This window comes from Canis aureus, chromosome 30 (assembly GCF_053574225.1).
Source record: "Canis aureus isolate CA01 chromosome 30, VMU_Caureus_v.1.0, whole genome shotgun sequence".
NCBI lineage: Eukaryota > Metazoa > Chordata > Mammalia > Carnivora > Canidae > Canis > Canis aureus.
Genome location: NC_135640.1, coordinates 26,133,202 through 27,286,634, shown reverse-complemented (window position 1 = coordinate 27,286,634; position 1,153,433 = coordinate 26,133,202). Strand labels below are relative to the sequence as shown.

General features: G+C 38.1%; 4 protein-coding genes, 4 long non-coding RNA genes, 2 other non-coding genes and 3 pseudogenes across 28 annotated transcripts; 9 read left to right on the top strand and 4 right to left on the bottom strand.

The window, feature by feature from the left end:
- Window positions 1-78,908: 78,908 nt before the first annotated feature.
- On the bottom strand, window positions 78,909-132,959 carry LOC144301805 (uncharacterized). Of its 2 annotated transcripts, XR_013368696.1 has the most exons (5): window positions 132,808-132,959; window positions 96,409-96,541; window positions 94,158-94,391; window positions 93,432-93,529; window positions 78,909-79,182 (listed from the first exon to the last, which is right to left on the bottom strand). It is a non-coding gene; the product is annotated as an uncharacterized LOC144301805 (long non-coding RNA). The 2 variants fall into 2 exon arrangements; XR_013368695.1 differs by lacking the exon at window positions 93,432-93,529.
- A 13,909-nt stretch (window positions 132,960-146,868) lies between these two features.
- Window positions 146,869-147,731, top strand: LOC144301620 (keratin, type I cytoskeletal 18 pseudogene; annotated as a pseudogene).
- A 52,636-nt stretch (window positions 147,732-200,367) lies between these two features.
- On the top strand, window positions 200,368-248,336 carry ADAMTS5 (ADAM metallopeptidase with thrombospondin type 1 motif 5). Its single transcript, XM_077878899.1, has 8 exons — window positions 200,368-202,317; window positions 213,056-213,188; window positions 224,359-224,526; window positions 232,706-232,989; window positions 234,217-234,400; window positions 234,746-234,921; window positions 237,353-237,528; window positions 241,575-248,336. The coding sequence occupies exons 1-8, from the start codon at window positions 201,202-201,204 to the stop codon at window positions 242,140-242,142; spliced, it is 2,805 nt and encodes a 934-aa protein (XP_077735025.1). The 5' UTR covers window positions 200,368-201,201; the 3' UTR covers window positions 242,143-248,336.
- Window positions 248,337-294,093: 45,757 nt separating this feature from the next.
- Window positions 294,094-294,338, bottom strand: LOC144301561 (NADH dehydrogenase [ubiquinone] 1 alpha subcomplex subunit 1 pseudogene; annotated as a pseudogene).
- An 18,495-nt stretch (window positions 294,339-312,833) lies between these two features.
- ADAMTS1 (ADAM metallopeptidase with thrombospondin type 1 motif 1) lies at window positions 312,834-321,388 on the top strand. Its single transcript, XM_077878680.1, has 9 exons — window positions 312,834-313,503; window positions 315,065-315,411; window positions 315,787-315,919; window positions 316,324-316,491; window positions 316,927-317,213; window positions 317,445-317,631; window positions 317,722-317,897; window positions 318,805-318,980; window positions 319,348-321,388. Exons 1-9 carry the CDS (start codon window positions 312,834-312,836, stop codon window positions 320,045-320,047), a joined length of 2,844 nt encoding a protein of 947 aa, XP_077734806.1. The 3' UTR covers window positions 320,048-321,388.
- A 43,572-nt stretch (window positions 321,389-364,960) lies between these two features.
- LOC144301536 (geranylgeranyl pyrophosphate synthase pseudogene) lies at window positions 364,961-365,870 on the bottom strand (annotated as a pseudogene).
- Window positions 365,871-367,646: 1,776 nt separating this feature from the next.
- On the top strand, window positions 367,647-413,313 carry LOC144301803 (uncharacterized). Of its 4 annotated transcripts, XR_013368691.1 has the most exons (7): window positions 367,647-372,345; window positions 373,988-374,186; window positions 392,267-392,321; window positions 396,681-396,888; window positions 404,126-404,191; window positions 412,404-412,504; window positions 412,628-413,313. It is a non-coding gene; the product is annotated as an uncharacterized LOC144301803 (long non-coding RNA). The 4 variants fall into 4 exon arrangements; XR_013368692.1 differs by lacking the exon at window positions 392,267-392,321; XR_013368693.1 differs by lacking the exon at window positions 404,126-404,191.
- A 29,153-nt stretch (window positions 413,314-442,466) lies between these two features.
- On the bottom strand, window positions 442,467-909,884 carry LOC144301802 (uncharacterized). Of its 9 annotated transcripts, XR_013368689.1 has the most exons (11): window positions 909,702-909,884; window positions 905,005-905,191; window positions 877,754-878,050; window positions 774,872-774,909; window positions 627,565-627,691; window positions 597,207-597,328; window positions 592,063-592,252; window positions 580,630-580,708; window positions 522,407-522,446; window positions 446,050-446,094; window positions 442,467-443,446 (listed from the first exon to the last, which is right to left on the bottom strand). It is a non-coding gene; the product is annotated as an uncharacterized LOC144301802 (long non-coding RNA). The 9 variants fall into 9 exon arrangements; XR_013368684.1 differs by lacking the exon at window positions 597,207-597,328 and having other exon boundaries at window positions 442,475-443,446; XR_013368682.1 differs by lacking the exons at window positions 597,207-597,328; window positions 627,565-627,691 and having other exon boundaries at window positions 442,478-443,446.
- On the top strand, window positions 530,659-636,893 carry CYYR1 (cysteine and tyrosine rich 1). Its single transcript, XM_077878897.1, has 4 exons — window positions 530,659-530,833; window positions 536,226-536,328; window positions 618,558-618,715; window positions 630,409-636,893. Exons 1-4 carry the CDS (start codon window positions 530,761-530,763, stop codon window positions 630,591-630,593), a joined length of 519 nt encoding a protein of 172 aa, XP_077735023.1. The 5' UTR covers window positions 530,659-530,760; the 3' UTR covers window positions 630,594-636,893.
- LOC144302114 (U6 spliceosomal RNA) lies at window positions 550,147-550,253 on the top strand. The gene has a single exon (XR_013368990.1). It is a non-coding gene; the product is annotated as a U6 spliceosomal RNA (small nuclear RNA).
- On the top strand, window positions 696,675-707,915 carry LOC144301798 (uncharacterized). Its single transcript, XR_013368681.1, has 3 exons — window positions 696,675-696,784; window positions 697,794-698,046; window positions 707,102-707,915. It is a non-coding gene; the product is annotated as an uncharacterized LOC144301798 (long non-coding RNA).
- APP (amyloid beta precursor protein) lies at window positions 882,505-1,145,011 on the top strand. Of its 7 annotated transcripts, XM_077878889.1 has the most exons (18): window positions 882,505-882,655; window positions 942,500-942,667; window positions 962,006-962,135; window positions 991,848-991,960; window positions 993,806-993,999; window positions 1,025,949-1,026,151; window positions 1,042,221-1,042,388; window positions 1,044,640-1,044,696; window positions 1,057,618-1,057,751; window positions 1,063,359-1,063,433; window positions 1,064,131-1,064,289; window positions 1,081,851-1,081,979; window positions 1,082,886-1,082,985; window positions 1,116,921-1,117,142; window positions 1,125,503-1,125,556; window positions 1,131,768-1,131,871; window positions 1,134,596-1,134,742; window positions 1,144,050-1,145,011. In XM_077878889.1, exons 1-18 carry the CDS (start codon window positions 882,599-882,601, stop codon window positions 1,144,149-1,144,151), a joined length of 2,316 nt encoding a protein of 771 aa, XP_077735015.1. In that variant the 5' UTR covers window positions 882,505-882,598; the 3' UTR covers window positions 1,144,152-1,145,011. The 7 variants fall into 7 exon arrangements, with proteins under 7 accessions (XP_077735015.1, XP_077735020.1, XP_077735018.1 ...); XM_077878894.1 differs by lacking the exon at window positions 1,042,221-1,042,388; XM_077878892.1 differs by lacking the exon at window positions 1,044,640-1,044,696.
- LOC144302117 (U6 spliceosomal RNA) lies at window positions 1,091,591-1,091,694 on the top strand. Its single transcript, XR_013368994.1, has one exon. It is a non-coding gene; the product is annotated as a U6 spliceosomal RNA (small nuclear RNA).
- Window positions 1,145,012-1,153,433: the final 8,422 nt, after the last annotated feature.

Sequence of the window (1,153,433 nt, the reverse complement as noted above, 5' to 3'; positions counted from 1 at the left end):
TCTGTGAGGCTGGTTTGGAGCCAGGTGCATGAGCCAGTCATGCAGTCCTCTACCTATCTCTCCCTACCCAGCCTCACCATTCCCTTACTCAGTTTCTCCTGAGGCAGGCCTTGTTAAGAATAGAGTGCTTTGGGATATTTCAAGTGGCTCCTTTCCCCTTCCCCTCTAGAAGCAGGAAGGATTTTTTTCCTCCAATATTTACTGTGGTAACTTGTCCGAGCTCCCAGATACTGTGAGGCACCCTAGGATTTGTTCCCCTTGTAATTTTTAACTCTCTGCGTAGTCCATACTAAGCCCCCAGCAATTTGTCGATTATAGTTCAGGGTTTTCCTTCCCCAATACTGCTCCTGAGGCATTTCTGATCCTGAGCCTCTGCTCTCCAAAGCCTGTGGCTCTTTGTATCCACCTATCTCTCCAACCTTGGGGGCAATGGTTTGCCCTGTGTCCTCCCATCTCTTATGGATCTAAGAATTGTTGATTTTTTAGTCTGTCCAGCTGTTTACTTGTTGTTAAGATGGGATGATGACTTCAAAGCTCCATATCTGTAGAATCAGAAACTAGAAGTCTCTCTCTATTTTTTTTCAGATTTTATCTTTTTACTAATGCCAGATATTTATAAACATTACTGAAACTTAGAAAATACCATATACATCTGTTCAATTTTTCATAATCCCAGTGGAATTATATTAATTAGAGCCTTCATTCTTACCAAAACTGACGTATAGTTGACAGGATGTTTTTGAACAGCTCTCTACACTTATGTTTAGAAACATCTTCCTTCTTTTTTATTATTAAATATTTTATTTATTTATTCATGAGAGAGACAGAGAGAGAGAAGCAGAAACACAGGAAGAGGGAGAAACAGGCTCCATGCAGTGAACCCGACATGGGACTCATCCTGGATCTCCAGGATCATGCCCTGGGCCAAAGGTGGTGCTAAACCACTGAGCCACCTGGGCTGCCCACATCTTCCGTCCTTTAATGATTGCTATGATTCCCTTTGTGGAGCAGTAGCTTTCATTTTGTTCTTCACAGGTATGTAAGTACATTTCACTAGAAATGTCACCAAAATACAAGTTCACCTTCTGTCTTTCTAAACCACCATATCAATGTTTTTGTTGTTGTTTTTGCTTTAGAGTATTTTATTTTATTTTTTCCCCACTGATTCAATGATATAAAGATTTTCAGATTCTTTACTGAAAATGCCCCTTCTCATATCATGGAGAGATTACCTTTTCACTACTTTAGGAAGAAAGTTTCCCTTCCACATCAAGAGGATATGCCTTTGTTCTCCATTCCCCTTCCATTCTGCCTATGAGTCCACCTTCCTCCAGAGGAGTCGGGCTGAGAGGATTGTGCTTTCTGCTCATGGAACCCATATTAAGCCTGAGGTGCTGCTCCTTCAGATGGTCTTTCAATGTGTTAGTCATGCTTTAAACTAAGCTAAATAGGGCATCTGTGAGGCTTAGTTGGTTAAGCATCTGACTTCGCTCAGGTCATGATTCCAAGATTCCATTAAGGCCCACATTGGGCTCTCTGCTCAGTGGAGCCTACTTCCCCTTCTCCTTGACCCCCGCCCCTGCCCTCAGCTTGTGCTCTCTCTTGCTATCTCTCTTTCTCTCTCTCATCAATAAAATCTTTTTTAAAAAATAAACTAAGCTATATAAAAACCAACCCATTCACTACCTCATGTGCAGGCTTCTAAGTTAAGATCATCGTCAAGAAAATTAGGACCGCTCATGGTAGAAATACTGCATTTCAATAGTTTGTAAAGTGAAGCCCTAAATGTTTTCATTTTTTCCTATCTGCATTAGAGAGAATTCCTTAGAAATGTCTGTAACATTTGATACATTCTTTAACATGATGCTCCCTTAGTCAGGAGAAAAATTTTTCTTTTATAGGGGGAAAAAGACTGAGGCTCTGTGTTAGTACCAAAGAGAAAAAAAATTCAAAACTTATAAATGCCTTTTCACTGTTTCAATAAATTTATATTTTATACATTCAAGTGAAATATGCCCTTTATTTTATTCAAGAGGAAGTAAGAAACTACTCTTAATGACTTAAAAACTGCCCATTCAGTATATAAAATGTCCCAAGTTCATCTCGGAAAATAATAAGCTACTATCTGTTTTTCATTACAACTATTCATAAAAATTATCGATCACAATGCAATTCATATTTTCTGGGTGAAAATTAAGCATAATTGCTGTGATAAATAAGGAAATGGGATATGCTGAATTTTATCTTCATTTGTTTATATTTGTTTATAATATTTATTTTGTCTAATAAATACATTTTAACTGTAAGATAAGTGGTATTCTTGGATTTTAATTTTTAAATAAAAGCTCACTTCCTTTTTTCTTAAGTTTTTTTCTTTTTTTTTTTATTTATGAGAGACACAGAAAGAGAGAGGCAGAGACATAGGCAGAGGCAGAAGCAGGCTCCCTGTTGGGATCCCGATGCAGGACTCGATGCCACGACCGCAGATCATGCTCTGAGCCAGAGGCAGACACTCAACCACTGACCCACCCAGGCATTCCTAAAAGCTCATTTCCAATGTACAATATTCTAATAAGAATTCAGAAGGAAACCAACTTTTTGTGCTATATTAACATTTTTTTTCCTGAATACAAAATTGCAAGTCCTGAAGTGATTAAGAGAATTGACAGGTTTATAATTAACGTATGCAGTTTACATTTCCTTTAAGAAGGAAGAGAAGAAATAGAAACAGAGGGACAAAATAATAACAATAATTGCTATAATTAAGTACTTGCCTACTCTAGGTAAGGCGCAGGGTCCAGTGACTGACATATCTTATTTCTAAACAACTTTTGACAGTTTTCACTGTTCTTATTTATAGAAAATATAATCAAAGACAGACGTTATCCCAGGTCACATCACCAGTGAATCTTAGAGCCAGGAAAAACATTTTTTTTTTTAATATACATTCCCCTCTCAGTGTTAGTAGCAAAGACCTATTATTTTAACAAAGAGATTCCAAATTCAGCAACTTAAATAAGAGAATTTACTTCTCTTTCTTATGCAGAAGTTCAGGAAAAGCATCCTGGGTTGTCAGGTGATTCATCAACTACATATGTAGGTCCCTTTCTATTTGTAGTTCTGCAATCTCTAAGACTTTGAGGTATTCTCTAAGCTGGGCTGTCAGCAGGATAAAAGAATGTGGAAACCCCACATGAGTAAGTTTATACCAACATAATAGAATGATAAACTGAAGGAAGGCTGAAGAATGAAGTCTAGCTAGTTAACTAAGTGTCTGCTCCCGTTCTATTACCATTGAAGAAAGGAGACAAAGACTTCTGTGGAGAGTGAGAAGTTGCCACCACAACACAAAGTCAACTAAACCTCTATCCTTTTGGCCATCAATCTTGAGTTTTTTATATTTATTTATTTATTTATTTATTTATTTATTTATTTATAAGATTTTATTTATTCATGAGAGACACAGGTTGGGGGTGGGGGCAGGCAGAGACACAGGCAGAGGGAGAAGCAGGCTCCATGCAGGTAGCCTGATGTGGGACTTGATCCCGGGTCTCCAGGATCATGCTCTGGGTCGAAGGCAGGTGCTAAACTGCTGAGCCACCCAGGGATCCCTCTTGAGCTTTTTTAAATCACTTCATCTCACAGTTTCAAAAGTTATTCACACATTTCAACTTGGATTTCACATAGTCTTTTCAAAAATCAAGAAACTCTCAATTTCATCTCATCTCTTCCCCCCTAAATAAAAGTTACTTTCTAGATGGATCATGTAACCAAAACCAGTGATTAGTTTCCTAGCCAACAAATCTTTCAACACTACTCCATTCTTCATGCATTTCATTTACAGTCTTTCTAAATTTTCTTTCAAGTAATCAGTTTATTCATCCTTTCCAAGGATAATGCTATCCATCCTTTTTATCTTTCATTGTTATAATCATAAACCAGTCCTCTTTTATTAATATCATAAATTCAAATTCACTAACCACCTGCTATATCCCAAGTACTATGCTCAGTGATAGGGAAACAATGGTAAACAAAAAATAAACAAGAATAGCTAACACTTGTATGGCGCTTACTCTGTGCATGTACTATTCTACTCATTTAACATAAACTCACTTGTATTTCACATAAATTCTAAGAAGATATTTCAGATGAAAATACAATATTCTATAAGCATTAAGTTATTTGTCACAGTTATATATACTAGAGCTTGCATTTGAATTTGGTATCTTGCTCCAGAATCCATGATCTTAAACTAGTAGATACTGTGTCCTTGCCTCATAGAAGTCATTATCCAGTGGAATACATTAAAAAGTACATAATTGTACAGATAAAAATATAATTATGCACTGTGATAATTGATACAAAGGAGAAATACAGTGAGTATTTCAACTGTTCAGAATGTTTTTTGAGGAAATGAGGAAGAACGAATGGGAATTAAGCCTTCCAAGCAGAAAGCACAATGTGGACCAGACCTTGAAGCATGAATAGGAGAAGATGTTGGGAACTGAGAGACCTGTGGCTAGCGCTCAGAAACGGAGAGTGTGCAAATAAGGCTGGAGAGTTACCAAGGGGTGAGACCTTGCATCTCTTTTGAAGCTGTTTTAAACTTTTGGGGGTTTTCTTGCTAAAGGCAATGAAAAAAATATTCAAATGAGTTGACATCATTTGATTCTAGTTTTAAAACCTACTTCATGTTGGTAGGCACAGCATAGATTAAAGGCCTTTTAGAAAAACAATGAAACAGTATCAGATGACAGGAGTTTGGGCTAAATGGATGCTGATGGCACATGGAGAGAAGAACATAAAAATAAATTTAGAAGGCAAAAGAAGTAGGACTGGTGATTGATGACATATGAGGGTGAATTAGAGAAGTTGGGGTCTGAGATAATGCCTGATTTTTACCCTGCATCATACCATTCACGGAGATACGGAACTCTGTCCTGGAAAGAGCCAAGTTTAGGAATGACAAATGAGTTCAATTTTGGCCTTGCAGGATTTGTGGTGTCTTTTAGATATTTAACTGGACGAGTCTAGTAGGAAGCTGGGTTGTGTGAGATGGACATAAAAATTTGGGAGTCACCTGAATGTTGGAGTAGTAAATTCATGAAGATCGATAAAATTATGGGAAAGAAGTATGAAATGAGAGATTCTAAAAGTCTCCATTAAGGTAAGACTGGGTAGGGGAAGTACTACAGGGGGGAAGTACTACAGAGGACTTCCTTGGAGTCTACAGAGGGACAGAGATTTATTTTACACAGTATACATCCTGTTATAGTTCTAGATATTTAACCAGGAATATATATTATTTCCATTAAAATAAAAAATTTTAAAATTGGCTAGAGGAGGATGATCTGGCAAGGGAAACTAGAAAAGAAGAGCTGGACAGCCTATAACTGGCATAGTTCCCAAACCTTTCGTACTTACTTATCTCACTTTATTCCACTCGTTTACTATTCTAGAAGGCTACACAATTTTGTCAGTGTAATGTGTCTTTTAAATATGCCTGTTAATGGGGTATCTGGGTGGCTCAGTGGGTTAAGCATCCAACTCTTGGTTTTGGCTAAGGTCAGGATCTCAGGGTTTGGGGATGGAGTTCTGCATTAGGCTCTATGCTCAGCGCAGAGTCTGCTGGAGATTCTTTCGCTTCCTCTCCCTCTGCCTCTCCCCACCCTGCTTGCACTCTCTCTACAAATAATTAATTAAAATTCTTTAAAATAAGGGCAGCCCGGATGGCTCAGCGGTTTAGCGCCGCCATCAGGCCAGGGCCTGATCCTGGAGACCCAGGATCGAGTCCCGTAGCCGGCTCCCTGCATGGAGGGAGCCTGTGTCTCTGCCTCTCTCTGTCTGTGTCTCTCATTAATAAATAAATAAAATCTTCAAAAATAAATAAATAAAATTCTGTAAAATAAATAAATATGTCCCTCAAAATATTACCAATACAGTGACATAGCACCAGTATGCTTATATTTAATTTCTCTTATTATATGTATATATGCTTTAATAAACTATCCTATCAAATTTCACTTTAATAATCATATTTAGATTAAAAGAACAATCCAATATGACCATAGTTAAATAAGTCCTTCATTATTCTTGTGTCAACTAGTTTAGCTGCTATTCTAGAAATTGTAGAAATACCTTCCTCAATGAAAAAATAGTTCACAGACACAAAAACACAGTATCTTGTCTCTATTGTTAATGTTTATTGTTAAAGCTTATGCCCAGAAATTCAATAACCATTTTGGTACAAAAGAAAACCTCATTCAAACAACTTCTTATTTCTTTCGAGGCATAATATTAAAACAGACAGAGCAAATGTCTGTAGAAATGAAGAACAAGGCATTATGAAAAACAAGAAGAATCACTGTGGTAAAAGAAAATCAATGATGCAGAAATTGAACACTAAATCAGTGTGGAATGTTTGAAAGCACCTATTTGACTCAACTATGCAAGATGTTTTTGTCTTTAAAACATTATCTGTTGTAAACCTATCTCATTTCAAGCCCACATTAACTTGTTGGCTAATTTACCTTTGTCTAGACTTAACCTAGGTTATCTCCTACATACACTAGACAAACCCATGAAACAGAATAGGAACTTATTTTTGAGGAGGCTTCTGGGTGGTTCAGTCAGTTAAACATTTGCCTTTGGCTCAGGTCATTAGCCTGGGGTCCTGGGAAGGAGCCCCCCATCAGGCTCCCTGCTCTGTGGGGAGTCTGCTACTCCCTCTCCTCCCTACTTGTGTTCTCTCTTGCTATCTCTGTCTCCCTCCCTCAAATTAATGAATAAAATCCTTTTTATTTTTTTATTTTTTAAAGATTTTATTTATTTATTCATGAGAGACACAAAGAGAGAGAGACAGAGGCAGAGATACAGGCAGAGGGAGAAGCAGGCTTATGCAGGGAGCCTGATGTGGGACTCGATCCCGGGTCTCCAGGATCACGCCCTGGACTGAAGGTGGCACTAAACTGCTGTGCCACCAGGGCTGCCCTAAAAATCTTTTTTTTAAAAAAAAGAATTCTGGTTTTCATAACAAGATAAGTAAAAGGTCAGAAGGGAACAAAGGCAATTATTTCCTTTATCTTAAGGATCTCACAGTAAAGAACAACAAAATAAACATTTTTTTTTCTTAAGATACATTGTGGAGAATGTTAAGAGACACAGTGAGCCAACAAATATTTACTGAGCAGATGTCCTCCTCACTGCACTTTTCCGCTTCACTGTGCTCCCTCTGGCTATAAATGGCATATTAATATCTTCATTCTTTTTTTTTTTTTTTGAGATTTTATTTCTTTATTTGACAGACAGAGAGGGAGAGAGAGCACATGCAGGGGGAGCTGCAGGCAGGGCCAGAGGGAGAAGCAGACTCCCTGTTGAGCAGAAAGCCCAGGGACTTAGGGCTCTATCCCAGGACCCTGGGAACATAACCTGAGCTGGAGGCAGATGCTTAACTGACTGAGCCACCCAGGAGCCCCAATATGTTCATCGTTTTAAGAGAGTTTTAATGCACACCTTGTAATGATAAAGGTCAAAACTGATAGCAATTAAAATTACCTGTATTAATCGTATTGATAATTTAAGATGAGCATAATTTGGAAATGTTAACATATGTGTTCACAGCCATTTTGCTGCCCCTTCCTACTTTTAAGTGAATGTTCTTGAGTACAAAAGTCACACAGAAAAGACCAAAGAGACAAACTCAGGGAAAGTTTTGTTGTTGTTGTTGTTTGTTTTAAATTATTTTTTTTAAAAAATATTTATTTATTCATGAGATACACACACAGAGAGAGAGAGAGAGAGAGAGAGAGAGAGAGAGAGACATAGGCAGAGAGAGAAGTAGGCTCGATGCAGGGAGCCCAATGCAGGACTTGATCCCAGGACTCCAGGATCACGCCTTCGGCTGGAGGCAGGCACAAACCGCTGAGCCACCTGGGTGTCCCAAATTTTAATTATTGTTGTTGATGTCATGACTGCTATTGTCATTATTATTTTAGTTCTATTATGCTAAATGTGAGGACAGTAAAGACACATTTCTCCAAACAATATAGGGTGAAAAATAATATCGTCTGCTAGCATAAGATCTGTTAGAAAAACTCTAAAATAAAATCTAAGAGGTCTGTATTTTTCCCAGTTATATACAATTTAAAGCAACTTTGGATGTCAAAAGGAATATAAAGAGATAATTGCCTTTTTAAACTTCAAAGCAATAAGAACTACAGAAACGACTGGTAAAGAAAAAGGGTGGGGGGAGCCAAGAAGAAATATCTCACCAGGGAGATTATTTTGCAGAAAAGTTGAATGAGCTATTTGCTAAAACTTGAGACAAGTGTCATGTCTAATGGACTCAAACTAATGTTCAATTATACTTAAAAAGGCATTTGACAGTGCTTCTCTAAGTATGATGATCACATTGATAAGGAAAGATCTAATTACATTCTCAAAAACAGCTTATATTATGAACTACAATTTATTTTAAAAATTGATAGAAAAATATGAGGTAACCTGAAATAAAGAATCATCTTTGTGGATTTCTGATGCTTGTAACTGGAAGAAGATGTGTCTACCACACTGAGATGAACCTTGAACATAGAATGGGGAGACACGTGTTTGGCCTTTGTTCTAATACCTTTTACTCTTACTATTTTAATGCCATATATTGAGTGCTTTCTGTACCAAGACTTTGAAATATTAATTTGATCCTTGCAATAACTCTGTCATGCAGGCCATATTATCTTTTATGTCTAATATCTAATTATGTCTAATATCTTTTATATTTTATATCTAATACATCATGCAGGCCATATTATCTTTTATTATTGTTCCATATATTTATATATTATATGTTTATTTAATTATCTCTGACAAAACTGAGATTTGGAAAATGTTTTAAAGATTTTAGTTATTTATTTTAGAGAGAGTGCAGTAGCAGAGGGAGAAGTTGGGGAGGGGGAAAGGGTGAGGGAAAGAATCTAAAGTGGATCCCATGTTGAGCATTGAGCCCTATGTGGGACTCAGTCCAACGACCCTGAGACTGTGACCTGAGCCAAAACCAAGAGTCAGAAGTTCAACCAACTGAGCCACTCAAGCACCCCCAGGAATTTTAAAAAACAAATTCACACAGCTAAAAAGATGAAGAGCTTGAATTGATCTTACAGACTAGAATAATTCTGCCCTAATGGATCAACAATATATAATGGAACATAGATGTAAAAATGAAATATAAAACAGCATATATACATAAAATATTTTACTCACCTAAAACTGTGAAAAAGTATGGCATTATTAAATTTTATTAAATCATGCACACATCTTTTTAATATTCTGTGTGATGAAATGGGAAGTTTATATTATTATCTTCTTCCTGGAACCTTATATTTATTTGAAATAATGACTAATGGATTAAACTATGGTTAGTTCAATTCAGATGTTTGGCAGCTATGTTCTCAGAATTGAGTGAGTCTGTCACCTAAATGAAAACACCAGACATTATTTGTTAAAATTCAAACATTCCAGTAAAAATTAGAGGCTTGGGAAATGTTTATCTGTCACTGTGAGCTTGGCACTTTCCCAGTACTTAAAGACTTTTCATGCAAGATCAGTGGTGATATCAGTGATTGTTCTTGATATCGTGTAATCAAATATGTCAACATTTGGAAAGGCTATCTAACTCAGTTGACTAATATTGTCCAAATAACCAACACATGATGTTACAAAATCATTCCTGGGTGAATGATCCATTGACCATTCATTGATCATTCATTGATCACACTCTCTTGCTCTCTCTCTCAAATAAATAAACACAATCTTTAAAAAAAAAATTATTGCTTCCCTTTCCGACTAGGTGAGGCTGAATTTTCTTCATATATTTTGACATTGACAAACTGGATACAAAAACAGATAAGAAATTTCGATTCTTTTCTATTAAAACACATTAAAGAAATTTGCAAATATGTAAGATGATGAAAGTTTCTTATTGTTTTTCTAAAGAATGAGTTATTTTGAGCACCTGGATGGCTCAGTCAGCTACACTTCTGCCTTCTGCTCAGGTCAGGATCCCAGGTCAGGCTCCCTGCTCAGCAGGGAGTCTACTTCTCCCTTTTCCTCTGCTCCTCCCCACCTCACTCATTCTCTCTCTTTCTCAAATAAATAAATAAATAAATCTTAAATTAAAAAAAGAATAAGTAAATTTTCATGAACATATGTAACTTAATTTAACATATAATAGGTTCATTTTAATTACTGTTTTTAAATAGTTTTTTTTAACTTTTCATTTTTCATTTCTAATGTAGAGAATATTGATAGATATAACCCATATAAACAAAAGTTCTCTGAGATCTCCAGCAATTTTAAAGAGTATAAAAGCTTTGGGAACAGTATTTGTATGACAATAACTTTTTATGGTGAAAAGCCTACTCTCAAATCTAAACAATGAAGTGGTTAAAAAAATGGAAATCATTATTAGGAAGTAACTATGTTCTGCTTTTTGTGAATGAGGAAACTCGAAATAAGTTAGAGTAAACCCTTCAAGGATACACACCTATTGATTGATGAATCTTGTTTAGTGTGTTATGTCTGAACCTAATGCTAACACTTTTCCTCCTTGACCAAGTTGTAAGTGGATATACATGTCTGGGATAGGAAGAATAATTGAAAAGAAAGAATGGACAAATGAGGTATTGATAATAATCAAGAATCATGTCCATTTTAGTTGTTCCACAGGATCTTGACAAATGAATTTTTCAGGGCTTGTTTTTTACCAGACTGAACAGTGATTTATCAGACTGGCTGGCAGGCCACCTAATCATGTACAACTCCCATAAATTCAACCGAGCAGTTGAGAGGTTATCATTCGCAGCTGCAAAGCGAGACTTGAAACCCTGAAATCCAACAAAAAGCATTTGAACTTAATACAGTATTATGAAATATGTCTGTGGCAAAATCACCCAGAAGAATATTCAAAATTGTTTTCATTTTTGAAAGAAATCTGTCAAATTTTAAGCAATCTGTAAACATGACCTTGACTTGAAGAGTTCTAGAATTTCTTAGAGTGTTGTATTTAATATTATTATTATTCGGAGACCACACAGATATAATCATAGGATTACTTTTGTCTTTTATTATTAAAATTGTAACAAAAACTAAACAACAGAAAAAATAGAAAGAAAACTGGGTAAATCACAATTTGAACAAAGTTAATTTCTAAGAATATAAAATTATTCATTAATTTCAAAGACTCTCTTTCTGATTGCTTGTCAGGATATTTTAACTTAATTATGTTTGAGATCATAAACTTGAAAAAGTATATCTTCTAAAATTGATGGCTTTTTACTTGAGGCTTTTGCAACATCTATAAATGTTAAACACATCGTTATTCAGATTTAAAATATGTAAGCTCTTTGACCCAGTAATTTCATCTTAAGTATTTATCTTAATAGATAATTGAACTGGTGCACTAAAGATAGCTTAAATATATTCATTGTAACATTGTTTACATTATCAAAATTATGAAAATCTGATGAATGTCTATCAACACAGATTATTGAAATAACATAAAAAATATACAAATAAAATGTATTTCATATGGAAATACTTTAATTGATATTTACAACAATACTGAATGAACAAACAGTTAAAAGATACATAGCGTGATCTCATTTATACAAATGATGTATATATGTTTACTTCTCATTATGTATACAGGAAAATGATATCAGGAATTGTTTGCCAAAATACCAAAAGTGCTTCAATAGAAGGACGGAAATTTTAGGTAATTTTTCCTGTCATTTTGAACTTTATTATATTATCAAATGTTGTTTGTGTTTGCAGATTTTTTAAATAATATTATAAAGCCATTCTCATTTTAAAATATTTAATAATTTGAATAAGTATGTGGAAGAGTTGAAAATTAACTTGATATTGACATGTGGACATAAGAATTATCGCATCTGTTTTCTCATTTATTATTATTATTATTAAAGTATAGTTGGCACATAATGTTGCTGGTTTTCATTCGTATGTTCATATAAATACTTGTATGCATATGACTCCAACAAGTATATTAACACTAGAGATTTTAGGTATTTTTACATCATTTCCTTTACTTTCTAGTTGTTACTTGATCAAAGTATATTTTATAAGTCCTTTTACATTAAATTTGGGAGGTAAATCTAGATTTAAGTTTTTTGGAGAAAATTATTTTCTAATATTAACTATAATTGGTTTTACATGGAAAAGTTGAAATATATAGCCATCCAAAGTAACAAAGGGCTACAAAATTATTGTTTGAAGAGATCCATAAATATAAGGGGAGGGAAGCTTATATTCCTTATTTTTCTTTCTATATACCTCCCTCTTTTCTTTATTTTCATATTTTTAATTTTTAACTTATAGCACTTTGTCTTCAAAATAAGTTTTAGAATGTCTTTCAAATACCGTGCTTCTTAATTACTGTCTGGAATGAAGTCATTATTGATGCTTTAAGTGTTTTTGTGTAGCATCCTATATGACAGGTTTTCCACCAAGATAAAGGTTAAATGAATGTTTATGTGTTATTTTGAAACAAAAATGTCAGTTGATAATTTTTCTTAATTAGACATGCCATCTTTGATCTTAACAAATTTAAATAAAAACCAATACATGTATACAGGCTTCAAAAATATATGATTTTATGGAGTAAAGCTGACCATTTTTAGAACAAATGGTTTGTGTATTTTCATTGGTACCCTCTGCAATTGGGACACATAGTGTTATGCATCATGGTCCCTTAGTGACTAGGAAAGCACTCATATTTTTGGAATTCTAGGAGAAAGTGTGGTTCTATTACTTTACAATGAGCCTCCCTGGGAAAATATTTAGTAGACTCTGAACAAAATCTCTCTCACATAGAAACCCTTTCATATTTTCCACCATCGAACTATAAATCTACTAGTGTCTGCCTTCATCTTTCCATAAGTGCTTCCATTATATACCAAGGATTCCTCCTCCATTGAATACAATCACTTTCTGTCCAGATCACCTCTTCTTTCTCCTCCTTGCATTCACTTGGTATTCCCTCTTTCTTTGCATCATTGGTCTCAACTAAATAATTTCAAAAAGTGTGTTTGTGTGTGTGTACATGTGTGTGTCCCATTCTAAAATAATCCATCTCCCACATAATTTCACTCTATATCTCTGGTTCCCTTAAGAATTAAAATCTTGGAGCTGTTTCCAATTCACTCTGATTCAACTTCCTTTAGCATCAACTATTCAAAGATGGTGATTTTCATTTATTTTTGTCAACTAAGCTTTGTGTTGAAAAACTTGTCTTCTTTCTTTTGCTTTTTTTTTGGGGGGGGTGGGGGGTCCTTGTTCAAAATGTCCAAGTTTCTGCAAAGGAATTTTGTACACATTATCTTGAATTTTCATCTGCGTGAATTATTTACATTTGGCACTTAACCATCTTAAAACTTGTTCTTCTCTTGGCTTTACGAACACCTTGCTTTCCTTATTTTTCCATTTCTATAACAGGTAATTGGCTTTTCTCCTCTTCCTGATCTCTAGATTTTGGAGCCCTTGGGGCTCTGTCCTATTTTCCCATGTTAAATGTTTATTACCACCTATAAAAACATATCACATTCCCAACCCCAACTCAAACTTTATTTTCAAGTAGCTAACTCCCTAGTCTACTTCTCCACTCAGATGTTAACAGTCTTATCAAATTTAACATGTTCAAAATGTCAAATAGAATTTTTTATTTACCTAAAAATATCTACTCCTATCCTCCTAAATTCCAGTCCAAATTGCTATTATCTCCTGCCTGCTGCTCTACAACATCTTCTTAGGTGGACTTCCTACGTAAATTCCTTCCCCCTTCCACCCTCCCATCCATTTTCCACATAACATCTTTGCATAAATCCTTGCAAAGTATTCCATTCTGCTTAAATTAAATTTCAAACTCTTTATTCTGAACCACAAAGCCCTACATGATCTAGATCCTTTCTACTTAGTTGAATTCACATCCTGCCACTCTTACCCTTACCAACTATTACTCACACTCAGCTTCTAATTTTCTCTGGAACACATCCAGCTTGTTTAAAACAAGACCATATGTTTGTACATTCCCTTTCCTGGAAAACTACTGCAACTTTTCATGTGGATGGATTGGTCTACACATTCAGGTCTCAGTGGCATGGTCACCTTCTTGAAAAGATCTCTTTGACCACCAATATGCAAAATATCCTTCCTCTCCTTTTCTCTCTATCCTCTCTTCCTGTTTTGCTTTTTGCAAGCACTTCACCACTTGAAGTTACGTCATTTATTTATTGGTTTCACTGTTTATTTTTGCTTTCCTCTACTATTAGTAAATTCTATGTGCTCAGAGCCTTTATTGCTCTAGTCCACCATTACATGTTCAGCACTTAGAACTATGGCTGGAACAGATTAGGTGCTCAATGACCATCTGTTGAATAAACACATGATTGCATATTTCTGGTAAAGTCTCTATTGACCAATTTTAATTTGCTCTCAGCTGCTAGAGACCTAGTCCCAAATCTGGAATGAAGTCACTCTGTCTGCTCAGGGATAGTCTATGCTTTCTTTTTCCTTGTGTACAAAATTAGATTCAAAATACTTGCCTTAGGCATTGGACTCCCTCTATTCCAACCTACATTTATTTGTCCCTATATCAAACAGTCTTTTCCCCACACATATAACATCAACCGCCCCTCTTTCCTGCCCTTTTATTGTTGTCATGAGCCCAGGCACAAGAAGGCAGTGTAGACATGGTGGAAAGTATTGACTCCAAAGGCAGGTTACTCAGTTCATTCCCCACTTCACCCTCACCAACTGTCTGATCTTGGACAAGTTGCTCAACTTTTCTAAGCTTTAGTTTCTGCAACTGTAAAATACAAATGATAAACTGGCCTATCTCCTAGGGTTGTCATGAGAACCAAATGACATAATGCATGTCAAGCACTGAGGAGAACTATTTCACTGTCTCAATTTTCTTCCAAAATATGGCATTTTGAACACATAAAGAATCAAAGACTCTTTATTTTTTTACCTCAAATTCTTTAAATGCCAAATATTTACTAAAAATATTTAAGTGAGGATTTGTGAGTTCTTGGATATTGCTTTTCAAAACTAGACCATTTAAAAGAAAAAAGTTGGTTAATAAGGTTGGGGTAGCACATGATGTCTATCTACTTACCTCATTATGATCCTGATGAAATGCTTGCCAACGTAAAAATCATGACAAAGCTATTTCATGGGTGTGAACCATGAGAAAACTACTTCAACATCCATTTGTTTTGGCTTGGTTACTTTCACAGGTCATTTTTTGTTGGTTTCAAAATTCACTGATATTTCCACTGAATAATCTGGCCTCCTGGGTAATTATGTCTTTTTGTAAGACCATCAAACTATCAATATTTTTACCAAAAAAGAGATCTCCATTATTAATTTGGATTTACATTGGTTTCAAGGTCTTCTAGTGCACTATATTTCTTTTATTTTCTTTTACTAGCTCCATATTACATTACCTACTAGACATCAATAAAAGATTCTTTAAAAAGTTCTTATTATAGATAAATAGTAGAATTGATTTTCCATATACTTTTAACTTGAAAATGGTCTTTTTGCTTTAAGAGGGAGGAAAAAAAAAAGTCTTAACCTACAATAAAAACTCATTTTTATCCCATTTGATGTGAATTTCATTTACTATTAGCACAGTACTGATTAAAATTTGTATAGAGTTAGCAAAATAAATAACTTTCCACTCTTTAGATGGAGGGAGAAAGGATGAATTTTATATTTATGTTATAGGAAACTTCATTTTTGCAATACCAATCTCATTTCATGCCAATACTCTTAAATTTTTAGTGAAACTCCTATGAAAAGTTTTAACTATATATCAGTAATTCCTTTGCATTTTTTAAAAAAGAGTGCCTCATACAGTTAAATATTTTCAAGGAAAATGATAACACATCACTATTTCCAAAGACTAATTAAAGACAGAATATTTGAACAGAAAAATTCAACATTGCACTGACCTCTGTCTCTCTAATGAAGTTACAAATCTTATTTAGTTAGTTTATTTCTTTTTTACTTCTAAGAGTAAAGTAAAATAAAATAAAACTGCATTTACATAAGAAGATTTCATTTCAGAATTGATATTTATTTAAAACTAGATCAACTGGAGACTTCTGGCACATTTTTTAGTGCTGACTAGAATATGTACAGGAAACCTTGCTACTTTCTAACACAGTGCTTCTAAAACAAAGAATCCAATACAACACGAAATGCACTGCCCTGCCTTGCCCTAGTCAGCTCAAGTCAAATGTTTAACATTGCTCGAACATGGTGTTTTTTGAGGTTTAATTTCCATTCAGTTCCACTTTTTAGAACAGCAATGGTGCAACTTCATATTACAACACAAAAAATCCCAGCCACATGGTAAAAGCTGGTCCAAAAACAAATGAGTAACATCGAAATCAAGCCAAAAATCATATCCAAAGAACTAAAAGAAATAAATAAATAATAAAATAAAAAACCTAGCAATTTCAATGGAAACTTCTGCACGGGTTGGGTTCATAAACACAAAATTAAGTGTGGGAAGAGTCATTATTTTGCTAATTCTGCTTAAGTACTGAAATTTAGGAACCGAGGTGAGCTTTCTATTTCCCCATAGAAAAGGCAGAAAAATTATAAATTATAGCGGTACATTTTGCTACTTAGCGATCTCTAAAACAAATTTCCACTGAAAGTACAATCATGCAAATAGTCAAGTTACTTCCCATTTCCTTAAATCTTTTCCATCAGATTTTGCCTTTATTTAACCTAAGGAAAATCCTCGTCCAAACTTGTCATCATCTATTCCCCCCAGTCATATGAAGATGGGATCGAAGTTAACCTTTGTAGATGGAAAAATCACTATGTTTTTTTTTTTTTTCTATAAGAAATGTGCTTAAACCAGTTCTTGAAATGTCCAATACCTTTTGGCTGTAAGTTAATTTTGGATAAGAGTTTGTTTGTATGTTCCCCCTAATAGAACAATATCCTAGACAGAGTAGGCTTCCAATAAACATTGACTGGCTTTAGGTTCTTTGGAAAGTGGAGAATAGTCCCATATGCATCCATGTTGCTATACCAAAGTTTTTCAAAGACAGGGTCGACCTATTTTCTCAATCATTAAATAGTCAGAAATTTTTTTTAAATTTCTGCATCAGATGTCTGTGTAGTTCTGGCTAAGCTTTTAAATATCTTAATATTGTATTTTCTTTTTTTAATATTGTATTTTGTTTATCCATTCCCAAATAAATATAAATGCTTAACACTATATGAGTTCTTAGCAGTATGTTATAAATATCAATGAAATATGACAATTCAATGATATAATAGCTATGATATCTACTAATATACCATGACTAGCCAATAAAAGTATTTTTGCAAACTATATAACATCCTGCAAATGCAGAGGACTTACCTTGGTACAAAGAGATATGAGGCTGAGTGAATCTTTTGAGATTATTTCTGGGCATCTACTAAAAAACACATATATACAAGAGATTACTGGGACATTTCTAGATTCTTTAAAGAAATACTATCATCAGGGATCCCTGGGTGGCGCAGCGGTTTGGCGCCTGCCTTTGGCCCAGGGCGCAATCCTGGAGACCCAGGATTGAATCCCATGTCAGGCTCCCAGTGCATGGAGCCTGCTTCTCCCTCTGCCTGTGTCTCTGCCTCTCTCTCTCTCTCTCTCTCTCTCTGTGTGTGACTATCAGAAATAAATAAAAATTAAAAAAAATACTATAATCAATTTTACCTTTAATTGAAACTTTTATTCTAAAGTAACTTTTGCTTTTATGTCATTTTATGAGCACATTCTATAATCTCTTTTCTTTGGTGAGACCATAGAAATACTGGAAAATATTTTTAAAAGTACAGTGAATGCATGGATTCTCTTAGAAACACACAGGAGAAGTTACTTCAAGAACATTAGAAGAACTTAAAGCACATGAGATTCAAAGTGGCAAATGACATCTTAGAACACTTGTGAGAACCTGTGGAAGACAATGCCAAATAAAGTGGGAACAATCATAAGGATCTCTATACCTGGAGGGATAGAAGCTGAAAATCTGAGGAAGCAAGTGACTAGGACTACCCAATGAAACGTCCAAGCCAGACAAAACTCAAAGAAAATTACAAAAGAGACAGAGCCACTGTCTCACTTTCCCATTTTATTGATGAAAAGTAAGAAACACAAACTCTGGAAGTTCCTCCCTCTCACCTGGGTAGGAATTGCCAGAAGAGGAAGCAGGCAATTCTTAAGGAATTGTGAATGCTAAGAGAAACAAAGACTCCAGCTTGTTTGAAAAGCACAGAGACCACAAAATCAAATAACAAGCCAAAATACTAACACAATAAAATAATAGTACTAGAGCAATCAGAAAAAGACTTTATACAAGAATTATACAAGTATAATTAATAAAGGGTAAAGTTGCATCTGTGAAATGAAAACAAATTTCATAAAAATCCATTATAGATATTGGAGATAAATATGGCTGTTGGGAAAAACTTATGGATGACCTGACTAAAAGAATGGTTATAGAAGAAGCAAGAATTGGTAGTTTGGATATCTTACGAATAGTAGATATCAAAATGTTCTCAAAAAATAGTGAAGGGAAGTACTATAGAGAATATTTTTAGGCACAAATGGAAGAAAACAAAACTTTTTTATGGTCTTATGCTAAGTATATAACATTCATTACTCTGGTGCCAATATTCTTGTGGACATTGACAAGTGTTAGGCATAGGAAGTAATGGGACAGAAGGTAATCAGGCAGGAGTCATGGAGGTTTCTAGAACAAGTGAATGGAAACTTAAATAATGAGGACAAGGCAGCATATATGGAAAGGTGCTCTCAGTGAAAGGATTCTATGACATGAGGTGGATGCATCCAAGGATCATTAAGGAAAACATTGTGTCTTCCGTGGAATGAGCACAGAAAAGGGCAGAGGGAAGAAGTGTTCAGAGAGACAAGAACCAGGTTCCATATCATCTTTGTAGGCCATGAAAAGATGGACTTTATTTTACGTGCAATGTGACACCATCAGAGAGCTTTAAATGAGAAGCTATGTCAACTAATAGACTTTGAAAGATCAATCTCTAGATTCTTTGGGGAGAATAGGAAACAGCATGGAGCAGCAAAGAAAGCATATTAAGCATTTATTTTTGTTACCAGTTGTTGGAAAGTCAGTTTGTCTTGTAGGTATCTGTTTTGAACAACAACAACAACAAAAAAATGTGATATACATTTTATTTTAATTGCAACATGTTAAAACTAATCATTTCTAGTTAGCATCTTAGCTGCTATTTATCCATTGTTGCTTATAATACGATTTGATTTGTCCTCCTGCCTATCTGGGGTAGCTTTATACTAATCTCTTAACACACATTCAACTACTTCCTTTGATGATAAGTAGTAAGACCTCAAAAAATGGTTTCCAGGGCTTGGAGACAGAGGGATTAGATAAATAATCAGAAAGCAGATGACTCTTAGACAAAAATAGCTTAAGTGAATACTGGTCAACGATTACAACAACAAAATAAGCATTTACTGCTTGTCATATATTAAATCTAATATAAACACATTGACAGTTCATTCTGAATTCTGAAGAACCAAGCTAGCGATCTTTTAAACTTAGAATTCTCATATGACAGCAGCCTAAGAGGCTGCTAAGAGGCATAGAATAGGTCTGGTTACTGAGTCATTACAAAGTGCCAAGCACTACGTAAAGTTTTACATATTTTATCTCTTCAGTCCTCATGACTATTTGACTGGGCATTACTATTTTTATTTTACATAGAAGAAAGTTCTGTCTCAGAAAGTCTAAATCATTTCTTACAGCCAAATGGCTAATGTCAGATGCAAACCCAGAGACTCGAACTTGATAGCACTCTTAGCCACTGCTCTATATTACATCACATAAAGTAAAAATAGCACACCTGATTCCAATTCCAGCCCCATCACTAACTAGTGATATGATCTGGAGTGAGGTACTGAGGCAGTTTAGGTAAGCTTTTTTAGCCTGTAAACGTATGAACAAGAATGCATACTCTATTACCGTGTATGTATCAAGGTGAATGAAATAACCATTGTGAAAATCCATCACGGTGCTTGAGAGCACAATTGAATCCGAATATACATTTTCTCAAGCAAAACTTATTTTGAGAAAAACAATTCTAAAAGTACAAAACAAATGTATCTGTCTTTCAACCTGAGATACTTAATATAAAATTTACCTTTTCTCCAAGGGTAAGGACACTATTTTGAGCAGCCATTATTATGCCAGATGGAAGGGGGACACAAGACCATTTGCCATAATGCTAAATGCATCCTCTCATTTTGCTGTGGGTTTTTTTGTGTGTGTGTGTTTTAAATTTCTTACATTCATGTCACCTTTCATGTTGTCAGGTATAACTCTACTATCAGTTGTTTTCCTTTAATTTTATTACCACCATTTTTACAAATTTTACATCTAATTTCTGCTTCTAATCTGTAGTGCGCTAGACAGGAAAGTCTAGTTTAGTTATAAACTAAATAACTTTAAAGTTATTTTAAAAGGTTATTTTAAAAAATAAACTTTAGAACATTTGCTGAAGTAAAAACATATACAAAGCAAGAATCCAAGGAAGTCTTGTTATGCCTAAAGTCCATGAATTTCAGTGTATGAGTTTGTGATATTTATTTTAGCTCCAAAGAGTTCTTTCGATATTCTCTATTGTTCTTGAGTTTGCTCTGGGTAGACAAGATAGCCTGCTGGAGGGCTGGGGCAGAAGGATAGCTCTGAATGAAGGATCTGTTGCTAAAACTTAAGACATAAAAGCTTTTATATGGGCACCTGGCTGGGTTAGTCAGTAGAGCATGTGACTCTTGATCTTGGGGTTGTGAGGTTGTGAGTTCAACCCTCCCATTGGACAAGTAGCCTACTTATAAAAATAAAACAAGACAAAATGTCTTTCCTGCATAATCAGTTCCAGTACAATTTATAGGTATCAGTTTTATTTCCGTCTTTAGAATATGACAGCTTTGATTACATAGCAGATAGCATAGTCCAAATTCTAAAAGACATATGGAGTCAATAGCTAATATGGTCCTTCCATTTAGCAACTCTGGGGGATCCCACACAAGCTTGCTTCTGTTTGTGCTTCTTCAGCTGACCTTGTCTAATATTATTACTTCTTTTGTTTTCTCTAAATTCTAAGATCTGTCATAGAAGTTGATGGGCCAATGAAGATAAATAAAGCAACACAATTAACAGACTTCATACTTAATTTGCTTCCATATTCCTAGAGCCTCAACTAGTGCCTGGCATATCATAAGTGCTCAATAAATGTTTCCTCAAGTGAAGACTTAGTACATGAATCTAACTGATGCCTTTTTATGAGAGTCTCCTGTTAAGACATTGTGGTTTTGAATTTAATTTTAATATTTTAGGTATTGCTACTTTATAAAATTTCAGAGATGGAATACTAACCACATTCAGTGTCTTTACAGTCCCCCCAAACTCCCTCCCCCAACTAGTTTTTTAAAAGGAAAAAGGGAAAAAGAAAGAAAAGCCACAATGAAATCATGAGAAGGGTCATCAGATAATGAGATTTCAACTAATTTATGATTGTATGGAAAGCATATAGGGAAGTAGCATCACAGAACATTGGGGAAAGAGGCAGCCTGGTTGGCTCAGCGGCTTAGTGCTGCCTTTGGCCCGAGAGTGATCCTGGGGACCCAGAATCGAGTCCCACGTCAGGCTCCCTGCATAGAGCCTGCTTCTCCCTCTGCCTGTGTCTCTGCCTCTCTGTGTCTCTCATGAATAAATAAATAAAATCTTTTAAAAAAAAAGAACATCAGGGAAAAAACTGCATTATTTTTAATGACATTTGCAGTGTCAGAGCATTATAAGAAAAATACATTTATTTCCTCATACCACATGCAAAAATAAACTTCAGATAGAATAAATATCTACATGTAGAAGAGAACATTACATAGCTAATAGGAGAAAATATAAGAGAATATCTTTTTGGTCTCAAGATATGGGAAGAATTTCTTTGGTTTAATCTAGTCCGAAAAGGATTCTCATTTTACAATTTAAATAATGTTTCTTTTTCTTTAATCGGGAGAAAAGCCAGAACCAAGGTTAATTCGAACTCCTGTTCTTTTTTCAGGGGATCATTCTTCATTTGTTAATCAGTCCCAAGTGACACATGTTATCATGATTCCTTCTGATCCTTGGAGATATGGTTAAAACTGGTCTGAAATAGTTTCAGTATGTGATTGTCCAGAAACCTCCTCACAGTTTCTGGAAGCTTCTGAGACTTAGGTCCTCAGGCTTTTCTCTATGTATTTGCCTGTTTGTGTGGGCTTTTGTCTTGCATCAGTACAGAAAGGTTCCCAGCCCTATCACTGGCTTATATACACACCCACAAACACACAGCAATTATACTCACCCTTACTCCAAACAAACATTTCTGAGTTTGGTTATTTCACTCAACATCTTAGGGTTAATGGGTGGAGTTACTTTAAATTCCACATAGCTTCTGCCATCTGAGTAGTTCCACTTCATCTTCTCTCTTTCTCCTAGATTGGCAGGTATATTTTAATATATCACTTAAAACATTTCCATCAATTTCCAGGTCCCTGAAGATCTTACCTACCCTCAATCACTTGTCATGAGTTTGTGTATGTGTGTGCTTTCCTCTGAATAAATAATTTCCATTTTTAAAAGGAATTCTGATGGCAACTACTAATAAGATTTTCCCACCTCATCAGAAATATATGTTCAGCATAACTAACAGACCATACACACACACACACACACACACACACACACACACACACAATCAGTAGCTTTTTGGATTAAATAATCCAGGAAAGAGAGTCAACAAATAGGGAACTAGACTGGAATTCATCTAGAAACTGGCACCTGGTTAGAAGTACCAGACCTGAACCCACTAAGAACTGTCTGCTGGGTTGTAATAATTAAGTGATTGGAACTGTGTGGTGAATCTGTAAGTACTGATATCAGTGCAGTTTGAAAGTTTATTTTTCCCACCACCTATAGGAGGTCACTTTAAGAAAAACTAACCAAATGAAAAACAAAAGAAAAGAAAAGATGCTGGCCTGAATGACCTAATAAAAAAAGACAGATCTCTTCCATATGTTCAGGGTAAAAGTCTGTCACAATGCTGACTTCTTGTCCTAAGAAAATTTACCTCAGTCCATGGGGAGACATGAACATGAAAAATTTGAGTGACATGGAAGATGTCAGGGAAGTACTGGGAATGTGAATGCCATCATGCATGTGCTTTATAGTCACCCAAGCTATCTACTACAAAAGCAAAGAAAATGAAAGATCATGGAGAGAAGAACAAATAAGTGCTTGTGAAAAGCTAATGCCCAAGAAGAGCTAATATCTCATTCTAGAGAATACTAAGTGTATATATTTATGGAGAAAAGTTAAATTTAATCAGCCAGTGAGTAAATAACAGCTCTTTCAAATTGATTTAATCTTGGAAATTAACTTTTGTCTTTTGAATTGTTTTCAATCAATTAGAATTTGAGTGAAGAAATCCTACCTCATTCACAGGGAATTCATTTCAAAATGCATGCCTGAAACCACAGATAGTACTGAACTCTATATATACTATATATACTATGTATGTATACATACATACCGCTGATAATGCTTAATTTTTAAATTAAGTGCAGTAAGGGATTAACATTCAAAACTAATCATAAAATAGAACAATTATAAAATTTGCTGTAATAAAAGTTATTTAATTGTGGTCTCTTTCTCTATCTCAAAGTATTTTATTGCACTGTACTTATCCTTCATCTTACAATGATGTGAAATGATAAAATGCTTACTGGATGATATGAAATCAAGTGAATGACCTAAGGCACTGTGATGAAGCAGTAGGCTACTATTGACTTGACGATATGTTAGCAAGAGGATCATTTGTCTCAGAACCAGGGTTGATGGCAGGTGACCTAAAGTATGTACAACAAAACTGCAGATAAGGGGGTACTACTGTAAAAATAAACTAATTAAATAATTCCAAAGGAAAGAGAGAAAGACACTTTCAGTGCAAGTTATAGAAGTGATTCATTTGAGCAGCCCTGGTGGCCTAGCGGTTTAATACTGCCTTCAGCCCAGGGTGTGATCCTGGAGTTCCAGGATCAAGTCCCATGTTGAGCTCCCTGCATGGAGCCTGCTTCTCCCTCTGCCTGTGTCTCTGCCTCTCTCTCTCTCTCTGTGTCTCTCATGAATAAATAAATAAAATCTTAAAAAAAAAAGAAGTGATTCGTTTGAATTGTGAGATTTCAGTGAGTTGATATTTAATATGAAATCCTGCCTTTCTACTGTCTCCAAAATTTCCTTTGAAAGAGAATAAAGCTAGTTCCTAAAACCCAATGATTTAGCTATTTTAGCCTCAATTTGAATTTCTATAGATCAGAAGAATGGCTGGAAAACATCACTAAAAAAAATACTTTCAGATCACCAACACCTAAAGGATTGCCATTATTATCATCTTTATAAAATGTCATGATGTCCTGTACTTCTACTGACTTAATGTTAATGTATGTGATGGGGGTGGGGGGGAAGGGGCCCAATTAAGTGTGTTGTTCAGGTGCTTGGGCATTCTACTGGGACTTCGGACAGTAGTGCACTGGTTCTTAGAGTAGTAGTTGGTAACGAAGAAGAATCTTCTCCTCTTTACCAGTTCCATTATTTATACTCCCAAAGTTCTCATATTATTTCTGTATATCTTAGACTATGCTACTGAATGTATGTTTTCCACATGAAACTTTTGGCTTTGCAGGAAAAGAATGAACCAGTCTCTTTGTCAAAATGACCAGTCCTACGTTTACTTCAACTGGTAAACTTCCAGCAGTCAGATTCTTTATTCCCCCATTTTCCACTTAGGGAGGAAATAAAACCTTCTACTTGTGTTTTTGACAGGCATGTTAAGCTTTAGAAAATGCCTCAAGTATTATTTTGATATGAAATGGTGCAGTTTCACCAGAAAAATTGTTTTCGTGTCAGTTCTATTAATAAAAACAATCAAATTGGGTCATTGAACATGAAGTTAATTACATAAAGCCCTCAACCACTTTATGTCATTGCTTGATGAGGACACACATTTTCCTATTATAATATTATAGGTTTAGTAAAAAACAAATAAAGTAAAAATTACCAAATTTCACTTTTTATCATGATAAGTTGTTTCTAAATTTGTACTATGAAAGTTGACGTCAGCAAGATAGCAGACTAGGAGGTCCCAACACTCATCTCTTCTGTGAGAAAAAGAAGCAAAAAAAAAGAAAAAATAACCAATGAACAGCTATAGATCAATGAAAATAGCTCCATCAGAGCTTACAAAGCAGCGAAACCCCCCATGGTTCACAAAAGTAAAGCTGGCTGAAACAGAAAAGCTAGAAAAGAGCATTTGATAGTATAATAAGCCTCACAGCAGAAGTGAAGGCTTTTAATTAAATACTGTGGTTTTATTTTTATTTTTTTTTAAGAACAGAAGCAAAGGTATGTTAGATGATATAACCTGGCCATAAAACATTCAAGGAAGGGAGCTAGAAGCCCACAGTGAGGAATTTGTTTTGTTTTTTATTTTTTTAAAGATTCTATTTATTTATTCATGAAAGACCCGCAGAGAGAGGCAGAGACACAGGCAAAGAGAGAAGCAAGGAATTTGTTTTAATGAAAACTTCAAACCTTGCTTCTTCACAAATACATTATTCTTCTGTAGACTTTCTTTAAGAAGCTGCTTTAAAGAGTGGGAGTGAGGACTTTCAAGACCTGAAAGTTGAGGGTAAGATGAGCAGGGACCAGGATGGAAGCCACCGAGAAAGAACTCAAACCACAAGAAATTGCTAATATGTTTTGAAATAAAAATGACATATATGTTTATCTGCAGATGGACCCCAGAATTGAATTAATAGGGTTTCCAAAGATACTGTTTAGCAGAAGAAAAATTAGAAATTTTGAAACCAAAGAAAATAAATAAGCTGTCTTGATAAACAGCAGTTGCTACTCCCAACCACCACTAAATATGCTATATTGCATGGGTTGCCACTCTATTTCTTTTTATTGTGAGGCTCTTAGGGAGTGACAGTTCCTATTTTCATGGGCAGGGAGTCTCTGAAGGCAAGGAAGTAGGTTGAATAGTGAAACCAAATGATTTCTAGAGCCCCTAGTTCAGTTCCCCTCTGAGATGTTGAAGGAGATTTGCTCTGATCTAATACTTTTTGGCATTGCTCTGTCTACACAGACACTCAAACCTGAATCTCAGCCAATCATAGCAGTCCCTGCCCACATGAGTGATCACAGGCATTTCAGAGCTTAGTCTTGCACTTTGGCTGTAAGTTTATAATGAAAATACACTATTCAATGTTTGCAGAATGAGGAAAGCTAACTGGCCGGGTGGATTTTTCCAAATTGTCAATTATCTCTAGAATCTAGGAATATTTTCCTTTTTTTTTTTTTCTTTTTAACAAGGACTCATTGCTTGCACATAGCTCAGTTTATACCACTCTTTTTGATCATCTAACATTCCTATGAGAAGAGTTAAAACTTACAACTTTTATGAAAATTTTCTTGTCACCAATCAAATTAAATTCTAAAATTAAGTACAAATTTCCTTTCAAGACTCTCATTGCTGTTACTTTCTCTCTCAGAATGGCTCATAGTGCAAAATATTTATTTTTAGGCCTGGTTGGGGCAAATGAAAATGAATGACAAGCTTATCATAATACCTTCCAGGGGCTTACTGCCTTCCTATGTATCATTCCTACATCATATGTTCAATACATATTTACTGAAATCATAGAAAGTTAGGGGCAGTTATCCATGATGGTGTCCTGGGGCCTCAAAGGACTTAGACTCTTGCAAGAAGTCAGACTTGCAAATTTGAGAAGAAAATAGATACACAAATTGCTAAATTTCTGTAGATATAATGGGTTAGTTCTTCCCCCCACCCCCCAATTGTGGCCATATGAACAATCATCCTTTTCCAGGCTTGTGTTCTTTTGTTTCTCATCTAACATCTCCAAGCTCTATTCCCAGGCAGGTCTGCCTAGTTCCAGTTGGTAGATATTAACCAGGTCTGTAGTTATATGTGGAATGATTCTTCCCCTGGAAAAAAACATTATTTTTGTTGTGTGGGCTATGCTGAGACTGGTCTTTCATGATTGGTGTAAAAATAATTAATTATGGGAAATAGGAATAGATAGTGAGGAGGACACTAGCTTGAAAAACATCAATCTTGGGATAGTTTCAGTCAATGAGGGCTATCCAGATGGAAGGAGAGGATTTGTCCTGCTGGATCACAAGGTTTAAGATTCTCAAATGTAGCCTCCCAAATGCCTGCTTCCAGCCTCCATATTCCAGTTCTCCCCTAGCAAGGCCTAGGATTCAATATAAAAGAATTTTGGGGTAATATGAATTTAGCCTCCTTTCAACTCTAGCTGTCATGTTATCAAATCTCTGCCTGGTTTCCAACACATTCTACTCTTCATTTGAAGGAGATATGAGTCTCTTTGAATGCTACAAAGAATCATCTCTGGCATTTACTCTGTGGCCTTATCGATAGTCTTCTATTTTCTTCCTTCAGAATCTGTATAATCACTAACAGCAGCTAAACAATTTAATAATCCATAAAACTATCATTTACCCCAAGTATTTCTTAGGAAGAGGTATTACAAAACTAATTATTATCTCTTCCCTTGTACTCCAATCCACACAAGTGATGAAAAGCCAGGTGCTGATAACTTCAACTGACCTCTGGGTTTTGGAAAATGTGCATTCCACACTTGAGAATACTGATTTACCCAAGCATTAAGAAACTCAGAAGGCTGTCAGTTTTGAATGTGATCCATGGTGGGTTGGTGCTGTAGCAGTTTCAGGCTGTGGTACAAGTATTTCTGCCACTTGGCTTAAATGGTATAGCAGAGTACATAGTGCAGGAAGTGGTGTTGGTAGATACATACATCATATCCAATCTCTGGAAAGCCACAGAGAAAACTTCAGCATAGACCAATGTAATAGAACAAGGCCATACCATTTTAGCAAAGAACTAATCACCATTTGAAAAACAACTCCTTATGTGCTTCTGGGTCCTACTTGAGACTAAACAGTAGAACACATGATGTCTAGTGATTGTGTGATAAAAAGATGCCCATCAAGAGCTGGATATTTTCATATCCACCAAATCGTAAGTTAGGTCAAGCATAGGAACATCTATCATATGATGGAAATAGTACATTTGCTATTGAGCCAAACCAATTCTAAAAAGCATGAATAAATTATACAAATAGGTGATAAGATCTCATGTCACCCAGGCCTCTTTCCCAATACTTATGTTTTAGCTCCTATCAAAAACCTTGTGGAGCATTCCCTATAACCAGGTGACAGGATAGGAAGAAAATCTGGACCCCGTTCATGGATGGGTCACTTCAATATGTTACTATAAACCCAAATAGACTGCTGTCACATCACAACGTCATTTATAGATGACCCTAAAGGATATTGATGAGAGGGAAAGCTGTCAGTTCGCCGAGCTTTGAGATGTTTTTGTGCTAGTGAATTTTGTGTGGAAAGAGAAGTGACCTAAGTTGATGGGATTCTGAGCAGTGCCCAATGCCTTGGCTGCCTAGTCAAGTGCCTGCAAGCAGCAAAATCTGGAAGGCACTAAACAAACTAGTAGACAAGATAACCCATCAGCAGAGCTAAGAAAAACTTTGTCATCAAACACCCCAATAGCTATATGATGAGCTCATCCATAAGTATGTCTGATAGAAGGCAACACATAGGTCCAAGAACATAAAATCATTTAGTTCTTTTTACCGAGTCTGATCAAACTTTTACTGCTGTTAAATGTTTAACCTATCAAGAACAGACTTATGAAAAACATTGAGTAATAATACTAACCCTTGAGGAAACAACCAGTCTTCTCTTTGGGGCATTGACATGAGACACAAAAGATTTACACACTTCAACAGTAAAGTGAGGGAAGCAGCCATTTTCCTTTATAGAGATTAATGTGTTTTCTGAATTTGAAATTTCCTGTCATGTTTGTAGTGCTGTGGCCAGCACCAAAATGCAAAGACTCATTAAAAATCATGATTCTGCTTACCAGTAAATATCACTAAGGAAGTTCAGGTTATAGGAAGGACCTATGACCCTGGACCCATGAACACAGGACTGATTATTTGTAGTATGTACTTTAAAGTTTTGTTTTTTTTTTAATTTTATTTATTTATGATAGGCACACAGTGAGAGAGAGAAAGAGAGGCAGAGACACAGGCAGAGGGAGAAGCAGGCTCCATGCACCAGGAGCCCGACGTGGGATTCGATCCCGGGTCTCCAGGATCAAACCCTGGGCCAAAGGCAGACGCTAAACCACTGCGCCACCCAGGGATCCCTAGTATGTACTTTAGTATCATGGAGATGTTTGCCTGATAGTATACCGAAATACCTTTTAGAAGCATAGCTATGTTGTTGATTAAAGATGACAGTTTATAGGTTGGAGGCATTGTCATTCAGGACAAAGTATAGACTTAGAATAATAGCCACAGCATGGTACTATGAGATAGACAGTAAGAGGACACAGACTCGGGAACCAAAAGGTGGAAAAAAATATGGTCTCTCATACAATTACTGCCAGTGATCCATTGAAGGAAATTATACTTCCCTTCCCAATAGCTTTGGGCCTTGTTGAACTAGAAGTCTTGATTTCTAGTGGAAGATGAAAGGGGTAAAGAGGACTCTTCTACCAAGAAAAAATGGTAAAGATTCAACGATTCAACTTAAAATAAAATCACTAATTGCACCTAGTCATTTGGGGTTCCTCGTCCCAGTAGATTTAGGGAAGGAGGTGTTACTGTACTGGTAGTGATCAACCCTGATTATCATGAGGAAATTAGATTCCTGTTAGGAAATAGAGGCATAAGCATCAAGAGATTCATTGGGGGCATATCTAGGTGCTTCCTAGACCATTGATAACCACAAATGGGCAAGGTAGTAACCATAGTTTCATAAGAAAACAATAAGTGGAATTTCACTCAAGGATGAAGATCTGCCCCATGGTAGGATTTCCTTACACCACTGTCTTTGAGGCTTACCCTGAATGGACCAAAATCTGGCCAGGTCTTAGTCAACTCAAGCTCCTATAATCTGAAATATTACTAAAATAAGCCTGAAATATACATAGTCTTGGTGACTTAAATGACAGACATTAATTACTCAGTTATAGAGGCTGAAAACTCTAAGATCAAGGTGCCAGAAGATTTGATTTTTGGTGCAGATCCTCTTCCTGGCTCAGATTTCTCCCAGACTCCACCCACTTGATTCCAAAGCCATCCTCACATTTTTATGTATTTGTTGTAGCAGCACCCACTTCCATGTACCACAATTGTCTTTACCAGTCAGAATTCAGCCAGAGACATATAACTTGTAGGGGGGTGTGTGTCTGTGTGTTATTTGTGATATGTAGGTGTGATAGATAAATAGGTAAGCATAGTTGTGGAGTTGTGGAGACTGGTTATCAAAGTCCACAATCCAAACAGCAGATAAAGAAGGGGCACCATCTGAAACTCATCCCCAAGAAGGGAAGATCACAACAGAATGGAACACCATGGGAATAGATCTAAGGCATTGTCTACAAGAGGAGTTTCTTCTCTTTCTCTTGGAGAAATGTCAACCCTCCTTTTAAGGTTTTACAACTGACTAATTCAGTCCCATTCAGATTATCTAGGATAATCCTGTTTACTTAAAAACCATTTAAGACTTTAAACTTTAATTACATCTATAAAATACTTTAATGGCAACATCTCAGTGTTTGGTAGAATAATTGAGAACCGTAGCCTAGCCCAGTTGACACATCACAAAAGCAATCGCGATGTAAGTGTTCCCTATATAAGCCCATACTATTCACTCCTCTTACATGGGTAGAAAGTGTAAGCATGTGGTTCCCAGGCCGAGTTTTTTCTTAGTCTATGAACTGGATAGTATGGAAATGTTGGAGAATTACCTTCCCCAGGGAGTGCCCTCAGCCAATGACAAATGGAACTATAAGGATAAATATGTCAGCTTTCTCACCCTCAGGAGTGACAACTTTTCTCCCAGCAGGAATGAGGCCCAGTTATACTCAGCTGTGGTTACTCCTTCCCACCTCCTTACCAGTGCTCCCTGAAGATACCTTCCAAATAAGATCCATGCCTCAAGGTTTGCTTCTGGGGCAACTCTTACTGAGACACCTCTTCTCAATGTTCTTCTTTCACCAACTCCTGACTAAATGAGTCAGTATTCTTGGTTGCAAGCAACACAAACCAATTCTAGCAAACTTGATAGGTAGAAACTATTTGTAGTAAGGCTCCCAGATGGCTCCAAAAATTAGTGAAAGCCTAGAGAACTAGGGTGAGAAACTTATAGAAGTGAAGAGAGGTAGGCGGTTGAGAAAATAGCCATAATTCTCCCTTAAAAACTGTCTTCTTAGAAAGCTCAATCACTAGAAACTCATGATAGCACCTTGGGTTTTCAACTATCACCTCCTCAACGGATTTGTCTGCCTTTATATCCTTATGCCATTTTCTCAATGGAGGCATCTGATTAGCAGACACAAGGTCAAATGGCCACATTTTGGCAGCTAGGGATCAAGAACAGTGCATATACATCCTTTCCAGGATGGGTGGTTCGCTATAGTATGTAGATGAAGAAATATCAATACTCTATATTTGATAGTATCCATTTGCAGTAGAGAACTTGCCATCTGATGCATCTGATTTTGGTATGCATGACATTACTGTAAATACTGGATTCTGAGGAAAAGAATTTCAATTCCCATTCATCCTACCCATTTCTTCAGAACAGCGTCACATGACCTCTGGGTAAAACAAGATTGTACACATAGGCACACACACATACAGCAAGGACTGCTTGAGGGAAAGATTATTTTAGGGAATTTCTTTGGGTGACCAATCTCTTGTTCTTTCCACCTACATGAAATAACCTTGAAGGAAACTAAACATCAGGAATCATTGTGTTAGAAGTTGTATGGGGTATCTACAGAAATGTAACTGGTTAAAGTTGTTAGGATAGTTTAGATCTCCTAAAATGAGCTAGCTGCATTTGAGTTTCATATGCTAAAGTAATACTTTAAAAAAAATACACATATGTGAAGGATGGAAGCAGAGATGTGGTAAGAGCTGCTCGGGTCATGGTTAGGTTAAATCAGGGGTGAGGCTGAAGGAAGGATGAGAAAGAGTATTAGAGGATCTTTTCAAAACAGATTCCTATGCCTGAAACCACCCCCATAACAAGTCCTTGATGAGAACAGTGACTTAGGATGCCCAGGTAGCTTAGTCAATTAAACCTCTGACTCTTGATTTCAACTCAGATCATGATCTCAGAGTCTTGAGATTGATCCCCACATGGGCTCTGGGCTCAGAGGGAGTCTACTTGAGATGTTGTCCCTTTCCCTCTGCCCCTCATCCTGCTTGCTGTCTAAATACATACATACATACATACTTAAAAAAAAGAACAATGACTTATGGTACCTTTCAAGCATATTGTTTAAAAAGAAATAGAGAAAAGGAGAGAAGAAAGAGAGAAAGAAAAAAGGAAAGAGAAAGAAAGAAAGAAAGAAAGAAAGAAAGAACGAAAGAAAGAAAGAAAGAAAGAAAGAACGAAAGAAAGAAAGAAAAAGAAAGAAAGAAAGAGAAAGAAAGAAAGAAAGAAAGAAAGAAAGAAAGAAAGCAAGCAAGCAAGCAAGCAAGCAAGCGGGCCTATATTTCAAACACAGGGAAATTCTAAACAAGTGTATTTTACTTGAAGTATGTTTATGTATTTCTTTTGCCAAAAGCTCACCTGCTTTTCAGGTAGTCAATATGATTTCCTGCTTTGTCACAAAGCAAATACTTTTTCCAAATCCCTCAAATAGAATGCACTAGAGCAGGAAAGGCTTCATGTGGGATGTGAAAGGATGTGTAGGAGAATAGGCAGCCAGGAGACCTTAAAAGTTCTTCATGGTAAGAACCATACTGTCAAATTTTCATTTGAGATGGAATTGTGGGGAATATATCTGAGGGGGCAGGTTGGGAGTGGAGGTTCCTGGGTACTGCAGCAGTTCAAATGAGAATAAAAATGACTTGAACCGGGGGAGAGGTAAGAGACATGAAGCAGAGAATATGCATTTAGAAATTTTAGTAGTTAAAAAAAATAGGTCTTTCTTGGCTTTGGTGCAAGTGGGGATGAAAATGCTGGAGTTAGAACCATCCCTAGTTCTCTAGCTTGGCAACTCTGTTTAGGCAATGTTCCAGTGGCTCCCATGGAACAGAGGTGATTTTATGGGAGAATAAATATTCGCCTTTCAGCCTGCTGTGTTTGATGTGCATGCGTGCATGTAGGCAGTTGGAAAATGAAGGGAGAGTTAGGGATCCAGAGAAAGAGGTTAGGAGTCATCCTTGTGGTGGGCAGGAGAGTGCCCTCTCCCCCTATATCTCCAGAACCTATGAATATGTGAATTCTTATGGCAAGAGAGACTTTGCAGATATGATTAATTTATGGATCTCAAGATGGGGAGATTATTTTAGATTATCCAAGTGATAAAATATAATCACAAGTGTCCTTTCAGGGAAAGATAAAAACAGGGGAGTCAGAGAAGGAGCTGGAAAGAAGGAAACAGAAGTTATAGAAAGGGAGAGATTTGGAGATGTTATACACATGGCCTTCCACATGGAGGAAACCACCCAAGCAGGCAGGCTCTGGAACCTGGAGAGAGCAAGGGAACAGAAGTTCCCCTAGAGCATCCAGCAGGAACACAGACACACCATCACACCTTTGAGTTTAGGACTCTTGACTTCCAGAACTGTAAGATAATAAATGTGTATAGTGTGAAGCCACTATGTTTATAGAAATTTCTAACATCTGCAATAGGAAGCAGACATGAACACTATATAAGAGTTAGCCAAACCCACAAATGTGGTTTGAGAGAGAGAGTAAATACTCAGAGAGAAATGGTTGTAAAATAAAGCATTGGAGAAAATCAGTCTTTACAGAGAAAGGTAGAGGAAGAAAAGTGAGTATGTAGCTAACAGCTTCACAAATCAAAATATATTTTACACACACACACACACACACACACTTGCGTGTATTTTAAATTTAGATCTCATATGAAAGAAAAGATAGAAAGAAATGAGATGAGCACCAAAGATATTTAGCTACTTTTCATATGACATTCCCTCACATTCACTTGATGGAGAGATGTTTTTTTACATAGAAGTTTCTTGATCTCACTCCATTTTTTCTTTTCAAAATTAAATGAAGTCTGAACCAAACTAAATATCCTCAAAATCAATGTAGCAAATATTCCTGGACACAGTTCCTAGGGATCAGAGACTATTGCTGTCTCTGATCAATTCCTGTAGCTTGCTGGACACAAGTTTCTAGGGATCAGAGACTATTGCTGTGTACTTCTTCAGTTGGAAGAGTACAGTATAGGTTACCCTGAGGAAAAATGAATGACTTCTCGCTAGGCCACTCTGTCCCTGCCCAAGAGTCTATATTTACAAAAATATTCTCTGTGAAGTAAAGGTCAGAAGTCTGTGGTTGTGGCTGCAATATTAGGAATTGCTTGCCCTAACAAATGAATCTATGAAAGAATGTCGTGTAAAAGGAAACGAAAGGCACCAAACATTTCCCAACACTTTTTTTCTCACATTCCTCTGGTTGAATCCAAATATTTTACTGTCTTCTGCCAGCATAGGATTCAAACATGTAGCGTGGGCATCTGAAGAGCAAAATTGCAAGAGGCCAAGGAAAACATGAGCTAATCCTGTAGGTTTCCCAGTCATTTTTGCAAATTTGCCTTTCAAAGTAAGAAAGAACAGGAAGGTGAAAGACTGAGCTGGTGGTTTCAACAGCCTTAAAGTGTAGACATATAGTCTTTTTTTTCTTAAGATGGACATTTACTCATTGATACATTTTTTTTTCCTCTGGCACAGAGAAGAAATGTAATATGTATATAATGTGTGTATATATATATATATATATATATTTTTTTTTTTTTCTCCTGAGAGGTTCAGGCCATTGAGATTTAATACCACGGTCTTGTTATAAGTCAAAGGAGTCATTAGATAAGAACTCTTTAGATGTGGAGTGGTAGGTAAAGTCCTTCCAAGTCTGGTCCCTGCTGCCCCCCCACCTCCCATCTGCTACTCCTTCATTCTAGACAAGCCACTCACATTGAAGTTCCTTACTCTGCTCCACTTCTCAAAGCTTTGTACATTCTCTGTGCCAGTTCAAAAGCCCCTACCTCAGTGAGGCATTCCTGATTTTCTTAAGTAGAAATAATCACTGCTTTTGTTAATCTAGATCTGTACTGTCCAATATGGTAGCCACTAGCCATGTGAAGCTATGAAGTGCCTGAGCTATGGCTGGTCCAAATTGAGGTGAACTGTTTCAAGGTAAAACATATGCCAGATTTCAAAGACTTAATAGAGAAAAAGAATGTAAAATATCTCATTAATCATTTTTATATTGATTGCATAAAGAAATGAAAATAGTTTCACATATTAGATTAAATGAAATATGTCATTAAAATAAATTTCACCATTTTAATGTGGCTAATAGAAACTTTTAAATTGCATATGTGGCTCACATTTGTGGCTCATCTTGTATTTTTATTGAATAATACTGCTCTAGAAATTGTTCATCTCAGCCACTGAACTTAGCAAATTCTAAGATAATGCTTAGATCTATCTCCTCTAATAGATTGATTTTCATTAATGGGAATGGTCATGTCCTATTTATCTTTCATCCTCCCTGTTGTCTATGACAACATCTAGAATTTACTAAATACACAATAAATATCCATAGAACAGAAATGAACTCATACATTTTTTTCAAGAAATTATATATAGTTCAAGTTATATTGTTAAGACATTATTTTTTTTAAGACATTATTATTGAGTGAAATGGTTCAGGATTACTTTTCCTCATTTTTCTTTTTGGTTCTTTTAGGTATTTGTTAATCTGTTATTCAAAGTAATGAAATTACACCACTAAAATTATGCTACATTACCTTAACTTTAAAAAGCTGATGATTTGCTTATTCCATCAAGAAGCCTAGGACTTACATTGACAATCAATACAGTGGTAACTTAGCTAACCAGTGCTCACTTAACCAGAAAACATTGTATGTTTCCCATTTTTTTCTTAACCTCAGAAGACAATATTAAATAAAAATAAAACAATCTTATTATTGCCAGTATATATAGTTTAAAGAAAGTCTTTCACAATATAGCATATAGCATAGCATTGCAAATTATTAAACAAAAATAAGTTCCATTGTCAACATTGTAAGTTGGAAGCCTAATGGATTTCATCTCTCCAATTGTGATACTTGAAAGTGCTTTAGAAAGAAAATAATAAAAAAAAAAATTAGGCTTAGAATAATACAATCTTCAGTTCATCAAAGAAAGCTTCAATTGTACTTTCTAGTCTGTGCTTACTAAACTAGAATAACTAGTTAGAATATTTTATACAAATTTTCATTGAACAAAAAATGCTTAGTTGGCAAAATGACTTGGCTTTTAGAATATCTGATTTGATTAAGATTTTATTATGTCTTTGTGCACTTTCTGAGTGAACATTAGTGAAGGTGCAATAGAAAAGGGCAAAAGAAAGGCCAAACAAGGAACTCTAAGCTTGAACTGGACATGCCATGGATCGTTAGTTTAAAGAACACCAATATTTTTTGAAAATTGTTTTTATTGACAATAAAATTATTCACTAAGAGCCACCTGTGAATTATATAAAAGATTAATTCATTAAAACGTGATTATTTTATGACAATACTATTTTCCTTCAAACTATAACATATACCCTTAGTAGAGCCATTCATCAATTACGTGACTTAGGAAAGCTAGTAGATTTGTAAAAGCCTCAAATTTGTCTGCAAAGTACAGACTGTAATCACAGGGCCTGTTTCACAAGGTTGTTATATGCCTGCATGGTGTGATGGCAACAACAGTAAACTTGGATAAAGAAAAGCTAGGCGAATTTATCAATTTAGGTGAATTTTTTGCTTTGCTAGACTTCGATAGCTCATCTAATAATGAGAACTTTGGATTAGATGAACTTCAACATTAATTTTACTTTAAAGTATATTTAAAGAGAATACTGGGGGCCCCTGTGGGGTCAGCCAGTTGAGAGTCTGACTACTCTATTCAGGTAGTGATCTCAGGGTTCTGAGATGGAGCCCTGAGTTAGGCTCTGCAACAAGCAGGGAGTCTGCTTGAGGATTTTTTTTTTTAATTTTTTATTTTATTTTATTTTATTTTATTTTATTTTATTTTATTTTATTTTATTTATGATAGTCACAGAGAGAGAGAGAGAGGCAGAGACATAGGCAGAGGGAGAAGCAGGCTCCTTGCACCAGGAGCCTGATGTGGGACTCGATCCCGGGTCTCCAGGACCGTGCCCTGGGCCAAAGGCAGGCGCCAAACCACTGTGCCACCCAGGGATCCCCTGCTTGAGGATTTATCTCCCTCTCCCTTTGCCCCCAGGGGTCTCTCTCTCACTCTCTCAAATAAAAGAATCTTAACTATATATAGAGAGAGAGATTAAAAAAAAAAAAGAAAGGAAGAGAGAAAGAAAGAAAATACAGTTTGAACAATTATATTGCTAATGTGACATTTTTGATATTGTTAAAATATGTTGTCGTAGGCAAAGCATATGCACAAAATATTATTTAACTTATTTAAATATATAATTTATTTAAATTTGATTTATTCAAACTCTCAAGGATTATAAAAAGTAAGAATTTGTTTATATTAGAAGAAGAAGGTTGGTCAGTTTATTATGTCTCTTCTATCATGATGAACATCAAGATTATACACTCCCTAGTGAGAGCACTTGCAGAGAGACACCAGACAAGTTAATCTCAGGTACGGATCTATTTTTAGAGTTTCATTTTGGTGTCAGTTTCAGAACTATGTTTAGTCATTGTTTTATTCTGCACCACATTAAAAAAAAAATAATTTTCACATTTCTTGAAAAGTGAGCCACTATTGAAAATGTACATCTAGGGGCACTTGGGTGGCTCACTTGGTTAAGTGTCTGACTCTTGATTTTGGCTAAGGTCCTTCTCTCAGAGTCATGGGATCAAGCCCAGAGTTGGGCTCTGCACTCAACGGGGAATCTACTTGAGGATTCTCGCTCTCTCTCCCTGCTTGTCCTCTCTCTCTCTCTCTCTCTTTTTCTCTCTCTCAAATAAATAAAGAAATCTTAAAAAGATTTCTCTTTCTTTCTCCCTCTGTCCCTATCCCATCTGTGTTTGCATTGCACTCTGTCTCTAAAAATAAATAAGTAAATAAATAAATAAATAAATATCTTATTCTGAAGTGTACATCTACATGATAATTACTGGTTACAGTTGGAGAAGTCAGGACTTCAAGTGAAGTTCAAGTCCAAGTGAAGTTCAACTTCACTTAATCTACCTCTATATAGACTGTTCATACATAGGTAGCTACTGACCAAATATCTCTGTGTCCTCATACTTTTGTACTTAGAATTGTGTAGCTGTTGAAATTTGTAAATCATTGAGAAGCTGAGTTCAAATGTAATGAGCTCTCCAAATGCCAGAGTAAATTAGTAACCACAAAAACACCCATAATCCATATGCACTGAGTTCCATTACACAGACTGATAGCCTGGAAAGTGTGATACAGATTACGACATATTTCTTTTTTAAATTTCAGAGTAAGAGAAAGCCTCAAAAAACACTCACAAAAACTAATAATTTACCTTTTAAAAAGACGTGCCTTATTTTATAAATTGTTTCACAAATCTTCATAAATTTTCATAACATAGCTAGAGACATCTTTCAAATCTATCGATGTTTGAATCTCCCCTCTGCTTTGAAATGTTCAAAGATGACCCTGTTGTTGCTTGCAGGACAAATCCAAATTACTGATCACATTCTTATAGCCAGACTATTCCATTGCATTTTATTTTCTTCCATACACTCTCACCTCTATCTTCTTCCTTCCCTTCTTATCAGATATTTTCCTAATAGGCTGTCCCCTCTCCGTATCCTTCTCTACCGGGAATTAAACTCACATTTTTAGGTCTACTATAATGTCATTTTCATTGTTAAATACTCTCAGACCTGCTGACTCAGCAATATCTCCTTTTTTTAGTCTCTGATAATACCAGGTAGAGTCCAGAGCAAATAACATGGTGCCTCAAATGTAGCAGGGCTCAATTCATATTTGCTGAATTTTGAATAAAATTGATCCGGCAATTCAACCCGCATATGAACTGCCTAGTGGCCAATAGTGCACACTCTACAGCAGATTGCCTGAAGTAGAATCCCAGTAGAGCAACCACTAACTAGTTGTTTGCCTCATGAGCTTAACTAAATTAATGATGAGCAAATTTTCCATCTCTCTGTGCTTTTACTACATCATCCTTAAAATGAAGCTATTTTGTGATAATTAAAGGAGTTAACAAATGTAGAGCATTTAGAAGAGTCCATGACTTCAAATATTATTGTTGTTATTAGAATTTCTTTTTCTCTAACTTTATTCTTATCAAAAATTGTTATCAGGTTGGGGAAGTGGAAATGACAAGAACTTTGAGAGGAGGAAAGCCTAAGCTTACCAATAGCCAGGAAGAAGTTGCATTTCCAGGCAGGTTTTGTGGAATTAACAATTTGGGAGCGATCCTATGGCCAAGTTAAGAGTAAAGAGACATAAAAAATGATGTAAAAGAATAACATCTCAGAAATGGACCTTTGCTTATGTAGTGACACATTGTCATGAAGAAGAAAAGAGAGTAACCGTTAGGTCACTAAATAGGCGATTTGGGATAAACTGAGCATTTAAGGTTATTTTTTAAATGTGATTTTAAAATGTTATTTCAATAAAGATGTTTAAACTTTTGTTTTCAAAAAAGTAAAGGAAAACATGAGTAGATGATTTGAATCTACATATTAGTTCGTTTCACAGGCAGTGACGAATGTTAGAGTATTTTCTACAATTTGACAAATATAAATAAGTGGCTGTCTATAAATAGATCACAAAATTGAAGCATTTATAAAGTAATAATTTTATAAGCACTGTTGCAAAATAAAAACATTCATAAAATAACGGTAATTCTAAAAGCCAGAATATGCACTCACTGTCTTCTATAATGAGAAGTCCTGTTTTAAGTCACTTCGGTTGTAAGCTGCAAACTAGAAAACACCCAAAAGAGAGTGCGCAGTATCATGTACAGGCTTAATTAACCATATTACACAACAGAGTGAATGATATTAAAATGTTTTGCTTAGCAGAGGTGAGACTTAAAGAAAGGACAGCTTCCTACAAATATTTGAACCACTGGCAAATGGTGACTTTCCTAAGGCCAGGACTGGAACCAAAGGCTGGGAATTACAGGGAGAGAGACATTAGATAAAGACTAGCAAGATTCTTACGACTAGAAGTAGCCAATAAAGTCATGGGCTACTTGATGTAGACGTGAGCCCATTTCATCGTTGGAAACATGAAAAGAGAAACCAGATAAACATTTGTAGGTGTTTATCAGAATAAAGCCATGTTCAAAAGGTTTAGCAGCCAATAAGCATAATTCCACTAATCAGAAAGGACAACAGCGATTTCGGCAGGATACATAGGTAGATTCCACACCCACACAGATATTTTCTGAATTAGAGAAGCAAATAGACAAGAAAACCACCGAGGTTTTGTAGCTGTATTGACTGATATTGAGCAAGTGTGAGGCAAACAAATATTCTACAGGAAACTTCTCATGGATTGTGTAGTACCCTTTGATTTTCTGCCTGTAGTCTTCCTTACTTTCACAATGTACACCTGTTCCTTGATAATTTTCTCTTGTTCGTGATTTTTAATGCCATAAAACACAGGTACTATGTATTTCTGGACATATGTTGTCTCCCTCGATGATTCCATAATCCATACAATTTTTTTAAAGATTTATTTATTTATTTATTTATCTATTTATTTATTTATTTATTCATGGAGACACACATAGAAAGAGAGAGAGAGAGAGAGAGAGAGGGGCAGAGACAGGCAGAGGGAGAAGCAGGCTCCATGCTGGGAGCCCGACGTGGGACTCGATCCCGAGTCTCCAGGATCATGCCCTGGACCGAAGTCTGCGCTAAACCACTGAGCCACCCGGGCTGCCCTGATTCCATAATTCAATCAGAATGAAAGCCACAATCCTAATAATTAGCTGTGAAAGACCCACATAATGCCTTGCCCCATTGCTTCTCTGACTTCAGCCACTGTTTTTCTCCCCTTTGTCCATCTCCTTCCAGACACATTGGTTTCTTATTCTTTTTCTAGCATGCAAGTCCTCAGTTTAGGACTTCAGCAAAGGCTAGTCCCTCAGTCTGCAGTGATTTCCTTCTAAATATCCTCATGGCCCAATGCAGCACTACTTAAAGTCTTTGCTCATAGCTCACCTTTTCAAGGAGTGCTGCACTACTTTATTTAAAATACTATCTTCTGACATGCATTAATGTATTTGTATTACATTATTTTCTTATTACTTATCCCCCACAAAAATGTAAGCTCTACAACTATAGGTATCTTTTTCGCTTTTGTTCTTTGCTATACTTTTGACAGATTCCTTTATTTTTTTTTTCTTATTCATCAAATATGTACTTTTGAAGGCTATACTTTACTACCCCACTAATGTTGAACTTGGCTCTGTATCTTGTTCTGGTCAATGGAATGTGGGCAGAAATGACAGTGTGCCACTTTTAAACAAAGGCTTTCCTCCATGAAAAGGGCATGTCCGTGGTAAATGCTACTTTTTTGGACATGTTCCTGGAATGATAGGAGATCAGACCTGAATCCTACACGTGCCTAAATCCAAATTCAACCGAGCCCTACAGAGCCCAGAAGAGCTACAGATAACCCATGGATCCATGACAAAGCGGTAAGGGGTTATATATTATATAATATAGCTCCAGGAAAGAGCTGACTCATGCATATCCCAAGTACTATGCTTGGTGCATAGAGGGTGCTTGATAAATGTGTTTGAGTTAATAAATTAGGATTAAATAACTTTCTAATTAACCTTTTTTGTACTATCCTAATTCTGAGCATCTGGTACACAAACTATCCACTAGGATTAATTTAGGTATTCATATAATTGACCTCTTTCAAGTCCCTCAAATATCATTGATTTAATTATTAGTCAGGATGCTAACTACTATTCTAATAAATGAAAAGAGTACATGTGTTTTTTAATAACTGTTTATTCAAATGATATCCATATAAAACAAACCAAGTGTTTGGTTGTTTTTAATTTTTTAGTCACTAACATCAAGTGCCTCAAACATCAAAACTATTTATTTTATAAGGAAATAAAACTGATGAAGATGTTGGTGGTCCCGTCATTTCAATGATCCTAACAGCCGGGATGAATCTACTATTCAGTAATTGAATCTGGTTTAGTATGATGTTTATTATGGTGTGACTTCACTTTCAGTAACTTGCACACTGAAGAAATTTAGTTTAAAGGAAGTGATGGATTTTTGGAAGATGCTATTCCCATGGTTTGGTAACAAACCAGATTGTCATAGCATCTATATTAAAATACAGTCACTTAAACAATTTTGGAATTGTTCCTTTCTCTTTTGCTTTCCACTCTATTCCTGCTTTTGGTTTGACTTCTCTTCTTCACTCTTTTATTATTTTTCTCCTTACTACTTGCTTCTTTTAAAAGGCCTTGTTAACACTCACTAACGAGTGAGGTCCCAAGCTCCAAAGCAAATAAGTAGCAGAAGAAAAGGGATGAAAGAACTGAAGTCTCATTTTCCTGCCAGGTCTCAGTGGATCACAACAGCAGTGGGGGCTCCAGCCAGTTTTTGTAGGAACTGCTATAAGGCTGCCACCCTTTTTGCCTCAATACTAGCATAACCGGAATTGCAAGAACTATCCAAACATTTAAAAGCCAACTTTTCTTAGAACTGGTTTTCCACAGCATCAAAAAATGCATTTGTATTCTCTGTAAAGGCCATTTATCTCCCTCTGCACTGAGTATTTTGCCTCCCTCCCACAGGGGCCCACCCTCAAACCACTGCTCAGCTTTAGCAAAAGCTATAATATGAAAGTCATTAGCAAAGACATCCGTGCTTCTAGATAGTATCAAATTGACTAAGGGGAGGCCTCTGTGTGTGGTATTTATTTGATCTTGCTAATCTCACTAAAAGGTTTTTTGATTTTTAATCCCTTATTCATGAGGACAATACCTTAATTCCTTTACTGTTTGCCTTGCTTAGCATAACAAATAAGCTTCATATTACGCAAATATCACAAATATGAACTTAACAAAGTAATTTATTTTCAGCAAATATTTCTTGAGCCCATACACTGTATCAGGGGCCATTGTGGGTGTTAGGGACACATCAGTGAACAAAACAGGAAATAATCCTGGCTCTCAGACAAACAAAAAATAAATATAATGTATAATATGTTACTGTTAAGTGCTAAAAAGAAAAATAAAACAAAAAAAGAAGAATTGAAAGTCTCTAGTAGATTATAATTTGACATGATATACCAGGAAAACCCACGTGAGGAAATACCATTAAAACAAAGATCAAAGGAATAAATGTTTAAAAAATATTTTTGTAATTACAAAAAGAATAGATATCCACTGAAGGGGGAGAAGGGGTAATTCTATCATTTGTAGTTAGTCTTTGTGTAAAATTTGATATAGACTCATCCTAGTCTTTGGGTATGGCTGAGCTCTGTGTGTGTGTGTGTGTGTGTGTGTGTGTGATAGAGAAACAGACAAGGATGGAGAGAGAGAGGAAGAATATACAGGTTATTTAGAGAATTGAGAACGTACTCAATTTCACACTGTGAGTCCAATTCTTATGCCAACAGTCTTTTAAAACAATTTTTAAAACTTTTCAGGTTTTGTTGTTAAAATGACACTGTGAAGGAAATAACCACACATACATTCTTGCACATACCTCGATAATTCTTTACGTGTTTTTTTTTTTTAAGATTTATTTATTTATTCATGAGAGACACAGAGAGAAAGAGAGAGGCAGAGACACAGGCAGAGGGAGAAGCACGCTCCATGCAGGAGCCTGATGTGGGACTCGATCCCAGATCACTCCCTGAGCCAAAGGCAGCTGCCCTACCTCTGAGCCACCCAGGCATCCCTCGATAATTCTTTTTGAATGGCGTAACTATTTATGTCAAAATGTACACACTTTTTTTTAAAAAATCGTTTAACTTTATAATTGTCTTCATTTGTTTTATCAATTTTTACTGGTACAATCGATATTTCAGAGTGACCTTTTACTGAACTTTTGCCAATATGGACACTTTAAACAGCAAGAAAGAGAAGATCTAACTCAATGGGCTTAGACAAAAGGAAGTCATGATGTACACACAAAGAGGGATACTATGTTTTTCAGAGTTGGCTAATTTAGGAGCTCAGTGATGTCGTTTTCCATTTTTCTATCCTCATCATGATGGTTTTGTCCTGATACTTGTACCCTGTGCCAGCCCCTGAGCAACTGTCCATCAGTGTCAAAGTCATGCTCTAGTACTGTGAGGCTGAGGCTGGGAAGCCAGGTGGTTCCTTGCGAGATAGCCCAGTAGGAGGCATGAGAGAGAGAGAGAGAGAGAGAGAGAGACTGCACTGGATGTGTGAAGGGACTGGCTCTCCTCTGTTGCCTGTCCCTGTCCCTGTGAGGTGAACTGCACGGGGGCAGCTCCTTCCACTGCCATGAGGCGACTGTAGTTTGCAGGTGCTCCTGGCCTCTGAAGCAGTCCCATTTCACCCTCCCAGACACCAGAGCTAGTGGTCAGAATAGAAGTTGTCAGAGCCCTTCCTCTAACTGTACAGTTCAGTAATTCCAAACTCTTTCCTGTTTCCTCAACCATAAAGGTGGAAGATGCTTCCTACAGTTACCATGCCATGATACCTTAATGTTCTCTTATCCCTTTTGAGTTCTCCAATGTATGGTTTGTTTGTTTTTTCTTTTTAAAGACTTTTTATTTGAGAGAGCGCCTGCACAGGCACACAGGTCTGTGAGCAGGAGGAAGAGGAGCAGAGGGGGAAAGAATCTTAAGCAGATTCTGGTCTGAGTGCAAGTCTGCGTGCATTCTCATGATCCTGAGATCACGGCCTGAGCCAAAATGAAGAGTCTCATTCTTAACTGACTGAGCTACCCAGGCATCCCTCCAGTATGTGATCAATCATTCTTTAAACTAAATCCTCTATGGTATTAAAATAACCTCTGTGGCTTCTAATTCCTTACTGGACCCTAACCAAAACAATCCTCATGGTGACAAGATAGCTGCCTCAGACTCATGTGCCAAATCTTTACACAACAATACACTAGGACCGGGAGAGAACTCCTTTTCTCAGTTCCTTTGAAAAAAGAAGTAATCTTTCCCAAAGCCACCAAGCATATGTCTTCTAATGTGTCATTGGCATGATTTATGTCACAATAACCCTTCTAAATCAATCCCAAAGAGTATAGAGTTACCATTATTTAAATTAACTAATTAAGATTGTTGGTAAAGGTTGAAGGAGCCCAGACTTTCCTGAAATATATGTAACAGATAAGATTCCTGAAAAATCTAAAGGTTTATTTTAGGAAAGAAGGAAGGAGGAAAGAGGGTGGGAAGGTGCTGTAAAGCCAATAAGTACCTGCATCTGCTACCATAACTTACTGAAAACCTATACATTTTCTCTCTCGATTGAAAGTCTAATAGTTTTTAATGTCATGTTTTGCTCTGTGAATAACTTCAGATGCTCTAATTATGAAAACTCTAATTGGGTATCGGATTGCCTTATTACTGAAAAAAACTCTACAGAAGAGATTTTTATTTGAACCTGAGAAAAGATCACGTATGTATAATTGGACATCAGCTCAGTTGTGGATTCTTGGCCCAATTTCACAGATGAAGAGTCTGAGATCCAGAGTGAGAAGTGAGCTTTTCAAATCAGGTAGGAGCAGAGTCAGCCAGCAGCACTCTCCTCCAGTAACTTTCCTCTTAGCTGCACAAAGGAGCCATTTTATCAACTCCCTACTGTTGTTTCTCAAAATAAAAGTGGCTTTTGAAATTGTCATATGCAATATAGGGCTGCAGTGTTTCTAATACATCTTAGTGAACTAAATATCATACTTAAATATCATAAGTAATTTTTAAAAGCAATTTTACCTGCAGTGATTTAAAAACTTCAAGTCACAATTGACATGTAACTGATATTTGATACTTATATTAAATCTATCTATAAATATCCATATACTTATTTATAAATATGCCTATCTGTGATTCTGATATTGGGAGCAACCAATATCATATTGATATCCCTCCCTCCATATTTTGTAATTTTCTGTATAGTAGAAACTTAGCTCACTATGCTTCATCATATCATATTATATTGAATCCTTATCACGGTCCTAGTAAATATTATTTTCATTCTATACCTGGAAAAGTGAAGCTCAGTGAGACCATGTGCTTTACCTAAAATAGCAGAGCTGTAATTAAAGAGCCAGATCTGAAATTCAAGCCTTGTTTTGCTCCTACAGGACACTTGGTCAGGCTACTCATTTACATTTGGAAGGAAACAGCTGACTGATAAAGAAACCTTCATCAAATAGTTAACTGGATTTAATGACCTCAAGAATTTAGTCCAAGGCTGAAAAGCTTTGGCTCCAGACCTTGAGCATAATTGAAGTCATCAAGAAAGCCTGAGAGTTTTTTGCAGCTCATTTGCAATACATCAGAGCAAAATTGGCATTCAACATGCATAAAGACAAATGAAAATTTTGATATAGAGAAGACTTACTTACTCAGGACATTCAACCTTCTATAATATGGATAACAATTTTACCGTACCCATACTCACATAATAATCATAATATGCTTTCTTGATGACACTATCTGGAAAGTATCTATAATTGTTTATGAACTCTGTATTTGGGAAATAGAACATGGAAAAGAAATATCTATCAAAATCCTTTTATGTTTATATTTTCTCAAGATTTCTGAAATGGATAAAGTCTTATATGCAAGAGTTTCTTAAAATCAAAAGCTTGGATCCTCTGAATAAGGTCTTAAAATTTTGGTCTATCCACTAGAAGACTTCAAAAAACTTGATAAGCAACTTACCATCCCAACTTTACTATAAAACTAATGTAAAAGAGTATGGTGTTTTTAAATAAACTTCTAGGGAGACCTGGGTGGCTCAGCAGTTGAGTGTCTGCCTTCAGCTCAGGGTGTGACCCCAGGGTCTGGGATTGAGTTTCACATTGGGCTCCTTGTGGGGAGCCTGCTTCTCCCTCTGCCTATGTCTCTGTCTCTCTCTCTGTCTCTCATGAGTAAATAAATCTTTAAAAAATATAAATAAACAAAGACACAAACTTCTAATGTTATTCACTCGTGAATAGCCATGGAGAATTTGACAATAAAAATGCAATATGCACCTACTTAAAATATGAGATAACCTAAAAGGAAATGACTTTGATTTAAGAAGACATTCTGGATTCAGTAACAGGCAAGATCTCCAAAACAACTGGGAAAGGATGGATGTTATATGTGCAAATGGCACAGAGTATCAATATTTGTGATTCTATCTAGCATTTTTTTCTCAGTATGTTGGTTAATAGCTAAATCCATATTTCTATTAAGTGAAAATGTTAATGTGCAATTACTACACATCACCTTGGCTATCAGCCACTGAGCCATTCATTGTCAAAATTCATTTGTAAGTATTTACCATAAGTCATCAGATGAGAATGAGGAGTCTTATATTTTGAGAATAGGAGGTAGAATTCATTAATGGGCAATGAATATGGCTTGGCTTATCTTATACTGGTTGTAATAACATAAGCAGGTTTTTGGGTTTGTGTTTTGTTGTTGTTAAATTTACCAACAGCCTCACCAGAAAATACATCACTTTAATGAGGAAATGCAATGCAATGAAACTAGGAAAACTAACTACTCAAAGCATAACTTAATAATAATAGTAACCTATTTCTAAGAATATAATTGAACATGGACTATTCGTCCGCTAATGGCATAGGAGAGGATATCGCATCCACATGATGCTGTGAGCCATGTTACTTGTTAACGTATTTTTAAAGAAGTTTTAGAAAGTGTCTTTTTTAAATGTGTTTTCATGGATTAAATATTTTATTTCAAAAGTAGTCCTGGGCGTTAAAGATTCTTCACGGCACCATCATGAGCTGAAGAAAATTTAAGACACTTGACTATTTCAAAATAGTCTTTTCATGATCCTAAATTTTTTTAAAGATTTTATTTATTTATTCATGAGAATACACAGAGAAGAGAGAGAGGCAGAGACACAGGCAGAGGGAGAAGCAGGCTCCATGCAGGGAGCCCGATGTGGGACTCGATTCCGGGTCTCCAGGATCACACCCTGGGTCAAAGGCGGCGCTAAACCACTGAGCCCCTGGGGTAGCCCCATGATCTTAAATTTTAAAAGTCACTGTTAATAAATTATTGGCTAACGTAAAGTATCAGACATAAACAGCTTACTTTTGCATATTGCAAGGACGCCTCTACAAATTTATTTTTCTTAATGTAATAATCTATTCATTTTTTAAATAATACTTCAAAGTTTTATTTAGACACTTTCAGCATTTGCAATATTTCAATGTATTAAATAGCAGTGAGCATGTGTCACTACTGAAGAAAAAACAATAATCTCATTTTCCTGGAAGACTGCAAAATTAGAGAATGAATCTTTGAAATCCTGGTCAGCAATTTGTCTACTTACCCAATTCCTTCCTACTCATGTTCTGGGGATATACATTTTAATGATTCTTCATGCCGCTCACATATCCTTCCTGCTTTTATGTTGCAAGTCTACACTAAGTAAGCCATGAGAAATGAAAACAGGGCAAAGCAGAGAAGTTACAGTGGCAAAGCCCTAGCATTTTAGAAGAGAAGGAAGGGAATGCAGAGGAAAATCAGAAGCTTATGCTTCAGAAAAATACATTCACAGACTACATAGTTTTATTAAAATATAACTCATGCCCATATGCAGATTATTTTCATTTTGCAGAATAATTGTCTTAATTGCCAAGTTCTTCCTGAGATCTCACTGCCAATTCTCCATAATATAAATTTTTAGAATTCCTTTTGTACTTGCTGAAGTCTAGTGTCAGCACCGATGGCAAACATTCAGTTACTTGTATGTTTAAAGTCTCTGGATCTGGCTTAACTGCAGTTGATAGAGTAATAATTGGTGTATCTATTCTTTCTTTGTTTTCTAAGGTGACTGGAGAAAGGATAGCTTTGGCTAAGTCACAGAGTAAGGACAGCTGCTGGACCTAAAAATGGCCTATGACACAACCTGCTCTGAAGGCTCTCGCTAGTTGGTGTTTAAAGAGTACTTAATACAACTTAAGGAAAGAAGTAGCTCGGTAGCCAAAACAAATATAAAACAGTATTCCACAGCAGATCAACCCTAATACTGTATAAAAAGAAGAAAATAATAAGCATCTTGTATATAAAGCAGAAACCAATCATTGGGTATCTCAGGTAACATCTAGAGATAATTTTCATTTTTGAAATTGGATGCAGTCGGGGGTAAGGGGTAGAGGGTGGGTAAAATTTAATTATTTTAAAATTTTAAAAAAGATTTTCTCTTTTTACTGAAAACTATACCACAAAAAAGTATACATAGCCTGGGTATGAGACTCAATACATATTTATAAACTAACCTCATCCCTATAACCGGCACCAGATCAAGAAACAGAACCTGTCCAGATCTTGGGCAGGCCCACTGGGTTCTGTTCCAGTCACTGCCTCTTTGAGGTGATCACTAGTCTAACTTCTAACATAGATAGGTTTTGTCTATTTTACACAAATAAAACCGCACAGCACACACTCTTGCATGTCTGCATTCTGTCGTTCAAATTTGTTTTTGAGAAGCACTTGCATTATTGCTTAAGTTCTAGGTGGTTTGTTCCCTTCTTCCATAGCATTCCATTGAGGAAATTGACCACTGCTCACTTATCCATTCTACTGTTGATGGTAGCTTCCACTTGAGGATTATTTCAAATAGTGCTAATCTTCAGATTCTAATGCATGCCTTTTGACAAACATGTGTTTCTGAAATTGTAGGTCCTTGAGGTATGCCTACGTCCAGCTTTAGTAGACACCTTTGAATCATTTTCCAAAATGGTCGTACGCTTCACATTCCCACCAGTGTGTGATATTTCTGGTTACTCCACTTGATTTTCAATACAGACACCATTAGTATTGCTTTTTGAAACACAGTAGCTTCTCCACTGCTATTTTTCATAGGCTTCCTAAACACATAAGAACCAAACTATTTTTGTAATTGCATCCATTTTAACTGATGAGTTCAGCATCATAAAGTTTTCAATCTTTCCCGCTTCCTATTCAGATATCATTCTCATGATTCTCCTCCCCCCCCTTTTTTTTTTTCATTTTACCTGTTGGTAAACATAATAACAAAATATTATATAAATTTAAAAAGCACCAAAGAGAAAGTATTCTCATGCAACAAATGATGTTTTATCAACATTAATAATATATCAACTTCTCTATTCAGTTCTAGGTTTGAAATTGCAGATAAAATTCTTCCTAATAAACAGAAGATTTTTCCATCTCCATTTCTCTCTAAAATTTCTCTCAACCACATGAAAAGAATGCCTGATTTCAGGCCCATTTCATTGTGAACTCAAAAGATGAGTTCATCAACATACATCAAGGGTATTTTCTTGGGTCATTTCATTAGTATTATCTAATTTATTACACACACACACACACACAAAAAAAAAACTTGTGAGATAGCATTTTGAGTTTCTTACAAATAGGGTTCAGAAAACCTGTGACTTCTTTCATTTCCTCCAAATGGCAGAGCTAGATTCAGAACTTAGACCTGTTAATTCAGCATTTTTCCACTTATTTGGTCAAAGAATTTTCTCTTCATCAACTACTTGTAAACATCTTGCAGGACCTGTTTCCTGAAGACAACAGCTTGGAAAGCATTAGTCTAATTTCAAATCCAATCAACTTTCCACTACACCGCAGATGTCTTTGACAAGCTATGATGAAACTCTATTTAAAACAGTACAGAAATTCAGGCTATCAAAATTAAATTAGTCTCAACATTCCACTCTGTTACTTTATGTGAAGGACACAGTTAAAAGGATTACCTCAGAAATGTCCATATTTAAACATCTTTCGTTATTTTTATTTCAAACACATTAACTTGCATAATTTGATTCAGAAGTCACTAGTTCTTATATGTCGAATTTGTGAAGATTTAAAAAAAAAAAAAAACCTCCTTAAAATTACATCTCTGTTTCCTCAACCATTAGAGTCAGATGCTGTGGCTGCCAGCCAAGACTCATAGGCATCTTTACAAATGTACACAAAATGAGAAGGAAAGCGTAGTCCATACTGTAATCTTAGAATTCAAGGATCAGAAAACAAGTTCATGAAGGAACATACAAGGGAAATACGTCTGACTTACATGCATACTTTTCTGTAATAATGATAACTAATACTTATGTAGATAAAGTAAGCTGAAAGCCACATAGGTGCCTCTAGTGTTTTTCATTTAATATTTTATTTAATATCTCCAAGTATTATGAGGTAGGTTTTATTATTACTGATTTTTGAGAGGTGGAGATACTAAGATATAGAATGCTAGGTAACTTGATCCAGGCTACACTCTTAAAAAAAAAAAAAAAAAAATTATTCATGAGAGACACACAGAGAGAGGCAGAGACACAGGCAGAGAGAGAAGCAGGGATCTCAATTCCAGGACCCCAAGATCATGCCCTGAGCCAAAGGCAGACGCTCATCCGCTGAGCCAACCAGGCATCCCCATCTAGGCTACACTCTTAGCAAGTAGTGGAGTCTGTTTTGAATGAGGATCATCTGAAGCCAGGCTCTGCTCTCATCCACAACATTGAACCACCTTTCAGGACCTTCAGAAAAGACCTTCATACCTTTCCAGTATCTGGCATTAATCTCCCCCTCTTCAGAACTCAAACAGTGTACCCCCCTTTCTCTCTCTAACTTGTAAACATTGTTTTGGGGAGAAGACGCACAAACTTATTTTGGGATATTTAGCTTTGACATTCCCACTCATATAATCTGTCACAAATGAATGAGAAAACAGAACTAGAAGGCACCCCCTCTAACTTCGGTCTTTAAAGGGGTATTTTTGCACAGATTCAGAGAGGCAACAGAGCTGACGAATGCACACAAAAGGGATTCTAGTAAGGTTCTTCAATTTTCGTAAGCACTTCCTGTGTTGCACGGACAAAAGCAATGATAATCGAAGTCCATTACACTGATACATTTAGATAAAAACCCTCCTTTGGTTCACTTAATACTCTTTGTTCTGGGTGCCATCACACTCTTGAAGGCAAATTTCTCATTCATATCCTGAGGATGAATTTTTGCACTGGGGATGCCTGTAACTAAATACTCAAGATCTAGAAACAGAAACAGGAAAGAATAAAATTCTTGAACACGAGCCTGATGTGTCAACATTCCAATGCTATTTCTGTGTTGTATGAGGACCCTAGCATAGGAAGACCCTCCCATACTGTGAACAGGGAGGTACCTTCCAGTGATCCTTGACATCAGATCCAGAAGCAGCCGTCTGTGTATCCTGCCCCAAGTACAGGCCTTGGCCTGCTCAGCATTCCTAGCGGCATCTCCCCAGTGGCACGTTGCTCTCCACTAGGACTTTTTAGGGCAACTGATATCCTCTCTCCTTACTTTGATGCTTTCCCATTTCTATAGAGTGTTTTTTTTTTTTCTATAGAGTGTTTTATCAAATTTGCTAGGACAGATATTTTCAAAGATACTAGCTTGTCACTAATTTCTTAGAAATAGAGGACCCTTTATTTTACATGCTGAGAAGAAAAGCTGCTCATCTTTATTCCAAAAGGATGTCTAGAGATGGATCTGACTGGCATTCTGACAAAGGACACTCTAAAAATGAATATTTAATCATCATAAATGTGGACAAGAAACCCCTGATGCTTTGGCTTTCCTAGTGAGTGCCAAAATCAAAAGGTTCAATATGAAAACACACACGCACACACATTTTATATGTAATCATAGATTCAGTACGGGCATGTGTCAAGGCTCTATTCTTTTCTCAACACTATAACAAGGCAGATAACAGTGCTTTGTTTCTGTTTATTTCTTTTTTTTAAGATTTTATTTATTTATTCATGAAAGACACAGAGAGAGAGAGAGAGAGAGAGAGAGAGAGAGGCAGAGACATGGGCAGAGGGAGAAGCAGGCTCCATGCAGGGAGCCCAATGTGGGACTTGATTCTGGGACTCCAGGATCACACCCGGGGCCCAAGGCAGGTGCTAAACCACTGAGCCACCCAGGGATTCCCTGTTTCTGTTTATTTCTTTTGTTTTTCCTTCAGAGCCAGGATTTACTGAGTGTTTTTAATGGGGCAGGGCACGTTATCTGGGTTTCTCATTGAATGCCCCCCAAATCCTCTGAGGTTGGCATCAATACCTATTACAGATGAGTCCACAGACTTTTAAAATAACTTGTCCAAAGTTGTATAAATGGCAGTGAACCTATTCAAGTTTAGAATCCCTTATTTTAGGGACACCTGGGTGGCTCAGTGGTTGAGAGTCTGCCTTTGGCTCAGGGCCTGATTCCAGGTCCTGGGATCGAGTCCTGCATCAAGCTTCCTGAGAGGAGCCTTCTTCTCCCTCTGCCTATGTCTCTGCCTCTCTCTGTGTGTCTCACATGAATAAATAAATAAAATCTTAAAAAAAAATCCCTTATTTTAACCACCATTGTAACCATCGGGTTACACTGCTCTCAAAGACCCTCTTTGTGTTGGGACTTAAAATGGATCATCCTTTCTCTCCCCAGATACTTCCTGGAATCTTGAGGTCTCTCTTCACTCATGCTGCTATCAACTCCCCACTGACACTGCCAGGTCAGCCTTGCTACTTCCATGCCACGTGCTAACTATAGTTGCTGCTGCCACCCCAGCAGCCTTTACTGCCAGAGCTCCACTGCGGAAAGAATGTTCTCCCTCAGAACGATTTCGAGTCTATACTTAAGCCTGCCCACACTTCCCACATGTCTGTCCAAACAATATGGTTTCTTCAATTTCACAATTTACATTCTCTCTCTCTCTCTCTCTCTTTCTCTCTCTCTCTCTCTCTCTCTCTCTCTCACACACACACACACACACACACACACACACAATGACCAGCTTCTCAGGGAAAAGATCATAGTTTTATTATTGAGTGCCTACCATGTGAATATGTGAATTGTATTTAATCTTCTCAGCAACCCTGTAAGTTATTTTACAGACTAGAGAGTTAGTAAATAAGGGCAAAGTGGAATATTATGTTTATTTTATACTCAACAAGAGCACGCCTCCGTTGACTAAAGTCTGGTACTTCCTACTGTGAGTATATATGTTTCAGTTACTGCCTCTCTCAAGGGGAGGCCCTACATTCTTAGGAACTTTGTCCCCTTTCGAAGCTGACACACTTTGTTTTCTCAGGAGTGTAACTCTCAATGTTTTTTTTTTTTTTTAATTTTATTTATTCATGAGAGACACACACAGAGAGAGAGAGAGAGAGAGGCAGAGACACAAGCAGAGGGAGAAGCAGGCTCCATGCAAGGAGCCTGATGTGGGACTCGATCCCGGGTCTCCACTATCACACCCTGGGGTGCAGGTAGCACTAAACCACTGCGCCACCGGGGCCGCCTACTCTCAATGTTTTAAGAGCTTCTCTGGATGTTCCTACAAAGTGATCCTATAAAGACTATCCCTTGATAATAGAGGGAAGTCTTATGTATTGTAAAAAATTCATATCTAACTCTATCTACATCTATATATACAGCCATAGTGAGCTGTAACAGGCCAACATTGTTCCAAAGTGGGTTCCTGATTTGTCCAGGACCCCACTGATATGGTTATCAAAACTAGCCAAATCCCTTCACTGTTGGGTCTATGATTACCAGTCAACTTTCCAATTTCCAATTTGGCTTCACAAATCCCTTATCCAGGAAAGAAGTATGCCAAGGATAAATGGGAGCATTTCAATTCCTGAAAAGATCTGGTCTCATTGGAATTCTATTTCAGGATTTCCAAAACCTCAGTTGACTTCATGTTACTTTTACACATTTTGTCAAATCTGTATATGACATGATTCATTATATATTTAACATTTCATTTAGAGTCTCTCTTATGCTTTGAACTTACATAATTTAGGGGAAAAAAACCCAAAACTTTGGGCAACTACCTAAATCATGTTGTTAATGTGCCAGTTACATTTTCAAGTTCATATTTAATGCCTAAATAAAAATGTTTTAAATGTCTATTAACATACACCTGAAATCATCTCAGGACCTACCAGTTGGCTATAAAGTACCTACCGCAAAACACAGTTTAGGCTTATAAATTTGTCATTAGTCCCTGGTGTATTGAATTAGTATCAATATACAATGATCATTTGGTAAATTAGAAATACCAAAAAATCTAACAAAATCTATATTTCTTAGTTAAATTTATGTTCCTGCTACGTTGCAGACTTTAACATGGACAAGCCTAGAATAAACACTCATCCTTCCATCATATTTTTCTTTTTTTTGTCTCAATTTCATTGACTTGTTTGCTTACTTGGGCTCCTAAAATATCCTTTGATGCAGGGAAGAAACATGCAATCTGCTGTCTTTCTTATATCTCTTTCCAAGCTATCAACATTTTATAATCTTCTCTTGTAATTGATTATTGGCCAATTGATTTGCTATTAAATTAAATTCCACATTTTCTCTAATTTCCCTGTAGTTCTTGCATCAAATTTATTTTCAAAACCAATATTTTTTAAGATTTTATGCATAATTGAATGGAATACAAGTACGTAGTTTACACTTTGACAAACCAGACCTAAACCTAAAATAGAGCAACCTTATATTTCCCTAGAATTTGTGAGAAGTATGTTCTTTCGATTAAGGCTATGAGAAGTGATGTAAGTCTATTACACTCAATAGCTTTTCTTTCAATTTGAACCATGGGTTTGTAAGTTAATACTAATATCATCCCTAGGAATTTCCTATTTTAAAGCATTTGCAATTAAATTTTCATCCTCTAGCTACCTTTTGATTTTTTAAATAATTGTAATAACCTGTGATGAGTAAACATGTAAATTCTCAGAAGCTTACATATATATATCTAAGCTGCCGAATTGAAAGCTAGAGTTCATGCCATTCTCTTTTGATTTCCCACTATGGTTTGAGGTGATTTAATAATTACTACAAGCTTTTGATTGTCATTAGAATTCAATAAACAAGTATTCTTGGAGCACTTACTGTAAGTGTGGCCTCTGTGCAAGTGAGCATTGATTGGCATGCTATCAGGCAACAACCCAGCTAGATAGATTTTGGAAAGGCAGAACAAAGCAGTGTTAAAAAAAAATAACAAGATCATCATTTTGCATGTGGAAGGGATTTGAGCCTTTCCTGCTGAGTCACTAAGGCAGGTTAATTGCAGCCAGAGTACACCTGAGGTCAAGAACACATATCAAACTATCAATTCCTGGGAAAAACAAGGATTACCTTGCTGGCCTGGTGTTAGAAACTCTGAAATCATGATGTAATATGAAGTAGGTGCAGTAAGCAGGAATGAAAAGCTGAAACACAGGAGATATAAATCAGATCACCAAATTAAAGTCAATATGGGAGTTCCACAATATCTGATAGGTCCTTTGGCCACTACTTCTTACTTAGTAAGTATATTTTGAAATTTGTCAGAGAACTCTCCACTACCCTCTGCCATTCCTAAGTAGAATGGGTTGAGTTGTGTAATTCAGATGTGTTTGATGGCTCCAAAGGAAACTCCAATGAATACAATATGTCCTGGCTTGTTGGCTGTCTTCTGACCAACTCCACAGCTTAGATCAGTCACAACTGAAAGGCCTATTTTGAAAATGTCTCCTCTCACCCACCGGAGAATAGGGAGTTTCAAATAGTTCTACTTTCAGAGCCTAGAAACAGGTACAATTTCCTTCAAGTATTTCTGGCCTCCAGGCAAAGGTAACTTTGCCAAGGAACAGTCCTTAATTTACCATCATTCCTTGACTGCCAAGGTCAAATATATTGATATTCCCTTGGAAGTCCAAAAGTTTGTTATTCCATCCAGTATCTATTCCCTCTGTAGACTGAATTCCCACACTTAGGCCCCATCCAAGTGATGGAAAACCAATGCCTAAGTACATAATTTTGTTCTTCCTTTCCCTGTGCCACACAGGGACCTAACACGTGCCTGTTCGAGCCTTCTTGTTGGCTTTCTTTTTCTGCTTGAACAGACATCCCAGAATCCTGACCTCATGCATGCTAAACAAACTATCCATACTACCACATACTGAAATGGTTGACCTGGGATCCCTGGGTGGCGCAGCGGTTTAGCGCCTGCCTTTGGCCCAGGGCGCGATCCTGGAGACCCAGGATCAAATCCCACGTCGGGCTTCCGGTGCATGGAGCCTGCTTCTCCCTCTGCCTGTGTCTCTGCCTCTCTCTCTCTCACTGTGTGCCTATCATAAATAAATAAAAATTAAAAAAAAATATATTTTTGAAATGGTTGACCTACCCAGTTCTGACTTTTTTTATTTTCGTAGAATTAAATCCAAAACCTTTGTACCCCCTCTTAAAATGGCTCCACACGTCAGTCCTCTTCCATCCCAAACAACACAACATTCACTGGCCAGATCAAGTTTTCCAACCCCCACAACCCATATCAGCATTTTGAAAATTGTTTTTTCTTCCCAAGCAAAGGATCTAGTTTATGCTTGGTGCCAAAAAGAAACACACACACACACACATACACGACACACTAATAGACACATTTTTTTCATATTGTATTTCTAACAAGTTGTCATAGCCTTAAAGTCTCAACCATTTTCTATAAGAAATTCCTCATTTGTTCATTAAAATAAAAATAGCTATTTATATAAATTATAATTATAGAATTTATTTTTATATTCTATAATTTATCTTGTATATTCATATTTATAGTTAACAAATATATTTCAAATCATTCAAGTAAATTATTTTAATGGCTCAAATTATCACTTTATTTTAAGAGTGGAAACAAATTCTGTTAATCTTATTTGAAGGTTACTCTCAGAGTAGATGCAAGGTCACAGCTTGTGGAGGATTCTGCATCACCAGATACAGCCTCCTTTGAAATCCTTCTGGATTCTTCCCAAGAACTGGCAGAGCAAATCTCAACTCAGCACCAGAGATCAGGTGATCTTGGCTATTATTAGAATCTTCTCCAGAGCTTCTCAACAGGCACTGACCCGAGAAATAAATATATAAATAAATACTCATTAATTCCTACTTTCTACAGATGCTTTAAGTGAAAACAGAGCATATTTCTACAATATTAGGAGAATAAAGCGAGATTTCTTTTAAAAAATATATTTTATTTATTTATTCATGAGAGACACAGAGAGAGAGAGAGAGAGAGAGAGAGAGAGAAATATAGGCAGAGGGAGAACCAGGCTCCCTGAGGGGAGCCTGATACAGGACTCAATCCCAGGACCCTGGGATCATGACCTAAGCTGAAGGCAGACACTCAACCACTGAGCGTCCCAGGCATCCCTGAAATGAGATTTCTAAAGCAGCTACTACATGGTAGTTTAAAATATGAGGCCATCATGTATTTATTATAGGTAATATTATATGTTGTATATTACTTTATTTTATGTAACGTAATAGGGGTCAGCAAACTTTTTCTGTAAAGGGACAAAGAGCAAATATTTTAGATTTTGTAGGTCATAAGGTATTATTTGCAACAAATCACCTATGCTGTTGTAGAATGAAAGCAGCCATGGACATATGTAACCAAATGTGCATGACAGTGTTCTGATAAAACTTTATTCACAAAAGAGATGTGGCCAGCTAATGGGACATAGACTATAAAATATTTGATTATATGAAGACATACATAGTATGTAATGTAATATACATTTTTACTAGAAAACATCATTTATGTTGTTTTCAATATATTGAATCATATATAATTACCTATGAAGGAATAGGAATTATTCCATTCCAGAAAACACTGTGACCAACCATAATGTTATACACTTTTCTAAGTTGCTGTTATTTTCTACCTCATTGGTAGAGTCAATTAAATTCAAAGTAGTTTCTTTAAAAATAAATAGGCTATTTTATGCAAGATCAGTAAACAATTTGTTACTTTTTTAAACATTTAAATTAACCATATGATCTAATTAGCAAATTAAATAGATAACAATTAAAGGCATTTTTCTAGTTTTAGTTTTTAATGGTCTATTTAACACCTTCATTTTCTTTTCTTCTTTTTAAACAGAGGATAAATTAATTAAACAGCTCAATGGACTGAATATTAACAAGAAACACATCTGTGATCTTCACACAATGCAATTTAATTACCAGTACAACTTGCAATTTCACATTCCTCGCTCAGTGGTTCTCAGTTTTCATGGTACATTTATTCCAGTGTTTGTCTTTTCTTAGGCGATGTCTTAGACAACCGAAGATCAGATTTTATATGCATTCTAGTATTAACTCCCAAAGTATTAAGTGAAAGGAATTGGCCCCTTCTCGACAATATACAGGCATATAGCTCATGGATCGTGGAAACATTAATTTTGCAGAATATCAGACAGATATGTTATGTATATCATTTGTTCATGCAAGTCCAGGATCTTTCCAGAATACCCCCTCTCTGATACCTTCAAATATCATATTAAGGGGGCAAATATAGTTCTCTATGTTAAGGTATAAGAAAAACTATCATAATGACTTTCTTTATAAAAAATATAAACTAGTATTCTTATTAGATTTTCTCTAGCAGGAAGGGAAATCACCTTTGAGTATCCCTTCCTGGTCTAAAACTATTATATCATTTTCATCTTCCTTGGATCAAAAGATATTCATATCACCTAGTCTAGATTTCCTTGGGTGAAAAAATTGAAAATCAGTTGAAGACCATTACAAAATTATCTGTTCTGGTTTGGAAAGAAGTTTTTCAGAAACAGGATGGAATTTAATATCATGGATAATAGATTTAGAGTTTATAACTACTTTCTCTCTCCATAAATGGTTTCCAATGATTTATATTTATTTTAAAGCATCATATTTTCAAAAAATGTTATCTCATATCTCTCCACTAGAGCTTCAAATATCATGTACATATAGGAATTCTTTTTTTTTCTTTCTGAGATAAGAAAAAGGAGAGATTCAAATATTCCCACCTTTAATTTTCTGCATCACTTTCTATTTGAAACTTACCAGTGATGATCACCAGCCCTCTATGATACCCAAACTCATGACTTGAGGGCTCTGAGAGTATCCAGCTCCTGTTGGGAAGTTCTGGGCAACAGGTCACTTGGTGTCCCATGGTTGGATATTCTGTCTCTATCAGGGCTCAGTAGCATTTCAAAAGCTGCTTTATTAATGATGGGTACCTCCCTTCTTCTGCACACGGCATGAACTTGCCCCACAACACTAGGAATTTTCATGGCAAGGCTCTTTTTAGAGTTTGCCAGAGACTCCACATGAGCTCTTTTTGTTTTGTTTTAAATCACAGATATATCTAGAACAAAGGAGTCTATCGGATCCAACTTTGCATTATGGGCATAACTGCCTAGAGTGGCCACAAAGTCAAATCTCTTTATGCCACTTACAACTAGAGACCTACCATACCACTTAATAAATGGGCTGTGGAGTATAAGTGGATTTGAATAATCCTAGTAGGTTTGTGCTTCTGTTTTAGTAGAAATAAATGTGAAGTTCAGTAACTTGTCCTTGACCTTGAAAAGGAAATCTCAGGTTGCCACAGACAACTGGAGCCTCTAAAATAATACCAATGCAGTAGGATTTTGAATGTTTTAGTTTATTTTCCATCCTCTGCAGTAAATATTTCTTGCCAAAGCATGTGAAATTACTTGTCTATCAGTTCCAGGCAACATAATGTCATCGAATTGTGGACCAATGAAGGGTCTGCAAGATATCCGGATGGACCAAGGCACTTTGGACCGTATATTGTGGTCAAGAGCAGACATAACGTACCTCTGGGACAAGACAATAGATAAACATAATTAAGTGTTATGGGTGAACTATTATTTTCTAATCCTACTTTCTAATGACTTTGAAAAATAATGCATTCACTGGGTCAGTAGCCACACCAGAGGCTATTCATCTGCTTTAATGAAGATACCATAGCTGACACAGAAATTTTTATTTGGGCTACTATTAACTAAGTTTATGGTAGTAGTTATTGTTCTGGTTGTGAGTAGCATGGGCTAAGGGATGCTAAGGGGGTAAGGAGTTGATGCTGCACATAAGGATGGCAACATTGTCCAACACATTTGAGGGCTCCCAAATGGAAAGGAAATAGAGTGAAGTTATGTTTCTCTACAAGAGAAGAGCAGGACATTTGTGTAGGCTCAGTGAGTGCAAGGAAATCTGTAAGTGCCAGGTTCTTAAGAGCATCTCCATGCTAAGATTCAGAGCCCCACTCTTTCCTTATCAGAGTCTTTATTTTGGCATCAATTTGATGAGCTGATTATTTATTCACTTCTGAAGCTCTACTACTCTTATCATTGTAAGTCTAGTCTTTAAATTGGCCATTTCTCAGGCTAGTGGAGATGAGACCTTTAAAAACACTGCCGTTGATAGCCTCTGACTTCCACATGTCTTTCTGGATTTGTGTTTGACCTCCCGGAACCTGTAATTTTCACCTTTGAAATCAAGAGCTATAGTCATCCAGTATCACAATTGTCCTAATAACTACCTCCCTATACTTCTCAAACATTAGACACATTGCACAGGCCAGTTCTTCACGTCCAACTGCCTCTTATTCCAGTTCACTCTTATTGCTACAGCATTCCAGGGAATGGTGACACTCAGTGGTGTCACTATCTTCAGTGATGTGGTCCTCATTGTCATACAGCCAGTGGGAGATTTAACTCCAGAATCTCATCTTAGAGACTGCTTCCTAGGGTAGATTCTTGACCAAATCTCTTAGATGAGATTTTCTAGAAGCAGAGAGTAAAATAGAAATGTGAATGCATGTGCTATATTGATGGTTTAGTCTTTAGGAAAAAAAAAACTCATAAGAAAACAAGAAAAGAAAATGTAAGGAAAAGAAATTGCTGAACAAGGATGTGACTTAAGTAAAGTTCAACCTTGACCTGATCTATGGGGTTCCCTTGAGTAAAAAATCACACCACTGGGTTATCTGACCTTGTGGCAAGAGGATCAGGCTTTGTACATTTGTATTAGTAAGACTTCGCTATCTATGAGCTATCCCTGGTCGTAATAGTGGAATACAACCTTTTCTGATGTGAAATTTTCTAATATTCTACATATATTTATTTCTTGACAGAAGATGTGAAATATAACAACCTTTATCCCTTTATTTAATAAATATTTATTAAGCACCTGCTTATGCCAGCATTACATGCTGATTCTGTCCTATTATAGAGAGCTCTTTTATATGTAGTCGTAGCAGGAACAGTAGATTCTTTGGGCCCAAAATGATTATGCATCACCAAAATATTTTCCAAAGCAAAGTAAGTTTACAGCTACAATGACCTATGCTGAAAAGATTCTATGAGGTGATAGATATATGATATATATACATGAGGTCATATCTCCATACCACAGAAAATGGAAACATTCAGTCAAATCATCAACACAACATACTTTGCAGATTATATACATGACTGAATACAAACAAACTTAAGTAAAATCAGTGTCCTAAAATGTCACAGACTGTCTCCAGGATGAAGTGATTCAAATCCAGACTTGCTGAAAATGATCAACAGGTATGTTTGCAAGACAACTAACACTTAGGGTTATTATACTATACTTTAGAAAACCATACGTCAAAAAAAAAAAAAAAAAAAAAAAAAAAAAAAAAGAAAACCATACGTCAAAAAAAATACAAATGTGCTGAATGCTGAAAGAGAGAACCCATTGCCATTAGTGAAGAACAGAAATTTAACTATATTAGCCAACTTTAGACTGGGGATTTAAACTAAGAAACAAAGGTGATGTAGCATAGTTTCTCTGTGTGTTTAAAAAAGTGTTTTGTCAGTCCAGATTACACTGTAGAACATATTATTCTAAAAACCTTAGAGGCTTAAACAACAGAGAATTAACTCTCAGGTGTGCAAAATGATAAATATGGATCAATGGGAGTGGCTGTGTTCTCTGGTCACTCAGCTTGTTGAAGGATTCATCACCACATTATGACATTGACTAAACACAAGATTTCTGTTTCTGGTGATGGAGCAGAACGAGGAAAATCACATATTAGCTCTTAAGTGCTCACTTTGGAAAGTGACGTGTCACCTTCAGTAATAACCCTTTTATCCCATCTACCAACTCTGTGTCCCCAAGTCAATAGTAAAGTACTCAGAAATGCATATTCTAGGAACAGGAGGAAAACCAGAAATATTAGCATTCATTAGTATGTTCACAGTAAATATTTCTAAGTTTAAAAATTGTACACGTACTAGCATCTCTACTGTGGTCTCTAATAAATGCCCCTATTAAACAAAATCAGAGGGTTTTTTTTGGAAAATAACTGATTAAGGTCCTCGATTGGAAATGCATAAGAAGGGCCTACAACAGCTTGTCTTACCTGAGAGCAAGGAGACTATCAGAGTGTTCCAGGTTTTAAAAGAGCAAAATTATATTGAGCTTCAATATAGTAAAATCTGCAATTGATTCAAATTCATCAAGTATGCTAAAATCCATGAATTCCTAATGATATTTAGAGGAAAAATAGTCTATCACATTTAGAAGATGCTCACCGACCAGCTCTATCTTCTGCTATTTAATAAAGGGAAAAATAAGTATTTACTATGCCTTTCCTATATAAGTTGTACCTCAGCATAAACAGTCTTGGGAAAACCTCTCCATAAAAATAGTCCAAATTAATAGAAATGGAAAGAATGATTGTATTAGAGAATCACCATTTTGCTAAATTCTAATAAAATAATGTAAGTAGACAATGATTACCATTGGCTTCTAATGTCACAAAATAAGAGACAAACACTATGTCACCTGATAGAAGTCACATGATTACCTATGGAGGGGAGTATTCTTGCCCCAAAATTGGAGCTGGAACTTGATCAGACATCTGCATCCAACTACTTACAAAAAGAAAGAGAAACATATTAAGGACTTCACAAGCTGCAATCAGCAAAATCCAAGACATGGGAAAACTGTACACGTCAAACAATCTTGTTTATCCAACAAGTAATTTGCAAGGATAACAGAATGGAAGAGGAAGCTGATAGAAAAAAAGACTCAAGAGACTCCACCAGATGCAAAGCATGGACTGTTTTTTGGAACTTGTCTCAAACAAGCCATCTAGAGAGAAAAAATATATATGAGTAATTTCTAGAACTAAAACCTAAATTAAAAATCAAGGAATTCTCACTTGACCCAATTCATTGGGTAAATTGATTGACAAAATTATCAGAATGTCTCTATTTTCTAAATGAGCTCAGACTAGATTTTAAAACATACTCCATATTCTATAGTTTATTCTTGTTAACTTTGACTTTGAAAGATCCTTTCCTCTACATAAATATCATACTTTCAAAATCTCATTGCTAATTATTTCAGAAAGCAGTAAAATTGGGGGGGGGGGGCGGGCACCTGGATGGTTCAGTGGTTGAGCCTCTGCATTTGGCTCAGGTCGTGATCCCCTGATCCAGGGATCAAGTCCCACAAGCAGCTCCCCACAGCAAGCCTGCTTTCTCCTTCTCCCTATGTCTCTGCCTTTTTCTTTGTGTCTTTCATGAATAAATAAATCACATCTAAAAAACAAAAAAAAAAAAAAAAGAAGTAAAATTTTTGATTAATTTCCTGAATGGTATCATTTAATTTTATCCACATCTGTGTAGGGGATACTCCTTTGACTGTATACCTCTTTAGCTTAATGACCCTGGCTTATATACCTTCTAATCACAAAAAAGTGCTGACAGTGGCAGCCAGTATAACTCATGTCATGTAGTATCATTTGATAAATAAATGATCAAAAAAATAAATGAACAAATGGTGTTCACAGAACATCCTCAGGTAACTGCTTGCCATGAAACCTGACTCCTTAATAATCGACTTAAGTTGATTTTAAGTCTTCTCTCCCCACACTTTCACTCCACTCCATCAATATTCTCTATTTAAGGAAGCCAAAAGCTTAATTTAAAAACCACTGCAGGAAATATAACTGATTTATAGTAAATTGAGTCAGAAATGTTGAAGAACAACAAAACCTCTTGGTATTGCCATGTGCATTTAAAATTAATAAAGAATTGTTCTGTCAAATTTAAGAATGATTTTTTTAGAATAAACATTGTACTATTATATATAAAAATTGTGGAAGAAATTGTGAGATGTCAGAAAATTGTCAAATTTTAAGTGGCCTTCTTCAAACACATTTCAGTGCCAAACACATGTGAGGCAAAGGAATTTCTTTTTCTGTTTTAAGGGATAAGTTTCAGGCATGTATTACAATATTATAAAACTGCCTTTTGGGCAAAAGTTGCAGAACGCTTATACTTTCATGACTGTGACAAAGCTGTCATGGTTAAGTTATCTAACCATGAGCAACTAAATCATCAAACTAAGGTAAACAAAAGCCAATGATTCGTTTTTACTCAACCTACCTTCATCAGTTAACTATTCAGGACTATCCCTAACCAAATAACATGAGCATCAAGGGTGAAAAATAGAACCATGAGGATTTCTATTGTTTAATGTTGAAGGATTGTTTCAGATATGAAGAAATATAAGTACAAATACCTAATTGATGCCTTAAGATCAATGCCATATTTTCTCTCTTTTTCCTAATTAATGAAGTAAACACTGGATATTTTCTTTAGAAATTATGCAATATCGGGCAGTCCGGGTGGCTCAGCGGTTTAGCGCTGCCTTCGGTCCAGGGCGTGATTCTGGAGACCCGGGATCGAGTCCTGTGTCAGGTTCCCTGCATGGAGCCTGTTTTTCCCTCTGCCTGGGTCTCTGCCTCTCCCTCTTTGTGTGTGTCTCTATGAATAAATAAATAAAATCTTTTAAAAATTTTATGTAATACCCACCGAGCCTCATAATGTTCAACCATATGAAGTGTTTATTTCATAATTCAATTGTCATGCTTTTCCTTGTTCAATCAGGAAATTCTAATCCTAATAACTCAAAAGATACTGTTTTGATTACATAGATTACAATGACAGGCAGTCTTACACACAAAAAAACTAAGTTATTGTCTTGGCACTATATTTGTTCTGTCTTTCTGCAGTAGAAAGAAGTTGCAGAGATTTTCTCTCAGACTAATTACTTAAATGAACTGTTGACTGCAGTTTCATCTGAAAAGATATATTTAAGAGAAGACAGTGACTCTACTTGACACCCTTCACTTAGGGACTTAAACAGGATTAACACACTGAAGGCTTCACGTCTTCTGAAGAAGGAAATGATGTTGGAAAGGTAAAATGAAATGAGAAAGTTCAAGGGAGTGCTTCACTTCACCCTTATGGCATGAAGTAAATATGTATGGAAATCTTTTCCAATGTTAGTATTTTTCACAACAAAAGCAAAGATTGAAACATTGAAGCTATTTTAAACACATAGCTATTTATATCATCATTGGAGTGTTATGTCTGAAGTCATAATAATACTTAACAATAAACTTAGGTAAGCAATTTCTGTGAAAAAAGGAAGAAATATTAGGTAAGAAAGTATAAGTGTTGAAACAAAATTAACCCCAGTATCACATAAAGAAACATACATAAAGGCAGGATATGAGCTTACTAAAGTAATTAAAACAAATATAGAAATGATATACATAAAGGCAGGATATGAGCTTACTAAAGTAATTAAAACAAATACAGAAATGATATATAATAAATATGGAAATGTAATTAAAAAGAAAAGAGAATCATTGATTTTGCCACTAATGCACGTGTATTTCTTTGAATAAGGGAGTTTAAAATTATAGCCATTTATATAATTTTGCTTGGTTATTAATGTTATTTGGTTAATGTTATTTTTCAAATTTACATTATTACCATCTATAAGAACAGATATCTTTAACAAAGGGATGAGATAGAAAGAAGCTAAAAAAAAATGGAGGTCGATTCCTTTTCATTTAAAACTGCAATAAATTTTGTTACACTGTTCACCAACCTGCAGAAAACCTCATACACTTAGTTTTCTAGAGAAAGGTATGAATTAATTTATACCTATATGTATAATTTATAACAAATACTTTTAGGTTAAAGTATTTGTCAACTGTGTTTGATAAATTTTATATGCTCTTCTACTCCCTGGTACACACCTAGGTATAGCATTACAGTGAGCCAGTTTTAGATATACTTGAAATTAGGTCCAAATTTTTAACAAGAACATGGATTTAAATGTGTTCCTTAACTAGATAGGAAAAATTAGTCTCTAGGAAGATCATTTGTGCTATTCTCCAATAGGTAAAAACTCTATGGACCAGGGCATTATGGTTAATGTTAAGACTAAAGCATGAGAACTTGGTGCAAGGATGAAGTTTGCAATGAGCATTTGCACATGGATAACACCGAGAAAACCAAGCTCATTTGAAAGTGTTTCCTAGTATAAAGTTCTACATAAGAATGGATTGTAAGCGTCTGGCTTTTGATGGGAAGAGTGTTCAAAGAGGTCATAAAGAGCTAGTGAAAGCTTGAAGATAAGTGAGTTATACAAATAAAAAGAGTGACTGAGATGGTCAGTTCAGAATTACTGCCCTTGGAAATATTAAAGGCAGAGATATGAGGGCAGACCTGTTTCTATAAACCAGCCAAAAACTAATAAAACCTAAACAAGTGAGCTAACAGAAAGAGAACGAAAGAGACTTCTCAGGAGATATTACACAGGAAGTAGAACTACCTACCTGAATCCTAAGCCCATCATAAATCCACTTCACAGGACTCTTCCTACAGAATAACTTTGTTCTTCAGACTATCTCACAGAGTGCTTGTATTAGTTGAGCTTCCTTTGTTCACAAGCAATGGAATTCTAAACATGACCAAAAACTGAATTCATTGATAAGCCTTGGAATAACTCATAGGATCATGGAAGTGGTAAACCATGCTTTCTGATATTACTTTACTGTTATTGCCTATAACAGATCATTTTCCCCCAGAAGTAGATTTTAATATGGAAGAAAAACAAGGAATGAGTCCATGATTCATGAATGGAGAATGCCATAAAGCCCTGGCAAAAGCTCCTAAGGGAAGGAAGATGATAAATAAGGAGAATGATGGCCTGTTGGTCAAAGTAACATACTTCAAGAGATTGAGAAATTCAAGATTGTCAAATGTGCCAAAGTAATCTTGCAAATTGGCATGACTTTATTTGTCCACTTCAAAGAGCTGTACTTAATTTGACAGCATCACATTCATTATACTCTTGATAATTTTAATTATAGTATTGTCTATAATTAACATGTAGTTACATGTTTCCTACATGTTACTTTGATTAGGGTTATTTTACAGAAAAAGGACTGGTCTAGACATACAGACATACCTTGAAGATATTGCAAGTTTGGTTCCAGAACACTGCAATAAAGCAGATATTGCAATAAAATCAGTCAAATGAACTTTTGGTTTTCCAGTATATATTTATAAAAATTATGTTTATACTATATTGTAATCTATTAAGTACGAAATAACATGTCTAAAAAATGTACATAATTTAAAATTACTTTATTGTTAAAGAATGCTACCATTATCTGAGCTCTCGGTGAGTTATAATCACTGATCATAGATCAGCATAACAGATACAATAATAATAAAATGTTTGAAATATTGTAAGAATTACCAAAATGTGATAGAGACCCAAAGTGAGCAAATGCTGTTGGAAAAATGGTGCCAATACACTTGCTAAACTCAGGGTTGCCCCAAACCTTCAATTTGTAAAAAATGCAGTATCTGCAAAATGCAATAAAGTGACACGCAATCAAATGAGGTATTCCTGGATCTACTCTATGAATATATTATGACTTAAAGATTCAAATGCTGAACTACTCATCCTGAATTCAATAGCTTTCCTGTCATAATCAGTGGCCTTTTACTTATAATGTTTCATAAATTTGCCTTTAATTATCTTAAACATGGAGATCATGCAGTAACTGTTCATTAATGCATACCCCCGAGACATTTAGCAACATACTAGGTCTTATAAATTTTCTGGAAGGCATAATGGAAGCAGTATGTACTCTTAGAATATTTCATTTGGGAGGGAATTTATCCTTCTTATAAAAGAATGAGTCCAAGATACAAAAATGCTCAAGTATAGATAGAAAGATGTTAGAGAAAAAGAGCCACAAAATCCATGAGAAGTACAACAGTATAAAATAATTTGTCATTGATATTTTTAAAAGTTTGCAATGGAGAATTTCTCAGAAGTCTCACAGTGATTGTAAATATTCACGGGAGATAGAAGAATTCTATAAATATACCAAAGCTCCCTAACCTGCATGGAGTGTCTTTGCTGATTCCAACTCAAGGGAATTAAAAAAAAATCAAAATGAGCTTCTTGCACTCAGGGAACTTACTAGTTTAGATGGAGATAAGTCATATTTCAACTGAAATTATGAGACTGAAATAGTCAAATAGCAGCAAAATAAGAAAGTATGTGTTTTATTCATCAGAGAGTGATCAGCAGGAGTTGGAAGGGGTGGGAAAGCGATACAGAGAAGGGTTGTTTAAATTGGATGTTGATAACAGGGTAGCTGTTTCATAGATATTTCATAAGGAGAGCAAAGGAAATGAACTTTTTAAAAATGTACTTTACAATCTTTGACGATGGAAAAGTAATGTAATTGCCCTGCATCTCCATTTCCTGTCCTTTAGACAAGAGTTTAAAACATGGCTTGGCCCAGGTTCCAAAGCACAGAACCTAATGTAAAGCTTACACACTAAGGCTCTGGGGTGTGGGGGTGAGGAATGGGAAGTGCAATGTTAGGGCAAGGGTGAGGGACAAAGGAAAACAAGGCAGAGAAGGAAGGACACAAATAAAAGGTGGGAAGTAGTTGAACTGGCCACAGCTTTGAAAGGAAAACACATGGTTAGACATGAAGAAGGGTCTCCAGGGAGATCATACCTCCAGATTTCAGAACAGTCTATCAGGTGAAGGGAAGAAGGCGAACAAATATGCTAGCTACTTCCAGTTTCTTGTCTCTCCAGCACAGAAACAGGTAGACAAAGCCCAGCCAATGTGGGCATAGTGGAGTCAGACTGGGATCCCAGCAGCAGGACAGCTCCCTTAAGAACAGCTACAGCCTAGACTGTGGCGAAGGCCAGCCTTGCTCCCAGGGAGGCAGAGATAGGCCCAGAACTAAAAGACTGGTGGTGATAACCTAATGTCTTGCCCATGACAGGGGGGAAGGAACAGGGCCAAAAGGAGCTGGGGGTGGGCTAAAACTGAGTCCAATACAGATGAGATTGTTGTCAAAGGCTTTTACCAATTTTCAGATTTTGAAACCACATGGGTCTCTTCATATGAAATCCCAGAGTGCCCAATACTTCATCAATTGAGATGATTCAGTAATTACAGAAAAGCCCATTAATTTCCCATTGGCACCATTCCAGTGAATAACAAGAGTTCATTATACTTTTTTCCTTTCCGTAGTAATTTCTGAGTTCTATGAAATCAAGTCAAGAAGTGAAATACGGAATCGTGTGCTAAAAACAAGATGTGCTACAGAGGCAAATCTGACCTTAGTCCTGAATTACATAGACAGCCCCTTATTGCTAACAGCTGTGCTGTTTTGGGCTCACCATACAGCCCCACTTTCTCCTAGATGTGGAGTACCAGAAGCAGCTAACGCATAGAGATGACTTCCTTGTATCTGCTAGATATATTTGCAGGTAAACAAGCAACTGTGCTCCTTCAAAAAAACAAAAACAAAAACAAAAACAAAAAATACACACACACACACACACACACACAACACACACAACACACATACACACACACACACACACACACACACAAAACCCAATCTGTATTTAGATGAAAAAGATTTTTGACAGTGTTTTTAGTTTTATAATCCTGTCCTACACAGTCATATGGCTCCATGTAAATCCTCAATTCTAGGGAATCCACCAAAGCCAGTCCATTTAAAGATTAAGCAGTAAAAACAGAAAGTAAATCCATGAGGTATGGTTAATGACCTCCTTGTTCTCTTGGTTGCTTTTGGAAATGCACACAAATAATTTATGTAATAGGCCACACTTCTTCATGTCAGGGAAGGGATGGCCTGATGACCAAAGCCTTTCACACCTGTTTGCTTAATTCTCTTGTTTTCTCGTGGGTGAAAAGAAGTGGAAGGGATAGTCAGTATTTTTGTGAATCAATGTGAATTTCACCCCTGAGTTGTGCAGGGTCCAATCTGGACCAGCTTTAGGGTAACCTTGGGAAGAGAGTTCACAAGTCCCAGGCAGCAACATTATATCTATGTTAGAGATTACTCTGTTTGCAAGTGAAGTGATTGGTATTCAGAAATGAATGATATGTTCAAGAAAAAGTGAGAAAGTAGAAAATAGCCCAGATCTTCTGACTTATCTTGCAGCATTATTGTGAATAAACCTTCAGAGAAAAGAAGGTTTAATGAAATATCACATATTATAATGATATGCAATCGGTATCAGCATAAATGACTGATTAAAATATAACTTTGAAAAAAAATATAACTTTGAATAAAAAATGATTCTGTCTCACAGTACACTGAATGCTCAGTCCAGACACCCCCAGGAATCATGCCTCCTTCCTCACCTTGGAGAGGGAATTGTCTTTTGAGAAGAGGGAATGTTCTGTGTTTATTCTTCAACTATGCTTTTGCTCTATCACAGCTTTATATCCCTGACCCTTGAGGCTATAGTGCATGCATTAGAGTGTTTTGTTCACATCAGGATTTAACATCAATCCAAATTACAGGAATATGAAGGAATTAACAAAACATTGGACAGAAAATAAGGAAGAGAGAAGGTAACTCAGTCCAATTTGCTCAGTAAAATGGCCCTCTCATTAAAGCATTTACCATAGGAGAGCTTGAAACCATTAATACAGGTAATAATCAGAAAAGCAGTAAGCGTAGCTATTAATAATTTAAAGCCAACATAGATTGAATGCTCATTTATTACCTGGCATGGAGCTAAGTGCTTTACATGGACATTATTAGTCCATTTGAGAAACTGGTGAGGTAGAAACCATTACTCCTCTTTAATAAGTGAGAAGCTAAAACAAAAAGTTGTGTGTGTGTTAGGTGGAGGTGAGGGGGTCATTTCGATTCAATCTACCTTTATTGAATATCAGCTATAATACACAGCAACTTTATGTTCACTGCCGTGTGGGACAAAGATAAATGACACACGGTTCCCAGCTCAAGTGATTTGCAGTCTGGAGGATTAGAGAGGCCTGTGCGTAATTGCGGGACTGCGGATTTAATTTATTCACATTCTCACAATCTCCCATTATTACAGAAAATGGATGATCTGAATATGAAAACTAAATGAACTGTAGTTATGCCTGGTGATGGTTAAAGAAATATGTAAAAGTAATGAACCTATTACAGGCAAATTTTAAAGGAAATTCCACCGGTGCGCCAAATAAAAGCGTATTAATAATTACTCTTTACTCCCCACACAAAAAAATGAAAAAAAGGTAAAATTAAGATGCTAATTTCATTTAAAGTCACCTTCCATTCCATTATCCAACCAAAGATATTAAACAAATGGAAAGCAGACATAAAGAGGGATTTTAGGACACATTAGCTTTAAAAAAACCAGTTCACAGCTGTATCACATATCCTCAAAAAGGTGTGGGTTTGAGAAGCCAATGGCCGATTATGATCACAGAGCAACATTGTTTGAATGACTTGACACTAAATCTCAAAGAGGTAACTGGGCAGAGCAATGACTCCAGAGTGAATTGCATATTCTATTGGAACACTTAGCCACACGGCTGCCAGCCTAGAGTCCCATTTAAGTGAAGGAGATTGCAGAGTTCTTAAATATCTAGGAAAATCTTGGCATGTGGGCTCAGGGCACTTACAACCCCTTGACAGTCAGATAAGGGTCCGTCCAATGTGAATCGATCAACAGTCCCAGCAATCTTGTTCCATTACCTCATTGCTCTTGATATTTACGAGAGTGACAAAACTTTACTTCATTTTAAATCAGATTATCTTAAAGGTATTTTACTATTTTGGGAAAAAGCAAAGCATATTGGTAGACAAAATGGAGAACTCTGAAATGAGATTGTGAGATGATCGGTGAAGAGTGGCATAGTTTTCCCTCTAGGAGAGAAAACATTTGCGGATTGACTAATTGCTTCAGTTAATATATGCTATCACAGCTACACTTTCTATTCAATTAGCTTAACTAAAATATATATGCTTTCTTTACATAATTTTATTCATAACTGATAGGTGATGTGTATTATAGTCAATGGCCAGTGGCACTGGCATCACCTGGGAATTTGTTAAAAATTACCAGGTCCTACCCCAGGCCTACCATAATCAGAAACTCTGGGGATGGGGTTAACAATCTTTCTAAGATGTCCTATAGGTGATTTAGACATATGCTAAAGTTTGGGAACCACTGTGAATGTTCTCCAAGACCAGAAAAGGTAAACCAATTCATATAACTGTCTTATAAAAACTGGCTTATGAAAGACAATCCAATGTTTAGGCCATTGGCTTCTTAGAACTTCAGGCCCCAGTTAAAAGCAATCACATTCACATTTGTAAATCTCTATGCTGGTCAAACATAATTATAGACTTCATTTGACCCACTAGCCAGCCCTTAGTTTGCAACCTCTGTTTTAAAGGCATAGGTATTTAGCAACACAAATTTTGAAAACATTTACAATTTTAAGACAGATTTACCGCAATTTACAGGAAAGAAAATATTTTACTTGTAGCTCATCATCCTGGCACACACCTTGGAAGCTTATCTCATACCTCAAAGCTCAAAATTGTCAATGCCCAACCAACAATTAACCTGGTTACGTGGTCTGATGATCATACAGAGATAGAGGAAACTGGTCCCCACAGATTAATGACAATAGGCATGTGTGTGATGGGTCATTCAGGACAGGCTATATAGTTTTTAGAGGTCAAGTGGAAAATGAAAAAAAAAAAAAAAGAAAGAAAGAAAGAAAAGAAAAAAATGCATGCTCCACTGCCCCGTCAAATTTCACTCATAAAACAGAAGGTCAAGGAAAAACTTATTAAGAACTTCAAGATTTTAGCTGAATGGTAGCATTCTGAGCACGGAGCTTTGTGTGACAGTTCAGGTCACACACATATGAAGCCAGCCTTGAGTCCAGTGATCTCTTTTGCCTCCTGTCAATACTATTTGCCCATATTGCCTGAAAATGGATAGGCAAAATCTAGGAGATTTGTAGGAAGAGCAGCTAAGGTGCAACAATCTTATATTATAGGATATATGATATAATTGGTTAAAACTTGAAAAAGATTCCAAAAATAATAATGAACATCAAACATATATAATCCATCTTACCATTTACTTCCAATAAGACTTTGCTCTTAATATATCTATATGTGGACTATCTTAGGTTGAAAATTTCACAAGGATAGAAATTTGCTGTTCTTAACATGTCACTTCTGTGACATGATTGGTATTAACCTTTAAATCGTTATACTGAGAATGGCATTTAATAGCCAAATTTTCCAAATGAGTAAATGAAAATTCTTGGAAGCTTATACAAATTTTATCAGGTCACATGGATGCTGAAAACATTATTGATAAAGTCAATGCACTGTCCAGATTTCCCGAATTACTCCCAAAATAAGAAAAAAAGCTTATACCTTTTATTTTTCTAGGGAAAAATAAAAATGTCAATAAACACTTGCCTACTTAATGAGATTTAGGACACTTTCAAGTCTTCCTTTTACCTCAAAATGACACATAGCTCATATTGCCTAAAATTTCTTTCAGTGTAGAACCATTCACTTGATCAAGGCATTATATTGTCAACAAACACATGCTCCTGACTTCATACTGTGTCAGGGCAAAACACTATTTCAGAATTGAGCAAACTACTGATTTCACAATAGTATCTCATTGCTTGTAGAACAAAAACCAAACATCTCATGATGGATTAAGGACATTTTTTCAAAGCAGGCCCCTCCCTACTTTTCCACCCCATTTCACATCATCCTGCCACTTGTAGACCATTCTCTGGACACACTGTCCTGGAACAGGTAGAGTTATGTTCTTCCCATGATTACCCAACTGACTTTTATTTGACCTTCAAGTCTTAGCAGAAAAATATCTCAGAAAGGCTTCCTTCAACATTCCTATATATCATACTATCTCCATCACCTATCCCCTGCCACAAGCAACAACTAGAATCCCTCTTCATTATCACCATGGTTACCTCTGTCTTGGCAATCACTGCAATCAGCAATCCTGTCTCATTTTTATTTGGCTCCTTATTATTTAGGTGTTTGCCCTGTAGAATATAAATTCCTTTAAGGCAGTAACCCACTGTCTTGTATATCTCCATATTCTTAATGATTCTAATAGTGTCTGGCTCAGAGAAGACATTGTATATAGAGTGACAAGTGCTGAGTAAAATACAGAAAAATATATTTGATTCTTCAGAAGGACAGTTAGTAAAAGTACATACATGTAACAGAAGTCGTGAAGAAAAAAAAAAAAAACTGTAGAGAAGAAGACTATATACAACCCAAGATTGTGTTGCTAAAGGAGGGATAATGTAGACAAGGACCTTACAAAGAAGGTCATGGTATGGCAAACAGGCGGATAGATGCTGAGACCTTAGAAGAGAAGGAGCAACAGAAAGGAAAATTGAGAGGGAACTAAAATGCCTTGCCATGGTTGTAGTCCTATTGAAACTTGACACTATTTATGAGAAAGCATCTGTAAAATACTTCCTCCTTCTAAGAATGCTGGTAATTGGCTTTCTCGTGAATGTATGCAAATTAAGCAACACCTAGTTTGAAGGCTGGAAACCTAAAAATCTCACTTGTTGACAGAAATCAGCAAATCAGTAACAAAATCAGGTTTTAATCAAAGCTCACAGATCTAGAAAGCATTAGCTTTGGGCTTGCAGTTATTTTCAGAAGATACTTCCTCAAGCTTAAATTTCAAAGCCAAATGCTACCTTCATCTACCTCCTTCACACTCAATTGTGACTTTTTAAAGTGCTTTTGAGAAGTTTTCCTTGTTTAGTCACATCGTGGAGGAACTTTATTTTTAGTTTCGACCTAAATCAAATAATGTTGAACCGTAGCCTCTTTGTAAGTGGGAGGGGGTAGGGAGCAATAATTTTCCCTATTTTAAGCAACTTGAACTCTATCTGCACTCAGAAAAACAGCACTCTCAATAACCTGAACATGCAAACTTCAAAACTTGGCAGTGTGAGACCATCTGATGGAGGAAAAAAGCAACCAAAGCCAAATCCCATGAAAAACTGTCTCGTACTTTAGAAGTCACCCAAATTTAAATAGCATGTCTTGACATGAGATGAAGCCCAATTTCCTCTATTAAAAAAAAAATGTTATCTCCATTTACAATGGTTCAATGAGAGGTAGTGCAGCTAGAAGGTTAGCTTTAGGGTAACATAACTATGACCATACAAATCAGAATGCTAAAGCTAGGCTGCCCAGTGGTACCCTATGAGAAATAGCCTCTAATTACCTCTCCCACAAGTAATAGACAACAATCCAGGTAACATCTTGATGTTGATTTTGAATTCTGACTTCAACTATCAGCATCCTTAAAGTTATCACTACGTTGATTAGTATTTGGGAAAAAGCTACCCAAAATATTATGAACTTTATTATCCTCAGGAATGGGACTTGTTCCAGGAGTCAGTGACTGAGTTTTTTACTCCTCTTGGTTTTTATCATAGTTTATAAATTAATACTCTGCATATACCAGTGGGAGCAGCAGAAGAGTGAAAATAATTTATAGTTACACATCATGAGAGTTCCATCCTCAGTAGCTGAGAACAATAGGGTGTTGCAATTTGTTAAACTGAACTGGAGACTGTTTAAGAAATAGCATACAATCAACATGGAGAATATTCTCTCACTAATCAATTGTAGACTTAGTCATGAGTCTCTATAAACTCATCCCAGGGCATTATGATTGTAAGATGATTAAGAGTTCAGATTAGTATCAAGCAACAGAGGGGTTTGAGTTCCAACGCTATCACTTATTTGCTATGTGAGTTTAGGTAGATTAGAAACCTAGGTTTTTTTTTTTTTTTTTAAAGTAAGCTCTATGCCCAACGTGGAGCTTTAACTCATATGACCTTGAGATCAAGAGTCACATGCTGTACTGGCTGAACCAGCCAGATGCCCCTAGAAGTCTGGATTTCTTGATCTTAAAGTTGAAATGAAAAACATCCCAATATCCTAGAATTCTGAGAAATAATGAAAGCCTCAATGTTACAAAGTGCTTGACATAGGTTCTAGCTTTCCACAGAATACTTAAACACTAGTAGAAGTAAAAATGATTGAAGTAGTACAAGTGATAGCAGAAGCAATGTTAGTAACTGTAAGACATTTCATATCCTTCATGTAATTGTAGAATATGTCATGTAATTGTAGAATAACCTGGATTTTCTTCAGAGATCAACTACATAAAAAAATTCTCGTTATTGAATATTTCAGGGATGTCATTTGACTCAAGTAAATTAATGCATCCAAAAGATGTTTTAGGTGTTTTGTTGTATTCTGGTCTGTTGACCATATCTCACTATAGGGTTGCTGCTTATGTGATTCACTGGGGAGAATTTCATGAGATATTATGTCAGGAAAACATTTTCTAGGAAAAAAGGACAAGAAATAGGTAAGAGATGCATCATCTCCTATAAGAAATATAAAGATGAATAAAACCTCCCTTGCCATCAAGATACATTGAATTTGTAGGGTATAGGATAAAAAGGAAATAGAAAAAAGTGCAGACCAACATGCATCTAAAAAAAGAAACACAATATACAGTAGGGTTAAGAGGAGGAAAATGTACTTAATTGGTGGAGTTAAGAAAGAAGTCATGAAGGAGTAGAATGTGAGATGGATTCTGAGAGACTGAGCAAGGAAACAAATAGCATGATGGATAGGGGACAATCCTCCACAGTTTGTTGCATTTCTGTAGGTCTTGTGGGCACTGGCCATCCTTGTTCCAGATCATTTTTTCTAGAAGGTGAGTATAAAAACAGCTTTGGGAGCCACAGTCTCTCCCTGTGAAACAGAAGGCAGGTTTATTTGCTCTCCAGTAAAATAAAGGTAATGTCTCCCTCTGGGGCAAAGGTCAGGCAGGTATACTTACAGCCAGCTATAAATGATCTGGGTGTCCAAAACTTAGAGCCCTTCAGGTATGATGCAAACCTACTGTGTGTGCAGCATCCACTTGCGTCTCTCCAGGACACCTCAATAGATACAAAGGAGAACCAATCTGAACATGTTGCACCATGAGTAATAAAGTCCTTTGTCATACTTTTAGTCTCTGGAATCATATTCCTAGAAGCTAAACACTGCCTAACAATTAAGTCAGTACCTTATATTTTCAGGGTTTTCTATTTTTTAATAGTGCCATACTAATTATAGTATCAGTATCTGAATTAATTAATTTAGTTTATACTAAAGTACCCAACAATAGCAAACACGACACAATCTAACTCAACACTTGAACAGTTTATATCCCGTTCATGGAAAGCTGTCAAAAAACAAACTCTGTGTACCAAATAGAGCAAAACAGAAAGATGAATTTATTTCAGGGGTTTGCACTTGCAAGCCAGAAAATTCAAGGCCATGGGAACAGTGAGTTCTGAGTTGCTCCCAAACTAAGGGATTTTTATGGGATAAATGCAGGAGCTATTTGGCTTCTTCAGCTGATTAGTTGCCTACTGGTGTTCTTTCTCATTTGGATAAGAATAGCTGAATCAGGGGAGCAAGGAAGTCCAGACATGGTGTGAAAAGATTTGGCATTTGAGGATTGGCTGCCATCTTCTGCTGATCTCTGAAAAGAGTGCAAATTCCTGTTAGATGAGGTTAAGTTTCTTTCTACTTCATACCCCTCATTGAGTATCTTCCATTTTTGTCCCTGTCTTAGCAATTCAATTTTGCTTTGGTTCTCTAAGGCTAACTGTGGGTCACAGTGACTATCCAAGACAACTCATCTCTATTTGGTGAGCCAGATATCAAGGCTGCTTCGGTCTTGTGGCACCTACATTGCAACCTGACCCTTCACAACTCCCCAGAGAATGCTGGAGTCTCATGTGAGCAATCAAATGTCTCATCCTAGAACTCATACAAACAAATATAAACATTCAAGATTATATCTGATGTAAGAACTGATAAATCATAGTATAAGCTTCAAGTTGCATTATTTCTTTCTACATTCTACATGTATAGTCCTAAACAGTATTTAATAGCAGTGACAGATAATTCAGATGTACTTTGAAGATGTCGCTGAATACTAAATGTTGTTTAAAATCCTTTTTCAAGTCATATCTACTAAGAGAATAAATTTATAGAGTATTGTGTGTAGCAAAACGTGTTTATTAGGCAAAACAAAAATAAGCCCAGAAATTATCTTTCAAACACTATCTTCCGATGGTTATTTTAATGCTATTCTGAATGCAAAAATCAAAGTTCTGTAGAACTAATAGAAATGGATGACAGACATTTCAATGTAACAAGTGGAAGGGGGCCTTGTAGACAAAAGAGGAGGGGGGTAGGGAATGCACGGAATGAAAGGGGAGGCAGTCTTTGACAGCCTCTCCTCCAGACTGAGCAGTTGCCTGAGCAGTTAGTAGAGGAACCTGTCAGATACATTACATCTCTTTCTTTGCAGGAGATTAGGAAACTGTAACAAAGACATAACTGCCAGCAGCTGCCAAATATCTCTTTATTTCCCAAGATATCTAAATCGAACTCTCTTTCATGATTGGTATTCTTTATTGCCAGTCTTTTTTAAGCCATACTGATTATTCAGCATGACTCCGAGACTGTGCCCCATGGTATGTTGGGGGAGAACTTGAAGGAAATGAAAATACTCTTTTGCATTGAATGGGAAGCCCTTCAGCCAACAGTCACAAAACAAATATAATGACTACAACTGTTCACATCTGCAGACGCCAATACCTTCAATAAATGATCTTGCATTTTTTCACTCTTTAAAACAAATATTATAGTGATAGTGCCCATCACTATATATGGAATATTGCCCATCGCTATAAATAAAGGTGATCAAGCTAGAGTGTAAAGATGTCTGTGAAAGTCACTAGCCATATTGATGTTGGTAATTGCCTTGGTAAGCCATGGCAAAAATGGTTGCATCATCAACCATGAAATTCACTTTTAAGGTAAATGAGTTACTCATACAGGAGTGATTGGGGAAAACTGACACAAATCAAGAGGAATTGGGGAGTTATATACGTTTTATTTTTCTTGTTGCTTCTTTTGGTGACTGTTAGAGATGGGGAATATAATCCCTATCTTACAGATAGTATTTTATCATTTATCATTATTTTATAGGTTTTAGTTTCAAATGTTAACGGACATTGAAATATTTATGTTTCTTTGAATATCATGCCATTACAGGAAGGAGAAATGGGAATATGTTTTAATGTGAGGGTCACATAGTCCTGAGTAAGCAAATCTAATGTTAACAAAATATTTATTCAGTTTTACGTACAATTATTTACATAATTATTATTTACATAAATAATATTTACAATTATTATTTAAAGAAAATTAAGTTTTAAAACATGCTAATCTACATATCTACCATGATTAGAGCAAAATATAATTTTTGTTTATTTTAAGTGATTTTAATATGCCCTTCCTGCTATCAGAAATCTTCTCCCTTCATAGCCTCGTGGGTCACTCCTTCACTTCCTTCTGGCCTTTCTTCAAACATCACCTTATCAGAGAATCTTGCTAATCACCAATATAAAACATCGTCCAGTCACTTCAGCTCTCTCTCTTTCTTTTTCTTTGTTTAACTTCTTTTCTATGATTCTCACACCATGGAACAAGGTATTTATCCATACCTTTGTTTACTGCCCATCTTTTGACCTCACACCAGAAAGTAAGCATCATGGTATCATGCACTCTGTTTTATTCACTGCCTTATTTCAAACCCTAGAGCAGTGTCAGGCACAGAGATACTCAGAAAGGTTTTACTGAGTAAATAAAGAATGAATCACTATATTGTACACCTGAAATTAATGTAACACTGTGTATCAACTATACTAAAAAAGTAACAATTCTGTAAAAAAAAGATTATATTATTCATAATGGTAACCAATTAAAAACCATTGGAAAAAACAAAAACAAAAATGACACACCAAAAATGAATATATAATTTGAGCAAGATTTAGAGACACAAAATTGTAGGATACCCATTTTGGGGGACATCTACTCAACATCTTTTTCTTTCCAGAAATTGCTTCTCTTTTTCATGTCCCACCTACCTCTTTGCACCCATACATATGGTTTTATGTTAGCTCTGATATATTCTGTTAGTTCCTAATCCTATAAATGGATTTGTCTAGTGATCATTACCTCACAGAAGATAGACAGTCTCCTCCAAGATTCCACACCTGTACACAGCTGATAAGTCAGGAGTGGATGTCAGTCCTAAGTGAAATATTTAGGAGCTATAGAAGATAGAGTCCATCTCTTCTTGTTTGGTTAAAGTTTAGATAGTTAAGGTTCTAGAATTGTTGACTGGCTTGTTTTATGGAGAAAGATGGTCAGCTGTGAGAAAACACAATGAAGCCAGCAACCTCGAAAAAATGGTGGAATCTTGAGTCAAAGTCCATATTCCTGATTTCCTCAAGAGTACCTCAAGCAATAAAAATAGTTTTCAAAAAAAAAAATAATAAAAAATAAAAAATAAAAATAGTTTTCAACAAATTCAGGAAAGGAATAAATTTGTACTTAATTATTGATCCAAAAAAATTAAACCATTATTTCATTTTTAATAGTGTATCCAGTATTTGTTTCTGTAGAGGCAAGAGCAATGTATCTATTTTAACATGGGTGTGATTTTTCTACTACTTTGCTGTTCTAGGTCAAAAGAATTAGGTCTATTCTCAATTGAGATATCAAGACTGAGTATTTTATTGTTATTGAATAAGAACTTTTTTAAAAAGATTTTATTTACTTATTCACGAGAGATGCAGAGAGAGAGAGGCAGAGACAGAAGCAGGCTCCATGCAGGGAGCCTGACATGGGACTCGATCCCAGGTCTCCAGGACCACACCCTGGGCTGAAGGTGGTGTTAAACCACTGAGCATCTGATATAACCAACACAATGCTAAATACAGTGAGGTAGATTTCATTTCATAGCGATAAAGTTATTTGTGGAACTTTATTTAATCATACCCTGACTTAACACTAAAAGAAATAGATAAAAATGATCATTATTCTCATTTTGTATAAATAATAATAATAATAATAATAATATAATAGTGATTATTCTAAAACCTAGTAACCAAGCCCCAGAGAGAATTAATTAATGGGAGAATTTTTAATCAGAGAATTTACAAGCCAAAATGGGCAGTAGAATTCTAAAAAAAAAAGAGAGAAAAATATAATTTTCTAATGCAGCAGGGAAAGATGTCTCAGTGCAAAATTTTTCTGCTCCATAGCTTTGTCAAGCTAATCCATTGTGTACAGACACTGTAAGTCTTATCTTATGGCCATTTCCATCATTTTGTCTTCCTTCGTAACAACCAATTCTACTCAAACATGAGTTAATCACCTCCAACCAATACATGCATTTGCACGGCTTACTCTCTCCTTATCCAATCTTGTATGGATAATCCATGGGTTGAATTGTGTCCCTTGAGTATCCCTATGTTGAAGCCCTTGCTTCTAAGACCCCAGAGTGTAGCCTTTCTAGATGTTAACGATGTTATTCATACACTTTAGTAGTATCTCTTTCAAAGTGTGCAATTATTTTCATTTTTATTCTTTTGAAGGTAATGTGTCTTAATCTGAAGATACCTTTAAAATTTACTCTATCATTGTTTTCAGTAATTTGATAAAAAAGGTTGGATGGTTTGCCCTTCCCTCCTTCCTCCTTTCCTTTTCTTTCTTTCTTTCTTTCTTTCTTTCTTTCTTTCTTTCTTTCTTTCTCTTTCTTTCTTTTCTTTCTTTCTTCTTTCTTCTTTTCTGTGTACAGGGTACATATATGCAGGCATGCATGCAGAAAAAGTCTTCAGGTTTGTATACTACCTTTTTTTCTAAGTGCATGTATGTTCTCCTGCCTGTTTGTTGAGATTCTTGGAAATGTGACTTGATAGAGTTTTCATCAAATTTAGAAAGGTTTTGGTTATTATTTCTTCAAGTATTTTTTTGGCTGTCTCCCATTTTAGAGACTTCCATTACACAGATGTTAAACCATTTAATACTCTCCCAGAAGTGGCTGAGGCTTTATTTTTATTAGACTTTTTCTCCCTGTATTTTATTGGATAGATTTTTTTTTTTTTTTTTACTATTTCCATTTTTAAATATCTGCTTCTCCCTTCTCCTTCCCTCTTGTCTTCTTATTATGTTTATGTGCTCCTTTTAAACAGGGTCCATCAGAAGGCAGAGAGAGTAAGGGGAAATGTGGGCTAGAGTCCTTATTATGGCTACCCTAGACAGAAATTGGACGAGTAAGCAGGTTTCAGATTGACTAATTTGAGTAATTTCACAGGCTCTGAGGCATAGGAGTTGTCACTAGTTGTCTGGTACCTGGACCTCAGGTAATCAGGATAGGGGAAAAGTGGCCCTGAGTAAGAAAACCTAGAAAATGAGGTGGTTGAGGTGTGGGCTCTGGATTGTTTGACTCTCATGTGAAAGACAAGCTTATAGCGAAGTCCTTTACAATCTCTAGAAATTGGCTGACCCTGACAGGGGTTCCAAGATGTCAAAGCATCAAATACAAAAACTAGAAAGCATGGTTGTTATTACAGATATCTCTGCATCTGTTTATATTTATTGATTGATCTTCTTGTTATGGGTAATGTTTCCTTGCTCTTTAGAATGTTTCATATGTTTTGACTGGATGTTAAGTATTATGAATTTAGATTGCTCAGTGTCCAGATTCTGTTGACTTTCTTTAAAGACTGTAGACTTTGTTTTGGTAGACAGTTAAGTTACTAGCATATTAGCATTATAGTTTTTGATATGTGTTTTTAAGCTTTGCTAGAATGAGTCTAAATAGACTTCACTCCAAGAAGATTTCAGCCCTACTACCAAGGCAGAAATTTGCTTTACTTTATGAGATCATTTATTTCTCTTTATTAATGAAGATCATGAATGCTGTACTATAAAGAACTATGCCAGAATTGTGCAATAGTACATGAAAAAGGGGAGACCCACACTACTTTCTCACAAAACTATTCAGTGGAGTTAAGCATGTAAACCAAATGCTTGACAAACAATAGTACATGAAAAGTAAAATACTGTACAAAGTTTTGACCAACAATAAAATATGGAAGTAAGAGATTTGAGTTACAATGGATTCAGAATGGTAGAACTCAGAACAGTTTGGTAAGACTTTACAAAGGTGTTCATGCTTTAGAATTTTAAAATCTATTATATTTTGCTAGCCTCGTGTTACATCAAATTGTAGAAATACAAAGACAAAGCCGGGGTACCTGGTGGCTCAGTAGGTTAAGTTACCAACTATTGGTTTCAGCTCAGGTCATGATCTCAGGGTTGTGGGATTGAGCCCCACATCAGGCTTTGCATTCAGTATGGAGTCTGCTTGAGATTCTCTTTCTCTCCCTCTCCTTCTGCCCATCCCCCCACTCTGCTTGCCCCCCTCCTCCATTAAATAGATAAATCTTTAAAAAAAAGATAAAGGAAACATCCCTGGCTACAAGGAAACTATCATCTTTTGAGGTACAAAGGCAAGTAAATAATGCTGTTAGAAAAATAAATCTTTTGTGCTATGATAGCAGATTTATAAGTCAGTCACTAGGCATCAGGGAAACCTCCCAAGAGGAAGTTGTATTAAATTCAGTCAGATAAAGGTTCAAGAATATTGGAAGATGGGTTATAAGTAACTCATAGCAGAGAAATCAGCAGGTGTAAAAACTTAGAGGCACCAGTGGAACAAATAATATAGTAGCATACGTAGGATAAGAGTTTGGTATTGCTGGAACATGGCAATAAGAATGAATGTTATTTGGCACATAACAACACTAACTAGGCAGGGGCCAGATGATGGATTACTTGCAATATATTATGAATGAGTTTGTATCTTGACCTAAGAATAATGGAATCTCTCAGATAGTTGTCAGAAGTGCCATGCTACGAAGATGGGAAGAAGCATGGTGAGCTCTACAGACATGAAGCTCAAGACGGTCATCTGAGATTGTGGCCCATGCTGATACTTGAAGGAAAAACAGAAGATTCATTGAATGTATTAGTTTTTTAGGGGGCTGCTCACAATTTTGACACCAGTCTCTTTATGGCATATTTCAAACTATGACTAAATGAGTCACCTATGGTTATATGTTTACTTTATATGTTTACTTAGGTCAACCTGCAGTAGGCTGGTGTCACATAGAGAAATAAGACAATCCTGCCCTAGAGTTGCTTGCCAAGCATTTCAGTGGGGAATAAACTATGTATGAGAACAATGCAGGGAGAAAAATGTGTGCAGTCTCCATGAGAGACTGAAATTGAGGACAGAAGTGTAGATGGTCCAAGAAGAATAACTAGAATTTCTTAGATAATAAGATGTCTGCTCCAGACCTTGTGTAGAAATTGGCAAGCATGGAAAGGCAAGGCCAACCTAGCTCTAACCTACAGGCAATCTCTACTGGAATAGACATCTGTAACCCAGGATGACAGGATTCAGAAAGTAGAAGACTGTCAACTTAGAATCTAATATCCAGTCTTCCATACTCAGAAGTCAGGCCTCCTAACATTACATGGAAGTCAAAGGCAGGGGATCCTGGTCAATAGAATCCTAGTAAATACAGAGTGAGAAAGAGAACAAATCTGAGAGTAAGCCACTAACTTTCAAACAAGGATTTTATATTATATTTCCCAAATATTTTGTAACATCATGATAACTTACAGAAGAAAAGGGTGTATCCCCTTTAGAATATTTGCTAGTCTTTACACAATCAACAAATAGGCCAAAGCATCAATTTTGCACTGTGCTTGAAGATTCCAATTTATCACTGTTTTGCATGTCATCAGTTTTTGTCAGAAAGGTGCCAAGACGTCCTAAATCAAGTAACTGGAAAATTAAACAACCCAAAATTCATTAAAGACACTAGGCAAATACTTTGTATGAAAGCCAAATCACATGGATCAAATATTAAATAACAATTTTTTTCTTAGCAAAAAAAAAGAACAGATTGAAAAGTTACTATGCGGGGATCCCTGGGTGGCTCAGCGGCTCAGCGCCTGCCTTCGGCCCAGGGCGCGATCCTGGAATCCCAGGATCGAGTCCCATGTTGGGCTCCCTGCATGGAGCCTGCTTCTCCCTCCTCCTGTGTCTCTGCCTCTCTCTCTCTCTATGTCTATCATAAATAAATAAATCTTTAAAAAAAAAAAAAAAAAAAAAAGTTACTATGCATTTTATTTCTCTCAAAATCATTACTAAAATAAAGCCTACATATTATTTATATTAGATCCTGTTGCAGCATTCCTCTGCAAATGTAAGTTAAATACATGAAAAATGTATTTCATTCATTACCGAACAGGGTTAAAACAAGGACACCTGTTTTAGGTGAATCAGGCTGCTTGGGTTCTATTTCTGTTCCATCATGTATAGTTCCATGACTTCCATTTCTTTTTCTTAATTTCCTTATATGTAAAATATGAATAATAACAATATATACTTTATACATTTTTTTCATAAAGTTTAAACTAATTGAAGCATTTTGTATACTGTAGTGAGTCTATTCTAAGTACACTATTGTCATTTCCTCCGACAATTATTTCGCTGCTGCAACTCCTCTGTAACTACTACTATTGTTACCATTGTTACTATTGTTAAGTGTGGAATTCACTCTCTTCCTTTTTGGAATGCTAGTAAACATTTGCTTTTCTTCAGTTTTCCGGAACCTTCTCAATCTCTACATTTTCATTCAAATCCTGATCAAATTACATACAATTATTCTAAACACAAGACTATTTATAATTTAAAACATCCGAGATGTTTGCTTATTCAGTGTTCTTATATCTTGAGTTTAAATTATGTCCATTCCTATCACTTTCCTTCTGTAGATCATTCAGGCCAGATAATTTACGAGAAAGACAGGGGTTTATTTGTTTTTCTTTTTATCCATCAGTGTTGCATTACCGAACACAGAGAGTTTATCTTTCTCGTTCAGTATATTGTGGTAATGGGGGAAAATATTGTTTGTATGATTCAGCTCAATTGAGAATATTTTTCTGCCTGTCTTTTAACTATCTTAGTGTATATAATTTTATAATACTCTTTGTCATCCATTTTCTATAACTTTTCCTTTTAAATAATACCTAGGATTTGTATTTTTGCTACATGCCAAGTGCTAGTAAGTTTGGTAATTTTTTTACATGTATTATTAATTTAACTTTCACAAAAACCTAAAATGTAGGTAAAATTGTATCCTCTACTTCTTAAATGGGAAACTGAAGCATTGAGAGGTTGAGTAATTTGACAGTATCCCTCAGTGGATCAGTACAGTCGTTGGGATTCAAAGCCAGGTAGTCTGGCTCCAAAGCCTAAACTCTTCAGTACTGTATTGTTTTATTTCCACATTTAATGGCAGAGATATCATTTTAAAATCTCATCTCCCATTATTCAGTCTTGATAACATCTGTGATTACAGTTAGAATTATATTAAGTTTATCTCTTCTCCTAAAACATATCATCTTTCATAATTTCAAACAATGGAATTACTTTATCTGAACATTTTAAAACCTGTCTTCCAAAACATGGCAGCTCACACTGCACTCCTTTCTTGCAGATCTTTACTATTACAAACAAACAAAAACGGCATAGTCTCTTGTCCTCAAGTTTCTACCATCCTCTTCTGTCCAGCAACCAATCAATTACTCCCTACTGATAAGAATTATGTAGACTGATGTCTCTATTCCTTTCTTCTGCCTCCTTTCAAATAGGATTGGAAAAAGTCAAGATCTTTTCAATCCCTCTGTATTCAGTTGAAAGAGATTTTGTGCGAACAAGCCTGTTTGTTAGTTGAAAATCCTCCTCAGAAGACTAATTCATTTTTTCACTAGTTCATTACCTGTGTCAGGAATGCATCACTCATTTATTTTAGCTGCAGGAAACCCAACAGGAAGTTTTATATCACTTCTCTTTCTCTCTCCTTTTCAACTGCACATAGTATATCCTCTTTCTTTAACTCACGTGTTCTGTGCAGTTCTATACTTGAGGGATTGGTAAAGCCCATGCCTCTTCAATAAGCAGGCTTTAAACGAAATCCCTTTACACCCTAGATCATTTCTAGCTTGCAGCCTTCAATAAAGTGCAATCTCTCTGGGTATCAGAGTCAATAGATATTTATCTCCTACAATGATTCAAAACCTTGATCAAAAGGACCAGATGCCCAGAATGGAATCGTTTAGTGAACCTGGGGACTTAGAACCTATCTGTGGGAGCGTACACCAGCCAAAGAATGCAGGCAGTGTAGAAAAATATGTGGCCTGAGTTAATGGGAAAGTAACTAATCTTACCAGCAAGGAAAAACAGTGGCAAAAAGAAAGTGAGAACAGGAAAAGAAAACAGAAAATGTTCGGGTAGAGTGAATAAGTGCTAAGTAAAGAAACTGCAAGAGAGAAAAAGAATTTGAATGGATTTTCAAAGCCTGTGGGAAAGGTCAGTAAAACTCATAATAACTAAGCAATCATTAAACAAGGGGCATTTGATCAAGACAGCAGAAGTGACACATAAAATAATTGTGAGGCTGGGTTTTCTCTCCTAATTGGATTTTCTCCCATGAGAAAACAATTGGCGGTGTAATCTAAATCCCCCTTGTTGTAGAATCCCATTATCAAATGTTTATATATAACAAAAGACTAGATTGCCTTATGTTTTCTGCCAAACCATTATATTTTTCCTTCCTTTCCTTCCTTTCATATTTTCATTTATTGACAATTGTGTTATCTGCAGACCAAATAACTTTGGGGAAGTCAGAATAAGAGATTAAAAATATGCTTTTGAATACGGAGAGCAAATTGATGTTTACCAGAGGGGAGGGGGGAGAATAGATGAAATAGGTGATGGCAAATGGGTGTATTGTTTGTTTGTTTGTTAATTAATTTATTTATTTGAGAAAGAGAGAGCATGTGAGTGGGGGTGGGTAAAGGGAGAAAGAGAGAGAATTCTCAAGCAGGCTCTCCAGTGAGTGTGGAGGCCAACACGAGGCTCAGTCCTAGGAACCTGAGGTCACGACCCGAGTTGAAATCAAGAGTGGGATGCTTGATCGACTGGAGTCACCCCATCATCCTAAGAAGGGCACTTGTGATCAGCACTGGGTAATGGATGGAATTGTTGAATCACTGTATTGTACAGCTAATATAATACTAATATAACATAACACTGTATAACTAACATAATTAACTGGAATTAAAATAAAAACTTAAATAAATCAATTAAAATAAATTAAAAAAAATATGTTTTTGAAAAGTAGATTTATCCAAAAGTTGTTAATATGCAAAGTTCAACTTACTATAGTGCTAAAGGACTCTCCCAAACATCTATCTATGCAATTCCATGATTCCAATAAGGAAAGCAACAAAGTGAGCAAGATTGGGGTTCCCTGTTTCCCCTCAGGTGATGTTTAAAGAACACTATATTGTGATCATTGAAAGTAAGAAACAATTCGCATGCAGTATCATCTTATTGTCCTGTCCTATTATCAATCAAACTATATGTTAAAGCATCAGAATTATCAAAAAGGATCAAAACCTCCTGGAAGGAAAGTCCAGAAGGTTTTCATTCTTTTTTTTTACGGCTCTGCTCACAAGTAGAAAGCCAATGCAAAGTCTTATACAAGAGAGTGATGGTGCCTGCAAACAGAGACCTCCTACAAAGGAAGTCCAGGAGTTTTCCACTCAAACTTGAATCCTGGTAGATGTAAGAAGGAAGCAAACAAACAAAAAAAGGCAAAGAGGAAAGACATAAACTTTTGAGGAACGAACTCTGAACTTCAAAGAAAACATTTAAAAATCTGGCTTATTCAAGAGAATGATTAAGAAAAGAAATGGAATGCACTCATAAAACCCAATGTTATTTTAAAACTTTAATATACAAAGAGACATTCAAATAATTTATAGCTTTTGAATTCCCCTAAATCACATGTTCATAATAAAAGAATAAGAATTATGGTTGTTTTCTAAGAAAAATTATGCAATTGCGCTGTCCAGTCTTAGGAAATTTTCTTTCTGTTTTACCACTTCTCATAAATACACAGGTATTACAGTGCACATGCTTTTTATTTGTGACTCTGTTTTGAAATAACAGGTGGTCTTGCCAGTTAAGATAGCAACAAAGGAAAAGATAGGTAGTAACTCTAAAAATCTAATACCTGCATCAGTATTCTAACATCTAATATGGCACATATTATAAAGTGAAGTCAATTTTTCAGTTGACAAAATTACTTATCCAGGCTGACAGAGTGCTAGTAAATAGAAATGTAGAAACACATCAGTCTATGTACTTGTTAAATCATCATCATCATCATCATCATTATCATTATCATCCTTATCCTTTCTGTCATTATCATCAGTCTGGAAGGAATGTGGAAAACAGACTTCATCAACTTTCCATATTCATGAAAGACCAGAGTGGAAAGGTGGTTTAGTTTCCTGAGGCTACAAGCAGTTATCCAATATTTGTGAATGTCTCAAATGGAGATGTTGTCTTTTCTGAAGTCCATTTCTAATAACTAAAATTGGTTTTCTAATAGCCAGATATCAGCAAGATTTCAAAAATAGAGTTATTCTACAAAAGCATTGAGGGGAAAATATTAGATGTGTGTGTGTGTGTGTGTGTGTATATATATATATATATATATATATATATACACACACATATATATATATATGACATTGATTTCAAATCCAGTTGAATACTGAAATCTCAGGATGGAAATTTTAAGAATTTATATGCCCAGACCCCAATCCTAGAGAATTTACTTAAGTAGGTGTTGAGTGAAGATTTCCCTGGGTGGTTATATTGAAATAGTAGCACTTGGAAAGTTGGAAATTCAAAATTCCAGGCACCATGCCAGATCTACCAAACCAGAACCTCCTGTAGTGGGATTCAGTAATTCATAGTTTAAAAAGCCCTCCAGGTGATCCTTATACACGCTAAAGTTTGAGGTTCAGCACCCTACCCTATCTTATAGAGCTACTTGAACTTGAAAAGATGAAATAAAAAGGCACTTGGATAGCTCAGTGGTTGAGCGTCCGCCTTTGGCTCAGTGTGTGATCCCAGAGTCCTGGGATTGAGTCCCACATCAGGCTCCCTGCAGGGAACCTGCTTCTCCCTCTGCCTATGTCTCTCCTGTCTCTCTGTGTCTTTCGTGAATAAATAAATTTAAAAATCTTTTTAAAAAAAGAAAAGATGAAATAAAACAAAAAACAAAGGAAATATCAATACAAACTATTTTCTATCTTTTTTAGTTTAGCTGACCATGTCTCTGAGCCTCATTTTATTACAGATGGTTTATGTAAATACCTATGTTTTAGCAGCTGTGGGTAATATCCTGGGTAAAAGAAATTCCCAATTGGCTAAAAATTATTTTTCAGGAACTGATATTTGTTTGATAGTTTACAGTGGTGTGCTCTATAATAACAATTTGTCTTCTTACATTGTTATCTGGGCTACTGAAATGCTTCATTTAAAATGCCTCCATGGGGGATCACCTGGGTGGCTCAGTTGGTTAAATGCCTTTGCTTCGATCATCCTGGAGTCCCAGAATGGAGTCCCACCTTCCATCCCTGCTTGGTAGGGAATCTTCTTCTCACTATCTCTCTGCTCCTCCCCCCAGTCATGCTTTCTGTCTCTCTCTCTCCTTTACTCACTCTCTCTCTCTCAAATAAAGAAAGAAAATATTTTTTTAAAGATTTTATTTATTTATTCATGAGATACACAGAGAGAGGGAGAGAGAGGCAGAGAAACAGGCAGAGGTAGAAGCAGGTTCCATGCAGGAAGCCTGATGTGGGACTTGATCCCAGGACTCCAGGATCATGCCCTGGGCGGAAGGCAGGCGCTAAACTGCTGAGCCACCCAGGGATCCCCAAGAAAGAAAATATTTAAAACAAACAAACTATCCACCATGAAAAAAAAATAAATGCTTCCATCAGGTACCTGGGTGGCTTAGTCAGTTAAGCATCTGACTCTTAATTTTGGCTCAGGTCATGATCTCAGGGTCCTAGGATAAAGCTCTGAGTCTGCTTGAGATTCTCTCCCTCCCCCCTGCCCCTCCTCCTCCTGCTCACAGGTGCTTATTCTCTCTCTCTTTCTCAAATACATAAATAAATTTTTTAAAAAATGATTCCATGGTCATACCTAGCCATCAGGTACCTCCCAATGTACCCTAGGAATACTCTGCTTGCCTGTTGTCTATGGCTGCTTTTGAGTGACAAAGTTGAGTAGTATGACAGAGACCATATGGCCCACAAAGCCAAAATATTTACTATTGTACCCTTTTGAGAAAAAGTTTGCTGGCCCCATCAAATCTAACATATCCAAGAACAAACTGTATAATTATATTTTCATATTTTTCTTCTTAGGAGGAAAACAAAAGTACATTCCTAGCCTAGAGTAAATTGGTACAAGGTTTGGATTCCAGGAGAATGAGATTAAATTCCCCATGTAAGATCCTGGCTATTTATAACAAACCTGGGTGGATTCTATTGACCATGCCCTGTTCTATTTTAATGACATGAGTAATTTAGGCACCAATGGTTGGTGGTCAGATCCTATTCATTCCTAAGAAGACTGTTGTTTTGATAAAAAGCAGACATTTCCCTCTGAAGAAACTACTCTGCCTATCCAAAACCCAGTTTCCAGCATCACCAAACTGTGTTGATCTGACTATTAAAAAATACTTAATCTTACAAATAGGCAGGGTGGATTTGATGTATATCTGGTTCCATATCCTTCTAAGACCTCACACATATGTCAAAAGAGGATTTTTCCCCCAAACAAAAATCATACACCCACAAAAATAAAAAGAATGAAGGAGAATTAAACAGCAACACAATGCGATAAGTTGAAAAACTTACAGACAAATGCTAACTGAATTAGCAGACCATGGAAAGAAGACCCCTCAGCTGGCAGTGTGACATCCCTCCATAGGCCAGGATCTGGAAAGCCTCAGAAACTGAAGATAGGGGACAGGTGGAAGAGGTCAGGAGGTACTTACCAGCTGGGATTTTATTTTGATTTACGTACCATTTTAGGAACACAGTATCTATTGTTTGTTTTGAAATATATGATTTATAGAAGTCTTAGCTTCATTTATTACCTCAACAAATTTTTGTGTGGACTATAGATGTATCTACCCATATTTCTGATAGTTATTTCTAGATCTATCTCTTTGTAACTTTTTAGATAACAAAATAAGTATTTCTAACACCAAACCAGGGATCCCTGGGTGGCGCAGCGGTTTGGCGCCTGCCTTTGGCCCAGGGCGTGATCCTGGAGACCCGGGATCAAATCCCACGTCGGGCTCCCGGTGCATGGAGCCTGCTTCTCCCTCTGCCTGTGTCTCTGCCTCTCTCTCTCTCTCTGTGACTATCATAAATAAATAAATTAATTAAAAAATTAAAAAAAAGTGCATAACACCAAACCAGAAAAATCACACCACTTGAAATTCTGGGACCACACAATGTGATCATTTGACTATGTTATACATCTTTTAAATAAACCTGTAACTTTAAAAAACAAAACACAACCAACTTTTCAATGGCTTAATGTAATTGAAATGTATTATGTTTCACATAATTTACCCAAGCATGTGTTCCTGGGATTGTAGATATCTGCCCCATCTTCTTATTAGGCAGCCAGCTGATTTTGGTTCTGCATTTCTACCTCCTGGTTGCCCAGGTTACCCTCTGCATGAAAACCAGGTGATGGAGTAGAGAAGAAAATGAGAACCTTCAGGCCAGAAGTGACCATACTTATCTCTGCTCACATTCCATTGGTGAGAATTAGTCACATGACCTACCAAACCACAAGAGAGCCTGCAAAGAAATCAAATCCCAGGTGAGAAGCTGTCTCCTACTAGCAGAATGATCTCAGGGGTCAGAAACTATAGTCTGGGGCTAAATCTAGGCTGCTGCCTATTTTTGCATGGCCTATAAGCTAAGAATGCCTCTTACATTTTAAAATAGTTATTAAATACATAGCTCCATTATGTCCTTTGTTTTACCTATTGGCCCTCAAAGCATCAAACGTTTGCCATTCGGAACTTGACCAACATTTTGTTGACTCTTCCCTACACTATGGGGGAAACCTATGACTTGGGTTTTTCAGCCCTTGTAGCCTACAGACTTCTTCCCACATAGAGAAGACTTACATCTCTCTGAGAGAACCACCGTCCAAGGAGAGCATTCAATTCCAAGTCTAGGATCTCTACCCTCCAGTCCAGATACAGCTTCTTATGATCCAGGAAATATTGAAGTGCAAGTTATCATCCCACCTTCACTCACATTCCCACAGTCAATATAAAATGAGGAAGGAGGGATGGCACAACATTCATCAACTTCCACAACAAGGAAACACAAGAGGCTCAAGAGCAACATACACAGTAATAATTGGAAACCACCAATAGGTATGAATGCCCTAGCACTGGAAGCTTTTCCTTGAGTAGAGTCTGAGGAATGCCTTTATCCATCGTTCTCTTCAGCCCTTGGCTCTGATTTCTGGAAGCTTCTTTCTTAACATTACTCTCCATGGCCACATCTGAAGTAGGCATTTGGAAGTATGCCTTCCTAGTGGGCTTCTCAGATTTCCTAGCTCACTTCCTTCATGCAATTTTGGGGACCCAAGTGATGTGTAAAGACTCCAAAACTCAAGGATGTCTTTTGTTTGAGTTCATGGGTTCTTTGTAATATAGTCCCCTTCAAAATACTGAAGGCATCTGAATTATGGTTAGCGGATAAAATGCGGGATGCCCAGGTAAATTCTAATTTCAGATAAATGAGAAATAATATTTCAGTATAAGAATGTCCCCTGTAATATTTTCTGTAAGTATAATATATAATACCTGAGACATACTTATGCTAAAATGCTGTTTGTTGTTTACCTGAAATTCAAATTTAATTGGGTATTATGTATTTTTATTTGTTAAGTCTGGCAATCTTATCCTGAATCCTTTATGTACATTTTCAATAATAATACCCAAAGTGTTTTCTATATTTTATCATCAAACCTGATTCATGTCTTGAATTCGTAGGTGTAAGTACTCTGTTTCAGGTCTGTGGTGGCTACATTGTTGTGTCAATAAGCTGGAGAATAAGATTTATCATTAATATGATCTTTGACACAATGTTGGGTCTTAATGGTTCCTTGAAACTGAAAGCTTTTTAGGCCTTAACTCTTTCCATTTGGGTAATGGAGGCTTTTCCAATCCTGAGAGGCCCCAAATTCCTGCACAGTTATTATTATTTCCATGTATGCTCTCAATCAGGCCAATTATTACCTGACTTCATCTATTTCTTTGTAATAACTTCCTAAATTCATCAAATGATAATCAGTATAAACTTCTCATATCTGACTTTTTCCCACCTTTTTCCTCTATAGGCTTAGTAAACAAGTAGTTGGCGTTCCAAAGCATTACAGGCAATATCTTATCCAATGTTTTTCGCTACAGAATGTGATTCTTTCTATAGCATACATTTTTTCTTTAACTGCTGGCTCACTCAGAAGAAAGAAAGAAAAGAAAGAAAGAAAGAGAAAGAAAGAAAGAAGAAAGAAAGAAAGAAAGAAAGAAGAAAGAAAGAGAAAGAAAGAAAGAAAGAAAGAAAGAAAGAAAGAAAGAAAGAAAGAAAGAAAAAGACCATAATATAAGTTACTGTCTCTTATTTTCAGAATCAAAAATAATATTAAACAGTATAAACATGTAAAATTTCCCCAGGAAACAAAGTTTGATTTGTCCACATAGAAAAAAAAAATACAATTAAATAATACATTAAAATCATTCCATTTAACAAGACTGATTTCATACTTTTTAGTTTATACTATATGTAAAGACTTTACCTAAGATTTTATCAGAAATGTGTGGATATCTGATGTGTAGAACATCTCTTCATGTTAAACATTTCCGATACCAAAGAGCCTAAGAGATTCCAGATTTTGCAAACTTTCTCTGTGGTCTTGAGTTCCAGGATGTCTATAAGATATGGCGAATACAAAATATCATGAAAATCACTTTTTAAAATTAAAATGGGCTTATAAAGTCTCCACAACCAATATGTGAACAATTTGAAAGCAGAGAAGTCAGAATCAATGATACATTTAAATTTCCCTCAGATCCAATGTAATTTAATTGAAATTAATCATAAAGTCTTTCCAGAAGAGTGATAAAGAATTCTCATGCCAAATAGGAAGAAACATCTGAGAGAGACATGTAAAGGAAAACCCCATGATCTAAAATTAAAATTTAAAAACAACCCTGCTGGCTCTCTTGCATAAATCAACCGTGATTGTCCCACAATAATTAGGGCATTCACCTTGTGCTTCTTTCCAGTCTTGCTAATGAGTCTATCCACTTCCTATCATCTGTTTCCCGTTTACGTCCCTAGCCATCACATCTATATATCTGACCTGACCCTTAGATGTGCATGTCAGATCTGTGGTCATAAAATACCTTCCCCATGGCTGAAGTAATCCTGCCTATGTAGGGAAGAAACTCACAATTTGGGTTCATGTAAAATAATCCCTAGTGTGCAAAGCTATTTGGCTCAATATCTCTGTAATCCACAAGAACAAATTAACAAAAACGACAGAGCAAGCAGTTGACAAGGCCCTCCTTACATGTTACAGCTCTTATTCCAAAATTTTTTAAGAAAACACTACTTTGTACAAGGCATTGTTTCAGCCAATGAAAGTAAGAGAGTGAGATGTTTTCTCTGAGCTAATAGGAAACTGACCCAGAAGTGAACTATAGCAAGAAGCTTGATTTGGCACTTAGGAAAGAAACCTCTGACCACTAAGCCAGAATCCATCTTTTCACTGCTGGACTTAAAAAATAAGGATCGTAAGAATTACACAGGTGCTGCTGGTGGGCTAATTATAGGTGCCAAGTCAAATGAGTCTTTTCTGGCATCAAGTCAGTTCAACTTTATGACACTTTGACTCTGTTATAAAAATACATCCATCCATTAGCCAGAATGTTATGCAAAATGTGCAACTTGGTACTGTACGCAGCTTAATTTGTCTGACGTTTACCAGTTAACTTAGCACCTTTCCAGATTAGGTAGCAATAATATTGTCCAGAGATCCACAGATAAATCTGCCTTTAATAAAACTGCCACCAAACCAAATGAGAGTTTCTCAACCTCAGCACCACTGACATTTATAGACCAGATAATTCTTTGCTGTGAGGGGCTCTAGTGTGGATTAGGGGTGTTTAGCAACATTCCTGGGCTCTACTCAATAGATGCCAGTAGCATGCCCCCAGTTATGGCAATCAAAATTGATCCCAGATATTACCAAGTGTCTGGGGGGGGGGGTGTGCTATCACTCATGTAGCACAACTACTAGATGGTTGACAATTACTCATCTAGCACAAGCATGTTACACGAGATGTCTGCAAAATTTCTGGGGCCCACTCCAAAATAACTATGTGGGCCACTTGTTCAAAAATTTTAAGAATCTCAAACCAAGCATGAGTCTTTCTAAGCATGCAGCTCCTCGTGACTACACAAGTCATAAGTTCACAATGTTGGCCCTGATGTTCTGAGTCCACCCCATTCTTCAACATCACAATGCTAGCAGCACACATTTGTATAGTTTATAGCTTATAGTAGCCAAGCTCACAGCTGTTGACACCCCACATCCTTCCCCCACATACTATATTGTAGTGACTTTCACCACCACCTCAATTCCAAACCATTTATCCACAATTTATCTGGTTTACCTTCTTCCCAGGTTTTCATCTCTACCCTGCTTTCTGATTTCTTCACTTACATGGTCACTGGAACATAACAAGAGCCTCTTACTTAATAGCTAGTTCTTCAATTAAGACTCTGCCACAGACACTCCACTCATTACCAAACAGTTGGGCTGTCTTGGGCAACTTCCCCTCCCCACTTCCTGTCACCTCTCACCTCCCACAAAAGGCTTACATGCATCTCTACATTTCTACCACAGCCTTGCTTCAGAAGACTCCAAAACAATTCATCCCCATCAGCCTAATGAACACAATTCCATTAAGGTAACTTGTTCATTTTGACCAAAAACCACCATTTACTGAGCTTTTTCTACTGTGGTAAACTTTACTGCTTGAAGTGATATTACATCAGCATTTTGCAGACAGAGAAATCAAGGTTCTGAAAGATTTAAAATAAAATCTAAAGCTTGCCCGAAATTACACAGTAAAACTTAGGATTTTGAAGATAATGAACTCTAAAATCTTTAACCATTGCCTCTCCTCCTCCTAACTTTTCTGCCCACAGTGGTGTGAATTTTTTTATTATGATTCCTTCCTATTTCATCCATTAGCTGTGAAGATGCATTTCAAACACAAAGGAACACAATTAGAACATTCTTAGCATGGTATTTGTGAATGAGTATTCAACAGGAAGGAAATATTGTGACAGGCGAGTCTGACATTGATGGTCTAATAGATTATCCTTTCTCAAAATAGAAAACAAAACAAAAAAGAAATCCCAAGATGGGCTTTCGTGAAGATAGAAGCCTTCTTTCACACACACATAAACACACAAATGTATTTGCTTTTATTCCACAATTGATTAGCATTAATAGTCTGTTTCCAAGTATGTTATAATGAACTCACCTAGGAATATAAAAGTAATTTTAGCAGTAAAAGATATTTGATTACATGAGTAATCAAAATTCCTAAGATACTATTTCCCATTTATTTGATTTTAAAATTTTTCTTCCTATATTTTCACTCTCAAATCTTGAACTCTTCTTAGCAACTTTTACCTCAAAATTCTTTTACACTGTCCAATGAGACATTTTCCCTTTTGGGATATATGCATATTAGCTTTCAGCTAAAATTTATGATTCCCCTGTTTCTATGTCAATGGTGTTTTAGAAGTCCATTCAGCTGAAATAAATTTCTATATGCTGGGCTCCTATGCCACCAGTCACTTATGGTAAATGCCAACCACTAAATTTAGCCATTGTAAAACAATCCCACAAGAAGAGAAGGGAAAATGTAGAATAATGTAATAATGAACATCTTTGTATTTTTTCCATGTATTGAATCTGCCACAACCATCTGTAGGTCACAGGCCCTGCACGGGAAAAACACTACATGGTCCAAGAATGTGTGAGAAAGTAAAACCATTCAGCAGCCAACGTCAGAAGAGTCATTTGTTTCCTGCATATGGCCATTCCAAAGTATTGAGCACTTGGAGAAAGTCTAAGAGGGATAGAAATTCTTTTGTCAACTGAAACTCCTAAAATGTGAGGAGTCTAGGGGCATTTGATGGAAAGAAGTCAGCTCATCGATCTCTTCACTAGGACAAAATGCATAGTTATATGTACAAAAATTAAATATGGGAGACAGCTGACCACAATATAAGATGATTTTTGGATAAATGATTATAAATTATGAAAATGCAGTCATATGTGTATCATCTTTCATATGGTTAAGAATCATGAAAAAGAAAACAAAAGCTAAAATAAAGTGATGAAAAGCTACTGATTATCTTTTTAAGGACTCAAACAGAGTTTGAATACAGAGGAAAAAGTCAATACCACTTTCGTAGTAGATATGTTAAGCCAGTCAGTCACTTTTCCTGTGAATTTCATCTACTTCTATTTTCCAGAAATTGTTAACGTCTCCTTCTGAACCAACTTTCCACTTCTTCAGCATATTCACTTCATCTTAGGTTGCATAGCTCTACTACTCTAAAAAGGTCATAAAAATAAAAGATCTCTCTCTCCTTCCCTCTTCGTACAGTGAAATTTCTACAAAGGGTATTTGAATTATTATTTTTTTAACTCTCATTTTCTCCTTAACCAACTGAAATCTGGCTTTTGGTTCGATTTCTTATGTATCAAATTCCTTCTCAGGTCATAACTTTTTTGTTTGACCTTTAAATTTCTAATCAATGGTCAATCACAAAAGCGTTAGCAGCAGTTTCCTCAAGTTAAAACCCTGGCTCTGATACTTATTTTCTATGCAATCTTAGATGATTATTTAACTCCTTGGAGCCTCAATTAAGAGGTGGTAATAGTAAACTACTAGGGTGTTATGAAGGTTCAGTGAGAAAATGTGAGCAAGATAAAATTGCAATAATTATTGATGGTGTTGTTAATATTATTATAATAAATATATTACTAATAACCATTACTGTTGAGACTTCCTTGCTTCTCAGTTTCTAGGATAATAAATCATCCTGTTTTGTTTCCTGCTTCTCTGGTTGTTTCTTCATTGTCTCCTTTGTCGCCTCTCCCCTCTGCTCACTCTTGAAATATTGGGTTGTGCCAGGACTCTCACCTGGAGCATCTTCTATGTCCATACTTTCCCTGGCCTCATGTACTTCCTAAATGCTGTTGACTTTCACAATATGCCAGCCCCAGTCTTTCTTCTGAGATTCTGGATCTACATATTTCACAGAATAAGGGAATCTCCACCTCAGTGTCCATAGACTCCTTAAACTCAACACAGACAAGACTGAGCATATCCTCCTATCCCCTCACCCCAGAGAAGGGTATGCATCATCTTTAGTTGCTATTATAGAGAATGGAAGTCTTATTTCTCTGATCCAGTTACCCCAAATAGAAATATGGTATGGAAGAGGAAGAGTCATCCAGGACTCCTTTCTCTCCTGAAAGCCCTAAATTAATATACCTATCTCAGCCACTCGTTTCTCCTTTTGACATACTCAGCCCTCCTCTTAGTCCTGCTGCCTTAGGTCAGCTTTCCATCAACTTTACCCAGATGACTAGAAGTACCCTCACCTGTCTCCTTGTCTCTGGTCCAATTCCCATCCAATATCCCTCCCTTTTACTGCCAGGATTACTTTTCTAAAACCCAAATGAGATCACATAATTTACATTTTAAAAAGGTTTAGATGTCTTCACATCCACACAAGATGTTGTAAAAATGAAAGCCATTTCTGGCCTGGGCCCTATTAATCTGTCCTCCCTTATTTCTTCTCACCTTCCCAGGTCAAAGATGATCTCATCTGTGAAACTGATTATTAATCTTCATAGCTCCAAACTGCTCCTACGCCCCATATCTTCCAGGTAAAATTAAAATGGCTAAGAGGCTTCAGAATCTTGGCTGTCAGACTTTTCAGATATTTGTCCTTAAATGTTACTTAATCTCTCTATATCTTCTCATTTGTAAAATTGTTATAATAACAACATCTATCTATGTAAAGGTTCTGGTACCAATTCCAAAATGTGATTCTTGGCTTATCAGCTGGCTGTTCTATAATTCAACTCTGCTCTGACACTATACTTGGGGATAGCATCAGATCCCACAAAGTAAGCGTTCATTCCTATAAGAACTGCCAGTAATAAAGCCAGTGCTTCTGACCAACCAGCTACAAATCAGAGGTTCGCAGAACCCCCTCTCCAGGTTTGATTAGTTTGCTAGAATGGCTTACAAAACTTAAAAGAAACACTTTATTTACTACATTACCAATTTATTATAAAAGGATGTAACTCAGGAATAACCAGATGGAAGAGATGCATAATACCAGGTATGGGGGAGGTATATGAATCTTCCATGCTCTCTTCAGGCACAACATTCTCTCTGAATCTCCATGTTTTCCCCAATCCATAAGCTATCTGAACCCTGTCCTTATGGGTATCTAGGAAGGCTTCATTATATAGGCATCATTGATTAAATCATTGGTCATTGGCTATTGATTAAACCTCTAACTCCTCTCTCCTTTGCAGAGATCAAGGGGGTAGGACTGAACAGTCCAACTTCTAATCACATGGTCGTTCCTCTGTCAACCAGCTCCCATCCTTAGATACTTCCCAAAAGTCACTCCATTAGCATAATGAAAGACAGCTTTATTGCTGTCCTCATTTGAGACATTCCAAGGGTTTTGGGAACTCTGTGCCAAAACCTGCATTGAAGACCAAATATCGGGATCCCTGGGTGGCTCAGCAGTTTAGCACCTGCCTTCAGCCCAGGACGTGATCCTAGAGTCCCGGGATCAAGTCCCACATCGGGCCCCCTGCGTGGAGCCTGCTTCTCCCTCTGCCTGTGTCTCTCCCTCTCTCTCTCTCTCTCTCTGTGTCTCTCATGAATGAATAAATAAGTAAAATCCTTAAAAATAAATAAATAAATAAATAAATAAATAAATAAATAAAATCATTAAAAAAATAAGTGAAGACCAAATATCTATTTATTATTTTAAGTTACAATATCACAATCTCATAGTGTCCTTCCTAGATAAAAGCAGTATAATTTATGTAAAAATAATTAGCACAGTGTGCAGCACTCAATGAGAATTCATCAAATAAATGTTAATTGTGATAATTATCATAATGCTTTTTTTTTTTTTAGTCTCTCCAACTTTATTATAGGACATGTGGGGAGGAGAGGAGAGTGCAGACAGATGGCAAGAGGGGGCTGGCGGCCCTCCCCCACCATGAGCTTCAAGGCACAGTGGGGGTCAGGAAAAGGTATGAGATGAAGATCAGAAAGCCAAAGCAATCAGTGCCTTTCGTGAGACAAAGACTGCTCACTGTGGGGTGGGCCCTCCTGGACCTGTACGAGGGGAAGAGCCTGCTGGGTGGCAAAGCAGAGTCTCTGCTGACTCTGTGTGGCTCATGGGACTGGCTGTGGCCACCCATGCCTGGAAGCACAGAGACAGACCTAGGTGCCCTCCCTCTGGTAAGGGGAGTGGAAGCACAGCCTCCCAGAAGGACACGAACTTGGTTGAGCTTGCTGGCTCGTGCCTCATTTAGTCTGGTCATGCATCTTCCCACTAGAAGATTATTTATGTATCCTCTGCAAGTAGCACACTGTCTGGCACATAATAGTGACTTCAATATTTGTTGAATATATGAGTGAATGGATATATAAATCAATACATGAATTAACAAATTCTGGATTGACAAGTAGAAATCAAATGTTTGTTAGGTGTCCAATAAGTCTTCCACAGACTTCATCATTGACTATTAAGACTTATTTGAGCTCTAGTGTTTACCCAGTTCTCCTTCCTCTCTGACATAAACCAAGAACATAAAAATGAATAATAAAAAAAAAGGTGACCACGATCCTTCTCTCACGTAGGAATATGGTGATAGAATGAGGATGTAATGAAGACCCACCAAATGTCAAGGATCTTACTCTGAAAATCTGTATTAGTCACGGTTCTCCTAAGAAAGAGCTCTCTGTATATGTTTTTATATATTTTTATTGCATTATTGATTTATTTTAAGAAGTTTATTTCTTAATGATTTAAGTAATTGGCTCATGCCATTTTGAAGGTTGTTAAGTCCAAAATCTGCATGGTAGGCTGGCAAGCTTGAGACCCAGGAAAAAACTTACGTCGTGCTTGAAGTCTGAAGGCGGTCTCCTGTCAGACACTCAAGGACTATGTTAGGAGGACTTTATTGCCCTCTTGTTACAGATTAGAACATTTAAATGGAGAGCAATCACAAAGCCACTTAGCAGTTGAGCTGGAATTCAGTCCCTCATCTCCCTGATTACCAAACCCAGTCACTGTCCATTAAACCACACAGCAATTCTCTAGTGATTTCCAAAGTCCCCTGAAGAAAAATATAAGCAAATAACTTTACAAAAGTAAAGAGACTGTGAGCTTTCTTCTTTTCTTGTTATTGTTTTTGTTGTTCCGAAAGGAATGACCATAAAGTGCAAACTATTTCTGGCATGCTAACTCCTCCATGGGACTTCAGAAAACAAGGAAAAGCAAAGGGAATTTTATTTTCTCTGAAAGCAGATGGAAGATGTGAAATGAATATCTCTGTGGTTTTGACTTACAAGATATAAAAAAAGTAAATAAAATAGAATTCTGACCAAGAAAGTCCTCAGTTTTGCTCATCTGTCCCCTGAGGTATCTTTTAGCTTAAGATCCCGAAGAAATCTGTTCTTGATCTCCAAAAAAGGTCCAAGAGAATAATATATTAATCCTTTGGGACCTGCAAATTTTAGTATCTCAGTTACAAATCATGGTCCCTTAGTGATAGATATTAGAGATAAGGCAAATCCATTGGCAGAAAAAGTTGAGGAGCACAGGTCACAAAGATCTCTGCTTGAATATTTTGCCCAAGGCTAGCCTTGGTTCTATTTTCCAATCTTTAACAAATTATGCACTTTATTTGCACCAACCTTCTATAATGACTTTAAACCACATTGGGCAAAATGCAGTTTAATCATATTCCCTCAATCTCCCTTTTAGCTAAGTCTAATATTTCTGTCTCCACCAGAGCTTCTATATGATTCAGAAGTGGTGATATAGCAGAATGTTGTGACTTATCTCTTACATAGAATTATTCACCTATCCCTAAGACATTATTGTCTCTTTTTTTAAATTCAAGTACAATTAATATACAGAGTTATATTAATTTACTGTATATTCACTGTCCACAAGTGAACAATATAATGATTCAACAATTTTGTGCATTACTCAGTACTCATCGTGGTAAGTGCATTCTTAATCCTTTTTACCTATTTCACCCTTCCTCCCATCCACCTCCCATCTGGCAACCAATCTGTTTGTTCTCTATATTTAAGAGTCTGTTTTTTGTTGTTGTTGTTGTTGTTGTTCTCTTTTTTTCTTTGTTTTGTTCCACATGTGAGTAAAATCGTATGATTTTATGATCGTATGATCGTAAAATTGTCTTTCTCTTACTGAATTATTTCACTTAACATTATATCCTCTAGGTCCATCCCTGTTGTTGCAAATGGATGTTCTTTTCTATTTCTTTTTTTTTCCTTTCTATTTTCTTTATATATTTTGTATCCCTGATAGCTGAGGGTTTAATTCTTCCAACCAGGTGATGTTCTTTCAAAAGTCACTCACATCTTTGTTGATTTGGAGGAAGGACTGTGTAAGATTTAATCAGTAAGGTATACACTAGAATTCAGGCTACTGAAGCTAATAGAAAACCAGAAATAACTGCCTATATTAATTCTTAGTCTTTCTATTAAAGAAGAGCCAATATGTAACCCCCAATTATGCCACTTTGGCATATTGATTATTTTGAGTTGAAGGCAATCAAAACCTAGCTGACTTAAAAACTTTTACCACTCCCTTAACTACCTAAAAGAATTTAGATAGGGAGCCTGGCTCAAAGAGAGAACTATTACCAGAGATAACTTTTATCTGAATGGCCTATCTATATGGCAGACAAATGTCTAATTACCAAACATCTGCTCTTCTTTTTTTTTTTTTTTTTTTTGTGGATTACCCTCCTCCCCTTTGAAGCCCCAGGATCCTATTCCATTTCTAAGTTCAGGATGGCTTATAAACCTCAATTAGGATTGGTCCTTGGGTCTCATATTCTTATGGGGCTCCCATACATGCATAAGCAAATTTGTTTTTCTGTTGCTTATCTGTCTTATATCAATTTACCAGCCAAAGAATCTAGAAGAGTAAAGAAAATAATTTTCCTCCCCTACACTAGCAAAATCTTCTTTCCTGGTATTAATGAGTTTTGCAGTTAGAGTTGCTTCTCAGCCACTCAGCATCTGATGAAGACTACAGATTCCAAAATAACTGAAACAAGCATTAAGGTGCAGAAGAGAATAATAAAAACACACAGCAAGCACTGAGCTGCACTTACGAACTTGCAGCCACAATCTGGAAGTTTGTGCTAAAAGTTGGAAACTGGGAGGATATTGACCTAAGCTCCTTTCCTATTTACAGGAAACTAAAGTAACCATATTTACATTGTAGCTGAGAGTAGGAAAACAGAGAGAAAGGGCTACTTGGTAGATGAGTAGACAGGTGCTATATCACTATTGAAATAAAGAGTTAAACATTTCATCAGAGTGAGGTTATTTGTTTGGTTAACCAGTTTTGAATACCTGTCACAGTGAACAGAATGCTTATGCCACTTCATCGTCATGGTGTCAGTGGTCTGTCACCAAATTGCATAATGAAATAGCAAGACCAGAAGGGAGGCAATTACACTGATCTTGATCAGTGTGATGGTAATATTTACTCCTAAATGCATGCTCCTCAGTTTCCCTTTCTGAGTATTGGATAAATATGAATGGATGGATAGATAGAGAGAGAAAGAGAGAGAGAGAGAGAGAGATATTTGAATGTATATTGTCATTCAAAACATTACCACATGAAGCTGCATATATTTTTATGACAATGTCTGCTCACTACACACTAGGTATTCTTTTTGGGGAATTGCCCCCCAAGCAAATTTGTTAGCCATAAATCATGCTTTCTATTGACAAGATAGAAAGATTTATTTGGTAGTTTTTGATCAAATAAATAAATAAATGTCCAAATTAATTATCAATTTAGCTTATCAAGTATCAGTTCAGCTAAATATTAAAGGAAATGCAAATCCTTTCTTGAAATACAAAATATCTGCTGACTGAGATTGTTTAATAGTGATGTGAAAGGTGATGCTAAAATGGAAATTCATATACTTATTAGTATTTTAGCAATGGCAGAAGTATCAATTAAATACACATAACACCCCTCAAAATAATTATTCTGAAAAAAATCATCACTTGTTTAGAGTAATCATTACAGTCCTGGGATTAAAAGTGCACGTAGAACCTTGAGCAAATTATTTTATATCTTATGCTTTAATTTATTCATCAGTGTAGTGAAAATAATTATTCTTACATCTTGTTATATCTCATGAGACTATTGAATGAGGAAATATCGTGGAGTATGACAATGCTTCACATCTACAAAGCATTCAGGAATGCTCCTCATTCCTTGGAAATAGGTGCCTTGCAGCAATCATACTTCACATAGACCATGCACCAAAATTTGTACAAATTACAAAATCTGTGCTAGTTCATGTAAGATACATTCAGTTATTGAAAATGTATTTAAAAAATTGAACACGATGTTTTGGATCCCATCAGCCAAAGGTTTAGGAATTGAATCATGGCTCTCTCTAAAATCTGAGGATGGAGCTTTCTATCACTAACCAAAAGTTGGGACCTTTGATCTGGCCTGCACTAGCACATGCTATGACTTGAACTTAGTCTATAGATTTTGACTGATCTAATTGTGTCTCAATGATTTAACTATGCAGTGTCCCTGCTCATATGCACACATACGTGATGAAGTAATCAAGTTTATTTATGCACATTGTCATTTTTTAATCCTAAGAATTATAGAAGACTGATTATGAGAAATAAATTAACTGATATTTTCTAGAGGCATGCATATTAAGCTCCTTCAATGGATATTTTTTTTTATATTTACATCCATGATGGTTAATTTTATGTGTCAACGTGACTAGGTCACAGGGTGCTAGGATGTTTGGTTAAATATTATTTCTGGGTTTGTCTGTGATGCTGTTTCTGGATGAGATTAGCATTTAAATTAATAGACTAAGTTAAATGAATTGCGCTCCCTAATGTGGGTAGAGTAACCATCCAATGCTTTGAGAGTCTAAATAGAACAAGCAGGTGGAGGAATGGAAAATTCGCTTTCTACCTGACTGGCTAAGCTGGAATAGCAGGTCTTCTCCTGCCCTCAAACTGGGATATATACCATCAGGGCTTCTGGTTCTCAAGTCTACAGATTTGGACTAGAACTACACTACCAGCTTTCTTGAATTTCCAACGTGCAGATGGCAGATTATGGAACTTCTCAGCCTCCATAATCATGTGAGCCAACTCCTTATAAAATGCATATATCTTTTATAAATCTCATATTATGTTTATTTTATATTAAATCTAATAAATATATGCTTTATAAGATTTCTCTGGGGAACTGTGATTATTACAAGATTCTATATCCCTGAAGAGCATGTTAAAAAGCTAAGCTTTAGACATTTTCACTTGACTTTCTTCCTGTGAAAAGGGAAGATTTACCTTGTCCACATTCATCCACCCCATAAGCCCAACACACACATACACATAAACCAGTCTGTCCATCAATCCATGATAGTTATACTGTTAATTTGTTTAGAACAATAATCGGTGTTATTGATCCTAAGCTCAGCAATGTAGACAAGTTATTTTTTTCCTTCTTGCAAAACATTTATCTTTCTCTGAAGTTTATATTTGCTTTGCTTTGTTTTTTATTTAGTTTACTATCCTCTTATCTTTTATTTATTTCCAGATGCTGTGCCAAGCACATAAATCTCTTCTTGGTGTGGTACATTTAAACACACTAAGTATCCTAAAAATGTAATCTTAAAAAAAAAAATCTTTCTCGGTTCATTCTGATGTGCTCAAAAATAGAAAGCAGTTGATCAGGCCTACTGCAAAGCCACAGTTTTTAGACTTCTTTCCCACCTTCCTGGGAATTCCTGTTGCCTCCTTCTTGTGCTGAATCTTATGGCTTCTTGTTTCTTGGTTTCCTCCCTGAGTTCAGCAGAAACACCTCTTGAAAACGTTGCATGGTTATGAAAGATAATTTAAGTTCTTGCATATGTTAAATTATCTTATTCCTAACCTCACACTGGATATTTGTCTAAGGTATTACAGATGTTTGGTTTTAGATAATTTTTTGTAAAACATTTTGGAAGTATTTCTCTGGTGTCTTCTGTTTTCCTACATTCTCCTTAAAAATTTGATGACATTCTGGTTGTCATCCCTTGCATAAAACTTTCTTTCTGGAAGCCTCTAGATTTTCTTTACCTCAACTGTTCTAAAATTTCACAATTATGCTTCTTGGTCTGGGTCTATTTTCACTCACTTAGCAAGATCTTTTAAATTAGAAAACGGCTGTTCCTTAAAGTTAAATATATTTTAAATATATCTGTCTTTGATAATTTCCTTCTCTCTCTTTTTTCAATTTTCTTATTATGAAACTCCTCTTTTTGGGATGTTGGAAGTCTTAAATTAATCATCTAATTTTTATCTTTTTTATCCTATTTTGTATCTCTGTCTTTTTGCTCTGATTTCTAGGTTTCTTCAATGTCATCTTCCAACTCTTCAACTGAATTTTTCATTTCCATCAATATATTTTTAACTTCCAAGGGTTCTTTTATATTTTCTGAAATGCTTCAAGTTCTTGCTCTGTGCTTTGATCATCCCTGTTAGAAGACCAACCATATTCAATTCTTACATATTACTCATTTTTATTTTTCTCTATCATTTCCTTTTTTTAATTGTATTGCTGTTATCTTCTACATCTTTCTATTTGTCTTTGTGGGTTTATTGTTTTTCAAATAATGTATTTGCCCGCCATTTCTTTAAGGGTTTGAAGAGATCTCTAGGTCAATTTTTGCATTCATCCCTCCAAATTTAACCAACACAAATAACACTTGCCTCAGAAGTTTTTCTCCAGCTCTCATATTTTAGAATTCAAATTCAGATTTATCTCCAACACAAATAAACCGAAAGCAACACATAGACCTCTGGTTCCTCCATGGGCAACTCGGTCCCCACTACCTAGCTGAGTGCATAATCCAGTTTCCTTTATCTTTTCTCCTTCAGTTTGTATCCCAGTCAAAAATCTAGACCTGCTCTCGAGTCTTCTTTCAAAAACATGTCTCCGTTTGCAAATGCTCTAATTTTTTTTTTTTTTTTTTTTTTTTTTTTTTTTTTACTTATTTGAGAGAGATCGAACAAGGGGAGGGGCAGAAGGAGAGGGAGAAAAACATACTCCACTGAGCAGGGAGCCAGACATGACCCTAAGTCATGACCTGAGCCAAAATCAAGTCAGACACTTAACCAACTGAGACACCCAGGCACCCCTGCAAATATTTCTTGATTACCTGTATGCCAGTTCTGTCTAATAGATGCTTTAAAGTGAGCCACAAACACAAACCACATACCTAATCAAGTCTTCTAGAAGCTACATTAAAAGAAAGTAAAAATAACACATGAAATTAATTTTAGCAATAAATTTTATTTAACTTAATGTACCCAAAATGTTATTTTAACATTTAATCAATATAAAATGATTAATGAGACATTTTACACTTTTTTTCATACTAAATATTTAGAATTTCATGTGTATTTTACATTTATAGTGCCTTTCAACATAGACTAACAACATTTCATGTTTTATATGACTAGTGGGTACCACCCATATTGGACACCACAGTTCTAGGCACTTGCCATACAAAATCTAATAAGTATGGTACCAGCCCCCAAATAGCTTATGGCCAAGTAAGTCAGACACACAAGTTTAAAAAAAAAGGGGAGGGTGGGGAAGGAGAGCACTGTATGATAACTGCAGTGATAGAAATTTATCCATTGAACAAACAAACAAAAAATGATCCTTAAAAAAGGGTGCAGTTCCAGGAAAGCATTCTTGAGAAAAGGCTGCTTAGTTGATATACTTAAAAGTAAGTTCATATTATCAAAGAGTACTTGCAGGACATAATGCTGGAGAGTTAATCAATGACAGATTTTGCCAGCATTGCAAGCTAGCTTAACAGTTTGAATTTTAACTTGAAATTATAGGGAACAAACAAATACTTTTAAACTTGGAAATATTGTGACCAAATTTATGTTTGTAAAAATATTCAAGTTGTAATGGTAGCTAATAGATGGGAAAAGAGCCAGATTGGAAGCAATAGATGAGATAAGAGTCTTGGGCTGTTAGCCAGGCACAAGATGGCATGAGACTGAGCCAACAACAGTAGTTGTTGGAGGAGAGGAAGGTAGAAAAGGTTGGAAACTCTTGAACAGGCTAGACTCACAACTTTGTGGCTGTTTAGGTGGTATGAAGGGAGAGAAGCAAAAGGAAGTGAGTGGGAGACATTATTATGACTTCATTTCTAACGTTGGGAGTGGGGAAGATGGCTTCATACATTGAAATATGAATGACAGGAGCAAGAGCAATGGTTTGAGGTTAACAATAATATACCGCTTTCAGGATATGATTTTCTGTTGGAAAACCCATTAAAAACACCCATTCAGTGGCTACATGTGGGTTCGGAGCTCAGCAGAAATATGGAAAGATAGGTAAGACAGTATAGACACATACAAGAATTTTCAGTGACTTAAAATAAGCTAGGATCTCAGACACAATGTGGATGTTTTTAAAAGAATGAAAAGTGGAATGAAGAGAGAGGACACTATATAAGCCTTTTTAATGCAAACACTAAACATATATGTGCAACAAGATAAAAATGAAACACTTTACCAAAGACTTGCGTGTATATTTTACTTGGCAAGACATTCAATTTTCCATGCTGACAATATAGTAGATAAGTTTCTTAAATAAACTCAAGAGACAGCCAAAGCACTATTATTAAATTTTCTCAAAAGATGATTTAAAAGCTATTTGTACAGTTCACCAACATGTGTTCAAAGCGAGATCATATAGCTGAAGGAGGGAAAGGTTTGTGTGCACCAGTCACCTTGGGTGAAGTTTGTGTCCCTCTGTGCTGTGTTTACTTTTAACAACTTGACGCTAAATGAGAGGGTTTCTTCCTCCTGACAATAAATCCATGGTGTCTTTTCCAGCACCGTCCTCCAACTCTCTGAAGCTAACTACCTCGAGTTAGCCTTAGACTCCACAGATTGAAGGGTTCAGTCCACAGGACTGCCCCCCCACTTCAGCAGCCAAGTGCAAGGCCCACAACTCCCATACTTCAGGCTTACATTTTCTAAATTGAGGGTCCCAAGATGCTTTCCTCAGGCCCAACAGTGCAAAAACAGCTCACAGAACTCAAGGAAGCACTTTCTTTACCATTGTAGTAGTCTGCCCCTTAACCACAGTTTTGATTTTCACAGTTTCAGTTACCTGAGGTCAACAGCATTCCAGAAGCAGGTGATCCTTCTTCTGATGTCTAGTCTAGAAGGTCAATAGCAGCCTAACAAGCTATGTCACAAGGCCTGTGTCATTCACCTCACTTTATCTCATCAGGAAGCCATGTTATCATCTCACATCAAGAAGGGTGAGTGTAGTACAATAAGATATTTTGAGAGAGAGAGTGACCACATTCACATAGCTTTTGTTTCAGTACATTGTTATAATTGTTCTATTTTATTGTATTGTCAGTTACTGTTACTAATCTCTTACAGTGCCTAATTTATAAATTAAATTTTATGCATAGTCATGAATGTATAGGAAAAAACATAGTATATATAGGGCTCAAGACTCTATGGTTTAAGGAATCCACTGGGGATCCTGGAATGTACACCCAATGAATAAGGGGAGCACTATTATACTGGCTTTTTTTTTTTTTTTTTTTTTATACTGGCTTATTTTAAAGGATACAGCTCAAGGGTAGCCAAATGGAAGAGATGCATAGGGCAGGGTATAGGTGAAAGGGCTTAGAGCTCCAATGTCCTCTCCAGGCACACCATCCCTCAGCGTCCGGATATGTTCACCAACTTAGAAGCTCTCCAAACTGTCTGAGGTGTTAGGAGAGTTTCATTACATAGGTATGATTAATAAAATTATTGGCCATTGGTGATTGAACTCAATATCCAACCCCTCTCCCCTCCCTGGAAGTTGTGTGATAGGGCTAAAATATTCAACGTTCTAATCACATGGTTGGTTCCTTGGGCAATGATCCTGAAGCTATGCAATGAGATGACCAAGAGTCATCAGGTATGGATGAAAGGTACTTATTAAGAATAACAGTTAGATGCGCCCCTCCCCACTATCAATCAGGAAAGGCGTAGTGTTTTAGAAGCTCTGTATGAGAAACCAAAGGGCAAACAAATATTTCTTATCACCATTCCCCTAATCAAGCTCTCTCTAGAGCATTCTTCAGCATTTTGTTACCTTATAAAGCTCAACACCTTGATATGCTCCCTCCAGAGGAAACAATAATAGATTTGAAAGCATTTAGAATAGTTTGCAATCCTGGATTATGTGAGACATTTAAGCATCACTTTCATTGCTTTAATTATGTAATTAAAGATAAAGCAATAGCCATAGTAATAAACATAAAATGAACACATACCATGTGTGTAGGGCCTGCAGGTGCCATGTAAGTACCTCTCACAGTTAAGATTGCTTAAACCTCACCGGCAAGCCAATAACATAGGGGCTATTTTTATGCCTGTGTGCAGTTCTTTTGCTGCTTGCTCTCGGATCCTGTCTTCCCCCTCCTGCTCTGCTCTGTTGGGCAAGGAGAGAGGCATTTCCCAGGCACTGCTTCATTGGTTTCTGGCTGGGTTCAACCAGTGGGAGGCACTGTGAGATCAGAGGATGGAAGGAAAGTGAAGCCAAGATATTTCTCCCTGGAGTCTTAGGCTGCTGCAACCGCCTTTCAAAAAGCAGCTCTTGTGGGATACAACCAGCAGCACCTTCCCTGGACTGGTTCCCCATCTGCCCAGGATCTGAGACAATCCAGAGACTAGCACAGCAGAAAGTCACCAACACCCCAGGGATGGAAGGGCAACAGGAGAAGGTGGCATTCCCAAACATCAGGGTGTGAAAGAGGACCCAATTATTGCCTGAACTACCTCCATTTTGACTTAAGTGTGTTTCTTCTAACTGATTAAATTCTTCTTTCCAGCTTATCTCTTAACTCAGGCAAAAATCCCTGTGGGAAAAGGGTTTCTTGAAGGCAACCCAAACTAACCCCTCCAGCAACAACTGCCCTGATCTGTGAGGCCCCGTGTGATTGACCCCAAGACAATCACTGACCTGACCTTTACTGCCCAGATGCACGTACACCCCCTGCCTTTGTTTTACACTTTACTTAGATGAACCTAGAAATATTTTCAATACTTGAGAGATAGATTTGGGGACAGTAGTCTGCTATCTTCCTCATGTTGATCTTACTGAAATAAATTGCTTCCCTCCTTTCACCACCAGTGATCTCTCTGCCTTTGGGTTTTGTCGGTGGTAAGTAGCTGAACCTGGTCTGTTAGGGATGCCCAAAGCCAGGTGCTCTTGGACCCTTTGGGTTCCAGTTACAAATATTTCTGCTTTCCTAACCGAACAGTGATATATATGTAACATATGACTTCTATGCTGTCTTACTATTCAAGAGAAGGGAGACTAGTGCTTAGGGAATTTGAGAGCCTAAAACTAGTAAGTTCTCATCGTTAGAAAGTAATTGAACCAGGGTTTGATCTTAAGTTAACGGGCGCAGGGTTCTATACTCTTAGCAATATACTGAAGTGAACTGAGCCACTCGAAACTATACTGCAGGTAAGGACAAATTATTTTCCTCTATTCTTCTACTCCTATAATAAAAAGACAGATTAACAGGAGAAAAACAAACAAAAAAAATTGAATATCAGTATCCCTCTTGTACATAAGGGAGATTTGCAAAAAAGCTGAGTAACTTCTTGAAATGGCCCAAGCCACCACCTTAAATAGCATCTTCAGCTTTAAGACAAAAGAAGAGGTTGGGGAGAAGGTCCCATTATGGGAGATTCCCAGTAAAACATAGTAAACAAGGGTAAAGTTGTTATAAAGATGTAAATCATGGCCTTCTCCATTGATAAGAGTTTCTAGAGATTTAGAGCCCATCCTTCTCTTCCTGGTACAAAGAATGAGGCAACCTTCTACATGGAGATTTTTCTTATAAATGTAAATGTCCTTTACAAAAGGGTAACTTCTACTCTGTTCTCAGAGCTTCTTTTATGTCTGCAGTTTCTTAAAAATAACCAGCTCAGGATAATCTTTATGCCAAAGAGGTGTATTTTGGGGTGGCATATTTTGCTCCTATGCAATGCTAATTGAACTTAAGTGGTTTAACAGAATACACTAAAGTGATGGTCACACTCCACATTCATATGTCACTTCTTATATGTCAGACGTTGTTCCAAGCCCTTTATATGTATAGATTTACTTAATCCTCATTACCGCCTTGTGAGGTAAGTACTATTATTAACCTCTTTTTTGCTATTTTTATTTTTTTTAAGCAGTTAAGAACGGACATTGCATTTCAATAGTGCTTTCAAGTTCAAAAAAGTACTTTCATGCATATTTTCTCTCTCTCTTCTGACTGGTTATAATATAACCCTTCAATGGGCATTAATCATGTGCCCTATATTAGTTTTCCATTGCTGCTGTAACAAATGGCCACAAATTTAGCAGCTTGACATAACACACATTTATTATCCTCTGGTTGTGTAAGTCAGATATCTGACTTGGGCCTCCCTGGACTAAAATCAAGCTGTTGGCAGGACTGCATTCCTCCTGGAGGCCCTTGTACAGAACCTATATCTCCTTGTCTTTTCTAGCATCTAAAGTAGAAAGTTCATGTCCCCTTTCCTCCATCTTCAAAGCCAGCAGCAGCAGGTCAAAATCCTCTCACACTGCTTCACTTTGACTCCTCTTCAGCCTCCCTTTTTCTTTCTTTTTTTTTTTTTTAAGATTTTATTTATTTATTTATTTGAGAGAGAAACAAAGAGATCACAAATAGGAGGAAGGGCAGAGGCAGTGGCAAACTTCCCACCAAGCAGGGAGCCAGACATGGGACTTGATCCAGATTCCAGGACTCAGGGATCATGACCTGAGTGGAAGGCAGATGCTTAGCCGACTGAGCCACACAGGCATCCCTCCTTTTTTCACTTCTAAGGGCCTTTGTGATTATATTGGTCCCTTCTGGAAAATCCAGGATAATCTCTCTATTTTAAGATCAGGTGATTACATCCTTAATTCCATCTGCAATCTTAATTTTCCTTTGTCAATAATATATTCACAGATTTCAGAGATCTTGACTTGGACATTTGGGAGGAAAGGAGGCATTATTTTGCCTACCATGTGTCTTATATCTTTTTATGATAAGCTGATTATTTCCCTGCTAGATTCTGAGCTCTTCATGAGCGCATCTTATACTCCCCTGCTTTCTTTATAATCCCTTGCATAAAATAGGCAATCAATAAAAGTGAAGTATCTGATTCCTTTATTGATGCTGGTCAATTTATAGGTTCTAATAAAGAACTTGTTCTGTCCTGTGTGATAAGAAACTGCAACATGATACATAGAAAACTCGGTGTAAGCTGTGCTTCTTTTATTTGTTCTATACAGATCAATAAATGTAGGCGGGGGGTGTGGGTGACTAGGTGGTGGGCACTGAGGTGGGCACTTGATGGGATGAGCACTGGGTTGACAAATTGAACACCAATAAAAAATAAATTTATTAAAAAAATGTATGTAGACTATAAACTGGTGAGCACCTTGAGCTATTGCTGAAGTATATCAGGAAGAATGTTAGCATCGGCCCATAAAATGAGAGAAATGAAGAAAAGAGCCCCAAAGTGATGCCAAGCTATAGATGACAATGCAAAATGGCAGCAGCTTCCACATGACCTGAGTTGCATCCCAGTCTGAAAGAATTTTAGTAACACATTTTCTGAGATTTCTTTCCTTGCATGCACTCAAAAATTGGGCCTTCTCATCTCTCAGCCCCACAGCTGAGATGTCAAACAATCTGGTTTAGCTCTTTCAGATACAAACACGTTGTGAAAGATTTTAGGACAAGAGTTCATTTGAGGTATAACTCAATAGTTTGTAGTTGAGGAATCTATATTTCCATATCTCTCGTATGCAGTATAATGCATACAATAGGCTTGTCACTCTGAGGAAGAATTAGAAAATCGAATATGACAGCAGAGGATTATCTAAACCTTGTGGGGAAGAAAGAGAAAGGAAGTGAAAGAAACAAAGGAAGCTGGATTTTAGATTCACAAAGTTAACAGGCAAACCAAAGGCCTGCTGGGAAACTCTTAGAACTTTCATGCCTAAGTTATAAGAGCATGGAATTAGCCTAGAAATGGCAACGTGTAAGGTAAGAGGGAGTAAATGGGGTGAAAACTAGCTACCTCCATTCTGCCCCCAGAACTGTGGTTTATGCCAGGCTGAAGAAGAGAGTTCACCATACTTGGCTTCCTTGTTGCCTCATGGGATGTGATCCCAGGGGAAGCCTAAGAGCATTCATCATCTTGGAATCACACGCTAGTGAAATTGGAAAGATTTTAGCCACCTGGTGGCTCCATATTACAGATGAGAAGCTCTAGAAAGCTTATGTTGCCAACATTTACATAGCCTGTTCATGACACTTGCAGGCAAAATACCCAGCGTCCTTAACTTTAGTGCTTCTTTGGGTACTTTCTATTCTGAAATAGATTTCAAGTATGTAAAAAACTGCCAACATCTCAAATGACTTTATTTGTAAAATAGTCTCTGGAAACACCACTCCAAGTTTTAAGAATGTACCTGGTAAAAGGGAAATGGCCAAAATACAACATCCTCTGGGATAAGAGGAACATGAATACAATACCAGGACAAAGTGTTGCCTTAAATGCAAAGAACACACTTAAACTAGTGACTATCCCTCCTTGCTGTAGTGTCTATAGATTTGGTTTTGTCTTATGGGCTGATCTATCCTCTGTTAGTTCTAAAATTAAGAGCAAAAGAATCACTGCCTTTTAAACAAATAGGAACAAAGAGGATCAATCATTACAAAAGACAGCCTATTTTCTTATTGGCAAATGTGTTCTGTAACTTTTGCCACCGTATCTCAGGCACTTTATCCGATCCCAGGCTCCATGGACCTTGATTGCTGCTAAGTTGCCCCAAGAATAGAATTTCCTTCATGTCAATCCAACTGTACTTGGCTCCTGTTCCTGGCATTGGTTCTTGGCCATGAAATTGGACCTTCCTCAAGGTATCAGATGTTGAGAATAGAATCTGACACCTTTGCATTAGCATTTATCCAAACTCTTGGGTCCCAAGAGAGTAAATGACATCATTTTTCTTCTCCTGAAGAAGATTTGACATCTGATCACTGGTATAGGAGGGTGGAGGTGGAGATTTCTGTTTCCCACATACATTTCAGAACTGGCACCTATAAAACATTGTATTTAATTGAGTTTTGGTTGGTCTTGGACAGTACATGGCACAGCAAAATGAGACCATTTGTCTGGTTAAGGTGAAAATCCCAGGCATAAGTTTATAATTTTGACTTCTGGGAAATATATTAGCCATTTTCCCTTAAGTCACCTAATTGCTGCCACCTATATAAGTAATAGTATTATAATAAGTGACCCACATCCACTAGAAAAATAAACCTTCTGAGGTTGGCAAAATGGAAGGCTATAAGGAGCTGTGCTCCTTGGTGATATGGTTTAACTTTCAAAACAATAGTAGGTCTACACCTCTGGACCTATTTTTAGGTGGATAATAATTATCCTTTTACTTTTATCCACTGCCATTATTACTTGGCTTTACCTACAGCTGAAAATATTCTTCATCTACAGAGTATAATTAATAAATGTAATGTAAGTTTTGGATTTTATATTTATAAATAATTATTTTGTATTTAAAATTTGACATATATTATTCTTATTTTCTGGTATATATATATAAGCAATAATTTCTATTATACTAAGTAATAATTTCTCTTTTCTATTTTTTAAATAACTTAAATCAGTCTTCATATCCTTGATAAAATATTAAAATATGAATATATAATATATAATAAAATATTAAAATATTTTGGTGAAAAAGACATTAATATGATGGATTTATAGCTAAAAGTGTAGTGATTAGTGACTTATTTACTTCTTTATGGTGTTTTCAGACCTACAAGACAGATCTTTCCTTTTCACCATTCAACTAAGTTCATAGAACTGTCTACTATATTTCATTTTTCTGATCTCTCATGTAAGATTTTCAAAGCTCTATTTTACCTCTAAGTAAACTAGTAGGCATTCCAGAAAGATAGAACAAAGACATGGAGAAAATTATTGAAGAAATAATTCAAGAATTCATTCAGAATTGGAGGATGCAAGTCTTCAGTCTTAAAAGTCCTACTCAATGCCCAGTAAAAGAAATTTTAAAAATCCACACTGAATCGCACCAGGATAAAATTGTATAATATTAGAAGTTAAAATGAAATTTCTAATATTTTACCTCGTCGGGGTATGGGTCACCAGCAGTGGAAGAGCAGTTAGAAGACAATGAGATAATGCCTTGGAAATGGAAGGGAAACTCATTGATAAGCAATGTATGGAATTATGACTACTCACAAATCATCTGATTTCCTTCTTTTTCCAGGCATGTTGTAGGATTGCACTTTTCCCTTTAATATTTGATGGGGTGTTGGCACTTGCTTTGATCAATGAAATATGAATGAAATATTACTTCTGGGTGGAAAGTGTATACCCAGTAATAAAATTATTGGATCGTATGGTAGTTCTATTTTTAACATTTTGAGGAACCCCCATACTGTTTTCCACAGTTGCTGCACCAGTTTACATTCCTACCAACAGTGCAAGAGGGTTCTTTTTCTCTACATCCTCACCAATACGTGTTGTTTCTTGTGTTTTTTTATTTTAACCATTCTGACAAGTACAAGGTGATATCTCACTGTGGCTTTGATTTGCATGTCTATGATGAGGAGTGATGTTGAGTGTCTTTTCATGCATCTGTTGGCCATCTGTATATCTTCTGTGGAGAAGTGTCTGTTCACATCTTGTGCCCATTTTTACTTGGATTATTTGTGGGGGCAGGGAGTTGTATAAATTCTTTATATATTTTGGATACCAAACCTTTATCAGATAAATTATTTGTAAATATCTTCTCTCATTCAATCAGTTGTCTTAGTTTTATTGGTTGTTTTCTTTGCTGTGCAGAAGCTTTTTATTTTGACATAGCTCCAATAGTTTGTTTTTGTTTCCTTTGCCTCAGGAGACATATCTAGAAAAATGTTACTATGGCCTATGTCAGAAAAGTTCCTGTCTGTGCTTTTTTTCTGGAATTCTTATGGTTTCAGGTCTCACATTTAAGTCCTTAATCCATTTTGAGTTTATTTTTGTGTATGGTGTAAGAAAGTGGTTAAGTTTTATTATTTTGCATGTAGCTATCCAATTTTCCCAATGCTGTTTGTTGAAGAGACTATTTTTTCCCATTGAATATGCTTTTGAAGATACTTTCCTCCTTTGCTGAAGATTAATTGGCTATAATATTATGGGTTTATTTCTGGGCTCTCTATTCTGTTCTGTTGATCTATGTGTTTATTTTTCTGCCAATACTCTGGTATACTAGGACTCCCAGTTCTCCATAGCTTTTTCAACCAAACCTACTTATAAAATCTATTCACCAACTCAAAACATTTGGACCTTCCACACCAGGGGTATGGGAAGTTGATTGGTTTTGGTTGCTAGATAGATTGTAAATGTTAATGATCTTGAGAGTATAAAAGAAAAGATTTGGTCAATGGAATATGGTAGCAGGAAGAAGAGAGACAAGATACAGTAAAGAATAGGATAAATAGTACTCTTAGCTTAAATTGAGATGTAGAAAGCTAGTGGAAAAAAATAAATTAAAGCTAATAGTAGGAATGCCTGGGTGGCTCAGTGGTTGAGTGTCTGCCTTTGGCTCAGGCCATGATCTTGGGGTCCTGAGATCAAGTCCTGAATCAGGCTCCCCAAAGGGAGCCTGCTTCTCCCTCTGTCTATGTCTCTGCCTCTCTCTTTAGGTCTCTCATGAATAAATAAATAAAATCTTTTTTAAAAATTGAAAAAAAATTTAAAAAGAAAGCTTATAGTAGCTACAAAGCTGACTACTTGAGGAACAAAAATAATAATAAAGGTATCAACATCCAAGTGCAAGACAAGTAAAGATTTTGAACTAAATCATAGTCTTTCATACTGAGAAGCCAATAGGTTTTATCTGGAAAATGGAGAGATCAAATAAGAGATACATAATGACAAAAATTACACTGGAAAATAAAAATACAAACCATTGAAAAGATTTTCTTTATCTTGTGAGGCTGCTGATTGGTTGGAAGGAGGCCATTGCTTTTATTCATAATCTTCTGTGTTATTGGATGACTAAACATGCATATGTATGAATTTGATAAAGCATAACTATTTTTTTGATAAAGCATAACTTTTAAAAAACAGGCATCAATACTTGCTGAATGAATGAATAGAAATTATTATGTGTTATAACTGTATAAAGTAATCTAAATAAGTTAGAGAAATCTCACCTTTTTAGAGGCAAAGCATTATGAGTCAAAAAATTATCTAAAAACAAGCCAGTGAGAGTAAGAATGGTTATTTAATTTACATATAAAAATCTAGGGGGACACCTGAGTGGCTCAGAGGTTGAGCATCTGCCTTTGGCTCAGGGCGTGATCCCAGGGGTCTGATATCGAGTCCCATATCAGGCTCCCAGCAGGGGAGACTGCTTCTCCCTTTGCCTATGTCTCTGCCTCTCTCTGTGTGTCTCTCATGAATAGATAAAGTCTTTTAAAAAAATCTATTCAAACACATTAGACAAAGACTAATATGAATAATAATAAATAATAATAAAGTTACACAAGATCTTGTGTGAGAATTCCACAGGCTCATTAAATGCATTAACAGTATCATATCTTTGAATTTAAAATTGAGTCTATAGCCTTTTGGAGTCATCTAATCAAATTCTGGAGATAATTGAGAACACATGGTGGTATGGAATGTGCTGATGATCTAAAGTTCTTGTTGGTGGCACAACTCTGTATTCCTCATCTTCTAGAAATTCTGATGAACTGCTGGATGATGGGCCTAATGGAGATGAGGGAGTTGAGACTGGCAAGAGAAACATGGTAAAGAAGGAAAATGGAGTAGCATCTAACTAAGGAATATAGTTCCAAGATTTACTGGTAGATCCTGATCCACTAACTGGATTTTTTTTTTTTTTTTAAGTATCAAGCTGCTTTCTGAAAAAAAAGAAAATTCCATTGTTTCTGTATTCTCTGCCTTTTTTATTTTAAGACTTATTTATTTATTTCAGAGAAAGCACGGTGGGGGAAAGGGGAGAAAGAATCTCAAATAGAGTCTGTGCAGAGCACGGAGACAGATGTGGGGCTTGATCTCACAAATATGACAACATGACCTGATCCAAAACCAAGATTTGGATACTTAACCAACTGATTCACTCAGGTGCCCCTTCCCTGCCCTTCTAACCAACACTGCACCCTAACACATTTTCTTATTGAACCATTTTCTTGATAAAGATTGGAAATGATAATTGTCAGGGACACAGAGGGAATATACTCATTTGATAAAGTCATGTTGTCTTACCTTAGGTATGGAAAAAAAAATTAGAGTGTGCAAACAACCTCACAGTATTGGGAGTAATATCTGTGAGGCCACTACCTTCCCAGTAGGAGGTGGTGTTGGAAGTCCATCAGTCACAAACTTGCTCCTCACATGATAATTTTGGATTCTTACACAACCAAACAAAAGTAGACTCTGGCACAATTGAGCATCAGTCCTCAGAACATCATCCCAGAACAGTTTTTCTTTATCTTCAAACTGATACAAAATACTGATGATATTCTATTCCATAAAAGTTTATTTTTATTAAGATTAGGCTTTCCCTTTGCTCAAACCTAAAACAGGTCATAAATCTTGTAACAGTGTCTATATCCATGGGGAATGTTGGCTATTGTCACTGAAACAAGGAAAACCTATTTTCCACAAAAGACTGGAAATACAGTCCAAAAAGACTTAATAGAAGAAGGTAACTTTCCTCACTGGATCCCAAGAGTTAAGATTCATGTTAGGAAGGATGGAAATAAAGAACTTCCTTGAAAGCCCTCTGAACCACTTAGAGGGCTATCGTATTCTTTTGTATCTTCAGCAATACCAACAAGAGTGCTGAATTCATAAAATTATTCAAAAAGCACTTCATTGAATGGGATCCATATCTAAAAAATGGTTAATAGCAGTTAAAAATGGCTCAGCAGTTGAGCATATGCCTTTGGCTCAGGGTGTGATCCCAGGATCCGGGATCAAGTCCCACATTGGGATCCTTGCAGGGAGCCTGATTCTCCCTCTGCCTGTGTCTCTGCCTCTCTTTGTGTCTCTCATGAATAAATAAATAAATCTTAAAAAAAGAAAGGCTGATATAATTATATGGTAAATCTTATATAGAATTAATGTGTTATTAATGTTATCATATTTTATGAACACAATTATGTGTTACATGTTAATATATAATGCATATTTTAATATGTCTATCATATATATATAATTTCCTGTCAGCAAAAGGGTGCTAATCAGTCCTATGTCTTTGTACATAATAATGTTCCGAGCAGCATTCTTACCTATGTGAAGTACTCAGTGATGTAACCGTCTGGATATATAACTTCGTCATAAACTCATGAATCTTCTGTGAGTTACTTCTAATTTAATGTATCAAAACATATGTCCTCTTCCCATACAGCTGAGATTCCTCCCCAGCATGAGCTGAGAATTTGATAGTGTTAACTGAATGCAGTAGCCAAAGGACTAATCATGATGTGATTTCACCTGAAAGGCAGCACTGAGACATGAACTCTCAGGACAGCATTAGAGAAAAAGCTCCAGCATTTGAGTTACTCTTTTATTCTAACATAAATCAAAAATGACTGAACACTGTATTGCAATTTCCCCCAAACGGAATTTATCTTGGAATGGAGACAAAACAAGAATGACTTACAAACTGAAAGACGTTTTCCATTATATTCTCAAGCGATGCAAGCATTCTCTTCAGAATGAGACTGAAAACTCTCTCGGTGCCTTCTTCCCTAGCTTTAGGGAGTTACCTCATAGAGAAATTGTTTGCTACTACATGGAAAATAACCAACATGGATTATCCCCATAGAACAAAGAAGCAACACTATAAACTCAAGGGACAAGCAACAAGATCTCATGAGAGAGCAAATTCCTTAAGAGGAACTTTCAAAATCCCTTTGTTCTAGGTTTATCAGCGTGGGGGAACTTAATTTCATGAAGCTTTAGCAAGCAGGAGAATTGTGGCATACACTTGGCTACATTCAGATCTTAATCCTTCTAAATTGCTCTGTCGTGTTTAGAAAGATCTGCTTACAACCGTCATCGTGCAAGTGTAAACACAAGGGCTCTCAGATCTTTCTTTGTGCTTCAGATCTGCCAGACATCATTCAGGTCTCATTTTACAGGCAAACCCTTAGTACCACCACAAGCTTCTTAAAAAAAAAAAAAAAAAAAAAAAAAAAAAAAAAAAAACCTAACATGAGGCGCATGTACGAATCTGCATGTCTGGGTTTCCCTATAAGGGCATTGGATTTTATTCCCATCACAATTCTTGTTTATAGCTCACTGAATTTATAGCCAACCTCTTAAACATCTGCAGTCGTCATTTTCCCCCTTTCTTAAGGAAAAGCACCACTCTCTATGGAACGTTAAGCAGTTATTTTCTCTTAATAAGCCTTAAAGGGAGATGTTCTTCTGTGTTTCTAACCACTGAAGTAAGCAAACATAAGACTTCTATGCCGTCAAGAGAATTAGGATGAGGGACTTGACAGTAGACCTTTAGTATTTCTGGAAATTTCCATTAGCTGTAAGTCAGGAAAACAGGGTTTTAAACCCACAACTTTTATTAATTCTCAGTGTGGCTGTCAGAAGATCTCTTCCTTTTCTTTGTGTTTTATAGAAATACAGACCATTTTACAGCCAGGAGGAACCTTGGAGTTTCATCCAAAACGACACTTTCACTCTAGAGAGAGGGTCCCATATCCCAAGACACTAACTGAACCCCCTACAGCAGAAGAGCTTCTCTTCTGATCTCATTTCACAGGGCACTTACCACTCTCTCCGCTATGTTATGACCCAGTTTCCTCAGCCAAGGCTTAATGATAGGTTTCTCGTCACAAGTGCCTTGGAAGAATCACACAAAATATTTGAGCAGGAAGTACATCGAAAAAAAATATTAAGTGTAACCAGAATGTAAGCTGTTGCATATTTTAAAGTTAAACAATAACCGTTAAGTTCAAATGGTCTCTTTACAGGTAATTTCAGGTGTTTATAACAACACAGTATTATCAAGAAACAGATTGTCTTTCATGTTTTTGTCATGATTTGTCATTGATAAATATGTACTTCATATATGGATTGCTATGAACTCAGTTGTAGCCCCCTTGCCCAATTCATGTTGAAGCCCCAACCCCTGTATTTGGAGACTGGGCCTTTAAGAGGTAATTAAGGTTAAATAAAGTTATAAGGGTAGAGCCCTAATCCAATAGGACAAGTGGCCTTATAAGAAGAGATTTTTTTTTTCTCTCTCCCCCCCCCCCCTTTCTCTCTCCATGCACAGACACAGTGAAGAGGCCATGTGACCACATAGCAAGATAGCAGCCATCAGCAAGCCAGCAAGAGAGCTTCCACCAGAAACTAAATAGGCTGAACCTTGATCTTTGACTTCTACCTTTCAGAACTATGAGAAAATATGTCTCCATTGCTTAAGCCACCCAGCCTGTGGTGTTATAGCAGAGACAAATACACTACTTCAGAGAACTACAGAAAAACATAATTTAAGAAACATTAGAGCAGAAAATACAAACTTTAAGCTGAAAAGAATTTGGAAGGATCTACAAAGTTAGGAGGGCACATTTGTTTTTAAGAGTTCCTTCCCATATCACTTCCTGACACTCTGGTTTTTAAGGCTTGCCAATATGACCCAGTGACAATAGCAAAAACAACAATCCAATCATTCTTATCATCATGATTATTTTCAAGAGAAAAATGTGGCATGCCTTATTCCAGATCAGTAAAAAATGTTGTTGTGCTGTTGTTCTTGTTGCTAAAAATACAGCAGTCTGGGGGAAATGGGGAGGGAGAGATTTTCTTTCCTTCTTTTTATTTTTTCATCAATAAAGTCAAGAATATCCTTAAAGAGAAAAATTATCTTTTGTGAGTTGCTTCCTCCCTCTGGTGAACTCTGGATGGGTTTCTAACTGAAGCTGGACACCACAATACCAAGCTCTCTCACCCAGTACTAAGTCTTTTAACAGATGAAACAGCCTGAGTACTAATTATGTTCAAGGCATTTTTCCCTCTTCCTCTTAAGCTTTTAGTTTCATAGATAGATAGATAGATAGATAGATAGATAGATAGATAGATTCCAATACTGCATTTCTCTTCTTTGTTGCAGGAAAATCCAAACTCTTTTTCAAAGATTAGGTTATCAGCCAGTGACTTTTCTTTGTTGAAATGACAACTCTTTCTAATGAGGAGGTGCCTTTCAAGGTGAAACAAGATGCCTTAAAGCATTGGGTCCCAAGGTCTAGATATCAGCAAACTTTATAAAGATAAGCAAACTTGCAACTCTTTCACTACAGATTTTAGTACTTATTTCAATCTTTCTTCCTGAAAAAAAAGAGAGACAGAGAGAGAGAGAGAGAGAAGAGAATAAAATATCCTCTTATCCTACCCCCTCCCCCAAATAAACAATGGTCTCAATAGCAGATTTCCCTATTTTAAAATGCCAGAGTTCTTTACCATGTTATTTTATTGAGGGAAAAAAAATAGAAAATATTTTCATTGTTCATTAAATAAATTAAATAATCTTCATGTTCCTACTCCACTGACTGAGCTCTTGATTATTTTCATCAGTTTGAACTATGAAGCAAAATCTAAAAAACAAATGTGAGCAATTTAGAATTTCCTCAGTACTTTTCTCCAGGTATTTATTGTAACCACAAAAACATTAAAGGATAAGGAAGCACATGTTATTAAAATAATACATATCATAAAAACATTCTTTCTGTACTGTTATTGCTTTGTGTGGACTTGATTTGGAAGAAAACCTTTGAGCACTAAGCAAAAATAAAAGAAGGGGTATGGTATTCATGCCAGTTTCCTTTCCCATTTCTAGTAGGAAGGGATTCATTCAAAGTCCTCAGAGAAGCAGAGATGCCTACTACAGTGGGGTCTCACCACCTGTAATGGCTTTGATATGATGCATGACTCTTTCTTTCCAGCCCAGGTCAGGACACTTGGTTCCCAGGGCTCCTGCTGCCTCACCTCAGTCCCAAAGCCCTAACCAGTCCTTTGCCCTAACCTCAGAATCCCCTTCTTGCAGCCTTCCCCTAAAAACAATCTAAGACCCTACAGTCTTCCTGAATCACTGTTCCCTAAGTTATCACCTAGGGTCATGCCTGGGCAGCTCCACACCTCCCTAGGCAATTTATTCCTTGATTTCTCCTCCTCAAGATCTCTCTCCTCAACTCCAATGCTCTTCTCTAGACGCACCCTCTATTTCATTGTGTCAGTGAGGCCCATAACTGCCTCAGATCCTCAGTTCCAAACTTTAATCCATTTCCATCTTCATCCCTGGGAGAACTTTCTCTAATTCAAGTTTTCTCCTTTCTTGCAGAACTATGAGAACCCCACTCTCTAGCCCTACCTTCTGTTCATCTCAGTCCTTTGGGGCCAGGTACATGCATCTCTGTTCTTCTCTGGCATTCCTAGACTCCCTCTACCTTTGAATTCCAGGAATAGTTTTTTTGTGTGTAGCATCATGGTCCCTCCTGAATTTTCACTTTTATTTTCTTATGCACTAATTTTCTTTTAAAATAGATGCATCTAAATCAAAGATAGGTTCTTTCCAGAATGATATAAATATCATAATAGGCTTTTTAAAGGTAGAGTACAAATTATAATTGTGTGAAGTCTGAGATACACCAGCATGAAAATTATATTGAAATTAGAGGCAAGAACATGGATCCCATAAAGGATTAGTCTGTATTTGCTGTTTGGGCCTAGACAGTTATTTAACTTTCTTGAGTATGCTTAGATTGTCTCTGGACAAGATGATTTCATTACCCTTGGTTGCTTCTGTGTCCTATCCCAGAGAAGAAACCTGAGACTATATTTCTCAGGACCCTTTTATCTTATTTATTTATTTATTTATTTATTTGGACCCTTTTCTCGAAGGGATGCCTAGTTCCTGCCTGACAATAGCAGGCATTCATAGTGCATTGCTTGGGGATAGCATTTGGGGAATGTTGGGTTAGATTTTGAGGCCAATGTACACGGGAGGTGCTTATCTCATATATGGCAGTATGTTCTAAGCTCTGATTAGGAGGCATCCACTAGCCTGTGAGGCATGACAACTAGTCACTAATGTCAGGTTTATATTGATTTCTAGGTGGGAGTAAATGGATCATTTTCCTGCTGCCTTGAAGTATGGGGTCAAATAACTACTTGTGGCCAATGTGTATGGGTGATGGGTGAAAATAACTTCTACAATCAGCAATGTTCCAGATAGTAAAGGACCCTGAGTGAAAATGCCAATCTCATTGATGATTTAGTGTAAGTGAAGAATAAACCTTTGTTTCATTTTTAATTTTTTTCAGATTTATTGAGGTATAATTGACAGAATTATGTATGCTTAGGATGTACAATGTGATGATTTAGTAGAAGAAGACATTGTAAAATTAATACCATAATCAAGTAATTAACATATGTATCATCTCATATAGTCACCTTTTTCTGTGTGTGTGGTGGTGAGAACTCTTATGATCTACTCTCTCAGCAAATCTCAAGTATACTACACAGTATTATTAACTATAGTCACCATGCTTTAAATTGGATTCCCAGAGCTTATCTTATAACTTGATGTTTGCCCAATATCTCACCATTTCCACCACCCACCAGCCCCTGGAAGCCACCATTTTACCCTCTGGTTCTATTAGTTCAGTGTTTCCCAACCCTGGCAAAATTTAGATATTTATATTAGAGAAAACCAGATAAATTTTGGACTCTTGGCCACCAGTCATAGTTGAAGATGGAATAAAATATGGAGAACCAATAGATGAAGTGAAAGTCTGCACCTTGAAAGATAAGACCACACTAGGTCTCCTTACAAACAGCTCCCCAGATGAGCAACCAGGATTATAACTTGTAGACACGAAATAAGATTCCTTTCTGGAGAAAGATGTTACCTAGCAAAACAGTCAATCCAGATTATGCTATAGGAAAATCCAGAGTTTCCTGTTTTTTTTGTTTGTTTTTTTTTTAAGATTTTATTTATTTATTCATGAGAGACACAGAGAGAGAGAGAGAGGCAGAGACACAGGCAGAAGGAGAAGCAGGCTCCACGCAGGGAGCTGGACATGGGACTCCATCCCAGGTCCCCAGGATCACACCCTGGGCTGAAGGCGGTGCTAAACCGGTTCTAATCGCATTGTAGATTTATTTATTGTTTAAGAAATAGAAACAATACATGGAGCACAAAGAACTTTCAAGAAACAAAAATTGTGGTGGTGGGGCAGCCCCGGTGGCGCAGCGATTTAGCGCCGCCTGCAGCCCAGGGCCTGATCCTGGAGACCCTGGATCTAGTCCCAGGTCAGGCTCTCTGCATGGAGCCTGTGTCTCTGCCTCTCTCTCTCTCTCTCTCTCTCTCTCTCTCTCTCTCTGTGTGTGTGTGTGTGTGTGTGTGTGTGTCTATGGATAAATAAATAAAATCTTAAAAAAAATCTTTAAAAAAAATTGTGGTGGAGTTCCACAGACAGACACTTGGAATAAGAAGACAAATCTATAAAAATATTGGAAACATGTAGCAACTTCAAATAACTCTAGAAATAGAAATGAAAAAAATACAATAGCAGAAATAAATATTTGAATAGAAGTTGAAGATCAAATTTTAAGAGAAAATGACTTATAATCTGGAATTATCCAGCCAGTTTAATTCTCAATCAAGTATGAAGGCACAACAAAGAAATTTTGGGAAAACAAGATCTCAAAGGCTAAATCCCTTCCCTATCCTCACTTTTTATGAATCTAAGAATATGCATTCCATTAGTCAAGGAAAGAAACCTAGAAGAGAAAAACATAAAATCCAAGAAGCAGAGGGCCCAACAACAACAAAAAAAGAGTAAGGAAGCACTAGGACCACAGTGAAGGCAAACCTCAGGATGACAACTGTCCAATAGGTCCAAGTGCAGACCATTCTGATTACAGGAGGTAGACAGTAGGTTCAAGGAGACCAATTTTTAAATAAAAAGTATTTTAAAAAGACTCTGGGGTATTATAGAACACAATATTTGGAGATCTGACCCTCTAGTACAAGAATTTGGAGATAATCATTGGCTGTCACATGCAAGCAAAACTAGACAAACAAAAAAGTCAAGAAAAATAAAGAAAAAAATACTAAAGAAAGAAAATAAAACCATGATTCACTTGAAAATAACACTTAGATAAACACACATTATGATCATCAATTCTGAACTTTTCCAATTCTGACACAATTATGGTGGGATGAGAAGTGGGGGTAGATGTGCACATGTTTGAAGGACAGAGGGGTTGATGGGAACTATTTTTCAAATCAGGAAATCAGTAGTACTACTTTAATTAAAATTCAAGCAATAGCAGTACAGCACATTATATAGAAATATGGAGGACAGTATCAGAAAAATATCTAAAAGATGTGAACATGAATTCCTCTAGGGAATGAGAGTAGTTTGTAGCGAGAAATTATTTTCTTTTTGTAGCTTTCAGAGTTTTGCTTAGTTATAAACAGTAGAAAATAATTTGACTTTTGACACCATGTGCATTTTTAAAATTAGATTAAAAGTATATATATATTTTAAAAGGCTCTGAGAGGGAAGGGACATGAAGTGTTCCCAGCACTGAGAGAAGCCTCTAGGGAAGACAGCTGGAAGATTGAAGGGGGAGAGCCAGAGACACAGAGCTGGACCAGGGTGGGCAGTGCCTTGAAGGACACGCTGAAAACTTAGGAATTTGCCTTAACACCGATGAGATGCCTTCCTAAGTTCTCTCTATCTATATATATATATATATTTTTAATTATTTTAATCAATAGAGATATGTATCAATCATTTTAGAAAAATCTCAGAAATAACTGAAAGCTAGATGTTCTTTAGGAGAGTTTCTGAGATTTTTACCTGGGTCTTAAAACTCATAAACCAAAGAAGAAGAAGAAGGAGAAGGAGAAAAAGAGGAAGGAGAAGCAGAGGAAGAGGAAGAAAAAGAAGAAAAGATGGGTGGTTGAACCTGTAAGATCCTAGTTTCTGTTCAGATAACAATATTCTATCTAGTGTAAGTTGACCAAGTAAGCATGTTCATGTAAAAATGAGACTAGAATATAGTATATTTCTTTCTAGTTCAACCCCCATGAAGATGCACCTGGGTGGTTCAGTCATTTGAGTGTCTGCTTTTGGCTCAGGTCATGATCTCACGGTCCTGAGGGAGCCCTGGGATCCCTGCTCAGTGAGGAGTCTGCTTCTCCCTCTGCCTCTGCCTCTCTTCTCCACTCATGCTCTCTCTCTCAAATAAATAAATACATTCTTTAAAAAAGAAAAGAAAAAAGTAAGCTATTTTTCTTCAGGGAGTGATTATTACCTGTAAATTTTGATGAACACTTTAACTTCATTCCAAGCCAAACAACATTTATTGCTTGACTGATGTTTCACCTCCCTTCCTGGATTTAAATTTTGATTCCTTGTTTTCAAAATAGTCTCTGAGTATCCTAGAGCTGAAACTGTCATAAGATGACTGGTTTAATCCCATCAATTCTCAACTCAAGTCCAGATAGGAAAAGTGACTTGCCAAACACTATATATTAACTTAGTGGCAAAACATGAACCTAATTCTTTTGCTTAGTTCAGATCTCCTTCCAATATATCAACTCAGGGCTATTCTATTTACCTAGGCAAGGTAGTCATAGTATCAGTGGCCCAGTAGTTTTCCAAGGGCATATCATAAAAGTTTGAGACCTGGGATGGGTAATATATTTACTGACAGGGGCCCGTGGGTGGCTCAGTTGGTTAAGCGTCTGACTTTTGATTTTGACTCAGGTCATGATCTCAAGGTCCTGGAATTGAGCCCTGCATCAGGCTTTGTGCTGAATGAAGAGTCTGCTGGAGATTCTCTCTTTGCCCACCCCCAACTCTGTACTTGCTCTCTCTTTCTCTCTTTAAAATAAATAAATAAATCTTTAAAAAGTTACTTACATGATTTGAAAATATTTTTTAAAGTACATATGAAATGTACTTTATTTATTTATGAAATCCATAAATATATCATTAAATAGCTAGAAAACATTAATTTTTGTCAACTACCAGTTACAACATGGCTTTTACAGTTTTATATAGTTATATGTTAATTTTATTAAGTGCCTTTCATAAGAATATGTTCATTATTATATAAAATTTGATCCTCTTATTATATAAGTAGATTAAAAAATGATTTTTCAAAATCATTTCAAAATCAAAAATATTCATCTATCTACACATACACAATTTTTTCCCAGGTTAAGAGTGTAGTGATTAGTAAAACTTAATCTAATTCGAGTTTTGATTTGCATCTATATAAAAATCCCAGATATGGGCAGTCCTGGTGGTTTAGCGGTTTGGTGCCGCCTTCGGCCCAGGGTGTAATCCTAGAGACTCAGGATCGAGTCTCATGTCAGGCTCCCTGCATGGAGCCTGCTTCTCCCTCTGCCTGTGTCTCTGCCTCTCTCTCTCTCTCTCTGTGTGTCTCTGTCTCTCATGAATAAATAAATAAAAAATAAAATAAAATCTTAAAAAAAATCCCATATAATTAAAAGTCACCAAGTTTGGAGTTTTTTGCCCTCATTATCTGGATTCTCATCTCTAAACTAGGATACGGAGCATACAAACCACATGATCTCTAAATTCTCTTATGGCTCTGAATTCCCATAATCCTTTTATGATCCTTCCCTTCTGAAGATCTGTCCTGAAGAGAAAAAAAAAATGTTTTTTCTGCTTAATTCCTTTAGAGGACAGAGCAGTGGATTGGGTCAAACACTCCCCGTGTGTATTGTTTGTGATGCCCTGAGTTCCTTCCTCTTTATTGCCTCACATGTTTGCTGATGTCAGGGCTTGGCCTGTGGATCATAAGCTGCCACTGCCACAGCTTTTCCAGATGTTGACATATTAGGCAAATGTATTCTTTGTGGGAGCAGTTACTGCTGTGGGAAGAGAAATCTTGGAAGTACATTCCAGTTGCAGCCTGATTTAATTGAGGTAGTAAACATCATGGGAACAATGGTTGACATTGGCCAGGCTCCACCATAAGGAGATGCAGAGTCACAGGAGAACCAGAGGGGAAGTGAAGAGAATAAGGCAAAACATATGAAGCAGTGAGAGGAGGAGAAGAGAGAGCGAATGCCAAGAAAGCCAGACACATAAACAAATGAGTAATGCTTTTCATTGGTTGTTCAAATGTGAGTGAGTGAGTGAGTGAGTGAGTGAGTGAGTGTTAAAAGTTCAGAGAATAAATTATGGAATAAAAGATTCTACAAGTTACTCTCTTTGCGTTTGTAAGACCCCAGCGTCACATTATTCTAAGATGCTTGTCTTTCAATTCACTTTTAAGAGGATTAATTTAGGGGCATCTGGGTGGCTCAGTTGATTAAAAGTCTGCTTTTGGCTCAGATCATGATCTCAGGATCCTGGGATCAAGCCCCAACAACCCTTGCGTTGAGCTCCCCATTCAGGGAGCCTGCTTCTCCCTCTCTCTGCCCCTCCCTCTTCTCGTGCTCTCTCCCTCTCTCTCTCTTTCTCCTCAAATAAATAATTAAAATCTTTTAAAAAGAGAATTAATTTGTACAATGTAAAAATTACAAAAGCTCTTACACAATTAAATCCTAACATTTTCACCAAGTTAATCTAATTGCCTTCTCTGCGACAAGGTGAGGGGTTTTTTCGCCCCATTAAAGAGCTTCCTTTGCTCTCAAAGCAACAATAAATTATCAGTGGCTGAAAAGGGTTACGATGGTTTCAGTCAAGTTTAAGGCCTACATTTTCCCTCCATGAATAATAAGGCCTTTCACAAGTTAATAATTTTTTAAGAACATGAGTAAAGTTTTTTCTACTTCTCTGTTTTCAAAAATCTCAGTATCTATTAACATTCTTTACACATTCTTATAAACCTATGTTATCAAAGCCCTACTTTTTCCTTTGTTTCGGTGCTTTTATAACAAGCTATTCAGGAATCTTAGAACCTCCTATCTTTTTGAAATTATCCACACATTATGAAGCAGTACTGTTCATACAAAGACTTTGACAGTTGCTCTGTCCTATCTATTCAAATTTCCCCAATTTTTCATGTTCCATCTTTCCCGTGTTGCTAAATATATAAATACTTCAACTAACAGATGGCAAATGGAAGCACCAATGGGCACAGAAATCAATCCAAAGGCTTTTAAGCATAAAATGTCCCTGAGGCAAGCAGCAGAAGGAAAAAGAAAAGGAAGCTTGAATGTTTTCAAACGGAAGAAAGGACTAACTGTCCTTTCTTGTAGTTCGGCGAACCATTTGATAAATTGAGCAAATAAAATTGACCGACTGAGAATGATTTCATTTTATAGTTGGAATCACATTAAAAGTGGAACTGGGATTTTGGGTACCCCGTGTGGTAAAAACTAAGTAATGGACTCTTGTCTTGAATGCTATTATGTTTCATTGAAATGGGGTGTAATGCATGGCTCTACTTTTCAGGATTTCTGAATTCCTATATTACAGTCTTCTAGGCTCTGGGTTTTAATGCTTTTGGTATGCCTTTACTCGGTTTGTGGAGTCTTCAAAACTATCAAGGAAAACATGGTAATATAATCCTAAAATATAACCTTTCCCTGGTCATTTTTCTTAATATTCATTCATCTCAGATGGCTCTCTGCTTAATATATAACTATGAAGATATTAAGGTAAAACAGTTCATACCAATATATTTTAAATAGTTTCAAGTGTTCTTCAGGCTGGATGTAATGGCTGGTGAAGGAGAAACATACTCGGTTTCTTTATCAGCTAAGAATCTAATTCAATCTTCTGAGGGATTTTAAAAGTTTAATTGTAATCTACATATCACATTACAAAAAAAATTAATTTCTAAATTATTTCTTTGCTGTATAATCTTAGAGGATAAAAATAAAAACTTCTACCAAGAAAGCATGAGCAGTAGGTTCTATATAATAAGAAATGGCTAACACCTGACTTAGATTTGGACCTATTCTTTGTTGTAACTCTTTACTGCCCTTTATTCTAAATGCTCTTTGAACTTTTTTTTTTCCTATTCAGATTGCATCCTCTAAAACTACAAAGAAATTTTGATGACAAGTGCATTAACTTCTAGAAGGTTACAGAGGAGCATAGGCTAGTGTTTTGGCAGCAGTGCACAGTGGGGATCCTTGGGTTCCAGGTCAGAATCCTGGCTTAACCAGATCTCAGTAGGAGGGAAGATTAAAAAAGAGAAGCAGCCCCAAAACTGAAATCATGTCAAGTTAGAAAAGTGCTCCGAACCTAACATAGGATTAAGGTATCTAAAAAGAGTGGTTAGAAGAAGTTCAGGGAAGATAAAAGGATGATAATAGACCAGCCGGAGAAGACAGGGCATGAAAACATGCCAGCAGAGAGATCAGCAAGGACAAGTTTCAAGTAAACAAGAGTTTCACTAGCTCCAAGAGCTGAAAGAAACTCAGTCTGGAGCTCTGTAAACAGCCAAGAAGCAGAAGGGGAGGACAGAGCCATAGGCAATGGGCTGTTGATCGTTGACAAAAAGATTTTTTTATTGAAAGTGATTGAAGGGTTTGAAGTAAAGGAGTATGTATTAGTTATCTATTTCTAACAAATGTCCCAAAACTTAGAGTTTCAAGACAACAACTTTTATCACTGCCTATTTCCTACAGGAATCGAAGTGCAGTTGACCTGGGACCTCTGGCTCATGGTTTCTTACAAAGCTGCAAAGTCCTGGCTGAGGATGTAGGCATCTCAAAGCTTCACTGGGGAAAAATCACTTCCGAGCTCACTCATGTAGTTGTTGGCAGGGTTCAGTTTCATGTGAACTGTTGAACTGAGAGCCTTAGTTTCTTGTTGGCTGTTGGCTGGAGGCCACCCTTACTTTCTTGCCCCATGGGTCTCCCCATACGGTAATTCACAGCATGGCAGCTTGATTCTTTGGAGGGTGTGATTGAGAAGAGCCAGAGAGAAAGAGCAAACAAGATAGAAGTCACAGTCTTCTGTAACTTAAGCTCAGAAGTAATGCACCATTACTTTTGCCATATTCTATTCATTAAATGCCAATATGTCCATTCAACTCTTAGGGGGAGGAATTGAACAATGGCATGAATATCAGGAGATGGAAATTATTGTGGGCTATCTTAGAAGTCTGCCTACTACAAAATATCATCATTTTATGATTTTAGAAAGATTACTAGCTCTATGTGGAGAATGGACTGTAGTGATCAAAAGTGGTGCAGATGATGTAGGTACAGCCTATAGAACTTGCTGATGGATTAGATATGGAGGGTTTGAGGAAGAGAGAGAGGATCTAAGGATATCTGGCTTCAGTGAGTGAGTTGATGATGAGGTACTTTTGGATGAAGAAGACATGCATAAAGAAGGTCTAGAGTAGAAACCAATTAGCAATTTATTCATGAAAAATCAAAATACATTTTTAAGAAATGTTTACTGACTGTAATATGTTGCCTAGTTCAAATATACTAGATTATTTTTCGATTTTATTTAGAAGTCTAAAAATATTGCAAAAATTTATTTTTGATTTTTTTTTCAAGATTTATTTACTTATTGGAGAGATAGTGCAAGAGCAGAGGGGAGGAGCAGAGGGAGAGGGGGAAGCAGACATTCTGCTGATCAGGGAGTCTGACATGGGGCTCTATCCAAGGACCCTGAGATCATGACCTGAACCTAAGGCAGACGCTTAACCAACTGAGCCGCCCAGGTGCCCCAATACTGTGAAAAATTTAAAAGTGTATGTGACTTTGCCTGAAATTAAACTGTTATTCTACATGGCACCACAGGGAAGAATAAAAACCCATATAAATTACAGGAAAACAGATTTTGGATTAGCATAAGAGTCCTCTAAAAGCACATAGAAGTCTATAAAAAATTAATAAATTGCATCATAAAATAATGAACTTCCTCACCTGGAGGTGTTAAGAGAGCATTTAGAAAAGCACGTATCAGGTAAAGTCTGTGTCAGGTAGAAGCTGAATTATCTCTAAAGATTCACAAATCTTTTGTTCAATGATTCCATGAAGTGCTGTGCAGAATTATAATAAAATTATTAAATTATTATATGCATAGGTTATATTTTATTCCATTTAAGTAAGTTCACATTCATAAATTCTTCTCACCTGAAGCTGCTGTATGCTATGCTCCGACATGGATTTGAGTTGCAAAAGAAAGAGCAAGATAACAGGGTATGTTTAATCCAACTTCCTTTGATGCTGCATCTCATGCGATAGTAAAGTACATTAGGATGATCTCAAGATATTTACACACATGCACATCACTGTGTTCTATAGTCACTGAGAAGACTGCTAACAGTTCCACTATCAAAGAGATATATTTCAGGCCAGTGATCCTTTCCACACCAAGTTCACTTGTAAAATATCGTTGAGGAATGGTAAGGTCATTTCCCAGAATGTCATGGGTATAAAGGTCCAAAACGTTTGCACTCATGCAATTTGAGAAGGTGAGAAATTTGACACAAGGAATGGAATGCATTAGCACCATATCCAGATAGTCATTCATCCTCACCTTCTAAATGTGGTAGAACAAGACTACGGGGCAGCTAGAGCATATTTCTTTTTTTTCTTTTCTTTTTTGGTAGGCAATTACAATTCATTTTGTGTTTTCTTTTTTGTGCTAATTTGTTGTTGAAGTATAACATATACACATTTTGTATAGAAATATAGCAAATCATCTCTTGGTTATGATTGGTTTGCATTTATTATATGAGAATACGGTTGCCATCTTTATAATAATGAGCTTTCCAGCTCACAAAAATGTCACATCATTTATTTTTTCATTCATTCTTGTTCCATTTCTCTCAATAATTTTTATGTTTTAATTATCTGTGTAGAGACTTTTCCATTTTCTATTTAACTTATTCTTAAGCATGTGACACTTTTTGATAGTATTGTAAGTGGCTTTGTAAACATAACTATCACTCTAAGAGATTGCATAAATCCAAGAGATTGAATTTGAATTGTGTACAAATTCACAGAAATTAACCCACCAAGTTCACCACTGTTGTGATTTCCAGCATCGCTGATTAGTTTTACTTACTTTGGGAAGGGAGACTCTATATAAATGGGATTCTAGAGTATAGAAGATACTGTCACAACTGACTTCTCACAAATGTATAAAGCCACTCATGCATGTCATGGCCATGGAAATAATCTCCAGTTTTGGAGAGAAGCTTTAATAATTTACCTTTCAAATTTAGATCTTCAGTTCATCTGGCATCTTAATCCATCTGGAATTAATTTTTATATAGGTGTGAGACGTGAAAAAAAGTTTAATTCAATTTTTCTTCCACCTGAATATCTAGTTGATTCAGCATCATCTACTGAGAACTTTTTTTTTTCCCATAGAAAGACCCAATTTATCCAGCCTCGTCTACTGAAAATATCCATCTTTCTTCCCTAACATTCCAGTGGCACCTTCCTTATAAATGCTGTGATTGCTGTAGATAGTATGATGCATCATTGTTATAAATGGTAGGGTATCATTATATGATTATAATGTAGGGTATCATTCTGGATCCTTTCTGGGGTTACTGGATTATTTGTCTGTGTCAATATCACACATTTTTACTGTAACTTTATAATAAAACATTGTATCTGGTAGTGTACCTCCCCCAATTTATTTGTCTTTGGTCTTCTTAGCTCTTTGAATTTCCACACACATTTTTGAATCAGTTTTCAATCCACACAGATAGAACCTTGCTGGCATTTTGATTGTTAGTATATGGCCTGTACTATTTGTGGGAGGATATAGTTGATATCTTTAAATTATGAGTCTTTCAGTCCATAAACAAGGTACATTTATTTCATTTAATTGCTCTTTTTCTTTTCTTTCTCAGTAATGTCTATTTTCTGTGTAATATAATTTTCTGTGTAAAGGTTTTGCACATATTTCACTAGATTTATTCCAAAAACAGATACTTGCTATGTTTGATGCTATTGTGAAGCATATTATTTGAATATTTCATTACTATAATAATTTTCTGTGTAAAGGTTTTGCACATCTTTTCTGTGTAAAGGTTTTGCACATCTTTCACTAGATTTATTCCAAGAACAGATACTTGCTATGTTTGATGCTATTTTGAAAGATATTATTTGAATATTTCATTACTATTTGTCAATTTCAAACCTATCCTGAATCAGCCAACCAAAAGAGTCAAGAGCAAAATATATATATATATATTTTAATCAATGAGTTTTGACATGATATGTTAAGCAGGAATAAGCAGCTGTATACAGTGTTTCTCAACAGTTCAATGAAATTTCCCTTTAATACTAGTTTGTCCACAAAGTGAAAAATAAAAAAGAAATGGATATTGACTTTATCAATATATTGATAAATATTGTTTAATTATTAATTTAACAACATTAACAAATGTTTAATTAATTTTTTTCAATATATTGTTCCACATCTAATCAGATGATCCTATATTTTCTCCTTTAGTTTATCAATGCAGTAAGTTACAGTGATTTATTACAAATGTTACACTGCTCTTCCATGACTCAAAAAAAAAAAAAAAATACTGCTCTATGCACTAAGGCAAGAAGTTTGCTAATGTTTGGGTTTCAAATTTTTTGTCTATGTTCTCAGAATAAATTTGTTTGCAAATTTCCTTCCTTAAAGTGCCCATGCCTTGTTTTGGCATCAACATGCTTGCCATTAAAAAGTTCTGGGAAGGGCAGGCTGGGTGGCTCAGCGGTTGAGCACCTGCCTTTGGCCCAAGGCCTGATCCTGGAGGTCCCAGGATCGAGTCCCACTTTGGGCTCCCTGCATGGAGCCTGCTTCTCCCTCTGCCTGTGTCTCTGCCTCTGTGTGTGTGTGTGTTTCTCATGAATAAATAAATAAAATCTTTTTTAAAAAGTTCTGGGAAGGATTCCCTCTGCCTCTGATCCCAAAGGTCTTTTTTTTTTTTTTAAAGATTTTATTTATGATTTTATTTATTTATTCATGAGAGACACACACACACACAGAGAGAGAGAGAGAGAGAGAAGCAGGCTCCATGCAGGGAGCCCGATGCGGGACTCGATCCCGGGACTCCAGGTTCATGCCCTGAGCCGAAGGCAGGCGCTCAACTGCTGAGCCACCCAGGGATACCCCCCAAAGGTCTTTTTATAATAATAACGATATTATCTCCCTAAATTTTTGGAAGGATTCAAATTGAAATCTTTTTGTCTGAGAGTCTTCCTGGTGGAAAGCTTAAATTGTGAATTCAATTTTTGAAAGACACAAAATAATTTACATTCTGTCCTGTGTCAGTTTCAGGAAGTTGTGGTTTTTAAGACATTGGTTCATTTATATTTAATCATTTTATTTATAATCTTAATTGTTAGATCTTGTCCATATCTATTTGATAGAGATATATTCTTTTTATTTTTTTTAAGTTGCACCATCTCTCTTTTCTTGTATTTTTTTTTTATTTTAAAGATTTATTTATTTATTTATTTATGATAGACAGAGAGAGAGAGAGAAGCAGAGACACAGGCAGAGGGAGAAGCAGGCTCCATGCAGGGAGCCTGACGTGGGATTCGATCCCGGGTCTCCAGGATTGCGCCCTGGGCCAAAGGCAGGCGCTAAACCGCTGCGCCACCCAGGGATCCCCTCTTTTAATCAAGAATAGTTTGTTAGGTTACAATTTTAACACTTTTCAACTTTCAAACAACCAAAATTTATCTTTATTTTCTCTGCTATGTATTTGTTTTCTATTTCATTGATTTCTGTCTTTATTTTTTATGAAGTCATTTCTTCTACTTCATTTAGTACTTTTTCTCAGTTTCTTCACACAGAAGTTTACATTGCTGTTAATTTTTCAGACTTTTTCTTTTCTTGTTAATATATATCTACTGTTTTTATGTAACATCCTAAAAAGTTTTCATGTGATATTGTCATTACATCTTAGTTCAAACTATTTTCTCATTTCCATGTGATTTCTTCTTTGGCACATGCATAATTTTAAAATGCATTGCTTAATCTTCAAAGTTGGGGGGGGGTTGTTATTTTTGTTTTAGTTTTGTTAATTTCCCTCCCAGCTTAATTATATTTTTGTCAGAACATATTCTCTATGATTTCATTTTCAAACCCTTTGAAATTTATTGGGACTTGCTTTGTGGCCCAGCATGTGGTGACCTATTTTGGAAAATGTTCCAAGGACACTTGAAAAGAACTGAATTTTGCAGTTGTTGAGTGTAGTGTGGTGTGTGTGTGTGCAGAGAGAGAGAGAATTACATATATTATATAGTATTTATATTATGTATTTATAAACTATAACAAATTGTTTAATTATGTCAAGTTGTTTAATTATTTACGTTTCCAACACTGAATTTTTGTCTGCCTCATCTATTAGTTACTAAATATGGTGTATATAAATCTCAAATTATGACTGAATTCATCTTGCTGTCCCATAAGTCTCAGAGGATTTTTTTTAAAGATTTTATTTGTTTGACAGAGAGAGAGCATAAGTATGGGGAGCAACAGGAGAGAGAGAAGCAAGTTCTCCGCAGAGCAGGGAGCGATATGGGAGCTCAATCTCAGAATCCTGGGATCAGATTCTTAACCAACTGAGCCACCCAGGAGCCCCACAAAATTTTTATAACATAATACATATACAACTATGTATACAAATTTAGACCTTATAAATTTTTCTGTTGAGTATCTCTATGAATAATCATTTCTATAAATACTTGACTCATATTACTAGTTTTACAGCTTTATGTTGGTTACTATTTACAGTATTCATCTTTTCCTTCATTTTTCTTTCAATTATTCTATGCTCCTATAAGATGCATCCCATGTAAGCAATCTACAGATGTTTTATTTTTTAATTCAGTCTTTATAATTAACATTGTCTATGAATTTAGATTAATTTCTACCATGGGTACTACTTGCATTCTAATTAGTCTCATCAGTGTTTTGTTTTCTTCTCTTCTCATTTCTTCCCTTTTCTGGATAAATCAAGTATCTTTATTTCTACACTCCTCATCCTCTATTAGCTTCGTAGTAATAAATTCTATTATTATTATTCTTGTTTTGTGGTTGTTGTTAAGGTGCTTTTGCTATTGTGGTAAAATATATACAACACAAAATTGATCCTTTTTTCCAGCATAGAGTTCAGTGGCGTTACTACGTTCACATCGCTGTCCAAACATCACCACCATCCATTTCCAGAACTTTTTCTCATTTTCTCAAACTGAAACTCTACACTCACTGAACAGTAACTCCTCATTTCCCTCCCACCCCATGTAGTTTTTGGCACCCACCATTCTACTTCTGTCTGTATGAATCGGATTACTCTTGGTACCCAGGAAAAGAGGCATCATACAGTATCTGACATTTTGTGACTGACTTATCAAGTCATTTAGCATAATGTCTTCAAGATTGATTTATGTTGTAGCACATGTTAGAATTCTCTTGCTGTTTAAGGGTGAATCATATTTTATAATATGTATATATCACGTTGTGTTTAGTCATTCATCCATCAATGAACACTTGGATTGTTTCCACCTTTCGATAACTGTGAATACTGTTGTTATAAACTCAAGTGTACAAATGTCTCAGAGGCCCTACTTTCAAGTTTTTGGGTTATATACTGAGAAACGGAGTTGCTGGATCATATCAAATTTTAGTGTTTAATTTTTTGAGGAATCATGATATTACTTTCTCTGGCAACTGCACCATTTCATTCCCACTCAGCAGTACACAAGGGTTCCAGTTCTTTCACATCTCCATATGTTTAATAAATTTGATTCTCTATGATATCCTCTTTTTTCATTGATTTTTTTATGTATTGGTGATTTTTTAAAAATTACATGTCTGATAACTTTCATAGCTGAAGTTATATGATCGGTTTTTATTGTCTGCTTTGATTTCCATTTTTTCTCACCTTCTTCCCCTTCAAATTTAGTAATATATCTGGAAAAGAATTAATCAGATATAAAATATTTTAGAAAGGGCATGTGGTTGTAAAAAATTTTTGCAAATGAACCTGAATTTCCAAAAGACTGTCTCCATTAAACAACGAACAAGGGCAGCCTGGGTGGCTCAGGGGTTTAGCCCCACCTTTAGCCCAGGGCCTGATCCTAGAGACACGGAATCGAGTCCCACTTTGGGCTCCCTGCATGGAGCCTGCTTCACCCTCTGCCTGTGTCTCTGCCTCTCTCTCTCTGTGTCTCTCATGAATAAATAAATAAAATCTAAAAAACAAACAAACAAAAATCCACAATGGATATTTAAAGGGACCGGGTGTCAGGAGAACTACGATAGAAAATTAATAAAATCACTAAGTCTACAATGAGTCTTTTCATGGTGAGAAAGAAACAATGTTCTCACAGGATTATCTTACACACAAGAGATCTATCATCAGACCTCACCATTGCAAAAGACAGAGAAAGTTGTTTCTGTTAGGAAGCCAGAAATTATAGCTGAAATCCCAAGTATAACATTCTGGGTTTTTTCTAGAAAACCAATAGGAGATTTTATATAGAGATAGACATAAAGATAGGTAAATGGATTGATAGATCAATAGGTAGGTAGGGAGATAGATGATAGATAGATAGATGATATATAGATAGATAGATAATAGATGATAGATAGATAGATAGATAGATAGATAGAGATGATAGATAGACCTACCTAAAGAAATTTACCATAGGAAATTGGCTTATGTAATTATGGAGGCTGAGAAGTCCCAGGATAGTAGATAGTACAGTTCTAGTCCCCAGTCTGAAGGCCTGAGAGCCAGAAGAGCCAATACTGTAAGTTCTAGACTGAGGCCAAGTCCAAAGGCAGGAGAACAATGTCTCATCTCAAAGACAGGCATAGAGAGAGAATCCTTTCTTATTCAATCCTTTCTTCTACTCAGGCCTTCAGTGGACAAACACCTTCACAGACAAACCCAGAAATAATGTTTAACCAAATATCTGGGCACTCACTGGTGGCCCAATCAAATTGACACGTAAAATTAACCAGTATATTAGAATTTTTTTTACAATCTTTTTCTTTTTTTACTTTTTTTTTTTTTTAATTGAGGTATAATAGCTAAGATTTTACTTATTTTGGGAGGAACCAGATCTGGAAAGCAAACCCTTTCATACTCATTTGCTTTATCGCGCTTTGTTTTGTTTTTATCTCAGGATATAAAGTTATTTGTTTTCTCTGACTAGAACATGATGAGCACACTGATCGGTAATTCAACATGAAAGGAAAGCTAAGTGTCAGTTTTGCATCCATATACCATTTGTAAGTTCATATCTAGCCCTGGAACAGGGTGCTGCTGTTCACTGCTAATTGGCCCACTTATAGTAGATGGGAAACTTAGACTGTGACATCACTAACATTCTAGCTTATTAGGTTAGAGGTCATGGAGTGCCCAGATTAACCACTATATTGATAGCTACTATATCTATTTTGCCACCAAATCTTCATAACACCTCAAGGTGACACCTGGGTCTCAGCAACACAAACTCTAAAGATCTGTTTTCAAAGATCTAGTTAATCAAAAGATTTACTAAAACAAAAGCAATGTTACAATAATGAAACATCAGGCTATGATTACCTTCCCTTAATTAAACAGTTAAATAAATTAGGTGAATTTAATTTAAATTAGGTGAAATATAATTGACTCTGGAACAACGCAGTTTTGAACTGCATGGGTCCACTTATATAGGTTTATTCAGTAAATATAGTATAGTATTGTAAATGTGTTTTCCTTAGGATTTTCTTAATAACATTTTCTTTATCTCTATCTTACCTTATTGTAATAATATAATACCTAATACATCTAACATACAAAATATGTCAATCAACTGTTTATGTTATCTAGAAGGCTTCCAGTTAAGTAGGCTAATAGTAGTAGTTAAGCTTTTTAGGACTTACAAGTTATATGCAGATTTTCAACTAGAGGTAGTGGGACTGAGTTGGTGCCCCTAAACCCTGTGCTATTTAAAGAGCCAACTGTAGTTGAACAAATTACTTTTTATAAATTATCCATCTCAAAATTAAAAGTATTTCATATATATAGTATATATATGAAAGTTTCATATATATATTTTATATATATACCATATATTTGTACATATACTATATTATAGTATAGTATATATATACTATGTATACACTTCATATATAGTATATATATAGTATATATACAAATATATGAAATATATATAGTTTCATATATATAGTATATATATTTAATTTCATATATATATATAGTATTTCATATATATTTAAACTTTAGAAGATTATTCTAAAGAGAGATGCCTGATGCCTGGGTGGCTCAGTCAATTAAGCATCCAACTCCTGATTTCGGCTCAGGTCATGATCTCAGGGTTGTGAGATCAAGGCCTGCATTGGGTTTTGTGCTGGGCCTGGAGCCTCCATAAGATTCTCTTTTCCATCTGCTCACCACTTTCCAAGAAAGAAAGAAAAAGAAAGAGAGAAAGAAAGAAAGAAAGAAAGAAAGAAAGAAAGAAAGAAAGAAAGAAGAAAGAAAGAGAGAAAGAAAGAAAGAAGAAAGAAAGAAGAAAAAGAAAGAAAGAAAGAAAGAAAGAAAGAAAGAAAGAAAGAAAGAAAGAAAGAAAGAAAGAAAGAAAGAAAGAAAGAAAGAAAGAAAGAAAGAAGAAAGAAAAAGAAAGAAAGAAGAAAGAAAAAGAAAAAGAAAATTAAGGAAATTCCTATGCTAGATAATGAGGGTTCTTCATCATATGAAAGAATTTATCTCTCAAGGTTATTTCTTAAAAATATATTTGAAAGAACAAAATGTTCCATGATGAAATCATAATAAAATCTGCACATTAGATATGACAACTCCTATGTAAAACATTTCTGCAAGAATTCCAAAGGCTCTACTAAAATGTCTGGCATTTCTGTAAAACCTTAGTAGATATTTTTGGTATAACATAACATTACCTCAAAGAATTCCACAAGCTGTCCCTCCCCACATCTGTTAGCAAAGTTCTTGTCAAATATGGGTCATGAAATGTGGCTGAGGGCTGCAACTCTTTCAGTCAAAACTGGTGATGTAAAGTTGTCATATATTACAATTGTGTCCCACAAGGGAACTAGGAGAGTATTACTTCAATCCCTTTAAAATTCCGGACGAAGAAGTAGATTTAGAGAAAGTGGAAAGATGTTAGGTTTATACAACTAGTTAGTGGCAGAACTAATCCCAAAATAATGCTATTCATTAGCTTTAAAAACTTCCACACAGACATACATTTAAAACAAGTTTATACCCTGAAAGTCTAGACAGGTAAATAGTAGTGATTCACAAGAAGCAGAACATGTCTGAAGCCATCCGAATTTTTCAGTCTATGTAGAATACAACTATGTTTCTTTTAATGTAAAAATAATGTTTTGTATATCTTACCAATAAAAAAAAAATAACAAAATTCAGGCAGAATAAAGAAAACTAATACAGTATGGTAGACACAGAGTCCAGTTATTTTGGCTTTCTGGTTGTTGGTTTTGTTTTTGGTTTTGTTTTCACCCTTGGCAGATTAACACTCCCTGTAGAGGAGACATTTATTTGAGTTTCAGAAGCAAAGAATGACAATATGTGTCCTATGTCATTAATTTGATCAAGTAGAAGTATATTTGTGGGGTGGGGGTAATTTTTAAGAAGTCTAGGAAACAACAGAAATAACATAAGATTTCAAAATAGACATTGACACAATGCCCGCGTCGTTCTGCAGATTGACAACGCCCGGCTTGCTGCTGATGACTTCCGAATCAAGTATGAGACGCAGCTGGCCATGCGCCAGTCTGTAGAGAGTGACATTCATGGGCTCTACAAGGTCATTGATGACACCAATGTCACTCAGCTGAAGTTAGAGACAGAGATCGAGGCTCTCAAGGAGGAGCTGCTCTTCATGAAGAAGAACCATGAGGAGGAAGTAAAGGGTCTACAAAACCAAACCGCCAACTCTGGTTGACAGTGGAGTTGGATGCCCCCAAATCTCAGGACCTCAGCAAGATCATGGCAAATATCCAGGCCCAGTATGACAAGCTGGCTTAGAAGAACTGGAAGGAGCTGGACAAGTACTGGTCCCAGCAGATCAAGGAGAGCACCACAGTGGTCACCACACAGACCGCTGAGATAGGAGAAGCTGAGATGACCCTCATGGAGCTGAGATGGACAGACGGCCCAGTCCTTGGAGATCAACCTGGACTCAATGAGAAACCTGAAGGCCAGCTTGGAGAACAGCCTGAGGGAGGTCGACACCTGCTACGTGATGGAAATGGAGCAGCTCAACGGGATCCTGCTGCACCTGGAGTCTGAGTTGTCCCAGACCCGGGCAGAGGGGCAGGTGCCAGGCCCAGGAGTATGAGACCCTGCTGAATGTCAAGGTCAAGCTGGAGGCTGAGATTGCCACCTACTGTCGCCTGTTGGAAGACAGGGAGGACTTCAGTCTTACTGATGCCCTGGACAACAGCAACTCCTTGCAGACCATCCAGAAGACCATCACCCGCAAGATCGTAGACAGCAAGGTGGTGTCTGACACCAACGACACCAAAATTCTGAGGCATTGAGGCAGCAAAACAGGATACCCTTTGAGGAGCAGGAGGTCAATAAATGGTTCAGAGGTAAAAAAAAAAAATAGACATTGGCAAATCTAAAATGCCATATATTTTTTATTAAATTCTACTATTTCATGAATAAACTGACTGACTTGGCATATTTTTCTCATAACATAAGCACCAAGATATAAGTTAGGGAAGAATGGAAATGTCAGCCCAAGGCTAGCCCACTAGCCCCATGCAAGACCCTTAATGCCTATCCCTACTATTTTGTATTTCTGTACCCAATTCTTCAGGGTTCAAAACCCATCATTCTATTCTTCTTCTCCCCAGTCAGCTGAGGCCCAAAGCTGCTAAGAGGCATCAGAATTGTCCATATCTAAGTTTGCATGGATAGAAATGAATTGTCTCTCTTTATTCCTTCATTAAAATTCCTTTCTTAAGTCTGAAAATTTCAAGTAGATGTTAGGAAGAAAGCAACCTGATCAAATAAATTCAAATAAAGCATGCATAGCTAAATATTAAATATAAACATATTTTATATTTACCTATATAAATATAGGTAAATAAGTTTATACAGTTATATACAGTCTGGTTAAACTTCCCCAGGATTAGGTGTAATTTGAAAGGAGAACCGAACCTTAGCTCAAATGAATTTGCAATTAGCCGAGAATCTGGAATTTCAAACATAAAAGTAACGGGAAGGGGCTGGGAAGGTTATATGGTGGTCTTCATGCTGTCAACTACTCAGCTGTTCTGAGTTGTCATCACCTGTGGCTTTTGAGGCTGGCTTCTTCTGAGCCAGTTTTCATACCAGGGGAGGGGGAAAGCCAAATAGCAGGGCTGCCTCAATTTCAGAACTCTTCCTTTCTTTCATTAAGACCACATTTATTTATGAGAGACACAGAGAGAGGCAGAGACATAGGCAGAGGGAGAAGCAGGCTCCCTGCAGGACTTGATCCTAGGACACTAGGATCTCAACCTGAGCCAAAGGTAGAGGCTCAACCACTGAGCCACCCAGGTGACACCAGAATTTTTTCTGTCTGAGGTCTTTGTGGCTCCCTATATGATAATGCTCCTGTATGGCCTCAGCGCTCGTGATTCAGAGTTGCCTGCTTCATTGCCCTGTAGAGGTTTCTTATGACACGATTGCTTCTCGTGCCTTCTGGGGAAGAAAGTTCTGAGCCAGCTCTCTTCACGCAGTAGTCTGGCTTTGCCTGCAACTTGTCTGTAGAAAGTTATCAGGGTGCTGTGCCTGGTTTCACTTCTGCAGCCTTTCAACTGCTTACAAGGAATGATAACAATTAATTCCGTTTGTAAGATGGGGGCAGGTGAGAGGGTTCACTTGATATGATAGAAGTTTCCTCTAAGGAGAGGTTATTAATGAAAAGATTGCTGATTTGAGTCCACATGTAGTCCTTGAGGAGTTAAGCAATTTCACCTGCTAACTGGCCAATGTGGATGTGGATAATTAAAAGCAGGCAATTCAAAAAATATTAGCAGCTAGCAATTTGAAACCTATAAGAAGGGTGTTGACCTATCTTCACAGTGTTTCCACCCTTTGGGTTCCCTGGAGAAATTAAGAAATATTGGCTGATACTGATCCTTGCTGTAAAGAGCAACTTTTGTGGGTTATTCTGCCAAGAATCTGTTGTTTTAAGCAATTCATGAAGAAGGCCGGATTGGTATGCATTCTCCCTACTTGACTATTTCTGGTTTGAATTATTCCTTGCAACAATCAGTTCTGGCGGAAGGGTGGATTTACAGTGCACTGGTATTTAGATGGTGGGAGTAGGGGGCTGTTTCCAATTCCAAACTATATTGGGGAGTAATTAGTTGCAGTGGAATAGATCGTTTTAGAGATAAGGCCGATGGCTTCCTCTTTAAAATGCTTTTCATCAGCAAGATTGTTTTCTTTTAAATGTAGTCCATCACCCATCTCTTTTGTGTGCGTGTGTGTTTTTCATTTTCCAAACTCTAACAAACAACACTTTGAAGGTTACACTTAAAATAGATGTTTATTTACATGTGTAAAAGTACATAGATAACATTTGTAATCTGACACACCAATGTACAAAAAAATTTATTCTGCAATTTAGGGGAAAATCTTATTTTTGTCTCTGTATTTGTACAATGAAGAATTTAGAACTTTATTATTCTCTTTATTGTTTTAAAACTCTTTGTTATTCATCTTTCTCTGCAAGATAAATTAGTGGCCTACTAACATTCTTGCACCATTACAGAAGTCTTATTTCAAAAAAGTTCAGATCTTATCCAATTACCAATTACTAGAAATAAAACTGTTAACTAGACATTTTTTTAAGGCTTGGTGTTGTGATAGTATCATTTTCTGGAAATTAAGCCACTTACGTAGAACTGTCAAAGAGAACCAGGTTTATACTATTCTTTTGGAATCTGGGTTTACGAAATCCCTAAGATGGTCTAATAAATACCCTCTGTGAGTTGAAGATTTTGTCATTTTAATCTTGGCCTCCCTTTCACAGACATTTCAGATAAACTGAACTATCAGGATTGGAGATCTAAATTGTCCACTTGAAATTCTTGTTACTGAATTATTTATACTTGAAACATAGGTGTTTTAATTAGTCATGTAAGGAATGTATATATTTTCTCAGTACTTTCTCCAGACACCAAACCAACTGAAATTTTGCTTTTCAACATAGCCTACCATAAGAGCAAAATTTTAAATTTTGTAAGCTTGGGTGCCAAGCTGCCAATTTTATAGTTATCCATTATAGTTACAATCTTTTTTTTAAAGATTTTATTTATTTATCCATGAGAGACACAGAGAGAGAGGCAGAGACATAGGCAGAGAGAGAAGCAGTCTCCTCTCAGGGAGCCCAATGTGGGACTCCATCTCTGGCCCCGGGATCAATCACACCCTGAGCTGAAGGCAGAAGCTCAACTGCTGACCCACTCAGGTGTCCCTATAGTTATAATCGAATAATTTCACAGAAATTACACAGGGATGTGATGAAGTTTAAAATGCAGGCTGAATTTTTCATCCATCTTAGCAATAGTCAAAATGATTCCAATAATAGTAATTTAAAAATAAGGAAAAATATTTATTAAACAAATTTCTACTAGGTCTTATGATAAACATTATATATACATTTAATAATGTGTAATTTATCTCCAAATAACAAAGGAAAAATAAAGGACAATTTTAGTCTTCCTCTAGACTGATAGAGATGTGGAGTATCAGAGAAGTCAGACAATATGTCTGAGGTTTTACAGTGAATAAGAAGAAAGGTAATATTCTGTCTGTATTCCTCACCACCACACCATTGGATTTTGTGAATATCATCAGTGAATCCCAGAAGAAATAATACAGTTGATCCTTGAACACCACAAGGGTTAAGGACACTGCCTACAGTCAAAAATCATGTATGAATTTCAACTCCCTCAAAACCTCTGCTACTAATAGCCTACTGTTGGCTGAAAGCCTTAGCAATAATATAGAAAGTCCATTAACTTGTACTTTGTATGTTGTATGTGTTACATACTGTATTGTACAATAAAGTAAGCTAGATGAAAAATGTTATTAAGAAAACCATAAGGAAAAGACACATAGGGGTGCCTGGATGGTGCATTCAGCTAAATGACCAACTCTTGGTTTTAGCTCAGGTTATGATCTCAGGGTCCTTGGATCAAGCCTTTCTCTCTCTCTCTCTCACTCTCTCTCTCAAATAAATAAATGTTTTTTTTTAAAGGAAAATGTATTTACAGTACTATAGGTTTATTTACTGAAAAAACAAAACAAAACAAAATAAAACATTTAAGTGGACCTGCACAATCTAAGCCTGCATTGTTCAAGGAAATATCTGTATATTAATCCCCTGAATAAAAGAAGTACTTATACAAGTAGATAGAAGGTAGGCTTTTTAATTTTTTTTTTTTTTTGGATTTTATTTATTTATTCGTGAGGGACACAGAGGGAGAGGGAGAGACATAAGCAGAGGGAGAAGTAGGCTCCCTGCAGGGAGCCGGATGTGGGACTTGATCCCCAGACCTGGGATCATGTCCTGAGCTGAAGGCAGATGCTCGACCCCTGAGACACCCAGGTGTCCCAAGAAGGTAGGTTCTAAGGAGAAAAACAAGGTAGAGGATAAGGATAAGGAGGGTCTGGCTTGGGATGGGACTTCCATTTTAAGGAGAAAGGACTATAGCAGCATTATGGAAAAGGTGTCCTTGTGACTTAAGTCCTGTGGCTTTGGGGGTGGGAGAGAGAAGATATCTGAGGGACAGGAAACTTTCAATGAAAAATCCCTAAGGAAGCAAGATTCCTGGAGTGTTTGAGGAGAAGCAAAAAAAGCCAATGTGGCTGAGTGGTAATAAATAAAAATTGGGTAGTGGAAGATAAAACTAGAAAGGTAAGGGGTGGCGGTAGGCAGACATTCATAGGCCTTCATAAGTCATTGTTGAATTTTGGCTTTTGTTTGGAATGAAATGTGAAGCCATTGGGAGGATTTGAAAGGAGAAATTATATGATGTAACTTGTATCTTGATAATATCACTTAACACCTGTGCTGCAAATAGGCTAGGAGATGTGGGTTGGTACAAAAAAAAAAAAAAAAGACAGTGATTCAGCTACAGTTGTTCAGTTGAGAGATGTCAATGTCTCAGATCAGAATAGCATCAGTGAAAGTGGAAGAAAGTTATTTTGAAGATGTGCTAGTGGTATTTGTAAGTAGATTGTGCCTGGGATATGACAAAAAGAGGAGGTGAGATGGGGTGGGGTCTGGAGCACAAGTGGAGAGTTTGGTGTTAGGCAAGTCCTTTCTTGGGGGTGAAAGTTTGTTAAATTTCAAATAGAAGTTCATCAGTTCAGTGTGAAAATGTGTTAAGAAGTTCTAGAAGCTGAAGGAGATACAAGATATGAAATGATCATCTGGGAAAGTGGAAAAAGTAAATGGACCAGCAGATAGTAGGATTCCCCAACAGCTTAAAGTTGAGGATTGTAAATTTAATATGAGATCATATAGCAGAGTTTTGTGTTTGATTCCAGCCCCATTGAGACACAGGTGCAGGTATAAAGTATTTGGAGAGTCAGATTTAACCGGGTTGGGGTTTTGCCAAAGAATTGATTATGGGAAAGAGTGACAAAGCGGTCAAAAAGTATATTCAAAGAAAAGCTTTTAGTTGATTATAGAACTTAGGCTCAGTAAGAAAAAAAGTGAGAACATTAGGTAAAGCAATCATATAATTTATTTTCTAAACTAGGGCACTATTCATTCTTATACTGAGATAACTAACAGGTTTAACCCAACACTCTCTTATGCAAACCAGAGCATATGGTCATTATAACATGAAGGGAAATTGGACAAGGAAAAGACCTTAGGATTGTTGGACTCAGAGCGCTGGAAGGGGCGGGCAAAGTGGGAAGTGAAGCCAGACAGTGATACTTGAAATTGATAGTATAGAAGGTTTGCAGTTGTTAACAACAAAATCATGCCTACGTGGATGAGTGGCTGAGCAGATGGAGGGCAAAATAATTGTAAAGGAAGTCAAAAACAGAGAGACTTATCTATGGAAAGGTCCACACAGTTGTTTTCAAGCACAAAAATTAGGAAAGGAGTACTTTGGAGCGAGTGGTATTTACTAGAGGCTAATATTTTCAGAGAATTAAGGGCTTAGTTTTAGGATCAGTAGATACTTGCCCAATATACAGTAGATAATGTTATAATATGAAGACTTGATATTTAAAACTGGGGGAATTTAGAGAGGAGGAAGTAAGATATGTCCCAAAGCTTTAAAGAAGCAAAGAAAGCAAAGAGCATGCCTACTCATCTCTAGGCCCATAAGACCAAGTTTGTTGGAACGACTGAGCTGCCACTTGACCCCACAAGAGAAGCTGTGTGCCAATGAGCCAAGCTTCAGAGCAAAACGGTAGAGAAAACTGTCATAAATCTATTAAGGTTAAAAGGAATTTGGCTGTGTCATCAGAATGATGGGAAGGACGAAAATAATGCTGAGTGGGAGGGATGGAAGTAGGGAGTGGGAAGTGGGCTCAGAATAACAATGTATGCTCTGGAGGGAGATTAGACATAGAGGAAAATGAGACGACCGACATCTCAGAGATAAAAGGGGTGATGATATTGGGCCTTTCAGTCCCAAGGCAGATAATTATGCTCAATCTATTTTCAGCAAAAAGAAGCACAGGGGTAGAGATGTGAAGGATGGGCTGCTGGCAGCCAGTCCTCTTCAGAACAGAGGTATGGTCCTACCACCACCCTAATATATTAATTGATTTCAAAAAACACTTTCAACCTTGTACATTTTCCATATTTTTTATCAATTAATATATTAGGGTAAAGTTTATTACTGTTAATAGATTGATAAATGATGCCCTTGCAGGTAATATTTTTATTTAAAATTCAATTTTATTTCATTTAAAGCCTTCTATTTTGTTTAAACCCAAACATTTTCTGGAAGGACATATCTCTGAATTTAAAATCGTGACGTTGTGTAAAAATCATACAGAAAAGCATCGTACGTTGCTGCATACGCAGACACATAATGCTTTGTAGTAACTAAATCTATTTTGTTTTGTATTGTATTTTAAGGAGTCTTTAAGACTCTCGGTTTTTTAATCTAAGAAAATAGTAATACAATTTTAATTTGGGGCAACATTATTACCTATTTAAATATTTTAGTAAATGTAATGCCATTGGAAAAAAGTCATTTAATTAGCGTATATTTGAATAAATTATTAATTAACAGACACTGCATAATACATTCAATTTTCTAATTAAAAAACTCTGCCAATACTTAATAGTGTGTTACTTATTTTAACATATTGAAAGCTATTTAGACTAAAACCCTAAGTCAAGGGGAACGCAAATATTTGGATGACTAATAACAGCAAAGGAAAAATTCAGTTTGGATACCTCTGCTTTTTCATTCAGACAAACAGAATGACAAAAATAAAGTTGTCTGTGTAAATGTATGGTTATTAACTCATTTTCAGTTACTCCTCAGGACAACTGATATTTTATCTCTGTGTTATTTAGCCTTTGAGGGAGAAAAACAAGAATGAATTCCAGGTTATATAACTTAACAAAGCAAAACAAAGTTCACATAATTTTGTAAAAAAAGAATAACTGGATCCGTACATTTAGTCGATGGCTAAGACCAGTGATTCTGCATTCCTATGGTTTCCACTTTGACATTGTTATTTACTCTTGATTCTACAAAACATTGTGTACATGTTTTTTCTACGTTTGTTATCTTCATAGACCTTGCTAATAACTTAAGAATTGTTCTGCCAATACATTGTCACAAAATTAGTGGGTGATAGTCTAATATCTGTTTCAAAAAAAATGAATATGAAAATAGATTGGTTGTAAATATATGCTTTAACTAGTTAAGTAGAGGGTTATCCCAAAGTACTCACAAATGACTATGCTGTTTGCTGTTTTTAAAATATGTGTTTTATTATACTTTGAAGAGTAGAGGATCTCTTTAGATGCTGTCTTAGTACGAATGCCAACAGGAATTGCTTGTGGCTAAGACATTCCTTCCCACACAAGCCCCAAATGCAAGGGCAGATGTCTTCATAACAGGTTAACATCTCCCTTAAAATGTCCCCTTGCTCTGAATGGCCAGTGTGAAATTTAAAAAGAGTCAGAGTAGGATGTGGGAAAGCAACAGTACAAAAAAATATGTAAATAGCTTCCATTCTTCACCTAATTTCAAATGCCTAACTTTGGTTCACTACTTCTTTCCAATCTTTGATGAAGAGAAGAAAAACTATCAATCGGGTTCTTTCAAGGAATTATGGAAAAATTCCCTCATCAACCACTTCAGATTTGTCATGTGCTTTATTTTTTTATATATATCCTATAGATATGATGTCAAAGACCCATCTATATCACAGGTAATAAATATGGTTCCAGAAATTCACTGTGGAAGCCAATGTAAAAATATTTTACCCTTTATTCTTAGCTTGGGTGTTGGGATGGCGTTTCTGCTGGACGATGAGTCTCCTGAACACTTCCTCAGTTGTGAGTTTCCTAAACAATCTTAGGATTGCCTGCTTATAGCAAAGCATAAAGATAAGACAAAATGTATTCTCAGCAGTTGATATAGCCTGTGCCTTTTAGACAAGATTCAACAGCTAAACTGTTCCCCATTTTTTTTTTAACAGTTTTTGGACCTCTAGTCTTAAGAGGGTATGAATGTCTCTGGGTCTCCATTAAATTTACTAAGATTCTTATTTTAAAGTTAGGGAAGTAGATAAGGGACTAGGAAAAGGTGTCTTGTTACCCATAAGTTAATCATGTGAAAACTTTGAGCAGGAGCTATTAGGCTCAGGCAATTGGTGCCTTCAAAATGGAAACATTTTGTAAACTCACCCAGCTTTCTTAGGAACATATTCTCTTCCAGAATCTTCCCCTACAAACACACACACACACACACATGCGCGCGCGCATGCACACACACACACACACACACTTGGTATTTCAGTAATAAATGATGCAGCCATCACTCAGATTTTTCTAATTGCATATCTCAAAAGAGAGTCTCTTCCCACAGTAAGTGGAATCTGAGTATAAAGAGGAGATATTGTGTGAGCTACTGACTTTTGCTTAAGCACTTCTAACAAGTTTTTAAAAGATTAGTATTACTAACTCTATCGGTTTCCAAGGGCTGCCATAGCAAGCATCATAAGCTAAGTGACTTATGCAACAGAAAGTCATGCCTCACAGTTCTAGAAACTAGAAACAAAATCAAGATGTCAGCAGCATTAGTTTCTTCTGAGGGCTATGAGGAAGAATACAATCCATGCCGTTCTCTTAGTTCCTAGGGGTTTACCAGAAATCTTTGGCCTTCCTTGGCTGGTGGCAGATTATCTCCAATCTTCATATGGTGTCTCCCTGTGTGCCTGACTGAGACAAAAATCTCCCCTTGTTACAAAGTCACCACCAGTCCTATTGTACTAGGAGCACCCCCTATTCTAATATATCCTCATCTACAATAATTACATCTGCAATGCCTCTATTTTCAAGTAAGGTCACACCATAAAATGCCAAAATTTAAGACTTAACTGTATAAATTTAGGGGAGACAAAATTCAAACTCTAAAACTAACCAATAGATCCTTGGAGGTGGCAACTCTGATTCATCATCTGATGCTGTTTCTAGTCTCCCAAGTTCAAGTTTCTCCATTCCTATTACTTATTTATATTTGGAATACTGCGCTCCAATGCATTCTTATCTTCTCTTTGAACCAGAGCATTTACTTATTTATTCAACAAAAATTACATTTATTAAGCATATATTATCTTCTAGGCACAAGAGACAATGTGTAAAACAAACACTGAATGCTTCCAGCTCTGATAGACATTCAAATTTGAAAGTCAAGAGAGCTTAGAGAATTTTGTAATTGAGAAGTTTTAGATATTAAAGAAAATCACATTTGTCTTCTACATACAGAACACTAAGGAAGAAGTCAAGAACTTGTTTACTTGAAATTCCGTGCCTTCCCTAAAGTTTAATTTTTCATTCTTAATCATCAGTTTAGGGGACAATCTGACATTCCAAAGGGAATAGTTCCTAGCAAGAGGAAACAGACTGCAAGAGTGTATTTTTGAGGGCTCACTGAGCATCTGTGGTCCAGCAGCCACAGACAGATTTTTTTTTTTTTTGCTTGGATTATATCCTTAAGACCTTGAGCAAATGTTGCTCAAAAATGTGAATGGAGAAGTTTCACTCTAGAAATGATTTTCCCTTTTATGCTTTGTTCTTTGCCACAAGCAGTTTAAGCAAACCATTCTTCAAGAGGCACACTGGGATAAGATTCAAATGGACCACAGAGTGAATGGAAATCATGCAAATAAGGAGGAAGAAGAAAAATGCATTAAGTACCAAAATGGCAACAAGGATACAGAGAAGCTGGACAAGACTGGAATCTCTGTCTTTATGGTGACGATGGTCCCAAGGTGAGCAGAAAGATCCAATTCTTAAAACAAGAGTAGATAGCTTAAAATCACTATTTGTCATGGGTTATTAGGAAATATCTGTATGAAAGATATCCTTCATTTTGAATTTTTTATTGTTTACAATAAAAAAATTTGACATTAAAAAAAAATAATGTCAAAAGAAACTAGTTTCATTCAAGAAAGACCTAAAAGTTTTAAGTATCTATTTCATTGGTATTGGAAATTCCAATGCAAGAATATTTTTTTTCATTTTCTAGGAGGGTCTAATGCAATAATGAATCATCTAGGACACAAAACTGAGACCCTACAGCATCCCAAGCTGAAAGCAGTTAAGAGATGTTTGTCCCTTGGTCTGAAAGGGAGAAACATTAAAAAGTCATTGATCTTGGGAAGGGAATGGAGCCATAGCTTACCTTGACTAGGTATTGTCATGTTTTTCTGCAAAATGAATACAGCTGTCTTCACGTCCACCAGAAATGCATGAAGGCTCCTTTGATTTCCTGTGGTTGGAGACATACAGCTACTTCTGGCTAATAAATTAGAGGTAGAAGTGCCATATTTAATTTATTTGCCAATCCAAAGGCCCACCCCACCCCATCCCACCTCCAATCCTACCCACATTCTTTGCCCAGAGGGATCTCCTTTTCCCACTAGCATAACCAACAATGTTTAATTTTGGTTGTGCTCTATCAGCCTGGGTCTCTGAGCACAGTGAGCAGAAGACTGCTGTTGACACTACAATATACATGTAGCATGAGCAATAAATAAACCTTCAGTGATTTTAGCCACGAAGATTTTGGTGTTATTCATCTTCATAGCTTTTATTAGTCCATCCAGACAGACTCCATAACCATATCAATATTTGACATTAGTTGGATTTGTAATTCTTTCCGGTCTTAGTTGTATAAGTTTACATTCTCATTATTGTTTTAATGTGCATTTCTCAGATGCAAAATATTCTGTGTATCTTACGATATGATTGTGAGATTTTTGTGTTTCCTCTTCAATTTTGTTATTCATTGATACTTCCCATTTTATATTGCTATCATTATATGCATTGATTTTCATGAGTTTTACTCATGTTTTTTGTTTTTTATTAATCTTTCTTAACTTTTAGGCATTGCAAATATTTTCTTTCAGCCTAGTAACTTATCCTTAACTTTGTGCTGTCCTTTTTGGAAAAGAAATCCTTAATGTCTATAGCATCAAATTGTTAATAATTTTGCCATTGGTGTTTTGTTTAAGAAATCCTTTCTGATCTCTAGGCCAAAAAAATAGATTCCTAAAAAAAAAAAAAAGAAAGAAAGAAAGAAAGAAAGAAAGACAAATAATGAATTGCTACTTTTTCTTTTAATAACTTTATAGTTTTCTGCTTTCCGTATATACTTCTTTAATCAATCTAAAGTTTTATTTTCTTCCATAGAAAGAGTACTTTTCTCAACACCATGTATTTAAACAATCTGACCTTTTACCATTGATTTATAAAGCCAGGTTTCTTGTGTTCTAAGTTCTCATATATTTGCAATGTGATCATTGACTCAAATTTGTTAAATAGTTCCCCTTGGGGATCTTATTTGGCAAAAGCAAGAACATCTTGCTTTTGTATTTCATGGCTGGCAGTGCCCACCCATAGCAATTGGAGCAATGCAGATGAACACAAACACTTCCATCATTGTATAAAAAACATTAGTTGATAATCTCTTATACTGGATTAAATACATTAGCTGAACATGAAAATTGCATGAATATTCTACACCATGTTAGGAAGAAGTGACATATAGAGTGTTTGGTTTGAGCTCCTAGAAGCAAAGCCAGAGATAAGAATTTATATAGAAGGAACTTATTTTTGGAGGTAAAAAAGCCCTGGTAGCAAAATTGGGAAGACAGAGAAGACAGATAATAAATGGTAGCTACCACTGTTGGGACTGGAGCTTAACTTCACTGGGAAAAACTCTGAGATTCATTGCGGAATACAAGCTTTGCAGTTATACATGAGGGATGAGGGAGCTGGTTATTTTCAAACAACAAAAAACATTGTTTCAGAGCTGTATTCCTGGTCTTCAGTGGGCAGCAAAGGAGTTCCAGCACCAGGAGAAATCTCTTTGGCACAGAAACTCACAGCTGATAGTATATAGGTACATGGTGTGTGTGCACTGAGGAAGCAAGGGTGAACATAGATCATGACCATTTAGCTCTATTTAATAGGAAGGGAAATACAGGACCTTACAGCAGGACTTCTCAAGTTTAATTAATAAATGTACCCTTTGGAAATACTGACAAAAACCCTACAAAGTGAATACTGTTAATATTCCTATTTTATGCATGAAAACACTAAAGTATAGATAGAGGTGTTGGGGATATATCCTAAGATTTCAGAGCCAGGTTTGTTTTTTACCATTTTTTTCAGGAATTCAGATCACTGGGATATTGAGACTCTTGGTATAAGTATTTAATTGCTTGTATTGATCTCTCACTACATTTGCAAAATACTCTGTGTGGAAAAATTTTATATGTGTATATATATATATATATTTATTTATATGTATAAAATCACATCAATAGTGAAAATGTTTTATTTCTACAAAACGAAAGAAACAAATAGGTAAGATGTGAAATCCAAATGCCAAATTACTTTATGGTTGAAATGTAATAACACAAACAGGAAATATTATCCAAGCAGAGAGCGGACCTCATATTTAATGTTCTCTCTTCTTATTTCCTCACATTACCCACAATGAAAATAGTATTGCAAAGCTCTGACCTAAGAAGCTATTTACCATACTTTGTCCTTAAAATCTCTCAAATCAAATCTTGGGTTTTGACTTTTTAAAATGTAAACACAATGACAGCTTTTGAAAACTATTTTCCCCATGCTAGTGTTTAGTTACAGTCATTAGCTGCTCTTTCTTAAAAAGAATAATACAGTGTGGCAGATTATCCTCCTGTTTATAGGACTTTAGATCCATGGCCAGCCTGTTTGCAAAATAGTCTATGTTAGACAGTTATGGATGTTCTCCACCTGTACCTTTTCCCTTGGGTTGATAGTAGGCTCTGAAATTCTTCTCTTGGATCTACTATCTGAAAGCTAATAAAAGAAGACAGGGGCTCCAGGGTGGCCTAGTCAGTTAAGCATCTGACTCTTGATTTCGGCTCAGGTCATGATCCTAAGGTTGTGGGATTGAGCCCCACATTGGCTTCTGTGCTCAGTGGGGACTTAACTTGTCCCTCTCCCTCCTCTTGCTGGCTCTCTTCTTACTCTCATGATCTCTAAAATAAATAAATAAAATCATTAAAAAAAATATATATATACAGAATGTTCTTTGTCATAAGAAGCTTTTAAAATGTAACACACTAAAATTTTATAGTTTTTTTTTTAATTTTTATTTATTTATGATAGTCACAGAGAGAGAGAGAGAGGCAGAGACACAGGCAGAGGGAGAAGCAGGCTCCATGCACCGGGAACCTGATGTGGGATTCGATCCCAGGTCTCCGGGATCGCGCCCTGGGCCAAAGGCAGGCGCCAAACCGCTGCGCCACCCAGGGATCCCAAATTTTATAGTTTAAAAAAAAATTTCCCCTAGGGAAAGTGATGTTTAATTACCAATATTTCACATATTTCTATCCACATTCACGTGACATGAACTCCAACCTGGAATACTATATAATGACATAATTGGTGATGCAATATATCTTTATTTGTGTGTCTTTGTGTATGTGTAAGAAAGATATTTTTACAAAAAGAACCTTATTTCATCACTGAAAAATGTATTCCATGCTGTTGTAGATTGCTAAAAAAAGAGAATTGAGGTAATGCTCCCAGAATAAAACAAACAAACAAACAAACAAAAAAACACCTAGCAATTGCCAGATGTAGAAGTTGAATTCAGGATTACTGATGCTAATGTTAATGTTACATCAGGTTCTTCCCAATAAGCCATGTTTTAGGACCATATTTCCAAGTGAAGTATGGGACACTCTCAATTTAAAATCCAGCCTGCATATATAATCTTATGCGAGTTCTTTCCGATGCCTGTAAGTGATCATTCATTTTTGGGTATTTGCTTCTCAAATATGTCTACCAAGTGGGGCATAAGACAGCATTTAACAAAGATGAGATGTTTGTGTGATAATTGCTACAAAGAATCTCTCTCAGGAATTCTTACCAATGAAGTAGAAAAGGAAAAATATGCCATAAATGTGCCAGCTAGAGAATACATTGGAAAATAGTTTGTTCTCAGAAAGTAAGTGGTAATGCGGGTGATTGCAGGGACTAGTATTTTTTGTACACTGCTGTTACTTACATATTGCTTTAAGCCATATTCTGCTAGGGAATGGCACACATACAAAAAGCTAAAAGACATCATCTCTGGTTTCAAGAAACATGCACACATACACACACATGTGCAGACATATAATCACTGATGATTAGTGAATAATTAGTGCAGACATGTTTTAGAAATTCAGAAGAGATAATTCTGTGGCCTGATAAACAGTAGTGGTAATTTAACAGATTCCTAAAATGAGATTTCTTAAGAAAGCAGCAGAAATAAAATAGAGGTTCTTGATAAATTTCTCTCCAAAAAAAATCTATTCATGGTTCAGAGAGCCACAGGATTCTCAGTAAGATAAGATGCCAATAAACACTGTTTAATAAACACAACTTGCCAGTAAATATTGTTTAATAACAAGTCTTTAATTCATGCTGGATACTCCCTGAAATCCAAGGACAGAATGCTGGCAGGGCCATTAATGAAGAGGTTTAGCATCATCTAATTATATTGCAGAGACTGTTGTTATGCCACAGACTTATGTTAAAGGGACAAGATGATCATTTTATGGGGATGGGGTAGGCAACGAAAGTATTCTAACCCATATAAAGTTTATCTGTAATTGTCAGATGGCATTCCTTTATTAGCAATTAGAACTCCTCTAAATTTCATTTGGCTTTTTCTCTTCAAGTATCGTTTGGCCATCTGTTATGTCTTCTTTGAAAAATGAAATATCACCTCATATCTGTCAGAATGTCTATTATAAAAAAAGATAAGAAATAACAAGTGCTGGCAAGGATGTGGAGAAAAGAGAACCCTTGTGCACTATTGATAGAAATGTAAATTGACGCAACCACTATAGAAAACAGTATGGGGTTTTCTCAAATAATTAAAGTTACAAATACCAGGACACTTGGGTGGCTCAGTGGTTAGGTGCCTGCCTTTCTGCTCGGGTCGTGATTCCGGGATCCAGGATGGAGTCCCACATTGGGCTTGCTTCTCCTTCTGCCTGGGTCTCTGCCTCTGTCTCTCTGTGTCTCTAATGAATAAATAAATAATTTTTAAATCAATCAATCAATCAGTAAATAAAATTAGAAATACCACGTGCCCCAGTAATTTTGCTACCAGATACTTACCCAAGGAAAACAAAAACACTAATTCAAAAAAATGTATGCACCCCTATGTTTGTTGCAGCATTATTTACAATAGCCAAACTATGAAAGCACCCCAAATGTCCATTGATAAATGAATGAATACAGAAGATGTGGTATATATACACAATGGAATATTACTCAGCCATAAAAAGAATGAGTTCTTGCCATTTGTGACAACATGGGATGGACCTAGAAGATATTATGTTAAATAAAGTAAGTCAGACAGGAAAACACAAACACAATATCATTTCACTTATATGTGGAATCTGAAAACCAAAACAAATGAACAAACAATCAAAGAAACAAATGAAAAAAACAGACCCTTAAATACAAAGAACAAACTGGTGGTTATCAGAGGGGGAGTGGGAAGGAATATAGACAAAATAGGTGAAGTGGATTTAGAGATACAAACTTCCAATTATAAAATAAATAAGTCACAGAGCTGAAAAGTACAGCATAGAGAATATAGTCAATAGGATTGTAATAATGTTGTTTGGTGACAGATGGTGACCATGCTGATTGTAATAAGCATCGAGTGATGTGCAGAACTGTCAAATGTATAGAATTTTTGAATATGTTGTGCACCTAAAACTAATAATAACATTGTATGCCAATTATACTGTAATAAAAAATAGGTAAAAATAAAAATGATTGGTGTGATTTTTTAACCAAATCAAGGTATTTTCCAAATAGTCATAGTAAGGCCTGTCAAGTGGGAATTCTCTCAATCTAAAACCAAGGAGCACTATTACAATAATAATAATTATTATTAAAGAAGTTTAGTTTTAAAGTCTGATTCTCTTTCAAAATCTTTTGCTACTAAAAAAAAAATATTTTGCTACTGGTGAGAGTTTATATCACCATCCTCACGGGGGCTAATCATTCACTTGAAAAACAACTGAAAATATGTATTTTGAATATCTACATATGAAAGAATTTGGGATTAAAGCAACTGCCTCTTTACCTTGAAAGAGCTGTGTGTTTGAAGTAAAAGTATCACTTTAACTAGAATCATTCAAATAATTTGTTTCCACTCCTCTTCTATTTTGTCAGTGTATGCAGAAAATTTGTAAATAAAACCATTTTATTAAAAAAAAAACATTTTATTCAAATTCCAAACACACACTAACATGCACTCACAAATACACACATTCACATACATCCATAACCCCTACAATTAAAACAAGACTATTCCTTTCCAAATACCAGCCTTTACAGTGAACCAACAGAACATTAATGTTCTTGTGCATGAGTTAGAGATAAAGCAGCTTCTCAAACCCATGTGTGGTGTTTATAAGCCCATGCCATCTGTTTACCACTGAACGTTTCCTAAGGCCACTTCCCACCACTTTTAAGACACACCATCAAAGGCAATAGCCAACTGCCATTCTAAAATGTGAATGTTACAAATCATTCCACATTAGCAAAATATTTTGCTCTTCAAACTCATGTTTGAAAAGCCACATAGCAAGGGCAGAAACAACAACCAAAAAGGCATAATTTCTAAATAGCAAAAGTAACAAGTTCTCATTATTGCTCTCATCTGGCCATTCAGTGTAATTCTTTCTTCAACTTCACAAAAGCTCTGGCCGGCCATTCACCAATAATTGTCAAGATGTCAGCTAATAAACTTTATTTTAACCTTAAGTGCAGTTGGATTTCAGTGTAAGATTCTAAATGAATTAAAATCCCTTAAGACTCACAGAAATAAATATCCTTTGGAGAAATTTCAAGCATCATAATCGTTGGTGAAAGAATATTTGGAGCAGGAACCTTCCCAGAAACCACATTCTGAAAACATTTGCCTGCTTGACTCCATTTCACTGAGCTGGGGGCAGCAGGGTGATGGAGAAAGAGCCTTGTTTTAGCTTCAGAAAGAACGAGATTCCAGTAGCGATTCAGGTATTGATTACAAACATGACTATGGACAAATGATAAAACCTTTCTGATAATCAGCTTAGTTAAATGCATAAGGAGAATAAGAATATTTATGACTTAAGGTTATTGTTACAATTGAATGTTTAAATGCATATGAAGTGTCTAGTGGACAGTAGGTGCTTAATAAATGACAATTAATAGCCATAGCATTCATCCATTTGCATCTTCAAATAAATACCAAAATGTGATCTTTATTGTCATAATTTTGGCTTTTTTTTATCACTACAGTTTAGCATTTCAGTCTTTAATATTTATAAATTTGAAGTGAACTTAAAGAAACTGGCTGCCATTGTCTCTTTGTTTTTGTTTTTTGTTTTTTTTTAAGATTTCACCTATTTATTTGGGGGGGATGGCAGAGGAAGAGAGACAGGCAGGCTCCCTGCTGAGTAGTTGCTGAACACTTGTCTCCATCCAGACCCTGAGATCATGAACTGAGCTGAAGGCAGACACTTAGCCACTGAGCCACCCAGATGCCCCCCGTTGTTGCTTTGTTAATGTGGAACTTTTTCTCAGTGATTAAAAACATGTTCATTGCCCTCACACCTGTCAGAATGGCTAAAATCAAAAACACAAGAAACAACAAGTGTTGGCATGGATATGGAGAAAAAGGAACCCTCCTGCCCTGTTGGTGGGATTGCAAACTGGCACAGCCACTGTGGAAAACGGTATGAAGGCTTCCCAGAATTACCCTATGATCCAGTAATCCCACTACTATTTACCAAAAAAATACAAAAACGCTAATTCAAAGGGATGCGTGCTTTCCGATGTTTATTGCAGCATTATTTACAATGGCTAAACTATGGAGCAGCCCAAGTGTCCACTGATAGTTGAAAGGATAAAGAAGATGTGGTGTATATATGAAATGGAATCATGCCATTTGCAACAACACGGATAGAGCTAGAAAGCATAATGCTAAGCAAAATAAGTCAGTCAGAGAAAGGAAAATACCATATGATCCCCCTCATATGTGGAATTTAAGAAACCAAACAAATGAGCAAAGGAAAAAAGAGAGACAAACCAAGGAACAGACTTTTAACTGTAGAAAACAAACTGATGGTTACCACTGGAGAGGCGGGTGGGGGCGGGTTAAATAGGTATTAGGAATTAGAGAGTACACTTATCATGATGAAAAAAATAAAAAAATTTTCAAAAAACATGTTCATTGCTAAGCACTTTTAATTTCTACTCTGTAGTGGCATTTTGGATAGAAATGGAACAATATTATTTGCTTCTTGTATTTGAGTATAATGGTATAGGAATTCTACATGCTTTTGAAATCAGATTTTTTTTTGTATAATCTGAGAAGAAAGTGACAGAGGAAATACACACATAGAGGATTTTATGTTGTCAATAAATTCAATATCATAAAAGTATGCCTCTATTTAAAGCACCTTAATGCTTTATTTGTATAACTAGAAAGTCAAAAGCAGGGAAAGATCGAAAAGAAATGATTTTTGTTTGCTATTTAAAATTCTGCTTGGAAGAAGCATTGTTGCCAAAAAAAAATAATAAATAAACAATTTTCTATTTCATGAAGGGATAACCTGACAGGAATTGTTTCAGAAACCATTTATCCATGAATTACGGATATCTGACTATGATATCAGGATATGAACCAAATTTAGGTATATATTGTTATACTTCAAAACAATGAAGAAACTAAAATTTTGATATCAAAACTTTGTTTTGTTTTGTTTTGTTTTCCTAGTCTGTTATAAAGTTTCTGAATTTGTGGAAGTCTGGTTGATATAATTTCTGTGAATAAATTTTTTATGGGATTCGGCAAGAATAAAAATTCCTACCATTTCAAGCTTTTTCTATGCTCCAGATACTGTTCTATGCACTTCATTGAATCCTTAGAACAATCTGTAGGATAAGCATTTCTATCTTCATTTTTTAAAAGAGAAAACTTTATTTTTAGAGATGAAAGAGCCATGTTTTTCCATTATCACAAATATAGGGCCAGCACCCAAAGCTAGTGAATCTGATTCCAAAGCTTTTATTCTCCTTAGATGCCCATGAGATGACCTCATTCATCTTCCATATAGGATAGCTTTTAGAGGGTTTTCACCTTCTCTGGGAAGCTGATGGTAGAGCTGCCAGCTGCGGTCATGGTCAAAGTGCCAAAGATTTCTTGACCTACAAAACAGCTCTCATAAAAGTCTGTCACAGCTTAGTGTGTGCAAATCACCAGAAAATTAAGAAACAAAGTAAGAGCTTTACCTAAAAAGGAAAAAGAAAAAGAAAAAAGTCATACGTAACATCTGGAATGAGCTGAGAGTCTGTGTGAACAATTATGTGTGTTTGGTTTACAACAGCGAGACTGGTGTGTATGTGCTGAGGGGAAACTAGATGAACATAATAGATAGATGATGATTTTTTCAATCATTATAGCTTCCATTGGAATCCCATTATGCTTTCCAGGTGTTTCTCACAGTCATCCTATAATGCAGATAGGGCCAGAATGATCCCTTGTGACAAAATAAATATCAAACTTAGATTGACCAATTGACTTACCTAAGATTACATCACCATTTGATAATGTTGATAAGATAGTGTAGAAGTTCTCAAACTTTTGGCGTGAATAAAATTTAATAGGAGATCTGTTAAAATTCAGATTCCTAGGTGCAACCCTAGAGATTCAGATTCCTGGGTGAGACTAGTATCTACACTTTGAACACTACCTCAACTGTTTTTGTGGCAAATGACCCCATCTGTGTTTGAGAAACAGAGCTTGTCGATGAGCTTCTTGGTCTACAAATGTTAAGCTGATTAAGGACAGTCTTTAAGGAAGAATTATGGCCTGGAGTTTCCTAGAAATGTCAGACTTCCCAGTGGAAATATTACTTACAGGATTTAACAAAGTGTTTATAATGGTTTAAATCAAGCCATCTGCCAAGGAAATAGCTACCCAGGACAGTGGGCAAAGAAAGGCGTCTCAGATACCGGGTCCTGGGGACATCACAGGGAAGCTCTGTTCACAGAGAAAAACGGACTTACTGATCACATAGCTAAGTATCCCAGACAGACCAGCCTACCTTCTCAGTCACTATCAGGTAGTGGATATACCTAGGGCCAAATCCATTGTCTGGTTTTCTCTCCCTTTCTTCTCTCTTGGGGATGGCTGACTCAATGAAAATTGTCCTAAGGGAATAATTGTTGGTGGTCATAAAAAACACATAGAGGAGAATTAAATCAAAAACCTTTTTGAAAACGTTTGACATCTTTTCTTATAAAGACTTTCCTGATCCTACCACCTGAAAGCAATCATTTCTTACCCTCATTTCCCATTGCACTGGATTCTCACCTCCAATTGACTCCATGATTGCTCTGTGAGGCATGTTAATTTGCATGTCTTTCCCATCCCTGCTTATGACTGTGGGCATGCTATGGGCAAGATCCGTTGTGGATTCACTGTTTATACCCCAAGTGTGTGCAGCACATAACTGGAACTTCCCTGCTATTGTGTTCTGAAGATTTAAGCTAGTGAAGGTTTCATTTGCTAGAGAGTAAGTAACTTTTGCAGAACTGCTATTAACAGCCATGAAAAGATAAATTGAGGATCTTGCCAAGCAGGTGATATTCCAGAACTTATCCCTGCCAAAGAAAGAAATGAGTGAAAATCTCATCTACCAGATATGTTTTTCCTCTGATCTGAGACTTAAGATATCACAACTTGTGAAAACAGTGAATCTAACTTTAAGTACTTAGAAAGAAAATATTATCATTAGGGAAACTAGGATTCTAGGATTTTAACTCTCTTCAGGGGAAGGGAAGCAAAGTTTCCTTGGACATGGACTTGGCAAGAAGAAATTGGTTAAAGGTCTTGGCTTACCTGCCAAACCTTAACCTGAGCTTGGTTTGAGGGGAGGGCAGTGTACAGATCTTTGCAAGGCTAAGTGCATCCACTTAGTCTAAAGGTCAATTGTCCAGTAAAGATGAAGATAAATCTCTTTCAGCTATTGCAATAATAAAGACTGGAGGGTTGCATGTGGTGGTCAGAATGTTCTTAATCCTTTGTGCACTTACTGACGGTTCATGGAGTCTAGTGCTATTTAACAAGCAGTGAGGCCTCTGAGTTCTGTCTGTGGCCTGTTTGGCATAGGAATGGCATGGTCAATGCTAAAAGCTGTGGTTTGGTCTCAGTGACATCTTGGTCCAATAGTGTATCTTGGCCCAATATGATGCATCTTAGACAATTTGGTTAATTCCCTTAGTACGTCTGTTCCAGAGGTAAGAGTTTGTGGTGTCTTAGCAGTGCTTGGAACCTGGTAACATTTTTTCCTTGTACTTTAGTCTGGATAAAGTTTTAGCTAGACAGGTCATGGTAAAAGCTTGTAAAGATCTAACTGAAATGTGTTCTACTATTCCAATTATGATAGCTTTTGGACTGTTGATTTGGGGCAATAAGTAGGATTTAGAAATAACTCAATTATGTGATTTATTTGAGGGTGGGAGCAACATTACCCTTCTGGTCAGTTTTACTATAATTTGTAACCAATGCTCAATTTAGGAGCTCCTCTTGCCCTGCAGGTCATGCCTACCTAGGGAGATCGTGGATCCAATAGCCAAAGTCTAATGCAGCCTCAGTTCTATAGCCCTTACCTTATGAGGTCTCTGCTTGGTAATAGGATAATAGTGCAATGGTGAACTTAGAAGGCCTTCAAGTATATTGATAAAGCCTGTGGAGTCATCAAAAAGAAAAGCCATCAATTCCTAAAGAATTCTCAGCATCTACTACTGTATGCACCTAGATACTTGCATTTGGAATGCAAGAAGAGATACTAAAAACCTTTGCCACTTTTAGAACTTGTGTTCTTTCAGAGGGTGTGACAATGTGTAGTTTGCCACAGTGACGCCATTACTCTCTAATCATTAGTGGTGGCCATTAATAAGGTCATGTGGGTGCCACATTTAGGACCTGGTCATGATACCCAGTGATTATACACCCATATTACTGTGTGGAATGGAGTAATAATGGTATAGCTAAAAAAAAAAGCTAAAAACAAAATAATAATGATATTGCTTGTAGGTTAAGTAGTCAAATATAGCCATACCTGAATCATCTGGGTGGTATAGTTGTACAATTTTAGGGTGAAGATGTAGTATTGGCTACATTTTATATAGATTATAACTTTTTTTTTAGAAGGTGACTAAACATGAGAAACTGATGTTTTTCCTATGTTAAGACTTATCTGGGAGTCCAAATTTCAATTGCTCTATTAAATGACATGCATATTTTGGCTTCTACTCTTTACCTACTCTTCTAAAATATCATATTCCGGGCAGCCCTGGTGACTCAGCAGTTTAGCGCTGCCTTCAGCCCTGGGTGTGATCCTGGAGACCCAGAATCGAGTCCCACATCGGGCTCCCTGCATTGAGCCTGCTTCTCCCTCTGTCTGTGTCTCTCTCTCTCTCTCTCTCTCTCTCTCTCCCCCTGTGTCTTAAATAAATAAATAAATAAATAAATAAATAAATAAATATCTTATTCCTATTACAGAGTGAAATTTATCTACTTCCCAGAATATACATAACATAAGTTTTTGGTGTCCTGTCCGATTCCTTTTACTGAGTCAGTGTATTTACTCCTCAAAGCTGGAGAAGTTTGCTGTTAACAATTCACACCAGCAACCTTCTCCAGAAAAGCACTATTGGAGAATGGGAGCAGACTCATCTGAAGATGCAAAGGATTGCTCCATAGTTCATAGCCAATGACTAATAGAACAGGGATCTAATATAATCCAGTCCCCCTTGCCTCTGGGCAGGGCAACCTTGGCAATGTGATTCATGCTCCAGAATGTTCCGTGGGTCAGTTCAGACTTTTGCTGAATAATGTGCTTACCTAGCTTCTCCCCTGGTCCATCCTGTTTTCCTCACTCTATCAGTAAATCACTTGCACAGGAATTTCAGTCTTAGTTCTCTTTCTAAACACATGAAATAGGGGTATCTTGATGGCTGAGTGGATTAAGCACCAGACTCTTGCTTTTGGCTCAGGTCATGATCTCAGGGCTTTGAGATCAGCCTATGAGGCGCTCTCTTCACTCTTAGCAGGGTGTCTGCTTGGGATTTTTTCCCTCTTCCTTACCCTTCCCCTCTGCTCTGCCCCTCCCCTCAACATGAGTGCATGCATGCGGGCTCTCTCTCTGTCTCTCTCTAAAATAAATACAATATTTTAATTTTTTTAAAAAAATAAAATAAACACATAAAATAAAACAGGTTAGAAGCAGACAACCTGAGATAGAAATGAAAAAAGAGAGAATTTATTTTATTTATTTTATTTTTATTTATTTATTTTTTTGAGAGAATTTATTTTAAAAAGAGAAAGATGTAATTGTAACCACCAAGGCTCAACCGCCAACTCATCATACATACATTTATCCTTTTTTGGCCTATTAAACAATAACTTCTCCATGGACACAAATCTGTAAGATCTCTAGTTAGCAAAAAATTCTGTTTTTTAGCAAGGGGAATTGCTTATTAAATAAAATCTCACTCATACACTTACTGGAATTCACAATCAGTAAAAAGGAATATTTATTGGTATGAATTGATTGGGTAAGTTAAAATTTATGGCAGAATTGATCAATAAGAAAATGGAACTGTGTTAACTAAAAAAAAAATTAAGTGTGGATAATGCACATCTGTTTCTATTTCATATGAACCAAAGTAAGTATTTTATTTATTTCTTTGTAGCATTTTTTTAAAAGATTTTATTTATTTACTCATGAGAGACACACATAGAGAGGCAGCGGGAGAAGCAGGCTTTGTGCAAGAAGCCGGATGTGGGACTCGATTCCGGATCCTGAGATCACACCCTGAACCGAAGTCTGACGCTTAGCCGCTTAGCCACCCAGGCGTCCCTCGTTGTAGTATTTTTGAGAAAATATGGACACACAACAAGTAAGCAGTTGTAATGACGCTAGTTTTTAGTGCTTCACTTTGTAATCCCAGGACATTCTTAACCAATTCGAAATCTTGAAAAAATTCCTAGTGAAAAATTCCTGTTTCAAAGTTGAATGACTTGAAGCCTAAAATGGCATGCTTTACCTATAACAAATGTTGATGATCATTATCAAATTGTCATGATGAGAGGTTATGAGAATACCCCTTATTTCACAGGTGAAATTAAGCTGTGATTCAATTGTCCATGGAATAAGTGCCCTGATATTTTTTTCTCTGGTTATAAATATGGAAGGAGTGTTTCTTCTAATATGTTACCTTACCACTTATGCATTAGACTGTTTTATTCAAAACAGTGCAATACTAAAACTTCTTAATAAATATTACATTTATTAGACATTTAAATTTTCATAAAGATACTACAGAAAAAAATGCCAACACTCCTTCCACAAGAAGAGGTTCTTTTAAGGGATATGCAGGATCAGGTGGTGAATTATGCCTGTAAGAATCAGATCTGAGGATCATGATCCAAAAAAAATTTGATGCAACCCAGTGTAAAATGTGAGTGTATTCTTCGATGGCCATGACCTCCAACAGGATAGTCCTTCTCAGACTTATACTGAGCATTATGTTTCCCATTCTTGATTAGAAACCTGACATTACCCTGGTATTACACATGCCCATTGAACACATACAGTACATGTCAACCAACAATATCTGAGAAACAGCAAAAATAAACGTTGCATGGGTGTTGAACCACCTAGAACCATCCAGCCTCGTAATTATGGTCAATACTGTGTCCTCTTTGTATCTTCGCTAAACAGGAGTCTTTGATGGCCCTTTCAATATGTCAAATTATTTTCTGCTTATCCTTCCAAATCCATTTCTCAAGCTTTTCCCCTCAGGCTTCTTTCTTTGGAGGCCAGCCTGCATGGATGATATTGGTGGACATCATCGCCCTCTGGTTTCTGTTGGATTTGGCCAATGAGAGGAGGAAAGTAAATTTAAGACATGTAACCTCCACAGCTATTTTCTTGTGCGGTGCCTCAGACTAGCTGCCTTCCTCAACCAAAAGGCAGATTCCTGCAGGTAACCCTCTTTATAGGCTTTTTCCTCTGCAGGTTCTAGAAATTAATCCCACTTCTTTTCCTGACATACATGCTCAACTGTTACCACTGTTATTACCCCATTACTATGTTCTTTCTTTTGATTGGCAACATCTTGCCCGTTCATTTGCAAACAGTCCCTTATTAAAGCTTCCTGAAGTGATTATCATTAAAATGTTACTTCTTTCAGGCTGGCTAGCTTGACTGTTTATCAACAATACCATGCTCACTTTCTATGGGATTTTAAAGATAGCTGAAGTTTATCCCTGAGCTCAGTGTCTAGGATTATATTTGTATATTGTCATAGTTAAGTGGATTTGATTTTGTTTATAAGAAACTTGAACATGTATGCATGCTAAAATTGAATAATGATTACTGGATACCAAATATTTTCCTAATCTTATGGGGATTTACATCTACATAACTATCTTTGGAATTAAGGTAATTTAAATGAGGTTCATACAAAGCACCCAACACAATTCTTCACCCTTGCAGGTGGCAGTGTGGAGGCTAGCTGGGGGAGAAGATAGAGGCAGATGGTCACAGGAGTCATGTTAAAAGAGACCTGTTGAGTGATGATGAATATGGCCACAGTGTGGCGATGGTGGTAGAGGTGCACTCAGAGAAGACATACTGGACAAAAATTAATTTGAATGTCGATAGGACAAACTAAGATGAAAGAGGAAAAAAAGTCAATACTTAGTACAAGAACTAGTGTCTGTAGACCTCAAGATTGAACTTCAAATGAAAATTTTTAGTTTATGTGGAAAAAAATGAAAAGAATCTGAATGAATTCTACTTGAGGACTAGTATTGTGTTCTTTTCTGGAAAAAAGTTTCTCTTAGGGAGTGGAAAGGGCAGTGAATTCCAAAACAAAGGAGTCTAGCAATTAAGGACATAATATAAAGAATTTGTTCCCCCTTGATTTCTAGCATACTCTACTCATGTGTTACTTGTTAGTTATTTGAACGGATCTAGCTTTTTGTTGAATTAGGCAAAAGAAGCAATATTCATTTCTATTAAGGTTAATAAGACAAATGAAAACTACATTTTGCTAACGTTTCAATTTCTTGGCCCATCTAAGTTTCAAATTTGGTTCAAAATTTTTCACCTAAGTCAAAGTACAAAAGGGGAAATATTTCTGGATTGGCTAAGGCATAGATGTAGAATAGCACACAGATATTGTGAATATAAAATAATTATTCAAATCTATTTTATGAGTTATGTATAAATTAATAAATAAGTAAGTAAGTAAATAAATAAATAAGTAAATAAGAAACATATGAACTGCATTTCCCTGGAAATACACTTGGAATTGAAAATTAAAAAGAAAAAATAACCACTTTGGCAAAAAGCTGACAAGAGTTTGCCAAACCCCAACAGTTGGAAAAATAGCTTGAAACATTTGAGGAACCCAAACATGGATGAGTTTGCCCTAGTTAGAAGGCCTTTTACGGTCAGATGAATGTGGGTAACAGTGGAGGAGGTAGGATGGAAAAATAAATCATGAACAACACATAGTTTGGCATTTTTCCAGCCAATTTAATGGAAATCCAGATTAAAAGATTCCACAGAATGTACCTGACTCAAACTTTCACACCAAACAGCATCAAGAATTTCCTGGGTAGTTGACCCAATTCAAAATTGTAAGTGTTAACAACTTAGTATATTCACATTGCCTGGCATCCTACCCTTTCAAGTATACACTCTGAGACTTAGTGACCAGGATTTCAAAAAGCTCAGCAAAAAGTATATGAATGACCACATGAATAGGCGCTCTGCAGAGAAGGAAGCACTAAGAGGGCAGGTAATATATCAGAAGTGAATTCTAATTTAGTAATTAAAAATTCTGCCCATGGAGAGGAAAGTACTGATGTCCTAAAGGCAATTCACAAATCTGGACAGAGAACCCATAGTTACCTGAATACTTGCCAAGGAGAAACATAGAAGAGAGAAGTGCTGGTTACTAGGAAAAAAAATTACAATGGAAAAAAAAAAGCGAATGAAGAAACAGAGCACAAAACTGAGGCTTTTGAGAAATGCTAAGAATCATAAAAACTTATCATCCCCTCAACAACTATTTATACTCTGAGTAAGAACCAAACAGATGAGATATGTAATCGATTTGTGGAAGTTGAAGAAGTGAGATTCCCAGTCTAGAATAAACTACCATCGTATATTTTGTTTTCATGTTCCCTATCAAAGGAGATAATTATCAAACTCAATCCCTTGAGTGATTTCATTTCATTAAAATTTCAGCCTCAAATTAGCAAAAAGAAAAAAAAAAAGCAATGGATATTGACTTTTCGACATGTTACAGTGTCTAGGCCTGGTAAATTGTGTTGTAAGGGCTTGAACAAAACTGCATGACAAGCCAAGCCCCTATATATAACCTTTGGTAATTTGTGGAAAATAGGAAAACTTACAGAGAATAATATATTTATTTTCATTTTCCAAGTGCTTGAGAGTGCAGAGTGAGGATTTCAATGTTGATTGAGTGGTAAACTTATGGGAAGTACTTGCAATATTTTAGAAAATTAGTTCAAAAATAGTTCCTATCATGAGAAATTTAAAAATTTAATTCAGTTTGACTTATTGGAAGTTTTCTAAGAGAACCTGGGAAAACATGTGTAGGAAGTGACAATCACTAGATAATATCTCATATTCATGGTTCTGGGAGGGAGTTTGGAAGAAAAGGAACAGACATGGAAAGAGATGTGGAATAATAATTGATAAAACTAATTTCAAATAAAATGAGATGGTATAATTCAAATAAATTTTTAATGAGCAAAAAGTAAAAACAATGTGATGATATTATTTATTAAATTAATCATAAAATTCAAGCTCTACAGAAAGTCAAGTATACCAGAAATATAGCTCATTGAGTGAGACATCATGCATTGTTTATTCAGCATTAGGAAAATGAAAGCCTACTGTTTGTTAGAACCTGTCTAAACTCTAGAGTACTCTGATGCTTTAATTTTATAAAATTAAGGCTATGGTCAACTAAGCTATAGTCCCCAGTTATTCAAACAGTGATCTAGGTATTTCTGTGAAGATATTTTATAGATGTGATTAACATCTATAACCACTGGCTCTAAGGAAAGGAGATCATCTTTGGTAATCTAGGTGGGCCTGATTCAATCAATTGAAGGGCCTGAAGAGTAGAACTGAGCCATTTCTGAAGAGGAGGAACCTGTGGATTTCAGCTTCACACAGTGCTTGGATTTCCAGCCTGCCTTCCTAAAAGCTCACTTTAGGGATTTTTGGAGTGACATAGCCAACCCCTACAATTGCATTAGCTGGTTCCCTGGCAAAAAAAATCTTAATATATATGTCCTATTCATTATGTTTCTCTGGTGGAAGCTTAACTGATACAGATTTTAGTTCCAGCAAGTAAGATGCTGCTGTAACAAATAAGTAAAGCCATTTAAGTGGCTTTGAAATTAGATAATCGAATAGAAGGTGGAAGAATTTTGAGACACATAATAGAAAAAAACCTAGACTGCCTTAACCAAACTGCTGGTAGAAATAAAAATGTTAAAGCACTTCTGGTAAAATTCAGAAGGAAATAGGGAGCACGTTATTGGAAACTAGAGGAAATGTCATTCTTGTTATGTAATGTCAGTAAATTTAGCTAAACTGTGCCCTACAGTTGTGTGGAAAGCAGAACTTATAAGTGATGAACTTGGATATTTACCTGAGGAGATTTCAAGCAAAGTGTTGAAGATGCAACCTGGTTTCTTCTTTCTACTTCTAGTAAAATATGAGTGAAAAGAGGTAAATTGAGGAAAGAACCATTAAACAAAAGGAAGCAAGTACTTAATAACTAGGGATATTCTCAGCCTATCCAGATTGCAAAAGATGCTAAAAGTAGCAGGTTCATTGGTAGGAAAGTATGCTATGAGGAGAAGGCAGAAGCGTGGCCAGACAACTTTCTGCTCATGCAAAAAGATGAGGCATATGACTCATGGGTCTCCTTAGCCTTCTCAGGAGAACATAGGGAAAAGATGGGATTGCCAGGTAAGATCTTTGGAGGACACTTGTCTAAAGGAGTGAATCCCCATGACATATACCAGAGAGTCACAACATTTTTTAAGAATGTTATATCAGCAAAAAAAAACTGTCAGGACAAAATGAAAGAGGGTTGACAGACTTCAAAAATTCTAAAAGCAGGAGATAGGCTGGTAACATGACTCAGTTGCAGACATGTGTTACCATTCTAGAAAAATAAACTATAACTCCAAAAGCAGATCTGTCTCAGAGGCTATAGCCATGGTTGTAAAGCCTGGAACAGTAGACACAGATGCAAGAACCATAGGCCTAGAATAGAGCCATAGACGTGGAGGCCAGAGACTCCAAATCCACAGGAGGTTATTCCCAGGCCTTGAAACCCAAGGGAATATGTCCTCCTTCAAAATTGCATAAGACCAGTGACCTTTGTCTTCCTTTCATTTTATCTATTTAGGGATGAGAATTTTTATATCTGTTAGACTATGTCTGGCCCACCATTATATTTTGGGAAGAGATCACTTCTTTTCTGCCTTCACAGGTTAGCAAGTAGAGAGGGATTTTGCCTCAGGGTGGATCATATCCAGGGTCTCATCTATTCCTGATTTAGATGATTGAGGTGATGACATTTGGGACTTCTAATCTGATGGTATTTAAATGAGATTTTGGACTTGAGTTGATGCTGTAATGAGTTGAGACTTTTGGAAATGAGGGGATAATGTGACTGCATTTTGTGTTGAGATGGATATGACACTGGGGGACCAGAACAGAATAGTGAATTGAATAGTGGTCCCTTAATTCTTAGAACCCCTGTTACCTTATCTAAAAAAAAAAAAAGGTACTTGCAGATGTGACCACATTAAGAATCTTGAGGTGAGGAAATTATCCTGGTTTATCCAAACGGGTCCCTAAATCCCATCATATATATCCTTATAAGAGGGAGTCAAAGAGATTTGACACAAAGAAGAGAAGGAAAAGTGCCCAAAAAGGCAAGAGATTGGTGTGGTGAAGTCACAAGGCAAAAAAAGCTGAAAACCACCAGAATCAGAGACATGAAAGAGATTCTCCCCTAAAGCCCCCAGAGAAAGCACATTCCTACCGACACTTTGATTTTGGTCTTGTGATACTGATTTTGGACTTCTGGCCTTCAGAACTGTGAGAAAACAAACTTCTGTTGCCTTAAGACAACTGGTGACCATTTGTTGAAGAAGCCACAGGAAATGACTACAGGTACCAACAAAAGGAGAGGATTCCTTCACAGATATTATCACAGTCTCAGGGAGGCCAGACACACATGTTGACCCCTTGCAAGAAGAGCAGGTGTACAAAAGCAAGTGTACAAAAGGTGTACATCCCATCAGGGGTGTAAAGATGGCTTTCTCCTTGAGTCAAGGAGCATATCATAGCAATGTTTTTAGCTGTAATCCCAGGTTAAATGCGTCCTCTTCAATTAAATAAGAGAAAGGAGATCATTAACCTAGCAGGGACAAGAAGGAAAAGGGTGTGGGGGCAATGAAAGAGTAAGAGATGTTTGAAAAGTGGAAAAGAATCCTTTTCAACTAAAATATGGACTGGATGAAAGGAATGTTAGCAATGAAGTATAAGAGGCAGTCTGGGTCCTTATTGTTGATGGGCTTTGATTTGGTACTGAAGATTTTAGACTTATTCATGTAAGAAATTCTGACACAGTCAATAGGAGCTTATGAAATATATATATGTGTGTGTATATATATATATATATATATATATATATATATATATTTGTATATTTTTAAATGTGTTTGCCCTAGAAGCTAGGCAGAGAAGATACTAGAGTGAAGGCTGATAGAACTGATGAGTTAAAAAACAATTGCAATACCCCAGCTGAGATAATATGACAAAAGTGACAGAGAGGAAGAGATGAATTTCATTATTTTTTGAGGTCAGATTGCCTGGACTTGCTAACCAAATTAAATGTCAGGAATGAGGAGGAATCCAAGGTTTTGCTTTGTTTTGTTTTGTTTTCTGCCACAGATTGAACGGATGCCAATGTTATGACCTGAAAAAGGAACGATGGGGGAGCTTGCGGGCTGTTTACTCAATTCATTCATTCATTTAATAAATATTTACTGTCCACCTACTTTGTCCAGGCTCTGGGCTGCTGATGTTCAACTTGGGGTGATTCCAGGACCTTAAGAAGGTCAAACAGTACAAAAAGGGTAAGGAGAGAAACAAGTCACTCAGGCAGTGTTTAATTTTTTGTGTTTGTTTTATTTCACTTTGGTTTTTGAGTGGGTGGGCAGTGTGGAAAGTAGCAGATAGTAAGTAAAGAGGTTATAGATGGGAAGGTGGTGAATGTGCCAGTAAGGATGTGAAAGAGGTGAATCAGCTGTCAATAAGAATGTTCTCTTATCTTATCTCCTTGAGCACAAATGCAACTTGGTAACTTTTTAATGACTGATTGACTTTGAAATGTTTTGGCTAAAGCCAAATATAAATGACATCCCAGGGGATCCCTTGGTGGCTCGGCGGTTCAGCGCCTGCCTTTGGCCTGGGGCGTGATCCTGGAGTCCAGGGATCAAGTCCCACATTGGGCTCCCTGCATGGAGCCTGCTTCTCTCTCTGCCTGTGTCTCTGCCTCTCTGTGTCTCTCATGAATAAATAAATAAAATCTTTAAAATAAATAAATAAATGACATCCCATATAAATCTCCTCCTCCTCTTATATGAATTTTTTAGACTGTATCATTAATAAAAATATGTAATTATCTATGGATATGAACATTCTAGTATGTTTGCAGCAGCTAGATAATGAGGCACTCTCAGTGTTGCACTTCATTAAAATTCTAGGAGCAAAGATAAAGAAGTTCAAATGAAACTGCATTTGTAATTTAGTAATCCTTATACAGTAAAATGGTCTATATAAAATGATATGCATTTATATACAATGAGATACTTATTACTTTTATATACTGTGCAAACACATTTAAAAAAATAGCAGTCTAGGAAATAAACCAGAATATTCTACTTTTGATGCCCACTCATGATGATGCAACTGTATAGGATTATAAAGGCAGTATCAGTATGCAATAAACAATGATTATTTTCTTTTTTTGCTTGAAAGCCAGGACCATTCTTAGTCTATGGGCATGGTGATTCTTTTATATTGATAATGAATGAGTATCTAATGCTGCACAGGCCAATGACCACATACAAATGTCTCACAAGTTTGATGTCTTGGTTCAAAAGAAGATAAACCGAAATAATAGAGAAATTGTCCATAGCAATAATTATGTACATGGTACTTGGCATCCTTTTTGCTTTGTAAATGGCTCACTTTCAGGGATGTAAAAAGGGCCATCCATTTCCTGAGTGGAGTTTAAACTTCATCATATTCTCTTGGGAGGTACTCCATTGCATTGCTATTCGTAATTCTGCAGCAGAGAAATTTCTTTAATTTTTTCTTTCTTTTTCTTTTCTTTCTCCTTTTCTCTATTTTATTTTTTCAGAGGGAGAGAGAGTACACAAGCTGGGAGGGGGCAGAAAGAGGGAAAGGGAGAGAATTCCAAGCAGTCTCCATGTCCAGCACCAGCCTAACATGGGACATGATCCCAGGACCCTGAAATCATGACCTAAACTGAAATCAGGAGTCTGACACTTAACCAACTGAGCCACCCAACTGCCTGGAGTAATTTCTAATTATTAAAGGCCTCCAAAGTACCTGGCACTCTATAAAAATAACTTCTATTCCACCCAATAACATTGCTAAAGAGAAATGTTATTGTAATAGATAAGGAAACTGGTAATTTTCTCATTTTAATGGATGAAAAAAATATTATTTGGACATTTTAATAGATGAGGAAATTTACCTGGCAGAACGGAGATTCAAACAAACACATGATTCGTCAACCCCACACCAAGTTATTCCTAGCACAGCAAGCTACTTCATAGACACACTATTTAAAATAGCCAAATAATTAAAATACATATATTTGGTGTGCCTGACTCAGATTTAGTCCTTTGAGAAAAAAATATAATTTTTCTGTTACAAACTTCAGCATATTTATGGATGTTGCCTTTAGTTGGTTTAAAGGACATAAATAGAGTACACTCAATTCAACTATAGGTGTCATATCTTTGGACTTCAAAATGTATTGATTTATTCTTAACCAAAAGTATAAAAATTACCATAATGTTTCACCTAAATAAAAACTTAAACAATTCTTTTCATTTAAAAATTATTTTTGTTGTTCTTTAACCATGCAGGACTGACCACATGTATTTATAGCCTCTCTCTTACTTTCTCAAGAACACACTGAAATGAAAAGATTAACCAATTTATTGTCCTACCTTCCTAGACCATCCTGTCCCCTATATTTCTCTCTTCTCAAACCTCTGACACCTCCTCCCCTTTCTTCACTCAGCTAAAAACCTTGCTTCCTACAAATTAAGAAAATAGGACTTTGACAACTAATGATTGTATCCAAACTTTTATTAACTCTTGGGTATGAGTAGGAAGGCTATTTAAGAGATCAATCTTTAGCTACTGTAAGGAGTCCTTGTGTGATTATCAAAATTGGTAAATCATTATTAGCATACCGCCAATCAATATGGAAGTCAATATCAAAATAAATAGCTAAACTTTTTAAATAGTTCCTTCTGAAAAGCAGACCTAGTAGGTGTGAAGGTCAGGGAATACTGTTTTTGACTCTAAGCTCTTTAGTATTTACTTAAAAATCTATATGATAAAAAATAAAATTGATAAAATTACAAAATTAAAGGCTGGAATAAGATACACAAAAATTATAATTGCCTTACTATTAAGATGTTAGTCTGGGTAATAATTTTACCAGGTTTCTCTCAACATTTTTAACTGTTATATAATTCATATAAGTTGCCAACAAATCCATATACATAACAAATTCTTTTGTATTTTATTCTACTTTAGAAAACATTTTAAGGGTTTGTAAAAGAACTAACACAGTAGTGGAAGGGGAGAGAATACATAAATTTCTGTTTGTATATATTAAATCGTACTCCTGTAGCCAGGACAAGAGCTTATCCTCTGTTGGGCCCACTACTGGACAGGACACATGATGAGAGGGGATAGAAACACTTTCCAGGATTAATGGAGCTGCTGGCTTTATCAGTAAATGCAATATGCCAAAGAAATTACATATCAAGTAGGGTTTTCAGCACTGCAAAGGGAGTGCACTAGGAGAACGAAAGGCCCAGTTTCTTACCTGCAAAGCTAATGATCTAAACCTGGCCCAGAAAAAAAATAAAAATAAAAAATAAACTTAGACCAGGAAAATTCTCCAAGGTGGTAAGGATCTCCCAAGTTTTCTTGGTAGACAGTAAGCTGATTTCAGAAGACTGTCATTCACACTTCACAATGACAGATAAGCCATCAGAATCATCGAGAATTGTCCTTGACAAGGAGAACCTCAAGGCACAAGGAATTGGCTAGATTTCTGAATCTCTGATTTTAGGTCAATATCACATCATCTATAGCCAAGAATCAAAAATGAAGATAATTTTTTTTAATGAAGACGAAATTTGTCTTTCAAAGACTTTGCCTTCTACTCTATTTTTTTTCTAGACACTATAAAAACAGTCCTTAAATGAAATGATCCCAGTTGACTGTGGTTTTCCCATGGATGTAACGTTGTAATAAGGGAATATTTCCTAATCAACATCCTGGCGCTCAATTTCTTTTTTCATAAAATGGTAACAGATTCTCTCTTAAAACTGTTTCACATTAAATTATAAATTTCTGTACTGCACAGTGTAAAAGTTGAACAGTATAGAGAAGTTGATATATTTGAATAATGCAGTAACTAGACACACAAGACTACTTAGTTTACTGAAGATATAACTGATAGAAATACTTTGTGGATAAAAATAAGCAAGTAAGGACCTCCTGAGGAGGAACAATATTGTATATTAAGGAACAAGATTTGGAGTCAGGAAACGGATTAGTCTCTGCTCTGCCGCATACCACTCTTTGGCTTTTTCCAAGTAACACATGATTTTCACGTTTTAACATACCTGTAAGCAAAATAAAATTTATAGTGTCCTTGTCATAAGGACGTACCCAAAATGACTGCTATAGTGACTGTCACAAGTAAATGTGACAGTAAATATTTGGATGTTGGGACCACTTGGTAAAAAATTAAAGTATATGTGCACAAAAGTAAGTAGCAGATCTTTACATCATGTGTCCTACATGATTATTATTGATTATTGGTAAGGAATATTTGAGACCAGGAGTCAAAGAACCCAGCAGAGGGAGTTGTATAGGCTCTCAGGAGACCATCTGAAGTCTTAAGTATTGGTTCATGTCAGAAAACAGACATCAATGACGTAACTGTGAGTGGCCTCCTGCCAGAGTTCCCAGTAGTTGGCAGAACATGGAGCATGTGACTTATCATAAGTCAAATCAACATAAGAGAGGAACCACCTGTTGTTTAAAACAAGTGCCTCATTGAACTTGTTAAAGCGTGAGAAAACTCAGGGAAAAAGTGATATCTCTAATGCAAAATGCATAATCCTCTCTCTACTTTCTAAGAATTCCCTTTGCTACTCCTGTATCTGTTCAAAGTATCTCTTCTAAGCTTCCTCTTTAGAGAAGACCAGGAGCTGGGAGCTGGGACTTCCTATGGCAACACTTTACCTAGGCTCTGCCTTCTTTACAACTTTGTGGATATCAAAATAAAATGGGGTGGTATTTCTCTTTAGCTTGGTATATAAACTATACTAGAAGCCCAATCCTACCTACTTAGCCTGAGTGCTGTCCCACGTATTTTAACTTTAATTCAGTTTCCTAAACCAAACACCGTCACCATTCACAAAACCTTTTATATTCTCTTTCCCTTCAGCTTAGCTAAGGGGAAACTCTCTCTCTCTCTCTCTCTCTCTCTCTCTCTCTTAAATTTATACTTACATTTCTGTTTCACTAAAAAGCCTTCTGGACTTCCTACGAACTCCCCTTTCCTTCAGTGACTGGGTGAAGGACTCTTAGACCATGCAAACACCCTGATCTTAGACATCCAGTTTGTTGTTTACAAGACATCTGGTCCGTAATATTTTTGTCATAGCAGTCCAAATGGACTCAGACAGAGGCACATTGGATGAATTAAATCTTCGGTACCTTCTTCCAAGTCATTATCTGCAGCTGTATGGAGAGTGTATGATGTATTGCATATAGTTTTATTTTCTGTATATTGTGAGCTCTGGAATCTTGAAGAAGAAGAAGGAAGAAGAAGAAGAAGAAGAAGGAGAAGGAGAAGGAGAAGGAGAAGGAGAAGGAGAAGGAGAAGGAGAAAAGGAGAAGGAGAAGAAAAGATAAAGATAAAACCTTCTGACTATGGAGGCACTGCCCATCCGAGGACCAGCCTTTGATATGCACGCTAACTAAGCCAGAGCCATGCCTCCTCTATGTAGCTCATGGTCTACAGGAAACAGTATTCCTCTGCCTTAATCCCCCCATGGCCATATGTCAGGCAACCAGGGACTTCACCTATGGCCCAAAGCCTGATGAAATACAAATTAGATAATCTTACACTCTTTATCCTGCCCTGCCTTGCCTTCCTGTGGAAACTCCAATAAAGGCCTCAGTGCTTGCCATCTCCTGCTTCTGCATCCTAACCAACACCTGCTATTCCCTCTGCCACCCCTGCGAGGCAAGCTGTGCCTGTCATTTCTGGGGGAACTCTATCATTAAACTGTTTTTTAATGACCTAGACCCTTCAGTATCCTCAGTCAGAACCAGGCACAGAATATGAGCTTTATATTTTAACAAAGTATTTTTTTTCAACATTTCTAAATTGTTCCTTTTTATACTCACCTCCTTTTTTTTTTTTTAAATTGTACCTTAATGCTGTCTCATAATATCCTGTTCTTTCAAGTAGAAATTATTCATTTATCTCTCCACGTATCCTCAGAAACTCTACAGTTTTAATCAACTGGTTCTGTGAAATGCATTTCACCTCTGAAATTATATTCCTATTTTTTTTAAAGATTTATTTATTTATTCATGATAGACATAGAGAGAGAGAAAGAGGCAGAGACACAGGAGGAGGGAGAAGCAGGCTCCATGCACCGGGAGCCTGACGTGGGATTCGATCCCGGGTCTCCAGGATCGCGCCCTGGGCCAAAGGCAGGCGCCAAACCGCTGTGCCACCCAGGGATCCCTATATTCCTATTTTGAATGTTGATTGTGTTGGCTGTACATTTTAACATTTAATTTTTTAAAAAAAATTTATTTATTTATTCATGAAATACACATAGAGAGATAGGCAGAGAGATAGGCAGAGGGAGAAGCAGACTTCCCATGGGGAGCCCCATGTGGGACTTGATCCCAGGACCCCAGGATCACAATCTGAGCCATCCAAGTGCCCAACATTTGATTTTTGTGTCTGTGTCTCCCACGTATTTAGATAAGGAGGTGTTGTTTGTTTGCTCTTCCCTTTACTTCTTCCGTGCTTATGCATCCCTGCTTCATGATCATTAGTCGTGACGCCCTGTTATTGCAGATTTCAGCATTCTTGCTAGTGGAGGCACTGGGGGCATTACAAATATATTCACTAGGTTCCATTTCTGATGTCTGAGCTTAGATCTATAACTAACCTTACAATACAGCTTACTACAAACCATTGCTGCAAATAGCAGGTACTTGCCATTTTCTTAAACCCAATGTAATGATCTAGGCATGCTAGAAAGAGGATTTAAGTTGAGGCTACAAATAGCGAGGCTGACTCCAGACTTTCTTGCATTGTAGACACTTTGGTTTTACTCCTATTACCCTGCAGAAGCCAATGCCCTAGATGCTACTGCCCACCTGTCCCAGAGTCCAGAAAGCCTATGGCTTTATGACTCTGAAATTATTTCTGATCCAAGGAGACATTCTTTACAAAATACCTATTTCTCTTTTCCTATTTTACCTTATCCATTTTTGTTACATTTTTTAGCAGGATATAAACATGTCTAAGTATAAACCTAGTATAAGTTTATGTACCCATACCAGTAACTCACATAAGCTTTGTGTGCCTTCTTGATCATAAGTCTGAATCCCTTGTTAAAGGTAACACTCTCTAAATCAATAAGAATACAGCTTATTTTTTCAAAGAAAAAGCATAATTCGGTAAATATTAAGTTCTGGACTATCACTTCATCTCCAATAGCAGCAGTGTAAATACTGGACACACATACTGGACTAAGCTTTGTACAGAAGACTCAGCATCTGCTGGGTTTAGAGACATGAGAAGGTTATGAATTATCACAACCATCTCTTTCTGAGCAACCTGAGAAATAGGCCATAGAGCCTGTTAAGGATTAAAATATAATTGGCACACAGGGCCCTTGGGTGGCTCAGTTGGTTAAGCATCCGACTCTTGACTTTGGCTCAGGTCATGATCTCAATGTCATGAGATCAAGTCCTGCATCGGGCTTCATGCTCAGCACGAGATGTGCTTTCGATTCTCTCTCCCTCTACCCCTCCTGCTCATGATCTTTCATTCTCTCTCTCTCTCTCTGTCTCAAATCAATCAATCAATCATATAATTGGCACAGCATAATTGGAACATGGCTTGAACTAGATTCTCCTTCCTTCTGACTTCCTTGTTTAGTCTTTTGGACCTATTTTAGGAAAAATTACAAACAAGATATTTACCAATCTTACTCTACTCAACTTTGAGCACAGAGAACTCTGCCCCTCAAAAAATAAAAATTAAAAAAATTAAAAAGTTCATCTGTGTTTAACGGTCTTCACCATGTTAATTATTCCCAACTGGGAAATCTGACCAATCCAGATTGGTCAAACCAGTTTACTTTTTCATTTACCTATTAGCTGATTCTCTCTTTTTCTCTGGGGAGAAGTTAGCAAGAGATGTACATGAAACAAGAGGGTCCTTCCATTTATATCTTAGAGCAGCACATTTCTTAATTTAATGAATGGGTGACATATGTGCAGAGCTTCTGAAAATGCAGATCCAATGGGTCTGAGGCAAGGCCTGAGATTCTGCATTTCTAAAAGCTCCCAAGTCAGGAAGACCCTGGTTTCAAGTATCAAGTGCCTAGAGCAGTCTTTTTCAAGCCCTTTTGGAAGATCCCCAAGATGAAAATTATTTTTATAATTACATGAAGAAATTACACTGGAGTTTTCCCGAAGGTACATAACATGTGATGCTGTAGTGATTGAATATAGAAGCAGATATGAGAATCCAAATATCTTCTACAGAGAGATTTGCAAAAATACAAAACAATACCACTCACACTCACTTTACTAAACATTTTTCATTTTGGAGAATACAGTTATTTTTCAAAAACAATATATTACCTAAACTAGCACTGAATAGGCTTGCTGCTGTTATTAGTAAGTGAATCAACAGATATTTATTTTTAAGGTCTCATTTCTATCATCATAACTATTAGCAGATATAACCAAATATTGAGGACTGCTCATAAACCAAATTTTTGGAGGTTCTCAGTAATTTTTAAAGGGATAGCAGGCTTGAAAATATCTGAGATTCACTGCTATATAGAGGGTGGAAGTTTATTTTCCCTGTTTCAGCAGAAAAATCAAGAAAGAGAAAGCCTCCGACTCTATCCTATCAAAAAGACATTGAGAACCCACACATTTTAAAATACTACCTTAGCACAAAGTCCTTGTGGACATTTTTGAAGGAAAAAAATAAAAGAATTTGGCCATGCCTTACACTCTTTTTAATGGAATGTCAATAAACATTCAAGGAGTTCTTATTCAAGTCCCTTAAGGTTGGGAAATGACAGAACAGGAAAACAAGTGAGTCTTAATCCCAAAATACGCTACATTGCCACAAAAGTAGATGAGTCAGTTTATCCTTGGCCTCTTTAAATTCCCATGTTTTCTTACCCATCTCGTGGATGAGTATTTGGGGAGGTATTTTCCTTATTGAACATATTATTTCTTCTTACAAGCTTCTCTTCAAAACATTTGCGGGGCAATGAGTCAAATAATGCATTGGTTGACTTCACATATGGCAAAAAATACAAGGATTTTGGAAACTTCAAACCAACATATTTACTCCAGGCATGCTTAATCTAATTGCCTGTGTCTTGCCTTCCCCACACCTGTAGCTTTGTAGAAAAGTTTGCACTCTCTCCTTTCCCTTCAACATCACTTTATCAGCGATTCACTGTGCTGCACTTTTTGTGTGTAACAACACACTTCACCGTCTTGCGACTTTTTTCAAATATCTTTGTCGTTGGTGAGTAAACTCTGCATTGTGCTAACCACCTGGAGGTTCTGTTCCATCTGCCTCCTTTTCTTATACCTCCAGGCAGCATAAGTGGAACTGTTCACATGGTAGATCTGAGCCACCACTGGATTCTCCTTTCAAGTGTTTCCATTTTCTTCTGTCTGAAAGCACATGCTTATTTATGTCCTTGTCACTCCTACCACCACCAATAACAGCCTCCTTTGAACAAAACCTTGTAGGTTTGTTTGGTTGGTTTTCATTTAAAGCAACAGAAACTTATTTTCTCACACCCTGGAAGCTAGAAGTCCAAAATAAAAGTGTCAGCAAGGCCACACTCTCTCTGGAGGCACTAGAGGAGAATCCTTCCTTGCCTCTTCCTGGCTTCTAGGGGTTGCCAGCAATCATTGGCCTTCCTTGGCTTGAAGCTGCTGTGTCCCTCTAGCCTCTGTATCATGTCCACATGGCCATCTTCCCTGTGTGTGTGTGTGTGTGTGTGTGTCTGTCCATCTGTATCTGAGTTTTTAGGACACCAATCATTGGATTGAAGGCCTCGCCTAACTCCAGTATGACCACATCTTAATTAATTATATCTGCAACAACCCTATTTCCAGATAAGGTCACTTTGTGGGGTTTTGGATGGTTTCTTTGGAAGAAACAAAGAGTTGTGGTTTTAGTTTTTGCTCAATCTCTTTACGTTAGCTGCTTGTTACTCATACGTGAGAATGAGTATTCTACACAAAATAAACAAAACCCAGAACCAGAAATGCCAGACAACTGCATAGGCTGACCACATTTCAAATTATGAATTGCTGTGTACCATATACATCAATTTTTCAGAGAGCCACCCAGTGATTGGAAGCGTGAATAGCATATCCACTAATCCTAAGGATCTGATAAGTTACATTATGTGGTGGGAAAGACAAGCGTCAATGAGTCTTCCCTCAAGTCCTGCCATATTGTTCCTACCTGAATTCTCTTCTGGATATAGGGATCTAGAATGCAGAAGTTTCTATTAAATTGAGTTAGAGTCATGCTTATTTTCATAAACTATAATTCTTTTTCTTTTCCTTCAACTGGGGCCAAGATCCTATATATATATATATATATATATAATTTTATTTTATTTGCTTTGTCTCTCCTCATTTAAATCCTGTGGGATTGATTTAGTTGAAATTAGTTAAGCACAGATCTGATGTTGCTGAGGTGTTAGAGGCACATATGGATAAGGGTAGCTGTCCTTATACCCTTATACCCTGTGATGGCAGTATGGCATGTGTCAGGAGGGTAAAAAGACAATCACATAAACAACTTTAATGTTGTAAGGAGTATAAACACCAAAGGACATGAATAAGAAAGATGCATTGGTTGTTTTAGACTCCTCTTTACCGTTCACACAAACAGGGGAGTTAATAAGCAAGAGAAGATGCATCTCTCTAAACCCTTTTGGAGTTTCCACTTTTCCGCATCAGGCTTTTCTTCAAATTTGGCAGCTGGAATGTCTTAAATATCTTTATTCTTCGTGGCTTTCATGATTCTCTTCCAAAACCTCCCATCAGGGCAAAATCAGAGATACACTCTTTGAGCCAAAATTTAAATGGATACAAAAGAGTTAAGACCCACAACTACTAATAGTAACAATACTAATTGTAATAATATTGTTTATTTGCTATGCACCAGGCACTTCACACCTATTTAAACTCTCACTCTTCATAAAAACTTGTTAAGGTATGTGTTACAATAGTCATATTTTTGCAATGAGGAAATAGGTGTACAGAAGTCTAAATAACTTCCCCAGGATCACAGAACAGTGCCTGGGCTGGGATATGAGAGTGGGCATTTGGCTTGTTGCTGTGTTTCTCTTCTTTTCTTATCTTATTTTGAGAAGTGTACAGAAAGTTAGCAAAAGTAAATTTTCCTCACCTTTTGACAGAAGAACTTTGTCATAATGTAGAAAGCTGGTGGTTTGCTCTGACTTCTAAGAGCCACACAATTAGCGTCTATCTACACTGCAGGGTCAGGCATGGAGAAAAGGCAGGTGAGCCAAACATCTCTTCAGAGCACACATTCAGAGAGGTGTTAGGTTAACATTATGCTGCAAGATTTTACAAACATTTGCGGTAACGAACAGGATTAAAAAGACCTAAAATAACAGAAACATAATTAAAGTCTCCATTTTAATCATAAATGTGAAAATTCTATGTTAGTGTATCCACGAGAGAAAAGGTGTTGGCAATTTTGATGCAGACCAGCATGAGACATGCACAGGTGAGTAACACAGAACCGAATAACAGAAAAAGCACTGATAGAACAAATGTCACACACTTCTTAGTTACCCGAGACTATGATTTTCAGGAATAATGGGATAAGCCTGAGAGCTAACATCAGAGTCATAATACTGAATATACATTCTTATCATTTTCAATGCAAAAGTATTTAGACTGTGTACTGTATACAAAGCATCGAGTTAATGACTGGATAGAAGAGGACAAAAGAGCAGTGTGTAAAGTCAGATTCCGCTTTAGGTGACAGAAATCCTAAATAAAGTAGCTTACACAAAAACAAAGATTTTAATGACATTGCTGGATTCAAGGCCTCTAAAGGTATTATCTTCTCTCTCTTTTCTCTCTCTTTTCCCTCTTTCCACTGCTTGGCTTCCTTCTTAGTCTTTTCCCATGTGGTGGCATCTCTGCCTAGATGGGTTTTCCCCCTTTCTTCTTCTTGGGGTCATGCCTGTTTCTATTTCCCAGCTCCAACCATCACCTGACATCTGGGTTGGATTATATGGCTAGTTCTGCCAATGGACTGTAAGCAGAATTGAAGCATCAACTTATAGGCAGAAGCAGATAAAAGGGGCTGCCTTCTTACTCTCTCTTCCTGCCATTTCTAAGTCGGCTTCAGAGGCAATGGGTGGAGGCCTGGATAGGGTCTCAGGATGAGAGAAGCTTGAATTCCTGAATGATTGCATGGAGCAGCACTCCATCAACCCACAATGAAATATAATGATTAAAAATTAAAATTCAATTGGGTAAAACCACTGAGGACCTGAGAGTGTTTATTGCAGCAATTAGAATAAACTGAATAAACTTCAATTGTGAGAAACCATTGAGAATTTATGGGTGTTTATTATACCAATTAGATTTCTCTTTTTAATACAGGGCCCCTATATCTTCTAATCATGGAAAAAAAGTACATTTAGTTAATCACCAGGGCAGATGTCACCAGTGCGACTCCAAAGGGCAGAGCTCTTTCTGGAACCAACCATGATGGCCATGTGTGTGAGGTACTCTGAATTGCCAGGTTTGTTATCAAGTGCCCAGAGCTGTGGGAAGGGGACAAGAAGATCATCATTATTCAAACATGTGGATTGGGTTTCTCTGAAAAGGTGTGCCTTTATTATCACAGGAAGGATGATTAAGAAGGGTGGCAGACAAATTTCAATAAACACATGCACACATATTTCAAAAATAATTAACATACATGTTTTGTATAGTTAACACATATCTATTCAAGCCTCCAACTGCCAGTTACTGAGCTAGAAACTGGAGTTATAACATTGATAGAGACAAGCAAGGTTCCTGTGTTCACAGAGCATGCATTCCAGTGGAGAAGACAGACACAAAGAAATAGACGGAGGGGGGCACCTGGGTGGTTCAGCTGGTTAAGCACTGGACTCTTGGTTTCAGCTCAGGTCATGATCTTAGGGTCATGGGATTATACTCCACATTGGGCTTCTGGCTCAGCACAGGGACTGCTTGAGATTCTCTCCCCCTCTCTGCCCTTCCCTCCCTCAATACCCACTACACACACACTGTCTCTCTCTTAAATAAATAAATAATAATAATAATAAGAAGAAGAAGAAGAAGAAGGAAAAGAATTATTAGAGGAAGAAGAAGAATCAGAAGAAGAAGAAAAGAGGAAGGGTGAGGGATAGGGAAAGAGTATGAAAAGACGGAAGGGAGGATCCCTGGGTGGCTCAGCAGTTTGGCACCTGCCTTTGGCCCAGGGTGTGATCCTGGAGTCCCCGGATCGAGTCCCGCATCAGGCTTCCTGCATGGAGCTTGCTTCTCTCTCTGCCTGTGTCTCTACCTTTCTCTCTCTCTGTGTGTCTCAAATAAATAAATAAATAAATAAATAAATAAATAAATAAATAAATAATTAAAAAAAAAAAAAAGAAAGAAAGAAGGAAGGGAGGAAGCCAAGAATAATTCTGAGATACTGAGCTACCTTCAGCATGCCAAAAGTTTACTTGTGCAGGAGGGACCCAACCATGAGACTTGTCAGTGATCAAAGGCAAAACAAACTTTACAATCGAATGGGGAGAGGGAAAGACAGAACCAAAAACACCCTGTAGTCTCAAGACATTGTTGTGCATTTCTTGGAGGGTAAACTGGCTAGAAGCTAACAGAGCGGCTAGAGAGATCCTCTGCTATTTAATCCGCTAGCAATTTTTTAAAGTTCTTTGTAAATTTTCTGAAAGTTCTATAGGATTTACCTGTGGAATATATGTGAGAGGCTTCCTCTGTGCCATATCTGACAGTTTCCTTCTGTGAATACCTCCACCTTATTTAGTTTTAATCTGCACTATTTTCCTCCAACTTTTCTCAAAGAAAGCCACTTTACATGCTAAAATGAAATAATGACAATGCGATTAATACTTTGGCAGAAATAAGTGACAATCTAAAATGCAGAAAACCATGCTAGAAATTATTTAGTTACTTGTAAATATGTGTTTAGTGCTCCACATCCAACTACTGGTAATTAATTCTAAAGTAGTGAGGCAAAAGAACACTTTCAGGTACCCTTCAACAGAGTCACCTAAAACACCTGGCCTTAACTGTCATGGACCATGGAAGAGCTGATAACTTTTGTGGGCAAATCTGTTGAGTGATGTGGGAAACAAAGGAGAAAGAAAAATTAAATTTCCTTACCATTCACAGCCCATTGACAAATCCTTGAAACAGGCAGAGTGACCTTCCTCTAGGGACTCAACTGCCTCCATGTTAATACTTTGCTAAGGGCAAAAGGCAATCTTAGCCCAACCCCTAGGATCCTGTAAGTCTATTTTAATATATAAAAATTCCTTTGGAAACCTCCTTTATCTTTACCCACCCCTAGATATATATTGGCAATCATCTCCCAAGCATATGACCCACCAATATACATCTGGAGGGCTTCATAACTTAGGTTTTATTAGACAGTAATAATGACCTTTCAACAATAGCTAGCCCCCTTCAAGTCCTAGAAACATTGCTTCCAAAATTTCTCAGAGACTTACCCTATCCTTAACCCCCTCCTAACTTGAAAGTATATAATGGGCCATGAGCCCAGTGAAACTCTTGCTGCCCACGGGTCCTGTCCCCGTGCTTTAATAAAACCACCTTTTGGCACCAAAAACATCTCAAGAATTCTTTCTTGGCTGTCGGCTTTGAACCCAAGTATCTTTCCTACATCAGTGATGACTCCTTCTATGGGATGACTTTGAACACAGATAGAAGTCTTTTTTTTCTTTTAAGATTTTATTTATGAGAGAGAGAGAGAGAGGCAGAGACACAGGCAGAGAGAGAAGCAGGCTTCATACAGGGAGCCCATCGCGGAACCTGATCCCAGGTCTCCAGGATCAGGCCCCGGACCAAAGACGGCGCTAAACCACTGAGCCACCCGGGCTGCCCATAGATATGAGTCTTATGAGTGACAACTTTATCCTTTCCTACCCAGATCTGTTCTCCAAAAATTTGATGTCCCACTTGCCTGAAGGAAAAGGGGAATTTTGGTTTTACCATATACCTGGACTGGAAAGGGTGTTGATGGATCGAGAGAGGATCCTGAAATGAAAAAAAAAAAAAAGAAGCAAAAGCAAGAGTCTGGCTTTTGGGAAGAATGCAGGAAAATGTGGTCAAAGATTAGTTCCCTGAACTATAAATCAATCAAACTCTACTTCTCTGTCTCTTCCTGCTGGCTTCCTGATTCTTTCAAAGATCAGATGTAGCAATCATGTTGGGACTCTGGGGTGTTCCAGCTACTAGTAAAAGGAAGTTTCCCACAGTCTCAAGTCTGGCTGGCTGCAAAGAGAAAAGGAGGAGGATTTTTTTTTTTTTTTTTTTTTTTTTTTGAAAAGGAGGAGGATTGATGGTGATGGACATGGAAGAAGAGTCCTCCCTGGAACTTAGGATCACATCTCCATTCAGGCAGTAAGTAATGGTGGCACTCTTGCTTAGTGCTTCCAAAATGATTCTGGGGACAAGAGAGGGGTATAGGAGGAGAAGCACCTCCAAAGTAAAAGAAGGTAAGTAAAAACTCCAATGCCTTTATCTGAACCCCTATCTTGATAGAGGATCATCTGCTCTTCCATCTGTTAGTGCCTTACTAGGAAAGGTATGTGTTAGAGATATAAATATTAGTCCAGAGACAGTCATTACAAAATGATACTGGGTATCTTTCTTAAACCACCAAGGCAACTTGCAGTGACCCCAGCATCATGGGTGGGAGGTGAGCTTATGATTACTCAGTTCCTGTTTCTATTTCCTGCCTGCCCCAAGGAAGGGGGTGGGGGAAGTTAGGCAGTAACCAATTGGTATTTATTTATCAACTTTGTTTAGCCTAAGGTCAGTGTCTTACTTTACTGACCAGAATAAGGCAAATGCATTTAACATGGAGAGACTGAATAGTGTCCAGGAAGACTGATATTCCAGAGCTTGAGGAAGGTGTTGTTACCATGAAACCTTAACTTAAAAAAGCAAACAATTAACTGTTGCTATGAAACAACAGGTCCTACCTACTGCAATTACTACTCATTAAGGAATTTGAAATCTTTGCTTAACTTTGCCATCATGAAGAAAAAATAAAAACCTCAAGTGTTTCAAATTACTTTAGGCTGGAAATTCCTGATTTTCCATGTGTTTCCAGTAAGGTTTGATTTTGAGATGATTTCCGGAAAATAAAGAGCAAAAAAAAAAGAACTTGGGTAACTCATAAAAGCCAAGTAATATGCGCATAATTGTGTGAGAAAAGCTAAAACAACATTTCACAGCTGGTCAGCATAAAAACTGACTTGTCGGTTTTACTTTACAGATAGCACCTGTATGTCTTAAATAATACACATATACATTATTCATTTGAAGACTTTTATACAGTATAAAATTTCTGTGTATAAGAAAAATAAAAATCTATCTTTCCAAAAATTTCTTTTTCATAAAACTGCCTCTGCAGTGTATGCTATCCATCACAAGAGAGAGTGTTCTATAATACAATATCCTTGGCAGATAGCAGACACAATAGTTTTATCAGGAATTGCAGTAAATTTCGCAAAAGAAACAGAAAACAAAACAAAACAAAAAACTCTATTATGCCTGTCTCCAGAAAGTTTTCTTTGCAAAGGGCAAAGAGAAGTTGGTATAATCTCCTCTCTTATTCCTGCTCTGCTCGGGGCTTCCTATGCACAGGTTAGTGCAGCCTAGAGGGGAAACTGAGTTAGGGGTGAGTGTGCGTGCATGCACACACATGCTGATGTGTGTTGTATGACCAATGTGTGTGAGATTGCACATGTGTATTAGCGTGTCCAGATGCCTGATAAACCACTGTGGGATAGAAGGGGATTTGGAGAAGGAAGTAAAGGGCTGGAAAAGGAGAGGAGGTCTAATCAGGTAGTTTCTCCTCTAAAAATTGAGGATTCATATCAAAGCTAGCATGGTAAATACACTCCTTTCCATATTCCCAAAGCGCACTCTTTGGTTTGGTTTTGTGGTAAGAACATTTAACATGGAGAGTACCCTCAATACATTTTTAAGTGTACAATCGAGTATTGTTAACTGCATATAGAAGCTCTCTAGAACTTATTTGTCTGGGAGAACTAAAACTCTGTACTCTTTGAATAGCAACTCCCCATTTCCCCCTCTCCCCGGGCCCTGGCAACCATCACTCTACTCTCCACTTCTAGGAGTTTGACTGTTTTATAGACGACAACATGGATGAACCTGGAGAACATTCAACTAGGAGAAATAAACCCATCACCAAAGGACAAGAGCTGCATAATTGTACTGTATGAGGTGACTAAAATAACCTCTAGTTGTTTGTTTGAGATTTTACTTCTTTATTGGAGAGAGGGCTCTAGTGAGCACAGGTGGGGAAAGGTAAAAGGTAGAGTGAGGGGAAGAAGCAGACCCCCTACTGATCAGGGAGTTCCAGAGAGGGGCTCAATCCCAGGACCCTGGGGTCATGACTCGAGCCAAAGGCAGACACTTAACCGCCAGAACGACCCAGGTGCCCCTATCCTCATTTTGAAGCAAATCTTTGAGAACTAGAACTTGCAAAGCTGAGTGGCACCTGAGGAAAGGGCTGGCCCAGAGTCTTTAAAGCATTCAGAAAGGGCCTTATGCAGCCTGGGGGGCAGGAGGGGGGGGGGAGGAGGTTTCTGTTCCCTGCATCTGCCATCAGGTCACAGGGGAAATGATACTAAGGAAGCTCAAAATCCAGCAATGCCAGGGGTAGGGATCTTGATGCAGGAAAGGAAAATTAGTGCACAGAGTAGAGAGGCTGTGATTCCCCTCCATGGGAGGTAAGGAGCAGGTGTTTGGCTAGAGGGGAATATTTTATTATCAGTTATTTCCTCACCCTTACCAGTAAAATCATGGATGGGGGAGGGGGAGGAAATGACACTTTAGCGAATGGAAATTTGAGAAAATACTACTTAAGGGGATACACAAATCCTATAGAGTGAAGCCGTCCTGGAAATACATAGCTCAGAGCACCTGCAGGAGTTCCTCCCTTGCTTTTTTCTCCTTCCTATTTGAATTTTCCAGCTTGGACTCCAAGTATCTTCTGGTATGATTGATTCCATCTCTGAACTGTGAGCTTCTCTGAACATTAATCATGAGTTATCCAGGTTTATACACCTCCAGAGAACTTCACGCAGCACTTGGCAGCCAGCCCTCAACGGATATTTGTTAAACTGGATAGATTTTAAGAGGTATTATAGATTGAACACCAATCATTGAGGGAGTAAAGTCTTTAGGATTTAGGAGAGCTGGCCACTAGTGGACTTTTTATCCACGGGTAATCACTGTGGTCTCTATTCCCATCTTCTCATTAGTAGATGGAGGAAGTTGCCTTACGTGATCTCCAAGGTAACTTCCCACTGTAACGGTCTGGCATAGGAAGTCTCACTTCCTTTTGGAAAATGTAAAATTATATATCAGGTGTGATCACATCCTCCATAAATGCAGTAAAAAGTTCTCATGAAAAATGCACAAATAAAGGTGTTTTTTTTTTTTTAGAATAATGGAAGACTGAAGTAGCAATGAGTCCACCTAACAGGATTGCTAATATATTTTAGCTTTCTACTGTAAAAAGAAAATAAAACTTTGGACTACTCTCATCCAGTGCAAATTACTTCCTTGGACTGACAAGACATTCATTGTTCTGGAACATAGCACTTTATCTTAATCCACTAGGGTAATATTTGAAAAGTATTACCAAATGAACTTCCTAAAGTAGCCAAGTTACTTTCACAGAAAAACAAAAATTATACCCAAGAAGAAATTTTCTCAATATGTAAGAATTTACTCGTTATATTTATATGCTGTATTAGCACTTTTCTTTGCGAATATGTGTTCTAATAAATATTTAGTACTTGATACTCATGTTTGGAGCTTTATCTGCTTCTGTCCTGGTCTCCAACATATTTCTAAACATTTGAATAATCTGAGTACAAATGTCACTATGTAATTACATTTAAAGGCATAAAACTCAGGGGTGTGATTTACTGAGAAATACAGTTTTTTTTGAAAGAGAAAAACTTTCACAAAGAAGAAAATTCAGCTGGAATTCCCATAAATGCTAAATAAGACCGCTCCTGTCTGTGAATGCAAGTAAGGATAGTTAATGAGTGTAAGCGACTGTCATCCAAAATGCTTATCTCTCAAAATGATCCATTGAGATTAACGATGATGACATGGTTAAAATTACTAAATCAAAGTTGTTTTAGAGATGATGTTTAGTGCCAAAAATTGGACTACTTTTCAGTGAAGTTGGTGTGAAGAAGAAGAAGAAGAGGAGGAGGAGGAGGAGGAGGAGGAAGAAGAAGAAGAAGAAGAAGAAGAAGAAGAAGAAGAAGAAGAAGAAGAAGAAGAAGAAGAACGTTGTTTGCTCTCCATAGACATCAGGACCTCGAGGCTTGAAGGCTGTTGGAGGGACAGAGAAGACTGCTGGAGTCTGGGTTCCCCTTTACATCCTGATCCTGAATATCTCTGGTTCCTCACAACATCCAGCTGGTAGGATTGGCTTTGGGCTATTGACCACAGAGAGACTGAAGGGTTGTGGGGAAAAAAGGCGGGGGGTGGGGGTGGGGGGTGGGGGGGGCGGCGAATGATGGCCTTAAGCAATAGCAATTTCCTACCAAGTCTGGAGGTAGGTCGGAATCCACTAGGGGCTGTTGGTTGGCCAGCGGTCCCCAACAATCATTTATACACACACACGGGGGGGGGGGGGGGGAGGGGGGAACTAATCCTCAGGATATGCTTCACTCTGCCTCCCAGATGCCTGACTCCAGAGGGTGCTCTAGGCACTGGCCAAGGCGCATCACTGCGGCAGGTCTGAGATTCCCACCTGCCCTTCGCCACCACTCCCACTCCCAGAACCTCCAGTCACCCCAGGACCCTCTGGTCTTCTCCCTGAAAAAGTGATCAGATCTGGGGGAACCACCTGCAGCCTGGGTTCCACAGAAGCACCCCTGCTCTCCTCCTCATCTCTGTAAATTAAAGGTAAGGAAGACAAGACTGTGCTAATCATACTGAATATTCACTAATTAGCGGGAAGAATGAAGGAGGGTGGCAGGTGCTGCTGCTCTTCAGTCGTAGACCTTCTAACCATTCCCAGATCGCTGGCTAGGACGTCCTGGGATTGTCCTTCCTTCCTTCCTGTTAGAGTTGATAATTAGAGGAAACAAAGGAAAAATCTAGTCTCAGTGACCATGCCACTCACCTACTAATAAGCACCCACCTGCACCCCGCTCTGCCCCAGTCTTTTCTTTCCTTTTTTTTTTTTTCTCCTAATAAGGATTTCTGAGAATATTGATGGTAGGTCAGGGCCTGGAGCGATGAGCGGTTTTAGGACAGATCAATACACATCTGGGTATCTAATTCCCATTTAAACAGGAGGAAGAAGAGAAAGTGTGGGCACAATTTTTTTTTTAATTTTATGACAAAGAAAAAAAGAAAAAGCTCAGTTTTCTGCCACAGTTATTAACTCTTTCTCGCCCTGCCTTCTTAAAGCAAAGCGGAGGAAGTTCCAATGACCCAGGAGCAAAGGGCGCCTTGCGGGCACCGGTGAACGGCGCGCGGGGCCGGGGCAGCCGGGGGCTCGCGCACAGAGGCGCGGAGGGCCCGGGGCGGGGGCGCCCTGCGGGGGCACCGCGCGCTCTCCCGGCCCGGCCCGGCCCCCCTGCTGGTGGCTGCGGGAAGTCAGTCCCCGGAGCCCGAACCCAAAGAGCGTCCCGACGCGAAGGCCAGGGCGTGAGCACCGCGGACACCCGGCCCCCGGGCGGCGGGAGGAGGCGGGAGGAGGCGAGAAGAGCGCGGGCCGAGGGGGGCGCACGGGAAGCCCGAAGCCCCGGGCCGGTGCGCGGAGTCGCCAGGTCCGCGCGCCCCGGGAGCGCACGGGCGCGCGGGGACCGGAGAACTTGGGGCAGGAACTTCCTACCGAGGGAAAGGAAAGCGGGCGAGAAGGAGGCAAGGAGAGGCTAGAAATGTCTCAGTAACTTAAAAAAAAAAAAAAAAAAAAAAACACCAAAACACCCCCTTTCGGGAGATGAGGTAAGCCGGGGTTAGCCAACCCCGATTGGTTGTGAAATAATCAGACAACCCCTGAGCCACTGTGGCTTTAAATGAGGCCAAGGAAATCTGTTTTTCTTACCCCAATACTCCCCCCCCCCCTCCAGTCGCCCTTGCTCCCTCCCCTCGTCCCTCCTTCCACCTCGCCGGGTCCTTCCCGGTCTCCCTTTCCTCGATCACCCCCCTCGCCCGCCCTCCCCCGTCTGATTAGGCGCGGACCGGGAAGGGTGGGAGGGGTGGGGGAAGCTCTCCCTTTAAGAGGCAGCTTGCAGTGACGAATTGTTGAAATTGCCATTGCAGGATGGCATGCCGCTATAAATTCATTGTTCCACCTCCTCGCATCTTCACAGCGCTCGCGCTGCTCTCGGCGCTCGCAGCGGCCGACTGGGGATGACGGCGGCAGGAAGACGCTGCATCCGAAGGGACCCGGACGCGCCGCTCCACTGGCTCCCCGCAGGCCGCCTCTTGCGCTTTTTCCTTTAATTTTTATGGCTTTCCCCCCTCTCTTTCCTTTCCTCCTCCTGGTGCTCGTAGAGTCAAGGAAACCCACAAAATAAGAAAGGGAGCGGGCTCCGGAGCTTGGACCCCCGCTGCCGGCGGGTGCAGAGCAGCAGGGGGCGGGAGGCAGCGCGCACCAGTTGCCCGCCGGGTGCGCGGCACCAGCCTTACTTTTTTCTTCGTGCGGCGCTAGCGGCTGCATTTGGGGTTGGATTGGTTGTTGTTCTTGTCCCCCACCCCCTGACCCCCACCACCACCACCACCACCACCACCACCACCACCTTCCTCATACTTGCGGAAGCCCCCAGAGCCCGGCTTTTCTTGTCTTAAATTTTTCCCCCCCTCTTCTCGGAGCACCAATCCCAACATTTTGCAAAGCAACAAAGAAAAGTTCGCACGCTGGCACTGAGGCCCGGGACAGGCTGGCGCTGCCGCCGGGTCCCCGTCCTTCCGACACTTGACTCGACCCTGCAAGCCAGTGCGTGTGTGTGTGTGCGTGTGTGTGTGTGTGTGTGTGCGCGCCCCCACCTCCCGCCCCGGTGACTTCCAGAGCGAGTAACAGATACCCATCAAGTCCCCGTGGCGCGGCCCCTCCCCGCGGGCAGCGCACTATGCTGCTCGGGTGGGCGTCCCTGCTGCTGGGCGCGCTCCGCCTGCCCCCGGTCGCGGCCGGCCCCGCCGCGGCACCTGCCCAGGATAAAGCCGGGCAGCCTTGGGCTGCAGCAGCGGCCGCCCAGCCCCGCCGGCGGCAGGGGGAGGAGGCGCGGGAGCCGGCCGAGCCTCCGGGCCACCCGCACCCCCTGGCGCCGCAGCGCAGGAGCAGCGGGCTGGTGCAGAACGTCGACCAGATCTACGCGGGCGGCGGCAAGGTGGGCTACCTCGTCTACGCGGGCGGCCGGAGGTTCCTCCTGGACCTGGAGCGAGATGGCTCGGTGGGCGCCGCTGGCTCTGCGCCTGCAGGACGCGGCCCGGGTGCGCCCCGGCGCCACCGGGACCACTGCTTCTACCGCGGCACGGTGGACGGCAGCCCCCGCTCGCTGGCCGTCTTGGACCTCTGCGGTGGGCTCGACGGCTTCTTCGCCGTGAGGCACGCGCGCTACACCCTAAAGCCGCTGCTGCGCGGGCCGTGGGCCGGGGCCGGGGCCGGGGCCGAGGCCGAGCGAGTGTACGGGGACGGGTCCCCGCGCATCCTGCACGTCTACACCCGCGAGGGCTTCAGCTTCGAGGCCCTGCCGCCGCGCACCAGCTGCGAGACTCCCGCGTCCCCGCCGGGGCCTCGCGAGCGCCCCCCCGCGCACAGCAGCCCGGACCCACGCTGGTCGCCGGCCCCGCGGTTCCCGGCCCCGCCGGCGGCCTCCCCGGACGGGGGCCGGGGACCCCAGACGTGGTGGCGGCGGCGGCGCCGCTCCATCTCCCGGGCCCGCCAGGTGGAGCTTCTCCTGGTGGCAGACGCGTCCATGGCGCGGATGTATGGCCGGGGCCTGCAGCACTACCTGCTGACCCTGGCCTCCATCGCCAACAGGCTGTACAGCCACGCCAGCATCGAGAACCACATCCGCCTGGCCGTGGTGAAGGTGGTGGTGCTGGGTGACAAGGACAAGAGCCTGGAGGTGAGCAAGAACGCGGCCACCACTCTCAAGAACTTTTGCAAGTGGCAGCATCAGCACAACCAGCTGGGGGATGACCACGAGGAGCACTACGACGCGGCCATCCTGTTTACGAGAGAGGTAAGTGCAGCCTGCGGGGCGGCCCGGGCGAGCGAGCGAGCGAGCGCTGGTGGAGGGAGGCAGGTAGGTCGAGGTTCGGGCCCCCTGAAGGCCTTGCTGCTCCCACACACCTGCTGTCACCAGGGATTACTGCTCCTTGCGGGGAAACCCAGCCAGCCCTCAGCGCAGCTCCTGTAGTCAGTTCCTGGCCCCAAATGACTAGACCTTCCTTGAGTTTCTATCCATCAGGCAGGATACTGAGACCTGGAGTCCTGGATGCATAAATAGGATTAGAAGGGGGCTAGAATGCTTGGGGGAAATGTGCGTAGCTAAATGGGAAGAGGGGGAAAGCAAGTGTGTCTTCTGAATGGGGAATCTTTCTTCTTGACATTTGAGACGAATGTCACTTTTTATCCACGCCCTTCCTTTGTCAAGGATCCATACCTTCTTACTTGAGCCAATTCTGTGACAGAAGTTGAGGAAGGACTTTCCAAAGGAAAAAAAATCCAAAGATTTTTTCCGATCTGGCTCCTTAATGGAGTTCTTACATGTTCACCTTGTGGAATCAATCTCGGTTTCCAGAGAAGGACGGAGTTCAGGAGGGCAGGGAGGATACAGAAACCTAACCTCGTCAGGTGCCTTTGCAACTCCTTTGCCTAGTCTTCCAGTCACCCAAGCAGCGCCTGTCCCTCCGGAACTGCCAGCGAAGGGTCACAACCAGATTGCGTGTTTGGGTTTCAGAGGAATATGTTTCTGAAGCCCCAGTGTGGAAAGATCTGGGCAAAGAGTCAAGACATGAGGAAGGAATGTTTGCCCAGGATTTCCCTCTTTTAAGAAAGATGGTTACAGGAAGGGAAAGAAACTGATCTTCACAGGCCCAGAGGTTCTGGGAAGAACACGGTATCTGTCTGCCCAGTCATTCCCTCACCACGTTGAGCGTACTCAGACCCAGAGTCTGGGCTGGTTTGTCAGTCTGGCTTGTTCAGAGCTCTGAAACCCACCTCGTGACTCGCCTCTGATTGGCAGCTTGAAGTCATGCCTCTCAGATGCCTGGTAAGAACTCCCTTCTAAACCTCATTCTTTAAATGTTTGGGATCCATCCAGGGTAGCTGAAGGATTTGAAATTTTGAAATATCATGCAAAAGCATGGTACGAATCGGAGCAACCAGAGCTAGGATAGCAAATGCACTGATGGCTTGCAGAAAGCTTCAGAATCCTGCAGCTCTACTACCTAATTCCCTGTTTTTACTAAGACACCCCTGGTATAAAGGAAGAGTGTTGATAAATTTGGAATGGAGAAACACTTGTGGTCCGTGGGGTAGACATAAATGAAAACCACATGTAAACAAAGGTGCCAGAGGGCAACCGTTTAGGAAGAACCTGGCAGCACATGATGCTATGCACAATGGAAAATCTTTCTTCTCATTAAGTGATCTAAAAACCATCCTTTAATTTCTCCGCGCTACATTAATCTTTGAAACGGAAGGGCATTCATTTTGTAGCCTTCCATATGAAGTGAAGTTCTCCTGTAAAACTAGCCCTGTCTTATTTGGTTTCCAAGTTTTTTTTTTTTTTTTTGGTAAGCAGTTTTCCACGTCTGGATTTCTTGCTTTGCTTCATCACAAGAAGCTGCCAAGAAGAAGGCTTCAGAGAGTTTGTGGAAGGAAGTTCTCTAAAGACAGAGGAAAAAAATACTTTTGTAGGCACACTACTCCAAAGAGTAGGTCATTTTAATAGTTCACTTTCATTTTTGAATACAGATGCACATTTTTTAATACAAATGCACATTCTATAACTTTTAAGACCAACACAAATTAATAGAAGACCCCATTCCTCCCCACCTCCTGCCCCATCATTTTCCTAACTGCTTCCCAGAAAAAAAGGAAAAGCTAGTCAGTGGTTCTGAATGATCTACCGCTTTTTCTGGGTGTTTGTTTTATCTGGGTAGCTAACAATTCCTATTTTCCAAGCTCTGAAACATATCAGTACATTTTAAGTAGATAAAAGCAAGGAAGAAAGAAATTAGCCTATCTTAATGTTAATAAGTATTATAATAACATACATTTTCCAAACTAGTCTGCACATGGAAAATATTTTACACGGGCCCTCCCTGGCCTCCCTGCCAAGCAGAAGCATACTTTTGGTAAAGCAAATCTCATTTAGCTTGCGGTTGGTCCTCTGGTATATACATCTAACTTGAGGGGAACCAAATATTTGAAAAAGCATGTGTATTGTGAATATATATACTCAATGTAAAAGAATGTTGTTGATTAGGGGGCTGAGAAAATTATTACAAAACCCTTAGTGGCATCCATTAAGAGTGCTTCAAAATGTCAAGTTAAGCTCCATCTAATACTTCAGAATGTGGAAAATAAGAGGACTAGAGCAGAAATCATCTGAGCTCTTCTACCAGAGAAATCAGATATCTTAAGACCTAAGAAAAACGTTCATGGCTACATTTTTTTTTTTTTTTTTTTCAATGAGAAATACCCTGAGTTGGCACCAGGGTCCTACTTTTACAACTCTGTTTTGAATGTAAGAAGTAACGTTGCTTAGCAGCCAGACGCCAAGCCATCAAATCCATGTTTTGATGGGCTCTGAGCACTGTTCAAATTTTGTGTCCAGATGTCTTCTCTTAAATTGCTTGTTTTTCGGGCATGAAGCAAATGTGTGAGGATATGTTTTCCACCCCTGTTTACTAGCCTAGGCCACCTTGAACGTTGCGTCTGGGAGTGCTAGTAATTCTTTTATCAAACTGACACACTTTACAGTACCCCGGTACTCTAATTAGAGAAACTTAGCACCAGTCAATTTTCTGGCATAGGAGCCGTTTTCATTCTGGAATAGCACTCATGCTGGAATTCACACCACTTCTGCCATCAAACAGTAGAAATCTGATCTCCCCAGGATTTAATTTTGCTTTCCAGAATCCTTTCCTTGTCCCTGGCTTCCTCTTTTATTTTAAAATAGGTTCTTTAAAGACAAACTCTTAAACCCACTTTGGAGACCACGGAGCCTTTTTTTAGAAACCATATCCTTACCTGCCGGATGACAAAATCGGAGGTTGTTTAACCCCCCCTCATCCCAAACTTCACATGGATCAAAAGTACTGGATTAAAAATGAACCAGCTACAGACTCTGTAACATACAAGGCCCATTCACCTACATTAATATGATTGTGCCAGTTAATTGGCAATCGTCTCTCAGCTAACACCTCTCTTTTATGTTTTGCCTTGCAGTGCTGGGGAAGGACCCCACAGAGAGCATTCCTCCTCTACCAGCCAGTCCCTTGTTAGGTTGTGACAATAGGGAGCCCTGTGGGGAAACCAGAAGCTAGGAGGAAGCAGCAGCAAGTACTGTCTCTTATTTGCTTGCTGACTGGATTGACTAATCCCATTGCATATTTGAGTTCAAATCCCTTTTAAAGTCTGAAGTGAACTCTTAGCCAGGATTCCTAGCCTATAGATTAATCCCAATCAATAAAAATCTAAATAACTCAGAAATGGGAAGACTGGGAACAGATTAAACAGCTCTAGTTGACATTTTAAAAACAATGTAAATTGCAAATTGCTAAGAGAATAGATCTTAAAGGTTCTCATCACAAGAAAAGAAATTCTAACTATGCATATATTAACTAGACTTATTGTGGTGATCATTTCACAACATAGACATATATCAAATCGTGTTGTACACCTAAAACTAATATAACAAGTCGATTATATCTCAATGGATAAATAAATAAATAAAGTGAAGGATATTCTGAAAAAAATCTAATGTCGATTAGAGACAACACAGCACAACACTCAGGACTATGTCATTCTCTCTCTCATTCTGAACACCTTCTATGTGGGAGGCACTCATTTGTGCAGCTGAAGGCAGCAAGATGGAATATACCTTCTCCCTGCCCACCTGGGCTTATCACCAGGAGAAAGAAAGCAGATGCAGACATAAATACCTCTACCGTTAGGAAAACTTGAGTAAATGTTGTGGCCGAGTTAGAAACAAAGTCTCTGAAAAGAGACTGGAAGAGTAATCAATTCTGCCTATGGAACTTTATATAGGTTTCACTACAGATGTACAATTGAATCAGCACTCAAAGCATGGATAGATTTATTTGGATTCAGGCAGGTCTTACTGAGCATTTCTTTTGTACAACCCATAATCATAAACCATTTTACAATTAATCCTTTCGATAATATGCAACCATACTATCATTGTAATTGGACAAAGACATTCATGAAAAGAGGTAGTTTCCTAAGAGTAATAACTGACAAATGGCAGAGACAGATAGTCCTGTCTAGTACTCTCTTAACAAAATACTGTAACTAATTTATTCAATCAATATGTTTCTAATAAGCAGAGAGGGATTCAGAAATTTGAGATGTGACCCCTTTCCTAAGAATCTGTTCCAGGAAACAGGTAAGGAAATGGATAATTCTTGTATAGCATGATTTTTATGATACGTGTGATCATTAGATATCATGCAAGTACATTAGAAGGTTGCCTAAACCATCTGAGCTCAATTTGGAAGAAGGTCTAGAAGTTAGCCACATCCATGAGGAGGAGATAGGCATTGCAGACTTGCCCAGCTATCCTGTGCAGTGGCCCAGGGGCACCATGTGAAATGTAGGTGGTTAGAAGTGATATTATCGACAATATGAGGGCAGAAGGGTAACAGAATATAGTCTAGAGAAGATGTTAACAACTAGCTCATAGAAGAAACTGTATGTCATGTGAGAGAGAGAGAGAGAGAGAGAGATCTCAAGTTCTTTTCTTCTAAGGAGGCTAATCCTATTGGATCAGGACCCCACCCTTATGATCTCATTTAACCTTAATTACCTTCTTAAGGGCCCTGCCTCTAAATATAGTCACATTGGGAATTAAGGCTTCAGCATATGAATTTGAGTTTTGGTAGGAAGACACAGGTTAGGCCAAAGCACCTCACTTAAGAGTTTAAAATATAAATCCAGCGGGAATCTGTGGAAAGAAAACAGTAGTGACCAGAAGCGTATTCTGGAATGAGCCTTCCAACATGAGTAATTGAACTCAACCCCGGGGGATAGCCTTTGCAGGCTATTTCAGTAACCTGGAGGAGACTTGAGATGTTCAAAATTTAAACACTGAACTAGAAATTGAGAAGTAGAGTTCAAATCAAGAAATTTTAAAATGAAGTGGAGGTGAATTAATTAAGCCTTTCCAGCAGAAGGAATGGGCTAAGGTTTGGTAACAAAGTATTGATAAGATACACAAATAGTGGACAAGAGGGGACATAACAGTGCAGAGGAGGCTGACAGGAAGCCTGGTTTGCATTGGGCAAGATTGAATGCATTGTGCAGGCTAATCAGATCTGGGCTCTAGAAGGTAATTGACTACAGCATACAGGCAGGAGAGTTATGGGAGACAAAGGGACTGGTTAGAGCCTTGGATGATGATGCAGGCAGGAAGGAATAATGGAAGGAAATGAGGAGTAGCCCGTTACCTGAGACATCTGGCTGATGGAATCCATGACTTACAGTGGCCAGTCAGATGCAGTCTCTCTCAGGAGAGAGAGAGAGAGAGAGAGGTGCAAGAAAAAGATGTCCAGGTTTCTTATCCAGTACTTCCATTTCCTTCTTTTCTGGAATATATTTCTCAGGGCATTTTGTAAATTCAGTATGCTTCTAAATTACTGAGTTTTACCAAACACACTGTAAAGATAAAGATCATGCCATAGTGTTTGTCTCAGGAAAGGAATTTACTTGACCAGGCACAGATTATAAATATAAAAGACAACAGTGGTGTCCAGAAAAACACATGTGATGATTTACCAGTACCATGGTGAAGGTGATTCAAGAATTGGGGTGTTCAGATATAGGTTTGAATTTTGACTTCACCAGTCTCAAGTTTGCAACTTTGGATACTTACCGCCCCGAGCTTTAGTTTTTTCCACCTATAAATTGGAGTGTTTTCATTTAATACCATCACAGGTATAGTTGGAAAGATGTAGAGATCACCTGGTCCAAATTCCTTATGTTAATGATGAGGCAAATTTGTCTCAAAGCATATAAACAACTTATGTAATGACTCTCACTAATAGCATTAGAATTAAAAAGTGATCTGCTTTGTATTTACTGTGTCTGATTAGCTTCCATTCCTGATCACCAAAATGACTGTTTCAAGCATCTCCTCCCCACTCAATCCTTAACTTGCTGCCTCCCTCTTCCCCTTTTTTATGTTTACAGACAAAATGTCCCATCTTGGAACTCGGGGCCCAGATGGTCTTTCCAGCTTCCCCTGATTGCCTTCCACACAACAAATCCTATATTCTCCAGTCATGGCAAATTTCCTGTCTTTCCCCAAAATAGAACTTGCCTTTTACCATTCCGTGATGTATTGGCCAGGCTTTCCTAGTTAGGACACCATTCCTGTAAGACCATCAGACTTCTAATCATCCCTCAATATCTAGTTACCTCCTTGGAGACCCTTTTATTGATTCACTCAAGGAGACTTTGTCCGTTCCTCTTCTGCATTCCCTCAAAAATCTGTGCAAAATAGCATGTCGTAATCTGCTTCCCTCTTGGCATATCTGTTTTGCTCACTAGATCATGATGTTTCTTAAGGTCAAGGTCAGATCTTATTTATTTTTCACAGTGTCAGCACTTAGTATAGCATCAGCAGATTGTGGGCGCACAGTCATTGTTTTAGGAATAAACGAACCTGGATCCCTTGGTCCCTAAATCAGCTGGACTCTGTATGTTTGATATTACCTAGTTTTATCCAGAAGCACAGATAGGGATTGTATAACATGGGCAATTATAATGGTCAGACTAACAGGCATGATTAATACAGTTTCTCTTAGGATCTAAATCAAGAGCTCTATTATTGGGGATTGCTATAAAGGTAGCCAGAAAGGCAGATGACACCTCAAGAATTGAATGCATAGGATAAATATGAAGTATGGTATGTAAGTGCATGTTTGTATAATACATATGATTAAAATATGTACCACAACAAAATAATTCTTCTATCGCTAATCCCTCTTCATAAAAATTGGGAAGAGAGACAGACATCGAAGGCTAGTTTAACCTTCTTCTGTGCCCTTCTCTTGAGCTCCATGCTTGCCCTTATGAGGTGGTGATGCCAATAGAAACAGAAGTTGCTGTTATTTAATTTCACATTCCACCATACAAGGTATTCTTGGTTAATTTGAACTGCCATTGCTGCAACTGTGATGATTTTTGCTCTTCTCACCTTGTGTTTCTTTTGGCTCCTTCCCTCAGCATATTTATGCTGCTTGAAAGACCAACCTCCCAGTCAAAGCGAGAAATCCTACAGCTCCCATTACTCATTTCACTTTGCATATTCTTATGTCTGCTTGGTTCATTTTCCCCACCCAGTGCTCACCACCGGGATTTGCTAAATTGTACTATCTTCTGGGCATCTACTTCTCAAGTAGATGTTGTTGTTCCCTGCCTCCTACTCCATCCACACGAATAGATGTGGGTGCTACTACTCCTTCTAAATTCCATGACAAATCAGATATTGACATATTCGTAATCCTCTAAATGGCCACACTTGATGAATGGTCTCATGTCAATGACCTCCTTGTCAAGTCTTGTTGACTGTCTCAGCTCTATTTTTGAGTTAGATACAATGTCCCAGCCATATCTCCTGGCCAACACCACAAGCCCACCTGTTAAGTCTCTGCATACTTTTGCAATCCTCCCATTACTAAATCTTCCTTTGCATTGCTATCTACACCATAGTGATAAGATTTTGATCTTGCATGAAAAGAACCATCTTTGACATAAGAAGATATAACTTACTTTCAGATTTTAAATTGACCAAGCAGAAGAAGTTTTGTCAGCACTTGTAATTTATTTTATTTTATTTAGCACTTGTAATTTAATTACCTTTTACGTAGGTAGCATATGTAATGCACACTTTTTTAGTCTCTCTACCTCCAAACCCATAAGATGGTTGGATGGTTGGATGGATGGATGGATGGATGGATAATAGATAGATTAGATAGACAGATGCCATTGCCCCTATAGTATCCTTACTCCTGTTCTGAATTTAAAAAAAAAACAAAAAAAAAACAAAAAACAAAAAACAAAAAAACCTACAAACTTCAAATAAGGCTTGCACCTGTAAATGTTGTTATAAATCTCCACCAGCAAATAGATATGAGTGTGATAGCCTGTATTCTTAATAATTTGATGCACAAGACTTAATACATTGAAATGAACATTGGATCACAAAGAAATACAGACATGCACTGTAAATCTTGAGGATTCAAAGAAATACAGACATGCACTGTAAATCTTGAGGATTCAACAATAACGGTGTTGCTAAGGTTTGAAATTGTGTGAATGGAATTGAGAGGTTGCCAGTTTACATAATTACAGTTACAAAAATATATAGAGTATGGCCATGTCGTCAAGGGGTTTAATCAGTGTGGTTAAAAAAATAACAACTGCTTCTGTTCATAATTTTGTCACATGCACACATTTCTATGGCAAAGGGCCAAATGCATTTAATGCAATTCAAGGATAACAAGGAGAATTGATAGCCTCTAATGAGCAATTGCTACCAGCAAACAGAGAGATATTAAGTAAGAATCCAGTTTAAACGCTATTCAGAACAGGAGGGTCATTTCCATTCACTGTGGCTCTTCATCTGAGCTTATTAATGACATATGGAGTAAGAAGGGAAACAATTCTTGCATTTTATTATTTGAGGATAACAAACCCCAAATTGTGAAAATAAACATAAATCTTCTTTTTAAAAAATGTGTGCAGAAATAACCTATGGTGTCTAGCAATGACAACTGAGTCTTTCGTCTTAACGTTACTGAAATGATTGGAGAAAAGCTGGATTAAAAATGTATTGTACTATATTATTATCTCAAAGACTGATTATTATGCAAAAGTGTGTTCCAATTTCAATTTTAAAAACTACTAATTTGTTCTCAACAGCTGTAATTTGAGATCCCACGGGATGACATATGAGGATACACAGGAAACTTGGGGAGGCTATTGCTGGTTTGGTGACTTGATTCACCAAGGCTACTTGGCCGAGATTTCCACTGTCTGAAGCTGTAATAACATGGTGGCAGCAATGTAATTCATCACAGCTGGGATCTCATAATATATGGAATACAATAAGGACCTGAAAATGTACTAGAGAGAAGATCATAGGGTTATCTCTTTTAATATTTTTTGCGTTGGGTGGATTTTTTTGCAGCAACACAGGGAAGAATTAGAAGAGTTGACATTGACTAGGTGACATTGGTTATGTAGTCATAACATCTTGTGCTGACTTCCAGGAATCTGTTGAGATCTTGCTAGCATTTGGCATATTGAAGATGCGCGAGGTCTGTATTGCATCTAACTGTGTTACAATTTACCTCGATTAAGTAAATCAATTAAGTACAATTTACCTCAATTCTTTGAGTTTGTAGCCTAAGCCAGACATTGTGGTCATTGGGGACACAAAGATGGTAGCTATCATCACAACCGGTAAATCGTCATCTTTCATAATAATTGATTTTTTTAAAGAATTTATTTATTTATTTGAGAGAGTGAGAACAAGTGAGGAGAGAGACAGAGAGAGGGAGGGAGGGGCCAACACCCCTCTGAGCAGGGAGCCTGACATGGGGTTCAATCTCAGGACCTTGGGATCACGACCTGAGCTGAGGGCAGATGCTTAACTGAATGAGCCACCCAGGTATCCAATAATTGATGTTTTTTTAAAAAATCCTTTCCTTCTATAATTATTTACTTATGGCTTACTAAGATACTGTCTTGCTTTTTTGGATGCAAACGAACACAATGATAATTAATTGTCATTGAAAACAGTAGTCAAGTGCAAGAAGTTTTAGTGCCTTTCAATACTCAAGTAGCGTATAGGGGAAAGCTTATCATCACAAATCTATCATGTCAGAAAATCTGGGTTATATCTTCTCTTTATAATTCATAACTTAAAATCGTCTTGTGATCTCTCCTTCATCCAAATCAATCATTTTTTAATGATCGTTTTAAGAATGTGTGATCATGTTTTTCGTTGAGAATCTCTTAAGAGCCATACAACTTCTCACCAGAAAAAAAATGCATACACTCACTTACATAAGCACAACATATTACATATATTTTCTGCGCGTTGATCAGATGAAGAAATCTATCTGCATGAGGTCTACATCTTCAATCTGCATAAAATGCTAGGAGTTAAAGTGCATACATTTTTGAAGACACAACCTATGAAATTACAGCTCTATTTGGAAATTAAGAGATGATCTTTCAAGGAATTACGCTTTTGGATTACAACGGAGTTTCCCATTCCAATTACTGATACACTAATATTTTGTCACTAATAAGTGGTTGCAGTTTGCTCCTGTGATGGAAAATAAATTATTAGGCCAGGCTTCTGATAAATTTAGCATGAATTTAGGCCAGGATATTAGGGCTTCAGTAAGCCTGACTAGATGTGAAAGTGATCCCTGACATATGTGCCTGCACATATGCGGTACCGCTTTCGGAAAGCTGTGGCTGCTGTTTTAAGGGACAAGCCAAAATCATAGGACATCTTCTGTGCCTCCGGGGCCCAGAGAAGTGTAGAAGAACCGATGCCATTAGTTTGTCTTTGGTGCATTTCAAGAGCTGAACAGGTGCTACCATAGACATATCCCACCCTTGCTGTTTGGAGTGAGCAAGTGGCTCTACAAGGTGGCTCCTTCTGGATGTGAATTGATTTTAACGATTTCTTTCTTTCTCCTGGGCAGGATTTATGTGGGCATCATTCATGTGACACCCTGGGAATGGCAGACGTCGGGACCATATGTTCTCCGGAGCGCAGCTGTGCTGTGATTGAAGATGATGGCCTCCATGCAGCTTTCACCGTGGCTCATGAAATTGGTATGCAGCGCCTTTTCCCTTCCCTCGCCAAATCAAACACTCGTAACAGCTGCAACGGGAACCCAAATACTTGGCAATTAATTCCAGATTTCTCCAGGTTCAGATGGACTGTTGGGGATTAAATTTGTTTATATTTGCACTTTTAGGGTTAACTAGTTGGGGGGGAGGAAGGCAAAGTCAGGCACACGGTAGATGTTTCCTTTCTGACAGTGTCATTTAGAAGTTTAAAAGAAAATTGCTACTGCTCCTGTCTTTTTAAGCATCCAGCAATGACTCTTAGATGGAATTTGTCACAGTTGATTATGGAATGCAGGGATGTCCCTCTTAAAAGTTACTCAGGGCTCTACTGACTCATCCAAGGCGAATCAGTTTGCACAGAAATTTGTCATGTTTATTCCATTGTGAGTGATACGAGCTCCTGTCACAGGTAAACAATAGCTTATGGCAAATAATCCTTTCTCCTTTTTTAATAGCAAAGATAGCGAAACCAAGACCTGCAGGCAACAGGGTTCAAATGTCAAATGTCACCCGATTTGCGAGCCGAAGGAAACACACCTAAATCTTAAAATTAGAGATTTAGCACTGAATTCCTTGTTGAAATATATCCCACCAGTTAATAAATGTACTTCTCAAGCGATGAGCCAGGCTCCTAGGCATATGCACACTTTAGTACTTAGAATTAGACATTAGAATCAGACACATCTGGGCTCACTGCTTGCTAGAGTACTTTCTACTGTGTCACGTGGGTCTTATTATTTAAACTCTCAAAGCTTGTTTTCATATCTGAAATTTAGGAGTAATGGTGCTGATTTCATGGAGTTATTTCAGGGACAAATTAGGTAGGTCATAGATACCAGCTGTTATTTACACTCACACTTCTGTTTTTGCTTTTTAGTTAACTAGCTTATTTCATTTTAAATGTATGTATCACCTTTTAGCATCATCCTTTTTGGAGCAAAATATGGTCTGATGCTTTTTTGCTGCATTTTTATTAAGTGGATTCAGTTTTTAACCTAAAATCATAACTTTTAAATAGAAACGAAAGCTGCTTTTTTCACATTCCTAGTAGTAGGCGGAGACCGTTTCACAAGGGGTAGATTTCTAGCTGCTATATTTTCTTTGGAAAGTTAAAATAACTTCAAAGATGTAATTGTGTAAGGCTGTATATTGCAGCAGTGAAATAGCAATCGGTAGTTAAATTTCAATTCTTAAGTATTAATCACAACCTTAATTTTCTTAACTGACACTCTTCTTACCATCTAAGGAAAAAAAAAAAAACACACAAACATAAAGCCTTAGCATGAATAACCATCCAACTGATATAATTTAACTTAACACGTTATTAGTTGGACTTCTTTAGCTTGAAGATGGAGTCCCATTCCTGCTTCCACGGTCTCCTCTTTGTCTCATGCAAGAGATTCAGACATCGAATCTCTGTCTCTTGACTAGAAGGGGACTGATAATGACACATGACTCTCTCTTCTGCTGCTCTAAAAGACAGCATACCTGAAAAGCTTTTTAAAACACATATGCTAGGGCAGCCCCCTGGCACAGCAGTTTAGCGCCGCCTGCAGCCCAGGCTGTGATCCTGGAGACCCGGGATGGAGTCCCATGTCGGGCTCCCCGCATGGAGCCTGCTTCTCCCTCTGCCTGTGTCTCTGCCTCTCTCTCTCTCTTTCTGTGTGTGTGTCTCTATGAATAAGTAAATAAAAAAAAAATCTTAAAACACATATGCCATCTGAACTCCTGGCCTGCGAATATGTTTTCAGCTATCTCTCATTCGTACCTATTAGCTGATAAAATAATACAGCTCAGTATAGGTCCTTAGTCACTATTTATTACATATCTATGTAGGTACATGAGTGAGTAAGTGGGAGAAACACAAGAGCTGCCCAAGGCAACATTCAGAATGTGCAGTGGAGGCTAAGAAGAATTAGCCCAAATATCAGGAGGATTGTAATTAAGCAGAGATGGTTTCAAAAGTACACCAGCAATTGTTCAGAGTCATGAAAGTTCCAAAAGAAAGGTTCTAAATCCCTGGGTAGGCAGAGGCGAGTCTGTTTCAGACTGGGTAAACAACATAGTTGAATTGTGGCATCAAGCATCCGTAAGATTACAAACCCTAAATCCTGATCTTCTGCAGAAGGGATTATAGATTTCTTGAGGGAAGGGCTACTTCTTCCTTTAACCTGCAGTGATCTGTGCTCACACATTGATAGCATTTGGGAAGTTTCTCTGTAAGAATACCATCGTGGCAGTAAATGCACCTTCTTTGCACTCACTCTCAAGGCAACTGGGCTGCCATGAAGTACCTTCCACTATCACCTTTCCCAGCCCTCCGGAATTCCTAAACCAAGGATTGACATAGGCAGACCTTACAGTCTGAAAGGTAGGAAGACAGGTGCTGGTGAGAACTAATGTCTTATTAAAGCCATATATGTACAGTAAGAACTTTTCTTAACAGTATTGGACAATTTTACAAGGGAACAGTGCAGGAGAAAATGTAGGCTTCTCTGTGAAAAATCCAGCCTGAATCTTTGATCCATGACTATGCCCTGGGTTCCCTTTAATTTCTTGGTTGGGCCAGCTCTTATTTCCTTCTTTAGAATTCTCTAGGATCCATTCTTCAGTCAAACACTGCCTACTTAATTTGTCTTTCTGCATTACCTATAGCCAAATCAGAGATATTTAAGATTTGGGGTTAATTTCCCTTTCATAAGCGGATCTGGCTTTCATTCGCTTTATTTTCTAATTGCTTTATAATTCTCTAATTTCACTTTTTGCCTAAATATTGTGAGCATGTGTTACAAACTACGAGCCTTAAAGAAATTAGAGACAATAACCTCCCAAAATATTTCCTAATCATCTGTCTGTGATTACAGACACTGTGCCTCTGTAGCCAGTGTGATTTTTGGTAATAATACTGCTCACTGATCTGCTTCCAGTGTTTTATTTTTAGATTGTTGCATGAAACCATGGGTCTAACCTAACCATGCTCTGGATTCTAATTCCACTCCTTTCTTCTCACATAATTTCCTCCTGTCCCTTTTATTAGGCACTTACCACTTCCCAGGTTGGGAAGTGACCTCAGTTTTGCTAGAGTGCTTTGAATCTGCTTGAGCCCATTCCCAAACAGGCAGTCTGCTTCATGTACATGGTGTAAATATGTGACTATGCTCAAAATGGAAAGCATGGAGAAAATTCCCAGGCTGTTCCATTATTTTTCTACTTTATTTCTTCTATCCAGAATAAGAGGATATATTTGATGAAGAGTAATGCTTTCACTAATGACTTAAAGTCTCTCATGCAGGGCCCTGCCACTGCTTCTCTCAGCACATAGTGGTTTAAAATTCAAAGTTGTATTTGTTGTTTTTTTTTTTTTTTTTTTTTTAGATTTTATTTATTTATTCATGAGAGACACAGAAAGAGAGGCAGAGACCCAGGCAAAGGGAGGAGAAGCAGGCTTCATGCAAGGAGCCCGATGTGGGACTCGATCCCAGGAATCTGGGATCAGGCCCTGAGCCAAAGGCAGATGCTCAACTGCTGAGCCACCCAGGCATCCCTCAAAGTTGTATTTGAATCAAAATTTCCTTTGATCTTTATTCCCCCATCTAAAAAAATTTTCCTAACTTGAAAATTAACATGTAAGATAGAGGCAAGTCTGAAGTACCTATGTCACACCTTCTCTGTCCATCATGAAAAAAAACCAGAATGTCAGTGAACATTTCTGAATGGTGACTCTTTTCCTGGACCACATGTCTATGAACACTTCTCTTTTCCTGCTAATTGTTTCTTTAAAAATTATAAAAATAAAAAGAGCTAGACTTGGGAGGTCTCTAGTCAACTGATGCCAATATTGGCTTTTGGACAATGGATTTGGTAAGTATTGACTGTACACAGGCAGTAATAATTTGTCTTCCCCCTTGCTGTTCTGTATGTGTAAACATTAACCAAATCATTAGGACATTCTAAAAAGTTGCTTTACACTATCGAGAACACAGTCCCCATCCCTATGCCTTGAGTGGAGGCAAAAATCTGGTTATGGCCATTTTACAATCCAAGTGTGAACTGTAGAAAGCTTTCAAATGAATGTAAGTTTGCATTTTGAGTTTATATTTTTTAACTTGTCAAACTTTTATGATTGGCTTGTAATAATAAAAGATTTCACCTGCTGCACACATGGCTCTTCAAAATAATAATTTTATTGATGTTGGGCCAGCTTCTAATATGCTAGGGGGAACAATCTGATTTTATTTAGACTAATGAAAGCCATAATTTGCAAACTTGCTGAAGCTCGGCTTTATAGTAGTTAATCGTAAAATGTGCTAAGTGAATCTCTCCACCATGAAAGACTCCAAACGGCTTCCTAAGCTAAAGTCAGGCGATTTAAAAAGCCAAAGCCAGGAGTGCCTGGGTGGCTCAGTCGGTTAAGCGTCTGCCTTCGGCTGGGGTCAGAATCTCAGGGTCCTGGGATCGAGCCCTGCGTGGGGCTCCCCTCTCAGTGGGGAGTCTGCGTGTCCCTCTCCCTCTGCCCCCAACCCCACCCTCTCGCTTGTGCATGAGAGTGCTCTCTCTCAAATAAATAAATAACATCTTCAAAAAAAAAAAAAAAAATCAAAGCCAAGTATTCAGCTAGAGGCTAAGGAAGTGGCTGAGAGGCAACAGCATGGCAGCCTGTGTTTTGCTGTGGTTAGAGGAGGTCTCTGGTTGTGCTGATCTGTGTGGGACTGGGCTCCCATGGATGATTAGATTAAACACGGCTGTGTTTTGAAAAGCTGCGGAGGCCCGAGAAACACCATGGACCGAAGCCGATGCCCAGAGTCAGATGTCAGGACTGACTTTGAGATGTGAAGTGAAAGGAAACGAGGATTAAACTTGGTATTTACCCCCAAACCTATAGCTTTAATCAACATGAACTGGGCTTTTTTTTTTTTTTTTCCTCTATCTAGCCTGGAGCAATGCCACACTATGTCTTTCTTGGCCCCCAGATGAAAGGTGGGAATGGGCCTTTACTATACGTCCAGCAGCGCTGAGAGATTTAGTGTTTAGTATCACTTCTGTATTTTTTTTCATCCTATCCGAATTTCCATTTCTCTCCAGAAGGCCTAGAGATTGCCTGCCACATGTGTGGAAATTCAAGTTGAAGGTCGTATAAAAAAGAAATCTATCATGAATGTCATGCATGGTTTCTTTCCTTCTAACGATTAGCAAATTTCCCCCCTTTTCTCCCAAATCGAGGGGGTCTAGTAGTATCAAAATTTAATAAAGCTACTTGAGATTAGAGTACCTGTAAGTAAAAGCATAATAAAGCCAGGATAATGGTGAGAAGAGTGAAGTTAGCTTACAGTCCCTGGGCCTTTGATATTTGTCAAACAGATTTTCTAAGCACTTCGCATCTCTTATATCATTTAATCCTCACAAAATCCCAGGGGTCAGTACTCTGAGTGAGTCACCCAAGAGAGGAAGAAACTGTCACGCAGAGGTATAAATCTTTTAAGAAATTTCTAAACCTGTCTGAGGTCAACAACTAGTAAACTGCTAGAGTAAGATTTGAACCCAGTTCCCCTGGCTCTAAAGCCCAAGATTGTATTGCTATCCTTTTTTTTTTTTTTTTTTTAAGATTTTATGGATTTATTCATGAGAGACTTACAGAGAGAGGCAGAGACATAGCAGAGGGAGAAACAGGCTTCCTGCAGGAAGCCTGAGACAGGACTCGATTCCAGGACCCTGGGATCACAACCTGAGCCTAACTAAGGCAGACACTCAACCACTGAGCATGCATCAACCCTGGCGTCCCTGTTGCTATCCTGTAATGGTTTGTTCGTGTTCATTTTCCAGGAGATAATCCTGAAAATTTGATTCAAAAGGATATGGATGTGTAGCTAGTTATAGGTAAAAACATTCAGTTTTCTTCCTCCCAAATTATAGAATGGATACAACATTTACCATTTATGTTTAATGTTTCGAAGTGGGAGTTTAAGAACTTTATGCCTTCTGCATAAGGATGTGCATTTGAATAGACATTATGATCCAATTGTTGGAGCTCCTGGTTCTCTCCAAGGATTCTGGATTCTGATCCCATGTGAGCTATTGGCTCACTCTTCAACCCCTGGCAAGACCTTCTTACACCTCAATAATCCCAGCTGGAAAATTAGGTAAAATAAAAACATGACCTCATTAAGAAACAGATGCTTCATCTGAGCAGGGTTTTCTTAAATAAACACATTACGGAGCTTCTTGTGACATTTCTTTTAGGATGTGGTGCTGTGTCCCCTTGTCCATTGGTCAATCTGGGGTCAAGAGACAAGAGTTTGAAATTCTGTTTAATTTTCAGACCAAAGTTTAGAAAAACAAGCAAATTTTCTTCCTGAGGTTAATGTGATAAGTCAGCCTTAGTTGTACAGTGATACGTGAGCTGAATAAGAAGTTGGACCAACATTTTCCTTTATAGTAACCTGTCTTCACCCGATGTACAGGATCTCAGATTTTCTAACATCAGATTCATCTGTGAATTTCAGGAGGCAAGATACTTTTTAAGTCTATATTGTGAATATCAGAGATAAAATTTACCTAATTAAATGTCACCCATTTGCCTTTAAAAAGACAAACTTCTCGATCATACTTGAGAAATTACTGAGTGACTGATTATTTGCTAATTCTGAGATAACAGTGTAATTCAGACTCTTACCCTATAGACTTTGCTTTGACATAATTTACTGTGAAATTCACTTCCTTAAGGTAATCCAAATAAACCCCTTCCTGATGTCACACTGTGTCGTGGGCACCCATTAGCAAGACTGTTGTATTTGTGATAGGGTTTAGTGTCTATTAAGAATAGATTAGTATTTTCTCCAAAAGCATTTGCAGTTTACATGTTGAATTTTAATAATGATTCCAAAACGCAAAGATACAGTTCTGAGGTCTGCATCACATGCGAAAACATTGGATTACACAGTTGCATTATTCTTTGGGCTTCCCTCTCACTCCTATAATACCTTTTATTTTCCTATTTCATATATAAATACCAATGCCATTAACAAGTGCACCCACTACTCAAGTGTGTTTGTTCCTTAATTGCCTCAGGATTTGAGGGGAGAGGTTTCCAATTCCATCAATCAAGAATTAAAGATTGACTAAGAAAGATAGCATCGTCAGCAAGATTACTTGGCGAAAGCAAACAAACTGTTCTTCAATTGTTTGCTTGTCTACAAAATACAAATACTAATACCTCCAAATACAAATACTAATTCTTCCTTAAAGTGAGACTTTGTGGCCTCTACTTAAAACTCTTGACAGTGAATTGTCGCCTTAAATCTAGTATCTGCATTGTCTCTTCTCAGTAGGGGTTTCCCTGCCAGAACTTGGTTTAGCTTCTTCAAAACTCTTACCTTCGGGGATCCCTGGGTGGCTTGGCGGTTTGGCACCTGCCTTCGGCCCAGGGCGTGATCCTGGAGTCCTGGGATCGAGTCCCGCATCAGGCTCCCTGCATGGAGCCTCCTTCTCCCTCTGCCTGTGTCTCTGCCTCTAGCTCTTTCTGTGTCTCTCATAAATAAATAAATAAATAAAATCTTTAAAAAATTCTCACCTTCAAAACTGCCATGACTCCTCTTCACTCTGCTTTTCTACATTGACTTGAGAAAGAAATATCTGAATTGCCTTTCTCTGTGGGTTTCTTGATTCTTTCACCCTGCCCCCCTCCAAGGACTTCACCCCTCAATCAATTCTGCTCTGTACTGCACTAAAAACTCATCGTGAGATATATCTCAATAAAACAACAAATTAGTTTAGGGCTTGCAAGCATTTCTTCCAATGATTCTTTATTGTTCATGTGCTGTCTTCTTCTCTGGGACACATTTGTGTAAATCCCAGCTGTGCTAATCCTGCCAGAGGCTGCTTATTGGAGAAATGCTTAGCCTCCAATCCACATCTGTAATTTTAAACTTCTCTGTGGGTGATTGATGAACAAACTCTCCCTGGAAAAGGCAGATGTTCTAGGAGATCAGTGACATCACGATAAATTCTGATTAAACCTTCCAAAACACCAACTCGAAATGAATTATATTGTCAGCTACAGCATATTTTAAATTTCCTAGATTCTGGATTCTTCTGGTAATGAGCTTTTAGTATCATGGTGTGTTTTCTCTGATGTGAGCATCCTTTTAAAAGAGCATGTGTTAAAAAAAAAAAAAGAGCATGTGTTTTTATATGTATCTTGCCATTTCAGGGCTCAAAGATATGGGCTAATGTCAGACTGACATTAGGTGTCTTAGCATAGTGGTTGGGGGATCACATTTGAAAATAACCACATCTTTTGCTGTTCACAGGCCTTAGTATGACTGTCACGTCTCTCCTGAAGAGCATCCAAACATCTCTCACATTGATCTTCCATTTTAATTCCTGTCCAGCTCCTGAAGGGAAGTCACATGGGTCTCTCTCACTGTGCCCTGGTTCCAGCTACTGGAACCAGCTGCTGTTTCTGTGGGTGCTTAAATGTTCTTCACATTGACCATGACTCCTGTTGTCCTTGAGAGAGCATGCCTCTCCCAGCCAGCTGACAGACTTTCTTCATGGAGGACAAAACATTCCTCCAAAGAATCTGTCTCTCAGTTGACCCTCAAGCAGTCCATTCCTGACTCACTTTTGCAGATCTCACAAAACTCACATCTTCATTTAGCTCCTACTGAAGTAGAACTAAGATTTGTTCATGCCCAGAATGGCAATCTTTTCTGGTTGCCATACGAAAATTCCTTATACGTATCTTTGGCAGCAATTAAGTCACGTTGATAAATTAGTAAATTTAGGAAGCATGAAATTCACAATATTATGCCAAGCCACATGCCAAAAGATTCATAAAACGATACCAAAATATTTTTAAATAAACGGCTTTGCTTATATAATTGAAATCTTTTTTAAAAAATTAGATGCCTCACCATTCTGTATGAAAGAAAAAAAATGAGGTACTCTGACGGGTTTCTCAAAGCCAATTTGGTGTTTGCTACACAGCCTGTATTTTAAATCAGAAATCTGAAATTTACTCTCCAAATGAAGTGAGAATCACTTGGATGCTTTAAAAAAAATTCATCTGGAAAGTGCCATTTGTTTAGATACATTTGGAGGAAAAGACTGTTGCTTCATTAAATAAGTGTGGATATCTTATGAAATAGAATGCAAAATCACATGCTTTTCTAAAACATAAAAACCTGGATTCAAATAAATGTTATGTGGCATAGAATGCAAAATCACATGTTTTTCTAAGACATAAAAACCTGGATTCAAATAAATGTTATGTGGCAGAGGTCACCTCAGGCCACTTCCCCTCTCTCTCTTCCATGCCAAGGGAAAAAAACTTAAGTGTGAAATTTCCACACAAATCCCACAACGTTAGCTGATAAAGATTCTATGATGGAAAAGTTCAAGAAGCGCAGAGTGCCCTCTCAACGAGTGTTAGAGGTGCTTGGTAACTTTAAGCCATTTTGACCGGGGCATGATGAAAGGCTCTGTTTTCTCTGAGTTGCAGGTGGCATGAAAAAAATCAACATACCACCCCAAAATTGGATGAACTCCTGCCGGTTTTTTGTATGTTATTTGGGACATACTTCACAGACTCTGATGCACATTCACGCTACTGAGCAAATAAAACGTGAGGGCAGGAGGGTTTCCCACAGAAAACTTGCTAGGCTGGCAAATGCTATGGAAGTAAATAACTGCATAAATACCATAAAAATGTGGAGCTTTGGAAGGTCACTGAGCCCTAGCCACTTAATTTCAGCCACAACAGCAAGCAGCTGCTCGGTGGACAATTTTGTTATGAGGTGTTGGTGATTTAACAAGTTGGCCAAAAGTAGTTGGAATGTGGCATGAAAGATTTCATCTCTGTTGGGTTTTACTGTTGCATACTGGACTTTTTTATTTTTTATTTTTTGGCAGAATGGCCAAAGTCCCTGCCTCTGGCATACAGGAACCCAAAGAAAATGCATTAATCACTTTTCTGTAGTATTTTATACACCCTTTTTAATACTTTGTGTATGACTCTATAAAGCTTTACAGAAAAAAGAAAGAAGAAAGAAAGAAAGAAAGAAAAGAAAGAAAGAAAGAAAGAAAGAAAGAAAGAAAGAAAGACCCCAAGCAAGCGACAAGGGTCTACTTGTCTGCTGCTTCGAATCTCTACCAACTAACGTCCTATTTTTTTTTTAAGCAGCATTAAATAAATTATTTAATTATTTAATTATTTCCATTATTTACTGGAAAATGTCATTTTATCCTTAGACTATGTGAAAATTAATCTTATATAATAAAAAACTTTTGATTATAAGAATATGGTTGGGATACCTAGCTTGGTAGACTAGCCATGCAATGCAATGTGGGATTGCAGATACCCATCTCACTGAGCAGCTTGAACAATACTTATCTTTCTAGCATTTGTTTTCTCTTCAAGCTCTAACATTCCATGATGGGCATCTTGGTATTTTAGACATGTCTTCAATATGCCATTTACTTATGGGAAGAGTAAACATGCAGAACTTTCTAAATAAATAATTGAAAGGGTGAAAGCAAGTGTACCTTTGCCTGAGGTCTGCAAGTTCATAATTTCACTTCTCTTTCTTTTCTCCCCTGGTCATGTTTTGGATAGCTACCTATTAATTCGGCCAAGGAAATAGAAGTCACTGATATTCAAAAACCATCTATTAAGTGTTTGCAACTTGCAGAACATTGAGTTAAATGCAGACATTTCCACAGTGGATGGAGGAGATGCACTCTGATCTCATGGGGCTCATGGTTGATCAGAAAAGGCGGAAAATTAGACAAGTAATCAAAATAATATGCAGTGAGGGCTATGACATAATTCCACAGTTGCCTTGCAAATTCTGGATTCTAAATAAGGCCTGTTTCTCCATGTCATTGAGCATGTGTGATCCAGATGGATTATGGGAACGTCCACTCCTCAGTGTAATTTTTTCAGTTTTCCCCTAAATGTTCACCGAAAGTGACTGTTCTGACTACATACAGCTTTAATTTCCCTGGGGGGCCCAGTCTGTGCATGAGAAGGCAGTTAAAATGAACTCATGTACATTTGGGAGGGAGCTGGGAAACCCAGTGCTAGTCTAATTGTCACAGAAATGTAGAAATGCAGAATCATTCATTATTGCACACCTTCTCTTCTCTGCCTTAGGACATCTACTTGGCCTCTCCCATGATGATTCCAAATTCTGTGAAGAGAACTTTGGTTCCACAGAAGATAAACGCTTAATGTCTTCTATCCTGACCAGCATCGATGCGTCCAAGCCCTGGTCCAAGTGTACTTCAGCCACCATCACAGAATTCCTGGATGATGGCCATGGTATGTGTCATTTAAGACAACATGGGCTCAAGAACAAAACTTAGAGGGGATTCTTACCAATGTTACTTTATGACATCTTCATGAAACCCACCATGCCCTCTGAGACGATGGTTGTTTAGATAGGGTCAGAAAAGGAGCAGAGAGGGAGTGTCTGTTGGTGTATGATGCCAACGTCCTTGGTGGCATTATAGCTATGGTATTTTTTGCTTTGGAATTGAAAAGTTCAAAAGAGAAGCAGTGTGGGAGACCACACAGAATGCCTAGCCAGTGCCCTGAAAGCCTGGCTTTTATTCCGTCTTTCACCACTAGCTTCCTGTGAGAATGTTGGCAGACATCTTGTTTCCCTGCTATTAATATATGACTCTCAGAATTATTTGTTACATGCCTATTATAGGGGTGTGGTTAAAACGTAGGTGACAATTCTGTTGGATCCTCTTTACGGCAACGGAAAACAAGGAAAGGAAGCTCTTTAGATTTGCGTTCACTGGAAGGATCTGGCTTCATCCTGACAGCAGATTCTCCAGGAAGTAGAGTGAAAACAGCAGAACAGAAAGAGAAAATCAATCTGAATAGTGGGGAAACACTTTAAGCACTTCAAGAAAAAATCTTTGGCTTTATCCACTAGATAGAGTCCAAGAGCATAACCTACTTTATTAAATTCTATAAATCTAGGATTAGTTTTGTAAATTATGTAAAGATACCAAAGAAGTCACAGTTTCTAGAAATAATAAATTCTGGCCCTTAAGTAATCTTCAAAACAAGATGTTGCTAATTTCCTATCATCCCTATGACTTGAAACGACTAGAAGCATAGGAGGATAGATGCGTTAGAGTTGAAGTAGTTCAAATACAGAAACCATGTAGTTCAAGTTTCTCATACTATAGAAATGGACATATTCTCGTTCCTTTTTTTTTTCCTCTTAAAATGTGTCTCTCTTCCAAAACTGGTGGTTGAACTGAATATGACAGAAATTTTTTATCATAATAATCGTCCATAAAGTTATCTCATGACGTATAGTTTAGAGTTAGCCAAAAAGAGCCTGTGGTAGTAGTTTTTCCTAGTTCCACAAAGTTTATGGCCTGATATTTCATAATATCTTAGTGCGCTAGCCATCGTGAACTTTGGCTATGTAATGTCAAAATAATTGATGTATTCAACTCTTTTCAGACAAAAAAAAACAAATTCTGCCTCACAGATTTTGGTCTCTCACAAGCAAAATCTGTTCACTAACAGTTTTGCCACGTTAGTGGTGGTGTTTTAGCTACTTTAAACTTTTTAAAATAAAACATCTTATTCCTGAGAACAATCCAAGCTTAGCCTGGTTTAAAATTTCCCTCAATACAAACTGTTCTCTGCTCATTGAAAGGACATCCCAGTAGCTCAAAGATTTAGAAAAAAAATACTAAGAATCAGTGTATTAGGCTTTCCCTTTAGACTAATAATAAGTGGTGATTTTCTGCATAGCTAAGTTTACAGTGCTGATTTAATGCTGATAAAGTCCTGCAATGAATGTTTACCTAATTATCTGCCTATCCGCATTGATCAAGTCAATATCTAACAAAGTCCCTCTTGGGTGGAACCCTAGTATCCACTCTTAATATTGCTTTTGTTGCGTTTTTGTCAGGCTTTCTGAAAATGAAATAACATTAATATTTTGTTTCAGAATCACACATTACACATTCCAAAAGTTTGAGCTAAACGTTGAATCCCTAAATGAATGGATTTAGTTGCTAAGGCAGCAAATACTTATGGCTAAAATGGGACCAATTTTTTTTTTCCTGTGCAAGTATTAGGTCAGCTAATTACAATGCTGTGCAGAAGTTTGTTCCTATTGCCATAATTTTGGAGTGATTCATTTATTTCATGTTTGTGGAATTCATGATCTTACTTTTTGTGCAGTAAATATGCTTTCAGTATTGTCTTCATTTCTTAACATGACTTCAGTATTTAAAAGAGTCCACATTTAGATTTTTAACGCTTTTGCAACAAATCTACATATTTTATACGTCTCGCTGTGTCCATCCCAGTGATCCCGATGGCAGATAACAACCAAGAACATACAGTTAGTAGATGTAGATTTTATTCACTTTTATTCACTGGCGCTGGTAAAATCTTATCTGAATTTCCCATGGATATGTTAAATAAATTGAGGAAATTAGCGAAATTCTTGGAACAGCACATTCTCATAGTCTACTCATTAATTAACTCATTTCATCAAGCTTCGACTCTCTCACTTTTGAATATGTTGGTTAGACAGTCTTGTATTATAACCAAAACACACACACCCACACATACACACACCAATTTTATCAGTAGCCTATAATGAATAAAGTCATTTTAGAATATAGAGAGCCAAAGAAGGCAATAGTACAGTGGCAAAGCTCAGTTATGCTCATTTCAAAACAGCACACACAGATACTGAAGCAGGGGGATGCTCTAAGCACTGTCATTTAAATGTGAATTCAAACAATTTAGTAACTTTTACACTGCCACCAAAAAACTGACATAACTCAGTTTAAGTAAAAGTGTGATGGGAATTAGTAAGATGATTTTGAGATGGTCGAGGCTCTGACGTTTCAATTTCAGAGTTTAGGAGAGAACCAGAGAGAACATCAAAGTCCTAGAGGAAAGGAAAACAAACAAACAAACACATCTTTCTTAGAAGACTTGACTGATACCAAGAAACCATATGGTAAAGCCCTTTTACTTCGCTCATAGGATATCACTTGGATTTCCATCCAGAGCCCATTCATTCAGAGTTAATAGAAATGGTTCTACAGTTTTTCAGTATTAATTTTCGAGGCCATAGCAATTTTAAGCAATGAAATAGTCGTGGCAGAGGGCTGGGGCGGGGGTACTTTAGACAGGTAGACTGAGAACAAGAAGGGATATCATTTTACAGTAATAGAGAAACCAGAAATGCTGTAAAATGTAGCCCTAAATCATTAAAAGCTCAGAGGCCTGGCACCCTTTTCCCAAAGGTCAAAAACCAGTATCACACCACCATAATCCCTTAAGGTACCTCTGTATTTCCGTATCAATACTCAGAAAGAAGTGATTTGCAATTATCAAGAAATTGTGATACTAATATAAGGGAGAAAAGCCATTGATATTTTTAGGGATATGCTCTCACAAAATGTATGCAATTCTTAGATGGGACCTAAAGAGTTCCTTATCTGGAAAATCCATTTATGGATAATAGCTCATCTGTCTCCCTCTCGCCTCCAGCAGTGCTAGAAAAAATGAGGTCTTAAAGCACAACTAAATTCAAATCATTTGATTTGTTTTTAAAACTATTAACCATAAGTAGCTGGACATTCGTAGTGCTCTCCCACTGCCAAATTTAAATTCGTTAATACTGAGTGCTTCCTGATGATTTGGTTCCAAGCACTATGTAGCAATTCAGTTATGGTTGAAAAGTCAACGTGCACACTCTAAAATAACTATGCCTGCAGATTTGTGATTCAGAAAAGGAGAAGCCATGTCTCAGGGGAACACCCCACCACCAGCCTTGCCAAGATACTTGTAGACATTCTGCAGTGTTTGTACAAGTTAGCTTTAGGCAAGCTGGCAAGGTCTGTGAGCCCCAGAATTGAAGATAAGCCCTGGCAGGGGAAATTGTGCAGTGAAAGCAGGTTATTGAATTTCCTTTCTCAAATGCTAATAACCTTGAAGCCAAGAAAGATAGCCGTGTCCACTGTATCCCTAAGTCCCCGGTGCCAGGTGATGAGAAAGGCCACCTCCCAAACAGGCACAGCTCAAGAACCCCTTTGGCACCGACTGCTAAGGCAAATCTAGAGACAATTTTGAAATATTAACATGCGGTATGTTTAAAGAGCTAAGTTTATAGCCGTCTACTAAACATAGGACTTTGGAGATGAAATGGTGTTAGAAAACCAGTTCTCTGAATCCTTTGTCGGTGTAGACTATAGGCTGGTAATAAATAAGACCTTAACATTCAGTATGTAAAGTAGTACTCCTAAAATTCAAAGTCCATCATGATCATATCTTGATTTACACAATAAACATGTTCTTTGAAAGAATCTGCCAATAAGACATATTTTAAGAACATGGTGACCTGTGTTTTTAAAAAGGAGACTTTTTCATCTAATTTCCTTGGCATTACCTTTGCTCAGCAGGGCACTTAGAGCTTGTGACAGTTTCACAAAGAGACCCTTGGGATTGCTTTTGGTCAGCAACCATGATCTGTACATTTCCATGTCCTTAAGTTTTCTCTGTCAGCTGGTCCATAATGCATCGGTTTCTCTTTTATGTTAGGCATTCAAATGAAGACGTTAAAGAACTTTGAGTTGCCAGGCCAGGGAGATATGCCTGGAAGTAAGAGGGGAGAGTTTGCAATGGACGAGTTTCATTAAAAATATCAATTGATAAAAAAAAAAAAAAAGAATATCAATTGATCTCTGATACACCATGGATATTTAGGCCAATGCCTAGTTTCATGCCTATGTATTGGAAAGGACTGAAGTAATCATAGTGTTAGAAACAGATAAGACAATATGAAAAAGAATAGAGAAGGACTAACTTGGGTCTGATAATTTTCATTAATCATTAAAATAAAGGACAAACAGTGCTGGCATCAGATACAAAAAAAGCCAACAATTTTTCTGCTCCGTTTCCTGGGGGGGCATGGCATAACTTCCATCATCATTAGCATACTCTGTGGCCAGCAGAGATTACCACTTTCTTTCTTTTGTTTGTCACAAGTCACTGCCTTTTGCTTTTTAATTTTTTTACCTTCAAGCATTTAACTGAACATGGATGGTAAAAACAAATATGCAATACGGACACATTTCTGTTGTCTTTCTTTTGGAAACTACCCATTATTATACTAGGAAATGTTAAAACAAAAGAAAAGAAGGAAGCAGTGGGGGAAAGAAAAAACAGGTTGGCAGTGTGCGGAAAAGGACAAACAGGCAAAATATTGGCAGCAAAGCCCAGATAGGATCTCAGACTAGGATAAAGTGAAAAATATTTGGAGTAGATAGAAAGAAGTGGTTGAGAATAAAAGCCAAGCAGGTTAGGAAAAGTCAGCGGTAGATTGGCTGCCTTTAGGGCTCAATACAAACGATACTGAAAGATTGACAGATTTCCTCTTTCAATCTTCCCCCAAATTGTAACATTAAAAAAAAAGGACAGTGTAAATCCAGTTCTCTATTACTTAGATTTTGAATGTTTTATGTCGTGAGATTCAGAATCAAGATTCTAGATTGATTTTTTTTTTTTTATTGTTCCGCAGCACAATGTTGGAAAGCATTCCATTTGGTAGAGGTGTCTGTACCTATTTTATTGCAAAAGGACATAACATAACATATAGATACAATTGATAGAGGGTATATCTCAGGGTAAACAGGAACTAATGCAGCAACAAATCTGGTAAGAACATTGGAAAAATAAATTAATGGCAATTCTGAAATAAATCATTTGATTATAAGTATGAAGTCATCCCCAGGTGATCTCCGAGGGAAAAACATAGAGCTGAGATCTGGCATTTTTAATAGCAAAGCAAATGTGTTACTCATTTTTAAAACTTACATTTTGGACCTGAAACTAATGTAACATCATGTGTCAGCTATACTCAAATCAACGAAAAACAGAACAAAACCTACACTTTGGTATTAAGCTTTTTAAAAGAGATGTCACATCTTGGAGTCTCCTTGTTCTAGGTTGATTTCAAATTGAATTATACGCTTCTTTCTGCTCATCATGTCCCAGTGAGGTAGAAAGATGTCAGTGACTCCAAGTCCACGAAGAGGTGGTGAGTTATTTTGGCTCAGGAGGAACGAGGTGGACTCATGCCACATGTGCCCACACGTGTTAAAGACTTCCCAGCTAATCCTGCGTTACGCAGTCTGATGGTTCTGTGCTTTTTAGTAAAATAAAAGTTTCTTAAAACAGCACTTTTGAAGAATTGGAAAGCATTCTTGCTGTCTCAGAGATTTGTTGACAGTCTTGTAACATCAGCAATGTGTCAGGCATTCCCTGGCTTATACAATCTTCTTTTTTTATGTAGCAGTGAAGATAACGCTTCTCTTGGAGTTATCATTGCCTAACCTTACCATTTTCTAAACAAAGCTTAGTGAGGGTTTACTGTCATTCTTTCCTATTGACTTGACGCTGATGTTTTTCTTTTAACTCGATGTTTTTCTCCCAAAGTTCTCTTTGGCTGGATACTTATTTTTAATGCTTTCTCTGGCTTGCCTTCAGAAGCTTTACCTCTTCAAACGTTCTGGCTCAGAAATTAAATAGGAACTCTGCTCTGTATTCATTTTCATATAATGCGCCCATCACAGATTGACAAATTCTAAGGTATTCACTTTGAAGAAACTTGAATGTAGTTGTAAAAACATTTGTAGTATACTTAGAACATGCTGACTCTTCCATATCTGGGCGGAAAGGCAGATTGAAATGTGATTTTCTTTTGTTAAGTAAAAAAGAACAACTCGAAAATATCTAAAATCCTTAAATATGTTGAGCATAATATCAACTGTCATTGTTTTGTATTTTTCTAGTCACCCTTTATCTCTCAGTGATTTTTACCCTTAGAGTATGACAATGAGAAGAGAAACATTTCACAGAGCTTGAAAATCAGTTAGGGAGAGGTTAACTAATTTGGTCAAAAACACTCAGCCACTTAGTGTTTTGCCAGAATTAGACTTTGGACCAGGTGTTTCTACCATAAGGCATGATATCCACTATTTAAAATATCTCCCCACATGCTTGCCCAGTCAGCAATAAAACAAGGAATCTATCCACGTGCTGAGCAGAGGCGAGATGGTGTATGATGTCTATGACGAGGAAGGCAAGCTCTGAGCATAAACCTCTATTAGCTATGTGACTTTGGCTCAGTGACTTATTTTTTCATTTCTCAGTTTCCTTATGTGTAAAATAAGGAAAATATTAGAAGCTGTTTCGTAGGGTTCTTATGATGATTAAATAAGTGAATATATTTAATGAAGTAGAACGGTGTAAATATGTAACAAATATTTGTTATTTTTAGTACTATTAATAATTGTCTAGCAAATCCCAAAATCCCAAGTAAACCAAAATATGCAGAAGCTGGTAGGTGATGTGCATGCTCCCATGGGCCCAGAGAAAATTCATGGTGTTAAACTGGGTGGGGATTAGGGAAGCTTTTGAGGGGAGGGAAGGCATGTATCAGCTTTTGAATTTGCATTGTCCACGAGTGTACCCACTTCTATTGACCCCCAACCTTTACATCCCCCATATTACTAGATAAGGAGAACACCAACGTATTTGTGCAAAACACTTTGAGCACCCAACAACTACTAGTTGCATTAAAGAATAGACCTAAACAAATAACAAAGAAGAATTTAAAGATGGGCTTCATCCTAAATTATCAAAGATTATGTCTTTTCTTTGCCCTCTGCGCTTTTATTCTGTTTGAAGAATAAAAGAAAGTCTTTTAAGGACTTTATTAAAGTCTTTATTAAAGAAGTCTTGAAGTCTTTATTAAAATCCATGTAAGTCTAGAAGAAATACTTCTTCTATTTTCTCCACTGTATTGGGAGACCCCGGGGGAGGATGAATCTGAGTCATTTTTGTGTTTTCCCAATATCTAGTATGTTTGCTAGAACATTATAAGTGCTGACCACATGCTTGTTGAGTGCAAGAATGAATGAGGTCTCGCCTTGTTATTATTTATGAAATTAATGGAGCAGGGACTTGGGTGGGCACATAAGGAAGAGAAAAGGTGAAAGGAGAAAAGAGTATAAATAGAGTACATATATAAACTCTGTTTCCTAGAGTTGTAAATGCTTAGGTACTACTACAACTCGTTGTTGTTGTTGTTATGTCTATTCTATTATTTCCTCTAGGTCCACCCCGATTTCTCCTAGACCCTCAGCATAATGGCTATTTTCACAAGTAGTTATTACAAAATAATTGTATTTGATCATGCACTGCCATCCTGACAGGTGCCCCAGAGCACACAGCCCATTGACGAGCCTGGAGAGGGGGTTGGTGAATGCAGAGGCACCCGTGTCTGTCCCCTTGGGCTCCCCTCTCCAGGGCATCGGCCTGCAGATCTGTGGGTGCACGATGCTCCCACGCCAGCTGGCGGGCTGCATCTTCAGACCCATGATTTTAGTTTTTTGACACCTCTACACAGAGCCGTGGCCCATCTCGGTTATTCTTTCAGGTAACTGTCTGCTGGACCTGCCACGCAAGCAGATTCTGGGACCCGAAGAGCTCCCGGGACAGACGTACGACGCCACCCAGCAGTGCAACCTGACATTTGGGCCCGAGTACTCCGTGTGCCCCGGGATGGACGTCTGCGCTCGCCTGTGGTGTGCCGTGGTGCGCCAGGGCCAGATGGTGTGTCTGACCAAGAAGCTGCCAGCCGTGGAAGGGACACCATGTGGGAAGGGGAGGATCTGCCTGCAGGGCAAGTGTGTGGACAAAACCAAGAAAAAATATTATTCAGTAAGTGATTTTCTTGTCACGCAATGCCTGGAGAGGCAGGATCTGAAGTACATTCCTGTGACATGTGTGGCTACTATCACCAGAAGCCTTGATTTCCTAGTTAAAATAGTTTTCCTTGAGAGGCCCAAGCAAAGCATTTGCTTGCTCTCCTCTGATTTTCCAAGGTCCGAGGAGAGCACTGACATATGCACGATGCCTCCGTCTTCCAAGACGCTCACACGACCATGCGTTCTCAGATTACCCTGACAGCAGCCAGGAGAAGTTCTTCACCCGGTCCTTCAGCCAAGGAGTTTATGATATTCTTCCTTTTGGGGCTGCTCAGCTTCCTGCTATAAGGTTTCCAGAGTGATAGGCCTAGAGTGTCATAACAGGGCTCCTTAGTCCCTGCCATGTGAATGCCCGTGGTGTGGGCACATGTGGTATGGATGTCCATGGTGTGGGTGCACGTGGTGTGGGTGTACATGGTGTGAATACCCGTGGTGTGGGCACACATGGTGTGCATGCCCATGGTGTGGGCACACGTAGTGTGAATACCTGCAATGTGGGTGCACGTGGTGTGAATGCCCGTGGTGTGAATGCCCGTGGTGTGGGCACACGTGGTGTGAATGCCCATGATGTGGTGCATAGGGTGTGGGTGCACTTCAGTATCTGTCACATTCCCTCTCTACAGAGGACTCCAGTCTAATGAGACATTAAGCCAAATTCAGGTCAGATACATTTATGCATGTGACGGAGGGTCTGGCTCAGGTGGGATGTGTGATGTCAACAAAGGGATGCAGAACTTCAGTGCTAAAGAGGGAGACAAGTGTAAATACAACCAACTATGCCAGGCATCATGCAAAATCTTTATCATCATATATTTTGTTAAAGATGCAGGATCAGAGCTGCCAAGAACTTAGCTATGGTTCAGGTGGTTATTAACAGAAACGTACGGGATCAGAAGGCCCAGAGAAACCAGGAGTGATTCTTGCTGTGCTCAGTACTGCCAGTGAGACATTCAGATCCTAGTGCCAGGGAGTGGCAGGGAGCAGAACAGGTGACTCGCTTAGGATTGGAATTGCACTGTAATTCCAGAATGTCCAAGATCAGTGGCCATGTTCAATGCAGCAAAAGTTTATACCTATGATGGGGTTTCCACCATGGCATTGAATGCAAGTCATTTCCAAATGTACATTTTGAATATTTTTCTCCTTTCTGAGTTAAAATATCTTCCATTTTCCATTTTAGACATCAAGTCATGGCAACTGGGGATCCTGGGGGTCCTGGGGCCAGTGTTCCCGCTCATGTGGGGGAGGAGTACAGTTTGCCTATCGCCACTGCAATAACCCCGCACCCAGAAACAATGGTCGCTACTGCACAGGGAAGAGGGCCATCTACCGCTCCTGCAACGTCACGCCCTGCCCACCTAACGGTACGCTGCTCCCAAGTGTCAGCAACCACCGTGTGCCACATGTAATTTGTATTCTAGCGGTAATAAATGAAGGAGGCTGGAGGAAATAACCTATTCATCTTGCACTTCACGGTTCCACCAGTGTGCAAATCAATAACAAATACATGAGTGATTTTTTTTAAAGCTATTATTACAAACAACTAAGTGTTTAGAGAGTTAGGAAGAAAATAATCGTTGCTTTCAACTCCCGTGTATGGATAAAATCCAACGAGTTTGCATCTTTTCATTAAAATTACTTAAATGCACAAAGACTATATCTAAGTTTCAGAATAGACAAAGGGATAACGTGACATGTTTGCTTTTTAGGTAAATCTTTTCGTCACGAGCAGTGTGAGGCCAAAAATGGGTATCAGTCTGACGCAAAAGGAGTCAAGACATTTGTGGAATGGGTTCCCAAATATGCAGGCGTCCTGCTGGGAGATGTGTGCAAACTGACCTGCAGAGCTAAGGGCACTGGTTACTACGTGGTGTTTTCTCCAAAGGTAACTGCACACTAACTATCCAAAAACAGTAGACGTCCCTGCTGGAAATTATTTGGTAGAATAAAGCCTAGAGATACCAAATACAAACAAACAGTTGTTATTTGGGAGGTAACTAGATTTTGGAGGGATTTATTTTATTTTATTGTATTTTTAAGATTTTATTTATTCATTTGAGAGAGAGAAAGAAAGAGCACCAGCTAGGGGAGAAGCAGAGGGAGAGAGAGAAGCAGACTCCCCGCTGAGCAGGGAGCCCGATGGGGGCTTGATCTCAGGACCCTGAGATCATAACCCGAGCCGAAGGCAGATGCTTAACTCACTGAGGCACCCAGACGCCCCTTTATTTTCATCTCTATATTTCCAAACCCTATATAAAGAACAAAAATTATTCTGTAAACAGAATAAGTAAGACGTGTGAAAAGGTATTTTTGAAAACTCTAACTCGGGATCCCTGGGTGGCGCAGCGGTTTGGCGCCTGCCTTTGGCCCAGGGCACGATCCTGGAGACCTGGGATCGAATCCCACATCGGGCTCCCGGTGCATGGAGCCTGCTTCTCCCTCTGCCTGTGTCTCTGCCTCTCTCTCTCTCTCTCTGTGACTATCATAAATAAATAAAATTTAAAATAAAAAAAAAAAGAAAGAAAACTCTAACTCCATCAAGGAAAGTGAGATGTGTTGGGCAACCCGGTGGCTAGCAGTTTAGCTAGCCAGGGTGTGATCCTGGAGTCCCGGGATCAAGTCCCACGTCGGGCTCCCTGCATGGAGCCTGCTTCTCCCTCTGCCTGTGTCTCTGCCTCTCTCTCTCTCTCTGTGTCTCTCATGAATGAATAAATAAAATCTTAAAAAAAAAAAAAAAAGGAAAGTGAGATGTGATCTTAACTTCCAAATAGTCTTGAAAACAACTAGAATTTCCTAGGTAAGTTTGTACAGGGAACTGAAAGCAAGAAAGCTTTCTACTTTTCTATCATTTAATTAAGAATTCCTTTGGTGGGATCCCTGGGTGGCGCAGTGGTTTGGCGCCTGCCTTTGGCCCAGGGCGCAATCCTGGAGACCCAGGATCGAATCCCACATCGGGCTCCCGGTGCATGGAGCCTGCTTCTCCCTCTGCCTATGTCTCTGCCTCTCTCTCTCTCTCTGTGACTATCATAAATAAATAAAAAAATTTAAAAAAAAAAAAAAAAAGAATTCCTTTGGTGATTTGAGAGGTTTCAAGATCATCATCTCTGACCCAGACCTTTCAACGTCTTGCACTCTTAATATGAATCAATGTCCCTGTAGTTATACACGTTATAATATACGCAAGTAAAATTATCCCTTATTTGTCACAGGTGAACATTTTCTAAGTTACTAACAGTTATTTCTCACAATCAGTGTTCTGCAGCAACTTAAAATACTGTTTATCTAATTTGTAAACAGGTGCTGCATTTAAAAAATCACCTCTGAAATTGGCCTTCAGGTTTGTATGAAAAATTACTGAAAATAAATTAATGCCCAACTCAAGTAATTTAAAAAGTGTTTTATCTTTTTATTGCAAGATAATACATTTTCCTTTAAAAAACATGACAAAGAATAAGAGGAAAAATATCACCTGGAAATGCCACCATCTGGGGAGCTGTGAGCCTTTTGCAGTATTCCCTACTTCAATTTACACAGTTGCATACTCACACACATGTGGAAAGAGTTATATACACACAAATATGAAGTACTTCTGTTTATTTACATGAGACTACATATGTTCTTTATATATGCTCACATGCATATATAAAACCGCAAAGTCCATATTATGTACTATTTTATAACTAGCTTTTTAGATATATACTGATTCCTTTGCTCAAAATATATTCAGTGTCTCCCAGTACTTTCCCGACTTTCCCAGACTCTTCCTACACTACTGTGTCTCTATTTCAGCATTTGAGAATTCAGCACGAGATAGGGAATGTTTTTCAACCATAACAAGGCTTTGCACACCAGTTTAGATTTTCCAGCATATTACTATAATATCAAGTATGCCACAAGGAAGGATCTCAGCGATCTTGAGCTTGCTCATTTTCTGCTGTCCACACAAGTGACAAGTTGCACAGGCTAAGCCAAATGATTATCGTTGTCGACGTAGAAAGGCAAGACCATGTACCGTGGGATCGTGCTCTGCATGCAGAAAGGGAGATGAGTACCTTGGGTCTCCAAGCATATTTTAGAATTAAGCTCCAGAGAGAAAGGGCATAACCCAGATTTATTCCAGATCTTCTTTCTGCCGATACATCAAGGATTTGTCAGTGAGGTACTCTGGGGCCCTGTGGCGTTTGGTTGGTTGGTTATTTTTTGATGCGCTATCCCAGTGAAACGCAAAACTCAAATCAGAACTTGCTATTTTGCCATGGGAACCAGGGACCTGTGCACAAGTATTTCCTGACGCTGACATGATCCTTGTTATTCAGGTGACGGATGGGACAGAGTGCAGACCGTACAGTAACTCTGTCTGTGTCCGGGGGAAGTGTGTACGAACTGGCTGTGATGGCATCATTGGTTCGAAGCTGCAGTATGACAAGTGTGCAGTGTGTGGGGGAGACAACTCCAGCTGCACGAAGGTGGTTGGCACTTTCAATAAAAAAAGGTAAGGGGATTGAATAGTTGCCCTTATGTGCTTTAGACTCAAAAACCTGAAAAAGGGGGACCTGTGTTACCTCACAAGCTATTTGTGGGGGGAGGTCTAGCATGGCTCTTGTAACACATTATACATGTGAGAACCAAGGAGATGGAGGAGGAGATGAAAAAGTTCTGGTTGCAGAGTGCCAACTCCTGGGGCCTCTGGAAGCAGATAAATGACAGTGGCTCTGAGGTCAAGATCTTGCAGAGTGCGAACCTGCAAAGAAAAACTCTGGGACATCCCCGCTAGCAGTCTCTTGCAGACCTCTTATTTCTGAACATAGTTTTAGGGAAGGATGGCCAGTTTCCATCATAATTATTTTGTTTTACAAACAAATTTTCATTAGGCTGTGTGTTTTCTTGAGAAGACCTCTCTCATTGCAAAATGGAAGTTAATTGCAGTGTTGGAGACAACAATATCATTTTGTAGTGAACTCTCCTGGTTTAGATCTACTCTGTAAAGAAACATATACGGTAATGTCTGCTTCCTCTATGATCCTTGATTATGCTTTCATTTTAAATATGTAAGTTTAGAAAGTACCAATTTCTGGAATTAAAAATTTTTAAGATTTATTTATTTATTTTAGGTAAAGCAAAAGCAGGCACACGTGTAAGAGCAGGAAGGGCAGAAGGAAAGAAGCTTCAAGCAGACTCCCCCCACTGGTCCAGGACTCTACATGGGGGTCAACCCCATGACCCATGAGATCATGACCTGAGCCAAAACCAAGACTGGGTCGCTTAACTGACTGAGCCGCCCAGGCGCTCCAGGCATTAAATATTATGTTATCAGCTAGGATGAGGGAGCTGGCTAAAAAGTCTGCTGGAATGCAGGATTGTTTTTCTTCTTCACCAAACCACTCTTGATGCTAAGTGGTATTGGTCCAGTGCACTTGTATTCCTGGTGTGTGTGGTGTATCATCTGTATCTGGAGGGTAATATGCAAACCAAATTAACAATAAGGATTCATTAAAACAATCTCATGCCATGTTATTGTGGAAAACTGGAAATTATCTTTGATAAAATTTTAAAAATGGCATGGCTGAAGAGTTTATTCTGAGTTTATTTTTTTTATTCTTTTTTTTATTCTGAGTTTAAATACGCATTACTAATCCTATTCGCTAGTGACTTAGTAATTATTCATCCAATTGTATTGAGCCATCTTTGTAAAATACCCTGCGTGTCAATCATATACTGCATTTTTATATTGCAAAGGCACAATACACCTTACACATGATGAAGTTTACCTTTTTGTTTTACAAATGAGGAACTGGGACTCTGAAAGTTTAAAGCTTATCTAATTTTGCATGGTTGATGAATTCCAAAGTGAAGGCTATACCTTAGGTCATAAGATAAAAAAAAAAAAAAAAGAAAGAAAGAAGGAAGGAAGAGGAAGAAATTCAGGAATCAAAAGGAAATACCTTATGTACCACATGCTATGTATTCTTTTTACATGAAATTAGCCACTTTTTTAAATACTAAACTTGGCATTTTGTTTTTTGGATTGGCAACCAACATCCACACATTTGTTGTCACATGGAAAGATGAAGAAATTCATGATAGCGACAAGTAGTGGGCAACCTGACAGCTTGCAAATCGATTTGGCCAAGATTACATTATGTGGTACAAATGATCTGTTTATCCAAATAAATTACCTTGGCCTAGTGTGATGTATAAAAAAGGACATTGAACTTGGGACCGAAATCTTTGTAGTCAAGCTCTGGCTCAGTAATTTACAAAGACTGTGTGCTGTCCCAAGAGTCACTTCATTTTTCTCTTTTTCTTTATTTTTTTTTTCTATTAATTCTTGAGAGCAGAATGGAATTAATAGCAATTATCTTGTTAGTTAATATTGCTGTGAGGATCCATTGAGATCATGCATACATGCATATTAAAATATTTCATCAAGCTCAAACCTCTTCACAAATATGACTCTAACCTTAATTCACCCTTCTCAATGTCTTTCGTCTCAGTAAATAGCAACTCAGTCTTTCTATTGCTCAGTACCAGGAGAATAAGAGAATCATCTTTTACTGAGGCAATAAGAAATCAAGACACCAGTCCTCCTACTAACCATTGCCTTGTGAAGCTGAAAATACCAACCAATCCTCATAAATCTGAGACAGACTCTAAGGAATAAGGATTTAAAAAAAAGAAGAAGAAAAAACTCTCCTGCCTGATTCCCTTACCCTTCATTCTTTATTTTCTTTACACCCTGACAGGTATCATTTAAACTCTGAATATAACCAGAATGTATTTTCATATAACTGGTAGAAAGTATGGCTGGCAGACGTAAGGACTTTCATGCATGATGATATTGTGAAAAGAGGAAACTAGGAGTAAGAAGCCATGGCTTTTGAGCCTAGCACTGCCACCAGCTCTGGAGTGCACTTGTTCAAATACTTTAAAACACCTCCACTTTATATGCTTTCTATATAAGATGAGATATTCTCTCCAACATCCCTACTGGTTTTGTTTGCATATGATCTCTTGGCATTAGATACTTAAAAAAAAGTTCTGTAACAAATTCTAATCTAAAATGTATTACAAAACGAAAATAATGAGTCACGTTGGATGGATAAGCCATTATCAGTAGTGTGTCTTCTGTCTCCCAACACAGTAGGAAGCTATGAAACCTGTGTGGCAGTCCCTGTCCGTCAGATGCCCAATGGACAGCGGGCTTCCCTGGGAAGGAGGGAATGGCTGGGCAGGGAAAATATACTTGGATTTTCAGAGTATGAATCAGTTGCCCCATCACCTCTAAACCTGGATAAGAGTTTAGCAGCAGATGACTAAATTTCACACACATCAAACTTCACAGACAATATATTTAAAACAAAACATATAGAGGCCTTATTATAAAATTACTTATGGAGACAAAGATTTTCTCAAATGACTCCTTCTTGGTAAGTCCCCTGGTGCTTAATTAATATTTCTGTCCTAGCATTTTCAAAAGCTCTGCATATTGGAAATATTGATGCCTTTGCCCATTTTTCTGAGCAGATGATGAGTTATTAGAGACTGACTTTATTTGTCATATGATGATTTGGCCCATCATATAGCCTCACTCAATCTATCATGTTTATGGACATGAAGTACCCAAGGAAATTTACTATGGCATTAAAGATTCCTATTTTTTTCTTTTGATGATACTGGTAGACTATGGTTACCCACTTACAGAATTTTATATTTCATTTGTGTTCTGCTCAAGAAATCCAGAGTTCTAGTGGAAATAGAAGCAGAGCTTCTAATCCGTCTCTAGTTCAACAGTTAAATCCGTGGTTTCCCAACTACTCTGCACATTTGGAACAATTCCCAAAGTCCTGCTGCCACTGCCCCATCCTGACAGATGGGATTTAATTGATCTTGGGTCTGGGGATTTAGATTTTTGAAAGACCTCCATGTGATTTTAATATGCAAACAGTTTGGAGACACATGAATTTAAAGCTTTCTAATGAGATTGAGGGCAGATTTTAGTTTGTCTTTACATATATCTTATTTTGTGCCAGAATGATAGGATTTGATAAGGATGTGTAATGTTTTTATAAATCTTTGAACAAAGTTGGCGGAAACAAAGGCGGATTTTAAAACAAAGGCGGATTGCTAACATCATCCTAATTTTGAACATCATAATAAAAATGCGTACATCATAGTCTGATTACAATTTTATTTTGTTACAAGAAAACTAATTCTTGAAGCCAATTTTAGGATGATTTGAAAGTTATCTAGTTATCTATTTGAAAGTTATCTTTAGGATGATTTGAAAGTTGGTGGGGACAGGTGACTTGGGGACCCTACTCCTCCACCATCTTGCCCCAAAATCTGAAGCCAATTTTAAACTAATCTCTTAATTACATTAAAACTGTATGAAGATAAGGGGGGACTTTTAGAGAACTTTTATTTGGTTCTTCATGTATTAAGAGTTTATTTATTCTTTCTCTGTGTGTGTGTGTGTGTGTGTGTGTTTTTTCTTTCTTTCTCTCCCCCTCTCTCCTCTGTGGACCTTCTTGCTTCCAGTAAGGGTTACACTGACGTGGTGAGGATCCCCGAAGGGGCAACCCACATCAAAGTCCGGCAGTTCAAAGCCAAAGACCAGACTCGATTCACTGCCTACTTAGCCCTGAAGAAGAAAAACGGTGAGTACCTCATCAATGGGAAGTACATGATCTCCACCTCAGAAACCATCATCGACATCAACGGAACAGTCATGAACTACAGCGGCTGGAGCCACAGGGATGACTTCTTGCATGGCATGGGCTACTCAGCCACAAAGGAAATTCTAATAGTGCAGATTCTTGCAACAGATCCAACAAAAGCATTAGATGTCCGTTACAGTTTTTTTGTTCCCAAGAAGTCCACCCAAAAAGTCAACTCAGTCACCAGCCATGCCAGCAATAAAGTGGGGTCGCACACTCCACAGCTGCAGTGGGTGACAGGCCCATGGCTTGCATGTTCTAGGACCTGTGACACGGGCTGGCACACCAGGACGGTGCAGTGCCAGGACGCAAACCGCAAGTTAGCAAAGGGATGTCTTCTCTCTCAGAGGCCTTCCGCATTTAAGCAATGTTTGCTGAAGAAATGTTAGCCTGTGGTTGTGATCTTATGCAGAGATAACTAGATGTTTCATCACGGAGCAGTCATGGCCAATGGTGGTGATCAATCGTGGTGAACAAGAGGTCTCCCTAAAGCACAGAAAGTCACACTTCAATGGCATTGTCAACAGGAGTCTAATTATGGGCAGAATCTGCTCTCGGTGACCAAACGAAGATGTGCACCATTTCATGTGACAGTGGTGACCTTGGAATATAGAAAAATTTGGGAGTTCTGAACATACCCTGGGCTACAAGAATGAAAAAACACTGATAAATGTAGAATCAGGGGACTTTTGAAGATGGAAGAACAACGGTCTCCCCCTTGTCACCTACCTCTTATAGAATGTCTTCGAAGGCATCATAATCATTATCATCCACAATACACAGTAGCTTATTTTTACTGTTTGTAAATACGTTCTCCCTTGGTATGTCACTTTATATCACTTGGTTCTATTAAAAATATGTATATATATATATGCACATATATATACATATATATATTTCTATAAAAAAATGTTTGACCAAAGTAGGTCTGCAGCTATTTCAACTCCTTCTAGTTTCCAGAAAGAGCTGTGGATGTTTTACTGGAAATTAAGAACTTGCTGCTGTTTTAATAAGATTTTGCATACTTTCAGACTACAGGAGATCAAATTTTAGTCAAAAACCATTTTGACAGCAAGCATCTTCTGAGAAATTCTAAAAAGAAAAAGGATCTCAGTGTATCTAGTCATTTAAATACATGCACGGGTCCATTTCCTTAAACTTTTGACTGCCTGGAAGTTTCAGGCACCCAGCCAAATTGACGCATAATTAGGATGCAGAAGTAGTGTTCGCGTGTGTGTATGTTATGAGTATTCAAGAGTCTAAAAACTAGTTTCTACCCTAAAAACTAGTTTCCTTGTGTTAGAATTTAAAAGGAAAAAAAAAAAAGGCATACTTCACCATAGTCTTGATTTATACTTTCACACCACTTTCCCGTTCAGAAGCTTTCATCCGATATCTTACATAGTGTAATATTCATTCAAAACACACAGCAGAGAGTTTTCTGTTCACATCCAACACCTTCAACACTGGTATACCTCTTACCAGCAAGCCTTTAAAATGTGTTTGTTTTCGCTTGTATGTTTGTTCAAGGGTTCTGTAAGACCTGCAATGTTTTGTACTTCTTGTTGACTTAGTATAATAGGAGTATTAAAGATCACTCTGTAGTTAGCCACATCTAGAAGTGGTTATGATTAATGTGGCTCATGCAAAAAAAAGAAAATAGTGGTTAATACTAATAAGACTGTTTCCACACCGTACAGGCAATAATTTCTTGCATTTTCTTTTTAAATCCAAGTATACTGATACTGTACTTAAGATTTTTCCCAATTGGAAAGCATTTGGTTGTACCAGTAAGTGTTTGGGTGATGAAATGTGATGATTTTTGAGAAGTTTGTTGCTTCTATTTCTGTAGTCTGTCTTGGTAGGTTATAAGTTTGGATGTTAGAGATGGAAAAGTTTTACAATCATATGCATAAAAGTCTTTTTTTTTTTTTAAACAGTAAACTGCACCTCTCCACCCCATAGCTCAGAAAATCCAAGATGTTCAGTTTCATTGGGATTTCTTTTTCTTTATGAAATATTACAAAGACAATTGTTTGTTATAAAATTTTATAATAACCATACCAAATGTGCCTACTGTTAAAGATTTGCATATAAAGATGTTAAGGGACCATTGTTTGAGTTCCCTTAAGCTCACAAGAGTTTATTTTTATTAGAAGATATTTTTAATATAAAAGAATTATGTAATTGATCTAGCTATATCACATTCATTTCAGGGGGTGAAGATGTCTCACTGTTTTAAATATTTCCTTAAGAAATTATTTGGTAAAGCAAAATAATTGTTTTACAAAACTAATGATCATCCTTTGGCTTTTCATAGACTATCATTGCTTTAGACATGGTCATTTACTCTTAATAAATTATTGATTAGAGAAGTGAAGCCCAACATTTGGCCATATAGAACATTTGGCCTCCATACATTCGATGGAGGTCACCAGATACCAGGGAGAGGGAACAACGCTTTTCAAATCAGTCAGAAAAAAATCAAATCACACTATTTGACTATTCCAAGAGAACTAATAGCGAGGCTGACATTACATTTTCCCAATTTTTGAAATAATTTTAATCAATTAACATAATTCTGACAAAGTTTATTTTTATCTTTTATAGTTACAGTCACAGCAATATTAAGAAATAACTGAAGGGCACAAATGCTTGTCTCCTATTCTGCTTCTCTATACTGTATTCATAGATTTTTTTTAGTATGATTTATCATTTATTTTTCCCCAAAATAATGAAGTTTTATACTTCTCATTGAAACAATCCTAGAGAGCTTAAAAGGAATAAACCACTATTCCATGCTTTTAAGGAGTTTTCTTTAGTGTTTTCATACAAATATCAGTAGATTGACTGAGGAATGTATATCTATCTCAACTCTTGAGAAAAATAATAGAGACTGGAAACTGAAATTCAGAGAAATGGAGTGTTCAGTAGATGTAGGGAATAAAGGGAAAATCCTCCATAACAAAATCTAATTTAGTCCAGTTGGATGTTGGACAATGCACGTCACCTTTTCAGACTTGCATCGTGAATAGAGTCTGGAATTCACGATGCTGAGGCTCCTTCCTTGGGGGGGGAAAAAAAAGGTTTGTCTGTAAATGCTCAGGTTAGTAAGAATCTAATCCCACAGAACTAAACACTCCAGATTAAGTTTCACTGAATAAAGGGAGCCCAGAAGAAAATAGCATTTCTTTCTTCTGGAATAGGAAAGTCCAAATTAAGCCCTGCCTTGTTGTTTGAAGGTTTAAGGGCGTTGTTTTAATCTATTCAGTAAATTCAACTTCCTTTGCCTTCCTGTGGAAACAGTTTTATCCCATTAAACTAAAAATTAAGGGATTAATCACAAACAAAAATAAAGTTGCAGCACTGAAAAAAAAGTAATTTATTGTTTTTGCGACTGGTATGTGAATTTGTGTGATAAAAGTATTTATTCTTATTTAACAAAAATATGTGCAAATTCTATATTTAAAATGTTTTGCTGTTGTCCTACTTTTAATTTATGCTTCATGTTTGTGTATAAAGTACACTTTGTGAGTTTACATAATTACAGCACTGGTTGCTTTTGTATTTTTTTACAGAAGGCTTTCTGCGTGATACAGGCATATATGTATATATTCCTCACATATCCTTATTCTGATATTATAGTTTTCCTTTCTAAGAAAGTTTTCAATTTAATCTGTCTTGACCAGTAGTGTTCACTACTTGTAGTTACATTAATAGGTCTTTGGGTTTCATTAATACTAATTTTTTCAAGTCACAGATAAGAAAAACAATAAAGCAACTAAGGTCTAAGTTCTAAACTTGATATATAAATAGTCTGGAATCTTCCCATAGAAGCTAAGAAATAGTTGAGAATCAGGTCTATTCACTTCACTGATAAACTCGGACAAGGAGCTGTTGATGTTTTATATGAAGTTTGTGTACACACAATATATGATAGACATTGATGTTAATAAAACCAAATATTGTCATTTGCTGCTTTAAGAACACTCCTTAAAAATTAATATCAGTTAGTCTCTAGTATTGGTAGGATTCTATAGTGAGAATAAACAAATTGCATTTAAGTGATTCAAATATTAGTAGTCATGGGTGTTTCCACAAATATGGGGTCTCCATTGATTGAGTGTGACTTTGTACTACTACTAATGAATCTTATGGAGTGAAAATAGGACTTGGGACAAGCAGGGACACCTTTGATCACATCAGCTTGCCTCTGACTAGGATTTCAGTCTGGTCACAGCAATAAGGCAAAGCATCCTTGGATATACAATTGACCAGACCAATCTCTGGTTCTGATGTTTCCCCCATTGACCCCTTCCTTAGTAAAGGTCATTTCAATGGTTTAGGTGAACACAGCAAGCAGATTCAATGAAGTCTAGGACTTGTGTATGGCTTAGAGTTCACTTTTTTGTGAAATAAGATTGAATTTTAATAATGGCTAAATTTTGCTAATAGTTTATGACTGAGGATTGGTGAATATTATTAATCTATTTATAATTAAGCTTAAGGCAATAAAATACCTTATATTTTTTAAGATTTCAAGCTTGATAAATGAATAACTATGAGTACAGAAATGGTCATCCAAAGCTATCATAGAATCAAGGTCAAGGTGATCTATCAGACACACAAAAAAATGAACTCGTATATTTTCTCTATCATTTTTCTCACTTGCCAACAACCTGTAGTTTTAAACTGCCAAAAAATTAGAACAATTTAGCTAATTAATCCACTGGAAAAAAAAAAAAAAAACAATCTTCCCAATAGTCTCCCCGCTAACAACTAGAGAAATACTTCTCAAGTTATATGATCACGAAACACATCAATCTATACTGCATAATTATCTTCTAGTCCATCAACATATGGGAACATGTTGAAATAAGAACCCATTCCATTAGTGAGACAAAAATGGAAATATACATGATGTTCAGATCACAAAAGTATTCAATCTGCCAAATGCCAGTGTGATGATACCATAATTCTCAATCCAGATTTTGTGGGAAAAAAATAAAAGAGTATGTTGTTAGAAGTTGTTGGTTTTAAAAGAGACTAAGATTGAAATGTACATATTAGTTAACCCAGTTAATTGCACCTTCCTAATATAGTAGCACTTTAGCAGTAAGTTGGCTACCTGTGGTTCTTATCCTGGAGCTCCACCAGCTGGCCCATGTGGACTGCCAGAGATCAATGAAAAACCAAACAGCCCATCCCATCTTAAGGCATGGCCACATCAGAGTGATCCAAAGTCTAACACTGTGAGGAAAACTGTGATTTGTAAATAAAGCAGCATTCTTTTTGTTTGTTTGTTTTCTTTTAGCACATCCAATGAACAATTGTCATTTTTAATCAAGGTGCTAACATCTTCAGTGAGAACTGTCAAATGTGGTATTTCTGAGTTGCTATCTTATTCTACATGAGTTTTCAATTTGCAAAAGAGAACTCTTAAGTTTTGGTGAAGGCAGGACACAACTTGATACTCAGTGTTTGGGAAATTGCTCCTAGTGGTCAGTCTGATCAGGGCTCAGTGACATAAGCCATAGGTACATCAAGGATGTTTAAGGTGGCATCAGAACTCGAAGGGTATCAGGCTAGAACGGACTTTCAGAGGACTCATGTTTCATCACTTACTAAATCATCAATGTTCCTTTCAAACATGCCTTTCAAATGAACTTGTTTGTTTCCTTACACAAACTTGTATGTGTATTTAGCCTGTTTTTAGCATTACAATATTTTATGTCCATGGCGAATACTTGGCTACTACTTCTTGGTCTTTTCTTTGACAGTCACAGCATATTAGAAGCACTTCAGCCCAGACTGCGAACATAATTAGAATAGGAGATCATGTTGTGTATGACTTTGTGAGACTAGACTTTTCATTAAGAAACATACATTGTCTCTGGATGGTGTTTGCATTACACGCTCAGGCATGACGTAAACGTAGGAGTTGACAAATACTGCTTACATTTTAGTTATGTTGTAGGAAAAGAAATCATGCACATGCTTTATAGATAGACTGCAGGTAACTGAACAGATTGCAGAAATGTATTGAATTTTATGAAACCAGTGGCACAAATATTTGAGTCCTGTATTAGAGTCTGTGAGCAAAGACATGATAAGTGTTAAGTGGGTATAACTGAGATTTTTAAATCTTGAGAGATGCTTTCAGAGTAGAGTGAAATATTGAGGGTGTTGTATATAAGCAGTCAAACGTAAGCTGCTTACTATCTTCAGTTTTCCAGAAGTGATAGCATTTTTCAGTAAATGTGATGCAGTTAAAAAACCAAAAATCTTGGAGAACTAAGACGGGTCTTGTTTAAAATGTCTCTTCAGCTTTGGCAAATTTTGAACCTGAATCAACTATTGAAAGCATTACTGTGTCTTGTAGCCTGCATTCCACGACAGCTCTGTTATTCAGGTAAACCACGTGAACTGACTCGTTTGGGACCTATACTGTAATATTTTTCATTGAGGAACAATATCCTATTTTGTAAAGCATTTCCCTGTGTGTGACTTTAAACTGTAAAATTAAACATTGGCTTTGTGGTTTCAGTGGGCTTAATAAATGTTAATTGTAAACTAGGGTAAAGTATGTACTGCATATAATATGTTTTAGAGTTGGAAACTATTGTCCATTTATTTTTAGTTTTCTCATAACAACAGTAGGACCAAGCCAGGTCTTAAGAAAGCCCAGGCTCTCTAATTTCTGCCATTCTTCTTCCTCACCATAGATCATTCATACATCTTCTATGTTAGTTATGGGACTTTGGAATATTGCTTTAAGTTCATCTTAACAGACTGTCATCCTCTAAAGTCTATGTAGTGTTGAAATTCTGGTGTTAAACTGGTAACAGCAAGCAGCATAATCTACCTGCTTCATTTGTACTTTTTTAAAGATAAACTTCTGCTATATAGAAAAATCAAAGAGTTAATACTAATGCACACATGGAAATTCAAAAAAAATGACATTCATTCACTAGCAAAATCTTATTCATTTGCTAACAAATGAATTAAGGCTTCTAAGGACATTGATTCCTTCTTTTTTTATTTTTATTTTTTTTAGTTTTTATTTATTTATTTTTTTCACATTGATTCCTTCTAAACCTGAAATCAGGGATCCCTGGGTGGCTCAGTGGTTTGGCGCCTGCCTTTGGCCCAGGGTACGATCCTGGAGTCCCAGGATCGAGTCCTGCGTCGGGCTCCCAGCATGGAGCCTGCTTCTCCCTCTGCCTGTGTCTCTGACTCTCTCTCTCTCTCTCTCTTGTCTATCATGAATAAATAAATAAATAAATAAATAAATAAATAAATCTTTAAAAAAATAAACCTGAAATCATTACTATTTAGTGTACATTGCAAACATTGAATTTCTTCCTCATATCAAATAATATTTCAGAATTCTTGTGCTTGAAATTCCCTTCTTCGTAAGATAATGGAGATTTTAAACAAGTAATTATAAACACCTAAACTTTTAAAAGATGGTGTAGAAACTCAATCATAATATTGCTAAGATCGGTTGAACATGTCTTTGGGTCAGGCCCTATGCTAAACATCTCACAAACTTTCCCCTACATGCTTTCCCCATGACCCATGTGAGATTGGTCTTAAGATTCCAATATTACAGATGATGATCATGTTGTTGTAACTGTTAATGGTCACCTGTAACCTGTAATGTAACTGTTAATGGGTAATGGTGTTACCCAGTGTCAGGGACTGTGATAAGCACTTTAGGTATTTATTATCAATTTTCAGCTTCTTTAAGCACTGAGAATCTTTTTTTTTTTAATTTTTTAAATTTTATTTAAATTCAGTTTGCCAACATATAGTATATATAACACCCAGTGCTCATCTCATCTTGAAGCACTGAAAGTCTTAAACCTGCATCAACTGTGAGTCTGAGAGAGAGACTGTGCGGGGATTTAGAGGATTTTGTGAGATTGGAGAAACGCAGGAAGTGTTTAGATGTACCAATGTGTGTTGTGCCCCCTGGGTAAGTGCAAGAGCAGTCCTGAAATTCCAATGAAAACAGCAAGGAAACTATGAGAATCAGACAAGCAGTGAGAACAGAAGCAAGTGATCAGAGTATACAAAGAACTGTTGTTTAAGGAGAGAGGAGAGAGAATTTGATTTAGAAAACTAGTAAATTGCTGTGAAGAATTAAAAAAAAAAAAAAACAGTGTTTAACTTTGCAAACTCCTTCACGGCTAATAATGAGCTGGTTCAGACAAGGTCAAGGCATAAAAATGGTCCTGAGGGGAGCTTGGAGATTAGAAGTGGAGTGACCAAAGTGGTTAGAAATGACACTACAGACACTGGAAAAGTTCAAATCATCTGTAATTCCTAGATTCTGTGGGTGTCTTTCTTGGTGTATCATTGGTTTAGCTGTTCAATTAAACTCGTGTTTTCCCACAGAATGAATGATTACATGTCCAAATGCAGACACAAGCAAAGAGGTGTAGCTTCTCTTTCTCTGCCCCCCACCATGTCCCTCATATAGGTGAAGAGAATCAAATCTCTGAATGATCAACCATCGGGGCTCTTCCTAGACATGAAGAGAGATACGAAGCAGCCCCAGGACCTCATCTAACATGAATTCATAAATTTTGCTGTAATACTGATTTCTCTTTTCACTTCTAGATGCCCACAGCATTTTGTCTCCCTCTTTCAACATTCATCAGGGTTTGCCTTGAACGGGAGTTACAAACTTTTTGCTGTGGTTACTTATTAGTGAAAGCTTCTCAGTCTTGGGGAGCAGAAAATAGATTTCTTAATCACTTGTAAGTAGGCTCATTCCAAAAACAGTGGCTGAGCTAGTTTTAGGTTAAACAAATTCTTCATCTACAAAAGCGTTGGGAGCTGCTAACCTACTCATCTTCCAGATAAGTCTGATACCCACCAGGCATTGCAAAGAATGTTGCTAGATGGTTTCTTTACTTTTAAGCCCCTTTACTATCTCTTTGCCTCTTCAGAGGTGTTTGTTTTCTTTTGCTCCTTGGATCTTAGTTGTATTGTTTTAGGCAGTTTCAAGATGGGAGCTCCGACTTCAGAGCTGGGTAAAACTGGGCAGATGATTCAACACAAGCGTCTGTGCAGGTGGGATTCTGAGGAGGTTCCTGGAGCAGTGACCACTGTGGGCATGCCAGACAGGATATTAGTGTGCGCGAGCAAGAAATGAAGGTACCTTCCCTCCAGGTTATGCTAACAACAGCTCCTTCTCAGCTGATCCACTGCTATCACCCTAGTCCAAGCCACCAAACTTTTCTACCCTGAACAACAGCAAATGCCTCCTACCGGTGCTTCCTGCTTCCTGGGTAGCAGCCAAACTGATCACAGAAAACATTAAGTCAGATCAGTTAGCTTCTTTGCTAAAAATTCTCCAACACCTTCTTATCTTATCCAAAGTAAAAAGCAGTATCCTGGGGATCCCCGGGTGGCTCAGCGGTTCAGCGCCTGCCTTTGACCCAGGGCGTGATCCTGGAGTCCGGGGATCGAGTACCGCGTCAGGCTCCCTGGATGGAGCCTGCTTCTCTCTCTGCCTGTGTCTCTGCCTCTCTCTCTCTCTCTCTCTCTCTCTCTCCCTCTCTCTCTATTATGAATAAATAAACTCTTTAGAAAAAAAAAAAAAGCAGTATCCTTTGCATGGCCTTCAAAGTCTCCAGGGATCCAGTTCCTACCTTCCACCTGACTTTCTCTCCCAGTTCCCTCAACCCTGGTGCACTACTCCAGCTGCCATTCCTCACTGTAGCAAGCATGACCCCCAACCAGAACCCTTTGCCTAGAACATTCTACCCCAGATAGATACTTGTTTCTTCTCTCCCTTCAAGTCTCTGCTTAAATGTTATCACTTAGAGAGGCCATCTCTGACCACCGTAAATCAAATAGGACCATTCCTCCTTCATTTCTTCTCATGGCATTTATCAACACTTGAAATTGCAATATGTAATCATTGCATATGCCCAGTATTATTATACACACAAACATATGAGTATATGTGTACGTGCTTTGAGAGAAGTCTGTGATCTTTTCACTGCCAGATCACCAGATGCCTGGCATATAATAAGTATTCAATAAGTATTTGTTGAATGGATGAATGAAGAATGGATGAATGAATAGATGGCAATCCAGGCAAATTATCATCATTAGGGGATGCAGGAAACTTTCAGTGGAATCTAAGTCAGTGGGCAAAATATGGTAATGGAAATATTTTATTCAAGTTACACTGACCTGATAGACAAAAGGCAAGTCAAGGTTAGGCCGGGGATGAAGGGAAGCCAGGGTAGATGGGTGGTAGCAAAAACTAAGCTCCTTGATTCCAAGACAGATCTTTAATTCCTAATATGATAGGTTGTAGAAGGAAGAATACTAAAGATATTCCTCCATAATTCCCATCCCTTGTTTATTCAATCAAACACTAACCCAGGTACTAATGTGAAAGTATTTTATAGATGGAATAACGTTACCAACCCACAAACCTTAAAATAGGACTATTAATCTGGATTCACTGGGGGGCCTGATATAATCACTTGAATTCTTAAAAGCAGAAGAGAAAGGGAAAAGGGGAAGTCAGAGAAGTTTCAAGGATGCGAAAGATTCCATGTGTCAATGCTAGCTTTGAATATAGGGAAAGGTATCAACCAGTCAAGGAATTGCAGAGTCTAGAAGCTGAGAACGAACCCTACCTGACAGCCATCAAGGACACAGGGACCTCAGTTCTACAATGGCAGGACACAGGATTTGAGCAACAACATGAAGAAGCTTGCAATCAGATTCATCTTCAGAGCCCCCAGAAAGGGGTACATCCTTGTGATGCCTTGATTACAACCTGGTAATCACCAGAGCCATGCTGAGGCTTGACATCTATAAAACTGGGAGATGAGAAACTGGTGTTATTTTAAGCTGCTAAATGTGTGGCAATTTTTATGATACCTACAGGAAATGAAAATGTAGGTCAAAACAAGGAAGGATCCCAATCTAGAATGGAATATCATAAAGGCTATTAGGTTAGACCCGTAAGCAGAATGAGCAAGGGTAAGACCCAGTTATTGGGGCTACAGCACAAGAAGGCAACACAAGACAAACACCGAACCTGAGTTACTAGAACTGGCACAAGGCATGGGATGAGACTCCACATTTAAGCTAATTTTGATATGGAGTCACTTGGCTGCTAGACAACAGATCCATATATATACACCTTGACTTGAGGACAGGATTAGTTAAAAGCTTGGTGTGAAATGAGAATCACAGTGATAAGAACAAGCAAAAACAGTCTGAAAAGGAGTAGGAGTCAATGGATGGGGAAATCTATTGCCTGCAACAATGTTTTCCAAAATGCGGCTACCAAATCCTTTGTTGCAATAAATAAATGAAGAGAGGTCTTCATCAAGTAAGTTAAAAATTTAACAAGGATGTTTTGATTATATATTGCTATTCACAAGCCATCCAAAACTTAGTGGCTTAGACAACGGTTTATTGAACTTCATAGTTCTGAGTCAGGGCCCAGTTGAACAAGGTGTCTGCCCCACAGATCAACTAGGGTCATTTGGTGAGATGCATGTGGTGGCTGGATTGGAGTGACCAAGGTAGGCTCACTCACATGCCTTGGGGCTTGGCAGGGATAGTCAGGTCCGTGTCAGCCCACCCTTCCTTTTTTATGTGATCTCAGGCCTTTTCCAAGAGTAGGTATTTCCGGAGAACCAAATGGAATCTACAGGGCCTTTCATGGCTGAGGCTTGGAAGTCGCAGAACATTCCGTTTTAACACAACTAATTGAAAATTTCACCATGTGTGAACTGGTGACCTTCAAAGATCTTTTCTTGATTCTTCCAAAAGTTGGTATTATGCAATATGCCGTTTTTTGTAGTTTGGTTAATCAACCTTTTGAAGTTAATTTTTCTTGCTAACATGTCATTTCTGTACACATAAAAATGGACGTTTTCATTTCAGAAACAACACTGCTTAGAATTGTAAAGGCCTAATAGTTAACAATTAAGTGGAAATCATTACGCTTTATATTTATTTTTGCATAAAACAAGCAAACTACAGGCAATAAGTTACGTAGTCTTTTTTTTAAAGATTTTATTTATTTGTTTGTTTGTTTATTTATTTATGAGAGACACAGAGAGAGGCAAAAATATAGGCAGAGGGAGAAGCAGGCTCCCTGCAGGGAGCCCCATGTGGAATTCAATCCCAGGACCCTAGGATCATGACCTGAGCCAAAGGCAGGCACTCAACCATTGAGCCACCCAGGCGTCCCAGTTACACAGTCTTGTAATTAACTTGGTGTACCAGCCCTGACTCTGGGGAATTTCCCTGGTTGGATGGGAAAGATGAGTTGATATTTATTGTTTTTTGTTTTGTTTGATTTTGTTTTCCCACTCTGCATGCCTCTCCCTAAAATAACATTTCAACATGTCTAAAAAGTTGTTGCCATTTTGTGGACCACAAGTGCTTGACTTAAGAAGGCCCCAAACTTAATGTTGTAAAGACAGATTTGGGTATCTATCATCCACGTGGAGTTGAATACATAATAAATCCTTATTTTCCAAAACATATTAAGCCAGATGTATACAATAGCATAATAAGTAATTCAATCACCTGCAAGTCATTTCATGAACAAGTAAAACCGCTCTACCTTAAAAGGATGAGGGCTCAGATAATGTATCATTTAAGAGATACAAAACCTAATAAAACTCTATTTAATGTAATGATCAAGTTCCAATTCCTTTAAAGTGATGGGCCTTGCTACTAATCCTACCATTTCTGCCATTGGTCCTACTGGCAGCCAGTCTGATTATGCATGAATCAATATATAAATCCATCAACACAGATTTGAAAAGGTGTGTACTGCTGAAAATGGGTCAGGAGCTTTTAGAAAGGACTCTTGTATATTGCATCTTTCTCCCACCGAAAGAACAAAACCATTTTAATATTAGAGTAGAGTGTTTCTGGAACCCATTACTTTGCTCCTATAATCCAATAAAGATAGATATCCAAAACATTTTTTTTTAAATTTTAGCATTGATTAGTCTCCAATATGGGAACCCAGTGACATAATCTGACATGAAATCCAGGCCTGTTATTTATATAAATAATAGTGAAAGGGAATATAAGGGAAGGGAGAAGAAATGTGTGGGAAATATCAGAAAGGGAGACAGAACGTAAAGACTGCTAACTCTGGGAAACGAACTAGGGGTGGTAGAAGGGGAGGAGGGCGGGGGGTGGGGGTGAATGGGTGACGGGCACTGGGGGTTATTCTGTATGTTGGTAAATTGAACACCAATAAAAAATAAATTTAAAAAAAAAAAACAGAAAAAAAAAAAAAGAAATCCAGGCCTGTTACTGAAAGTGTCTTTGTTTATTTGTTTGTTTTTTAACTTTAGAATTATAGAAAGAAACGAAATCTCCAATAAAGGCTCCATTCTGGTTGTCCTATTTTCCTGAAAATAATCCTCCTCTCAAAGTACTTTTCCTTTGATCTTCCATTTATCCTCTTTTTGGACAAATCTACATTGTATAAGAAGTTTAAATTTCTTGAACCAAATAGCACTTTAAGAACCTGATTAAATCTGTGGTTCACTTAATAAATGCACATGCACACAAAATATTATGTATAATTTCTAGAAAATTCGTGGACTTTCAAGAGCTAAACAAGCAATTCCAATGTAACAGAAAGAAAAGTAAATATGTTCTAAATGACGATTTTCTTTTTAAAAAATTGTATTTATTTATTTATTTATTTATTTATTTATTTATTTATTTGACAGAGAGAGAGCAGAAGCAGGGGGAACAGCAGAGGGAGACAGAGAAGCAGGCTCCCCACTAAGCAGGGAGGGTTCGATCCTTGGACCCTGGGATCATTACCTGAGTTGAAGGCAGACACTTAACCAACTGAGCCACCCAAGTGCCCCTAAATGACAATTTTCTAATAAACAATTTGCAAGAGAAAAGTTTGCTCTTAGGTTTAGAGCATATTTTGTACACATTGATAATTTTTAAAAACATATGTACTGATCACTTATGTAGTATGGTCTGTAATAATATTGGAATATGATAGCAACACACAGTTCCAGGATTCAAGGTCCTAAAGCCAGGGAGATGCATATGTAGGTGACAAAGGAATCATATTGCCGTAGAATCATTTCTATATTATAGTTAAAAACGGTGTCGTTCATGTAATATAGTCACCAAGGAAGGAGCCAAACTCTTGAAGCACATTGCCAGAATTCTATCAGTGATCCGCTTCTTCTTCTGCATGTTGCAGACATCGCTAATGCTAACACTCATTCCACCCTTCTTGCTGGGGCCATATTAAAGGGGTGAGGCAGATGGTCAGCTAGAGCCTGGGTCCTTGAGCAGCTCAACAAATGCCAACAGTCAACCACCTCTGAAATTCTTGTTCAGTGGGAACTTTCTTTTAAGTCATTACTTTATTTTCTCTTTCTTGAAGACAAAAACATTTCTACTTGATTCAGGTTCTCATTTTGATCCTGGGAATCCTAATTTAGGAGTTATAACAGCAGCCTGAAACTCCATGAGGGAAAAAAAAAATGGGAAAGATGGAGGAACTTAAAACTATGTTCTATTTTGTATGATGAAAAAAGTTGGAAAGGGACTTTAGTACAACATAGCACATATTTTCAAATAGTTGACAGGCTAGCCATGGGGAGGAAAAATTACGATAACTTTATATAACCAGGAGGTTAGATTTAAAACCAATGACGTGGGCAAAATAAGCACCGGTGTAGAAAAAAATCTCTACACTCTAACTTTTCTTCCAAACACAGTTGCTTCAGAAGTACCATAACTGTGAAGGTTTATTTTTGCCTCTCCCCACCCCCAATGAAAAGTTTTCTAAAAGGGTCAATGTATGCTGTGTGTGTGCATTATTTTTAAGTATGTTTAATAAGTATTTGTCTTAATCTCTTTCATCCTATAGATTACGCCATGAATCCAGATTAATAGTCCTATTTTAAGGTTTGTGGGTTGGTAACGTTAATTCCATCTTAATCTCTTTCATCCTATAGATTGCAAGAATACACTTCTTGCACTCAGTATGCAATGCTGCCAATTGTGAAAGCTTAATTTTACTTTTTCCTGAGTATAGTGATTCTCATCTGGGGGAAATTTTGCTCCCTATAGGATATTTGGCAATGGTGGGAGATATCTTTGATTGTCAATCTAGGGAGGGGAGATGTTACTGGCTTCTAGTGGATAGAATCAAGGGATGCTGCAATGCACAGGATAGCTGCCCCCCTAATGACAGAGTTACCCCATCCAAAATGGCAGTAGTGTTGAGGTTGAAAAACACTGCTTTAGCGGATCCCTCCTGTCTCATGCTGTCTGCGTGATACACATTCTCAGGGGAGTACTTCTCACCTTCCAATGAGATATGAGTCAACATGTCTGTGACTTTCTACCTCGGTGCTATAGAAGTTGGAGCATCAGGGGCTGGGGCCAGTGCTTCATTCTTGGAACATTAGCATTTGGTATGCATTTCCTCACATGAGAATCAAATAATCTCAGGTAGGTTAGGAGCCTGGGCATTGTCAGGACAAGCGATGGATTATGCAGGTGAAAATGGCATAGACTGATGACAGACAATTGCTATAAATCCCTGTTAGTTTTACTTCCAGCCACATGCAACTGATTGCAAGAAATCTATGGAAAGCAGCTCTGGCCCGTTCATTTTAGAAAATCAGTCTTGTGCCCAAAGCCAAGTTTGCACATTTTCTGAATGAGCTAAGTGGAATATTTTCCATATAGCTAAATGAAAAGAATTGAGAAGAATGAAAGTTTTGTTCCTTCAAGGGTATTTATACACAATCTTTTATTTTAGGTGTAAATGGTATTTATTTTTAAATAGTAAGAGCTGTAAATGAGCATGGTTTAGTTTCTAGAGAATGTTAGAAGAATGAAAACTTTAGGAAATACAAAAACATGATAATAAAACAGACAATCCCAATACAGTTTTCCATGTGAGCCACTAACTATGGATATTGAGATCCTTTAAGAGCCTTTTTTAAGAATAAAAGTTGCATAAAGGCTTATATGTGCAGATTTATGCCGAAATATATACTCTCAAACTTGACTGTTTAGAATAGCCCTTCTAATGCTATTATAATTGACTAAAGAGAGAGAGAAATGAGGTTTTGTTTTCTTTTTCTTTCTTTAAAAAAAAAAAAAAAAACCCACAATTTCCTAATTTAGAAAGGAAATCACCAGCAATACAAAAGCTGGAAATCTGGTCAAAACCAAAGAGAAACCACAGTACACAGTATCTTAAGGATTAAGGACAATATAAGACAGAGTGAAGGTGGGGTAGAGAGAAGGTCGCAGGCATTGTGGTTAAGAGCAGGTAAAATCAGGGGATCAGGAGAGGACACACTATGAAATTCTGCTTACATTTTCATGAGGCTATTATTCATTTTCAGATATATACAGTGTACTTGCCACTGGATTCCATCAGCCAAACCAGAAGGATTCCTGAGGTTCTCGTTTATTTCTGCTGTCTACAGCCATTACCTTCCACCTCCTAAAAGACTCAACACCACAGCTTTCAAGTCAAGGCCAAAGACGCTACATCTCTAGAAGTGAGTGTACAATTTGAAAAATGATTGCGCTTTGATGTGCTTTGTTTTTCTCTAACAGAAATGATTTTCAATCATAAAGGTCAATCTTGGCTGCATTCAAAACCTGATACACAGTGACTGGCATGTTCGCCTAAGTCATCAAAACCGAGAACCATCTCTAAAAACATGTTACCTTGGTTCTGAGTCACTCTGCATGCGATATAGACGGGGAGGAACTAATTCCTTTTGTCAGTTCAAAGCTAAATTCTGGAAGCAGCATGTTTTCCTGGATGTTTAACTAAATCTTCTTGGCGAAGTTTACTAGGCCAGAGCTATAAACTTCCAAAGCGCTGTTGCATTTAGAAACACAGTGGGTTCTCATTTGTGGGGATTCCACACTTTGGAGAGTATTTACAGGTCCACTCCTCACCCTAGAGGGCCTGGCTCCGGAATCTAATGGATGGTGGGTATTCATAGCATTTAAATTCCAACCAACTTTTCCACCCACACGTCCTACTATCATATCCGATCATGCTACTGTCTGTGTATCATTATGTGTATTTGAAGGGAAGCTAAAAAGAGGTATAATATTAAGCATGTCTACTGTGCTGATCCAGAAATCTTACTAACTTCAATAATTAGAAAAAAAATAATAAAGCTAGAATTCTGGTGTTTGGCCTACACACGGTAACATTGGATACGTGTTCAGAAGCTCAACCTGGGTCCCTTCTAGGACCTCTGACCCTGGTGTCTATGCTTTATGCCAGATCTCTGACATTCTTCCACCTTGTCCCTACTGAAGCTTAGGTTTTGTTCACTCAACAAACCTGATTCTGAATGCTCAATCTATAGCTCTTGGCACATTTTCAACCTCTCGGTCCTACTTGCCCTATCTATGTAGTGGGGAGGTTGGCATACTTCCGTAATGTGAAGCACAGAAGAATAACTCCATTAGCATTGGTCATTCTTCATTTCTCCTTCCTAGTATACTCACTTTCCCTTTCTCCTTAAAATTGTCCATGTCTACCAAGTGCCAATTATTCAAACAAAACTCCTAGTGTTAAAAAAAAAAAAAAAAAACCTCCTAGTGTTGGCATTCCAGGGCATAAAAGCCTAATTTTCCCATTTTTTTCTCCCCCTTTGCCTTTGTCCTGCATCATAATGTCACTCTCACTCATCTAATATGAGTTAGCCCTCCACCTGTGTCCTTGCATTCAAGGATCCCATCCCTTTGATATGGGAGGACTCTACTCCATAATTTTGTTGCTGAAATGGCGTTCTTTTTCTAAGGGCCAGTTTAACTGCCACCTCCTCCAGGAAGCTAGGAGAACCTAACTCCAAATGCATTCTTCCAAATTTAGAGACTGAAATCCATCCTTTGCCTTTGAAAATCGAAAGTCAAATAAACCAAGAACACACCAAGACCTTACTTAAATTCTCGATAGAGTCAAGTGGAATAGAAAACAAATTTGCCTGAAAAAAAGAGACACCATTTGTTTCATTTCAGCTTAACCTTTTGTCACTCCAAAAGAAGAGACTGTTTACATTAATTCACTGTGTAGATGAAACTCTTAGATCATTGAGGAGTCTGGTATACATCCTGTTTGCAAACTAAGATGTCTTCATGAATGAAGAATAAAATGTGCATATGCAGGCCTGAAACAGAAACCTTGCTTTGGAGCACTGCTATTAGTTCCAATCTTTATAATCGGCATCTCTGAAACGTTCCACTTTTCCAAAGTACAAAGCCGGTTTTCATAGTTCTCTCCTAACTTGTTTTCCTAACACACTCCAATCAGTTTGATGCCAGTGAATTTCTGTTGTGTTTATTATATTTTGTCTTCTCTCCACCCAGGCCCCCCACCCTCAAATCCCACATTGTGAGCAAGCCTTTGAGTAACCAAAAGCTTATTAGCAAATTTTCCAGCAAATAGAATTTTTTTGAATTTTTTCCACCTTTGGTTGATGGGCTTACACCGAAATAAACCAGTCATGTTTGTGCTAGACTTCTATTGGAACTTCGCTTCCAGTCACATTTAATGAATGAATGACAGACTGAATATACCAACAAAATCAAGCCACGAGTAAAAATAGAGAAAGTCAGAGAGACACTGAGTAAAACAGAAAGAATGTGAGAAGGAAACATTGGGAGAGAGAATGAATGTTCACTCTGGACTCCTGGAACAAAAACTTTAAAAATATAGTGTTCCCTACATTTAATGTGAATATGTGAATGCCCAAGAGAACTAATTTAAGTAGTGAAATTTAAACAGATCATGTAGATCTATTCCATAACTATGACATCAAAATATTGATAAATCTACTGATAAAGTAAATATTAAAAATCACACAAAATGAACATGAAATCACAATTAACTGAATTTAAATACTAACTAGACATATCCAGGTAAGTGGAGAGCCATGTGATAACAAAGCCGTATCCAGAACATCAAACAAAATGGGGTGGTATCTAAACTTCCTTACTTATGAAAAGTTTCTACCTCTCAATTACATTCACTTCCTTAGTTTGGGGTCACAAGTTAAACCACTTCATTTAATTTTTTTTCGTTTAATTCCTCTGCATTTTTCTTATTACCCTTCAAAATGCACTGAAATGTTAGCTTCAAACTAAGATGAATAAGGTAGTACCTATAGGAAAAATGAGAAGAAGAGAAAAAGCCACCAAAGAAATAACATCTTGTAAGTAGAAACACCTTGAAAATGGTCACATTTCCATCCTCTAAATCAAAGTTTTACATCTTGGTTCAACCCACAACCATGTATTGTTTATTTCACTGAATCTTGTCTCAAAGATCTAAGAAGACTTGAGGAGATGATCAGCACGTACATCCTGATCCTAAATCATGCTAACACCTAACACTTTCTAAATACCTCAAAATCCTTCTAAAACCTCAAGTTACTAGATAAATGATAATAATTCCTTATACATAAAACAGTACTGTGTATTGTTTTATAATTGCTTTCAAACACTGCATTCAAATATTTTTACTGATTCCAGATGGGGACTGACTCAATACCTGCTTCACTGGATTAAAATATATAGAAATCATGTGAGAAACTCTTATGAGTATTATGGACCTGGGAAATGAGAAGTCAAAGTAAATGTTAGTCTGGAGACAGAACTAAGCTTGTAGGTAGCCAAATCAGAGCTAGGGGCCAAGCTTGTTGGAAGAGTTAACACACCAGTGCAGCTGGAGTTAGTTTATTTACCTGTGAAAGAAAACACGTACACAGAGAAATGACCAGAAGCTGATGATGCCAAAACTAATTAGGAAATGTGTGATCACCTACCCTTTTGCATTTGTATGGAAGAAATCAATAATTCATGACTAGAAATCAAATTACTGGCCAGCACTGTTAACAACATCCTTTCATCTATTGACCCAAAAGGATTAAGTCTGCATCCATGTCCTCAAACACTTCACATTTCCATGTCACTTCAGGATGCTCTTCTGTGGCAACCATGGTACCATGTCCAACTTCTCTCATTGTTCCCCCACAAACACTGACCCAAACTAACACTTCTTTGAGCTTCAGGGATTCAAGAAGTACACAGGATTTCTGGTCCTCACTAGGAAACCTGGAATTGTCCCACTTAAAAAGCCCTGATGTGTCAGTCTGGTGTAGAGCAAGAGCAGACAGGACTTAATAAAGGAGAATAGATAAAGAGATCAAAGTGAGATCATAACCAGACTTGGAAACATTGGGTAGACATGACTGTGAACGGAAAAAAATCTCTTTAAAGTCCTGTTTGGGAACAGTAAACTATGTAAAACTTCCAAAGAGAAACACTGAAGCTCATCTTTATATATTATATGCCAGGGGGCGCTAAAGTTTACTTGTCCCTTTTGTGAGTGTTCATTTGCACGGCAAAATAATCCAAGAAGAGAGCAAAGTAGTTTGCATTCAATACCTGATTTTATGTGTGCATATGCTGATATTCTCATTTTTTCCTTGTCTTTTTGCTTCTTGGCTTTGGAACTTAATGCAAAAATATGACTCTACTATGCAAAATAAGATAAAGGAATGAAAATCTTACAGTAGTACTAATTCATTCTAAAGAACATGGCTTTTTCCTCTGAAAATTATAAATGAAAGCCTGAAAGAAACAAGCACATTTGGCTGCTTTGACACTGCTTTTGGGGACTGGTTTGCTAAAAGGTTTTAGTCTTGGGTGCCGTCATCAAAATTGAAGTCAGATGATTCAGACAGAGATACCTAAGAAATTCCATAATGAAATCTTTGAATACTACTTCCACTGAAGACCAGTATGTATGACAAATGCGGCTTTTGAAAATATACAATCACAAATTATTGTTTTGACACAGATGTATATTTCCAAGAAGAGATTACAATTTCAGTGAAGGGTTGTCACTTCCGCCTGCAGCCCAGTCATAAGAACTGGACTTGCCTTCCCTTTATGAACAAGAAAACTGAAAAAAAAAAAAAAAGATATTCAAACAACTATTTTCAGGTATTGGACAGCTGGCAGTTTAGGACTGTGCTAATGGAGAGAAGGGAAACAGGAGATGAGCTATGTCATCACTGACACTTTCCTCCTGGAAGCACTTGCTAAATTTCCAAACAGATAAGGGGAGCCCAAGCAAAGAATGGCAGTCCCACTGAGTTCATGAGGCAAATGAAGGCACATGGATCCGCGAGGCAGGGTACTGACTACTGACGATGAGGAAGCTCAGAGAAAGAGCTTTAGAAATCTGCATGGGACCCTTGAGACCTTAACTGAACAGTAAGTAATACGCTCACAAGGTAAAACTAAACATGGCATAGAGTAAAACCCAATAAGACGGGGCAAAGATAGAAAGCCACAAGGAAGCTATAAACGGAATAAATTCCAAACTCACAGTGATGGGATATTTTTTGTCTGACTACTCAGTCTGGAGACATCTTGTTGCATGCCTGAGGCATTCAACAAACAGAAAAGGTCTTTATGGTAGGGCTATGCCATGCCACCCCAAACTGAGAGATAGGCTCAAAATAATCCATAAGTATCTACATTTCCTGCCAAAGTATTCTTCATTATTCTTGAAATGAAGGCAGGAAAATCCATACACTTATCATGATAACATGATATCTATAATCATATTAAAAATCCTGAATAGGAACAGAAGCAGGAAAATGTAGCTCATAATCAAAAGAAAACCTGGTTAATAGAAATAAACTGAGAAATGACGGATGATAGAATTAGCAGAAAAGTGTATGAAAACAGTTATCATAAATATTCTCAAAGATTTAAATGAAAAATACATGACAAAAGAAATGGAAGATTTTTTAAAATGTAATTTATAGAGTTGGCAAGCATAGTATGTGAGAGGAAAAATTAACTGGATGGACTTAGTAGCAGATTAGAGACTGGATAGTAAAAGATTAATGAACTTGAAGTGAGAATGCAAACTAAGTTCTAAGGAAAAAAAAATTGCAAATGAATAAACAGAACCTCAGTTATCGGTGGAACAGTTTAACTGCCAGGAAAAAAAAAGGATGTTAAAAGGCAAATTAAAAGAATAAGAAAAAATGGTCAACTTTTCTCCATAAAGCTGCAGTAATCAAGGCAGGGTTTTATTTCCAAATGGACAAATGTATCCCTCAAGGGAATACAATAAAAATCTTAGAAATAGTTCCACACATACATGATCATTTGATTTTAAACGTATGTGCTAAATATAATGGGTAAAGGAGTTTGTTCAACAAATGGTGTTGGAACAACTGGATATCTATGTAGTGAAAAGGAATGTCAACACTTAATACCATAGAGACTGTTTCCTCAAAATGGATCATCAACGTAAAGGTAAAATCTAAAGCTACAAACCTTTCAAAAGGAAACATAAGGAAAAGCCTTTAAGAAGTTGAAGATGTTTTATTTTTTGTTTGTTTGTTTGTTTTTGTTTTGTTTTGTTTTGTTTTTTTGAAGATGTTTTAAGATAGAAACAAATTGTTGTGTGTCTATGCAATGGACTCAGCGACAGAAAGCAGTGAACTTACGTGAAGCACACAACATAGTTGAACGTCAAAAAATATTCCCCTAAGTTTCAGAAGGTACATACTATATATTGGGGGCTGGTGCATGACACATGGATGCACAACCTACATTTGTCCATTCAGGAAAATCCACTAGTCTTCAAATTAGGAGCTTATCATAAAGGGAAACAGAGATGGTAGGGAATCTTTTCTTTAAAAAAAAAAAAAAAAAAAGATTTTATTTATTTATTCATGAGAGACACAGAGACATAGGCAGAGAGAGAGGCAGGTCTCCATGCAGGGAGCCCGAGCAGGACCCGATCCCGGGACTCCAGGACCACGCCCTGGGCCGAAGCCAGGCACTAAAACGCTGAGCCATCCAGAGATCCCCCTTCTTCTTTTTTTTAATAAATGTTTATTTATTTATGATAGTCACACACACACACACAGAGAGAGAGAGAGAGAGAGAGGCAGAGACACAGGCAGAGGGAGAAGCAGGCTCCATGCACCGGGAGCCCGACGTGGGATTCGATCCCGGGTCTCCAGGATCACGCCCTGGGCCAAAGGCAGGCGCCAAACCGCTGCACCACCCAGGGATCCCTAAGGAGCCCTTTCTAATGCCGGTTGCAATCACATCTATTTTCCAAAGAACCAGTAGCCGTGGTGCCTATGGTGGTATCCAGAGATCAGACCTGGAAGGGGAGGTTGTATAAGCTGAGACACCACTAAGCTTGTCTGTGCAGTTATGGCTGTCTCCCAGCTTCCTTTGCTCATGACAATTTCCTGAGTCTCATTCTTAGCCTTTCTGGCAATTCTGTGAGTTACTCAACAACCATTCAATATTCTTTTTCTTGAAGTGATCCCTGTTAGTTTTTGTTGTTTGCTACCATGAACTCTGATTTATACAAATGTGTAAAATACCATGAGTAAAGTGATGATTTGAAATTTATTTCCTTAGCTTTGATTCCACCTGTAGACACATAAACACCCCCTTGAAATCTCCCTTGGATACAAAATGAACATCTATAAAACAGAAACAGAATTCTCGATTTCCTCCTCCCCATGAAGCAGTGACTGGCCAAAGTATAGTATTTTCTTTCTATGGTGCATCAATTAGCAGCAACCAAACAGCTCCATCTTTCTTTTGATTATTCATAGCTATCGAATTATAGAGATGTCATACAATCTAGTCCATCCTTTTCCACTTGTTTCCCACTCCAGTTCGCCATGGGTAAAAATATCAACAGAATCTAACCAGCAGGCCACAGATTATCATCACTCGAAAGAGTGATGATATCACAAACAGAAACATCTGCCATTGCGTGATCCAATTCTTGACTCTCATTCTGAGTCAGCTTCCCAGAACCACTTCCAGTACCTAGGATTACCAGCATAAGGTTGGATTCCCTAAAGCCAAATACCTTAGTATAAGGGTATTTGAGGAAGTGATGCATTTCAAATATGTCTAGCTTATAAGTAAAAGAGTTAGAACGTGGGGCCGAAAGAGGAAGCAGGACAAAAAACAATGGGGTAGCAGCAAATCCCCACAGAGTGTAACTTAAATTCAATAATTCAAAAACATCCTTCACTCCATGGAGGTCTTACCTCAGATTGTCCTCTTTGAGAGACAGAGTATGTATATTCCCTTATACATCAGCCTTTGGCTAAGACCTGTTTCTAAGGAAAACAAAAGCCTCAGGCACTTCCCCTCTCTGTGCTTGCAGGCAAGGTGGGTTCCAGCAGCCCAGCACAAAACCTGAAAGTGATTGTGCCTCTCCCATGAGTCTGTGGGTCACAGAAGGTCACAAACCAAGTCATCCTGTACAGTGCGGTATCAGTACCTAGCATGGTGTAAAACAGCAACCATATCTTTGCCTCCAGCCTGGCACTGACTGGAGTTGGGGTGTGAAATTGGGAAAATACTACTTAAGAAGCAGTATTCTGAGGAAAGCCATGGAAAGCCATTTAGATCAGGATTAACAAGTGCATCTGGAATGTGACAAGGAGAGAGAGCACAGGTTTAAGGCCAAGTTCAGAAATCTGCAGGAACCAACATATCAGCAGGACTGAAGCAGACAGAATTAAGAGATCCTGTAGGTATTACCAGACCCGACATATAAGCAAAAAAATATATATATATAAACAAAAAAAAAAAAAAAGCGTTTTTAATGCCATGCTCATGGCTGTTGGCATGCTAGCCTGGAGAATTAAGGGGGCCAAGGAAGAAAGACACTGTGGAATACCAAGTGACTTTGTTTATCTGATAACAGTGCTCAGAAAAGACAAGATACTCTCCACAGACCTGGGAAATCGCATAGAAGAATCAGAGTCATTCCTCTTTAAAATAGCTATTAGATCAACTAATAAAAAACAGATACAGAGCTATCATTTTATGGGAGAAAAACAGGGAGAGATTATGCATTTAAGTAATTTAGACATCTTTGAGCCACTACTGAATACGAGGCAAAACTGGGCTTCCCATAGAAATAATCCAAACCACAAAGTAATTTTAATTTTTTGGTAGTTGCATTAACAGAAAAGTATAAAATAATGAGTAACATTGTTGATAGTAATATACTGTATTTAATTCAATATATCATAAAGTGATCATCCTCACATACAGGCGATATAAAAATATTAGTGAGATATTTTATATTCAATTTTTAAATTTAAAGATATTAAAATCCAATTAAATTGAGAATTCAGTTCTTCTCACTAGTTATGTTTCAAGTGTTCAATGATCACATGCAGCTAAAGGCTACTATATTAGAGAAAGTGGTCCTAGAACCAAATATAATGACAATGTGAGACTGTCTGAAAAACACTACATTTCATAATTATCTTTATCTATTGCTTACATCAATGAAACTCTTGCTCCTCTCTCAGGAGGGCAGATTTTTAGAAAATGCACCTATTGAAAGCTTCTTAGGGGCAGATTATCAGTGAGGCTACTGCAAAAACCAAAACAATCATCACTTACTGAAGAGCATTGTGAGTTAAGCTGCTTTTATTTAGAATGTGGGGCTCTCTGAAATGATCCATGACTTTAACTTGACCTTGCCACTCAGTTTCCAGATGTGTTGTATATTGATCATGTGCTCACCGTGATCAACCCATGAGAAGAATGTAGAGAGTTCTAAGTAGTTCTGATGTATCATTGAAAATTTTAGTGTAAACTTAAACTCCAAATAAATATTATTGGTATTATCCTACCCAAATCAAGACACAGCAACATGGGAAACGTAAATTCAAAAATACGGACAAATTTTAAAATTTATCTTATTTTTTTCAAATATTTATTTATTTATATGAGGTGAGGAAAGGGCAGAGGGAAAGAATCAGACTCCCCATTGAGTGGCGAGCCCAATGAAAGGCTCTCTTAGGACTCAAGAGAGCATGACCTGAGCTGAAACCAAGATTTGGACTCTCAACTGACTGAGCCACCCAAGTGCCCCTAAAAAATCTATTATAATTACTTATTATGATTCCTTCCCCCACTTCCCCTCTCACTCCTCCTTTCACCCCAGGGATATGGGGGAAAGAATCATGCAAAGCCAACTTACTGCATACTGGAACACAGCTGGATCGGAAAACTTTGTAGATGGGAATTTATTTTATATTGTAAAATCAAGGACACCTCCTATCCATGAAAAAATGATCAGGAAATATAATCATGAATGCAATGCAGTTTTGTAGACATTTCTCAGAGAATACAATTTTTTATCTCAATAGACAGCTCAAAATGGCTTCAGGTTGAGTAACTTCCATTTCAAACCTCTCTTGAGATAATCTCCCAAATGAATGGACAGTCTCACAATTTTGTTGCCAATAGTAGTCTAAATTAATTTAGTATGAGGAATTTCTCCAAATAATCACACATGTTTCATCGCTCTCAATAAATGATGACCTGAAAGGAGGGTGGAGATCACTAAGGAAACTCTGGGAAGAATTTGACCAAGATTTACTGGGTTTTCATCACTAACCTGCGCTTCCATATTCCATATCAGAAGCCATCTTTATTGCCACTTATGGGACAATATCTCAACATTCTCATCAATCATACTCTCCCTCCCAGATTGAAAAGGAGCTCACAAGACAAATAAGGATCTATCTTGGATTCCATTTGACCTCTACCTACCTTCATAACTCACCTGTATTATAAAAAAGTAGACTGTGCTAGACAAAGGAGCTGGTGCAAAGTAGTTTAACCCTCCTCTAACCATATTCCACATGAATTGGGTTGGAAAAGCAGTATTACAATAATCAATCAAGTGTTCCTCTTAGCATAGTTTGGTGGTATCAAGATCATTAACTGATCTTCATCAGAGCTGTCAGTTTTTTATTAGTGAAACATATATAAAATTCATTGAATACATATTTACATGAACATATAACATGCATATATGTATACATCATATATCATCATACATACATGTATGCACACAGAAACACTGTGGCACACACACTCATTTAACTCTCTCCAGAGTAATCAAATGTAAAAGCAACTGATAAGGTGAAATTTCCAGGATTTTCTGCATCAACTATCATGTATAGGTGTAGTTCTACAAAAGGCCACTTGTTTGTAACTTATGGATGGTAGCTGATTCCATAGTCGAGAGCTGACATTCAGATCCAAGCAATCTGGATCACATCCTTGACCATAAGAACAACAAAAATACTCATTTTTGGAATTTAAGGGGATACCTTGTCCAACTCACAAATCAATGTTTAATGTGTTCACTATCATCCCTAGTAGTGTATTAATAATTCACTAATTTTAGCAGTAAAGATAGGAAAACATTTCTGAGGCAGAAGGGGTATGTCAGTTTGTTTGTTTTTTTGTTTTTCCCTGTGTGACAAATTAAAATAATTTAATTATTCCTTAGGCAGTTCTGCTCTCTGATTTCCAAATTTTGAAGAATTACACCTTCCCCTCTGCTGCTTAATAATCATATTTTTTATTATGATTTAAAGAAAAGAAAAAAAATCACATCCATGAGAAGTAAAATAAAAAATGTAGGGCAGCCCAGGTGGCTCAGCAGTTTAGTGCCGCCTTCAGTCCAGAGTGTGAACCTGGGGTCCTAGGGTCAAGTCCCACATCGGGGTCTCTGCATGGAGCCTACTTCTCTCTCTGCCCATGTCTCTGCCTCTCTCTCTCTCTCTGTCTCTTATGAATAAATAAATAAAATATTTTTTAAAAATGTAAATAAATAAACTACCATTCATTATATATTTTCTAAGACATCTCTGTAGCTTGAGGGAAAACAAAACAAAACAAAACAAAAAGTACTAGAATGAGTTATAACATTAACTATGCAGACTTATTAAGCCCGTCTATATAACATGTCTAATATGGCCACATTGCTCTCAGAATATGCTAATTAGGTTTTCAAAAGTACTTTTCACACATTATGACTCATGTGTCATCTCCATTTTACCCTATAAAGGAATCTGCAGAAAAAGAACAATGGTTGTTATCTAAAAGAATATATTAGAAATGAAAGAAAATACAAACATCATCAAAATTGTGGTTTCAAATACAGACCAACTTGAAATCCTTCCATAGTTTTCAGGACCAACCATAAAAGCAGATCTAGCAACAAAAGAGACGGGGTTAGGCATTTCATAGTGACCTTCAAGCAAAACTTCCAGTGGGACTATGGCCATGCTTCCCACTTTTACATAAACAACCTTCATGGTGGTTCGACGGCAGCACCAGGACTGTCTGGTATACCCAACAAAGCCATAGTTGGCACAGGTAGCTCCCTAGCTCTGGAGTGAGATTAGAGATGGAAGAAATATCAACATCCCCCAAGGCCAGTGGAAGCAAATTTAAACTCTCTCTTACCACCAAACAACCACAGCCGCCGTCTTAAAAGCCACCATCAGGATGATGGTTCGGGCCCCACACCCCTGAAGTGGCTTCTTCCATATCTGAGTCCTGTAATTAGTGGCGGGTGTTTCCTCCAGACACTCAAGAGTTAGAGATTTGGTTTGAATGTTGTTCTTAAGTTTATCCAAATCAGGCTGGATTTTTCTTCTGCGGGAGTCCCTCCCTTCCCTCCCGTGTTTTCTTTCCCACCCCACCCCCTACCTATTCAATTTTTTCCTGAATGATCCATGTATTTCCTTCAAAGTCTAGAATTTTCTATTGTGTCTCATGATTTTAGTGCTTCTATTTTATTTTTCTAAATGTTCTTTTTAATTTTCACAGGCTAAAGAGCAGTTTAGATTTGTTGTCAAAGAGCGTGGCCACATTGAAAAAGCTCCAAGCTCCTTTTAGCCAGAAGAAGAATTACTCATGCCCATATGTCACCAGCTTCATTTTTGTTTTTAAAATTTGTTTCAAAACTGAAAACAATAAAGGTGAGGATCAGCGTTGTCATTATTTGCCTGGCTAACCATCCTCTCTTCTGAAGAACACCATAGTTTCCAAATGTTAGAGGAATTACCCTCTTCTCCTTGTGGGACTATAATTAGGAACCCAAACCTCTTGTAGGTAAGCAATGGAGATGTTCCTCGAGGTGGGCAAAAATTCAGAGCCCTCTGGAATTGGAATCTTGAGCACAGGGACAAAGGGCCTGAATGTCATTGTGGTTCAATTGTTTTTACGGGGGTTTCCTGACTAGATCCTTCATGTTAGAAAACACTTCCTGGGGTTCTTGCTGGGTTCTCTGCATCTCCTTTTCTTCCTGCCTATTGCACATTAGAGCCTTTCTATTGCCTGTGACCAATGAATCCCAAGTGGTATTCAGTTAAGTCCTGTCACTCATTCTTACATGGATAACACATATACTGGATTCGTTGAATTATGGCCACACTTGGTGTACTCAGGACTGTTCTTAGTGCTGGAAAAATCACAAGAGAAAAGGAAGACACTGACTTACTCTCAGATGGTTTGCTGTATAGTTAAGATTATTCTCCAGGCACAAGTTACCATTCGCAGGCACACACCACACAGACCTCCGGAGGAGTGTGTTCATTATCCCAGCAATGACTTTTCTTGTCACCCACTTAGTTTCACAAGCCTAAACCTGTAATTCATCCTTGACTTCTCCCTCCTCCTCACTCTACACATCTAATTAGTCACCATTCATTCAGTGAGAAAATATTTATTAGCAAACTATGTTGATTGTGCTGATTTTTTATGTCTCCTACTTCTTTCCGTGGGCAAAGCCTCTGCTTTAATTCAACACCTCATTTCCCACGTGACTAACTTCAACTTAGTGGCTCCTCTGCCTCTGTCTTTGTTCCTTACAGTCCCTTCTTTTCTAAAAAGACAGTGTTTTCTTCCTAAAGTGCAAATCTTATGTTGCTCTCCTGAGGCTTGCCATCTTAGGAAAAGCTCCTGGTATTCACAGCCCTTCCAGGCACTTGAAAACTCTCCTGGAACAAAGGGAATTGTAACTAAACACACAATTGAAAAGGAAGGTTATCATGACGTGGCTCTACTTCTCTTTCCAGTTTCATCCTTCATCACTCCCTGCTGCAAGCATATTGAGCTACTTACAAGTCCTTCCAGAACAATCAACTCATCTCCTGGCTTGGGCACCAGCTACTCCTCTCTCTACCTGGAATGCCCTTCCTGCCCTTCCTGCCCTCATGTCACCTAACTGACTCCCACTCTCCCCCCTCCGGGCCTAGGAGAGCTATGCCTCCTTCATTACCACATTTGTCATTCTGTACACACCTCCCACATACTGTATGTCTCTATAAGATAGTATACACACTAGCGCTCTATATTATAATGTTCTATTCCAGCATGTGTCTTTCTTTCTAGAAGGCAGATTCTATTCTTTGAGTTTGGAAACACTGTCTGATTCATCTTTGTATTCTATGTGCTTAAACACCTAACACATGAAAGCATTTAATAAATGTTTCTTGACTGACTAGATACACATCAACTATTTTCAGAAATGCCTGCAGAACCTTTTTTTATGAACCCAAATAAAAGACCTAGATAGTATACATTTTCAGCATTATATTTATAAACACTAGGAAATATCCTAATACCTAGATCTTGTAGTTTCAAGATTCTCTGAAAATGCCAACCCTGAATTATAACAAATGTATTATCTCAACAAACAACCTTTCAAGATTTATGTGAAGTTCGCATTGACTTCAGCGCTCCATAAACTCTCACAAACACATCTTAAAAACTATGGATTTTCATAAAGCTCTGGTTTTTGTGGGAGAACACTTTATATAGTGATGCATCGAGAATACTTGGAAGCATAGGCCAGTCCAGCAGAATTGGTTTTATAGAAGAAAACGGATGAATTAAGCCAACCTTTTACAGTCAAAGAGGAAATGTGCAACTTTTTTTTGGCAATACTCTCTGATTAAATGAGTTAAGACAAAAAGAATGGAAAGTGAACAAGAGACAAGAAACAAGAAGGCTGCTATCATGATAGGTACTCTGGTAGGATGAAGTCAAAGAAGTTGCAAAACCTAAACATGGTTTCAGAAGCATTTGTAGCAACAACAAAAAAGGCAACATGCATATGGTAGCACATGGCTATGCTGGTCACAAAAGATACTGGATGTGGTCCTTTAAGAGCTGTCCTCCTCCTTCTACCACGAACAGGTCCAGTCATCAGCCTTTCGCCCATCCTTCAGGAAGATGATCCTCTCTTCCTATAATTACTAGCTCAGGCCATTAATCATCACCACTAAGCATTAATCCCAAATTTGTACTCCTGTTCTGGCTTCTAATTCAGTTCTTACGTACAACTGTCCTTTATTCACCACTGTCCCATGGGCTTGCCCTTATCACAAATAAAATGTATTTAATCATTTTGTACCTGATGTCAGAGCCTCTTTCCATCATCTACTTCTGCAGATACTGCCAATCTTCCAATATCATATCATTTGCAACTCCTTTTTCATCCTTTGTATCAGAACTCTCTCTCCGTGTGTGCATGCATGTGTGTGTATGTGTGTGTGTCTGTCTGTCTCTGTCTGCCATCGAGTGCTCTAGGAAATCAGTTAATGTAGTTGTAAAATATCCTTCACATGCCAAATTTTTCTGACACTAGCTAATTCAGTGGAACATCATCTTATCTACATACTGTGAGCCTCATTGCCTATATCATGTCCCTGAACCCCTGCCTACTGCTTTATCTTGCCACTTCTGCTCCTCGTCTTCCTCAAAGACATTCTATGGATTCCCAGACTGTCTTTTCACTCTAGATTCATCATACCTGTGGAAATTCATTTTGTGTCATGTTAGAATGTAAGCTCTTTTTTCTATCTAAGCCAATTATCCTGTATCATAAACATTTCTTTTCCCACCTTTGGTCAGATCCCCTACTCAATATGCCCTCATGTCTCTCTCAACTTATCCCAAATTCTTTTCTTTTCCTTTTAAAGATTTTATTTATTTATTTGAGATAGAGAGCAAGCGAGAGAGAGAGAGAGAGAGAGAGAGTGAGATAATGAGCAGGGGGGAGGGGGGAAGGAGAGGTAGAAGCAGGCTCCCCACTGAGAGAGAGCCCAATGTGGGGCTTGATCCCAGGACTATGGTATCATGGCCCAAGCTGAAGTCAGATGCTTAACTGACTGAGCCACCCGGGTGCCCCTTATCTCAAATTCTATCTGTCTTCTAAAAGCTTGCTCTAATATCATGAAAATTTGCACAATTCCACCACTAAATCCCTTCTGATAATATAATAGTACCTCTAGTGACGCATGCAAAAGAAACTTGGATTCTTTTTATACACAAAAGCTCTGGATAACTGTATTAGTCAAGATAGACTCGTTTATACTGTACTAACAAACAACCCCTGAATTCAGTGACTTAACAGAAGTTTCTCGCTTATACTGTATGTCCCATGAGAGTCATTGGAGAGCTCTACTGAGTGATCATTCAGGTATCCCAGCAAATAGAGAGTCTAATATTTGGGATTGTGTTATCCTCAGTTGCCATGGCAGGGAAAGAAAGAAACTAGAGAATGATGCAGAGGATTTTCTTTGCCTCTGATCAGAAGTGACATAATTCATTTCAGCTCACATGGTCTCACCAAACCGCAAGTGGGCCATGAATGTAGAGGAAGAACAGAATACTCAGTGAGCTTTGCTATTTCCATCACAATAAATTTGTATTCATAATCTCAGCTGAGCTCATGTAGAAAGAGAAGGTCTCAACTCAAGCATTGCCACATTTCACATTGGAACATTACTATCTGCAGGAAAATAATTGAAGACTATGACTATCTTTTCTGGCAGACCCCTTCTGTCTCCTGCTGTCGGAGACTAAACAGAAAGCAGCACAGATAAGAGTATAATCTTAAAATCTTAAGACCAACAGCCCAGGCACATTAGCAGCTTCCTACTCAAAGCAGCTCCCGCAGAGGACTGCTGTTTACTGATGTTGAGCTAAGCTGACCAACAAAGACGATCTTGAACATATCTCATGTGATACAGCCAAATTACCTTGAGCTTACAGAAAAATATGAAAGATGGGAGCTAGCAATTGTTTTGTTTCACTGTTTCACTGCTTCAAGTGTCTATGTGGTCTCCATAACTAGAGACAATTCTGAAACAGCAATTGCTTCAGATAAATTTTCCCTTGTGCTTCAGCACTCTATTATCAAGAAATACTCAGGACCGTTTCATAGTGGACAGGAACTGCTTCATTAGAAAGACCATCTGAGGAGGGGCAGGAAAGTTTCTTCAGTCCTAGTCTCTCCTTCTGTGTGGAGAGTGTTCCATGGCTGACATACCTTCAGTTCCCCTTACCCTCCCACTCCTCCCCATATAGCTTATCTAACTGGGCAGTTTGGAAAGAGAACCCAGGCTAGTAAAACCAGCATCTTCTCTTTTTCTTTTGAGAAACAGCTGCCCATATGTTCTACGTTACTTCTCTATGGGCCAGCTGTATTTTTGTAGGTAGTGCCCAGTCAAGCACTCCCGTGACAAGGTAGAATATATATAACTCTATATAGTTCCATATATGGAAGCCTACATCCTCCCAGATGCAAAACACATTCTCCAATTTCAGTTTCAACTCTAATAATGGTGGTATTTTGGTTCTCCATATGTTGGCTCATTTATTGTATTTCTTAATCGATAAAATATTTGAGTGGGAAGTAAGGTACAATTTATTATATCCCCCAAATAACCTCTAAAGGTAGCATATTGTTTTATGTTATTTATTTATTTAAATACATTTATCATCTATATTTATCATAGGCTTTTTTCCACTGTTAACATTCTACAATTACTACTTTGGTATTCAGTGATAATAATGCATTTTTGTCAGTTATTAGAATGTGCAGCTATCACTAATTTTTCATAGAAATGTTTAATTGTATTGTGAGTTAGTTAATTAGAAGCAAAAAAAAAGAAGTAAATAATAAAAATCAGCTTTAACAAAACATTTTTACTGGCATTTTCCGTAACCCATAGATGTAAAAATATATTCATTTACACTCAGATAAGAGCATCTATTCATTCAAAGTTTACGGTAGAGGCATAACTTCAGAGAAAAATCAAATATGCTTACAAATGCCAATGTTTTCTGGTGACAAAAAAAAAAAAAAGGCCACTGGTCTTAAAAGCTAAAAGATATTAAACACAGCTACAATTCAAGTCAATTTCAAATGCCTCATGTTGGACTGAGGTTAGAAATCATTTATTTGATATGTATAGTCTACAAGCTGCTAAGAAGACAATGTATACACTGAAACATAAAATAAAATTGAAGTTTGTCAGCCATGTCTCTCTTTTCTCTTTTCCCCTCATTAAATTACATTTACTGAAAGGTCACATAATGACTATCTGCTTTTTAGTGCCACCTTTTGGGGGGTCTTGTTATTACATAACATCAAAACTGAAAACCTAAACATTTGTGTGTGTTAAACTCTAGCGTATAATGTTTATACTTTTAATTTTTCTCGTTAACTGTAAAGTTTATCAATATAAGCAGCTATACAGCCTAATGAATGTCTACACACTTACATTCTGTAACAAGATAGGAACTGAAAAGTTCCCTTAAAATTTTCTGACTCATGATATTCAACCCCTATCTATTCCTGAAAACAAACCCCAGCATTCTCATCCTTATACACTCCTTTCTGAACTATGTCTACTCTTCCCTCTGTAGGAAACTTAAAATTCAGTGGACAAGCATGGCCACTGAGAAGGACTGTGTCATTGACACAGCCTGAGAAAACTCTATGGCTTTTCTAACACCTCACAATTTGCAGTCGGTGGAGCTAAAATCAAACCCAAGTCCATCACTATAGTTCTGTGAATTACATTTACTCACTTCAAAGAAAATTTTGGCTCTACCAAACATCTTCTGTTATTTCTGTCCTGGTGGAGTGGGTTGTATTCCAAGGAAGATGAGAAACCTGCTCTCAAAATTTCACAACAAAAGGACAGAATTTTTCTCTCATATCTGGTATTTTTAAAACCATGGTTCTGAATTTGACCAATAACAAAGATTGCTATGCTCCAAGTTGAAGACGGGAAACATCACTGACTGACCCAGCAGCACCTGCCACTGACTCAGAGAATCCTTTCACTAAAGAGTCTATTTGGCATATTGCTCACCCATTCATCTAGACTCTCAGAGTACTATTCCTATAATGAATTAGATCACTGAAAAATAAGAAACCTAAAAGATATTAACTTAGTTGACATAGAAAATATTTCATAGATTTATAGTATGATTTTCAGCTTTCAGGTCAGTAAAAACATCATCTTTTTAGACATGATTTTAAGTGTGTTATAAAATCATAGTCATTTGCCACTGAAATTTAATGTTCCTTACATAAGTACTTCTTTTACATTTGACTCCTGAAAAAAACAAAAACTGTTGCAAGTGAATTTGTATCATTTAAATTATTATGACTAGAAAAACAAAATTAGCCTAAATCTCTTTGCTTCCAGGCAAATCAAACTTTCTGCTCAATTATGGTAATTAGATCATCTCAAGTACTTGATCACATTTACTTTTCCACTCTTTGCTGTTGACCTCTGTTCTCCTTTGTTTTCATTCCAAATTGTTCTACCTTATGCTGTGTTGACTTTTACAAATTTTCTTAAAGTTTGTTGGATGTAGCTCAAGTGCCAAAATGTAAGGTGTTAATTCAGGAATTCCAACAAGGATGTGTGGTTACCAGACTTAGTATCGTATAGGAGCAATATGGAAGAACCAGCTGCTCATGAGCTTTCCAAGATTTCATGGGTCTTAGCTGAGGTCATCGATAATCAATGCCAGGGGAGGGGTAAAGCAAAAGAAAATGACAGCAAATGCAAGCAAGTACAGGAGAGGTAGGGATGAAACATGCTGTATACCATGTTTGGGTATAGGCAAGAATAGGCAAGAAGTCTTGCAATCAGTTTAAACAGAGCTAAAGATTTTTAAGAGAAAGCTTATGAAGCCCCCCTGGGTCTGAAGGAAAAGCTGGGTTGGCAAGAGTTAATTTACCAATAAGAAGTCAGGGTGTTTTACTGGAAGCAACACCGCTGTGGTCAGGTACTTCAGAGTTCAGGACAGTGATCTACAGAAGCAGAAGTAGCATTTGAGAAAGAGTTCAGTGCTCCCTCCTGGACCTATCCATTCAGAAAAACACTGCCTTCATGTGAGAAATGAGGAATACGAGGAAAGGTACAGTACAAATCAATCAATTGTATAAATGAATGCATTCCATACAGGAAAGAGTACAGAAGTGCATCCTGTTCATTGGTTTTACTAATCTTCGGGACTATTTTCCGTATGTCACATGGTGTGATGAAACACAAATTTGTGTCTAAGTCTTTGTCCTGTGGAGGTGGAGGTTGTCCACTTCGGGTTTGTACATTGACCAAAATCAAAGCCAATCAATGCTGTACTATACATTTCACTAATGGAGAAAAGCTTCATTTAGGAATCAACATAAATGTCCACAAACATAGGAAAAACTCACCTTTTTAAATTCTTATTTGCTTTAAATTCGAGGTAGTATTTAAAAAATTAACACATTAAACCATGCAAATCTCATTGTCATCTCTTTATTTTGTTAGTATAGCAAGAAACTATTATTTTTATTTTTTTATTATTTTTAATAGTAGAGAATAAATACAGCATCTGTGACAAAGTATTTTTTCTGTTTACAAATTCTACAAATCAGTTAATTATTGTTTACTTACATAGAATTCTCACATAGTACTTAAGCACTCAATTGACTTCTCTTTGTGATATTTGAGAATTTCAATATATTGATTGTTCCTCTTTCACAAATTTCAAGCCTCAGAAATTACTTGATTTTTACCAAGCTCATTCAGACTTGACTTGCTCATTGAACTCTAGGAAATTGCTAATTTAATGCTGCTTTTGTATTTTACATATTTATATGTTAAAGAAGGTCCACAGTTATCTGTTCTGCCTATTTGGCTCCCAGTAGAAGATCTAGTCGATACTTAGAGATCTTTATCTGAAATTTATACCTGTATTCATCTAAAAGAAATGTTTTCTAAGGTGAGTTTATATGTTTTATATTGCTCAAATAAGAAATATTTATGTTATATGACTTCTAATTACAAAATTGTATTAAATGTAACCCAATTATCAGGAAACACAGTTTTATTTTTTATTTTTTTAAAGATTTTATTTATTTATTCATGAAAGACACAGAAAGAGAGAGAGAGGCAGAGACACAGGTAGAGGGAGAAGCAGGCTCCACGGAGGGAGCCCGACGTGGGACTCGATCCCTGATCTCCAGGATCACACCCTGGGCTGAAGGTGGAGCTAAACCGCTGAGCCACCCGGGCTGCCCAGAAACACAGTTTTAAAGCATTAGTTCAAATCTAAAAATAATATTCATTATTGTATACTATATAGGATAAGTTTACATGCTAGAAAACAACTCTAGATAAAGACTACCATTAATATATAAAATCCATAATATTAACTAATACACGTAGAAACTAAATTTATAAGTTCTTTTTCTTAGAGGGAGAGAGGGAGAGGGTGGAGGAAGGGTGGAAAGAGAGAGAGAGAGAAAAAATCTTAAGCAGGCTCCCCTCCCAGTGTGAAGCCTAACCTGGGGCTCCATCTCACATGTCCTGAGCCAACAACAAGAGATAGACACTTAACGGACTGAGCTACCCAGGTTCCCCTAAATTTCTAGGTTCTTATGTAATTTCTCCTTTAAAAAAAAACACTTCTGAAAATTTGGTATATTAATTAAAAGGAATAAATATTTTTCTTAAAAATTACATACATTATTTTCAGAAAACTTTATTTTTAATAATTCCAGATTTAAAGAAAAGTTGCAAAGAAAAAATACAGGGAAGTCCTATATGCTCTACATTCAGATTTTCCTAATGTCACCTCTTACATAACCATGGTTTACTTGTTAAAATTAATTAATTAACATTGAGACATTGATTAATTAAGTTACAAACTTCATTCAGATTTTACCAGTTTTTGCAATAATCCTTTTCCATTTCAGGATCCAACCCGGGATACTACACTGTGTTTCACTACATTATTTCTAATAAAAACATGTTTATATTTATTTTGGATAAAGACAATAAATCTTATTTGAATTTTTAAAATACTGTAGTATGGGTGGCTGGGTGGCTCAGTTGATTAAGTGTCTGCCTTTGGCTCAGGTCGTGATTCCAGGGTCCTGGGATCAAGCCCATGTTGGGCTCCCTGCTCAGCGAGGAGCCTCCTTCTCCCTCTCCCTCTGCAGCTCCTCCTGTTTGACCGTTCTCTCTCTCACATATATATATATATGAATAAAATCTTTAAAATAAAATAAAATAAAATAAAATATTGTAGTATTTAGTATAAATAGAAACACTGTAGTATTGTAGTATAAATAAAAATCTAATACAGTTATTGGCCAGGTTTTTTTTAAACTTAGGAAAAAAATTTAAACTGTATCTCTGATTTTAATTCCTTTAATATCTCTAGTGTGATTATTCTAATTTGTTCTCGATTATTATTAATTTACATGAACCTATTGTAGAAGCATAAAATTATATGAAAATATTGAAATGATAAATTCACATATGCTCTGAAAAAGTGGAATTTATATGTTCACGTGTTTATTATAGTATTATTTGCACAGCACATACAAAGCGGTAGGGGGATGGGGTAACTGGGTGACGGGCATTAAGAAGGGCACTTGATGGAACGAGCTGTGGGTGTTATATGCAACTAATGAATCACTGAACTCTACCTCTGAAACTAATAATACATTAAATGTCCATTAATTAAAATAAAATAAAATAAATAAAATAAAATAAAATAAAATAAAATAAAATAAAATAAAATAAAATAAAATAAAATAAAAAGAGATAGGTTTCCGTGACCACAAACTATCTGGATAAAAAAAAAGGATAATTTACGTAGAGATGATAGATGACATATCTGAGAAAGTAGAGAGAGAGACTTCAGTCATATCAGTCTTGGGTGTAGCTGAAGAATTGTGAATAGAGACATACCTTATTAAAGACTTTTTGGAAATTGAATCTGGAACCACTACATATGGATTTGTGACTGATGTCATAAGGGGCATGGGGGGAATCAAGAGGTCATCAATCCATTGTACTCAGGAGTTGTCAGTTATACTGAAAGAGGTTTTCAAGCCAGAAAAATAAGGAAAACTCAGAGAAGACCAGAAGAATCATGCAAATATGGTTAAATGATTAGAGAACACTATTGTTAAGACATGGAATTATTTACTCTAGAGAAAGAAAGCTAAAATCAATCTTCAATTTGAAGCTTGGCTACTACCCAGAGGACTCAAGTACATCCACTGAACCCAGAACAGATGGAATTAATTGTAACAATGGAAAGATGTATGTGAGATAAAGAAAGAAAAACTCTGCCTGATTGCGGAAGTTATTAAACTGTTGAAAGTTCAACAGTGTTTTTGTTCTTAGCAAATAAAATGAAATAGCAATTTGAACAGAACTGCATGTTTATCATGTCCCTGATTTTCTTTAGATTCTCACCACATACGTTTCTATCCGTCAACAATATCCCCATGTCTGGGTGGTTCTAAACTTCATATAAATAGAGTGATACTGTATATATTCTGCAATATACCTTTGCTTGTTCAAAATTATATTTATATAATTAACCCACGTTAGGGTTGTGGGTTTGGGGGTTTGGGTTTGTTTTTTTTATAAATTTATTTTTTATTGTTGTTCCATTTGCCAACATATATAATAACACCCAGTGCTCATCCCATCAAGTGCCCACCTCAGTGCCCGTCACCCAGTCACCCCCACCCCCCGCCCACCTTCCCTTCCACCACCCCTAGTTCGTTTCCCAGAGTTAGGAGTTTTTCATGTTCTGTCTCCCTTTCTGATATTTCCCACTAATTTTTTCTCCTTTTCCCTTTATTCCCTTTCACTATTTTTTATATTCCCCAAATGAATGAGACCATATAATATTTGTCCTTCTCCGATTGACTTATTTCACTCAGCATAATACCCCCCAGTTCCATCCACGTCGAAGCAAATGGTGGTTATTTGTCGTTTCTAATGGCTGAGTAATATTCCATTGTATACATAAACCACATCTTCTTCATCCATCTTTTGATGGACACCGAGAGTCTCTTCAATAAATGGTGCTGGGAAAATTGGACATCCACATGCAGGAGAATGAAACTAGACCACTCTCTTGCATCATACACAAAGATAAACTCAAAATGGATGAAAGATCTAAATGTGAGACAAGATTCCATCAAAATCCTGGAGGAGAACACAGGCAACACCCTTTTTGAACTTGGCCATAGTAACTTCTTGCAAGATACATCCATGAAGGCAAGAGAAACAAAAGCAAAAATGAACTATTGGGACTTCATCAAGATAAGAAGCTTTTGCACAGCAAAGGATACAGTCAACAAAACTCAAAGACAACCTACAGAATGGGAGAAAATATTTGCAAATGACGTATCAGATAAAGGGCTAGTTTCCAAGATCTATAAAGAACTTCTTAAACTCAACACCAAAGAAACAAACAATCCAATCATGAAATGGGCAAAAGACATGAACAGAAATCTCACAGAGGAAGACATACACATGGCCAACAAGCACATGAGGAAATGCTCCACATCATTGCCATCAGGGATATACAAATCAAAACCACAATGAGATCCCACCTCACACCAGTGAAAATGGGGGAAATTAACAAGGCAGGAAACCACAAATGTTGGAGAGGAAGCGGAGAAAGGGGAACCCTCCTGCACTGTTGGTGGGAATGTGAACTGGTGCAGCCACTCTGGAAAACTGTGTGGAGGTTCCTCAAAGAGTTAAAAATAGACCTGCCCTATGACCCAGCAATTGCACTGCTGGGGATTTACCCCAAAGATACAGATGCAATGAAACGCAGGGACACCTGCACCCCGATGTTTCTAGCAGCAATGGCCACAATAGCCAAAGTGTGGAATGGGTTTGGGTTTTGATTTTTTGAGAACTATCTTATTATCTGACCCCATAAGGTATTCCAAGCGAATCATCTATTTCCTTTTCCCCGCCAACCACTTCATAAGGAGCCCTGGTTCTTTCCAATGAAGAAGGATATTTAGGAATCCACATCTGGACTCCAGGCACACCTGGGTGGCTCAGCCGTTGAGCTTCTGCCTCTAGCTCAGGGCGTGATCCCGTGTTCCAGGATTGAGTCCCCCATCTTTCTCCACTCAAGGAACCTGCTTCTCCCTCTGCCTGTGTCTCTGCCTCTCTCTGTATGTCTCATGAATAAATAAATAAAATATTTCTTAAAAAAGATCTGGGCTCCAAGTGTGCCTATTTCCACTGGGTTGCCATTGCTTTTAGATCTCCTCAGCACGTAGAATGCAAAGATATGTATATATATACTAACCAATGCATATGTACTCATTATATTTATTCCTGTATCTATTTATTTGTGTGTTGAAAACATAAGTAAATATTTTGTAGAAAGTGAGATGCAAGTATATATATATAGAAAATATTAAGCACTAAATATTCAATTATATATCACAAGTTTACACAGATATTCCTTTTTTTTTTAATTTTTATTTATTTATGATAGTCACAGAGAGAGAGAGAGAGAGGCAGAGACACAGGCAGAGGGAGAAGCAGGCTCCATGCACCGGGAGCCCGACGTGGGATTCGATCCTGGGTCTCCAGGATCGCGCCCTGGGCCAAAGGCAGGCGCTAAACCACTGCACCACCCAGGGATCCCTACACAGATATTCCTAACTCCCATCCAATATCATGGGATTCCCTCTTGCCTTTCCCCCTTTGCCTGTTTGTAAGGTTTTCCTCAGACAATAAGAAAAAAAATGGCTCCCATTTTCTACAATTTATTTATTTATTTTTTATTTATTCAATCATAATGTAAATCATACTACATAAAGTGGTTTCGTGATTACTAACCCATACCTCTACGAGAAACAAATTTACTCACTATAATGCATTATTTGTGCAATACGTTTTTTGTATTTGGCTTTAGATTATCCACTTATTCTTTGTGGTGTACAGTTTTCCTGGTTTAAAAAAAATGCAAAAAGTCATGTATTCACTGTTATTGTTGTGATACCAAACAGTTTCATCTCACCCCAAATCTTCTCATGCTGAACCTTTGTTGGCAACATCTCCCCTCACTTCTTACCCTAGCAACTATGGATCTGTTTTCCATCCCTATAATTTTGCTTTTTCCATAATAGCATGTAAGCGGAATCAAGCAATATATAGTCTTTGTGCAGTTGGCTTCTTCTACTTAACAAAATATGTATTTAAGATTTATCTATATGGTATAAACCGGTAGCTCTTTCCCTTACATTGCTAAATAAATATGCTATTTTATGATTGTACAACAGTGTCTTTATTCATTCACTGGTTAAAGGATACCTGAGTTGCTTCTAGGTTTGAGCAATTAGGAATAAAATTGCTGTAAACATTTGTGGAAAAGTTTTTGTGTTAATATAGGTTTTATTTATTGTATGAAAATACTGAGGAAAAAAGATTGTTGAGTCATGGTAAGTATATGTTTAATTTTAGAAGAATAGAATAAAGAGTTCAGCGATATTCATTTAAATTATTAACATGATGCTAATGTAATTCAATGGGGGAAAGAATGATCTTATCAGTATGATGTTGTGGTAGAGTAAGGATGGCCACAAATTTGTAGATACCCCTTCCACTGAGACATGGTCAGTCTCCCTTCCTTTGAATCAGAGCTTTTTTGTGACTTCTCTTCCCAAAAGTGTATAAAGAAATAAACACAATACCAATTTTAGACATAAGTGGGCTAGCAGCTTCCATCTTGTTCTCTTGACACCATGACTTGCTACGTAAGTAGTCCAAAACTCTGAGATCACCAGACAATGAGAATCCCGAGGCACATTGAGAAGCCCTCATTGAGGATGAGCCATCATGTGAGATAGAGAGCAAGAGAGAATGGTCAAGGAGACTGATCACCACACATTTGAGCAAAGAAGCCATTATGGAAGTAGATTCATCAGCTCCAGGTGCCCCAGCTGATAGCATAGATCAGAAATAAACCATCTTACCAAGTCCTTCCAGAATTCCTGATCCAAAAAAGTTATTATAGGAGAAAAATATAAAAGTTCATTTCACATACTCAAACATTGATTTGAAATGAATCATGACTAAGTGTAAAAGGCAAAATTATAAAATATCTAGGTAAGACATTGGAGAAAATCTTTCTGACCTAGGATTAGGCAAAATTTCTTAAACAAGATTTTAAGATTTAAATTAAGCATAAAAGCAAAAATTGATAAATGATACATCATTAAAATTAGGGGTGCCTGGGTGGCTCAATCAGATAAGCATCCACCTTCAGCTCAGGTCATGATCTCGCAGTCCCAGGATCAAGCCCCACATCTGGCTTTCTGTTCAGCAGGGAGCCTGCTTCTCCCATTCTCTTTGCTCCTCCCCCATCACTTGTGTGCACCAAGTTCTCACTCGCTCTCTCTCTCTCAAATAAATAAATAAAATCTTTTTTTTAAAAATTAAAGCTTCTGTTTTTATTTTGGTGTGGTATTTCTGTACCATTTAGAATTTCAAAAAGTTTGTCCACAGGTTGGCACAAGATACTTAGAACACATACATTTCTTCAAAGTTTTCATTGAATATCTTTTTCCAATCTTCATTTTCAATCTCTATATATTTTATGCTTCTTAGTTAAGACATAAAAATTATGGTGGTTCTCTTTATTATTGTTTTAACCTGACAGTCTTTGTCTTTAACTGAAATATTTAGTATACTTGAATTTAACGTATCTACTCATATAGTTCCTTTGTTTTCTATTTCTCCCATGTTGCTATTTGCTTTTTAATATATGAGCTATATATTCATAGCTCTCTAATGTATTTCAAAAAACGTATTATTTTAATTTTTATCCAGATTCTATAGTTAGTATAATGGAAACAATGGTCGGCTTTTACCTTCCGTATCCTATCAGAAGTCCTCCATATTAATTTTTATCAGATAAGATTTCCCTTTGCAGGAATGTGATGTGTCCCTCTCTTCTTTCATTGAAATTTTAGAACCAGTTTGTCAAATCCCCTAAGAAACTTTTGAGGTTTTTCTTTAACTGTACTTTATTTGTTGGTCAATTCAAGTGCTAATTGTTTTCTTTTTTTTTTTAATTGTTTTCTTTAGATATGTTTTTCAATCCATAAATTTATTATATCTCTCCATTTATTTGTCTTCTTTAATGGCTTTCACTAAGGTTTTTATATTCATAGAAGTCTTGTGTATCTCTATTTATTTGGTGGGGGCAGGGGCAGAAACAGAGAGAGAGAGTGACAGGCAGACTGCACTGAGCGTGGAGCACAGAGTTTGATGTGAGGCTCGATCCTAGGACCCTGAGATTATGAACCAAGTGGAACCAAGAGTCCGTAACTTTAACTGATTGATCCACTCAGGCTCCCAGAGACTTGTGTATCTCTTATGAAATTTATTCCTACATAATCCTACATTTATTCCTACATTTTGTTTCTAATATAATTTAAAAATGGCTTATTTTTATTTTGTTTTCTGTTTATTAGTAAATAAATGCAAATTGGTGCATATTAATTTTATGTACAAAAACTTGATATACTTTCTTATTAATTCCAATTATCTATAAATTATTTTATTAGATTTTCTATAATGACAATCACATAATTTTCATATAATCCTATCTTTTGTTACTCTCCAAAAAGAATGTTTATTAAAAATGGCTATAGCAGGTATCCCTGATTAGTTCACATATGTAATATTTCCAACACTTCTCCATTAAGTCTCATTTTTGCTGTAGAATTTTTGTAGAAACCTTTGGTCAAGTCATAAAAGTTCCTTCTATCCTTGATTTCCTAAGAATTTATTTATAGTGAATGGATGCTAAGTTTTACTTACTCTTTTTCTGTACCTTTTTATACATTTGTCAAATTTTCACCTTCAAATTGTTAGTTGTAGTAAATTGCATTCACTGGTTTTCTTGTATTAAACTTCTATTGTACTTGGTCACCTGGCTGAACAGTATTTACCTTATCTCTTATACATTGCTCAGGTTCACTAACATTTGCTAAAGATTTAGGCATCAATGTCACAAAAATCTTCCTTGTTCACTCTTTTTGGAGGCATTTGTCTAAAACTAATGCTATTCTTATATAACTAGCCAGAATGTATTCTCTTGTTATATACTCTGGAATCACTAATGTCAACATTTAAGTTGCTGATTGATCCCCTAGATAGAACTTCCATCTGAGATATGTGCCTTTTTTCAAGTACATATTTTAAGTTTTCTTTAGTAAGAGTGTATCACAGGCAAACTCTTCTAGGTTTTCTTTATCTTAAAATGTCACTATTTTGCTCTCATTCTTGTCACTTTTCTAGAATATTATTCTGCACTGATAGTTATTTTTTCTCAATATATTAAGTATGTGATTGCATTTCCTTCAAGCTTTACTGTTGCTGTTAAGAAATCACGTCAGAATAGGGGTGCCTCGGAGGCCCAGTTGGTTAAGCATCTGCCCTCTGCCTCCATTTGGGGTCATGATCCCAGCTCAGGCTCCCTGCTCAGCAGAGAGTCTGCTTCTGGCTCTCCTTCCCTCCACTTGTGCTCTTTCTCTCTCTCTCTCTCTCACTTTCTCAAATAAATAAATTAATTAATTAATTAAATATTTTTTTTTATAAAAAGAAATCTTCTCAGATTATTTGTCATTACTCTCAATGTTACTGTCTATCCTGCTGGCTGGGGTTTTAAAACTATATCTTCTATTTTTCTTAAGCTATATTCTTCTGTTTTCCATCCTATGGACCCTCTTACATTGATGGAAATTTCTCCATTATTTCTCTGCAGTTCACAGTTTTGTTCTTCATCTTCATCTAATATACTAATAAACCCATTTTATTCAAATTTTATGTGCAGTCATTCTTATGAATCCTTACTTATATTTTGTACCTGATAATTCCAATATCTAATGTTTTTGCAAGTTTGGTTCTGTGATTTGTTCATCTGTTTGTTTGTTTTTTTTTTTTTTCCCCTGCTGGTTCTCACTCAATATGGCTTGCTTAGTTTGTTTTATTTTGTTTTGCTTTGCATTGTTTTCTGTTTTCACTGTGAGCTCATAATACTGTAGAAATTACCGGAGCCCTGTGTTGAGGTGGGTTTTTCTCGTTTTTTTTTGTTTGTTTGTTTGTTGTTTTTTGTTTTTATGAAAGGGCTTTTGTCCTGCCAGGTCACAAGGGCACAGCAAACCAGGGACCACTTTACATTGAATACCTGTGTGTTGAGTATTGAGACCACCCAGGAAGTATGAATCCAGTCAGTAATACTAAAGTCAGTTGGCTGTGGCTACTAAGTATAGAAGAAAGCTTTTTATTCACCTCCATTCAGTATCAAACTTCAAGACAGATTAATTTTCTTGTCCTCTTTCAACAGGTGGATGTAGGTTGTACGGAGAGGCAATTCCCTGTGAGCATCCCATCTTGTGTGTACCTAGGGTTTATCTTGTTCCCCACTTCCAAACAGTCCCTGAAAACAAAACTTCATCCATACAGAAAATTCCTTCAAGAGAAACTGACTTCTGAGTTTTGTTTTCCTCTCTTGATTTGGCTTCTAAGAATCACTTACTTTCTTAACTATTTACAGACGCATTTATAAAGATTTTATTTTTAATATTTCCTCTCTTTCTCTTTAGTTGTTTTCAGGAGAAGGGCTCTTAAAGGCAACCTAATTCATAGCAATACCTGAAACAAAAATAAAATCCTGCTCACTTTCAAATACTATATTACACATTGAAATGCCAATTTTCAGTTAATACTCTTGTATTAAAAAGTTCTTGTCTAAACTGAGGGTCACCAGAGGGGAGGTGAGTGGGAGGATGGTTTTAAATAGGTGATGGGGGTTAAGGAATACACTTGTGATGAGCACTGGGTGTTGTATGGAAGTGTTGAATGACTATATTGTACACCTGAAACTAGTATTACCCTGTTTGTTAACTAACTGGAATTTAAATAAAAACTTTTAAAAAAAGAGCAGATCAACCATTCAAAAAATAAAGATTTCTTGTCTATAACAAACAGTAACTAAACAACTGTTGTTTAAAATTATGAAACATAAAAAAAATTATGAAACATAAAGGAAAACATTTAAAAATCTGTCTCCCAGTAATTCCCTCATCATAAAAGAATTCATTTAAAATATGCCCTTCTTTGCATCCTATCATGGGCAAGCATCATTTATATATTAGTCTTAATAATTTTCGGTTCAGTTGATCTGAAAGAAACATTTGTTGGCTGAGTGTCTATAATTAAAAAAAAAAAAAAAAAGTTGCAGGTGGAGATAAGCCAATCCCTGCCCTAAAGGACTTGCCCCTCCAGTGGGAGAATTACATAAGCAAGCAGTTACCAAAATTTGGTAGATATAAAAAGTAATAAAAGAACTATGGATACAGCAACAAAAATAGAAGAAAGGTGCTTGTTATTACCTCAGCCTGTCTCTTTGTGTGTGGGGGAGGAACTGGCACCCTCCAGCATTTTTTCACCATGGAGTCGTCAGAGGAGCATACTGAAAGTAAACAAAATTGCTCCAGCACAGAAGAGGCTAAAGGGTGTTCTGGAATTCAGGAGGGGAAAATAGAATAGAGAAGGGTACAGAGATAGAAGGCAGCATTGTGCATGCAGAAAACAACAAATAGTGTTTACGCTGAGGATTCAGATGGCAAGAAGGCCTGTGAGAGGTGAGGTTGTACACATCACCATGGGTCATGGGAAGGAATGTGAATTTTATCTGCCACATGACTAGGAAGCATTGTTTTAAGCAGCAAGGGAGCAAAACAAATTTGTAAAATAGATATGTTATTTAGGAAATTTGTGGAGGTTGGAATATGGGATTTTTTTCTTCATTCTTTATCGTATTTCTTTATTTTTGGTCTAGCATTTTCTACAAATGATTCTTCTTTGTAGATCTGTAACATTTATTTGTTGTTATAATGGAAATATCTCATTTTATCACCAAGAAAAAATTGATTTGATATACAAACACATCCCATCGGAAGCTATACATATCCTGTCTACCCATACATATCTACAGATAGATAAATATGTATTTTGATGTGAAAAAGTCTTTTATGCATATTTACATAATTTTTAAAGCATACAATATGTTACAGATACAATACACAATATCTTGTAAACTCTGAATTAACTTGAGAAAGATACCATGAAAGGGGTACCTGGGTGGTTCAGTGAGTTAAGTGTCAAATCTTGATTTCTGCTCAGGTCATGATCTTGGAGTCATGAGGTTGAGCCCCACATTGGGCTCTGCACTCAGTGTGGAGTCTGCTTGAGATTAGCTCTCTCCCTTTCTCACTGCCTTTCCCCTTACTCTCTTTCCTTCTAAATTAAATAATAAATAAGTAAATAAATAAATAAATGAATAAGTAAAGTTTTTAAAAAACAAAAGGTACCATAAAAGTTTGCCAGACTCTACAGAGCCTTGTAGGGGTCCTTGGATGGGAAATTACCAGGGGTAAGAGGAGATTTGGTCTAACTGGCCTAACAGGATTCTTTGTTGAAGGCAGGCCAGGGTGATCAGACTCCACCTGGGGGATGGTGAGGAATGAAGGATCTGATCAGATATGGAGGGCAATCAGATACAGAGGATGGGGGATTCTAGCTAAACTGACTTAGCAGGATTCCTGCTAAAATTGGATTTTGCAGAGACAGACATGGAAGCCCCAAAGTCAAGGATTAAAGAGAATTAGAATCAAGGATTTAAAGAGTAGAGTTTGGTCAAAGAGAGAACCTTTGTCACATGTTTTATATATTATCTCAACTATGATCAATATAATTTTTTTCTCACACTTTTTGACACATGACAATTTTTTAAAAGATTTTATTTATTTATTTGAGAAAGAGAGCATGCACGCCCATGAGAGCATAAGCAGGAGGAGAGACCTACGGAGGGGAAGAGGCAGATTTCCCATGGGCAGAGAGCCTGACATGAGGCTCGATTCCAGGACCCTGAGATCATGGCTTCAGTGAAGGCAGATGCTTAACCGACTGACCCCCCACCAGGTACCCCAAGACATGATGACTCTTAAGGTTAATCTATCAATGGTTTCCTTTTAATAGTTTATATGCTCTTATGCTTTTTCCTTTCCCAACAATAAATCAGATATATACTTTATTCTATGTTCTTGTTCTCTTATTACTTCAATTTTTAACATTAGTTGTTAAAATTCAACTAGGATGTATTTGGTATTTGGTGTGAGAAAACCAACTTATTTCTCAAAAATTTAGCAAACTTACTGAAGTGCAATAGTAATATAGTCTCTACTAGATCAAAACATCATTTTTGTAATAAACTGATTTTGCAAATCATAAGTTGTTCATAGACTTCCATTTTGTGGTATTCATGAACTAGTTGTTTGAACAAGAGTAGCTTTATGACCTTGTACAAACTTTCAAGTGAAAAGTCTTTGAAAGTCTGTACATTCTCCTTTATTGTTTTTATCAAAGATTACTTGCTCTTCTTATCTATTGATTCTTGTATAAGAAATTCAAAATGGGGGCCCGGGTGGCTCAGCTGTTTAGCACCGCCTTTGGCCCAGGGCCTGATCCTAGAGACACAGGATCAAGTCCCACATCAGGCTCCCTGCATGAAGCCTACTTCTCCCTCTGCCTGTGTCTCTGTCTCTGTCTCTGTGTGACTCACATAAATAAATAGATAATAAAAATCTAAAAAAAAAAAAAAAAAGAAAAAGAAAAATGATTTTGTCATATTACAAAAGAAAGATCATTTAACTTCTTCCAAGTGTCAAAATTTTATTACATTTTTTGTCCACATGGTTAAACAGTAAAAGAGAGGGGCATCTGGGTGGCTTAGTCTGTGAAGCATCTGCTTCAGCTCAGGTCAGGATCTCAGCTCAGCAATGACTCTGCTTCTCCCTCTTCCTCTATCTCTTCCAGCCCCCAACTCATGCTTTCTCTTGTGCCCTCTCTCTCTCTCAAATAAATAAATAAAATATTTAAAATAAATAAATAAAATGAAAAATGAAAGGGAACAAAAGGCTATAGAGTGAAATGTGTCTCCCATACACTCTCAAATGCTGAATTCTCATCTGCAGAGACAATCAGTATTAATTACTGTATATCTTTAAGATATATTTCATGCATATACATGAAAATTCTAATTTATTTACTTTTCTAGTGATGTGGGAAACAAAGACAAAAGAAAAATTAGATTTCTGGGGCACCTGGGTGGCTCAGGCAGTTAAGCATCTGCCTTCAGCTCAGGTCATGATCTTGGGGTACTGGGATGGAGTCCCTCATAGGCTCTCTGCTCAATAGGGTGTCTAATCTGCTTCTCCCTCTCCCTCTGCTCTCCCCCCAGCTCCCTGGCCATGCTCTCTCTCTCTTTCTCTCTCAAATAAATAAAATCTTAAAGAAAAATTAAATTTCCTTACCACTTACAGCCCACTGACAAGTCCTTGAAACAGGAAGAGTGACATTCCTCTAGTTGCTCAGGTGCCTCAATGTTAATACTTTACTAAGGGTAAAAGGCAGGATCCTAATTATAGGATCCTGGGGGTTAGGCTAAGTTTCCTTTGGAAACTTTATTTATCTATACCCCCCAAGATACTTGTTGGCAGTCATCCTTGAAGTATCTGAAGGGTCTCATGACTAAAGTTTATTAAACAGTATAAATGACCTTTCCCCAACCATATCTAGCCCCTTCAAGGCCCTGGAAACCTTGCTTCCAAAATTCCTTAGAGACTTATGCTCTCCCTAACCCCCTCCCAACTTGTAAATGTATAATGGGCCCCTCCTTATGACTCTTCTTTCTGCCCACAGGTTCTGTCCCCAGTGCTTTAATAAAACCACATTTTTGCACCAAAGACGTCTCAAGAATTCTTTCTTGGCTGTTGGCTTTTAATCCCAACATTTTTCCTACATCATTAGCATCCAGGTTATTTTCCTGTTTCTTAAAAAAAGTATGGATTTTTGGATTTTTAGGTTGAAAATTTTATTTCCTTTTTTAGTACAATAAACATTGTCTTCTGGGTTGCATAGTTGCTGATAAGAATTCTGCTGTAACTTTTATACTCATTGCTCTGTATGTAACATTTCTTTTTCACTGTGTGCCTGCAAGATTTTCTCTGTTTTTTTGGCAGTTTAATAACCACGTATCTAGGAATTATTCGTATTCTTATTATTTATCACTCTGGGGGTTTTCTGTGTTTCCTACATCCATTATTTTTTGTCTTTCATTAATTTTGGGAAATTCTTCACTGTTTTTTCTTCAAAGATGTCTTCTGCTTTATTCTCCCTCTTTTCTCTAGCTGCAAGTCCCCGTACTTGTATGTTAACAATTCGAATATTGTCCCACAGATCTTAGATGTAGTGGGGTTTTTTGTTGTTTTAAAATATTTTCTTCCTACTTAAGTATGAATAATTTTTATTGGCCTATTTTCAATTTTATAGACTCTTTCCTCAGCTATGTCCAGTTTCTGATAAGTCCATTAAAGGGATTCTTTATATCTGATGGTGTGTTTTTATTCTCACATTTTACTATTACTTTTTTTAAAAAGTTTCCATCTCTCTTTTGATATGACACATACACTCATGCATTCTGCCTACATTTAGTTATAGCTATTTTAAAGTCCTAGATACTTTAAATGATTGTGTCATTCTGGGTCTGGGTCTGTTGACTACTTTACCTCTTGATCTTTTTCCCCTTGCTTTTTTGGGGTGTATTTTCATTTTTTGTTGAATGATGGTCATTGTGCATAGAAGAGTAGAAACCAAGATAATTAGAATTTATTCCCAGAAATAGGTACACCCTCTCTTGGTTCAGTCATTATATTGGGGATGGTGAGAGTCAAGCTACCTAGTAGTTGAACTGAATTAGCTTCTGTTACCTTCAGGATACCATAGACTTCTACCTTGTGCTCAGGGTAGTGTGTAGGGTACCAAAGAGTTTTTATGAGGCTGTGTCTTCCATAGACACAGATATGACATTATTTGACCAAATCATTTTGCGTCTCTCAAAGGTTATTTTAAATTTGTTATGTTCCTGGTTTTGTTTGTTTTTTTTGTTTTTTTTGTTTTTTTTGTCATGTTCCTGTCTAGGCTGTTGGTTTATGGTTGTAAAGGAGGATTTTCTTACTTTATATCTTTAATACTTGCTTCTATATGTATGAATATAATGACCATGCTAAATTATGTTATATAATAGTTTTTAGTTGATTTTCCTTTATATTTACTTTTCTGCTTTTATTACATTAATACACTGCAATAACCTGCTATAAGGGGTAGATGAGCAAAACCAACTTATTTTTCATCAACCAGGAAAATGCTTCCTTCATCGATATTCTCCAAACCCTTTGACACATAATAATGATAAACTCCAGAGACATGCCTATCTCTTGGCATCAAATTCCACTGATACGTATAATAGGCAACCGTTTGTTCCCTGCCTCAGTTACTGAACCTGTAAATGTGCTTGGTGGTGATGGCTGGATGACCAAGCACACCGCCATGATGCCTGCCAATTGGGGCAGAATGTCTAACCACATTGCACGGTGGTTGCCAGAGCCGAAACTTTCCTTCTTGGTGCCCCATTTTCTCAGTTTTAAGTAAAACATCAAATTGTTGAATGTGAAATATGCTACTCTGCATTCCCAAATTTTCTTGTGATTTATTCCTCATGCCTACTATCATTGGCTGGTTCTTACAGAGAAGTGTTAGATGATATTGGTAATAGTGGAATTCTTACGTTGCTACTTCTATTGTTTGCTCACTTGAAAAGATGTTAACATTTGGATAGGAATGACAGAATAAATATTTTTAAAGTATCCAAATTTTTTATTTTATTAAGAGCCTTTATGATTGATGGATATTATATTTATTAAATGCTTTTGCCCTGTATCTAAGGAGTTCAGAACATAAAATTTTCCCTTAGATGTATTAATAATAAACTGTCAATAATTCACAATAATGAATTACCTTTGCTTTTCTGGACTCAAACACACTTGTTTATGATTTTGTTCATAATCTAAGTAAAAGTGATCTAAATATTATTTGTGTGTGAAAACTTTGTGATGCTTAAATATTAATTATATGGGTTTTCTTTTTCCCGGTTATACATTTTAGGTGAATAAAAATGAATTCGGTTTTATTTTTATTTTTTCTTCTTTTTTTAATTTACAATTCAATTAACCAACATATATTAGACTCTTGCCTCAGCTATGTTCAGTTTGCTGATAAGCTCAACAAAGGGATTTTTTTCAAAGATTTTATGTATTTATTCATTAGAGAGAGAGAGGCAGAGACACACGCAGAGGGAGAAGCAGGCTCCATGCAGGGACCCTGACATGGGACTCGATTCCAGGTCTCCAGGATCATGCCCTGGGCCGAAGGCAGGCGCTAAACCACTGAGTCACCCAGGGATCCCAAAGGGATTTTTTATATCTGATGATGTGTTTATAATTTTATAGAGAATAAAAACACACCAACTACACATCATTACTTTCGGATATAGAGTTCAATAATTCATCAGTTGCATATAACGCCCAGCGCTCATCATATCAAGTGCTCTCCTTAATCCCCATCACCCAGTTACCCCATCCCTCCACCCACTTCCCCTCCAGTAACCCTCAGTTTGTTTCCTAGAGTTAAGAGCATCTCATGGTTTGTCTCCCTCTCTGATTTGGTTTTATCCTTTTTTCATAGGAGTTTTGTTTTGTTTAGATTCCACATATAAGTGAGATCACACAGTCTTTGTCTTTCACTGTCTGACTTATTCACTTAGCATAACGCCCTCAAGTACCATTTATATTGAAAATGACAGAATTTCTTTTTTATAGGTTAATAGTATCCCACTGTGTGTGTGTGTGTGTGTGTGTGTGTGTGTGTTTGTGTGTTCATTTTCTTTGTGGATTCATGCATTGATGGACTCTTAGGCTGTTTCCATGTCTTGGCTTTTGTAAATAGTGTTACAATGCAGCTATTTCTTCAACACAGTGATTTTGTGTGTGTGTGTGTGTGTGTGTGTGTGTGTGTGTGTTTCAGATATATAGCCGAGAGTGGAATCGCTGGATCATAATGAAGTTCTATTTTTAATTTTTTGAGGAAGTTCCATGCTGTTTTCCATAGTGGATGTACCAATTTACATTCTTCCCCACAGTGCATAAGCATTCCCTTTTCTCCACATTCTTCCTGGCATTTGTTATCTCTTGTCTTTCTAATGCTAGCCATTCCAATAGTCATGAGGTGATGCCTCACTATGAATATGAATTACATTTCCCAAATAAGTGGTGTTGGGCACCTAACTGTGTACTTGTTGGCCATTTAGAAAAATGTCTCTTCAGGTTCTCAGCCCATTTTTTAATTAGGCTATTTAAGGTTTTGTTATTGAGTGGGATAAGGATTTTTAAGATATTTTGGATATTAACTCCTATCAGATATAGCTTGCAAATATCTTTTCCCATTCCTTAGATTGCATAGATTTTTAGTTTGATCTATTCCCAATTGCTTTTTTTTTTAAATTTTTTTTGTTTGTGCTTTAAATGTCATATTCAAACAGTCATTGCCAATATCCATGTCAAGGAGCTTACCCTGTGTTTTCTTCTAGGAATTTTATGACTTCAGGTTTTGCATTTAAGTCTTTAATACACTTAAGTTAATTTTTGTGAGTAGTGTCTGACAGGCATCCAGTTTCATTCTTTTACACATGACTATCCAATTTTCCCAGCACCTATTGAGGAGGTCATCTCTTCTTTGAGCATCTTAACTCTGTTGTCAGATGTCAGATGTTGGTTGGCTAATTTTATGAGTTTTTTATAAAAAGAATTTAGTGTATTTGCTTCTGTTTCAATGGCTATGGGATAGCTTAAGCAACATTAGGATGATCTGGTTTTAAGGGTTTGTTGTTTTGTGGGTCCTTTTTAATCACAGTTGTTCATTTCTTTTGTGGTAACCAACATTCGATTTTTCTATTTCTTCTCTAGTCACCTTTGGTAACTTATATTTTCTATGATTTTGTCAGATTTCCATGTATTTTCCATAAATTTTAGAAAACTTGATTAGCTTTTAATTTTTGTACTTATGATTATTCCCACTCTTATTATTTGTTATTTTATGTGCACTCCTTTCTCCTTAGGTTAGTTAATGATACATCTATTTTATCATTTTCTTTTCAGTGAACCAGCTTTTGTGTTTATTAGTTTTATTTTATTTTATTATTTTTTAAATTTATTTATCTTTATTTTTATTTATTAGTTTTAAATGTTTTCCTTTTTTCCTATTAATCTCTTCTAAAATGTACTCTTGCATCTGCTGTCTTTTGGGTTATTTTGTTCTTTTCAAAAAAAAATTATCAAGCAGCCCAGGTGGCTCAGTTGTTCAGTGCTGCCTTCAGCCCAGGGCCTGATCCTGGAGACCCGGGATCTAGTCCCACGTTGGGCTCCCTGCATGGAGCCTGCCTCTCCCTCTGCCTCTCTCTCCTCTCTGTGTATTCTCATGAATAAATGAATAAAATCTTTAAAAAAATTACTCACAGATTTTCAATCACTCATAGAAATTCTGCTAACATAGTCTTTTCATCATCAATATGTTCTAGATATCCTATAATTGCACTTTGTGTATCCTCTCTGACCCCAACATTGTTTATATTTCTTTCCATTTTCATAGGTATATGTTTGAGGATTTACATTATGTGCCACTTCAGAAATTTGACTGGAATTATAACTAACGTATTTGGAAAGTATTTTTGTGATTATAATATTGAATTATTCTATCCTAGACTGCTGCTTTTTAACTTGGTATTAATGTTTTAGTTTATATCCCTAAATAAAAGCTTATAGGTATTTATTTATTTGTGATTTTATATTTGTATAAAATGATTTATATTTTTATTATGATTATTATATTTTAAGCTGCTTATTTTTTGTTACTATTGAGAATAATTTTTCCATTATATTTTATGCTTGGGAGTTACATAAAAATTCTTGATGATTTTGTAATCATTGTATTATTCTAAATCTTTTCATGGAACTATCTTGATAATCATAGTATTTTTCACTTTGTTCTCTTGAGTTTTCTAAGTACTATATCATATTGTGACTGTCACAGTGGAGCAGAGATATAATTTACAGAAAATTATTCACACTCCCAGCATAGGATACAATTTATTTTAATATAAGAAAATGTCATGACTTATTATACACAGGCAAGTTTCTGTAATGTGGCCAGCAGCAGATGATACAATATAATTTGGTAAGATTATCCTACAAGTCCTTTGAGAAGTTCCTTTGGCTATTCTCATTAACAATCAGTGGGTGCCAGGGTACCAAATGAACTCTCCTGCCTCCTCTCAACTGTTAGAGACTGTGTTATTTGTATGCCTGCTTATCAGATGCAACTTCTGTTAAAAGCCCCAGAACATTCCTACCAAGATATTAGAGGAATTTAAGATTAATTTTTCAGAGTAAATTATCCAGGCATACTACAGAAGTGGAAAACCTAGACTTAAGATTATATGAAGTCTTTTCCAGAACATTTAAATAAAATATACATCATATGGTATTTCTATTTAATTTTTTTGAGGAACCTCCATACTGGTCTTCACAGTGGCTGCAGCAATTTACATTCCCACCAACACTGCATGAGGGTTCCTTTTTCCCCACATCTTTATCAAATTTGTTATTTCTTGTCTTTTTTATTTTAGCACTCTGACAGATAAAAGATGAACCCCACTGTGGTTTTGATTGGCATTTCCCTGATGACGAGTGATGTTGAGCACCTTTTCACATGTCTATTGGCCATTTATGGCTTTTTTGGAAAAATGTCCATTCCATCTGCCCATTTTTAAATCTGATTATTTGCTTTTTTGGTGTTGATTTTATACTCTTTTAAAATGCATTTTGGATATCCTCCTCTTATCAGATATATCATTTACAAATATCTTCTCCCATTCAGTACTGTTGTACATCTAAAACTAATGTTATATTGTGTGTCTGCTGTACTCAAATTAAAAAAAAGTTTATATAAATAGATAAAACATATTTTCTCCTCTCTTCCACATTCTTCTTCTAATATTTTCTTTTTTAAGGCATTTGCTAAAATTTCCATAACAATGTTGAACAATAATGCTAAGAAGTATCTTTGTTTGTCTTTATTTTGATGGGAATAACTCTTGAACTTTTCAAATAAATTTGATATACACTGTGCAGTTATTCTTTATCACACTAGGAGAGCTTTATTTTGCTTCTAGAGAGTAAGAGGATTTAATTTTATTTCAATTCAAGAATGGTTGATTGAAATTTCAAATTAATTTTAAGTACTTATGAAGATTATTTTATGATTTTGATTTATTAATACAGTTAGTTATATTAGTAGATACCTATAATAAACCATTCTTTTACTTCCCAGAATAAAAATAGTTATTATTTTAAATATTTTTCTCAACTTCTAAGATATAAACTAATGAATCAACTTAGCTTAGTACCTTGTATTAAAAAAGATCATGAAGGGCAGTGGTTAATAATTCTAATAGGGCTTCCCAGAGTAATAATTTGCTGCTTTATTTTTGGTCATTCATTTCAAGGTCACCTTGGTTCTACCATTTTATCTGTCTAGATGGTTTAGATTATAAGGCTATATATCTCCAAATCTTAGAAACTGAAATCAAGGAGTTATTTCTTATTTATACCAAATGTCGATTACAGTTGACTGCCTCACCGTCATATCACTTTTCCAGGACCCAGGTTGACAGAGCAGCCATTTATTCAATATAACCACTATCATTACGGAAGAGAAAGAAAGAGAACATGGCAAATCATTCAGTGGCTCTGAGAGTTTTCAACTGCAAGTAACACTCTGCTCTCGTATCATTGGCCAAAGCAAGTCACTCTGCTCACAATATATTAAAGGAAGTCACACAGACACACCTAACTTTGAGTGGGTAGGGAAATACAATATTAACATGTGCTTAGAAAGGACCAGAAATATTTGATGGACAATACCAATGACTACATAAGCTCTGTCATAGCTACAGGACATTGAGCAGGTCAGTTAATCTCTCTCTAAGCTTCTGATAATAATAGAATATACCTCATAGGGGTATTTTGAAGGCAAAAAAGCTAATATATAGAAAGTATTTAATGTAGTGCCTGGCAATCAAAAAGTTGTCAATACCATTTGAGTTATCTTCTATCACCACCACCATCATCACTATCATCATCATCACATATCCAAGTCAATTTTATTCAAGCATTTAAAAATATTTTACATGGGTTTATCTTGGATTATCCCATATTTTGAAAATTTATGTCTGACTCCATCAGTCAGAAAAACCTATCTTTGACTATGATTATTTTCTTAATTCTTTTTGAGTACTTGGTGACCATTTGGGGCCTATACATGAATGTCTACTTCAGCACCTACCAGAGAATGAATGAGAAAAAAGGAGTCATGTTGAGTAAGTGTTTCACTTAAATGGCACTTTCAATTCGAGTTAAGGGTTTGTTTTGTTTTGTTTTGTTTTATAATGTCCAGTCTTTCTTTACACCAAATAATAAATAACATTTTACTATTTTAGTTTTATAGGCATCCATAATCTTTAAAAACAAAAAACAAAAAACAAAGAAAAATTGATAATATTCCTAAATGATACTAAAGAAAAGTTTGTAGAAATGCAGAAAGAGTTTAACAGTACAGGCCATTTATTAGACTTTCAAAATTAGATTTTAGCATAATTTTCTGTCTCATTTCCCAATGCTGTTAAATGGATTTAAACTTAATTTCTCAGTAACTAATCCCTTTCATCTGTGAATATCTGCAAGCTATCATACCAGCTCTACACTGTTTCCATAAAGAATAATTAATTAATAAGGATAATTTAGAAGAAAAAATTTAAAAAATAAAAAATAAGGATAATTTAGTAGAACATAAAAACTAAGCCATACAGAACAAAATATGCTAAGACAAATGACAAAAAATTAAATTGAAAAATTATTTCTAAAGTATATGATCCTCTTCATAAGAAGAGGATTTTTCCATATTCTTACCTTTTTAGAAAAGGAACAGAAATGGTGGTACTATTCACATACGATGTATTTTTACAAAGTTTCAAAAAGATAAAAAGAAGAAAATCAGATTGAAGAACTCCTCTTTTGTGAAACCTTCACTGCTGCCCCCTGCCTGCCCTTGGATGAGCTTGATGTCTCCAACTTTATGCCATCTCTTCCACCTTATTTGTATCCCCTGTGTAGCCCTCAGTATACTGGAGAGCAACTATCTAAATATATTTGTATAAGATTCTCAAGTGCAATTATTTAAATAATTCTGTATAAGACTGTGAAATTTCAGGGTGCAGGGTAAATATCATTAAGGCCCAGTACTGCAACTGACACACAAGTAGATATGTAATAAACATCAGAAATGAAAAAGGAAAGATGGGAAAGAGGGAGAGAGAGAGGTTTGACAAACCCACAGAGGAAAACTTGATACAATTGTTAAAAAGTCATCTGAATTGAAAATAAGCCTTCTTCTCCTCCTTTTTTTTTTTTTAAAGAATGGATTTTATGCCTACAGTGAATGACTTGAAGCTTTCAACAGCCAACTGAAGCAACTAATATTCCTGGAAATAGTAAGATGGCTATATATGTTGTAACAGAATCAAATATCAAATGTAAAGAGGGAAAGAAAAAAACAGCAATATAAAAATCCTAAATCTTAGGAAAGAAATGACTAAAGTGTCACATGATCTACTTAAGGGAGGTTTTCACATTGTGCACTCATTTTTTTTTTTTTTTTTGTGCACTCATTTTTGATGAGCAAAGTAAACAGACATCTCTAATTTGACATACTGCTGATGGGGAAAAAAACTAACTTTTTTTCTAGTTTTCTGATTTCATGATATGACTTTTTTACTGCCCCTAAAATCATCAAGTCTATCCTTAAACTTTAAGTAAGAATTGTTTTACCTCACAGCACCTGGGCTCAAGACAAGAAATGGGTGACAGACAGTCTCAGAGTTCTGTCAAAAGCCATATCCAAAGATCCCACTACTCGGAAATGACATCTGGATTAGAAGTCTAATTCACTAACTTCTTTAAGACTGTATGGTTTTGTTTTATACTTTCGGCTTATTCCATGTAATGTCACTAATCTCCTTTTGTTTTAATTTCTAACTTTGCCAAAATAGGAACAAATGCTCAACTCTCGCCTTCTCCCTAGCTGTAGCATTTCTCAGCATCACCCAGCATGTATTCTTGACCTACAGTTGCTGCACAGGTGCTCTAACCAGGGCGCTGTGCCTAACAGGTGTGTTTCTGCAGCTCTCTTGCAACGTTCTTTTGGGTTTCATCTGCTTCCTTTCATTTGATCTCTAATTTCGAATCAGAAGTATATATAGCTTGTGCAGTTGCCTTGAGTTTGGATGAACGTCAGTTGCTGAGCAAGTCTGAGCAAGTGTCACATTCTTCTTTTAGGTAGAAAAGTTGATTTATCCTAATGTAAAATGTGTAGATAGATAGATATAGATAGATGATATAGATAGATATAGATATAGATATAGATATAGATATAGATATATAGATTGAGATAGAGATAGAGATAGAGATAGAGATAGAGATAGAGATAGATAGATATAGATATAGATGTAGATATATCTCCTTTCTTAGTTGAAACCTTCTCATGTAAATTTAGGAAGGGCTTTTTGGCAAAGTTGTAATACATGTGAGATACATAGATGAGTCTCTGTGCCTAAGTATTCAGTATATATTAGAGATGAGGATGGCACTGATGAAGTCTAGAAAACATTGCATTTACCTACTCAGAGTCCAGTGTACTTACTTAAGAGCTATAAAGTCATAAAACTAAACTCTTTATTTTATATTTCTTGCCTCAAGAATACAATATGGTAATCTGGAATCTATTTCTTCTTCCTGATATATTAATATATATACATACATACTTATATTTCTACTTATGTAACGCACATATACATATATATGACTTTTCAATTAAGTCATAGAATATACAAAATGTAACATTGAATCCTTTGGAAACTAAATACCTTTATGCCACCATATTCTCCATTTCTTTATATAGGTTTAATTATGTACAACAAAATAGTCTTATTCAATGTTTTAATTCATTGTTTCCTGACACTGGTGACAATAATGCCATTAGTCACAGTGGCTTCATAGAAAAAGAAAAACGTGTGTCTGATTTTCTGATATAAACAACATTCTAATTACGCAAAGATTTTATTGAGGAATAAGTACTTCATCAAGGACATAGCCTATAATAAATTGCTTACACAGCAGACCTATACCATTAAAACAAATATATATCAATTTGCATATCCATTGTCATACAAAGTGCTAAAATTGTCTTAAAGGTTATAGGATATTTGAGCTGACGCTGTCCAACCTGAACATTTCATAGATTTAGAAACTAAGTTCCAGAGAGTCTGTGATTAAGGTAATTGGAACAGGTGGTTGCACATCTGAAATGAGTTGCCCTGACTCCTTACCCTTTCCTGTATACTCCCACCACCCTTAAAAGTTTTAACTAGAGTTGTATACATATTGTGCTTGATTGCATTAAAGGTTAAAAGCACAGACTACCGGACTCTATCAAGTATTAGCTGTGTGAGCTTGGCCAAATTTCTTAACTTCTCTGTACCTCAATTACCTCATCTGTGAAACAGGTAATACTAACAATGAAACTGCATGTAAGGATTAATTAGCTTAAATATGTAAAGTATTCATGACACACAGTGAACATTAAAGAAATACCACACGCTATTGTCACGAGAACATGAATTCAGATATACTTTCGCTCACAACTGGCTCTTTTCCCCTGCCTAGTTTTCTTGAGTGTACCAGAATTCTTCATTGAGGAGCGGCATGAAAAAGAAGGCACAGTTTAGCAGGCAGCCACTGCTCAGAAAACAGGAAATTGGAAATGGAACAGGAGTTAGCCAGGGGTGCCTGGGTGGCTCAGTGGGCTATGGGTCTGACTCTTGACTTCAGCTCAGGTTATGATCTCGGGGTGGTGTGATGAAGCCCCGATGTGGGGCTGTATGCTGGATGTAGAGCCTGCTTAAGATTCTCTCTCCCTCGCCCTGGCCCCTTCTCCCCTCTAAAAAAGAAAAAAGAGTAGGAATTCCCTGTCTACACACACACACCCTCAGTGTTCTCCTAGCCCACTCTCCCTAGATCAGAGGGGCAAACAGAAGGATCCTTAGAATCATTGCTACTAGCCTAGCCTAGAAATCTCAGACAGTCACCAGACAAGAACCATCCCCACTGATATTAATCCATAGTGAACAACCACCACTAATTCCCATAGAGCAGGTGGGGCTACTCTGTCTTTGGCCATCTCTTTTAGACGCCCAGAATTTCTTGCTAACTGCGTATACTCCAACAGGCATATCATTAACCTTAAAATAATACAATTCTGCATTTCCACGGTGGAATTTTTGTGCACGGTGGAAAAATTTTCACAACAGTACAATAGACTCTTCTATAATGTCATATGTGTACCCAGATTGTCTTATAATTGTCTTAACCAAATATAATTTGATAGTATTGCTATTACTAATGCAGTGCTTTTGACTAACGTTTTCTTCCACCCTTAGACTTCAGAAAAGATTTGGAGACCATAATTTGTTTGGCCAATATTTCTTCAAAAAATTTCTCCAGGAAATAAGAGGCTGGAAGTACAGGAGTTGGGGCAGACATTCTCTTTCAGAGAAGCACTGTCCTTGCCCCTGCTGAGAACTTTAGGGTCTCTTGGCAATGGGAGGCTGCTGCCATCCCAAAGAGGTGATATCCGCCTCTGACAATCTAGAGGGCCCAGGAGAATGTGGAGGTTCAAGATTCTCAGGCTAATCCACCCAAATGCCTCCAACTTGTGTCTTAGGGTCTGATGTTTTCCTATTAGGACACTGACTTTGGCATAAGGCAGTTGCCTTAAGATGATGCATTTTTAAATTTTCAGCACCATCTGCTCTCTGGCTACAGGAGATAAAGATGACTTTCACAACATGCCTTGAAATTAAGAATCAAAAAAAAAAAAAAACCCTATCTTCTTAAAAATGTTTTTCAAGGCTTATAAAGCAGGGATGAACAGACTTTCTCATAAGGGGCCAGATAATGACTATTTTGGACCTGTGGGCCACGTGGCCCCTTTTGCACTTATTCAATGCCATCTTCTTGGACAAAAGCAATCCACGATTGTGACTTTGTTCCAGTAAAACTTTATTTACAAAAATAGTTGGCCAGCCCACAGGCTGTACTTTGCCAACCCGGGCTCTGAAGCAACTATCAAAAGCCATCTGACCACACACTCTTTTTAGTTACTCTTTTCCTCATCCCGTTTCAGTAGTACACTGCTGCCCCCTCATCCCACGGTGAGAATCTCTGCCATTACAATGTCACTGCCTGCTGCAGGCCGTGCCACGCCACTTACCAGCAGCAAAGGAGGTTTATCACTGTCTGAACAGTGGGCAGTCCCATCTAAAGCATCTGCTGATACTCATCGTTTGACACTCAGTTGAGTGCAGAAAGCAGCCTCAGAGAAGGGCTTGGGCATCTGTAGTTCTTGAGGAGGTCAGAGGGCAAGGAGCGGAGAAGCTGTCTTAGGAAGCAGGAGAGGGAGACAAGCATAAATAAGATGGAGAAGGGATGAAGCCGATTCGAGGGTGCTTTAGGGACAACTGGAACTTGGTTCTATCAGGATTCTTTGAAGAGACATGTATACAGTGGTTCTCTATACCATCCGCAAGGAGAAGAGGACTACAGAGAGCAAGATGGAGTCACTCCTGTCAAGCAGTGGTCTAGGTCAAGCAGTGACTCACGCAGCAAAGGCCCGTATAACCAAGATCAGATATTGCTGAGGCCAGCACTGGGGGGATAACACAGTTCAGAACTGATAACCAGCAGAAACAGAGGAGGGAGGTCTGCAAAGGCCCCAGACTGATTAAATCCCTTTAAAAAGGGAGGATTTTTTTTTTTCAGCAAACATCAGACTCTCCAGACACTGACTCCTCTATGTCTGACCACTTCAAAAAGGCATCTGCTGCCAAAGGCTCCCCCAGACTGACCTCCAAACAGAACAGAGATCCTCCACTGCTTGAACATAACAAGCCGTAAGTGCCACGAGCTGCCCCAGGACAGACGGAGGCTTCACCTCAGCTGTGCACCCACAGACTGACTTTGCATTTGGTTCATTAACTTCCTATCCCGTTCTTTCTTGTTGCATGACTTGTTTTGTGCTTTGATTTGTGCGATGTGTCAGGATTTAAACACATGGTAAAATGTTCTTGAGTTTGGGATCCTGAAACTGCTTTATAATTATGTTAACCTTGCTTTATGGCTGCACAAAGCTGACATTGTGGAAAGACACAACTCATGTGTGTGCCTTCATAGTGTGCTCACAAGGACCCATTTGCCATTGGCTCCTATTCTGGTCAAGGGCTACTGCCTGGCTATTAATTCGGATGAGTTCCCCAGTTGCATTGCAGGACCATGAGTCTGTAGCTTTGATGGGCTTCAGGTGAGAAACATTCAAGACATAGGGTGCAGCTGAGAAATACTGCCAGGTTACACCCGCCCAAAATTGTTTAGTACAGCAATGGCTAGAGTTGAGGGCTCAGAATGAGAGCCAGGAGAATGTGAGGTAGACAGCAATCCTTGGACTTTGCAGATACTCAAATATCAGTAATTCAAATGAATTACTCATTCTATTTGCCCTAGTGAACTGCCAATAAATCACAGGACTTCATAATTCAGTCATTGGTTATCAATAAAACACAAAGGAGCGTTGTAAAGTCACAAATCGGGGATCCCTGGGTGACGCAGCGGTTTGGCGTCACCCAGGGATCCCCTTTGGCCCAGGGCGCGATCCCGGAGACCCGGGATCGAATCCCACGTTGGGCTCTCTGTGCATGGAGCCTGCTTCTCCCTCTGTCTCTGCCCCTCTCTCTCTCTCTCTCTGTATGACTATCATAAATAAATAAAAAAATAAAAAATAAATAAAATAAAGTCACAAATCTTTTTATAGGAAGGAAGCTTAGAAATCATCAAATTTGCTCTTTGGAATCTCAAAAATCACTTCCAAAATATTTGGGCAATTGATTTCCAGCCTCTGCTTAAATAACTGGGGGGCGGAGGGAGAGGAGGGAAAATGAAGGGGGAGGACCAATAAAAGCTTCTATCTCAATCAGCTAATCAATAAATGATAAGCTGGGTAGGAATAAACTTCTTAAACTGGCCTAAAATAGATGTTTTCTATCTATCACTATTTTCACAGTGTCATGTGCCTCCCGCTGACTTAAATTGTCTACTTCTAATTCCAGGATTTGTTAAACTGGAGATTATGTTAATACTACTTTTAAGCAAAAAAACGTCCTCACAATACAATTTTAAATTCATGTGACATTTGGAAGTCACTTGTATTTGGGGTAGTCCAACAGTTGCATGAAGTACTGAGGCTTAAGAGTGATCTTAAATTTTATCATTTGTCGCCACCTGGTGGTAGAATGTTTTCTCATTTTCTTAGACTTTTGCACTTGAAGTTCTTTTTTGTTGCCAAGGAAAATCTCTACACCAAGAAAATGAGTTAAGTTTAGCAAGTATGAAACTTTAGCCTTGATAGTCAAGTATTAATGTATATTAATCATACTTAGGCACTTAATAGTATCATTTGTTTAATGAATGAATGAATTTTTTGTCTTAGCAAATTGCAATGTCTGTGATCTTTCCATTTGAATTGCAAAAAGCCCTCAACTGTGATGAATGAACATGATCCACAGTATTACCTTATCAGAGGTAGTTTCCTTTTTTTTAAGCTTAATTGATTTTTGATTTAAGCTAATGGAGCTAAATGATTAAGAAATAGTGGCTAAAGCATTTTATTATTGTTTTAAAGATGTAAATACATTTAGAGTTACAATACTTAAATATATATTTTCCACAGCACTGAAAGGTAAGAGAAAATGGTGTGAAAATGTATCAAATAAGATTGCAAAGATAATAAAAACTCCCAAGTTCCAGCCTTGAACTATTGGAGAAAAAAAACAAAAAAACAAAACAAAACAAAACAAAAACCAGCTGAACATCATTTGTTGTAGGACGTCGCCACCCCGTGGACCAAAAAAGAAGTGAAGGTTTTAAGGTGGAAATTTTTTTATTCCCAGAAAATGCCTACTTAGAATTTAAATAAAATTTAATCATTGGAAACAAGAGCAGTAACGGATCTGACAACACAATTATCTACCAAAGCAAATTAGTTGGTTAAAATTCCAAAAGGCATTTGATGAAAAATTATGAGCCAGAGTTATTTCTAAGTCCCCAATTTGGCTACATCGTATGGCAAGTCATTTAACCTTTCTGAGGCTCAATTCCACATCTGCCAAACAAGGGGAGTGGATTACACAGATCCTACTCTTCTCAGTTCTTGCAAATGCACGACTTTGAGACCATGGCTATTTTAAATCCAAATGCAATTTACAGCACTTTTTCTGTTTTCATTATTTGTATTTCTGGGTATGTAACTGGCCTAAAATAGATGTTTTCTATCTATTTTCTCATTTATGATCAAATAAAATATCCATTTGTCCAGTATTACATTAGACCATATGTTTCTCCCAAAAGCACTAATGCTAAACAGCTTTCCTCTTCTAGTTGGTAAATCCTCTGGTTTGAAAATATGAATAACATTGCATGTTTATGAAATCTGTACAGTAATTGTTTCTGTAGACACTGTTTACACTAAAACAATGCTCACAGATCATGTATTTTACCAGATTCCTTCATTCCATGGCTACTTGCATACTTAATTTGGTATAGACTTCTTGAGAATCATGAAATAGAGTCTTCCGTCTGTAGTCTATGAATAAATGAAACACATACAAACCTGTAAAGCATAAATACAAATGAATACTTGTTTATTTCTTGTACTTTAGAATACATGAAACTATTTTTTTTCTCCGTTAATAGAGGACACGAATGCTTTTAAAAGGTCAAACTGTTAATTGTAAAAATATTTTTATGTCAAGTATTTTAACTTTTATTAGGTCATCTCTACAAGTAATAAAAACTGGTCAACGTCTCTAAATTAGAACACAACAAGGTTTATGTTTCTAAAAGCACGTATGTATTCCATAAAAAGAAAACCAGAAATATGGTAGGGGCGAATTCAGCATGCGAGCTTCAGGTGCATGTCCAAATCAAGAAGCAAATATTTTATGAGTGAGAGTACAAAACTTACAAGGATCGCATGTCACATGTCGCTTTTACTAGGGCCATGTACAAACTTGATTCCTTTGCTCTTGTTTCTATGCTAAAGTATTTCTGTCAATTCACAATTTTGTTTATAAATACACTTATACATACATATTTACACACCCACAAACGCCTGAACAGAGTGCCGGTCTTTAAAAACAAAACAAAAATAAGTAGATTAAATGTTCTTCTGAGCATGGATGGAGTTTTTCAAGCTTAGTAATTGGCAACTTCTACATCCATGCCTCTGTTGAAGCGATTAAAAAAGAATCATTTCCCAGAACTACAGGTGCACAACAGATTGGAGTCATTATGCAAAAGAACAGAAATCTGGAGAGAAACCCAGTGAATAAAAAAGCCATGTTCCTGGCCATTCTTTTGCCGTTAGCTCTCTGTTTTTTCAGCTCTATTTGTATATACAACATGAAATCTGCAAAAATTATAATGGATTTGAAGTAAACCATTCAAGATTAGAAATGTATGCCTTGAATTAAACAAACTTCCAATAAGAATCCCACCGAAGGCAGAAAGAGACCAAAGGCCCAACTTGTTCCAATATATTTTAAAAGCTAAATATTATGTCGGGGAGTTCAAAGTTGGGAATGCATTACATGATTTTTTTTTTCTTTAAAACTACACATTTTCTGCTGGTTTTCTGCATTTTCCATCCTGTCTCAGTTCAAGGGAATCACATTGAACCTTATTGATCTGGTAAGGCTTTCTGCCCCTGGGCCACCTCAAGTATCTGAAATCTTCATCTCCAAACCAGCCTGATCACCGCCTTCTGGTCACCATCTATTGTTTCTGGAACCCTCCTCTAAGCAAGGGGTTTGAAAACTTACTGATGGTTTTGCTGATGGAATCATGTTTTCGTGATCCCACAGTCAATATCTTATAAGTGTAAAATGACTTTTCCCTCAAATGCTCTCCCAAGTATCTCACCTTTCTTCTCGGTAGAATGAAAGAACAAATAAATTGAAATCACTAAAAGGTAGCACATTTAAAAACTACTGTAACAGAGGACAGAAATGTAGAAATGAAGAAGAGGAGGAGGAGGAGGGGTGGAAGGAGGAGGAGGAAAAAGAAGGAGAAGAGGAGGAAGAAGAAAGCCTAGAAACCAAAAGGGGGGAGGAACAGGGATGTTTGAATGGGAAATGACACTTTGCAGCAGAGTGAAGTGAATCTGAATCACTCAGTTTCAAGATGAACAGAAACTTAGGCTAGACACCACCGTAGAAAGGAATGAGGCCGCTCCTGAGCGTAGGTCAAAACGAAATTTGAAGGAGAAATGAAATGGAGTTAGTGGGCTGGGAAGGGAGGCTGGGGCAAGGAGGCAGGCAGAAGCAGTGTCCAAATGTTAGATGGTGTGAAGGTGGAGTGATGAGACAAACTGGTCATTGACATACTTTAAGCTGCTATTAAGACGGACTTAATTCTCGGGGTGACCATTCAGCGCTTAACTCTGACGCTGACCTTAGCAAGGAAACTCGCATTCAAGTATGCACGCATTCCTCCGCCGGTGGGGCCAGGAGTCGCTGCCCTAGCAAGGGTAAAGCGCCTGTGCTGCTCTGTGCAATTCTTTCTCCTTGGATCTTCCCTAAAGGGTGGCAAGCCAGGCTTTTGCGTTTGCTTTTTGTTTTGTTGTGTTGTGTTTTTTTGTTTGTTTGTTTGTTTATTTGTTTGTTTCCAGCAGGCAATCTAGAACTCCGAGAGGAGAGGAAGCTGCAAAGTATTCTGAAAGCAAAAGCTGGAAGGGGGGCGGGCGGGAGGACTGGAGGGGCTGCTTCTGGCTGGGGCAGAATGAAGTTGGGAAGGTCTGGGTGGAGAGTGACCAAAAGGCGGACACAAAACTTGGTGAAAACTGCGGTGCTGGGGCGGCGAGACAGGACCCCAGGCAAGGATGTGGGAGCCCGTGCGAGGGGGGCACAGGTCTGCCCCGAGATCGAGGCGGCGTGTTCTCACCATTGTCCCCTGCTTTTCCGCCTGTGGAAGCATTATGCAACATTTCCTTCCTCTGTGTCATTGAGCCCCTCCCTCCCTCTTCTTCGATGGAAGAGCTGTTCAGCTTTAACTTAGGGACCTACGGAGGTGGAGAGGCTCAGCTCTGCAGGATTTCATAACACAGATGCAGATTTTTCCCTTCCTGGTGGGAAGAGGAGGGAGGGGTCAAGGAAGGAAGCCAACTTCCCAATTTCCCCCACTGCACACTTTCTAGCCTCTGCGATCCCGCTAGTTCCTGGGTGGAAAAGTGGGGTTCCTTGACGTTTCTGCCAGCCTGGCCTACGTTCTGCGGCAGCTATTAGGGAGAAGTAGGCGGACCGGGCGGGCGTTGATTATTTCTGGAATGAAGAAGAGAAAGTGCAAGTGCCCCCCCCACCCCCCACCCCCCCGCGTAGGCTCTAAGGAATTGAACGCGTTCCAGATCACCTATTCCGGAAGTATGAGCCTGGTCCCCAAAGACAAGTCTCTGAGTCAGGGGGATGGGAGGGGTCGAGGGAAAGGTCAATGTGAACGCATTTTAAAACCTAGAGCCTGGGCAGTGTCCCCCACCCCCACCCCCACCCCCACCCCCACCCCAGACCCAGACATGCTTTCTAGGGAGGCACTGACCCAGACTCTCCCTGAGAGATATAGGGACGACGAGAGGGCAAGAGGCACTAACCGGCCGTGGCAGGCTGGGGAGATGGAGAGGTGGGGTGGGGTATTTTTCTAGAAAGGGCAGTCCTGGCTTATCTCACAAACTGGGGAGTCAGGGGCTGCAGGACAGGGGTGACAAGGGGAGGAGGCACGGTGACCGCCCCCGGGCAGGGGAATCTTGGAGAGGGGACTCGGCTCTCCATCACCCTCCCCCGCCCCCCACCCCCCTCCACGTCCCCCTGGGAACTGCAGCCCAGCGCGCGAACTGCGCTCCGCACGGGGGCGGCGAGAAGGGAGGGTGGTCCGGGAAGCCCGCGGAGGGGAGGGCGCAGCGCAAGGGAGTCGCTTGTCCCCGCACCAGCCCCAGACACTCAACGTGCGGCCGCAGCGCCCCTCCCGCGCCCGCCGCCCCCAGATGGACAAGCCCGGGGCGCCCCGCCAGCGCGTAGGCCGTCCCCTCCCCTCCCCCGCCCGGGCCCGCGGCGCTGAGCGCGGTTTAGCACCGAGGAGTTTAGGGGGCGGTGTCTGGGTGGAAAGGCGGCCCGGAGGGAGGAAGAAGGGGGGCGGGGGGGAGGGCGGGGGGGGTGGGGACTCGCTGGAGACTATAAAAGGGCGGCCCGGGCTGCCCGCTTCTTGCACTCGCTGGAGAGCGGCTCCACGCCAGGGGCCACTGCAAAGCCAGGGCGCACAAACAACCAAAATAAAAAAACCCACAAACCAAACAAAAACCAACCCCCACCAACCGGAGACCGACGAGGGGCTCCAGGCGCCGATCCTCGCGTTGCCCGTTGCCCCCTGCCCCGGGGGCGTCCCAGGGCCCTCCTGCCCCCGCCGCAGCCTCCCCGCCGGCCCCGCGCCGCGCGCTGCCTCCAGCTCTGCGCTCGAAGAAAAACTTCCCCGCGCGCCCGCAGGAGCGCGGCGCCTCCGTCCAGTGACTCCGGGAGGCCCGGCCGCGGCCGGCTCTGCGCGCGCTTTCAAAGAATCATAGTAACCGTAGCGACCCCGGGCGAGGCCGGCGAGGCTCCTCCACGCTCCCGGCCCGAACAATAGCCCCCTCGCTCCGTGCACGGCGGCGCGCGGTGCCTCCCGGGACCGGTCCCCGCGGGGCTTGGAAGGCGCACGGGAGGCGGCGACATGGGGCGCGCGGCGGCGGCGGCGGCGGCGGGGGCGGGGGCGCGGCGGCCTCGGGGCTCCCCGGCTGCGCCCGCGCCGCTCCTGCTCGCGGCGGCTGCGGCGCTGCTGCTCCTGCCGGGGGCGCGCGGGCGCCCCGCCGAGGAGGACGAGGAGCTGGTGCTGCCCGCCTTGGAGCGCGCGCCGGGGCAGCCGACCGCGCACCTCCGCCTGGACGCCTTCGGCCGCCAGCTGCACCTGGAGCTGCAGCCCGACCGCGGCTTCCTGGCGCCGGGCTTCACGCTGCAGACGGTGGGGCGCAGGCCCGGGCCCGACGCGCTGCGCCCCGAGCCAGCCGGCGACCTGGGGCACTGCTTCTTCTCCGGCACCGTGAACGGCGACTCGGCCTCCGCCGCCGCTCTCAGCCTGTGCGAGGGCGTGCGCGGCGCCTTCTACCTGCAGGGCGAGGAGTACTTCATCCAGCCCGCGCCCGCGCCCGCGCCCGCCGCCGCCGGGGAGGAGCCGCCCCACTTCCATCTCCTGCGGCGCAGGCGGCGCGGCGGCGGCGGCGCCAAGTGCGGGGTCACGGACGAGGACGCCCAGCTCGCCGGGGCCGCGGGGGCGGCGGCCGAGGACGCCGGGGAGCCGTGGCCGCCGCGGGACCCCGCGCCGCAGCGGGCGCGCCAGCCCACAGGTACGGACCCCGCAGGCGTCGCTCCCCTGGCCTCGCCACTCACCCCCCACCCCCGCTCCCCGCTTTCTCCGTGCGGCGCGTGTGGACGGGGGACCCCGGGTTCGCGGGCTCGAACGCGCGTCTGCGGACTGCACGGAGGCCCGGGGTCGCCGAACGAACCCCATCCCGCTGGAAGCCGAATGACGAGTGATGGAGAGGGGACGGGCAGGCCAACGAGCCTCCGTGCTGACCAGGCGCAGCGTCGGGACAGGGAAGGGGCACGGTGGGGACCCGGCCCCGGGCCTGAGCGCGCGCGACGTCTTTCCGTCCCCTTGCTTTCTTTCCAACGACCGTGCAAGTGTTCTTAGGTCGGGGTTGCAACTTTGCCGCGCTTCGTTTTGCAACTGCTGCCCGTGCGCGCACCCTGCGCCCCGGGGAGGGCGGGGGAGCGACGGGGACCCCTGAAGGGGACCCCCCTCCCCGCCCCCCCGGCCGCCGAGGATGCCGACCCCGGGGCCGCAGCGCCGAACCTGCTTGGGAGGTCCCTGCCCGGCTGGCCCCGCCTCCGCGCCTCCCAGCTTGCGCTCCCTCTCGCGGCCAAGTTGGGCTCCTCGGCCCTGCCTGGCGCGTTAGTCCTGCCGGGGTCCTGCTGCGCCTGCCCGGCTCTTGCAGGGGTGCGCGGGGCCCGCTGTCCTCATCCCCTCACTCCTATCACTTTGGTGCTTTTTTTTTTCCTCCCTTGACTCTCTCGCGTGTCTCGTTTTCAAGTTTTCCTCTACCCCCCCCCCCCTTACATCTGCTCCTTGAAGCAGTTACATGATCAGCGTCCCAGTGTAGGACTTCCCCAGGGGGGTGGTTTTTCAGTCCAGAGTCAAAGGGCCCTTTTCTGAATAAGCTAACGTGGTCCCCGCGGCTGGAGGCGGGAACTTACTTCCCTGGGGCGGTGGGAGCAGGGCAATAGCCTGCCGGGCAGAGTGTGTGGTCCTTGTGCCCGGATTTGGCAAGAGCAGAGCACCCCGAGGGACCCCTGGAATGAGAGCAGAGCAGGCTGAGATTCCTTCAAGCCCGGCCCCTTGGCAGAGGTCCCAGCCCTGCCCTGGGCCTTCCACGTGGAGTCGGATGATCTCATTCAAGGATTTTAGTCCTGGCCTGTGAAAGAGTGACTCAGGGGCTCTGCTCTGCCTGCTGCCCTGGCTCCAGATTTTTACTACGGCCGGGTAGGCTGATGTGCGTGCTGCCTTGTTCAGGCTCTAGGATTTCTAAGAGGACAAAAGAAATCCTGTTCAAAAAAAAAAAAAAAAAAAAACCCACATATACAACAACCACCACAAACATCCCTGAACCCTCAGTGGCCCACGTGTCCTTTTTTATTTACAATAAAGGAGAGAGAAATAATAAAGGAGAAGTCTTTAAGAATGACATTTTCAGTGAGAAGAGATGCAAATATTTTTGTGACTATTGTTCCACGTGTATTTTTGTCTTATTTGCTTTGACTGGTTAGGCTTTCCTTATATACTCTGGGAAGGTAACTATTCCTGGCCAGAAGGCCCCTGAGCAAATGATCTCTTCTGTCTCTTTACAGGAACTGCAAGTGTAAGAAAGAAGCGATTTGTGTCCAGCCACCGCTATGTGGAAACTATGCTTGTGGCCGACCAGTCCATGGCAGAGTTTCACGGTAGTGGTCTGAAGCATTACCTTCTCACCTTGTTCTCGGTGGCCGCCAGGCTCTACAAACACCCCAGCATTCGGAATTCGGTGAGCCTGGTGGTAGTGAAGATCCTGGTCATCTATGAGGAACAGAAGGGGCCAGAAGTCACTTCCAACGCTGCCCTCACTCTGCGGAACTTCTGCAACTGGCAGAAACAACACAACCCGCCCAGTGACCGGGACGGAGAGCACTATGACACCGCGATTCTCTTCACCAGACAGGTGAGAGGGAGCCCTTGCCAATAGGACTGTCTCTCCTCTTGGGGGAGTCACCTTTGGCACAAGCAAAGGGGTATAAGGCATTTCACCAGTGCTCTTGCGCTTACATTTTTTTTTCTTTTTTAATTGGACAAGCGTGGTCCCTTTGGCTTATGTCTTCCTTGATTTTAATATGTCCAGTCTCACAGCCCTATTTGAATAGCACTAGAGACATCTTCAAGTCACCCAAAGTAGTCCCAAAGGGACAGCCAAACAACAGTGAATGCAAATGCCCCAGAACAAATGTGGCGATACATTGTGGCCGAAAAGTTAGGTCCCAAGGTTCCGTGCTGTGCTCCCGGCCCCTATGAGTAAAGGACCCACCTTTGTTCCTTTTAGGACCTGTGTGGGTCCCAGACATGTGACACTCTTGGGATGGCTGATGTTGGAACTATATGTGACCCCAGCCGAAGCTGCTCAGTCATAGAGGACGATGGCTTGCAAGCTGCCTTCACTACAGCTCACGAACTAGGTGAGTCCATTTCAGAGGAGACCTTAAGTCCGCTTCATGATTTCAAACCGATAAACTGTATGTTAATTTCAGGGGGGAGAGTTGAGGGTTACATTGCTATTTTAGGTTCCAGAACTTTCTAGAAACTGCAGGAAAGATTTTTTCCACTATTCTAAATGTGCCAGCCTTCTAAGAATTCAAAGTAACATCATCATAGGAGCTCTGGACATTTGGAAATTTACATATTGGTTTGCATCTTATAAAAAAAAAAAAATAGGCACATTGTGTCCAAACTAGATCTGTTCCTCAAATACATTTCTTCTTCTAGAACTATCACTTTGAAACAAATAAATCCCAGTTGGGAAACAGAGGGAAAGTGCTGCAAATGACCTATGTTTTGATGTGGGTTTTGGATTGCTTCTCAGGCCACGTGTTTAACATGCCACACGATGATGCAAAGCAGTGTACCAGCATTAATGGTGTCGACCAGAATTCCCACATGATGGCATCAATGCTTTCCAACTTGAACCACAGCCAGCCTTGGTCTCCCTGCAGCGCCTACATGATTACTTCATTTCTGGATAATGGTCACGGTGAGATGCTTGAGCTACTCTTCCTAGATGTTATCCGGCCTTCCACACGTAAAGTTCTAGTTAAACCAACTTTCTCTTTTTTGTTCCTTTTATTTCTCCTCCTTCCAAATTACTTTCATTGTCAAGAGCATACATTTTTAGATCTTAATTCCCAAGAACAGATCATTTTTCTGGCTGAGTAGCTCCTATAATGTACGTTAATTGGGGTTTTTTAGCGAAACAATAATTTCCCATCATTGTTAATGCAGAAATACCCCCTTGAGGACAGTATCTTACAAGTCCTGTAAATCTCTCTGGCATTTGCCCCAGAAACTCTAGTTTTCAAATCCCTCTGCTATTCTATTATGTCTTATGATAAATATCTTCTGAAGCTGATCTACGTTTTGAGTGTTTTCATTCACTGTTTTTTAATACTAGTTGCCATTTCCTTCGCAGGGGAATGTTTGATGGACAAGCCCCAGAGCCCTATCCAGCTCCCCACAGATCTCCCCGGGACCCTGTATGATGCCAACCGGCAGTGCCAATTTACATTTGGGGAGGAGTCCAAACACTGTCTGGATGCAGCCAGCACCTGCATGACCCTCTGGTGCACAGGCACCTCTGGCGGATTGCTGGTGTGCCAAACCAAACACTTCCCTTGGGCAGACGGCACCAGCTGTGGAGAAGGAAGATGGTGTATCAACGGCAAGTGTGTGAACAAGACAGACAAGATGCACTTTCATGTGAGTCTTGCTATCGCCACATGTGCATACTCCTTTAAAATTCAGAATTGGGAGGAACAAAGTGATGCTAAGGCATCTGATGCCACAGTAAACACCCCGTCTGGGGCTGTGATGGGGGACACAAGAGAGATTATTTTTACAAATGATTCTCGATCTCTTATTTTTCTCATTTGTTCCCCAAAAAGACCTCTGCAGGGAGTTCTAATGCTGATCTCTTGTCTCCCCCTTTAGACTCCTGTGCATGGAAGCTGGGGGCCATGGGGACCCTGGGGAGACTGCTCAAGAACCTGTGGTGGTGGAGTTCAGTACACAATGAGAGAATGTGACAACCCAGTCCCCAAAAACGGAGGGAAATACTGTGAAGGCAAGCGCGTGCGCTACAGGTCATGTAACATTGAGGACTGTCCAGATAACAATGGTGAGTAGAAATAGGGCGGAAACCTTGTGGCCACAAGCCAGCAGGTAAGGGTTGAAAACTGATGATGTCATTATATCTTTTTCTTTCCAGGGAAAACCTTTAGAGAGGAGCAGTGTGAGGCGCACAATGAGTTTTCTAAAGTTTCCTTTGGGAGCGGGCCCGCGGTGGAGTGGACTCCCAAGTATGCTGGAGTGTCCCCCAAGGACAGGTGCAAGCTTATCTGTCAAGCCAAAGGCATTGGCTTTTTCTTCGTTTTGCAGCCCAAGGTACTTTCATTCATACTTTTGCCTAAGAAACAGAGGGCTTGAATTGTGACTTTCGCACTCAACCTGTGATACAGCTTCGCTAATTAATATATTAACATGTTCCATTTCAAGTCAGATCTCCTTGTCTTCTAGATACATTGGCAACTGCCCCCTTTGAGTGTGGTGGTGTTTTCAGTGGGAATAAAGCTTGAATCCAGCACTCAGGATTCTTATCATTGCCTGTTCTTAAAAAGAATCGCTTTGTATCTGATATACAAAGAAAAGCTCTTTACGGCTAGATAAATTTGTGTGGCAGCCAGCCAGTGGTTTTGGAAAATAGCTTAGGCATGATCCGCAGTACTTACTGGTGATGACCAGTGGCATGTGCAAATAGACTTATTAAAATGAAGTCTGAGCGTTGATCACTCTTGTGTTTGAGAACATGTGTTGAACTAGTAGAAGCATCATTTTGGTGTTTTGCTGAGGGGATAGATCTGGTTCTGAGTTTAAAAAAAAGAGAAAGAGAGACTGAATTTTGGTTGAGATTATCCTGTACCCTTATTATCACTGTTGGCTATGAAGATACTTCCCAGGTGCAGATTCAACATATAGCTTATTTCCTTACTTACTCGGTGTCTATGATTGCTGGGTATTATTCTCGGCACTGAGCATACCACAGTAAACAAGTTGACAAGCTTTGCTCCCATTGACTTCACCTAGAAGTGAGATAGGTCAATAAATAATCAAAAAAATTTATAATTTTTTCAGATGTCCCTACCGTAGGGCACACGCCACTCAGAAGGGTAGTACGTGGCATGCGCAGAAAGCAGAGATGTTACGTTAACGAGGAAAACTTTCCTAACTGTCAGAGCATCACTTCTTTCCCATGTTGGCGTGTGACACCAGACACATGTTCTTCCTTCCTCAGGTGGTTGATGGTACCCCGTGTAGCCCGGATTCCACCTCTGTCTGTGTGCAAGGACAGTGTGTAAAAGCTGGTTGCGATCGAATCATAGACTCCAAAAAGAAGTTTGATAAGTGTGGTATCTGTGGAGGAAACGGATCGACGTGCAAGAAAACATCAGGATCGGTTACTAGTGCAAAGTGAGTCTTAAAAAAATGTCAGACTGCCAAAGATCTTACTAACCACATGTGTAACTGTATGGGGTCTGGTAAAAATGACCTGCTGAATGAGGAGCACGGTTTCAAGCTATGTAAGAGAATGAGCCAGGGACTGAGAGATTCTTTTTTTTTTTTTTTTTTTTTAAGATTTTATTTATTTATTCATGAGACACAGTGAGAGAGAGAGAGAGAGGCAGAGGGAGAAGCAGGCTCTATGCAGGGACCCCGATGTGGGACTTGATCCCGGGTCTCCAGGATCACGTCCTGGGCCAAAGGCAGGCGCTAAACCACTGAGCCACCCAGGGATCCCCAACTGAGAGATTCTTACATCTGTTTTCCTCGCCTGCAGACCTGGATATCACGATATCGTCACAATTCCAGCTGGAGCCACAAACATCGAGGTGAAACAACGGAATCACAGGGGATCCAGAAATAACGGAAGCTACCTTGCCATCAAAGCTGCTGATGGCACATACATCCTGAACGGAGACTTCACTCTGTCCACTTTGGAGCAAGACATTACCTACAAAGGTACTGTCCTGAGGTACAGCGGCTCCTCCGCGGCGTTGGAGAGAATCCGCAGCTTCAGCCCTCTCAAGGAGCCCATAACCATCCAGGTCCTCACGGTGGGCAACGCCCTGCGCCCTAAAATTAAATACACCTATTTCGTGAAGAAGAAGAAGGAATCTTTCAACGCCATCCCCACGTTCTCCGAGTGGGTCATCGAAGAGTGGGGCGAGTGCTCCAAGTCCTGCGGCCTGGGCTTGCAGAGGAGGCTGGTGGAGTGCCGAGACCTCAACGGGCAGCCGGCCTCCGAGTGCGCGAAGGAGGTGAAGCCGGCCAGCACCAGGCCCTGCGCCGACCTGCCTTGCCCCCGCTGGCAGCTGGGGGACTGGTCACCATGTTCCAAGACCTGCGGGAAGGGTTACAAAAAGAGAACCTTGCAGTGTCTGTCCCACGACGGGGGGGTGTTGTCTCACGAGAGCTGTGATCCTTTGAAGAAACCTAAGCATTACATAGATTTTTGTACGATGGCAGGATGCAGTTAAGCAGCGTCAGTGTGGAGGGAAGGACGAGTGTGGAAGGGCTGATGCATTGCAATCATGAAGGCTGGAGGGGTCCAGTGCACCTTGCCGGTGATCAACAGGGAGTGTGTCAGGAAGCTGGGAGCGTATAGGTAGGTAGAAAAGAAGTTAGGTCGTCAGAATATCCTGCCAGTTACGAATCGGATAGGGTAGTTAATGAGGGTTATTAATCTCTGAGCAATGATATAGCATGATAAAGCCCCAGGGCATTATTATTATTATTATTCTTTGCGTTACATCTATGATGAGTTTAAAAAGAAAATAGAAACCATTGTCACAATGAGTTTAAGGAGCACGCAATCCCTGTTTTGTGGTACCAATTCATTACTTTGTATCAGGCGTGTTGGGGAATGAAAAGCAGAAGAAAGAGGTTTTTTTTTTTTGGTTTTTTTTTTTTTTTTTTTTTTTTTAGTTTCAGACAGGGCTTACTTTACCTCAGTAACAAAGGAGGGAGAAAGGGGTACAAATAGCATCTTGACCCAGCACAGATTACGGCTGCTACAATTTCAGAGAAGTTTCCATCATCTTGTCCACACAGAGGTAAGAATTCAGGACTTTCCACCTCGAGAGAAATGCGTAATGACATCACATGACTCCAGTGAACTCCTCTTTGCTTTCTTGCGCCATTGTTGTGTCTTTATTCATGATTTCATTTTGACAAAGAGACGATTGCACATGTTTGTAAAAAATGCAGTAAGTCTACAAAGGGTAAAAAAGCAGCAATAAATCATATGCTCGTGAAAGCCAGAGGAGGCAGGATGGGGCTCAGTACCCCCTACTTTCTCTCCTCCTGATGTAAGCCTCCTTTAGGAATATGGATGTGAAACAGCAGTTCATGTCTCAAGAAAGACCGGGTGATCACACAAAAAGGATGTAATGCCAATCTAAGAATGGGGTGTATAGGATGGGATCCCCAGTGTTTGGGGACACGAAGATCACTCGTCTCACAGTGGGGAGGCTACTGAGGGGTAGCAGGTCCATCCCCAGCAGCTGGTCCAACAGTCATATCCTGGTGAATGTCTGTTCAGCTCTTCTACTATGAAAGAGAATATGACTTTTTTTTTCCGTATGTATATAGTAAAATATGTTACTATAAATTCTACGTACTTTATAAGTATTTGTTTGTGTATTCCTTCCAAGAAGGACTATAGTTTGTAATAAATCCCTATAATAACATATTTATTTTTATACATTTCTTTCTAATGATAAAACTTTTAAGTTATATCGCTTTTGTAAAAGGGCATATAAAGATAGAGTATTTATACAATATATGTTACTAGAAATAATAAAAGAACACTTTTTGAATATGTGTGTCTCTTTTTTTTAATGGGAGTTAATTCCTGGGAAGGATATAGACACAAATATTGAATATGAAGGCTGAGTAATTTTCTTAAATTTTGTAAGAATAAGATTTCATTCTAATGAAATGTATTTTATGTATCCTTAGTGTATGTGATTGCTACCCTAAAAAAAGAAGTCTATTATATCTTCGGTGATAGGTAGATTTTGTTATTAATGCAATAACGTATGCCAGTGGTTGGCAAATGTGTTCTGTGAAGAGCCAGATACTAAATATTTTCAGTTTTATGGGCCAGATCATCTCTGTCACAATGACTTACCTGTGCTGTGGTAGCATGAAAATAGCCACAGACAATACATAAATGAATGGGCATGGTGGTGTTCTAATAAAACTTTATTTACTAAAACTGGGCCAAATCTGTTCTGTGGGCAGTTTGCCAACCTCGGATATATAACATAAGTGAGAAAAGGTGCGATTCTGGACATATTTTGAATTTGTGTCTCTTCAATTATGTCATGTGAGTGAGATTTGTGAAAGCGGTTAAGCTACTGAGTAGAAAATGATTCCTTATAAATTACATTTGGGATAGACCTTGGCATGGTGAGCCAAGCCGTCCAGACATTCCACTTGCTCTTCAGGAACACATGAGGTGTTTTGGAGAAACCCTGGTTCCAGGCCGCTCTGGGTGGCCTTGCGTAAATCACTGTAATTTAAATACTAAATGGTACATCAATGATTTTAAAAGTTGAGACCGCTTCCAAAGTAACTACATTTGTCTCAGGAAATAGCTTATTTACTAGAAGACTTGGATTATGTGGTTAACCACAGACAACCCCAATGTTACATTTTCATCCTTTTTTTTCACCCTCCTTAGTTTTCTCAAGTAGTTCTATATAACATGTTAATTTGAGATTCAGATGATCATTTCCAATTTGCCTTCAGAATTGCCCAAAGCGTTCTTCCCCTGAACAGTGGAATATCAACATTCTCAGGAGCCAGGTGCATGGGTCAGAAAGTGGAGTGGGTGTGGGGAAAAGCCATGTTTCTTCTTTTTTTTTTTTTTTTCCCCACCTACTGGCCACTGAACTGAAAGGTTAAAGTCAAGTAAGCCTCCTTACCCTGGGAGCTAGTCCTGGTCCTATAGAACTCAGTTACACATAGAATTTGGCCATGCAATTCAGCGGACTAGACTAACATGCTTTTTGTACCAACTACCATCAGTATTTACTTTTCTAGATTACTGTGTACAAATCCCCATAGCAAATGACATTGAGAATGCACACAAGAAATGCCCTTACTCTCAGTTACTATATAAGCTATTTGATAAAATAAGATAAATATGCCTAAAATAATAATCCATTTGCACATCTTGTCTAATTCACCAATGAGGGTTTTTTTTTTTTTTCCTTTTTAAGAGGCTTACACTAAAAAGATAAAATAAGGTTTACACTGATTGGATGTGTTAAGCAGGAGGCTGAAATTCAGAGCACAAAGATAAAAGCAGCCAAAAGACTTTCCACCATCCTCTTTATTCTCAATCCAAGGTAATACCATACAATTTTCTAAGTTGTCGTATTATTTTTTTCAGCCCTCTGTTGGTAAGATTTTCTTTTTATCAATAAACTGAGCGGTTAAAATACTCCATTTGGGCAGCAAAGAGAGTTTAGGTCAAAACACATCTAGTTCTGTGAGCTTTGCCTGGGCATCTGCTTCAAAGGAGGAAAAGCTGTGTTCACTCATGTTGCAGATATCAGTGATGAGTGGGCATAATGTTGAGTACTAAACCAGACACTTAATTTTCAAAGCATTTCATGGGCATTCTTTCTCCAGCATTTCAATAACCACCATGTAAGCACAACTTCTGGACCAGAGCTTTCCCTTAAAAACTGGCAAAAATTGTTTCCAACTTTTGCTCTTATTTGTCTTCTGGAAGAGGCCACTAAAGCTCACGATGTGACTAAGAAGCAATAGACAACAGCACCATTTGCTAATCTCATTGGTTTTCCAAAAGGAAGGAAAACAAAAATTGTTAATGTAAGGGTGGGTGGTACTAGACTTACCAAGGAAACTGACCAAAGCTACCTCATTATAGACGTGTGGCCATATATATACTTCTGTGACATGAATGAGCTTGTATGACATTGGCAGAAATGGAAACAGGAAAACATGGATGATACTTTGGTTCCTCAACAAGTCTTCCCAGCTAATAAATGTTTTGTACCTTCTCGTAAGAGGAACAGAACAGAAAATATACTAAGTCATAAACATGGCAAGTCACAGAGGAATCCAGAACTACATACAATGCACAGTCACCCTACTTGTCTCCATTTGATCTGTCTTGGAATTTCCTAATGCAGTCTTTGTTTAGTTTGCTCTTGGCTCCATAACTGAGAAGGCTGAACCCTTCCTTACAGCTGCCTCCTATTAATCATATTGCCCTTATTTAAGGGTAAGTTTCTAGAGTTTGTACACAATTGTTTCTAATTTGGCATATTTTGTTAGCTAAGGTTATTTCTTAGTCTCTAGGATTACTATCATTTTATATTCTGCTCTTAAGAGAAGGCATAAAATATTTACTTGCTGAGGTGGGAAGGAGATAGAGTGCAATTTTATGTCAACTAATCTAGGAAACCTTTCTCAGTAAGAAGATATGTGGGAGGAAACCAGAGGGATGTGAAAGGACAATTCTCTAAGAGATAAGATTACACCATGGAGAGGTGGTCACCACAGGTGAGAATGAGCTCAGCTTCTTGGAGGGAATAGCAAGAGGCCATTGTCACTAGAACAATGAACAAAGGGGAGGGTGAAGGGGTCAGTGGAAGGCAGATATGTGATAAAAAGAGGTCAAATTCTGTACAAGACTTTGATATTTACAGATGGATATAGATAGCAAAAAATCTCACTGCGGATGAGTCCAAGGCTTTTTTTTCTGTTTTTTTTTTTTGGTGGGGGGGAGGTAATGGGTGTTCTGTGCAACACAGATCTGTATTATATTCTAAAGATAAACAAAAAAACTTTTAGTTAAGTGTTGAAGCTAGTTTTAAATATATAGCTAAGTCTAAATAATTGTTGAAATATGGTTTCAAAATTAACTGAAAATATAAAAACAATAGTTAAAACAGATGGTATATAATGTAGAATATGTTAATAATAATAACTCACAGAGATCCCTGGGTGGCTCAGTGGTTTAGCGCCTGCCTTCAGCCCAGGGCATGATCCTGGAGTCCGGGGATCAAGTCCCACATCGGGGTCCCTGCATAGAGCCTGCTTCTCCCTCTGCCTCTCTCTCTCTGTGTCTCTCATGAATAAATAGGTAAAACCTTTAAAATAATAATAATAATAATAATAATAATAATAACTCACATCTAAAACCATATGTTATATTGACCAAATCATAACAGCTGGATAGAATTTCATATATGAGAGTTATAAAAGGAAGTCATTTTATGTTTGAATTTTATAATTAGACAAATACAGATGAATAATATTTCCTGAAAAGAAATTTCCAAAAATGTCTCTGTGGAAAGAGGATGTATATAAAACATAACACATAAAGAAAAGAATGGAAAACAAAAAATAAAGTATCAGAATACCAACAACATTACTATGACAATACATTGTTTAGATTGTCCTATTAAAAGACAGACATCTTAAGAATGTGTCTAAAAATAATATCCAATGACATGATAACGATAAGGGAATTAAGTCAAAATGGCATTTCTTCAAAGAAGTCCAAAGATTATCAGGCAAACAGAAGGGGAAAAAAACAGAATAAAATATAATGTCTGCCAAAATTACATTTAAGATGGAGAAAAACAGTAAGCAAAATAAAGAAGAATATTTCTTATGGATTAAAAGTAGACCTACAATAAAATATGTGTCCCAAATAATTATATGTCCTAATTATATAGAACATCTATATGTCAATTAAAAACTGCTGAAAGTGCAAAAGATAATGAACGTGTAAGAACTATTCTGTCTTTAAAACCTCTGTAGGAAAAAGCAAACATTTTTTCTAGGTAAGAAAAAACTATAAAACTTTAGAAAGACATAGAAGAATACTTGAATACAGCAAGACATAAACATTTCTTTTATTCTAAATCATAAACCTTTTATTTTTTCCCAAAATAATGAGTAGATTTAATAATATTCCAATCACTAGCCATTCATCAATTTTTGGAAATTGACTAACATGATTCTAAAGTTCATCTGAAGAAATAAACTTGATGAAAACAAAGAGAAACACAACTGAGAAAACAAAGTGTAATATAAGATACTTATTAGACTTGACTTGAACACGCTCCATATATTTTAATAGAATTGTATAGGGATAGGTGATAGATAACCTTGTGAGCATGGCATAACTTACAGATTTGTAGAATCACTATTTTATACACCTGAAACTAATTTAACATTGTATGTCAACCGTCCTTCAAAAAATTATTACAGCATAAAACTATAGTTAGAAAAACGTGGTACTTGTGGAATTATTGACAAGCATATCCATGGGCAAGAAAGATAGCTCAGAAATAAACCTCAGTAACCATAACCACAAGACAGCATTAGTATCTGATGAAGTCAGCAACATAAATCTGAGAGCAAAAAAGAATCATTCCAAATGTAGCCTTAAAAAAAAAATAGAAAACAAAGAAAGAAAGAAAAAAGGAAAACAAAAAACCCAACCACACTCATAGAGAGAATACACTGGTGATTACCAGAGGGGAGAGGGATGGGAGGATGGGTGAAATAGGTGAGGGGGAAAATAAGTAGAAATTCACTTGAGAAAAAAAAAGTTTACACTCTTCTTTCAGAGCATTCATCAACTGAAATTCCATATATATAAAAAAGTTAAAACATTTAGATGCAACCAATATAGAGAAATATTTATCTGTTATCTCAACATAGAAATAATGAGAGACATTACACAGCCAAGACACACACACACACACACACACACACACACACACACTGGTTGATGTGATTGGCTTAAAAACTTTAAATTGTGTTTCAGAAGAATCCTTGAAAAAAATGTAAGTGTATTTTCATTAAACCCAAAAGACAACCAAGCTTGCATAGAAGCTTTCCCACAGGCCATTAGTTTCTCCCCATGATTCCAAATGGCCACCCAATTAAGAGCTAATCATGCTTTAGATATCAAAGTAAATGTGACTTTTCCAGGGAAACCCTCCTAGAACCCTTAGGCTGGATGACACTATATAAAATCACCCTGCACTTTCCTTTCTTGTCACTTTTCACAAAAATCCTCTACTTTTCTAGCTCTGGGTCTGCTTTGCTCACTCTTTTTTCCCCGTTCTTAGAATTTTGCCTGTGTGATATTTTTATTCAGTGAGTAAAGCTTAAAAATAGTCAAACTACTGGACACCAAATTTCTACTCCTAGGAAACTATGCTAAATATTTAAAAAATCACAAAGATTTATATAGGAATGTTATATAAATCTGAGATCAAAGAAGTCTGCTGAAGACTATTTATGACATACAAAACATAAATAACAGATAGTAATAATGATAGTCAACATCCCAGAAAGTTAACTATGTGTTTTACATAAGTTAATTGTGTTAATAACCCCCTAAAAACTCTGATGTAGATATTATTACTACTTCTATCTTATAGATAGGGAAACAAGCAAAGAGAGATTGAACTACTTGATTAAGATAGAGCAGTTAGCAGGATTCCAATGGAGGCAGCCAACCTTAAGATCCTGTAACCTCTCCTCTTTTAAGCATTAAACCATATTAGGGGTGCCCGGGTGGCTCAGTCAGTTAGGTGGCCAACTTTTGATTTTGGCTCAGGTCATGATCTCAGGGTCCTAGAATAAAGTCCCACATCAGGCTTGTGCTCAGTGTGGAGTCGGTTTGAGGATTCTCTCTCTCACTTTTCCTCTGCCCCTCCCCCCAATTCATGCCTTCTCTCTCTCTCCCTCTCTCTCTCTCTAAAATGAATAAATAAATCTTTAAAAAAATATTATTGCTACCAAGCTGTATATACAAACACACACACACACTCACTCACACTTAAGAATGCATATACACAAAAATAACATATCTGGCTCTCTTTATTTTCTTCTTTGTACTTTTAGGTATTTTCCAAATTTTCTAACATAACACAACTGTATCTTTTTATAATCAGAAAAAAAAGCTATTTTTGAAGGGTGGGAAAACCCTAAGTAAAGTGGTTTTCATTGTGTGAGTTCATTCTAGCCAGTAATTTAGAGACACTGTAAATGTTATATGTTTTTGGTTTTTTGGCCCCCAATAAGAATCCTTTAAAAGTTGAAGCATTTTTGCAATACCATAACATAAAGAAAAGTCAGTTTTGTAATATGTATGGTGATGGCCTCAGTATGGAGGCAAAAATCAAGGTAGATAAATTGGTCAACTTATTCCTGATTTCATATTATAATTTCAGTATATACATTACTTTCCAAAGAGATGTATACTATATATCACTGAAAATTATTTAAAATTAGATTTCAGATTCAAACGTGATTGGGTTTTCCACCATTTATATATTTTTCTACCTCTTTGTCCCTATTTGTCAGTGAAGAGGATGAATGAGCAGTAAATCTCCAAGAATTTAGAATTACTGGCACTTGAATTTAAAGAAAAATGTGTACCTCACATCCAGAAGAGATCAAGGAGAATCAAACTCATAAATTCCTATCAGGCATAAAATCCACATGGCTCGTGTATTTATGTGTGTGCGCTTCATTGTGTTAGGAAGAAGTGCTTTACTTCCAAAGCTATGCAGGGTGCAAAAGTAGCCAAATGTTAGCATTAAGGGAAAAGCTGGGCTCAAGATCCACACTGACATTCTCAATTATCCTAGATTATCTATGAAACAGAATTCACCAAAAGCTAAGAGCAAAGGAATAAACTACAATTTTCCATATAGACATATGCATAAAAAATAAAGCCAAGACGTGACAACGATATCCCTCTGTATTTACAAAAATTTATGAAAATAACTTTCACATTGCTTAAATTGTCCTTTTCAGTTGTCCTCATTTTCCTTATGGAAACTGTCAGAGGGGCAGAGAATTTTTTTTCCTTTTAGCCATAAACAAAAAGGATCTCCAAGAAGTGCTGACAGTAACATATTAAGAAGGGAATAATGGCCTTTTAATTCAGTGGTGTTTATTGCCTTGACCAACACATCAGTGGAAAGGTCCTATCATCTCATAACTGGTGAGATATTTTCAAATTGTCTCTCGTTTCAAAAACTAAAGTTAGATCCTGAAGTAAAATGAAATGTCTGGAATTTTCTTTAAAATTCTCAAGCAGAAACAGAAAGGACAGGGATAGATGAAACAACATCAGCGAAGTGATAATTGTTAATACCGAGTGATGGATAGAGACTCATTATACTTTGTTCTCTACTTTTTGTAATTAATTTTTCTTCTAGGAGAAAAAGTAAAAAAAAAATAAGAAGAAGAAGAAAGGAAAAATCTAAAAACTAAGGAGAAGTCATACTTTTTAGTTCAATATACAAATCAAATCAGGCTTGAAGTAATTTAGGATAAAACATATATTGGTTCATTTTCTACTCTTCCACATGCTTTGGGGGGAGAATAAATGTATTTAAAGTACACACCCTTACAAACACAGAAACTCTCCCAAACAGCTTGGTGTAGACGGCAAGAGGAAATCCCGTGGTAGCTGAGAGAAAGAAGGGAAAGAAACATAGACTTCTGACTTACAGCACTGCAAAATGTAGAGTTATTCAGTGAGTTCTCTGTTCTAATAAGCTGAGAACTTTTTTTTTTAAGATTTTATTTATTTATTCATGATAGTCAGAGAGAGAGAGAGAGAGAGGCAGAGACACAGGCAGAGGGAGAAGCAGGCTCCATGCAGAGAGCCCGGCGTGGGATTCGATCCCGGGTCTCCAGGATCGCGCCCCGGGCCAAAGGCAGGCGCTAAACCGCTGCACCACCCAGGGATCCACCCCCCCTTTTTATTTTTAAAGATTGAATAAGCTGAGAACTTATCACTTTCCTCCTGAGACCTGATTTACATATTATCAGAGTCTGTAAAAAACAGTTCCCTTTTATATATTATAGGTTTGCATCAAGAGAAAGAACAGCAAGTAAAGAGGATGAAAATGGAAAGTCCCTTTTGTTTCTAAACATATAGGAAAGGCAAGCTGAGTCCAGGGAAGGGAGTTAATGTGAAGAGACTCAGAGGGATTCTCCTTTGGGAAGCTGAGGGAGGCCAGGCCTGAGCATCATGCTGGGCACAGAGGACACATTTGGCAACCTTGCAGTTGCAGATGAGGGATCTCAGCTGAAAGAGTTAAGAAATGGGCAAGGATCAAAGATCTCTGATTTCTAGCTGAAGCTCTTCACCAGATGTATTAAATTAGTTGTCTGCTGAATTTCTTTCTTGTTTTCTTCTTTAAAGTGGCTGTACCAGGTCCGTGCTGCATCTTGCATAAAGCAGGGAAGGGCACCAAATAAAGAACACAAGAGCCGAGCAGCCGCCTGCAATGAGGGGCATTATTATACTGTCCTGGCTTTTCACTTATTTCAAGTTGGTTTACTCAGTTCTGAATGTTCCAGAACCTTTCACCTTCAAAATTTTCACCAAAGTTGTTAACTAGAGTAGAAGCAACAGGCTTGGCTTCCGTCCTCTCTCTTCTCAGAGCATGCCAGAGGTAATGAATAAAATGGGACTCACTCCAAAGGATACTGGAGAGGAAAGGGAAGAAGAGCAGGAGCATATACCATCCATCGGCAGATCAATTCTGAATAAATGGAAGTTGGCTGAAGGCCTTCATCTCAAGCAGTAAGGTCACAGAATCTCAAATGCTAGATCTTCAAGTCTATGGGCAGGGTCCTCTCCTCTTAAAGATCCAAAGAGATGACACCTAGTTATTAAACTACAAGATATTCTGGAATGTTCCCCAAAATACTGGGATAATTTCTTTTGGAAGTTGAACAACAGTTAACCCTGTATTTTTCTATTTAAAATACTCTTTTTTAAAGATTGATTTATTTATTCATGAGAGACACACACAGAGAGAGGCAGAGATATAGGCAGAGGGACAAGCAGGCTCTTTGCAGGGAGCCCAATGCGGGACTCGATCCTGGGATCATGCCCTGAGCTGAAGGCAGATGCTCAACCACTGAGCCACCCAGGCATCCCTCTATTTAAAATGCTCTTACACTAATACTGACATTCTAATACCATACCTTGTTAGTATCCCCTATGTAGGTAGTAGTAATACTAGAATGTTCTTATATAGACCTTGAGCATGACCTAAGATTGGAGCTCCACAATTAAGAAACAATTGTGCAAGATTGCTAAAGAAATTTGGTTTCAGTCTAGGCTCTCTCTTTTCTTTTCTTAAAGCAAAGGCCGTTGGTTTTTCTACCAAAAGTCATAATAGCATTGCATTTTATTTTCTTTCACAGCTATGTGCCTGTATGAGACATTTAAAAAATCAAAATGTAAACAAAGTTGAACACCTGGAAAAGCTTTGATCCCATACATTAGTAAGCATGTTTAAAAACCTCACTTCGGATTATGCTAAAAATTGCAGGCACAGTTGAAACACATGAATAGTCAGTTATTAGCATGACTGGAACAAGGCAGAAGGTATAATTTTACAAAAAAAAAAAAAAAGGCACTACTGAGAGTCCAAAATCAGAGAACTGAGCATTTATTTTTCTAAGGGATTTTGCCATCCACAATTGTGGAACTTTAGAGGTGAAAAGTACCATACCATTAAGTCTTTCTAACATATCTGACCTAAGTTATCAATAACCACCAAAAAAGATACAATCTAAAATGTGAAGTTTTGTTAATTACAATACAGAGCATCAGTAACAATAAAGTTGCTTGTCTGCAGATTGCTAGATGTCGTACTTATTTTATTTAGAACCCAAAGGAGATAGGAAACTAACACTGCCAAAATAAATGCTTACTTTTAAGTAATATTTTGGCAGAGAGTGCTGAAAAATCAAATTGTCGACCCCAAAGGTTTAATGGAGCAAGAAGAGTCATTCCATTTAATGATCTGTGTTAAAGAAAAACATCACTTGTTAAGAAGGGCTGTCTTTTCCTAAAATATAATTACACATGTTTCAAGAAGTATATGCTCAAGACACACAAGAAGAAGAAGAAGAAGAAGAAGAAGAAGAAGAAGAAGAAGAAGAAGAAGAAAAGGAAGAAGAAAAAAACAAAAAAGGAAGAAAGAAAGCAAGAAAGCAAGAAAGCAAGAAAGCAAGAAAGCAAGAAAGAAAGAAAGAAAGAAAGAAAGAAATTTAACATTTTCTTAAGAAAATTATAAAAAAGAGGATAAATCTGTAGGGTGGGCCATTAGATCGTCATCTCACTGACATAACAAATATGGGTAAGAATCAGTAAGTATCACAGAGCCTTTATTGTGTACAAAGCACTTTCCTAGGAACTGAGGAGCCCACAAGAAAAAAAAAAGTGAGTGAGAAAGATAAGATGATAGAAGAGAGAGAGGAAAGGGGAAAGACAATCTTGCTTTCAGTCTTACAATATAGCTGGATAAATAAAAGTATACAAATGAAAAGCTAATCAACAATACAAGGAAGTAGTCTGATGAGTTGTATGCGTAATGTGAGCTCAGAGGTACAGAAGGGAGAAATCACTGCAGGTCAAAGGGTCAAGAAGAATTTCAGGGAAGCAGTGGAGATGTAAACGTGACACTTCACACTGAATGGAATTGAAAAATCAGCAGGCGGCGATGTCTTAGTTCAGGCTGATTATAAAGCACACAGACTAGGCGGCTTATAACCAACAGGAATTCATTTTCCACAGTTCTGGAGGCTAGAAATCTGAGATCGGGGTGCCAGAATGGTTCAATGCTGGTGAAAGCTCTCTTCCAGGTTGCAGACTGCTAACCTCTTGTGTATCCTCAAATGGCACAAAGAAGACAAGAGTCCTGTCTAGGATCTCTTTCATACAGGCACTAACCCCATTCCTGAGGATACCAGCTTTATGACCTAATGAGGCCTCTACCTCTTAATATCACCTTGAGGTCTGGATTTCAACTTAGGAATTCTGTGAAGATACAAACAAACATTCAGTCCATTGCAGACTTGATCTAGATATTTGGAGAGGACTGTGAATCTCTCCAGCATGGACCCAAGAATAAAAGCTATGCATAAGAGAGCCAGAAAGATGTTTTCCCCCTTGTTGGCATCATTCCAATTCGCTCCCCTAGGTAGGCCAACTTAATTTGCTGAAAAGTTACCTAGAGGAAATATTAAATACTTGGATATTGTAATTAAAAAAAAATAAACAGAAGTTACAGAAGCAAGTAATGTGCCCTTTGAAGATAAATATGCCAAAATTCACATATCTGAATTAACGACTCCCTCCCCCCAGATTCATCCATTTGGGCTGTAAGTCATGAAGCCAAGAGCAGCCAGTCAGGGAAGCAACCTGTTTCATTGCCTCCCAGTCCTGTTTCATTTTTGACCAAAAATGGCATCACCCAGCTTAGATACCCACCTTAGTCATCATACTTGGCTGCAAAGACCCTAGTTGCATCCAAAATAAAATCCTCCTCCAAAGTGCAATTTGCCACCACAGGGGATATTCAAAGAATGAGCTGTAGGCTCCAAAGGCAATTCCAATGGATCCATTCCAAAAATATTGAAGCCATGGCAGCATTACCAGGAAAGGTGTATGTACTTCCCAAATAACATCCTTAAAAGGGCCAGAGTGTTTTTGAATGTGGGTTTTGGTGTGCCCATTGTAATTAATTCTATCTTGATATTAGAATTCAACTCACAAAGTTGCACACAGAGGCAGACATCACGCAGGAAATTTCCTTCAAACCCTCCACTCCCTGTTATACTGTCATTTTAATTGTTGGTTAAAAAAGAAATACCAGATTTGGTTTAAATGACCTTATTATTATTTTTTTTTTTAGCCCAGAATCCTTGAAGGTTTTCACTTTTAACTGTATCGTTTTTCATGTGCTAAGTCCTCCAGCAGGCATGCATTTCCCATAAAAGTGTTCATCTAAATTTTATACTCTTTTGCTATCTCTCTGTGAGTGGATTTTATGTTTCTTGATAATAAAATCACATTTTGTTTAACTGGAGCTCCCCCTCCGGTTGAGTTTCTAGAATTGTACTTCACACCTAGTAGAAACTCGGTAAAAGTTTTACTTATCAACAAACATGGACTTCCCACAAAGAGCAACCATGACTTCAAACATTCACCAGTTACTACGGATGAAGTGTCTTTGCAGGGGAATCTGCACTCTTGCAACTCTTGAAGCAGACAAATTTCTGCTTGCAAATTTCTTTGGAAGCTCGCAAAAAGACTTAATCTTTTTTGAGTTTCAGGATCCTCTTTCGTAAATAAAGATCTACCTAAAAGATTGTTCTAAACTAAATGGCATCTCAGGTAAAGCTTATGACACACCAGAGTAATGTTACTACTGTTACAGAGATTAATACCCGGCACACATGGCCCTCAATCCCAGCGTGATATATGGACTCCCCAACTCAGTTACTTTAGAAGGTTTCTCAGTAACAAGAACCGATCTGAATTAAATTAGCCTTCAGAAACTTCTAGAAGCTGACAGGTTTAACAGCTCCAACAAAAATATGGACAAACTAGAGTTATCATGCCCTGGTTGGTGCTGCAATAGAACAAGCCATCTGAGTGGTAAATTCTACTCCACAAGATAAATCTATTTTTCCAAATATTGTGTTAAGAGTAAAAATATTTTTTTAACAATGAAACCAAGTCAATTCCCAACTTTATGGATGTCCTTTTGAGAAATTTTATTTTCATTGTAATTGAGACCAGTTGATGTTGGAAATGGCTACCCTAGATGACCAAAGTCCTGGACTACTTTTACTGTTTAAGAGATTGAAATCAAAATTCCATTTTTCCTCTTTCCTTGGTTCACATTTCAGAATAAATTAAAAAATGAATGGCATACACTTCTGATCAGTTTACTGATGGAAAGTCAAAGCTCCTAAAAATATCAAATCATAATTATTAGAAAGGTCAAGCCTGTGAGTGTTTTTTTTAAGTTCATGAGAAATGACCCAAACTATATTTATCATTTATTGTGATCTTTTTGTCACATAAAGAAACACTTGTCATCTCTATTCAGATATAAAGGGTATCGTGACTTCTTAAAAAAAAGATTTTCTTAAATGACAAACGTTACTGTGAGAGGAATTGTACAACAAAAGTTTAAACATTGAGAAAAGGTACTAATACTTGTTTTTATTTACAGCGGGTTCTAATAAGTAATGTTATTCTCATGGTGATTGCTCTTTTTTAGCAATGTTTGTTATCAGAGAATCCACAATAGCAATATCTTAACTTTCCTGGAAAAAAAAGTAATAGAAACTGAGACCTCTAGTGGGACAAAGTGGGAATGTTCCATTGTCCCTTGTTTTAACCTCACACAGCAACAGATGCTCCCCTGAAATATGAAGGGGTTTCAATAGCTTTTATAACCTATCTTTTTACCTCTTGAATGGCTAGTAACATTTTACTATATCTTTAAATAGTTAAGAGTGAAAATTAATATATATATATATAACTTTATATATATATAAAGTTCAAAAAACCAGTTGTGGGGCACCTGGGTGGCTCAGTCAATTAAGTGTCTGACTCTTGGTTTCCACTCAGGTAATGATCTCAAGGTCATGAAATTGAGCTTTGCATCAGGCTCTGTGCTCAGCACGGACTCTGCTGGAGATGCTGTCTCTCCCTCTCCCCCCATGCACACTCAATAACTAACAAATAAATAAAATACTTTTTAAAAAATCAAACCAGTTACGATTGTAAATGCTTCTGGGAATTTAACATACAGGCTGAAAACTGAAACATCATTTGGATGGAAAGCTCTTTTATTCCCTAGTGAAATGACTCACTGCGATTTTGTGCTTTGGGAATGAAATGCACACTGGGAGTCTGGAATCCTGTCGCAATGATGATGCAGAGACTAAAAATACTTGACATTTCTACACTGTTTGACATAGTGTTACATGAAAGCAGTGTTGCAGTGCTGTGCCACTACCCTAAGCCCAAACCAAATGATAAAAACTGCAGTGTACCTCCTGAAATATAAGACCAACTTGAGAAGGAGAAATGGCAAAAGGGAGGTTATACAAAATATTAATAATGGGACTGTGAACAGAACCTAAATGTCTGCACAGATTTAAACAGCTGTACACGAGTTTGCTGAAAAAGCAGTTTAAATCATATGTTTTCCATGTACTTTAATTTATGGTTTTATTTATTTGTAATTATAAAACAAAAACCAGATTGAGTCTGAAAAGAATATCCCTGAGGTATCATTTATAGATAACTCTGGTTGGAGATTGTCCAAGAGGAATGAGACTATTCAGCTTAGTAAACACTGCTCAAATGAAACAGCTCTGAATTTGGTAGGGGAAAAATGCTCAAAAGATAAGGTTTTGACATGACCATTAAAATGTCAGTAATTCAAAGTGAAAAATATTATTCCCAAACTCATACATAAACATAATGTCAAAAACGCTTGCCCAACGCACATACACTTAATACAAAACCAAGGTAAAGTTTAAAAATGCACAGGATTGATCTTATACAGAGTAGGATCATGGCATGTTTTATTTAATTATTTTTTTAAAATACTTACTAATTATCTCTCTGTAGAGACAAGGGTAAGGCAGATAAAAGAATGGATTTCTCCATGCTTGCACTCTCCTTTGGGAAGTCAACATCAGATAAAGCTACTAAACAACAACCATGTGTAGGATATATGCTTTGCTATCAATGGTTAAGTTACAGATAAAATGGGCAATAGAGTGAGCAGAGAGTACTATAGATTTGGGTGCTTGGAAAAGATTTTGTGGAAGAAAAGCAATATGAACTATTCCTTAAACAATGGATGGGATTGGGATGGGTGAAGAAAGGCATTATGATTGGAACTGAAGCAAAATCTTAGAGGTAGAAATGAGCTTAGGACAGGAGTTTCTTTTAGGGAAATCATGAAGAGAAAAGATCTATAAAAAAAAGGCCCATGAGCCATTCTGGACTTGGTATAGAATGGAGATAATAACTATAAGCCACAAGGATTCCACGAAAACCTGATGGGTGCTATGGGAGGGATGCTGGTGCTGCCAGGAAGGAAGTTAACAATATCCTGAAGGCTTCAGAGGCTCCATAACAGTGTTTACTAACAGAGACTTTCCTCTGAGTGCTTTAATAGGCAGTATTGGCAGGATATTAAAAAATATAAATCTTGACCCAAGCTTTAAGGAGAATGTAAGTCAATTGTCAAGATAAAATTTGTGCTCAAAAATATTTGGAAACACTTACAAATAACTTATGATTAATATGGAACCTGATGACTGGCTGAGATAAGTCAGAAGCTAAGCAATGATGAACCAATGAAGTTTCAGACTTTAAACTTCTTTATAAACTCATTCTGTTTTTAAAGGGATTACATTATTATGATTTTATGTGTCAACTTGGGTTAGGCCACCATACTCAGATAGTGGATCAAACATGCTCAGATGTTGCTGTGAAGCTACTTTTTATAAGAGAATAGCATTTGAATCAATGAACTCTGAGTAAAGCAGATTACTCTCTAATATATGGTGAGCCTCATCCAATCAGTTGAAGGCCTTAAGAAAAAGACTGACCTCCCCCAAGGAGGAAGGTAGTTTGCCTACAGACTGCCTTTAGACTTGAACTACAAAATCAGCTCTTCCTTGGGTCTCTAGCCTGCTGGCCTACCCTGCAGATTTTGGACTTTCCAGCCTTCACAATCACATGAACCAATTCCTTAAAATAAATTTTTGTCTTCCTCTGTGAGATTTCTGTTCATGTCTTTTGCCCATTTCATGATTGGATTGTTTGTTTCTATGGTGTTGAGTTTAATAAGTTCTTTATAGATCTTGGAAACTAGCCCTTTATCTGATAGGTCATTTGCAACTATCTTCTCCCATTCTGTAGGTTGTCTTTTAGTTTTATTGACTGTATCCTTTGCTGTGCATAAGCTTCTTATCTTGATGAACAGAAATCTCACAGAGGAAGACATAGACATGCCCAACACGCACATGAGAAAATGCTCCACATCACTGGCCATCAGGGAAATACAAATCAAAACCACAATGAGATCCCACCTCACACCAGTGAGAATGGGGAAAATTAACAAGGCAGGAAACCACAAATGTTGGAGAGGATGCGGAGAAAAGGGAACCCTCTTACACTGTTGGTGGGAATGTGAACTGGTGCAGCCACTCTGGAAAACTGTGTGGAGGTTCCTCAAACAGTTAAAAATAAACCTGCCCTATGACCCAGCAATTGCACTGTTGGGGATTTACCCAAAAGATACAGATGAAATGAAACGCCGGGACACCTGCACCCCAATGTTTCTAGCAGCAATGGCCACAATAGCCAAACTGTGGAAGGAGCCTCGGTGTCCAACGAAAGATGAATGGATAAAGAAGATGTGGTTTATGTATACAATGGAATATTCCTCAGCCATTAGAAATGACAAATACCACCATTTGCTTCAACGTGGATGGAACTGGAAGGTATTATGCTGAGTGAAATAAGTCAATCGGAGAAGGACAAACATTATATGTTCTCATTCATTTGGGGAATATAAATAATAGTGAAAGGGAATAGAAGGGAAGGGAGAAGAAATGGGTAGGAAATATCAGAAAGGGAGACAGAACATAAAGACTCCTAACTCTGGGAAAGGAGGAGGGCGGGGGGTGGGGGTGACTGGGTGACAGGCACTGAGGGGGGCACTTGATGGGATGAGCACCGGGTGTTATTCTGCATGTTGGCAAATTGAACACCAATAAAAAATAAATTTATTATTAAAAAAATAATAATAATAAATTTTTGTCTTTGTCTCTCTTTACACACACACACAAAGATGAGAGCATCAGACAAATTCCCATGTGTAGAGAACTTCATCAGACATTCAAATGTGTTTTGTTGGACTGTTTTCTGTTTTGTCTTCCCTGGAATGAAAGATACATTTCAAAATAAGCATGATAAAAAATAAGGTTAATTAGAGGTGGAAACCAGTGAGAAAAATGGTCTACCCTAACACAGGTAGTAGTGAATTAGTCTAGACTCATATAATTAATGTTAAGCTTAACATAACATGAATGAAATGCAACCATTAGGAAAAATGAAAAACTGGATAATTTTTTAAATAACCAAATAATATTTTTACTAGGAGGATGCTTCTCTCTCAAAGTACCACTTTTCCAGTATAGCAGCTCCTCAAAACACTAAACATAGAATTGTCATATGGTCCAATAATTCTGAGTATAGACACAAAAGAATTGAAAGCGGGACTCAAAAAGATATATGTATACTAATATTCACAGCAGCATTACTCACAATAGCCAAAAAGAGGAAATGACCCAAATGTCCATCAGTGAATGAACGAATGAACAAAAGGGGTACATATGTATGATAGAATATTACTCAATCACAAGAAGAAATGAAATTCTGATGTATGCTGCAACACGGGGGAACTTTAGAAACATTATACTAAGAGGGGCACCCAGGTAGCTCAGTTGGTTAAGTGTCTGACTCTTGATTTTGGCTCAAGTCATGATCTCAAGGTTGTGAGAAGGAGCCCCGAATCAGTCTCTGTGCTGGGCATGGAGCCTGCTTAAGATTCTCTATCTCTCTCTCCCTCTCCACCTGCCTGGGCCCCTCCCTTGCCCTTCTTCTGCTCCTACCCCCCACAAACCAAACAAACATTATACTAAGAGAAATAAACCAGAGACAAAAGATCAAGTGTTGAAGGATTCCACTTACATGAGTTACTTAGAATGGTCAAGTTCGTAGAGAGAGAAAGTAGAATGGTCATTACTAAGGGTTGAAGGAAGGAGAGAATGGGGAGTTCCTGTTTCATGAGTAAAGAGTTTCAGTTTGAGATGATGAAAAAGTTCTGGAGATGGATGATGGCGATGGTTGCTGAACAATGTTAATGCCTGTGAACTGTATACTTAAAAATGGCTAAAGTCATAAATTTCATGTCATATATTTCACCACAATAAAAAAGGTACCTCTTTTCTGGGCAGGCAAGTGAGCCTGCAAAAGGGACTGAAAAAAATTAGTAGCTATTGGAGTTTGGCAGATGCATCCTGAGCTTAGGAAGAGAAAGATAATTAGACTGAGACTAACACTGGAAAGAGATAAAGAAATCTGCTGTATGTGAACTTGGGGGTCTCAAGACAATGATAGTGTCTGTATCCTGAGCCAGTAAGAATTGAATGAGCCAAAGTACACATAGTAGTGAGTAGCATAAGCCCCTCAGAGGATACACCCCCACACAAAAACACACACAAGAACTTTCCATCTAAATATTTATTCATGAATAATAGTGGTGATTGCAAACAATCCTGAACTTGTTCTTGAAACAGCCATGTAATTAAAGTAAAAAAAAAATACTAAGCTCCAACTGGACACAGAAAGAACACGGGCTAAATGGGTTTCTCATTTGTGTACACTTCTCATTTCATATGGACACATTTAATTTAATAATCTCTTACTTCTCTACTAGCGGAGTTTGAATTCATTAGAAATATTCAAAATGCAAATTTTCCAGACAGCTGATATAGCAAGTCATGTTGGTGGTCTATTGCTACAAATAAAACACCTAAAAAATGTAGTGACTTAAAATAACAATCATTGACTCAGCTCACAAAATCTATAGTTCGAACATGACTTTGAAGAATAGAGTCATCTCTGCTCTGTGAAGCATCAGCTAGAACAGCTCAGCACAGAACTTGAGGAGCCACTTGCAAAAGGTTCATCCATGACAGGAAGGTTGATGCTTGCTGATAGCTAGGAGTTTATCCAATTCCTCTCCACATGTGTGCCTCCCGTGTGCCCCTAATCCCAAACTGCTTGCGCTTCTTCACAATGTGATAATTGGATTCCAAAAGCAATAGTCCCAAGAGAATGACTTTTTAGACAATGACCTTGAAAGTCATGTTGGCTATAGTGTAAACTGGCTCTAGTCTTAGGTTTACCTAAATCAGATTCAAAGAAGGAGGAGGGGACATGACTCCCTCCTCACCTCTCAATAGGGTGAGAGTCAACATCACAGTGTAAGCACAGCATGTGGAATAGATATTATTGCAGTCCCTTTGGGAAAATACCAACTACCACCCTGGAAATGACAAAGGAGAAAAACAGCCAAATACTAATTTTAAAATTTTAGTTTAGTTAAATTTAAGATGAGTATCATACTTAAATATATGAGATCTCTTAAAAGTGATATGATGAAGTCGAGTTTACTTCTGGTACCTTGTCAATTTACCAGTCTCTCCTTCTACTCCACCTATTCCCCTTGGAGCATTGAATCTTCTACAGGTCAATTCTAGAAGCTTCATTACCTCTGCCCCTGAAGGTGGTCATCTGATAATCATGACTGAAGTATTATGTTATTCTTCCCTTATCTTTAGCTCCTTGCTTATTTTGAACCTATCAAATAATTGTTATAGTAAATTAATATCCCATACAAAAAACTGATAGGTTATGATTTATATATGTATATGCTGTATGATATATATGATATACATATATATCCTATATATATATATATCTTTCGATAGGCAAGTTTTTAGATAAGATCATGATTCCCATGTATGTTTTATACAAATATAAAATGGATATGTGTCAAAGGTTTTCTTTAACTCATTAATTAGTGAGTGAACTATTGAGATGTTATGACAGGTTCAAAGAACTCAAAGGACTGCACATTTATGTTAGAAATGTCAAGATGAATTTACAAATGCATAAGAAACTGGCAAAACTGATCAATACCCACAGGGTGATGATCATCAGTTATGATTTCCAAGAGACACAATTTATACTTGCACAGACAGGAACTATTTCCATTTCTATTGGTTTTTACCAATTAGCTTGTGTCTCTATGCAGATGTAAAAGAACCTAACAGAAGATAAAGAGACACCCTCTTGTAGGATAACTCAATCTCCAAAGCTTCCTGCCTGCCTTTCCCTAAAAGGATATTCAATAATCTCTTCTACTCAGTTCAAAATGTAACATGAGCTTACCTAAATCTTAAAGTATCATCATTAATGACTTCACTGATTAGGCCCCATTAGTTTTCTAATATTCTAGTGGTAAAAGTAATAAGACCATAAAATCAGACAGAAGGAATAGAAGAAGCAGGCTACAAGGTGTAAATTGGTAGATTGTTCATTTCCAGATCCTTTCATCTCAACTTCCTGATTCATATGCACATTTACTTTCCTGACATACACATTCTTTTCCACCAAGGCAGTATTCTAGAAAGTGCATGCCCAGCACAGTACAGTCCAATGGATGCAGTGGGAAGAAGAGAATTCCCAACAGATGAACTTCCAGATGCTTATTAGGCCTTATAGATGACCATATTTCCACCCGTGCCCAGAGACAAACAGGAGACCATTGTGGAATTCCCAACTCGGCTGTTCAGGACTTAGGCTGAACTTCTCTGCAGAAGCCAAGTCCTACATAAACAGGATTTCTGGGTGGTCATCCTGGCAGCATGAAGTATGATTCATTGAAGTAGGGAGTTTTAGAGATGATAGAGGCACAGATGACCCATACAAGGTTCAAATTCGAGAGAATCCAGGAGCAATAATGAATCCAAAGAGAAATTGAAGCTGAATATTATTTTGTCCAAATTCAAACTACTCTCTCAGCAGGGAACATAGCCCATCAACAAACATCTCTTCATTTTATTGGGCTTAACACCAAACCAGATTTCCTCATTCAATTCTCTGTAATGCTCAGGCTCCATGCCGGAATTCACATGCAGTGTTTGTCTTATTTACTCCTGACTCTTTCACTGGGAACTAAAATATTTGGATTACATTACCCATGACAATGAGAGTGGTAAAAACATCGCCACAATTAGGGGCCAACCTCATCGGATGTAATGCTGCATGCCATGCATACACATTTGCTTAATGCTTTGCTCTTCGTGTTTCAAGTTTTCTCCACACGTTTCCTTTTTTAAAAAAATTTCCAATTACTCTCATAATAAGTACTAAGATAATTAAAGCAAGTGCTGTCATCATATATAATAGAAAAAGAGGCTGAGATACAGCAACTTTGAATTTATTTTTCATATCCTACAAGATTATGGTGATGAATTCTTGGGCAAATATCACATGCACAAGACACCAAACTCTGCTCTCCATTTATCTGAATAACAAATGACAAGTTTAGAGCACAGCCAGGGAGAAGAGATCGTGTCAGCCAGATGTATTTTGACACAAATTTCAGGCTCTTGAAATGGTTTATTTAGGTCGGTTTGGCATTTTGGGTCATTAGTTTTGGAGTTTCAAAGGGGCTCTGACCTTGGACATAAAGGTAAGTGGAGATGAAAGGCAATTTCTAGAGCATAAAATAACTCTGATGAGTTTGCTGACTTCTCACCATATTTTGCCTTTTAAAGAATTTAGAAATGGAAGAGTAGTCTGTGAGTATTTGAGGAATGCATTTGAGGAGTGAAGGAAATACTTGTATGCTGAATGTTTGTCATAGAAAGTTCCTTATGACTTCCAAAGCAAAGCACAATTATTAGAGCTTATCAACCTAGACGTTTGTAGAGAGCAAAATGGAGTCTCTCATGTCAAGCAGGGGCCTGTGTCAAGCAAAGATGCAAGCAGTTAAGGTATTGCAGCTAGGAGATGTCCCCTGGACCAAGGTCAGCTGATACCCCAGAACTGATAAGGAGCAGAACCGGAGAAGGTCTGGGGGGACCCGAAACCAGATAAATCCCTTTAAAAAGGTGAGGATTTTGGCAACAAACTATCAGACTCTTCAGACATGACCCCTCTATGTCTGATGACTTAAAAAAAAAGCAGCTGCCACCAAAAGCTCTGCCCGATTGATCTCTGAACAGAACCAAGATCCTTCACTACTTGAACAATAAGCAGTAAGTGCCAATTGCTGTCCCCGGACCAGACCCAGGCCTGATCTCAACTTTGCGTTTGGTTCCTTAACTTCCTACACCCCTCTGCTGTCTTGTTTGTTGTGTAGTTTGTCTTATGTCCACTCTGTGTGCTGTGCAGGAAGCCAAGTTTAATCACATGGGGACACATCACTGAGTTTGGAATCCTGAACCTGTTTTATTATTGTGATTTAACTTTGCTTTATGATTGAATAAAGCTGACATTGTGGAAACACACAACTCATGTGTGTGTCTTCATAGCATGCTCATGATAGATGTAAAAGCAACTGCTCCATCTAATAAATATTTCTTGTGGACCTATCTCAAATTATGTCACCATAGCATGCCTGAGTCAATATAAAATCAGGTGTCTTTGTCACTCACTCATCTTACATCATGGAGTGAGCAAGTGATTCTCAGTACTTTGAATGATTGAACAGCTCAAAGAAATACTGCTCCCTCTATGTGTACTTTTAACTTTGGTTTAGAAAGTCAAAGTGTCTAAAAGTAAATTTGTTTTCCAAATTAAAATCCAATTTAACATCGAATACATACAGGCACAAAATATCAACACAAAGTTGGTGGTTTTTTGCTAGTTTGTTTGACTTTTGAATGAAGTGGGACTTTCCAATAGGCTCATAGGTACCTAGGCTCAGATCCTGAATGGTTATGGCCAGAACAACACCGTCCTTGTAACCAAGCTAATGACAAATGAATTTCGGGCACTGTTTTCATCACTTAAAAAAAAAATACTATTGTAATTTTCCTCTTAGTTTTAAAATCTAGAGATTAATGAGTCTTTCATAAATAGATTTGGACAGGAAAAGCCTGTCGGGACAGCATCATCTATGTAATCTCAAGAAAGTTTTATTTCTGAGGTAGATGATGTATTTTTCCACCCTATTTTGATTGTTTCAAAATTGAATATTGAAAAAAAAAAGTGAAAGAAGTTTCTAGTCAAAAGCAGGGATTGTAACCCAGCTGTTTAGAATTCTGCAGTAGTTTTGCAAAGTAAGAATATTCTCTACTACCAAATCAGGAATTGACAATCCCTCCAAATGCATAAAAGCCCTTTGATGATGAAAGCAAACTCCCAGGACAATTTGAGTCCTTTTTTCCAAAGTGAGCCTCCACCCTAAATTTCCAACCATAATACTTAATTTGGCGAGGGGACAGTCGCATAAAAATGCATTTTGTTCATGAATTATATTTTTTCCTGTTCTCCATGACATTTATGCACGCCAAATATAAATGACCACACATGTATTAAGTAACAAAGGTGTCTTTCCTTTCCAGTAGCACACATTTTATTAATAAGGATTTGACCCAATAGTCAGAGTAAAGAAAAACTTTAAACTGGTTTCTGGAAATAAATAGCATAGCCCATCTGAGGTAAATTATCTATTTCAAAGTTCCAGTTCCTTTTAGCATCTCAGAAGGTTACTTGCCAGAAAAATAAAAGTCATTTCTTGGAAGAAATAATTTATCTCAGGTGGAAAGGAGCAAAGGTATAGCTCTCGACTTAGCAAGATCTCCAATCAACACTTGGGATCTCAATTATTGAATGGATCTCAACAGTCCAATACTGAAATCACATTATAAGGCCTAAAGCCATTGTTTTCTATTATAATGTTTTCTTTGAAGGTTTTTCCAATTTTAAAAAGTCTACTTAAAAAAGTGTTACCACAAAACCCACGCCCTCACAAAACTCAATACTGGCACATTTTACCAGATTACATACATTTTCCAATCTTTCTGGAGGCAATTGCTCACAGAGATAAGACACTCAGCTTGGTCAGGGGTATTTATTGGTATGGTGAGTGTAAAAATATTATCCCATTCATTCCCATTCTAGGTATACATTCTTCCCAAGCAGCTCCCTTTATGCCAGGAAACCTGAAAATCTGATTTATGCATGGATGTGGGTACCTTCTGAATACTGTGTTCATAACTGCCCTTATCTCTTGTATTCAGTTTGTTCCATATGTGTATTTTAACTTCATGTTACATTTTCATACCTGGATTTAATGAGCTCTAAGGCATTCGTTGTTCAGCATTAATCTTCACCACCTGTTTTATAGTTAAGCTCTAGGTGGCCTTCGATATGGTGGTGCTCTAGTTTCTCCTTGACTTTCTTTCTCATCTCTGAAGGCCACACTTCGGTTCTACAAGCACTGGCAGCTTTATCCCCACCCCACACAGAATCTCATCTGGAACTTCAGATTCCAGATTGAGGGATAGGAGGAGAAACAAAGATGTAGTTTCTCTTTGTCACAAATATTCCCTAGTGAGAGTTCCTTAGGCTGGCTTGAGGTAGATTTTCAAAAATGAAGATGATCTATCTATGGAGCTCATCAAATTTCTTCTTCACACAGAGAGGCATACACAGATCGAAAACAATAAACTGTGATTTCCTGTGTAGGTCAACATTCTGTGACTTGTCAGGCTCATAATTTCAGGAATGTAAGTAAAGTGATTTGAGTGCATATGAAACCTGAAAAGAGTAAAATCATCCCGACAACCCGAAATAGGCACAGATGTGGATGGCTACAGACAATGAAGTCAAGATAAGGAAAGATGTGCACTTAGCACTTACTAAATGGCAATGATTTTTTTTCATAATTAAAAATTATTTATTAAAGGTAATAAATCCCAGCTTGACAACCTAAGCTGAATTCACCCCCTCGATTTGGGTAAATCCGAGGGTACTCACTATCTGCAGGCAGTTTGCATGAAGCGTGTGAAATCTCCCTAAGATGAAAACTCACGTGTGGAGAAAAAGTTAAGGTGTATGATGTTGGACCAAGGAAATCATCCTGAGACTGGAAAGGAGAATAAATATGAATTTGGCAGGGTCTCTGCTACTTGTTTGGTTCCAGGGCCAATCTTATGCAATTTTACTTAAGCTCTATGGAAGGAACCAAATTAGAAACAGAAAGGACTTTTCCAACTAAAACTCCATGGGGAATTAGGAGCCTAAAGGAGGGGATCCCTGGGTGGCGCAGCGGTTTGGCGCCTGCCTTTGGCCCAGGGCGCGATCCTGGAGACCCAGGATCGAATCCCACATCGGGCTCTCGGTGCATGGAGTCTGCTTCTCCCTCTGCCTATGTCTCTGCCTCTCTCTCTCTCTCTGACTATCATAAATAAATAAAAATTAAAAAACAAAAATAAAATGCTTATCTTTAAAAAAAAAAAAAGGAGCCTAAAGGAGGATGACATGATGCAGGAAACCCACAGGTGATGAGAGATATACTCGTCACTTCTGAGGTAGGTCTGTCCTCCCCACCATGGCTTCTCAAGAAAAACAGCCACGGTTAACTGGATTATGGGTTTGAATGCTAGGGGATAGTCTCTGTGGAGAAGCTGCACAGGGCAATCTTGCCAATGACATCAGCGATAAGAAACAATAGGATCCAGTGGCATTGACACTGGCTTGTGGCACTTTTAGAAACATCACACCCCTCAACAACTGATTACTCTGTGAAGCCAGTGCAAGACAAGATGTTCCCCGGAGATGTCCAGAAATATTTAGGAGGAACAACAATGCAGACTCCTGTAGGTCTGGAATAGCATGTGGGAGAAAAGTCACAGAACACTCAGCGAGACTTAGAATGACACATACTTTTGCCCAAAAACCTGTGCAGTCTGAAGAAACATGTTATACCCATAAAGAGCTGCCCATCTTGGTCAGAAGAATATGCAGCAGATATTATGAGCTGGTTTATTCACCTTCCGTTCATTCCTGCCTACCAAAATTTAAAATAAAATTCTCTTTCTTGCTTGCTGTTATGGAGTGACAGTGCAAAATGGTTTGGGCCAATGAGACTCAAAGAATTCCTCTCAAATGATATGCCAAGACCTTGTGAGAAGAAAGCTTTGGCTATTTACAATTGCCCTCTTCTTTCTGTCTGGAACGAGGATTGTGATGACTGGAGCTGTGAGAATCACTTTGCCACCATGAGGTCAAATGCAGTACAAGACAAATGAGGGAGCCTGATTCCTCAGTGGCATTGTTGACATCTGCAAACTGGACTGTCTGTTTCCGGACTTTCTGGCATATGAGAAAATAAACCATTTATTTAAGCCACTATTTGGTTGCCTGTTCACATGTAGCCTCATGACTTCTAAATCGTTTTGTTTGCTACATATTCTATTATTCTAAGTAAGTTGTTCCTTAGCTGATAACAAACTTAAATTTACTGTTTTCCAGTTAGAATGGCATATAAAAGAGCCCCCCACATTTGTCTGATCATCATTGTTTGATCATTGTTCTGTACCCCCAACATTTGTTGGTACAGAACAAAGATCAAATACTCATTACTTACTTGGGATCCTTTGAAAGTGTTCATTTGAGGGACAGATCACCATGTCTGCATTTATTGTCTTTTGTGTCTTTTCATTTCTATAGCAGGGCAATAGAAATGGAGATAAAAATATCCTAATATATTACCGATTGACAATTGAAAATGTTAGCTTTCATCTTTTATCTAAGTTATAAATAAGAGAGTCAAAATTCCAGGGCTTTAGTGATATTAAATTAAAAACACCAAAAAGGAAGTATTTTAATACCCTAGTTCCTAGTTCCTGTTTGCCAGTAACTTTGTGCTTTCACATTTATTATACTATATTGTTAATCAAAGTTGTTCATCCCATACAAACACAAAAATCTGTAGGTATCTGGGTAACAATTATTGGAAATCAAGCCTAGAGAAAGGTTGTAGGGTAAATTTGGGAGCCTGCTCTGCATTTTGGCAAATAGGCTTGAGCTGAAGCTTTTCCAAATTATAGAATTATCTCTGAAAGGGAAGGTTTGAGTAGTAAGCTTTAGTCTCACCTCCTCCTCAGGCCTAATGTGCGTCAATAGGGGCAGCGGTTTTCAGCAGGATGTGTTGTGCAGAGAAAATAAAATTTATTGCATTTTTCTTTTTTTAATTTCAGTAAAACCATCAAATGCCCATTCAGAAGAGATAAAAGAAAGAGAGAGGTAAGAGAAAAGGAAAAGGCACATCCAAGAATCAGTGAGTCTGACTCTCCAGTGGAAATAGTGTCTGCACCTTGTATGCTCCACACACTCTGATTAGGATAATAGGATCCAGATGGCCACTCCAAGAAGATTCCTTTCATGAGGAAAGTTCTGGGTGGGGTGGATTATTGTGATCAATGGAATAAACTGCAGCTGGATGAACTCTGAGTTACCTTTGAGAATTGCTAAATTAATGATGATTACATAGATTCTGACAAATTCCCCCAGAATTTTTCTAAGATGTTTGGATAAAAAAGAAGGAGAAGAGGAAGGAGAAAGAGAAGGAGAAGGAGAAGGAGAAGAAGGAGAAGAAGAAGGAGAAAGAGAAGAAGAAAAGAACATGTGTTTAGAGGCTAGGTCTTCTTGTGGCAAGCAAAGGCAGGCTCCTAGACTGGAGACTGCTGAGCCTCCAGGATTTGAGATGGCGGGACTTGTGGGCATGGCTGAGTTTAGTGGGCAAGCCCCCTATGGTTCTGCATGTTGTTCATAGCCAGCACCAATGCTGACTGGTTGGGGCACTCCTTGTACCAACCGATAAATATTTTGAATATTGCCCCTCCTTTCTGGCAGGAGTTACTAGATTCAATTTCCGGAGCAAACCAAAGGTGGGTCAAGTCAAAAGACCAAAAACATTTAAGATGCGGTGGGAATGGAAATGAGATTCATCCATCAAATGCTCATGGAGCATTCACCGTACACACAGCTTTGTAGAAGATGCTAGATATTCAGTTAATATTTCATTTTGTGTCACCCAACAGCTTAGGCTCCCTAGGGCCAGAACCACTTAGATGTACCCCAAAATTATTTCTCTGAGTGATTCTGAATCAGTTCATTCATCTGTTATTTATGTGTTAAGTCCTCCCTACTGGTTTGATATTAAACCAGGGACTAAAGTTGGATGAATTAGGTGGGTCATGACTGGATATGTTAATTGTTTTAAACCATTATATTTCAGATTACTTAGCAGTAATTTGCTTAACTAAATAGGCATCCTAACTGTGTGACCTAGGAGCTCAGCTTCCTACCACAAGGAAGGAAGCCAAAGAGTTGGAGGCACAATTTCCCACCTTAGGGTCTGTGAAGAGACTCTTGAGCAGCATCAGATGTCCACAGGGTTACTCCTGATTTGGTCATTTTGGAAAAAAAAAAGCGCAAAGATGCCATATTTGAAATAAAAGAATGGATTCTAAAATTTGGAAGATCTCAGAACTAATGTTTACAGATAAAAAGAGTATTTGACAGAGTATACCCCTCCAAAACTCATTATTCTCCTCTGCCTTTATGTTTTTTTCCTCATGAAATATTCTTTGCTAAGTTAGGGAAAGACTTTTTGTGGGAAAACATGAAATAGTAAGATAAGGCAAGGTGGGAAAAGAAATGAAAAAGAGGTCATGCACTATTACAAAAGCAACTTTTCAAATACATTCACAGATAAGTAAGGGCAGGTGCACAATACTTTCTACTGCTACTAGGCCCTGTTAAATTAAGAAGTGTTAATTGGCTCCAGAAGAAAACTAAAATTTTTCCCAATTCACAAAGCCATGAAGGAGCAGGTTTGCTAAAACTGGATGGAAGAAAAGAGGGATAAGGAGAGAAGAGAAGAATAAAGGAAGAAGGAGTAGTAGAGGTGGGGCAGAGCTAGGGACAGTTTTTTTATATATTTTTTTGTTTTATTTGTATTTTTGTATTATTGCTAATGTAATTGTTGAATCTTAGAAATATTCTAAGAAATTACTTGAATTCCAGAATTAAAGCTGTGCTATGCCAAATAGAGAACTGTATATTTTACAATTGAGCACATATTAGTTTGATTTAACATGAATAACACTATTAATACTAAATATAAAAATCACCTGACTCCACTTATCATGGTGAGCATTGAGTAATACGGAGAACTGTTGAATCAGTATGTTGTACATGTGAAACTAATACAACAATGTATGTTAATTCAATAATTAAAATATTAAACTAAATAAAATAGGAAAAATAATAGCAACACACACAATCATAAAACTAAAACTCAAATCCCATTGCCAATTATATGTTAAATGATACTTTGTTTCTACAAGGAAATGATAACCTCTCAAGAAAAATCTTCAAACTTAATGGCTTCAGAGCCACAAATCTCTAGTCTGTTTCCCACAAAAACATGCCTTCAATCTATAGGAATGTGGGATTGGATCTTCATGATACCCGAAATCTGACAGATTGGTAATTGATTCAATTTTTCAGTGTTCATTCTAATAGTTAGCATGTTAAGTATAGTCTAATTTGGGGAAAAAAAGTCAAACATACATGAAAGATTAAAATCTTTGGCATATTCACCAAAGATAACTCTGTGTGTCCACCACATGGTTCTGACTCTCAATCTGGCATGCATCCAGTGGTAGCAGATGAATTCTTATTGGAGATATTGGCATTTTAAGAAATTCAGTTGTTGGATAAATATCAATGAACAAATGAAATGTTTGTAATGATGATTATCTGCAAGAAGTGATTATTAAAGATCCTGATGAAATCATCATAAAACCAAAGTTTCTATGATTCCGTAATACTAACTGCCTGGATATGGAAAGGACTGAAGAACAGAAACAAAAATATAAGCAAACCAAAACAAAAACAGTCTTTAAGGTATTCATCCAGCTACTTAGAAACATAAATGTGGTGAAGATACTTAACAATGTCATTTGAAATAGAATCCTTTTTCTCACCCACTTAAGTAAGCCCAGATCCCCCACTTAATACCTATAAATTTGCATATATTGATCTTTTTCCTCATTTACTACTGGGACAATGGACACAAATAAGAAAAACCATAGAGTTGAGTGTAACTCTCTTCTCGTGTAACTTTTTTTTTTTTTTTTTTTTTTTTTTTTTTAGTATTTCTAGCCTAGGAATTTATTATTCATTTGTTTGATTTAAGCTAGTCTTCGACTTCTTAGATTTAGCTAACCAGCATGAAATCTACAGCATATACCCAGCAAATGAAGACAGATGTGAGTGAAGGGAAAGCCCCTTCATGGTTCTCATAAAACCTCTCAAGTTGCAGGCTGATGGTATTTTCTCCTTAAAAGGTATCAAAAGTTACAATTATAAAAGTTTGCATGGTGGGAAGTTGCATAATTCTCCCCAACAGCGCCTGTAAAAATTCTCATCGTTTTCTCTCTCTCTTTTGATAATCGCTGGTTTGCCAAGGCATTTAGTTTCACTTGAGATTTTTTTCTTTTTACTTTTAGTATTTCAAATCAAGAATTGAACATGTAGGAAAAAGGATTTTAAAATTTAAGACCATAGCATTTTTTTTGAGAAGTTTTGTCTCTCCAATGGAACATGTGAATGGTAATGAATCACTGGAGCTTTCCATGATGTCCTGAGGCTGTGATGCGCAGGACACTAAATTAATCATTGTAACTGCTTTTAATTTGAGATAATTGCAACCTTGCTTCCCAGTAGTTTTCTCCTGAAGTCTCTCTCTGGCTCATAGCAGATGTTGTGATGTTTGAAACTTGCTCAAATGCATTTCTTCTCCAGGGCTCTGTCATGAGAAGGCCACTAATGAGAAAACAGAATTTGAACAGAGCGTGGGACCCTGACCTGCTTGTGTATTTATCTGACCATTTGCGCAGATCCATTTTCTATGAATTATAAAACTAGATGATGTTGAGCAAACTCCCAAATTAGCATTTTTTTCTTTCTCAGTCTTCTGAAAACTCTCCAGATCGGCTAAAATGAAAGTAACATCATATGTGGCCATGTGATCTTGGTGGCAGAGGAAGATAGGAAGGAGAGATCACAGAGTGGGTCCCAAGTCCTTTATAAAAGTGAATTCATCCAATAAGGACTCTCAATTCCTAATTTAAAAATGCAGGTTATGGACGCCTGGGGGACTTAGACTGTTAACGGTCTGACTCTTAATTTCAGCTCAGGTCTTGATCTCAGGATCATGAGATAGAGTCCTGCATCAGGCTCTGTGCCTGGCATGGAGCCTGTTTAAGATTATTTCTCTTCCTCTCCCTCTGCCCCTCCCCATCCTCCCCCCCTCCAAAATGCAGGATATAACCCATCCTTTTCCTTTTGTCACACTGTAAAGTCATGGTTATTCTACAAATTGATCGTGTTCATCCTCTTCAACTAGCTCACTTAGAGACTAAGCTCTAGCCTGACAATATAGTCATCTAACTTTCCTATCTCTCACATTCTGTCTGTGTCTGATACCAGCCCAGTGAAGCTTAAGCCATAAAATAAACAAAGAACATGGCATCTGCTCAGGACATGTTCAGGAAATGCAAGTAGACGGGGTTGGGTTTAAGGGGAGAGGTGTGATGAACAATAGAGTAAAGCCTGAGACGGGGAAGCGGAGACAAGGGAACTCAAGTGAAGCAGCAAAAAATACATACCAAAGCTATAAATGGGCTCAGCTCATAACTTCTGTATAACCTGTATGAGCACACGCACCTGCACGTCTCCATACAATACATCAAATGCCGCACCTCCTTCTGGACTTCCGTGGGGTAAGCGCCCCAAGAGCCAGACAGGCTCTTACAAAGCAGTAAGCTCTGGAGTCTTGGTTTCAGCTCATGATCCCATGATCTCATGAGTTGGTCATGGGATCAAGCCCCTCATCAGGCCCTGTTCAGCTGGGAGTCTGAATGAGAATCTCTTCCTCTGCTCCTTCCTCCACTTGCATTCTCTCTCTCTCTCTCTCTCTCCTCTCTCTATCTCTCTGTCTCTTTCTGTCTCTCTCTCTCTCCCCCTTTCTCTCAAATAAATAAATCTTAAAAAAAAGAAAAGAAAAGAAAAGAAAAAAGAAAAGAAAAAAGAAAAGAAAAGAAAAGAAAAGAAAAGAAAAAAAAGAAAAGAAAAGAAAAAAGGCAGTCAGGTCTGCTGCCACTCCTGCTCTCTGATGGGGGAAGGAAGGGCTGCCCAGAATGGGCAACAGCACTTTCCATATAGGACAACTGAAATATCCAGAAAGGGGACTGCATGTTCTATTCTCACGCTTTTCTCAGAAACAGAGGGAAGGAGCGGGGCATACGTAACTCGGGCAGTATGTCTGGAGAGTCTGGATTAGAGGCATTCCTAAATGTGAGCCCAGAACAAACCACCCACATCTGGCCTCGACCTACAGGAATCAAGTGTATTCTCTGAAAGAAGCAATGCTTGTCTCTATCTGCAGCTTTGAAAGGGGGCAGTTGAAAGGAGTGATTTTTACCCAATCTATGCAGAAGAATAGAATTTCACTTACGTCTCTTTTCAGTTGCTGTTGTTGTTGTTGTTGTTGTTTTTAACGTGGGACACATAGGTGCTTACTTTGGATGTAGTCTCTTTTCTGATCACTTCTTTTCATGCATGCTTTATAATACATAATGGGATTTCGATAATGACAGTGTAGGACTTTCACGCAGGCCCTTTTCCGGGGTCAGAAAAGCAAAGGAGCCTCCAGAGCTCCTCTTCAAGTTCTCCCTGTCTACCTCTGACTCTTCCTTCGTCACGTGGTAGGTGGTTAGGCTGAGGTGGTGGTGCTTGTTCACACTGTAATAGTGAAGGAGACAGAAGGGAATTCATCAGACAAGGAGGGAGTGTGATGCTGTCACAGTAACACCAAGAGGTGTTAACAAGCACCATTCACCCGGTCCCGTGGAGAAGCTATCTGTGCCAGATGCGGAAACAAAGCAGGAAGATCTCTGACACCCTGAACTCATACACTGGAGGCGTCATGCTTAACCTTCGATGGAATGTGGACTCCTCCTTGAACTGGATCCAAACAGTGACCCCTCTCCCCTGCCCTGCTTCCAAACACACAGACACACAGACATGTCCGAGTTGGCATGCACTTGCCAGGAAGTCCCAGACTCCTGGAGCCACTGCATATGCCCTAGGTTAAGAACTCTTGTCTAGAAAAGCCTTTATAAAGCCTCTTCTGGGATGTTTATAATGGCTGGTTTGTTTGAGAGAGGATGATGTCATAGCTCATAGCTTTGAAAGCTTGTCAGAAATCAAGATTTCCTTTTGTGGAGTGGCCTTTTCATGCTAAGCACTTGATAAATATTTGCTGAGTGATTGAAAAAACAAGTAAGTGAATGTGCAGTATCTGGATCTTATAATTGTATATATCTATCTACTCTATAGCAAAGGCTAGTTTACAATAATTTGCTGCACCTTTTTGGCTGTGACGGTGGCACAGCTCTATGGGGCTGCCAACCCCATGAGGACCCAGACACAGTCACCATAGGGCCTGGCCTATTTTAGCACAATGTTTAATGGAGCAATGAATGGATAGAAAGATATGAGACAGTGTGCTAAAGATACATTTTCCATTTAGATTTATAATCAGTTCTACCTCCCACGGTGGTAAGCAGAATAATGCCCTGCCTTCCAAAGCTGCCCGTGTCCTAAACTGTGAATCTGTCACCTTACAAGGAAAAGGCGACTTTGTAGATGTGATTAGGGTTATGGGCCTTGAGGTTATTCTGGATTATTCAAGCAGATTCAATGAAATCACGTGAGTCCTCATAAAACCAAGAACCTCCCCTGGCTCTGGTCAGATAAGGATGGAGAAGAGGCCAGAGAGATGCAGCGTTGCTGGCTTAGAGGATGGAGGAAGGGAGCTGTGAGCCACAGAATGTGGGTGGTCTCTTGAGCTGAAAAAGGCAAGGAACTGGATTTTCCCTAGAGCTTTCCGGAGGGAAAGCAGCGCTGCTAACACCTTTACATTAGTCCATTGAGATCCACGTCAGAGTCCTGACCTGCGAAAATGGAAGATAACAATCTTTGTGTTGTCTTAAGCACATAAGTTTATAGTGACCTGTTACAGCGACAATATGAAGCCACTACACTCCCCAGTGACGGTGAGTGATATTTCTCGAGCACTGGCACTGTTCTGGACATTCTACATGGACTGAACCAATTCTTGTAGATTCTTTTGGGTACATACTAGTATTAATAAATAGCAGAAAAGCAAAAGGAAGCAGCCTTGAGTGACCCAGTCTGACCCTGGAGATGACATACTTCCCCAGGGATACTTTAGGGGAAAAACAATGATCACTTAGGCCAGAGAGCTAGATGGGAGTTTTTGAAACCTTACTGTGGAGGATGTGTGTGTGTGTGTGAGCACATGTGATGAGTGCATGAATCTGTGTTGGGGTGAACTGTGTGTTTACTTGTGTAGCTGTCTTAGCATCTGTGGGCAAGTCTATGTCAGTTAATTAGGTTGATGCTAACTAAGCACACACGCACACAAATAAGTGACAACTTATAAAACTTAAGAAAATGACTGTTGATTCCCAGGTCCCTCTTTATTGGAAGCGTGTATATCTCTTTTAGGCAATGGAGATAGCACATCTTGGTAGCAGCTGACCTACAAGAATAAAAAAGGAGTAAAAAAGAAAGAAAGAAAGAAAGAAAGAAAGAAAGAAAGAAAGAAAGAAAGAAAGAAAGAAAGAAAGTTTTCAAGCTTTTCGAAGTTTAAAATTACCCCCTGCTCTTTACATTTTTAACACGATCTGTAAGGTGGAATTTCAAACTTCAGTTTATAGTTGGAGTAGGAAGAGGCCATAGCAGGCACTCCGTGTTTATAGACTCATCTTGCAACTCTGGACGAAGTCAGAGCGGAATGCATCGCCAGTATTTGCTGTGCTTCTTTCCTGGAAGAGGAGCTCTGCCTCCAGCCACTGGAGCCCTTTCTTGAACTGCTGTGTAAGGTCCGATTTCCAGACTCGGCCAAAGGAAGGCAAGTACTGCCCCAGCAGCCCTAAATCAGTACATCAATGAGTGCTCAGCCACACACATTTGTGACTTTTTTCTTCTCAAAATCTGGTATTGTTCTAAGGAGGGATTTAGAGAAAAGAAAGGACATCTTTTGATTAGCTTGCTAGAAGGAAAGCTGTCATTTTTAAATGTTATGCCATGAAAGCACTGGATAAATGTCAATAGAAGAAAGCATTTCCAATTCTTGATTTGATTCCTTATTTGTGCAAATTCCAAGATCTACTTCTGGCATAGTTTCATAGAGATACTCTCCAACAAATGGAAATATATGCTGTATTTATTTTTACAGAAAATTTTCAAAATATTCTCTAATCTTTGACATATATGCTCGGAGAGAGAGAGAGTGAGAGAGTGAAAGAGATAGAATATGCCAAAGATGATTTTATTAAAAACACAATGTCCATTAGGATATAGTTTGCATATGATTTATTTGGGCGAATAAGAGACATATGTCCTCATTCAGAGATCTTCAATTAGGAACACCATGTGTTTTGCAGATTTAGGAATTGGTTTGATAAACATTTCCTTGAAAAGTTAAATGCCAGTTTCTGGATATTGCCCATCATTTCATATTAGTTTCTGTCTGTCCTAAGAGTATGTTGTTTTCTTTTTAAAGTTTCCCAAAGAAAATAAAACTGACAACCTTTAGGGACTGATAATCTGAGCCAAATTAAGGGTTCGATCCAATAGCTTTTCTACATTTTCAAAACAACCAGAGTATCATAGGCCCCTCTCCTACGTAAATAAGGCCTGCTGGACAAGGTTTACAGCATCACAAAGAATGAATCACTGTTGTATTTATTTATGTTCTCTTTCTAGCTATCTCTAGAGAAAGAATTCTTTTGGCAGCTTTCCCACTACTTCTTCATAACCCCTCTCCATCAGCCTCCTCCAACTACGCACACTCACACGCAAGGACATTATGCTAAGTGCGATGTCAGACAAAGACAAATACTGTATAATATCACTTACATGTTGAATCTAAGGAAACTGAACTTGTAAAAACAGAGAGCAGAATGACGATTACCAGGGGATGGGGGAACAGGAAAGATGTTGTTCAAGGATCCAAACTTGCAGCTAGTAATAAATTAGTCATGGAGCTCTAATGCACAACAGAGTGATTATGGACAATAATACTGTGTTATAAACATCAAATGTGCTAAGACACTAGCTCTTAATTATTCCTCCCACAAAAAAAGAAATAATAAATATGGGACATGATAGAGGCATTAACTAAGGCTACAATGGCAATCATATTGCAATATATAAATATATCAAATCAACGTGCCCTACCCCTTAAACTTACACAATGTCATATGTCAAATAAATTTTAAAAGACAAACAAACAGCAATAAAAAAAAAAAACCCAGCTGCTTCTTTATATCCCTGCCTAGCCTTGTTCCCTTCAAATACTGTGACAGCAGCTTGGTCATTACCCAGTCAGTCTCCATTGTTGTTGTGGCTATCCCTTCATAAAGAGGTGGTTTTCAGTCTGGAACTACTTTTTAGCCACTTTTTAAATGCTTTAAAAATGTTAACAACAGCTATAAAAATACCCTTTGTCTGATGAAAAAGTTTTTATCTCCCCAAAGTCCTGAGGTCCGCTGTGGTGGTTGAGAAGTTGTATAGAAGCCCTGGAAGAGATCCTATCCCTCACAGTCATGAAACACTAATGGAGAATCATATATCCCCAGAGGACAGTTCTTTCTAGGAGAAAGCCATCCACCTGAACTGACATTTGGAAGGCCCCTCATGGAATTGTGATGGAGAGAGGAGATCCCCATGCAACTTCACATAGTCTTATGAGGCGAATTTACACCCCAGAAGAAGAGACAGATGCATAGCCAAATTATCCTCATCTCTCAAGTCTCTGGCCCTTAATTAAGCATTCCTAGAGATGTGACTCAAAAGACAAGCCAAAAATCACCTCACAGTCCCTATTTTCTTACCCATCAGGAACATTTGAGACATTTAATCCAGTCCTCTGTCCTTGAAAGAATGTCTTCACTTGGCTTCCAGGAAACCACACTCCTGATGTTTCTCCGACCTAATGGCTGCCATTTCTCAATCTCCTATCTCTAACCTATAAAAGTTGCACCTTTCCTCTTTTGTGTCTTGACTAACTCTCTTTCTGGTTTTATTCTGTCTTTAAATGCCATCATTATGCTGAGGACTCTCAAATTTATATCTGCAAGTTAGAGCTGTCCTCTGAACTCCAGATTCCTATATCCAATTACCATTTGGATACTTCCATTTGAATGTCTAAAAATATTCCAAATTTAATATGTCCAAAACTGAGCTCCTTATCTCCTTTCCCTTGTCACCACTATCCTTACATTAAAAAAAAAAAAAAGACAAATATGGGGCACATGGGTGGCTCCATCAGTTGAGCATCTGACTCCTGATTTCAGCTCAGGTCATGATCTCAGGGTCCTGGGATGGAGCCCTGTCAGGCTCTGTGCTCAGTCAGTACCAAGTCTGTCTATCCCTCTCCCTACCCCTGCTTGTGCTCTTTCACTCACTCTCACTCTCTTAAATAAATAAATAAATAAATAAATAAATAAATAAATAAATAAAATCTTTTAAAAAACAAAAAGACAAAGACTGCTAGCTCTATAGTCTCCCCCACCTCAGAAAAATAGCAGTCCCACCTTCCACGTCTTTAGTCTAAAATCAATGGAGCCAACTTTCACTTCTCACTTCTTTCACACACTCCACACATGATTGATCATCAGCAAATTTTATGTTCTCTGCCTTCAGAGTTTTCCATTCCCAACCACGGTTACAACTTATACAGACACCATTCTGGTCCAAGCCAGCATGGATTATGGCAATAGCCTCCAAATGGATTTCTCAGCCTCTATCTCTGTTCTCCCCACTGTTGACTCCACTCAATTTTCAGTCTTGAAATCAGAATGATCCTGTTAAAGTGTAAGTAGAATCCTGTCACTCCTTTGCTCAAAATCCTCCTTTCTAATTCATTCCAAGTAAAAGCCAAAGTTCTTACCATATCTAATGAGGATTCATGTGATTTGACCACACTTCTCATTACTCTTCTGACCTCACCTTCTATATTTTCTCTCCTTAATCACTCAGCTACAGCTACAGTTGCTATAGGAAGCATTTAAAAAGCCAAGCATGTTCCTCCCTCAGGTCTTTTGCCCCTGCTTCTTCCTCTGTCTCCTCCAGATGTCTGCATCACTAACTTCTCATCTTCTTTAGTTCTGTTTTCATACATCATCTTCTCAGTTATTTTAATTTCCATTATGAAAGCCCCCCTTGATGCTCCCCTTCATGTTTTGTATTTTTTTAGCAATTATTGCCATTAATATATTATATGCTCAAGCTCCTTTAAAATGTGAGCCTCATTAAAGAATACATTTCTTACTCTTGATTCATTGCCATACTCCCAATTTTGTCCTAGTTCCATTGCCTGGTCCATGGTAGGAACTCAAAAATATTTATTGAACATTGAGAAAAACAAATGTATGTGGAAACAAGATTAGCACACACATACTACTTTTAGATAGAATGTATGATCTTCCTCCTGACATTTTTCCTCCTCAACCTGGTGAACAAGCTAGAAAAGACAATGCCTAAGTATAAAAATATCCTTGTTAAAGGCTAAATGATATTCAAACATGGACAACCAGTTATTGTACCCCTTACCCCAGATCCCACCATGCCCTAAAGACTTCTGTTAAGACAAGAATCCTCTTGTGCCCAAAGCAAACATAGCTCTACCTTACCATATCTGCAATAGAACAGAGAGGAAGAACACATCTTTATCTTGCCTGTCCTTCTAATACAACACTCGAAGCTTTGAACCTAACTATGTACATTATTTCCTTTATATCTCTTTTTAATTTCTGATTCTTATGAGAGATCTTCTTCCTCATTATATACTGGAACATGTGTAAGGTTATGTCAATAGGAAACTCAACACTAGTGATCTTGGGTAGAGCAAAGGAAGCAGTGGATGGATGAGAGACCTGAAAGTTAAGAGAAAGAAAAAGAAATGGGCCTGCCAGTATAAATGGCTTGAAAATGTAGTGCTTTTGCTTCAAAACTCAAGCAATCAATTTCAAAGTCAAGAGATAATTTGAGAGTGTCGCTTCAAAACCCAAAGCAATCAATTTCAAAGTCACGAGATAATTTGAGAGTGTTGTAACTTTCATTTTTCTGCAATCCTAAAAATTAACTTTAGACAAAATCATCCCAAATGATCAAGTAATTCTTTTTATTCTCCGGCAAAATTTCTAACAAAAAGAAATGTAACTCTGATGTCCTTGTTCTTACCAGCCCATGGCTGGAAAGTGAAATTACATTTTGATTTTGTGCAATGAGCAGAATAGTGGCAGTGAGGCATATCCTAGATTTGAGAAAGGATGAGATCAAGAACTAAATAAAATGGCTGTGATCTAAGTCTCCTAAGTTTGGGATGGTTTGTTACAAAGGAGAGCTTGCTGATGCAAGGATCGTGCCTAAGTGGGGTCTATTATTAAATGTAACATCAGGACAGTTGGAAGAAACCATTATTAAAATTGGGAGTTTGAAGCCAAGGAGTGATAAAATGAGCAATACTTGCATCACATTGAGGGGGCTGCGCAAAGTGGACCCACAAAGCAAGAGAAGTTCAAATAGATCAAAAGATTGGTTTGGGATGGAAGAGAAGTAGGAAGGAGTAGAATTGTAACAAGATTAGTAATGAGTCCATAATTGTTAAAGCTGAGTAATGGGCACATTGAATTCTTTAAATTATTTTGTATACATTACATGGTTTGAAATTCTTCAAATTAAACAGTTTAAAAACTAGCAAAAGAGTGAGGTTTGCAAGGCAAATCCTTACAAATGACCATTAGTTTCTTCAAGGTAATAAGTTTGTAATTCATATTCCTGTACCAGATAATGGGTCTGTTAGAAAGTGAAGGTTCCTATCATGGTCTTTTTATTCATAACATTTTCAGGACCTTTAGCAAACAATACATTTAACATACTCTTTCCCTTTAAGAAATGTCCAAATGAAACTTTATAATTAGCTTCTCTGAAGAAAAGAAAATACTGATATCTTTCAACAAAACAAAGAAGAGTGGTTTGGAAACTAACCACACAGTCATTTTTTATATCCTAAATACTAGGCCTAGGTGTGTGGTTATATGGCTACATATGAAGGGTGGAAGTGGATTAAAGATGAAGGGACAAATGTAAGAGCTTTAGAGAAATCCAGGATTGGAGATGTATTTTCTTGAGGGACCTCCCCCTTCCAGAGTGTTTTCTGGTGGAATAAAAATGGAATTGTGAGGGTCAATGAAACTGTCATGATAATGGAAAAGACAAACAGTATTTCTGAGGACTGAGAGTTGCATTTCATCTTACTTGAGGAAGCAAGAAGAAAAAGAAGCAGTGGAAAGAAGAGAAAAAGCACTGTGGCCGAGAGGTAGGAGACAACCTTGTGAACTTGGTGTCCTAGAAGTGATTTCAACAAGAAGGGGCCAGTCAACATCATGGATGTTGCTCGAGGGTGATCAGTGGGGGAAAAGGACAAAACAGGAGAAAAATGTTTTTTTCTTAGCTGCACTGAACTTAATTCTGATGACCTAAAACTTTTTTATATGATTATTCTGAAACCGTTATGCTTTTCCTGTGAAGTGAATCATCCCGCCTTTTTATCTGTACTCCCAGTTTTAGCAAGAACCATCAGTGTATCTATTGTGATAGATACAATCTATCTTGGCTGTATATAATCGCCCAATTTGCTCTAAATTAGGAAGTCACTGGTAACCACACAGAATTAAATTTCCAAATATTGCTATTCCAAAACAGATTCAAGAAAAATAAACTTACTTCAAGGAAATAGACTTAACTTGTAAGAAAGACAAGAGAAATAAAACTGGAACGAAAGAGGGCAAAATGTTATTTTTTATTTATTTATTTATTTATTTATTTATTTATTTATTTATTTATTTAAATGTTATTTTCTTTTAGCTGGAATAGTTGTGACCAGTGTCTTGACAGGCCATATTGGAGCCTGAAACAAAAGGTAAAACCAATAAAACATTCTGATATTTTGTTCACCACAGATTTTTAGCATTAATTTTGATTTAATATTATTGCATTAAAACATGATTTCTCTTGGATACTGAATTTTTTGATGCCCCCTTAAATTTTGATCTGAAGCTGAATGTGGCACTGGTTAGAAATGTGTACATTTGGGGCACCTGAGTGGCTCAGCAGTTGAGCGTCTGCCTTCGGCTCAGGGCGTGATCCTAGAGACCCGGGATCGAGTCCCACATCAGGCTCCCTGCATGGAGCCTGCTTCTCCCTCTGCCTATATCTCTGCCTCTCTCTCTATGTCTCTCATGAATAAACAAATAAAATCTTTTTTAAATTTTTATTTATTAATGATAGTCACAGAGAGAGAGAGAGAGAGAGAGGCAGAGACACAGGCAGAGGGAGAAACAGGCTCCATGCAACTAGAGCCTGATGTGGGATTTGATCCTGGGTCTCCAGGATTGCACCCTGGGCCAAAGGCAGGCGCTAACCTGCTGCGCCACCCAGGGATCCCAACAAATAAAATCTCAAAAAAAAAAAAAAAAAAAAAAAAAAGAAGCACAGAAAGAGTAAGTGAAGGAAGATGATGGTGGAACACTAGACAAAGAGGCAGATTCATGGCCTCTTGCCTCTCAAGTCAATGGTGCGGACTCACAGCAGTTCTGCTCTCACATAAACATAAACACATAAAGCCTCTGCTTCCTCTACTTTCATATTATTATGGGCTACGTTACTTTTTCTTGAGCTATCCTCATTAATCTTTGTTTCTAGCAGTCAAAATCTTAATTAAAATCCAAAGACAAAGCAAAAGGGAAGAAGATTTTAAAAAGAAAAGGACAAGGATAAAGAGGACAGCTACAGCCTAGAAGATTGGGGACAGAACACAAGCAGAGAGCCAACAAGTGGTGAGCCCTGCTGAAGAAGAGAGACACTTTCACATTCTGCAGTAGAAAGGAAAATAAAAGCTCAGGACAGTTTGTGAGCAAGAGAGAAGCGAATGAGAGAATTTCCATTGGATGAAATCCATCATTTGCTGATGGTGGAGTTGGAAGGGAATCTAGGAAGACCTCGAATAGGTTTAAGGCAATGCTGGAAACACATAAGAAATGTATAAAATTGTTGATTTGCTGGCCTTCGTCTCTGGTAGTGTTTCGTCTTAAGCAACTTCATTTGTCATGTAGACTTTCTGTGTTTTAATAGAATATCACAGTATCTCCTTTAATACATTCATTTGTTTTATACACAAGGATCCAAGCTTTTTGTTCTGTCAGGCAACCCAAAACTAGGCAGACGTTTCCTTTCTTTATTTTCTCCCTCCTCCTTCCTTTCCTTTAAATGAGGCACTCCATTTAAACAAATCCTGAGCCCAGTTCTGTTTTTGGTGATTGCCAGGCCAAACCCTCCCCTGGGCACTCAGGCTCAGTTGCAGTTGCATCAATGCTGATTTCCACGGCAATTGTGCGTAAGAAAACAAGGCAGGAGCTGACACTAGAGTTGTGTGCAGCAGAAACTGATGGCCAGAATTTGGCCCAAACTGAGCACGTCTACTTCTAGCAGAGTAATTTGTTGATAATATCCTTTGCCAACTTGACTGCTAAGGCCAAGGCGACTCAGGTTGGGAACTATTATGTAAATCATGGGCTAATTACAAACGTGAAACAAAATATAAACAAGCGTAACTGTTCAGGCTATGACCCTATGACCGTTATCAATCGACGTTAGGGAACTCGTAAAAAACAAGTGAAGGAAATATAAAGATAAGTTTGTGTAAGATAGAAAAGGATTTTCAAGGAAAATCAAAATAAAAGAAGAAAAAGACGTGGGTTCAACGCTCTAGATCAATTCAAACAGCCCATCTGCTATCAAGTTTGCTAACAATGTAAATAATACATTACTCAAATTAGTGTTAATCACTTAAATTAGTGTTAATGACTTAAATCAGTGTTAATATGAGACCAGTACATTTCAAAGCCAGGGAAAAACATTAATTTTTCTCATAATATTACCTCATTGGAAGGAAATGATCTAAGGGGCCCACCCTTTAAAAATAAAAGATACAAAAATTACATTTCTAGATTACTGCCTGTCAGGGGATACTTTTATGTATAATTACCTGTCAAGTAGGATAATTCATAAGAAAGTAGTGACAAAATCAAAACAAAGCTATGAGAACCTGCCACACAGAAGACTAAACTCTGAATTCATTAATGTCATGAGAGCCATCCTTATCTGTTAAGGACACATCTCATTAACTTTATGTTTTGTTCAGTAATAACAATGTACATCCTTAGTAATTTATTGTTCCATTTGTTTTAGCAAAGCCAATAGAATAATCTATTATATCCTTTAAGATTAGCTTTGTTATTTTTAAACTCAAACAAATCCTCGCATCTCAAAAAGAAATCATTTTCACAGAACAATGGATGAGCCATTCGTGTCTCATGTAACATCAATAAAGATAAAAATAATATGGAAGATGTTTTACTTTGAATAAAGCCTATCGCTGGATGTTTTTAAAAGGGGAAGTATTAAAAACCATGTAGATTATATTAATATTATAGTGAAGCTCTTAAGTTATAAAATATTGGACTTAGGTGTGTGAGGTACTTCGAATATCAATTAGGAAATTCACCCTTAAAAACAAACATGCATTTTATTTTCTCCTAATGTTTTCCTATCCCTGACCTTTAGTTTAATTTTTCTTCTCAATATGTGAAATATAATTTAGAGATACAATGTGTCTGAAGAAAGCATAAGTCTTTAGTTTTCATAGTTTGCATTTTTTTTTAATATCTATATTTTCGGTTCTCTGGCGCAAGATATTCTGCACCTGGGTGCTTTCAGGCCTCGACCAAATAGCCTGAATAGTAGGGAATGAGAACTTTCCCTCTGTTAGATCTTCACAAAAGCTTTTGTTTTCACTGTATTCTTTGGAGTGTAGATTAGCATAATCATCCCTAATTTGGAAAAAGAGCCCAAGTGTATTAAGTAGTGGCTTCAGATCTTCTTTGTAATCAGAGAACAACTGCATGAGACCTACTGCTAATCCAAATAGCCCACCTGTCTTTTGCAGCACCATAGCTTTATATTCTTCTTCAGAGGGACAAGTGTAATTATCCCTCCAATAAATGTCTAGACCTTGTCCCTGATGGAGTTCCAAAAGCTGGAGGGTAAAAAGCTTCACTGCATCTGGGTGGTCAAGGGTTAAGACTTTCTGTAGGCCAAGAAGATATACATAATTGGCAGAATTGTGACAGATGGAATTCCATAGATGCTGTGTGCCACTGGAAAGCCACGTCGAAGTTTTGAGTTGTCTTCACTATCATCGATGAGCAAACTGGCATTATGCAACATTTCTGTCCCTTCAATGATAATCTGTGGCTTATCTTCTGGAACTTTTAGCCAATGATTAAATGCCTGTGAAAGTTTGGTCCTCACTTGTTTACCTGATAACTGAAGTAAATATTTATAGGGTTCTAGAAGAACTCTTTGGACTGTTTCTTGAGTCATCTCCATTGGTTTTAAATTTCAAAGCTGATGGTTCAACGGTGATATCACAACTTTTCACGTTGCCGGTCCGGGAGTAGTAGTACCCAGCATCAGCTTCCCACTTTATAGTTCTGACCAAGGCTCCGCCTGACGCCCACATGGGTCCCTCCCCTTGCTTCACCACAGAACTCTCCACCCTCCTCAGCCACCAGGGACACTGCATTACTCTATCCATAGTTTGCATTTATTAGGACTTCAGTAAAGGGGAATTTTATAGAGAATAGAATATATATGAGGAATTATCTTGTAAAAAATTACTAGGATTATTCTGGGTTGGCTAAGAGAGCAGAATATAGACTAAATAGAGAAATTTAGCGGTCAGTCCTGTGAAAAGCCTTGCCGACTAGAACTGTTTTGTGAAGTAGTGAGGTTCTGGAAATATTCCAGAAGAAGCGATGTGATCTTTGGTCAAAATGTGCAAGAGGCAATTTCTACAGTAATTTAACTTTTATTTTATTTTATTTTATTTTTATTTTATTTTTTATTTTATTTTATTTTGTAATTTAACTTTTAAATGTTTCTTCAAACACTAGAATTCTTTCTTTTATAGCCTCTGCATTCACAATATTAAAATATTCTATTATATTGAGAATATTGATATACATTTAGAAACTGGTGTGTTCAGAGAGGTATGTTACTACTCAAGCCTTGATTATAATTATTTGATTCTGAATTTGATGTCTATAAAACCAAAATTCTATGAATCATGCTTCTAAAGGGGAAATTAGGTGAAATTATATTTGAAAATAAAAATCTGCAGCAATTTCAAATAGAACTATTGAAAATTTCAAATTTTAAGTCAAGATCACATAGTATGTAAATAAATAAAAGAAATTGAGGTGTGGCTCAATCAGTTTAGCATCTGCCTTCAGCTCAGGTCATGATCCCAGGGTCCTGGGATTGAGCTGCCACATAGGGCAGCATTGGGCTTCCTGCTCAGCAGGAAGCCTGCTTCTCCCTCTCCCTCTGCCTGCTGCTCTCCCTGCTTGTGCTCTCTTTCTCTCTTCCTCTCTCTATCAAACAAATAAAATCTTTAAAAAAAGAAGAAGAAGAAGAAGAAGAAGAAGAAGAAGAAGAAGAAAAAGAAAGAAAGAAAGAAAGAAAGAAAGAAAGAAAGAAAGAAAGAAAGAAAGAAAAGAAATTGAGGTGTTAAGTGGGTGAAGTCTAATTCCTTTAGAAATTTTGTGTTCCTACAAAACACAGAAGTTGAACTCCATCCAATTTTAAGCTTCCTATGGATTGAGAAAGAAATTCTAAATGTCAGTACTTATTGTTTTGTACATAAAATGGAATTTTGTAGCTATGTTTTCCTAAGAAAATGTTCATTGAGCCATAAAAAATTGAGTTACTCAGGTGTCTGAGTTGCCTGAGTGCCTATAGTTGCACACATAAATCACAAATCATCCAAGCGAATAAATTTTTCTCTTTTCATATGTATATTTTCTTCAAATGTAAGCTCATCGTTATCACTCTGACATCTAATAAGTCCTGGTAAACTAGAATGATCTGATTCCAGTTGGAATGGCTGCTAATTTTGCAATTAGGTGGTGGAAATCTCAAAGGCTGAAGAAATTCTCCAAATACAGTTATAAAACATGTGGTTCTTTAGAATTACGTATCAAATGTTGTAGAAGCTGAAGAAAAAAAATCTCTGTGTAGACAAAAGACAAAATTCCTACGAAAGAAATCTGAATAGATACCTTAAGGCTTAGAGCAGCATGCTAACAAAGAGAGCAATGCATAGTTCTCCCAGGGAGCTTTCCAAACACCTCTCCCACTAACAGTTGTTTTCTGACAGAATTATTCTTTGAAATTATACCCTAAGTGTGTATCCAAATGGCTGTGATTGATGAGAAATTACCAAGCTTGCCACGTGGCTGAGATGTATGTGCTTTGCATTGAACTTTCCTAATATAAAGTTATGTCTAGAAAGCTTAATTTATTTATGTTTGCTTTTTGATTACTGAATTTGTTACCTGAATGTTGGTGGATAAACTGTTTTTCAGAATCCCTCTCTCAAGCAAAACTCCAAGTTCTAAGTTCTGAAGGTGGGATATAGACAGAAGTGGGGGACCAGCAGAGGAAGCAGTCACGGAAAGAATAGGGTTAAAAATCATCATCATAATTGCAAAGGGAAATGCTATGAGGAAAAGAGACAAGCTCGGGACACTTTCTTCTGACTTGTCTCCCTCCCACAGTTCCAATGTGGAAAAGCACATCTAATAATATTTTTTAGCAATAGGTCCAAGGAGAGAAGGACTTTGGAAAGAAAGAGAATTGGAAAGACACAAACCATCTTGAAGAGAAGAGAAAGGAGAAAAATAGAAGAGAATGATAAAAAGTATAACAAAATGATGGATGGGTTCAGAAAGCTCTAATTTTAATCTGGAGTTTCCTTTCTGGATTCTTGTTGGTGACGTAGGGAAGCTTGGGCAAGATTCGGAAGAGGTTTTGTATGCGGTAGGTCACGTCTCAAAGGGCTATTCATTCTGAGCTAATGAAGTTCATATGACATGGATTGTCTGGATTTCCACTGCAGTGACACCAGTTTTGGCTTGGTGGGAACGTCCAGTTCTTCCTGGTTTCTTCCTGTCTTCATCACTGCAGGATCTGTCCAGAATTGTAAGTGGCTCTGTGGCGTGATGCGGAGTCCATCAGTCCTCTGCTGGGAACAGGTGTTTCCAAAGATGTGTTCTCAATTCCATCACTTGCGATATTATCTCAGAGGCAGGATAGTGCAGTGGATGGGAGGAAAATATTTGGAGAAATAATGCTCATGTTCAAGTGAAATGGCTGCATTACATTGACTCTGTCTTAACATGGGCAGTATTACCCGACCTCCGTTCTCAGTTTCCTAATCTGTGCAAGGGAGACGATAAGAGTACTCCAAGGATGTATTATTTTTTTTCAAGGATGTATTAAATTTGTACATGCATGGGCATAATATGGTGTTTGGATTATAACATGTTTCACGGAAGTGTTAGTTAATGATCTTACTATCCTAAGGTAGAACAAAGACTTATCTCTCTCTGAAATCACATACATTCCTGGCTCCACGAGCCCTGCTGGTGTTCCATTATGTGCCCTGTAGAGTCTTTTCTAAACCCAGAGTCTGAAGCTCTGGGTCTCATATGTTTGATAGGGTAAGAAATTGATGGACTCCAAAATCAAAGTGCTTTCTTGAGGGTTACTGCTTCTGTTCTAGGAATCTGAGATAGGAGGAAGATTTGTCAAACAACAAACAAAACAAATACAGGTTCCAGATGCACTTTATTTTGCTCTCTTTCCAAAGGGACAGTTTAGTTTTTGAAAACACCTTTGTAAAATTTGATGGGCAGTGTTTCAGATTATGGCCAATTCACTCATAATTTTTTCTGGCTAAATCAAAATGTATTTCCCCCTGCTCAAGTTCCCACTAACCAACTTCTAGGATAAGACATGACAGACATAGTTAAGAAACAAAGAAATAAACCATAGCAGCATATCTCTATAATACTTTAGATAAAATTCCATCGAATAAAGTTAAATTCATCTCCAAGTTAGTGTGTATGTTCTTAATATTTATTAGAATATTTTTGAGAAAGTCTCCATGATTCATTTTGGAATCTTTTCTTAGGCATTTTCTGACAGGTCCAGTCTTCTTACAAACTGCCTTGAAAAGGAAGTTTTCTGAGTGGTGTTTTCTATAAATTCTCCTCAAAATTTTCCTACTGAGAAAATTCCCTAAGACAATGTTCCTGTGAATAAAATCATACTCTGACTGCCAAGAATCATCATTTTGGAAAAATAAAATAAAATCTTAGCAACAATCTTCTTCTAAGTCTTAGAATCTAAAGGAACATTCCAGAATATAGTCAGTATAACATATTTAAGTGGCTTCATTGTAGTTATGGCACATGATTAAAGTATTAAATAATACTGTTTGGAAGGTTATAAAGTCATTAAGGGGGTAATGTTTTTTCTAAGTTTAAAAATTTCCAAATATAATCTCTGTGTGTATATGTGTTCATGTGTTATTATCTGGTATATATATGAGTATAGTGACTATTTTAAATCATGTTTGGTTTCTTGAGTCAGACAGAACTGAATTCCAATCTGATCTTGCTACTTTTCAGTATGTTCTTGATTAAGCCACTAAAACTCTGTAACTCTTTGCTTTTTCATCTGCAAAGTGGTACCTCTGAGCAAAGTTGTTTGATTTATGGTTACGGTTATAGTAAAATATACGAAGTCCTCTATGTCATGCCTTTCCCATAAGAAGTACAAATGTGAGCTAGCCATTTATTTCTTACTAAATAATTTACTTCAAACAGAACCAGAATGCTCTTTTGAAAGATTTTAGCAAAGAATGTTGTGTAAAACAAATGTCATTTAGATGAGAAAAGTTTTATTTCATCCTTTAAATTTATTGAGGTCTTAACTGACAGACCAGTTTTGATTAAATACAAATAGCTTTTCAATGGTGTGTCTTTACTTTGGATGTTAAATTATACATTATATTATCTGTGGTGTTTGTGGATAGCATGAAAGCCTTTCTATCAAAAATTCATTGCAAAATGTTGATCTTTAAAAATATTATAAGCTTTTTTTTCACTTAAAGGAATGGGGCTATATTCAAAATAATTCTATCAGGCATGAAATTGTTGAATTAGCTGTAAAAGGCAGGCCAGATGAATGCGGGAAGAAGGTGATCAGATTGAGCAGTTCATTAGCTCATGAGAAAGAGCAGTTAGTGTTGTCATGTCTGGGCCGAGACAGAGTTGGTCAGATTGTCCTGCCAAGGAAATGTCGTGGGGAGGAATTATATTGTCCGGGAAAGAGTCCTAAGAGGAATGTTCCTTTAAAGTCCATGCTAAAATCTGCTATTTTGGGTATTAAGACTGTACTCCACTAAAAAGAAACTGTTACAGCTGTGACATTTTACCAATAAAAGCCATAACATTCTCCTATGAGTGACATGCTCTGGTTTGATCATAGCTAGCCTGAAAATGTCAAGGGGAATGAGTGTTAGGCATCAATTATTTCTAATTTCCATGTAATTAGTCTCCCTAAACTTAGAATTTGGGATCTGAATTGGTCTGTCCTAGAATTTTCCCTGAAGTATTCTTCACCAGCTGCCCAAGAAGCCCTGGATAAGCGCTTGGAAAGTAATGGAGTTGGACTCCCAGAGATGGGATTGGTCTGGGATTTGGCTGCTCTTTAGTGGACTGAGTCCAGAGAGTTTCAACCTCTTGGGTGTGACAGTGACTGCAGTTTGTCAGTGGATATAGACACTTTGAGTCTCTGGAGCTGAAGTTGATGGAGGTCCATTCTTGGATTGCCTAAGGAGTCATCTCTCAAATCCCTGAGAAGTTACAGCTGTTTCATTGCAAACTCACACACCAAGGGTGAAGGAGGAAATCAGAAAACCCCAACGGTTGGTCCAGTACGTACAGCTCTGTGAGAGACACCAGATCTGAAGTTGAGAATTCGCTTTTGGAAAATGGCAAGAATCTTATCCGGTGGTGACTGGAAAGGAACTGGGATAGAAGCTCATTATGGAATGCATCATGCATCTGCTTGGATGGGAGGAGGGCAAGTCATAAGCTTTGCACAACTTTCTAAGACAAAAGATAGACGTTTGGGAAGTGTAGCAGATTGATTCCTTTCATGGTCATAATTAATGACTATCTAAGCCCATGTCAGTGAGATCTTGCAGTCACTCCATAAAGAGATGGAGTCTATATTCTCTTGTCTTGATGCTTTGAACTAATTTTGGTGAGTACACTGTCAAAAGTTGAATGTATGCCAATTCCTAGCCTAGTGTTCAAGAGGCCTTTCAAATTTCCACTTGCCTTCTTGGAACTTTAGCATTAACTGGGGAACAAGCCTGGGACAGTTTCCAGAAAAAAGTTAGCATAGCGGGTCTGAAGTTACTATCCTTGGAAAGACTTGCTTGCAAGATGGGCCCTAAACTGGCATCTGAAAACTTGGATTTCTCAAATATTCCTCCCACTGAAACTATTAAGAGTGGCTCACTGTGCTTAAAATATTTGTTTAAGCAATATGGTTTATGTTGAACTCCTGCTTTTGTTCTGAGAGTGTGGAATTTTGGTATGTGCCAGGTAGAGGGTACGTAATTACATGACCAGCCCCTACCACAAATCCTGGGCATTGAGTCTCCAGTGAAATTCCCTGGTAGACAACATTTCAGATGTGTTGTCACAGTTCATTGCTGGAGGAATTAAGCACAGTCCTATGTGATTCGACTAAGAGAGGACTCTGAAACTTGTACCTTGTCTCCTGAGGACTTTGCCCCACAGGCCTTTGCTTTTGCTGATTTTACTTTGTATCCTTTTGCATAATAAACCACAGCCACGAGTTTGACTATTTGCTGAGGCTTTTGTGAGTTCTCCTAGTGAATCACTGAATCTCTGGAGTCGTCTTGGGAATCCCTGGCATGGATAGACTGCTGAGGAATGAAAGACAACATGAATCAGAGAAAATTTTCCCACTTGAGGTTATCTTAAATCAGCTAACAGTCAGCTAACTGCCAGATATGTGAGTGAGCCCCAGATGAGCATCCAGAGATGGGAGCAAGTTTGGATTATTTTCAGGTTTAAGGTAAGAGTTTAGTGTTGAGACAAAATCAGAGAGGGAGACAAACCATAAGAGACTCTTAATCATAGGAAACAAACTGAGGGTCGCTGGAGGGGAGGGAGTGGGGGGACTGGATAACTGGATGATGAATGTTAAGGAGAGCATGTGATGTAATGAGCATTGGGTGTTATATAAGACTAATGAATCACTGAACTCTACTTCTGAAACCAGTAATACATTATATATCAATTAATTGAATTTAAGTAAATTTTTTTTAAAAAAAGAGTTTAGTGTTGACCAGAAAACCCTAGGCAAGGTCAATAGACCTTACCAGCCAACCTGCAAATCTGTGAGAAATAATAAATTGTTTTTAGGACACTAGATTTTGTAGTAATTTGCTTTTCAGCAAAAACTGTTATATGAAGCCTATGAATTAAGTAAAAGATAACTGAAAGTTACCTTTAGAACAGAGATTAAAATTTGACTGGCAAGGGAGAGAGTAGAAGGGGTTCTCAGACTGAAAAATTCAAATCTTTTGCACATTAGTCAGTATGTTGAGTGACTGAGATATTTCAAGCCAAAGAAATAGAATTGCTTTTCAATATCAGAAAAATGTGCTCTGCAACTTGACATGGCATATGTGGAATTACTTCCAGTCAGGGCATAGGTGTAAATAAGACCTTCCTTTGGCCAATTTTTAAATTTTAATGGTCATCAGTTTTGACTGAAACCTAACTCTAAGGATAGGCTGGGTGTTTCTTGGGTGGCTCTAATAGGCACTATCTTTGGCTCTGTTTTGTTGAGACATTATCAGATTAAAACATATCTAAACTATAGTCTCTTCATTTTGTACCAATGGATTTGTGTAGTGGGAAATACTGGATCCTAACACTTCAGTGATTTCTAACATTACCCTGAAGATAGAATGTGTGCATTCTTATGAAATTATTCTGCCAAAATTTAGAATAAATAAAAAGAATAGTAACATTCTCTCATTTGTTATTTTGAACCTGACCAAAAATGTGTATGATATAAATACATCATTTTTAAATTACTCTAAAATGGAAACAAAGTGGCTAATCACTGTCAATAAAGAGCACTTATGAAATATACTATGAACTGCAAAACAGTATCGCTACTGCAAATCAAAATGAGGAAAACAATATCAATTTTCCACAGAAGATACATTTGCTGTATACTGAAATCTGGGAAAAGCTATTAAATTCACAGTGTATCATAAATTTTATAAAAAGCACTCTTGACATTAAATTAATTAAGAAAAATAAATAGTAAACTTCCTGGATTCACCCAAATGTGCTTTCTCATAATTTAATTATTGCTTGTGGATTAATTATACTTAACTTCATTAATTTCAACAGTTCAATTTGACCTAGGCCATTAAACACATTTTTTCCCAACAAATATATAAGAAATGAATCAGCAACATTGAAAAACACATTGGTGAGTCTGTTCTGTTAGGGAGTACTTTTCAAATTAATGGAGCAGAAATAAATTACGATGGCCGTCAAATAGATAGGATATTCTATATTTTAATAGATGATTTTTTCCCAGATCTGTATCACATAAACTGGATAAAACTCAACCAAGTTTTTTTTTGTTTTGTTTTTGTTGTTCATTTTAGTTTTTTTTTTTTTTTTTTTTTTAGGTTGATTATCTTATTCTCCTTTCCCCTGGCACACAACGGGTGCTTAGTTGGGCATTAAATATGTGGCTGATTGGCTTAGCTATTTAGTAATGTGTGCTAACATCAGTGCTGATTACCAGAATTTCTTTCTTCAAAATAAAATAGCCAGGAAGAATTGCTTCACAGAGCATCTTGAGGAATCATCACAGCAAAACTAGGGGTAAGAAAATAGTCCTCATTCGGCTGAATCAGTCCAGTGCCATAACGTAGGTGAGAACAGGCAATATTAGGTAGATAGGCAGCACTTAATTAAGATAAAGTTCAGAATGAGCCTTAAGCTACTATTCCCCCAGGACCCCTGTTCCATCACCTCATGCAACTTAGGCACCCATACATGTGGGAAGGGAATGGAAATTGCAGAAAATGAATCAAAATGATGAAGATGAGGATGGTTACAATTAAATAAATGTGCACATTGGTAAACTGCTCCTGTCATTTGAATCAATACTTCCTTCTTGATCTCAGAGTGCTGCTATTCTTCATTATAGGACAATAATGTATAAGAATTAGGTAAGAAGAACTGATATATAATTATATGTCTTTTTGGAGGATCTTAAAAAGAAGACATTTGAATTTTTCACATAAATCAATACATATACAAAAAATGTCTTAAAATGATTCAAATTTAGTGAAAGAAGTACATGATTACATAGCTTTTTTATAAAATATGAAAAATCTGGAGGGTGTTTAAGATATGATAACATTATTACATATTAATTTGAGCTTATTCTTCAAGAAAAAAATCGTAATTACTATCATATGAATTTGTAACCATAAAATGTTATATCACAAGTTTTTATTCATTAGCCCAGGTTAAATACATAATTTGAACAAATTGAAGAGGAATTATAGGGTCCCTGGGTGGCCCAATGGGTAAAGCTTCCAACTCTTGATTTTGGCTCTTGTCATGATCTCAGGATCCTGGCATCAAGCCCCAGTGCAGGCTCTGCACTTGGGAGTGGAGTCTGCTTGTCCCTCTCACTCTGCTTTCCTCTCCCTGGAATAAAAAATAAAATCTTAAAAAAAAAAAAAAAAAAACAACAGGAATTACAAGGAGGGTAGAGGGGTTTGAGGAGCACTCTTGGCTCACTGTCTTTTGATTTTCTATCTCTCTATGTAAGTGACTCAATTGTAAATGAAAGACAAATTACTCTTGAACATAGAATCGTGATTTTTTTTTTTGTTTTGTTTTGTTTTGGTTGTTAATTCCCTAGTTAGGTACTGGGGAGAAGGCCCAGTCTAAAAATTTAATCTTGCTCAAGGTAAATGTGATGGTTAATTTTATGTGTCAATCTAGATGGTGTTTTGGATGAGCTTAACATTTTAATTGATAAATTTTGAAAAAGCAGATTGCTTTCCACAAGGTGAGTGGGCTTATCTAATTAATTGAAGGCCTGAATAGAACAAAAAGACCAGCCTCTATGAGCCAGAGGCATATTCTCTAGCAGACTGCTTTTGGGCTTTATCTTCACCATTGGCTTTCTGGGGTCTTTAGCCTGCTGACCCACACTACAGATTGGGGTTTGCTAGCCTTCATAATTGTGGAAGACAGTTTCTTGTAATAAATTTCCTTTTACTTACATACATCTGATTGGCTCTGTTTCTATGGAGAACCCTAACTAATATAAACTTTGGTACTGAGGGGTTCTAGAAAGACTTAAACATCAAGAATGGAGAAACCTGACCAATACAGTAGTAAATATAAATGGAATTTTGAAAGCTTGAGCCAATTAACTAAAAGATGCAATTAACTAAAAGATGGCCTTGAAAATTTGGAAGGTCTGCAACAGACTCCATGGATGTCACAAAGTAGGTCCCAGGCTTACGCTGAAGACATAAATAGGAACAATTAAGCTGACACTGCTCCACATAATGGGACGTTTAATGTCAGAAGGCCTGGCGTGTTGAGTCTATTATTATGAGTCCTTGTTAACAAGGGCCACTGGCTGTCCCCATAGGGAAGCATAAGGCCAATCTACCCTTTATCTCCAATATATCTTTCTAAAACTAAAGAAATGAGTCAAGTGCAGCATGGATCTTCAGCCATTTTCACCAAAACCTTTTTAAATGAGCTTGGAAGTCTACATATTATCCCTACTTAATCTCTCATCTTAAATTACCCCAGTCCTGCCACCTGGGTGGCTCAGTCAGTTAAGCATCCAACTCTTGATTTCAGCTCAGGTTATGATCTCAGGGTAGTGAGATGGAACACGCCAAAGGGCTCCACAGTGGGCTCCATGCTGAGTGTGGAACCTAGCTGGGATTCTTCCTCTCTCCTTCTGCCCCTTCACTCTTGCTTAAGTGTACAGACTCTACATAAATAATGAAAATTGAATTACTCCTGTTGTTCTGTCCATTTTTGCTCACCAGGAAAACCCATATAATCCAAATAATTAAGTTTAGCAAAATTAAAATGCTCACAATGTAAATTTGAACCACTTTCTATGATTACATTCCTGCAAAAAATTAAAATCCCATTAACAAATTCTCCCTTTCCCTTGAAAAAGTTAAAGACCCATGACACTAGGCAGCTGGTAGCATTGGTAGGGGCATAGTTTGTGACTCTCCAGGAATCTCCATGTAAAACTAAACAGAGAGACTAGATTGCATCTAAAATCCCATGTACAACCCTTTCAAAAAATATTAAGATAACCCTAAAATTTAAGCAAGTGAAAACAAATCTTTCACGTGAACATGACTTCAGGGTTTCAGCATTTGTGTAGAAAGAAGAAGAGGTAAGAGATAGTGTCTACTTTACCTGAGAAGAGAAAAATGTGAAAATAGCCAGTAAGCATTTACAGAAAGGCAGGGAGGGTCCATTTGCAAACAAAAGCTGAAATCAGAAAGGATTTTTGTTAGTTGGAATAGCTTTGAGTACTAGGAGTCCACCATACAAAGATGAAGGATCTGCCCCCATGTGGCCCCTGAGAACTGTTTTGGTTTCATTTTTTAAGATTTTATTTATTTATTTTTGAGAGAGAGCAAGAGAGCAGGAGCACAGGAGTAGGAAGGAGGGGGAGGGGCAGAGGGAGAAGGAGACTTCCCACTGAACTGGGAGCCCAACAGGGCGCTAGATCCCAGGACCCCAGGATCGCGACCTGAGTCCAAGGTAGCCACTTAACCGAATGAGCCACCATCGGTTGTTTTTTTTTTTTATGAAAATTAATTGAGATATTTAATAGTGAAAACCATAATTTCATCTGAATATAAATGTATGCACATGTTTCCAATGAGTTATCTATCAGTTATCACAAACAGCAACAAGGACCTTAGAGCTATGTTAGAAAAATGTATAGCTGGGTTTTAACTCTACAATCTCACTTGCTCTGAAGAGAACACCATCCATTTCAAATTAGTGTCACAAACTCCAAGGCACCTTTTGAAACACACCAACCGAGGGCCCCCTTCCAGGCCAGGGTCCTGCATTGAAGACAAACTGATGGAAGCGGAATCAAAATTGAGTGGCACATTGAGAATGCGGGAGTTACAAGGCCCAGATCAAAGCAGGAAGGAGACAAAAACAAGAATCTGCATAAAGCAAGTGGCTGTATAATTAAATGAAGAAGCTTGGGAGGTTAGAAAGCTCCCTGAAACCCTGCCTCCTGTAAAAAGTTCAGAAAAATTAATTTCACATAAAAATGAGTAACAGAAAGTGATTTTGAAGTCAAATCCCATACAAAGATATTTTGAGAAAATGAGGGGGCGGGCACTAAGGACGCTGACATCCTTGAGCAAACACTATGAAATATATGTGAGACATACATCCCCCAAGCTGATCAAAACCATAACTTATTCATTCAAAATAAGCCAGAAAACTTAAAGAAAATGATACAAGTTTGAAGGATGATGTAAATCAGAACTCAGGAAAATATTAGAAATAAAAGAAAAAATATTTCAGCATTCAAGGCAAAGTTTGAAGAACTTTGAAGGAATATAAGAACAAACTTAACAGTTAATGACTTAAGAGAGTGCAAAAAATTTAAAATCAAAAATAAAGAAATAGGTAAAAAGAATTTGAAAGAAAGTGACAAACATTGAACCTAGACAAAGATTGTAATATGGTTAACCTTAGTTTCGGAAGAAGAACCAAACCATATGTTTGTACACATAGTTATAAACATAGATATGATGAAAATAGTTTTTACTTTGATGTTTTCATTCCTTAACTATTAACATCATTAATTTAATTTTATCACCAATGTATTTGCTAAATTTTATCATCAATTTGATAATTTTTTGACAGTCCACTTGGGCATTCTAAATCAACAGCCTTGAGAAGTGCTAATACGGACAACTTTATGTTTTCATTGCTAATACTTATGACTTTTATTACACATACATTTTTCTGGGTTTATTACTGGTATTAATACATTACAGTTTTAAATGGATGAGGCTGTAGTGGGTTTTTTTCAAATTAAAAAAAAAATGCTTTTAATATTTCATGGTTAGTGTTTGTAATATTTTAGATGCTCTTTAAAAAGTTAAATAAATTCTCTTCTACCCATGTTTATTATTATTGTACTTTTATCATAAATGAATGTTAAATTATTAAAAACTTTTTTCTGTATCTATGGAAGCATCACATACTTTTCCTTCGTTAATCTGCTAATAAGGTAAAATACACAATTTAATTTTCTGATGGTAAACCAATCCTGAATTTCTAGGTTACACCCAACACTGTTATGTTTTCCTTGTTTATTTTACTAGTTTGGTTGACTAACTTTCTGTTTAGGATTTTTGCTTTGATCATCATGAGTAAACTGGCCTATAATTTAATTTTCTTACATGATTCTTTTCTGATTTTACTACTGAGGTGATGCCAGGTCCAAAAAATAAATTGAAGAGATTTCCTGATTGTTCCTTTGAGATATTAACCTTTGAGATATTACCCCCAGTTGAGAACCATTGAGTTAGATAAAGAACAGAAGATTAAACCAAAAGAAAGTAGAAATATGATATAACAACAAAAATAGGAGCAAGATTAGAGTAAAATGTAATGCATAAAAATGATAAAATTCAGAAGATTTTCAAAAACTTTTGAAAAACAAAAGTTTTTGAAAATACTAATAAAACTAGTATGGCCAGTTTGGTCAAGAAAATAGTAGAAAATATGCCAAAAAAAAAAAACCCCAGTATGTGAAATCAAAGAAATATACATAAGTATATACTCGGCAGAGACTAAAATAATCAAAAAAATATTTTGTGAATAATTTTATGTTAATAAATTTGACCAATATGACACATTAATACCACTGATCACTTTGTCTTCCTAGAACCTCTTATCACTTGAAATCTAGAATTTTTCTTTCTTTTTTTCTTCTCCACCTAATTCAGTGATCATTCATTCTTAGCTTCCTTTGTAAGAGTCTCTGAATTTTCCAAGACTAGGGCCCCTAATTTATCTTGAAATCCCAGAAGGATTTATCTAATCCAAACACTTTTCAGTTTAATTTTTCTACAATTGATTCATGCTCAAAGTCCTAACTAATATATTCATTTGCCTACTTAATACATCCACTTGTGTACCTAATAAGCAGTTCAGAAAACCCAAATGCCTTATCTTCTGATTGAAAGCTGTTTCTTCCAGTCTTCCATATGTCTGTCTAGGGCAGTCCGATTTGTCCAATTTCCTGGGCCAAGTGCATTACAGTCACTTTTGACTCCTTCATTTCTTTCACTTTCTACATCTAATCCCTCAACAGATCCTTGGACAGTATCCAGAATCTAACCATTTCTCATTATCTCCTCTGCTACTAACCTGGTCTAATCCACCATCAATTCTCACCTGCAACACTATGACGGTCCCCTAAGAGATATTTTTCATCTTCCTGTCATCAATCTGCTGCACATGATCTAAAGTAATCTTTAAAAAGAAAATGTCAGATCAGCTCACTCATCTCCTCAAAATCTTCCATTGGTTCCTCCCTTAAAAAAAAAAATACAGAATAAAAGCCAACTCCTCGTAAGGAACAACAAGGCTCTGCCTAATTTGTTCCCTGATACTTCTCTAATTTCATATCCTACCAGGGTTCTGCTCGTTCATTTTGCTTTAGCTACATTGGCATCTTTATGTATCTTCAGGGATATCAAATATGCTGTAACTTCTGTACCTTATATTTCTGCTCTCTTAAATACTATCACAGAGTTCTTTGCCATACATTTTATCAGAAAGGTCTTCTTCAACAATCTGCCCAAAATAGCAACTCCTTATCACACTGTCTCATATCTTAGCACTTGCCACCACTGACATTACACATGGCAAACACATACACACACACACACAACACGCACAGTCTATATTTCCCTATTAAAATACGCAGGCATAATTTGAAGATATTGTGAGTTTTGTTCCAACTCACTTCAATAAAGCAAGTCAAAAATTGTTTTGGTTTCCCAGTGCATATAAAAGTTATGTTTACATTACACTGTAGTCTATTAGGTATGCAACAGTAATATGCCAAAAATGTACATTCCTTAATTTAAGAATACTTTATTACTAAAAAATGCTAACCATCATGTGAGCATCCAGTGAGCCATAATCTTTTTACTAGTGGATGATCTTGCTGCCATATTGATGGCTGCTGATTGATGAGAGTGGTGGTTGCAAAGGTTGGAGAGGCTGTGGCAACTTCTTAAGATAAGACAACAATAGGGGCACCTGGGTAGTGCAGTCACTTAAGCATCCAACTCGTGGTTTCAGCTCAGGTCATGATCAAGGTCCTGGGATCAAGCCCTGTGAGTCTCTGAGCTTACCATGGAGTCTGCTTGGGGTTCTCTCTCCCTTTCCCTCTGCCCCTCCCACTCATTCTCTTTCTCTCTCTTTCCAATAAATAAATAAATCTAAAAAAAGTACAACAATAGAGTTTGCCACATGGATTGACTCTTTTTTCATGAACAATTTCTCTGTAGCATGCGATGGCATTTGATAGCATTTTATCCACAAAACTTCTTTAAAAATTGGAGCAAATTCTCTCAAAACTTGCTGCTGTTTTATCACCTCTGTTCATGTAGTATTCTAAATCCTTAGTTGTCATTTCAACAATCCTCAGAGTAGCTTCAGGATATAGGAGTAGATTCCATCTCAAGAGAACACTTTCTTTGCTCATCCTTAAGAAGCAACTGCTCATCTATTCAAGTTTTATCATGATATGGGAGCAATTCAGTCCCATCTTTAGGATCCATTTCTAAATCTAGTTCTCTTGCTATTTCCACTATGTCTGGAGTTACTTCCTCCACTAATCTTGAACCCCTCAAAGTCACCCATGAGGGTTGGAATCAACTTCTTTCAAAATCTTGTTAATGTTGGTACTTTGATCTCTTCTCATGAATCACAAATGTTCTTTCCTGGTGGATTCTTTCAAGAAGGTTTTCAATTTACTTTGCCCAGCTCCATCAAAGGAATCACCATCTATGGCAGCAATAGCCTTATGAAAAGTATTTCTTAAATAATGAGACTTGAAGATCATAATTACTCCCTGATTCACGGGCTGCAGAATGTATGTCATATTAACAGGTATAAAAATAGCATTGATCTCATTGTACATCTTCATCTGAGCTCTTGGATAAACAGGTGCATTGTCAATGAGCAGTATTAAAAGTAATCTTTTTTGCTTTTTAAAATATTTTATCTATCTATCTATCTATCTATCTATCTATCTATCTATCTATCATCTATCTATCTATCTATTTATAGAGCATGAGCAGGGGGAGGGGCAAAAGGAGAGGGAGAGAGAGAATCTCCAGCAAACTCTGTGCTGAGTACAGAGACTGACACAGGGCTTGATCCAAAGACCTGAGATCAAGACCTGAGCTGAAATCAGGAGTCAGACACTTAACCAACTGAGCCGCTCAGGTACCCCAAAAGTAATCTTTTTTTCAAAGTAATAGATCTCAATAGTGGGCTTAAAATACTCAGTAAACTCAGTTGTAAACAAATATGCTATCAACCAGGTTTTGTTGTTCCATTTAGAGGCCATAGGCAGAGTAGATTTTGCATAATTCTTAAGGATCCTAGCATTTTTGGAATGGTCAATGAGCACTGGATTCAACTTAGAGTCACCAGCTGCATGAGCTCCTAGTTAAGAGTCATCCTGTCCTTTGAATCTTTGGAACCAGGTGTTCATTTCTCCTTTCTAGCTATGAAAGTCCTAGATGGCATCTTCTTCTAATAGAAGATGGTTTCATCTACATTGAAAGTCTGTTATTGTTGGTATAACCACATTAATTAATTATCTTAGCAAGATCTTCTGGATAATTTGCTATAGCTTCTACAACAGCAGTTACTGCTTAACCTTATACTTTTATGTTGTTGAGATGCTTTCTTTCCTTAAATCTCATGAAACAACCTCTGCTAGCTTCAAACTTTTCTTCTGCAACTCCTCTCCTCTTTTTTTTTCTTTTTTTAGATTTCATTTATTTATTCATGACAGACAGAGAGAGAGAGACAGAGACAGAGACACAAGCAGAGGGAGAAGCAGGCTCCATGCAGGGAGCCCAATGTGGGACTCGATCCCAGGTCTCCAGGATCACGCCCTGGGCCAAAGGCAGTGCTAAACCACTGAGCCACCGGGCTGCCCAGCTCCTCTCCTCTTTCAGCCTTCTTAGATTTGAAGAGAGTCAGGCCCTTGCTCTTGTCTGGATTAGGCTTTGATTTCAGGGAATGTTGTGGCTAGTTTGATCTTCTTTCCAAACCACTAAAACTTTCCCCATACCAGCAATAAGGCTGTTTCACTTTTCTATCATTGGTATGTCCACTGGAGTAACACTTTTAATCTCCAGAACTTTTCCTTCACATACACAACTAGGCTGTCTATTTAATGCAAAAGGCCTACATTTTGTGCTATCCTGACTTTTGATATGCTTTCCTCACTAAATTTGATCGTTTCTAGCTTATGATTTAAAGTGAGAAATGTGCGACTCTTCACTTGAATATTTAGAGACCACGGTAGGGTTATTAATTGGCTATATTTCAATATCACTTTGTCTTAAGGAGTAGGGAGGCCCTAGGAAAGGGAAAGAGATGGAGATTGGAAGAATATACACACATTTATTGATTAAGTTTGCGGTCTTATGTGGGTGTGGGTGTGGCTCTCCAAAGCAGTTATAATAGTACCGCCAGAGATCACTGATCACAGATCACCATACCAAATATAGTAATAATGAAAACATTTGAAATAATATGAGAATTACCAAACTGACACGGAGACATGAAGTGAGCAAATGCTGTTGGAAAAATGATGCTGACAGACTTGCTCAACACAGGCTGCCTCAAACCTTAGATTCATAAAAAACACAGTATGTGTGAAGTGCAATAAAGCAAACACAATAAAATAAGGTATGCCTGAATACTCCTGTACATTCCAAAGTTCTGTTCCAGATAGAGGGTGGAGAGTAAGCTTTCTGTGTTTTTTTATTCTAACTCGACTTATGTATAATTTCTATTAACTTGCTCCTCACATACCTCAGACCTGGGAAGATTTTGACTACAGATCCCCTCCTTAGGGACCTTAGATCAAACTGCATTGCCTCTAGACCTGTTGACAGAATTGGGGTTTGCGTAATAGCTGAGCAGAATGGGAAGAAGGGATCAGCACAAAAGAGAGATTTGAGAGCTTTGGGTTGGTTTATCTTTTAAAGCTTTAAAATTCAGAGTCTTTATGTCCTGTGCAATACACATTAGTCTCCATTAGATTTTTCTAACTTTAAGTCACTAAGTATGTTGAAATTATTTTTAAGCCAAAAAAGGAGTTACAGCCTCATGAGGGAGAGTATTTTATGGATAGTATGTGAAGATCATTATGTGAAAAGACTATGATATTTGGGACTAATAAATTTTAGGAAGCATGCTCTGTTTCAGGCATATAAGGAGCTATTAGATCAAATGAAAAACACATATGAGGTATATGAAATCCATTTGGGGGAATCTTTTTAGACAAATGTAGGGATGCCCTCTTGTGTTTGATTTTCCATGGTAAAAAACATTTAAGAAAACTGTCTTCATTTCTTAATCTAATTTTAGCTATGGTCTTATTTTGTGAAAGTTGAAAAATACCTAACATTTATTAGGTGCCTCTAAATATTATTATGTTTAAAATACAATTTCTGTCTTCTAAGAAATCATTTTCCTATAATTAGAATGACTCTTTTACTTTTTGCCTTCTTTGATTTCACATTAACAGTTTATGTTAGAATTCAACCACTTTCTTTTTCTCAAAATAATAGATATTGCCATGGGTTAAAAAATTGTGAAATATTTTATAGATTCAAAAGTGCTTTCACATAAAACTTTTCCCTTGTTTCTCAAAAATAATCCTGTGAAGTGTGTAAATAAAGAAGTGTACACTTCTGTCTTTGAGATGAGAAAACCAAAGCCGTGATCTTCAGCAACTACTAGGAGCCTTCCAGCAAGTCAGATAGAGAAGTTGGACCTGCACCTTGCCCCAGACCTTTACACACTAAAGACTGAGTTTGACCAGTCTTGATGATGAATATTTTCTTAATCTATTTTTGTGACCTATGACCTGACACATGATCTTCATCTATAGAACAGAATACTTGAACTAGTAACCAACCTAGAAAACTCTAAACGTTATATGGAACATACATATCGCATATATATATACATCATGTATGTATTGCAATATACGTGTGCATATATATATGTGAACACAAGCCTGAATGTATATTACCTTATCACCGTAAGTTGCCATTTATTTAAACTATCGTTTTCCTAAGACAAGTTCTGATAAGGAGAAAAATCTCAAAATATTTACTTAAATACAACTAAATACTAACAATACTTAGCAGGACACCTGGGTGGCTCAGTAAATTTTTTGAGAAAAATCTCAAAATATTTACTTAAATACAACTAAATGCTAACAATACTTAGCAGGACACCTGGTTGAGCATCGGTCTTTGGCCCAGGTCATGATCCCAGGGTCCTGGGATTGAGTCCTGCATCAGACTCACCACAGGGAGTCTGCTTCTCCCTCTGCCTATGTCTCTGCCTCTCTCTGTGTATCTCTCATGAATAAATAAATAAAATCTTCACAAAATAAATAAGTAATAAAGATAAAAATACTTAGCTATTTCAGCTTTCCTGAATTAAGAAACATCTAAAATCCAAATATCAACAACTTTTGGCATCTTCATATCCTAGCGAATACTAGCAAGACTTACAGAAAAAGGAATATTGCTATGAAGACATTGCTCATTGCTATATTATGAAAATCTTCATTTGATTTGATTCTACATCAAAGGATGTTTGTAATTCAACAGAATGTTTCCAAGTGCTATCTTATGTCTGAAAGGAATGAATGCCCTTTTTTTCTTTTGTGAAATGGCATTTTTTTATCCTATGAAATGGATGTCCTTTCCATGTTTTTAAATATGATGACTTTTGTGATTTTGGAATAATAGGGCTGGCCAACTCGTCAGTCTCTGAGTCTAAGACCAAACTGGTTACAGGTAAGAGAAGAAAATATAAAATAACCTGCAAACAGAGAAGGGAGAACAAAAATGTTGACAGCTATGGTGAGATGACATTTGAAAAGCTACTTTGCGGCCATTTGGAGAGTATTCAAGATCTTTTAGTTGATGACTGAGCACAGATTTCACTTCATAGGAAACAGTTTTAATAGACTCTTTACGTCAAGAAACAGATTAAAAATCTCATTTTTCACCAACTATAGCTTTGTGGGTTGTCTGCCTGCTTCTATGATGACTCAGAAACACCTGCACTGTGAGGGCTGCTGCTCCTTCTGGCTGCGGAGGGCTCATCCCCCAGAGGGGGCGGAGGATGGTGGACAGCATCCACATACTCTCCAGAAAAGTCAGGGCGCTACCTTTGTAGCTTTCTGGCTGTAATAGCTACTGTGTTTTCTGTTGTGTATCTGGTTGGAACACGTTGCCTGTGGCCTTCGTTTTGTGTTGGTGGTTGGGATAGACTTTTAATCTCCTCTCAATGAACCCTTTGTCTCTTTTCTGCTAGACAGCGTAATAGGTAAAATATTTACTTGTTGATTTTTTTAAAAAATAATTAGGTGAGGTCATGAGATTCATTAAGTTTGTGCTTATCAAGGCATGAAATATGCCCACATAGATAATCCACCCTTGTTCTGTCCCACAAGGCTAATTCAGGTCACCTCACTGGGTGGGATCATTAGAGGTAAGAAAGTACGCATCGTGACATGCTGCATTCCAAGCAACCCACCTCCACCCACTGGAATGATAGGAGAGCATCGCCTAGGGGATGTGCTATAATATAGCAAGTCTCATGCTACTTCTCAACCCCAAATGAAAAACGTAAATTTATCTTTATGGACTCTTGCTACAGGGCCACTTTTTTCTATTATTTTTTCCATTGATGGCTCAGGCTATTAAACAGGGGTGATGAGAGAAGAAAGATGAACTATAAATATGTGTGTGTGAAGCTATGAGAGTGTGTGTATGCCTGTGTGTTGTGTGTGTAGGACAGAAAAAGAGAACAACCTAGAAAAAAACTCCTGTCAGAAGACTAATGCTGACATTACTTACGACTTTTCAGAATAGATTGTATATAGCTGTGAAGAAACCATCTAATAATAAAAGAATAAATAAATAAGCCTGTTTATTTCATTTGTATTTATTCTTGCTGCCTAGATACTGTTTTACACTGTTTTTAATCGGCCATGTCAATGCCTTTGGAAACCATGTCTAAAAATATACCTAAATAGCAAGTTTGGGTTTCACAAAACATTGCACAAATATATACAGAGTGATGGTTTACATATTATTAAGCCTTCATTTGTATATTATATGGAAAGTAACAGAATTCTATTTTTGGATATTAACACAGGGTGTGTGTGTGTGTGTGTGTGTGTGTGTGTATTTGTATAACACTGATTTCCCCGTAAAATGCTCATAGCTCTTCCCATTAATTTAATCACTCTGGCAGGCTGATAAGGAGACTAATAAATAGAGTCACAAATAACTTCTGGAAGGTCAGAGAAGGGGAACCATTAAGAATCTTTTGAAGAACTATCTAAGTAGTAGCAATACTTTAAAAAAATGAATAAAGTACAGATACAAATCTTTGAGAATTTTCCAATTGATAAACTCTGGACCTTGAACATTGAATAGTAGTTTGCTCAAGATGAATTGTAGCGTTTACCTATTTTCAATGTCCACATGGCCATCCTGCCAGGAGACTTGATCTTTTATCCATCATCTTTATCAAAGGTCTGGACCCTGGATATAGGATTGGCTACTAAATTTGAAGAGTCCAGTGCAAAGTGAAAATGAGAGGCCCCTTATTGAAAAATTATGAAGTTCAAGATGACAGTGGCAGATCATTACACCAAGCACAGAATCTTTATTAGTGTGAGGCCATGTATGACTATGTGGATCACATGCCCATGAAGCTGGCCTTGCCTGGAAGGTTTTACTCTTTTTCCAATGGATTGTGTTCTAGTTAACTTCTTGATTCCTTTCTCGGTCGTTGGTGACAATCCATACCTCGTACTTGTTAGTATCCCTTGAACAGTGCTCTGATTCACCTTTTGTGGGTGGCTTTAGGTCACTGTCACAGTAAGTCTATTTGGTCTCCCAAAATCTTATCCTAATTCAGGCCAGCCCACCAGCACTCTCTCCCTTATCCACTTCAACAGGAAAAGGCAAAACATACACCTTTGTTTATGTATGTTTTGACATATCTGTCAATCAAATTCTAGCTACATGCAAATTATGAAGGAAGTAGAAGAGCTTAGAGTCCAAAAAAACCCATAAAACTGAATAGATTTCTTTAGCTGTCTGTATTTATGGAAATCTTACCTTAAGTAAAAATATTTTAGTCAATTCAATGATCTCAGCCTCATAAAGGGTTATCACGTAGATGCCAGTTTGGATGTTTCTTTTTATTGATTGGAAATGAAAATGGTATATACTGAGTATTTAATATATGCTGGAAACTTTTATATTCTATCTTGTTGAATCCTCATAACAATCCTGTGAGGGAAATTTTCATATTTTCCATCGGTTCGGAGCAGTATAATACAGAATTTATGGATCATTCCACTGTTGGCAACAAAACCGAATTTCTGGGGAAGGCCCTATTGGAAAGTGCTAGGTGAATGGTTACACTCTTCTAAACCCCATTCTCTCCTTAGTGATGGAAATTTTGCTACCACTCTCAGTGACACTAGGTTTGCTGCCCCTTTTGTCATGTTAGCACCTTCTGTTCTTGCTATCTTGACCTCCGTGCCCAGGTGAGGCACCTTGAGATGGGCCACTTCATAGTATAGTCTGAGTCTGCCCTGGAATCACACTGCCAGGGGTAGACTCTCTTACTTCTGAGGCTGTGTAGGATCAAATTCCATAATCCTTAAAAGCTGGCAACATCTGTAGGATTCACTCTCCTCCCTATCCTATGACTGAATCTCCTTTGGCCTCTTAAAATCTCTGTATTCTGAAACATGAAGGTACTAATGGCACCATCCCTTCTAGCTGGAAAGGTAGGTCACTCTTCCTACATCTTTCCTCCTCGCTTTTCCAGGGGAGAGATTCACTCCATCCCCACACTATGTTGTCCACAACTCCAACTATAAATTCCTGCATTTCCATAGCTAATAGCCAGATCACCCTCGTTGGGGCAGCATATTTGGTTCCTCTCTTTTGGAGATTCCTTTGCCATGCTGACAAATGCTCAAGGTGATGTAGATCTTAAGCTGAGAACCTAGAATATGTCTGTGGCTGTGTCCAATGTTCAGTTACTCCACACTGTTTTTCAGTTAAGGGTATACAGGATGTGGCAGACAGACTTGAAACTAGTGTTTATTGCTATTAGTCCACAAAATATGGTAAAGGTGATGGGAAATCACCCTCTTGATTACCAAACATTGTACATTTTATAAGAATTCATCTTGGTAGCTGACTGGCTCTGAGGTTTCTATTAATCAGGACTCTTATGGGGATAAATAGGATATATAAAAATATATACAAATATATTTATATTTTATTAAATTAAAAATTTTAAAAATTACAAAATTATATACAATTATATATAAAATTATTAAAATATCCTTATTATAAGGAATTGGCTTATAATTGGCTTAAGAAATTGGCTCATTAAAAAAAAAAGAAATTGGCTCATATAATTATGAAAGCTAATGAGTCTGAATCTGCAGTGTGGGCCAGCAGGCTGGAGGCCCAGGAGACCCTTTGATACATGTAAAGTTAGAAGGCAATCTGTTGGAAAATTTCATCTTTCTCCAGGAGGCCAGTCTTCTTGTTCTTTTCAGGCCTTTCTCTGATTGGGTGAGGCCCACTCACATTATGGAGGACCATCTGCCTTACCCAAAGATCACAGATTTAAATGTTAAAGTCATCCAAAAACACTATCCAAATTGAAACATGAAGTTAACCATCACCCTCTTCTATGCTCACTTTGAAGAAGATGCTATGAGTCCCACAGCCACAAGAAAATTAGTTCTGCCAACAATCTCAGTGACTTTCAAGTGGATCCTTTCCTAGTTGAGCCTCCAGATAAGAACCTAAACCTGGTGAACACCTTCACTCTGGCCTTGGAGGGGACCTGGTTAAGCCATGCCTGCCCTTCTGGCCTACAGAAATAGATAATAGATATGTGTTGTTCTAAGAAACTAAATTTGTGGTAAATTGCTCCACAGCACAGAAAATATATACAGAATACAATTTAGTAGTCAAAGGATCCACTGTCTCCTCCAGAAATGATCTTAATATTCTGTTTGTCAAAATTGTATGTCCATTGGTCTCATATGTCCTATAGTACAATATTGCTATTAGTACAACCAGGACATTTCTTTTGTCAGTTTTGTAGATCTGAAAATATGACCTTTATGTATGGTTCTCAACGGTACATTAATAAAACCCACACATCAGTGTTTGATTGTGCATTTTCTACTTTTCCCAATGGCAATATGGAGCAAAAAATGAGGAAAACTCGTATACGGTAGTATAGTAATCAATCCAGTGATTGGGAAAGCTTTCTCATCTCTGTACCAGGAAACAGAGGGCTGAACCAGATAATAACCCCTGCATACCTATCTCTAGAATACTCCTTGAACAAACATTCTATTTAATATCATCCTGCACCAAAGAAAGTCAACTCATTCTGAAAGTTATGCCAAGCAAGTGCAATATGCGATATTATATATCCTCTCCGTGTTAAAAGGGTGGGGGTAGACCAAGTGATGCTATAGAAACTTGTGACGCTACCATGCAGAAGTACACCACCACCCTTGGGAAATACTATTCTCTGATCCTTGGCTCAACAGAGTTGTTTGAGGTATTTTGAAGCCTTATGTCTTTGTGCTCTGTGCCAAATTTGCCAACTAAGAGCATCAGATTACCCTGCTGATAAGACATGTAGATCTTATTTGGTTGCTATGATCCTAAAACTCTGGGCACCTACCTGCATGGTAACTTATAGGCTTTCATTATCTTAGATAAGTCCAATCTAGCAGCTTGTTTATGCATTCAACCCATGGACCGGTTCTATTGCTTTTGAAATAGAACTTGTCTGTGAGTCTGCCTTTCCTCCTTAAGTTTTGCCAAAATTCAGGTTATAGAAGAGGCCTGATGTCCTCCAGTCTGTGCCTTTAACTATGCTGACTCATTCACTCACCAAGAAGCAAACAAAAATGAGCTACGAGCACTCCAATACTTTCAAAATCATCAGTGAGGGACTGTTCACTTTATCTTAACCGTGTATATCTCTGTCTCTCAAAATCATAGGTTAGCAAGTATATGGCTGGAACTGTAAACGTCTACCTCAAAGAGGGCTCTTGTCATTGAATTGGGGTCAAGGTTTCCAGTGGAAATCAGTCTAGAAGTGAGAGAGGTCATGCAACAATATGCAACTACCATAGACAGGGTGGCTGCTGTTTGTTACTGTGGTTAGCAGCAAGCCACAGTGGTAGCCACAATGCTTTAACCATAGGGATCTGTGGCAGTGGATATATAACTATAGATTTTTAAGACCAAATTGGACAGGAGATATCCTAAGGTCCCATTTCATCTAAGTAATTGAAAATATAAAACCTCTAGATCTGAATGGAGATAAGATGTGAATTGTAATGATAGAGAAGCCCAGCTCATTACCCCTTTCCAAACCTAGAAACAAACCTAGAAGCCCTTGAATTAAAAGGAATCTGGATACCTTCAAAGATCCTGTGACACTGCCATGAGTATGTACTATTGATCTTCCTTTTGGCCTTTCCAAAGAGTCCAGCAATTATGTATCAGCGTGAACATACAGCAGTGAAGGGAAATACCCATACCTTTTGGTCATTGTTAGACCTGAGTTAATGCCAATCTCTATAGACCCAGACACCATCATAAGTCCACACATTAGAGTTGGAGTTTATACATATACTCATCTATATTGTAGTTTATATACATATATATGTATATATAGTTTATATATATGTATATATAGTTATATAGTATATATAGTTTATATACATATATATAATAAACTATAAATATATATATAAACTATAAATAAACTTGCAGTTTATAGGTATACCCAAGTCTATATTACAGTGGGGTGAGGAACTCCATTAATTTGTTCATTGCATCCCCCAGGATGAAGAACCCAGATTCTATATATATATAATATATATAATAATATATATAATATAGAACCCAGATTTGTTACAGTTCTATATATATATAGAATCTGGGTTCTATATTATATATATAGTTTATAATATATATATTATATATATATTATAAACCAAGATTCTAAATGCATAGCTGAAAATAAAATCCCTAGATCTCATTGTCTCCCAGAAACATGAATCAAGAGCCATCACAGTGGGAGAGCTCACAGAATGCTGTTCCTCCCCACAAGGTGAATAAAGCAAAACACTACTACGTTCTTTACAGACTTGAGAGATGAAATTGTGGTAATTCCTATATATACTTATTTAACTTTCCTTGATGGCATGCAAAGCTGGAAGATGTGACTTGGAGATTGAAAGTAGATTTACCCCAAATGAAATTAGATAGTGACATTAGTGGCAATGGAAGCCCAGATTTGATCCATTTACTGCAGTAAGTCAACACAGTTACAAATTGCTGCCAATGTAATCATTGTTTCTTGTATCCTAAGTGAAGACCAAAAGAATTTCTTGTCATTTGTCGGTGACAGCAATGCATCTTCACTATTCTGGTTAGAACCACATTCATTCTCTGACTCTCTGTTGCTGTTTCCTTCTCAAGGACCTATTGTTTCATCATCCCATGGGATACAGGCTGGCTCAAGCTACCAGTGAAGGTGAGCCAATAGTACCTGGTGAGCAAGAATAGTAGGCATCACAAATGTGAGTCAGCATAGAATTTAACAACAACAACAACAAAGTCAGATATCTGTCATGTCAGGGAAGTTTTAGAAGGTCCTGAGGGCTAGAGACGACAAACAATACAATGTGAAATAAAATTTATTCCATCTTGTGCCTCTTTCCTCTAAGAAAGAAACATAAAGCTTTTTATGCTTCTTTAGATTTTGGAGAGAAAGTAATTTTGTATGAGCTGTTTTGACCCATTTACCAAACATCCTGTGAGAATGACAGCTTTGAATGGGAGTTCAGATCAAGAAAAAAAACTTTCCAGCTGGTCCAGGCTACAGTGCAAGCTGTTCTGCCATTTGGGCTTCATAACCAAGCAAATAAATTCTATTCAAAGTATCTGTAGCATCTGAGAAGTCTTTATGGATCCTGGATAGGAGACTCACTGTGCAGAACCCCAGGGATTTGGGGGAATTGATGCTGTTTTCTGCAAACAAATTCTTCCCCCACCCTTGATTTCTCTCTCTCTCTCTCTCTCTCTCTCACTCTCTCTCTCTCTCTCTCTCTCTCACACACACACACACACACACACACACAGATCAGAAACAATTCCTGACTACTGAACCCTGGAACAATCTGAATTCCTGACCATGGGATAGTACATGATCATGTGACTATCATGAACTAGCTCTCATCCCATCCTCCGAGACATAAATTTGAGTGTGAATATAGCAGTACTACATCATCAAGAACAGTTATAAACAAGATCAGGATAAAGCAGTTCTAAAGGCATGAGTAATTATTTTTTTCTTTTAGAAAGAGAAAGCATGCATGTGGCTAAGTGGTGGCAGAGGTTGAGTTAGAGGAAGAGAGAGCATCTTAAGCAGGTTCCATGCCTGGGCCTCGATATCAGGTCCCTGAGATCATGACCTGAGCCTAAATCAAGAGTTGGACCCTTAACTGACTGAGCCACCCAGGCGCCCCAAGGCACTAGTAATTTTTATGAGCATCAGGCTTGTACTTCCGGGGCTCCTACATCTACTGCTATACCATGTCTCCCTTACTCCACATATATGGCTTAATGATGAGTTCTCCATGACCAACTGAGAGGAAGAAAAAAACTGAATCTGGTTTATATAGAGTTCAAAACTAAGGACGACGTGGAGTCCTATAGGGTCATAGATATTCTTGAGGAGGGAGGGTGAATAGAACAAAACTTTTATCTGTCTGAATATTTTAAATGAAGGAAAGATGGCCACAATTATGTACCTGATATGGACGTGCATAACAGTTTAACATGTATACTGATCCATGGATGTGAGTAACAGTTTGACTGGATTGTTAGGGATTTGGAAGGAAAGAATGACTATTTGTGACAAGACTTCTGACACATAGATGGATATAGACTTTTAAGAACACACCTCAGGAAGAATATTGTATCTCACGTAGACACTCCCCATAGTGCTGACTGCATAGGATCTTCTCAGTGAAGTGTGGTACAAGATGATCTGTTCTGAGGATGTACATTAGTCCCTTTGAAGCCCACCAGTACCTGCTCAATGGGCTTATGAACAAAATGGCAATGATGCCAGAGCTAGAGGCTATGCATACAATAACGTGAATTTCTCCTTCACAAAGCAGATCTAACTACCACCAGTTCTGACTGCCCAAATGGCTGATAACAAAGACCAATGTTGATTTTTTAAATTGGCACCGTAACAGATTGAGGGCAGCCAGATAAGTAATGGAAGCTTGATTACACTGGATCTTTTCCATTATGGAGAGAGCTTCAGTTTGTTCTCTGGAGAGACAGAGACTCCCTCTGGACAGGGATTTACCTCTCCCTTCTTTCATTGCCACCATCCGTTGACTTAGTCAATGCTTCATTTATCAACATATTGGCTCAGCTCAACTAACAATGCACCTGATTGACATTGTTTTTACAGCAAAGGACCAAGTCAATGGACTTATACATGTGGGATTTATGTACCCACCACTGAGAAGCAACTGACTGGAATGAAATTGAATGACATTGCAAAGCTCAATATAAAACACATATAAAGTAACTCTATTAATAGAAATCCCATCCCTATACAGGTGCCAAGAGAATCTCCTCCCCATCATCAAACTCCAAAACAAACATTTAAGTTTAAATATCATTCTTCCCTATTAAAACATGAGAATAGTAAAATCCGAAGTCAAATGTCTTTAATTTCACAAGTGAAATTTCAGAGTTCAAAAATTTCAATTTAAAGACCAATCATTATTCCCTCAAATTTATTATTTTCTTCAGTGTCAGGGAGGACAGTTCTATTAGCCTGAGTGGTGGTGAAGTACTCTCAGTAGCCTGAACTCTTTCTCACTGGAATGTGTGCAATCATTTCCAGAGCCTCACAGCTTGGCTTAATTTGATGCCATGTACCACATAGGCCTTATTTATAAAGCATTTAATGATCTAATAAGAAATGCAATATTATCTCATCACTAATCCCACATCAACAATGTTTAGAGAACAAGCCACCCCTCACCTCTCAGTTATCATTCTAGCCAAATTATCTTCATAGGATTCAACGCTTAGCGTTGTCAAAACCATAGCAGCACACAACATGTCAAATGGAAGGAGAAAATTATATTGACTTCAGCCACAATGGGATGCCAGCTGGTCAAGAATATAAAACCTGAACTTACATTCAAGAGGGAAAAAATTCTCCTAGCTTGAAATTAATTCATGGAACATTTACCAGTTTTGTGTAATTTTGTGCACATTTGCCATGTCTGGGGGGAAAGCTCTTGCTGCATCTTGCACCTCTCAGAGTCACATTTGATCCATTGCTCTCTTGGGCCAAGAATAGATATATGCCACGGTGGCCACTTTTGTCATCAGCTCCACATATTCTCTCCAGCATGCATGTTCAGCCCTGGACCCTATGTCTGATTCCACTGCCTCTTTACAAGAAATTGTTTAGGCCTGAGAAATCCAACTCCTAAGGAAGTTTTCTTCTGCAGGTGCATTGGTTAATTCCAAGTCCATCCTAGACCACGTAACTAGAGCTGTGGACGAACCACATGAATCAAAGGAGAATCCCCTCGATCACTGATACAAATCCAGACTTTGAGGCAGCAAATGTACTACTGCCTACCCAGGCCTGGCTTAACAATATAAAACTAGCATATTGCCTGAACACTATAACCCAGTGAAATTATGTACCTTGCAATTTTAAAGATCCAACTATTATTCCATTCAATAACATCTAAAAAGCTTATAGAGTCTTTTCTACTTACAATTAAATTTGTGCTGTAGCTGTCCTGTGAAATGAATCCAGCAACCAGCAGCTGTACTTTGAAGCAAATCATACTTGCTAAAGGCTCACCTTACTTTTTCCAGACCCTGAGTAGGGGAGAGCACTGAAGCCTTTCTCAGGCCTACATTTGCTCATCAGAGCATTTGTTTCCTTGCTGAGGCCTAAACTATGTAGAAGTTTCAGCCTTTATAGAAATAGTCACTTCATTATTTTCTTTACATGCATGCATACATACACATGCCCCACAACCAGCACCATCTCCACCATCACCCCCACCACTGCTATCACCCCAGCACCTCCACTATCACTACCACCACCACCACCTCTATTACCACCACCATCTCCATCCTCTCTCCACCTCCACCATCTCCATCACGTCCACCACCATTTACCTCTACCTCCCCCACATCCCCTCTATTGCCACTAACAGCTTTGAAAAACTATAATGAACAACTCATAGAATTCAAGGCAGGATCTTTATCTTCTAAATTGCTAAATAAAACAACAATAAACAAAAGAGTTTACATAGTAAAAGCAAATGGACCAAAGCAACAAGAATAAATAAAACAAAGTATAAAACAAGGAATTATAAGACAAAATGGCAGAAGTAAAGTCAGCCATACTGTTTTGATAGTAAATTTTGACTATGAACTATATTGCCCATTAAAAGGAGTAAAATTTGATAATTAAATTAAATGCTTTAAAAGTAATGTTTATTATAAATTACGCACATAATTTAGAAATAAAATAAGAAACAAAACCTCTATCAAGAAAACACTAACAAAGGAAAGCACAAGTGGAAATTATAATATCAGACAAAATATTTTAAGTTAAGAATCATTAAAGAAATAAAGTAAATCATTTCATATTGTCAAAAAGGATAAATCTGTAATAAAAGTATTATTGTAAAAAATCTTTTATGTACCAACTAATAAAACATAATATGATATGCAAATAATACTTGATAATATTTTCTTTGCCTAGGACATCTAGTCCTAGCAAAACTTCTGCTTCTTGTTCTCATGACTCTATGTTCTGCTGACCTAGTGGTTAGGCCTACTGGTTAGCTCCAGAGTAAGGAATGCTTCCACCAGAGGACAGCAGTGACTCCATTGAACTGGAAGTTAAGTGACATCTGGCCACTTTGGACTCCTCATTTCTCTGAATCAACGGGCAAAGAAGAGAGTTATGGTGCTGGCTAGGGTGATTGACCCAGACTGCTCAGAGAAAATTGAACTGCTACTTCATAATTCAGGTAAGGTCAGGAATACAAGAGACCCTTTCTTTTCTTTCTTTCTTTCTTTCTTTCTTTCTTTCTTTCTTTCTTTCTTTCTTTCTTTCTTTCTTTCTTTTTTCTTTCTTTCTTCTTTCATTTTTTTTTCAGGAGACCCTTTAGGACTTATTTTACTGTTATCATGACTTGTGATTAAAGTCAATGGAAAACCACAACAACCAATACAGGCAGAACCACTAATGACCTGGACCCTTCAGGGATGAAGGTTTAAAACACCCCACCAGGTAAAGAACCAGGACCAGCTGAGTTGCTTGCTGAAAGTAAAGGGAATACAAAATGGATGGTGGAAGAAGATAGTTATAAATACCCGCTACTACCACATAGAAATGAGGACTGCAATTATCATGAGTATTTCCTCATTCTTTTCTATGTTTATGTATGTTTTGTTTGCCTGTGTGTGTGTGTGTGTGTGTGTGCAGCACAATGGACTAAATGTTTGTTTCTCCTCCACCCCCCCAAAATTCATATGTTGAAACTTGAATTTCTAATATAAGGGCGCCTGGGTGGCTCAGTTGGTTAAGTGTCTGCCTTTCTCTCAGGTCATGATCTCAGAGTCCTGGAATTGAGCCCTGTGTCTGGCTCTCTGCTCAGTGGGGAGTTTGCTTATCCCTCTCCGCCACTCATTCTCTCTCTCTCTCTCTCTCTCTCTCTCTCTCCCTCCCTCCTTCCCTCTCTCAAATAAATAAATAAAATCTTAAAAAAAAAAAAAAAGAATCCCCAGTGTATTTGGAGATGTGGCCTGTGAGAGGTAATTAGGTCATGAGGATAAAGCCCTCACAAAAGGAATTTGTGTCTTTAGAAGAAGCCAGAGACCCAGCTACCTGTTTCTTTATTTTTTTTAATTTTATTTATTTATTCATAGAGACACAGAGAGAGAATGAGAGGCAGAGACACAGGCAAAGGGAGAAACAGGCTCCACCTAGAGAGCCTGACGTGGGACTCGATCCAGGGCCTCTAGGATCAAGCCCTGGCTGCAGGCAGTGCTAAACCGCTGCGCCACCAGGGCTGCCCCTACCTGTTTCTATCACTTGAAAAATATAAGAAATCAGCAATCTGCAGCCCAGAAGTGATCTCTCACCAAACCTCATCATGCAGGTCCCCTGATCTCAGATTTCCAGCCTCCAGAACTATGAGAAATAAATGTCTTTTGTTTCACTCAGTCTGTGGTACTTTGTTATAGCAGCCTGAGCTGACTAACATGTAGACTCACCAATATTTTAATTTTTCTCTCTCTCTTATTCTTTTATCATGTAACATAAAATGTTTTATTTTAATCATGGTATCTAAGTATTGTTGGTTTTACATCATAGCATTTAAGTTGTAGGATATCAAGGAGCAGAGTAACATTAGTCAAGGACATTACCTTCTCTTCTGGGAAAGACCCTGTGTTTTTGGTTGTACAGGAGATTTGTATCACCATAGACAGAATTATGACTTTGTGATTACCTTCATTTGGAGACTGAGTATTGTTTAAGGAGACATGTTTGAGTGCCTATGGGTAAGGAGTGGGCTTGTGGTGATGAATTTTAGGTGTCAACTTGTCTTGGCCATAGGATGCCCAAATATTTGGTCACACATCATTCTGGGTGTATCTGTGAGGGCATTTCTGGATAAGATTAACATTTAAGTCAGTAGACTAAGTAAAACTAATCGCCTTCCCCAAGGTGAATGGGTCTCATCCAATCCTTTGAAGGCCTGACTAGAACAAAACAGACTTGAGTGAGGAAGAATTCATTGTCTCTGTCTGGCTGTCTTCAAGCAGGGACATGGGTCCTGTTCTGCTTTCTGACCCAGACACAGACTGGAACTTACGCCATCCGCTCTTCCAGGTCTCTGGCTTGCTCACTGCAGATCTTGGATTTCTCAGACCCCATAATCCTGTAAACCATTCCTTATAATAAATGTATATCATATATGTATGTCTCCTACTGGTCTGTTTCTCTAGAGAACTCTAATACAAAAGTATATATGAAATAGTATATGTACCTTCTAAGGAAAAATAGTCATTCAAAATCTTCATACTTTCTACCCAGAACAAGAAACTGAATGTTACCATTACCTTAGTGGCTTCTCATTTGTCTCTTTCAAGAACTTCCTGGGCTTGAAAGCGACACATATCACTTTTACTTATAGCCTATTTATCAGAACTAGTCACATAGCTTCAGTCTAAGCAACAGAGTGAGAAAAATGTGGGGAAGCACATAGAAACATAGTGAATCTGAACATTTCCTACCCTACTACCACCATCAAATATTTATCTGTACATAGCTGGGTTTCTGAATTCCTTACTTGTTCTATTAGTCTATGTGTCTATCTCCATTCTATGACTATACTGTATTTATTACCATAGCTTTAAAATAAATCTTCATGTTTGGCAAAATATTTCTTTCCAATTTGTTAATTGTTCAAATTTAAGAAGTCTTTCACCCATCTTGTTCATTTCCACCTTCTATAGATAACTACTTTTATTTTTTTCTTCGGTGTTCTTTCAGTGTTTCTTTACGCAATTATAAAGAAGAACAACATACATGGTTCTTAATTTTTCCTTTCCTTGCACAAAATTGGTTTGTTTTATATATATACATATTTTATATGATTTATATATTTTATAATATACATATATGCTGTTCCGCATCTTGGCTTATTAACTTAGCAGTATATATCCAGTATATATACCCTGGATATAATGTTATCAGAGAGTATTCTCATTCTTTTCAATAATAATAATTATATTTCAATGCACATTTTCAAGATGTGACTATTACAAACAATATCATAATGTCATTTGTTGAGTATAGGCATATCCACAAGATAGATTCCCAGAGGCAAAAATGCTAGGTCAATTTTTAATGAACTTGTGTGTGTATGTGTGCATGTACCATTCAGAAGATTTTCATTGTGGTGCAGTTGAAGTTATTAATTTATTTGTTGCCATTGACATAGTTTTAAGAAAACCTCCTTCACCCTGGTATCAAAAAGAAATTATCTCAAAAAAAAAAATAAAGAAATTATCTCATGATTTTCCAGATTTTTATATTTTTGATTAGATATTTAAGTATTTGATTCATTTAGTTTATTTAAATATAGGGAATAAACTATGAATAACTTTATATATTTTTAACTTGTTATGATTGGCATTTGTTGCTATTGTTGTACCAGCTTGTCTAGAATAGTATGAATAGGAATGCTAGTTGTCAGTCTAGTTTTCTTGCTGATCTGAAAAGAATACTTTTTTAAAAAAGATTTTATTTATTTATTTATTTATTTATTTATTTATTTATTTATTTATTTATGAGAGAGACAGAGAGAATGCACACACCAGGGAGAGGAGCAGAGGGAGAGGGAGAGAGAGAATCCCAGACTCCAAGCTAAGTGCAGAGCCAGAAAAGAGACCTGATCCCACAACCCTGAGATCATGACCTGAGCCAAAAGCAAATGTAAACTGAATGAGCCATCCAAGTGCTCTGAAGAAAATACTTTGAACATTTCACCATTAACTATAATATCTGCAGAATGATATCTTATAGATATGATTTTTGAAGTTAAGAATGTTTATAATTTCATTTTGTCTTGTTTTATTTTATATCCATGAATTGATATTAAATTTTATTAAACACTTCCTTTGCATTTATTTATTAAAGTGACAATATACTTGAAGTCAATTTGAGGTTTCTTTATTTTTTGCATACCACCAGAAGCATAACTTTTAATTGAATGTCTGAAAATTAATAAGCTAAACATCTCTACTAAATGTTAGAAAAAAGAACAGAAAAAACAAACTAAAGAAAGATAAAGAAGTTAGCAAAAATTAATTGTCCCCCAAACATAATAATAGCAAAGATCAACAATAGCAACCAAGGCAAAAGTTGGTTCTTTCATTTCTTTTTATTGTAGTGTAATTAACATACAATATTATATTAGTTCCAAGTGTTGTTCTTTTCTATTATCCCATGTATACTAAGAAATTTGCACAAAATACAGCTATAAAAGACAAATGAAAATAGAAAGACACTTAGAGATAGAATAGAAGTACCTTACTACTGAATATATGGAACAGTATAAAAGCACAAGTTAAAGAAAGAAAGGGTTCCTGAAAATTCAAAGAATGTGATGGCAAAAATAAAAATAATAATTGAACAATAAAATTGAGGGAATTTCTCAGAAAATTAGATGATCAGTCCAGGAAGTCAAATGTCCCATTCAAGACAAGGAGAAGGGGGGGGAGAGGAAATATTAGAAAATAATATGACAAAATTCTTCAGAACCAAAGGACTTAGAACTCTAGATTTTAAAGAGGTCATCAAAAAACTAAGTGTATTAAGTTAAAGAGTAATCCCATGAAGGCATTGACTAAAATTTCAGAACCCTAACATAAGGTTATATACAAAGGATGAGAAACTATAATGGCAAAGGACTTTCCAAAGGTAACATTGGGCACTGGAAGTCAACAGCATGATGCATTCAAAACTTGAACTGAAAATGTCTATCAAACTGATTCAATATCCAATCAGATCACTAAGTGAAAGTATAGATTGAAGCTATTTTTCAGTAGCACAAAATACTTTTTGAAATAACTTTGTTTGCTTCCTTTCTCTGCATCGTTTTTCAAGAAGCTATTTGCTTCAGCAAAACAAGAGTAAAACCAAAAAACAGAACATAGGATTCAGGAACTAAGTAATCTCATTGAAAAAGTAGGGAAGGGAGTTCCCCCAGATGATGCATGTACTTGTTTTTTTATCATTGCATTTTGGCGTTGTTTGCAAATTTCATGAATTATTAAGAATTCTACAATGGTATCTTTTGTATCTAGTTTTTATATAAATTCCAGAAACAGAACCATTCTGTGTAAAAACTCTCGCTACATGTTGTCTGATTGTTTCATGTCTTCTCATTACAGTTTACAAATCTGAGTGGGAATGGCTAGAGGGTGTCCACTTTTCCTCTTTTAATATTCTACAAGCTCCTGAAATTGACTGCTCAGTGGAAGAAGGTGAACTTTCTGGATAAGACAGGATAATTTTATCAGGGAGGTCACAAGATGTTACACTTCTAAGCAAGAACTTTCTGCAAGCTGTCAGGCTTGTTCAGTGACAAGCTCAAGAGCAAGGGGAACCCTCAGTTCCAACCATTTATTTTGGTCCACTTGTTCTTTTCATGTCTATGGTATTTTGGGAATATGCCCTACTTGGCGCCCCCAAAAATTTAAACAAATTAAACTCAGGTGTGGTTCAAAATCAGGTGTGCCATGTATCTCAAATTCACATACAACAGTTGGGAACTAGAAATGGCATGTTCATTTTTCTAACTGAAATTAAATATAGCTTTACACTCGAATAACAACATTTTAAAAGAAATCCAAACACCTAGTATCAAGGCCTGTGGCAATCACAAAGAAAATTTTATAAAGAAAATCTCTGCCTTTCTATTTAAAAAAAATCTCACCACCTGGCAACTAGCTCCTCTGTTGAGAGGGCTCAACATTCATCCATAGGATTCATCACAGAGAGTAAGTGTTCAAAGATAACATAAGCAAAAGGCCGAATAGAGATGTCCAGTTGAGAAAAAGTGCATAGTGTGGCTCTTGGTCATATGAGCCTGTGGTCTTCTGAGTAATCTCACACCCTTTGCTTTATATCGAATATTCTACAAATCTCAACGCTAATGAAAATGTCAATATGGGGATGCCCCATGTTGTGTTGCCCCGAGTTCAAGAAAAACAATTCTGACCTATCATTCATATACTTTCTCCTTCAGCATTTTGGACATATGGGGAAAATGTCAAATGAGTAGATAAAGATGACAAGCTGTAAAAATACATCTTTATTAGACCAACTCTACTGAATGAGGCAAATCATTGTAAATCGGTAAAAAAGAAAAAGGGGAGGGGGAAGTCTATATTTACAAATTTACAAAATAGTCCTAGCTCAATTCCTTTTTTTTTGCATGAAGCTGACATTTTATTTCTTTTTTATCCAAAATTAAATATATCAAATATATTAAAATTTCATAATATTGTAAAGAGTATGTGTGAGCCTGGCAATCTTTAATCTATCTTAGTATGTAAAGTTTAGATGAAATAGCAAGCCAGAATTTTCCATGCCCTACTCATAAGTCCACAGAAATAGGATCAAGGTGTATGATAAAGCTTCGAGCACACTTGAGTACAACCTAGTAATCCCTTGTGTTGGCAGTTTTTGGACAGTTATAACTCCCTTTAGATTTCATGAAGTGTTACATACTTTTGAGAGAAAGAAGGAGGCCATAATCATTTTTTGTCTCTTATCAGCAGATTCTCAGGTAATGCCTGCTCTATTGTCAGTGTGAGGAGGATTGGGGTGGCCCACCTTATACCGTCAGCATGGATGGGTACTGAATTCTCTTTTTCTTGAGAGGAATCTGTGGGATTAAACCTTTAGGATATAATGAATCAATTTAACTTTATACAGTTCTTATTTTGAACATTAATTTTTAAAACCAAATTATCACATATTTCTACTTTTCCATTATAGAGAAAAATAAAAATTTGAAGAGAGTTATTGAGGGAAAGGAACACAATAAAAATAGCAACACAGAAAAGGAACAAAACAGAATTAAAATGAGAAAAACAGGGGGATCCCTGGGTGGCTCAGGGGTTTAGCGCCTGCCTTTGGCCCAGGGCGTGGTCCTGGAGTCCCAGGATTGAGTCCCACATTGGGCTCCCGGCATGGAGCCTGCTTCTCTCTGCCTGTGTCTCTGCCTCTCTCTCTCTCTCTCTCTCTCTCTCTCTCTCATTCTCTCTCTCTCTGTGTCTCTCATGAATAAATAAAATCTTTTTAAAAAATGAGAAAAACAAATATACCACACCTTAGGTTAGTATCAAGACAAGTTCTAACTACACAGCCTAGAATCCAAAGTGAACAGGAAAATGTGACATATCATAACTCTCTCAGCTTTTTTTTTTTTTTCTTTTTTTTTTTAATCTCTCAGCTCTTATGGTGAATTCAGTTCCTGGATCTCTGTGGCTTTACCAGGAAGTCCAAAGCTGCCATTAGAATATAGTCCAGTGAAGGTAGATATGTTATACACTCAGGCACTGTAATGAAATATGCAGCCATAACATGATATTTTGATCCAAAGGATTCACTTAAATTACTTAGAAAAATGGCCATACAGCTTGTCTCCTAAATTACCTTCTGGAAATGTCTTTTCTTTCCACCAGGACTTTGATAGAAGCTTTATGCCAGACCAAGCAGCAGGATAATTTCATCCAGGACTTGGATAATAGGTATGCTCTACTGTTAATTAGAGACAACAGTTTATATTTCTTGGGCTTGGAAAATGAGCCCTGTGTGAAATGCCAGGACAGGTGGACTGCCAGCATTCTGATAGGTACAGCCAGCTTCTCAGGAAGTAAATTATATCTCCTCCAGCTCCTGCATGCATGCTTGGGTAAGGACTTAAAGTTCCTCACCATGGAGCATGACAAACATGGTTTCACTCTGAAAAGGTTCACAGAATCCGTTGCCAGAAGCACATCAGCACAGCTGAAAAACGTCAGTAATACAACAGAGCAAGAATCAAGTTCTAAGAACGTGATCTACCCGTGTGCCTGCCAGACTAATTTACTACAAAAGGCAGTTTTATGAAGCCTGATCAAATAAATCATATAGAAAGAGTGATTTATACTGACTGCTTAAATGAATGCAGTGTGATAACACACACAAAAATATTTTTCCAAGACAGATTTTCAAAAGTAATGCTAATTAATGTTTTGGATACGAAAAAATAGCAAAGTCATTGTTTCTTCAGGTCGTTCCTATTTTATCGTAATGAAAACAAGCGGACAGCATACAGGAAAATACTATTCCTCATCCCTATTTTTAAGAGAATCAAATGATTGATTAAAACTGGTTTCAAGCGATTAGGATAGAAAATTTATATAAAATATCTTAATAAGGAGAGACCAAGGCACACACTTGCTTTTGGTTGTGGAATTTTACAAAATCTACAGACACACTAATTACATTGGTTATTTCATAGGAGTAACAGTTTTTACTGTTTTATTTTCCTACCAAAGTTCCACTACTTAAAACGTCTTTTTAAAAGATTTTATTTATTTATTCATAAAAGATACAGAGAGAGAGAGAGAGAGAGGCAGAGGGAGAATCCAGCTCCCCACAAGGAGCCAGATGTGGGACTCGATGTGAGACTCAATCCTGGACCTCAGGATCACGCCTTGAGCCAAAGGCAGATGCTCAACTGCTGAGCCACCCAGATGTCCCTAAAATGTCTTAAAACATAAGTTCTTTAAGGGGCAATGGAGACAGTCAATTGTATAAGTCAGTTTGGGCTGCCATAACAAAATACCATATACTAGGTGTCTTACACAAAAGAAATTGATTTCTCACAGTTCTGAAAGCAGAAAGTCAGAGACCAAGGTACCAGCATGATTGGGTTTGGGGAAGACTCTTATCCTGCCTTGCCACGTTGCCACCTTCTGGCTGTGTCCTCACATGGCAGAGAGAAAGAGAAAGACAGAGAGAGAGAGAGAGATAAAGCAAGCTCTCCAGACTCTTCTTATGAGGGCACTAATCCCATCATGAAGCCCCCACCCTCCTGACCTATTCTTGCTCTGATTACCTCCTGAAAGCCCCATGTCCAAGGGCTTTAACATAGGAATTTTAGGGGGACACAATCATTCAGTCCATAACACCTACCGAACTGAGATTCTAGGCAGAATTAGAATCAAAACCAAGTGATGGGAAGCAGGGAACCAGAAACAGAGGTGACTAGACAGGGAGAAGTACTTAAGAAGACTTCTGAAAAGAGAACTGATGAATTAAGACAGCTTGGTCAGTTAAGATTCTCTTCTGAGAGTAAAATCTATTTCTGGGTTTGGAGGAGACTTTAAGTCCTTTATGTCCAGGATACACTCCTAATCTAACTACCTGATTTGCAGGAGCTGAATGCCAGGGCTACTTCCCACTCTTTCGCTATGTATTCTTAATGTCTATGCATAGTCATGTGAATTTACTATTGACATGTATTATTCCAGAAACATCCTTATGTATTTTTTAATCTTTGTTTGGTATCCCCAACTAATATGAAGCTTCTTTAGGGCAGACTGTGCTGCTCATTTCCTATGTATATTTCTGATGAGGACATTAGTAGCCAGTTGCATCCTGTAACATAATATTACTTTTTAAATTATTTACCAAAATTCTTGCTCCCCTTTCATATTCTTTCTCATACTAGACCTCATCTTTCCCCAGCTTCACCTTCTTTAATAAATTCATCTTCCCTTTCTTCTACACGTCATTATAGCTTTCAAAATTCTCTCTACAAAACTCATATGTAGTTTACATTTAGCATCTGTATATACCACTTGAGATTTTCTTATACAGTGTTTTAAAGAAGAGTGGATTTTTTAAGATCAGGACTTTTTCATTTCTGGGAAGTCATAAATGGAATGACAAGCATTTTAATGCTGCCTTCTTTAGGACATACTATTCTTATGATGTGTTATGAAAAATTAAAATTTTGCCTTTGACTTTGTGGGTAATTTTGCCTTAATTATCATCACTAAATGTCATGAGAAAGTGTTAATTCCTGGCAGGCCATTCTCTTGAGAAAGTGATTGTTATGTGTCAAAAACAACAACAACAACAACAAAAAACAAAAACACCGTTTTCATGTGTATATATTTCCTGTGTCCTCTCTGAGGCCTGGTTACCTTGAAAGAAACCAAAGCTTTTTTTTTTTCTCTATTTTGCAATAGAGCTATGTCAAGACAAAAATCATAGTATTTTAGCCAAATATTTCTGTAATATTGTTCTGATTAAAAGTAATATCTTCTCATTATGGAATATTTGGAAAATATGAAAACTATGCAATGAAAAATAAAAATCACTTGAAGCATAGATATAAATAGCATTAACCTTTTAGGGCATTTCCTTTTATTTTGTGTGTATAAATATATTTTACAAAACAATGTGTATTTATTTCCGTGTCTTGCCATTTTGCATAGCATTGTATTAATAGTGTGTTTCCATGTCATTAAAAATCTCAAGAGTATCATCTCTAATAAGTAGAAAATGCTCTATTGATGGTCTTTTTTTTTTTTTTTTTGGTAAGAGCTTTATGGAGATATAATTTATATAATTATATTCATATAATTTGCCCATTTAGATAATTGAGTGTATCATACAAATATAAGTAAGTATATAAATTATATCTCAAGCTTCATTCATGCTATAGTGTATTTCAGTACTTCCTCCCTTTTTATGACTAAATAATATCCCATTGTTGTGACTCTGTTTTTAAGGTAGGTCTTTATAAGATAAGGACGTTCATTCTATGCTTGTCATGCTTGGTGAAATTTGCTTATGGAGTTTTACAAAGTAAAAAGAATCTTTTTTTTTTCAACTTTTTCAAGTCAAATATATTGATTTTTTTATATTCTCAGATTTACTTTCTTCTCCATTCATTCAACAAGTATTTATTAACAGAATACAAAATATCAGGCTTTGTACAGCCCTTGTGAATACGATGTAAATAAAATCGATACAATTCTTGCCTTTACATTTCTGTGTTTATCCTACAAGTAAAGATATCATCAAAATTTAAAAACTGATCAGAACTATCAGCGCCCTCTAGCTGTAGTCCACCAGGAACAACCTGTAGTCAAAGCTGGGTTTACTGGTGCATTGGTTATGAGGGAGAAATACACGCCTGGTGAGTCATGGAACCTCTCAATGAAAGCGTGTCACGCGGGTTGTAGAATTGGGGGCTTATGTTTCATGATTTTGGAGAAGTTTCAAGAAAACATAGTTTTGCTCTGAATTAAGTGCTGTCAGAAAGTAAGTTACCTCAACATTTTTTTATGTAAAGGTAGGAGAATGAAGGTAAAGTTACAATTGGTAAAGAAATGCCAGTCTCTCAAGTAGCTAAAGGAGGAGGGTGTCTGGTCATTTTGTGATTTGGACAATGGTCTTGAGTTTTGGCTGTGCTCAGTCAGACATGATTCCATAAAATTCCATAAAAACAAGTAGCCTTGTTTTCCCTTTGCCCCATCACAGTCACAGAGTGGCCTTGTCTGATATGTTCTGTGACATTCTTTATATTCATCAGAACATCATGGCCCAACTGTTAGAGCCAGGCCAGCTCTGCTGAAGCCATCAAGGCTACTTTTGTCTTCTTAGTACCCTCTTTTGGCCAAGGGGAGACAAAATTAGCCTGCAGGACATGGATATACAATATTATTGTTATGATTGCCTGAATTTTCCCTATTAGGGGATTTTCTGGAGCAGATTGTCTATAGCTGGACTTGGGTTAGTCCTTTTTGCTCCCTTTGCTAGAGGAGGTGGAGGCGAACCATCTGATGTGACAATGACTGTCCAATAACTCTTAAGATTCTGGAAAGGATCCACTGGCTAACTGTAACTCCCTTAATCACCAGTGGGAAAAGTGCTGATTAGTCTTTGTAAGACAACCTGAAACAAGAGTCTAAATTACCAAACCCAGGAAATGAAAATATGTCCCCACATTCATCTGGGTCTTTTCTACAGATCTGGTTGGCTTTTTTCCCCTAGTTATAGATTTTTTTACATGATATATAATATTTATGTAGGCATAACCAGATGTGTTTATCCTAAGCATAAACTGCCCTTTGGCTTAATAAAAGGAAATAAAATGCTATATAATTGAGCATGATAATGCAGGTTACTGAATTCAAGCTGTTTTGTTGGACTTACAGAGCAGAAGTTGCGTTCTCATAAACAACAGTCATTTACAGGGGTATAGAATCCAGTGGAAATTTAAGTATTAAATATCTCAACAGAAGTGAGCTGATGATTGGTCTCTTAAAATGGGAAACTTTTCAGAGTGGAGTGAAACAGCTGCTAAAAAGCTTTCTGGAATATCTCTGAAGAGAACAAACAATATTTCAGCCAAAAAGCCCCAGTGTTTTTCACTCCTGATGGACTACGTTTCTCTCGTAGGGTTGACAGGTCTGGCTATATAATTTGCCGGATCTAATGAAAATTGAAATAGCAACCCATTTGTTCAAAAAGTATTAAGAATTTCAAGATGGCAACAGCAAAACATTAAACCATCCTGAAATTCTCAAGGCAGTGTTACGTGAGACTACAAAAGTCACATGCCCATGAACTTTTGTAATAACTTCAGTAGAAATGTTTTATTGATGTTGGGTTAAGGTTCAATTTTTACAAGACTGAAATATAGGTTAATTTCATAAGATATTCACCAGGAGGAACCTATATAAGTGTATTTTGTGGGGTGCCTGGGTGGCTCAGTTGGTCAAGTGTCTGACTCTTGATCACAGGTCTTGATGTCAGGGTCATGAGTTCAAGTCCTGTGTCAGGCTCCACACCTTAAAAAAGCGGGAGGGTATTTTGGTGGCCATGAGAGTGCATGTTGCAGAACTCCAACTAGAGGGGGTAGAAGTGACCCAGGCTCCAGCTTCTGCTTTCCAAAATCTACCACCATGTTTGAATGGACACCATGCTTCCCATAGGTTGTTGCCAGCAAGTGAGTAAGCTCTTCAATGATACTAAGACAGTGCCAAACCTGGGGTGCAGAAAACTTCTATAGTGAGCAACTGTGCATTGTGGACACCCCAGTGGCTTTGCTGACTTCCTAGATTGCACAGTGGTCCAGGATGCTTTCATCCAACATTCTTATCTTCTCCTTCACTCAGGTTCAGAATTACCTGAGTGCTGATGGCTCTCCCAGGCTGTCCCTGCTTTCTCACCATTTTTTCTCACAGGTGTTTTTTTTTTTTTTTTTTTAATCATTTGAACCTGCTTCTTCTTGGACTAACACAAATGGTACCAGATATAATCTGATAAAATAGTCAGTAAGAACAGGACTTGAGAATGGCTCACTCATTGCTCAGCAGAGCCACTTAGGAGGTCCCATGATCAGGGACATGCAAGACTAAAATTAAACAACAAATTGCTGCCTCTTACATCCTCTATCAAAAGAAGGAAGCATAAAGTGTGGCAGGCCTCTTTGGGTTCTGTAGGTTATGTCCTGCATAACAAAGAAGGCTGCCAGCATTGAGTTAGGCCCAGAGCAGAAAAGGACACTAAAGCAGTCCTATGGTGTTGGAGGTATGGATGGGTGGTAGGAGAAGATGCAATATGGAACGTGTGATAAGCTCCAGGGGGAGAGTCACAACATAGGTTCCTGGGATCCTGAAACAAGGCCATTCCACCTATAGTAGGAATTATAGTGTTTGAGAAACGGCCTTTGGCATATCTCTGAGTCCTAGTAGAGATGGGACACTCAACTGTAGGATACCAGTATCTGTGTATTCAAAAATGCTCATGATGAGCTGAATCTGCTGGACTCACATCATAAATTCAGAGGATTCCAGCAGCAATCCATCATGAGATGAAAATAGTACATGTGGATTGAGTCCCAACAGGGTAGAATAGGCTGCAGGTAGCTCAGAACCGCCATGTTACCCAATGTCCTTCCCTTGACCTGCATGCATGGCCATATGAAGGGACCCATACAACCAGCTGAAAGACGAGGAAAAAGTCTAAGTTGGTTTATAGATGGACTTTCTCAGTTCATGGGTACAAGCCAAAAATGGATGGTAGCTGCCTTACAGATACATGTAGTGGTAGCCTTGAAAAATAGTAGAAAAAGAAATTCTTCCCAATAGAGCTATGAGCAGCATATTTAGTGATTCACTTTGTGTGCAAGGAAAAGTAGCCCAAAGTGAGACCAGGCATAGAGTTCCCTGCAGTGGCCAATAGTGCAGATGTCAGGTCAAGGACCTGGGAAGCAAAGGATTGGGAAAGTAGAGACAAGCAAGTCTATGGTAGAGGCCTGTGGATGACCTATGAGGGTGAGTACTAAATGGGAATTAAATGCTAATGCCCACCACTGGAAAAGCACTAGAACAACCTAAAAGACAAAATGACTTGGCCACGTTGTCAGTCCTTGTCGTTGACCACCACAGTACTGCATGATGGCCAGAGCGGTCACAGTGGCAAAGATAGAGCCCAACAGCATGGAGTCTCACTAAAGTAGGTCAAGCTACTCCTGCCTCTGAATGCCCTACTCGTCAGCAAAGGAAACCAACACTAAGACCCTGATATATTAGCTTGCTAAAGGTACTATAGCAAAGTACCTCAAACTGAGTAGTTCAACCAACAGAAATTTATTGTCTCACAGTTCTGGAGGCTAAAAGACTGGGATCCAGATGTCAGCAGGGTTGGTTCCTTCTGAGGGCTGTGAGGAAAAACCTATTCCAAGACTCTCTCCCAACTCCTGGTGCTTTTATGGGCAATCTTTGGTGTTTCTTAGCTTATAGAAGCATTCACTGCTTTCCGCCTTCATCTTCACATAATTTTCTCTGCATTTTGTGTATCTATGTCCAATTTCTCCTTTTTATAAGGACACTGGGCTGGGCATATTGGATTAAGGGCTCACCCTATTCAAGTATGACCCTATTCAACTAATTACATCTATAATGATCCTATTTCCAAAGATCACACACATCCTGATATACTAGGTAATAGGAATTAAACACATTAAACTTTCGGGGATACAATTTAACCCATAACACCCCAATATAGATTGGATCCCTTCCACCTTGGAGGCCAGTGGTTTGTCCTTATTAGGACAGGCACTACACTATTCAAATATGGATTTTCCTTTCCTGAGCAGAACCTTAGCTAGCATTCTTATCAGGGGGTGCTTATAGGATGCCTTTTTTCACAGCCAGGGAATTGCACATGGCATAGCCAATAAATCAGAGTATGGGAGTGCCTCATGACAACCCCCTGTGCCATCCAGAGACAGCTGGCCTCATAGAATACTGGAATAGCTCCTAAAGGTACAACTAAAGCTCTCCAGTTCTCAGAAATCACACTGAATAATGGAATGCCATTCTTTAGGACAGAGTATATCTATTATATCAGAGACTCCAAGAAGACTCAATCCATTCTGAGAATAAACAATTACCAGAATATCTCACAGTCCATTTGGTTCCTATCCATTTCTTATTTTAATAGTCTTATCAGAATTATGATGTGGCTGGGTAGGACCTGCCTTGCAAACATCCTCAGAAATGCTCTTAAAATTACCTCACCAATATTGAGTCAATATCACTGCTAGTTGAGCTGTGCTATTATGGATAATACCCCAAAGCATTTTTGCTACACTCCACTATTATTACGTCTAATTCCTTAGGTAATAGAAAAGCATATTGTTTTTTTAAACCTGTTTTCATAAGATTTTCTGCAGAAGTTAAGAAAAACTATAGCATTTGAAGTCATGGACTAGCCCCAAATCATACTTACTTTTAGTGTAAATAATTGCTCTTTTATCTTTTGCTAGCTGGCAGATCTGGGCATGGAAAATTAATTTCACCATTTGAACTGAGTTATTTTGGGGGAGTGACTTATATTTCAAGAGTAAATTCAGATCTGTTATAACATAACTTGCATGGCAATTTTCAGGTTTTCTTTTGAAGTTAAGCCATCACAAAACAAAACTAAATGAAGGATATTCAGGGGAGTCTCTACCGGGTCTCTGCAGGGCTTGGAGACTTTCCTAACAGGTGAGCAATCATGGCATTCTCCTTCTTCTGGTAAGAGAAAGGGAGTGGCTGGGCTTAGAGTTTTGTAGCAACGGGAAAGAAGGTGGCCAGCAGAGAAATTCTGAGTGTGCTTTGTCTGTGTAGGAAGTCCTTCATTTTAACGGAAAACCTAGAACTAAATCAGCTGAAGCTTTCACAAGATTTGTAACTGTTCTAGGATGAAGTGCACATGACTTGGCTATTGCATCTAATGAAGACTGAAATGGGCAAGTGGCTTTTGATGACTTCTGCGTGTTGACTCAATACCCTGTTACGGACTGAATGTCTATGCCCCTCCCAAAGTTTGTATGTTAAAGTCCTAACTGCCAGTGTGGCTGTATTCAGAATAGGGAAGTAGTCATGATTAAATGAGCTCATGGTGGGGGGACCCTAATCCAATAGGATTAATGTCCTTATAAAAAGAGACACTAGAGAGTTCCACTCTCTTTCTGTGCACAGGAACCAACAGAAGTCCATGAAAATACAGACTAGGATGGGGGCTCTCACCACAAACAGACCATGATAATTTCTTGATCTCAAACTTCCATCCTCCAGAACTGTGAGGAAATAAATTTCTATATTTCAACCATCCAGTCTGTAGTATTTGTTATAGCAGCCGAAGCTGACTAACACAGTAGCCACCAACCTGCCTAGGTTTCTCATGACTAAAAATGAAAAGGATTTGTAAGTAAATAATCCTAACAACAAAGCATTTCCATAATCATTTATTGTACCACTCTTGCACTTAAACATGTTAAGAGTATTTGAGGAACATAAGTTACCTTTGCCAATCTGGGCATAAAGTAACTTAGTCATTTCACAGAAAAAAAAAGACCCCAATTTTAATTTTAATTTAATTTGTTGCTTTTCTACATTATTTATTTAACAACTTGTGGTTAAAGATCTGTTTATATACTCTGTATGTATAAAGTATGCACAAATATAAATATGCATGTAAGTGATCAATTTAAAACATTCAACTTTATCTTTATTTTTTTTTAATTTAATTTTATTTTATTTATGATAGGCACACAGTGAGAGAGAGAAAGAGGCAGAGACACAGGCAGAGTGAGAAGCAGGCTCCATGCACCGGGAGCCCGACGTGGGATTCGGTCCCAGGTCTCCGGGATCGCGCCCTGGGCCAAAGGCAGGCGCCAAACCGCTGCACCACCCAGGGATCCCTCAACTTTATCTTTAAAATATAATTAGCCAGGGTGCCTGGGTGGCTCAGGGGTTGAGCATCTGCCTTCAGCTCAGGGCGTGATCCTGGGTTCGAGTCCCACATTGGGCTCCCTGCAGGTAGCCTGCTTCTCCCTCTGCCTGTGTCTCTGCCTCTCTCCTTCTCTGTGTCTCTCACGAATAAATAAATAAAATCTTTAAAAATATATATAATTAACCCATCGTTATGTTGAGCAATACAAAATATATATCATATTCAATTTACCTTCCTGATAAATTATAACTTTTTTAATAAAAAAGAGAAAATCACATTCACTATTATGTACACATAATTCTACTTTTCCAGAGTGCCATTTATATTATATTTTTTGACTAAAGTATCAATGTTTTTTTTTTTTTCTCCAGAAACAGAAAACTGGAGGATTGGAGAAAAAAGAACAAGAATTATTTTGTCCTTTTTCTCCGTAAACAGACAAATCATGTCATTTGAATAATTTGAAGTACAACATATAAATATACACATGAGTAAAATATGTTTCAGGGGCACCAGGGAGGCTCAGTGGTTGGGCATCTGCCTTTAGCTCAAGGCATGATCCCGGGGTCTTGGGATTGGGTTCCCCCAGGGAGCCTACTTCTCCCTCTGCCTATGTCTCTGCCTCTCTCTGTGTCTCTCTTGAATAAATAAATAAAATATTTTAAAAATATATGTTTCAGAGGAATTTTCATACATTGTTAATTTATAGACCTTGGAAAAATAAGGACGAATTACAATTCCAACCAGTGTTTTGTATCTGTTTCTTACTTAGAAATTCTGCAGTCATCCAAAGATTATTTATTAATTAACTTAAGCATTCTTTGAAGACATCTCCAATAGAAACATATTTCAACCAAATATGTCCAAAATATTATCATTTGAACATGTAATCAATATAAAAATTATTAATGAAATAGTTTACATTCTCTTCATTCTTCTGTGCTAAGTCTTCAAAATCTGATGTATGTCTTACACTTACAGATTATATATGATCTAGCCACACTGCAAGTGTTCACTTAGGTAGCTTGAGGCTACCATACTGCACAGTGTAAGCCTTAAAGTTAGTAAGGATCTAGAAACTATATGTAGCTAATACATTAAGTGGTTAGGATTGGGAGCATTTCAATAATTTCATAAAATTAAATATTTTCAAAGGACATCTGCTATGATCATTTCATTTAGTTGAATACATTTTGATATATTTTTAAAATTTTAAAATCGAGAAGTGATGCATGGGTTAGGATCTTGAAGATCTATAAGAGGAAGTGGGTGTCACCAACCAGTGAAGGGAGAGAAGCAGACCCCAGGTGTGGAGAAAAAGCAAATGCAAAAAGCCTGCTGCAGCACTGACAAAGAGGTACGGAGATTGGAAAAGAAATTTGAGTGGAAGCAGCAGTATGGCCTGAAGCGAAAGTAAGGCAGGCGTGAAGCCATGCAGCACGAGGAGGTAAAATGGGCACAGAGGAACAGGCGGGTTTATGGACGGGCCATGCCTGTGAACTACATTTTTTATGTAAGTGTAATTTAAAACAAATCATACTGGAGAAGAGGAGAGAGTCAGGAAAAGCAATAGTGACTTGACCACATTTATACTTTGAAAACCTCATGCTGGGTGCATTAAGAAGGGCAGAGAGGGGATTGTAGCAATTTAGTGTAGGAGGCAGGGCAATAGCTTTAAGCAAGACTTGGTGATCACATAAGGGTTGGCTAAAATTAACAGTCAGGAAACAACAAATGTTGGTGAGGATTCAGCAACCCTCATACACTGTTGGTGGGAATGCAAGCTTGTACAGCCATTCTGAAAAACGGTGTAGAGTTTCCTCAAAAAGTTGAAAATAGAGCTACCTTATGATCCAGCAATTGCATTACTAGGGATTTACCCGAAAGATACAAATGAAGTGATCTGAAGGGGCATCTGCACCCCAATGTTTATAGCAGCCATGTCCACAATATCTAAACTATGCCAAGAGTGGAGATATCCATTGACAGATGAATGGATAAAGGAGATGTGGTGTATACACACACACACACAATGGAACACTACTCAGCCATCCAAAAAAATGAAATCTTGCCATTTACAACAACGTGGATAGAACTAGAGGGTAGGGATCCCTGGGTGGCGCAGCGGTTTGGCGCCTGCCTTTGGCTCAGGGCGCGATCCTGGAGACCCAGGATCGAATCCCACGTCGGGCTCCCGGTGCATGGAGCCTGCTTCTCCCTCTGCCTATGTCTCTGCGCCTCTCTCTCTCTCTGTGTAACTATCATAAATGAATAAAAATTAAAAAAAAAAAAAAAGAACTAGAGGGTATTAGGCTAAGCAAAATAAGTCAGTCAGAGAAAGACAATTATTATATGATTTCACTCATATGTGGAATTCAAGAAACAAAACGGGACCACATGGGAAGAGAAGAAAAAACAAAACAAAACAAAATCAGAGAGGGAGACATTAAGGAGGGCCGTGATGGAATGAGCACTGGGTGTTATATAAGAGTGATAAATCACTGACCTCTACCTCTGAAACCAATAATACATTGTATGTCAATTAATTGAATTTAAATAAAAAATAAAATAATATAAAATTGTCTTCTTTAATCTTTTTAACAGTTGTTTCTGGGCTTGTCATAATTTGTGAAGGACCAGAAAAAAGCTTCATTTTTGAGTAAGCCAAAAAGAATTTAAGGCAGCTCCCCTGAGCCTGCCTCAGCATCATGTAAGACCTATATACATCCCAAATCTCTACTGTAAGCCTACCAGTGGGAATCCTAGAAAGTAGGGCCCAGATGATTCCATTTTAATAAGTTTCTCTGGTGATTCTTTGCCCATTAACTATGAGATACAATCTCTGTATGGGATGAAGGGATGGGGAAATGCAGGAGTAACAGGTCAAGAGAAACTGAAGGAAGGATTTGAATGCAGATAAAAAGACTGTGACCAGAAAGACTAATTTTTAATGGGACTATTTCAAGTGCTTTATTAGTAGGCCTGTAGGCTAGATATTAAGAGGGAATTCCTCAACATCCCTCAAAGCCCACCACAGAGTTGCCATCTCTAGTTGACATCCCTAATAAATGACCCCTAAAATAAACTCCAGCAGCCAAGACTTAAGTAGATAGGATTCCACTGAAAAAACAACAAAAAACAAACAAGCAAACAAACAAAAAAAAAAAACAAAGGAAAACAAAACAAAAAAACCCTAAATCTTGTGGAAACTTCTATATGAATAAACCAGAAAATATCAAAGGAAGTGGGAGATTTCATTGAAATTCTTACTATTGGCTTGAATGATTACAAGTTTAGCAAAAAAAACTGAGCATGAATTGAAATATAAGACAGAGGCAGCAGATGTTTTATTCATTGGAACCCAAATATTGGTTTGGTATTCTTTACCATCTTTTTGAAAGAATCACAATCCAAGATGGTGAGATTATATTTGTATTTGTCAAAAACAGATATACTCAGGGAAAGACAACATGAAATGTGGGGTTAAGTCAGGCTTCTAGAGGTAACATTGTAGCCCATGCCAAAGACACCTGAAGTGGCTCTGCCAATATGCATTATGCCATATTGATGATCATTAATAAGAGATGGTGGCTGAAAGAACACACTTCTTTCCACATCAGCGCTGGGCTGAAGATGGCCTGTGGACAGGACTGCATTATGACTTCTGTGAACCCTGAAAACTTCTGCCCTCATGGTCTTCTTTCTCCATAAAAATATTTAAAAATTAAATTTTATGAATGTTGGTAGGTAGATGAATATAATCCAGGCTTCTTTTATGTAATTTTATATATATATATATATATATATATATATATATATATATATATATATTCCATGTATTATTACTATGTTCATATTGCTTACCTGACTGAAAAGAAACTAAACTTTTCCTGGGCCTCTAAGAGTGTCACGGGCCCTAGGCACCATGTTGTCTTCTGCCTTTTGGATGAGTCGGCCTTGAGTGGAGGAAATAGCAGTGTCAGGACAAGAAACCACAGAGAGTAGATCCAAAGTCCCTGACTGAATAGTGTCACTGCTCAGGGAAAACATAAGATTTTTGTTTTTTATTTTTGAGAGACTCTGTGATGAGGGCTTGGGGAGGGAGAGAGAAAATCCTAAGCAGGTTCCACATCCAGCACAGAACCCAGAGCCAGACACAGGGCTCAATCCCATGACCCTGAGATCATGACCTGAGCCGAAATCAAGATCCAGACACTCAACCAACTGAACCACTCAGGTGTCCCAGAAGAAAACTGATTTTTAAGAAATGAGGGAAATAAACAGTGATGAATAGGTAAACCAGTTCTCTAAGGACAGGGCTAACACAAGCCCTGATTTGTAGCTTTTGCTAATTTTTGTGGTGTAAGTACTCTCCTATGGCTAATGTTAAGCTCCTGGTGATTTAACGATCAGTTTTAAGAATTCCTCGATATTTATCTATCAGCTCTTGCTAGCCTATATGAGCTATATGGGGTCTTACCGGGGTTTAGAACATTTTAGCTTTCTAAGTGAACCCACCAAGGCACCTGAAGATGAGGTAAGCAGGCTTCAAAACCAGACTCATGCATGCCTTGATCACAAGAAAGCCTCCAGCTTTCCCCCCACCCATTGCTAATCATCACCTAAAAATTACTCCAAAACCAAGGACATCTACAAATGCAAATGAAAGCTTAACTGATTCTGTAGTTAGTATCAGTTCTTTCCTGCCAAAAAAATTAATTTGAACATCATATCCTTTTCCTCTTAATAAGAGTTGGGTATTAGAACCCAGAAATACGATGGCCTTGTTCTCTGAAAACACACAGTAGAAAAATATCTGGGAAGGCCTGGAAGTTGAACTTTCTCAACCTGTAATTTGCCACAAGAGCTGCCTATCCTTCTTTTCTGCACTGGCCAAGAGAAACCAAGGCCCAAGTCACTTTACATTGAATAGTATTAGTCTTCTTGGAGTAACATTGGTGTCTGTGCTCTTTCACATTAATACACTATTTCAAATAAACAAGCTTCCTTTCTCCCAGTGAACAGCATTTCTGGATGGTCTGTAAAGAATATTAATGATAGAAGTTTCAATAAATAATAATGCTCCTGAGGAGGAAAGCTGCCCCTGTTTTATTTTTTTTTATAGAGAACACACCATAGTGGGTAAAGTGTCTTAAAAACAAGAAGTGTGTATGTGTGTGTGTGTGTGTGTATATATATATATATATATATATATGTCTACACACACTTATATATACATATACATATACACACATATACAGAATTTTGTATATATAATCGATATGTAATTATATACAATTATATTAATATATTATATTATATTATTAATTACATAAAATTATAAAATCATATTATATATTAATATGTTGCCATCATATAATATATATGCCATACACACAAGAATTATATATAGTTAATATAGATAATTATTATATGTAGTTATATTACATACACGCACATACACACATACATATATATACACACAATATTGGTTTTCTGTGGCTTCTGTAACAAAATACCAGTCTTTACTGGCTTCACATAACACAAATCTGATACCTCACGTCTGGAGGTCAGAAATCCAAAATTGATCCCCCAAGGTGCCTGTTGGTCTAGTTCCTCCCAGACGCTCTCAGGAGGAATCAGTTTCCCTTTTTCAGCTTCTAGTGCTGGCTCATGCGTCCTTCCTTCCAATACTCAGTCTCTTGCTTCCACAGTCATGTCTATTATTGACTAACCCTCCTGCCTCCCTTTTGTCAGGACTGTGATAGCTACTTTCATGTGTCAGCTTAACCCAGTCACAGGGTAGCCAGATGTTTGGTTAAACATGATTTCTGAGTGTGTCTATGAGGGTGTTTGGGGATAAGATTAGTATTTGAATCAATAGACTAACTAAAACAGACTGCTCTCCCCAAACTGAGTGGGCCTCATCCAATCAGTTGAAGGTCTGAATAGAATAACATCTGAAAAAGGATTCTCTTTGCCTCTCTTCAAATTAGGATGGCAGTTTTCTCCTGATTTTTGACTTATACTTGAACTGGACCTTACACCACCAGCTCTCCCGGTTCTTGGGCTTTTGAATTCAGCCTAGAATTATACCATTGGCCCTCCTGGGTCTACATGGGTCAGTTGCCATTATCAAATAAGCCAATTCTTTATTTTATATATATATATTTTTTAAATAATATATAAATATATACTATATAGTAAATATCTGATATATTAAAATATATAATATATAAACAATATATTTATAATATTTTAAAATATTTATAATTATTTATTGTATGTTATACATTATTTATATTATACTTCATACATTATATTATAAATAATAAACTATGTAACTACATATTATGTTATAATATATGATATATTATAATTATATTGTAATAATATATAAAATATATAATTATATAATATATATACTAATACAAGGACCCTTGTGATTACCCAAATAATCCAGCCCAATTTCCTCATCTCAAGATCTCTGACTTAATCACGTTTGCGAAATCCCTTTTGTCAAATAAGGTAACATCGTTTGTCTTAACGCACACCCAAACATTAGCAAATAAGTTTAATTTGTCTCTGACTTTTGTGTGTTTAATCTAAGTATCTCAACTATAATAGAAACAAAATAGCTTTCAGATTTCCACAATTAAAAAATAAATTTTGTGGGGTTTTAGTAGATTGCTGTAGCTTCTTCTAATTACAGTGAAACGTTTCTCTAAACTCTTTGTAACAAGGCTCTTAAGAGACTTAATATTATTTTAATTTTATTCTTGCAATAACCAAATGAGACAGAATAGTTATCAGGTATTTTGTGATAACAAATACATTGCAAAGGACAAGCTATTGAAATAAAGAAAAGTGATTTATAAAAATGTTCTCAATATCTCTGATTTACTGATAACTTTTGATATGGAAGAAAATGAATAGCTACTGGTGCTCAACTTACATTTTAATTGCAAATAAATATATTAAATCAGCAATTGTTATTGGCTCCTAACTACAAAAAATGCAGAGCATAAAATATACATATTATTTTTGTATTTACATCTCATTAGTTTCACATTTGTATGTGTATTATTTTTTTTGTGTGTATTATTTTTTAAAGTCCTACTCAAATCATCACAGATCACACCAGAAATGCATGTTTCATGCAATTATAGGATTAAAATTCGATATCAGTTGTTATACATTTCAGAGAAAATTAACATCAGTTCATGTGAAAATGGATATTTTTCCACTAAAACTTTGAACATTTCCCAACTTTTCAATTATTTCCCTGTTCCAATATACTGTAAAGTTTTAGAATCAGGTGACTTCCTCTCATTCCTCTTGGTGTTCTAGAATATTCCTGCCTACATACAATGTTGGATGAACTCTGCTGATGCTCTATTTTCCCTTTAATATTTTCTTAGTCTCAGCTAACCAACCCTTAAATGGTAAATGAGATGAAGTTTCTTATATTTTTATTCCTAATTCGTGTCTATCCAAGTGAAATGCCACTATCAGAAGTCTCGCCCAAAAGCATCTCTTAATCCCTAGAGAAAGCCACAGCTTCTACCGTGATTATTGAGTATGTATGCGTGCATGTGTGTGCGTGAATTACCTTTTTCTTTAGCAGGTTCATGGGTGTATATTTGCATATATTTTCAGACTCTCATTTTGGAGGCTCTCCCGTTTGCTTTAGAGATTAGGGAACTCCCTTTCTAAAAGTGGCCAACTTCTTGGTACATCCCAGGATGGTCTCTTGCCTACCTGTGTTTGTTTGCCAGCCATCCCCGCCTATGCTGTGCTGCAGGCTTCATCATACTTTCTTCTGCTCACTGTGCCAGAGCTCCATGGGTGGCCTGCTGTCATCACCCTCTGCACCTGTCCCAATTAGCAAGCCCGAGACGCCGCCGACTCAGCCCCTGTGCTGGTGACTGGCTGCGCTGTGTGACCTCACTGCTGGCAAGGCAGCAGCTCGGTGGTATGTGGTGTCTAGACACCATTTGTTGGGATTGCTCGGTGGGTGAAAGCTATGTTGCTAGAAGTTTCTCACAGCTGCGTTCAAAGGTCGAAAAAAAATCTCATTAGAGGCTTGACGGCTAGGACTAGGTCACCAATCTCTACACCATCAGTGCTCATCACAAAGCCAGACACTTAGTCAGAATTCACAAATATTTGCTGATTTAAAGCAGTTGGAAGCAATACTGATTTTCTGCTATTACTAAATTGAGGATAGCGTTGGGATGAAGAGCCTGTATGCTAGAGGCAGAAGGACACTGGGTTCAAATACTGACTCCACCATTTTCCAACTGTATAACATTAGACAAGTTTTACCACAATCCTATACCTCATTTTCCTCATCTGTTAAATGGGCACAACAGCAGTCCCAACTTAGGTCGTAATTATCAGAAGAGCTCACACTCAGAAAGCTCTTAACAAATCACCTGGCACATAGTGAAGCTCCAACAAAGCTGTATTTTTATCACCATTTTTCATCTGCAATCTCCCAGCCCGACTACCAGCTGTCCTAAATTTCTTCACCTGATATACATACTAGTATGTTAAACATCACTTATAAAATATTACAGGTAAAGAAATTGAGTAAAAATATCTCTTCCTTTCCTGGTGTTGAGGAAATTAAGCTGAGTTGCTGGAATGTCCTTCCCCATGCAAGAACATCGGGCATCCACAGTCCCCAGTCCTTCTTGCAAGGAAGGGTGTGGGAGAGCCTGGGAGGTCTGTGTCTTTCTTCTCAGTCTTACATTATAAAGGAAAAGACAACAAGATATACAAATCGAAACAACTCCCTCCTTAAGGGAGCCTATTGTGACTCACTTTGTTGTCAGAAGCCATCTTATTAAAGGTAGAAAAATAACAAAGGAGGCAATGAAAACAGATACCTTTCAAGGCAATAAATATCAGTTGACATTTAGCATGCCCAAGAAAATAGACGTCTGAAATTTTGGGGGCCAAGCTGAGACCAAAGCTCCTGGAAGTTGGACAAGGCATGGGGAAATGGCCTTTCTCCAGAAAGGTGGCATCTGCAGGGATGACTATGGTGAAAGACCTTTGCCACATTGAGATGCCCTGCGTGCCTGAGGAAGCTGGTGAGGTTTGATGGCAAATACTAGTGAGCTTTCCCTGGGTATTGATGGGACCCACCCCCTCCTTCCTGACTTCTCCAAGAAAAGGGCATCCATTGGCATGTGTTGAGCCATTCTGGGAGTAAGGCCCTGGGCCATTTCTTCAGCTAAACAAGTTTTACCTTCAAGGCTGTAATTTCTTATCCCCCCCACCCCGTCCCCTACCTCACCTGTGCACACACATACACAAACACACTTCCATTTTATTATTTTTTAAAGCTTTATTTATTTTAGAGCACATGCGAACAGGGGGAGGGGAAGAGGGAGAGAGACAATCTTGAACAGGCTCCATGTTCAGCGCTAAGCCTGATGTTGGGCTCAATCTCACCACTCTGAGATCATGACCTGAGTCAAAATTAAGAGTCAAATGCTCAACTGAGCCACCTACGTGCCCCATACCTCCATTTTATTTATATCTGAACAGTATGCACTGGCATTAGTTGTATAGCATAATTTGCTATGCAGAATTACTTAGGAAAGTTCTCTGAACAGATTAAGCTCTTATTCATTTTGGTCACATTTGACCAGCTGGCAGCCACTTGTCATCTGCTGAGTCTCCTGCATGCCCCAAAATATGGCTTCTGTAACATCGTATCATGGCATCCTTGTGAATATATATACACATTAAGAATGATTTTGCCACCAGCAACCATCTCTTCTGATATAGAAGGACACAAGGAAAAGATAAATTTCCTGTTATTGTTAAATTATGTTTTAAAAATGAACTTCCTGATGTAACCACGAGGTGGCACCTTTGACTTAGAATCAACTACCACTAAATCTTAGTAATATTTTACTTTTATGCAGGCATTTTTACTGTTTGGGGAAGGAGTCTATAGCTGAAATAAAAGAGAAGACTGTGCCTTAAAAATCTTAATTTTAAATAAAATCCCATAAACTATAGTAGAGTATAATTTCTTAAAACACGAGCTGCATTAAAAAAAAAGTTTTAATGGCCAAATTATAATCGTAAGCTACTTAATGCACCGAATGACAGATTTATGTAAACCTACATTTTGAAATGAATAGATTTGTAAAATGTAGCAGTTGTAAATAAAATAGCAAACCTGGATTTTCTTTGCACTCGACTCATAAGGAATTTAATTCATGTGTCTTAAACTTATGCTTTCACAGTTATATTAATCCCAACTGATTTTCATTATTTAATTTGCTTGAAGACTGCCACTAAAAGGCAAGATATTGCCTTTAGCACAAAGGACAAAACCACTTCTAAACCAAAGGTCTTTAAAGAGGACTGATTTCACTTGAGTTATTATGTTGATGACATGAAAACAAATGATAAGGCATTTTGAGTGTGCCTCAAGCACAGGTAGTAGCTGACCTATTCCCTCACCTATAAAAGGAAATGATTGATTTAAGTAAGAGCTGCTGGCTTCTTCCATGAATTCTAGTATGAAGCTTTGATAATAGGGAGCAACATTAAGTCACAAGACCGGTCATATCAAAGCCAACGTATAATCCACATGTTCTCAGCAACCAGGGCAGGATGAGTGTTGTAAACCCTGAATTTTGTGCATGAGCTGGGGCAAATCACCCTAGGTGCCTCTTGATGAATTCTAACTAACTCAAATGTCAAAACCATCCTCAGAAGGACAACCAGCACCCTAAATAGACTTTGTGGAGAAGCATTCTATTGAATAAATGGAAAGGAGAGGATGAAGGAGTAACACCACTGTCTTATCTGGGAGAGAGTGTTGGGACATCATGAAGTGACTCAAAACACAAGTGTTGGGGGCTTTCTTTTCTACTGTATCAACATACCATCCAGGTGTTGCCTTCTGCTTCAGCCGGATTATGATTTCTCAGAGTTAGGAGCCCTATCTAAGGCTGAACACTGCCAACTTTTGGTAGTTGAGAGAGGTGCAGACCACTGATAGCAAGTTACACCCAGTGAAGGAGTGCTCATCTAACTCTTCAGCACAGGGACAGTTGGCACTCTTGAGAGGAGACTCTTGAGAGGTGTTGCAGGCTCTGCCATGGTGCCATCTAGTGCTGGCAAACGTTATTGCAGTTTCTTGGTGGTACTGTTTCCAATGATGAGCGCAGGGGGGTGCTAGACCTGAGGCTTCCAACTGCTCTCCCATGTTCCCCAGTCTTGAGTCTGAGACAGAGCAAAGACCCAAACTCGTGGGCAGTAGAGAGGATCACAAGTATCTAGCAGGAAAGTGAGACAGGGTTTGTGGTGGAAGGGAGCAGATGCATTGTTTAGTTTTTCAAGCTTAGTTCCCTACAAAGGCTTTGTACAACAGCCAGCCTTATGACCAATTCTACACCCCTCCACCACCACCATCAAATAACGTGGGGGGAGGAGACACTTAGGTTTTTAATCCACTGTATTTGAGACGTTTAAATCAGTTATTGGTTGCACCACATCCCCAGAAACATTCCAAGGGCCTAAACCCACACTGGGCAGGCCTCAGGTTATGCTTCTGGCTTTGGTCATTGGCTCCATGGGAGGGAGTCTCCTCTCAACCCTATGAGAAACAAACAAGAAACAACTAAGGGACATCTCCCCCTTTTCTATATTTGACATACAGCCATCTGTATTACTTTCCTAGGGTTACTGTAACAAAGTACCACAAATAGAAGGATTAAAACAATAGACATTGGCTCTTTCACAGTTCTAGAGACCAGAAGTCCTAAACTCAAGGTGTTCAGACCATTTTTCCTGAGGCACAGGGCAGACTCCTTCCTAGCCTCTTCCTAATTTCCTGTGCGGCCATCATGCCTTGTAGCTACATCATCTAATCTCTGCCTCCATTGTCTCCAGGCGGTCTGTTTCTATTTCTGTCTCTGATTCAATCTTCCCTCTTCTTAAAAGGTATCAGTCATGCCGGGGTGGGCTCACTCTGTCTTAATTTGTTTATATCTGCAAAGACCCTATGTCCGTGTAAGGTCACAGTCACAGATACAGGTTAAAGACTTCAACATATAATCTTAGAGATTACAATTCAACCTATAAAACCATTCAAGTATTTCGGCTGAGTGATGTCCAGGGCAAAATCAGATTTATTTTTTCACAATGCTCTGTAGCACTTATATTGTTTTTCAAAGTATTTTCACTCCAGTTAACTAATTTTGTTCTCTCTAGAGTCCTCTGAGAGACATAAGTCAATACAGTTATCCCACACCTGCCAGCCAAGGAGCCTATAAGACATTTAGGAATTTTTCAGACTGTATCAAATTAAGAACAAAATTAGCTCTCTTACCACACTCCCCTCCAAAAAACAAACAAGCCAAACAAAAAACTTCGGGACAGCTCTATGACTCAAATTATGACTAAGTAATGTTTCTAAACAATTATTTCAAAAGTCACATTATGAATTTGGATTTATCAAAGTGATACCTTGAGCAGTTTTGGTAAAAGAAGGAACAGATATGTACCACTCACTTGAACTCTACCTTAACATTTGATTCGGTTTCAGACTATCCTTCCTTAATGCTAAAGTATGATGTTTATATACTTATGACATTTTATATAGGTCTAGGTGAAGAAGGATTATCTCACATAACACTTATAGATAACAGATTATTTTTAAAATATAATCAGCTTAGTGCTAGAAATCAAGATTTGCACAAAAATTGAAATGAAATGCATGGTGCTATCATCAAAAAGGGAATACATTTTTTTGATCTACTCTTTTAGTTAGTACTAAGTTGTTGCAAAGCATCAACATAGTTCACTAAAACACATTAAATTAATTAATTCAAAATTGGAAGCACCTCATGTAGATGGTCCAATTATCCATGGAGACAAGACAGCCGTAATTCCTTTTTAATTTAATAATCAGTAAGGGAGGTTATATTTAACTCTGACTCTAAATTCCACAAAACAAAATCAGAAAAAGCTCAAATTGCCCAATAATTAATTATAACCCATGTAGTTGAAACAAATAATTAGTTTCCATCTGATTTATGAACAGTCAAAATCATTTGCTTGGAAGTCAATGACAGAGAAAATTAAAAAGGCAAGAGATAGGTATGTTGCTTTATTTTTAGAAAAATACACAAGTGATCACTCAATTTCTGAAAGAAATCCATCCATGTTTTCCCTATTGGCTAGACTGTGATACAAGCAAAGTGCACAAGTAACATGGACTTGTCCGAAGTCTAGGTAGGGGGCAGTATTGTTGCAGCGAGTAAGGGCGTGGCCTGAGTTAGCCGCTCAGCTCAACAATTTACTACTCTGAGCAAGTCATTTTATCCCTCTAATCCTTGCCTTTCTCAACTATAAAGTGGGAATGATAAGAATAATGGCACCTAATTGTGGCAGAGAAAATTCTATGGGTTTTCCAAACAATTTCACTTTCTGTGGCCACACAGGTAGACTTCTCACAGCCCCTTCAAACAAAATGATGCGGTTAACTAATTCCAGCTAGTGGCATGTGAGCAGAACAGGTATATACCATCATTTCCAGTCCTGGCACCTGAAAATGTGCCAGGAGCCTTTCCACATGATTTATTTATCGGCTGGCTAGCTGTATGTAGATGACTCAGTAGAGAAAGTGGAGGTTCAGGGTAGGGATGGTGGAGATACTAGTTTGAAGACACCCAGAATCACTAGATTCTAGAATCACCATTTGAAGAACAGGGATTGTAAAATTAGCAATAAGTAAAACTCTTTTTGTTCAATCACTGAGATTTTGAAGTGCTTGGTTAAGGCAATTCACATACTCCAATAATACACCACCTCAGAAGGTTGTCATAAGATTGAAAGATTGAATGACAACATGGTGATCATAATGCCTAGCATCTAGTATATTTTTAATAATTGAGGGATTACTATTACTATTTACTATTTACTATTTAAAGGCCAAAGAAATGTATATGCCTGGTTGAACATTATGGCCTTGATAATAGTTAAAATATCTTGAGAAAAATATAGATATTGGTTATATATATAGTCTATAAGGCACAAAATTATATTATTTAATGTAATGTAATATCATTCCTTATCTTTTGGCATAGTACGTGGTAGAGCATTAGTATTCAGTAAGGGCTGAATGAATGATGGCTTCAGTGAATAAATTAATTTATGAATTCAGTATAATCAAGGAAATTTCTCCTGCTTAGTTGTCCTGGGCAGATACTATGTACCCAATAGAGATTTTTGAAGACTCAAGAATGACAAAGGTGTTTAACACTAAGAAGAAGAAGGAACACAAAAGTGTTCAATCCATTTAATTAAATGGATCATGTGCTAGTTCTTACATGACATGGTGAATGCATGAGTATTTGAACAATTCTTACCTATATAACTTACATATATGCTTCCTTATATTCTGTTTTCGGATAAATATAATAAATGGCTTAATAAAACAAAAATAATATTCAATATAGATGATTCTGATTTTACAGAAGGTTTGAAAGGGATGTGTCAGAGTTTATTAAATGAACCATCATGGCGACTAAGCACCTAGATGAAAGATCTAGATATGAAAGTGTGTCTGACATTCAAAAACCACAGAGATAGCTTTTGGCTGTAACTGAGGAAATGACAACTGAGAATAACTGAGAATAGAAAAACATTTTTGGAGGAAAGGAATTGCAGGCAAGGCATGCAATATTGAATACGCTGGCAAGAGTACCAGAACTCCAGTCCCAGACCCGCCACTCGCCATGGACTTGGGGGCAGATAATCTCTCAGAGGCTCCATTCTCTGGTGCATAAAAACATGGGAATAGATTAATTGGCTAATTTTGCAATGACTCATGGTCATTATTTGTTCAATATCATCATTATAAACATTAGTTTTCATGTGCTATGCGTGTGGGAGAAACAATCAGTTAGAAGAGCTCCAGCTGATTGCATGCTAGATAAATCTCCTTTTAACTGCGTAATTTTTTTCTTAATACATAAATAGTTGCTTACCACAGAAGCCAAGTGATGTCAAATAATAAATTGAAAGACAAATGGAAACTAGAATATTTTATTCATACTTAATCGGCCATACGTAGTTTGTACCTATTGCAAACAAACAAATGCAAAATAGAGCACATATTCTAATGAACCTTCATAACAATAGAAGCAGTGTGGGGAAAAAAAAATTGATCCAGCAAGAAAAAGATGATTTGAAGATGTATTTATGGCATACCTATCACTCCAGTTCCTAGGCAACGAGGTCTTGTTCAAACAGAAAGAAAGGTAGATAATTATAGACCACAGTATATTTGGTCTTCCATGCTTAAGGAAGGGTATCTGCAAGAAATAAAAGGATACATGAATCCTAAAGGGTCGTTTCATGTGTCTAATTTTAAATGGAATTTCTTGATTGAATCACAAGACCTTTCACGTAAGGTACGATCTACTGATGGTTTCTTCCCCTGAGCCAGACCTGCATCCCAGCCCTCCCTCATGCATCCCCCTCTGCTTTGCATCAGTGGCCTCTGCTCTGCAGTGCTCTGCTTTAGCCGCAGTCGGCAACTATTTTTAGGAGACACTGCTGAGAAGAGGATTCGTGGAAATGGGTAAGGAAAATAGGATTTCCTGGCAATTTATTGAAATGAGCCTTTTTTTTTCCAATCCAAAAAATCCCTTTATATTCAAAGACAGCTCCAGATTTTGTCTGGTTTTGGTTTGCTTTCTATCGGTATCGAATCCAACTGTTCAGGAGAAACACCCAAGCAAAAGTGGAGCACACAGTTTAGGCAAACGTGGAGACAAATAAGAGCCTGTCTCAGGTCTGTGAGAGAAATGCCAACGAATATGGGCAAAATCATGAACTATTCCTAAACATGTTCAATGTCAAATCCAAACTAATTATTTATCAACTTGAAAAATAAAATTGAAGGATTTTGAAAAAATACTGAAAAAAAACCTTTAAGAATCCCTCTCTTTACACATTTAAACACATTCACAAGCACTTATTAAGCATCTTGCCTGTGTCAGATGTTACTTAGGGCTCTGAGGAACTGGTGGTGGACAGACCAGATACATCATAAGTCCACGTTCATGGAAAATCTAGCCTGTGGAAGAAAGTGGAGAAAGATACTGAACCAATGAATTTATAAGTGACTAACTAAATACAAATTGTGATCACACCCGAACAAGAAAAAAAATGCTATTTCTCTAAAAACCAGTAACAAGAGAGTGTGCTTTGGTCTGTGTGGTCAGAGAAGTTCTGTGAGAAGAGGGCTTAAACTGAATCCTGAAAGATGAAACACCTTCAGCCAAGGGTCACAGAGGGGAACAGCATTTCATGTAGAGGGAACAGCACATATCAAGGCTCTGAAGCCAAAAAAAAAAAAAAAAAAGTCTTGTCATTTTCCATTAGAAGAAAAAGGACCACCAGGGCTACATTAATTGAGGGGCCAGGTGAGGTGGGGAGTGTGTGTGGTACAGGCTGAGATTGAAATGCTCGTTGGCTGGGAATGCAACTCTTGCTAAGCAGTTCATATTTCATCCCAAGTGTGGTGAAAAGCCAACGTACGGTTTATATAAGCCAGTGATCTAGTCTACTTCACTGTGAAAAGAATGGACTGGGGAGTTAAGAATGAAAGCAAAGATACAAGTTGGAAGATTCCATGGCAAATAATCCAGGGAAAAATATTCTGTGACATTCAAAGTCTAATCAGAAAAGCAGAATCCACTCAAAATATCTTAAAGGAATTTAATGCAAGGAATTGGTTGTCCCTATAATAGAATTGATGAGAAGCAAAACAAGTGATGACAGTGAGACAGACACTCCATGGATGAGCAGTGTCAAGAAGCTACTACCACCCCAAGGCTGGAGGATCAGTGGGAGGAGGTGGTATTAATAGAATCCAAGGTTGTGTCATTGGGTAGAAACAGGAACCATAGTGGACCAGCTCAGAAGAAGCTGACGCCAGGAAGGGGATGAGGTAATTCAGGGGATGGCCCCCAAGACAAGAGGCACTGCCTCCCACTGTCATTCACCCCGCAGTGCTTCCCATTGACAAAGTCCAGCTGGAAGCCAGCTTACGTTGGTGGCTGGGAAATTCAGACCACAGGAAACAGCCACTTTCGATGAAGAACAGAGCAACGGAAGAACAAACAGACCAGGAACCAGCATGTGCACTTTGAAGATAGAATCTAGAACAACTGTAAGATTAAGTGTAGAGAAAAGCAGAAACAGAATTAGAAAGACCTTCATGTCTCTGGCTTAAACAACAAGGTAGATGGTGATGAAAGTGACTTCCAAATGACAGAGAAAGAGAAGCAAGTTATAATGGCTAAGGGACCCAATTTTTGATGTGTCAAATGTGACAAGCTGGTGGAACATCTAAATGGAGACGTCAAATAGGATTGAAAAGAGAAAACTAGCTGGGAAGAAGGTAGTGATAGACATGAATTCAGAACAGCATCAATACCTTTGTAAGGGGAGTGGATTGGGATTTGGAAAGTATAAGGAAGGTTCATCTCTACTGAATTATTTCACGTTAAAAAGTTGTGAAGCAAGCTGGTAGCTACACTTGTGGAGAACATAGCTTATGGTATATGGCTGTCAGATACCCATGTTGTACACCTAAAACTAATGTAACATTGTGTGTCAACCCTATGTCAATAAAAAAGTAATCAAAATGAAGTTAGGGAGTAAATTTTTCAAAATGTTGAGACTTTACATTAGATGGGAAGTACATGAATGTCCATTGTATTATTCCCTATATTTTTCTTATTGCCTAACATATGTACGACTAGCAAAAAAGAAAGACTGAATGGGACAAAGGGGTAGAGACAGTGCGTGCAGACAACCCATAGATAGTATTCGGCTATAAAGGAGTGAAGAGAATTTGCGTCATGAAGATAGGCATCAAAGAGAGGTTTGTTTGCTTTTATTTTATTTTATTTATTTACTTATTTATTTTAATATCAGTGACACCACAGGGTATTCTCTGCTGAAGGAAATTATTTTGCAGAGCAGGAGAGTTAAGGATGCCAGGTCAAGATATGATAAAACAAGGGGTGTGGTCTTGAGGATGTAAGGAGGGGCTGGAGCCCAGAGTACAGGTGAAAGAGTGGCCTTTATAGAAGGAAAGAAACTAAGTTAATTAACCCAAGTCGGCTCCAATAATAATTACTTAAATCTATAAAGATATCTTTGCAACTCAGGTCAAGAATAAAAGATTTCAAATCAGCTGTTTTAATACAAAATGGAAACATGAGAACTATTTTCTTATTCTAAAACTAGATCTTATTTTAAATGGTTTTCACTAGAACACGGAATTGGGGGACTATGTATAGGTTTATGTACTGATTTCTCTCTTTCATAAAACCAGTCTTAAGTAGATAACTTCATTATATTGTTGGTTTGGTTACCCTGAAGGCACAGACATGAGTACTTAGAATTTCATTACTGTGAAATGTCAGCATAGAGATAATAATAGAAAATGAGACTCAGGAAAAGATCCTAAGTAATTTTCTGCTTTGTTCTTTCCCTCAAAAGAGGAGTAAACCCACCATGTCTCTCTCAAAATTAAAGCACAGTATCCTGTAAGGTGGTTGGCAAGATGGGAAAGACACCATCCCGCCATGATTCTTTATAAAACCCACTGGATGACCTTTCCCCCTGAAGATAGTTCCATAATGGTCATCCCATTGTTTATTAAATAAGGGTATATTCTCCCTCAGTAATCATAGTTTTATTGTCTTGCATGTGAACCAATTCTCCAACTACCTTTCCTCTCTCGCTGCCTAAAATCTCCTCATTTCACAGCTCATTTGCACCTTTGCAAGAAACAACCATGTTGAAATTGAGCAGAAAAGGTAATTAAAATCGAATCCTTTTATATTGGAATCAATTTTGCTATAGGTTAAATATGTTGAGAAAAGGTTTGTGTGGATGGAGTTTGAAGATCTTGGTAAAATGACTTCATTTCTGTTTCTTGCATATCCAGTAATGGAGAGGGCTCACTCCCCTCTCTCCCAATATTGAAAGGGGGCATTTCAAAGCAACAGATGATAAAGATCCACTAGAGATAGAGAGTAGGGCCAGCAACTATACATTTCTACAATATCTACAATTTGCCTACCATGTGTCATAGGCAAAACAATGGTCCCCAAAGAGATCCACATCACATTGCCCAGCCCAGGGGGTATGTTGCCTTGCATAGAAAAAGGAACTTTGCAGATGTGCAGATGTGATTAAGAATTTTGAGATGTGAAAGTAGCCGGGATTGTCTGGGTCGGCCCAGTGTAATTGTAAGGGTCAATCAGGACAATAGTGAGACAAGGGGGTCAAATTCAGAGGCATTATAACACCAAGAGCAGAGGTCAGAATGATATGGAGGGCCATGCGCTAAGGAATCGGGTCAGCCTCTTGAAGTTAGACAAGGCAAGGAAAGAGATTCCCCCCTTGAGCCTCCAAAAGGAACACAGCCCTGTGACCCATTTCAGACTTCTGACTTCAAGAACTGTAAGATAATACCCTTGTATTGTTCGAACCACCACATTTGAGTGATTTATTATGGCAGCAATGGGAAATTAATAGAACATATACAAAGTTCTTAACACAATGCCTGCCACATAGCATCATTTGCATTATTATTACCATTCAATATTTTTCTTATTCTACCTTGGGCTTGCTTTATATATTTTGTTAGCTTGCTATTGTTAAGTTATAGATATTGTGAGGAAATAAACTTTCTATTCTATTGGTATCACTTTCAGTTAGGGAATCTGAAACAAAACAAAACAAAAACAATAACAAATCTCAGGAAACTCAACCCTATTTTAGAAATTATTAGAAACAGAAAGCAACTGCACTGTTTTGATAATTGCCCTCGTGTTGGAAGAGAAGGTTTTTTACTAACCTACTAAAAAATGCTGTTATTATATCCATTCATATAGAAAGTTGGATTGCTAATTTTGTGCTGTATTTGGAAGCATAGAGGATATCGTACTTCTCAGGGGCTGAGCTGGTAATATATATTTGAAATCCTCCTTCCTTTCCTTTTGACCCCTAAAAATACCTGGATACTATAATGAATTTTGGCTTAAATGAATTTTTGTTTAAACCTATCCCAGGCTTTCTTTCATCATGTTTTTCTGAAGAATGCTAACTGAAACTGGCATTGTAAAGACTGTAATATTGCCTTTTTAATTGCAACAGCCTATTCAGAACACAGACCTATCTTTTCCGTGGAGACTCCCTAACGTTTTCAACCAGAAGTAAATCCATGGAAAAAAAAAAAAAACTGAAACTAGTCCCTTCAAAGAGAATTTAGCTTTGAAAATGGCCAAGCCAACTCTCAGATATGGTTTTTATAACCCACACTGACCGTTTCCGGGTCAATTTAAGCCACAGGGGCTCCTGCTCTCATGTAATGCAGATTCTCCACCCACGTCAGAATGTCCTGACTGTCCTACATGAAAGTCTGGATATAAAACTCTGGGGCTTGTAAAATCCCAAAGAGCCTTCTCTATGGATGATCATGTTTGTAGAGCAACATGTTGAACAATCAAACCAAATTTAACTCCAGTGGTGAAGAGATAAAAACTTTGTACAGCTAAACATTTTATATTATGAACTTTTTAGACAATTTCCCAGGAAGAGCGTGCAACTCATCTGAAAGCTACATTCTCAAAAAAAAAAAAAAAAAAAAAAAAAAAACCTACATTCTCAGCTGTATTTATCTAACAGGCTGCTTTTTGCTCTCTACCTATACATGCATGCTGCTTATATTGAGAAAAGAAAACCTGCTTTCTGTGAATATAAAACAAGGCATGTAATAAAAGATTCATAACGCCAAACTTGCAGGCTTCAATATGCGCACTTTCTAGAATAGCAAATATAATGAAGACTCCAATTAGAATTGAGTTTGGTTCTTTTTTATCCATCCATATTTTACATTACCTGTGTGTGTGCATGCTATATATAGCTGCCCTTTCTTCATGTAACCTTCAGCTGTCTTGGATGAATTTTAAAACTCCCTTTGCAAATTCTTATAGCCTGTTAGTGTTAAATAAGTCCTCACTGACATTTACAAGTCATACCATTTACAAGTTTGTACTGTGGTCTTCGTGTTTATTCCCCATTCATTGCAATAAACTGTGACGTTTAATGCTCTATTGATTATGGCTGCAGTAACAAGTGACACTTTTAATGAGTGATTTTCTTCTGGAGGCTTCATCCTAGAGGCATGTTACACAGATGTATTCTATGTTTAAAAAACTGTTTACTTGCATGCAGTAATAAGCTTAAGCAAGCCACTCTCTGCCATTTATGAAAAAGGTAGAACAGTGCAAATAATGTTATTAATATGGAGATATAAAATAGATTGTTTTTCCAATGACATCAGTTTTATGGTGGCTAAGACATTTCCTCTCTAGTGTTGAAATCATTAAAAGTTTATCATTTTTTACTTGGTGAATCTGTAAGTTGAAAGTTGATATACATTCTTATTTATATGCAGGGTATAGGAGCTGTGGAGGTGGTATTTTGTGTTGAGTTTTAAATAACTCCTTACAGCAGGGAATGAAGGGGAAAAGAAACAGAAATATTTTAATGTTAATTTAGAAGTTTGGAAATTGGATATGTGTCCTTTATAAGTTTTTATGCTTATTTTTTGCTAGAAGATTATCCTTATTTTAATGATAGAAGAGGGAAAGAGAAAAAAAAAAAAAGAAGAGGGAAAGAGACCCTTATAAGATAAAGGTCTTTTTGGCTTTTTGCATTCATGTTTAATTAAATTCAGAATTCCCAAGAAGTAATTAAAACTGTATCTACATGTACAACTCATGTGCCTATGGTTGTTCAGTCACTCAAAAAGAAATTGAGTCAAATAATATTTTTTAATGTTTCCTCATTTTTAGTTTTTTTTTTCTTTTTGACTGGAGCATCATAAAAATTCATGGATGGTCCTAAACAGTAAAGCAATTTAGATGTGGCTTTGTTGACATCAGGAAGCTCCATTTGTTCCCCAAATCATTACTATCCTCTACCTTAGACCATAAATATTATCATTCTTCTTAAAATTTTTATTTGTCAAATAATCGTTCCCAGAGGAAAAGGCAAGCACTGCTGTGAAAATTGGCAGATAAGGCCTTATCAGATATTTACTCTTCAGCTAATGATTCATGATTTGCTTTTCTAACTTGACAGCTACCCGAGAGCAGCTTCCTGCAGATGAGGGCCTCTGGAGAGCAGCAAGCAGCACGCAGTACAAGAGCTCCAGCCATGGATGCCAACTATTAGAGGAATGTCAACGTTGAGGGCTCTGCATAGCCAAAGGATGTGGGTATCCGTAGCCATAAGTCAACAGCATATGGATAAATACTTGACATAGTAAGAAGATGAGGAAGATGATGAAAGAAAGTGTTGGGGGCAGAGGTCAGCATGAAGGCACCCCATCAGCACACATCACATACTTCACAGTTGGTCCTCGTGCTGGTGTCAGACACAGGAAAGCTTAGTGCCACAGGCTAAGAAATGAGTAAAGAGGAAAAAGTCATTATGTCACAGATATGAGGCGATGACTATGTTGGAAAAAAAGATTTAATGACATGGTTAATCTGAATGGCTCTTGTTCTACCTTTTTCACTCACTTCCTCTAAATCATCCAAACAAATTCAAGCAAAGTTTATACAGCCCATTACTAATGTGCTGGCATCCTTGATCTGGAGGCTGCAAGTAACATACAGGAATATGGAAGTGTCCTTAAAACTCTTTTTTGAGTGAGTTATGATCCAAAATATGCTAGGTTCTGACTTGAGAATTCACTCAATTTTCCTATTTAAATGCAAAGTTCCTGTGTTGCGTATAAAATGAACAATGTGAAAAACAGTTGCTTATCATCGTGCCTTTTTTTAAGGAAAATTATCAATCAGTATGTGTTCTTTGCCATCCTATGGCTCTCCGAGATGGTATGAATATATTCATATAATAGGTGGGCATGTGAATCTGACTCCAGAAGGGTATTGAATACATTTTCAGAAACAAAAACACATAATGGAAAATTAGATCTGCTCTATACCATATGAATGCCTGTCTTAACTATGTATTTCATCGTTTCTTCAATCTGCTGTAAGTAGGGTGGTGCCTATAGACAATGGTATTGTGCATTTGTTTGATCAAACATGTACTGAATGCACAGTATGCACCAGGAATTGTGCCGGGTACTATATACAACAGTCAGCTGGACACACAATTCCTGATCTCAAAGAGACTATGGTCCAGTGGGACATAAACACAGTCAAGGGCATAATATCAACTAGGCATGGAGCCCCCACTGGAAGAAAGCAAGAGAACTACAGGCTTAAGAAATGAACAGAAACTAGCTAAGCAAGTCAATTGTAGCTAATGACAAAGACCTTTGGCAAATCCATATCCCTTTAGAAGAAGTGCTACCAAGAAAGATTTCAGCCAGTGGGAGTTTGGGCTAATAATATTCCCATAAAATTATCAGTTCAATTTCTAGCCTGAAATCTTTTTTTTAATAAGCATTTTTCTTAAATTTATTTATTCAGAGAGAGAGAGACGGAGAGGCAGAGACACAGGCAGAGGGAGAAGCAGGCTCCATGCAGGGAGCCTGACGCGGGACTCGATCCTGGGTCTCCAGGATCAGACCCCGGGCTGCAGGCGGTGCTAAACCGCTGCGCCACCCGGAGTGCCCTCTAGCCAGAAATCTTATATCATAAAAGAGAGACATATAAAACATTCTGTTATTTGAATTATGATTTGCTATTGCTAAGAAGGATGTACTTTCTCTAGAAACATGAGTAGTTCAAGAAATATTTATTGAAGCTACACTTTTAGTCATGGATAAAATCCTGAGGGGGATAGAGATGACACCCAACTCTAGTAGACTTTTGTCAGGTATTTTGACTACCCAACAATTGAATATATTTGTTTCTTTGAAGAATTCTCCTTTTTTTTTTTTTTTTTTTTTCAAGTTTGAAATCCTGGAAACTTTATTCTGGCCACAAAGGCTTCCAGAGGACCTGATGGGGTAAGACCTGCAGGTGCTGAATTCTCCAATTTTGAGTCTTGATAGTGCACAGGCTCTCACCTTAGACGTGCTGAGAATTTTCAGTATGTCCCAGCCTCCCTTGCATCTTGTTAAAGGCCTCTGAGTTAGGCTCTGCCAATTAGCACTAATAATATTAAAAAAAAAAAAAAAAAAAGAAGAAGAGAAGAGAAAGAGAGAAAGGTCCCCTTTCTCCCTGGAAATAAAAGTAGTAGCAGTGGCTATAGAATTGGACTCCATGAAGAAGAAAACACTCCATGCTCAGTGGCTGCAGTGGTAACAGTAACATCCAGTGCCCCATGGCAAATGGAGTAGTTTCTCAGCAGAGTAGCAAAGTTTAAGGGACCTTGAGCCTGACTTTCCAACTCATTGATTGAGTTTGGTGAGTGATTCCAAATCTTTGTAATAAATGTGTTTTGTTTTGCTTTTGCTTTGCTTTTTCTGACACACCTAGCTTCTGTTGGTTCCACCAAAGAACCACAAATGACAGACCAACTTCAGAGCCAACCAGCCATCAGGAAGAGTAACAATTAGAACAGAGAACATAGCAAGACCTAAGGAACTTGGCAGCTTTCAGCATGTGATTTCTCAAAAGCATTTCACTATAAAACTAAAAAACTAAGAAAGTTCATTCATTTTGGCTTCGAGCTCTCTCTATTAAATATTTGTATCAGTCTGCTCAGGCTGCAATAACAAAATGCCATAGACTGGGTGGCTTACACAGCAGGCATTTATTTCTCACAATTCTGGAGGCTTTGATCTCCAAGATCAAAGTGCTAGCAGATTAGATTCCTGGTGAAAGACTGCTTCATGGCTTGTAGACAGGCTGCCTTCTCATTGTATCATCACATGGCAAGGAAATATATCTCTCTTTCTGCTCTTATAAAGCCACTAATCCTTTCATGGGAGTCCCACACTCATAACCTCATCTAATCCTGATCACTTCCCAAAGTCTCCATCCCCAAGTAGCATCACATTAGAGATGAAGCTTCAACACATGAGTTGTGAGGGTGGACACAATTCAGTCCCTAGCAATGTTACACTTATATATGTTTTTACTCTTGAATGATGAATATGATGTGTCTTCATCAAGCTGTCTAATTCACTGTAAGCCCTTTCTCCAGAATCTTCAGATAGTCCATTTAATGAAGAACCACACAACAACTCCCAGGATCTGCATTCAACTTTCAAGCTTCCTCTGGGGCCTACTACTTTTACTCAAATAAACCCTCTCCTCATATTGGCTACATATGCAGCAGCCCTGATGCTGCCTTTCATCCACAGACACTGATACCCACGGCATTTCTTGAGACTATGTTGTGATGTCCACACAGCACCTCTTTTATGATAATGCACTTGTATTGTTTATGTAGCTATCCCAAGATTGTTCTCCCAGCTTTATGCTGCCGGAAGTCTAGCTGACCAAGGTCTCCAGCTATTGTGAATCCATCACATGTTTGCACTTAACACTTACCACCAGCTGCTCCCAGCCAATGACTGAGCACAACAGCTCTGCTGAGGTAGGACCATTTCCAGTAAACAGAGGACTCTTCTGATGGTGACTTTGGCTCAAGGACTCTGTAGAATTCTGTGTGGTCTAAGAGGCTTTCATACAACTTTTCGTTTTCTTCCCTCTCTCTTTCGCTGGAGGTCAGACCTGCATTTTGATTGAACAGCTCTCTCAGCCTCTCCCTGTTGCCTCCCCATCTTCCCCCGCTGGCATTTACTTTAGCACATTCCTTGCACCTTTAATCCCTTCTTGGTATCTGCTTCTAAGAAGACCCCAACAAATATACCTTGTATCATAATGCCATTGCTCAAGGTACTGGCCATGATCACCCACATATTTCATTTAGTTAGGCAGAAAACCAACTAAGATTGGGTTGTTTCTCATTTCAGGTTAAATAGTCCCTGTCCCTGCTTGCCATATCTTCCCAAATATTTGCTGAAAATCCTGTCTGTAATCTCACCACTACACTGGTCCACCCCACTCTTATAAATCAAAACAGAATAAAGGTCTGAAATATTTTAAGTCACCATCTTAGGTCATCATATTTAACGTGAAATATGTTTAAGTCATATATCATTATTTTTGTTAGGCTGTGCTCTAAAAGAACTGGGCCCTGAGCACAAGCTCCCTCCCCAATATCATTCTGATGGCAAGACACCATGCAGAAATGCACCATATCCCCCAATCACAGGATACATATACTTGGCCTCACTGGGCTCCACATGTGTTCGATTTTAGAGAACTAAGCTTCTGGTTTAATCTTCATTCCGAATCCCTTTTCAAATAATATTCAGTCCCAGCATTTCCTCAAGAAGATGGAGCCCATTGTTTTTCTTTCCAATCTTTCCCTAAATCCATGGCCCTGCTTCTGGAAAGATGAGGTCCTTCAACCCTCAGAAAAACCTTCTAGATATAACTTACCATCTATGTAGACATTTGAATACTGCCTCTCCAACCCTATCTGTTGGGAGATCTTCTCCTTAACTTTGTATTAAACACTGGTCTAATAAAACATTGATCAGAGCTATAACAATGGAGATTAGTTTTGTCATGTGGACCTACCTCCATCTGGTGGACTAGTCTATGCCTCACACTTGCCCAATTCTAGAAAATAATGAAAATGTTAGGCCTTTTTCTTCCTTCTACCTGCTTTAGCAATACCTCACAAACAAATTCCAATATGTAAAACAGGAAAATGGAGTAAAGAAGCCAATTTTCTTTCTGTAAAATCTTTCTTCATAAAATAAGTGGTAAACTCAATATCAGGCAGAGCAAAATGTTTGAGACATAAACTCTGAAAGTCCATAGAAGCAGATGATAGAACATAAAGGAATACTACCCACAGTATTTTTATACAAAAAGCCTGAGAATAGACAAATTCACAGTAACAATTTTGGAATAAGCAGTTTCAGATTTCAAATAAATGAATCCCTAAGTATCTCTTTAGTACCAGCCTGGTTGTATATCTAAATGGCATGAGGCACCAGAAATATAAAGCATGATGCTACCTCCAAGGCACTTATAATATCCTTAGGGAAAAAATCCAACACTAAGGAAAAATTGAAGAACATCACCAAATAATTCAATAATGGCACACATTTGGTATATAACAGGTAACTTTCTGAATGCAATAGTGTTCCAAAAAGGCCCCACAGAGAAAAAACTTGAGACTGAATCTTAATGAGGCCAAATTTGATGAAGATTTTCCAAAAAAAAAAAAAAATAGGTGTTCATAAAGATAAGAGAATTTTCCCAAGTTCTAAAAAGCCTATATATGGCAGAGCTGGTTCACACCTCTGACAAGACGATGCCGCTCTGTTGATTCTGATTTTTAGCTGCCTAACAATGCACCATTACACAAAGTGCCTACGCATGTTCAAAGCTTCTCCGCAGAGATCATAAGTGTTTCCAGGCAGCAGCCTTGAATGAAAGGCTTCCCAGAATGTGAACATTTTTCATAAATGCATTAAATAGAAGCTTCAAGGCATTATCCTCATATATATTTATGAGTGAGGATCGTATAAGCCCAAATAGATCATGGGTCATTTTCTATAAAATGTAGATGAAGATGCATTGCAATATGACCACCTGGTTTTCCATCTTAGATACATTCCTGCAAAGCTGAACATAATGTGAAAATTTTTTATAGCAAAGCATATCGAATTTTATATCAAAGCATCTTTCATATATGGGTTCAAAAAACCCTGACTAAAAGGAAAAAACCAATCTTGTTTCTAAGACAAATCCATCAAGTCACAGGCTAGTTTACAAACAAGTCAATTTCTAAATACCTTTATCAAACTTCTGCACTTATGATATTATGTCAGAACACAGTAACCTCAATTTTAGAGTATATCCATCACTAAATCACAAGGTACTCCCTCTTTCAAGGAGATACATATGAGCTTTTACTCCTAAAGATTCTACTCATGGATCACTTTCAAAGTTTTTGTTTGTTTTATAGTTTTGTGTCCCTTTGGCATTGCCAGCTCCATTATCTCTCATCTGGAGACCTGCAACCAGCTTCTCTGACCAATCTCTTTATCAGAAGTATATCATAAATGTCTCCAATTTCCTTCCTTCTAGTTCATCCTTTCACCACTACCAAGTCAATCCCTGCTTAAAATCCCCCATTGGTTACCACCAATCTTCAGAAGTACACATTTCTTATTAATAGCTTAAGGGATATTAAAGTCCCTTCCTGATATGGTTCCAGTTTGGCTGTCCTAAGCATCCCTCCATTTCCAAGTGTGGCTTTTCCTTCCCTCTGGTCATGTATTCACAATTTAAGGATTCCTTTCTTTGTTTATCTGCTTCTGTAAATCAAACTCTTGAATCAAAATCCAGTTTTCGGGAGTCCTGAATAGTGAATAATTGTTTTCCAGACATATGTTCCCACTCCACTGTTTTTCAGCTTGGGCTGGTGCAGAAGGGCCAGCACCCACCCAACAACAACCACAACAAAAAGTAAATAAATAAATGAAAAAGAGCTTCTCATCGCCGAACTGTTAAAGAGGAGTTACCTCTAAGGAGTGGATTCAGAGGGGAAGGAGAGAGGGCAGTTATACTTCGCATTGTATTTTTCCTCCTTGTAATTAAAATTTTTGACAACAATAACAAAAATGTGTAAAATAAAATTTTGAAAATAAAATAAAACCTAGCATTTGGTTTACTCCTCCAATACAGCACATTATGTCAATTAATTGTAATTTATCTTATATATCTTTTCACATCATGAGATCTCCAGTTTCTTGAAGTCAGAAATTGAATGTGATTGAGTCTTGTGTTCTCAGCTCTTCAGGCTGGTCTGAGATGTGGTAGGTATGAAATAAAGGACTGTTTTGTGGATAAACAAATAAATGGAGGTGATGAATTGCCATAATCCAGATTCTCTTGTAAAAAAAATGACATATTCTTATAAAACAGCCAACTGACTTAGAGAGGTTGAGTCGATTTTTTGGTACAGCCCAATCTGGCACATAACATTAGGGGAAAAAAGCATTCCTTTCCTGAATTTCATTTTTAATTCACCATCTCATCATCTAGTTTTTGAAGGTACAGCATACATCTTTATTGAATAAATAATGAATGAATACTTTTTCGTCTTATAATTCAAAATTTCAGAGTTGAAGGTAAAATTCTTATGAGGATAGTCAGAGCTAATAATATTCACGGAGAATTCATATGTGCCTGGCACTGTGCTAGGCATTTTCTATGGATTTATCTCATTTAAATCTCACCACAGAATTCAACTTAGATACTAGTCTTATTCCCATCATACAGATGAAAAGAATAGCGAGCAAGAGAAATAACAGACCCAGGAACTAAACACAGGCTGTGTCATGCCAACTGCCCGATTCCCAATTATTGTGCCACCTTGTTCTCTGAGGAGCAACACACTGACTGGAAACATTTCAGATTCCTTCTCCTAGTTGCAGGGTTTGCCTCTGTAAATCCCTGAAGTTTGTGGTAGCAAATGTCAACCATAAAGTTTATGCAATATGTAGCCTTCTGCAACTGAAGTCTTACTGGCAAGTTTCAGGCTCCCAGTCCATTAAGCCAAGTTTAGTTATTCCTACATCAAATCCATCTGTTGCTTTTCTTCCTGCAGCCCCATATCTGAAAAAGAAAAAGAATTGCAAGACCAAGATAAAATATTTCTTTTCTCTCTACTGAACAAATCAATTGGGACATAGCTTACTTCGTGGACGTGTGTGTGTGCGTGTAGAAAAAAAATTATTTTCTAGAGCAATGTCAGATCTCGTTTTAAAGCAATTTGTTCGTAACAACAAATGAATGCTTTCTTATAGCAATCTGGGTAAAATACCTCATTGGAAGAAGAGAGATTGGCAAGGCCAGGAACACTAAGACAGCCTTTTGCCAAGTGAAGCATGTTGGTTCTTTTAATCTATAATTCAATTGCTCTCCTGGCTCAGCAAAACACTTGAGAAGTCTCTGAGACCCTTCCGTTAAGTGTATTTTATGAGTGTGGTCTAAAATGTGGTGAGCCGCACTGAAAAAAAAATCATTGAGTGACGCCATTCAATGACTTGTCTCAACAACACACACAAGTAGATTTAAAGGAAATTTGGAATCAACAATAAGATGATTCATTCGTATGCAACTGTATTTTCATTCCTGATTTGCTTAGCAAAGGAAAAGATTTTAGATGAATACATTTGCCTTAAAAAGAATAATTCATAAGTCCCTATTTCACAGGTTAGGAGCATGAGATAATGGGGAGAACACATGCAATTTCTGCTTAGAATGGCAATTTAGAGTTAATCTATTATAACTCTAAATATCATAGGTAGTGGGTGCATGAGAAAGAACAAACTTGCCTGTATCAGATCTTCTAAGGCTTTCAATTTGCCCTTAATTTTATAAGCATGTCTACAATAAGCATATATGCCAAACCATGTAAGTGAATATGGTGAAATATTATGAATCATTAAATTATAGTCGATGAAACTATAGAAATGAACATGAAAGCTTTTAGCAAGAACTCAGATGACTTCCAAGGATCATAAATAAAAGGGAGGAAATATAAAAGAATTTTAATCACAAAGTTAAGGTTATATAAAAGTACTTTAAAAAATTATTGTACCTCTCTAGTTTCTAAAATATAATTTGGATTAACCCATAATTTGGATTCTGAACTGGGCTTCAAAATTTGGATATGCTATACAAGATAAGATGGTATTAGATAGAATTTATAAAACTCTGATCAGCTTTGAGGAAAGGAAGATTAGTTTGCATAGAAGTGTAACTAAGATTATAAGTTGTTTCCCCCCAAACATATTAATTTACTGTGTACGTTATGGGAGCTTATCATGTTTAAGAAATAAGATTATAATATTAAATATGCCAGAAATGCAATGTCTTTGGTAAGCTTTCTCATTTTTATATCAACAAATTCATGCAATATTAAAAAATTAGCTCATTAGCAAAACCATTTTAGCAAAGCATGCCAAGGAGCATAACACTCTATAGCTTCGTTTGCAAATTATCCCAACTGTATAATGGAACAAGTCATGGTGCTCTTAAATAAATGAGATTTTTAGTCCCAATAGTAGAGTGAAGGCTTCTGAATCTGAAAAATATCTCACCATGCTTTATCACAAAATTATTCTGCTTTGACACTGTTTCTGTTGAGAAATGTTATTAATTCTTCTCAAAAATAAGACTACAACTATTGAGAAGACATGTGACATGAACAGTTATACTACTACCTTAAATTTTTCTAAAAACTTTGTTACTTTAATATTTAGAATGAAATTCTTATTGGTAAAATATGCGACTGGTTCATTAAGTCGTTTATATCAAATGCAGTTTATGAAAGTGGCTTATTATTAGGAAGGTAGTAAGAAAGAAATTGGTTGTTATTTAACACAGGATTGATTTGGGAACAAATTGAGAATTGGTTCTTTCTAAAAGAAAAAATGTGGGGTGCCTGGGTGGCTCAGTCAGTTAAGTGTCTGACTCTTGGTTTCAGCTCAGGTCGTGAGCTCAGGGTCCTGGATCCTGAGCAGATCCAGCAGAGGGCTCTGCTCTCAGTACAGAGTCTGCTTGTCCCTCCTTGTCCGCTCCTCCCCCCACTCATGCGCTCTCTCTCTCTCTCTCTCTCTCTCTTTCTCGCTCTCTCGCTCTTGCTCTCCCTCTAAAATAAATAAATAAGGGGTGCCTGGGTGGCTTAGTCAGTTTCCTGGCTGCCTTTGATCCTGTCATGATTTCAGGGTCCTGGGATCCAGTCCCCACATTGGATGCTCTGCTCAACAGGGAGGCTGCTTCTCCCACTCCCTCTGCCTACAGCTCCCCCTGTTTGTGTGCTCTCTCTCTCTCTCTCTCTCTCTCTCTGTCAAATAAATAAAATCTTTAAAAAATAAATAAATAAAAATCTTTAAAAATCTACTTGATTAAAAAAGAAAAAAAGTAGTAAAGACAGTAACAGTTGAGAAAAATCTTTTAAGGTTGGGAAGAAGTTTTTACAGAGAACTATGCTGAAATGAAAATGTCCTAAGCAACTACATTTTATTGGGGTTTTTTTTATTTGTTTCTTTTAGAACGGGCTACATTACGCCTTGAAGGTACTGAAACCTTCATAAATATCTTCAGCTTTGGACAAACAAAAAAACTAAACAAAAGCAGCCATATCCCAGAGCTACCTTAGAATCATCCAGAATGTTTTAAAAGCCCTCAGTGTTCCTGAACAGCCTTCTTACCTCATTGCTGCTCGTTGTAGTCCTAGCTCCTGTAATTATCAGAGCCTATATGGAGAAAAGAAAGTTCAATATGAATCAAAGGACCTTAGTAGGTATTCTTGAATTCAGGATGTCTAGAAGATCGTCTAGTACCATGATTTATTCTGTTCAAATCAGACTTGAAACAAACAAACATTGGCGACCGTGTTATACATCAGTCCTGGTCAAAATTTCTTCATTCTCCTCTCAAATTTCTTCATTCTCCTCTCCTTTTTCCACATCCTCCTCACTGATTAGCAAAACTACTTATATGCTATCATAAACTAGAAAAACACACTTTTTTTCTGATACTCTACCCTGTACAACACCATTAACTAATTAATTTTAGATGCAGCCATTTCCCACCCTGATTTTAAATGCAAATAATGCTTCAAAGATTTTGTATTGGCTCAATTTTGTTCATGAGCTAGGAAAATTAGATTTCTATCATTGAACAATGAAACAATGTAGATAAGAAAATTGCAGATATAATAGTCTAAGGCAATTTACTGGGAATAAAAGGAACTCTATGAATTTGATAAGATAGCCAAAGTGGTGAATTCATACTGGTCATAGTTCATCTCAATGTATTCCAATTTCTAGTGTTATTTTACTTATATATTCAAGCAGGATAAAGCCTTTGAGAACACACAAATATACACATGGACACACATGCGTGCATGCACACACACATACAAACACACAGATTATCCCTTATGAATAAAAAGGAAATAAGGGGGCGGGGAAGAAGAGACTTTGCTTTATTAAGATTAGCTAAGAACACATCCCACTTCTCATTAAGTAGCTTGAAGTTTACTTCAAAAGGAGGCCGGGATACAGCCACAGCATGAGGTTCCATCAGTTTGCAAACCACTTTGTTCTATCAAGGTGACACCCTGAGACCCAGTTCTATTCTTTTAGATGTGGTATTTGGCAGAAACCCAGTTCAACCCTGACACAATTTTAGATGAGCTATTATCATCATTTTTTTGCCAGTCATGTTTTCTTTGATGGAGAACCTATAAACCTTGAGAATGTCCTAGAACCAAGAATTGGGTAATATGATTTTGGGGAGAATGAGCATTTGGCACCATTGACTTTTATTTTATTCACTGCACATGGTAAGTCAGGCCTATTTCTTTTTTTAAGAGTTTGTGTCTGAGGACTCAGTTTTGTTTGCCCCCATGTATAAATTTGTAAAGATGGAGATAAACCCTCCCCACCTCCACCCCTACCCCCACCCCCAGCCTTGTCCTTATTACTCCACTTTTACATAAAAGCCACCTCACAGCAGGTTCAGATCTGGCCTAGAAGACTGAAGCCACATGATCCCTTGTCACTACAGGAAATAATTTTGTGACATTTTACACTCTTAAGGGGGCCATTTTATCTGTATGTGTACTTGCCCAACATCCCAGTCACGCTGCATTCACTCCCAAGGTGCCATCTGAGCCCTGAGCTATGCCACAGGTTCTTCACATCTAACTACTACAAAGAAGCAATTTGTATCAGTTTGAGAAATTCTGCATGTCAAGTCCCACTTCATAACCACCTCAATCCCATCCATCATGCCAGGATATTCGCCATATACATTAGTGTATTAAAGGCTTTTAGGCATTTGGGCCAAGATGGCTAATTGTCTTCCAGTACCCATGTTCCCCTCGCTTGCTGTAAATATAGAATCCCCTATTCCACAAAACCTGGGTTTTGTGAGGCCTCTTACCCCCACAGCTCTGTCCATCAACTACCCTTCCTAGCCTCCCTTCCACCTGGTTGTGTTCATGTGACTCAAGCAACATGAGTGGAAGTAATGTGTGCAATTTCTGGATCACAACTTTACATTGTATACCTAATTTATTTTTTTAATAATAAATTTATTTTTTATTGGTGTTCAATTTGCCAACATACAGAATAACACCCAGTGCTCATCCCATCAAGTGCCCACCTCAGTGCCCGCCACCCAGTAACCCCCTCCCCCCGCCTTCCTCCCCTTCCACCACCCCTAGTTCGTTTCCCAGAGTTAGGAGTCTTCCACGTTCTGTCTCCCTTTCTGATATTTCCCACTTATTTTTTCTCCTTTCCCCTTTATTCCCTTTCACTATTATTTATATTCCCCAAATGAATGAGACCTTGTCCTTCTCTGATTGACTTATTTCACTCAGCATAATACCCTCCAGTTCCATCCACGTTGAAGCAAATGGTGGGTATTTGTCATTTCTAATGGCTGAGGAATATTCCATTGTATACATAGACCACATCTTCTTTATCCATTCATCTTTTGATGGACACCAAGGCTCCTTCCACAGTTTGGCTATTGTGGACATAGCTGCTAGAAACATCGGGGTGCAGGTGTCCCGGCGTTTCATTGCATCTGTATCTTTGGGGTAAATCCCCAGCAGTGCAATTGCTGGGTCATAGGGCAGGTCTATTTTTAACTCTTTGAGGAACCTCCACACAGTTTTCCAGAGTGGCTGCACCAGTTCACATTCCCACCAACAGCGCAAGAGGGTTCCCTTTTCTCCGCATCCTCTCCAACATTTGTGGTTTCCTGCCTTGTTAATTTTCCCCATTCTCACTGGTGTGAGGTGGTATCTCATTGTGGTTTTGATTTGTATTTCCCTGATGGCAAGTGATGGGGAGCATTTTCTCATGTGCTTGTTGGCCATGTCTATGTCTTCCTCTCTGAGATTTCTGTTCATGTCTTTTGCCCATTTCATGATTGGGTTGTTTGTGTCTTTGCTGTTGAGTTTAATAAGTTCTTTATAGATCTTGGAAACTAGTCCTTTATCTGAGGTAAAGGATCTATACCCTAAAAACTATAGAACACTTCTGAAAGAAATTGAGGAAGACACAAAGAGATGGAAAAATATTCCATGCTCATGGATTGGCAGAATTAATATTGTGAAAATGTCAATGTTACCCAGGGCAATTTACACATTTAATGCAATCCCTATCAAAATACCATGGACTTTCTTCAGAGAGTTAGAACAAATTATTTTAAGATTTGTGTGGAATCAGAAAAGACCCCGAATAGCCAGTGGAATTTTAAAAAAGAAAACCATAGATGGGGGCATCACAATGCCAGATTTCAGGTTGTACTACAAAACTGTGGTCATCAAGACAGTGTGGTACTGGCACAAAAACAGACACACAGATCAATGGAACAGAATAGAGAACCCAGAAGTGGACCCTCAACTTTATGGTCAACTAATATTCGACAAAGGAGGAAAGACTATCCACTGGAAGAAAGACAGTCTCTTCAACAAATGGATCACTTCTTTAGAAAGAGGCTACTTCCTTTCCCCTCACTTAGTTCTTTCCTGAAGTCAGGGTGAAGGTAACAAGCAGCTAAATCTAGATTCAGTGATAAAATTCATAACCTCTATCTGCTCTGGCTCCTCTGGCCAACTCCGAACCAAATATGAGAGAGAAATACATTCATATCTTATTTAAACCACTGTAGTTCTGCAGGTTAGCCTGCACTTTAAATAATATATCAAGCTGTAAAGAAAACTGTTTAACTATTAATAACTTAGTGCAACCAAAATTTATGATGATTGAGCTAAAAGTTCCAGTGAAAAACTAGCATTCCAACAACATGGTGATTTAAGGAACGGGAGAAAGGAACTCAATTGTATTTCAGAATTTGTATAATTTTCAAATACATTCTAAGTTATCAACCACATTTACTGTTTACCCAGGCCTTTAAACAGGAATTTTATATTGTTTTGTTTTATCTATTTTCATTGATATATATATACACAAATATATAAAGTAATTTATATATATAATGAGTAATATAAGTGTTGATTATAAAGGACAACAAGAACATGAACACACATGAGAATTTAATCAAAGCTAATAACTAGAACCTAATTAATAACTTCCACATACTTAAGTGTTCCTGATCTTCTAATACCTTCTATCACCAGCCCAGAGGTACTCAGAATCCTACTATTTAAGAAAATAAATCAGAAGTATGTTAGCATCACTTGTAAATCACACATAGAAATTAACCACGATTCAGATTTTGGGGCTAGTTCTAAACCTTCAAACATTCTAAGCCTTGTTCTGTAAAACACTGTATGAATTCCTCCCTCATAGATCTACTTCAAATTTTATATGTGATAAAGAAGGTGAAAGTCCACCACTCAAAGCTTCACACATAGTGGGTGTGTTGTCCATTGACTGGAAAAGAAGAGAACTGGAAGAAAAAGGAAGTAAGGGGTCAGGTCTTCCCAGTCCAGCCAAAGCAGAACAAATGTTGAGCAGATAACCAGGGCTTTGGCTGGCATCCTTGTCTGTGAGAAAGTAAGAAACTGAGCTGTGCATGATGGGGCTGGTGAAGACAGATTATCCCCTTTTGTGATCTTGGATTCTGCTCTAATGTGATGTAATTACTGATGCATATAAAATGCTTAGAATAGGGCTGGGCATAGAGTCAGCATAATTCAAATGTTTGTTGAAACTGCTATACTCGGGTAAGGATGTAGAAACGCTACCCTGCCATACATACAAGTTGTTCCTTTCAATAAAGGTCACTAAAATGTAGAGTTAGCCCTTTATTTATTTACACCAAATTGTTAGGATTTATTTTTTTATTTTTTTTTTCTTTTTTTTTTTTTTTTTTTATTGGTGTTCAATTTACTAACATACAGAAAATTGTTAGGATTTAAACTACTATAATCTGCTTATGTTATAGTAATTTATACCCTAGTGACTCACTCTAAGTAAAGGGATCAGTGTTACTTATATTTATCTAGTTTGGTGATGCATCCCCAGTGCTCACCAACATGTCTGGCATACAGTGGATGCTCAACAATATTTACTGAATAAATCTCTAAGAAATCAAAAATTTCCAGAAAGTTTCCCTAGTAAAAGCATCCAAGGTGCTCTCTGCCTTTGGAATAACAAATATACAAGTAGGTAAGACGACAGCATATTCCTAAATAAATTATTGTGAGTCAGAAACTGTTATGTTTGACTAATGGTACTAAAACCTGGCCGCTGAACAGAATTGTCTGGAAGTTTATAAATACAGACTCCTGGGTACGACACAGGAGAAACTCAGTCAGTAGATCTATATTTTTGTTTATATTCCTTAGTTGAAGTCAAATTTTATCTGCAACTTAATAATCTTCTGTATAAATTAAGTCAAAAGCAATTGTTAAAATATCAATTGCACAATCATACTTTTTCATAAAAGAATAATACTTCATTGAATGAATATACCATAATTTACATTACTTTTTAGTTACACTGAACACTTAGGTGGCTCACATTCTTTCTATCACAATAATATATTTAGAAGTTAATTGGAAAAAAATTAGTTGGTACATCTAAAGAAGGTGTATGTGTTGACAAAGTATTTTAAAGTATATTTTTGTAAGGCACCTAGGTGGCTCAGTCAGTTAAGTGTTTGCCTTCAGCTCAGGTTATGATCTTAGGTCCTGGGACTGAGCCCTGCATCCTGCCCCCTGCTCAGTGGGGAGTCTGCTTCTCCTTCTGCCTCTCCCCTTGCTCACGCTTGCTATCCCTGTCTCTCTCAAATAAATAAATAAAATGTTTTTTTTAATTAAAAAAAATAAAGTATCTTTTTGCTCGAGTTTTTCCCCTGCTTTGCTTTGCCTGAGGTTTTTTCTAGGTTTATTAAAATCTATCACCTTATTTGTAAACTATCCAAGCAACTGTCAAGACCTGGGCCATATTTCTCCCCCACAATGCGATGGGAGGAATGTTACCAGAGTAAAGAGATGAGCAAAATGAGTTACTTCTATTTCCATTTTATAGGGTATCATTTAGCTCTTCCATAAACATACCATCAAATCCTGTTCTACTTTTCAAAATATCTCAAATTATTCTGCTCTTTTGCAAAATACTGTGGTTACCCAAATCTAGAACCTCAACCTCAGACCTGGAGTACTGAGGAGAATAATTCTTTATATCAATCTTGACTAATCTCTAGACTTTGAACTTCTACCCCAAACTAATTCATCCTGCTACTAATGTAAAATTTTCAAAAAGGCAAAATTGGAGCACCTGGGTAGATCAGTCCATTAAGCTTCTGCCTTCAGCTAAGGTCATGACCTCAGAGTCCTGGGATAGAGCCACACATTGAGCTCTCTGCTCTATGGGGAGCCTCCTTCTCCCTCTCCCTCTGCCTGTCACTCCCCCTGCTTGTGCTTGCTCTCTCTCCCCCACAACCATCAAATACATAAAAAAAAATCTTTAAAAGAATCAAAAAGGCAAAATTATGACCCATTCAAATATAAGATGAACAAGCATCAAAGTGAGGGAATTAATGACTGAGGGAATCAATGGTAAAAGTAGTTCAAAGAACAGAATAGAAATACACATATATATGTATAAGTAGGCACATGTATACATGCATATGTGTGTATAAAAAGTCAGGAATGCTAAACTGGAGTTGCTAGTAGATGCAAAACTGATTAACATCCTACAAGGTGACAAAATGTTGTGTTTGGGTTCATTTTTTGCTAGAGAGCTGAAATCAATTTTATCAAAATTTATTTGCATCACCATCAGATTTCTACAACCTAAGTTCTTTCCTTACAGAGTTACAATATAGCTTAGCCGAAAGTTAACATGCACAATCAAAGGTGCATATTCCTATGCAAACAGAGAAGCCCACCATTTCACTGAAAAAACACGCAGTGATCACTTCTATAGTAAGTTGTTTATAATTACTATTTATTTCTGTTTCAGCTTTTAAAATACAGTCTATGTCATTCCTCTCCCCCTGCATCCAAACTAATTATCCCAGAATACATCCCCCCTCAATCCAGGTCAATTTTTGCCATGTCCTAGACACTCCATAAATTTCTGCCTCCACTAACTCAAACTTTCTTTAAAGTAATTCAGTCTACCTGTGTGGTAGGTCCTCAGCACACAATACTGAGTGGATGTATTTTCTACCGTCATGGGGATTTACAGTCTAAAATTCTTTTCTCTTTTCTCTATGAACTTAACTACTCTTAATCCTCAGTATGCAGAATTCCTCTACTCCCTTCTCCAACTGCACTGGCCAACACTAAGCCACACAATAACTAACTCCGGCACAGATGGAATGTGTCATGGGGGTTTTGAATTCCTGATCGGTCTACAAAAACATTTAGGAAAGGGACCCTGCTTTAGCCTTTTATTTTGAAGGACGTCTATAACATCTACTGCTTTTTTAGTTTAAAACTGATAGCTGTTCCTTAAGATGTAAGGATGATATGTAAGGACTCAATGATTTTTCCAGTCTCTCTGTCTAAGAGTCTTTGGAGCACTTTTGCTATCAAACCTTTTTGATGTAGCTAATTGAGTTTAATCCCAATTTGTGATTCAAGAAACTTTGATTTCAGAGTGATAGCTGTCATGTAAATATAGATTAAAATGAGCATAAATATGCAGGTGCTGATCTATAAAAAACATCTGTACTGGGAAGCCAACCACTTATAAAACATCAATGAAGGAAATTTTCTGAAGTGAGAGGTAGAGCTGGTGACAATCCAAGTGTTTGATAGAGAGACAGCTATTCCCCTAATCCCTTAATTTATTAAGAGCTTCCCCTCACAGTGGCAATCTTATTCTCTTTTGTTAAGAATAAGTAGGTAAAAGTTACACATCTCTATGAGGCTGTGCATTTCAAAATGAAAGTAAGAGAAAATATAGTTCCACAGGGTTAAAATATTAGCATAAAGCAATTTCAAGTCCTTGGCATATTATTATGGGTCTCTATTTCTAACAGTCACAGTCTCATAAACCAGATCCTAAATGGTTCAAATATTTTCAATGGAAATAAAAGCTATGACCTGAATGCAAAATCAAATGAGCATCTACCATTGCCCGTATATGTTGATAGTTGTATCATCTTGTTAATAACTCTTGAAAATGAACATGGTGCAAGCTTCGGCAAGAAAACTATTTTTTAATTTAAAATCTGGTGCTCTAACGTGAAAGTTTCATAGAAGGCATATGCATCCCATTACTTTCCAGTAGAAGCGTAATACCAAGTTTAGGTAGAGTCAAATTGCTTTCCTCATCAGTTAAAGGTAGATTATTGGGAGTAAAATGACAATGAATTTGCACTTAGGACTTGAAGGTATGAGATAATCACCTAATGACTACATTAGAGTAAGGAAGAGCTTCATTTCCATCTGTCCTTAGTCACCTAATCTAGTTGACTGAACACCATAAAGGCTGAATCATGAAGGCCAAATAGGCTAAAATAGAACATATATGCAAAATGAATTTTTAAAAATTATCTTGCTTTCTTCCTGAGCTCTCTTCTTATGTCTCTCCTTGTCCTCACTGTGAGAATTGGAAACAAATTCAGTCATCAAACAATACAATTTGAAGTGATGGGAATTGAAGTTGTTTCATTTTCTGCAGTTTTTAAAATCCAGGCTAGTAGTGCTTTAACACCTCCTATGCAAATGAAAGACCAATACATTGGAGTAAATTCCTGAAAGTAAAGTAAAATTACAGCTGCTGAAAACAATTCCCGAAACTAAAGATTTTATGACTGGCTGACCCAGGTAACCAAAGCATTAGAAGATTTATCACCAAGAAGAAGAATTAAAAGGCTACCTATTTTCTGTAAAGATTGGAACAGCAGAAATCTGACTGAAAATAACAGCAAGAGCTTGGAAGAACATGTCAAACTAGAAAAATAATAAATATGCTTTTATTTATTTATTAAATAAATATGCTTTTAATAGAATCTATGAACAAAGTATATTCAGGAGACAATAAGGGAGCTATTTTTATGGAATTTACTCCACATAAGGAGGAGCGATCACTTTAGAGTTGATATTAAACCATTTGTTTCCCAGCACCATTTCAATGGGAAAAAATAGCTGTTGTAACTACTAATATTTAATATTCACTATATATGTTGCAATCCCTAAGGCAAAAGTGTAGCTCTATATGCGATCACAGTCAATGTACCTTCTTTTTTTTAAGATTTTATTTATTTACTCATGAGAGGCACAAAGAGGAAAGCAGAGAGACAGGCAGAGGGAGAAACAGCCTACATGTGGGGAGCCCGATGCAGGACTCGATCCTAGGACCCTGGGATCATGACCTGACCTCAACTACTGAGCCACACAGATGCCCAGTCAATGTCCCTTCTAATGCATAAATAAAATACAAATTAACAAGTTTGGTGCCCATTGAGGTTCATATGTTCCACGAATGTTTAGTTCTTTATATGGCTACTTAGCAGTTACATGCTTGACTAAAATTAATCTAAAGTCTTTAAATACCTCTCGTGTCTACTTAATAGAATTGCAGGATTGGTGACCAGGAGGTATCTTAAAAGCACCCAAGATCATTCTGATGTTGGTGGTCCAAGATCTTCCTTTAAGAAAAAGTGCTTTAAAGAATCACCACCTCATGTTGATTCTTTTTCTAAATGTATCTTTTGGTGTAATCATGATGGCATTCATCTCTCAACAATCCATGGTACTTGAAGGAAGAGACATGACATAGCTTATCTAAAAGAGTAGAAGACATAAGCATTGATCATTGACTTTCCAATGGATTATTAGTCAGGATTATTATTCCTGACTCTGCCTATATAATTTTAAAGTGAAGCCATGTCCCTAGCCACATTCCAGGAAGGTTGTGAAAAGATGGCCCAGTGATAAGCTGAATCATTGAGAAGAGATCAGATTGATGATCCTCCATTACAAGCTTTTGAAATATGGTAGAGTACTGTAATATCATAAAATCTTGGGATAGGACTCTGGGCCCCATTATGCCAGTGTTGGATGGTGCCATATTGACCAGAATTTTCCAAACAGTAGAGAGATTCAAAATGACAGTGTAGGGAAATACAAGTGATTTTATAATTGACTAAAACCTCAGCCAGCTATGATGCTCAATCCACTGTCCAAACACAAGAATGCAACAAAAAGCACAAAAACATGGACTGGACTTGGACAAGAAATGCTCAGTGCATGTGAAAGTATTTCAGAACCACTGCTGGTTGCATGCCTATGTTGCTCTATCAGCAGAGTTGTGACTTTTTCAAAAAAAAAAAAAAAAAAATGGCTCCAAGACCAGAAGCTTTTTTTTTTTGCAGTGGAAACTACTCACCCTTTAATTATCAAACAAGTGATTTCTTCCACTTGAACTTCTTCTAGGCCCTAAATAGACACTGCTAATGTACATTTAAAAAAAAAAGAAGTCGGAATTTTAAAGAAGTAGTGCATAAAGCTGTAAGACCAGTTCATTAAATGTGCATCACTGATGTTGGTTTTCAATCTTAGCTCTCTTCTCCCCTCATTGGGCATACACCACTTCCATTAACATTCAGAGAGTTGCATACGTGCATTAAGGAAAAGAAAGTTCCTCCAGAGTAATGAGGCCAGAAGTGTATGACAACATCATCGCTTGTCCCTCTTGCTTTGTACTTACATTTAATACCACTCTGCTATCCCTAGATAAGCCTTCTCAGCCTTACTTTCTAAACACAGATAGAGAAAGCCACTCTTTGTTATTTCATAACCGCTGTGACTGTAATTTTACAGAAAGCTAAGCATACTGGAATGTGTATTTTCATAATGAGAGGAATGATTTAAATGATTTCCTTTAACATCTGCTAGCTTCCATGACTGGAAATTGGTTGAATTCTATGAATTTGCTAGGGGCTATTAAGGAACTAACACAAAAAAGTCCCTGCTGTGTCTGTGCTTACAATTTAAAGAAATAAAGCAAATAATAAAATAAGCATACTAACTTGCATTTGTATAGCTTTTATGATTAACAAATGGCTTTCTACGTCTTATTTCAATGCTCCAAACTACCTTACAGGATGAGAATTTTGACATTATTACTCCAACACTATGTATAGACTAGCTGAAATTTATAGAAGCTTTAAGTCACTTAGGGTCACGGGTCAGGAGTATAACAGTTGGAGCTATGTTTATGCCTGCCAACTCCTACACCAATGTTCTTTTTGATAGTTATTCTATAGGTGGAAAGATTGGATTGCAGTCCCATTGAGAAGAACAGTAAAAGCCTTTCTTATATTATTTGCATGGTTTTCTGACTGCTGTTAATGGAGTTGAGTTGAGCCTTCTGTGGGGAAAGGGACGGAGAGAAACAGAAAGACCTATAATGAACAGAAACTAAGGAAAATAGAGGATTGGAAAGAATGAACAAGCAGAGACTATATTCCCTTGGAAGAACACAAAATACTGTAGGGAAGACAGAATCTGAAGGTGATTCTCCATGAAATAAAGTCACACCAAATGGTTTAGAGAGGATGATGTTTGCCATTTCTAAATTGTAAGGCCAGGTACTTTGGAGTTCTCCTCCCAGCTATGGCTGAGAAGTTAAAGGAAAAAGAAAATCCATGGCTCAAAGTTAAAATTGACCAAATCCTCTTTGTATCTAAACCAAATCTAAAATGATCTGGGAGTAGAGGGTGCCTAGGTCACTCAATTGGTTAAGCATCTGCCTTTGGCTCAGGTGCTAATCCTGGGGTCCTGAGTTGGAGTCCTGCATGGGCTCAGCAGGGAGCCTGCTTCTCCCCTTCCCTCCCTCTCCCTCTACACCTCCCCATCCACTCCCATACCCTTCATGCTCTCTCTCTCTTGCTCTATTTCAAATAAATAAATAAAATCTTATAAAATAAAATGATCTGGGAAGGCAATTGAGAAATACAAGTTAATTACTAGGAAGGAGGGATGCCTGGGTGGCTCAGCGGTTAAGCATCTGCCTTCAGCTCAGGGTGTGATACTAGAGTCCTGGGACTGAGTCCCACATTGGGCTTCCTGCATGGAGCCTGCTTCTCCCTCTGCCTGTGTCTCCGCCTCTCTCTCTCCATGTCTCTTATGAATAAATAAATAAAATATTTTTAAAAAATTACTAGGAAGTAATTTTTTACTAGGAAAGAAAAAAGTGCTAAAACCAGAACCACAGTGAGAACATGGAGAGGTGAGCTAAGGAGCTAAGACATCAAACAACAAAGGATCAAATATTTTACCTCTTAAAGTCTGAGCACTGGGGTACACAGCACAATTTATCCCCCTTTACCTGTGTCTCTGCCTCTCTCTCTCTCTCTCTCTCGCTCTCATGAATAAACAAATAAAATATTTTTTTAAAAAAAGAACTTATTAAAGTCAACGCTGAAGAAGCAAACAATCCAATCATGAAATGGGCAAAAGACATGAACAGAAATTTCACCAGAGAAGACATAGACATGGCCAACAGGCACATGAGAAAATGCTCCGCATCACTGGCCATCAGGGAAATAACAAATCAAAACCACAATGAGACACCACCTCACACCAGTGAGAATGGGGAAAATTAACAAGGCAGGAAACCACAAATGTTGGAGAAGATGCAGAGAAAAGGGTGGGAATGTGAACTGGTGCAGCCACTCTGGAAAACTGTGTGGAGGTTCCTCAAAGAGTTAAAAATAGACCTGCCCTACGACCCAGCAATTGCACTGCTGGGGATTTACCCCAAAGATACAGATGCAATGAAATGCCGGGACACCTGCACCCCGATGTTTCTAGCAGCAATGTCCACAATAGCCAAACTGTGGAGGGAGTCTTGGTATCCATCAACAGGTGAATGGATAAAGAAGCTGTGGTTTATGTATACAATGGAATATTCCTCAGCCATTAGAAACGAAGAATACCCACAATTTGCTTCAACGTGGACGGAACTGGAGGGTATTATGCTGAGTGAAATAAGTCAATCAGAGAAGGACAATCGTCATATGGTTTCACTCATATGGGGAATATAAGAAATACTGGAAGGGATTATAGGGGAAAGAAGAGAAAATGAGTGGGAAAAATCAGAGAGGGTGACGAAACATGAGAGACTCCTAACTCTGGGAAACGAACAAGGGGTAGTGGAAGGGGTAGTGGGCGGGGAGATGGGTGACTGGTGACTGGCACTGAAGGGGGCATTTGACGGGATGAGCACTGGGTGTTATACTATATGTTGGCAAATCGAACTCCAATAAAAATATATGTATATATATATTTACATATATAAATATATAATTATATTTATATATAATTATATAATTATATTATAATTATATTATTATATTATATATAATTACATATATATATAAATTTATCCCATGAGTTAGGAAAGTGGGGGAAAAGAAAGCAAGAAGTTTAGTGTTCCCTGAAATTCTACAATTCTGAAGATTAGGGTTGGAAATTGCTGAAGATAAAAACACAGAGGGTAGTTAATCCTCATTAGTTAAATTAAGACATGGTCAAGGGTAATTCGTTCAGCCTATACGTTGATGAACTTCTGCCTCTCTTGACTAGTCAATACCAAACAGGACACCATTAGCTGCCTTACATTAATGGATAAATTTCATTGATGTTTGGATAATGATTTACTGAAATATCTTCAGGTGCTTAAAACACAAAGAATGTCTACATTCTGATGGGCAGATGGCTGATTTTTCAAAATTATATAGAATGCTTGTTTCGCCTTTTCTCAGATTTTGCTTTTTCATTCAAGCTTATGATACAGGGGAAAAATATTGAAATTCATATTCTCTTAATTATGTTGGTCTTCAGGCCAGAAGTGACTAATCAAGCTCCTGTGCTGATTGAACTTCTAAGCCTGGTTATGCTCAAGTGGCTGACTTTTAAGATTAGTGAAGCAGCACCCTGGCTCATTTTTATTTCTTTTTATTTAATTTAATTGGATGTGTAATTTTATATTACACAAGGAAAAGGGTTTTAAAACAGGTTACTTTTGGGTTTAATTTGAGAAAACCTTTCTATTTCACCTTTCAGGTTATCAAGGCAATCTTTAAACAATGTTTCCAATTATTTCAGATTCTTCTTAAACACAAAATAGATTAATTATTGTAGTTACATAGATTGTAGTTTTATTTTGTGTCAAACCAACCTTCTAGGTTCTGAACACTTCTCTCAGCATCTGCAGCAGAGAAATTTTGAAAATACTTCACAAAAATGGTTAATACAAATGAAACAAAACAAATTTGAGAGTTTTCTTTGAGAGATTTACATTCTTTTAGTAAAATATATGCTGACAATTTTAAAGAAAAATTTCCACAGACCTAAAGTTCTCCTTCTACATAAATTAGGTATTTGTGTAAATAATATCTACCTTAATCCTTTTGAGTTCCAGGGTCAGAAAGAGGATGGTTTTTAAAAACATAGTATTTCAATGGAATATTACTCAGCAATTAGAAACGACAAATACCCACCATTTGCTTCGACGTGGATGGAGCTGGAGGGTATTATGCTGAGTGAAGTAAGTCAATCGGAGAAGGACAATCATCATATGGTCTCATTCATTTGGGGAATATAAAAATTAGTGAAAGGGAATAAAGGGAAAGGAGAGAAAATGAGTGAAAATACCAGTGAGGGTGACAAAACATGAGAGACACCTAACTCTGGGAAATGAACAAGGAGCAGTGGAAAGGGAGGTAGGCGAGGGGTTGGGGTGACTGGGTGATGGGCACTGAGGGGCGCACTTGGCGGGATGAGCACTGGGTGTTATGCTAAATGTTGGCAAATTGAACTCCAATAAAAAAAAATTTCTTTAATTAAAAAAAAATAAAAACATACTATTTATGGCCAAGGTTTCTTCCCTTTTATGGCATGATCTAGGAATATCAAAAGGATACCTTTACTGATATTTTGGTTCTATTTACTATGGGAAGAGAAAACATATTCTGACCTTTATAGTGATATGGTTTATGTTCACAGCTATTAAATCTCATTTCCTACTGAATCATGTGTTTCTCTGCTCCATTTGCAATGCAAAGTGAAGTTTTCTCACTGCCTCATTAATTTAAATTATCAGTCAAATATGTTTATGAGAACTAAGTAAAGAAATATAATTTTCATCCTGACATGAGCTTCACTGGGCTTTTCTCCCCTAAGGGAGGATGTACTCAGCTTTATCATCAATGTTGTAAAACATGAAGGTCTTGCAGTTTAGGGTTGAATGAGTCCTCTATACTTTCATGCTCTCATTTTGGTGGGTTTTGAACTGCTTGAAACTGCTTTTATTTGTGCCATTTTTAATATGTAGAGATAACAGAGTTGTCAGTGCCTTCATTAAGCAGGAGGAGAAAAACTATACTCCTTACACAGATTGCAGCAAAAATAGACTTGAGTATCTGGATAGCTGTACACTCGCCCAGGTAATTCTTCAACAAAATGCTGTTGAGTGCTTGTGTGCTTGGAATGGTTCTTACCTTGGCCACCCTGTGACTGGGGAGAATAATGCTCCATCACCTTCTGAACACCCAGCTGTGACAGTGTGAATCTTTTTGTGACATTTACTGGCATAACAGGAGCACCGAAACAGTAAACAATAAAACCAGCAGTAGTGTATAGTAGTCACGCTTCCTGGGCATTGGGGTCTAACAAGTTGAAGTCCAGAACAAATGTGCAGTGGTTGTAAGGTCAGTAATTACTTAAAGTGTATTGTAGATGGAGTCTGCTGGAGGCATGTTAGGTTGAAAATGGTCTTAAATAGAAGTTTGTGGGATCTAGTGAGGATTATGATGAAGGAAGGAAGGAAGGAAGGAAGGAAGGAAGGAAGGAAGGAAGGAAGGAAGGAAGGGAGGGAGGGAGGGAGGGGAAGGAAGGAAGAAAGAAGAAAGAAAGAAAGAAAGAAAGAAAGAAAGAAAGAAAGAAAGAAAGAAAGAAAGAAAGAAAGAAAGAAAGAAAGAAAGAAAGAAAGAAAGAAAGAAAAGAAAGAAAAGAAAAGAAGGAAAGAAGGAAGGGGAAGGAATAATAACTAACACATATATCGCCTTCTTCTGCCAGGCAAGGGTTTTATATATTCTATCTTAATTAATCATTGCATCAACCCTATGAGATGCCCTATTATCTTCATTTTTCAGGTGGGAAAATGAGGAACAGAAAGTTTAAATACGTTTTCTAGTTAGTAAGTAGAGCTAGTAATAGAACCTCTGTACTTGGTCAAAAAAAATGTGTAATGCTAACCTTGTTTGTCACTGACACAGGTGAATATGGTTTACTAAATAATTACTAAATGGGATATTAGGGATCCCTGGGTGGCGCAGCGGTTTGGCGCCTGCCTTTGGCCCAGGGCGCGATCCTGGAGACCCAGGATCGAATCCCACGTCGGGCTCCCGGTGCATGGAGCCTGCTTCTCCCTCTGCCTATGTCTCTGCCTCTCTCTCTCTCTCTCTGTGACTATCATAAATAATAAATAAAAAAAATTTAAATGGGATATTAGAAATTTGATAAACTTAACCCCTTCTCTCCTCATTCTGTTTAAAAGAGTATAAAGTCCTTGGTGACCTAAAAATTTATTGCACGTCAGAAAGAAAAATATGGCTGAGGAGAAATGGATCCAAAAATTGACTAATAAACTTGACAGACAAATTACACAAACTATCAGCATTGCACAAACTACCAGCATTGCTATAATTTAACATTTATTCCTTCGTTTGTACAGAACATCAGTTTCTAAAGAAACTGACACCAAATGAAATAATTTTACATATATCTCCTTAAGATTTTCAATATTATTTCACTTTATCACATCAGTAGTGAAGAATGCATTCTATCAAATTAAGACAATTCTCAGACAGGTACAGCTGTGGGCTGATAGTAGCCAACAGATCTGGGTGCACCAGTTCCTTAAAATAAAACCCATCTTTAGGGAGTGTCCTGTGCTAAAGTGGCCTTGGAAGCCTTGGCCTAAGAATTTACAGAGGAGAACATGTATGAGGTAAGGGTACCTGCTGGCATCTATGAATCCCTCAGTCTTGAAGTTTCAACATCTCTAATAAAAGAGTGTGTGGGTGGAGAACCCCACCAAATTTCAGGAAAACTTTAAATATGGAAATACTTACATTAAAATAAACAGTTGCATATTAAAAATGGGTGGCTTGTGGAAAACCAGTCAAAACTTTCATTAAAAAAAAAAGTCTATACAGATAATTAGTTGTTTCTAAGCTTCTTCCTATCATTTCTGTTAGATTTTACCATTGATTGGCCACAATCCTTTCATACCCAGAGAAGCTTAAAGTCAGTCTCAACTTCACCATTAGTCTCATGTCTTTGATAAGACCATTCAAGACTAGTGTTCTCAACTTCTACAAGGCACTCCTGAAGCTCTTCTGATAACTCTCCCCTCTCCCTAAGAAAATTTCATTGTATAAGAAAATACACTACATTTTACATGATAGTGATTATCAATGGCATGCTTTTGCATTCGAACTTTCTACAAGCTTTTGCTGGTGCTATTATTTCAATCCCATATACTGTATTATGAAAGTTGGAATGGATTTTACACATGCACTTTCCTTAGTGACATATAAGAACATTAGTGATTATTGAGATGTAATGACTTCTCCAAATATCAGGGCTAGTTCAGGGCTACACAGGAACCATACATCAGTAGTCCAGTGATAGAGTGTAGTACTCTTTCCCTGCACCACACGTATTTGCAGTTGTGGTTTTTAATGCAGACTGAATTCTTTTTTTTTTAAAGATTTTATTTATTTATTCATGATAGTCACACACAGAGAGATAGAGAGAGGGCAGAGACATGGGCAAAGGTAGAAGCAGGCTCCATGCAGGGAGCCCAACGTGGGATTCGATCCCGGGTTTCCAGGATCGTGCCCTGGGCCAAAGGCAGGCGCTAAACCGCTGCGCCACCCAGGGATCCCTGCAGACTGAATTCTAAGTTATCTATTACCTATCTGGTTACCATCGATCATCTATCTATTTTTATATCAGCTTGATTCAGAAACAATATTGAGCTGGCCTACAAAAATAAACACAGATACAACACAATGAGATTTTAAATATTTAATGTCTGATGTGAAAGGAACATAAATTTGGGAAATATAGCTGAAACCCTGAGTGAGGATAATAGACAAATGGCTATTGTGGGGATTTTCCCCTGGCTAAAGATGAGACATTAATTAGGATCTGAGATTTCTACTCCTCAAACAAACCAATAGGGATCCCATGACCATGTCAATGTAGATCAGATAAGTGGATCATTGGTTACAATGGATCACGGGCCACAGAATACAAATCAGCCAGTTTAAGAGAGCAGTCAATGCTTTCTGACAAAATTGACAAACTGTATTCTTGAAGAAAATGGCACCTCTCCAAAGAAATAAATTGCAAATAAAATCAGCTTGATGCCATTGCTCCTTTACTACCATGTGTTCTGTTAACACATAAAAAGAACAAAATGCAACATTTTTCATGATGGCTTTGCAAAAATCGTAATTAGATCTCTTATAATATTATAACTTAAAACATAGATGTAATTAAACTCCTGCCTTACTGTAATTATACCAATCTATTTAAGAATAATTTTTTAAAAAAAGAATACTTTTATGTAAAGTCACAGTAGGTAGACAAATTGCTGGCCCACAATATAATTTTACTACTGATGCTTGAAAGCCTGTCATTTTAAGGAAGAAGTCTGCAGTATGTGGGATGTCCTCAAAGGACATCAAAGTCCTCAAGATGAGTGATTAGGTCGGTGGTCACAGATAGCAGCCATCTAAAGATTATACACTTTAGGAATAAGTTCAATTCACTCATTTAAACTCTATTTAGTTTCTTTAAGCATTCTTTGAATATAGTTTATTACGCCTTCTAGAATGATTAAGAAATTTGTACAAAGGGAACTCCTGCTCCTTACATCCATACCATTTCTAGGCCAAGCTCACTAATGTTATGTAGGTGGAAAGAAGGTTGCCTAATTATTTTTGTGAAAACATCCCTGGTTGATGAAAGCAAAAAACCTTTATCTTTGATCTCTCAGAAGCCCAACACTATCGTTCTACCAAGAGATTGATCCAAATCAGCCATATTATTATTTTGTGTGTGTGTATTACCTGTGGTGTTCCATACGATCCAGATTCATGTTTGGGTTTTTCTAATGTTGTTTATTTTGTCCCATACTTCATTTCAATAGCCCCTTTGGTCAGGTAAGCAAATTTTCTGTCAAACACATTCTTTCCAGAACTCATGAGATGGACTACTCCATTCAAAAGACATGTTGGAATCATAAATCATATGCCAGAAAGCCAAAATACATTTTCATATCAACTTTGAGGAAAATTTTTCATTTTGCACAACAGATAAAGGTAAAAGATTTCCATGAGGCCTCAGTCATCAATTGTCTTCCAAGATTTCAATTGCCTTAATATTTCTAGTTTATTCTTGTAATAGAATTTGTTTCTGCATAAATCCGTAGACATGGGAGTTTCAATGGGTTTATTTGTTCTCAGAAGTTTCTTTGGTGCTTATCCAATACTTTAAGTGAGAGTATGGGTCATCTGTTAAATATGCTTTGCTATTTCTTCACCATTTCTCAGAAAATCATCAGTAAGCATCGTCTTCTCTTTCTTGAGAGACCAAAATCATCCTTCCTTAAACTATCGAATTACCCCTTTGGTCCCTGTGGCATTGGGTACTACTGCTTAAGCTGCTCTGGAATCATCCTTCTTGAAAAGTTTTACCTTTTGCCTTACTTGCAGTGGTATAGAACATGTAGTAATTGCCCTAAGCATCATATTTTTCTTATTGACTTCTTGATAACACTTTTGATATAGCTTTACTTTTAAAAAATGCCTTTTTGACATTTTCTTGGATTATTTTTTTCTATCTATAGCAACTTGTCATCTTTACTAATGAGTTACAAAGAAGGGAGGTGATACTTATACCCTTCACCTTATGCTCAAATGGTCCAATCTGTTCTTGGAGTACCAGTAATTGGGAAATATTTTGGGTCGAGATGTCAAATAACACAACATATATCTACATGTTACTAAAATAGTTCTTTATGTTTCCATACCAACACTGGGACTCAGGTAAATGATAGCCCTCTCTGCTTACCCTGTGCAAGTACACACACACACACACACACACACACACACAAACACACACTTATCTATTTTTAAAGCCCAGAAAATTATTATAAGTTTATATAGCAAACCATCTGTTTTTAACACTTATTTTACTGTGATTGCATAAATCAGAAAGTATTTCCAGAAATCTAGCCATGAAGTTAGCCTGTCATTCCCAATCTCTTTTCCAGTGGATCTCTACTAATTATGAAAACTGTGAGCAATGTCAACCTACTTCCTTTCTGCATCTTCTTTATTGTGAAATCTTTGGCTTTATAATAATACAAGTCTACTAACTTGAAAGTATGGGCTTTGTAGACATTTACCCAAACTGTAAATTTAGTTGTTTTATCAGCAAGTGTCTTGGTAAGAAAAGAATCCACACTCAAACTGAAAATTTTAGAGAGTTTAAATTATATTTAATTTAATTAATACAAAGGAGGGGTCCTCAAGAGGGGTCCTGAAGAATATACAGCCTAATCTCACTCTCCTAATTATGCTTCCCATTGGTTGTACCCAACCTGAATCCAGAGAACAGGAGACCTATGGTCCAGATCAGCATCCTGGGGCATGAGTAGGGTGGAAAGTGGAACTAGGGGGTGCAAATGGAAAACAGCAGATAGGAGACTGAAAATGATAACCCTGTGAGGTCACACAGCAGGCACAAGAAGACACATCTCCCAATCCAAAGCAGAAAATCTGAGCTCGAGAAGGGCATTCCAGAAGTGGGATTCTACAAGTATTCTCTTTAGGATTCACCTGGCACAATCTATCATCATACCCTTCCATCAATTTCTGAAATAATTTGTCTTAGTATCTCCCTCTATGTCCATATAAAGTTTCATGAATAGTAAATTCTCAGTAAACTCTTGTAGGGTCATTGACTAACCCTCCTCTCATGTCCCCTACCACTGCTGTTAGCCTTTTATCTTGCATCAGTTTCCATAAGCAATGTTTCAAAGTTCCAAGAATAGTCACTGTCTCCACATGCAATGACATGCCAGATTTGGACAAATAATACAGAATACTGTATTTTAAAAGTTGTGATAAAAAAAAAAAGTTGTGATCAAGGCAGAGTGATTGCTGCACTACCTGAAGGAAGTGAGGTCAGCAGCAAAGTGCCTCTGTCAAATGAATTCATTTAGAAAAGCCTCATGAAACAGTTTTCAGTCTTACTGTGATGATGTCTCACAGAGTTAAAATGATATGGATGGATATGTTCAGAAGAAATTCTGAAACTCCTCCTCTTCTCAATCTCACTATGAAAAAAAAAGGAGCACCAGCCAGTTTCAGGGTGAAATAGATGCAAGAGTATCTTTTTCTGCCCACAAAGATGGATTGCCTATAATGACAGCCATTTGAAGACTGTTGTGTCAAATTTTAAGCATCAATGTGGTATATTTTAAAAAGCAGGTAAGTCCTATTCTGATGGAAATGTGCATGGTTCACTCTACTGCAGAATACATTGCACCCAAGAAAAGAATTTTTTTCTCCCCTGAAATTTCAGTATCATGTGTGACCAACCAGGGAGATAACTGTATTAGGTAGCACAATAAAGGCTACACATGAGTATGCAGATGTATTACGTTTTAGGCACAGAAGCAAACGTTTTATGTTCTCGCAGCTAATTAAGATAAAGATTTGCTTGGCATGCAATTTTGCTTCCTTAACATTCTTTTATATCGAAGTCACTCTGACTTGCAGAGCATCCTACATTTTAGTCGCTGACCCATAAAATACAAATGAAAGTTAGTAAAAGGATAACAACATGCATTCTGAACAACTCGCTAGGAAATGCCCCAGACTTGAAAGACATTTTAATAATAATTCGCCAGCCAATTCCATTAGTCTTAAAGACTAGAGAAGCACAAAGAGAAAATTTGAATTACATAGCTCCACTTGCTATAATTTAAAGATATTTCAAGCTAAATTTAAACCTTTTGGATGTGGTATCTTGCTGGTTTTGAGCTAGCAAAATGCAAGATCCTAATAGTAAAACCCAATTAATGATAAACCATATTTCTGTACTTCACACTCTGCTCCCAGTGAGTGTCATTTTTATCTCAGCATTGTATTTTACAGACCTTCTTCATTTAAAGAAACATACCAAGCGAAGGTGATCTGAATGGGCCTTATGATATAATTATGACAGCAATTTTTAAAAATAGAGCATTCTTCCCATGCATCAACTTCAGTCTTTTTTGTCAGTACCCCCTGTAGCATACATGTTCATTCTATCTGTGCTACATACATGATGTTAGCATGCTCTGTGAATGAATCTACTTGTTTCTGACCACTTTTTCAAATCAAAAATTTTTTTGGTTTTTCATTTTCATTGTTTTTTTGCAAGTATATTAACCTCCTGGGGCTGACATAACAAAGTACCCTAAACTGGGCAGCTTAAACAATAGAAATTTATTGCCTCACAATAAATTCTGGAAGCTGGCAGTCCTAGATCAAAGTTGGTTCCTTCTGAAAACTATGAGGAAGAATCTTTTTCATTCCTCTCTCTGGACTTTTGGTGGTCTGCTCCCAATCTGGCGTTCCTTGGATTGTAGATCCATCATCATGATCTTGGCCTTTGTCCACATGTGGTGTCCTCTTTGAGTGCCTGTATCCAAACTTCTCATTTTTTATAAGGACATTGGTAGAGGGGCCTCCCTAACTCCAGTATGACCTAATCTTAACTGATTACACCTGCAAAGACCCTATTTCCAAAGAACGTCACATTCTTAGATACTGGAGGTTAGTACTTCAACATATGAATGGGAGAGGGGTGGGCAGTGCACAGTTCATTTTATGACAGCATATCAAGTCATTAATTTCCGTCTTTTTGTGTATGTGCCTAAGTTCCTAGAGTTTCAATTACTTCCTTTTTAAGTCTACTAACAAACTTCTAGACTTCAATGTCTATTCTGCTTTTAAGTCCAATGAGTTATTTCCTGTTCTTTGTTCTATATGTTCTTTGTGTTATCTTGTTTCTTTTCTTTTTTTAATTTTTTTTTATTTATTTATGATAGTCACACAGAGAGAGAGAGAGAAAGGCAGAGACACAGGCTGTTATCTTGTTTCTATTCTCATTCTGTTCCTTTCCCTTTAAATACTTGAACACATTGAGCATAATTATATAAGTTCTTTTAATGTCCTTGTCTACTGATTCCATAATTTTTGCCCTTTATAACTTTTTCTATTGCCTAACTTTTTCTATTGCCTAAAAATGTAAGAAAAACTTACATTTTTCTTCTTCTTCTTCACCTATCTTTGCATGTCTAATAACTTAGAACATGGTGAGTTTATGTTCATGAGAACTAAATTTTGTAAATTTCCTTCCAAGAGTATTAAAGTTTGTTCGGCCAAGTATTTAAGTTAATTGCAAAGCAGCTTGATTGGTTCAGAGTTTGGTTTTCAACTTTGTTATGGTGGGTCAAGACTAGCCATTATCTAGGGCTTAGCCATACTACAAAGGCATGGCCATTCTGTTGGTCTCACTGGGTGCCGCAGGTATTGAATGATGACGTGCACTCTGTCTAATTGAAACACAGTGTCTTCTAGCCTTAGGTGAGGCCTTAGATGTTCAGAGTACATCTTCCTGGCTGTTCTTTTCCCAATCTCATGACATTTCACCCTATACATCGGAGGCTTGGTAATTATCAATTCAATCAAGGGCATCCCTATACAGATTTCTAGAGCTTTCTTCACACCGTTCTCTCCTGCCTGGTACCCTTCCTTGCAAATTGCAGCTACCTCATTCTTCCAAAGCTGGATTCCATCCTTTCAAATCCAAGGGACCACCATGCTCTTCTTACAATTTTACCCCCTGCATCACGATCCAGAAAGTACTTCCACAAGAATTATGAAAGTGTTCTTTCACTCCTTTCCTGTTCCCCTTGTCTCATGGACCACAGTTCTGTGTTCTGTTTTCTAATACCTAAAAATCACTACAAATTTCATCCAGTATTCTAATTGTTTATGGCAGAATCCAGTTAGTCTTCCATGACCATAGCAAAAGACTTAATAGGCATTTTGATAAATAATTCCTTTAACGGAATTTCTTCTTTAATCATAGTGGGGTGTTTTTGTCCTACTTAATCAATATTGTAAAGACAACCACTTAAGTTTTTCTCTAATATCTTATTGTTTTACTTTTAGCAATTAGATCCACGATTCATCTGGAAAAATGTTTTTCCTGTACGGTGAGTTAGGGTCAAAATTATTTTTTCCACATTAAATGTCCAAATAGCCTAGTCTATTTTCTCTTTCTTTCTTTCTTTCTTTCTTTCTTTCTTTCTTTCTTTCTTTTTCTTTTTTCTTTCTTTCTTTCTTTCTTTTTTCTTTCTTCTTTCTTCTTTCTTTCTTCCTTCCTTTCTTTCTTTCTTTCTTTCCTTCTTTCTTTCTTTATATTTTTAAATTGGAGTTCGATTTGCCAACATATAGTATAACACCCAGTGCTCATCCTGCCAAGTGCCTCCCCTCAGTGCCCGTCACCCAGTCACCCCAACCCCCCACCCACCTCCCCTTCCACTACCCCTTGTTCATTTCCCAGTTAGGAGTCTCTCATGTTTTGTCTCCCTCTCTGATTTTTCCCACTCATTTTCTCTCCTTTCCCCTATAATCCCTTTCATTATTTTTTATATTCCCCATATGAGTGAACCCATATAATAATTGTCCTCTGATTGACTTACTTCACTCAGCATAATAACCTCTAGTTCCATCCACATCGAAACAAATGGTGGGTATTCATTGTTTCTAATGGCTGAGTATATATATATACAATGGAATATTTCCTAGCCTAGTCTATTTATTAAAAACATTCACCTTTTGTTAATGAACTGTTATGTTTATGTTTACAAATAATGTAACTGTATATATGTTGGCTTATTCTGGTACTTGATTCTGGTCCACAGATCTATTTGTCTATATTTGCATCACTACCACACTCTTGATTACTATAGCTCTGTAATAATCTAGACAGATAGTGTAAGTTGTTAAGCTTTGTTTTTACAAGATTGCCTTGGACATCCTTGGCTGTTTACATTTCCTAATGCATTTTAAATTCAGCTTAGTGAGGGGTGCCTGGGTAACTCGGTTAAATGTATCTGACTTGATTTCTGCTCAGGTCATGATCTCAGGGGCATGAGATCAGAGTCCAAGCTGAGCATGGAGGCTGTTTTTGATTCTCTTTCCCTCTCCCTCTACCCCTCACACTGTGCATGCATGCATGCATGCTCTCTTTCTAAATGCATAGATAGATAGATAGATAGATAGATAGATGATAGATAGATAGATATTCAGCTTGGTAATTCCAGAAGGAAATTAACAAATACATAGATACGCAAATCCTGATTTTTTTATTTGCTCTTATTGAATCCAAGGTTAGTATGAGAATAATTTAAAACTTTATCATGGTGAGTCTTCCGAAGCCTCATGAAATACCTTTCCATTTATATAAGCTTCATTTAATTTCTGTCAGTTAGTCCTTAGATTTTAGTAAAGAAGTTCTTCCCATCACTATTTAGATTTATTCCCGTATATCTGATGGTTTTGATGCTATTATAAGTAATATCCTTCTTGCAACTGTTTTTATTAATTTGTTGCTGGTACCATAAACATACAATCATTTTTTGTTTTAATCATCAATATGATGACATTGCTCAGTTCATTTTCAATTTAATAGCTTTTTAATTATTTTAGAATGTCCGTGTACACGATCACCCTATTTTACAACTAATGACATCTTTATTTCCCTCTTAATTATCCTTACACTTTTCTTTTTTCCTTATTTTACTTTATTGGCTAGGGATCTAATTAAAATGTTGACTAAAAGAGGTGTCATCATCTTGCTTTTAATCGTCAGAGGATATTTTCACTTTAGTATATGACTTTTCCTCTAGGCTATTTACTGATATCCTTTGTCCATTAAGAAAATTCATATTTCTAATTTGTAAAAAAGTTTTTGTTTGTTCCTTTAATCCTGAGTACTGAATTTAGCCAAATGTTTTCTTCTGTATCTATTAATATAATCATATAACCTTTATTTTTTATTCAATAATGTAGCAAATTATGTTAATTTTTTAGATCTGTATTTATCTACCTGGAATAAGCCCACTCAATCTGGTCAATAGAATTGTCTAAAATGTCTCTTAAAGCATCTTCTCAGGCAAACTGGCTGTGAATACATGTTGGAGTTTTTCTTGAAATTTGTTACAAAGGAGGGAGCTATGAACATGACAGTTCAGACAATTCCTCTAGGAGGAATATTTTATGGAGGAAAATGACTGTATAATAGTCTTAGATAGTGTAAAATAGTCTTAGATAGGGGTTAACAGCTTAACAGCTGGTTAAACATTGTAGACTCTGTGAGGTTGGTTTAATGACACTAGGTTTTCCTAAGGTTGAACACTGTTAGAAATTTAGGAGCGGTTCTTAAGTTTATCAATGTCTATCACAGAACTGCTAGAGAATTTTATCAGAAAGATAAAAGCACTTCCAGAAGGAACGTCAACTCACATTAGACAATAAAAATCATCCAGGTTTTGGACAGTTCTTTTTAATGCCAACAAAGGATCTGTTCATTAACTAAGAGGGTTGTGAAAAGCTGTGACACCCGCTTACTATTCCATCCAGTTGTAGAACAAAAGAATCAGTTCACAACGGAAGTTTAAAGGATAGTGGTGGGAAGAATAAAGATGCTGTTTGCTGCTGTCCTATTGAGTCCAGCTGATCTCTATATCATGGCACGTACCTCTGATTCATTATTTATATTTTATTTGACATAAGGGATAATCATGTATGAATCATATACATAGCTAAGATTTTCATTGTAAGATGGCTTGCACAAAAAATAACTAAGAAAACAAGGGAAGATGCATTAAGGAAAAAAAAAAACCTTCAATGCTTGTCACCAAAGAAATGATCACAGAATTAGGATCCATCAGTAGAACTAAATAATTCTCAGAAACCACTCAGATGACTATGATAAAATATTTTCTTTAACACTGATATTAACCATGCATTGCTAAATGAAAAACAAAAGAGCAGATCCCAATACAGTATATTCTCATTAAAAATAATGTACATACAAATAATATACACAGAAATCACATAGTGATGTGGAAGAGCTATGTTAAATTATTTCTGGGATGATATATTCCTTTTTCTTTTTGATGTTTAATATCTTTCTTATGTAGGTTTTTCTTTTATAATAAGAAAAAATAAATTTTAGAATAATGTATTTTGTTGTAGTTAGAAACAATTCAACCTCCCCACATATTATCTTATAAAAGCCTCAAAAAAAGTCTCTAAAACCACTTTGAAAAGAACCTTTCCTTACCTGTGAAACAATTCTTTAACATGCTTTACTGAATGTATAATAAAAGGCCAAGAGAGGTACTCCATTTACTCTTCTCTTTTTTTCCTACATTGTCTTCTTGAGAATACAGCATTCGTGTGTTTTTATTCTGTCTTCCACAAGTAGAACACATTACTTTACCGTAGCCTATGGCATCATTTGTGCTTATCAGTTGTCAAGTAACCCAACAAATACAATTTATCCACTTCCCCTTCCATGGATCCTGGAATTATGGCCATTTTCCGCACAATATTTTGTTACCCCATTAAGCATTAGAATTTGCCTGTACAAAAAGGACAGGCATAAGATGCAGTGAACCCAAGTGTCATCTAGTCAATGATGGCAACAGTACTGAAAGCAGGTTAATAATGAGTAGGCAAGTGCTTGAGTGCATCAATCAGATCCCATTATATGTTTGAAGAATGTGGCGCCAAATCACAGTAGCCAGCTGCCCATCTGCAGGCCACAGCTTCTACAGAAGCCAGCAATGAGTACAGGGTGCTGGATATCATCAGCTTCTTTCATTTGGGAAGGATTCTGATTGGAAAATTACTGCCGAATTTTTTCAAGTCCAGTATGTATCTTATGGGTTCTTATTATCACTGTATATAATGTCCCAGAGATAACAGACCAGAAAAAGAGTAAATAATGTTACCATATGCATAGTGGAGATCAGTTTCCAATTGCCAGTATGTCTTTTTTTCATAAGTGACTTATTAAATTTGGTGGTAATACATCTCCTGATTGTTAGCCATTATTTGCAATGAAATTAATTCACATAAATTTTTTTCCAGATATTCCATACTTCAATACCATACACAAATATTTCTCACAAAATATTTATTGAATGCATTGATAAAACCACAAATACCCAGTTCTCTAAAAGAATTCAATATTCTAGACAAGTTAATTATCCAAATGATTGGGATATCACCCTTTTTTTAAGACTTTATTTATTTATTCATGAGACACACACACACAGAGAGAGAGAGAGAGAGAGAGAGAGCGACAGAGACACAGGCAGAAGGAGAAGCAGGTTCCATGCAGGGAGCCCGACGTGGGACTTGATCCCCGGGTCTCCAAGATCATGCCCTGGGCCAAAGGAGGTGCTAAACCGCTAAGCCACCCGGGCTCCCCAAGATACCACCCTTTTTGTACTGGATTTTTCTTTGGTAGATTCAAAAAAGTGATTATGCAGTTCTGAAACTCAGCACCCCCAAAATAAATTATCCAGCTAAGAAATGGGCAGAAAACATCAACCGACATTTTTTCCAAAGAAGACGTACAGATGACCAACAGACACATGAAAAGATATGCAACATCACTCATCTTCAGGGAAATACAAATCAAAACCGTGATGAGATACCACTTCATACCTTCAGAATGGCTACAATTAATATAGAAAACCACAGATGTTGGTGAGGATGTAGAGAAAGGAGAACCCTCCTACACTATTGATGGGAATGCAAACTGGTGCAGCCACTCTGGAAAACAGTATGGAAGTTCCTCAAAAAGTTTAAAACAGAACTACCCTATGACCCAGCAATCGCACTACCAGGTATTCACCCAATGGATACAAACATACTGATTCAAAAGGGCACATGCACTCTGATGTTTATAACAGCATTATCAGCAATAGCCAAATTATGGAAAGAGTCCAAATATCCATCAACTGATGAATGGATAAAGAAAACGCGGTGTATACACACACACACACACACACACACACACACACACACGGATATAAGTCAGCCATCAAAGAGAATGAAATCTTGCCATTTGCAACCACATGGATGGAGCTAGAGTGTATAATGCTAAATGAAATAAAGCAGTCAGAGAAATATAAACACCATATGATTTCATTTCAGAAACAAAATGGGGGAACATAGGGAGAGAGGGGAAAAAAGGGGGAAGCAAACCAGAAGAGACTCTAACTATAGAGAACAAACTGAGGGTTGCTGGAGGGAGGTGTGTGGGGAATGGGCTAAATAGGTGATGGTGATTAAGGAGGGCACTTGTTGTGATGAGCACTAGGTGCTGTATGTAAGTGATGAATCACTGAATTTTACACCTGAAACCAATTTTCCTACATATGTTAAACTAGTTAAATAAAGATTTGAAATAAAAAAATAAAAAATAAAAATGATTATGTCTTTGTCTAGTTTTTAAAGCCATTATATGAAATGTAATGTAACATTATACAGTATATGTATAATGTAAACATTATTAGTATATAGCCCCAACTTTTGTGAAAACCTATAGATGTAGAGATTTAGGCCATTGGATAGAATATATATTCACCTAGATATCTGCTTTATTGGGAAAAAAGTTATGATTTCATTGATCCTATTTCTTATTTGTAACTTTTCTTTTAAATGTGCAAAAATAAATCTAAAAAATATCCATAGCACAGATAGTTATCTTCATATACATAAATTTAGAAAATTATCTTCTTGGCTATTGCCAATAATAATCTTTGCAGTACTCCAGTCTTCATATATGATTTACAAAATATTTATCATTGAAACAATGTACTATAGCCTCTTCTTTATTTTGATCTCATCTGTTTTCTTATTGTACTGCAGTTTTGGATAGGATGCATGAAGGGCACTTAATTATTAGTACTTTTGAATTATTTAGTGAATGGCTCATAATTTTTTCAACTAAAACATAGCATATTGTTACATATTTTTCCCAATTTCTTTTATGTTTAGCTTTTAACAGATCTTTAGCTGGTAGCAAGGGCCTTTAAGTAACAATATGAAAACTTCATGTTCTCTTCAAACAATAGAAGACTAGCTTATTTCTGGTCAATATTTCCATTGAGAACAAGTAGAAAAATTAAGGACACTTAGATAGAAGCATATATACCTGAAGACATTAGAAGTCTACTAAATCACTAAGGATTTGTGAGGCTGAGAGGATGTCAAAAGGGGTGAGCCTAATATTTAGTGTACCTTTGCCCCTTGAGCATTTACTTTTTGAAAATAGTAGAAAGGAATGGGTTGAGCAGCCTCATCAAAATAGATTTGCCAATGAAAAGAGACCCTGGTAGACCTCTAAGCTAGAACACCAAAGGACCAGCAGTAGGTATACCAGAAATAGAGTAACACTTACAAAGACTGACATCCAGATTCTAACCTGTTCAACCCCTCATTAAATTGATATAGTAACCAGCCAATAGCTCAAGAGCTTGCCAATAGCAAAACTAAATTCACTGTAGAGGAAAACAATAATTCAGAGACACAAATTATGTTTACATTGTTTATATACTATATCTGGAATCAATCAAAAATAACTAGGCCTACAGAGAGACAAAATATTTCAGAAAAGAAAATAAGGAAAAATAGAATTAAAATTCTAAGAGAAATATACTTCAAAAATGAAGGCAAGAGACTTTCACTGCTGGCCATGACTGAATAATATTGTATATGCCAAAAAATCCAATATGACATACAGATAAACAGAATTAATATGGGAATAGTAAGACCACTGTATATAATGTTAATATACAAAAAGTATTTATGTTCTTATCTATCAACAACAAATAATTAGAAAAAGGAACTCTTAAAATGTATTATTAATGATAGCATCAAAACTGCTAATATGTAGGAATAAATCTTTTTAAAGTAAGAACTCTGGGGCATCTGGGTGGCTCAATGGTTGAGCATCTATCTTTGGCTCAGGTCCTGATCCCAGGGTTCTGGGATTGAGTCCCGCATTGGGCTCCTTGAGAGGAGCCTGCTTCTTCCTCTGCCTATGTCTCTGCCTCTCTCTGTGTGTCTCTCATGAGTAAATAAAATCTTAAAAAAAATAATAAACTAAGAACGCTACAAAAATCTATGAAGTACTATTAACAAAATTAAAGGGTGATCTAAGCAAATAGAGGGACATGCTGTGTTCATGGAAAGAAAGACTAAATGCACTTATAACCAAATAAATGCAGTTTATATTAAGTGCATTTTATAATAAAAATGCATTCTATAATAAAAAATGCAGTTATAACCAAATGTCTTATTATTCAGTACAATTCCAATCAAAATTACAACAGATAAATTTTGGAAAATGACAAGCTAATTTTAAAATGTGTATGGAATTGAAAACAACTAAAAATTATCCAAGAAAATCTTGAAAGAACAAAGCTAAAGAGATTTGTACTCCCAGTTACAAAAATTTTTAAATCTCTAATAATCACACATGAGATATTGGCACAATGAGATATAAATAAACAAGTAAATCAGAATAAAAGATCTAGAAACAAACCCGCATGTACATGGACATTTGGATATGACAAAGACAGCATTGAAGAGCCCTGGGGGAACATACTGCCTTTTCAGTAAATTGTGTTAGATCAATAGCATATCAGCAGGGAAAGAAATAATCTTTCTTACCACATTGCATGCAAAAACCAATACCAGGTGGATTATAGATCCACCTAAGTATAAATGGTAAAACAATGAAGTGTCTGATTAAAATATAGGAGGGTTTGTTTTTTTTTTTTTTTTACCTTGGGCTAGCAAAGATTTCTTATTGAGTTAGCATAAACCATTAAAGTTTAATAAAAATGGACTAAATGAGGGACATATGCTAACCAAAAAGCATCATTAACAGTGAAAATACAAATGGCAGAAAGGCAAAAAGGCATTTCTAATATCTACAACCAACAGAGGGCTTGTATCTGGATTAATTTCTTAAAAACCTTAAAAATCAGTAAGAGAAAGATTGTGACAATAGAAAATAAATGAGCAAAAGATTCGAGCAGAGACTTCTCAAATGACCATAGACCTATAAAAAGTTTCTTAGCCTCACAAATAATAAGGGAATGGATATTAAGTACATGCTGTGACCACCACAATTAAAAAGACTAGCAATAGGGTGTTGGCTAGGATATGAAGCAACAACAATCATCATATCCTGCTGATGAAAATGAAAATTTATGTAACCACTTTGGAAAGTTGGTAGTGGCTACTAAAAGCTTAACAAATGAGCCTCGTGACCTAGCAATTGCACAGCTCAGTATATAACCAACAGAATTCTGCATTTATGCATACCACAAGACCTGTGTAGGCATGTTCATCATAGCACCATCAAAATGCCTATTCTCATTCCTACAGAATTTTGCAGCACCATTTGCAACAGCCCAAACTCAAAACAAGGCAAATGTTCATCAATCCAAATGTCTATGAATTTTGGTATATTCATGGAACAGAATGAGATTCAGTAATGAAATATAGACAAATGACTGCAATATTCATCAACAAGGATGAATCTCACAATGTGGTATAAAAAAAAAAGCCAAGCAAAAAACGACATAGAGTAGGATTCCACTTTTACACAATTATAAAACAAGCAATAGTAGCAATAGTAAATTGTGGTGTAAGAAGTAAGGATGGTAGGCATCCTCTGGTTGGGAGAAGAATTTCTGGAAGGAGGCATGAGGTGGCATCTAGGGTGTTTTCCCATGGAGTTAGTCACTTTATGAAAGTTTTTGATTTGTGAACTTTTCTGAACACATGTATTCAGCCAATGGAAGTTTATTTAAAACATTTTTAAATATGCAAAATTAATCCATGGTATTAAAAATCAAAATAGCAATTACCTTCGGGCAGGGATCTGGGCAGTGCTCGGGGGCAGGTCTGAAAGTGGCATCGAGGATGTTGGAAAGGTTAACACTGTTTCAGAACTTGAATCATGCTTACATTAGTGTTTTTACCATGATTTGTGAAATTTTTCCATATCTATTTCAGTAAAAACACTATTAATAATTGTTCAAGATATACATTTCTGGAATTTTTCATTATTTTTAAAGTGTTTCAAAACAGGGCACCTGAGTGGCTCAGTTGGTTAAGCATCTGCCTTTGGTTTGGGTCATGATTCCAGGGTTCTGGGTTGAGTCCCGCATCAGACTCCTTGCTGGGTAGGGAGCTTGCTTCTCCCTCTCCCTCTGCCTGCTGTTGCTCCTGCTTGTGCTCTCTCTCTGTCACTTTCTCTCTGTCAAATAAATAAATAAAATATTTAAAAAAATAAAATCAAGTGTGTGAAAACAATATCTCCTTCATCCATTTTTTTTACTGATAGGCATGTCAGCTATATAATCAATATTAAAAACCATTTCTGTTAGGCTAGCTCTAAATACATATAGCAGTACAATGAGGTTCTCCGTGATAAAATCTATGTGCCTTTATGCAAATAGCATTGCAGATGTGATCTGATCTAGCAATCTCTGGCATCTGAAATAAAAGTTGAAATTGGCACAAGCAACTGAACTATTTAAATTTCAATGGCTTGAAAATAAGTTTTGCACTCTGCATCTCTGGAGGAAGGGACAGAATTTTAATTTTTAAAACAATATGTATGTAATAGGCTAGGGGTAATTCACAGCCTAAGTTGAAATCATGGTTGCTTCTGAAATTTAATTATCTCTTGGTTGGCCTAGCATCCTGGATGTGAGGCCATCAGAGGGCCCTCCCCTCCACTCAGGGAAAAACCATCTAACTGAAGAGATCATTAACAAAAATACCACAGATAATTCAAATTCAAACTTTCTTCCAGTCTAGTGTCTCCCATCTTTCAGATGACTAGTTGAGTCCTAGGAGAAAGGGGACAGAAGCAAAAACAAAAAAGCTTTCATGCAGGTGCATGAAAATGCAACAGAGGCTCAAGACTGCCCTTTTCCTGGACATTCCCTAATGTCTGTGGGAAGAAATTTCTCTGGCTTTGGGACAAAGGCACAGGCACACTCCTACACTGTCAAATGAAGACAGAAAAGACAGCCCATGACGGCATTCCTGGTGGCCCTTCACTGGTGCTGCAGGTGATAGCACCAGCCCAGGCTGGACACTGCTCTGCTTTCACATCTCTGGTGACCCTGGAGGGAGGTCACAGCTTCAGCCACCACTGCAGACAGTAGAAGCCACCAAAAGTAACTGAACCATTGACCTTTGGGTCCTGGGTGAAGCTCTTGTGTTGTATGGCAGACTGAGAGGCTCATGCAATTTTATAGGGACGGAGAAGACTTGAGTATACAAAGCCCGCATGGGTCAATTGGGAAAAGAAAAATTGAAAGAAAGTATCTTATGAAGGTAACTCTAGAGTCTCTCAGAAGTAGGTGGGGGAGGCTGGAGTTCAGAGAGGGTTTCGGGGATTTCTTCATTGTGGAGAATTGGAAAGAAGTCCAGATTATTAACACAAATGTAACCTTATTGAATCCTAAGGCCGATACTAAAAAGCATAGATCATATTACTATTGAAAATGCTCAACTTGGGGCACCTGAGTGGCTCTGTCAGTTAGGCATCTGTCTTTGGCTCAGGTCATGATCCTGGAGTTCTGGGATTGAGCCCCACATTGGGCTTTCTGCTCAGCAGAAAGTTGCTTCACCCTCTCCATCTGCTGCTCCCCCTGCTTGTGGCCTCTGGCTCTCTCTCTCCCTTTCTCTGTCAAATAAATAAAATCTTAAAAAAACAAAGAAAAATAAAATTCTCAACTTGATTTTAAAGATTTCTTCCCAATATCTAAATTTTGCCTATTTTTTAATTACCTAAATAAAGGTAATGACCGTATTACCTATTACTCACAGGTAATAGTGAATGACTATTACAAAGTGACTCATCATTCTCTTACATATTACACACACTAAAGTAGAATTCCTAAGCTGAAGTTTTTTAGATCTTTCCTCATTAAAATTCTAGTCAACTTTTTAAAGCCTAATACCACAAAATAATATCAAATGCCATATGCAAAGCATGACATAGCAAAGGAAGGGACTGTGTAATCCCTTCTCAAGCGTATTGCTCAAATTCAACCAGAGTCAGAAACCACATTGGCGGAAATCTAACGTAGTGGCATTTTGGAACACGGCTATTATTCCAGAATTTGAAACACATAAACTCTAATTACTGTCTTGACTCTTTTGCCTTCGTTCTTTGTTCACTTGGAAATACTGATGCCTAAATTCTAAACTTCTAAGGAAATACTAAGGGAAAAATAAAATTCTGAATAAAGAGTTCATCTGGGTAAAGTCCACATCTACAATATTGGCATCCAATGCTTTGCTCCCTGAACCTGGATGAAAAAAATGTAAAAGAATGTAAAAATAAGAGAAAAGCTACCATAGCATCTGAGATATCAGAAGTGTCTCAATAACATGCTGTGAAAATAATGTTATTTCTAACTTAACTAAGCAAGTTGGGGCTAGAATAGAAGATGTGCTTAGGAGCCTACTCCTAACTCTCTTTCTCAAGAAAGCAAGGGAGGGAGAAAATTCTGGCAGAACTGCAGCAGTGTCCTAAAACATGGAGAAAGGGCTGGAGACGAGGGTGGCCAACAACTTCTCTTGTTCATGCAAGAGAAGGCCGCCAGGAGCTCTGCCGTGATGTGAGTGGGTCAATGCAATTGAACGTGGATGCCATGGGAGGAGTGGAGTCACCGGCACTGGAGCTGCCTCCCCGGGCAGCAGGGCCTCACCTGCCAGAGCAGGGGTCCCCTCTGGTTGTCCCAGGAGGGAAGAAGGTGGAGCATGAGTGGAAGGTTACAATGGTCCCTGGCGTCCTACCAGATGTCCAGCTGCCTGCACTTCCAGCTTCCTCCCTACTTCCTTTGGGTTATAGACTCACACAACTGGTCAGATAAATTTACATTAATGCATGTCCACCAAAGACTCCCACCAAATAGAGCAGTGTATTCAAAGTAGTCCCAAACAGGGAGCCACCTAAAATGCTCATGAAAAGAAAATGGATAAACAAATGATGTTCAAATTGTGTTTGCAGCCTCTGCCCTTTGCTCACAACGCCAGCACCTCCTCTAGCTCCCCAGAGGTCCAGCTGAAGGAGAAGGGGGCGAGTAAGGAGGTCTCTGCACTGCTGCTGGGATGGAGCTGACTGCCCACCAACCCACCAAGGAAGGAACCGGCTGCAGGAGCCGCTGGCAAGAGTGCGCCTTCTGCTGGAAGGTGAAGAAACTTCCTCCTTACAGGCCTGGAGCCCTGGACACTCGGTGACATTTAGACCGCAGATTAACCTTAAATGGCCAATTAACAGAATTCTGAGACCGTTCCTCCACCACTGATTAAGACTGGGGTGGCAGGTGTTGGGGACAATATTCATTTAGCCTTCTGAGACTTCTGGGCAGACTTGGAGACGTGGCCAGCTCCAGCTGCCTTCTTGTCCACTGCTTGGATGACACCCACAGCAACCATCTGTCTCATGTCACAAACAGCAAAATGGCCCAGAGGAGGACAGTCAGAGAAGCTCTCAACACACATAGGTTTGCCAGGAACTATATCAACAAAGGCAGCATCCCCAGATTTCAAGAACTTGGACCATCTTCCAGCTTTTTTCCAGAATGACAATCTATCTTCTCCATCAGCTCAGCAAACTTGCAAGCAACGTGAGCTGTGTGACCATCCAGCACAGGTGCACGTCCAGCACTGATTTGACCTGGATGGTTCAGGATAATCAGATGGTTCAGCATAATCACCTAAGCCGTGAAGCCAGTTGCTTCCATTGGTGGGTCATTTTGCTGGTTAATGATAACAAAGCATCGTAAAACCTTCAGAAGGAAAGGAGAATGTTTTGTGGACCATTTTGTGTGTGTGTGTGTGTGTGGCAGTTTTATTGGTTTTTAAAATCAGTACTTTTTAATGGAAACAACCAAAAATCTGTCACAGAATTTTGAGACCTATTAAAACAAAAGTTTAATAAGAAAAAAGCCCGCTAAACTTCTGATTTGCAAACTTCCTTTCCAGCGCTTGGTGGAGAAATTGCTCAGGACTTCAAAACAGATCTGCGCTTCTGGAGTGCAGCTATTGATGCTTTGCAAGAGGCAAGCGAGGCCTATCTGGGGAGCCTTTTTGAAGGCGCCAACCTGTGTCCTCTCCACGTCAAACGTGTAACAATTATCCAAAAGGACATCCAGCTAGAATCTCGCATACATGGAGAACATGTTTAAGAGTCCACTATGAGGGTAAACATTTCATTCCTTAAATTTTTTTTTTCTTCTTCTTATTGGTCATTCTGAACGTTGGATGTTTTCCCCCATAGAGTCAAAAGGTCCCTAAGTATATGATTGCAAGTGGAAAAATAGGGGACAGAAATCAGATATTGACCGTTTTTCCATTTTCATTTGTGTATGAGTCTTTAACATAGGTGCAGGGACATAAAGCATTAATGCAAGTCAAAATGTCTCCTATTTTATTCTGGGGTGTGTGTGTGTATAAGTATGTAGAAGAAAAGGGATGATTCTGGATCCACTGCATGATGAGAGACTTTCTTGTTCCTTTTGTTTTTCCAAAAGTAACTCTTTTATCCCTTGATCTCAGCTAAAACACACTACAGGGAAATTACCAAACATGAACAAAACTAGCTTTTCTGTTGACTGCACCCATCGAAAATGAAGCTTCTTCCTTTGGGCTAGACTAAAATTACAAGATAAGAATTGTTAATTTAACTGCTCCAGTGACTTTCTTTGAACTGAATTCTTAATAAACTTAGGAGGAAAAAGAACTTCTATTTTATCTTGTTATTATCTTTTCCTTGGTATTCTAAGAGATCCATTTATATGGTGACTGTATGTAAAAAAAAAAAGAAAAATAGTAAGGTAATCATTTCAGCTCTATCAACCTCAAGATAAATGAGGGGGAAATATTCCTTATTCCTTGTTCTTGTTTTATATTAAAAGTTTTACCCACCCTGATATTGCTCTGTTAACAAGTTCTGCAATATATACAGCTTCCAAAAGTTGATATCAAAAGAAAAAATTATGAAAAGAAGAAACATGAGTCATGCTTATTGAGTTTTTTATGTTTAAAGAAAATATGTCAATGCAAAGTGATAAGAGACCTAACAACTTATGACAGTAAAATAAATTGCATGGGAGCTATTTTGACCCTCGTTCAGCCTTGGTAGGTCCATTTCTAAAGTATGTATATGGTGCCCCTCTCTGTCACCCCCAACTTCAGTATGCTTTGTATCCTATAACCATACTTTTGACACCTTCCAGGATTCATTCTCTTCTGTCCATTCCCAAGTTGGTCCCCTACTTCAGGTACATTTTTTATTTCCTTTGGATTACTTTTAAAACCTTCTATCTGGTCTCCACAGTTCTAGTGCTCCTGAGCTACAGCATTAATCTTGCTGAATGCTATGTCTTAGTCAAGTGGGACAGAGATAACAAAATAACAGATGCGGTGGCTTCAAAACAACAGAAATCTATTTCTTACAGTTCTGGAGGCTGCAAGTCCAAATTCAAGGCTCTAGCAAGTTCCTTTTTGGGTGAGGGCCCACTTCTTGGTTCACAGAACGCCATCTTTTTGCTGTGATCTTAGGTAGCAAAGGGGTGAGAGGTCTCTCTAGGATCTTTTTTAGAAGGGCGCCAGCCCCATTCATTAGGGTTCTGCTCCTTACCAAAGGCCCCATCTCCACAATACCATCACAGCGGGACTAGATTTCAACCTATGAATTTTGAGGGGATGCGAACATTCAATCTATAGCACACCAACACAATATTCCCACTCTTCCTGCATTTCCACACTAATTTTCTGCTCAAAAGCCTTCAGCTGTTCTACTGCTCAACAATCTCCACCTGGTCTCCTAGATAGAGCAGCTGCATATTTGGCCAAAACCCACCCAACAGGTTTGCTTTGCCTTAATCCTCCTTACATCCACACTTTTAAAACTTGTCATTAGGAAAGTAATCTAATCTGGCCACAAAAAAAAAAAAAAAAAAAAAAAATCAAACTGTAGAGCTGTATAAAATAAAAGATGCTAGGGGAGCCTGGCTCGCTTAGTTGGTAGAGTGTGCAACTCCTGATCTCAGGGTTGTGATTTTGAACCCCACATGGAGATTACTGAAATATAAAGTCTTAATAAATAAATAAACCTTAAAAAAAAAAGAAGGTAAAGGACTGTTTTCCCCTCTCTCAACCCATTTCTAAACTAGTAACTGCTTTTAATATTTCACTGTATTCTTTCTCTCATTAACAAAATATACTTGCATATTGTATAGGGACAGAAAAGTGAAAGTAGAATCGTGTTTGAAGACTTACCCTTTTTCCATGTAATTTTTAGATATGAGTATTTTCCAAAGTCATGAATGATTTATTATTTTTATTAGGTCTTTATTCATAAGATATCCCATAATTTATTTAATTGATCCCTATTAATGGATACTAAGGCTACTTCCATTTTTAACACTTTTATACAAAACTTAATTGAGTATTTTTGTATCTATATCTTAGATGCACCTGTGCAAATGCTGTGATTTTTCTCAAAATGAAATGAAACAAGTGCCATGTTCATATTTATTTTGAAAAATATTACCTAATTTTTTTCGAAAAAGCCTGCACTAATGTATGCTCATTTCCCACTTTCCTTCTTGACAAGAGTAGGTAATATAAACCACTTTAAGCTCTCTGCTTTAATAGGTAAGGAATGGTATGTCCTTTTTAACTTTTTATTTAAAAAATCATTTGAACATCTTTGCTAATGTCTATAGGTTCACATAGGTCTTTGTTTTGAACAGTTTATTCTGTGCCAGAATTTATGGAGTTGCTGGTCTTTTTCATATTGATTTCTATGAGCTCCTTGTGAGATAATCAATTTCATCATTTCTCTATCATGTTAGATGCAAATAACTTCCTTATTTCATTGCTCGCATTTACACCCTTAAATGATTTTTGCCTGTTTTTGCCATAAATAATGATTTTTTATGTAATCCAACATATCAATCTACAGTTCATAGACGTGGTTCTCAATCTAATGTGCACAAGAAGCACATAAAGTGACAATAATAAATGTAGATTCCAGGAAAAGAGGAAACTGATTAAATGAAAGAATTGAGAAGATTCTCTTCTTTTTGTATGCTCTGGATAGTTTAACTAGATTTAGAAAGATCTTTTCCTTAATGCTAAGAAACAATATAGTCCTGTGAAACTATCTGGTCTTATTCTTTTCTTGTGATGTGTATTAGCTCCTTGACAAGTACCTCATTTTTTTTTTTTCATTTCCTTAGTTATTTTTCCCCTTCTGTTCTCAATATTGGTAACTTGCATTTCTCTTTAAAAGCATATATTTCATATGAGTTTTACATTTATTTTTAAAGATTTGTTTTAATTAATTTGTTTTATGTTAGCTTTTATATTTGCATCTATGTATGTATGTATTTTATTTGTTTTCATGTCTAATCTGAACATAACAAGAACATGACAGTATTTATATATTCAAGATTCATATCTCCACACTTAGAGGATAAAGTCCCGAAGTTAGATATGAAATTAGACCCATATTATAGAGATGAAAATGGCCTCACAAAGGGAGTTTTCAGAATTAAAACAGCAGAAGGTATTTGCATTATTCATTAAAAAAGGTACAGATAACAAAACTTATTATTTTAAGCCAGATATACAATTTAAAAATTTAAAACTTACTCCAAAAATTTAGAAATGTATATAAGTTCCAACCCATAAAAATAAGAAAAGGAATAAAGAAATTTGACCAATCCAATGGAAGGGTAGAAAAAATTTAAAAAATATGAAGAACCAAGGTAAATATAAAGAACAAAGTAAAATGGTAGAAATAAATCCAAATATATGAATCATTACAATAATATAAATGGGCTAAATAGGTTTTTAAAGATAGATGTTTATAAATATAAACACTCAACTGTATACTATTTATGAAGTCCACATTTAAAATTTAATAACACAGAAAAGTTAGAACGAATCATGATTCACCTATAACATCAGACGCTAGAGTATGCAACAAAAATAAATCAATAGAGTAGAAAAAGTTACTTCACAACAATAAAAATAACATATCCAAGAACAAATAGGAGCTATAAAGTTATATACACATACTAAAGAAGCCTTTAAAATGTAGCAAACAAATTTTTACAGAATGGGCAAGAAAATGACAATTCACATAATGACAGTTTTACACAATCTCCCAGAAATCAATAAATCAAGCAAACAAGGTACTAGTAAAGACACAGAAGATTTGAACAACACAACTAACAATCTTTATCTATTGGTCATATATAGATGGTTGCATCTTATAATTACAGAATATATGTGAAATTCTGAAACTGGCCCCATTTTAGAACTCAAAACTTATTTTAAAAAAGGAAAAATATTGCCATCGCATAGAAGATGAAATTAAATTAAAATTAATAACATCCAAAGATAATGTGAGAAAATGCAAATTTGAAATTACTAAATACCTACATATGTAACTTTATTTTTTTAAAGATTTATTTATATATTTGAAAGAGAGAAAGAGCTAGAGGGAGGGGGCAGCAGACAAAGGACAGGGAGAGAATCTCAAGCAGATTCCCCACTGAGCAGGAAGCCTGACGTGGGCCTTGATACCATGATCCTGAGTTCATGGCCTGAGCCAAAATCAAAAGTCAGAGGCTTAACACACTGAGCCACCCAGGTGCCCCCATATGTATGTAACTTTAGAGGTGAATAATTATTGCAGCAATTATAAAACACAACACTGAAAATGATGAAAAAAGTCACATATTAGTTAATAATCAATAAAAAATGTAAAGGTATCTTTTACAATTGCAACAAATAAAGTCTTCTATAACTACATACCAAAATCTGTAGTAAAACTATATGGGAAATAATATAAAACTTTATTAAAAACATTTTTAAAGCCTATAAAATTCAATGGAAATATAAAATCATAGATAAGAAGATATAATAGCATAAAGATATTAAATTATGGATAAGCTGAATGTAATTGCAATAAAAATTTGAACAGAATTTTAGATGAATTTTACTGATTTAAAAACATATTCAAAAGAATAAAGGATCAAAAAATCCAAGACAATTTTGAAGAAATACTTTAATTTAGATTGGTGGAGAGCATGTTTCTCTAGGAATACCAAGGATCATTCTGAAACTATACTAATAAAGACAATACAGTCTTGATGTAGGATAAACAAATGGACCAACTTCACCAAGTAGAGATCCCAGGGGAAAAAAGAGACTGGCATAAATATTATAATTTGATGCAAACCAGAGATGGTATTAAAATTACAAATGAGAAAGAAGTAATAGGACCACCCAATAAATGACAATAGGACAACTGATTATTCAAATTGAACAAAATAAATCCCTGTAACACTTTACACAAATGTATGCCTGTGCACATGTGCATGTACACTTACCATGAAAAAGCAGAAATGTATCAAAAGCTTAAAAGAAAATATGAAAGAATATATATACTTGAAATCGAGGTATGGTAAATTTTTCTACCAAAAAAAACAAAAAAAAAAAAAAAAGGAAAGTATAAACCAGAAAAGAATTAATCAGAGTACATTAAAATATGTCAGAAGATACCATTTAAAAAGCAAAACTGCAGGAGAGCCTCGGTGACCCAGTTAAGCATCCTACTCTTGATTTGGGCTCAGGTTATGATCTCAGGATTGTGGGATTGAGCCCTGCGTCCAGCTCCATGCTCAGCAGGGAGCCTACTTGGAATTCTCTCTGTGTCCCTCTCTCTCTGCCCCTTCCCCCATTTCTTTCTTTCTCTTAAAAAAAAAAGAAAAAAGAAAAACTGCAGGCCCCTGGCCTAAAGATGATCTTTGCAGTGCATATGATTCATAAAAACATTTGAAGACAAAAAAATTCAAAAATAGGATGTGTCAAAAAGTTAGATAAATCAATAAGAAAAGTACAAAGGACCCAACAGAAGCATAGCTAATGAGTATGAAAAAAAATTCTAAAGTGTGTATGTGAGAATATACCCAGTTTTATAAAATTGAGAAAAACAAAACTGAGCAACACTGAAGTAACATTAAACCTAGTCTGGTAACAAAAATTAAAAAGATATAAAGCTAACCATCACGACTAGATGAGACTGAGGAGCAACCGGAACCCTCAAACACCACTGATGGTAGTATAAATAGCCTCAAGCAACTTGGAAAAACAATTTGGCAATATCTTGTAATATTTGAACATACATATACCCTACCCTTTGACCTACCAATTCTTTAATGTATGTGACCTAGAGGAGCTGTGACATTTATGTGCAAAGATTATGATGAGATTGTTCATTGCAATATTGTTTCTAGCAAAGAAAACAAAACAAAACAACAACCCTAAACATTTCACCAGCAGGTAAAGGAATTAAGAAGTAACGCTATGTTCACACATCGAAGTAATGTAAAACAACAGCTAAAAACGTGAACTAGACGTATACATATCAATATGGACAATTGTCATACTTAATCAGATTCTCCTAAAGTTCATAATTATCATTGCAAAGTTAGTATTTTGTGAGATAAAACCTTTTGATTTTATCTTACCACTCGAGGACAGCATGACCCCATGGGCAGCCATTAACCAAGTTTATTGGACTGGCGACTCATCTCTAGGACTGAGGTAGAAAGGAAATTTTCACATGCATACATTTTACTTTTCAATTTTATTTTGAAGTCTTAAAAAATCAAAGTCCCCAAACATAGAGCATTACCAAAATTTGATATTCAGTTGAATGCTTACTGATAAAATTTTAATAGGATATGATCTGAATTACTTCCATGTCATTAGCTTTTCGTTTGCTTCTATAATTATTTCTGCATCATTTTCTATGTAGTCGTACAGTTGCATAGAATATAAATACAAAATTGATAAGACAAATGCACTATAGGAAATGTCTGTTATTTCCAATAGACAGGACTATGATTATTTTTCAGAATGAAAATACACATTTTGCAAGAGTAGCATATAAAATAATGATTATTCTTTTCTATTATGCATTATGCTATAGAGAGACAATGAAAAATTAAAATATTTACTCTAAGATAGAAAGAGCAGGATAATTGGCACATTATCTTCTTCTTTCTAGAGGTTTCTAAACCTGCCAGGTTTTTGAGAGGGCTTTAACAAGCATGAAAGGTCATTAATCCAAGGTCATTATAGTAAACTTCCATGGGAGAATAATCAGTCATGTAGAAATTATTTAAATGACCACAGAAGCACATGCCAATTTAGCTTGGTGTTTTGCATAATCCCTGATGACCACTTTTCTACACATTATGGCAATTCTTCAGAAAGTACACCTTTGGAGGAGGAGAGAAACATTTTAACTTTCAAACTCTGTTAGGTAAAGAAATAGGAGAGTCAGAATGATGAGCACAAGCCACACACACACACACACACAACTTCTGGAAAATGCATCCCTACCTTAGCTTAAAGCTTGAACACAGGAGTCTCTTTCCCTACCTAAGAGCATATTCATGAGAATTTATCTCTGTATAAATTTCAAAGTTGCCCCTTATTAGGTGTGTGATATTACACTTTTTCCTCCTCAGCTTCAAAATGGTAGCAATGACTATCTCTCCCAGGTTTGTGGTGGAAATAAAAGCTTAATTAACATTTTATATGGGGCACCTAGGGGAGTGGCAAGCAGTAATACGCATCCCAAGATGGTAGCCTTTTTTTGTTAGAATATTGCACAAAACTCTAACAGATAATGATAAATATTAACAAAACATTTTTTCCTTCTTTAAATCCAGTCCAGTTTAACAACATTTGTTTAACTCCTACCATGTGTTAGGCACTGTGGTAATTAAATAAGAAATAGTGTGGGGCAAGAAATCCAATGTCTAGTAGGAAAACACAAGTAAAATAGAATTGTAATATTATATAATAAATAAGATATAAGAATGAATAAGTCAAATATAAGATACAAGAATTCCGGAGAGAATGGAAACTTAATCCAACAGAGTGGTAAGTGGGAAATCTCATAAAGAAAGCCACACCTTAGTTAAGTGTTGAAGGATAAATAATAAACCAGATTTTTTTTAAAATAGAAAAAGACATTTCAGGCAGAGGGAACAGGCTGAGCATGTACGTTCGAGAAATATAAACTCTTTATTTGGGTAACAGGTGCAGGGAGCAAAATGTCAGGCACAAATTAAGGCAATGAAGCTCCTGAGATGGGTGAGAGCCAGGTCATGGAGACTTCATATGACTGGGGCAGAGAAAGAGCATCTTTAGATGGAGTTTTTAAAAGGGCAGATTTATTTGGTATACCGTTTTCTGGTTGGTGGATGGATTTCGAAAAGGTCAAGCCTGAAAAATGGGAGACCAATTAAGGAATTATTATAAAAGTTCAGGTGAGAGAGACAATGAGAGTCTCAATGAAATGGAGAGTCAGGGCAAGATTGTAGGACTATTTAGGATGTTATGTTGGGAGGACTTGGATGAGGGAAAAGGCTAAGGCTAAGATGATTCTTGGATTTCATGCTTGGGTGGGTTGAGAGCTGCACATCTGCAGTGCAGATAAAAGAGAGAGAGAGGAAGACATTTGGGGCAAAGAAGATGATGAGTTAAGTTTGAGGAGCCTTGGGAGAATAAGGATGACAGATTCTGAGGATATTAGTGTGTGTGCAGTAAAAACAAAAACAAGGCAAAAAGAAAAAAAAAGAACAGAAACATGGAGGCAGAGAATTCAGGGTTACAGGGAAATGTATTTGAGCAGAACTTTGGGGAAAATCTGTGCTGGGAAGAAACAGAACGTGGAAATGCATGAAGAAAAAGCTGAAAGAGAAGAAAAGCCCTCTTACAAATTCTGAGGAAGAGGAACAAAGACATCCGCAGCCCTATATTGAATGAAGCTTCACTGGAAAAAAAATGTACAGCCTCCCCAACTTTTTTATAAAAATTTTTCTGGTAATTTTAATATATCTGAAGGTAAACAGTACTTATACTTTAATGCATCTTTCCCAGAGCATGTGCAGTCATATAAAAGTCATTTAAATTTTCTGTACCTCCAACATAGGTCTTTGCTTGTTTGTTTTGATTTTTTCCTACTTTTACATCCCTTGTTGAAGTAATACTTAAGTGAAATGTTCTCCTAATATCTACTCAATCCCTGAAATCTTGTAGGAAATGATGTGCAGTCTCCCCCAGAATGTAAATCCATTCTCTGAATAAGGAAAGAATCTGAAGAGTTTAGAATTTATATTCCACTGAACACCAGAAACAAACATTTTAAAGAGACCTTTCAAAAAAAAAAAAAAAAACTCGAGAAGAATCCCCCAAGTATTTGGCAGGGATTTGATTTGTGTTTGTTCAATAAAGAGTGCCTCCCAGTATCCAGGGACAGTGCAGCGAGCTGGAGACAGGACAACTGAGCTCACAGATTCAGCATCGGTCATCTTACAGGCTGCAGAAGACAGAGGTAAAAGAGCAAACATTTACCCTCATGTGCCAGCATTACAAGAAGGATACAGAATTTCCACATAAAATGCTTCCAGAACTTAGAGGAGAAAATGCTCAAAGTGCTATTTTTATATTAATCAAATTGCCACCTGTAAAACGGACCATGTATTTAAAAATTAACACTTCATAAATTAAAGTAGAACCCTAGATTAAAGTCCTAATTGTGGAAAAATATTTTGTTCTTTCTCAGCCTGGTCATTAGTGTCTTCCAGGTTTTCATTCTGGTTTGGTTTTGGGTAGGTTCCGTTTTGAGTTTTGCTCTCATCTTCCTAAATAATACAACCCGGGTTATAATCACATTTAGAAAGAGAAGTTGGTGTTTGTTTATGGAAGCAAATGACAGGACATCTGTTATTATTGTAAAATTTAAAGAAAAAATGTTATTAAGAAAGCTTACTTCAGTGTATTTTATGTCTTTTGTAAATCAACAGATAAAATTAGCATGTTTAGATATTATTTATACCGAATTTCCACATAAAATGCTGTAAAAAAAAAACACAGAAAAATAGTTTTTTAACTTCTTAGTATTTTTTTTTCCTTTTATCCTGTGTACCAAGCAAGTACAAAAAGCTATTTTTACGTACGTTTTCAATACCAGGTATAAGTGCACCCTTTTCCTTGAAAATGCCAATATCTTATCTCTGCATTTCCTACTTTGTTATGGAAAAAGATGACTGTCCTACAGATTTACATGCCTTGCTCTCCTGCCCTAGAGATGCATATTTAACAAAGAATAAAATGGTTTAGAGAAGCAGCCTTAACTCATGGGCAGTCAAAATCAGATGAATGTTGCTCACATCAATTTCATTAGGATTCGTAAAGTGAGTCTCCATAGCAACATCATTTTCACAAAGCACTGAAACGCTGCATTTTATTTTATTTTTTAATGGAAAAGCCGAGGGTCAGATTATTTTTTTTTCCAATATTGCATTCACACAGGTCGAATAGCATTCAAAAGGAGCTTTATGGACATCAAAGATGGCTCCATATTTAAGTGGAATAATACTCTTAGCCAAGTTTCTTTTCTTTTCTTTTTCTTTTTTCTTTTTTTTTTTTTTTTTTTTTGGTGCCAAGTTTCTTATAGAAATATATAGTGTTAGTAGATTTGGGATAAATCTGAGGGGAACTAATCCTGAAATTAGAAATGTATTGCTTGACCCTCATTCTGAGAACTTGGGAGCTAGATATTTAAACATGACTGTGTAAATCCAACAAAAGGGCTCCTTTAAGCGTCAAATAAAATCCAATTTGTGTGACCAAAGAGCTTAGGGTAACATTTGGCCTCTTTCCGTTTTTCCACTTGCTTTGAGGATTAAGTTTAGAAAGAGGATAGTTATAGTTTTAATAATTCCTCATTAATAAAAATGTGTATTATCCCTTGAAGTAGTGTTGCTTTTTTAGAGAGAGAGAGAGAGAGTGTGTGTGTGAGTGGGGAGAGAGAGAAAGAGAATCTTAAGCTGGCTCCGTGCACCAGCTCAGAGCCTCACATAGGGCTCCCCTAGATCTCACAACTCTGAGATCATGACCTGAGCCAAAATCAAGAGTCTGATTCCCAACCAACTGAACTACCCAAGGGTCCTGAAGTATTGTTGCTTTTAAAATGTGTTCTCATTCCTTCATGAAAGATAATGGTGGAAGAAGAAATGTAAGGAACAATTAGTAATAATTCTTTACTCACTAATTTATTTAAGGGATTATCTCTAGAAAAAGTAAAATTCCTTATTAATTTAAAATTATCTCTTTTCAATATTCAAATACTGAATCTCTAACATCTTTTTGGTTTTAATGCTAAACTGCCTCTTAAGATCATAACTTTATTACAATTATGTAAGTGTATTTAATTGTTTTTTTTGGAAAAATTCAAAAATAGACTTTCACGCAGGAGACTGAAATAATTCCATCATGAATTAATGCCTATTTACTCAATAAACTAGAATGAGTTGGAGCTCTCATGGTCCATTGACTAAATACATAATTAGGTGAGAAGTTTGCTAATGTTTTTATATCCATCAGTCCATGCATCAGGCAAACCAGAGTGATGCTGATGAGAATATTTTATGTGATTAGTTAAACAAGTAATTGTTTTGTATATAAAAGATTTCTAAAATTAATTTGTATCAATCACAATTACAAAAATGCAGAGGAAAGTATGAAATCCAAGTATATAGATAATATGCATCTTAACAGGCCCTCCAGTACAATACCTTTCACTTTTGTTATTTGCTTGAAAATAATGGAACTATGCAATAGTATGCATAGTATGCAAGAGCAAAAGATTCACCTTTGTCCATTTTACTAAAATGTACAATGTCAATTATAGAAGCTGCATTTCTAGACCTTCTAGAAGTAAAAGGTAGCATTTTAGGTTAGGATTTGCATTTTCTGAGAAAAGTAAAATTTACTTGTCCATAAAGAATATTGGGATGATGAAAAAATGAAATAATAGGAAAAGCTTATTATGAAGAAACTACTTTTTTTCTTTTTAAGAGAGAAAGAGAGTCGGGGGAGGGACAGAGGGAGAGAGAATCCTAAGTGGGCTCCACACCCAGGGCAGAATCCAAGGCGGGGTTCAATCTCACGACCTTGAGATCGTGACCTGAGCTAAAATCAAGAGTCAGACATTTAACCGGCTGTGCCACCCAGGTGCCCCAAAATTGTCAACTCTAATGAAATACAGAAAAATTGACAAACAACTAAAAATTCTAAACAGATACAAAGCCAGTAAAGTAAATTGGGTTTCTGAAGACAAACCAGTTTTAAAGATTGTAAAACTATGTTAAACATCAAGATCTAACTTTGATGTTATCCTTATTTGAATATGGAATATTTACACGTGGCAACACTTTTTATTATATGAAGGGATCAAAAGAATCAAATGTTATTTATCTTAATTTACACATTGAATAAATATAGTCTGTCTATTGCTTATATCATTGCAGTATAAATTTACCAATATATGGTTCTAGAATATTCTGTTAGCATAGTAATTCTAATTTTTCTTTTACTTTAATATGTTTGCTGTTTAAAACCCTCAAGGCACTTTCTTATTATTTATATCATTGAGTCAAATAGAAACTTCTTTTGTATCAAACAGAAAGTTATTATCACATGTACTCATCTCTGCCAATATTTCTCACTTTACCCATCTGTTCTGATATCTACCATATTTCTAACCCCAAAACACCTTCCTTGCCAGCCCAACCTGTTGTGGGTCCTCTGCACATATTTCTCACTCTTCCACCTATCCACCAGAGCCTTCCTCTAATCCTGGACTACTTGAAACAGCTTTTTCCATCCTATTTGCATCCCTCGATTCCTTTTAAAAGTGGTGCGAATATTCTGTCTTCTGAAAAACTTTTCCCAACTCACCTCACTTTCTTAAACCTTCCAGCACAATATCCATCTATGGAGTTTCTGTAATTATTGCAGTTCTATATTTCTTTAGGTTTCATGCATACTTCCTCTTTCCCTCCGTGTTGTCAGTTCCAAAGGATAGGGAGAGTATATAACATATAATCTTATCTAATGTTTAACATACAATAAATATGTAAATTAATAAAAAATAAATATATATCTTGAACAAGACATGACTTCTGATGTATCTGATGTATTTGAGTCATGGTGGAACTTCTAATTTCTAAAGTGTTTTCAATTTTCACCCAAATGGTTAAATACTGTGATTTATATATGATGTAATGGTATAAATCAATTTTAGCTTGAGGGTATATCCACTAAAGAATGTGATTATGCAGAAATTACCTCTGGTAAAAGTTTATATTTATGTTTAACTACCACCTGTTCCTTCACCACATCTTGTCCAGTGAAGACCCCAGGTAGGCTCAAGAGGCCATGATCACTGAGCATTCTTCAGCCTAATAACCATTCTGATGCTTTGCAGCAAATTTGTTCCTAATTTATTGGCCAAAACTGTAACTTCCATGAAAATCTATGGGTCAGAGCTATCATTTTTCCTAAGGCTAAACATCTGATGGATACATGGGACACTGCAATCTTTGTGGAGTTTAAGGACAGTTTTCTTTTGATATTCTTTGATATATGGCCTAAATTAAATTTCAACACAAATGTTGGGGAGGTATAAATAAAATAATATATATCTTACATAATAAGTAAATAAATATAAATGCCTATCTCATTTCCCATTGATAGGATAAATCACCCCCCCAAAAATACCACAATTTCTTTCCTTTTTCTTTCTTTCTTTCTTTCTTTCTTTCTTTCTTTCTTTCTTTCTTTCTTTCTTTCTTTCTTTTTTCTTTCTTTCTTTCTTTCTTTCTTTCTTTCTTTCTTTCTTTCTTTCTTTCTTTCTTTTCTTTCCAAGATACAAGCTTGGAAGGGAATTTGACTTTTTCTTGCCCTTGGTGGCAAGAAAAGCAGAAAGAAAGGGCAGGTATTTCTTTCTTTCTATGTTCATCCAGTGGCTGAAAAGCCTGACATGACCAGTCTCAACTTGAAGAAATTACTGGGTCTCATGATGAGGGCATTTATTCCTTAGGCTCTAAAATCTCCAAACCAATATATCCCAGAGTTAGGGAACAGAAACAACATTTTGCATGCATGTGCAAATATGAGAATTGCTACCTTTAACTCTATACCCTACTCTCAGAATTAATATATTCTGGCAAGGGTAAAATCAGCAATACATATTAGTTTCTGGTTCATACTAAATCTTGCAAAAATAATCTCTCAGCTGGATTATAACTAGGTCACGATAATCCTTTTCTTCATTATGTAAGACTTGAAGCTTGTAACTTACAGAGGACATAAGAAGACTAGTGAATCCAATAGTCTCAGACTTCATCTCTTCTTTTTCTCCTCCTCCTCCTCCTCCTCCTCCTCCTCCTCCTCCTCCTCCTCCTCCTTCTTCTTCTCATTATAAAATGAGTTCTTTTGTCAGAAACAATGTTGTATTTGGTGCTATAATGCTTTCAAGCATTCAGTAATTTCAAGGATAGAAAGATAGAAAATCCAAATCTAAGATGAGAGTGTAAGTCCATGATAGAAGGAGCCCAAAGTAATCAACTTGGAACCTAGAAAATTCCTATTATCCCCCATGTATGGTTCTATATGAAAGAGGATATCCATTAGAAAACTTTCAGATACAAGTGAGAATGAATATCCAATAGGGTAGGCTGAATAATGGCTCCCAGTGACATTCAGGTCCTAATCCCTAGAACCTATAAATGTTACTTTACATGGCAAAAAGGGACCTTGCAGATGTGATTAAGTTTAGGATCTTGATGTGGAAGAGTATTCTGGATTGTCCAACTGAACTCTATCAAGTATCCTTATAAGAGGGAGGAAGAGGGAAATGTGGCCTCAAAGACAGAATGCAATATGAGGAAAAAGAGAGAAATTTGAAAATGCTACACTGTTGGCTTTGAAGATGGAGGGAGGGGCACAAGCCAAGGAATGAAGGGGGAAAAAAAGGTAGCACTAAAATCTAGAAAAAGAAACTAATTCTCCCCATCAGCATCTGGAGGAAGTACGACCTTGCCTAGACCTTGATTTCAGCCAAGTAACATTGCTTTTAGACTTCTGACCTCTAGAACTGTAAGTGAATAAGTGTTTTGTTTTGTTTTGTTTTGTTTTTTGTTTTAAGACACCAAGTTTGTGGTTATTTGTTACAGCAGCCCCAGGACACTAATACACCCAATAAAAATAATAAAGCTTAAATAAGAAAGATTTATCTTCTCATGACACAGTCATCCAGAGTTAATTCAGCAGCTCAAGGACCTCCGGGTGTCTGGGTCAAATTTTTCTATGAATCTCTTGGCCTACCTCTCCATGTGGTAAAATTGCTACAACAGTTCTGAGCTTCATGCTTTGCTGTGATGGTATCCAAAAGCAGAAAGAAAGGGCATATATATATTTATTTCATATATTTTTTTTTCCTCAGGATATAACTATGGAGTAAGCCATCAATAACATCTGCCACATGGGCTCAGGTTTTATTTTTGGCGATGGCAAATTGAGCCTCCAATGGTCAGATAAGACTTGGTAAGGAGAGTTCATGTTATTAAGCCCATGCATTTTTGTCTTGGCCCCTTTAACCTCACTGAGCAAGGATTGGGATTGTTGGAGAATGAGACTGGCTGACATCTACAGAGCATGCACCATCGTTTACCTGATTATTAAGAGCTGTCTCTTTACAAAGGGCCCTTGTGAGTGTCATCTATAGTTTGGGCTGCCACCACAAATTACCACAGAGTAGGGGGTGTAAACAACAGCAATTTCTCATGGTTCTGGAGGATACGAAGTCCAAGATCGAGGTGTCAGCAGATTGTATGTCTAGTGAGGTAACTCTTCCTGACTTACAGATGGCTGTCTTCTTGCTGTGTTCTTACATAGCGAAGAGCAGACAGTACTCTCCTTCTTCGAAGGACACTAATTCCATCATGAGGGCTCCATCTTCATGACATAATTATTTTCCAAAGTCCTCGCCGCCAAATACCATCACACGAGGGTTTCAACAATGAACTGGGCTGGAGGGGAGGGGTGGACATAAACATTCAGTCCATAAACAGTGAACTTTCACATGGAACACAAATAACCTCATCCTTGAGTCTCATCCATATAGCTGTTCCCCAACCTTCTTTCTCCCCCAATTTCCATAATCCAGACCAAACAAAAAGCTAAGGAAATAATGTTGACTTTTACTTTAGACTCTTCTTCCAGGCAACATGAACAATCCAGTGGAAAGCTCTGCCTACTTTCCTTTCCCTGGAAAGAATTTCATTCTACACTGTCCATCAGAGTCATACCTCATAGGGTTGTAATGCTGCACATCTACTTAGAGCCAGTTCTAGAATTTGGGAAGGAGCCATCTGTAAAGTGGGATTTATTCTCTTTTTGTCCTCAGCCAACAGCTCATATGGAACTCCCCATGAGACTCTAGCTGTGGATTGTGGAACAGGTGGTAGCTGTGCAGCAAGTTGTATGCTAGGAGTGGGAACAATCTATTCTGATGGTTTAGTGGTGTGCTCTGGATCAGGCAGTCCCTGATCCCATATATGCCATTCTCATTTGATAACACAGTGGAGTGGGCAGGCCTTCCTCTATGAGCTGGTGCATCAGAAAATATCCAGTTTAGCAAGAGCACTGTGGTCCTCAAGGGTTACCATCAGGGACTTAGTCTCTCCAGTTCCCAGTACCACGCCAAGAGCTATTTCTTGAAAGAAAACAAGTTATTTGACCAAGCAGGCATGACTTTTCAAATATCCTAAAGAAGTGGCTTTCAAAAATTGTGGCCTCAGGACTCTGTAAGAAATGCATTTTAATTTGTAATCCAGTACAACACGCTCAGAAGATCTTGAGCAAAATAAACACGTTTTAATAAATATTGCCCTTACTACAGGCAATGTGCTATGGTATTTTCCTTCCTATTCTATCATATTTCATATTTTTAAAAAATGCTGCTCAAGACCTGTTAAATGAATTTCACAACTCGCTAATGGGTCACAACACACAGTTTGAAACATGCTGCCCTAGAGGTCTCATAGTAATTCTACTGGGATTTGCTAGAAGAACCACAGAACAATCCAATCAGCTACAGAAAGTTCAAGCAAAATTGATTCTGCTGGTTCAAAAGGTCCCAGTGGCAGAGCTACTTGCCCTGCATGACCTGCAGAAGAAGCTTCTCTGGGCCACACTTAAACTTAGCAGCCCTCAGGGTCTCCCAGTAAATGGTTTAGGGCAGCACCCCCCCCCCCCCCAGTGTGATAAACGTAGCCATCAAAATTAAAGGGACCAATGAAGCATTTTTTTTTCTTCTCCTAACACAAGATGCAGCAACTTATCTTTCACTTGGAAGGGATTTAACTACATTCTTTAGTAGTGGAAATGATATGTTTCAAATACTACCCCAAATATCTTTCTTACCGATAGGGAAGGTGGAAGAGGAATCCCACTGTGTTGAGGCTTATGAAATGGGTGACTTTGCTAAAATCAGCCAGATAAGTTGAGGGAAGCTCAGAACAGTGAGGTTTTTTTTCCCCTTAACGTATCCTGGGGTATTTTTATGACATTTTAGATGAGGGACACATATGACAATGTGCCAATAAGGCTGGAAATGCCAACCAGCTGGTAGTCAAAATGTGTTGGAAAAAGATAAAGATTATCAAGCTGATTGCTCTTCGATCTGAAACCAATATGGTGGAAATTCCTAGTTTCACATGTGCCAAGAGAAGGAAGCAGATTGCTCAAACATGGGCCAACTCTCCAAAAAATCACCCAGGAATACCAAAGGTGCAATGTTGAGGATCCTTTGCAAATGGTTGGGAGGAAGAGGTAGCAATCAGAACTCCACGGGGTCCTCAGCTCCAGGAAGCGGTGGACAAGATGCCCAGCTAGCGATTACCAGAGGATTGTCAGTTATGCCTCACAAGAAACCAGCAGCCAGAAGTCAGAGCTCCAGAGACCAGAAGAACAGAGCCCACAGAGAAGTTTTACAATCCCCAGACATCAGCAGGGGAAAATACAGAGAGTGCAAGATAACCAGAGCAGCCAGGTATACCACACAAGATACCAGAGCCAGTGCCCAGCTAGACAAAAGACCCATTACAGTCTTGGGGATACACAGTCCACATATAAACCTATGACTGTTTCCATTGTCCTCCTGGAAACATGTAAACTCTCTTTTCATTTGGGACATAGGATGGGGAACAGAGATATGAGCTTAGAAGGGAGTTTGACTTTTTCTTGCCCTTGGTGGCAATGGAAAGTTTTTATGAGTTCTTGATTAATTATGGAAAATAACAAAACTATTACACTTCATCATATAGTGACTATAAAGTCATATAGTGTGCATAACTGATCCTACTACAGCTCTGAACTAGATTTAAGTTTACGAAACCAAGTGAAGGTTTAATGTTTGAAAGGTATTGTACACCAAGTCTGTGTGTGTTGAGCTATAGTGAATAAGGAGAGATTCATTTTCTTTGAAAAAATGAATATTGTAAATTGATAGAAAGCTTCTCTGTTCATTCAACAGTCAGTGGGATGGTGGCTGGGCAGTGTCATTATAAAGCATGCAATCCAAAACTGCACTTTTCAAATAATGAATGAGACCAAGAGACATCAAGCTGCTTGGTCAATGTCCCACACAAATTTAATAACAAAGCCAGGACCAAAATCCAACCTAGTACACTGTTTATTCAAAAAATTAATGCTTTTAAACTCTCTTTTACATATGCCTAACCTAGATTTTGCAATTGGGACATAAAAGCGTGAGAAACATCTGTATATTAAATTTCTACTCACTACACATCAGCTGAAAAGGTGATGCAGGAGATAAGTAAAATACTTCAATAACCTACTTCTGCAGTATTCATGTATTATGTATGAGCAAGAAGGATATATAATTGCCATTATAACCTCCAGGAAGAGATTAGAGGGTAAAGAGAAATTTTCATTAAGAACCTGGTGGTATACAAGTAAAACATGCATCAGGGAGATAGATAATTATCAAGACAATAACAAATATTAGCTGCAAAAAAAAATATTAGCTGCCGGTCTGAAGGCAGAAAGTTACAGAAAAGTAATAGATTTTATATAAAATGGTATTTGCTTCAAAAATGATGACAAGTTGTGTTCATAACACATACTGAGCCACAGTTAGGAAAACCAAAGCTCTAGATTGACAACTTTAAATACAGATACATGTGTAAACTCTCATTTGAGCAAAGTTCTTTTTTGGACTCAGTAGTCTTTTTTTTTAATAAATTTATTTTTTATTGGTGCTCAATTTGCCAACATACAGAATAACACCCAGTGCTCATCCCATCAAGTGCCCCCCTCAGTGCCCGTCACCCACTCACCCCCACTCCCCGCCCTCCTCCCCTTCCACCACCCCTAGTTCGTTTCCCAGTTAGGAGTCTTTATGTTCTGTCTCCCTTTCTGATATTTCCCATACATTTCTTCTCCCTTCCCTTCTATTCCCTTTCACTATTATTTATATTCCCCAAATGAATGAGAATATACACTGTTTGTCCTTCTCCGATTGACTTACTTCACTCGCATAATACCCTCCAGTACCATCCACGTTGAAGCAAATGGTGGGTATTTGTCGTTTCTAATGGCTGAGGAATATTCCATTGTATACATAAACCACAGCTTCTTTATCCATTCATCTTTCGATGGACACCGAGGCTCCTTCCACAGTTTGGCTACTGTGGACATTGCTGCTAGAAACATCGGGGTGCAGGTGTCCCGGCATTTCACTGCATCTGTATCTTTGGGGTAAATCTCCAGCAGTGCAATTGCTGGGTCGTAGGGCAGGTCTATTTTTAACTCTTTGAGGAACCTCCACAGTTTTCCAGAGTGGCTGCACCAGTTCACATTCCCACCAACAGTGTAAGAGGGTTCCCTTTTCTCCGCATCCTCTCCAACATTTGTGGTTTCCTGCCTTGTTAATTTGCCCCATTCTCACTGGTGTGAGGTGGTATCTCATCGTGGTTTTGATTTGTATTTCCCTGATGGCCAGTGATGCGGAGCATTTTCTCATGTGGACTCAGAAATAGTCTTAGATTCCAACCCACATCTTTGTTATTCAAAGGGACAATGTTACTACCAGTCTCCCACCTATCCATTGGGCCATTCTTATCTCATTCTCTACATCCCGCTAAAATCTGAATAGCCTGACCTCACTCCTCTCAACTTCAGCAGGTAGACATTCTGGCTTGGCTCACGGATCCCCCTTCCTGACTGATAGGCTCTTACTCCAGTACTGAGTGCTCTCCTTCCTCCATGTGGTTACTCTCCACAGAAGAAAGCCACCTTAGTCAAAGTCATGTCCCCTTCTCAGGGGCTGTGGGCATTTGGTGACTGGTGGATGTGAGGGTACTGACGCCTGAACCCCTGATATTATTTAGGACAACTTTGAAGGATCATCCAGCCCCAGCTGCCTGCCAACCTAGGCCTGACTGTGGTTGCAGTAGAGGTTTCTCTCCTTCTCCAGTTCTCCTTTCTTCACTCTCATGTACAACTGATGCCAAAAGCACTCCCCAGGGGGAGCTTCCTGAACTCCAATGTCTGCCGCAGAGTTAGCCTCATGGGGAACCTGCCCATAACATAGCCTGCTTTCCCTGAAATCCCAAACTCTCCATGAAGGCACCCATGTTAAATGGAGCTGTTTTGCTTCCTCACAGCTACTGAAACTCATGTAAACAACTACTTAAAAATAATGAACATGAAATCATATTTATTGTATATATTTAAGCATTTCTTTGAAGATTTTATTTATTTATTCATGAAAGACACATAGAGAAAGGCAGAGACACAGGCAGAGGGAGAAGCAGGCTCCATGCCAGGAGCCCGACACGGAACTCGATCCCAGGACCCCAGGATCACACCCAGGCCAAAGGCAGGCACCAAACCACTGAGCCACCCAGGGATCCCCCCATGAAACAAAATTTTTAAAAGTTTTCTTTATGAGGGAATATGAAGTGAGCTGGTGGAGATCAGGTGAGTGGTGTTCTTATGCCCTTGAGCATCACTCATGGATGTATGTATGACTCAAATGAACCTGAGGGAGCACCAAGGTAGTTTTGAGAGGCAAGAAGGTTTAATATTGTTTTTACTACTTTTAATTTTATCCATGCCCTGTATAATGTGTTCCCCTATTAGACCAATTAGACCACTCATTAAAAGCAGAAAGCATAAAAGAACAATGATTTTGAATGAAATATAATGAAAGCCATACAAAGGACAAGAATCTAAAATTGCATTTAATGATAATCCTTACTAGATCTAGCTGATCAAAATTCTTAGCTGGTGGGGGCACCTGGGGTGGTGCAGTCAATTCGGTGTCCAGCTCTTGGTTTCAGTTCAGGTGTGATCTTGGGTTCATGAGATGGAGCCCCCCATTGGGCTCCACACTCAGTGCAGACTCTGCTTGAGTTTCTGTCTCCCTCTTCTCTGCCTCACCCCTGAGTTCTGTCTCACTGAAATAAATAAATATATCTTTAAAAAAATCTTTAACTATCATTTTTTTAAAAAGATTTCACTTATTTTTTTTTTAGAGAGAGAGCACTAGTGGGGGCTGGGAGCGGGCAGAGAGAGAAGCAGACTCCTCACTGAGCAGAGAGCTCAATGCAGGGCTCAATCCCAGGACCCTGAGATCCTGACCTTAGCTGAAGGCAGACACTTAACTGACTGAGCCACTCAAGTGCCCCCTTAGTTAGAATTTTAAAAGTATTCTTTGGGCTTAAAAGTCAAAGTTAAAAAGACAAAACAGCCGGAAGGAATACTTCTAACTTGACCTTCACCTTTTTGGAAATAATTATTACTTATACTCCCAAAGCATTTTATAAAGTATGACTGAAGTAATTTTAAATGGCCTCTCCTATTTGTTCATCTAGAATATCTAATATTCTTTTTTAAATTGATTTATGACTTATAGTCTATAAAATGTACAAATCTTAAATGTACAGTTTGGTGAGTTTTGACAAATACCTACACCTGTGTTCACAGTATTCAAACACAAAAACTAAACACAAAACTAAACTAAACTAAACTAAACACACTAAAAACAAACACAAAATTAAGGGAAAAAATTACAAATTTCAAGATTTCCCAACCAATAGTAGATAATGAAAGTTGCTTCCATATGCATTTAACACCATAATACGGGGGATCCCTGGTGGCGCAGCGGTTTGGCGCCTGCCTTTGGCCCAGGGCGCGATCCTGGAGACCCGGGATAGAGTCCCACGTCCGGCTCCCGGGTGCATGGAGCCTGCTTCTCCCTCTGCCTGTGTCTCTGCCTCTCTCTCTCTCTCTGTGTGACTATCATAAACAAACAAAAAAACAAAACAAAACATAATACTTAATATTCCATATACACTTGATTTCCAAAATAAAATGCAGCATTTAATTTTCTGCTTATTTCTAAATCACACTTTTCTTATATAATTAATTTAAAATAAATTAACCGGTAGACGTCATCCATCATTTGCAAAAAAAGCCTGAAACTGATATGTCTTAAGAATAGTCAAAAATATGTACTAAAATGTAACATATAATACCAGTGTGTCTCAGGAGACACTGTTCCTGGGTCTATCTCAGCAGAGAGGATACATTTAGATGAAGCACCAGTGCAACATCCAAGAGAAATTGGAAGGCAATTTAAATTTTTACTGCTGCTTTTGGAAAGCATTAAAGAGGGACTATATTTTTAACTCTGTGCAAGATGTGTTTAAAATCTCTTTATCTGAGACTCTCTTTCGATATCTCACACAACGTGGCAAGGCAGTTGCTTCTCATCTCCCTTCTCTTTTCCACCTCGCTCCTCCAAATTCCTTTTCCCTAAATCCTTGTAATTGCTTCCGTGCTTCTGATTAACTTATATATGTAAAATAATAAAAAGTGAAAAGACACCCCTGGACGCTGCTCAAAGCAATAAAGGACTCTTTCTTTTAATGGGGAAGTGGGGGAAAAGGCCACAAATATTCATTTCAATATTTGATTATTTTCTTCTAATATTCTTTTTTAAATTGATTTATGACTTATAGTCTATAAAATGTACAAATCTTAAATGTACAGTTTGGTGAGTTTTGACAAATACCTACACTTGTGTTCACAGTATTCAAACTATGTAGAATATTTTCATTAGCCCAGAAAACCCCTTTTCACCCATCAGTCAGTTCTCCACAATCAACAGAGCCAAGCAGTGTGATAATTTCTATAATAATTTTTTTTATTTATCCATATTTTTCATGTAGCGGTACTTTGTTCCTTTTTAGCACTAAGTGGTATTCTGCTGTACAAGCATACCATTATTTGTTTATCCATTCTCTTGTTGAGGTGCATTTGGGCTTTTTTAGTTTTGGGGTCTTTTGCTACTTTGTGTTTAGTAATATGTTGATCTATGATGTTTTAGTTAAAACTACTGTTAATTTTTTAAAAAAATGATTTATTTATTATTTGAGAAAGACAGAGTGAGCATGAGTTAGGGTGAAGGGTAAAGGAAGAAGGAGAGGGAGAGGGAGAGAGAGAAGCAGACTGTGCTGAATGCAAAACCTGACATGGGGCTCAAATTCATGATCCTGAGATCATGGCCTGAGTCAAAATCAAGAGTTGGATGCCCAACTGTCTGAGCTACCCAGGTACCCCTTAAACCACTTTGTTAATTTCTTATCCATCATAACAGCCAAAATTTGAGTCTAACAGTAGCATATTTAGGGCAGATTATGTAGCAACCAGAACCCCTATATTCTGTTGGATGGGATGTAAATTATTGTAATCACCGTGGAGAGCAATTTGGTGATAGTTAAGAAAGTTGTAGGGGCACAATCACCACTATCCAGTAATTCCACTCCTATTTATATATGCATCTCAGATACATGCATAAGGAGACATCTATGAAAATGCTCATAGCAGTCTTTTTTTTATAAAAACAAAAAAAAAGTCAAAAGAGGATAAATGTGTTGTCAACAGAATGGATAGATTGTTATATATGTATCCTTAAATGGGTTATAACAAAAATGTCTAAATATGAGCTATTCATATCTACTTGAAGAATTCTCATAAATATAATATTAAAAGCAAGTTTAAAAAATGTTATGATACTTTTTATTTAGACATTTAAAGGGATAAGAGAATAGCACATATTCTGTAGAGAATGTATCAAGAAATTTATAGAAATGGTAACCATCACGTATAGGATAACGCTAACTCCACAGAAATGAAAAGAGGATAAAAGGAAGCTTTACTTATTTTTTTTAAACTGGGCTGTGGATACATGAGCGATCATCATAGTATCTCTTGTGTTTTATATTATATAAGTCTAAAATATTTAATAATAACAAATTTTCTTTGATGGTACTAATCCACTCAGAAGTGAACCCATAATTCAGCAAGTTCCTAAGAGGATCTTTCAGAAAGTATGCTAAAGTAAAAAGAATTTAAACCAGAGTGTTTGGGAGACACCAAAGCAGCTTAACTTTCAGATTCCTGATTCTATGATTCAGCATTGCAAAGTTAAGTATGATGAGTGAGAAAGTGGGTAACTTTAAAAAATATCTGATCTTTTCTCAAAACTGGAGAGTACCTTTGAAAAGACATTTTCTATTTGATCCTTTTTCTATTTGTGCTCAAATATTTAATTAGATCAGAATATGAACATATAGATAATTTGGGGACAGTGATATGCTGGTAAATGTTTAGCAACTTGCTTAGAAACAGGAGGGCAATAAAAGCCGGATTTATAGCCATGGCCAATTCCAATGGTGTAAACACTCCCATCGTTATTGATTTATGCTACCAGCTTGCCTTTGATGAGTGCAAAGTTGGGAAGAGATGTGCACAGTTGGCTAGTACGAGCAGGCTCTGGCATATTAATGTAAGAGAGAATTTTTCACAGAAAACTTATGGAGATTAGAGAGGTCTGACACGGTAGAAGTCACCCATTGCCTGAGATGATACCAGATTTTCCCAATGATCAAATGAATACAGAGTGCCTCAATAAATGCACGGGATAAAAGGGGACAAGAACAGGACCTTAATAGAGAAAGTTAATAGTATTTCCCATTTTTGACCTAAAAGTACATGTTTATAACATATCTTGCATTTTACAGTATAAATCTTATCCTTCTCAAAAGCAGATCTGTTTCCAATAAAATGCTCTAATATTTCAAATACTCTAAATTGGAGGGAGTATGGTGTTATACAATGAAATGATGATGTCTTTGATAGAATGAGGTCAACAAATACTGTTAAAAGGGAGAAGCTAAAAAAAAAAGGGAGAAGCTGATAACAAAAGATATAGAAATGTATGGACTTGGTTACATATGGGAGAGATTACACACAGGTACAGTTTCTCAATTTCCAGGACTCTCATAAAAGATTAAGGCTGCACAACCATGCATGATTCCTTCTGTGAAGAGAAAGAATGCAACCGTGTGAGAGAAGTTCCTCACCCATCTACATGGAGATTTTATTTAGGCCCTCTTGCACCTCCTTCTCATCACTGAATTATTGGAAAGGTTCAAAATGTGTCTCTCGCTGCTCAGCAGGTGCATGAACCCAATGTAAAGCAACCCCAAACACTTAGCTAAATGTTTTTTTTTTTGTAAGATTTCTATTTATTTATGCATGAGAGACATAGAGAGAGAGACAGACAGACAGACACAGGCAGAGGGAGAAGAGGCTCCACGCAGGAAGCCCGATGTGGGACTCAATCCCAGGACTCCGGGACAATGCCCTGAGCCAAAGGCCACTCAGGCCTCCGACTAAATGTTTCTTAAAAGACAAAAGGCAAAAAAAAAAAAAAAAAAAAGACAAAAGGCAATTTGTCAGGCTCTTTTCTAAACCCAGCCAGGCTTCCTGAAGGCGAATTAAGAAATATTTATAAGTAAAAAAAAAAAAAAATATATATATATATATATATATGGTAAGATGAAAAATCTCAAATGTGGGAAATACTATAATTAGAAAAAGAATTTTTGTCTTGTGTCTCATTAACTTCAGCTCCGCACCCCAGACATCAATGGCATTCAATATGCAAACTTTTTCTTTAGCCTTAGATCAAAACTAGAAAGATGATCTAACCTAGGAAGCTTCCTTTTTAAGGTAAAATAAGATGAAAGCCTGAACAAGATGATTTTCCTAGGAGGACTTAATGTTACTATGTCAGCTTCTTTGTTAAAAGATTTAACACCAGATAAAATTTCTAAAATTTTCATTTGGGAATGATCTGTACATGTAGCTGGTTTATAGTAAATATTGCTATACATATAGCTTTAAAAAAACACTTCTATTATTTCCAGGGAGCCATAAAAATAAATTTTGCTGTTCTCACTGTTTAATAATAGATTTTTAATTACTGCTTATTTTTTCCTTGGGATTTGGGAGGATTGTTTCATTTTATGTCTACTTTCTGAAGAAATAACACACGCAATTTATTTTTCAAGAATTTATGAACACTTTCGAGAACCTGTTTCTTATGTTGGTTTCAGGGTCTCTCCAGCTACCAAGGCCTTAAGGAATAGGGAATGCAAATAGTCATTCAAAAGAGAGCTTCTGGGCAGCCTGGGTGGCTCAAGGGTTTAGCGCTGCCTTAAGCTCAGGGCATGATCCTGGAGACCCGGGATCAAGTCCCAGATTGGGCTCCCTGCATGGAGGGAGGGAGCCTCTCTCTCTCTCTCTCTCTCTCTCTCTCTCTCTCTCTGTCTCCCATGAATAAATAAATAAATAATCTTAAAAGAGAGAGAGAGCTGCTTTTCAAAAATCTCACACAGTTGGCTACCAGATTATTTTCCTAACCCCTTTATGCCCTCAACTGCAATGCTTTTAAAAATGTATTTTTTTCATAAATTAAACTGATACTTAGAAATTCGGGGGGAAAGATTTTTTGCCCTAATCTTTGGGAATATGAACAAATGTCTTAGAAATGCCACCTAAGTTAATCAATTAAAAGGTAGCACCAACGTAAAATACACTGACTTTGTTGGAAAAAGATGTATTCCTTCATATGATTTTTTTTATTCACTCAGTTGTTTATCTTCAGTAGGTATTTTTTGGTTAGTATCATAATAGCTGCTAGACTCAGAGAGGAGCAGGTTATCTGAATTGACCCAGATTAATCAGATTAGATTGGAGACGCTCTTCTATCCCTAAGACTCAGCCTGAAATTTCAATCAAGATTTATTTCTTCGTAGTCCAAAAGTTGTTTGGGGCTTTTAGGCTCCACTTAAAAGAACCCACTCTTTCTTTGTACCTGTCTGGATCGTTTTTTTCTTGCAGCAAAGAGAATGCATTCCTTTCAGAGTATGAAAAAAATATATGCACTGTTGCTAGGTAGGCTAATTCTTTAAGCTGTTATCAACTAATGTCTTGATAGAGATGAACTGACAGCTGGTTGAGAACTTTATAGGTACCTTTCAAGGCATAAGTGAGATGGAAATAGGAGAAAGATGTAGAGAGGAAGGCGAAGAGCAAAGACATATTTCCCCCTCATTCCAAATACTGTCTCAGAGACATCTGTTTAAGAATGGCAGATTGCACAGATGCATTTTCTTATGCTGCCTTCAGGAATCTAACCAAAATGACAGTACAGAAATTTAAAATAAAAAAAGGTAAAAGCCATAATCCCACAAGGATAAAGAGAGTAGTAGATGTGACAAGAGCAGACAGGTCAAAAAAAAAAAATCTAGAAGTAGAAAAAGAGAGAGATGAATGATGAGCATTTAGGTGGCTGGAGAAAGCTGAAGGTTACCTGCCTTCCCAGAAAGCAAATCTGTTGGCCCCACAGAACTATAAAGAGGCTGAGGAACTGGATGTGGTTTTGAGATGGGTATCAAAACAGAAGGGATGGTTAAGATTCCCTATAAGAAGCAGTTTGGACAATGATCCTTCCCTACTCAATGCCCCAGAATTGAGCACACTCTTGCGAAGAGGGGTGCACACTGGGTTGAGAATAGTGGGGGTCATGCTCTCACCATACTCTATCCCCACACCTGGACAAGAAAAAAGGACCAGGAGGGGCAGTGTGAGTTTCTTTTACACCATCCCATGGTATACTAATGAAATACTGAGGGCAGTACTTGGATTTAAACAGACATCTCTCTTGGGAAGCTGTGGCATGTAACTCAAGTGAGCATATAATTAAAAAATCATTTCTATTTAGCTTTGAATTGCATTATAAAAATTGCAGCTTTTTAATTTTTTACACATTTTCTTAATTATGTTTTGCTTTGTGTAATATTAAAATTAGTTTTAATTCCCCATTCACTGGCAGAGTGAGAGGAGGAGAGGTAGGCCAAAAGCAGAGTGGGTGTTTAAAAATGTAGTAACCACAAAAATGGATACCTGGTAAACCCATTCTTGCATAATAGGTCAATTAAGTTAAATTTGTACCGGATCTCTAAGACTAATAAAATTCCAGCCATTTTAAGAATCAGTAGCAATCAGTAATGATTCCAGGAATCAAGATGATCATTCAGGGTATATTTATTCCAAATGAATAAAAGGCAGATGACTTGAATCTACAGCAAAATAGTCACAAAATTAAATGTAAGGAATGACATCATCTAAACAGATTTCGTCTCCCAGAATAGTGGCAAAACTCAAGTATAGTCAGCAATGTACACAAGATGCTTTATCCCCAGTCTTGTTACTTGATAGATGAAAGATGCCCAACCCTACACGTTAAAGTTGCATGTTAAAAAACAAAACAAAACAAAACCAAAAAGGCAGGCCACAAAACTTTTACATAATTAGCAGTAATGGTTATTAATCCCAAGTGAATTTTTCGTCTGATCTTGTGCACTACTGAATATAGTTGGTCATCTACATGTTTCCATAAGGTATATTCACACAAAGATTTTTTCAGTGTATGATACCACAAAATATTTTTTATCCCAAACCAGCCTGTGTCCAAAGAGAAATCACATCTCCCTCTCTTATGTTCTCTTTCATTTTCTTTTCTTTTTCCCTTTTTCATTTCTTGTTAGTTAGCGAGATATTCATACTACCATGGAAATAGATAAGCCTTCCATAACACAGTGTTGCACCATACATCCTCTCTCAGAGATCTTCCTTTCAAAGATGATTCTTTAAGTTATATGTAACTATAGGAAGAATAAAATATTTTATGAAACAAATGGAATGAAATTTTTCAAATAAAACAAAGTTAATACACTTTTCTTGACATCATCTTAATGTTCAATATGTCAATGATTTAGAGTGCAATCATTATTTCTTCATTGCATATTCTCAGGGTTAAAGGAAAGACATTTTTTCTTATGAGACAGGAAAGTAAATGAAGAACTATTGAAGATAATAATGTATTCACTAGGCTTGAAGGTCATGTGTTTCTAAATGCCCCAATGTGCCACACCTCTGAGCCCATATTTATCCTACTGGAGACTTAATAATATTCTAATTATATCTATGAGTTTTCCATGATACTTTTCTTAAGGATTTTTAAAAGATTTACTTATTTATTTTAAAGAGAGAGAGAGCATGCACAAGGTGGGGGAGGGGCTGAGGAAGAGAGAGAGAGAGAGAGAGAGAGAATCCTCAAGCAGACTCTCCAGTGAGTGAGGAGCCTGAGGTTGGCCTCACTCCCAGGACTCTGAGATCATGACCTGAGCTGAAATCAAGAGTCAAACACTCAACCAACTGAGCTACCTAGGCGCCCCTTCCATGATTCTTTCTAAATACGCTGTCTTTCCTGTGGGATTGGCCTCTGCTACATGGCATAAGATTGCCACTTTGCCAGGCTCAGCCATCCTGGACTGATAATGAAGAAATTACAACATAGAAAATAAGCATCAGTGTCTGCTGTGTATTCATGCCCATTCCCAGAGTCCAATAGCATTCTTTTTTTTTAAGATTTTATTTATTTATTCATGAGAGACAGAGAGAGAGAGAGAGAGAGAGAGAGAGAGGCAGAGACACAGGCAGAGGGAGAAGCAGGCTCCATGCAGGAAGCCCAATGTGGGACTCGATCCCAGGACTCCAGGATCACGCCCTGGGCCGAAGGCAGGTGCTAAACCGCTGAGCACCATAGGGATCCCTCCAATAGCATTCCTAACTGCTGGCCACACTCAACAAGGAAGTGCCAACTCACATATCTAACAAAGTGTCTGGACTATCATCATACCTCTGGGTATAGTCCCTCAGGTCCCAAAACTCCAACTGAAAGAACACTCTCCTTCTAACCCTACTGTGGACTTGGCCTTTTTGTCACAGTTCTCCGTTTTTCCTAATTGATTATCTAGAAACTAGTTTTCTTGGTTGATTAACTCAAGGAGAGACATTCCACACACACACACACACACACACACACACACAAACACACACACTCCTCACAAAGATCTAGAGCCTTTTCCTCCGGCCCCAATAGGAAAATCATATCCGAAAACAGTAGCCCTGCAGGAAGTCATTTCTCAGCATCTAGGTCAATAAGTCTTAGACCACCCCATTGCTAAGAAATCAGAGGTCCACAAAAATGTTCACAACAAAAACAAATGCCCTTCCTTTTCTGGTTTCTTTTCAGTTCTTTCAAGTTTAAAATTATGTCTGTATCTCTTTCCTGAAGTCCTCTTCATCTGAGATTCTCATTCCAGAAAACAGCTGCTCAAGCAAGAATACATGCAATCTCAAAGAATAAATTATAGTATACAAGCAGCCTACATTATAAATATATTCATAAAGCAGAAACACATCTCTCAAAGAAGCAACAAAATCTGTAGAGACATAGCTTTGCCAAAACTTATGCACAACAGTTAAAATTACCAAAGAGACTACATAGTTTCTCAGTTTATAACATCTGCAGTCATGTTTACATACTGAGGAAAAAAGCCAAAGAGGAAAGAGATGCTAAAATGCAGAATAAGAGATACGCACAGGAAAAAAAAAAAATTCTCTTAGGAGGACTGTAATTAGGGAATTGAACGAGATGGAAGTCAGAACACAAGTGGATGAAATACAATTGGAAAGAAGGTAAAGCTGGTTGAGGTTTGGGAATAGAAGTCTGGGAAAAGAATCCAACCCGAAATGGAAACTTCTAACATATTCCAGGGAATAGATAGGATACAACAGCAGATTCATTTCCATTTCACAATTAACTCTTAGTAAATAAGCCTCTTTACCCTCTTGAGTTTGAACTTACTTCATAAAAGAGAATTATCACTGCATTCCTGTTTATTTGTCACATTAAGACATAGAAATAGCAAATGCTTGGCCATGGTGAAAATGAAGATGGCAAACTTGCGTTTGGGTATATAATATCTTGTCCACGATCAAGAAGAAATATATAAGAGAAACTTTGTACGCTTGCTGGATAATTAGAGCAGAGACACTAATTGCAGGAGACAGAAGGTAAGATTCTTTCCTTGTTACTTTGGATGTTTCATACTGAGGGGGGTTAATCATTAGGTCTATGATATTGAACATGGATTGCATCAGATATGATCAAGGAGATTCCAGAATATCACCATGTTCATCATGTAGGAAAGACTACCTGCTCTCAGAAGTAGCACAAATTATGATGGAAAAAGAATAAGTTTTGAAGTTCTGTTATCTTAATAGTTTGGCTCCATTGTTTGTTACCTGTGAATAGATACGTCTATAAACTCCTTGAACAACACAGTAATAAAAGTGGCACCTCACAAGTTTGTCAGCTTTTCTCTCTCCCTCATCTTAGTGAGGCCGTACTGGCTGGAGTCACTGAGTCACTGAGAAGTGCAAGGACAACACCAGGGAACAGGATGATAAAAATGTCTGGAGAGTTTAGGTAGGATAACATAGCTTGTCAATGTGAGAATAAGTGCTTAGATACAAAGACACCTGGGTGGCTCAGTGGTTGAGCGTCTGCCTTCAGTTCAGGTCATGATCCCAGGGTCCCGGGATCAAGTCCTACATCAGGCTCCCCATGGGGAGTCTGTTCTCCCTCTGCCTGTGTCTCTGCCTTTCTTTCTGTGTCTCTCATGAATAAAAAAATAAAATCTAAAAAAAAAGGGGGGGCTTAGATACAGCCTGGGATCAGAAACCAGTCAGAAACTGAGGCAACACCATAGACTCTCCCAGATGGAGTCCCTCATGGCTCAGTTCTTATATATTATATCTGTATATATTCCATATACATTCTTCCACTGAATGTTTTCATCTGGGTCCTTGCCTTTAAATACCAACTTACTAGTTTCCTGGCATTGCCATAGCCTGATGGCTACCATAAACTAGGTGGCTTAAACCCACAGAAAGTTACAGTCTCACAATTCTGGAGGATAGAGATCCAAAACTAAGGCATCAATCAACAGGTGAAGTTCCCTTCTCCCCTGTACAGGAGAGCCCATTCCTGCCTCTTCTAGCTTCTGGTGGTTTGTTGGCAATCCTCGGCTTTCTTTGGTTTGTCGCTGCATCATTCCCATCTCAGCTTCCATCAACATCATGTGGCATTCCCCCAACGTATCTGTTATCTCTGTGTCTGTTCTCCACTCCCTATAAGGACACCCATCAGTCATATTATACTTAAGGCCCATCCTATTCCAGTATGACCTCATCTTACCTTGAATAATTACCTCTGCAGTGGCTACATTTCCAAAGAAGTTTACATTCTAAGGTACTAAGGGTTAGGACTTCAACATATCTCTTTGGAAGGCACAATTCAATCCATAATAACATCCATATACTCATGATTCCCAAATTTATATCTTTAATATTGATCTTCAGTGATTTCCCAATTGCTTACTTAGCATCTCCACTTGGATATCTAAATAGGCATTTTGATATGTGTGAAACTTATCAGCTGTTCAACTCCTCCAAGCCTTTCCTTTCTCAGCCTTCTTCATCTCAGTGTATGGGGATAACATCTGCCTCACCATTCAATTTAAAAATCCATGAGTCATCTGTTGTTCCTCCTTTACCCTCATCTCCTACATATATCCCATTAACATCTTTTTCTTATTCTTTAACCTCCATGATGGGAACAGATTCATCCATTTCTCTCATCTGTTCTGCCACCATAGAGCTCCAAATCAGCATAGAACATAAAAAATGGCCTCCAAATTTATCTCCTTGCTTATATCATCATTACTCTATAGTCCATTCCCCGTGTGGCACATTTTTTTAAAGATAAATCAAATCACAACATTCCTTTTCTTGAAACTCTCAAGGTCTCCCTGCCATATTTAGAATGAATTTTGAACTTCTCACCATGGTCTACCAAAACTAATGAGGCTTGAGACCAACACCACCATCTCATACCACTAACCATCCCCTTCCTTCTGTTAGCTCAGCCGTGCTTGAAGTCCAGAAACTCTCTCATTCAAATTGTCCAGAATTCAAAATGAGATGCTCATGAGAGTAGGGAGCAAGGAGTGGGGGAGGAGAGAGAGAAGGAAAACATAGCAACTGCCATTTCATGGTTGCAAGGAGATGTAGAGTGCACCTACTTTTTAATATCCTCTTTCATCCAATCCTTCTTGTTTCACTCCTCCTTCCCACTGCTGCTTTCCAGTCTACCTGATAACCTCCAAGCTCTGGCATTTGGGTTACTATTTGCAGATACTCCAGTTGAGGTGTCTTTTCTCTTTGCTAGGTCAGGTGCTTTTATAATTAATGTTCTAGCTTCCAAAATTCAAAGCAATATCTTCCATAGATGTCTTCTCTCTCATTCTGTTTGACTTTATGAGTTGATACACTTTTAATGCTTAATTTTTCCTTAAAGAAGTTTGGGAGTGAGTGTAGATACATGCATGTGATCAATCTACCTGATTAATGGGAAACATCCCCACCATTTACTGGATTTCTCTAGTCCAACTCTTCCATTAGAGGTAGCAGAGAACCCCTGGATTTGGAGCAAAGCAAGCATGATGTCACCCATATAAGAACAATGAATGGAGTGATAGATTAGAGTCATATTTCTCAACTACAGCAGTATTGACATTTGGGGCTGGATAACTGTGTAGTGGGGAGCCATCTTGGACACTCACTGTAGGAAGCTTAGCAGCATCTCTGGTCACTGCTCACCCTCCTAGTCATGAGAAACAAAATATCTCCAGGTATTATTAGATTTCTCCTGGAGGAGTGGAGGGGGGGAGCTTTCTCCTGATTGAGAACCACTGATTTAGAGAAAAATTAGAGCACTGTTAGCAGGGTAAGAAAGAGAGAGTGACAAACAAGAAAAATCTTCTACTCCTTGATTTAATCAACAAAAAGCTGACTTGGAAGACCTAGCAGCAAGATATTTCCTCATATTTTTCAACCTATCAAAAGGAGATAAACTTCTAATTATAAAATAAATGAGTCACAGGGGTATATTATTGTACAGTCTGTGCAACATACAGGGTGACTATAATTAATAATAATGTGTTGTATATTGAAAATTGTTAAGAGAGTAGATCTTAAAAGTTCTCATCACAAGAAAAACCTTTTTTTGTAATTATGTATGATGATGGATGTCACTAAGCACAGTGGTGATCGTTTTGCAATGTCTGCGAATATCGAATCATTGTGTCATACACCAGAAGCTAATACAATGTTATATGTCAATTATACCTCAATAAAAATGTTATTTTGACTCTTAATTATCATATTGTCTTAGGAAAAAGATCTCAAACCCCAGGAAAAATAGGAATGGAAAGTGCCTAGGTGGCTCTGAGGAACTCAGCAGTAGAATCCTTCAATATTCACACAAATGTTTCACTATTTAGAGCATTCAGCATCTCTGTAGCACAAACTGTTTCTTTTCTACCAACCTTCCAATATATGTCATATATAAATTTATATTTATCACATATTCTTTTAATTATATTTATTTCCCACCCTCAGTATGTCAGAGACCACTGGAGGCATTGCACATATGGCAGTGTATGTGATACTCAGAGCCCCTACCTTCATGGTGCTTATATTCATGCCAGGCAACTGATAGTAAATAGTAAACTGATCAATAAAAAATTTAATTCAGTGGTGATAAATGCTACATGGAAGATAAGAGAGCATAATGTGTTAGAAATGAATGGCAGTGGGAGAAAAAGCAGAGATGGCAAGATTAGAATGGTAAGTTGGGGAAGACTCTCAAAAGAGATGACATCTCATTCCAAATTCAAAAGACAATTACAGGAGATAATTAAAGATTTCCTGTATGAAGACCTAGAAAGATAATCTAGAAGCAAACAGTCAGTGCCATATGAATGTGTGTGTAGGGACACCTGGGTGGCTCAGCAGTTGAGCGCCTCCCTTTGGCCCAGGGTGTGATCCTGGAGTCCCGGGATCAAGTCCCACATCAGGTTCCCTGCATGGAGCTTGCTCCTCTCTCTGCCTCTGTCTCTGCCTCTCTCTCTCTGTGGCTCCTTGAATAAATAAATAAAACCTTTAAAAAAAGAATGTGTGTATATATGTGTATGTGTGTGCATTGCATGTGCTGTGACCTGAATGTCTGTGTCCCCCCAATATTCATATGTTAAAATCCTAACCCCCAAAAGGCAATGGTATTAGGAGGAGGGGCTTTGGGGAGGTGATAGAGTCATGAGGATGGAACCTTCATGAATGGGATTAATTTTCTAACAAAAGAGATCCCACAGAGCTCCCCAGCCCCTTCCATGATGTGAGGACACAGTAAAAAGACAGCCAGCTGGGAAGCACGTTCTCACCAGACACTGAATCTGTCAGCATCTCTCTTGGACTTCCTAGCCTCCAGAACATGAGAAATAAATTTCTATTGTTAATAAACCACCCAGTCTATGGTAGTTTTTTGCAGCAGCCAAAGCAGATGAAGACCATATGCATACATATATACAGTTAAATTAGCTACTTCCTCCCTTCTGTTCATTTATAGTAACCCCTCCCTCATTGACATAGACCAGCAAATGGTCATCAGAGTTGCCTGCTCTCTCCTCTTATCACCTCCTCCATCTTCAGCTCCCACTATTACCTGCCTCCTTATTATGGTATTTCCTAATTTGAAATCATCTGATGGGCTGAATTTATCTTTTTGTTCCAAGTAATGCCATAAACTGCTTGCCAGTCCAGGGATTTACTTGTAGATCAGATACCCTTTCCTTAATTTCATCAAGTTTATGACCAAAAAAGATCAGTTAGCATCCAAATACCTACCTGCAGTTCCCCAAGAGCAGGAATGCAGTCAAGTCAGTTTCTCTTTAAAGAGCCTGTGGGTAAGCAAGCTTCCTGACTGACATATCTCCTGAAATCACCAGCTGAACCACCCTTTGCTGTGTACCCAAGGTCATTCTACCCTTCAGCTATGCTATCATTCATGCTCCATTTTTAATTTATCATCTGGAGAAATCCTTGGAAGATATCAGGAAAATCGTCCTGGCAGGAGCAGAGGTTAAAAGCAAATAGATAAGTATATGTCTTCCTCACAACAGTGCAAGATTGAAACTGATTTTCCTTGGACACTGAAATGAACATATATTTTCTATTTCTCAGTTCACATTCTCTGGTGTGAATCATAAACTCATGTATTAAATCAAAAATTGTTGCACAGCTATTTGAGCCAAACTATGGTTCACAAACAGAATAGATACAATTTCTACCTTTAAGAGTTGACATTGTAGTGGGGACATGCAGTGGCTATTTACCACACCTCTGTGATTGCCCAGAACTCTTTGAGTATCCTTCTAGTGTTTTTCAAATTTTCCACATAAGCTGGTCTGGCTCCCCAAAGAAGATGGCAAAAACTCAACATCCCAGCCTCTCTCGCAATTAAGCACAAAGATATGAGAGTGTGCCCATCTGGTCAAGTACGTTGTTTAGACACAAAATACAAAAGAAGGTACCATGATGATGAAGGCACCTATTTTTTTGTGAGGGTGGCATGGCTTTGCAAAGTCATTCAGGACAGAGAGGGATGATTCATAGAGATTCTTATAATAGCATTTATTGTCCAAGATGTGGAGTCCTCAGTTAAGCCACCTTATGGTCTAGTTTGCCATTTCCTAGATTTGTACCATTCAATATGGCAGCTAATACCCAGATGCCTCTATTGGGTTCTCAGAATGTGGCTCATATAACTGATGAACTAAATTTTAAAATTAATTTAGGGGATCCCTGGGTGTCTCAGTGGTTTAGCGCCACCTTCAGCCCGGGGTGTGATCCTGGAGTCCCGGGATCGAGTCCCACGTTGGAGTCCCTGCATGGAGCCTGCTTCTCCCTCTGCCTGTGTCTCTGCCTCTCTCTCTCTCTCTCTGTATCTCTCATGAATAAATAAGTAAAATCTTTAAAATAATAATAGTAATTTAATTAAATTAATTTAAATTAGTCTTTTAAAATAGCTGCTTCACTTAGTTATCAGAAGACTTTTAAGTATATTTGGAACAACTTTGGTATGTGTACCTATTTTTCAACTATAAATTTTATGAAACCAAAATCTAGCAGATTTTCTGATGGAAATTTAGCAACCAAATTGAAATGAAGCTGTTAATAAAATACAGGATTTTAAGGGCTTCAAAAAAAATGTAAAATATCCCATTCATACTATAATTAATGATTCGTTATACATTAATACTGTGCATTGATGACATATTATAATAATATTTTGGGTTGATCAAGGTTAATAATGTATATCTTTAAATTAATTTCACCTCTTTCATTTTACTTTCTTAAATTTTCAATTACATATGTGGCTCATGTTATGTTTTTATTGGACAGCAATTTCCTAGATCAATGGTTCTCAAATTTTAATATGCATGAGAATTACCTGGAAGGCGTGGTGTTTTAATTGATTATGACAAGAGGAGGTAAAGGAGAGAATCTGAAGAAGTGACCTTTCAGGAGAGGTCTGAAGGTGAAGATTTGGGAAGAGGACTGCTACAAAGAGACAGAAAAGCATCAAGTGGGATCTGAGGCAAGAAAATGATTGATATTTCTAACAAGCTCCTAGAGGCCCTTGTGTCCAGATCATAGTACAGAAAGACACTGCAACATGGCAAGAAATCAGAAAGGCACATGGGAACCAAATTGTGCATGGCTCTGTAGGTCTTGGTGAGGAGTCTGAATTTTATTCAATGTGCAAAGGAAACACTTGAAAGAATTTCAATCAGGTTCTGATAACATTTCTAAAAGACTCCTCAAGCCAATACTTGGAACACGGGTTGAATATGGGCAAATTGGGAATGGACAGAACACGAAGAAGGCTATTGCAGCGATAAAGGGAGGGCTAACTTAAATATGCTAAAACAATCTAATGGAATTCTAAGCAGCTACTGACAATAATGATTATGAAGATTGTCCAAATACCAAAAATGTTCAGAATTCAAGGTTAACTGGCACAGGCGCAGAACATAAAGTTGAGTAGACACTATGCTTTGACTATGTGATGTTATGTATGTATACAAAGACTAAATGAGAATACAGCCCACCTACTTCAAAAAGAAAAAACTAGTAGGAACATGGATGATACTTTTCCTTTTCCAAAAAATAATTTAATGGAATATTACTTTAGAACAACATAAATTGGGAAACTATCTTTAGTTACTTGAAAGATTTCTCTTGCCTATCCTCTTAGTAAAGTGAGATCTTATCAGCCCAGAAGATAAAATGTGTTGTTGATACGAGCCACACCTGCATTTGTGTTTAACCCTCCAGAGTGAGTTTCCTTTTACATTTTACCACAGAGACATTGCATTAGCTTTTCTATATCAGTCTCTGCACTACACCACAAAGAAGATATTATCCATTTGAAGAATTCCTAATTCTGCTAAAAATAAATGCATCAGGTCTCCAACTGCGAGACATTGGTGGCCATCTGATTTCAAATCCCCACATATAACCTCACACCAACAAAGACAAGCATAATATTTTCTAACTAGTTATGATTTGTGTGCTTAAATGCTTAATGATTGTCACATGCTGGTTTTATATCCTGCTACCCTACTGAATTATGCATCTAACAACAAAGAGACCTAAATGTGTGAAATGAAAGCACACAAGGATGGTTACTGAAATTGTTTTCCTCAGTAACCTGGCAGGAGGAAAAGGCTCTCTAATGACGTCAAAAGCCAGATACCAAAAAAATAAAAATTAAAAAAATATGACCTCTTAAAAATGAAAATGATTTGCATGGCATAAGGACCGACCACAAGCAAAATCAAAAGACAAAAGAAAACCTGGCAGAAAAAAAATGCCAAATATGTCACTTTAAAAGATCTAACATATAAATAATTTTTCAATCGAGGAAAAATCCCACCAAACTCCTATAGAAAAATGGGCAAAGATGTGAATATATCATTCGCAGAATGATTAAAAACAGGCTCATGGAAAGATGTTCATTTTCACTCATGACAGCACAAATGCAAGAGAGACCACCTATCCCCATCAAATTGACAAAACAGAAAAACTTGAAAGCTTAACAATGGATTATATTGACAGAGCTGGGGAGAAACGGACACTCACATGCTCTTCTGGTAGAAATGGAAGAAACGGGACCTCCTCTCTGTAAAAGAATTTAACAATATTTAACAAAAGCAACGTATGCATTTACCCTTCAACCCAACAATTCCGCTTGTGTGAGTTTACCCTGCAAACACAGCAATAAGAAAGCACATATTTTCAAGTGTTATTTATTGCAGCATTATTTGTAATTGTAAAATATTGGACACTAACATGCCCCAGCATATTAGAAAACTATGGTACACATCTACAGTAGACTACTATAGAGCAATAAAAAATGATGGAGGGTATTCATGCTGGTTGCTGTGGGCATCCACATATCTAGGCTGAGGGGTAGGGAGGAATGGTACCAGCTCTTTTGTTCTTGGAGAAGTTTCCTAAGGATCCCCACTCCTACAGCACTTGTTCTTAATGTAGTAAATATATCCTTCTCTGTATCCCAGGCACCTTTCAAACTGCTGTCTCAATGCTGTTCCTGGCAGGTTGTCTGTTACACAGGATCTTTAAAGGCAGGGACTGTTTTCTACCGCCCTCCCTCTCTCCCAGCTTTTTCCCACCCACTGATTTCTAAAGTTCATGATGACAAGACTCACTGGTTATAAAAACTTGTAAAGTTAAGCCCCACTGGTTTTCAAAGCCAAATGTTACTTGGACTTATCTTCCGGTGTGGGTCCCCAGTAGCTGGGGTATCCTCTCCCTTCCCTGTGATTGTGGGGTTCCTCCCAGTGGTGGCTAATTTCCCTAGGAATTTAGTTCCTGACCATGTCTCCACCCCTCCCATCCCTTTGATGTAGCCTCCTCTCTGTGAGGAGAGGAGCAATCAATATTTTTCCTATGTGCTGAATGCCATTAACTGGGGAGGATCTGTTCTGCCAGCCTTTGGGTCATTTTTGGAATTGGGTGCACTGATGTGCCTGTTGTCGAGGTGCACCTATGGGATGAAATGAGCTTACAATCCCTCTACTTTGCCATCTTCCCAGAAATCCTGGAGCAATAAAAAATGAATGAAGACAATCACTATGAACCGATATGGAGTGATTTCCAAGATGTATTATTCAGTGAACTTACTTCCCTGTAGACAGACTTTTTAAACTAAATTAATATTTCAAAGCATATGGTTATTACATGAACTCTCTCTCAAATTTCCTTTGACAAACTAATATGGCCATATTGAGTGGGTACCCCCACAAACTCAAAGCCCACTTTTAATTTTGAGATGCTCATCAAATAACCTTGGGAGATATACAAATGAGAACTTTAAAAGGGTGATTTGCCTAAACCTTGTGAATCAGGAACAGGTCTAGAGATCTGTGTTTTGTTTTTTTTGTTTTTTTTTTTTAAGATTTTATTTATTTATTCTTGGGAGATGGGGCGGGGGGCAAAGACACAGGCAGAGGGAGGAGCAGGCTCCATGCAGGAAGCCCGATGTGGGACTCCATCCCGGGACCCCAGGATCATACCGTGGGCCAAAGGCAGGGGCTAAACCGCTAAGCCACCCAGGCTGCCCTAGAGAACTGTGTTTTAACAGACTTCGCAGGTGTTCCTGAAGCCCAAGAAACTTTCAGAATGTACACTTCTAAACTGTAACACAATGATAGTAATACAAAGCAAAAAAAAAAAAATTCCTAATAGTAATACAATCCATTTTAGGATTGTTAGTTTGATTAAATGAGATACTACACATGAGGGGATGATTTTCCAAAATGTAAGGAACATTTCATCATAACATAGATTATCATCATGTGACATAGAATCGAGGGAGAAAGAAAGTCCTATAACCAAGAACTTTTATCAAAACTGCTCTTCTAAAAGGTTTAAAGAAGGCTCTTTCTTTAAGCCTTCTCACAGTTGGTACCAGGTCTGGCACAGGAGAGATGCTGATTAAACTAAATAATTGCTGTTGCAAAAGCTCATCCTCAAGTTCTTTGTCTCATGTTTCTGATACGGCCAAACCAAGAATCTTAAACTTCACCAAAACCAAATAGGCTATTAGTTTTGAAAGACAACTTAACCTCTATGGTTAACAGTAAAAGCTCTGCTCTGAAGTTACATTATCAGGACACCACTCATTGCTGTGTGACCTTGGGCAAAGTTATTTATTCATGCTGGGTCTCAATGACTGTTCACACAACAAGGGTGACAATGATAGTATCCACTTCATTAGGATGTTGAAAGTATTAATTAAAAATTTAAAGAACCTAGAAATGGTTCTGGCACTAAATAAGCAATCAATATTTTTTCTATGTGCTGAATGCCATATTTTAGGTCATTTCCCTTTTTCTTCCTCGTTTTGTTGTTGTTGTTGTTGTTGTTCCGCTTGCATTCTTCCAGATTTTTTTTCTTTTGTATGAGCCTTGCTTTTCTTGGCATCCACACATCTTCTAATGAACATAAAGACCAGACACAAGTAGAAGACTTCCATGTATACAAAAGGGTTTGGTTTTCTTTCTTTTTTTTTTTTTTTTGCTTATTAATGAGTAACTAATTGCAATGAGTTATATTAATCAGACTATGTGATGAAATAAGTCATTTGAAGAAAAATAAACTTAAAGGGAATCATCACCACTCAGGCACACTCTATTATATCACAGCAAAATCTGATATGCGATCTTTCCACACCAGAACTTGCAGAGCCTCTAGCTGACTTGATAATTTACCCTTAGTTTTTTCATCTATGAAACAGGGAACTTCACCTGGACAATCCATGAAATCCTGTTCTGTTCTAACTCTCTGGCTCTAAATAAGACTGTATGTTAAAATTAATCATATCTCATATATCCCCTAGAGCTTTTTAATCATCTACATACACTTAAAATGATGGTTTAGACATCATCCAAAGGCAGAACTATAATGTAAATGCAACACCAAATTACACATGAAATACTAATATATGCTCATTGATGAATATATCTTAAAGTTTCAGAACTATGGCAGGACTTTTTTTTAAAGATTATATTTATTTATTTATTCATGAGAGACACACAGAGAGAGGCAGAGACACAGACAGAGGGAGAAGCAGGCTCCATGCAAGGAGCCTGATTCAGGACTTGATTCCAGAACCCCGGGATCATGACCTGCGCCGAAGGCAGACGCTCAACCACTGAGCCACCCAGGCATCCCTATGACAGGAATTAAAGTATCTTCAAGAGATAAAGCGGTTCAATTTTCAAAATGCAATAGTAGTTACTTTCATATTAATTGTTAGGAAACACCTAATTGACATGATCAGACTAAAAGATTTTATTTAAAAACCCATTTTGTCATTATCAGAGAATACATGTTTTTTGCTAAATATTTGCAAAACATATAAATGAGAATAAAGAAGTACATATCCATGTATTCACTAGGTTAGGATCTCAAAGGAAATGTAGTTTTGCTTCTTCCTTAGAGAGACCATGAGATTTTTCTGTATTATTCAATATTCTCCACAGACATGAGTTTAATGACAAAACAATATTGCAAAAGATGCATGCATCTTTTTAAAGCTAGCATTTATTATATGTTAAGAGCTATGTATAGCTATAGTGAAAATTTGGGGAAACTGTTAAATAACAATTAGAATTCCAGCAGTCAAAAAATAGCTAATTTTTTTTTTACAAATTTGTGTGTATTCTTATCTCCCATGTATATATTAGACACAGCTTTTGAAAAAACTTCTTTGGACTGCTTGGGTGGCTCAGTCAGTTGAGCAGCTGACTCTTGATTTCAGCTTAGGTCATGGTCTCAGGGCTCTGGGATCAAGCCCCATGTTGGGCTCTATGCTCAGCAGGGAATCTGCTTTGGGATTCATTCTCCCTCTGCCCCTCCCCCAGCTCTCTATTTCTCTAAAATAAATCTTTAAGACAAAATATAAATTTCCTTGAGGTATAATTTACATACACTAAAACATACATATTTTAAGTGTTCTGTTATTGTATATTTCCATGACTTCAGCACATGCATACACCTGGGTGATGGCCACTATTATCAGGATACAGAACCTTATAATCATCCCCAAAAAGTTTGCTCATGACCCTCTGTAATCAAATTTATATTCCTACCCCCATTTCCAGGCAACCACTGATCTGCTTTCTGTCATTATAAATTAATTTTGCCTTTTCTAGAGTTTCATGTAAACAATATTATACAGTGATTTGTTTGCATCTGGCTTCTTTGCTCAACATATTCTTCCAGAGATTCATTCACGTTGTTGCATATTCTTCAAACTTGTTTTTACTGCCAAGCAGTGTCTCACAGTATAAATATATAGCACAATCATCCATGGATTATTTCCCTTGGATATTTTCCTTTCCATTTATCCTCATAACTATACATCATAAGGACTTACCGCAGTATTTTAAAGTATTGGATATTAATCCATAATATGCACATATCCTAATTCACAGAACTGTTCTGCTGGATATGTAAGCTTTTTATCATGTCTTAACATTTTAATTAATACTGTTATAAGCATATTAATGGACTCAAATATTGGTGGAATCTGGTTTGGAAATATGATAAAGGTACTGAAATATTTTCACTAAGGTTGCAAATGAGAAGTCCAAAGTCTGATTCCCTTTCAAAGCAGACCTTTTTTTATTACATAGAAAATTGTGTATGACTTTAAATTTATATTAGTTTAAATGGGTCTCTAGGATATGTATATACGCATGTCTCTTTTTAAATTTTTTATTTATTTTTTACTTAAATTTTACTCAGTTAACATACAGTACAATATAGGTTTCTGGAGTAGAATTCAATGACTCATCACTTACATACAATACTCAGCACTCATCACAAAAAGTTTAATATCCTTAATATCCTTAATATCCTTCACCCATCTAGTTCATTCCTCTTGCATGCTTCTTCTTGACAAATGTTTTCTTGGAACTCATTTGCCATCTTAAATTTGAAAATCCAAACTTTATTATAGCTTGGAATTTTAAAAAATAATCTTTTAATGTTTGCTTCTTCATATTTTGTTTCTTTTATAACCACTCCTAGCCTGCACACTATTTCCATATTTGGTCTCTTTTATGTGCCTTAGCATTTCTCATATTTTTATTCATGGTCTATTTCATTGCATTTTTCTGTGTTATGAAATATGCCCTTTATTTGATCTAACAGCCTAACTTGGTTTTTTTTAAATCTGTGACAATTTTATAATTTTTTCTATGATATTTTTAAAATCTCAAATCAAGTTTTATTCTAACTTCCAGAAATTCTTTTCTGCCCTCAAGTGCTGTTTTAAGGCTTTTCATTTCATATATATTTGTGTATTCATGTCCATCCATATATACGTACATATTTTTTTCTTTTCTTAAATCCTTTTTTTAAGCTACCACATTTCCTTAAGTGGCTTGATATCTTTCTTTGTCTTTGGATATCAATTGAGCTAGATCTCCTAAGCACATGAGTACTTGAAGGTAAATTTCTTTTGCAATGGTGAACTAGCAGGAAAGCTTGCTTTGGCCATTCCATTGAAGTGTATGAGGAGAAGGCTCATCAAACTTCTCAAAAGTAAGCCTGGAGAGGCTACTCTGATCAATACTTCAACTTCCTACTGGATTCAATGGCAACAAGCAGAGCTTGAGTGCAAGAACTGGGCCAGTGTAGTCTTGTCCTTCATCACTAGATGCCTGCTGCTCCATCCCATGTCTAGAGTTCTGCACCCAGTTTCATATGCAGAGGCAAGCATCTTTCCATTCTGAAAACCTTCAGTTTTATTCTCCAGCTCTGCAAACACTGACTTACACCTGTATGTTCTTCTTTTAGGACTCAAAATCTTGTATATCTGAGACTTCCTCCAGTTATTCTCCCAGTTATTTAGAAATTCTCCCAGTTATTTAGAAATTGTGCTCCCCAGCAGAATGTTGAGATCAGGTTAAAAGCAACGGGACCTAGTGATAAAGTTTCTCAAAAACCATGGATTAAATGTCTGGATTTAAACCAAGAACAAGAGGAATGCCCTGGGTTTTAAATAGGTGAGTGAATGTGATAAAATCTATAGTTTAAGAAGAAATACTTGAGCTTCAGTCTGGAGAATATCCTTGGAGGCAGGGAGACTGGTTGTAATGGAGTCTCTAAGAGCCTGGATTAGAGCAGAGATAGAAGTTAATATACAAATACATTTGAGTGTTGTTTAGGTGCACAATCAGTAAAATCTGGTGATAGATCAGCTGTTGGGACTGCAAAAGAGGAGTGACCAGGTTTCTTATTGGACTGCTAGATAGTTAGGCCTTCCTTGAGGCATAGAACACACTAGAAATCTCAGGTTGTATTTATTTTGAAGGCAATTTTTCCTTCTATCCTCTTAAACTCTCTCAGCAGCATATTTATAGGACTAAATTCCTAGAGGAGGACTGATTACATTAAATTGCATGCACATTTGAATCTTGATACATGTTGCTACATTGCTCTCTTTAAAAGTTAGGTGGGCTTTTTTTTTTTTTTTTTGGTTCATCTGATATATGAAAAAATGATGTCTCACTGTCAATTTGAATTTTACCTTTTTTTTCTTTTGGGGGAGTAAAGATGTTTAGAAAACTAGAGACAGATAGGTGATAGATAGATAGATAATCTATTAATGTCTTTGCTAAGTTTTCTATTGGTTTTCTTTTCCTTATTGATTTTTTAAGTTTCTTTTTTTTAACATAATAAGGATATCAGGACGTTGTCTATCCCACGCATTGTAAATATTTTGCCAGTTAAATATGGGGCTTCTCATATACAGAAATTTTTCATTCTTGAGTCAGATTGGTCAATTTGTTTCTTTTATGACTTCTGAGTTTTTTATAATACTTAGAGAAGACTTCCAGAATTATACCATAATTATTTACATGTCATTCTCCCATTCTTTTATCTAATATTTTTAAAATTGCATCTTTAAGCTTAAATATTTAATTCATATGAAATTGGATTGAGAAAAGGAGATAAGAACCCACATATGCCTACTTAGGTTCCCAACACAATTCTCTGCATAACCCATTATTTCCTCTCTTGCTTTAAAACTACCTTTTAAAAAAAATCTATAAATTTCTATACAAATGTATCTCTTTTTTTTATATTCTCCATTCTGTTCTAATGAATCTATCTATTCTTGTGTTAATCAAAACAGTTTCATTTATTGTGATGGTATAATATGTTTATTTTCCATTGATGCTTTTCCCATTCATCACTCATTTCTTAATAGATATTCTTACAGATTTATTTTCTATATAAACTTTAGGCTCAGATTGGTTTGAAAAAAAGCTCATATTGGTATTTTTATTAAGATTGATTTAATTCTCAGATTTTTTTTATTAATTTAGAGAAATCTGTTATCCTAATGATGTTGGTTGGATTCCCTTTAATAAAGAGAATTATCCTATTCACTTTTTCATTTCTCTCTTTTTTTCATGCATAAAACTGAGAACTTTCTGATTTTTTTTCCATGAAAGAAAATGATTGATTCTTTAGTCACTTAGCTCTAGCTAAGATTTTCCACATATACAAGCATATCATTTGCAAATGATAATTTTCCTTCCAATTTTTATAGCTTTTTTTTTCTTTCTCTTGTCTAATTGCATAGGCCTGTAACTCCAAAACAGTGTCCAAAAATAGGGATGACAGTGTGCATTCTTGTTTTGTTTCCCAAGACTTCACTGGCAATGCTTCAGATGGTTAACAAACATTTTATCAGCTTTCAGCGAAGATACCTTATACTTTTCTGTACTTTCCAATTCTCCCCGGGCTTTTTACTTGGCTTTCTTGGTCCAGTACCTTCAACCCTGAAAATTCTCTACACTGTTTAGAGACCTAAACTAAAAAAACAAAACAAAACAAACTAAACTCGTCTTCACCCATTGCTTCTAAAGCAACAACTGGAGTGGAGGCGGGCGGGATGAAAAAGCGTCTTGCTAAACTGCTTGGCGACGGCCAAAACGCAGGGTTAGAAAAAGTCCCACTTAGTTGAGGGAGTCGCGGTCCAGAAGCAAGAACCCGAGGGTGGGGAGGAGTCGGGGGGGCCCCCACCCCCCCACCCCTCCGCCCCCCGCCCCTGCCCCCGCCCCACGTCGGTGCCACCCGCGGAGATGAAATGTGAGCCCGGGTGGCCCGGGACGGAGCTGCCGCCCCTCCTGCCGCCGGAGCGCCGCGGGCGGAGACAAAGAGGCCTCGCTCCCCGCGCTCCCCGCGCTCCCCGCGCTCCCCCTCCAAGGCTCCCCCGAGGCTCCCAGGGCGATGGCCCGGGCTCCCCGCGACCCCCCTCCCGGGAGCTCGGCCGGCTCCCTCTGAGCCCCCCCCCCCGCCCCGGCTCTCCCCTCGCTCCCGCCCTGTCTGCGGTCCGTCCGTCCGTCCGTCCGTGCGTCCTGGCGCGCGCCCTCCGGCCACCGGCGTGGATGGACGCGCGGAGGCTGCCCGGGTGCCCAGGGATCTTGCTGCCGAAGCTGGTCCTGCTCTTTGTCTGCGCAGGTCGGTGGCGGGGGCGGCGGGAGAGGGGAGGGGACGGGGACCGAGCCCGGGGCGCCGGGGCCTCGGGGGAGCCGGGCTGTGGGGTCCCCGCCGGGGCCCGCGCTCCACCTCCGCGCGCTTCCCTTCTGTCCCTTCTCCTTAGCTTTCCCTTTTCTCCTTTTCGCTTCGTTTCTCTCCCTCCGCAAGCAACTTGAACACCCCAGTCCCGCATTTAGGGGATTTTACTCTCTGGATAGGGTAAAACGTATCCACTCCCATCCAGGACTCAGGAACCTGGGGGTTGAGGGCAGAGGCAGGGGGGTGGGAGGAAAAAAAGTGCCTCTGAACACCTGAGATTGGAGGTATTTGCTGAATTTGCTCAAGTTTTCCAATAAACGAATGTGGTGACTTTTCCATTTCAGGGTGGGCTACCCACTGCCCCTGCCATCCATCCCCACACTCTGAGTATTTAGAACTTAAAAATCTGTAGACCTTTGGGATTTTTTTTTTTTTTTTTTTTTTTTTTTTTTTTTGCCCTTTAGGTCATTCTCAAGTGTGGCAGCCTGGGTAACTGGATGTTTTGGTATCAATTATAAGGTTTTGGAGGGGCGAAAATTCACCCAGAGACTAATCCGTTTTCATTGATTTCGTTAAGCACTGTTTATAGGTGAAAGGGATTTCACGTCCCTCCTCCTAATTATTCTTCCTGAGAATTTGCTAATAATTGATGGAGCAAAGCGGTTTTCCTGTTTTGTGAGGGAGGGAGCTCAGAATGGCCTTTCATTGGTTATTCATATATAAGCTTAATTACACGTGTGGCTTTGCATCTGCTTCCTATTGAACAAGCTACCAGCAAAGTTGCTTGTAAAATGTTTTCATGTCTCTCACTCCCCAGGACAAAAATCACAGGCTTACCTGTGACCTTGCAATAGTAAATCTGTGCAGCGCTGTGATGTGGCTTTTTGATGTTTACAAAGATAATTGCAACTGAGATGAAGATGTTCTTGAGCATTGTTAAACATCAAGAGAACTGAACTTCTCATTCAACCTTGCCACAAGTGACTCCCCGAACTTCTATAGATATTTTCAGTTTGTGCACTAAAATGCAAATTAGTGGCTGTCCACAAGCTACTTTAAAAATACCATATGGCAAGGGAAAGGCTGGCTTTCAAATACAAAAGTTTACAAAAGTAGGAAGAGTACTTCCTATTTAATGAGGAGAAAAGACTTTCTAGCCCGTTCACGATGCTTATTTCTTTTACTCACGGTGTGTAAGGTGTTCACAATTTGAGAGACTGGAAGAAACGATCGCATTCATGTTTGTTTTGTATTAAAATTGTATCAGTTCATTTGGAGCAATAATTCTTTTCCGTCTCTTGTGTTTATCCAAAGAAAACAAAAAGAAGAAAATAGAACACGACCTCACGCCTCTTACCCAGTTACCCCTTGAACAAAAACTCACTCTTTTGTCTCTTGTATTCCCTGTGGTAAACTGAAAGCTTCTAATGTGCACACTTTTCCTTCCTTGACTCCTCTGCCCCCAGTAATAGGTGCACAGTCCCCAGTGGGGCCTCAGGAAATCTGCAGAGCTGGCCGCTGGCAACAAGTTTGGTTAGTTTAGAAAGTTTCCTTCCATTCATTTCTGCTCTCCTTCTGCATCCCTCCTTAGTAAGCCGCAAAGTGATCACAAGCCAATAATACCAAATTGACTCACTGACTTTGATAAGAAACGTTGAGCTAATGCGCTCTTTAGTGTTAATTCCTGAATTCTTTGCTTCAGAAGTCTTTTATGCTTACCTTACCAATTTACCCCGTATTTATTGAGGGAAGTATGTTGAGTGATATATAGGACAGAGGCCATGCTCTAAGTCTTGTCTGGGAGGTAAGGCATGCCTACTTTGATGTATAAAAGGCTGTGCATAGGAGAAGTACAGTCGTGTGCCACAGGTGTTCACAGGAGGGGACCTCATTGCTGGCCTGGAAGTGTAAGCTCTATGAAGGTGATGTGTGCTTTGTTCCGCGTAATATCCAGAGACTAGCAAAATACCTGACCCGTAAGAAGAACTCAATGTTTGCTCAGAGAAATTGAATTAAGAGGGAAATTTTAGGAACTAGACCTTTGATGGGGAAGCCTTGGACATAAGGGAATGAAGTAGGATATAATGTGAACAAAGGCAAAAACCATGAGATACGTATTTGCGAGAAAGACATAAATTCATTTTAATTGGAACTAGGAGAGGTGGCTGGAGGTGAGAACTGGAGTGAGATGGGGAGACAACGCAGCTCTGCAAGTTGAGACACCCTGTTAAATGAATTGCCAGCTTTCATGCGACAAAAGCCTGGCAGATGCATTGCCCATAACCCGAATTATTTTCCCCCAAAGCAAATGCTAAATTAAAATCTTGCTCCACTTGTTAAGGAGGTAAGAGCAAAGTTTCTCTACCTAAAGCATCATGTTTTGCTGTGGAACCGCCTTTGGAAAGAGAGCCGGTGAAGTTTATATTATCACCCAACTCCCGCCGCAGGCAGGCGACAAAGACAGGATTTGGCCCAGGTTTTACCTTCCCAGCCTTAGCCAGGGATTGGTGTCTCCTCCCTTTCCTTCCTCTCTTATCCTCAGCTGTAGCTTACAAGAATCATTTCTGAACCAGTGCTTGCAGCCAGATGTAGCTTTTCCTGTGCTACACATTCCTTATGGTGGGGTGAGGGCTGGAGAACCTCCTTCCAGATCATGCCTTTAATTAAAGTCACTGAAGAAAGTTTCAGCTGGCTATTTTTCAAGGATATTAACTTGGATATTAGAAGGAACATCATTTATCTGCTGAAACAATTGGAATGTTCTATTCTTTATGGGTGAGAAAATGCTTCGGTGTTTTCCAGATCTGATCTTCACAGAATTATTCTTTTTTTTTTTTTTTTTTTGACCATTGGATGCTTTATTCCAGTGACCCAAGAATGAGCAAATCATAGTATAAAAGATAATTGAAACCAGTCAAACATAGGAAGAAGCCAAATATTTATAGTAAAATGAGTTTTTAAATTAAATACAAATTTCAAATTTTTTTCTTGAAAGAGAAAATGTGTAGTCTTACAATTTTATTAACAATAATTTGGACCAAAGATGCAAAGATGATCTTCATAGAATTATTCTTAAATAAACTGGAGAAAGCGACTAACATATTAAAATAAGATGTGAGGTGTGGTCACAACCTCAGTTTGGAAATGTGATTGTGAATGTGTTTGCCGTACTATTAAATCTGCCCTTTTTGGTGGTTTAATTCTGGGAAGTTGACAGGAGTGCTGGAAAAGGCCATAAAAAAATAATGAACAATGTGTGACATGATCTTGATGTTTGGTGCAGGTAGAGTCCAGCTTCTTGGCTACAAGATAATGGGCTTGGTTTCCTGTAACACTGGTTCAAAATATTTTGATAACACCATGTCCTTCTAATAGTAGTAATTGGAATACAACTATAGTAATTGGATCTTTGATATTCATAGAGAGCTGAATAAGATGTCATCGTGGGCACCATTCAAAAGGCACCCCATGCTGCTACTTACCTATGGGTTGTCCCTCTCAGACAGAAGTGGGGGCCTCAGCTCTCCCACTGTCTGAATAGCTTTAAAGAACATGAAGCAAAACATCTCTGAGAAGCTTCTTGAGACAGCTATCTAGTCTAAATATTTGAATTAACTAAACAGCACTAAAAATGAGAGCTGTAGAAATTCACTGAGAAAATGATAAATAATCTTAAAAAGTGTGATATACTCTGCAAAAAAACTGTACACTGCCAATAAATCATTAGATTGTGTTTCTGTCTTCAAAATTTAACAGTGGTTTTAAGTAGTGTTACTGAATCTTACAAGGGTAATTATTTTTTTTCCTCTCATTTCTTCTTACCACATCTCAGAAATAAAAAAAGACACATTAAGGTGGAAATAAAATTGAGGGGGAGAAATACACATGTTTTCACTTGCTCTACAAAGGCCATGCAGTTTTGACAAAGGTGAATGAACCTTGCTACCTTTTGATCACATCCATTTTTCAGAAATCATCCTGCCAGAGAGGTGATTTAAAAACAAAATCTGAATTTTCCTCTCTAGATAAATCAGTTACATGGACATACAGACATAAGGTAACATCTTGCACTTTTCGTTATGATTTGACAGGAAAGCAAAAGTGTTATATAATTTAGATCATAATTGATGTTACATTTAGAGATTGAGTTGGAAAGGACTTATTTTGTGATTCGTAAACACATAAATTATCAGCCTGTAACTTAATGTTTTCCTAATCATGTATCTGAAACTCACATGTCCATAATAATTTATACCACGGATTATAACTAAATGATAATAACATAAATCATTTAGGTGGCACAAAGAATTTTTAAAATCCAGGGTAGCTTTTATCCAGCATTTTGGGTATAATTTTCTTTATCAAAACATACGGGGAAAAAACAGTGATTTGGTTTTATCAGCTCCAACATGTCTTTTTAAGTCAGATAATACCTTCCCCCTTCCCACAGTGCTGTTTCAAAACTTACTGATTCTTAAATCTGACATTAAATAAATTCTTAATCATTTACACGTTAGTTATCTACAGGAACCTGTTTCTACAACTAACTCATTATCTTCCAATCCAGATGGATTGACAGGATATGCAGACTCATTTGTGTTACCATATGTGTGCAAACTATAATTATTAAGACTTTAAAAATGTAGAAAAAAAGAATGACATATAATGCACTCTCATGAAAATATACATTATTTTTAAATTATCTCCAGTTGACTTTATACATGTCAATAATACTTTCCATAAAATGAATTTAATTGGGAGTAGTACCTTCAAGTCAAGACTTTATCATTTAAAACTTTATAAGAATTCTATTGGGGCAGCCTGGGTGGCTCAGCGGTTTAGCACCTGCCTTCAGCCCAGGGCATGATCCTGGAGACCCGGGATCGAGTCCCACATCGGGCTCCCTGTATGGAGCCTGCTTCTCCCTCTGTGTATATTCCCCCTGCCCCACCTCTCTCTCTCTCTCTCTCTGTCTCTCTCTCGTAAATAAATAAAATCTTTTAAAAAAAGAATTCTATTGAAAAATTGAATGACTGATTCATTGGATCATTCATTTCTCCTTTCATTGTCTCATTCAACAAGTCTGACTCCAATTATGGTGCTTGATCAAGAAATTAAGAAAAGAATGATCTTTGCCTCTTTTAGATTTATGTCCAGGAGGGAAGGGAGACTAGTTTAGATGCTTACACATGTCTTGGAATTCTGAGTATGTAAAATAAATATCTAAATGCACAGAAGAGTGGTCGTTGACAGGGTGAGATAATTAAATAGAATACTTTTTCACGAACCTGTGATTTCAGGACTGTAAAGGACATATGTGGTGTTTATTTTGCAGAGGATTGCCTTGCTCAGTGTGGCAAAGACTGCAGATCTTACTGCTGTGATGGGACCACTCCCTACTGCTGCTCCTACTACGCTTATATTGGGAATATCCTCTCGTGAGTACTGGTCAGATTTGGCAATATTGATGCTTTTTCCATTGCTCAGCTGTGTTTTCACAAAGTGCTTTTTTATAGATGGGGCAAGAAATTTTGAGAATCGTTATTGACATAAAATCTTCACTGGAGATACTAAACACTCATCACTATCTAGTGTTATATTATTTGACAAAATGTGCAAATTGATTTGCAAAATAAGCTACTTTTATTAGAAGGAACTTAAGTATTCTTTTACTGCCTAATTTGTGTTCTATAATAATGTTTTTAGTTAACCGCATTCATATTATTAATCACTTTTTAACGTTTTAAACTGTATGTTTTTGTCTGCTTTGTTGAAGGATTTGTAAGCTAATGTGTCATTTAATTATGGCTAGTTTATTTTGCCATGTATTTGTCTAACCCATTCAGTTGATATCAGGGAAAAGAGGCATTATGAATTAAAAACAGTTGAGATATGAAATGTCAATGTTCTACCTCATGTGTATCAAGCAACTTCAGGAAATAAGTTTATGGCCCAAGAAAGGCCATCAATAATGTAAAATGGTAACCAACTACAAACATCAACGAAAGATGCACATGTGTATGTGTTGAGCATTTCCCTATAACAAATTAAGAATTTATTTTGGAGGGGTGTCTGGGTGGCTCACTTGGTTAAGTGTCTGATTCTTGATCTCAGCTCAGGTCTTGATCTCGGGGTCATGAGTTCAAGCCACCTCAAAAAAAAAAAGAATTTGTTTTGGAGAGGCTTCTCGGCAAAGGGAAATGGAAAAACAAGAACTGCTTTCAGGGTCGTATGTCTGAAAGGTGTACAAATCTCAGTTCTACATAGATTTTGAAGTTGAGAAGTTAGAAAATTAGGAATGTAAGAATTTTCAGAGTCGAAAATCACCCATGGCTTTCAAATAATAGCAAGAGTCTAGCCTCTTAGGTTAGATTCTTAGTTTTTATTTTTCAAGTGACTATCAGGATGATTTGGGAGCTGTTCTGTTGTGGCTTAACTCCTGCCCTGGGAAGGCTTTAGTAGAAACAGGAAAGATTAGGCATGAAGGGAAATGTGCCTGGCTATTTTGGGAATATGTCCACTGATATGGCTTATAACATCTTCCACTCCGAAGATAGAAAAGCTGGCACCACATGAACTTGACAGAATCAAAGTTGGAGCTGATGTCAGAGATCATGTCTCTCTGAATAAGGCCAAAAAGAATCATTTTGGGGGATACTCTTTAAGTCTATCATGGCTATATAAGAAATGTCAGGCTGTAATAAAGATTGACGAATGGAATTTAAGCATTCTTTGAAATGCAAAATAAACTCTAAATAAAATGTTTGAGTCTTGTTGAAAAAGTGATTAAGTTTCCCTCTTACATTAAAAATTAGTCAGAATGATATTTACAGGAATCAATCAGCTCAGAATACCCTAACTATGAATATATAATGATATTTTACATTTGTATATCACTTTAAACAAAAAACTTAAAATACGTTATTACTAAATTCCAATTTTATTTTCTAGTGGATTCCACATATGAGCTATTGCTGTTTCAGGCAGATGTGTAAGTGGGCCCAGTGGTGGTATAGATTTGAGGAAACTGGCTTCAGATTAATTCTGTGATTCTTTGGTCCCCTGCTCCTGGTCCTATATATTAATGTCCACCATCGTTTGTGTTGTGTGCCCTTATTTCTCACCTCATAGCTACCTCTTCCTTGGTAAATATATAGAGAAGACAAAATTACTTAATTAGAACTTAAAACATTTAAATGTATAGATGTCCTTTGTATATTTTATATTTGCATTCACACTTACATTTTTAATGGCACATATTCTAACTTTTAAATTTTATCCTTGGTTAAAGAATTAGTTGAATTGATATATTTATCTGGGTTATTTAGGCCATGTACTTGTTATGTTTGAAAAAGAGGAATTGTGTTGTGAGTGGGGGGAGAAGGAGAAACACAGATGGCATTATATTTCAGGCCGTTAAAACTGAATTTTCTATTCAAAATAGAAGCCACTAAGTAAATCCTTTGCTAAATAATTCTCAGGAGAAAAAGAGAGAGAGAGAGAGAGAGAGAGAGAAACCTTAAAGTGTTTTCCCCACTGAATAAAGGAGAATACATTTTCAGGATTTCCACTTATTGTTTAAGATTTGAAAAGAGTTCTTAACTCCACCCAAGCCTTTTTTTTTTAAGTTGGGGGTGGGTGGCAAGGGGGGGAGTATTTAGGAAAAAGAGTCATTCCAAGAATGCTTACAAAAGTTCTTTCATGCACATGTTTTCAAATATTGCTATTTTGGAACTCATAAACTACACTTCCTCTCTTCCAAGTATCCAGGCACATTCTTACTAAAATCATTTTAATCATCTTAACAGAAAATTAAATCTTTGTAGTTATTAGAAAAGTAATAAGGAAAAAAGCAATAAACATAATGGAATGTTATATATCCTAAATGACTAATTTTATAAATCGGTGAAATATCCTAAATGACTAATTTTATAAATTGGTTATAATTTGGTTTCTATTTTCGTTTGTTTTCAAAATAGAAAGTATCTTGGCTCAGTTTAAAATGGACTAAAAAGAGTGCAAAATATAATTTGGGTCATTCTAGACTGTTCACAAATTGGTAAGGTAAGGTACACTTCATCGTCATTGTTGAGACCCCTCTAAAATAATGAGAATAGAGATGTTTAGCTCTTAACTCTGTTTACTTCAACTCTCCTTTCTGTTTTGCAAATTAACCACGAAGGCTCATTTTTAAAGAGATTACAAGAACTAACTTTCAATTTACCTTTTAGTTGAAAAATCTTATTTTACTCATCTCTCTCCTTTTTAGACATTTTATACTCTAAATAAGAATTTATTTTGACAAATAAATTCAGATTCTACATCCCCACTTTTTTTTTTCCTTTTTTTCAGTTAGGAATTCTTAATTTTACTTACATCTCATGAAAAGCTTTTAAACTTCAACTTTAACAATCGCATATCTACTTTTTAATTGAAATATAGTTGGCAGATAACATTAGTTTCAGGTGTACAACATAATGATTCAGTATTTGTACATATTGCAAACTGATCACCACAACAAATCTTCTTAAGTTGGTTTAAAATGGCATGTTTACTTTTGGTCATTATGGTTACAGGTAATAAGCTCAAGACAGAGAAATAGTATCATTTTCCAGAATTTAAGAATGCTTTTACAAAGTCAGCATATAATATGCCATCAGTTATTTACAAATACATATTGAGTGCCTATTAATTACCATAGCAGTACTGAGCTAGATTCTGAGATCCAAAGATGAATAAATGATATACCTTGACCTCTAGGATTTCACCATCTAATAAGAAAAAAAGTGTAGACAAATAATTTTAATTCAATGAATTAATCCATAAAGTGTAATTGGAGAGCCAGGAAGAGAGAAAACAGCTATGTCTTTGTGTGTGTATGTTTAGAAAGAAATGTTTAGGGAAAGTCTCATAAACATGAAATTGGATCAGAGTATTGAAGAAGAGTAGGTATTTACATAAATGGACAGTGAAGAAAGAAGGTACATTCCAAAGAGAGAGACTTTCAATTGCAAAGGAAAAATATAAGAAATGATCAGTTTGAGAAAAACCAAGTCATTCGATGCTGCTAGAGAGCAAAGGTTAAACTTTGAATATAGCATATGAATGAGTAGAGAAGACAAACATTGGTCCTGGCTTTCACATGCTTTTATTGGTAGATTACATACCTTTATTGGCCATGCCTAACAAAACTGAAACAAAATAATTCATTATTTTTCTGGAAATAGGATGTAGAAATGGTTTTATATAGAAATGACACGTTCCTAGACACCACTGTGACAAGGGACACAGGTGAGAAGGTGCCAAATGGACATTATTTTCTTTATGCAATAGAGAAGGATTTGGAATAAACACTACATGTTGTACTATTTAGAACAACTTATGACAGGATATATGATCTTGGAATTATTTCTCCATTTTTGACATTTTCATCTCAAGGGTAACTACCTGCAGATTAAAAAGCTTCACTATGCTTGAAAGTGAGGATTGGGCCAATTGAAGAAGTAAACAATTTCTCATCAAATGGATTCTCAAACATTTCTTTCAGTCACCCTTCCTCATGAAAAATAAACATCTGTGAGGAATATGGAAAGGGATATTTCAATTTTTGCTGCAGATGAAGCTTAATTGGCAATTCCCGAGAGAGAGAGAGAGAGAGAGAGAGAGAGAGAACCCAGCATAAAGATGTAGTTGTAGAGTACTCTTTAGAATTGGAAGAATTCAAGGGGATAGAGGGAGTAATTGAGTAGTTAATTACTGTTGGTAACGGAACAAAGTAAAAACAGGACTTTACTGGAAATGAAGGGAAACTGCTATGTGAGGAAAAAAAGAATTGCCCAATATTGAATATGAACCCAGTAATGCCCAGGTTGGATTTACTGAGCCAGATAACAAGATATAAGATTTAATCTTTTTACTCAAAAATAGATTTCTGCTCTTCCAGTTTGCCTCTGCAAAATGCAGCTCCATCTAAGGATTTCAGAGCACCATCCGGCCAATGCAAAATCCCCAGGGGGAAAAAAATTCAAGAGGAAGAACTAATAATGGAGATCCTGGTGGGATTAAGTTTCTTTTCTTCTCAATGAAATGTGAAAGATGTATTGCTCACGGTTTTGTAAGGACAGCTAATAAATATCACCACTGTGATTTTAGAGCGATGTTATGCATGGAAGCAAAACCAAGTTAAAAGATAAAGGTTTCATATTTTCAAATGGCATTTGAAGTTGTATGCTCATTAAGTAGCTGCTCATTCTGAATAAAACACGGGAGACTGCAGCATAATGCATTTTGAAAGGTCTTTGGTATTGGTAAAAAACATCATTTAAATTAATTAAATTAAAATATTCTTAGTACTGAGATATTAAAAAAAAACAACTCTGAAAGGTGCTTACTGAGCAAATAGAAGTTTTTAGGGGGTCTTATCCTTAATCATGACACAAAGAAATAATATTTTAAAACAAATATGAATTTGATTTCAAATGTAGTTATAAATTACTTTCAAGAATTAAGTCAGTTTTTCTCAGAAGCCATTTATATTTTATGGGTTATTTTATTAAGAACAAATATAAATATCTAGAAATCTAAAACTCCTCTCAAATTTATATTCTATTTCATCATAATTTGCCTTTGTAAATTAAGCTTAAATGTCAGAAACATAATTTGGTTTTAGGAAGAAGCAGATGAAGCTTCTAGAACATGTTCTCAGGCATTTATATCTATAAATATGTAGAGATATTCTGTGTTCTACACCAGGTTCAGGGGGATATAGCCTTGAGTCAAACATGGTTTTTGCCCTTGGATGGTGTATATGCTACTGGGGAGCATAGACATATAAGAGATAGTTTATTCTACTGCGAAAAGCACAGAATGCAGTGGAATTAGGGAGGAGGAGGTTTTAGTCCAACTTTAGGGTTCTAGGAAGCTTCTTGAAGGAGAATAATTTAAGATTAACCTTCAGAAGAAAATCAATTGATAAAAAAGTCATTGTTTACTTAGAGTTAAAAGAAAACATTTAGCAATCTAGGAATATAGAGGAAAACCTCTTAACCTTATAAATATCTCAAAAAACCTCACAAAAAAACAAAAAACAAACCACTCGTACTTCAAACACCAGACTTAGTGGCACAATATTATAACCTTTCCCTTTAAAGGCAACTATGATGGGGTGCCTGAGTGGCTCAGTCAGTTAAGCATCTGCCTTCAGCTTGGGTCATGATCCCGGGGTCCTGAGATTGAGCTCCACATCAGGTTTCCTGCTCAACGGGGAGTCTCCTTCTCCCTCTGTCCTTCACCTCCCTCATGCTCTCTCTGTCTCTGTCTCTCTCTCAGATAAATAAATCTTTAAAAAACAAAATAAAGGCAACTATGAGGCAATTTAGCCTCTAGCACTCCTATTCAGTATCCTACTGTTCTGGTCAGTGTAACAAACATGGTAAGTTAAAAAGAAGTGATAAGAATTAGAAAAGAAGTTATTATTTATTAATTAAGTTATTATTATTATTATTAAATATATGATTGCCTGTACTTCTCAGACTATAAAAATGAATGAGAATTCACCAGGATTGCAGTATATAAGATAAGCTCAGTCTACGAAAATCAGTGCATTCCTCTATATCAGCAAGGTTCAGACAATGTAATATGTATGTGTGCACACAAATCTCATTTACAACATCCAAAACTATAAGATACCTAGTAAGAAATCCTGTAATAATATATGTATGGCATTTATGGAGTAATATAAATATATAAAAAATTTCAAGGGATGAAAGAGACACCTGCAGAAATTAAGAGATCAATCAAACTCTAGATGGGAATACGGTAAGGATGTCAATTCTGGGATATGTCAGTTCTTCCTGAACTTTATGTAAATTCCGCGGAATTCTAATCAAGCCCACAGGACTGTTTTTTTGTTGACTTTGACAGACTGAGCCTAATGTTTATGTGGGAAGTAAAGAGTGTACGGAAAAAAAACACAGATATGAAAATGAAGAAAGTGAGGAGACATGCCTTGGAGACATCAAGATTTATTATAGTTATAGAAAATAAATTGTGTGATATTGGTTTACAGATAAACCAATAGAATACAGAACTTAGAAATTGACTCATGTATATATGGGAATTTGATAGATAACAGATGGCATTACAAACCAGTGGAGGTGGATGGATTATTTAATAGATGGTGCATTAGCTATCCATATGGGTAAACATTAAACGAGATCACTCCATCACACCACACCCAAAAGTCTATTCCTATTGGATTAATTACATAAACAAGAAGCAAACACTCCCAGCTTTTTATAAAGGGAGAGAATGACATTATGGTATCAGGATAGGAAAGATTTCTAAAATAAAAGATAAAAGCACAAATAAAACTACTAAAACTAAAAATCAATGAACTATATACTTTTTAAAGAAGGATTTTCATCTCCATGACTTCACTTATTTTATCAGTGGAAATTTTTACCTCTTAATCCCCTGTATCAATTTCATCCACCCTCACCCCCATGAACTATATGCTTTTAAATGGCGAGTTTTATGGCATATGACTTACACGTCCATTAAAAAATTGCTTTAAACTATAAGGCAACGATTCCATAGACAAAGCATAAGGTAAATCGCTCACTTAGAGAAGATACTTGCAATTCATATGACTCACAAAAGATTAATATCCAGAATGCTCAATAGGGAAATGGGTAATGTGTGTATACAAAAAAGGTAATAGAGCAGAAAAGTGGAAGGGCAATAAACATATGGAAGATGCTCCACCTGGCTAGCTAAAGCAGGGAACTAAAATACCATCTCCCACCTGTCAGGCTGGCAGTGCTCGTATGTCAGATAGTACTGAGCCATGTGATCCAAGGTGAAGGGAACTCATACTGCTGGTGGAAGAACATAAACTATTATCAACACTTGGGGAGCAGTTTGACCATGTGCAGTCAAGATGAAGATGGACATACTTCGGGATTGAGCAATTCCTCTGACACATATTTTCCCTACAAAATCCCCAAATCTGCAAAGGGTGATATTTGTATTATTGGCAAATATGTTAAATTAGCAAAACATTGGAAGCAACCTAAATTTCCATCAGAAGAAAATGGATACATAGAATATATTCATACAATGGAATGGGATACAGCTATTACAATAAATTGGTGCATGTTAATGTCTTATTATAGTAAATCTCAAAACTAGTAATGCTGTGTGAGAAAGAGCTAACAGAAACAGAACGTGCAAAACGTGCAATTCATGTAAAGTTAAACATATAAGATAATTCTGTGCATTACTCTAAACCACATGGGTATGTGGTAAATGTGTAATTATCTGAGGCAGAGAAGGGTATACATGAATTTTATGGTTCCCCAGGACTGAGGGGTTTTGTAGAATGCAGGATTTTCACTACCACAATGGGAACGGTCCTTGGCAAGCTGGGACAAGTTGGTCACCTAGGGAGAAGAACAGGGAGGAGGGCTTCAAGTCTAGCATGTTATTACTAAAAAAAATAAAAACTGAAGCAAATATACATTATTAATATGAAGTGAGTCTGGGTGGGGAGTATGTGGGTGTTTTATATTATTATCTGTCATTCTTATATATTTGAAAATATTTCATTAAAAAAGAAGGAAGCAATGGAAATCTGATGATGGTTGTAATGGAATTATCTGGATACCTATGATTCTGAGATCAACTCCATTGTGTGGGTTTTCCAACACTACTAAGCGATTATCTGAATTCTGACCCTATGTGGAAACACCATCAGATCCCATAGGTTAAAGCCTTAGTCCTCTAAGACCCCTTTCCACTTCAGCCATCAATGGCAAGTTCAGGTTGTTACCTGTGCTTCTGACCAAGGTATAGACTGGAGGTTCCAAGACCTCTTCCTTGGTTTGATTAATTTGCTGGAGTGGCTCACAGAACAGAGATACATTTTACTTATTTTATTATAAAAAGATATAACTCAGGAACAGCCAGATAGAAGAGATGCATAGGGCAAGGCAGGGGGAAAGGACTCAGAGCTTCCTTTTCCCCCCTAGCACTCCACTCTCCCCAAATCTCTGCATGTTCTCCAACCTGGGAGCTCTCCAAACTGTCCTTTTGGGTTTTTATGGGAGCTTCATTGCATAGGGATGATTGAACTCAATCTCCAGCTCCACCCCTCTCCCCAGAGGTTGTTGGGTGGTACCGAAAGTTCTAAACTTCTAATCACATGATTGATTCCCCTGGCAACCAGCCCCTATCCTCAAGTGTTTTTTGAAAGTCACCTCATCAATGTAACAAAAGACACCTTTAGGAAAGTTTAAGGATTTTAGGAACTCTGTGCCAGAAATAAAATGAAGACCAAATGCATATTCCTTATTATAAGTATCACAGCATCTTGTTAACATTCACATTCTGGTTCAGTAAGTGTGGGGTGGGACCTGAAATTCTGCAATTTTAACAAACTCCCAGTGGATGGCTATGTGGCCCATCCTCAGAGCACACCTGGGTAGAGGAGGCTGGTTGCTATGTGACAGTGTCCTATTCTACAGGATGAAATGGTAGGAGAGATGGAATGTGGGGCTAAGATTGGGGCTAAAAGAAAGGAACAAGCCCAAATTTAATTCTGGAGCTTCCACTTTGGATGATTGGGGTGGATGATGTGCTGGGAACTAATAGGAAATATTCAAGAAGGTACAGAAAGGGGAATTAATTCCATTTTTAATTTTGTTGAGTGGCGGAGGAGCGGTGGAGCAGTGGTAATAGGCTTTATAGCCTATAGGCTAGATTCAGTGGGCCTTCAACTGGTGAAATGTACTAATCTGAACTCGGTGGGAAGCCTGGAGCACTCACATATAGATTTGAGAGTACAAAGCCTAGAGGTGTCTGTTGAAAAAGGTGTAGAAGAGAGGTGTATGAAAGAGAACAGCAAGCCAACCGTGGAGCCTCAGGGAAATTTGGAAAGACACTGTGATTCCTTCCCTTTCTATATTTAATCAGCCTTTTGAAAAGCGTTCTACATGTATTTCAGCCTCTCTTAAAGTATTTTCTATCCCTTCAAAATTTCTGCGCCTCTGTGAAAATTGATCTGTTCTTCACTAATCAGCCTGAATATACCTCCTGTGGTGGTGACAGTAAATGCCTTTATTTTCTTCTATGTGCTTTTTGTGTTTTATATCATCTAAAAAGACAGGATTCGTGATATTTCAGTTCATTCTGAATGGAATGTGTTGTCATCAGAAAGCAATTTATATGCCGATCCGTCTTTATTTACTCGAATTGTGCCAAGCCAAACCGACTCAATCTCATCATATATCCCAGGTTTCACGGGTTATCTTAATTAGATAGAAACCCAAGTTTGGTATTGTAAGAGAGACTGTGCTTGGTGGTGACAAGTATTATCAGAATGAAAGGAATTACCGTTTATTTAATGTTCTCTGTTCCACATGCTTAAAAATATATTAGTTTATCAATCTTCAGAATAGCCGTCATGACCAAGGTATTATTATTCCTGTCTGTACAGATGAGGAAGTTAGGGCTCAGAGCTAAGTAATTTGTCTAATTTTATACAGCTACCATGTAATGAGCTGGCACTTAAAACTGTGTGCTTGACCTCTTTCTGCCTCTCCCCACTGGCTCCTGATCTGAAGATTTTAAAAGGGATGAATAGAAACTATTCATTGCTGTCAGGCCTTATGAAGACCTAATCATCATATTTGGGGGGAAGCCCTTTTTTTACATTTATTATTGTTTTTATTTACTTTTTAAATTTTGTTTATTCACGAGACACAGACAGAGAGGCAGAGATGTAGGCAGAGGGAGGAGAAGCAGGCTCCATGCAGGGAGCCCGATGCGGGACTTGATCCCAGCACTCTGAGATCACACCCTAAGCCAAAGGCAGACACCCAACCACTGAGCCACCCAGGCGTCCTCTTATTTTACTTTCAATATCTGGATTAAATTCCCTCCCTTATGCTGCCATAACATTATTCTTTCTCGACTCTGTTATTATTTATCACTTTATTCAAGCTTCTAAATTATTTGCCCAGCCACCCTCCCATACCCTGAGAGGACAAGAAGCCAGTGTAACAATTTGGCATTGAAGGCATAGGGCAGAACCAACCGTCTGATCCATAATGGATTAATTCAGGGCAGGTCAATCCTCCATTTACTCATGAAAAACCTGAGCTTTTGTGGGTTCTACCTAAATTTGTATCACCTGGATAAATATTTGCTTACACAAATCAAATCATAATTGGAAAATGTTGATTTCAGAGAAATCTCTTTTCATGGAGTATGAATCAGGTATTACTTATGTCGTGGTCTCGATGTAGCCAGTCATCACTTTCCAGTCACCCTGTTTAGGATAAATTATAATCAGATCAGAGGAATTCGACTTCAAAGACCGATTTGATTATAATGATTTAACCTCTTGTCACATTTCTGCAGTGAACATGCTCCTTCAGTGATGCTGTGTGATCTGCCAGCCTATGATTATTAAGGGAACGGCCTCCTGTGCAGCTGTATTCACTTGCATAATTTTTGGAAATAAAACATTTTGTTGATAAAATTGAGGAAAGAAGAATTATGCACACACAGTGATTTTTATTGCACTATATTGGGAGAATTCTGGGGGATTGGGGGACAGCTACCGGCCAGAACAGTGTCTTTCAGCTATCTCCCAACTACAAAATGTTAGGATGAACACACCCATAACTAATGAAAATTTCAGAGGACAATAATAACCTCATAAAGTGTAATAGGATTCCATCTGAAAGTGCCACGGTTGAAAGCCTTAACTATTTAACCCATAGTAACTCAGAGACAAAAGGAATTTGGAGTTTCAATATTCACTTTTAAGGAAAGAGGAAGAAGAAATCTCTTACAGGTAACAGGAAGAGTGCTTTTTCATACTGCTGCACAAATCTGCCAAAAATAGAGAAAATCAGGACAAATTACCTTAAACATACTCTGTATGAATTCATGCTGTTAAAAAGGTGAGCAGAACCCTATCTCCTTTACTGCATTTTGCAAAAAGTAAGTGCTGTCTCGGGTTGCAAATAACCACCTGCACAGCACTGATACATTTTTTTTCTGTCAGACACCAGGAATAATATAAGATCAACCTCTAAAGTGTTACACTCACCGAAGTACTTGAATTTAAATTTATCCAGTAAATGGTGAAAACTCCACTTGGTGATTGCAATCTCAAGCAGTACCCACCCTTACATTAAGTAAATAGACTTCTTTGCCCTTTGCCAGGTAGAATTAAACAAAAAAAAACCCAATTCTTTGTGATTCTATTATTAACTAATAGTAGTCTTAGTGATAGGAAATCATAGAGGAAAGACCGAGAGTGTTTGGATTCACAAAAAGTACATTTGAGTTTTTCTTTTATGCTGTGTCAACTTTATCTTCTAATACCACTGAGCCCTCAATTCATCAGTTGTAAAAAGGGAATAGTAGTAACAACCTGCCCACTTCTCAAAATTTGGCTAAAGAATATATTTGTTCATAAAAGCATTTACAAGAGCGCTGCACATTTTCCTTGGCACTAATGAAAACACTGGGTTTTGGAAATGTCTGGAGTTCTAGAAAAGAGGAAACAGATGGGGAGCAAAGTGACTTCTCCAAGGTTATTCAGAAATCCATGATGGACCTAAAGAGCAAGTGACACTTTGGGTGCAAGATCCTCCCTGGTCCTCTGGCCAAAACATGGGCTTCTCTCTTCAGGAGAGTACCTTCAGCCTTGAGTAAAAGAAATGATCTTTTTAATCAAATGTGACTGCAGTCTAATAACTGCAGAAGCAGCTAATTAAGTACTGTGTTCTGCTGCCCAACAATTGCTAAAAGCATAATACAGCCCAGAAAGTCATGGACATTAAATAGACAAATCTGCCATGTTGCCCTAGGCTGACCTATGGATTAGAGAAGCCAATTCAAAAATGAGATAAACAAGTCTAAGTAAAACTATATAAACTGGATTTATTTTTAAAAAATTACACGTGTAAGAACAAATATCAAAGAGGCAATGATTCCATTTACTAAACAATTCGTTATAGAACTCCAATGAGTTCCCCTTTCAAAATGTATTTGATTCTCAATTTTGTGGAAATACATATTGTACATAAGGCTGGTTCATCTCCATTGATGATATGTCAGTAATTAATGCACAAAACCACTTTCTAACCACTGGCCATTTCAACAGAGTGATCACAGTATTCTATAGACTCGAGTGTGCCATTGCACGTAAAAATTTAGAAATGCCCTGATTAGGTCTTTTAAAAACTGTCTTAATCAGCAGTTTTCTCAGTGTAAGTCAGTGCTTATAAGAATAAAAAAGGCAATGATTTGCCTCTGATGATATTATACATAACCTACATTTTGCAACAATCGCCAGATTGAAAATATTTTCAGTGGTAGCAAAAAAATGGCAGATGGCATGCTGAATAAAAAGTCATTGATCATAGCAAGGATCAGCTGAGGTCTATCAATTCTAAAATAAATTTCTTTTCACTCAGTTTGTTGGCTTTAAACAGCCAGTTTATTGTACATGCTGTATATTTTGTTCAGTGTTTGTGGTAAAATCGTTTTTGTCTCATTACCTTTCATTGCGAGGATTGGCTCCAGTTCTGGATAAGACAGAGAAAGCATGCTCCACTCTCTACCTCCTACTGAATGCAGCTATAGAATCGAGTGGATTGCTCGAGGCAGCTATTTCAGGTATACAGAAAATAAACAGTAGCAAGCATATTGGGGAAAAGACCAAAATTCAAAGTACTGCCTAACTAGCCAAGAGCTTATCCATTTTTTCGCCCTCTGTTTACTCTACTCTGGACTTCACATAGCCCAGAACACATAAGTAGGCTTCGGGATATGGACACAGAGAGATATAGGAGAATCTCTCTAGCTCTAGCTAAGTAAACAAGGTCTCTTCATCCTGGAAGACAGTGGGGAAAATACTCCAGATATTTTTTCTTTTCTCTGTTCTCTTGGATAGCTCTCAAGTGATCTTTTGGTTGCTATAGCAGTGGCAGTGACAATGTCAGAAGCCTAAAATTCTGAGTGAGGAATCTTCTTTTCTGATCAGAATGATATAATGCCAGGATGGGGTGAATCCTCACTGTTGCTTTTTTCTGTCTTTATCCTCCTTGTTATTGTTTAACTCCGGATATGAGCCCATTTTTGAAGTATGCAAAAAACAAAGTAAATAAAGTCCATTTTTCTGAACAAAGAATGAAAAGTGTTATTCCAAGGAACCAGAAAGTATTAGTGAGATCTTGGTGCTCACTTTGGCAGCACAAATGCAGAAATTGGAATGATACAGAGAAGATTAGCATGGCCTCTGAACAAGGATGACATGCAAATTCATGAAGCATTACATATAAAGAATGGAAAAGAGAAAGAGAGAGGGAGAGAAAGAGAAAGAAAGAATAACTAGTGTGATCTTCATGATAGAAGAGCTCAAGATGGTGACCTATAAGGTTCTTTGTGACTTCCTGGGCTCATCTCAAGTTGCATATGCATGGCCCGACACTAAAGAGTATACAAAGAACTCGAGAAGTGAATACAGGATAGGCAGCTATCTAGTTCCCAGATTGGCAGTTGGGTGGTACACACATGGCTCAGCTCCAAACCTGATTGCAAAGGCTCTGAAAATGGAACTGACATTAAAACCACAACCACCGGTCTGACTGGAGCTTGTGGTCTAAATTGAACCTGGTTGATTGCCTGCTAAAACAAAAATTTCAAAATTCCCCATCCACTTAAACAAAACTCAAAAACCTCATAACATAATACTCAAAGCCCAGGATACAATTCAAAATCACCCAGCATACAAAAAAAAACAAGGTATCTCAACTCAAAGGCAAACACAATCATCAAGCAACAGAGATGTTAGAATTAACTGACAGTGCTTCTAAAGCAGCTATTAGGAAAAATGACCTCAAAAGTAAAGGCAGACACCACTTGAAATTAGTGAAAAGACCAAAACAAAATATGAAGAACTGAAATTTCAGAAGGAGAAATATAGTAACTAAGGTTTAAAAAACATTCACTGGATGGGCTCAATAGCAGAATAGACATAAAGAATGAATGAACTTGGGGACACAGCAATAGAGATTATTCAGTCTGAACAACAGAGAAAAAATATTGAAGAGAAGAAAAGAAAGAAAGAAAGAAAGAAAGAAAGAAAGAAAGGAAGGAAGGAAGGAAGGAAGGAAGGAAGGAAGGAAGAAAGAAAGAAAGAAAGAAAGAAAGAAAGAAAGAAAGAAAGAAAGAAAGAAAAAGAAAGAAAGAAAGAAAAAAGAAAGAGAAAAAAGAGGAAGGAAGGAAGGAAGGAAGGAAGGAAGGAAAGAAAGAAAGAAGGAGTAAGCCTCAGGGAAAAGTCTAGCTTTGATGTCACCAAGACCCATAAGAGAGGAGAAACCACTTAAAACTTCACAAGTTTGGCAGAGAGAAACTAAATGCAAGAAGTTCAATAAACTCCCCAAAGGATCGACTTAAAGATTTCCATACCCAGACACATCATAATCAACTACTGGGAACGAAAGAAAAACATCTTGGAAGCAGCTAAAAATAAGCAACAGATCACCCACTGAAAAGCTATGACTTGAATGAGCCCACATTTGTCATCAGAAACTGGACAGAGGCGTGGCACATTGTTTTTGTGGTGAAAGAAAAGAATGGGTAGTCCAGACTTCTATAACCAGCAAGAATATCCTTCAGGAATAACAGTGGAAAAAAAGACATTCTCAAACCAAAAAAAAAAAAAAAAAAACTAAGAAAATATTTAGCAAGCAGGCTTGATCTATTGATCTAAAGGATTGCTAAAGAAATTTTTCAGAAAGAAGGCAAATGATGCCAAAAAGAGATCTGTAATATCAGGAAGGAAAGAAGAGTACAAAATTGGCATATATTTGTGTAAATATAATAGCCCCCTTTCCCCCTTTGAGTTCTTTAAAATATGTTAGACTGTTGGGTGTAGAAACATATAAATTATGTTAGTGTTTTCAGTTGAGGTTGATGTGATACATACCTCCATAAAGAAGAAAAAGTAAAGAGATCTCTAAGATGGTATAAAAGTGATTCTCTGTAATGATGAGATGTATGTGTTCTGTGATCCTTAGAGCATTCACTAAAAAGAAAAATAAAAAACAAATACACAACCACAAAAAAAAAAAAATCCTGAAAAACCTACAGTACAATGTAGCTAAAGGCAGGCAGGGAAGGGGAATGATGAGGGGAATGAAACACAAAGAAATCAAACAGAAAGTAAATAATAAATGACAGACCAAACATATTAATGATTATATTAGCGGTCAAGACTCATCAACTAAAGGACAGAGAATGGATTGTTCTTAACCGACAGAAATTTTTCCTATCCACATGATACTCACTTCAACTACAAGGATATAAATAGGTTAAAAGGGTGGGAGGAGGGAAAAATGGGGAGATGTTGGTTAAGAGGTACAAAGTTTTAGTTACGTAAGATGAATAAGTTCTGGAGATTTAAAGTAAAACAATGCGACTATAGTTAGCTGTACTACATTGTGTAATTGAAATTTGCTAAGAGCAGAGATATTAAATTTTTCTTAACACACAATGGGGGAAAATAGGTAACTGTGAGGTGATGAGTATGCTAACTACCTTGATTGTCATGATTATTTTACAATGTATGCGTGCAATGAATAATCAAGTCGTATACTCTATATATACAAAATTTTAAATTAATTATACCTTAATAAAGCTGGGGAGGAAGGAAAAAAATGAGCTATCAAGCCATGAAAAGAAAAAAAATAGTAAAGGGATAGGAAAAAAATACACCATGCAAACATTAACCAAAAAGAAAGCTAGAGTAGCTATGTTAATATAAGACAAAGTCCAGAGCAGAAAATGTTACCAGAGATAAAAAGTGATATTGAATAAGAAGAAAACTGTCAATCAAGAAGATGAAGCAATTAAAAGGAGAAATTCAAAATTTTGACATTTGGTGTCTATAAAGAGCAAATAAAAAACTAATTTTATTTGTTGAAATATATCTTACAACAGGAGAATGTGTGCATGTTGATTTACATAGAGGGTTAAATGAAATTACTTGCATTTTCCCATTCTTTTTCTTCTTTATTTTTAATTATGAGTCATGTCAGTGAATTGCAGATAATACCATGGAAGCTTAGATTTATTTTCCTTCTAAACCAATCTAAAACTTGACAATCGTGGCATTTTTATATGTAAATACCTCAACTGGGAAATGAGATATTTAAGGAGATAGCCTACACATGCTTTTTTGTAGTGCACCAAAAACCCGTTGCAGTGATGGTAGAAATATTAACGTACTGGATGGAGAGTGTGTCCTGAAAGTGACACAGAATGAAGACAAAGACACAAGCAACAGAAAATTAAGAGTGTTGATATTTAACTTTTGTCATAAAAATGACTAAAATAGTTAATTTCAACTTAGGTTTATTTTTTGAAAGATTTTCATTTATTTTTTCATGAGAGACACAGAGAGAGGCAGAGAAACCGGCAGAGGGAGAAGCAGGCTCCATGCAGAGAGCTCCACGTGGGACTCGATCCTGGGACTCCCAGATCACAACCTGAGTTAAAGGCAGACACTTGACCGCTGAGCCAACTAGGCGTCCCTCAACTTAAGTTTATTAAGAGAAATATATTATTTCATGAAATGTGGGAGAGAATTTTGGAAGAGAAAAGAATATAATATTAAAACCAAGAATCTAATCACTGGCAGACTTTCCTAACTAGGTGCATACATTTAAAAAAATCCATTAAACTATTTAGAAGAATGATCTTTTTTTCTTCTAATCTAAATATTTGTGAGAAAGGCGATTTCACAAAGAACTGCAATATCCCAAAATTCATTCCTTTCTTGGTGCAGAAAGTAGTTCATGAGGGAAAAGAGCTTATCCTGAAATGATTTATCCAAAGCCAGCAAAATCTGTTCTGCTTTTCAAATTATGCTATTAGGAAGACTAACCTCCAGGTGTTTCAATTAATCGATGGTATGATTTAAAGATCTGCAAAACTTTGTGGGGCTTTTTTTTTTTTTTTTTTTTTTTTTGCTGTACTGCATCATTTCAAATAATACTTTTAAGCCTATATACTAGCATACAGGAATCTAAAATATATTTATTTTGTTTCTTATATCACATCCAAGCTTTTAAATGTCTTACAGTTGTAAATACCAGACATTAATTATGTCTGTTCATAGGAAAGTAGAAGTTTCACAGTGTTTACATTAGTTTAAATCAAAGGTTCCTAGACTTCAGTATGCATGAGAATCACCTAAGAGTGCTTGCTAAAAATACATTTCCCCAGGACCTAATCAAGAAATTCGGGTTCAGTAGGTCCAAAATGAAGCCAGAAATCTATATTTTTATTGAGCAACGAATAGCCTTTGGGCTACCCTGGTCTAAATTAACTATACCAAAACACATTTCATTTTGGACTCCCTATTATCCTGTTTAATTATCAAATTTAGAAATAGAATCAAACTATCATATAATGAACTATAGCTTCTTTACCTTTCTATAAACTTACATAAAGACTGATTTCAAATTACTATGGTAAATGTATTCAGGAGGAGTGAAAATAAAGGGCTATAAAAATTTATTTATGTTTGATCAAAGTAACTGAATAGAAGGGGGCGACCCATGACTTATTGGTAAGTCCACAACCGTCATATTTGCAAAGCATTTACCTACACCAAAAGTAGGGTTGTAAAATGGTGATCACATTAGAATCTGTCTCATGGGTGACTACGAAGAATAAATTAGTATTAATTTATGAATCACTGAGAACAACAGCTAGTGCTCAGTAATTTTTAGCTACCATCTATTCTTCTCCATTATTCTAAGTTATCTCACAGATAATGGGCCAAGCAGGGAATGGTATTAGTATAATAGGGAAGCTGTGTTGGTTGAAACATTTTTCCTTGGCAAAGAGAATCAAAAAGGTAGGAATATAAATACAATCTTCACCAGGAAAGGATAAAAGCCCTTAGTTTAATTGTTGCACAGGCCGGACCCTTTCTTGCTCAGTTTTAAGGAACATAAAAATGAGTGCTTGTACATGGGGCTCCCTACCAGAAAAATGTACCCTCAGCCTTGCTCAGCTCTTGACTTCTGGCAGATAGCACTTCCATCTGCATTGTTTCAGTGCTGGGAAGCTGGCATTTCCTCCTGATTATTTTTGTGCCTTTTTAATATCCTCTGAGGCAGCCTTAGGCCACAGTGAACTTCGTCCCTGAGCTGGGCAACTTATTTCCTGAGCATCCATTATTGTTGCCACTCTAAACTCAGTAGAATCCATTTGGCATTAATGAAGCTATCCTTTTATTCTATGGGCCCCTTCATTTCATCTAAGAGAGTACATTTTTGTAACAATGGCAAAGTAAGATATTCTGACTGTTTCTTTGAAGACTACAATCTCTTTCCATTTCAATTACTTCTCCCCCAGGGGATTTGGAATGGCTGCACCATTTTAGGGACCCAGCTGGGGATAAGTGGAATTGGGGCTATATTTTGTCTAAGGTTAGTATATATATTTATGTGGTTCATAGTCACTTCCATATATAATTAAGCTATTGATAGTTATTCCTACATAAGAATGGCTCCCCCAAATGATCAAACAGCCCCTTTCATTATGCTAGAGGAAAGACTGAATTATCTTTCTCTTTGTGTAGGAAAATATATTGCAAAATTATTGTCATGTGAAGAGGAACTCAAAGAATTATCAGACAGAAAATGTAGTAAAACATATAGGATAGGAATTTATTCTGCTGAGTTGTGTCAGGCAGTTAATCAAATGTCTTTTCTTTAAACGGATCTTCAAAATTTTGCAAGCTTCAGACTCTAGAAAACACTGACCTACTACTGGTTTTGATTAACTAGTCTGTCTGTACTCCGTTTTTCCCATAAGTCCTATTATTTTTAATTTTTAATTCATGATATTGTAGAAATTGGTTTTTCCCTCAGGAATACATGTCATGTTATAGCAGAAATATCAGTTGCTATTTTATTATTATTATTATTATTATTATTATTATTATCAATACAATTATTGGACTTTGGGATAGAGGGGGGAATATATTTAACCAGACCTGTTCAATAATATGAAGTGGTATTTTTTAGGTATTTATTTATTTATTTTAGGGGGGTGCTGAGGGTGCAGAAGGAGAGAGAGAACTTCAAGCAGACTCCCCACTGAGCACAGAGCCTGACTCAGGCTGATCCCAGAACTCTGAGATCATGACCTGAGCCAAAAGACCTAGAGTCTGATGCTCAACTGAGCCACCCAGGCACCCCAGGAAGTGATTTCTTAAAGTGATTTTTTTATTTTTTATTTTATTTCAAAAATGTTGTATTATATTTTTAAAACTACATTTTAAGAAAAATCAAGAGAACTAAAGCCCATAGAAAAAATATCCTTTTCCTGAAGTTAAGAACTAAGTAGATCACAATTTTCTTAATATATTTACTGAACTTGCATGTTTTTTTAATAGTTACAATTTCTTGCTGGTTTGTTTTGTTTTCTGTTTTAGAAATCTCTAATATCTGAGAGTAGCAAGGGCCATGTCACACCTAAGAAAACACCTAATGCCTGCACTTATGTAAATTACTTGATATTATCTGTTTAAACTTCCATTATTGAAAAGTGAATAAGGTAAACCATCTTTAACTTCATTAGGAATATCGAGTTAACCAGAAGGTAGAAACTTCACCATGTAACTGTTCACTTGTGCTATATCATTCATTAACTTTGCTATCTTGGAATTAGACTTCCATTTGCTTCTTGATATCTTTCTATGAATCAATCAATCAGCATGACAGAGAGTGATGTGGGTGATACTTTACACTAGATAGTTGGGGATAAACAGATAAGGGGCCCAAAGGATGTGATATTCAAGCAGAGAAATAAAACCAAGTGAAGAAGGCAGCTATGTGAATTTTTTATTGTAATTTTAAAAAATAGTTTCTTTATTTATTGGAGAGAGAGAGCAAGAGAGAGCACAAGTACAGGGAAACATAGAGGAAGAGGTACAAGCAGACTCTGAGCTGAGTGTACTGCCGTGGGGCTCAGTCTCAAGACCCCAAAGATCAGAAGATCATGACCTGAGAGATATTAAGACTTAGAGCCTTAACCACTTCTCTAAGGTGCTCCACCTATGTGACTACCTTGAATATCATTTTACCAGGTAGAAGGCAAATTTGGAAACCCCAAACAGGATATGATAAATGAGGAAACAGAACTTTAAAAGTAAAATATTTGGAAATAGTACAAATATCTTATATCTGTAATAAAATATATAATTTTAACATAGAATTATTTGCCGAATTAGGAATTAAACACAGACTAGGATTTATAGTACAGAACTTTTGTTTTATTTTTTTTTTTAAGATTTTATTTATTTGCTCATGAGAGACACACACACACAGAGAGAGAGAGAGAGAGAGAGAGAGAGACACAGGCAGAGGGAGAAGCAGGCTCCATGCAAGGAACCCGATGTGGGACTCGATCCCAGGGCTCCAGGATCACGCCTTGGGCCAAAGGCAGGCACTCAACCGCTGAGCCACCCAGGCGTCCCAGAACTTTTGTTTTAAATGTTTTTCTGGGGATCCCTGGGTGGCACAGCGGTTTGGCGCCTGCCTTTGGCCCAGAGCGTGATCCTGGAGATCCGGGATCGAATCCCACGTCGGGCTCCCGGTGCATGGAGCCTGCTTCTCTCTCTGCCTGTGTCTCTGCCTCTCTCTCTCTCTCTGTGTGTGTGACTATCATAAATAAATAAATAAAAAAGAAATTTAAAAAAATAAAAAATAAAAAAAAATAAATGTTTTTCTGAAACATCTAACTTGTTCTGAAATGGCTTTGCCATTTAGCTAAATTATTCTTTTCATGTCATTTTGTATTCAAATTATAATTTATTTTATTCTTTGAATATTTAAACTCCTATCTATAATATTAAAAATGTATAAATAGATGCTGCGTTTTAATTATAAAGCTAACCGTCAAAATTTATTTAAATGTTAAGCAATTTTAATAAAATTATCTTTCCTTCTGATACTGTCATTAATCAATGTCTCCTAAGTATTGCCAGCATACATCACAATATATACCCATCAGAAGTGTCATTAGAGAAGGACCCTGACTACAAAGAGCTTATAAATTTAGTTTTGTAAGTCAAGAGAGATTTATAAACATTGCATTCTTATGATAGACATTCAGCTAATAAATCCTAAATAAGTTTTGATTTATAAATCCTTTTATTGCCCTTGGGATTCAAGGGACTGATTTATGAGTCAGTATGCTAAAATCTATAATTTGATCAGACATAAATCTTATTCAGTGATTTCTGTTTTAACCTGTAATTCATAAATCCTGGTCAGTGTTGGCTTTTAGTTTTCAAAGTGTTCTCCATTTACCAGTTGGTCTCATAAGTCCATACTTTAGGATGTTGATGATTAAAAGTGATAATTTGCACGTAACTCAGTTAAATAAATATAGCAGCTGAATAGAATTTTCTCTTTGTTCTAGGGAGTGAGTTACTAGAAATGAATTCTAAATGCATTGATGATTTCAAAATGTTTTAGCTGAAAGAACAATAAAATATTGTCATTAAAATCATTGTTGACTGTATCTCCCAAGTTAGGACTGGTGTGCCAGAAACCACTAATTGTCTTCTGATAGTCTTCTGATAGCCAATCTCTCCATATCTGTCCAGGATAAAGACTACATCTCCTAGCCTTCCTGGCAGCTATGTGTGACCATGGGCCTAGCTTACAGCCAATGGTATATGAGCAGGGGTCATAAGTACAACTTTAGTACACACACTTAGGCTGGAAGGCAAAAGCAGTTCAGTTCAGCAGTTTTTTGGAAGGCAAAAAAAAGTTCAGTTCAGTTCCTTCCAAGTGGGGAAGGAAGAGAGTGTAGACCCTGACATGAGGATGCTGTTCTTTGAGATCTGGTACTCTTATTCCATAGCAGTTAGATGAGGGGGAAGACAATCTCTAATATTTTAAGACATTAACTTAAATGTCTGCTACAGCAAATATTTAGTAAATATTAAATTTTATTTTATTGAATATATTATTTCTATATTATAATTTTTTAAAATATTATTTGCCAAGAACCCTGCTAATCACTGTGGAAATACAGGTAAGCATGATTCAGTCCTTGCCTTTGTAAATATATTCCTAAGTAGTAACTTTTTTCTTAACACTCAAATACATAGAATTGTTTTTAAATTTGTTTTCTGTTTGCCGGTAGAAAATAAAACTATAATTAGTGTATGTATATAAATCCTGTCTATGTCATTAAATTCACTTAATACCTCTAGTAATTACTTTGTACAGTAAGATTTTATCTTTTTCTCTTTTTTTAAGATTTTATTATTTTATTTATTTATTAGAGAGAGCATGAGTGGGGGGGAGCACAGGACAGAAGGAGAGAGAGAAGTAGGCTCCCCGTTGAGCAGAAAGCCCCACATGGGGCTTGATTCCAGGAACCTGGGATCATGACCTGGGCCAAAGGCAGATGCTTAACTGACTGAGCCACCCAGGCACCCCAGTAGTTAGAATTTTTTATCTAAAAGATTATCATATGCAAACAGAGAAGTTCTGCTTCTTCCTTTATGATCTGTATATACCTATTTTTTCTTACCTTATTGCCCAGGAAATATCAAATAGAAATTATTACATCTTTGCCTTCTTCCAGTACTTAGAGTGAAGCATCCATTAAATATGACATCTGAAATTCTTTTCATTCATCTCTTTGTCAGATTGAAGAAACTCTTCTGTTCCTAAAGATTGTGGGTTGAATTTCATCAAATACTTCTTGCATCTATTGAAATGATTGTATGTTCAGTTTTCTTGTAATGATACTGATTTTCAAATTTTAAACCACCCTTATTTTCCTGGGAGAATCTCTACTTAGTTACAATTTTTTTTAATCCTTTGTATGCATTTCCGACTTTAATCTGGTAAAGATTTCGTTACACGTTTTTGCATCTATACTCGTGAGGGAAATTGGACTGTAATTTCATTCCCTTGAATGTCTAGTTTTGTGCTCAGGGTTATCCTAGTCACTTAAACAGCTGAGGACATGTTCTTTCCATCTTTATTTTCTGAAAGAATTTGTGTGAGATTGCTTTATTTCTTCTTTAAAGGCTCATGGAATTCATCAGTGACGACCTCTGAATCTGGAGTTCTATTTTGGGGAATGTTTTTAATGATGACTTTAATTTTAATTTTTAATAATTATGGGATTATTTAAATTTTCTATTTTCACTTATATATTTTAAAAAATTCATTTCACCCAAGTCTTCAAATTTAATTTTATTAAATTCATAATATTCCCTTCTTATCCTTTAATATCTGTAGGATTTTTAGTGAAAAACCTTCTTTTATTCTAAGTATTGCTAATTTGTATTGCTAATTTGTATTCTTGTTCTCTTTCTTTTTTGAAAACAGTCTAGGGCAGCCCCAATGGCTCAGTGGTTTAGCGCCGCCTTCAGCTCAGGGCATGATCCAGGAGACCCAGGATCGAGTCCCACGTTGGGCTCCCTCCATGGGTCCTGCTTCTCCTGCGGCCTGTGCCTCTCTCTCTCTCTCTCTCTCTCTCTCTGTGTGTGTGTGTGTCTCATGAATAAATAAATAAAATATTTAAAAAATAAAAATAAAAAAATGAAATCAGTCTAGCTCATCTAGGAGTTTTTCAATGTTACTGACATTTTCAAAGAAAAAAAAATTCTTGAAGACAGATTTGCAGGGGTGATCTTTCCACATATTTATTGAGCAGCCACATCTGCCAGGTCCTGAGAGCCACACAGTCCCAGCCCTCGTGGGCTTAGATCCTGGTAGAGACCCCGCAGAAAGGCTTTGGTTGGGGAACTGAGCCAGCAGGAAGTGCAGAAGGCAGCTCCTTCTTCTGGGGCAGCATGGTCCAGGGACATGAGGAACAGTGGCCTGAATCTCAGTCATGTCCTCTAGGTTGGAGAGGACTTAAAGTCTCCTTGCCCAGAGTTCGTGTAGCCCTTCATGCCTTGGGCTTTTAACTTTGGGCTTTGTTGACATTCAATGTTGTTTTCTAACTCATTGATTTCTAGTCTTAGTTATCTTTTCCTATTTATTTTATGTTGCACTGTTGTTTTTTCCCTAGCTTCTTAAGTCGTCGGAAGCATAGATCATTGATGTTAAAGTTTGCTTCTTCTCATAAAACCATTTTAAAGATGTCAGTTTTCCTCTAAGCATTGTATAGTTACATCCCATAAATGATATGAGCTTTCATAATCACTGGCATGAAAATCTATTCTACTTTCCTTTATCTCTTCTTCTTCTTCCTTGTCTCCTCCCCCTCCTCCTCCTCCTCCTCCTCCTTCTTGGCTCATCAGTTACATAGAAGTGTGTTTCTTGAATTCCAGATACTTGGAGGTTTTCTTAATATGCTTTTATTATTGATTTATAACTTAGTTCTGTTTGGGTTGGAGAGCATTCTCTGGAATATTTCAAATTGTGAAGTTTATTAAGATTTGAGTTTGGCCCAGAATATGGCCTATTTTGGTGAACGGTCCATTTGTGCTTGAGAAGAAGGTGTATTCCATGCTTGTTAGGTATCACGTTCCATAAATGCCAATTATTCAAGGTAGTTGATAGTGCTGTTCAGGTGCTCTGTATCCTTTATGACTTTTTGCTGTTGTGGTTCTATTAATTGCTGATAATGGTTATTAAAATCCTAACCATAATTGTGAATTTGTCTATTCCTCCCTTTAACTGCTGGTTTTTGCCTCATTTGAAGCTTTTTGTTTGTAAGTGCAAATGCATTTCTGATTATTAAGTCTTCCTGATGAATTGACCTTTTAGCATTTCAAAATATATATTTTCTTCCCTGCTTTTAAGTGAATCTTAGAATTTAGGGTACATCTAACTGAATTTTTGTATTTAAAGTATCTTCCAGGTAGACAGCATATACTTCATGCTTTTTAAGCTATTCTGACAATTCCTGTCTTTTCATTGGAGTACTTAATTTCTAATTAATGGAACTGTTGACGTGATTGCATTTGGGTCTCTCTACTTACTATTTGTTATCTGTTTGTCCCATTTGTTTTGTGTTCCTCTATTCCTTCTTTCCTATTATTTTTGAGTTCATTGAAATTGCTTTTAGAATTCTATTTTAAGGGCAGCTCCAGTGGCTCAGCGGTTTAGCGCCACCTTCAGACCAGGGCCTGATCTTGGAGACCTGGGATCGAGTCCCACGTCAGGCTCCCTGCATGGAGCCTGCTTCTCCCTCTGCCTGTGTCTCTCTGCCTCTCTCTCTGTCTCTCATGAATAAATAAATAAATAATCTTTAAAAAAAAGAATTCTATTTTAATTATCTCTTTGGCTTTTTTGCTTACCTCTTTGTATTGTTACTTAGTGATGCTCTGCAGATTACAAAAAACATTTAATTTTTCAATCTACTGAAAGTTAATGTTGTTATAAAATTTAATCCCTTTGCAATTTTTTTATTTTGTTTTGTTTTAGTGCAATCTTCTAGGTCTTTTTAGTCTCTGTAATTTATGCTGTAGTTTTCACGTTTAATAAGCTATACTTGCTATGATTTTCACTTTAAATAGTCATGAATTTTCCTTTTTCTTTTTTGAGAAAGATTGAGAGAGAGAGGGCAGGGCATGAAGGGGCAGAGGGAGAGAGAGACAGAGAGAGAGAGAGAGAGAATGAATCTGAAGCAGGCACTATGCCCAGCACAGTACCTGATACAAGGCTTGATCTCATGACCCTGAGATCATGACCTGAGCTGAAATCAAGAGTTAGATGCTTAACCAGCTGAACCACCCAGGCACCCCCATACATATATTTTTAAAATTAGGATCTGAGTTTTTATCTGGAATCATTTCCCGTGGATTTGAAGAGCTTTCTTTATCTTTTCTTAAAGGGAAAGTCTGCTGGAGAATTATCTTTGGTTTTATGCATCTGAAAATGCCTCCATTTCACCTTTATTTCTGAAAGTTATTTTTGCTCCATGTAGAATGCTGGGTTAGCAATTTGTTGTGTTCATTTGATACTTTAAAGAAGCCATTCTACTATACTTTGGCCTTCAGTGTTTCTGCTGAGAAGTCATTGGAAACTTGTATTTCTGTCCTGTATACGTAATGTCTCTTTTTTCTCTGGAAATGTTTAAGATTCTTTTTATCTTTTGTTTTAATTAGTTTAACTGTCACTTTTCCATGTTTTTTTTTTTTTCTACGTATATCACATAGGGTTCTCTGCACTTTTTAAAATCTGTGAAATCTTGGACACTTTTCTCCATTCTTTCTTCAAATGTTGGGTTTGCCCAGTTCTGTCCTCATCTTCTACAGCTCCGTATGTATTTGCTTTTTTGATAAGTCCCACTAATAACTGAGACTGTATTTTTTTCTATCATTTTTCCCTCCTTTTCTCCATATTGTATAATTTTGATTGCATGATCAAGTCACTGACTCTTCTTTTATTTCCAACATGGTGTTAAGCTTATCCAATGACATTTTGTTTTAGATACTGTATTTTTCATTTCTAGAATTTCCATTCGACTATTTTATAGTTACTATTTTATAGTTACTATTTCTCTGTTGAGATTTTTTGTTTACCCACTCATCACAAATATATTTTCCTTTATATCCTTGAGCATGCTTATAATGGCTAAATTAAAATTCTTGTTCTCTGTTTTTATAGTTACTATTTCTCTGTTGAGATTTTTTGTTTTATAGTTACTATAGTAACTATAGTTACTAGTTATAGTTACTATTTTATAGTTACTATTTCTCTGTTGAGATTTTTTGTTTACCCACTCATCACAAATATATTTTCCTTTATATCCTTGAGCATGCTTATAATAGCTAAATTAAAATTCTTGTTCTCTAATTCTGGCATCTAGATCACCTCAGGATCAGTTTCTTCAATTGCCTTTCCTCTTGATTATGTAACTTGCGATGTGTCCTGAACATTGTGAAAAATACATAGTAGAAATTGAATTCTGTTACTTCCTCAAGTGTTTATTTGTTCTCTCAAGTCCCAGTCTTTATCCCTTCTGCAGTAGGTAGCTGCTAAAATCTCTCTTCAATTCTTTTAGCCTCAGGGCTGCTCACAGTTACATGCACACATAGTTCACATGCCATCCTGAGATTTTCTTAGAATTTATGTGCACAATTTGACGTTCCCCCTCCCCCTTGCCCCAGAGTTTCTCTTTTCCTTGATTTTCTCCCTCATTTTCCATCTACTTTGACAGTCCTAAACTCTGTCCTCTTATTCTTAAAACTAGCACACTGAAAGGATTTCTATCCAAGATTTAGTAAATCTAATTAATCAGACTGGGACAAAAGTCTGATCAACAGGAAACTCACCCAGTCCCATCTTCTTCCTCCGAGTCATGGCTCTCTTCCAGTTTATCCCTGCTTTTGGTTTCTCTCCAGTGACTTTGGGGAGTTGTTTTTTACATTGACCACGAATTCAGTTGTTACCTGCGGTAGGGTTGTACCCATAGGAACTACTCCACTTTTACCATTGCAACAGAAGAAAAAAGTGTCCACATCACTGGTTGTTGACTTTGAGAAACTTAGTCTAGTATTCTAAGCAGAGATGCTAAAAACAATTAGGGAGAGTCTAAGAAACTTTCTTTTAAGAAATGATTTCCTTAAAACACAAAGTAGATGTCTCTCTTAAAGTGGCATTGCATATCAACCTTGTTGTCTCACTTTTATATTAAATCAGAGAGAAGGAGATTTGCTATTATGAACAGAAAGAAAAAATGTGAATCCCAGACATAATAAAATGCTACTTATGAATTTATGAATGCATCAAAGCTCTGTTTAAACAGCATAGGCTGAATGCAAATGTCTATCTGAACTTCCTCCTGAAGCCTCACAAAGCAATGACAGTAAAGGAATTAAGAGAAAAAAATCGCAAGGACAAAAAGAAGACAGCACACAACAAAGTAACTTTTTGAAATCTGGGAAATAGTTTAACCACTATTAACTCCTTTAGACTGGAGAATGCAGTGATCTGAGTCTGTTGAAGCAGCAAGCCAGAAAGCCAGTCATTTTCCCATAAAACTATGAGAATCCTCAGATACTGTAGGATCTGTTGTTTGCCAGGTAAGTGTGCAAAAAGATGAGGCTGAAAACTGGAGTGTGGACTGAACATTTTTAAAAGAGAAGTTAGACTTCCCATCTTCCCTCTCCACCCTGGCTCCATCAAGAGAAAACCTAGGGTCTGTTTTTAGAGAGGTTTTATCAGATAGCCTCTGGTTATGGAGACAGCAAGAATAGTTGAGGTTGGAGGGTGAGTTACTATGCTGAAATCAGAGGGATTATTGGAAAATCTTCCCACTGAAGAGAGATTTATTCCCTGCATGGCTCTGGAAAGGCCTGCAGCCAGGCATACATACTTGAGGTTGGAGATTGGTGAACTGTCTTCTGAAAGAAAATTGATCCATGCAAAAGTATAGACCTATGATAGGATTTTTAACCAGAGGGTCTGTGAACTTGAATGAGAATAATAATTCATTTTTTGTTTCCCCTAACCTCTGAAAATTAGCATCTCTATCATTTTTGAATGTAGGTAACAAACCATTATAATATTAGCAGTACCTATGACTTTGTCACCAATAAGAATCATGGTAATTTCTTTTATCACATTACTCATTGCTTATATCTTGAAATAGTATTTGCACTCATTATTATTTCAATAGTTATTAGATACAACACTAAAGCTTATGATATGATGCATTACTATTACTGTGTCCCATATTACAATAAGCACATTTTATTGTTTCACAAATTTAATTTTTAATACTTTGCTATAATTTTTTTCATGCATTTAAAAATCTAAAATAGGGTCTACAAGACTTCACCAGACTGCCGTGGCACAAAATAAGTCAAGAACCTCCAAACTGTGGATACAGGCCTGTGGAGATTCCCCCAACTGGATGACTGATCTCATAGTAGCAACACGACAGTGAGACTCACAGATTGAGAAGTTATACTCATGCTCCTCAGTCTGGTTCATTTGGGGCCTCACTTTTAAATATGATTTAATAGCTAAGGAAGACCAGACATTAGAGGACAGCCTCTACTATGAAAGATAGAGCCAGAACAAAACAAAATAGAGTCAAATAAGAAACAGAGAAGGGAGAGGAACTCAGTGATGAGAAAGTAAACACATGAAAACAACATCATAATTAACATTTAAAAGAACTAAGAGACCATTTGCATCTACAAAAACAAGACCAGACACTACACATGCCAAGAAACAAAGAATGGGAAGGAGTTCTTGGCAACTCAATTAAGATAGCTTTGGGGCACCTGAGTGGTTCAGTCAGTGAAGCCTCCAACTTGGGCTCAGGTCATGATCTCAGGGTCCTGGGATCTGGCCACTTCCAGGCTCCGGCTCACCAGGGAATCTGCTTGTCCCTCTCCCTCTTCCTCTGCCCCTTCCTCTTGCCTCCCCCCTCCCCCACCTCGCGCTGGCTCGCGCTTGCTCTCTTTCTCTCTCAAATAAATAAAGGCTTTAGAAAAAGATAGCTTCACTCAAAGTTCAACATATATTTGAAAATATATGTTGAAAATAATATTAAGGACAACATTACTCTTTTCCTTCTTCCAGGAAGTAGAAGAACAAGTCAAAGAAATGAAAATGGTATTTTATCTCTCTACCTATTCTCCATTTACAAATCATTGCACTGTTTAGTGAACACCTTCTGACCTCCCCTTTGGCACACACACCCCACTACAATGCCCTCACCCACATCCATTCTCCGGTTTAGTGACAGCTGGTTGAACGTGAGAGGGCAGACAACGGGTTGGTTTGAGGCAGAGCACCAGTAATTTGCTTTTTCCATAGCCTGTGGTATCTGATAAACAGAGGCTCATCTCTGTGGTGATCACTACTCTAGCTTACCAGATATTTCTAGTTTTCTACCTACCAGCCTCATGGTGGTAGGCTGTTGCCTCTCCTGTAGTTTGAGGTTAAGCATTGCTCTGTGGCTTACTTTGGCCAGTGAAATGTTCAGCGGTTCTGGGAAGCTCTCAAAGGGTTCAGTTACTTGGTACATGCTCTTCTCTCTGTTGCAATGAAATGTCCTCTCGCCTGGATCACTGAGTGCTGATACAAGACAAAGACCCCTTCCTGCCAGCCCAAGTTGGATTTAAAGCTGGAGCACTTAGATAAACCTTGCTTGGGCCAAACACTGACTGCTTAAGGTCATTTGTATGGTAATTTAAACTAGAATCTCTCCTGTCTACATCCCTGCATTTGTTCTTTACGTGTTCTGAGTTGTGAACTAAAGGGGAATGCCAGGGGCACCTGGGTGGCTGCTCACTGGTTGAGTGTCTGTCTTTAGCTCAGATCATGATCTCAGGGTCCCAGGATCAAGTCCCGCATCAGGCTCCCCGCAGGAAGTCTGCTTCTCCCTCTGCTTATGTCTCTGCCTCTCTCTGTGTGTCTCTCATGAATAAATAAAAATCTTTAAAAAATAAAATAAATATATAAAGGGGGATGCCACACAGAAGAATAGTATAGGGAAGCCACCTCGCACCTTTTAATAGCTGAGCCTTGATTTCATGAATAGGTTAGCTGGAGCTCAGTAGTTTTAAGTCAAGTGCTTACTGCATATAGTCATACCTGATTCCAGCCCCATACAGTCTCTGAGTCCCTCCATATACTATTCTTTCTGATAAACTGCCCCTAGACTTTTTCCTGTACTCTTCAATTAATCAATTAATGTGCTCATCCATCACATCATTTCCCTAGGAAAATTTCTCTGAATCCACACAGGTAAGGTTCCCTGGCTTTCTGCTCCTACATTTGTATTTTTCCATCACAAGTGTTTACAATGATCAGTGTTTACAAATTCTTGGCTCTTTTGCTTGACTCTTTGAGTGTAGGATCTTTGGCTGGGCCACAGTAGGTGCTCAATAAATATTCATTGAACAAAGAAACAAGCAAATGTAGCATCAAGAAAGCCGAGAATAAGTCTGGAGAACATAGAAATGATATACCGGGGGAATGCAGAAATAAAGATAAAAGCACAGATGAGAACAGAGCTGGTTAAAGGGCTGTAGTTTTAGTGGTGCTCAGGTAACATCAGGAAGCAGGTACATTTCCATTCCCATGTCTCAGGGCTGCTAGTGTTATAAAAATAGCGACTAAAAATCAAAGGGGAAAAGTTATCATTTTCTTTCTACCTAAGTATTGAATTTTAAAAGCAAAGCTTCAGGCCTTTTCTAATCACATTAGGGCAACTCCTGCCATGCTTTTCTAAAAGGAAAGCCTCTGAAGTGTGGGGGAAACGGTGTTTAAAATATACTAAGTAAGGTGACTTACACCTTCCAAAAAAAGTCTGAGGTTCCTGCCATCCCTTACTTTGAAATGCTATAATTTGATATTGCCTTCCTTTGGTAATGTACACTATTTCTGAATTCATATAGATCATACACACACACGTTTGTTAAGAGTATAATGAAGCATCTCATAGAAAAGTAGACCTTAGTGCCTGTGTAGCTTTCAACAATATATCTTCCCTTCTCTCTCATGCTTCTCTGGAAACTTAAGTCTTAAGTGACCTTTCTTAATGAGACCTACAAACTCACTGGTGGTCTATTAGATAGACAAGCTACAAATACCTTCCAGCGGGAGTACTTCAGGATTCACTTAACTCTAGAGCTTAATAGAGAAACTGAGGCAACCCTCGGGGAGTGGGATGTGAGAGTGCCCACTGATCTATCATGGTAGTACATGCAAGAAGAACCCTCAGAATGCTGACACTGTGTATAAAACAAATGAAATTAGAGAGCCTTTTAAATTTTAGAGGGTGCTATAACAAAACCTGATTTAAAAGTCATTGACTTCCCTCTATAGCCATAGTAAAAGTCTCATAAGCCTGCCTCTCTCCACCCAAATGAATAGAATGAACAAACCTTCCATGGTACAGTTCGTTATAAAGGCAAAAGTATTCTGAGCTGAGCCTCCTTCGTTTATCCTTTTATAACTTTCCTCCTTCCTCCCCCCTTTTTTTTGCCCACACTCAGCAAAAAGCTCCTTTACACTAGTTTATTCTTTTATCCAAAAGAGATACTCCTTTTGAGTCATGTTGTCTCTGTGCCACTCTGCTTTCAGCAGGAATTGCATCTAGCAATTGCAATGTCAATAGACAAAATTTCCAATGACTTATGGGAAACAAAATGAACAAAGGATGAATGAGTGAATGAAAACAGCAGAAGTTTCAGGTAAGGTGTATTTCTATCACAGCCATTCTGTAGAATGGGAACAGTCCTATTTTCCTTGCAAATGTAAAGAGTAAAATTAATTACTTAAGATTTATGCAAATGGTTATCATGGTACCAAAAGTCCCAGCTGGAAACAGCATACTCAAACCAGCAATCGAAGAGCATTTAATAAAAGGAGCCTTTGTAAAGGTGCAGATAGGGACTAGAGAAACCAACAAAAGATGGTGCAGTGTTCCAGGCTATCAACAGCTGAGAGCATCCCTAACACTGAGGGATAAGGAGCAGGAGCAGTGACCCAAATCCAGAGAGAGTAGCTATATGCGGCAGCCTGGTAGCAACTGACTGGAAGCAGAGCCAAAGTATCATAGAGCTCATTCTCCCTTTCCTTCCAACCTCCAGTCTCCTGCACTCGGCTTTTGGTGCCCAAACCCAGGGTCACCGAAGTCAGAAGGCAAGTTGGTCTGTTGATGCAGTTGTTATGGGTCAACATTCCTGACTACTGAGCCAGATGGGGGAGGGTGGAAGGTCGGTCAAGAGGGGTAAGACAATATCCAGTGCATTAACACATAGTAGAGATGCAGTGAATGGCCACCGACTGAAGACTCTGAAGCTGAGTGTAATGGAATGAGAAAGCTGTAACTCATATTCATTGATTTACTCATTTAACATTAGCCCTTTATTAAGCCCCTGTCATGTAAAAGAATTCTGCTAGTGCCTGAGCATACAAAGAAATAACACACGATTGCTGCCTTCAAAGAGTTGTAATGGAGAAATCAGACAACCAATAAGCAGATGACAATACATCATAGTGATATTAGTGGAATATTGACAAAGTATTTTGCAAGGTCATTATTTTGAGATTCTGGTTGACAAATTCCTTAAACTGATTTGAGACAAATGCTGACATAGTGCTACAAATACTGGTGACTAGCCTAACATAGGTACTTAAAGCTACGTGTATTTAGAATTTGATACAGAATTTTATATTACTTGAATCAGTCTTAAAGCAATTACATTTGAGCCCTGAATTCTTAACAAAATCTTCTAGACCTTTTGCCTTGAAAGAGTAAGTGGCTTTGGCTGGTTATGTTACATAAACTAGTGTTTGCTAACTTTCACTTTTGCAGTTGTTCTGCTCACAGAACCATTCCAAGAATTCCACAGAAAACACACAAAATAACAGGACACTCAACTTCTAGATACGAGTAAAATTTCTCCATTAATAAAACATAACTTTATTATGGCAAAAAGCAGTCATGCAGGCTGATTGTGAACAGCTTGAATTCCATAAGTGTTTCTCAGCTCTGATGAGTTTCATAACACACAAAAACAAGCAAGGCTGACAAACCTAAGCTTCACAGTGTACCTCGTATGATATAGAGTGGGTTTGTTCTAGTCTTCAATGGAAGAACTGTTCATTTATTTACCATCATTGTGGAGCTGCCATAAGTACTTATATGTCAGTATTCCTGAGAATATTTATGAGTGTTGCTCCACAATTTATCAGTTATCGCTAGAAAAGATGGATTTGGTACAATAACATAAAATTATCCAGAAAGGAGCCATCATGGGTATTTGCCCAAAGAAAATGAAAACACTTATTTGAAAAGATATATTCACCCTTATGTTTATTGCAGCATTATTTACAATAGCCAAGATATGTAAGCAACCTAAGTGTCCATAGATAGATGAATGGATAAAGATGTGGTACATACATGCAGTGGAATATTACTCAGCCATAAAAATGAATGAGATCTTGCCACTTGCAACAACATGGATGGACCTAGGGTATTAAGCTAAGTAAAACAGGTCAGACAAAGAAGACAAACACCATATGATATCACTCATATGTGGACTCTATAAAAATGAACAAACAAACCAACAAATGAACAAATGAACAAAGAAACCAAAAGCAAAAACAGGCCCATATCTACAGACAACAAACTGGTGGTTGCCAGAGGGGAAGCAGTGGGGGATGGGCAAAATGGCTGAAGGGCAGTGGGAGATACAGACTTCTAGTTATGGAATGAATAAGTCAAAAAGATGAATGGTACAACACAGGGAATATAGTCAATGGTTTTGTGATATCATTGCATGGTGACAGTGGGTAGCTACCCTCTTGGTGAGCTCAGCCTAACATATATAGAGAGAAATTGAATCACTATGTTGTACACTTGAAACTGATGTAACATTGTGTGTCAACTATACTTTTATAAAAAATAATTTTAAAAAAGGAAAGGAGCTTTCAAAGATCCTTTGTTTCCTCTATTTTTTATAAAGATTTTACTTTGGGGGTCGCTTGGGTGGCTCAGTGGGTTAAGCATCTGCCTTCAGCTCAGGTCATGATCTCAGGGTCCTTGGACTGTGTCCTGCAATGGGCTCCCTGCTCAGCGGGGAACCTGCTCCTCCCTCTAGTCCTCCCCACTGCTTGTGTGCTCTCTCTCTCTCTCACTCTCAAGAAAGGAAAATCTTTAAATATTTTTTTATTTTTTTATGTAATCTCTACCTCCAGTGTGGGGATCAAACCCACAACTCCGAGATCAAGAATCACACACCCTACCCACCGAGCCAGCCAGGCACCCCTCCTATAGCTTGAAGATCCGTTATTACCGAAGGCCTAAGAGCTAACTCCTTCATAAGGACTCCAAATATACTTCTGTTCCTCAATCATTCTTGCAAGCAACCTAAGGGCTTAATAAGATAAAATCCAACAAACATTGAACCACAGTGACCTCTGTCAAAAAACAACATTACCTGCAGCTGATAATTTTAAATTAGGTAAAATAGAGACTGGTGATATTGTTCCTAACTGTTGCAAACTGTGTTTTCCTGAGCCTTCAGGATCTGGGTCTCTGTGTACCATATTCTTTCTTGGTCTAGCCAGCCTCCAACTCTGCAATAGTGTGCACTTATTCCTAACCCATGCTATGGCTGCTGCTGGATCAGCAAAACCATGTTTTGTTAGGTTTAATCCATTTTAGGCAAAGCCAAGAGCCATCATTTGTATTTTAAGGTTTAAATAAAAATTGTGGTTACCTATTTTCTTCATAAACGCTATGCTTTACAAATGTAATGCATGACACTCATTAATTCCATATGTGAAACATATGTAACAAAATCTGATGTGATAGACAAAGAATGGGCTTTGAACTAAGCATACTTCTATTCAAATCACCTCCTCTGCACCTACTAACCTGGGGATCTTAAGCAAGTTGGTAAACACCTCTGAGCCATACTTTCTTCATATGTTAAGTGGCAATGACAATATACAACTATCAGATTGTTGTGCGAAATAAATATGTAAAGTATCTTTGTAGAGTACAGAGAGGAAGGACTCAATACTTATTTTATTTTACTATGTCCCTTTGTTTGCTGTCAGTAATGGACTGGGTATCTGAAATAGATACAAACCAAAAAAACTTTATGGTGTTAGCTTGCCTGTCCCAGAAAACCTTTGTTGAAAAGGCTCAGAAGAGATTTACTTGAATGCTCTTCCTTCTCTTGAACACTTTCTTTGTCTGATGGCCACAGATCATCAGTAACCAAGCTCCTCAATAACAGGTCAAATTGATTTCCAATTAGGAAATTGCTTCTCTCTTATTAAATGGTACCTTCCCAGTAGATTGAACTGAATCGTAGATTTTATGTTCATTTTTTCCTCATTTTAGAGTCTTTCCAAAGTTGCATCAACAGATTTCTGGAAAATATTTAACAGGAATTTCGAAAAAGAAACCAAAGGCTTTCAATGCAAACCTTTTGAGCTAAAAGCAGAAAGTTAGTTACTAACAGAATGATATTTTGGCATAAAATAGATATATTTCTATTCTACCAAAATAGCTACTTTTTGACTGATAGTTAACTAGATTTCTTTCAGAACATTTTCAGATTTTTAAGTTTTTCCTTTACCTCTTTTTAAGTAGCATTTCTAGAATTTATTTCTTGAAGTTTCCATGTGATATTTTCAGGAAACAGTTCATTCCTTTGAGCTTTTTTTAAAAGGGTAATAATAATGTCTTAACCTTCATTATCTCAGATTTTGTAGAATACCATATTTCTGGAGAACACAACAGGTGAACAGAACCTCTGATCGCTGAGCTGTTTTATTTGAAAAAAATATTCTCCTGGGACCTATAAAAAGATTCTGATACCTAAAACCTGAATTTAGCTTTGAATTTGGCAGCAGAGCTCTTTGTAAAATAGCAGTGTTCTGGAGGAGCTGAGCTTTCTTTATGTATGATTCATCTGGCCATATTCATGCAAAATAAAAGAAATGTACAGAAGCAGCGATGAAATGGAATTTCAACGTAGGCCAGTTTTACTTGATGAAAACAGAACTATTCAACAATCAAGTAACTGTCCATAAAAGGAAAGATTTCTAGATTTGTGGCTGATATAAAGAGCTCTGTACTAGGTACTCCTTTTTGGTTGACTTTCTGACCTTCGAGGTTTATACAACATGCATTGAGAAAAAATAAAAGTGGTTTGACTTTAATTGGTTATGTAAATTGGGTTATTTTACATAATTAAAATATACTGAGCTCACACAACTTCATGCCTGAAAAAACAAAATAAAACACCATAATATTTTAGAAATTGTGCTTGCTAATTTCAAATTCCAAGCCCCAGTTTATTGACAGGCCTACTTAGTTTGGTAATGTTTTGGCCTGTGGACAAAGGAAAGTAGGAAACTGGCCATGCTTTTGGCCTTTGCTCTGGCTCTAATTTGCTTCAAATGTCCAAATAACCTTTTATATGTTTCCTGGGCAGAATAAAGTTACAGGAGGGCAGCCTTTCCCCTACTTCATTCATGTCATAAACACAATATTTGCAAGAAAGAAAAATAGAAGAGTCCAGAGCTTCTTTACTGAAGGGGTCAACTTACTTCATTACCTAATTCATTATGACTGACGGGCTTGAACTTTTGGCTTATTTTGTGGACAGAGAGGAATGCCTTCACTCAGGCAGATTTAAAAAATAAACCGGGCTATAGCGTTTGGAGGACATATGATTTGTCTCTAAGTGGAGTTCCTGAATCTTAGGATGACTTCATCTTTCTCTGATATCTGGAATCCTGAAGCAAGCTCAAGGGTTAATATACCACTTTAAAGATGAAAACGAAACAAATAAAACCAAGAATCAAAGAAGCAAAGTGCCTTCCATTGGACTCACACAGTCACCTAGCCAATAAAATGTTGTAGTAGGACTCAAAAATAAGACCTGTATCTCCAAGGACAAAAACAGAATAGAAATACACAGACGCTAGTCAGGGCTGAGGCCTCTGAAGAATGATTTGATTTGTATTTTATTTTAAAAGGTCACTCACTTTCATGTGGAGAACAGATTGTGAGGAGCAAGAGAGAAAGCAGGGACTCCACTTTAGAGCCATCCTGGGGAGCCTGAGAGAGGATTGGGACTTTTCCTTGAGTAATGGCCTGGGAAGAAAGGTCAGATTCAGAGTATGTTTTGCAGGAAGAAACAATAGTACCTGTAGATAGATTAGATGGATGAAGTTAGGGAAAGAAAATTTCCAGACTTGAAGTGTTCTAGACTTCTACAATGAAAGTGAATATCCCTCAATCTGAAATAACCATGGAAGGATGGCAGTGAAGTGAGTCTTGCCCATTCTGCTACTACTCAGCCTTTCTCTCCAGACCATGGAATTGTTTTGAAAGCTGGTTCTGATCCCTCTATAAGCTACAATAAAGAAGAAATGTGTATAAATAAATAAACAAACATAAAATAGAGGCAAGACTAGCTATATTCTGTTATTAATTCAAGCATATCTTTTTTTCAATAGCTTCTGGTGTTGTCAGTCAACCTCATCTAATCCACCAGAGTTCAATTTCTAAAATAATATGATTATATCTCTTCTCTACCTGATACTTTCAGTACTTCTTCATCCCCTGACAACACAAGTCCAGATTCTTAGGATGGTCCCAAGGTGCTTTGCAGTCTGGCCTTACCTTACCAGACTTCCTTTCAGCTGAAGTCCCCATGCCAGCCCCCCCCACCAGCTTGCCCCCACCTCTGTGTTCTCACAAAACTGAATATTTCTTTCTTTCTTTCTTTCTTTCTTTCTTTCTTTCTTTCTTTCTTTCTTTCTTTCTTTCTTTCTTCCTTCCTTCCTTCCTTCCTTCCTTCCTTCCTTCCTTCCTTCCTTCTTTCTTTCTCTTCTTTCTTTCTTTCTTTCTTTCTTTCTTTCTTTCTTTCTTTCTTTCTCTTTCTTTCTTTCTTAAGATTCTATTTATTTATTCATGAGAGACACACAGAGAGAAGCAGAGACATAGGCAGAGGGAAAAACAGGCTCCCTGCAGGGAGCCTGATGTGGGACTCAGTCCCAGGATCCTGGGATCATGACTTGAGCCAAAGGCAGATGCTCAACCACCAAGACACCCAGGTGCCCTGTTCTTATCTTCATACTTCTTGTGCTTTGTGCCCAGAATATTCTAGCTTTCTTCCTGGGCCTGGAAAAACTTATTCATCTTTCCTGTACCAATAACCAAACTCCTTCCTGGGAATTCAGTTATCCCAAGGATAAAACCACCCTTGAATTCATTTTCCTGAACGTGTTTTTCACAATTTATGACCAATAGCTGTATCTCCATCTTTCTTAATTCACAATGAGATTCTCAAGGACAAGAACCAGGCCTTTTAATTTTTTTTTTCATCATCATATCCCCCAGTGTATGGTAGGTGCTCATCAATGCTGACTGAAATAAATTAAAGTCTATCACATCATAAAAAATGATAGCAGGTAAAATAAAATATTTTCTCTAGAAAATCAAGCTGTGAAAGCAAAAGGTCCATTTTGATAAAAAAACAAAACTAAATTTTGTGAGCAGTTAAACCATTCATAAATTGGGAGAGTATTCTTCTGCTATATAAATAACCCTTAAAAATACCATCTGTGCATTTTTCTAAGTGTTTTTAAGTTCTTTTTATCCCCCAAAGAGGGGTGCTGTTACAGGTGCCTTCAAAATTGTGATAAAAACTGTTGGATCATTTAACAGATTCATATGGATACAAAACTTTGCAAATAATTTTGGAGGCTTTCAAGTCCACTAAAATCCCTTCATAGAATAGATCAAGACTAGTTTAAAGTAACTTCTGTAAGCTTTTAAAAATAATATAAATCTTCTCTGTCGTTGGAGTAATGCTCACATAGCCAATTGTTACTATTCTCATAGTGTAAGTCCCCAATACTGTGGTTGATCTAAATGTGCTAATAAATAAAGGTGAAATATTTGTAGTAGACAGCATACAGTTTTGACAAATTACCACATAGAACAAGACAACATCAATGTAAAACTATGTGAATTTTCATTCCAGATAGAATTCATTTGCAAATAATGACAGTGTAACCTTTTCAATCCATACCACCACATATCCTTTCCTGAAGGACAAAACAGCTAACAAGGAGCTCCAGAGAGAGAGAGAAAGAGAGAGAGAAACATTATAAATCCTACTCTCATCTGCTAAAGAAGTGACCTGAATTTCTTTCCAAATATGAACAAATATTTTTTTCTTTCTCTTCCTGTTTTTTTCTTTGCCTTTAATTCAGAAGTTATGTCACAGATGAGCTATAAGTAGGTTTTATCAGAATATATAGCATGTGTCCAGGACCCAGTGAAACAGTATTTTGTTAATCATTCTCTTTGGAATGAGATATATTCAAGAGTTCAACAGAGTTAGCAGTCCATCAGGAATTCTGTTTTAAAAAAATAGATGGAAATATTATTACTTGGTCAAAGTTAGAACAAATTCAAGGAGGCCATTATTAGCTATTACTGATTGATATGAATTTGAATGTTACTTTCAGATAAGTTGGTCCTGATGGTTTTTATTGGAATTTGTTTGAATTTAGTGTCCACTCACTCCTGCTTACAAAATATAAGAATTTAAAAAATACTTGAGCATATCTCAGTATGAAAATGTATTGGCAGAACTATATCTATTTGACTAGATTTCTTTAGTATACATATAAAGTAATTTCGGTTGGCTAGATATCATTGATAGGTGAATTCATTGAGAAACAAGGTTGCTGACTTCATCTCTTAAAAATACCTCTTCCCTGGATTATTGCAATTGTCTCCTGCTTTATTTTCTCCTGGCAGTCTCTCTTCTCATTCCCCAACCAGAGGGATTCTTTTCAAAACCCAATGTTGGATCATGTCAGTCCTCTGCTCATAATTCTTTAGTAGTTCTCTATGTCCATGGAGGATTAGAGCCAAACTTCTTAAATAGTCTACAAGTCCCTTTAGACTTGACCTCTTAACCTCTGACTTTATCTCCTACCATTATCCCTCTGAGGCACTCTCCTTCAGCCACAATGACTTCCTTACTTGGATGTATGAGACACAATTTATGCTACTGCACTGGCTGTGCTGCCTGCCTGGAATGTCCTTTTCCAGGTGTCTGCTTGGCCAATGCCTTCACCACCTTCAAGTCTTTGCATCTCAACTCACTTGCATCCCTATCCCTTCCTTTGATCCTCCTTATCCTGCTGTGACCTATTCTTTTATTCCTTGTAGAATTTAATATCTTCTGACAATATTTATACTTTATTATGTTTACTGCCTGTCCTCCTTACTCCTTCTAAAATGTAATCTCTTCAAGGACAAGTATCATAATAATGTATTCCAAACATTTGAAATAGTTAGTACTTGGCACATGGTAGGTTCTCAGTAAATATTTGTGAAATCAAGTGAGTGAATAGATTGACTATACAGCCTAAGATTTACATATTAATTCATTCTGAGGGTACGGCAATGAATAAGAAGACATGATCGTGTACAAAAACTGATGGTCCCTCTGACGTTAGGATCTATATTAAAATGTTTGCCACAAATCACAGACAGCCCTGAGTAAAGGAACAGGGATGGTTCTACCAAATCTATTCAATTTGGGAAGAAAAGACATCTGTGGTAAGGATTTTAATGATACTTCAAGAATGTAAATTACTGCCTAATTTTTGAACTCAGAGTGGCACCTGATCCTGAGCCCTTTCTCTTTCTTAAGCTAATCATTTGGTGAGGAACTAAATTGAACCATTTGTTGGTGTGTCAGAAGGCTGAACATTAGGAGGATGATAGTGCAAGAACATCATAAAGTATGGAGCTACAAAGAGTAAAGTAGCATAATTTCTTCTTTTCACAAATAAGATTAAAACATTAGCTTTATGGGCAGCCCGAGTGGCTAAGTGGTTTAGTACTGCCTTCAGCCCAGGGTGTGGTTCTGGAGATCCAGGATCGAGCCACGTCGGGCTCCCTGCATGGAATGGAGCCTGCTTCTCCCTCTGCCTGTGTCTGTGCGTCTGTGTGTGTGTGTGTGTGTGTGTGTGTCTCATGAATAAGTAAATAAAATCTTTTTAAAAAATTAGCTTTAAGAAGTTAATGCCCTAGACAACCATGTCAAGTGTCCAAGTTTGGATCTCAGATGGGTGCAGATAATTAGGACCTGATTTGATAGGACCAGACGCTGTCTTAGCATTGCCCTCACAAATGCACAGAGTGGCCCCACCCACAGAGTTAAAGATCCAATGTCTTTAGCAGAGCTGTGTGCAGTCATCATAGGTGCTGTGCCACACACAAAGATTCATTGATGTTGTTGGCCAAGACTCAGAGCTATGTGAGACGAACACTGACATGCCCTCAGGTTATGGTCTGTACAGTTTGCTATAACAGAATACCATATTGAGTAGCTTAAACAGTTAACATTTATTTCTCATAGTTGTAGGAACTGGGAAGTCTAAGATCAGTCAGCATGGTTGGGTGTTTGGTCAGGTCCCTCTTCCTGATTTACAGACAGCAGCTTTCGTGCTAAGCAAGATGGGAGACAAGATGGAGAGAGACCAAAGCTCTCTGGTCTCTTTTTATAAAGGGACTAATCCCTTTGCGGAGGCTCTACCTTCATGACCCTATCTAAATCTAATTGCTTTTCAAAGGCCCCACCTTCAAATATATTGCATTGGGATTAGGCCTTCAACATATGAATTTTTAAAATATTTTATTTATTTATTCATGAGAGACAGAGAGAGGCAGAGACATAGGCAGAGAGACAAGCAGGCTCCTCACAGGGAGCCTGATGCGGGATTCGAGCCCCAGACTAGGATCACATCCTGAGCCAAAGGCAGATGCTCAACCACTGAGCCTCCCAGGTGCCCCTCAACATATGAATCTTGAGGGGACATAAATATTCAGTCCATAGCAGTTCCCAGGAAATATCTGTATGTGCCTGTGTGGAAATTTTCTGGAGTGTCTTAAAGGTTTAATGAAGAATTTTCTAGGCTATCTCAAATGTGAGGATTCCCTCCTCTGTCCCCTCTGCATCCTTACTCTTACCTTTGCCAATATGTCTGATTCCTCATCTACCTGAGTCCTTTCCTTTTAGAGAAAGAATAAAGACGAAAATATTTTAACGTAAACTAAATATATCTAAATGGGTGAATAAGTTTTCTGCTGCATTTTTCTTTCAGTAGCAAGCCACTTCTAGGAAATAATTAGGTTTATCTGACAGCAGTACTTGAAAGATTAGAAGTAATACCATATTAAAACTGCATATAATAACATGAAAAGTAAAAAATGGATTCTAGAAAGAATTGGCTCAGATAATCCCATACAGGGTGTTCTATTCCTATTCTTGTAATTCACCTTATTGATAGGTACATTATTTTTAGCCTCAATCATAGTCAAAGTTATAATTGGATAGATTATCCTAGTGAATTCTTAAATCCTGGCTAAACATTTCTTTTATTATTTCCTAGAATCCCTTCATTACTTGGTAGCTTGTAGAATAATCTTAATATTAAGTTAAGCAAAGAATTTTAAAGCAATATCCCTTGAAATATTTAACACATTCTAGAGGCCAATTTTAGCGGCTCTAAGTTTGACCATTATCATACCACTATTGTCTATTTACACAGATAATTAAAAATTGATTACTTTTTGGGAAGCCTCTATAAACATATCAAAACTAGGGAACTTATCATCCAGCAAAAGTCATCAGTTAAATATTGTCATTAATATTTTTGAGGTGCAATTTCCAGAAGAATATATTTCATATTTTTAGCTTTAATGGTAGTTAATTTTCTTATGATCACTGCAAACTCAAGATTATTTTTTCATAATTTAGGAAACTTTGTCCATTAAAAATTCATTAATATTTATCAAATGAGAAAAAAATCCCTTTTAATGTGCTTTTAAAATGTCTTAAATATGTCTTGTCCTGTAATCCAAACTGGCTTTCAAGTAGCCCCCTGTGAACTATCAGACTGTCACAATGATATAAATTATATAACAAAAGACATTTTACAGTTATTTAAATAGCACTTTAGAAAGAATATATGATCATAGGACCAAATCAGTATTTTTGTTAAAGACTTGAAAAACAGATTGTATGTCAATAAGCCTGCGCATCCTAATGGTAGTAAAAAGTACTTTTAGACTGAGATCCTCACATTGGCTTTGCAGGTGATATAAAACAAAGAGCCATAGTCTACCTTCAATATGCCATCTTCTTCCATTTCATACAACTGCTTCATTCTAAAGAATTCCAGTGACCAGAAGGAACTGTATTAACTGAAAAAAACCAAGTAAAAAATGAGTGTGAGAACAAACCTTCGAAGGAAAAAACGCCCATGTAGAGGATCTAAGAAAGTGAAATTTCATGTATACATTGTTCCTTAAGATTTCAATTTTTAAACACTTTTTGTATGAATGCCGTTCTAAGGCATTGTAGGAGGTGAGTAAAAGTACACAAACTAACATTCTTGGAGTTTATAGTATCGATGTAGGTATTATTTCAGATCAAGTATAGAGCCACATAAATGGTATAGAAAGACATGGTGTCAGAGTAGAAGAAAGAAAGAGACAGCATTTCTGAATAAAGAGATCAAGGAGGATTTTATTGAGGAGGTAACATTTAACGAGTTGGGAACAAGGTTTACAAGGGTTAATTGGAAGACAGTTGTTAACCCAGGAGGACTGAGCAAACTAAAATAAGTATGGAAATGAAATTTGGAATATTTGAAAGGCTTGGAAGGCTAGAAATCCAAAGCAACTGACTAGAGCAACCAATATGTTCTTAGATTTTTTTCATGTACTTTTTGGCTTGTGGGACAGAGAGTATCCACGAGTGAGTTGTGAGTTCAATGGTCCCATGATAAGAGAGACAACAGCCATCTGTGCTATCACATTTACCATGTTGAATTATAAAAAGATAGTCCATTTATAATTTCTCTTTCTATATCTAATATATTTCTATTATTCATTTAATAGCTATCTCTTGAAGAAGTGTGGTGTGTAGTGGTTGGGAGCAGGGAGATTTGGTTTGGGTTCTTTTATATTTGCCTTTAAACCTCAGCTCCACTAATTATTTATAATCTCTCTAAGCCATAATTTCCTCTTCTGTAAAATGGGGATATGCTGCTTCCTTGCAGAGTTCCTGTGCATGTCAAACGAGATATTGTAAGTGAAAGCCTTATCACTGGATTGAAGGTGGTTAATGCTCGTTTAGCTCCCTCCTACCCTGATCTTTCCCAGGCTCTGTTCTGTCCCTCCTTCCGGGTCTCTTTTCTTCACCCACTACTAGGGCTTCTTTATCGGTTTCTCTACTCTCTAGATTCTGAAATAAATCTTTTTTAAAAGATTTTATTTATTTATTTATTTATTTATTTATTTATTTATTTATTTATTTATTTAACAGTGAGAGAGAAAAAGAGAGAAAGCAGAAGGAGAGGGGGTGGGATAGGGAGAAGTAGGCTCCTTGCTGAGCAGGGAGACTGGTGCAGGGTTTGATCCCAGGACCTTGAGACCATGACCTGAGCAAAAAGCAGACACTTAACTAAGCCACCCAGGTGCCCAGATTGTGAATTAAATCTGAACCTAAATAGGAATAATTTAAGGAGGCCCTACCCAATACTTGAGACTCCAGTCACTGCCTTGGTAGTAGCTTAGCTCTGACCTTGAGTGTGTTTCTCTCTTTGGACTTTTGCCCAGTCACCTCTTTAGAGCCCTGGTCTTTCTAAGACCTGGCTTCTGTTTTCTCTTGGCTAAACTCCACTACCTTACTTTATCCCTTTTTTTATTGGCTCTGTTGCCCTGGACCCTGGTCTGGGGAATGGAATCTTGCCACTTCTATTGAACTTGAATGTCACCGATGTATAAGGCCTGTCTGTTTATTCAGTGCATTCCCTGATTCTGGATTGGGTCCTGGGCTTATGCCCTTCAAAGATTTTGTTTGTTTTTATGGAACTGAGCCACCCTTCCCACAGCAGCTTTATTAGAACACTAACTTGGGTCTTTTTCCATGCCACTGGCATTTCCTTGCACCCTGCAACTAAGGAAGTATGTAATTGTATGTGTGCAGAGGCCTGGCATGGTTCCTGGCACTAGTCCCTCAGTCTGCAGGGATTTGAACCAAGCCTGTCCACACCCACACCATTCTTAGGTGATACAAAGGTAACTAAGGCAAGTCCTCACACTTAAGGATTGTATGACAAAGTAGGGGAAATGACACAAGTGCATGACTAAGTATAGTGCAAAGCAGGATATGGGTAAGTGTGCCAGAGAACATCAAACATGGCGCAAATTCATCGTAGCAAGAAATCAGATTAGGTAGGCACATTTCTGAGCTGCCATGTTCAAAGTGACATCTGAGTTGGGCTTTCAATATTGGATATCAACCAACAGATAAAGGAGAGCACACAGCTAGAACACAGAAGCAACATAAACAGACAAAGGGTACCGAGAAAAGAGTAATAAGTAGTGGGTGGGAAGGCTGGAGAAAATCTGGTCCAGGCCTAACTTATGGAAAATATTGAATGTCTGGCTAGGGAAAAAGCACTTACCGTGATGAATATTAGAGATCAGAACTTAGTATATAGCTGCACAGGCGAGGCGCTATCCAACCCCAGGAGGTCCATTCTCAGACCCTGGGAGTTGGCAAACTTCTGTTTTATTTGGCCAGATAGCCAATATTTTCAGCTTTGCAGGCCATGTGCTCTTTGTTGCAACTACTCAGCTCTACCTTTGTAACTCAAAAGAAGGCACAGACAGTATGTAAACAAATGAGTATGGATGTGTTCCAATAAAACATTTATGGACACTGAAAGTTGAATTTCACAATATATCACTTTTTAAATTTTTTCCAACCATTTAAAAACATGAAAATATATAAAATATATGTGTGTGTGTGTGTGTGTGTGTGTGTTTAGCTAATAGGCATACAGAAATAGGCAGCAGATCAGATTTGGCCATCAGGTTATTGTTTGCAGACCCCAATCTAGACTCAATGTGAATGGTACATAGGCCGTGGTGGAAAACCACTGACGGGGTTTATTAAAGACAGGCATGATACTGTCAAATCTGAATAAGAAATAGATTAGTGGGAAGAGAGATGTGAGATAAGAGACCTCCGTTCAAGCTGTGTGTCTCCGTGTCTGTGTGTGCATGTGTGCTATTTTTGACACAGTTTGTAACTGCCATGTAGACAGAGGCGTTTGACCTGGACCATTTATTCCTCTACACTCTCTATTTCAAAACATCCACACAATGCATGATCATCAGCTTGACACTGTGGCCAGCTCTCCGAGTGTCTTTTATGAAAGAGAATGGCGGAAGTGTTGAAAGAGAATAAAAGAAGAAAAACAGTCATTCTCAAGGTTGTAATCTTTGTGGGGGGTGGGAAGTAACCCAAACCCTGGGGTCGAGGCAGTCAGTAGTAGTTTCCTTGTTGGCAAAAGGAAACAAAGGAGCATTCACTTTGCAATAACCTGGTCCTATTTTATCATAACATCGGATAAAACATCCTATAAAATCCACTGTGCTCTCTATTACTCTCCATTTTAAAAGCCAGCACTTGGACATGTGTCAGAAATCTTGGTTCAGTGACCTTCTGCTTCAGAAAGCTTTATCTCATTGTTGATATGCTGTCTGCATTCCAGCACGTGGCTGTGGGTATCTATTTGCAGCTGGCTTTATTGGATCCATTTCTTTTGTTCGTCAGAGTAGAGTTATGTGGGCCAATGACTCGGCAGAAAAATTCCATGACAAAGTTCAATTAGAAGATTCTTATATGGACTTTGGTGTCTTGGTTACCATAGTACTGATGGGTTTCTGGACTCTAACATCGTAGGCTGTCAATCTGTGACCTTTAAATGACATGACGTTTCTAATGTTTAGTGTGTGTATAGTACTGTTCCTAGCAGCAAGAAACATCTAGAATAATGGATAGAGGTTCTACAGAGGCAAATCTGCTTACTAAAGGAAATACTTTTCTGTCAGATATAGATACAGATGAGCAGAATGAGCTTTCTCAGAAAATAAATGGCAGGCTGAGTCAAAAAGAAGTTCTCTAGGACAGTTTGTTAATTTGGGACAGGTGACTTGGACTCTTTCTGTTCTAATGCTATAGATTCCACTGAATCTCTTTTTCTGGAGAACTCAAAGCATATTTTAATAGTATAATTCACACTTTCAGTATTTCACATTACATATACTTAAAAGATTAGGCTTGCTTTTTATAAGATTTTTTTTGCAAATAGAAAACTTATAAATAGAATACCATTATTACCATCATTACCATTAATATTTTACCAACATCAACAATCTGACGTAAAAAATAATGACATATAAATTCAATATCTTTTTGAAGTCTGACAACAAATATACTCATTAATTACCCAAATCTATAAAAAGTAATGTTTTTTAAAAGACTTTGATATATCTTTAAATATAGTCTAATGAAATTTTTCAAATAGTGTATAGTTGATCAGCATTATACCTTGTCCTAACTATGCATCAATCCTTGGAATATAGGGTTGGCTTTGTTGTTCAATAGCTGATCCAGGAGGACGCCCTCCCGCAACAGAGCATAGGAGACCATGTGGGCTGCCAATATTGGACGCATTCACTCTTGAAGGTAGTGATAACATAAAAGTGTTTTCAGAGACTGCAAACATGGGCTTTGGGTGATTGTTAATGTTTATCATATATCATATAATGTTTATCACATATCATAATTTCCTTTGCATTTTTCTTCATACTCATACATAGAAAATACACTAGTGCTAATAAATAAACAACTCCTTACTTCACTGCTTAGGTGTCACAGCTGTTAAGCAAGCAAGACTGGAAATGGTACCATTATTCTCTACGGCTCTCACAGCATTGATGTAAAATAGTATAATTCATTGTATCTCATCTAGGCAGGCTTTCTAGGTTTCTTACTGAATTATTTATGTACTTGCATTTGAATACCAGCCTAAATTCGGTAATTCTGCTTGCAAACTTTTATAGTTAAAACTAAAAAATCCCTCCGATACAAGCAGGCTATGTATTATTTTCCCCGCTTTATGGATTTGAAAACAAAGACTAGAGAGTTAAAAATTGACTTACTCAAGGCAACATAGGTAGAATCCTATTTAACCAGATCTATGATCTATGATCCATTTAACCAGATCTATGCTCAGCTCTGCTGGATCCTACTTGTGCTCTCTCCATTGCTTTGTGCCACATCTTAAGAAAATCATTCCAAAACTGGCTGCTGTGTGAAACCTAAGGAGTGCCTGCCAGTGTTCAAGTTTCCTGTCCTTGAAGGGCTCTTAGGAGACTATACTTCCCAACCAGCCCTCTCATAGTTAAGTGGGACCATGGGAGTAGCTGATCATCGGACCATGAGCAGAAGTGATGTATGTCACTTCTGGCCTGAGTTAGGTAAAAGGCTCTGTGGGTCCTTTCAACACAACCCCTTTGGGGGCAAGCATGGAGGCCATATGTTAAGAGAGTGGAGCCAAAAGATGGAAAGAGCCTGGATCGCTGAGTCACTGCAGGGAGGAGAGCCGGCACCGTGAGTCACTTGACTTAAGCAGACTTTGAGGAAGAAATAAGCTTTCTCAGTTAAGCCATTGAGATCTGGGGCTTGTTAGTCATGGCAGCACAAGCTCAGCCTATTCTAATACAACCATCTCGATTCTGTCTACAGCTTACTATCAACACTTTAGCATTACCTCATGGAAAGTGTGTAGTGACATGGTTTAATTTATATTTTTAAAGGATTGTTTTCTAAAAGCCTATTTATGACACTAAGCAGTTATTTATGATGGATGATGTTACAATATAAGCTTGACTTCAGGATGTGTGGTTTTGATCCCTGACTAATTCTCACCAAACCAACACTAGTGGTGTTAACTCACACTGCAAATTACGTTGATGACAATCAGACTTCTATCAAGGTTCCCAGTGATATCTCGGCTGCATTGCTCTTATTTGAAACACTTGCCATAAAGCTATCAAAGAAATCCTTGCAAGAGTCTTTATTCTCATGAACCACCACTGTAAATCATCAAAAATCTTTGCATATAATTTCACAGCAAATGAAACCAGTACTTGGAGTGTCCTAGGTAATGACAGAATGAATACATTAATCTTACAAACTCTGCTTTGTCATTTCCTTCTGGATACTCAAAGACACCTTTTGCCTCAGTGTCTCCAAAAATAGAAGCATCCCCAACCTGCATCAGCCGATTCCAGAATTTATGCCCATTGTATTCCTGTTCTCAGCTCAGAAAACACTCATTACCCCAGTAGCTCAAGTCAGAACCCCCTGAGACTGGTAACCATTTCAAAAAAGTTCTTGGTCCAAAACAAATCCACCCTTTCCCCTCTCTCCCTCCAATGGGACCTCATGTCCAGACCTCATTCCCTGTCATACGAATTGCAGGAACAGCCCCTCAGGAATCTCTCAAGCCCCATTCTCTCACTGAACACAGCTACAGGAAGTATCTTTCTAAAACGGGAATCTGGTTGTGCCATTCCCCTCCCTGCAAAGGAGGAGCTAACCTCTTTGGACTTAAAGATCCCTTACCATCAAGTTCCTGTCTGCATTTGTAGCCACATCTCTTGTCACTTCTCGACTGCAATTTTTGCAGCAGACACGCAACACTGCTTGTTTTCCAAACATCTGAAGCTACTTCACACATCTATGCCTTTGCACGTGTCCTCTGCTGGAATATTTTTCCACCTTGTCTAACTGGCAAATTCCTACTGCTTTCTGCCTCTGCTTATATGTCATGCCATCTGTGAAGTCTTTCCTGACTCTGCCTCCGGGGCCCCTCAGATGTTACTTTATTCCAGTGGTGACTTGGAACTTACACTTGTCACCCCCACCGTACAACCTTTTGTATGCCAAGCCCCTCCAACGGGGGAATAGAAGATATATGGTAGGTGCTCAATCCATGTTGAACGAATTCATAACTCTCCCATGTTGGCTCTATTGCCTGACATTAACATAATTAAGAGGATGTCATGTTTGTATGTTGACATTCATCCTATGTCATCCTGTGATGTTCAATGGGTAGAAAATGGTATTGTGTCATTTCCTTCTTGAGGGAAAATGTAATTTCTTTCAGCAGTTTGTTAGGTGAACTGAAAATAAACACTTTAATTTTGAACCTGTTTTTACTTGGATTTGGGGTTTTTTTTTTTTTTTTTTTGGCTTTTTGTTGCACCAGATTGACTTATTTTTGTAATTCTTCTTTGGCTTACAGCAATGTTATTAAATGATTACCATTTTTCTTAGGGCTGACCTCATTTTCTTTTGCAATGGATGCTTTGGCTCTGAAGGGGAAACCTGTTGAGAAAAGTCAGCCTCTGGTCTCTTGGTTCATATGGGCATCTGAATCCTGATTTTGCATAAAAATAGATTTAAGAGAACAGCTATTCTAAAATTAATAATCAAACAATGGGAAAAGTAAAGATGCCTGTTTTTTTTTTAAGGGATTACATTTCAATGATACTACATTGTTTAGTATTTATATTTGGTTCTCTTTTTTTTTCCATATTACAGGACAGCATATGTTCCATCAGGACATTGCTGTTTTTGCCTCATTAACTTGAAAGCCCTCTCTAGTCAGCATAAGGCATGTTTGGATGAATACTGCAATAATCTGCTGTTATAACTGGTGGCTGAGTCATCTGTTTTTACAGGATTGGTACCGTAAAGAACTGAGTCATACGTCTCGTGTCAAAATTGAGTGTGAATTTTAAAGTCGAAAGTAAAATGAGCCCTTGAGTATACTCAAGTGAAAATCACAGCAACCTGTGGGCTGAGGGTTTTTGTAGCAAATATTTGATTTTTTTCTCCAGTCGTATTATTATAGTCTTTGTATTTTCATACAGCAAGTGGAAAAATCCAAGCTCAGAGCTCACTAGCACTGTCATGAAAAGGATGATATTAGAAATGATTCTGGTTTCTCTGTGATGAGCCATAAACCTTGATTCTTTGTTCATTATGGGCTTCATTGGCCTGTAGAGTTATCAGTGGTCAAGTGTTTAAATGAGAGACCAGAGGCATTTTAGCAAGTGGGCACCTGTCTAGATGGGGTAGGGAGCCTACAAAGGTATGCACCTCTTGTGCCTATTTCTCCTCCCTAAAATGGAAGGATTCTGAGCATGGGTGCCTGGGTCAGGTATCCGAGGTGAGATTCAGAGCACAGAACACCTGATGATAGAAATGGGTAGAGAGCTGCTTCAGACCAAGAGCACCAAGTTGGTGCTGTTACATTCAGCTGTTACATCATGATTTAACTCTGAAACTAGGATCAGAAAATCTGCTTTGGGGAAGTTGAGTTTGCAAATGTAGCTGCCCCTACAGTTCACCTTCAAGTCTTTTTAAAACTGATTTTCTTTGTCTCCTTACTTAGCGTTGGCCCAGGATGCTATGGAAAACACAATGCAACAATGGTTGAGAATAATATTTATAGAGTTTGTGAATCAAAAATTGAAGTGAAACATCATTAATACAACAGTGGAGGGAAAGCCCCCTAAATGTCAGAAGAATGTCACAGTTCATAAGCCGCTCATGCCTGGAGAATACTTAACATAGTGCAGATTAATTAGATTAAGGGCATGTTGATGATAGGGTGACGGTCGGTTAGAGGCAAGGTGACATTGATTGTGAGCAAAGTAAAGACAATGGATTAGGAGTCCAGTCTAGTTAGGGTAGAGAATGAGGGCCTTGAATTTTTCATAAGCTCTTTTTCTTGATTAGGAAGAGAATCTGAAGCCTCATATCATCAGCAGAAGAGTGACTGCCAGTGGGGAGTAGGTGGTGTATTGAATTGACTGTGAATGGGTACAAGGGAGCTTATTGAGACAGCAGATAAATTCTATAGTTGGTGGGTGATGGTTTATATGACATGCACAAAATCATCAAATTCATCAGGCAACGTTTTTAATATTTATGTACTTATGTCAGTTACACTTCCACAAAACCCAAGCAAAACAGAGATCGAATAGAACCATGGCGGACCTCGATTCTGTATTTCTCCCAAGAATAACTAGTTCCCAATGTAGCATTACCTCCATTTCTTCTCTCACATCTACAAAAAAGCATTAAAAAACATTTTTGTTTGGTTTTTGTCCATCTTAACCTAGTTTCTTCAGAATGTACTCTTTTTTTTTTAAAGATTTTATTTATTTATTAATGAGAGACACAGAGAGAGAGAAGTAGAGACACAGGCAGAGGGAGAAGCAGGCTCCATGCAGTAAGCCTGATGTGGGACTCAATCCTGGGACTCTGGGATCACGCTCTGGGCCGTAGGCAGACGCTCAACTGCTGAGCCACCCAGGTGTCCCCAGAATGTACTCTTTGTACGGTGCTAAGTAGACAATAACTTTTATTTTCTTAAACAGCGGTTCCTGATTAGCTATGTGACTCTGTGCCCTCAAACTCAGTCTCAGAACCTTATGATCACATTGGCTTTAGTATAACTTCTTAGGAATGATAATGATAACAGCTCTTGTTTATTAAGCACTTCTAATGTTCCAGGGACTCTGGTTACATACCTACTTATTTCATACTCATAGCAACCTTAGGAGTTAGGCACAATAAATACGTGCATTTTTCTTGCAAAAAGAAAAAAAAATGAACTTCAGTGAAGTTGAATAGCCAATGCATGGTCATATCGTGAAATGTAGCAGAAATTTAGTTAATCTAGTTCTATCTGTTATCAAAGCACAACCTGAAGTTCTCTGGACTCTACCACCTTCCAGCAGCTCCCAAATTCTCATGGAAAAGAACATCTTAATTGCAACTCACACTTGTATTGCTTTGTACATGCTTGGGGATAAAGATTTTTGGAAGAAATATTATTCTAAATAATTCACCATACCTTGGTGGCCATGAAAAACAAAGTGTAATTAATAGCATCAAAACTATAAATGTTGGGGCGCCTGGGTGGCTCAGTCTGTTAAGCATGTGTCTTTGGCTCAGGTCATGATCTCAGAGTACTAGGATTGAGCCCTGTGTCCAGTTCCAGGCTCAGGGGGAGCCTGCTTTTCCCTCTCCCCCTGTGCCCCGCCCCCACTCATGCTATCTCAAATAAATAAATAATCTTTAAAAAAAAATAACATTTAGCAAGGAAAGGCCATTTTTTCCTTTGTAACTTTGTCCCTGAGCTATGTTTTAATTCATGTTATATTTCCAGTTTACAATTTTTTTCCTTTGAGTGTAAACATCTTAAAAACATTTTAACTATCTTTCAAAAAATGCAAAATATGACTCAAATACATCCTAACTTTTTAAACAGGGCATACCTTCCACCATATATTAATCTGTTCTTGATTCTCAGATATCAATAATATGTGCTGGACTCTAGGACCTTATTAAGAATGCCCAAGGGGCTCCTGGGTGGCTCAGTCGATTGGGCTTCTGACTCTTGATTTCAATTCAGGTCATGATCTCAGGGGTGGTGAGATTGAGCCCACATTGTCCTCTGCACTCAGCAGGGAATCTGCATGAGATTCTCTCCCTCTCCTTCTGCTCCTCTCCCACTGTCTCTCTCTCTCATTCTAAAAATATGAATAAATAAAATCTTAAAAGAATGTCTCAAGTTGATATAGGTTCTTTTAGGATTTTTTACTGTTTATCTGTATTATTTTATTATATTCCAAAATTATAATACCACTGTTCTTTAACATCTGTGACCTCATATAGTTACCAAAAGATTATTTTTCCTTGTAATGAGAACTTTTAGGACTTACTCTGTTACAACTTTCAAAAATACCATCCAGCATTAATTATAGTTATTTCATTTCTTTTGTGTATATACTCAAAAGTAAAATTGCTGGATCATATGATAGTCTACTTTTAATTTTTTGAGGATCTTACATACTGTTTTCCATAGTGGTTGTACTAATTTACATTTCCACCAGCAGTGCATAAGGTTTCCCTTTATTCGACATCCATGCCAGAATTTATCTGTTATCATGTTGATAATGACCATTCTGACAAGCATAAGGTGATACATCACCATGGTTTTGACGTGTTTCTGTGATAATCAGTGATGTTCAGTACCTTTTCATATAACCTGTTGACCATCTGAATATCCTCTTTGGAAAAATGTCTATTCAGGTCCTCTGCCCATTTTTAATTGGATTATTTGCCTTTTTACTAATAAGCTATTATGTAATTCTTTACATATTTTGGATATTAACCTCTTATCTGATATATGATTTGCAAATATTTTCTCCCATTCTGTAGGCTGCCTTTTCATTTTGTTGGTTTTGCAATATGCAGTTCTCATAGCTGCGTTTTTATCTCCTTTATCATTGATTTTTTTTTCACAGTTGACCTTATGTCATTTTATTGAATTTGCTGCTTCAAAATTCCTTTGGGCTAAAGAGAATGTTAATAGACAAATAACATAGCTAAAAATACAGCTAGAAACAGAGCCTTTTAGAATAGTTTTAAAAATTAGAATAGATAAGCAATGGGGGGGGTACTGAAAGGTTCTTCCATTTTATAAAAAGTACATAAAAGTACATTTAGGTTTTTTTGTCCCACCTTTTTTTTTGCATGAATTTATCAAATTTAGATTTTTCCAAAGGTACTTTTTTTCTTTTCTATCCTATGCTTTAGTTGTACCAATTACCTGCAATACGTAATATCCAGATAAGTGCTTTATTGTGACTTTTTAAAAAATGCTACTTTCTCAGGAGCGAGCTGATGATTTCTGACAGCTTCTTATTAGATGCCTTAAATCTCCAAGAGGCCACGGCAGTGGATGTTCTTCAAGAGCGGTCTCCAGGCAACGGGATTCCTGGCAGTTACTGTGGAGGACGCTAAAGTGAACAGAAATGAGATGAGATGGTTAGTTTGAAGAAAGGAAGAATGCAGAAGAAATGTAGATGTATTTGAGATATATGTATGTCAGAATGTTCTAGTGTCAGAGAAATTAGAAGGAAACATCTTAATCTATAATTTCTTAAATTAGACTATGAAATGTTTAGTTATTTATTTGGGATTTGTTTAATAACATTTGAATTTTTATCAATGAAATGCAAAATACTCTTAAAATTTAATTTTGATTCCATTTGCTCAAATGCTCTGGTGACTTTTTTAAAGACTAAAATAAGCAGTTTTGGAAGGCAGGACTTAAATATTTGAATGTATGTCCCACCACACAAGAACAGACACTTAATTGTCTCACTAGTATCCTAAATAATTGAGGTGCCTGAATATTCTCTCCATTATTAGACTATTTCCAAGTGTTTTTAATGGTGATAAAATTACCCTACTGAAATTAAAATCTCCCAACTCCTAATTTTATTTTCCTTGTCCACTTACCTCCAGAATCCAGTATAAAATAAACACTTTAACCACAGTGAATACACTCAAACTATATTTATTAGGAAAAATATAGACATTTGAGGAAAAAAACTAGCACATGTGAATAAAGAATAGAAAAAATTATCATAAAAAATATTAATCTACAAGGGTTCCACATCATATTCAAGATGAGAATTTAAATTAAATGCCTTGGGGATCCCTGGGTGGCGCAGCGGTTTAGTGCCTGCCTTTGGCCCAGGGCGCGATCCTGGAGACCCGGGATTGAATCCCACATCGGGCTCCCGGTGCATGGAGCCTGCTTCTCCCTCTGCCTATGTCTCTGCCTCTCTCTCTCTCTCACTGTGTGCCTATCATAAATAAGTAAAATAAAAAAATTAAATTAAATGCCTTAGCTTTAACATTAGCTATAGCTCACTGGTGTATTACAACATAAAGACAAACAATATGGAAAAGAAAATAAACTCGGAATTAAAATATTATGAATGGGACAGTGTTTTATGTATACAAAAAAATCAGAGCAGCTTAAAAAATCTAATCCTTTTAGGTACAAAGACCAAGAGAAATTGTAAGGGCCAGAATAATTTAACCCTTTGCTATTTGCTGGAGGGTTTACAGCCTGGAGTAATTAGTGTACAGGAAGGAAACAGTGACTTTAACTTTCTTTTAAAATACTCAAATTCATAAATAACATACCCCTTTCTCGTTGCTCTATAAATGTAACTTACTCCTGTCAAACTTGCTAGGCGTTTTCATCTGCTCCCTGACTATCCTCCAAAGCAAGCAATATTCATATCTTCATTTCATCTCTTTTTGCGAGACCAATAACAAAAAAAAAAAAAGCAGCTATCAAATTTATACATAGCAAATGATTTCTGCCCATGCTGCATTCTGAATTGGGGAGGAAAGTATCTTTGATCTCTTTGCCTTAGTTTTATTTCTGGACATCTCTGTCTTTGGTCCCTTGCCTTCCTGTGCAGACTATTCTAAAATCTCAAGGCATATTTTACATCCTGACTGTATAAACCAGTACTTTATTTTTAAAATGCAGCTAGATTTTTTTAAGATGCAAAGAATATTTTACTATTAATGTGTTTATGGTCTTGGATTGTTGGGTGGTTTTATTGCTTTTATTTTTTTACTTAGCTGTTATGCATATTTCTTTCTACTCTGATGCATTGAGGTACTAGAGCAAGCAAGCCAAGATCCTTTGCTGTATGATTTATCCACATTTGTTAAAATATACTTATTCATTGATATGTTTAAATAATACTCATCAAGGGCAGCCCCGGTGGCCCAGTGGTTTAGCGCTGTCTTCAGCCCAGGGTGTGATCCTGGAGATCCGGGATCGAGTTCCGCATCAGGCTCCCTGCATGGAGCCTGCTTCTCCCTCTGCCTGTGTCTCTGCCTCTCTCTCTATGTGTCTCTCATGAATAAATAAATAAAATCTTAAAAAATAATAATACTCATCAACTCCCTCATGGTGTGCTCTTCGTCTTCTGTACATTTTGAAGATCATCATTAATTCTTACGGTACTTCAGAAAGGTAGATAAGTGGGCACTACTGGTTAGATTTTCATTTGGTCTAACTGAGAATCCGTCCATTGAGAAAACAAAATGAAATTGAAACCCATTACCGCCACTGTATAGATGAAGGAAAGGAGACCAAAAGATTAAGTGGTGAACCAAGGGGAAAAAGAGAATCTGTGTGAATGGAGTGGAGAATCTTTTTCAACTCCACCTCTTAGTCCTTTTGAATTTAGCTGGTTACAGACCTTTCTCTTGGCCAGGGAAAACAAATGGAACCTGTATGTGATGCAGTCTGTACAAAAGTTTCTCTAAGAATTACAAGATGCGATAAAATTAAAAAATAACATTGTTTAATAATCACACCATGATTTGTGTATACTAAATTTAGCACTAGGGAATAGGGGAAACATCTATTCAGAATGGTCATTTGCCACCTTATTGATTGTATTCTGAGGAAATGCATTCATTACCAGGATTTCTGAGAGGAAATATTTGTCCTTTTCTTTGGATGTCTAAATGGTACATTGAACAAGCATGATGTTTCATAGATAAGCAAAATTCAACTCTATCCCACTGCCTTTTTACAGGAAGCTTTTCCCTTGCAATGGCTGAAAATTTGGCAGATCTGTGGCTTTCCTGTTCACTCTTAGTCCTTAAGTCTTCTAAGGTTCAAAGCACCTCATTTGCAAATTTTAAATGTCCAATCTAAGGTATAAACATTTCAGATTTCAGGACAGGCTTCTCCCCATCTTCTAGTTGAGGACAGTATTTCGTAGGTCACCTGTATTCAGACAGAGAAATGTGGCCAGTTGATCTCTTTTCCCACTCATTTCCCACCCAGCAGGTTCCCCTGTCTCCAATGCTTGGCCCACCAGTGTGAAAGCTGCAGGAGGGAAGAGTGAAGAGAAGGGTGCAGGAAAGTTCTGTCAGTTGCTGATACTTAGCTGGTTTCTTACCCTGTGTCAGGCCCCTCTGACAGCAGTCTCCAGGAGTTAGAGCTTCTCCTTCTCCCCTGCTGGTTTGTGGCGATCTCTTTCAGGCACCTGGCATCTCATTCAGGTGGCCTCTGTCCCTTCCTCTCTACACTGCCTCCTGGCCTCTGTCATCCACTCTACACACAGACTTACCAGCCTCCTTTATTATAGCCCTGTTGCCCCCGTGTGGTTTTCTTAGGACCTAAAATCGGTCCCAGCTGACTCCATCCCACATGGCCCACATCTGGTCCACTGAGAGTCAATTCCTTAACTGTCATGGACTGAATGTTTGTGCCCTGCCCCCAACACACACAAAATCCATAGGTTGACGTCCTAACCTCCAATGTAAGGACTTTAGGAGGTGGGGCTTTTAGGAGGGATTAGGTTTAGATGAGGTCATGAGGGTGAAGACCCCATGATGGGATTAGTGTCATCCTAAGAAGAGGAAGAGGCCCTGGCACTTTCTTTCCCGGTCATGTGAGAACACGGTGAGAGGAAAAACAGGACCAAGATAGAAGGAGGATCCTCACCAAAAACTAAATCTGCCAGCACCTTGATCTTTGACTTCCCACTGTCCAGAATGGTCTATTAAGGAAATAGATGTCTGTGATTTAAGTCCCCCAGTCTGTAGTTTTTGTTACAGCAGCCTGAGCTGACTAATCCACTGCTCTGTATTTACAGTCTGCTTTACCATGGCTTTCAAAGTTCTTCATGATCTCATCCCAGTTTAGTTCACCAAACTCATCTGCACTAGTCAGATACCTTCCTAGCTGAGGTCCAAATTCCCTATACCCAACCCTTTTCCCCTCCTTCCATGCACTGCCATAGACCCCTCCTCTGCCAAGAGCATTTTGCATTCCTTTCCTTTTTCCTCCCTTTCCAATTTCTCTTCCCATTCCTCAAGACCACGATTCTTCTCCTCCTACTAGTCTACATGTCCACTCACTGATATTTTGGCATTCCACATGCATTCAGACCCAGCAGCTTTTCACTAATATAACCTCCCGCTTGACTTTTCAACCTCATTTCTGGCCTCTCGCTCATGAACGCCTTTGGATCCTGCTCTGCTGGCCTTTTGCAATGTCCCAAATGCAGTGTGTCTTTTTCCCTCTTCATGTGTCTTTCTTTGCCTTGTTGTATTAGTTACTTGTGGATACTATAATGAATTACCAAAAACTGTTGCCTAAAACTAACAAGTTTGTTTTCATATTTCTGGGGGCTGAAGTCCAAAATCAAAGTGCCAGCAGGGCCATGCTTCTTCTGGAGGCTATAAAGGAGAATCTTTCCTTGCCTCTTCCAGTTTCTTGTGGCTGTTGACATTCCTTGGGCTCATGCTCAAACTTCTGCCTCCATGGTCACATTGCCTTCTCTTCTGTCTGTCAAATCTCCCCTATCTCCCCTCTTACAAAGATATTTGTCACTGTATTTGGAATCCATCCAGATAATCCACAGTAATCTTTTGATCTCAAGATCCTTAGCTTAATTACATCTGCAAAGACTCTTTCCAAATAAGGTAATGTTCATAGGTTCTAGGAATTGGGACATGAACCTGTCTCTTTGGGACCACCATTCCATCCCTACATGTGCCAGTGACTTCCCTCATCTCTTTTGCAACCTCCCAATTGGTGTCCCTGTCTTCATTATGGCCTCTTGTGATTGATTTGTTATTCTCTGACATACCTTCTGAAACATTATTCCTGCTACTGACCCTTCTGCTTTACAGTCCCTCCCTTACCATGGCTTTCAAAGTCCTTTATGATCTTATCCCGGTTTAATTCACGAAACTCATCTGCCCTAGTCAGATACCTTCCTGCCATCAAAACTGTATACAGTGCTTGCTCTACTGAACTTTTCTCTCATAAAATATGTCCTTTCTCTATCTTGCTTTCCCAAGAGTTGATTCTTCTTCCTGAGTACTTTTTTTTTTCTTCCTTGGCTAACTCACCTTTCAAATATCATTTTAACTACCACTTCTTTAGTATTTCTTACTATCTTGTTTAGCTGTCTTTCTTCCATGTCACAAAGGCCAGTCATACACCTTCCAGGTCACTGTTCTGTCCGCAGCTCCTAGACACACAAATAGATACTTCATCCATACGTGATCAATACATGAAGAGATGTGTCTCTCACTTTTTTTCAAGAACTTATCAAGTATAAAAGATGGAAATCTTGTAAAGCTGATGACAAATTTAGCTGCTTGAAATTTCCAACCAAATGAAAAATATATGACACAAATGAAATAAGGGAAGTCACTGTGAGATTCAATTCAGACTTTCTAATTCAGTGGAGAGCATAAAATCAATATTTACACCTGAGTCTGCTGAAAGGCCCATGTTTCGTTTGTCTTTCAGTGTAGAAAAGAATGTGTGTTTCTTATGTTTTGAAACATAACATTTAGGCACTTGATCTTAAATTTATTGATTCCCCCCAAAAAAGCAATTATTAGTTTCACATTGTCATAATGTTGTTGTCAGGGGCAATATGTGTGACTCCTTCTCAGGATGATCATATGACACAAGCCACACTTCACTGAGTCTATGGCATTTTAATAACTTGAACTTAAAATAGTAAAAGGCCAAATTATATTTGTTAGCCTCATGTGGTGCTAGAACTTCCCTTAGGGAATGATACGAGAAGCAAACTACCCTCTAGTAGCAGAAGGGAAAAAAGAGGTCAGGATTTATGGAATGGAGCCGAAAGGCCCTATGCCTATTTATCTCTGTTGGCATGCTTCTCATAGCACTCCCACTAGCTGATTTGCTTTAAAAAATGACCTTGTCTGTCTTATAGAATAAAACCCAAATTCTTGTTAAAAGGTTTATTTTATGTTCTATGACTTGAGTGACAGAAGATTGATGAAACAAGCTTTGAAATCATGAAATGGTAAATTGATTGGCATAATCCCAAACTGTTTACATGAAATCAGTTATTGGTGTTCTTCTCTAAAAATTTTTATGATTTGGATTTCCTCATGAGGGTATATTGATGGCAAAAGGATCATTTTCAAATTAAATATGAGCAGATATGTGAATATTTTAAGGACCACTCAAAATTATTAAGATTCTTGACTTTGATTTCAAGTAAAGAAGAAAAAACAGAAAGCTTTGGTAGCAATGCAACTTAGTGTACCTAACCTGAGTATTCTTTAGTCACCTTTCTACAGCATCAAAACCAAGTAATTAATGTTACTGTCAACCAATACCTGTCATTACCAGCAGATATTTTCAAGTTTTTCATCTCACTGAACCTTAGCAATCCAAAAACAGGAAAAATTTGAGTAACAGTTATAAATGACGAAAGGAAATTAAGGGACATCTTCCATTAAGATTCATTCATGTCTAGTAGGAAACTGACCTTCCTTCCCAAATGTGGTTAGAGCATAAATAGAATAGGGCATTGGATAAACAATGGGTCAGAATCAATCTGGCAGTTTTTAGGTTGCTGGGCCAAATTTTCTTCCCATTTGGGAAGCACCGATCTGCCTATTTTCATGATCAAACATATCTTTTTAGGAGAAAAGGTTGCAAGCATTTTTTAGTTTCTGTGTTCCTATAATACTTTAGTAATATTTTACTAATTTGTATATTACCAATCAGAAATATTTTTCCATGTTAAGTATTAATTTTGTGATTTCTTTCACACTTGAAGTGCATTTAGTGGATTTGGGAATATGAAATAGAATGCAGACTGAAAGGAAAATAATAATAGGATTCATAACAATATTCCTTCCATGTAATCTCCATAAATGGAAATGTTTTGACTTAAACTGCTTTCTCTTTTTTGTTGAGAAATTGCTGCTAAAATCACCTTTTTCCCATTCCACATAACTGAGTCCACCAGACTCTTTCCCCCTGGGCTCTGACCTTCACCTTCTGAACCAATTTCAAGTGAGACAGAAAGCCCTTAAGCAGCATTAGACTCTCTTTGTTACTCTTAGTCATTGATTCTCCACTTTGGCTCATATTAACACCACTAGGGTAACTTAAAAAATATAATGCTATCTGGATCTCATCCCCAGAGATTCTGATTTAATTGATTTGGGTTAGGGCTCAGGCCTCAGTATTTTTGTGATTTAATTTAAATTTAATGTGAATCCAGAGTTGAGGACTACAGCCTTCATTCCAAGACAAAATGAGATTGGCTTTCATATTCTATACAAATCAGGTGCCCTGTGGGCCTATTCAGCTCTATAAGTCTGGGATCTTGATAACCACACCTGGGTCCTTGGAAGTTTCACCTCTCTTGGGATATTGTATTTCCAGGGCCCACCAATGGACTTCATTTTGTTTTCTGAGTTGAAACTCCTTACAGTGTCTCATTCTAATACCAAGAATCTTGCCCCAAAACTCAATTTCAAAGAGGTCATGTCACAGAGCCCATTAATAATAATGGAAACTGGATTTAAACACTGGTATCTGAATTCATATCCTGTGCTTTGAATCACACTGATGCATTAATCAGGATAGTTAGGCTATGCAGAAACTGATAAAACCTGAAATCTCAGTGGCTTGGCCCAACACCATTTTATTTCTTGATCACTTCAACATCTCACCTGTGTGGCTCCCTCAAGGCCATGACTCAGTGACTCAGCCTCCTTCAATATTGAGGGCTTACCATCCCAGAATCCTTTGCTTTCAGTCACACAGACAGCCTGGGGTGGTAGAAGCTGAGGAAGAAACACCAAATCTTAACTAACCTTGACAGGAAGTGACACATCACTTCCTTTAATATTCTTTTGGGAAGAATTTTCCCACAGCTCCTCCCCTCAAAGCTGCAGGAGAAGCTGGGAAATGTAGAGGAGCACATGGCTTTACTGTTTCTACAGCACCCCTGCTGCCCACACTTGCCTGCCTTAGGTGGATCCGCAGAACTAAAGATTATTGCTCCCTTAATTCCCTATGACTGTGTTGTTCCTTATTAAATCTGCTTCCTTCTGCCCAATCAGCATTAATTTGTCAGAAGAATCTTTAATCTATAGTAATGACTGACACTATAATTTGTTATTCCTCCTGTGTGCACAGGCAATATAAGCTACTTGAACTAGTTTTCCTTATTCTCCCAAGCTGCACAGTTTATATTGGCTAATTTTCTTCTCTCCAATAGGAGAATTATTATCTCTCCAGCTGTTCCTCCTCCCTTTACTCTATCCTAATAGATGGGACAGGATGAACTTTGTCTTCTGAGGCATGCAAAAGAGACAAAACTATGGTATGACAACACTCGGAGGGTTCAAACCAGGCATAATTCCCTCCCTGGAAGTTGCATGGTTGAAAGAGTGAGTAGTCCCATGGCCTATTGGAATTTCAAAGAATGCAGTGAAACAGTCAAGCACATTATAACAGCTACCCCTAAAAATGCACAGAATCTACTTGATTTTTGGATCTTTTATTCTTTTTATAAAAAAATATCATGTGAGCTATCTTCCAAACTAACTATTGCATCATGGTATAGGCATTTTTGTCAAGATCCTTAAGACAAAACTGTATCTGTCTAAAGTGGAAATTAAGAGCTGACTAGATAATGTGAATGAATACATGCAGTTATAATTATGTAAAATATTTAATACTCCTTGATCATTAATTGCATCCCCACAGACTTGAGATTGTGGCTTATATTGGCAATAAGTGAGATAAGAAATACTGAAAAGAGATATTCTCTTTTTACCTCAGAATTGGAGGTGATGTTGGAGGAGAGATTTGTGTGAATAAATCTAGCTTAAATTACAATTAGCCAATATTCATAAAATTCTGTTCTTGTTGGACTGTAATAAATTATCACACTGAAATTCAACTCTCTTCTAATCTTTTCTCAATGTTCATTAGGCTGAGATTTCCACCTCTGGTTTGCTTTCTTGCTTGACCTGCAGCAGCTGTATTATTAAAGTGGAATTTCTGCTAATTGGTTGTGGTGGTGGAGAGCTAGAAGGGACCTCTGGCATCATCTGATCCAATTAAATTCTAACTGCAAAAAGACCTGAATGAGAAGATCAGACTTCATGAGGCAATCTAAAAATAACTCAAAGATTATTATTTTTAGTATACATTTTACAGAGCTTTAAAGACAGTTGTTTCAGAGAGGGACAATTAAGAGTTCATTAGTTATACAAATAAGGCAGACCTCCTATTCATGCATGCTCATTATGCTAAAACTGTACATAATACAATATTAAAGAGTAGATAAGCCTTTGTAAACATATTTACCTGTGGAAAACACATTTGGTTAAAGTCAGACTAGTAGTCAACAAGGATAAGGAAAGTTTATACCCTGTGCTCTATATGACACCCTCTGGGCCAGACCCTACCTTTCTTCCCTCTGACAGATCTCTTCTTTGGGAGAGATAAGAGTTTTGGTGAACTAAATCCCACTGAAGTGTCTAACACTTACAGGGTATTACTCCACAATGGAATAAGCTGCTTATAGATTCAATGACTTTTAAGTCCTGGGAATGTCCAAAAGCTTTGGGGACTAGTGGGTAGCACAGAATTATAATGATCCTTTTGGAGTTTGAGGTTGATGACTATAAGGTACTGCTAACTCTAACTTATATGCTGTTCTTGAAGTCTTTCCTTTCCACCTTCTGCCTTATCCCACTACCATGGTCAGGTTCAGTCTCTCATCATCTTTAGCCCAGATAATTAAAATGGTCTCATAACAGGACTGCCCAGCCACAACCTGTGACTCAGCAAGTCCACTCCACATGACTCTTAGACCAACTTGTGTTTATAGCTTTTCATTTGTTTTCCATTAATTTCAATAGAAAGGCCAAGTTCTTGAGAGCATCATTGAAGGTCCTCTCAATTTGTCCCCTAAATCTCAGCTTACCGTCCAGCTTCACCTCTTTTCTATTCCAGTAGCCCTTGACTTTTCATTGTCCCTTAAACATAGATGATATGTTACATTTCTATGGCATTTATATGTTCTTCTTTTGATCTTAAATGTGCTTCTGCTCTAATCTCAATTCTTTTCTTTTTTCTGTTTTTTTTTAAGCCTCAATTCTTTTCAACTAAATCCTAATCTTCCTTTATTTTTTAGAGATTTATTTATTTATTTGAGAGAGAGAGTGGGAGTGGGGGAGAGAGAGTTCCAAGCAGACTCCGAACTGAGCCTGGAGCCCAACATAGGGCTTGATCTCACAACCCTGAGATCACAACTGAGCCAAAATCAAGAGTCACATGTCCAACTGACTGTGCCATTCAGGGTCCCTGAGTCCTAATCTTCTTTTAAAACTCAGAAGGGGGCAGCCTGGGTGGCTCAGTGGTTTAGTGCTGCCTTCGGCTCAGGGCATGATCTTGGAGACTCAGGATCACGTCCCACATCGGGCTCCCTGCATGGAGCCTGCTTCTCCCTCTGCCTGTGTCTCTGCCTCTCTCTCTCTCTCTCTCTCAATCTGTGTCTCTCATGAATAAATAAATAAAATATTTTTAAAAAATTAAAAAAAAAATTCAGAAGGGGTTTACCTCCTTCAGGAATCTACTCCCCAAACACACTTAAACACCCAATCTCCACTTACACAAGCCAGCACACATACTATCACATTTGGATTAGACACTGCCCCCTGCTCTCACCTGGTCTGTGCTTCCCTATTTGCACTTAATCCATGCATTACAGTTATATGCATGTATGTCCGTGTCTTCCTCAGTTTTAGTCTTGAATCTCCAACATCATATCTAAGCTAGAAGAGATACTAAAAAGTGTTTGATATTGCATAATTTATGATTCTTTCCAACCTGGAGATTACATGAATTTTTTGAAGTAAGATCTGCTAGAACAGCTGGTCACTAAAAATCCTCATAGTTCTATACCTACAAACTTGCCTGAAGTTACCTCTTTGAGTTTGTGTCACCAATTTATATTAGGTAGAGGAGAGACAGAACAGATTCGGGAGCATTTTATGTCTTCTTTATAATTGTAGCTCATATCCACAAATTCAAACTTGGACCTGGAATCCTAACAACGTCAACTACACAAAGTTATGGTATATATCAATATCTGTGTCATCTTATGCCAAACCACTTGCCTCTGCTCCTGAGACTATTTCCTCCATGTCTTTCCTCATTGGTTACATATCACAGGTCTGGGAACAAGCATTTGACACAAGGTAGGCCAATTGTGGTATTCCTGGCTGTGAATCCAGCTACAGATGGGTCCCCAGTTGTAGCTGGGCCAATCACTTTCCTTCACTGGGATTGTATGTATTGAAATGAGACATGGTTGAAATCACTTTTTCTCTCGTGGGTAATTGCAAGGCATTAAAAAAACCTCAGAAACTGTTTGAAGCTATATAGAGGCAGAAGGAATGATATTGATGCAATGATAAGGATGTATTGTTTGTGGATGACTTTAAGAATCATTGAAATAAGTATGAGGCTAGATCCAATGAGGAAGCCAAGGTATAACTCTTCTGATAGCCACATCAGACTGGCACCAGTAGGATTGTGAGTAAGGCCTTCAGAAAGGTGTGATCCAACAGAAGCTCTTGGGTCAGGGTAATCCCGGGGTCCTGGGAGTGTTGGCAGATAATAAATGTCGGAACCAAGCAAATCACTGGTAGGCCTTAAACTGGAAATGGCCCCAGCAGACAGTGACCAATTGCAGGCTTGTCTCAGCTGAGGGTGGGGACTTGCTAAGGTCCAGGAAGAGGATGACAGTTGTTTGGGTGGGAAGGCCTGCTGATAATATAGTCTGGCAGTTGATAGAACCACATGGAGAAACACCAGGTTGGGCAGTATGTGGGCTCACTGCCAAGGACGCATTATATTATCAAGGTCTGTTACCTGCTTCAGCAGTTAATTTGGAAGGGTTTACAGCCTCCAACATCCACCCACGTCCTATGGAATTTTAAATGTTAAATATCTAGGCTTGTAGGGTAGTCACTATTTTGCCTGGTTAGTAACTGTGTTAGCTTCCATATTTATTTGGAACTCTCCATGCTGGAGTCAATGGAAAGGAAAGGAAAGGAAAGCAAAGTACTCTGAGAGTTCTGAATTTTCAAAATCAGATTCAATCTTTTATATCTTATGTGCTCTCAGGACTTAAATCTCAACAAATAGATTTTCAGCAGAAATCCTTACTGTCACTGTTAAAAAACTGGTTTATGATTTTTCCCAATTAAAATATGATTTAAAAAAAAAAAAGGTACAGAAAGAAAAAGGTAGTCCTGCCCAAAGTAATTATCATAAGCAAGTTAAGGTAATTAGCTCAGTTTGAAGTTTCAGCAAAGGTTACTTCAAAAGGGTTAGCTGTGCCAAAGCATTATAAATGAGAGTGTTATATCTAGAAGCAATTGGAAATTTTTTAGGTTTGAAAGGCAAAAGGCAGGAAAACCTGTGTGCAGTGGCTGTATCTATTTAAATCTAGCTTATGATTGCATATCTTATATAGTCTTGATTTCAGCATATTTTTATGTACTGCATATGGCCCAGCAAGGGGCCAACGCCCACACGGAAGACATTCTGCACCCTGGCCGCTCCCTCCCTAATTCAATCAGCCATAGGATCTTAGAGCTTCAATTTCCCCTACATTCCAGGAATCCTCTCTCCTCTCCTTTTCTGCTTTCCATGGAGACATTGTTCATCTTTATATGCCTAGTGCTTAGCAGAGTGAAGAGACTTCATAAACATTTGTTGATTGGATGAGAGAATGAGAGCAGGCTGTCCGCTGGAATATAACCAGCTCTGTGATGGGAATTAGGACCACTGAGCTCTATTCTTTACCATGAAACTGGCTAAAAGATCTTTATTTTAACCTCTCACACACTTGGTTTTCTTACCTACAAAACAAGTGGGTCAGTTTCTATTTCACAACAGTACCCTGCAGATCAAAAACCTTTTATATGCAACTAAGAGGTATTAAAAAATCATTACTGCTCTCTTTAGTGTATGACGTTCATAATTTTTTTTTAAAAATTCTCTTTTGCTGAGTATGATCGAATTCTGAAATTATTTTCTTTTCTTAGTCTTCTATGGTTAGAGATTGGCTCTAAAATTCTTGAAGGCAGGTACCACGTATCATTCAACTTTTATCTCAGCACCCAGAATTGTGGTTAGCACATGCTAGATGCACAGTACATATTTCATGAATGAAATAATGAATGTTGCTATCTAGTGACAGCCATTCAGAATTGCAGGCATAATGACAGAACTAAATCAAACACCTCAAGAGCATGACTGGAAAATAAACTGATCTAAGCGTGAGTCAGTACTACTTTTCTAAATATCAGTATTTAATAAACAATGAAATGAAACATGTTATATTTGTGCAAAAAAGGCTTTAGAAACTTTTGTAACCAAGAATTACTGCACTTAAGACTCTGACTGACAGTACATTATGTTGTGCTATCCCAAGGCTATATTGACAGCTAACCGGATAATGACACCTAGAATCCATGCAGTATACAGAACATAGCAAGTAATATAGTTCAGGAAATCTTCAATCAGATTGCTGTTGAGTGGGTGACGGGCACTGAGGGGGGCACTTGACGGGGTGAGCACTGGGTGTTGTTCTGTATGTTGGCAAATTGAACACCAATAAAAAATAAATTTATTATTAAAAAAATAAAAAAATAAAAGATTGCTGTTTTCCTAAATAAAAATCAAATATATTCATATTTATAAATTATTATTACTATTATTTTATTATATTAATTTGATCTTCATTGAATTCACTTTATAAATCTAATGTAGGAATTGGACACTTGTTCAGAAAATTTGGTCTGTGGAGATAACTAGAAACCAACCAATTCTCAAAGGGTACCTTCTGGTTTGAATTATTCTTGCTTTCTTCATCAATCAAATCATTTACCATTGAACTCCAGTGACAAAATGTTATTGTGGAGATCACCTACCAGTCACAACACATTCAAGACCATTTGTTATTCTTATTTTGTATCCTCTTTGACATCCAGGCAACGTGGAGATTTCTTGAAGATCTCTCACTGAATCATAAAAATTTAGTTCTACATAAGATGTAAGATTGAATGATTCCAATTTAGTTCAAATCGGATGCAGTCTCATGCTTTCATAGTTCTGCTATGCTTTTTGGAACCTTTTCATGGAGATCTCAGAGTACCTGTATGCTCCTTAACTGGTATTCAGTATTAAAGATTTCTTTTTGTTTCTACTGCATGCTAAGCTTGGCAGAGCAACTGTACTAGGTAAGCTTAGGTCAAGCATCGTATCACACACACATACACATAATCTCTCTCTCTCTCTCTCTCTCTCTCTCTCTGAAATAATAAAGGTTTTAATGAAATTTTTCAAAAGTAGTTTCTCTCTCATGTAAAGGAAATCCAGAGATAGGCAACTCAAGGCTGATCCAGCATCTCCATCAAGCTCATACTGCCTCCCTCCCTAGGAAGGCTGCCTTTGCTTCAGAAAGCAGGATGGATGGAAGGTAGGATGAAGGGACAAAAAGCCCATTCAAGCAGTCTTTTAAGGAGGTTTCTTGAGAGATGTCACAAGATATTTTACTTAAAACTTAGCTTCCAGAACTTTATCACATAAGAAAGATGAGCTTTAAAAGTATCTGGAAGATAATAGCATTTATTTCAGGTAGACATGTGCCCAGTTAATCATCAAGAGTTCTTTTATCAAGGGGTGGGCACCAGGATGGTGCAGTGGTTGAGCATCCGACTCCTGATTTTGGCTCAGGTCATGATCTCAAGGTTGTAAGATCAAGCCCTGTGACAGGCTCCCTTGCTCAGTGCAGAGTCTGCTTACGAGTCTGTCTTCCTCTGCCCCTGCCACTCATGCTCACTTTCTCTCTAAAATAAATTAATTAATTTTAAAAAGTTATTTTTATAAGGGAAATCTAGAGATCAGATAGTGAGGTAGACAACTACCTACCACAGGGATTGAGTCAGCAAGTCAGGTAAATTTATTCATTTAGAGAAACATTGTGCTTATTTCAGCAGCACATATACTGGAGAAATATTAGTTTCTATTTTTATTATTCTGAGGATAACAGAGAAATTACTTGTAAAGCACCCACCCCCAGGATACATTGAATGAAGTTATTTAAAAGGAGTGGTATAAAAAGGGCAAAATAAATATCTTAGGCATATCTTAATTTTGCAGGATTCTTTTTTTTTTAAGAGTTCATTTATTTATTCATGAGAGAGAGAGAGAGAGAGAGAGGCAGAGACACAGGCAGAGGGAGAAGCAGTCTCCATGCAGGGAGCCCGATGCAGGACTCGATCCCGGGACCCTAGGATCACCCCCGGGCCGAAGGCAGGTGCCAAACCACTGAGCCACCCAGGGATCTCCTTGCAGGATTCTTTATGCAAGTAGTATAGACTTATTGGGATAATCTTATGGACTGATATTTCTACCAAATAAGCATTTTAGGGATTTTAACAATATTTGGCCATTATTTAACCACTTGATATTATAGTAGCCTTATTTGATTTATACATAGACATATATGTAGCTATCTGGAGAGAGACGGATGTACACATAGATACAGGTAGTTCTGAGGTCCTGCTGTTATTAATGGAAGTTATAGAAGTAAATACTTTTATATTGAAAACCATACTCCATTGAGTTTGTTTTCCTCTTCTTCCCATTCTGTAATAATTTATTAAAGCAACAGAGAGCAAAATGCATTTTTAAATTAAGCAATTCAGAGCTTTACTAAATTATATACCTTATCAATTGCCAGTAGGTTTAGAATAAAATATTGGTTTTAAAGACTTCTGAATATGAAACTATTGTACTACAATATTTTAATGCATTGGCAAAAAAGAACAATTATTGAGCAAATGGAATGAACTGAAGAAAAAATTTTGCTGAGTTTTATTCTATTCATGTGTGCATTTTACTTTCAGCACTATAGTTGGAATAATTTTTCATAGCTTTAATTCATTGCATAGGATTATCATAAATAAATGGGATTTTTAGTATTCCCTTCTTTAATAAAAACATAAAAATGCTTTAGTTTCACTAACAAATTTTCATTATAAAAGGAGATGAACTCATTTTAAGTTTATTCTTTTGAAATTCTGGTCATTTTGTTCCCCAGAAAATTCTCTCTTCTAAAAATTTTACCTCTCACTTATATTTTATGTACTTCTTAAAAATTCTTTTGTCCACATGAAAAGTTTCTGCTAGTTGAAATATTCTGTAATTGTGCCTGAATCTTTTATAGGCATCAAATATCACAGTGGCCCTTTTTTTATTTTCCTACTTTATTAGGACTGGTGTTATTAAATTATTGCATAGAATATTCATAAATCCTTTGTATTATGCTGTTTTATAAAATGCATTTGTAAGTTGGTCACATCAGTAAAGTAGGGAAATATTGCAGTGGTATTCTTTTCATAGCTCTTATTTACCTCAAACATTATTTAATTGTGAAACCAGGCAAGATATCTGTAATAAGTTCCTGTATAGCAGTGCTGAGCCTGAGTGTTGTAAATATTACTGTACCAATTACAATATTATGAGAATCTTTTTTTGCTTATGAAAAGCTATTTATGGAATGAAACATATTATCTCTGAGCCTGTTATAAACAACAGATTCATAGTATCATTAGGGCCACTACAAATACATTTAATATCTTAATTACAGAGTCTCATTTTGGTACAAATTTTCAGTCCATAATTTCGTTAAAAACTTTTTCCTTATCAGCAAGTGGTCAATATCTACCCATGGAGCCAAACTATAGACACTAATAGGCATTTACAAAGATTTGGGGAGAACAGAAAAACAGAGAAGGAAGCATGTCCTCCAGACAGGAAGCAATTCTCTTACCATTGGAGAGTCTTCTAATTCAATTCAATTCTGACACTAAATCCCTGGAGTTAGCCTCGAACTCCCAGGTTTAAGGGCTCAGTCCCACAAGACTGCCTTCACTTCAGATGCCAGTCACTAGTACCAGTTCCCTGAGTTATCCACACTTCCATCCAACTTGGGTGCAAAGTCAGGGATTCCCACAACCCCTTCCTTCAGGTTTAAATAAATGCTAGAGGTCTTAGAACTCAGGAAAACACTTAAGTTGCTATTACTAGTTTATCATAATTCAGGAACAGGGAAAGAGATGCATACAGCAAGGTTTTGGGGGAAGGACATGGAGCTTCCAGAACTTCCAAGCCCTCTTCAAGTGCTCCCCCGACCGACCAAAGTACAACAGTGTGTTCATCAACCCAGAAGCTCTCTGAACCCCATCATGTAGGGATTTTTCATGGAGGTTTCCTTGTGTATGTATGATTAAATCACTGGCCATTGGTGATTAATCTCCAGCTCCAGTCCTTTCTTGGAGGTTCTAAGTGGGGCTGAAAAACTGAAACCCATTAATAGTGTTTAGGTCTTTCTGTGGACCAGCCCCCTTCTAAAAGCTATCTAGGTGCCCTCCAGCCACCAATCATCTCATTAGCATACAAAAGACACTCCAGAGATTCTAAAGGTTTTAAGAGCTGTGCAGAACCTGGGACAAAGACCAAGTATTTATTTTTTATTATACCACAAAGCATGAGTGATTTTTGTATTGAAGTAGCACCAGAAATGTACTACAGTAAATATCAGTAGGGGTAATTAAAAAGAATATTTAAAGCTTGCAATTCTTGTGAGTTTCTAATTCATAGAATTAAAAGGTCTTTCAAAAACCATAGGCTGTTAGATTTTCAGTACAAATTGCCCTGCCTATGCAACCACTTGCTTTGTTACAATATTATTAGTGGGGTAACTTTTTAGAAAAAAGTCATGTAGGGAAAGGCAACATTAATTTATTCACAAGTGAATAAAATCAGAGATCAATTCAATATACTTTTTCTACAACACATGAGAGACTAAATACTTTAGACTTTATAAACCATGTGGTCTCAACTACTCAACTTTGACATTACAGAACCAAACCAGTCAGACAACATGTAAACAAATGGGCTGGGCTTTATTCCAATAAAACTTTATTTACTAAAACAACTACGGGGCCCCCTGTGGTCCATGGCCTTAGTTTGAATACTCCTGGACTAAACTGCGTAAAAAAGCATTCATCATAATATATTATTACGATGAATAATTTAAAAAATAATTTGCTTTAACAACCTTGGATTTTTGCCTATTGATTGTTGTATATAACAAGAAAACTGAATGTTTTTGTTTAGTATGAAGCTTACAGACAATTATTAAATACCATGAGAAGATAATTACTTCTGAAATTTTTTAGAATTTGTGAAAAGTTCTGCAGTAGCTTCCTGAAAACAGAAAATTCTCTTTGCATACATATTTACCCAAATTGTGCTTTATAATCCAAAAATCAGCAGCTAAAATTAAAAAAAATTAACAGCATCAAAAATAAGTTATATTTATTTCTTTTCTTAAGAAAAATGCCCTTACAGCTTTAATTTAATAATGAAGAGGTGCTAATAAGAAATACTTCCATTATATTACAGATGGCCAATAGTCATATGAAAACATCCACTAATAAGCCACTTATAAGCCACTGTGAGATACCTGTCAGAATTGCCAGTATCAAAATAGTATGATAGTACTATTGTGGAAAATAGTATGAAGATTCCTTAAAATATACATTTTTTTTGTTTTTATAGATTTTATATATAATATGTATATTGCATATTTATGTATATTTTGTGTATATATATGTATATGTATATATATATGATGGAATATTACTCAGGTATAGGAAAGATTAAGATCTTGTCATTTGTGGGACGTCTGGGTGGCTCGAGGGTCTGGGGATCAAGTCTTGCATGAGGCTTCCTTCCGGGACCCTGCTTCTCCCTCTGCCTATGTCTCTGTTCTCTCTTTCTCTGTCTTTCATGAATAAATAAATAAAATCTTAAAAAAAAGAGAGAGAGATCTTGTAATTTGCAACAACATGGATGGAACTAGAGAGTATAATGCTAGGTAGAAGAAGTCTCAGAGAGAAAAACAAATACCATGTGACTTCACTTACATGTGGAATCTAAAAAGCAAAACAAATCAACAGACCAAAAAAAGCATAAACAGACCCATAAATACAGAGAACAGACTGATGATTGCCAGAGAAGAGGGAGATGGGGAGATGGGCAAGATAGATGAAAGGGAGTGGGAGGTACAGGCTTCCAGTTAGGGCATGAATAAGCCACGGGGATAAAAGGTACAGCATGGGAATACAGTCAGTGCTGTTACAATATGGTGACAGGTGGTAGCCACATTTGTGAGTATAGCATAACTAAAGAGTCATCTAATCACTATGTTGTACACCTGAAACTAATGTCACATTGTACATCAACTATATTTCAATTAAACAATGAAATACTTTCATTACAGAGGAAGAATTTTGTGGGTGATATTTCCATAATAGTTCAACAAATGTGAGTGAGATAGCTTAATTCATTGATTTATTAAAGACTTTTTGAACCTCTTCAATATGAATAGGAAAAGATTTGGAATTATATAACTATGCATGTCAATGACATATTATTTTTGCCCTGAAAATCTAAGTAATATTAACAGCTGTGTCTTTATAAAGATATTGATCACAGTTTTCATCTCTTCTGAAAAGGTGTTTCTATATTTTATTTTAAAAAATCACTTCACAAGTGCCTGGGTAGCTCAGTCAGTTAAATATCTGACTCTTGATTTTGGCTTAGGTCATGATCTCAGGGTCGTGAGATCAAGTTCTGCATTGGGCTCTTCACTCAGCAGAGATTCTGCTTGAGATTCTCTCTCTCTCTCTCCCTCTTTCCCCACACATTCTTTCTATTTCTCTCTCTCTCTCAAATAAATCTTTAAAAAAAATTACTTCACAATTTTAAATACCTTTTTTGCAGTATTTTATTTTTCAAAAATACATTATCAGAGTAGACCTACTTTTTTCTTATTCTTCCCTCTAAGTAAAATTTTAAAACCTTAGATATTTTTTAAAAATCCTAGATATTATATATACAACAAGAAAAGTCTGAAATGTGAAGAGAAGATGATAGTTCAGCTAGGATCTCATGGCCTGAAGAACCTAAGAGTGAGTTCCCTAGGTTTTCTTTTTGCCTTATGTATCCCAGACTTGGAGGTAACTGGCAGCCCAGAAACCCCAATGGGAACATACAATAAAAGCCCCATCACAAGCCTAATCTCTCCATCAGCAGCACCCAGAAAGAGGCAGCCTAGAAAGACAGAAAACTTTTAGACAATAACAATTTGACTACATCCAAATACCAAAGAAAAAAATATGACCCTATCCTTGCACCTGCCAGCAAAGGTCAAGTGGAAGCCCGGACAAAACAGAAGAGCTGCAAAATATGTGGATCAAAACTATGGAAATGAAAGGAGAAATAGACAAATCCTCAATTATAGCTGGAGGCTCCAACATCCCTCCCATATCAATTATGGAGCAAGTAAACAGAAAGATCAACAAGGATACCAAACTGAACAACCAACTGAATCTAATCAACATTTCTTGAACATCTCATTCAACAACAGGAGAATATATAAAACCCCAAAATACTCCCCAATAAGCATGGCCAACTAATGTTTTACAAAGGTGTGAAAGCAATGCAGTGGAGGAAGGATAGTGTTTTCAAAAAAGTAGTACTGAAGCAGTTGGATATCCATGGGCAAAGATATCAGCCTTAACCCCAACCTGACACCGTATCCAAAAATTAAGCCAAAATGGATCACAGGTTTAAATATCAAACATAAAACTAATAAATCTTTTAGAAGGAAATATAGGAGAAGTCTTCAGACTCTAGGGCTTGGAGAAGAGTTTGTAGGCATGACAGCAAAAGCAAAATCTATAAGAAAAAAATAAAAAAATTGGACTCTGTTAAAATTTAAAAACTTTTTTCTCAGCTAAAAGACTCTGGTAAGAGGATGAAAAGACAAACTACAGGCTGAGAAAATATTTGCAACCTATATTTGATAAAGGATTTCAATCTAGAATACTATTGAATTCTTTATAGAATTCAATAGTAAAAACACAAACCATCCAATTAGAACATGAATAAAATAAACAAAGAGACATTTCACTGAGGAAGATACACAAATGGCAACTAAGCCCATGAAAAGGTGTGTTTCCCTGGCCATTAGGTAATGTATGTTAAGATCACAATGAGATACCACTACTCACCTACTGAAACAACTAAAATAAAAAATAAGGACACCACCAAATGCTGACAAGGAGGGAGAGAAACTCTCCTACTCTGCTGGTGGGAATGTAATATAGTACAGCCATTCTGCAAAATACTTGGGCAGTATCTTTAAAAGTTGAACATATGCTTATCAAATAACCCAGCATTCCCACTTGTGGGCATTTATCCCAGAGACATGAATACTAATGTCCACACAAAAGCCTGTATATAATTGTTCATAGCAGCTCTATCTGCAAAAGCCCAAACTGGAAATATACAAAATGACCTACAATAATAGGTCATGGGTAAACAAACTGTGGTATATCCACACTGTGAAATATTACTTAATAATAAAAAAAGGAATGTATTAGTATGCACAGAAGCCAGAATAGATTCCAAGGGCATTGTGCTGAGTAAAAAAAGTCCATCTCGAAAGGTCACATACTATACGATTCCATTTATATGACACTCTTGAAATGACAAAATTACAAAAATGGAGAACAGATTAGTGATTTCAGTAGCTATTAATGTGGGGATGAGGGCGGTGGGTGTGACTCTAAAGTAGTAGCACAAGGGAAATCTTTGTGATGATGGAGTAGTCTTGTACCTTGCTTGCCATACTGATTACATGATCCCTGCATGTGTTCAAATGACACAGAACTATACACACATTTTATACTAATGTCAATTTCCTGATTTTGATGTTGTATTATAGTCACCTAAGATGTAACCATGAGGGGGCAGGGGAAGTCTGGATGGAGGATACAGAAGACCTTTCTGTACTATTTTTATGACTTTCTGTGAATCTCTAAATATTTCAAAATAAAAGTTTAAAGAGGAAAATATGTATACAGTGCAGTCCATTTTTTCAAAAAAAAAGTACATTCCTTGCATTTTTTCAAGACTTTTATGACTCCAAATTTCTCAAATTAATAGCTTTTCTCTTCTCAACAGTTGACAAAACCAAATTATTTATATGCCAAAAGGTTACTGTTTGTTTATTGTTTCTTTCAATTAATAATAGAGTAAATAATGCTATAAATGTTATACTTGCCATGTCTTTAATAACTAATTTACAGTTGCTAATGGGTATCAAAAGATCAAGGACACCAAAATCATGATTTAATCAGAAACCTCATTTAACACATTAGTTGCAACCTCATTACTGACCTCACAAGCAGGCACTTTTGCTGGAGCTGCCAACAGGAAAACAAAATGTGACTAATTTTCTACTTTCTTCTATTTAAAAAATGAATTAATGAATATAAATATGTCCCAATTTGATATCTTAACAGCTTCCATAACACTTTGGAAACTCTATGCTTGAATAATTGGGCCATTGATTATTTCTGGAACATAAATTAAGCCCTCCAAATTAATCTTACTTGGACTTCGGAATTACAATAAAAAGGTTTCCAGATTACTTTTGGTTTACTTATTTCAAATTATCTCCTTTCCTAAATCTTTCTTTTTTGAAAAGGCTTATTTATTAAGCTTCTGGACTCTGCCATTCTTTAATTATTAATAGCAGGACATCCAAATATGTCTCACATTCTGCTTTCATAATTTACTAAAACATAGTTAAAATGCAGATAGGGATATTTTAAAAGAGTTTCTTGAACTTCTTAGCAGTATTGTTTTTTTAAGAGTGGGAAAAGTCATAAAAAGAAAATCTCTTCCAAAAAGTATAAATACAGGTTTGTACCTGTTATTTGTAATTTTGAAATCCTAAACAAACAAACAAAAAACCAACTCTGGAAAGTGAAATGTTTTATATAACTGACTTGGTGGCAAGACTGAACTTCACTAAGGAAACCTGGGGCTTTTTTCTAGTCTGTATATAATCCATGACTGTTAATATTCACACCTTTACTGCAGAAATGTAAATGTACGTGTGCTCAGGATGCTGTCTATGGAAGTATCTTACAATATATGGTATACGTACAATATTCTCTCTCCAAAATCTTAATATTTTGACTTACGATATGGATGTGGCCCCAAGGGCTTGGGATGAGAATTATAGACCTGTCTTAGAAAAGTATACGGTAGATAGTTATATGGCACAAAAATAAAAAAATTATTTATCTGGCAAATGAGTCCAAAAGTACGATATTTCATGATACAAAATTTGAGAGGAGAACCAGAGAAGCACCAAGCTGACCTTCATTTAATTAATAAGAGAATTAGGGGGATGGGAGGCATTCAACAACTTGCCCAAGGTTACCCAGCTACAGTTGGAACCCAGGCAGTCTGACTTTAGAAATCATGCTTTTGAACCACAAAAATTTTGTTACCAAAAATCTATTCTGAATGGTTCCACTGTCACAGCAGAGTGAGACTGTGTCTCTGAGCTAAAAGCACCACATTTTGCAAAAGTTCATACCTTACAGGTAAAACTTTAGGCTCTAGCAAAGGGTCTCGCTGGCTCATACGTGAAATTGGAAGATCCTTTTTTTAAAGATTTTATTTTATTTTTTGAGAGAGAGAGAATGAGCAGGGAGAGCGGCAGAGGGAGAGGGAGAAGCAGACCCCCCCTGAGCAGGGAGCCTGATACGGGTCTCAATCCCAGGACCTGAGACCATGACCCGAACCAAAGGCAGACGCTTAACTGCCTGAGCCCCCTAGGCACCCCTGGAGGATCCTTTTAAGGGGAGAAAATGAACAGCCCCAATGAAAACACTATAGGAACTCATCTGTGGATTTCATGTGTGCCACAGTGAACTTCCAAGCAGCTATTCTGTGCCTTTTGAAAGAGCAGAAGATTAAGGATGACCAGATATTTAAGGAAAATGTCAAACATGAAACAGATATTCAATACAAAGGAATCTAAACAGGACCGAAGAAATGCAAAAAATAGAGAAAGTTATAACACACATATCATTAGTATCTTCGGTGATCAAGAGGAGAAAAACTATAGGAAAGCAAAATAGGACACTAAAATAGGGAGGTGGATGTGCTTTGGAGGGTAAGATAGAGCACCCAGAAATTAAAAATATGATAACTGAAAGTGAAAAGTGCAATAAATCTGTGGAAGGTGTAGTCAATGAAATTCCCCAGAGAGTAGTTCAAGAAAACAGAGATCAGAAAAACTGGAGATGTTATCCCAGAAGTTATTTCAGAATAGGCTTCCAGAAAGAGAAACAGATAAAATGGTGGAAAGGAAATGATCCATTTATGGCACAGTTTCAAGAAGTGATGAATGAGTCTCCAGATATGAAATAGCCTAAGGAGATGGAAAAACAATTTTTAAAAAATCCATGCACATTATGCAATTTTAGAATAGTAGTAGTAAAAAGAAAGTGGTAAGAACTTCTGATAATTATATGAAGATTTTCTAAGCATTTGAGGGGGGGTGTATAATGACAACACACATATGGAAAGATGGGAACTCATGGAAATTCCTAACACAAGTAAGTGTAAGAGAAACAAAAGGTGATCTTGCTTAACTCCACAGTAAGCAATGTCATGGTAATATAAATACTGATGACTGATTTAACCACCAATAAAGTTTGTCTATGGGATCCAAATTCCCAAATACTATAAGAGGAGCCCATAGATAATATGTAAATGTAATTTTTTTAAAAAAATAAAGGAATGTAATTGTATTACAGAGAAAGAGAAAGAAAGTTACTAAAACAGAGGTGCCTGAGTGATTCAGTAGGTTAAGGGTCTGACCAGCTCAAGTCATGATCTCAGGTTCCTGGGATCGAGTCCTACATTGGGCTCCAAGTACATCAGGGAGTCTGCTGGCCCCTCCCCCTCCCCCTGCCTGTGCTCTCTTTCTCTCTCAAATAAGTAAATAAAATCTTTTTTAAATAAAAAAGGTAATAAAATGGGACACCTGGGTGGCTCAGTGGTTAAGCATCTGCCTTCGGCTCAGGCATGATCTTGGGGTCCGGGATCAAGTCCTGCATCAGGCTCCTTGCAGGGACCCTGCTTCTCCCTCTGCCCATGTCTCTACCTCTCTCTCTCTCTCTCTCTCTCTCTGTATCTCTCATGAATGAGTAAATAAAATCATTTTTTAAAAAATGTAATAAAACAATGTTTGAAGGAGCTGAAATGGTTACTTCTGGGGAGTTAGCCAAATTAGAAAGTGAAAATTTTCTTCATTGTCCCATATATATAAGATAATCACTATATATACATTCAAAATTTTAAAATATAAAAATACAGTTTTCTCCTTGCAATCATTCTACTGGTATTGTTAATATTTGTCTTTTCATTTGTAGTATTATTATTAAGTTGACCATGTATCATGAACATTTCACCTCACTCCATATGGACTTCTTCACACCTTTCAATCACTGTATCAGATTCATTCTCTGGGGTAACATTTTTTTTGTCATTTGGATATTACGGTGCTTCTGATATTTTGCTATTAGCAACAATATATTGATAAACATCGTTATTGCATTTTTGTGCCCACATGTGCTGTATTTCTTCCGAGAGCATTGCTAGAAATATTGCTAGTTGAAAATTACATCTTTTCACAAAGATTTCTCCATTTTCCAAAATGTGAACAAATGTAGACTCCTACAAATCATTCTATCTACACATAATGATAATATTGACTCTTTTGTGCAGTATTCTTTCTTTCTATGATTTTGTTGTGAGAGATGAAACCTGGAGAAAACATAATGTTAATAGAATAGAGGTTTTGCTTGCATTGTTCCTGAATTTAATGAGAACACCATGTTTTCTGAATAATTTTTTAAAAATGTTTATTTTGCTTCTCTCTGTTTTGTTAAGAAAAAGAAATATGCCAGTTCTACTTTGTGAAGAGTTTTAATAAAAATAAATGTTAAATTTTATTTAATATTTTGGCATTTATCAAGTTGTTTTCAGTAAACGTGTACTCACAGACAATAGATAAATTCTTTCCTGTTTAAACAGCAGAATAGTTTTTTATTTTTTTATTTTTTTAGTTTTTTAATTATGATTTTAGAGAGCATATCTGAATAATTGTGTTTTGTATAAATACATGGATTTCTAAAGTCAGAATCTGAATGATAGGTTTATCGTACTGGAAGAGGATTCCCTGAAGGTTTATAACTTTTTCTTATCTATTGAAATACACAAGACTACTTACTTGACTGATTCAGGGAATTATCTTTTTTTTTAAACATTATCCTTAAGAAGATTTGCAAAAAAGCATTTGTCATATAGTCATGGAGTTGTATTTGAAAGGTTTATAAGCCTTTTTCAATAAATGTACTTTTGTTTTTCTTTTTTAGAGGCACAGCAATTGCTGGCATAGTGTTTGGAATTGTCTTCATCATGGGAGTCATTGCTGGAATTGCCATATGTATCTGCATGTGTATGAAAAACAACCGTGGGACCCGGGTGGGTGTCATAAGGACCACCCACATCAATGCCATCTCTTCCTATCCTGGTAAGTAAGCACAATTGCTCACTCCTTCTGAAGAAAGAGTCAGATTCCTTAGTTATGCTTTACTCCTTGGAGAGAGGAAACATTAAAGACTTTCACTGCAATCATCTCCAAGAATGTAGGGCATTTCTGAATTAACGTAGATCGAAGCTCTACATTAGAGCTTTTGATGGAGATTACTTAAATCTAAGTAATAAAATCTACTCACATTTGAAGGTATTCATATTTTTAATGCTTGTCTTACTGACTAAAATTCCCAATCAGCCAAAGAGAAATAAATAGTTCATACCCACTGTGTCTACCTGCCAGAGTTCTGAGAAATAATTATAGAGAAAGTGTAAGTGACATGTCTTAACAAACTGGCATCTGATTTAGTAGGTATGTACGTCTTAAGAAAAATGATTGAATAAGGTTTTTATGTGTCCTCTTTATGCAAAGAAAACAGTTTTAACATAATCTGAAAATTCTCAACGAAAAGCAAAGGTAATGCATTAATAATTTGACAGATAATTGTTGAGAATCTACTAGTTCTACATATAAATATATTGAATACATATGACTTCATAAACAAAATACTGCATTTTGTATTATGTAATTACTCAGTAGTGCTTTCTAAGTCAGTACCATTTGACGTCTAAAAAGAGGTCAAGTTTTAAATCTAATGCATTCTTAGAAAGATAATTTCTTATCCACGGTCACGTCCTTTCTCAGCTCCTATTGTAAAGAGCACAACTTCCACATGCAATCTGCCCTGTGTATCAATTCCTTAATAACTTCCTTTCCCTCTTAACTTTTCCCCTATCATCTTCAACTTGAGGGAGCAAATTTCAGATGAATGTGAATATGGTCATTTCTCCTGTTCCTCTTTTGTCAGTTATTTTCTCCAATATCATCATGTTGGAGTGCCTCGAGGCTCAGTCTTATGTCTTTTTCTAGCCTGTATCTACACTTATTCCTTTGGTTAAATCATTTGGCCTCCTGGTAAAAAATAGTATTTATATGCTATTACCTCCTAAAGTTATGAATCTCCATTCCAAACCTCCTTCCAGAATTTCGGATTCATTTGATCCCACCACCTACTGGACATTTTGGCTTGGATGTCTCATAGCCATCTCAAGTTGAACATGTTCAATGTTGTACTTCTGATCATCCCTCGCAAACCTCCTCTGCTCACAGCCCACAGCCTTTATCCTTTCAACTGATGGCATCTCTGGACTTGCAGAAGCTCAGGCCAAAAACCTTTGAGTCATCCTTGACTCCTGCCTCTATCAAACCTACATGCAACCTACTAGGAAAACTTCCAGTTCCATCTTCAAAATATATGCAGTGTCTGACTGCTCACAGTCCCCACTGCTCCTTCCCTGGTAGGAGCCATCCTCAGCTCTCACGTGCATTGCTGTGATAACATCCTAGCTGCTTTTCCAGCATTCACTTTTGGCCCCCAGGGGTCTATTCTAAATCCAGTGGCCAACTTGAACCTTTTAAAGTAGATGTCAAATTATATCATTCTTCTGCTCAAAATCTCCCAGTGGTTTTCCATTTTCTCCAAAGAAGAGTCAAAGCTAGTGGTTCCTCATTTAATCCAGAGTAAAAGGCAAATTCCTGACCAGGGCCTGCAAGGCAATGCATGATTAGCTCCTCTTTTTATTTATCTGACCTTATTCCCTTGTCTACTCTCTCTTGCCACTCTGGCTCCAGTCACACTCTTCCATGAACACAGAAATACTCCATGTGCTGGTGAACACAACAGGGCACCCTCTCATCTTAGGGCTTTGCCTAGAACATGGACTCTCTCACTTAATTCAACTTTTTGATCAAAGATCACCTCCTGAATGAGGACTGCTCTGTTCTATTTAAGATTGTCTTATGTCCCTCCCCATTGTGGCCTCCTTATTCTGTTCTGTTTTTCTTTCCAGAGTGCTTTTAATCTTCTAAGATACCATATTGTTTATCTAATTGTGATATTTATTGTTTATTGCCCATCTTCTAGAATATTAGCTCCAGAAGGCAGGGATCATTGTCTGTTCTGTTCATCACTCAATCCCAAGTGTAATACCAGGACTGGTACATAATGGGCACTCAGCAGACATAGCTGAACAAGTGAAGAACACAACTCATGACAAGATCTCATTTAGTTATGTATCAAAACCTAGAGAATTTACCTTAAATTCCACCCGGAATATATAGTTTTTACTCACTACAAAAGCAATTTACAATTTTCAATCTTTCCAACTTACTAAAAATATTGTTGGGGTTAGTGTAATGATGTTAGAACTAGAGCATAAGGAAAAAATAGGGGGAATTATTTTTTATCCTTATTTTTTATCCTTTTTTTTATCCTCCCCATTTTAACCTGGTCAACCCCTAACTCAAGAGAACAGAGAGTCAGATAGAGACATTAATTGGAGAGAAGGCAAGGAGAAGCCCTCTGTAGTTAATATTCCAGTTATACTTTTGCTCGATCAAAAAAGTTTAGTTAAAATTAAACATTAAACATTTTAAAACATTAAAAAATATTTTTTCTAAAATTAGAATAGAAGATATAAAATATTTTAATGTGAGAGCTTGTGTTTTCCTGGGCTTGGAGTTTCTATTTCATGCATGGAAGCATGTTTTTAAAACTTTAACGTGGCATCATTTATACTGGCAGATCACAGCAGCATGTTGCATTTTCAGTAAATGCATTGTTCTGGGAACTGAATAATGTGAGAAACATAATAAACCTTATGGTGGAAGCATTTTTACTACAAAAAGGCTAGCTCTTCAAAGAGCATAATGTGCTTGATTACTTCCATTTCCTTCTCAAAGTTACTAATTAAGCTTTTACTTAAAAGATAGGAAAAAAACACAGAGTAGTATTGAATGCTTTACCAAAGTCTTTCATCTGTAGAAATATAAAAATTTTTACCTACATTAATTAATTAACCTTGTGATAAATGAGATAGCAACCCAATTTATTGTATAGACCTTCAGCCTTGGGGCCACATACGTGAGTAGAAAATAATCTAGCCAAGGTCATCTTATTCCTTGGTGAAAGCCTTGGTGAAATTGCTCAGTGGGGATGCCTACAATGAATATTATTACTATGCACTGGGGAGGAGATTACCGAGAAAAGGTGATTTGCTACACATGATCATTTGTTGGACAGTGACTTTCCAAAATAGTTTTTTTCCCTGCCATGCTGGTAGAATGAACAGTGTCTTGTTTAATTACAATTGTTTTAAAAACTGTTAGTGTGAAAATAAAAATTATTTGTCAAGTCTTATACTTCCACTACTTTCCAGAATTTCACTGTAAACAAAGGAAACTGAATATGTTAACCCTTTTTTTAAAAATAGATTTGGTTGATACACACTTGAAAGAAAAACAATACAGAAAGAGTATAACAGAAGACTTGGCCAAAAAAAAAAAAAAAAAAAATCAAATGACAACAAAAGGAAAACAAGAGATTTCAATGCTATCAGGACATTTGTAACCTAAAGTACATTATTGAACCCCCTGGTGATTGATAGATGATAGATAGATAGATAGATAGATAGATAATAGATAGATAGATAGATAGATAGATAGATAGATAGATAGATTTAGGTAAACCAAGGAGAAAGAGGGGAGGATCTTGGGAACAGAAAAATGAGAAAGGATGCATGTAGAAAGGAGTTGTGAAATTGGAAAAATTATCATTTTAAAACATAAGAAAAGTTTGGGACAAGTGTCATTAATGGATGCTAATCTGGGGGGAGAGGCTGTAGTGGAGCAAGACATTTGCATGGTCTTAAAGTGTCTACCCTCAGGCTTGTTTCTCGTTAGAAGGGGAAAAATAGTAACTACACAGTGGAAAAACCAGACATCTTGACCAGGCAGTAAAGATTAATATCACCAAAAAAGGACAGGTAGACATTTTGCACCTTTCAGCATTAATTACTCTGAGGATGGCACAGCTTCATGTGTGGAGGATTCTGACTGAAAATTCACACCCTGAATCTAAACATGAGAAAGTCTGAACATGGGACGCCTAGGTGGCTCAAGGTTGGGTGCCTGCCTTCAGCTCAGGTCATAATCCCAGGATCCAGGATCGAGTCCTGAATCAGGCTCCCTGTGGGGAGCTTGCTTTTCCCTCTGCCTGTGTCTCTCTGCCTCTCTCTCTCAGTCTGTGTCTCTCATGAATAAATAAATAAATAAATAAATAAATAAATAAATAAATAAAAAGAAAGAAAGAAAGAAAGAAAGAAAGAAAGAGAAAGAAAGAAAGAAAGAAAGAAAGAAAGAAAGAAAGAAAGAAAAAAGAAAGAAAGAAAGAAAGAAAGAAAGAAAGAAAAAAGAAAGAAAGAAAGAAAGAAAGAAAGAAAGAAAGAAAGAAAGAAAGAAAGAAAGAAAGAAAAGGTCTGACAAATCCAGGTTAAGGAACATTTTATAAAATAACTGACTTGTAGTCTTTAAAATCTCATGGAAATATTTCATCAAGAAATCAAAACTGTAGGGGCACCTGGGTGGCTCAGTCAGTTGAACATCCAACTCTTGATTTTTGGCTCTGGTCATGATCTCATGGATTGTGGGGCCTCAATGAGGAGTCTGCTCAAAGATTCTCTTTCTCCTTCCCCCCACCCACTCATGCACATATGTGCAATCTCTGTCATTATTTACTTTCTGAATAAGTAAATCTTTAAAAAAAGAAATAAAAACTCTGCATCATTGAATTCACCTTATTATTCACTGCCTCATTAGTATATGTACTGAACATGGAAAGCCTTCATGTACTCATCAAAGGATTTGATGATATGAGGACATGCTCTTCTGATTGTGCCTATATTTTTAGTGAAATTAGAAGCAAGTCTTCTGCTGAAAGTGGGTTGAGGAGATTCTCGTAAGTAAGGAATCTCAGAGAATGGATGGGTGGTAGAATACCTAAAGGAATGCATAATTTCCAAGCAACGCCAGGACTCTCCACACTTAAGAATATAGTCATTCATTGAAAGTGAGATCAATCAATATGATTATGCATTTTTCTCTAGCCACATGAAGCTCCTAGATACAAATCTGAGAGAGCCAAAATGTTGAATTTAATCAAGATTGGAGTTTTGTCAGGCAATGGAGGGAAAAGGAGATAAGAAAGTTGATGATAAATGCACAGAAATTATTTTAGTGATGGACCATAAATCTAAGCTGAATAAAGAAAGACATGAAGAGGTGACATCAGTTTAAATTAACTTTTTAAAATGTCATCAGTAAAATTGGAAATCTAGGTGAGATTCAAGATACATTTGAATGTGTATTCTAGAGAGATAGAGTGGTAGTCAGATTTACATAGGTACAACAAGGGTAAGAAAAAAATTTTTGAAGGCAAAAAAACTCCAGGTGTTCAAAAAATGATTAAAGAAAACAATTTAGGTGATACAGACAAACTGTTTAACGCTTCACAGAGCAGATGGTCTTTGTGCAGAGAACTGCAAAATAGGTGGAAGGCAAAGAGCTTTTATAGGATAAAGAATAAAAAAAAAAGAGAAAAATAGAAAGTACCTGATTTGCTGGGGCCACATAGATAACCTTGTTTGGGGGGAGAAGAAACAGGTAAGCATAGAGCTCAGAGTTGGCTTGACGTTTGGGGATTAGCTGACTGGATATTGTTTCCCATCAAGTGGAACTTCCCAGGGAAATGAAAGATTTGTTTTTTGGGTTTTTTTTTTTAAGATTTATTTATTTATTAATTAGAGCACACACACAGAGAGAGAGAGAGAGAGGCAGGAGAAGGCAGAGAGAGGAGATATAGGCGAGAGAGATATAGGCAGAAGGAGAAGTAGGCCTCCCACAGGGAGCCCGATGCAGGACTCGATTTCATATCCCAGGATCATGCGCTGAGCCAGAGGCAGATGCTCAACCACTGAGCCACCTAGGCATCCCATGGGACATGAAAGTTATCTAAGTTTTGATTTGCTGCTGTGGCACCCTGGCTAGGAGCAAGCTCCATCTTGAGGCTAGACACTCCAACATATGAATGTTGAAATCATCAAGAATGCTAATAGAAATCGTGTTGCAGAGAAAGACAATGGGCCTCATGCTAAATCGTCAATGAATGAGAGTCTAGGGCAGAGTGGACCACAGGTATTAATAAGAAGTAGAAAGTAGGATAATCTCATGGTGTGTGCTACAGAACAGCTCAGGTTTTTAAGGAGAGAACATGGACCATGGTTTAAAAAGTGAGAATCCCAGAGAATACCCAGTGTACCTTCTGGCCCTATAGGATGTAGAGTGTGGGAGAAAATGAATACCTGTGATTTAATACTGCTAGAGGGGAAGCTGCCCTCTCTGGGAAAGTTTGACTTTAATTAAAATAGAAAAGTGTGGTGAATGTCCACTTCTGTTCCCTGACACAACTATCTCATGCATTCTTCTCTCTTCTCAAAGCTCAAAAAACCCCTTATTTTTCTCACTTTCAGCAGATCTCATTTCTCTGGAAAACAGACACAATTAGAAGAGGATTTCCTCATATTCTGAGCTAGACTCACATGTAAAGGGATGGAAAGGTGAGATTACAAAGAGCTCTTCTAACAGTGGACTTTGTGGTCTCCTGAGCACAGTGAAAGGAGGTGGGGAAAGTTTAGATAATTAATTAGATTTGATGTGTAAAGCCCTCCAGAATTAGAGGTCATGATGAAAGATGTTCTAGGAGCTTGTCTTTCTCATGGTAACAGAGGAATGTAAAATATGACACTACTTCTCTTGAAGCTCTCTGAGAGGAAGGGGAATGATAGCTTCTAATAATATCATCCTTTTGAGAACACGTTAGGCCACTGTTGAGAAATGTGCAGGATTGGGTCTGTCTGGTGGGGATGGAGGCAGTGGAGGTCCAGCTGGGAGCTCTGTGGGCTTCTGCTCTGAGTAAGGTTCAGGCAAATTGTGAATAGTGGGGTTTGTGAGAGGGTGGAGAAGGTTTGTTCATAGCAATAACATTAGGAGTTGTCTTTAAAAATGTCATAAACTATATTTGCCTGGATGGCTTAGAAAGTTGAGCATGTGACTCTTGGTTTCAGCTCAAGGTACAATCTCATGGGTCATGGGATCAAGCCCCATGTGGGCCTCCACCTTTTTCATGGAGTCGACTTGAAGATTCTCTCCCTCTGCCCCTTCTCCCACTTGTTCTCTCTCTCTCTCTCTAAAATAAATAAATAAATCTTTTAAAATGTCATAAGTTAATGCTAAGATGTATTAAAAGATAAATTGAGGTATACTAGAAATTTTAAGTGTTTATTTGAGCAAAAATTGATTTGAATCAGACAGCACCAAACTGGAAGTGGTTAGGAGTACCCCTCCCTATATAGCGAAAATGTGGAAGCAAAGAAAGGAAATTATTTCACTGGCTATAGCTTAAAACCTAGTTGGCTGTTTTGATTGATTGTCCTTAGTGTTTTGATTTCATGTTTGAAGCATTTACAGACTTATATTTTAGTTTGCTTACCATGACAACATGTTGTGCACTTTGAACTTACACTATGTTATAGGTCAATTATTTCTCAGTTAAAAAATATTTTTAAAGCATGTTTTTAAAAATGTCATGAGATTCACGTGTCCTAGTATATACTAAAACCATTTAAAATAAAAAATAATTAAAATGAGGTGTTAATGGTACAAAAAGATGTAGCTTGGTCATTGGAACAGAACAAGTTCATTAAAATTTTACAAACTTAAAGAGAGATAACAAAACAATGTGAAAAATGAGGATTAAGAAGGCATATGGATAATTTGGCTTGACCAAAATTTAAAACTTAGGAAAAATAAACTTTGACACAAAAATATATCAAGTAAAATAATATACATAAGGAAGCTATAAATATATAATTTAAATGGAAAAACTCAGAAATAGTTTGGTTATATATCAGATATCCAAAAGAGAAGGCAAATTTTTAAGTTTAACAACAGAGAAGAGATCAAAAAGATGAAGAAGCATATATTTTGTTATATACAAGTTTTAAGTTTTGGTATGTCAATAAGGTAAAAATAATATAATTAACCATTTTGACACTTATTTTTAGAAAGATACCTAGAAAAGATACATAGATTTGTATACTTGTTTATATCTTATCTTAATTATACCTTGATTCTAATTAAGATTTCAGTTTTTAGATTACCAGTCCAAAACAAGCAACAATCACCCAGTATAAACTTCAAACAGTAGGGGGACCTGGTGGTTCAGCCAGTTAAGCATCTGACTCTTGGTTTTGGCTCAGATCATGATCCCAGGGTTGTGAGATCAAGCCCCGAGTCAGTTCCATGCTCAGTGCAATCTGCTTGACCCTCTCCCCTATTTAACTCTCTCTTTCAAATAAATAAAATAAATCTTTAAAAGAAATATAAACTACAGACAGTAAACAAGTTGTAGATCAATGTCAAATCTAGCTACTACCAAAGAAATGTAAAATAAAGAGCTATTTTTTCTATTAAATTACCAAAATGTTAAATGATAACCACTTAGTTGATTCCTGGAATTTTAATCAAAAGGAATAATTCAAAATAATTTTTAAAAGTCTATGTGTAGAAGGATATCCATCTCTCCCTTATTTATGATAAAAAATTGTTAATCTCAAAATAAGTGAACAATCAGTAGAATAATATGCAGCCATTAATAATAAAGTTTATGAAGAATATGTAGCAGAATAAGAAAAACTATAATACAAAGTATAAAAACATGTAGTCATTTTACATGACTACAAGATATAAAAATCACAAATGATTAGAAGAGACTATATATATTATTTATTAAAGTATAATGACAGAATTATGGATGATTTTTCTCTGTTTCCAAATTTTTAAAAATTATGTGGTAGGGGGATCCCTGGGTGGCTCAGTGGTTTGGCGCCTACCTTTGGCCCAGGGCGCGATCCTGGAGTCCCAGGATCGAGTCCCACGTCGGGCTCCCAGCATGGAGCCTGCTTCTCTCTCCTCCTGTGTCTCTGCCTCTCTCTGTGTGTGTATCTATCATAAATAAATCTTAAAAAAATAAAAATAAAAATAAAATAAGTGTTAAAAAAAATAATGTGGTAGGTTTTGATAATGCTGTGCATCTCCCCCTTTGATTCGGAGATGTTGACCTGAGCGAGTGAAAAACATTAAATTTCTTCTATGGAATTTCATACCATCCATAAATTCTGAAATATTGTAGAAAACTATGACATTGAAGATGAATGGCATATTTGCTGTACTTAAATCAGAGAGTTGGAATATTGATGATGAAAGATTTCAAAGGCACCATATCTCCAGCTGCATCCATACATCTTTGAAAGATGATTTGACCTTTAAGAAAGAACAAAACCTCTTAGAGTTAATCAGGAATTTTCTAAAATTGATACCTTGAAAAGTTTACTTCCTAGTGAAACCTTATTATCTGCAGGAAAGAAGGACAGCACAGTCCACAGCTACACAAGTCTTATTTCAAAATGTCTTCCAGTAGCTGCTATGATAAAGGGTGTGCTATGTTTATTTCATGATGGATAGTCCTCAAAATATTGTTCTTCTGCATTATATTATCACTTTATCAAACTTCAAAGGCTATATAAGAAGGTTATATGAATGTAATCATATCTTAAATTTGCATGTTCACCATGCAGCTGTATAAACCATAGGGAATCTCACTGAAGTGTCCTCTAGCAGTTTTAATGCAGAAAGCAAAATATAAACGCTTTGTTACCGAAGCATAAAGAGACTCCACGGCTTCATGACAGAGAATGGTGCAGAGTCAATCTGATTCTACAGAATTCTACAGAATCATTCAGTGTGTGCTCCACAAGTAGGAGGTAGGGAAAACCTTCAACATAAAAACAGCTTAGAACCACACGATTACAAGAAACAGTTCAATGGGTATCCAGCTGTAACTTTCTATTTTACATGGAGCCTGTATTTGTTGGCTTGGATGAAGTATATTATAAATCTTAGTTCTCCTGGATATAATGAAGCAGAGGAGTGGGTGTAATGCAGAGGGAATGTGTGTTTAGACTCCACAGGAGTTGTTCCATTTTGTTACAGAAAACAAAGCTTTTGATAGTCCAGCCTCCAAGTGTAGAAAGCAGCCTTAGAGAAGCTGGAAGCTGTATACAGCTGTGTCCTGTGCCATGAGCCCTTGGCCTGTAGAGCCCACTGGAGACTTGTGAAGCCTTGGCTCAGTAGAGCAGTCCTCAGAGGACATCCTACTCGGTTCTCTCTCTACATTTTCCTTTTTCTTAGATGACCCACTTCTGTGTCCTCACATCCCTGAGTACAGGCTCAGGGATGATCAGTAAGTGGTTTAAATCATCAAGCTCCTGATAAAGCAAGCCAAGTTAAAGGGATCCAGAAGAAACATTGTTAGTGTTTGCATATAGGGTGAAGCCCTATGTTTGTACCTACATATTGATCAGAACACTACCATAATCTTATGGGTAAGAGCAAAATTTAGAAGACATTTTGTTTATATTTTATTTTTTTAGAACTTTATTTTTAAATGATCTCTGCACCCAATGTGGGGCTCAAATCCACAACCCAGAGATCAAGAGTTGCATGCCCCACCAACTGAGCCAGCCAGGCGTCCCTAGAAGACATTTTAGAAATATGTTTATTGAAATGTTGCTTGTTCTTTTCTGCCATTCTAATGTTAAAAAAGCTTTCCCATTTATTTGCATTATTATGACACTAGTCTTGTGATTTAGACTACATTCATAGCAAGCAATTACAGGATGTCAATTTCCAACTAGAATCATGATCTTGATGATAATTCAACTATTGGAAAATCATCAGAGGGGTTGCTCAGTTGTTGCAGAATGATTGGTTCTTGAAGACATGGAATACTCAAGGGGTACCTCTCTCCAATCCTTGACATGGGATTGAGATCACTACAGAATCCATAAAAAGTCACAATAAAGTGTATTAAATGTGATTTAAAACACACTAATATATATTACAGCAAAATAATTTTTAAAAATTTATCAAATAATATTTAGAAAACTAAGTTCTTCATTCCCATTCACAAACATGCTTACCAGCACTTTTTTTTTCTTATTCCTATAATGGCTCCATGGCCCTCTGGGTTACAGAAGCCCAATAAAGGGTGCCCAATACCTGGACACATTCTTTCACTCTCCACCTGTCTGTACCTACCTAGTCATCACCTAAGAACTCAGCTGCCCAAGGTGTCATGATTTTTCCCCTCAATGCCATATGTCCTGCATAATCCTTCACATATACTATTACATCATCTCTCCTTTTATTCTACTTCAATCCATACTGATGAGAAAATCACCTTCCCAAAGCATATTTGTTTGCATATTCAAAAAATCTCTGGTAACTGCACATCACACACTCTTTATGTGATATTCAAAGCCCACCAGGATGATGATACAATCAGATTCCTCAACACTTTTTCCCATCCTCCCCCCCCCGCCATGTACTTTTTGCTTTCAACAAAAGTGCTCTCTTGCTTCCATGCTTTTGCTCAATCTGGAATCAGTCCCTAGTCTTTCCTTTATCTGCCCAAGAAACTTTCCCTAAGCAACCAATTCTAAACATTTTGGCCAATGGCACCATGTTTTGTAGCACTTGACCTTTCATATATATGTGCCTTCAACCTATAGGCAAAAATCATAACCCATCCTGAAGTACTCAGCCCAATGGTTTAAACATAGTAGACACTCAAATATTTGCTAAATGCCTGATGCCTTTTACCTTGTGTTTTTCAGTGGCACCACCCCCCTATAGTTATGACCATGAGATGGAATACTGTGCCGACTTGCCACCTCCCTACTCCCCGACCCCACAGGCTTCAGCACAACGTTCTCCACCCCCTCCTTACCCTGGTAATTCGAGGAAACAGTCCTTCTCCCAGAACAGAATATGTGCCAATCAGAGATCTTGCATGGAATAAAAAGCCTCTACTCAGAAACAAGAGAGAATTGCTCTAAGGAATACTTTGTTGGGGTCGAACAATATGTCAAATGAAATATCCAGGCTGAGATACTAACACTTCTCAGAGCTGACCCCATCTGGAGTACTGATCAATGCAAGAATATGCAGAAAAGAGTAACGAGATAGACAAAACATCTGAAACTCATATCGCTTAAGGAAATTGCAATTGCAATACTGATCCAGGAAAAGAGAAGAATGATGTAAGAGAAGAGAACAGCCTGGACTGCATAAGGAAACAACTATATTCTGTGTAGCTTTAAAAGTCAGAACTAGAATCATCCATTCTTTTGTTAATAAATACTGTTCAAGTATGTGAGAGCCTACTCTGTGCCTTTCACTGTTTGAAGCACTGGATGGAAGCTACAGGAACTTTGATTTCTGGTTAAGAACAAGGAGCTTTGGTTTCAGGATAAGAAAGAGGAGTTGGAGCTTCCTTATTGCTAGATTGTTTTGTGAAGTTCCCTATTACTAAGACTTCAAACGGAATCTATCTGGTAGAGAAATGTTCTAGAAAGGACAGCTAAATCAAATGGTAGATAGGTCCCAAACATTCTACTCATGGTTTAGGTAAGTGTGAAGTAAATTTCTATGCCTCCAATAATGAAAACAACTGGAATAGTTGAATCTTTTCTATTTAATTTGACAGTTAAAACAGGACCAGAGGGATTCAATAGCTGCCTGAAGCCAAGAACTCTTTAGTGCTAGCTACTGCTACCTAAAAATCATCTGACTTTAATTAGTGTTTTATTGTAACAAAGGTTATTCCAACTGTGGGGGAAAAAAATTGTATTAAATTCCACAAGCAACAAATACTTCTTTTCAGATCAAAAGATTAGAAGCCAAATAGTTCGAAGGGATTTTACATCAGGGAGTAAAACTGTAGAACTTGTCCATGAAGATATATAATAGTTTATGCAAAGAAGAAGGAAAAATGAAATTTGGATTCTGGTCTGTGGAATTCCATTCATATATGGTCTAGGCAAATTTGTTTCTCTTCTGTAGTATTTTGGAAATCTATTCCCTTGTAAAAGTTATATAGTTAATAGAAAGGTTAAGATATTGACATCAAACTGTTGCCTTTTGCCAAAACCCAAATGTTACCAAGTGCCTACCTTCAAGTATAAAACTTTTTACTAAATAATTCTAATGTGCCGTATTTTGCTGCAAGTGACCTTAACATTTATATTTTTATGTGGGTCCTTTTGTGTATTTAAAATTTACATTGACAAAATATTGGGGGAAAGTGATGTTACTAAGATGGTGACATACATCATGCCTTAATTTGCTCCCCCTCACAAGAACAACCAACAATTATCCAAAAACAAGACACCACAGAGAGAATCCTAGAACACAGGAATGAGGCTGAAGCACCCCCTTCCCGCACTTCAGAGACCAAGATAGACTGCATTAGAGGGGTAAAAGAAGTGGCTACATGTTGACTGTATTGCTCCTCCCCCCAGGACAGTATAGCACCATAGGGAGAGGTGTCTCCTAAGCTTCCACTTCTTCCAGTGGAAAAGAGAACCCAACAGGGAGCAATCAGGCACTGGCCCCCCAGCATTGTGGGACACTCTGTGGGCATCCATACCCTCATCACATACCGCTGGAATTGTAGGGCTCAGCCAACAGAAATATAACTGTGACAGAGAATGAGGAAGGGGCTTGCAACAACTAGCACATGTTTGTTGGCAGACCAGGTTCATATTGGCAGTGTCTAAATAGTAATTAGACCTATTTACTCAGTGGCCTTACTCATCTGCTGAACCAAACTGGGAAGAGTGAACTTGGAAGAGGTGCATATCTGCTTGATTCAGATTCTCAAACAAAAATTTTGCCAGCCCCACAGCCCAGCTTGCTCGTACCCAGGCAGGGCACTGAGTAACAGCCCCATCTACCATGGAGAGTGCCTTCAGCCCCATCTGAGCAGAAGGGCTAGAGACAACTCCTGAAAGCTCCATGGCCTAGAGCTGAGAGAAGGGAGAGCCAGTAGTTTGCAAAGTCAGTGGCCTCATTTGGCCAGGGATCATAAAAGGCATGGGTCTGCTTGAGTTAAGACAACAAAGAGCTTTACCAGTTTTAGAGCTGCTTTTCCTGTTGCACACAGGCAGGGAAACTAATGTATGGCCTTGCTCATTCCTGAATATAGCATTCAGCTATCTGACCAGGGAACTTAACCAGAACACACAGGAACTGCATAGTCCCTCTAACAGCCCTACATACAGTGACACTTGAACAGAGAGCACAGCCCATGGCTTCCTCCATCTGTAGAGCATCACCTGATCAGGGAATTCATTGGACACTCAGACCTGATTTGGAACCCCCGAATAATGATCTTTAATGGGCTCTGAACATTGGCTGCTGTCCTGCCAGAGCAGAGAAGCAGGAAACATAGCTCCATCTACTACTGAATATAGACCCAATCCCAATCATCTAATAAGTCTTAGAAGAGAATAAGTCAACTGAAGACCCGATCCTACAGCCTCATTTGGATTGGGAACCAAGCCAGCAGTCATATCCAATTATTTTCAGCCAGTGGCACAACACTCCATCCTTGTCCTCAGGACTTGAATAGTTGCCTTGCCCAAAGCAGTCCATAATAGCAGGCCCAACCTGCCCAAAGACATTACCAACAGACACACCCAGGAAAACAAAATGATCTGACCAGTGAAGTTACCTCTGCCAAAGCAAAACTGTAAAGTCTGGAAGTGAAGATTAATTACTCAAATGCTCAGATACCTATGCAAGAAATCAAGGATCATGGAAAATCAGGAAATATGAATGAACCACCAAAAGAAACTAAAAGGCTCCAACAACTGACCTTAAAGAAATGGAAATTTATAAACTATCAGACAAAGAATTCAGAATAATTCCCTTAAAGAGGTTTAGTGAACTTTGAGAGAACAGAGACAAACAATGAAACAAAATTAGGAAAACAATGCATGAACAGAAAGAGACGTCTGACTAGGAAATAGCAACCATCAAAAACAAAACAAAAACAAAAACAAAAACAAATCCCAGAGTTGAAAAATACAATAAATGAACTAAAAAATTCAGTAGAAAGTTTCAAAAGTAGATTCAAACATGCAGAAAAAAAATCAGCAGCCTAAAGGGTAGGACATTGAAAATTATCCAGTCAAAAAAGAAAAAAATTAAAAACAGCAAAGATAGCCTATGGAAATTATATGACAATGAAAAGAAATAACATTTGCATCATAGGAATTCCAGAAGGAGAAAAGGGACAGAAAATCTATTTAAAACAATAATGGCTGAAAACTTCTTGAACCTGGGGAGAAAGATGGATATCTAGATCCATGAGGCCCAAAGGATCCCAAACAGGCTGAACCTTAGAGGGCTACACTGAAACACATTATAATTATATTGTCAAGACTCAAAGACAAAATATTTTTAATAGCACCAAGAGAAAAGAGAGAACTTACATACAAGGAACCCCTTATAAGACTATTGGATTTCTCCACAGAAACTCTTCAGGCCAGGAGAAAATGGGATGACATAGTCAAAATATTAAAAGAAAACTGTCAACCAAAATTCTATAGCTGGCAAAGCTGTCCATCAGAAATGAAGGAAGGCTAAAGACTGTCCTGAACAAACAAAAGCTAAGGGGGTTAATTACAACCAGACCTGCCTTACAAGAAATTCCAAAGGGAGTTCTTTAACTACCTTTATAAATAATATTACAAAAACACAGAAAGGTAACATGAATCTCACTGGCAATAGCATATATGTAGTCATAATGGGATTCTGCAATATGGTAATAGTGATATATCACTCACTTACAACTCTAGTTTAAAATTCTCTTAAGAGGAATGTAGCAAGAAAAACCATAAATACAATAATCTGTTATTAGTTACACCATATAAAAAATATAAGTTGTAACAGTAATAATCTAAAATGAGAGGGGCAGAAGTAAAAGTGTAAAGTATAAAAATTCTATTTAAGTTATTAATATGTTTAAAATAGAGTGTTATAAGTTTAAGATATGTTGTGCACATCTCATGGTAACCACAAGGGAAGATCTAGTAATCACACAAAAGAACACAATAAATAAATCCAAGTATACTGACACCAAAAAGATCAAAACAATAAAGGACAGCAGGATATGATCAAGGAATGATGGCTCTACAAAAGAATGAGAAAAAAATTAACAAAATGGCAATAGTAAGCCTTTACCTACAGACAATTATGTTAAATGTAAATGCACTAAATTCTTCAATCAAAAGACATAGAATGGCTGAGTGGATTTAAAAAAACAAGATCCAACAATATCAGCCTAAAAGAGGTTCACTTTAGCCCTAAAGACACTGAGAGACTGAGAGTGAACATGAACAGACAGGAAAAAGACATTTCAAGCAAATGGTGACCAGGAAAAAAAAAAAAGGCAAGGATAGCTATACTTATATCAGACAAAATAGAATTTAAACTAAAAATAGTAAAAAAGAGTCAAAGGTCATTATGTGATGATAAAAGTGTGAATACATCAATAAGATATAACAATTATAAATATTTAAGTGCCCAAGAGAGGACTTAAATATATAAAGCAAAAACTAACAGAGTTAAAAGAAAAAATAAACAGTATTATAATAATAGTTGAGGACTTTAACACCCCACTTTCAAAAATAGATCATCCAGACAGAGAATCAATAAGGAAACAGTGAATTTGAACAACACTATAGACCAAATGGACCTAACAGTTGTATACAGAACATTCTACTCAACAACAGCAGAATACATATTCTTCCCAAGGGTACATGAAACATTTTCCAGGATAGACCATACGTTAGGACACAAAATTAGTCTTAGCAAATTTAGGAAGCCTGAACTCCTACCAAGTATCTTCTCTGATCACAATAGTGTGACACTAGAAATCAGTAATGAGGAAAACTGGAAAATTCACAAATATATAACAACACTGTCCTCAACAACCAGTGGATCAAATAAGAAATTAAAATTTAAAAAGTTTATTGAGACAAATTAAAAATGGAAATACAACACATCAGAACTCATGGGAAGTAGCAAAAGCAGTTGTAAGAGAGAAGCTCATAGTAATAAATATCTAAATTAAGAAGCAAGAAAGATCCCAAATATGCTACCTAACTCAATGCCTTAAGGAACTAGGAAAAGAAGAACAAATTGAGCCCAAAGTTAGCAAAAGAAAGAAAATAATGAAGATTAGAGCAGAAATAGAAAACATAAAAATAATAGAAAAGATAAACCAAACTAAGAGTTGGTTATCGTTGGAAAGATAAAATTGACAAAATCCTAGCCAGACCAACCGAGGGAAAAAAGACCCAAATCTACACAATTACAAATAGAAAAGGAGACATTACAGATGATACTTCAGAAATTCAAAGGATCATAAGAGATTCTGCTGGTGAGTATGTAAATTGGTGCAGCTACTATGGAAAATAGTATGGAGGAAATCTTTAAAAAATTAAAAATAGAACTATCAAATGATCTAGCAATTCCACTTCTGAGAATATGTCCAAAGAACATGGAAATACTACCTCAAAAAGATATCTTGTAATGTATCATAGCAGCATTAGACAAGACATGGAAACAAACCAAGTGTCCATCAATGGATGAATGGATAAGGAAGATGTGTGTGTGTGTGTGTGTGTATGTGTGTGTGTGTGTTTACACAATGAAATGTAATTCAGCTATTAAAAATGAGGAACACCTTGGAACACCAAGGATGGACCTTAAAAGTGATATGCTAAGCAAAATAAATCAGACAAAAAAAAGACCATATCCTCTATGATCTCACTTGCACGTGTGTTATCTTAAAAGGAAACAACTCATAGATAAAGAGATCAAACTTGTGGTTACCAGAGATGGTGGGTGGGAAGAAGGGTGAATTAGAAGAAGGTGATCAAAAGTTATAAACTTCCAGTTGTAAGATAAATATGCATTAGGGAGGTAACATACAACATAATGACTAGAGCTAACATTGCTGTATGATATATAAGAAAGGTGTTAAGAGAGTAAATCCTAAGAGTTCTCATCATAAGAACATTTTTTTGTTATATCTTCTTTACTTTCATTTTATTGTATCTATATGAGAAGGTGGATGTTATCTAACTTACAATGATAATCATTTTACAACATATGTAAAGCAAACCATCATGCTGTATGCCTTAAACTTATACAGTGATGCATGTCAGCTATTTCTCAATAAAACTGAACAACAATAAATAAATAAATAAATAAATAAATAAATAAATAAATCTGAACAACAACAAAACTGTATCACTTTTATTCACCAGAAGTACACCATGATGAACACAACTTGCTAGTAGCTGGTTACAAAGATCTTTATTACAAGTCTGCTTAAATACACTGCACTGCATGCATAAAAGAATACTGGGAAAAGATGTTCAAATTTTTATGTCACTTTGTAGTTAAATCTAAAATGTTTAATCTAACATCATCATCATAATTCAGTGAAGTCCCAAAATGATTCTAAGAATTTTGCTGAATAAAATAATCAAAAGAAGTATCTTAAGGTATAAAATTATAGTTCCTGTCCTTGTAGTTAGGAAACTTAGTACTTCATAGAAGTATCATATTTTCTTTCAGATACATTGATCTGACTGAAATGAAGTCTAGCTGATCAGATCTAAAAGCTAGATTTGTTTTGAATGACTTACTTGATTTGTAGGCACTGATGATTTTCTGACTTAAAAGGACACAAAGCACTCAAGAGTTCCAGCCTATTCTAAGGACTGGAATTTTAGCACAGTTTTAACAGTACATATGCTTTCTCTCTCTTCTGCAAGTGTGACCAGATCCAATTACACAGCAGCTCTGCAACTCAAAGTGTGGGGGTCTCTGTGACATTTACAATGTTGGTTGCAAATGAGCCATAAATTCCTTAAGAAAAATGGAGAGGAAAAGACCAGATTGCAAATTGAATTCTCATCATCTTTGTCATCAATAAACATTTATTGTGTACCTCCTATGTTCTGCAAACACTACCCGCATAGGAGCCATCTGAATCCACAAATCCACCTCATCCCCCCTTTGGGTTGTTTTATGGCTACCCTTACGGCACAGCACAGACCCAAAGACCTACACTGATGACTATTTTTACTGTTTGTTTTTAGTGTCACAATAGGATAAATGTGCACATTATCCATATAGACTTTTGGAGTTACTGGTATTTTCATAGATGATACATCTTGAAGGAAAATAGTATATAATGTGACAGCTTTGAATTACAGTTATTTAAAAACTAATGTGTGTGCTATGGCCAGAGTGTTTACAATAAGCAATAAAATGAAATAACTCATTATAGTAAAGGTTGTATTTTAATCGTCTTGTGTCCATTTTGTTTCACCCTTCATTTCCGCTGATTTAGTCTCATTCTTTTGTACAGAAACAAGGGACTGAAGCCAGATAGACTTTATTTTGAATCCTGTCTCCTGCCTGTATGATTTGAAACAGGCTTCTTCGTCTCTATAAAATTTAACTTTCTGCTCTGGAAAACGTAAATAATATAATGAGGTTCATTAGGTTTTGTGAAAATTGGATGAATACATGCAAAATTCTAAGTATAGTGCTAGGCACATAAAAGATGTTCTATAAATATTAGCCCAAACTAAATTAACAAAAGAGTAACATAAGGAGGCCAGCCTCTGGAATGGTGCTATCCAACACATTAGCCACCAGCTACATATGGTTATTTGAATTCAAATAAATTGAAATTAAATTACATGAAAAATCCGCCTCTTCAGTCTCACTAATCACATTTCAAAGCTGCATAGATAGCCTCATGTAACTAGCAGCTGGCTTCCTGGGCAGTGCTGCTCTAGAAAAAAATCTATGCAAAATGTAATGAGGTACCAGAGAGGTAAAGAAGTAGCATTACAGTCATCTTGTCTAGACAGACTGTGCACTTTGTCATTAATTGCAGTGTCTTCCACAAACAGGTGTGATGAGGCCATTGTGGAAGTAAGGCTGTGATCTGCAAGAAGAAGCCCACTCAGTCCCTTCTCAGGGCCAGAAGCAGGGAGGCTATTGCAAGAGCTGTAGGGCTGAATGTAGAAGAGGGAACCTGGACCTGGCCAAGGAGCTGGTGAGACAGCTCAGAGTCTACTCTGTTCTGCTGAGCTGCCCTGCTCAGCAATAGAAGTTACTATAGGAGCATCCAAGGCCAAACATATCTTCCTAAGGTACAGCACTGAGGTGTGCTCTTCCATTATTTTATTATCTGGTTCCTGTCACCAAATGAAAACAGCGCTTACCATTCATCCATTCTACTCTCAACCGATCCTTGTTTAGCCAAACCCATTTTGCCAACTTTTGGCTCTAAGTGAGGTAGAGTTCTGGATGCATCAGACTATGTGAAGCCGGTCAAATAGCAGAACTCTGGATGCTATTGTTTTATTTGTAACTTAATTAAAACAACCTAACAGCAAGAGTGCCCCAGTCACATGATCATCTTCCTAATCACCACGCAAGCTGCTAAGGACTTCCAGATCCCCAGTCAGAATGTGGCTTAAATGTCCAATTTATATTTTCTAATTATAGGCCCAAGCTGCAAGGGTGATAGCTGAATTTAGAAGTCCAATGCTTTTCTGCTGCAGCCCCACTGGGTGATATGCTTCATTTCAAACCGTGTCAGGACCTCCAGAAAGGAAAGCACCATCACAAGCTTTAGAAAGATCTACAGGTGATTCTTATTTGTACCCTAAACCCCACCCAAACCTTTCCACCTATGATGGTAAAGGCAGAGGAAAGATCCAGGGCCTCAGAGTTAGACTTTGTTTCTCTCTTATCTCAGTCACCTCCTAGCTATGTTGTTCTGTGCCAAGTAACTTAGTTACCATTACTTAAGTCTTATCCAAAATATGTGAATAACACCACCCTTGCCAGGTTGTTGCAATGATTATAAACAGTATACTGAAAACATCTGTCACAAAGATTCTATCTGGGTTGGTGACTCAGGCAGACACAAATATACATACCTATCCTCTTTCCAACTTTTGTACTCCCACTTCTGAGCCTTACCACTTCTGTAAGCAGATAGACACCACTGCTGTGGAATGAACGAGCTTAGAACTTAGATGCTTAAAACATTAATGATGTCGGTTTCTATAGGCCTGGAACCTGGGTGTGGCTTAGCTGGGTTAACTGGCTCAGGGATTCCCACAGGGCCACGGTCATCTCAGTGTGCCTCCAAGCTCATTCACATGCATAGAGGATTCTGTTGACAGGATTCTATTCCTTATAGGCTTATGGACTGAGGGCCTCCTTTACCCACTGACTATTGGCCAGAGACCACTCGCATCTTGAAATATGTCAGCTCGCTCCCCCAGTGCAAGCAAGCAACAAGAGCCATAAAGTGAGAGCGCATGCTAGCAAAATATACTGCCAGCAAGAGGGGAGTCACAGACTTAAAACCCAATCTTGGAAGTGACATGCCATCACTTTTGCCATGTTCAGTTCCTTAGAATCAGGTCACTAGGTCAAGTCTGCACAAAAGAGGAGGAGATTACATGAGACCACAAATACCAGGAGGTAAGAGCATTAGCTATCTTAGTAGTCAGCCAACCAGAGCAGGGATATTTCATCTCATTCTCTGTTAAGTCCATTATTTGGAGTTTAGGCGATCTTCCCTCTAACGGGAATATACCAGCTCAACAGCTCAAAGAATCTCAGGGCCAAGCTTGGCTGTGATCAAATTGCTTTCAGTGAATTGACGAGGGTAGAAGAGAGCCAGCGACAGTCCCGGGGCCGTGCTAATTGGGGGAGTGCTGCTCAGAAATACTAAACAGAGACGGACATTTGTGTTTCTCATGAGCTTCATTTATGAGCTTCACTAAAGCACATCACATTTTGGCACGGAATGGAGTAAACCACATACCGCATACCTTATGGACAAGTCTTAACGTGGCCCCAGTTCTAACCTTTGTTTCAACTTTGTTCCAAGATATTTAATCTCCATCAAGAAAAGAATTCCAAGACAAGTTTCCAGATGAGTGTTCAGTGGATCAAGTTGCCACCTAACCTATTCTTGAATATCTTCACTAAAAAGTGGAAAACAAATCTAAGGAAATGTCTGGAACTGCAGAAACATGTGCTGGGAATTTTGCCTTCTCCGGATGCCTTAAGGAATATATGATTTTAAAAAATTCAGTGAGTTTCTTTTATTCCCATTTTCAGCTCTGCTTCCCCTCTTCCGACCCAACTTTGGGCAGCTTTTGAGTGTGCGTTGCCTGACACATCATAGTGTGAAGAAGAGGCAGGGGAATCGCTTTCTGAATCACATTTGATTATAGGCAGTAAGTAAATAAGAGATCTCATATTGTTTCCATGACCTGAGGGATGGATAGAGCCAAGTGATTCAGCTTTACTATTTGGGATCTTATTGTAAGTTAGAGTCTTCATTATCACACATCTTGTGTATTATTTTCTCTGTTGACTGGAAGAGCTTGAAAGCAGTTCAGAAGAATTATAGTAGTTAAAAGACCAGTTCTTTCTGCTCTGTCTATAAAAATACATTTTACAGACAAAGAGACCCACTCCCTGGGTCTCTTGCCACCACCTGAACACATGAGACAAACTTCCTTCTTCAAAAAGTCTCTGACTTCTTCTGTGGAATCCCTGCTCATCTTTCCAGATGTAGCTAGATGGCTTATACTCTGAGAGGTGTGATGGTTTCTGTGTCAGAATTCATGGATTCTCACCTCTGGTCTTTAGGGTACCTATTCTGTACCCTTCTTATATACCTTGCCCAGATTTCTTAACTGTTTTTAAGAATTCGAGGAAGAGATTTTATAGTGAGCAGCATATCCTCCATGGGGTCCGTTATCCAAGATAGAGGTCAAAGAACTGGATAAAAGCTTATAGTTTCATAGTTTTTAATTGATGATACATGTCAATCCAGATACACTGTCATTAAGCACAGTATTAACACATGTCCATTCAAGTAAATGAACAGGCTCGTCTTGACTGATTCAGTGAGAACAAGACAACATGTCAGTTTGGGAGTGGCTCTCTTCAGATTAAAATTGAGCTCATTTTTTACATAAAAAAAAATACCAACCAAATATCAGAAAAGAATTGCCTCATAAATCACATTTCCCATAGAACAGAATACAATGTAATTTAAACTTTAGAAGCAATGTCCAAAGGGATTAACTAAAGGCATTTTTACCAAAATAAGATATCATAGTTTTCACATTGCCGTTTCCTTGGTGTATGTTAAAACAACAACAACAACAATGAATATTCAGAAATGAAGTAAAAAAGAAAACAAAACTGCTGGAAATAGGATTTAAAATGGCTACCAACTTTTGTGCTATTATTATTTGATATGTAGAGAAAGCCATAGTGATTTTTTTTTTTTTTAGCAATAGTGATTAATCTAAATTCTGAAAAGCAGTACTGCTTTACCACTGTAAAAAAGATTCTCAATGGTTCTTAGGAATGTATTACTTTACATCATCGTAATTTTTTCTGGTGCCAGGCACTGTTATAAGCGCTTTACTTTTAAGTATCCCAGAGTATACAGATTCTTCCAATCCCAGGGTATACGTGTTATTCTTCCCATTTTGCAGATCTAGAAACTGTAAATGTAGCACTTTATAGTCCTTAAAAAAAGTCTTTCAGTGAGAATACATTTCTAATGATGCAAAGAAATATCTCCATATTTACTCTCTGTAAAAGCTACCCATGGTGATTCTCTGGCTGATTACAGAAGCTGTCTTTCCATGGTTTAAGTTCAAAGTGGATGATTATACGTGTTTGAACAATCTTAATGACTCATATCCTTTCCTTTGGCCTTCTGTTGCAATTCATCACTTGGTCTTCTTCAGTCCCAGTTTTTATGTACATTGTGGATGAGATGGAGAGTAAAGGACCCTTTTATATCTGATACAGCACCTGTTCCCAGCAGACACCTCACCCAATTATCTCCCAGGGCATGACTTTTGCCAATACAGAAACCACTCTGAATTTTCTGTGGATGCTCTGTATTTCCTTTTGACCAGGACAAAAGGATGAGTCAATACTTATAAAAAAAAAAAAAAAAAGAGAGAGAGAGAGAGATAAAGGAAGGGGACATCTGCAAAATGATGTGAACTTTTAACTAATTTGAAGGGACAGTCACGACTGTTGGTAGCATGAATGAAAACTGTAAAAACAGCATCTACTTTCTTCATATCTCCATATTCCTATGGAACTGGTTGTTGGCTTTCTGTTATACATTTTAAAAAAATCTCAAGATGTTGGCAGAATTTTAAAAGAAAAAATACATAGAAACAATAAAATATTAAATTAGTCAATAGCAATATCTTAGGATAGTTAGGGGAAATGTTTAAAAAAGAAAAAGGCAGTCTTTCTTAGTCTTCTAGATAATTCTGCATAAACAACAGAGGCCTACAGTAATCCAGGAATAAAGTAGTTTTTCCAATCATAAAGCTATATATGAATGAATGTCAAAAATTAAAATATTTATGAGATCTGTATTTCTCCAGGTCATAGCTATCTAATAACGATACTTCCATATCGGGGGCCTCATTTGCTATTGTAAGACTTCCAGATTCCTGCAACGTAGAGCCTATAATTATATTTGGGAGACCCCAGAAAGTATATCTGGGGCTTCCCATTTATCAGGTTGTACCTTCCATATCTTTCTCTCTAGCTCCCCTTTACTGATGCTATTGACGAGACAGATGCCAATCAGATTGGCAATCAGATTGCATGTAGGTCATGTGGTACTGCCATGCTGCTAAAGAGCACCGTTAAGATGGTTTGGTGGCCCAGCCACCAATACTGTTGTTACTGCAGGAAATTCTGTATTGCAATGTCACTGCCCACTGTTGCAGTAGCAGAGCTATCCAGGAGAATGACTGGGGTGCGGTGTCTGCCTCTGGCTGTTGTTGAAACCTATTGGCCACATATGCCAACAGAGCTAGGACACATACATCTTGAGGCCTGGGTCACTGAAGGGGTGGACTCTCCAATATACCAGAGTTTCCTATGTTCTCTCCCTTAACAAATGAAGAAAATGCTGCACTTTGAGCTCAATGGGAAAGTAGCTCTTTCTCAGAAGATGCTAAGCTCAAAGCAGCAATACTGCATGTTCTCAAGATCTCAGGACCTACCTTGTGAAAATATTTCTTTCATTTTTGACCTAACATCCTCTCTTCTACCTTAAGCGTAGACATAGATCTATAAGGAAAGAACTTTAGGACAAATTCTAGTGTTAGATATTGTGCTATTATTACTTTTTAAAATCCACTCTTCTCTGAAACCTGGGATATTTTATGGGAACAATTCTTCCCCTTTCCTCCCCGAAGATGAACCTTACCCAGATTTCATCATCTCTCATACAAATAAAATCTCAGTGGATCTGCTCCAGATGTCCATTCAGTCATTTAGACATTCTAGGAGTGAACAATTGAAGTTTAGTATGGGCAACTGCCTTCTGCATAAACAAAATACAAAGGTTTAAATAACTAGCCCATATCTCCCAGTAAAGAATAAATAAGGGGGCAGCCCGGGTGGCTGAGCGGTTTAGCGCTGCCTTCAGCCCAGAGCCTGATCCTGGAGACCTGGGTTTGAGTCCCATGTTGGGCTCCACGCATGGATCCTGCTTCTCCCTCTGCCTATATCTCTGCTTCTCTCTCTCTCTCTCTCAATTTCTCTCTCTCTCTCTCTCTGTCTGTCTCTCATGAATAAACAAATAAAATCTTTTAAAAGAATAATAAATAGGTATACAGTAGAACTTAACTGAAACTAGTGCTTGGTCAAATTCAAATGAACAGAGAAAAATAATTTTATCAAACTATTTAGATGGATTCATTATTTCTTTCATTTTTTAATGTGATTTGACTGTAATTTTGGCAATTGGTAGACAAGTTCTTAAAGACAGCTCAGTAGAAATAAAAATAAAGGCCAAATGTTTACTCATTATATAATAATTTTTGAGCAAATATACGGCATGATACAAGATACCCAAAATGTTGGATGAACAAAATGCTGAACAGAAATTTAAAAAGTACTCTTTGCATTAACCCTTTCTGTACCACATACTTCACATCTTGTCCTTCTAGATTCACTCTCCATCCCTCTTCCCTGTATCTCTTCCCAGGGAGTCTATACTGCATGGACTGTATCAATAAGTTCCCTTGCCTACTGGGTTTCCTACTGAGTTTGGTCAACTGGGAGCCTCCCCAAAAAATCAGAAGGAAAATGCAGAATAGGAAAGGGTATTTACTTGGAGTATTTATTTGGGCTATGCCTCTCAAACAAAAGCTGTTTCTGCTGGCTCCCACCTCTGCCCCATTCAGCCCCAGAGCTAGTAACATTCCCCACTGATACTAGCTTGGGGATACTGCACTACCCCTTGTAATTTCTCTTAACTCTACTTCCACGTTTCATTAAATCCTCTTCACAATTATCCAGTTTGAGTGTGCCATTTGTTTCTTGCCCTCATTGAAATACTCATTTTTTTTCTTTTAAAAATTTATTTATTTATTTGAGAAAGAGAGAGGAACAAGCACAAACAGGGGTGGGGCAGAAGGAGAGGGGGAGAAGCAAATTCATCACTGATCTCAGAGCCCGACTCAGGGCTCAATCTCATGACCCTGAAATCATGAACCCAGCCAAACTCAAGAGTAAGATGCCCAACTGACTGAGCCTCCTAGGTTCCCCTGAAACACTCATTCTTAAAAAAAATATATCTGAATATGAATCATTTAGTATATTAAATAGACCAGAGACTCTTCTCGACTGCTCTGGATTTCATTACCTATTATTTAAGAAAGTAGGCAGGAGTCCCAGCTCTACCACTAACCAGCTTCAGGAGAATGAAGAATTCTCCAGGGCCACTGATTTCTTAAAAACAAATTAAAGGTGTTAGATTAAACGATTTCTAAGATAATTTCTAGCTCTGTGAGCCTATAAGGGACTAATAAATTGCTTTGTGGCAGCTTTCAAGGATGAACAAGCCAATAGAAACAACTGCACAGACAGAGCTGTAAGATACCATAGGAATATTTTTATGTAACATCCTTATTTCTTAGGTGAGGAAACAGACACAGAAGAGAAAGGAGACTTTTTCAAAGTCACTGGTGAAAAGCACACTTCTTTTTTTTTTAAAATATTTTATTTATTTATTCATGAAAGACACAGAGACACAGGCAGAGGGAGAAGCAGGCTCCCTGCAGGGAGCCCAACATGGGACTCAATCCCGGGTCTCCAGGATCAGGCCCTGGGCTGAAGGTGGCGCTAAACCGCTGAGCCACTCAAGCTGCCCGAAAAGCACACTTCTTAAAGGCAACCAGCAGGACCTTGAATTCCTTGCTTTTATCCACTGCACTACTTCACTTCTCTTCACACTTGTTGGCTCAGGTTGTTATTTCCACACTCTTTCCTGCTCTTTGGACATACTGATACCCTGTCTTTCTCATTTTCAGGTCTCAGTTGAAATACCAAATGATAAAAATAAGGTTTTCCTAAAAACCCAATCTAAGTAAGTCTCCAACAACCCCTTAGCATTGCTCTGTATCACAATTTCCTGTGTGCTGCCTTCACAGCACTTATCCCAGGATGTAATTAAATATTTTGTTTATTTGTTTCTGTTCTGTCCCCTTTCTCCACTAGACTGTAAACTCCCTGGGACCAGGGGCATATGTTTCATGCATCTCTATACCTAAGACCCAGTAAAATGTCTGGAGCAATATAGGCACTCAGGAAAAGTATATATTGAATTCATTATTGAATGTGTTTTACAGAACTACAAACTCGGGTAGAGGATAGTCGTCCAAATGTTGTAATAAGAGAAAAAGTTAGATTTAAGTCCAAAGTTCTTAAAATTTGAAGTGATCATCTCAAGAAACTATCTCCTTCTTTCTCTACTCCTTTTCTATACAGCCCTCCCTAATGGGCATGATTCACAGTGAGGGGTGATATTATCACCACTACCAAGAACCTGGGAGTCTTTGGAATAATGTGATAGCATTTCAACTGACACTATGTCTAAGGAGATGCTACTGGAATGTAATTACCACGAATGGCAATCATGTAAAACAACGAATTGCCCTTCCCTAAATGCCACAGAGGTCAATATTTTCTCTAAGATTTTGCTTCCTCGGGTACCTCAGAGTCACCTAAAAGATACAAACCCATGATAACATGAAATACCATTAATTTTGAATGTTTCAGATAGTTAGTAACCCTAACACATGCCATTGGCAATAACTGCTCAGCTGACTGACTGGTCTGAGGAACAAAGGATTATTAATAAATGTTCTATCTCTATTCTCTTCTTCCAACTTCAGGGACTGGTGGTTACACAGCAAGAATATCTCAAGTCGTGTTTTGGCTTCCCTTACTGCAGTTTTGCTTTGACAGCTATGTTTCACCCATATAATGGCCACATGTTGCTGCCTCCAAGGGATGGATGCAAATATCCATTGTTCAAGCCAGGATATATTTTTACCTGACAGCAACCTGCGTTCTATTCAAAGCAGAGCTTCATTTTATTGTTGGTGAAAAAGCAAGGAATAACTAGTGAATGTACAAGTTGTTGTGAATATGAATAACTCATATTGAACATAAGTCCTTTTTATGGTCTCCATTCATTAGGGAGAGATCCAATCAGGCAGCACTGTTTTCATGTCACCAGGCTTAAAGTAAGTCTTTGGAAATAAAAACATCCGCTTTTACATGTCCAGAGCATGGATTTAAGTTTTAGGGCCTGACTTAGAGATAATAAGATAGCATTAAAGTTAAAATAGTAGGCAGTATTTCTACTTAATACTAGGGAAAACAAAACAGAAACATCCGTCAGGTTACCAAAAAGTGAGCCTGGTACATTTGTGGACATCCACTTTAGAATCACTTTCATTCACTTATTCATGCATTCAGGCATTTATTTAATCAACATTTTTATTGAGGACCTATTTTGTGTCAGACACTAAATGCTGGGTTGATAGCAATGAAGCAAATGGACCTGATACCTTGACTTTAGAGATTACAGCAATCTCTATGTTCTGTACCAGGAAAAAAAAAAAACAGTCAATACAAAACTAATTTATTAAATTCAATTATAGGAATTTATCAAATGCAACTGTCAAGTCACATCAGACCAAGGAGAAACCCTTACAGGTCATTAAGCTTGAATGCATTATCTCAAAGGTAGGAATGCTGAAATCATGGGAGGTGAAGTAGCTTGGCTGAGTTGAGTATACAGAGTAAGCTGCAGGCCTGGGGCTTAGACCAGTTAACACAGAGGAAGTTACAGAGGCTCTTCATCAACACATAAGGCTGACAAGGACCACTAAAAGACAAAATAAACTGTGTGCACTTAAGCTAAAGTTAAGCTCATAGCTTGTGTCACCCAAAGATTCTTCCTTAAAAACAACTGTCTTCTAAACCTGAGAGTTTTCCTTTTGTATTGTTTTAATGTGTTAACGTTGGCTATTTTCATTCAGTTTTATGAAGTCTATCGGTTATACATCTACAGTTCGTTTGCTTGTTGGTTGGTTTTAGCAAGGCTCAAAAACATTACGGTTATAAAAGCCCTTTTTAGAAGCCAATCTGAAAATGCTGATGATGTATGAGCCCAACCATATGACATTATGAGAAAGGGCAAACTATGGAAATAATAAAACATTCGGTAGTTACCAGAGGCTAGGAAGGATGGAATAATGCATAGATGAAACATAGAGGATTGTCAAGGCAGTAAAATTACTGTCTGTCATAACAATGGTGGATCCATGTCATTATACATCTGTCCAAACGCACAGACTGTACAGCACCAAGAGGGAATCCTAATGTGAACTATGAACTCTGGGCGATGATGATGTGTCAACAGAGACTCACCGAGCACAACCAGTGTGCCACTGTGGTGCAAGATTTTGCTAGTAGGAGAGACTGTACAGAAGTCAGGTCAGAGAGTATATGAAAAATCTTTGTATCTTCCCCTTAATTTCAGTATAAACCTAAAACTGCTCAAAAAAATTAAGTACAAATCATCAGATCAATAAACAAGGAGGGATGAGTAGGCCTACGTTTTCTAATTAATATTCCTTTATTCATTCAACAAACATTGCAAACGCCCTATATGTCAGTCACGATGGTAGGTGCTGGGGCTTTACCAGGGAACAGAAACTCTCTGGAGCTTCATTCGCATGGGGACAGAAAATAAAAATAACAAAAAGAGCATTAATTGTAGAAACAATCTGAAAAAAAAAAATAAAGTAAAAGGAGCCAGGGAACAAAATCCTGTGTTTGTTTGTTTGTTTTTTAAGATTTTATTTATTTATTCATGAGAGACACAGACATAAGCAGAGGGAGAAGCAGGCTCCCTACAGGGAGCCCAATGGTCCAATCCCAGGACCCCAGGATCAGAACCTGAGCCAAAGGCAAATATTCAACTACTGAGCCACTCAGATGGCTTTGGGGCATCTGATAGGGAGATCTGGGACTCTTGATTCAGTGCCATTTTAGCAGAAAACATAAAACGGTGAGGGAGTGAAGCTTGCAAATATCTAGGGCAAGAGTGTACCAGGGAAAGGGAGGAACAAAAGCTAAGAGCCTGAGATAGGAGAACATGGGACCTACTTGAGGAAGAGCAAGGAGCCCACTGTGTGGCTGGAGCACAATGAGCAAAGGGGGATCAGGTCACATAAGTAATGGAATAGTTTGGGGCAAAGGCTTTATGCCATGGTAAGAATTCTAGATTTCCTTCGGAGTGAAATAGGAACTCGCTGAAAGGTATATATATCTTACTACACTACACATATATATGGTGTTACTGCAATGTGTTTAATTCAAATAGTAAAATTGTGCAATATATATCCTTTTGCTGTAATATTTAACACTTGTATATTGCTCTTCAAATTTCGAGTGCTTTCATCTACATAACTGCATTTTTATCCTCACAAGGGAGGGCGATGGTGGAGTGTGAGGGAAAACTACGAAAAAGAGATATATGAGTTAAGGCAAATATGCAAATATGCAGCATGTGACCACATCAAATTAGGTCTGGTTATCTGTCCCATCATAACAAGCATTAATTTATCAGCACAGAGCTTCATCTAGCACATTCCTAATGGATATTTGCAGACCATACATGAAAAAGAAAATTTTGGAAATTGGGTCACTGCCATGGATCTTGAAGGGACTAGGGCATACTTGGGTTGTTGAGTAGCAGTGAGGAGTGGTTTGCAGAGAAGTGGTAGTGGAATAAAATTAAGAAGACTTCCACGTGAGGATTTATGGTTCCCTGAAGCTTTTCGGTTTTGTGTTTTACTTCAAAAATGTCCCCCACCTTATGCCTGGAAAATACTGGTCAAGTTCAGCCCAGCCTTTCTTAGCCAGCCTCTCAGAAACACTGAGAAATAAAATTTCACAGCATAAAATGAGGTCTCAAACATTTATTTTCATTTTTAAAAGTCCTTAGGTCTTCTTTCTGAAATGTTCTATCACCCTATTTATTGTTTTCTGGGCTGGAGAATCAACTTCTATGTGTGGTTCTGTCTTTGCTTCTGAATGTTTATAATCTCTATGATGCCACAAAAATACACAGATGATCTTATCCATTTTATGGCTGGTGAGTAGAGATAAGAAGGGTAATGACAGATAGCTAAAAGTACAGGAGAACTGGTAAGTCCTTGGTTCTTGTGAATGTTCTTATGGAATGTTTTACTAGCTTTCTGCCAGAACTGACATGCAGCATGGGACCTTTCACTTCCTTATGGTATTGTAATTTGTGGTATATATTTAATATTCTTTGTTCATGCTTTTGGGCAGATAGAAAGTAAAAATGGGAAATATTGTCTCACTATCCTTCCCCTTTAAATTGAATTTAAGGGGTGTGTGCACCTCCAAAGTAGAAGTTTCTAGTTTATTACTATAAATTTTCAATAGTCTCTACATTTCCAAAGATGAGTAATTTGGTGTGTATATGTCTAATGTTCCTTTAAGCATTTATAGCAGATGGATATGGAGGTAATGTCAAAACCTAGAGAATTCATCTTATATTTATGAATATAAATCATTGTTTGTCCCCAATTAGTAAGTTACTAAATACAATTTATAAACCAACCAAATGTCTCCTATGTCAATTACCAGATTTTAATTGCTCACCTACCTAAACCATTCAAAGAAGAATCTCCAATTTGAAAACAGCTACACGGTTTTACATTATATGATTAGTATTTTCCTTGAGTCAATGGTTCATAGCATTCTCCAGCTTTCTCTCAAAGCTATCCTCATAAAATGAGTCAAAGTATAAAAGAAAAACGTGGACATTTTCAAAAAAATCTTCTGTTTCTGCAATCAAACTTCTTTTTTTCTGAAATAACAATGCCATCTCCTAACTCAGAGCCAAAACATGATTTAGAGGTTGAGTGATTATATTCTAATGAAGTAATGCCATTTGATTTCTAACTTTTTAAAATTTTACATTTTATATTTCTGAGTGGCATAAAAGAACACACAACTTTTCAGTATATATGGAATGAAAATTAATCGAATCCAATATTGAAATCATCAAATCACTCAATACCCTCAGATATAGCTGATAAAAAATAAAATATTCTAATTGCACTGAAAAGAGGAAAAGGGAGAGAAAGGAGTCTAAAAGTTCTAAAATGTTCCAGAAATATGTAGATTGCTGCTTCCAAATATGTATTTTAGAATATTTCAAATAATTGACAGGGTTATTAACTTTCCTCTTAAGTTCTGTGCATGGAAGACTCAGCCTCAACTACAGATCCCTGAACAATTTTCATTCATCTAACAACAGTGGAATATTTCTTAAAATATAGCATGAACAAGATCATAAAGTTTTGGTTTGTTATTGTGACAGCTGCCTTCCTTTCTGATTCAATTTATGCCCACCCTATGGTAAATCCTCCCCCTTTTGATATCAATGATTATAAAAAAATGATCTGCATTAGTTTCCCTTTTTCAGTGACATGGATTTTTCAGGCATCAGGCTAAAAAGGTAAGAGAGGTTAAAGTGTGAGGGCACAGGGGATCCATGCATATGACTGGGTGTGTTGCATGAGTATGAACACTTGGGTGTGTGCATCAATGTGAATGCATGTGAGTGTGTGTGTGAGGCACCTACAGTGAACTAATTGGACTTGGGAGTTGGTCAGAGTGAGATTTAAGTCCCAGTTCCGCCGCTTATGAGCTGTAGGAACTTGTTGAAGTTACATAATTTCTGTAAGCCTTGGTTTCTTCATCTGTAAATGGTAAACCATTTAGTAGGGACTATTGCTTTGTCCAAACTTCTAAAAATTATCTGTGTTGGTTAATTCTTTGTGGTAACTTGCTTCGGCTTGGATGAATGCTGGTCTAGATGTTGCTATGCAGGGATTTGTGGATTTGATTAACAATTGCAATCAACTGACTTAAAATAGATTACCCTCCAAATTATGGATGGTCCTAAGAACAAAGACTGAGATTTCCCAAGGAGGAAGCAATTGTGCCTCAAGACTGCAACATAGAAACCTTGCCTGAGTTTGCAGCCTACTGGTCTGCCTTACAGATTTGGGGCTTGCCAGCCCCCACAGTCACATGAATTGATTCCTTAAAATAAAACCTCTCTCTCTGTAAGCACACATACACAGACACACACACACACACACACACACACACACACATATGTCCACATACACACATCATGGTTCTGTTTTCTGAAGAACCCTGACTAACCATAGTACCTCATGTTGTTATAATAGAAATGAAAATAGTCCCATATGGGGTTAGAAAATTGTATATATTCAATACATTTTGGTCCCTTTTGACACTACACCTTTTCCCCCAAAAGTTACAGAGAATCCACTCATAAGGCAAGTTCTGAAAGAAAATTGGTTTTGTCCTTTGGGATTTGCAGGATAGCTAGGGAAAAGTGCAGAAGGAGAGAAAGTCACATGGGGTAGACTATCTCATAGGAGATGCCTGGAACAAAAAAAAAAAAAAAAATTAAAGACCAGTGTGTCATTTGCTTTCTTTCAGCCCAATCCAGCTTAGGTTGGGTCTCATTCTGCCAGAGAAGAGGGCTCTAAGCCTGGTTGGAGTCATTATCTTTTAAATGAGAGCTACTGACCTGATTTCTGGAAACCGTTTCACATCAAACCCAGACCCAAACTGTGTTTCACTTAGGCTCTGGCCTCTCAAAAGAAATTGGAGAAAAGGGGCGCAAAAATAACTCCATCAGAAGAAGCACTAGAAAGTGAGGCTGAGGCTTTTCTTTGTCACTGGATGTGATAAAAATAATGCAAGTTTTTAAGTACTGTCACTGCTCCTGATCAGAATTTATAAAGCAGAAACTTAAACAAAAGTCAGCTCAGCTACAGAGCTGACACTATTCTCATAAGGTATATTGATATGATCTTATTTCTCAATAAACATATAATTATTAATTCTCACCTCTCTCTGGACTCCCTGAAACCTCCTAATGTAGGTTAACCTGATTTCACTTGGGAAGATGTTCAATTCTATTATGATCGTTACCTAAGAAAACACAATTGCAAACTTCCATAGTCAACCTAAATCAATTCATGGTTTCAAAATTTGGGTGGCTTTCTTAGTGTATTGAAAAATCTATTTCCAAAGATATGTGTCTAGTAAAGATGTGGATTGTGGGGATACTCATGCCCTATTAGAATGGAAATTGGGTAGATCTTCCTGAAGAGCAGTTTGACAACACACACCAAAATGCAAAATGTGCATATCTCTTGACTCTGTTTTCACTTCAAGGAAATAAAAGAAAGAAGATAAATATGCAAAGATGTACAGAATTATATGAGAACCAGAATTACAATGTTGAGTGCAACATAAAATAAAATCTGTATAATTAGCCAAAAGGCTAAACACATAATGATCATCCATACAATGAAATAGTCTGCAGCAACCACAGGTGAATTATGCAAAATATTTTATGTCCACATTATATTAAGATGGAAAAGGAGGATTTAGAGCATACCCCAATTTTGCTTTAACAAAAATATTACCTATATGTAAAATCCAGAAGAAGAAAAACAACAAATTCTTATCTCTGGGATGTTAGATGAAAGAGTACTATTATTTCTTTTTTCTATTACTTTTTTAGGATATATGGTCCATTTCAGGAGAAAAAAAATAATCATTTAAAACTCTAGCTATAGATAAACTAATATGGAATATTTGTTTTCACATATTTTAAGGAGATTTTTAAAGTTTCAGAAAACTGGTCAATAATTCTTAATGTAAAGCATAAGCAGAAGTGGATTTTTTATTTTTTTAAGATTCAAACAACTCTCTGAATTCTCTGAAATCCAAGGAGTCCACAAGAAACTATTCAAATGCTCAATAATTCTGCAGGTAAGAGTATAGGCTGAAAGCCATGGTAACTATTAAATAAATGTTTGTCACTGTTTCTAACTCTGTGGAGATGCATAAGCAGTTTGTCAATGAATGACTTACATACCTGCAGATGGATTCCAAGCACTGTCTACTATTGAGTCCATTATGTGCAAGTTGACAGAGATTTTTTATCATCTCAGCTGGAACTATTTTCTACATTGTAAGTTTGTGTAGCAATTTCTCTCTGGATATTTTTCCATTAATTCTCAAAACAAGCCCATCTTAAAACTAAACTCCAGCCAGAATATGGTTTAATATGAGATCAGAGGTAAGGTCAGCTCAGTCATTTTTGAAGAGGAATTATGTGTACAACAGGGAAATGTGTAGTATTTGTCTATCAAGACAACAAACTAAAGGCAGCAATCTGACTTTCCGTTCCTGGACTCAACTGTAAATTGAGAGGTACAGTGAGCCTAGCTGCTTCTAAGTTGTAGTAAAGGAATGACAACCAAATAAATAGAAAAAATAAAATTAGTAAATAATAATAGATAGTAAAATTTAACAATAGATAAGGCAGATCCTGGAGTCCGCTTGTTATGCCAGTTTTAACCGTTGAGTTTCTGCCTAGCGGAAAGGTGGGAAGTGGATTATGCGGAGGAGACAGAGCAGAGTAGAAGTAGAATTTGGAGGACTCAGAAAAGAACCATTTAGCGACTGGTATAATATTGTTTCCATACATTAACAATGCTACCACCTTATGCATCTTTGATTTACATACTTGGCATTAAGAGTAGCTCTAAGGGCACCTGGGGGGCTCAGTTGATTATGTCTGACTCTTGACTTCGGCTCAGGTCTGAGATATCTTAGGGTCCCAAGATAGAGCCCCACATTGGGCTCTGTGCTTAGCAGGGAGTCTGCTTGAGATTCTCTTTCTCCTTCTCTTTTTGCCCCTCCTTCTTTTTTTTTTTAAGACTTTATTTATTATTCACGAGAGACACAGAGAGAGAGAGAGAGAGAGAGGAGAGAGAGAGAGGCAGAGAGACACAGACAGAGGGAGAAGCAGGCTCCATGCAGGGAGCCTGATGTGGGACTCGATCCCGGGAGTCCAGGATCATGCCTTCGGCCAAAGGCAAGCACTAAATCGCTGAGCTACCCAGGGATCCCCTCCTCCCTCTGTATTCTCTCTCACTTGCTCTCTTTCTCTAAAATAAATAAACAAATCTTTAAGGAGAGAGAAAGAGAGACTAATTCTAGAAACCATTCCCTACATCAGGATTCCCTTAAGCCAGCGATTCTAAAATGTGAGCATTCCCCTCTCCCCAACCACAAGGACACTTGGCAACATCTGGAGACATTTTTGGTTGTCACATTTTTGGAGCTACCAGCATCTAGAGGTTAGAGAGCAGGAATCCTGCTAAACATCATACAGCCTCCACAATAAAGAGTAATCTGTTCAACCGAAAAAAAAAAAAAAAAAAAAGAAAGAATTATCTGGTCCAAAATGACAGTAGTGCCAAAGCTAGGAAATACCGCCTTCATCATTGTATAAAAGTTATAATAAAATCTTCTGATAATATTCTTTTACAGAATTAATTGATATTTCAATGGTCAAAATAATCCAAGAGGACATAACACAGAAAAAACTTCAAAGCTGCTAATATCTGTGCTCCTCGTAATGTGAAGCATATTTCTCTTGGTCTCTGATAAAACAGGAAACCTCAGACACAGTAACATCCTCAGAGAAGTCCAGAATACCAAAGCATTGAACAATTTACTTATGTTCCATTTGCCAAGTCAAAAATACCAAGCAGAGATTCTTTAAGAAAGGCCGTACGTTCAGAAAAAATAATAAAAAATAAATAAATAAATAAATAAATAGACAGCAAGTTATTTTCCCAAAGAGCTCTGATTAAACTATTAACATGAGCATGAGACAATTAAAATTTTGTCATATGTAAATTTCTCAAGACAAGATGCTTTAAGAACTACCATAAACTGAAAGTTTGTGTCCCCCCAAAATTCCTGTATAAACCTAATCCCTTGGGTGCCTGGGTGGCTCAGTTGGTTAAGAGTCTGTCTTTGGCACAGGTCATGATCTCATGGGTCTTGGGGATAAAGTTCCGAGCATTGGGCTTCCTGCTCAGCGGGGAGTCTGCTGCTCCCTATCCCTCTGCCTCTCCCCCAGCTTCTGCTCGCTGTCTCTCAAATAGCTAAATAAAATCTTTTTCTTTTTTTTTTAAAGGCACACAAAAAACTTAATCCCCAATGTAATGGTATTTGGGGGTGGGGCTGTTGGGAGGGTATCAGGTCAGGAGAGATGAAATCTCATGCATGGGATTAGTACTCTTATAAAAGGAACCCCAGAGAGCTCCCTTGCTCTTTCCAACAAGTGAGGACTCAGCAAAAATACAGCCATCTATGACCCAGGAAGCAAGTTCTCATCAGGCACCAAATCTGTCAGTGCCTTGATCTCGGACTCCCCAGCATCCAGAACTGTAAGAAATAAATTTCTGTTGTTTAAAAGTCATTCAATCTATGGTATTTGTTACAGCAGCCTAAATAGATGAAGACAGCATCTAGCAACATTAACCCCAATTCTTATAAATTCTTGTGCATGTAAGATGGAGGTGACTCTGATTTGCCTTATTTATAATTAGAAAAGATAGTGACAAATATTTTGTCAAGATCCTTGACCAGTGGCTTATATGCATGAATGTGTGTGTACATGCTTGTGTGCATATATGTCTACCAACTATCATAGACTTGACAGTGCTGAAGTAGGAGTTTACAAATGTCCAGTGTGACACCATTAGAGAGAAGCTTCATCCATCCTAGAGAAAGGAATGCTCAAATGCTTCTTGAGAGGAAAATGCTTTATGTTCTTGGAACTTAGTATTCTAGTGTTTAGTATTCATACCATTAGAAATAGCTGATTACTGAAAACTAGGTATTTTCCCAAGGCACATATTTTAAAAGATTTTATTTATTAGAGAGAGTGTGTGTGTGCGAGTTGGGGAGGGGCAAAGGGAGAGGCAGAAGGAACCGAAATCAAGAGTCAAGTGTTTAACTGTCTGAGCCACCCTGGCACCCCTCCCAAGGCATGTTTCAAGGAATTGCAGACTTCAAGGAGAAAAATCGTGTCTATGCCAACCAGTACACAAACCCACTAAAAGCAGAAAGATATACTGTTTCCTAAGAATTATATAATCAAGAGACACATCCTATCAATTGTCATCAACATAATCTAAAGTTGATGTGGTACTTCATAGTTTATCCAAGAACAACTCCTATCATGAATCAACAACCTTCGTTCTTCTCACTTAGGAGAAAGATCTTTGCACAATTTGATGTTTGCCCAGACTTATAAACAGCATCAATAATGTCCAGATACTTCAAAAAGTGGCATTTCTCAAAACAATAAATAAAATACTGGCTATTTTAAATTATTTTTGCCCCTGGAATTTTTCAGCCTTTTGTGGAGTTCTACAATTCCAGACATTACACTATTCTTTTAATGATCTTCATGGTATGGGATATGAAAAAGGTGAGTTCATGGAAGACTTCAAAACCATACATTTTTTTAAATATATCAAGGGTCTAAGTGAAAAAATAGGCATAAAATAGCAACTTTCAACATGAGCAAAAATTTGAAAATTTCTACCATGCACCATTTCTAAAAAGCCTACTAGGTTGCACAGCAATGTAAATGTACTTGATGCTAATAAATTGTACACTTAAAAACGGTTAAAATTGTAAATGCTATGTATATTTTGCAAAAAAAAAAAAAAAAAAAAAACCTACTAGGAACGTTTAGTAGGAAACACCAATCCATGAACTGAAAATTCTTAAGATGAGTCTCTTTCTAGAATTAGAGTTTATTAAACTCTGAGTTTGTGCTATAATCTCAATATCAACAACTATTTCTTGCCCTCTCTATAACTTTGATGAGCTGGCTGTGCATACTCACACCAGAATGTCCTATGTATTGGATATTCTTGTGCCTTTTCATGTCCTCTTGGCTCAACCTTTTTTTCAAGATTTTTTTATTTGTTTGTTTGTTTGTGTATTTATTTATTTATTTATTTATTTATTTATTGGAGACAGAATGAGTAGGGGGAAGGACCGAGGGAGAGGGAATCTCAAGACTCTGTGCTGAGTGCAGAGCCCAATGTGGGGCTCTATCCCATGACCCTGAGATCATTATCTGAGCCAAAATCAAGAGTTGGACACTTAACCAACTGAGCCACCCAGGCGCCTCTTGCCTCAACTTTTTACTGCAAGCTGTCACTGAGGATCCACTGCAATGCAAGTGTAGCTTCATGGCACCTCTTATCTGCACACTGACCCACCACTTTCTGCCCCAGGGCTCTGTTGCTAGGCCGGTACACCTGTGGACACTCTGATGCTTGCACAGTTTGAAAGTATGAGGGAGTTAACACCACACAGGAAATCAGGCAACTCTGAGGCACATTCTACATAGCTCATTAGGAGCTCCCCACCATATAATATATTTATATGTATAGATGTATATGTTTATGTATGCAGCCTAGAATCTCTCTGGAAGGATACTCAAGAAATTGGTGACATTGTTATCTCCAGGAAATAAAACTGGGTGGCTGAAAGGGGTGAAGAGAATCTTCAATGAATATTCCTTTATACCTTTTGAATTTTGAACCACGTGAATATATTGCCTATTTAAAAATTAAATAAAACTAAAATTGAAATACATAAAATTATCCTTCATTAATGTTAGGACATCTTATTTGATGTGAGAACACCTAAATATTCAGGTTGATTCCTGTCATATAGACTGGGGGGAAAATAAATTAGATATGAAGAGGCTGTCACTTTGAGAAATTACCTTAAAAAGTCAAGCTTGTCACAGATTATCTGCCCATAAAGATACTTTTTTATAGAGGAAATAGCATTAGAAGTTCAAAAAAGCAATCCTCACACTATCTTGGTCACATTATAGACAGTATATGTTTGAAACGTTGGAATGAAACTTGATTAGAAGCTGTATCTGGTGACCTCAAATTGATTATGTATCAAGAGTAGTAGAAAGTATGTTATGTATCATACATCAGACTACTAAACTAACCAAGAAGCTTTGGTCTAGAAGCACACTCAGGTGAATCCAGACAAATTTTGTGAGATCATTTCAGAGGAATTCCTTGATTTGGGTAGACCTCTCAAAATGGCCCCAGAAGCTTCCAGTGTTAACTTTGGCCACAAAACAGATTTCCATATCACAAAATATTGAAACTCGGTATACGAGTTATTAAGTCTGTTAGAGACACAGGGGCTAACTTTACTGATAGTTTCTGCCATGATTTAAGCAAGCATGAGAATGAAAATCTGTTTTACAGGAAGATTAATTAATGACATTTCAAATAACCAGTCCCCGTAAACTTAGTGAATTTAATTTTCTATTCATGTAGTCTAGATATACAATGAAAACATTCAGGAATCTTTTGTGCATAAAACATGGGTATAATGTTTTATAATGTTTGAGGAAATTTTCTTGCTACTTCATTTGCAGCATTCTTCTAAAGTAGCACTGACTCCAATTTTTCCAGGTTTATCCATGGGAAAATAGACTAGAAGATGGTTTTGGCTTGCCTTTCTTACAAAGTGTATCAGTACAGGAAAATATGTACAGGTTTTCACTTCCATTGTGAGCCCAAAAAGAAGGTACTGCTTATTTGCATATGATTACCATAGGATGTGTTCTCTCTACTTTCCTTCTGTGTTTTGCTAATCAGATAGGGATTTATTCTTGATAAAATTACAAAATCAAATACGAGTTAAATCAGATTAAAGAAAATGATGAAAGTAGACATTCTTAAGCACAATAGAAAAGCAAAGGAACCACCACATATCTAAGCTCCTCTAAAAATTACACTAGAGGTGGCTGTCCCAAGTGTTTGTCCATAATAATTCATACGAAATACTATCACATGCTGGAAGAAAGCATAATTAAGATTGCCTGTTGGCATTGCCCTACATAATATAATCTATTTATTCAGAAGCTCCACTTTGTCTTCCGAAAGTTGATTCAAGAGCTTCTTAATCCGACAAGATATGTTTTATTATGTTTTCCTTTGTAATGAATATTGGAATAGCTAATGTAGGAACTGATGCTTTTATTGAAAACAATATATTACACGGAAAAACTCTTACTCTGTCTGAGAAAGCAATCTCCCAGTTTCAGTGTGGGTTTATTAACCATTTAAATTTGATCTTCTCATGAAGCTAATTTTTAATTGTCCAACAAGTACATGCAAGGTCTTTTATACCAGGAAAAAAAGTGACTATTTTAAGCTAAACACTTATTAAGTATCAAAAGCAATGAAGCTCACTTAGTTTGTACTTAATAGGCCTTATATTTACTGAAGCCTGAAACTCTTGGTTATTACCACTTATATAACATTAAACTTAGTGCTTATGCAAGAGCATGATACAGGTGACATTAGCCAAATTTATAAACTCTTCATTAGAAATTGCCTACTGGTCAAGGGACATTTTAGAACTACCTGGAGATTTGCAATACTAAAATATGTTTCTGGGGTGGTTTAGAAAATATTCCCTGCAATTCTAGGGATGAAACATTTAATTCAGAAACATCAATTTCCCTTCTCCTAAGTCGATGCTACTATGCAGGAACACATTTTCTATCTCAGATATGTTGTTTCTGGACTTTTAGTAACAACTTGCATTTACTTTCTTCACCATTCCAAAAATCCGTAATTTCTCTGGAAACAATGAGTAGTGTTTTTTTTTTCCATAAAAATAGTGTCTATTAAATTCCAAGATAGTCAAGGCACTGTTTAAGCAAATAAATCAGCTTATTCAACCAATTAAATCCATGATGTATGTTAACAGCAACAACATCATTGGTGGTGATATTCAATTATTTAACCTGCATTTGGAAATTTTATAGGTTCAAGAGCCAAAATATGAGTCTATGTTTTTAACTCCTAACCCAGATCAAATTTATTCTCAGTCCAACCTTGAAGGGGGTCAGGTGAAACACTGAGTAATTTTCAGGATCGTCTTCTAGGATAAATTGTAAGGAATGAAGAATCTGGATGATTTTTCTCCAGAACTCATCTGGAATACCTTTAAAGTATGAACACATCTTATCCATAGACTTGTTCAAAACATTCCTTTATTTGTGAGTCTCAGTAGCAGACAATCCCCCCAGGAGCTACTCTGGGCATGTTGGACATGATGGACCTGACAATATATGGAATGAAAAATGACAGGCTGACCCTCCAGTTGAGATCGATCTGTTCCTTTAAACTTTGAAGCATAAAGAGTTATTTGTCATTTTCACTCACTCTGCAGATATGGAATTTTCTTGTAACAGTTTACAGGGTCGAAGCTTTGGTCACTGTGTAGTATTCTATTTCTTTTCCTACTGCAGGGATGCAAGACCCAAATATGACTTATAGCCCAGGCAGTAACCAAAATGACAACATGTAGGAAAAAATAAATTGACTGACCCCAGAGCTAAGCATCCATCTTAGAGATTTACAGTAGGGACCATGAAGAGATATCTAGCAGCCAAGAAGTACTCCTAGAGTCCTTGAATTTATGGTGTTCTTCATTTCAAGCCTCTAAGAAATTGGGGTTGAAACAGACATTGTTTTATATTCCTCACATACTACAGTAATTGTGATAATGGTAGTCATGCTATTAGTAATAATAGCAATAACTATTATAGAAACATTGCAACCTAATATTCTTAGGGTTCTACAGTAGATTTTACTATAATTTTCTGAAGAAGGCTGATGAATCTAACTGAAAAAAGACCAATCAGCATATGTATTTTAAGGCCTCATCCCCCAACCCCGCATTTTACTGAGATATAATTGACATACAGCGCAGTATAAGTTTAAGGTATACAACATAGTAACTTTCATATATTATGAAGGGATTACAATAAGTTCAGGTAACATCCATTATCTCATACAGGTACAATCAATCAATAAATAAAGTTTTTATCCCCCCATGATGAGAATTCTTAGGATCTATTCTCTTAAAGTATCTTACCAAGAGGAAAAAGAGAAAACCTTTAGGTGCTGCAGAAAAAATTAATGAGGCCAAGCAAAGAATTTGGATGCAAAAAAATGTATGCCCTTAATTAACTATCCAAACTTGACTTATTTATCAAATCTCCCTGGCTCTAAATTTTATCATTCTCACAGTGAAGTTAAATGACATCTAATTTCCATCTCAATTCAGAACTTGTAAGATTCTATGATTAAATATGTCAGCAAAAATAGGTGAATAGAAGTTTCTCACCAAAACTACTACCAAGCCCACATTTCACATTTTGAATAATCATAAACAGCTATTTTTTTCATATTTAACCCTGAGCAATACTTGAAGCACTTGACCAAGACAATTAAATACAATTATTTCCTCTTAGGGTGGCCAGAAGTAAAAACAGGACTGTCTTAATCTTACAACTCAAAGGCCTGTGTCCCAGAAATCTCCCAGTCCTGGGCATACCAGGAAGGCTAGTCATCCTATGTCATGACAGCACTTACTACTGTCACTCCGACCCATAGCCTCCATAGCTCCTCTCTCCCTCAATCAGAAGATTCAGTTCCATCCAGCTACTGATTTTATCTCAACCAAGAAAGATTTTATATAAGGAACTGCAATCTAGATTTGTGGTTCTATTTCTCAGCTTCTATCTAATGGGTCTGAAGAGACCCTTGGCCAGATGTTTGCCCACTGATAATGTACTGGATCTGAAATCTTGCTATAACCCCCACACATCTTATCTATTACCCTGACCACCTGCCACACCCTCCCCCATTCTCATGAAAGGGTTGTGCCTGCCGTTTGTACTCCCTGATGAAGGCCAGAGTCATCTTTTGAACGAGTTCAACTTCCCATCTGATAGTGAGTTCCACTACTCCTTTCACTTCTGTACAATGACCCCCAAACTGGGCTCTCCTCTCACTATTCTGAACCTCCCATTCAACCTTAAAAGAGAATCTAGGCCAGCTCAGATCAAGCTGAGATGAACCTATTCCTTTGGGCATCATAATGCAGGCAAACATCCACTTCTGCAACCATCCCTGGTTCCTCTCAGTGCTGGCCTCTCCATTTTCCCACTGGATTGCATTGTCAGAGATGCTAGGTCAACTTATATCACCTACATTGGGATATGGCCCTGTCATCTTAAACATGACATATCTCGTATTTGACTCCTTCAGCTTTAATTTATGGCTGAAATCTGCTGTGATGTAGGTGGTACTAGTGTTTCAGGCTTTGCTTCTCTCCCACGTTGGTATCAGCAATGTCTCAATGTTGTTGGAACATGGCTACAGAAAGGATTAAGTCAGTATGAGAACAAGATTGCTAACTCTCATTTGAGTCTCTAGATCCTTGATGGACAACTAGAATTTCATGCAATTTTTAAAAATATTTTATTTAAATTCAATTTTCCAACATATAGTATATCACCCAGTGCTCATCCCATCAAGTGCCCTCCTTAGTGCCTGTCACCCAGTTACCCATCCCCCCATCCTCCTCCCCTTCTCCAACCCTTTGTTTGTTTCCCAGAGTTAGGAGTCTCTCATGGTTTGTCTCCCTCTCTAATTTTTCCCCACTCAGTTTCCCTCCTTTCCCTTATAGTCCCATTCATTATTTCTTATATTATGCATATGAATAAAACTATATGATGCAATTTGAATATACATGTATTATATTATTTTAACATGGAAAAAGTGTTCTAGATGAGACATCATCATCTTCAGCTTCAAATGATATCTTCAGAGGAGACTAGGGAGGAATCAGATCTGCTGTCTGTTAGTCACTAATGCAACCAAGAATATTGCTGAATCTGTCACACTTCTGAGTGGAGTTCTTCAATCCTTAAGAACAAGCCCCAGAAATAACAGCACAAGCTCCCACCCAGAAGGTCAAAATGGTGGCCAGGCTGCTATCTTTAGGAAAGTAGATCCTCACTCTAAGCTAAGACAGACACCTCATTCAAGGTACAATCAGATGTTAGAGGAGAGGAAAAGCACCATAATAAGTACTGTCTTCTAGCCCTTTTCCCAAGAGTGATTTCAGAAGACAGGATTCAAATGACTCAAAAAAGTGGCAAATCTTGGAGACAAAACACCTGTGCTTTGTCCCTGCTGGACAAGGAATGTCATATGGCTTGGGAAATCTGCGGTAGAACAGAAGACAGAGGCAAATTAAGTAGCAATGGAGAGGTGAGTGATCAGGAGGCAGGAAGCCAAGAGCTGCTGGAGCTAGAAACTGCTGAAGAAGCAGGTTGGCAGCAACTCTCAGAGAGACAATGGGAACCAACCAAGTCAGAGCAGCAGCCAGCTGAGTAAGAGCAACTCTACGCTCTGTCTGCACAAGACAAAGCCAGACTGGGACCCAAAGAGGTGTCTTAGAGGTGACTCATTAATGCAACAGGTGGGGAACCACGGAGATGGGGAGTGAGTGGGTCTGCTTTCCCTTTATGACTTCATTCTTTAAACTTCTGGCACACACTGTTCAGTTCTTGCTGCAGGTTTTCTTCACTTTTCTTGTGTCAGAAGAATCAAGTGTGTGAAACCACTTCAGTGACCAACTAGATATGTAAATATAAACTACCACATATCTAAGACCATATAGTCAAAGACGGTGAATCAAAGCAATAGTGACAGTGACTAGCACCTACTGAAAATTATGCAGAGTCTGAGGGTGATTAAGTTTGGCCAAACTCACTTTGCAGAGAGCTATCACCACTGATATTAAATTTCACGTGAGATGGAATACAGGAAGGACAATGGCTTAGAAAAGGACAGTGTCTTGGGATGCCTGGGTGACTCAGTCATTGAGCATCTGCCTTTGAGGCTCAGGTCGTGATCCTCATGGGATCGAGCCCCACATCAGGATCCCTGCATGGAGCCTGTTTCACCTTCTGCCTATGTCTCTGCCTCTCTTTCTCTCTGTGTCTCTAGTGAATAAATAAATAAAAATATTTTTAAAACCCCAAAAAATAAGCAAAAAAAAAAAAAAAAAAACCCCACAAAAAAACCTGAAGAAAAGGGCAGTGTCTTTCTCTGCTAATCCTCTAATTATTTCTGCTACACTCGCTGCCCCCCGATCAAAAAACCCTAAAAACAAACAAACAAAAAACACATTGGAATAAGAAACCTGAATAAAGAGTTAAGGAACCAAAAGTCAAAATAAGGATGTGCCACTCATAAATTATAGAATATTAGACATTGCCTAAATGTTCAGGGACTCGGTTCCTTTATCTCTGAATTGAGGAGGAGGTGATGTTGCTTTTTCAATCTTATAAATGTAAAATAAGAAAGTGAAATGTAAAGAATGTTAAGTGCTACAAATACACACTACAATTATGACTGTACAAGAATAATGCGAGACATTTTTAATTTCCATTTTATTTCTCTTTTACTGCATTTCTTCCTTATTTCTCTTTTTACTTCTCTATCTAAGCCATACAGGGAACATGCTATTTTCAGATGGAACAGCTTTCCAATAGTAGTAAAATATGATGAAGTACAGAGAAGCCAAAAAGAATGTGGAATGTCAGGCTCATCAGAAATGCTATTTATTAAGAGCTGTTGTTAGATAATGTCTGCATACTAATCACTGACAGAAGATAGCATTAGCTCAAAAGCATTAAGACATTACCAACAGCCTTTCCTCTATGTTTTGCTTCCTATCCTTCCCACATCATATGTTTTACTTTGTTCTCCCTTCAAAATGGTGTCATTTTCCTGATTTTCAGCCAAGTAAGTCTTCTGTCCTTATGTATAAAATTTAAAGTCACTTGATTATACATAAAAACACTACTAAAATAGACTTCATTTTAAAATGCCTACATAATACAATGACTATGTCTATTGTTTGTCAGAGACTCCATCTGATGGAGACAAATTCTGAAGCTACTGTTTTGGTCTTATGGATTTCTTTACCTCTAAGGAAAAAAAAAGAGAACAGGGGAAAGCAAAGTGGAGAGGAATTGGGGGTGCCTGGCTGGCTTGGTCAGTGGAGTGTGCAACTTTTGATTTTAGGGTATAGGTTTGAGTGCCACATTGAGTATAGAGATAATTTAAAAATAAAATCTATAAGTAAATAAAATCGAGAGGAATTGGAGCATTGAAAATATTACCAATATTTTAATTTAAAAATCAAAGCTGTCTTGGGGTATGCACTGAATATTTGTGTCCCCACAAAATTCATATATTCAAATCTCATCCCCAATGTAAGGGCATTTGGAACTGGGTCCTATGGGGGTAATTAGGTCATGAGGGTAGAGACCTCATGAACAGGATTTGTGCCCTTATAAAAGAGGCCATTGGGACATCCTTTACCCTTCCACCATGTGGGGACACATGTAAGAAGAAGCTATCTATGAACCAGGAATCAGGCACTCACCAGACACCAAGTATACTAGCATGTTAATCTTGGACTTTACACCCTCCAGAACTGTGAGAAATAAATTTCTGTTGTTTATAAATCACCTAGTCTATGGTATTTTGTTGTAGGAACGAACCTGAACAGACTAAGCCATTCTGGAATCCCTCCCCATTCTACCCCTATATCCAATTGGTCAATGAGCCTGTCTTTTATTTTTTTTTTTTTAAATTTTTTTTTTTTTTTAATTTATGGTAGTCACACAGAGAGAGAGAGAGAGAGGCAGAGACACAGGCAGAGGGAGAAGCAGGCCCCATGCACCGGGAGCCTGACGTGGGATTCGATCCCGGGTCTCCAGGATCGTGCCCCGGGCCAAAGGCAGGCGCCAAACCGCTGCGCCACCCAGGGATCCCCGAGCCTGTCTTTTAAATATATGTCCATTCTAACTCCTCCTGTTATTGCCTCTTCCAAATCCTCATAATTACACTATCATCTCTGCTGGTATAGTATTGCATGATTCTCAAATCCTCATAATCTTAAATCTTACAATATTCTTGTAATTGCTTCCTGCTCTTAATCCCTCATTCTTTCATTCTAGCCTACAACTATCCTTGGGCTTCTCTCCTTAATATTCCCCAATGGTTCTCTGACATCAAATATCTAGAGCTCACTCTGAGATTACACATCCAGTAGACCATGTCTTAACACTTTTCCACCACGCATCCTTCTCTTCAAAGTGGACTATTTGTACATTATCACCAGAGTATGATTTTTAAAAATGAAAAAAAATAATTTTAGAATGATTATATAGTTTGAACCCTAAAGATTAGCCTTTCATGTAAAAGATCTTTATGTTCAGGAAATTACCATTGTCCTCATAGAACTTAAGAGTTGGGGAGAAAAACATAACCAAGTTGAAACTGTATCATACTGATGTGCTTGCTGATTTCTTTCATTCTTTCAACAGATATTTACAGTTCCATCATGTATTCTTCACAGTGCTTGGTACAGTAGACCAAGTGAATTTTCACTACTAAATGGGACTATTAAGGAATGCTTTGTAGAAGAAAATGAAATCCATTTAAGGCTCTGTAGATGGCAGAGGAAAAGAATATTCCAAATGAAATGTCACAGGTATGAGGGACAGGTTGAAGAATGACATGATTATAATGTGCATAATATGTTGGAAAATGTAAAATCAACATATAATGCCAAGGTCTAGTACCACATAAATGTTAAGGAATTTTTATAGCAACTTTTGGAGATAAGAGTCATTATTATCTGAATGGAGGTGGCTAAAAGTTAAGGATAAACTTCATGATATATCAGAAATATTTAATGGATCACTTTCTGCATCTATACATGACAGGGTTCATTGTGTAGAGGATTTTCAGGAAGCACATGTAAGGAGAAAAAGGGAGAAAAAGGAAGGAATAGCCACAAATTAGAGTATATGTCAATATTTTCAAGTATTTGGACCACACACAATAGGCAAAATGGTACCACTGAATGGCCTCTTTGATGGTATTTGCTATCTCTACAATGAGATGTGTTGATAACATTAATCTTTTGTGACTGACTGACTTACCGGGTTAAATAATTTCTTTTAGGATTGGAGTTGAGTTTCAGAAATAATTTATTTTGATAGCATACCAATTGTTTATTTTCATATTACTCAGGGTAGCAGAAAATACAAAATAGTGTTTCAAAATAGTTGAGGAACAGAGCAGAGAATTCAGAAACAGACTCATACATTTATGATCAGTTGAGTTGCAACACTCACAAAGAGTATAAAACACTTGACAATAAAAAAGGAATGAACTGACTGGCTCAAAAACATGGATAGATCTCAAAAATAATATGCTGAGTGAAAGAAACCAGGCACAAAAAAGAACATACTGCATAATCCTATTTATGTGAAGTAGAGAACAGTCAAAGCTAATATATAGTGATAGAAATCAGATCAGTGTTTTGCCTGGGGTAGAAAGTAACAATCGACTACCTGGAGATACCAGAGAAATTTCTGGGATTATGGGAATATTCTATATCTTATTTGGAGTCATGGTTACACTGTATATACTAGTTTCCTAGGCCCACCATCACTAAGTGTTAGAAACTGAGTTGCTTAGACAGCAGAAACTACTGTTTCACAATGCTGGCAGCTGGAAATCTAAGATCAAGGTGTCAGCAGAGCCATGTTTCCTCTGAAGGCACTAAAAGTTCTGACCAAGGCCTTTCTCCAAGCTTGTGGTAGTCTCTTGGCTTCTGGAAGTGTAACTCCAGTCTTCGTATGCCATTTTTCCTGTGTGCATGTCTCTGTGTCCAAATTTACTCTTTTTATAAGGATAATAGTAACATCAAATTAGGGCCTGCCCTTCTGACCCTATTTTAACTTGACCACTTCTATAAAGACTCTTTGTCCAAATATGGTCACATTCTGAGGCACTAGGGTTCAGGATTCCAATATATCTTTTGGGGGGCAGGGGGACGGGGACTAAATTCAACCCATAGCCCATGGTTTATACATTTGACACAACTTACAGAACTGTACATTTAAAATGTGTGCATTAGAACCACATAAATTATACTTCCATAAAGTTGATTTTAGAAAAATTGGACATCTATGTAAATTTTGACATGTAAAATGCATATTGGAACTTATGCTATTCTCTGAGTACAAAAGCGTGCTAAAAAGACAAGCTCTGATTTTGTCCTGCATTCTTTAACTATATTAGAACCAGCATATTAAACTCAGCCAAAAGACACCATTTGTCCCATTCATCTTGGTATGTATCATTAACCAACTCTTGTTGAATGCTACTTATATTTTGCACAGACCAAGTGATTTCCTGATTAAAAAGCTGACTTTTTAAAAATACAAGAATATGATCAAGTTAATGCTGAAGTAATATAAAGAGTGGCCAAAATTTAAAATCCCAAATGATTCTAAACCACTTTACTTGGGTCTCATCCATGGAGCTCAATACTGAAGAGGGGTACACTTCAGTGGGAGGAAACCTCACCCTGAAATGGATTGTGGGGAACTCCATAAATTCAGAGACTTGCAGAATGAAAAGCCCTCTTAGAGTCCAACAAGAATGACTTCTTTTTAGAGAGGTTAGGTGCTTTGCCCAAGGTCACACGGCTAATGAGAGGTAAACAGGGACTGGAAACCACATTTCCTGACAACTTAACTGATGCTAATTCCAAACCTCTGCTCTGTCCACACTCAGTTCTTGTTATGCTCCGTGTGAAATGCAAAGAAGAAAGGGAAGCATTTAACATGATCAGCATAGAAAGAAGGGGAGAGAATTTCATGTCCAAGAATGTCAAACACTAATTTCTTTGTGTGATATAAATGCAAGAGGGGCACCTAGGTGGTGCAGTTGGTTGAGCGTCTGACTCTGGGTTTCAGCTCAGGTCATGATCTCGGGGTCCTGAGATGGAACCCCACATCAGGCTCCATGTTCAGTGAGAGCTTGAGATTCTCTCTCCCTATCCCTCTGCCCCTCCCAGTTGCACTCGATCTCTCTCTCTCTCTCTCTCAAATAAATAAATATTTTAAATGCAAGAATGGAAGAAAACAATACTCCAAAATTGAATAAATTATATTGCTAATATTTGGATATGTCTTTACTGCAGATTCGTAGTTTTGCAAGAAATTTGTCATGTAAAGTTACTTGATGAGTGAAATTTTCAAAACACAGATAATTTTTGTCTCAAATGGTTCTCAAACTACAATTTAAGTATATTTTTAAGAGTTTATCTCATTAGCGAATTAAGAAACATTCACGTTTTTCTTTCACTTAAACAATGTTCCTTCCCTTGAAACCCAACTAAGCCATCGAAAGATGAATGGATAAAGAAGATGTGGTTTATGTATACAATGGAATATTCCTCAGCCATTAGAAATGACAAATACCCACCATTTGCTTCAACGTGGATGGAACTGGAGGGTATTATGCTGAGTGAAGTAAGTCAGTCGGAGAAGGACAAACATTATATGTTCTCATTCATTTGGGGAATATAAATAATAGTGAAAGGGAATATAAGGGAAGGGAGAAGAAATGTGTGGGAAATATCAGAAAGGGAGACAGAATGTAAAGACTGCTAACTCTGGGAAACGAACTAGGGGTGGTAGAAGGGGAGGAGGGCGGGGGTGGGAGTGACTGGGTGACGGGCACTGAGGGGGGCACTTGACGGGATGAGCACTAGGTGTTATTCTGTATGTTGGCAAATTGAACACCAATAAAAAATAAATTTATTATTAAGAAAAAGAAAAAAGAAAAACCCAACTAAGCCATAGAGAATGAATGTAACAATCATTCTGATACTCACATAAAGCTAAGGGAAATGTTTTTTGTTTTTTTTTTTTACTTTTTTTAAATAACATTTTTAACATTAGAGGCATAGTTGTTGCAAAATAAGAAATTATCTGAAGATCTTGTAATTTGTAACATGATCTCTGTGTATCTCATGTATATATATACATATACTTGCATTCATTCTTTAATTTATTAAACAAATATTTGTTAAGCCCTTATGGGTCTGGTTCGTCACCATAAAAATATAAAATACCACTATTAAGACATAAAAATATAGAATGTTTAAAATGTTCTATTTCCTGATCAGAAATAGTCACCTAGGCCATACCAACTGTTAGAAGAAGATAACTCTAGGCGCTCTGTCAAATGTTTACCATTTTCAAAACTCTCCCTGTAGGGAGATGCAACTCTGTCTCATCTTACCAGCAGTAATTCAATTTTTCCTAAGCTAAAAGTGTTCTAGGTATCCCAGACACAGCAGAGAAATAAAATAAAATCCTGACTCTAGGAAGCTTACATTCCATCGGAAGAAACAAAAATAAACAAATAAATACATAATTGAATGTCAGGCAGTAAAAAGTTCAGAAAGACAGTAATAGGTGGGGAGTTAGTATTCAATTACAGTGGCCTAGGAAGTCTTCTCTGAGTAGACAACATTTGCAAAGAGGCTTGAATAAAATAATAAAGTAAGTCTGTGCAGATCTTGGCAGAAGGCATTGTAGCCAAAGGACACGGCAAGGGCAAAGATCTAGGCAGAAACGTACGGAGTGTTCAAAGGATAGTGAGACCAGTTTGGCTGAGGTGCATGGGAGAGGGGGAGCATGACAGAAATGTAGGTCCTCGTCTTTGTATTTTGTAGTCAATGTCATGCAAAGTCTTTGGAAAATTCTGAGATAAGAAGGGACATAATCTGGCTTTTCCAAAAGGTCACTTTGTCTTCAGTATGCAAATTAGACTCTAGGAGAACAATAAGAATGGAAGATAAGTTATAAGGCCTTCTTTAGGGCTCCAGCTAAAGGCTTTGGATCTGGCCAATTATGATGAGGATCTTAGAATTAGTTCAATTTTAGACATAGTTCAGAGATAGAGCCAGAGGATTTACAAACATATTTTGGATATAAGAGAAAGAACTGTGACAGTTGGGCCTGAGCAACCAGGTAAGTGGCCGTGTCATTTACTAAAATGGGATGAATGGAGAGAGGAGGAAATCAGGGTTCAGTTTGGGGGCCTTGGAAGTTTGAGATGTTCATCTAGGCATCTAAGCAGAGATATTCTGCAGTTGAATACTTGATCTAGAGTTCAGGGAGAGCTCGTAGCTAAAAAGAAAGATTGGAGAAACACCATTCTATTGATAAGTTTTAAAACCACAGGATTGATAAGAGCACCTACGACATGAGTGTCTATTCAGAAAAAAAGAGAGCCAGAGACACTGCTGAGTTTTTAGCAGCATCTTACAGACTTGCAAGACCAGGGAGAGCCAGCAAAGGAGTCTGATAAGGAATTTCTAGGGAAGAAGCAGGAAATTTAGAGAATGTGTGAGATCCAACAGCAGTATTTCAAGATGGAAAAAAATTCTCAATTGAGTCAAACATGGTGAGAGAATAAGATGAGGGCCAAACATTCATTGCATATAAACCAGGCTGGAGTCTAAAAAAATGACAACCCAAAGACCATTAATGATCTCCATGAATAATATAGGACCAATACCCAAACAGAATAGATGCCAGAGAGCATAGAAGGTTATGGTAATGCAGCTAACAAGGATAACAACATTTTCCAGGGGCACGCCTGGGTGGCTCAGTGGGTTGAGCATCCAACTCTTGGTTTTGGCTCAGGTCCTGATCTCAGGGTCATGGGATCAAACCTTGCGTGGGGCTCCACACTCAGCATGGAGTCCTTGCTTGTCCTTCTCCCTCTGCTCCTCTCTCTCTCTCTCTCTCTCTTTCACTCTCTATCTCTCAAAAATAAATAAATAAAATTTAAAAAAACCCAAAACATTTTCCAGGAATTTTGCTATAAAGAACAGAGATATGTGGCAGTAGCTGAAGGAAAAGCCTGTTCAAGTGTCCTAGATTTTCTGGTTACAGCTATAAAATAGCTTCTGCCCTATAATCAATTCAATGTTCATAAGTGGGGGTTTCTAAATATGCAGGCCTTCTCTTAAATTATAAATTTTAATTTTAATAATAGCCATACTAAAACAAATTGAAGCTCAGGGTGCACTTTCAATATTATCTGGAAATGTTCAGCAGGAAAAAATGCTGAGAAATGCAAAGCAACATTCAGTTTCATTTAAGCCACCCAGCATCTTAAAGTTCTTCTGCAGCTCCCAGAGGACACAACCAATTACTGTGCATACCAAAACTCAATAAATTCCAGTTGGAATGAATTTTATGCCACCAAACCCCGAGAAATTAAAGGAACACCAAAACAAAACATCTGAGATTGCCTACAGATTGAGGTTCTGCCAAGAAATCATAATGGCCTTGCTCTGAAAGTGTAGTACAAAGCCAAAGCAACGCCTTGGGCAATTTGGATAAGAAACATCCAAAACAAACTCTGTAAAAGTTAGAAAAATGAAACCAAATTAACCAACAAAGAGATGGATTGGTGGTGGGAATTCTCCTCCATTTTTATGTCACTGCTTATAGATTTCTTTACCAGAAATAAGGGGTGAACCCTTTCCAAAATATTGCATCATTTTTCCATGTAATCATTTGAGTTCCTTTTCTCTGAATCTGGCAGCATTTACAAGATCATTTCCTTTAATTAAAATAATTTTGGCTGGGCACTCGGAGTAAACATCCCCTCTCCATACACTCAAAACTCCATCTTCAGGAGACAAGAGAAAGCCTCACATACTCAGAGTAACACCATCCCTCTCTGGCTTCCATACATCACTCAGAAGCCATGAACGAGGGTATCCCAGGCCCCCACCCCTCACTACCTCTCTATAGTTGAAAACTTGACACCCCTCTCTGCCTTGAGGTCACGAGGATTCATCACATCATAGCTCTTTGCACTATTTATATGCATCATCCCCAGAGGCAACCCTTCACCTCCTCTAATCCTCCACATCTTTCCATATCCCTGACTGTCCCAGTCTCTGACTCTTCCTCAACTCCTGAAACTCTTGCATGTGCCCTCGGGTTCTCGAGCCACATATCCCCCCAACACCCAACCACCTCAACCTCTCTCTGGAGCTTTACTGCCCTTCTTACTTTAATAGGTATCTGGATCTTCATGAGGGCATGCCAGCCTGCAAGCCCTCTCAAGAGATGGTTGTCCTCTCCTACAACCCCATTCCCTAAGTGGGGAGATTGAACGGCGTTCAATGCTTCTCATTATCACTTCCACATCATTGTATGTTTCCTACAAACCCCAGCATCGAATTCCTCTTTTTTCCCAAAAACCCTCAGCATCCAGCTTACTGTTAGTCTCTTTCCAAAACTACTTCTACCTTTCATCCTACTGATTTCAATATTCATATGATTGATTTTTTTTAACACCATGGGCTCTCAGCTCATTAAATTCTCCTCCATAATCACAATCCCAACAATTCCTCAACCACACACTCCCGTGGTCATCAGCCAGGCCTTGTCATAATACATAAATGCAACTTCCCCTTAATCTCAATTTCAAATACTCTATTACCTGACATACAACAATCCTTCTGCTCCAATGACTCTTCATTCCTTGTCTCCTTTCTACTCATTCTCCTAGTGTCTTTGTCTTCCCCCTTACCCAAATTTCAATTCCATCTCAATTATTATAGATCCTTCTATATTCAAGAGTGTGAACACTCTTGAATCTCAGCTCCCCTCTTACTTTATTGCACTCTTTTAGCAAACCTTGGTCAAATGCATCCCTCTACCTTATCTACACTTCCATCTATGCAACTAAGTATGGCTAGAGTGAAATGCACAAACATGCTGGTTGGTCTCATTTTAAACTTATAACTTCCAACTTCAAGTGGGCTCTTATTGATCCCCCCAAAATTGCTCCAAAATTCTATTACAGTTCTTTAGACCACTCACACTCCCATCTACTAAATGATTATAAAATATCTTCTCCTCTCTCCTTGAATCTTCCACACCTTCCTACCCTTCCACACTTCCAAATGATGAACTTTCTCTTCACTTCACTAAGAATATTTAAATAAAAAGAGAACTTCCTCAAGTTCCCATCACCAGTACATTAACCTACCCACCAGCATTGGTCCCCACACACCATAACTTTGCTCCTATTACTACACATCAGCGATCCTTAAAAAGTTGTCTCCAGCCCAGCAGCATCAGTGTCACCAGGGATTCAGAAATGCAAATTCTCAGACGGACTCAGACCTACTGAATCAGAAATGCTAGGAGTAAGGGCAACAATCAAAGTCTCCCAAGTGATCTGATACATGCTAAAACTTGAAAGCCATCTGGGAAACATTTTTTTTTAATTATGCTGGGTCTTCTCCCAGATACTGTTTTAATTTTTACGGAATGAGATGTAGATCTCAGGAGTTTTTAAAGCTCCCCAGGTGATTCTAACATCAAAGTTTGGACACCACTGCTATGAATAAAATATCCATACTCATATCTAAGACGATCTGTCAATTTCATCAGTAGCTTCCATTCCTTCTTGCCTTCTCAAGGACATTGTTTCAGCAATTTTCTTCTCTATTCTTTCTTTTGCATCTTCAATTTGTCTTTTCCACTAGCTCATTCCTAGTTTCCTATAACATGCTGCTCTAGCTCTTGTTTTAAAAAAAATCTCCTTTGACTCTCCAGTTGCTGCCCTATTTTCCTCTCCAGTTACTGCCCTATTTTTCTGCTCACCTTTACAGCAAAATTCTGTTAAGAGAAATCTATACTAATTATTTTCAGTGCATTTCTTTCCATCCTCATTCTCAGTAAACCCACTCCTCCCACTACTCTATGAAATCTGGATTTAGGAAGAAACTAATGACCTCTATGCTACTAAACCCAATGGTTAAGTAGCATCTCCATCTTCATTGTACTTGATTTATCACCAGTGATTGATCATTGATCATCACTGTTGATCATTTCCTCCTCCTGGAAACACTTTCTTCACTTCCTTTTTAGGAAATCACCTTCCCTTTTTAATTTTTTTCTCAATGCTACATGGGAAGCTCCTCCTGTCCTATCTGTTGGCTTCTCCAAATCCAAGTTCTGCACCACATTTCTTTTCTCTCCATGCTCACTCCTTAGGTGATCTCATCTCATCTAATGGTTAAATACCTTCTAATACTAACATCTACAAAATATCTATCTCCCAGTAAGGTCTTCCTCTTAAACTCAAGAATCATATAAAGCTAACTGCCTACTCACTGTGTCCTAACAGACACCTCAAATGCAACATGCCCAACTGATTGCTGAGCTTTCCTCAAAAACAATGATTCTTCCATAGTCTCCCCAACTCAATCAATGGCAACTCTGTCTTTCCTACTTAAAGTCATCCTTGATTCCTTGCTTCCTCTGTTTCTCTCTCTATCACACACACTCACACACCCTGTTCACTGTAACCACCTATAAACTACCATTTCTCTTGCCTGAATTAGACAACAGTATCCTCATTGGTCTCATGAGTCCACCCTTGTCTCACCAAAGTCTATTTTTAACTCAGCATCCAGCTCCTGTCACCTTTCAGAAGAACACTCCAATACCTCCCTATTTAACTCCTAGTAAGAGCTAAGGGCTTTACAATCGCTGGCAATGTCCATCAAATTCTAGTCTGCTAGTTCTCTGACCTCATTCCCTGGTATTCCTCTATGAATCCCTCTTCTATAATTACAATGGCATCCTTGCTATTCCTCCTCATGTCAGCCATAATCTCACATCAAAGCTTGGAAAATAAACTTTCCATTCACTCCTTGATACCTAGTCTCCATCCTTCTCATCCCTGCTCTGTGCCCTGGAAGGATAAACTTTATGACCTACCCAGTGATCTCTCTGGCCCTCTGCTTCCAGATGGATTTGGCTATTAACCTAAAAAAATCAGTCTGTTATTTTACCAGCAAAAAGAGGTTTATTTGGGAATAACAGATAATTGCAATTTGGAACATGCAAGCTATGGCAAAATCATAGCCAAGTTGAGCAAACAAAAGAGAGGAATGTTATTTTATGGAGAAGAAGGAGGAAGTTGAGAGGGATTTTTTTGAATGAAAGTCCATCAGAGAAAAGCAAGAGTTAGGGTGGTGATATTTTGTCATCTGCTGAGTTGCAGGGATAGACAATTTTTCCAGGACATGCAATATATGTCTTTCCATTGAGGTTCTTCCATTGGGGTCCAATTCTATCTCTAATTGACAGATGGCACACCTCCCCTGTTCAGCCTCCCCTTCTGGCCCCTGGAGTCCATGTTAGTGAGGTTTCTCTTTATTAATTTTCACGTGTCCAATGTGGAGCCCAGCAGAAGATCTGAAGGGGGGATGAGAGTGAGATCAGTCTTTCATTTTCCCTCCTTCCCTTGCTTCCTTCCTGCAGTGTTGCAGATGCTACATCCCTCAACCTTAGGTCACACAGCTCTTGTGAAGCAGACTTTCAGCACAGTTCTTTGCCACTCCAAGTTCCAATAACCACTTACCAGCCACCCACAAGGCTTAGTGATGATCAAAGGGCCCCACTGTCTCTAGTTCCTCAACACCATGCTGTCCTTTGTCACTTCTCCTACAACATTGAAGATCTCTGCAAATAATCACTTTTTCAACACTCCTCAAAGTATCCCATTTGATTACATTGGTCTCCTGCTAGACGAATGCAGGGCCTTTGCACATACTATTTCCTCTATCTACAGCATTCTTCCAAGAGAGACACATCACTCACTCCCGAGGCTCTTTCAAGTCTTTGCTCAACCGTCACCTTCTCAGTGAGGCTCTTCCTGTTCTGTGGATTTAGAACTGCATTTCTCCTCACCTTCTTTTCCCTGTACATTTTTCCTCCTTTGTTCTTTTTCACAGCACTTATCATCCTTTACTATGTCAACTTATTCACTTCTTTATTTTATTGATGGCTTTCCCCCTCTCCCCACTAGGAGCTAAACTCCCCAAGGTCAGAAACATTTGTTTGGTTTTATTCACTGCTATATCATGGACACTTGGAACACTGCCTATCATGAAATAAACAATTTTTTGAATGTATGCAAAATAAAAACAGAAACAGAACAAACCAAAACCCTCCTAAAAACCCCTGTAAAGTTAAGAGAACTTGAAAATCTTGCCAAATTTTGGTAAATTACTCTGTAATCAGTTTAGCCTTATCCAAACTCAGGAGAGTCATTTAACTGGAGATTTTATTGGGTCTCATCACTGGTGACTTAAGATTCCTATTTGAACAAGTAAAATTTAGAAAGACAGATTTGCCCTTCAAATTCTACTTTTAAAGTAAATGTTAAAGTCCATAAATCATTTCAGTTGCTTAATTAGACATAAAACCAGGTCTCAGAAGTGTACAGCAGGAACAGTTTTAGTTTGATATGTGTGATTACTCAGTATTTTCTATCTCTTGGCAGTATAATGATCCTCTATTTTGTGAGTTTGTAGGAAAAAGTAATTTTTTACTCAAGTAATTTTGCATGGATGAATTCCCAATACTTCAATGCAGTTATTCCTGACAGATGTAGAAAAACCAACAGCCCTGAATTTCTCTCAGCCTTTGGATTTAGAATTCTCTCTACAATTTTCTTGCTCCCTTAGTTCATCTTCCTTTCATTGAAATTAGGGAATTTTTATTCTTTTGTGAACGAAGCCCTCTTGACACTAGCCTACCCAAGATGCAGGTACATGACCCATAAATAATTTAAAGTTAAAAGAGCTGTCACTGTGATGATTTCACTTACATCTTCTTCTTAGAAGTTTCCTTTCATGTGAGGATCTGACAACTTTTTTTAACAGCATTATTGGATGACCATACCTGGCTGTCTTCCTGCATCTACATTCACCTGCTTTGGAAGTCTCCATCACTGCTTTAAGCCTGTTGTCATAACTTTATTTTTTCAACAGAAATAAAATGATACTTTTCAAGGCTTGTGTATTGTGGTTAATATTTTTGCCCTAATCCATCTGAATGTCTTCTATACTCTGGTAGGATAAAAGTAAAGTAGACAATAGCTAAACTGATGCTCATTTCACATGCCAATATCAAATTGACAAATATCAACCAATATGGTAGAACAGTTTCTTTCAGCTTCACAGAAGAATTCATAATTCCTTGATTTATTAGGATGGAATGTGTTTGCTTACATGGCAGAGGTCTGCACATAATAATCTGAAATGGATATTTAATAACTAACTAATCGCCCAACAGTTTACTGGTTGCCGTATATTATAATAATTTTCATTTATTTTTATTAAAAAGTAATTTTTATTCTTTGTTAGAAATGTGGATACAAAGAAATGCAAACTGAAGGAAGATAAAATGCAAATCTTACTTCCATGTGGCAGACATGGAGATCTGTCACTCAGATCCCTTTTCAGAGAAGAAATCACTGCCCAGCTTCAAGGAGTGTGCCTGACAGCCTCTGACTGTTAACTCCTTCAGCATCTGCCAGCTTTTAAGCACAGGTCCTTCTCATCTCAGGGCAGTTCCCAACATTCCAATGATGGAATAAGGCCTGGTGGCCAAATTCATGATAACCAAAGTCAAGAGGTGATGCAAAGGCTTGACCGTATCTATCCAATGTCACCCCGTCTAACAGGCAACTTCACTCCAGAATCCCTACTGGCCTCCTAGACACTGTCTAGTCTATCTAATGCTGTCTAGAGTCTATCACTGTCTAACTCTCCTCCCTCCCCTTTACCTTAACAGGTGTTACTCCCCACTAATCTTTTTTAAGTTGGGGTAAAATACACATAGCATACAATTTACCTTATAAGCCATTTTTAAGTTATACAGTTCAGTAGTGTTAAGTATATTCACATTGTTGAGCAACCAACCTTCAGAGCTTCCCTCTTGCAAAATTAAAACTCTGTACCCATTAAGCAACAATCACCCATCACTCCTTCCCCCAGGCCCTGAGAACCACAATTTTTTCTGTTTCTGTGAATTTGACTACTGCAGATGCCTCATGCAAGTGGAATCATATAGTATTTGTCTTTTTGTTACTAGCTTATTTCACTTAATATAAGTCATGGTATATGTCAAAATTTCCTTCCCTTCTTAGGCTAAACATTATTACAGGCATGTATATAGACATTTTGTTTACCCATCCATTGTCCATGGACACTTGAGTTGCTTCCACCTTTTGGCTATTTTGAATAATGGTGCTATAGACATGGAAAAGCAAATACTGCTTTGAGACTCTGTTTCTGATTCTCTTGGAAATATACCTGATATGGAATGGCTGTATCATACAGTAAAAATATGTTTCGGCTTTATATATATAAAGTTTTCCATACAGTTTTCCATAGTAGCTGCCCTATTTTGCATTCCCCAGCAACACTGCACAAGGATTTTCTTTTCTCCACATCCTTATCGACATTTGTTATTGATTGATTGATTGATAGCAGCCATCCTAATGAGTATAAGGCTGTATCTCATTGTGGATTTGATTTGCATTTCCCTAATGATTAGTGATGTTGAGTATCTTTCAATATGCTTGTTAGGGATTTGTATATGCTTTTTTGAAAATTGTCTATTCAAATCCTTTGCTCATTTTTTAATTGGATTAGTTGTTTGTTGAGTTGTAGTAGTTATTTATATATTCTAGATGCTTACTTCATATCAAATATATAATTTGCAGTTTTCTTTCCTCCTGTTCCATGGGTTGCAGTTTTGCAATGTTGTGTCCTTTGATGCACAGGTTTTTAATTTTGATGAAGTCCAATTTATCTATTTTTTTTGTTCCTGTGCTTTTGGTATCATATCTAATAACCATTATCAAATCCAACACTATCAAGCTTTCTTCTGTTTTCTTCTAAGAGTTTTATAAGTTTTAAGTCTTATGTTCAAGTGGTTGATCCATTTTGAATTAGTTTTTGTATATAGTAAGGATACAACTTCTTTCCTTTTTATGGGAGGAGCTCCACCTCCTTTCTTTTGATGTGGATATTCAGTTTTCCCAACACCATTTGTGAATCCCTAATAATCCTTTTGCAATCCTAACTGTGTCATCATGTCTGCTTGCTTCCCAGATAACCCAACCAGCACATCCCTGAGCCAGAGGTAGCAACCGGCTAAGCACTTGTATGTATCCTTCCAGTCCTGTGTCTATTTCTCCCTCTCTCTCTAGATACACATACACATACACTCATATTGCTGTATATTTTTTTTAAAATAACACCACATTGTGTAGGTGTTTCTGTTTCACTAGTATTTTCAGCAGCATCAAGTTTAAAGACTCAGTAGTGACTGAATGTGTGGATGCACCATTACTCAACCAATACATTATTTTTAATGAACCATATATTTAAAAATTACTTCATTTTAGAAACATCTGTTTCCTTTAGAAGACTGGATTATGAAAAAACTATGCTTGAATTATTTTTTAAAAAGTTTATTGGTAACTTGTTGATTGTGTTCCAATTATTCTTATTTTCCTTTACTTGCTTTTGTGGAAAATATGCAAAAATACATATTGAGGCTCCCATGCCTTACATAAAAATAGAATATTCTAGACTCTTCTTCATGTGATGCTTCATGAGACCTAAGATCATTCTTCATCCAAGTCTGGTTAGAGGTGATGGGGTTTTAATTTCTCAAGGGCAAGGCTATTCAGCACTACTAATATTGAATTTGACCTCAAGGCCGACCAAAGCTAAGAAACTCATTCTCCAGGAACCTCCATGCTCTCTTTGCCCTGGAACTCCTAACCCCAGGAACCTACTGGTTTTACTGGCTGCTCTAACTCTGAAAGATTTCCGCCACCAGGGTAGAGCAATCTTGGGCAGAGAAAAGCCATGGAAGATAGAAAACCAAGTTCCCCTTGGCCTTTTACTGGCTCTGTGACTTTAGCTATAACACTTACATATGCTGAGCTTTGTTTTTCCCATCTCTAAATTAGCAATAGTAATTACCTTCTCCTCAACATTGTTATGAGTTTCAAATAAGGTAACATGTGGGAAAATAAAAATAGAAAGCATAATAGAAAGTTTAATTATTATTCTTAATAATTAGTGAGCACAATGCTACTGTGCAAGTAACCAGTGACTTCAGCACTGTGAGCTTCTTAGGAAAACAGGAGGGCAGCCAAACTTCAATTCTTAAATATAACAAACAACTCACCACAGTTGGTCACACTTTTGCCAAGTTGTGCTATGGCTCTCAAACACTCCTCATTGATTGCTTAACTTTTAGGTTTCAGCTTAGACAGTGCCAGCTTTTATTTATTTATTTTTATTTTTTTTCAGTGCCAGCTTTTAAACTACCACTGAGTGTCCACAGCACCCAGTGTGAAGATTTTGTTGAGTTTCTAGACTTTCAATGAGCCCAGCTAGAGCACCAAAATCCTCCTTGCCAGAACAACTATAGATTTCAGGTAGGGTTGGCATAAGCCCCTAGCAGAACAAGCAAATGTCACTGGTTCCAGGCCACTTGATACTGCCTATAAGTGAAGCCACTGGCACTCAGATGTGAAGAAAGTGCAGATTACCACACTTATCCTTGGGAAAAGTTAAAGTCTACATACAAGTACCAAAGGACAGAACCAACCTGGTTTTCTACATCTTCCAGCACCCCCAGTCTCTCAGATATAAAAACACAACTCTATCTGAGGAAGTTTCCCCATCCATCGTACCCCTATTATCTCCACTTTCTCCTCATCCATCCTCATTGAAACTTGAATGCTTCAATGAACTCCAACTTATTTAAAGTCTTTACTTCTGAACATGAAGATGACAATAATGTTCACGAAGGTCCTTGAATGTGATTGCAAGTTCCCATGTCCCTACTCTAGTTAAGAGAAGGAGAAGCTATTTCCTGATCCTTGTATGGACACACCTAAACTAGGACATTCACTCAAGAGAATGAAAGCTGGAATGAAAGCTGGAATCAAGAACACAGACTGCTTCAAAGGGAGGGATCAAGACCTACGGAAATAGTCAGTTTGATGGTGTTGATAACTCTGGATACTGTACTATGTCAAACAGGTATCCTAGCCCAGCTCAAAATCTTCCCCTGACAGCACTGGGGTAGAAACTGCTAATACTAACTTACTGAAAGAAAAAAATGTACTGGTAGTGAATTAAAATCAGAACTTCTATTCTCCAAGTTCCTGTGCTTCAGTTCATAGGGAAGAAAAGGGTAAAGAAGGAGGAAAGAAAGAAAAAAGTCTATTTTGTACTTAAAGAGGTAGCAATATTTGTGCAGGCTGCAAGCTACTTGCAAGTAGCAAGGGCTACTACAATCCCTTACTTTCTTTCCACTATTCCTCCATCTGCCACACGGGTCCAACTTTCTTACCAAGTAGATTTCTTTGGATAAATTGAACGATGAGCCTGATACCATCAAATAAAATGGACATATTTCTGTTCTTACCTTACTTGTCCTTGGTGTTTTCCATTGTTGCCCATCTCCTGAATCTGGACTTCCTCCTGGGTCTGGGATCTCTCTCTCCTCACTTTATTCCTATTCTTCTTCTGTTCCCTCTCAGACTCTTTTACAGGCTTTCTTCCCCTTGTATCCTACTAAATATTGAGTTTCCATGGCTCTATCTTAAGCCCTCTTCTCTAATTATGCTACCAAACATCTCTTTGCCAATTATTCGTATTCATGTGCTGACAATTGTCCTCTGGCTCATAGCCCTCTATGGGGCTTCCATCCTGTATATTCCAACTGCCCATGCTCTACAAACTCAACACTTCTGAACCTTACCAGGCCTGACCTACTTGTATTTCTGTGAATGGCCCCACCTTCCACCCACTTAGCATGACCATAAATCTCACATACGTTCTTTTACTAGTTAGTCACCATCCTATAACTTATATCTCCTTCCTTTGTCTCAAAATCATCTTTTCCCTCATCTCCACTGCCATTGTTACAGTTCTCACTCTTATCATTTTCCTCCAGATTTAGTGAAATAATGTGCTAACTCATCTCCCCATGCAGACCATGCCACTCTCTCCCTCTCTTCTAGGTGTAACTATAATAGCGGTGATTAAGAATTTTAGACTTTTGAGTTAGAGGTCTGAGAATTCTGAGAATTCCCATCTCCCTATAGGAAGTTTATAAATTTCTGTCTCCCTAACGTTAGAATGAGCCTAATAATACATTTCCAGGCGTTTGTTAGAGGAACTAAATAAATGAGTAAATAAATAAATGAGCTCTTAAGCATTGCCTGACACAAAAATTCTCAAAACAGAAACTCTCCCTTTTTAAATTTCACCTTACTACAATACAAATCCGATTAGTTATTTTACTTTCCTGATTTTAATCCTAAAATTACTTCCTGGAGCACCCAGAATAAGTTCAGACTCTTCATTTTAGATTCTATGAACTTGATAATTTGGTTTCTTCCTGCCTTTAGCTTCATCTCCTTAATCGCCCCCACATGCCATCTCTTTCCTAGACACATGGAACCAATGTAGTTTCCAAAATATAGCCTGTTGTACTCTCAGCATATTAACATTGCTATCACCTCTATCCCGAATGCCTTTCTCCTTTCTATCAGTTAGAAGTTTCCTATTCATTCTTTAAAATTCAGAGCAAATCTTAAAAATTTCCTAGGAAATATACTCTTTCTAAATAGTATCATTTAGAGACTCCTCCACATATATGGGAATGGCACCTTGGGTGTATCTACATCTTCTTGTAACCACATTAAAGCTTTTATCACCTTATTCTGTTTGTACTTCTCAGTATGTCTCCTCTTGCCCCCCCACCCAATCCAGTGCCATTCACTCTATAGATACAAGAATCTTGTCTGTCTCTTCACCTCATCTTATGTCTGACGCGTCACAAAATGCTCAATACAAGTAGATGAATGAAGGAAAGAAAAATGGAATAGAGCAAACAAAGTTAAGAATGAATGGATAAAAGAAGGGAAAACAGCTATTTTTCACTATGCTAAAGTCTCAGGGTATGTTTTTCTCAGCTTCTGAAAACTCAGAGACCCCATTATCCTGCTGCAAGAGGTGTTTTAACTTCCCATGTAGAGTCTGTGACTTCATCTCCCTGTAAATAATCCCCTAGGCAGCTCTGTTCTGGTGCTCCCTATTGAATCAAATCCCTGCCTCCAGCCTTTTTTATCCACTGTGATCTGCAGATCTTCATCCTAACAAATGATCCTTTATTAATTCTGGAGAGATTTATCCCTTTGACTTTTTATAGTGCCTTTACAATGAAGGGAACAAAAGACAACCTGTAAAAGGAGCTAGAGAGGAATTTGTGCCTGCTTGTATTACTCTCCAGTAACTCAAAGATTCATTGAACAAATATATTTTGAGCACCTGCTCTTTGCCTTCAATGCATTATGCACAAGAAATACAAAAGTTGATATGTCAAGGTCCTCATGTGATAAGGAGCTCAAGTTTGCAGATCTTTCAATTTACATTGCTTTGAGTGCCTACTATACGCTAGGCACAGCCCTGGGTACTAGGAAAATAGCAGTGAACAAAAGAGAAAAAGGTTCCTGTTTTCATGGTAGTGACACTCTAGTAAGGAAAGCAGACAATAAATAGTCAGGCTGCTCTAAAGGATAAAAGAAATGAAGAAGAGCAGAGGTGGACACTGGGAGGTCAGCCATCCACTTGAGGTTGCCCTGTCAACAGGTAATTGGACATTTCTTGGTATAGGGTGGTAACCGTGGTGAAAATTACTGCATTCTGTAAAACCAGCTGGATCTGCTGATAGATTAGACATGAGTTATAATAAGAAAAATGGGTCAATCCTGACACCAAGTATTTTGATCTATGTACCTGGGAGAAAAGAATTGCCTTCATTTGAGTTGGAAAAGTCAGCTTGAGGAATAGTTTTTTTTCAGTGAAATAAGAAGCAAGGTCATGATCTAAGAGTAAAATGGGGAGGATATTTGGAGGTTGAGAAGAAAGGAGAACTAAGTTGGAAAGTATTTGTCTATGTTTTCTGTGGTTTGATGATGAGAAGAAGATGAACACTAAAATGTTTAATTTTAGATGTGTGGTATGTTTGAGATGCCTAGAAACAATAACAGCAAACATTTATACAGCAACCACTATAAGATGTAATCACTAAAAGATGTATGGTGTGAATTTAAATCAGGATGTGTTGTGTTGGCGGACCTATAACAGTGATGCAACATCGTAAAGTAGGTGTTCAGGACATTTTTCTGCATTAGGTTTAAGAGGGGGGACATCCTGTATTTTAGAAAAGAGCTGTTTTATTTTTTGTGGATTAGGCTAAAGGATCCAGTCCTTTAAGAGTATGATGCTTCTTTATGGAAGTAGGTGTTATAGATCTTGAGTGATGGTTTATGTAGTAAAAATAAATGAACATTCTCAGCAGAGAAAAATTAACTCTGCTCTGAAGGGACATCCAGATTTATTAAATATTTAGCCTCAGTTTTAAAAACTGTGGAAGGCACAACTTTCAGTTCATTTATCAGCAGAACAAGAATATATCTCAAATGTTTATCATCTATATTTTGACCAAGGAATATTCCATGGATTTTAGTTGTGCTTTGTGTAGAATATGTGTTGAGTTCTAATATTTTAATTAACCAAATTAATTCCCTATTTATATGGTTTTAAAAATGAAGGAAGGATCAACAGTGACAAATGCTGCTAATGGCTAAAATAAAATAAAGACTGATATTTACCTTTGAATTTAACAACTTTTAGTCATTGGTAACCAGGACAAGAATAGTTTTTGAGAAATAGTGGGAAAGAAAGCCTAACAGGAGGCGGTTCAAGAATAAGGAAAGGAGATTAACTGAAAACACAGAACATGGCTAACTCTTCTAGGGGAGGTTTCCAAGAGGAGTAGAGAAATGGCATCACAGCTGGAGGAAAAGTGAGTCAAGGGAGGCTTTTTTTTTTTTTTTTTAGATTTTATTTATTTATTCATGACACACACACACACACACACACACACACACACAGGCAGAGACACAGGCAGAGGGAGGAGCAGGCTCCATGCAGGGAGCCTGATGTGGGTCTTGATCCCAGATCTCCAGGATCACGCCCTGGGCTGAAGGCAGCGTCAAACCGCTGAGCCACCCGGGCTGCCCCAAGGGAGGATTTTTTAAACGTAAGATTTTATGGTTCATTTGTAAGCTGATGGAAATGAGACAGTGAGAGGGAAAACTGATGATGCAGGAGGAGAGAAGCCCTGAGGTAACAGAGAGAAAATGGAAACTAATGATAAAGTAAACAAAATGGCTTTAGACAGAATGAGGGGGGATCAACCATGGTTATCGGAGTTAAGGCAAAGAAAAGAAGTATTCAATTTACTAACAGAACATACCAAATTCTCTTTTTAAATTGCTTTTATGTTTCATTGAAATAAAAAGCAAGGCTGAGAATGAGAAATGGGAAGATGATGTTGGAGGCTCCAGAAGACAGCAAAAGGGGAGTGCCTGGGTGGCTCAGTTGATTAAGCATCTGACTCTTGATTTCAGCTCAGATCATGATCCCAGGGTCATGAGATCCAGCCTGGCGCCAGGTTTCACACTTAAAGAGGAGTCTGCCTGAGATTCTCTCTCCCTCTCCCTTTGTTCCTCCTCCCAGCTCACAGTTGTGCTCTCGCTCTCTCAAATAAATAAAATTGAAGAAGAAAAAGAAGGAGGAGGAGGAGAGGAAAAAGGGGATAGGAAAAGGTAGGAATAGTTGCCTGGGAGATATTTTAATTCTCTGCCCTCTCTGTGGAATGTGTACTGCAGAAGCTCCCCTATCAAAACATAAATTTGTTTAATCCCATCTTCCCTAAGACCTAAATCTTGTGGATAGGTCAGGAAGTGAGGACCTCACATACGATAGGTGGATACTAATTCCTTCCATGGGAATTTTGGACCTGGAAATGAGAATTAAACTCTCTTGAAAGGCTTGATTTGTGGAAACACAGATTCTTGTTTTGTGACATGAGAAAATAATGAGCATGTATGTGGGGGTCTTTTGAATAGACAGAAGAGGCACTAACGGTATGATGTTAGGGATCCAGGTAAGTGAGCCCTTCTGAGCAAAACATCTTCCCTGATTCACCAGCTGTGGTTTATCAAAGTCTACAAGGACAAGGAAAGGTTATCACCATTTATTTACAGAGTGCCTTCTAGAAGTCTAATTCCAAGCTAGGTGTCTTTAAAAATATTCTTTCATTTAGTCCATCAGCGCTGGAAAACAGCTTATTCTTCCAGAACCCATGGAAGAAATATGTCTTCCCAGAATATAGATACACATGTCCAAGATAGTATTGCATATATCTTTGTTCCAGCACTAGGTAGAAATGACATTAATTGTAAAGATCACATCTAGAAATGTTAAAATTGTAATTTAATGACTGAAAACAAATCAGCGAGCAAGATAATGAATACCTGAACTGGAAACCGAGACACTGGAAATAGGATTAGGGACAGAGGATAGAGAGCTTGGAGTGAAGTAAAAGTCACAAGGGGTACAACAGATGGAAGTGAATAAGGTAAGGGGAGGGGGGGAACGCTTGAAAGCTGTAGACAGCTATTGAAAGAAACTTATCCAGACAGATAAAAAATGTCTGGGAAAGAGAGACTGGTTCATGGAAATGCCCATTAAGGGAATCAATTACTGCTCAATATGTGAGATGGGCATTCTTAACTGGATTATAAGGTTTGAAGAGATTATACAGAAAGGCACAAATGTCCTTAGTTATCAGAAATTCAAAAAAGAAAGATCTGCTTGGCCTCAGCTGAGAAGTCAGTGTAGAAAAAAAATGTGACATGAAAAATAAATGTCTATGAAAGCCAATTCTCTATTCCATGAAAAGCTTTTTATTTCCAGCTGGCATAAATAACAGGATGTTGTATTTATTGTAATTTAGCTACCAAAACAGAGAGATACCTAATGCAAATATAGTCATATAAAATATCTATCTAGGATATATGGGATTTCGCTCTGATTTGGTAGATAAATTATAAACATAAATATATTTATTATATATATTATATATATAAAGTGTTTTGCCAAATATATTACTGAGGAAGAATAAGAGAAGGATTCAAAATCAAGATGACAAAGTTGTTGGGGTAGAGAAATCTTAGCAATAAGTTCACTGCAGTGGAAAGGATTAATAGTACACTCCTTACTCAACACTTACCACACTTTTGGAACCAGAAAATCTACCCAATATTTAGTTTAAATCTTTGTTCTACATTTTTTCCCTTTCCCAGCATTCAGGGTCCTCTGGAAGATAGCTGTTTACAAACTATGAAGTCCTCATTTAATTCTTGAAACTCAAATCTCTCTTCCCCTTTTCTTCCCCCATTTGAGTCTCCATTGAGAGATCTCCAATGAGTGTGGGAAAAAAATATTTCTAAACAAAAGGAAGTGTAATGCTTTTCAAAATGGCATATTCAAATGTAATTTGGAATGTCTCACTCAAAACGTCAAAATGCTGATCATTATAATAGGCACATAGAATACTAGATCTGGAAGGGAATTTAGAGGTCATCTGGTACAAAATAATCATTTTGTTCATAAATAAACTAAGGCTTACATAGCCAAAGGAGGCAGAGGGGGGCCAAAGGCACAACTGATTGGATCACACAGCTGAAAGGAAATGAGAAGTTGCCACTTCCAGCCCTAACTTCCGAAATACACCTTTGGGTTTGTTTGTTTGTTTTTAAGAACTTGCCTAAAATCCTGACATTAATAGTTAATGAATTGAATCCAGACATTAATAGTTAACATAAAGGAAATCACTAAAAAGACAATTTACTAATTGAAAAATCTCGGTACCACATACCCTCTTCGTGAATGAAACTAAGCAGTTCAGTAAAAAAAAAAAAAAAAAAAAGGAAGGGGGAGTTATAAATAATAAAAGTAATCCTCTACACTTAAAGTTTTATGATCTAATTATTCATGTACCACATAGATGATTACTATAAAATTACCCAAAAAAAACATTAATTATAAGTCACCAAAAATGACTCTGAAAAAAAAAAGTAGAAACCTGGAGGGGATGGTTATAGGTGGAAGGTTTCCAGTTCAAGGTATCCTGGTCTTTTTCCATCAAAACATGTTGGTAAAAGAGCACAGCAAGTCTTCATCCAAGAGGACAACTGAGAAAATACTAGGCTAGCTGGACAGGCAGGCACACCAGAATTGTGAATATTTCCATTAAATTCTGGAATTATTTTAAACAGAAAAGAGGGTTTTTAAACTTTCAGAATGGAGGCATTGATTAAACAGTGAAACAAAATAGACTTCAGTGAAATCACTAAAGATTCAGGGGGATACTCACACCGTCCAGCCTTGGCCCCTCCCTGCCCTAAACTGGAAGTACTCAGAGATGGAAGATGTCAGCTAACAAGTGTGAGATCTTTTCCAGGGCAGTTAAGGAAGAGTGGAAAGACAGGAAACTCAATGTAGGAAGAAAAGTAAGGGACATACCCTGTGGGAATATGGAAGAAATGGGAATAAAGTTCACTCAGGCACCAAGAGAGACTGGGACCTAGAAACCGGCAATAACACAAGTTGGATGAGTAGGCTAATGGGCCATCAGCAGTCCCAGTGGGCAAGAGACCCAGTAGGACTGAGGTAGCCAGCTTGGTTCTGTCTTAAAGGGATCTTGGACGAGGCAACATGGGGTTTTAGCTTAACCCATGCCATCAATGACTATGAATCATGTGTTTTAACACTGAGCCATCTTAATATAATGCCAAATGAAACTAAAGAAAATAGGCTGCCTGCCCAAAAGGAGCAGAAATGATGGGCCTGCTCTCCCCTCAGGGTATTAACCTTCAGGGGAAAAAAATGGCTTTAAGGACATTGGAAGCAGCAGCTTCTCAGGCATTAAGAAGATTAAGGGAAATAGTACTGGACTGGCGCAGAAAGGAAATTATTTGCCTGTCTCAGACAGAACAGTTCGGTTGTTATTGCCCCTATAAACCATCTTTACCCTTGGTTCCAAATCGGGCAGGGCTGATGGGATTTGTTGAGGCAATATATCAAATTAGTCCTGCTGAGGAAACTCCAGAGGGAGGTTTGGGGCCAAGAGTGCCCCGAAATTCATCTAAGTGACAGGGAACGTATAGGAGCAAATGGTGCCCCAAGCTCGCCACTGCGGACATCACAGCCAAAATGATGCTACTTAGAAGGCCTGTGCCTTTGGCTCCAGGGAAGAAAGGAAGATTAAGAGAGTAAACCAATGACCACCTCAAGTCTTTATTCCCAGGCTTGAACTTGGGTGGAAATGAAAGAAGATGTCACGAACTCAATCAAAAGTTCAGGGATTACTAGCAACGTTAGGGGCGAACAGGAGGGCCATCATGATGCACACATGCTCCATTCACTGGATCAAGAATGATCCAGATCATGCAAATATTATAAAAGCAAATAAACTGTCTACTTAGCTTTAAAGGAAGAGGACCTGGAAAGATATTCCACAGCTGAACGAACCCTGAGGGGCTGCAAGGAGCTGTAAGGAGCCCTCTCCAGCCTGTGCAACTTCCTTTTTATCACCCTAAGGGTACGGGAGGCATAAATGGTGTGTAGCAATGCCACAAGACATATCCAGGCATTCTCCATGTAATGCAGTCACTGTAACAGGCCACAGCCGAACACACTCTACTTATTTATGTTCTTGAGGGTTCATGCGGTGTTCATCTTCTTCACATGAACCAACTAAGCCCTTTCTTCTCCCCACACCTCCACTCCCCACCAATCTTCTGTTTCAAGCTGGTTTCTGCAGGAAGCAGACTCTAAGACAGAGTTTAAATTGCAAAATGTCTATGTAGGAAAGTGCTAAGATTCACCACCTGAGGAAGGAAAGAAAAGAAGGCAGGATTTGGCCTCTGTTCAGTCATAATCCTGACTCATGACAGCCTCAACAACTTAATGAACAGCTCTGATGCATGTGGCCCCTTCATCATTGTCCTGAGTTGGACCAAGATGGCCAGGACTTCAAACCTTCCCTGATCAATCACTGGGTGTAAACCATTCCAGGAAAGGGTGCCACCCTTGGGCAGGGCAGCTCACTGTAGCTCAGGAAGTTCCAGAAGGGGCTGACAGGTGAAGGCCGGTGACAAGAGCACCTCAACAGCTGGAGCAACAAGTCCTTCCTCAAAGGAGGATTTGGACAGCACATCACAGTCTCTTACCACATGCTCCTCCAGTCTATTTTTAATATGCACCAAATCCCAGGAAGTGAACATGGAATTGAAGTTTGAACCTCCCAACAGTTTCCAGTGCAGAAACTATAACAGAAAAGGGAAAACTGTGGCAGGAAAAATTCTTTGCAGCCAAGCACCCTAAGGAATGAATACTCTAATCCTATAGCCTCTGGTCCTGCAACAGTGACACAAAGGCAGAAAAGTTTCCCTGCTTTGAAACATCTATCCTTTGTCTGTCTCTGAGAAATGTTTAAGAGTTTCATTCTGTCAGTGACTTCTTACCGAGGGTCTGCTATGTGCTCCGCATGACATTAGACCTAGCTCTGGGGGATGCCAGAGAAATACATAGCACGATCTCCAACTCTGAGGATGCTATGGTCTAGATGGGAAGGAGAACACACACACACACACACACACACACACACACACACACACACATACGCATACACAAGAACAATAGGAGAGCATGGTTTTTGCTCAACTGCAGGGAGCAGGTTTCTGGGAGGCTGCAGTAGCACAGGAGAGCAAAAAGATAGAGGAACCTGGGTTCAGGTCTGGACTTTTTTATTTAATTACTCTACGCAGTTGGTCACACTATTGATATTAAGGTTGGTAGACACACCAACACCTCTGAGGACCTCATTTTTAAAATGGGCCTACCATACCTCACCAGTAGGTGTGAATGTGCATTGAGCAAGGCAAGTTAACAGGCTTTGTAAGTCATAAGAAACACTACAGATGTTTGCTATTTTTTTCCTAGCTTACTCTTCCTGTGTCAGCGAAGCATGAGAAAAACAGATAAGACCTGAAGAAGTCAAAGATCTCAGAGTAGGAGTCTTGAACCTTTGAACAAGGGTGGTGAGCTGGCAATATTCTGCTGGCCCAGTACGCCCACAGCTTGTGTGATGCGACATGCGTTATGTTCCTCTTGTTTATTTTGAATATCTTTAGAAGTGGCACATCATTCTAAACCCATGCAAACCCATTCTCATGTTAGAGCCAAGCACATCATTTCTCTTGTCCCTAAAGCCCAGTAATGAAGGAGCACTGGGAACAGAGCTGGATCAGAGTTCCTGTTATTGAACTTGCATGGCACCAGAGAAGCACATTCCCGAAGAATCACATCCATTTTGGGGCAGTTGGGAGGAGCTCGGAGAGATTTCTTATGGGATGTGGACCTGTGTTGGAGGATTCTGAAGAGGATTTAAGAAAGATGGAAACTAGGCGTGGACTGGAAGCTGTCAGGAGGTGAGGTTTTTCATGACTGATTAGTTTATTAATTTTTATGTAGGAAGCAGGAGGGTTAAATTGAGGTTTAGAGTTATGGGTAAAAGCAGCAGACAGAAGGGCGTGGTGGTTAGTCATTTTTGTGTTTGCAGTGTGACAGTGTCTGAATGGTAACTGTGTCCCAATATGGTCCCTGTGCAGCCCAGTCTGAACAGTGTATATATTCTGTGAAGATGTTTATGATCCATCGCGAAGCGGCCAGCATGACCACTTTGCATTTCTAATGGCTTCCATCTCACCAAATGCATATATTTTCATAATTGCCTGGGCACCTGTAGGTATCTGAGTTTGCTACCTTTCTGGGGCTGAACTGTGTCCCCCTAAATTCTTATGCTGAACCTCTAACCCTTCATTCCTCAGAATGTGACTGCATTGGGAGACAGGGCCTTTACAGATGTGATCAAGTTTAAATGAGGCCATTAGGATGGGTTCCAATCCAATCTGTGTCCTTATAAGAAGAGGAAATTCGGGACACACAGGGAGACATCACAGAGGCAAGACCATGTAAGGACAGCAAGAAGACCAGCCATGCTGACTCCTTCACCTGGGATTTCCAGAAAATACCACCCAGCCTGAGGTATATTCTGTTTCAGCAGCTCTAGGAAACTAACACAACTACCCTGCTTTCACCAATGTAGGACAACTTGTGAGTGAGAAGGTAGGCTGAGAGAAGCCTAACTCTGCCAGGGGAAGATTTCACAGAGGAGATGATATGGAGAAGAGCTTTGAAAAATGAATTCGAGGGGTGCCTGGGTGGCTCAGTTGGGTACACATCTGCCTTTGGCTCAGGTCATGATCGAGTCACACATCGAGCTTCCTGCTCAGTGAGGAGTCTGCTTCTCTCTCTTCCCCTCCCTCCCACTCGTGCTCTCTCTCTTCTCTTTCTCTCTCTCTCTTTCAAATAAATAATCTTTAAAGAAAGAAAAATGAGTTCGAATGCAGCAGTGGATGAAGAAGGATAAAAAGGCCATCCTCACAGCAGAAGTTCTCGAATTGTGGTCCCTGGACCATGTCGGCCTCCCCTGAGAACTTGCTAGAAGTGCAAATTCTCGGGGCCCCTTCTCACCCCTACAGAATCAGAAACTGTGGGCTGAGGCCTGGACATCTGTGTTTAACAAGCCCTCCAGGTGATGCTGGTGCAGGCTGGGTGTGGGAACCCCAGCCCTACAGTGGCAAGAAGGCTCACTGGTGTAGTCATGAGTTGTTCAATGTGGCTAATAAATATTAGAGGGCCAGGGAAGGTTGCTTTTTTTTTTTTTTTTTCAATTTTATTTATTTGTTTGAGAGAGAAAGAGAGAGCATGAGTTGAGGGGAAGGACAGAGGGAGCCCAATGGAGGGCTCAGTCCTAGGACCCTGGGATCATGGCCTGAGCAGAAGGCAGAGGCAGACTTTAAAGGGAGAAATGAGAGTTGAGTTAGGCCCTGAAAGATGTGGAAAGGCGAATGGAGAGGAGAGGAGAGGCAGTCGGAGATACGGAAATAACATGAATGGAAGCTTCTGCCACTGGCTTAATCCCTTGCTTGGAACATGAGGTCAAATACTTGCAGTGCTCTAAGCTCAAAATGACCCTAAAAATAAGATGCTTAACACCAAGAATAAAGACTCAATAAAATTTAAAAAATACTTTCTCAATATTAATTGGAAGTGGTGAAAATGCATAAAATGGTCCATCTGGAAAAGTTGTCAGAGAATTATGGTCATTGAAAGAGACACTTTAGAGCCAAATTGAAGAGGATGTGAAAGTTGCATTAATCGTCCAACAGGCATCCTCTGTGTTGAATATAGAAAGCAACCTCTGCTGTAGGCTTTTAGTGAAATTGAATCTCTTCACACCTGCCAAACTGTGACTTTCCCGTATGAAGGACTGAACCCCCACCTCCCGGAAAAGGATTGCTACGAAGCTCTCATCGGCCAATGTCTCCCAACAAAGGGAGGTGATGCTACACACTGAGAACAAAAATCATGATCCCTGTGAAGAAAAGACAATCCTCCGTCATGACACTTTGGACTTAATGAAATTCTGTGTCAATAAACCGAGTCATTCAAATCTAAGACTGGAAAGTTTTTTCATTAGTCTTTTGTTCATGCTGGGTTGGTTTGGTTTTTGGCTCGTTGAGTTGCTTTTGCCTTTCCACACCACGTGAATACATCTGACGAATTATTCTTCCTTTCTACCCCTTTGACAGGGATGAGTTTGTGTTCTGTAAATCATTGTCTCATTCAGCTTATTTGCCTGAAACTGGGACTTCTGTGTTGACAGTGTGTGACTAATGTGCATGCTTTACCTCCTCCCTGTCTCCACACCTTGCACAGATGTTATCATTTATGCATTAGCTTTTCCAGATCCCTTTATAGGATGAACGAGTTTCTTCATGTTCATTTAACTGCACCCTGAGAAATTATCCATCCACGTACTCAGTGGCAAAAGACAATAGCAGATGGCTCTAAGACTGAAGCAGGAGTTCCTCTGGAAACCTCAAGGGAAAGATTGTGTTCAGGGGCTGGATTATGTGAATTTCACATTTTTAGTTCCCATAAAAAAGTTGACTTCTTCAAATCAGATATAGATTTGATAAAACCATTTACTCAGCAATGGCTGACTTGCTTTTCTTCTACAGTGACATAAAATGTATGGCTTTAGGAAAACAGAGCATTTTCTTTCCTCACGGATAGGAAAACTATTCAAATGCACTGCCATAATATTTATTTAATTAGGTTGCAGAACTCTTTCCATGGAGAAATAAATGCAAATCTTTCTTTTTTTTCTCTTTACGCTTATAAAATAAAGCCAACTTCCAGTACTACAATACTTTAGTGTGATTTCAGTCTTCCAAAAGATGAAATTCGGAAAATACAAATTTAAAAGGAGCCTCATATAAACTGTACTGTTATTTTAATCAGCATTTCTATTCACTTTCCCTTTTCTTATTTGCCAGCTTTCCTTTTGATTGTATCATAATAACTGTCTAGACTCTGTTCTCAACTGTGATGGATTTTAGGAGACTTTGTACAAATGATGCAGGAAAAAAAAATAAATTAGCAGTACCATGCATTAAAGTGCCACAGTTTAAAAAGTTATGAATAGAAAAATCATTGGCTGCAGACATACCAGCTAAGATAGCCTGATATCCATTCATTTCCTCAAGGTTATAACTTGTGATTGGAAAGTTCTTATCCACCTGCTGTCAAAATGTGGAATAAATAATGACCTAAAAATAACAGTAGGTTTCTATGTTCCTATTTAACTTTCTGCTTTCTACTATATGCAAACGTTTCATGATAATCTTGACTTGGGGTTAAGTTAGAACTATGATTATAATTGTAATGGGGATGGGTTTCTGACTTCTGTTATCTGAGGGACTGCCATAGGTTCATAGCTATTCAGGTTTAACCCACACCCATTGTGTTGTCACAATGACAACAAATAATGTCAGAAATAACTCTCCCTGGTTGATATTTAGTCAGAGATGAGCTGATTTACTGTGTTCTGCAATGTAGTAAAAGGCATACTCAGCCCCTGAAGCTAGAATTTGGGAACACTTGTGAGTAAGCTGGGTTCTGCCTAAGAGCTTACGGGTATGTAGCAGATGTGACCCACCCAGATCTTTTCTAGATCAATGCACCCATCCCTTGGCGCTACTGTTGGTTTCTAGTGGCTCATAGAAGCACCCTCATCTAGAAATTTGCCAGTCAGCCAAGGAGAGCCCCTGGGAGGAATGTTTCCACCACCACCAGAGTAGTCTGCGCCTAATGACCCATTCTATGCGTAGCATCCTTGCAGGACAGTCGTGTGGTACCAATTCTTCCTCCAGAGCTCCCCCTGGACTCAGACTGATGGGAGCGAGCAGTAACCACACTTCTGTTTAACTTCTTTCCCCTGCACTTTCTGCTTTCTTCATATCCTTGAAGATGTGTCCTGAAAGCACTCCCTTAAAGAATCTCAGTACAGACTCCATTTTTAAAGAACCCAATGCATTTTTGGGACGTCTGGGTGGCTCAGCGGTTGAGCGGCTGTCTTTGGCTCAGGACGTGATCCCGGATTTCTGGGATCAAGTCCCACATCGGGCTCCTGCTTGGAGCCTGTTTCTCTTCCTTCTGCCTATGTCTCTGCTTCTCTCTTCTCTCATGAATAAATATATAAAATATTTAAAGAAAAAAAAGAACCCAATGCATTTTTTAAAGACAGAATTGAAGACTTTTTTCTTTTTAATACCAAGGGTAAAAAAAGTGGACAACTTTTAGCCCTTTCATCAAACAAATCTGAGGGATATTAATGCTGTTTAACTTTGGTTTTTCAACAGATTACACCATTAGGAATCTAAAATAGACAAATTCTGTTCTTCTTTCCTAATGCAATGCTTTTCTTTCTTTTTTGTTTGACCTTCATTGTTGACACACGTTTTTCCTACTTCTGATTACCCTGCACATATAGATATGGAGGAAAGTGTCAATAGTTTGTAGACCACCACGTCAGCTAATTAAAGGAGGCACCTGGATAGTTTTGTTTGCTCCTCCAGATTCACTCTCCACTCCTCTCCACTCTGCTCTAAGCCCCAAAACTAACCTCTAGTAACTACACCAACAGGTTTCCTTGTCCTCTGGTTTCCAGTCCAGCCAATGGAAGATATGTGCCAAGAAATTTCAAGATTAGTGGAGAATGAGGCAAGAACTTTTATTCCACTAGTAACCTTCTGCTGCATCATCACAAATCAGCTCTGACACTCTACTTAAGGCCACAATTTCTACTGAGCGAATGTTTCCACCTGGTTACTCTATGTTCTAGTAACTAACTGTTTCCCATGCAGCCCCTCAGAATTCCTGCTTTCACTGGCTCCAAGGTACTACACTATCCTTTGTTGTGCTACTACACGTACTCCTGCCCGCATCACTATACACAATCTCTCCATTAAACTCTTTCCAACAGTGCATTAGAGTATGTTTCCTGCTTGGACACTGGGTAAAACAATAGGATATCCTAAGTTGTCTAATATTAGAACTGAAGATATTTCTTACTTGGAAAAACGCAATCTGGTAAAAATATTTAAGTAATTCCTATGGTATCCTATTACTTAGCAACTCCTATACTCATTTTTACCCATTGATTTTTGGTTATAGTCATTCAATCATTCCTTTATTCACTTACTCTGAAACCAGTTATTAATTACAGCTCTGATTGATAGGTGAGCTATAGCAACCATACACAGTATAGGACGATAGTCTCATACAGTGCATCATAAATATCTCCCTGTGAACAATTTCCAGGTTACCTTTGAATAGTGACTGTAGGTGAACAAAAATATTAGAGTGGAAGGAAAACACTCTGCCCTCCGATTGGGACTGAAAGGAGAAAACCTATGTAATAAAGGAGTAAAAGTGACTTCTAGAACCAGTTCTCTTAAATCTGTGCCCTAGAAGATATCCGGTAGCTAAGTGATTGGTCTAGACACTCTGCTGATAATTGGGGTGCAAAAAGCTGTGAGAACAACTTGGCAGGCTGTCCTACCTATGGGGCACATCATCCCACAAGACTAAACAGTCACTCTAGGAAAAATCAGTCAAACTGCTTGATATTCTCAAGACTAAAAAAACCAATTGTGTGACTGAATTTTTCATCTTTCAACGCAGTCATTGTAGAGAGAATCTGAATTTTGCAGATGATTGCTTTTAGAATAACACTGATGTTTAATCTCCAAGTTGTTCTTTCTGCTATAGACAGCCTGAACCAGAGGAAATAAATGCTGTAGAAAGAGAGGGATAAAAGAAAAAGATTCTTCAGGACAAGAGTCTGGTTTAGAGTACCACTTACAAAATATCTCTAAACTTTACCTCACTTTCTAGACTGCTGAATCATAACTCAATATTTTCTCCAAAAAAATGTATTTCCTCAAATTAAGAGAGCTGAGAAAATGCTAATCTAATCAATAAAAGTATTGAGTTTAACCAAAGAAGCAAGGGCGCCCTAACCCTCAACCACCATTCCCTGATCCAGTTCCTGACACTTCTGTTGTGTCATATAGATTGTTGAATGACTAAAAAAAAAAGAGAAGATATTTGTAGGTGGTGATAATCCCATCTAAGACAATGAAGAGACATTTGATAAAGATATTGACTAGTGTAGCAAAGTGTTTAGGAGTTGGCCGATCCATATAATGTAAATTTACTTGAACTCACATTATATGAAGATCTGTAAGCCCATGTTGAAATATAAAGATTTTCTGATATTTTGGTGAAATACAGTCTTATTTCTAGCATATGCTCATAGTCATCACTCCTGCCATATGCATCCTACAACACGATGGGGAATGGGAAGCCTTATCTGCTTTAGATACAAAATTATCTTCTAGAAGAGTGGGGCTGATGAACAGTCCTTGGCAAAACATCCAAAAGTGGGATACTGTTGGTTGGTCGATCTCTGTTAAAAACAAGGGTTCCCTCAGAGGGTAAGAAATCTGAGAGTAAAGTAGATTTTCAACACAGGGACTCAGTGCCTTGGGAGCTGGATGGTATGTCATTTATTTTCACATTCCCAAACCTAGGTCAGTGTTTGGTATCTGGTAGACATGGTGTATGATGAACACTAGTTGCAAATATTTGTGAAGTGAATCTGTGTATTTTGAGCTTACCAAAAAGTAACATTTACTACACCTGTCTAGAGGATGAAGGTGTTAAAACAATAAGTGGCCCCATTTGGCAGGTAACATGTTTTATGTGAACAATTTGACATGAAGTAACTGTGAGAGATAAACATAATAAGTATGATGTATTTATCTTCCTAGAAAACAAATAGGTTCCATTTATATTTAAGCTTAAAGGTTTGGTTCTTTATGTATAATCCTCAATGGTCATCTGGGTAGATTTGAATTTAGAATACATTAAATAAGAGAAATATCACATCTTCATTTCCTTAAATCAACTTATTTCAATTGTGACCATACTGTTGGAATTCCCACATATGCTTAGCCCCATCCTCCAACCTCTCCACCCCCGTGTGTGTCCAAGCGCGCGCGTGCGCACACACACACACACACACACACACTCATGGATAAAGCATTGGTTAGGATAAAATAAAGTTACAGTTTTTGGAAAGGTCCTTTTAAGACCCTTCAATTTTCACTCTAGTTCTGAGAATACTTATGTTCTCCTTGCATCCTGTAACATGGCCCCTGGGTCACATTTAGGGCCTGGGGATTTGGGCAAGTCTAGGAACACAGAGCCATTCTTTCTGAGGACTCCTAATTCTCTCTGGTGCTGCCAGATGGCTCAACTCCACAGCACAAACAGCTTGCAAAATCTCTCCTCCATTCCTCACCAACTGGAGGACTCCACCTCCTCTAAAGGGCTGAGGCTTGTATATAAAACAAAAAAGAAGCCTTGGATTTAAGATCGCTTATATTTTCTGCCAGGCTCACATCCATGCAGCAAGGAATTTTTGAAGCTTGAATTCTGCCTTGAAATAGAGCAAGGAAAAAGCAGAGGAGCAGAGGTAGAACAAATATAATGTCTTAAACTGTCTGCTGCAAGACAAAATCCAAGTGCTTTTGGTGAAATTCCAAGGTTGGGGGGGCAGTGTATAAATGGGTATCTGTAATGCTCAAATAGGCTAAAAATACAGGTCATGAAAGAGGAATTTTAAAACCCTATTTTAGGACTTGTTTATTGGTTAATCATTATGATTTTGAAAGAATCACTTTAATTCCATATTTCCATTCATCTCATCTGGAATTCTAGTAGACTATCGAGTGGTGGATGTGAGGGGGGATTGCATCCACTGTCATTTGTGAGGGGATATTTGTGTGTGTTTCCTTATAAACTCTTACCTTGCAGTATAATTTATCTCCTGGAAGCTTAGCTGCTTTAAGAAATAAATTTAGAACTCAGGTGGAATGTCTGTTAAATAAAACCATAGAAAGCCTGGAAAAAAACTTTTTCTAATATTGGAATCTACCTCTAATTGGTACAATTTAACATCTACAATGTTATTTTGAGCTTGACCCAACCTCTCTATACATATTTTTCATATATGGCATATTTTATCAAATATTTTATTTTAAATACAATGAAAACTTTATTTGTGAAAAAATATATGAATTCTGTTTTTTTTCTAACTGAAATATGGTATAAAGCAATTTTTAAACTAATATAAAATTCTTTATTCTTTTTTATAATATCACTGAAATTACTCTTTGCCTAAGAAAGAAAAAAGGAATATCTGCAGTAAGTAGTAAGAAATGATGAGTGGATAGATGAGTTTTCTATGAGGAAAGAGTAATAAATATTCAAGACCCATAGGCATATCACTTGAGCTATGTTCTATGAGTTTGTGTGAAGTATAGTTTCTTAAAATGTTGACCGCCTCCAATTTCTTGAGAAAAAAGGCCCAAGTTATATAGTCACTAAACAATTAGACACCTGCTTTCAAGGACAATTACACATATAGTGTGTTCGCACATGTTTACCAATTGTTTCCAAAATGTTTTAGAACCCAAACACACTCTGGGAATTACACTACTCTCAAATATGTCAAGGGTTCTATAGTTCCTAGTAATAACCTGGATCAGAAGCCATATTGCATCCCCAATGGGCTCAACATCTGTTCTGAATATATAGTTACTGGTGAACACTGTAAGAATTGAGAATCTAATCTAGAAGGACCAGATCAACTTAACTTGTATTTGAATGATCCTCATGCTTCATGTGATCTGTATTTAAAGATTTTGCTTATTTATTCTTATTTATTCACTTATTTGAGAGAGAGAGAATCTGAAGCTGACTCCACACTAAGCACAGAGTCTGATGTGGGGCTCGATCTCACAACCACGAGATCATGACCTGAGCTGAAACCAAGAGTCAGACACTTAACCAAGTGAGCCACCCAGGTGTCCAGTAATGCAATCTGAATGTAAACATTTTGCTGAATCTTTATACTTTTGCCTTGAAATGCCTGTCTACTGTTAAAAAGAAAAGGCAAGGGAGAATTACTATTATTGTCGTTGTTGTTATTATTATTGTTATCATTATTTTATTTGGCTAAAGATACAGTTTGATAAAAAGTAAGAAGCCTTCTCACCTGTGAAAGGTCTCAAATGTAGGCTCTTTCCTTGGTTCTATAACTTTAGTACTGCTTCTGAAATGGACTCTTAACCTGTTAGGACAAATCTATTGTACTACATGACTTATAAGAGTGTTGATTGTTTTCAGGGCTTATATTTGTCTGGCATATATGGTTACTAAAGTACTAAAGTTACCTTAGAATTATCCTAGAACTCCTTCCCCCACCATCTCTGGTTCCTCTGAACTCCCCATGATCTGGCAAATACTCCAGATCTACAACTGTGTTTATTCTGATTATTAGGCATTCCATCTAGTTGTTAAATATTTTTCGTAATGGGACACCTGGGTGGCTCAGTGGTTGAGTGTCTGCCTTTGGCCCAGGGCGTGATCCCAGGATCGAGTCCCACATCAGGCTCCTTGCAGGGAGCCTGCTTTTCCCTCTGCCTGTGTCTCTGCCTCTCTCTCCCTCTGTCTCTCATGAATAAATAAATAAAAATCTTAAAAAAATTAATCATTTTTCATAGTACCTAAATTCTCTTAATTATTCTTCCTTTTCTATGCTTGGCAATAGGAAGCTAGATTTAATGGTAAGGTTACCAGAATATCTTCGCTTAGTGAGCTGTTTTCCATTATGGAGTAAACCATTTAATTCAAGCAGTGCATTAATTTGGAGACCTTACTAACATTATCAGCAGGGCAAGAAGGATTGAAAATTAGATACCCCGTGGCCCTCTACCCCTAGGTTCTCATAATGACCCATGGAGCTGGCTCTGATGCTTTGTTATGCAATGTGTATGCCTTTTTCCCCATCCCACTCCTCCCCACCCCACACATATATTTCGCGCTCAAAATGGTTTTTGTCATTCAACTTGCCCTACCTGGGACATCTGATGTTCACCTACACAAGTTTCTCCAGCATTTTTACTTACTCCCTCCATAGAGTCCTATGCTCTCATCCTCAGAATGCTGCTTCTGGCATTCAGAGGAATCAATTAGCTAAATGTCACTCCTTTGTGATCATTACTACTACCTTGGGAAGGAGAGACTTGTACTCAGTAAACTGTGTCTTAACTGTGACTTTCTGGAAGCAGGGTCCTCACCCATCCTTAGTTAGCCAACAAAAGTACACTCTCAGTCAGTGAGTCCTACAGACTTGGAGAAGCATGATGAGTCATAAGAGGCTGGCTGAATCTTGTGGGGCCACCATTACTCATGTCTCCTTCCCATCTGTGCAGTCCTTTCCAGGAGAATGAGCATTTTCCAAAATTGTATTTATATAGCTCGAGTGAAGCAGAGGTTTTTACACCATTATTTAGCAAGTTAAGAGACTATTCACATTGCCTGCCTGCATGGGGCAAACAAGAAAGAATAAATCAGTCTGCTTTAATTTTTCAGAATGGCTGGATTGAGTCCCAGATCATCAAGTTGTTATGGCACCTTCATTCTGCTTTGGCTCTGGAGTCACTGCTGGGTAATATTCTCTAACCCAATTACACTCGCCCTTCTCTCAAGTCCTCTTGTGTTCAATAAGGAAAAACATTACTCAATGGTATATTACTCTTAAAAAAGGTTTCAAACATCATGAATATTAGACCCTATTTCTTTTAGTACAACCCATCAGCCACATCTCACTGGTTGATACTTCGTACCTAAAATATTTAAAATCTACTCACTATTTGCTCAGTCTAATTCATCTAAAAACCCATCATGCCAAACAAAAATTTATCTCAGCTTACAGGTTCTTTTTTTAATGTGTGTGGAAGAGTCCTAAAATTCTTCCTCTGTCTATATTCTGCAAGGGTATTTATGTGTTACACTTCTCTTAATCTGATATTTATTAAAAAAAAATCAGATTATACAGGTTTGCTAAAAATGACCCAAAGCACTTGAAGGAGAAACAGTAGCCAAGAGGGTGGAGGTGGAAATGGCAAACATGTTGCTGGTTTTCAGAAATATCAAGACCATCTGCTATGTCAACAACATTTCTGCCACAGTCAAAACCAGTTGAAACCAGCTGGTTGAGAATAAAGGCTCTGCAGGATGGCAGCCCCTGAGATGAGAGAAGATGGCAAAGCTTGTTTTGGAAGAGGTTTGACAATTAAGGGGAGAGAGCCAGTGGGGAGCTGCAGGCCACAAGGTCCATGTTTGCAAATAAAGCATAAATCATACCACTGATGAGGGCTGCTTTGTCCTGGACAGGTCTCAAGAATGCATTAGTCATACATATGGCATTTATAGAAGTGAGCCACTAAATTAGTCATTTGAACTCCATGTCCATACCTTGACTAGAAATGTTATGGAGCATTAATATATCTGATTCTCTACTCTTCTTCTTATAGTTGTCCTGGGAGAGCAAGAGAAAGCAATACAAGGAAGCTAGACATGGTGGGATGGGGGTATATCTTAAGAATATTCTGGCCGAGGGCACATTAGCCTACATGAACAAGTAGGGAGTCAGATGACTTGCTAGAGGGAGTAGAGAGGGCTCTCCCAGTAAAACATTCCTCTAAGTTGTGTTTACTCAGAAAACAAGTCATTCTTGTCACCATTTTTTTTTCTTCCTGGCCCCAAATATCCATCTACACCAAAAGCTCATGATCTGGGTTAATCTAATGGCCTTATAAAGAATGTCATCATCATTTCAAGGCAGACAGAATATAATTTGATAAAAAGTATAATAATGGCCTGCAGTAGATCAAATGTATCCTTAAGGCCTGATAATTTGATTGGAAAAAAATGTGATTCAATTGTACTTAGGTCTCAACCCTGTGGAATGCTAGAATTGGTATGACCTTGCCACTAATAGGTCCAATCTTTTACATTATAATAGTAGTTCCTTTAGCCTCTCTCAAACTTCTATAAATATAATAATTAAGAATATAGGGATCCCTGGGTGGCGCAGTGGTTTGGCGCCTGCCTTTGGCCCAGGGCGCGATCCTGGGGACCCGGGATCGAATCCCACATCGGGCTCCCTGCATGGAGCCCGCTTCTCCCTCTGCCTGTGTCTCTGCCTCTCTCTCTCTCTCTCTCTGTGACTATCATGAATAAATAAATAAAATCTTAAAAAAAAAAAAAAAGAATATGTTGTGAAACCTGTGTGTGTTTCTGCACGTGTGTGCCTCTGACTTTAAACCCAATTATTGACCAGTACTGTTCTGTTGTACTGTACTACGACAATAGTTTTTCAAGAAAATAAGCAAGTGATAAAACTATTTTAATACATGCTGGATACTCTCCTAAAAAGTAAAATAACTCCTATGTAAAGACAGAATAATCTACCCTCCCAATTTGACTTTCTATAGGTAATCCTCAGAATCACTGCAGTCGCTGGTTCCCAAGACAGTTCTCTTGAATAATCCATAAGATCACCTGTATCTCACTGTAGTCCAAATGTGAATCTTGCAGAGATTTTTTTTTTTTCATGGCAGTTCATAAACATACCATTTCCTTTCTAGCCAGATGTGTCACTAACAAAGCATTCACAGCCAACATTTATGAGGTGGCTATCAAGGCTAAATTCTGTTTCTCCATACTAGACATATTTGTGAAGATACTTACAAAAGTAACTACTCAAATTCATTAAGTACAGCTATAAGTCTTCTTCCTGAAATGGTGATTCTGCTAGTCTCTTCAAGTCTCTGTGGTAAGCACAGTGCTAACTATGCTAACTAGATGAGTTTAGCCTGCAGGTAGGCTGCTACTGAGAGACATCACGGTCTGGTGGACAAAGTGAACATAATTCACTCCCTCATTCTGCTCTAAGGTCCCAAGCGACCTTGACCAAGTCACCTGGCCTTTTCTTTGTATTTCGGAGTTTCTTTTTACAACAATGGAAAAATGTGTGCATCTTTTCTCTTTGTAGGGATCATTCTAATCACCTTAATTTCTTCCTATTTTTATACATTCTCTTTATTGTTTTTTTACTTACTACCCCTTATGATGTGACCATCCGCCATTCCTGGGTAACTGTGTAATTATATCAGAGAGTCAGAGGAAATATTTCTTTGGACTGGAAGATAACTTAGAATGATAAGGGAACTAACTGTAAAGGCCTGTAATTCTCTTTCATTTCTCATTCTTCACTGAAAATTTATCCACCATGAGCTGTATTTTCTTTCTTTAAATATTTTATCTATTTATGAGACAGAGAGAGAGAGAGAGAGAGAGAGAGGCAGAGACACAAGCAGAGGGAGAAGCAGGCTCCATGCAGGGAGCCCGACGTGGGACTCAATCCCAGATCTCCAGGATCGCACCCTGGGCTGAAGGCAGTGCTAAACCACTGGGCCACTGGGGCTGCCCTGCCCTATTTTCTTTCTTTTTAAGATTTATTTATTTGAGAGAAAAAAAAAAAAAAGAAAGAATGTGCATGAGCAGGGGGAAGAGGAGAGAGTGGTGGGCTGGGGTGGGGGGAGAATCTTAAGCAGACTCCCCAGTGAGCTCAAAGCCTGACATGGAGCTTGATCCCAGGATCCTGAGATCATGATGTGAGCCAAAATTGAACTGACGCTCAAGCAATTGAGCCACCCGGGTGCCCCTGAACTGTGTTTTCTTAATTGCCTTATTTCTTTCATATCTGCTCCGTGCCCTTCCCCAGTCTTCTTTTATATAGTCCTCATTGTCTTAACATTATATAGTCCAACAGTCTTAACATTCCAAACTTCCTAAATAAAGGAAAGAGCCCCATATTACTGAGTTCTGGTACATGGCAGATGCTTTATTCATCCAGCAAGCACGTAATCAACAACAAAGGGGAAGGACTGTCAGACAAAAACAGGACAATATTGAGAGAGAATCAAAGAGATAAGTTTTGACTCAACATAAATGTTTTTTTTCCCCACACAGACTTGTTCGGGAGACATGTAGGAGGAGACTACTGCACTACTAGAAGAAAAAAAGAAGGGAATTCTGATCACTACCATCAGCTGTGTGTATCTACCCCAGATACACAGTCTGGGTAGCAGAATCAATGGGCTGTCCAGTGAATTTTCAGAATGGGTCTGATAGAAGCAAGAAGTAATACTGGTGGGCCCAGTTCAGTAATTGGGAAGGAGATTTGACAAGGCAGGCTATGATATGAAGTCAGATTTTAGGGTTTCAGAACATTATCCCATCCTTAGCAGTTCCCTAACCAGTGGTAGAGAGGCACCACTATCACCGCCATTCTCGGTAAAAGGGACTGCCTAGAAATGGACACAGCATTAGCCCTAACATACCTGGGCTGTGGCAATGTCCTAGTTTTAGAAAGAACCTGAGCACTATTACCATCCAGACTATTGATGGAGAAAAAAGGAAAAACAGCCCTTGATATCCAGAAGGTGGCCTTGCACGAACGGCTAAAACATGTTATTCTCCCATTGGATATAAACAATCTCAGGAATACCAACGTCAGACAGGTTACTCAGAGACCATAATAAAGTAAGACAAACAACTCTACTTCATAATGTTGTGTAGGCACGGATAAAACCAAGGTCACCATATCACCCATAAAACACCAAACACTCCATCTCTTGGAACAAATAGGTGTCTGCTACTTCTTTCCTAGACTGCCCTCTCTAGAGATAAGACATTGATCGCCAATCATTGACCCTGCTTTTTTTTTTTTTTTGCCCCTGCTTTTTTTTTTTTTTAATATTTTATTTATTCATTAGAGAGAAAGAGAGAGAGACAGGCAGAGGGAAAAGCAGGCTCCATGCAGGAGCCCGATATGGGACTCGATCCCAGAACTCCAGGATCACGCCCTGGGCCAAAGGCAGGTGCTAAACCATTGAGCCACCCAGGGATCCCCAGAGAATCCAGTTCTAAGGAATGGGCCAACATTCAGCAGATGAGCACTTATTAAAACTACAAGTTAGGAGCTACTGAGCAGCTGAGGCTTGTCCCAAGGCTTAGGGTTTGGAACTAGTTCTTACCACAATCTAATTCCAAACCACACCAGAAAGTAGGGCTGATGTCACATTTCAACTGAAAGTGAGCTCCTTACGGTGACATGTAACACCTGCAGTAGGGAATTAGAGAAAAGCAATAAGGAGAGAAGGAAGCACTAATTAGTGCACTGAGCTTTTTTATAATACTGTTATTAAAGCTCTGAAATATTATAAACAAAGATCTTTGTGATCAGAATTGTTAAATCTGCCAATCATCCAGAGACACACTATTAAAGAAAACTAAAAATAATAATAATATTGTTGCTAGAATATAGGAAAAACTTAAGGAAGTCTAGCTTTGAGGCCACTTACACCATAACCTTTTGAGTTTATTCTCTCTCTCTCTCTCTCTCTCTCTCTCTCTCTCTCTCTCACACACACACACACACACACACACCCCTTAGCAATATATTTTTTATGTTTTTCTTTTTTCAGGCCTTGTATACTTTTCCCAAGGCAGATGTTCCAACTTGTTTTATTCTTTGCTTAAAGCAGTGGTTCTCAAATTTGACTACACATTAAAATTCCTAGGGGAGCATTAAAAAAAGTTCAGTGTCCAGAACATACCCCAGATCAGCTGAATTAAAATCTCTGGAGTAAGACTGATAACATTTTTGGGTTTTGTTTTCTTTGTTTTGTTTTTGGTTTTTGTTTTCTTCCTTTTTTAAGATTTTATTTATTTATTTGAGAGACAGTGAGCAAGAAAGAGAAAGAGCACAAGTCAGGGGAATGGCAGAGGGAGAGGGAGAATCAGATTCCCTAAGCAGGGAGCCTGATGCAGGGCTCCATCCCAGGACCCTGGGATAATGTCCTGCACTGAAGGCAGAAGTTTAACCAACTGAGCCACCTAGGTGCCCCTTTTGTCTTCTTCCTTATGTGCAGGTGACTCCAATATACAAACAAAATAGAGACCCACCTGGCTTAGAATTTCTTCCTTAGCTTTGACAAGAATCTCATAGTTTAACTGATGAGTTCCTTTCCAAATAACGGGACACACCTTTGGGCTATGTTCCTCTACTTCTTAACCTGCCTATAGATCCCACCTGGGGGCTTTAATCTGAGAGTTCCAGGGTAGGCGCATTCACCTGTATTAATTGATTCTAAGAAATAATGGAAGTTCGAATAAAGAAGTTAAAGCATAATGGAAACTCTTTTACCAGCTGTGCAGGGGTGATATTTAAAATCACTAAGAACAAGTTGATACCAAGCAATCAATATGTGGTAGCAGGGTTTGAGGGTGGGAGGTCGGAGAGATCTTTAACTGGGCTGTCAAATCTTAATTGCTGGATGAAGTGAGGCCCTGAGAATCCCAAGAAGGAGTCTGGGAAGCCAGGGCAGTGAAGGGTCATTTGGGGAACCTGAAACAGTGACCATGAATCAGCAAGGAATTATTTTAATGTCTAACAACTCATGACACTTCTCCTGCCAGTACTACCAGAGTATCAGCCCTTCACAAGCCTGTATCTAGGGTAGCACCTATCATTCTTAGATTGCAATTCTATATTTGCATATGTGCTTTCTGAGAACACATATCACGTGTTCAACAAATGCCTGATGAATAAATGAATGAACATTATCTAATGCAGAGAGCCCTTTTATTCTTTCTCATAATCTGTAAAACAATTTATTCTTCTAGACCACAACTACCATTTTAGTGTCTTTATAATTATAAAGACTGTGAAGAGTTTCATAATTGCATTTTTTCAGCATTAAGTATACTGTTCACTTACCATGGTGTTAGATATTTCAAAGAACAGAAGTGTTAGATATTACAAAGAACAGAAGAAAGAATTACTGAGATTTCTGAGTTCCAGGTGCTATCGACACCTATGGCTCCAGGTTAGACCCTGGTGCCATTTCATCTCATGGTGCTACCAGGCACCTAGAGGAAGCATCTACAATGATAGCACTGCAGGTCCCATGGCTGGCTATTGGGGAAGGTCATTTTGGCACATGAAGACTTTTCCATTATCCTATTCCTCATAAATAACTTCCTATTCATAGGCACAAGAAATGAAATTTCCTGATCCATATCAAACTATATGTTCCTTGATGTATATTATTTTAAAGGAGGACTCTTGGTCCAATTACTTAAAATTACAGTAGAAACTAAGTTCAAAACATTTAACTGTCCTAAATCCAGTGTGTCACTATTCACATTATTTTTCATGTTTCCTTCTCGAAGAAAATTAAACCACACACCATCAGTAGGTAATAAAGCAGAAAGTAAAACTATATTTGATTCCCTAGAGGGAGCCCACAGTGGAAAATGAGCAAATATTTTAGCATTTTGAAAGTCTTAAAGTGTTTATTGATTCCAAAAGTGTCCCAATTTTAAGGAATCTGGACAAATAAATTTATTTATATTTGTAAATATATGTGTATATATTTGATTTGGTTTAAATATTTATATTCCCACAATGATTCAATAGGATACATGCAATTAATCAGTCTTTAGAATTAATAATGATTATGCTTGTTATCATGAAATATCCACCCAAAGGTGCTCTCATAGGCATACAGTGTAAGAAACAAGTGTGTCCCTTTGACTAGGACTCTAAGGACTACCGTCTTGGTCTTTCTCTAAATGGTTCCTCCATAAATAGAGTAACTATCTTAATTTTTGGTACAGTACACCATTTGAGCCCTGCTACTTTAATGCCGATCTGGCTATGGGTTTTCTCCTCTCTTTCTCTTAGAATGTTTCTTTGCTACAGTGTCATTAATAATTTTCACAATTAGTTAATATTTAATACAGCATCATGAAGATAAATATTGGTAGATTCTATTAATGACAAAAATAGATTATTCAATTTTCCACTATACAAGAAAAACCTATGTTCATGTTGGTATCAGAAAACAGATTGAATGGCCATAATTTAATCATATCACTACAGAACATTATGGTATATAACTTTTATCATTCAGGGACTTAATTTGATGGTTGGTGTTCTTTACATTAAATGCCAGCATAATATTAGGTTTTACTCCAGTTATTTGAATACACACCCAATGGAAGGTTAACATCCTATTAAGGTCCACCTTCTGAAAATAAGCTGTGAGTTTAAAACCTTTTAATATATTCCCTATTTGGTATCTCTTTGCTTTTGATTTTTATGAACATGTGTTTCTATAGAGATGGCTGGATGAATTTGCAGCTGGAATAATGCATAAGCAGGAAAATATGCTTGGAACTCCTATGAAGAGATGAAGCTTTGAATAAAAGGCTCAGCTAACACCAAATTAGGTGAAGTTGAGAAATACTAACTCACAGAAGGCGAACTGGCTCCATGTAGGAGGAGAAAAACATTTATGTAAAAAGGATGGGAGTAAACTTAAGCTGAGCCCTGGCCAGCCCCATTCTTGAAAGGGTCTGAACTGAGGAACAGGGATGGAATGAGGTGCTGGGAGTTGTCTGCAATGCCAGCTGTCAACTTGTCATGTGAGACAATGGGATCTGCAATTGGACGCAAGCATACAGAGCAAATACCCAGAAACCTGGGGCGTGGGTGAGAAGGAAATGGCAATAGTAAACTTCCTAGTCCACCAGCTGAGACATCAGCACTGCAGCCCCTCCACCCCCACCCAGACCCACAACTGGATCACACAGGAAGGGCAGTCACTGATGGGGTTGCAGTGACATGCTCTTGTCTAACACATAAGGTTCCATTTACCTCTGGGCACTGGAACATTAGGAGTGGCCTGAAGAGTATTTCCAGATCCTCTTGGCCACTGGCTACTGACTGAGGGGACAGTCGCAAGATATGCGTGAGAAATAAGTTAGAAAGGAGAAAGGAAAGGATGGTAACAGTAGTAGTACAAGGTCTAGGACTTACTGATTTGGGGTACCATTAGTAAATCAGATCAGTTCTAGAGCATATCTGCACTCCATCAAGACCAAGTTTTCAAATGCTAATTAGCCTTCATTAAATTAAATTAGATGCAAAAGGAATCGGATTTAAGAAGACAAATTTTTTTAATTAAAAAACTTGAACGATAAAACCAGATGCAACACCACTGCAGCTCACTGCTCACAGACACATTAACTCATTAACTTCTTTCTTGAGCAAACATTTGTTGTGAAAATAACATACGGTAGACATTGTTCTAAGTACCAAAGGACAAGACATGCAGAATTATTCTAATGGGGTGAGGGCCACAGAATTAGTAAGAAAAATACAAAATGATTCCAGGTATTGATTGTCATGGGAGGATAATAAAGCAGAGCCATATTATAGAGATTGACTGTGGAGGGGAAGTGCGGTGACTTCTTTAAACAGAGTGATCAGAAAAGGCCTTTCCCAGAAGGGGTAGTTTCTGACTTCCACCTGAATGGTGGGAAGGGGCTAGCAGGGGAAGAGAATTCCAAGCAGAGAGCTAAGTAACATCCGCTGCTAGGGCTCAGGCATGTCTGGGCATGTTTGATGAACAGGCTTTCAGGTCCAAGAGTTCCTAGTTTCTATGATTTAATTTGCCCATAGCCAAAGAGAAAAGAATAATGACCCCCCAAAAAAGACAGAAGCATTGAGGAAGGCCAGTGAAGTATCTTATCCAGCCTGAATCCAGAGACCACCATCTGAGATGAATGAAAAGATCTGCTACAGGCCAAAGATGGAGGATTGTGCTGTTTTCACAAGGGGCTCACAAGACACAAAAGAACAATGGTGTAGGTGTTAGGAGTTAGGCAGTTAGGTAGGGTCCCCAACAAGAAATATGGAGTCAGGACAGCTAAAATAAAACAGTGCTAACATTCTGCTTTGCAGCCTTTGCAGAAATGACTTCTGCAAAAATGTCCTAAAACAAGGCAACTAACCACAAAGCATAAGTCCGTATAACAGGCAAGGGGCATAAGGCATAAGCCCATCAGCCCAGAGACATTAACCTAATGGGTAGACAGATATGTGACCACAGCCCTGATTGGCACGACTCAGCACACTCTGATTGCTTAAGATAATTCCACAAACAAGCTCATAAAAACCCTCTCAGGCCCCTTTCCCTTTCTGGGAGCTTTATATTTTTGCTCAATAAAATTTGCTTTGCTGCATGTGGTTTACCTCTTCACTCTTCAAAGCGGCATGACCAAAAACCAAGGGCAGTAAAGGCAGAGAAATCCTGCAACAGAGGGGACAAAGCACATTCCAGAGCACAGGAGGGGCATATCCCCTATTTCTTTAAGAAGCTCAGTGTGGTTCAGGCCCATTGTGGATAAAAGGGAAAAGAACACCATTTTGACACTTTGAGGGTTGCAGAAAGTGCAGGTAAGCAGTACATTCATTGAGGGTACCACCATTGAGATGGTGGGAATTGCAAGTCTCCAAGAACCTTTGGAAAGAGGAGGCTCCTCAAATGAGCTAAGATGGAAGAACATGAGAAGAATGCTCATAAACATGTATTTGATACCCTACTCTTAGAAGGACTGGGGGTCTACAAGAGAAAAAGGGATTTAAGTTAGAAAAGAATGAGATATATTTCTAGCCATATTTCTAGCCATAAACCTCCTAGAACTTCACTTTCTTCTCTGAATCTTCCTTTCACGTTTTTGTGAAAATGTGTCTACCCAAGGGTACAGTTTTTCCTGCTGCCCTCTCTTGGAGTGGCTTTGACAACACTAGGTCTGGAGGTGGAGTAGGTGACCTCACTGTTCTTTGCTTCCCGTTTCAGACAATTCTCAAACAATTTTCCATTAACCTCCCTCTCTGCTCATAACAATAATCATCAGTGTTATGGACTGAATCATGTCCCCATCCCCCTCCCCCAAATATTCATGTGTTGAAGTTCTAACCTCCAGTAGCTCAGAATGTGACTGGATTTGGAGATAGGGTAATGAGTTCACTGGAGTGGGGCCTAATCCAATATGACTGATGTCCTTATAAGAAGAGCACATTGGACACAGACACACACAGAGGAATGACCGTATGAAGACAAAGGGAAAAGGCAGCCATCCACAAGCCAAGCAGAGAAGCTTCAGAAGAAACCAATTCTGTGGACATTTTTATTTCAGATGTCTGGAAAAATGTTGTTTAAGCCATCCAGCCTATGGTATGTGTTATGGCAGCCCTGGATGACTAATACAATCAGATACCCATCTTCCTTGCTGCTATTATCTACAGCCCTCTTTGATGATTTTAGTACTTGATTTAGTCCTGTTCTTCTCTCCTATGCAACCTCTGTCTTAATCCTTGGTGACTTCTACAACTACATGTGTGACCTTTCCAACACCTTGGCCTTACTCTGGCCCAGCCACCCACTCTCACAGTCACATCACAGATCAAGACTCCTGCATTGTAAGCTATTCTGTCTTTAGGGAGGCAAAGATGGATAAGAGCCTCCAAAGTCCTCAGCCAGTCACTCCTGTCCTCAGGCAATCTCCTGAGATTACTGTGGAGATATGCTGTAAACTACATGGCCTGCCACAGAAAAAATGCTAGGAGGCACTGCCCTAGATATTATCATTGCCAGTGCACCATTTACAACCTCACTTCAACAGTGACTTTTTCCCCATTCCATTCTCCCATTGTTGCAGCTCTCTTTCTCTAGTTATCTAAATCCAGAATATTTTTATCCCATTGCAAACTATGTATCATTGAACCTTCCAGAATAAGTATTTGTTGAATAAACAAATGGATTAATGAATTTTCTTTAGTATCTTCCTACTCCCCCCTTAAACCTTCCCTTCTCTCAAACTTATAAGATTGGATGAGACTATTTGTATTTCACTGAGGAAAATGTGACTTTCCTGATATAGAAAACACAAAGAAACTAATTTCTAATTTAAATCAGAGTCTGAGACACAGCCTGAGAGCTAGGAAACCCTTGATAGCACCCCTTTACCCCAGTCCCCCAAACACACATACACAGACCTCTTCTCACTCTCCACATCGTGGTTACTAAGAAGGCATGGCAACTTTATTTTTAGTGTTCTGTTTTTTTATTTTGTTTTGTTTTTTAGTTATCGTTCATCACAGCTGTCAACGAAAACATGCATACACTTGTCTTCAAGGACAGTGTGAAGCAACTGCTGATATTCTGCAGAGGGTCATCCATGTGCTTTTCAAGGATTAGATGTGACAGTATATTTTGAAAAAAAAAATCCCACTTAATGTGGATAGGGAAAAGTTCAATAGTCTACAGAAAACATTACAATCTGCTCAGATGTCCTGTTGTTACTCACCTACCATCTTCAAAAATGTATAACTTCCTCTCTTCTAAAGATTTATATATGTATCTTCAAACTCTCCTGCTCAACTAATTCCACTGAGGCATGAAATTGCAACTCTTGGCAAGCCTATCAGACATCACAATGACTGCGGTCTCCCTGCCAAGACCAATACTCTCAGTCCTCCACTTGCTGTTGACCAGAAGATTTCACCCACATGTCCACTTAAAAATCTGTCTCTTTAGCTCCCCTCATCTTACCTCCCACCTCTTCACAGTTACAAACTTATCTATTATTCTCATTGCTCTATTCCATTAACTCTTTTACTTTTAATTATTTGAAGTCAAGATAATATATGCCTTGTGAAGAGTATGTTCCCAAAATATCAAAAAGCATTATTGTATATCATTGTTCAGCCTACTGGGATTTTTTCTAAAGAATTTAATGTATGTTCTTGCCTCAGGGCTCTATGTATGTATCACTAAAACTATACATGGATTTATGGCTGTTATTAGCAGTTTGTTCATACTTTATAACACTTATTATTGTATATTATAGTCAACCACTTAGGTGTCTGTTCCCCCAACTGTTTAGTTTAGAACTTATTGTTTAATAAGTTCTTCAAGGGCAAGTACCAGGTCTTATTCATATTTATATCCACAGAATCTGGCCAAGAGACAAGTGCCTAGAATAAGTTGAATAACGATTCGTTGAGTGGAAAAAGATGACAGGAAGTCATTTAATTTTGTGTGTATGTTTATGCAAAAAATAAACTGGCTGTTGAGTTCTACCCTCGAGAAAATAAATAAATAAATAGGATAAAATTCTATTTCAGGAATATTTGAAAGAGACCTATAACCAAAAATATGTCATTGCAGAAGTAGAGAAGCAATCACATGGCAAAACTGCAAGGCCACCAAGAATAGAACAAGAAATATCAACTTGCCAAAAGAACACAATACGTAATTCACATTCAAATCACTATTCTTGAGGTCAAAACATTTCTCTTCTAGTTTATTTTCATGCTCTCTCTTTCTCTCTCTCTCTCTCTCTCTCTCTCTATATATATATATATATATACACACACTATATATAGTATACTAAATAAATATACTAAATATAGTAGGAAGATACCATATATATGTATATATATACATATATATATATGCTTCACACATACACACATGTGCATGCATATGTACTCTCCTAATTTCAAGCCCATCCTTCATTTGAGTTATAAAATTATATCCAACTATCTCAAGTCATTATGGGAAGAAAAATAATTGATTTCATTAGTTAAGCAATGGATTATTTTATTTTTTTAAAGATTTATTTATTTTAGAGAGAGAAAGTGTGCAAGCAGGGGTAAGGGCAGAGGGAAAGGAGCAGACTCCACACTGAGCACGGAGCCCAACACTGGCTCCATCTCAGGATCCTGAGATCATGACTTGAGCCAAAATCGAGTTGCACACTTAACCAACTGAGCCACCCAGGCACCCTGTAACTATTTTAATAGCCAACCCTATCTAGTCAATTTGTTAAGAAGCAGTTACCAATTATAATGAATTGTTTAGATCAGTTTAATCATTCAGTCATTATTTTATTTTTCTGTAGTTTATCTGGGAAGAGTTTTATTTATCCCTCCCCCCAATCATAACTGATTCTTTCCTGTGCATTACTGCTCATTCACCACCCACTATCTGAGAGAATTGAAAACTGACAATAATGCAAACCTTATAGTGACTGTGTAGGAAAAAGACTTGCTGAAAAGACACAATCTCCTATGTGAAAAAAAAAAAAACAGTAATAATTGAAGTGAAGGTGGTTATTTCCAATTTTGATGGTCTAGGCATGCACATAAGCCCACAAAGAGCTTTCATTAGTAATCACCACATATTGAGACACCTTGGTAAGAAATGGAAAAATCTATTGTGAAGCTGCCCAAATGTAACATTATGGGTAAAGAATGTTTAGGTTCTTTGTTTTGAATAAGAACATACATACTCTGGTATAAGGTCTGCATGGAAAAACAAATCTTTAAATTGCCCAAAACCAGTGAAGAAATCAGGTACAATGAATGGAATTTGGGGAAAGAAACTAAACTATTTTATAATGTATTGTTCAGACAGTCCTTTTCATTATTTCCAAAATGTAATTAAAATTCACTTATATTTAAAAAATAAATAAATAAATACATTTACATTTATTAGAGCTTGAAATGGATTGAGGTTGGGATCCCTGGGTGGCGCAGCGGTTTGGCGCCTGCCTTTGGCCCAGGGCGCGATCCTGGAGACCCAGGATCGAATCCCACGTCGGGCTCCCGGTGCATGGAGCCTGCTTCTCCCTCTGCCTGTGTCTCTGCCTCTCTCTCTCTCTGTGTGTGACTATCATAAATAAATAAAAATTAAAAAAAAAATTAAAAAAAAAGAAATGGATTGAGGTGACTTTAACTAAAAATGACATAACTTATTCAATTCATATACAGTGATTTAGAGTAAAGAAAGATTTATGAATATTACTATTTTAAGAGACAAGATGTGTTTTAAAAATGTAAGCCAGGAAATAAGATGTGATTTGACATTTTATTACTAAATGGGATAGATTGTTTATGGAAAATATTGGTGGAGATGACCCAGTTAAATATATTCTCCTATAAAGCCCAGCTACATATCCTAGTATGACACACTCTAAGAAGTCCATATATACTTAATCCAAAAATAAGCACTACCATGCCAAAAAAATTTACTTTATCCAAAAGCAACCCAGTATAAAATTATTCATATCTTAGGAAAGGGTCACTTCATGCCAGTCAGACTTTATATATATAATGTAAAAGCAGATTTTTTTTAGGCAGAACTCAAGAGAGTTTGGAATACACATTCTAAAAAGAAAACACTCTTCTCCAGACTTAAGAAGTGAGTTGAGTCACACGCTGGCTTTCCCTATTCCCAAAGAAGCACTGGAATCCATTTTGGGTCAACATGTAAGACTTCCATCTTGAACTTATTTGTCTTTTACAGTCTACTTAGTGAAACTGGAGCTGGGGGAAGTGCCACCTCCAGACATGTCTTTTCCCCCACATCTCTTGTTAGAATAAATCATTGAGACTGGAAAATTAGCAAGAACGTTTTCTTTTGGTGTTCACATGATTATGGCTGGTTCCATTGCTTTTTAACTGATATTCTTGCTTCTCTATTTCCTAAGAGGGGAATATATTCAATGCATTCATTTTGTGACAAAACTTCCCTCCCCCAGAACATTTTTCTCTGCTGGCAACCTTCCTGGAAGCTGGAGAATTCACAAGAAGTAGGTTTTCTTAGTAGCCTAATCACAGCCTGGAAAGACGTATGCTAATGTTTTCACCATGCTTCATCTACCTCACACAACATTATACAGATTGATTTTAGTAGGAAAATCACTCCAAAACTGGAGTTGGAAATGGAGTTATGAAAACAAATAGGATTTTTTCTTCACTCTTTAATGTCTTCATTGATATGACCTCTAAAAAAAGAAGGTGTAGGAGAAACACGAAATTCCACCTTCATATATACAAAATACCCTGATTTGAAACAATGCTGGCATTCATCCTTTGGAATTTTTATTAATAGTTAATAACATTATAGTTTGCATTTATGTAGTACATTATATTATTCCAATCTATTGTTCCAATTTATTCTCACAACGAGCTATTGAAGAGACTAAGTCAAATGTTTTTATTTATAAATCAGAAGCTTAAATCTCCCAAATTCACTCAAGTTCTCACTAGAATAAAACTAGAACCTGGAGCCATGGTTTCTGAAATGCTTATTCTCTATCACCAAGATTCATTGTTATTTGGACAAATACTAACTTGTCATCTCCAGAGAAAACAACAGACAATGCATTTGCTATGCACACAAAGTATTTTGAAAATATACATGTTCATTTATTTATTCATATTTCTTCTGTGAGACTTTTTAAAAAATATTTTATTTAAATTCAATTTACCAACATACAGTATACTACCTAGTGCTCATCCCATCAAGTGCCCTCCTTAGTGTTCCTCACCCAGTTACCCCATCCCCCCACCACTGTCCTCCCCTTCTGCAACCCTTTGTTTGTTTCCCAGAATTAGGAATCTCTCATGGTTTGTCTTCCTCTCTAATTTTTCCCCACTCAGTTTCTCTCCTTTCATTCTGAGACACTTTTAACTAAGCTCTTGGAGATTCATTTTTCCAATATTACATATAATCAACTATCAAGCCATACAGATAATAAACATATTTTTGAAGATTATATAAGGCTTTATGAAAATATTATCATACACACTTATAGACATCTTTTAAAATATATAACACATATTCAAGAGAAGAAATTCAGATACATTTATTATATTAAGTTCTAATCACAGTACTAATATTAAAATCTGTAGTGGAAGGAAGAGAGGGAGTGAGGGAGGGTGGAAGGGAGGGATAGCCTAAGCCTGCTGAACCCACTAGGCTTTTTCCAACACCCTAAACTTAGAGAAAGTTGAATTCTGAATTCAATACAGTCTGGAATGGATGTGTTGGAGAGCCTATCAGCTAAATCAGTATTAGACTGTGAGTGGTAAAGAATACAGCATGCAGTTGTGCAAATAATTTATTTTTATCTCACAGAAAAGAAAAACAGAAGATGATTCAGGGCTGGTGTACTTGTATAAATATTAACAAGGGGCAAGACTCTGTCTATGTGTCAGCTCTACTATCTTTAGTGTGTGGCTACTGTCCTCAGAGTCACAAATTGGCTCCTTGGCCTACTAGTATCATTTGTTCATTCCAAGTAAGAAGAAAGAGGGGGAAGAAAAGGCAAATAGCTTCTCCTAGTGAGATTTCTATATCTCATCAGTCCTCACTCTCAATGCAAGGGAAACTGGCTATCTAAATATTCCCCTTTGAGGCCTTTATAATACAAAAAGGCAATGAAAACAGGTGTAGGTGAATGAATAGTAATCTCCCATAGAATGCTATACTGAAGGCCTTTGTCAAAGAGGAAAGATGGAAACAAATCCTCAAAAATAAGTCTAGAATATAGTGAGAGAAGGGAAATGAATACAGAAGCACACAATGAAAATTTTACAGGGTGACTGTTGTTTTTTCTCTTTGACATTGTAAAACCTTATAAATTAAAATACATTCAAGTAATATTCAAAGTGAGGAAATCTCCAGCAAGCCCATATAAGTGCATATTATGTTCTTGATAAATATTTATTGACCAACTGAATGGATGGATCATAGTCTTTTTTCTTCCTTTGCAAATGTCAATTGCTTATTTAAGTTAAAGTTTTTATGTTATTCATGTTTGAAAGTGAATTCCTTGAGTTTAGCTCTTTCTGGTGAAAGGTAAAAGCTTGATAGCATACTTTCAATACTGATCACTAGAATTAAATCTGAAACCTACTCTTACATAAGCCATTAGTTTTAGCATTTGAAGTCTAGAGAGAAACACATTATTCCTTTGTCTTATTCCTTGATGAAACATTTCTAGAAAATAGATGGTCACAAAATCTCCATTGCCTGCATCACTCTTCACTTTACTTTTAATTTCCTTTAAAATAAATGAAGCAGTAACTTTATAATATATCAAGTAAAAAAGTAATGTTGAGCTTTTGAAATTCATTGGACAAAACAGTTTTTTTTTTTTTTTTGTGGGAAGGACTTCATCCAACTGATCTCACTTGAGCTGTAGAAAATTAAAGTAGACAATTTAAAGTACTGGACAGAGATTCACTCTTTTTTACAGGAAAAGAAAATTATAGGCTGGGCTCAAGTAATAATCTAAACAAGATGGAAAATTTTTTGCTAAAAAAATAAAAAAGAGAAATTGTGAGTACATAATATGATTTAATTCTCAAGAAAACAATACGAACTACATAATATTCTCCATTTCAGGAAATTGTTGTCCTAGAAGATAGATTTTTGAATGCTGAACAGGGCTATGTAATGATTCAATTCCATGTAGTCTGCATCTATTGCATTCCCACTTTATGGGTACAAATTGTCACAGGCCCTGGAGAAACAGACATGAAACTGCATGACCTCTGCCTTTACATTATTTATAACTTCATGAGAAAGAAAGGCAGATATAAACAACAACAACAACAAAAACCTGCAGAATGCTGTAAGGACTCTCATGGAGGCATCAAAAAGATAAATATAAATTAATATGCCCGTAGGACAAAGGAAGAGATCACAAAAAAGTTGATGGCCCCAACAATCTGGATCCTGGCACTGTACTTTTGTATAGTTCCGTCCCACACTGACTGATGATTGGCCTTGGTAACCCATAGACTACTGAAAAAGTGACAAGGTATGAGGTCCGAGAGTACATTATAAAAGATATTTCTATTTCTGCTATTGTTTCTCTTCAGTCACGTACTTTGGAGGAAGTCAACTTCTGTGTTGCAGAAGTTCTATGTTGGTTGTAGACTACTCCTTATGGAGTAACTAAGGAGTAACTAAGGCCTTCTACCAAAAGCCAACATCAATTTGTTAACCATGTGGTCAAGCAATCCTCAGAGCAGAACTTCCAATGCCAAGCCTTCAAATTGACTACATCTTGACTTCAGTTGCATGAGAGACCCCGAGTTAGAATCACATAGCTAACCCGATCCCAAATTCTTGAACTATATGTAAGATAGGTGTTTATCATTGTTCTATGTCATTAATTTAGGGGTTAATCTGTTATGTGGCAATAGCACAACTAACTAGGTGTTAATGGATCAACTGGAAAGAGCTAGATAGAGTAGTAAAATTCATTCCAAGAATAGGAAACAGAGGGGTGCCTCGGTGGCTCAGCTGGTTAAGCATCTGCCTTTGGCTCAGATCATGATCCTGGGCTCCTGGGATCAAGCCCCATGTAGGGAATCCTTACTCTTCAGGGAGGCTGCTTCTTCCTCTCCCTCTTGCTTGCTCTCTCCCTGCTTGCTCTCTCTCTCTCTCTCAGAAAAATAAACAAAATCTATATAAGAAACAGAATTTGCAAAGGCACAGAGATGTGAAACAACACGATATATTTAGGAAATGAAGAGAGACTCAAAATGCAGTAGTAAGGGTATGTGGAGTGGCAGGTTAGAAGATGAGGCTAGGAAAGAAGAGGCATTTGTTGAGGTTATGAATACCAAGATGAGGAGCTGGGAGGTTTTGAAACTTCTAAGTGGTAGCAATCATCATCATCATCATCATCATCATCATCATCAACATGATTAGCACATATAGAGGGCTGACTATATGCCAGGCACTCTTAAGCATTTTGCATAAATTCATTTAATCCTCATCACAATCCCATAAAATAGGCACTTACATCTTACAGATGTAGGTCCCTATCTTACAGAGTGGGAACCAAAGAACAGGAAAAGAGGGATGGAAGTTGAGAATTTTTCAAGGTAATGATTAACTTGATAGATGATGAAGAGAATGGCATTAGAGATCGACAGGAGGTACTAATGAGAAATGAGAGCACCTATCCACTGGAAGTCACAGTGAAGCTGAAGTAAAAGTATGGAGCCAGTGGACTAAAATGGAGGAAGTTATAGTTTCAGAAAGGAATCCAAAGAAAAGAGGGCGATTAGCATTGTGAAAAAGAGAGGAAACTATGAAGATATATATATAAACTATGAAGAGATTATATATATATATATATCAGGGAGATACAGAAGATTAAACCCAAGGCACAATGGAAGGAAAAGGAATCTCATAAACAAAAGGAAGAAGAGAAGGATATTCAAAGGAAGGAGGAGGGTAAGTTTAAAAGAGTACAAAGACAGGGTTGCCTGGGTGGCTCAGTTGCTTAAGCATCTGACTCTTGATTTCAGTTTAAGTCATATTCTCAGGATCATGAGATAGAGCCCAGCATCAGGCTCCATGCCCAGATTCTCTTACTCCCATCCTGCTTGTGTTCTCTCTCTCTCTCTCTCTCTCTCTTTCTCGAACAAAAACAAAAAGAAACCAAAAAAACCTTTTTGAATGCAGCAAAAACAGTCCTTTGAGGGAAGTTTATAGTGACAATCTACATTTAAAAAGATGAAAGATCTCAAAAACCTAACTTCACACCTTAGGGAATTAGAAAAAGAAGGACAAACTCAGCCCATAATTATCCAGAGAAAATGAATAATGAATATTAGGGTATAAATAAATCAAATGAGAATAGGAAAAACAACAACAAAATTAAGAATTGGATTTTTGAAAAAAATAAAATTTGCAAACCTTTAGCTACACTAAGAAAAAGAGGTCTTAAATAAATGAAATCACAAATCAAAGAGGAAACATTACAACAGACGTAAAAAGAAATAAAAGGATTCAGAAAGGCTGAATCCTTCAGCTTCAGAAATAAAAAGGATCATAAGAGACTATTGTGAATAATTATATGCCAATGAAATGGATAACCTAGTAGGAATGGTTACATTCCTAGAAACATACATTTCTATAAACCTATCAAAACAGAAGTAAGAAAAAATAGAAAGCACGAACAGATCAATAACAAATAAGGAGACTGAATCAGTAATGAGAAACCTCTCAACAACAACAACAAAAAAAACCCATGATCAGATATCTTTACCAGTAAATTGTACCAAAGAATACCAATCCTTCTTAAATGCTTCCAAAAAATAAAAGAGGGAACACTTCCAAACTTATTTCATAAATCCAGATTACCCTGATACCAAAGCCAAAGAAACCACAAGAAGACTACAGGTCAATATCCCTAATGAAAATGCAAAAATCTTCAATAAAATACTAGCAAACCAAATTCAATATTGCATTAAAAGGACTACACACCAAGACTAAGTGGGATATAACCCTAGGATGCAAGCATGGTTCAACATATGCAAATCAATCAATGTGATACACCACATTAACAAAATGAAAGATAAAGACCACATGATCTAGATGCAGAAAAAGTATTTGACTACATTTAACATCCATTCATGATAAAAATCTCTGAATAAAATAGATATAGGTGGAACTTCACTCAACACAATAAAAGTCACATAGAAAAAGTCCACAGCTAATATCATAATCAATGGGAAAAAATCGAAAACTTTTTCCTCTCATATTTGGAACAAGGTAAGGATGCTCACTCTCATCATTTCTATTCAACATAATTCTGGAAGTCCTAGCCAGAGCAATTAGACAAGAAAAAGAAATAAAAGTTATCCAAGTTAATAAAAGAAGTAAAATTACCTGTTGCAGTCAACATGATCTTGAATATAGAAAACTCTAAAGACTAAACGACAAAAAAACTATTAGGACTATGAATAAATTAATTGATGAAGAACATTTAAAAAGACATACATAAATGTGAAAATGTATTGGAAGAATTAATTTGTTAAAAAGTCCATACAAAATTATACAAAATTATCTACAGATTCAATGCAACTCTTACCAAAATCCCATGGCATTCTTTATCAAACAAATAGCCAAAGCAATCTTGAGTAAGAAGAACAAAGCTGGAAGTGTCACACTCCTGGATTCCAAAATATATTACAGAAGTCAAAATAGTGTGGTACTGGCATAAAAATATATAGATTAATAAAACACAACAGAAAGCCCAGAAATAAATCCACACATTTCTGGTCAACAAGAGTTCCAAGAACACACAATAGGGAAAGGATAGTCTCTTCAATAAATGGTGTTTGGAAAGTGGATATCTACATGCAGAAGAATTAAACTGGACCTTTATTGCACACTATATACAAAAATCAATACATAGTGAATTAAAGAATTAAATGTAAGACATTAAATAATAAAATTAGTAGAAAGAAACATAGGGGGAAATCTTCTTGATATTGATCTTGGCAACCATATTATGGTTATGACACCAAAAGCACAGACAACAAAAACAAAAATAAACAAATGGGATTATACCAAACTAGAAAGCTTCTTCACGACAAAGGAAACAATCAACAAAATAAAAAGGTGGCATATGGAATGAGAGAAAGTATTTGCAACCATATATCTAATAAGAGGTTAATATGCAAAATATATAAGTTGGACAACTCAATAAAAAATGCAAATACTCTAATTAAAAAGTGGGCAATTGATCTTAACAGACATTTCTCAAAATAGTACAAATGGCCAAAAGTACATGGAAAGGTGCTCAATACCAGTAATGAGAGAAATGCAAGTCAAAACCACAATGAGATATCACCTCTCACCTATTAGATGGCTATTACCAAAAAGACAAAAAAATAACAAGTATTGGTGAAGATATGGATAAAAAGGAACACTTATGCACTGCTCGTAGGAATTTGAAGTGGTGTGGCGGCCACTGTAAAGAATAGTATGGAAGCTCCTTAGAAAATTAAAAATAGAACTACCATATGATCCAGCAATTCCATTTCTGGGTACATATCCAAAGGAATTAAATCTGGGTTTCAAAAAGATATCTGTACTCCCATGTCCATTGGAACATTAATCAGAATAGCCAAGCTATGGAAACCACCTAAATGTCCAGAGTGAGATAAATGTTTAAAGAAAACATGATAATACAGCAGAATATTATTCAGTCATAAAAAAGAAGGAAAATTCTGCCATTTACAACCTGGATGAATCTGAAGAACATTATGTTAAATGAAATAAGCCAGATACTGAAAGACAAAAACTACATGCTCTCTCTTATGTAAAATCTAAAACAGTTGAACTCATAAAAGCAGAGAGTAGAATGGTGATTGCCAGGGGCAGGGAGTAGGGAGCAATGACAGATGTTTATCAAAGGGTACAAAGTTTCAATCACACAAGATGAATAGGTTCTGGAGATCTATTGTACAACACGGTGACTATAACTAACAATACTATTGTATACTTGAAGTTTGCTAAATGGGTAAATCTGAAGTGTTTACCCTCAAAAGAAACACCAAAAAAAAAAAAAAAGCACAAAAAGAAAGAAAGTTAAAGAAAGAAAATGCTAACTATATGAGGTGATGGATATATTAATTAGCTTGAATTTCGTGATATTTCACAATGTATACATATACTAGAATATCAAGTTGTACACGTTAAATATATATACAATTCCTGTGTGTCATTATGCCTCAATAAAGGTGAAAAAAAGTACCACATTCTTAAGACCAAGCTTAGTATTAGGATAGGGTTACCTGCCCACGTCAATCTTATAGTTAATTTGATAAGGTAAAATCAGAGTGATAGAATAATAGAATCAAATATGAAATACAGGGACATCTGGGTGGCACAATCGGTTAAGCATCAGACTCTTGGTTTTGACTCAGGTTGTGATCTCAGGGTGGTGAGACTGAGCCCTGCATTGGGCCCTACACTCAGCATGGAGTCTGTTTAAGACTCTCTCTCACTTTCCCTCTGCCCCTCCTTCCCACATGCTCTCTCTCTCTTTTAAATAAATAAATAAATAAATAAATAAATAAATAAATAAATCTTTTTAAAAAAAAAACAATAAATATTAAATACAGAATTACTCCTTGTAAGATGGGTAAACCTTTCAATATGCATAGTTAATATTCAATCTAGAGGTTTATCACTTAATGCTGAATGATACCAATAATAGCAAATATTTATTATAGGGCTTACTGTTGTTATAATAAGTAAGGAATATGTCCATAACCAATAGTCACTGTGTAGAAGATTTGGTTTTTCACAAGAAGACTCTTCACTTAAGGATATTTTTAGGGTAGCTATAAAATGATCATATCACCTCACTTTTTGACAGGTTCTCAGGGAAAACTCCCTCTCTGAATGGAAGCTAGGATTTTTGTCACCTTCCCCCTGGGAATTCTCAGTAACTTTGTTTGTATTTTACAAGATGCTTTAAACTCCCAGAAGGAAAAGGTGTGAAATCACTATTATTATCCAGCTCATGTTTTCATCTGTGTTTATTTCTCTAAGTCCTAATGATACTTTCTATAAAAGTCAACCACAGAATGTTACCTTCAAGTGTTAACAAACCATTAAAAGTCACCCTGAATTGCTGCTGAAGTGAAAGAAAAGTTCAGCAAAAAGAAAAGGTCATCTGGAAAGAAAATCAGAATGAATACACTTATTAAAGACAAGCATGCTCAAGATGTTGTTAAGTAATCATCCATTGACCTAATTTGTCACCTTTATAGGGAGGTTCATCAAAAGTCATGCATCTTGATTGCATAATCTTATAGAATCAGTATGAATGGGGCCAGCACTAGTTCCCTGAGGTACCCTGAATCTCAACAAAGTTCATCAACAACAAAGTTTCAAGTTCTTCACTTCATCCTCCATCCACCCACACAGTTTGCATATCTTACTATAGTACTTATAATTTTGCATTGCAATTGATCACGTTCTTTTCTGTTTTACCTACTTTTCCTTAAACTCATCCAAGGAACTATAAGGTATAAGGACTATACCTTAGTCATTTTGAATCATACTTAGTACCTAGCAGAGTTCACAATGAAAGAGAAAAAATATTCTAATACTAAATTACTCAATTGATCACTTTTACCCAAAGATCGGTAATTGCCTAACATATGTCAGCTCTAACTTTAATTTGAAACTACCTTTCTGGGGATGGCTGGGTGGCTCAGCGGTTGAGCGCCTGCCTTCAGCCCAGGACGTGATCTTGGAGTTCAGGATCGAGTCCCACATTCGGGCTCCCTGCATGGCCTGCTTCTCCCTCTGCCTATGTCTCTACCTATCTCTCTGTCTCTCATGAATAAATAAATAAAATCTTAAAAAAAAAAAAACTACCTTTCTAAATGTGAAAGACAAAAGTCAAAATTAAGATGGAAAGTAGTGCTAAACAAAAAACAAACTAAATGAGTAGCCCCTGGAATATGCTAAGGGGTGCCTGAAACCCACTGATGGGTCAAGAGCTCCTTCCTATCATGGCCTCTAGGTTAACATGTTCCATATTATATCAAATATGTTAATTTACACAGCACTGGATTCAGTTTCATGTGCCTTACTCAATCTTTGTATCCCTAGTGCTTACCATAACTGTCCAAATTAGTAAGCTACTGAAATTTCCAGTCCTAAGACTTAACTTTCTAAGAAAGATAGAGGTCTTTTATTTAAAAAAAAAGATTTTATTTATTTATTCATGAGAGACACAGAGAGAGGCAGAGACACAGGCAGAGGGAGAAGCAGGCACCATGCAGGGAGCCTGATGTGGGACTCGATCCTAGGTAGCTGTCTTGGAGACGATGGCATCCTTTTACTGCTTGCTACTGGAAACGCTACTCTTATTGGTCAGTAGTAGATTCTCTGTTTATTAAGGACAGTGCATTGTGGAACCAGAATGAGTAAAGGCAATCCTTGGAAAAATTTGAAGATTAAGAGTCCTATACATGAAAATGGATGGATGGGACAAGGGAACCAGTTAACACAAACCAGCCATACACAGATTTTGAAAAATGAGAGATGTCAGATATCCAGACAAAGCAAATACACAATATCCCAAATCACCATAAAGTGAAATATTTTGAAAATATTCTTGAAAATATTTGTTTTACTCTGCCTTCTCTCAATCTATAAACTCCTCATGCAGCTCTCAGAGGAGGAAATTTTCAGAATGATTCTATCTTGCCCTTCAGTGAGCTTCTTGGGTTGGATGGATTTATTCCTGCATTTTGTATGTTACTTCATCACCCATTCACACTCTCAGCCAGTTGTAGAAAAAACATTAAAAATTCTATCAATTCTGACACTAAGAGACAGTCATGATTCTCCCATTGGGCAATCCACATTTTTCTTTAACCTTCCTATCAGCCATAGAATAGCCAAAACAATAAGCTGGTTGAAAAGATTCACTCAATTTATTGGAAGGGAGACTTTTCTTTTCTTCACAAAATTGTGTTCCCTCCATCCTAGCCTGATGCCAGGCCATATGGATTTTGGTTAAGTATCATTTTATCTGACTTCTAGTCACTAACATGCCAGAAGTAACAACTAGGAATAATAGTTATTTAATAGGACCAACAACACTTCAGGGCCAATACATACATAGAATCAACTTTGGGTTAAATATTATTGGCGAAACTTTTTTTCTAAGGTAAGGATGATGTATTTGACTCTACATAATACTCAAGAAAATAAGAGATAGAAAGGAATCCTATAGTTTAAGAGAGATACCAACCAATCGATCTTATTTAGAAACCAATTCAAATAAACTGAAAAATAATTTTTAAATTCTATAAGACAACTGGGAAAATGTGAACACTGACAAGATATCTGATGATGTTAATGAAATATGTTTTTGTGATAATGGTATGGTTGCATCATATTTGAGTCCTTTTCTTATAAAAATACATACTGAAATATTTACAATAAGAAGATACATCTGGGAATTGCTTCCAAACAATCTAGAAGTGGGAATGGATAGGGGACTGATAAAACAAGAATGACCATATATTAGTAAGTACAGAACTAGATAATTAGCAAATGGGATTTAATTTACTCCTCTGCATGTGTATATGCAGATAATAGATATGTATATGTCTCTATACTTTTACTTTTTTATTATGGTAATTTTAAAGTAATATATGTATATATTTCAATGCATATGTATATTTCAAAATCCCCACGATATACACGAATATACCGTACAATGTGTATAATATATAATGTATATGCTGTATATATAATGTATAATACATACATATATGTATATTTTCAAATATATGTGTCTTATTTATTTATTCATTTGAAATGCCCATAATAAAAGTTAGCTTTAGGATAATTTTTTTATTATGGGAATTTTTATGAACATTTTCAAATGTGTATATATGTATATAAAATTCCCATAAGAAAAAGGGGAACAACCAAAAAAAAACCTCCAAAAAATAGTAAAGCCAAAGATTAGAACAATTAGATATTGCTTGGTATAGTAATGCCAGAAGAAGAGAGTACATACATAATGTATATAATAAACGTTGATATTTTTATGCCCCACTATAATATCATTGAATGAAAAATAGACTTCAGTCCAGAACAATTCTAATATCTTATCAAAGGACATTTAATTCTGAAGAGCAACAAAGAGTCTTACTATAAAATACTCTGCCACATTGAGTAAGAGTGTAAGGCATTCTATTTAAATATTATGCTGTTCTTTTTTAAAAAAAGATTTTTTTAATTTATTTACTTGAAAGAGACAGAGCATGAGTGGGGGAGGGGAGAAGCAGACTCCCCGCTAAGCGGGGAGTGGGACTCAATCCCAGGACCCTGGGACCATGACCTGAGCAGAAGGCAGATGCTTAACCAACTGAGCCACCCAGGCGCCCCTATGCTGTTCTTTTAAAATAAATGTCCCTTTACCATTCATTCCTTCAATAAATATCCTTCAGAGTCCATTACATCCCAGAGAGTGGTCTAGGTGTTGGGAGGCACCAATAAATTGTATGGTCTCTGTTATGAGGTTGCTTATAGACCATGGGATAAAAACTATTGAAAAGATAAACAAATACATAATTGAATTTGTGAAAAGTGCTATAAAATAAAAATAACAATATATTTATTATATAGGGATATCTGTTGTATGGGAACATATCACAAGACCACTTTATCTCTTTTGAATGATGGTGATGGTGGCAAATAGGTCACAGAAGAAGACTTCTCTGAGTCTTGCTCTTAATAGGAATGGGAAGTCAATGCAGACTTTTAAATAGATAAGACTTGATCAGTTTTTATTTTTATAAACTAACGTATGCCAGTAGAACATAGGGGATAAGTACATGATAAATCCCAGTTTTGCCTCTTAGTAGTTGTGTCACCTCTGGTGTCCACATCCTTAAAGTAGTAAAACAATAATTTCTTCTCTGAGGATTATATCACGGATTAAATCAAATTATCCAGAGCAAGTGCTCAAAAATATTACCAATTTTTAGCACATGAGAAAGAAATAAGATGGGAACTTGGACCAGTTTGTCAAATTCCAAGGGTCTGATTTGATGATGGAAGAAAAAAACCACATTTCCTTTCCATTAAGTATGCCTTTTTAAAACCAATAATTGACTTTTGAAAGTCTGTAAAACTATAACCCATTTTTCAAAATAAAAATAGTCAATTTTCAAATTGATGATGAATGTAGAATATTCCCATGTTAAAAGATTAATAACACTTTTAAAGAATCTATTTTATGTTCATATGCTATGCTCAGTGCTCATTTACAAGGATATCAATTCATCTAAAGTGCATTAATAACATCAAAGTATTCAACGATAGCAATATTTTTCTAATTTCAACATCAAGTTCTGTCATGTCCAAAGTATGAAAATTACAGCTTTGCTAAGTTAGGAATTAGCTTGATTTTGAGTCCTACTTAAATATTTCATTCTGCATCATTCAAACAATTCCAGATTTTTATAAATCCCCAAATTTTTCATTTAGTCTATCTCCATTACCAATGTTTAAAAAAAAAAAAAGACCCATATTATTCATCAATTTTAGTTGCTGTGAACTTCATGACAAGACCAAGAACTGTTATTCCTTTGTTTCTTAAAAAAAAAAAAAAAAGGTTTGGCAAATGTTAAAATTGCTCTTCCAATAAGTTAGCTATGTGTAGAACTTAGTTTCCTTATTTTTGTTTTTCCTGTGTACTACGTTCCAGTGTTGGCCAGTCATATATACCTAAAAATGAAGAGCAAAGATGAACTATTCTGGTCACTACTGCCTGGGGCTTTCACCAGTAGTAGTGTTGTGCCCATGGCAGAGGCTGCTTAGAGACAAAAGAACACTATCCTGAAAGTGACTTTGAAATTGGTAGTTGTGTGATAGAGCATATTATCTGCAAGATAAAGGATGGTTGACCAGACTAAGGGCTACAAATTGAGTGTCTATGGACCAGGTTTCACTGCAAGCCAAATCCATTGTTTTTTTTCCAGCCGACAAAATGCAGTATCGGCATTCACTGCACTTCCTAGTATATCATAGTCCTACTCCTTGCCTTTAACCTTTTAAAAATTAATAGACTTCATTTTTTGAATAGTTTTAGATGTACAGAAAAACTGACCAGATAGTACAGAGTTCCCATATATCTCCTGCACTCAGCCTCCCCTGTTATTACCATTTTATATTAGTCATGGTACATTTGTTACAAGTGATGAACCAATATTGACAGACGATTATTAACTAAAATCCTTAGTTTATTTGAATTTGCTTATTTGTTGCTTAATGTCCTTTTTCTGTGCCAAGATCCATCCATGTATTAGATCACATTTTGTCATGATGTCACCTTAGGCTCCTGTGGGCTATTGACAGTGTCTTAGACTTTTCTTTGTTTTGATGACTTTGACAGTTTTGAGGAGTACTGGTCAGGTACCTTGTAGGATGTTTATCTATTGGAATCTGTCTGATGTTCTTCTCATAAATAAACTTGAGTTATGGGCTTTGGGAAGGAAAATCACAGAATATAGTGCCATTTTCATCAAATCATATCAAGGGTACCTACTATCAACCTGATTTATGACTCTTGATATCGACCTCATTACCTGGCTGAAGTTGTGTTTGTTAGGCTTTTCCACTATAAAGTTACTTTTTCCTCCTTTCTAACTTGAATACACTAGAGGGAAGTAACCGTGCAGCCTACACTTAATGAGTAGGTAGTTATGCTCCTGGTCCTCAAAGCAGGATACCCACATAAATTATTTGGAATTCTTCTGCGTGGGAGATTCATCTCTTCCTCACTTTTCAAATTTATTCAGTCACTTACTTATATCAATATGGACTCATGCAAATTTATTTTATAATTTGGATTATAATCCAATACTACTTTATTTTATTGCTCAAATTATTCTTGTGTTTGCTGTTTGAAGCTTTTTCAGTTGAATCCTGTCTTCCTTTGAGATAGCCCTCACAATAAGGTTTTTGGAATTTTCTTTAGCACTTTCTTACTTTCTAAGATGCTCATGACTCATGCTTTGTATTTCCTGTCCCAGTCCTAGAATCATCCATTTCTCCAAATGCCCTCATTCCCGTTATTGGATAATGGAATTAGAAACCAAGATCTAGTTGGTAGGTATGCTCATTGCTCCTAGGGTGTTGTTTCTTTTAGGTCCTGTCAGCTTATGGGGTCTCTTTTGGACTTTACATCTGACATGAGTCACACAGTCTGGCCACTGAAGGCATCAGAGTTTCCTTGACCTGGGATCTAGATTGTTTCTAAGGATCTTTTTTTTTTTAAGATTTTATTTACATATTCATGAGAGACACACAGAGAGAGAGAGAGGCAGAGACACAGGCAGAGGGAGAAGCAGGCTCCATGCAAGGAGCCTGACATGGGACTTGATCCTGGGATTCCAGGATCAGGCCTTGTGCTGAAGGCAGCGCTAACCGCCGAGCTACCTGGGCTGCCCTCTAAGGTTCTTTCCAACTCTAATAGACTTGTTAGTATTCTCTCAAGGAAAGGATGGCCAAGGAGTTCTTTTTTTGTTTTGTTTTGTTTTTGTTTTTTATATTTTATTTATTTATTTATGAGAGACATAGAGAGAGAGGCAAAGAGAGAAGCGGGCTCCATGCTGGGAGCCTGATGTGGGACTCAATCCAGGACTCCAGGATCACTAAAGGAATGATCTTTCCCTGGACTGAAGGCAGACGCTTAACTGCTGAGCCATCCAGGCGTCCCCAAGGATTTCTTCTATTTATATTTTACCCCAGTCCATATCTGTCTCATCTCCACACAACTTCTAATGCAAAGTTTTCTAAGCTTAACACTACTGATATTTTGGACTGGATCATTCTTTGTTGTGAAGGGCTGTCCAGTGCATGGTAGGATGTGTACCCAAAGTGTCTACCCACCAGATACCAGTGGCACCACTATCCATTTTGGTGGAACAACCATAATTATCTCTGGACATTGTCAAATGTTCCCTGGGTTAAGAAACAATATCCTAGTGTGAAACATTCAGAACTTGTTGCCAAGGCTTTCTGACACCACAGCCTACCTGCCTGCCTAGACAGACATGTTCCCTGGGAACAGAGCCTGTACCACAATGAGTACTATACTAAACCATCCCCAATTTCCCACTTACCCCTATGATCCCAGGATTCTCATTTTCCTACTCTACCTTGGCCAATGACGGAAACAGCCTTGGCTGTCAAAGGCTCATTGTCTCTAACCTTTTGGCATTTGTCAGAGAGAACTTTGTGCTATTATCTCATCACGTAAATGCTTCCCTCTCCACATCTAACCTGCAAACTCTTCAAAGTCAATGACCGTAATCTGAGCTCCTCTTTATCTCCGACATGTCTAGAAATGGCTATAATATATAACTTGGTCCACTGATCTTTTTTCAACTCTTTACATTAAGGTATCTCAGGACATCAAAAGAGCTTCTGAAAAAAAATCAATAATAACTGGGAACAAAAGTAAAGCAAGATTGTCTTCTTTGTCAGTTAACACTATTACTTTAATGGAGTAATAAGGTTTTATCGTTCTGGATCCCTACTTGAAGGTTTATAAGGAGGATTTGGGGAATTATTTTTCCCCCAGCTGATGTTTGAGCTCTTCTGCAACATTTTTCTCTTGACTAGGGTAAACATTTTGTGCAACTATGAGATGAAAGGAACAAAAACTTAAATAAAGAGGGAAAATTCATTATTTTATATTGTCTCTGTGCTCTAGCCTACATTTCAGTGATGTCATCCCCATACACAGTAGATATATTTCCAGTCTTTCCAGTACCTTTACCTGCTTCTGGCAACAGCATCCCCTGTCCTCCTTTAGGGAAACACTCTTCACTCAAGATATGATTATAGATGGGTTGAAATCTCAGGAAACACTCTTCACTCAAGATATGATTATAGATGGGTTGAAATCTCAGTGTTCTTCCTTCAACCACAGAGAGGACACATGCGCATGGCCAATCAAGTCATCTTACTATAAGGCAAGAACTCATTCTCACAAATTGGCCCATCAGGGATGTTCAAAATTAAGCCCTGGAGAGAAGTCCCTCTGCTTTTTTGTTGCTAATTAGGGGAATGTATGCCTAAGATTGCTGTTGACTTCCTCCTACTTTCCAAAGTTATTGCAGCTAAAACAAAGAGAGACAGAGATGGTCATAATTGTGCCTCCAATTCTCTCTGTCCCCATCTTCAGTGATCCATCTCAGCATCTGTGGTAGATTCTACTATTGCTCACGATGATCTCTTGCTCTCTCTCTAAAAAAAGGCTTATGTCTCCCTTATGGTAATGTCATGCCCAATATCTCCTTGTGGGAGGACTGGCCATGTGGCTTGCTTTAACTGATAGAATACAAGCAAAAGTGATTTATGATACATATACATAGAAATATTAAAAGCCACCACCAGGTTGTATGATTTTTTTTTTCTTCTTACACAAGACTGAGATAGGGGCTGTTCCTTCAACCCAGGTCCCAGAATGAGAAGGTTCATATAACACAGCCACACCAGAATGCAACATGAATAAAATAAACCTTTGCTATCATACAACAAAAATCTCCTAATAAATTTCTTTCTTTTGTGTCTCTATCTTTATCTCTCTGTCTCTCTATCTCTCCCAGAAGATGGTTCCTTCAGGTTTCCATCCCTGTGACTAGAAACATTCTAATTACCCTGTGACTAATATTCTTTATTCCATGACTAATCCATACAATTCAGCAACACATTTATACAGCAAGTTACCAAAGTCAAAAAGTGTGAACAGGTATACACTGAACTAGTCTATCCCAGAAATGATTATTTAAATGTCTAATAAAAATTTATTTCCATCATTAAACATCTGCTCATAGATGCTAGATAAGTTTTCACAACCACATCAATTTGTTCTAACACTCATATTTACATTATAGCTAATGTTTGTTTTAAGCCCCTCATCATCCAATACAATACTTATAATTTCAACTTCCTTTAATAATTTTTTCAATGCATTTCCACTATAAATGCTTCTTTTTCCAGCTTAGGAAATTTAATTAGTTCTTAAAATTGTTAAATTTACTTTGGACATGCAATATTGTTTGTTTTATGTTAAAATTAAAACACATCAACATTTTCATATATGTTTAGGTATATAGTATATAGTAAAGGTATATAGTAAAAGGATGAAATCTCTATTTCCATTAGCTAATGTATTACATACTACTAGTACATATCCATATATGGTTCTGCTCCTTCCTCTAACCACAAAAGGACTTTTTCTCCCCAGTTGTCTTACAATTACAGTTAAATTATTAGTTCCAGTTCAATAGTTTTCAACCAAGACAATTTTCTCCCCCTCTTCCCCCAACCACCAGGAAACATTTAGTAATGTCTAGAGATACCTTTGGTTACCACAGCTGCAGGCAGTGCTACTGACATCTAGTGTGAGGAGCCCAGGGATATTGCTAAACATCCTACCAAAGCACAGGACAGTTTACCCCCAACAAAGAACTATTTGGCCCCAAATGCCAATAGTCAAAGTTGAGAAACTCTGTTTGAAGCAGTGAAATTTAAATGTAAGTAATGCAAGTCACTTTCAAACTGTGGCCTTCCAGAGCATATCTTCCCTTTAAGAAGCAACCATGGAAGTCATATGTTGACATGGAAGTCCTACAAGAAGCAAATTGCCTGGCTTTCTGAGTCATCACATAGAAAAGAGTTACCCTGGAGAGTTGCTTGAGCCTTAACAGTCTCTGTGTAATTATTACATAAATCCCTTTTCGTCTTTAACCTATGTTGCATGTCTTAAACTGGATTTTGGGGCTAATTTGTTACTGCAGCATAATCCATCTTAGCCTTACTAATAAATCTAGTTTCACAAATTTTCGCTTACGTGCATATAAATGTACTACATTTTTTAAATGCCAACTCATCTCACATGCACAGAATCAAGCACCTTTCAAATATAACTTATTTTTAAAGCAAATATCTTTTATTATTCCAGTCATTGATATATGCTGAAGATAGAAATGACATTATTCAAGCACAAATGGGATTTGAAGAATGTATATTAAAGACCAATTGGCAGTATACTCAATAATCTTCAGAACATAGAACATAATTTTGTGTGTAGGAAGGAGCACCCAAGTCTGAAACCGAAACTGAGAAACTATAACTCCCAGGGAGTGTAGAATGTTTTTGTCCAAAAGTCATAAGAATGTAAAATAAGAGGTTTGAAAATGTGGGTTTTTTTTTTTTTAATCTTTAGCAGAGTAGATACTATGCTGCATTTCACAGCCGCCTATCTACAGCAAGTTGATGTATGTTCATAACACAGTGGATGGTGGCTTATGAAGGGGATCCAATAAAATCAGTGTTGGAGCCAAGAATAAAATCCAAGGAAAATGTCTCTAGTTAATCACTCCCCTTACTCCCCCTGTGTGCCAGAGAAGGGCTCACATTCTCAATCTTTGTATTCATGCTTCAAAGTTTTTAATGCCCATCTTATTATGAGACCTAAAGTTGTTTGAAAAAGGAAAAAAAGAAAAAAGAAATGTGAGTTCTACTATAATGATACCAGTGTGCAAAATATCAACAAGCTCCAAAGTGGTGATACCTGTAGCAACTGTACATTGACTTCAGATTTTCCCAGTGGAAAAATTTTATTGCCAAGGAGGCACTTAAAACCAGAAGTCACAGATGCTGTTTTTAAAAATCTGAAATAAAAAAAAATAAAAATCTGAAATTAATTCTATAGAAGCATATCCCACGGCTAGAGACCATTTTGGTATAAGCAAAGGAGAAGATGCCTGACCAAACAATTTTGGCCTTGTGATACTGCTCATTTCTTTAATACAATCCTGCAGAAGTGAGACTGTGTGATGTTCTGGGAGTGACACTTGACCAGTAGTTCTGGGGTTCAAACTCTAATACTAAAGAACTTTAAAAACTCCAGACTGGTTATGCAAATATTGCTGAATCTCAGGCTCTACCACAAAACACGAGGACCTCATTATGATCTGGACAGGGGAAGAGGAAAAGTCCACAGTTGAGAATATTAGATACTCAATTCTGTTGTAAAGCAACAAATGGATCAATGTATTTTGTTCATGGTCATCACGTAGAGAAGTCAGCCTGGTTCACACAAGCATGACTGGTCAAGAAGGTCCAAACCAAAGGATGGAATGGACAAACAGGAGCATCGTTGACAACATTGGTTCCCAATAATGCTCAGAGAGGGATGAAAATTGAGTAGCTAGTAGTAAAGGAAGGCTGATATGGCATCATGAATGAAACATCAGGGCCTTAGCCTCATAGATTAAAATTTGGGGTTGGGTTCCAAGCACCACAGGAAACAGAAGTGCTAAAGATGCAGAGGTACAAATCCCACCCCATGACCTGGACTGCCTCAAAGAGGGATGCACAGGTTATCTAAGGACAAAGATTACCAGGATAACATCTGTAATAATTATATCACACTACATCACTCTGGTGGAACTAAAGCTACCAATTTACTCCCCACAGTAGTTAGAACTGGTTTCAAGACCAGAAATAAGAGATGTTTGTTGCTACTCACTTCAGAGTCAGGGAAAGGCAATGACTGAAGAAAAAAAAATACAAAGAATGAGCAAATTTAGCCCCTGAAATATTTTTGTTTCTCTTACCCTAAAAAAGTGCTTCTAATACTTTCCATGAAAGTATTAATGCAATGTCCTTCTAATCTAAATGTTTTTCAGTAAGTAAGCATTCCAGCACTGTGCATAAATGGAGTATTATAATTTCACATTGACAGTACATAAGAAATTAGAAATTCAAGAGTTAAAATTAAGAGAATGGCTCTGAGTTCCAGCCCCACACTGTGATCCATGCTGGGCATAAAGTCTACTTTTAAAAAATGTTCTGGGTACACCTGGGTGACTCTGCGGTTGAGCATCTGCCTTCAGTTCAGGTCCTGATCAAGTCCCACATTGGGCTCCCTGCAGGGAGCCTGTTTTTCCCTCTGCCTAAGTCTCTGCCTCACTCTGTGTCTCTCATGAATAAATAAATAAAACCTTTAAAAACAATCCAGGAATGAAATGGGCAAAAGACATGAACAGAAATTTCACAGAGGAAGACATACATATGGCCAACAAGCACATGAGGAAATGCTCCGCATCACTGGCCATCAGGGAAATACAAATCAAAACCACAATGAGATACCACCTCACACCAGTGAGAATGGGGAAAATTAACAAGACAGGAAACCACAAATGTTGGAGAGGATGCGGAGAAAGGGGAACCCTCTTGCACTGTTGGTGGGAATGTGAACTGGTGCAGCCACTCTGGGAAACTGTGTGGAGGTTCCTCAGAGTTAAAAATAGAGCTACCCTACGACCCAGCAATTTCACTGCTGGGGATTTACCCCAAAGATACAGATGCAATGAAACGCCGGGACACCTGCACCCCGATGTTTATAGCAGCAGTGTCCACAATAGCCAAAGTGTGGAAGGAGCCTTGGTGTCCATCAAAAGATGAATGGGTAAAGAAGATGTGGTCTATGTATACAATGGAATATTACTCAGCCATTAAAAACAACAAATACTCAAAAAAAAACCAACAACAACAAATACTCACTATTTGCTTCAACATGGATGGAACTGGAGGGTATTATGCTGAGTGAATGGGCTACATGCCCAGTATGAAGCCCAATGCTGGCCTTGAACTCACAGCTTGGGAATCAAGACCTGAACTGAGATCAAGAAGGAGCTTCGGTGTCCATCGAAAGATGAATAGATAAAGATGTGGTCTATGTATACAATGGAATGAATATTCCTCAGCCATTAGAAACGACAAATACCCACCATTTGCTTCGACGTGGATGGAGCTGGAGCTGGAGGTTATTATGCTGAGTGAAGTAAGTCAATCAGAGAAGGACAAATATTATATGGTCTCATTCATGTGGGGAATATAAAAAATAGTGAAGGGGAATAAAGGGGAAAGGAGAAAAAATGAGTGGGAAATATCAGAGAGGGAGACAGAACATGAGAGACTCCTAACTCTGGGAAAGGAACAAGGGGTGATGGAAAGGGAGGTTGGCGGGGGGTGGGGTGACTGGATGACGGGCACTGAGGGGGCAATTGATGGGATGAGCACTGGGTGTTATGCTATATGTTGGCAAATTGAACTACAATAAGAAAAGAGAGATTAAAAAAATAAGAGAAAATACTCAGTTGTTTCAAATTGTTGCATTGTTAGAAACCAAGATAAATACTGAAATCAGTTTGTTCAAAGTATAGAACAATGTATCATTGTACAAAACATGCTATATTACATAACCTTTATTTTCTGACTACATTTAAATCGTATCCACCAGTGCTTCTGCAACACTGTGAAGATGGATAATGGATATCATCCTTCTTTATAACTCTTCCAGTTACGTGACTCAGAGCAGGTACTCCTTCGATAAGTGTCTGCCAAAGGAATACATTCAAACCAAGGCTGTGATGTTGATGAAAAACATTATTAGCTTTATGATCTCAAGTTTGACAGTAAGTTTACTGCACTAAAAACTGTGGCTATTTTACCCATATGAGCAATCAATAAAGCAATAACATTTTTAACAAGAACAAATCCCGCCCCCCCCCCCAGGGTTTCATGAATTCATTCCTAATTTCGTCTATAAGGAAAGTCATGGTGATTACAGCTCTAAAATACAACAATCAAAATGTGACTGAGTTGGGTAATGGCTGCCCCTTTAATGAAGCATGAGCTCCGTGGTTTTTTCATAGCCACAACTACTTCTTAACTCTGAGGTCTGTTATTTGCTTTCTGTCACTAAGTTGTTAGTGAGTTGTTAAATTCAGCCTGCCCAGTCCCTGCAGACATGTGAGATTCCCCATGCTGTGTAGCCTTGACCAAAGAAAGATCCTGCTTTATCCTCTCATCGCTCTGGATACTTCTAGCATCTTCTGCAAAGTTCTGGAAAGGACACATGGAGCTGCAATGAAGGGAGAGCATAGCCAGCCAGACCAACTCTCTTCAGCTCATATCAGTGGGACCCACTACTGCACTTGAGATCATCCTGTTTTCATGCTTCATGTGCAAATATTCATGAGGTCAATATGTTACTTTTGAATGCCTAGAGTAATTCCCACTATGTATTCTTAAAAATGCCAAACATATCAAGAACCACTTATTCTGTTGTTTTATATTCCAACATTTTTAAGGGCAAAAATTAGGGCAATTTTCTTGGTATCATGTTGTTCTCATTATTTATCGTAACTTCACTGGCTACACGTGTAGTTGTCCAACAAGACTCGAAGATGAGGTCCTTATTCAAAAAAGAGAGATAACAGGCCATTGAGGATATACTGTTCTGTTGAAGGTCTTTAGTCTTCCACTAGGTTCATTTTTCTGAATGCCCACTTTTCTCCTTCAGTGGCTTTGATTAAAATTCTGGAAATAGATGCAACTTGCTGATAATATAGCAGGCAAAATGTAAAGCAGACCATATTAATCTGTTACTAAGATTTAAATATTCCTTCTCCTTTCTCATACAAAAGAAGCCTCACCCACCGTGTATTTTCATTCCTCCAGTTCCTTTCAGGATATTGATCTTTGTGTTATTTCTGCAAGCACATGGAAAGGTTTTATGTGTATGAATTAAATCTATGATGCATTGAGGCTGCTTTATTCAGCTGAATATGTCTTCAATACGCTTCAAAGTGAATCTTTAAAAAAAAAATCCTCATTAAGAGCTGTTTCCCATTATAACTTCTAAAGTTACTTGATAGCCTTACGCAGTTTTACAACATGCACTAAATATAAATGAAGAGCAAATAAAAATAAATATTACACATCAGGAGTGCTCATAAAACCACTGTGGAATTGTTCCATCCTCTAACCAAGCCCAAAAAGTAGCACCTAAAATCCTATTTTTAATGTTCTATACTTTCTATTAAAATCTTATGACTAAAAAAAAATAAAAAATAATAAAAAATAATAAAACCTTATGACTGTTCCTAAAATAAGGCCATATGCTGAAGCCAACATTAGGCAATTTCTCTTTTTCTTCCTATTAAAACAACAAAACAACACAAAAAAATCCAGAAGCTAAGCAAATCTTAGCTTTAGGTTTTTAGAATCAACCTGTTTAATTAGAAAGATAAAGTGTTTTAATACTAAAAGCAAATTATTTATTCGCCAGGGATTTATTTTTCAAAATATATAAATGTTGTGAACACATTATTTTACATAGGAGACAGGTCTCTAGGCCCAGGGCATAAATACACACAATGATATTCTAACAACCAAAGAACAGTTTATTCTCTTACTACTTACGATGGTTTTATTCTGTAATAGCATTTATGATGTGCTAAGAAAATAAATCAAGAACAACTTGAAAGAAAAAATATGGAACAGTCTCTAAAAAGATCACAAAATAAAATTGAATGAAAAATACGAATCTGAGTAGTTGGGAAGTTCCAACAATAATCTTAGGTGTCCAATTTCATATATATCATTTATTCTCCCATGGGTCACTATTATGAATATCATTACTATACATATTAATCAATTAAGTTATATATTAATATGTCACTATTGATATTGCTAGAATATTAATAATATAGTAATTGTATTAATGTGAATTGATATTTAATAAATAATCAGTCAATAGGGATATCTAATTATATATGTATTTAAAATATTTTACATTCTTATACCGGACAATATAACAATACGTTTATATTCAAAAATTATTTTGGAGACTACAATTAAGATAGAAAAACTGAAGAACCAGAGTCAAAATCTACAATGTACATACAGAGGAACACAAAATGCATCGAGGTTGAAAGCTCTCTGAGAGGGACACCTGGGTGGTTCAGTGGTTAGGGTCTGCCTATGGCTCAGGTTGTGATCCTGGGGTCCTGGGATCAAGTCCCGCATCAGGCTCCCTGCATGGAGCCTGCTTCTCCCTCTGCCTATGTCTCTGCCTCTCTCTCTATGTCTCTCATAAATAAATAAATAAGATATATTTTTAAAAATTTTTAAATGAAGTTGAGAATAAATCAATGCACAGAAAAATTAAATTCTATGAAGGAGTGACTATTTCTGCCCCTTATTTGCCTAAGTAAAAATAAAAAGGTTTTTTCAGTTTAATAAAAGGAAAAATAAATTAATGAACAAAAGACTTAAAAAGGCATTTTATTAAAGAAGTTATTGAAATAGCCCATAAGCACATGAAAGATGTTCAACATCATTACTCAATAGGGAAGTGCAAATTAAAACCCAAAATAAAATGACACTTACTGCCTACCTAAATGGTTAAAACTAAAAAGACTAACAATTCTAAGTATTGGGAAGGATGTAGACAAGTGAAACTTTCATACATTATTGGTGGGATTATAAATTGATATGATAACTTTGGAATAGTACTTGATAGTAAACTATTAAAACTAAATATCTGCCTACTAAGACCAATAATTCCATTCTTACATATATACCCCAGAGAAATGAATGAATATGTCCACTAAAAAACAAAACAAGAATTCTTAGCAACTTTCTTCATAATCACCAATAACTAACAACCCAAAGGTCCATTAATGATAGAATAAATCAATATTTTGTGGACTATTTGCTTGTCTAGGAGTTAAAAAGAAAAAGAACCATTGCTTAATACAATTGACATAAATTATTTTTAAGGACATAATCCTGAGCAAAATAACTCAAAGAAAGGACAATCTGTGTTTTTTATAAAAATTTTTTAATGAAACCCTTCTATAAAATATAATAACTCCTAAAGTAATCAGTCTAGAAAAAATTCAGAATATTTGTTTTAGGAGGGAATTGTAGATAGGTTGGTTTTAATAGGATAGGTGCAAAAAGGAGCCTTCTGGTATTCTAGGAATGTTCTGTGTTCTCCTCTGGTAGTAGTTACAGTTATACAATATGTGGTGTGTGTGTGTGTGTGTGTGTGTGTGTGTGTGTAGAAACTCAAAACACATTAACACATAAACATACATTTAAAAATTGATCACTTGAAAAAAAAATTGATCACTTGAGTTTTGTGTACTTATAAAGTGTGTGCTAAGTGTGTGCTATCCATCAATAAAAAATGAGTAACTAAAGGAGTGCCTGGGTGGCTCCATTGGTTAGGCATCTGACTCTTGATTTCTTTTTTTTTTTTTTTTTATTGGTGTTCAATTTACTAACATACAGAATAACACCCAGTGCCCGTCACCCATTCACTCCCACCCCCCACCCTCCTCCCCTTCTACCACCCCTAGTTCGTTTCCCAGAGTTAGCAGTCTTTACGTTCTGTCTCCCTTTCTGATATTTCCCACACATTTCTTCTCCCTTCCCTTATTTTCCTTTCACTATTATTTATATTCCCCAAATGAATGAGAACATATAATGTTTGTCCTTCTCCGACTGACTTACTTCACTCAGCATAATACCCTCCAGTTCCATCCACGTTGAAGCAAATGGTGGGTATTTTGAACTCGGCCATAGTAACTTCTTGCAAGATACATCCACGAAGGCAAAAGAAACAAAAGCAAAAATGAACTATTGGGACTTCATCAAGATAAGAAGCTTTTGCACAGCAAAAGATACAGTCAACAAAACTCAAAGACAACCTACAGAATGGGAGAAGATATTTGCAAATGACATATCAGATAAAGGGCTAGTTTCCAAGATCTATAAAGAACTTATTAAACTCAACACCAAAGAAACAAACAATCCAATCATGAAATGGGCAAAAGACATGAACAGAAATCTCACAGAGGAAGACATAGACATGGCCAACATGCATATGAGAAAATGCTCTGCATCACTTGACTCTTGATTTCAATTCAGGTCATGATCTCAGGGTCATGAGATCGAGTCCCACATCAACTCCACACTAGGTGTGGGGCCTACTTAAGATTCTCTCTCTTCCTCTCCCTGTACCCATCTCCCCTTCACACAGGGGTGCACACACACTCTCTAAAACCATAACTAAAGATTTTACATCTTGTTAGTAGAAGTAGGTGAAAGACTGATTTATCAGAATTCTTCTTTCAGTGGAGAGCACAAGATGAACATTTCCGATGGCTTGTTTTCTTCCTTCTTACTCAGCATGACGAACCACCAACAAGGGGTCATTTGTTTTCTTTAGCATATTGTTCTCTGCCTGTATGATATGTGTATTGGTTTCTTGGGGTTGTCATCATAAAGTACCACAAACTTGATGACTTAAAACAACAGAAATTTATTCTTTCACAGTTCTGGAGACCAGGGGTCCAAAATCAAGATGTCAGTAGGGCTGGACTCTCTCAGAAGTCTCCAAGAGAGAATTCTTACTTGTTTCTTCTTGCTTCCCATGGCTGCAAATGGTCCCTGACTTGTGGCCTGCATCACTCTCATCTCTGCCTCTGTCTTCATTTGGCCTTCTCTGCATCTCTCTTCTGCTACAAAGACACTTGTCATTGGACTTAGGCTTACCCAGATAATTCAAGATGACCTCTTTTGAACTTAATTATACCTACAAAGACTCTTTTTCCAAATAAGGTCATATTCAATGGGTTCTGTATATTAGGATATGAATGTGTCTTTTGGGGGGCCTCCATTCCACTAAAATGAGTCTGGATTAAAATGAATGCAACTTCCCATTATAATAAAATTAATATAATGTGGAACCTCTAGCCAGTTAAAAACAATAAACATGTAGGTTTGCTTTGTGTTTGCCAGATGTAGAAGTTTTAAATTTTTTATCTGATTTGACCTTTATAACCAGACTCCACATAAAAATTTAAAAAGAGAGATTTATTATGGTAACCAGAACAGGTTTACTCATCAATTCTTCATTTACGTAACCAATGGGAACCTGACTACTAGCAGGATATTCAAAGTTTTGGTTTTAATTCATAAGAGAAAAATGGTTTTCCATTTGAAAGGAGAGTATGACACTTAACTTTTAGTTCACTAGGGCAAGGGTTTGAAATTACTTCAACAGTAACACCTAGGCAATAGGACAGCATACGACAGAGGGCAAAATTCTTCAGGTAAAACTTCCTAAGAAACAAGTTGAACAATGGGGTGCCTGAATGGCTCAGTCAGGTAAGCCTCTAACTTCACTTCAGGTCATAACCTCAGGATCCTGGGATCAAGCTCCACATGGAGCCCCACATCAAGGTCCACACTTAGCAGGAGTCTGCTTAAGGATTCTCTCTCTCTCCCTCTGCTCCTTCCCCTGTGCTCCCCCCTTGTGCTCATATGTGCTCTCATTCTCTCTCAAATAAAAAATTCTTAAAAAAAAAAAAAGGAACAAGCAGGACATGGAAATGTTGCACTAAAAGTATAAAATTTAGTCCTTAACTAAAACTAAGAAGCTGTTTTCTGCTTTCTTCTTTTATGGTTGCTAACATTTGCCTATGTTAAGCCAGAATGATATATTATTTCCTATCATTTAATACTTTTATTTTTCAAATATCAAACATTATATTTACAACTTTAGAAATATAAATGTCTTTTATAAAAACACAGCCTCTTTTCTTTCTGAAACTTTTATAAATATGTATACTTTATATGTGTGTACTATATATGTTCTTTTAAAAACAAATTCACCACCATAATTAAGTAGCTGAATTCATATTAGTGAAATTTGAGCAATTATTTATTCAAAACAAACATTCTACTATAAAATATCCTATAAGTAATTCATGGAAATTATATATTTAAAATGTAATCTCATTTAAAAATTTCTGATTTTCATACAACTATTTATTTATGCATAGAATGAGACTTATCTGTGTTACTTATTTAAAATGCAGTGGTTATTGCATTATAAGAAACAACTTTGGCTTTCACCAACAGTGTAAGTGATTATCTCAAAGCAAATATCCTTAACTACTCTTTTGTCCTCTCAAACTTGAGAAGAGAATTATAATTTGCTAAATAGCTGCACAGAAATGGAGAATTGCCTTTTATTGTTGTGCAAAAGACAAGATTCTATGAAAACTGCTAAGAAGCATTTTCCTGCAATAGCATATTATGAGGTGTGAACTTTAAAAGGCTTTTCTATTACCAATATTGAAACTGGGCAGATGTCTGCTGCTTATACCATGTCTGCATTAAGAGGCAGATTTTCCTAACAGTTGACTATTGGAGGCATTTTAGATTATAGCACAAAATACCCATTGATTATTTTGCAAATGAAAATTTTAGTCCCCTTGATAATTTTGTAGGTGTTTTGGATAATGGCCTTTAAAATGGAAAGCACAGGCAGTAGCACAAGATGTAGCAAATCAGATTCAAGAACTTAATGGAGAATAGCAAAAGCTGAAGGCTAGACATTTTTATAAGAGCTGGTAGCTGTGTGCTATCATGAAGGTGTTTTCCTCAGGACATGTTGGGATTCCAAATGGTCTGACGAGATCAGGAAAGATGCCAGAAACTAGCCTACCTGAGTTAGGAGAGACCAGTTGGTAGAAGAAACAAGCTAGGGGAGAACAGCTAACAGTGTGCTTAAATTCCAGGCACACCTAAATTCAAATACTATGTCAGCTGTTTACTAGTTGTGTAACTGATAAATAATCCACTGTTACATCCTAAGACTTGGTTTTCTTATCTGAAAAACAGGGATAGAAGTAGTGTCTACCTTACAGAGTTATGAGTGACATTTAGTGAATACTGAACAAATGGTATTACCATTATTATTATTATTTTATTATTGCACAGAGAGTTGATGAAGTAAGACCTCATGAGTTGTTAGTATTTAATTAGCATCTGAGCAGTGACATTGTTGTACAAACAGCAGTTTTTGGAAGGCGGTGCTGTTTGTTACCACATTGGTTTTAGGGCTGGTTATTCTTCTTGGTGTGACGCCTCAGACAACATTTGGGAGTAGTAGAGACATTGGTATGTAATGAAAGATGTGTATTAAAATTTAATAAAAATACACCTTTTCTTTTTCCACTTCTCTGAATTAGTTTTATAATGATTCTGGTGCTTAACCTAAGGTGAGAGTCTCCATCACAAAGAGAGAAGTTTGTTAAGAGCTAATCAGAATATGCAGTCACCACCATGCAGATTAAGATATAGGGAAGCTGGAACATACATTCAGAAGTCAGTGGAAAAGACAAAATAGGCAGATTTGAGAAACTCAATAGGGATTCGGGAAGATCTCATTTCTATGGATGTGTGAGTCTCAGCCCAGGCCCACTAGCTTAGGAAAATCCCTCATGCTGATGGGTCATGGCCCTTATTCTACTACAAGGCTTGTTTAGGATTTGGTTACACAAGATCAAGAGGGACAGACTCTGCTGGAGACAGGTTGGTATGGATTGAATTGCTCCCCCTGCCAAATTCATATAATTGAATCCTAACCCTATCACCTCATAAGACTATATTTGTAGATAGAGGCTTTAAAGAGGTCATTAAGTTAAAATGAGGTCATTAGGGGTAGGTCCATCTCACTAGTGGCTAGTGTCCTTACAAGAAGAGGAATTTGGATACAGACACAGACAGAAGATGATGTAAAGACACAGGGAGAGGATGGCCATCTACAAGTCAAGGAGAGAGGCTTGGAATAGAACCTTGCCTCAAAGCCCTCCAAAGAAGCCAAACCTACAGACACCATGATCAAACATCTAGACTCCAGAACTGTGAGAAAGTCATTTCTCTGTATTAGCCATCCAGCTTGTGGCAGCTTTTTTCGGCAGCCCTAGCAAACTAAAGCAGGGCCCAGGAGGTTCTGACAGGAAGAGAAAATGAAAGTGTTTCTGGATGGAAGTCAGTGTATTCAGTTCATGACTTCTGGGCCGAAATAAAAATTAGGACCAAAAGAGAAATATTCATTCAAAAAGTGGAAATTCAAGAAAAAAATGGGCAGAACAACAGTGTCAGTATGCCAATGCTGTTGGGCAGACCTCTTTCCAACCCTCCTGTGGGGTGTCTCTGAACCCTCACCAAGCACCTGCCATTATTTGGGTAGAGCTAACTAGAAAATTTCAGCAATCTCCATAAAATTAAGACTAAGAAAAGCTGCTTCTTGACACTTATCTGCCTTCTTAAATAAGAGTCATTAGGACCCAAATAGATTAGCTTTGAACAATGGTAAGGTATTTTGTAATGGGTTTTTCTTTTTCTCCTTGAGTAAAAAGGATGACTGGGTTTTTCTACTGTCTTTTTATTGTGACCTTTTCATCTGTCTTCACTTCATCCTGATGATGCAAATACACCCACACAAACACCTCCCCACAAGTTAGCCCATACAATGAAGCAATATTTTATTGAGTAGATTTCAAGTCACAGATTTTCCTCAGAATGAGGAAAGTCTTCTGTGCCTGAACACCAATGACCATGAGTCCCAGACAGTCATTCTACCGTGAATGTTTTAGACTCATGTGCACATGGGACGCTGACCCTATAACCCCCATCACCACCAAAAAGTTGGTGTTCATTCTAATTAACCAGGTGTATATTGAAGGCACTTTTGCACAGGGCCCCTGGCAGAGATGCAACAAATGTCTATTTCTAGCAGGAAAGAAAAAATGGTGTTGCTTGTTTCTTTTATCTTACCACCCAAAGATTTTTAAAAAATTAGGAGTTGGGTAATTAGCACATATGATTTTTAAATGTAAATTTTAAATTATGATGGTTCTTCCTTCATCTAATACACATCATTCCAATTATTGTGCTGAGCATTAGGAGAGCCACTACGAAGAAGACAGGTATGGTCCTGCTGTTAAGCTTACATTCTGGTGAAGTAGCAAGGAAAATAAACAAACAGTCAAACACCCAAAGAGTCAAACACAGCTACCACCAGGAACAGTGGTAGCTGTGTGAAAGAAACTAACAAGACAGTGAGCCAGGGAATAACAGTAGAGAGTAGCTATTTCACAGGGTAGTCTGGAAAGACCTCTCTGATGAGGTGGCATTTCTTTCAAACTTGACAACTGGACCATAATCATGGTAAATTCTGTTCCTTGGCCAAAATCTGAACATTTTAGCTATAAGGTGCAGTGCAAAAATGACAAACTTCTTCAACCAAATCAGAGTTACATGCTTAATATTCCTCTAAGAGCACAAAGATCACCTGGACACTAAAAAAATTCATGTAAAAAAAGATAAATGAGCAGACTCTGGTGCATTGTCTTCTAGTTTTATGAAATTCCAAACTCACTGTAAATAGCTTACAGAAATACACAGTTCATTGGGTTCACTGCTTGGCAAGGCAGGACACAGCACTGAATCCCAGCCAGAGCACTACTTGTACATTCCAGTCTACAAGAGAAATAAATTTCAGCATTCAATTATCGGCTCCAATCACAGTGAAGAGAAAAAGGAAAGATATCCTTACCCAGTATGAGAATAATCTGAGTCTCAAACAGGTTAGCTGCTTTATTAAGTTTTTGTAAAGTACTACCTACTTTAGCCAATGGTAGAGACAAATGTATTTATTACATAAAGTGATTTCTAAGTTTCTAATGATCTTAATCTTCTCTAGTTTGGAAATTTTCATTTTTTAAACAAGCTATAGGTATTTATCATAGAATGATCATAAAATGCAGAAAAGTAAAAAAAAAAAAAAAAAATATGGGGCAGCCCCGGTGGCATAGCAGTTTAGCGCTGCCTGCAGCCCGGGGTGTGATCCTGGAGACCTGGGATCGAGTCCCACATCGGGCTTCCTGCATGGAGCCTGCTTCTCCCTCTGCCTGTGTCTCTACCTCTCTCTTGCTCTCTCTGAATGAATAAATAAATAAAAATCTTTAAAAAAAAATATGGAAAAACAATTACCCCAGTGGTAGATCAAAGGTAATAATGGCCCCAGTTTTTCACTCCTCCATATGTCTATAACCTTTGTTTATATCTCTATAGCGCTCTTTCATTCTGTGCTAGATCATTTGACTTACTTTAGGCCAATGAAATTATGACAAGTATGACACAAGCAAAGCCATGAAAGGCACTTGCATGATTGAATTTACCTTTTTTCCCTAAGATTTTATTTATTTACTTACTTACTTATTTATTTTAATTAATTAATTAATATATTTTAATGTATTTATTGAGAAAGAAACAGAGAACATGCTCATGAGCAGGGGGGATGGGCAGAGGGAGAAGGAGAGAGAGAATCTCAAGCACACTCTGTTCTGAGCGCAGAGCCCAATATCGGTCTCAATTCATGACCCTGAGATCATGACTTGAGCCAAAAGCATGATTGAATTTACTTGCTCAGATTCTCGCCACTGCCATAAGAAGGACATTTTCACGCTAGCCATCTTTTGCCAGAAGGAAGAGAAACAAAAGACCAGAGCTGAGTTACCCCAGTTATCTTAGTCAAGGCCATTCTAGAAGCCACCCACATTTGTAAGAGAGCCTAGCCAAGATCAGCAGAACCACCTACCCAGCCTACAGCTGACAGTAAACTCATGAGATAAGCCCTATCCAGGGCTGATCAGCTGAACCCTGACTCAGAAGCTAAATAAGCACTTGGTGTTGTATCCTGTTGAGACTGTAACAATCTTTATTAGAAAGAATTATTGTGACAATCATTTTCTATTATACTCACCACCCTGAAACAGAATTATTTAACATTATTTCAATTTTGCTTTAGTTTTCTGTCCAGTTTATGGAGTTTTTAAAGGTTAAAGATAGCTATCTACATCAGCATAGAGCACTGTGAGTTCTAATTTCCCCGGATTTAACCATTATATTGAGCTAGAAGAGGTATTAGCAGAGAAAAACCCAACTATAGTTCTGACAGTAAAGTTTACTAGGGTAAAACAGAGCAATTTCTGATTTGCCATTCAGGCAATTAGCAAAAAAATCTTCAGGAAAGTAAAGTAAGCTAGAAGTAGGGAGGAGACCTGGAAGTAGGGTGGGCTTGGGGGAAGGTATTCCAAATGGAAGTGACACTTATGTCTCTTACCATGAAAGCAACTATGGCCAACTGAGGTAAACAAAAAATCTTATTGGAAAGACTCTGGGTAGCTCACAGAATAAAAAAGAAAAGAAAAAGTCTAACGCATCAAGCTTAAATAATGATAGGAAAGGGTACCTTTCAAGAACTTAGTAACACTAATATGTCTCTTCTAAATGCTTCCTCTAAACAAGTCAGCTTTAACCACCTTTAGCTTAAGTTGTCACTCTGCTCATAGTCAAAAACCTGGCAAAGATTATCCAAATGGGCTCAGGTTATATACACCCTGCCCCTACTTAGTGAGCACGGTAAGGGGAGCTAGACACTGACAGGGTTAAAAAGGAAAAAAGAAAAGGAGTCATTTGCCCCCCATTACAGCAAACTAAGACTTAATTAGAGTTTCAGTCTACCCTAGGAATACAACCTTTTATTTTATTTTTTTTAAGATTTTATTTATTTATTCATGAGAGACACAGGGAGAGAGAGGGAGAGAAAGACAGAGAGAGAGAGAGGCAGAGACACAGGCAGAGGGAGAAGCAGGCTCCATGCAGGGAGCCCAAAGTGGGACTTGATCCCAGGTCTCCAGGATCAGGCCTGGGGCTGAAGGCGGCGCTAAACTGCTGAGCCACCCAGGCTGCCCTGCAATATAACCTTTTAACAATCAATCTGAATTTGTTTGAATTTTATTGTTTAACAATGGCTACACCAAATCCTTGGAATGAGTAGTAGGAATATTCATAAACTCAGGGGGAAAGTGTTTCAGGACAGGCAAGAGCAATAAATGTCTACTAGAAACAAGAAGAGTAAGTACAAATGTTCTAGTTTATATGAGACAATAAAGAGGAATTATTTACTTACTTTGGACTGGCTCCCAGTTGAGAAGGGAAATGGTCTGTTTGCATCAAGAGACACATGTCTCCAGAAAGGTCTCGCCATCTAAGCAAGGCCTGGTCCTCTATTGCCCTAAAGGAGCTTAGCAGCTGGGAAGTGTCCTTGCCACGAAACTGTGATTGCTTCCCAGCATGGCTCGCATTGGCCCACAGAATACTGGAGAACAATCCAGTAAAAATAGTTACTCCAATGCATGTAGATCTGAGAACAAAGGCAATGGGGGCCATATGACTGACTGGGATGGGTAGAAGTGAATCTGACCATAATTCCTAACCAGAAATTCTGTATACCCCCATTTTCTTTTACTAAACAAGGTAGAATAAAATACAATATGAAAAAAATAATTTTTAGGACTTCAGTTGGAAAAATTATACTTCACAAAGTGTGCTAAATTGCTTTTGTCATGCAAATTTCTGCTGCAGAATTGATTCCCAAGTGATCCAACAGGGGTAGGTGATCAGCGAAACCCCCTACCACATTTGCAGGGCTGAGGGCAAAAGTATAAAACGAGACTTATCTTCCATCTTTCTAAAGATATAAAAAGATTTAAAGTAAGCTGTTAAAAAAAAAAAATTAGGTTCTACTCTTCTACCTTGACAAATACTCCTGTATAACAACCTGAGAAGTCAAGTTCAAACTTAGAATTCTCTGGCTATTTGGGGTTCTGGGCCAGAATACAGAGTGTAGGGAGAGCCAGCCCCCAGCCTTTGGCCTGAGGCCTATTCCAATTTTCTTCCAACCCCAGCTCTATCTGTCACCTCAAAGGTCTTCATGAACATACATGTAGAAATGCCAGCTCACAAATATAAACTCACCCGCAATGCCCCAGACCTTACAATCAGCCCTCCATTGGCGCACTTGGGAGTAGGGGTATATGCATGGGTGCAGTTGTCTTCTCTTATAATGACAATCCTTAGGAAAGGGTCTGCTAATGCGAGCCCTGTGTTGTAACTCCAAGATTTCTCCTCAATGAAAGACTTGTCCATTTCATGGGAGTACAGTAGGCAGACAGTTTCTAATTTATTAGCCCTTTAAGGGTTGCTTCAACTGCAGAAAACTGTATCACCAAGGTCATGCTCATTCTAGGGGCAACTCACATTCAGTGACTGATGGATGTGAAACTATAAGGCCTACGCACTCTGGGCCAGCTCGGGCCAACTGAGAAAGGTCATTCTAGCTCCGGAGCTCCCGTGTAGTTAGCCAAGGCATTTGCTGGACCTGTGACACAACTTGACTTCTCCCTCTGTCCAATCTTGCTTCCTTCCATGAGTTTCCCTAGATGTCCATCTCAAAGCCATTCCTTTCTATATATGTTACATGCTAAACTCCTCAGAGTCAGCTTCCTGGAGAATCTAATCTGAGCTTCCACAGAGACACTGAAAACAGGTTTGGTGCTGTTTGAGCAGGAAGTCTAAGATACTGTGGTCCAAAAAAGGTGGAACATGGGCTCAGATGGGCAACATTCCCTTCATCCCATGGACCCTTCATCCTATAGTGGGAGATCTTCTTTGAAGAATGGGACCTAGGTTAGGGATCCTCTCGCTTGGATCTAAGGTCAACACTTATCCTCTATACTACTTTTTAAAGGTCCTCAATGGTTTCCCCCTTATGCCACCTTCATTGGTTTCTTACAGCTACTATAACAAATTGCCACAAATTTAATGGCTGAAAACAGCACAAATTTATTATGTTACATTTTTGAAGGTCAGAAGTCTAAAATTAGGTCTTACGGTGCTAAAATCAAAGTGTCAGCAGGGCTGCACTCCTTCTGGAAGCTCTAGGGGAGAATTATTTCCTTGTCTTTTACAGTTTCTATGAGGTGTCAGCTTCATTGGCTCATAGTTCCTTCCTCCAACTTCCAAACCAGCAATGTAAGATCTTCAAATCTCTCTTTGACTCCTGCCTCTCTCTTAGAAGGACACTTGTGATTACATTTAAATATGAATGCCCAAATAACCCAAGATAATCTCATTTCAAGATCCTTAATTTCATCACATCTGTAAGGTCCCTTTTGCCACGTAAGGTAACAAAGTCACAGGTTTTGGGGATTAGGACATGGACATTTGAGGGAGGACATTATCTGCCTACCACATCATCTTAGAGTGGGAAGTCTAAATTTTAGTTAATTTTATAAGGTTTACTCCAAATTCGAGTACATCAATGAATCCATCAATATTATGCTCGTCTCCATTTATTTGCAAAGCCTAAGGTTAAGACCACAACATGATATTTTTAAAAATCCTTCAAGGAGTTATCTTTATTCCCTCCCTCTGACTTCCCTGTCTCTAATTCTTCTTGAACCCACCTGGTTCTCAACCTCATCACTCTACCACTACTAATTGTACAAAGGTAACCAATGATCCTCACATATCTAAATTCAATATTCATCCTCAGTCCTCATGGTCCTTGACCTTTTGACAGCCTCTTACACAACTGACCACTTTCTCCTCTTTCTTTCTGTCTCTTCCTACTGTCTTTACTTCACACAGTATCTTCCAGTTTTTGTCTTACCATTCTGTCCTCTCCATCTCAGTTTTGACTATCCTTTCTTATCTTCCCATCATCCTAACTTCAGAATGTTCCTGACAGCTACATGTTTAGGGCTTAACTGCATCCCCCTAAAATTTTCATGCTAACCCTAACCCCCAGTACCTTAGAATGTGACTGTTTGAGGAGGCTAGGGTCTTTTAAGAGGTAATTAAGACAAATGAGGTCATAAGGAAAGAGACATCAGAGATGCAAACACACCAAGAAAAGGCCATGTGAGGACACAGAGAAAAGGTGCCATCTATACACCTCCGGAGAAACTGCTAATGTGGGCAACTTGATCTCGGACCTCCAGCCTCCATAGCTATGAAAAATAAAATTCTGTTTAAGTCACCCAGTCTGTGGTATTTTGTTATGGCAGTCCTGGCAGACTAATATACCATATTTGGATCTCTTCTCTTTTCTATCCACACATACTCCCTTGGAAATCTCATCCAAGAAGTTTCAAAATGTCATCTATATACTAGTAACTCCCTAATTTATACCTCCAGCTCTGACCTTTCTTAAATCCAGACTCATAATTGCAACCACCCACTTTCCTTGACAGTCCCCATGGGGAATAATAAATAGGTTTATTTATTATGTGGTTTATTTAATGTTAATATTTAATATGTGGAAAGTCTGGCTCCTGATAGACCTCCTCAAACCTTCCCTTCTTTCATTCACTTTGCCAACCCAGTAAATGGCAGACACAGTTCTTGCAGTCCATGATTCCTCACCTCTCTCACACACCCCAAATTCCATCCATCCATCAGCAAATTCTCTCAAATCCAGCTTTGGAATATATCCAAAATCGAACACTTCTCATCACCTCCACTGCTAAAACTCAAGTCCAAGCCACAATCATCTTTATCCTGGATTCCTGCCATAACCTCCAACCTGGTCTCTGTTTCTGCCCTTGTCATCCTAATGGCTACTCTCAGTACAGCAGCCAGAATCATTTTATCTTATTTTTTTTTTTACCATGAGATTCTTACCTGTTAGCTCCCTAACCATTATCTTCTGCCACCTTGCATAGCCTCAATGGCCTTCCCCATACTTCTACATGCTCCAGAAATGCTTCCACTCTAGGGCCCATGTAATTGCTATCTTCTCAGATGGAATATTTTTCCTGTAGTAGTGACATGGCTCACTCCTTCACCATCTTCAGATCTTTATTCAAACAAGACCTTCTCGGTTAAGGTCTCCTCTATCCATACTGTGTGAAATTATAAGCGCAGACATTTCCTATCTCCCTTACTTTTTTCTCCTTGGTACTTATGAACTTTAGTATCTTATTTATTAATTATGCACATTTTCTGCCTGCTGCACTAGGATGTAGCTCTCTGATGGCCAGAATTTGAGTCTGTCTCCCTGTGCCTCACAGTAATACTGCCTGGCACCTGGTCAGCACTCAATACATAATGGTTGAGTTAAGTGAATGTTCTACAGGGGAAGGAGAAGAACTCAGCACTATTGGAAAAGAAGGGAAAGGATGATGTCTTAGTTTAGGGTTCCCCTAGAGGAGAGCATAAACTAAGGATTTGGTTATAGTTTGTTTATTTGGAAGCTGATCCTAACAAAGAGGGATCAGGGAGGAAAGAGGGTCAGAACACAGAAGCAGGAAGGCCATTACATGGTACGTTATCAGGGTCTCTACTACTGGCAGCAAGAGTGGGATTCTGCTAGAAATCCTGAGAAGCATATATAGAATGCCTCCCAAAACTGATCACCTAAAAGATGGGCAACTGGAACATTTTTCTACTGATTCCCATCTCCCTTTGGTTCAGGGTTCTCCGTGATGTTACTCCCTCCCTGATTCACGTACCTTTGGGCTGCCCAATGCCAGCCAGAGAGGAGACTCCTGTGTTGGAGAAGGCCCAGGGACAGAATACAAAGAGGCAGCTGCAAGTGCTTGTAGCAAGGGTCTGGCAGGGAGAGAAGAGTCTGAGTTTTCATGATCTATCTACCACAGCTGGGGTTGAAATCAGAAGAGAACTGAATAAATGCAACTCCGGTGCCAAGGGCCACTGTTTCAGATGAGGACAAGCATCAGGAATGCTAATATTTGCAGCTGGCTGTCACTGAATGAAGATGTCTCATTCTTGCCATAATGGCTTCACAACAATAATGCTTCCTAATATTCAGATAGCACTTTCACGCCTATTTGTTTTTTCTCAATTTCTCCACAAAACAACTATGATGGTTATTTCTCAAGGCTAAAAAGGAGAAAGGAAAAATAATATTTCTTACAAAGTTACCAATGTAGCCACCAGAGATAAAAAGATAAAAATTTAAAGTAAAACAATCAGGGACAGTTTTGCTCAGCAAACTAGCAAAGTTATTGTTAACCTTGTATTCCCCAATGTCAATGAGAATACAATGACATGGCACTCTTGTCTAAATACGAAGAAGGGAAAAACTCACACATCTCTTCCAGAGGAGAATTTGAAAATATGCACCAAATATCATTTAAAAATTGCCATTTATGACCCTTGTCCCAGTGATTCCACCAAAACTAAGCAGAAAATTCATATATAAAAATGTTCAGTGTAGTCTTATTTTTAATAATAAATAATTAGAAACAACTGAAATGCCCAACAACAAAGGATAGTAAAATAAAATAAATAAAATAAAATATGGTGCATCCATATGCTCTATCCTCTGGACACTTTAAAATTCATGTTTTTGAAGAATACTCAAAGACTGATTGTTAGGTGACAAAGCATCACTTAAAACTATTTACCTGGGGAGCCCAGGTGGCTCAGCGGTTTAGCGCTGCCTTCATCCCAGGGCGTGATTCTGGAGACCTGAGATCGAGTCCCACATTGGGCTCCCTGCATGGAGCCTGCTTCTCCCTCTGCCTGTGTCTCTGCCTCTCTCTCTCTGTCTCTCATGAATAAATAAATAAAATCTTTTAAATAAATAAATTTAAAAAAACTATTTACCTAACATACTATAAATTTGGTTTAGTTATAAACATATATACATATACACCTGTACCAACGCAAGTATGGTACTCTGGATATTTATATATATATATATATATATATATATATATATATATATATATATATATTTATATATGTGCTAATACATCTAAATAGAAAAAAAGAGACAAGAAGGAAGTAAAACAAAACATTAATAGTGGAAAACTTGGAGTAGTTAATTCAAAGTACAAAATAATAATTCAAAATAATTCAAAATAATTCAAAGTACATTTATTTTGTTTTATACTTATCAGTTTTTAAATTTTCAGACATAAATTGAGAAATGATTCTTTTACTATATAAAAAAATCAGTATCGGCTTTCCCAAACTGTATAATGCAAAGGGAAAATCAAGGTAGAACTACCATAACTTTAAAAATTCAGAAAGTGGTATCAGAAATTTATCATAAAAAAAAGAAATTTATACATAAACTATTACACCTTAATCTTGATGATTAAGGGTTCTTTGTTTAAGGAAAGAGGATTGTTAAATGTTTGAAAATAAATAAAATACCAAATAATTCATATTCCTTTAATTTGGACCCCTTACATTTTTAATAAGCTGTTTTTGCTGTATTTGTAAAGACTAAGGACTAGCCTCCCTCTGCTAAAACTAGAATTTTAAATAAATCAATATCAAGGAGGTAAAGTGATCTGAGTTCTTTTGGAGGAAAAACCTATAGATTATATTGATTGTGAAAATTCTTAAGAGCAAATGAAGAGCAAGGCAGCAAACTTTATATTTAGTACAGATTCTTGCCTCTAGCTATTATATAGTTATCCAAGCTACTTTACTTCGGCAAGATCACAAGGGAGTCTGTCTGCAATATTCCTCTGATGTCAGGCAGGGTCACTGAATCTGTCTGGGTTATAGGATGGGAACCAGCCTGAAGCAAAATTGAGAAGCCAACAAATTTTGTCTTCTGCACTGTATGTGCCACACACATGTGCACAGACCGATCCTTCTTTAGAGTTCTTCTTCCCATTCTGTACCTGCAAAGCCCCCTTGTCCAGGATCCAGGCACACTGTCACTCTCTCCCCAGGTATCAGGACCGACCTATCATAGATCATGCTGCCTTCCCAGTAGTAGCTCAAGCCACAAAGCCATGTGACTTATTTTATTCCTCCCCTCGTCCATCCTCAATCTCCAGCCATTCTGGAGAATCATTTTGCCCCTTAAAAACATTTTAATGGCTTGGGGATCCCTGGGTGGCTCAGCGGTTTAGCATCTGCCTTCAGCCCAGGGAGTGATCCTGGAGTCCTGGGATCGAGTCCCACATCAGGCTCCCGCATGGAGCATGCTTCTCCCTTTGCCTGTGTCTCTGCCTCTCTTTCTCTCTGTGTTTCTCATGAATAAATAAAATCTTTTAAAAATAAACATTTTAATGGCTGATTGGGTACAAAAACTGGTTATAAGGTTTCCTTCTTCAGGCAGTAGACTCAGATTAACAAGGGTCTTCCAGAGGTCACGAGTAAGTCGGAGGTGTGGCTATTGCCATGAGAACTGCAGATACTGCTCTCTGATCAGTGGTGGAAATCCTCCAGGAACAGCAAGCCTATTGAGTCACCCATACCAACAGCCAGCCATTCTGATGATCAATGGAGTAAATGTTAGTTAACTATAAGAATAGTTAAACAGCATTTTGTTGGAGTTTCTGGGAACAGTAAAAAGGGAAGAAGAGGCAAGAAGTGGGACAAAAGCCTAGAATCTAAGATGATGGATATATCCATAGCACTGCAGAGAAACAAAAGGTAGGATACACAACTCAACTCATCATCTGCGGTCCCTTTCCATTATACCATGTCTTCAGTAGAGTCCGTGACTCCCACAAAAGTTTGTGTGCTCGAGGGTCCTCACAGGGAGCAACTTACCGAGGAAAAGGATTAGAATTCTCAAAGTGAGCCATTTCCTGAACTTCATCACCTAATTGAGAGTCTCTGAGACAAAGGAAAAAAAAGAAAAAGAAAACATGACAGATCCCTTGGGAGCCCTGTGCTACTTGGTCTCCCACTACCATTGGGAAGTGGTTCTAGTCACCTTCATACGATTTCCAAAGGTACAAGACATGTGACCTACTAAAGCCAAGCTGCAATATGACACATCACTGACACCCCTTAATCTCAAAACATGGTCAGGATAATGGGTTCCCATTGAGTTAGGTATTTCCTATGAAAGCTACTGAATAAAAGCTATCATGTCATGAGTTTCTTTGCTCCCTGTCATTTCTCTTGAGACTTCCAGGATCAGAGGCTCTACCATGATGTATCCAAGCAAAAGTCTCCCAGAAATAGTGAACCCAGGGCACGCTCATCAGTACTTGTTGCCAGGGATACTTTAGATAATTTGCACATAGAAAGGGTCATTATGTTGCCTCTTTCTGTTTACGGTGAAACTACAGAACACAATCACTCAACCTGCCTACTTGCTGGCTGGCTCAAGCAAACATCACCTGGTAGCACACCAATATTTTAACTCTTTCTTCTGTCTCTCCTCTCCAGTCAACTCAAATAAAATTCATCATTTTCCTGAATATCACCATCCAAATGTCACCCTCTTTAACTCACCAGTGATTCACTTGCACATAAGTAACAGCATTTATGTTTGTGTTTTTTTACTTCTCCCAAATGCCTTCCTTGTTATATCAAGGAAATGACGTTACATTTGACAGTGAGCTTGGTGTTGAGAGAATGTTCAGTGTTACCTGTTGAATAAAAGAAAGGTCTCTTTCCCCCAAGAGAGGCTTTGTCTTTCCCCCGGAATTCTTTTCCCACAGCTTTTTGGATGTCTAGCTCTATCTTATCCCTAGGTCTTTGACTCAACAGTAACTTTTTATTGATATTTCTTTTCTCTAAAGAAAGCCTCTGCCCCAGTCACTTTCTTAGGCTTCATCTTATTGATTTTCTTCATAGCAAAGGTCACATCTGTATTCATCTTCTTTCTTTCTGTACTTTTTCATTAATGTCTGCCTCATAAATTATCTGAAAGCAGGAGCCTTGCAAGTGCTATTTACAGTTTCCTCCTTAACATCTAGAACATAGAAGGCATCAAATTTTTGTTGAAATGATGATTACCAGGTCTGAGTTGACAGCAGAGTTCTGTGTCAAAACTTTCTGCCCAGGTTACAAACTAAGAAATACCAGATACCCAGCCAGTAGTCTCTCAGGGTGAATGTTTTTGCTTACATCCTAGGTTTGCACTTACTTATTAGGCCTGTGAGGTGTGACACTTGATACAATGGCATAAATCTTATTAGCCTATCTGTGCAAGTATCTACACAGTGAACCATGGCAAACCCATTGGCAGAGGTCCAAATTCTTGTTAGAACTGTTTACCAGCCAAGCAGTACACAGCTGCACAAGAATGCTGAAGATTTCCCTTTTAAAAGATTTTCCACACATATAATTCCTTGTGGCCCTTGTTTTATTTTATTCTGATATATCCAACTTTTTTTTGGCGGAAACATTTGGTTGTTCCATCAAAAATGTTTGTAAGTCTTGGGGCACATGGGTAGCTCAGTGGTTGAGCATCTGCCTTTGGCTCAGGTCATGATCCTGGAGTCCTGGGATTGACTCCCACATTGGGCTCCCAGTAGGGAGCCTGCTTCTCCCTCTGTGTATGTCTCTGTCTCTCTATGTGTCTCTCATAAATAAATAAAATATTCAAAAAGAAAAATGTTTGTAACTCTTAAAATTGATTTAATCTTGTTCTAAACTTCCACAAAAGTAATGATATTTTTAGAAATGAAATTTATATCCACATGTTAGGATTACTTACCACATGAAATATTTGAAAAAATTTGCTTGTAAAGCTCTGCATGTGCACAGAGGAGCCTTTGGAAATCTAGAGAAGTGCACATCTTTTTTTTCCTTTTGGAAATTTCAATTTATCTTGTTCTTTTTTTTTTCTTAAAATGTATTTATGCATGAGAGGCACAGGCAGAGAGAGAAGCAGGCTCCTTGCGGGGAGGCCGATGTGGGACTCAATCCCAGGACTCCAGGATCACACCCTGAGCTGAAGGCAGACGCTCAACCGCTGAGCCACCCAGGTGTCCCAATTTATCTTGTTCTAAATGCTTTGATGCTTCCTAATAATAGCAGATCTTGTTTTAAAGACACAAGAAAAACTCTAGATAATGTCATCATGGAAAACTGACATTCTTCAAATTATCTTTAGGACCAAGTTATGGCTTTGGAACATACGCTTATTTCCCTTAAGAACATAGCATTTCTTGATAAAGAGACATTTTTTTCTCATGAAAATATCCTGCTGCTTCAATTTTGTATATAGTTGTAGAATAGTCCATTTCAATTTTCTGTCAAAAGCTAATGTGGAAAACATATTTTGTTGTGGTCAAACAATATTTTATTTCACTTAGTTCATTTTATTTTAATTTTTGTATACAGATGTCACAAAGTTGCTCAGTCAGAAGTAAACTTGTATTTTTATTATTTTTTAAAGATTGTTATTTATTTATTTGAGACAGAAAGAGAGAACATGAGCAGGGGGAGAGTGGCAGAGGGAGAGAAGAAGCAAGTAGACTCCTCACTGAGCAGGGAGTCCGATGCAGGGCTTGATCCAGGACCCTGGGATTAAAACCTAAGACGAAGGCAGATGCTGAACCGACTGAGGCACCCAGAAGCCCCATGTGAGTATTTTTAAATAAAGCATTATCTGCTTAAAAGTAAAATGCAAATTATTTTGCAGGGGTAGGAAGATGAAAAGCCATGTAATCTAATATAAAATAAGATTTTATGTAAAATTGGTCAATAAACATTCCAAATCGAGTAGGTGTTTTTTATCAATATATTTTACCAATCAAATTCAGTACTTCTATCAAAACCAGTTTATAGGTCTACTCACCAATGAGAAAGAGACCATCAGTGATAAAGTCTGTCAACTACCCTCTGGCCACAACCTCATCCTTTCCAATAAAGCAGAGTCTCCTCAGCCTGGCATCCAAGGTCTTCACAGAAGAGAACCTGGCTCCTCTCTCCTTACTCCTTCCCACACTGTATTTTTTAGACCCAAAAGATTATTCTCCAACCTTGGATCACTGGCACAAACATTCAGAATTCTGTGCTTTTCTGCATTATGTTTGCTCTTCATAATTCCTAACTATCCAGCCTAGATAAACAATTAATTCCTTTGTGTTCCCATACAGCTTGATATACCTAGTTATCACATCATTATTGTTCACATGTCTGTCTCCTCATCTCCCACCTTCCCAACTCCTCTGGACCAGCAAACATTTCATATTCATTTTTGTATTCCTTGTAGAGAGCATCATGCTAGCATATTCTGACCTATGTGAGCACTCAAAGGTTGTCTGAACTTTGTTAACTGTTTAAATCTGAATTATATGTTTCTGATTTGGTCTGATTTTGCCAACTATTGCCAAAAATATGTTACAACTAATAAAAATACTATTAGTTAATTCTTGGAAGACTTAAATAATGGTCAAAGAAAATTACAGAATTTATATTGCCATGTATTTAATTTAAAAAAAATCCTGTTGACTGACTGGCATGTCCTATTATCTGGGTGAATTGTTCAGCTGAATATCTACATCTTTCATCTTCTCCTTAACAGAGGAGAAATTATGTGTATTCTTCTTAGAACTAGGGAAAATATCAAAATTGCTTACTCCTTAATAATTCTTACTAATTTAAATAATTCATATTATGTGATTAATTCACTGAACCAGGAGTATACTAGGAAATCAAGTGAAAAAAAAAAGAAAATAAAGGAAATCAAGTGAAGAAGAGTATGTTTGCTGAAAGATATGATGAAAATATTAGAAAGGAGGGATGCCTGGCTGGGTCAGTGATTGAGTGTCTGCCTTTGGCTCAGGGCATGATCCCAGGGTCTAGGGATCAAGTCCCACATCGGGCTCCCTGTGAGGAGCTTGCTTCTCTCTGCCTATGTCTCAGCTTATTTCTGTGTGTCTCTCATGAATAAATAAATAAAATCTTAAAAAAAAAAAACATTAGAAAGGATAAATTCAGGGGAACCTGGGTAGCTCAGTTGGTAATCATCTGCCTTCAGCTCAGGTCATGATCTCTAAGTCCTTGGATAGAGCCCTGAGCCCCATAGCCCCAAGCAGGGCTCCCTGCTCACTGGGGAGTCTGCTTCTCCCTCTGCCCCTTCCCCTTGCTTATGCACTGTCTCTCTCTTTCTCTAATAAATAAATAAAATCTTTTTTAAAAGGGTAAATCTACATCATGAAATGATGCCTCTATTATTAGCAATCTGTGATTTATATCAAAGCAAACTCATAGATCAGATTAGCTGTCTCTGTCAATCTCCTAATATAAATTACATTTCCACCTTGGTTCAGAATGAAATTTTTGTCTCTCCAGTACAAACAGAAAATTGCAGAAAATCCAGCTCTTTTTGCTATAGCCAGATCTATTAATATAGAGAGAAGTAATTCTTTTATTTACATACCTTCATCTTCAATTGGATTATAATGACACTGGTGGGAACTCTGGGGTTCAGGGTTTAGCAGTGGTGTAGTAAGTGAGGCTCTCTGAGGCCAGGTGGACTGTCTTTGCAGCGAGTGTAGTTATAACGAAAAGTCCTTCTAAGTAGGACTACCATTGCTCTGTATTTTCCACATTTACTGAACAGAAAATATTAGAACTTCTATTTTAAATCCATATGAATGTGAACTAAGATTTCTTTTTCTAAATGTCTATTAACAGAATAAGTTGGGGTACCTAGGTGGCTCAGTCGATCCAGCATCTGCCTTCTGCTCCGGTCATGATCTCAGGTTCCTGAAATGGAGTCCCTCAGCATGGATCCTGCTTCTCTCTCTTTCTCTCTCTCTCTGCCCCTCCCTCCTACTCATGCTCTCTCTCTCTCTCTCTCTCAAATAAATAAATAAAATCTTAAAAAAAAGAAGTTGCATGATTTCACCAACCTTTGACAACTCTCCTACTGTGACACTAAATTAAAATCAGTCTTTAAAATTCCAACAAATACTAGAATGAAATCATTTAAAGTAGAGTTAGCAGAAGAATAGGTAAGAAGTAAAAACTAAAGTTTGGATGATGGAAAAAATTTTGTCTCAGAAATCTTACTAAATCACTATCATGTAAGAAGAAAAATAAAACTTCAAAGCATTGCAAATGCTGCACAGGAATCATCTATTTATTTCTGTCAATATGTAGAAAGGGACAGAGATCCTATAAGGGATGGAAGATAGAAAACTAACATCTCTGGACATGTTTTCTCCAAAAGATTTATCAATTCAGAATTTTGATTCCTCATTAATACATCCCACATCATGCACTGAAAGAATAAGATTTTCAAATTACTTGATGAATGAAACAGCCAATATATTTCAATTTTTCCACTGCAAAATAAGAGTATATTTTCTCTAATGGGATACCAGCAGGGATTATTTTGATTTTCAGAACATTGCTCAGCCATAAAAAAAAAGAATGAAATCTTCCCATTTGCAATGACGTGGATGGAGCTAGAGTGTATTACACTAAGCAAAGTAAGTCAGAGAAAGACAAATACCATATGATTTCACTCATGTGGAATTTAAGAAACAAAACAAAAGTGCAAAGAGGAAAAAGAGAGAGAGAGAAAGGCAAACCAAGAAACAGATTTAACTAGACAACAGACTGATGGCTGCCAGAGGGAATGTGGGGAGATGGGTGAAACAGGTGATGGAAATTAAGGAGTGCACCTGTTGTGATAAGCACCAGGTATTGTATGACAGTGCTGAATCACTATATTGTACACCTGAAACTAATACTACACTGTATGTTAACTAACTGGAATTTAAATTAAAAGTTTTTAAATAAAAAGTTTAAAATAAGTAACCACATAAAGTTAAAAAAAAACTAAAACCAAACAAACAAACAAAAAAAAAACCATTGCAGTATTCAATAATTTGATTAGCCTAACCTTTTTTAGATCATATTTTACAGGAAACAACATTTGAGAAGAGTGGTAAAGAAATAAGTCATGAAAGAATAAAATAACAGTTTTTACTGTTAGTGAATAGTAGTGCTTAAACTCTCAAGAAAAATGCTAAAGGCATAAGAGAAATCTACTTTAGAGAGAGGTCATAATGACATGCAGAATGTTACCAAATTGGATCCTACTCATTAAGTTTTAAAATATAATCTTGTGGCCTTTCTCAAAAACAGAATTCAACATTTGATGGCTGTTTCATGTTATTTGTATATACATAAATGTGTAAAGACATCAAAGTGAAACCTGAAAATAAATAGCAAAGCATAAGAATACACTGATGGCTGACAGGATCTTTTTTCTGTTATGGAACCTACACAATATCCGTAACCAAATTAGGGAGTTACTTTGAGCAAAAATTATACATATTTGTGGCTATACATAAACATACTGACACTTCTACACACATACACAATAACATACCACCTTTCTTTCTCAAAATTGTTTTTATATTCTAGGGGTGCCAGTCTGACTCAGTCAGTAGAGATGCAACTCTTAATCTCAGGGGTTATGAGTTCAAGCCCCACCTTGTGTTAGAGATTACTTAAAAATAAAATCTTTAATTTTCTTTTAATTTTTAAAAAATAAAAATTGTTTTATATTCTAAAGTTTCTCAAGATGGTACTACTACAACGCTACTGCTCTCTCCTCTAGAGACTAGATAATAAGACAGTTCAGAGTGTGGACTCTGAAGCCAAAATACTCAAGTTTAAAGCACACTTATTCAGTGTGTATGAACTTGGGAAATTTACTTAACTTCTCTATTTTTCAGTTTTCTCATATGTAAAATGAGGATATTCTCTATCCACATAATTGTTAAGAAGTGGTCCTTGAAATATGAGAAAAACAGCTCATAAACATGAGTATTGTTGTAGTAAAGTAGCCCCTTTAGTTCCTGCTCTAAAATACTGTTAGAAATTTAAAAGCAGACAAAATTTTCATTAGTAATATAAAAAGGACCACAATTGTATTCTGTTCTTTAAAGAAAAAAAGAGATTTATTTATTTATTTGAGAGACAGAGTATGTAAGCAGGGGTTGGGTCAGAAGGAGAGTGAGAGAGAATCCTCAAGCAGAATCCCCACTGAGCACAGAGCCTCAGGATCCTCAGATCATGACTTGAGCCAAAATCAAGAGCCAGTTGCTTAAAAGACTGAGGCACAGGCACCTCGGGGTTATTTTCTTTTTCCAGATACTAGTTATAAGTAGTATCACAAATGACAGGTTTTCTATGAGCAAGCTTTGATTTGCCACTTATTTCTTATGTTCAATGTTGGCAAATTCATTTAATTAGTTATTTAGAGGGGGAAAAAATTCCAGCAAATAAAATTCAAATGTGTTTAATATTAATAAATTTCTACTATTCACACATCAATAGAATTATTTTAAAACAATTTATTTCTAAAATAGTTACATTATAATTGAATAAACTTTAGAATAAAATATTTTATCTTTCCTTCATAACTTATTAGTTATTTGTATACTGCATAATGTCTTCCTAAGACATAGAAAGAGTGATAGGATGGATTTGGATTACATTGTTAATCAATCTCTAGTTTTTTAATTTTTAATCAACCATTTTAGGATATGATGATAAATTATCTAAATTCCATCTGAAGTAAAAAGTATTGGTTTTAAGTAGACAGTGAAAAGTTAAGTATACATAATGCAACCCCTAGACAACCACTTTATAAATTGTAGAAATAAATATAATTGAAACTAGAAATCAGCAACAGGCAAAAGGCTGAAAAATTTGTAAGTATGTACAAACTAAACCAACACACTCCTGATCAACTAATGAGTCAGAGAAGAAATTAAAATGGCAGTCAAAAAATATCTCAAAATAAATGAAAATAGAAAGCACACCCAAATAGTATACTACAAAAACAGTTCTGAAAGTTTATAGTGATAAATGCATATATTAGGAAATAGAAAGATTTCAAAAAAACAAGATAATTTTACACCGCAAGGAACTCAGGATAAAAGAACAAAATCAGACCAAAGTTAGCAAAAGAAAGGAAAATAAAGATTACAACATAAATAAATGAAATAAAGATCAGGAAAAACAATAGAAAAAAATCAACAAAACTAAGAGCTACTTTTTTGAAAAGATAAACAAAATTGACAAACTTTCAGCTAGACTGAGAATAAGAGAGGACTCAAAAGAAAAAAAAAATAAAAATGACAATTACCCACCATTTGCTTCAACGTGGATGGACCTGGAGGGTATTATGCTGAGTGAAATAAGTCAGTCGGAGAAGGACAAACATTATATGTTCTCATTCATTTGGGGAATATAAATAATAGTGAAAGGGAATATAAGGGAAGGGAGAAGAAATGTGTGGGCAATATCAGAAAGGGAGACAGAACATAAGGACTCCTAACTCTGGGAAACGAACTAGGGATGGTGGAAGGGGAGGAAGGCGGGGGGTGGGGGTGAATGGGTGACGGGCACTGAGGGGGGCACTTGACAGGATGAGCACTGGGTGTTATTCTGTATGTTGGCAAATTTAACACCAATAAAAAATAAATTTATTATTAAAAAAATAGAACTACCATGTGATCTAGCAGTTCTACTTGTAGATATTTATTTGAAGGAAAATAAATCACTGTCCAAAAAAAAAAGAAAGAGGAGACAATAAAACTGACACCAGAGAAATACATAGTATCGGGGTGCCTGGGTGGTTCAGTCAGTTAAATGTCTGACTCTTGATTTTGGCTCAGGTTATGATCTCAGGGTCATGCTGTCACATTGAGTGGTGTAGAGCCTGCTGAAGATTCTTCCTCTGCCGCTCCACCTACGTCTCTCCCTCTGTAAGAAGGAAGGAAGGATGGAAGGAAGGAAGGAAGGAAGGAAGGAAGGAAGGAAGGAAGGAAGGAAGGAAAGAAAGAAAGAAAGAAAGAAAGAAGGAAGAAAAGAAGAGAGAGAGAGAGAAAGAAATAGGGGCACCTGGGTGGCTTAGTTGGTTAAGCATTTGCCTTCAGCTCAAGTCATGATCCCAGGGTCCTGGGTTAGAGCTCTGCATCAGACTCCCTGCTCAGCGGAGAGCATGCTTCTTCCTCTCCCTCTGCCCCTCCCCCGACTCTTAATTCTCTCCTGCTCACTTTGCTCTCTTTCCCTCTTCCTTTCTCTCAAATAAAGAAAATCTTTTTTATAAATAAAGAAAATCTTTAAAAAATACAGAGCATCTTAAGAGAATATTTATTATGAACAATTAGTCAAATTGGACAATCTACAAGAAATGGATAAATTCCTAGAAACATACAACATACCAAGAGTGAATCATGAAGAAATAAAAATCTGATCAGACAAATAATGATCAAAGAGATTGAATCAGTTATCAAACACCTCCCAAAATAGAAAAGCTCAGGACCAGATGGCTTCACCAATAAATTCTACCAAATATCGAAAGAATTAATGTAAATTATTCTCAAACTCTTCCAAAAAATTAAAGAAGAAACATTTCCAAACTCATTTTATGAGATGAGCATAGCCCTGATGCCAAAGCCAGACAAGTACATTATAAGAAAACTATAGATGAATATATTTGATAAGTTATAGATGCAAAACTTCTCAACAAAATATTAGCAAACTGAATTCAGCAGTACATTAAAAAGATTATACACCATGATCAGATGGGATTTATTCTTGGGATGTAAGAAGGTTCAACATATGTAAATCAATAAATATGATGCACCATATTCATAAAATGAAAGATAAAAATCATATATCATCTAAATAGATGCAAAAAAATTGAAAGTATTTAACATCCTTTTATAATGAAATTGGGTATAGAAGAAATACACCTCAAGACCATACATGACAAACTCACTTCTAATATCACACTAAGTGGTGAAAGATGCAAAGCTTTGCCTTAAAGATTAAAAACAAGACAAGTATGTCTGCTCTCACTGCTCTTATTCAACATAGCACTGGAAGTCCTAGCTACAGCAATTAGGCAAGACAAAGAAACAAAAGACATCCAGATTAGAAAGGAAGAAGTAAAATTGCCATTATTTGCAGATGATATAATCCTACACATAGAAAATCCTAAAAATTCAACCAAAAAACTGTTAGAATTAATCAATGAATTCAGTAAAGTTGCAAGATAAAAAGTTAACATACAGAAATCAATTGCATTTTCATATACTAACAAAAAAATCTGAAAACGAAATAAAGACAAATATCTCATTCACAATAGCATCAGAAACAAAATACCTAGGAGGAAGCAGAAAATTAAAGTGAAAACTGTAAGACATTGACAAAAGAAAGTTAAAATACAACTACCATTTGATTCAAAAACCCCACATCTGTGTCTATATCCTAAGGAAATGAAAACAGGATATCAAAAAGATATCTGCATTCCCATGGTTCACTTCAGAATAATTCACAATAGCCAAAATATGAAAAAACCTAAGTACCAACAAATTAATGGAGAAGTGGTATATGTATAGTGGAATATTATTCGGCCATGAAGAAGAAGGAAATCCTGTTACTTGTGACAACATAGATGGACTCTGAGGCATTATGCTTAGTGAGATAAACCAGACAAAGTAAAATATTATATCACTTATTTGTGATATATAAAAAAGCCAAACTCGTAGAAACAGAGCAGTATAGTGGTTATCAGGGGCAGGAGGATGGGGGAATTGGGGCGATGTTGTGAAATGGTGCAAATTTGAAAGTAGAATACAAATAAGCTTGGGAGATATAATGCACAACATGGTGCTTATAGTCAACAATACTGTATTATATAACGGCTAAGAGACTAGATCTTAAATATTCTTACTACAAAAAAAAAAGAAATAATTATCTGGTGTGCTAAAGAGTTCGTTAAAGCTACAGTGGTAATCACACTGCAATATATAAATATACCAAATCAACACATTGTATACCTGCAACTCAAGCGATGTTATATATAAATTATATCTCAATTTTAAAAAGAAATATACTAAAGAATACAACAGATAAGCTAAAATGAAATATTAAAAATATTCAAACAAAACAAAGCAGGAAAGAGAAACAAGGGAATACAAAATAGAAGAAACAAAAATTTTAAAAAATAATAAATAGGAGAGCTAAACCCAAATATATCAATCAGTATTTACATCAAATACAAATGGTCTGAATGCACCAATTAAAAGACAGAAAGTGTCAGAATGGATTTTTTTAAATGATTCAAATATATGCTATCTATAGGAAACTCATTCAAATGTAATAAACTATGCAGTTTAGGGACGCCTGGGTGGCTCAGCGGTTGGGGGTCTGCCTTCAGCTCAGGTTGTGGTCTCCGAATCCCAGGATCAAGTCCTGCATGGGAAGCCTGCTTCTCCCTCTCTCTATGTCTCTGCCTCTCTCTGTGTGTCTCTCTCATGAATAAATAAATAAAATCTTAAAAAAAAAACCCTATGCAGTTTAAAAGTAAAATGGATAAAGTTATAACAAGTAAACAATAATCAAAATGAAGCAGGAATGGTGAACCTCATACCAGACAAACTAGGCAAGAGAGCAAAATAATAATAATAATAATCAGAGATAAAGAGGCAGCTTGCATAATGATAAAATGGCCAATTTACTAGGAATACTAAACAATTACAAATGTGTATGCACCTAAGAACAGAGCTTCTAAATATAAGCAAAAAATGACAGAACTGAAAGAAAAGAAAAAAGACAAATCCACAGCTATAATGTATACTTTATACTTCCCTTTTTTTTATTATTTATGATAATCACAGAGAGAGAGAGAGAGAGAGAGAGAGAGAGAGGCAGAGGGAGAAGCAGGCTCCATGCACCGGGAGCCCGACGTGGGATTCGATCCCAGGTCTCCAGGATCACGCCCTGGGCCAAAAGCAGGTGCTAAACCACTGCGCCACCCAGGGATCCCCTATACTTTCCTTTTAAATAGAATGTTGGTTTTCAGAGGCTGGTAACGGGGGCTAAGGGGTTTGGGGAGGTGTTGATCAAAAGATACAGACTTGAGTAAGTTCTGGGGCTTTAATAAACAACATCCTGGCTATAGTTAACAACATTGTATTATATACTTGAAAGTTGCAAAGATAGTAAATGTTCTCACAGCACACACACAAAAATGTTAGTTATGTAAAGAGATGGTGGTATTGACTAACCCTATTTGTGGCAATCATTTCCCAATATATAAGTGTATCAAATCAGCACATTGTATACTTTAAATTTGCAAAATGTTATATATCAATTATATCTCAGTAAAGCTGGGGGGGGGATCTCTTCTTAGTAAGCAAAAGAAATAGTTGACAGAAAGTGAGCAAGTTCATAAAAGAATTGCCCAATGACTTCAAAAACTGTAATTAAGTGACATTTATAAAACATTCCACTGAACAACAGAATAGACAGTTTTTCAAGTGCAATTGTACAGAAATGTACAGTCAAAAAAGAAAAGTGGCCTACAAAGATGAATGTGCAGGAAAAAAATAAAAGTAAAATTTGAATCCAACATAAATGGAGTTATAGAAAAAATAGCTGACCATGGAAAGGTTGACAGTGCTGCCATTCAAAAGGCTCTACATATGCAGCCAGAGGAACTCAGTAAATGTGTATGTATTAACAGAAATGAGAAAAGTGGTAGTATAGTGAAAAAAGGCTTTAAATGTCCCAGAAGAAGTGACAATGACAAAACTTCACATTAAAGGAACATTTGGAAATATTTCACAATATTTAAGATACAAAAGACAAACTGTTGGAAACTAATTCAAACTTAGAAAGCAATCAGACAAACTGCCAAGGCACAGACAAGATGCTTGCTCTCATTTAATTTATTGCAATGAGAAGTTCAAAGTACATTTTTTGCATTTTTATAAACAAAACACTTCTGTTCTCAAAATTCAAAATGTCTTAAATTACAATATATTAAATAAGTATTAATTTCACCTTGTTTTCATTTGCCAAACACTTATAATCCACACTAAGAAAGTGGTCAATCTATTCATAAAAAAATATTAGTGGTATGGAAAAATAAAAATTTTTCCCATTGATTATTAAGATTACTTTGAACAGTTTGACCTTACAGGGTCATTTTTATAGTCCAGAACTACCAGGCAAAGAAAGGAAAAAAGGGAAGTCATAATTCAATAATGCAAGCTCCTACCTTAAATTGAAAAAAAAAAAAATCAAAGCAAACCAAAAACAAAGCAATCAGAGGAAATAAATAATAAAAATCAGAGAAGAAATTAATGAAACAAAAAAAAGGAAAAAGAAAAAAAAAAACAATGAAGCCAAAAGCTGATTTCTTTTTTAAAAAATCAATAAAATTGATAAACCTCTATCAAGTGTGACAAAGCAAAAAAGAAAGGAGATAAAAATTACCAATATAAAGAATAAAGAATATATTATTACAGACCTTGCAGACATTAAAAGAATCCTAAGATTACACTGCAAACAACTCTGTGCACATAAATAAAACAACTTAAATGAAATAAGCAATTCCTGAGAAAACTTATGCAACATGAAAGACACCTGAATAGTCTGTACCTCTTACATTTAATTTCTTTTTTTAAATATTTATTTGTTTGTTTTAGAGATAGAGAGAGACTGAGATAGGAGTAGGGGCAGAGGGAGAGGGAGAGAAAGAATCTCAAGCAGACTCCCCACTAAGTGCAGAGCACTGCACAGGCTCAATCCCATGACCCTGAGATCATGACCTGAGCTGAAATCTAGAGTTGGACACTTAACTGACTAAACCACCCTGGGGCCCTTTAAATTTAATTTCTGGATAAAATCCTTTTGAAAATGAAATATACAAGCATAGACAACTTCACTACTGATTTCCATCAAACATCTCAAGAAGAAATCACCAATTTAATATAATCTCTTCCAGAAAACAGGAAAGGAGAGGACATACCCTGACTCATTCTGTGAGGCAATATTATCCTGATATCAAAACCATAGACAGTAGGCAAAGAAAACTACAGACCAATATCCCTCATGAAGTAGATGCAAAAATATGCCCCCCCCAAAAAAAATTAGCAAATCAAATATAGTAACATATAAAACAAATCGAGTTTGTCCCAGGAAAGCAAAGCTAGTTCAATATTTGAAAATTAATCAGTGTAGTCTATTATCAACAAACTATACTAAAAAAATGATCATATCAATTGATGCAAAAAATATTTGACAAAATTCAATATTAATTCATGATTAAAAAAAACAAACAAGAGACTAGGAAGAGAATGAAATTTCCACAACATGACAAAGGGCATTGGTGAAAAACCTACACCTGTATTATATTTAATGGTGTAAGACTGAATGCTTTCATCCTACTACCAGAAACAAGGCAAGGCTGTCCACTCTTAACCACTTCTATTTGATACACTGGAAGTCCTAAACAAAACAATAAGGGATGTGGGGGGTGGGTGGTCAAACAGATTATAAAGAAAAAACTGTCTCTACTCACAGGCAACGTAATTTTCTATGCAGACAGTCTCAAGGAATCTACAAAAAAAAAGTTAACATGTAAAACTCAATCATATATTCCCACTAACAATAGACGATAGGCAATAAAAAACAATTTTTAAACTTACGCATAACACATACACACCATAATAACTGAAAAAATTAAAATCTACGTTCATAGATTGCAAACCCAACATAGTAAGGATGCCAACTCTACCCCAGTGAATCTACAGATAAAACACAGTCACAATCAAATCCCCAGCAGGATTTTTTTTGTTTTTTGTAGATATAGACTAGATTCCAAAATTCACTTAGACAAAGCCAAAGCATTTTGAAAAAGAATAACAAATTGGAAGAATCACAATTTTTAGGCCAAATATAAAATTATTGGGTGGTGTTGGTGAAAAGATAAATATACATACAAATCAATGAAACAGAATGGAGTTTAGAAACAGATCTCCACATATATGGCCAATTGATTATCTCTTTTTTTCCCCCAAAATTGTCTGTGTTCTACCCATTCATCCCTTTCTCCTCATTATGCCTGGCAATCACTGATATTTTTACTGTCCTACAGTTTTGCTTTTGTTGAAGAATGTCATATAATTAGATTCATACAGTAGGTACCATTTTCAGATTAGTTACTTTCATTTAGTAATATGCATTTAAAATTCATCCATATCTTTTCATGGCTTGATAGCTCATTTCCTTTTAGCACTGAATAATTTTCCATTTTTCAGATGTACAACAGTTTATGTATCCATTCACCTACTGAAGAACATCCTGGCTCCATGTTTCAGCAAATATGAATATTTTTATATTCATAAAATATGGCTCAATCAGTAAAGTACCTGCCTTGGGCTCAGGTCATGATCCCGGGGTCCTAGGATCGAGCTCTGTGTTGGCCTCCCTGCTCAGCTGGGAGTTGGTTTCTCCCTCTCCTTCTGCCCCTCCACCCACTTGTTCTCTCACTCTCTCTCTCTCTCTCTCTCTCTCAAATAAATAGATAAAATATTTTTAAAAATTAAAAAAATAAACATCTGTATACATGTATTTATATGGACATAAGTTTTCAACTCACTTAGGTAAATATGAAGGAACATAGCTGCTGGATTATAGGGTAACAATATGTTTGGTTTTGTAAGAAAGTGCCAAACTGTCTTCCAAAGTGTCTGTACCATTTTGTATTCTCACCAGACATGAATGATAGCTCAACATCCTTACCAAGGTTGTTTTCAGTGTTTTGGATTTTGGTGTGTACTGGTATCACATTGTTTTCAATTTACAATTCCCTAATGACATATGATGTTAAACATTTTTCATATTGTTATTTGTTGTCCATATATCTTCTTTGTGTGTTTGGGTCTTTTAATTATTTTTTAAAAATCAGATTATTCATTGTTTAATTGCTAGTTTTAAGAGTTCCTTGTATATTTTGCATAAGAGTCCTTTATCACATATATATATTTTGGAAACATTTATTCCCAGACTATGGCTTTCTTTCTCATTCCTTTGAGCCAATTGGTTTTTACAAAAGTACAAAGACAATTAAATATGTAAAATATAGTATATTCCAGAAATGGTTAGGACAAAGCAAATAAGACATAAGGGGAACCTCCCCCCCAAAAGAACCTTAAAAACCCACAAAAAATTAGAAATTATATAACATCTTACAAAAATTAGCTCAAAATTAATTACAGATCTGCTTATATGTGTGAGACTACAATATTTCATTATTTCAATTAGGCAAAGAATTCTTAGATTATCAAAAGCATGATCCTTACAAAAGAAATCATAAATAAGACTTCATCAAAATTAAAAATTTTCGGGACGCCTGGGTGGCTTAGTTGGCCAGGTACCTGACTCTTGATTTCTGCTCAGGACATCATTTAAGGGCTGTGAGATTGAGCCTCACACTGGGCTTGGCAGTGAGAACAGATCCTGCTTAAGATTCTGTCTCTCCCCCTGTCCCTCCTCTGCTCTCTCTCTCAAAATAAAAATAAATAAATAAATAAAATTTTTTCTTCTGTGAAAGACACTGTTAAGACAATAAAAACATAAGCTACAGACCAGAAACAGTTATTTGCAAATCCCATATTTGGCAAGTATTTGTATTTACTAATCTCTAAACTCACCAGTAAGAAAACAAACAATTCACTTTAAAAATAGTCAAAAGAGAGGCACCTGGGTGGCTTAGTTGGTTAAGTGTCAGACTCTTCATTTTCAGCTCAGGTCCTGATCTGAGTACGGGCTCCATACTCCATGAGAGTCGGCTTGGGTATTCTTTCTCTCTCACTCTCTCTCTCTCTCTCTCTCTCTCTCTCTCTCTCTCACACACACACACATAAATAAATCTTTTAAAAAATAAAAACAGTCAAAAGACGTGAATGGACTTTTTCATCAAAAAGGACATAGAGATGGCTAGTAAGCACAACAAACATGTTCAACAATACTGAAGAGCCACTAGGGAAATGTAAATTAAAACCACTAGAAGATATCATCACATACCTATTAGAAAGGCTAAAATAAACAATACTGATAGTAACAAGTGCTAACAAGGATACAGAACATCTGTAACACTTGCATATTGTTGGTAAGAATGCAAATGATAAAGCCACTCTTAAAAATAGCTTGATAGTTTCTAATAAAGTGACACATACTTATCAGATCCTCATATGATCAAGCAACCCCATTTTTGAGGATTTACCCTCAGAGAAATAAAAACATATGTTCACACAAAAATCTGTACATGGATATTTATGGCAGTTCTATTGGTAATCACCAAAAGCTGGAAGCAATCCAAATGTTCTTCAACAGGTAAATGAAGAACAGACTGTGATAGTTCCATAGAATGCAGTACTACTCACGATAAGAAGGAATGAACTATTTCTACATCAAACAACTTGGATGAATCTCAACGGCATTATGCGTAGTGAAAAAAGTCAGTTTCAAGTTTACATACTGTATGATTCTATTTATATGACATTCTTTAAGAGACAAAACTAGAATGACAGAAAACACATTAGTATTTGTTAAGGATTGGGAGGAGGGAAGGTATGATTTTGTACAAAGGGAAACCAAGAGGGAGTTTTTTAGGGTGGTGAAATTGTTCTTATCCTGATCATACAAATTCATTCATGTGTTAAAATGTATAGAACTGTACACCAAAAATAGTCAATTTACTGTATGCTAATTTTAAATTTTTAAAGTTAATTCCTAGAAAAAGCGATATGTCTGGGTAGACTCATTTTAAGATAATTTTATCTTGGGATGCTTCTTTGAATAATTTTTGTATATCTTTTATCTTCCCATACACTTCTTTTCTGGTTTTATCACAAACTATCTCTTTTTCCTCTTTGCTTTTTCCTGCTATTAGTACTTGGAGCATCATTCATTCTTGAATTGCTTTAGGACACTATCCTTATACTTTAAGGATACTTTATATATGGCACCACAGCAGCATTCTTCAACTTTTATGCCCATGCGAATCTGATGTGTGTCAAAATGGAAGATTTCTTACTCCTACCCATCAGAAGTCACTTAGGAGATCTAGATTAGGTCCTTGAAAATCACCATATGATATCAATGTGGGTGTTCCACTGACCACTATTCGAAAAACACTGTATTTAAAAAATGAGAACTCCCTTAGTTCGTTGAGAGGCTCTCCATGAAAGGACTTGATCAGCCTAGAAATTGGTAGAACACAGGATCAGTCTGAAAAATTTCAGTTAATGTAATCTAGAAGGCACTCACAGATTTGATTTGTCTATGAGGTAGAGACATCATGGCTAGTGTTTAAGTAATGCACAATCTCTTTGCTAGAAATTTGATTTTTGAATCCAATATATTGAGTGTTAATCTGATATAAGCATCTCCCACAACTTTCACAAAAATGGATCAAGTTTTTTTTCACAAGAAATATATAATCAAATTGTATTTTCTCCAAGGATGTAACCATAAGCTACAGATGTATTTAGCAACATGTCAGAACAACAAAGCTATACCTATTAACAATATATTTAAATATTTAAATAATACCCTGAGCCCTAAAAATTGATATATTTGTGCATGTATTTCCATACATATACATATCTACACACAATATATAAATGTGTATATACATACATAGTATTGTATATATGTGTTGTTGATAATAATTCCAGGTAAGTACGAACCATTGAGCTAACTGCTTTGCATTCATTTTCTTGTTTCAACTTGAAAGGAATGCATTATTGTAGTGTCCCTTTACAGATGACAAAATCAAGGGCTAATTTGAAAATGCTTACTTGTCCTACTAAATTATGTCAATTTTCTTGTTTTGATATTGTACTAACAGTCATATTATATCATTCATTATGGGAAGCTGGATGATGGGCTTAAGGGATTCTGTAAATATAAATAAAGAGTTCAAATAAACTTTGGTGCATTCAAGTATTTGAAGGCTTTCTAAAGCTAAAATAGGAAAGTATGGAGGCCTTGCCTTACCTTTAATCCTCCCTATATCTCAAACCAAAACTGAGAAATGGCTTTAGTAGAGAAAATAAGTCTCATATGAATGTTGTCTCAGGGAAGGGCAGGGCAGGGGATAGTAGACTGAAGATCTATAAGAGTCCTTGACCTTGGTGCTGTTGAGTCCTTGGATCTCTTTGGATGATTTCATTTGCAAGGAATAGAGGATCCAACACAAACTCACTTAAAAAGTAATGCACTGGCTTATGCAGACTAGGGGATATTACAGCTTCTGACAGGTTTGATAAGGACCTCAGTCTATTTCTCTGAGTTTCACTGAGTTCTACCCACCCTGATGCATCAGCTTTTTCCTGAGGCTGGCTTTCCTCATGATAACAAAGTATTTGTAGCAGTTCTTGGTCTCACATCAAGACACCACACCATCCAGGAGAGATGATGTTTCCTCTCCCAAGCTCTGAATAACTGCCATGGCTTTCACTTTGGCTAGTGAGTTATTACTCATGTCATGTGACACTCTTGAAGCAATTATTATGACAAGGAAGATGGCATTGTGCTACGGGCTCAGCTAATTAGTGTCTACTTTGGAAGTTGGATATCACATCAATTACCTAGAGAGTTCAAAAAGAGAAGTGATTCAAAGAGAATTTTGTATTGACTTACTCCTGTTTTACATGGAGCTGACTGTATTTTCCAAATATGGCTGCAACAATAGCATTCATCTACTTGTTTTTCCTAACATGTGATCCTCACCTCCCTTCCATCAAGTTGTAGTGCCTATGTCACCCTTTCTTTGATAATTGTTGGACCCTTGTGACGGTCTTATCCAAGACGGTGGCAGAAATGAGGCAATGTGCCTTTCAAGACCAGATCCCAAATGCCATGCACTTCAGCCCTGATGTCTTGGGGTTTGGGTTCTTGACACCTAGCTGCCATGCTGTAAGGAAGCCCAAGCAACTGAGCAAAGGCATCCCTTCATCAGAGAAAACTTTCTATGAAGGCCAAAATGCCATTAGGATCTCCCTTATACACATTCCCAATGCTGTGTACTTGTCTTACCCTGAAAACAACAGTGCTTACTTAATTGCTTGAATATTTTATTCATTCACAGACATCTCCCACTAGAATTTAATTGCAGGAGAACATCAACGGAGACTGTCTTATTCTTATCACCCTCACAGCTAGAATGCCTGCCATATAATGGGCAGTCAACAAATGTCACCTGAATTCAAGGGGGAATAAAACTGCCAAGCAATTGGTAATACTCCCTTCAGGCATTTGATCTTAAGGATGAGGTAAAGCTCTTTCAGATGATCTGAAAGCCTACAGAAAGACCCCGGCTATTGTACTAAACATTAAATGCTCATAAAGCTCAAATCTACAAAAGCTGGGCACCCAAGAGATACTGATTTGCACTCCAAATTACAGTTATCTGGCACCATGCCCTTTTTTGTTGGCAGGAGTATCTTCCCTTTGAAGCCATCTCAGAAAGCTCTGGAATCCCCATCAGGATGTGTCACAGGTGCTGGATCATCTCATTTGCTCAGAGACACCTCTATGTCCTGCTTTCTTTATCAAAACCACAATAGTGATACAGTCATAGATGTGAGTTAGTCATTGATGTTAGCAATACTGACATTTTGGACTAACTAATTCCTCATATTATGGGAGAGAAATAGATTGCCCCAAATATTGTGGGATGTATGGAAATATCCCTGGCCTCCACCCTCCAGATAAAGAAGGAACGGTACTAATGTTGGAGAAGCATCAACAATGTAGTGTAGGGGCACCGGGGTGGCTCAGTTGGTTAAGTGTCCAACTCTTGGTTTCAGCTCCGGTCATAATCTCAGGGTTGTGAGATGGAGCCCCACACTGGGCTCTGTGCTCAGCATGGAGTCTGCTTGAGATTCTCTTTCTCCCTTCTACTTCTGCACTTCCTGATCACGCTCTCTCACACTTTCTAAAAATAACTAAATAAATCTTTTTTAAAAAGTCTCTACTGTAGATAAACTCACATTTATTTTTTAAGATTATTTATTTATTTGAAAGAGAGAGTACAAGTGGGGGGAAGGACAGAGGAAGAGGGAGAGAGAGAATCTGAAGCAGACCCCATGCTCAGCGTGGAGCCCGACACAGGGCTTCATCTCACAACCCTGAGATCACTACCTGAGTCGAAATCAAGAGTCAGACACTTTACTGACTGAAACACCCAGGCACTTCATTTTGTTTTTTAATAATGAGAGAACTGAATCATTATTTCATTACTTTAGCAAGATGCCTTGATGGAATGGGTATCCAAATATTGGATAAATGTTATTAGTGTGTATTCAGATTGTGTTTACATAGGTCTAGTGTTTTTCAAGGATTTTACTGCCAATTTAAAAAATGAATCAAGTAAAGCGTCAAGTAACTTAACTCTTTCTAAGAGGATTAATCAATAACCAAATGCTAACACAAATTACAGTCTGTCTGCACAATGTAAATTCAACCAGTTGAAAAGGTGGGGAGAGTTGGAGAAGAGGCAAGCATTTTCTTTCTTCTGCAAGTTAACATATAACTGATTTATTACTCCTTTCTCCTCCACTCCCAAATTCACTTGTAATTTTTTCAGATCAACTGGGTGTCTTGGCACCATAAAGCCTCAATATATATTCAAGCTGTTTGCCCAGTAAATTAACTGCAATATTATGGGAGCATTTTTCATATGCAAATGTGCACTATGAAGTGCACCAAACTGAAAACCAACAGCAGTTTCCTCTGAAACTTGAAAATCAGCTCCTAAAATTTATCTTCTTTAACCATCTGGTCATGATGCTAAATGACTTGGTAGAAAAACTGTCTCACATTTTTACTGGCTTGAGACAGGGTAAATTTTTGTTTTTAATATATTCCATGAATCTTGTATTCAAAGAAACCAGTAGAGAGGCGCTGATATCAGTATAAATTTGTATAAAGCTCAGATACCTACTGTGCATGTATACCATTCTTGATCTTCTGGATTTGTTCTTTTCTACATACTCCCGCTTAATGTTTCACTGTTATTCTCCTCTAGCCACACAGTTCTTCTTTTAAAAAAATGATTTATACATAGAGATCTTTTCATTCCTTTATTCTTTTATCTTCCTATCCTGAGGAGTTCATGGTCATTCCCTGTTTTAATTATACTATGTCATCTTCAATCTGATTTTCTTTAGCCTGTTAGGTACAAAGGTCTGTGCATATCCACTAGGTTGCTTTTATTTTTAAAACCCCAAATAGGGACACCTGGGTGGCTCAGTGGTTGAGTATCTGCCTTTGACTCATGGGATAGACTCTCGAATTTGGCTTCCTACAGGGAGCCTGCTTCTCCCTATGTCTATGTCTCTGCTTCTCTCTCTGTGTCTCGAATGAATGAGTGAATGAATGAATGAATGAATGAATGAACTAAAAAAATAAAATAAAATAAAACCCAAATAAACTGTATTTGTTTCATGATTCCTAGACCGGTATATTTTTAAATAATTGGATACCCTTCTTGACGAATTTGCAGAAAGAAATTTTGCTCTTCTGTTTCTCTTAAGATTTTGACATCAGGAAGAGCTCTGAGACTTCCTGGAACAGAAGAAAAGAGTGCAAGCCATTTTACTTATAGAAAAGGAAAGTATGTCAACTGAGCAACTGTAAGAACTGTCTAAAAGTAAGATTTTAGAATTTGAAAACCACATCTTTAGCTTTTTCTCTCTGACCTAAATATAGTCCTATTCTAAATTATAATTTTTAAAAATGCAAAACTAATTTCCTGAATCAACATAATATTTTGCAGCAGAAAAGATTAGGAAACAGGTCTTTTTTTAAGAGGACAATTTTCACCACCACAGCGACTTCCTTTAGCTGTTTGCTCTTCTTTCTCCAAATATCCTTGAGAGAGCTACAATACAAGGTGTCTTGAAACAAAAATATATTGATTTCCAGTGGCCTCTGGCAAACATTAACATTTTTTCTTATTTATGTAACTTAATCCTTAACCAGAAAAGGAAAGCAAAGAGAAGAGAAGAGAGAAAAGGAAAGAAAACCACTGTTTTGCAATGATAGGTTTGTCTTATATTCTTGGGGAGCAATTAGTATTTACATGACTAAGGGAACTTTCATGCTTTTCATTCTACTGGAATAAGTTACTAACTAACCCAAAGACAGTGGTCCCAGAGAAAGCAGTTAGTGGTTCTGCTGTCATGAACTCCCCTCAGAAGAAACACCTGTGCAGCTGGTCACAGTGTAGAAGGGCCCTCAGCCCTTTGTATTCTGCACATACATCATCCAACCTGAACTGCAATTGAGTAAGCCAGCACCCCCCTCCACACCTGCCCAAGCCATACAATGGCATCACCCTGACTTGTTATCAGATCCTAAACTCTGCTCCAGCTTCTATTCATAACCTCTTCTCTCATTTTCCTCCATCAGTAAGAAGGAGAAAATTACAATCCAAATCTCATAAGGTTGCTGTAAAGGTTAAATGAGATAATATATCAAAGATGTATAACACAGGTTTTTCTTGAAAATAAATTCCCAAATCTCCCCTTTTTCATCAAAAATTTAAAATAAGGGTGTTATTATTTTAAGTCTTTTTCTGACCCATATGAAGAAAGTTGAGGGAAATCTTCAAATGTCAACTTTAATCTAATCATTCAAAGATACTGACTCATTAACAATCAAGCATTATTTGATTTTTCCATATAGCAAAAAGTATACCTCCAGCACCAAAAATGGTGCAATAATTTAGTGCAGAGAAAGCTGGTTCTTATATTTTTCTTTAAAAAAAGAAACCATAACTGAACATTATAAGAGTAAACACCTACAAATCGCTTACTCTCTGCCATACACACAGGTTAGTCATTTAATCTTTAAAACCCTAGTATAATTACGTTCAGTTTAGAGCTGAGAAAATGAGATAACAGAGAATTTAATTTTCCCAGGGGCACCAAGCAAACAAATAGTATAGCTATGCTCTAAACCACATAGAATCTATGCTTCTAAACTACTGTGTGCTGTTTCCCCATGGATGAGATTTTATAATTGGGTCATTCTGATATCATTAATGCCTAGCATTTGGTTCCTACAAGATGTGAACCAGCTCTTGCCTAGGAGATATCTGTGATGCCCCTCTTGAGATAGCAAGATGCAATTTTCTTTTTTTTTTTTTAAAGATTTTATTTATTAAAATAAAATAAGTGGTGAGGGGGAAAACATGAGTGAGGGGAGGGGCAGAGAAAGAAGGAGAAGACGACTCCATGCTGAGCAGGGAGCCTGATGCGGGGCTCAATCCCAGGACCCTGGGTCATGACCTGAGCTGAAGGCAGATACTTAACCAACTGCACCCAGGCACCCTAAGATGCAATTTTCTATCCAGTGGTAAAACAGTACATTTACAACTCATCCATACAACTCTACCCACTAACAGTTTGGCCTTGAGCAACAGGACAACGGGCCTTGAAAACAAATGTCTTTGATGATTTAAACTATTTTTATGGTTATTAACAAAAATCATTCACAATGTGTTCATTTTCCTCTTGCTTTCACAATTAAGTATGAGAATTGTTGCAAATCTGTGGAACCTTGAGGCATCTAACACAGAAACTTCTGGAAATGATACAAACCTGACATTTCACAGCCTGTAATTAATCAATATTACCTGGTGATGAGAATGAGTATGACAGATCTTGGGCTTGATTCTGATGGGTTTTAAATCACAATGTATTTCCTCAATAGAAAACTTCCTGTATCATCTACATTTGATAACCTAGGTTCTATGGTGATCATGGTATGTCCCTCAATAGCTCAAAAACAACATTGTGTGGTGGATTCTGTGACGCGTCTCCCTCAGAACTGAGACACTAGTGCTGTTTGTGTCTAAAAAGAGTCATTTCACCCAAAATTCTGTCCCCTCCTCTGTCACCCCATATCCAATTATGGTTAATATCAGAATAGAAGGACCTAGTCCCTTTGCCTCTAATTGCTACACTCTAGGACCATATCAGTTTCACAACATCCCACAAAATCATTCCATTCTCCCAGAGGTGTTGACATCAAGAGCACTCCTTGATAAACCTCCTGCCACAAGTCTGTTTTAGAGTCCTTTCTGGGGACCTGACCTGCAACAACTGTTTAACAAGAGGAGTCTGCAGATCTTCTGGAACAAATATTTCCTACCTTCTGCAGATGACACTGGACTTGTCCTCCGCTTTTACATGATGAACAACATTTGTATTCTGTGATATACTGGCATAGTCCTTCGGGCAAGGACATTTTCTCAGGTCAATATAATTATGAAAATTGCTTCAGTCAAGGACTGTCATTGAAGGACTTCGTTGTAAACTCAAGACACAAGTTAATCCTATAATATCATCTAAGAAATCCTTAAAATTTAATGTTGAAACAGTACAGTCTACAAAATAAGCAGTAATAACTTTACTGGACCATTGGCTCTACCTGTAAAAGTCAAATCTAACAGTGGCCAACAGTCCAATTGAAAATTATGATTTCAGTGATCATAAAATTTCATGAACTATTCATTTCAGGTAAGACAGGAAGAATATTTTTCTGCAAAATGCAGTTTTTCTCCCAATTTTTCAGGAGTAAACATTCACCTCTTCAGATTTTTCCATTTAGTTTGCTCCAGATGGAGAAGTTTTCATTGTAACAAATGGAGAAAAACAACATCAAAACAAGGTGTGCTCCATCACAGGGAGCTTTTTACAGTTACTAACAAATACCAGAGTGTTTTTCTTTACATATATCAATCTTGCCCAGCTTTTTTCTCAACAAAAATAGAATCTCATAAACAGAGGGGGAAAATGTTCTGTAGGACTACAACTTAAAAACAAGCAAAAAAAAAAAAAAAAGCAGAGGTGAGGGGGAACATCTGGGTGGCACAGTTGGTTAAGTGTCCAACTCGGTTTTCACTCAGGTCATGATCTCAGAGTTGTGGAATCGAGCCCCATGTAGGGTTCTGCACTGAGCACATAGTCTGTTTGGGTCTCTCTCTCTCTCTCTCTCTGTCTCTCTCCCCTTTGCCCCCACCCCCATCTCTACCCCTGCTCTCAGGTGTCCACTCTCTCTCTCTCTCTCCCTAAAAATAAATAAATCTTAAAACAAAAAACACCCCCCCCCCAAAAAAATAGCATGTCACTAACAACAAACACTTGTTTTTGCAAAACCATTCTGGACTTATAGCACCTGTTGGCAACTGTGAACTCTTAAATGAACCTAAACAATTTTCCAAAGAATCAAAAATCTGACCATAAGACTAAAATTCATAAGTTACTATTGTATTCACCAGTCTAGTAACTATTCATTCACTGATTACTTTTTATTGATTTTACATTATCTCTTTATTTAGAGACATCATTATATTATCTCTGTATTTCCAGATAAAACCAGAGTTTTATCTCCAGCTCAAAATAAGTGATTTAAAAAAAAATTGTATTGAATTATTCTTGTTTTACTTGGAGCTGACTGTATTTTCCAAATATGGCTGCAACAATAGCATTCATCTTACTTGTTTTTCCTAACATGTGATCCTCACCTCCCTTCCATCAAGTTGTAGTGCCTATGTCACCCTTTCTTTGATAATTGTTGGACCCTTGTGACGGTCTTATCCAAGACGGTGGCAGAAATGAGGTAATGTGCCTTTCAAGACCAGATCCCAAATGCCATGCACTTCAGCCCTGATGTCTTGGGGTTTGGGTTCTTGACACCTAGCTGCCATGCTGTAAGGAAGCCCAAGCAACTGAGCAAAGGCATCCCTTCATCAGAGAAAACTTTCTATGAAGGCCAAAATGCCATTAGGATCTCCCTTATACACATTCCCAATGCTGTGTACTTGCCTTACAAACCCTGAAAACAACAGTGCTTACTTAATTGCTTGAATATTTTATTCATTCACAGACATCTCCCACTAGAATTTAATTGCAGGAGAACATCAACAGAGACTGTCCTATTCTTGTCACCCTCACAGCTAGAATGCCTGCCATATAATGGGCAGTCAACAAATGTCACCTGAATTCAAGGGGGAATAAAACTGCCAAGCAATTGGTAATACTCCCTTCAGGCATTTGATCTTAAGGATGAGGTAAAGCTCTTTCAGATGATCTGAAAGCCTACAGAAAGACCCCGGCTATTGTACTAAACATTAAATGCTCATAAAGCTCAAATCTACAAAAGCTGGGCACCCAAGAGATACTGATTTGCACTCCAAATTACAGTTATCTGGCACCATGCCCTTTTTTGTTGGCAGGAGTATCTTCCCTTTGAAGCCATCTCAGAAAGCTCTGGAATCCCCATCAGGATGTGTCACAGGTGCTGGATCATCTCATTTGCTCAGAGACACCTCTATGTCCTGCTTTCTTTATCAAAACCACAATAGTGATACAGTCATAGATGTGAGTCAGTCATTGATATTAGCAATACTCACATTTTGGACAAGATAATACCTTTTTTTTGTAGGGGAGGGGGAAACTCTTCTGAGCATGTTGTGACGTAGTAACATCCCTGGCTTACACTCATCATACAGCAGTAGTAACATCCCCCATCCCTACCACACATATCCCACTGAACTGTAATCACTAAAAACTTCTCTGGACATTGCCATATACCCCCTGGCAGGAAAAACTGCCAGTAGTTGAGAACCATAGGCCATAGAGAAAACACAGACAGGATGCTAGGTCCATCAGAAAAGCTGACAGCATAGTAACATACTTCTAGATATGTCTTTGAAGGCAAAGGAAACAAAAGCAAAAATAAATTATTTGGGCTACAGCAAAATAAAAAGGTTTTACACAGTAAAGGGAACCATCAGTAAAACAAAAAGGCAACCTAGTGAATGGGAGAAAAAATTTGCGTGTGTTATATCCAAAAAGGCGTTAATATCCAAAATATATAAAGAACTTATACAACTCAACGCCAAAAACTGAAAAATCTGATTAAAAAATGGGCAGAGGACCTGAGTAGACATTTTTCCAGAAAAAACATACAGATGGTCAACAGACACATGAAAAGATGATCAATATTACCAGTCATCAGGGAAATGCAGATCAAAACTACAGTGAGACATCACCTTATATGTCAGAATGGCTAAAATAAAAAATACAAGAAATAACAAGTGTTGGTGAGAATGTGGAGAAAAAGGAACACTCATGCCCTGCTGGTGGGAATGCAAACTGGTACATCAACTATGGAAAACCGTATGAAGATTCCTCAAAAAATAAAAGATAGAAATACCATATGAACTGGTAATTCCACTACTGGGTATTTACCCAAAAGAAATGAAAACACTAATTCAAAAAGATATATATGCACACCTATGATTATTGCAGCATTATCCACAGTAGCCAGGTTAAGGAAACAACTTAAGTCCATCAATAAACAAATAGGTAAGGATTATGTGATATATATGGAATAATATATATAATGGAATATTACATCGCCATTAAAAGGAGGAGAACTTGTAATTTGCAACAACCATAGATGGACCTAGAGAGTAAAAGAAGTCAGATTGAGAAAGTCAAATATCATAGGATTTCACTCATATGTGGAATCATAAAATGAAACAAAACAAATGAATAAACATACAAAAAAGAGAATCAGAGCTATGAATACAGAAAACAAACTGATGGATTGCCAGAGGGAAGGAGGGTGAGGGAGGTGGGCAAAAATGCATGAAGAGAAGCGGGAGATGCAGGCTTCCAGTTATAGAATGAATAAGTCAAGGGAATAAAAGGCACAGCAAGGGAATACAGTCCGTGGTATTGCAATAATAATGTTGGAAGATGACAGATGGTAGTTATACTTGTAGTGAGCATAGCATAACAAATAGAGAAGTTGAATCACTGTGCTGTACACCTGAGACTAATGAGACATTGTGTATCAGTTACACTCTAAAAAATTTAAGAAATTTAAGAAAGGAAGGAAGAAAAGGAGAGGGAGTGTAGGACGAATGGACCAGGGAAAGAAGGAAGGAAAGGAAAGGGAAGGGAAAAGAAAAAGCAAAGCTTCCAGGCAGCCATCAAGCCTCTGCCTAAGGGCCACAGTGCTATCTGTGTTGATATCAAGGGTGTCTGTGCTTACACAGTGTGGCTGGTGGCCTCCCCAGCTTCCCTTCAGAGTCAGTTCCAGGCAGGTCTGGCCTGATGATACATCATTTCATTTTGTCTCAAACAGAATGCATGTGCCTACTGGCCCTCAACAGGCAAGGACTCTTCACCCTCCTCTATGGCTGTACTCTGCAATTAAAGCCACAAAGCTCTGCTTTCATGCATTCAATATCTTCCAGAGGTCTTAGACAAACAACTCTTTTACATCTATTTTATCTTTTATTGTAATCTCTCTTCATAGGATCTGGAATAATATCTAATGGCCTATCCAATGTGCAAGTGATACACACATGCTTCACTCAGGACCCCCAGTACCCTCTCAAGGGGCCCCTTCAGGACTCAGGACATTCCTTAATATATAGGAATCCAAAGATGAGCATGGCCTAGACTCATCCTGGCACCTTTACCTTAATTGCATATGAAATAAGTAATGCTCATAGCAGGACAGAGCAGTAAGTAATTACAATGAGCTTCTGTTCATATTTCTATTCCCAAATCTGGCTAGAAAAAATTAGCTAAAAACTATTAGCTAACATTTGCTTTGTAACAGTGATTTCACTTATGGGGATACCAGGCAAGCAAGCATCATGAAATGAGCATCTCTCCACAATCCTTAAAGTAGCCCAGGCTTTTCCAATGGTCATATTCCAAATGAGATTCCCTCAAACACAGTTCTACATTTCAATACATTAAAAGTGATGTTGTCTCCTGAGTCCCAGGCAGCAGAGATGCAATAACTCATATGGCTTTCTGCTTTCCTGCTGGTCTGTTTATAGAGGAGGCGGCCTGCTTACAAATTATTGAAACACAAAAGCCAGATAATGATGTGTTCTGAGAAGAGCCCCAGAAATATTGCTCATCCCCACTCCCTCTTGTGTTTCAGGGCTGTCTATATTATCTGACTGTGAGAGTTCTAGCTTAATGGGAGTGATGCAGCTGTGGCCCAGCACTCACATGTCTCTATAAATCAGGGATTCCTGTACAGAGTATAGACGCCCAGGAAACACATGATAGCTATTGTCTGTGATTTTAAAGATTATGTGCACAAATACTCTCACCTAGGATTAAAAAAAGAGAATGAAGGGAATTTGTCTTCCTTCTCAGTATTACCCAATGCTCCATAGGTGAATTGAACGGCATCTTTCAAGACTGAATCACCCATCACTTCTTGCTTCATTTGTTATGTGGAATTTTTGAAAATTATTTTATGTTGTTTATAAGTCCAGAGAATTCTTTATCTATGATGGAGTGAACTAGCATTGGAAATCTTTTTTATTTATTTATGTTTTTTGGTGACTGGAATACCAAGAGTGAGATCTGATATTATATTCCACTACAACAAAATAGGTATGTGTGTTATTCTTATTATCTCTGTAAACAGGAAGTTTCTAGAATCTCAAATAGTCTAGGACATGAATATTCAGGTGATTTATGATGAAACAGAACTCATCATTCACATAGATGTCAATGACTCTCACCTACCTGCCCTGTATAATAGGGGACTTGTCAGTAAAGCATTCAGGATGCAGAGTATGTGCAGCTGAGCAGAGCAAAGCCCCAAGCAAGAACAACCTGTACCTTCCCAAAGGGGACAAATAAATAGGGACTCACAGGACACCAGCCAATAGTCTTTAACAATTGCCTGTATCATAAATACTACCAGGCGTATCATCTTTGAGTGGCAAAAGAATGTTCTTCCATTTTAGGCAATTATTTCCATCAGCCATTTAAAATCGCAATCCAATGAGAAAACGATTCCAAGCAATAGTGTTACTGGACTCATTAAAAACAAATTAAAAGTTTATAAGAGACCTTAGCAAAAGTTTATGACCTTAGCATAAGGGAGGAAAAAATAATAAAATAATAAACTGCATCACCAACCTGCAGAGCAGATTCCAAGCCAGCTCAACTATAGCTTTCATTTGAGGCAAAGCTTAACAGCTTCTCTGTCTTATTCATTAGACTTTCTACCTGCTTGATGGTAGATATTAGCTTTTGCTTCAAGACTCTAGGGAAAGAATTGCTGCAGTTCTCCACCTAACCTCTTTCCTGAGAACCAAAGCAGGTAAGCCTCATTAGGAATATAAATGAGAGGGCAGCCTGGTGGCTCAGTGGTTTAGCGCTGCCTTCAGCCCAGGGCGTGATCCTGGAGACCTGGGATCTAGTCCCACATCAGGCTCCCTGTATGGAGCCTGCTTCTCCCACTGCCTGTGTCTCTGCCTCTCTCTCCTCCGTGTCTTTCATGAATAAATAAATAAAATCTTAAAAAAATAAAAGGAATGATTTTGGAATTATTTGCCCTAGATTTGAATTCTGTTCCTGCAATTTTACTTGTGTAAGCAAGCTCAGCTTCAGTTTTCTCATCTGTTAAGTTGGGAAAAGCTACTTCTCTCTAAGTATTTATTCTGTGTTCTCCATTCATCCTCTTGTCCCACTCCCATATCCATTGATAGGGTTCCCTGCATGGAACCTACTTCTCCCTCTGCCTGTGTCTCTGTCTCTCTCATGAATAAATAAATAAAATCTTTTTTTAAAAAAGGAATATAAGTGAGAAATGGCACTGATTTCTGGGCATTGATTTTGTATCCTGCCACATTGCCAAATTGCTGTATGAGTTCTAGCTCTAGCAATCTTGGGGTTTCCTATAGACAACCCTTTTGGGTTTCCTATAGACAATATCATGTCATCTGTAAAAAGGGAGAGTTTGCCTTCTTCTTTGCCAATTTGTCTTTCATTTCTTTTTGTCTTCTGATTGCTGAGGCTAGGACTTCTAGTACTATGTTGAATAGCAGTGGTGAGAGTGGACATCCCTGTTGTATTCCTGATCTTAGAGGAAAGGCTCTCAGTTTTTCCCCATTGAGAATGATATTTGCTGTGGCATTTCTATACACTAACAATGAGACTGAAGAAAGAGAAATTAAGGAGTCAATCTCATTTACAATTGCACCCAAAAGCATAAGATACCTAGGAATAAACCTAACCAAAGAGGTAAAGGATCTATACCTTAAAAATTACAGAACACTTCTGAAAGAAATGGAGGAAGACACAAAGAGATGGAAAAATATTCCATGCTCATGGATTGGAAGAATTAATATTGTGAAAATGTCAATGCTACCCAGGGCAATTTACACAATTAATGCAATCCCTATCAAAATACCAACGACTTTCTTCAGAGAGTTGGAACAAATCATCTTAAGATTTGTATGGAATCAGAAAAGATCCCAAATAGCCAGGGGAATATTAAAAAAGAAAACCAGAGCTGGGGGCATCACAATGCCGGATTTCAGGTTGTACTACAAAGCTGTGGTCATCAAGACAGTGTGGTACTGGCACAAAAACAGACACATAGATCAATGGAACAGAGTAGAGAATCCAGAAATGGCCCCTCAACTCTATGGTCAACTAGTATTCGACAAAGCAGGAAAGACTATCCACCGGAAAAAAGACAGTCTCTTCAATAAATGGTGCTGGGAAAATTGGACATCCACATGCAGAAGAATGAAACTGGACCATTCTCTTACACCATACACAAAGATAAACTCAAAATGGATGAAAGATCTAAATGTGAGACAAGAATCCATCAAAATCCTAGAGGAGAAGACAGGCAACACCCTTTTTGAACTTGGCCACAGCAACTTCTTACAAGATATATCTATGAAGACAAGGGAAACAAAAGCAAAAATGAACTATTAGGACTTCATCAAGATAAGAAGCTTTTGCACAGTAAAAGAAACAGTCAACAAAACTGAAAGACACCCTACAGAATGAGAATTGGAGAAGATATTTGCAAATGACATATCAGATAAAGGGCTAGTATCCAAAATCTATAAAGAATTTATCAAACTCAACAGCAAAGAAATAAACAATCCAATCATGAAATGGGCAAAGGACACAAACAGAAATTTCACCAAAGACATGGCCAACAAGCACATGAGAAAATGTTCCGCATCACTGGCCATCAGGGAAATACAAATCAAAACCAAGATGAGATACCACCTCACACCAGTGAGAATGGGGAAAATTAACAAGACAGGAAACAACAAATGTTGGAGAGGATGTGGAGAAAGGGGAACCCTCTTGCACCGTTGGTGGGAATGTGAACTGGTGCAGCCACTCTGGAAAACTGTGTGGAGGTTCCTCAAAGAGTTAAAAATAGAGCTACCCTAGGGCCCAGCAATTGCACTGCTGGGGATTTACCTGAAAGATATAGATGCAATGAAACGCCGGGACACCTGCACCCCAATGTTTATAGCAGCAATGTTCACAATAGCCAAACTGTGGAAAGAGCCTCGGTGTCCATCGAAAGATAAATGGATAAAGAAGATGTGGTCTATGTATACAATGGAATATTACTCAGCCATCAGAAGAGATGAATACCCACCATTTGCTTCGACGTGGATGGAGCTGGAGGGTATTATGCGAGTGAAGTAAGTCAATCGGAGAAGGACGATCATCATATGGGTTCACTCATATGAAATAGTGAAAGAGATTATAGGGGAAAGGAAAGAAAATGAATAGGAAAAATCAGAGAGGGTGACAAAACATAAGAGACACCTAACTCTGGGAAACAAACAAGGGGTAGTGGAAGGGGAGGTGGGCAGGGGGATGGGGTGACTGGGTGACGGGCACTGAGGGGGGCACTTGACGGGATGAGCACTGGATGTTATACTATATGTTGGCAAATAGAACTCCAATAAAAAATATACCAAAAAAAGGAATATAAGTGAGAGAAAATGTAATGCAGAAGTCATGGTATTTGAGATCACTAGCCCATGCGTGGGGTAGCATTTGGGGTAGATTTCTGAGCTCTTCTGCTTCTATTTACATTGTCAGCTAACTGCAGAAAAGTAAATGTGGTGGAACAAATGAAGTAAAAATGGCAGAGAAAGAAAATTAAATAAGCATATTCTGAAATATGATCCAGCACAACAAGAGCTATGCCAAATAATATGCATAAACAAAATGTGAAACTGAATATAGCTAAAACTGTCAAAATTTTCAATATTTACTTAAATGCCCAATTTTGCCATTGCTGTGACCACTGTTGGAATGCCTTTGTGGCTACATTGGAAATATCTAGTCTTAGGCAGCCCGGGTGGCTCAGCGGTTTAGTGCCGCCTTCAGCCAGGCCCTGATCCTGGAGACCCAGGATTGAGTCCCACTTCGGGCTCCCTGCATGGAGCCTGCTTCTCCCTCTGCCTGTGTCTCTGCCTCTCTCTCTCTCTCTCTCTCTCTGTCTGTCTCTCATGAATTAATAAATAAAATCTTTTAAAGATATATAAATAAAATAATAAAAAAAGGAAATATCTAGTCTGTGAACTGAAAATTGACATTCAGGAGAAGAAAATGTGTTCAAATTCATGTTCAGATGTGTCTATTCTAGTTCATCATATACCTTCTCAATAGGACATTATTATTTACACTGCAATTTGGCTATAGTGCTGTGGTGCTCTGTCTAGATCCTTTTTTTGAGGGTGAATGTGCCCATCTTCCATTTGCTGAGGGCTCACAGCAGCATCTCACATGGGAATTGCCTCTGCCACAGAGAACCATGCAGAGAACTGCAGAGAACTGTGCCCCAGGTTACTCTTCTGGGGAAGGTGGTCCCACAACCAGCTGCTATAGAGATATAAAGGCCAACCCCCTTGCCTCAATTTGGGAGATCGTGGATGATCATCCCAGCTCTAGAACCTCCCTCGGGATTAGTTGAAGGCTCACTTATAACTGTATTGGAGATCAGCTTCTTGGTCCGAACCAGATTCACTTCTGAACCAAAACCTCTCTCCCAAAACGTCTCTCCCAAAACCTCCTTTTTCTGCTTGCAACTCCTTATCTCAGAATCTGTTCCCAAGGAACCTAATCTAAGTGAGCTGATGTTAGGAGTGGTACCAGGAAGAAGATACTAAATTGGAATTTGGGAACTAGATCACCTGCCAGTTGGCTGGCAGTGAGAAATCCACTACTAATGGAAGGTGGGGTGTGGAGAGTATCTGGCATGCTAGGGCAGTACACCTGCTCAAACTTTCACTAGTGGTACAGTGAATGTGATACCAGTGGAAGGGGACACTAGCTAATGCAATATACCTTGTAGTTCAAAAAATATGAGGAGGGGGCACACCTGAGTGGCTCAGTTGATTAAATGTCTGCCTCCATCTCAGGTCATGATCCCAGGGACCAGGGCAGTCTGCTTCTCCTTCTCCCTCTGCCCCTGCTCCTGTACTCTCTCTCTCTCTCTCTCTCTCAAATAAATAAGAAATATGAGGAAAAAGACAAGCATAAGAATGGAATTTAGTGGCTGCTAAGGGTCATTGATTCAGGAAAAAAAGACTGACTAGGCATTTTTAGGCAAAAGAACCTATGGCGCTGCAGGGTCTGGCTGACATACACTACTGGGAATTTGGAATGGATGCATGTGAGTATAGATTTTAAAAGAATGTGAGATCCAGGGGGAAAAGAAAAGAATGTGATGTTGGAATAGGGAGAGTTTATTTACATGGGCACACTCTCAGAATGCAGGTATAACACTCCGGCAAGGACCTTGGAAAATGATGCTTATACACTGCTAGGATGGTTTTTGGAAGCTTATACAAAACAGTAGCCCAAACCAAGTAAAAGAGAAATGCCAAAATCAATATTATAGAGGATAGGAGAGGAATCAAAAGTCTTAGAAAGGTAGGCATGGTTAAGTGGATAATCTTCATAAAGTCTACTGTTTTCTGGAAAAAGGGACAAAGAACACTCCCTTTGCTGATGCAGTAAGAATGCCCTGAAAAGCACCAGCCCCACCGAGAAGCTCAGCAGTGGCTGTCCTCTGAAGAGCAGGACCAGGATTGGCAGCATAGTTTTCAAGGCCTAGTGCAAAATGAAAATGCGGAGTCCCTTGTGAAAAAGAATTTCAGGACTGTAACAGCAGGGCACTAAACAAAGTATGGGGCCTTCTACGTGTAGGGCTCTGTGCAAATGCACAGGACACATGTCCATGAAGCCAGTCATGAGTAGGGATAATGGTAAAACTTGTTACAGAACTGAGCTCCCTCATGAAAATAGAGATGAGGGGATCCTGAAAAAGTAGACTAAGAGGCAGCACTTGCCCCCAGAAACAAATGAGCACAAGTATTACAATAAGAAGCAAGTTTGGAATAGTAGCCAGGGAGGCCTGACTTTCACAGAGCTTTGGAGAGATCAATAGAAGTCAATAGAAGACAGTGTGTCTAGAGGCAAAATAGATGGGTAGTAAGTGAGAGTAGTCCTTAACTTAAATAATCAAGATGATCCAGAAGCTGACAGCAGCCACCTCAATAAAAATTGAGTATCCTTTGTCCAATTTCCACATAAGCCTTTTTTCAGACCCAGAACCACTAACTAAAGGGGAGATCAGATCCTTTGAAGAAAGATTCTGAAATGCCACAGTGGATATATTCAGTAGTAAGTTCCCAAGTCCTTTCCTAAAAGGGGCCAAAGGCCATTTACTTAAGTAACCACGTACTAAGAACAAGGGAATGCTCAGACCTTTCAAGAATTGAAAGAATCTAAATTGGCACTGATACCTCAGCACCCAAAGCCTCACCATGGTCCCCCGTGTTGGGTCACACAGAAACCAGTAATAAATGGAGTCCTAGTTTAAGTCCTTGTCACAGTCCATTCATTGGACTCATGAACCTACTCAGTGGTCATTTCTTCCAGACTCCAAATACATCATTGAATTAGACATACCTGGTAATTGCGGAAAAGAAAATGTTAACATTGTAAACAATAAATAAATAAATAAATAAATAAATAAATAAATAAATAAACAAACATTAAATTAAAAAATGTTAATATCCTTAATATTGGTTCCTTAATTTGGTAGTACAAGACCTATATAATTAAGAAATCCAAGTCCCTCCTTGACCAAAATAGTAAACCAAAATAAATATACATGCTTGGAGGGAGTGGAAAATAGTGCCACCTTCACAAAGGAAAGGAAAGATAGTGGTCTCCATGATTTCCCCATTTAATCACCAGTCAGGTCCTTTAAAAGCCAAATGGATCATGGTAGAGGACAATGAACTGCCATCAAGTTAATGAATCATTAGCCCAATTAGAGTTGCTGTGTTAGATATGATAGCTTTGCTAGAACAGGTTTACACAGCTTCTAGCATAAGGTATGATAACATTAGTCTGGAAATTCTGCATTGTTTTCTATCCCTATCATAAAGAGAATCAGAAGCATTTTCCATTTACACAGAACAGAAAATAGTATACATCTATGCTTTTACCCCAGGGCTATGCATAACTCTCTCACTCTTGTCATAATATGGTCTGAAGGGACCTAAACCATCTTTTTACAGATTATCACATTGGCCCACCATATTAATGACATATTAATCAAACCAGACAAACAGAAAGGGTACATACAATTGAGCCCTTAGTAAGACATGTGTGTACCAGAATTGTGTCATAAATGCTATGGAGTTTCAGAAAGCCACCATATCAGTGATATTTGAAGTCTAGTAGTCCAGTTGCCTGAGGTTTGTCAGAACATCTCGAAAATTAAGGGCAAATTATGCATAGTGAACCTCCTCAGACAAAATTATGTTGCTTTCACAAGCCTTTTTGGGTTCTAGGAGCAATACATTTCTCCCCTTGAAAATACTTCTTTGACCCACTTGGCAAATGACAAGGTAGGCTGGTAGCTCTGAGAGAAGCCAGGAACAGGTCCAGTCTGTAGTTCACACAGCCCTATCTCTTAGGCCATACTTCGCAGGCCATATGGTCCTAGTGGTATATGTGGGAGGAAAAGATACCATGTGGAGTTCATAGCAAGTCCCAACAGAAGAATCACGATGTAGACCCCCATCACAATCTAAGCAAGTCCATGTGGTCTATAGTAAACAACTATATACCATTCAAAATGCAGCTTCCAAAATAGAAAAACTGAACAAGCCAATAACCAGCGAGGAAATTGAAGAAGTCATCAAAAACCTCCCAAAACACAAAAGTTCAGGGTCAGATGGCTTCCCAGGGGAATTCTATCAAATTTTTAAAGAAGAAATAATACCTATTCTACTAAAGCAGTTTTGAAGGATAGAGAAGGAGGGAATATTCCAAACTCGTTTTATCAGGCCAGCATTACCTTGATCCTAAAACCAGACAAAGACCCCACCAAGAAGGAGAATTATAGACCAATATCCCTGATGAACATGGATGCAAAAATTCTCACCAAGATACTAGCCAATAGGATCCAACAGTACAGTAAGAAGATTATTCACTATGACCAAATGGGATTTATCCCTGGGATACAAGGATGATTCAACCCTCGTAAAACAATCAACATGATAGATCACATCAATAAGAGAAAAACCAAGAACCATATGATCCTCTCAATAGATGCAAAGAAAGCATTTGACAAAATACAGCATCCATTCCTGATTAAAACTCTTCAGAGTGTAGGGATAGAGGGAACATTCCTCAATATCCTAAAAGCCATTTATGAAAAGCCCCCAGCAAATATCATTCTCAATGGGGAAAAACTGAGGCCCTTTCCCCTAAGATCAGGAACGTGACAGGATGTCCACTCTCACCACTGCTATTCAACATAGTACTAGAAGTCCTAGCCTCAGCAATCAGGCAACAAAAAGAAATAAAAGGCATTCAAATTGGCAAAGAAGAAGTCAAAGTTTCTCTCTTCGTAGAGGACATGGTACTGTATATAGAAAACCCAAAAGACTTCACTCCAAGATTGCTAAAACTCATACAGCAATTCAAGCAGTGTGGCAGGATATAAAATCAATGCCCAGAAGCCAGTGGCATTTCTATACACTAACAATGAGACTGAAGAAAGAGAAATTGAGGAGTCCATCCCATTTACAATTGCACCCAAAAGCATAAGATATCTAGGAATAAACCTAACGAAAGAGGTAAAGGATCTATACCCTAAAAACTACAGAACGCTTCTGAAAGAAATTGAGGAAGATGCAACAAGATGGAAAAATATTCCATGCTCATGGATTGGAAAAATACTGTGAAAATGTCTATGCTACCCAGGACAATTTACATGTTCAATGCAATCCCTATCAAAATACCATGGACTTTCTTTACAGAGTTGGAACAAATAATTTTAAGATTTGTGTGGAATCAGAAAGACCCTGAATAGCCAGAGGAATATTGACAAAGAAAACCAGAGCCGGGGGCATCACAATGCCGGATTTCAAGCTGTATTCCAAAGCTGTGATAATGAAGACAGTATGGTACTGGCAAAAAAACAGACACATAGATCAATGAAACAGAATAGAGAACCCAGAAATGGACCCTCAACCTATGATCAACTAATATTCTACAGAGCAGGAAAGACTATCCACTGGAAAAAAGACAGCCTCTTCAATAAATGGTGTTGGGAAAATTGGTCACATGTAGAAGTATGAAACTGGACCATTTTCTTACACCATACACAAAGATAAACTCAATGGTTGAAAGATCTAAATGTGAGACAAGAATCCATCAAAATCCTAGAGGAGAACACAGAATTAGATTTGGAAATATTAAGCCAGGACCATTAACAGAAGCTATAGTTGAGGGACCCAACTATTTCATGAAAAATGGCCCAGAGTAGAGAGTCTAGAAGAAATACCTGAACTCTCTCTTCCCCCACCCCTCCAATCTCTAGCAGGGTCTCTCTTTGGCAACACCTGGAAGCTGACTAACTGAGAAGGAAGCCCTGGTGATGTAAACTGTAGGATCTGCCACCAGAGAATGAATCAGAGCAGAGATGAATCAATGGATATGGGAGTGGGACAAGAGGATGAATGGAGAATACAGAATAAATACTTAGAGAGAAGTAGCTTTTCCCAACTTAACAGATGAGAAAACTGAAGCTGAGCTTGCTTACACAAGTAAAATTGCAGGAACAGAATTCAAATCTAGGGCAAATAATTCCAAAATAATTCCTTTTAATTTTTTTAAGATTTTATTTATTTATTCATGAAAGACATGGAGGAGAGAGAGGCAGAGACACAGGCAGTGGGAGAAGCAGGCTCCATACAGGGAGCCTGATGTGGGACTCGATCCCAGGACTCCAGGATCACGCCCTGGGCCAAAGGCAGGCACTAAACCACTGAGCCACCCAGGGATTCCCCAAAATTATTCCTTTTAATCAACACTTTATTCTGCCTCTAGGCATTCTGATTTCTGGAAAAGTTGAATGTGCAGAGATTGCATAAATTATATTTTCTATTCTGAGAAGCACCTATAGATTAGTCTCAGAAATGGTCTGATAAGGTAACAATATCCTAATGAGAGAGCCTGTGAATTTGATCATAAAAGTCATGTAATGGGCAATTCACTTCAAAAGAGAAGTATGCACCACATTTGGGGGTTGCAGACCTTTACAAAAGACAGTCCTTGTGGTATTGGACCTATTGATAGGATAAAGTAACAATGGCAAGTGTCATATGCCTGCCCCTCCTCTGTGCACCTGCATTGTATATTCCTTAGTAGGGGCACATGAAGACTTTCCAGCAGATACACAACATGGTGGTTTTCAGTGAATCCATTCCCAGAACCCTCAGTTTCCAAAATGTATCCTTTTGGAAATAAATTTGCCTGATGACATGCCTGTGGGCCTCTCATTCTTTATCACCACTCAGCTCATAATCACTGTTCTCCCCCTTTACAAAGGAAAAGCATTCCTCTCACTCACGCTGAGACCTACTGTGGTACCTTACCCCCTAGTTTTCTGGCCTCTGTGGCACCAAACTAAAGAACACACTGGAGAACACATTATTCTAGAGGGCCAGTCCTTTAAGTACAAATTAGGAAACACTCATGGCAAGGCTCCCTATTGAAGCTACCTAGCTAACTCATTTTCCGAGTATCTAGTTAGTTAATTATCCTAGAATCAGTATTCCAAAATGAGATTGTCACTAGGATGCATGATGACAAGTTTATATGAATGAAAAAATTAAGTCAGATTCTCTTCTGATGGAAAACAAGTGATCTGACTGAATGACTTGACAATTAGAACTGGCTTTGTTAATGAGATGCTATTGTAGCATGTACCATACGCTGAATGAGCTAAATCCACAGCTTCAGTTTTGATAAAAATATATTAAAAACTCTTATGCAATATACAATATGGTGAAAATTACATCCTTTGTAACTAATTAAACTTATGACATGTGGACTTAAAAATGTGGGGGCACATACCTTTTTAAAATTCTTTTTGAGAGTGCATGAACAAAACAGTTGGGAGGATACTATTCTAGATCCTGTAGTAGAACACATTTTAGATCTGGAAGGGATACGGTTACTTGGTACAACTTTTTTTTATAGAGAAACAAACAAACACCAAGAAATTAAAGGACCTGCAACCGATTTGTGACAGAGCCAGGATTAGAACCTGATCATCATGGCCCCTAAGGCACATTTCCATTTGATATACTTCACACCTAGAATGTTCCCCTCTATCCCACACCGCCAGGCCATCAAAGAGCCCTTAATGCAGAAAGCAGACATTAGTTAAATAAATGAGCAATTCTCTTCAGAACAGAAGTGCCAAAGAAGGCAAAACCTACACAGCTGCTTATCTTTAATGGACCCTGGCTATGACACCAATTGGACTAAATGAGGTAAAATCCTTGGAGTCAGAAGAGTTAACATGAGTCACAAAAATATCTTGATTGGCCACAGGTTACTTCCCAGTCCCACGTCAGCCATTGAACTGGAAGATCAATTTCACCTCAGCCTCACACTGATCACATCTGTCTTCTGAAATGTGTTCCTTGAACATACCCAACTCCTCTCACTCTACTGCCAGACTCCAGCCTGACCCCTGGTAGTTTCCCGGTATGTCTCCCTTTCAGATTTAATTAGCATGGTGCTCTAGGGGAGCCCTTCACAGAGGTACAGTGGCCTGTGTCCCAAGGACACTTTGATCACAATTTTGCCTCACAGGTAGTGAAATTATATCCCTTGTTGACAGTCATAACTTACCTATGACATAGCTCATGTTCTCTGCTTTATTTTTCTGGGTTTTTGTTGTTGTTGTTTCTATTCCACAGAATTTCTATTTTTCTGTTCAGCTTAACTGAAGATGTTTACCTGCTTTGGGCTCAGAGGAATGAAGGCATATAAATTATCTCTGGGAGCAGGTGAGGGAAGGCATTGGAGTTTGTAAGATTCCACTGACTTTCATTTGCAATGATTAGTTGTGCTAACTAGACTAAAATCGAAAACTGTATGTTAATGGCGAAAGAATCATCCATGTTAATTGGGCATACGATTACAGTGAAACATTTAATAAGCAAAATACTAGGGCCGAGAGGACTCAGAATAAAAATCATTGAAAGAAGTTCAGTGACTATTGATTTGGAGACGTTGGCATTAATTTATGACCAATCAATACTCTTTTAATTGGAATTTTGCTGTCTCTGGGTACATACATAGCACAGTCTATTAAGGCAAATGATAAGTCCCCTTTGTTTTAGAGCACATGGCAGGGAATTAGAGATGAGATCTTGGAATGAGTCCTTTATTTCACTCACTAGTAGCATTTAACTATGAAGTAAAATCAAAGAAGCGGCTATTTACACCAGAGGCTCCAAATCTAAAGAGGCACTCTCTCCCTCTGTGTATATAAATAATGCTGCCGCTCACCCCAACCCTGCCGCCTTGCTATCCACTATTTCAGAGAAAGCAAGGCCATGTACTTTAGAGATGGAAATTTTTTCTCCTGCCTGGGAGATTAGATACTAGAAAAATCTATAGAACATAGTGAGAGCTTCAGATTTCATCCAGATGCCATCACTTATCCCATGTGTGACTTTTCTGAGCTTCAGTGGCATCATCTATAGAATAAGGAAATAGTATTTACTTCCTCAAAAATGTGGTAAGGATCAAATGGCAGAAGAACTACATAATGTAAGTCAGTATTTTGACCTTTGCAAATGGACTCTCCTGGGTGAATATTTCATTTGCTAGTCTTAAATACTCACCCCCTATTCCAAACAGAAAAGTTCCCAAGATTCTAGAAGGCCAGGCAGTTCTATGGACAGTGTCATAATTATTTCCATATTACATTTTCCTGCCCTCTCTGTACCCTCAAAATTCACATCATTCCACAGGCCATTCCCAGAAAAAAAAAAAAAAAAGCCAACTGTCCTCTGAGCTAGTCAGACCCAAGTATGTTGAATAATATCAAACCCTCTTCCAATCATAGACAAACTGCCCTGAAATCAAGAGACGGGAGCCAGGGCAGATGCTGGAGGGGTTTGCTGTCTGGCTAGCCTGATTCTAAGCAAATCAGTCCTGAGTGGATTTTTAAACATCATCTCTCATCTCTCAGGACTAACATTCAACAGAGAACTATGTGACGGGGAAAGCCCCTTAAAAGGATAAGTTGCAGCAAAATTCTGAAAGCCTTGAAAATGAGGGAGAAAACTGCCAGAAGAAGAAACTGGGAGAGTGTTATGCTCAAATGCATCATCTGTTCTGACAGGCAAATTTCACAAGGAGCCAAACCTTGACAATCCTCCTCCCCTGTTTTTTTTTTTAAATTGCTTCCCTGGCAACCTCTCACCATGCTGCAGCAGTCACACTACATTGCAGGTGCACGCTCTGCTTTCATCTCCCTCTTCGTGAGACTAATGTATTCAGGTGAACGGTGCAGGTGGAGGGTGAAAGGGTGTGCAGAAGATGGGAGTCAGTGCCTACCTCCACCGTCCCCCAAGGATAAGTCCCTGGTAAGATAGCACATCTTCCTCTTATGCTCAGCTCTTATAATTCATAAATTTTCCATCTCCAAAACGCTACTGAAGGGTAATGAGTTAGATTATTTGCTTGGGGGCGTTTGTTTTATTTCTTTGATAGCAAGTTGGATAGCAAAACAATGCCAATTCACTATAGGGTGTTCACATATTTTATAAACATCATAGAAGAGCTAGCAACATAAAATGACCAAATCTCACGCAGTGAGAGTTTTGTATATAGAAGTTGTGATAGTGGAAGGGAATAAAAAGGAAGCTTGAAAATAAACAAAAACTACATGTGTTGCCAAGATGATTGTGTAAGGTGTGAAGCACACATACACACACACACACACACACACACAAAACTAAGTTTAGCAAATATTAGACTGCCATAAAAAGGGGGGGATCCTGTGGGCACCTGGGAGGCTCAGTCTGTTGAGTGATGACTCTTGATTTCGGCTCAGGGTTATGATCTTTGGGTCCTGAGATTGAGCCTGGAGCCTCCCCAGCGTGGAGCCTGCTAGTCTCTCTCCCTCTGCCCCTCCCCCCACATCTGCACACATACACACTCTCTCTCTCCCTAAAAAGTTTTAAAAATCGAGGTGGGGGCAGGAGGTGATGAACACTGTCTTCAAAATCTACCATATTAGGGACACTTGGGTGGCTCAGTGGTTGAGCATCTGCCTTTGACTCAGGGTGTGATCCTGGAGTCCCGGGTTCAGTCCCACATCGGGCTCCCTCTGGCTCTGCCTCTCTCTCTCTCTGGGTCTCTCATGAATAAATAAAATCTTAAAAAAAAAAATCTAGGGACGCCTGGGTGGCTCAGCGGTTGAGTGACTGCCTTCAGCCCAGGGCGTGATCCTGGAGTCCCAGGATCGAGTCCCACATCAGGCTCCCTGCATGGAGTCTGCTTTTCTCTCTGCCTGTGTCTCTGCCTCTCTCTGTGTGTCTTTCATGAATAAATAAATGAAATCTTTAAAAAAAAAAATCTACCATTTCAGCAGATGAAGAGATACAGCTCTGAGATATTTTAATAAATATTAACTTAATATGGCTATCTGAAATCAAGAGGTTAAAGCAACAGGAAGTTCGCCTTAGGCAAACTACAGGCAGATGCTACATTTGCAGCAGTAATAGAAGGTAGACCTCTCCACTGATCTATGTGTTTCTACTTGAAGCTTTACACCATCTCTACTGTCCTGACTCAGGTGATTTGGAAGTTGAACAAGAATATCCCACAGAAATGTATCAGTTTTTTAACCTCTTCAGCATCTCGCTATTTGTCTCAAATGGTAACTCTTGTCCTAAAAGGACAAATGCTAGATTGATATGTCTTCCCAATAAATTGAAGGAAGTTATATCTTCCAGTCCAGAGCTCAATTCTTGTCCCCAGTATAGCTCACTTCATCAAAAAACATTTATTTACTATTCCAGAACAAATGGTGACATAGGAGCCTCCTGAATTTCCCTCCTCCTACATACATACCAAATGTATAACTATCCATGAAACAATTCCCTCAGAGAAATTCAGAAACTGAGTGACTCCCACATATGAGACTAATGAAAAAATTCCCGCATCAAAATAGGTGGGAAAGGCTAAGAAACCTTGCCATTAAATCCCAAGCCCAGCACAATGACATACAATGGGAAGGAACTCCCAACTCCCAGCTTCTCCCTGAGGAGAAAGGGGTTTGGATGGACCCTACTATATCTACTTCCCAACTTTGAAGACTTTCACCCAACAGAAGGCCCCAAATCACTTGGCTCTGGGAGTCAGTAGGGCTTTCAATAAAGGGTTCCAAGGGACTTTGGCCAACAAAGCAGCATGGTTACTTGCTGTAGGCTCAACAGAGAGCAGACAAAAATGCTCATTTCCCAGTCTCTCCCACTTTCCTTTTGAGGGTTTGACTGCATACTTCACAAGCTGCTGTGGAAGAATCCAGCTTCTAACCAGCGTGCACCAAGGTGATGATTGGATCATCCCCAGAGCCTGAGTCAGCTTGGGAGCACTTGCACTCCTCCCCACTCTGGTGCACTCCGACAATAAAACTAAGTCTCCAGTTTTTCCCTGGAAGGAGCTTGTCCACATATCTAGTGCTCCGACTTTTACAGCAGCCACCTGACCTGGCTTGGAGAGCCAACTTGACTTGCATGGAATCTCACAGGACTACAGCAAGCAAATAAGCAGTTTTTAAACCATGTAGGAGCCTATCCATCCCCTGCAGCCATAATGCCTGGCCCAAGCAGGCAAATGCCTAACTCTCAGTTTCTCCCAGGAAGAAGATTGACTGCATACTGTTCCAGCTGCTGCCTGAGGGTCCAGCTTCTTCTAATCAGCCTGCATCATCAGGGAAAGGCAAATCAAAACCACAATAAAATATCACCTCACACCTACAGCATTTCTATTATCAAAAAGACAAGAGTAAACAAGTGTTGGTGAAGATGTGGAGCAAAGTAAAGCCTCTTGCACTGTTACTGGAAATGTAAATTGGTACAGCTACCCTGGAAAACAGCATAGAGGTTCCTCAAGAAATTAAAAATAGTTGGAGTAACTCAAAGCATAAATGGCAATTTCTTACACATAAATAGACACACTTAAACACAGAACCATGGTAGGGTGGAGGTAGGTATTGACATGACAAAGTCACAATTTGCTTTCAGGAAGAAATAGTTAGCTTTCCTTTGGTGGGGTTGATTAGAGTGGCAAGGGGATCACAGACAAGCAGTTGAATAATTGTGCCACTTTCCACTGCCTGATGGGAACAGACACTTGGTCCAACTACTTGAAACACATTTTGGTAAAAAGCCTGCTAAAATTTCATAAAATGAGATAACATTATTTCTCTTCTAGGAACATAGCCTAAGTAAATAATCCAAATATGGGGAAGCTTCTTATAGGTGTTTATCATTCCGTTATTAAAATGAGTCAAGTAAGTATTCTATATCTGGTTGGGATCACAGTTACTTGGATGTAAGCATTTATCTAAACTCATTAAATTATTCACTTAGGATATGTACATTTCACTGTAACTTTTATGTCAAAAAAATAAATAATAAATGTATATAAATAAAATCTCCTTTCTTTCCTTTTTAAGAATAAAATAGCAAAATACCAATGGACCCAAAAGGCCCTACACAGGAAAATACTACCCTTGGATGATCCATTTGATCATATCTTTTTTTTTTTTAAGATTTTATTTATTTATTCATGAGAGACACAGTGAAAGAGGCAGAGACATAGGCAGAGGGAGAAGCAGACTTCCTGCAGGGAGCCCGATGCGGGATTCAGACTCCATCCCGGAACCTTCGCCCTGAGCCAAAGGCAGATGCTCAATCACTAAGCTACTCAGGCATCCCTTGATCATATTTTATGACATTATTAAAGTATGAATTTAATCATGATTGTTTCTATTAGTATAAGAAATTTGTAGTAAGATGTTAATTGAAAATAAATACAAAATACTATAGAAAATGTAATCACAAGAATGGTAAAATATGTATAAGACTAAAAGTTAATGTATCTAAATATTAACAGTAATTATAATAGAATTATGAGTGATTCTTTTCTTCCTTCTATTTTTCTGTCTTTTCAATGTGTTATATAATAAGCCTAATTAAAGCAAGAAAAAAACCAATCTAAAAAAAAAAAAATAGTAAAGTGCTGCTAGCAATCACTCCCCACCCCCTCTCCACTTGGTTCTAGAGCAAATTAGCAGGCCTGGATGACACTACCTAATCAGGAATAAGAATTAATCAAAAAGGATCCAACATGAAGTCTGTGCATAAATACAGTGCAACATCCCCTTCAAAAAGGAAATAAGTTAGCAAATTCATAATAACATTGGAAACAGGGTTTGCTAGCTGACGAGAAAAGTGTAGGGCTTCTAGAAGTGATAGAGCAATAGCAAACAGATGGGCAACTTATCCCAAAAGAGCTGAGGAACCCCTCTTAGTAGACAAATAAAACATTACAAAAGGTGGTTTTTCCCAGAGGAACTACAGAATAATACCACAGTCAGAGGCAGTGGAGGCAGGAAGAAGCACATGACAGTGTTTTAGGTAATTAACTGAAGAGTGGCACAGATCCAACAGCTACTCCCCTCCCCCATTTCTCTGCCTACTGCATTTGTCCCCAGATGAGTTATGAGTACCCCCTTCTAATGACTCTGGCATAGGAGACTACCAGAGCGGCTACTGCGCAAAAGAAAGAAAGAGTTTCTGTCTGCCAAGAGATACTGGGAGCCTCATTCCCAAACATCAAGCCTCCTTTATACCTTCCTAGCCACGCGTTTGTCCTCTTCTCCTGTAGACTTCCAAAGGTCATTAGCTTGCATCAACTGCCAGACAAACAAGGATCCTCATTTAGCTTGAGAAAATACATTCTAACAGCAAGGAACTGTTCAATCTAGAATCTCAACCACAAGTAAGAGCATATAAGAAACACTGAGTAATTAAGGAATCTAACACTATAAGACACTCTGAACTTAGTACATAGGGAAAAATTTTTAACTGAAAAGATTTTTAAATATTAGAAGAAAAAATAGGGATATATGTCGGAAAGAAAAAGACAACACTAGTATTATCTAACAATGTGAATGTCCACCTAGGACACACAAGACAGTCTACTAATAAACATTTAGAACAAACAGAGAATTTAGTTAGATGGATACAAGATCAACATATAGAATTAATAGTTTTTCTAGACCTGAAATAACTAAATAGCATGTATATAAATATCCCATAATAGCAAACAATATATTCATAATTAAGTTTAACAAAACATGCACATTTATGAAGAATGCTGTAAAATTGTATTGAAGAAAGTAAAAGAAGCTCCATAGTAACAGGACAAACTGTTTCTAGATGGAAAAAATTCCAATATTGAAAGATATCAGAGCTCTCTAAATTTATATATAAATTTTAATCAATTCTCAATTAAAATCATAAGAGGAGGGATCCCTGGTAGCTCAGCAGTTTAGTTCCTGCTTTTGTCCCAGGGCATGATCCTGGGGTCTCGGGATCGAGTCCTGTATCGGGCTCCCTGTATGGAGCCTGCTTGTCCCTCTGCCTGGTCTCTGCCTCTCTCTCTCTCTTTCTCTCTCTCTCTCTCTCTGTCTCTCATGAATAAATGAAATCTTTAAAAATAAAAAAAAATAAAATGAAATTATAAGATGATGTTTTAAATGAAATGAAATAAATTACAACAAAATGAAATGCGATAAATAGTACAATTTTAAAAGGAATAAGGAGGAGGGACTTTCTGGACCAATCTAAATTTGAAAAATAGTGTGGCATTGTTCCAAGAATCGATAAATAGACCAATATGAGAAGATAAAGCATGTGATATTTCAAATCAGGAAAGAAAAGACCAACAATTCAATAAATGATGTTGGAATAACAAGCTAGATGTTTACAGACAGACTAAAAATTAGGCTTGGGACGCCTGGGTGGCTCAGCGGTTGTGCATCTGCCTTTGATCCTGGAGACCAGGGATCGAGTCCCACATTGGGCTCCCTGAATGAAGCCTGCTTCCCCCTCTGCCTGTGTCTCTGCCTCTTTTTATGTGTCTGTCATGAATAAGTAAATGAAATCTTAAAAAAATAAATAAAATAAAAATTAAGCTCAATGAAGCATTAAAGGTATTAAAAATCATAAATATTAGAAAAAAAAACAGAACTTTATTTCTTAATCTTAAAATAGGGAATACTTTCATAAGCAAAGACATGAAAGCCATAAAATAAAAAGATTTTTAAAACCCAAATATTTTAAATAATGTAAAGATTATAAATAAAATTCAAAGATGAAATACTAATCAAGAGAAAATATTTCTGACATCTATGACAGATAGATATTAATAACCAATATAAAGTGCCCCTAGAAGGGGCACCTGGGTTGTTCAGTTGGTTAAGCATCTGGTTCTTGATTTCAGCTCCACTCATGATTTCAGGGTTGTGAGATTAAGTCCTTGAGGGGGGCTCCACACTGAGCATGGAGCCCATTTATGATTCTCTCTCTCCCTCTGCTCCTGTACCCTCTCCCCTCCTCCCTTCTCCTCCCCCCTCCCTCACCCCTCACCTCAAGCACATTCACTGTTACTAAAAAAAAAAAAAAAAAAAAAAAATAGAAGAAAAGAAAAAAATGCCCCTAGAAATCAATAAAGACTGAAAAAAAAGCCTAACAAAAACAGACAAATAAATTCAAAGGAGAAATATGTATCTAATGAATATTTTTTAAATATGCCAAACTTCTGCTATAATTTGGAATGTGCAAAATTTTAAAATAATGAGTTAAAAAACTTATCTAATGGGCAAAAATGAAAAAGCAGGATAATATTGTATTCTGACAAGTGTGTGTGTAAGGAAATAGACTCTCATTAGTGAGAAAAACTGGAACAAACTGGAACAGACTTGTTGAAGTATAATTTTTCAGTACTTATCAAAATTCTACTTGTGCATTTTCTTATACCTACAAAATCCACAACTAGGATTGCAGGCAATAGATACACTCAGTATCCACATAAAAGACTGTTTATTGTAGCATTTTAGGGTAGATATATGGACAATAATAGTAAATGGTTAAATAAGTAATAATACAGCCATAGTGTACTATGCCATGAAAGTCATTTTTGTAGTAGAAAATGGGTACTGGCATAAAAAGATTACCAAGGTACATTAGTAAAAAAAGAAAATTCTTCAGTGTAAGTATACACAGGAAAAGGTCAAGTGAATATTTCAATGCATTAAATAAACAGTAATTACTTCTTAGTCAGGAAGGGGGTGAAACGGCAGAAAGTAAAAAGGAGCTTTCATTTTTACTATTTATATTTTTATTGTTTGATTTTTTTAAATGAGCATATATAGAGAACAGTGGAAATGATACATTCAGAAAAGCTTTTACTGTGGTGACAAGGGTTTACTTAACTAAGGTAAAATACTTTGGCCACCTAAAGCAAAAGTATACTTGACGGTTCTGTGAACATGGCTCCCTAGAGTTCCACTTGCATGGGTGGACCTCATTCAAGTAAGCTACCAGGGGTCTTGCTACTTAGACCAGCCCTGCCCCTCTCTTCACACTCAGGTGCTTTCTCCTGCCATTCTGGGGAGTCATATGCTAGCACCATTCCCTGCCTTCTAGAACAGTGCACAGTCCTGTGTCTCCCCTACCACCTAAATCCAATCTTCCTCTTATCCATGTCAGATTTCTAGTTCTCCCATCTAGGGATTACTCTCAGTATCACATAAAGACTTTCCATGCAACAGAACTGGCAATGGTAAACAGCAGCATGTAAAGCTGACCGTTTGGGGGCGCCTGGGTGGCTCACTCAGTTAAGTATCTGACTCGATTTCTGTTGAGCTCATCTCAGAGTCCTGAGATCAACCCCCACAACTTGCTCAATGCCGGTCACGGAGCCTGCTTAAGATTCTCCCTCTCCCTCTGCCCCTCCCTGCTTGTGCTTGCTCTCTCAATAAATAAATAAATAGAGCAGCCCAGGTGGCTCAGGGGTTTAGCACCTGCCTTAGGCTCAGGACCTGATCCTGGAGACTGGGGATCAAGTCCCGTGTCAGGCTCCCTGCACGGAGCCTGCTTCTGCCTCTGCCTGTGTCTCTGCCTCCCTCTCTCTGTGTCTCTCTCTGTGTCATGAATAAATGAATAAAATCTTAAATAAATAAATAAATAAATAAATAAATAAATAAATAAACGAATGAGTTTATTGCTTGTGTAATTCTTTTGAACAAAGGGGGGAAACATTTAAACATATATGCAATCAGAATATACATCAGAAGGATTACCACAAGAAACAGAAAAAAAAATTAGACAAAAAGTTCTCTACACTCTCAAAGAAATTAAAGAGGTAGATAGAAACTACATGCAAAGATTTTTATGAGAAGGGATATGAAATTAAAGAGGAAATAAGAAAGGTGGTGGAAAAAAAAGAAAAAAAAGAAAGGTGGTGAACATAAACTGCTAGAGTTCACAAAAGAAATCAAAATTAACAAAATAAACATCAAAGAGATAAAAAAGATATAGAAACATAAAATATAATAACCAATTTTTGAAAAGTATTGGGAACATGAAAGAAAGCCTTATAAAAATCCAGAAACTTCAATGGTAAAGGACAAAGAAATAAAGGTAATTAGAAAGACAGATATGGAAGAGAGATCACATAAATGCAAGCTTGACCAATGAAGGAAGTCAAATAAATGGATCCAAAGATAATGTTCAAATATTAAATAGAACACATTTCTGAAATAAAGGGAGATTGGAATCTGGGGCTCAAAGGGGCATACCATTTTCCAGGGAAAAATAATTCACCGCAGTCATCAACATGACACATCATTGTGAGGCTGCTTACCTTTAAGAATAAAAATAGAATTATATGAGCATTCAGTCAGAAAAAGCAATTCACCTACCAAGGAGAAAAATCACAATGGCCTCAGATTTCTTCACAGCCACACTTAGTACCAAAAAAATTTTGAGGCAAGAAGTTTATAAATAGCCCTTCTTGAAGAAAACTACTTGATGATAAATTCTCATCAAACAAGTACTGTAATCAAAAGAATTGAGAAAGAAAGAATTAATGGCATAAAAGTATTTGTAATTTGCACTGAACTGATTAAAATATAGAAGGCTGAAAATTATGCTAATGCATAAACATTGAAACATATAAGTAAGCATATAGCCTAGAAAAAATGGGCAAGGGCGAGGAAAGGGGATCCAGAGAAATATGCTGACTTCCTAATCTTTCACATCAGGAGTTAAAAGGTATTATTTATTCCTGATATTCCAAGTTTCCTTCTGATATTTCCCTTCTGTCTGAAGAGATTCCTTTAGCAATTCTTTAGCAGTAATGTAAGGTTGGTTTAATAATAGGAAAAAAAATATGAGCCATCATATATTAAAAGACCAAAAATAGATCAAGTCAAAAATTAATGACATGATCATTTCAACAGATGCAGGGAAAAAGTATTTTACAAACTTTGACATCCAATTGTGATGTAAATATGACAAACTAGAAATAAAATGGAGGTATCCCTGGGTGGCTCAGCGGTTTAGTGCCTGCCTTCGGCCCAGGGTGTGATCCTGGAGTCCCGGGATCGAGTCCCACATCGGGCTCCCTGCATGAAACCTGCTTCTCCCTCTGCCTGTATCTCTGCCTCTCTCTCTTTCTCTGTGTGTGTCTCTCATGAATAAATAAATAAAATCTTTAAAAAAAAAAAGAAATAAGATGGAACCTCTTCAATCTGATAAAAGTCTATCTATATAAACCCTGGAGACAGAAAACTACTAAGTAGGAATTTTAAAAGACTATAGAAATAGAGAAATATGCTGTGTTAATCAAAATGCAACACTGTTAAAATAAGATACCAATTCTCCTCAAATTGATCTATACATTTGACATAATTCCAAAATGTGGGGTTTTTTTGTAGAAACTATAAGCAGATTCTAAAATTCATATAGAAATGCAAAACACCTAAAAAGCCAAAGAAAATAAAAGGTTGGAAGTCTTTCAAAAAAGAAAAACAAAATTAGAAGTCTTTGTTTTTAAAGATTTAACTTTCTTTATTTTAGAGAGAGAGAAAGAACGCAAGTGTAAGGGGCAGAGGGAGAGGAGAGAGAATCTCAAGTAGACTCTGTGCTGGGCAGAGCCTGGTATTAGGCTCAATCTCACCATCCAATCCAAAACCATGAGTCAGATGCTTAACCAACTGTGGCACCAGGTACCCTAAAATTGGAAGTCTCAACTCCTGATTAGTACAGCGTATACACTTAGACTCAGTATAAATCTATAGTAATCCAGTGAGTCTGGTATTGACATACAAATCTATGGAACAAAGTAGTGAGTCCAGAAATGGACCTACACATATGTAGCTACTTACCAAAAAAGGTACCAACATGTTTCAGGCTGGAACGGATATTCTTTTTGAAAAATTGTGCCAGAAATTTGGATATTCACATACAAAAACAAAGGAGGGAATGTCAACTTCCTCTTTACACCATATCCAAAATGTATCTCAAAAAGACCTAAATGTAAGAGTTAATTTTTTTTTAACTTGGAGAAGAAACATGGGAGAAAAAAATTTTACCTCTAGTTACACTAAATTTCTAGAAAAACATAAGCCATTAAAACAAAAAAAGTGATAAATTGGACTTCAAAAATTAAAAAGCTTATTCTTCAAAATATACTGTTAAAAAGATAAAAAGGCAAGTCATAGACTGGGATAAAATATTTGCAAAACATATAGCTGCTAAAGTGTTTGGAGAACATATAAAGGACTCTTATGACTCAGTAAGACAAACAATCCAATTAAAAAATTAGGAAATTTTTTTGAAAAGACACTCCATCAAATAAAATAGATAAATGTAAGTGAGCATATACAAAGATGCTCAATATCATCAGTCACTAGGGAAATGCATATTAAAACCACAAACCACAAACGTGCCTAAGAATAAAAAAAAAAAAACTAATTTACAATACCAAATCCTGGTGAGAATGTGGAGCAAGTGTTTCACTTATATGCTGTGGGTAGAAATATAAAGTGGTACAACCACATGAGAAACAGTTTAGCAGTTTCTTATTAAGTGAAATATATTCTTACCATAGAACTCAGCAATCTCACTCCTAATTTACCCAAGAGAAATGGTAACATATGCCCAAAGATATGCGTTTGAAAGTTCACAACTAATTTTTCTCATTAACAACCAAAAATTTGCAAACAACCTAAATGTCCATCAAATGGTGAATATCAACAAATTTGTTGTATGTCCATATAATGGAATACCAAATGGAAAAGTTCAAACACAAAAAGACTGCATATTATATGGCTCTATTTATACAGAATTCTAGAAAGGGCAAAACCACAATGACAGAAAAGCCATTTAGTGGTTGACAGGGGCTAGACATAGGAAGAAGCAAGAAAGGAGGCAGAAGGGAACTTTCTGGAGTGATAAGTTCTATGTCATGATTGTACAGCTAATTACCCAATACTAATATAAACTAAGTTTTTGTGTCATTATACAAAAATACAACTTACAAAACTGCATTTTTATGTAACTACACAAAATATAACTGTATACATTTGTCGAAACTCAGAATTGCCAACTTAAAATTGTCAAATCTGTTGTATATACATTTACTTCATTAAAAGTGATATTTTTTAAAGCAGGAAACTAGAAAGAAGGTCATATATCCTAGAGCAAAAATTCCATAATAAAAGTCTAATCTCATAGGTAGGATGCTTTTTATTCTTCATAGGTGATTACTATAAACTTGAGAAACCCATAGGAATCATCCAAAAACTAGCAGAAATAATATGAGACTTCAGTAGGTGACAGATTATGAAAGTAATACATAAGGATATGGAGCTTTACTATATACGTAAATAGTGTAGAAAACTCATAACAGAGGAAAACTTGAAACTTGACCTTTAAAAATTCAGAAATATACAAATTGATGGTTGCCAGAGGGGAGGCGGATCAGAGGGTGGGCATAATGTGGGAACAGGAATAGGAGATGCAGGCTTCCAGTGATGGAATGAGTAAGCTACAAGGATAAAAGGTACAGCACAGGGAATATAGTCAATGATATTGCAATAACATTGTATGCTGACAGATGGTAGTTATGTTTGTGGTGAGTATAGTATAACAACATAAGGAAGTTGAATCACTATGTGATTCACCTGAAACTAGTGTAACATTGTGTGTCAACTATCTTCAATAAAAATTACTTTTAATTCACAAATTTATAAAACACATATGCAACACCTTTGGAGAAAGTTCAAGTCACTCCTAAGGAAAAAAGGGGGAAAAGAAAGAAAAAGAAAATGGGTAACTATAAAGGTATATTCTGTTCTTCGTTAGGAAAATTTTGAACTGAAAGTCTTTTTTTCCTCCTAAATTGAACTATAAGTTAATTACAGTTTCAATCAATAGAATATACTCTAGAAATAGTACCAAATAGGCATTCTCACTTTGAATATGATCAATAAGTTACTTTAAAATCACTGGAGAAAAGACAAAGTATTTAATAAATGATATTGGGATAACTTTTAAGCTTTTGGAAAATATGTTTACATGCAGACTTTACTCCCTAAGTACAATAAATTCTATTTACATCAAAGATTTATATGCTAAAAATAAAACCATAAAGTTTAGAAAAAAATATGAGGGTTTTTTTTTATTATTATCCTACAGTTGGGAAGATCTACTTAAGATTACATAAAATTCAAAATTCAGGAAGATAAAAACTAATAAATCTGACTACATAAAACTTTTAACTATCTTCAATGCAAAAATTTACTGTAACTAAATTCAAATGATAAATTACAAACTGGATAAAAACAAATGGGCAACACAAATGACAAAGGGCTGCTTTCCTTAAAATTAAAATTGCTCTTATAAATTAATAAATAGATAGCCAACCAATATAAAATATGGCAAAGAACACAGAGAATAAAGGTAAAAAGAAGTGCTAATGGCCTATAAAGTGAAAAGATGCTCAACTTCACTTATAATTAAAGAAATTAGTATTAAATAGGAATGAGGTGCTATTTTTCAGGTAGACAAAAAGTCAAAATTGTGTTACTATTCGCCATGTCCATTGTAGCTTCCTAATGTGGTGAGAACTGGGACATAGAGCTTTATAACTATAGGGCAGCAGAGGTTGCCTTTTATGAGAATGATTAGTCACTGAGTGCCAGTTTGGCTCCTGTCCCACCCAAATGGTATGAGATACAGAGAGTATGTAGCCCTGGGCACTTTCAACCAGAGAACTCCAGGTTCAACTCCAAGAGGCATAAAAGAGGCACTGGGAAACTCAATCCTCCCCCCCCCCTTTTTTTTATTTTTGATTCTCACTTTAATCAAGCTCTGCTGTGGTCGTCCTCAAACTTTGGTGATTATCAGAATCACTTGGAGGGCCTGTTTAAACACAGAAGAGTGCTGGACACTGCCATGAGAATTCATGATTCAGTAAGTCTAGGGTGAGACCCAAAACCTTGCATTTGTTACAAGTTCCTAGGTAGCAATGCTGCTTCTGGGCCAGGGACCACACTTTGGAACCTGTGGTCTAGGCTCTGCCTACTTCTTGCCTTGTTTGCTGTTTCAGCAGCTAACTGAAATAAAAGCAAAATCGATTAGAGTCCTATTGCCAATCTTCAAAGCCAGACCAGCCTTCTGTGGTTTGGCTTAGCTTACCTATTAGTAAAGACATGGATAATAAAATCCTTTCCAACAGTGCCAGTGAGAGAATAAACATATGCAACCCTTCTCCACTTGGCAATATTTCTCAAAATTCACATGCATAGATTTTTGGCCCAGGAATCCCATTTCTAGGTATTTATCCTGCATATATGCTCTCCTCAAAATGCACACAGATTATACACATACAAGGAAAGATGTTTATTGTAGTATATTGATAATAGCTGAAACAAATGTCAGTCAGTTGGGAATTGTTGAAATAAATGAGGATACACCTCAAGGGAATGCTTTGCAGCCATTGGGATGAATGTGGTAGACTCATCATACTGAGATGGAAATATGCCTAATATAGTGTATAATTAAGTGCAAAAATAGCAAAATAGTACATGGAGTGTGATCCATTTTTTGTCAAAGTTAAAAAGATATATCATATATAAGATATGACAAACGGTATGAGTAATGTGACCCATATGAAGAAGATATATTTGATATGTATGCACAGTATATGCACGAGTGTGTGTTTGTGTGTGTGCATGTGTGTGTGTGTATGTGTAAGCAAGGTTTCTGAAAAGCCTCTTATAGACTTAACCTAGGGAAAGGGAGCCTCACAGACAATGATACTGCCTGGCTAGGGGGAAAACATGTATGAGATTGAAAGACATTAATTTTAAAATTTTCCCATTTGAGTTATTTTATAATAAGCACATATCCCCTCTTTAATTTATTTAAAACCCAGTTTTAAAAAGTCAATGCAAGAGCAATAACTTAACACCTCTAATGCCTTGGTATTAATTTTTATCTATCCATTATAGGTGGCTTTTAGGGCCTCTATTGGGGAACAGGATTTTTGGCCATGGTTTTAATCACTGTGGATAACTGAAAGTAATAAAACAATGCCTCACGGAAAAACTTTAAAAATAAGATAGGAATCAAATAAGGTATATACTACAAATACTGAAACAGGCCTGTACTGCTGTCATGCCCTGTCCTTTGCCCTCATTTTAATTTACTCTCCAATGTCTTGAAGAAAATTTGCCATCATTATATGATTGAAATTACAAATGTTTGTATCAAGTTATCTGCAATTTCTCTGTTGACTTAAAAGCTGCTTCAGCAACCATGAACTGAGTTGGTATGACCCTGGCCTACTTTCTGTGGCCACCATTTCTATGAATACTGGAAATGGCACAACAATGACAGTATATGAGGCCAGTATATGATGACAATACATATGCCAGGATATGCAAAAAAAAAAAAAAAAACAGAGGACCTAAAATCCTCTCATGGCAAGGGTGTAGCTGAAATTAGCTTTACTTAGGAGAGTAACAGGAAATTACCAACTTGTAAGAGAAATTAATTAATTCTGTTGTGGGCCTGACATTCAAGACTTTCAGGCAGCTAGGTCAAGCTGGCATTTCAATATGCAAACCTACTTGCTCCCAGGGGAGAGAGAGCAGGGCTAGAGGTACAATCCAATCTTGAACTTCTCTTTAGAGTCATGAAAGCTTAAGCCATGACATAAATATTTATATGTTCTGGATTTAAAAAAATCTGAAAAGCCATAAGGGAGCAAATATCCCACATTATTTCTCAACCTGAAAGAATAAAATAAGACTTAGAATGCCAATGAATCACACATTTTCTCATTGCCCCAAAGTCATATGAGAGGCCCTAACTGCAATCTCTTGGTTACTCCATAAAGAGGCGCTGACAGTCTCCATAAACTTTGTATCCTTTGGTGGAAAATTCTGTAAATGTGGATCATTGACATCAAAACAGACACCAAATGTTACGTATTAAACAATATGAACTAAGAGGTTTCTTTCATCCTGGAGCCAGCTGTCCTTTCTTTCTCCTTGGCAGGCTAAGAACATCATGTCTTACAGGTCATAGATCAAGGGTCATGGGACATAACATTTTGGTAGGTTCCTGTCTGATTTTGGTCACTCACTCACTATCCTTCTCTACTCAAGCCGCTTTATGTGTTTTCTTTAGTTGCCTTAAGACAGGCTTAAAATCCTCTAACTTTCCTTTTTTTTTTTCTTTTTTAATATTCATCCAAGGAGTTAATTTGATTACAGCTCTGTCATTGGGGATGATATTGCATGATATTGCACCTGCAGTTGTGTAAAGAGAACTAGGGTAGGGATCCCTGGGTGGCGCAGCGGTTTGGCACCTGCCTTTGGCCCGGGGCGCGATCCTGGAGACCCGGTATCGAATCCCACATCAGGCTCCCGGTGCATGGAGCTGTTTCTCCCTCTGCCTGTGTCTCTGCCTCTCTCTCTCTCTCTCTCTCTCTCTCTCTGTGTGACTATCATAAATAAATAAAAAAAATTTAAAAAAAGAGAACTAGGGTAGAATTGGGAAAGCCACAAAAAAGTTGAACTAAAACAATTTAATAAATAAATAAGTAAGTAAAGGGGGAATCAGAGACTCAAGGAATGCAGTAAGACTTTCTAACGAATCGTACCACTTAAACTTTTGTGTTTCTGGTCTGGAAGCTGAAAGCTCTTCACAGCAATTATCAAATGAATCACCCAAAGATTCTTGCACATCAGCAGGCAGAAGGTCCTGTAATAGTCACGTAATGGAGTGGAAAAACTATACCTCAGAAAAGTTAAGTGATTTACCAAATATTCCAGAATGAGTCACAATTAGAACAGATAATAGTTCTCAATGACACTGATCCAGTCAACATTCCTGGCTGAATAAAGCACCTTTGTTTGTGGGTTTTAACATTGTCATGTTAAGAGATTTATTCGTCTCCCTATTGACTGCTGTCTTGGTTCTCTTGTTCCTCCTTATTTGTACTCCACAATAATGGAAGTGATGCTTGTAATATTTGAATAGAGTCATATCTGACAGAAAGCTTCTACATTCACAATCTCCTCTAGTTAAGCAAGCCCGTCTCTGCTATCTGCATTCCTTCCATCCTCAAATCAAGCTGACTTGAAGTTGTCAAGATACCATACATGAAATGCTGCAAAAAGAGTGAGATTTCCTTTTAGCCACTGTTTCTACTGAAGATACTCAAGATGCCCCTGCCATCTTTTGTCGTTTTATTCAGCAAACATTCATTGGGCACCAATCTGTGTATGGCAATCCGAAGTGCAAAGGATATGAAGATAATTAAGGTCGTCCTTACATGAAGGAGCTTATGGTCTAAATGTGGAAATGATTCACAAATATAATATGGCAGGTGTCTCCGTCGAGGTTATGAATAAAATGTTTATGGTGCATCAATGAGAAAGAAATGAGTTCTGCTTGGAGGAATCAGAAGAAGCTACTGGCCTGAATTATCTTAATTCCCCTCCCCACCCCACCCCATAACCTCTCTCCACCTACTCTGTACTCCAGGGAGCTACCTGCTGTGGAGCGCACCACCAAGCTCCCTTGCTTGCCTTCTAGGTTGTTGGTAGGGTTTGGCAGCGGACATTCCCAGCAGGAGAGCAGAGGGTATGCAGAGACAGCCTGGAGTACTTACTTTCCCAGATCCTCCCCTGCCCAGTTACAGTTTGGCAATCACTATATTCTTCTATCAAAGGCAGCAGTCTGATCCTAAGTCCCTTACTTGCTTCCTCAAGCCTGGGGGTGGTATGCTGCCATTCTGGACCCAGAGAGCTTCACCAGCTTTGTTTTATCATCACCTTTTGTAAATAATTTCTCCATTAGGTCTTTTCAGCAGGTGAGTGACCACATGAGTTTAGAATGAGGAGTTATTTAGGAACACCCTAGAAGCAGGGGTCCTAATTAGAAAGCTGCTGGGATCTTGAATTCATGCTAGAACATGCATGAAGACGATGGTAGCTCAGGGTGGAGAGGAGATAACTGACTTGCAAGATAATTATGAAGGCTGAATGGCTAGGCCAGGCTACTAACTGAGCAGTGGGGAAAGTGGGGAGGAGTCAAGGTGAAGATAACTTTCAGACTTGCAGAAAAATTTACGTTCCTTAAAAAAATCTTTAAGACTATGTGGTGTAATTTGTGATATATTTTTAAAGATAATTTGGCAAAAACACTGTTGTTTATTGTGTCCAGTCCTGGCATCTGGCATGAAACTGATAGTCACCTTCAGGAGGGCCTGCCCAGCAGACTGCAACCTGAGCACACAGGTCGATCTCAGGCGCACTCATCCCACTACTGCACATGCGTGCTAGCACCGGGGCCTCTCAGGGAGGATGTGGAGCCATGCAAAGCCATGTAGGAGAGCAGAGAAGATCACATACCTCTAGAGCCCACTCTTTTCATGTACAGTGAAGTCAATATCTTTTGACAGGCTGGATACTGAAATTATCCCTCAGTCTAAATATACTGGAATGTGGACAAAAGCATACCACAGTCTAGCATTCATCTGAATGGTGATAAATCCAGTGTTATAATATTTCAGGGAAGTAAGTCAGACTGAAAAAGATAAATATCACATGATCTCATATGTGGAATTTGAAAAAAAAATTATTAGGGCACTGGGTGGCTAAGTGGGTTAAGCATCTGATTTCAGCTCAGGTCATGATCTCAGGGTCCTGGGATCAAGTCCCAGCTGAGGCTTCTTCCTCTCTCTCGGACCCTCCCTCTGACTCCTGCTCTCTCTCTCTCAAATAAATAAATACAATCTTTAAAAAAAAATTAAAAATAAAAAAAAATAGGAACAGATTAGATTTGCAGGCAGGGGGGTGGGTATTGAACAAAGGGGATCAAAAGGTACAAATTTCCAGTTATAACATAAATAAGGTCTGGGGACCAACATGATGACTATAATGAATAATACTATATTGCATATTTGAAAGTTACTAAGATAATAGATCCTAAAAGGATCCCTCTCATGACAAGGAAAAAAATTTTTAACTCTGTGTGGTGGTGGACATTGGCTAAAGTTACTGTGATGATCATTTCACAATATACATATACATCAAATCCTTAGGTTGTACAACTTAAACTTGTATGAAGTTATATGTCAATTATATCTCAATAAAACCAGGGGGAAAAAAAAAACTCATGTTTATTGTTGCTTTTTTTCTAGGGCTATGCTGCTGTTAGGGGAGGTCATCAAGAGGATATGACTACTGGTTGACCCATCAGCTGGACCCAGGCATCAGTGGCTCCTTGTCCCCTTCCCTGTCCTTGGAATGTTCATTCTGCACATTGTTCCCACAGTGGGGACCATTTCAAGGACATGGCCTTGAGAGAGTAATGTGTTATTGAGACCATCTGGATGGAATAGGTGAATAAACCTCGTTAAGACCTCCATATAAACTTTTTAAGATTTTGGCAGGCAGGTGCAGAGATTTACTTATCTTGCAGATGCCCCGAACAAGTAAGTTCCCTTGCATATTAACCTGCTACCCACTAACCTGGAGTGGCCGGCCTCTTTCTCTTCTTTCTCCTTCGCCCTCTAGGGTATATGGGGGCCAGTTTCAGCTTCACATGGGAAACTGCCAAGGGTGCAAACCAGCAGCAGCCTACTCACACTTCAAATTTCCATTAATTTTAAAAGCACAAAGTGAAAACAAAGGCTTTTTTAAATTTATCATCAGACTACTTCCATATGGTCGAATTTCCTAGGAAAATGCTTGTAAAACATATACCTTTAAATCAGTATAGACCTGGGCAAGGATGAAATCTCAGAGGTCATTAAAAAATACATTATTCTTCCCAGAATATTAATAATCAGATACTATAACCATACTGTAAATGCATTCTAATTTTCTCAAAGATAGAAACTGAACCTTAACAAACATTCATACTTAAATAAAAACAGAGGTTCAAATGACCTTAATATTTCTTTCATGTACAAAATTGGAAACATTTGTTAAAGGGTCTTTATAAGCAAATCCTTTTCTTCAAATAAAATCATGCTAAGTTCAAGGCAGCAGCAACTTTTCTGGAAGTACTCCGGCACAATGAGCCATGTAAAATGTGCATGGAGAAAAAATGAATAATATAGGCAAAAATGTATGTACGAGGATATTGATGACATTACTCATAAAGGCTAAAAACCACATGCAGTGATATGCAGCAATAGAGAACTGATTCGGTGCATCTCCTCGGGCGCTGACGGGATAGTTCTTTTGTTCAGCCTCATGCAGCCAATCCTGATTTCAGCAGCATAAGTAAAACCCTGGGTCAGTGGTACAGTCTACTCTCTTCTCAAGGTGAACGTCTTTCTGGGTTTTTTTTGTGTTCTTTCCCATCGGCAGCCCTTGATCATGGCCAAGGTTTCCGAAGATGGAATTTTGAAAAGAAAAAATTGGTGTCTCTTCCAGAAGGCACTGGACTTTTTATGCAAATTCTCCTCCACCACTACCATCTAATCCTGCATACAAAGAGAAAGGGCAGACTTGAAAAGTGACACAGCCCTTTAAAAGTGACTCAGATTGAAAACATGTGTTTACATTTTCTGTTCTCTCTCAAAATATGGCTAAAATGATGATTAAAACAAAATTCACCTGCAAAAATAAGAGGAGGAAAGGAAACGACAGCAATTGAGCTCAGATGCCAAAAAGCAGACGCCACAGCTGTAACGGAGAGAAAAATAGGTTGTAACCACAGGTCAGGAATCAGAAGGACATCTGCCTTCTTAACAGAAGCATCGGACACCAGAAGACAATAAAGTAATGCCTCCCAAACCCTGAGGAAAAAATGACTCCCAACTGGAAACTCTATATTAAGCTACACTCTTATTAGAATATGAAAGTAAAATGAAGATTTTTCCAGAAAGGCAAAATTCTAAAGAATGTTTATTCCCATTAGAGCTTTACTCAGGAAGTCAGAGTAGGTGCTCCCCAAAACCAAGAGAATTTACCAAGATACCAAAAGCTGGAAACCTTGGGATCTGTTTAGGATCAGCTACATCATTTGCAGGGTGCAGTGCAAAGTGAAAACACAGGGCCCCCTGTTCAAAAATTAATAAGAATTTCAAGATGGTGACAGCAGAGCACTAAACCAAACTGCAGAGCCTTTCTAAGTGTGATTGCACAGGACACAGACCTTATAAAACTGGCCTTGGATCCAATCCAGAAGAGGGAAAGAGAATTCCCAAGACGATGGTGAAGAGAGACCCTAGGACAGTGGCCATACAAGTCCAGACAATCACCAGTCCACACTGGAGCCAGAAAGTGGAGTGTGCTTGATATCTTCAAGGAAAAAAATGAAATATAGAGATTACCCAATGCATTTTAATGGACTGAGGGGACATTTGCACTTCGGGGGGACAGTATGTAAAAGAATTAGTGATGGGTACATTTAAAGCAATGTTCCAGACAAATCAGTTACTGGTCAGTGTCAATATTTTATGACAAGCTTGCTACAAGAGCAAAAGCACTGTGCTCTAGAAATTACGAAGACAGACAAACAAGAAACTGAACTCCAAGCAGTTACATAAGCTTTGGGATATACAATCATGAATCGAAGCCAGCCTTGGTACTACAGTAGGACTTGTCTAGGAATTCAAGATGGAGAGTGACCTTCTGGCCAAAAACGGAATAAGGACAAAGGCATTACAGAGTACAAACAATTCTGAATTAGCCTAAGCTTGGACAAACTGAACCCTCTTGGCCAATGATGAGTGCCAGATTTCTCTCTCATTGTCCTCCATAAATTGCCATTCAACACAGAGGTGCTAGAAATATATGCTAGTAAACAGTTTCTCTTGGGGATCCTACTAGGACCTGTAAAACAAGCACATTTTGCTTTGTATATATTGATTCCAGGGCATTGATTTTAATTTATTTGCTGTAATTAAACTTGTGTAATTATTGCAAGAAACTTTAATGAAAATGGGCTCAGATATTTCTTTTATGCCAGTGCTCCATGTTGCTCTGGTGTATTGGCAATCTCCTGTAGCTTGATGTTAGGAATTCAGGGTCAAAGTGGCATGCAGGCACAGTTACGAGCAATTATTTTTCCTTTGAAATTAGCTTGATTACTGTTCTTATACTACATGCTGATTTTCTGAAAGTTCTAACAGTAAAGAAAATCTCAAGGGAGAAACAAAAAATGATCCCAAATCCCACCACTTAGAGGTAAGCACTGGTCACTTTTACCAGTCATCCTGCTGGACATCTCCCTACGTATATGAATACGAAGAGAAGGTGAACATTTTCACACGCATGGTAAAATGGCATTTTACTCTTTGATCTGCTTTGTTCACCCAGTGCTACAGTAGTCCCTCCATTATGTACGGTTTTGCTTTTCAAGGTTTCAGTAACCTATGGTCAACCAAGATCAGGAAGCAGATGATCCTCCTGACTTATCATCAGAAGGTTAACAGTAGACTAACATCATGTCACAATGCCTATGTCATTCACCTCATTTCATCTCAGCACGTAGGCATTTTATCATTTCACATCAACACAAGCAGAAGAAGGGTGGGTACAGTACAATAAGATATTTTGAGACCTCATTCACATAACTTTTATTGTATTGTTCTAATTGTTCTATCATTAGTTATTGTTGTTAATTTCTTACTGTGCCTAATTTACAAATCAAACTTTACAGGCATGAATGTATGGGGAAAACATAGTATATAGGGTTCAGTACCATCTGTGGTTTTGGGCACCCGCTGGGGGTCTTGGATATACCTGTGGATAAAAGGGGACTACTGCATATCATGGGTACTTTACATATCAAAATATTTATTTCCATATTATCATTTTTAATAGCTATATAGTATACCATCTTATGTATACAATAATTAATTTTAAAAACTGAGGGGCACCGGGGTGATTGCTGAGTGTATTTCCAATTTTGCTTTACTATAAGAAAAAGCTGCAGTCACTTGAGCACATATCATCTCATACTTCTCTAATTATCTCCTTAAGATAAATGCCTACGAGTGAGTTTGTTGGCTCAAAAAGAACAACTCGCCAAACTATTCTCCAGAGAATTTTTTAATTCAATTTACACTTCCACTAACAGCCTAAGAATATACAAATGACCAAGAAGCACATGAAAAGATGCTCAACATCATTAGCCATCAGGGAAATGCAAATCAAAATCACAATGAGGTATCACCTCACACTCACTAGTATGGCTATAATCAAAGCAACAGACAATAATAATTGTTGCTGAGACCATGAGGAATTTGGCGCCCTCATACATTACTGGTGGGAATGTAAATTGGTGCAGCCACTTTGGAAAGCAATCCGGCAGTTCCTCAAACAGAGTCATCATAGAACCCAGCAATTTCATCCCTAGGTATGTACCCACAGAACTGAAATCAAGGACTCAAAACAAATACTTGCATGCTAATGTTCATTGCAGCATTATTTGCAAGAGTCCTAAAGTAGAAACAACCCACATATCCATCCACAGGTGAATGGATAAACAAAATGTGGTCTATCCACTCAATGGAATGTTCTTCATTCATAAAAAGGAACAAAGTTCTGATATATGGTGAAACACAGATGATCCTTGAAAACATTATAAGAATAAGCCAAACACAAAAGGGCAAGTATTGTAGGATTGCATTTACATGAAATATCTAATGGGCAAATTCATAGAGACAGGAAGGAAAGTAGAGAGGCTCAGGAGAGGGGGAATGGGGACTTTCCGCTCAATGATTACAATTTCTGTTTGGGGTGATGAAAACATTATAAATAGTGGGGATAGTTGCAAACACTGTAAATGTAATTAATGCCACCAAATTGTGCATTTACGAATGGCCAATATGGGGACACCTGGGTGGCTCAGTAGTTGAGCATCTGCCTTTGGCTCAGGTCATGATCCTGGGGTCCAGGGATCAAGTCCTGCATTAGGCTCCCTGCAGGGAGCCTGCTTCTTCCTCTGCCTGTGTCTCTGTCTCTCTGTCTCTCATGAATAAATAAAGAAAATTCTTAAAAAATGGCCACAATGGCAAATTTTACATCATGATATATATTTTACCACAATAAAAAAAGGTGAAAAAACAGTTCTTGAGTTAAAAAAAAAAAAAAAAGGAATGCAGTATGGATACATGCTACAATATGGGTAAACCTTGAAAACTTTTCACTAAATAAAACAGGCCAGTCACAAAAGACAATATATTGTATGATTCTATGTAAAATGTCCAGAACTGGTAAATTTATAGAGACAGGAAGTAGATTAGTAGTTGCCTAGAGCTAGAGGCCAGGGGTGGTGGTAAGAAGGGGTGAAGAGAGGAGTAACTACCACAGGATATGGAGTTTTTTATGAGGGGGTGAAAATGTTCTAAAATTAATCATGGTAATGGTTGTACAACTCTGTGACTATGTTTAAAAAACATCAAAATGTGTACTATTAATAGGTAAATTGTATGGTATGTGGATTATACCTCTAGAAACCAAGAAAATTATTTTTTGTGTATTTTTCTGATGATGAGTTGGACATTTTTTTCATATTTATTGGACATTCGTGTTTATTCTGTTGTAAATGACTTGCTCGTCTTCTTTGCTCTGTTTTGTTTTTGTTTTTAGTAACGTAAAGATTCAGTTGTAGTCCACATTGACAAGTATTTTTTGTAAGTACATTATGTTTTCGAAGTTGGTGCAAAATACTGCGGATGGCATGCCTCAAGCCAAAAGAGAAGGCCGGTCAGTTCTGAAGGTGCTGACAGCCTAACAGGTTGAATTAATTTCATTTGTAACAGAGTAAACACAACATGGAAGAGTAACACAAAGAGAAGACTCCTTGATTTTTCAGTGCTGTAACTGGTGCTTTACAAATATTATCTCATATAATCCATCACACCCATTTACAAAGAAAGGGGATCAACTTGCTCAGGGTTACACAGCCAGCTGTTGCAACTAGAATTTGAACAGAGTTCTCTCTGCCTACAAAGTGCTACTCCGTCTTAAGTGCCCCCTGAAGAGTATTGATCGCATACACATGACCAATAATAGGAAGCTATGACAATGCCCTTTGTATTTTCTGAGCTCCAGACACCTGGGACTGGAATAATGCTGAGCAGCCACTGGCATTATGAAGTTGGAGCTGTCTGAATATACATTTTGTTCATTGCTCCCTGGGAGGCCAAGCGGAGAGATTTATCAACAGAAGCATAAATTCTTCAAGGTCCCTCAAATGTCCCTGTGAGGAATGATGCATCTCCTTGGGTCATAAGAATTGCACTTGGACATCTCTGCTCAGCCAAAGTCCTGATTCAGAAGGCAGCAGTAAAAGGTCAGATGTCACAGAAACCTGTAAATGACGAAGTTACAAAAAAAAAAAAAAAATGACACAGCCATCGAAAGAGCTCACGAATATCATCTTTGGCAAATTTGAAGATTCCAGAGGCTTATATTACACACCTGTGTCATGATGGATAGTGTCATGCAAGGATCAAATTTTCAAAAGACCTCAGAGTTTATCTAGTCAAACCTTTCGCTTTAGAGATGCAGCAGCTGAGATCCTAAGATTTTAATTAACTACTGTACTTAGAAAAATCTCAGTGAGGGGAAGATAGAACAATTTCTGCTGACTCCAAACTCCTGCTAGATTTGTTGCCCTTCCTCCTCACTCTGAAAAACCTCCAAAGTCAGTTTTCAATGGCAAAACCTCAGTCTCTGAATTTAATATTTTTCGGCTGTCTACGCTGTACTGGGAATTGTTCAACTCTAACTCCCTTTAGCCATGAAGGCTGGGAAAGAATATAATTCTCAGCACTGCTCATGTTTTCAAGTCACATGTCCCCAGGTTGCTAAAAATTTCTAGTCTGTGAAACATGAAATGAAATGCCAAGATGCTATTTTTGATTGACAACGAAAGCAAGGGAGCAGATTTATATCCATTGGCAAAATCTTATGATGACAGTGAGAAATTGCCAGTGATGAGACATAAATGTTACCACATCACATTGACGAAGGTTCCACCTTTCCTATTGATTGAGAGGACAATGCTTCCCTCTGGCCTCCGGTCTCTAATATTCCAAAATCAGACATTTAATTTTATTTTTAAATTAATCATAAACAAAATGGTATTGTTAAGTGTGATTCAGCAAGGAAGAGTAAAAAGAACCACAAAATGGGAAGGAAACACATACTTTTTTTTCCCAATCGTTTTCCATTTATAAGCATAAACGGAAATTTTTCACTTGGAATTTAATCGTTTTAACACAATTTAATTAAAAAAATACTTCTATGATTGAGAGTGCTTAGAAAATGTATATGAACTAATGTTTCAAGTAGAGAAGATATTACAAAGGATAAAACCTAGTTCAAAAACTATTAATGTGTTTTTTGATCCTTATATACATTCTAGGACAATAGAACGGATTGCTCTAAAAAAAGAAAGTATTCATTTAACTTAAAAAATAATACCTCATGCATTTTTATATCAGCCAATCCAGTGCCCCAGTAGCAGACAATTTAAGACAAGTATACTTAAAAAATCAGGAGGGTACTCAAAATGCTGAAGTGTGTGGCATATTCACATAGCAATACAGAATTTTGCTCCACTCTTTGATTAATGAAAGTAATGGTCAGACTTAAAAATACTTAATATATAATATGTAACATATTTATATTTTGCATATAATATGTATTTGTTATATTATTATTAATATATATTTACATTTAATGATTATTAAATAAGTGAGTATGTAATGCAATTGGAAACCATTGGAAAATTCCAAATATACTTCTGCATATATACAGATAGACATATATATCCTAAATTAAATATATATTTTGTATACAAATATATATCAAAATAAAATTCACGTATACTGACATTAAGCAAAAAAAGCTGACACCTTCTCTTTTTCCAATTAATTCATTAATTGGTCATTTGTTTTCACAATCACGTAGATACAAATACAAACAAGATTCTGCACTTAGATGGGCAAGAAATAACCTGCAGTATCATCTTTTAATTTTAACTCCTCTTTTATTGCCCCTCATTTTCTAAGGGATTAGACTCCTTCTGGACTTCAGTGTTTTTATGTTGATTTTTTTCCCCAGGTTGATTTTATTTTCCTCTTTTAAGTTGATGCCATTGTTTGCTGACATTAGTGAAATGTGATTTACGGCACCATAACCAGCCAACTGAAGAACGTATTAACTGGAAACTGGGAATGCCAGCAGTAAAAAAATGTCAGGATTCACTAAAAATAAAAGTTTTCATACTTGCAGTTTAGTCACCTTTGTTTGGTATAAAAATCTCTTACTTCAGCTCATTGTGAGTTTATTTTCTAGGGATTTGTTTTGTTTTTGTCTTTGTTCTTAAAGCATAGTGGAGAGAACAATTAGATGCAAAAGTTATTTTTTAAGAACTTTTTTTTTTTTGTAGCCCATCAAATTTCAGTATACATGGTTAATAACCACTTGAAATTGCTATGCCAGGAGAAACTTTTACCTAATTGCCTGCCAAGGCTCATAAAGCACCTCTATGTCATTGACAATTCATTGGTCTACTGATGCCATAACTCACATTGATATTTTCTGGCTCTAATTTCTCACTCATACTGATGATCACTTACTTTGATTTTTTTTTTTACATTTATAAAATTAAGAGCTATGCCTCAGCTATACAGATTTTAGTAGATTCTATACATTTTCTCCTAAGTGTATTTTCCCTTTTCCTACAACACACATGCATGCACACACACACGCTTTAGATAGTTGAATATATTCTCCTCCGAGTGGAAATTTTTCATTAAACTGAAACATTTTGGGACACCTGCTTGGCTCAGCTTGTTAAGTGTCTGCCTTCAGCTCAGGTCATGATCTCTGGGTCCTGGGATTGAGTCCTGCATTAGGCTTCCTGTTCAGCAAGGAGTCTGCTTTTCTCTCTCCCTCTCTCTCTCTCTCTCCCCCTCTATCCCTCCCCACCACTCATTTTCTCTCTCTCTCTCCCTCTCTCTTAAATGAATAAAATCTTTTTAAAAAATTAAAAATAAACTGAAACATTTCATTTTCATATTGATCTACAGGTTCTTTTAAAGCTACTCCAAAGTCCCTCTTCATGTGACATAATAGCGACCAAACCACTTTATCTCAGAATGCCTGAATTTTTACAAGATCCCAGGTAATGAGTTACTTTCCAGTATTGTGTCATGAGGATTAGTGGCCAGAACCAAATCACACATCAGTTCTTTCCACAGGAGCACACATCTCTGTTGGTACAGAGTGCTCTGCAGCACCCAACATCATGCAAAAGGAGACAGCTCAGATCAGGACATCTCTGTCGCTTTCCCCTAGATGATGGTGAGGTGTGAAGAAAGTATGTTCACACCTGCCAATCCTGCCAAACGTCATGCTCTCCTGCCGCACACCAATTAGTTTTACATTCTCTTGAGGAAGGCACGAGTGTGAAAAGCTGTCTTTTGCTAGTGACATAACTGTCCTCTACTACCTCAGAGGAGAGTAGCATTCATCTTCACTAGTGGGATAGAGAAAAGTTTGAGGTGCAATGGGAAATCATTCTTGTAAGGAGAAAAGTTTCCTTGGATGTGTCAATACGTTATTAACTCAGTAAACATGGCACCCCATATCCAAGGGGATCAAACTCTTCATTCCTCAAACTCCTAATTCCTCTCAACAGTACTTTCTGCACTTTCTGAGACATTTAAAGACTCAAGAAAAGGGTGGGTACTTGGTCAATGAGGGCTATGTAACCTCAGGCTGGTCAGGTTAAATGGCAAAAAAGAAATTAGTCATTGTACAAAAACTGGTCACCTTCATATAGCTATAGTGGTGCCACACAGCTTACAATTCTGACTGAAAAATGTACACTTGGGTCATTTTCCAGAAAGTGACTAAAATGTTACATAGCAATGGCAATTAGTCTAATCTTTTCTTTTTGTTGTTTTTAAACCATACAGCTTACGATGATAAGCTATTGAAGTTACAGCCTTCACTGACCTCACAGATCTTGAAGTAACTCAACAGCCATCTGAATGACTAAATAGCCATCAAAGAACTGTTTGTAAAATCATTTTCTACATCAGAGATGATCTCACTAACCTCCTCAGGAGAACCAGTGCCTCCCCAAGTTTTTCATCCAGGACTGCTACTACTTCTGTCACTTTTTTCAGTCATATGAACTTTAAAAAATTTTTTTTTAGTTGTTGCTTCATTAAGAGTCATGTTCTCAAAAATTTCAAAAGAAATTTTATGCTGTCAAGTCATCACTCAGCATTCATACAGGTGTTACTGTGATTTACAGGAAGAAATATATATATTTAGACTGTCTCATTTCTGGGACAGTCTCCTAAAACTTTCAGAATTTCCTAAAGGTTTATATTTTTAAGATTTTTAAAAAAGATTTTATTTATTTATTCATGAGAGAGACACACAGAGAGAGAGGGAGAGAGGCAGAGACAGAGGGAGAAGCAGGCTCCATGCAGGGAGCCCGAAGCGAGACTTGATCCTGGGACTCCAGGATCACGCCCTGGGCAGAAAGGCAGGCGCTAAACCGCTGAGCCACCCAAGGATCCTGAAGATTTTTGTTAAGTAATCTCTATACTCAACATGTGGCTCAAACTTACAACCTAAAAATCAAGAGTTGCAAGTTCTACTGACTGAGTCATCCAAGTGCTCCAAAAAAGATGGCTCTGGTTATGTTGATGAGGAGACTTTTGTAAAGCACCTAATGAAGAGGGCTGGATGTCAACTGGGAACCAATCCAGTGATGATTATACTATTGGAACTTTCAATCCCACCCCTCTGATCTCAGAGGAGGGGAGGAGGCTGAAGATTGACTTACTGCCAATGGTCAATGATTTAACCAATCATGCCTATGTAATGAGCATCCATAAAACAATGTTTCTCTGAGTTCTGTGAGCTGCTGCAGCAAAATCAAACCCAAGGTGGGAGTCATTGGAACTTCCAACCCGTAGCTATTCAGTCAGAACCACAACTGGACTCTCAATTGGTGTCTATGGTGGGGAAGGAGGAGGGGGTCTTGTAGAATTGAGCCCCCAACCTGTGGAATCTGACACAATCTCCTGGTAGATAGTGTCAGAGTTAACTTGAACTATAGGACACCCGGGAGATTTGTTTGGTGGTTTGGAAAAACACATATACATACACCTTGGAATTGGATACAGAGTTGCATATGTGCCTTTAAGGGGATAAGAATCTGAGCCCTAAAAGTTGTGAGCTTTTCTGTGATATGAATAGTGAGGATGGATATAAGGGGAAAAAAGAAAACATCAGTGGGCATAGAAACAATCTGTGATGAAGGGCTAATCTTCAATTAGTATTTAAAAATAAAAACAAAAGAACATCTTCGAAGTCCAAGATACACATAATATAAGTCCACTGAGTCCACACTTGGATGTCATGCAGTGTCAACTTGCTATCAAGTTCTCTTGATGTTCACTCTCAATCACTCTCCCAGGACCTGAGAAGCAATTCCCAGGTGACTGCCTCACCTCACCAGTGAAACCAGCAGCCGTTTCTCATGGGCCTGCTGGTGTGTGAGACCTGGCCGAGTCTTAGGATCCAAGTTGCCAGTCTTTTCCCAGGAGGTGGCCCCCAGAGTGTGATTTCTTGGCTCTAGGTCACTGTGCTTCAGCCTTCCAGGGGAGCCTGGAATGCTGATTCCCAGAAGAGAACAGCCTCTCCCAATCTCTGCCAACCTCTGTCTCACTCATCTAGAGATTTCTCTGGTCCTGAGGACTGGGGTTGTGCTCTCACCTCCCAGCTAATGCAGCTTCCCGAAACATTTGCTTTTCTCTGTTAATAGCTCGTTTCACTGCTTGGAGAAGCTCAACTGCTTTCTCTACGCTTTTGGAAATGATGAGATGGCCATTTTAGGTAGAGTAAGATGATAGGCTCCATGATCTTAATTTCTCTCTCTCCTCTTATGGCTCAGATGTATTCCAGAGCCTGTTCCCTGGCCCACTTTGATCCTCCTGCTCATTGTAGGTGCTCAGTCTGAGAAATGCAACCTATACACAGCTCATTTAAAGAGCTTAGGTGATTTCCATACGCCAGACATATCAATACTTCCTTTACCAGTCCAAATCCAATTTCGCTCCTAACTGCAGGATGCTAACTCTTGCCACCTGCGATCTTGGCACAAAATTTGACATCAAAAGCCACACGTTCAAGAATGCTGTCATATATAAAGACAGGAGAGCTGTTCTCTCACATCCCTTTAGGAGGGAAGAAAGAAGATTTATGGACTTTCAGTGGCATTTTTCCTGACTCCTCGTGACTGTCTGGACAGAAATAGGGAAGATTTATTTTCTGACTAGCCCTCATATGTGCAAGCTCAGTCATCTGCAACCCAGCTAATTAGAAAGGTCAGTGGTACCTTCTGAGCAAAGTAGAGAAACAGACCTGAGCCAAACTGCAAATGTACATATTACTGATGACGATGCCACACTGAAGCAGTGGAAGGACTAAGAATAATGCTCATGCCTGCTGGAGAACCTTTGTGAGACATTTTTTAAGTCAAAGGAGTGAATGCTACTTCTTGGAAGGGTCACTGTCAGCAGGCTTTATGCAAAATTAATAACAGAGTGTGGTTGGTACTATGCTTCATTGTTCTCATGGAAGGAGATGGCGGCGTTATGAATAAAGGACAATTATAAGGATAAGAAAGAAGAGATGAAATATGAAATATTCCCAGCTCAATAGCAGACTATAGCTGAGCATACAGAAGCTACAAAATGCCACCTCTTTCCTCTAGCGTAATAAAGGGTATCATATTTCTTGAGCATTTGATATGTTCTAGACATTGGATTAAGGTGATTTTCTATATTATAAAAGCAATATACGATTGTCCTCTTTTTTGTAGTTGAGAAAGCAGAGATTCAGAGAAATTAAATAATGTTTAAAGCCATACAATCAGCAATGAGAAAAGCTGGGACTAATGTCTGTCTGAATCCAAAGCTTATTCTCTGTGTACCAATTACCCCTGCAAAGCAGTGGAAGGACTACGGATAATGCTCACGCCTGCCAGAGAACTTTTGTGAGACATTTTTTAAGGCAAAGGAGCTTTGATATTAGATCACTATATATATCACTGCTACTTCAGTTCTACTTTGCTATCAAAATTAAATAAGTATGAATTAATATTACATGAGATTATAATAAAAGCACTAGGACAGTGCATAGCCTTTGTTTGTTAAATCGTACAGCACAGAAATAATATATGAAACTTAAATATATGGTATATAAATACAGACAAAAATCCATTTATCCTTCTATATTATCCAAACGGATGTTCTCTAAAGAGCTGCATGACATTTTATTCTATTAGATTACATTCCAATGTAAGTATTGTTAAGTACACTCAGAACTTCAATACGTTTATTTATCTGAGAGAACTTGATGGAAAAAAAAATGCAACTTCTCTAGAACATATCAGGATTTAAGAACAATAGGAAATTATGCTACCCGTGTAGATTGGAATATTTTATGAAGCCTGTTGCTACTGATGTGATTGTTATTTTATCTATAATAGGAAGCTCTACTGAAAATAACCCAGGCCATCTGGGCTGCAGGTTCAAAGTTCTACCTTCATTCCCAAGTGATGGGTTTGACATGTCTCCAGGCATAGGCATCTGTCTTAGCTGTAAATAAGAACCTTTTCAGAACCTATGTTTGTGAATATGTAGATTCTTAGACCTTACCCCATAGAGCTTTTGCTCCAATAGGCCTCAGGTAAGCCCCATGGATCTGCTTTTCAACATACATCAGTTTCTGACACCAGGTGGTCTAATGCCTATTGACTGAGGATTGCTAGACTAGAGGATCCTTCCCTCTAGTTTGGAATGAATTCCTCAAATTCTTGCTTATACTTAAGGAAGGGCTGCCACAAGGCTTTCCAACTGACGTTTTCCCAGCTTCTCAAACTGCTGGAGTATTGCTTAAACTGAATCAAGCCTATACGTGATAAATCCCAAGGACATAGCTGGCAGGAGATTGGCCTTTACAAGCAGGACTGTTGAAGTTCTGTTCAGATAGGAAGTTGTTTCCTCTTACTTGCTTTCCTTCCTACTCTAGGCTGTCCTAAAAATAAAGCTGTGAACTAGAAGAATTTGGTCTTTATATCTTACTTCCTATGTCTTTACCACTTCTAAGTTCAATATCCAAACCACACGCTGGAAACTAAAGCTTCTTAGCTACTCAGGATCATCAGCTGAGGCATCCAACTAAAGCAGTCTGGTCTTCTGTATCATGCCCTGGATTTCTATTTCCTCCACTAACACGTATTTCACCCATTTCCCAACTGGTCAGGATCTTAGCATCAGAATAATGACAAGACTTTCATACGATACATTAAAATAAACTAACAGACTAATATTTTATTTGTGAGCCAAACAAGAGTGAAGAGAGGCACATTTCATCATGGGTCTAACACATTGCAAAATAAAGTTCATAAAAAAGTTTGAATGATGGCATCAGGTGATGTGGAAATGCAAAGATATTCCTTCCTCCACTTTCTTGCTGGAAACAATAAATACCTACTTAATTCATCAGCAATTCACTGTCTTTGTTGACAATTCAACAAGGTCATGGAAAGACTTAGCCAGCTAGCAGGACTTGGAATTCAATGTGACAAAACATAGACTTTAAATATACTTTAATTTCTTAAAGGGAAATTCAGAATAATTTATTAGAATACAAAATATAAACAAAAAAACTACTTTGTTAAAAATGAGGTTCCATGGCAACATGAAAAATCACAGTTCCAAGCTGAGACCACCTACTGTAGCATTAGGACAGACACAACAGCCAAGCAAAATTCTCAAGAAAGAACAAAGAAGAAAACCAATTCTCCCATAAAGCTCTAAAAAGGAAGCACATGGGGATCCTTGGGTGGCTCAGTTGTTTAGCACCTGTCTTCGGCCCAGGGTGTGATCATGGAGACCCAGGATCGAGTCCCATGTCAGGCTCCCTGCATGGAGCCTGCTTCTCCCCCTGCCTGTGTCTCTGCCTCTCACTCTCTCTGTGTCTATCATGAAGAAAGAAAGAAAGAAAGAAAGAAAGAAAGAAAGAAAGAAAGAAAGAAAGAAAGAAAGAAAGAAAGAAAGGAAGAAAGAAAGACATTTACTATATTTTAGACAATCTTCGATGACCTCACAGTATCTAGCATGATTAATGCTAATATATCACAAAATAATAGCAGTTTGGGAAGAAATAAAGGGTAGGCAGAAAAGATCTTGTAACTCGTTGCTTTTTCTTTTTCCTTTTTTTTTTTTTGCATCATTAGAATCCTTCAAACTTTGGCTTTGTCCTTGGACCCAGACACATCTAGAAGCTTTTGGCTTCTTAGTAATAAATCATTTAGCCATAACTTTCAAACTTCATGATTAAAATGAACACTTAAGCCTTAATAGATTCTAATTGTGGGAGAGCAAGATCTCAGTCAGTAAAAGAAACAATAAGAACAGGGACACCTGGGATGCCTGGGTGGCTCAGTGGTTAAGCATCTGCCTTCAGCCCAGGGCGTGATCCTGGAGACCTGGGATCGAGTCTCACGTCAGGCTCCCTGCATGGAGCCTGCTTCTCCCTCTGCTTCGGTCTCGGCTTCTCTCTCTGTGTCTCTCATGAATAAATAAATAAAAATCTTAAAACAAACAAACAGGGACACACATAAATGGCAACAGCTTTATGTGTGTGGCAAAAGCTAATTATTCCTGCCATTGGTCCCTACGGAAAACAGCAGTGATGGTACTGTAAGGTTCTTTTCTGTAAGGTACAGAGAAGGTTCTTATTTTACTCAGAGAAAAGGCCTGCTGAGGTCAGTTATCCCATCTCCTGGAGCTTCCTACTTAACACTCCTCCAAGATCTGTGCAGATAGTCATGGACACAGTTCACACGATTGGTTTCTTGAGTTGTTCTTTCTTCCTTGTTTCCACATACTGTACATAATAAAACCTAGAGCCAACCCTGAGTCGGCTTCACCTTGGCACCTGCACTTCTCCACAATGCCTGACACTGGAGCCTCTTTGGGCCTCTCTTTATTCCAAGATAATCTCAGTAATCATTTAGTCTCTCATCCCAATGCATCATGTGGCAGCTAATGAGTTGCTTTTTTTAAGTACCATGTTATTTTAACAGGGGCTTTTTATATACAAGGCCTTATAAGTTCCAAGGAATGACTCTTAGAGATAGAGGCTTCAGGCACTATAATAAAAGAGGAGGAAAGATTTCAGGGAGGGGAGTAAGAGGTCTTGTAACCTCTGAAATAATTCTACATTTTCACCTATTGCCTTCAATATATAGGGAAAAAAACCCACAAAAACCTTGCTTTATTACAGGGCCTACCAAATGGCACAATTTCAGCTGGAGAACATAAAATAAGGTGGAGAGCACAAATATGGTTCATATTGAAAAAGATATCCATCAGGAGATAAAACATAATTTCAACTCAAATGGGAAGAATTCTTAGTATCAGAAATATCTTTAGGACAATTCATTTTGCTTTGCCTCAGAAATCTCTCCTTTGGGCTGAGCTGTAGATTTCTGAAGAGACCTTAGTTGGCTTTGGAGAGAGGGAAAAGAAACACAGGGAGTCCTCTGCAGGACCTCACTTTCGGAAGTAAGCTCCTGGGAAGTTGGTATGTTAGGATCATATATCTTCTATAGATGAGCACATACTGGGTGCTCAAAATAGACACACCAATATGTAATAATGGTCCTAGCTGACAGTGACCATTTCTTTATAGCAAACCACTGCACTTGGTTCTGCACCGTGTCATGCGGTGTAGCTCCGCACTTCTCTGCCATTGTTTTCACACCTGTGCAACAGCCATAATAATACATAATCTATAAGGCCATGGTGAAGTTGAAATGAGAATGCCAGTAGGAACGTGTGACCAATGCACAAGTACCAACCATTCTTAAGTAGCTGTGATCCGAAGTCAGATATTTTTTTTCTTCTACGTGTCTCTTTCAGTACATCAACTGGCCCTACCCAAATATAGAGAAGACTTTAGAATCACAAACAACTAAAATTCTAACGCTTTTCAAGGGAGGCCTGTTTACAACCTGATTGAGCTTCTGATATATATAATCGGCAGAATTATTAAACAAGTTTTAGAGACTTGTAAGAAATGTTACTGCAATTGAATAGAAGGATGGCTGGAGAGCCAGTGCCCCAGCTGTTCATCTGCAGCAGGACAGATACTAGGGGATGAATTCCCCAATCATTCCCAGTGTTCTAAATTATATGAACCTTGTGTGCACTGGTGGCAGATGTCCTGGCCTCACTTCACAGTTCAAGGTCTTTTACTCAGAGAAAAGCAAACCACTGACCCTATTCCAGATTAAGTCAAACCCTTCTGCTACACTCTCTCATAACATTTTCTATTTTCTTCTTAACACCTAGCATAATTGATGGATAGTAACATTGATTTCTGTGATTCTTTGATTAATGTCTGCCTCCTCTCGAGTATAAGCTCATTAGGGTTGAAAGTGTGACTGTTGAACTCACCATTATATCAACCCAGAGCCTAGCCTAGGGTCTGGCACATAGAAGGACCCAAATAAATATCTAGTGCTTTAATGAATAGTAAAAGCTTGAAACCGAATCCTCTGACACCAAAGCCAGGATTCATTTTACTACAAAAGAAATGGCTCTACAAAAATATTACCTAGGGAGCCCAGGAAATACAGATTTCCAGGTCTCGTACTGACCCTGTAGAATTAGAAACTCCCAGGGCTAAAAGAATCTGTATTTTCAAAGCACTGCCCATTTGTGGACCAGCTGTATGAACCACTGTACTACACATACATATGCATCAGCTATAACCCCAATGTGCTTATAAAGATTGCATCCAGAAGCCTGTTATTTTCACTTCCTACTGTCTGCTGAGAGGAAAATCCCTCCAAGGAAGGGATGAATTGTCCTTGAAGTGGTTGAGAATCCAAAGCAGTTCCCATGACTTCATATAGAATAGGCACTGTGTAATGCTTTGCATTATCTATACATTTTTTTAAAAAAATGGAACTTTAAAGCATATTGCTCAATGGAAGAAGTCAGTCTGAAAATGCTACGTATTATATGATTCCAAGTATATGACATTTTGTAAAAGGCAAAACTATGGAGATAGAAAAATGACTTTTGGCTGCCAGGAGTGGGGGGTAGGGGGAGTGGTAGGGATGAATGGATGGAGCATAGGGGATTTTTAGGGTGGTGAAATCGTTCTGTTTGAAACCATAACAATGGATAGATGACACCATGCATTTATCAAAACCCAGAGAACTATACAAAACAAAGAACGAGCCCTAATGGAAACTAGGGAGTACTGTTAATAATAATGTATCAGTATTGGTTCATTAATTGTAACAAAGGAACCACACTAATGCAAGATGTTAACATAGGAAATAATAAAGGAAATGGGAGAGTGGGCATGGAGCAGGTATAGGGAACTATATGTACTATCTGCTCAATTATTCTGTAAATCTAAAACTTTTCCAATTTAAAATTTTTAAATTTTAAAAACCTAAAATATCAAAATATATCCCTATATATATATCAAATATAATATATATACATCTATATAGATAGATATATAGACTTAAAAAAAAGACAAAAAGTAACTGGGAATGGAGCACACATTACCTTCACATTTACTGATGTTCACTGTGTGGGGAGCAGAAAGCAAAGAATTTTCAAACACCTCATTTAATCTGACCACACTGCTCGAAGATAGCTGATATCAATACTGTCATATGCACAGAAGGAATGAAGGAAATTAAAGCTAAGTGCAGTGAAGGCCTTGCCTAAAGAGACACAGCCAGCCAGTGTTCCCAGGTTCCCAACTCAGGTCCCAGCCTTGCACAAAGCCTGCATGTATACCACTGTGGCAATCCTCTTTGATTTATTGCTTTTTCCCATATACAAAATGAGAGGGTTACTACAAAATTTAATCAATAACTATAAGCCAAAATAATTAGAATAGTATAATGCAGAGTCAGATGAAAAGATTTTCACAATCAAGCCACGCCTACTGATAAGCCAGGGATACCCATGAAGTAAAGCAAACACTGCCTTCCAGGAGCATGGGATGGTGGAAAGGCACAGGATGGCTTCAGCACAAAATCATGTGTCAAGTAAACCAATCATAGGACATTGATGTATGAACTTAAATGTCAATATTTTGCTTTAAAACGAAACTGTTTTTTAAAAAGATTATTTTATAAAGAGAGAAAGAACATGGGGTGGGGGAGGAGCAGAGGGAAGGAGATAATCCCAAGAAGGCTCCATGCTAAACCTGATGCAGGGCTTGATCCTATGGCCATGAGATCATGACCTGAGCCAAAATCAAGAGTCGATGTTCAACCAACTGAGCCACGCAGGTTCACCTGAACTATTTTTTAATAAAAACAATGACAGAAAGTCCAGAAAAAAGAGAGTTTGAGAACCACCACAACTAAAAGAGACTTTACAGGCCATATTATCCTAATGCAATGGGTGAGTCTCATATGGATCTCCATTCAAGCACACTGACTGTGGAAATTAATAAACTTTGAACAGATTGAACATTATATAATGCTAAGGAGTTAAGTTTGAGATGTAGCAATTTTATTAAAATTAGGGGTTCTTTTTTTAAAGATCAAAACTATTAAAAGATAAACCCAATAGAGATTTGCTTCAAAACCATTTGAGGATGAATGAGAGTGGGTACAGGTCAAATAACATTATGTCTGGACTTTGCTTCAAAACAATTTGAAGAGGAATGGAGCATGGGTATAGGTCAAATAAAATTGGCTGTGAACTGATAATTGTATAATTGTTGGAGCAGAATGATGGGAACATGGGATTCATTACACTATTCTCTCTCCCTTTGAATACATCTGAAATTTTCCATTATGAGAGGGTTTTTTTAAGTTTCTTACTCACCATTAGTTCTCATAATTATCTAACTGTGTGCATTGTTTTCGTGCAATAAATATAGATATGAGTATTAAGTTTTAAAAAATGATAATTGAAATTAAAACATAAGAGTACCCTACTCAAGCATTTTCACTCTGATTGTTCTAGTAACCGTTAACCTTTCTAAGAAACAGCCCACATCAATCTTCACCGCGTCTGTTGTCCCTCTGTCCTCTTATTACTCATTTCCTTCAAGCACTTATGGCCAGAAAAGGGCATCCATAGTAGAGGGAAAGAATCCAAGGGGTGCTGTTACCTGTTGATGTTTTCCCTCGAGTAAAGGCCAGAATGAAGTCAGAGCTGCGTGCGGCTGCACTGAATACGATAGCAGGTCTCCTTCACCCCTGGGCATGGCCCACTGCCACAGATACCCATCCTTGGACCTCGGGGATCCAGAGCATCTAAAAAGAGCCTGTATCAGCCACCTGAGTTTAGGTTCTTCACTTGCCATACCCAACAAGGATTAATCTGAGAACTCTGAGTGAGAGTTCTTTATACCTAAGATGTATAAAGAAAAATCAGGTTCTATCTCCTTCCCAAATGAAGCAGGAAAAGCCCTTGACTAGCCACAGGAAGATGTTAGGGGATGTCGGGGCTGGTGCCAAACACTGACAATTCCATTTCCCCAGCAACAAAAATATAAGCCAAAGTCATGAAACACCTTCACAGAATTCCACTTCAGAAGCTGGTACATTATTTTGTTGCAGAAATTTCTCTGACAATAATGCCCTAGGCTTGCCCAGACAAGATGACCATAGCACTGTGGACTCCATACCACAGGCCTTCTTGGATTAAAAAATTTGGTTTTGTGTTATATGTAATGCATATTAATAAACACATAGCAGGCACCTAGGTGGCTCAGTCAGTTGAGCATATGACTCTTAGTTTCAGATCCGGTCATGATCTCAGGGTCTTGGAATTGAGCCCCACGTAGGGCATATGACTCTTAGTTTCAGATCTGGTCATGATCTCAGGGTCTTGGAATTGAGCCCCACGTAGGGCTCTGTGCTCAGTGGGGAGCCTGGTTGGGATTCTCTCTTCTGCCCCTCTCTCCACTCACACACATGCTTGCGCTGTCTCTCTCTCTCTCAAATAAATATAAAAATATTTTTTAAAAATAAATGAATATGCAGAACATTCTGTCTTCAGAGGTGGCAAGAGGTAAATGCCCTTACCTGTTACCTTCTTTCCCCTAAAGAGACCCTTATTTAGAGGAAGAAAATTCTAGGGGGGAGGAGCAAGATGGCGGAGGAGTAGGGTCCCCAAATCACCTGTCTCCACCAAACTACCTAGAAAACCTTCAAATTATCCTGAAAATCTATGAAATCGGCCTGAGATTTAAAGAGAGACCAGCTGGAATGCTACAGTGAGAAGAGTTCGCGCATCTATCAAGGTAGGAAGACGGGGAAAAAGGAATAAAGGAACAAAGGCCTCCAAGGGGGAGGGGCCCGCGAGGAGCCGGGCTGAGGCCGGGGCGAGGGTCCCCAGGACAGGAGAGCCCCGTCCCGGAGGAGCAGGAGCTGCACCGACCTTCCCGGGGGAAAGGGGCTCGCGGGGAGTTGGAGCAGGACCCAGGAGGGCGGGGATGCCCTCGGGCTCCGGGGACACTAACAGACACCTGCGCCCCGGGAGAGTGCGCCGAGCTCCCTAAGGGCTGCAGCGCGCACGGGGGACCCGCCGGGACCCGGAGCAGCTGAAGGGGCTCGGGCGGCGGCTCCGCGGAGGGGGCTGCGCGGCCCCGGGAGCAGCTCGGAGGGGCTCGGGCAGAGGAAGAGGCTCCGTGCGGAGGGGGCTGCGCGGTTCCAGGAGCAGCTCGGAGGGGCTCGGGGGCGGCTCCGCGGAGGGGGCTGCGCGGCCCGGGAGCGCGAATCCAACAGCGCAGGCTCCGGAGCACAGGGCGCCGGGACACAGCCCAGGATCCGGTCTCCCCCGGGACAGGCAGAGGCCGGGAGGGCCCAGGACAGCGAGGACGCTCCTGCCCCAGCTGAGCAGATCAGCGGCCCCGCCCGGAGCCTCCAGGCCCTGCAGACGGAGTTCCTGCCGGAGCTGACTCCAGGTTTCCAGAGCTGCCCCGCCACTGGGGCTGTTCCTCCTGCGGCCTCACGGGGTAAACAACCCCCACCGAGCCCTGCACCAGGCAGGGGCACAGCAGCTCCCCCAACTGCTAACACCTGAAAACCAGCACAACAGGCCCCTCCCCCAGAAGATCAGCTAGACTGACAACTTCCAGGAGAAGCCAAGGGACTTAAAGTACACAGAATCAGAAGATACTCCTCGGTGGTTCTTTTTATGTTTGTTTGTTTTTGTTTTTGTTTTTGTTTTGTTTTGCTTTTTGATTTGTTTCCTTCCCCCACCCCCTTTTTTTCTCCTTTCTTTTTCTTTCTCTTTTTCTTCTTTTTTTTTTTTTTTCGTTTTTTTTTCTTTTTCTTCCCTTTTTTTTCTCTTTCTCTTTTCTTTCCTTCTTTCTCTCCTCTCTTTTTCTCTTTTTCCCAATACAACTTGCTTTTGGCCACTCTGCACTGAGCAAAATGACTAGAAGGAAAACCTCACCTCAAAAGAAAGAATCAGAAACAGTCCTCTCTCCCACAGAGTTACAAAATCTGGATTACAATTCAATGTCAGAAAGCCAATTCAGAAGCACTATTATACAGCTACTGGTGGCTCTAGAAAAAAGTATAAAGGACTCAAGAGACTTCATGACTGCAGAATTTAGAGCTAATCAGGCAGAAATTAAAAACCAATTGAATGAGATGCAATCCAAACTAGAAGTCCTAACGACGAGGGTTAACGAGGTGGAAGAACGAGTGAGTGACCTAGAAGACAAGTTGACAGCAAAGAGGGAAACTGAGGAAAAAAGAGACAAACAATTAAAAGACCATGAAGATAGATTAAGGGAAATAAACGACAGCCTGAGGAAGAAAAACCTACGTTTAATTGGGGTTCCCGAGGGCGCCGAAAGGGACAGAGGGCCAGAATATGTATTTGAACAAATTCTAGCTGAAAACTTTCCTAATCTGGGAAGGGAAACAGGCATTCAGATCCAGGAAATAGAGAGATCCCCCCCTAAAATCAATAAAAACCGTTCAACACCTCGACATTTAATTGTGAAGCTTGCAAATTCCAAAGATAAGGAGAAGATCCTTAAAGCAGCAAGAGACAAGAAATCCCTGACTTTTATGGGGAGGAGTATTAGGGTAACAGCAGACCTCTCCACAGAGACCTGGCAGGCCAGAAAGGGCTGGCAGGATATATTCAGGGTCCTAAATGAGAAGAACATGCAACCAAGAATACTTTATCCAGCAAGGCTCTCATTCAAAATGGAAGGAGAGATAAAGAGCTTCCAAGACAGGCAGCAACTAAAAGAATATGTGACCTCCAAACCAGCTCTGCAAGAAATTTTAAGGGGGCCTCTTAAAATTCCCCTTTAAGAAGAAGTTCAGTGGAACAGTCCACAAAAACAAAGACTGAATAGATATCATGATGACACTAAACTCATATCTCTCAATAGTAACTCTGAATGTGAACGGGCTTAATGACCCCATCAAAAGGCGCAGGGTTTCAGACTGGATAAAAAAGCAGGACCCATCTATTTGCTGTCTACAAGAGACTCATTTTAGACAGAAGGACACCTACAGCCTGAAAATAAAAGGTTGGAGAACCATTTACCATTCGAATGGTCCTCAAAAGAAAGCAGGGGTAGCCATCCTTATATCAGATAAACTAAAATTTACCCCAAAGACTGTAGTGAGAGATGAAGAGGGACACTATATCATACTTAAAGGATCTATTCAACAAGAGGACTTAACAATCCTCAATATATATGCTCCGAATGTGGGAGCTGCCAAATATATAAATCAATTATTAACCAAAGTGAAGAAATACTTAGATAATAATACACTTATACTTGGTGACTTCAATCTAGCTCTTTCTATACTCGATAGGTCTTCTAAGCAAAACATCTCCAAAGAAACGAGAGCTTTAAATGATACACTGGACCAGATGGATTTCACAGATATCTACAGAACTTTACATCCAAACTCAACTGAATACACATTCTTCTCAAGCGCACATGGAACTTTCTCCAGAATAGACCACATATTGGGTCACAAATCGGGTCTGAACCGATACCAAAAGATTGGGATTGTCCCCTGCATATTCTCGGACCATAATGCCTTGAAATTAGAACTAAATCACAACAAGAAGTTTGGAAGGACCTCAAACACATGGAGGTTAAGGACCATCCTGCTAAAAGATAAAAGGGTCAACCAGGAAATTAAGGAAGAATTAAAAAGATTCATGGAAACTAATGAGAATGAAGATACAACCGTTCAAAATCTTTGGGATGCAGCAAAAGCAGTCCTAAGGGGGAAATACATCGCAATACAAGCATCCATTCAAAAACTGGAAAGAACTCAAATACAAAAGCTAACCTTACACATAAAGGAGCTAGAGAAAAAACAGCAAATAGATCCTACACCCAAGAGAAGAAGAGAGCTAATAAAGATTCGAGCAGAACTCAACGAAATCGAGACCAGAAGAACTGTGGAACAGATCAACAGAACCAGGAGTTGGTTCTTTGAAAGAATTAATAAGATAGATAAACCATTAGCCAGCCTTATTAAAAAGAAGAGAGAGAAGACTCAAATTAATAAAATCATGAATGAGAAAGGAGAGATCACTACCAACACCAAGGAAATACAAACGATTTTAAAAACATATTATGAACAGCTATACGCCAATAAATTAGGCAATCTAGAAGAAATGGACGCATTCCTGGAAAGCCACAAACTACCAAAACTGGAACAGGAAGAAATAGAAAACCTGAACAGGCCAATAACCAGGGAGGAAATTGAAGCAGTCATCAAAAACCTCCCAAGACACAAGAGTCCAGGGCCAGATGGCTTCCCAGGAGAATTTTATCAAACGTTTAAAGAAGAAATCATACCTATTCTCCTAAAGCTGTTTGGAAAGATAGAAAGAGATGGAGTACTTCCAAATTCGTTCTATGAAGCCAGCATCACCTTAATTCCAAAGCCAGACAAAGACCCCGCCAAAAAGGAGAATTACAGACCAATATCCCTGATGAACATGGATGCAAAAATTCTCAACAAGATACTGGCCAATAGGATCCAACAGTACATTAAGAAAATTATTCACCATGACCAAGTAGGATTTATCCCTGGGACACAAGGCTGGTTCAACACCCGTAAAACAATCAATGTGATTCATCATATCAGCAAGAGAAAAACCAAGAACCATATGATCCTCTCATTGGATGCAGAGAAAGCATTTGACAAAATACAGCATCCATTCCTGATCAAAACTCTTCAGAGTGTAGGGATAGAGGGAACATTCCTCGACATCTTAAAAGCCATCTATGAAAAGCCCACAGCAATTATCATTCTCAATGGGGAAGCACTGGGAGCCTTTCCCCTAAGATCAGGAACAAGACAGGGATGTCCACTCTCACCACTGCTATTCAACATAGTACTGGAAGTCCTAGCCTCAGCAATCAGACAACAAAAAGACATTAAAGGCATTCAAATTGGCAAAGAAGAAGTCAAACTCTCCCTCTTCGCCGATGACATGATACTCTACATAGAAAACCCAAAAGTCTCCACCCCAAGATTGCTAGAACTCATACAGCAATTCGGTAGCGTGGCAGGATACAAAATCAATGCCCAGAAGTCAGTGGCATTTCTATACACTAACAATGAGACTGAAGAAAGAGAAATTAAGGAGTCAATCCCATTTACAATTGCACCCAAAAGCATAAGATACCTAGGAATAAACCTCACCAAAGATGTAAAGGATCTATACCCTCAAAACTATAGAACACTTCTGAAAGAAATTGAGGAAGACACAAAGAGATGGAAAAATATTCCATGCTCATGGATTGGCAGAATTAATATTGTGAAAATGTCAATGTTACCCAGGGCAATATACACGTTTAATGCAATCCCTATCAAAATACCATGGACTTTCTTCAGAGAGTTAGAACAAATTATTTTAAGATTTGTGTGGAATCAGAAAAGACCCCGAATAGCCAGGGGAATTTTAAAAAAGAAAACCATATCTGGGGGCATCACAATGCCAGATTTCAGGTTGTACTACAAAGCTGTGGTCATCAAGACAGTGTGGTACTGGCACAAAAACAGACACATAGATCAGTGGAACAGAATAGAGAATCCAGAAGTGGACCCTGAACTTTATGGGCAACTAATATTCGATAAAGGAGGAAAGACTATCCATTGGAAGAAAGACAGTCTCTTCAATAAATGGTGCTGGGAAAATTGGACATCCACATGCAGAAGAATGAAACTAGACCACTCTCTTTCACCATACACAAAGATAAACTCAAAATGGATGAAAGATCTAAATGTGAGACAAGATTCCATCAAAATCCTAGAGAAGAACACAGGCAACACCCTTTTTGAACTCGGCCATAGTAACTTCTTGCAAGATACATCCACGAAGGCAAAAGAAACAAAAGCAAAAATGAACTATTGGGACTTCATCAAGATAAGAAGCTTTTGCACAGCAAAGGATACAGTCAACAAAACTCAAAGACAACCTACAGAATGGGAGAAGATATTTGCAAATGACATATCAGATAAAGGGCTAGTTTCCAAGATCTATAAAGAACTTATTAAACTCAACACCAAAGAAACAAACAATCCAATCATGAAATGGGCAAAAGACATGAACAGAAATCTCACAGAAGAAGACATAGACATGGCCAACATGCACATGAGAAAATGCTCTGCATCACTTGCCATCAGGGAAATACAAATCAAAACCACAATGAGATACCACCTCACACCAGTGAGAATGGGAAAAATTAACAAGGCAGGAAACAACAAATGTTGGAGAGGATGTGGAGAAAAGGGAACCCTCTTACACTGTTGGTGGGAATGTGAACTGGTGCAGCCACTGTGGAAAACTGTGTGGAGGTTCCTCAAACAGTTAAAAATATACCTGCCCTACGACCCAGCAATTGCACTGTTGGGGATTTACCCCAAAGATACAAATGCAATGAAACGCTGGGACACCTGCACCCCGATGTTTCTAGCAGCAATGGCCACGATAGCCAAACTGTGGAAGGAGCCTCGGTGTCCAACGAAAGATGAATGGATAAAGAAGATGTGGTTTATGTATACAATGGAATATTACTCAGCTATTAGAAATGACAAATACCCACCATTTGCTTCAACGTGGATGGAATTGGAGGGTATTATGCTGAGTGAAGTAAGTCAGTCGGAGAAGGACAAACATTATATGTTCTCATTCATTTGGGGAATATAAATAATAGTGAAAGGGAAAATAAGGGAAGGGAGAAGAAATGTGTGGGAAATATCAGAAAGGGAGACAGAACATAAAGACTGCTAACTCTGGGAAACGAACTAGGGGTGGTAGAAGGGGAGGAGGACGGGGGGTGGGAGTGAATGGGTGACGGGCACTGGGTGTTATTCTGTATGTTAGTAAATTGAACACCAATAAAAAAAAAATAAAAAATAAAAAAAAAAAAAGAATTTGGAAAAAAAAAAAAAAAAAAAGAAAATTCTACAGACAAGTAAAATGAACATTTCGACTTTAGTTGATTTACTCAGCCAATTGTTAAGGCATTCTTTTAAAACTCTTGTCATTTACTTGTGCAGTTTTGGCTTCTGGTATTCAAAATATTCTAAATGCCTGCCTTCACATGCCTTTCACAAGTTTTTAAAGGTGTCTGGGGAATTTCACTAAGCCCAGCGATTTAAAATTCTAAAGGTCAGGAAGTGTATCACTGCGTACTTAAACAATGACCCTGCAATAATACAAAAGTGAAATATTGATTATGCAAATTGACAAGTACATGTTATGCACTATGCTATTGCAAAATATTGAACTGAATTCCAGGAGGGGCAGGCTCTAGTCCTAGCCTGTCCACTCAGAAACTATTTGATATTAAGTAAATTATCACAGTCTCATGAGCCTCTATTACATAAGAGACAGATTTGATGAATGTTGATGGTCATTCAAAATCTCAGATTCAGTGAAATATTTATTACTCTAGTGACCCTTCAATTTACAACTATTTGGTTTTCTTTGGGATGGTAAGAATCTGAAACATGATAATAAGCCTCTAAGAGATTGCCTCAAATCACAGCTCTGATATGCTATATCACATATTGGGAGCTTTATCTGAAAACTGGCCATTTGCACACTCTCTTCTGAGGGTAGGTCCATCTGGAACACCAAATTACAGATCAGACATGACTTAATGAATTTAGGATCAGAACATATGATATTGTGTTTTTGAAAACCTGCTTCCTTCAAACTAAAATAGCTTGTTAGACTTCAGCCATTACAGAAATATATCAATTTAGATACTCAACATCAATCATGAGAATCACAGTATTCTCTCTTCTGATGAATTCTAGAGAAATACCTTTAATGCTCATTTTCCACTCTATGTAGCCTCATGACCCTACAACTACGACATTACCTCACCTCTATTATAAATAATTAGATAATGATTTTTTGTTACAGTATTTGTTTTCTCTTCCTTCAAGCAGGCACTCATAGTGCCCTCAGCCACATCCCTTGGCCCCCAGGATTTTAACACACCTATGAAGGACAATTCCATGCAAGTGGCCAGTGTAGGGGAGCAGAATTTACCACCCAAAATATGTCTCTTTGGCATAAGGGTTATTTTAGGCTGGTTATTTTTGAGAAACTGAAGAGAATTTCTGGAAACTGAAAAGAAGTGATCCTTTTGTTAGAGACATTTATATTTATAAGGGAAATCTTACTTGGAGGGATATCTCCTTCATTGTACCGTGAAAGGAGGATGACTCTAAATCTCTAGAAACTGTTATTAACAAAGAAGGCATAGAAGTGAAATCTGCATAACAACCTTAGCTCTTGTTTATTATGTTTGTTGAGTAATATCCCATAACTGACTTGGAATCAGCTGTTCAATTCATTTTGAATAAGTCTTAACATCTCTCCTTACATTAATACTCTTTCCTTTTAGAGAGGGCAGAGGGCTGGGAGAGGGGCAGAGAGAGAGAATCCCAAGCAGGCTTCACTTTCAGAGCAGTCACATGTGGGGCTCAATCTCACCACCCTGAGATTATGACCTGAGCTGAAATCAAGAGTTAAACACTTAATGGACTGAGCCATCCAGGTGCCCTACATTAATAAACTGTTAAGATTTATTGCTTAGGATGATTTGGGGATTGAACAGGCATATTGTTCTTGAAGTTAAACCTTTTAAAACAAGGCAAAGACTTTTTGAATTAATACTTTTGAAACTTTTTGGAATTTACAATAACTACCTAAACATGAAAGGAATAAATATATTTGCATTCATTAAATCCAAACACAAATTTACATTTGTGAAACCAAAATTCTGTCAACAGTTCTTAAAATAATTTTATGTTATTACTTCACTTTCATTTGATTTTTTCTTAATGAAGTTTTACCTTTAAATAAATGACTTTTTTTTTACAAAATACTAATAGAGCCCTACATTTTGCACAGCACCTTCAAGTATTGAAATAACTTTGACTTTATTCTTTTTAACTGAGTCTCAGAAGAAAACATTATGAGATAATGATAATGCCCCATTTTACAAACTGCAGTCACACTGTTAGTAAGTAAATGTGTCCATATTCAAATCTAAGTCTCCCCGTTATTCCAAAGAAGATGGACAGATGGCCAATAGACACATGAAAAGATGCTCAACATCACTCATCATGAGGGAAATACAAAGTACAGAAGTACAATGAGATATCACCTTACACCAGTCAGAATGGTTAAAATTAAAAATGGGAAACAACAGGTTTCAGTGAGGATGTGGAAAAAGGGGAGCCCTCTTATACATTTAAGTTAAACAGCCAACTCTTCATTTTGGCTCAGGTCATGATAGTGGGAATGCAAACTGGTGCAGCCACTCTGGAAAACAGTATGGAGGTTCCTCAAAAAGTTAAAAAGTTAAAAATAGAACTCCCCTATGACCCAGCAGTTGCTCTACTAGGGATTTACCCAAAGGATACAAAAATACTGATTCTAAGGGACATATACACCCAATGTTTATAGCAGCACTATCAACAATAGCCAAATTATGGAAAGAGCCCAGATGTCCATCAACTGATGACTGGATAAAGAAGTTGTAGTGTGTACATGTGTGTGTATATGTGTGTATAATAGAATATATGTACACATATACACATATGTGTGTAATGGAATATTATTCAGTCATCAAAAAGAATCTTGCCATTTGCAACAACATGGATGGAGTGAGAGAGTATTATGCTAAGCAGAATAAGTCAGTCAGAAAAAGCCAAATACCATATGATTTCACTCATGTGTGGAATTTAAGAAACATAATAGATGAGGGGTTCCTGGGTGGCTCAGTTGGTTGAGCTAACTCTTGATTTTGGCTCAGATCATGATCTCAAGGTCCTGGGATCAAGCCCCATGTTGGAGACTGTGGAGTCTGCTTGAAGATTCTCTCTCTCCCTCTCCTTCTGCCCTTCCCTCTGCTTGCATGCAATCTCTCACAGATAAATAAATATTTTTTAAAAATAAAGAAATGAACATGGAGGGGGGAAGAAAGGAGCAAACCCTAAAACAGACTCTTAACTATAAATAACACATTGAGGGTTGCTGGAAGGGAGGTTAGTGGGGGGAGGGGGGTAAACGAGTGATGGGCATTAAGAAGGGCACCTGTTGTGATGAGTACTGGGTGTTATATGCAAGTGATGAATCACTAAGTCCTATGCCTGAAACTAAAAACAAAAACTAAGCAAAATAAGACAAAAACAAATCTATGTTTCCCAGTTCCAATCACAGTAATAAGCCATTCATCCTTTAAGTATTAACATTTCCTTGGAGAATGCCTTAAAAATCACCACAAGCTTTCCACAGAGTGAGACAGAAGCAGTTTTTCGCAGGAGTATTCAATAAAAAGTCAAAAAATGGTCTCTCCTTCATGGAACAAACATCAGAAACAAGTAGCCATACCGGTTCATCAAGAAGAAACATTGATCACCTCTCAGGTGTCTGGACTTCAGGAAAGATGGCTTCATTGAGCATGCAAGGCAATTGCAGCAAGCTGCTAAAACACAAGCGCTTTGAGGGACTCATTTTGATATATCAAATCAATGATCCATCAAGTCAAAAATCTCTCTAAGGTAGAATTTGACATGATAGACTGTAACAATTGCGTGGGACCTGTTCAGGTTTATTACATTAACGGTATTCTGCATTTAGCCAATAGGTTAGAGCAAATCTTAGAGGCATGCTAAAGCTCTGAAAAGAAGTGACCATTGATCTATAAGATGACCTGGTAGTGTGTGAATGCTAGAGTCCTAGCCAAATGCCCTCTGTAATTCCACAGAGTTCCACCATGACCGGCTTCTGTGTGGTGATAACTTCGCTATGCTCCTGTTTACTTGCTAGCAATTATATTTTGAGGAAGCAAATTCCTATCTCTCATACAAAATGTGTTTGGTACTCTGTAACCTAGTAAAGTAACAAAGGACTTAAAATGACTTAATGCCCCCAGAAAAATATTAAGAGCATTAATATTGACACTATAGAAAGGTAAGTCCCTTGCAGTCACAAAATCTAGGATCAGTTCTTGGCACCAAAATAATGAAAAAGGGACTATAACAAAAAAAGACTGAAGGAGGAAAAATTGGCCTGAAAACCTTCTTGAAATCATGTTGGTTTCTCACCTCCACCACCTTTAAGCCAGTGATCAAGGCTTTCTCTTCCATGGTGTTGCAAGCAACCTGCAAGCAAAGTTATCCTTTATCCAGCATTGTTTTTATAAACTAATAGCAAAAAAACAAATCAAAAACAAAAACAAAAACTTCAAAACAAACCAAAAAAACCCTTCACCTTTCCAGAAATGCACCCCATCACTCTCTGATGAGTGATCAGAGCATACTGTTTAGTAACAGCACACTAAATTAAAATAATAATACATTAAATTATTTAAATATTTTAGAAGTTTGGTGTTAATTTTAAACCTAACAAGTGGTGGTTCCCTTTCCCTTCCTGAATAATTTAATCATGAACCCATTAAGTAGGGCACAGCAAAGTAGGTAAACAGGCCAGCAGAGGTGTGGGTGTGGGGAGCCGAATGGCCCAGCTCTGGCTACCAGGAACTGAAGGAAGTGAGGACATCTGTATAGGAAGGCTATCCAGGGTGGTGTGTCACAGCCTTGTAGAGTGAGGAGAGCCTGCTGCAGGGCAGAGAGTAGCATGGGTGATGGTGACTTGGTTACGTACAGGCATGTGATCAAATAAGAAAACATATCCCGTATAATTGGAGCTGGGTTCCTCACTGTCAGAGAAGAAAGATATAAATATTGAAATGGAAAAAAAAGAAAGAATTCCATGGTGGTGGATTGAAATTGACAGTATTGGGGATCCCTAGGTGACGCAGCAGTTTGGCGCCTGCCTTTGGCCCAGGGCGCGATCCTGGAGACCCGGGATCGAATCCCACATCGGGGTCCTGGTGCATGGAGCCTGCTTCTCCCTCTGCCTATGTCGCTGCCTCTCTCTCTCTCTCTCTCTCTCTGTGTGACTTTCATAAATAAAATTTTTTTAAAAATGAAATTGACAGTATTGGCATGAATGTATAGATTTCAAACTGTCTAGATCAAGTAAGAAATAAATATATATGTGCATGTGTATTTATTATTTATATATTCCTTAGTTTTGCCCTCTGAGAGTCTGGAAGCAGTGACATTCCAACAACAATGAGCACCTTTAGAAACCAAATCTTGGCTTCTACATACTCTTCTCTAAGGAATAAGATTCCTTAGAATAATGACCAATACGAAGATGGGGCAGGGAAAGTATGAGATGAGAATGTTATTTTTTGCTGGAAAGTAGAGAAATGCTCAAAGAATAATGGAGCTACATCAAAAGAATATAGAAACAATCAAAGTGGCTCCCACAACAATTTTAGCATCAAACTAAATCCACTGGTAGATTTTAGTCCATTAAATAAAATAGTAGACCATGAGACAATAAAGACATCAAAAGGTAAGTGAATAACTTGAAATTTGAAGAGGAATGAGGTGTTTGCATTGTCATAAAGCACCATGAAGGGTTCCTGGGGGTCTCAGTCTGTTAAGCATCCAACTCCTGGTTTCAGCTCAGGTCATGATCTCAGGGTCATGAGATTAAGCCCCGTGTTGGAATCCACACTCAGCAGGGAGTCTGCTTTTCTCTTCCTCTCTGTCTGCTCCTTCCCCTCCCCCACTCATGAATGCACACTCTCTATTTTTGTAAAATAAATACATAAATTGAAAAAATAAAGTACCTCACCATGAAATACTTCTCATTTACAAAGGAAGAAAGGGTAACTGCAATGTGAAGAAACCTGGGTATCAAGGTGCACATTAACCTGGGTATCCAGACACCACTTTAACCTGGGTATCAAGGCGCACATTAACAGTAGCTGGACAGGTCAAAATCCTGCACCCGAGACATGGTGCAATGAGGAGAAAGCAGCATCTCTTTTGTGATGTTCCTGCCCAAGATGCATTAATTTTATCACAAGGTAAAATAAGACATATCCAAATTGAAGGACAATCCACAAAATAATTGGTCCATAAGCTGTAATAGTGTCCAGTTGATGAGATTCAAGGAAAAAGACTGAAGACTTTCCTAAACCTACAGGGGCTAAAGAGACAGGCCAGTTAAATGCAGTGCATTATTCTAAGCTGGATCTTTCTACTGTGAAGGACATTGCTGGAACAACTGGGAAAGTTTGAATCAGGATGGAAGAATGGATGATAGTAATGTATCAGTGTTAGTTTCCTGATTTTGATGTTTCTGTGGTAGAGCATCTTGGTTTGTTGTCTTTTGGGGCCTCCTGGGGTCCTGGAGTATCATGATGTTGGCAACTTGTTTCCAAATGGATTCAGGGCTCCAAATTCCTTACAAATTATTCCAACTTCTTGTAATGTCATTATTGTTTCTAAAAAAATTTTTAAAGCCTAATGAGTTGTTACAAATACCTGGTATATATTAATGAGGGCATAAAATACATAAAATAAAATAACTTATTTCCCACAAAACAAAACAAACATGTATAACCTGCAAGAGACCCCCACACCTTAAATGATGTTCTTATTCTAAATCCTATCCTAAGTTTAGATTAAAATAAACTGGTTAAAACAAATTAAGAATAGATTCATTTACTGTATGATATAAATAGTAAAGAGACTGGGGAGGAATTAAACCAATTAAATTTTACTCAGCTATTACCCATCCCTCACCCACATCTAAAGAGAAGTTGAGAAAATCATTCAATAAGACAGGGTGCTATTTAGCTTCATACTATTGCCAAATGAGATCTGTTAGTCCTTGTTTTTCCCTCTCTGGGTTATTTTCATACAGATTTGACTATGAAACAAGCTAGTCTCAACATCAAAAGGAAGAAGGAGAGAATTTTGTGGCTGAAAAAATACAACTCCTTTCCTTCTTTGTACAAGATTTAAACATGTCTATAATTTTTAAAAATTTGATTCAATATCAGAAAGGGAGACAGAACGTAAAGACTGCTAACTCTGGGAAACGAACTAGGGGTGGTAGAAGGGGAGGAGGGCGGGGGGTGGGAGTGAATGGGTGACGGGCACTGGGTATTATTCTGTATGTTAGTAAATTGAACACCAATAAAAAAAAAAAATTTGATTCAATAATTAAATTTCACTGGTAGCATTTGCCTTATTAAACTAGTGATTGATAACTGTTAAAAATAAAGTTGCAGATTGTGATGCCAGCTTGCCAAGTCCAAGATGGATGTTCCAGAATGGTGTTTCCTCTCCCCAACAGTCTTGAATACACTAATGTTATTTCAGCCCATATGTGATTACAGTTCACCATTTTTTCAATCGGTTTTTCTTAAGCAATTACAATTAACTGGCATGTGTCCACGTCTGTCTTTCTATCACAGGAGGCAGTGCCATGAAATGAAAGGGGACTGGATTAGTCTGGAGTGGGCTTTGCTACAATTTAACCTTGGGCAAATCACTAACCTCAGTATGTTTCAGTTTCCATTTCTATAAAATTAAAGGACCATGAAAGACAATTTCTAATGTTCCTCTGAATTTGTCTTTTGTCTTCATTTGCATTCAAGATATTTTCTTAATTAAATGGCAAATGACCAACTTTAATTTCTGTCTCATTTTCTCATAGTACCTCATATAGTTTTTTGTTGTCAGTGTTGGGTTTTTTTTTTTTTTTTTGGCTTATCATAGGGCCTCAGACTATCAAATTCTGATAATTAATAAAATTATCAGTATCTTGTCTTAAACATACAGAAATGTTTTACAAGTAGTGCAGAAATTGGGGTTCCTGAGTGGCTCAGTTGATCAAGCATCTGACTCCTAGTTTTGGCTTGGGTCACAATCTCAGGGTTGTGAGATTGAGCCCTGAGTCAGGCTCTGCAACTCAGCACAAAGTCTGCTTAAGAGTCTCTCTCTTCCTCTTCTTCTGTCCCTTCCCTGCCTGCTTGTGTGCTCATTCTCTCTTAAAAAAATAATAGTGTGGAAATTATCCACTAAGCAAATGTCTTATTTTACTGTTGTTTCAATTTATAGTTCCAGTTTTGCTCCTGCTAAGAAAATGTATTCTTTTTTCAGAGTGATAAAAGCCTGCTAATTTTCAGCCATTTCTGTGTTTGTCTTCTGATATGCACACCTGAGGACCAACCCTAGTAATATTAATCCTATTAAAAGTTCAAGCTATTTAGAGGCTACCAGTGAATCAGTAAATACAGTAAAAATTATGTACTGCAGAAACAGTGAATGTAATCCATAAAATGTAACATATTTTTGCTACTTTAAGATACTCCTAAATTATTTTACTAAGGCTTTTCTTAAAAATTAGTAATTTATTTCAAAATAATTTTCTTAGAAGTTATAACAAATCAGGTTATAACTATTTGAATTCTTAATGTTTCTTAAGGTATACAATTTATTTCCATTGTTTCATTATGTGAATTATTTGCAGAATATAAGCTTTTAACACTGTGGTAAAAATGAATAGAAGTTGCTAAGTAATATAATTTATTCCTCATTTAACCTTCTCAGAGATTGAATGTTGCAAATGAAGAGTCCTTGGTAACTTCAGATAAAATATCTCTTTTCTTTTCAATTAGGTATCTACTTGATCCAAACAGATTTTTAAAAATCCAACAACCCATAAATCCCAAGAGTGTCTCTGAGCATTAAGCTGACACAGGCACAAACACTCTGCTAAGAGTCTAGTGATGAAGATAATTTATATAAAGAATTTGTTTACACACTAAATTAAGTCACAACAGTGTGAGACTTCTTCTCAGACAGTGTGGTTTTATAAAAAGGGAGACACTTATAGAAATGCAAAGTGGTTCCCTAAGTCCAAATTTCATTTACATACTTCTATTTAAAAATTAAGATACAAAATCCTCACATCATTAAGAGAAAAATAACACTCTTCCACTGACAGATGAAAGAACCATCATAAATAATTTTCTTTAAAATTCTTGAGGAGCACCTGGTGGCTCAGGGGCACCTGGGTGGTGGTTGAGTGTCTGCCTTTGGCTCAGATCATGATCCCAGGGTCCTGGGATCGAGTCCTGCATCAGGCTCCCTGCAGAGAGCCTGCTTCTCCCTCGCCTATGTCTCTGTCTCTCTATCTCTCACAAATAAATTTAAAAAATATTTTTTAAAAAACAAACAAAAAAAAAAACCAACAAAAATAAACACTTGAGAAATTTATTCCTATCAATTTATCGCAAAATTTAGTCAAAATATTCATCAAAATGTAATGAGTTGTATTAGTACACTAGAACAAACTCCTGTTCTCTAGAAGGTTAACTTCTAGCTACTTATTCTGAATCTGAATTGCCGTACTCAGCAAAACTACACACACTATTAATACATTGGATTTACTAGGATAAAATTCTCAAAGTTGTGACAAATCAGTTATCATGAAGGATATTCACAAATATTAGTCACTACAATTACTTAAATACAGATGGGTTAGGGACTGGACAGAATAAATAAATCAAGACACTAAACTCTAATGCATGGCCCAAGATGGACTAATCTCTCAAACATGGGACTTCTTATATCAAAAAATCTTGAAGAACTTTGCAACTTGGATGTTAACATTTAGCATCAGACTCCCAGAGATTACAGAAGCACTTTCATTTTTCTTTTTTTTTTTTTTAAGATTTTATTTATTTATTCATGACAGGCAGAGAGAGAGAGAGACAGGAAGAGGGAGAAGCAGGCTCTGTGAAGAGAGCCCGATGTGGGACTCGATCCCGGGTCTCCAGGATCACACCCCGGAGCTGAAGGCAGTGCCAAACCGCTGGGCCACCAGGGCTGCCCAGCACTTTCATTTTTCAAGGAAAAACTATAAGATACAGAATATTTAATGACAAATATTCATACATTAAGTTATCATTACTGTAGGATTGTTTAGGGGAGGGGTAAAGAAAATACCCTATGACCCAGCAATTGCACTGTTGGGGATTTACCCCAAAGATTCAGATGCAATGAAACGCCAGGACACCTGCACCCCAATGTTTATAGTAGCAATGTCCACAATAGCCAAACTGTGGAAGGAGCCTCAGTGTCCATCGAAAGATGAATGGATAAAGAAGATGTGGTTTATGTATACAATGGAATATTCCTCAGCTATTAGAAACGACAAATACCCACCATTTGCTTCAACGTGGATGGAACTGGAGGGTATTATGCTGAGTGAAGTAAGTCAATCGGAGAAGGACAAACATTATATGTTCTCATTCATGTGGGGAATATAAATAATAGTGAAAGGGAATATAAGGGAAGGGAGAAGAAATGTGTGGGAAATATCAGAAAGGGAGACAGAACATAAAGACTCCTAACTCTGGGAAATGAACTGGGGGTGGTGGAAGGGGAGGAGGGCGGGGGTTGGGGGTGAATGGGTGACGGGCACTGAGGGAGGCACTTGACGGGATGAGCACTGGGTGTTATTCTGTATGTTGGTAAATTGAGCACCAATAAAAAATCAATTTATTAAAAAAAAGAAAATAAATCCAATTTTTTTCCCTGTGACAATTCTGGAATATGAATTAACTGAAGAGATTATGGCAATCGGGAAAAGTTTAGACAGTGTTAAATATTTCAAAGCCCTAGGAAACCACACAAATGTAGACAGAGCTTATAAACTCCAGAAATCATTTGCAAAAAAAAGCAGGAAAGTCAGACAAGGAATGATTACAACAGCAAATTTGGCTTGGGAGCTCATTTCTGCCTTCTCATGTCTGTAACCATAGCAACAAGCAGGGGACCCCAGAACAGAAGAGGTGCTCTTTAAATATGAGCTGAATCAATAAATGAATGAGCCTGAATTTCAAATCTGTTGTCTTTTTCTTTTGAAAAATCAGAACAGGACTTCTCATCCAGTGTCTGACTCAGCATTTGGCATTTCCCCTTCTGCTCATTCCTGAGTTTTGTGCTTTTCTGGACTTACATAAACTCTTCTGGGCAGATGGAGTCCAGAGAGATGACAATATGACAGACAGATCTGCATTCCATCCCTTGATCATTTAGAGAAAAAGATGATTCTTTCAATTTCATTGTCCTTTGAGAGCCCAATTTAAAACATTTGTAATCTTTGTCCTCTCCAAACCGACAGTTTTTAGTCAACACTTAATAAAATGTATTAAAGATTCTGTTTTCACATGATTCATAATGTTAATGAATTCATCAATCCATTATCACATATCTTTCTGTAAATGTCAAACAGGATGTAGCTGACAAGGTCATGATCATTAAATGTAAGTTCATGGATGTACACATTTGTTCTTGATGGGAGTCATCTATGGCCAACTTTTGACTTTCTGTGCTTCTATTACTTATATGTCAATAATTGTATACAATATTCATATTACCCAGTCACTACATGCCAAAATTTCCAAATATCTATGCATATTTTTATATATGTAAATGGATTTCTTTTTTTTCTGTAAATAAAGACTTTTTATTTCTTCAAAAACAAAAAACAAATTAGAAACAACACAAATGTCAATTTAAACTTTGTTTTTGGGGGAAATTAGCATATCATTGGCTGTATTTTCTCAAATAATTTTGATCATTTTTTTTTAATTTCAAGTTTTTACTTAAATTCTAGTTATTAGGTAGGTAAAATTGGTTTCAGGTGTAGAATTTAGTGATTCATCACTTAAATATAACACCCAGTGCTCATCACAAGTACCCTCCTTAATACCCGTCACCCCTCACTCACCCTTCTCAACTCTCAATTTGTTCTCTATAGTTAAAAATCTCTTAACATTTGCTTCCCTCTTTTTCTCCCCTCCCTCTATGTTCATCTGTTTTGTTTCTTAAATTCCACATGAGTGAAATCGTATGGTATTTGTCTTTCTCTGACTTCTTTTTTTTTTTTTTTTGTATATTTTTTATTGGAGTTTGATTTGCCAACATATAGTATAACACCCAGTGCTCATCCCATCAAGTGCCCCCTCAGTGCCCCTCACCCAGTCACCCAGTTTAGGGGAGGGGTAATACCCTCTAGGTCTATCCACGTTGAAGCAAATGGTGGGTGTTTGTCATTTCTAATGGCTGAGGAATATTCGATTGTATATATAGACCACATCTTCTTTATCCATCCATCTTTTGATGGACACCAAGGCTCCTTCCACCGTTTGGCTATTGTGGACTGTAAATGGATTTCTTTTGTTACTTTGTAAAAGTCATTTTTCTAAGATATTGTTTTATTTTTATATTTTTTGATATTTATCCTTGGTTGGTACTAATGAGTGTTTCCATGTATGGTCTCAAATAGGGTTTCTTGAGGTGAGCTTGAGATAAAGATCCTTAGGCAAGTGATTTACTGAGAGTGTTTCAGAAGAAACATGTACAGATGTGAAGGAATACGGTGGGGATGAAGCAAAGCAAGGATGTGGTTACAGCTGAAATCTAGGCACATTCTGGTCCCACAGGGAGTCTTCCAAGAGTAACAGCACAAAAATTAACCCACCTTGAGATGAAGGGGCTAGTTGGGAAGCTGTAGCCATCAGCAGCTAACACAGCAGCAGGGAGGAGAGCACATAGGCCTCCCAGAGGGTTTCTCTTCTGATATGTAATTTTACAAAAGAAAAATTGAACTTCCTATAGCTTGATGGTCTAGTTTTATTGTCTTAGTAATATACCTATGAATCATGTTTTCCATATGTAAACATTTTATGTGAAACAATAAAACTGCAGCAATTTGGTAACCCACCATTGGACAACTAAAGAGTTATGAAGCAGATGAAAATAAAATGCTTAAGTGGTGCCTGTAAGAAAACCTTAAATTCTAAATACAGCCTTATCCTGGGAATTCAATTCTGGAAATTGCATTCCATGAATGACTACCACTATGCAAATTCCAGGATGTTATTCAACTTCCAAATTTTGAGGTCACAAATGGGATTAATTCAGGAAATTTCTATGACTCATAAGTGAACAGCAGCTCACCAGCACTGACGGCAGTTTTGCTTTCACCAGGGTAGGGTTTCCCTTCAGTAATGGCAATGGACCCAGTGCAGCAGTGGCTCTTCCAAAGCAGCACAGTATTGGTCGTATACTATTAAATGATCCTACAGCAGCTGGAGAACACAGTCCTTCATTACTTCATTTAAACCTGTTCTCTAATGTTAGCCTTCATTTGTTCTTTCTGTGCCCTTTATATTTAGTGTCTTACAAGTTCCGTCATGAATTCTTCCCTGTTCAAGTTCAATGTCATAGATTGCTTGTTCCTCTTTCAAGGGGTTAACTACTAAATATCCATCCTCTCAGGTGGATCGAAAGAATCAGAAATTTTTCCCTCTTGTGCTTGATGGATACATTTATGACTGAGCCCCTCATTTGGGGACAGTTAGCTTTGGGCATCAAGACCACCTCCTGGTCTTCCTTATAGCTTTGTCCATATGGGGTGATGGATGAGAGCAAAAGGCTCTGGAAGGAGGCACATGCCAACTTAAAGGGCTGCTATGGATCTTCTTAGTCTCTTTGCTTATACAGCTGCTCTGAGCTAGGGGCAGTAAATGAAGATTAAAAATGAAGCTGTATAGCTTTCAAAAGGGGAGAGAGGAACCACTGAGCACTGCTAGCATACATCTAAGGATAAAATGTGATGCAGCCCCTACAGAACCTCTTATATGATCTTAAAGATGTGGAAATACCAAAATTTTACAGGAGAACATAGCCATCACTTCATGAAGAGATGAGTGCTGAGTTCTATGGGATAGCTACATAGGCTCACAAACCACAATCCACAGAGATGAATCGAGTGTACCAAAAACAAATACTAGGGGAGGATTTGAGGTCAGATAAAAGGTGTGCCCTCTTCCTATATGATAAAAGGTGGAGCTGAGAAAGGGAAAGTGCAGACTGGAAACTGGGGTTTGAGAATTTTCTTCTCTAGGCTGTCAGCATCACCAGGGCAACAAGCCAGGATTGAAATTCATCTGCTTCCTTATTTCTGAGTCCTTTACTTCAACCTGTTTAATCTGGAATTGAATCTATGACATATCTCCTCCATTTTATATAGCTTTGTCTGGCCAAGACTTGGCTATACTTGGGACAATATTAGAAAGTCCTTCAGGATCTTAATTTTTTTTTTTTTAGCAATTTATGTGTCACTTTAGAAAGGAGATATCGATGAAGTCTATTTCCCACTCAACATTTGATAACAAATGAGACGCAGAGAAGTTAATGAGTTATCTGATGTCACACAACAATCTAGTGGGCAGGTGTAAATCACTGCACAATCTTTCTTCTCTTAATGATTAATTCCAACTGGTAAGCTACATATTAAGCAATTATATTTTCTCTCTGAAGACTCTTTATGTGAGAAGCACTATATAAGCCAGAAATACTAAACTATTCGTACCATAGTATTTCTTTCTTCTATGTCTGTTTATACCATTCTCTCTTCCTGGAAAGTTACCCAACCTATATTTATACCCATGTTCTACATCCCTACCTTTCAGTAAGCCTTTTGCAGTAACCCCAAGATGGGTTACGAATCTCATCAATACTACATTGTATTATAACAACCTATTTATGGATATTTCTCTCCAACAAGAAATACATGTCTTAAATATCTTTATATCCATCAAATCTAGTACAGTGATTGACAGAGTGTAGGTGTTTAATAAATTTGTATTGAATAAATGGATGAGCACTTTAATGAATATAAATATGAGCACATAAATAAGCGGTGAACAGAAGTATCTTCTATGAGAGGTTATAGACAGTGTTTATAGAGAAGCTAAGAAATGATGATAGCTTATTTAGATAACCAAGAAAGATGCAGGTTAAGTGCTATTTTTGCTTTCCTGTATAATGTAGTCTACAATTATTTCTGCTGCAGAAAAAACTAGTTACCCTACTGTCAGGTTCTGTCTAGATCCTTAAGAGTCCAGAACCTCAAGTGCCCTCCAAAGCTGCCCAGAATCTGTAATAGTATTTGATATGCAGTAATTGCTCATTGATCATTAACTGGATAAACAGATATCCAGAAATTTTATGATTATCACATAAAGTATTTTAAGGAGATAAGATTAGAATCACCAACTATTTACCATCCCAAAGATAGGAGCACAAAAGAAGGCTTCAATCCAGCAATTCTGTCCCTAGGTATATACCCAACAGAAAGAAAAACATATGTCCACACAAAAGATCATTATTCATAAAGACAAAAAGGGAGAAGACAACCCAAATGTCTACCAACTGACAAATGGATAAACAAAATATAGTACATCTATACAATGAAATTATTTGGTCATAAAAAGGAATAGAGTACTAATACATGCTACCACATGGTTGAACCTTGAAAACATTATGTGAAGTGAAAGAAGCCAATTACAAAAGACTATGCATTATATGATTTAATTCATATGAAATATCCAGAAAAGGGAAATCTATAAAGAAAGAAAGTAGATTAGTATCTGCTTATGGCTGGTGGGGTTTGAGCATGACAGCTAAAGGACATGAGGTTTTCTTTTAGAGGTGATGAAAATGTAGAAGATTGTGGTAGTGGTTGCATATCTGTGATTATACTAATAACCACTGAAGTGTACACTTTAACTGGTGAATTGTATCATGTGTGAATTATACCTCAATAAAGCTGTTAAAAAATGACAAGAGGGGGAGAGAGAGAGAGAAAAAAAAATTGAAAACATCTCAGACTGAAGGCTCCCCATCAGAATCTTCCCAGTGTGTTCACAAGATTCATTCCCGGTATTGGCTGAAGACGGCCCAGTGTGTGCCCTTATTTCTACCTTGTCCATTTCCAAGGCTCCAACCACAGCTCACTAACACTCAGTCTGTCTCAGCCAACTACCACATTGTGAATTTTTCCTTCGTGTGTGTGTGTGTGTGTGTGTGTATAATAACCAGTTGAACCAGATATAAAGTCCTTGTTCAAGCCACATCCATAGTTTCACAACCAAACTAGCATTTATTGAATGCCCATTATGTGCCAAGCACTCAGCATATGTTATTTTTAAGCCTCTCTATAACCCCAGGAAGTAGGCTGCATTACTTCATTTCACAGAGGAAGACCTAAGACCAAATGCAGCCAATTACATGGTATCACTATGTGGGAAATGATAGATTGAGGTTAAGATATGTGTGTGATTCACAACATCTGTGCTCCATTCACAATTTGTGTCCTCAAAGTCTACCACAGTACACAAATAAAACCAGTACGAGTGAGTATGGAATGTCTAATAAAGACAAACAACCTGGTCACTGTTTCAGAGTGAAACAGTGATGTGAGGATTCTGTTTTAAAATCCTGCCTTAATGGCCCAGACAATGGCAAAGGGTTCTCCTGGGTCTGGGACTATTCAAGCTGTCTGCTTGAAGAGGGAGATTTTACATCTTGTTCTAGCTGAGCAAGCAATAGCATACTCTCAAGGCAGTTTCTTTTGTAGAATACCTACATTCTTGTTCCAAATTCTAGATGACAGTTCTACTCCAGAAAGACTTGGTGCATCTCTAAGGCCATATTAACTTCATATTAAAATATCAGATTGTGAGAGTGGAGTGGTCACTGAAGATGTCTGATGGTCTGTTCTGAGGAGTGGCCAGCAGCGCTGTGGAATAGGCCAGTGACCACTCACAGCTGGGATGGGCTACAGAACAGCACGTAGCAGAGGTGGAAGTCCAAGTCAAACACAGAAAGCCAGCCTTACTGAGCCACCAAGAGTGTCATCTGTATCCATGGTGATCTCAACAACAGCAAATACCTATGGTGAATTTCCAGGCTGAACTTAGACAGGCGTTCTAAGGTGAGACACCAAGAGGGTGTTAAAGCAGTATTGGAATATCCAAGAAGCTGATTTCCCAGTGAAAACCTGGCTGACAATGTATCAATGTATTTGATTCAGTTTACAATGTAATAAAAATATTATTCATGGAAAATAAATAAATCAGATTGCTTACACCTTACGCTATGAACACTAGTATGCAGACATCCGAGGCACCACTTAAGTTTTATTCCTTAATCTATATCCTGCTACTTTCATGTGAGGATGTCTGAGGATGCTCTTTTTCCCTGATTCTTTGTCATATTCCTTTCTTGTCTTTCTTGCTGCACTTTTATCTAGACGTTGTCCCCCATCCCGTTCTCTTTGGCAATTTTGAAAGTACACTGGCCAATTTCTTGTCATGTGATTCTTCATGAAATGCAAGTTCCTTCTTGCTTGTAATACTCCAAAATAAGAAGTTCAGGTCTAATAAATCAAATCCAGCTTTGCTACCACCTATACGGCAAGTGAATGTTCGCTCTTCCTCCTCCAAAGTCAGTAACTTCAACTAGCAGAAAATATGATAACATTCCCTCCACATAAATCAGAGTAAGCATGTAGATTAGAAGATTAAAAGAATAGCATAAGGACACAAGGAAAGGAAGAAGGGATCTCTAGAAGCTTAAGTTGGCACAGATTCACCAGGAAATGTATGCTAGACTAACCTCTATTAGATAACTGGTTGGCATGGCACTTTTGGACTTGAACAGAGTGTATGTAGGACTCTCGTGACACTTTTATGGACAAGCTATATTGGGTTAGATAAGAACCTAATGAGATATAGTCATACCTGGCTGGACGATCATATAAAAACATAACTGACGGGTACTTTGTAGCTTTGACTTTACAAACTTACATAAAGATGCCCAAGGCAAGCATATCAAAATTGGGAGTGACTGCAAAGAATATTGGACATGAAGTATGACTTAAAAATAATCTCAGTAGAGTGGATAATCTCACAATGTCATCAAAATAACTTTTAAATTGTGTATACTCCATATGCCAAGTTAACAAAGGGTTACAAATAGAGGCTCCTGGGTGGTACGGTCAGTTAAGTATCTGATGCTTGGTTTCAGCTCTAAGAGTGACTCTTACTGGAGTGATACGTCATCCCCCATGTATAAATGGGTTTGCAGAAGTCAAATTTCAACCCACTATAGGTCATAATCCCAGGGTCATGAGATTGAGCCCCACATTGGGCTCCATGCTTAGTGTGGAGTCTGCTTGGGATTCCCTTTCCCTCTGCCTCTCTTGCTTGTGTTCTCTCTCAAAAAAAAGTCTTTAAAAAAAGGGTTATAAATATATATATGATTTAATATATTTCAGTATGTTCTTACTCTGAAAAAATATCCCATAGAAGTGGGTGATGGGCATTAAGGAGCACATGTGATGTGATGAGTACTGGGTGTCACACGCAATGATGAATTACTGAACACTACATCTGAAACTAATGATGTACTATATGTTGGTAATTGAATCTAAATTTTTTTTATAGATCTTGGAAACTAGCCCTTTATCTGATATGTCATTTGCAAATATCTTCTCCCATTCTGTAGGTTGTCTTTGAGTTTTGTTGACTGTATCCTTTGCTGTGCAAAAGCTTCTTATCTTGATGAAGTCCCAATAGTTCATTTTTGCTTTTGTTTCTTTTGCCTTCGTGGATGTATCTTGCAAGAAGTTACTGTGGCTGAGTTCAAAACGGGTGTTGCCTGTGTTCTCTAGGATTTTGATGGAATCTCGTCTCACATTTAGATCTTTCATCCATTTTGAGTTTATCTTTGTGTCTGGTGCAAGAGAGTGGTCTAGTTTCATTCTTCTGCATGTAGATGTCCAATTTTCCCAGCACCATTTATTGAAGAGACTGTCTTTCTTCCAATGGATAGTCTTTCCTCCTTTATCGAATATTAGTTGACCATAAGGTTCAGGGTCCACTTCTGGGTTCTCTATTCTGTTCCACTGATCTATGTGTCTGTTTTTGTGCCAGTACCACACTGTCTTGATGACCACAGCTTTGTAGTACAACCTGAAATCTGGCATTGTGATGCTCCCAGATATGGTTTTCTTTTTTAAAATTCCCCTGGCTATTCGGGGTCTTTTCTGATTCCACACAAATCTTAAAATCATTTGTTCTAACTCTCTGAAGAAAGTCCATGGTATTTTGATAGGGATTGCATTAAACATGTATATATTGCCCTGGGTAACATTGACATTTTCACAATATTAATTCTGCCAATCCATGAGCATGGAATATTTTTCCATCTCTTTGTGTCTTCCTCAATTTCTTTCAGAAGTGTTCTGTAGTTTTTAGGGTATAGATCCTTTACCTCTTTCGTTAGGTTTATTCCTAGGTATCTTATGCTTTTGGGTGCAATTGTAAATGGGATTGACGCCTTAATTTCTCTTTCTTCAGTCTCATTGTTAGTGTATAGAAATGCCACTGATTTCTGGGCATTGATTTTGTATCCTGCCACGCTACCGAATTGCTGTATGAGTTCTAGCAATCTTGGGGTGGAGACTTTTGGGTTTTCTATGTAGAGTATCATGTCATCGGCGAAGAGGGAGAGTTTGACTTCTTCTTTGCCAATTTGAATGCCTTTAATGTCTTTTTGTTGTCTGATTGCTCAGGCTAGGACTTCCAGTACTATGTTGAATAGCAGTGGTGAGAGTGGACATCCCTGTCTTGTTCCTTATTAAACTCAACACAAAAGAAACAAACAATCCAATCATGAAATGGGCAAAAGACATTAAGAGAAATCTCACAGAGGAAGACATAGACATGGCCAACATGCATATGAGAAAATGCTCTGCATCACTTGCCATCAGGGAAATACAAATCAAAACCACAATGAGATACCACCTCACACCAGTGAGAATGGGGCAAATTAACAAGGCAGGAAACAACAAATGTTGGAGAGGATGCGGAGAAAAGGGAACCCTCTTACACTGTTGGTGGGAATGTGAACTGGTGCAGCCACTCTGGAAAACTGTGTGGAGGTTCCTCAAAGAGTTAAAAATAGACCTGCCCTACGACCCAGCAATTGCACTGTTGGGGATTTACCCCAAAGATACAAATGCAATGAAACGCCGGGACACCTGCACCCCGATGTTTATAGCAGCAATGGCCACGATAGCCAAACTGTGGAAGGAGCCTCGGTGTCCAACGAAAGATGAATGGATAAAGAAGATGTGGTTTATGTATACAATGGAATATTACTCAGCCATTAGAAATGACAAATACCCACCATTTGCTTCAACGTGGATGGAACTGGAGGGCATTATGCTGAGTGAAGTAAGTCAGTCGGAGAAGGACAAACATTATATGTTCTCATTCATTTGGGGAATAGAAATAATAGTGAAAGGGAATATAAGGGAAGGGAGAAGAAATGTGTGGGAAATATCAGAAAGGGAGACAGAACGTAAAGACTGCTAACTCTGGGAAATGAACTAGGGGTGGTAGAAGGGGAGGAGGGCGGGGGGTGGGAGTGAATGGGTGACGGGCACTGGGGGTTATTCTGTATGTTAGTAAATTGAACACCAATAAAAAATGAATTAAAAAATAATAAAATAAAATTAAATTAAATTTAAAAATAAATAATTTTTTTTTAAAAAAAGGAGAAAGAAAAAAAAAAGCAATCATGCAACATTCCCATTCTCATCCCCATGACCTAGACCATCCTGTCCACGATGGTACCCACCAGCTACCTGTGGCTACTGAGCACTTGAAATATGTGCTCTGAGTTGAGATGTGCTGTAAGTGTAATATCCACAGCAAACTTCGAAGACAAAGCATGAAAAAGGATGTCAAATATCTCGTTAATAATTTTTATACTGATTGCATATTGAAATGATAATATTTTGCATATATTAACAGAAAATATATTATTAAAATTAAGTTCACTTGTATTTTTTTCCTTTACTTCAATATGGCTATACAAAAGTTTACAATTATCTATGTAGTTTGCATTATATTTCTGCTGACTGCACCAATTTAGACCAGCACAGCAAATTTCATTGTGCCCTTTTCCTGGTTTTATCAGTCACCCCAAAAGCCCTAGATTCCTAGCTCAGCCCTCAGCATCCATCAGCCTTGAACACCCTCCACAAGTCCTGAATCTCTTTCATTGCACCTCATGGAACCCATGGCCCATCTACCTTTAGCCAAGTTTCCTTTCTCCCTCACCTCTTCTCATTTCCTTCCCCTTCTTGCTCTAATTCAGTGATTCTAAAACATGTCTGTGCTTTGGAATCATGTTGAGAATTTTAAATAAATAAATACCCAGGCCTCTTTTTCAGAATGTTCAATCAGAACCTCTGCTGTAGGGATAAAGTTTCTGAATGTTTTAATAGCTCATCCAAATGATTCAAATGTGCAGCTGGGATTAAGAACCACCCATTAAGCCAATGTCAACTTTCCACCTACTACAGCCCTGCATCCATGCTAGAGAAAATGGGTGGAGAAAAACACAGAGTGTGATGACTTGGTCCCCGTGAAAACTAACCTAAAGTGAATTTAAAGCTGTCCAGGGATGCCTGAGCGGCCCAGTGGTTGGGCATCTGCCTTCGGCTTAGGTCATGATCCCAGGGTCCTAGGATGGAGTCCCACATTAGCTTCCCCACAGGGAGCCTGCTTCTCCTTCTGCCTATGCCTCTGGCTTTCTCTCTGTGTCTCTCATGAATAAATAAAATCTTAAGAAAAATAATAAAGCTGTCCAGCAATCCTACCATCTTTCCCGTGTCCATGCACTATCTTTATTTCCTTAGAGACATACTCTTCCCCTCCATCCTTACTCTCAGCCCATGACATCGCTGCCTAGTTAAGCAAAAACATAGTATAAATTAGTATCAGCCTTCCATAAATGCTCTCCACTGCATCTACCCAGGAGATGTCCAGGAATCTACCCATTACTGTCCTGTAATGTAATCACTAGTTACCCAAGGGGATCTGGCAACTATAACCTATAGGCCACAGTTCAGAATATCAGATGTTAGGTTTGAAGAGAAAAGAGAGGCGTAGGGGAACATTGGATAAGTGTTTTAAAGCTTCTGAAGGGGTGTCTTGGAGATGAAAGTGGAGTCACTCTTGGTGTTTAGCTTTACTCCACAGGGCAGAATTGGGACTAAACGCTAGAGGTAAAGAGAAGGTAAGTTTTATTGATTGATTGATTGATTGATTGATGTAAAACTAAAATGCAGCATTCTATTAGTTTCAGGTACAACATAATGATTCAACATTCAACATTCCTATACATTTCTCAGTGCTCATCACAATAAAGGTACTCTGAATCCCCTTTATCTTTTTTACCCATCCCCCCACCCACTTCCCCTCTGGTAATCATCAGTTTGTTCTCTGTATTTAAGAGTCTTCTCTACTTCTTTATCCATTCATCTATGGATGGACACTTGGGTTGTTTTCATATCTTGGCTATTGTAAATAATGCTGCATAAACATAAGAGTGCACACATCTTTTTGAGTTAAGTGTTTTCATTTCCTTTGGGTAAATACCCAGTAGTAGAATCACTGGATCATATGGTATTCTGTTTTTAAGTTTTTAAGGAACCTCTAATACTGTTGTCCACATGGCTGTACCAATTTATAGTCCCACAAAAGTACACAAGGGTTCCTTCTTCTCTACATCCTTGCCAACACTTATTTGTCTTTATTTTGGCTATTCTGAAAGGTGTAAGGTGGTATCTCATTGTGGTTTTGAGCTACATTTCCCGGATGATGAGTGATGTTGAGCATCTTTTCATGTGTCTATTGGCCATCTGTATGTCTTCTTTGAAAAAGTATCTATTCGGGTCCTCTTCCCATTTTTAATTGGATTACTTGTGCTTTTTGGTGTTGAGCTATATAAGATCTTTATATATTTGGGATATATATCCTTTATTGGATATATCACTTGCAGTATCTTCTCTCATTCTGTAGGTTGCCTTGACATTTTGTGGATGGTTTCCTTCACTGTGCAAAATCTTTTTATTTTGGTGTAATCCCAATTGTTTATTTTTGCTTTTGTTTCTCTTGCCTGAGGAGACAGATCTAGAAGAATGTTTCTACTGCCAACGTCAAAAAAAAATATTGCCTAAGTTCTCTTCTAGAATGTATATGGTTTCAAGTCTCACATTTAGGTCTTTAATTCATTCTCAGTTTATTTTTGTGTATAATGTAAGAAAGTGGTCCAGTTTCATTCTTCTGTATGTAGCTGTCCAGTTTTCCCAGCACCATTTGTTAAAGACTGTCTTTTTCCCATTGTAGATTCTTGCCTTCTTTGTCACAGAAAAGGTAACTTTTAGCTTGCTATAACAACAAAAGCATTCTAATGAAATTTTTATGTTTCCACAAGATAGCTCCTGATAACAAAAATAAGAAAGCAGGAACCAAATAATTGTCTCAAGAATATTGTAGGGGAGAAACCTGTGTTCGTGGGAGGATCAAACTGGTGATTTCCAAGTTGGGTTCCCAACCCCAAGTTTTTAGAAAGATAAGCCAAGTTTAGATGAAAAATACCACCACTGCATAAAGCATGGCTGGCCTCTGTGCCTGTTTTCATGACTCAAGTCTGGTGAGATGTCCAGATATGATGAAATGAGCATGAGAAGTCAGGGTGTCTAGGGCCAAATTTTGCCCATAAAGAGTCAGAGGTGTGGATGCAAATCACCCCACTTCTTTGAGTTGTCAATGAGTCCTCATCACAGAAAGGCTTGGCCTAGACGCACATTGCATCTGCTTCAGTTCTAAACACTATAATTCTGTGTTTTCAACTCATAGGAACTGGAAAGGAGTTGGAGATGAATGGGTGGAGGCAATCACAGGATATTACCAGGTGGGGGAGGGGCGCCTAGCATGTTTAGAGTAAAGGAAAACCATGTTAAATCAGATTCTTCCTTACCAAAGCAATGAAAGATAAGGTTCCTCAGGGCCAGGCATCTAACATCTCTCTTCAAGTGTGTGGAAGGTGAGAGAGCTCCAAGCTTGAAAAATCAGGATGAAATTGCTACTTACACACAGAACTGGTTCTCAATCCCAAGGGACAGATAAAGCCTGAGGTTGTGCTGAGCTTTGGTTCATGGAGACTAAAGCTTACACTGAATGATCATCGCTGAAGACAAATCCCAAAAAGGAGTGAGCCTATGAGGGAATGCACATCACTGTGTATGCTGGAGCTCCTTCATCTTGGCTGAAAAGATGTCTCTCATGTAGGTTGTCTAGGAGTTGAATTATTGAGACTAATGCAACAGCATTAAAGACTTGAGTTACTCCAACTGTTTCTAGTATCTCGAGCTAGCTTCTAGGTATCACCTGCACATGGCTGTTGGGGTTATCTAGAGATTTTGGTGGAAAAGCACCAAGCAATGTTGATATAATCTGAGTAAAAAAAAAAATAACATTTCCCAGTAGCTCCCAAATAATTGAGGCTAAAATGCGACAATGAAGTTTCAGCAAGTCTGTGACTTGTTTTCTTATGTAGGCCAAAATTAGTACTGAATTCAATATTTTCTAAGATTTAAGCCACAGTTGAAGTTAGAGCTCTAGAATCATCTGAAAACCAAGACTTGTGTTTTCACCATTTTCCCTGTCGATTTCCATCTTATTTTATTCTTCCTCTCCAAAAGGCAATTGCCTGCCTGATTCCCCTTCTTATTTAGTATAAATCTCTTATCAGGCTTCACAAACTCACCATAACAAGGTGGTTACTGGACTCTTAGCTCTGTGAAGTTTAGATAACAGAATCTGTTTTCACTAGATAGTTGGAAAACAGAAATGGCAACATTCCTTTTCAGACAAGGCTCCCTAAACCTTTTCTTTATTTTACTTTTTGGTACAATAACAAGGGCTGACAGGACCCCTTGACACCATTAGCAGTAAATGAATTTTTCAATAAAGACTAACAGAGAAAAACCATGGGAATTTAGAGGTGATTTTTTTTTTTTTGACCCAGAGAGCTATATCTCCTTATGTCTTTCCTTTCCATGTATTCTTTATGAGAAATTTCAGCAAAAGCTTCTTAAAATTAATCCAATACCTGTCTCCTTCAATTCTTTTTCCTGGAAGTCTTTGCTCATTGATGGAAAGGTCTTGGCCACTTCTTAAGGGCCCCTATCCGGGAAGATGAAAGGCAGTGCAGTGAACTCAAGCTTTATCCTGAGGTGTATCTTTGTAAATTTACCAATACTTCTTCCTTTTTACATGAGGAAATTTAAGGAGAAGCAGGCTCAAATGTGAATTGGATTCTGTCCATTTCTCCCTCAAACTGGGAGGGCGCTGGTCATATACTCACATATGTGTATTATAAATATTCAACGACTCTAATCCAGTCTCTTCCATATAATGCACATTATAACTCCTATTTAAACTTTCAGGATGCTCTTTATGTCATCTGTTATGCTCTACTTTAAAATGTCTGTCAGCCTAATATTCCTACTTTCTTCCTTTATTAATCTGTCTTCAAGGTCATGTGTGGAAACACCTTTCAGTGGAAAGAACCCATCTGCTTTGACAAAAACGTATGCTATGAACCTTCATTATTGCAAGGGTCTTAAAAAAAAAAAAGTCCAAGAGTCCATTAAGATGCCTTCAAAGCAGAGTTCCCTAAAGCTTGCTTGGGGAGACACTAGTCCTAGGAGTTGCTGCCATAAACAAAAACAAAAACATGTGATAGTGAGGGATGCTATGTCAAGAGCTACAAGATGCAAAGAGTTCTACAATTCAAAGCACACGACAGCATTTTAAAGGGTGGTAGGCATTCTAAAATAAAGATACATATTTAATTTTATTTAACGATGTATTTCTCAACCTTATTTGATTAGAGAACTATTTTTGTGTACGTATTTAACACTTAGTAACATACTGCTGTTCGAGAGTTCCCCTGTACACAGTTTGGAAATTGTGCTAAATGATGTTCTTTTTTCCATTTTTCAAGAATCATTATTCTAGCTCATCAATGTGTTGGAAAATAACCTTAGGATAGAAATATAACCACGTCCTTGTCACACTATTTACAGGAGTACTTCACACTATTTACAGGAGTACTTATGGTTCCTCTCCCAGGTACCACGTCTCTAAATGACGAGTCGGTTGTTACAAGTAAACAAGAAACATCTCTGCTTTTTTGTGATATCATGGTAACTTCATCTGAATAGTTCTGGGCTCGTGTGCTGGGGACAGGCTGCCAATCATCAGAGATGACTGCCACATTCCATGGCTGGCGTTTATCTCTCATTCATGACCCTTAGGTCTTTGCATACGATATGCAAGTTCCTTCCTGTTGTATTTCTGATCCCTACATCCAAACAAACTAAAAAATCAAATTTATCATTTCCCTCACTAAAAAAAAAATAAAATAAAATGTGATTAATAGTGTCCGGGTGAGACAGAACAGGGTACAAATCCTTCCTCCTCCACCCCTTCCTGGTTTCATTACCCTTGGTCACCTCCTTATTTGTGACATGGGAGGTTAACCCAACACAACTCACGAGCATCCAGTGAGATGCTGCGTGTAAGTTCCTCAGCCTGGCACACAGTAGTCCTTTGGGTCTCATTAGTAATGAAGTGTCCTACCATGACTTTTCACACTTTATACAAATCCCATCCATGGTCATATCTGAAACTTCTGGCAATTCTCCCTATTTTTCCCAATCGAATTCAACTTTTTCACCCTCCAAGTTGCCCCACTTTCCCCACTGACAGACCTTTTTCTAGAAATGTCACAGTATGTCAGACTGATTAGGAACCTATAGTGAGCAGTATTAGCCCACTGCCCCCCATTCTATCTGACCTAAATTCCTCATCTCCTCAAACACTAACTGTGCCCCCCACAGCTAACTCCCAATTACCAGCTCCATCATGAACACTCTGGATGTATTTACATGGTCCTTCCTTAGAATATCCTCCTTCTTGCTCCCTATTCTTTTCCTTTTATTGTTACTATCAAATCCACTGCAAAAAAAAAACAAACAAAAACAAAAACAAAAAACAAAACCCTTCTTACTGATGTCCCTGACTAACCCTATTTAGTGCTATAGGATTATGATTCTAATTTTTTTCTGATGCATTCATATACATACACACAAATACTTTATATCAAGTTGTACTTACTGATGTAAGTTTTCCACCATGTCTGTATTTAAAAAAAAAACAATTTAGGGCAGCCTGGGTGGCTCAGCAGTTTAGCGTCACCTTCAGCCCAGGGCATGATCCTAGAGTGCCAGGATCGAGTCCCGTATCGGGCTCCCTGCATGGAGCCTGCTTCTCCCTCTGCCTATGTCTCTACTTCTCTCTCTGTATCTCTCATGAATATATAAATAAAATCTTTTAAAAAAATTTTAAGTTGAGAAGTAATTAACATGTAACAATATTAGTTGTAGGAGATGACCATTTATTTATAAATATATATATAAATTTCACTATGTATATGTACATATATGCACATATATATTCACATATTCATATTTACTATGCATATATACATATAGGTGTGTGTATGTGTGTGTGTGTATATATATATATATATATATATATATATATAGTGAAATATATATAGTGAAACATTACCACAGTAAGTTTGGTTAACATCTGTCATCACCATAATGACATTTTTTTTATGTAGGCTCCATGCCCAGTGTGAGTTTATGACCCAGAGATCAAGACCTGAGCCGATATCAAGAGTCAGAAGCTTAACCAACTGAACCACCCAGGCTCCCCTTTGTGATGAGAACTTTTAAGATCTACTCTCAGCAACTTTCAAGTATACAATACGGTATTGTTAGCTACAGTCACCATTCACTATGCTTTTTTTCTCCCCAGATATTTTTCTCACATAAGCATATGCTCTTTAAGGGGAGTGAATGTATCAGGTTTTTATCCTTCCCACAGTGGAGGTGTACAAATATTTGATTGATCCACCAATGCTAAACACTTGCATTCCCAGGACTTATGTTTACTTTAATGGGAATAAATATCACATGGGACATTTGGGGGATACAGCAAAGTCAGGTGTTTGCTTATGGACAAAAGTTATATACTGAATGCCTATGAAGCTTTTATTTGTTAGTTGGTTTGTGTGCTTTGTCATTCAGGATGCTGTTTACTTACAGAAGGTGTTCATGAATACTTAAAGCATATCTGCCTGGAATCTTCTCTATCATTTTAGGGTTAGGTAACACACATTTCTGGCTATAGTCTTTGCTAGGATTTTGAAAGTTGAGCTACTTACCAAAGAGTAAGACTTCTCTCTCTTTAAAGAGGTGAACTGAAAGGACAATCCTAAATATGATATGTGTGTAGACAAAGTCTTCAATATCTTGCAGCAGAACATCCCTCAGCCTCAAAGTCTGTCACCTTGTGGAATGCTGGCAGTGGCCCCAAGCCATGGCAAGCTGTGGCTTCTGGCAGCTGCTCTGGGGAATGACTCCTCTTCTCCACATGATGTAGTCCTCCATCCTGCAGGCGGGGCCAGCCCTGTGAAACCCTCTCAGCACCTCTGGCAAGCATCTTTTCCAGTTCTTTCCACCTGCAAATGGGATGCATATCTTTCACATATCTGCCACCTGTCCTTGGGAGTGGTCAAGTTTTTGCCTAATTCTTAGCCTATCACTTAATTCTACAGCTCCATCCATTTCTCTCCCACTCAAGAAAGCATATTGGAATACAAATGAGTAGACTGATAAAAAATTGTCACCTTGAATCTGCTCTCATGTATGTTTTTGTAAAAGTAAATCACTCACGAATTTGGGACTTTTACTGGTAATGTATTACTTAGGGACCCACCTAAGTAACACTGGGTCGGCAGCTACTGTGCTGACAGCCACTGGCAAGGTCGATGCAAGGTCAAAGTAGGACTATCCTGGCCACTGAGTGACAGCTAATGTGAATTCCTGTTCTCTCAAGAAAAGAGAACTGATTTCTATTTGTCAGTCAGGCACTGTGTTAGGCACCTTCTGAGTTTGGCACCACACCACCTGATGAGGGGGTGGGATTGTCAGTAAAGGAAGCTCTGGTGGCTTCCATAACTATTTCCAAAACTGATGTGTAGTCGTCAAGATTTCTCATAGCCCGAGTCTTTTTCCACCATCGCATAGGGCTGCCCTATTAAAATTCTCTGAAGAAACAAATCGGTGTAATTTTCTTACAGTCTCCATTAAAGTCTTCCTGCTGCTGGATTGATTTTTACAATTCCTACCTCTTGGGCTGGCATGTATGGCCCATTTTCTTCTTTCTTGTTTTTTTTTTTTTTCCTTTTTATTCAATAAGATAAGGGAATATTCTGTTAAATTAGTCCTTGTGGGCACGTTGGAATTACCACCATTCTTCAAACCAGTTGTGTAAGTCAGCTGCCAATAACAGTGCCTGGTTAAACACTTGATTTTGTTGTTCCATAGAGTTACTACTGAATTACGCTAAGACCATTTGTAAAGCATTACTTACCTGAATCCAATGCCCGTCTCTGAAGTAGTTTTGTGTAACTGATTGCAGAGGAGAGCTAATTTTTAAAAGTACTGTATTGCTTGAAGATACATGAACACTTCATGGGTGCCATAGTGAAGTAAGGACCCGTGAATGAAGCAGTAACCGAGGAAAAAGGGCAGGTGAAAAGTCTCATCCTCTGTCAACATCCAGGTCTGTTACACAGGCTTAGTCAAATGTACATATGTTCAGCCTTAATTATTCACTTAAAATTTTCTTTACGCCCATTTGTTAGAAAGAAAAGAAAATCTTACCATGTGAAAACCTGCACTCGTCATTGGGAGAAAATATTTTATGATGAAAAGCTGAAATGCTATTTACAGTTTAGAGTTCTATAGATATTGAAGGCTAGAGTCAAGACAAGGAAGTAATAATGCCCTTTTGTCTTTGAGAAGGTAGAGAGAGATGAGAGTGAAACAATGCAAGATCTATTCTTGCTCTACAAAGAAGAATCAGCATGAAGCTCTAGAAGGGAAGATAGGTTAGGAGGCGTGTGGAATTCTCAAAATATGTTACAGTGCCATCACAGAGGAAACCAACCCTACCGACAGCTTGATCATGGCCTTTTAGACCCCAGAACTGTGAAAAAATAAATTTCTGTTGTTTAAGCCACCCTGGCTGTGCTACTTTATTATGGCAGCCCTAGCAAACCATAGAGAGACCATCTTCTGGCTTATACTAAGATTGCTTTTGATGATATTTGCAGGGCACAGATAACACCCTCAGCACAAGACAACAGAGCTGTGGCTCAGCAGCACTCCTCATAGAATATATTTGGGAGCTTTGGTAGTGAACGTGACCACTGTGAGTCCATAAAATCAAATGCGACATTAGCCTGCAGCCTGAGGTAGCAATGGACTGGCCCACTCTGCAGTGCTCACCACGCCCCTGGAGCAGTAGGGAAAGACACTGACAAACCAGAACACGTTTGAGGAGAATGGTCAGAGTAGGGAAGGGTCCAGAAACCAAGCAATTTGCACAACTGTTAAAGGAAGTGCTTCGGTTACTTTGTGAGGGGAGCACGCTGGAGGCAGAAGCAGCACTAAAATTGCTGGCAAATACTTGAAGCTCTGTGGTGTGGAAAAGGCTACTTTTGCTTGGGCACAGGGGTACAAAAGGGCATCTAAGTGGGAGGTTAGGGAAAAGGAATGTGGGCTTTCAATGAGGCAAGAACTTCCTAGTAACCCTACAGCCCAAAGACAGAATGCATTGTCTGATGAGCTAGCGAACCCCCCTCACAACTGACATACTGAAGCCTATGCTTGGAATGCTGGTGTGGACTTGCCTGCCAGTGGGTGGTCAGTCCCCTCCAGAGTTCTCCAGTGTTCTGGCTGGTGATGTTCTTGCACTTCCTGCCCAGGGGATCCAGAAGACACCTCAGGGCAGGACATGGCATTAAATGTAGAACAGAGATACTGGTTGAAAAGTAAAAGCCATCAGGATCTCGGAGTGGTGACAGAACGGGAGAAAACGTAAAGGATGTCCATCATCCTGACAGAGTCAGGAGCTAATCATCTTTCCCGGGGGAACATCTTGTCCCAGGGATGTGTTGAATGTGGTGAATTTCAACAGTGGAAAGAGAAAATGCTAAACCTAAGAACTTTCATTTTTAGAGATTATAACTTCACCGTATTTTTGAATTTGTGCTTAATAAAGGTCTCTTATTAAGCCTCCCCAGCCCCAGGACTGGCTTCCAGGGCATGCAATCAGCATGACACAGGGCCCTGCGCTCAAAAGGGGCCCCGTGATTGGTTTGACCCTCTGCTGTCACCACCTTAAAATACTTAATTTTGGAACAAAGGGTCCCACCTTTTCATTTTGCAGTGGATCCTGCACAACTTGTAGCTGGCCTTGCTCCCTCCCCATCTTGGAGTTACACTCCTTTTTGCATTCAGATGCTTTCCACTGTCCATACAAGCCTAGGACAGGCAGGCAATTGGCAAGGTGGGTAAATGTGTGTTATTTGCTGTTGGGATTTGCTAAGCTTCAGCTTCCCATCTTATGCTTGGGAATGATAGTAAAGGCCTCAATGACTTTTGTAATTGTAAGTATAGGACACAAAGCTTGTGCACAAATATTGCACTATAACATATATTTGTTGTTATTTGTTGAGGACATTCAAAGAATGGGGAAAAAAGTAATCCAGGGGTCAGGATTGGATGCCTTAAGGGGAGAATGATGGAAGACAAGATTTAGGGGAGGGGCAGATACATGGTGAGTTCTCAGGAGGGAAGTTGGCATCCTCCTGGCTGAGCCCTGATCCCAATCGCCAGAGTCTGTGGTTTCATCCCCTCCCACTAGCACCACAGTGGACCGTCCCTTAGTCACTTCTGTTCCTTCTGGTCATGAGCAGGAGATACAGCTGAGCAGTTCTAGAGCATTCTAGCCTAGCTAAACACTAACCGGACATCGGATGGTTTGTGTTTAATCTAGGAGAAAGAGGCTTCCCAGCAGGTTCATTTCTGTAATTTAGGACAGCCACAAAGAAGTACAAGGACATAGTTTGAGGTCAAGAGTTCTTAGTTACGAGGGTGGAACAGGAATCCTCCTTCCAAATCCCTTCCCTCTAAACTTTCATTTCACCCTCCCTCTCACATGGATGTTACATCCCAGCTTGATTAAAAAAAAAAAAAAAAAAAAGAAGAAAAAGAAAAAGAAAATCCCTGACCATCTCCTTCCCAAAACCAAAAACACCCAACAAATAAGCAAAACTTTTTTTTTTTTTTTTAACAAAATCCTTCCTTCAAGGAGAAGTAAATAGGTCGCCCCCTTGTTCTCCAGGTCCGGTGCCTTTCCTCTTTCGGTTCGTTCTAAAGATAGATATTCCTTCCAGGTTGTTCCTGGCTGCTTTTGACAGGGGTGGGGGGGTGGGGGTGTGGGGATGAGTTTTTTTTTTTTTCCCTTTTTTTTCCCCCTCTCTCAACAAGCAAAGAAATTCTAATTTCCTTTAAGCTTGTCCTGTTCCTATTCTCTTCCAGAAACGCTCCCCCCGCCCCGACCCACACACCACCAAATGCGGCTTCAACGCACCCCGGCGGCAGCAGCCCTTTATCCGGCATCCCCGAGAGGCCCGCGGGGTCGGATGAGTCAAGCTCACGGGGACGAGGGCGAGCGGAGACGGCGTCCTACGACTCACCTTGCCCTGATCCCGCTCGGTCCCTCGCGCCGCCCCAGCCTCTCCCGCAGGCCCGCGGAGCCCCGGGGCGGGGGCGCGCGGGGCGCGGAGCAGCCGCGGAGCAGCCGCGGAGCAGCCGCGGACGCCGCACCTGTGCGCGCGGGGGGCGCGGGCCCCTCCCGGCCGCTCCCGCCCCTCCCGGCCGAGCGCGCGCAGCTCCGCGGCGGCTCCGCTAGGGGTCTCTCTCGGGTGCCGAGCGGGGTGGGCCGGATCAGCTGACTCCCCGGGCTCCGAGCCCCGCCGCCGCGCTCCAGCGCCGTCAGTTTCCTCGGCAGCGGCAGGAGAGAGCAGCAGCCGGAGCGGCGCGAGCGCGGGGCCCCCGAGACGGCGGCGGCGGCGGCGGCGGCGGCACCGGCAGAGCCAGGGCGCGGCGGACCCCACTCGCACAGCAGCGCGCTCGGTGCCCCGCGCAGGGTCGCGATGCTGCCCGCTTTGGCGCTGGTCCTGCTGGCCTCCTGGACGGCTCGGGCGTTGGAGGTGGGTGCCGCGCCTCGGAGTTGGGGGCGGGGAGGGCGGGGGGTACGGTGGGAACCCGATTCCCCCCCTCCGAGCCTTGAATCTGGAGGAAGCCGGGGCGGGGGCAGTCCCGGGGACCCCGCTCTCCTCCACGTCCCACGCCCCCGCTTTGCAGGCGCCCTGCGCATCTGCGCCTCCGGCCCTGCCCTGCCCTGCCCTGCCCTGCCCCGGGGACGCGCTCGGGCGGGCGGGCGGACGGCGAGCTGGAGGCGATCCTGAGCTGGGACCCGGACTCGGTCCCTGCCTGGCGGGGCAGAGCACGTGCGGGGGCGGGGGCGGGGGCGGGGGGGACCGAAGACGCAGCGCCCCTGGATCCTGTCCTCCGCGCGCGGTCGCTGCGCTTCCCTCCCTGGGGCCCCGCGGAGGAGGAGTCGGGACGGCTCGAGAGGCACCCCCTTTCCGCCCGCCGCGTCCCACCTCCCCCGCGCATCCCCGCGCCCCTTCGCGGCCCGACCTCCCGCTCCTTCCCGGTGGCGGCGGCTCCGTGCGACCCCGGCGGGCTCGCGCACCGCCTTCCGCGGGCAAACTTTGTACGGTTTGCGCCTTCCCTTTTGTGCAAGTTGCGAGAGCCGGGGGGGGGGCGGGGGTGATGGGAGACCGCGGCCCCCTCGCACCCTCCGCGAGCCTGGACGGCCCCGGCGTCCGCTCGGCCCTGGAGCTGCGTGGGGAGACGGAGAAGGTTCCCGGGAACAAAAGCGGCGCCACCGCGCCCTCCCCGGCCCGGGGTCTGTGCGCCGCCGCCGCCGCCGCCTCCCTTGCCCGCGCCGCGCGTCTGTCCCGGAGGGGGCTGGGGCTCTGCCGGGACCCGCTCCCGCCGCGCCCCCCCCCCCAGGCTGGCTGATTCGGGGCGGGGCTCGGAGCCCTTGGGGAGCCCTGCGGACCGCGGGGGGTCGTCTGGCCGGGGCAGCGGGGCCCGGGAGGCACGATCCGCCTTCCTGGGCATCAAAGGAGGCGTTTGTCCGCTTAAGGCGCGGCCTCCCCGCTGGCGACGCGGGGCCGGCTGGAGGAGCCCCCTGCGGCCGCGAGCTGCCGGGGAGGGTCCTCGGGGTCTCTTTTTTTAGGGTGCAGATAAAAGGATTGAATTGAGTGAAGATTAAGACGGAGAAGATGGCGCCTCTGCAGTGCAGCAAAGAAAAGCGGTGTGGAGGCTGCAGCCTGGCGAAATCCACCCACCGCTAGGTGTAGAGCGAGTCTTCCCCATTCATCCAACTCTCGAACATTCAGCTAACGCCTGTGCAAAACGACTATTTTTCTTTTCTACCCAGAGATGCAAAGAAGTTGTTTGGGTGACAGTCGGGGCAGAAGAGCTTGTATTTGTATCCCGCATCGTTCGGGGTCCCGTATATAGGTATCTTAACCATTTGCAGTCTCTCCCAATTTTTCCAGTTTTTTTTTTTTTTTTTTCCCCCTCCTTTTCCAAAAAGGCAATTCCCAGATCAGTGTTTTTCTTTCGTTACACTGAGGCTCTGCGAATTATCACACCAGGACAGTTTTGGAGTCCCTGATTGACAAGGTCATTGAACTTTTTCTCCCTTCTTTTTACCTGTAAGTGGCTCAGAAACGACCATAGGGCTAGAATGATTCAAGAGGAGAAGCATTTGGTTTTCCGTGTTTTTAAAAGATGCATTTAATTAAGGGGATCCCTTTCTTTCCTCCAATTTATTTATTCCTACAAGTTTTTCTGTTATTTTCCTGGTTGTCTTCCGACACACCAAAAACATACACACACACACACACACACACGCACACACACACAAATTAAGTAAGGAAGGAGCATATCATAACCTTTATATTTGAAGTTTTTGCCAAAATGTAAATATTTAATTTATTTGAGCGCTATTTTTTTTTTCTGTATAAACAGGTAACATGCAGGCAAATATGATTCAGATTTATTTTTTTGGCCAGTGTGCATCTCTTGGCTCTTTCTGCCATTCTTTTGGACATTTTTACTTGTTACACTTCCTTCAAAGAGTGGAGGTGAAATGCACATTAATCCATTTTGCAAAGCATTGGCGAAAGGGTAGGCAATTCACTCTAATGAGGTTTGAGGGGGATTAATTCAACTATATCTGTGTCCACTGAAAGATGTAATTATGAGTTGAGTGTCTTTTGTAGGGCTTAGAAAATAGGTCTACTGCAGGTGGCTCTAAAAAAAGAAATGAATAAGGGCAGTGATAATGGGGCCTCCACTTCTGGGGTTATTCTGAGTTGATGAATTTGCCTGGTATATTGATAAGAATATGAAATTTAAAGGTTCTAACATTTATTTGTTTAAACTTGCTTCTTTGATTTTTAGTTTACTGTATTGAGGGGTTTAACCTGAAAACAGTGATTTACTTTGACGATGATGCTAATTCACAGATGATAGATTCCGACTCTTCCTGACCAGTACTGCCCTAAAAGACATCTGTACCCAGAATCGTGAAGCTCAGATTCGATCCTGATCTATAGGCAGTCACTGGTTCTTGCTAATCGACGGGTTAGACGGGTGATAACCGGCAGGGCACAGAAGCTTCTCCTCTTTTGTCACCCTAACCAGCAGAGGCGCCTGATGGCACTTGGGAGGCTCTTAGTACTGCAGAGAAGTATTCCAGGTAGAATAATGACGCCTGGTTCCGATTGGGGAAGGCAAAAGGAACGTGCAGCTGAATAGATGACAAGGTTAAGTTAGGAATGACTGATTGAAAGCAATACAAAAGAAGGAAAACAGAGAGGTTTCCTTGTGGTTGAGGCTTTCTCCTTGTTACTAGAGGCTCCTTATTTTTATGTTACTGTTGATGGCATACTGGAGACTTCTCTACAGATGTTTATATGAAGCTGACAGTTGTCAATCATTCCAGAAATATGCATAGCTATTAGATGCCCTTCACGTGGACTAAATTGTCACTGAAGAAGTGCAATAAAATTCAGTAGAAATGTACATTCTGTTTCTGCAAACGATCTGGGTGGGGACACATAATGCCTTAAGAGGCTTACAAATTATCTTTAATGTTTTCCTTCTTTAATCTCTGCTTCATTATATCAATTACAAATGCAAAAATAAACCTTAATGAATGTACTTTAAATGTAAAGCTCCAGGTCGGAAGGTTTAATTTGACTGCGTTCCCCTGCTTACAGGAAGTTCGCAGACTAGGAAATAGAAAGTGTTAAATACCAAGAGGAAAGTACAGATTAAGTGGTTTACTGAGCAAAAGCCTTACAGTGTAAACATCTATATTTAAGGAATAAAGGAACAATGAGATGAGATAATCCTAGAGAATTTCCTGGTAGTTCATTGCCAGCCAGGGTTGTACCCCAAGTCTGGGAGAAGGGAGTGTAAACCTTTGCATTTATAATATTTACATACCTCACCAGCCTTTCCCCTCCTAGACACAGACACATGGGTGTGCACACACACACCACACACACACACAACATACACACATGCCTGGAGGCAGGGTGGAGCAAAGGCAGGGCTTGATTCCCTGAAACCTTCCATCTATTCATTTGGGACAGTTCTGTTGATTCTCCTTTTGGGCCAAACCCTGGCCACAGCTCTGAAGAGATTGTGTTGTTCACAACACAAAACATTGTGTTGTCACAAAAAATCACAAAACACAATGTTTTCCTTCTCAAAGCTTCCAGTCTAGTGGAGAAGATAGACGATAAACAAATCATTATCAGTGTATGTTCATGAACTGTCACAGAAGCCAAGTCAAAGGAAGGGGCAGGGTACACTCTAGAGAGGAGGGGGGGTGGGGAACCTCGAAGTAAGGGGTCAAGGGGGGAAGGGGCTGAAAGCAAGATCTCACAGCTCTCTTACCACATCTTCAGTAAGCGCTTGACCAAGGGAGTGAGTAACATGACAAAAAAAAAGTGATTCACTGGGCCACGGACGGGGGAATAGAATAAAAAGTTATGTTTGTGTTTTGGTATTTGCTGGTAGTTTCCACTTCTCTGTGTTCCACATTATTGTGAAATGGTTTCCTTCTCATAGTGGGTTCCCATACGTACAGAGTGGGGATTGACGCAAAATACCACCTCCTGCAAATCTTTGGAAATGCTGTCACCCTGTGTCTCAGAGCCAGTATAGAGACACTCTTAGGAGGGGCTGGAGGGAGCTGGAGGGGTGGCAGACAGAGGAAGTTAACATGAAGGAGGCAGTGTGCCCTCTGACTGAGTAGCAAGTTTAATCAAAATGTCTATTTCTCAATTTGTTGTTATTAAAAAAAAAAAAAAAAACAGAGCCAACAATACCTAAATCCTCAAACTGAATTTGCAAATGAAAATCATAGTGAAGGGGAACACGTTATGTAACTAATTCTTCGGTATAATGTGGATCACCTAAGAAATAACCATTTCCATGAGGGCACTAGTATTTGTCTTTGAAAAAAAAAATCTGTGAATTTTCTTCTTCAGAGTAATCCTGATTAATGGATAGGCATGGCTGATACTTCTTTTTTTAGAAGAAGTCCCCCAAAAATTGGGTTAGAATGACTGCTCTAGAAATAAGGTAGAGTACTAATAGCCTACCATGGAAGCCCTACCTATAGTATAGTTGGTCAACGCGTAGTTGGTACTTACACACATTATGTACTGTATTCTTAAATAAAGGAAGCCAGAGAAAAGAAGGTGTTATTAGGCAAATCATAAGGAAGAGAAAGCACATTTACAGTACTTTGCTGTATGTAACAGGAAAACGTCTGCATATAAGTGGACCCACACAGTTCAAACCCTCGTTCAAAGGTCAACTGTAATTCATTTAAAAAAAAAAAAGGCTTGGACATATTCATCAATTAATATACTTCTATGAAAATGTGATGCTTGATAGATTAGTTAGCTGACTGTTGAAAGTAGGGTGGAGACAGAGGACTCAGGTTCACATGCATGAAATTTTAGCTGCAGTAAGGAGCTTAGATTTAGTTCGGCTACATTTTTGAAGAAACCAGTACAGATTTAGCTTGAACTTTGCTAGGATTATAATACTTTATGAAAGAAGGTAGTGCTTGAAATGTGGAAGAAGAGAGATTTTTTAACAGCCCTGCTCTGTGGAAAGTAGTGGAATTGTACTCGCATTTATAATCTTAATTTCCATACCAGTGTGATGGTAGGCAGGCAACACGCGATCCTTGAGATTCTCATAAGGTCAGGGAAGGTCACATCTCACTGATTAAGATCCTGGATGAGGGCAGGATTGCCTGGGCTTAAACTATGGCTCTGTCCCTTTTGAGCTATTGACTGGATTGGCTCTGTACCTGTTTTCTCCTTCATAAAATGGTGATATACACACTTCTATAAACATATATATGTAAAATGCTTGGAACAGTATGAATTAATATATAATATATATAATATGATATATAATATGACTCCTTGTAGGCACTGTGTGTTAGATACTACTGTATGTGATGATGACGATGTAAAATGAATATATTTAAGTCACACATGGTTGAAAGGTTAAAAAAAACAAGAAAAAAATACCTCTATAATGTTTTACTTACTGACTACTGCACTTAACTGAGCAGCTAAGATTATTGCAGGAAATTGGCAGTTCTCTTAAAAAAATGAATTTGATTTAAATTTTAAAATGACATATTACAGATAAAATTTCATCCATGTTTTAAAATTTCACTAAAATATTTAAAATATTATATTTGAAATACTCACTAAATATATCTATTTTATGTTTCAATTGGCTTTTTTTTTTTAAAGCATTAAGATAATTTGGGCAGCCCCGGTGGCCCAGCGGTTTAGTGCCACCTTTGGCCCAGGGTGTGATCCTGGATACCTGGGATCGAGTCCCACATTGGGCTCCCTGCATGGAGCCTGCTTGTGTCTCTGTCTCTTTCTGTGTGTCTGTTATGAATAAATAAATAAAATCTTAAAAAAAAACTCTCATATTCTAATATGTGTCACTTAAAAAAAACATTAAGATAATTTGGGTTTACTGAAAATTTTTTTTTTTTTTTTTTTGGTTTACTGAAAATTTTAAACAGTACAGAAATGTGTAAAAAGTATAAACCGTTTTTTCACCAATGGAAAGACCTATTTTGAATATATGCATATGGGCAGCTTGCCACATTTATCTGATAATTGAGCAGGTTTGTATACCGGCTCGATTATTAACTGTGCTATTAATTGACTATCAGCTATGCATAAGCACCTTTGAACAAGCTTGTTTTAGTTCTTAGCAAAATCTCCTTTTTTAAAAAAATGAATAAACCAGTTTGTCCATCAAAGCCAAAATGGAAGATTTCAAATGCCAGCAAAAGATTTTTGGTTTTAAAATGGAAGTGTGAAATGATCTTCACCAGAATACAAGGAAACCAAAAAGCAGACTGCTTGAGAACGCAGCATTTCTATACGAAGCAGTTTTTAAAATAAAATGAATTACAGTATCAGATGATGGCTATCAAATCTTCAAAACTTTATAGTAATCTGCCTAATTAAAAGCATACTCTTAAACAGCATATTTTGTTTGTTATAGAGTAAGAGGTTTTCAGTCTTAATTTCAAAATTAGGCTAAGGTATTTGAGAGTAGACAAAATTGGTGTTCCTGAGATTGAGGAATGATTTTTTTTTTAAAGATTTTTATTTATTTATTCATGAGACACAGAGAGAGAGAGGCAGAGACACAGGCAGAGGAAGAAGGAGGCTTCATGCAGGGAGCCCGATGCAGGACTCGATCCCGGGACTCCAGGATCATGCCCTGGGCCAAAGGCAGGCACTAAACCACTGAGTCACCCAGGAATTCTCAGAGGAATGATTAACACATGAAGAATCCATAAGCAAAGTCTGAAGGAATCTGTGTGGGTTTTTGTTAACACTAATTTTGTATTTACCTTTGTCCTACTCAATCAAAAAATGAGGTAAAGTAGGAGAATGTTGTTATGTAGCCATGTTTGGAATAAACATCTTGCTCAGAGTAGATCTAGTGAGGATGAATGAGATGGCACCACAACCCTATGTATAGGGTCGATGAGCAAGGACAAGGAGTGAGCAAGATAAACGTCTCAGAAAAGGGAAAAGAACAATAATCATGTTTTGTAGATGAACAAATTCTAGAATTCTTAAGGTCTTAGTAGTGATGGACCCCAAGCAGTGTTCATATCTTTGAATTTCCAGATGGTCTTTCTCTTTTTTTTTCTTTTTGGGTTCAGATGATTCTTAGCTGAGAAGTTTGATTGAGCAAGGGAAGTTCCTTTTTTGGCTGGGGTGGGGGGGATATTTATTCTATTGATAAGAAATTGTTTTTGGCCTAATATTTTTCTTAGAAAATCTAGCAACTTGTCTGGTGCTCTCAGATTGCTTCCATAAAAAGCCACATTGTGTCTTCATTGAAGAATGTTAAGAAGTCATCCTAGATGATGGAGACTGTGATACATTACTTTTCAGCCTTAAATTAAAACTACTTAATGAGAGTAAGAGATACGGTATATTAACTCTTAGTCTTTGTTAAATTTTCAAACCTTTAGTGACTGTAATATATTTTGACCATGTGAACAAATTTTGCAGGAAGGAACACAAGAGATTTAATCTTACCCTTGGGGTATATTTGTGCACCTTAGATCTGACCCCTCACCCCCAGTTACCAAAAACTCATTTGTTCAATGTTTCCATGTCTGCATGTGCTTAATTACTATATAATTAATGAGGCAACATAATTTTTAGCTTTAATAAAAAATAAAATAGTTATTATCTATTATGGCTTGATGAGTCCAAAAAGAAACTTTTTATATCCGCCTTTACTATTGGATGAATTTTCATAAGCATAATTACTGTTTTTATAAATAACACTCAATTATTTTAAAATGGAATTTATAGGCACATGTGATAAAGGTAGATAATGTGCTAGTTAACTATATTTATTGATTTTTTTAAAATTTTTATTTATTTATGATAGGCACACAGAGAGAGAGGCAGAGACACAGGCAGAGGGAGAAGCAGGCTCCATGCACCGGGAGCCCGACGTGGGATTCGATCCCGGGTCTCCAGGATCGCGCCCTGGGCCAAAGGCAGGCGCCAAACCGCTGCGCCACCCAGGGATCCCCCTATTTATTGATTTTTTTAAGTCTTTCAAAAAAGGAGTATCCTCATTTACTTTGAAGGTTGAACCTTTATTATTATTATTTTTTTATATTTACTTTTTGAGAGACAGAGTACACAAGCAGGGAGAGACAACGGAAGACAGATCTTAAGCAGGCTCCACACCCAACACAGAGCGCAACACGGCTTGATCTCATGACGTTGAGATCATGACTTGAGCAGAAATCAAATCATGACCAGAGTCAGACACTCAACCCACTGAGCCACCTGGGAGCCCTGATGTCTGAACCTTTAAAACTGATGCACATTTTTTGAAATCTTAGCAAACTCTTCCCAACACTAACATTAAAATGTATCATGAAAATTGATATCTGAGAGCAAATCTTTCCCATACTGATGCTCTTAATTGCTTATTATGGTTTGTTTAAACAAATACAGTTTTGTCAGCGCAGCATATTGATTTGAAAATGCAAGTGATGAGTTCTTCAGAGATTCCCATAGAAACTTGAAAATATGCAGACTGATCATTCTAAGAATAGTATTCACAGATACTTACATATTAGATTAATTAGTAATTTCAAATTAAGAGAAAATTTTTATAGAAAAGCCAATAATTTTTTTTCAGATACACAGAGAAACAGATTTTTAAGGGCACAGCCAGCAAAGGGAAATGCAGTTTTTCATTTAACAAATATTTCTGAATCTCCTGCCCTTAAGGAAGCTTGAAGAATAGCAAGAAGTTGACAGGATAAAAAGGACACAGTAGGGAACTAGGAAAAAATTTAGTTAGGGTAGGGGCTTAGGGGAATGCTATGTGGAAGTCTGTTGTGGGTGTAATCTTTTATGTGATATTATCAGGAAAGGTCTCTGATCTCTTCACTATGCAAATATAAACTCGGATATGGAGGAGAGAACTGTATATTCTGCATGATGTAAAAAAAAATAGGGACAGGGGATCTACTGGAGAGCGGTTAAATAATGAAAAACAATAATGGTTGGGTAGAAAAATCGCAGTTTCCTGTACCCGTTTCATCACTATCACTGCATTTCGTATTTACTAAATACTTGATAAAATCTTCTGTGAGCTAGCAATTTTATATTGTGATAAGTAAAGAATTATGTGATTGATTCTTGAATTAACTTGTGTTTAAAAAGTTGTGAATGACCCTTACCTACAAGTGTAGAGAGAAAATTAAAGCCTTTTAGGGGCGCCTGGGTGGCTCAGTCAGTTAAGCGTCTGCCTTCAGCTCAGGTCATGATCTCGGGGTCCTGGGATGGAGCCCCACATCATCCTCGGGCTCCCTGCTTGGTGGGGCGTCTGCTTCTCCCTCCCACTCAGCCTCCCCGCCTCCCCCCGTTTCTTGCTTGTGCTCTCTTCTCTCTCTCTCTAATATATAAAAAATAAAGTCTTTAAAAAAAAATTAAAACTTTAAATAAGATTTATTTTTTCAGCCTTTTCTGTAACATTTTATTGTGGAAAGGTTCCATAAATGGCTGTCAATAACTTAATGTTCAGTCATTTGCAACTTTTTATTTCAGAAATTCAGTTGACTTAGCAAAAGTTGTCTCATTCTTGAAAGGTTTCATCAATCCTCAGATTGTTTGGGACAGTTTCAATTGAGGGTGCCAAGAAATGATTTTGTTTGAATAAGATTTGTGTATTGGGACTAAATTGAGTAGACATCAAAATGAAAATTTCATTATCGTTGTCCTTTTTCAGTTTGCTGCTTTTTTGCTTTTTTTACAGCTAGTATTTACTTCTTACTCGTGAGCCAGGATCAGAATTGGTCCTTTAAGATAAAAAACTTGAGTTCTGTTATTTCTCCAAAAGAATTGTACTATTCAAGTTCACAGACTTTAAGTCAATGCCACTATATGCTATTCACTTGACAGGCATTGAAAATCTAATCGAGGTCATTATGATTAGCTTTGTGTCTTGCTAGTGTTTTTTCTCAGGCTTATTTTTAATGTTATATGTCAAGTGTTAAATCCTCTTACACCCCCAGAGTCCAGAAAATTTAAATCCAATGAAAGTAAACTAAATTTCGAAATCTTACAATTGTTTTGTGTGGGGGTAACATTCCCAGCTAACTGATGGGCCGTTTGAAGGTGAAGGCAGCTTACATATTGCTGCTGGTTTGAGGAATGTGAAGGGCTCCACTTGGCAAGAGTACATTTGTGACAAAATTGCAGTTTTGAACTTACTGCATACTTGTTCAGTGAAGTATGAGAGGGAGGGAGTCCTCTGAGGGTAGCCATGTGACTGGAAGGCCAAAATAGTAGGAGCTAGGCTACTGGTGGCTGGATAGAGATGTCCTTAAGACCGTGCAAGTCCTGGGAAGTAGGGACTGAGTAATTTGTCAGCATGGCCATTCAAGATAGCTGATACAAAGATAATGAAGATCGAGGGGCAGAGGGAGGTCAAACCTCAGTGAGCAAGCTAGGAAGCACTCTGTTTCCAGGCAGTTCCTTCCCCTTGTGTGTATTTACAATTTGAATACTTCACCTCATTTTGTGGGCTGGACTCAAAGATTAAATTGTTATCATTGTGAATTTTGTTATGGGCAATTTTTGTCATGTTGTAAGGGCACTGGTGGGAGTATTCAGTTTTGGGGGAGTTCTTTCTTACATGTATGTGTTTTTAGTTGTATTTGTTGATTTCATGCACAGCCAATGAGGAGATTTGAAAGAAATTTTCACATAATTTCCCCCCCTGGAGGAAAAAAAAAAATTGGTTAAAATATTATTCTGCAGGCTTCTTACCATTGTTAAATTATTTATGCTTCTTAAAAATTCTGACACATGAACTCATTGCTTGCTTGCTCATTCATCTCAGAAGGGGAACACTGAACACAAACCCAAGCCTATTGATCGATTCTTCTAGCAGATGAGGGGAAGGTTTAAGGCAGGATATTTAATTGGGTATTTGAATTATGTTTTCATGTGTTTTGTCTCTATTCCAGATTTTCTCCAGGCGTTTGTGATTGACCTCTGTGATATTGACACTGATTTGGAGTTCTGTTTGTTTGTTTTTTTTATCCTTATTAATTTATTGCCTTACTGCATTTTTCTGCCCTTTTTCTTGAAAATTTGAAAGCATCATTCATTTTATGGACATGTACTGGATGCCTTCTGTGTTTCAGTGGTCACATGAGCACTAGAATCTTTGTGGGGTTATGAGTAAACAAAGAAATAACTCACTTTGTACCTTGAAGGATTTTGCAGCCTGATAGGGTAAGAAACCCAGTATGCCCAGTATGCCCAAGGCTCCAAGGGAGGAATGTACAAAAAGTCTTCAGAGTAGAGGCAGGCAGAATTTAAACTGGGTTTTAAGGATGAGTAGGGGTTAACTCTGGGGCATAGTAGAGATTTCCAGACAGAAGGAATAGTGAAGGTGTAGAGGTTCAAAAGAGGAAGCCTTAGGAATGTGGGTGGGAGAGATGGTGTGGGGATGGGAGGAGATTAACAGCTTTGGATGCTTTGATGAGTTTGAACTCCATTTTCTTAGCAAATGGGGGTATTTTTAGATGTTCCTAAAATGGGAATAGACATTAATGACTACAGTTCAGGTACATTTAGGAGCCTTTGCTGAAGTTCTTGTCAATGTCTGCTTAATCCCATTAGCCAGATGGTAGCACCTAACTGCAAGGGAGGCTGGTAGATGTAGTGCATTAACTGGAGTATTGTCACCAGGAATGAATTCTAGATTCTTTTCTTAGGGAATAAGGAGAGAGTAGGATATTGGGTGACAAACACCTGGCATTCTGGAATTTGCAGGGAATACAGTTCAAAGAGGTAGAGGAAAATGGGTAGATTCATAAACATTCATAAACATCCATATGGAACCAAAGGGTAGATTCTCTGTAAGGGTAGGTTTTTGGAATTTGACCATTTATCACAGGAAGCACATCTCTAAGAATAGAGGAGATGAGGAATGCTTTTTTATTTTTATGGCAGGAATACCCAAGAGCTGAGCCTTCACTCTGGCCATTGGTACCCAAGATGGTTACACTTGTGTTCCTGGGAAACCCTTCCAAACGGTGATGGAAAAACACCTAATTCTTGTGGCTCTGTAGACAGTCTTGGCAGGGTCAGTTTACTCTCCCTGTCGGTAAACTATCTTTCATTGGTTTAGAGACTTTCCTAAAGCAACCTTGTGCTTGTTCTTTAAAAGGAAGAGCACATAAAATAAGCTTTGAGGTTTTTAGAAAAGCATGATGCTCAGAACCTTTTGAGCTAGTTTTGTCTACCATGTTCAACTTCTTTTCATTGGTCTACAGCCTTTCTTTTCTTTTTCTCTTTTTTTTTTTTTTTCAAGATTTTATTTATTCATGAGAGACAGAGAGAGAGAGAGAGGCAGAGGGAGAAGGAGGCTCCATGCAAGGAGCCCGATGTGGGACTCGATCCTGGGACTCCAGGACCAGGCCCTGGGCCGAAGGCAGGCGCTAAACCGCTGAGCCACCTGGGGAATCCTGCTCTACAGCCTTTCAAATTTGTTAAGGTGCACCTGTGTTATTCAAACAGAATGGAACAATCTGTGGAAAAGAGAAAAAATAAACCTTAATATAGTCGAGTAAAAATGGGACTGCCATTTTAATATTCATCTTAATTACTCACCTCTTTTTTTTTTAAGATTTTATTTATTTATTCATGACAGAGAGAGAGAGAGAGGCAGAGGGAGAAGCAGGCTCTGTGCAGGAAGCCGACGTGGGACTCAGTCCCGGGACTCCAGGATCACACCCTGGGCCGAAGGCAGCGCTAAAACCGCTGGGCCACTGGGGCTGTCCTCACCTCTTTTTTTTTTTTTTTTTTTTTAATTCAATTAATCTAAAAGTGGTCAAATGAAGAAACTTACCAGAAAGTGTGTGATGAAATAAAGATGTGGAGAAACCCTAGAATCTTGGGCAGGCTAGATATAATCATTCACATTAGGGAGTGTTTGAAGTTTCATAGTACATATTTAACAGCACCTAAAGATATATTTAATATATGTTCTAAGAATTTGATGTATTGTACATGGTTCCATCTTAAGGAAATGTCTAAATATCAAGGTTCCTCTACAACTAGTCTTGGTTTTATTTTCTGATTATTACTTTTTGAACCCTTGGTTCTCTTTAAGAGAATTCAAAAGCATAGTTCAAGTTTGATCATTTAAAATCTGGGCATTGATTTTTGTTTTGTTTTTATTTTGAAGTATCTGTCAAGGAAATATTCTATCTCGTCAGTTATAGAGAATGTATTCAGAAAAACATGATAATTTGTATGTGTCTGGAATAGCTGTTGATGATAATGAGAATCAGAAAGAGTAGCCATTGTGTGTTTGAATGTATATTTCTCTCATGTTAACTTGACCATATTTTGAAATTAATACTTTTTCTTTCCCCCTAAAAAGGGTAGGTGGTAATTGTATACATTTGAAACTGTTTCAAAATTATGGTAGATAGAAATTGAAAATAAAAGAAAATCATGTTCTTTAATTGCAGCATAATTATAACGGTCATATATAGTTTGTAGAATTTGAAAAACTAATTTCACCAAAGGCCGTGCATTTTATGCTGAATTCTGTATTTAAGCCCAGTCTGAAATGGGTTTGCATTTAGTTGGCTCTGGATTGCACAGTTAGGGACTATTGCTGGTTTTATTGACTTTAAATAGTTGGTAGTTTATTTTTCAGGCAATTAGATGTATATCTTTAAGATCACCTCATTGAAGAAGCGTACGGTTCAGGCATATGTTCTGAGAAGAATACTTGAGTTTTCTTGATTGAGGTTCTTAGTTTACCTGAATCATAAATATTTTATTAGGTTTGTTCACAGCCTGTTGTATCTCTAAGTAAACTAGCTCTCTGGAAATAACTCTACTTTTCTGATCATTTAAAATACATTAAACAAATTGATATGATCACAAAAATTGGTGGAAGAGTTTCTAGTTAGGTACCAATAAAATGTACATGTTCATTTTAGTGCCTATAAATTCAAGTGAAAGTTTTAAAAAAAGATCATAATCATCTTTATGAAGTAGAATAATCATCATTTTATATATTTAATTCAAAGGAAACTGCAAAGACAGGCTCTAAGTTCCAGTGGAGACAGTAAGCTCCAAGTCCTAATGACGAAGAAGCACGGAATGGCAGTGTTCTGTTCCGATGCTCTCCTGGTGTCATTGCATCTCACAATTCCCCTAGCCTCCATGTAATGCTCAGAGCTGACCCTCAAGAAGAGCTGTCTAATAAAAGTATAATGGGATCACAGATGTAATTCAGAATTTTCTAGTAGCCATGTAAGAGAGTTAAAAGAAATGGGATACTAATGTTAATGTGTTGTACTGAACATGGTAAGTCCAAAATATTATTTCAACATATGGTCAGTTTAAAAATTATTAATGAAATATATTACGTTCTTTTCTTCACTATATGTCTTCCGAGTTTTATCCATAGAGCATATTTCAACTTGGATTAGCCACATTTGAAGTCCACAATAGCTACACATGGCTAGTGCCCACCATATTGAATAGTCAATATGTAGAAGGGCCAGTTCAACCTACTGCTATTCAGAAAAAAAATCAGGTTTGGGGGCAAGTAGTATCTACAAGCTGTTTCTAAGTTCCCTCACTCTACAAATGAAGAAACTGGAATCTAGAAACCTTAGGTTACCCAGCATCAAAGCCCAGTCCCTGTCTTCTGACTTCTGGTCTCTTTCTTCATCACCCTCATTCTCCCTTTCTCTGTTGCCTGTTGCTGTGACTACTTTACTATGTCTCCCAAATGTTAGGTGGTTGGTATCAGTTCAGTACTGAGCCAGGACACTTAAAATCTTGCCCACTCAAGAAGATATGCTCTGATCTGGACAAAACTGTGGTTTTTTGGGCAGGGTAAATAAAATTACGAGGTATATCTAGAACCTTTTTTGATATGTGCACTGTTGGAGTAGGAACTTGAGGGGGGGATCCTTTGGGATCCAGGGCAGGGTATGTGATTCTGAACACTGAACTCTCAGCTGCCCACTGAAGGGAAAGGTCGACAAGGCATTGTTATAAATGTTCTATTGTGTAGATGGGATCTATTCCTGGAAACAACAGGGTTAAGCCTTCCTTTTTCTTTTCTTCTTTTATTTTTTGGAAGGCCGCCCATATGTGTGCCCACAGTTCTTACCCATTTATAAAGTATATTTTTTGACAACTTAAGCCCGGTGCACTCCTGACGTGTTATTTTCAGAATGTAAGCAAATGTGGAAAGCTTTCTGCATGGCAGGATGGGTTGGCGAAGGCAGGAGATCAGTGTGCTCCTGGGATCGTTTACAAATGCTGTAAAGTATTTGTTTTACAATATGAAAATGCATGATGGGTAACCTTTTAGAGTTAAGAGGTTATTTTTCTAAAATATGTGCAGCCTGGATTTTACAGACTGTGTAAGAGTGCTTTGGAAACAGTTAAGTTTATTATGTGTTTAGGTTTAGCGATTTTAGGTGAAGAGTTAACCATTTTTCTATTTGAACCTTAGGACTTCTCATCTGTGGCTAACCTTTACCCACAAAGGCATTATTGATCTTTAAGTTAAGTAGGCACTGTATTTTTGTCACATTCTATGAAGAAAATAATTGAATTTCACGAATGCTGATGTATGGGACAATACAGAAAAGATTCAGGTCTTGTAGGAATGACCTAAAAGTACAGAGATAACTGTGTTTCCTGTGGCAATTGTCTATTGAGCTTTAAAAAATGGTCTTTAGGGCAGCCTGGGTGGCTCAGCGGTTTAGCGCCACCTTCAGCCCAGGGCATGATCCTGGAGACCCCGGGATTGAGTCCCACATGAGGCTTCCTGCATGGAGCCTGCCTCTCCCTCTGCCTATGTCTCTGCCTCTCTCTCTCTCTCTCTGTGTCTCTCATGAATAAATAAATAAAATCCTTAAAAAAATAAATAAAAAATTGTCTTTAAACTTAAAATATTCATGATACTTTCTAGCAATTTTTCATACATTTGCATAGTAAATATAACCAAGAGGAACAGAAGTTTAGAGCTTGTTGATGTTTGGAGGGGGGTCTTTTTAAAAAAAATATTATCATTATGAAGTTTAAGTTAGAGTTTTTTAAATAGAAGAGTATTGCAGGCACACTGTAGGTAACTTGGAGAAAGTATAGAAGCATGCATAAGCCTACCACCCCCAAATACCTGTTTTATGTAATTTTTTTAAGCATTTTTGAGATCATGCTGTTAAGTTCCATCTTATATCCTGCATTTTACTTCTTAACATTAAATCTTAGGCTATTAAAAACTCTTTGTAAATATATTATCCAATGGATCTATGAGTCTGTTTATGGCAAAAGGAACTGTATAGTTTTGGGGCATGTGCTTTTTAATTTGGCATTTCCAACACAAACTTAGGTTGGAAGTAGTGATGTAGGGAAGAATTATGCACCAAATACCTGTTAATATTTTAAGTTTTTTTTTTTCAATTTATTTGAGACAGAGAGAGAGAACATGGGTGGGGAGAGAGGGGCAAAGGGAGAGGAAGAGCGAGAAACAGACTCCCCACTGAGCAGGGAGCCCAACACGGGGCTTGATCTCAGGACCTTGGGATCACAACCTGAGCTGAAGGCAGATGCCCAACTGACTGAGCCATGCAGGTGTCCCAATATTTTAAGTTGTTATTGAATGATCAAAATCACTGCCCTCAAGGACTGTTCAGTGTGATGATCCTTCAACTATAAAGTAGTACTTAAAGTGAGATGAACAGAAACCATTAGAGGTTAACAGAGAAATAAGGAAAACCTGACCTAGTGATTCCATCAAGCAATCATCTTATTTAATAATTCCACGATCACTTCTGTAGGAAGAAGTTTTGATAGTAAGAAGTTGTGAGATTTGACAGGCAGACATAGCCAGGCTTCAACGTAGACATCACTGAAATTGTGATTTCAGTTTACTGGAGCCATCCAATGAGAGCATTAATTTTGTTATGGGATTACATAGATGTAAATAAAGCATCCTCTTTCCCATTTCCCTGCTTTTAAAGTGTCTCCTGACTTCATGTGGCTAAAAAGTATCAGAAACATTTACTCTATAAAGTTCCCAAAGGGGGATCCCTGGGCGGCGCAGCGGTTTGGCGCCTGCCTTTGGCCCAGGGCGCGATCCTGGAGACCCGGGATCGAATCCCACGTCGGGCTCCCAGTGCATGGAGCCTGCTTCTCCCTCTGCCTGTGTCTCTGCCCCCCTCTCTCTCTTTCTCTCTTGCTGTGACTATCATAAATAAATTAAAAAAAAAAAAGTTTCCAAAGGTTAAGAATATTTAGCCACAAAGAAAGAACTTTAACTATGTGTGATGAGATGCCTCCTCCACAGACCCTTTTCTGAGGTTATGGACATGGTCAATAGACCAGTCTTCTATTTCCTATTCTAGATTTTTGGAGCAGGGACTATGTTGTTTATTTATTCTTTACTTACTGCGAATAAATATAATACTGTAAGATCTAGTGAATACATGCTACCCTCAGAAGCCTAAACCTTTTTCTTAGTCTTGTCATGCCTCCACAATCTACTGCTCTTTGTTAAAATGGAATATAACCTCTCAGAACTACCTGCTTCTTTTGGGCTTTCATTTTTTTTTTCAATAATAAAGCTTCCCTTCCCTTTCCACTACCCCCCCATCCCATGTAAAAAAAAAAAAATATATATATATATATATATCAAATAAAATTTATATGGCTTTTCTCCTGTTGATCTGTCTTGTCAGTTTAATTTGCATGGCTCCAGTTACTGAACTGATGAGGCTGGAGGAAAAACTTTCTCCTCTCCTTTAAGTATTCAAGCTGGAAGGAACAATTAATGCAAAAGCTGTGAGGTGGGACGGTGCTGGGGCATGCTGTCTGAAGAAGTATGTGAACTGTCACTAATGTCCCACCAATTATGTATACATAATTTATCAGTAGCAGTTCGCATTGATGAATCACTTGTAAAAACTAATATTGCCTTCCATATTGAATTTACTCAGTCTCGGGGAAGAATATTTTTTCAATAAAAAGGAATTTATGGAAGACATTTTGTATTCTAAACATTTAAAACAGCTCTCCCAGGATATAATAATTCACCTTTGCCTCTGTATTTAAAGATACTCTCTTACAGTTATTTTAGGTTTGTTGTGTGGCTTTTTTTTTTCTTTGTTCCAACTAAAAGAACTTCCATTAGAAACTTGGCAGTCAATCATGTCATATTGTTGGGATTCATAAGTTCTGAGATAAACACCTTTATTTTTAGCATATGTAAAAATAGATGCTTCCTTGGCTTTTGCTAGAAGATGAAGAAGAAACTTATATAGCTCTCTCTATGACTGAGCACTGTCAGAAGTACTTTTCGTGTATCCTCAACAGCATCCTGGAAGTAGCTACTTCCATCACCATTTTGTATATCAAGCTGGTCAAGTATCCTCAGCTGGGAGGGAGTTCACAAACCAGGTTAGAACTTTGTCTTTACTGTCTGTCCTCCTAACCACTCACATCTCCTTCCTCTAGCAGAATGGAATGATGGGTGGAGTTCAGCCAGTCCTTCTTGGACAAGGCAATTAGTTCCTTGAGGAAGCAAGCTGTTACAGCCACCGCTTGATAAGGCATAAGAAATATGCCTTCAGGTCTGTGCTCCCCTCCCTCCAGCCTCACCTATATGAACTTCTGAGCCCTGATGTCTTCACATGGCGTCTTCCCCCTCCTCTGCAACCACTCCTTCTGTCCCAATCTTACTCCTTCCCTTTCTCTCACCCCAAATAGAATAATCCAGACTATAGCTGTTGGAGGCATTTAGACCTTGCACTGGAGTCCATAAACTCCTTCAGTTATTAATGAGCACCACGACCACAGGACAATGACTTAACTTACCTAAACCTAAATTTCCACATCTACAAAGTATCTGTAAATAGGTTGGTTGGGAGAAAAACTGAATTAAGAAGAAGAAGGTAGGCAGTCCAGAGCCTGGCCAGTAGCAGGCTCTGAATAATGGCTCAGATTTTTACTGCAAGCCTCTTTGTAACATCTCTTCCTTGACCCTTTGGGGCTGTCCCTGTTCCAGTTGGCAATGCTTTACTCCTGTGAATGCAGAGGCTGGGACAGAGGTCCAGTTACGGTGGCACTGCACCGCCTTGCTTCACGTTTCAGGGCTATCAAATAGCTGGAAGGCTGGAGCATCTCCACATTTCATTGACAACATTCTTAACGTCTGAAAACACCAATGACTTCTTTAAAATTCTGCAAAGACTTTGTGGTCAAATTGCTAGAGACTGAAATGTCTGTGAACCCAGAAGAAAAGCCACTTGGAAAGGAATGTAAAGAATGCTTGTCCAGGATGCGGCCCTCCTGCCTGGCCCCTTTCCTGCCACTCCTCCTTGTGCCCCTCCTTGGCATTTTCAGCAGTGACCCTGCACAAGTGATAGCCCTGGCTGCTTAGACCAGCTGGAGACAGCTCCAGAATTCCTGATGGCTGTCTCTCAAAGATCTCTGCTAACTCCTTTGAAAACAAAGGGATTGTTTACCACATGTCACAGGGGACTGGAAAGGAGGTAATTGAGAGCTCTTGCTGAGGGGATCTGTTGGCTTCTAGCACCTGCAGAAGATTCCTGAAATGGTAGTAGCAGGACTTTAGCTCCTGGACCTGCTTGTTTGTGCATTGACTCTGTATTAGAGATGTGCATTTCTATTCACATCTTATCTGTGTATTTCTCTACTTGTGTCAGTCGGACATTAGATTCAGGAGAAAAATCACCATGTGCCTTTAGTGGTTTCAGGTGACTCGTAAATTTCATTAATCCACAAAATGTGAGTTGAATGTAGTGGTATGCTTTTTAGTTTGGGGCGGTTTTATTTTAGGGCACGGTCTTATTTTGGATGGGGGAGGGATTTTTTTTTTTTTTTCAACACAAACCCATGAGACTGCTGGGGGTTTTGATGTTTTAATTCTAGAAGGATGTACTCTCTCCCTGTACCCCCCTACCCAGCCCCCAATCTTCCTTCTGACCCGGCATATGTAAGGCCCCATCAGATGTTAGTCTTTGCGATCCTGTTACACCCACATCCTGTGGCAGCATCCAAGTGCTTTGAGGCTGACTTAATATGGATTAATTTAACAGTTGCTCTGTGAAAACAGATGCTCTCGGCTGCTTATTTCTAATAAATTAATCAAGCCATATAAATGGTGTTTTTCCCTTTAAGAAGCCACATCTTCCTTGAAACTGTAGACCGATAAAGTAAAACTAAAATGCTTCTGACTAAAATTAGTGTATTATATTTAAAACCCTTCGCCTGAGACTGGTTATGACATGCTCCTTTATTACATTTCTAGTCAGGTGCTTATTCATAAAAATAAGGCTTATATAAGTGGTTGTGTTCAAATGTTATACCAGTCTGTTTTGGCAGTTTGACCTTTCACAGTAGCCAAATAAATATATGTATTTTTTTTACCCTGAGAAGAGAATTATTTAACATTTGTGTGCTAGCAGTATGTCAAGTGAATTCAGAGCCTGAATGCAACCGATGAGACTTTGGGTGGAACTATGAAAATATACTGATGTAAAAGGAAAGACCAAACTATACTGGGTTAAAGAGGCATCTGTATAGGGAGGGAAGTTTATAACAGACACTTAGGAAAATCAACACAATTATTTAAAAAGTCATATGGGAAAATCATTGGGTGAGAAGAGCCAGAAAAATCTAAAGAAAAACGTAAAAAGTACAGAAATTGAAACTGCATAGCACATGTAAAGACAAATCCATAGGACAAAATGGAAGTGTAGAAATAAACTTGTATGAATATTACATTCCTATGTAATTAATGCAGGATATGAAATTAATGCAGGATAAAGGTGGTTTTCCACATCAGGAGGAGAAAAGATTATTCATTAAGTGGTATTGGGATATCTGTCCGCAGAAAGAAGCTGGCTGATTATAATATTTAGAGAGTCTATAACAAAGGGCAAATTTCTTTAATCCACAAAGGGCTCTTACAAATCAATTAGAAATACTAAATATGAACATCTTAAGAGTAAAATGAGCAAAACACTTTAAAAACTTTTATTATGAAAAAAATTAAAGCATACAAAAGAGAAGAGAATCCTTTGGTGCCTGTCACCCAGCCTCAGAAATCATAAACTTATTAGTAACCTTATTATCTATCATTATTTTAGGTAAACAACTCCCAAACTCCTTTTCCTCACTGGGCTCTTCTGAAATAAATTCAGTGAGATAATTTTAGCCATACATGTTTCATTATGAGCCTCTGAGAGAATTGAAATAAACAAAGGAAATATATTTAATAGATAGTACTCAGGAAAAAATATACATAGCCACTAAACCTATGCAGTTGTGTTCAATTTCATTAGTAATCTGGGAAATTCAAATTAAAACAACACATTTTTTAACCATCGAGTTGGCAGAGACTGAGGAGTCTTGCCAGAGCTGGCAAGAATGTGAAGAAACACATTTTTTTCTACTGTCAATGGTACAGAAGTTTTCTTTTTCTTCTTTTTTTTTTTTTTTAAGATTTTATTTATTCATGAGAGACATAGGCAGAGGGAGAAAAGGCTCCGAGGAGCCTGATACAGGACTTGATCCTAGGTTCATGACCTGAGACAAAGGCCAGATGCTCAACCACTGAGCCATTCAGGCATCCCGGTACAGTCAAGAACAATTGTTCAGAACTTTATGAGCATACCCCTCAATTTAGCAGTTCTAGGAATTAGTAGCATAATGTATTGTATGACTGTCCACAAAAGAGGACATTATTAGGGGCACCTGGGTGGCTCAGCCAGTTGAGCATATGCCTTCAGCACAGGTCATGATCCCAGGGTCATGGGATCAAGCCCCATGTCCCGATCCCTGCTCAGTTTCTTCCTCTCCCCCTCTGCCCTTCCTCTCCTCTGCTCCTGCTCTCTCTCTCTCTCTCTCTCTCTCAAAAATAAATAAAATCTTAAAAAGAAGAGGACACTATTAGAGCATTAATTGTATCCTTTAAACAAATGTATTTTTTACTATTGTACCAAACTGGAATAGAATTCCACCATACATTTAAAATAGTGTTAAGTGAAAAAAGGAATTTGCAGAAAGCAAGCATAATAAGTTACATTGAGGAGCATCTTATATATAGAACAAAATTTATGTGCATAGAACATATCTTGATAGTTGGGGATATTCACATCTATACTAATAAGGATGGTGGCTGCATAGACCATCTCTGAAAGATCAAGTGTATCTAACAAAATGCCTCTTGATAACGAGACAGTGGAATGGAGAAGAAGGTAGTACATACTTACTTTTTACATTATCACCTTCTATATTTTTTATTCTTTGTCACAATGCAGACACTTTAGAAAGGTGCCCTACTACGATGTGCCACCTCATCTTGGCTGTGTAATTCCCTTGTTCTGCGATTCCTGGTAGGTGGTAGTCAGCCAGCTTGGAACAGTTGACCTCAGGAACTTCTTTCCACAACAAGCCATCCTGTTCATTATTTAAAACATGTCTAATTTTAGGAAGACATGTATTTTGATACAATATCTATTATCTTCCCAGTTGACTAAGGAACGTTACTTTTATAAAGTTGAGAATAGCAAATTTAATTGTATCATAAAACTAGCTCATTTCAGTGAATTTCATCTGTTTCATGGGTAACTGCTACATCAAAACTTGCTGTTGAAAGTAAATAATTATTTCATTCTCATTTGCTCTATATTGAACATCACAAAGCAACTCCTTCAACTCAAAATTTCTATTGTTGGCACTTGTAATATCATTTCAGAAGTTGATACTGATGCAAGCTATGGAGTTCTCATCAATTGAATGGAAATGTTCTGTCTCTTACTGAATTTACACTGGGCATTTTAACACAGAAAGTGAAAAGAATGGACCATGATAAAATACTTGTTTTATTATTATTTTTAAGATTTATTTATTTTGGAGAAAGAGAGCACATGCAAGGAGGGGGGTGGGAAGGGGGGGAGAGGGTGGGAGAAAGGGGGACAAGGGGGACAAGGAGACTCTCCATACTCAGCATGGAGGCCAATGCAGGGCTCAGTCTCACAACCCTGAGATCATGATCTGAGCTGAAACCAAGAGTTGGACACTTAACTCAATGAACCACCCAAGCACTGCAATAAAATACTTGTTTTTAAACTTATTTTAGATTTTCTTAACAAATGGAAACTATAACTGACTTTATTAATTAAATGTTGAAGGTAGACCCTACTAAATTAGTAGCAAATTGTTTTTAATAACTATTTGGGTGTGGGAAATTATAATAAAACATACATTGCCTAAGATGCAAAATATTTGCACAGTGTGCTAAATTAAAGCAGTAAATTGAGATTGTATCGGGGTATAATGTAAACTAAATATGAAATATGAAGAACATTCCTTGGTGACAGAGGCAGGGCAAATACTATCTCAAAATAGGAACAAAGTTAGATTTGGTGAGGCTGCAGTAATCTGCTCCCAAATCATAGTAAACAGCACAGCGGAGGTTGGGTCTCAGGCTCCTGGTACTTAATGTGGAAGTGACTTGACCTATGGTGCCTCTTTAGCTCCTGTGGGACAGTAACCCAAAAACTTTTGATTTTCAAAACTTCATTATTTTTGAAGACATCTTTGTACTTACCTTTTAAAGTTTTTTTGGCTTAAATGTGAAAGATTTAAACATTAAAGATTCCTTTCCTTTCCTTTTTCCTTTCCTTTCCTTTCCTTTCCTTTCCTTTCCTTTCCTTTCCTTTCCTTTCCTTTCCTTTCCTTTCCTTTCCTTTCTTTTCTTTTCTTTTCTTTTCTTTTCTTTTCTTGATTTTATTTATTCATGAGAGACACAGAGAGAGGAGAGGCAGGGATACAGACAGAGGGAGAAGCAGGTTCCATGCAGGGAGCCCGATGCGGGACTCAGTCCTGGGACTCCAGGATCACCAAACCGCTGAGCCACCCAGGGATCCCCCATTAAAGATTTCTTTTCTTTTTTTTTTTTTTTAACGATTTCTTTATGGATGAAAACCTTATCAAAATCTATTCCCATTCCACATTGGTTATAAAAGTTGGTTGTGGCCAGTAAAGTAATACTGAATTTTTCTAAAGCTGTCTTTGACCTTGAATAAATATTTTAAATTTCTGTGTAACTTAAGTGTTTAAGTGGCTTATTTTTATATACATACAGTATTGACTGTTTCCCCATAGGTTTGCTGATTATTGAAATACAGGCAAGATATATTTCTATTTATTTTCTTAAGTAATACTGAGGGATGGTCTCTTAATTTTTTAAAGATTTTATTTTATTCATTCATTCATTCATTCATTCATTCGAACACATGATCAGGGTGGGGAGGGGTGCAGAGGGAGAGAGAGAAAGGAGAAGCAGACTCCCCACCAAGCAGGGAACCTGATGCAGGGCTCAATCCCAGGATTCCAAGATCCTGATCTGAGCCGAAGGCAGATAGATGCTCAACCAACTGAGCCACCTAGGTGCCCCAGTATCTTAATTTTGAGTAGGGGACCATCTAACAGGATTGAACTGGTTCTACAGAAAGGTGTGAATCTTGGTGAAAATGAACACGTGATATATCCATTTAGAGACGTGTTGCTGCAGCAAACCAGCCACAACTTTATTAGTAAAGCCCATGTGAAGAAGCATCAGGCTAGGGAAAAGTCTGGTGGTGCAGCTTTCTTAAATTATCCAACATGCCCCACTTGGCAGCCAAAAAAAAAAAGTTCACCTGTTCAGAATGGATCCTGCTAGCTTTAAAGAAGCCCCTGTTGCTACTTATCAAGCCACTTAAACCACCAAGCATGTTCCACTGAAATGCCAGCATAATCACCTTAATGGTTGCAAAAATTCCTTTTGTGTACCCTGTCATCCGGACCTGACATGTGTATGCTATTCTTACCCGTCCCCATGCAGTGTTTTCCATAGGTTACATAGTGTGACCTGGTATCACACATGTGCCCCTTGACGGTTGCTTATCTTTGAGGGAGTGGCCTTCCGTGCAGGTCAGAGACCATCCCTGATCTGGCACAATAGTTCATTGCTTTCCCGAATTCTTTTTTATTTTCCTTAAGATTTTATTTATTTAGGGGCACCTGGGTGGCTCACTGCTTGAGCATCTGCCTTTGGCTCATGTCTTGATCCCAGGGTCCTGGGATCAAGTCCCACATCAGGCTCGCAGCAGGGAGCCTGCTTCTCCTGCCTGTGTCTCTGCTTCTCTCTCTCTCTCTCTGTGTCTCTCATGAATAAATAAATGAAATATTTTTAAAAAATATTTTATTTATTTGAGAGAATGGTGGGGACAGGCAGAGAGGGAGAGGGAGAGAGAGAAGCAGACTCCCTGCAGAGCTGGAAGCCAGCTGGTCAGGTGCTCGATCCCAGGACCCAGAGATCATGACCTGAGTGGAATGGCACATGCTTAACCAGCTGAGCCACTCAGGCACCCTGCCTTTCTGAGTTCTTGAAAGCTTTATTTGTGAAACTCTTCATGGAATAACTTTATATTGTTTATTTTTTAAAACTCCCCTTGATCTTCAGTTTCTTGACCTGTAAAATGGGGCTAATTAGAAAAGTACCTTAACTTCTAGGGGTGTTAGGATTAAAAGAAATAACACAGCCCAGAGGACATAGTGTACACACAGTAAATATTTATTATTACCACCGCTGCCGTGAGCCAACATTGATGATTGGCTCATAACATTTGCAAGACATTTTTAATGGCTCTGCTCACGTACACACCCATGTTTATAAGTGACAACACGTAACCTTAGTCCCCTGCTATGTCCCCAAAGTAAAAGAACTTAGTCATCCACAACCCTGCCCTGTAGATACAGATTTTCTTTCTTTCTTTTTTTTTTAATTCATGAGAGAGACACAGAGATAGGCAGAGACGCACACCGGCAGAGGGAGAAGCAGGCTCCCTGCAGGGAGCCCTATGTGGGACTTGATCCCAGAACCCCGGGATCACAACCTGAGCCAAAGGCAGATGCCCAACCACTGAACCACCCAGGTACCTCGCGGATAAAGATTCTCATTAGAAAATTAAAAGCAGCCTAATATTTTTCCTTTGGTTTTGTTGCTTGTTTTCCTCTTCTAATGTGGCCATGCCTAAAATGTAGGCAAAATCAGGAAATTGTAAAATACACTGTCAGCCTATTCATAAAGCATTAAGTAACATTCAAGTTGATTTGTGGTTTTTGCAAACTTCTGAGGCTCATACAGTGGACAAATGACATGTAATTTTCTAAAAGTTGTAATTAGACTCTTGGTGTTGGTATTTGCAACTTCAGATTTACATGTCATCATGAGCATTCCTATTTTTGCTTGTTAAGCAATTTTCATGCTCTTTTAATTCCCACAGCGTTCTATGAGGTAGGTACAATTTTATTCCCTAATTTACAGATGAGGAGCCCAAATCATGGTCCTTTTGTTCCTGATCACAGTTTGGGGTTAGAATTTAAGCGTATGCGGTCTGATTCCAAATTTGTTCTCTTTTCTACTCTAGAATGTCTACATAAATGAATTTTCTTTTGGTGTTAAAGCTAGAAGGGAGCTTAACCTTACTTTAAACCCAACCACACACCATGATGTTTGTTGCCATCCTTTCAATAGATAATTTGTTTGAATTGAGTTAAAAGTATGAATTGATACCAGCACCAAACCAGCCCCCCACTACGAGATTACTATTTTTTTTTTATATATATAAACCAGATTTTTTAAAGGTGTTAATGCCAGTGAGGTTTCCTATCTCGATTAACTTAAATTATTCTCATTCTGGTCCAGATGGCACAGATAAGACTTTGCATTTGTTGAAATCCAAACTGTCATTTTGACTGCAGCTGGTTTTTAGAGGTCTGATTTGGAAGAAGCAGTTAGTGAGAATTAACTCACTGGTAAACCTCAGATGGAATTTCAGCCAGCAGCCGTTTTCCATTTTGTTCTTCCTGCCCCATGCTGACACTTTCATTTAAGAAATTTACAAAAGGAAATTGTTACTTTATCCAGGCTGTGGTTGTCCCTTGTTGGCTCTACATCGCCTCTCCACTTCGTCCCAGTGTCTGTGATCCACGCCTGAAGAGCATGGCCTTCTTCTGTCCAGTGGGAATTGGGTTAGTTCTGATGCCCTGATGATTCACACTGCCAAGGATGGAAAGCTCTGATGCGTACTGGGTCAGTTGTGGTCACTGCAGCAACAGTTTGTTGATCTTAGGGAGCATTCCATAGTTGCTGATGTAATTGAAGATGATTGGAGCAAGAGCTCTCCCCCCCACCCCCCCTTCAAACTGGTCCTCTGATGCCAGGTCCTCTTAGCTGTGTGAGCTCTCTGAAGGAAGCATTGTTTTAAGTCTGCATTTGGGTAAGGTAAAGATCTGTTCTCAGACATTAGTATCTTTTTGTAAGTTGCAACATTAGAAAAATTTTAACTATGATGTAGGGATGAAATTTATAAATTTTTCAGTACCAATTTAATTTGTTAGTCCTTGAAATGCAATTCTCTTTGTGATAACTCTTTTTAAAACACTCTTGCTCTGCCTGAAAATTCTGTTCAGTGAGATGTTTCTCTTAGACTGTGTATTGGATTTTTAAGAATTGTAGCTCCTTTTAAAAAATCTGGTACTTTGCAGGAATGAATTATGGAATAAGCCCATAGTTCTTAAAAGTGTGGTCTGGGGGTGGGCCAGTGACTTAATAATCACTTCAGTGGATTCTGATGGAAGCTAAATCTGAAAGCCACTAATGTAAATTTCTTTTACAAAATGTTGACCAGATTCTGAGCTTTTAGATCAAGCAGCCTTTTGCATCCTTCATAAGGTAAAGGATGGTTTTATGCACAATTATTTGATAATGAGTTACCTTTGAATTTAAGGTGTGTCTGCATGATAAAATGCATTCTTCTCAGGGCAAGAGGGTAGCACCATTAGTTCTTCTGTCCTTTCCAGTTACTTGATTTTGTGCATTAACATACCTTCTTCCCTACTTATTTCTGATCTTTTATGTACATTGCATTATGGTGTTTTTTTGTAGTTCAGGATATTGATCAGCCTTTCCTACCATACTAAAATGTACAGACTCAATCTAAAATCATGGTTCAAAGTAATATGACATCTACAGAAGTACAATTGACTTTTTCGTTTTTTGAGAGAGAGAGAGCATGGACGGGCAGAGGTAAAGGGAGAGGGAGTGAATCTCAAGGAGGTTCCAAGCTGGCCTGTGTGGAACTTGATCCCGGGACCTGAGATCATGGCCTAAGCCAATATCAAGAGTCAAATGCTCAACCAACTGAAAATACAGGTGCCCCTAAAAATACAGTTGACTTTTGAACAAAGGGGTTATGGTCACTGACCACCCTCCTAACCACCATGTAGTTGAAAATCTATATATAATGTTTGAGTCCCCAAAAACTAAACTACCAATAGTCTATTGTTGACTGGAAGCCTTGTCAATAACGTAAAAAGCCAACACATAGTTGGTATGCTCTAATATATACTGTATTTTAATAAGGTAAGCTAGAGAAAATGTTATTAAGAAAACTATAAGAAAAATACATTTACAGTACTGTACTGTGTTAATTGAAACAGAATTTTTGTATAAGTGGACCCATGAAATTCAGACTTGTGTCCAGTGGTCAACTGTATAAGAATGTCCTAATATTTCCCCACAGTCTGCATAAAGTTGCAAACACTCATTGCTTGCCAAGAAGGTAAACGATATAGTTGAAGAAAGTCTTCCTTTTCCCTTTCCTTGGATCAAATAGTAAGCAACCAAACCTCAGTTTGCTTTCTGAGTCATTTAGTCTTCCATTTTGTATTTGTAGTTGGTAAATATTGAGCAAGAGATACTGTAATGTATCCATTGGAAACTGTCTACTGACAAATTATTTATGAAATTGGGAGAATGTTTTTTTTTTGGGGGGGGAGAACGTTTTATACTCTTTTAATCCTTTGGTTTAATCCTATATTTTGATCCTTATAGCAAGCATAATAGTATTTGTGGTAGTTTACATAATCTGACAACCTTTCAAAGGGATTTAAATTTTTTTTTTTTAAATTTCAAAGAAATGTGTCATCCAGATTCAACAATTGATCACATTTTGTTCTTGTTTCAGCACACACACATAAACATTTTTTTTTTCTGTCGTGAATTTCAAGCATCATATCATTTTACCTGTATATACTTCTGGCCATAGGTTTCTAAATGGATTTGATGCAAGATTTTATAATTAGAGCAATGTAAACTAAGAAAAAGACCACTAGGTATTAGAAGTTTTACAAAATATATTATAGTTCTTATAAATTTCCAAAATATTCACTAGAGCCACAAGAAATACTTGGCCAACTCTCATTAAAGAGGAAAATAAGTTCCCTAGTAAGCCCTTTGTTTACAGAACAAATGTGTATTTTGTTTCATCAATAAAATCCTAGGGAAGGCCATGACTCATATCCACTAAATGAAAGACCAGAAATAGGATCTCTCCTGTCTTTTTATTTATCCCTGGGGTGGGTGACCAGAATATTTTTATATTACTGCTAAGTAATGTTTTAAGAACTATGACTTATTTAGAGTTTAGGATTATATTCTTTTTTTTTTCCTTTTGTAATTCTATCTATTGCTTCTAAGTAAGAGGTTATAGCTCCTAAAATTTATCTGGTTTTGCTCTCTTGTTTTCCTTTTTCACCCTCTGCAATTCTGTGATTCCTGGCAGGGAAAGGGTCCTGCTGGGAGTGTTTTCTTGTTATGATGACAAGCTGCCTCTCCCCAGGCCACGTCTCACCTACTTGTTTTGTGATAGTGAAAATTATCTTATAGCAACTTGAAACTGCTTCGAGTGTGATCTCTACTAAAAATTTTAGGTAGTATGATTGATATATAACATAAATTTCAGGTGTACAACATAACAATTCCATATTTTATATATTGCAAACGATCACCACACTAAGTCTGGTTAACACCTATCACCATACATAGTTGCAAATTTCTTCTTCTAATTATAACATTAGTCCAATTATAATACAGGGCATGGGTTTTCACTTGCAATAAAAAATAAGGTAACATAACCAATTTTTTTCAAACAAAAATATAGATTAAGTGGGACCTTAAGCTATAAAATTGGTTTTAAAAAGCTTGTTTGTTTTCATTGAAACTTTAAAAACCAGTGCCTTTGTTTTAGCTTCCTTTCAAATACTAAAGCACCTCTATGGAACCCCAGGGTTCCATAGGGGACAGTTTGAAAACCAGTTGTCTAAGGGGGCCAGTTTGTGGTTAATTGGGCGAAGATCATTGTAATCTCTTCATAGATCTAACAGTGAAAGACAGTGCCTTGAAGTCAGGACCAACACTTAACTTCTAGGTTAGAAATAAGCTAACCAGTCTGTGTTCTAGTTCATTATCTACCTTTAGGTTGTTCAAGGTTTAGATAAAAGGAAGTAATCAGCACAAATTATTGCAACAGCATTTCTTTAAAAAAAAAAAAAAGATTTTATTTACTTCAGAGAAAGAGCAAGTGAAAGAGAGAGAGAGCACGCACTAGTATAGGGGGCAGAGGGAGAAGCAGACTCCCCGCTGAGCAGGGAGCCCACTGCAGGGCTCAGTTCCAGGACCCTGGGATCATGACCTGAGACAAAGGCAAATGCTTAACTGACTGAGCCACCCAGGCGCCTTCCAACAGCATTTCTGAAAATAGATTAGGTGGACTGAGGTAAACTCACTGCTCATTAAAAATACACATTTTGAAATTATTTATGAATCAGATTGTTGTAGATGTTGAAGAGAAATCATGGAGTTCAGACTTTTGCCTTATTCAAATGTCAGTTTTTCTTAGGGGGCCAGACATTGCAAAACCCTAACTTAGAACCTAAATAATTTTGTACACATTAAAAAATAGCATTCCTTAGAGCCTGATGGCATCAGGATAGAGTAGAATCATTAGAGTATATATTTGTTTAAGATCGATTGTGATTGGTGATTGCGTATCGTGTGTGTCGTGTGTGTGTGTGGTGAGGGGGTTGTGTGGGGGGTATGGGGGGTAGTATATGGGACGTGTGCATGTGTGGGGTGGGTGAGTTTGGTGCGTGGAAGTGCATTAGATATGTGGAGGCATGTGTGTACATGTGTGTTTCTCATTCAGACATAGTGGGGGAGTGCAGGATGAGAGGAGCACAGACATGCATATGACAAAAGGGTTTTTTTTTAAGATTTATTTATTTTTAATTTATTTATTTTTTTTTTTTTGAGAATGAGAGACAGCACAAGTGGGAGGGAAAGAGAATCTCTAACCGACTCCATACTGAGCGTCAAGCCTGACAGGGCTCAATCTCATAACCCTGAGATCATGACCTGAGCTGAAATCAAGAGTTGGATGCTCAACCTCATGCAGCACCCAGGCACCCCAACGAAACTTTTAAAAGACAATTCCAGAACAATTCCAGAAATTCCTACCTCTTGTTTCCTCTATTGCTTCTTCCTAGTATGTATACAAAACACTCTTGGTTTTGTGAAATTGGGAAGATAGAAGCCTAGGATAAGGAGGTAAAGGCAGGCAAAGGCTCTTAGACCTCCAGTGTCTTCCAGGGAAGGCTTGCACTTAAAATCTGATGGAAGACTCTCCATTTGGCAAATGAAGATACTTCAGAATGAATTTGAGACGATAGCGGGTATGTTGGCTTCTCCAAGTAGTTTGTATTTTTCTTCATGTATTAGTGTGGAAATTGAAAATGAAAATTTTGGGTGGTTTAAAACAAGGGGGTGGTTGGAGTTTGGAGTGGTTGGATTGAATTTGCATTGAATTCAGGAGAAAACTCTTCTGGTTTTGAATATTTTTTTCATGGTTCTATGGTTACTAGTTAGGAAGTGGTAGAAAATTAAATGATTTCCACTGATACGTACTTGAATGTCCTTGAGTTAACAGGAAGTCTTGCATCCCAGGAGACTGCTTTCAGCCCCTGTAAGTTTTCTGATAGATTGGAGAAGTCTTGAATCCTGGCTAAGAAAGTCTGGTGCTGCTCCTGCAGAGATAGTAGTAATATTCATGAGTTTTACCTTCTTGATGAGCTAAGAATTTAAGAAGGTAATTCTAATCCTGGTTTTATCTTTGGCTGGCTATCTGATTATGCACAAAGCATAATTATAAGGGATGGTATCCCTCGCCACCTATTCAGTAGCAATTGTGTGAGTTCTTTAAAAATACTGGGGGAGAGGTGCCTGGGTGGCACAGTCATTTAAGCATCCTTTCGGCTCAGGTCATGATCACAGGGTTATGAGCATCTGATTCCACGCTGAATGTAGAGTCTGCTCGAGATTCTCTCTCTCTCTCCCTCTCCCTCCCTCTCTTGTAAAGAAATAAATAAAAATATTTTTAAAAATAATGGAGAATGGGCACTGTCATACATTCAGAGAGACCTGAGAAAATGTCAAGATGGGGGATGATTTTGACTGAGAATCCTATTGAGAGTGGAGTGGTGAAATTTATTAGTCTTACTTTAGATATTTGGCAACGCTTAGGTTCTAAGAAATACAATATAGCTTTACTTCAAGAAAATAATCAGTTATGCTTTTTGGGGGAATCATTCTAAATCGTGTGTTAAAGACATAGCCTCATTCTGAATCTTATAAGATTTTTATTTATATATTCATGAGAGAGAGACGCAGAGACATAGGCAGAGGGAGAAGCAGGTCTCTATGGGGGCCGATGCAGACTCAATCCCAGGATCCTGGGATCACAACCTGAGCCAAAGGCAGACCTTATTCTAAATTTTGACTTATTCACAGTAAATTCTACAGTGTAATCATGGGAAATTATTATTATTACCATTCTGAGACAAAGGGGTGGAAACTGAAGCCAACAAATGGGTGGCTCTGCACTGTCTCCTGGAATCACACTTAGAAAATTGCTGTGAAAAGCAAATTGTTTTTAAAAGAAAAGTGTTCACACATTGTGTTAACTAACAAGAGCTGAAAATTCCCATTGGAACAATTTCAAGAGTGGATTTTTTCTTTTTTAATTTTGCTTCAGAAAATAGCCTCCATCCTGTTCCTCCCCCATGTCACTTGATTACCTGTTTGAGTTAATTCTCTGCTTTGTTAAGCTGACTTTTAAATGATTAAAGCATCTAAGGCTGTCTGTCGAATTTGCAGATATTAATAATACTAATGATTTTATATTCTCAGTACTTTTTTATGTTTAGGATGTTGCTTAGAGTATGTAAAATAATGGGTGAGAATTTGAAACAGATATATGTAAATAATCATAGACGGGAAAACATCACTTTTCCTTTAAATAATATTCTTCAACATCTTGGAAATTCCTGCAAAGAAATTCCAGCATCAGAGAAGTTAGTATGGAAGCTTGAATGTCATTTTGCAGATGTTTGAAATCAGTCATTAACCAAGTTAAGTTCCAGATCAGAGCCAGGCAGAGAGATTTATTTATTATCTAGGCAGCCAAAACATCTCTATCTTGATGCAGGAAAATCTTCTTGTATTAGTTCTGATTGGTTTGATACTGAAAAGGGAGCATTTTCCTTTATTCTAATTGTTAATCAGCTCTAATGGCCAAAAAGCTGTGGAACAAGATTGTACATGTAATCCATGATTTAATGATTAATTTCCCCAGTAATTGTAATGAATAATTAAGACACTCAGACTTCATCTAGCATCACACAAACATTAGGTGAGTCCTAAAATCAAAATGTCATGACAAGTGTGTTAATAAAAATTGCATATGCAATATTAATAGTTTCCTTCTGATTACTCAGGAGCTGTCAGATTTATCTTTTTGATGTCGAGCTTTACCAGTGAAGTGTATGTATATAGTGAACTTCTAGTGTAGAATACATGAACTCAGAAATCACGCATTTCTTTACTATCTTGTATCAAATAAATCCAGTTTTTAATGCATTTTTGCTTTTGGGGGTCTTTGCACTTAGATTTTAATATAGGCACTCAAGGGGTTCTTTTGAGAGTGAACACAAATGATTTTCCTTAGAAATCACTTTAATGGGCACCTGGCTGGCTCAATCGGAAGAGCATGAGACTTTTGATCTTGGTGTCTTAAGTTCCAGCCCCATATTGAGTGTGGATATTACTTGAAAATAAATAAACTTTTAAAAATTACTTTAAAACTAAAAATACCGTATTTGGTAACACAATTTCTTGGGTTTTTTAAAACTCAGTTGAAGTAACCAAATATTTGTGTGTTCTTTGGGCAAGCACTATACCAGTGAATTTAAGGACTTACGGAGATAAATATTTGCTGTGGATGCTAAACCAATATCCAGGTAATAAGGCAGGTATCTTATACTGCATAATAGAAAATATATAAAGTTCTGCCGTTAGATAAGGAGTAAGAGAGATTTTTATTTTAATGTGGGGGCAGACTAAAATTAATTACTTAAAGAGGGATGACTTTTATATCTTGGACTTTTAAAGTCTTAATCCAGTGCACTGGGGCCTTGTAGATTTTAGTTTAATGAGTTTTAGTTTGCTGAATTATGTAATGGGTGCAAGGTGCAGGTTTCATTATGAGGCTGAGCTAAAATCAGAATTAAGGCATATGGCATATATAATATTACTTAAACATTTTTTTCCCATTACATGGAGTCCTTTCTGGTGAGCCTCAAATGCCATATATGAAGCAGGGACTTCTTACCATGACAAGGCAGTTTTTTTCTTGAGTTTGTTTTAACTGTCCCTATTTACAAGATTAATTCTTTATCTAGTGGCAGAGCTTGACTGATCAGTTGTCATCAAAAGACTAGATGGATATTTTGTTTATTGGTAGCTGTAAAATATATTGAGGGGTTTGTTTTAGTAATTTTCCTTGTTTTAGAAAACGACATCTAGGTGAAAAAAAAAAACCCTTATTAATTCACACTAACTGTGTAATGTAGAGCCTCATCTGTAATAAATTGAGTGTCAAATTTGAGTTTTGTGATTCATGATTCTGAAGATTTGAGATGCCAAACTATGCTTTCAACCATATCATGTTATATATAACTGTTATATAATCTCACTGATGAGATCAGTTAGGTGGATCTCTTAGATAGTTTGAATTAGATATTCAAATCAGTTGTCAATAAATTAGGCTTTGTAATTTAGAGCAGCTTGTTATAATTGGGTGTTTTTCTGTTATTACTGAGTAGCCTGTTTTGGCTATAAAATATTATCCCTCAATGCTTGAATTTTACATAGCACAGTAAACATTTTCTTTTTTCCTTTACGATTTAAGCATGCCTCCATTGCACAATTGATGTCTCTGCAAAAGTTTAATAATTTGTTTTGGCTTCGTAAAAGGAGCCAACAAATATTTTGAGTGACTGGTTGAATCTGTGGTTCTAGACCCAATTGTCTTTAAGAGGAAAAAAAAGTTTATAGAATCACAGTGGGGGAAGCCCTGGTGGCTCAGCAGTTTAGCGCTGCCTTCAGCCCAGGGTGTGATCCTGGAGACCCGGGATCGAGTCCCAAGTTGGGCTCCCTGCGTGGAGCCTGCTTCTCCCTCTGCCTGTGTCTCTGCTTCTCTCTCTCTCTCTCTCTCTCTCTCTCTCTCTGTATGTCTTTCATGGATAAATAAATAAAATCTTTAAAGAAAAAAAAAAGAATCACAGTGAACTATAAAATGGTTTACATTTTGCTAGAAAACCTTGGTGTTCCTTGAGTAAATAATGAAGTGTTTTACTTTATGGGCCTTTTCACTACTTTATTGATAACATAAATTTATATTACCCAGGAATAGGTGTGCTCAAAGGAAAAGAATAGAATTTATCTTAGTAGGGAACTCGCATCTCAAAGATGGTTTGGGCTGTTTTAAGTAGATTTTGTTTTTCCCTGCTTTTCTGTGGTGGCGAGGGAGGAAGGAAGGGAACACTTACTACTAAAAATATGAATTGCTAAGTAGAAGTAAAGTCTTTTTGTTTGGGTGTTAAAGCACACATATTTGTGCTGTCCAGACCTGACACATTTAGAAACAGGAATTTGCCTGTAGCATAATCTTAGCCAAACAGTTTAGTCATTCCTCAATATTTTAATGTTACAGAATGCCCTGTAGAATATTGTGAATACCCGAAGCAGCTTTTTTCTGAGGATTTTGGGTATTGTAAAACATGGAGAGATGTAGGATTTGCAGAGCCTGTACCTAAAATTCAATGAGAATTGTTAGTTGGTCTGTTTCAGCTTCACTATTGTCATGGGCAAGCCTGTCTCCTTGTGAAGAGAGTCTTTGTTCTTTCCTGCAGAAGTTTTGTCATTCCTTGAAACATCAATGCAGTGCCACCTCCAGAGAAACAACACTGCCAGTCTTCAAACAGAAACTCAAAACGAGAAGGTCTTCTTTCATAGATGTTTTAAGCTTTAAATCAAATTTGTGAATAACCAGAGGACCTAATTAGAGCATTTTATTAAAAAAATTCTTCTGTGTTTTAAACATAACAGATAAGGCTAGTTATTTGTTATTATAATGTCTGGTTTTGCTTCTGAATGTAACCTTCATAGGAATTACAGTCTCTGTTCATTTCTAATGGGAAGTATCATCAGTCTGGCTTTCATGTGACATCGAACACTTTATTGCCTCTTTAATTTTATTTTTTGTTTTTTAAGATTTTTATTTGTTTGATTGAGAGAGAGAGCATGAAAACAGGGACAAGAGTCCCCGATGAGCAGGGAGCCCAATGAGGGGCTCAATCCCAGGACTCTGGGATCATGACCCAAGCTGAAGACAGACTGAGCCACCCAGGCAGCCCCACCCTCCCTTTTTAAATTATTACTTCTTTATAGTGAAAATGAGTACAACCATTCAATGTGATATTTAATTAAGGAAAACAGTATTTAAGAAACAGTTAAGTTCTGGGTATTATGTTAATTAATTTTTTACTTACTGGTGCTTTTTGTATTTATCACCATAGTTGAACTCCCCAATATCATAAGACAATGTATAAAGATCTCTAACGGTCTTCTAAAGACCTTTCCTTTATGGAAAAGAAAATCTAATTCAGGAATCAGGCTGAGTTCTCTTTCACTTGTGTGAAAATAAGAAAATCAAGGGTTATTTGTATTCTCTATTGTGATGTCAGTAGTTCATGCTCCGTGTTGTGGAAACAAAAGCATTAATTTTTTCAACTCTTGGTTATGTGCTTTTAGTTTAGAGTTAGGGCATGGAGAACTTCTGCCTTTTCGAGATTTTTACCCCTCATTATTTTTACTTAGTATCACATTGTTGAATTTTACAAATGTGATATTGGAATCCAGGGATGTGATTTCAGGGTTTGCAGTCGTCATCAGCCATCTCACATTCATTTCATTAAATGAAAATCCAATTTTACTTGTAATAAGCCACATTGATTAAGTTTACCTGTATAGTTTAAAAGACTAAAGTCCTAGAATTTCACACTGTATTGGAACCTTATGAACTTCTTGATTTTTATTTTTTTGTGCATTTCTAAATGCCCGTGATTTGCTTTTGAAATATTCTGGTGGGGGGCACAGTTATTCTTATCATCTGTTTTCTTGCTCTGCATGCTGCATGTCATGTAATTATTGTGCCTAGAGCCAGAACTGATGCTTTTATTATCCTAAGTTCTGTGGGCACTTGGTGACACTCCCTGCCCTGATTCCTCCCCTCCCCTTTTTTATAAATGATTTTATTATTTGGAGAGGGCGAGAAAGCATGAGTGGGCGTGGGGCAGAGGGAGAGCAAGAATCTCAAGCTGACTCCACACTGAGCATGGAGCCCAGTGAGGGGCTCGATCCCCTGACCCTGAGATCATGACCTAAGCTGAAAATCAAGAATAGGACCCTTAACCAATGGACGGCCCCCTGCCTCGGGCACCCCACTGTTGTTCCCTGTGAGACTTCTTTTTAGTTTTATTTATTTTGATTTACTCAAAATGACCTGGTTACATTTTGCTTGGCCATTCATTTCAAATATCTTAGCCTGTTTTTCAAATTCCGTTCCAAAAATGTTAAATGTGTTACATTAGAAGGCTTCCATGGCCAAATGCATTTGGGAAGCTTGATAGAAAAAAAATTTAAACTGGCTTCGTTATTATAGGATTTTCACAAAGCCTTCCAGATACATCTCAAAGGGTCCATTTCCCACATGTGTTTGACAAAAGAATCACCCCTTCCCCTTTGCCGCAGGGAATAACTGTTAACATCTCTTGGAAACTGGTTTTGAGAACACTGATTTAGGAATTAAATGAGGCATGTTTTAAACATGTCTTAAACTCCACCAAGCCCTTTGGAGTCTATATTACTTAGTGATTAATAACACTGGTATGAGCTTGCAACAAAAAAAATGTCTCATGTAAGAGAAGTTCTCCTTAAAGAAATGTATTGAATACACTGTGACTAAGCAAATCAAAAATTATTGACATCTTGCAATGCGCTCTAGCTCCTTCACTCAGTTTAGAATCCTTGTCAATCACTAATGGTAAACTATCAGAGTGGACTTCATGAACCTTACAATACACACTTTAAACCTGCATTATTTAAAATATCTTAGATGGCTCAAAAATACTGTGTCAACTTGGTGAGTCAGATCTGCCTCACTGAGCTTGCAGGTTGTGACTGGGAATGATGACACTGTGTCCTTACTAGTGTATCTCTCTTAGAAACAACTTGGCAGGCAGACATCTTGCAGATAAATGAGGAAAGATGGTCTATTTCAAGTGGCATAAGACAGTCTTTAAACCAAGTATGTCATAATCTGGTTATACAGTCAGTGTTTTCTTTAGAGCAGAAAATCCTCTCTGAGGATTCCTGAATAAGGAGCAGACGTCTTTGTGGGGTTAGCTCTCAGGGGATATCAAGTGCTGTATTTTCATGAGTTCAGTTTCTCAGGATGTCTCTGGAAGCTCCCACACCGGAATTCCTTCTTTCTTCCTGCTAAATCCAAGCAGAGTCAATTTGATTAGCTCTTTTTTTTTTTTTTACAACAAATGACCTGCTATCCATTTTATGTATATTGTTGAATTTTAATCTCATAATAAACCTATGTGGGGAGGTGTTATTATATCTATTTTAGAGATGAAGGAAATCAAGAGTTAAAGAGTTTCTCTCCAAGCAGCTGGTTAATAATACAAGAATTTGACCTCTCGGGCAGCCCTGGTGGCTCAGCGGTTTAGCGCCGCCTTCGGCCCAGGGTGTGATCCTGGGGACCCAGGATCGAGTCCCACGTCGGGCTCCCTGCATGGAGCCTGCTTCTCCCTCTGCCTGTGTCTCTGCCCCTCTCTCTCTGTGTGTGTCTCTCTGAATAAATAAATAAATTAAAAAAAAAAAAAAGAATTTGACCTCTCCCTTTTGATTTCAAGGTTCATATTGGTACCTTCAGGTGTGGGCTCCCTCATCTGAACCATCTGTGAGCTCCTTGAAGTCTTTAGAGATAGAGATGGAGATTTATGTGTACAGATACAGTACATGAAGAAGTTTCTGGAAACTTTTTTTTTAGTCATGTATTTTCTTAGGACTTTTGATTTATGTAAACTGCTAGCATCTCAGGAACAGATGATCTAGTTGGATTTCTTGGTCTTGGAACCCTTGTAATGAGTGCATGATCCTGCAGCCTTGTTAGTTTGACTTACCACCTCTTTTGTGTTTGTTTGTAGGTTGGATAAAACTTTCAAGACTCTTAATTGTTAGGTTACTGTTCTAGATTGACCCATGGGGAGTTAATACATTATTTTTAAATTATTGTAAATAAAACAATACTGGGCCCATCTTGAGTGGTATGTTTTATCATGCATTATGTTAATAACTTTTGGTATTCTAAGTATCTTTTAGAAATTACAGAGATCTCTTTTTGTATTTGTGGAAGGCAGGTGTATTTTGTAGAACTTAACATAGTTGTGCTTTTTTACATTTTCAGTTGAATTAGTTATTTCAGTGTTCTGGGAGATAACCTATTTGGTTCAACCAATAGTTGAGCACCAGTATTATTTTACCTTTTATCCCAGAAATGTAGAGATGAGGAAGGCATGACTCTTTCACCCTGAGGAAGAGGCTAGGTTAAGTGTTTTCAATCTAGGTGCACTATTGACATTTTGAGCCAGGTAATTCTCAGCTGTGGGAGGCTGGGAGAGGCTACCAGGTGCATGGTGGTGTGTTTAGTATTAGTAACAGAAGCAACACCAAAGTTGTGACAGTTGGCTTTCCCGAGACCCATAAACCTCTACCTAGAAATACTTCATGGAGCTCAAAATGCAAGGTGACTCATGATCCATGTGGGTTAAAAAGCTTTACCTGGTGGAGATCACTGCATAACTGAACAGCACTGGCAAGACTAGTGCCAAGTTAAAGCAGCTTTTTACTAAAGATTGGCTGTGCTTATAAAAGAAAGAGACTGCATGTGGATATTTGAGAGTTTACCTTTATTAGGCCAGAGTAGTCTCATGTTAGGTGTTCCTCATGTCATTCCCTCTTTAGAAAAAAGCCACGCCTAAAGAACACGTTCTAGCAAATCTGAAAAGGTACCTCCATTCTAATTACTTAAAATTCTTATTATTTAGAGTTATATACCATGAACAACTGCAGTAATGTAGGAAGCCTGAGTCTACATGCTATCATGTATGTGTGTGTGTGATCACAGCTGTGTACTTCTCTTGGTTTATTTGAACAAATTTGTTTTTAAAGCTCAGCCTATGTAAACAGCTCATGGTTAGATTTCTTGGTAGAACTTAAATCTTTGCCACACAGTATAACGCTTCTCTTCCGCAAGGGCAGGGTATGGTCTGTATTGCACATTTTCCCTCTATTTTAGGGCTTATCCCTCTATACAATGTCAGAAAGATTTCCCTGTGGCTCAGGAATGGGTTAGTGATGCAAGATTCTAGATCATTCTTTACCCAGGTTACATAGACACAATATGCCATGACATAACAGCAGTCCTGTACAGATCTATTAAACATCTGCTAGTTTTGAAAATGAAAAGAATTCCCCATCACTCAAAGTAATGAAATGCAGATAGATTGATCAACTATATGGTTACAACAACTCCTGGTATGATGTGGGGCCCCTGGAGATGATGGCAGACTGGGATGTGTGCTGATAAATCAGGGAAGTGGTGACTAGAGTGACTCTTTTCTTTCCATTCCATTGTAATGAACTCAAAATCTCTAGCAGGATGCATTCTGAGACTTGTTGCTGTCAGCTGGCCAGGTCCTGCAGATTCCTTCCCCTGCCACCAGCACCCTACGTGGTCCCATCATTAAAATTCACAGGCCTCAGGGCTCTCCGCTTCTATTTTTATTTTCTCCCTTTGCTGCTCATTTTTCTGCTGGTGCTTAAGCTCATGCTGTGTTCTTGGCCATCCATTTCTCCCCTTTTCCTGCACCCCAGGTTTGGTTTCTCCATTATGCATGGTAGGCACAGTGCTTTGGGCCTATGATGCTTTTAGGGGCCCATGAAAATGTTTCCATTTTAATTTCTTTTAAAATCAGAAGAAAAAGACTATAATAATGAATATATGCTAATGAATCTAGCCTGAATTACAGTCCCCTTTATACCACCACAACTTTAACATATTAATTCTAATTTTTTTAGAGAGCAAAGGATCCACAAAAGAAGGTCAAGTGCCCATGCGATCCCTTCATACACAGATGGGATATTGCTCTCTGTGAAATATGGCCATAGCTCCCCTTGGCTTTGAACATTTTTACAAACTCAAGGTCATTTATACTTAACCCTGTCTTCTTCCTTTCACATGTACTCTCCCCACACTCATGCCATGTACATTTTCTATTCTGGTCTTTGGTCTGCCTCTTCCCTGCCAACTTTCATCCATCTCTTCCTCCTCGAAATCAAACCAGTCACTGCTTTGTCACTTTAGTGGGGCCTCCTGAGTTTTTGTCTCCATCATTCTGTGTCCATGAAGTGAGTGATGTTTGGGTCACCCCTGTGCCCCCAGGCTTGAATGTGTTCTATACCTGGGAAATGTTTATCTTCATATAAGGGATCAAGCCAGAACTTTGCTGAAACTTAACCCAGGAATCAAACTCTGAAATCTTCTCTGTTAGACGTGAGAAGGACAAGTGTTTGATAGCTATCAGCATGTGCTGTTTAGCTTAGCTGTTCAACAAAATAGTTTCTGTCTCTTCCTTGTAATATTTTCAGGTGTATTTTTTTACACTAGCCTTCACTTTAGGTGTCTGGTTACCCTGAAATCTCTGAGAATCAGTTTCTTACTGCTGAGGGCTCTCAGCTGCAGGAATGTTTTAAATAGTTGGTTGAATGTTTTATTAAAGGAGTCTGGCCGCCCACACTGCTTCTGCAAATCTTGGAGTCTGGTAAGACAATCCGATTTTTTTTAAACACTGCCTGAATTGCAAAATAATGGTCCTCTCAGGAATGTATTACCAAAAGTCAGGAAATTAATAGTGAAGGTTATTCAGTCATGTAGATCACAAGCCACCTTGCTTTTTGCACCATGTTGGTTTTTTTTGTTTTTGTTTTTGTTTCCTCAGAAGAGCCTGAGGCCTTCAAACAAGTCAGGCTATAGCTGGTATTTGGAAGTTGGTATAGACAGGGTTGTGGGTGCTGTATTTTCTTTTCTCTGCATTAGGAAATAACTCTCTTGGTGCCACAGTAAAAGAAAGTCCCACAGGTATGTAAGTTGGAATTTATTTTGTATTGTTCCATGCCTTTGTCAATGATCATATTTTGTACGTGTTGGTTATTATCGTTACTGTTTCTCATGCCAGGCATTCCCTAATGCTTTCTATAAATGTTTGTTGACTGCTTGCAGTGGAAGAAAGAGAGGCAAGTACAAATGACCATGCAAGGTCTCAAGTAGACAGTGAAGTACTGATGGTTCAGCTTATGTCTTTGAAACTTCAGGATTGAAAGAAATGAAAAAACAGTACTTTTGAATTTGGATCTTTTCCTAGGCTAGCAATCTGTGGTACAGTCTTGTCTCATGGTGCTGGGTGGCTGTAGCCAGCCACAGCTCCCGGAGTAAACAATGCGATCACCAGCGTAAACAACCAATATCCTGACAACCATTCTGTTTTTTTTGCTTTTAGTACCATGTTTAAGCAATTACATGAGGTATTCAACACTTTTTTTTATAAAGTTGGCCTTCTGTTAGATGATTTTGCCCAACTGTGGGCTACTGTGTTAGCACATTCAAGGTAGGCTAGGCTAAGCTATGATGTTCAGTAGGTTAGGTATATTGAATGCATTTCTGACTTAAGATATTTCCAGTTAATTATGGATTGAACAGGATGTAACCCCATTGTAAGTCTGAGAAGATCTTTAACTCATCTTGTTTGCAAAGACTGGGAATCCTTGTTCATACTCTTGAAGTGTGTAGACATTATGTTTTCTTCTAGCCTAACAAGATAAAACTTAGATGAATACCTACAGGTGGTACCATCAACTGCATCCTCATAGTAATAGCACCCCACATACTTTTACCGTTGTCACTTTTCAGATTGCCTTCATTTAGATCATATCTGTGCCCCTTAATGACCAGTTGGTTCTCTTCTTACTTAAAGATAAAGAAGCTAAGATTCAGATTTTATGTCACTGAAATTGACATTAGAACTAAGTGAAAATGAGGGACACCTGGGTGGCTCCAATGGTTGAGCGTCTGCCTTCAGCCCAGGGCATGATCCCAGAGTCCCAGGATCGAGTCCCACCTGGCACCTGCTTCTCCTCCCTCTGCCTATGTCTCTGCCTCTCTCTGTGTCTCTCATCAATAAATAAAATATTTTTTTAAAAAAGTGAAAATGTAAGACCCACAAATATAAATATTCTTTTATTCTTGGTCTTCTATTGTTTCTGGAACTTTTTTTTTTTTTTTTTTTTAATGTAGCCAAGAAAAAGGAAATAGCTTCTTCACTGCTACCTCCCTTCAGAATTTTTTTTCTTCTAGTATTATAGTCTGTAATAGTCTTTATTCTCATAGGAAAGGCAATTTGAACTATTCTTATTGTGAGTCTATAGCTTCAGAAAGGGAAAGCTTCTTTGAGAAATGGCTTGGTGCCTTATTGAAGAAGGATAATCTGCTTCTGCTTATCAAGCCTATAGCCTGAAACTTAAACCTTGAGTACTCTTCAGTGTTGTAACCCTGAAGGAAAAGAAACAATCTTGGCTTACACTAAAAGTGATAAGTTAACAGAATACAATTTGAACAATGAGCAGGAATGCTGTTTGAATGTTATCATAGATTCTTCACATCAACATAATACTCACTCTGAATTTCTACTACATTTGCAAAGCAGTTTTCTCCTATACCAAAAGTCCTAGTACTAAAAACAAAATAGCATGAGAGTTTCAAGCAGACAAGAAAAGTAGATGACAGGTAAATATTATGTGACTTTGAAAGGAAATAAACCAAAGAACACAATGTAAATATCCTGTCTGCATATTAAAAATAATGCACTTCAAAAAATAAAAATAAAAAAAATAAAAATAATGCACTTCATGTTCCCTTCTGAAATAGTTCTACAGTTATTCTAAAAATAGAAAGTAAAGTTTTAAGATCGTGAATTCTTTGATGCCACTTGACGTATAGATACTTGAACCCCATATAACATGCTCATTTATAGTATTTTTTGGTCCAACAGACTATAGGTGGTTTCTTACCTATGGGTAAATAGAAAGTGTATGCATATGTGTGTATATATGAAGAGATATAAACGGTAGTAAATAGTAAATATCTGAATTCCTTTGTCTCAATTAACTTTCTTGAATTCTTCTATTCCCTCTTCTTTCCCTTCCTGCTTGCCTAGTGTCCTCTGAATGTGACTTGCTTTAAAATTTGTTCAAAAACTTTTTCATAAAATTTGTTAATTATCATTCTTCTAGTTATGATCTTCCTTGTTCATTGGAAACAATCTATTAATGGCAAGGGTCAGTTGGTACCATTTTATAAGACACAAACTCATGGACCCATGCTAAAACATACAAGTCCCTTAAATCTGGCTACTAGCTTAAACTGCTCCACCTCAAGCTAGTAGGAAATCAAATGGAAATGACTTCCTAGAGAGGTTAACAGGGCTCTGAAGTTGATGTGTACATCCCTGCCCCCCTCAGAGCTGCTCTGAGATCTTAAGGTACATTGAAGGGACAGTATTATATCCTAACAGCAAAATGTGTATTTTTGTAAAGGTGTCTAATCTTGGAAGCATTTTCATGCCATTTTAGTACTAGAAATTATAAAGCTATTAAAGGATATGGATAGTCTGTAAGGTACTAGGCCCTAAAATGCATATTTTTCTAAGGGTGTCTAACCTTGGAAGCATTTTGTACCATTTTAGTACTAGAAATTGAAAGCTATTAAATTAAAGGATGTGGATAGTCCATAAGATACCAGGGCCAAATATGTATACTGGCACCTTCACTGCGGACAGTCTAAGACTAGGGAATCCCATTACCCATCTCTCCCCATTTTAGCCCTACTTGTCTGTCCGCCTGTGTTGAGTTCATAGTGCCCTGGTAGAGGCTGTCAAAGAAAGTAGGGATGAATTTCTGGGATGACAAAGGATAGAGGAATATGCCCATTTTTCCCCCTAGTCCAAGTCATATGGGTAAATCTAGGGTGCCGATGTGTGGGTATGGCCCTCCTGTACATATCTTCTAATTAAATGATAAACTGGCTCCATTTATAAACCCACTATCTCTTCTGGAAGCTTGCATTCCATTTTATCACCCCAGCTACAGTTTGTTCAAAAACTTCTTGTTGTCTTCTCCCCATCTAATGATCCCTTGGGACTGTTTCTCCTATTCCTGACATGAATGGGTCAATATTACAGTGGTAAAAAGAAAAATAAAGAGAAAAGGAGGAACTAAACTTTTAAATATGCACTTACTTGTATCTTAAGCATATTAGCCTTAAGTTCTAGAATATCTGTTGCAGTGCTACAGATAAAGTTCTAATGGTAAAGCCCATTTTAGAGCTGTGTCTTGATAATATTTTTTGAAGATTTTGTTTAAAGATTGAGAGTGAGAATAGAGCACACAAGGGGAAGGAAGAACAGAGGGAGAGAGAATCTTGAGTAGACTCCGTGTTGAGCTCAGAGCCCGATATGGAACTCCATCCCACAACCCTGAGCCAAAATCAAGAGTCAGACACCCAACCAAATGAGCCACCCAGGCACCTCATGATGAATATGATACTGAATAAAAGTTAAACATAAGTGCATTTGCCAGGTGATGAATGAGATATCTCAAATACCATGTCAACATCAGAGTCTCATATTAAAAAGAGAAATGACCCTAGGAACAATCCTGACAATGTAGCTTGCAAATTAGAGGGGATAGTATATTCCAAAGCAATAAGATAAATGTTATCTATGGCTCATAAGCATTCTACTTACTTGTCTATGTCTGCCCACTAAACCCAGGTGATAGGAGGCTTTAACTTCAGGACTTGTTTGGTGCCTTGTGGGAGAGGGCATGATCTTAACGTGAGGTATCAAATGACAGGCGTACTTGTCCCAACATTCCAGAACTCCGTGCATCCCCTTTTCTCACCCCACCCTCTTCTGCACATATCTCTACCTCCTACAGAGGGCTGAACCAGGCTATGTGTGGCCAGTATGCTCACTGCTTATGTTCAACAAAGACATGCTGCCTGGTGGGATATGATCTTAGCATGAGTATTTAGTGGTGAAATGGGAGGAATGTAATTAGAATAAGATTTTGCATTTGCACAGCCACATGTAAAATGTGAGCCAGGAACATTGTCTATTTAATAGCATTAGACTGTTTTCATTAAAATATTTCCTTTTAAAAACCTACTGAGTGAAAACAAAATACGTTTGATTTAATTTTTAAAAAACCTGACCACAAATTGTCATTTACAGAGACCTAAAGAAAAAGAAAGAAAAATTTAGAAGCCCACAAAATCAGTCATATTTAAAGATAGCAGCAACTGATTGCCATTTTCCTAAAAGCTTCAGGGCATGTGTTTAGAGCATCATGTTATTTACCTCTAACTCAGATATTTGTTTTTAGTTCCAGGATATAAAACCAATAGAATATGGCTCATATGCCCCAGCTATGCCATTGTTTTCTCTGATCCCTGCTTCATATCTAATATTTATCAGGTTTCTGGATACAAATGTGCTGGTCTGTGCCAGCTGAACTAATTGAAGTCCTCACTTCCAAGAGATCATAAAAAAGACTGAGAGGAAGTGATGTGAGTACAATAAGATTGATGAGAAACAAATGAGTAATATGTTGACATGGGCATTTATTACTGTGTTTTAAATTGGCTTGTGTCTGATGTGTTTAAGGTAGCACTGTCAATTAGAAATATAATGTAGGTCACCTATATAATGAAAAATTTTCTAGGAGCCACATTTTTAAAAAGTAAAGAAACAATTGGAATTAATTTTACTAACGTATTTTAAATTTAACTTATTTATTTGGCGTGTAAAAATTATTGAAGTGTTTTACACTATCATTTTGCATACTGTCATCAGGATCTCAACTGGGACACTAAATTTTCATCAGAAAATTTTGATAAGAGTCTATAAAATTTAGTCAAAAGTGGATTTGCTTATTCAAGTGTTATAAACTTGCTTAAATGTTTTTTCAATAATAGGACTAATTTTTTAAAATTTAAATTTATGTTAATTACAGTAAAATCAAATGAAAAATTCAGTTCCTCAGTTCAAGCAGCTAATATTCACCCTTAATAGACAGCACAGGTTTAGGACACTCATCAGCATAGTCGTTTTCTTGAGAACTATATTAAGAATGCAGTAACAGAAGGGAACAAAGGTATTTGAGGGTATAAAGTAGTAGCCCACAGGCCAATAATAATAGAAGAGCAAATTTTGGGAGAGACCAGTGTTTCCTTCACAAGCTTTGTGGGGCTGAAATCTAGGCTTCAAGGATGAAGTGCCAAGCTGTGAGGGGTTCACACAAAATTTTATTAGAGCAGAAGATCCTAAACTTTCAAAAACTTTTCATCGCTTCCAACTTCCCATCCAATTGAGCAGCCTCTTCTGAAACTGAGAGATGATCATCCATCCACGTAAGTTGCTCCTTGGTGAGGTGCTCACTATCTCCATGATATGCCTTCTCAGCCACTCCATCACTATTTTCACATTTAGAGACTTACATGTGATTTTCCTTCAGATGTCATCTTCTACCTTTATTTTTTCTTATTTCCATTAAAGTTACCTGATAAAATTTTGTTCCCTTTGTTGATTCTTAAGAAGTAAAAGAGCCAGTTATTTTACCAATACCTGGGTTTTTGGGGGAAGAGAGGAATTGCAACTTGGGACACACAAGCTTTGGCAAACCAAAGGAGATCAAAGGACTGGAATGTTACTCAATAGAGAAAAGGAAGAAGTCGGGAGGGACTTCTTTGAATACAAGTCCGTTGAAGGAAAGCAAGAGTTCAGAGTGGTGAAGTTTCTCATTGGCTGCGTTGTAGAATTTTCCTATTGGCTGAGCTTGTTGCTGGGCTAAGAGAAATAACTACTCCCTCCTCCTGGAGTAGCAAAGAAGGCTTCTTCGTGTTGGGAATGCAATTGAAGAGTAGTGGTAGGATATTAGGGCTCCCCCTTATAGCCTTACGATTCTGTTTTCATTTATTGAGTTTCACACACTCCAAGGTGACCTTTTCTTTAAATTTTTTAAGTGTTTATCTAAATCTATGAAAAACAGGGCCTCCTGCCTGGCTTAGTCAGTAGAGCATGTAGCTCTTAATGTCTGGGTTGTAAGTTGGAGCCTCATATTGGATATAGAGATTACTTAAAAATGAAAAACTTGGGGTGCCTGGGTGTCTCAGTTGTTGAGCATTTGCCTTTGGCTCAGGGCGTGATTCAAGTCCAGCATCAGGCTCCCTCCAGGACACCTGCCTTTCCCTCTGCCTACGTTTCTGCCTCTCTCTGTGTGTCTCTCATGAATAAATAAATAAAATCTTTAAAAAAGAAAATGAAAAACTCTTTTAAAAATATAAAGATATGAATACATCCTTGTTTTGTGGATGTGATTTGTCACAGCAAGATTTCCTATGCTCATCTGGGGCCCTGTGTTCATGAAACATAAGAGTACATTAGTTAGTAGTTAGTTTTGTTGTTTTTTTTTCCCCCCTTTCATTTTCATCCCTTAAAACCTTTGGAAGTTTTTCTTACAGAACTGCTACCCAGCTGTGCCTTTCCTGTCCTGTACTGCTTCAAAGAATTATTTCAAGCAAAATATAGGATATTGTATATACTTTTACAAAGTCAATTTGAAAAAGTTTCCACCTTCTGAAATAACTTTGAGCCCTGATTCTGTTACTATTTTAGTATTCCTATCAAATACATGGCCTGTATTAGTTCTCTTGCTACAGTAATGTGCAAAGCCACAACCCACCCCAAAATTCAGTGGCTTAAACTAGTAACCATTTACTGTAGCTCCCAGGCCCATGGGTTCACTGATCTTGGCTGAAGTTGGCCGAATTTGATAAAAAATTGTAAAACTTCAAACACTGAACATGTATCGAATTGTTCTTGTGTCTAAAATGGAGAGGAGTGATAGAATTTGAATTTTTCTGTGTTGCATTATGTACTGAATGCTAATCTGCCCTAGCTGTCAGAACTAGCAGAAATTATACTGGAAAATTGTTCATTTGTTATCATCAAATTTCTTCACAATGCATTCAAACCAGCATGTCTGAGAAGCCCAATTTCTGGATCCTCCAGCTTGTTATTGTTAGCACATGACTTAAATGCATTAACTCTAGAATGAGTTTTTTTTTTTTTTAAGATTTTATTTATTTATTCATGAGAGACACAGAGAGAGAGAGAGAGAGAGAGGCAGAGACATAAGCAGAGGGAGAGGCAGGCTCCATGCAGGGAGCCCGATGTAGAACTCGATCCCAGGACTCCAAGATCACGCCCTAGGCCAAAGGCAGGCGCTAAACCACTGAGGCACCGACTCATTCTGATCTGCTAGAATGAGATTTTAAGAAAACTCTGTCACTTGAAATTTCCTTTACTTGATCTCTACGAGTAAAGTACATGTGTGTGCATGCGTGTTTATGACCATTATTAACTAGCTGCATAGTGTGTATATATTACAGGGCTGTGCACACAGATGAGGTAAGGACATGCGTTAGCAGTTGGAATGTTGGGAATTCTGGATCCCTGCTTCACAGATTCAACTTGCTCCTTCTGATGTAAGGAAAGAACAAATTTAGAAGAAAGTTTCATTTGCATTTCAGGGGAGATTTCTTAAAGAGGAAGTCACCACATGTTACTAGGTGTTCACACCTAGTGATTTAAATTTAAGAAATGCAGATTTAAGATTTAAACTGTGGATTTGCTTCCCCTTTTACTTCTCTAAAAATATTTTTAAAAGCTAGGAACAAAGAACTGCAAAATATTACTACGGTAGTAGGAAAAATTTATTTGAAAACAATACTCAAGATTGAAAAATAAAAAAGCTTAAGAACTAGTAGGAGGAATACCAGCTGGCTTAGTAAGAAAAAAGCAAGTATAGGTTTTAGAGTAACAGCCTTGATTAGACTTCTAGGCAGGTTTTGAGCCTTTCTGATTATTGAAGTAGATGTGGAAGTGACTTACCTTGGTTTTTCTCAGAGTCAAATGAGATCATGGAAGGAAAGGCCTAAGTAACTTGATGCTTTGGTTTTTGCCCCTTACCTCTTTTCCTATCTCCCTCTCCACAAAGTCAAGGCTGGTGAGCTAGCAGTGCTGAGGCTCTCAAAATAGTATAAAGACATGATACCTGTAAGTTTTATTGGACAACCATATGAAACATACCAATAAAACTTAAAATTAAAGATCGAATTAAAGGGTTAAGCTAGGGGCAGCCTGGGTGGCTTAGCGGTTTAGTGTCACCTTCAGCCCAGGGCCTGATCCTGGAGACCCCGGATCGAGTCCCACGTCGAGCTCCCTGCATAGAGCCTGCTTCTCCCTCTGCCTGTGTCTCTGCCTCTCTCTCTCTCTCCTCTCTGTGTATTCTAATGAATAAATAAATAAAATCTTAAAAAAAAAAAAAGGGTTAAGCTATTTCTATGTCAAAATGACCTTGAAAAGAATTTGTTGACTATTACCAGTGTAAGCACGCTAGACAAAATTATACATGGTATAATATATATGATATAAATGGTATATATATGCATGCAGTTTAAACATACTACATATAAAATATAAAACATTGACTCGTACTAAGTGGGCACTAATTGGATAGATTTTTTTTTTAAAGATTTTATCTGTTTATTCATGAGAGACACACCAAGAGAGAGGATCTCTCTGGCTGAGCCACCCAAGTGGCTCTGGATAGGTCTTTTTTTTAGACATATAATTTGGTTACCTTCTATGAGGCTCTATTTTTTAAGTTCCAGTTTTATATTTTATATCTGTTTTAGGCAGTAGACATCACTCCTTCTTAGGCCTGCCTAAAATTCATGCTGTAAACGTTGTTAATTTAATTTTGCGAGTGTTGAATAACAAAATTTTCTATTGAGAGAGCTCTTGATATCCTATTGGCCACCAGCAGCAAGAGTTATATTTACTGGACTTGTTATGAAATGGAAGGAGCTTGGGGTCTGCTTTAGGGGAAAAAAAAAAGAATCACAAAAACCAGTAAGAATAAACCAGAGGTGACAAAAGGATTAAGGAAGATTTCATTTTGTGCTGAGGCATCAGCGAGCCTCTTTTCAAGTGAGTGAGGTGAGCAGACAGTGATGACATGAAAATCTCTGATAGGATGTATGCAAGACTTATGGGAGCTCTGGAGAGCTCAGACCAATGAAAGACTTTTGAGTGGGAAGAGAGGTTGGTATTGTCAAATTATGAAACTAAACCTATGAATTTGATGTTCTCAACTCAAGAGAAAATAGCCCATGAATTGGGGGGAGCACAGTGCCTGCCCCATAAGCAGTGGTATAGTGTTCCCCAGGGAGTTGGGGCACGAAAGAATTTTAAAGAGCTTTAAAAGAAGCAATCCAGAAACTGGGCATAATTGGCTAAGAAGTGGGACCTTTCCTTTTAAAGCCAGCAGGTCCTATTTTCTAGGGTCAGGTAAACTAGCTGAAGCTCAGTTGGCACATTGTGAATGGTATATGTTAAAATTTTTTGACAGGTGTTTCCCTTAAGTGAAGGCTGATTTAGGTTTAAGATTTGTGCTGTGGGCCCTGGCCACTGGGGTGGTCCCCCATTTTCTGGGTCCCAGTATAAGAGTTCACTTTATCAATATCAACAGAGACCATGTATTCAGGGAGACCTAACCTGTCATTTGAAGCCAGGTCAACAGTGCTCCAACAAAAAGAATGTCCGATTTCAAGGAGTGAAATATATGGATTAGTTCTCAAAAAGGAATCTTTTCTCTTTACTCACTCTTGTGGCAAATCTTGTGATAGTTTAGCCTGAAACTCGAGATCTGAAATAATTGTGCCCCAAACAGTGGCTGTAACGAATGAGGCCAACTCTCCAGGCAGGTAAGTTGAAACTGTGTGCAGTTTCTATAATCACATTTCGTTTTCTGTGTGCTTTAACTAAGCCTCTCCATTCTTTCCCTCCACAAATGCATGCACCAACACACAGGGAGCAAAACCTAGGAAAATTGCAATTTTCTGTTTTAATTTGATCGTCTTCCTAGTCACATAAACAAAACCCTTGATATATGTAGTAGGTCTGCCTCCCACCTCTGCCTCTTACCACTGTGGCCTTGGACGAATCCTTACCAGAGCCTTTGCCTTCTCCTTAGAATGGATGATTTTCCAGATTCTTTCAGTTCTGGGATTCTAATTTTAATGTATTGCCCTCTTTTAGACACAAAATGGGCAATAGCAGATGTTTCGGTTCTGCTTATGATTTGGGGGGATAGACGTGTCAAAGGAAACCTTCGAGGCAGTCTTTTCCTTTGGAGGAAGAAAATGTGTTTGTGTTAAGCATTAATGTACTGCATTTCCCCCTCAAAAGGGGTTCACCCTCAGATCTTCTAGGTAGTGATTCTAGCGAACAGCTAATTACATCGAAAATGGAAAATCGGAATGTTTTGAAAATAAACGTAAAAGCATTTTCGGGGTATAATCAAGTTATGCTCAGGTGAAGGGAAAACTGTATTTAGGTGAGAAAATCTTGGGTGTGATAGAAATAGTATCACTGTGCGCTCTTAGGAAGATGCTAGATAGAAATCCGGCCCTGCCCTCGGGAAATTGTGAACTGATGAAGTAGCACCAAATACTCCACTGTAAGAGGCCAGCCGCTGAGACCAGTGAGAAGCCCATTTACAGCAGAAGCCAGATGGTTTTCATTAGCCACAAACCTTAAAATTACATAAATTCACAGATGCAGCTAAGCTATAGATCCCTGCTCTCTCCTTGCCAACCAAGACTTTTCAGCCAGGGAAACAGAGCGTTCCTTGTTCCTTTTCCCTTTTAGTCGGGACCGTGTGGGAGGAATGCTGCCAAGCCTGCTCTATAAGGAATTTTGATCTCCTTGATGATAATAAAGAGAGAAACTTTTTTGGGAAAGGGAACACCCAGTGTGAAAGACCGCAGGGGAGCTTGCTGGAGAAGCTGGTTTTGCCCTTGTAAAGTGTATCCGTTCTCGGGATAGGTTTCCAGGTTCAGCTCCATGGATGGGTCTGAATTTAGGTATATATGTTTATTTTTGTTGATTTTAATTTCCCCTTAAGCCCTTTTAAGGCTGTTTTCCAGCTCACTTGCTTTGGAAAGACTTTTCATTTCGGGACTCTGTATATGCTGGCCTTAAAATATTTTTCTGGCAGCAGAGGATTGTTTCTAAAAGATTTAGAGCATTTGTAGGTGTAATATTTAGGTCTCTGTAGTTTGGGATTTTTAGCATTCAGTAAAAAATTGACTGTTGCTTTTGAGGCAATGTGTGGACGCTCCATTGTTTTAGGCAGTTATTTTGTTCATTGTCACTGAACACTGTTTTCCCATGGGAAAGCATCTCTGGTCTTATGATGTCAGTGGAAAGTCATTCCATTTACAAGAATTATCTTCATTTTCAGTCTTTCAGAAATGCACGCACCATGAATGGCCAGTTATGCCAGGCTTCCAGTCTTTTAGGTGTTGTCTTGCATTGCTGCAGGGTAACCTTATGTCACCTTAGATAGTGTTAGGATGAAAACAAAATTAAAATATAATCGTTACTTAAGTGGCTCTGTTTCCCATCTAGTAGAGTTTTGCATTTCATTTCTGTTAAAAGGAGAAGTCCTTTAAAAAGTTAGGAATAATTATCTTTAGGAATGCTTTACTGAGTACATGCATTTTCACTGGCAGCAAATAACTTACTCTGGGACCCAAAGATTTCAGTTTCATTAATAGATCTTGAATCAGACCCTGTGTATGATTTATTAAGCCATTTTTTTAAGGCTTCAGTCAGAAAAAGGAATTTGAGTAAAATTTGTCAGGCCCTTGAAGGATGGCTCCGAATTCTCTCCCCAGTGACCACCTTGGCTGGGATATCTTCCTTCTGGCTCTGTGCCTCAAGAGCAGGCTGCTTGAAGCAACCAGGCTTTTCTTAAACCAGTTATTTGATGCAGGTGGGGAGTGGATCCTTGTGGGTTGCTTGTCTTTTTTTTTCTTTTCTTTTTTTTTTTTAGTTCACTGGGCCGGGAATATGGTACTTAAACATGGAATTCTTTACAAGTGGGAGAAAAAAGAAGAGAAAAGCTTCTTGTTCACTTTGCATCTCTCAGCTAATTGCTGTGATCTTGTTCACAGCTGGTGTTGGTTTGGGAAAGAATTTTTGCCCGAGAAACAGGTTTCTGTGAATTAAGTATTAATTTATAAAGGGGCTCTTGTAATGTCAAATGTAATAGATGTATACATACATACACTTTTATAATTTCTAGTGTAATAATTGGCCCTAATTATTGAGGAATCAGAGTTTGAACTGTTAAAACAATCTCCACTGTCAGAAAATGGAGCATGTAAATGATCATGATTCTTTATAGTTATTTTTTAAATAAGTTAATATTAGATCTCGTCTGGTGAAAAGTCCAAAAGGAACTAAAGTATGTATTTTCTGGTCGTAACTACCGTTGTTAAAAGGAAGAGATCACAAGGCAAAAATCTTTTCCAGTAAGGGCACCCAGGGGTGCAGGCAGGGGAGCTCAGTCGGTTAAGTGTCTTAGGTCTCCATCGCAGGGTCATAGTTCAAGCCCCAAGCTGGGGCTTCCATGCTGGATGTGGAGCTTACTTAAAAAAAAAAAAAAAAAAAAAAAAAAAATTTCCAGTAATATGATAGGACCAAAATCCATTCATTTGAGATGTGAGAAAGATTGCCAAGATTTGGGTAGTGGGCTTTACAAACATACACGCAGGTGACCTCAAAAGGACCATTAAGTCAGGGAAAAGGAAGGATAACAGAATGCAGAATGGAAGAAATAAAAAGAAGTCAAGGTAGGAACAAAAGAAAAACATTTACTTGCTGTGTTTGTCAGCTGGTTGTCTCAGGTCGCCAGGGACTTTCCCCACTTGCAGTGCTCAAAGTCTCACATCCTGGAAACCCCTCAGGCCCAGGCAATCTGGGATGGTTGGTCATCCGGTGGTCAAGGCAAGGACAGGGCTTGATTTACTGCTTTGTCCCCAAAACTAGTTTGGTGCTTAGCACGTGTTGTATCAGTAGTTTTTACTGATTAAAGAAATGTTGATTTGCTGCCATCTTATTATTATCATTTCATTTGGAATTGCCTGTCTGCAGCTAGAAGTCGAAAGAGTGAGATCACGAAGGAACACTCTTTAAAGAAAGTAAAAGAGAAGGGTCTGGGTGGCTCAATGGGTTAAGTGGCCGCCTTTGGCACAGGTCATGACCCTGGGGCCCTGGTATGGAGCCTCACAAGCTGAGGCTTTTGCTCAGCGGGGAGTCGCTTCTCCCTCTCCCTCTGTGCTTGCTCTCGATCCAGTAAATCAATAAAATGTTTTAAAAAAAGTAAAAGGGAAGCAACCCCTTGCCCCCAATCTTTAGGAATGTCTTATGCTGTGAAATTGAAGGATTGGGAGTTACGAATGGGATAAAGGAGTAAAGACTTCAGGTAGTTCAATGCAACAGAGTCCAAGGGCAGAGACTCCCAAGGAAGTATTCATGTATGGCTGAGAATATGAAAAGCAACAGATCCTGAAGAAAAAGCCTGTTTGGCTTCTCCAGAGGCCATTATGTGACCTTTGAGGAAGTGAGCCAAGTTGATGGGTGGAATGTAAACCAGATGGCAGGGGGCTTCAGAGGCAGATGAGAAGGTAGTATCTGTGAGTGTTGAAATCCCCAGCTAATGTAATTTGTTGTAAGAAATGGGATAGGCAGGGGCACCTGGGTGGTGGTTAAGCGGTGAAGTGTCTGCCTTCAGCTCAGGTCATGATCCCAGGACCCTGGGATCCAGCCCCACGTCAGGCTCTCTGAGCCTGCTTCTCCCTCTCCCTCTGCCTGCCACTCCCCCTACTTGGGCTCTCTCTCTCTCTCTCTCTTTCTCTCTCAAATAAATAAATAAAATCTTACAAAAAAAAAAAAAAAAAAAACTAAAGAAAGAAATGGGATAGGCAGACAACGGCCCATTGGCCAGATGTGGCCCACCACCTGCTTTGTCAGTACAATTTTCTTCTAAAACAGCCACACCCATCGTGCATGCTGTCTCAAGCTGCTTTTTTACTCTAGCAGCAGAGTTGAATAGTCCCAGCAGAGACTATTCACTTACAAAACGTAAAATATTCACTGTCTAGCCCTTTACAGGAGAAATTTCCTGACCCCCCTGTGCTGGCAGAGAAGAGAAAGGAGGAAGGTTTTTTTTTTTTTTTTTTTTTCTAATATTGCTTGCTTTCAGTAGAGGTGATCAAAGGCTATTTGTGGATGTCTTAGGGAGCTGGAGAAGGAAGAACAGATTTGGTATCTGTTGCTATGTAGCAGGTTACCCCAAACCTAATGATTTGAAACAATAAACATTTAGTGTCTCAGTTTCTGTGGGTCAGGAATTTGGGAATATCTTTCTGGGTGGTTCTCTCCTGCAGGCCATGGCTGCAGTCCTGAAGGCCTGGGGCAGCAGTAGGGTATTTCCACACTCACACATCTGTCGACAGGAAGCCTTGGTCCCTCATCTCATTATGTGGCCCTCCCCCGTAGAGCTACCCAAATGTCTGCACAACATGTTGGCTGACCTCCCCCAGCACGAGGGATCCCAGAGAGCAAGGAAGAAGCTGTGGTGCCTTTTATGGCCTTTCCTAGGAAGTCCCATATCATTTTGCCCTATTTTATTTGTTGCACAGACAGACCTTTATGTATTACAGGATAGCACTGACAAGAACTGAAATAAAGGAGGCAGGGATCCTTGGGGGCCTTCGTGGAGGCTGGCTGCCACAGAGAGAGAGATTGGCACCTACCTGTTCTTTGAGGGAAAGGTATGGGATAAAAGGTCTTTTGACCGACAAGGGGGTAGAAACTGTAGTGAACAGATTAGGGAGTATCTGAGGTATAGAGAAATTTTGAGCTACCAAGGAGGGAATTCATTCCATAAAATAATTACCAACTATGGTAAGGGACCATCAGTCTCTGCTCACTTAGAAATAAGTTACCAAGATCCTGTTAAGACTAGACATCTTTGGGGCAAGGGATGCGTTTGAGCAGAATGAAGCATCCTGGAGAATCCAGTAGTGATTTCTTGACTAAATTGTAAATTCCTTGAAGGCAAGGCTCAAATTTTTACATATAAATAAATAAATGTTGTATATTAAAAATACTTTTATATCCTCCATAGCAGCTCATACAGAGCCTTGTCTACAGGCATCTGATTATCATTTGCCTTTCTTGCAGTGTCATTATCTTACTACTTATTTCAGTAATAAAATTGATAAAATTTGTATTCTGATTTTTAGGATCAAGGCATTGAATTTCCTCCTCTTCCCTCAGGAAAGCTGTGAACCTTAAGTTTGTGGAACATTCTGCTTAGGCTGCTTTTCGCATCTGTTGGAAAATGAGATGCCAGGTTCTGGCTTGGAAATTGTAGGAGGTGGCAAGGGGCCCAGACTGGGGAGTCGAGGGGTCCCAGCTATTCTTGTTGATTCTTGCTGACAGCCCGATACGCTGGCCTCAAGCTGCTCTTTGTTACATTTGGTTATGTAGGGGCAGAATTTTGTTCAGTATACCTTAACAAAGTAGAATTAGGGAGAAGATGTTAACCTGAAATATGATTTAGGAGATCTTGCCAGGAGCTTTTGCACTCGTGTCTGTGATGGGTCTCAGCTGGGTTCGGTGCAAGATATTTTTTTTCTAAATGACATAAATCTGCTTGTGGTTGGACAAAATATATACGAAGATGACTAGAATGGACAGATGTTTGATCTATTTTTACATTTCTGTGGGAAGAAATGTCAAGAAGCTATTTCTTAACTGAAATCTCTCAGTGCAATTTTAGTGTTTTGTTTTTTATTCCCTCCTGTGAACAATTTTTAGAAACGATATACTTTATTATAGAATCATCCAGTTCTCAACTATATGAATGGCCTCTGGTGGAAGTTTACTCTTTTTGACATGGACATCACACATTTCCTCAGCAGCTGGCTTTAACAATGGAGGAATTACTGTGCTTAATGTCTTTTGATTCCCTGGTTTCAAATAACGCTTTTACTCTCATGGATTTGTTTTTTATTTCTTGCTGATTTTTTTTTTCTTTTGACATCAGAACCCATTAAGTAAGGTAGTACAGATTCTTCAGAATTTCCATTTTCTCTTTTAAAACTATTTATATGAAAAATAAATTAAAAAAAAATACTTCTAGAAAGGTAGTATCTATTCACAGAAGGGTTGGAAGTACAGAAGGGCAACCTTTTCAGTTATTTTGGTGAAATGGTGTACTGCTTGCAATGATCACAGTTAAGACCTCTTAACTTACACAGCAGGTGCTCTGCTGGACTCTTGAGAAGGAGACCTTGCTGAATCTCTGCAGCGTGCTTCGTGTGCTCAGGGAGGTGACTTCAGCACCCTTAACCTATTCTTAAGAGCTGAGAGAGTAATGAGGTACCTGGGAGGCTCAGTCAGTGAAGTGTCTGCCTTTGGCTCAGGTCATGATCCCATGATTCTGGGGTCCCGAGGCTGGCTCCTGCTCTCCTTGCTCAGTAGGGTTCTGCTTTCTCCCTCTCCCTCTGTCCTTCTCCTGTGCCCCTAAGCACCCCCAACCCCACCTCATGCTCTTTTGCATCCTCTCTCTCAAATAAGTAAAATTAAAAAAAAAAGAGAGAGAGAGAGAGCTGAGAGAGTGATAACCAGAGAATATTCTGAGGGAAAACCAGTGGAATGGCCAACATACTTGTCACATTTGTGCATGGTAAATTCTACAGTAATTTTATGTTCAGCAAAACCTAATGTCACTTGCTCCCTAAGAGAGCACACTACCGCCACGCCTCCAGCTCAGGGAGCTCACCTTACTCTTGGACCTGGTCATCAGGCAGGGGTTGGCATTGTTCTTTGTGTGAGTCAGTTGGAGATTATTATGAGAATATGGTTTCCTCCAGAATGATTATATTTATTTCAGAAAAACACCTTATTTTATTTTCAGAACCTTTCAGTAGGCACCGCAAAATCTGCTATGGGGAATTGTATAAACTTTTCAATGAATAAATTCTTCTCAATATTGTTAATGCCTGTATTTCAACATAAAAAAAAAAAAAAGACACTGTATTATAGGTGGTTGGAGATGTATTTAGCAGACGGAATGCTCCACTCAAGGAACGTTGAAGGCAGGGCTAATTCCTACCTGTAAGAATTTCTGGAAGTGAGAATGAACTCTTTCTGGTATTGTTCCATTGTCAAGTTCCTCTTTACAGCCCTTTCCCACTCTCTTCCCCAGAGCCGTGGATTTGTATAACTAACCCCAGCTTATTTTCTTAGGTGCCCACTGATGGCAATGCTGGCCTGCTTGCAGAACCTCAGGTGGCCATGTTGTGTGGCAAACTACGGATGCACATGAACGTGCAGAATGGAAAATGGGAGTCAGACCCTCTGGGGACGAAAACCTGCATCGGCTCCAAGGAGGACATCCTGCAGTACTGCCAAGAAGTAAGTCCCTTCCAGCAGCCAGGACTCGCGTGTGGACACATGCCCGTAAAGCATGTGCCTGTCATTTTTTGAAAACTTCACTTCTGAAGTATTTATCTTTTATCTCTGGCTGTGAAAATCTTGGCTCCTTTTGTTTTGTTTTGTTTTTCATCCCAATTTTCTTATTGTGGTACAAATACACAAAGACAAAATTGATCATCATTACCATTGTACAGTTCAGTGATAGCAAATACATCTACAGTGTGCTATGATCCATCCTCGGAACTCTCATGCTCACTTTTTTTTTTTTTTTAAGATTTAAAAAAATGTTTTTATGAACTTTTAAATTTAAATTCAATTAATGAGCATATAGTATATTAGTAGTTTCAGAGGGAGAGTTCAGCAATCCATCAGTTGCATATAACACCCAGTGCTCATCACATCATGTGCCCTCCTTAATGCCCATCGTCGAGTCACCCCATCCTCCCACTCCCCTCCCCTCCAGAAACCCTCAGTTTGTTTCCTATGGTTAAGAGTCTCTCATGGTTTGTCTCCCTCTCTGATTTCATCTCACTCATATGTGGAATTTAAGAAGCAAAACAGAGGATCATAGGAGAAGGAAGAAGAATCTTGGTTCCAAATAATTCACTATATTATTAATATATTTACTTGCTTCACCATATATAATATACATATATTTTTAAAAAAAGTATGATGTCATGTTGGAATCATCAGTAAACCAACTGAGTAAAGTTTAAGATCTCTTGGCACATCATTTACCTTTAGAATATATATCCCACGTGGTTTCACAGTCAAGATAATGTATTTAAAATTTCTTAGAATTAATTTTCCCTATTTATGTTACCAATTTGATAGATTTTCCTTGTTTATGTTCAATTTTAGTCTCTTTTTTTTTTAAGAGTTTATTTAATTCATGAGAGACAGAGAGAGAGAGACAGAGACACAGGCAGAGGGAGAAGCAGGCTCCACGCAGGGAGCCAGCCTGATGTGGGATTTGATCCTGGAACTCTAGGATCACGCCCTGGGGCCAAAGGCAGGCACTAAACCGCTGAGCCACCCGGGCTGCCCCAATTTTAGTCTTTCATTCCTTATTAAATTTTTTTTTTGAAAATGTAAGACATTTACATTGTTAAAACTTATGAACTCTATAAAAAGTTGCACTCAGAAATCTCACTTGGCACCCATCTTCTATTGATCAACATTTTCATTGTTCTGATTTATCCTCCTAATAAATGAAAATAAATGGTTTTCCTTCTTTTTCTTATAAAAAAAGGTGCTCACAGGAGGCACCTTTCTGTACTTTGCTTTTTTCTTTTTTAACTTTTATATCCTGAAAATTATGGCCCTCACCATTCATAAAGATCTTCATCCTTTTGTAATTTTTATGGTTTCCATGCTATATTGTATAGGTATTCTTTCCTTATTACTTCAGTTTGAAATAACTGGAGTTCAAGACATCTTATGCCACATTTTCAGACAATTACCAGTCTAGGATATGTGACTGTTTGTGTTTTAAGAACATTTAAATAAATTAATCTTAGGCATCTTGGCATAACTTCCTTATCCTTCATATAAACAGCAAACAACCTGGCAACATTTTCTTTGTTGTAGTCTTTAATGTACTAGAAAATTTCCTTTTTAAAATGTTTTCTTTTTTTTGCATATATACACAGAATATTTTTGGTGACACTCTAAGGAAGGACAGTCTCTACATATTAACTCTTGTGTTTCGAGAAGCAAAGAAGCATCCATTATCACAATATATTACATATCAAGTAATTTTTATCTTGAAGGATCATGAACCATGATGTAAGAAGATAATTCTTCATATTTAAGTAAAAATCACTAATATTTAAGTCTATTATTATTTCTTATTAAAAGCATTTATTAAATAGGGATTGAAAGTGGGGCTCCTGAGTGGCTCAGTCAGTTAAGTATATGACCCTTGATTTTAGCTCAGGTCATGATTTCAGGGTCCTGGGATCCTGAGAGTGGAGGGATTCTGCTTGAGGATTCTCTCTCTCCCTCTGCCCCTTGCCCCCTAAAATAAATAAATCTTTAAAAAATAATAGAGATTGATAAGAAATTACCTTTTGTCCAGATGCAACATTTCTAAAATATGTATTTTGGAAATAATACATTCTGTGCAAGAGTTCCTTTGGTACAGTTTTGTAATGAGTTGTAAGTTTGATAAATTGGAACTCTGCATGCATGCTCTTAGGGTTTTTTATACCATTTCACTTTTCTGAATATACATACAGATTATGCATTCTGAATATTATTTTTTTTAAAGGCTAGAACTAAGTTCAGTTTATGATGTTGACCACATCATCGTTTTCTGTTTGAATGGCTAATCTGATGCATGTATCTTAGTTTGCATCTAAATTTTTCTTCCTGTAGTGCTGCTTATGAATAATCAGATGCTTTTACATTTGTATGACAACTATATAAAAATTACTTTTCAGGATCCTGAGAACAACCCTTATTCCCACACCACTTAGAGATCCCACTAATGTCTGGGTAGCTTCACTTCCTGGCTTTGTCTGTTGTTTGTTCCAGGGCTAAGCCACAGGGTGGTTCTTCTGAGTCCCAGACTTTCCCAGATTGTCAGTGGCCATGGGACAGGAGAGTAAGCTTCTTGTTTTTCTTTTGTCTTGCAATTCTGGTATTTCATGCCTCTTGCAGCCCACTACCCACTAGGATGATGTGCACAGGCAAGAGTCTTGAGTCTTGAGTCTTGAGATGGTTTAGACAAACATTATACAACAGAGGTAGAAAAGGGCCAGGACGTCAGACTTGTGAGCCCTTTTCATGAGTTTGTTTTTTCCATAACAGCAGGAAGTCATGGAAGTGTTATTTTATTTTATTTTATTTTATTTTATTTTATTTTAATTTTATTATTTTATTTTAAGAAGGGGAAGAAATTTAGCTTTGCATTTCAAAAAGTCAACCTTTTGCTTTATCATTCTGACTCCAAATCTAGCTTCTGGGTTCTCTGTAGGAGCCTCCATGCCATTTGGTGAGGAAGACACTAGGTACATGTGGCTGTTGAGCATTTGTAGTGCAGCTAGTCCAAATGAATGTGTGCTGGAACTGTAGATAAATACTATATTGTAAAGATTTATATGAAAAAAGAATATAAAATATCACATTAGTAATTTCATACTTCATATTGAAATATTTTGTATATGGTGATTTAAACTTATATATGTTATTAAATTGTAAATACTATGTTATTAGTATGAATTTTATCTTTACAATGACATAGGTGATATATCTCCATTGTATTTCTGTTGGACTGTGTTGCTTTTGCCCTCTGTCCCATACCACTAGTGACTCTGGGCTATAAGGGTCTCAGATCCCATTACCTGGCAAGTGAGAGAAGGAAGCAGATATAAGGAATCCCCCCAGACCTTCAACCAGAACTTTACTGGTGATTGGGAATCAGGGTGGAAGGCTTGTTTGGGTCCTTTTGAATATATCTTTCATTAAAAAAATTTTAGTATAAGGGTATTACATGAATACTTTTCAAGAGCCCAGGGGTTCTCTCCCTCCTTCAAACGTATATCCCTGGGTGCTAAAGAGGCAGTGATGATTGTAACACAGAACCTGTTCCTAAAGGGGAATCTAGGAAGAGAGAAAGGCTGTAGAATACTTTTAGCAGTATAAAAACTGACCAGTTTGATGATGCTAATACGAGCTAACTTTATTGAACGTGAACAGAGTCCTACGCTACCTTGCTAAGTGCTTACTTTCATTTTACCTTCGTGATGCTTCTGGGAAAGAATCTTGATAAATTGCAACGTTGAAGGGGAACGAGTGAAATAATGCTATTAGTGGAGGAGGAGTAGGACCAGAGCTAGGAGGCATCAGGTGCTGAAAGTCAAGCCGGATTAATTTCTAAGTGAAAGAAGTGATGAGTTTAAGTGTGACGTAGACTGAAAGGTGAAAGTATAATTGTTAGCAATGCAAAAACTTGACTCTTGCAAAATGAACACACATCAAAGATTTTCGTCAGTTCATTAATGAATGAGGTGACCTAGAAGATGTGAAAGCTGGTTCAGATTGACTAGAAGAGATTTAAATACCTTTCCCAACAAATTTTATATACAGGACTAAGAAATGCAATCCCTCTCATCTGCATTGTGTGGGACTGGAAATACTTGCACTGCTATCAGATTTCTACATTATCTACACTTACAGGGGTGTAAAGTAGCTCAGGCTGTAGCAAGTCAGTCAGAAGAATACACTCTATAGAATCAGGTCATCTTTTCCCTCCTGTTGCCCCCCCGGGCCCTGGAAAACAACACCTGCATGTCCCTACTGAGGACACCAGTAATCCCCATTTCTCAGTCATGGATATTGTTTTGTAACAAAACATTCTTCTAATTTGGCATATAAAAGGGCATTGTCGTTCTTTAGGATAGCAATTTCAGTGGAAGAGCATGGGACAAGTCAATTTGCAGTAGGTTTTAGGAATAATAACATGAATGGATGGTGAAGACATCTATGAACTCTTTGGGGAAAGATCTAGGGGCAGAGAGCTTGAGGACAATTCAAGGAAAAGGGAAAGGCTTTGTCTTTTGTTGTGTGTGTTACGTTGTATGTGTTTTCAGGGGGATGAATTTAAGCTAAAGGAAGCTTACGCTAAACTGTGGGGAAGGTAGGTGTCCATCATGAGAAAACCAGGCTTAGGTATCTGTGAGAGCTGAGTTGGAATGAGATCCAGGGGATAAAGCTGAGTCTTGGAAAGAAGAAAAGAGGGGAAAATTATAAGGGTGGGTTGATTAGGCAGTTTCTGTTGCTAGGTGACAAACTCACTAAACCCTTTACACATGGAGAATATTTTCTGCCACAGATGGGAAGGATCTTGGGATGTGGTGAGCTCACAGAATTTTTTAAAAAGGCCTGAAAAACTGGGTCGTTAGATACTGGCCCTGAGACTCAGGACTGCCTGGGATTTCTCTCCTGGGGCCTCTACTGTTCCCTGCTTTTACCCTTTCTGCTATGTATTTACCTCGTTTTTTCCTGCTAAGATGGGCTTCCTCCAGGAGGCCAGAGAAGATGGCAGCAGTAGCTCTGAGAGTGTATGTCTAAGCTTGGTATTCCAACTTGGTTCTGCCATTGTGCATTATCATTCCAGGGAGGGGGGCGGGGGTGGGGATTCTGCTTGGCCCTGCTTTTTTGGTCACACACCTGCCTTTGGCTCAGTTACCATACCCATAAGGACTCTGTACTGGGACTGGTCTACCTTGGCCTTGAAGTTGTGTGGTCTGTTGGACAGCCCAACCAGAGCCACATTGTATGGGGAGAGGGGCTTTTGCCAGAAAAGAGACGAAGACTGAGTGGCATGGGGCTGAAATAGAGTAATGACCATAGCCTGACACAGTGGGCTTAGAAGCACACAAGGCATTAGAAAACTCAGCCATTAGAAATGACAAATACCCACCATTTGCTTTGACATGGAGGGACCTGGAAGGTGTTATGCTGAGTGAAATAAGTCAATCGGAAAAGGACAAACATTATATGGCCTCATTCATTTGGGGAATATAAAAACTAGTGAAAGAGAATAAAGGGAAAGTAGAGAAAATGAGTGAAAATATCAGTGAGGGTGACAAAACATGAGAGACACCTAACTCTGGGAAATGAACAAGGGGTAGTGGAAGGAGGTGGGCGGGGGGTTGGGGTGACTGGGTGATAGGCACTGAAGGGGGCACTTGGTGGGATGAACACTGAGTGTTATGCTATATGTTGGCATATTGAGCTCCAATAAAAAATTTTTAAAAATAAAAAAAACAGAAAAAAAAAGAAAAGTCATAGGTTGGAGAGAGGGTAGCTGAAGGAATTCATAGTGTGTCATAACTAACCAGCTTTTGAGACACTGGTAAGGTGGAGCGATGGTCACTTAGAACTTTTAAACAGTGTTTGGCATTTTCTGTTGAATCCTGAACTATCTGGAATATTCCTTATTGATATTTTAAGGTCCTCCTGCCACTTCCACTTTGTAAGTATTTTTATATTTATCTTTTATAATTAGAGATAGTTTTTCTTTTGTAGGATTGAATTTTTTTGCGTGTTGTTGAAGAATGTTTCTTTGCCTTTATTCCTTTTTTGACTCCATGATCTCATTTTAGACAGAATTGAATGATTTTTCTGCTAAGAAAGCCAAGGAAAATAATATTCACAGTTTTTCTATCTCCTCTTTTCACAGGTTTTGCAAGTTATAGTAATTTTATATTTTCAAAATGGTAATATTACAATCTGTTCCATTATAATTGCCGTAATAATCATAGTGGCAGGTTCTGTCTTTAACTGAGTTCATTGTTTACAACAAATCCTTCCACCAAAGCATCTCTATTCCTATATTATTTATTTTGATTCTTTTGCTTGGTTGGCTCTCATCTTACTTCTTTCTCAATTCTTTTTTTTTTTTTTCTTTCTCAATTCTTATTGAACAATGTCTTTTTTAAAAGATTTTATTTATAATTTTTTCATGAGAGACACAGAGAGAGGCAGAGACACAGGCAGAGGGAAAGGGAGAGAAGCAGGCTCCATGGCAGGGAGCCCGACACAGGACTCGATCCCAGGTCTCCAGGATCACACCCTGGGCCAAAGGCAGCGCTAAACCTCTGAGCCACCCAGGCTGCCCTGAACGATGTTTTAATGAAGTAGAGAGTTCCAGGTTGATGGGCATTTTTGTTCAGCACCTTGAAAATATTTACCCATTGTATTTTGGTGTCTGTCATTGTGCAAAAATTAAAAAAAAAAAAAAAAAAAAAAAACACAACAAAAAACAAAAAACGAAGACACCAGTTCTGTTAGTTCCCATTTACAGTGCTACTCATTTACTGATTATTTTTCTCCCAATAGTGATGGATAATTTTTTTCTTTATGTTCTCAGTCCCTCTTGTGACCAAACACAGATGTTTTAGAGACAGCTGGCTGAGTCAGAGAGGCAGCTGTTAGCAGTCTGTGCTCCTAGGACAAAACGAAACTGACTGAACTCATGACCGTGACCTCATTTCGACCTTTTGCTAACCAATTTAACTCACTTGTTAAATTTATTTTTTCCAAAAGAGTGCCCGTATAGCTGCACATTGTATCTATGAATGCTTAGCTTAATATGATGTATCAAATATTATTATTGTGATGATAAATTATCTAGCCCATGTCCTTCATAGTCTCTCGTTCCTCTCAATTTGTGTTCCTGTTCTTGGTTGTTTTGTTACTAATATTGTCATTTTTGCCTCCTGATTTGATTGGGAAGATCGTTTGAGACTTAGGGTTTAAATAGAATATTTGTTTAATCTGCATTTTATTCAGAGCACCCATTCTTAGAACCCAGAAATACCCTGTTTTCCCTAATCATAATAGTTATGCTTCTGCCCAGCCATCATTCAAATACTTGCATTTCCTTACTTTTTTGTTGCTGTTGTTTTTTATTAGCATAGTCAGTCCTATTTGAGGATTTTCTTTCATTTTTTTCATCATATATGTATTGAGGACTGCTGTGGGCTGAATATTTGTGTCTCCCCCCAACTTCATATGTTGAAGCCCCATGTCCAAGATGGTGGTTTTTGGAGTGGAGACTTTGGGAGGTAATTAGGGTGAGATGAAGTCATGAGAGTGGTGCCCCATGATGGCACCAGTGCCCCATATAAGAAGAGACACTAGAGAGCGGTAGCAGCTACAGCCATGTGCATAATGCCCAGTTGGAGCTTGCAACCTTCCTTGCAGTACACAGCTGGCAACACCATGTGGAGAATTGCCCAAACCACAGAATAGTGGGAAATTCTAAATTATTATGTGGTAGCTAACTAGGCTCCAGGATGGCTTCTAGTGGAACTTGCCTTCCTCTTGCATTCACACCTGCGAGGAGCCTCCCACACTGTGCATGACTGGCCTCTGTAACCCATAGGCTATTACAGAAATGATGGTGCGAAGCTGGGTCATCAAGACATGTGGCTTCAACTTTACATATATTGGCTATAGCAAAGCCACCTGTCATGTTGTAAGGACACTTAAACGGCACTGTGACTTGGATGTGAGGGCTGTCTTGTGGTATACGTGGGATGGGGTGAGCTTAGGGTCCTCCACTCCATCATCTTCCCGGCACCCCCTCCAGCAGCACTAGCTTGTCAGGCATGAGAATGAACTGCTTAGAATTGCATCTTATAACTAGGGGAAGCCTTCATGTAACCATAGCCAACATCTTGACAGGGCCCTTGTAAGAGTTAAGCGTCACTCCCACATACCAGACCCACAGAAACTGAGAGAACACAATTTATTGCTTATTATTTGAATGAAGCTACTAAGTTTTGGGATAGGTTGTATGCTATAATCGATGACCACAACAACTACTCACTCAATTACTATTTTCCTCTGTGGCCCTGTGGTAGAAAACAGTTCCTTTCCTCTGTTAGACACTAGACTCAAAGTGCTGCTGTCACGGAAGCAACTTGAAAATAACTGTTTGAATTATTCATCAGTTAACAGCCTAAAGTGGCCACTTACCTTAATGAACTGTTACATTACCCAAACTGTTATATTTTTCTAAAGAACTAGGATAGAACAGAAATAGAATAATACTCACCTTGAAACATATAGTGAAGCTTATATCAAAAGTTACATTTTGTAGGGTTTTTTGGTCCCTCTTTTTTTTGAATGAAATGAGATTTTTAAAACAATAACAACATTGTTTTATTTAAACCAACGGCTTCGGGATGGGAGAATAAAAAATTGGAAGTGTAATAAAGAATCTTATTCTTTCCCAGATTTAATTCAGGCAAATTTAGCAAGTACTTATTGAATGCTGTTCAGAGTAGGATTTGTGTCATGTGTTTCTGAGTGGCGAGACATCATTCTTGGCTCATAAGTAGCTTATAAATATACAATTGGATAAATTGAGAATTCAGAGAATTGGAAAGTCGAAGGTTTTGATTATAAATCTGGGGATTTCAGGTTTAATTCTGGAAATAAGAGCTGTGGGATTTTTTTTTTTTTTTTTTTTTTTAGCATGAGTGTTTTGTGGTCAAGACACTTTTGGAAAAATTAGCCTGTATCCAACAGGAAGTTAGATCAGGAAAAGAAGGAGATTCAGATCTCCAGATGTCAGCCTGAGAGGGAATGCAAAGAATCATTTTGCTCATCTGCCTTGTTGTATATAAGATGATATGATAAGGAGGAGCCCTTGGGGTCAGGTGCCATAAAGGAGAACAGGGGCTTCACTGGACAGACCTTTCAAATCCAGCCTTTGCTATCTTGACACCTGAGCAATCCCATGAAAGCTGCCTCACCAGTCTTAGACTGTTTCCTCTCTGTATGATAGGAATACACAGGTGTGCTGAAGTTAAATACTGTCAGTTGTAAACAAGCAATTGTAAAGTCCCAACACTATTCTTCCTCTTTTAAGGAGAGAAATGAAAACTCCCTCTGGATTCTTACCATTCAGAGCACCTTTTGTAGGTTAGGGCCTGGCACAGGTGTTGACTCACCTGGGGAGCAGGTCTCTGGAGGGAATTTGAAACAGGTTAAGTCACAGCACTGACAGATTCCCAGCTGGGAAAGTCAGACAGGTGAATGTGGCTTTGCTTGTAATCTTCAGTTAGATTATGGGCATATTCTCTTTTTCTGAAGTTTTTACAGCAGCTAACAATATGTGTTCCCTGCTTTTTAATTTTCTTTCTCTAAATGAACAGTTGTTTCATCTACAAATTAACAGAATCACCAAACAAAACATACCAATGCCTGAACAAAACAAAATCTGCCTGTTTGATAAGTTGAACAAAACCATTTCCTTTGCCCAACTTCCTACTGTAAAATATATCACCAAACATGGGATTTCCAAACAAGAAATATTTCTCAACCTTGATTCTGCAATAATGTGGAATTAAAACTAAGGTAAAACAAACATCACATGTGATTCATTTAACCGATTTTGAGGGCATTCTGTATACAATGAAAACAGGAGAAGCCGTGGTGCATTTTTGGCCATTATTATTATTTTGCTGTGTGTTCCGACCACCTTTTTGTATACTTAAAATTGACCCAAAAATTACAGGCACATATGCGTGTGATTTCAGGATTTGAAAGATCCAAAAATTCATGTTGGGTGAAATAATTTGCTAAATAAAGGTGTCTGGATGCCTGTGAATGACAACAGATATATTTTATGTATTAATGATCTGTATACTTAAAAGGATTGCTTGCACAAACTATAGGATTTAGAGCTAAATAAGAGATGCAACTAAGTTTGGATTTTTTTTTTACACATTTATCATTTAATCAAGTTAATATTTGATTTAACATTTGTTCTTACCATCTAGCATTGTCTTTTTAAAAAATCTGTATTTATTTATTCATGAGAGACACAGAGAGAGAGGCAGAGACATAGGCAGAGGGAGAAGCAGGCTCCTTGTGGGGAGCCTGATGCAGGACTCAATCCCAGTACCCAGGTATCATGACCTGAACCAAAGGCAGATGCTCAACCACTGAGCCACCCAAGTGCCCCTCATCTAACACTGTCTTAAATGGATACTCAATTATTACATATTTGCAGGAACAGTAGGTAGTTTTTTTTTTTTTTAACACTAGGTACTTTTGTACTATAATGACACGTAGTATAATATTAGAATACTGTGTACTTTTAGGTACATAGTTATACCATGGACTTTTATATTTCTCATTTGATTAATTTACTGTCAGTTTTTTCCTTTAATATATTTTTTCTCTCTTCTTTTTTGAAGTAGAGCTGACTAGTAAAACTGTACAGTTTGTATATTTTTAAATATAGCCGTGAACTGACCGAGAATGAGAATTTAGATCATACATGTACACATCTGATTATGTTTTCACATTCATACCCTGTCCTGTTTATTTTAGTGATTCTCCCCATCTCACACCCACCCTGCACACCACCTTCCCATTTGTTTCTACATTCAGCACTTCTGGAGTAAGAGTGCCTTATGCATTAAACAGGGTTCTCAGACAATATTGTCCGGATCTGAACATGAGTGCACATATGTAGCAATTTATGCATATACAGTGTTGGAAACAGATCTGGGCCAAATTATTGGGAAATAGACTGTTGCCCTCTAGCATTTCACGTCCTTGCTTTGGCATAAGGGCATCATTGTGAAAACCTAGAACTCCTCACACGTCCCACATTGCAGTAATGTTTCATCAGCTGCGCGTTGCCCCTCAGCACCCCATGACATCGTAAGCAGAGACCGTTGTTTTTGGTTTGCCATGCTCTTTCACAATGAAATTCGTTATTCTGTTCCCTATATCCCTAATACTACTAAAAGAATTTTTGCTGAAAGCAGTTTGATATGATTTTTCTTTGTATTACAGGGAATTTTGAAGAAGAAAGTAAGGCATTTTAATCCAGAAACAGAAATTGTATTGTCTGGGGCATATTTTGTTTTTGTTTATACACTGAAGTATAAAACTTATTTAAAACTTGAAATCCATGCCCTCTGAGTGAGTGCTCAGGAATGGCCCTGGTATGTTCTGGCTGCATCAGTTTGATCTTCTTTGAAATGGAGCGATTGCTAACTGAGGATTGTGTGCCGTGCTACACATAAAACATTTGCAGTGATTCTGGCACGTAGGAAATCCTCATTATTTTATTTTCCTTATTCTCTTCTTGGATGTGTCCTTTGAAAAGGAAATTGGTACGTTGGGGTTTCAGATGAAAATATCTCATGATTACTTCTGTACCTCTTTGCTGCAGAGTTTCTGATTCTGTGTTTCATCTATATATGTGCTAACTGCAATCAAGCATTGCAGTTTGGATCTTTGTTTTTTATATTTGCCTTTTCACTTGTAAATATAGAAATTTGACTCTTTTTCTACTGGACAATTTTTTTTGTTTTTTTACTTTTTATTTAAGTTCAGTTAACATATAACGTAGTATTAGTTTCAGATGTAGAGCTCAGTGACTCATCAGTCTTAATATAACACCCAGCACTCATTACATCACGTGCTCTCCTTAATGCCCATCACCCAGTTATCCCATCCACCCCCTTCCAGCAACCCTCAGTTTGTTTCCTATGATTAAGAGTGTCTTATGGTTTGTCTCCTCCTCTGATTTCATCTTGTTTTATTTTTTCCTCTCTTCCCGTATGCCTCTGTTTTGTTTCTTAAATTCCACATGTGAGTGAGATTATATGATAATTATCTTTCTCTGATTGACTTATTTCATTTAGCATAATACCTGCTGGTTCCACCCATATTGTTGCAAATGGCAACATTTCTGGGGTTTTTTTTGATGGCTAAGTAGTATTCTATTGTATATATCACCTCTTGTTTATCCATTCATCTGTCGATGGCCATCTGGGCTCTTCCCAGGGTTTTGTCATTGTGGACATTACTGCTATAACAGTGGGGTACAGGTACCCTTTCAGATCACTACATTTTAACTTTGGGGTAAATCTCTAGTCCACTGGACTAGTCTTTTGTTGTTACTTTTAATTTTTTCTAATTCAAAATTTCAAGCACACATAAAAGTAGAAAGAATAACATAATGAATGCCCCAGGTACCTCTCACTCAGCTTCAGTAGTTATAAAATGTAGTCACTCTTGTTCCTGGATGGGTCTGGAATGTATGTGCTCTATCTTGCCTCCTTCACGGTCTGCATAATTTTTGGCAAGCACCTTATGCAGATGTGTTGCTTGTCTCCTTTCCAGAGCTATAAATTGATTTAAGACAAACCAAAGCAACACGTTATTTATTTTCATACTTACTTGTTTAAGACATAATTTTATTACCATTACATAATTGCTAGCATTTTTTTTTCCCAAAAAGAAGTATCCTTGAGATTTGGTTAAAAATTTATTTCAAAAGTTAACAGACTAGAAAGAACAGTAAGCAATTTATTTTCAGAATTTGTAGCAATTCTTTTTACCATGACATTAACTCTGTTTTCAGCCTTTTCCTAACTGCATTTGATTATGTGGTCTTAAATATCCATGGTTATGTGGAATTTAGTTATATATAAATAGGACTTTTGGCATTAATCACTTGTCCCAGGTGGCCTGTTTGCAAAAAAGAGACATGGAAGATTCCCCTATTTGCTTTAATTATTGGGAATAGGGGAAAGTTCTGTAGGGCTCTAACAAATATTTTTATATATTTAAGCTGCATGCTCTTGGTTTTCTTAAATATCATCAGCTGCATGCTCTTGGTTTTCTTAAATATCATCAGTGTCTTTTCTTGCTTTGTATATTTAACAAATTAAAAGTTACCTTGTCTGAGATTAATATATTTCCAGTTTGGATAGAGAGATTTTAGACTGTTGAAATTTTTAATAAAAATCTGCCGATGGTGATCAGGTTTTAAGGTACTTTTTTGTAGTGAGGGAAAACCACTTAGGTTACCAACTATAACATTCTAATGTGGATTCTAGATTGGTTTTACTCTTCTCTCCTAGCTGTCAATATTTTTAATTGCTTCAACTCTCTCTTTTCTTTAAAGTTTAATTTATGAACTGATACATTTATTTTCAAAGATAAAACATATTTATATGGCCAGGAGAGTAGACAGCCTTTCAGGTTCCTGAACCACACTAGTTGGGCCTCCTTACTCTAAGCAAGAGCCTGACTTTTCTTTTTTTTTTTTTTTTTTTTAAGAGCCTGACTTTTCATTATTCCTGAGCATCTTCTTATTAACATTAATCTACTGTCTCTTGTATGAGGCTATTATTGCTTTAATTGCTTTAAGTTGCCATATCATACTTGGAAGAACAATATTGGAAGGCATTGAAATGCTTATTTTTCTCAAATGCTCATAGTCCAAGAATAGTATTATCCTACTTAGATTATTTTGTTTAAGAGGTACATTGATAATCTCTGGTGGAAGATTAATGTATCCTGAGTTTCCCTACAATTCATGGATGCTGAACTTAAACAGAAATGTCCATGAATTATTTATGAGGCACTCAAATGTGCTGTCCCAGTGTGGGCCATGGTTAAGGGAACACAAAAATGAATCCATTTGTCCCTGCCTTCAAGAAGTGTGTATTCTAATATGGCAGAAAGGCACGTGGCTGTAATGGCAAGACCAAAAGTGGTAGGTGATCAGATAAAAGTGATTGGATAAAATGCCTCGGATTCGGAGTTTGAGGGGCTCAAAGAGGGGGTGTTCATGAACCAACATTTGTTCCCCTTCACCCACAGGTTTTTGAGAGAGGCACTGCCTCCAATGATGACTTCTGCCTACCAGCCTGGTGCTGTCTACCTAGCTAGAGCCTGTGTCTTGAGGAAGAGAATACAATTTACAGTTTGCTTCCCTAGGACTCTACTTAGCCACAGGGACCGAGCTGCAGAATTAAAACTGCGGCCTCTGATGAATGCTCCTTCAGAAGGCCAGGGGCTGGAGCGCCACAGAGAGGGGAAGGGTGCTGGCAGCCTGCAGATAGCCTTAAACCAGAGGTAATGAAGGTGGAGAACCATAGGGAGGCTCCTGGGTGCCAAACTGTGTTTCCTGCCTTTCGAGAAAGTGCATTTTCCCTGGGAAGGCTGGATATATGTGTCCTTAATGCGAATGAGAGGTACACTGTAATAAATACCATAAAGCATTCCCACAGTGGGAGAGCAGGATTAGCACTGCATTACACTGTGAGTCGGGAGGTCTGCGACCCCGCAGGGGGACCCTAATAGGCTTGGGCATCTGCAATGTGCTGGAAGGGTCTTAAGTAGGAGTGTGTGCGGAGCACCCCAGGTGCTCTGCGTGGCTGTAATTCAGGAGGAGTTGTTGGCAGGGTGTAGGGTTCAGGGAACCGATACAGACCTAGATTTGCTTCTGTTTTAAGGATTTATTAAGATAGCTATAGTTCCCTACATTTTTTTGTTGATCTAGAAAATAGTTGCTCATGTTTGGGGTTCACAGAGGAAACATTTTAGAAAAGGAGGCCAGGGGAAAGTTCATTTGCTAATCCTCCACTAGCAGATTATTAGTAAAGCTTTTGTTGCGTTAGCAGTACAATGTGTTGCATGTGTTGGCAAGTTGCACGTTGCCAAAGGAACTCAGAAATCTTTATTTGTTGATGTTGAGATGCCACAAAGAAAATGTAAAATATCGGACCGATGCTTATAATTCAATGATGGTGAGAAGTCAGGGGCTTAAGTGGCCATGAACATCTTTGCATGTCTAATTATCTTAATTTTCATTCGTGCCTAAACCTATGAGGTAAGCTAGTTTTTCAACATACAGTGCTTGTCTCATAACATAAAAATGGTGATCTCTTGTCACCTACTGGAACTGCTTTATAAAGAACTAGGTGTATGGCATTTGACTTTTTAGTCAGAAACTTGTGTTTTTTTCATTGTGTCTTTTTTTTTTTTTTTTTTTCCGAGTTGGGGCTTGCATGCACATGAGGTAGTCACTTGGACTCCCTGGGACTTCCTGTGTGCTTGCAAAGAAATTTTGTTACCTGTCTTGTTGATGTTCCTCCGTCTACTAAAATAAACCTGATTTTAGGACAGCAAAATTGTACAATCTTTGGCCGATCCAAATCCATAACTCCTTGTCTCTGAAAAATAGGTGAATCAGGTTCAAGTTACTGCCACAAACTGTGTGTGGGATTTCTGCAGTTCGCATTTTATAATCTCCTCATCCACCTGCGTGCTAACAGCTGTCATTGTCAGCATTCTGGAGAGAGAAACTTGAGGTGCTGGGAAGAACACAGATGCTCTAAATTTCATGCCTGGAACTGGAAGTAAATTCTGTGCTTGGCCAATGTCTCTCTGAAGCTCTGGTGATCTTGGGGAGAAGCCTTGCTTTCACTGATTTTAATTTGTCAGTATGCAATTCTGTCTAATAAAAAAGTCCCAAAGGAGTGAGTTATTGCTCTGTTGCCCAAATATTACTATCGGAAACCGAAGGTGGTACACAACACTAATAAGAGAGTCTTCCTTTCCTGCTCATCAGTTTGCACCCTGCAAATGATGTGTTTTGTTTGGTTTCGTTTGGAACTAGAAAGAAAAAAATGTGACTTGTCTGTGCCTGCCACAGGGCTTTTAGAAAACTGAAAGCTCCTCTGAGAACATTCTCAGCTGGGTAGTATTTCCGTGAAGAGGCAGCTAGAACCCCTTAAGAAAAATGCAGTAACTCACACTTTAAAGCACATAAAGTCGTGTCCCTCAGGACAAACTCTCCAGTGTCATGAAGTTTATGACTCATGAGCGTGGTACTTTTGTGATCTAATAAACAAGGAAAGGTGGCGGGAGAATTGTATTTCTGTACAAAGAGCCACTTCACCTTTCATTATATGGAAGAAAGCCATGGGGATATTAAATTTTTAGTGGCATTTTCAAGTTGAGCATCATCCGTGACTGAAATGCATGCGTTGCAAGGTGTTAAGATACTTAAGAACAAAATAAAATAACGGGAAGGTAGCTCTTTCCATTTGGAGCTAAGGTAACTGGCCATGGTTTTGAAGAGTAACTTTCTCAGTACCCACCCTAGGATTCTGATTTAAATATTCTTTTTTGTATATTCTTATCTTATAGCATATGCCTCCACCACTGGTTTTATCCCACAGTACACTGATCAGTGCCTTACTGTTTGTTTTTTTTTTTTTAATTTTTAAAAAACAAACTTTATGGGGCTCCTAGGTGGCTTAGTTAAAGCATTTGCCTTCGTTCAGGTCATGCTCTCCAGGTCCTGGGATCAGGTCCTGCATCAGGCTCCCTGCTCAGTGGGGAGCTGCTTCTCCCTCTTCTCCCCCCAATACCCCCACTTGTGTGCTCTCTCTCAAATAAATAAATAAAAATCTTTAATAAAAAAATGGACTATTTTTTAGAGCAATTTTAAGTTCACAGCAAAACTAAGGAAATGGCACAGGGATTTCTTACATATCACTCCACCCCTCACCGAGCCTCCTTCATCGTCAGTACCCCCCACCACAACAGTACCTTTGTTCTACTTGATGGATTTACACATAATTACTCAGTCTGTAGTTTACATCAGAGTTAGCTCTTATTGTTGTATATGCTATAGGCTTGGACAAATGTATAGTGACACAGTATTATAATATCATATAGAATGATTTCATAGCATTAAAAATCCTCTGTGCTCCTCCTGTTCATCCCTCCCTCCCACCTACTCCTGCTAACCACTAATCATTTTACTGTCTCCATAGTTTTGCCTTTTCTAGAATGTCATGTAGTTGGAATTGTAGAGTATGGAGCCTTTTCAGTTTGGCCCCTTTCGCTTAGTAAAGTGCATTTACAGGCCTGCCCTGTCTCTTCATGGCTTGGTGGTTCATTTCTTTCTGACACTCTATCAGCCACTGCGTGGTTGTACTGCAGTTTATATCTATTCTTGGTGCTTTATTTTTTTTTTTTTTAACTGATTTATCTCAGGGCTGGGACTAGGGTGAGGTGCATGAGGCACTCAGGAATCAAATAATATTTTAATGCAGTATTTAAAAAAACAAAATTAATGCCCCTCCAAGCCCACAATGAATAAAACATTGACAGTTTAAACAAGGACAGGATGGTGGCAAGCCCTCTCTGTCATTGACAACCCTAAGTGAAATTCCCCCTCCACAGCCTACACTGCGGATGCTGTTTCCTTGCTCAGGAACCGGTCCCCCCCCCCCCCCCCCCACACACACACACACAGCACTGCTTCCCCTGGAGCCTCCGCAGGGAGTTCTTTCTTCACAGTCCTGCGAGCATCACAGTCCTGCTAGCATTGTGCCAGGAGATGGGGGTGGCCTCCTTCCTTCTCATTCTCACTTCCCAGCCATTCTTCCCATCTCCTCCCTAAAATGTTCCTTGCCCCAGCTGTGAGCTTATAGGCTCACGAACTAGGGCACCTTTCTTTTCTGGCTACTGGAATCCAGATACCTCTTTCCACCTCAGTAGCATTGCGCCTTAGTCTTTGAAGTGTCTTGTTCTTGGCTTTCTGTCACCCAAACAATGTCAACCTCGAAGATCCTTCCAAGAATCCAATTTCCCATTCCACCAGTGATCTTGCTGTGATCATCATTCTTCATCAGCCATTCCCTTGCATGGTGCAATGCATTCTACTCTGTGCAGTTATCAATGATGTGACTCCTCCAAAATCTTTATTTCCACTCTCTGATGCTCCGAGTACCACTTGTTACCCCCTCTTGGTCTTCAGTGCCTCTGTGCCAAAATTCTCTAGCCCTCAGCAAGTCTCATTGATACTATGACCTCATAACCATGTAGCCCATCTTCATAGTCCCACCTTAGGTTTTATGGTCCCTCACCATAACCATTCTCTCGCTTACAGCTTCTGTTCTCTTAGGCTTGTCTCTCTTTATTGTCTTTATCTGGTGCAATAGCAACTCTAGTGAAATGCAAGATTTATGCAAAGGAAAGCCTGGTTTAGAAATAACATTTTTATGTTTATTTTTTTCTTTCAAATCCCTACTCATTATTATCAAAAGATGTAATTTGGTATTTGACAAATATATTTTAGTTGATCAAGTTTCACATTTTATTCCAAATAAGCACTGTGATTTACTGAGATCAGTAATCAAAGCAAAGGGCTGTAGTTAGTTATCAAGGGAAGAGATGCATGAATGCTGTTCTGTATCTAAATGACACTCATGATAACTGTGAAGTTATTCTTATATATTCTTATATAAATTACTTTGAATACAGAGAAGATTTTTATATAGAAAGCTATATGTTGGGGCAGCCCCCGTGGCACAGCAGTTTAGCGCCGCCTGCAGCCCAGGGTGTGATCCTGGAGATCCTGGATCTAGTCCCATATCAGACTCTCTGTATGATGCCTGCTTCTCCCTCTGCCTGTGTCTCTGCCTCTCTCTCTGTCTCTAAGAATAAACAAATACAATCTAAAAAAAAAAAAAAAGAAATTTTTTAAAAAAAAAGAAAGCTATGTGTCATATCCTATATGTAAAATGTTTGCTTAATTAGTAAAATAGGGGTGGTTTAAGTTTAAGTAATGATAATGTTCCCAGGGGTGTCTACTATAACATGTATTTAGGACATCAAAGAATATCATCTCCACACCAGTTTATTTTGCAGCGAAATGATCCTGTACCTATAAGAGGGTCCCCTCTCATTTCTGTTTTATCTCCCCTGGAGAAAGAATAATATTTTAAGCCTGAGTGGGTGCAATAAAATAAAAGTCACACCACTTAGTATTTTGAATGGAGTGATTAGATTTTTGTCACCTGCATCTTTTCTTTACCCTGATTTCTAAGCTGGATCCGAATTAGAGTAGCATGGGTGCTGGATGATAGCAGTGCCTTAGAATAAGAGCAGTGGTTGATCAGCTGCGTGTGTGTGACAGCCTCTGTCACTAATAACAATTTTCCTTTTTGTGTGCTTTCCCAGGTCTACCCCGAACTGCAGATCACCAATGTGGTGGAAGCCAACCAACCAGTGACCATCCAGAACTGGTGCAAGAAGGGCCGCAAGCAGTGCAAGACCCACGCCCACATTGTGATTCCCTACCGCTGCTTAGGTGAGCTGGCCAGCCACGTAACTGACACAAATTGCTCTGCTCTTTGGGGATGGAAAAGAAGGATGCTCTAATTAGATCGGGATATGAATGAATGAATTTACCTAAAATGTTTATTAAAACTTGAAATTCTTAGATCGATTCTCTAACTGCTGAATGAAAAGGCCTGGTGGTGGGGTCCAGGAATCCTCATTTTACTGAATCCCATAGGTGATTCTCATGCACACTAATTGTCCAGACTTGGAGCATTAGAGCTTTGTGTATTTTCTCAGGTAGACTTCATACAAGAGAGAACCTAATGTGAAGCTCCTCCATTCTGCTAATTTCTTAAAAATCTCTTGCCTGAAACAACTGATTCATCATCCTGGCAATAGTTGGGACACTAGAGTTGGGGAATTTTTTTTTTTCTGCTTATATCAAACCGAGGGAACCAGTTAGATCCCCAAGGTTTAAATGTGTGTTTCTCTCACCAACCTTAAATTTTACTTCTACTGTTTATTTGAAAAACTGAGCTGTTTAATGTGATGTCATCCTTTTTTCCTCTGGAAACACTGTCTTACTCCGTATTTAATCTGATTTGATCATCAGTCCCTTTCTAGTTGATATTTTATATAACCAGGCAATATGAAATCAACATTTGGTGTGATAGCTTGCATGGTTGTAAATAAGGAGATAGAGATCGATCTTGGGGAGCTGTAGGCAAATGTTGACAATGCATTCCAGTGACTTCTTGTAAAAAGTCCCAATAGCAAACTTAGGAAAACTGTTGAAGATTCTGGAGCCGGGTATAATATTTGCTCAAACGTGAATGTTATAAGAGCATATGTGCTGATTACTTTACGTGCATGTGCATAATTTGAGGCATTAATGGAAAACATTGGCCATTAGAATGAAGTTTTCTTCTGAAGGATTTACTACTCACAATGGAATTTTATGAAGAGGGTGAAAAACCAGATTCTTAAACATTTGATAATTTAAGAGTTCCCTTGTTCCTCCTTCTTCATTATTCTTAAATACTTTGTGAAGCCTCTAACCCTTTTCTGTCTGACTGGTTGAGAACTAAAGATTTAATCAGATGAAAATAAGTAATGTTTATTTTTTTAAAAGATTTCATTTATTTATTCATGATAGACATAGAAAGAGAGAGAGGTAGGGGCAGAGGGAGAAGCAGGCTCCATGCTGGGAGCCTGACGTGGGACTCAATCCCAGGACTCCAGGATCACGCCCGGGACCAAAGTCAGGCGCTAAACTGCTGAGCCACCCAGTGATCCCCATAAGTAATGATTAAATGTAGAAGGCAGCTGTCTCCAGGAACAGTGTATTTCAAACTAATTTAGTTATTATGCCAAGATACCATTTAATTCAGTGTAAGTTAGGAAGTAGATCATGAATTAGTTATTTAGGTGGGCCAGGTCTTGTTAATGATCTGTTTCTTTTGGGTGTTGCCCATTCTGTGAAATGTTTGAGATACATTTTGTTTAGGATGTAAGCTCACCAGGTAGTAGATCTTTGGATGAGCTTGTTCACTATTGACACTCGATGGGTCACTCCCAACTGTACCTGTTTCAAAACTGAATGCATATCACTTTGCTTAAGATCTTTCCAATTCCTAACTACTCAGTGATTGACTTTGACTAAAAGTGATTGACTAAAGTGATTGACTAAACAGTGGATTGACTAAACAGTGGAATCCACAGTAAGTTTATAGAATATGGTTCACCACGATCATGCCCCTTCATTGTGGCATATTCCCTTTGACCCCAAATTTCCTGTGACCCTAAATTGTCTCACCACTCCCCTTGCCCCTACTCCATGCCTGTCCCCATAACAAAAGTGATTTGAAACTCCAAGGGAAAAAATACCATGAAAAGGAAGAAAAGATGTATGAAATGTCTTCAGATCTAAATATAAGGTCAAAAGGTTTCATGATAATGCTGAGATGATGAACTGTCAATGTTTTTATTGTGATAAAGCGTCTTATATACTATGGAGGAAGGTTCATTCTACATGGCCTCACTTCACAGGCACATATATTGAGAGTCTGTGAGGGAGAATGTCTTGCTGTATCCAGCACGGGTATTTGTGGCAGAATGAGGACCAAAGCCCACGACCTTTCAGTTCATAATCCAGTGTTCCTTACAGTATTAACAAAAGTTGTGCTGGAGCTTATAAACACCTGATTTACAAAATCAGATCACAGAGGAAAGGCTATGAAGTGGAGGCAATAAATAACAGTTTTTTTATAAAAGTCATAACACGTGTTATGTTCATAAAGGAGGCGGTTGTGACTCTCGCACAGGATCCATCTCTACATGATGATCTTCCACTTTATGGCAGTAATAAGCAACACTCTTATATATTACTTGCTGCTTAAATAAAGCATTAATATTTAACATTAGTGTAAGTTCTTTCCGAACTCTGTGGCTATATCTTAACGTAGCCTTAGACAAAAGAAATGATTTTATTGAACCTAGTTCTCAAAAAGGCACTACCAAGAAATCAGAGTACAATTGTCTTAAACATTAAACATCTTAAAACCCAAAACAGAGCTTGAGGAGAGAAAGATGCCTGTTATGCCTAGCATGCACCCTCCCTGACCTTTCTATCAGATAGAAAGGTGTTGTACTGCGTTATTTTTCTTCAGATCGTGTATTTGTCTTAGGCATACTTGCTCGGCACTATCTTGCATCCCTTGTCTAGATGGAGAAAGTATATGAGGTTGCTGTTGACGCTTTTCCTTCTACAGAGTATGTGATTTCCCTTGAGAGTGAACTGGCTTTCTCTTTTTGCCCTTTGCATTTGATCATGCTTCTAGAGCCAGAATGTAAGATGGCTCTTAATCATCTGAACATTTCATTAATTATCTCACGTGGAATTAATAAGTACACTGTTATCATTACTCAAGGAGAATATTTTCTTTGTAAAGCCTTCAGCCCCTTTCCACTTGAACGACTACCCTTCATGGTGTAATAGATCCACCACGGAAACTAACACTGGTCTGCACGTGGCTCTGTCCGGTATAGGCAAGACTGGGCTAATAGCTTAATCCAAAAGAATTAGAAATTAAAGAATTGCTACCTTACATGTCATTCTATTTAATTTCGTATTCAAGAGTTTCCAAACACATAAGTAGTAATGGCCAAGAAACTATTCAGACATGGTCAGATGAAAAATTGAAGGTATTTGATGCATCTTGATTTTGAATTTTATTGCTTTAGTGAAGTTTTAAGACAGTCGTACCTTGTCTTTTGGTGGCTATCGTTGTGTGAATTATCTACAACCGTATTACTCTTCTTTAGTGTGAAAAGCTTGTATTTGGATTTCCTTGGCAGATAATATACCAGAGTAGTTTTTTGGATTTATGGTGAACAGCAGTTCCCTCGAGACAAATCGTACAGCAGAACCATATCCAAGAATGTTACATGAGACTTCACCTAATTTTAAGAATGAGGCTGGGCTTGGGAGAACATTTTTATTATAGATTCTAGGATCTTGTAAATGCCCAGATGTCCCAGCACAGTAATCCAGTATGATGCTGCTCAGTACCTGTGGCTCTTCCCATGTTCATTGAGCTTTCTATGCTATCAATAAAACAGTTTGTGAAGTCCTGGGAGATTGCGTGCTGGGTTATACATATGTACTATGGGAATGATGCTTGATGAGCCCAGCTTTTGCACATCAGAGGAATGCAAATTCTTAAATGTCCTGTATCTTTAAGGATTGTCTTTATCACGTTATCATAGGAATTCCAGAATCCCTGGACAGAATCTCTGATGAAGATCAGGGAAGGCTAATCACTGTTCCTGGAGAGATAGCAGACTCCTTTTTATGTGCCCTCCATATGGGACCAATGCATGTTCCAAGTTAGTCATACTTCAGAACCAGTGTATAGGGTTTGAGTCTCAAAAATACAAAGGAAAATATGCGTGGAAAAGAAATCTTACCAGTGTTTATCTACAAATAGTGGGATTACAGGCAATTTTGATATTATTTATTTGTTAATTTCTATAATAAACAAGTAACTTTTATCAGAAAAAGTTAGACAGTGGAATCAGTACATAAAATGTATCCACCAACCGTAGTGATAACTGAAAAAGAAGTCAAAGGCTTGAAATACCACACAGAATTGTCGTTATGTCTCCTGGTTGTTGTGCCTTATAAGCCTTATACAGTAGTAGTAATTTCTTTTGGGAAAATATATTTTAGTTTTAAAACTACCATGCTGCCAAATTAAAAGAAAACATCGCCATTCTTATCCTCAACCACACATAAGCAGCATTCATTACTGCTTAAGCACACATTACTAATTCTCCAGATGGGTCCTTGATTTTTTTTTTTTTTTTTTGCTTGTTTCCCCTCATATGGCAGCTATATTTCTTTCACGGCAGATTGTTGAATGGGAAGAATTACATTTTCCCTGTAGATTGCTTCTGGTTGGGGAAGGACTTTTGGGTAAGTGGGAGAAGCCATAGAAATGACCTCCTCCCGGGTAGGTTATCCACCAAAACCAATGATTAAACCTCCCTCCCCAGTCTGCCAGCCCCCACTGGCCCTAATTATATTGGCTCCAGATTGATTTTTGCTCTCTAAAACTGAAAACATTGATTATTTTTTAACATATCAAATTTTGAAAAGAAAAATTTAGTGGTCTTTGTTGGCTCCAGCTCCAATTTAGTTTCATCTTTTTTTGTTTTAATTATCGTACCTGCTGTTCTGTCTCCTTTCTGGAACTTTTAACAACTTGTGTTTTGTCTAGGGTGAGAACTAGGATAGTATGAATGATTTACTTATATATTTATTTTTTTAATTGAAGATAATATTCAAGAGTCATTAAGTAACATTAGTTATTATAAAGAAAAACACAGGACGCCTGGATGGCTAAGCAGTTGAGCGCCTGCCTTCGGCCCAGGGCGTGATCCTGGAGTCCCAGAATCGAGTCCTGCATCAGGTTCCCTGCATGGAGCCTGCTTCTCCCCCTGCCTGTGTCTCTGCCTCTCTCTCTGTGTCTCTCATGAATAAATAAATAAAATCTTTAAAAAAAAACAACTGATTTTTGAAAATCTCCTGCTATGCCCTCGAGGTGTGCTCTGCTGTCAGTGCTTTATTAAAATGCAAAATTCATTGAAGCAGGTCCCAGGTGATAGGCATAGAAGAGAAATCTCAATTTGAGATGGTACTGTTCCAGGGCTTCTCAGTAATACACTGAAAAGTGAATAGTATGGGGTTAATGGGTGTTGTCCTTTGTAGAACATGCTAAGAATTACAACTAAAATTTAGTTTTAAAACTACCATGTGTACTTAAATTTCTCTGATGACAAAAGTAATGCATGTTCACTGTACCAAGTTTAGAAAATGCAACCGCTAACAAGAAATAACAGCTTGCTTTCAATCTGGTTTTTGTATAGTTTGCTTTTAGTATTTTTCACAGTTATAGAATTCTTGTTTTTGTTTTGTGAACTTTTTTTCACCTAGCATTTTTATATTACTTTATTCATTAAATTAAATAATCTTGGGAAGCACAGCTTTTAAGCTAACCTTACACCAGACCCTGTAGTGTGTTTATTCCTTACTTTTGGTGATTTAGTTGTTTCCTTTATTTTGTGGTAGTGGTGGTTATAAATGGTGCTGTGATAAACATGATAGTAAATACTTTGCTGATCATTTGTTTTCTTTTTGTAATCAGTTATATTGGCTGAATGTCTTGCAAATTTTGTAGTTGCTTTAGTAAAATATATTTCTATTTAATTATACATGAAAATATGAAGGAAAAATTTAAGACTAAAATATGATTCTGAATTTAAAGATACTCCTACATTAAGCAATTTTTTATTGATAGTTAAAAAATCTAAATTTCTGTTATTTGTCATTAATAAAGGGAGTATTTAAAATCATGTTTTCTCTAAATTCCACCTTGGGAAATAGTCAATGGATTATTCACAGAGACATAAATCCTACAAACATGACTAATAAAAGGTATACTTTGTATATTCATTGTGTGAGAATCGACTTTGCACGTGTGTGTGGCCAAGAAGATAGTTAAAATGTGGTCCCTCCACTCTCACAGGCTATAGTTTAGGAGTGAATATGGGGAATTCCAGCTGAGGAATTTAAGGAAGACTTAGCAGGAAGTAGCATTTGAGCCAAAATTTCAAGGACTGGAACAAGAATGAAGGATATCTTAATTTTAGGTATTTAGACAAAGGGGGAGTAAAAGTCCTGAAGGTAGGACTGTATAGGGTGTATAGAGGATGGTTCACTCTTCAGGAAGAATGGTAATTGATCATAATTAAAGGTAGTGGTTTTTAAAACGCATTGCTATTTTTATTCACTTTTAAATAGATACTATCATGATATTTTTAATTTAAATTTATATCTAAAGAGTTATTTTCAGGTTGGTATTGAATATCTACCTGTTTTATATACCCCTGGTATTTCTGCTTTTTGGCAACTAAGGTTGGAGTTTTTGAGAATAGGTCTTTTTTTTTTTTTTTTTTAAAGCTAAAATAAGTCAATCGAGAAGAGGTGAATAGTTCCTCAGGCATATCCTGCTCCTCTGGTTATTCCTGTTTTGCCATTTTTTGTATGAAATACCAGCACTGTTTGAGTTGGACTATTAGCTGTAATATGTACATTGTAGCTTTCTCCAAGAGGTAGTGGAATGTGAAAATCAAAAAATTGAGATTACTATGGTTTATCCATACACATGAGGTATGCCCCTATATCTCTTGTCACCTTTTATAATGAACAGCTAACTTTGTGAAAAGCGTATTCTGTGTTTGATTTCTGTTAGATATTGCCTGTTCATTGTTTTTCCTATATGGAGACAGACACTGGCATCCAAAAAGTAAAAAAGTTACATGTAACTTAAATTTCACATACTCTTATTATCGCCTACTTTAAAAAAAAAAAAAGACAAAAATGCTGTTAGATTTAATAATACATCAGCTGAATACAACGGATGTGTTATTTAAAGTTTCTCAGTTTCTCTCTCTGAATATTTGGAATTGCTACTGTCCCACCAGATGTGACAGTCTGAACATTTACTTTCCTGTGCCAACCAGAAAACAGCTGCTTCCTAGTTATGTCTGCACAATTCAGTCTTGGAAATCATCAGCTGATTGTTTTAACATAAATTTAATATGAAGAACCATAATGTTTCTAGCTAACCTCAAGCCGTGCCTTTTGTCATGGAATTTGCTCTCTTCCTGATGTAAATAGTTACCAGGGATTATGGTGGGGAATGGAGAAAGAAATGGACTTTCATCTAACAGCTCTCTATTGACCTTTCTCAGGTGGTGTGGCTTGGGTCACTCTCTGCAGAGAAAGGAAACTGACTTTCCCTTTTGCCTTTACAACTCTTTTTTCATCATTGTAGTTTCCAAGAGAGATACCATGCTTGAGATCATCCTGTCTTGATTTTGTTTACTGTTCTTTCCAAAATGCTACAGTAGAAAAATACAATTTGTATACAACAAAACTTGTGCAAGATTTTGGGGGACTTACGGCTCCGTGTTCTATGCTGTGCAAATAATTGTAAAACAAAGCAAATATAAAACCTAAGGGAAAAGTTTAGAGTGACAGACAACTGTGATTATGGTTTTTGGGGCAGGAGAGTGGCTTAAACCCAACATAAAAAATGGAATTCACTGAATTAACTTAGGCCCTCACCATGAAACCCTAGTTTCCGTTATGTTTTAATTAGTGAACTGCAATTAAAAAATGATATAAATAATATGTAAACCATATTAGACATGGACCTAATACCATCACAAATAGGAAATGCTTTTTTAAAAAAAAAAAAAGATTTGTTTACTTATTTTAGAGAGAGAGTGTGTGCTCAAGAGAGAGAGGTGGGGTAGGTGGAGAGGAAGAGAGCCAATCCGCAAGCCGACTCCCCACTGAGCACAGAGCAGGGCTTGATCTCAGGACCTTTGAGATCATGACCTGAGCAGAAATCAAGACTTGGTTGCTTAAATGACTGAGCCACCCAGGTGCCCCAATGATAGGAAATTTTTTACTTATTTCTTCCCCAGGAAAAGAACTAAAAAGTGCTTTTCTGTGGACTTAAGGTTTTTTAATTTTAATACTGTGTGTATTACTGTGTGTAATAAGGTACAGCTTATTTTTGCAATACCTCTAAATAGTTTCCACTAAAGTATAACTAGTTACTGTGAGGGAAAGAGTTAGTTCTGTCAAGAATACTGAAATAAAATAAAGGAAAATGATTCCTCTCGAGTATTTCAAAACATTTTTTAAAAGGTAATTTCATGTTTGTACTCAATGAAAGGATTGACTAAAAAGCATTGAGGGAAAAAGTATACTCTGTTACACAAAACAAGCATCATGAATGTAAGACGTGACATAAAGATGACAGTGCAGTGCATCTAAAGCCTGACTTAAGAAGTAATTCAGTTTCGGTATCAAAGGATCTTATGAGGGGGACGCCTGGGTGGCTCAGTGGTTGAGCATCTGCCTTCAGCTCAGGACATGATCCCGGGGTCCTGGGATTGAGTCCCACATCGAGCTCCCTGTGGAGCCTGCTTCTCCCTCTGCCTATGTCTCTGGCTCTCTCTGTGTGTCTTTCATGAGTAAATAAATAAAATCTTAAAAAAGAAAAACAAAGGATCTAATGAAATATTTAAATGTTAGTACTTGACCCAGAAAGCTTGCAGTATTTGTTTTACTCTAGAGTCTAAAGATAAATTCTCTTAATCTTAGTGGCTTCATTAAACGTTCCCTCTTTTCCACATCCCTTGGTAAATGTTAGTTCATACTGGTGATAATGTCCCAGGAGTCTTTTTTGCCTCTGTTCCTTCCTCTCCATCCCTACCCCCATCTTTCCTGTCTGTGAGTCTCAGGCTTTCGCTTTGAAACCTGATGGTGAAGGCAAGTCCCATGCAACATCTGTGTGGCAGTGGGAGAGCAGCCAGTCCAGACTGGAGGAGGAGGGAGGGTCCCTGGGAAGGTCTCCACTTGATGGGCTTGGCCTGTGCTTAGAGTACTGCTGGAGAATTTGGATGAGGTGTAAGCCTGAAGGATGCACAGAAAATCAAGCAAATTTTAAAATGGGGCAGGTATTAACTTCAGAAAAAGAAAACTGAAAAGAGTAAAAGTTACAAAGTTGGTAACATAAGAAGAAAGAATACATCATTGCCCAGGTCTGAACAGTGTTGGCACAGTGATAATGCAGATTCCTTCTGCAGGATAAAACTGTATCAGGCAGTTGGGGGTCAGGGAAGGGGGTGGGCTCAGGTGTGAAATCTCACTGACACGTGAGAAGACCTACAGTGGAAAAATCAAGAAAAACAGCTATTTTAGAACAATTCAGAAATGAGTGGCGGGAAGGGAGGGTGCAGCTGGGTGGCTCAGCAGTTGAGCATCTGACTTCGGCTCAGGTCGTGATCCCAGGGTCCTGGGATTGAGTCCCACATCAGGCTCCTCACAGGGAGCCTGTTTCTCCTTCTGCCTATGTCTCTGCCTCTCTCTTGGGGTCTCTCATGAATAAATAAATGAAAATTTTTTTAAAAAGGAGACGGGAAGTGTATGTAGCAGAAGTGACCCCTCAATGAGATATCAGTCAGTGATTTTTATTACTTCTTCCTGCTACAGAGAAATTTATTAAGTAGGTCTATGGCAGGAAAAAAAGTGAGTTTAAAGACTTCCAGGCAGTTTTTTCTAATCTAGACAATTTCTTTTAAAATTAGAAGTTGCAAGTCAAGTTACTGTTAGAGGCATGTCCTTATTAGCTCTGTAAACTTTGAGGTGGATGATAAAACTGAACTCTGATTTTTTCGCTGAGCTTGTTGTGTGGTATAGATCAACTTCATGTCACAAGTTTGCTTTTCCTTGGGTATGATTCGTGACTATGTACAATTACCTTTACACCTGTTTGGCAGAATGTTGGGCAGAACGTTGGGTCATGAGAAATTGTACAGGTTTGTATTTGTGATCAGTTTTGCTCTGGAGACACGCCAAACACAGAACCTTCAGTGACAGATTTTGATCATGTTGAGGGAACCAAACTCTGCATGATCAAAACTAGCCTCCTCTTCCCTGGAAGTTCGCCCCCTAATCACAAACGTGTTTAAATTTCCAGTCCTAATTAACCAGCCACTTTATGACCAGATAGTATGAACACTCTACCTAAGTAGGATGAAGGGTTGGTGTAAAAGCAGGTGTTAGGGAGATGGTGGTAGTGTGAGCTGGAGCATATGATAGAAGCTTCTCTAGAGGGAGGCATGATATGCATCCTGAGGCATATGTAGAGAAAATGAGGAGACATGAGTGAGAAAACATGTATGGGATGAGGCCTCTGGGTGGCTCAGTCAGTTAAGCATCTGTCTCTGGTTTTCGGCTCAGATCATGATCTCAGGGTCATGAGATCCAGCCCCAAGACAGACTCTGTGCACAGCCGGAGTCCTCTTCAAATCCTGCCTCTCCCTCTCCTGCCCTTCTCTGCTCTCACGCACGTGCTCGCACTCTCTCTTTCTCCAAAATAAATAAGTAAATCTAAAACAGAAAGAAAAGAAAAGAAAGAAAAGAAAAAAAGAAAAGAAAAGAAAAAAAGAGAAGAAAAAAGAAAAGAAAAGAAAAGAAAAGATGTATGGGAGTGTCCCAAGAACAGTAGTTACGTTGGTAGTGTTGTTGTGTAATGTTGGAAAATTAGAACACAACTAAGAATGTTGACTATTTAAATGTTAAATAGTACAGAAATCACCTTTTTTATCTGGGAGGACATGGAATCTATTTGATTATTTTATGTGGTGTCCAGAAACCTATCATTCAGTGTGGTTATATTTATCTTGCACATGTCATTATTGTGCTAAAATCATCCATGCGCTATACTCACTCTCTTAGCTTGTACAGTATACATTCGTGCATCAAGATAAATCCTTTTATTACATCAGTTCTTTTCAAAGACGATTCAGTAGGTGTAGAAAAAAAAAACCTGCTGCTACCCTGGGGTAATATTTCCATAAACTGTAGTAACCTGGCAATATAGCTCCTCATTATCTTTCAGATTTTACTGGCAAACCCACAGGTGGGTAATAGGTTGGGAGAAAGTATTGCAACCAGTGGAATTGACGGCCTGATGGGGCAAAGAATAATTGAAGAGCCCAGAATAACTGTAGAGGTTAACTGTAAACAGTATGTGGAGCTGAAGACTAGGAATGTTTTCCCTTAGTGCTTATAAATTTGGAAAAAAATTGTTCTTTTGCCTGAAATGTGAACTTCACAGCAGTTGGGACTTTTGCTTCATTCACTGAAATATCCCCAAGGCTTTGAGGTTGTCAAGGCACATAGTAGGTACTTGGTAGGTGCATACAGAATGAACTGAAGATTTAGTGTGAATATTGAGAAAAGGAAAGAAAAGTAAAAGAAGAAGTAACCCAAACACTAGGCGAGCAAAGGGCATAAAGCACCTGCCTAGAAGAATCTCTGAGGTTACAGTAAATGCCAGTTACTTTACCCAGTATTGCTCAACAGGGGAAAGGCATGTTTAGTAAAAGTAAAAAGTACATTAAAAAGTAAACATAGGAATCTCTGATTAGGAAGAAACCAAGTTTTTTGGATCCAGATTTAAAAAAAAACAAACAAACATAAAATGCCTATTTCTAGGAGATAGAGTCTAACATGTTCTATACAAGTCTAGTTTAAAGCCATCGCATGCCAGAGGCATCTGCATTCAGAGAGCAAACGTACCATTTAGGTTAGTTCATGATAGTTCTATTATCCTTAGCTTTTAATGCTAATGATAAAGGAATGTTTTAGCAGAAACCCCCTTCTAAATATCATGTATAATGGTGAGGGAGTTTAGAAACTTCTTTCAGATTCTCAAGTGGTACCTTAAGAGTTAGGGTAATATTGTCGAATACTAATCATTAATACTATCATATTTAAATGCCTTCAAACCATGAGATGTATTTGGTGCTTAGTAGGCTCTCGATGTGATAGATGTAAGCACCCCCTCCTCGAGAGATTTAAATCTTTATATGACATTAAAATTCGGGGTCATCCTATTGGCTTAGTGATTAGTACATGCATTTTCAAGAATGTGTCTCCTAGCTCAGATTCCCCTAAACCACACCCTTCAGTATTAACTAGTTAGCTAAGAATATGGTGTACAGCTTTGGGTGTGTTTATATCCTAAAGGTTTGGCTGTCACTGAAGATCCCTTTCTTGTGTGGTGTCTTTATCAACTCAAGAGTTGCTAGATTCCTGTGAGTGGGTCATGTAGCTCCATCTTCTTATTTTACTGAGAATTTAGAATTGTCATTCAGGAGCTATGATATTCTGTATTCTCGGAGTGTATTTAATACACGAGGGTTTTGTGTTCAGTGTGCGAAGAGGTTGTGCCATTTAAATAATTTGAGCTTATTTCTCTTTTTCCACCTTTTATCTCATTTTAAGTTCTTAGAATTCTCAACTGAGTCTAAAGCTATAGGAACCAGTGCAGATATGTTCTTTAGAAGATTTTTTTTTTTTTTTTTTTTACTGTGTTGTCTACAGTTTTTGACCTTGTAAGTACCTTTGGTCAATAGATCCTTCATTTCACTTCATACATTAGTGACTTTTAGACTCCTTGTATTTTCGTGTTCATTGGAGTCTCCTGGGCCCTCATATTAGTTACTTGACCTCACATCTTTTTTCTTTTTAAGATTTTATTTATTTTTTTGAGGGGGTGGGGGAGGGGAGGAGCAGAGGCAGAGAGTGAGAGAGGGAGAGAGAGAGAGAAAGAGAATAGAGGAGAATCTCAAGCAGATTCCCTGCTAAGCATGGAGCCAGATATGGGGCTCGATCCCAGGACCCTGCGATCATGACCTGAGCCAAAACTATGGGTCAGACGCTTAACTGTCTGAGCGAGCCAGGTGCCCCTTGACCCGACATCTTTAACTTCCACTGTTGCTCTCCCCACTCACAGCTGTGCTTCTTCATTTGACGTGGTAGTCAACCATTCCTGTTTTGTCTTCCTAACCCCCCTCTCCCTCCACAGCCAGCTGTTAATCAGGCATCCCTCCCTTCAATTCCGTGGAATGAGCTCTGTGCTGCCTTTCTCATCAAATCCATCAGACACTTCTCTGTCCTGTTTAGCCTCTCGGTGGTATCTAACCCTGTGGGTCATTGCCTTCCCCCCACACCATTATTATGCTGCTGCTTCTGGTTTTCTATCTGCTGATTCATTCTCCTTCTCTGACTCATTTTTATGTAGCCCACTCAAAAAATCTTCCATCTGGCGTTTTATAGGAGTCCTCTTGGGTGGTTCATTCTCTTGAAATACATATAACTTACTCGGGAAGCTCATCAATACAGTGGCTTCCAAAGGGCTGGCTTGAGGATTCTTGAGCGATTAATCTAGGCCAGACCTCTAAGTATTCACTTGTCATCAGACTCAGTGTGACTCCCAGAGTATTGATAATCCTTGTCCCTTTTATTGGTTCTTAGCTGACATGGGCATTTCATCTACGATGTATGTGAGCTTCCTTGTCAGTAATCAATAAATGATAAATATGGGCTGATTTTCAGATTAAATGAAGAATAATATATGAGCATGGTCTGTGCCTATTCCATTTTTCTCTGTTGGTTTATTGTCCCATTTGGGATACAAATCTGTTTTAGGCGAAGGATTGGATTGTTTTCAGCTTCTATTAAAAGTTCTCTGGACCCTGGATTTCATGCAGAAGAATTAATTGGATTTGAATGAGCTTAAAATGGAAACTCTAACATTGATGCCGAAATACACCCCATACTTGGCGGTAATTCTCAATACACCAGAATCAAGGGTTGTTGGGTTGTTTGGTTGTTTTGCTTTTTCTGCCAGTCAGCGACAACTAGTAGCAAGAATAAAATGAATCAAGCTTAAATCTCTAGGGACTATTTATGTATTCACTTTTCACCTTTTTTTTTTTTTTTTAAGAAATGAGGCTGTAATTATAGAAATAAATGGATGACAGACTAAATCTCAAAAAAATGAGGATAGACATGTAAGCAAAATCCTGCCTTAATTATATTTTAGATAGGATTTCTTGCTTTATATATATAGATGTGACCTCAGTGTTGGAATTAACGTCCTCCATTGTGAGGGTATCTTAAATTTGTGTTATTACTAGAAAGAGAATTAGCTGTTCTGAAAGTAAAACATGGAAAACTGTCCAAATGTAGAAATGTCAATTAAACAGCTGCCTAATGCATAAAGTTCCCTGTTGTTTTTTGTTGGGAGTGAATGCATGTTCATTTGTACATGAGAACTATTATCAGAGATGTCTTTTATACTTACTTGGTTGTGAGATAGTTAGCTTTTCATGCCATTAGCCCTGTTTTTTTCAAAAAGGTGGCCTCTGATATATAGTCATAAAAGCACAGATATTTAAGGATTTGTGTAAATAGCTAGCTTTACGGACAGTTTGAACATCAACCGAAAATGAAACATCTGGAATTACCATATAATGAATGGCATGAGTGGGAGGGGTGTCAGGCCAAGAGAGGGAATTGCCCTTTTGTTTCTTTTGACTGGGAGAAAGGCAGACATGCCTTCCTTGTGGTGTGACCTTGAATAAACAGTGCATTAAACCATGAAATGGGTCACTTTAAACATAGATAATGGAGATTCTGTGTCCTGTTAGCCTTGTGCATTACTAGAAAGTTTACGTTTGCCCAGAAGAAAATGGCAAATCTTAGAAGATTCTGATAATAGTATTCTTACCAAAAATCAAAAGTCTGCCCTCAGCTTTTTTCTAAAACCACAGTGTTTCCGGGTTAAAACAACTGAGACCCCAAGTATAATTTTCCTCTAATCTACTTTTTAGTCATCTTTATAATTTTCAGCAAAAGACAGAAACTGTCTTTCGGAATGAGAAATACCCTAGAATTACCCCTCTGTAACTCTAAGCCTTAATCATACACAGATTTCCTCATTTAAAAATGTGAAAGCTAAATGCAAGATTTGCCTACCTCAAACACTTTTATGTGCCTTCTATGTGCAACAGGGCCTTCCTTTGAAAAACTAGTTAAGATTTAGTTTGATTTAAAGGCTGAGCTTCTGCATGCCTGGAATGCTTGCTCTTCAAAATATTTGCTCCCTGGAGAGGTCAACTGAAGACGGAGTTTTCATGTGACTTTGGATTGTTGACCTGGAAGACCATTTGGGTCATGGAGTGGGCTTTGGCACAGTTCCACTGCTTTCTGGTTGACAAGGGCCAGGAAAGGAGGGCGGGGCCGGCTGTGTTGAGATGGGAAGAACTAGTCTGAGAATGTTTGAAGCCTGACTGCACCTACCTCTGATGCTTTTTGCTTTGCTTGAGAGAATGTTAAACTGCAGCATCTATCAATGGGTACTGCAGCTTGTAGTGACGCACAGTTAAATGATTTTGCATCTAAAAAAATGCATTCACTCTTTGCCTGGTGTGTAAAATTTGAATGACACTTGTGCTCTGTTGGAAAAGAACAGACCTTTTCATTATAAAAGTCATTCAAGCAGAAAAGTAGCAAAGTGAGCAGAAATTTTAATTTACATCCATGATTGAAGTTGTGGTGATAAAAGAAAATTACTAGGTTTAAGAATAGCCTTGTTCTCATTCTCTCACACGACATGAGGAATTTTGTCAATACAGAAATAATACGTTATTGAGGAAGGCTCTGATCAGTAGTCTCAAATTTTGCATATCCTTTAACTGACCTTAGATTTCTTTAAGGTTTTTTGAATTATCTTTAAACAGATTACGATATGGCCTTTTTTTTTTCTTTTAAGTCAGGTCCATGATTTGTTGTAAGGTAGGCTTTATGTTTCATTATCACAGAGCTTCATGGTAATTTCTTAGCTTTTATTTGTCAGTATTAGTGGGTGAAGACAGATAACTTGGTTGGGCCAGCCCAAGAAGCCAAAAGATACTGGATTAGAGACGTGGGATCTGAATTTTCCAGGGAGAGTTTTCTGCTAAATAGTGTACAATAGACCTCTTAGAAGCCTTATTGTGATAATTTCCTGTCCCAAACCCTCTTCCTTAGAAGTTCAGGAATTCAATTATTTCAGTTCTCTCAGGAGTGGTAAACCCTGGCAGATTGATTTACAATAATGAAACTAAGCCTTGTTTACAAATCTGAGTTGCAATTTCTAAGTCCACAGAGGAGTAATAAGACAGGCAGGCGAGGAGGCTATCATTTAGCGAGGCTCCACCCTCATTGAAAAAAAAAATCATGATTTTGACACACATCTCCTTGGAGCTGGGTAAATCTCTAAAACATATTTTTATTGAAGACCTTGATGGATCATGTATTATCCTTATTCTATTTATTCTAGTGGATATTGTGTCCTCTTTCCAACATAGTGTTGCAGGTACAGCAACAGAACTCTAATCCTTTCTTCTATGTTTTAACAAAGCTTTGAGGACTTAGCAATATGCTGATACCAGTAGAGGGTTGTGCTAATTCCAAATACCATATCCTAACTAGCTCTTTTGTTAACTGCTGTAATGTCTTCTTTCTCCCTCTGTCTCTCTCTGTCTCTCTCGGTCTCTCTCTAATTTTCTCTTTTTCTAGTTCCTTTTGCCCTAAATAGCTTTGCAGCTTTTAAGATATATATTTTTTCTTTTTCTGAGAAGTTTTAAATTGGAAAACTCTTGAAATATAAAGCAATATTTATTCCTCCAATCTTCAAGATACAATTCCATTGTCTCCTAAAGCTAGACATTTCAAGTCTAGGCTGTTACAAGAGAATCCAGAAGGGACACTTAATAAACACTCCAGGAGCACAATATGGCAGTTGGGTATTTAGGGATCTCACGCTTACAAGAGAGAGAGAAAAGCTAGAATAATTAGTTTGGAAACTATCTAGTTTGGACATAATGAGCACATGGGGAGGGAGCCAGCCTGTTATAAGAGCTCGTGATAAATTTATATGCCACGTGTCCAGGCCAAACTGGCAGGGAAATGGAAAGAAGGCAGTGGAACCTCCTCTGCTGACCTTAGTGAATGATAAAGAGTCCAGGGATGCAGAACCATGATAAGTAGTTGTAGCATGTGAAAAGGAGTGGGGAGAGCTAGAAAGTGGTTTACTGGAGTTGAGAATTTCAGAACATTTCTACGTGTGACATGATCTGAGGTCCAGCTTCAGGAATATGGACAGTTTGAGTGGAGTAGAGGTACAACCCATAGCGATTGGGACATGAGTTAGTGGCAAGCAAATATTCATTGAGAAAGCAGAAGCACAGTTAAGTGAGAAAGGCGATCTGGGTTTTATAACCAAGTAGAATTTGTTTAGCATCCCCACCATGTTTGGCTTCCCCAGAATGTTAACTGTTGTTTTATTCCCTTCTCTCGCCTTCACATAAGATAGATGTTTGACCCAATGAGGAATTGCTTATTGTTCTTTGGGTACAGTCCTAAACTTTGATGCTCAAGTGTACATTTGCTAAAAGCAATACCTTCTTAAATAGATGTCCAGCTAGGGACTGGAAATGTCAACTGAAAGGTCAGCATTGAAAGAGTAGAGAAAGTTGTTGAATTCCTAGACGTGTGTGACGTACAGTTAGTTCATTCTTGAACGACATGGGGGTAAAGGGTGTTAAGCCCCTACGTAGTCAGAAATTCACAAATAACTTCTGACCCCCCCAAAAAAACATAACTGTTAGTCGGCTACACTTGATAGGAAGTTTTACTGATAACATAAACAGTCAGTTAACACATCCTTCATCCTTCGTGTGTGATATGTATTATTCATACTGTATTCCTACCATAAAGTAAGCTAGAGAGAAGAAAATGTTATTAAAATCATAAGGAAGACAAAAGACATTTACAGTACTGTATTGTATTTGTTGGAAAAACTGCGAACAAGGGGACCTGCTCACTTCAAACCCGTGTTGCTCAAAGGCTGACTGTATGTGAGTGAGAGAGTAGGAGTAGAGTAGAGGGTAGAGGGCAGTGTCTTAACTTTAAAAAGCGGAGTTATTAAAGGGTGAATCAGGGAAAGGGAAAGAACAAGTAGCTTAAGATAGAGCTTGGATGAACAAATGTTGTCTCCATAGTTGGAAAGCTAGAGAAGACTGTGTTTAGGGAGCAAAATGCTGTGGTAGAGAAAATGGACCTCAGACTTGAAAGCAGACTAACGTGCTTGCTGCCATAAACCTTGAGAGAAGACTTGAGGAAGATTGTTTGAGCAAGGCCAGGTGGTAATGGGTTGGAAAGAAGCCTAGTCAGGGGCTTGGAAGGGACAGTCCCTGGCTCCACAGAGAAGTTTATCTGTGAAAATCCCTCTTCCTGTCTTGATGATGGCCTACCTCACATGATGGCCTCTGAGTATGGTATGTAGAAAAAAACAGGACGTGTATTTTTACCTCTCTGTATAATTTAAGGTTTGGGTAATAACTGGTGGTTCTCTGGCCTCACGACACATCAGCCTGATTGGTATTTTGTTAGCAATTATATGGCTTTTTAAAAGCCTCATATATAACCCTAATTAATTGCATCTTTAAAATCTATCGGGCTATGAATATTTTAATAAGGTAGAAAGAAAGTATTAGGAGAAAGCAGCCAGTGAGGATACTTGTATTTTCAAGAGACAAAATAAAGAATATAGGAGGCTATCCATACGCTATCTGTTTTTGTTTTTTTTTTTTAAGATTTTATCTATTCACTTGAAAGAGTGTGCATGTGAGCTGGGGGTGGGGTGGAGGGAGAGGGAGAAGCAGACTGTGATGAAGAGGCAGCCAGATGTGGAACTTGAGCCCAGGATGCCAGGATTGCGACCTAAGCTGAAGGCAGACACTTACTGAGCCACCCAGGTGCCCCACACTACCTGCTTTTTAGTTCACTTCTCAATATCCAGCACTGAGAGCTAGGCTAAAGAGGAGTAGATTTGGGAGTACAGGAAATCTGCCTTAAATTTCCACCTCTAAATTCACAATCTATAGATAAAAACTAAATGTATGAGAACTGCAAAAGGAGACATGAGGGGAAAGGGCTGTTTGCTGGTAAATACCATTAATGGTGGTAACAAATTGAATTCTAGTGATATTCCTCTCAGTGATTAAAATGTATGGTATTCTGATAGCATATGGAATGGTGAATACAGTCTTTTTAGTGTTTTGAAACATATGATTCATTTCTCTGTTGAGGCCTGTATCTTTGGATTCAGATTTTAACCCATAACCTCAACCTGTCCACATTCAACTCATCACTCCTTGAAAGATACTCCTGATCTCTCTAAGATTTGACCCTAAGCAAGTACTGCTCAGTGGTGGCTGTTGAGTATTTGGCATGTGGCTAGTCCCGACTAATGCGTGCTGGTAAGTGTAAAACAGACACCAGATATTGAAGAGTTGGTCTGGGGAGTGGCAAGGAAAATGTAGACTGCCTTAGTAATAATTCTTTACATTGATTGCATGTTAAAATGAAAAAGTTTAGGAGATGCTGGGTTAAATAAAGTCTGTTAACTATAATTCCTTTAGCGAGGATGTGGAGAAAGGGGAACCCTCTTGCACTGTTGGTGGGAATGTGAACTGGTACAGCCACTCTGGAAAACAGCGTGGAGGTTCCTCAAGAAGTTAAAAATGGATCTACCCTAGGACCCAGCAATTGCACTACTGGGTATTTACCCCAAAGATGCAGATGTAGTGAAATGATGGGACACCTGCGTTCCGATGTTCATAGCAGCAATGTCCGTGATACCCAAACTATGGAAGGAGCCAAGATGCCCTTTGACAGATGAATGGATAAAGAAGAGGTGGTATATATATACAATGGAATATCACTCAGCCATCAGAAAGGATGAATAGCTACCATTTACATCAACATGGATGGAACGGGAGGGTATTATGCTGACTGTATGGTATTCTGATAGCATATGGAACTGTGAATACAGTCTTTTTGGTGTCTTTCTCTTTGGAAAAAAGACAATTATCATATGATTTCACTCACTTATGGAATATAAGAAATAGTGAAAGGGACCATAATGGAAGGAGAGGAAACTGAGTGAGGAAAAATTAAAGAGAAAGACAGACCATGAGAGACTCCTAACTAGGAAACAAAGGGTTGAGGAAGGGGAGGTGGGTGGGGGGATGGGTAAGCGGGTGATGGGCACTAAGAAGGACACGTGATAAAATGAGCAGTGGGTATTACACTCTATGTTGGTAAACTAAATTTAAATAAAATATAAAATAAATAAAAATAAATTAAACCTTCCTAATATGGCTACTAAAAATTTAAAACTGTCCACATGGCTTGTGTCACATTCGGACAGTGCTGCTCCGTACTCTTTTGTGTAGGACTGTCTCTCCGTTCTTTTGTATCCTTCATGGAACTGGGTACACAGTGGTATCCAGCAGTACTGAGTGGTAACAGAGACGATCTCTTAAAATTAAACCAAAGCATTTTAGGCGCTAGTGCCTATCCTTGTCCTGCATCCTATTTGATCTTCTGTGGCCAAGAGGTATGCTTAGCCTCACCTTTTCGTACATGGAAATCACTAAATCCTCCTGAGTCACCGTGTCATTTTTGCCCCTTCTACTTTCAAATACAGAATTCTTTCTACCCTAATCTGTATCTTCTGTGATTAAAGAAACAAAGGACAAAACAGGAGTGACTTGACTCTCAGAGCTGGTGAAAAGGCATCCCATTCTTAAAAGTGTGCCAGAATGAGAAATCTATGAGACGAGACCCAAGCTTATGGAAAGAAGGCATGAACAATTGGAGTATATTTTTTTAAAAGGACAAACCAAGGATGCCTGGGTGGCTCAGTGGTTGAGCGTCTGCCTTTTTGGGCTCAGGTCATGATCCTGGGGTCCTGGGATCGAGTCCCGCATTAGGCTCCCCATGGGGAGCCTGCTTCTCTCTCTGCCCACCCCCCTGCCTCTCTCTCTCTCTCTCTGTCTCTCATGAATGAAAAAAAAATCTTTAAAAAAAAAAAAAAATCCAATCAAGCCAGTCACAAAAAAGACCAGTACTGTACAATTCCAGTCACATGAAGTACCTAGATTCTTCAGTTCATAAAGACAGTACAGTGCTGGTTACCAGGGGGTTGGGGGAAGAGGAAAAGAGGAATTGTGTAATTCATATAGTTTCAGTTCTGCAAGATGAAAAGAGATGGGTTGCACAATAATGTGATTATATTTAACACTCTCAAACTGTACACTTAAGAATGGCAAAAGTGGTAAATTTTACGTCATGTATATTCTAAGATGATTAAAAGAAAAAGGAAAAGACAAGCCAGGGGTGCCTGGCCAACTCAGTTGGTGGAACGTGCGACTCAGTCTTGAGGTTGTGAGTTCAAGCCCCACATTAGGCATGGAGCGTACTTAAATTTTTTTTTTAATATTTTATTTATTTATTTGTGAGAGACACAGAGAGAGGCAGAGACATAGAGGGAGAAGCAGGTTTCTCGCAGGGAGCCTGAAGCAGGACTTGATACCCGGACCGGGATCACGCCCTGAACTGAATGAAGGCAGATGCTCAACCATTGAGCCACCCAGGCATCCCCTCCCTCAAAAAAAATAAAAAAATAAAAAAATAAAAGACAAGCCATCCTAACAAGTATTTCATAATAACCTGTAACTTTAAAAACAACAGAACAAAAAAACCTTAATAAGATTAGTTATAATGGATTACCTTAAGTAGACCCTTGCTACCTGAAGGAACAGCTGAGTTGACTCACTTGGGAGCTTGTTACACAAGCAGACTAGGTCCTACCTTGGGCTCGTCCAATCAGAAATTTCATTTTAATAAGATCCCCAGATGATTTGTGTCTGTGTTGAAGCTTAAGAAGCCCAGCTGTATGCACCATTTTTCAGTGTGGTTCATGAACTACCTGACTCAGAATCTGTCACTGGGGAGGTCTGTTTTTCGGGTACATCCCCCACGCCTAGGTCAGGTGCTGGGATCCTAGTGCTGGGATGAGAGGGAAGAAAGATGAGTCTCTATGCTGACCCAGCACACCAGGTGCTTCTGAAGCTTTTTAGAGTTTGCACACCCCTGATCTGGAAAGATTTAACAACCATCATTTTCATAATTCCATCTTTTAACTGATGTTGGAATTACTATAAATGTAAGTAACAAAGAAGGCCCAAGATTGATAAAACCAAGAATATTAGTAATACAATAAAAGAGAGGCAACAGGAAAGCACACATAGCTTAACTACTCTAGGGTCGGTTGATGAGGAAGCCGTGATGCACATTTTGTGGAATGTTATGACATATTCCTGGGGTGTAGTGAGCGTTACAGTTGAGCTAGACCTGGAGTCCAGCTTGGTTCTGTTATGAGCTGCACAGAAATTAGTCTCCAAGCCTGAGATTCTTCATCTATAAAGGGTAATTGAATTCTATTATATTATGTTTACATTTCTAAGACAAGATTAACCAATTTGGAAAGCAAAGCATCTCCTTTCTTATTGATATGTGTAATTATTCTGAAATAGAATTTATTTTTAAGGATTTTATTTATTTAACAGAGCAAGAGAGGGAGAGAGAGAAAGAGAGAGAACGAAGGTGGGGGGCAGAGGGAGAAGCAAACTCCCTGCAGAGCAAGAAGCCAGATGCAGGGCTCGATCCTAGGACCATGAGATGATGACCTGAGCCAAAGGCAGACACTTAAGCAACTGAGCCACCCAGGTGCTCCTGAAATAGAATTTAAGTACTGCACATCACACAAATGATTCGGGGAGAGATTTCCCTAGTTTCTTTTCAGCCATAGTAATCTCACAGACACGCTTTTGAAGGGCAGTGTTGATGCAGAGGTGAATAGGTATGAAATCTTATATGAAGACTTCCAAAAAAAAAATTCTTAAATAAATCTTAAGCTTTAGACTTACAGAAAAATTGAGAGGATAGCCCAGAGAGTCCCCATATGCCCCCTCAACTGACTTCCCTTATTATCAACATCTTCCATTAATATGGTTCATTTGTTGGAATGAATGAACCAGTCGTGAGACATTATTAATAATAAAGTCCATACTTTGCTCAGATTTTCTTAGTTTTCAAGATCCTGTTCAGGAAAACCATTGTATTTAGTTGTCAGATATGAGGAGTTAGCCTCCTTCTGGCTGTGACCGCTTCTCATACTTTCCCTGTTTTTAATGACCTTGGCAGTTTTCAGGAGCACCAGTTAGGTATTTTGTTGGATGCTCCTGTTGAGATTTTCTCCTGGTTAGACTGGTATTATGGGTTTTTGGAAAGAAGACCATAGAAGTAAAGTGCCCTTTTCATCATCCATTAAGTACATCTCGCATCAACTCGATATGCCACTGTTGATATTGACCGTGATGGCTGGGGGAGTGTTTGTCAGGTTTCTCCAACAATGTGAAGTTACTGCCTGTTGCCCCACCAGGTGCTGGACTCAGGGAGGAAGTCCCCTCACATAGCCAACAATCAAGGAGTGGAGATTTATGCTTCACCTCTTTAGGGCAGAGTATCTATGTGGATTATCTGCAGTTCTTCGCCACACATTTGTCTCATTCCACCTATTTATTTGTTTATTCAGTTATTTGGACTTACAAATACATTGAACTACAATCTAATGCTACTTTATAGATTTTATGGCTCATATCATTTCCACGCTAGCCAGTGGGAGCTTTTTTTAGTTGGCTCTTGTGCTTCTTTCACATACTTTTTTTTTTCCCCTAAACAAGATGCTCCAGACTCATCTTGTGTATATTTCCTGCTCCAGTCCTAGAATCAGCCATTTCCCCAAGGAGCCCTGGTTCCTTTATTGGAGAATGGCATTAGAAACCAAGATGTGAGTCTACGGCCATACCCACCACCACCACCACCCCCCCAACACACCTGATCCCATCTGATCTCTGATGCGAAGTATACTTATTTCTACCAGACTGCCTTCGCCCTTGGGTCCCCTCAGCTGACAGAGGGAGCAGTAGGCTGGAGTACATTCATCCTTATATTAATACATATCTGTAAATACTCTTAAAGCCAAGCATCTGTGTCTATATTAAGCCAAATATGAGTTAATCTTAACATCTCCAGCTCTCCCCTATTATTGCCACATGGATCTTTCCACCTCTTCCCCTTGCTAATCTGTAAATTCCCAACCATGGAAAGCCTGCTGCCACTCACCCTCCATTTACTTAATTATTCAGTTTCAGCACACTTGCATAGCTATTTCGAACTTGCTAGATCATTCCTATGTGAGGCTTTTGGAGAGCTGCAAAATTGCTAACCAGTGTTCATTGTGACCCTCTTCCCCATCCCCCTTTCCTGAATCGTCTTTCTCTCTTGAGAGACCAGGAAGGAAGGACAGCCCTTGGGCAGAAAGAAATCCCTAGACCTCAGACATTCCCACCATTTCCATTTCTGTGATTCTGGCCAACACCAGAATCTTGTCTTTGGAAGTTCACAGAACACACTGTTTTTTAAATCTGAGATCTCTGTACCTTGAGGTTCTTATGTGTGGTTCTGGAATCTTTTAATCGATCTATGCACTCCCACTCTGAACAATTTAGCTGTGCACAAATTTGCTCTTTCCTCTGACCATCCATTTGTCCCCTCTCCCCATTTCTCCCTGTGCTGTGAATTCAGAGTCCTGGTGGTTTTAGTTGTAACACTTCATACTCAGTTCTGTCTTCTTCTGGGAATTATCTGCCTTTTGAAAAGGCAGCGTAAAGAAATTAAAAAATATATTCCTATATTTGAATTCCATGACACAAGAGATCCTCCACTTGCCAATTTAATATTTATTTGTGACTCTTCCTTTTTAAAAAAATCCCACATTTTTTCATTCATGGTGACAGTGTGCTCTGCTGAAAATACTCTCACAGATTCCCTTGCAGCTGAGTGCAGCCAGATAACAGTAATCTGAGGATGTAGAAAACAGGGAGGGTATCCATCCCATGGGAAATGGCAAAGCTGTGTGAGGGCAAAAAAAAACAAAACAAAACAGAAAACCATCATCCCTTGGCCTGCTTCCTGTATGCAATTGTGACCCTTTTTGAAAAGATTTTATTTACTTATTTATTTGAGAGACAGAGCATGAGAGTGGGGTGGGGGCAGAGGGAAAGGGACAAGCAGGCTCCCCACTGAGCAGGGAACCCGATGTGGGGCTTCATGCCAGGACCCCAGGATCATGACCTGAGCCAAAGGCAGATGCTTAACCACCTGAGCTACCCAGGCACCCCAACTGTAGCCATTTTTGACCATAGAACATGAAGACAAAAGCCACCATGCTAAGGATGGCAGTACAGAAAGAGGGGATAGCATGGACCATGAGGGTGACATTGAAAACCTGCACCAGCCCCAGCCTCAGCACTAGACTTGACATGTGAGAAAAAAGCACCCCATCATGTCTTAAAGCCATGGCTTTTTACACATCCTGTTCTGTGCTGTGCAACGCATTCCCTGCTGTTTCATATGGTTTGTTTGCTAGGTGTTTTAAATCTAGTTTTGTTGTCAAATAGACTGCATTGTACATTATTACATTGAAGCATTTTACTAAAAATGAATCTACTTTTATGAAAGTCAGAATTTAGCAAGTAACTTATTTCGACCAGAGTTTAAATGACGATAAAAGTTGAGTTACCATTCTTGGTTGGAGAGCGCAGAGGCACAGATTTTTAGACCATGTCCACCGCCATTTGGCTCTGTGAGCAAGCCACTTGACCTGGGCTCTTTGCCTCCCATCTGCAAAATGAGGTAATTTGAGCTTAGATGATCCTCTCAAAGACCACCAAAAGAGCCAGTAGATTAAGGCCTGCAGAGTCCCAGTTGAACTGGGCATTATTGTTCATCTTGCCAAGACTTTTTGGCCAACACATCTTGTTCATTAGCTTTGAAAATCCCCTTTCAGCTGGAGTGTGTGTATGTGCGTGAGTGCGTGACATAAATTGTAATTTTTTTTAAATAAGAGACCAGATTGTATGCTTATCGATAAATTTGCACAGTATATACTGATGAATTTATCCACTAAGATCAAATGGTGCCAGATGTCCCAGAGGTCAGCATAAATAGGAACATGGTTTTTCATTATGGCACTTAATTCATTTTGATCTCTTTCACTTGAATTATGTTAAAAATTGTGTGTGTGTGTGTGTGTGTGTTTGTGTGTGTGTTTTATGTGAAGGATCAGACCAAGGAAACCATAAGGTTTATTTTAAAAATAAAAGCATACATACTTTTAGATGGAACCTCCAGGTATGTACTATCAGGGTTTTTGTTTTTTGTTTTTTGTTTTTTTTAATTAAAAAACTGTTTTTTTAGAGCAGTTTTAGATTCACAGCAACATTGAGTGAATAGTACAGAGAGTTGCCATATGTCTCCTCTTGTATCATAGATTTTTAAGAATAATTCTTTTAGAATTAAAAAGGGGAGAGACTATAAACCATGTTAAACTAAACTAGATTGTGAGAAAGGATATTCTTACCACTCCTCTTTAATTCTTTATTAAAAATTTTTAACAGATTTTTGTGATTTAATTGCTTAAAATTTCTGATGTGTAACATTCTGGTTTGTTTCATCAATTTTGAAAGTAATTTAAGCAGGGCTGTAAAACCACAAAGTCATTGCCAAATTTTATTCTAATGTTAGAGTATAATGAGTTTCCTATTTTGCCATTAGTCCTGAGGGCTTATTAAATAACCAGTATTTATCCTTAAAAAAAAAAAAAAGTCTCATTCGGGAGGCATATATTTCTTGGCTGTATACATTATTAGAAACCTAAGAGCATCTTTACAATGCTAAATGAAATGTCCTTTTGCAAATTAAAAAAGAATTCTAATATCTTTTTACAAATGAATGCAATACATGTTCTTTTGATGAACATGAGGTTTCACCAAGGCAAATACCTTTCAGTGACTTTGGCTTTGCAGTAAAATTGTGTCCTCAGCAGACTGGCCTCCAGCAAAGTAAAACCAGACACACTATTAGCCAGTTTATGCTGCAAAAACTCTTTCAGTTCAAGGTTGAAAGTATCTGACACCTGTCCCTGATTGTCTCATTATCTGACTTAATAGCCTTGGGCCAGGCATTTAATCTTTCCAATAATTGCAAAAAAAATTCTTTTAAAGTCACTTAGTGTGTTGGACATTTGTAGATATGGTTTGACTCACCAAACAGTAAATGAAGCAGCATCTTCAAGCCTTCGATCACTTCTTGCTCCCTCTGTGGCCTTGAAAATCGGAATGCTGAGGTGTCAAGGATTCTTACTGACAGCTACACTTGATTGCCTAATCCTGAGAAACCATGAAGAATCCTCCTGTATTGACTTTGTTTTTTTTGGTTTTTTTTTTTTCCTTTTTTATTTGTGATAGGCACACAGTGAGAGAGAGAGGCAGAGACATAGGCAGAGGGAGAAGCAGGCTCCATGCGCCGGGAGCCCGACGTGGGATTTGATCCCGGGTCTCCAGGATCGCGCCCTGGGCCAAAGGCAGGCGCCAAACCGCTGCGCCACCCAGGGATCCCCTTGTATTGACTTTGGATGAGATTACTTTTATTTTCAATCCTCCAACTCATCCAGGATTTAGTTTGGTTGTTGGTTGTTTTGGTTTGTTTTTTAGTATTCTGTGTAAGAGTAAAGGGGGGAAAATGTGTCACTTGCATTATTATTATTTCTTTCCCTATACTGTGTATATATCTTAATGTTCATCTCTGAGGCGAGGTTATAATCTCCTAAGGGCGGGTGGCCTTAGACACGTTTCTTGGCAGGCATTTCTCCCCTGGGAAGTGAGGTTGATATTATTAGAGATGTGTCACACAGCTGTTGCAGAGCTGAGGCCCAGTGTTTCCCATGAAGCCCCAGCCACTGCTATGGCAAAAGGTCCCAGGACCTGTGGGTTCCTTGGCCACAAGTACCACCCACATCCTTTGGGAGCACCATGTCTCATTTGTGCATTCTCTTAACTCACAATACAATACTGTAGGCATCAAAGGTTGTCTTAAAGATTTAAGGAAGGACAAGATGAAAGGTCCTTCATCCCCTATGATTTGCTTAGGTTTTTTATCTAAATACTGTTCCTTAAAATGAGTACTTAAATACCATGAAACATCTTGCCTGTTTGAGCTAGAAACAGACCAAATTTAAACACTTTTACGGGGGCACTTGGGTGGCTCAGTAGTTGAGCGTCTGCCTTTGGCCCAGGTCGTGATCCCCGGAGGGAGCCTGCCTCACCCTCTGCCTATGTCTCTGCCTCTCTCTCATGAATAAATAAAAACAATCTTCAAAAAAAAAAAAAAAAAAAAAACCTTACAGATAGAAAGTTTTAAAGAACACTTTTCTGTAACAAGAATAAAAAAGTTTTTTCTCTTTTCCCTCTCAGAGGCTTCATCACTCTTTATGGTCCATTTCAGAAAAATTTGTGTTAACATACTGTGTAAGGAAACAGTTCATTTTCTTCGTTGGAGTATGGACAACTGGTATTCCCGCTTACTTGTCTTTGGCTTAAATCTGTTCTTACCTGTCATGCCTGAAGGATGGCAGTGCCCTTGTCTCCCTGCTCTTGTGGTCACCCTACCATCACTTGATTAAAGAGTCTATCAGAAAAACACACCTGAGCCTGTCATTCCTGTTTAAAGTATCTTTTGGCCTAGGTTGCCTCCAAAATGGTATCCAGAACTTTAGATTCTGCAATCAGGAGTCTAGCATCTTCCTCCAGTCTCATTTATTTCTGCCCCCTTTTATACACTTACCTCATGTTCCAGCCATGTTGGATTTTTGTCTCCTCTACACATATGCCTCACCCTTTCTTTTCTCTCTCTTTGGCACAGGTGCCTTTTGCCATCCATCCATCTATCCAGGATGGTCATATCTGCCACAACTGGGCAGGGATCAGGAGTGCAAGGCTAATAAACAAGATAGACACTCTACTTACATCTCAGGACTTCATTCATTTTCTGCGCGGCATCCTCTTACTCATCCATGTGGACTCATCTGTGATGTAACTTCCACTTTGAGTTCTTTCCCAGTGCATCCAAGCAGATGTGTTCACTCTGTAGGCCCAGCACCTTCTTCATCTCCATTACATTTAACATCTTCATTCATCAGGATATCTGTTGCCTGCTGTGTGCAAGCTGGGATTACTCTAGGAACAAAACAAATGAAAATTAAGTTCATAGCTTACATTCTATAATTATCCAATTATTATACTCATAAGAATGTAAGCGTTCTTGCAGGACTTTATGTAATATCTTTGTATCTGCAGTACCGATTATGCTAGAAATAATTTGCAGGTTTTACATTTTCTTTAAAAATACAGCAAAAATCTAAGGAACAGTGTTTACATTTTAATTGAATTAAGCCGTGTGTGTGAGACCTTTAAACATATACATATATAGATTTTGTTTTTTTAGGGAGTAGAAAAATACTAAATTTTCTACTAGCTTCCAGATGGAGGAAATGTCCAAGAAGTAGGGGTGGACAATTATACATGTTGATTGCACTCAAATGATTGCCTAGGCAGTGTCAATCTGTATTTCCCCCCATGTTGTAATTGAATGGCAGCTTTTTACATAATTAACTTTGCAGTCAGAGCCTCACGTTAATTAAATAAAAATTTCACTTAAAACATGTGGGAAGTACTTTAACCATCAAGGTTGAATGTGGCAAGGAACTGGGCTTAGGACACAGGATTGAACATTCTAATGGCACCAGTCTTTCTTGTATTGTTTGCTTCGTCATTGAAAAAGCTGTGTAACTTCTGAAGTACTTTAGCCCATCTTTCCTTGATACCAACCCAGTAACAAGCCCCCCATGATGTGGACGGAATGACATGAAGCGTTTTCCCTTTCTTGCAGTTGGTGAGTTTGTCAGTGATGCCCTCCTTGTTCCTGACAAGTGCAAATTCTTACACCAGGAGAGGATGGATGTTTGTGAAACCCACCTTCACTGGCACACCGTCGCCAAAGAGGTACCGACCTAGACAATCTTTCTTCTCCTAAGGGGAAGATTCCCTAGGAGCATATGTAATGACATTTTAGAAGAGATTTTCAAGTAGTAGCCACATTGATAAAGAAGTTATATTTATTATTTAGAAAAGAAAAAACTATCCATGAGCAATTTTCAGGAGTCAAAACCAGGTTGGCTTAGTTAGATTTATTATGTGTCTATGCTGTGTTTTATAAATTGGAAACTATAATCTTTACACTTCCATAAACCTTACAAGGTACCATTTTCCCAAATTATTTTTCATTTGCCTCTTGTTTTCTTTTGTCATATACAGAGTTTTTCTAACATGACCTTTTCTCCTGTCATCTATTGGGGAATGTAGTGCGAGAACAGGAAGTAACTTGTCCAATGCCACCAGTTTCTAAGTTATGCCATCCAATTTCTCGTTGACCATGCCACACTGCCACTTCCACTTTTCCATGGTGGTTGAACCATTCCTAACTTTTGTTAACTCCTTGCTTTTGGCAAAGTGGATTAATAACGTGAAACAGCATAAGCGGTTACATTTTATTATCATCTTCAAAACTGCTTTGTCCCTTTCATATATTATGAAATTTTTCTAATAAATACATGTAGATTTTGTGGAAGATCAGTCTCCTAGAATTAGGCTCCTCTGTCAGGAGGTTCTCAAGTGAGGTCAGTTTTGTTCCCTCACCCTTCCCCAGATACATGTGGCAATGTCTGGAGACAATTTTGGTTGTCCTAATTGACAGGGGTGGTGCTTCTAGCATTCGGGGGCTAGAAGGCAGAGATTCTACTAACCATTCTTCACTGAACAGATGGCCTCTCTTCCATCTCCTCCATTATCTGATCCAAAATATCAATAGTACTGATGGTTAGAAATCCTGATCTAGCTCAGATAGCTTTGAAGTTGTTAGGCAGGAAACACCCCTTAAGAATTAGCATTAATTTTGCCTTTTATAAAATAATATGCTCCGATTTACTGCAAAACAAAAAATTTTTTATAGAAAAATGTGTTTTGGAGGTTTAAGAGCTTTCTAGATCTTAAGAAAACAGACCAGACAATTTGAAGCTCAGTTACCCATCTGATAACTTCATTTTCATTTGTTCTTGAGTTAGAAAACAAAACATATTTTGTTACTAAGAAACAAAAATGACTTTAATTCTTTGAAGTCAAAATATACACTGTAATATTTTCATTGTTTATCTGTATGTGTTGAATTATTAATCTTTCCCCTGTCACCAGTGAACGCTTTCAAAGCTTTATGCTAATTTTGATTTGCACAAATGTAGCAAAAATCCCAGGAAAGCAAGAGTGTTGAAGGAGAAATCTCTAATTTAGACTATAAGTTTTGATCCATGGCAGAGGATAATTTCTTTTCTTCTTTGTCATCCTGGAAGTGAGCCAAGAGAGTTTGAATGTCTAGAATAAGATATGTCCGTGTGAGACAAACCTCCATCTCAAGTGGACATGGAAGTATGCTGGGGATGTTCATGGAGCTATATGTCTTCCTGATAGACCAATGACACCACAGAGCATTGGTTCTCTCCATGCACAATGCATTCTATATCTTATTTCCCAAAGTTTCCATTCCAGTTGTTTTTATTAATTTCTATAGTATAACAACATATCCTTATTAAATAAGTTACAAAATAAGAATACTGAAGTAGTCTGTGCTAAAGAAATTTGTAAACCCACTCAAAACAGCAAATGGCCCTTTCCATTGTTAGACTGGTTCTTGATATACTGAGTCTCTGTGTTGAATATTATATTTGGGATTTTCTTACAATGAAGCAAATCTACTCTGCCTCCCTCACTATTTTTTTTTCTCCTTCCCTTCTGTAGACCTGTAGTGAGAAGAGTACCAACTTGCACGACTATGGCATGTTGCTGCCCTGTGGAATTGACAAGTTCCGAGGGGTGGAATTTGTATGTTGCCCGCTGGCCGAAGAAAGTGACAATATTGACTCAGCAGACGCAGAGGAGGATGACTCAGATGTCTGGTGGGGTGGAGCAGATACAGACTATGCAGATGGGAGGTAAGGTGGCCTTTGTTCTCTCGTAGTCACTAGAACATCTAGCACACACTTTTGTTTCTTCTATACACGTATCTTTGCATTTCTCATTTCAAGGCATATCTGCCCACCCTTGTTAATGTTTGCTGTTATGAGAAAAAAAAAATCCTAACATGAACTCCTGTTATGGTTATGGCCAACGGTTTAATTTTTAATCTAATTAAATAGCCATCACTGAGTTAATTTTAACTATTTTATTTGTATCTCCAAAGTTGGCATCAAAATTCCACTGATTGTATAAGATGTATTTCTATGGAGAATTGAAATCTAAGTGAGTTGACTGGCCTTCTCTTTTGGTCTACACCTTAGAAATGTTTTTTAGACAAGATTTTAGGATTATCTCATCAGTCATTAGCGAAATCTGAATTTTTGTTAAGAAGGGTTGCTTTGGGCTTTTTTGTTTGTCTTTGTGGGTTTTTTGGTCTTTAATCATCTCTTCCTTAGTGAATGAAGTCAGAGGCTTCAGAAGTGTTTGCTTAAAATTCTTTCACTGTCCCTGGTTTCACGATGGTTAAGAATTATATTTTCATCTCTTTTTCTTTGGGATCTTAATCCCATAACTTCTGGATTCTTATTTTTTATTAAAAGCAAACATCTTATTCAGTTCATAAAATTATAAAACTAGAATTTGGGGATTAGAAAGACCATCTGGTTCCATCTTCAGTTTCATGTTCTGTTGTTCCCCAGTGGCAATGATCCCACTTTCCTTCAGGATTCCCTCAGATATTCCCTGGTGTCACAGGTGTTCCAAAAGAACATTAAGTATGAATTAAGACTAATGGTTATTAATATCAAGTTTTCTGACTTACAGAATCAGGTAGGAATATTTTTATAATGTATTATGTAGAATTTTTAAAAATAATTTTACAGATACAACTGCATTTTACAAATATATGTGTCTATACACTAAGGAACTCATTTTTTTTTTTTTTTTTAAGATTTATTTCAGAGAAAGAGAGATGAGGGGGAAGGTCAGAGAGGGAGAGGGAATCTCCAGCAGATTCCTCACTGAGTGCGGAAACCACCTCAGGCCTCAGCCTCACAACCCTGAGATCATGACCTGAGCCCAAACCAAGAGTCAAATGTTTGACTGACTAAGCCACTCAGGCTTCTTTTTGGTGGCTGTTATCCAATTTTACCATAACTTTTTTTGTGAGTTAAGCTCCTTTGTTTTTGCTAGATTTAGAAAAATTGTGTTCAGGGTAGCGGGACATAAAGCTAAACAAACAAGTAAATTACAAAGAACAAGAGAAAAAAGGATGGCCTGGGTGGCTCAGTGGTTGAGTATCTGCCTTTGGCTCAGGTCATCATCCCGGGGTCCTGGGGTTGAGTCGCATATCAGGCTCCCCACAGGGAGCCTGCTATTCTCTCTATGTCTCTGCCTCTCTCTCTGTGTCTCTCATGAATAAATAAATAAAATCTTTAAAAAAAAAATAGAAGAAGAGAAAGAAATAAGGGGACAGTCAGCTGTATGCTTCACAATATTTCTCTCCATACAAGTTGATAGTTCAGTGAATAAACTTCTCCGAGGTCAGGAAACATCAGGGAGAACAGGTTTTGCAACTGGGAAAGCATCTGAGCTTTTTTTCCCTGGGATTGTTTGATTGAGTTCTGGGCTATGGCTGGTCCCCTACCTGTTCCATGAGGCAGGTGTAGAAGTGTCCATTGGTTTAATTGCCGCTTTGCCTAAAAGTTGGAATTGCCTAGTTCTTACTGCTTTTTTGATAGTTTTTGCATATCTTTTCCTTAGTTATTTCTAGATTTGAAAGCTTCAGAATGAATCCTTGAAAAATTCTTGTCATCAGGGTTCTTAATACCTTATGCCAGTGCACCCAGTATTAGAAAGGGAATTTGAAGTTTTTCTTTTGTCATAGTCTGATGCTTGCTCATTTCCCATCACTGAATTGACTCTGTGTTTAAGAAACAACCCAAATAATGGCGAGTAAACCAAGAGAGTTCCATGACCGCTGTTAAAATTAGAATTAGCTGTGCACCTATAACCCTGTATCAAGGTTGGTAATCCACCATTTGTGACCATTCGTGTAGAAGGAACTTTTATAATTAAGAATATATATTTTTGTTGTATCCTGAGAGTGACAGGCTTTTGCCAGGCCCCCTTTTCTTTCTCAGCTAATACATTTCTTAATGTCTTATAAAACCTACTTTTTAAAAAAAGATTTATTTCTTTATTTGAGAGAACATGCACATGCACAGTTCATGCACACAAGTGGCAGGAGGGGCAGAAGGGGACGGAGAGAATCCTCAAGCAGACTCCCCTCTCAGTGTGGAGCCCAGTATGGGGCTGGATCCCTGGACCCTGAGGTCATGACCTGAGCTGAAACCAATAGTCAGACACTCAACTCACTGAGCCCCCCAGGCGCCCCGACTGTCCTCTTTTTCTTTTTTCTTTTCATTTCTTCTCTTCTTTTTCCTTTTCTTTTTTGATTGGGAGGAAAGGTCCTTTATAACTTGGATGGATCCAGTGGATAATCACTTTTACATATTCATTTGAATATCCTAGACTTGTTGATAACCCTTCACATTTTCTCACCATATTTTTGGCAGTCTTTCATATTGCGGAAAAAAGAAATTTCTCCCTTTAACTGCTTCTCAGTTTTGTAAGGTTGATATACCATGTCTTGTAATTAATTACTAGTTAATCCCATTTTTCATTCATGCTGTAATATCAGCTCGGATCTTAGTGTTAGGAGATGTGCCTAATTATCACTATTTGATGACTTATCACCTTCCACATAGCTGCTGATCCAAGCTACCTTCATTCCTGTTGGTTCACAGCATCACTCTCCATGCTCCACAGAGGACCCCTTCACAGCCCTTTATCGTGAATTCCTACATCATGGTACCTGGGAGTTGGTGGGCTCTCCTACATCTTAATCAAGTGAACTAATAAATTTCCTCTCTCTCAACATCTCTCTGTACCTTCTTCCATTTCTTTGTTTTTCATTTTCCCTCTTATAATTATGTTCTATCTGAATACTACTTGATTACCTCCACTCCCTTTCTTGGATTTTTAAAATTTAATCAAGATTTTTTTTTTTTTTTAAGTATTCTTAGGTTTACAGTGAAACTGAGCAGGAGGCACAGAGAGCTCCCATTGCCCTTCCCCTCTCATCCATCCGTACCCTTTCCCAACATCCACAGCTCCCACCAGAGTGGTACATCCCAAATCCCTACTTTACACATAGGGCTCGGCTCGCTCTTGGTGTGTTGATTCTGTGGGTTAGGACAAATGTGTAATGACATGTAGCTATCATTATGGTACCATACAGAGTATTTTCACTAAAAATCCTTTGTACTCCACCCCCACATCCCTCTCAGCCTCTCAACTCTGGCAACCACTGATCTTTTTATTGTCTTCGTAGTTTTACCTTTTCCAGAATGTCACGTAGTTGGAATCAGACAGTATGTAGGCTTTTTCAGATGCGGTTCTTTCACTTAGTAACGTGCATTTAAGGTTCTTTCATGTCTTTTCATGGCTTTATAGCTTGTTTCTGTTTAGCGCTCAATAACATTCCCTTGTCTGGATGTATACAGTTTGTTTATCAGCTCACCTACTGAAGGACAGCTTGATTGCTTCCAAGTTTGGGCACTGAATAAAGCTGCCATAGAAATCCATGTGCAGGCTTTTGAGTGAACCTAATTTTTTTGCTCCTTTGGTTAAATACCAAGGAGCCCAGTTGCTGGATCGTATGGTAAGAGTATATTGGGGTTTTTTTTGTTTGTTTTGTTATGTTGTGGTTGTTGTTTTTAAGGATTTAGAGCATCTTAAGCAGTCTCCATGCCCAGCGCAGAGTCTGATGCGTGGCTCAATCTCAGGACCCGGAGATCACGACCTGAGCCAAAGTCAAGAGTCAGATGCTCAATTGACTGAGCCATCCAGGTGCCCCAGAGTATGTTTAGTTTTATGGGCAAACTGGCACACTCTCTTCCACAGTCGTCCTATTTTGCATGCCCACCAGCAATGAGTGGCACTTGCTGTTGCTCCACTTTCTCAGCAGCATTTGGAGTCATCAGTGTTCTGGATTTGGGCCATTCTAGTAGGTGCGTAGTGGTATCTCATTGTTTTAATTTGCATTTCCCTGATGATGTGATGTGGAGCATCTCTTCCAATGCTTATACACTATTCACAGATCCATTCTGTTAATGCTCGGCTGCCGGACATTGGCTCCTTCACCTCTACCTACAGATCTTTCCTGAATGGCTGGCCACTGCCTGAGTTTGGATGATCCTTTACCTGCTGCTGAACTAACTCCTCTGATTACTCCTTACCACATCAGTGTCTCTCTGGCACCTGTTACCCTTGTACTTTCTTTCTTACAGGGCTCATCATACCTTGACTTCTCATTACTTGGTGTTCATACTACCTGACCCATGAATCTCTTTATTCTCTTCCCAGATAATTCTCCACGCCTTGGTAACATTCCTATTTTGCATTTCTGATCCTGTTGATACTTGATAGGAAATATTTGATGGTTCCTATAGCCTAGCCCAGTTCAAATTCCCTTACAGGTCATCCAGAACTCATTACTTGGCCCCAGCCTGCATTTCAGCATTATGCATGGGCCTCACCTTATCTACAGACACCCCCAAACACATGGCCTTTTCTTTGGGCTGTTGTTCCCACCTTTCTGCCCTACTGAAAAAGCATTTCCTTTTTCATCAGATAGTGTTAATATGCCATAAAAATATTTGTCAATTCTGAAGTGCTACCTCTTAGCATGACCTACCTGTAAGATCATGTGTGTGTGTGTGTGTGTGTGTGTGTGTGTGTGTATTTATTTATTTATTCATGGGAGGCACAGAGAGAGAGACAGGCAGAGGGAGAAGCAGGCTCCCTGCAGGGATCCTGATACAGGACTCAATCCCAGAACCCTGGGATCACAACCTGAGTCAAAGGCAGACACTCCACCATTGAGCCACCCAGGTGCCCAAAATCCTATATATTTTTTAACATTCACTTAAAAAGACACCTCCTTTACAAGTCTTCTCTGATTATCCCTTCAAATACTCTGCTTCATTCTCCCATTCTTGCTTTGTATTATTTTACTGATACTGGCTTTTCTCCTAATTAATTATAGCCATTTCTCTTTTTTATCTGACAGAGTCTAAACTATAATTTAGACACCAAAAATATCTGGCACACTAGTCTTCAAGAAATATCAGCCAAATTCAATTATTTATTTAAAAAAAATTTCATAGCTTTTGGAAAGGACTTCATAGTCCAAGAATAGATGTTATAGAATTGCCTTGTGTTTTAGTGCAGATGTGTCCTGTAGAAATATAACGTGTGCTACATAGTGCACGTTTATACTGTCTTTTTTTTTTTTATTTATTTATAATCTCTGTGACTCATTGTGGGCCTTCGAACTCACAACCCTGAGATCAAGAGTCACATGCTCCACTGACTGAGCCAGCCAGATACCCCGGTTTATACTTCCTGAGAGTTATTTTTAAAATAGCAAGCAGAAGCTGGGGAATCAATTTTAATAACATTTTCTTTAATCCAGTGTATTCAAAATACTATCACTTCAACACATAAACAGAATGAAAAGGTTACTAGTGAGGTTATATTTTTTGTTTCTTTCACACAGAGTCTTTAATCTAGCATGTATTTTATGCTTACACTCCATCTCATTCTGATTTGCTGCATTCCAGGTGCTTACACCTGGTTAGTGGTTACTGAACAGGACATTGCAGCTCCAGATACTTCAAATTTCTAATCACTCTTTGTTTTCCATTAAGACAGTGGTTTATATAGATAAACTAGTGATGTATTTTAAGGTTGAATTCTTAATTTTTTATTACTTTTTAACTGTCCCATGTTTTTAAAATTTAAAAGAATTGTTTTGAGCTTAATATAATTAAGATATCAAATCCCTTATATCACTTTATTTTTCAGTCTGTTTTTTGGTTACTCTCCAGGTATGGAGATACCGTCTCATCTGGCAAAGCAAGTAGGCCAAGTAAGAGGTGTTATATCACTGACCTGCATACATACTGGGCTCCTGCCAGCTGGCACTTCCTAGTTCCAGGAGGTAGGCCTCCTATGACACTGGAAATGCAGAATCAGAACAGAAATTTAACACATCTTACTTAAAACATCCTTGGGGGACACCCTATGACAGTTCTTGAAGAGGAAAAAATGAAGTATCACTATCATCTTCCCCAGAAACAAAATTTGATTCACAGTTTAATATACTCTGTTTGTTGGTAGTTAATGAGATTTGTTTTGGTAGAAGGCGAGTGTGTTCCAATTGGTGATGCAGCGTTTAGGAAAGCATTCTTTGTGGGATGAGCTGTTTTGTGACTGTATTGGAAAAGAAGTAAGTGTTTCAAATGATTGAATGCAGACAAGTCCGTTATTGTTCCCAGAGTCTTTTGTAAATATTAGCTCAGTATTTATTTCTCCAGGGTTACAGTGATTAAGTTCTCAGACCACCTCAAAATACCTATTTAAGGGTTCAGTAATGTAACTTGTTTATGGTAATAGTGCACCTGTTCCAGTCATCATGGGTAAGGATTTTTCTATGGGAAAATTCATTAGGAGACTAATGTATGCACGCAGGCTGGCCTTGGCAGTGCAGATCTGGAGAGCCAGTTTGCTCCCATCTGGAACTGTAGAATCTGACCGAAAAACCATATCATCCACAGGGCTTGTTTAATTTGTACAGCAAGTAACATAAGGGAAGACCCTCTCTTTCTTTTATAATAGCACATTTCCTCTCGGAAGTAAGCTCTTACATTCTTACCCCCCAAAAAAGAATCTCAAATGACATAGTTTCTTGCTTTCAGGGTTGCAAAATTGGTGAGACTGTAATGAGAGGTAATGTAATATATCTTCTTAGATAATGAGATGATATATATATATATATATATATATATATATATACATGTTTTTTTTTTTTAATTAGGAAAAAAAGCCACTTAAAACACATCTGGTTGACTGACTACTTTTGACTGCATCTCACCATGCCCATCTTTGAGCTGTATTTTGTAGCTCAGGAGAGTTTTCTTTGGCACAGCTGTGTGTGTGTGTATGTGTGTGTGCACATGTGCACACCTGGGAACACCATACCTTATGATGCCCAGTGAGCCCAGTCAGCTGAATTGCTTCTGACTGCCTTGCCCTGCACTTTATCATAAGAGCCAGCCCAGGCAACTCTTGATCTCAGGGTTCTGGGTTCAAGCCCCATGCTGGGTGTAGAGATTCCTTAAAAATAAAATCCATTTTAAAAACCAGCCCAGGGGATCCTGAGTGTCACAGTTGGTTACGCATCTAACTCTTGTTTTTGGCTCAGGTCATGATCTTAGGGTCATGAAATCGAGCCTCCTATCAGGCTCTGTCCTGCTGAGCATGGAGCCTGCTTAAGATTCTCTCTCCCTCTGCCATCCCTCTCCTCTCTCTCAAAAAAATGCAAACAGCCAGCCCAGCAGCACTGACTTATCTGGGTACTGAGAACCCTTTATATTAGTATAATTTCCTATATTTTAAATTATTTTACAAAAGTAAGACAAAAGGGAGAGTGAAAAATAACTTCATTTAGAAATTTTAATAAGAGTTAATATAGTAAATCTTAATTTGAATTAAAATTTAAATATAATAAACCCAGATTTTTATTCCATACTTTCCTGATTTTGAAGGTAGAGATTTCTGAAGTGGGCAGTATTCTTTGAATGCAACTAGCTGCTAATCCATCACCTGCTGTGTATTAACCTGAAATATATTCATCTTATAAATACTGACTGCAGATTTAAAATAACATCTCTATTAGGTTACAGCCTATTGTACTTCTTGGGTTTTTTCTTGCATTTTCACTTGATAACTGTAAAAAAATCAATACTTTTAAGATTTGGAGAATTCATAATTTTGTTGAAGAGTGAACAGCTACTTTCTATACATAATTACAAAATATTTCTAAGTTTGGATTTATGAACACCTATTAGAATCATTAATCCTTTTTATTTCCTTTTCATTTCTACATTAGTTCTTTACTTCTGATCACCTTTGTTGGCACTCCCATCTTTGATATTTGTCTACTTCCAAACTGTACCCAAAAGTTTTTTTGGCCTAAACATGATAGAATCTTCTGTGCAAGCATACAAAAGAGGAGAAAATACTGTCACACATCTCCTTAGCAAATACAGTGAATGGTGCCATCTTTCTGTTAATGACTACATAGATGAGAACGCTTTCCTTTTTGTTCTTAGAACTCTGACAGTGCTCGCTTTCAGTTGTTGAGCCTGAGAAAATCCATCTTGGATATTGTCATCTGAAGACTCATGGTCTGAGATCTTGCTTCTGTGATCAATGTCACTCATAGTCTGATATATTTAATATTTGTGAAGTACCTCCTGTCACTTTTGTCCGATTTGCTTATGTGGAAAATGAACATTTGTGAATTTTGGTTGTGTTCGATGGAAGTCTCCTGACTTCTTTATACCTTCTGGAAAGGTGATGTAATATTTGGGTAACACAGGAATAAACTTGTGATTTCTCTGTCGCCTCATTCTTGTGAGCAGTCCCTCATCCTTTCATTTTCGTATTATTTGGTCTGATTCAGCATGGTTGGAAATAGTTCATGCATAGTGGTGAAATAATTGTTGGTATATTAAAAATAGGAAAATGCTGCAAAAAATTTTAGGTGTATGAAAGGTTGCAGTGGACTGATAAATATAATTACAAGATAAAGAGTGATTTATTCGAATGAATAAGTAAATTAATAAGAAAATTATTAAATTTTTCATTTATTTTTAAAAATAAAATCTCTCTAAAAATGGAAAAAAAAAGTCAGAAATATTGACCCTTACAAGCAACCATTGCTCAAAATGAAATTCAGAAGGTAAGATTATGTCTAGTGGACCCTGCTGGCAACCTGAGTGTTAATAGCCTATTGTACTTAACCAGGGGTTTACATTTGTTAGGAGACCTGTGTGACTTTACACATTAAACATTTGGCCTAGTTTTTGCAAACTAGGGGCTCACCAAGTATTTGAGTAAATTGAATCGGCATTCATGTCAAAATACATATCCAGAAATAGTTGCTAAACTCAGGGTTAAACTAATGGGGCTTTAAAGCAAAAACTTAAGAAGAAATAACATTCCAGACATGCAATAATTAACTGAAATTGCATCAGAAGTCTCTAAATATTTTTAAGCTTGAAATACTGAGGAAAAAAAGTGCTGGGACCTCAGAATATTTGCAACAACTGCTTAGCACCATTAGTGTAGTTACTTCTTGACTATCTTCTCATTGCTTCAAAAAAATGAAATAAAATAGAATAAAATGAAATGAAATTGGGATTCTAAATGAAGTTAAGATCCATCTCTACTTGAGCTTTTGAATAAAAGTCCATTCTTAGACTAGCTTTCCTATTTGAACCAAGCAAGCATTTTTTTGTTCTTTGATGTCAAATTGGAGCTTGTTACTAAAAAAAAAAAAGAAAGAACAGTAGGCAAAAATTTCGGGAAGTACAAGTTATAGTCGTGAGATCTGCTCAGTCCATTAGCTGTTGGCAAGCATTGTGTGATTTTAAAAATGAATAAACATCATTTTAGAACAGTGGTTCTCAACTGGGGGTGATTTTGCTGCCCAAGGGACGTTTGGAATTATCCACAGACATTTTTAGTTGCTACAACTGGGGGTGGGGTGAGGTGCCCCTGGCATTTGGTGATTAGGGATACTGCAAGCCTCCCACAACACACAGCCCCACCTCAGAGAAATGTCAATAGACAACAAGGTTGAGTAACTGGTCTAGAGGTTTCTTCAGTACTGGAAAGCTTGGAAAATCATACTTTAAAACCCCTGATCTCTTGTGGACAGAAAAGCAAACACCCCAGGAGAATGCCTCGAGTGCAGCTTTTGTACAGATGGAAATGTTTGAGATGAAAACAAACCTTCCAAACGTCTGCATCCATAGCTTAAAAGACCATCATCAAAATGCACTCAAATATGATAGATGATTGAGGCTTCTTATTTGTACCCAGTTACTTCCTTAATTCTAATCACTATGTCAAATATTTTTCCCTTTCTTAGGATTAATACTTTCCATTTTGACTACAATAAATAATCAGCATATTTTCTAGGGCAAAATGATCATGTTTGGAAATTTTCAATATATTTAGAGGCATGGGAGACTATCTTCACTGAAAATATTTTTCCATTACATGTATCATACTTTTTCTAAAGGTTTTGAGTTATGGAAAATCGCCTGTAATTTGCCCTCATTGTAAATTTTGTGTTCCTGTTTGGTTTTGTTCATATGGATATGTTTTTATTTAGTTGTGGCTAAAATACCAAATTTTTATTTGTAAATATTTTAATATTCAGAAAATATTTATAATCTTTATATCTATTCCTTCAGAGTTTGTGCATCCATGTGACCATTGTCAGACTTTTTTTTTTTTTTTATTTGAAGGAAAGAACATGAGCAAGGCAGAGCAAAGGGAGAGGAAGAGAGAGAATTCTAAGCAGACTCCCCCACTGAGCGTGGAGCTGTCCTTAGGACTCAGTCTCACGACCCTGAGATCATGACCTGAACTGAAATCAAGAGTCAGACACTTAACTGACTGAGCCACTCAGGCGCCCGATCAGACATTTCTTTTTTTTTTTTTTTATGTTACAAAGGCCACACTTTCCTAGAAGGCCTAGATTTCTTCCCATATTATATAATAATGGCTTGAAGGTGTATTTCCAAAATTTGGATTATTGGATTAAAAGATAAGAATGTTTTGACAGTACTTAAAAGGTATCTCAATAACGTTTAATACTATTTACAGTAAGGTATCAACAGCGAATGAATTTATTTTATCGTTGCATATTCCCCAGCACTGGATTTTTATTGTTGTTATTAATAACATGGCCCCTGCCTCATACTGGCAGGCTTTCAGGGTCTTCTAAACTGAGTTCATGAGGGTATGGACTAGGTTTTAGTGACTTCTTATACCTTCATCTGTGTATGATTAGAAATAACCATAGTAGATGTTATGTAGTCTTGCTATGTGCAAACCATCATTCTGAATACCTTGCAAATGTTCACCCTTTTAATGTTCACAGCCCTTTAGTGTCTATAGTTATTTGTTGAATGATTTAATGAGTTAGAGAGTAGGGCTTTTCCAAAGTTCAGAATAGATATGTGCTGATTTATCTATAGTTGGAGATTTTGATATTTTTTGTCTATGCCAGGCAAGTAATATAGGTATTTCAAATATAAACTTCACCAGAACCCTTTAGCAGATTCTTACTCCATTAATTCTACATTAATGAAATAAAATTAATAATCTGTATGTTTCTCATTCAACTACATTTCTTCCATTCCACCTAAGGAGCACATTTAAATCCTAATTTAGAAAGTGATTAATTCATCCAGCTTCAATCATGTTTCAGATCATAAAAAGTTTCAAACCAATAAATAATTTTGACAGAACAATTCATATATATTTGAGGGAAGTAAAAAAATCCTTGATTTTGACTGATAATATCATATATGTTGATTCCATAAACAACAGTTTAATCTGGCCTAGTTAGAAGCCTTAGTTAGAATCTAAAGCTTTAGATTAGTTTAATGCAGATGGGAAGTAGGAAGGAAAATGTATTTGTGACACATGCCTAGAAAAAGACCAGAAACTGCAGAAGTCTCACTTTTTCTACTTAAAAACATCACTTTGACCGAAACTGAGTGAGCTATTTCAAGTTCTTGCCTTTAATAGAGGGACTGAGGAATTATATATAGATCCTACTTCTGCATTAGTAGAGGTCTGATCAATTTAATCCTCTTAAAAAGGAAAGAAAGAGGGAGATCCCTGGGTGGCTCAGCGGTTTAGCGCCTGCCTTTGGCCCAGGGCATGATTCTGGAGTCCCGGGATTGAGTCCCACATCAGGCTCCCTGCATGGAGCCTGCTTCTCCCTCTGCCTATGTCTCTGGCTCGCTCTCTCTCTCTCTCTCTCTCTCTCTTTCTCTCATGAATAAATTTTAAAAATCTTAAAAAAAAAAAAAAAAGGAAAGAAAGACCTCTTACTCAATATTCTATGTAGAATGTTTCACAAAGATAACATCTTTTTTGTAGAGAATGGGTTCATGAATGTAGACAAATATACATAAAAATTATATCTCCACTTGATCAATAGCTAAGCCATCTTCATGTGACTGTTATTTTTAGGTGAGTTGGTTGTCATTAGAATCAAGTAGGCTAGAGATGGAGCTAATATTGCAGTAAGTCCATCATGGTAACACTATTCATGGAGGGGAAATGATAATCCAGTAAACTCCAACCCAAGGTAACATGTCAAAATATAAAAGATGGGAATGCTAAGCTTACTCTAATTTGAGGATAGCCATGTGCATGGCTTCATTTGAAACTGTTGATGGAGCTCCAGCATAAAGCCAAGGAATATGATTGTACTGTGTCTTCATCTGTCTTCCCTTTAAGAACTCATGGCACAATAAAATGTACCAACATATCCCACACTGTTGAGAGCATTTTTTTATACCCTAACATGAGCACAGTTATATATTTTAAATCCGTAATGGATTTATGACTTTCCTCTTCCAGAAAGATGGAAGATGCTAATAATGCTGGGTGCTGCCCATTTCTGGTCATTTCCCAGAAACTTGAACAAAGATGGCAGCAGATACCCAACATAAGGAGGGAAATCTTGATCTTGGTCATTATTGCATAAATGCATAAAAAAGCATCTGTTCAGACTTTATTTGTGGTGGCACAGTACTAGGTATAGTTGAAGGCTAATTTAGCTGGTCTCTGTGCTCCAAGAACTTTTCTCAGAAAATAATCAGCAGATGGTAGTATGGAGGGAGTTCCCGTCACCCATAGATTATTGGTGACTTATAAGAACTTCTCATTGAATCTTGTAGTATGTTATGCACACATTGTTAGCTTGGGATGTGGAAGCTTTAGTGACGCCACCTGAAAATGCACATCTATTAGCAGGTCAGTACTTTTCTCTATCTTTAAGGTTGGTTTTGAGAAAGAATGAGAGAGGCTTTATTTGACTAAATCTTACTTGGATCTTTGTAGTTAAAAGTCTTTGAATATGTAATCTTTCAGCTGCTTTTCTGCTTTGCATTTTGAGAAAGTGGTATTAAATGCTCAAAGAGGGGAAACTTTGGAGGAGAGTCACAAAGTGAATCATAGAAATGATAAATTACAGCCTTAAATCGTTGCCAGTGGTTGAGTCAAGGAGAATGGATTTGATGAAACAGTTTGTGGCTTTAAGACATAATAACTGTCACCGTGCTGGTTGGCAGCTTCCAGTGCTGTTTGAGGCTCTAACTGTATCACTGTGTCTTGCACTAAAATAAGGGAACTAATTTGAAAATGATGAATAGGAGAGTGGCAGGAGCTTGCATTTTCTCTTGAGGCAACTGGCCACCTGCTTGGAGGTCTTATTAAAAATGCTGTATTTCTGTACTTAATAAGCTTGGATCTCATGTATATCAAGAAGAAAAACAAAAACACTTTAATAGTTTTAACCAGAGTTCAGTTGTGTGGCCAAACCAGTGGGGTTTGTTCTGATTTCCAAACAGGTGATGGCTGGAAAAGGAGATGTGAGATTCCTTTGAAGTAAGTGTTGGGTTGCTGCCATCAGAGTCACATCTGGCAGTGATCACTGTGCTCGCTGGGACCTAATGGTGCAAAGCTGCCCCAGTAACTGGATATGGCTGAGCGAAAAGTACCAGGGAACCATTTATTTTGTAGTAGTTACTTAGAGGGTTGGAATTTTCACTGCCAAGGATTTTACACCATTGAGGAAGGGCAGATATTTTTTAATCCTCCTAATGTCTTTTCATTGAACTGTTCAAAAATTTCCTGAATTACAAAATAGCGAAAGAGGAAGAAAGTAGAGAGCCTCATGATGTTAACAGGTTTCCGGCAGTGGTATCCCCAAGATTTCTTCTGGATATTGTTATTCTCATTGTAAAACCCCAAGTTTAGGTGGGATTCACTATTTTTCCATGTAAAGGTGGCCCTTAAATGTATGGTACTCGGGATCCCTGGGTGGCGCAGCGGTTTGGCGCCTGCCTTTGGCCCAGGGCGCGATCCTGGAGACCCGGGATCGAATCCCACGTCGGGCTCCCGGTGCATGGAGCCTGCTTCTCCCTCTGCCTATGTCTCTGCCTCTCTTTCTCTCTCTCTTTCTGTGTGGCTATCATAAAAAATAAAAAATAAAAAATAAAAAAAATTTAAAAAAAAAAAAAAAAAAAAAAAGTATGGTACTCACTTTTGTTGTTGTTTTTCCGTGGCCTGAGGATCTACATTAGCATATTATGCCCAAAGAGGTTTCTTTTCATTAAATCCTCTTGCATACCGGAACATTATTTGGAAGTTAGTAATAATAAATTGGCCTCCAAGAGCCCTAAAATGGGAAATCAAGCTGTAATATATGATGTCATTGTCTCTCCATCTAAATCTAAATTGGTACCAAGAACTTAACCACAAAAAGACTCAGCAAAATTTTAAGAAGCCTGGATTTGTTTTATTTTTTATTTTATTTTATTTTTTTTTTAATTTGTTTTAGAAGGAAGCCATTCTTACAGAAAATAATTGAGTTACTCAAAACTGTTTCCTTTCAGGAGAGATCAAGAGTAAAGAGTAAACAAAATCTTTCCCAAGGAAGAAAGAACTATAGCTTCCTTATTCACCCTCCATATTTAGGAAGTAGCACTTTCTGTGCTTACATGTAAAGTTGGGGGGTGGATTATTCCACTTGGCTGAAGCTGGTGGTCACCTGAAGTGTGTGTCTGTCTGTCTCCCTCCTGTCTACATGATCTATTGATGCTTCATTTGCTTTTAAATAGTCCTAAAGGAGTAATATCCTTTCCAACGAAATTGTTTCCTCACTTAATCTGTAGCAAATTTTCCTGTAAGGAGTGAGACATGAGAACAGTAATCTTATTAATTAGTTAAAATTCTAGAATGTACAACATTTTTAAAGAAACTGGTTTATCACTATCAGATAAATACAGTAGCTCAAACTAAGGATTTTGTATTCAAGTTATTGGTAATATTTTATCTACCATTTGTATATTATTTTGCATATATAGATTTTATATGCACATTTATTTATATGAATAAATTGTTATTTATTTGCTATTGAGCAAAACAGTATGAGCACATCAAACAGACCTTTGGTGTTGATGACATTATTTACTTAACCCCCTCTACCTGTCCCCCACACATATGTAAATATAAGCATATTTTTGCCTTTTGTAAAACTGTGTCACTGATCATATATAAGCAGCTTTAAATGGGTATGATTTTACTTGCATCAGATGTTATGCTTATCTTTAATAAGATTCCTGTAGGAAATTTATTTCCTATCATAACATATGTAATATTTTATTGACCCTGACATCTTACCTAAATTCTTAATTGCATATGTAAACCAGTATTTGTTTAAAAGCATGCATCTTCGTAAACTTTTTGAAGATATCTGAAATACAAACTATGGATATTTCTGTTTTTAAATAATCCTAGAAATAGTGGTTCTTTCAGCTCTGTTTTATTCATCTCTATTCATTTATCATCAATTTCAAAAAAAAAGTAAAGGACACTCAGACCGTCTATCTGATCATGTTATCTTTACACATTTGAAGACACAGCAGATGGATGTTCATTGTTATAATTTATGTCCTGTCTTCTAAACACATTTTGTCCTATGAATCACTCCAAAGAGAACTGAATATTGAGCATATAATAGGCTACAGTGCTTGTGTATTGACTAAATTATTTTAGTAAGGTATAATGTCTAATTCTTGGAAAATCTGTCCAAAGATATTTAAAAAGTACAGTATAGTGTTTGAAGTTACTTGAAAATATAGTTATAGGAGAACATCTTATTGAGAACAATGGTAGTTAGACTATATAAATGATTTGCTCTTCTATTGTCCTTTTGTCCTATAATTGAAATTTTACTTTTCATATGAAACCATTGTACTGTTGTTTAAACTTGGTCTTCCTAAGTTTTCTGCTCAGCAACCTTTTGCCAGCCTGGTATGGAAAGCCATAGCTGTGTCATTGAAACATGCAGTAATTTGCTACCTCTTTCGTCAGCTGCTCCAATACCAGGAGTTAGGAGCTTAATGTTGTTGGGTACTAAAAATGTTAACATAATGCTAGCTATCAGACTGGAAAAGAGATTGGCGTCATGATGGAGAGGACGCTATTACATTTATAGTCATTAAATGATGGTAGGGCTAATCTGCATAAAAAGACATGGTGAGGAAACAGAACTCCAGTGTAATAGACACACCCAAAGAGTTCTGGGAAAGAACAGACTTGCTCCTTAAGATGATTTTTGCTTCAGAAGTGTCTTCAAAGGTTTTAAAGTATGCTTTGAACCTAGTAAAATTTTCTTGAGCTGGTTTCTTTACATCTAACATGGGGGAAATTGCTATCACCTGTTATCCTGGTACTTGCTTTTAGAACAGAGTTAAAGCTTAGATACGGAAGTGTGTTAAAAACTAAAATGTTCAGTGGGCTTGTTTGTGGTGCATTGAGTGGAGTCATAGGGAGGGAGGGCAGGCCAGGGTGGGGCTGCTGGTTCCTAAGTCAGCCTACTCTGCCATAGTCAACTAGAAAAGCTCTCCTTAGGGTATAATGACTCATCTCCCACCTCTGGTTTTGGTAATCATGGCTGTTGTAACATGTTCCTTCTTAATTGGGTCTTTAAAAAGTATTGTGGGTCTTGTAATAATTATAACCAATACTAATAGATAATGACTTCAGCACTTTCCATACTTGATGGAGTTGAAAATTATTAAAATAGGTTTTGGTAGCAAACAATCATATTACGATTTTATTAAATTAAATACATATGTAGGAGTCCTTTTTATTTTAGGGAAGCAAAACTAGGAAATGTGATATTTTTTTCCCCTACGATTAGAAAATGGCTGTAGAACTTCATGTGGAGGGGCACCTGGGTGGCTCAGTGGTTGAGCATCTGCCTTCGGCGCAGGTCATGATCCCGAAGTCCTGGGATCATTGAGTCCTGCATTGGACTCCCTGAGGGACCCTGCTTCTCCCTCTGCCTGTCTCTCTGCCTCTCTCTCTTATGCCTCTCATGAATAAATAAGTAAACTATTCAAAAAAAAATCATGTGGAATTGGTTTAGGTTCTTTTGGACATTTTAAATAGAAATTCAGTAAGCACTCAAATAGCAGTAAAGTCATTCTATTCTCAACTTCTGTGTATCTGAAGACCTTCAATGTTATACGTAAATTGTATTCAGAAGTAGTTCTAAAAGAATGATGACATCTTAAACTTTACAAATAAGGAAGGGAAGCTATATCAGCGTTTTAATCTTTTACCTCTTGGAACATGCCATTCATTTGTTGTTCCCCTTTAATGTTTATACATCCCTTGAGTAGTAATAGGTTAGCCTCAAGTGGTTCTCAGGAGAGAATTTTATAGTGTCTGATATTGGAAAATTGGAGCCGAAAAGTCCTACACATGTCGACATGGTAATGAAGCACTTAGGTTTTATACAAATGTTTACAAGGAAGTCACAGAACGGCAACATTGCATTTAAAGTAATTTAATGAGGGGTGCCTGGGTTGCTAGTTAAGCATCTGCCTTCAGCTCAGGTCATGATCCCTCCCTGCTTGGAGGGAACCTGCTTCTCTCCCTCCCTCTCCCTGCTATTCCCTCTGTTTGTGCTCTCTCTGTCAAATAAATGAGTAAATAAAATCTTTTTTTTAAAAAAGTGATTTGATGATAGCACCAGTCACAGAGAGCAGGATGCTGAGACCACACTTCATTGCATGTCTCTGTGTTGTCTAGCATCATGTCCAACTCACTATTAGCACAGCAGCACTTACATGCACAGACCTTTCATAACGAGGTGGCCTTTCTCATCTCTTCCCATTTGGAGAATGTTCTTGCGCAGCATGCACACTGGTAAATTGACTCTATATGTCGCATCTTTGTTTGGAATGGTATTTAGTACATCCGTAGCCTTTGGCTGTGACCTGTTAGTAGGGCTGAATATGCTCTTGCTCTGTCATTGGTATTAGTTGACAGACGAATAACATAGTTTGTTTCCTCAAAACCTCTTTATCTGCCTAATCAAAGTATCAGTGCAGGCAGACCCAGATGCTTCTGGGCTCAGGAACCTAAATAGCCATAGGATAGAAATTTCTATATAAAGCACCTTAATGTTAATAAGCCCTTAGAACCAATTATCTTCACTTTTTCTCAGAAGCCCTTTTTCTTTTATAACTGGTTTGTCTTCGTTTCCAGTCTGTCTTTCCTATATATTCTTTGCACCAGGCTTTAGATTTTTTGTTTGTTTGTTTGCTTCATTGTAGCTATCCTGACATCACTGTTGTTTTGTTTTGCTTTGCTTTTAAATTCCCAACTCTGCTTCTCTCTCTTGGATTATTATAGTATTTCCTTTACTGGCCCTTTCTTGGTTGCTGTAATCTATACCCTTGACTTTATAATACTAGTTATATTTAGTTAGCCCTGGCTAGCTAGGCTTAGTCCTGCAGGTGGGAAGCTAAGGATCTATATGGCAAGATTAAAGAACTAAGGCTAGATAGATGCATTAATCTCCTACTGTGTCCAAGAGAGAGTTCTTAATTTCCACCCCCATCTCCACCTTGGTTCTCTCAATATGCACTCTCTTAGAAATTACAGCTAAAGAACCTGGACTCGTGTCACCTTTGCCACAAATCCTGCCCATTCTGGATTCATGCACTTGTCTCCGTTTTTTCTAGTATAATCCTAGTACCGTTATTTCTTGCTGCAGTTACTGCAGTATTCCGCTGATTTCTGCTCCCATTGTCTTTCCACCATATATATATGTATCTGACCCAGCTTCTCTGCATCTCCCCAAGGTCACTTTGTACCTCTTTCTTTTCCCACTGCCCTGTATCATCCAAAACATGGCAGGCTTGCCCCACCCGACAATCAATGAATCTCCCCACAGTGGTTTCCCCAGTTTTCTGGGTGTCTTTTTAAATCTTTATAGCCTCATCTTCATCATGTTCTCAAGATGAATTCCCCTAACCGCTTTGCAAACACCCTCCTCCCGATCTTGGCAGCCTGTGTACTTCATCCTGACGTGAACTATACCTGTTAGTATTGTATCTGTTGACTGTCTTTCTCTCCCCTAATAGAATGTAGGCTCCCTGAAGGCAGAGATCATATCCTTTTCTCTTCTAGAGCCTCAGCTCTGATAGAATGCCTGGTGCATAGTTGATATCCACTAGCATTTGTTGAATGAATGAATGACTCTTCGTATGCTCTTGTTTTCAATGTAGTAGGCTGTTCCCGATTAGGCTCTTTAAACGATACAGAAAACATCTCCTTGGGGAACGTTTCACGTAGATCACTGAATTGGAAAGCAGCTTGAGTTATCCTTGTGGGGAAAGAGGAGAAGCAGGAAAGAACAGCGTAATTAGACCTCAGAAGGCGAGCTGCTGTTTCTAGTTACGTAGGATATCAGAGCAGGACATGTGAGCAGCACAGAAAATGAGTGGCTGTTCTGGTGCATTACCTGTGGTCTCAGAAACGATAGCTCTTTTTTTTATATATAAATTTATTTTTTATTTGTGTTCAATTTGCCAACATATAGAATAACACCCAGTGCTCATCCCATCAAGTGCCCCCCTCAGTGCCCATCACCCATTCACCCCCACCCCCCACCCTCCTCCCCTTCCACCACCCCTAGTTCGTTTCCCAGAGTTAGGAGTGTCTCATGTTCTGTCTCCCTTTCTGATATTTGCCACTCATTTTTTCTCCTTTCCCCTTTATTCCCTTTCACTATTTTTTATATTCCCCAAATGAATGAGACCATATAATGTTTGTCCTTCTCTTATTGACTTATTTCACTCAGCATAATACCCTCCAGTTCCATCCACGTCGAAGAGAAACGATAGCTCTTGAGTGTTAAGGAAACAACAACAAAAGTGGGCATTGCTGTTTACCTAATGGAGATAGAAAAACCACGCCTACCAGGTCTATATATTTTTGGCCCAAATTTCTAGTCATTTATTTCTAGCTGGAGGCTGAAGGCCTCTACAACACCATCTTGCATCATGGTCCAGGCTGGCCCTGTGCATCTCCTTTCTGCGCTGTCCCGTTCTTTCTCCCGTATCCCCCATCACCCTCAGTAAGCTGTCAACCCCCCTCGTCCTCCTTGGTCAGGCTTCTGGAAAGCCTTCCCCCACACCCGCCTGGGACTCCCCCCACCTCTCTGCCCGCCAGCTCCTGCTTACGAAATACAACTCATTTTGCAGCTCCTTTATTCGAGTTCCTCTGCCAGGCTCTGCATCACTAGTAGAATGAGGCCAAGCTCCGTAGCCTTTTCAGATGTGGTCCTTTGTAGTGGGTCTGCATTCTCCTCCCTTCCCACCACCCGTTCCTTTCCCCTGACCACACTGAGCTGCTTGTGCTTCCTGCAGACACTCCCTGTAGGTTTTTTTCCCCCCTGAAACAATAAACCCCAAGGAAAATACTACATAAGAAGAACAAATGATAACTTTTATTTACACCATTTTCAAAACTTTATAATATTAAAAGGGGGGAAAAAAACCTATATTTGTCATGCATAAATTTAAGCCATAGTCTAATCACAGCAGTTAGGTATGACCTTTAGCATTTGTAGTGTGCTTCTCAGTGCTTGGCATACATTAACTGCTCATGGCATCTCCTGGGGTCGGTAATGTTATCATCCCATTTTAAAGATACAGAAACTGGAGCACCTGGGTGGCTCAGTGGTGGAGCATCTGCTTTTGGCTCAGGTCGTGATCCCAGGGTCCTGGGATCGAGTTCTGAATCAGGCTCCCTGCAGGGAACCTGCTTCTCCCTCTACCTATGTCTCTGCCTCTCTCTGTGTCTGTCTCATGAATAAATAAATAAAATACTTTTTAAATAAATAAATAAAGATACAGAAGCTTAAGTCACAGCAGGATAAGTCACTGGTCATGGTCACACCATAGCTGGTAGGTGGCTTCCAAAAACATGCCTTTAATTCTCACTGTTCCCCTCCTCTGTCAGTCCCAGAGAACCAGAACGAGGAGTGAACTGCAGTGTACTGCAGGGTATTTTTTCCTTAGGAAAAAGGGCATTTTCAAAACAGCTGTTATCAGTGACTTAACCTAAAAAGTAATGCTTCCACATTCCTTTTACTGCCCTGTACCTTCTCCATTTGTTACATTGGGCACACAGTGTTAGCATTTGTTATTTTGATGACTCTACAGATTTCAAGATAGCAACTACAAATACTTAAAAAAAAATAATATATCAGGCCTCCTAAATATCAGTTCCACATACCTTATCCAGCCTTCCTGCTTTCATATTTCCCCATAGTACTTGTCACCTGTGACATGCTATAACATCTCTGCCGTGGTCCTTACATTGTCACCTCTCTCCCCTAACAGACTAAAAGTGCCAAGAAGGCAGGAAATTGTGTCTGTTTCATTACCAGAGATAATCTCCAAGTGTGGAACAGACCCTTTTGGAACCTGGTTCACACTCAAATATGTTAAAATGGCTAAAGAGCATATAACTCCAGCTCTTCACCCCAAACGTATGCAGATCAACCGTACTTAGCAACAGTCAAGTCTTTAGGTATGAGGAATGTGCTCCAAGTTTACTGGCATAGCGTCTGATTAACCAAGGCTAGGTTTCACTATCAAGAGTTTTAAATGACCCTGAAACTTTTTATCACCTGAGGTGCTTCTCCCTCATCCTCGTTGGTTCATAAAGCTGTCAGGAAAAAAGTGTGCTTTTGATTATATATGGCTTTTCATGCCTCCAAGATAGTCTTTAAAAAAGCAATTTAGCTTTTTAGTATAATTATATGCTAAACTTAATATTTCTTAAGTCTTGCCAGAATATCATTTTTCCCCTTTCAGCAGACTTTTTTATGACTTAAAGTTCGAGCAGCAAATATACTACTTCTACATCTCTCAAATCTAAGAACATTTTTCTGCAGAGCTCAAGTGATACCATCTCACCCACAAAATTAGCAATGATTTTTTAATGTTATCAGATATTGAGTCCATCATCAGATTTTCCCTGAGCCCCAGAAATGGCCTGCATGCCTCATTTTTCTACCAGATTCTATTCAGTACCAGCCCCAGCATCTTACATCCTTAACACTTAGGATTTGGAACAGCCTTTTTTATATCCTGACACCAGCATGCCGAAGAAGCTATGGCAATTTTCTATGAGCTCTTCTCCAGCCTTTGATTTGCCTCATGTCTTAGGGGTATTACTTAGATTGCTTTGCTCTGTTGCTGGAATATTCTTAGGAGTATGTAGTAGGATAGCAGAGAAAAGACAAATTGTTTGTCACACATTCTACCCAGGTGCTACTAGTTTACACCAGTGCTTGGATTGCGTCTCTTATCTCTGCTGATTTCAGCCTCATACTTTAAAAGTTCACTAAATCAGGCTAGGCTGAAGAGAAGTTGATTTTACACTAAACCACCCTTTTTGTAATCTTGCTTCAATTTTCTTTCCTGCCTGGCACCTTTTAGTGAATGTGGTTGGTTTTATTCTTAGTATTGGCAAAGACCTTAGGAGCCAATATATACGTGAATTTAATACTGGATTTCAGTAGTGGTATTCTATTAATATCATTGTGCCAGGTGGTACTAGAATTCCAAAAATACAGTCTATAACAGGATTTTTTTTTACGTTAAAGATCAAGTATTCTCTTAAAATCTTTTTTAGGATTACCTAACATCTGACCTTTTTATGTTTTTTTTTTTTAAGATTTTATTTATTTATTCATGAGAGACACAGAGAGAAAGAGACAGAGACACAGGCAGAGGGAGAAGCAGGCTCCATACAGAGAGCCTGAGACTTGATCCTGGGTCTCCAGGATCAGGCCCTGGGCTGAAGGCAGCGCTAAACTGCTGAGCCACCGGGCTGCCCCCTTTTATGCTTTCTAATAAAGAAGAAATCAAACTATGCAACTGTCATAGAATACACCAACTCAGAGGGTTCTGGAAGACTGTCTCAGTGGTATTTAGTCCTATCAGTCATTCATTTAACACGTATTATTTTGTTTTGTTGTTGTTATTTTAAAATTTATTTATTTATTTATTTATTTATTTATTTGTTTGTTTGTTTGTTTATGAGAGACACAGAGAGAGAGGTAGAAACACAGGTCGAGGGAGAAGCAGGCTATATGTAGGGAACCCAATGTGGGACTTGATCCTGGGACTCCAGGATCACTCCCTGAGCCTAAAGCAGGCACTCAACCACTGAGCCACCCAGGCATCCCTAACACATATTATTTTGGACTATTTTTCAGTTGCTGTAATGTGAGATATTCTGTGTGTCACATACTGTGTGTGTTACTGTGTGTGACCTTTGCTTTGTTATATCTTACCTGCTACTCATGCTGGGTCAGGTGCTATTCTTAGTGCATTTCAAATACTAACCCAGTTAATTTCTCAGCATACCCCTGTGAGTGGAAGTAGCTCCTATAAAGTTTGCCATTTCATAGCTGAAGACCAGAAGGCACAGGAAGGTTAACTTGCTCAAGGTCACAAAGCCAGGATTCCAGTCCAGGCAGGCTGGCCCCAGAGTTCATAAGTGCTGCAAGGTTTCCTGTCTCCTCGGATGCTGTGTTCTGTTGGCTCCTAAGATGGCAAGAAGCCGGGATCACTGTTGTTTCTGCTCCAGAATTTTAGAACTGAGGACATCCTAGATGCTGTTCACTTGGTTTTATTCTATCTCATTTCAAATCAGGACAAAACATAGTTGTACATTCTTTCCATACCCACCTCACCCCATAGACCACCTCCTATGCAAGGGGTCTGCACACTTTCTGAAAAGGGCCAGGTAATGTGTAAAAAGAAGGCATGAGCCATATTCTCCATGCCATTGACCATTTGTCCTTCTTTGGTTTCTCATTGCTCTTGTAAGCCGACTCTTTCAGAATCAGGTTTTCCTCCCTCCTACCATGGTGTCTTTGCATATGTTTTGCCTACCCTGTCTTGTGGAGAGTGGTCTTTACCCCGCAGACCTCATTAACCTTGGCCTCCTATAGATCACACTTCAGTCATCTCTTCCTCATGGTACCTTGCTGTACACCCCAGGTCTGATCAGATCCTAACTCTTTTGGGTCTCCTAGCTATTCATAATTGTTATCACCATAGTTATGTCACATTTATATGAATGATGATGTCATTGTCTGTGCTTTTGGCTGTTAGCCCCATGAGTAACCCTTGCTCCCCAGCGTTTCTCCCAAAGCAATGTCCCCGCTTCTCCTCTTGTCTCCTTAGAGTCTCCTGTCCACTCAGCAACCAGAGCCATCTTTAAAACTTAAATCTGATTGAGTCATTTCTGTTGCACATGAATAAACTTGCTGTTTCTTAACATAACCAGCATGTCCTTACTGTGTCACACCCTTCCTGTCTGTCTCCATCACCTTAACTCACACTTCCCCCCTCATCCACTGCCCCCTAAGCTCACCAGCTTTCTCTACATAATACTAAGCCTGCCCACATGCCAGGGCCTTTGGCACTTGCTCTTTCTCCTGTCCCATCCTGACCCTTTCAGCCTTCTGTGGCTATATGAGTAAGACTGTGTCTGTGTCTTGATGGCCTTCTGTGTCTTGATGGCCTTCCCCTGACCATCCTATCTGAAATGCTGCCCCCATTCCCTGCCCCACACATGTACTATAGTCCCTGGTTATAGCTCCCTTAACTTTCCCTGTATACTTCTATTTTTTTTTCCTATTTATTGTGGATGTGCCTCACCCACTAAAATGTATTCCAGGAAAGTAGAGTCTTTGTCCTGCTCACAAGTCCACCATCAGTGTCTGGAATAGCATTTGGCACTTGGCAAAAGCCCCATAAACATTGTTAATTGAATGGCTAGTATGTGGCATAGAGAAGCATCTAATAGATTGGCTCAGTGATGGATGAATTAATGCATGACCCTTTTTTTGCTCGTTAACAATGGGTGCGCATTTGTTTCAACTCAAATACTTAACTCTCCATTGACTAAAGAACAAGTACCTGAATGCTTGATTTCTGCAATTTAGTATACCTCACTATTAAGATTCAGTACCACGTTGTATTCTGTTACAGTGAAGCTTACGTGTTCATTATTTCTGATTGTGCATTATATGGATATCCTTCCCACATCCTCACACCCACTCTTCACATCCTACCAGCTCACACGATTCTAGCTCACCAGAGTCACTTTCCCCTTTGAATTTCTAAAGCATTTAGTAGGCAGTATGTCTTACTCATATAGTACTAAGTGTAGATTCTCTTGCCCAGAAGAGACATTGCGGTTAAATGTGTAAAATAATAACACATTCTCATTTCAGAGTAAGGTTGTCTGTATCTCACCCTTAATACCTGAGTCATGAACCTTTGGTGTCTCAGTTTTGTCCTTCTCTCCCTTAAACAACAGTCCATAACCTGGAGTCTGGGGGAAGCATTTGAACCATCTGCAAGGAATGCTTTTAACTGCAAATAACTGAAAACCCAGTCATTAGTGGTAGGGAACCATGGGCCGGTGCAGGGATGCCCAGATGTGACCTTTTTGTATCTCTCCAGGCCACTGTCCTTATCAGCTTCTCCATCTGAATGCTTATCAACTAACCGTTGATGGACGGCTGTTGCTCTTCCAGGGTGAAAGTAGAAAGGAGGTCAAAGGAACAAAAGCACCCCGACTACTCAGTATGCTGAGCTTTCTCATCTGGAAAATGAAACCTTCATAGAAACCCCAACTAGAGGCCCAAGCAGATGTCCTCTGGCATCTGATTATCCAGAGACATGGCAGTCACATGGCCTTCGCTATCTGCAAGGAGGATAGGGCATGGAATGTTCACTTTCTTATTTCCTCTGGTCGAAGAAAGGATGGGAGAGAGGAGTTAGATATGGCTTCAGGGTAGCTGACCAGCAATTTCTGCCACAATGCATTTCTTCAGGAGAAAAGGCTAATCAAATTCTCAGATCTTTTAAATGGAAAATTAACAATACATACTGAGGAATGTCATCAAAACAACTATACTGAAACTCCGTGGACTACTAAAGAGAAATCTGTAGGGGATATTTTTACATGATATCACCTATAGGCAGGAAAGATTTGAGTAGTACATTAAAGTTGGTAATCATCAACATATGGTGGATTGAATCCTATGTGAGCCTCAAATTCATTTACAAAATATCTGTATCAATGAATTAATTAATTTGTAGAATTAATTACTTAACCAATTCAACCTATTTAAGGAGGCCGTGGTTGAAGGAGCATACATATGTATATACATGTATAGGTATATATTTATGCATATGTACATCTATATGTATATATACATAATTATTTATATTCCCTTCATATAGTGAAAGATTTTCAGTAGTGATACGATTGATATATGTGTTGTTATATGTAATTCTTAAGTATATACTTTATATCCACATACCATTAACATTATCACCATCATCGTCATACTTACTATTATTATTTGCCTCCTACCTTCATAATTTGTGCCCTAATGGGATTAAGGGTTTGTAGTGGAGTGTATTTTTTTCAGATTTGGAGGCCCTGAAAATACAATTTTATCAACTTACAGAGCTTTTATTCTAGCTCATTCGTGAGAATATTCAAGAAGAGTGGGGCAATACAGTAGAAGTATCCTTTCCCTTGTACCCCTTTTTGCTGAGCTATAACTTACGGAAAGAGAAGTGCACATAACACAGGTACCCAGCTCCATGGCTTTTCAAAACTGAACACGCATCGGAGACCTGACCCTCAGGTCCCTGCACAGCCTGGCCAATCACCCCCTTCTGTCCCATTCCTGCCAAAATGCAGCACGTCCTCTGAACCCTGGCAGCAGCATGGAGGGGTGCCTGTTTTCACAGTTTACATGGATGTAATCAGGCTGGGTGTCCAGTTGGGTTTGCCTTCTAACAGCGCCTTTAGATGGGAGAGATACTGGCTTTTTCTTACCCAGAGCTGCCCCTCTCGAATCATTTACTCAGAACCATGAAGAATAAGCTTCCATTCTTTCATCTTTTCTCATGTTTTCTTGGCAACTTCTAATTTTCCTTTTTCTTTTTTTATAAGATTTTATTTATTCATGAAAGACACACAGAGAGGCAGAGACATAGGCAGCAGAGAGGAGAAGCAGGCTGCCTGTGGGGAGCCTGACGTGGGACTCGATCCTAGGGCCCTGGGATCACGACCCCATGAGCCAAAGGCAGACAGATGTTCAACCATGGAGCCACCCAGGTGCCCCGTAATTTTCCTGACTTTCAAAGCAGTGTTTCAGAGAGTGCATTCTCCTGGAACACGTTGACTCTTCTGGCCATGGAACCCTCCAGGGTAAATTCTGGGAGGACCAAGGACTGGAACAGAGAGAAGAAAACAGCTTGTTCACCTTTTGAAAAATTCACTTTGTCTTCTGTCTCTATTCTTGACTCTGGGAGATAGATGCTTTCTTCCCCTTTCTAGTTCAATAAAGATGCCTGTATGTGAGCATCTTCCTGGGGAGGCCAGGCCCTGTGGTCCTGGTTTGGTGCTCCATTTTGGGAATTGGAATTGAATTCAAATCCCCCTCCCCACCTTGGGGTTCAAGTCCCAGGTTCCTCCAAGTCACATAACCCCCAGCAATCACCACTTTCTTCGTGTTGCTTCCTCTCCTTTGCCCTAGAAATGGCAGCAGAAAGTCAGTCTTAGTAGACATTATGGAAGAGTAAGTATAGCTCTTTTAGAGAAGGCAGATAGTGAATTGTTTTGCATGATTCAAAAGGAATTAAAACTGGTGTGCAAATTGAAATCTTTTCCCTATCTGAAGGGAACTTCGGGAGGCGACCACTTTAAAGTAGAATCTGTCAAGGTCAGCTTTTATTTAGAAGAATAAGGAGAGTCACCTTTGTGATGGAGCATATCCTTCATCAGGGTAAACTCTTGCATGCTGACACATAAAATTTCATTATCAGAGATTTATTTCCTCATAGACCTGTCCCTCCGATCCTTTAACCTTCTTATTAAAGTCAAATGCTCCTGAGATGATCAGCATTTCTCCCTCATTCTTTAGAAGTGTTTCTCATGATTGGACTTTAAAAGCCTTAAAAGCTGTCTACTGTAAATTGACAGACGCTAAGATGTGTGAATGTGATATGAATATTCCACTGCGTTACCAATGAATTATTTTCTTGTGAGTTCTTTGATTTATTTACAAGGAAATTACAACGCCCAGCCTCACACTTCCATCCACTGGTCCCTCCTTGGCGTTTCCTTGCACTGCGAGCAGCTTTCCCAAAACCAGCTCGCCTCAATCACACCACAGAACAAAGCCGTCGGGTGGTCGCAGGGTTGGTGGAAAAGTAAATCTTTCTCCCCTTTCTGTGTTCCCTGCTATCTGTGGAATCTGGGGTTGGCAGCGTCATGCTGGTGCATTTGACATTCTTTGGGAAGATCCAGCATCGTTCCAACATAACTGCATGCTGCTGTTTTAATAGCGTCCAAATAGATAATTGAATTCATGGACATCTAAATTTAATTCCAGAAATCAAAGCCATGGTAATAAGAACTGGACCTGAGTTCTCTTAGGCCGAGTAATTTAATTCCTCAGCCAGTTGAACTATTATGTATCTCTGTTCCTTGTTACTATGCCACTAAATTGCTCAGGCAGATGCAGTGATGGATGATGGGTGTGTATTTCACCTTGTGTGTGTGTGTGTGTGTGTGTGTGTGTGTGGCTAGACACCTGCTAGAACGCAGATCACTTGAAACCTAGCTCTCTGCATAAGCACGTTTTCTGTCTGGAGCCTTGGGTCATAACAGGGGAGGTTGAGGGAGGTTCCCAGGGGTACCCACAGTCCTAATTGTACTGGCCCACCTGGAAGCACACTGCTGTTTACTCCCCAGATCACATACTGGGGCCCTGTCATTCCAGTCGTGCTGCAAGACAGCATGCACACTTCATGGTTTAAGGAGAATACTGGTTTGGTTCGGTTTTTCTGCCTGGCTTTACCTCAATTTTCTACTTAATTTAGAGAACTAAGTAATAATATTGGGGCCTGTAATTTGATTGAATACGGAAGAGAAGAAGCAGGCTGGTGGCACACAGCAGATCATTATTCTGTGCACAGTAGTAAAACATTGAGATTCTGTAGAAAAATGAGGAGGCAGTATGTTGGGTAAAATTTGGAGCATGTGAGCAACAGTTAAGTTCAGAATTCTTTGGAAATGTTGCCTCGATTAGACTTTTATGCAGGAATCCAGGCAATCAGGAAATTAGATTGTACCCCATTTGTCTTTAAGCAGATGAAGGCCTATACCTACCTATCTGATTATCAGTGCCAACATTTTCCCTTTTTTACCTTTTTCTTCTTGGTCTTAAATGTTAAAATAACTGGTTAGGGTCTTCTCTGTATTACACTTCATTTATTAACACACTAATAAATTATTTATTCTGCTTAGTAAGTTTCTCTTTTTTCTCTAGCCACATGCATCAACGTTGGATGTGTTGATTTATTATCCCTGCATCATATTTAATCAAAATTAGAAAGGTGTTCCCCTTGGCACACTGGATACATTTTTATAGAATGTCTATAAAAGTTCCTTAAATTATGGGTCAGTTGATTAAAGGAATTCCTTCTAGTGCGATATTCATCTCCTTACCTATCTTTTTCTTTTTTTATCCTCAGCACAATTACTTGTGGCTGTCCTTCTGGTTCAATTTATGGAAGCCTTTTGCCATCTTCCTTTCTGTCTTCCCACACCATGGAATCCTACTGTTCTTGATCCTTAACATGTTTGAAATTTGACTTCCTATCCACTGCCCAGCTCACTTGGAGCGTACCAAGGCTCCAAGTGGGACTCACACAAACTCTCCAGGTTCTCGAGCTTCTGGGCGAGAGTCAGCCATGGGGTAATAATCAGCACCTCCTCCACTTCTTTTTTTCTGGGAAAACTTGTCAGCATGGCAGCCCTCAGTGCTGTTCCTGTGGTGCTTCTTGTCTAATGAGACCTATGGCAGATGCTCTGGTAGGTTGAAGCCTTCCACCACATCTCGATCTTTTGTCTCTCTTGTTTCTGTGATCTGAGCAAGGATGAAACCTGTATTTCTTCTATCGGGCCAGATGGCATATGATACATACTTTTACTGTTGAACACTTAGTTCCTGTCTTCATTTATCATCTTTCAAATGCTCTCCACCATGTCTGCACTGCAGGTACACAATCTCCACAAGGATATCTTACTAGGGCTTTCTAATTTGTTCCAGACATACCCTTCTTTCTTCCTTCCATCAAAGTGTGCTGATTTATTACTCACCACTGTGCATCAGTATATACATACTTAATGTCCTACATATTATTGCTGATCCCCTTCCCTACCATTCTTCGCAGGATTGCATATTCCATTGGTTCTCAGAATATCATCCTCTGACTTTGAGCATCAGTGTCACCCAGGGAGTTGTTAGAAATGCATATTCTCAGGCCTCATCTTAGACCCACTGATTGAGAAACCCTGGGGATTGATGCTCTGTGTTTCAGTAAGCCTTCCAAGTGATCCTGGTCATCGCTGACATTTGAGAACCACTGAAATACTTGATATCCTACAGCATTTACATAATAAGCAAAGGTAGGAAGCACTACTGTATAGTTTCAGTAGGTGTCTCTGACCACTGGACATTACAGATTCATCTACACCAGTTTCTTCTTCCTCGTCCATATCCAGCTAAAACTCTTGAGCAGCAATATTTGAACCTGTTTCCACCTTAAGTATTTACTTACTTAAGTAATTGAGTATCTACCATGCAGATGCTATGTGGTATTTTCATATTACATTATGAGAAGTCATCCCCATACAGCAAATTCAGTTTGGGTATCCTCCTTCCTCGATCCTATTTGATAGGCTTTCTTATTTTGTTTTAGAGCAGTTTTAGGTTTACAGAAAATCTGAGCAGGAAGTACAGAGAATTCCCTTCTCCCCCATCTCTGCCCACCCCCACATTTCCCCTGTTGTGAACATTTTCGTGAGTGTGGTACATCTGACCCAATATTGATACATAAATTATTAGAGTTCACTTTTTGTGTTGTACAGTCCTGTTGGTTTCGACCAATGTATGTGTCCTGTGTTCACTGTTATAGTATCATACAGAGTAATTTCACTGCTCTACAAATCCACTGTTCTTCCTTCCCTTTTTCACCCTGACCCCACCTCCCCCAAGAACCACTGAGATCCTTTTACAGTCTCCATAATTTTTGCCTCTTCCAGAATATCATATAATTGGAATCATGGTATTCCAATTTGCAACTATATAAACTAAGAAGAGCTGTGCCCAGGGGTAAAACATTGTAGACTTGGGGCACCTGGGCTCAGAGGGTCAAGTGTCTGACTTCAACTCAGGTCATGACCCCAGGGTCCTGGGATCAAGCCCCATGTTGGGCTCCTTGCTCACTGGGGATTCTGCTTCGCCCTCTCCCTCTCTCCTCCCCCTCGCTCGTGCTCTAATTCTCTCTTTCTCTCTGCAATAGAGGAATAAAATATTTTTTTAAGATTTTTATGTATTTATTCATGAGAGACACAGAGAGAGGCAGAGGGAGAAGCAGGCTCCTTGCAGGGAACCCAGTGCGGGACTTGATCCTGGAACCCCGGGATCACATCCTGAGCCAAAGGCAAAGGCTCAACCACTGAGCCACCCAGGTGCCCCAAGGAATAAAATCTTTAACCAAACAAACAAACAAACAAACAAACAGAAACAAAGACAGAGCCCGTAATCTTCTGAGCCTGGGATTCGTACTTGGATCTGCTGGCTTCGGGCCTTGTGTGTTTCTTCGATACCACATTCCCTCTCAAATTACCAAAATCCTCTAATGTTGATTTCCTCCCCCTTTCGGAAATTTGTTTGATTGACTGTTCCTGTTATTTTTATTTCCTGCTCCAGTGAAGACAAAGTAGTGGAAGTAGCGGAGGAAGAAGAAGTAGCTGATGTTGAGGAAGAGGAAGCCGAGGATGATGAGGATGACGAAGATGGCGATGAGGTAGAGGAAGAGGCAGAAGAACCCTACGAAGAGGCCACGGAGAGAACCACCAGCATCGCCACGACTACCACCACCACCACTGAGTCAGTGGAAGAGGTGGTCCGAGGTAATTCGCTGTGTGCTTGGATCTCCTCTGTTGGGGACGTGGTTTGAAATCTCCATCCAGCCCACCACCACAGGCTTCCCCAACCAGAAGTAAGAGTCAAAGTAACAAGCCGTATGCTTGTTAGACTCTCTTCAGCCTGACAAGCAGTCCAACAGTTCATTTCCAATAATGTGAAATCCTGATTGGCAGCCTGTTCCATGCCTTGTATATGCTGCTTGGTACCCCCCAGCCTGTTCTGCAAAACTACCCCTAACCAGGTGCCATCTCTTCTGGAAGAGGCTGAGTTAGGTGACCTCCTGGGTATTCCCCTGGCAGTGGGTATTCATTCCACTCTTACTACCTGTTCCCTCTTTCACCACCTGGCCTCTGAGCTCCTCCAGGGCAAGGACTAGCTTTTATGTAGTATCATGCAGAAGCATCCCTAAATTTTAGTGGAGTGAGTAGTTGGAATTAAAGTTCATTAAAGAAGAAGAACATTTGGTAAATTATCACGTTATTTTTTTGCTGTGAAATTTACCTTGGATGATTTTTGTATTGTCTTTACACTGTTCTATTGCGGGGGTAGTGACAGTGCTTTCTTTGAAAGGTAGGTACAGTGTTAACATCTTAGCACTTTTTCTCTTCTGTTTAATTAATACTCCTATTAAGAATGTTGTGGCATGAATGAACTAACAGACTTCCCTTTTTTGTCTCCATGAAACAAAAGCGAGCATTGAGTTTACATCAAACAACCAAATGTTATTATAGCAACTAATGAGTTGGCGGGTTACATTTCTTAACGATTTATGCATTTGTTTTGCAAAAGATGAAAGTTGATCATAGAGTAAGGCTGGGTGAATACAGATGGATGGAGTTTTAATGTGTTTAAGTACTTTCAAAGCCTGTCCACAAATGTTAGAACTCGTAAGTCTTCCTCACTTTTTATTAAGGTTAAAATGAGTTCAGCTCTGTTGTTAAATTGGAGCTTAAAATGGGTTACTTTCTCTCTGCCTTAAGTAGATATCTAATGATCACTGTAATATCTTCTTCCATTCACTGCATTCTTTATACCTTCATTCAGGTATAATTTGCATATAAAATTCACTCATTTTCAGCATATAAGTGTATAAATCAGAGGCTTTAATAAATTTACCAAATTATGCAACCATCATCATAATCCAGTCTTAGAACATTCTCATCATCCTGATAAGATTCCTCACAACCATTCAGTTAATTCTTGTTCTCACTGCCAGCCCTAAGCAACAATCTATTTTATGTCTCTACAGATTTGCCATTTCTAGACATTTAATATAAGCGTGGTCGTACATGGTCTTACATGTCTGGCTTCTTTCACTTAAAATAATGTTTTTGAGGTTCTGTGTTTCTTTAACCCATAGTTTTCAAAACAGAGATCATTCTGAGTTGAACACTCAGAGTTAACTTAAAACTCATTGAAAGAGTCGCATATTCTTAAAAGAATATAGTAAAAAATAGTTTAATTTTATCATTCCCTACTTAATGATCACTTCTTGCATTTAGCACACAAGGGCTCGTATAAGCAGGTATACGTTTAAGTACATGCCCCTTTTGTTTGAGCCATGGTTTTTTTCAATCCCTGAAGCATCCCTTCCCAAAGTGAGTTTCATGTGACTCTTAGGACCATCTGTGGCAGAGCTGGCTAAAATGAACTTGTTAGCTTCTATTTTCCTAGGAGGGAAAGGACAGATTTTTCAGAACCTCTCTTCTTGAAACCTAAATGATGTGTGACTACGAATTACAGCAGCTAGTGTTCTGTAGTGGCTCTGAAGTTCTTGTGATCTCCATCAGGAGAGCTGTTTACATAATAAATGCCCACTTACTCAGCATTAGTTTTCAGATCACTTTTTGGGTATAAGCCATTTTGATGGGCTTGGTGGATCCTCTGATGAGAACACAGCCGACCCTCATGGTTGTTAAAGTCTGGTAGGAAATTTAAATCAAAGAAACACACAGTCATGTTTAAAAAACACAGTCTGTGTTTAAAAGTATGTGCCCAGAGCCTACTTCAAAGAGTAAGAGATTGATCAGAGAAGGGTCTATAGAGGAGGTGGCATTTGAACCAGAAGTAGAAGGGCTTGTAGCAGGCCTACCGATGGATTTTATTCTAGTGTACCTTAGAGTCAGTCAAGACAGCAAGACAGGTTTGCCATGGGAAGGTACATGGCATATTTGGGAGACAAGGTCAGTCCAATTTAAATAAAAGCAGATGTCTTACATAAGAGAGTTACAGGAAAATCAGGTTGGGGCTAAAATGTGGAGGCTTTTAATGCCAGGCTGGCAAGTATGAGCATCAGCTGAGGGTGATGATCACTTTAGGACCTGCCATGTGCTGAGGATTTTTGGGAGAAACAATGAAGAGATTTTGTTATGATGTTACTGCTGTGAGGGCATAGGTGAACAGGGAATAACATAATTTATGCAGTATAATGAGAAAATGCCACATAAACTTATGCCAATATTCCAAACCCAGACACAGTTCTCTTGAGATAATATGGTCTTGTTATGTTCTAAATAAGTCCAGTTCTTTGGCTTGTGGCGTTATTAGCTAAGATAAGACACAGAGGGGCACAGGTTACAGTATTTTCTATAGGAAGATGAAGGCATTTAAAAGATAATTTTTTATAAAGATCTCTAAGCTAGGGAGTTTGTTTGCTTTTTTTTTTTTTTTTTAAGAAGCTAGCCCTAAAAGATAACAAGTTTTAATAATGTTTATGGCAAAAAGAGCAGTAACAGTGACCTTCTAAAACACACAATGTGGTCATTTTCAGTAACAGCTGTTAAGGCTAGAAAGGGAAGAGGATTTAATAGGAATCCATAGGAATCCATTCGTCCCATGTAAGACTCCTGAATGGACAGAAGTATAATTGAGGCAAGTCTTTCTGGGAAAGCAACATGTTACAGTATATCGGTTCCATGTCAGAGAGTTTTCTCTATTCCCAGCTAACTCTTCCCTGATGAAGACAACAGCAGTGCCATACCCAATTGCTGACTTCATAAAACTCTACTTAATAAGTAGCCTGCTCTCGTGCTGCAAATAATAATCAGAAGCGACTTGCAAAGATGAGATACTGAAAAGAGGCTTACAATCTAGTTTTCAATGTTAATGTTTCAGTATCTGAGAGAAAATGTGATTTACAACCATACTTAATAAGAAAATTGTTTCTTCATTACCAACATATTGCTACTAATACAATTCCTAATGTGCTTCATAACAAAAGCTCGATCATTCTGTAACCTGTTTAAATTTGAAAGAAATAGGTGGAGAGAAGGAAAGTATAGGTCATTTTGGCGTGGTCATAAAATTTTCAGCTGTATTATATTAGAATCAATGATGCTGAAGTAGAAGATGTCAGTTCTAACTTTGTTATCAATTCCAGAGGAAAAAGTGAACAATACAGTGCTATATCCATCTGGCTTTAGGATTTATTGGTTTTGGTACTTCAGAAAAACTTGGATATTGATCCAGTGGAATAAGCCAATACCAATTTGAGTAAAACAACAGTATATTAGATTCTTGCTCCTAATTCTCTGTGATTCAAAAAGGGGTAACACTTCATAATCCAAGATGTCAGGGCAATTTCTGATTCAATCATGGATTCTAAACTCTGATTAAACATTGGTATTATAATAAGTGACAATCTTTGATTTATTCTAGCCTGTTTTGTCCATCTAGAATTAATTTGTTTTTTTGCATGTGCACATTTATTCAGCAAATATTCTTTGTCCTCATTCTGGTCGCCAGGCACCCTGCTACCCTGGAAGGTGTAGTGGGGAGTTGGTTATGTTGTAAGATGGAGTTGCTAACCACTCTAGAGCAGTCACTTCTATCTTTTAATCCTTGTAATTGTGCCATGTGAGAGAAATTTTATTTCTCCATTTACAGCTAAGGCCTAGAGATTTTTTTTTTTTTAATTATCCATGGTCACGAAGGTGGGAGGTGGTAAAGCTAGCATTTAGATCCACATGGGCCAGTGTATTTCTACTTCATTAATGTCAATTTTTTTTCCTTTTCCTTTTATTTATAATACCTACTAGCTCAGTTAACTTGTGCCCCCTGTTAGATGTGTATCCCTTTGCTATAGTCATATATTCATTATATTATTTCACACTGAGCATTTCCTAAATTTCAGAATTGTTATTTAAATAATAATGATGATGATCAGGGGTCAGCAAACTATGATCATGGGCTGTATATGGCCAATCGCCTGTTTTCTAATATAAAAGTTTTATTAGGACACAGCCAATCCCATTTGTTTACATACCATCTGTAGCTGCTCTCATGCTACAGAGGCAGAGTGGAATAGTTGTAAGAGATACTATATGGCCTGCAAAGCTGGAAGTATTTACTAACTTGATCCTTATACAAAACCCCTGATATATGGGTCATGCGAGAACTATTAGAAGGGGCACCTGAGTGTCTCAGTTAAGCATCCAACTCGTGGTTGTGGTTTAGATCATGATCTCAGGGTCACGAGATCGAGCCCGGTGTTGGGCTCCACACACTCAGCAGGGAGCCTGTTTGAGATTCTCTCTCTCTCCCTCTCCCCCTGCCCACGTTTGTTCTCTCTCTCTCTCTCTCTCTCAAATAATCTTTTAAAAAATATATTAGAAAGTTTTTATGTTTCAGATACTACCATACCAAGGTAATTTCATTAAGGTAGTTTTATTTTGGTTAAGAGGCAGACTAATACAGGGTTCAAGGGAGAATTTTTAGTGATTTTATGGCCTTGTGCTAGTTAAGTAACCATGGTAAGTCTTATTTCATGTGTACAATATAGATGCTGATAGAATGATTCATGTTTGTTGAACAAATTATGTTATCTGATCCTTGTTAAGCATTTACAATAATGCCTGGCACATTGTGTTTGGTTTGTTTTAAAAGCACAGGTTGCCCAGAATCAAATCCCAGCTCTTGTCACCTAACCATCTAAATTTGTATCAGTCAAATAACCTTCAAGTCCCACTGCTTTCCCTCTGTAAAGTGGGGTTTAACAATACCTACCTTATTTTAATCATTTTGTAAAGATTCATGAAGTGTAATCTGTGAGAAACAGGTAACACATTTCCTGGTAGACCGTAAGTGTTCAATTAACCTAAACTTCTATAGTTTTCACAATTATAAGCATAATTCTGATTTTTCAGAGAACTAACATTTATTACTAATTAGAAATGCCAAAGGTAATCCAATAGATTGGGGTTTTGTAACTGTAAAAAGCATAAATATGTATCCATCTATGTTGGTATAAGAGAGGGGATATTTATAGACGTATATTAAGAATAACAACTTAAACTCGGTTTCTTGGTTAAAATATTTTTTATGAATATATATTGTATATTAAAATGCCTACAGTTAAAAAAAATAAAAAATAAAATGCCTACAGTTAAATTTTATGTCTAGCTGAAAATTAAACCCAGATACGATTAAATGCTACTGCATTTCAAGATAGTGTTTCATTTCTTGCGGGTATTTTGAACCTGCTGGAAGTTCATCTATTAAATGGACAGAGACACCGTGATGCAGGTAGCTCTTTAAGCATCGCATATGATGATGAAGTTAAAAAGTTTGGTCTAATGTTGCTTGCCTTGAGCTAGATAACTGAACTCCGCAGAATTAAATTATTTCTCTTCTCCCTCTGGGAGTCATTAATCTGGGAACAAGCACCACATGATTTACCGCTGTATGATCCACCAGCATCAACCAGACACTCTGAGATGCTGGGCACTGTCCCGGTGAGTGGGGACACAGGAGTAGGGATACGGTAGCCCACCCATGTTGCTTCTGGCCATTCCTGCACACTCCCTGCTGGGGAGAGACACAAGTCTCTTGGACCTGGCTGGTAAGGAACTTCTGGCCCCAAAGAGGAAGGAGACCGCTCAGCCTGGAGACAGAAGTTTTAACAAAGACCTTGATGAGAAGTTGACCTGGGATTGATTTTACAAGAAGCACTGAGATTTGCCAGTGTGTGGAATACCAAACAGAAAGAACTCAAGAACTGTCATCAGTAAATCAGAGTGGCTTGCACTGATCTCCAAGGTAGAGGATCCAGACCTTCGCCTGATGCTCCTAACTCCATTGTTACCTGCCTGTACTGGATGTGACACTTAAACAAGCTGTCCCGTAATTTACAAATAGGAGTCTTGCTTTTCATTCATCTTTAACTTTTTACAAAGTTTGGGGGAAAACTGAGCTTGACTTAGGAATGTGAAAATGTGCTCACAAACTCTTTGTTGGAGGCCTCAGAGCAGCATGCTGTCCAAAAATGAAAATAAATCTGTTTGTATTTGGGAACAAGGCAAAGGGAAGAAGAAGAAGCCTTTACCTCAGTGTTATGACTAAGGCCCAGTAAGATACACCCCTGTTCAGGATCAGAATGTAGCATCCTTCCTAATGATGTTGAGCAAACTCATCTTGGCACTGGGCATAGATGTGACAGGTGGTAGCCTGTTACTTTGTGTCCCTGGCATGACAGCCATTAATTTTGAGGTGTTTGGTATACACTTTGATAGAGACCTAGCGGGACACTGACAGCTTCTTTTTGTATAGCTGGATGGTCCCAGTTCAGAAAGTTTGCTTACCAAACTCCTTGTCAGGTAGTTTGCTTAGCATGTCAGAATGAGGAAGAGAGCCATATAAAAAACTGTGTGTGTATACATATATAATTTCCTATTTTTTCAGTAACAAATTTATTGAGATATAATTTGCATACCATAAAATATGGTTTAGGATATTCCTAAAGATCTTTGTACCCAGATAGGAAATTATGCTTTTGATCCTCATTTTGTTTGATATTTTACGTGACTAGTCATGCTCATGGCTTGTACTTTTCATGTTCCATTCCTACACTGTTTATATCAAGGCTCAATGTTAGAATGGACCTAATCAGCCAAAGGTGTTTTAATGCAATCTATTAAAAATAAAAAGAATTTCATTCCAATTCAAGTCCAGAAACCAGATTAAAAAAAAAAAAAAATGCTAGTCTTTCTCATGTTTTTCCCCGAATCAGTTGCTGTTCAAAAAATATACAAATGCCCCAGACACAACAATTGCATGTATCTACACAACATGGAGTTTGCAATAAAAAATATCAAACCTAATAAAAGAATCCCACAAGTGAGAGAACAATTCATTTAAACATCATGTCATTTTCAGAAACATGGCTTTTTAGCCAATCTATATGCTTCACTGAGTAGAGGCTCAGATTTCCACAAGCAGGTTATAGATTCATGGGTTTTAATGGAAATCTGTAGTTCCCTTTTAGAAAAAAATGCTTTCTGGAGATTTTAAGCAGGGTGAAATACAGCCTTAACCACCTCTTTTCACTTGGCTGTCAACCACTTTGCCCTTCTCAAAAGTCATCACCGGTTTCCAGCCACTTCAATGTCTGACCTGTTAGGGTTTTGTTAGAAGTGCAAGAGATCCAGGTGAGGTGAGGCTGACTGAATCTCACATCAAAGAGATGCTTAATAAAACCCTTCAGTCTTTGAGACAGCAAAAGCCCAAACTTTAGAAATTAAGAGACTCTGAGGGCACCTACTGGCTCAATCAGAAGAACATGTGACTCTTGATCTCAGGGTCATGATTTTGAGCCTCGTGTTGGGTGTAGAGATTATTAAAAAAGAAAATATAAGTAATATAAAGTAAACTTTTAAAAATAAATAAGTAAATAAAATTTAAGAGACCCTGGAGATGGTTAAAGGGGTTTAGAACCAAAGATTTGTTAAAGGTGCACTGTGTTTAGTTTATAATGGTAAGATGGTTTGAGTATTTAACTGAGAATAGGGTTGTCTCTCTTTTTTCTTAAATTTACCTATATTCTTCTTGGATATAATTTCTGAGACAGAATATGAACATATCACAGAATATGGACAGAAATTTTGTGTTCCCTGCATGTCTGTCTGAATTCCTAATGTTTCATGATAGAAAAATAGAAAGCCCTCCTTAGACAATCTCATCACTAAATCTGTTCTAGAATTTAATAATGGTGGTTACTCAAGATTTCTGAGATGTCAGCAACTGTTGCTTATTAGTCCCCAGTCTCAGGATTGGGCAAAACCACTAAAATGCAGCATGAATCCTTCTGGTGTTTCCTTGGACGACGGCAGGGTTTCTCAGTCCCGCCATGAACGGTATTTTGGACTGGACGGTTCTTTGTTGGAACTCTTCCATTCCTTTCAGAATATTTAGTAGTACCATCCCTCCCACCAGGTCCCAGGAACACCCCCCAGTTATGATAACAAAAAAGTGTCTCTTCTCATTGCTGGATGTCTCCTGGGTGGGAATGGGGGCAGCAACATCTCTCTGGTTGCTAACTACTGGACTGTGATACTGGGATCTCCAGTGATGTCCAGTTTTAAATATGTGAACAGGGAAACACCCCTGCAAGACTGTGCCTTATCATAATGTCAGCTGTAACACTTAATCCAGCACTTTGTACAATGTAGGTAGCCAGTGAACTTTTTTTTTTTCTTTTTTGCCTGAGATAAATAAACAAAACATATGCTAAAACAAAGATAATAAGTACTCATTTATCAGGTGAAAACAGATATCTGGTAAGGTATGAAATGTAGTACCTTAGAAGCAATCAGCACAATTTTTTTTTTAAATATTGCAAATGCATATTTGCCATATAGATAGAGATGGAGAAAAACTGCCTTCCTAGCTTTGTTTTGTATTTCAAAAGCAATTCACTCTCTCCTGGTACACTGTTTTAAAATAGCAAATGGTGGTTAGCGTCCATATAGCAATCAAGGACACATGTTCTCAGCTGGAGGCTGCCCATCCTTTCCTGCTGGGTACTGTGACAAGAGACCAGCTAAAATGGCAAGGTGAACATGCTCAGTCTCCCCCAGAAAAAAAATCATGAAACAGCAGGACTGCCCTCCCACCTGGATTCCCATCCAGGAAGCATCCTTTTGATGCAAGAAAAGGAACTCCATGTAATTCTTTTCTTTGTGGAGAGATGATACAAAGAAACTAAATTTCAAGCCTCCTTCATTGTTTCTTTGTTTTTCTAAGTAAAAATAACTTGATTTCTGGTATTCTGGCATATTATAAGAACATTATCACTTGAATTCAGATTTCTGAGAAATCTGAGTTTTCCTAGACATATATGTAAATAAAAAAACTATTATCTTGTTATTGGATTTAAGGCACCAGCATTGAAACACTGTCAAAGAAATGTGTATAGCTAACTTAAGTTTTTGAGATACAGCATATTTGAGTCTTAACAGCTCTACTAAAATATGTTGTATTCCTCTTTTCCTAAATATATGTGGGCTTCTTTTTATAAGCCAAAAATCTATGCTTCTTTTTACTAATCCCCTCTAGTCATTTTGGAAAGTGATTGAATCTTACATATCTGGTTTTGACATTTCAACTGCACATAAAAGATAGGGTTGATCACACTGCTTTCTCAAACACTAATGTCCATTTAAGCCACTGGAGCACTTGCTAAGCATAGATTCAGAGGTAGAGATCTGGAGTGGGTCTTGAGTCCCAGGTATGCTGGCTCTGCTAATTCATGGACTCTACTTTGAGGGGTAGTTTCTAGTAGCATTGCATACTCCTATCTTTTTTTTTTTTTTTAAGATTTTATTTATTTATTCATGAGAGACACACAGAGAGAGAGAGAGAGAGAGGCAGAGACACAGGCAGAGGGAGAAGCAGGCTCCATGCAGGGAGCCCAACATGGGACTCGATCCCAGGTCTCCAGGATCAGGCCCTGGGCCGAAGGCAGCGCTAAACCACTGAGCCACCCGGGCTGCCCAGCATACCCCTCATATCTTACAGATGTAGGAGATTAAGATAGGGAGTAAGAAACTGACAGGGAAAACCATCCTTACCTATGGTGGTGGTATTCCTAATATATTATCAAATGTCACCAAGTGTGAAAGAACCCTGTCTTCCCACTGAGCAATTTTGTAAAAATCCAGCTCTCAATACCAAGCAAATTAGAAAACTTACTAATCTTCCTACATATATAAGTATTACTAGCTTCATTTGTGCCCTTGAAATTCCTCTCATTGGTGCAGTGTAGACAAGTCCAGCTAGCCTGTAAAGATTATTAAAGTACACAGGAATTTTGTGAGCCACAACCACTGATAGCTTGACATACCAATGGTGGGAGTATTTACACCATGGAAGTCACTGAACATAATAAATCACACTTTTTCCCCCCCTGGAGATAATCCATTTCCCAGCATACCCTGCCTCTCAGTCACTAAGAAAAATCACTTCACATTATTTCCAGCAGAGGACTTGACCTCTTATCTTATTCAGTTTGGAGCTTCTTATGATCCGGTGCTGCTCTTCAGACTAACCACACAGCTTCGTGAAAAACAAGTTTATTCCCATAACAGGAAACAAAGGAAAAGGCGTAGTAGTGCCCTTTTAAAGTGAATGCTGGCCAGCACCGCCACCTAGAAAGGACCGATGTGTCTAAATACTTACAAGTGAATCTCCTTCAGGTGGCATTTTATAAATACTCTTTCATCATGGGGAGATGTGAGAATTGGGTCAGGTATAATTGGAGTGACAGATGTATCGGATAGCCTCAGAGAATCAACACAATTCAGTAACAGGTTCGCCAGCTACAGATATCTTGTAGAGACTTCCGCAACACCCTTCTTTTCTTGCTGCGTCAGTGATTTCATGACTACACACAGCTGTTCCCATAACTTGTTTATACAGTCCAACCCACATTTAGGGCTTAAGTGAGATTTGTTATCCAGTTTTTACATGCCTTTATTTAATAAAATATAAATGCTAGGTAATATGTAGTCATTTATTGCCCTGATCAGAATTATTTTTCTGTTGCACAGTTTTTCTGATGACTACTTACTAATATTTGCAAGCATATTATACAAACCTTTTAATTAAAAGTACATAATATCTATTGTTGCAAAAAATACACTCTTAAAAAATCGTTTTTCTAGTATGTTGCCTTTAAAAAATTTTTCTTCTGAATTAAACACAAAGTCTACTTTATTCTTCAACAGAATATGAGATGTGTTCTAATAACTTAGGCTGAGAAAGTTTACCCTATAGTAGTATTTAGAATTGCAGAAATAATTAGAGTGAAAGAAGTTATTATAAACTGTATTGAAGCTGGCCATATTCATTATTAACAGATTGATTAGGCAAATCAGTCAACTCCTATTGGAAATATTTAAAGATAAGCATATTTAGTAGCTTTTAATATTTCTGTCATTGTTTTTATTTTACTGTTAATGTTAAGTGATTTATTACACAGACTATTTATCTTCTTATATTTGCCCTTTGTACCGTACTTTGAAATTTCAAGATATGGAGGAGGCTGAGTAAGTAGTTCAGTTGCTTAAGTGCCCAACTCTTGATCTCGGCTCAGGTCTTGATATCAGGGTTGTGAGTTGAAGCCCTGTGTTGGGCTCTGTGCTGGGTGTAGAGACTACTTAAAAAAAAATTTCAAGATATGTAATTTTTAACTCAAAGAAAATAGATATATTTGTACTACGTATGAACTTTAATTCTGCATATATTCTTATAGCATATGGAGAAATTCTCCATATTTTTTATTTCTTTTGCAATATCAGAATATTGATACAGCTTTCTATAAAAAAATTCCTAGCTTTCTATTAAAAAAACCCTTCTAGGATTATTCAAGTGATTGCTTTCTCAAAATTTATAAATTTAAACCTTATACATTCCATAAAATGCTGGTTTTATTTTACACATATTCTTGTAGTCAGAATAATTGAAATTTAGTTATTAAAAATAAATAATGAAAATTGGCTTTACATTATTCTAAAATTATTCTTTAGTTAGTGCTTTATTTAAAACTTATTATTTGTTATCTATTAATTTTGCTTTGTATTTTTTTTAAACTTTTTACATTATTTATTAATTTTTTTAAAATAGACTCCATGCCCAATGTGGCACTCGAACCCCCAACCCCGAGATCAAGAGTTGCATGCTCTACCAACCGAGCTAGCCAGGCACCCTATTAATCTTACTTTTTAAGAAGGCATTATAATTACTGTACATTTGAAAATGGTGATTTCCCCCTCATCCTAGCTGTCATGTAACAACTCTTCTTCATGCTGATATTTTTTTAAAGTATAACATTTTCTAATTTTGGTTGTCCACAATAAAGTTTACTTTAATTTGACATCTATTTTTAGAATTAATGTTTTGTGGTTAAGCGTTGTGTTTTTTGGACAGTGAACTGCCTAATCATTTCATACATTGTAGGGAGCTCCAGCTTTGCTCCTATAGAGTGTATTTATATAATATTGATTTTTAGAAAATGGAATTTAGTGCTGAAACCAACTCAGATCTTGGTAAGGCCTACCTTACAAAGATCTAAAACGCATAGAGATGCTTAAAGCACATAAACTCATATGCTTTGTGTACACTAGCATTTTGGTTTGAGTGGTCTCTCGGCTTGAAGGGTGGATAAAGTTCTTGTAAAAGAAGAGAGTAAGCCTTCCCTGCCCGCAGAATTCAGCTGGATGTATAGTAAAATACCTATTTGTGATCTTCAAAGTTTAAGAATTAAATAGGAATAAACAAAGATCACCATTCCTTTAGATGCCCATGCAAATCTGTGCCAGTATTTCTGTCTGACTTTAAACATCCTCAGATCCCTGTTTCTATTTATTCTGGGCAACTTTCCTTCATTATGATATGTAAGCCTGAATAGAAACCAAGGTGGATTGGAATTTGAATGACTTTAGAATGTGAGTCTTTTTACTTAGCATTTTACATGTTGAGAAGAAAATGAAGGTGCAGAAACGAAAACTGCACTTCTAATTTTCTGGTGAATTCTGTTCTAGAGGTCACAGTCCTAGAAGGCCTAAATGCTCTGCATATGGTAAATGATACTGTAAATAATTTTCCACTGTGTCCCCTCTGAAATGAGCTTTACTACTCTAGGAAGTTAATGATCTAGTCCTAGCCAGCAGGCAAGTGATGGGAAATGGTACCTCGATGGTAGAATGGTGGTGCTGAAAATTGGAGGGATTAACGAGCTACCTTCTCTCTCCTGCCATGCTTGTTCTGGTTCAGGGAGCTGGAATGAATTCTCCATGTCAGCAGATCAGAACCAGCCAGACAAAGCTTGTCTTTGAGAGGTCTCAAAGTGACAGAGACCCATTCATACCCCTATTCTTCTAGGCTCACGTATGGGTACCCCCCCATACATAATTTACTGGACATTAGATTATCACACACTCTTATACCAACTCTGACCACATTATCACATGTTATATGTGAGTACTGTGGGATTGATGGTGGCTACGCCTCACCATGTCCATGTACGCCAATGTCATGCAACTATTTGGGGCCATTTAATGGACGTCAGGAATACAGCAGCCCTGATGATGTCAGGAGAGCCACCAAAACACTCCCCAAAGGTTGTGTCACTCTCTTCTTTGCCTTTTTTTTTTCAGATTCATGGGTCAATCTGAAAGACTCTTACAACTAGAGACCCTAGCAAGGATTGTGAGCCCATCGGGTAGTTCATTCCATTCATTTAGTTGACATATAAATGGATTTTTAGTCCTGAATGCTTTTTTTAGTTGATTGGGACTCTACAAATCAGGTGTAACCAAGGGGTTTCATAGCCATTTTGAACGAGGCCAGAAGAAAAATTAAATGAATGCTATAAAATAAAAAATGTTTCACTTATGGTATAGAAAAACAATAATATATTAAAATGCCATATGAGTTCTAGACTGGGAGGTTTTGCCTTTATCAGAAGAAATGACTAGGTGACACACAAAGGCAGATGTCTTTCATGGATCATGTCCTTTGATCATCATTCTTTTCTCCCATTACTGCACTTTCACCCACCCAGAATTCTAGCACTTTTATTTAGTGCACAGGAGATATAAAGACAAGTTTCCTTCCCCTGCACAGCTGTGTTGTATACCGTTCGGTCTGCGGCAGACAAGTACAAGAAGACGTGTATTTGTTACTCTACAAGGTACAAAATGTGAGGATTGTTGTGAGTTATTGAGGCACAATGGGTTTTGTTGCCTATGGTCCCGTGACTTCGGGTCATGCCATGGGGTGAAGGCATCCTGTGCCTTTCTTTCAACCCCAGGGCCAGCTTCAACCACAGTGTAGGTACAGAAGACACCGTTGCTTGGCAGTCTTGTTGGAATTAGTGCAGCCTGAGGAAGGAATTATTGATGGATATTCTCACATCTCAGAAACAAGAAAGAGCATGTCACATAAACATGTACAGATTGGTGAGAGAAGTACAAAGGAGAGAACCTGTAGGTGTTTCTTACAACAGAGAGAGAGACTAATTAAGGTCCCGGAGTGGAGACAGCTGATGGCTGTGGTTTGCAGGGAGCCCACATCTGGAGCATGTGACTTTTAGCTCGAGAGCCCACGAGCTGCGTTGTCAGTAACTCAGAGGTGATCAGACTCTCCCCCACTCCCAAAACTGTTTGACCCTTTATAAGTATAAATACCGGTCCTTTAGTTTGCGGGGATAAATCAAACCATCAAGTGGATGGGAAGCCTGCGTGACCGGGTTGGCAGATTCTCATCGTATAGGAGAGCTCTATGCAGAAGGCAAACTAAAAACACGTCATGGCTTGGCAAGGATGGACTTTGAAAGCAGCAGTACCAAAGGAGAAGACTTGAGAGATGGGTGACATTGAGCCTGATGCTCCTGGCGCCAGGTATTTTCATCTGAAAACCATCTAAAGAGCCAGAATCACCTTGGATATCCATTACACAGGCTTTTCTCTTGCACAGTATTTGACATCTACCTTTTGAGCTCCTTGCTGACTGTCCTTCCCTATTCTGTTGACATCAGCATGATGGTGGTTGCTTCTGGTTTTGCCACCACCTCTTTGTCTCAGTTGGAAAGGGCAATAAGTGGTGTGTTTGGGGAAGTTAAGCAGCAGTTCTCATTTACGTAGACAGTGTGTGGATCTTTGTCTTTGAGTGAATGACTAAAGGACTGAATAGAGGAATATTGTTGAATATTCCTAATTTGGAAACTCTGAGTTTTGCGTGACATTTCTCTTTTAGAAGGATGCTTTCCCTTGGTATGATAGTAAAACTAATAATAATAAGCAAGACGTCTATCTGTGTGTGCTAAGGCATCAGCGAGCTCTTTCTAAGCCTAGCTAGGGCAAGACACAAACTCAGAGGGAGAATTGTCTTACATATAACAAAAAGGGAATATACATGGGAGGAAGAGTTCCTGTTCTAATCACCGTGACTTTACAAATGGAAACAGTTTGGTCATTACACTTGGATCAATCAGGGATTATGGCACTGATCTTGGGGAGGGTGACAAAGCATGTTGACAGGTAAGATGTGCTTTGCTGTAAAATGGTAGGTACATGATATGAACAAATTCGAGTTTGGTTGACTCTGTTTTATTGTTTGTGCCTTATTCCCCGCAGGACAGATTAATGAAAAATCAAAAATCGTATTTAACCAGAGTTAACATAATCTGCTGTAAGTCCCATTTGCAGGTGTTCCATATGCTTTTCGAATAGGGTCAGTGGACAGGCTGGCCCTCTGAAAACCAGATCCCCTTCAGAATAGGTGTAATTATTTTACACTCCGAGGCAAGGCTGTCCTTCGTGAAGGACAACAATCAGATGTTTGTGAGAGGAGACGATTTTTGCACCATAAGCAGGCATAACCCTTTTACCTCTGCAAGCCCACCTGAGCCTCTCCTAGAAGAGAAGTTTATTCCTCGTAGCGAAGGAGTGTTTCGGTGTGCAGACACTTCGGGGCACTTAGGATTCACCTAAAAGCAGCTAAGAGATCTGTTCCCCTCGAGCCCGAGTCCCCTTCCGACTACGGAGCTACGCTCCTTGAACCAGACGAGAATGCACTGCTCTGTTTCAGAGGGAACTCCAGAGTCCCGGGAGGCGATTAAAATGTTTGGCCGACTCTGCCTCCGGAGGGGCGGGGGGGGCCCAGCCCAGGTCCCCACCCCGGGGAGGCCTAGCGCCTAAGACAGACAGGTGCGTGCGTGAACAGCGAGCCGGTGACCTTCTCATGCTAAATGTGGTTCCCCACGTCTCCTCTGATTAGAGGTGTGCTCTGAACAAGCCGAGACGGGGCCATGCCGAGCAATGATCTCCCGCTGGTACTTTGATGTGACCGAAGGCAAGTGCGCCCCGTTCTTTTACGGCGGATGTGGCGGCAACCGAAACAACTTTGACACAGAGGAGTACTGCATGGCCGTGTGTGGCAGCGTCAGTAAGTGGACCTTCCTCGGGCCTGGCCGCCTTTCATCTCTCGCCACTGATCTGCCCTCTGTCGCAGACTGGCCTCCCCGGTCCCCGGGAACGGGTCTGTTGCTACACTAACCGCGTCTCTGTGCGCTCCTCTAACTGCCCGGCGTCTCCTCCCGTCTGTTCGGCCCCCGAGCGCCCGTCTCCGTCTGCCTCCACTAGAGCATGGCCCTGGATGTGTCCTTTCCCTCGCTGTCCCGGAGGGACTTCTTCCGAGTGCCTCCCTGTCAGCCAGGCTGGAGTCACCGTCTTGTCCTTCTCACGTGTTTCTGCACATGTGTACCTCCGTGTGTGTCCGTGCACCTGTGTGTCCGGGTCTGTGCATGAGCGGTGCGTGTGCAAGCGAGGCTTACCCCCCGCTGGAAGCCTGCCTGGTGCCGCCTCGCTTTGTCATCGTGGGGGTCTTTGAGTGATTTTTGTGACACGCGACTTTTATGGTGGCAGCAGAGAATGGGATTGAATTGAGCGTGTGCCCTTCAGATGCCCGAGGACAGAAAGGCCCCAGGGCCCCCCACTTGCAGTATCCATTTGTCAGTGTCTTCCCTTGGAAACCGAAGAAAACTCTTCACTTAGCACTAGAAACCTTGAATGGCCAGAGACCCGGGGACTGAAATTTTTCAAAGCCTTCTCTCCCCAAACTTTCAGCTTTTCCTAAGTCCGGGGCATAAATGCATGAAGTGACAGTGACTTAAATGTGAGATGAAACTTCTTCCCACAGAGGTAGTACTTAGGAGGTAACGGACCGGACATATGGGACTTCTTTCTGTTCTTCTTAGCAGCCTTCCATGTTCCTGGAAGTCCCAATTTTATTTATTGACTCTTGTTCATCAGTAGGAGATTTGAACCTACTGAAGAAATTAATGACTCAGCTCGAGAAATTAAAGATTAAGCTCAGGAGCTGTGCATTTCTTCTTTGAGAGACTCCTGCCTTTTCTCCCTTGTTTTCATGAGGGTGACAACTACCATTTCCTGCCTGGGATTCCTAGGGATTATATAAAATTTTCCGCTGTGATCATAGGCTTACGCTAAACAACAAAAGGACCTGCCCCATGAAGACCTTCTATTGTGAAGGCCAGTATCTAAGTGGAATCAAATGGAACAGTTCCTATTGGTCTCCTGTGTAAGGGATGACTCCATTTCTATCATGTGTGAGAACAGGTGTAGGAACTGGTAACCCCAAGGGCTTCTTCTCTGGCTGCCATTGGAAGATTGTAGCTTCTAGCTCAAAAGACTCCTTTCTTCGGTTTCAAACAAAGAAGTTAATTAGGTCAGGTAATGTGGAACACAATAGGGGATTCTGTTGCCTGGAGCCTCTTGAACAAAGGACTTTTGTTACCGAGATTCTAACTGGCTTAGCTGCTGAGGAGGTTTCTTGGCAGATTTCCAACTTTTTTCTCCATTTCCCTAAGGTGGATTTACTCTTTGGAATATAAATGGTGTGTGTGTATGCATGCACATGTAATAAGAGAGAGGGTTTTTTTTTTTTTTTAATTACCAGCACTGAGGAATTTGCCTTGAGTTAGAAATTATCCCCCCCCGCCCCCCAAAACACTACCACAGCCCATACGCACACCCTCTCCATTTCATCAGTCTGATTTGACTCAGACTGGGAGTGAGCTGTGGGCACCACCACCACAGGTGAGTCGGAGCCTCTGGAGGTGCCCTGGACGGCACACCTTTTGCCAAGAGCTTTGCAAAAGGTAGAGACTCCCAACAAAGGTGTCATGGGTCAGCCAGGCAGTCCATATTCGTTTCAGGGGAGGCAGGTTATAGGATAATTACCAAGAAAGCAAACATGACAAGCTAAATGTCGGTCAGGAGGGTGGACAGTAAAGCAACAAATGGCCGGAGCTGCAAGCTGGAGGTGCCCTGTGAATGGGTGAACGGAGTGGATCCCTGGGAGTTGGTGATGCTTGGCGCTAAGGAGAGAGAATGGCAGCTGGAAATGCTCAACAGGTTACTTGGAAGTGCTATTGGAAACAAAATACACCCAACACGCTAAGGTATCCCTGCAGAAATAGATCTCCTGTGTTGATGTTTACTTTGGTCCCCTGCTAGGGCCCAGCCTCACTGTATTTGTTTAGTTATGTTTTTAATCCAATGTTTCTGTTTTTGTTTTTGTTTTTCCCTTTGGTCAATGGAATCATGTAAGTTGCAACCATCATTCCCATGTTTCTATTTTTATTTTTAGTTATGTTCTCTTATTTTCTCCATAGTGTCCCAAAGTTTACTCAAGACAACCCAGGAACCTCTTCCCCAAGATGCTGTCAAACGTATGTTGTCATTCACGGGAGGGGGTTGGGGGGTGGAGGAAGTAGTCCAGTGCATGGCTGGATTATAACTCCAGCATCATCTTTGCATGGTTTTGTGTTTCTCGAACACCTGTCTTTCCATAAAATGTTTATTTCTGTTGCTTTGCTTTGTAATTATGTCCAATCCTGCCACACAACTTCAGACACTGGGCAAAGAGCATTGACTCAACTTCTGTTTCTGATCAGTTTTTTCCTGAAATTCAGTATGGTTCTATTATGTATAGTATATATGATTGTGTTTTATTTGGCATCACCGTTTTATTTCCTAAAGCTGTCAAGATTTAACAGTTTAACAAGAGGCCACATACATAAAAATGACTCGTTTCCCAGAAAAATAGATAATATGCATGCATTGTACTAACTCCATGGATTAATGTGTTTGCACAGGCTTCAGCTATGTGTTGTAAGGCACATGTTAAGCCTTAGGAAGTGAAAGACCACCTCTAGATTTCCTAACCACCTCTTCTTCCTCTCCCTGAATGTTCTGCTGGGACAGAAATGTCTGACTTTAGGCTTTATCATAAGGTTGTAGAAAAAAGATTCATCTAAAGAAATCTTGCATCAACCAATCTTAGAGTGTCTGGGTTTTGAGATGATTCCACTTGGCATATCAGTCTCGCTTGGTTTTCAGATGTAATGTTAAACACACAGTACTATTTTAAAATGCGGATTATATCCAAGAATAGATTTCTGCATCGTTAAGTTAGGGATGATATACACACACTATTGAGGCTGATGGTTGTTGGAAAAAGAGATAACAATTTCAGTTGTAGCTCAGTTATAATGAAATTAGCATATATGTACATTATCCTGAAAAAAACCTGGTCTCCAAATTGGTTTCTTTAAAAAATAAAAATAAGAAGTATGTGGCACCTGGGTGGCTTAGTCAGTTAAGCATTTGATTCTAGATTTTGGCTCAGGTCATGATCTATCTCATGGGTCATGGGATCAAGCCTCTCGTGGGGCTCCACGCTCAGCAAAGAGTCTGCTTCTCTCCTTCTCCTTCTATCTCTGCCCGTCTACGTGCATCCATTCTCTCTCTAAAATAAATAAATCTTAAAAAAAATAAATAGGATAAGTAATAGAGAATTATGTAATTTACAAACAATTTCTCCATCAACCATAAAGTTTTTTCTTTTTTATAGTCACCATAAGATTCTAATTCATTCACTTTATATCCAACTTTTGAAGGATGTGGGGGTTTCACTACTACAGTCAACATATTTTCTCTGATTGTGACAGCATTTTTTTTCCAACATCGAAAGCATGACAAGTGAGTAGACACAGAGGATTAGAGAAAACTGGGTATTACACTGTAGGATTAATAATATATTGATCTTTGTGGCAGGTTGCAATTTACCAGGCATTTTCTCGGATCACTTATTTTTCTCAGAAGCACTTTGTGGGCATTTTCTTCATGTCCTTTATACATAGGATAAAATGAGGCCATGAGAGCCATCAAACGTGGCAGGACCAGCTTTAAAACATAAAAAATCTTGTGGCTTTACACTGTACTCCATATGGCCAAGGATTTGGTTCTGTTTCTTAGGTTAGAAAAATTACATTTGAAAAAAAAATTACATTTGAAGTTCACAGCACGTTTTAGGAATACAGAAAATAACAGAGGGTTCACAGCACGTTTTAGGAATACAGAAAATAACAGAGGAAGAATATGAAAAACTTTTTTCTAAATGCCTCAATAAATGAAATATCTTTCCCCTATTTGTAAAAAAATTCATTTTATTAGTTAGCAGAAATGAATGTTATTTGATGAACTTATTTTCATGTGGGGTGCCTGGGTGGCTCAGTTGGTTAAGTGTCCGACTCAATTTCGACTCAGGTGATGATCTCAGTGTTGTGAGATCGAGCCCCACATCGGGTTCTGTGCTCCCTCTCCCTCTGTGCTTGCCCCCGCTCCTACGTGGGCTCTCTCTCTCAAATAAATAAAATCTTTAAGAAATATATTTTTTAAAGCTGTTTTTATTTTCATGAAGTTCTTAAGTCCTCAGCTTTTTCAAACAGACCTTGAAAATCTCTCATAATTTTCTCTTTCCCAGTAATATCATCCAACTACTTGTAGTGTATTTGGGATCGTGACACCTTTCCATTCTAGGAGGGTGAAATGATTTTGGCAGCTCTATTTTCTTGTCTACCTACAGAGACTATTCATCACAGCAAGTGTAGGGTTCTGCAGTACTGGTACAAACAGACTAGAGAAAGCATATAATTTCTAGTTATTTATAGCCTGTGCAGTGATGCTCTCTTATTTATAGCAGAGTAACACATATGAATTAAAAGAAGTCACGGTCATCTGGAGGTTAAATGCAGATAGCAGGATGTAGTCAGAAATGAACCCAAGGAGAAGGTGAACAAGACCATATGATTTGGTAAGCTGGGCTTGCACTTGGCTCCTTCACCAACCTAGGGCTTCATTGGAGGGTCCCTCTTCACCAGAGTGATCGGTTTTATGGGTTTCTCAGTTTGAGTTACATCTAGTCAAATAATAAATATGAAATGAAAAGGCTCCTCAGTTAAACTATGTAACATTGCACATGTGGAGAAAATCTCTGATGGTCTACATTATAAATACAGTAATTTTCCCATCAAAATGTATTATAATCATGTATTTCTAGATTTTAAATCTTTGTCATAAAAACCAATTTTGAGTATTGCAGTGTTAAGGAACACTGATTTTTTGTTTATATTTAGTTGTAGATAAGCATCTAAACCGTGGATAAAGAGGATAGAGATAAGAGGCTCTGGAGCTTTCATTTTACTCATAAACTTGTGGATTTGAATCCTTTATAAAATCTCTTTGCTGTTTGAGATAAAGTATCTGATGGGACCCGAATTGTTTCTGACATTAATTTTGTATTGTCCATTTGGATTTGTGAATAGTAAGATTAGTACATAAATATTTATTGCTTAGTTTATATTTCAAATATGAGAGAATGACTGTGTTTTTATCTAGCGTCTTCCTGTCAGATTGCATCTCAAAAGGCAAACAGACTGAGTCTTCATGGCATTTAATGTCACAAAGAGCCATCGTGCCAGGAGTTAGTCAGCTGACTGTACCAAAGATGTGGCCCTAGGGAACGACAAATGACCCCTCTTTGGCTCTCTTCTTGCAGTGGCACAGACAGTATTAAAACCCAGGTCGCTCAACCTTGACACTATTGATGCTTGGGACTAGGTAATTCGTTCTTGGGATGCTGTCCTGTATATGGAGGATGTTCAGCAGCGTGTTTAGCCTCTACCCACTAGATGCCAGTGATACCACCTCAACTGTGCTAACTTCAGCTGTCTCCAGACTTTGCCAAATTGTGTCCTGAGGCAAGGAAGGGCAAAATCACCCCCCGTTGAGAGCCTCTGATCTAGACTTCTGGTGAGCCCACATCGGATTCAAAGATAGAACCGGACTGGTATAAACAGGCACACTTTCCAGGAACTTGAGGGCCTGTCGACATGTTGAAGTTCAGAAGCCTCCAGTTCTTGACAGATGTTAATGAAATTGAATTTGTTAGGCCACCCTCCTAGTTCTCAATGTGTACAAGATAGGGTAGAAACTGCTGTGCCAACTGTACGGTAGTTAGAGGTCTCCTAGCTGTTCTACTCTAATGTGAGTGCTACTGGGCACACAGACTAAACCAGCAAACCCCCGGGTTGGAAGTTGCATGTTCCCCCGTGTACTACCACCTCCTTCTCTGTTTCCTCTTAGTTTCACGGAATCCCAGCATATGCTAGAGAACAGCCATCTGTAGTGATGCCACCTGGCCTTGCCACACAGATCGCTTGGCATCTAAGCTGTACCTTGGAATCGTGTTTATGGCCTTAGGGTTTCTGCAAAGGCTAGATCTGGCCTCATGCAGGATCCAGAAGGGGAAAAGACTTCTACTCACATCAAAGTGGTCGAAATACCAGGAGAATAGACTAATACACTTCCAGAGAATCTAAAAATAATGAGGACATATCAAATCAGGCCAAATCACCATCCCCAAGTCCTGAGGCTGCTACCTGAGAGGCTCACAATTTGCAAACTCACTGTGCAGCCTTTGAATGGAATGTGCCACCTTCACCCCAGAGTTGTCTTATCTGGTCCGAGGCAGTCTTTGGCCAGACTTGACCCATTGTTCTCAATCACACCGTACTTCTTCTTTTTGATTACAAAGTAGCAAATATTAGTTCCCATTAGCACATTCTCGAATACTAACGGAACTATGATATTTTTATAAAACTGCCAAGTATTATTAATAGTAATTAAAATCATTAAAAAGATGTGGGAGTGCATTGAATTACATGTCACATCAGTGACAGTAAAATCTATTAGATTGACATGTATGAGAAGCCACATCTCCGTTATTGAGAAATGATCAGAATGAAAAATGGCTTTTTCCTTGAAGCTCTCATAGGGACAAATCCTAAGATGGACAGGAATTGATTCACTCAGGAAACCAACATTTAAATAAATAAATAAATACTCATTTACTCAGAATAATAAAAAAACTCATTATATTTTTATTAATTATGAACATTATTTGATCAGTTTATTTTCATGAGGGTTGCCTGGGTTGCTCAGTCAGTTAAGTGTCCTACTCTTGATTTCCACTCAGGTTGTGATTTCAGTGTTGTGAGATCGAGCCCCACATCAGGCTTTGTGCCCCCTCTGCCTCTCCCTCTGCCTCTGCCTCTGCCTCTACCCCTGCCCTTGCCCCTGCCCCTACGTGTGCCCTTTCTCTCTCAGATAAATAAGTAAATAAAATCTTCAAGAAATAGATAATTTTTTTTTCATATTCATGAAGTTCTTGTGTCCTCACTTTTCCAAACAGACCTTGAAAATCTCTCCTAATTTTCTCTTTCCCAGTAATATCCTCCAACTACTTGTAGTGTATTTGGGATCATGACACCTTTCTATTCTAGGGGGATGAAGTGATTCCATAAGAGATGAGAGGGTCAATATTTTAGGTTTTGCGGGCCATATGGTCTCTGTTATGCATACTCAACTTGGCAATCATAGCATGAAGGCAGCCACAGACAATAGATCAACAAACATACAGCTGTGCTCCATAAAAAAGACACTATTTATGGGCAGCTGGGTGGCTCAGTGGTTGAGCATCTGCCTTCAGCTCAGGTCGGGATCCCTGAGTCCCGGGATCAAGTACTGCATCAGGATCCCCACAGGGAACCTGCTTCTCCCTCTGCCTGTGTCTCTGCCTCTCTCTGTGTGTCTCTCATGAATAAATAAATAAAATCTTTAAAAAAAAAAAAGAAAAGAAACAACAACAACAACAAAAAACTACTATGTACAAGAAGAGACTGGCACATCAACCTCTGATTTAATAAAGCTGTAACTTCTGAGCTCAAGATATGCTGGTGCTAAGCTGTGTATTTTGAGGGACACCAGCCAAGTAAACCAAGTTCCCTGCTTCCAATAACTTGACAGTTCTATTGATGAGATGAGACCCAGGCATGGGATAGGATTAAGTAACAATATAAAGTAAAATATACAAGTGTAGGGAAAGACTGGTATGGAAGGCCAGAGGAAAATGAAATTGTGTGTGTGTGTGTGTGTGTTTAATGAAATTGGTTTTATCCTTAAGACCTCCATAGAGGTTAACAGCTCTATCTGGCTTTTCCTGTTACAATTTCTTTGAAAGTAGATAATATTGCAGATTTTGACTTTTTGAACAACTCTGACAGATCATCTGTTTCTGAGCCACCATTAATGAAGTTGAGAATAGCTCTTGACACATGGACAGGAAACAGTAACAAGGGTAAGACATTCTGGATGCCAATTATTATTGCTGTTGCTTCACATGTGGTTTTTAGATTCAGACTTGAGGTTGCTCTTAAATTTTGGTGCATTGTGCTGAATCGGATATAGATATAAATAAAAATAACGCCAGCACTCATTCTTTCACACTCCTTTCACATATTTGACAAAATTCCCACATCCAGTTCGTGTCCATAAGACATAAAAAAGAAATGCAGCTTGAGAAGAGTAAACACAGCATAGATTACATTTTTATTACCTTATGTCTGTACGGCGCATTTGATAGTCTGCCAACTATGATCGCACCAACTGTAAAACAAGCGTGAAGCAAGGGCATGGTTGGAATGGAAAGGGCCTTTGTTCTTTTTTCTTTTCTGTTTTTAGAGAGTCTGGAACAATATTTAAGGGTCACATGCTATTTGCTATTTTCACATTACAGGTGGCTCCTCTAACTTGGACTTGGGTGTGATGAATATTTGAGTTTATTTATTTATTTTTTTAATATATGAGTTTAGAACGTGTTAGGGATTTTAGTAATTTTGGAATTAGAGAAATGAAAAGACTTTTTTTTTTACCTTTTCATTAAAATCAGGATCTCCGTCTGCAAGCTCTGCCTTGTTTTGAAATTAAATTTGCACTTAAAATCCTTCTTTATAGGTTTATATTTTACCTGTTTGTGACTTATCCTCATTACCACCTCTCATATAAATCATAACCATTTGAAGTCACACTGTTGCCAGCTGTGTATAAAATAGCATTTTCAATGATAAAGCAATTACTGGTATAGGTCTTAATTTACTTTCATCTTCATTGATAAATTGCCTGACTCCGGATGAAAGGAGACTAAGCAGATTTTCTTGTTAGCATTAGTATGTGGACTAAATGCCATTCATGGGCCTCTGTTTGGGGAAACATTCAGCCTTGTGGTCTGATGTAGATAGTCGGGGTTGTTACTGTTTGAAGGTGGGGTTCTTGCTCCTTTTGTATCCTGAGCCCTTCTTGTCTATAAAATTATGTGTCTCCTAGAAATTAAGGAAATAAGCCAATATCAGAATGACAAGGGCAGTTTTTCATGATGTCTGTAGTGTTTCGACTCCACATTATTGCATCTGGTATGAAAGTATCACTCTGTAGTGATTCTACAGTCAGAACTGAAATGGTCTAAAAATGTGGCATAAGCTTTGATTTATTAGCTGAATTTGATCATGTCTCAGATAGAGAGGTCCTCCAAAAGGGCAAGGGGAGCAGTTTCTACTGCATTCTGATGATACCAGTTCTCACCTTGTTTTGAAGTAACTTTTCCTAAAATTTAGAAAGTTTTCTCAGGGAAATGCTGAATGGAAATGTTGTGTTGGCATCATGTCCCCAGTAATGGTGGTGTACTTTGTGTACAGGAACATTGGGTGCAGCACCAGGGGTCATTAATAAACTGAAAGCAGTGGGGTGCCTGGGTGGCTCAGTCCGTTGTGTGTCTGACTCTTGATTTTTGGCTCGGGTCGAGATCTCAGGGTTATGAGATCAAGCCCCCACGTGGGGCTCCGAGCTGGGTGTGGAGCCTGCTTGGGATTCTCCCTCTCTCCCCCTCACCACCCCCCCCCCACAGTGCCATCTGTCTACCCCCCAAAATAAAATAAATAAAAATTAAAATACACCGAAACAAAGATGTGTGCCCCATCCACCCACCAAAAAAAGGGGCGGGGGGGGGGGGCGGCTATGACAGGTACTAAGATTGCAGCATGAGGTGGAAATGTTGCAACATACATTAGTGCCAAATTGTTAAAACTGAAATGGGCCCTCACACACTTGAAAAGAATTTCTCCCTTGGTATCTGGTTTAGGTAATAAGCATTTTGTGGATGAGAGAGAAGCGAATCTGTGATTCGTCTGAAGTCTGGGGAGAAGGGAAGGGAGCCTTCCACCATCACCCCTCACCCTCTTCTTCCCCATTGTCCCTTAGCAGACAGTGACCCTTTTATTTATTTTTTTTAATATTTTATTTATTTATCTATGAGAGACACACACAGAGAGAGGCAGAGACATAGGCAGAAGGAGAAGCAGGCTCCCTGCAGGGCGCCCGATGTGGGACTCAATCCCTGATCTCTGTACTCTGGGATCAAGCCCCGAGTTGAAGGCAGACGCTCAACTGCTAAGCCACCCAGGCATCCCATTTAAAAAAAAAAAAAAAAAAAAAAAAACGGACTTTAAGATTTTTTTTTTAAGATTTTATTTATTCATGAGAGAGAGAGAGAGACAGAGACACAGGCAGAGGGAGAAGCAGGCCCCATGCAGGGAGCCCAATGTGGGACTCAATCCCGGGTCTCCAGGATCAGGCCCTGGCCTGAAGGCGGCACTAAACCACTGAGCCACCCAGGCTGCCTGACAGTGACCCTTTTAAAGCATCCTATCAGATCTTTCCTTTCCTCAAAACAACTTGCATTGCTTCTTACAGCCTTTACCTGATCTGTCCTTTATTTCCTTCCTCTCTCCCTTGCTCCTTCGGCTCTGGCCACCCTGACCTTGCTTGTCCTAGAATTTTCCATGCACACTCCCCTCTCAGTGCCTTTGTGCTTGTTTCTGAGGCTACCTGCTACATTCCTCCAGCAGGTGACAGGGAAGTGGGGCTTCATCTCTTTGTGTTACACACCTTCTCAGTTAGACCAGCCTGGCCTCTCGCCCGCGCTCCTAACTCTTCCCAGCCCTGCTCTAGTTTTCTTTTTCTCCATAATACAGATCACATTCTAACAATGTGACTTTTTTTTTTTTTTTTTGAGGTGATTGCTTCTCTCACTAGAATATAATGCCACAGGGGTCTTTGTTCTACTCATTGGTTTCTCCCATGTGTCTTACTTTTGGTATGGGTTGTAATACCTGTTAAACAGAGGAATAAAGGAATATACGGGCACATGGTACATCCAAGAAGCCATCTCAGCTTTTCAGATACCTCTGACCTCCCCGGGTTGCAGAAAAGCAAGGATGAAGCTTCTGTGAAAAATATTAGTTGTCCAGAATAGCACTGAATTTTTGGAACTGGAATGTTCACCTTGAGGCAGTAATGTGCTAGGAGTTGGAGCTGCTCTTCTGTAGCATTTGTTTTTGTTCGGTATTACACTTTGATACCCATTCTCAGTTTTGAAAGGTATGTCCTACCATATTTTACAGCTGTTATGTTAACTAAACAAAGACAACCAATATGAAGGTCATTTGGAAAGTTAAAAGCCCACGCATGTGATGCTGCTGTGCTGCTAATGACGAGAGGTTAAAACCCAGAGCTAGAGGTGTTTAATCTTGAATTTTGAGTCTGGTTTTCTGAAAGGGGCATGTATCCGGTAAGCTTCCTTGCAGAAGGCGTAAATGAGGGCATCTGAGCGGGGGCCAAAGGCCAAACGATCATCTAGGTCCATGCTCCGTGCGATCTTTTGCCTGACCCCTGTCTCATAACCCTCCGCCTTCTGAACACTGGGTAGAGGTCACTTGCCAGATAGCATTCAGGGCAGGGACAGCTGTTTGATAGAAAATAGGTTGACAGTATCATAGCAAAGCATGTTTTTTTGCCAGTTCATGTTGTTCATTAACAAAAGCAAATACTTTGCGAGGGATTAGCCCTTTTCTGCTCTAAATATTAAACTTCATAAGCCTTTTCATGGTTTACCTAATCCCAAATTCAGATTTGCTTGTGGGTTAGGGATATGAGGAATTATGTCAAATGCACAATAAATGTAATGGGGCAATTTTTCCCTCTCCCTTCATCTTACACGAGGATGCAAGGGAAGCACCTAGTACAGTGGAGGCTGATAAATTTATTTGGCCAACTTAGAAATGTGAGCCGAGATCACAGCTTCTAAGGAGCCTCAGACGTCTCTGGACAGGATGAACTGTCATATGCTAGCTTAAAAAAAGCACAACAAAAGTAAACCCTCCTGAGGCCAGCTTGTTTCTAGACTTTGTTGTTAAAATGACCTGTGTTTTAAATGACCCACGATAAACAGCTTCCCATTCCCTTGTGCTCTGGAACATACCCACTCCCTTCTCACAGGAAGCACCTTGAAAGGGTACAGACAGAGGGCCACAGGTGTCCTACCACTGCCACTATCCTCATTATCATGCGTCCTGCCGACCATGGACTTCATCACAGCATAGCAGCTGTTCCTGGTGCAGTCATATCTTTAAGAGGCAGAAATATTAGAGAAACAGAAGCCGAGCTTTCTGTACATAATTCCTCCTTAAAAGGTTCTTCCCTTCCTTCCTACCAGCTGCAGGGGAGTGATAATGAAATATTAAATTCCTTTTCAGATATCAAGATGTACCATCATTCTTCTATCTTTGACTGGACAGTGATCTGATTTGCTTGGTCGGTACGAATGCAGGAAAATTTCATGCTAATTGAGATGGAGCGTTAGTATGAACAGCTAAAATGCTTGAATTAAAGATTAAAAGAGAGACGGCTTCCTTTAAAGTCTTCGACGAAAGGCAATAACAAGGCCGCTTACAAGGATTTACTCGAAGAGAAATATTGGATTAAATGGAATAAATCAGTAATACAGTATTTGTATTTATTTCCACGTACCTAAAAAGTTTTAATACTTGGAATATTCTTAATCCTATTAAATATACCTTGCATGCTCATTTCTCTGATATTCTTTTATTCTTAATATTACAAAGCTACATTTTAACAAAGACTAATGAGATTTTACGACTCAGATTTCAGTGTTTATCTCCTTTCCATAAAACAGTACGCAGTGTCTGCATATCATAAGAGTTGGAGAAAACCATACAATTTGCCAACCATAAAAGTTGGGTGGAGAGCTTTCCTACTTATTTGGTAGCTTTTGTAATTCCAGTTTTCAAAGAGGATGCTGTGTCATGGCTATGACACTTAACAGCTGGATGGCCATCTCCATCAATGAAAAGAACCCCAAACATCTCTACATTTTCATTTGTTCAAAATATAAAATATGGTCTGCCTAATTTTGTCATCCTGCCAGATTTCACTACACCAAAAGAACTTTTAACCAAGAGAACTTTTAACTTGTTCTCCTTTAAGCTGTACCAGCAAAGATGAAAAAATGATGAAAACCACAGGAAACAAATTTAAAATGCTAAACATCACTTCCATTTCAAGTGGGGAACATTGATGAAGTTAAATATACTTGCATATTGATTTGCTTGAATTTATGCAGAAAAATACTAGGCTTTGATTCCCTTTTTTTACAAAAAAGGATTTTAAATTGAAAATTATTTCTTGGTCTTAAAAATTAAGGACTCATTTCCAATCATTTGTGGGCCTTTATGTGTGTTATATACCGAAGATCTTATAGAAAAACATCTATTACTTCTCCTGTAGGTGGTATTTCATAGTCCAGTTCTAAATAAAAGTAGCTAATTTTTTCAGTGGCTGCATAAGCTCCAAGATTGGAATGACATGTGACAAGCAAAGGAAAAGAGAAGAGCAGTAACGTGGAGGACCATATGTACCACCCTAACGCATGGAGTAGCCTCTCTTTTTCCCAGGGTGCCTGGTATGCTGGCCTGATACATAAAGAAACAGGGACACAGATGGCTCATGTTATGCCGCTTTTCCAACCTTTTTGCTGCTCAAATACATTGTCACTCATCTGCCACACAGAAGATGGGGGCAGATGCTTTTTAATGTCTGCCCTGTGCCAGTCCCAGACCTGTTGACTTGGTGGAGGCAGAGGGGTGAACACACAAGTATTCTGAAAAATAATCCCAGGAATACGCTCTACCTCCTTCCTTCCACTTGAAGCAACATCTGTGTAGATACCTAAACTGCTCATATATTTTTTAAATAACCATTAAACAGATTAAAGAAGGGAAGAAATCTGAACAAATATTTCTCTTTAAAATTAAAGATAAAATTAAAGATATTATTTAATTACATAACACAAAAGGCTCTGGCTTTGGTTCTAATCTTGAAGCCTTTGGAGTGTGAAGATTCCAGGCGATTTTTTTCCTCAAAGCATGTACAAAAGACATCTTAGAATTTAATTTCAAAATGATTTATCCATAAATACTTCTCATTTAAGTCCTCTTTGGGATATTCTATCTCAAATATAGTAGTCCATAATTAGATAAATATAGTAGTCCATAGTTAGATAAAATCAGTAGGAAAAATACTTAGAACGTTGGTGATATTTGAATAAGCTTTTGAGTAAAACGCTTAATTTGATTTGCCGTGAAAACACCTAATTTCACAGTTTGGGCTGAATGTAATCTACTCTACATCAAAATCTTTTTTCTTTTCCTGTCTTTCTTTTTTTCTTGTAAGCTCAGAAATGCTCTGAATTCTCACTAATCATTATTAATCTTTTGGAAAACTGCTTATATAGGCCATTACAATTCACTTGGCTCAGGAGTAAAAATATTTTTGTTTTATAGTACACTTCAATTTTATGGATATTTATGTTTCCACATAATTTAGCAGTATATGTTGCAACTCAGTCATATTGCTTAGCAGTTTTAGTTGAATTCAAAATAGAAATCACTTTCTTTTTGACAACTAGTGTAATGAAATGGGCCGACTATTGTCAAATTTTGTGATGGCAGAAAGGTGTGATTTCAGAAATGTATTTATTGATATTTACACGGTTTTGGGTAGTATTTCAAACACTTTCTCACAAAAGGTGGCTCTGAAATCAAGCTATCAGAAATACATAGCGTAGAATTTACCTTTACTTTGTTGTGTGGTTATTCAGCAGTATACTGATTTTGAGATTTCTTTGGTTTAAGAATCACAGGATGCGATATTGATAACATATCTTACTTTCAAGATTATAAAAGTTAGTTTAGCAAGGCATAGGGATTTGGGATAAAATGTCTCTATTAAGCACTGCTCTGTGCATGCTTGTTTTGTAAAGAATTTTAAATATAATCACAAAATGGACTGTTCTATAGATTTTCTTTCATCCTCAACTTGGAAGGGGTGAAACATTTGTACCGTGCTGTGAAATGTCTCATGGTGTTCTCTTAAACAGCATTAACCTGTATGTGCTGCTCTACTAAATTCTTTGTTCTGTAGTAAATGGAAAATATGGCTTTCTTTGAAATGATTAGATGTTGTTTCTCTTCTCAAACCTCCTTCTTTTTACTTTATAGTTCCTACAACAGCAGCCAGCACCCCCGATGCCGTTGACAAGTATCTTGAGACACCTGGAGATGAGAATGAACATGCCCATTTCCAGAAAGCCAAAGAGAGGCTGGAAGCCAAGCACCGCGAGCGAATGTCCCAGGTAATGGGACTTCTTCATCCCTTAGATTATTAACAATAAAGGGGAAATCTGAACTTGGCCTCTGCCTCTGAGTCTGCCTAGGGGCCCTATGATTGATGAATGCCTAGGGATGGGAGGGCTCTTTAATTTTATCCAGATCCTTAAAGACGTAAGGTCTTAGTTTAAAACATTTGCTCCATGTTTATCAGCTTGGGGTTTTTAGAATCCTTGAGCATACCACCTAGGAGAGATGCAATTACACTAAGTATAGCAGGATTTTATAAGCACAAATTATATCTGCAACATTCTCTCTGGTTTTATTATTCTGTGTATAATATTTTTATTACAGGTAGCCCTGTAACCATGATGTTGTAAATTAAAATTCCATAAAATGATCTGCAGTAAAGATGAATATTTTTTATTAGGTGCCAAAGTATTATGACTTTGAACCTCACATTTCTTCCAAAGCTAATTCATGGGGCCATAGGAACTTAAAAGCAGTATTGAATCATAATGATCACATTATCTTTTTCATAAACAATCAATAATACAACAGTGGTTCGAGACTGTGGCTTCCCACTCTAGAACAAAGCAATATAAGAAACGCAAAAGATGGCATTTGTAACTAGAAGCTTTCTCGCTCTTGGTACAATGCATGAAAAAACCCTGGCTTTTGTTTTGGGTTCGGGTTGTTTTGTTTTGTTTTTGGGGTTGTTTTCTTTTTTAGCAGATTTCTTTATGAAACAATTTGAAAAATTTGTTCAAAACCTGGCTAATTTATATCTAATAATATCAACTACAATTTCTGATATGTCTATACCAGGTGCTGGGTATTATATTTATTAAAAATAAATAATACTGATTTTAGCCCTTTTTTCAGATCCTTCCTTCCTTCCTTCCTTCCACAAATATATATCAACACTTCCTTACCAGTCACTGCCTAACTTGTAGACTACAATTCAGAGTGAAAAAACAAAAGGAAAAGTTTAAGGAAACATAAATGAGTGAATGAGGAAAACTCTCGGGTCAAAGTCAACCATTCCTTTTTTTAGTGTTAATATTCTGTGGTAAATATCAAAGCATTGCTGATTTCGTAATTTTTAGCACAAATGCAAGTTTTTGTAATAGACCTTAAATAGGATTCATGGATTAGTCTGCCATATATTCTCTAAGCTCACAGAAAGTCTTTAAAAGATCACATTAATTATGGGTTTTAATTTTTTATATTTTCTGTTGTTTTGACAACTGAGGCCTTAACCAACTCTAGAAAGACAGCCCCTCCCAAAATTAGCCAGTTCCTAGAGGTTTCAAATGACTGGCCTTCAGGCACACCTTTCATAGTCAAACCAACCTCTCCAAAGCCCCAAACCCCCAAATATGGTCTTTATCTGTCTCTTACACTCTGACCCACTATCCACCTGCTCTGCTCACTTCAGGGCTAGGTACCAGATATCTAGGGACAGCCCCTATACCCCAGAGCCTACCAGAATTGTTCAAACTAGCCAAATTTAGCTGTCTCTCTTCTTGAGAACTATGTGTGAATAATAATCTTTTCAATGCCATCTATCTCCTATTGATATGTCTATATCCTATTGACCTCCCCATAGCTAAATATACTAAAACCGGTTTATTTATTTTTATTTTTTTATTTTTTAATAAAACCTGTATTTTAAAACAGAACTCAGAACTGCTAATGTATCTAGAAAGATACAACACAATTACTTTTTTTTTTTTAAGATGAGTGACCATAATGCTTGAATCTATTTTGGAGTAATAACAAGTGGGGGTACAGGGAAGTTAAAATACTTTGGCTCTGGAATAAAATGTGCAGTTATAGTTGTTGGCCATGAGGAAAACCTAAAAAAGCAAGTTGAACCAGAAAGCTTGGGAGAGTGGAATAGTGAGGTTTCACCTGAAGGCAATTCTTCTGAAAAACAGGATCTTTCATTAGGAAAAACACATGCTGTATATAATCACTGTTAGGGAAGCATAGGATGACTTTGAGTCATATTTATTGCCACTGAAACAGCATCTTTTAAACTTAAATCCTATCTCACTGTTTGCTTCTGAAGCTTTTTGAGCCTTCTCACTGGCTGCAAATTCCATTTCAGAGGCAATTAATTCCATTAAAATAATAATAATAATAATAATAATAATAATAATAATAAAACACTGAAAGGTCCACCTGGCATCTCCAGTGCCAAGTGACTTATTAGTGATTTTTTTGATATACGTGTCAGTTTCAGATAGTCTAGATCTCTCCAGAATAGCAATTTAGTGTTAGTTTAGCACATCTACTTAACCCATGACTTAGTTCATACATATCTTTACGAGGTTTCTTCATCTTTTTATTCATTGTATCTGAGATAACTTAAGAGATGTTATCCTAGAGCAGAGAATGCGGTCTGCTAATTCTAGTGGTCACAGGAAAGAGATGCCTGAGATTAACATTTATCTTCATAATCTGTGGTACTGGATTCTGAAGACTATTTGCCTTTGAACTTGCCTGCCTGCCTCTTAAATCTCTATGTATTAGTTGTCATTTTCTCTACATGAAATAGCCAACTCTTTGAAGATCTATAAATTCAATGATACTGATAGTTTTGTTCATGCAATAGGAGATTGCTTTACAAGAATATCTGGAGCAACCTGAGCATTTTAATTGACTTTTATTGTAATTTTTGTTACTATTTGTTTTCTTATAAATGCAGAGATTTGGGTTTTGGGGTTTGTTAGTTCTGGCATTTGGGGGTTTTGGTATTTGGTTGTTGGGTGTCATGATAACTAATCTTGTAGATTTCTGTTGCCATGTTTTGAATAGTGTCTAGCAAATATACAATTCTGAATAGTCTTTAATAATATATTTCTATGTCCTATAATAATTATATATATATTAGTTATGAATTTAACAGTTGTAATATATCCATAATTTTCATTTTACAGTTGAAAAGTCAAATGAAAAAAAATTATTAAATTTGTTATTTTCAAGATAAGCATCAACATCTTAGGAACTGTCCTTATCCTGTTACCAAATATAAAGAAACTTAGCTCACCTATTGATTTTCCATTGAATAATTGTATATGATTATATATGGCTTATATAAAATTATATACAGAATTATATATTTATAGATAAATATGAGTACATATTCATATAATTATTTACATGGATATATAAGCATATAAATTATATATAATGTATATGTGATTTTTATATTTTATAATAGCAAATTGGGCCATAGGACATAAAAGCATGGTCTTTAAAGCCACAAAGATCTTGGTTTATATCCTTCCTTCTCCATTTTTTTTTTCCTCCATGACCTTGAGCAGATAACTTAACCTGGTCCATAAGATGAAGATCCCTATGACTAATCTCACAGATTTTGTAAAGCACTTAATACAGGGTCTGCTACCTAGGAGATCTGCTGTAATGTTATCTATTATGGGGCCATTGTGGCTAATTGGTAGCCATTGTTCAGAGAGATGTTGAGCCTATAGTGTGGTATGTGTTTATCTTGCATTAAATAGGCCTAGTGTGATGGTATCAGTGAATTGTTTTATTTGTGAGGCTAGAGGATATTGTTGAATTGCTCTGAAAATCACATTTGATTTCCTATTATAATCATGTTTATTTTCAAGTCATTAGACAAAAAAATCTCTCTAAGTGTTCCATGTGTCTCCCCAGCTCAAAGTTTATAGGCCAGGTTCTGAATGTGCAAGGTGGGATGGTAAAATGCAAAGATAATAAGGAAATCAGTTTTCACATTCCAGTAAGACATTTGGCTTCTTTCTCAAACTAATTTTGAGATTCCTTGCCTGAAGAGTTCATGGTAAAGTACTGCCACTGTGAACATTCTCAGAGCAGGAAATTGAAATATTTTTATTGCAAGCCTTATCTCATCCATAAGGCAGCGGTAGTCTTCAGTGACCCCCTCCATACAGGTGCCCTTCATGAACTCCTGCAGACACTAAAGCGTCCAGGATACTATGTTTCGTTTCTTTTGTTTTCTGTTCTTATTCACAGCAGTGGGGCTTTGTTACAATTTTGTTGTGACCTTTTTTGGTTTTTATGTGCTCTTCAAGTATGGTAGAAAATACACTCCATTCTTTACTCTCCATAATTAAAAAAAAAAAAAAAAAAAAAAAAAAACCAGCACGAGGAAGCTAGTCTTGTATTCTATGTATCCTGTACAGCAAATTAATGCTAGTAGATAATAAAATACCTAAATAAAAACCCACATGGTGATTTTCTGTGATTATTATCCCATTGAAATTATCTATCAATAGTTTTTTATTCCAAGTCTCTTTTTTTTTTATTTTGAAGAATGTCAGAAAAATCGATTCCTTACAAATAAATATCTATAAATAATATACTCTTGTAGTACAGAAATCAGGTTCTCTTATGCCTTGGATGTCTCAAAGTGTGCAAGTACACATCTGCCAGTAGACCATTACACTGCTCACTTCATCTGTCATTTCTTTATTTTATCTGGCTCAGTTATGAGTTGCACTTAAAAAGCTCAGCTTGATAGCAAGGAGTACACAGGAAAGGGAAAGCAGCCATAGGTGGTTAAGAATCTAGTATCATTTCATTTCAACAACATGCACAGCTGCAGACTTTGCATTCAGGTCAGTGAATGAACCTGTCTCAGGGTAATCCTGGGTAAACTGCAAGGATGAGAAGAGGAAACTTTCTTCTCCTACCACACAGATTAGCCTGGTTACTAAATTAGCATAACTTGCCAAAAATATGTTTTGCTACACTCAGAACATTATCATGTGTATTGTCTTGGAATTTCTAGAGGTACTTAGGGTATTCTTTGCTGTTCATGATGGGGACTGGTGAGCAAAAGTCCCTCATTACCCATCAGTGGGGTGGATCTGAGGATTTCTGACGAAGGAAATCTTTTTTCCTTCCTCCATTATATACTACTTTTTTGATAGTATGTTCATGGCATGTGTACACATGTATAAAATGTTCTTGCCTTCCCTCGCTTTACTGTTTGAAAAATACGCAGTTTGAGGGGCACCTGGTTGGCTTAGTGGTTGAGCATCTGCCTTTGGCTCAGGTTGTGATCCCAAGGTCCTGGGATTGAGTCCCATATCAGGCTCCCTATGAGGAGCCTGCTTCCCCCTCTGCTTGTGTTTCTGCCACTCTCTGTTTCTCATGAATAAATAAAATCTTAAAAAAAAATACACAGTTTGAAATTTTATAACTTACTTTCACAAAAGATTAAAACTAATGTGTTCAATTTAATGATGGAAATCCTTGTTCTATATATATATATGTATATATACGTGTGTGTGTGGCTCTGAATCGTTGACATTTGTGCACATCAAACAAAATGGCTTTTAGCCATTTCTGAGGAAAAGAAAAAAGGACCAACTTTGTTTCAAAGCGCCACATTCTTCCAATAAGTGTGAGCATTTATGTTTAATATGCTGTTATGATAGATGATTTCCATCTAAGGGAGGTCAAAGAAAAATAGTTTGGAGATAGGACTGGAATGTGATCAGCTTTTGAAATGTTTAAAATGTCAAATACAGAAAGAAAATAATCTCTCATTAAATATAAATTGGAAAAAAAGAACTGACTGTATTAAATTCCAATGTTTTCTCGTTTTATAGGTCATGCGAGAATGGGAAGAGGCAGAACGACAAGCCAAGAACTTGCCTAAGGCCGACAAGAAAGCAGTTATTCAGGTAAAACCCAGGCCGGTTCTCTACCAGGCAGCATAGGCCTATAAATTTTCCAGCATCTCTGGAACCTTCTGGGTGATTGTTCATATTCCAGTCAATCTGGACTATGGCTTATCATTGTCCAGTAATTCCATTTCTTAAACCTTTCCTTGTATTTGCTTTTAATTAGCTCAAGTTATAATTCATTTCCATAAAACGTACATTGTTCCATGCACTCTCTTCTTTATCAAAAATATGTCTTTTTGGTTGTCAAAATCTGCTGCTACTTCTTCCCCAGGCAAAAATTACATCATGATTAGAATTTGTGCTGGGAACTCTTTTCTCAAAACTACCTAAAAGTAAACAGTGAGATTCTCATGGTCATTTTCTGAAATTCAAGGACTTTGAGTAAAAGAGAATTTTTTTTTTCAATTTGTAATGGAATTTAGAGTTTTAAGAGCACAGAAGTTTATCCTATGTTATGGCTAGTCAAATCGGTCTTCGGGGGCCATATAAAATCATGATTTACAGTGAGCAATCAGGTTTAGGATGGAGTACAAGAAAGGGAGGAAACCCATAAAACATGCTGAATTACTCAAAATGTTGGAAAGACTATAAATCTTTTAGTAAAATGAAATATGATGCCCTTTGGAAATTCTTGAATTAGCCCATCCTATTCGTTGGGCTCCCGATTGACACGTGTTTGTATTTGCCATGGCAGCATTTCCAGGAGAAGGTGGAGTCTCTGGAACAAGAAGCAGCCAATGAGAGGCAGCAGCTGGTGGAGACGCACATGGCCCGAGTGGAAGCCATGCTCAATGACCGCCGCCGCCTGGCTCTGGAGAATTACATCACTGCTCTGCAAGCGGTCCCACCCCGGGTAGGTCACCCCCAGGCTTCCTTCCACAACTCCCTTTTAGACACAGCACAGACAGGAGGCCATGAGAAAGAAATCTAAGTATTATGAGCCCCTCAGCTCATCTTGTCTTGAAGGTTAGGGGGTCATGGGGTGGCTGCCTGCATGAGGTCATCTGAGCACCAATGACACTCACACCCTTCCACAGAGCAGTCAGACAGGCTCCCCAGTGACTCAGAATGCGAGACCTGACCCAAGTTGACACACCTGGGATGGTGACATTTCATGGGACAGCTGAAGTCAGGAAACTATGAAAGCTGGCAGGACTCACTTAGAACCAAAGCCCCATTTCCCTATCTAATGAACTATAACTGAGAGTCATGAAAAGTTGAGATGTGACCAAGTTCTAAGGATTTTTAATGTAATAATAGGAACTAGAACTCAAGTTTCCTGCTCAGAGCAGCAGCCATATCCTCTGGAGGGAAGCCCTCGTCAGTCATGGTGTCACCTTATGTCAGGAGGGATCAAGAGGCTTTATTTGAGGCTTTCAGCAGTGAATGCCCAGAAAGGCTTACCAAGCAATGCAAGCAGATCTCCTCAATGAGGTTTCATGGGAGAGTTTACTTTGGACATAAGAAACCTGCTGAGCACGAGTGTGTGTGTGTGTTATGTCCATTCGTTCTATCCGTTATTGAGCAAAAGATATTAAAATCTCTGACATTTTCTCATGTGGTGCTCTCAGGTTTTGCTTTTTGTATTTTGAGGCTTTGTTTTTAAGCACACAAACATTGGGAGCGGTTATGTCCTCCTTTACCCTCATACCTCCTCATATCATTATGAAATGCCTCCTTCTTCCTGGTAATATTTTTTGCTCTGAAGTTACTGTGTCTAATATTAAAGCTATTTCAGCTTTGTTTTGATTAATATTACCATAGCATATCATTTTTCATCCTTATACTTCTGCTTAACCTATCTGTCTTTATATTTGAGGTGCATTTCTTATAGGCATCATATGGTTGAATCTTGCCTTTTAATCGAGAAGACCATTGCATGAAGTTATTGATATAATTATACCTAAGTCTGTCATCTGGCTGTGTTTCCTATTTGTTCCATCTGTTCTTTGTCCCCTTTTGCTGCTGTTTTTTTTTTTTTTTTTTTTTTACAACTTTTGCTTGCACCAACAGAATGTTTTTTAGGATTTTCTTCTGTGCCCTTTGTAAGGTTTTTAGTGTTAACTCTTTATTTTGCTATTTTAGTGTTTTCCTTAGGATTTTAGAAAATTTTTCTAACACTTCACAATATTATACCAGTACAAGTGATACTATGCCACTTCACATATATTACAAGAACCTCATACTCAAACTCTTCCATTTCTTCTTTCCCAGTCTGGGCTGTTGTTGTCATACTTTTTGCATTCTACAATATTGTTAATTTTCTTTTAAATAGTTTTTTAAAGAGTTTTACATAGTAAGAAAAATATTTACCATTTCCCCTGGTGTTCTTTATTCTTCGTGTAGATCCATATGGAATCCTTTTCCTTCTACCCAGAGGACTTCTTTAAAAAGTTTTTTTTTAATGCATGTAGATTGGTGAAGAATTCTTTTGCTTGGGTGGTGTTACCTGAAAAGATCTTTATTTCACCTTTGTTTTTGAAAGACATTTTTGCTGGGTATAGAATTTTCAGATGAAATTTTCTTCTTCAGCTACTTTAATGATGTTCCATTGCCTTATTTTTGTTGTTTCCCACATGAATGCTTATATCCTTTATCTCTGTAAATAATATATCCTATTATTATTATTATTATTATTATTATTATTATTATTATTATTGACAGGGGCGAGTGAGCAGAGGGAGAGAGAGAATCTTAAGCAACCTCCACACCCAGCACAGAGCCCAATACAGGGCTTGATCTCATGACCCTGAGATCATGACCTGAGTAGAAATCAAGAGTCAGTTGCTTAACCAGCTGAACCACCCAGGCACCCCTCCCCTTTTTTGTTTAATCTAACTGCTCTGAAGATTTTCTCTTTATCACCAGTTTCAAGTAATTTGATTATGATGTATATCAATCAGCCATTAATCACATCATGCTTATTTTTCATCTCATACATTTCATATCTAGAAGTTTAGTCTGGTTTTTGTTTGTTTTCATTTACTCTGTTTCTTAAGTTTTTGAACCTATGGAATGCATTATGTATAGTAACTTTTACTATCTTGGGTTGCCACCTCTAAGATCTGCATCAGCTTTGGATCAATTTTGATTTTTTTTCATTATATATGCTCCTTCATCATTTCATACCTAGTACTTTTTTATTGGCTGTCAGACATCATGAACTTTACCTTGTTGAGTGCTAGATACTTTTGTATACCTCTGTTCTTAGCTTTGTTCTGCAGTGTTTTTGAATTACTCAGAAATAGTTTGATCCTTTTTGGGTTTTGCTTTTAAGACTTGTTAGGTGGGAAAAACAAAAAAAAAGACTTGTTAGGTGGGATCAGAGCAGTTATCAGTTGATGGCTCCTGGTTCTCCAGTAGGAGGTTAGGATCCTCTTGAGTAATCCAGAATACTGTTTTCCCATCTGGAAACAAGTCCTCTTTCTGACCTGTATAAATACCAGGCATGGTTGCCTCTAATCCTTTTGAATGTATTTTTTCTCCCCATGGCCTCATTTGGATTATTTTACTTGCATACCCTGATAATTACTCAGCTACTATCTCAACAGGGGCATTACATGCAAATCTGGGCAACTCTGTCCTTCCCAACACTCTCCTGTGACTGCTGGCAGCTCTCATCCCCCTAGATTCTGACTTGACCGTCTTAACTGTGACAGTCCACCAGGCTCCAGCTGGGCTCCTGCATCTGGAGCAACAGCCTAGAAACTCAAAATGACAAGCTTGAAGAGTTGTAGGGTTCGTCTCATTCGTTTCCTCTTTCACAGTGTTCACCACCCATCATCCAAAACATAGTTCTTACAGACAGGTTATGACAAGCAGTCGAGTAAATCTGATTCTCATTACTCCCATCTTGCTGAAAAAGGAGCAGTTTGCATATATTATGTAACTAAACCAAAAAGCCACCCAATTACATTGATTCCTCACATTTTGATTTTTCTTTTTATGCTGACATTACAGCACAGGAAGCTCCGAGGAACCCTAAGAGCTTCTGGTACTCTCATAGATGGTGAAACAGGATTGACCCTGTTCCACCAATGACATCACTGAGATCGAGTGTCTGGTCCAGGGTGACACTGCTATGCTGGTTAATGGACACAGTGGAGCTGCGAATCACAGTTGACCACCACAGTGCCCTCTTACTAGACCACACTTCCTCTCTGAACAAAAAGCTTTTGAAAAAGAATATCACATTAGCATTTTCATTTTCTATTCAGAAAAAAAAAATCTCTGTTTTAGCACTGCACAGTAAAAATTCTGTTTACATGCATTTGGAGAAAAAGTTCCTTGGTTACTCTCTTTTTCTAGAGGACTCGATTTTGGGGTCAGGACCATTGGGATCGTTTGCCAGGGCAGGGCAGAGGGGTGTAGGTGTTGAGCCCAGAATCTTAATTGGTGACATTTAGTGGATTATCACATGTGAAAGTTCAATCTCCAAAGTAGGGTCTTTGCTATGTGGACATCGATAGAGCTAAATAGAAGATGAGAACTGAAAGAAGTCCTTCACAAACAAATACACATTCAGAACCTTCAATTCCACCCCATCTGCCATCATAGGAAAGAGTGATGAAAAGAATGTTTCCCAGAGCTTCCTGTGTTCCCAAAGGAGATCGATTCAGACTGGTCATAATTGTGCTTGTTCTGGGCCTGTCAGTGTCTTCATGTAGAATTAAACATCATGCCTATTTGAAATAAAAATTAAAGACTGGATTAGGGAGAACTATTTTGCCATAAAAAAGAAAATCAGGGCACCTGGGTGGCTTAGAGGTTGAGCGTCTGCCTTTGGCTCAGGTCGTGATTCTGATCGAGTCCCACATCAGGCTCCCTGCAGCTTCTCCCTCTGCCTGTGTCTCTGCCTCTGTGCGTGTGTCTCTCATGAATAAATAAATAAAATCTTAAAAAAAAAAAAATCAGGGACATCAGGGTAGCTTGGTAAGTTAAGTGTCTGCCTTCAGCTCAGGTCATGATCCCAGGGTCCTGGTATCAAGCAAGCAAGCAAGCCCCACATTGGGCTCCCTGCTCAGCAGGGAGTCTGCTTCTCTCTCTGCCTCTCTCCCCACTTGTTCTCTGTCTCTCTCTCTCTGTCTCTCTCAAATAAAAAAATAAAATCTTAAAAAAAGTCAGATTGTTGTTGATTGATCCAAGAAGTCTATCACATTTTTACCTAGAAATGCATAAACCTCTCCCATGTAATAAAAACTGGGGCTGGATAATCATGAGCCTACACTCCTGGCATTACCTGCCATTTTTGTGAAGTTAATAATAAGTGTTTTATTTAAATTTTATTTTGAGTGTTTATTTTAACGCATAGCTTGACATGGCCTTAGCTCTGAACTTTGGAAAAACACAAGAAAATTCTAAGTCCCTTTTTAAGAACTTTTCTGTATTGCTGAAAAATCAAAAACAAAAATCATTTGTGCCAGTTACTGTCTGAGGAATATTGGAGCCACAAACAAATTTTTCGGAGATCTCCATCATACTTAACACAGCGCGTGTAAAATGTGAAATATTCAGTAAATGTTAGTCAAATATGAGGAAATGATGTAGTCAAGTTTTTTCCTGTGGTTTCTACAGCTGATAGCACCTTTAAAATAGCTATCCCATTAACCCTGACCATATTCTACTAACCCCAGCCTTTGCCACATAGGAGTCTGAAACAACATGGATTATTTCCAGTCTTTCTGGGCTCAGATTTAATCCATAATTTTATCTGCATTTTTCAACCTGAGCATGGATGTATTATGTGATGGTGTTTTTGTGCAGCTAGAATTCTTTGCTGTACTATGAATTTCATTTGTGAGTCCCTGTGTCTGTCCTTTATGTTCTAAAATTCCTCTTTCAAGAATTATGTGCCTGCTGGCTGGCTGATCCAGTAAATAGCCTATCTAAAATGCATTGTTTGAATTATACTTAGAATTTTACAATATCCAAAAACTTCCAGTATTATGACAAATAAAACAGTTGTTTCTTCCTCAGGAATAGTTGGTCTTTGCACTCAGGATAAACTCTTAATCTGTGGAGGGCTAATGACTCTTCTAAGGACCAGCCCCTTTAACTTTTTCACTTTCCTTAAAGTTTCCTTTAAGGAAAGTTATCCTTCCCCCACCCAGAAATGTGAAATTCCTCTCCAGAGTTGCATCACACATGATTACTCTTCCATCACACTTGGCTCACTACCAAACCAAGTACAACCTAAAACAAAATTGTCATTATTTAACAATCAGGCATCTACCTATGCTTTTGACTTCTTACCTTCTCGGAGCTCCTATCAGGTAACTTGTGGCCTCATGAAAGATGAGGTAAATCTGATCTGAGCCTTCCTTTTTGTAACTGTCAGGATTCTACTTCTTAGATGGAGAGAAGACAATGATATTGCCTGACTCTGCAAAATTATCTGCAATCTGAAGAGCAGTTAGCCTTAAGCAAGCTCTTGTACAGTTGAACTAAAGGCTAGATAGGAATTTCTGTTTAAAATAAAGCTTCCCATGGTAGGCGTAGGTCTGAAAAAACTCAGGAGCTCCTAATTAGAACTGAAATGTGTTAAAAGATGAGAGATGAGTAACAAAAGCTTTCTTTGTAATTCTGAGATTTTTGGTGTCTTTACAGATACTTATTCTATTTCTTTTTAAGATTTTATTATTCATGACCGACACAGACACACACACACACAGAGAGAGAGAGAGGGGCAGAGACACAGGCAGAGGGAGAAGCAGGCTCCATGCAGGGAGCCTGACGTGGGACTCGATCCCGGGTCTCCAGGATCAGGCCCTTGGCTGAAGGCGGCGCTAAACCACTGAGCCACCCGGGCCACCCCAACAGATACTTATTCTAAATCTCCCATTAGACAACATCTTTATTATCCTGACTGCGACTTTTTTTTTATATATATATTTATTTTTGAGAGAGAGAGAGAGAGACTCAAGCAGGCTGGTTAACTGACTGAGCCACCCGGGTGCCCCCAACCATAATAACTCCAGCATTTTCTATGTGGTAATGAGAATTAGGAAATGTTTTCAAGTCTGTCTGTCTTGTTCATATGCCAGTGGTATTGTGTTGTTTTTTTCACCAGCGTCTCGTGATTGCAGCCATCTTTTCCACACTGAAATTAGTTTTCATGCTTAATATCTGACGCCTCACATTCAGATTCTCAACATTCAGTTGAGGAGGAAGAAAAAAATGGGCACTTTCTTTAACACCAGCACTCTTTCCTTTCTCATTTCTGATTAGTTTGGCCAAATGTTAAGTTTTTTCTGAGATTCTGGAAAACTGCCACATAGCTTTCTTTGGTAGAACATTAAAGTAATGATTTGTGAGATTTCTTATCACACATGACTTCTTACTTTCTTAGAGCTCAGAACATGATTTTGTCCCTAGGTGGAGATTTGGTGCATACATTCTAATGGCAAGGCAAGAAATGTTCAATAAGCAGCAGCAAAATCATTGGAGAAATAAAGGACGGAAATTAATGGATGTGGGCACCTGGGTGGCTCAGTGAGTTAAGCGTCTGCCTTCAGCTCAGGCCATGATCCCAGAGTCCTGGGATCAAGTTCTGCAAAAGGCTCCCTGCTCTACACAGAGGCTTCTCCCTCTGCCCCTCCCCCACCTTCTGCTTGTCTCTTTCTCACAAAAATAAAAAAATAAAAATCTTTTAAAAAAACTAATGGGTGCAGAATTGAGGTGGTTAACTTGGCCATTGTATAAGTTTTCATGTGATATTGAAAACTGCCCATCTCCTTCAAGTCTTCATTTTCTACTGATGACTTCGGGCCAACAAAGAATTGTGAACATTTAGAGAACATATGTAGAGAGCATGTATCTACATGCCAAGGTAAATACGGTACATCTGTACCTCAATATAGTGGATGGTAAATAAGTTAAAAAGTACTTACCTAGTTTTTAATATTGAAAGCACTGAGACAGATGAGTCCCAGGATGTTTAATACATTCTTCCCTCAAACTTTTAATATAACAAAAATTTTGTAGACCTGACCCGAGTGTACTTAAATGCTAAAAGACTGCAAGGTTGAAAATCACCTTGAAGAAATGTAAATAGTCATCTTATACCTTATATATTTACTACTCATGCATTCATCATTCATTTATTTATTTTTAGATGAGATCTATAAAAATTGGTGAGTGAAAAAAGACATTGACTTGAGAGCTTTTAAGGACAGACCCAGTAACAAATGGGTGGAAAGGAAAACAGGAGAATTAGCATTCAGTGAACAAAATTCTATAGACTATGCTGAGTGGTTTGTATGCTGTTTCAGTAAAGCCTCTCAATATGACCTCCTTACCTTGCTTTGACTCTTTACCAGGCTCAATAGACAGATCTTCTAAAGACCCAATGGGAAGTATATAACTAGAGATACTAGCACTTCTCATTTTTAATTGAATTAAAGTAAATAGAAAATTATGAAGTATGGGGGTGCCTGGGTGGCTCAGTCAGTTAAGCATCCAACTCTTGATTTTGGCTCAGGTCATGAAGTCAAGCCCTGCATCAGGCTTTGCACTCAGTGGAGAGTCTGCTTGAGATTCTCTCTTTCCCTCTGCCTCTCCCATCCCATGCTCTCTTGCATGCTCTTTCTCTCTCTAAAAATAAAAAATAGGGTACCTGGGTGGCTCAGTGGTTGAGTGCCTGCCTTTGGCTCAGGTCGTGATCCCAGGATGCTGGGATCAAGTCCTGCATCAGGCTCCTCGCAAAGAGCCTGCTTCTCCCCCTGCTATGTCTCTGCCTCTCTCTTGTGTATGTCTCTCATGAATAAATAAAGTCTTCTTAACAAAAATCTTTTTTTATAAAAGGAAGAAAATTATGAAATATGTAGGAAAGGCATTATCTTGAAAGCTGTCCTGAGCCTCTGAGTCCACATTCATCACCAGATTCCCTCCACAGCAGAGCCCTGCTTCATCACAGCCTTTGAAGTCAGAACAGCTCCTCATCAGACTCATAGTCAAAACATACAGCACTGGGATGTCCTTTCTCATTCCAACATAGGTTGCATTTACAGATTTATATGTGGATATCTGTTTTCATTTTATCCTTCAAAATCAAAACCCACTATGAAAACATAAATATTTTATTTTTTAGACAAATGCATAAAAGCACATTATTTAAGGATCCAGAGGTCATTACCTGTACCTGCCCTTAACCTGCTGGGCATTTTAGGCATTATATGTAGAACAGATAGCAACGAGGGATCTTCTTCTAGAAACACGTATGCACACACACAGAATTACACATGGTTTTCAGAGAGTTCACTCATTTTGTGAAGCTCATCCACTGATTAGTTCAAAGATCCTAAGTTGCATTATTTATATAAGCTTTGTCTCCAGTTTCTTCACATTAAAGTTTCCCCTAGGTCAAGGTGCTGTGGTTGGCGAGAGTATGAGGAAAGGATGAAATTTAAATGTAAATATACATATGTTTGAGCATGGTGTAACCAGTTAGAGGATGTGGGAAGTAAAAATGCCAAAATGCAAGTATGAATATGCAAAATTAGAACATATTGTAACTCTCTTCTAAAAAGTCAAGACTGTATCACAGTTGGCATTTGTCAGGTGATGAGACCATTTGACAAATCTTTGCAAAGGTCTGTGGTATACTTCTAAGCATCCCTTGTTTATGGTTTCTTCTGTACTTCTGTGGGGTTTGCCTTCTGGGTTTTCTTAATCTGTTCATCATTAAGAGCTTCGATGTGATTCACTGCTTGACTGAGCAAGAGTTGAAGACCTGCCATGCAAGTCCAGAGAATTTCTGGCCCTTTGCCCTCAGTTTGGTTGATCTAAGTTCTGTATCCAGTGCATGCTGTAGTTGGTCCAGAAGTGTTGATCCTGGGGTTTGGGTCAGGTCCTGAACTTCAGTTCTGTATGCGCTCTCCACTGATTTTCAGCTGTTGTCTGTGTGACTCTGCTCTCGGTATTCTGACACCAAAGGGGTGAGGCTTTTCCCAAACTTTGACTGCTTCTGACACTAACAACCATCGTTGTAATAGGCCCTACTGGTAAAGGGCTTGGGTGTCCTATTTCAGACTCCAATCCCACGTGTCAGATATTTTCACTCACATTTTTCCTTCTGACCAACCAGCCATGAATCAGAGGTTCCCACGACCCTCTCCTTGGGTTTGATAATTTACTAGTACAACTCACAGAACTCAGGTTAGTGCTTTATTTATCATTAGCAACTTACTGTAAGGGACACAACCAGGAATAGCCAGATGGGAGCAATACATGGGGCCAGGTATGAGGGAAGGGGTGTGGAGCTTGCCGGCCCTCTTTGTGACCTCGTTGTGTTCACCAGCTGGGAAGCTGTCCTGAACCCCATGGTAAGGGGTTTTTTTATGGGAGTTTCATTAGGTAGGCATGACTGATTAAATCCCTGGTCACTAGTGACTGAATTCAATCTCTAGTCCCTCTCCCCTCCCTGGAGGACAGAGGATGAGGCTGAAAGTTCCAGCCACCACCCTCTCAGAGTCACTGGGCTAGCCTACCAGAGACAACTCTTTATCACTTCAAGTGTCCAAAGGCTCTTGTGACAGGAACCAGGGGTGAAAGGATGAAGACTGAATATTCTGACAAAAGATGCTCCTGTCACCCGTGTCACTCAGGAAATGACAAGAGTTTTAGGAGCTCTGTGTCAAAGGATTGGGAAAAAGACCAAGTATATATTCCTTATGAAGTCACGGTACCCCAAATCAGTTCTTTCTGAGAGCTAACAAAATATCCTGGAAAAAAAAAAAAAAAACTATACGAAGCCCACCAGATTTGACAGCAGGTCACTAAACTGTGAGTGACAATAAAAAGCACCCTTAGTTCCTATATTTTATAGTAGATTTCAGCACCTGTCTTTAATTCCCAGGTTTGTCATCTACATAACCTAACACACGGAATAGGCGACTTAATTAAAAAGGATTTCTTCCTCCTTCATTTGCAAATTGGGGTTACTTATTCGACTCTTTCACAATTAGGATTGTTCTAGCTTTTGTTAGCCACATTAGAAAAAAAGGATTAAGCAAAGGTTGAAATGAGATTGTGAAGTAGTAACATACCTTCCTCCCTAAGAAAAGACAGTCTAGAAGATGCCCTTAGGATGGAATTCAATGGAGGTTCTGTTGCCAAGTCCATATTAGGAAGTTGTCTGTTTCCCTATGGAGGAGGGAAGGAATGGGATGATGATTTCTGTTTTCCTGGGAGCCATCATGTTCTATTACAGCACAAGGCCAGAGCCAAAGCCATTACCTGGTTGGTTGAGAAGGGGTGTCATCTAACGGCTCTTTGTTATCAGACCTTGAGAGACCCTGAATGCGGGCAGACACAAGAATAAATGCTCTTTCCTCAGTCACTTCGTCAAGACTCTACTGTTCTAATTGGCATAGAATTGTCATTTGCCTTCTTATACTCTCTTTAAGCTACAGAAACCATGTATGTGCTCTTCTGAAGAAAGAAATGTCGATGAATTTTGCAGTGAACTTTAAAAATTTAGTTCAACTACCAACTACCAGCTTTAAAGACAAACACTGCTATGATCCAAAGATTCCTTTAGACACTTAGGTGAATGTCTTTTTTCCCCTCTAGATTCTTCTTAAAACTGGGGGTACATGTGAAATGCTGAAATTCTGAGGGCCCAAGTGGCAAAATAAACCTGACACCATCTCAAGCAGAAAAAGGTTTAACTCTTAAGAGTGTTTCCTTAAAACCTGCATGGAAACTGTATACATTTTACATTTACATGCTTAAGATTTCTTGAAATCTGGGGCACCTGTGTGGCTCAGTCTGTTAAGTGGTTGCTTTTGGCTCAGGTCATGATCCCAGGGTCCTGGCATCCAGCCCCTGCATGGAGCTCCCTTTTCAGTGGGGAGTCTGCTTCTCCCTTTCCCTCTGCCCCCCATCCCCCACTCATGCTCTTTCTCATGCTCTCTGTCTCTCAAATAAATTAAAGCTTAAGAAAATAACAACAAGATCTCTTGAAATCCAAGATGTAGAACTGTAAAAATAATGGTTTGTTTGTGAATACAGGAGATATTTGTATTTTCTTGATAGATGATTAACTTTCCTGGTTATAGGATTGGAAACCACTGGGATACAATTTAATGCTCCAAAAGAAGGCTTTTTGAATAAGTCCCTAGTGACTTGGAAAGGTTAGGGCGCTCCTCATAAAGTCACTCATTTATTTCCTCCTCTTTGGTGGGAGTACACTCAGGGCTGTTAAGGGCTCATGACATATCATTCCCTCTCATCAGGAAATGGTTTAAGACCCAAGTGTCTATTATGATAAGATGCAGGATTTCCAAATCAAGCATAAAGCCACAGAATGGAACAGTAGGGCCAATTAGTTGTTTTTATATACCTTCCACTGTGGAATAAAAAGCTACACATTCAGACATGAATGGCATTGATATCTGTTAAAAGTATGTGATTGACCCCAAGTCCAGGAACACAAAATGTGAAATTGTATTTAAAAAACAAACAAACAGGGTACCTGGGTGGCTCAGTTGGTTAAGCATTTACACGTGTGCTTTCTGCTCAGGTTATGATCCCAGGGTCCCAGAGTCCTGGGATCGAAGCCCACATTGGGCTCCCTGCTCAACAGGGAATCTGCTTCTCCCTCTCTCTCTGCCTGTCACTCCCCTGCTTGTGCTCACTTTCTGTCAACCAAATAAATAAAATCTTAAAAAAAAAAAAAAAAAGTGAAAAGCAATACATTTGAGAACAGGGTAAATTAATTTTTTTAAATATCATCTTTTAGGGATCCCTGAGTGGCGCAGCGGTTTGGCGCCTGCCTTTGGCCCAGGGCGCGATCCTGGAGACCCGGGATCAAGTCCCACGTCGGGCTCCCTGTACATGGAGCCTGCTTCTCCCTCTGCCTGTGTCTCTGCCTCTCTCTCTCTCTCTCTCTGTGACTATCATAAATAAAAATTAAAAAAAAAATATATCATCTTTTATAGGGAAAGGCCATGAAATGTCCTTCAAAATTCACATCAACATGACATCAAAACCCAAGCCATAAGAAAACAAGCGATGTCCTCTTTTGAAATTAATGAAATGAATTCTTGTTGATAATAGTTTGAATATGCTTCCTAGAGGAATCCAGCACTCTGGATGGATAGATCAAGTGGGGCTGTAAAATCAATGTTTCATGAAAATTGGGATTGAATCTTAGCGGAGAGATGCTTATTTTCAACTCAGATACCACAAAGGATAGATTTTGCTACTGCAGCTACTTGTGAAATCACATTCGGCTCTAGATTATTCATTAATTTAATTAACAAACATTTTTAGCAAGCAAATTGTGCCAGGAACTGTGCCAGCAGCTAGAGATATCTTAACACTTTCCTTCCAAGAAAGGAAAATGGTTAATGTTCCACAAGGTAAATCTTCTATTTTAGGTTAAGTCTAATCCATTTTAGTAAGAAGTCTAATCATTTTAGTAATGCCCAGTCTTAATCCTTTGAAAAATTCCTTTTGAAATGATTTTTTAAACTGCTGTATGGATAGTGAATCGGATAGTGAATCGATTTTAGTGCCAAATGAAAAGTGTCAGATCAGATGCAAATAGATACTTTGTTATTAGAAACAATAGTGACAATAAAAAAGGATTGGATGTAATTAGTCCCTCTGGGGCAGGGTTTTTCCTTTTATTTTCTCTGTTCTTTGCTATAAATTTTAATAATAAGATTAGCCATCCAATGCCAGTAGTATAATCAGATTGTAGTATAAATACATATGCTATCTAAATTATGAAGTAGGGGAAATTTGCCTGGTCAAAAAAAAAAAAAAATGTTACTAGTTACAGAAGATTTAAAGACTTAAGAATGATTGAAAGCATAACTTAAGAATGATTGAAAGCATATGCATAGAGATTGAAATATGTTTCTTAAACTCTGCTTACTACCAATATGCCTGAGCTACCAAATTTTTATGCTCATTTTTCTAATCACATGAACAGTCTTAACTGTAACTGTTGTGACAATAGTAACACCATTTACTTTAAGAGAATACATTCCTAATTTTTCTCTTATTCTTGTGTGAATATTACTGTTTTTAATTAAAATTTTAAGAAACTTATCTTTATCCTAGCATAATGAAATAAAACACCCTAAGAGATTCCCTGTTATTCTACAATATGGTAAATATGATATACATCTAGAAATAACTAGTTTTAAGCCTTGGTAATTCTGTATCCTGACTAAAAGTAGTAAAAGCAATTACTTCTTTATTTGATTGAAATATGCATGTATCATATACCAAAGGCAGGACCCTTTTTCCTGTTTTTTTTTTCTTTTTAACATAAAGCAAATGAAAAATATAAAAGTATAGGGAGATGTTATCTGTTTTTCTTTGTTACCTAAAAGTAGTATTTGTTTCTGAGGTGTAGACATAACTGCTATTTTATTTGGTATGATTTATCTACCTACTTCAGCATAAGAGCTAATCTGATTTTTTTTTCCATTTCTAAGCATGATTCTTAGAAATGTGTTTGCATGAATAAATCAACCAAGCAGAACCATGTAATTCATTTATTGAGAGGCATGATAATGTGTTCCTGAATTATCTCATGCCCTGAGGCATAGGCATTAGGAAGAAAAAAGCTTATGTTTGTATTAGACACACACACAGTGTGTATTTGAGCTCATATAAACAATGATGAGGTCATAGCTTACAATGGGCTCTTAGGGCTCATTATCCTTGCAGGAGCTTTGTTCCCTGGTAGAGAGATGTGGAAGCCTAGGGAGTCATGAGATCCTGGTGTGTTATCGTTTCATTGTCAAGCTCTAGGGATTTGGTGCGGGAAGTTAGGAAGATATTTCTGAAATGAAGAAATACTGGTATTAAATAAGATAAGCAAATTTAAACACGCGAACACATTCACCATTTAATTATTCATCTTAGCACATGAGAAGGATTTAGAACTAAAATCCATGCGTGTCACAAAAGCCTAACTTTTAACTATAATACCTTTAATTATTTTCTAGTAATCCTCAACAGATTGACAAAGACAGTCCCCCTGTCTTGCTCTTTCACCTCCCACTTCTGACACAGTAGCTAACGCAAAGTGGAGTGCCAAAAACCAGGGACGGCAGCTGAGAGATTGAATAAGCTAAATCTGGATGGTCTTCTACATAATGAAAAGAGCGGATATTATCATGTCCCCGAAGAATATTATCTGAACTTATAAGCACTAGATACTCAGGCCAGGACTCCTAGAACAGACCCGTTTCTAGCCACTCAGTTATTTCTTTCTGTTTTCAACTGTGTAAGTTACTTTTTGGAGTTGTCTTCAGTTGATCCATGTTAGAGTCTCTCTGAAATGCAGGATCACATAGCAATGGAAACAACGGGTTTGGGAGCCAGGGTTAGATTAGCTGTTCTCAGTGTACCCAGGGACTAGCTTTCTTAACTAGCTGTGTAACTAGCCACATAGTCCTCAAGCTTTGTGCTTTGTTTTATCTAAGATAAAACCCCAGTTGTAGGATTGATGGGAAGATTTGGTGAGTTACTATGCATAAAGCACATGGTCTCTCTCATTCTATAAGGACTAAGTGTGGGACTGCTATTGCTTAGAGGAAAGAAGACGGGTAGGCGTTGGAGGCGAGGTCTGCGTGGGAGAAATGTGTATCATGTTCCTGCTGTGAACTAATAAGCATGACCCTGGGTAGCTAACACAGAACTTTTTTTCTTTTTAATTTTATTCATTTATGAGAGAGAGTGTGTGTGAGTGCACACTTGAGCATGGTGGGGGGGATGGGAGGGAAACAAAGAAGCAGACTCCCCACTGAGCGCTGACTCCCACACAGGGCTCCATCCCAGGACCTCGAGATCATGACCTGAGCTGAAGTCTGGACACTTCAACCTATTGAGCCACCCAGACACCCCAACACAGAATATTTTAATACTCACTATGCTCAATATGAAAAATACATTCTCTAAATGGCACAGAAGAGAAAATTGGAGCCTAGATAATTTGGGGACTCTCCTATTTGTTTTAAAATTGATGTTAACAGTAATAATTGGCAAGTGGGAATGCTGTTTTTGGTGATAGTAGAAGAAAAAAGGGGAGACCCAGATGTTAGTTATCAGAAGTTACTTCCCCATTCTCTAGTTCGAGATTGAGATTTAATGCAGGAATGCCAAGACCACTGGGAGCCTTTACATTCCAGTGTACACACTCATCCCTGACCATCATTTTGGGACAGAATGCCTTCGAGGAACATTCCTAGGTGTCTGGGCTGCAGATAAATAGGTAGATAGATTGATCGATTAGTAGATATGATGAAAGCAATCCTTATGTTTAATTGAAGTATTTTTGCTTACTTGAGCTCTTTAAAGAAAAAAATTCAATTTTCCTCAAAACAATGAAGCCTTTTCAAGGGAAAAAATGAAATAGAGCAACTAAGAAAGTATATGAAGCCAATCAAAGGCAGGGACAGGGGGATCCCTGGGTGGCGCAGCGGTTTGGCGCCTGCCTTTGGCCCAGGGCGCGATCCTCGAGACCCGGGATCGAGTCTCACGTCGGGCTCCCTGTGCATGGAGCCTGTTTCTCCCTCTGCCTGTGTCTCTGCCTCTCTCTCTCTCTCTCTCTCTCTCTCTCTCTCTGTGACTATCATAAATAAATAAAAATTAAAAAAAAAAAAACAAAGGCAGGGACATCATGAATAGATACAATTAATGGTCACCCTTTTCTGTCTCCAGTCTTGGAGGCATCATTGTAATAGTAAACTAGAGGGAGAATCCTGTAGGGCTCCATGTCGAATAATAAGCCAAGGATCAAGGGTATATGATTTTCTGACTGCATAATCCTACATACAAAATATCTGTCCCGTTCAATAATAGCCTGTGCCTTTAAACCAGTCATCCAGTTATAATCAATGTAGCTCATCAATTGTTCTCTTTTACTACTTTTCTTCTCTTAGGATTTAAAAGCTCATTCTCTGATTTGTAGATTCAACTAGATTTCAGAGTACAAATGAGAAGTATAATGATGTGCTACCAAAAGCTGTGTTTCCAGCTGTGATGTATACCTTTTTTGGAGTTATGGGGAAGCACATTTCTTGTAGGGTGAAAGAAATAGGGCAGATGAGCACAGGTTTATTTTCTCTTTATTGTGTTTATTTCCTTTCTTAAGTATAGGAATGTGACCTGTGGAAAGCATAAAGCAAGCAAGTCACCCTCTCTGAGTCAGGCACTGGGTACTGTGATTCCTGATAAAGAAAGACCAGATCTGGCCCTAAAGGGTCTCACAGTTGAACAAAGCAACAAAAACAAATAATTCAATAGATTGTGTGAAGTGCAATAGTGGGGATGTACGTAGTATTTCATGGGAGCACAAAGAAAGGATACCACTTGTACCTGGGATGTCAGGGAGGTGACCTCTAAGTTAACCAAAAGAAAAAGGGAGGGACATCCCACAAAATATTACAACTTTGATCCTATACCTCCAACATACCACCTCTAGAAATAAATTCCATAACTTCCAGCTGGCTTTCACGGTGTCCATGACCTAGTTGATGATAATCGGGTTTGCCCAAATGACCAAAATTCTTTTCCTGACATGAACTTTCATAGGATTTTGTTTGTTTGTTTGTTTGTTTGTTTGTTTTAATAACCAAGAAATATATATCTTTGGAAATCATTTTATAAAATCACATAGTAGGATACATATAGCAATAGAATCATTTAAGACAGAGGAGCTTTTGTTCTTTCTTATTGGGATGAATGTTTTCAAGTAAGACTGGAATAAAAATGAAGTAGAACCAATTAGAAAAAAGTAGAAGCACTTAAACTTAATTGTTGGTGAAAGAATTAGAATCTGATGGCGTAGAAAGAATTTAATTAAATTTCAAAGTAAAATAACTATAGTTCCACATTGGCCTTACTCCTGGGAAAGTATACTGTGTCTTAAAGCTTATCAGTTATTCCTTGGCCTACAAATCATTAGTGGTTATCTATTATTTTTCTCATTTTGATTATTATATTTTATATGCTTACTGACGATGGGATTATTTATACAGTATCACCATTGATATAACCATTAAGATTGTGCATATAGAAATGTAGTCTTGTATATGCCCCTATATATTTTGGTGGGAAAAGAGGAAGGATCTAACTTAAATATGACATCCCAAAACCATCTCTCTGTAACAGAATACCGCCATTTAAAAAGAAAATGTTGATTAAGGACGGTCATCATATATGTCAAATGTTAAATGCTCTCGTTGAAATGAAAAGTGGCCAATCAACTAAGTAATTACCCATTAAGACAGAGGTGAGAAAATTGCAAAAAGATGACTCACAGTCCTTTCACATTAGAGAATGAGTTAGGGGGACCTCTGACCCACCGCCCCGGGAATAAGCAATATTTTGCACAAACCTGAAAGTTGTTGTTTTTCTTTTTTTGTTTTTCATTTTTTTCCATAACAGCCTCGTCATGTGTTCAACATGCTAAAGAAGTATGTCCGTGCTGAACAGAAAGACAGGCAGCACACCCTAAAACATTTTGAACATGTACGCATGGTGGATCCAAAGAAAGCTGCTCAGATCCGGTCCCAGGTAAACACAGAATGTGGTCTTCATATGCAGCCTTGACAATCCAATAGGCTTGCTCTTTGAGTTAGATCTTTAGGTATTTCCAGAGTACCTGTGGGTACTTTACCTTTATAGCAAGAGTTGTTTAATATCTGGTAAATTCTAAAGGCTCTTCTTAGACCATCATGTGACTTGACATTTTCTGTGGCTTGACATTTTCTGATCTATGAAAATAACAAGAAATATAAAAATCTCAAGTGTTGACTGCCAGTTCTTAAGGAACCATTTCAAACTAATGACTAAAATGAAGACAACAGAAGTTATATTAGCCAAAACCTCTAAAATTGCTTCTATTAACTTGTGACAGGCAATCATAAACTCCACTGCTACCACAGTGCTAGGATATAATGTGAGCCTAAATGAAGCCCTGTAATAATATGTTTTATTTCCATTCCCAAAGGTTGACAAATGAGATCTACCCCTGGCCATCTGAAATTTTACATTTCTGTAAATAGAAGAATTTTAAATAACTAGATGGATGGATGAATAGAATGAAAGAAATAACCGGTCAAATTGAAATATGTTCCTATCTTTTGAAAAATTTGCACAGAAATAGATTTAGGGCATTAGGGGTTATTTAGGGACCCTAAATATTAGGAATCAGAGTTGGACAGAAATGCGCTTTTCACTTGGCTTTGTAATTATGGCTACAAGCATGTGATACAGTGGGAAATTTAAAGTAGCTCTAACCTTACAGAATAAAGGATGGAAGAACAAAAAAAATCATGATGACCTTTCAGGTCACAAGTTCCAGCAGCGTATTGTCAGTTTTATTTTGGAAGTTTGTATCTGTCTGTGGTGCTTGGTAAGGAAAACAACTTCTCCCTGCTCCAAAGATGCCTCACCTGGAGCTGTTGCCCTTTATTGCAGGTTATGACACATCTCCGTGTGATTTACGAGCGCATGAACCAGTCCCTCTCTCTGCTCTACAATGTGCCGGCAGTGGCTGAGGAGATTCAGGATGAAGTCGGTAAGTAAGGTCTTCTCTTGACGCCAAGCATTTAAATGTATTCTTCTCCTGTCGGAGAGAAAAATCAGCCACCTAAGTGTGTCTGCAGCAAGAACCACCAGTTTTCTGATCTGTGGGAGGAGAAACAGATTTCCTTCTTGGGCGGGGGGGTGGTGTGGAAATCATCATCACCTCATGAGTGGCATGGTATCCTCATTTCATAGGTGAAGGAGCTCAGGCTTAGAATTTAAGAAATGCACTTGCCTGTGGCACACATATCCTAAGGAGCAGAGCAAAAGCTCAAAACCATCTGTGTTCCAACTTCGAAGTTATTGTTGTATTCAGTAATGCATCTTTCTCTGGTGCCCCTCCCCTAATAGCCATGAGTGTTCTCTGAGCCATGTGGTTGTTTAAAGTCATGATATATTTGCCCCCCATCTTTCATTAAGCTTCTATTTTGAAATAATCATAGATTCATGGAAAAATAGTACAGAGAGGTCCAGTATGCACATCACCCCCCTTCCTCAAGAGTAACATCTTCCATAACTATGATAGTTCTCAAAACCAGGAAATGGACATTGTGTACCCACTCTTTTATGTCCCGACATTTCCTAATGCCATGTTTAATAGTTCAGATGAGTAAGTTCTCTCATTTTTGTTTTTCTTGGAAAGGGAGTAGAGTATCGCATAAAATAAGTCTCTACAAACCCCACCCTCCAATGCCCATATTTGTTTAATTTGACCTCTTAAAAGTACATGGGTGGCAGTTATGCTAGTGAATCTTTCAACATAAAAGAACTGAATGTATCCTCGAGATTTGGTACAGAAGCTGTCAAGAAATAAACAACCTGTCTTTCTCCGTAAGCAGGCTTGCCCTTTGTTAATTGAGTTGGAAATGGGTGCATGTTATCTGAATTGAGAACACCCAGGATGTTGTAGATGGGTACACCCTTCACAGGAATTCCTCCTTTGAAGTGTCTGAAACACTCCTTGGCTTGCTTTTTACGTTTCATGCCAGTGCTATTGTACTCGCTCTTTTCTAACCCAGCACTGCTCTATAAATGTTGCTTGTATTGCTATCAAATATTTGGCATGCATCAGACAATGAGGATCTGCTCATGATGTGTATTAACACACGGAATCAAGTACACTTCAAGCCACATGCTTGAAAAAAAAACTTCATAATAATGCTATCTAAACTTCTGTTCAGAAGGAATTCAGTGTTGAATGAGATCTCTCTTTTTTTTTTTTTAAGATTTTATTTATTTATTCATGAGAGACACAGGGAGAGAAAGAGACACAGGCAGAGGGAGAAGCAGACTCCCTGTGGGGAGCCTGATGTGGGACTCGATCCCAGGACCATGGGATCACGACCTGAGCCAAAGGCAGATGCTCAACTGCTGAGCTACCCAGGCATCCCCCTTGAGCAATATCTTAAGAGGATAGTCAGGAGAGTTTTTAGTCTATACCATGGATTAAAGAGAAGCTTTCCTGTTAATCTTCCACTCTATTACATTTCTGTAAGAAATGAATATTCTTGTTACATATATTTGGGGGCAGAAATTTGCAAAGAACTTTTAAAACACTATCTCAAGTAAGTATAAGAAAATTCCCCATTCAGGTATAGAAAGGACAAAAATCAAAGAAATCATCACTCTTAATGAACTGGAGCACAAGTCTCCTACATGAATGTATTTTTGCCTGATACCTGTCTTAACAAGCTTATTTTCACGTATGTCTTCAATTGAGATACTGTTAGTAATACCGAACTATAGAGAAATAAGCCATTGTGAAGGACTAGAAAGTTAATGACCAATATACCACTCTCACCCAGTAATTATGGTTGGCTCTTTATCACTAAATTATCAGAGCTTTTTATTCAGCAAAATACTACTGAAAACAGTGGCCACCAATGAGTCACACTTCCACAGAACAGATGGTGAATCAGATATCTTGTGTGTTGCAAAATGCCCAAGAATAGGACAATACAATGAACTTCAGATCTCAGTGACAGGGAGGATATTCAGATAAATTAGAGTCATGGAAATTTTTTCTTACAAAAAAAAGAAAACCTCAACTATGAAGTTGAATTGAGAACATGGTACTTTTTTTTTTTTAATTTTTGTCATTCTAAATGTACTGATACAAAATCCTGAAAGATAATCAATCTTTTGAAAAATCTTTCTTGCCTCCATTTTTAAATGGCCATTTCCTGTAGAAAGAGAAGTTTGCCTTAATGAACTTCCATTAAGTAGACCTATTTACCTACCATTCGAGCTCCCAAGTACTATACCTAATAACATTTTACAGTATTGTCCTATATAATTTCCATGACCCTCTGCTATTTGGTTATCTGTCCAATTCACATACTTTGACACTCATTTTATTAAATAATGTTGCCTACTTTCACTTTCTTTCCTATCAGAGTCTGAGACTATTTATTTGATTTGCTTCACCAGTAAGTGTGAATAACCAAAACTGCTCTATTAGTTTTGTGAAAGCTTGTGTTTTTTATTATTTTATAATAATTTTTTAGTTTGGTTTGAATTATTATGTGCAAGTTCCCAGGCACAGCCCATATATTACTTCATGTTTTCCGTTTAAGAAAAAGAGTAATTTGCATGCAAATTATGAAGTTTCCTTGCAAGAAAAGGCTTAAGGCATTGTTTGTAGAGGGGGAAAAAGTTCCCTTATTCATTTAAAATAGCTGTTTAGGACTTTGCTTTTTATTCAGCAAATGATAGAATCAATATATTCATGAAAATATACATCTTCAATGTCCATATGCTGTTTTAATTGTCTTTTAACCCTTGCAAAAGGCAGTATTCCTTCGTCTCTGCTCTTCAGCTCAGCCTTTCCTTTGTGAGATTGCTATTTCAAAATGATTAGGGTTTTATGTCCTTTGTAATCTTTCTTACATCTTTGCTAAAAGGATTCTTTTCTATCCTTTCTATCAGCACTGAGTTATTTATCAAAGTGCTTCATTTTGCAGCTACCTCAAGGCTAAAAATATTGGCGCTCCCAATTCGGAGATGGCTGTCTCACAGAAGGCTATAATGACCAATTTATGAGAAAAGCAGTAGGAAGGAAAGGGGAAGGAAGGAATCATTGTTTCGTACCCTGGGCTTTTTTTCTTTTAGTATTCAAAATTAATAAAAACACGCATTATTATAAACCAGATGTTGGAGGGATCTCTGGCTGAATAAATCCACAATGAATGGGGTAGGAGTGAAAAATGTGGCAGGAGATCAAGGAACTCGTGCTCATGACAGAATGCTTATAATTTATTATTACAATTTTACTATGGCCTCTTGATAGAACTCTTTGGGAAAAATTCAGCATGCTTATTTCAAAGACAGTGTTTCCATTCTCTGCCCCTCACAAACCTACTGATTTGGGGATTTGATGGATCCAAAGTACTTTAAGTTGAAAATAGAATATTTATAGCAGTTGCCAAACCAACAAAATGGAACATTGATTTCTACCGAGAATTTTAAGTATCCTTGTATGTAATTGTTAGTCAAGGAAGAGCAGCAAGGAGAAAATAAATTATAAGAGGAGGTGAGACAGCTATCAACTAATTGGACTCATGCTCTTCGTTTTTCATAAGGAATGCCTTTTAAATGTATATACATTTATTATTTTATAGATGATTCAGGTATTTGGAAATGAGAACATTTGGTTCATAAGTTACCAAAGATATACTCCTTCTTTAGTTTTACCAACAGTCTCCGAGCTCCTTTTCACATTTTCCCCAGCATAGGCACCTGAATTACAGGTACGGCCAACATTTGTTTGCCTACTTCTCAAGGTATTATCTTTGTCCCCCTCTCTTTTTTTTTAAGATTTTATTTATTTATTCATGAGAGAGACAGGCAGAGGGAGAAGCAGGCTCCTTGCAGGAAGTTCGGATGTGGGATTCAATCCCGGGACTCCAGGATCACCCCCTGTGCCAAAGGCAGATGCTCAACCACTGAGCCACCCAGGTGTCCCTCTTCATCCCCTTCTTGTCAAGACAGTTCCTTTTCCAGAATAGACCCACTTATTTCATTGATTTATTTATTTTTAAATTGAAGTAAACTGACATAAAACATTATAGTTTATGGTTTCAGGTGTACTGTATATGATTTCATATACAGTATCTGAATACATTGCAAAATGATCGCCATAATAAGTCTACTTAACAACTGTCCCCATACAGAGTTAAATTTTTTTCTTGTCATGAGAACTTTTAAGATCTGCTCACTTAGCAGCTTTTAAATATGCGGTAGAGTCACATTAATTACAGCAGCATGCTGTACATTACATCACCATGACTTATTTTCCAGCTGAAAGTGTGTACCTTTTGCCCCCCCATTATCCATTTTGCCCACCTCCCAGCCCTTGCTCCTGGCAACCACCAATTTGTTCTCCATATCTATGAGTATGGGTTTTTTTAGATTCTACACTTATATTTGTCCTTCTCTGATTGACTTACTTCACTTAGCGTAATGCCCTCATGGCCCATCCATGTTATCACAAATGGCAAGAATCCTTTCTTTTTTATGGCTAAATAATATGCCATTGTATGTATATGAATATGTGTGTGTGCGCATGTATGTACATTGCATCTTCTATATCCATTCACCCATTGGTGGACATTAGGTTATTTACATGTTTTGGTCATTATAAGTAGTGCTGCAATGAACACGGGGTGCATACATCTTTTCAAATTTGTGTTCCCATTTTCCTTGGATACATACCCAGAAGGGAAATTGTTGGATTATATGGTATTTCATTTTTAATCTTTGAGGAACCTCCATATTGTTTAACATGGAAGTTGCACCAGTTAACATTTCTGCCAACAGTGCACACAGGTTCCCTTTTCTCCACATCTTCACCAACACTTGTTATTTCTTGTCTTTTTGATAATAGCTTCGAAGAGTTGTGGTTCGAAACACTGTGGTGTGGTTTTTTGATGTACATTTCCCTGATAGTGATGTTGAGCATCTTTTCATTTGTCTTTTGGCCATTTGTATGTCTTCATTGGAAGAGTATCTGTTCAAATCCTCTGCCCATTTTTAAATTAGATTGTTTTTGTATTTTTTTTTTGTTTTTGCTTTTGAGTTGTATGAATTCTTTATATCTTTTGCATATTAACCTCTTTTTTTAAGATTTTATTTATTCATGAGAGACAGAGAGAGAGGCAGAGACATAGGCAGAGGGAGAAGCAGGTTCCCTGCGGAGAGCCTGTTGTGGAACTTGATCCCGGACCCTGAGATCACGACCTGAGCCAAAGGCAGATGCTCAACCACTGAGCCATCCAGATGCTCTGGTTATTAACCTCTTATTAGATATATGATTTGCAAATATTCTTCTCTCAGTAGGTTGCCTTATTTTGTTGATGATTTACTTTGTTGTGTAGAAGCTTTTTAGTTTCTTATCTTTGCTTTTGTTACTTTTGCTTTTAGAATCAGACCAACACTGATGTCAAGGAGCCTACTACCTGTGTTTTCTTCCAGGGGTTTTATGGTTTCAGATCTTACATTCAGGTCTTTAATCCATTTTTTAATTCATTTTCATATGTGGTATAAGATAGGGGTCTAGTTTCATTCCTTCACATGTAGCTGTTCAGTTTTCCCAGCACCATTTGTTGAAGAGATTGTCCTTTCCCACTTGTATATTTTTGATTCTTTGGTTAGAAATTAATCGACCATATGTATGTGGGGTTTTTTTCTGGGCTCTGTTCTGCTCCATTGATCTATATGTCTATTTGTATGCCAGTACCATGCTCTTTTGATTACTATAGCTTTATAATCTAGTTTGAAATCAGGGAGCATGATGCCTCCCACTTGTTCTTCTTTCTCAAGATGGCTTTGGCTATTTAGAGTTTTTTGCATAGAACCACTTATTTTTTAAATGAGAAAATGATAATACATTGTCAAGTGAACTTGCATACAAACAAACATTTTAATCTCCAAAATGGGAAAGTATATGACAGTAGCACCCCAGTTTCTTGATGCTTTGCCGTGTTGATGTATCTCTAGCCAGCAAAATAGAGCCCTGCCACACCAGTGAAGTCATAGCCCCCACTCAAATGGTCTGTAAACAGTCTTAGGAGGTTACAACCCTTAAGTGTTTATTTAACTTGTCCATAGTGGCTAGTTTCGTGCTTTGTATTTAGCTCTCTATACTTTTTTTTGGATGAGATATGTAAGCTGTCTTTTTCTTCCTTAGAAGTTTAGTTATTGAATCTAAAATTACAATGTATGTATCATCCAGATGATCTGTGGACATCTTTGCTAAAGTCCTTTTAGAAGTTGACATGTAACAGGTACCTGGGTGGCTTCAAAAGGGATTGCATTAGATCTGTAGATCAATGTGAGTAGTATTGCTATTGTAATTCTTTAATGAAGTTTAAAAAACACTGTAGCTACTTGAAAAGATATCCACTATGAAATGATTCCACTCTGACCCCGTTTGGGAGGGTTACTGTTTAGAAGTAGAAGGAAAATTAATTTAGCAAACTGGCACCTTTTACTCCAAATGTTGCTTTTCCTTAAATCATGATGACTGTGACACATCTGTGGTTTTTGTCTGTTCTCATGCCATTTCTCTTTTGCCACCCACTTGGTCGAGGGTGAAGCTTAAAGCAGTGCCTCCCACACCAAGTTCTGCTGATTCCTGTGATGATCCAGTACAGGTCTCAAGTTTTTTCTTAACTCACCAGTTCTTTATGTTTGGCCCTGTAATTTGAATTAAAACCCAAAAGGAAATCTTTAGTAGCTAAATCTTTAGTAACTCAGAACGATTGAGGAGTGAAGTCTGACCACAGTGGTGGCTGCTAGACTACTTCTTGGCATAGAATCCTACAGCAGATGTGTCCTGATTTTTTTTTTTTTTTTTTTTGGTAGAATCTTGGGAAAAACTAGAGATTTTAGACTGGAAGAGGAGCTGATTATTTTGTTTTTCACAAGCAGCTGCCTCCAAGGTTCATATTTTAAAAGAGGAGGGAAAAAATTGCAGTATACCTGCCACTCTAAATATAGAGATGCATTGAAATTGAGATTAATTTTGAAATATATTTCCACAAAGACTAACTGGGAATGAGATGAATGTGTTTGCATGTGCGATAGAGTATGGAAGGAATGTTAATATGCCTCTTGCTGTTTAACTCAGAAACAAATTTTGCAATGTATTCCCCGAGTAAGCCCCATTACTTTTTGTTAACTGTTCTCCTGTCATATATAATATGGGCTGCTTGAGAAAGTAGGTCGTAGACAGTAGGGTAGCGTACTTGATAAATAACAAGAGATCAATCCATTAACTTATTTCAGATTATGAGGCAGTTGTACAGAGGAATGTTGACTGGGTATGAATTAAAACACTGTTCAGAAAGAACTCTTTGGCCTTCAAGTCAGAAACACATGGTCAAAGGGCCAAGGCCAGGCTGTTACTTAATTTCAACTAGTGTTGACAGATTTATTAACCTAAGATAGTGGGTTTAAAGTAGCCTATTTAATGTGTTGGGTTTTTTATAAATATTGTTCATTTATTAAAACATGAGTTAAAGCTGACTATTTCTTTGAAAAAGTAAATGATGACTCCTTGTATTGACCTGTGCATTGCTCTGTCTTTGCTTTTGGTTTTGGTGGCACTAAGGGGAGCCTACCCATCTCTTGAGAGCAGATGTTTGGCTTCCTCTTTGACACTGAACTTGGTAAACCTGGTCCTAAGGCCATAGAGACCATAGATACTGTCGTCTTAGAGAAGGAAGAGGGGCAGTTGCAAGTCTCATGCCTTGGAGAAGCAATAGCCCGAGCCAGCTTGGCCTTGGCAAACTATTCATCTTCTTTTTCAGAGGCTGTAACAGTGAAGTGGTAGCTCTGAGGCTATAGAGATTTGTTCTGAAGCTTTGCCAAGTTATGAAGGAACTTCCTGGGATGTGAGCAGTGGAGGGCTGGAAACACAAGAGGGAACATATCCTATTAACATGATTACACTTATTAGCATTTCATACTGTTTTTATTTAGTAAGCTCTAGAAGCAACCAGATTTCACGTTCTGGGTTTGGGGTAGGGGTTGGTCGAAAGATTACTGTTCAGAATTCTAAATTAGTCACTCTTCTACCAAAACCCTACCTTCACTTTATTGATTATTAAGACTTGGAGGAATTAAAATGGATTTACTCTCAAATGATAGTCAACATATGTGGTAGAAGGGAAAGTTCCAGACATCCTCTTTTTGATATAACATACAGCATAAAAAAAGTATTGTGTATGTAACTGGATGTGAAAGCATTGATCATTCATAATGTGACCTTCCTGTATTATATTAAAACTGTTTTCTTTACCTAAGGAAGGACTGTGACCAAGTAACATATGCTTCTGTTTCTCTCTGTTTATGTTTCCAATGATACCAGAAAGCAGTTTTCTAAACTTTTCATATATGAAACTTTGTTATTCTAGTTAATAGTTACAATTTTTAAATTGTTACTGTTTTCTATTATCAAACAGATTTTATAAACAGATTTTATCATGTCAAAGGGAAGCTAACATTATCATTGCCACTGAGAGCTCACTAATAAACATCTTCATTCTCAGTGACCTCTCAAAGTGGTCTTAGAAGGTTTCAGAGGTATATCTATGGTGCTCACTTCAGCACATCTCCTTAAATTGAAACAATACAGAAAAGATTAACATGGTTCCTACTCAAGTATGAGATGCAAATTTATGAAGCATCCCCTATTTTTCCTTATTTCACTTATATCTAGAGGATGACTTAGAGGCATCTAGAGTAATAAATTCACAGAGACTGAAAGTAGAATAGTAATTGTCAGGTCCTGGGGGAAGGAAGGAATGAGGAGTTCGGGTTTAATGGTGCAGAGTTTCAGTTCGGGAAGATAAAAAAAAGCTCTGGAAAAAGACAGTAGTGATGATTTCACAACACTGTGAATTCATTTAATGTCAATGAGCCATACACTTAAAAATGGTTAAAATAGTAAGCTTTATGTTTATGTATACTTTATCACGATAGAAGATAGGTCCATATGCACATCATTTGCTATCGTGAATAGCAAGGGGATCTAAGAATTAACCAGGGATGTTGGAACTTAATGAGTATTTATTAAACACCTACCATATTCCAGATTCTGTTCTTAGATGTATTGAAGGTGTGGGGCACAATCTTTCCTACTTAGAATCTGCCTGGGGAGACTTTAAGTAAATCGAGTTGGGAAGGAGGCTGCCCTCATTAAGCTGAGGGATGTTGATTGCCATGTCTCTTGGTATTAGGTAGTGACATCTGACAGCCATTCCTTTTCTTGCACCATCACTCACTGAAGATTATCGAGAAGGGAGCTTGGCGTTTTCAGCTGGCTCAGCTACATCATTTCCTAGGCTCAGAACAACTGGGATATGCCTCATCACATGTCTTGTCAGTAAAACTGAAGACTGGCTCCACTCTAATGTCCCATATCCACTGGTATTTGTTCTGTGTCCCTGCTGATGCCAAGCTAAATGAAACTGGGCTCGGGGAGCTATTTATTCAGGTTCCACAACTGTGTTTTTAATGATTTTATTTACTTATTTGACAGAGAGAGAGAGAGCACAAGCTGGGGGGAACAGCGGGCAGAGGAAGAGAGAAAAGCAGCCCCCCCCAACCCCTGAGCAGGGAGCCTACCTCAGGGCTCGATCCCAGGACCCTGGGATCATAACCTGAGCTGAAGGCAAATGCATAACTGACTGAGCCACACCCAAGCACCCCTTCCACAACTTTTCTTTGAAAATGTACCCCCTTTAGCAGATACAACTCAGTAGATGTGCTTCCGAAGCTCAAAGACTCAACACCGTTGAAGACCTGAGTCAATATTGAGGTGTTTATAAAAGACATAAACAGCTGCGTTGTTCATTTTGCAGGATTTTTTATCACATTTGTATTCTCTATTTGCTTAGAAATCATACACCAACACATGAAAAATGGCAACTGCCATGCCTTCTCGTATATGATTGCCATTAGATTGTTTTCTGTGCAGGACAAGCACAGATTTCTCTGAAAGCATAAGGTAATAATCCTTAGCCAGAGCCTAATCGTTTGTGAGGGATCCGACATAAAGGTTTTAGCTCTGTGAGTGTTAGCTGCTAAAGCCCTTCAAATCATACACATCATTAGGCTGTCTCCTAAACCAGGGCATGGATCATTCTCACGACATTGTGAGCACAGTTCATTGGTTGCCACTCAGATGTCTTTAGAAAAAGGAATAGAAGAGGAAAGAAAAAGATTTTATGGGTATTTTTGTACGTTTATCTTCTGTACTTGGTTGTCTTCTTTTTGATGACTGATTTACTTTTTGCTTTCTTTTCTTAAGACTCACTTGGTCCTCAAAATAACCATGGACAGCCAAAGCGGATACTAACTCCTGTTCTGCATGAGCCTGACTTTCCAGTAAAGCTGATATTATGCCTACAGTCCTAGACACATTTATTTATCCTGTTCCATCTGTCTGCAGCACCCACACCCAATCATGGCCTATTGAGATCCTATTGCGCTTTCAAAACCCCAACTCTCATGTCATCTCCCTTTGAAATCACAAAGCATCCACCCTCTGGTCATCTATTTTACATATTACACGTGTCTATTATTGCTTTGATGTGTACATATCAACTAACAGCCACATCCTGAGTATAAGCTTTTTGAAGGTATGAATCAAATTTTATGCATCTGTGTCTCCTCAAGGAGATTTTTAAGTATAAGTAATTACAAATGCCTGTCTTCAAGGAATTGTTTGATTAAAAGCAGTCCTTGGACCAGCAGTATCTGCATCCCCGCAGTCTTGGTAGAAATGCACATTTTCTGGTCCCACCCCTGATCTTTTGAACCAGCAACACCAGGATGGGGATCAGTGATCTCTTTTTTAGCAAGCTATCCAAGTGACTCTGACACACACTAAATTTGAGAACTACTGGTTTAGAGTATATTTAACTTAACGAGCAGTGAATAAACAGTAAGGATCTATTCTCACACCCCACTGAGCCAGTCATATTACCTATATAGTTACATCCTAAATCCACATGATAAAAACTAGGTGCCACAAAAAAATATTTAAGATGAAAACATAAATGAATTATTCTATTTGATTAATTCGTGGAATACAACAGCTCCAATTCACAGGAACAGAAACATAATTGCTAAGCAGTCACATGGTATATATATCCCTGCAGATACACTGACTGGCACCCTAGTGGAGAGAGGTATCACTGCTTAAAACTTTGACACCCCTTACTGCTGTTTATACATTTTTTAAAAATGGATTTTATTTATTTATTTAGAGAGTGAGTGTGAATGGTGGGGAGAGGGAGAGGGAGAGAGAGAATCTCAAGCAGACTCCACACTGAGTACAGAGCCTGGCATGCGCTTTGTCTCACAACTCTGGGATCATGACTTGAGCCGAAACCAAGAGTCAGACACCCAACCAAACTGAGCCACCCAAGCGCCCCTGTTTATATTTTTTTGCTAAGTGTTACTACCTTTAAAATAACTATATAGAAAGGAGCAATGATAGACGACTCAATTTCGCCTTGTCGGACACCTCTAATTTATACTTCTCTCTTTTGGGAGTTCAATGCCCCTAAAGTTACGAGGAGATTGCAATATGTGATGTTGGCGGGAAGTGCAAACATTCCAAGAAACTTAGGAGGAAAGGGTCTAAGCCACCAATCTAAATAATTAGTGACTGTTGTTAGGTCATCTCTGTTTTCTTCTGGATTTTATATAAAATCAGTGATCACTATAGAGCTCTTAGTTTCCCTGTAATTCAAGTAAAAGAAAGGAAATACTTCTAATACAGTTTTGCTTTCCTCTCTTTCAATTTATTGAGGTAATTGATGTCAGTCAAAATGAATTCTAGAAGTACTTAGCAATTTTTTTTTAATACTGGGAACATGGGGAACCCTGGGTGGCTCAGTGGTTTAGCACCCCCTTTAGCCCAGGGCGTGATCCTGGAGACCTGAGATTGAGTCCTGCATCGGGCTCCCTGCTTGTGTAGCCTGCTTCTCCCTCTGCCTGTGTCTCTGACTCTCTCTCTCTCTCTCTCTCTGTCTCTCATGGATGAATAAAATCTTAAAAAAAAAAAAAATAAATACTGGGAACAGACACTTGGAACAAACCAACCAAATTTGAATGTTTTGAAGATATAACAATGAAAGGAACAGCCCCTCAATTTTCTAAGAATCAAACTGAACAGTTTCCAAACTCTTTTTGGCAATGCCAGTTACCATGAGGGAAAGAGAAAAAAAAGCTGTTTCAAGAAATATCTAAATTTTGTTTAGATATGAGAGAAATTAAGGCAAGACTGTGAATTTACTAAAACACAGTTATCAAAAAAGGGGAGGGTTTCCTAACCAGCCTCTCTGTTGATTATCATGGAGTCTGTGTGTAAGTCAGATGTTCTATGACAATGTAAGAGAGACTTTGCTTTCTAGATCTCTTTGATGGTATGGACCTGCATCCACCCTGCTGTCTAGACCTCTTCAAAGGAACAGAAAAGTGGAGCCAAATCTTTCCATTTTCAGACTACGGATTCTGGGTGATTTAGTGGCTTGATCAAAATTAGAGTCTGTGAATGTGCTGTAAAAACAGCCAAGGCCCAGGAGGTTCAGTAGGTCTGGCCAGATCCCTTCGGAAATCAAAGAATGTCTTCACATACTTGGGTGTAAACAAATATGATGCTTTAAAAAAAAATAAATAGGCACATTAGAACAGAATTGGGAGCCCTCTGGGAGATTGGGTCTGAGTGTTCTGGTTTTATATAAGGCCTTGATCATCTGGGCTTTACGTCCTTGGAATGACCCACTAATAGAGCAGGCTAACGTGATGAGCTGAATGACCCATGGCTCATAACTTGAGCCTTTCCTCATTGTTTTGCATGATTGCTGCAGCTTTGTGCCATCAGCTAGTAAACAGAAAAGAGTATCTGGCATTTGCTGATGTCCTCAGTCCGGTTGCTGTAAGCCTCTAAAGGGCATACACACTCCCCATGGAAGCTGTTACTCTGAAAATTATAGGTTTTTAATGTGTTCCTGGGGCCAATCAAAGCTCAATTATATGGAGGAAGTCTTGTTAAAAATTCACATTCCTGGGCCCCTACCTCTGACCTATAGAAAGCTGCATTTTCCTTACCTCCCCAGAGGATTCTTTTTTTTTTTTTTTAAGATTTTATTTATTTATTCATGAGAGACAGAGAGAGAGAGAGAGGCAGAGACACAGGCAGAGGGAGAAGCAGGCTCCATGCAGGGAGCCTGACATGGGACTCGATCCCAGGTCTCCAGGATCACACCCTGGGCTGAAGGCGGCGCTAGACCACTGAGCCACCCGGGCTGCCCTCCCCAGGGGATTCTTAAATATTCAGAAGTCTTGCTTATATGAAATAGCAGAAATCTAAGGATTCTTACAGCCTCGGATTACAATTTATATTAGTCTTGAACATGGAGGAATTGCCATTGTTGTCATTGAAAATGAATATATCCCAGTAAATAGGCCATGTGGATTTCTAATGCTGTGACTCTATAAAATGTGAACGTGAAGCATTAGTAACCTTGAAGTTCGGATTCACTGAGGATTTGTTTAGGTGTGACAGGGCTGATGGTCTTATTTATCCAAGACTTCTTATTAGCTATGAAAAAGGACCGGCATAAACTGCTTATTAATGTTGATTAACCATATCTAAAAGGAGTAAATAATAAAAGCAATAGAGCAGGCTTCGGTGAGAAAATGTCATCTTTTATAACATGTTCCACCACTTACTTCTTTTTGTGCTCCTTCAGAAATTGTGAATCCGCTGCTCTACCAAAACCTTTCCTTCCCACTGTAGATTCTTCATTTGCTATCACTGATACTGACATTCTACTTAAAGAAATTATCCGTTTAGGCTCCCTTCAAATTCAAAGTGATATTTTTTTAATAAGGAGTGAAAGGGAAAATTGACAAAATACGCTCGGAGTTGTCAGCATTGGAAATGACAAATGGTAAAAGCTTAATCGTGAAGGATCATCAGAGAGCTTAATGTTAGCTCAGATTGTCAGAGAGCTTAATGTGTCTCTCTCTGGGAATTGACAAAAAAATCAGCAAGAAAAGGCGTGCTGAGAACCACCTCCAGGTGCCAAACCTGAGAGGTGACTCACTCTGTTAAGCAGTGGTATACATATTCTGCAGGTTACACAGGAAAGCAAATTGTATTCCTTTGTTTCTTTTTTTTGTTTGTTTGAGATTTTATTTATTTATTCATCAGAGACAGAGAGGCAGAAACATAGGCAGGGGGAGAAGCATGCTCCTTGGGGAGCCTGATGCAGGACTCGATCCCAGGACCCTGAGATCACGCCCTGAGCCGAAGGCAAACGCTCAACCACTGAGCTCCCCAGGTGCCCCTGTATTCCTTTGTTTCTTAAAGTATCTTGTGTGGTGCCTTGGCCTAGAAATCACAAAGCATCTCCTCATTTCCCCCAAAGCGAAGGGATCACATGACTACAAATGTCCCAGACACATAGGGAAATTGTCATTTGTCATTTGGCCTTTTTCCCCCACCTGCAGTGAAGAAAGGTAACAGAGGGGGAGCATTTGAGAACTTTCTTGGCAAAATGGCCGTAAAAATTTTTTTAAAATTGAAAAGCCCCAAAGGTCAAATGTACTTTCAAACCCTGAACTGAGTCATATCTGAAATAAATCACTTCCATGTCATCTCTGTGAAAGGTGTGTAGTGCAAGAAATTCACCTGGTGAGCCCTTGATAATTTATACTTCCTGCTCTCATCTTTAGCTTTCTTTCTTAAAAACCACAAAAAAGAAAAAGAAAGAAGCAAAAATGCCTTAGAGAAAGTTGTTTTGACCTTTGCTTTTTCGCTTATCTGGCTATGATGAGATGAGTGTCTTAGTGAGTTCAGGATGCCGTAACAAAACTCCACAGACCAGGTAGCTTAAAGCAGAAATGGGTTTGGATTTTTTTTTTTCATAGTTCTGGAAACTGGCAATCCAAGATCAGGTCTTAACTAGTTTAGTGTCTCCTGAAATCTCTCTCCTTGGCTTGTGGATAACTGTTTTTTTGCTGTGTCCCCACGTGGCCTTTTCACCCACAGAGCAGGAGAGAGCTTTCATGTCTCTTCCTCTTAACAAAGTTCACCAATCCTATTAGAGCAGGGCCCCACCCTCAGGACCTCTTTTAACTTTAATTACTTTCTCAATGGCCCTGTCTCCAAATATAGTCACATTAGAGGTTATGGCTTCAACATAGGATTTGGGGGAAAACATGGTCCGTCCTGTACACTTGACTAAATTGTACTTTTGGATATATCCAGTGTACCCTTGCCTCTTCAGCATTCCTCAACCATCATCATCTTAGTTCACATGGGTTCTTTATCTTAAGAAAGTCAGGGGAGACCATGCAAGGTATTTTTCCTGCTTCTGTACCTTAAATCATTGGAACTAGGTTCCCTTTGACAGCCTACAGTCTGCCGTTATGAACTTCAAATATAAGATCTTTTTGATGTGTAAGAAGCAAACACTTGACATGGAAAGATTCAGTGAGTTTTTAACATTTGTTTTTCACTAATTTATCTACATACTCTTAAGTTGGTCTCTGAGTGACCTAAAGCCAAGCATTGCCAGTGTGAAAGCAAAAGAAAGGACAGGCCAGGTAATGTAAGTATGTAGCATGATATAGTCCATACCTGGGTATTGGAAGCCCTATTTTCCTCCTATTTTTTTCAACAGGAAAGGCACTGGGGACTGGCCTGTAGTCTAGTGCTCTCTTGGGCCAAAGAGTCACAGATAACCTAGAAGTTGCTGTTAAACACGCTACTTTATAAAATATTCTATTCTAATCATCTATATGTCATACAAGAATGAAGAAAAACTTTTAGGACAGAACCTTTTTTTTTTCCAAGATCCAGCTGGTCGAATGTGAATTTTATTTTTATTTTCTTAAAGATTTTTATTTATTCATGAGAGACAGAGAGAGAGAGAGGCAGAGACAGGGGCAGAGGGAGAAGCAGGCTCCAAGCAGGAAGCCCGATGTGGGACTTGATCCCGGGTCTCCAGGATCATGCCCTGGGCTGAAGGCCGTGCTAAACCGCTGAGCCACCAGGCTGCCCCTCAAATGTGAATTTTAAATGCAAACTGATCAGCTCAGTGCTGTAGATGGACTCCACCTGCCCCAACTCCTTTCAGTTCAGTTGCCGAATGGAGGTATGGTGACAGATTCTGTTGTGGCGTTTGAGATGGTGGTGTTTTCATCACCCTGGACTTAGTAAAACCTGAAACCTGCCAGGCATTTGCCACACATTATGTGGCCAGGGACAGCTCAGCTTCTGGCTGCTTAGAGAGGATGTGGCATGACCTTTGTGTTTATAAAGTATTTGAAACTGAAGCCCTTCTACTTCCTTGTTGAGCTTAAGAGTTGACACCAGTGTCCAAAGTTCCTTTGGCCTTATCTGGGTCAGGCATGCAGCCATCGATGGCCAAGAAAGGGATGTGGGTGATACGCTCTGTAGTTGGGAAGAGTCGCTGAAATGAGGGAGGCATCTAGTCTCCCCTGAAACACTTATGGTATTCAGGGGGAAACATCTCTGCACTAATGAGTTTAGAATAGTAGATGATAGAGCTCCTGATTCTTCTCCTCGGTCTACCCATCCCTGCCTGGAGTCAAGGGCTCAGGAAGAAACCACATTCTAGTCCAATGTGATTACTACAGCCAGAAATGCTTATCTTATTTACAGACGGTTAATACTCACGTATGTGGGTGGTGTTTGCGTCTCCTAGGATTGCCATGACTAACTACTACAACTGGGTGGCCTAAAACAACAGAAACTTACTCTCTCGTGATTCTAGAGGCCAGAAATCCAAAATCAAACTGTCTACAAGGTCATGCTCCCTCTGAAGGCTCTAGGGTAGAACCTCTTCCATTCCTTTAGCTTGCTTCTGGTGCTGCTGACAATCCTGGACATTCTTTGGCTCACGGATACTCCCGTGTCTGCTTCTGCCTTCACCTAGTATTCTCCCCTTTGTCTCTGTCTTGGTGTGTCTTCGAAACGATCAAGAGTCACCTGAATTCCATATTGGATTAAGGGCCTGTCTTATTCCAGTACGATCTCCTCTTTATCTGAATGTACCTGCAAAGACCCTCTATCCACATCAGGTCATTTTCATAGGTACTGAGGATGAGGACGTCAATCTGACTTTTAGGGGAACATATTTCAACCCATACCAAGCAATTTTATTTTTTCTTTCCTTGAATATTATGAATCCAAAGAAAATTTCTTTCTAAAACACTATCAAATTTAAGTCAAAGGGCCACGTGTCTTGAATTCTATGACCTCTTCATTAAAAAGATAATTTCCATTTATAATTGGTTCAAATTATGAAAATGCTTTGCATTTGCTTGAGGCTGATTAATGGATAAATTTGTAAACCATGGTTGTTTTAATTAGCCAGGGTTAATTAATGTTTACTCTACTTGGAAGATGAAAAGACATGTATAAATTCACCATAATGTGAATCATTTTTTAATTTGTTGTTGAAGCTTAAAATATATTCAAATAAAGATTGCTTATATCACACTGAAAAAAAAGAAAAAGCTCTTGGAGCACTGTGGGAGTTAATCTTAGAGAGTCCTAAATTTTAAAAGTGAATGAATTACATACATATTGTTGAAGATGTCCATGTATAATATTACATATTCAGAGAAAAGTGGTTACATTTTTAAATGTGATTACATAAAAAGAGTAGCGATCTCACACCAAGCTGATAACTTCATAAAATGTGTCATAATTTGAGGTGAAGTCCAGTTTTTTGTTTTTGTTTTTGTTTTGCTTCTGAGTTGAGACTTCCAGAGCACAGTGGAGGACAGGAAAGTTTTAACTATGCTCAGATGAAAATTTTTTTTTTTTTTTTTAAGAGAGGGAGAAGTTAGGAAAGAGAGGAGCAGAGGGAAAGGGAGAGAATCTTAAGCAGGCTCCCAACCCAGTGCGAAGCCCAGTATGGGGCTTAGTCTCACAACCCTGAGATCATGACCTGAGCCAAAATCAAGAGTTGGACGTTTACCCAACTGAGCCACCCCAGTGCCCTGAAAATAACATCTTTTTAAAGATTTTATTTATTTATTCATGAGAGACACAGCGAGAGAGAGAGGCAGAAACATAGGTGGAGGGAGAAGCAGGCCCCATGCAGGGAGCCTGATGCAGGACTCGATCCCAGGATTCCAGGATCACACCCTGAGCCAAAGGCAGTTGCTTAACTGCTGAGCCACCCAGGCGTCCCCTGAAAATAACATTTTTAAGCAATTTTTTGAAGAAAGGAGATTACTAGAATTCCATGTAAATTTTCAACAGGAAACGCATCAGGGACTTGCCTGCAGTCTAGTGCTGAGGCTAGGAAGTGTGGAGATGAGAAATTGTTGCAGAAGGAAATAGCGGGCAAGGTTTCCCATGTGAGACTGCAAGCTATACGTCATGGAAGGCAGTTGTCTCAGGTAGTGAAAAAGGTTATCCATTCTTGGTGAGAAAGCGGCCATCTGGGGTAATTTTGTAACATGCTCAATAGAGCACACCTTCTGGCACCAGGGTTCATGGTTCACTAGGTAACTTGAAAGCAGAGCTGGCCTCAGTGATACCACTTCCATTTCACTTCATTGTCTAAAAGGAGAGCTTATCCAAAGATTAATTGGTTGGGCCTACTTTATTTTTCATCTTCTACACCATTTTCTCCTTGTTCTTTGCAGAGTAAAAAAAATAAGGTTGATTTTTTTTTTAAACATCTCATGGATATTGATATTGAAGTGACGTAAGGGGGGAAAAAGATCCATAACCCTTTATTTGGATAAGAAATAGCTTGCTCCTTGCAGTTCTTAACAATAAGTTATTGTCAAGCACCATGTTTAGACACTGTAAAGAATGTTTAGCTGGGACGTGGCACTTCATTGCAGGTGGCACTGTTTATTATCCAACAGAATTCAGCATATGATAAATCCCTTCTGGGGAATCTAGTATCAACTTTTCCCCAGAACACCTGCAAAAATTCTGCTAGAATCTGGAAAACTCTCATTTTCATCAGTGCTTCCCCTTGGACTGTTTCACATGAGCTCTTGAGGCCTGTATTTCCAGTGGCTACGGGACATCTCCACCATGATATGTTGGAATATCGCAACATGTCTGAGGACAACGTGTCTTTCGTGCCCATAATTGCTCTTCTGGTAGACACAACTCCAGTCAAGAACAAAAGTATTATCTCCCCACTAACTCCTCTGCCCTGTCCCAGCCACAACCTCCCCCACCTGCACCACCATCAGCATAGCGCCAGTCTTCCCCCTGTCGCTTCCTTAAATGTCTTTCTGGTTTTATCATTCTAATGTTCTATCTCAAATATCTTATAACCCCCAGGTGTCCCTTCCATGCCTTTCTTTTCTTTACAGTTTACCTGTAATGGAACTGCAGGTATCAGCAGAGCCTATATTCTGGATTTTATAAATTGTAAACACCTAGTCAGCGTGTTCCTTTCCCCTTTTCATTCCACAAACCAAAGCTTCTGGCTTCTATCTAAGCTGCTTCCTTTATACCTCCCTTGTGCCAGAAAAGCCCCAGCCTTTGGGTACCCCATTCTCTATATCTTGGTGTGTGCACTTGTATCTCCCAGGATAACAGTCTCTCTTCCAGAGCACCATCACTCACTGTATCCAGCCAGAAACTCCACGCTTGTTTCTTTCTCGCTCAATCCGAACCCCTTCCCATATCATTTGTAGAGAATTACCCTTGTGCCCATCTTTCCTCGAATCATGAGCTCTGAGTAAAAAGAAATTGCCTTAGTTATTTCCTACACTGGCTTAGAAGATGATAGGATTGCTAAACAGATAGATAAATGAAGGAGCTCACGTATTAATGATAAAATTTTTTTATTTTTCTTTGACTCCAGATTATTTTCCTTAAAGTGAATTCTCTCAGCTTCTCCACTCCTCTGCACTGTTCATGCTTCCCTAAGACACTTACTTTCCATCTGTCTCCAAGTCCCACGTGTCAAGCATTTTCCATCTCTAGGTTTGGTTTCCCCTTACACTGTTGAGGGATCATATATGAGTCAGGTAATCAGAGGAGGAAGGACCACTGCCGTTCTAGAAATGTTTAGTACAGAAAGCGTTTTGTGTTAAGGAAAATAGGTCAGTGTGCCGAAGAACATATAGGAGTGTTGTGGGCTTTTTTTGATCTGCAAAAACATACATTTCACATGAGCTGTCGTGCATACAGACATGGTGTGCTGTCTGCAGGAACAGGCTCTCTTCCTCCCTTGTGATGAGATGAATATATATATATTTGCACTGATCTTATCCACTCTTGCCTGTTACCCTTAAAATTGTCAACATAAATCTTTAAGCTCTTTGAGTGAAATTAACTATTTATAAATGTTGAAAACCTTACTTCCTACCATGAGCTAACCTGCCTTGCTAACCAGTACCTTTACATCCTGTAAATACAGAATCCCATTAATGAAGCATTTATCAGGTATGGTCCATTAGAATGCACTTTCTTCAGTGTATAGCAGAGGGATCAATAGCTCTTCAGAGGGGCACTGTGTCCCATTCCCTTGGTCTGCCCCCAGGATATCTATCACCCAGGTAAGAAAGGCTTCTCTCCCAAGTCTGAGAAAGGGTGCTATCAGACAGGATCACCACTTAGACCATACAGGCTAGACAGGACACGGTGTAGGGGCAACACTGAGTCTCCCTCTCGTCGTATGCGGCTGAGGGTACAGGTCGACAAGCCGTGTGCCCTGTGTGTGCTCACTCCCCAAAGAAAGCACCATGTAGGTTAATAAGGGCCTGGCTTTTATTGGAAGTAAAGGTGATGTTTTCCTCTCTACTTGTTCTCTCTTAATTGGTTCCAAGCTCAGGTGGAAAGAAGGGAGTTGTTATGGGTGGATACCCAGAACACCCCAACACTAGCAGTGAAGACTCCAGGCAGGAGTGAGCTCAGAATTGTATGCAGTTGCCAGGATGACTTGGCCTTTATAAAAATTCAAGAGCAGTAAAACTGCTATTTCAGTATTATAAAAAATAATAATAATAACCTTTCTCAGTTTACTTACTTGTACTCACCGTAAGCATTAGCAGTTTTTAAAAAATGAAATGTGATACTAACCCCGATAGAGCGAGCCTCAGGTTTCATTTCATTTTTCCAATTTGCTCTACATCTAAGAACTTAGAAGCGAAAACAAAAGCCTGCCCCAATATGCAGAAGAGTGTACCAGAAAAATTAACTACATACTGGAGAATGAAAGTGGAGGGAAATCCATCCCCATGACTCCATGTCTGTGTCCTCAGACCTGATGATTCGATTGCAAGGGCCTCCCAGCCCACTTTACCCTCACAAAATGCATTCTCATTGACCCCAGTCATAGAATTTAGATAATAGAGTGATGGTTAAAGATTTGAAATAATACTGTAAAAACAATGCTGTTTAAAAAAAGAAAACTGGGCAGCCCGGGTGGCTCAGCAGTTTAGCGCCGCCTTCAGCCCAGGGCCTGATCCTGGAGTCCAGGGATCGAGTCCCATATTGGGCTCCCTGCGTGGAGCCTGCTTCTCCCTCTGCCTCTTTGCCTCTCTCTCTCTCTCTCTCTCTCTCTCTCTGTGTGTGTGTGTGTCTCTCATGAATAAATAAAATCTTTAAAAAAAATGAAAAGAAAAAAGAAAACATTACTCTTGGCTATCTCGGTGGTGGGATTGCAAGTGAGGTTATCATTGTTACTTTTGTTTTCTGTGGTGTTTTTTGCACCGAATTTGTTATTCTAATTACTACCAAATGTCACATTTTTATATAAAAGAGGGAACACAGTGAAGTCCTCACTTATGCTGCAGGGGTTAGGCTCTTTTTAAAGACAAGTTTTTGTTTGTTTGTTTTTTTAAGACAAGTTTGAAGAGAACATTCCTCATAATCATAATTACTTTGAAACTCCTTAATGGTAAAAGTACCCATCTCTCAACTAGCCGGGACAGCCAGTGCTTCCTCTAGCGTGTGAAGAGGCAAGTGTTTCCTGCCTTGAAAATCACACGCGATAATTGACTTATGTTTAAGGGAGAGGAGTGGTCAAAATTTTTATTCATTTCTATTTTACTTTGCGGAGGATGTGTAGTCGTATCTATGTAACCTACGTGTGCTTACGTTAATGGTCAGGTGTGCATTTTCCCTGTATTATATCAACCAGAAGAATACTTCCAGACAGACAGATACAGGTTAAAGCTGGCACTACAGTGTTAGTGCCATAGGGCTGAACTTTTAATCTTAATATAATTCCAGATTTAAAGGAAAGCTTTGAAAATATTACATAAAACTCCTTTTTTTTTTTTTAGAGCAACTTGCAGACATATTGGCCCTTTACACCTAAATTCTTCACTGTTTCCTTAAAGACACTCACTTGCAGGTAGAGATTATAACCTCAGCACAGCATACTTACAGAGCTTCTCTCTGTAATATGTAAACTTGGTTTGTGACCTAAACTCTAGTAGAAGATTTTTTTTCCCCTCAAAATTGCTTAGACTGTCAGCCACCCGGCCTGGGCCAAAATTCCTAAGGTCGTTGGAAATAGGATCACAACACTGACACAGATCTCCAAGTGAGCATGAAGTAGAAATTCTTTAATTTGGGGTGCCTGGGTGGCTAAGCAGCGAAGTGTCTGCTTTCAGCTTAAGTCATGATCCCAGGGTCATGGGATCAAGTCCCACCTCGAGCTCCTGCTCTGCAGGGAGCCTGCCTCCTGCCCATGAATAAATATCTAAAATCTTTTTTTTTAAATGTATTTAATCTGTTTTTAGATGCCAGGGAGAACAGACTGACTGGATTCCCCAATTTCTAACTGATGCCATTGGTAGATCTAAGCTGTTTGATCTCTGTTGTTTGAAAGTCGAAAGGAAATTTGTCTTCAATGAAAAGGGACTTCCATCATTCTTTCAGTCTTCAGCTGGACAAGTGATACTCCAGGATATGTCACTTGTGATAGGGAACGTTCTCACAAGTGATGTGTAGCCGTGTTTGCGTCCCCTCCAGGGACTGTTTGCTGCCATGAATGGACAGTGTGCTTCATTTAAAACCTGTGTCCAAGAAACTACCCAAGAAACCAGATTCAGAGGTGAAGTCTGAATTTAGAGACTGTGAGAGAGTCTCAAGATTGATAGTGTGGCTAGAAATGAGGAGACTGACCCAGTTTTCTGGAATCTAAAATAAAAACTAGATTTGTGGGACAGCATTACTTTGCAATAATGTCTATAACTTCTTTTCCAAGTTGGAAACATGGCAGCATTGTGTCCACGGCTTTTTCTCTCTTGACCCCTGAAGTATTTTAGGCCCCACACCGTTGATGAGAAAGGAGTATTTGGGATGACGGAGTACGCAGTCTGCTGTTCAACCATTTACGTAGCTCAGAACCCAAAGGCTGAGTCAGTTTGACTCAATTGGTGAAACCGAATGACAGTTCACATAGCTATCATATTTATGCCAGTCTTCTGGAGAACTGAAAACCTAAAGAAGTGGGAAATGAGTGTTCAGAGGATAAACTGCTTTGAGGATGGGCTGTCAAAATGGAAGTGACACCTACGGCCCCCCTTAGAGTATGGAGCAGTGCATGGTTGTGCAGCTGGGAACCACCTGGCTTTTCAGGCCTGCTTCTCTGCTATCAAAAAGCTCTGTGACCTTGGCCCATGGTGAAAGTCTCTTACCTTGGTTCCTTCATATGGAAAAAAGAATTTTAAAAGAGAACCACTGAGTTCATCACTTCACATCTGTCAAAAATTATGAGAAACATGATGCTTGTGATGATCGATGTGTATATATTTTTATAATATTAGTCGCCAATCAAATAGCCATGTCAGACACAAAATAGAATTTTTCATGGAATACTAGAAACTTTTGGACTCAGAATCCACATAGTTGGGTTCACCTCCCAGTTCTGCCACTTGATAACTATAATTCTCCAAAGGAATGTCACACAGTCCGCTCAACTGTCAGTGGAGTAGGAATCCCACGATAAAGATGGTTGTGGGTATCTAATGAGCTAATGGATTTGAAAGGCCATAGAAGTGGAAGGTGTCTTTGTACAGTTGATCTCATGCTCTCTAGATGTCATAGCGTGACACGGGTCTGCCACACGATGGCTGTCCGATGAGTCGCACACAGATCTAGACATCTCAGCCATGTGCAGTAATCAAGACATCCCAGCCATGTGCAAGTAATCACTTGAGGACCGCATAGGTTCTCCCCCAGTCAGCATTTTAAACAGCTTCTGCTCCATTGATAGAGGGGCACCTGGGTGGCTCAGTCGGTTAAGCATCCCACCCTTCTCTCTCTTTTTTTTTTCAATTCTGTATTTAAAATCAATTTAGTTAACATGTAGTATATTATTAGTTCCAGAGGTAGAATTTAGTGATTCATCACTTGCATGTGATGTGCTCATCACATCAAGTGCCCTCCTCAATGCTCATTGCCCAGTTACCCCATCCCACTTCCCTCCAGCAACCGTGTTTGTTTCCTAGAGTTCAGCATCTCTTATGGTTTGCCTGCCTCTGTATTTTCATCTTCTTTTACTTTTCCTTCCCTCCCCCATGTTCATCTGTTTTATTTCTTAAATTCCACATGACTGAGGTCATATGGTATTTGTCTTTCTTTAACTGACTTATTTCACTTAGCATAATACCCTCTATTCCCATCCATATCATTGCAGATGGCATGATTGCATTCTTTTTGATGGTTGAGTAATGTTCCTGTGTGTCTGTGAGTGTGTGTGTGTGTGTGTGTGTGTGTTGCACGCGCACATCTTTATCCATTAGTCAGTGGACATCTGGGCTTTTTTCATTTTTTGGCTGTTGTGGACATTGCTGCTATAAACATTGGGGTGCGTGTGCCCCTTTAATCACTATGTTTGTATCCTTGGATAAATACCTAGTAGTGCAGTTGCTGGGTTGGAGGGTAGCACTAATTTTAACTTTTTGAGGAACCTCCATACTGTTTTCCAGAGTGACTGAACCAGTTTGTATTCCCACCAACAGTTTACGAGAGTTCCCCTTTTTTTTAAATCCTCACCAACACGTGTTGTTTGCCGAGTTACTCATTTTAGCCATTCTGATCAGTGTGAGGTGGGATCTCATCATGGCTTTGATTTGTATTTCCCTGATGCTGAAAGATACGGAGTGTTTTTTCATGTGTCTCTTGGCCATTGATATGTCTTCTTTGGAGAAATGTCTGTTCATGCATGTCTTCTGCCCATTTTTTAACTGTACTTTTTGGGTTTTGGGTGTTGAGTTTGGTAAGTTCTTTATAGATCTTGGATACTAGCTCCTTGTCCGGTGTGTCATTTGCAAATATCTTCTCCCACTCTGTCGGTTGTCTTTCAGTTTTGTCAACAGTTTCCTTTGCTGTGAAAAAGTTTTTATCCTGATGAAGTCCCAGTGGTTCATTTTTGCCTTTATTTCCTTTGCCTTTGGAAACATGTCTAGCAAGAAGTTGCTGCGGCTGAGGTCGTAAAGGTTGCTGCCTATGTTCTCCTCTAGGATTATGATGGCTCCTGTCTCACACTTAAGTTTTTCATCCATTTTGAGTCTATTTTTGTGCATTGTGTGAAGAAATGGTCCAGTTTCATTCTTCTACATGTGGCTGTCCAGTTTTCTCAACACCATTTGTTAAAGAGATTGGCTTTTTTCCATTGGATATTCTTTTCTGCTTTGTTGAAGACTAGTTGACCATAGAGTTGAAGGTCCGTTTCTGGGTTCTGTATTCTGTTCCACTGATGTGTGTGTTTGTTTCTGTGCCCGTACCATGCTGTCTTGACGATTACAGCTTTGTAATCTAGCTTGAGGATCCGACTTTTGATTTCAGCTCAGGTCATGATCTCAGGGTCCTGGGATGGAGCCCCACATTAGGTCAGGATTCACACTTCAGTCCTCATACTTGAGGATTCTCTCTCCCTCTGCCCCCTAACCCCCCCCACCCCGCTTGTGCTATTTCTCTCTCTCTCCCTCTAGAATAAATAAGTCTTAAAAAATGTTTTCTCTCTGCCCCTCCCTCCTTTTTCCTTTCTCTACCCCCTCCCCCCAAAAATAAACAGCTTCTACTCAATTGAACTATAGTTAAGTCCATGCTTAGAAGTTAAACAGTCTCCCGCTAGGGCTGATCTTTAGGAGTGGGGAACACAGCAATGAAATGTTCTAGTGCCCTCTACACTTTTAAGTGCTTAGTCTTTTTCCCAGAGTCTAAACAACACTGACCTGTTTCCTGAACACTTCCCTGCTCTGGCTCCTGTGTAATTTCCTGCCTGACAAATGTTCTGGCAAAAAAGGAAATTCATAACTAGTCTTTTCTTTCTTGTGGCTTTCTGATGCAAAAGCGTTGCTGTGCATGCTAGCTTCAAGGCCGCAGAGAGAGTTGGGTTCTGAGAATGTGACTTAAAGGTGTTTTTGAGTCAGGTTCCTTCTGGCAGTGCTATTTGTTGGCCGTGCTCACCTTTCCAGATACCTTGTTTTGAGGCTTGTTTTGTCTGTTACGAAGGTGATAACCGCGATGCCTGTGTAGTGATACCTGGGTCCAGCTGTGGCAGTGGCTCATCTGTAATGTGCTTAAGAATCACCTGGGGACCGCAATAGCAAGCAGATCCTGATTCCCTAGCTCTGGATGGGACATCTCCATACAAGAGTACAGATAACAGGATTCATCGTGGAGGCACTGTTAAGACCATCCATCCAGCCTCCTCTAATTTTATGGATGAGGAATGCAAGCCTTAGGGAGTTGCAGAGGCCATGGCAGCATTCAGTATAATGAACAAGCATGGCAGTTATATGCTGAGCCATGAATCAGACATGCACAGAGCTGTGATTGGAAAATTAAATCTGATCTCATAGGCCTGGTGTGGGCAAAATGCCTAGAATGGATGACAGCGGATTCATAGTATAGCTTCTGGAGAGGGGGAAATTACATCCCTTTTGTAGATACTCCCAATGCAGCTGTGGTGGTTGCAGGGAACAGGGAGGGTTGCATTGCCCAGAGGTGTAACACTGAGTCCTTTCAGAATCAGAAGCAAATATTTATTAAAGATAAGAACGGTATGGCAACAGAAATGGACAGATCACCATAGAAAAACATATAAATTATTATTTCCTTTCATTATTTAAAAAAAGAGGGCAGGATGGGTCATATGAGAATCTCCTGTTAGAGTTGAAAGGAAATTTCCATTTTGGGGAGAGGCTACAGATAAATACATATTCTTCTAGCAGGAAGCAGAAGAATCAGAAAATAGGGGAAAAAATCATTAAAGCAGTGCAGTTTCAATCCTATAAAGAGAACATGCAGCCAGCCTAGGACACCTCAGTTTATGCCATTCTCCACATCAGACCTTTATTAGCTGTTTGTTACAGGGGAAGAGACTGACCATGAAGATTTAACTCCCCACCCCAAATATTTGAAAGGTGGAAGAGAGAGCTCAGTGATTGCAACGAAAGCTTGTAAAACAGAACTGGTTTAACGTTTACAAACCATATCTTCTCGAAACCTAAAACACAGGAGTTAAAACTTCAGAAGGAGTCTGGCTAATGGGTAAATAGTTTAAAGAAGCACGTTAGATTTATCTAGAATTCATCTGTTCCCCGTTCAACAGTCCTTTCATGGGGCCACTTCTCTCAAACTATCATAGAAGTCTGTTGCTTCCACAAAAAAATATATATAATTTTTGGTCATTTGAGGACGATATTACTATTGGAGGACTCTTGATGCTGCTTTCTTTCTTCAAAATATGTTTTGAGTTTTTATTTAAATTCCAGTTAGTTAGCACATGGCTTTATATTAGCTTCAGGTGTATGATACAGTGATTCCACACTTGCATACAGCACCCAGTGCTCATCACAAGTGCCCTCCTTCATCCCCAGCACCTCAAAAAATTTTATGTATTTTCTGTGATAACTAAATGGTGAAGTGTTTAGTTTGGTTTGGTTTTTCTCTTAATTAGTGAGTATCCTAAGTACAGATCCTCAACACACTTTAAAAGGGCAAGGTGACAAGGTTTGCTGTACATTTCATATTTGGAATTGAATATCTGTTTTGTTTAAGCTGTAGGTTAAGCATTACCATCAATGAACTCAGTTAAATAGTTCCCCTTTTTTTTTTTTTTTTTGAGATTTTATTTATTTGAGAGACCGAGGGAGAGCACAAACAGGAGAAGGTACAGAGGGAGAGGGAGAGGGAGAAGAGAAGCAGACTCCCTGCTAAGCAGGGACCCCGACTTGGGGCCCCAAGATCACCACCAGAGCCAAAGGCACTTTGGCTTAACCGACTGAGCCACCCAAGCACCCACATATTTCCACTTCTGACTACAAAGCCCATGTATGCTGGGTGTTACAGGAAAAAAAATAAATTTAACTCCAGAGATAGCTGCTATAATTATGAGCAATAAGTAGCTTTTAGAGAGGAAAAAAAGGAGAGTCTTAGGGGAGAAATAAACCCTGTGTCTTGGTTTTAATACAGCAGCTGGCCAACTTAGATGCTTAAAAGCTTTGGAAATCACCAATATATGTCATCAAAGCATTACAATAAAATATTAAATTAATTTAGATAAACAGGTAATCCATCAGGGCCACCACCATACTAGACGTGTGGTTTCTGTGTGTTGAGTCTTAACCACAGAATTCAAAGATAAAGCCCCACTCAGAATGAGCACTGAAATAATTATATGTGGCTCGTTGTTGCTTTATTTTTTTTTTTTTTTAATCACAGACAGAATTGCTCGGTGCCAGTTGTGTTAGCCCTTGGTAAAATTCTGAACCCTTAATAATGCCAAGAAGTAGCTAGCTGCCTTCAACATTTTATGATCACAAAATAGAATGCTAGCTACCCCCACGAATGATAATGTCATTTCCACCTTCTTTTTATCCCTTAAAAACCACACAGACTTCTTTGTTCCAAATGAGACACCCAGAGGTGGTTGTTTCTAAATCTCCTGCTTTAAACTGAAGTAAAAACTTGGGTTTCTGCTATTTTGTCCCCCCGTCCCCCGCCGCCAAAAAAAGCCTAAGTGCTTTTCACTCTGCCAAAAATGTAACATTTCTTGAATGTTTCATTCTCTCGTTTTCTGAACATGAGTATAATAAACCAGGAAAATTAACTACCATGGGGCCCAACATTTTAGTGGCCATTTGGAGGACGTTTTCTGCCAGCAGTGTACGAGATAAAAGAGAAAAGGAGGAGGCAGCATGATTTGCTGCAACTCAAAATGTCCTGGATATTTTATGAAGTATAGATGTAAGATTTTCCACTGTGACTGTTTCCTGCTGTACCCTTTTTACTGCCATGTGCTGAGATGGGTACAAGATTCCCTTCAGCCTGTGCCTGGGAAATGCCTATTCAAAGGCACAAAAGCAATAACCATTGCATAGGGCTGGTAGTGTTTGAGTCTGCAGGCAGCCCTTTAAGTGTGGAAAATCTTCTGGAACAGTTAAACTTACAATCACTCTGCAAACGAGCAATGCAGTACTGAGACCATAAATGAGCCTTCCTTTGGTACCGTGGAGGCTGGGTAGTTGGGGGTTACAGGCAGGGAGGTAGGTGTTCTGCAGCCCAGAACTGGCACTTCAGCACTGATGCTTACTGGCCATGGGATCTTAAAAGGATTTGGTCATCCCTCCCAGCCTCAGTTTCCTGTCCCAGAAAAATACTAATGCCCATACCCCTCATAAAGTTGTTAAGAGGAGACTTATAGAGGAGAGGGCATTTGAGCTGGGTTTTCGAAAGTTCATATAATTTAGATAAGCAGAGGTGGTCTTCCTGTGTAGCAGGAACAGAGAGCAAAGGTGTCCTGATGGGAATGCCTGGTCCCATCTGGGGATAATCCAAGCCACTCAGCCTGACAGAGCTGTGGGCCCAATTCCAATATGTGGGTTCTCCCCTTACAACCATGCAATTCCCCAGCATCACTTGGAGATTCAGTCACTTCAACCCAATCCAATGCTATCCACCTAGAGATAGTGCAGGTCCCACAAGAGTTACAGGTTGGTCCTACAAGACTCCTCTCCCTGGCTCCCACCAGCCTATTGAAAGTCCAGGTTATCACCTGTGCTTCTGATGACCAACTATACATCAGAATTTCCAACCACCTCTGCCACAGACTCTGTTAACTTGCTAGAACAGAGGGAAACATTTTACTTACTAGATTACTGGTTTATTATAAACAGATATAACCCAGCAATAACCCAGGGTTAGAGACACATAGCACAAAGTATGTGGGAAAGGACTCAGAACTTCCAGCATGTTCCTTTCCCCACATCTCCACATATTCACCTACCTCAAAGCTCCCAGTACCCTGTCCTTTTAGGTTTTTATGGAGGCTTCATTACATGGACTTCATTGATGAAATCAATGGCCATTGGCAATTGAGCTCAATTCATTATTCAACTGAAAGTTCTAACCTCTGATTACATGGTTAGTTCCTCTGGTGACCAGCTCCCATCCTTAAGTGATCTACAGGCTTTTCAAAAGTCACTTCATAACATAAAGAAAGATACCTTATTCCTCTCATCTCCTACAAAATATTCCAAGGGTTTTAGGAACCCTGTGCCTATGAAGACCAAATATATATTTCTTATTAAAAATCTCTGTATAACACCTGTTATACACACACAGCAAAAAGCTTGAGCCTCATAGCTAGAACGATGAGTTGTGGGCCCAGATCACAGAGGACCTTTACCATCTGCGAAAAGCAGTGTTTGGGATTCATTGAGTAAGGAATGAGGAGTTACTGAAATGAGGCAGAGCCATTCCTCGGTATCATGAAAAGATACGGGGAACAGAGGGATAAAAAGGTAGGGCAGGGACAACAATAGGAGACTTCACAGTTATCAAGGCAGAAAGTAATGATGGCTCAAGGGAGAGAGGAGGACAATAGAAAGGAGGAGTGACAAATGAATAAGAGAATGCAGAAATTGAATTTTAAAAGGAGTTGTCAGTAATATAAATAGGCAGCACAAATGCAAAGAGCCACAGATGGTTATGAAGGTTTCAGACCTGTGGCTGGGATCATAGCTCTGCCATGATTACAAGAGGGAAAGCGAAAGGCCTTGAGCTCAGTGTTGTATATATTAAGCTAATGTAAACTAATAGACCCAGCAAACTGTATATATATGTATATAACTAGAGTGGGAGGAGTGGAAGGGATAGGTGAAAGCTGAGGAAATATATTTCTGATGCATCCTTTGGGTTTCAAGAGTGGATGGGATTTCCAGATGAAAAATTGCGGAAAGAGATGGATGGAGATACAAAAGGAAAATGGAGGGATGAAGAGATCAGAAAAAAAGAACAAGAGGAGTTACACAGAGAACTCAGAGGAAACCAGCTTGATACTGAGTATGCAAGACAAAGAGAAACAGTTTCCAGATGGAGAGGTTATGTGACAGTAAATGCCACAAAGGTACAAATATGGCGTCAGATGGGGCCAAGAGTGGATCATGCTGGCGAAGGTTATTCCCTCTCCAAATGAATGTGTGAACACCAATAATTATTCTAGAAGATCATCTCTTTAGTATCATAAGTGCTCAACAGTCAGAAGCATAAGATTTATATAAAAGAAATGCCCGTTTAATTTATTAAAGCAGACATTGGCTAAGTTATTAGCCGTTACCCATGACTCTGTAAGACATGAAAAAGTTAGAGTAGATCTAATGGGGCCCTTTCATCTACATGGAAAAGGTCATCACAAGCATCAAATACTGAATTTTAGAATGGCGCTGTAGCAAATAGCCATATATTATAAGTCAAATTAGACTTCAGAAGGACCGATTGTCTTGGGATTTCATCATTTAAAATGATATCTCGCAACAAAACTGACTCCAAAGAAGGATATTAATCTCATACTTTAATGCTATTCTACCAAATTGTTTTAGTTGACAATAATACTTGAGCAGAATTTTTTCAGGTAAAATGTGTTTTCAATTTAAAAGAGAACGTGTGGGGGACACCTGGGTGGCTCAGTGGTTGAGCATCTACCTTTGGCTCAGGGTATGATCCTGGAGTCCTGGGATCGAGTCCTGCATCAGGATTCCCACAGGGAGCCTGCTTCTCCCTCTGCCTGTGTCTCTGCCTTTTTCTCTGTGTCTGTCATAAATAAAATCTTTTTAAAAGAGAGAGAGAGGGATCCCTGGGTGGCTCAGTGGTTCAGCACCTGCCTTCGGCCCAGGGCATGATCCTGGAGTCCCAGGATCGAGGTCCACATTGGGCTCCCTGCAAGGAGCCTGCTTCTGCCTCTCTCTCTCTCTCACTCTCTCTCTCTCTGTTTATCATGAATAAATAAATGAAATCAAAAAAAAGAGAGAAAGAGAGAATGTGAAGGATGATAGTAAAATGTTACAAATCAAATTTAAATCCCAATTTTATTTTCTTCCACTTTCTGCGGCAACAATACTAACCAGTAATTTGTTTGAAATATGTAATACAATAAACTCTCGATGGAGGTGTGATTGGAGGATGAGATATCCTGGTTCATAGCCATTTGTAATAACACACATGCTATTCATGGGTGTCTAATTTTAAAAACTAGATCACATGGTAAAACCTGGTGAACTGTGGCAGCATGATAGGAGATTCACAAATCTTGTGATAACCCTGTATTTAAAGCAATGATTGCAATCAGCACAGGGTTATATTCCCAACTCTCTTTTCCAGTAAAAATGCATTGCAATAATGGAATGTAGAACTTAGGGATTTTCACTAGTCTATAAGAACTTCAGGTAAGTCTGTTCTGTTCCATAAAGTTGATTTTGTTTAGTCCATTCTTTGTAAGAGGGGAATAATTGATAGCATTTTTTGAAAAGAGAAGCAGCAGCGGGAAGAGGCAGGAAATTTGGTTTGAGATGGCATAGCACCTGCTGGGAGGCAGGGAGGTTTCGCCCACAGCAGAGCAACAGCCTGGAGCAGAGCTTCATGTCTGCAAGGCCACGACTGGGAAGGCAAGGGGACTGCTTCTCTGTTGCCTCAGAACATAAATCATGCAGCACCTAGGGGGCCATTGGGGAAGACAGATTTGTTCAAGGACAAACAATGAGAACTGTTCAAGAATGAAATAGGAAGGCAGCCCCGGTGGCGCAGAGGTTTAGCGCCGCCTGCAGCCCAGGGCGTGATCCTGGAGACCCTGGATCGAGTCCCACGTCAGGCTCTGCATGGAGCCTGCTTCTCCCTCTGCCTGTGTCTCTGCCTCTCTTTCTCTCTGTGTGTCTCTATGAATAAGTAAATAAAATCTTTAAAAAATAAAAATAAAAAAATAAAAAATGTCTAAGAATGAAATAGGAACCAAACTGAGGGTTGCTGGAGGGGAGAGGGAGGGAGGGACGGGTTAACTAGGTGGTGGGCATTAAGGAGGGCACACAATGTAATGAACATTGGGTGTTCCATAAGACTGAATCCTTGCCCTCTGCCTCTGAAAATAATAATTGACTATATGTTAATTAATTGAATATAAATTAATTTTTTTAAAAAAGAATGGAGCAGACCACCACCAGTTTTACTTCTTTTGTCCTAACACATTTTCAAGGAAAGACTAGGGATTCGCTGGATTATATCCTCCAGTTTGAAAGTAATTGTACCTCACGTGCTGCCACCATGTCCCGGCAAACACCTCAGCGGAGCACACTGTTGACTGCTCTGTGATCACAGGATACCAGAATCTGTGTCAGAGGAGGGAATGGAGATTTAGCTCTCGAGATCTTTCATCATCAGAAGGAGGGTTATAGCCATTCAGCCCTGGGCACTTGGCTATAATTTTTCATAAGTGGCTCAACTGCCATGGGCCTCAGTTGTCACATCTGTCAGATGGAGACATAAGACCCTGCTTGTAGAGCTTTTCAAGTCATGTCTGGCAGGCAGCAGATGGTAGCCACTGCTGCAGTTCCACTTGTTGCTGTGACTCACCAAACACATGGCTTTGTTTTGTTTAGATGAGCTGCTTCAGAAAGAGCAAAACTACTCGGATGACGTCTTGGCCAACATGATCAGTGAACCAAGAATCAGTTATGGAAACGATGCCCTCATGCCATCTTTGACAGAAACGAAAACCACCGTGGAGCTTCTTCCCGTGAATGGAGAGTTCAGCCTGGATGATCTCCAGCCCTGGCATCCTTTTGGGGTCGACTCAGTGCCGGCCAACACAGAAAATGAAGGTAAGAGGCCCCAGAGAGAGCAAGAATATTCCAGTATATATATGTATATATACATCTTTCAGATATTCTTGAGTGGTGACTTTCTACACATTTGAAAAAATACTTTCTTACCTAGAGGTATTTTGTTGCTTCTGGAAAAAAAGAACAATATTCAATGTATGTTTAGGTAGCAGTGGCCATTCTAGGCTCACCTTCAAAGCAAACAGAGGATGAAATTATATAAATTTTTCTCCCCCTCGTGGGGAGAAGTTTTCATGGGGCCTACAGAAATGGAGATTTGAAAAGCATCAAAATAATCTCTCCTGGTTATTTATTCCAGTGCATTAAATTTCAGACTGCATTGAATGTTTAAAAAAAAAAGAAAGATAAAGAACCAGCTACAAATAAATTGTAATTTTGCTAAATATTTAAACAACTTTGTGTTTAGAAAGTTAAATTTAAGGCAACTTTCAAAATTAAGTGTATCAGTCAACATATTTTTTTCCTATGATAACTCAGAGAAAATTCTGAGTTATCATAGATTTGCACATTGGATGATGTACTTTCTTTCACAGGGATTTCTTAGCAGAAAGTTCCAAATGATATCTCTCAATGAGAGAACATCTTTTAATTCCTTTTAACCCATAAACATTTTTACATGTTCAGAGGTATAAAATTTCAAACACAGGAACACCTTGATTTCTGAATTCTAATAGCATTTTTTTTAAGAACACGAAATTTTAGAAGAGTTTCTTTGTGAAGGTGGCAAGTTTGGATAGTGGTAATAATTTTAACATGATTATTTTATAGTATGGATTCCTCGAAGTGCAGTCAGTATACACCTCGGACTAAATTTTTTTTTAAAGATTTTTTATTTATTTATTCATAGAGACACAGAGAGAGAATGAGAGACACAAGCAGAGAGGTAGAAGCAGGCTCCATGCAGAGAGCCTGACGTGGGACTCGATCCAGGGTCTCCAGGATCACGCCCTGGGCTGCAGGCGGCCCTAAACCGCTGCGCCACCGGGGCTGCCCTCGAACTAAATTTAAACTTGGTATCAGACCTTAAGTGTATTATAGAAGCTTTTTTTTTTTTTTTTTTAAAGAACCATTACAGAAAATCTTTCTATAGACAGTTTGCAGGTGAATAATCACCCCAGATATGTTTCATTAATTTGAAAAGGGGCACCGTATAGTAGTAATACCAGCTACAAACAGCAGTGTCATTTATAACGTAAAAGTAATTAAGACTTTACCATTTGTAAAAATAATTCTGACATAGAGGAAAAAAATGTAAAGACTTCTAAAACTTTAAAAACTTCAGTTACAAGGGTAACTTCCTTATTAAATTATAAGAGTGCTGACTATATCATTTTTTTTAATAAGCGGATACATTTTGGTCTTTTAAAATCCTCATCATTCAGTCACTAATGAGAATTCTTTGTGGAAAATGTCCAGTCTCATTTGTAAATTGAATGCACACTCTTTTCCTTTCACACATTAAGCTGTTTAATTCAGGGAGAAACAGGTCCGACATCTGAAGTCTGACAAACTTCCTTCGATAGAAAATTAATACCCTTAATGCCCTTGATTCCAACTCTTAACTTTTTATGAAAAAAAAATTTAAATTACATAGATTAGACTGTGTTCTTTGTTAAAAATTACCCTTGCCTTTGAAAATTTATTCAACTGCAATGATTCTAAAACTATAATTTACAAAGAGCTTCCTGTCCTTTTCCTGTGATCTTTTCACATCTTTCAAATACGTAGTTTCTAGAAATAAAATGTTCCCATTTAATGTTTTCCATTACTTGTTGATTTTGGAAAAATAAGATACAACTTATTTCAGAGCCTACCCGACTTGTTATGATCACACACACACAAAAATAATAGAAACTAGAAATTATAACTTACTTATGGTAAAGTTTATGGAAAGTTTCAGAAGGCCAAAGCAAGCTGCATTAGCAGGGTAAAAATTAATTTACAGAAATTACTGTGTATGTTTGATGTAATACTTGGTATTTCTCTTGAATGTGGTAAATCCTTTACAAATGTAGAATATACAGAGTTTTTTAAGAACAACAGCAAAGACACTCGAGCCCTATTTATGTTCGCTCTTCAAAGTTAATGAATATAGCGAAATGCAGTGATCTTGGTGCCACATAGAACTATTCTAGAAAGTGTTGCATTTCCTGAATTTCAGCTTTTCTCTTTACTTTCTCACTCTATTAGATATTGAGAGCTTAACTGCCTAGTATGCATACCGCATTTCCTTGGTAACTTTAATGAGGTAAATTTAACTTTGCGATTATCATATTAGGAGTATAAATAATTTCAGCAGTTAAATAAATCTTTCTTTATGTCCTAACAAGTATTTCATCTTGATTTTGTATATATTCATGCATATGTGATCTCCATTAAAAATTGTATGCATTCTAGTAAGCATTCTGTTTATATTAAAATTCTTAAATAGTAGCCAAACTGACCCACTCTGTTCAGGGAAAAGAAATGCAAGGATATCGGTTGTTCTTTTTAAGTAGAAATAGAGGAAGGAACTATTTTACTTAAAGCAGCTTCCTAAATTCCAAACCGTGGTGCCCCTGCCAACATATCCATTATTTTCCTGGTCTTCTGCCCCTTGACAATCCTCCCAAATCAAATAAGAAAGAAGTCTATGTCCAGGTTAGGAGGTAAGCAGTGATCCTCACTGCCAGTGATACACTGCCAGGTAACCCAAAGAAAGAAGATTGGGCTAACCACTGGGTTTCTCCAAAGTGATCAGTTTTTGGAAGGCTAAGAACAATAGATTTTGGAGATACCCCAGAGTAGCAATGGACTACCAATGGACTACTCTGGTAGCAATACCTCCACTGAGAAAAGTGGGCTCTGAGAGTGGCCTATGGCCATTGGTCCAGGGAGACAGTCTACACTCCTGCACATAGACACACTCTTGGGTGTTGCCAAGATGCCCACTTGGGCGAAGTCCTTGATTGAGTCCCTCTAGGTCTTTGACCAGGACACAGCTGTTAACATTGCCCAGGCCTCATCGAAAGAGCTGATACTCTTGTTATATAAAGATCTGTCGATGATAAATAGAAAAATCTTAAATAAAAGTATTACAAAGCAATAATATTGAGGATCTCAGAGCTTGAGTTCTGGTTCTTGCTATTATCAGACCCAACACTCTTTTTACAACATTTTGAAAAGCCTCCTTAATGGTGAATCTTGAAATAAAACGGACTGACAGTGTTTCACGGGGAAAACTCAATGAACACATAAGTATGCAGGCTAGCCTACTAGCGGAAACAGTGGCGCATAATCAGGTGTTTGTCCTGTATGGATGTGACAGATACAGATGCAGATGGATACGAGGGCCGATTCCATGATTCATGTTCTGTGAGCAACAGTGGATGATTTCCTAAAATAGTGAAGAACTCCTGGGAAGGCTCTAAATAAAACAACCTTCCCTCATTTTACCCGGTGGTGAGCTCTTAGCAGTCCAGGTTACAGTAAGAACTATGCAAAAAACCACTTTGTGCTTATATATCCAACCAAGTTACATTCTAGTCCCACATGATCATAGATAAATGAACGTCCAGATGGAATTTAGGAAATCATAGAAATGCAGAGCTAGTTTTATTTGCATGGGATTGCCCTGTGCCTAGCATCTAGCATCTTTGGACCCCATCCTCTAGAAGCCAGTAGTGTCCTTTCCCCAGTAGTCGTGGTGACAACCAAAAACACCTCCACATTCCCACCATCCCACAGAATGGTAGCTGCCTCACGTTCCTGAATGGTGTGGGTCATCAGAGTTTAAATTCCAGCAGTGCTGTGTGTTGTGGGCAAGTGAGAGAGCCTCTGTGGCTCTTTCCTGGTCTACAAAACAAAGGTGATAATAATTCCTAATTCAGAGATAAGCTATGAGCATTGATGGAGATGGCAGGAAAAGGTCTTAAAGTATCTACAACACAGTAAATGTTTAGCGTAGCTCACTCTTTCTCCTTCCTTCCTTCCTTCCTTCCTTCCTTCCTTCCTTCCTTCCTTCCTTCCTTCTTTCATTCCTTTCCTTTATCTTCCTTCCTATCTTCCTTCCTTCCTGTCTTTTCTGTGTTTCTTTTCTTTCTTTTGTCTGTTTGTTCATTTGTTCATTCTTTCTATAGGACCAAGATCTTATTAGAGAGGTTTTACCAGCTGATCCCAGGGAGAATCACCCTATGACCCAAACAGTGTATCCTTAAAAATTAATTACGAGGGCAGCCCAGGTGGCTCAGCGGTTTACTGCCGCCTTCAGCCCAGGGCCTGATCCTGGAGACCTGGTATCAAGTCCCATGTCAGGCTCCCTGGATGGAGCCTGCTTCTCCCTCTACCTGTGTCTCTGCCACACTCTCTCTCTCTTTCTCTATCTCTCATTAATAAGTAAATAAGATCTTTTAAAATATTAATTACTATAATAAACCATATAATGACACAGTCTTAAAACTGTGTGTAACTGTGTCTCCTGTCTGCCCTCCCCATCTCCTCCCCTTGTTCCCTCTCCCCGGGACCTTACCACCTGTGAATATCTCACACACAGAATATTGAAAATACCTAAAATTCTGAAAGGATTCCCTTTCATTTCATGCAATCCTCATCATCATAGCTTCAAACACACTCACCAACAATTTATTGGTTTTTCTTAAGAAGAGCCCACCGAGTCCAGAGAGAGAGTCAGATACCAAGGATTCTTTTAATTTTTATTGAAAAACTAAGCGTATCGCAGTTTTCCCATATTTTAGGCTATTTGGCCAGCTACAGTTTGCCTTGGGGGATTTTCTGTGGTTTTTTTCAGATCCACAAAGCTTAACTGACTAAACTGAAGTGAAGCTGTTATTTATCAAACTGCTGTTCTCTTGGATTGTGAAGTCATCTTGCTAAAGGCATTTGTGTTTGTTCTGCTTTGTCATGATTGCTAAGCAGGCCAGCCAAAAGGTGGCCAACAGTCAGCTTCTTTGTATAGAATACATGCATGGAAATACTATAATATTCTCAAAGAGGCATAACAGGTCTTATAATATGTATATAATTGTGAGGGGAAGATGTCCTCTGGTATATTTCTAATTAGCCTACTAAAGAAGCAATGACCAAATCACTTTAAATGCCGAAAATGAAGGATGCTTGGGTGGCAGAGTTGGCTAAGCATCCAACTCTTGGTTTTCGCTCAGGTAATGATCTCAAGGTCATGAGATCGAGCCCCATGTCAGGCTCCATGCTCAGTGGGGAGGCTGCTTGAGATTCTCTCTTCCTCTCCCTCTGCCCCTCCCCCCGCTTGCATGCTCTCTCTCTCTCTCTCTCTCTAAAACAAATGAATTTGGGACTCCTAGGAGGCTCAGTGCTTGAACGTCTGCCTTCAACTCAGGTCTTGATCCTGGGGTCCTGGGGTCCTGGGATCTAGTCCCACATCGGGCTCCCCACAGGGAGTCTGCTTCTCCCTCTGTCTGTGTCTCTGCCTCTCTGTGTCTCATGAATAAATAAATAAAATCCTTTAAAAAAATAAATAAATTTTTAAGGCCTTTTTAAAAATAAATGAATGCTGAAATAAATGCTGAAATTGAAATTAAATAATGTCCTCTTCAGGCCTGTTTTCTGCATGTGTAAAACTGTTTTCCTGCTGATTCCTCCATTGCCTTGAGCCTGGTAGCAGGCTGTGCTAAGCAGCATTTAGCTTAGAATTGGTGTGTTATAAGGAACAACAGAACAAACTCAGAAGCCCCAGAATTTGGATCAGTTTGTCTCCTCTCCTAAGGAGACATTTGAGTCAAAGCTATTGAAGGCATGGGAATAACACATTTCTACTTAAGTTTTAACTCTTTAAGATGACCTCCTATTTTTAATTTGCTAAACAGCTAGAGTAAAATGTTTCGAACACTATACTTAAGTTACTTTCTGGTTCAACGAGTAATAGTTCATTTGGAAAATTGGGAAGTATTTGTGTTGGACTGGGAAATAATGCACCTCTCTGTCTTGTCAATGTATATTCATTTTTGGCAATGATGTCATAATTTTTTTAAAAAATTGATTGATGTCTCCTCACTGAACACAAGACTTACTTATTTTTTGAATATTAATTCATACTGAATCAGCCTCCAACTGTTAAAGCAGGCTAGGGTTTAAGTCAATAAAACTATTAATTGTTTCATCTTCCTAAAAAGGAAAAGCTGTTATTACTATTTTCGAATTTCAAATGAACATGCACACTGGGAAGAAAAGGCAGAGAAGCTTCTAGAAACGATCTCCTCACCTAGAGATAACTACTGATAGCTTTTTGTGGTAATATCTTTCGGACTTTTTTTTTGTCTGTACATTTGATGCTTTTTCTGTATTTTAAGTAACTGTGGAATAGTACTTTATCATTTGTAAGGTTCTTGTGCATATGTGTGCACGTTTGAGCCCTGGAAAAACCCTGTTTACTTATGACAAAGTTGAGGATTGGAAAGAATGTGATGGCTTGCCCAAGATCACAGAGTAAATCAGTAATGGCATTAAAGTGGACCCTGGGACCAACGGCCAGCTCTTCAGCCTGCATTTAAACCACAGATTACCTACTGATTCCTTCATGAGTCAAATTTGGTTTCTGATAGGTTAGCCATTGATAGATAGGATCCCCACTTAGAGTTACTTTTTTGCTCCATGAGAGTGCTTCTCCATGCTCATCTTCAACTGAAGCACCATTGGAGCTCTGGTGAAGAAATTCTTGAAAAATAAAATAATCCCTCTGTTAACTCTATTTTACATGGAATAAGGAAGGTCTCTCACTAAGTACTGTTGCAGGTGGGAAGAAAGGTAGAACACAGAGAAACTATATCATTCAAATGTATTCATGAGTTACAGAAGGAAGTATGTCTTAATCTGTCATGCCAGTAAAGTACTAGCAATCAGTCCTCTTCTCAGCGATAGTTAGGGAATACTTAGTAAGTGCAGTTTCATAGTATTTGAGCATTTCCAAAACAGTTCTTAATTTTTTTTTTTTTTTTGTTTCTCACTGCAATTAGAAGATACTATTTTACATATGCAGAAACAGCCTCAGAAGTGGTCATTCAGCCAAGGTTGCTTACATTGCCAATGTTGGGTACAGAGGCCTCCACCCTCTTCTCTCCGCCATGCTGCCAGTCTGCATGGTAAAGGACTAAACCTTGCTCTTTCGATGCATCCAAATGTCTTAGTATTCTCAGAAGCCTGATTTTTCCATACTTTGAAGGCTTGACTTCCTGCCACTCTCTTCTCCACTTTTCTGCCAACGTGTGACATTCAGGATCGACGTGGGTTTGTAATCCCACCTTGCAGTGCCTGAGCTGTGTACATCAGTAAGCTGTCTGGTTTTATTGAAACTGGTGTTCCAGAAACCATCCCATCGAGCACACCTTTCTTCCCACCAACATCTTTGCTCACCTTTGCTTACCTTCTTATCTTTTATTTCCCAAGCCTTACGCAAGGGGCTTCTCCCCTTCCTCGGCTTCATTTGCCTCTTGCCCATTTTTTAATCCTGAAAGCTTTGGTTCTCTCCCTTGCCTGTTTCTTCAAATACCAGTCTAAGTTCAAGTTCTAGTTTCTGAGACTCAGAAGCACTTTGGAAATACCAGCTAATGATAAGCAAAGGCGGGCACCCTATGCCACCTGCACGGGTTCCTTTGGGTCTAGCCCAGAATATTCACAAAGGAAAAATTGTGGAAGGTGAGACATATGAAAAGAAATACTCACATTTCACATGTTTTCAACTCTAAGTCATCTACTAAAATAGTAACTACCAGCCTTTAAAACTAGAGAGAGAAAGACTGACTTTCTAGCTGACTTCTTTCACCCTCAAAATGGGAGCAAAATTTTATGCACTAAATGGCAGATTGTGTGGTGAAACTTTTCTCTCCCAATGAACTCATGTTTACATTCTCCCAGGGGATTTAATGGAGTCCTTTTGTAGTTAATTAACTGTAAAATAAGATAAGATTGGACAGTTGTAAAGGGAGGTATCGTCAAGACTTTCCACCAGGCTGGGTATAATGTATTTTATTTCTAATCAAAGCCAAGAAACCATCTCTAAACTCAAGGAGCAGCAAATCCACACTCCCCTCTCCCCTCTTTGATGTTGCTGCATGTCCTGGTGAGTGCTTTTATTAGAAAACTTTTATTAGTAAGGTTGGCCCATCAATAGTGGTAAGCCTTTTGAAGTGGTACCGCTCCTATTCCTTGATACTCAGGATTAACTCACTGGTGGTTCTCTTCCAGCTGCCTTTTTTTTTTTTTTTTTTTTTTTCCAATAACCTATGTATTTCACATGCTTTTCCCTGCTCTGTGTTCAGGAGCCACAACTCACCATCTTGATTTGTCTTGTTTGCTTTCCCTGTGCCCAGTTGAGCCTGTTGATGCCCGCCCTGCCGCCGACCGAGGACTCACCACCCGACCAGGTATAATAACCCGGTTACTTTCTACCTCTCAGCATCTTGCGCTTGAGCCTGAGCCAACGCCACCCCCCTGCTCTTCGTGATTAGCCTGTCTACACTGCAGTTAGGGAGAGAGGATTTGAAAGGACCTGGAAACCAGACTTCTCAAAGATTCCCCTTGCTTTTTCCTTACACTTGATTTTCCAAGTTCCTATTTAGGTTATCTATTTTCTTTCTGAGCTTTCCTTTTCAAATAATAAGAGAGCCCTTCCAGCTTATGGGGTGGTTTTTTTTTTTTTTTTTTTTTTTTTTTTTCCTTTTTTAAGTGGAGAAGAGTATTTAGACCTCTGTGTCCTCAAAAATGGAAAGCCACACAGATGCAGATTCTATCCGGTGACAACTTGGTCTCTGCTTTGAATACCTCTTCCTTCCTTTCTTGTTTGGTATGCAGACGGGTCCTCTTCTGACTGAATTGGGCTCAAACTTCAATCAGTTCCTCACATAGATGTGAATTCCTAAAAATATCAGAATGGGCCTACCTCTAGAACCCAGAAATATTTGCATTTTCTCTTTCATGGGTTGTATGGACGTATTCTCCATGAGTGACTACAGTGACAGAAAGGATATATGTGCATAGTTTTGTATACCAGTCTTCTATTTTTTGTAATCACCTAAAATTCTCATTAACACTATAATAGACACTTCTTTTTTTTTTTTACAGTTTCCCCAGCATTAAGAAGTACACTTTGATCCTTTTTTCTGTATCTAGTCTATATCTCAAACTGTTTTTAAAATAATGTCACACCACAACAGAAGCACACATGAACCTGGTTTTGACTTTATGCACAATTTTGACCAACTAATGGTAGCCATTGGTTTCCATGAAACAAAGACAGCAGTTACAGAGTTGACCCAGCTGTGTATTCTAGAGAAACTTAGCTCCACAAACAAGTAAACCTTCCGGAATTTATTTCCTTCCTTACCCTCATAATGGCCTTGTGCAATAATCAAGGGATAGGGACTTCACCATGTTTGAAGATATTAACACATGGAGGTAGGTCCCTGGCTCAGGTAACAGTTGGTAGCCTGCCAAGAACAGACCCTGCACCTCACACTGCCAGTGTTGGCTCAGACCCCTTCTATCTCCAACCACAGTCATTGATGAGAACTCTGAATCTGCCCTATGGCATCTTCATGACTCTGTGTGACACATCTTGACAGCTGCTCTGGTTGGTTCTGCCTTTAGGGCTTTTCAGAGGAACTTGAATTATAGTAAGTCAGACACGGTGTGGGCTCTCCTAATGTCTTCCTTATTGCCATTGTCATGCAAGTGAATTTTAAGGAACCAGCAAATGACATCCCCATCCTGCTCAGCCCATGGTGGAGCTCAAGGCTAAGGGGTCAGTTCTGTTCTAACAGTTACTGAGACCAGCTCAGGATGATCATTTGCCTTGGGCCTTTTTTTATGCCACTTTCTATTTTACTTTTAAGGAAGAGATGCTCTTCACCTACAAGAATAAAAAGTGAATTAGAAGCACTCTTAGCACTCTTACAACCAATTTTATAAAGTCCCTTCTTTGGGCCCTCTAGGCTAATATGTTCTATTTGGAATATGAGGGGGGGAGGGTTTGACAACCACCAAAGTTGATTTTTTTCCCCTTTTTTTAAAAAACTCTAACATGAAAATAACTTTTCCGTTCATTTCCCCCCAAAACAATCTATTTTAAGAGAAGAGCTATAAAGTAGTTAGAGTTGTTATGTGGGGGGAAGAAGCCATCCAAGGTCTTTATTATAACAATAATAATGTTTCTATAACAGCAATATTTCATTTTGGTATTTCACAGAGAACAATGCATTAAATGCTGTGGTGGGTGGAAAGAAATAAAATGATAAGTTCCCCATTCTCAGGAGCTTGAAGTATATATAATAGAAGGAACACACTTAGCATATTTAAAAGAGGAGATGGAATTAGAAAGGCAGGGGAATACAAACCAACGTAAAGTACAAACCAGGGTGTCTGTGAGGTAAGCAGATGGGCCACTCACTGAGGGTGTGCTAATCCAGGCACATATAGGAGGTGAACTTCAGGGAAGCATTTCAAAAATTTTGAGACTCATCCATTGGCAAAGAAGAGGGGAAGGATTCAAAGACGGGAGCATGGCCTGGGCTTAGCTTGCTTTCTTGTACTTTTTCTCCAATAAAAGAAGGCCATACGTAAGCAAGAATGATCAGATCCAAAGTGAGGAAGACTCTACTTTACGAATAGCTCTTACTTGCCAGATATATAGTAGTAGGACATGTGCTCTTTTTCTGTGCTTACCGGCCGTATCCCAAGCATTTGGACCAATTCCCTGCTACGTTCATAGAACTAGTTGTGGTTCTTCCAACATCACTCTTTAGGAGACTGCACGCTTGAGTTCAGTGTGCCAAACTATATCTTTAGACTTCTGAAAAACCAGGGCACTGTAACTTAGAATGTAATGTCAAGTAGGGAAAACAGTGGTAGCAGTGGGGATTTCTGGGCATGGCGGTCATTACAGCTACTCCCCCTGCTTGCTTCCAGGGAAGAAGGGGTTCTGGAGGTCAAGTTACACATTTGACCAGAATAAAGAAGAAAAATACATTAGCAAGCTCTTCACAGGGGGAGGAAAGCTACTCTTCCCACTATAAGTTATTATCACCCTTCTGCAGTCCTCATAAAGGAGACCAAATCCTTGACTCCAAGCCATGTAAAAAGTTTCATGAGGGACACGCCTCCCTCCCTCCTCAAAAGAAAGCAGATTCTGCTCGCTTACCATGACATAGAGAACTAGAGTTACACCAGGGCTTGGAATGGAATCAGTACAATTGAGAAAACATGTCTGACGAGCCTGTACACAAAGGTCCCTGCGATATATTTCAATCTACATGTCACATTTCATCACATGCAATATGAGCCTATTACTGATGATGTTTTGCTATGTGCAAGCTTATTTTTCTTCCCTTTTAGTGAGATTTGCTTCATGTATAGAAAGTCCTTTCACTAAGTGCTTATACATGCTACACACAAATGAACTAGGAAGATCTTTCTTCTGAAAGTCTTGCAAACTATTGCACTATGATTAATCATCTGTTGTTCTGACTTGTTACATGAATTTGAATATGGTTTTTGTTTTGTTTTGTTTTTTTGAATTTGAATTTTGAGTACCAAAAGTATTTCACTCTCCTTTCTGAAATTATGGGCTTTTATAATTTTGAATGGAGAGCTCCTATTTTTTGAAGTAATCATTGGTCCCACAAATCTAAAAGAAAAGACTATTCAAAGAGACTTTGATTAAAATCTCGAAATATAATTTTAACTGTTGCATTGCTAGATCCTGATGACAGCAAAAGGGTGAGCTATAAAGAAATTACTGTGGTTATACAACCCCTTCTCAGATTGAAAAGGGCCTATAGAAAGATTAATATATACATATTAAATAAATAAACTATATTTTTATAAATAAATATTATTTATATTTATAAATAAAACCAATGACAAATAGCATTAGTATCACAGCTCAATAAACATAGTGACATAGTGTTAGGAAATTAGAGGTCAGAGTGAGTTGAAAATGATGAGAAAATGCAAATAATTTCAAAGCAAGAACATAAATAAGAAGAGCTCTTGGGACAGGGTCAGGGGGTGAGGGACAGCCAGTGAGAGGACCCAGCAAAAGATGAGAGACAAGGGGATACTGTCCCATTTGTGCTTCTGCCTTTGTGTCTATATATTAAAGAGAGTGATCTTTTGAAAGAAAGAAATGAAAGCCCAAAGTAGATCAAGATGAAAAAAGAAAGCACTAGCTAGCTCCTTGTACTGGTTTTCTATTGCTAATGCAACAAATAATTCCGTAACTAAGTGACTTAAAACAACAAGCATTTAGTTGCTTATAATTACTGGAACGATCAGTATTTCAGGCATGGATTATCTGGGTGCTTCTGGCCCCAGGTCCCTCAGGAGGTTGCAGTCAAGACACCCTCTAGAGCTGCAACCATCTGAAGACTTGAAGGTTGACTGTGGTGGGTCCATTTCCAAGATGGCTCACTGACATGGCTGTAGGCAGGACACCACACCTCATCGTGGGAACCTTTTTGTAGGGCTGCTTGAGTGTCCTCATGGTAAGGCAGCTGGCTTTCCCAGGGCAAGTGACCCGAGAGAGAGAACAAGAAGGAAGCTGCAGTGCCTTATTTGATCTAGACTCAGAAGTCCCCCAGGATCACTTTCTCTGTTGTCTGTTCATTAGAAACAAGACACTCCATCCAGTCCACACTCGAGGGAAAGGAATTCAGTCCCACCTCTGGAAAGGAGGAGCATTAATAAATTTGTGGATATATTTTAAATCTACAACCCTTCTCTACCACACCCAAGTCCTTGTGACCCAGGCAAATTGGAGGCTAGGAGAACTTGAGGGTGAAATTGTTGAACTGCCCTCCGTGATCTTTGTGGACCTTGGAGAGCGGGAGAGCTGGGAAGATAGGGAGAAGAAACTCATTCTGCCAGATGGACAGGAGAGAAGACAGGGTGACAGTCCACAGACTAGGTGTGGATTGACATTGGTCTCGGCTCTGTTTTCGGATGAGTTATTAAATGGAAGCTTTGTGAACAATTGGACAAGGAATCAGGGATGTGTCAAAACCAGCACAGGCGCCCGCGGTCTTGTCAACTTCTCCTTTTCTTTTTGTATGAGCTGTGCTCTTAGACTGGCACATGGTTACGCTGTGGACATTGTGCTTTTCAGTTTCAGCCAGATGTGTGACCAGTTTCACAGCACCTTGTGGACCAGGCTGTAAGAGTGGCTAGACAAGATGCAAGAAATTAGGTCCAATGGGAGCTAAGGACCTGGTGTTACATGTAGCCTGAGCAAGAACCATCAGGAACACAATGCCTCTCCTTGACTGTCTGGTCTGCTCAAGGCTATCATGCAGAAGGGAGGTGTTGGCTCGCCCTGCGTGGAACAGGCTCAAAGAGCGGATGCTGTAGGGGGTCTGAGGTGGGCTTGCAGGAAGACCATCATTCTTGTAGGCAGAGGCAGAGCTGTCCAAAACAGAGGCAAGCGGAGAGATTCTTCTCCAGTTAGGAGCTGAGTGAGGGTCTGGCCCTGGGTGGGAATACCATAGAGATGGGATCTTAGCCTTTCTCATCCTAAAACAACGACTTTTGATATATAAATGCTCCAACACGTGGAACCTGATAATTTGTATATTGTGCTTTCAGGTTTTGTTTCAAAAATGGCCTTGCCGCTTTGTGTTTCAGCTTCCAATTGTTATTTGAAAAATGAAATTTATTGTAACAATTAGTGTAAGACTCCTGTAGCAATTTATAGAGAAGGAAGAGTTAGTAAATTATAAGTTCTCTTAGTCCCACAGAAACATTTTCTAGAATTATGGACTGCAAGTCTTTATTCAGTGGATGAACCAATTAATTCTGTATCTCTAACTAAATCACTTAACTAAATAAATATGATTTTTATAATGCTTCACTGCATAGATACACAAACATAATTTATTTGTAATTGGAACAAAGCCCTAAAGTAGCAGTTTGATTCTACCAGGTAATTAATGCTCTTTTTTAAAGACTTTTTTTTTTTTATTTTTTTCTGAAAGAATGAGAACATATGGGAAAAGACCTAGAATAGGCTAGACAATAAGCCCCTAAAACAAGCCAGTATACTCTGGGAACACATCCTTGCCAACTTCCCAACTAGCATTTAACTTCTGGTTCTCCCCATTAAAAAAAAAAAAAAAAAAAAAAATTACAACATGTGTCTAAAGGCAGTAGAAGCTTTAACTTCGGGTTTCTTTAATCTTTAATTTCTTTTTCTTTAAAATAGATAGTGGTTAAGGGTTTAAATACAGGGTGTCAGTTTTCTTTTTTTTTTAAGATTTTATTTATTTAATCATGAGAGACACAGAGAGCAAGGCAGAGACACAGGCAGAGGGAGAAGCAGGCTCCATGCAGGGAGCCTGACGTGGGACTCGATCCCTGGATTCTGGGATCACGCTCTGGGCCAAAGGCAGAAGCTCAACCGCTGAGCCACCCAGGTGTCCCTGGTGTCAGTTTTCTCAAAGAAAGTCACTAATCTGTTTCCTCTCACTCCAGACTTAGAAAGTAAGTTTTGGTAGCCTTTGTGTTACAGCGTTAGTGTTTACAGATAAAATGAATTGACTGTCCTGCATCATTTACTCATGGTGTGATGCTTATGGATTAATGCAGGTTCAGGCTTGACAAATATCAAGACGGAAGAGATCTCCGAGGTGAAGATGGATGCCGAGTTCCGACATGACTCAGGATATGAAGTTCTTCATCATCAAAAATTGGTATGTAAAGTAGTTCACCTCTTCCTGCCACTCTGCTTGCCTTGCCAGATGACCTGTTAACGCTTGTTCACGCTGTGCCAGAAATCCAGTGAAGGAAAAGATAAAAACAAGAATAAAACACTTTTGCCTATTATAGGGTTCATCATGGAAACACAGAAAAGAAAAAGGGGGGTCCTTATAGAATAGTTTTTTATGTCTGGAAGGCAGCAAAGCCCAACCAGGGCTCAGAGTGGAATTAATTTATATTATAATATCCGCTCTAATTAACTTCCACGCTATTTTCTAGGAAGTCAGGCTCAGGCTTCTAAGAGGTGGATTTGGAGTTGGCATTTATAACTGTCTCTCTGTGCCCCTTCGTCTCTCCCTCTTCCTTCCTGAGTTCTTTCCCCAGCACCCATGTTTTAAGTTTCTCCCGTGAGGGTAGGATCTCTGGGTTTCTACCAAGGTAGGTGGAGGCAGGAGGTGCACAGGACTCCATGTTCCGAGCAGGGTTGCTCTTTGAAAGATTTGGGCAAGGAAGACAGCAGCCTCCTTATTGGACAGAATCTCCTCCTGCCCCCTGTGTGTTCCCCCAAATGTTAGAATCAGAACAAATCAAAGAGCACCCATCCCCTTTGCAGGCAGCTCCGGTAGTTCTATGAAATCTTTTACCAGATGCTTCAGATAAATCAAATCCTGCATCATGCTAAGGTTTCTTTCGTCTTATCAGTAAGCATAATAAGTGGGTTAAATTAATAAAGAAGACAATTTTACTGCATATTCAGTAGTCAACCAAAAAATGGTAATAAATTCTCTTAGCAATAATAATATTTGAGAAGTACCTGCTGTCAGATGTTTATCATGCACTGGGGATGGGGTGAGGGGAACATTCATGCTCTTTTTCAAGGGAGAGAATATCTTTCCAATATTCATAAATATAATTTCTAAATCCAAGTAGCAAATTACAGAAGAAATGTCTGTGAAATATTGTGCAATTGTGCATGTGTCTTTTCACTCTCAATAATTGGAGCAAATCCAAAACTGGCCTGTGATTCAGATTTGCATTTCAACTCCCATAATCTTTTTTGTACAAGAACATTTCGGGTTTTTGAAGCATGATTTTCACTGGCAGGTTAATCCGGTCTCAGTTAATATAAAATCAGGGGCACCCTTGATCTGACCGATGCTGAAGAGGTTAAAAAAAAACTCTGGGGTAGCTGTTCCAGAATTAGGGGCTGGTGGGGCACGGAGCTGAAGATTAACATGCGGATTTGCGTTTTCTGGACCCTGTGTCATAAAAGCTCATCTCCACAATTATGCTAACTCCTATAATGCGACAGTGACTAATGGCAGGGCAGCAATTAGGAGAATCAGCTCCCTCTACTGAGCTAGTTGATAAGATAATGTACTATAATTAGTGCAATGAATATTACAAAATTACAGTATTTTCTTAAAGACACAGGAAGATGTCCAGACTTGCATTTATTCCTGATTACCTCACATTTTTATCATTAGCTAATTAATGATTTGCTTTTTATAAATATGTTGAGCTAGCATATTTGTTGAGAAAGGGGAATAATTATGAAAAGTTTCTCGTTTTGCTGCAGATACACCCTGAGTAAGACTCTTAGAAATTGGCCCTATTTGCTGTATTTTATATTGCCTTTTCAGATCACTAGGATGTTCATTGTCACTGTGGAAAATCCAGTCATTTTACTGGGTTGAGATTAGACCGAAAGAATTTCTTTAGGGAGCTGTTTTTATTAATTTATACAATAAATGTGGTATATGTTTAGTAGTAGTTAAGCCAGGTGGTCTGGCATAAGATCATCTCCTTAGATAACAGGATTATAAAAAGTACAGCATGCTTTTATAATTCCAGTTAGGTATGTAAAGTTGAAAAATAGTGACTTGCTTTTATAAACAACATGAAGGAATGCTGCGCAGCCAAGTTATCAGATGGAACAAATATCTCTGACATTGTTTCCAAAATTGTTTATGTGCAATTCAAACAAAGAGCAAGAGTAAAACAAAAGGTTTAGTTGGGTTTCTGGAGAAAGGTGTAAGCAAGCCGGAGTTCTGTATGGCTATTAAAATTCTTATCTTGTCGCCTACTACTTCTTCCCTTTGAAAAAACTCTTTTTTAAGCATTACACTTCTGGAGGCTCATTCAGTACTGTCCTCTTGAAGGATCGTGGCTAAAAGTAGGTAACAAGATGTCTGTATTCTTCAGATGAACTCCTTTGTCTCAGATGCTTTATTCTATGTATTAATGTCCATCTCAGGAAATTAGGACATCTCTGGGTTTGCACCTAAGGTGGAGTGGTCATGCATCAGGTACCTCAGTGGGCCTCTTTTCAAAAGCACAGTCCGTGCCTTTACAGCCTTTGGTAGATCCCCACTCCACCTCTCACCAAATGTTCCACCTGTCAGAGGGTTTCAGGTTCCTCTTGGCTACTGTTTAGCCTTTCTAGGAACATGAGGGAGTGGGGTGGAAAGCAGACTTCCCAGAACTGGGGAAGCATTCTGTAGACTGCAGGTGTCATTGTTAGTAGGTGGAATGTGTGGGTTTTTTTTTTTCCCCAAGTAATGCACCGAAGAATGGAGTGACCGCCAGCTGAAACTTACTGCATAAGATCCACACTGAAACTTTTCACATTCCTCATCCAGTTGTTCTCGTGCAATTGCAAACCTTTTTTTTTTGTTTTGTTTTGTTTTGTTTTGTTTTGTTGTTTTGTTTTCAAGGTGTTCTTTGCAGAAGATGTGGGCTCAAACAAAGGTGCCATCATTGGACTCATGGTGGGCGGTGTTGTCATAGCAACAGTGATTGTCATCACCTTGGTGATGCTGAAGAAGAAGCAGTACACGTCCATTCATCACGGTGTGGTGGAGGTAAGTGACTATGGCTGTGTGTTTGCAAGCGAGAGGGCAAGAAAGACTACATGAGAGATTTTGCTTGGCATTAAAATAAGAATCATCCCTAAGTAGCTATTCTTTGAAAAAAAAAATCAAGATTCCTGCGTGGTGCTCAAGTTTGGCAGCTGTTTTCTTGTGTTGGTCTTCATTCATCCTGACTTAAAAATGCTATAATCAAGGCATTGGATTGTGTGCTGCTCCCTCAGCTTATCTTAGAACTTGTATCAAAATGTCAAAATAATAACTAATGAAGATGCCTGGCTTAAAGATGTTGTGATTACCCTCAACCATTTAAAAGAAAAGGAAAAAACAACAATAGAAGCTGGAAGTCTGCTTCAAAAAAAAAAAAAAGAAAGAAAGAAAAAAACCATAAGCGCATTCATTCCCTAATTTTTTTTTTGTCTTAAAGAGTCTGACTTCTGACTTCTTAGCAAAACCAGGGAGTAGTAATTAATACTCATTTTCAGTGAAGAGTCTTACCTTTTAAAGTTTCTTGGAAAATCACATGATAGTAGTTGAGCAGAACCTGCAGGGTTGTTCAAGCTGTTCAGCCTGTTACCTGCATTTCTGCCTGAAATATCTTCGTTTCCAGGGGTTAGTATAGTTGCCCTGGAGCTGGAGAGAAGATTCACCAAGTGACAGTCACCATTACCACATGATTACGTTCAAGACTTTGTCCACACAGGCCAGCATATGACTAATGAGTGTGTACAGCATGGAAGTCATGAGTTACACCAACAAAATAGAATAGCTACAAGGTTCAAATGTGACTTCTTAAACCCATGACACAAAATATTGAAATATAAAATTTACAAATAAGTTCTTCTTAGGCATTTATGTTTTTTAAGATTTTATTTTTAAGTAATCGCAACACCACCCAACATGGGGCTTGAACTCACAATCCCGTGATCAAGGGTTGCATGTCCCATCAACTGAGCCAGCCAGGCGCCCCTCATGTATTTTAAAATGCAGTTCTGGTGTTGGGGAGTGGGTGGGTAATCCTCATAGTATGTGTAATTTTTTTTTTAAGATCTTACTGATTTATTTGAGAGAGTACCAGTGGGGCGGCGTTAGGGGTGGGGACAACAAAGGGAGAAGCAGGCGCCCCTATGATTTTTTAGGAAACTCTTAGAGAAAGTGAGTTAATATGTCTTAAGAAGTATTAGAATTTTCTAGAACCGAAAGAGATCTCCGTGATCAGTCAAATTGATCTTTTCATTTGGTAGATGAGAAAATAGCTGGCAGCTGCTACCTGTTGTTGAACCAGGTAGGGCCAAGGTCCAAATACAGATTGTCCCATATCTGACCATGTGTCTTCTGCCAGAGAAAAGTCCAGATATTTCCAGTGAGTCAAACTTCTCACTACCCGCCGTCCCCTGGAAGAAATGTCCTCCAAACCATTCTCGATCAGAGAAAGGCAGGAAACGTTTAAATAAATGTATGGCAAAGCCAGAAACTTCATTGCGTTCAGCTCTTAACATTCTCCAGGCTGCTTGTTGATGGGATCTGCTGATGGAATTGGTTTTGAGTCTTCTTTTCCCTGTCCGTACTGGTGTGGACGTGCTGGGGGCAGCAAGATGTAAAAGAACAGAACGATTGACAGCCTAGACTGTCAGCACATCAAGAAGGCAATGACAGCATCACCGACTCTGGGGTGTTGCTCTTATAATCGTTATTTCTGAGCTCGTGTCCTTTGAAAAAGATGTATCATTGTTAGCATCAGTTTACTTCTCAATCACTCAAAACATTTTTTTCCCATTGCATATTTGGGCAAAAAAAAAAAAAATGTTTTCATACTTGAATAGTTAAAAAGCCCCTTTCATTTCTTTAATATATTTTATGGGAGTTGTTTGTTTTTAGTTGAAGCTTAGTTGACCTACAATGTTCGTTAGTTTCAGGTGTGCAACCAAGTGATTTGACAGTTCTGTACATTCCACGGCACTCAGCACAATGAGTGTAGTCACCATCTGTCACCAGTAATTGTAGGTTTTAATGGCCTTGGACTGGCAAATCCTCCCAAGAGGCATCTTCCTTTTTATCAATTCAAGTGCCTGTTTGGGATGCCAAAGTCCAAAGAGCCTATATTGGTTTGCTAGAGCTGCCACAGCAACGTCACAAATGGGGTGGCTGAAACAACAGAAATTTATTTCCTCACAATTCTAGAAGCTACAGGTCTGCGATTGATTAGTCTGTAGGTTTGATTTTTCTTCTGAGGCCTCCTTCCTTGGCTTGTAGGTGGCCTACTTGGGCCTTCACGTCGTCCTTTCTCTGTGCATGTCTGTGTCCTGATCTCTTCCTGTAGAGACACCAGTGTTATTGGATTTAACCTTAATTACTGTAATTAATGATCTCATTTAACCTTAATTACTACTTTAAAGACCCTGTCTTCAAATACAGTCCTGTTGTGAGGCACAGGGGGGTTCGGACTTCACCATGAATTTGAGGAGGACACACTTGAGCCTGTAACAGAGCTCAGAGATGCTGGGCAGAAAAGCAAGGTTTCTCTAGTAGACTCGCTGCCATGGTTGTGCGTGAGACTTACCAGCTACTTATTTAAAAGGACACATCCCCACGTCCCACCTCAGACCTAAGGAGACAGTTCCCAAATAGGCTTAGAACCTGAGTGTTGTAAACGTTCCCAACTGAATCAGGCATACAGTCACTTTTGAGAGTCACAGATCACTCTCCTTCTTCTCAGTCACCGGTCTGAGCCAGCTGTAAAGTGTAGAAAATGGTACCCCTTGTCTGCAAGAGAACTAGTTACCTTTTAAAGCCTTGTCAGAGAATAAGTTGACACTTTAATGCAGCTCCTAGAAAAAAAAAAAAAGAAAGAAAAAATTTCATTTTGAAGCCAGAAGGCATCCTGAAAGGAGCAGAATTGTTGGGAGGACGGTTATCAGCTCTTCTCTTGATACTCACTCCACTCACTATTTGAGAACATCTAGAAACTTCTCCAGAGTGAATGCCCTCCTTGTATTATGTTTCTTTTCCTCATTTCTTCTCACCTCCTTCTTGAAAGTGCAGATGTTGTTGGGAGCCTGGAAACCACCCCCTTCTCCCTCTCCAGGCCTTCCTTTCTCTCCTTTCTGGAAGCATCGCTTTGTGCAGTTGTGTGTTGAGCACATAGGGTGGCACAGGACCAGAACTTCCTCCAAGGTGCTGTTCACCGTCCCTGCCCTTGGGAAGGCTGCAGTCTAGCAGATTCTGTTATGTAGCAGATGGGACTCTTCTACACTGATGTCGATTGACACTGAATATTCAACAACACGTGCTATAGCTCTTTCCACCACTTCTCCTAAATGGAGACCTCACCTTTGAAAAGGGGCCAAGAGGGGACAGGACAGATGTTTAAGGGTACAAGCTGGCAACAAGCAGTCAGTGAGGCCCAGAGAGCTAGTGCACAAAAGATAGACCCCAATACTGTATTATAATCATCACCTTGCCAAGAGGCTAGAACTTTATTATTCCAAATACTAATAAGAAAGCCTAAGAACAGGGGCACCTGTGGGTCTCAGTGGTTGAGCATCTGCCTTTGGCTCAGCGTAATCCAGGGGTCCTGGGAACGAGTCCCGCCTCAGGCTCCCCACAGGGGAGCTTTTCCCTCTGTCTATGTCTCTGCCTCTCTCTGTGTGTCTCTCATGAATAAATAAAATCTTTAAAAAAAGAAAAGGAAAGAAAGAAAAAGAAAGAAAGAAAGAAAGAAAGAAAGAAGAAAGAAAGAAAGAAAGAAAGAAAGAAAGAAAGAAAGAAAGAAAGAAAGAAAGAAAGCCTAAGAACGGATAATTCTCTGACCTGATAGAGGTACTAATTATCACTACCCTGACGAGCGTATTACAAAGTATAAATGTATCAAGTTAACGTGTTGTACACCCTAATTTACATATTGTTATATGTCAAATATATCTCAGTAATAAAAAATTGGGGGGGGGTGGCACAAATTCTCTTTACTATAGAGTATAAAAAACGTTTCCATTCACAGGTCTGATAACTGGAACATCAGGAATCTTCCATCCTTCACTCCCCATCCATCAGGTTAATGGTCTAAATGAGAAGAGACTTGCTAGTTAGCTCTTCACAGCGTTGTAGCATGTGACTTTCCCTGATGAATGGGCCGTCATACTGGTAGCATTATACAAATGCGTCCTTAGGGGTCCTTTCTTCCTGCTGGGAAGTTGACCCGCAGGGATGGAGGCACCTAGCAACCACTAACAGGTGTTGTGGGACAGTCGGACAGGAGGGTCAGGTTAAATGGGAAGCAGGGGGTACAGAAGAGTGTGGCTGGACCTGGAATCTCTCGTGGCTGGAAGCAAACAGCAAATGTTGCAAGGTCAGAGGCCAGTGTCAGGGATCGCTGATGATGAAGGCACAGCAGAGGAGTCCATTGGCTGCCTGAAAGGTCACTGACCGTGGGCAGCAAACACAAGTGAACCACTTATAAGGAGGGGGAATCACAGTTTAAAAAAAGGAATGTAGGGGCACCTGGGTGTCGCAGTGGTTGAGCGTCTGACTTCGGCTCAGGGCGTGATCCTGGAGTCCTGGGATCGAGTCCCGCATCGGGCTTCCCACAGGGAGCCTGCTTCTCCCTCTGCCTGTGTCTCTGCCTCTCGCTCTCTCTGTGTCTCATGAATAAGTAAGTAAAATCTAAAAAAAAAAAAACAAAATGAATATATACAGGACTGAACACAAAACCCAACCCTGGGGGGTTAGAGGTGGGGTGAATAACTAGCCCAAACACCTGGTTAGTGTTCGCTTTGTTTTCCTTCCCGTTGTACGAGCTCCCTTGTTGGTCGTACTATCATCCATTTGTGAGCACGTATTAAGTCAGTGTGGTTTATCTTCTTCTCCTTTCCCTGACCACCTAGATGCCCTGAAGTGGAATATTTTAGGGGCCAAGACTCTGTGGTTCAGCCTATCTCAGCGTCGTGCACTAAAGAGACACCCAGTAGCACACATCCTGCCAGTTATTCTATATAAGAATATTAAAACGTGGGCTTCCGCCCCCACACCAGGAGACGATGTGATTCAGAGGAACTAGAAACTAAGGAGACTCACAATTTCATCTCTGCAGTCTTGACAGTTAAGCTGTAAATTCCTCTGGATATAGTGAGGGGAACAAAGGCTGCAGCCAAGCCGGAGTGCCGTGCGGAGGGCCCTGGGGTCTCCTGTGAAGACACAGCGCACAGTACCTAGAGCCTGATGAAGACTCAGGACCACTTATGGATGAGATCTCATCCAGAAATTCGGGACACAGGGTGTGTGCAGAGGGCGTGTGTGCATGTGTGTTTTCACCTCAGCCAGTGATCGGTGTTCCTGCCTGGAACTGTTCCTGTGGGCAGATGAGGATTCATTCTTCCCTCATTCCTTCCAGAACAGGCATCACTGGCTCCAACTTCTCCTGGCTCTGCTCGAAAGGAAATGATATTGAGGTGTTCATGCCAGAGCCCTGCATGCACCATAGTGGCCCGGCCCTCGCACGGTGGCCCACACCAGTGCAGTAGCTTATCCAAGAAGGACCTATCCCTGCGCCCCACTGGGGAGGAAGCCTCCCTCTTACCTGATGCTCTTGTTTAGTGGTAGGTTTATCCATGGTTGTGAATACTCAGTGCTTCACCTTGAGCTTTCAAGGGGCTCAGGATAAAGGGATACAACCCAAGCTCCTTGGGCACCATTTTGTAAAAATAATCCCTCCTCCTGCAGCTCCTGAGCCCTCCGGTCTGAGGGCTAAGCCTTCCCACTGCAGGAACGGTGAGGCTTGAGCTGCCCTCCCAGCAGCAAAAGATAATGAGGATTAGCAGGTGGAAAAGGGCCAGGAGGACAGGAAAAGTTAGATGCCTGGTTTCCGCCTCAGCCTCACATTTCTGCAGGGTTGTGTGAAGCATTTGGCTTTGGCCTTTGAAGAGGAGATAAACCATTAAGTTGCCGGGTGTTCCCCTGACCTTGATGAACGCAGATGACAGTTGACAGCCAGTGCGAGGGTTGATGGGGTTCCAGGGGGACATGCAGGCACAACGCCCTGACGGTCACGCAGCACTTTGTGCTCACAAACGGAGCAGCTTTGCGCTGGATCTCCTCAACAAGACTTTTTTTTTTTTTCTCCCCATCTTGACACTATTTGAAATATCAGTTAAAAGGTGGCACAGAAACAAAAAGATGCCCAGGGTGGCGTGGCGTCGTGCCCCAGACGGGCCGCTTCCTGGCGAGCAGCTTGGGAGAGTTGAATGAAATCTTGCATTATTGGTGCTGATCTTTAGTGATGGCGTTTGAACTTACAGGTCCGTGGCTAATGACACAACTGCCAATTAAAGGACGGTGACCTCATTTGTTGACAACACAGTGGGTCAGAGGAAGAGCGGGGATAGGAAAACATCTGTGATTAGCCCCATAAGGACGATGGTGCCAAGTGTCCGCTGGCGCAGTGTCCTCTGGGGACCGCTTGGCAGCAGCTCGTCGGTGGCTTTGTTCTAAGGGGAAGTGCCAGGGGGATCCCTGGGTGGCTCAGCGGTTTAGCACCTGCCTTTGGTCCAGGGAGTGATCCCGGGGTCCTGGGATCAAGTCCCATGTCAGGCTCCCTGCATGGAGCCTGCTTCCTCTGCCTGTGTCTTTGCCTCTCTCTCTCTCTCTTTCTCTCTCTCTCTCTGTCTTTCATGAATAAATAAAAATCTTAAAAAAAAAAAAAAAAAAAAAAGAACGTAAGGGGAAGTGCCCCTGCCTGGTACTGGGAGCAGCTTGGTGCAGGCGGCTTGGGCAAGGCCACAGAGTGGGATCGGTCTGGGGATGGGAACCTAAGAATCCTGCACTTAGTGGGGGGCTGTACATCCTCCTCTCCTGGCTGGCCTGGGCTTAGCTTTGGAAAGTGGTGATTCCAGCTCCTGCGCATGAGGCAGAGTGACCACGGGGGAGCCAGATCATTCCAGTTTTACTGAAATGCAGCTGACATGGAGCACTGCGGTAATTTTAGGTACACAACCTGGTGATTTGATACCTGTATGTATTGTGAAACGATCACCGCAGTAAGTGTAGTTGACACCTTCCACCTCACATAGAGCTATTTTCCTTGTGATGAGAACTTCTAAGATATACTCTTTTTTTTTTTTTTTTTTTTTTAAGTAGGCACCCACCCAACATGGGGCTTGAACTCACCACCCGGGAATCAAGAGTCACATGTTCCACTGACTGAGCCAACCAGGCGCCCCAAGATCTACTCTTTTAGTAACTTTCAAATACGCAGTACAGTATTATCGTTAACTTATAGTCGCCATGCCGTCCATACACCCCCAGAACTTATTTACCTTATAATTGGAAGTTTGTGTCTTCTGACCACCTTCACCCTTTCTGCCCCCCTCCCACCCCACCGCTCCACCACTGCCCCCTGCCTCCTCTGGCAACCACCAGTCTGTTCTCTATCAGAGTTTGATTTTTTTCAGATTCCACATATAAGTGAGACCATATAATACTTGTCTTTCTCTGTCCGGCCTGTTTCATTTAGCATAATGAGCATTATGCCCTCAGGCCCATCCATTCACAAATGGCAGAAATTAACTTTTTTTCATGGCTGAATAATATCCCAGTGAATGATACTCTGCTCACCTGTGGGTGGATGCGTAGGTGGTTTCCGTGCTGCGGCTGTTGGAAATACTGCTGCAGTGAACATGAGGTTGCAGGTAGCCTTTCGAGATCGTGATTTCATTTCCTTCCGATAAATACCCAGCAGTGGAATTGCTGGATGCTCTGGTAGTTTTAGGTGTCGTTTATTCAGGAACCGCCACACTGTTTTCCACAGTGATTGTACCAATCTTTCAGTCTGAATGATTCATTAGCCAGCTGGGGTCTAGTCCTGTCGGGCTCCATCCCCAGACCTGGTGTCTTAGCTCCAACACACCTGTTCTCTGGTGTTTTTACTTCATGGGGTTCAGGGGTGATGCATCAAAGAGACAGCTGTGTGGGTCCAGAACCATGCCAGGCTGGCTCTCAGGGGAAAGCTGTATGAAGAGCTGAATGTGACCTTGCAGCACTCATCCGGGGGGAATGACCCAGCAGTGTTCTGGAAATGATGGGAGGACCCCGGTTTCATCATGTGCAGCATAGACATACAGTATCCTTGAGAGGGAAAAACCATCCTCTGTACCGTACGTCCTAACTTCTCTGTGGAAAACAGGCTTCATTCTGATGACATTTGTGTCGATTCTCTTCATCTTCCAATGCCTTTACAGAAAGGAAATGTTAAAAATAACAAAGCTCAGCTTTCATTCATTCAGCATAGAGGTCAGTAGTTTCTTCTGTGCAGTGTGAGTGGTACAGCAAATACCCTAGATACTAGATGTGACACTCCCCACATCACAGGGCCTGTCTAGGCACCTGGCACGTTTACAGCCGTCAGCCTGATCCTAGAGATAGAACACATCAGCACAGAGGATCTGTTTTTAAATCTTCAGCTGGACATACACTCTACGGTCTTAGTACTCAGTTAAAAAAAAAAAAAAAATACATGGGACGCCTGGGTGGCTCAGCGGTTGAGTGCCTGCCTTCGGCTCAGGGCATGATCCTAGAGACCCGGGATCGAGTCCTGCGTTGAGCTCCCTGCATGGAGCCTGCTTTCTCTCTGCCTGTGTCTCTGCTTCTCTCTGCCTCTGTGTCTCTCATGAATAAATAAATAAAATATTTTTTAAAAATATGTGTGTGTATATATATACACACATAATCTAGAACAGTATATTTGAATATATTTCCTTTTTTTCCTTGCCACATGGCCTCTTTGATATATGTAGATTATCATTTACGTTAAAAGACTCATATTAAGTTTAGTGAAAGCAGGGAGAAAATTAAAATGAGTGTGGAAAAGATGATCAGCTGTCGAGATTTATTTGCCTGTATACTTTGCTGACTGTCTCTCCATGATGCTCTTGGATTTTTTTTTTCCAGCTCACCACCACCCTTTCAAGTAAAACAGTTTTCCATTGTGGCCTTTTTGTCATTTCTTGAGCCAAGAGGGAGGAAAAAAAAAAAAAACCATATTGCTCTGCAAGTATCCAGTTGCTGTTAAGGCTTAGGGAAGCGACCAGCGAGCACTTTGCAGGCAGAGCCAGCTCGACAAGGTTTCAGGCTCCCCCTGGTGGCCAGATGGAGCATCCCTGTAACTGGAGGGCACAGGCGTCCTGCTGGGAGGCGGCGCAGTGGGAGGGAAAGAAGAGTCCTGCGCTCCTTATCCCTTACCTGTTCAACGTGTGCACTTTTAAAAGATGGATTTTTTTTTTTTAACTCACTTGTCCTCGCCCTTGCATCTCAGGTTGACGCTGCTGTGACCCCAGAGGAGCGCCACCTCTCCAAGATGCAGCAGAATGGCTATGAAAACCCAACTTACAAGTTCTTCGAGCAGATGCAGAACTAGACCACCGCCACAGCAGCCTCCGGAGTTGGACAGCAAAACCATTGCTTCACTACCCATCGGTGTTCATTTATAGAATAATGTGGAAAGAAACAAACCCTTCTGTTTTATTATTTACTCATTATCGCCTTTCGACAGCTGTGCTGTAACACAAGTAGATGCCTGAACTTGAATTAATATACAAATCAGTAATGTATTCTCTCTCTTTACATTTTGGTCTCTACATTATTAATGGGTTTTGTGTACTGTAAAGAATTTAGCTGTATCAAACTAGTGCATGAATAGATTCTCTCCTGATTATTTATCACGTAGCCCCTAGCCAGTTGTATATTATTCTTGTGGCTTGTGACCCAATTAAACTCCTACTTGAAATATGCTTTAAGAATCGATGGGGGATGCTTCGTGTGAACATGGGAGTGTAGCTGCTTCTCTTGCCTAAGTATTCTTTTCCTGATCACTATGCATTTTAAAGTTAAAGAGCATTTTTAAGTATTCCAAATGATCTAGAGAATTTTTTTCCATGATTGCATTTTACTGTACAGAATGCTGCTTCTGCTATATTTGTGATAGAGGAATTACGAGGATACACATTTATTTCTTTGTGCCTGTTTTATGTGCACACATTAGGCATTGAGAATTGAAACTTTTTTGTCCATGTATCTTTGGATCTTTGATAAAGAATCCCTGTTCATTGTAAGCACTTTTACGGGTGGGGTAGGGGTGGGGGGGAGGGAGTGCTCTGCTGGTCTCAAATTACCAAGAATTCGCCCAAGAAATTTTCCGCAGGATGATTGTACAGAATCATTGCTTATGACCATGATAGCTTTCTACACTGTATTACATAAATAAATTAAATAAAATCACCCTGGGCAAGAGTTTTCTTTAAGGGATAAGTAGGGACGTTAAATATTCAAAGTAATCTGGGAGTGGGGAGAAAAGAGGCAGATTCAGCTTCTTTTAACCAGCCTAAAACGTTTTATTTATGACAGCGAAAGAAAGTAAAAGGGGCAAAATCAGGGAATGGGGAAAGCCTATCTAGGCAAACCCTTTAAGATTTGTCTTCAATTTGTATAAAACGGTGTTTTCATGTAAATAAATACATTCTTGGAGGAGCGCCGTTGTGCTGGTGTGAATGATTCCATGGTAACTACCTGCTGAGCATGTAGTCTTCTAAAGGCTGGTGAGAGGTCTTCTAACATAATCGAACACTGGACATCCACACCTTTGTATCTTAACTGCAAGGCCGGGTAGGAAATTGGGGCCAACGTGCATCTTCCAGTGCTAGTAAAGTACTTCGTTGACCTAATTCAGCTTTAAACTTGGTCCAAAGTATTTTGCCACCACATCCTGGTCCTCAAGCTTGCCCCTGTCCTAACCTGTTCAGACTGCTGTATCAAGATACACAGACCCGATAAGCCAAGAAATAACAGAAATTTACTTTTCATGGTCCTGGAGATTGGAAGTCCACGGTCAAGGTGCCAGCATGGTCTCTCGAGGACCTTCCAGGTCGCAGCTTTCACATTGTACAAGGGCACTAATCCCGTTTTAAGGCTCCTCCTGACCTTAGTCACCTCCTAAAGGCCCCACCTCCTCATGACCATCACGTTGGGCATTACACTTTCAACACAAGAATTGTGAGGAGGCACAGACATCCAGGCAGACCATCACCATCTCAAATAAGAGATGAAGAGACAACTTCTGGGGAAGCTAAAAAACCAAGACGAGCTCATGGCTATCTCTAGAGCAGGTTTCCTGAACTGTGGCACAACTGGCATTTTGTAGGGATTCCTTCCTGGTTCTGGGGCGCTGTCCTGAGCAGTGAAGGATGTTTAGCAGCATTTCTGGTCTCTACTCGTGAGATGCCGGGAGCACTCCCCAGTTGTGACCATCAAAAATGTCTCCAGACGTTTCTGGGGGGCTGAATTGCCCCCACTTAGGGACTCCTGTAGCTATTTTAACACAGTGTCCTATGTGTATGATTTTCAATCAGAGCAGTCTATCCAGTTGCTACCTCAGAGTTCTAAGAACACATTGACCTGGTGTCTCTGCTGTATTATGCTTGAGATCCATGAACATGCGCACCAGCCTTCTCGTTTCAGCTTTAGATTCGACCTCTTAACCTAAAACACAGAAAATCAGTTGTTTCATCATGCACTATGCTCGATGAACAGACTGCATTAAACTCGTCTGTGTGTCCTGTTCTCATGAGAACAAAATCGCTCTCTCCTTCCTCCTGTTAAGGGTGCTTAGACCTGACAGCTGTGGGAAGGTGCGTTAGGTATGACAGTTTGGGTATAAGCTGGAGTTCCTTTTTGCTGGGATAGAAGGCAGCCAGTGGGGGATAGTTAGTCCTAGTAGGACAGTACATTGTCTCATGACGCTGGTAAATTGAGACTGAACTTGCTCAAAGGTTTAGGATGTTCCTCCCAGACTAGCTTCAACCCCAGTAACAGCAAATTTTAACTGTGATCATTTCAGAGCTAATGAGGAAATTTTTAAAGCATATAATAGATTTTATAGATCTGTAGGTAGAATTTATGAAAAGAAATGATCATGCTTTCTAATCTTGGTTTTCAAGTTGGAAATAATTCTCCAGATAGTTTGGAGATTAATTGGGATTAATCGATAGGCAATTTGTCCAGCCCAGAAATCAGTGAGATTTGAGAGGAGTTCGGCATGGCCAACCTGATAGGTGACAAATGGCACCTCAACATAGTTTTCATTTGCATTTATCTTCCTATGAAGAAAGTTCAATATTCTTTGATCTTCCCAAGGGCTATTTTGTGCTTCCGAATTTTCTGTTCCTGTCTTTTGTTTTGGGCTTGAAATCTATTTTGCCCTCGGGATTGCAAACCCTGCTGTCTTACTGTGTCCATTTGCCTGATAAATCTTTGTTCCTCCCCTTTATTTTTAGCTTTTTCAGCTGCTGCGTTTTAAAGTGCATGACTTGTACACAGCACAGAGTTGGTTTTTGCTAGAGGAGCCAATTTGGAAGTCTTTTTGGCTTAATAGGCAAGTTAAGCCCATTTAGTTTTATGATATGACTGCTCTGTTTGCTCTCAGTTCTATCGTCTGCTGTAATTACTGAGTGTATTATATGTCCTGTGTCTCCGGGAAGGAGGGCTCTTGGCGAACGCATACGTGCATGTGTGCGTGCATACATATGTGCATGCGTGTTCGCAGTTTATAGGAAGCTTTGCATTTTCATTCTAGTGGTTACTTTTTTACTAATGATTTTCATAGTGTTCTCCCTTTTTCCTTAACTTTTACAAGCATATCGTTTGTCTTTTCCAAATGGTATTCTTTGACCCCTTCCTACCACCTACACAATAGTGAATGGTCTCTCCCTGCTTTCCCCCTTTTCTCTGCCTTCTCCCATTTGTTCTATTTATTCAGACCTAAGTGTTTATATATTTTTCTTCAACCCCCGACCCCACCCTATTTTAGTTTCAGCTCTATAGTGGAATATGTGAAATGCTCAATCGGTTTTTTGTCCCTAGACATCTTTTGGTGGATGAAGCCCACCCTCCAGTTAGAAACTAGAATTCCTCAGCAAGAGCATGTGTGGCGCCTGTTAGGGTCAGAGGAGCATGAGACTCTTAATCTCAGGGTTGTGAGTTCCAGCCCCATGTTGGGTATAGAGATTACTAAAAAATAATAAATTTCAAAAAAAAGAAGAAGAAAGAGAATATGTGGATAGTATCTAAAAGTTTCTGACACATTCAAAACTGATTTTTCTATGACCTTGAAACTTGAAGGGCAGCTTCTCTTTCCTTAAGTGTCTAGAAAATGCTGCTCCACTATTGCCTTGCTTCATATATTATTGTTGAGAAATCTGAAGCCAATCTACTTCTCTTTGCTTTTGTTAAGTGTTTTCATTTTTTACCTAGAGGCTCTGAGAATTTTTTTTCTTTATCTTTAAAGTCGAATATTTCTGAGTTGATTATTCATGCAGTTTTCCTAGGTAACCCCTGGGGGCCCTTTCAGTGTGTCGATTCAGTTCTTTATTTCTGGAACTTTTTCTTGGATTGCAGTCTTAAGTACTCTGTTCCATTATTTTCTTTGTCAGCGACACCCAGGAGTACACACATTCGGCCTCTTTTTGCTCATTTCCATTTCCACCTCATTCTGATCCTTTTTGTAAAATTATTTTCTCATTTTCTTTTCTTTTAATATTTTATTTATTTATTCATGAAAGACACAGAGAGAAGCAGAGACATAGGCAGGAGGAGAAGCAGGCTCCCTGTGGGGAGCCTGATGCCCAGGACCCCAGGATGACCACCTGAGCCAAAGGCAGAGAGGCTCAACCACTGAGCCACCCAAGTGCCCCATTCTGATCCTTTTTAAAACGTATTTTCTTGGGCAGCCCTGGTGGCTCAGCGGTTTAGCGCCACCTTCAGCCCAGGGCGTGATCCTGGAGACCTGGTATCGAGTCCCACGTCAGGCTCTCTGCATGGAGCCTGCTTCCCTCTGCCTCTGTGTGTGTGTGTGTGTGTGTGTGTGTGTGTGTGTGTGTGTATCTTTCATGAATAAATAAATAAAATCTTTAAAAAAAACAAACCTTATTTTCTTGGGCAGCCCTGGTGGCCCAGTAGTTTAGCGCCACCTTCAGCCCAGGGCGTGATCCTGGAGACCCCGGATCGAGTCCCACGTTGGGCTCCCTGCATGGAGCCTGCTTCTCTCTCTCTCTCTCTCTCTCTCTCTTTCTGTTTCTCAAGAATAAATTTTAAAAATCTTTAAAAATAAAACTTATTTTCTCATTTTCATTCTCTTGGTTTTCCTTCTTCTACTCAGTTCCCTTTATTAAGTTTTTAGGTGAACCCATTCTCCTGTGGGCCCCTCACAGCCTGCTCTTTATTACAGATGCAGTCCTGTGATTTTCTCCTCCATCCTTCCCTAAATTCAATCAGCTCTCGTTGCCTTTCTTCCTGATTTTTGTCTTGATTTCTCTCCTTAGCTTTTGTTATTTCTGATTCCGGGTATTTTCCAGATGCACGTTGGAGGCTGTTCAATCCAGTGTTGGTTGCAGTCGTTGTCAACTTCATGGTGCTTTTGAGGGGGAGTCTTGCCCAGCCGAGGAGCTTTTCTTCCTAACTTCGGATGTTTCACAGTCGTTCTCTCTAGAAACATCTGCGCTTTTCCATTTACAGTAACGGGGTGGGCAGGTGCCTAGGTAAGAGCACGTTCTTCCGTGGGTTCTGCTCTGTTCTGCACAGTTTCCCCGTGGGCGGCGTTGGGAGGCAGCACCAGGTGTGCCTTGCTCCTGTTCTCTGTAGGATTCTTCATGCTGCTCACTTTCTTCTTTCCCTTCCCTGCCGGCCTCCCAAGAACACCCCCTCTCCTCCCACAGAACCGTGGGCTTCTCCAAGTCCCCCTCTCTGGTCCCACCCACTCGCAGAGCCCCCCCCCCCTTTGCAACCAGGGATCTCCACTACCAACTCCCCATCTGCCTTCATTATTTTTGTATATATTATTTCATTTTTCTCTTTTGAGGGTGATTTTATCTTTTTTCTCCCTCAAAGTCCCTGGCTCCCCTCAGGCTTTGTAGACCTCCTTCCCCCTCATTTCTGCACCCACCCATTGGTGTGTCCTGGCTGCCACAGGCCAGCTATGGCCATGCTGTTGGAACTTGCTTTCTTTTTTTTTTTTTTTCCTCTACCTACAGATAATTTGAAAGTTGCAGTTCCTTTTCTTCTTAGTAATGCTGAAGAGGGAGATTTAACCACCATTATGGGGAAATCCCTACGCTAGTATGTTTTCAAAGCTCCCCCAGGTGATTCCTATATGCAACCCCGTGGAGAGCCTCTTGTTGTATCACTATGTGCTTTCAACTTGTTTCACAGATATCGCCTCAAAAATCCTTTGGCTTCCTGGCCATGACTGTCTAATCGTCTTTCTACCTGAGTCCTCCATGGAGTTCTGGTCTTCAGATCCGTGTTCCTCAATGCCTCTCTCATTCTCCTGTACCAGAATTACCTGGAAGCCTGGCCCAAAAAAAATGCAATTTCCTGGATCCCATCTTGGATCTACTTAGATAATCCCTGGAGACCCACAACTCTTCATTTTGAATCAGTACGTCCTCCTGTAATTATATAAACCATGAGAGGTCATAAGAATTGCAGCTTCAGATGCTAGTGGCCTCAAGGCTCTGCCCTCAGGGTTTCTCTACTATACACTGTTCTAAGTAACCTCAGCCACATGGGAAATATTCATAATAACTCATGTGCAAAGCTTAAACCTAGATCTTCTCCCTGAGTTTCAAGCCCAGATTCTTATTTTTGTTTTAATAATATACATGGTGATTATAAATGCTATTGTAGATAATCCAGAATGTAGGAAGAAAAAGGATTCACCCATAATCCACCCCCATCCTGACAGAAGTATTGCCAATACTTTTGCATATATACTTTCAGTAGTTTTAAGTCACGTGGATTTACCTCGCTTGCTTTTTTTTCATATCTAGTAACCTATTTCCTGCTTTTCCACTCACTTTAATATGTGCATATTCTTGTGTCACCGAAAAATTTCTCAACTATTTTTAAAGACCACATAAAGATATTCAATCTACCCTCTTGGGAAATTTTTTTGCTATTACTCTGTTTAAGCCAATATCTTTGACCACAAACCAACGTGTTCTTTAGTTTTTGCTTTTTAATAAAAGATAGTTTAACATCTGCTGCAAGAATGCACATGAGTCAGGCTCGGCCTCGGTCTCCTGATTTGTAAAATAAGATAATAATAGTTCTTCATACAGTGGTCATGAGGGTTAAATCTGTTAATATATATGAAGTGTTCAGAACATTTTCTGACATGGAGTAAGTGGTATGTAAGTGTTAGCTACTCGGGAGCGTGTCCGAGAACTAGAAGGGTATTTTTAATTCTTATCTCTTTATTCGTAATACCTAACTGATGTTCAAAAAAGGAAGTTCTACCCTCATCAGTAGTATATGTGAGTGTCCTCTCAAAGCACCAACAGGACTGAGGAGGACTTAGGTAATGTCACATATTGCCAAGTTGAAATGAAAAGAGGCTAATTTTGCCTTCATTGTACATAGCATTTTCCTATTAGGCTGGTTATTCAGGGATAATTCTCTTGTAGAAGATTCTTGAAAGGTCCCTGCAGCCATCTTCTTCTCTTTCTTCTTCCCTATGTATAGATATAAGGACACTGCAGTGGTGTGATTTTGTGTGCATAGGAAAAACCAGAGCACAAACCACTATGTAATTCCCTTGCTTTGATTTTATAGATATTTTTAACTATCTTATTCATTTATTTGACAGAGAGAAAGCACACACACAAGCAGGGGGAATGGCAGAGGGAGAGTTGGAGAAGAAGACTCCCCACTGAGTGGAGTCTGACTCGACTTGGGGCTTTATCCCAGGACCCTGAGATCACGACCTGAGCCAAAGGCAGATGCTTAACCGACTTAGCCACCGGGCACCCCTGACTATATATATTTACTTGTGGAATACACTTGCAGATCAAATCAGAATATGAAGATCCATTATGGTTATTAAAGCACCACCTCTTCTGGCAACTTAGAGGCCCTGAGGCCAACCAGCAGGCAATGTCTCATTTCTAACGTTGCTCTGTTTGAAAAGATTTTAGAGTAATTTCCAGCATAAATCATTTCAATTGTCATTAAGTCGTCTTGGATAACTAAGTGTTCTTGGAAAACCTGTTTGACACACCTCAGAGCATACTGCAATTTTTAACTGCTCTAAATTTAGTTTTTCTCAAGCTGAACTGTTTCTCCAAACTAGGAATCTTTCTTAAGAACCTCAAACTTTCCTCCTTCAGTTTGTGAGGTGGCCACAGTTGCTTCACCTTGGCTCATTCATTCACATCACACTGTTACTGAATGCCTACTGTATACACGCAGACAGTGCCAGGGATGGGGGATACAGTGGCTAAAAAACAAACATGTGGTTCCACTCGCAAGACTTTACAAGTCTCCAAGTTACCACAACTATGCACACAGTGACTTTACACTAACAATTTTTATTTTGCCACAAGTCAGCAATTTGAACAGGGCTCAATGGAGAAGGCGTGTGTCCACATAGTATCAATGGGGGCAGCTCATCTAAAGGCTGCAGGATCTGTTTCCAAGATGGCGCACTCACAGGGCTGGCAAGTTGACGCGGGCTGTCAGCTTGGGAGTTTGGCCACAAGCCTCAGTTCCTTTCCACGTGTGCTTGGCCCTTCTGATAACACAGTGGCAGAGTTCCAAGGGTGAATGTCCCAGAAAGGAGGGCAAAAACTGTATTGCCTTTTCTGCCCTCAGTCTCAGAATTTCCATGACATCACCTCTGTCATACCCAGTTCATGCAGGGAGTCACAAGGACCTGCCTCAGATCAAGGAGAGGGCACATAGACTTTATCTCTTGATGAAACCATATCAGAAAATTGTGAACATGTTTTAAAACCACATTAAGGAAAAAAATATATATATATATTCCATTAGAATAAGTAGAGGTGACAGCCAGTCCTCTTTCTTGATTGGCCTAGCATAATTAACTGGTAATGAAAGACTGTTTGGGGCACAGAAGGACGTAGCTCAGTTCCCTTGGGTAGGACAATTTCTTTTTTGTTTTCCATTCTGGACCTGTCCCCTGAACTTCAGATTCCCTTCACCTGCTGATTTGTCCATTTGAATGTTTAACAGACATCTCATACTTAACATGTTCAACATCAAACTCCAGATGTCTTGCTCCTCTTGTTGTCCTTCCAGTCTCATGAAATGACAACTCCACTCTTAGTCCAAAAATCACAACCCACTGGTTGTCCATTCACCTTATTTCCTTATCTCCATTAGGTCTTTGATCAAATGTCATCATTTTGATGATGTTGTTTCTGACCATTCTGGTTTAAACTAAATTCTCTTCCTCCCCCAGCCTTCTACACCCCTGCCCCCCATCATTTTCTCCTTTCCACCATGTTACTTTTATTTGCCTACTACCCTCCTTTCGTGACAATATATAAACTCCATAAAGGCAAGTCATTGTTTCTATCTTGTTCACTAATGAATCCTTAGTGCCTAGAGCAGTGCCTCACACATGATGAGTGCTCAGTGAGCATTTGTTCGAATAAGTGCATACATTTGGGTTGTCACACTTTGATAATTAGCACAGGAAAAGGATGAGGAGAGGCAAAATGGGAGGAAGGGGACTGATTTACCCAAATATAAAAACTGGAGCGAACCAAAAGAGCTGAATATCTTCTTTTGCTTTCTCAAGATCCAGTCACAGCCTAAAAAGTCTTAAATGTTCTTCATCATATGTAGT

Excerpts from the sequence above, each read along its gene's own strand:
- ADAMTS5 (XM_077878899.1), top strand. The coding sequence starts at position 201,202 with ATGCTGCTCGGGTGGGCGTCCCTGCTGCTGGGCGCGCTCCGCCTGCCC. Across the intron at positions 202,318-213,055 it reads CCATCCTGTTTACGAGAGAG|GATTTATGTGGGCATCATTC; the intron begins GTAAGTGCAGCC and ends TCTCCTGGGCAG. Across the intron at positions 232,990-234,216 it reads CCAAGAAAAAATATTATTCA|ACATCAAGTCATGGCAACTG; the intron begins GTAAGTGATTTT and ends TTTCCATTTTAG.
- ADAMTS1 (XM_077878680.1), top strand. The coding sequence starts at position 312,834 with ATGGGGCGCGCGGCGGCGGCGGCGGCGGCGGGGGCGGGGGCGCGGCGG. Across the intron at positions 315,412-315,786 it reads CGATTCTCTTCACCAGACAG|GACCTGTGTGGGTCCCAGAC; the intron begins GTGAGAGGGAGC and ends TGTTCCTTTTAG. Across the intron at positions 318,981-319,347 it reads GGATCGGTTACTAGTGCAAA|ACCTGGATATCACGATATCG; the intron begins GTGAGTCTTAAA and ends CCTCGCCTGCAG.
- CYYR1 (XM_077878897.1), top strand. The coding sequence starts at position 530,761 with ATGGACGCGCGGAGGCTGCCCGGGTGCCCAGGGATCTTGCTGCCGAAG. Across the intron at positions 530,834-536,225 it reads CCTGCTCTTTGTCTGCGCAG|AGGATTGCCTTGCTCAGTGT; the intron begins GTCGGTGGCGGG and ends TTTATTTTGCAG. Across the intron at positions 536,329-618,557 it reads TATATTGGGAATATCCTCTC|AGGCACAGCAATTGCTGGCA; the intron begins GTGAGTACTGGT and ends TTTCTTTTTTAG.
- APP (XM_077878889.1), top strand. The coding sequence starts at position 882,599 with ATGCTGCCCGCTTTGGCGCTGGTCCTGCTGGCCTCCTGGACGGCTCGG. Across the intron at positions 1,042,389-1,044,639 it reads GGCCGTGTGTGGCAGCGTCA|TGTCCCAAAGTTTACTCAAG; the intron begins GTAAGTGGACCT and ends TTTTCTCCATAG. Across the intron at positions 1,044,697-1,057,617 it reads TCCCCAAGATGCTGTCAAAC|TTCCTACAACAGCAGCCAGC; the intron begins GTATGTTGTCAT and ends TTTACTTTATAG.